This window comes from Staurois parvus, unplaced genomic scaffold, assembly GCF_062004578.1.
Source record: "Staurois parvus isolate SC_StPar_1 unplaced genomic scaffold, SC_StPar_1.0 ptg000988l, whole genome shotgun sequence".
Lineage (NCBI taxonomy): Eukaryota > Metazoa > Chordata > Amphibia > Anura > Ranidae > Staurois > Staurois parvus.
This window is the reverse complement of record NW_028318784.1, coordinates 6,085,753-7,239,185: the sequence shown is the minus strand read 5'-3', so window position 1 is coordinate 7,239,185 and position 1,153,433 is coordinate 6,085,753. Positions and strand designations below refer to the sequence as shown.

The following is a 1,153,433-nucleotide window of genomic DNA, read 5'->3' as shown; positions in this document are numbered from 1 at the left end:
TGATCACTAGTTTGTACAAACCCACACATTGCCAAAGACTGCATTAGAGTAGCTACATCTCCAATCTGATCTGTTGCTCCTGGTGATAAAGGCAATTCAAATGCATGAGACTCCAAAAAATGTTCCAAACTGAAACCTTGAATTGATTGAACATTAGCTTTGGCTGTAAGTAATGAGAGGCTACATAAAATACTTTATAGCTTCATATATAGTATGAGTCACTTGCATTTTATTGAAATTCAGTATATTAATTGATTTACCATAATAAGCCAGACTCTTTTAATTGAGATCAGATACAGCAATCAATTGTCAGTTCTTTTGCTCCATTTTAACAAGTGCATGTTTAACAAGTTCCCATAACTGTTGAGCAGTAGATGTCTGACTGCAGCTTGCAAGGGCCTCTGGGTAAATCTAGTAAAAATATGTATATAAAACAAGAAGACATGCTGGCTTTTGAAATGTGGAACAAAATTGTAGCTGTAGGTCACAGCCAGCAGTAGGTTTTAAACTTTACTCAGAAAGCTGCATAAGGCTAGGTTCACATCTATGCAGGTAGCAGTTGATGCATATTTGTGACAGGTTTTATGGTGCATTTTGCATTTTTTTATTTTTATGCATTTTACCTATTTTACAATTTTGGCTAATAGGAAAGTATGACAGTTCTGTTCATGTAGTGTGCCTTTGATGTGACTTTGATGCGACTTTACACTCTCTGGCACTCGAGTAAAATCACTGTTGAATCAATGTAGTGCAGAAACCTTTATGTGTCCAAAGTTGCATGTTAGGGTTGGGGTTAAGGGCTAGGGTTAGGGTTAAATGTTAGTGTTAGGGTGAAGGACTAGGGTTAAATGTTAGGGTTAAGGGCTAAAGACATTCAAGTATTTAAATGTCCTTAACTAGCAGTAAATGAGCTTTAAATCAAGCCATCACTAATCTCTGTAATCTGCAGTTACTGTGCAGCAGAAGCGCTAAATTTGTGACTTCTCTCAGCAGCTCAGCTTTCCAGAGCTGTGTCTATATAAAATAAGAGAAGGCTGGAAGACTGCTGAGTTACCATTGGGAGAGGGGAGCAGGATGAGCTGAGCTGGTTTAAATAAGAACTACAGTGCTTCCGCAGTGAATCTTGAAGATGAATTACTCCACAGTTCCTGCAGCTACAAAGGTTAGTGATGGCATAGTTCAGAGTTTATTTACTGCTTTTTAGGATATTTGAATGTTCAAAACCTGGACTCTTTATGGTGGCCAAACACAAGCAGATCTTCAAGGACATTGGTATGATGTGAAAGAGCTGGGAAACAGTTATGTGCACTGAAAAGAAAATATCCCACTTCAAGCTGGTTTAGTGTTGCTAGACCTGGGCCACTTAGCTGAAAACCCAGCTAGGTGTATTAGGTGCTGTGATCTAGACTCCCATGCATATCAACCCATCTGATAATTCTCCCTCTCAGTGACAAGAAGCCTGATCTGCAGCAATCTGTCATATACTGTATGATATACAGCCATCACTACCAAGATAAAAACAATTTTTGTGTGCTGGGGCTTTACAGACTGCCTTTTGAAAATACATGTTCCCTGGCTGACATGCTATCACTGTTGTAACCCACTGAAATGGTAATACTTACAATACATTAAAATGGACATTAGCTGGTGGTGATTGGCCATTTAGGGTCAATCACATGGACAGAACAGCTCTCTGGAACTTGAATGCTGTATAGCAGGACTCAGCTGGTGAGCAGGGTAGTCAGAGATTACATTTCCCAAGAGAAGTAGCGTGTGGGTGGGGGCATATAAATATCAAAGCCTGGGTTGGTGAGGAGAGTGCTGGGAGAGACTGAAGGAAACGGAAGTGTGCTGAGAGCTGAAGTGCTGAACTAGGCTGCGGAGCCGGAGTTGGATAGAGAGGAAGAGCGGAAAGAACCTCCTTACCACCCAGTCTGCCACACTGCCCAGCAAGCCAATCTGACAGCAGGAGACCAGATAGGACGCCAAGTCTGAGATAGTTGTGAACATTACATATAGTTGCATCAGTTTGCGGCCTAGTTCTCACAGCTGCCATCATTGAGATACATCCACATTGTAGTTTATTGTACAAGCTGACCGCAGGACATATAGCTGAAGGCTAGAATACAACAGTGCCAACTGAAACAAGTTTTTCTTCTTCATCAAAGCAGGATTCCCATTACTGTTTATTTTTGCCTTTTATGTACAAAGGGAGCTGTCTTTGCCTATAGATATTTATGCCAATTGTTGCTATTTATTACTTCAAGTCTGCCCCATGTTTAGTGCTTTAAAGGGAACCCTGCCCTAATTAACTACCATCAAGAGGAAAAGTGTTAAATCCCCTTATTTGTTGACTACCTTTGTGTTAACATCCCAAGGAACTATATTCCACACCTCAACTCAATTTCATACCAACTGGGCCCCAACAAGTGTGCAGAAGACGCTGTAGTATTCTCAAAGGGACAGTGCTCAATTTCAAATGAGAATTCTCTTTCTTTTACATCTAATCTGTGTCATCTAGTTCTGAAGACCCACAGTGAGCTTACCTGTTTTCTGCTCGCTGGGGATTCGGCAGTCTCTTCAGATTGGAGGCAGTGGATTATTTCTGAAAGCAGGCCTGTTAACAGTTAGGGCTCATGTACACTGCAGCTGATAAACTCAGATTCAGGAGATTTTCTGCTTTTTTTCAGCAGCCCCTGAACTCTCCCTGTTTTCCTATGTGTCCATGTACACTATGTCGTTTACAGTCATTTACAGGCAGCTGAGTTTACAGTCGTTTTTTTGAATGCACTAAACTTGCGTTCAAGAGTAGATTTTTATCAGGGTTTGAAACACCAAACACTTGTAAATGCTTGTAAACGTGGCTAGCTGCGTTTATAAGCGTTTGTGTTTAGAAGCGTTTTTTAACTGTTCCATATCCAAATGCTATCCAGAGCCTTTTTTCATCATCAGAAATGCATGCAAAGCGTTTTCCATGTATTCAAATGGGCCTAGTACATCAGTGCAGTCAGTTCCAGGTTTTGCGTGAAGGAAAAAATGGTAGAACGCGCTGCATTATGCTCATGATGGGATCCATAGTGAATACCACCAGAAAAGACAGGTCATCTCAACACATACTGCTCTCTCTGCTTCTGCTCTCTGTTTTTCAGTGCATTCTGGGCATTTTGGAAGGTCTCCTGATGTTATCTTTAAAAAATGCTTCTAAACGCAAACGCGCATAGATGCGGTATGCAAACACAGCTAAACAGATGTTTTTTAACCTACGTTTTCCAGCAGTCAGTTTCCATCGTTCAGAAGTGTTTTCCAACTGTCTCGTGTACATGAACCCTTATTGTTACTTTATGGTGAATGTCATTACTTTTGCTCACAATTACCAAGAGTGGTTATATTTGCTGCATATATCAGTGTCATTTTGTTCTTTTTGACCAAGTTATCTTTAATTCCAATATAAACTTCATATGTAAAAAACTTTTCGCGCTGCTACTAGAAAAGATGGGGCTATTGGGACAGCAGCACACACCTGGCTATACCACTAGCAAAAAACAACAAACAGAAAATTGATGTTGCGCTAATCACAATAATGCCACGGACATTCCAAAACAAATAATGAGATGAGAAGACAATAGATAATACACCATAACATAATCAGTAAATGGAAGGAATATGGGAGTGAAGGGAAAGGTGAAATATTAAAGGTCCAAAATGAGGACCAAAAGGTGTAACAGACAATAAATTGTGACCGTGGGCAAAACGCACGGAAATGATCAGGGAGATATAAAATATTAACTAAATCACAGTAATAGTGGGACATATGAGTTTGTCACAACATAAATGAAATAACGTGAATACAACTGATGAGAAAGTGGAGCAAAATGTGAAAAATACAAAATGAAGTGCTTAATATTAAAAGTGGACAAACCACTTAGCACAGAAGAATGACAATAATAACGCACAGTGAGGCCAAAAATTGTGACCATGCGACTAAATGTGCATCAAAAGGCCATGTGACATAAAACGACTAATAAATGACCATATAAATCCCATAAATAAATGTGGCAAACATATAGAGTACAACTAGTATAAAACAGAAAATGGTGATATAAACGCACAGTGAAACCAAATGAATGTATTACTGTGCACCGTAAAATACAATAACACAATGAAGAAATAAATAACGTGACTAAAAATAATCGTAAATACGACATAAAGTCCATGTGCAAAAATGTCCAACAAAAACGCATAAAAAAAACAAAAAAAACATGTGGATAGGTAAATGATTGTTGAATCCCACACCGGCTAAATTGCTTCCTCACCTCCGTGCCCAGACCCCAAGGGGCCAAAAGGCTTTCAGGACACTCACTGCAGGGGCCCTTTAAGTGGAATCCCAAACAGCATGTAGGGATGATATCTCCCTCACTGGTGGACTATACTATTCAGCGGTGGTAATATATCTATTCACCTTTGGACATGGAAATCCGCCAGCGCACAGAACTCCTGCCAGGGGTTCATTGAACCAGAAAAAACAGCCAGCTCGCAGCACTCCCAGGGAGACAAGAAGAAGTGCTCCATAATATATGTAATATTGTAAATGAATCAAATTTATTGTAAAGACAAATGTGCACTTACATGGGAACAAATCAAACAAGGCATCAATCACATGTGTTGATATGGGTGTACTGGGTGTAACAACATGGCTGCGGCCGTTCATGTCAGAAATGGCATCACCACATTCCGCTCTCCGACCTACGCATTACATCACTGTCACATGACTTCATCAGGGTACGGTAGTGGTGACACTGGGCTCCTTTTATAGGGAACTCATAGGTGAAACTAATCTAGGGGGCAGGTGACCGGTGGCCATTTTCCTGGAGCCTGATGTCCAACAGCCATATGTTGAAGACCATAGGAACAACCACTGCATAGAAACAGGCACAGGCTGGATAAAAACAATCCTTCAATGGAACGTTTTAAAAATCGGGGAAAAAAGGAAAAGCAACATAAGGAAAAAACATATATATATATATATATATACACCATATATACATATATATATACATACACATACACTAAGGGGCAACTAAAGGCACAAAAATACTATATGAAAATAGTGTAAATAAAAATATAAATAGATAGACTGTATAGGCAAGACCCTCAAAAACAATCCAAAATAGACATAGATGGATGAATACAAATAACACTAGAGTGAAGAATCAATAAAGGAGAATAATACAAGAGAATGGGGCAATACTAGTTTGGGGTAAAAAATCTCAGCCTAAAAAATGCAAGAAAAATCTCAGCTTAGAAAAGGCATGAACAACCGCACATAAAAAGGAGGAAAACATAATAAAAAATACAAAAAAATATACATATATATATACATGTATAAATATATATACATACATAAATACATATAAATAAATAAAAAGGAAAACCAGATAAAATACCCATATCAATACATGCTAGAATAAAAGCACAAACTTTAATGTAATAAAATAAAATGAAGAGGAATAGATAATAACAAAGATGACACACATAATGGTAAATATAAAAACAGCTAAAAAAATGGGGGCCAGGGGAATTATTTATTTATTATTATTTATTTCAGGTACTTATATAGCACTGTCAATTTACGCAGCGCCTTACACATATATATTGTACATTCACATCAGTCCCTAACCCTCAAGGGTGTACAATCTAAGAGATGAATATATACCATAAAAAACTCAGCGAGATCTGATGAAAGGAAAAAAATTATACATATATATATATATATATACAGTATATATATATATATATATATATATAATACATACACATATATATATATACAAAAAACGTGACACGTAAACGTAAACAAAGAGATAAGGGAAAAAAAGGGGAAACAACCTCAGCAACAAAGGATCAATGATTCAAAAAAATACCATTATAAAGTACCCACCACTAAATGTAAAGAATCATTAAATGCTAAAAATCACTAATAAAACAGTTCAAATCAAATTCGATATTAAGTCCTTTGGGGGATTGGGTTTGCATAGCAAATATCCACTTAGATTCGGCCTGTCTCAAGGCCCGAATCTTATGGCTCCCCCCCCAATGGGATTTATATTTCTCAATCCCCCAGAAGGTAAGTAATGCAGGGTCTCTTTTATGTTGGGTGGCAAAATGTCTGGAGACGCTGTATTTAGGATAGCCCTTCCTAATGTTTTGTACCTGCTCTCTGAGCCTTTTCCATAGTGGCCTCTTCGTTCTGCCAATATATTGCAATCCACAACCACACTGAAGAGCGTAAACCACCCCCTCCGATCTACAAGTGATAAAATCCTTGATTTTAAATTCGGAACCATTTGTATGCGAAGTAAAACCGGTTCGTTTATGATTCCTCCCAGCAGTGGCCCTACATGAGTAGCATCTTTTGCAAGGGAAAAAACCTTTTGAGTCTAAAAAGATAATTTGTTTCCCTCTCTTGGGGGATCTAAAACATTTTAACCAATTTGAGTCTCAATGAGGGTGCTCGTCTATACACGAACCTAGGTCTACAATAACCCTTGTAGGGATCTGTCTACCATCAATAAAGGCCAGTGCTTCTTAAAAATCCTCTCAATTTTCTTATGATGCATATTAAAATCTAGGATGATGGGTAGCTGGTCCATTGGTTTATCTCCTTTCTTTTTATCTTCAATAAGCTTATTACGTTCCATCGCCCCCACACCCTGAATAACATTTTGGATAATATCCGATGGGTAACCCTTATTAGTAAATCGCTCACCTAGAGCTAAAGCCTGTTCCATAAAAACCTCTTGGCGGGACAATTTCTCCTTAGTCGTACCAGCTGACCCTTTGGGATATTAAGCAACCATGGTGGATAATGGCAGCTGTCAATAAGGATATAACCATTCCTGTCAACAGATTTAAAATAAGTCTTAGTGACTAGCTGCCTCCCTTCAACTGAGATGGTTAAATCTAAAAAATTAATGCTAACATCACTGGATTCCCAGGAAAAGTGTATATTCCTGGAGTTTGCATTCAATTGGTTCAGAAAGCTGATGAACTGGGTTTCCTCCCCCTCCCATATAATGATGACATTATTAATGTATCTCTTGTATAATTTCAGTCCTTCAGGAGGTTGGCTATAAACAGCATCTTCCTCCCATAGTGCCATGAACTCCTCTCTGTCCGGACCCGCTCCAAAAAACCCTTTGCGGGATAATCGTATGAGGGCCCATAATCATGAGATATGATAATAGAAGCCCCAGACTGTCCTATAGACCATGGTACCCTCCAAGATTTGAAGGAAGGAGTCCAGGTCCCTTTTATAATAGATATGAGCCCCTTAGGGAGGATTATGGGCCCTCATACGATTATCCCGCAAGGGGTTTTATAGAGCGGGTCCGGACAGAGAGTAATCCAGGGAGGGATGGATGGGGAAGAAGAAGCCCACACAGAGGAGGGGGTGCCGAGCAGGGTGGAGGAAACAAAAGGAATAGAGAGCAATAGGGGATGGAGTCTTTAATCTAAGTGGAGCCCCTCTAACTAAAGAAGAGTTACTGGTTTTGGATAAAGGCCTTAAATTTGCTCCACCTAAACCGGCCAATAAATTTGACATTTATGTAGATGTCCACAAATAAATTTGTAAGCTTAATATTAAGAAATATCTCTTGGATCATCCAGCCATCACAGAGGTTACAAATGGCGCCCCAAGGGGGAACATTATACATACCTCCTTTGGAAATAAATCCCTTTTCAACCCACAGCTAAGTGACAACAGTCGAATTGAAGCCTTCAAAAAGATGGTGATACAAGATTTAGAGGAATTGAAAATACCTAAGAGTAACCCTAATAGAGGTATTGAAATTGGTTTAAAAGATTAGAAAGACGCAATGACATCGTCATTAGACCCACTGATAAAGGAGGGGGCATTGTTGTCCTTTCCAAAGAGTATTACATGAAGGAATTGGCAAGCCAGTTGTCTGATGCCAATACCTATCAGAAGCTCCCGAATTGTCCCAGGGTTAAATATAAAAAAAGAACTGGAAAACCTAGTTAAGAAGGGAGTGAAGAAAGATTTATTAAATAAGGAGTCCAGATTTTTAGTGCCAGATACTTGTCGGTTGCCAGTTATATGTACTTTACCCAAAATTCATAAAGATAGTCAATGCCCCCCAGGCCGTCCCATTGTTAACGGCATCCAATCTGTGGGGGCCAGATTGGGTCAGTATATTGATTTTTTTCCTTGCAGCCACTAGTTTAGAAAACTAGATCATATCTGAGAGATACTAAACATCTGATTCAATTATTAGAGGACTTACGGTTTTAATCGTCATCTATTTTTTCGGCTAGTGCAGATGTAGCCTCACTTTATACTATTATCTGCCATCAAGACGCCATAGAAGTCACTGGGTGGGGCTTGAGGGATTTAGGTGAACTACAGTGGTCACAGAGAAAATATACTTTGGAATGCTTAGATTTTTGTCTACAGCACAATTATTTTTGGCACGATAAGCAGTTTTTTTGTCAGGTGAAAGGCCGGCTATGGGGCTCGTTTTGCCCCCAGTGTAGCCAATCTCTTAATGGTACTATGGGAGGAAGATGCTGTTTATAGCCAACCTCCTGAAGGAATGAAATTATAAAAGAGATACATTGATGATGTCATCATTATATGGGAGGGGTCGGAAATCCAGCTCATTCAGGGTGTGGGGGCGAAGGAACGTAATAAGCTTATTGAAGATAAAAAATAAAGAGATAAACCAATGGATCAGCTACCCATCATCTTAGATTTTAATATGCATCATAAGAAAATTGAGAGGATTTTTAATAAGCACTGGCCTTTATTGATGGTAGACAGATCCCTACAAGGGTTATTGTCCCATAGACCTAGGTTCATGTATAGACGAGCACCCTCATTGAGACTCAAATTGGTTAAAAATGTTTTAGATCCCCCAAGAGAGGGAAACAAATTATCTTTTTAGACTCAAAAGGTTTTTTCCCTTGCAAAAGATGCTACTCATGTAGGGTCACTGCTGGGAGGAATCATAAACAAACCAGTTTTAATTCCGGCTCAGAGAGCACATACAAAACATTAGGAAGGGCTATCCTAAACACAGCGCCTACAGACATTTTGCCACCCAACATAATAGAGACCCTGCATTACTTACCTTCTGGGGGATTGAGAAATATAAATCCCATTGGAACCATAAGATTTGGGCCTTGAGCCAGGCCGAATCTAAGTGGATATTTGCTATGCAAACGCAGGCCCCCAAAGGACTTAATATCGAATTTGATTTGAACTGTTTTATTAGTGATTTTTAGCATTTAATGATTCTTTACATTTAGTGGTGGGTACTTTATAATGGTAGTTTTTTTGATCATTGATCCTTTGTTGGTGATGTTGTTTCCCCTTTTTTTCCCTTATTTCTTTGCTTAGTCTTTGGTCACGTTTTTTGTATATATATATATATATATATATATATATATATATATGTTATATATATATATATGTATAATTTTTTTCCTTTCATCAGATCTCGCTGAGTTTTTTATGGTATATATTCATTCCCCTGGCCCCCATTTTTTTAGCTGTTTTTATATTTACCATTATGTGTGTCATCTTTGTTATTATCTATTCCTCTTCATTTTATTTTATTACATTAAAGTTCATGCTTTTATTCTAGCATGTATTCATATGGGTATTTTATCTGGTTTTCCTTTTTATTTATTTATATGTATATATATATATATATATTTTTTTTTTTTTTAATGTATTTTTTATTATATATTTTTTCCTCCGTTTTATGTGCGGTTGTTCATGCGTTTTCTAAGCTGAGATTTTTCATGCATTTTTTAGGCTGAGATTTTTTACCCCAAACTAGTATTGCCCCATTCTCTTTTATTATTCCCCTTTATTGATTCTTCACTCTAGTGTTACTTGTATTCATCCATGTATGTCTATTTTGGATTGTTTTTGAGGGTCTTGTCCATTCAGTCTATCTATTTATATTTTTATGTACACTATTTTCATATAGTATTTTTGTGCATTTAGTTTCCCTTAGTGTATGTGTATGTATATATGGTGTGTATATATATATATATATATATATATATTTATATGTTTTTTCTTATGTTGTTTTTCCTTTTTTCCCCAATTTTTAAAAAGGTTCATTAAAGGATTGTTTTTATCCAGCCTGTGCATGTTTCTGTGCAATGGTTCACCCTATGGTCTTCAACATTATAGCTGCTAGACATCAGGCTCCGGGAAATGGCCGCCGGTCACCTGCTCCCTAGATTAGTTTCACCTATGAGCTCCCTATAAAAGGAGCCCAGTGTCACCACTACCGTACCCTGATGAAGTTACGTGACAGTGATTTAATGTGTAGGTCGGAGAGCGGAATGTGGTGACGCCATTTCTGACACGAACGGCCGCAGCCATATTGGTACACCCAGTACACCCAAATCAACACATGTAATTGATGCTTTGTTTGATCTGTTCCTATGTAAGTGTGCATTTGCCTTTACAATAAATTTGATTCATCTATCAGTTTCAGGGAGACAGGTGAAAGTGGCTACCAAAATTTACCCAGTACAGGTCATCTTTAAAGCTGTATTAAACCCAAAACCAAAAATGTATTATTATGCAGCTTACCAATCATTAGATGTGGTGGCTGCATCACTTTTCTTTCCTTTGGCTTTTTTCCCTCTGTTCTTACCTGGCGATCTTGCAAGTAACACACCTCCTGTATTAGAGTGCTACACCCTAGATAATGAGCACCAGACACAGCAGACAGCAGCATTGTTATTCAGGGAGGGGGAGTTAGGGGTTCAATTTACTAGCAGATTTGAATACAATAACACATTGAAGCCAAACTCCTCCTAACACTTTATAATGATGTTCGTCCATCATGTTCGAAGAGGATCTTGACATCTAACAGGTAGTGGGCTGTCCACGGTGCGTCTGTAGGTGACTGGTAAGGCCTACACAGGCACAAAATGTTCTGCCACAGGTTGGGCAGACATATGTGGGCACCATTGTTGCAGCTCTGGCTTTGCGGAGTGCTCGATTCTCTTCTGCAATGTGGCTTGTTTTCCTCTCAGTAGTGGGAGATACATTGTCATGAGTCGGTCATTCATGCCCTTGAGAAGACTGGCAAGTTTGCAGACAAGATGATTCTTAACCACAAAGCCAACTCCAGATGCACAGCTTTCATTACTGCTGTGACCACACCAGAAGAATGTATAACCGCCTCCTGTTTCTCACAACATCGATGTTAAATCTTGCGAGCTCTCTGGCGACCAGGGCTCTTCTTCTTTCTGGTCGATCTGCTGAGGGGTTGTCTTGAAGCGTGCGTACGTTTCATGTGTCAATGAGTGGTGTCATCTTATGTTTTGTTTGAAGTTTTTTTTATTCGACCGCATGAAATGGGATCCCCTCCAGCCGCGGTATGCTGGCCAGGGTTCTGTGAAGCAACAATGTTTAGGGTACTTTTTCTAGCCCCTTTCTCTTTCTATGAAGGTGAGCAGAGTGGTCCCAAAGAGGGCTGCTTAGTCTCTCAGGTAGACGCCGAATCCAGCTGTTGCTTCAGTCAGCAGGAAGATGACTATTAGACCTGAGCCACCTGTGTGCAGGTCTGCGGCTACAGCTCCCAGTGTATCCACACCTGCTGCTTCGTTGCTCGTCCATCACCACAGGACTTCAAAGATTTATGGGAGTTGGGGGAATGTCAAGACGTGCATGTGAATTGGATTAAGGTGAAGGAGAGGTGCGCATAGTCAGCCTCACTCTCTCTTCCCAGATTCTATCTTGCTCCAATGGCAGGACAAGAGCCGAGAAAGTTGCAGATGGAATGGGTGCAGTGGTTGACAAGGGCGCCTTTTATATGTTGCCATGCTCTTAGCGTACCACATCACTTGCGGAAACCGCCTTCATGAGCATTGTAATATTCTAGTAGGTTTCATCCACTCAATCTGCCGGAATCTGTCTTCACATGCTCGGGATAGACTAGTCCCTAACTCACCAAAGGACAATGACCCAACAGCTACTCACAACCTGGTTTGGCCAGCCTGTCAAAGCTGTGGCCCCAGGTGTGGCCGCTGTGCATGCTACAGCTACTAGGAGCCACAGGTGAGAGCTAAGTGACAGGTGGGGACCAAAGGCACATGTCTAGGGCCATCTGAAGTTTGCCACTGAACATCTGAATGCTGCAGAGGAGGACTGGTTGAAAATGTTGTGGTCAGATGAGACCAAAATCAGGCTCTTTGGCATCAACTCAACTCGCCGTGTTTGGAGGAGGAGGAATGCTGCCTATGACCCCAAGAACACCATCCCAACTGTCAAACATGGTGGTGGAAACATTCTGCTTTGGGGGTGTTTTTCTTCTAAGGGGACAGGACAACTGCACCGCATCAAAGGGACGATGGACGGGGCAATGTACCGTCAAGTCTTGGGTGAGAAACTTCTTCCCTGAGCCAGGGCATTGAAAATGGGTCATGGATGGGTGTTCCAGCATGACAATGACTCAAAACACACGGCCAAGGCAACAAAGGAGCAGCTCAAGAAGAAGCACATTAAGGTCCTGGAGTGGCCTAGCCAGTCATCAGACCTTAAACTGATTGAAAATCTGTAGAGGGAGCTGAAAGTTCGAGTTGCCAAACGTCAATCACCAAACCGTAAAGACTTGGAGAGGGTCTGCCAAGAGGAGTGGGCCAAAATCGCTCCTGACATGTGTGAAAACCTGGTGGTCAACTACAGGAAACGTCTGACCTCTGTGATTGCCAACAAGGGATTTGCCACCAAGTACTAAGTCATGTTTTGTGAAGAGGATCAAATACTTATTTCCCTCATGAACATGCAAATCAGTGCATCATTTAGACATGCATTTCTTTTGAATTTTTTGTTGCTATTCTGTCTCTCAGTGTTACAATACACCTACCATTCAATTTTTAGACTGATCATTTCTTTGTGAGTGGGCAAACATTCAAAATCAGCAGGGGATCAAATACTTATTTCCTTCACTGTACATATGCATGAATCTGAATGCAATGGAAGCTTCCTGCTTGAATGGCGATGTAGACACCCAGCATGAGAAAGTATTAGGCAGCAAGTTATATTATCTGCTCACCCATTGTAAAGAAAGATGGTAAAATGTGTTACTGGGCTGTGCACAGTGAACCCAGCAGCTCCACATTTATTCTTTTTTTTATAAAGCTGGAATTCTTTAGCTAGATAAATACATTTTCTGTTTTGGACCTCCTATACTGTTGTGCTGAAAACAGCTGTGAAACTTCATAGTGCATGAGTATGATTACCGCAATCATTTTAATAGCAATGTAAAACATGAATTATTGCTCATTAGTATAAGTATATTATAAAATCCAGACATGGCAAAATATCAATATTTCATTGTAAGTAAACAATAACGTAATATAACATTTTAATAACATTGGCACAGGTTTACTGTTTAGCGCAAAACAGGTTCCAGGATAAAGGAAAACTGCTTATAGCATGAAAACGCCTCTACACCTTAAACACAGTTTTCACTCTGAACCTTAGCTGCTTATAACCATGATAAATATGCAGAGGACGGCTTGTCTAAGCAGAGATATGTCATATTTTATTAAGTTTGAACCTAAGATCAAATAAAAAAATTAAGATTTGAAATTAATATGGTAGCTTTGGTCTACCCATGGATTAGTTTTTCATGCAGGTATGGCTGTGGTACCCCCTTTTAAAGTGATACTAAAGTCCTATTTTTTTATCTGTTCACTTACCTCCTCTTCTGTAAATCCCCACCAATTCTGTCCACTCCTTCATCCTTCGGGGAAGAATGTCACCAGCACACCAAGGATCTCCGATGTGGGTCCAAAAGCTTTAATAAGCGATCACATAGATACAGCAAGGCAACATTTCGGACTCTCACAGGACCCCTTCATCAGGCATGTGACCCCTTCATCAGGACTCCTTCATCAGTCACATGCCTGATGAAGGGGTCCTGCGAGACTCCGAAACGTTGCCTTGCTGTAACTATGTGATAGCTTATTAAAGCCTTTGGACCCACATAAGAGATCCTTGGTGTGATGGTAATATTCTTCCCCATTGATTTTGTTCGGTTACAGCCGACGTGTGCGTTGGGATTTCATATTTTTATCTCCTCCATGTTTCGGGCGCATCTTGTGTTAAGCCAGGTGCAAAGGAGGCACCAGTGCATGCACAATCCCGAGCTGCGCTGTATGCATCTATAAACACACACATAGTGTCAGTAAGCCACGCCCCACTCCCTTCTCATTTGAATCTGACTGATGGCAGCAGGAGCCTATGCCTTCACTGCCTTCAGTTTCTTCTGTGAAAGTGCAAGAATGATGACATATATCCAGTTAAGTGTTTAGGGGTGGTGGGGAGAAGGGGTAGGACAGGCATTGGGGCATTCTTGTACCTTAATACAGCGAATGCATTACAGTGAAAAACTAAAAATTTAAATCATTTTAATCTTTTTATGTATTATGTAAAGAAATCCTTATCTATTTAAATAAAACCTTAGTCCATCATTGTACTAGTCTCCTGTAAAATCAGTGTTCGGACTGGGAGAGTTGGAGTCATTACTGTAACCCAATCAGGGTTCACTGCATTCCACAATGCTGTCAATCCAGCAAATGGAGCTTTCTGAATGAATGGAAAAGCACAGAGCATAGGAATGAATGGAGATTGGAAGAGAGAGGTGCATTTCCTTCACTATCCAATAACAGTTTTGACTAAGATCTATTTTTAAGACTGCCAGGATGTTGCTAGGAGTATGTTATATAAAGCCCAGCATACTGGTGCTGTGTACGTAATCTACTTAGAGTGCAGTGGTCAAAAGTATGACATTTTCATCACAGTGTCTAAAGTGCAGCATTCAGGAGTATGCAATGCACAGCAAAGAGCGCAACATACAGAGTTCAGGAGTCTTAATTCAGAGTGCAGGGCTCATGAGTGCATAATGAACAGATTGCAGTGCTCAGGAGTGCATAATGAACAGATTGCAGTGCTCAGGAATCCATAATGAACAGATTGCAGTGCTCAGGAGTGCATAATGAACAGATTGCAGTGCTCAGGAGTGCATAATGAACAGATTGCAGTGCTCAGGAATCCATAATGAACAGATTGCAGTGCTCAGGAGTGCATAATGAACAGACTGCAGTGCTCAGGAGTGCATTAACCACTTCAGTACCAGGCACTTTTACCCCCTTCCTGCCCAGGCCAATTTTCAACTTTCAGTGTTGTCGCACTTTGAATGACAATTGTGCGGTCATGCAACACTGTACCCATAAAAAAATTGTATAATTTTTTTTCACACAAATAGAGCTTTATTTTGGTGGTATTTAATCACTGCTGAGTTTTTTTTTTTATTTTTTACTAAATAAACAAAACAACCCCGAAACTTTTGAAAAAAAAACACGTCTTTGTTTGTGTTATAAAATTTTGCAAATAAATAACTTTCCTTCATAAATGTAGGTCCAAATGTATTCTGCTACATTTGTTTGGTGAAAATACCCCAAATTAGTGTATATTATTTAGTCTGTAGGAGAGTTATAGAGTCCACAAACCTTAGTATATACAGGATATCTGACAATCGATCAATCCTGATGTACTGATGACTCATTTCTTGAGGCCCAGCATGTAGCACAATGGCAGCTAAGATAACTAGTGCACCCCCTAACACTGCCCCAGTCTATAACTGGCCTTCACAGCAAGGAGCATATGGAAGGACGACGCACTGCGTTCCAGTGCGGGAAAACTCATACTAACACTTACTGACAGGAGTAGACAAGCATACAGGCTGACACCCAGAGAGAAATGATGGCAACTGATAGCAACAGTGCAGTATAGACCAACAGAATAGCTGCATTCACTAGTATCCTTATGCTGCCACTGTGATACCAAAAGCTATGCTAAGGACTTTCCTGCTATATTGTTGGTTAGGCCAGTTATAATGATAAAAAATTATGGGCAGCACAGTGGTTAAGTGGTTACTGGCACATGGCACTACCTGCCTGGAGTTTGCATGATCTCCCTGTACCTGCATGGCTTTCCCCCAGGTACTCCGTTTTCCTCCCACACTCTAAAGACATGCTGGTAGCTTAACCACTTGCCTACCAGGCACTTTCACCCCCTTCCTGCCCTGGTCAATTTTCAGCTTTTGTGCTGTCGCACTTTGAATGACAATTGTGCGGTCATGTAACACTGTACCCATATGAATCTTTTAGAATTTTTTTCACACAAATAGAGTTTTCTTTTGGTGGTATTTAATTACTTCTGGGTGTTTTATTCTTTGCACTATAAATGAAAAAAGAGCAAAACATTTTTGAAAAAAAAAAAGGTTTTGTTTCTATTATAAAGTTTTGCAAACAGGTAATTTTTCTCCTTCACTGATGTGCGTTGATGAGGCAGCACTGATGAGGCAGCACTGATGGGCACTGATGAGGCGGCACTGATAGGTAGCACTGATTGGCACTGATGAGGCGGCACTGCTGGGCATTGATGAGGAGGCATTGATGATGCACTAATATGCAGCAATGATGGGCACTTCTAGGCGGCACTGATGGGCACTGATATGTGGTATTGATGGGTACTGATTGGCAGCACTGACTGATAGCACTGACTAGAGGCACCGATAGATGGCACTGATGGGTGACACTGCTGGGCACTGATGGGCAGCACTGCTGGGCACTGATGGGCAGCACTGCTGGGCACTGATGGGTGGCACTGCTGGACACTGATGGGTGGCACTGCTGGGCGGCACTGATGGGCAAAACTGATGGGCAACACTTCTGGGCACTGATGGGTGGCACTGATGGGCACTGATGGGTGACACTGCTGGGCATTGATTGGTGGCACTGCTGGGCGGCACTGCTAATTAGGGCACTGATAATTATCAGTGCAGATCTCTACTGTCGCATTTGCCGGATTCTATACAGAGCTGCACCAAATTGTGCATGCTCTAGTTTTAGTAAATAACCCCCATAGTTTTGTTCATCATGACTGACAGAACTGCCTGGGGTTTTATCAGAATGAACTTTATGGTCACAGCATGAGGAAAGTGCTGCCGATAACTGGCAACTGTATTTACTTTGTGATCTGCTGTGTCATTGGACACAGCTGATCACGTAGTAAAAGACCGCTGTGATTGGCCTTTTACCTCATCATATGATCAGCTGTGTACCTAGGACACAGAGATCACCAACAGCACCGGGTGCAAGCCAGACAACTGAGCTGTAGCCGTCTTGTGGCTATAGTGCGGTTGGGAAGCGGTTAATTGACTCCTGTCTAAATTGGCCCTACTATGTGTATGTATCAGTGTGAGTAAGGGACCTTAGATTGTAAGCTTGAGGGCAGGGACTGATGTGAAAGTAAAATATATATGTAAAGCTCTGTGTAAATTTACAGCACTACATAAGTACCTATAATAAATAAATAAAATAATTTTTGCTAATTCTAGCCTAGATTTCCATATCTCCTCATGCTGTGGAAGATTCAGGACCCGGGACAGCTCCAGGTTTCCCTATTCTGTAAATTTCCAAAGAATCATACCGTTCCGCCCAAAAAAATGGCAGATTTGAGCTGCAGTGAGGATTCCCAAGTAGCATTCCATTTTTACAAATAAGAGAACTATATAACACAAAATGCAAAATAATACAAGGAAAATTATTCATATCAGTGGCTAGTACCAATTACATGATACATAGAGGTAGATTTACAAAAAATGGAGCACTCAGAATCCAGTGCAGCTGTACATGGTAGCCAATCAGCTTCTAGCTTGTTCAATTAAGCTGTGGCAATAAAACCTGAAAGCCGATTGGTTTCTATGCAGAGCTGCACCAAATTGTGCACACTCTAGTTTTAGCAAATAACCCCCATAGTTTTTTTTCATCATGACTGACAGAACTGCCTGAGGTTTAATCAAAATGAACTTTATGGTCTGATTAGAGGAAACCTCCTCTATCCTGAACATTCTATCACATGATAAAGGAGTGCATTGTTATCTATAATACGTGTTTTGTTGTGTTTTCTAGACATGAGACTCCAGCACTGGCTGTCCTTTGCTTGATGTTTTCAGCTCCAGAAACATACATAAAAAGTATATCTCCATATATATATATATATACAGTGGGGCAAAAAAGTATTTAGTCAGCCACCAATTGTGCAAGTTCTCCCACTTAAAAAGATGAGAGAGGCCTGTAATTGACATCATAGGTAGACCTCAACTATGAGAGACAAAATGAGAAAAAAAATCCAGACAATCACATTGGCTGATTTGGAAAGAATTTATTTGCAAATTATGGTGGAAAATAAGTATTTGGTCAATATCAAAAGTTCATCTCAATACTTTGTTATATATCCTTTGTTGGCAATGACAGAGGTCAAACGTTTCCTATAAGTCTTCACAAGGTTGGCACACACTGTTGCTGGTATGTTGGCCCATTCCTCCATGCAGATCTCCTCTAGAGCAGTGATGTTTTGGGGCTGTCACTGGGCAACACGGACTTTCAACTCCCTCCAAAGGTTTTCTATGGGGTTGAGATCTGGAGACTGGCTAGGCCACTCCAGGACCTTGAAATGCTTCTTACAAAGCCACTCCTTCGTTGCCCGGGTGGTATGTTTGGGATCATTGTCATGTTGGAAGACCCAGCCACGTTTCATCTTCAATGCCCTTGCTGATGGAAGGAGGTTTGCACTCAAAATTTCACGTTACATGGCCCCATTCATTCTGTCCTGTACATGGATCAGTCGTCCTGGTTCCTTTGCGGAGAAAAAGCCCCAAAGCATGATGTTGCCACCCCCATGCTTCACAGTAGGTATGGTGTTCTTTGGATGCAACTCAGCATTCTCTCTCCTCCAAACACGACGAGTTGTGTTTCTACCAAACAGTTCTATTTTGGTTTCATCTGACCATATGACATTCTCCCAATCCTCTTCTGGATCATCCAAATGCTCTCTAGCAAACTTCAGACGGGCCCGGACATACACTGGCTTAAGCAGGGGGACACGTCTGGCACTGCAGGATCTGAGTCCCTGGCGGCGTAGTGTGTTACTGATGGTAGCCTTTGTTACGTTGGTCCCAGCTTTCTGCAGGTCATTCACTAGGTCCCCCCGTGTGGTCCTGGGATTTTTGCTCACCGTTCTTGTCATCATTTTGACCCCACGGGGTGAGATCTTGCGTGGAGCCCCAGATGGAGGGAGATTATCAGTGGTCTTGTATGTCTTCCATTTTCTAATTATTGCTCCCACAGTTGATTTGTTCACACCAAGCTGCTTGCCTATTGCAGATTCAGTCTTCCCAGCCTGGTGCAGGTCTACAATTTTGTTTCTGGTGTCCTTCGACAGCTCTTTGGTCTTCACCATAGTGGAGTTTGGAGTGTGACTGTTTGAGGTTGTGGACAGGTGTCTTTTATACTGATAACAAGTTCAAACAGGTGCCATTGATACAGGTAATGAGTGCAGGACAGAGGAGCCTCTTAAAGAAGAAGGTACAGGTCTGTGAGAGCCAGAAATCTTGCTTGTTTGTAGGTGACCAAATACTTATTTTCCACCATAATTTGCAAATAAATTCTTTCCAAATCAGCCAATGTGATTGTCTGGATTTGTTTTCTCATTTAGTCTCTCATAGTTGAGGTCTACCTATGATGCCAATTACAGGCCTCTCTCATCTTTTTAAGTGGGAGAACTTGCACAATTGGTGGCTGACTGAATACTTTTTTGCCCCACTGTATATATATATATACTGTATATATATCCACTGTACCACGTTATGTTTTTATTTGTCCCTTACAGTATGTTATGCAGATATTGCCATCAATTCATAGATCAATAGATACATTAAAATCAATCTAAATCATATTTTGCTACATACGTAAAAGTTCTCTGTGCCTAATATTATCAATAAGCAAAAACATTATTTCTACTCATAAATGTGTCCAGTGCAGGGGCACTGCCCGAGGACCTGGGGTCAGTAAGGGGCCCCATGAGATGTCCCTGGTACCTTTCATAGGCTTTTTTGGGTGTGGTTTGAGTGTGGGTGAGGACACAGGGGCCCCATAATTTCCTATTGCCCAGGGGCCCAATGAGTTGTCAGTCCGCCCCTGGTCCAGTGCTTTCATTTACACAACAAAGGGCCCGGTGAACACAAGCAATATAATTAGGAGGAACTAGACAGTACAGCACACTTCTGCCGCCTGTTGCTGGATTGAAGCCCGGGCGGCTATTTTAAATGAAGGTATAGTGCTTTTTTATTGTATATCACTATACCCTGTCTGTTATGTGGTACTGCAAATAAAGGTTCATTAACATACTACACTATGGGCACTTTTTTATGGCTCCTATTTGGAGCTATAAAGCCCACAGGTACCTGTCAGTATCCAACATATCTGGAGGAACAGGAGCCCCCTATCCAGGCTGATTACCTCATTTAGCCTAAAGAAGGAACTCCTGGTCAAGGGATTCAACACCGTTCTCCAAGGGCTTGATGACTGCACCATAGGATAAAGTTCACTGGATTGGCCAATCTACTCTGGAAATTTATATATGTATGCGCTTCTGGTGAGTGTGCATTTTTCACTTTTGGTTGGAGTCACAAGTTCATCTGCTATATTTCTTCTTGATACAGACTCTATATCCGTTTACGCATTCACATGCGTTTATATATGTGGACATATTGTTTTTATTTGTTTTGAGCGCTACACCCCACTTATTTATCAATATAATTAGTTTCAGTTCCTTCAAAGTGCTCAATGCTCCAATTGCATCAATGCCCATTGTCAATCCATATACAAAGTGCTCCACAGCACACACAGTGCCACCAATTTTCTCTCCTCCGTGTCACCACCTCCACAGCGGTGAGAACTGACCAGAACTTTCTGACCCCTTTCTTCCAAAAGTGGTCATATAGCACTTTTCCCAAAGAGGGAATTCTTCTCCTTTAAGCTCCTCTACCACTCTTGCTCAGCATAGTACACAACATTCACCATACGGATCGGCCACAGGGAAAGACAGAAATCACCCACATAGCATAATCTCCTTTTTTATTGATAAAATGTGCATAACATAAAAACTACAGTAAATGCACTTTATATGATCTGTATTCCAGCACACAGAATAACACTTTCTCCTGTTCCGTGCTGTCTCCACTATAGTCCCTTGTGAGCATGACACTTCCTTGTGGGATGATATCAGTGCCTGTTAGCGCCAATTCCTACGCGTTTCATCCTATATATCACCATATGCCTTCACCCCCAATAGCAGCTTAGGCTTTAGGCTGCCCCTAACGCTTAACCTTATTTCAGCTCAACCCTAATATGTAACCCTTGACACTTATCTCTTAACACTTAAAGTATAACCTTTTTTTAGTTCTGGATAGAGTGGAGAAGGATTAGAGCACATGTCAGGTTTGTATTGCTATCTGAGCCCTCGTTAGGGAGATTCACCTTTTCTATTTGTCCTGGGGGGTTTTTTGTTACTGAAAGTGAAAGAAAATCACAAACTTTTTGGTTATCACCAAAACAGGAATGGAGGTGAAATCTTCTAATGTGAACACTAGTTTTGGTTATAACCAGAGATTCCCTCACTTTGAAGGGATTTCCTCTCACTTCCTGTTTTGGATATGGGACATAAAGTAAAGGGAAATCTCCCCAATGAGTCGCTGATGGCAAAAAAAGCTGACAGAGGTTATAACCCTCCCTTACTCTATCCAATGAAAAAAAGTTTTGCCTAGTTCTACTTTAACCTGAACCCAAAAATGTAACCTAGAACTTGACCCTGTAAATCCTAACCCTGATCTTAACCTTAATCCTGGACCATAACACTAGCTCCATCTAAACCACTAACCTGGCTCTTAGCACTTTATGCCTGAAGGTCCATGCTCACTTTGCCATTCGGGCCATTTTATACTGAGATCTTCATGGAACGTTCTGTGCCAAGATCCACAATGCTGAGGATAAAATGCCAAGTTGTTAGTGATAGCAACAACTAGTTCAGAAAAAAGGCACAGAATTGCTGTTGCAAAAAAAATACTGCTTTGATGTCACCTCCGAAATCAACTATGAGAGTGAAGGTAGAGCCACTGGCTTCAGGATCTCAAGAAAAGCAGATGATGGGAGTTTAGGCATTAGAGCAGTCTAGTTAGATGTGCCTGAATATCAGTCTTACTCCCCCTTGGTTGGGTTCATTTGGTCAGTGCCTCAAGGGTCAGGGTTGATGGATCTGTTTTTACAGTATAGGCACACTTTTAGCTAACCAACCGTGTCAAGATGATCTTTTTATTCAATAAATTGTATGCTAGCAATACAATATAATTGATTCTAATCTACACTTCGTACTTTTTTTAAATTCTAACTACTTAACTTTACATGTTAACTCTACATGTACATACATACATAATACATGTAATGTTGTAGTTTAAATTAATACCAGTAATGTAGCTGGAGGACAGAGACGAACAAGGTCTGGTCACTGACCTGCAAGACATAAAAGAGAAAGGTTTGCATTCAATAACAATAAAATCATAACCACTTAAAGGGTGTATATAAATAAAACTTCATCAATGTGGCTGCACAGATGATTCATGGGGTTCCCCATACCAGCATCAACGTATCTTTCAATTAAGTGTCACCATTCATTCTTCAAGAATTATACAACCATAAAGAAGATTTCACTGAACTTGCATTTTCTTTTGTTTGTAGAGCTCTTACCAGTCTATTACTAGGTCTAGCTACAGGGAGAGTTTTAATAAGCTGCATTTAAGGATCTCTGCAATGCTATACAATATACATAGTTTGGAAGACCACCAAAATTATGACATGCTCTATATAGGAGTACAGTACTTCAGCATGGTTAGAAGCATAGAAGAGTGACTCATGGCTTTAAAAGACAAAAGGGGTCCATCAAGTCTGCCCAGTTATTTGGGTCTTTTGGGGGGGGGGGTTGTTTTGTTTTTAATAAAGCCATTTTTTGGGTATAGATCTATATTTGTCCCAAGCATATTTAAGTTTACTTACTGTTGACTGAATCACTACCCCTGCCAGAAGTCTATTCCAAGAATCAACTATTTACTTGTCCCTGTATTTTTAATCTTAGCTTCATATTGAAAATGCTCCCTTCTGAACACTATTCACATAATTTATGCATTTAAAGGTTTAATTCATGTCCCCTTTTTTTCTTCTTCCCTCCAGACTGTACATAATATGTTCCTGCAGTCTCTTAGGTTCCAGTCAGCACCACTGCCTTAAAGCTCAATGGTGACAGACAAGTTGAGATTTGCAAGTAACTTTAGCTGCTTATGTCTCTGGGTCTATTGAGTGGTATGATATTGGGAATTTCACTGAGCATAACCTCTGCTTTTGCAGTTTTTCATCATAACCATTTTAAAGTTTACCTATACTGAAATCTTTTTTGGTTTTCTTTTGGGGACAACCTTTTACTAGGCAACTTACAAAGGTTCTAGCATTCCTACTACTTAAAGTGGTTGTAAACCCTTACATATACCCAGTGAAGTGACAGACCTCGGGTGATACACAGAGATGAAACAAAGCCTCCTACATAAGTTGTACATGTTTATTTGCAGCCATTTGTCCTGTAGTTCCTTGTAAAACTCAGAGATGATGAGGATTTTTCACAGACTCACAGAGCAGGGGGCAGGGAGCTGCAGATACACACTGTACAAGAGCTCTGAGAGCTGATTGGAGGGAAGGAACACCACCACACTCCTCCACATAGCACACAGAAACAGATCTGTGGCTGTCAATCACAAGCTGTGTGCTGGAGATCCCTCCCCGTCACCTTTTTAGCTCTTAGTGTCAGGATAACTTGTCAGGAGTGACTCCTGCTGATAAAAGAGGAACTAGACAGCAGAGAGAAATGACACTTAGAGGGGTTATTTACTAAACCTGGAGAGTGCAAAATCTGGTGCAGCTCTGCATAGAAACCAATCAGCTTCCAGGTTTTATTGTCAAAGCTTAATTGAACAAGCTGAAAATAGAAGCTGATTGGCTACCATGCACAGCTGCACCAGATTCTGAGTGCACCAGTTTTAGCAAATCTACCCCTTAGTACTTTAGAAGGAGGAAAGTAAACACTATAAAAATATGTGCTTTGTTCAGATTTTGTCTGAGGTTTACATCCACTTTTGTTTAAAAAAAATAAAAAAAATAAATAAAAAATAAATATATATATATATACAGTGGGGATCGAAAGTTTGGGCACCCTAGCTAAAAATTTGTATTAATGTGCATAAAAAAGCCAAGGAAAGATGGAAAAATCTCCAAAAGGCATCAAATTACAGATTAGACATTCTTATAATATGTCAACAAAAGTTAGATTTTATTTCCATCATTTATACTTTCAAAATAACAGAAAACAAAAAAATGGCATCTGCAAAAGTTTGGGCACCCTGCAGAGTTAATATCTTGTACTGCCCCCTTTGGCAAGTATCACAGCTTGTAAACGCTTTTTGTAGCCAGCCAAGAGTCTTTCAATTCTTGTTTGAGGTATCTTTGCCCATTCTTCCTTACAAAAGTCTTCCAGTTCTTTGAGATCTCTGGGCTGTCTGTCACGCACTGCTCTTTTAAGGTCTATCCATAGATTTTCAATTATGTTGAGGTCAGGAGATTGTGAAGGCCATGGCAAAACCTTCAGTTTACGCCTCTTGATGTAATCCCCAGTGGATTTCGAGGTGTGTTTAGGATCATTATCCATTTGTAGAAGCCATCCTCTCTTTAACTTCAGTTTTTTCACAGATGGCATCAAGTTACCATCCAAAATTTGCTGAAATTTTATTGAATCCATTTTTCCTTCTACTCGTGAGATGTTCCCTGTGCCACTGGCTGCAACACAACCCCAAAGCATGATTGATCCAACCCCATGCTTAACAGTTGGACAGAGGTTCTTTTTATTAAATTCTGTGCCCCTTCTTCTCCAAACATACCTTTGCTCATTCCGGCCAAAAAGTTCAATTTTAACCTCATCGGTCCACAGAACTTGTTTCCAAAATGCATCAGGCTTGTCTATATGTTCATTTGCAAAGTTCAAATGATGATTTTTGTGGTGAGGATGTAGAAGAGGTTTTCTCCTGATGACTCTTCCATGAAGACCATATTTGTACAAGTATCTCTTTATAGTGAATAGTGTAACACAACTCCAGTGTCTGCCAGATCTTTCTGGAGGGATCGTGCAGTCAAACGTGGGTTTTGAATTGTTTTTCTCACAATCCTGTGAGCTGTTCTGTCTGATATTTTTCTTGGTCTTCCAGATCTTGCTGTAACTTCCACTGTTCCTGATGACTGCCATTTCTTAATTACATTCCGAACAGAGGATATTGACATCTGAAAACGCTTTGCTATCTTCTTATAGCCTTCTCCAGCTTTGTGAGCGTCAACTATTTTCAGTTTCAGTTTTCTAGACAACTGCTTAGAAGAACCCATGGTGCTGATTGTTGGGGCAAGGTCAGATGAGTCTGGGCATTTAAAACCTTTGAGATTGACATCATCTGGTCTTCCCGGACGATGATTGAGAACAATCCATGACACTGGCAGGTCTCAGCTTTGCAAAGGGGGCAGTGCATGCTATAAATTCTGCAGGGTGCCCAAACTTTTGCAGACGCCATTTTTTTGTTTTCTGTTATTTTGAAAGTGTAAATGATGGAAATAAAATCTAACTTTTGTTGACATATTATAAGAATGTTTAATCTGTAATTTGATGCCTTTTGGAGATTTTTCCATCTTTCCTTGGCTTCTTTATGCACATTAATACAAATTTTTAGCTAGGGTGCCCAAACTTTCGATCCCCACTGTATATATATATATATATATATATATATATATGTTTGTCTGTGTTGCTGTATTCCTGTTCTGAGGACAATCTTTTTAATAAACAAAAAGTGAAAGAATCTGTCCAACAGACCATCTGACTGCATTCAAACCTGAAAAGTGTTGTAATCTTTCTCACTGTATTCAAAAATGTTTTGGCTACAGATACACTTTAAGCCTGGGTTCACACTTGTGCGGTGTCGCATATCGCATGTGATTAGCACAGGAACCGCACTGCATTCTTGTACAACTCATATGCGAATTCTGTGCGGTATGATTTGAGCCATACATTTGGTATGGCTCAAATCACACCACGTCTGCACCAAAAAGGTGCAGGACCCTTTTATTGGTCTGCACTAGAATCAGATTGTGTGGGTATTCATACTCATGTGATTCAATTTTGCACATTGCACCGCGTTTTGCGGACCGATTTTGGGGGGTTGTTAACATAACATACACACCTGCAGCGGTTCGCTTGAACGGGGTGTGATTGTGATGCAGTGCGGAATTCGCACAGAAACCGCTGAAAATTCCGCACTGCATCAGTGTGAACCCAGGCTAAAGCTCAATTCAAGCTTAAATGTTTGATTTACTTTTGGATGAGGATATTGTTAAATCTGAATTCCAGGGGAACAATACCCCCATTTTGCCTGGAGGATTATGAATGAGGTAATATAGTTTCCTGATTTCATTCTTGCAGGCTTTCTCCTTTCATGTGACCAGTCCCCTAAAGTTACCGGTTGCAGCTTTATGATTGCATTTTGTACAATTCAGGACCAACAGGAGGACACTAAAGGGCCACTCACATCATGGAGGGTCAGACAGTGGAGGAGAGCACCTGCTTCCAGGGGGTGAGGAACAGGGTCAGTATGTAACCTTAATAAACATGCTCTAGCCAAACCTTCTCTAGAGTTCTGCTTTAAAGAAGCCAAAAATAAATTTTTATTGGAGTGACGAAAACTTAGAACAATTTCAGAAACTGCTGTCTATGTCTTCTCTACTGGTGGCAACCACAAACCCAATTTCTTGTGCGGGCATCATCAGGAAAGGAGCTGCAGGAATAAAAACCCAAAAATTTTCAATGTTTCCCCACTCTATCCAAAACTGAGTTTTCCCATGGGCCTAAGGTCCTAAGGTCTAATTGTGTCCAAACAATCTCATGGCTGGGCTTGTTTCTTTTTTTAAGCAGGCTGATGGCTATTTCTTAAAATTGATAAAGTGATCTGGGCAGCTGAAGAGCCAGGACTCACAGGGTGCCACAACTTTCCTCCATGATAAATTACATCTGGATTCCCCCCATTCCCTGATGTCCTCTGCAGAATGTGAATCCAGAAGAACTCAACATTGAAAATGTCTTGATTCAGAGCTGTCCAAATCACAGTTGCAAGGCCAGGTAAACATTGGATCTATCACACTTTGCTTCTGATTGGCTGGGGCAGTCAGGAACCCTAATGTCTCCATAAACAGTACCTGTCACCTGCCTTATGCTATTACAAAAGAGTTTTTTTAGCACCTTGTGATAATATTAAAGTGAGGTAAAAAAAGAAATGATAAAAAGTGTTAAAATAATTTATATTAAAATGAATAAGATGTAAAGGTATCCTATTGCCCCATTAACACAAATACTAACACAAATGTCACACATGTGTATATAAACAATGAATGCGCAACATATTAGGTGTAGATGCACAGGCTAGAGTAAGAGAAATAATTCAAGGTTCCTCATTTACTCTAAACTAATGAGCTGTAGAGGCATTTCAAGCATTGCCTATGGATAATTTTGGGTGCCATAATTTTTTACCATTTCGCAGGTGCACACTGTTTTAAGGCTTAACATATTTGGTATCTCTTTACTCAATATAACCTAATCTCTTAGTTTGTACAATTATTGTAAAAGAATCTGAATATTATTGTGTTGGTGTGCACAGGGGCGGACTGACCATTTGGAAACTTGGGCACTACCCGAGGGCCCGGGGTCAGTAGGGGGCCCCATGAAATGCCCCTGGTACCTTTTTCATAGACTTTTTTTGAGTTTGGGCAAGGACACAGGGGCCCCATGATCCCCTATTGCCCGGGGGCCCCATGAGTTGTCAGTCTGCCCCTAGGTGTGCACCAAATTTTATTTCAGTGTATTTTTCACTGTATTTTTCAACATACTGTAGATCTGATAAAAAGTTGCACAATTATTGTATAAACTAAAAATTGCTGGTACATTTTTTTACTTCTACAGGGAAAAAAGTAAACAATATTTTGGCAGGGGGTTAAGTAAGTGTAGGTGACCAGGGCTTAGTAAGCATATTGTAGGTGGAGCTTAAGATCAGTCTTCCAAATAAAAAAAAAGAAAGAAAGCAGTATAAGAGCAGCAAACAGACATTTAGCCAACTGTCCTCCAATGCAAAATTCCTTTTCAAGAGTTATACATATTTTTGCAATAGGTAGTATTGTGTAAAAATATTTGTTAAGTCAAACAGCCATTTAAGACTACACAAACATTACTATCCTGTACTTTTGGTGTTTTACATATTAATTTATCCTTTATGTGACCTCGCTACCTGCAACATTACAGTTTACATGGAACAATTCTGTTAGAGTGGATTTAAAATATGTTGCATTTGTATAGTACGTATATTAATATTATATTTCTTCTTTGCCTAAGCATTAAATAAGTGCATGCAATAATTAAAAAGGCTGCCAAACCGCTATGCAGGCAATTATTTTTGTCTCAACTTTAAAGTCGCTTACACACTTAATTTACATTTAGTAATTTAGGATCTTATTTAGAAGATTTACGGAAGCTAAAGGAAAGGACATACAATCAATGACTTTATGGCTGAAAAGAGTCATCAAAGGGTCACGGGAAGACAAAGTAAATTATGCATTTAAAGTGCAATGTTAAATTCTGCAACCTGCTGACCTTACAGAATAGATATTGTGGGCAAAGTAAACTTTAGTCAATAAATTGAATTAAAAATGTGTAAAATAGTTTTTTTCCATTGGCAGTTATTTACATTGACCTGTATAAACAATGAAAACCAGATATCAGAATTGGCCTGAATTAATGGCCAACTGCTAAGAAATATATAAAAAATGTAGATCCCTTATGCATTCCTACATATTTCATGAACCAGATTAACTAACTGAAATGTCTTTCTGTTGAATTTACACACACCAGCTGCAGTTTGAAATAATTCTACAACAGAAGTCCCACTTCAGCAAGCTGTTGGGAACAAAAGGGAGTTGCTTGGATGATCACAAAAAAACAAAAGATTTCCCAGCACACTTCCCGGCCTGCCTGCAAATCAACCAATTTGGCCCTGTCTAACAGTTTGCGTTAAAAAATGAGGATTTTGTATGCACATATTTGCAAATACATGCGTAGGCTTCAAGGGTCCTCTGTATACTGAGGACCTAACTCTAAAATTTCCAGAGCCTCCACAATGGGAGCACATGTATCAATGGATAGGTTAAGGGCAAGTGTGCCTGGAGGAGCCCATCCGTCTTTAAAGGTACAGGGATGCATGTGAGCCCAGCTAGCGCAAAACGACAACAAAGTCATCCAATGTATTTCTGCATCCAATTTAGCCAACTGTACAAAAAATGTCAATTGTCCCAACCTATAACCAGCCTTAGCAGCAAGGTGCACATGGAGAGTAATGCACCTCACAAACTAAGGATTTCTCAGCACTCTTACCAGTGAGTTGCTTGGATGAAAATGCAGGAAGGATAGAGCTGAGAGTGTCTTTCATCAGTTTGGGGAGATTCTCTACTAGTCCAAATTTGGAGGCAGATTCTCAATGGTATTATCGCCAGCTACTTGCTATCAGACCATATAGCACTGCAGGGCTGGGTGGATCATAAAAGTGTGTTCATTGCTTAAAAATTGGCAAGTAAAGCCGTTCCTAAACACACATTTCAGTTATATTTATATAGCTGTTAGTCTGAAGTTGTCTTAAAAATTACATTTTAATAAACAGCTCTAAGTTAGACTATGCAACGCTTGTTATCAAACTGTACCAATGTAACTAACGTTCCTTGGTTCCTAGGGCATATCCCACTTTGTGGCAGCTTTTATAGAGTCTACTGCCCTTCTCTGCTGCACTTCCCCCCCCCCCCCCCCAGCGCATTACTGGTGACTTTTTGCAGGCTTCCCATTCCAGTAACCCTAACAACCTTGACCCCTGTTAATAGCTTTGGCTGGTCTGCTTCCCATCCAACAATGAACATCTTAGGACAAGAAGATTCTATCAGAGCTAGGCATCTGGTGGAAGTAAGATCTGGAGCTGGCTGGAAATTTGGGGGGGGGGGGATCTGAGGTCTGAGGGGGGTTATTTTGATATATGATAGAGAGCTGATTTGAGGTCTAAAGAGAGGATTATCTGAGAAATGAAGAGGGTCTGATTTGAGACCTAACGAAGGCTAAATCTGATGTGATGGGGGAATTGATTGAGCTTTAAGGATGGAGTTGTAAGGGGGATTAAGACTGGCTGTGTGTTGGTGCCAAACTGGACTAATCCCTGCCTTGTATAGGATAGTGATCCACTGTTGGTTGATAGGATAGAAGCAAATACAACTCCTGCCTCCACATCATTAAACAAACCTACTACACCACTCTCATCAAAATCTTCACATCCAAACCTCGTCAACTATTTTTTACCCTTAATTCCTTACTTCGCCCCCCCCCCCCTCCCCACTGCCTCCAGCCACCAACCTACGTACCACCCAGGAGATTGCCAATCATTTAAAAAGCAAAATCAAAACACTTTGTGATGAGATAGCCAGTGTCCAGCTTTCTCACCAACCAACACACCCACTCCAACACCACACTCTACATTTTCCTCCTTCAACCCTGTTACCAATGAGGAAGTTGCCAAACTCCTTTCTGCTGCACACCTCACCACTTTTCCCCTGGACCCTGTCCTCTCTCAATTACTGCAAACACCTTCCTGTTCCATCCTAAACTCTCTAACCTACATCTTCAACCACTCCTTATCTTCGGGCACCTTTTCTTCCCTGCTCAAACATGCACTGGTCACCCCCATACTTTAAAAAAAATCACTGGACCCCACATGTTTGAATAACTTAAGGCCCATTTCCTTACTCCTGTTTGCCTCCAAGCATCTTGAATGCCTTGTCCACAACTGTATGAATTGCTACCTCATTGACAACAAACAGTCTGGCTTCTGCCCACAACATTCCACTGAAACTGCCCTCTTAAAACTCACCAATGACTTACTAACTGCTAAAACCAATAGCCAGTCCTCCATACTCATACTCTTAGACCTTTATGCTGCCTTTGACACAGTTGACCACCCACTCCTCCTCAACAAACTCCACGCCTTTGGCCTCTGTGACTTTGCTGCTCTTCATTTTTCTGTTGAGGTACCCGAAGACTCTTTCCTTGGGCCACTCCTCTTCTCTCTCTATACCTTTTCCCTGGGCCAGTTGATAACCTCCTAATACCACCTCTATGCTAATGACACTCAAATCTATCTCTTGACTCCTTAACTCACCCCCTCGATCTCCTTACATATCACAAATTTACTGCGTGACATATCCGTATGCATGTCACACCACTTCCTCAGACTCAATCTTTCTAAAACTGAGCTTGTAATATTTCCTCCTCCCTGATCCCTTCCCCATGACTTTACCATTGAGATCAAGGGTACACCCATTGGTCCCTCCACACACGCTAGGGTGCTAGGCGTAATCCTAGACTCTGACCTCTCCTTCAGCCCCAACATTCATTCACTGGCTAAATCTTGCCACCTCAACCTCTGCAACATTTCCAGAATTTGCCTCTTCCTGACTAATGACACCATAAAACAACTTATTCACTCCTTGGTTATTTTCCACCTTGACTACTTCACTAGCCTACCATTACACAGGCTATCCCTTCTTCAGTCTATTATGAATGCTGCTGCTAGACCACTTGCCTGCAAGTGTTTTAATAAATTTCTGCCTTATAGTAGGCTCACACAGAAACAAAAGTAATGGAAGAGTTTCTAGAAGTGCTATTTTGTCCAGAGGTTTATGTGTGTCTGTAAGACTACTACTTATGGCACAGTAATTACATCATATTTTGTGGATTCAGCTTCAAACGTGCATTGGACACAAGTGTGTAGATTTAGATTCCCCCCCCGCTTTAAGGTACAGCTTTTATTCAGAGAAATGTAACAATGTAATCACGCTTTTGTGTGTGCTAAGCCATTCCACTCATGCCACATCTCGCCCCCACGTTAATTACCAGGTTGGGTGCTTTGGGCAAGTTGTTAATATTTTGCTCCTCAACACGTTGCAAGATATGTTTATATACCCAAAAGTTTGTGGACACCTGCCCATGACACCTACACTATAGAGCCAAAATTATGTGAACACCCATTACTATTTAGTTAGTTTCCAAAGAAAGATTCTGTTCATGCGCCACCAGTCAGTGGTGTATTTAGGATTTGTGCTGCCCTAGGCAACATAAAAATTGGCCTGACACCGAACAACACCCCCATGCAGAGAGAGACTTACACCGATCAACACACAACCCCCCCACTGCAGAGAGAGATTGACACTGACCAACACCACACCCCTTGCAGAGAGAGCCTGACACCGATCAACACCCCTCCTCACCGCGGAGAGAGATTGACACCGACCAACACCAACCCCCCTTGCAGAGACTGCCTGACACCGACCAACACAACCCCCCTGTGGAGAGAGACTGACACCGACCAACACCCCCCTCCCCCCCACGGAGAGAGACTGACATCGACCAACACCATCACCATTCCCCCCCACAGAGAAAGACTGGCACCGACCAACACCATCTTCCACTACCATTGCCCGCCCCGTACACCAGCCGCCCCCCCCGGCAAGAGAAAGAAAGACACTCACTTTCACAGCTCCGAACATCTCCGGGAACGAGAGTCGGGCTCTGCATACATCATCAAGCAGCCTGCAGTCTCTCTCGGATCCCACATGGTCCCCATGCCACGTGTGTCCCTTCTCTCAGCAGTGCTGCCCCCCCCTGAAAAATGCCACCCTAGGCAAATACCTTGTTTGCCTTGTGGTAAATACGCCCCTGGCTCCAGTATAAAAAAAAGACATTTTATACAAGTGTGCACTTCCAACCTTATTGTAACAGTTTGGGGAAAGCAATTTTCTATTTCAGCATGGCTGTGCCCCTGTGCACAAAGTCACTTAAATCAAGATATAGCTTGATGAGTTTGGTGTGGAAGGACTTAGTTGGCCTTCACAGAGCTTTGATCATCTGATTGATTGTCTATCTGCCCACATGTGGCAGTGTTAAAGCAGTCACCAACAACCAGCCTTGACAAATGACAGGGCAGCACAGTGGCTAAGTGGTTAGCACTTCCACCTTACAGCACTAGGGTCATTGATTTGAATCCCAACCATGGTACTACCTGCACAGAATTTACATGTTGACCCTGTGCCTGCATGGGTTTCCTGCAGGCACTCTGGTTTTCTCCCACACTCCAAAGACATACTGGTAGGTTAATTGGCTCCTGTTTAAACTGGCCCTAGTATGTGTATGTATGAATGTGAGTTAAGGATCTTAGATCCTAGAATTACTTGAGGGTTAGGGACAGATGTGAATATACCATACATACACTCACTGGCCACTTTATTTGGTATACCTGTTCAATTGCTTGGTAACACAAATTGCTATTCAGCCAATCACATGGCAGCAACTCAGTGCTTTTCAGCATCTAGACGCGGTGAAGATCACTTGCTGAAGTTCAAACTGAGCATCAGAATAGAGAAGAAAGGGAATTTAAGTGACTTTGAACATGGCATGGTTGTTGGTTGCAAACAGGCTGGTCTGAGTATTTCAAAAACTGTTGATCTACTGGGATTTTCACACACAACCATCTCTAGGGTTTACAGAAAATGGTCTGGAAAAGAGAAAATATCCAGTGAGCGACAGTTTTGTGGACAAAAATGCCTTGTTGATAACAGAGGTAAGAGAAGAATGGATAGACTGGTTCGAAATGACAGAAAGGCAACAGAACCTTGAAGCAGATGGGCTACAGCAGCAGAGGACCACACCGGATGCCACTCCTGTCAGCTAAGAAAAGGAAACAGAGGCTACAATTTGCACAGGCTAACCAAAATTGCACAGTAGAAGATTGGAAAAACATTGCCTGATCTGATGAGTCTCGATTCTCCTAGAGATGGATATGCATAAAAATCCTAGTAGATCCTCAGTTTTTGAAATGCTCAGACCAACCTGTCTAGTACCAACAACCATGCCATATTCAAATTCACTTAAATCCCCTTTCATGCCTGATGCTCATTTTGAACTTCACAAGTCGTCTTCACCACATCTAGATGCCTAAATGCATTGAGTTGCTGCCATGTGATTGGCTGACTAGCAATTTGTGTTACCAAGCATTTGGAAAGGTGTAACTAATAAAGTGGCCGGTGAGTGTATGTCAGTATGTAAGTGCTGTGTAAAATTGATGGTGCTATATAAGTACCTGTAATAATAATAATGACAAGAAGGGGAGTGAGTCACATGCTCCCCAAAACCTTGAAGTACAAGATATTACTCTTCACCCCCAATGCCTGAATGGCTAAGCCCCCCCTAAGCTGTATGGACATATAGAACCAGCAAAGGCAAACAATATTTCTTACTTTTTCTGGTGAATAAATATATACCCAGTCATAAAGGTTTCACAACAGTTAATGTCTTATCATCATAGAAATTTGCCTAGTATATTATCGATTATAGTGTATATACTTTTTTGAATATTTTCCACTTATTCATAAAGTGATGTGGACATGTAGCATACATCCATCATTTTCAGACGTAAAGTCATTTATCGGCAGATCATACCTGCCTGTGCTATACTGCCATTTCATGTTTATTTATGATGATGAGTTATGTGGCACCAGACCAGCTACATTTCATTATATGATATTAATTATCATTCTTTCACTGTCAGGTTTTACAAAAGACAATAAGGAATTAAAGTCAGTAAATCAGCCATTGGCTTTCTGATCACAGTAGACACTGTGAGAGAGCTCAGAGGGTTAGGTCTTGACTATATTAAAATTGGACAAAAATGCATTACTACATAATGAATGCTGGAAAGATGTTGGCACAAATCTCTTTCATATGTTCTGGGTGGCCATATGTAAATGCAAGCAACGCAAAGGAAGTGAGTTTCTTGCCAGGGCTGCTTTAAGACATAAAGAAGCTGAGACAAAGATCTCATTAGAACCTTTATTTATTAGGATATTCTGCATTTGGGAACAGGACGTGAATGTTGTCTTGGATGTAGTTTGATGGTGTAATTTGGGACATTTGGCCCTATTTAAGTGTTATTTTTTTAAGTATTAGTTTTTATTGTAATGTTGTAATCTAAAGCAACTGACCAGAAACCATCTTGTTTTTGGCTGACTTCGGCAGAATAAATTCTAATTGTTTGCTGTACTCAGCACAAATCTGAACTCCAGGCAAACACACTAAATACACAGAAGAAATACATATATGGGAGCTGTTATACCTGTCAAAGTATTTGTATTTATATTCAAAGGTATACCACACAGCCCTGTTTGGCATGGCAGAAGACCTGATTTTTTTATCTGCTGTAGTTAAGTAACACTTATAGTTCTTGTCCCTTGGCTAGAGATGTAAACTTTCTGGAAATTTTGGAGCCGTAAAAAAAAAAACATTTTTGAAGTCTCAGAAAACTTTCATTCAGGTCTTCATGTTATATAGTTTGAATACCATGTCATAAATATATTATTTATCATTGCAAAATAACATATTCCAAACTCCTTTTCTTCAGTTTTTCCAGGAGGAAAAAACTAAGCAAAAAACAGCTTTGGAAAATAACAAAAAAAATGGAGAAAAAACAATTTGTATCCCAATTTTAACATTATTTTCCAGGCCTTCCTATCTAGTGTCCCATTGCCTGTGGCCGAAAAGTGAAAAGAGAAGCAGCAGATCGATGAGTTTAATGCAACCCGCCAGATTTGATCCCTGTGCTGCTTCTCCTGCTCCCAGACTGAGCTTTGATCTACTGGGTACTGCAAGAGGATGATACCAGGTCATATTTAGGTACTCATACAACACATCAAAAAATACCGTACATTCAATCATGTATTAATAAATACAGAGCAGCATTAAAGTGTGTTTAGATTTATTTGGAAACTCACAATATTTTCAGTCAGTCATCATTTTTGCTTACATTTTTTATTTATAGCATATAGAGATGAGCGAATTATTCAAAAATTTGATTCGGCTGATTCGGCGAATTCGCGGAATAAATTCGATTCGAGACGAATATATTTGCTGCGAATTTAACTTATAAAAAGGGTGTTTCTAGGCTTCAGAGAGCCTTTATATTAGTGCAGAACACTGTACCTTTAATTTAAATGCCCTTGGAGTCTGCTGGGGAAGAGAAATAATACTGTCAGTCAGTATGACATGCAGATGAGTGCCGTCGATCTTAGAATCACCGCACACTTCACTCATTTGGGCAGTCACGGGGCCAAAACCAGAGTGTGGAGCCACAGTGTGGCGGTGGAGGCAGCAGCAATGGGAGGCCATACAGCACCCTATGAAAAAATGGAACCCACCAGCAGTGTGAGGAGACCTGAAAGTGGCACATGGCAGAGTGTGGCGATGGAGACAGCAGCAATGGGAGGCCGTACAGGGACCCATGACACACTCTGGACCTGGCATCAGCATGAGGAGGCGGTACAGGGGCCCATGACAGATTACGGGCCTGGCAGCAGCATGAGGAGTCGGTACGGGGGCCCATGGCAGATTACGGGCCTGGCAGCAGCAATGGGAGGCCATACAGCACCCTATGACAAAATGGAACCCACCAGCAGTGTGAGGAGACCTGAAAGTGGCACATGGCAGAGTGTGGCGATGGAGACAGCAGCAATGGGAGGCCGTACAGGGACCCATGACACACTCTGGAACTGGCAGCAGCATGAGGAGGCGGTACAGGGGCCCATGACAGATTACGGGCCTGGCAGCAGCATGAGGAGTCGGTACGGGGGCCCATGGCAGATTACGGGCCTGGCAGCAGCAATGGGAGGCCCGTAATCTGCCAGCACCCTATGACAAAATGGAACCCACCAGCAGTGTGAGGAGACCTGAAAGTGGCACATGGCAGAGTGTGGCGATGGAGACAGCAGCAATGGGAGGCCGTACAGGGACCCATGACACACTCTGGACCTGGCAGCAGCAAGAGGAGGCGGTACAGGGGCCCATGGCAGAGTGGCGAAGCGTAAGCAGCTTAAATTGAAGGCCATACAGAGGCCTATGTTAAAAATAATAACATGTTTGGGGCATGATTCATGGCGGATTTAGTCAGTTGTGTCAGGAACTGGTGGTTTGAAATCCAGACTAATCCACGCCTGATTCATTTTCACAAACGTGAGTCTCTCCACACTTTGGGTGGACAGTCGTGTCCTCCGCGGAGTTACAATACCTCCTGCCGCACTAAACACGCGCTCCGATGCACCGCTACTGGCCGGGCATGACAGCCTTTCAAGGGCAAATTCAGCTAGTTGGGGCCAAAGGTCAAGTTTCGTTGCCCAGTAGTCAAGGGGATTGTCTACCTCGGTTGGCAGGGTGCTGTCCAAGTAGGCCCGAGCCTGTTGTTTGAGGTCCTGCTCCAGGTCCACCTGATGCTGCTGCTGCTGCGGCTGGTTAGTAGTTTCCTCACTGCGCTGGTGAAGAAAGCTACTCATCATCGACTGCAGACTGAGGCAGCCGCTGCTGGTGGAGCTGCCACTGCTCCTACCACCCCTCTCCTGCTGCCATGGCAGCGGAACGTGAGCGCACAGGGCCCACAGTGTCTGAGGATGGACGTTGGTGCAGAAAGGCAGAGACCAACTGACTACATAGGTGGTTTTTATAGTACTTTATTTTGGCCTCCCTCTCAGCAGGTGTGAAAAAGGCCACCATTTTTGAACGGTAGCGAGGGTCCAACAAGGTGGACAGCCAAAAGTCATCCCTCTGTCTGATGGTTATTATTCGGCTGTCGCTACGCAAGCAACCGAGCATGCTATGGGCCATTTGTGCCAAGGAATGCGAGGGACTCCCTGCCTCCATCTCAGCAGCATACTGCCACGGTGCGTCTGGGTCCTCTGTCTCCTCCTCCTCCTCTACCAGATGCTCCTGCTCCTCCACTCCTGTCCGCTGAGTGGAAAAACCACCCATTTCACTCAATAATTCCTGAGCACCAATGTCCTCCTCTACCTCTTCCTCTTCTTCCTGTCCTGCCCCCACAGGGGTCATGTGGCGTTGAGATCTGTGCGCCACGTCTACCGCACCCTGACCAGCCATTGTTAACAGCATTTGTTCCAGGACGTGCAACAGAGGAATGACGTCGTTCATCCCATAGTCCTGCCGACTCACGAATAGCGTGGCCTCCTCAAAGGGCCTGAGCAAGCGGCAGGTGTCACGCATGAGCTGCCAATGGCTGACATCTAAGTTACACAGGGGAGTACCTTTATCCGCTTGTAACATCAGGAAATCGGTGATGGCCTTTCGCTGTTCGTAAAGGCGGTCTAACATATGTAGGGTTGAATTCCACCTTGTTGCAACGTCGCAGATCAGGCGATGCTGTGGAATTCCGTTCTGCCGCTGCAGCTCAAGGAGGGTGTGCTTTGCAGTGTAGGAATGGCTGAAATGCATGCAAAGTTTACGTGACATTTTAAGGATGTCTTGCAGTGGGATGGTGGATTTTAGGAACCGCTTGACAACCAGATTGAACACGTGAGCCATGCATGGCGCATGGCACAACCTTCCTTGACGCAGAGCAGACACCATGTTCTTTCCGTTGTCGGTCAACATGGTTCCGATTTTCAGTTTGCGCGGAGACAGCCATCTGTCGATTTCTCTGTTCATTACACTCAGAAGTTCCTCCCCTGTGTGACTACGTTCGCCAAGGCATACCAGGTGCAGCACAGCGTGACACCGTTGCGCCCTGCACATGTGATATGCCGGTCGGGTAATGGGACTTGGCACGGGGGTGGCGGCTGAGGACACGGCGGAAGAAGAGGTGGTAGAGGCGGACATCTTTGCTGGACCAAGGACGTGCAAACGTGGAGGCAAAAGCGGCGTGACCTGTCCAAGTTGCTGGTGCGGCTGTGCCGGCACCACGTTCACCCAGTGGGCCGTAAATGACATGTACTGTCCCTGACCGTAGTTACAGCTCCACACGTCGGCGCTGCCGTGCACTTTGGCAGAGACCGACATGCTCAAAGACTGGCCCACCATCTCTTCTACATGTGAATGCAGGGCTGGCACTGCCTTTTTGGCGAAGAAATGCCGGCTTGGCACTCTCCACCGCGGCTCGGCACAAGCCATCATTTCTCGGAAAGATGCTGAGTCCACCACTTGGAAAGGGAGGGACTGCAGCACCAGCAACTTGGACAGGAGGACGTTCAGCTTCTGCACCGTCGGGTGCGTGCTCGCAAACTGTTGTCTCTTGGAAACGGATTCCAAGAAAGACTGCTGACGGAATCCGTGAAGAGGAGTAGCAGAAGAAGGAGCATCTGAACGAGCGGAAGATGCCAACGAGCGACATCTCCCCTCAGCAGAGGTGTTGGAGCCTTGACTGGCTGATAGAGGGCGATTGACGTCGGGTGACGGAGCAAGTAACGGAGCGGGTGATGGAGCGGGGGCTGGGGCAGGCAGAACCGCCGTATCTTTATCACGGTTTTCCCAGGCCACCGAATGGCGACGCTGCATATGCTGACGCAACGCTGTAGTCCCAACATGGGCCCCCTGGCCACGCTTGACTTTCTGGCCACATAGTCGACATACGGCTACGTTTACTTCCTCGGGCGGCTTGACGAAAAATTGCCACACCGCCGAGTAGGAAACTTTGCCCACGCTACTCCTCACTGGCTGACTGCTACTTCCTCCGTGCACACCGGCACCACTACTGGCCGTGGTGGTAGGCTGCAGTGGAGCTGGTGCTCTACTCCGTGGTTGTTTGCCTCCACTGACACTGCTGCGACCCTGCTGCCTCCTGGGCAACCCACCGACTGTTTTGCTCGCTGCCAAGCTGCCACCCTCTTCTCCTGATGATCCGGAAGCAATAGCCTGATGACGACGAGGCTGCCAAGTGCAATCAGCCTCATCATTATCAATTAGGGTCTCCGCCTCACTACTAGCCCCCTCGGCTGCGTGTGGGTCAGGAGACAGACCTGTCTCTAGACCGGCTACCGAGCCACTCTCCTCGCCAGTACTTCTTCGCCTGGCTGCTGAAGAGGCGGATGTCTCCCCCCGTTCCTGACCACCCTCTGTTAGCTCTTCCTCACTGTACAGTGGGGCTGAGCCCACAGCATGCGATACTTCGCTTGGTGAGGGAACACCAAAGGACAGGGGCAGGTAGAGGACACGTGATTTCAGTGGGCTTGCTCCCGGGCCATGCCAACTAACGGTTGTGTCTGACGCACCCACCGACCGTTGGCTGTAGGTGTCAGAGGTGACCTGGGAAGAGGAAGACGACCGAGCCAACCAATCGATGACGGCAGGGTTGTCGGTGGAGACACGACCGCTGGATGACACCGGGAGCACTGGCCTCTGGCTGCGACTAGTGCTGCCTCGACCCCTTCCTCTGCTGCCACGTCTGCTCGCTCCTGAAACATTGCCTCCTCTGCCACTCCTCTGCGTGTTGTCTGACATACTCTTTAATTCAACGATTCTGTGTCCCTGAGTAACGATTCTGTGTCCCTGAGTAACGATTCTGTGTCCCTGAGTAACGATTCTGTGTCCCTCAGTAACGATTCTGTGTCCCTCAGTAACAATTCTGTGTCCCTGAGTAACGATTCTGTGTCCCTGAGTAACGATTCTGTGTCCCTCAGTAACGATTCTGTGTCCCTGAGTAACGATTCTGTGTCCCTGAGTAACAATTCTGTGTCCCTGAGTAACGATTCTGTGTCCCTGAGTAACAATTCTGTGTCTGTCCCTGAGTAACAATTCTGTGTCCCTGAGTAACAATTCTGTGTCCCTGAGTAACGATTCTGTGTCCCTCAGTAACGATTCTGTGTCCCTGAGTAACAATTCTGTGTCCCTGAGTAACAATTCTGTGTCTGTCCCTGAGTAACAATTCTGTGTCCCTGAGTAACAATTCTGTGTCCCTCAGTAACAATTCTGTGTCCCTGAGTAACAATTCTGTGTCCCTGAGTAACAATTCTGTGTCCCTCAGTAATGATTCTGTGTCCCTGAGTAACGATTCTGTGTCCCTGAGTAACGATTCTGTGTCCCTGAGTAACAATTCTGTGTCCCTGAGTAATAATTCTGTGTCCCTGAGTAACAATTCTGTGTCCCTCAGTAACGATTCTGTGTCCCTGAGTAACAATTCTGTGTCCCTGAGTAACAATTCTGTGTCTGTCCCTGAGTAACAATTCTGTGTCCCTGAGTAACAATTCTGTGTCCCTCAGTAACGATTCTGTGTCCCTCAGTAACAATTCTGTGTCCCTGAGTAACAATTCTGTGTCCCTGAGTAACAATTCTGTGTCTGTCCCTGAGTAACAATTCTGTGTCCCTGAGTAACGATTCTGTGTCCCTGAGTAACGATTCTGTGTCCCTGAGTAACGATTCTGTGTCCCTGAGTAACAATTCTGTGTCCCTGAGTAACAATTCTGTGTCTGTCCCTGAGTAACAATTCTGTGTCCCTGAGTAACAATTCTGTGTCCCTGAGTAACGATTCTGTGTCCCTGAGTAACAATTCTGTGTCTGTCCCTGAGTAACAATTCTGTGTCCCTGAGTAACAATTCTGTGTCTGTCCCTGAGTAACAATTCTGTGTCCCTGAGTAACAATTCTGTGTCCCTGAGTAACAATTCTGTGTCCCTCAGTAACAATTCTGTGTCCCTCAGTAACAATTCTGTGTCCCTGAGTAACGATTCTGTGTCCCTCAGTAACAATTCTGTGTCCCTGAGTAACAATTCTGTGTCCCTGAGTAACGATTCTGTGTCCCTCAGTAACAATTCTGTGTCCCTGAGTAACAATTCTGTGTCTGTCCCTGAGTAACAATTCTGTGTCCCTCAGTAACAATTCTGTTTCCCTGAGTAACAATTCTGTGTCTGTCCCTGAGTAACAATTCTGTGTCCCTGAGTAACAATTCTGTGTCCCTGAGTAACAATTCTGTGTCCCTCAGTAACAATTCTGTGTCCCTGAGTAACAATTCTGTGTCCCTGAGTAACAATTCTGTGTCTGTCCCTGAGTAACAATTCTGTGTCCCTCAGTAACAATTCTGTGTCCCTGAGTAACAATTCTGTGTCCCTGAGTAACAATTCTGTGTCTGTCCCTGAGTAACAATTCTGTGTCCCTGAGTAACAATTCTGTGTCCCTGAGTAACAATTCTGTGTCTGTCCCTGAGTAACAATTCTGTGTCCCTGAGTAACAATTCTGTGTCCCTCAGTAACGATTCTGTGTCCCTCAGTAACAATTCTGTGTCCCTGAGTAAAAATTCTGTGTCCCTGAGTAACAATTCTGTGTCTGTCCCTGAGTAACAATTTTGTGTCCCTGAGTAACAATTCTGTGTCCCTGAGTAACGATTCTGTGTCCCTAAGTAACGATTCTGTGTCCCTAAGTAACGATTCTGTGGCCCTAAAGTCTCTGTGGCCCTAACTCTGTCCCTAATACAGACAGGTCTGTCTCTCTTGAATGACCGGAGGCTAATGGAGAATTGTAAGATGGCCGCAATTTATAGCTCCACCATTACACAGTGCTGGCTGGCTGGCTGCTGATTGGCTAATGCGATCACATGTCATGAATGAATGCATTATGGGTCAGCGCGCCTTGTCTGCGCGCCTTCCCAGAGATCCCCGCTCCGTCGCCACACATGTCGCCGCCATTTTTGGGAAAATTCGATTCGTGCATCCGAAGTTTGCTATTTTTCGGATTCGGCGCGAATCGAATTTTTCCTGATCTTCGAAACGAATTCCACTTCGCCATGTTCGATTCGCTCATCTCTAATAGCATATTTTAATATTGATATGCTTTTTTTTACAGACAAACATTTCAAACATGATAAAGAATCCCCAGAGCACTATAGGTTAATTTTAGAGACAGCACAGCAGACAATTTTAATTTGAAGTACATTTTGTATGTTTTAAAGTTTATGACTGTGTTTATGGAAAATATCTGATACTTGGCACAAGGTGCAAACAGTTGGGTCCAAGGCAGAGAATGAAATGTGCTTTATAATATTTGTTTCATTCAAAGTATAAGAAAAGGCTAAAATAAGCAAAGTACAAAGCCTTGCCTCTGTACTAATGATAAACATGATGCATACTGTTTGCAAGAAATCACAGTGTAAAATCCTTTTCTTTCCACTTCTTCGGTGTGGTCATGCGATCGCACAGCTCATTCTGATGTATGTCAATTGGAGGTTTGTAAGAGGGGCTTAATGATTGGCTAGTTTTGGCTCCAAGAGCACAGGTCCCTACTCCCACTCCTGTCCTGATAGATCATTGCCCTTCCTGCTGATGCTGAACCCTCTGTCATCTTGTGTCCCACTTCATGCCAGAGCCCTCCACATGATATTCCCAGTCATAGACCTTTGTATACCCAAGAAAGGAATGTCCACACAAGAAGTATTTTTGCTACACTTTACTGGTGGTGTTCAGGAAACAGGATTACAAGCACATCAGGAGGATATACAGTACATTTTGAAATCACTTTGCACTACACAGTCAATTACATTTAATGGACGGTTCACACTAGTCATGAGTGAAAGCATGTTCAGCCCTTCAATAGCCATCTCCCTTCAGTCTCTCCTCTGCCCAGGGTCATTAGTACTCACATGACTGTGCTTTCTGTAGTTACCTCCTTGCTAGGTACATTTATCCCTAGAAGAAGCCTCACATAGGGATCTCCAACCTGGCCTAAATGCCCTTTTGTAATCTACCCTAGCCCCCTCCTCCATAAGAGACAAAAAGAGTACAGTCAGTTCCTCCTTCATACAGGTCCACTCCACCCGGTCTCCTGCCCTGCCCAGGGCCTACACGTGCTGGCAACATTCTCATAGGTGTGGGGTGTTTAGCTACCATGCCTCAGGTGTAAGTGTGATCCTCCCTACCTAGATTATATCTTACCCTGACATCACTGTGGGAGGGTTCTACCTAAAAGGGACCTAACATCTGGTGTCACTACCTGCTGTACCAGACACTATTCTGGTACAGAGTCATCTAGTGGCGAGGTAGCTAACTGCACCTGCCTATAGGTTTGCTGCAGTTGGTTGGAGGGAGCTGTCTCTCCTCAACAATGCAAAGAACATTGGAAGCCAGCGGGTGACAGCACAGCTCACTGAATTCAGCCCCATTGTGGAGTTTCTCATTGACACAAAGCAGATGGAGCTGTGCAATCATGGGAATACTCCAAAGAAGTAAAAAGAAAAGTTTTTAGAATGTGATTTATTGCAAACAGTATCAGCAATGGGGATGCAAGGATTTAAACTTTGTTTATTTTAGCTTTTTTCTCTAATATAAACTGGAACTGCAGTCATTTTCAGAAAAAATAAAATTCAGCAGCTACAAATTCTGTAGCTGATGACTTTTAGGAAACAGGCCCCCCAGCCCAGGAGTCCAGCTATGTCTTTAACTGGGTCAGTTCTTTGCTGGACTTTGGATACCTAGCAACACCATCTTGGATGTGGAAGCCAATTGAGATTTCCTGTTGGCTCTCCACTACTTGAGATTGTACTACAATGTCACCTTGGTCCCACTGCCTCTTGGGACACATCATATTGCAAGCCAGGGGGGTGGGCCAAACCTACAAAAACCCAAAACTTTCAAATATGTTGGTATGTTGGGGGGGAGAGGTGGATTAGCCGTATTTTCACTTTTAAGTGAAGGTCCACTTTAATATGAGTTTGGCTAAATTCTACACACCTGCTGCTAGTAAAACAGTTTTGCTCAACAGATATGAGTAGATTTGTTGTTCCTACATTTCCATTTTATTCTATCTCTGATTGTTCCCATACATTTTTCCTTTGACTGTTCCTGTGCTATTTATGTGCATACAAGTTTTCCTAATGGCATTTTTTAGGGGGAAGTCTTTAAGCCTTATGAATAAGTTCTCCCCACACCTTTCCCTGTCTAGTGTACCATGGAGTATGAATGGAATAGATTTCTGGATAAATGAACCCCATCAGAAAGGAGAAGGTTTACTAGGTGTACCGTGTGCTTGTGATGTCAAATTTTACAAAACCCAAGCATTCCAGTTCTCAGCTGTGCTTCACTGAGCTATCACTGTGATAATGCAGTATGTAAAAAGCTGAGAGATGATTTTGGCAGTGAAAGGGTGCTTAAAGCGGAACCTCAATCCCGCCCCCCTCCTAATTAACACTGATTTTTTTTTTTTTTGGTAATCCTTAGTAAATAGACAGGAGAGTATATTGTATTTACTTTATTAATTTATACCCATTTTTTACATTTCTTCGGTTATTTCCTGGTTTTCATAGCTTGGCAAATGATGTCATGCAGGAATCTTCAGGACTGGAGGAGGGGTTTTCTTAGTGTAACACCCTCTAGGTTAGCTAGATAGGTTTGTTGGGGTTTTTTTAGTTAGAGGCTGAGTAGCAGCCTGAGATGAGTCAGCCTGGGTGTGAGGTAGTGAGTTTACCTCAGGACAGTATGGGTGGTTCTACAGGTCAGGGCTTCTGGAGCCCTCCCACCTTTCCAGAAACTTGAGAACTTTCTTGAACAGAGGTGGAGGAGGGGAGGAGGTGCAGGTCTGCATGTTTGAGGGACCTTGGCCAATCCCCTGGGAGGAGGCTGGGCATGGTGACCAGGGCAACCCTCAAACATGCAAGAGCCTGGGGAGAGAGGGGAGTCATGTGGAAGATGGTTTGAGAGAAGGCTGGAGTGTGGAGCCTGGGAGGAGGCCCCAGGGAGGGAAGCCTACCTACAGGCTGATTGCTGAACGGGAGGATCTCCACTGCCTAAAGTCTCCTGGGGAGGATAGCCTGAGCAGAAGGGGAAGGAGCCAGCCCAGCAAAAGGACTGAAAGCAGCTACCAACCCACCATGCTGACAAGACAGGACAGTGTAAGTACTACTACATCCCCTGGGCCAGATAAGGGGAGAGGGCAGTCAGGTGCAATACCCAACTAGTCTTCACCTGGGACTGCTTAACTGCAAGCTCTTAGGACCCCCTTGCTCAGGGATACCCTCAGGCAGCTTGGTGAAGTGGAGGATTCATCCAGGGTATGAGGAGGTACACCAAAAATGGGACAGTGCTTTATTTTTTCAGTCCTTCCTTTTTGTAAATATTTGCTAAGAAGTTTGTCCTCAAGTTCTACAGTTCCTTGAGCATCCCATATACCCCTAGATCCCATCCACGTTGTTAACCTCTTAATAAAAACAACAAAAAAACAGCTCAATGACTAATCACTGACTCTGAGAGTACAAGTGTGGGAAATGCGCGTTACCTGGCCATGCAGAGCATAGGGAGACCCTTACAAGGTTAGTGTTACATTAGCTGAGCACACTGTTCTGCCTGAATGCCTAAGCTAAGGGAACATGGATTCCAGGCAGTAAACGCTACTGCCCTTATTCAAGAATGCTGCAGCCAGAAATGCTAGGGGGGTGTTTTTCAAAGTGATTTATCAGCAAATTAAGGAATGAAGACATGGACGGATGGGGGAGTTTCTTTGAATATTAAAAATTAATCAATGAGCATTTTTGGTTTGTCCTGCTCAGATACAGTAAAGTTCCGCTTTAAGATAGCTCAGGATAGGATCGGGTTTACTGCACAAAGGAGGGAGAATGCATTAAAGCGTATCTAAATCCAAAACCAAAAATTGTATATATTGAAGTCTGCCAGTCCTTGATTTGCATTAGTTTTCATTGTTCAAGCTTCTTATACTTTATTTTTACCTGGCAATCCTACAAATAAAACAAATAAAAAACTCCTTCCCCTGATTGGCCATGCCACCCTTCCACTGTATCTATAGAGGGATCCTTGGTTGTCACCCTACCTTTCTCTTTTGATATACTGTATATAGCGTACAAAGGTGTCTTTATCTCTTCATCTCCATTACAAGGGGGGCAGGGAAATTGGTAGTTTACAGAAGGTATCTAAGAAGGAGGATAGCCTTCCATACACCTTACAGGACATTGCATTTCTTTTTTTTGTTTACAAACGTTTTTATTAAGAGGTAGACTACAACAACCGCACCATTAAGTGATTTAGAATAGACATCATAAAAGATATACATGAACATTAAACAGAAATACAAAATACAAGTATAAAAAAGAAGGCAAGTACATGAAGAAAGTAGTCAACAATATCAGCAGATCAAGCACAAAATCACCTGAAGTTCAGTACAGAAATACCTATTAATGACATCAATCAAGTAATAAGTGTCAATGCTTCTTCTAACCATCCCATTTACTGTTAAATAAGTACAACCTATCTAGCAACGTATATTAAATACGTTCCATAAGCGTAACCATATCGACTCTCCACAAAATAGAAGCCAAAGGAACCTCTGGAGACTTCCAATAAAGGGCAATCGCCCATAGAGTAGAAGTGCAGATAATATGAATCAGCCTCATTTGGTTAGCTGGGATCCTGGAAATCGACACCCCCAAAAAACACACTTGCAGGGATAAATCCACCGGAGAGCCCATCAGTGCAGATACCACCTCCGAAATCCTACGCCAGATCAAAGAAAGACCAGGACAAGCCCAGAACACATGCACCATGGTTCTGGCAAGGCCACACCCCCTGAATGAGAGCTGTGATGTTCCCGGAACATGAAGTCTGAAGGGGGTATAATACCACTGAATTAACACCTTCAGGGCCATCTCCCAGACTGAAAGGGATATAGGGCTCCTCCATATATTCTCCACCATAGAATCCCAATCCTCATTGGAAAATGTAATCCCATAGTCAAGTTCCCATTTCCATCTATACAGAGGAGGCAATGGAAACACAGTATTTAAAAAGGAGCGATATAAATCAGAGATAAGACCCCTACCCCTTGGCGAGTCATGGCTGATACATAAAAAAAAAGTAATCTGGGATGAGGGCATCAATCAGAAGTGGAAACTGAAGCAATGTCGTATTTGCCGATAGCGAAAATGTTCACAAAGGGGGAAATCAAATAACGTGCGTAGCATCTCATAGCTGATAAAAGACTCGCCTCTCTGAAAATTTGATAGCTGAATAAGAGCTCGTCATACCACCAGCAAAAGGCCTGTGGAGATGAAAATGCCACAGTAAAACTTGGATCACCAAAAAACATCGCACCCAGTGGGGCCGAAGAACTAAAACCCAGTTTCTTTATGTAACCGGACCAAAGGGTCAAAGAGTGAAACACAATCGAATTATAGTTCAAGAATGAGCGAGGGGGAATATTTGCCCATAATAAACCCGGTAAATACAACAAGCGTATAGATTGGGATTCAAATCTGACCCAGGGAGTCGGGGAGTTAACAGTCGCCCATTGTGCCAATTGAGAAAAATGAGCAGATAGATAATAAAGCCAAAAGTTGGGGAGGCCCAGGCCTCCCTATCTTTGCGATTTATATAGAACAAGCAAGGAAAAGCTGGGATGTTTATTACGCCAAATGAAATTGTTACTCACCCTTTGAAAGTGATCCAAAAAAGTTTTAGAGACCGACAATGGAAGCTTGCAAAATAAATAAAGGAGTTTGGGTAAAACATTCATTTTTACTGCTGTGACTCTACCCATAAATGAGATTGGGTAACCATGCCAGATCTTAAGCAAAGTGTAAAGACGGTACAAACAAGGTGGGTAATTGGCTGCAGATAGCTCGGAATACCTGGATGTGAGATAAATACACAAATATAGAATCCGGAATGTGTTCCACCAAAATGGGAAAGAACCACGGAGGGATTCCCCCAAAGATTCAGTAACATTAATAGGCATAAGTACAGACTTAGTAAAATTCACGGAGAGACCTGATATGGATGCAAAATCATTCAACGGTGTGCATAAATTAGGCAAGGAAACTAATGAGTTAGTAAGACAGAGCATAACATCATCTGCATACATACATAACTTAAATTGTGAGACCAAGAGCGGATACCCTGAGATATCAAGATGTGACCTTATAGCAATAGCCAGGGGTTCCAAAATAAGCGCAAACAGTAGGGCAAGAGAAGACAACCCTGCTGGGTACCTCTACCCAATGTAAAAAAAATCAGAGTTACATCCAGGGAGATGAATCCTCATTCAGGGAGAATTATATAAAGCCTGTATACCTGAGAGAAATTTGGCACTAAAGCCCAATCTCTGCAACAGCGAAAATAGATATGGCCAGAGGACACTATCAAAAGCTTTATTGATATCCAGGCTCAATAACAATGCCTCCTTAGAGTAAAGATTAGCATCTTGAATAACATTCAACGTGAGGTGAATATTATCAGTAATAAGTCTATCTGGAATAAATCCTGATTGGTCGGGGGAGACCAAGAAGGAGATAATAGGGGCCACCATGTCTGCTAAGACATGACTAAATATTTTTAAGTCATTATTCATCACAGAAATGGGCCTATAGTTTTGTAGTAAAAGGTGATCCTTGAGGGATTTAGGCAATAGGGACATGTTGGCCAACAGCATCTCATCATGAAAATTGCCCCCCTGCAAAACCTAATTGAACATAGACACCAAAGTCGGGGCTAAAAGAGATGCAAAATGCTTGTAATAACTAGCCGTGAACCCATCAGGGCCCAGAGCTGTGGATATTTTCATTCTGTTAATTACACAGGTAACCTCCTCTACAGTACAAGGCGCATTAAGATATGAAACCTGAAAGGGTGTAAGAGCAGGGAGAGATGGAATCAAGCCAAGAGACATCTGGGGGAAGGGAATCTGCAGGTGTAGGGGCCAGCAGGGAGGAATAAAATTCCTAAAAAATACCCAACACTTTGTGGGGTAGAGAGGAAATAGTACCCTTCTTGGTGTGCAATTTATATATATGAAGGGGGCGAATGGAATGGGTAAGTTTATGGGCGAACATGGTCGAGGCCAAAGTACTATGCAATAAAAAGGATGCCCTTGACCAACGAAGAGCTTTTTCTGTTTTTTGAGAAAGTAAAGTATCAATTCTAAATGCTTCTGTGATATCATGCTCCTGTTCAAGAGGGATGGGTTACCAACATGTGTTCTATAATGCGTTTCCAGTTTTCTAGTTAGCATCTGAATTTGTTTCCAACGATCCCTATTCCTTGCTGCTGCCATAGAAATAAGGCGGACCCATAGAACCTCCTTGTGAGCTACCCACAGCATAGCCAGAGAAGTATTATTATTATTATACAGTATTTATAAAGCGCCAACAGTTCACTCAGCGCTTTACAATACAATGGGGGACAATGCATGAGACAGTACAATGACAATACAATGCGATACACGAGCGGTTCGAGGGCCCTGCTCCTTGGAGCTTACAACAATCAAGTATCAGGAATGTTATTCAATTGGAAATATTCTTGAATTGAAATAGATACGTCTTAACTGGATATAGCATTTGTAAGCATAGAGTCATTCAACTGCCAGGAGTAGGGAGTGGATGCTAGACCTTTAAAAGCAATAGACAACCCTACAATATTATGGTCTGACCAAGAACACAACCGTATCCCTGCCTTCGTAGGATCGGAGGAGTAATATATGTAATCCAGCCTAGCATAGGAATCGTGCGGGTGGGAGTAAAACGTATAATCCCTCTATATTACTCTCCTGGCCAAAAGGATCGGAGAGTAATATATGTAATCCAGCCTAGCATAGGAATCGTGCGGGTGGGAGTAAAACGTATAATCCCTAGCACCCACATTATGTGCTTGCCAAGAGTCAACCAGCTGAAAAGACTCTATGTGTTTAGTAAGGGGAGAAAATTTAGGAGGAGCTTCTATCCAGTAACAGATTGGCAACCAAATTAAAATCACCACCCACCAACAGATGTGGGGACAGGGACTTATCAAGCACATCAAAAAACTTTGAAAAAAAAAGGTTGCTTGGGACGAATTTGGTGCATAAACATTAGCTATAGTAAACTCATGCCCCTGGAGGATGCCCTTAATGATAATGAACCTGCTCTCAGGATCTATATAGACTTGCTGAACATCTAAAGGAAACGAGTTATGAAGAAAAATTGCCACCCCCGTGCTTTTGGTGGAATGTAAAGTGAAAAAAACACCTTATATGCATTATGAAAATAAGTAGGATGATAGCCGCTGCAATTGGGTCTCTTGTAATAAAAGAATCTTTGCCCCTAGTCACCTATACTGAGCGAATGCTGTTTTGTGCTTATTTGTAGAGTTGAAACCATGGACATTATGTGAAAGACACTGTATCACCATGTGGAAATTGAAAAAAAAGAGCATCTAATAACCCTATCATAACATGTAATTCTATATCCAGGGAGGTTGAATCCAAAAAGATAGTATCCACCTTGTCAACCATAAAAGTGAAGTCTGATCTTATCGGTTCATACAATATCCAAGTCCCATATGGGAAGCAAGGAGATCCACAAACTTGTGTATGACTGCAATCATGTACAAATAGAAAAAAAACAAAAACATAATTCAACAGATACAGGGCCCGAGCAGCCCCTATAGCAAAAGAGATCAACACCAACCATGGATCATGTAGGTGAGCTGCCTCACCTGACAAGACAGAACTTTTAAAGGGCCAACAGGGCCCAAACCCCGTCGCCACGAAACATGGAGAACAGAGCGGCCACTCCACAACAGGGCAGTGACAACTCCAACCATGCTTGGCAATAGGGTGGGGTAACACATCAGCGGTTACCACAGACTCGGCCTTTCAGCCAAAGATGAGGGTTAAAAAAGTCCCCATATAAAATAAGTAGTGCGTCAAGTTATCAGGGGATGCATCCAAAACCAACTGAAACAGTTATTAAAGTGTGTCAATGGTATGCCCCAATTAGTGATCAAAACAAGGTATAGCAGCCGAATGTGAGGGCCCCCATCATTCTGCCTCCTGTCTGACCCTCCTCTTATCCCTCCTAGGACATGGTGTGTTCCAAATGGGAGATATCCATGGGGGGTTGAAGGTGGGCGTTGAGGTGTAGGAACATTCACCAGGCCCAGTTTACCAAGATTTCTTACCCTCCAAAAGGAGTGGTAGCTGTATAGGTGCTTCCATTGTGTGGAAAAATTAGCTTAAAGGGGAAGCCCCACTTGTAACGAATATTTATAATATTTAAATTTGCAAAGGAGAACCCTCCAAGGAAATCACAGGGGTATTGCAGGCCACCCTAAGAATATCCTCTTTAATCAGAAAATCTTTCATGTACAAAATAATGTCTTGAGGCAGCTTGAAAGCAGGAGGTGTTGGACACAGTGCTCTGTGTATATGATCACAAGTAAAGGAATTAGCATCCTGATCCGGAAGAAGGGACTTGAACAACTTAGTTACTGCATGTGAAAGATCAGTCACAGACACAGGGACCCCACAAATTATTACTGCGATTAGGGTTAACAAGATCCTCCACCTGCTCCTGTAACTGTGTAAAGGCAGTGTGCAAGAGGTCGTGATCTCTGAAGAGCTCACCACAGGCCAAACTGAGTTCATCATGCTTTGTTTCTACCTGATCCGTTCTGGCCCCAAGTGCAGCAATCTCTTGCGAAGGGACAGTAGAGCTCTTATGGAGTTCAGACTGGAATTTAGCAGCCAATTTAGTATACATAGTCTCCAGACAAGACTCCAAGTCCCCCTTTGTAAGCTGTTGCAAGTACTCACATTCCTGTGTAGAAGACCGGGGGGCTGTGCCCTTTGAAGAGCGGGATGGAGACCCTCCACCAGCACCATCTTGGGACATGCTGCTCAGCTCCTGTGTTTTTAATAGGAACGTGGTAAGGGATTTTTGAGCGGTTCCCTTGCTTTTTTTTTTAGTTGACGGCATACAGGGTATTCACCCGGAGGTGATCAGCTGACTGGGGTGCTGAAACGAGGAATCGGCAGGCTCTAAGAGGTAGTATTGACCCGATGCAGGAACGTTCTCCGTGGTGCCACGCATGTGCCCCCCGCCATTGCATTTCTGACAAGATCAACGGGTATTTTTGTACTTGCTGAAAATGTTCTCAGCTTGAAAAAAAAAGAGAAAACTCATGCAGTCACCACATATAAGAGCTGCAAGCTGGAATATAACACATTTTCGCTTTTGAGTTTTGTACTTCTTGGGCTGTGGCTGAAGTGGACACCCCTATGGATAGTTGTCCAGAGCAGAGATGTTACACCCAGAATTGAAGTGTAGGTCCTTGCTGCTAATCATAAGATGAACTAGAGGAGATCATAAATAGGGAGCACAGAAGTTTTGTTCATCCAAGCTTACTGGCCTAGGCAATGAGGCTCCTCACCATTTGCATGTAGAACCTGACAGGGGTGAGGAACAGATGTCAGAACCAGGAGACTGAATGTGATTTTGTTGCTGTATGAAGGTGGAACCCCTATGAAGGAAAACAGTATAAAGCCACATACACACAATCAGAAAATTGTATGAAAAACACCGCTATCAAAGCGATCGTACGATAATCTGATTGTTAGTACACAGCTTTTGGACAAAATTATTAAAAGGGATAAGCACGAAAATTTTTCTCATACGATACCAGATTGTACAATTTTCTTTTAATCAGTAATTTTCATCTGAAAATACAATACAAATACAATACATGACATCACTTCTGAATTTTTATTCTGTCGTACAAGAATTTTCATAACTTTAGTCACCTCTTCACTTTCGATATGAGACTAGCATGCAAAAAAAAAAAGGACAATCATTCATCCGATATTCTCATTACATGTACAGGCTTAAGTTTGGCTACACTGTTTAATGAATTAACACTGGCAGATAACTCTCCATTTGATGCTAAATCTCACAGTATATAGTAATTTATCTTCATCATAAAGTTAGGTTTATCCACCTGTATATTACTGTAGCGATTCACTCACTATAGGCAAGGAGGTTTTATGTTGCTCTATCTGCTACTATAACTGTCCTCTTGGGGTCTTTGACTTGATGGACAAAAATAAGTGATGCAAAGAAGCCACACTTATGCATACAGCCTACCGAATGATTCCAACAATCCTCTGGCACATAACTCAGTGTACTTTTCACCTAGGAGGAAAACAGGACTCTAGGATGACACAAGGACAGTCAACAACGGTAAAATTAGAAATACGCTTCAGTGCCAGTAATAGTCAAACCCCACAAGGCCAGAATAGTCACCATTTACCAGGATACCACATGCTAAACAATATACAAAAATAGAATCCTGTAAAGCAAAAATTTACTGTGAAGTACAACTTTTGGCTTTTTACAACAAACAAGTTGTGTATATAGAACTGCTGGTTTAACTGGTTTAGGTGGAAACTGATAGAATTGTTCACCTAAACTATATTCTTAAGTTGACTACACATATTACACTCCCTATTTAGAGCTACCAACAACTGTGTACCAGACAGAAATTGAATGAATTGTTAATGCAGGCCCCCACATTAAATAGATTTTAGTAATTCTAATACAGATTGTACTATTATACAATCAGATTGTCTTGGGCATGCACCAGTTGCAGTATGTCTAAAGTAGCGAACAGTTTGTGTTTCTAAATGCTGGTGTCTTCAGTTCACCTCCATATAAGAAAGTTTCCATCAGGTTGAACTAAGTACTGCTTCTTCCAAATATCGGGGAGGGAGGACCTAAGGTCGTCATGAGACAATGCATCAAATAGTGTATGCACAAGGGACAAAAATGGCCAGTAAAATGACATACCTCCCAACTTTCCAAGATAGGACAAGGCACAACTTTTAGCGCAGAATATTTAGACAGAGGACACATCCCATGCCATACTTCCCAGTAATGAGGACCACAACAAATTAAATTGCAAGCATGATCACTTATACCCTTTTGGGTTTTTTTCACCACTACTTTTCTGTAAATTTAGCATGTATAAATATGAATGAAATTTTGTAATATAACAACACTGGCCATTAAATAGTACATTTATTGTATGTATACATATCCCCAAAACCCAACATGAGTGTTGGCATTGCTGGCTTACTTTCAAAAATGCTAGTTTTCTGCTTGTCATGGCTTTAGTACTGTCTCAGTAACTGACCCAGAACCAGCATACAGATAAGGAGAGTCAGAAATCCTAATCTGTATACTTGTTCCTGGTCAAAGTTGTAGGTTCAGAAAATCAGCTGAAAAGCTAGCATTTATGAAAAAAGAGGTGGTCAGCAGAGTCAGCCTCTCTCTCCACAGGTTTTCTTTATTAAAAGCAAGCCAAAATCACAACCATTTCTAAATTCAAATTCCAAAGGTTTACCTCGTCTCCTCTCCTGCTCATATTGCTGATGACCATCACTTTGGTTGTTGCCCCACTATCTTTAGAGGCCTTGTGTAACCACCTCTGGACCTGTGGGTGCAGCAGATGTGAAGCAAGGATGAGTAGCTGGAGATGCTGAAACAAGTCATAAGAGTATTTGTAGCTCAAGTAAAACCATCTCCTTACATTTCTCCAGCATTAGTGGTGCGATTTCTTCACATTTAAGCCCTTTACCTGCTGTTGATGTTATGATGGGCTCTCTCCTTAATTTATCTTTAATTTAATTAATGGCATTGGCTTACCAATGGTGGGGCAGCAGTAAACTTCAGGTACAGAAAATTGTACTGTCTGCACATAGGCCATTTGGGGAGATTTATATCCAAACCAATGGTGTCTACATAGTTCTAGCACAGATGTATGTCACTTGAGAGCCAGTCACTCAGAACCAGTACAGCTTCTCATTTCATTCCTCCTTGTAGTAACCGTTGACACCAGTAATATTTCTAGCTGCTTGTAAAAGACATTCTTTCCACTAACCACCAATGTGTAAGGGTAGGTAGGTGGGTGGTGCTTCCTACATGTCCCCCTCCTCGTTGAGCGTCAAGTGTGCATTAAATAAGAATCCTGCCCAGGGGTAGGTTATTCTGGGCTATGCTAGGCAACTACGATAGGATCACTCACCTTGCACATTGGGTACCTTTACTTGTGCCATGCTCATCAATGCTCTAGGACAAGGCTAAAGCCCTTTTCAGGGTACCTAGAACTTAGAGCAAACCTCCAACTTTAGAGATGGCCGTACACTGTGTACTCTTGAGCAGTAAACTGAACTCCAGTCAACTCTCTCCATTCCTGTGTCAGTGTACACTACTACTGTCACTTGTTGCAATTAGGAGGGACATCTTGAGTCTATGCCCATGTCACCTGTTCAGCATTTCTCTGCTACGTCACTTCCAGTAGCAGAATGGGGTCCCTTCAAGCATATATCAGGGACTCCATGCATGCACTACATCAACTCTTCCTTACATAGTGACCAGGCCGGGGACCTCTGTGGCGCTGATCTGCTCCTGTTGCCATGTGAGACAGCCTACCAGGGAAGATGATGGAGAGAACAACTCCCTCGCTGCAAGAGGATTCCCCAACTGCCACAGGTACACACTTCACAGCAGGCTGCTTGTACTGGTTACTACTTCTCTGGTTGCTACCCCTGGTAACCACTGCTTGTACTCTTAACTCTTGCGATGCTGTCTTCATACCCCAATACGCCTTAACTGACCCACGCTGCAAAGACTACGTATTACTGTGCCAGTAACTGTCATACACCCCTTTCGAATACATTCAGGTCAAGCATGGAAACATTTCAAAGGTTTACTGCAGGATCTCAGCATAACAGTTCCAGAAAGTGCAACAATTCTTTTCCCTATCTACTTAACTATAGCTATAACTATAGCTGCCCCAGCATACCTGCACAGGTGAGAGTCCATACATGGCAAGTCCAAAGTGGCGGTCTTCAAAGATTTGGTGGCTTCAGGGCAGACTGCAGATCCCAGCAGTCCCTCTACATGTGGAGTGCTTCAGGACACAGGTCTCTGGCAGGACGGAACAGGCCAAGGCAGGTAACAGCCAGTGGAACCCCATCACTTTTTGATCTAGACCCATGTCCCTTTTATATAAACACAGGACCAGTAAGTCAGGCCCAAAAAGCACGCAGAGACAGATCTGGTAATGGAGGCATAAGGCATTAACCCTGTCTCTCCCAACCAGGGCAATAACTCACTATCAGTAGGCAATCTGCCTACAAGTACTGTAGAAGGGGCATTATTTTCTCCCACTGAACAACAATGAAAGGGGAACTCATATCGCTGACCATCAATGTAAGGGGGCATTTCTCCAATATTAACCATTGCAAGGGGACACTACACTGAGCAACAATGTAAGGGGGGCTTCTCCACTGACCTCTAGGGAACACTACACTGACCAATAGTGCAAGGGCACTACACTGACCACCAATGTATGAGGACATTTCTCCACTGACCACCAAAGCAAATGGGCTCTTCTCCACTGATCACTGATGTAAGGGTGCAGTTCTTAAGTGACCACTGATGTAACAGAACACTACACTAATTACCAATGTAGGGGGGCACCTCTCTGATCAATACCAATGTAAGGGGACCCTTCTCCTACTAACCTCCTAGGTAAGTGTTCCCCTACAATGACCTCAATTGTGATAACATTACCATATACACTGTCTGCATTTCTTTTTTGGTTATTATCATTTATTTCATTTCATGAATATTACTGAAAATAATGTTGTTGTATAGAGGAAGGTAGTGTTAGAAATTGACCCACCCTGGGTGTCAGATACACTAATGTAGGTACATAGTTTAATTAATGAAAGTTTCAGGTGGACTGAGACTTACTATGAGAGTGGGGCAAGCTGTATGAGCAATATTCCACCACTGGAAGAATGGAAACACTTGGGGTGATTTCACCTATCGGTATCCATCCATTATTAGCATGACCTTGTAGGATGGTGAAGAAAACATATTTAACTTAGATACATTACTATGTATGGTTTCAAATATCTACTTTGCATAAAATATACAACATGTTTTACTCCATAAAGACCCCGATTGTTTTAGTTTTTACCAAGCCCTGTAAATCCCAACAATGCTTGTGACCATTTATCTTGTGTATAAATTCATTGTGTGCTGGATTTCCTGTACAGAAATGGCAAAGAGGCAAAACTCACAAAAGTGTTCCAAGCTCTAGATCTTTTAAACATGATCCTGTTGTTAGTTAGGAAGCATACTGAGTACTTACAGGCCTTACACATCAAAAAGCTTTTAAATGGAGGATGTGAATTCCATTTACTGCAGAAAATTGGCAGTTACAGTTTGTCAAATGCATGAAATTTAATAAATGCAGTCTTTTGTTCCTTTGTACAGCAGCGTATACAAGTTTTATGAGCCATCCGGGAGTATAACCCAGTTTCCTGTTGCAAGTGCGTTTAAGCATAGGTCACCTGGTTTAATTGCTGTTTGAAGTCAGTAGTAACTAATTATTTGCGACCTTTTCATAAGTGGACAGATATGTAGAATGCAGTAGAGGTTTTTTTTTTCTTTTTTTTTTGCAATCAGCAGCTCAGCACTCTCACAGAATGGGCTCCTCAGATTGGTCCCAGCTGCTTGCCATCATCTGTATTTACGGCAAAGAAAGATTCATTGTACATGCCACACTAAGTGCATTACAGCCGACATAATAATAACCGTAAAGCCAGCCTGTCAGCAATGCAAAGGATTCTTTATGAATTTCTAAGCTATCATTTTGTTTTGCTAAGAGTGTAATGGGTTTTCATATCTTAAGAGCATCTCTAGCTTTGGACTAATGGTATACAGAATTCCGAAGTTGGCGATGGCATTGTGTTATGTTTATATTCACAGAAACAAGACTTAATAGGGAAGCTTTCTAGCACCATCCAGATACAAATAGCTGCCTCTATGTGAAAAGCCAAAACGAGGAACATGTAAAAGGGTTATAAATGGAGCTAAAAAAAAACAAAAACATTCTCACAGCTCAAGTAACATCACCTTAGAGCTAATAAAGGTAAACTAGAACAGTTTTCAGTCATTTTTGTATATTCTTAAGTTAATAGCATTGCACAATAACAAGGGGGCACAGCAATGGCCCCTGCATTTGTGACAGACTCTCTACAGGGTTTTGTACATGCAGGCTGCAAGGTAAACTATAGGTCAATTTGGTTTTTAATATTTTTTTAAGGTAATAGCATTGCAACAAATGTTTTATATTATTTTTATTGGAAGAACACAGACATACTTTAATACAGGGTGCACCCTTATCACTGGTTTTTGCAATCCATTTAGGTTAAACAAGAAGGCATAGCAATGGTCCCTCCATTTGTGCCTGACTCTCTAAAAGGTATTGTACACTCAGGCTTCAAGGTAAACTATAGTGTTTTTAGGTCAACAGTGCTTTTTGACATTCAATTAATAGCATTGCACAAATGTTTTATATAATTTTTATTGGAAGAAAACAGACATATTTTAATACAGGGTGCACCCATGACGCTGGTTTTGCAAAGCACTTAGGGGTTTTTTTTTAACAAAAGGGCATAGCAATGGCCCCTCCATTTGTGATTGAATCTCTATGAGGTCTTGTACATGCAAGCCTCAAGGTAAACTGCAGTGGTTTTAGGTAAAGTTTGTTTTTTAATACCTTTAATAGCATCACGTAAGTGTTTTTATATCAATTTTATTACAATAAAACAGACTAGATATGTGTGATTTGTTTTGTTACAAATCAAAATTCGGACAAAATTTTTGTTATTCAGTGGTTCGGATGTATCTGAATTTTCAAATCAGAATATTACCAAATATCAACAAATCTGCAATAAAATATACCAAAAATAATATAAGAATTTGAATTCTAAAATGAATTTGAATTAAAAAATAAATCTGAGTTAGAAAATGAATTCGGAATGGAAGCACATTGCAATAAATACAGTAAAGTATAACAGTGAAATAAGATGATGATTCCTACTCTTAGATTGTATGCTCTAAGGAGAAGGTTCCTCGGATTCCTACTGTACTGCATTATATTGTAATTGCACTGTCTGCCCTTATGTTGTAAAGTGCTGTGTAAACTGTAGGCGCTATATAAAACCTGTATAATAATATTTTAATAATAATACTTATGAAATAATAAAGAAACTGCACAAATTTTCCACACTCACATAGTACAAAGCCGCAAACACTTTAAGAGGACATCCTCTCTCGATTAAGAATATGTAAACAATTAATGTTGCGCTATGTGTGAGTAAAGTGACAGATCCGTGAGAACATATAAAAACAGCTGATAAATATACAGTAAAGTGCTTAGAATTAATCATATGAATATAATCACAAACACTCCATGCGGAGGACAATAAGTGCTCAGAGTCCACGTGAATGGCTTACTAGATATGAAGACCCCTTAATTATAGGGGGTCATAGTAGGCTCTTTATAAACACAGCCCGACTCCTATACTTTGACTGGGACCCAGATTCCACATAGATGTCAGTAAGCTAGTCTGATATTGATATCAAGATTAGCCCATGTAAAAATCAAAAGTGCCTCTCATAGTGCAGTAAAATCAAAGTGTCTTTAATGCGCAAATAAAACCTTACTTGTAAACACTTAAGAAATGGGCAGCATTCATATCATATACAGATTCCAAGATGGCGGACAACGCGAAGACGTCAGAAGGAGGCTCCATTTGACGCATTTTGTCATCAACAGATATCTTCCAGGGCTAGGAGACCGCCCTTCATCATTGCGTATATATAGGGAAAAACCAAGCCTAAATTTGGAATAGAACCAGCTTCAGCTATATTACAGGGAAGGGATATCATATCCAGAACCATGGGAAATGGAGACAATGAGCTAGTGCCAACCAAGCCTCTCTCTCATGTCCAAATTGGGAAACCCATGACTTAATTAAATAATGATGTTAAAAACAATATCCCAGTGAATAAGAGGGCAATTTAGGGGAGAAGTCCGGCACGAGATCACCTTGAATAACTAATGTCACATTGAAGTGGATATTCCAAATTGTGAAGGTGATAGATAGTAAATATACAATTGTCTCACTAGAGCGCCATCTAGTGACCATCAATTATATTAAAAAATTCCATATATGAATAAATGAATATATGCCTTTATAAAAATCACATAAACCAATCCTATTTAAAAAAAGAAATTATCCTTAAAATACATATAAACTGCAAAAAATAAAATTAATAGAACAATAATAAAATAGAGGAGATCAGTAATAAATAAATATATATAATGGCCCACAGAAAATAGGTCATAATCACATGGGAAATGCTAATCCCTACAGTTAAAGCGACATAGGTGGAGAGTATTGATAAAAACACACAGTGAAGTATCCAATGAGAACAGAGACAAAAATATAAATTAGGCATTGTTTATAAAGGCATTAATGTCCCAATCTATATTTAGCCCATAAGGCTCATAGCACTTAACATTATAAATCCACTTGGTTTCGAGCTTAGAAATTTCCCTCCTAATAGCACTCCCTCGCCAATGTGGGGTGAATTTGTCAATTCCTAGAAAAAGGGTACCCGTTGGATCTTATTGTGAATCTTGGCATAGTGTCTAGAGACACTATGCCCTCTGAAACCTCTCTTGATGTTTCTGTGTGTTTCCCCAGTCTGACTTGGAGGGTACAAGTAGTCCTCCCAATGTATTGAAGGCCGCAAGGACACTGTAATAGATAAGCTACATTAGCGGTAGTACAGGTAACAAAGGGTTCAATAAGATGATTCCTAGAAGTGGCGGTAGACACAAAGGATGTAACACTTTTACGTGAACAAGTATTTATTTGACATACTGTACACCTCTTACACTTATAAAAACCTTTAAGATCCTGAAAAAAGGTAGTAGAGTGGGGGAGGATCATATACATTAGGGGAAAGTTTATTACGCAATGGTGGAATACCACGAAATACCACTTGTGGTTTTGGGGGTAAAACCCATCCCAATTTCACATCATTGCACAAAATATGCCAATGCTTCTGATAGAATAGTGTTAGATTGAATAAGAGGTAACAAAGGGATATGCAAACTGATTGGTATCATTATTTTGTGCTGAACTTTCCAAAAGAAGATCCTTTCTGTCAATCTTTTTAACTAAATCTATATCCACATTAAGACTTTCCAATCCATAACCTTTCTCTAAAAATATATTTCTCAACATTACTGCCTGTGAAAGGTAATCATCAGTATTGGTACAATTTCTCCTGATGCGTAAGAACTGACTCCACGGAATCGATGTTAATCACGGTTTATAGTGGCAATTATCTATGGGAGTATACGCATTACGATCAGTGGATTTAAAAAAATGTCGAGGTGATGAACCCTTCTTCACTTCTAGAGATTTTCAAATACAAAAAATTAATTTTGGTTTGGCTAGCCTCGTATTCTAATTTAATGCCTCTCTCATTGAGATTATTACTACTTTTGGTTCAGGGATCAGTACTATCCTCAACAGAGAGGGGTTGCTATGGGAGCAAAATATGTGCCTAGCCTGGCCAATTTATTTATGGCCAGGTGGAAGGAGGATGTCGTGGGTGTTACACACCCTCAGCAATTAGTGCTGTTGGCCAGATACATCGACGACATCCTCCTCCTGTGGTATGGGTCCTTGGAGTCCCTAAAGGTTTTCATGGCCTTCCTAAATCTCAATGAGAGAGGCATTAAATTAGAATACAAGGCTAGCCAAGCTGAAATTCATTTTTTGGATTTGAAAATCTCTAGAAGTGAAGAAGAGTTCATCACCTCAACATTTTTTAAATCCACTGATCATAATGCGTATATTCCCACAGATAGTTGCTACTATAAACCGTGATTAACATCGATTCCACAGAGTCAGTTCTTGCGCATCAGGAGATATTGTACCAATACTGATGATTACCTTTCACAGGCATTAATGTTGAAAAATAGATTTTTAGAGAAAGGTAATAGATTGAAAAGTCTTGATGCGGATATAGATTTAGTTAAAAAGATTGACAGAAAGGATCTTCTTTTGGAAAGATCAGCACAAGATAATGATAACAATCAGTTTGCATATCCATTTGTTACCTCTTACTCAGTCCAACAGTATTCTATCAGAAGTATTTTAAAAAAGCATTGGCATATTTTTTGCAATGATGGGATATTTGGACGGGTTTTACCCCCAAAACCACAAGTGGTATTTCGTGGTATTCCACTATTGTGTAATAAAGTCGCCCCCAATGTATATGATCCCCCCCACCTTACTACCTTTTTTCAGGATCTAAAAGGTTTTTATAAGTGTAAGAAGTGTACAGTATGTCAAAGTAATACTTGTTCATGTAAAAGTGTTACGTCCTTTGTGTCTACCGCCACTTCTAGGAATCATCCTATTCAAACCCTTTGTTACCTGTACTTCCTCTAATGTAGTTTATCCATCTTGCGGCCTTCAATACATTGGAAAGCCTACTCGTACCCTCCAAGTCAGACTGGAGGGAACACATAGGAAACATCAAGAGAGGTTTTAGAGGGCATAGTGTCTTCACAATAAGGATCCAACGGGTACCCTTTTTCTAGGAATTGACAAATTCACCCCACATTGGTGAGGGGGTGCTATTAGGAGGGAAATTTCTAAGCTCGGAACCAAGTAGATTTATAATGTTAAATGCTATGAGCCTTATGGGCTAAATATAGATTGGGACAGTAATGCCTTTATAAACAATGCCTAATTTATATTTTTGTCTCCATGCTCATTGGACACTTCACTGTGTGTTTTTATCAATACTCTCCACCTCTGCCGCTTTAACTGTAGGGATTAGCATTTCCCATGTGATTATGACCTATTTTCTGTGGGTCATTATATATATTTATTTATTACTGATCTCCTCTATTTTATTATTGTTCTATTAATTTTATTTTTTGCACTTTATATGTATTTTAAGGATAATTTCTTTTTTCAAATAGGATTGGTTTATGTGATTTTTATAAAGGCATATATTCATTTGTTCATATATGGAGTTTTGTAATATAATTGATGGTCACTAGATGGCGCTCTAGTGAGACAATTGTATATTTACTATGTATCACCTTCAATTTGGGAATATATTTAATCCACTTCAATGTGACATTAGTTATTCAAGGTGATCTCGTACCGGACTTCTCCCCTAAATTGCCCTCCTATTCACTGGGATATTGTTTTTAACATCATAATTTAGTTAAATCACGGGTTTCCCAATTTGGACATGAGAGAGAGGCTTGGTTGACACTAGCTCATTGTCTCCATTTCCCATGGTTCTGGATATGATATCCCTTCCCTGTAATATAGCTGAAGCTGGTTCTATTCCAAATTGAGGCTTGGTTTTCCTCTATATATACGCGATGATGGAGGGCGGTCTCCTAGCCCCGGAAGACGTCTGTTGATGAAGAAACGCATTGGACGGAGCCTTCCTTCTGATGTCATCGTGTTGTCCAATATCTTGGAATCTGTATATGATATGAATGCTGCCCATTTCTTAAGTGTTTGTAAGCAAAGATGTTTTGTGCAATAAAGACACTTTGATTTTACTGCACTATAAGAGGCACTTTTTATTTTTACATGGGCTGATCTTGATATCAATATCAGAATGGCTTATTGACATCTATGTGGAATCTGGGTCCCAGTCAAAGTATAGAAGTCAGGACAGAGCTGTATTTATACAGAGCCTACTATGACCCCTATAATTAAGGGGTCTGCCTATCTGGTAAGCCTTCATTTTGCCTATATGGTGGTGGTCGATTCACTTTGGTGGTTTTGTAGATGGAATGAAGATTATCACTACTGATTATTACACCCAGGAACAGGGGCGGACTGACAACTCATGGGGCCCCCAGGTAATAGGGGATCATGGGGTCCCTGTGTCCTTGCCCAAACTCAAAAAAGCCTATGAAAAAGGTACCAGGGGCATCTCATGGGGCCCCCTACTGACCCCGGGCCCTTGGGCAGTGCCCGAGTTTCCAGATAGTCTGTCTGCCCCTGCCCCTGCCCAGGAAAGGATGTTTTTTCATGAACGTCTGCTAAGGCTGCTATTCACGCGGACTCTGAGCACTTATTGTCCTCCGCATGGAGTGTTTGTGATTATATTCATATGATTAATTATAAGCACATTACTGTATATTGATCAGCTGTTTTTTTATATGTTCTCACAGATCTGTCACTTTACTCACACATAGCACAACATTAATTGTTTACATATAATAATAATACTTAAGCTGCTTTACAAAATAGAATAAAAAAATAGAATAGAATTGAATATAAAAGGATGGAATAAAATATTAAAATATAGAATAGAATATAAATTGATAGAATAGAATAGAAATCAAGTAGAGTAGAATAGAAAAGAATAGAATAGAACAAAACAGAATAAAATAAAATAGAAAAACATAGACTATAACAGAATAGAATAGAATAAAACAATATAATAGAAAAGAATAGAATAAAAAATAATTTGAATAGACACAAATAGAATAGACTAGAAAAAATAGCGGTGAGGGAAAATCTTCTAATGGGGGCACCTGTTCTATTGACAACTTTAGGGCATTCCCCTCCCTTTGCAGAGATTTCTTCTCACTTTCAAGGACAGGATGTAAAGGAAAAGGATATAAAAGGGGAAGTTTCAACAGGAAACAGTAGGCTTTAGCAGGCTTTCAGTAAGTTTCAGTACAGGCTTCCAGCCAGCAGAAGGCCTGCTGGCTGAAGCCTGCTAACAGCAATAAAAATGTAAAAAATGTATGTAAAATCAAAAACAAAAAATATAAAATATTGCAGTTACCAGTCCATGGATCTGTTGGCTGTATTCGTTTTCTTTTCTCAGACTTTTTTGTATCTTGCCAGTAACACACTTCCTGTACTAGGGTGACAACACTTGCTCATAGTGTCTATGGGGAGCACCATTGACATACTGCTCACTCCTGATTTGAACACCTCTCCCTTAACTCGTCTCCGTAACGTGTGGGGGGGAAAGGGATCTGTAGTTTATGAAGGACAACTGGGCAGGGCTGATACCTCTGCTTACAATTATTGAAATCCTTTTTATTGCAAATAATAAACATGTCATACCTACAATACTTGCACTGTGCAACAGAGCAGCCCTAATCCTCCCCTTTCCTCCTCCTTTTCCCCTGCCAGTACTCCTGGCTCCACTTCTTCAGCGAGTGCCCCCCATAGGAAGCTACCTTCTATGGGGGCACTTGTGTGGGCTCAATCCTGATCTGCACTGCCTGCATCTATAGACACAGCTTGGCCCCATCCCCGCTCCCTCATCACAGGATTTGATTGACAGCTAATGGCTCCTGCTGCAATCAATCTGCCCTGTAAGGAGGGAGAGAGTCATAAGAGCTTCTGCTCTCAGGCATAACGCTGGATCAAGATTGGTCTCAGGTTAGTAAAAGGGGGGCCTTAAGCCTTTAGAAGCACTCTAAGATTTCAGTGCAGCAGAGGCAGAGAGCACAGGAGGTTAATAGCTAAACTTTGATAAAACTTGCTTTAAAGGTTGCAACAAAGGAGTTTGAAGCTTGCTGAAAGTTTGGTAAATGCTTGTAAAATCTTGCTGTACACACGGTTCTTCTACCAGCTGAAACAGTGCCTACAAGGTGTATTTGAAACTTCATAGAGAATTGGAAATGCGCAATGAGGAAGTGGAGAGAAGCCGGTTTTGTTTCATATCCAACTTCAGTTTCAGCTATGCTGAATTTCTTAGCAGAGTAGTTCAAGTTAGCCTGGTGAATAGAGCTCTGCTGGCTGGAAAAAGGAAATACTAACATGTAATATTTCATATTCACATGACTAAAACGTAGAAAATATAATAAAAACTACAAAACCACTCATTCCCTATAGTAGGAATTTTCAATGAGAATAGAAATTTCCTATCTGATCATGGGGCCTCTGATTAATGGAACTGCACCAAAAACGCAAGTGTTGCATTTTTGATGAGTCGTGATGCATTTTTCCGGTTTGCATTTTTGCCAATAGGAAAGTATTGACTGTGACTTTGATGGGACTTTACACTCTCTGGCACTCAAAGTCACATCAAAGCCACATCAAAGTAGTGCAGAAACCTTTTCGAAGTCGCTGCATCTTTGAAAAGGTTCCTGCTCTACTTTAATGCAACTTTGAGTGTCAGAGAGTGTACAGTCACATCAAAGTCACATCAAAGTAGTGCAGGAACCTTTTCAAAGATGTAGCGACTTTGAAAAGGTTTCTGCACTACTTTGCTGTGGCTTTGATGCGACTTTGAGCGCCATAGAGAGTGTAAAGTCGCATCAAAGTCGCACTCAATACTTTCCTATTGGCAAAAAAAGGTAAAACACGTAAAAAATGCCTGTTCCAAACCGCACCACAAAATGCACTAGAAAACACATCAATTGCAACACGTATAGGTGTAAACCAGTCCTTAGAACCCCTGTCCAATTTTTTTCTGTTGACAGTGTCCTCCCCAGAGAGATATCCTATCAGTTTCAGTGTGGTCCTCAGGGCAGGAGAAAGTCAGGGGAAGTTAGGGGAAACTCTCCAAAGGGGAGACAAAGAACAAAAAGAACCCTAACAGAGGTTCTAACCCTCATATTTTCCAGTATTTAATTTTTTTTTTTAAATGTTGAAGAGGAAAGAATATTATATATGGTGAGTTGCATTGGAGGGTCTGAATTAGATGGCATTGTGTGTAACTTTATTCTTTAATGGCCTAAAATGGCCTAAGAAAGCAGCGAAGGCAGAAAATCTAATTCCAGATTTTTAATTCCCTGTACTGCATGATAACATAAATTATGCAAAGTACAGTATATGCAATCTCCTGCACTACACACAATTAAGCAGAGAAGAGAAATGCTCCAGTCAAGTGCCTTTAAGCACACCCTAAGACAATTAGGTCAGTCAAGCTGTAAAAGTGGATAATTTAACATAGTATTACTAATAAAGAGTATCATTAAATTAAAATCATAAATATGCATAAATAAAACCATACCTAAAATAACAAAAATAAACAAGGATGTTTAATTACAAGATTAAAGATTAATGTCTGTGATGTAGATCAGAAATGTTAGCTTTTTGTGAAATCAACAACCCCGATAAAACATTTGTTGCATAAAAAGTAATCAAAATGCAGTGTGTAAATATGTTAGCTGATCTGCATACTTGACCAATGAATTCCTGTGCCCACACAGGGAGTCTGGAGATGGGGCTCCTCTCATCAGGTTAAACACCTTAGCCCTGGATAATTGGGCTCCAGCTTCTGTGCTTACAGAAATGCTGACACGGGACACAAAGGGGTTTATTTACTACAGTTGGAGAGTGCAAAATCAGGGTCACTTCTGCAGAGAAACCAATCAGCTTCCAGGTTTTATTGCCAAAGCGTAATTGAACAAGCTGAGGGTAGAAGCTGATTGGTTTCTATGCAGGCGTGAGCCTGATTTTGCACTCTCCAGCTTTAGTAAATAAACCCCAAACTGTCTGCTTTTGTGGAGGGTCAGAGTCCCTAATCACATGAAACTATTTGGCTGAATGGCGACATGCAAACAGCAGCAGTGCCAACCATTGATTTGTGCTGCTGACCGTTACTGTTTGCACACAGAGTGTGTATGGAGGTAGTTTCTCCTCCACAAAAAATCAGAGTTTCTCCAGGGGCACACTGTGTGAATGAGGTGTTTTGCCTTTGATGAAGTCATGGGTCACATGAAAAAATGCATCAGTGAGGAGCCACATGACGTCATCACGCACACCTGGAACCAGAAAATGGTGAATACATGCACTAAGGCCGATGTTACTTTTTAAGGGGGCAATACCTACATATTAAAGAGGCAATATTCTATGTGCACTGGATTTGAGCGCACTTTTTTGTGAGTGTTTTTGAATAAAGGGGTTATTCATTTAAACATATTGAACTATGAGAAGCTGTTTTATTTCTTTGAGCAATCAGTACTGAAGGGGAGCTTGAAGACCATCTATTGATACATATAGTGAATAACCAAAGGGGATACTAGTCCACACTAAAGGGCAAGCGACCTGTGCGTATGGTGGTGGACGCAGGATATACACATGGTTTTTGAATTAAATGAACTTTCAGTGTAATATAATTAATGGTATGAAATATTTGCACATAGTGTGGTATATGGACATTTCATGAATATACAGACACTATAAGGTGGTATATGGACATTTATTTTAAGCACGGACATTATAAGTTGAAGACTATTGGTATTATGAAGATATAAGTTTATTGACTGTTTTTGATTATCTGCATTAATATTTAGTTGTGCTGCACTTTTCATGTATGTACATGCTGACTGAGGCCTTGATGTTGAGATTCGTGCATGGGTAAGTTCAGATCAGTCCTTCTTTAAGCCCAAATCCAGAAATTTGAAAAAAAAAAAACACCTTTGCAGTGGGGTCCATCAGCACAGCATGTAGGGTAGGCAGGAGACAATCCTTCATGTTTCCCCACTAGTTGAGTGCCAAGTGTGGGTCACATGAGAGACCTACCCTGGGATGCGTTCTTCTGGGATATGCTAGGGACCTGTAGAAGGATCTCTACTTCACATATGGGGTACTTTTACTCTGTGCTGTCTTCATCAATGCCCAGGACAAGGCTGAGGCTGCCGTGGGGAAATACTGGACCTTAAGGCAGGCCTTTACTCATATAAATGAATGTACACTGTGTACACATGCACCAAAACCGTTCTCCAGTTAACCCTCGGGTCCCCGCCCATGACAATATACACATAATAATATACACGATCATTGTTGACTTGCAATTAAAAGGGACACACAGAGCCTTGCCCACACCCACCTGTCCAGCTGTTTCCACTACCTCTCCCTGTAGTAGAAGGAGCCCTCTGTGCACTTAGCGTGGGATCTGAACATGCACTTGACTTAACCCTTAAGCTTCCGTACCTCTGTACAGGATGGGAACCCCTGCAGTGCAGATCTGCTTCCGTTGCTTATAGGAGACAGGCCACTGGCTGAAGGAGTGCCGAAAACATCTCGCTCACTGCTAGAGACTGTTCCACCTTTAACAGGTACATGCTACCAACAGGCTGCATTAACTGACTGTAGACTTCCATTGCTTATGGTGACCACTTGCTGTACTGTACCATGATAACTTTTAAGTGCTGTTTCTTCATACCCCAATATGCTAGTGATCAATAAGTTGTAGAAATGTGTCGGCTTAATTCATTTTTAATTATTCAAAGCAAACTCCCCCATCCATCCATGTCTCCATGCTTTATTTTGCTTGGAAATCACATTGAAAAACACCTCCCTAGTATTTCTGGTCATGGCCATCTTGATTAAGGGCAGGTTAATCATGTAGTATTTACTTCCTGGAATCCATCTGTCCATAGCCCAGACATGCAGGCAGGAGCTCAGAAAACCCATCCCACCCTTCTCCCCTCCTGAAAGACTTCTGGGATGTATGACATCATTCGCCTAGGCATGGAAACCAGAAAGTAACTGAAGAAAGGTACAAAAAAGTTTAAAACAAGTAAATATGACATATTTTCCTATTTACTAATGCTAACAGCATAAGGATTTAAAATAGTCAATGTTGAAGTGAAGTTCTTTAACCCCCCTGGCGGTATTCCCGAGTGTAGCTCGGGGTAATGTTTCAGTACCACAAGCGGTAACCCCGAGCTACACTCGGGATTACCATGCGGCGCTGCTCCGGGATCCCTCGATCATTTACGCGCTCCCGCGATGTCCCTCCTGCAGTGTCCCCTGTAATGTACTCCGGCGGATGCCGTCATCTGTCATCCGGGTTTTATCTCCTGCGAGCATCGGGACGTATGGGGGACAGAACGGCGGGAAATTTGAAAATGACATATTGTGACATTCACTCAATACACTAAAATCACATAGTAAAACATTACTGTATCAAACCATTTCACATACATTTTGTCCCGAGTGCTTTGTCCTGTGCCCTGCCTGCATTTTTACTGTTCTTTCTGCCTGGAAACTGAGAAATGTCCATGGCATCCAAAAAGCCTCCCTTTAGGTCAAAAGCGGTTTTAGACCAGCTAGAGAACAGCGATAGTAAATTAGAACTACTTGCAGAATTGAGTGATAATGATTCGTGGGGAAATTCGTCATCAGACACTGAAAACGATTTTGCGACTTTGCTCAGTGATGTGCGAACTTGGCGCTATATTTCAAATTTCAGTGTTTTTGGTTTGATTATATTATTGAAATAAATTTATTATTATATTATTATTTTTTATGATTATTTATTAAATTATAATTTATGATTTCGTGTTTCAAATGTTAACATACCCGGGATGTTTACTAGACTCTTGTTCGGACAGATTTCAGTGAGTTATTCCTAAAAATTACAGCCTACAATAAAAAAAATACATATTTCCATGCAAAAAAATTTACTGCTTTGAGCACAGAAATATGGACATAATCAGACTGCTAGGGAGGTTAAGAAAAACTCTGAGCTTACAAAAACCATAATAAAAACAGTTCTTGTCCCTACATCCCTAATCCTAACTCAGGCTATGTGCTGCCCTGGAATACCTGTAAAGGTAGAGTCCATGTTAAAAAAGGCCCATCAGCTGTATTCCCCAGTGGCTGATGTCTTCAGAGTGAACTTCAGATCCCAATGACCTCCTACATCATGGTAGGCTCCCAGAAGTTAGCAGAAGTGTAGCGGGAAGCTATGACCAAAAAGTCAGCTTAAGGATTTCTCTCCAAACCCCCCGGGCTCTCCCATGGCACAGGACCAGTGGGTTGGATCCAAAGAAACCAGCCCAGAAAGTTGTTGCACTTACAAATGTTTAGGCATTCTCATGTTTATTTCTTTTGTTTGTATTGATATCACACAAAAAAGTGGAGAAACAAAAAGCCAAAGCTGACACGTTCCACCCAAAAACTCCAAAAATGGACTGAACAAAATTATTGGCACCCTCAATTTATTATTTGGTAGCACACCCCTTGGAAAAAATAAGTGAAATCAGTCACTTCCTATAACCATCAATGAGTTTCTCTCTACTGGAATTTTGGACCACTCTTCTTTTGTCAACTGCTCCAGGTCTCTCAGACTGGAAGGGTTCGTTTTCCCAACTCCTGTTTTGAGATCTCTCCACAGGTGCTCTATGGGATTGAGATCTGGACTCATTGATTGTCAGTTCAGTACTCTCCAGCACTTTGTCTTAAACCATTTCTGGGTGCTTTTTGATATGTGCTTTGGGTTATTGTCCTGCTGCAAGACCCATGACCTCTGACGGAGACCCAACTTTCAGACACTGGGCCCTACAGTGCACCCCGGAATTCTTTGGTAGTCTTCAGATTTCATAATGCCATGCACATGATCAAAACATCCAGTGCCTGAGGCAGCAAAGCAACCCCAAAACATCAGTGAACCTCCACCATGTTTGACAGTAGCGACTATATTCTTTTCTTTAAAGGCCTCATTTCTTTCTCTGAAAACAGTAGAATGATGGGCTTTACCAAAAAGCTGTAATTTTGTTTCATCTGTCCACAGCACATTCTCCCAAACAGATTTTTGACTTCCTCAGGTAAGTTTTGGCAAACTCCAATCTGGCTTTTTTATGTTTTTTTGCTAGCAGTGGGGTCCTCCTGGTTCTCCTACCATAGTGCCCCTTTTCATTCAGATGGAGACGTACAGTATAGTGCAAGCTGACACAGTTGTGCCCCGTGCCTGAAGGCCAGCTTGAATTTGTCTGGAAGTTGATCGAGGTTCTTTATCCACCATTCCAACAATCCTTTGTTGCAATATTTGATCAATTTTCCTCTTTCATCCATGCCCAGGGAGATTAGCTACAATGCCATGGGCTGTACATTTCTTGACAATGTTGGACACAGAAGCATTAAGATCTCTGGAGATGGATTTGTAACCTTGAGACTGTCCATGCTTTTCCACAATTTTTGTTCTCAAATTCTCAGACAATTCTTTGCAGCTATTTCTCTTCGCCATTCGCTTCGAGACGCACAACCGAATGGTTGAGTCAAATTTTCACCATTTTAACTTGTTGCCAGTCTGATTTCTATATTGTCAGCACCTGTTAATTGATACAGGTGAGTTTAATTACAAATTACAGGAGCATCGCAAACTTGGAATGCAAACATTTCTAACAATTTTAAGAAGATGCCAATAATTTTGTCCAAAATTGGACATTTTGAGGTTTTGCATGAAATGTGTCAGATTTGGCTGTTTGTTTCTCCACATTTTTGTGTCATACCAATGCAAACAAAAGAAATAAACATGAGAATGCCTAAATGCCTAAATGCCTAAACATTTATAATTGCAACAATTTCCTGGGTGAACTTGTGCATAATCTGACAGAAATACAGGGGTGCAAATATTTTTGGACACAACTGTAACTAGCTCAGTTGCAACCCACTTACAAGCAGGGTAGATGCTCATTGTGTCTGGCTGGTAGAAGAACAAGCAGTATTACTTACCCTATTATCCTATGTCTTTATCTTCCCAAAGCTCCAGTCTTTGGGTAGTCCTTCAGCATCAAAACTTGCAATGCATAGCTATTAACCCTGCATTAGAGAGGAGGCTTCGGGAAACTGGTTGCACCACTGGAAGGACCCTGCTGGAGCTGGGCTTTAATCTTCAACCTAAACTAAGGGATTCCAGTTGGGTAGACTTACATTATACTTGATTAAACTTGATTATTATTTTGCTTTTAAGTTCTTGGTCATCTGTACACAAACACCATTCATCTTCTCATCTCCTTCAGTTTCTTAAAATAAATGATCAGTCACACTCCAAGCCATTTATTCAGCTCCAAGCTGATACAATTTCCTTGCACTGATTGAATACGGTTTAGCAAGAGGTTAAAAGCTTGGCTGGTGTCTCTATTTCGGGAAAGATACGCTGCTGTCACAGGGTGACTATGAGAGCTCTTCTTAAAATCTCTGCGGGGGAAGGGATTGTTTCCTCACTTAACTCTGGTGTCAAAATAGATAGTTTTTGGCACTGTCAGCGGCTTAGTTTTTATTTACAGCAGGTGAACTCTATCTCCATCTCTAAAATTGTAAAGCTGTGCAGAGCTTTCCCGTTGGTGACATTCTCAATGACTTCTCTGGAGATTCCTGACAATCTGTCAAATAGCTGCAGTCTGCACCCTGTCTTCTTACATTCTCCCAGCCGCGCTTTCCTCGATGTTCGTTAGCCGGAAAGATGGCGCAGAAAACTCTGAAAATGTTACCACTGCTTTCATGTAAGTGTTCAGCCTTGAAAAGAAATAACCTTCTTCTAGAGCTTATTATGAACTGAAATCATGAGTATATGTACACCCAATCACTAAAATCTCATATTAGCTTTCAGGTATAAAATGCCAATTCAACAGCTATTTTCAGTATTTTTTTAAATCTACAGCTATCATTAAAAATAATAGATTGTTACCTTACAGGGTGACAATGCTCTATCCCAATCTTCCAATTCCTCTCCTATGTTGTCACCCTGTCTATTGATGGAGACTAAAGCTGGCTATTCAATATTCAGTTTTTTTTCTTTCAGTCAGCAGGGGTTAGCGAAAAAAACTGAACCAATTCCCCCATCCACTCAATCAAATGGAGACTTCCCTGCTGTCAGAATACAAACATCAATGTTTCACCCATTGGCTGCATCAGCTGATCGAGCTGCTTTTATCTGACAAGGCAGTTGAACAGAAATCCATCTCTTAGACTGACTTCTGTTCAACTGCAGTAGCCACACATGGATCAAAATGTGGCCAGTCCCTGCTGAACCAGCCAAATTTCAATCCATCTATGGCTATCTTAAAAGTGGCTAATTTAGTACACATTACAGAGGTATGGTCCACTGTTGTCAACATCAGGAAATCCTGAGAACTGCCTTACAGTCATTGTTGGAGTGCATGTAAACAGGGTGCAAAACTATTAATGATGTGTCTTCATGTTTCCTTCACTTTTTATACATTTTTGATGAGGTTCCATTGAAGTCTATGGAGCCAAAAGTACACCGTTCTGCATGTAAAAAAGTCCCTGCGCCTTTCCAAAAAATGCATTGCAGCAAACTGCATAGGTGTGAATGGGACCCATAGGAAATGATGTTAAATGGATTGTAGTGCATTTCTGCAGATCTACAAATGCACAAAAAAATGCATAGATGTGAACCTAGCCTAAAAGCAGTAGTTAAGTTCGCTGTCAGATCTACTTTTTAGGTGCCCCCAGGTGGGTTATGCCATAAGGTGCTAGCATGCACAGCATATTAGCACATTATGGTATACTTACCTGTCAAACCAAGCCCTCCAGCGCTGTGCTGTGATCAATCCAGCAGCTTCTGCGCACTTCCATCTTCGTCTGGTCTTCCTTCTGAGTTCCATGCCTTCAGCCACTTGAATGGCTGGGCTCTCTTAAAAAAGTTCCACCATGGTTCACTTTTCATAGGGGCTGTAGTATAGCCACACCTGACAACAAGCCCTTTAGGCAGTCCATACATTGCTTTTTTTTTCATTCAACCAGCTGCGCTATTATTTTTTGACAGCTATATCCGGCAGCACTGATTCCCTGGGAAAAACTCGACAGGCTGGTTGTACAGAACCCGATTAGTAGATTGACTTCTGTACAGCCAGGGTGACCAAAAATGTATTGGAATTAGGCTGGTCTCTGCTGAACTGGCTGAATTTTGATCCATGTATGGCTGGCTTTAGAGTGCACATAAGATGCATTTTTATGTCTATTCTATTCTATTCTATAATATTGAAGTGCTTACCTAAAAGTTGTTTCTGATATGATGTCCACATGTCAACATCCTTGTCTAATATATTGGCTTTGGATTGCATGTAAAGATGTATAGACTACTATGATGACTATGCCTAATTGTTCAACAGCTGTTGAGATAAGATATCAGCTAAACAGGCAATGCATTGTTATTAATGAATCCACTGACTCATAAACTTGTATTGTCAGAAGGAGCAGTAAGTCACAACCATTGTGTAGCTCAGCATGGCAGGAAGTAGAGCATGCATATGTAATGAGAAAATATGTCTGGTCCTATACCTATATAATAAAATTACAAACTACTAACAAAAACATTTTTTTTTGTAAAGTTTATTATTTACATCGAATTTATCCATTTTGCTCATACACCTAAAATATTAAAATAAAATTGAAAAAAAAATTCCTTTTCTGACTATTTTTACAATGTAGCACCTGTTTAAAAAGTAACTGCAAATGGGTCTGTTTGTTAGGGTCTGTCTTATTGGGTATGAATTGAATGCATAGTTTAATTAGGTTGTTGTACGAATAGTTGTTGGTAAGTGTAAAGGAGATTGTGTAGTCAGACTGTATCAAATCATATGCTGTAAATAGGGATGAGTTTCAGGTTTGTGTGACCAAAAATGTGATTATGGGGTCCTGCATGGCTCCAAATCATTGCTCTTATAACCATGATGTGATTTCTGAGTAAAGGTTTGGACCCATTTTGGAGATCCTGGTGTGCTGGTGACATACTTCTTGATTTGAACATTCTCAATTCCAATCCATGGTTGCTACAGCACCAATCTATACTTACAGCCAATTTCAGGAACATGTGCATTGGGAATATTGTACTTCAGGCTAATAATGAAGTGCATAACTTTTTTTCTCTGTTCAGGGGGTTCCCTGGTTAGCTTGTTTGCTAATCTCTGTGTCACCCCTTTGCAGCTTTTTTTTCTTTTGTGATTTATTTGGCCTTTTTCTTTCATTTCCTGCTAGGGAAAAAAATAATTTACTTTTGTATTTGGTAGTTAGCTTTTTGGTGTATACATATGTAGTGAGGTGGTGTCACCCCCTAAGGGCACTTCGAGATTACTCCAACTATATCAACTCGCATTCAACACTTACTGGCATTTTACACCTTCACCTTAGATGCCATAATGCACTCTATAGCAACACACCCTTACAAAAGGGTGACATCAAGTGACATGTTTTTTTCCTACCAGTCCTTAACTCCACCAGCTTGTCTCACAACTTCATTGTACTGCTTTTAACTATATTCTGCCCTTGGACATACAGGGAAGCCATCATACTTCACAGTGTAAGCAGGGGCGGACTGACAACTCATGGGGCTCCCAGGCAATAGGGGATCATGAGGCCCCTGTGTCCTTGCCCAAACTCAAAAAAACCTATGAAAAAGGTACCAGGGGCATCTCATGGGGCCCCCTACTGACCACTGGCCCTCAGGCAGTGCCCGAGTTTCCAAATGGTCAGTCCGCCCCTGATTGTAAGTATATGTCCCCTTAATTTCAATCTTCAGCTGGTTAATCACTGGGGCCTAGTCTTTATGGTGGTGCACATAAGTACAATTCTTATCAAGTTATGCATGCAGTGATTTAAGGTGGATGGTTAGTTCCTTTCATAATCAGACTGCTAACAGCAGTAAAATCAAACACCACAAGCAGCTGCTCACCAGTCCTAGGCACATTGTGAACTCTGATGTGGACACTTGGCTGTCAGCAATCCTTCTAGCTCTGCACTCAGGGTTGCTCTGGCCCTCAGCACCCCAGGTTGCAGACAGTAGTGGAGATCTGCAGCCCCCTCCAGCAAGAGGAAGCTCTCTCCTCTCTGTTCCAAGAAAAACTGACCCTCCCCCCCCCCACCCACTCCATTAAAAAGTCTATATCCGGGAGTTGAAGTTCATCACCCCATTTACTCCATAACAGCTGCAGTCAGTGAACTCTCCTAAAACTCCTTGTGATAGCTCGTCCTGATCTGGTTGAAGATGTAGGCCAGCAGGAAGTGCTTGGCACAGTCTGGCCTTCAGTGACTTAGATGAAAAGAGTGTCACACTCTTATGTCAAAGGAGTAAGAGGCATTCATCAAATAAAATGCAAGCCAGCATTATCTGGCCTCTTTAATTCTCAACAGGAGCAATAAAATGCTATGACAGTGTTTGATTTAGGGATGACACCTATGCTGAAACTCTATCTGGAAGATTAAACGCTTGCTGCTGCTCTCTGTGTGCCAATATGTTTTTTGACTAATTTGCTTCTGAAGCCATTCATTTTTCATTAGCGATAAACTCAAGCTGTGTAAAAGTTCTCCCTGTGTGTGATATAGTCACCCCTTCAACCAACCATAATTCTAAATTGGAATGTGATATACATAGAGCATTTTATGTACGACTACCCCGGAATATGCACTAAAGTAATGGTTTTGTGCAAAATTAAATATATAATTATATTGCTATCAAATGTGTTATATGTTACTTTATTCCTGTATCCAGTCTACAAAAAGACTTTTTGCATTTCAAGTGGGCCTGTCATTTCGTAGTGGAGATAATTAGGGTCACCTCAACTGCAGGTTCATATGATGTATTGCACATTTCAGAGTATTTTGCTGATCTCAGGTTAATACCAACTCCCATATCAGTATATCATATAGCGCCAACACTGAATGCTTTGAATATATTGTGCCAGCTAGGTTTGGGTAAAATATTTATAATCTGCCAACCTCTGAAGTCTGTACATGCACCATAGATAAATGCTTTTTTTATGCTATTAATATCAACATACAGTATAAAATTTATGATAAGACCTTAAAGGATAACTCCACTTTTGTGGGAAAATTTAGCAAATAAAAAAATACACAAGTCACATTGTATTTGAATGTTATTAAAAAATACATTTCCTTTTTAATCTTCAGTGCTGTAATTTTCTGTAAAATGCAATGCAGTGTGGCAACCTGGAGGTGTTCTGTACAGAGATGGTGTACAGAATGCCCCACCAAAAATGTCATTTCCTGCTTGTGCAGTTGGCTTGCTGATTTTTGCTGATTTTCGCTGAAGTCACACAAGTCAGATTTTGGGCATCGCCTGCAACAAAAATGTCATTTTTGATTAGATATTCCCAAAAGAAATGCAGAAAAGGGGATGCAGACCCTGTCACTTTCATTATTAGAAAGTGACTCTGCAAGTACAGCACCTGATTTATAATTTTAAAATCACTCCTATTCACATACACTTTGCACATGGGCACAGACAAACAAATAGCTATTTCTTCAGAATAACAAAAGGTAGGAATCTGCTTTGTTAAAATCTCTGCAATTTACTTAGATTGCTCAGAGGGGAATGGGTTTTTTTTTAACAAAAGTGGAGTTACTTTTTAACCACTTGCTGTCCTCCTGCTGTTTATAAACGGCAGGGCGGTGGCACTCCAGGAGCGGGTTGCCGTTCATAAACGGCACCCGCCATTTCTAGCTGTGCGCGCTCCCTGGGAGCACGCAGCACCGCGATCTGGTGCCCGCTGTGTCCTCTGGACACAGTGAAACACCGATCCTCGGACGGGACCTCTGTACGAGGTCCCAATCATGTGATCACTGATTGGCCAATAAGTGATCACATGCAAAGTAATAAGCAAGATGTAACTTGTGACACCATTGCTTACTACGTGTGAAATCTGTGAATGATCACAGAGGTCACATGGTACAGGGCTATTCACAACAACCTTGTACCATGTGACAAGCTGTGACCAATCACAGCTCACTCAGTAGTTCTCAATGGCTGCAAGAATGCAGACAGAGAGAAAGAGAAATGATTGCTTTTACATCCTATATGGGTGTAAAAGCAATCACTGTAAAAAAAAAAAAAAAATCTTCATCACCCCCCACAAGTAGTACAGTGTCATTGTACTGCTAGGGTGACAGTATGTTAAAAAAAACATAATAATATAAAAAAATAAATTAAAAATGTAAAAAAAAATGTTTAAAAATTAAAATTTTTGGTTATAAACTAATTTGGCTTATATTTTTTTTTTTACTAAAAAGATAACAGAATACATTTTGGCCAAGATTTATGATGAAAGATTATTTATTTGCAAAATTTTATAAGAATAACGCTTTTTTTATAAATTTTTTGACTTTTTCATTTACATAGCAAAAAAAATAAAATCCCAGTGGTGAATAAATACCACCAAAATAAAGCTTTATCTGTCTCAAAAAAATGGTAAAAAATTAATATGGGTACAATATTCCATGACCGCGCAATTGTCATTCAAAGTGTGATAGCGCTGAAAACTGATAATTGCCCTGGACTGGAAGTGGTTAAAAGGTTCCAGGTTAATGCAAAACATTTAGCATTCACACACAGAATGCTGTTTCAAATGTCATGTCTACCACCATTGCCTAGGTAAGTATTTATTTAACCTTTCTATCAGTATCATAATACATAGTTTTCAGTATCATTGCCAGCGGTGGGGAGGCATCCCATCACTGGTGGAAAGGCCATGATACTGGAAAATATATCTTAAATAACTTAAATTGTATTTATTAAATAATAGTGATTTTATATATTTGAGATCCCTGTATGGTACCTGTAAAATCTGTTTAGATTTTTCCCTTTTTCGTACTGTTATGGTATTGGGAGTGTGGTACCAATTTGTCCCTTATTTTCTTGCACACTTACTGTAGTAGTGGGGCAGTGCTGCGACTCCATAGATACAGAGTACAGTGAGTGAGCTTTTGCATCCTAGAACAGGACATTTTTAACTGGCAGGATCACTGGGTCAAAAAGGCAGGAAGGATGAAAAAAATAAAACTAATGCAAGCACTCCATATACAGACTCTGTTTTTGTTCTTGGGTTTAGACACACCTTAGGCTTATGCTAACATTTCAGTATAGGTCCATATTAAAGGTTGTCTTTTTTTTTATAAAGAAGTAGATGTAAATGTGACTTTCACCAAAGCTGTCATCTATTACATATATACCAGGAAGATGTAACTGCAGTGAATATTTGGTGAATGTCAGATTCACCCCTTCATAAAGATGGCTTCCCTTATTTTTTACAAATGGCGATAAAAATCCTGATTCTTTACAGCGATGTGACTTTGGGAATCTTGCCATGCAGTGCAGCACCTCTCTATAAGGCTGTAGATAGTGGAAAATGCATTAGTTGCTTATATCCTCCTTCCCTTCCCCGATCACTCTGACTCATTTAGAGATATAAAAGATGCTAAATGGAAGTGTTCTTGTAATGAATGTGAAATCCTGGGAAATGACAAATTACCGCTCTCTCTCGTACATTCCTCGACTGGATAATGTATACAAATTAAAGTTTCCTGAAGCTAAACGGTATGACTAATCCTAAATTATTTAAGCCTTGTAATGAACGGATGATGTAGGTTATCTGATCTTATGTTTATTCAATATTTAAAGACCGACGCCCCTGAGTTATTAAATACTCGAACAGTAATTTCACAGTAGTCTGCTGAACGCAAATGGGTTGGTCATATAGTTCAAGCATTATTGGAAAGATCGATACAATATGGAATACTCTATTCTATATATAGATGTACTGGGGACTGGGGGTCAAGGGGTTAAAGATTAGTGCTACCCATTTGGTCATAGTAGGACAACAAAGTGACACAATCAGGATTATACATATATTTTTTGTAGTCAACTGTAGCTAGCAGAAGACTGGTATTTAGTCACATTCCACTTGACTTGACTTGTAATGTTTGGCTTGTAACTCTGTCACCTTAACCCAAGCTAAAAGACCGCATTCAGAGAGCGGTGATTAAAGTGGAACTTTGAGTAGAAACAAAAACAATTGGTGAATCGGCAGGATTTTTAATACAGAATAGACATACCATGTGTCTTTTGAATTAAAGATTCTTACCTGGCTGTCGGCAGCTATACACTGAGCTGCACAGTACACAATTTACACGTCGGGGAGCTCTGGGTCACCAAAGTGCTGAAGTGAAGGTAAGTATAGTTCTGGGTTTATGATTCATAATCTGAATGGTCTGAGGTTATTAGTGGTGTACCCCAAGACTCAACATTGGGATCCTTACTTTTAAAAGCATAAGTGAAGGTAAAACTTTTTTTTTTTTAGTTTTGGATAGAGTGGGGAGGTATTAGCACGCCTCCCAATTTTTGTTGTTGTCTGTGCTCCTTTTAGGGAGATTCACCCTCTCTGTCCTGTTTACCATTTGCAACCATAGTGAACATAAAAGAAAATCCCAAATATTGGGTTGACATCAGAACAGGAATAGTGGGGTTATCTTCTAATGGGGACACAAGTTCTGGTGACAACAAGGGATTCCTTCACTTTAGAGGGATTTCCTTTCACTTTTTGTTTTGGCTATGAGAGACAGGTGGCAAAAATAACCATACAGGGGCTATAACCTTCCCAACCTATTTGTAAATGTAGCACTACCCACTTAGGAGTTGCTAAGTTTTGGGTCCCCCTATAGTCCTGCACAGCCAGGCAACTCACATTTTCTTCAGACTTTGCACACAGTAGACAGTAAACAGTCCTTGAGTTTGGTTTTTTTTTTGTTTGTTTTATTAGGGTGTATTAAACTTTGATGGGGTTGAGGGGTGCATGAGATGCCCACGAGAACTGTGAACTGATGGCAAACTCCTAACTGACTATGTACAGGTCCAATAGACAGGAAAGTCTCTTTGTTGGAAGAGCTCTCCAGCCCTCCAGGTGTACCAGCTCAGACCCTAGATGAATTCTCCTCTTCATGCAGCTTCCTGAGGGAAACCCTTGGCAAGGGGATCCAGAAGTTGCCACTTTAAAATTTACAGTCCCAGATGAGGAGTTAGTCAGGTTTCCCACCAGAATGCCCTCTTCCTTTATCTGGCCCAGGGGGTATAGAATTACTCACTCAGTCCTCTCCTGTAAGCTTGTGGGTTGGTGGCTGCCTTTAGGTCCTATTCTGGACTATCTCCTTCCCTGCTTCCCAGGATATCTTCTCTCAGGGGATGGTGAGGCTGAGAGATCCTCCCTTTCAGCAACTGCCTGTAGGTAGGCCCCTCCATGGGCCCTTGCCCAGGCTCCACACTCCAGCCTTCACTTTATCTTCCACCTGACACTCCCCTGCTGCTCAGCAGGCTCAGTCACACTTAAGGGCTGCTCAGCCCATGCCAAGGTCCTGCTTGGGGATTGGCCAGAGTCCCTTAAGTGTGCAGATCAGTCCCTCCCTCTCACCCACCCACTGCCTTCTAGAAACTTCTCAAGTCTCTAGAGCAGGGGGAGGTATCAGAGAACTAATCTATAGAGCCCTCAGTCCTCACCTAAAATTACCTGGCTGACTCATGCCCAGGCTGCTATCCAGCCTCTAGCTAAAAAATAAACTAGCTAGTTCCTCCTGGTTATCTAGAGGGGTGCTGCATAAATAATATAAAGATGGGATTGAAAGTACCATTTTAGTGTTTGCAGATGACACCAAGCTATGCAGGGGAATAATGTCCTTACAGGATGTCTCCAACTTACAAGACAACCTCAATGCACTATAGAATTGGAGAACTACTGTATGCTGCAAATGATGTTCAATTTAGATAAATGTAAAGTTATGCACTTGGGGACTAAAAACGTGCATGCATCATACATACTAGGAGGAGAACAGCTGGGGGAATTAATGGTGGAGAAGGATCTGGGTGGTCTTCTAGTCTAGATCATAAAGTTAATATTGGCATGCAACACCAAACTGCAGTTTCTAAAGCAAGCAAAATAATTTCTGGTATTAAAAGAGGTAAAGACTGCAGACAGAGATAGAGATCATTTTACCCCTGTACAAATCATTAGCAATATCTTATCTGGAATATGCAGTTCAGTTTTGGGCACCAGTTCACAAAAAGGATATCAGGGAACTGGAGATAGTGTACAAAAGGGCAACCAAACTAATAAGAGGCATGGAGGAGCTCAACTATGAGGAAAGATTAGAGGAAATTATTTTTTTCTCTCTTGAGAAGAGACAGTTAAGGAACAGGGGAGGAATATGATCACATATATAAATACATAGGTGGTTTATATAATGACCTTGGTGTAGAGTAAAGCAGCACATAGATTACTCAAGTTTCTTTCTTTCCACCATAAGTGGAAAGAAAGAAAATTGCTCATAACCCCCATCAGCACAGTCAGTGTTGATGGGGGAATGCCTCCCGCAATGCTATTGTGTTTTGCTCAGGAGGGGGGTGCAAGTGCCTTCCTGGTGGACAAAACACAATGGTTGCAGTGGTTGGCATTAATCGGATGTAAAAAAAATCCAACAGGCTGGCTATACCCAAGTTGATCGATGGATTGACCTGGGTGTAATTAGCCTGCCCATACATGGATCAAAATTCTCTGCAAATTTTGATTCATGTATGGTGGTTTTATTCACTTGAAGGTCAAAGGAGAAGAGGGAACTCATTAGGTCTGGAAGAAGAGAGATATAACCTCCAAATACATAAAGGTTTTTTCACAGTGAGATCAGAGGGATCAGGAGATTCGAAATTATTTTTTGGACCATGCTTTATATGGAGGTTTTTTTTTGTCTTACTCTGGATGAACTGTGGAGATAGGGTTTTGTTTATGGAGATTTTCTTTGTTTTTTTATTTTTTTAATTGGTTGAACTAAATGGTCTTTTTTAACCTTTCTAATTATGTAACTATGTAACCCAAACATCATTAAAGTGTTACTAAACCCAGGACCCTGCATCCACTATATCTGGTCTCACACAGTACACAGAACATGGAAATTCTTGAAGGTCATTACAAAGGACAAAAGGGCACTCTTTGAGTTTGGAAGAAAAGAGATTAAACCTTCACATACATAAAGTTTTTTTCACAGTAAGATCAGAGGGATCAGGAGATTAGAGATAAATTTTCCCCCACTGGAACAAACTGGACCATGCTTTATATGGAGTTTTTTTTTTGCCTTCCTCTGGATGAACTGTGGGTACAGGGTTTTGTTTATGGAGATTTTCTTTGTTTTTTTATTGGTGGAACTAAATGGTCTTTTTTAACTTTTCTAATTATGTACAGTGAGGAACAGAAGTATTTGCACACCCTGCGATTTTGCAAGTTCTCCCACTTAGAAATCATGGAGGGGTCTGAAATTCACATTGTAGGTGTATTCCCACTCTGAGAGACAGAATTTAAAAAAACAATTCAGGAAATCACATTGTATGATTTTTAAAGAATTTATTAGTCTTGCACTGCTGAACATAAGTATTTGAACACCTGAGAAAATCAGTGTTAATATTTGGTACAGAAGCCTTTGTTTGCAATTACAGAGGTCAAACGTTTCCTGTAGTTCTTGACCAGGTTTGCACACACTGCAACAGGGATTTTTGTAGGAGGTGTTTTCATTCTTCTCTGACTGTCCTATGAGGCTGAATAACCCCTAACCCTCTGTATGGACAGTGCTGATTGGTCCTGTGATAATCACATGCACCCTCCCAAAGAAAACAAGACTCTAGCAATACATACTAAACTGAGCATGTGCAGAGTGACTCCTAGAGCTCTTCACTATAAGCAGATTGATTGAAAAAGGGAGGGTCAGAGAAGACAGGATCAAACAGCCTTTTTACACAATGCAGAATATTAACCCGTTAGGTTCCACAGTAAGTATAACAAGCATGCTTTACTACATATACAAACAGATTTTACTATTGTGATTTTAGTAACACTTTAAATGTGTCTAGACAGATGAAGGTTGTGCAAGGACAAGGTGGGAAGTGTGAATGTTTGTGTTACCCATGTGGCTAATATTGCTGGGGTATGATCCTGATTCTCAGTAGAACTGAGGCAGCTACTTGGAAGAGGACTTGAATAAATTAGAGCTTTCCCAGGTACTTGATCTGCAAAAATATGTTCAAAAACTGAAAGTGCCAACAGTGTTGAATAGGCTCATGTAATAAGAGTCAAAGGAATAGCTATGTGGCCAGCCTGGGCTCAACAGTCCCCCTTAATCAGGGCTAAAGGTTGCAATGTATTTATTAACATTTGTCTGCAGACATTGTTAAAGTATACATGTGATAAAAGATAGATGATACATTCATACTTTAAAGAATGCAGTTTCAACATGATATGAATAAAACCAACAGAACAATGTATTTGTTTTATTCATATGAAGTTGACTTTTTTAACTATGTTTTCCACACTGAAATATTGCATGCAAACATCTCTGGAGTGCACATAGAAATGAAGTGGTTACAAAGCGGCTGCAGGAAATCAGCAGCAATACAATGGGACAAAGGAATGGAAAAAGTGAAAAACATATTTTGGATTTTAACATGTCTCAATTGTTTTTTTTTAATAGCTTGAACAATTAAAATGTCAATATGTTAGGGTTTACATTGAAGAAAAATAAAAAAGGATCAACACTAGGCATTGAAGTAGGTTTATTCGGCCTACTGGGTACAAGCAATTCTGGCAAGTTCACAGAATACAGGCTCACATGCCCTGTTTATAATAATCTGAAAACTAGAACATATGTGTTACCTTGAATTATCTCCAAAAATCAGATAATAATGCCACCTTGTACTTATATAGACTTTGCCGAGAACAGTAGATAACTCTTCTTGCCTTGATAAGACTCCATCATATCAAGGTTAGATGACAGCTGTCTTGGCATTGGACCTATTGTTCTTTCAGCCAAGGTCAGAAAACATGTTTATGACTTTCTAACATTGAACTCTTGTTACCTCGACCTAGAAAGCTAAATGTCTCATATGCTAACTATTCATTCAATTCGTTATATACTGTATGTATTATATCTGCAAATAAAACTTTAAATGTGTGATGTTTTCAAGTCAAGATAATGTGGATATTAATGTCTATAACTATAATTTTTAGAATAATTTATATAAAAGTTATTGACATAAAAAATATGTATCTTGTTAAATGCGTGCTAAGTTATGCAATACCATATAGCTAAGTAAGAACAATGCAGCATTTATGAAGCTTGAGTTCTCTGTGAAGGACGCTTCATGAAGAACAATGTAAAACAACAAAAGAACTCTTTTTTAATGACTATGAAAATACACCATAATATCTAAGGGTAGTTCAAATATTATATGCTCATTTGTATATAGCGCAATACTCTACAAAATTCTAATATTAAGTAGTTTAACTGCTATGTAATAATAATACACATACTAATTAATGATGATGAGATTCATTATTTGGGTAAAGTGTCAATATTCCACTACAACATCTTCATACTAAAGAGTATGTTACCCCAACCCTTCATATTCCTGATATATGTCTGTTGTAACATGTACATGTGTTAAAACGTATTCTGCTTTCTTTGCACTGCTTCCTTTTTGTGAAAAAATGCCTGGAGATCCCACAAGTCCCTCTACTTTCCTATTTCAAATTAACCACGCAAGGTATGAAAGCACATTAATCTCAGCATTTAAATTTAAATCAAATTTCAGTTTTATTAGCTGTGCTGAGAGCACAGCCTGCCTCTCCTCCAATGGCCAAGACTTGTGTTGACATGCCCCTTCCTACACAGATCTTCACTGGGAAGATCAGTGTACTTCTTTTGCCTTAACTCCTGCTGACACACCCACTCTCAGTCTCCACCCCTAGCTCTCTACGCCAGTTGTACAGCTTTAAACAGAGGTCATGTGCTGACTTATATAGAATAGAAAAAAAGTTTTTTTTGTTTTTTTTAAAATCTGTACACAAAAGTTTCCCTTGCATTTCTATTTTAAAGTGAATGAGTGTTTTTACAAGGTAAGGGTTCACATATACTTTAAATTTTTGATAAACTTCTTATTTTCACTGTTGTAATTTGAAATTAAAGGTTTATTTATGAACAAAAAAAAAAAAAAAGCATGTAGATTTTTGCAGAACTTGCACTTATTAAAAGCCCATATACTCACAGTATTACAAATTTAGTTCTGTTTTAATGGAAAACAGTAAATGTTGGTTTTAAATTGAGCCTATCAATAAAATGTGTACGTTATTTCTTTGGGGTAAAAAAGCACTTCTTTCCTGCCATGAACAAAAATTGCTGCTCTCAAGCTTAGACAAAGATCACGAGATCTCCGGCTACCATGTGCCTTGTGGGTGTTTTACGTCATTACAGACTGTAGAGACTCTATTGCTTTCAGGCAGACAGCTTGGCTGATAAAAGCAAGGACTATAGTTACCTTGAGGCATCTCACACTTAACAGTGCTTAGTCATAACCCATAAGGTCCTTATGACTAAGCACATTTAAGTACAAAATGCATTAAGGCTTTTGCCACTGAATGTAGCTGCATTTATTGCCTTTTAAGAAGGAAAGTTCAAAAGAATGTTGTCACCAAAGTTGGGATCTTGTTATTTTTGTTATGTATTGATTGAGGACATGTCAAATCTGATCCAGAATTGGGCAGAGCGTAAGGTGTTGATCAAATTATGAACTGAACAATACAACCTCATGGTAAAAAATGTGGCAACACGGCAGTGGGCCTTAATGTCATGCTGCCACATACAGTATACATGTTTAGCAGGCATCCCTTGATTGTGCTGGGAGCATGCTCACTCAGTGCCCCCAACACAGAGACCATGCTGTCACTGTTTATGTGATGTTCTGACAGCCAATCACAGTGGTCATCTGACTGGAAACCCCACGCACTTACAAAAAAAAAAAAAATTAAAGGATCATCTTCTGTAGGCTATAAAGAGTTTAACAGTGCCCAATATCTGGAATACTATGAGCTCTGCCTCATGCAGGGCTGGCGCCACAATAAAGCAGCTTAGGCAGCCACCTTCGGGCGTTAGGCTGGGGTCTGGTAAAATGCCCTCAGAAGTACCTCTGTACAATGGAGTGTACAAGTGTGAACAGGGACTGTAGGAGAGGAACACGTATACACTATATACAGCACAGACTACAGTTGCCCCAGTGAACCACTCTCAACACTCGCTCCTGTTCCCCCTAGCAGTCATGCTGGAAGAGGAAGCACGTGTGACAGAGCTGCAGCTCGGTATGGTTTCTCCAAGTAGGGTTTACCTTTCCTGGGGACACATGAATTGCTGCACCGGGCCTGACGTCATGACACCTGGTCACCTTCTTATAACTGAGGATGCCCACAGTTAAGTCCTCTTAGACTCCACCAAGACCCATATGCACCCAAGTCCAGATTGCTCATGCCATATTCCTGGCCATCTTAAGCCCCCTTCCTGCAGCTGAACCCTGCTTACACTCAGCTGCCCATGGGGAGGCTGAGACATGTCCTTTGGATATTGCCTATCATGCCAGACATGCATTGTCTCAGTCTCCCTTTCTCTTTTTCTGCCTGTAATACTAGAACTCCCCAGCACAGTCAGAGCTTGTTCCAACATCTGAGAGGTTCCCCAATCTGGTCAACAGGCCTCTACCTCATGATGAAACAAATCTGCAATGAAAAAGACAAATATTAGGGTGGGTGGGAAAGCATCTTACCTATGCTGTAAGGCTGTGTGCTGCCCAGTCTCAACCTCCCCTACCTTTAAACGTGTTGCCCCAGTACAGTTGAGGGAGAAATTAGACTTTGGTTTTATCTTAAAATAAATATTAGAATGCATTATTTTAGAAATGATAGCCACAAATACTGTACAGTGACTGGACAGTATGTAAGCAGCTTGGCTAGGCTGTAATTTAAGAGGTAGAGACAAGGCAGGCATTATATCAGAATAAACATTTATTATTTTAGAGACAATAGCCACAAATATTGTTCAGTGACTGCACACTATGTAAGCATCATGGTAAGTTTGCAGTGTAAGAGGTAGATACTGCGTAGGGTAGGTTTTATCTTGAAATAATAATTAGAGTGTACAGTAATATTTGAGTGACAATAACCTAAAATTTCGTTCATAGGCTGGACTGTATGTAAGCAGCTTGGTTGCCTGCAGCATAAGAGGGTGAGATAAGGCAGTTTTCATCTTCAAATAAACATTAGAGTGTACTATTTGAGAAATGTTGTTCAGTGGCTGGATAGAATGCAAGCAGCTTGGTTAGGGTACAATATAGTAAAGTGAGGGAAGAGGCATGTTTTATCTTGAAATAAATATTAGAAGATGTTTAATGAGATACAATAGCCACAAATATTTTTAAGTGCCAGAGCACTGGAATAGGCTACAAACTATCAGGCACAATGTTGACTCAACTCTGCGGCAAACATTAGAAATTTAGCAGCTCAGGTCCAGCTGCAGAAACATTGTGTGGGAGCACTGGAATAGTTTGCAAACTTTGAAATACAAAACAGTGTAGGAAAATGTTTACATTTAACTATATATTGAATGTCATTTATATTAATTATTATTAATATGTTTCAATATATTACTAATTAATATAGTTATATTTATAGATATTAAATATCTTTATTATCCTGACTTATAGTGGAAACATTATACATTTAAAGCTTTGCATGCACATACAATACATATATAAAGAGTTGTATGAAGAGGTAGTATGTAGGACTTTCAAGGTCGAGGTAACAGGATTTCAATGGTAAAAAGTCATAATTTTTTTTCATAAAAGTCACATTTTCTGACCCTGACAGAAGGAACAATATGTTTAATGCCAAGACATCTATTTTATACCTTAGGGCAGCGTTTTTCAACCACTGTGCCGCGGCACACTAGTGTGCCGTGAGATATTGTCTGGTGTGCCGTGGGAAAAATTCCAATTTCATCTGTAACATGTGGCTTCGGCTCACAAATAGACCAATCATTAGAATCTAATGATTCAGTGGTCGGCAAGCCGCGGCTCGCGAGCCACATGCGGCTCTTTACCCAGTCTAATGCGGCTCTTCTGTGTGCCGGGCGCCTGCTCCCCTCCCTCCTCTCGGTCGGCCGCTCCCCTGCCTCCTCTCGGTTGGCAGCCCCAAAAGTCCGCGCGGACCTTTTAATCCGGCTTGCGGATGTGGCTGTCAGGATGTGTGTAGGCGGGGCAGCGTGCCGAACGTGAGGGGAGGGGAGCTAGGCTCCTCTCACAGTCCGCCCTGAAGACCCGAACGGCGCGGGAAGACAGCGAGAGGAACGCAAAAGGTAAGTGAATTGACACGGGGGACTTGGCTTACTAGAAGGGGGGGGGGGGATAGTACTGTGGGGGATGAAATACTATATGAGGGATGAATTACTTTATGAGGGATGAAATACTATATGGGGGGATGAAATACTATATGGGGGATGAATTACTATATCAGGGATGAATTACTATATGAGGGATGAAATACTATATGGGGGGATGAAATACTATATGGGGGGATGAAATACTATATGGGGGGATGAATTACTATATGAGGGATGAAATACTATATGGGGGGATGAAATACTATATGAGGGATGAAATACTATATGGGGGATGAATTACTATATGAGGGATGAATTACTGTATGAGGGATGAAATACTATATGGGGGGATGAAATACTATATGAGGGATGAAATACTATATGAGGGGATGAAATACTATATGGGGGGATGAAATACTATATGGGGGATGAAATACTATATGAGGGATGAAATACTATATGAGGGATGAAATACTATATGAGGGATGAATTACTATATGAGGGATGAAATACTATATGGGGGGATGAAATACTATATGAGGGATGAATTACTATATGGGGGGATGAAATACTATATGAGGGATGAATTACTATATGAGGGATGAAATACTATATGAGGGATGAAATACTATATGGGGGGATGAAATACTATATGAGGGATGAAATACTATATGGGGGGATGAAATACTATATGAGGGATGAAATACTATATGAGGGATGAATTACTATATGGGGGATGAAATACTATATGAGGGATGAAATACTATATGGGGGATGAAATACTATATGGGGGATGAAATACTATACGGGGGATGAAATACTATACGGGGGATGAAATACTATACGAGGGATGAAATACTATACGGGGGATGAATTGCTATGGGGGATGAATTACTATATGGGGGATGAATTACTATGGGGGATGAATTACTATATGGAGGATGAATTACTATATGGGGGATGAATTACTATATGGGGGATGAATTACTATGGGGGATGAATTACTATGGGGGATGAATTACACTATGGGGGATGAATTACACTATGGGGGATGAATTACTATATGGGGGATGAATTACTATGGGGGATGAATTACTATATGGGGGATGAATTACTATATGGGGGATTAATTACTATGGGGGATGAATTACTATATGGGGGATTAATTACTATGGGGGATGAATTACTATGGGGGATGAATTACTATATGGGGGATTAATTACTATGGGGGATGAATTACTATGGGGGATGAATTACTATATGGAGGATGAATTACTATGGGGGATGAATTACTATATGGGGGATTAATTACTATGGGGGATGAATTACTATATGGGGGATTAATTACTATGCTTACTATGGGGGAATATTACTATACTTACTATGGATGACACATACACATCATTCATCTACTCTTGGTCCGGCCCCCGGGTCCAATTATAAAATACTTTATTATTTCATAATAAAGTAATTATAAAATAATTTCTTTGTGTTTGATTCCTATTCAAGAGAATTACTTTATATATAGTCAATATAGGCACAGAGGTAAATTTTTTTAACATTTTCTAATGGTGGTGTGCCTCGTGATTTTTTTCATGAAAAAAGTGTGCCTTTGCACAAAAAAGGTTGAAAAACACTGCCTTAGGGAGAGACAGATATACTGTTCTTGGGAAAGTCTATATACAAGTAAAGATAGATATTATTACCTGATTTTTGAAGCTAATTCAATGTAACACATATGGTTCCATTGTTCAAATTATTATAAATAGGGCCCGCAGGCCCATATTCTTTGAACTTGCTTGAATTGCTTGTTCCAGGCCAGCCAAAAAAGCCTACTTCACTGGAGATCCAGCCTGGTATCAAGCCTTTGTTTAATTTACTTCAATAAGGGTTATTCTGCAACAAACGTTTGAAACTTGGCAGCTGAGGTTCAGCTGCAGAAACATTGTGTGGATCTTTTCCAGTATCAGAGCACTGGAAAAGACCACAAACTTTGAGGCACATCACAGAATTTACCCTGCAGCCAACATCTAAAATTTGGCAGCTGAGGTCCAGATATGTGAAACATGGTGTGGCACCTTTCCAGTGATGGAGCACTGAAATAAGCTGAAAACTCTGAAATACAGAGTAGGATTTACCATGCATACATTTGACAGCTAAGGTCCAGCTGCGAAACCATTGTGTGGCACTTATGCAGTGTTGGAATAGGTTGCAAACTTTGAAATACAAAGCATGTTTTACCCTGCAGCAAACATTAGAAATTGACAGTTGAGTCCCAGCTGCTGAAACATTGTGTGACACCTTTCCAGTATCAGAGCACTGGAAAAGACTACAACTTTTGAAGCGCAATGGAGAATTCACCCTGCAGCAAACATTTAAAATTTGAAAGATGAGTAATTAATGTAGTCATTGGTAAACAATGAATAATCCATTTTAATGAAAGTGTAGAGATCCACGCTGTCAGGGGAAAAGGTGGATTCGCCTCTTCATAACAAACTATTTTACTGTGTGGCAGGTCCCATCAGACAGCACACTGTCCAGTGGTCTAAGCTGGACACCCAGTGGGGTCCTCACTTATCGGCATCAACTTAAGTTCAAAAGTTATGCAGTGTGTTACACGTTGCAAGGAATACAGCCCAATGAGATTAGGTCTGCAAACCATGAAAATGCAGGATTCGTGGAAAACCCATAGTAGCGGCAAACCCAAATCACATCCCTAATAGGGAGAGCATAAGGAGTGTATGCACAGATACAGTGCTATACTGTGCTTTACAGTGCAGTATAATGCAATTCAGTGATTTGCTGTGTTAGGCAGTGCTATCCAGTGCTATAATGTGGATTACAGCGTAGTGTGCTACAAACAAATATATATATATATATATATATATATATATATATATATACTATATTACCAAAAGTATTGGGATGCCTGCCTTTACATGCACAGGAACTTTAATGGCATCCCAGTCTTAGTCTGTGGAGTTCAATATTGATTTGACCCACCCTTTGCAGCTATAACAAGGCTGTCCACAAGGTTTAGGAGAGTGTCTATGGGAATGTTTGTTCATTCTTCCAAATGTGCATTTGTGAGGTCAGGCACTGATGTCAGTCTCCACTGTAATTCATCCCAAAGGTGTTCTGTCAGGTTGAGATCAGGACTCTGTGCAGGCCGGTCAAGTTCCTCTACCCCAAACTTGTTCAGCCATGTCTTTATGGACTTTACTTTGTGCACTGGTGCGCTGTCATGTTGGAACAGGAAGGGGCCATCCCCAAACTGTTCTCACAAATTTGGAAGCATGAAATTGTCCAAAATGTCTTGGTATGCTGGCACCTTAAGAGTTCCCTTCATTGGAACTAAGGGGCCAAGCTCAACCCATGAAAAACCTCCTCACACTATAATCCCCCCTCCACCAAACTTTACACTTGGCACAATGCAGTCAGGCAAGTACCGTTCTCCTGGTAACTGTCAAACACAGACACATCCATCAGATTATCAGACTGAGAAGCGTGATTCGTCACTCTAGAGAACAGGTCTCCACTGCTCTAGAGTCCAGTGGCGGTGTGCTTTACACCTCTGCATCCGACGCTTTGCATTGATCTTAATGTAAGGCTTGGATGCAGCTGCTCAGCTATGGAAACCCATTCCATGAATCTCTCTACACACTGTTGTTGTGCTAATCTGAAAGCCGCACAAAGTTGGGAGGTATTTAGCTATTGACTCTGCAAACAGTTGGCGATTTCTGCGCACTGTGCGCTTCAGCATGCGCTGACTCTGCTCTGTCATTTTACGTGGCCTACCACTTTGTGGCTGAGTTGCTGTTGTTCCCAGTTGCTTCCACTTTGTTATAATACCCCTAACAGTTGACCGTGGAATATTTAGTAGCAAGGAAATTTCACGGATGGACTTATTGCACAGGAGGCAACAAATCACGGTACCACGCTTGAATTTACTGAGCTCCTGAGAGCGACCCATTCTTTCACAAATGTTTATAGAAGCATTCTGCATGCCTAGGTGCTTGATTTTATACACATGTGGCCATGTAGGTGATTAGAACACCTGAATCCAATAATTTGGTGGGGTGTCCCAATACTTTTGGCAATATACTGTAGTGTGTGTGTGTGTATATATACAGTGTATATATATATATATATATACAGTTGTGTTCAAAATAATAGCAGTGTGTTGAAAAAAATGAATAAAGCTCAAAATCCTTCTAATAGCTTTTATTTCCATACACACAAATGCATTGGGAACACTACGCATTCTATTCCAAATCAAAACATAAAGAAAAATATATCAAATTTGTGTTGTTCCTCTAAAAAAATTGAAGAAAAGTGAATATTAGACTGTTCAAAAAAATAGCAGTGTTTGTATTCTTCTTTACAAACTCAAACATTCACTATATAAACTGAAAAATGTTTGAAGATTTTGCTTTCCTTTGAATCACTTAATGATTATTTAGTTGTATAAGCACTGTTTCTGAGAACTGCTGTACATCTGTGTTGCATGGAGTCAACCAACTTCTGGCACCTGTGAACAGGTATTCCAGCCCAGGATGATTGGACTACATTCCACAGTTCTTCTCTATTTCTTGGTTTTGCCTCAGAAACTGCATTTTTGATGTCACCCCACAAGTTTTCTATTGGATTAAGATCCGGGGATTGGGCTGGCCACTCCATAACATCAATCTTGTTGGTCTGGAACCAAGATGCTGCACGTTTACTGGTGTGTTTGGGGTCGTTGTCTTGTTGGAACACCCATTTCAAGGGCATTTCCTCTTCAGCATAAGGCAGCATGACCTCTTCAAGTATTCTGATGTATTCAAACTGATCCATGATCCCTGGTATGTGCTAAATAGGCCCAACACCGTAGTATGAGAAACATCCCCATATCATGATGCTTGCGCAACCATGCTTCACTGTCTTCACAGTGTACTGTGGCTTGAATTCAGTGTTTGGGGGTCGTCTGACAAACTGTCTCCGGCCACTAGACCCAAAAAGAACAATCTTACTTTCATCAGTCCACAAAATGTTGCGCCATTTCTCTTTAGGCCAGTCAATGTGCTCTTTGGCAAATTGTAACCTCTTCAGCACATGTCTTTTTTTCAACAGTGGGACTTTGCAGGGGCTTCTTGCAGATAGCTTGGCTTCACATAGGCGTCTTCTAAATGTAACAGTCCTCACAGGTAACTTTAGACCTTCTTTGATCTTCCTGGAGCAGATTGTTGGCTGAGTCCTTGCCATTTTGGCTATTCTTCTATCCATTCGAATGTAGTTTTTCGCTTTTTTCCACATCTTTCAGGTTTTGGTTGCCATTTTAAAGCATTTGCGATCATTTTAGCTGAGCAGCCTATCATTTTCTGCACTTTTTTATATGTTTTCCCCTCTCCAATCAACTTTTTAATCAAGGTACACTGTTCTTCTGAACATTGTCTGGAACGACCCATTTTCCTCAGAATTTCAAAAATGCACTGTAACCAGCATGTACAACATGCCTTCCTTCCTTAAATAAGGGCAATAATTGCCACCTGTTTTTCAAAGAATGAATGACCTCACTAATAGAACTCCACACTGCTATTATTTTGAACATGCCCCTTGATTCAATTACACAGAATCAGCAGCATGCATGTCATGACTGTTGGGTCTGTTGGATTTCTATTACTCTACTACAACTGCTAGTAAATTATTTGCCATGTAGAAATATAATTTCTACCAAAAACAGTGATTGATCAGGTTAGTGATGTCTGACTGCTATTATTTTGAACACAACTGTATATACTTTTTTGGGGAGGGGGGGTAATTTTATTTGATTTTATCTTTCTAGGGCCCTTTTACTAAAATGATAAGTAAGGTGATACTTCTCATGCGGGTCACAAGAGTGCACTTACTTGCGCTCCCCCATGACCAAGAGTTATGACTAATAATAGATTAAAAGGTCAAACCAAAGTTTGTGGACAACTGAACTTCACATACAGTATATGTGTTTGTCGGACATCTTATTCCAAAACTATGGGCATTAGTATGGAGTTCCCGCCCAATCTCCTTTACAGCTATATCGGCCTTTGGCTCCCACCTGCTGGGAAAGCGTTCCACAATATTGTGGAGTGTGTCTGTAACATTTGTGCCCATAAGCCAAAAGAGCATTTTTAATGTTTGAGTTAGCGCAAAATCGGAGTTCATCCAAAAGGTGCTCGATAGGTTTGAGGGATCTTTGCACTCCATTCAAGGGTCTCCACATCAAACCCATCAAATCATGTGTTTATTAAGCTGCCTTTGTAGAAATGAGAGCAGTCTTGCTGGAGCAGAAAAGAACTCTTTCACAAACTGTTGCCAACAAGTTGGAAGAGCAAAATTGTCTAAAATATCTTTGCAAACTCAATAATTCTGAGGTATCTCTACATTCTATTGGTGATATAGAAGGTATCATGGACAGGTGTTTACAAAACTGTGGCCATACAGTGACTATACCTAACCATTATACATTCCCTTGAAATCATAATTGGTTATCTTAGAAATTAAATATGTTATATATCATTTTAACAAAATCAGTTTAAACTTGACAATATAGGTTAGAGAAACATACCCTATAATGATTTTGCTGTGATATCTCATCTCTAACAATTATTCTGCTTTTTCCAAGGGTTGGTCACTTTACATGCCATACAAGCCTAATTAAATTTAAAATAGAAGAAATATTCTCATAAAACATATATTTATTCATTTGACCAGTGTGTAAGGGCACATTTGAGTTATTCAGTCTTTAGGTTGATGATACCCAGCGACCAAGGATTTCAGCTTGACATTTTGTCTTGCAGTTGTAATTGTGTGGGTGAGATGTGAGTTGTTTAGAATTTGCATTTTTTATAATTAGTCATTTATTGTCCCATGCGTTCTCTCAAAGCTCTTTTCTCAGAGTGGAGCTGCAAATCACGCTGTGCCAAAAAAACACTGCTCAGTTGGCATAACCTTTGCAGACACTAAAATTATTCATTTAAAAGGTTTATTCCACTAGCGCAGATTGAAAAGGAGCCTTCTTGTAAGTGGAGCACTGACATAAATTAGAACACATAATAATTTATGAGGTTATTTTATTATACTCATGATTAGATAATCGTTATACTATATTTCACTCCTTGATATACTGAGTTTTAAAAATGCAAAGCATTGACTGTGGGTTAGATATGCATTTAAATTGACTATATGTAGTACTAATTAAAATACTTGATTACATACTGGATGGGTGAACGTGATCTAATCTCACAAGTCACTTGTCCAATGTCAAAAGTAGACAGAGGCTTACTTCTGTACAGGAAACACAGGCTGGGATTAAGACTGTACATTTTTAATTATAATTATATTAAACCGGTATCTTAATTTGTTATATTTCTGTATATTGTGTACATTCCGCACAGAAGATGTAGCATGTCAACAGCATCCCTTGTTCTTTATAAATTAATTTTTCAGCTTTGCCTTGATTAATAAACTATGCCTTGCTCCAAATGTTTGCATTTATTTGTGACTAACCTCCATGACTAAGCCCTGTGGACAGGGCGAAATGTGTAGGGTTCATGGCCTGGATGGAGCCAGGGTCAGGGAGAGAAACCTGGAGCGGAACCCAAAGCTTTACATGGTCACATTTATTTGTTACTAGTTGAATATATACAAAATAAATTTATTACATTTATAAAGAAAAGGTGTGTTGGCGACATATACAACCAACCAAATGTTTGAATGGATGATTTAATTTGCTGCATAAATCCTGTACCATGCTAAATTGGGTACATGCAGAAAGTTTTAAATCTCTAACAATTTACACATATTTCTCTCGCCAGTGGAGGATCCAGCACCAGCTATTATTGATCAGGAAATTATGGTTGATACACTGAAACATGGAAGAAAAGCATTTTATAATCTAGCAACTTACCACAAAGGTCAGTCTGAACGGATTCCTATACCCTTAAAAAGCCATCCAAACTTCCATCTGCTATACAAATCTCTAAAAAATGACTAGTCTACCCTTGCCACCTTAACAGCATCATGGGCACCTGAGTAAGTAATGTACTGAGGCCCTTACCAGGGAAATGGTGACCTGCGGTGTGCATAGCGTGCTGCGGCATACAGTGGGTGTGGCTAATTTATGCCACATATTGCCCGTGGCTTTTTATTCTGATTAGAAATTTTAGTCTAATTTTTTATAAATGTTTATTTTTTTACAATTCTATTTTTTTTTGTATTTAGTTCATTTTAATTTAATAATGTTTTACATTTTTGTTACAGTGCTGTTGAATGGAGCCCTTGGTGAGATATCAGGGGTCTAAACAGACACCTGAAGGCTCAGTTTGAGACAGAGAAAGGGACAGAGGACACATTCCCCAGTCCTTTTCGCTGTACCCTCAGGTGTGCTGCAGATGAATGAACAAGAGACAGAGGTTCCTTTGCATTCATAAACGCAGTTTACTATGCATCCGTTATGAATGAATACAGTGAGTAATCAGAAACAATCACTCACTGTGTTCACTTAGAAAAGGAAGGGGCCAGACATTTTTATCAGCCCTTCACTGCTCTCCAGCTGCTGCTGGCAGAACAGGAAAGGAGGGAGGACACACAAGGAGAAAAAGGATCCAGGCAGTGAGAGAAATTCAGATCAGTACAGCAGGTGGGGGAAATAACTGGAATCGATCTTTTGTGGCTCTCACTGCTGCAGCTGGAGCAGGACATGTGGGCTTTCACCTGCTGTAATGATCATCCCCTTTGTCCACACATGATCCCCCATGCACCTGGGGATCCCTGGACTGTGCCCAGGAGTACCTCTGCAAAAAGACAGCCCTGATTGTAGCCCTGTAATTTTTTTTAACATTTCTTCACCAATGTTAATCAGACCTGTTGAATTGATGGAACATTTTAAGATATATCAGCTGCAAGTGTGTTTATATATATATATATATATATATATATATATATATATATATATATATATCACTTATAATACTTTCTAGGGCAGAATGTAGAAATTGACTTAATTATCCATCAGAAATTCTATCCCACCTGCCACAGAGCATCATTATTCTTCAGACACCCGAAAAGCTTGATCATCTTGCAATTACACGTCTGAGTGACAGAAATGTTATATGCAAGACGTAATGTACTACAACCTGGAGATTTGCAAACATTTCCCTATTTAACGTACATTAAAACTAATACATTATCTCTAAGCAGCTAAGGGATAATCACCAGCTTTATCTGAGACATATTTTTATAGAACGTGACAAGATACATTTGCTGCTGCAACCTTTAAAAAAAAAATAACACATCCCTTTTCTCCACATCAATTATGTACAAGTTCTGCCATGTGTTTTATGGATGTCTCTGGCTGCCTCCCTGCCAGACATTACTCTCCCTGAGCCTACTAAACACTAATCCACTTACAAATGTGAAAATTGTCCTAAATGGCTTTGAAGAGCCTTAAAACCAATATTAGTCCAATTTCAGAGTATGAAGAGGAAGTGAGAGGTCTTTACACCATCTCTGACACTAAGAGACTCAATTTCAGAGAAACGGAAAAGCAGCAAGGCTTCCCCTCTGAAAAAAAAAACAGTTCGCTTGGAAGTCCATTTGAATGTCCCCTGGGTTCCCATTAATAATTGAGAAGAGGAACATTTACTGAGGGGAATAAGTAGCTGTTGAGCTGATTTGTGGTGGTTAGGTGCCCTTTATCAGGATAATATGAGTGACAGGAGCAGTGCAATCAGAGTGGTAATATTATGAAACCAGCTGCAGAATGCTGTATGAGATTTTAGAGAAAAATGGAAAACTTTGTTAATTTAAAAGGCTATCCAAGAAATGATTTTGTAAATCTCTGGTGTATTTAACCAGTCTTTGTTATATTCTGTAGCAACTGTGAAAAACCAACATAGAATCTTGAATTCCAGAGGCTAACACTGCAAGCCACTAGATTGCTTTTATTGAGTAGAAATTACAGTAGGCAAAAAAAAATTATCAAATGTTAACAATAAAAAATTCCTGCAGCCCTGTATTATGCCTAAGGGAGCCCAATCAGGGCAAAGCAACAGGTTTGCTTTAAAACCCTACCAGGGGCACATACTCATGTATGTGACTGATTCTCTACTCCTCCCTCCATTGAGTCCTGTTTCACATGGGCTTCAGCTTGTATATGAGTAGAGTGAACTGCAAGCAAAGTATCATTCAGCTCCAGTTTTAAAGGTTGAACACAGATCCTAATAGGAATGCTGACTGCCACTTTAAGCAAGCTGCTAGCAGGCTTCAGCACCACTTGTGTTCAATTTAAATTTATTGAAGTTTTTAAACAAACAAAATACAAATACAGAAACAGGAAACATGTTCTCATAAGATAGGACATACAAGATAATAGTAATAATAACCAGATTCTAAAATAAGTGTACAGTGAGTGGAAAAGGCGCCTCTGTAATGTTACCACATTACCAGTAGTGATGGGCTGAACATCTCCCTGCTTGGTTCACGGTCGTACATTCGAACATAACGAAAGTCCAACCACAAATTTCAAACAGTGGGGGAAATTCACTAAGCGGTATCTTACCGCATCTGAGTATGCAGTAAGATACCGCTTAGCTACTATAAACATTCTTTATTATTTCAGTTGTCAGCGGGGTTCCCCATTGACAGCTGAATGTAAAAGAATTGCCAACATTGTCCGGCAGTTAAAACATTTTTTTAAAAACTGCGTGGGGTCCCCTCCCACCCATACAAAGCCCTTCAGATCTGGTATGGATTTTGGGGGGAACCCCCCCATGCCAAAATATAAAAACAAAAGGTGTGGGGGTCCCCCCAAAACCCATACCAGACCCCTATCTGAGCATGCAGCCTGGCAGGTCAGAAGGGGTGGGGGTGAGTGCTTTGGGACAGGAGACAAGGGCCTCTTCCCCACATTACTTAAAGCTGGTTGAAAGCCTGTTGAAGCATGCTAGCAGCTTGTTTAAGCCCTGGTTCACACTGAATGTGATTTTATGGTGGTGCAATGTGGTCCCATTTAAAGTGCAGCTTCAAAGTGGCCCTGATATAGATGCAGGTGTGATTTCAGTGCCATTTACCTTATAGTCTATGAGAGTTAAATTACACTGAAGTGGTGAAAATGTAATGCAGGAACTATTTTTCAAATTGAACTTATTTTATTATTATTTAAATATTTATTGATTTTCAAGTAAATAAATTATCCAATTTTACTCTTTTAAAAACATTAACACAAGTACAGTACAATTATCATATCACCTTTTCTACCCCCCTACCCCCCCCCCACACCTCCTATCTACCTTTTCTCCCAGTACGCCTGTATTTTATGACACTCCCACCATATGTGATACATAGTGCCTCTACCTCCACATCCCCGCCAAAACAAAGGTGAATTATCTCCACTCAATCTATGTGCCACACTCGGTGTAATATACCATCTTGCCAAACATTTGTAGTTCATTTCTACCTCCCGCATGTTTATATTTTCATGAATTAATCTATACATTTTTTTCTGTTTTTCCTCATTTATTATTACACCTATATCTCTTTCCCATTTTTCTATATATGGTGGCCTTATATCTCTGCTTATTTCAGTGAGTATCTTATATAATTTTAGAAATTCCGTGTTTCCCATCTCGCCATGTATCCAATAATCGTTCAAAAGGGTTCTAATCTTTTCTAGTTCTTAAGGGTTTTGGAAGCTTCCCTACAAAGTGTTTCAATTGATAATAATGTCACTTGTCCATTCTCGTGAAAACTTCTCCCTTTTTCTTTTCCAAATCCTTGAGTGAACCCATTTCCTCCCCCACCATTATATCCCTTAATTGTGCATCTTCCTTCTTAATCCACTTCCCTGTGATACCCTCTTTACCCGAGGGAAAGAACTCTGTAGACCCTAATGGCATTAACAGTGAATTACATTCCCATCCCTTCTGTCTGTGCAATATATCCCAAAATCTTAAAATATTTAAAGTGAACCAACTTGTGCTATCTGCTAATCCTCGGTGTTGTGTGGGCACCCATATGATCCTACTTAAATTAGTTTTACTTAGTACATTTTCAATTTTAACCCAGCTTTTCCCTTTTGCATTATGCGTCCAATCAAAAATTCTCGCCATTATTATCGAGTTATAGTATCTTTTGAAATCTGGAACTCCCAGTCCACCTTTCTCTTTATTTCTACACAAAATTTCATACCCTATTCTTGGTTTTTTATTCCTCCAAATATATCTTATCATTTTTTTAATTATTTTAAAATATACTTCTGGACGTTTAATTGGTATCATTTGAAATTTATATAAGATTTTTGGAACAATTACCATTTTTATCAGATTTATACGACCTATCTATGATGGGCTTCCCCCTCCTAATTTCCTTAGTTCATCCTTAATCTCATTTAACAATGGAATATAGTTAAATTTATATAAGTTCTTATAGGAGGCAGTCAATTTTATTCCTACACATTTCAATTCTTTTTCTCTCCAGACGAAGGGAAATTCCTCTTGTATCTTATTTTTCTCTCTATTTGGAAAGTTTATATTTAAGATCTCTGTTTTTGTTGGATTAATTTTTAAGTTTGATATCTCCCTGTACTCTTTCAGTGACTTCATTAAATTTGGTAATGTTATCCTACGGTTCCCTACATAAAACAACATATCGTCCGCATAAGCTGCCACCTTATGCTCTGTGTCTCCTATCCGTATTCTCTTTATATCCGTATTATTCCTTATTGTAGACAATAGAGATTCTAATGACAAAACATATAATAGTGGAGACAGAGGGCATCCCTGTCTTGTTCCATTAAGCATCCCAAAATACTCTGATAAATCCCCATTAACCATGATTGCTGCAGAGGGTACACTGTATAACTTCCTTATCCATTCTCTCATTCTAACTCCCAACCCCAATACTTCCAGTGTGTCCATCATGTATCCCCAATCTACCCTATCAAATGCCTTTTCGGCATCGATTGAGAGCACCACCGCAGGGGTTTTCTCTTTTCTACTTTTATGGATAAGGAACAAGGATCTCAAACCGTTATCTCTACCCTCTCTCCCTGGAACAAAGCCCAGTTGATCTATATGTGTCCATTCAGGTATTAGGTCTTTTAACCTATTTGCTAGGAATTTTGCATATAATTTAGTATCTGTGTTCAGTAAAGAAATCGGTCTGTAGCTTGAACATTGAGTGACATCCTTTCCTTCCTTATGAATGAGAACTACATGTGCTTGTAGGGATTCCTGCCTCATTTATACCCCCAATGCATTCATGCATATCTTTAATTTATGTACTAATAGTTCTTTATATTTTTTATAATAACTCACCGTATATCCATCTGGCCTTGGGCTTTTCCCAACCATGGTACTTTTTAATGCTACTTGTATTTCTTCCTGCGTTGTTTCTGATTCTAGGGAATTCAATTGTACCTCACTTAATTTCAATAATCCTGCATTTTTTAAATATGTCCGTCTTTTTTCAATTTTTCCTATTCCGTCATTGTTTGTAGAATTATGGGGGGTAATATTATATAAATTACTATAATATTCTTTAAACACTGTAGTGATGTCTTTGGTTGAATATACTAATTCTCCTTTGGGATCTCTTATATTTTCTATATAATTCCTAGATTTTTTTTTCCTCTGAGCCCTCATTAAATACTTTCTTGGTCTATCTCCCCATCTATACCTCTCACTATTCATTTTATTAAATACTCTTCTCTTTTCTTCTTCCAGGAAATTATTTAGTTCTTCTTTCTTATTTATTACCCTCTGCATTATCTCTTTTGTTACTCTACTTTTATGCACCTGTTCAAGATCAGAGGGTTCCTTGAGGAGCCCAATAATTTTTTTCTCTTCTTTCCCTTTTCTTCTTTGCTCCAATCACAATAAGGATTCCTCTAATATAAGCCTTGTGAGCCTCCCATACTGTTGCTACAGACACATGTCCTGTATCATTTTCTTCAAAAAACTGCTCTATTTCGTTTTTGATTCTTTGATCGATCTCTTGATCCAGGAGAAGTGTCTCATTTAAACTCCATACTGTTCCCACTTTCGACTCCTTTCCCCATATTAATTTCATTGTAATAGGAGCATGATCAGATATTGACATTACTTCTATTTTTACTTTGACCAGAGACTCTATAAGTCGATGTTCCAACAATATATAATCCAATCTCGAATACATGTGAGAAAAACGTATCGTCCCTGTCCTTCATATGTTTAATTCTCCAAATATCCACCAATTGACACTGAAATATCATCCTCTTCAAGGATCTCAGAGACCTGCTCTCCTCCCTCTGCACAGGAGAGGTCGTATCTATCTGCGGATCCATGCAGAGATTAAAATCTCCCGCCACAATCAAACCACCTTTTTTGAAATCCATTAGTTTTTTCAAGACATTTTTTAGGAATATCTCCGGTTTCTTATTTGCACAATAAATATTTGCTACTGTACAATCTATTTCTTGTAATTTACCCTTTAAAAACAGAAATCTCTCTTCAGGATCTACCATTCTGTCCTCCAACTCAAACCTTATATTTTTCGTGAATCCTTTTGCCACCCCCTTTGCTCTTCTAATTGGGGAATCTGTATAGAACCACACTGGATAGTATCTAGAATTTAATTTCACATTTGTTTCTCTCCCCAGATGTGTCTCCTGTAAGAAAACCACTGACGATCATCTCTGCTGAAGCTCCTTAAATAACCTGAATCTCTTCCCGGGGCTATTTAATCCATTAACATTGTAAGTTACAAACTGTATCTCTTCCATTCTTTCCTTCTTCTTCTCTCCTCTCCTCCATCCCCTCTCTTCTCCTCTCTTACTAATGTGTCTCCCACCATATCACAGAGTCTTATCCTAACTACCCTCCCCCCATACCCTTCACCCCCCCCTCCTTTATCCCTCCCCCAATACCCACCCTACCCTTTTAGACTTATACTTTGCCTACGAATCATTTGTGGTCCTAATTCCACCTTTGATTCAACTTCAAGGTGAAGCTCTGCCCATGAACTTCCACCAGATTGCTTACCCCGTCTCCCTTGTCCCGCCTTTCTCTAATCATCAAAGAAGAGTGGGAGGATGGATGAAACGAAAAGAAGAAAGAAAAAAAAATCCACATCCCTCCTTCTCCTCCCCACCCCTCACATCATCATTTCTACTATTTCTTCCCCCTAGAAACTGCCTGCCACCTCTCCTTTTCTATACCCCCATCTCCCTCTCCTCTTCCCCCCACCCAGGAATATCTATTTTCTGGAACTCCAGTCTTTCACAAAAGTCTCCCAAATCCTCTGGGAATCTCAGTCTTGCTGAGCGGCCATTTTTCCAACCGATTAAACATGCTGTGAATCCCCAGCTGTATCAAACGCTTTGTTTTCATATTTGTTCAAGTAATGGTTTCAATGATCTCCTTCTTGTTAATGTGTCCACTGCTAGGTCAGCAAAGATCTGCAAGTTTATTTCCCCATATTTTATTGCTGCCCTTCCTTTTATCTTCTTCCAAAGCTCCTCTTTATCTCAATAATAATGGAATTGTACAATCACAACGTAATGCAGGAACTATTTTTCAAATCGCAGTTATTAAGACAGTGCCATAGAAATACATTAGATGTAACTTCAGGTGCGATTTGTAATCGAATGTCACACCTGAAGTTGCAGCAGTGTGAACCAGGGCTAAAATGAGAACCAGGCACTACCATTAAGATCTAGATTGACCTCCTAGATTGTAAGCTCCAAGGAGCAGGGCCCTCCTTTCCCTCTTGTATTGAACTGTATTGTTGCTGTATTGTCTCTCATTATATTTTAAAGCGCTGAGCAAACTGTTGGCACTATATAAATCCTGTATAATAATAATCTGTATATAACATTTCCAAACAGGAGCTGAAGGGCAATTAAAAAACTTAGAGAATGTGTCAGCATCTGTGGTAGTGAGCTCTTAATCCACAGCTTTGGGTTCCCCAGGGCATGGAGTCTAAGCCCCAGCCTGCTTGTTCACCAGAGCCCCTGATGGTGGGGATGGACTTGCAGCAGGCTGGGACCAGGTCGCGGCCCCCAGGTACACCCAGCTGAGGTAGAAGAGACCGCTAGCAGGAGCAGAGTACAATGGGAGTAGACTCAGGAGATCCAGTAGGCAAGCCGAGGTCAGGACAGGCGGAAGACAGGCAATGTCAAGAACGAAGCCGAGGTCGGTACACGGATAGACAATATAGGAGGAATGTCAGGGACAAGCCGGGGTCGGTACACAGATATACTTGAACGGATTCTCAGAGGACCACAGGAGGTCAGACAACAACATTGCTCAGGCAAAGTGAGACAGACTGAGCATGTCTTAAATAGACAGGCCAGCTAGGAGGCAGGCCAGGAAATGATGAAAGGGAAGCACATAAAACCCAGGGAATAGCAGATGACGCCCATAGGTGAGCACAGAGAAACACACATGTGAAGGAACAGCAAGGAGGTAAGAAACAAACAAGAGGCTGCAGGCTAACTTGTGACAGAATGCTGCTCGAAACTTGCAGAAAGTTTTGTAAAAGCTTGCTGAAAGTTTTATAAAAAGCTTGCTGTTTACACTGCTCCTAAACAAGTTGAAGCCTGTGTGAAACAGGTCTGATAGTGCATGTGCTTGGCAAATGTCACATGTCGACAGGCAGAGTTGCGACTTGGGGCTAAACAGTTGAATAGAGTAGCCAGCAAGCAAAAGAAAGATGTCACCCTCATCTGTTTCAGGTGTCTTTACCTTTATGTGCAGCCGACACCTTCCTAATTTGTCCAGCACTGCAGCCAATGACAGACAGGGTGTTGTATTGAAGGGCTACCATGCAGGTTGTTTGGTGTGTGAGCAACATGTCCACACACTAATAGGCAGGCCCCCTGCATTCCCTAGTGATCCCTCCTGTGATCCCCAGTGCATCCTCACATTGCATCTCTAATCTCAGCATTCCCCTGTGCTTTCTGCCTTTCCATTGATTTTCTTCTAGCCCATCCTGCATCCAACCTTTCTTCACCACCATTACTCCCTGGGGTTTATTTACTAAAACTGCACTGTGCAAAATCTGGCGCAGCTCTGCACAGAAACCAATAAGCTTCCAGGTTTTATTGTGAAAGCTTCATTGAACAAGCTGACGTTAGAAGCTGATTGGCTACCATGTACAGCTGCACCAGATTCTGAGTGCACCAGTTTTAGTAAATCTCCCTCTTGTGTACTCCAAGCATCTACCAGCTCCTCTGCACCAAGGCACTGGCTTAGGCAATCTAAGGGGTTGATTTACTAAAGGAGAATAGACTGTGCACTTTACAAAGTGCAATTTCTCCAGGGCTTAGTAAGTGAGCAGAAGCTCTACTGACTTCCATCATCCAATCATGTGCAAGCAAAAATGCTGTTTTTTTTTTTTTCATTTTCCTTGCATGTGATTGGGCACTCTTTGCAAAGTGAACCTTTACCTCATTTACTAAGCTCTGGAGCAACTGATCTTGCATAGTGCAACTGCACTTTGCAAAGTGGACAGTCTATGTGCCTTTGTAAGGCCTCTTTCACACGGGTGTTCCGTATGTCCATTTTTCATCTGTCCATTTACGGATAAAAAAAATGGACACCCATGTATTTCTATGGACTAGTGGATGTAAACGGATGATCATCTGTTTACATCCATTAATGTCCATATCTGCTAACATCCGTTTTTTGTACAGTAGAAAACCCTATTTTTTTTCTGTAAAATAAAAACAGAACAGATGAAAAACGGATGTAAACTGATGAAAAAAACTGATGAAAAACTGATGAACACTGATCTGTTTTTAATTTGAAAAAACGTGACTGAACTGATGAAAAAAGCGGAACGCCTGTGTAAAAGGACTCTGACACCTGGTTCACATATATGCCGTCGTGCGGGCCACATGTTGCACGGGCACAAGAGCCCATTCATTTGAATGGACTCCCGTGCCCCGTGACACGCAGTGTCCCTGCACTTCTTTGGAAACCGCAGCCCACATGGGAACCTCGGTTCCCAGTACGGTTGTGTTTTCCAGTGCGGGCGGCGTGCCATTAAAATTAGTGGCACCTGCCCACGGGTCCGCATTCCTCAGTGCAGGTGGTGTGACTGCACGGATTTTCATGCGGATCCGCAGCGGCACCACCCGCACATATGTGAACCTAGCCTAAATCAACCCCTGTGTCTTAGCCAGTATCTCGTTAGCATAACCTGTGCACTCCTAGTCTGTTTTCCTCCTCTGTGCCTCTGCATATTCCTGTGCACTTCCACTGGTTTAGACTGTTACCTACAGACTTGTGATCCCAGCATCTCAGTACTGCAAGGATTTTTTTTCTGCTTACCTATTCTCAGTTCTCAGTACATGTCTGCTTGGGTGGTCAGAGAGCCGCAACCTGTGAATCGCTGCAGCAAAACCCATCTCCACCTTTAAGAGCTCTGGTAAAGATAATGCAGTTCTTTGGATTCTGCTCCTCAGACCTACTAAGGGACTCTCACATTCACCATATATGCCGGCATCCTGGGCTTGCCCTCTGGTGCCAAAGGGTATTCTGCTTCACCCAAGATTCCTCACAGTTCTCTGTGTCTCCTTTTTGGCCAACACTACTGCCTAACTCCAGTTGCTATTACTAATCTAGGTCGCTAGTCTGCCCACTAGTAGAAACAGACACAAGCAAAGTGTAAGCAATCTGGATTTGCTGCTGTTCACCATCAGCCTGGCCAAGGGTACCTACCATATTCTTCCATCCACAGGATTCAAGCAGGGTGTGCACATACCTGTATTAGGTAGTCACTCCACCATTTTGACCACCCCCACTTACCTGGCCTGAGGCTCTCCACTTCTTACTCCCAAGAAGAGTGTGTAACAAAGGAATGTCCTCACCAGCTGCTTTTCTAATGTTTTACTTGAGTCATAATGAATTGTTCTAACTCACAAATTGTTCAAACTGCCAAACTTCTTCTCAACTTCAAGAACCCAAAAGTTTCACACAATACCACATGTCATCACCTTTTAGTCTAATTTTTAGGTCCCATCTCAGAGGAGCCTTTCAAGGCTTGCCCTAGAGGGGCTTCTCCTCAACTTCCCTTCAGACCAACTCTTCCCACACATCTCCTTAGCTCCACCCCATGCAGACATTATATTGATAACAGGGGGACCCTCCCCTATGACACACCCCAAGGATGAACTATGCAGAGACATAACCCCTACCTACAAGGTGACAAAAGTAAGGTGCAAAGTATGTGCACCTGGTGAAGTGTTAAAATTAACATGCTTTGATTTTCATGGGCAAACTACAAGTTCATTTTAAAATAGAATTAGACACAAAAGCAAAAATTTATTAAATTGCAAATGACAAATTCTTAGATGAGATGGCTGTGTTCAGTTTCTTTTTTAGACTTTCTTTCTTCTATTTTCACCTGGTGAGCCAGCCAGTAAGTCTGTTTTTTTTTTCACAAAACAAGCTCTACAGCAAATGTTTTAGATACATAAGGGACAGATGTGCTTACAATGATCAGTTTTATTCATTTACATAAAACCTTTATCCCAAAAGGGAAAAAACTTTGCCTTAACAGCTTATAAAGTGTTAGCTGGAGTTTGGCTTCAATTTGTTTAACGTATCTAAATCTGCTAGTAAATCTAACACTCCCCTCCCCCCAGACTGACAATACTGCTGTCCAAAGGTGACCTCTTTACTCCTTTATCCAGAGTGCGGGCACTCTAATACAAGAGATGTGTTACTGACTAGATCACCAGGTGAAAACAGAGGATAAAAAGTCTAAAAAAGAAAAGAAATGCAGCCACAATATCTAAAGATTGGTAAGCTGCAATATATTACATTTTTGGTTTTGGATTTAAGTTGTGCCTCCTCTCCTTACATGCCTAAAGTTGTGGTATTGCTACACATTGTAAGGAAGTAAAGACTGAATACGGTACCATTGTACACCTTATGGTGCCCACTTTCAGGGGGAGTAGAGAGAGTACAAGGTCACACTAACTTAACAGCTATAAAAATATATTTGATAAATAATAAAAGTAATTTATATTGTGCATTTTATTATTGCAACCTTGATAGAGTTACAAGAAAACTTTCCCATCTGCCCAGTTGTAAATTTGGTATACAAGCTTCTAGGACCCCAGGAATCTTTTTGGGGCTATATTCTGTTTTAAACTGGCTGAAGGCCTCGAGGAAGAAGCATATCAAGAAAAAGGCAGCTTGAATAGCCTGTTCTACACAAAAAAACAAGCTTGCTAATCTAGTTGTAAGTGGCTGCAGAGCAGAAAATGTTATGCAATATTGAATCCTGCTAGTCATACTTCCACAGGTAATGACAGACTAATCTTTAAGTTACCATCTAGTTAATATACCTGCTTGTACTTGATGTAATTCCTATGTTACTTTGGTAGACTATAATGACTCATACATTCATTTTTGAGTCTTGATTCTTGAAAATCCAAGTCTTTTATTCAGGATTACAAGGATATATTAAATTCTTAGGTTGGTTTTCATGGGTTTCATGCTCAAAAAATGGAGGCACAAAAAATAAATGAAAATAGAAAATAAGAGTTTGTGGTCACTCCTTGTCTTTCAATAAGTCAGCACTAAAAAAGCCTAAACCTGGGAAAGGCTTAGTTCCAATGAGCTCCTAGAACCTTCCCTTAATTGGTCCATGTAAGTTGTTTTAGTAAGCATGGTGCATTAAAAAAAAGTCATTGTTACTAGATGTTGCTTGTTCCTATGACTATTCTAAGTACATTAGGCCGCAAGCACCACCAGGCCATGAACTATTATAAATAGTTCAATCTACATTAAGGCCTGTACGCACAATAAGAAAATCACATAAATATTTCCGTAGGAGGAATGATCAGTCATTAATCTGTTGGTAAGTATCGTGCTTTCGACAGCCAAATCCGACTGTTCGGATGGAAAAAAAAGGTGTAAGCTAGAAATGTTTTATGGTACATGGACCCCACATCCAATTTTTACTCAATGTGTACAATAATTGACATAATCAAATAGAAAAAAACACGCATGATCAGAAGCAAATTATGACCCGGAAGAAGGTGGCAATGAATGTAGAAATGGTACACAAGAAAGAACGTTTGCCTATGCAGGCCGAGAATTTCCATACAGGTTAATACCATTGTGATATGTACCTTCATGGAAAATCAGACAATCGTTCGCCCGATTTTCTCATAGTGTGTACTAGCCTTAATTTAATACATGAGGATCACGAGAGCTCTGCTTATGAGAGCCTACAGTATAAAAGTGATGGGCAAGTGACACAAAAGGTAATAACTGTGACAGATGATTGATAGTGTAAAACCTATTATTTAAAAAATAATATATGTCACTATACAGTATACCCCAGACTGTAAATTGCCCAAGGAATTCAGTAACCATATAGTGCCTCCCAACTGCCGACATTTTCTGAGACAGTCCTGATTTTGCCTGTATTGTCTATTTGTCTCTGATTTACAAATTAGTGTTCTGATTTTTAAAGTTGACATGCTTTTACATTTATTTTCATATGCAATTTTTATTTTACAAATAAACATTTACTACAAGATGCACTTATGACACTGTACAGAGCAGGAAAGGAATTGGTGTGCAATTTGGGCTTCAGCTGTTGCGCTCTGTAGACAGTAGGGTCTTTTCTGCAATTAAATGTGACAAGGACAGCACTCTGCTATTTTTCTGCAAATATGTTAATGTCACTCAGTAGCCATGTAGGCAGGATGGGCCCTGAACTGGGTACCCCAGGGAAAGAAAGACACATGGAGATCTGAGCTGGAAACCAAGTGTATTAATGTGATAATTTCAACAACGCAGCAACAGAGTCTATATAACAAGACCAAACTGGTGACAACACTCACAGTGCCAAATGCAGGCATTGCAAAGGACGGTACTCAGAATGCCGACAGCATCTGGCAGAGGAGGAAGCTAGCAAGTAATGTCACAACGAGGCATTAGTAACAAAAAGGTTCCACTCTGAAGAATTGCTAGAACCTCTTCCTATGCTAGGCACACTCGCCCTGACCTGTCCCTGTCCCAACCACAAACAGAATGTGCACAAACTGTAGGGAATAAGTGCTTTTATAAGCACTGCCCTCACTAAAGATGGCATCTGAGGACGCAGCATCCAATTGGACAGCCCCTTCAGAGGCCTAAGAGGAGTGTGAGTTCCTCCTGTTCTCCATATCTCCCTGCGTGGTGCTGTCAACGCCACCTGTGCAGGGAGGCCAGACTACACTTACCTACAGTCATGCTAGAGACATTCAATATTTACACAGCACTGATAAATTAGTTTATAGGGTTCGTGCACAAGGGGCTTACATGGGCATTCTAAAATCCTGACGTAATTCCCTGGTGCATTCCTGCACCTGGGGAGCTGCTTGAGCTGGGTACAGCCTGCCATTCAACTGAATGGCTGTAATGTTGCCCAGTTCACGTAATCCTTGCATTATAGCCAGTCATAGACCGGGGCAGGTGCCATGTTTTCCTTCACCATTAGTTTTTAGGCCCGTGGGTGCACTGAGCACCCTGGCTGCCATTGTGCTACATGCTGGGTGTTCTTTTTACTCCTGTGCCTTTAAGAGGGGTGGGCTTCCTAATGTGCACCTGCCCCAGGTCTATCCATTAAATGCATGTGCCTCTACTATGGGGACTCAAATTTGTTGAGTTAGGAACCACAGATTACCGGGTTGCCTTGATGTGGCTCTGTGGCTTACGTATGTATTTGCAAATGTGTGCTAACTAAACCCCTGCTTTTAACGCATACTGTTAGACAGGTTAATTTGGTTGTTGGCAAGCTGGCTCGCGAGTTGATTTATGAACATTTTTTTATTGTTTTCTTTACTGAGATGTAAGCATACTTGCTCTTGTAGATATCGATGCTTCTTTGCATTGGTGATTAAACGTACATGCACACCCAACATATTTTCTGAACGCAAAACTTTTGGGTTCCTATGATTTGCGAGGATTAAAGGATAAGTTCACCTTTTGTAACATGTTACATGTAGCATGTTATGAACGGACCACTTTCCGTTGTGACAGCTAGTGGGGATCTTCTCCTCCCCGCTAGCTGTCACAATGTAAAAAAAAATTGACTGACCACATCATTCGTTCATGGTGTTCCGTGAATGAATGAACTACAAGTCTCAACAGCCTTTGCGGTTGTTGGCTTGTAATACTCAATGAACTACCACAGCACTATGGAGCATCTGGGGGGGGGGGAATACCTCGATTGCCCCCCCACTTTCCTGCCCTGCCAGGCCTGTGCTTGAATCAAAGGTCAGGTAGGGGGGGAAGAGGCCCTTGTCCCTATCGGCATGGGGACAAGGGCCTCTTCCCCACAACTCTATTTAAAGGGGTACCCTGATGCTAATGAGTCCCCCTGCCCGCAGACCCCCACAACCACTGACCCAGGGTTGTGAGGAAGTGGTCCTTGTCCCCATTGGCTTGTGGCCTGGTAAGCCACAGGGAGAGGGGGGCACTCGATCACCCCCCCCCCACTTTCCTTCCCTGCCAGGCCTGTGCTTGAATCAAAGGTCAGGTAGGTAATTTAGGGGGCACCCCATGTTTTCCCCCATTTTTTTGCGTGGGGTTCTCCTTAAAAGTCTTACCAGGCCTAAAGGGCCAGGTGTGGTTCTTAGGGGAAACGCCACGCACTTTAAAAAAAAAATTACTGTTTTTCTACTGCTTTTTTTTTTTTTTGTTTTTTAACATTTTTTTTTTTTTTTTTTTGGGGGAGAGCATTCTTGCCTTTGTCTTTGGCAGTGTGAGCAGCCTTATATAGTGTGGGGCATAGACTTAGCCGTGTGCCATGACTTTAGCCAATCATAGCTCTCTGTGACTTTGGCCAATCATAGCTCTCACAGTGCATTGTGCTGTGGTTAGCCAAAGCATTGCACCTGACCAGTAGTCGGATGCATTGCTTTGGCCAATCACAATGCACTGTCAGAGTGCAGTGCATTGTGGGTCACTCATTCGGCAAACATACGAACGGCCGATGTTCTAGTCAAATATAGGTTTTACTTGAACATCGAGCCCATCCCTAGTCTGCAGTAGTCCTGCATGGCTGCAATGATCTGCTGACCGCTGGTGCAATGCTTTAGAGGCTCCAGAAACAAAAAATAATAAATACACATTTTTTACCTAAAAAATGCAAACAAATGTGCATTTATTATCTTTTTTAAAAAGGTGAATCTCTCCTTTAAGTTAGTTGTGCTGGTTAGTAAATGTGGTAATATAAAAACTAATTGGGTAAAATGTCTCCAGAAAACATATAAATTCAAATATCGCATGGCCTAGTATTCATAATAATAAATGATACTATTTTTGATGAGATGTAAATGTTTTGTGTGTAGATAAAGGGTTCTGCTGTATTTCAGTGCGGAAAGATGCTTGCTGTCATGGAATATAACCCCTACGGCACACTATGTGCTGATTCATAAAGGCTGCTTCATCCAAAGTGGACTTGTGCATCTCATGGTGAAGTGATGGCTCAGCTAAGCAGTATATCATCAGAACCTGCTGATCCATATTACTGAACCTATAAATAATGACATATTTGTGACTGCAAAGACATACAGTTACTGTACGCAGCAATCTCCAGGATGCTGTTTGTTTTTTTACCTAATGCTGCCAGTTTGTATTTACGTTGCATGACATACAATCTCCTGTGTATTATAAAAACCTAGATGAATTACAGAATTAGAATCAGTGTCTTTCTACAGACTTGTATTATTTAGATATGTGGTCTCTGTACTCTGGATAAGTATATTAAAGTGTCAGTCCTCCAAAGACCCATATTCCAAGTTGGGTGGATGCCAGATGGTTGACTCATCTGTTGGCTTCTTCTGTATCTCAGGGGTTTAGGCAAAATCTCTGCAGTTCACTAGCAGAGTGTTAAAAAAAGTTTTGAGGTCAAGCAGTGAGGGAACAAATGAGAACTCCTTTATTCTATTGACAGGGACACATGATGTAATTATGTTGCTGCACTCATTTATTTGGTAGTCCTTCCTTACTGAGCAATACATGTGGGCTGCTGCTATGCGCCATGATTATGTTATGCTCCGCCCATCAATCTAATAAATGATGACTCTCCTATTGGTTCCCTCGCTCTTTGGCTATCAGTCACCACAAAACAGCGGTGAACTAATAGGTATTTTCAAGAGAATCTATGTGCCTAGTCTTGGTCAGGGAGGACTTAGCTTCATATGAGTTCACAGTTTTTGGATATATACAGCATGGAGGCTGCAACAGGAATAAAAGCTATGGTTTAGGACAGTAGATTGAACAAAGTCAAATTTCTTGGCCAGGGCTGAATTTCAATAATCCGCCTTCTAGAACTACACTATGTTATCTTCTATGATCAGAACTGGAGTACTGTCTTAGAGGGTGATACACCCCATAAGGTTTAAGGCAACTGGCCTGTCTGTCACTGTTCCTGGCAATGGGTTCCAGGCAAGACAGCACCACTCAAGATTCAGGCTTCATTCTCAGGTTCTTCACTACCCTAGGTGCTGGTTTCTAAGAGCTTGTCCCATTCGATATGAAAAGCAAGGATTCAATGAAATTGCGCTCTATGCAAGACATAACTGTAAGATTTATTCAATGCAGCAAGCTTCCAGATATAGTCCCTACTCCAAGTCACTCCCCCCCGATGCGTTTCACCCCAATTGCACTTGTTTGTAGAGGTGCTCTTCACTAGCTTTTGGGTCCGTGCCTGATCATCCGCCCTGCTGTGTTGTGAATATGGAGGCCAACTGTTTAGCTCGGGTACCATTCAGAGATTTCTCTGCATTTTCTCAGTGAATGCAAAGTGATCTCTGATTGGATGAGGTGGAAAGGTGGTGCAATGATGCTGTCAACCTTGTTCAATCAGAGAATGCTTTTTGATACCACGGTAATGCACGAGGAGAGGAGAGAGTGCACCCTGTTGTGTTTTTTCTTGTCAGAGAATGCTTTGCATTCATTGAGAAAATGCAAGACGCTCTCTAAATAGAATCCATGCCAAGCAGCCAACCTCCTGTGTCCATAAGGCAGCAGGGCAGATGCTTGGCATGGGACCCAGAAGCTAGTGGAGATGACTGGAGTAATGTTGGCTAGTACAATGATTTCACGTTTCTAGAGGGATCCCACAGGTATGGTATATGCTTGGTTATATTGAACTCAAGCTGGCCCAAGCTGTAACTATGTAGAAAATGACATATCTGGAATTCTTCACTAATTACAGGTGGATGGATTAAACAGGTCTCTGTAGTGAGTCTCCATCTGGAGGAAGGAGTCAGGAGTGGAAACCACATAGTAAGCTACTGTGATTATCCCCATTTACTATGGGCATTATTTTTGCTGTGCTACTATTCCTGAGTACCTATTTTAGTGGAATTTCCCTGTCAGATGGTAAAGGTAGAAGCTAGAGAGAGTTCACCCTATTCTTGCAACTAATTAAGTACCAGTAATGTCTTATGTCACCCTAAAGAGAATGTTTGCCATTTAAATGGGAAAGAAAGGAGAATATTTTCCAAGTTATCCCTCTGTTTAATTTCCATCTTTTGGAGTGAAGCCTAAGTTTTATCTATGTGAACTCAACTGGACTTTCTTTTTTTTTTGAGGTGATAGAAAAGAGGGTGTATGGGGAGTTCGACACCAGTGCAGGGAAGATTTTTGCAAAGAGATTATGTGAATGGAGAAGGTTTTAGTAATAGTCTTTGCCTTGTGCATGGGGCAAGGAATTCCTGAGATGTTTTCAGAGGGAGCCAGCAGAACTGTAGAGTTTTTGCTGGGGGAAAGAATTTGCCTCCACTGGCTGAAGCCTGGGTTCAAGTGAGTTATGGTAGACGTAACTGTAGGGCAGAAACCTGTGGCCCACTGACTTGGTACTCTATTCCTCCACACAGGGGATGGAAGGCCTTCCAAGTTCATGTGTTGGAGGGTTAAAGGATAAACATAAAGCTCCCTATGTCCCTTCTTCCTCATCTACAAATATGATATAAAATGGAAAAAAAAATCTGTATAACTGAAATGGAACAAAGGTAATAAACTCTTTTTAAATAGATAACAATTTCACTGCCCTGCCATGCAATATGGGCTTTAAATGTGGGAGAAATCCTCCTTAAAACCCAACTCCTGGAAAATGAAAAATTACACTCTTGCCCCCCACACACACACACACACCTGGGACTGCAAGCATTAAATGCTTTCTATGTCTAGAGGAGAGATGAAGATGCTGTATAACTTAGGCTAGCCATATATCATACAATTTTTGTGACAATTGCTTGATTCCTCAGCAACGCTAACTGTATCACTTTCACAGCGCTATTGTGTTCTGCAGGTGGGAGCCTTCCCCACCGGCAAAATACAATGATCACTGCTGGCGGCTATAGCCTCCAGCAATGATCATGCAAAACAGGCTGGTTATACTGAAGTAGATGGATAGATCGACTTCAATGAAACCAGTTTGCCCACAGATGAATTGAAATTCAGCCAGTTCCTGTTTAGCCAGATGACTTTTGATCTATCCATAATCCGTTCTAGCTGACTCCAGCTATCTGCTCCTTTTCACAAAGCTCCAGTCTGTGGGTAGAGTCTTGGTGTCATCATATACATACAAGGACTTTAACTCTCTATGGTACACTGAGAAGGCCTGAGCCGGTCACAGCTTGCAGAGGAGGCTGTGGGGGACCGGTCGCAGCCCTGGAGAGAGCCTGCTGGAACACACAATATGGTAAGTATTTACTCCTTAATCCTCTGGCCTTAGACTAAACAAGCATTTAATACTTGCAGTGTGGAGAATTCACTGCAAGAGTGATTTTTTTAGAATTTTCCTGGAGTTGGGCTTTGAACAAGTTTCATTATAGACTTACACCAATACTAATCTTATACACTGTATCTTAACTTTTTTTACTGCTCCCTTTAGGGTATGGTCTCCAAACTGACAATTATGAAAGCAATCATCGTTCTTAATTCAGTTAATGGCATTTCACCGACCCTCATACTATTTTATGTGTAAATTTAATAGCCATATCACAAGACTCATCTGTCTTGATTAAAAAACACTGGTTACATATTCATGACCTACTGGTCTCTCCGTATTAGACGTCTCTCCACTAAAAGTTAGGTTTAATGCACCTGCCACGTCTGGTTTCCCATTGTTCTTGAGGACTGTTTCCTCTGGAGCGATATAACATAATAAGGATAAATGACTAACCGCAAACACAGACAAGCAATGCTTTTAAGGGTATTCTTCTTTTTGCAGCAAACAATATACTGCAAAGGAGGAGCATTGGGAAGACAGGCAATTACCTTATTTTTTCAGTTCCGAAGGATTTTTTTTATTTTAAAATCATGATGTAAAGTGAAGCTTGTTCATATACAATATGCCTACTTCTTTAGTAATGTTCTGAGATGCAAAATGATAGCTAACTAGGAAAGTACTTAGATTGTAGCCAATTGTTTTCATGCAGTTAATTTATGTGTCATGGCTTGGAGCTGAACCCAGAACCTCTGCTGTGTTTAGTAGCAGCTCTTCTTGCTGGGCCATCTGAGATTCTGGACAGCTCCCTTCTGATCCATTAGACAATTTTGCCTTGTTCCTTGTTTTTTTGAATCTTGAACACTTTGTTCCTCCCATGAACTAATTTAAGCAATGGCTCTGTACTTCCTGGTTGCCAAATTACTGTGCTCTCTCCAGCCAATATCTCGTACTTGTTATTCCTGCTGTTGTTCGTATTTTCGATACCACTCATTACCAACCTTTGGCTTCTTTCTCGATTACGCTTCCACTTCATCCCAACCTGCAGCCACTTGTTATCAAACTTTGGCTTGTTTACTGACTACGCTTCTGCTTGAACCCTGCTACTGGACCCCAGATTTCTCACTTTCAGGTGGGGTGATCCCGATGACCGCAACCTGGTACTAAGACACAGCATAACCCATCTCCAACATCAGGAACTCTGGTGAATACCGGTTAGTACTTAGACCCCCCATCTTGGATGAGCCCGCGTCATCTGCCAGGGTGACCTGTCCTGCTGGTTGGTGGGAGCCTCTCTAATGCTATAGCTGCTGGCCTCCAAGTCTGATTTCAGACCGTAACAATATATTTGTGTCCCATAGACTGCATAAACCTCATTCAAACCTGTAAAAAATATACACATCAGATGGTGGTTTGTGTGATCTATTAGCACTTTTGAGCTGGACATGAACTGTGGAAGCTGTGCCTAAATAGTAAATAGGGGGGGAAATTAGTTAGCAATATTGTCTGTAGGCTTCCTGCAGTTGATCCCTTACTAACTTACCATGCTGTGTTTACTAAAGGCAAATACGTTGTTCACTTTGAAAATGATTTTTCCCTTACCCCATTGAATGTGCTGAAAGTTCACTTTGCCAAGAATACCTAATCTTGTGCAAAGAAAATGTAAAAAATATTTGTGCTTACGTGATTGGGTGACAGCAGTCAGCAGATCTTCACATCATTCACTAGCGTAAGGCAAAATCTCCTTGCAAAGTGAACAGTTTACTGTATTTACCTTTAGTAAACTATCTTCTGTGTCTCCATGTATATGTTGCATCTTGGGCTTTGTTTCCTCATGTCAGAGCTGCCCCTCTGATGACTAATCTGATGACCATATTTAAAAATCAACAGGAGAGGTAGAGGAAGCAGAGCTCCAAAGAATGAATGAAACATCAGCAGGGAGATCCTCGCACTGCAGTTCCCCAGGTACAGCTTCCTCTTCAGAAAGAAAAACAGTAAGCAGAACAGTAATGACATCGCCAAATTTCACTACAACTTTTGTGAGACTAGCAGTCAGAAGAAGCAGTGTCTTAGATAATCTCACACTGCAGACATACAGCTATGAGGTTGAAGGCACAGGAGTGCACTGCTATTTTTAAGGAGGAATTCAAGACAAAACATATAACTTTTCAAGGTACCACTTGGGCACAATTAACATTACTAGATGTTCAATATAACATATCAAGCCCTGGGTGTTTGAATTTGGATCCACTTTAAGTTCTTATATCACTTTATAGGTACTCCTTTCTAGAAACGTTTTAACACCTTCCCACCCAGCCAATAGCAGATTGACGGTCTGGCGGGACGTTCCTCTTTTGGAGTGGATGTCATATGATTTCCTCTCAAAAAGCTCCACTCATACAGCCACGGGGCCACAAAGTGGCACAATCTGTCACCGGCTGTGTCCACCAGCCCGCTACCAGTGTCATCTGATTGCTGTGACCAATCACAGCAGATAACATGACAATTGAACACAATGGATGGCTGCCTTTCATGCCATACATTGCATACAATTGTATTGTTAGCTGTGACTGGTCAAAATGATCACATGGTACAGACAAAAAAAAAAGTTAAAAAAAGAAAAAATGTAATAATAAAGAAAAAAATACAAAAAAATTATTTACATACTGTTATCAATCAGTGTCCCTGATCACCACCACACCAGTTATATGATAATACTGTACTGTACTGGTGACAATGTGTAAAATAAAAAAATAGTGATTTTTTTTTTAATTCCTTAACTTTCCAAAAAATTACAACTTCAAAAAAATCACTATGCCTATTACTAAATACCTTGGGCTGTCTATTTTCCCAAAATTGGTCATTTAGGGGATATTTGTACTCTCCTGGCATTTTCAGGCCTCAAGAAATGAGATTGGACCCTATAATTTTCCTACAGAAAAAATAATTGATTTGGGTTATTTAACCTCCCTGGCGGTATTCCCGAGTGTAGCTCGGGGTAAAATGTCAGTACCAAAAGCGGTAATCCCGAGCTACACTCAGGCTTACCATGCAGCGCTGCATAAGGATTTCCTGAAGAGCTTACCTTGTCCTGCGCTCCCGCGATGTGTCCCCTGCAGCGTCCCCGGCCATCTCCTCCAGCCGATGCCGGCATCCGGCTTCTGTGTTCCGGCCCCTGTGATGTCGAGACGTACGGGTGCCGCCGCCAGTAGCGGGAAATTTGAAAATTTTAAAAAATGTCATTTTTTTCCAAACAAATTTTACATAGTAAAACATTGCTGTTTCAACCCATTTCACATACATTTTGTCCCGAGTGCTTTGTCCTGTGCCCTGCCTGCATTTTGTCTGTTCTTTCTGCCTGGAAACTGAGAAAAGTCCATGGTGTCCAAAAAGTGTCCCTTCAGGTCAAAAGCGGGTTTAGATCAGCTAGAGAACAGCGATAGTAAATCAGAACCACTTGCAGAATTGAGTGATAATGATTCGTGGGGAAATTCGTCATCAGACACTGAAAATAATTTTGCGACTTTGCTCAGCAATGTGCGAACTTGGCGCTCTATTTCAAATTTCAGTGTTTTCGGTTTGATTATATTTTTGAATTAAATGTATTATTATTATTTTTTATGATTATTAAGTTATAATTTATGATTTCGTGTTTCAAATTTTATCATACCCGGGATGTTTAATAGACTCTTGTTCGGACAGATTTCAGTGAGTTATTCCTAAAAATTACAGCCTACAATAAAAAAACTACATATTTCCATGCAAAATAATGGTACTGCTTTCAGCACCAAAATCTGAAATAATCATACCGCTAGGGAGGTTAAACCAAACCTCCCTAGCGGTATGGTTTTTATTTTCAAGAAATAGTCTGTAAAATAACAGTACAGCTTCAAACAATGTGTACAGTTGTAACAAAGCACAGTTGAATTGTACATTCCTAAAAGGCATAATCATATCGAAAAAGAAAAAATGAAAAGAAAAGAAGAAGAGAGAATAGAATCTAAGTACATGAGAAATATAAATAAAGAGATAGGTAGAATTATATATCTGCCAACAGTACAAATCAGGCAATCCTCAAATGGAATGGCCCTAAGCATGCAGTAAATGTCTATAAACCTTCCAAGATTCCCATTTTCTATCCAATAAGCACATTTTATCCAGTATGGTGTAATGAATTCGTTCCATGAGCATCACAGCATCTACTCTATGTAAAACAGAGGCCAATGGTACCAAAGGAGATTTCCAATGTAGGGCAATAGCCCACAGAGTGGATATACAAATAGTATGTATCAATCTCATAACACTAGTTTGAACCCCCGGGATTTGAACACCCAATAGGCAGGACTGTATAGTCAGATGTACCGGGGTACCCACCAGTGCAGTAACTACCTCGGATATCCTGCGCCACACCAAGGATAAAGGTGGGCAAGCCCAAAATGTATGTACCAAAGTACCGGTAAGGCCACAGCCACGGAAACATAAGGGGGACGTCTGTGGATACAAGACATGTAGTCTTGACGGGGTATAATACCATCTGGTTAATACCTTGAGGGCAGTCTCACGGACAGAAAGGGATATGGAGCTCTTACATATGTTGTCCACCATGGAGTCCCAATCCTCATCCGAAAAGGTGATACCACTATCCACCTCCCATTTTTGTCTGTATAAAGGAGGTGTGGGAAAGGAACTGACCAGGAAGTTATGATACAAATCGGAGATACGACCCTTGCCCCTAGGAGAGTCACGGCTAATACGTTCAAAGAACGAAATCGGAGATGAAGGTATGAGGCCGAAGTGTGAATTAAAAAAATGTCTAATCTGTCGATACCGATGATATTCCCGTAACGGAACATCGAAAAGTACACGCAGCATCTCAAAGGTAATATAAGACCCACCTCTTTGAAAGTCAGACAACCTAATAAAGGATCTATCATACCACCAACGAAACGCCTGTGGAGAAGAAATTGCTGTAATGAAATTAGGGTCACCAAAAAATGATACACCTGGGGAAACAGAAGAGACCAGATTTAGTTTAAGTTTATATCGGGACCAAAGTGTCAATGAATGTGCCACAATAGAGTTACAAGTACTTAACGATCGAGGGGTTATTTTGGACCACAAGATAACCGGCAAATAAAATGGATGTATAGATTGAGATTCAAATCTGATCCATGGGATCTGGGAGTTAATAGTCGCCCATTGTGATACTTGTGCAAAACGGGCTGACAGGTAGTAGAGCCAAAAATTGGGAAGACCAAGGCCCCCTGTCCGCTGCGATCGGTACAAAATTGATGAGGTAAAACGGGGATGTTTGTTACGCCAAATAAAATTATTAATCAGCCTCTGAAAATGGTCTAGGAACATTTTCGAGACAGGGACTGGGAGTGCTCTAAATAGATAAAGTAGTTTAGGCAGAATATTCATTTTGACTGCCGTGACTCTGCCCAGGAATGAGATAGGGTAACCATGCCAAATCTTCAATAGAGTAGAGAGGCGCGATATACACGGTGGGTAATTAGCAGCAAACATATTTGAGTATCGGGGAGTAAGATTGATACCTAAATAGGAAATCCGATCCATGGCCCAACGAAATGGAAAAGAATTACGGAGAGATGCACCCAGGGAATCAGGAATATTAACAGGCATAATCACTGATTTAGTCAAATTTACAGTAAGACCGGACACCGTAGCAAAATCATTCAATACTGTACATAAATTAGGCAATGAGATTAACGGGTTGGTAAGGAAAAGCATAACATCATCAGCATACATACATATTTTGAAATGCGAAACCAACAATGGGTAACCAGAGATATCTGAGTGTGATCTTATTGCAATTGCCAAGGGTTCCAACACCAGCGCAAATAGTAAGGGCAAAAGGGGACAACCTTGACGGGTACCTCTGCCCAATGTAAAAAATTCAGAGTTACAGTCGGGAAGCCTTATCCTTGTTTTAGGAGAGTCATATAAGGCATGTATACCAGATAGAAACTCGTCACTAAAGCCCATTCTCTGCAGCAATGAAAACAAATAAGGCCAAAGGACACTATCGAAGGCCTTGCTAATGTCCAAACTCAATAACAAAACTTCTTTGGAGTGCAAATTGGCATCCGGAATGATATTTAATGTGAGACGAATGTTATCTGTGATTAGTCTGTCTGGGATAAAACCCGATTGGTCTGGAGAGACCAAAGAGGCGATAATAGGGGCCAACCTATCCGCCAAAATACGGCTGAATATTTTCAAATCGTTGTTCATCACTGAGATTGGTCTATAGTTTTGGGGCAAATGGTGGTCTTTCAGTGGTTTGGGTATTAAGGACATGTTAGCCAATAGCATCTCCTCAGGAAACTTACCTCCCTGCAAAACAACATTACATAAAGCCATCAGAAAGGGAGCCAACGTAGGGGCAAAGTGTTTATAATAATTGGCTGTAAATCCATCAGGGCCTGGTGCGGTGGAACTTTTTAGTGCGTTAATCGCATGAGATATTTCCCCCGAAGTGCAGGGGGCATTGAGAGAGGCTATCTGAGAGGGTGTGAGAGCAGGGAGGGGTATAGAATCCAGCCATGAGTCAGGTGGTGAAACAGAATTTGATTGTGAAGAAGCTAATAGATTGGAATAAAATTTTTTAAAAATACCCAGAACTTCTTGAGGAAGGGATGAAAGAGCGCCAGATTTAGTGCGTAACTTATAGATATGTGGGGGGCGCAGAGAATGCTTCAATTTCCTTGCGAACATAGTGGATGCCGAATTACTATGTAATAAGAATGAGGCCTTCAACCAACTGAGAGCTTTTTCGGTTTTCTGAGAAAGCAGAGTATTCAATTCTAAACGCTTTTGTGATAACATCCGTTTGTTAAGAAGAGACGGATTACCAATGTGAATTCTATAATGTTCTTCTAATTCTCGGGTAAGTTTCTGAATTTGCTTCCACCGTTCTCTGTTTCTGGAAGAGGCCATTGAGATAAGGCGGCCACGTAGAACCGCCTTATGAGCTACCCACAACGTGGCTGGAGATATATCAGGAGTTGTGTTTAACTGAAAGTATTCCTGAATGGAGGCGACCAACTCCTGACAAGATTTAGTATCAGTGAGCATAGAATCATTAAGTCTCCAGGAATAGGGAGTAGGTGCTAACCCTATAAATGTGATAGATAAGGCTATAATATTGTGATCCGAATAAATTGCAAAATATTATAATAGAAACATAGAAAATCGTAAGGGTTTTTTTCAACATTTTTGGTCTTTTTTTTATTTAGCAAAAAATAAAAAAAAAACAAAAAGAAGCTCTATTTGTGTGAAAAAAAGTATAAAAAATGTCTTATGGGTACAGTGTTTCATGACCACACAATTGTCATTCCAAATGCGAAAGCACTGAAAGCTGAAAATCAGCCCTGGGCAGAAAGGGGGTAAAAGTGCCCGGTATTGAAGAGGTTAAATGTTTAACTGTTATAATATATGTTTGGGAGTAGAGCATGTTTGACAGACCCTCCATAGGAATTATATTTAACAAAGCAAATATTACTTAAACTTAGATATCCTGATATGAATGGAACTTAATCCAGCAAATGTGTAGGCAAATCCAGCCAGGGAATGAATTTAATGATCACATGATCCTCACAGGGAATAAGCAGCAATCGATCAGCAAATCACTCATAATCATGTTTATTGTTTTGAAAAGCTAAAGCTATTTTATTTTAAATTCAGCTCCTATTTGAGTTCACTTTTCTGTTAATTAATTCCATGGTATAGGCATAGCCCTCAGTTTAATTTGCTTTTTATTTCAGGAACATGAGCATCCTCTTGTGGGGAGAAAACTGTATTACATGATTTCATCTTTAATACATTATATTGTCAAAAATATTGTAACACCCCTCCAAATCATTGGATTCAGGTGTCCCAATCCCCTCCATGGCCACAGGTGTATAAAATCAAGCACCTAGGCATGCAGACTGCTTCTACAAACATTTGTGAAAGAATGGGTCACTCTCAGGAGCTCAGTGATTTGAAGCGTGGTACCGTGATAGGTTGCCACCTGTGCAATAAGTCCATCCATGAAATTTCCTTGCTACTAAATATTCCACGGTCAACTGTTAGTGATATTATAACAAAGTGGAAGCAACTAGGAAGTAGTCCATGTAAAATGAAAGGGTAAGGTCAGTGCATGCTGAAGCGCACAGTGCGCATAAGTCGTCAACTGTCTGCAGAGTCAATAGCTGAAGACCTCCAAATTTCGCATGGCCTTTAGCACAACAGTGCATAGAGAGCTTCATGGAATGGGTTTCCATGGCCGAGCATCCAAGCTTTACATCACCAAGTGCAATACAAAGCATCAGATGCATTGGTGTAAAGCACGCCGCCACCAAACTGTGTCTGTTTTTGGCAGTTGCCAGGAGAACGGTACTTGCCTGACTGCATTGTGCCAAGTGTAAAGTTTGGTGGAGGGGGGTTATGGTGTAGGGTTGTCTTTCAGGGGTTGGGCATGGCCCCTTAGTGCCAGTGAAGGGAACTCTTAAGGTGTCAGCATTCCAAGACATTTTGGACAATTTCATGCTCCCAACTTTGTGGGAACAGTTTGGGGATGGCCCCTTCCTGTTCCAACATGACTGTGCACCAGTGCACAAAGCAAGGTCCCTAAAGACATGGATGAGCAAGTATGGGATGAAGAAACTTGACTGGCCTGCACAGAGTCCTGACCTCAACCCGCCAGAACACCTTTGGGATGAATTAGAGCGGAGACTGTGAGCCAAGCCTTCTCATCCAACATCAGTACCTAACCTCACAAATGCGCTTCTGGAAGAATGGTCAAACATTCCCATAGACACGCTCCTAAACCTTGTGGACAGCCTTCCCAGAAGAGTTGAAGCAGTTACAGCTGCAAAGGGTGGACCAACCCATATTGAACCCTACGGACTAAGACTGGGATGTCATTAAAGTGTGTGTGTAAAGGCAGGCGTCCCAATACTTTTGGCAATATAGTGTATGTATCTGGTTTCCACACATATCTTGGTCTCTATCCTTTCCTAATAGTAATACTGGGCCAGGAATCCTACCCTATAAGTTATTAAGAATGTCAGTGAAAATCTTTTAAAGCATTCTAGTTTCCTTGCTACCTCTAACTTTAGTCATTTCCAAATCACAAAGTAGTGTACTAATTTATTGAGACTACATAACGGGCGGACTGACAACTCATGGGGCCCCCAGGCAAAAGGGGATCATGGGGCCCCAGTGTCCTTGCCCAAACTCAAAAAAGCCTATGAAAAAGGTACCAGGGGCATCTCATGGGGCCTCCTACTGACCCCGGTCCCTTGGGCAGTGCCCGAGTTTCCAAATGGTCAGTCCGCCCCTGCTACACAAACACATAAATCAGGGGTGTCCAACCAGCGGCCCACTGGCCACATGCAGCTTAACAGAGTATATATAGCATGCAGCCCAAGCAAATCTGGAGGGATGGCGGGGATGCTGTGCAAGAACAGCAGATGCGGCTCCTGGCATACATTGTTGGCTGCAATGTGGCTCCCCTTCAGCTGTCCATACTCCAGCGGTTCTTGTTTACTGATTTCCTTCCCATCTCCCTGTCCAGGAGTAGGATCACTGTCTTTCATCTGAGTCCTCTCCCAGGGCAAGGTGGATAATTTGTGTCTTTAAACGCTTGCCGCTTGCCAACCTGCCGTACATACAGGTGAAACACAAAAAATTAGAATATCGTGCAAAACTTCATTTATTTCAGTAATGCAACTTAAAAGGTGAAACTAATATATGAGATAGACTCATTACATGCAAAGCAAGATAGTTCAAGCCATGATTTGTCATAATTGTGATGATTATGGTTTACAGGTCATGAAAACCCCAAATCCACAATCTCAGAAAATTAGAATATTACACGCAATCAATAAAACAAGGATTGTACATAGAACAATATCGGACCTCTGAAAAGTATAAGCATGCATATGTACTCAGTACTTGGTTTGGGCCCCTTTTGCAGCAATTACTGCCTCAATGCGGCGTGGCATGGAAGCTATCAGACTGTGGCACTGCTGAGGTGTTATGGAAGACCAGGATGCTTCAATAGCAGCCTTCAGCTCTTCTGCATTGTTCAGTCTCATGTCTCTCATCTTTCTCTTGGCAATACCCCATAGATTCTCTATGGGGTTCAGGTCAGGCGAGTTTGCTGGCCAATCAAGCACAGTAATCCCACGGTCATTGAACCAGGTTTTGGTGCTTTTGCAGTGTGGGCAGGTGCCAAGTCCTGCTGGAAAATGAAGTCAGCATCCCCATAATGCTCGTCTGTGGAAGGAAGCATGAAGTTCTCCAAAATCTCCTGGTAGACGACTGCATTGACCCTGGACTTAATGAGGCACAGTGGACCAACACCAGCAGATGGCATGGCTCCCCAAATCAACACAGTCTGTGGAAACTTCACACTGGACTTCAAGCATCTTGCTGTGTGTGCCTCTCCATTCTTCCTCCATACTCTGGGTCCTTGGTTCCAAATGAGATGCAAAAGTTGCTCTCATCAGAAAAGAGGACTTTGGACCACTGAGCAATAGACCAGGTCTGTTTTTCTTTAGCCCAGGTAAGATGCTTCTGACGTTGTTTGTTGTTCAGGAGTAGCTCGACAAGAGGAATACAACATTTGAAGCCCATGTCCAGGATCCGTCTGTGTGTGGTGGCTCTTGATGCACTGACTCCAGCCTCAGTCCACTCCTTGTGAAAGTCCCCAACACTTTTGAATGGCCTTTTCTTGACAATCCTCTCCCAGGCTGTGGTCATCCCTGCTGCTTGTGCACCTTTTTCTTCCACACTTTTCCCTTCCACATAACTTTCTATTAATGTGCTTTGATACAGCACTTTGGGAACATCCAACTTCTTTTGCAATTACCTTTTGAGTCTTTCCCTCCTTATGAAAGGTGTCAATGATGGTTTTCTGCACAACTGTCAGGTCATGTCAAGGTCCTACCTTTCTTCAGAGCTTGTGCATCTCCATGAGCTGGCCTCCATCTTGGTTTTCTGCAAAGCATGGTGGGAACCTTTATGCCTTCAGGCTTCTGCGGCTCCTCCTCAGAAGGGTGTGGTTGAGCACATTTAAACCTGCTGTCTGCAAGTGTGCTCTGCACTTGTGTCCTGTATGTTGCCCTGTTGCAAGCTCTTGTGTTGTTCCCATTGCTCTCCTGGTAACCGACTCGGCTTGGACAAGACTACTCTCTGCGTTAACCCTTTATCTGACCTCCCGTTGTTGAACCCGGCCCGTGACCTGAGTATTCTTTGCCTACCGTCTAGTACTGTCTGCTCCGTTGTTATTGACCCGGCTTGTCTGACTACTCTACTCGTGATCCCATCTAGCTCCCACCAGCTGTACGCCATTGGCGGCAGTCGTTATCACAGCTGGGGTCACTCGGGGGCCGCGACCTGGTCTCAGGCTGCGTCAAGTCCATCCCCACCATCAGGGGCCCTGGTGAAGGGTAGCCTGGGGCTTAGACTCCGCGCCCTGAGGGACTCTGGTCTGTGGGTAGTGGCTGTCGTCAGTCGCAGCGTGACCGTACCATAGGCCTGCCTGCCCATTCCAGCGTTCCTGCCCTGACAGGTCAGCAGTCTTTCCCGTGATTGCACCTTTTCACAATATTCTAATTTTATGAGATTGTGGATTTGGGGTTTTCATGAGCTGTAAGCCATAATCATCACAATTATGACAAATCACGGCTTGAACTATCTTGCTTTGCATGTAATGAGTCTATCTCATATATTAGTTTCACCTTTTAAGTTGCATTACTGAAATAAATGAAGTTTTGCACGATATTCTAATTTTTTGTGTTTCACCTGTATACTGCAGCATGGCAGCTCCTTCAGGAACAGCGACGTACCTTTATGTCATTGCCTGTTTCCAGGTTTCGGGAGCATGCACCCTCACTCGCCTACTCCCCTGTGATTTGACACAATGGGAGTTTGTCAGAAGGTCTTGCCCAATGATTCATGGCCAGAACCTGCTGATCAGCTGTGTCAAATCATAGCCTAGGGCCCTGTGTTGACAAACAGCACAGGGCTCAATACAGAGGGAAGGATCGCTTTGTTTCTTTTCCCTGCAAAGCAGGGAAAAAATGAATTGGTCTGTAGTGAAAAGCAGCACATATTACACACTTTACACATTGTGAGGCACACAATTAACCCTTTGCTTGCCCCTATATGTTAACCCCTTCCCAGCCACTGTCATTAGTACACTGACAGTGTATATTATTTGCACCGATCACTGTATTAGTGTCAATAGTGACATCAGTGTCAGTTATTCAGTTCCCACAAAGTGTCAGATTGCCTGCTGCACTATCACAGTCCCACTATAAATCACTAATCGCAGCCAATAGATGCTATAACTTTCATGAAAAACCAATAATATACACTTATTGGGATTTTGTTTGCCAAAGACATGTAGCAGAATACATTTTGGCCCACAGTTATGAAAAAATTAGATTTTTTATTTTTTTATTGAATATGTTTTATAGCAGAAAGTAAAAAATATTTATATTTTTTTCAAATGTTTTTGTCTTTTTCTTGTTCATACAATAAAAAGTATAAAACCCAGTGGGGATCAAATGCCACCAAAAGAAAGCCCTATTTGTGTGAAACAAATTCTATACATTTCATTCTGGTACAGTGTTGTATGACAGCACAATTGCCAGCAAGTAGCGCAGTGCCGAATAGCAAAAAATGGCCTGGTCATGAAGGGGGTAAAATCTTCCAGAGCTTAAGTGGTTAATAAAGCTGCTATTTGCTGTTGATTGGAGTCTCCCTGTATTTCCCTGTTAGCTACCCACACAAATCTCCGGGTTGGTGCCTGGGCTCCATACAATCTTAGCCCTCAGCTGACATAGGTCGTCCAAGCTGTCTATCAGCTAGCAGTGTAAGCCTATGGATATGGACTTTACATGGAATTCTTGCTATTGTGTTTGTCAATATGGGCAGTGATTATTGAGCAATGGTATTATCTTGGGAAGGAGTTGTTGTGCTGTTTTTTGGGGGGGGTTTTTGGCCCAAGACAATTCCTCTTCTTTCAATGTGGCCCAGGAAAGTCAAAAGGTTGGACACCCCTGACATGAATAGTATTGGAATTGGTTATATGTACACTAAATGTATACAATCATGATTTGGAATGGTTCCTTTGCCAATCAATTAATGTCTTGCTAGATGTTCAAGAAAAAGAGATTAAACACAAAACACAAAGTGGACGCAAATACGCAGTGGAGTGAAGATAGACCTCCTGATCTCCATACTTCTATCAGGTCAGTGATACTTCAACATATGTGGATCATGCCCACAGGCACATGAGACCATACAATGTAAATTGCGGGTGTATTTCTGCACCCGGGAGTCACAACTGCAGTATAGAGCTACCCATAGTGATGAATGCCACACTTGCCTACTTACATGCATGTGCATGTTTTTACACATACAGCCATTCATTTTTATAGGATGCGCAGGAATAAGGCCACAAATATCTTAGTGGTAAATCAATTGGATATACAGTATTATGGCAATTCAAAGCAATACTGTATAAATCAGCAAACAGGCAACTGCACAGAAATAAAGGTAATATGGTCAATGACCCACTAACTTGCGCTCCAAGACTATAACAACATTAAATTTAACTACAACAAGTGTAGCTAAAGTCCCTGTAGTGGCATCAACTAACTAACAAAAGGTAAATGAATCCTCAGACATACGTTCTGCATGTGCTCCATAGAGCATGTGGGTGTTTGTATCTCTAGTGAATGGAGTACCCCTAAACGTGACTGAAAGAACCTGGCACCTGGTATTCAACAGTGGCCTGCTTTCAGTGGGGCCCTTCTTTAAGTGGTGCACTGTCCCTTTAAGAGTTTTAGTAGATGACAAAAGAAAATCTTCTAAGTAAGGGCAGTCTTCTTCTGGGTTAACAATGTGGCGGGCATTTAGGACATGCAGTTCAGCTCACCATTTCTTGGCAGGCAGCTAATCAGTTTACAATGGCTTGGCAATCAGCAGTTCCCAGAGATCAGGCCTCAGATCTTCACACAAGCCGTAGACTCTCAGCTCAAATCCTGAAGATGCAGTTGCGCGCTCTCTCTCTCTCTCTCTCTCTCTCTCTCTCTCTCTCTCTCTCTCTCTCTCTCTCTCTCTCTCTCTCTCCTCAGTCTCTGAAGGCAGCTACAGCAGGCTCAGGTGAAGTTCTCTCCCCTCTCCCTGATGTGGGGAAACAGGCACAGCAGCAGGTCCTCTGAGCTCCTCTATAATGGCTCCCAGATAGGAGGCACAGACCCTCACAACAGATCTATCCTCATTGCTCTCTTCTATGGACTGCCTGAATCAAGATCAGTTTGCCCAGGAAAACAGTGAAGCTTCTTCTCCATGTGCAAGGATTTGTGGGAATTGTCCACAGCCTGTTAGCCTCCATTAACAAGTATCATGCAGTGTCCCTTTTTTTATTTCAGGTGCTTATACAGCACTGTCAATTTATGCAGCGCTTCACATATATATTGTACATTCACATCAGTCCCCAACCCTCAAGGGGCATACAATCTAAGGTTCTTAACTCACATTCATACATACACATACTAGGGACAATTTAGACAGGAGCAGGGGCAGACTGACCATTTGGAAACTCAGGCACTGCCCAAGGGCCCATGGTCAGTAGGGAGCCCCATGAGATGCCCCTGGTACCTTTTTCATAGGCTTTTTTGAGTTTGGGCAAGGACACAGGGGTCCCATTAACCTTTATTGCCCAGAGGGTCCCATGAGTTGTCAGTCTGCCCCTGGACAGGAGCCAATTAACTTACCAGCATGTCTTTGGAGTGTGGGAGTAAACTAGAGTACCCGGAGGAAACCCACACAAGCACAGGGAGAACATGCAAACTCCAGGCAGGTGGTGCCGTGGTTGGGATTCAAACCAAAGACCTTAGTACTGCCAGTACTAACCATTTAGCCACTGTGCTCCCGAAGAACTTTAAGAACTTTACTCCCAGAATCTACTGCTTCTGACTAGCAAGTTCTCTCTGAGGCCCCATTCACACCTGAGCATTTTGTAGAACAAAGCTCCAAAACGCTCAGGAGGAAAAAAAATCAATATTACTCTATGGAGATGGTTCACATCTCCACTCCAAGTTGCCTGAAGCAGAGTGCAGTAAAAAAAGTTTTGAAGCTACTTTTGCAGCTCAAATTGGGCAGATTTGCATTTTTTGGCGCATTTTTATTCTCATAGAAAAGAATAGAAACGTGCAATTGGCGCATTTTTGCACGCTTTTGTGCATTTTGCGTGATTTTCTGCTCAAATGAATATATGTTGAAAAAATTCGTACTAACATATCAATAAATAAATGTAAAATAAATACACATATAAATAAAAAATAAACAAATAATTAACCCCTAAAAATGTATAAATTATTATTATTATTAACAGTAATTAAACACGGTCTCAAAAATACAACATTATTATTAATAATAATAATAATAATAAATTATTGTTGTTATTATTTTATAACTTTTTTAGGTTTTAGGGGGTTAAGGTTAGGGGTAATTATGATTAATTTATAATTACAAGTATTTATTTGTGTATTTTTTTTATTTTTATTATTATTGTTATTATTATTAATAATGTATTTTTTTGTTCGGGTTTAGGTGTTTATTTATTATTATTATTATTATTATTATTATTAATATAATAATAATTTGTTTAACATATTTTTTAAGGGTTAGGGGGCTAAGGTTAGGGGTTAATTATTATTTATTTATTATTACATAGTATTTATTTCTGATTATTTTTATTTACTTGTGTATTTGTTTAAAACATTTATTCAATTATTATTATTACCCTAACAAAAAATAATAAATAAATAATAAATTAATTAAATAATACATTATTAACTATAAAATTATTAATTAATAATAATAATAATAAAAAAATAAAAGCTGATGGAAAAGCTGAAGCAGAAAAAGCTAGCAACAAATGATGCAACAGATGATATTTTTCTCTATTGGCTAATAAAACAAAAAAGCTCATAAGCAGCTAAAAACGCTGTATGTAAAGGCGCAAAAAATTGTGATAAAACATGCGCTGAAAAACGCTACTCTCAGATGTGATTGTAGCCTAAGACTTCCATTGGCTCCCTCTCTCCCTGTAGCTGGGTCCACACTGCACTACCAGGAGGGAGGTGGAAGAACAGCAGTGAGGAGGATTTCGCACAGATCCTGCAGCATGGCCAGGAGGGGGAAGAAGAGCAGGCACAAAGAGCAGCCTACTCTGCAGTCACATATCCCTCTGTTTATACAGCAGCCCAGTGGGAGGGGAGCAGGGAACACAAGATCACAGAGCTGGTTGCACCTGGATACATGTGTGAAAGAATAAGGATTTCAAAGGACTACTTTGCCAATATATTTAGGAAATCCACACCACAATAGGGCAAAAAGGTGTGGAGGAAATTGCTGTGTCTTATACAATAGCTTTGGCTTCCTTCCTCTAAAAAGATTGGTTGCTTCTGGTTGATGTGTGGGCTGGTATCAGCAAGAGCCCTGCATATGGCTACAAAACAAAAAAAATGAATGTCAGCTCTGCTCCTGTTACATTCAGAACAGTGTATACACTAATTAACTTTTCTACGGGTAGTACCTGGTGAAAAGTATCTGAATATTTTATTTATTATTGTTACTTTAAATTTATAAAGCACCTTCCAGTTTGCAGTGAATTCCTGTTGGAGAAAACAAATACACCTTAAACATAATTTAATGAAACAGAAACCTTAACATTTTAATAAGACATGTACTGCATGTATTTTATGCACTTTATATAGATTCTTTATATTAAATAAACCTCTTTTATCTTTTTATGACCAGCTAAATATTAAAAATTGCATACAAATATTCAATATTTACCAGTAGCAACTAGAAGGTGGAGCTTTTATGAAGTCTCAGGCAGCAGCTGAATTCTACTAACACATGGGAGTGAGATGTGTTTTAGTTAACCAGACCCCTCCCCTGTACTGTGTGTTCTGTACTACTGACCCCTAAACTCTGCGTTATCTACTTTTCACCACTGAACGCTGCATTACAAACTGCTGACTCCTGCACTTCGTGTGTCTTACACCTGACCTCTGCATTCTGTATTACATACTACTGACTGCCGAACTCTGCATTACTTACTCCTAGCCCCTGCAGTCCCCCTGGGCGCAAGGCGGTTCTCTCGTTCTGGGAGGACGACATATGACATCCTCCCACTCTAACCGCGCATGCACGTCACCCCCAGGGGTGCACAGCGTGGCGATCAGTGGTGTGCTGTGTCCCTGGTACACAGCAGATCACCGATCAACAGAGAGCCGATGACAAAGGCTATGTCATGTGATCGGCTGTGCATGTAAATAAGGATATGCCGGTTATCGGTTATTGTCACGCTGACAGCCCGAGGGGAGAGGAGAGACGGTAATCTGCAATACTCAGAGGGGACCTCTACACTGATCATCAGGGCACTGATGATCAGTGTAGCCCCAGCAGTGCCACCTGTCATTGCTCATCAATGCCACCTGCCAGTGCCCATCAATGCCACATATCAGTGCCTACCAGTGCACATCAATGCCACATATCAGTGCCCATCTGAGCTGCCTTTCAGTGCCACCTATCAATGCCAGTCAGTGCCGCCTATCAGTGCTGCCAATCAGTGCTACCTATCAGTGCCAGTCAATACGTGCCTGGTAGGCAAGTGATTACCTACTCCAGATCGCTGCTCACTGTGTTACATACTACTATCCCCTTAAAAAAAAAAAAAAAACATGCTGTACCCTGGTGATCTTTGATCTCTTCCAAACTCTCTGCTTGCTTTACCCTTGCTATAAGAACATCAGTGCGTTCATCAGTAATCTGAACAAATGTTTACTGTTAGCCTTACAGTGGTCATATACAGAATATGTTCTGTCAGTATGGCTGATGCAGCTGTGGTTGGCATTGTAAACAAACACTTTTAGCTGGGAGTATATGTGCCATTACCAGTTCTCCCGACTGCTGATCCAAGACACGAAAACCATATTAAATATGAATGGCCCAAAAACCGTGCAACATCCCTGCTAAAGTACAACTCAACTCCACATTTGACATGGTGAGACTTCATAGGCACAACAAGTCTATTTTTACTTAAAAAGCACAGTTTATTCATACAAAATTTAATTAAAATATAACATGTTCATCGACCAAATGTCTAAAATCACATTCAATTTACGATCTCAAATACAATATAGATTGCTATAGTAAATTCTAAAAAGCTCAACACGTTTCTTAGATTTGATCCACTTTATCAGAAGCTATAGATAAATGTCTCTATATAACAAATGATTTTCATTACAAATTATCAACATAGATTATATTCCATCAAATACAAACGAATAGTTTCATATTAGATTTTACCTGAAAACACCCATATAAAAGTATGACAAAAGGAACTGTTGGAGTCCCAGGACAAAAGGGGAACCTGGAAACTGGAATCCCAATTAAACTACACCAAGTCAGATGTGTGTACACAGACTAGTGAGTAGGTCGTAAGGTAAATTTTTTATTTATTTTAGGTACTTATATAGCACCGTCAATGTACGCAGCGCTTTACATATATATTGTACACTCACATCAGTCTCTAACCCTCAAGGGGTGTACAATCTAAAGTCCTTAACTTACATTCATACATAGACATACTAGGGACAATTTAGACAGGATCCAATTAACCTACCAGCATGTCTTGGGAGTGTGGGAGGAAACCCGAGTACCCGGAGAAAACCCACGCTGGCACAGGGAGGACATGCAAACTCCAGGCAGGTGGTGCCGTGGCTGGGATTCGAACCAAAAACCCTAGTACTGCCAGGCAGAAGTGCTAACTATTTAGCCACTGTGCTGCCCAGTATTCATCAATTCAATGAGGAAGCAGAATATTATCAGAATTCTCTATAAAAAAGGGGGAAACCTCTTATAGTTATCCCCTAAATATCTTCACTATGCATATACACGCATTTGTGCATTACAGTTGTTTATATATCTTTGAATCCATTACAATCTAATTTACCTAATTTGCGTTCAGTTTCCTCTTGAGGCTGTCCAAATACCTTCCCGAGATAATACACTGTTTTAGATCCTAATAAACAGCCACATGTTAAACTATGATAAGTTGTAATGAAATTACACCCATAGGACGGTTCAAAAAATTCTCCCTGGCAAATACTAAAACACCACTGAAGCAGGGGAAAACAAAAGACACCTACCACTCGTATCAAATGGACGCTTTGTATGATCACAGTCTCTGGATCCTCTCAGGTTCTTGATTCCTATATCATCACCAACCAATGGGGCTTACCTACTCCAGAAGGGACCCCCCCTATATAGTGGCTGCTGCAACTGTTCACCTGTGGACGCCAATTGGCATCCAGATGATCCAAGATGGCCATCAAAGCGCCATCTCCAGGTGCGCATGCACGTACCATAAGTGGGCAGTGTCCTACTATCCCGAAAACAGCAGTTCGGCTCCGACGCCCATGCCTGGCACCTCCAGCAGTTCTCCCCCAAGAGGGCTAGAAAAAAACAATAAGTTTAGACAACCAACTGATGGAACATAATAGTTGTGTTGTTAAATAACATTTTTTACAGTAATTGAATAATGCAACATTTTTCTTACAAAGCACTAACAGAACCTAATTACATCATTCCAGTGTATAGAAATTTATTTACCACAATTATATCACTCAACAAAAAAAAATAGCCCAAATTTCAATATCCACTACATATAAACAAGCCTGTAATTTATCAATTAAATACTATACTTATAGGAAAGATTTAAAACTAATGACATCATTTAAGCCAGGTGGGCAAGTAGCTTTAAGATGGTGAATCCACCTGGCCTCACACTGTAGTACCTGCTTATAAAATTCACCTCCCCTAGCATCTTCATATGCTGGGTCCAATGCCATCAAAGACATGACCAGAACATCAAAATTGTGGCAAAGGCCTACAAGATGACTTACTGGGAAAATGATTTTGCCATTTGATAAATAATATACGTGATCATGAACACTTTTGTGAAAGGGTCTCTTAGTTTTTCCCACGTAAAATGCACCACACATGCATTGCATAAGATATACCACAGCATTCATTTTGCAATCTACATGATGCTTGGCCTTAAATCTATCCCCGTTGGGGAGAACACATAAAGCATCTTCCTTAATAAAAGGGTACTCTGGGCATTCCCCACATCTAAACGTGCCTGTAAGTTCATCACTCACTTGTATATTCGCAGAAGGCTTTTAACTAGTTTGTCCTTTGTAGATCTACTTCTCCTATACACAATTACAGGATTTAATCTAACATATTTACCCACTATCTCATTACTCAAAAGATACCAAAATGTATCCAAAACGGACATGATGATAGGTATATCTGGTTATAAACTTCACTGTGCCAGGGTGATTTTTTTGGTTTTTGATTATTTATTCTTATTGTGATTATTTATTATACAGTATTTATATAGCGTCAACAGTTTGCTCAGCGCTGTACATTATAATGGAAGACAGTACACGAGACAGTACAGTAACAATATAGTACAATACACAAGGGGTTCGAGGGCCCTGCTCCTTGGAGCTTACAATCTAGGAGGGAGGGGAGAGTGGTACAGGAGGAAATAGCTGTGGGGGATGGAGTGGTAGGAAGAGTGGAGGAGATCGGCAATTAGGTGAGGGCGGGGTAGGCTTCCCTGAAGAGATGGGTTTTCAGGGTGCGCCTAAAGGTGAGGAGGGTAGGTGACAGTGTGATGGATTGGGGTAGTGAGTTCCAGAGGATGGGGGAAGCCCTGGAGAAGTCCTGGAGATGGGTATGGGAGGAGGAGACCAGGGAACTAGAGGGTAGGAGATCTTGTGAGGAGCGGAGAGTACGTTTTGGGTGGTATATGGATATCAGGTCGGTAAGGTAGTTTGGGGCAGTGTTATGGACAGCTTTGTACGTCAATGTTAGTAATTTGAATTTTATGCATTGGGCAATCGGAAGCCAGTGGGGGATTGGCAGAGGGGGGTGGCAGATACGGAGCGGTTAGTAAGGTGGATGAGTCTGACCGCAGAGTTCAGGATAGACTGAAGCGGGGATAGCCTGTGATGAGGTAAGCCGGTAAGGAGGGAGTTACAGTAGTCGTGATATAAGGGAGTGGATGAGTTGCTTAGTAGTTTCTGAGGTTAGGAACGGATGTATTTTGGAGATGTTGCGGAGGTGGAGTCTACATGAATTTGTCAGCGATTGGACCTGGGGCTGGAAGGACAAATTGGAATCTAGAATGACTCTGAAGTCGGGGGGGCTGGGGGGAAAACTAGGAGCTCGGTTTTGGACAGGTTTAATTTGAGGAAGCGGAGTGACATCCAATCTGATATGTTGTTCAGTAGGCTAGTGATTCGGGCGGAGACTGAAGGGGTGAGGCGAGGGGTAGAGAGATAGATTTGTGTGTCATCAGCATAGAGATGGTAGTTGAAGCCGTGGGAGTGTATCAGTTGGCCAAGGGAGGAGGTGTAGATGGAGAAGAGAAGGGGCCGAGGATGGAACCATGAGGGACCCCAACAGTGAGGGGGAGTGAAGGGGAGGTGGCAGCGTTATAGGTAACACTGAAGGAGCGCTGTGATAGATAGGAAGAGAGCCAGGAGAGAGCGGAGTCTCTGAGGCCAAGAGGGGATTCGTTTTTTGAGGAGGAGGGGGTGGTCGACCGCATCAAAAGCCGCAGAGAGGTTGAGGAGTAGGAGCACTGAGTAGTGGCCATTAGCTTTGGCGGTTAGCAGGTCGTTGATGAGTTTGAGTAGGGTGGTTTCGGTGGAGTGTAGGGGACGGAAGCCAGACTGTAGGGGATCAATTACCACTTCTATGCTGACGACACACAAATTTGCCTCTCCACCCCCCACCTCACCCCCTCACTCTCCGCCCGCATCGCCTACCTCCTGAACGACATATCAGACTGGATGTCGCTCCATTTCCTCAAATTAAATCTGTCCAAAACCGAGTCCCTGGTCTTCCACCCACCCCGCGCCCCCCCCATCCTCTCCATCACTACTAACAATGCAACCATCACTCCCACCCCACATGCCAAAGTCCTGGGTGTCACCCTGCACTCAAACCTTTCCTTCCTGCCTCACGTCCAATTACTATCAAGATCATGCAGGCTCCACCTCCGCAACATCTCCAAGATACGTACATTCCTCACCCCAGACACTACTAAACAACTCGTACACTCCCTCATCATCTCACTCCTGGACTACTGGAACTCCCTTCTCACTGGCCTACTCAAACAAACGCTATCCCCACTTCAGTCGATCCTGAACTCAGCTGCTAGACTCATCTACCTCACCAACCGCTCCACATCCGCCACCCCCCTCTGCCAGTCCCTTCACTGGCTCCCGATTGCCCAGCGCATCAAATTTAAACTGCTAACTCTGACCTACAAAGCCATTCACAACGCCGCCCCAAACTACCTAACCGACCTGATACCCAAATACCACCCTACCCGTGCCATTCTGCCAGGGTTGAAGCGGTCAGGGTCTAATGCTTCGTGTGGTTAGGGGTGCTAAGGAGTCAAGAGCGGCTGACAGCGAGTTGTTATAAACAGTAGTGGCCAGGTCAGGGCAGGACAGGGAAAGGATACTGTCGTAAAGTTGGTCAGCTGCAGAGTGGAAGGGGGCAGGGTTCAAGTTGCGGAGGTTTCAGCTGGTGATAGTTTGACATTTGGGGGGGTAGGTGTTTGAGGACGAGGAGATGGAGAAGGTAATGAGGTTGGGGTCAGAGAGAGGAAAGGGGGCGTTTGTGAGGTTGTGGGGGGTGCAGAGATGAGAAAAAACAAGGTCCAGGGAGTTCCCGTCGGAGTGGGTGGTGGACTGTATACACTGTGCGAGTGCAAAAGAAAAGGTTAAGTGGAGGAGTTGGGATGTAGCTGGGTTATTGATGTTAAATAGGCGGAGAAGTCATCGAGGAAGCGGGACACGGGTCCAGGAGGCCGATAGGTTACTGCAATCCTCAGAGGGATTGGAGAGAATAGTCGGATCCAGTGGGCTTTGGAGGAGGAGGATAGAGAGGGGGGGTTTGGGAGGACTTGGAAGGTGCTTAGCAGTGACAGGAGCATACCAACCCCACCACCTTTTCGACCGCTGGGTCTGGGTGAGTGGGTCCAGGTGAGACCTCCATAGAAGAGTGCCGCAGGGGAGGTAGAGTCAGTGGCTTGGATCCAGGTTTCGGTGATCGCTAGGAGGTTGAGGGAGCGGGAGACAAAGAGGTCAGGGATGGCGGTGAGTTTGTGGCAAACCGATCGGGCGTTCAGGAATGCACACAAAAACGGAGGGGTGGTTTTGGGGAGCAGGGGGACAGGTATTAGGTTGAGAGGGTTGTGGCAGTTCGTGGAAGTAGGAGGGTGCCATGTAGGTGAGCTAGGTGGTGGAGGACCAGGGTTCGGGGAGATGTCCCCCGCGGTTAGGAGAAGAAGAAGGGTGACAAAGGTGGCATGGGAGCGGGATGTACAAGAGCGTGTGAGTCTACCAGTGGTGGCGTTCGGGTCAGTGGGAGAGTGGAGTATCAGGAGGAGGTGGTGAGAGCCGTAGTGGGGAGATGGAAGCAGTGAGGGCACGTTGTATAGTTGTTTGGGAGGAACAGAGGGATAAAGAGAAGAGATTTTGGGAACGGAGGAGATGAGTATGAGGATTATGAGTACAGGTGGCATTTTAGGAAGGTAAACAGAGTGATGGACAAGTGAGGTGGAAAGTTTCTCAGGGCGCTTGGTAGCAGATAGTCTAGCGTGCAGTGGCGTATCTTGTTGTTGTAACTTCCTGTAGCTAGAGTTCTCGTGCTTAGGATCAGGATGGGTAGAGTTCAGTTCGATAAGTTGTGGCCAAGGGTAGTCAAGCTGCAAGTTCCAGTTTGTGTCAGTCCCAGATTGAGGGGTGAGGTTTTGGTTTGAGGAGATGAGGGGTGGACGTCAGCAATGGAAGTGTTTCCCAGGTGGTGGAGATGAGGTTTAGAGAAGGTTATGAGGGGTGGGCATCAGCTGTGGGAGTTAGGCATATTAGGGGCTGGGGGATCACAGAACCAGCAGTCGGGCCTTCTCCCTCACTGTACTCACGGGGGTCGTCAGATGGGCATCAGGTCAGGGCAGGGTTACATCGTGGTAGGCGAAGGTAGGCCTCACCAGGTCGAGATCATCCGTTGGGCTCAGCACGTCCGGGCAGGGTTGCGTCAAGGTAGGCGATGGTAGGCCTCACCAGGCCGAGATCGTCTGCTGGGCTCAGCAGTGTGGAAACAAGCTTGCTTCGGGTGACCGGGGAGTGTGCCGTGGTGGGTTGCGATGGTCCTTTAAGGCTGTAGGCTGCAGGTGCAGGCTCACTGCTGGATGGATTTCAGAGGGCAGTGTGCTGTGGTGGGCCGTGGCAGGCCCCACCAGGCTGGGTGGTGCAGTCGCCTCGGGGGGGGGGTCTATGTGACACCGCTCCCCTCCTCCAGGTGCGGTTGGGGGGCCTTCGGAGCTCACCCTCCGCCATTATTGGGGCGGCAGGAGACTGGGGGCGGCCGGATTTTGTGCTGCAGGCCGTGGGCTTGGTCGGTGTAGGCCGCGGCGGGCCCTGCTAGGTCAGGCACCACAGCAGACTGTAGGAGGCTCAGGGAGGCTTATAGTGCCTTATGGTGACCTCCCCCCTGTTGCTGTGCGGGCGGTGGTAGACCGGCGGGCGGCTAGTGGCGACTGGGGCCTGGTGGACTGTGGTGTTCTAGGCTGCGCGGGGGGCCCCGCCCTGCCTGGTCAGACGCCGCGGCTGAGCTCCGGGTTGCATGGTGGATACCACGAATAAAGAATATCAGATCTAGATTGTCCAGTTGTTTTTGATATAGGCTTTGTTCAGACATTTACAGCTATAGCCTCATTCAAGAAGCCTATCTCTTAGTGCTGCTGCCTCTTTACGAAATTCTTCATCATCTGAGCAATTTCTTTTGATCCTAAGATATTGGTCATATGGTATACTTTGTGCCAGAGGTCGTGGGTGAGAACTATCAGCATGCAGGATAGCATTTCCTGCAGTGTCTTTCCTAAATAAGGATGCAGACAAATTCCCATTGGTTTCAATCTCGGTAAATATATCCAGAAAGGAAATCCTTCTGGCAATATTATGAGTGAACAACCGGTTGAAATAATTTTGTCCCAATGCATTCAGGAACATATGGAGCTCCTGTCTGGGCCAGTCCTAATCATGAGGATGTCATCTATGTACCTGTGCCATGAAAGAATGTGGCACAGGTATATAGAGAGATCCTCCCTAGCAAATAGCTGCCGCTCCCACCACCCTATGTACAGGTTGGTGTACACAACATGTCCCCATCGCAACACCCTGCACCTGGAGGAAGTGAGAGCCAGTATAAGTAAACACATTGCAGTGTAGAATATGATGTAATAATTGCAAAATAAATGTGTTAAAAGTCCAAGATGACTTGTCAGTTTCATACAAAAGAGACCTTACTACCTCCAGGCCAAGAGTATGCAGGATACTGGAATACAAAGCTTCAACGTCTATCGCTACAAGGACAGAGTCTTGAGGGACAGTAATGCCATCCAAAAGGTGCAATAGATCAGGTGTGTCCTTGACATAGGACGGTAACATGAGGCAAGAGAAAAAAGTCAATAAATTTGCTAGTTTGCTCAGTCTGTGCTCCAATACTGGATATAATGGGACGCCCCGGAGGTCTTTTGGAATTTTTATGTATCTTTGGCAAAGAATAAAAAGTGGGCATACGGGGATGTTTAACTAGTAAATAATTGTAAGTATCCTTATCTATGACTGCTTGATTATAAGCCAATGTAATTATGGCTATAAATTCCTTCCTGAATTTTTCAATTAGTTCCATAGAAATGGGTCTGTACCAGGTTTTATTTTTTAATAAAATGTTACATATCTCATCACATTGATCTATGTTCATGACTACTACGCTGCCAGCCTTATCCGTGGGTTTGACTATTATTGTCTGGTCAGTTTTGTAACTCTTTTAAGCACGATTCATTGTTGAGGACTTACATTTATATTAACCATTTTTTTTTTAATTCAAACCATCAATTTTCTTTACTGTTTGCATAAGGAAAGCCCAAATGCTTGGGGAAGATCGAAGGGGAGGAAACCTGTCCGATTTGAGTTTAAAATATTTAGGGCCTTCTGATGAATAGGGAACAGGGCTCGTGGGCACTACTTCTCTAGGTAATTTAGGGACTACAACTCCTTCTTCTAACTCATCCTATATCTCATCATTTAGGTCAGCCCGTTCATTTTCATTGAGCCATTGGATCAAATCCCTTAGAGCTTTAAAATCTGTGTAACCCTTAAATTCTTCTGCATCAATTTAGTTATTATATTTACATGACCAATCTTTATCATATAGAAATTTAAATGTCAATCTCCTGGCAAAAAGATACAAATCCTTCACTACTTCGAACTTATCAGTCGCTTGATGTGGACAAAAAATGAGACCTCAATTTTGAACCTGAACTTCTTCGTTAATCAAATGACATGAGGACAGGTTTACAACATTTAGTTTTGAGAGTCTGGGCTCTTTCGTACCATATAGGCATCCATTGGGCCTCCCCCTTTGGGGGGCCAAATGGGAGTCTGGGAAAAAGAAAAAGTATTGGGTTCAAGATGTGAACTTTGTAATTTTGTAACACTGCTTATATTTTGTTCTATATATTTTGCATTGGCTATTGATCCCTCTGGCAGATGTATGTGTTTCACATGTGCAGTCTGTATGGTATCCTCCACCAACGTATGCTAGTTATAAGGCTTTTTATGTGCACTGAAATTGTCAGTGCTTTGTGAGGACTAAGGTGAATATAACCTTTTCTGGGGAACACCACGTGCATGAATATACCCACCACTGTTGTGTTGATGTCTCCTATAGTAGGTTGAAATGGAGTTACTGTGACTAGATGTCGAATAGTCCACCTGTTGTGAGGAAATAGAAGATAAAGAGCAATCAGATTCAGTATCTACAGATTTTTCCTCACTCTCAGGTGCTAACACTCTTCTCTGTTTGCCTCCCATTTTCCTCTTAGGCCATATGGACTAAGAGGAACCTCCAGCACCCAGGCCACTGCAATGTAACATCGTCATCCCTTTGGACCCTCCCACTTATGGTATGCGCAGGTGCACATGGTGATGATGCTTTGGCAGCCATCTGGGATTATCTGGATGCCGATTGGCTTCCACAGGTGGACAATTGCAGTAGCCACTATATAGGGGGGTCCCTTCTGGAGAAGGTAAGCCCCATTAGTTGGTGATGATATAGGTATCAAGTACCTGAGAGGATCCAGAGACTGTGATCATACAATTCAAGCATGTAGGTCCTTTACAAATAATCTAGAGTGGGTGACTGGAGACAAAGAGAAGGCAAATTTATTTAATACCTTCTTCAGCTCTGTATATATAAAAGAGCATGGGGGAGCTCTTGTCCATAATGGGCATGGTATTGACACAGCTCCAGATGATCCACATTGGCTCACAATTGATATGATCCAAAAATTTAGACAGAATAAAGGTTATTAAAGCACCTGGACTAGATGGCATACATCCAAAGGTCCTTAAAGAATTGAGATCTGTCATTTAAAAGCCATTATTTCTAATTTTTAGGGACTCTTTAATGACTGGCATAGTACCACTGGATTGGCATAAGGCCAATGTGGTGCCTATATTTAAAAAGGGGTCAAAATCTTTACCAAGTAATTACAGACCTGTTAGTTTAACTTCTATAGTTGGGAAGATACTGGAGAATTATGACTTCAATTGTCTTCAAGATAAACCTCTTGCAGACAATTGCAGTCATTTTTAAATATTATAGGTACTAGCTTGTAATACCTGTATCTGTTGCAGATTGGGGCACCTGCTGCATGAAAGTTTTGGGTGGCCCAGTCTGCAAATTTCCTATATTGAAGCCCAACCAATATAAGTAGTTTTAGATCCAAAAGGTTACATCTTACATTTGCAAATTTCAGTGGTGACTTCTCTGTCTGCTTGGGGTACACAGAAATATAGCTATATTTTGGAACAATGTTTGTTTAATGAATAAATAAACCAATAATATTAAGACCACATAGATGAGCTTTTGCTGGAAAAAAATATCTTAAGCAACAGACAGCATGGATTTATGAAAGCCAGAAGTTGTCAAACAAATCTGATTTCTTTTTATGAGGAGGTGAGCATAACCTTGGACAGAGGGGTGGGGGTGGATGTGGTATACTTGGATTTTGCAAAAGCGTTTGACACAGTTCCCCATACATGGCTAATATGTAAGGTAAAGTCTACAGGCTTAGAAAAATCTGTATGTAAATGGATAGAAAACTGGCTAAAAGATCGTATTCAGAGAGTAGTGGTTAATGATTCATACTCTGAATGGTCTGGGGTCGTCGGTGGTGTACCCCAGGGTTCAGTGTTGGGACCCTTACTGTTTAATATATTTATAAACGAAATACTGTCTGGGATTAGAAATCCCATTTCAGTCTTTGCAGATGACACCAAGTTGTGCAGTGGAATAACGTCCTTACAGGATGTCTTCAATTTACAAGCCAACTTCAATGCACTGTGTAATTGGGCAATTATGTGGCAAATGAGGTTTAATGTTGATAAATGTAAGGTTATGCACTTGGGGGCTAAGAATATGCATGCATCATACATACTAGGAGGGTACAACTGGGGGAATCAATGGTGGAGAAGGATCTGGGAGTTCTGGTAGATCACAAGCTTAATAATGGCATGCAATGCCAAGCTGCGGTTTCTAAAGCGAGCAAAATCCTCTCTTGTATTAAAAGAGGTATAGACTCCAGAGAGAGAGATATCATATTACCCCTGTACAAATCATTAGTAACACCTCATCTGGAATATGCAGTTCAGTTTTGGGCACCAATTCACAAAAACAACATTGGGGAACTGGAGAAAGTACAGAGAAAGGCAACCAAACTGATAAAAGGCATGGAGGAGCTCAGCTATGAGGAAAGATTAGAGGAACTAAATTTATTCTCTCTTGAGAAGAGGAGATTAAGGGGGGATATGATCAACATGTATAAATACATCAGTGGTTCATATAGTGAACTCGGTGTAGAGTTTTTCACCCTGAGGTCATCACAGAGGACAAGGGGGCACGCTTTACATCTGGAGAAAAATAGATTTAATCTTCAAATACAGAAAGATTTCTTCACAGTAAGAGCTGGGAACATGTGAAAATAGACTCCCTCAAGAGTTGGTTCTGGCCAGCTCAGTGGATTGCTTTAAAAAAGGCCTGGATTCTTTCTTGGAATATAACTGGATACTAACATTTATAGGTGAAGTTGATCCAGGGAATGTCTACATTGCTTCTCGGGGGATCAGGAAGGAAGTTTTTCCCCTGCAAGTGCAAATTAGATCATCCTTTGCTGGGTGTTTTGCCTTCCTCTGGATCAACTGTGGGTATAGGATTATAACTTTTTTTTTTTTTTTGTTTATGGTTGAACTGAATGGACTTTTGCCTTTTTTTCAGCCTAACTAGGTAACTATGTAACTGTGCTGTACTCTGTCTATAATGTAATGCAGAAGGACTTGTGTACCATGGGCAAATGCAGATTGCCTTTAGGTGAATTTAGCTTGTATTTGTGATACATCTTAGTTCCTTCTGATCAGAGTTCTTTCTTAGCTGCTACTTACTACCTTTTTATCTGCCTCTAAGCTAGCGAGCCTGTAAAACATGTGGAAAGGAGTCTAGAGCTCCATCTACTGGATACATGTGAAAATAAAAAACACTTTGCAGTATAAATATTTACCTAAGTAAAAAAAAGAATTATTATTATTAATAATAATAATAATAATAATATACAGGATTTATATAGTGCCAGCAGTTTGTGCAGCACTTTACAACATGATGGCAGATAGTACAGTTACAATACAATTCAATACAAGAGGAATCAGAGGGTCCTGCTCATTAGAGCTTACAATCTAAAAGTGAGGGTCAAGCGATACAAAACGTAGTAACTGTGGGGGATGAGCTGATGGAGAAAGTGGAAATACAGTTGTTATGTGGTGGCGAGATAGGCTTCTCTGAAGAGAACTGTTTTCTGGGATAGAGTAGGAGATAGCTGGACAGACTGGGGTAGGGAGTTCCATAGGACAGGAGAGGCTCAGAAAAGTCCTGGAGGCAAGTATGGGAGAAGGTGAAAACAGAGCTAGAGAGCAGGAGGTCTTGGAATTGATGTTGCTGGGGGGCAGAGTTGTTGATAACTTTGTAAGTTAATGTTAGTATTTTGAATTTAATTTGTTGGGTGAGTGGCTGCCAGTGAAGGAACTGGCAGAGAGGAGTAGCAGACACTGAACATTTGGTGAGGTGGATCAGTCTGGCAGCAATATTCATGATGGACTAAAGGGGGATAGCCTATGTAAAGGTAATCCCATGAGGAGGGAGTTGCAGTAACTGAGGCAAAAGATAACCTGGGAGTGACTTAGAAGCTTTCTGGTATCACTTGTTAGGAAGGGGTGTATTTTGGAGATGATGTGGAGGTTAAGATGGCAAACTTTAAACTGATTGGATGAGGGGCCAAAAGGAGAGTTCAAAGTCCAGGATTACACCTAGCACCCTGGAATGGGGGGACAATTTGATGGTTGTGCCATTGATCATGATGGAGAAGTCAGGGAAAGGAGTCTGTGGGGGAGGAAATATTATGAGCTGGGTTTTGAGTAGATTGAGTTTGAGGAAGTGGTGTGACATCCAGACTGATATGTCCATTAGTAATGACTGTAAATAAATGAATTACTTAATGATACGTGAGGAGACTCATGCTGTGAGCTGAGAGGTAAAAAGATTTGGGAGTCATCAGCGTAGAAATTATATTTAAAGCCATGGCAGGCTATCGGCTGACCCAGGGAGGAGGTGTAGACCAAGAATAAGAGAGGTCCAAGAAGAGAATTAAAAGAATTAGAATTGTAAGTGATGCTGCAGGTGCTGTGGTTTAGGTAACATGAGAACCAATGAAGAGTACAGACACAGAGACCAAAGGAGTAAAGTTTTTTGAGGAGAAGAAGGTGGTCAACCATATAAAAGGCAGCAGAAAGGTCCAAAAGTAGGAGTACAGAATGGTGTACACTGGTTTTAGCTGTTAGTAAATCTGTAGGGTGCTGAGGGCAAAATCCACACTGAAGGGGATCAAGAAGGTTATTCTTAATGAGGAGGTCACTCAGTTGGTTGTAGACCAGGCGTTCAAGGAGTTTGCAGGAAAAGGGGAGCAAGGAGATGGGGCATAGTTTGTTAAGATTATATTTATTATTATTTTTCAGGGCTCATACACACCAGAATGCTATTCAGGAAATCCACATTCAGTGTCCATTTCCCAAGCTGCTTTCAGAATGCACTGGGTGTGCGATCTGCTGTGGGTGTCAACGTATTCCTAATGATACCCCAAATGCAGATTGAAAAAGCAGTGTGTTTGCCTGCATTGGGATTGCAGGGTACCGGTTGCAGTCTATTTTAAAAGTAGTGTATGCCCTACTTTTGATGCAATCCAGGGTGATTTAGGCCCTTTCAAATGAAAAGGTTCCTGTGGTATTACAGTATGAACAGGCCCTCAGTCCTGACTATAATAAACTATAAACAATATCACTACACATTCTCTTAGAATTAGAACTCTTTTTTTAAAAAGGTTGTAAACTGTTACTGTACTACTGGTTTTGGATGCTGAATTGTGAATCTAGCCTGCCTTTAATTTGTAATGTCTTTTATTAGTTTGATTATTTAATACATTTTACTTTTCACACCATCCATAACTCCCTGATTTGCAGGCATGCGTGGCCAGCAATATATGAAACAGTATTAAATGGAAGATGCAACACAACTAATCTGAGCTATAAAAAAAACAAGCCTTGCTTAAAGTGTTTAATGATGACATTTTGCAGGCAGTATAGGTGACTGCAATTTTATACATACATCTTTCTTGACAAGGTCGGTGGAAAAAAAAAGTTTTGAAAGCATTAGAGAAATCCATTTTCCCCAATATATGGCATATGGCATTGTAGCTGCTACTACTCAGTGCCAAAAGTCAAGTTATATAGAAAACTAAAAACTTGGAGACAAGGTCACAGAACAAGCTAAGTTATATTTCAAATTTATGGTATGTTTCCTACAGAAAATCAATTAAAATTATAGAAAGTGAATCATAAACGTCTTCGATTTTTACAATAAAATGTACCTGGCTGCTCCTGTATATGAAAGGACATAAATATTTGGGGATCATTTATAATTTGGGGGGGTTAATACAATTTTTTTTCTAAACTCATTGTCTTTATGTCTGTGGGGGGGGGGAGTTGTGTTATTTAAAGAAACACTGCCACCTTACCCATATAGGGCAAGGTAACAGTGTCTCTGAAAAGTGTTTCCACCCCACCCTATACAGTATATTTACCCTACCTGGGAGGCTGCTTAGCAGGAAAATCAGAGGATGCCAAGGTGACAGTGTCTCTTTAAAGACTGACTAAAGACAAAATTATTTTAGCTTGAATAGAGTGGAAAGGGGTTAAAACTTTTGTCAGGTTTTTATTGCTGTGTCCCCATAGGGGTGATTACCCTCACTTCCTGTCCCAGTAGCAGGTTGTCAGTGAGACAAAGAGGTATACTAAATCTTTCCATTGAGAACAAAGGCAAAAATATTTTTCTTAAAATTGTTTTTTAACCAAAATTTGCATACAAAAATACAGAATGGTTGTTACAGCACACAAGTATAGTTATGTGTCTTAAAGTACATGTAAACCCTAACCTTGTGAAACAACCCAATTAGTGTAAAATAGAAATGAAAAGAAAAACGTTTATGAATACATATAAAAACATTATAAATACTTTTTCCCCCCTTTTTTATAAGTGATCACATACTCTCTGTTCTCAGCTGCACATAGGGGAGGAGAAACAGCAGGACACTGATATTCCTAGTGAATGGCTGTGCAGGTGGGAGGGTGTCAGGACATGTCTGATCATTGGAGGAGAGCAGGCTGAGTTCACAACACAGCTAGATAACAGACCACACTGTGCTCTTATGCCTAGTGTGGCCAGTTTTTTTATAGGAAAGCAGAGAGACTGGTAGGAACTCTGGGGATTTCACACAATGGAAGCAATACAAAGAGAACAGGATACTTTTTCATACAGGTATATGGTACAGCAGGTACATATCAGGAATATGAAATGTTGGGTTTACATATTCTTTAAAGCGGAGTTCCACTCACACTGTAAAAAAAAATAAAAGTCAGCAGCTACAAACACTGTAGCTGCTGACTTTTAAAAAAACAGCCACTCACCTGTCCCACGATCCCGCGGTGCCGCCGCCGCAGCCCGTTTTACCGGCCTTCCTGTATTCCAGGCGCCGGCATCTTCAGTGTGGGCACCCGGCTGTGACATTGCGGCTTCACAGCCGGGAGCCCACTGTACATGCGCGAGTAGTGCTGCACTTCCTGAATGGCCCCGTCATCTTCTGGGACCTGTCACGTGTCCCACAAGACTACGGAGAGGGAGGGGGGAGGACAACTTCCACTTCCGATCGCCTAGGCGATCACAGCAGAAGTGGGAGCGGGTACCTGTCAATTTCGGGTACCCGTTCCCCAAAGGTGCCAATCCTTAATGGGGAGCGGAGGGCCAATCTTTAAAGCGGAACTTCCCTTTTTGGGTGGTGCTCCGCTTTAAGATGCATCCAATATTAGGTTCATAATGTTGTCATTTACCTGGAAAAATCCTAATAGCTCTTAGAGCTTGTTCACACAAGTCTTCAGCCCTGTACAGCATGAATATCCCTTTGTTTATTTTCCTGTACTAGCACTGAGCTGCATGCAGGAAACCTATATAAGTGAATGGACATGCACTGGCTGTACAGGCCACATAGTGTACCTGGATCTGGTTCAGGGAACATGACTAAAGTTTGGGTGCTGAATCTGAATCTCAATGAATTTAATGAAAGCCAAATGTTAAAAACAGGAATGGCCATTTTCTAAGCTAAAATGCTAGGGATTGCCAAACAAATGGCATGGAGGGAAGGCTTGGCACTTAGCTGAGGTTATGTACCAAAGCAAAAATACATTTAAAAAATTCCCTTTGGGTGTCCTGACCCTGACAATTGATATGACCTATTACAGCAACACTGCCATTTCCAAAGAAATACATGTTTCAGCACAGTGGCTAATGGTTAGCACTTCCACCTCGCAGCACCCAACCATGGCACACACTGCTTGGAGTTTGCATGCTCTCCCTGTGCATAGTTGAGTTTTCTCCCACTCTCCACAGAAATACTGGTAGGTTAAAGTGGTAGTAAACTCTCTATGTTTATTGTTACCTACAGGTAAGCTTATACTAAGCCTCACCTGTAGGTAAAATCACTGGTGTAGTGTCAGGGGCCTCAGGGGTTGCCCTTGTGACCCCGCCCCTGTTCCCTGGGGCCCAGATGGCATCCCTGTCATGATTTTTGGCCAGCTGCGGACCTGCTACTTAGGAGCCGCTGCTGCCTCTGTCATTCTCTCAGACTCTGCAGGAGGCAGGGGGCAGGATGGCTCTGCATGGAGGGCAGGGGCTGCCGTGTTAACAAGTATGTGATTGGCTGTGCCCGAGTTTCCAAATGGTCAGTCCGCCTCTCACCAGGACACTGATTATCAGTGCAGATCTCCTCTGTCACATTTGCCGGTTAACGCCAGTACGTTAATCATGCTGTCACGGGGTGAGGAAAGTGCTGCCAATAACCGGCAACTGTATTTAGATTGTGATCTGCTGTGTCATTTGACACAGCTGATCACGTGGTAAAAGGCCACTGTGATTGGCCTTTTACCTAGTCATGTGATCAGCTGTGTTCGCAGGACACAGCGATCACTGACAGCGCCGGGTGCGTGCCGCTGGGGGCACGCACAGGGCGTGTTCTGGGAGGATGTCCATGGACACCCTCCCAGAACTGGACAACTACACTGTAGACATCTTTCGGCTATAGCGTGGTTGGGAACAGGGGCGGACTGACCATTTGGAAACTCGGGCACTGCCCGAGGCCCCGGGGTCAGTAGGGGGCCCCATGAGATGCCCCTGGTACCTTTTTAATACGCTTTTTTGAGTTTGGGCAAGGACACAGGGGCCCCATGATCCCCTATTGCCCAGGGGCCCCATGAGTTGTCAGTCCGCCCCTGGTTGGGAAGCAGTTAATAGGGGTGCTGAGGACATAAATGGAGGTGGTGACTGAGGTAATTAATGAAGGGGGACTAAGGACATTAGTGGAGGAGCTGAGGACATTAATGGGGGGTTTGAGGTCAATAATGGGGGGAGGGGGCTGAGGACGTTAATGGGGGAGCTCAGGTCATTAGTGGAGTGGTTGCTGAGGTCAATAATGCACATTTGCATGCACACTACATGGGTAGGACAGCCCATTCATTTTAGTGGGCTGCCCTACCTGCAAGAAACACAGGGAAAGAAGTCCAAGCCGCATGGTTCTGCAGCACCTTGTGGTTTGGCATGCAATAAAATGAGCCGTAGCTGCTGATGTGTGGGGGTGCTATTAAGAGGTCGTGTGTGACAGCTGCAGGCCACACAGAGTCTGTGGGGCAGTCAGTCGGTCACTCTGTGGGGGGGGGGTCACTGATGTAAGTGGGTACAGTGATATAAAGGTTCCCCCTTATATCAGTGACCTCACTCCCCTCTTACATCAGTGAACCCCTTTATCTTAGTGCATTCACTCTGCAGACTCTAGTGTAAAGGGGAACTCTGATGTAAGAGTTTCTCTGGTCACTAGAGCTCTCCCCCACATCAGAGCTCCCAGCATCCCTCCTTATATCAGAGTCAGCAGAGTTCACCCTTATAGTGCAAGGGGAAACTTTGTGGACTCTAAGGTAAGGTGGAACTCTGCAAATTCTAATGTAAGGGGGAGCTCTGGTGACATCAGAACCTCTTACATCAGAGTTCCCCTTTACACCAGAATCTGCAGCATTCCTCCTTACATTATGGTCCACAATGTTCCCCTTTACATCAGGGTCCACAGAGTTCCCCTTTACATCAAGGTCACCCGAGTTCACCCTTGCACTGTAAAGGGGACTTCTGATGTAAAGAGGTCTGTGAGGATGCTGGGAGCTCTGATGTAATGGGTGACTCTAATGTAAGGGCAGGACGGGGGCCCACTGCAGAACATGTGAAAGCGTCCCGTTGCAGGACTGTAATAAAGGGCCCTGTGACAGAATAAAAGAGGCCTGGGATCAATGGGAAGGAGCTTGGGTGAGGAGGGCCCTTCATGGTTTCTTGCACAGGGGCCATGGGTAAAATTAATATCTCCTAAACGTACAACATTTAGGAGATATTCCAGCGAGCAGCTGGTGATGTCACCGGCACATGCGCTGTGAAGAAATGGCATACCCCTGCTGTTCCCTCAGTGCTCTGTGCCTTGCCTCGGGCTCCAACGTTCATGCGCAGGAGTGACATCATTGCGGCTCAGTCAGTCAGATGGCCAGAGAACACGAACTCAGAAGGAAGACTGGGTGAAGATGGAAGCCCTGTCAGTGGTGACAACTCACCACTGGAGTGCTTCATTATAGCCCTGGTTAACACTGATGCGACAAATCTCATCCAATGATCGGCAATGGAACCGTTCTAATCGGTGCATGAATTCGCACAGATGTCTATCAAGTTGCACCTGAAGTCGCTATGCCATTTGACTTTAAAATCATTTCAAGTGAAGTCATATGGGGGTTTATTTACTAAAGCTGGAGAGTGCAAAACCAGACTCACTTCTGCATAGAAACCAATCAGCTTCCAGGTTTCATTGCCAAAGCTTCATTGAACAAGCTGAGGTTAGAAGCTGATTGGTTTCTATGCAGAAGGGAGTCTGATTTTGGACTCTCCAGCTTTAGTAAATAAACCCCATGGTGTCAGAGTCAGATTCAATGTGAACTGGGGCTTAAAGTTAGTCTTTGATAATGTGCTAGCATGCGATATACTGTATATTGGCACATTATAATATTACCTTGCAGGCGGAAACTTTTTTTTTTAATATAAGCTTTACTATCGCTTTAATTGGTTCCTGTCTAAATTGTCCCTAGTATGAATGTGAGTTAGGGATCGTAGACTCCTTGAGGGCAGGGGCTGGTGTGAATGTACAATATACATATGTAAGTAATGATCTGCGTAAATTAACGGCACTATATAAGTACCTAAAATAAGTGTTTCATTCTGTTTATAAACAAAGTGGCCAGGATTAGGCAAGACTTTTCTACTATCAACAGCTGCTGGTAGATTCATTCTGGATATGCTAAATCATCAGTCAGCCATCAACACTTGTAGATTCATGCTTGGTATGGTAATATCTGAAAGTCACTCCAGTCAGCCAATAAGTGCAGGTTTTTTCCAAGTTTACATGGGTGTTTTCTCTGTGACAGCCCTGATCTTCTGGAAGTTTGTCCAGTCATTTATAGCTACTGACAGATTCAGGCCAGATATGAACATTCCGGAACAGCTCTCCAGTTAGCCAAGCAGTATAGGTTCTCATTTCATTGTCTGTACTGGTGTTGTCTCCCTGACAATTCTGTATTCCGCAGAGACTACCTGCCCATGTTTCAGTTCACAAAAGGACTGCTTTTCAGGTCAGACCAGTATGTATGGGGATTCCTTATGGAGTTGTTGGTTTATACTAGATTCAGGTATTCGCTGTTTAGTACTCGGGCCACAACAAGGGTTTGACAAAATTATGGAAACACCAGGTGAAAGAACAAAATCATTACCAAACATGGTGTTGGACTGCCTTTGGCATTTAAGATGGCCTGAATTCTCCTGGGAATTGACAAATATAAGTCTTGCACCACTAGTCATGCAAAAAAAATTCCAGTTCTTGCAGAGATGCTGGAGGCGGAAAATGAGAGCCTGAACCTCGTTCTCCAAAATTGACCATAGTGGCTCTAAGATATTAAGGTCCGGCGACTGTGGCACCCGGGGAAGATGTGAGACTTCATCTGCATGCTCATCAAACCATGATTTGACACCAGCTGTATGAACCAGAGGATTATCATCTTGGCAAATGGCGCTGTCTTTGGGAAACAATGTTTGCAACATGGGGTGCACATGATCGGCCAAAATGTGTACATAGTTACTGGCAGTGACTCTACCTTTCAAAGGTGATGATGGGGCTTGCAGAATACCAAGATATGGCTGCCAAAACCACTGTTGGGCCGCTGCCATGCTATACCATTGGCAGAAGGCAGTCCTGGTCTTAAGCGAGGGATGGTGTTTGCCACAAGTAAACACATCTGGTAGTTGGGAACAGTGTGAAGTTCAATTCATAAGACCATATTACAGTCTTCTATTGATTGATAGTCCACAATTTATGGGTGTTGCACCACTCTCTCCTCTTCTGAGCAATAATATTGTTCACAAGTCGTTTGGCAATTGCACCTCGCTCATTAATTTTTTTGCTTATGGAGTTCCCTCCACACAGTCTTTGTGGACACGAGCTTTGGAAGACTGAAATTAAGATCTGCAGTCACTTTTGCAGCAGTTGTTTTCTTATTCTTATTCCTGGTCACAATCCTGTGTAATTTCCTTTTGTCTCTTTTGGTCAGTTGACCATATCAACCAAGCTTATGCTTATCAGACAATGTTTTCCCTGTAAACTGTATATGTCATTGTAACCTTTGATACGGTACCTCGTGACACAGCAAATGAATTGGCAACTTCAGTGACAGAGGCACCAGCTAAACGGCACGCAATTTGTCCTCTTTAAAGCTCAGGAAGCTCTGACATGACTCTGCACTACTAGTGAATGACGAAAATGATGCTTCACACCTGTCTCATCACACAGCCCAAGCAAAAGAATATTACATCACTTCCATATATCTATATTGTACCGCGCTCCAAAATTAATAAATCTAAGTGCTCTAAATAAATAAATAAATATTGTATATAACTAAAAATTCAATAATAATCTATATCCATAATACTTAAATTCATAATTGCATAATACTTGAATCCATGATTGAAGTGAATCAAAAAAATTTCATTAATATTTGTAAATCAATGCATAAAAAACTGCGTGCCTGAAAAACTATTAAAAAGTGAAAAAATATATAATGATATATAATGAAAATATAAAAAATAAATAAATTAAAATAAACTGGAAGAAAATTTTGTATGAATTAATAATAGTTCAGTTCATACGAATTTGAGATGGTAATGTGAATCAATCTGATTGGCGTGGTAAGTCTATGTTCATGACATGAACCTCTCTCTCCTTCCTCCTCTCCTTTCTCCTCAATTCAGCTTTTCTCAATTAGGACTTTCTCCTCTATCTGCTTGGCTTATTCCTCCATGAACGATACATACATAGAAAAGGGAAAAAGAAATATAGTGTCTTATCCTGAGTAAAAATGTTTAATGAGCTTCTGATCTCCCACTCACATGGTATCAGCAAAAGTAACGCTTTTGTGTAAATAAATCCAGGTCCTCCTGCAAACAGCCCTGCAGGTGTGTGTGTGTTCACTCGCTATACTCGCCGTTTCCTCTGTGGATGCGTGATGACGTCACCGCCCCTCCCCTACGCGTTACGCTACAGGGACTCGTAGCTTCCTCTGGGGGATGTAGTTTTACATGTCATCCTGCACCGAAGGTTATATATATCCTACCGACGCCATTTTTGCTATGATATAATCGTTCAAGCAGATAGAGGAGAAAGTCCTAATTGAGAAAAGCTGAATTGAGGAGAAAGGAGAGGAGGAAGGAGAGAGAGGTTCATGTCATGAACATAGACTTACCACGCCAATCAGATTGATTCACATTACCATCTCAAATTCGTATGAACTGAACTATTATTAATTCATACAAAATTTTCTTCCAGTTTATTTTAATTTATTTATTTTTTTATATTTTCATTATATATCATTATATATTTTTTCACTTTTTAATAGTTTTTCAGGCACGCAGTTTTTTATGCATTGATTTACAAATATTAATGAAATTTTTTTGATTCACTTCAATCATGGATTCAAGCACATCAATTGATTTATTAGTCGTTCACTTTATTTATAAATTCAATATTATTAGTATTTTCATACACTGAATTTATTGCTTTATAAGTAAGAAAACTTCTAGTGGCTCACAAGTATTTCATTAATTTGCATTTTTATTACATCACTTCCACTTTCAAAGCGAAACATGTCACCACTTTCACACTTGCAACTCATGTAGTTTTTCCATATTCTTGTCCAAACCCTTGTATGTAGTACTTTCTGCAGAATCAACTGAGCTGACCATTTAGTGGGGAGGTCTAATTCTCTTTTTTTTTCTGACCTTGGGTATACTTTATGTACTTTCCAAGTTGGCCACATAGAAGGCCCTCCTCTTTATTTCTGCTTGGGCTAGAGCAGGGGTCTCTAAACATTCTAAACAAAGGGCCAATTTACTGTCCTTCATACTTTAGGGTGGCTGGACTGTGGTCATCAAGAAAATTTTTTTTTGGGCATCAGTGAGAGTAAACATCTTTGGTATTAGGGGGTGGAATAGCGCCCCATTGTTGGTGTCAGTGGGAGAAATAGTGCCCCATTGTTGTCAGTGGCAGGAATTATTCTCCATTGTTGGTGTCAGTGGGAAGAATAGTGTCTCATACCAGTGGGATGAATAGTGCCCCAAGGGGCAGATGAAGGCAAGCAAAGGGCCGCATCTGGCCCCCAGATCACACTTTGGAGACCCCTGGGCTAGACAAAGGGAACTGTAACAGTTTGAACTTGCCTAGCCTTTTGTTCCTCAGATGCACTTGACGACACAGTTCAATTCAACGGAGAGCACACATGAATGTGTGCAAACTTGCTTACATCTTGAATGGTCGAGTTGAGCAGTGTTAAGCAGTACATTTCTTTCAAACTTAATGCCTGTTTAATGTGTACACCCAATTCTCAGTTCGGAATTACACTCTGGAAGCAGGCAGGATTCTGAGATAGTGGAAATGTGATACTAGCAAACGCAAATGCTCTGTGCTAATGCAGGCTATGCATGGTCAGATTGTACTCTATGCTGGTTCAGGCTTTCAGCTCTTTCTCTAGAAAGCAGAAGAAGGGCTGCTATGTGTATGCAAACATACCACAGGGAATAATCCCACTTAGCTCATGTGTAATGAGTGCTCCTTATGGCTTAGTTCACCTCTCTGCCGGGGACCACCTCTGGCCCATGGGTCATTAATGTCTGTTTTCCCCCTCCTCTGCTAAATCCAACAGACATGCTGGACTTCTGTGGTTAAGTCAGAACCCCTATGTGGATCCATTATTAGATGTGGACTCTATACCTTCTGAAGAAAGAATCATTCAGACCCAATTTCAATCTGCGGCTATTATGCCTGAATCTCATAAATAGTTTTTCCCTTATTGTGGCACTAATCTGTACCCTCAGATTAGTGGAACTGATGGTTCCTGCTTCTGATTATACTTTGCCAAACTAGGCTAGCTGGGTAAATCTCCTTCAACCTTTCAACTACTCTGATTTTATAGAACATGTAGACAAACAGTTGTGATTTTTTTCAGCTTTGTTGGTCTGCTAAAAACGTCCCAGATTTATCAGCATCTATGCATGGGCACCTTGGTTAAGATGCTGGACTATAGAATTCTTCCATAAGAAGTGTCTGTTCCACAAAGTCTTTGAGGGACAATGCCTCTTTTGATTGATCCTAGATACTATTTATCCAGGGCACTACTGGAAGCAGGAACACCTATTTTGCTCAATAGAAGAAGCCTACGAATGGTCTGCAGAGTCATCTTCTTCTCTAATTGTTAAGAAACATTTATTTCTCTACTTCCGCATGGAGATTTTCCTAGTCTGGTTCCCAGTCTGCCCACAAGGTCTGGCACTCAAAGTCTGAATAATCTTTAGATAAGCATTCATTTGCATGCAGATGCACCCCTACTTTCCTTATAAAAGTTGCATCTCCAGTGCTTGGGTGCAGGCGATTTGGAGCACCCATCTGCTCCGTTCATATAAACTGGTACTACAGCTTTTATGAATGGAACACGATCTATGAATGGAGGAGCGGACCTATCAATCATCCACCCATCTTCCATTCATAGATCATGTTCCATTCATAGAAGCTGTAGTACAGTGGCATGGACATGGGTGAGGACATGTATGGAGGAAGATCAATGCTAACAGTGAAGGCATCAGCACAAGGGATACATCCTACTGGCTGTATGTTATGTCTCTTGGACTGATTTTCCTGTTTTTTGTTTTGGTTGAATTTTGACTTTAAACACTTACTTTGGCTCATAGAAACATAAAAAAGTGACAACAGAAAAAAACACCAAGTGGTTAATAGAGCCTGTCCCATTATTTTTTTAATATATGTTTTAGTTTTTGTTAAGGCTTTAATCAGAGTATAGATCTGTTTGTCCCAGCTGATCAGCAGGTCTCAGCTATAAATCATTGGCTGGGACCTGCCCCCAAACTTGTGCTATAGCAAATCGCAGCATAGATGGGGAGGGGGCCATGCATGTGCCCTATACCTGGAAAAGCTGGATCACATACAATTGATCCAGCCTAGCCCCAGGCAGTCCGCAAGCGGTTAAAGAGTGTTCAGCAAACTTTTCAGGTCAGTGTAGTAATTTATTCCATAGAAAAATGATGATGTGCAAAGACCTACAGTAACACAGCAAAAATAAAATTTTAGTATGCTAAAGTCATATCACTGAAAGCAGTATTCTGACTGTCTGCTGTAATAGCTGCACTTGGCCACTACTTTTTGACTTACGCCCCCAGATTTGCACATTACAAATGCAAAAAAAATTTTGCTGTCAACTTGTGACAGTTGCTGAGCTTTTGCCCCTAACCTCTTTGTACTATATGTACAGTATATATTAATATTTGAGTTTTAAGTGCCAAAGTAGCATTTCTGTCAGTCCTTGCTATAGGTTCAGTTCACAAAGCTAAGGCCAACCACATGTAGGAGTCTGCTGCCCTCCACTGTTTGAATTTGTAAATTCCTGTAAATATATTTTGTATGCACTTCCTGCCCCTGAGTTGTTGGCTTTGAAACCCTTTGAAGTGGAGAGAGAATGTTTAAGCCAAATGTTTTGTCCATGCTGCAAGCCAGAATAGATTATACACTACTAGGGAGGGACTAAAGCACAGAGTACATAGCTTGACTCTGAGTTCCAGTGCCACAGTTCCTGTCAGTGAGAAGCTTCATTCCAGGCTGGTTGGACAACAGTTGGAGGATCTCTCAGTGATTGTAGAACTTGTCTTCAGGTCTCCGAAACAAAGACAGATACTGCACCATTCTCAGGGGCACCTGCAACTGGACTTTGCTGCAACATTCATCAGCAGGTATCTCCATTTATAAGTATATATACCCGGATACATGTGCACAGTTCCATCAGGACTCCTATTGGGCTCTTTGCTGATAATACCTGTTTGTAAATTGGATGTATGTACTTAAATATATAAAACAATTGTGCAGCGCTGAGGTATTAGATGTACATAAAAAACAATATATCAAATAGATTGACTCAAAAATATATATATAACACATATAGTCCCAAAAATGATGAAGACAAAGTATTAAGGTGTGACCAAAAATGACTTGTGCTAATCCAGATATGGTGTAATCCCACAGTCCATGTGAGCGGCAAGCATATAGTTAAAGTGCGCACTCAACAGATATGCATAGAACATGCGCAGTGTGTATATCAATGAAGATCCGCTCAGAGTCCCTCTCAAGGATGGTATTAGAGATGACAACCCGGGGTGGATGATTATGCACCCAGGTAAATGCTGTGTCTGGAAGATCCGTTTAAGGATATGGACGCAGCCTCTTCCGGGTAATGGAATGGTCACCACTGGGGGAGGGGGGCTTTGGGGAATTAAAAGCTCGTAAAGGAGCAACACAAGGAGATGCCAATAGTGTAGTATGTTAACAATCCAATTATTTTATTAAATGTATGAAATGTGGATATAAAGCGAACAAACATGCGGCAAATTCCTATTGTGGATACAACAATTCAAAGAACTGCTATGAGCACTGACCAGCTGGTGTGAGTATGGTGGCCGCCGGACCTCCCTGATCCGGCGACATAACATCAGGGCGTGCAGGCTTCCTCCAAGACGCGTTTCGTACAAGGAGTGCGTCATCAGTTGGGGTATGCCATTTTGGATGTATGTACTGTTGTTAATCATTTCTTATATAAAGCTTATACTATTTCTACACTGGTGTCCATCTACAGTATATAGAAATATATATATATATATATATATATATATATATATATATATATATAGTTCATCTGCTTCCAATTACTTTGATTACATTAATATTTAATTTCTTATTAAGGGAATCCCCTTTGTTCATAGAGGCCCAATCCTGCGTGCACGCACTGCCAACTTTATTACTTAGAGAAAGGATCTGGTTCTCGTATTTACCTACAGGTATAGCGCAGGACCCTTTTTGGGGAGGGCCATTTCTTATACCCCCAAAAAAGAGGGCTACACACATATTACAATCGAATTGTACAATTTCTTTTAGATCTACCAGCAACTATGTAGTGCAAGGGCCTTCCTGATTGGTTAGATTGAATGGATAGGTTTCTTGTAGGCTTCTTTGCTGCTGTGATCCGACTTCCTGTTAGAGGGTGGTCATTCATTCTCTGTGTTATCATTGTATGAAGGAGCATAGCCATCCTAACTTTGACCACTCCCTAAATGGACTATGGACTATGGACTTTGTAGAGCAACAACTAAAGTGCCCTGCTCATTCCAAGCAAACAGAAGTGAGGGGGAAAAGGAGACCTTTGGGAGCTTGTAGAGGATGTTAGGAGGCAGAAAAACACAGTAAGAAATGATTTAATGGAAAATAGTTTACAGGGCTATTAAGTAGTGGAGGTGTATGGATTAGTTTTGGGAAATGAAGATATTGTTTAGTGTCACTGTAAGCTGCTCATATTGGATAGCTTTCGTAAATCTATAGTTAAAGCAAAACTTTACCTATAACAACTTGATAAAAAATAATATTCTTTAGCAAGAAACATACATTCCACATTAATATTTATGCTACCAAAATTAATGTGTGCTGTAAATTGCCTCCAGCATTGTTCTGGTTTCTTCTTGCTGGAAGCTGCAATTTTGCTGAAGCTCAGAATCCCTGAGCAGCAGTAAATCTTTAGGCTGTCAGTAAATCGGCTTCTACATTTTTGGCACAATGCCAAAATATAGAGAGCAACTGAGCATGCGCAGAGCAGGATAAGACAAGGTACTACTGGATTTTAAATAGTGTAGGAACTTATTTTGAATGTTTTACATAGCTGTGCCTGCAAAAGGGACCAGCCTGAAGTAATCAGACATGATTAAATGTTCTGACTAAAGTTCCACTTTACTTGTACAAAGAGTGTAGGGTCAGATTATAATGTGTGTGGTGAACTGAATTTATTACAGTTATTTTCAGTTGAGTCCAATGAGATTTGAAAGTTATAGTTGTGTGTCTAAAATAATGGTTCATATCTGTATCGTAAAGCTTTGTGAACTGGGCCCTATAAAGGTCTCCAAATGGAAAAATTATTCTGTAGACAATTAAAGATTGGTATTGAATTTTAAATTTCGTGCATACAGAGAATAAAAAAAAATTGTGACATTTGCTCAGTATGTAAACATTATATGCAACATAATGTTGGTTTCAGGGGTGGACTGACCAATTGGAAACTGAGGCACTGCCCGAGGGCCCGGGGTCAGTAGGGGGCCCCATGAGATGCCCCTGGTATCTTTTTCATAGGCTTTTTTGAGTTTGGGCAAGGACACAGGGGCCCCATGATCCCCTATTGCCCAGGGGCCCCAATGAGTTGTCAGTCCGCCCCTGGTTGATTTAATATCAATGAGTTATTTATACAGCAGCCTGGGTTGAGGGGGTCTATGGTGAACACATACATTTTTGTATTTGCTACATTATACCAACACAATGTTGACACTGTTAATATGAGTATTAACACACTTTTCCACTAGATGGCGGAGTTTCTCCTATGAATGTTACTGGAAGTCAGTGCAGGATATTCCTAGATCACCTCTAACATCAACAAATTACACCAAAGGAAAACCTAAATGCAAACACAAGGCTAATTAAGAATTTCCATTTCCTCTGGTTTTTCCCTCCTTGTTTTTTTTTTTGTTTTCTTTCTGGCATTTTGTCTTTTTTGTTTCTTAATTCAAACAACTTTTATTGTCAAGATAATAGAGAAAATGGAACAGTACTTACAGAATCCACAATGACATTACTGCAACAGCAGGATTATACATAAATAGAACAACGTGGATACGCAGATCCCGTAATAAACAGAATAACAGAAATGGTAATCAAACAAAACAGAGACCACAAGGATCCAAAACTGTCTTGACAATATCTTGCTTTTTCCTTTTTACGTCTTGTTCCTTTCCGACCTGATGTAAACAGAAATGGGGGAAAGGAACAAAGCCCAAAACATGTCTTCAAACAATAAAAAAAAACACATCTACAACAACCTCTGGTTCACTCAAGATGTCACATCAAAAAGAATGGGAGATGCACATGAACTCCCCCAGGGGGAGGAGTGAAGCCACACACCTGAAATAAAATATCACACCTGCAGAAGTCTGTCCACCATCAATTGAGGAGGGGCGAGCCCAGGTGTATCCAGCCAACCCCGCCATACCTGCTGGAACTTACGATAAGCATTGCGATGTTCGTATGTGAGTTGGTATGTTAAAGAAGTAACATAATCTATCCATTGCTTACTAGTCGGAGGAGCCGACAATAACCAGTACCTTGCTAACAACTTCCTAGCCAGATATAAAAGTCTAGATACCATAATATACCCTCTTGGTTGGAACAGTTCATGGTCCAGTGCCCCCAACAGACAATGCAAGGGATCCTGGGGAACAGTATATTGCGATACTAGAGAAATAAGTTGGAGAACCTCACTCCAATATCTATGTAACTTGGGGCAACACCAGAGCATATGAATGAAATCGCACTGTTGGACCCTACACCTCGAACAATCAGATGAATGTTGCCTGCCCCACTGGTGCAGTTGCACAGGGGTTCTATAAGCTCAATGTATAATAAACAATTGAGACAATTTATGAGAGGGAGAGAGAGAAATTCCAGGGCAGCATCCCAGACCTCTCCAGCAACCTCTCCAATATTCCAGGACCACTGCACCCTGCTCCGGAGACTAGCTTGATGCTGTACTGTGGACAATAGCTGGGAGTATACCCGACAAATCATGCCCTTCTTATGGGTTGCCTGAGTGACATCCTTAAGAAAAACTGAGTCTGTCAATGTGAGATTAGAGAGCGAAGTCTGAGCCTGTATTGCATGGCGTAGCTGAAGATAACGATAAAAATGCCTATGTGTAAATGTAAATTCCATTTGCAGTGGAGAAAAGGACTTTAGGATTTCCCCCGAATACAGCTGAGATACAAATTTCAGACCTCGATCCCTCCAGTCGTGAAAAACCTCCAGTTTAGCCAGTTCTACATATTGCAGATTATTCCGCAAGGGAGTACAGGAAAGATAGCCGGTAATGTGAAAGGATGCTTTTACTGTACTCCAGACACGCCTCAAGAGGTCCGCAGTTGGAGCCATGGATGGAAGGACCGGTAGAGCCATCTCAAGATGAGAAAGAGCCGAAATGGAGGGATCAGGAAGGGAAATCAGCATAATAGGATCAGTATTATCAGGCAAATCCCAGCCAACCAGTTGCTGCAATTGGGCTGCCAGAAAATAAATTCTGTGCTCAGGAACCGCAAGCCCCCCCTACTCCTTGCCATATTGCAACGTGGACAATTTTATCCTAACCACTTGTTTTTTCAAATAAGACTCCTAACCTGGGTCTCTATGCGATGAAACCATTTCTTAGGAATCCATATGGGGGAATTATGAAAAATATAAAGTTGCGGGGCCCAAATAATTTTAATTAAATTGACCCTACCCACCACAGACAGAGGGAGTTTGCACCGACTGTTACACTTCAATTTCTGCTGATGGAGTAGAAGTAAAAGTTTGAGAGAAATATACTGCTTAGGATCAGGAGAGACTACCACCCCCAAATACTTAAATGTAGACACTACTTGGATGTGAGGTGCACAGGCTGGGAGGGGGATTTCTAAAGGACCAACAGGCATCAACATCGATTTATGCCAATGAATTTTAAAGCCAGAAAATCCACCAAAGCATTCAATAAGGGACATAACATCATCTAAGGATGTGGAAGTGGTATTTTGTCTTTACTGAAGGTTTAGACCAGGGGTCTCCAAACGTTCTAAACAAAGGGCCAGTTTACTGACCCTCAAACTTTAGGGGGGCCGGACTTTGGTCATTGGTAGTAAAAAATGTCCCAGCATTAGTGGGAATATACAATGCCCCATCTTTGAAATCAATGAGAAGAATTGTGCTCCATCATTGGTGTCATTGGTCTCCATCGATGGTGTCATTGGGAGGAATTGTGCCCCTTTGTTGGTGTCAATGGAGGGAACTGTGCTCCATTTGTGGTGTCAGTGGGTGAAATTTTGCCCCAGTTGCTAAATAAAGGCAAACAAAGAAGGGCCACAGTTTTGAGACTACTAGTTTAGGCAAAAAAAACCCTCAAACAGCAACAAAATATAGCAACAAAAAGTGGAAAACAGAGTTTTTTTTCACCATGTTTTAACAAATATTTTACAGTTACTTATTTTTATTTTGTTTAACACATCATACATGATTTTGGCCATGCACAGCCAAAAAATAGAACTTTTTTTCTGCTTTGTATTTGTTTTTTGGTGAAAAAGCAGCAAGATTGTCAACTTTTGCATTTTTTTACACTGGACACGTTTGTGTTGCTGTCCTTTGACATTTTCAGAGCTGATTTTTAATTTTTTTTTCTTACAAATAACAAACTGCACCACATCATGAGAAAAACAAAAGGTAAATTACAGGTGTTTAACTGTTTTGTTTTTTTTTAATTTTTACTTTTTTGGAACTTTTTTGTACCTTTCAGGGATGCATTTGTTTACTTAACAAATGTGTTCCACTAGTACTGTGCTGTCAAAAGATTTGATGTGGATTCAATATGACAGTAAACTCTTATGACCCTGCCCAGTTTGTTTTCACTTTGCTGAATGCACAGAGTACAGTTCATTCATAAAAATATGAACGGGTTGGATTTTATTCACAGAAATCTTCACTTCATTGCAGATGTGAAGATCTGTTTTAGCATCTAGGAACTGATTGTAGAGATATTTGCTCCCTACTACCTCAACATGACATCTTCTACGTTTTTTGGGATAAATCTTAGGTGTATTCATAACATTTATTACTATGGGGAAGGGGGTGCAGGGAATGTGTGTTTAACCACTTAGAGTCCAGACACTTTCACCCCCTTTCAGTCCAGGCTCCCCATCTGTTTTTAGAGGACAGGATTGGATCGGATGCAGGTGGGTGTAAACGGAATTTGTCCTTTACCACCTGCCGCTCCATTGACAGCAAGGGAGCATCGATCAGATCTGCTTGAAAAACGGACAGGAGGAACCACCTAGGGTTGCCATCTCATCCCTTTAAAACTGAATACAGATTAAAGTGGAGTTCCACTCAACCTATCAAAAAATAAAAGTCAGCAGCTACAAAAACTGTAGCTGCTGACTTTTAAAAAACAGCCACTTACCTGTCCCTCGGTCCCGCGGTGCCGCCGCAGCTCATTACACTGGCCGTCTTGTATTCCAGAAGGCTGGCATCTTCAGTGTGGGCACTCGACTGTGATACCTTGCGCGAGTAGCGCTGCGCTTTGTAAATGGTCCTGTAGTCTTTAGTCTCAGAAACTGTGTAATTAATTTGTATTTAGGTTTAAAGGGATGAGGTGGTGACCCTAGGACCGACTGGTCCACTCATGTGAAAGAGGCCTTAGGGTAAAAAGGGGGAAATAAAAAAGGAAAATCTTACAATCTGTAAATCATGTAGGGGTTATATGGGAGGTGAAATGTTTACAGCCACAGCAAGATCATTTTCTCTGAACAGACAATTACTAGCATGTCCTTTACTTTAAAGTGGCCCTGTCTCCATGGAGTCACCTTTACTCAATAGCCCAATGTGGATATATTTAGCTTTCCGGCAGTCTGTGCATTGAATAATCTTTGCTTCTCCGCTTCTAATATGGAGCATTTCCTACTTAGTTTACTACAGACGCAGGTGTGCCTTAAGTCTAGGTTCACATCTAAGCATTTTGAGGAAATGCACAGCAGTCCATGTAACATGATTTCCTATGGGACATGTTCACATCTCCATGTTTTCACTCGGTGCATTTTTTGGAAAGGGTCAGGGACTTTTTTAAAAGCAAAAAGTAGCGTTTTTGGTTCTATAGACTGCAATGGAGACACTGCAGAAATGCATGTAGTGCGTTTGTGCGACTTTTTTGATACATTTTGTGTTTTAATCTGCCTAGCAACAAGAAAAAAATGCAAAACGCATCAAAAACACGGCAAAAATGCATCAAAAACGCATGTGCTAAAACATACTGCAGAAATGGATCAAATGAAAACCACATGCTGCTGCAGGTAAGTTCATCACCTATCCAGACTTCTTCAGCATGTCATATCTATCTGCTTTGACACTCCACATTCGCCCTCAAATTCAATATCTCTGTATCTCCATCCATGGACCTTGAAGTCCAAAGAATTCCAGCTAAAGCCTAACCAGTCTAAAAAATAACCCCAACACCTATACTAACTAACCTGTGTAAAAAGGATGTATACACTTTTCTATTTTTAGCCTAATTCAGCCTGGTCAGGTGATCCAACTCCCCTGTGTCAGCCAGTGGTGGCTGCAAGGGAGAGGAGGGACAATGGCTGCACCATGGGACCCTATGGGCGATGTCATCATTCTCGGTTTTTGAAGCCATTGTCGAACGCTCTCTCCATTTCCTTGCAGCCACCGATGGCTGACTCGGGATAATGTGACTGAACTGGAAAGGGCTGAACAGAATAGAATAGAATAGAAGAGATTAGGATAAAATAGAATAGGATAGAAAGAATAGAGTAGAATAGAAAAATAGAATAGAACAGACTAGAATGGAATATATTAGATTAGAATATAGCAGAATAAAATAATTTTAATTAAAAAAATGTATTCACATAAACATATTGCAATAAATACAGTAAGGTATAAAAGTGAAATAAGATGATGATTCCTACTTAGGCTGCTGTCACACTGCTCCATTGCAAAAATGCATACACATTTTTGCCATGTTTTTTCCACGGTGTTGTTGCATTTTTAAAGATTGTTGAATGCGTTTTTTCCATGTTTGAGTTTCATTTTTTCCCCTGGACCCGTGACTGGACAAAGTACTTTTCACAGATGCGTTGTGTTTTTGATGCCTTGTGGCCACTGTTTCTTTTCATTTCAATCGAGAGGTGCATTTTGGTGTGTTTTGTTTACGCACCAAATATGCATCAAAAATGCAGCAAACCAGACTTTTAAGAGCCCTTGCACACTCATTAATTTTTTACCTGTTTTTCAGCTTTAAAAAAAAATGGAAAAAAATGCAGGAAAATGCATCCCTTTAAATCCTATGGAACTTTTCACACTGGTCCATTGTGTTTCAGTTGCGTTTTTAAAAGTCCTGCTTGCTGCATTTTTGTGCATGTTTGGTGCCATAAAAAAAACACACCAAAATGCACCTCTTTATTGAAATTAACAGGAAATGTGGCAAAAACGCATCAAAAAAGAATTGCACTTGTGAGAAGTGCTTTTCCAGTCTCTTGTCCAGGGGAAAGACACAATGCAAATGCAATACACTGTGGCAAAAAACACAAAGCGTACCATAGTTCCCTATATATATAAATCATGCTGTGTTTAAAGTGGTTGTAAAGGCTGAAGATTTTTTTTATCTTCATGCATTCATAAAGGTAAAATATCTTCTGTGTGATGCCCCCCCCCCCCCCAATACTCACCTGAGCCCCCTCTAGATCCAGAGATGTGCTTGGGAGCCTCAGCTGTCCAGGGGTTCCCTCTCATTGGCTGAGAAAGCAGCTGGAGCCATTGGCTGTTGATCACAGCCAGTGAGCCAATGAGGAGAAAGTGGGGTTTGGGGCTCAGCTCAGTTTTATGGACTTACAGAGCAGTGCTCGGGAGCAAGCACACACTGGACCACCCATAGCAAACAGCTTGCTATTGGGGGCATTGGTCAAGGGGGAGGAGCCAGGAGCGCTAGTGGGGACCTGAGAAGAAGAAGATCGAGGCTGCTCTGTGCAAAACTTAGTGTACAACCAACCACCAATATAAATAAAAAAAATACTGTGAAATAAACCAGTGCTGTAAACATCCAGTGTAAATAATATACACATAAAATAAAATAAATAAAAGTTGAATATGAAGTCCAACTCACCAAATCAAAAGATTGAAAGAGTCCAACACCATGAAGGTTCTTCCTCTCTAAATTTTCACCACTCCTCCATAACACCATGCTTGTTCTCCTCCCGAGGCCTCGCTACATCTCTCTCTTCTGTGACTACCAGGTTAGGGCTCTAGGCACTCTGTGCCATGGTTCGGGTCCCAGAATGCAGGGTCACCCATCTCCTGGCTGGTTGGCTGCTTTAGAAAGTGACCAAAATACAGTAGTCCTTAGTCCGATTCTAGATAGCTTCTGCTCATTAGACTCTGGACCAGGGGCGGACTGACCATTTGGAAACTCGGACACTGCCCGAGGGCTTTTTTGAGTTTGAGCAAGGACACAGGGGCCCCATGATCCCCTATTGCCCGGGGGCCCCATGAGTTGTCAGTCTGCTCCTGCTCTGTACTGTATCTTCTTTAAAGCGGAGGTCCAGTGGGAATGAAAAAAAATAAAAGTCAACAGCTACAAAAACTGTAGCTGCTGACTTTTAAAAAATTACCTCTCACCTGTCCCTCGATCCTGCAGTGTTCTCACACCAGCCTAGTTGACTGACAGTCTTGTCTCCTTGGTGTCGTCAGTGTGGGCACTCAGCTGTGACAGCTTGCGGCTTCACAGCCAGGTGTCCACTGTGCATGCACAAGTAGCGCTGCGCTTTGTGAATGGTCCCGTAGTCTTCTGAGACCTGTCACGTGTTCCAGAAGACTACAGGGAGGGGGGGGGAAGACAACTTTTGCTTCTGAGCCCCCCCACGCTCCCAAAAAGTGCCAATCCTTAATGGGGAGTGGGGGACAAAGCCTTAAAGCGGATCTTCCCTTTTGGGTGGAGCACCACTTTAAACTCTGTCCCCTGATCTAAACCCTGTTCTTTGGTATGCCATGCATGCACCTTTAGAGACTTCAGACCAGGCAATTTACATTAACAGCAAAGGTCTTTTACTTTTATAGTTAAGGCAACAAACAAACAGTTCACAAAGACATCTTCCACACCCTTTCCTGTACTGAGTTCTCTAAGTGCCCATGAGGTAGTCATACCTGAGTTGGCAGCAAAGTCCATAAAGTTATTCTTCACAAGGCAAGAGTCCATATTTATAGTAAATCTACAGAGCCAACAATTAATCTATTGGAGTCCATGATTTGGCAGTAATCCACAAAAGGCATTAAGTCCATGTCAGTCCTCATGTTCCAGACCCCCACAGGGAACCCCAACTGGGCCCCCCAGATAGGGCCTCAGACCGGCAAAGTAATTTATTTATTACAGGTACTTATATAGCACCATCAATTTACACAGCGCTTTACATATATATTGTACATTCACATCGGTCCCTAACCCTCAAGGGGTGTACAATCTAAAGTCCCTAACTTACATTCATACATACACATACGAAGGACAGTTTTAGACAGAAGCTAATTCACCTACCAGCATGTCTTTGGAGTGTGGGAGGAAACCAGAGTACCTGGAGGAAACCCACGCAGGCACAGGGAGAACATGCAAACTCCAGGCAGGTGATGCCGTGGCTGGGATTCGAACCTGCGACCCTAGTACTGCTAGGCAGAAGTGCTAACCACTTTGCCACTGTGCTGCCCCTAATGGCTACATCTTGGCAGTTTTTCCCCAGCCGAACCCCCTGGGGCATGAATGAACCCCTATTTATATGGCATGACCTGTAGGGGGTGGTAACCTTCTGCAAAAAAGAGTGGGAAAACTGGCCAGCAGAGTTAACCCTTTCTTCTCAGATCCACCAGCCTGGCAGGTTAAGGACAAATGTTGCAAACAAATATATTGTAACATTTGGTCTGAACACATAAACACAGTTGACCTGAGTAATCCCAGAGCATGGACACAATAGCAGAAACAACTTTTAACCCTTTGGAAGCAAATGCTTACACACATGCAGTGGTGGACCAGGCATTTATCACTACTGTTAGTGTGCCAGATGCTAAAGACTATTCAGCAATCTTTTTATCCCCCTATATGAAGTGCTTTATATTTTATCTGCATGGAGTTTGCATGTTCTCCCTGTGCCTGCATTGGTTTTCTCCGGGTCCTCAGTTTCTTCCCACACTCCAAAGACATTCTGGTAGGTTAATTGGCTCCTGTCTAAATTGTATGTGAGTTAGGGACCTTAGATTGTATGATCCTTGTAAGTTAGGGACTGATGTGAATGTATAATATATGTCAAGAGCTGCGTAAATTGACGGCGCTATTAGGCTCCATACACACTGAGTGCTTTGATAACGCTGGTAACGTTAGCTGTGTAAAGTCACGTTAAAAATATGAGTTTTTCAGCTTTTTTTAGTGTTTTTGCATTAGCGTTTAGCAGCGTTTTGCTGCATTTAGCGGCATTTTCCTGCGTTTTCCATCTTTGCATTTTTTAGCATTTTTGTTACCCCCCAAAACAAATTTTGGGGGTCAAAAAAAGTAACAAAAAGCCGGTTTGCAGCGTTTTACCGTGATTTATCACGTTTTGCCATGTTTTTCAGCGTTAGAGCATTAGAGCGTTTTTACAGCTAAAAACTCCTCTAGAAACCTACTAGTCCTGGGTTTTTTTCCTGCCAAAAAACGCACCTGCCAAAAAACCTTGATTACAGTCTATGTGTGCATGGACACCTAGGATAACATGCTGGGAGGTTTACTAGCTGTAGAAAAAAATGTCAAACGTCAAAAGCCAAAACAGCAGCTGTAAAAACATCCAGTGTCCATGAGGACTTAAATTACCTGTAATAAATAATAAAAAAATAATTATTTGTGACTTATGTGTTCTCTAGACCAGCCTATAGTTTCTCACTTTAGTACCTTTTGGCTCCAATGTCTTCTGAATCTGCTGTTTATTCTCTGTTTCTACATGAATAAAAACCCCAAGTACGGTCATAGATCTACCCCCTGGTATGCAAAAACAGTTACTGATCTTAATATCTGGTGCCCCAGGGTATATTTGCCTGGCAGAGTAATGGACTCCACTTCACTAAATCAGCAGCAGATCTGATTTCCCATTACTTGCTCCGGTCTATTTCTGTATCTTAATGGTTGTAAAGTAGGGAGAGAGGCTGAATGATTGCAGTGAAATACAAATCTCCCTCTAGTGGCTCATATACAAATCTCTATATTTATTACAATAATAAAAATCTGGAATAGCAAGCATGTAAAATGTGGAAGTCACATGAAAGTATGGGTTTATAAAAAATAAACATTTATACCCACTTAGGTGGATGCAGCATTGGTCCAATGCTGCACCTGTCCCCGCAAGACTCTAAGACCAAGAACTGAGTGATCAAGTACCGCTTATTGCTAAGCTCTCTGTCTTCAGTGAGCAGAAAGCTGGTGACTGTCAGTCACTGACTCTCTGCTCTGTCCCTCCAGTGCTCACTGGAGCACTGGGCTGTGGAAGGGGCAGAAGAGGCTGGCTCAAGCTATCAGCGGCTTGCTGGGAGGCTGAGCCAGCCAGTCCAGGCATCATGGTGAATTCTGACATTAAAGTCGGTATCTTTCCTGAGCCTGGACTGGCTGAGTGACATCAGTCAGCAGTGGGCTTCAACCCGCTGTTGGGTGAAAACAGGTCACAGCAGTGCAGAGCAAACTGCACTCCTGTTATACAAAAATAGTTTTGGCTGTACTTCTTCTTTAGGGTAAAATTCCAGCATGTTTTTACTAAAAATACAATATATCGAGATGATGTGTGATCCCACTTCTCATTTTGCATCACATCCAGGTGGATGTACACCGCAAAAGGTAGACAGGTAAAGCTGGCCATATATTATTTGAATTTAATTCCTGATAAACCAGCCAAAACTCACTCCATGGGTGACCCTATTAGCCACCTCCCTCCCCATGTCCCTCAAAGAAAAACATCAAAGGAGCCGGGTGGAAATCAGTTATCCTAATTAAGCCTGCATCCAATCAGATGCAGTCGCTGTGTAAGTATTTTTGACAGCTGGTGGGGCTGGCTGTCAAAATACAATATTATTATTAATATACAGGATTTATATAGCGCCAACAGTTTGCTCAGCCAATAATAGCTACAGCAGGAGATTTGTTCATCTGCACTGTATAGCATGGATGGAGGAATCTGTTCGATTGGAATGGAACTGAAAAAAATCACATGTGTATGGCCCAGGGGTGGACTGACCATTTGGAAACTCGGGCACTGCCTGAGGGCCCAGGGTCAGTAGGGGGCCCCATGAGATGCCCCTGGTACCTTTTTCATAGGCTTTTTTGAGTTTGGGCAAGGACACAGGTGTAGCTGGCCAGCTAAGACCAGTCCTAGGTTGTTAATATGGTTCACATATATGTGTATACCAAACCTGCCAATAACCTCAGTACAGTTTATATGTGCATATGTTAAAGCCAAAAGCAGAATCATTGCTGTGATTTATGTCTTTGATTGTTATATGACATTTTTATATTCATTGTGTTAGCAGAAGCAGAAAAGGAAAATATGCCTTTAACCACTTCCCGACCGGCCGTTGTATATAAACGGCCAGACGGTGGCAGTGCAGGGTCGGGTGGCCGTCTATAAACGGCCTCCCCGCACCCTGCTTGTGCGCGCTCCCTGGGAGCGCGCAGCACCGCGATCCGGTGCCCGCTGTGTCCTCCGGACACAGTGAAACACCGATCGTCGGACGGGACCTCTGTACGAGGTCCCGATCATGTGATCACTGATTGGCCAATCAGTGATCACATGCAAAGTAGTAAGCAAGATGTCACTTCTGACATCATTGCTTACTATGTGTGAAATCTGTGAATGATCACAGAGGTCACATGGTACAAGGCTATTCACAACAGCCTTGTACCATGTGACAAGCTGTGACCAATCACAGCTCACTCTGTATTTCTCAATGAGTGCAGGAATGCACACAGAGAGAAAGAGAAATTATTGCTTTTACATCCTATATGGGTGTAAAAGCAATCAGTGTAAAAAAAAAAAAAAAAATCTTTATCACCCCTCACAAGTAGTACAGTGTCACCATGGTGACACTGTACTGCTAGGGTGACAGTATGTAAAAAAAAAAAAAAAAAAAATAATAATATAAAAAAATAAAATAAAAATGTAACAAAAAATGTTTAAAAATTATAATTTTTGCTTATAAACTAATTTGGATTTTTTTTTTTTTACTAAAAAGATAACGGAATAAATTTTGGCTAAGATTTATGATGAAATATTATTTATTTGCAAAATTTTATTAAAAAAACACTTTTTTTAAAAAATTTTGGACATTTCATTTACATAGCAAAAAAAATACAAATCCCAGTGGTGAATAAATACCACCAAAATAAAGCTTTATCTATCTAAAAAAAAATGGTAAAAAATTCATTTGGGTACAGTGTTGCATGACCGCGCAATTGTCATTCAAAGTGTGATAGCGCTAAAAGCTGAAAATTGCCCTGGTCAGGAAGGGGGTAAAAGTGTCCGGTCTGGAAGTGGTTAAGAGTTAGTTAAAGGTGAGCCAATCACAGACAGCCTCACACTGTACAGAGCCTTAACCAATCCCAGCCATTTTCACATTTATGCCTGTGTAAAACTCCCTGCTAGGATTTTCTAGAGACACATGCTCACCAGACAGAGGAGGAAACAGAACAGGTTCCAGAGAAGCTTTATGGAAACAGAGAAGGCCAAATAGGTATTTAATGCACTTGTGTGTTCCTCTATTGTTTAGTAATGCAGGTAGATCTGTATGTAAAAACTGTTGTATGTGTGTTTACTTGTAGTTCCACCGAACTTACGAACTTATCGAATTTACGAATCAAGTCACTGTAGAGTAATCATAATCGAACGAATTTACCGAATCTAACGAATTTATCAATCTATCGAATCAACCCAATGTAATGAAACTATTGTAATATGAAAGAAACAAGCCATTGTAAACAGTGTTATATGAAGAAGATTGAAGTTATTAAAGAAGTTAACTAAAGTATTCGGTGTGCATCCATAGAGCGGCATTGGAGGAATTACAGAGTAAAGTCAGTCTAATCAAACAAAGAAACAGCAATTGCATAATTTTTATAATGCCACAGCGCACTAAGCACCAAAGGGTGCTGCGCCTGCCACAACAGGGGCCCCATGAGCCCCTATTGCCTGGGAGCCCCATGAGTTGTCAGTCCGCCCCTGGTATGGCCAGTTTAAGTAAGCTGACCACAGATGGCTTGTTTTATTGTGTTCAGCCAGCCAGACTAGGTGGATGGAGAACTCCCCCCCTGCTGGGACAGTGTATTCTGACAGAGGGAAAGGGGGAGACATACTAGTCAACCGGATAATTAAAAAAAAACAAAAAAAAAAGAAGTACAGAGGAAAGGAAAGGGGAAAAGAATGTAAAGAGAGAAGGATGGGGGGGGGGTTAGGAGATAGCAATCCCCTGGGGATCAAGGAAACGCATGGGTAGTCACATAGTCGGGTAATTGTTTAACCAAGGTTGCCAAGTTTTCAGAAACTTACCCTGCGTATCGTAGAGAATCACTGTGAGTTTTTCGTTTACTAGCATGCCATGAACACACCGCTTCACTTTCTCAAAAGAGAGGACTGGCGGTTTCAATGCTTTTGCAATAGTCTGTTTCATAATTTAACGTAATTTTTGGTTTATGAATAAAAATCCATTGAAAATCATGCCTCAGGTTGCAAATTTTTTTTTCCGCAATATAAAGCGTTTATAGCGTCGGTCTTGTGCCTTTAAAGTGCACTTTATAAAGAGTTTTAAACATATAAGACTTTTTTTTACTTTTTTCTGACCACCGGAACGGATTCATTGGTTTTCAATGCATTTACAAATTAATTTTTAACCATGTCCCTGTGCAGTATTTATGCCTTTAAAGTGAACAGATAAAAGACTTTTTTTAACTTTTTTCTGACCTCTGGACGGACTAATTGGTTTTCAATGCATACCTATGGTTTATGAATCGTTCACAATATGAAACGTCCTGCAGAACGCATTAAATTCGTAAACCGAGGTACGCCTGTATATTGTAGAATGTTCCAACAAAGTACAACCAGGCCCACTGGGTGAGCACAGCCATCTGCAGCCACTTATGGAATCTGTAGCAACAGAGCTGTAGCTTGAAGTGATGCCAACAACTTCTGCAATGAGGACCAGGAATGCAGCCTTGGCCAGTCAAGTCCAACTGGGAGGCTTCCTAAAGTGTATAGCATTGTCTATGCATTTTCCCTACTTCTTCTGAAATGGATTGCAGGGCCCTATGCAATTATCATCCAAAAACTTCATAGATCCCTCATTACTGGAAATGTGATTGTCATCTTATTCCCATGGGCACCTTCATGTCTATGGCCACCCAGGGGATATACAGTACAGAATACACAGAGTGGTTATCACTGTCCTCTTACAAGAGAGATATTTGGCACACTAATAGGAAAAAGACCAGATGTATTATGTGATGGCTAGTATATTAACCACACAAGTAAAGTCCTTAAAGTCCAAAGGTGGTTAAGGGATAATCCAACAATGCTAGACTCAGTGATAGCCAATTCAAAAAGAGCTAGAAGAGACTCTGTGTGAACCTTAAAAAAAAAAAAAAAAGAGAAGCAGCGCCATCTAAGTGCAGCAATAAAAGCAAATAATTTATTTCCAGAAAACTGGCAACTCCCAATAATAGTAAATATTCAATAGAGAAGATGGGACTTTCAGGGTGCATCAGGGTATCACTATAATAGTAGTCAAATGAGTGCTTGTCAAACTGGTGTCAACTGTGCAACTCCTGCCCTGTCTCCCTGCAGGCAGGTCTCCAATGCACTATCCTTGGCTGTGCTGGTGGCTCCCAGTACTTCCTGGTCAGTGTGGATCCACAGGGCAGGCAGGAGTGATGTCAGCTCCGGGTACAGCAGCAGTAGGCATGAAACACATTTGAAGCATGCATGCTTCTTTACCAAACCATGGTGCATTGGACATTGCATTGGAGACCTGCCTGCATTGGGACCGGCCAGGAGTTGCACAGCGGTTGACACCAGTTTGACTTATTTGACTACTACTATTGTGAGTTGCCAATTTTCTGGAAATAAATTATTTGCTTTTATTGCTTTACTTAGATGGCGCTGCGTCTCTCTTTTTATATATATATATATATATATATATATATATATATATATATATATATCACTGTCCTCTTGGATGACTCAGTTCCTTGACCATATGGCAGATTTGTCTGTATGGAAGGAGGTATAGATTCCTAAGCTGACCTGTTGTCAGCTCAGATAAAGTCTGCAAAGTAATGTGTAGCCCAAAGAGGAGATTTTATGACTAAGAAGCCTGTCACAGTATGCCACAAATACTTCTTATTTATCATAGTAAATATGGCTATGACAGTGACCTTTCCAGCTAGCTAGAAGCATCACATCTGTCTCAAGGGCTGTACTTTCCAACCTCAGTGTACTCAATTTGATTCACTAGACAGCTACTCCCGAGCTAAAGAATGCATGGACTTTTGTGCTGAGGAAATAGAAATGATTACAGAAGAGGTGGACAAGTAGATTTTAGCTGCAGAACTCTGGCTTTTTTTTTCCTTGACAGAAAAATCATAAAGTAGGCGAGATTATACATACCTGGTGGCCGTTTTTAGAACATCTGTTTGATTTTCAAATTGACATTCATTTTTGACCGCAGAGGCTAGGAAATTTGAAGCAGTAGGATGGACATGAAGAAAGCAATAATTTCTACCAGTGAATGTAGTTTTTCTACCAGTGAATGTAGTTTTTATTCAGGAAAGTCCATTCACTCCAAAATCGAGTGTTAAGAGCAAACATTTTTCCAAGTTCTTTCGAACAGCATTCGTCACATCATCAAATGTATGAATGAAAATATTGCTGCAAATGTTCGAACAAATGTTTGTTAAAAAATCTACTAGTGTGTAGCTAGCTTAACCTCTTGCTGCCCACTCCAGCATCCCAATAATAGTTAGGAATGCCTGGGGGGCAGGAAGCATCGGCACTCATGTAACCATTGTCACGTGATCGGAAGCTGGTCTCACCGACTACCAGGGGCGGACTAACAACTCATGGGGCCCCGGGCAATAGGGGATCATGGGGCCCCTGTGTCCTTGCCAGAACTCAAAAAAGCCTATGAAAAAAGGTACCAGGGGCATCTCATGGGGCCCCCTACTGATCCCGGGCCCTCGGGCAGTGCCCGAGTTTCCAAATGGTCAGTCCGCCCCTGCCGACTACCAATCTTTACCCCAGACTGAGTGCTGTCTTTGACAGCTCAGCCTTTGTGATGGTAGTGCGCAGTGAGCAAACTCTTAGCACACAAACATGGGCCACTCAGCAACACACGCCATCATGGTCGGAAAGAGGTTAAAGTGGTTGTAAAAGCTTAAGGTTTTTTACCTTTATGCATTTAAAAAAAACTTTCTGCAGCCACCTCAAATCCTTACTTGAGCCCATCGCAATCCAGCAATGTGCAGGAGAGCCTAGCTGTCTGTGGACTCCCCCTCCTCGCTGCCTGGGATAGCAGGCTTAGCCATTGGCTCCCGCTGCTGTCAATCACAGCCAGTGAGCCAATGAGGAGAGAGAGGGGGAAAGGCTAAGCTGCAGCTCTGTGAGTGGATTAACATGCAGAGCAGCAGCTCAAGAGCGAGACTGTCTGGGTACCCCCATAGCAAGCTGCAGGCTGAACAAAAACAATTAACAGATTTCTTCATCCATGCTAAACAGCATAGGTGGACAAATCTCTGCTGCAGCTATTATATTGTAGCATTGCTGGATGTAAAAATACCCAAACAATGGTTGTATCTGATTTGATGCAGGTGTTATTCAGTCAACAATTTTCAGCCCTTCTCCTTTTCAGTTGAAGGTTGTTGAGGGCCAATCCATGGAGTTAATTTTGGCCAGTTCATCAGAAATGGGCCAAAATTAACTCCATGTACAGCTAAGTAGAACTTCAGAAAAAAAAAGTTTCAATTTTAGTGGGGCTGTGCCCGCACTGCGCTGGTTAAGTGCTTGTCTTATCTATCTTAAGAACTGAGGGAACTAAATCAGCCATAATTCTCTGCAGCACATCATGGACTGAACTTACATCCCCTACAGGCAGCATCGCTACTGAACATGGCTTTATTGCCATCCACAGCTTAATTCTTTAAATGTATTTGTATGCTTCATACATTGATTGTATGTATTTCTTGTATGTCTTTTCAATAGTTTTACCCACCCTATTTTTTAATAAAGCTTCAAGGTTACATTCAGTCTGGCTTTTTGCAGAATCGAAGGGTTTAGCTGCATGTCATGTTACACACGGGAAAACGTGTAGCGAGGACAGAACACCTCCCTTCATCTCTCCCCTAAACAAAAACAAGCAATTAACCTTTGCAGTGCAAACACTGACCCACAGCAAGGGAATTTTTTTTTTGTCCAGATTACTACTGTAAACCACAAACTAAAGCTATCTGCTGTCAAGTGCCTGGCTTCCTCAGTTAACCACCTCCAACACTCAACAAGTACATGACAAACAAAGGGTACCAGATTTTCAAAATTAAATCCACTGACACTACTGAACACACCCACAAACCACACCCTCATCTGTAGCCACACCAACAAATCCCCCCCACCACCACCACTTGATTAACAGGCCCTGAAACAATTGGTCAAATATTTTTTAAACAAGAGGGAGACATTCACGGTATAAAGTCAAAATACCTTGGGTGCCATGAAAAGGGTAATGATGCCGCACGCTGTGCGAATTGTGGGTGTGGAAAGATTAGGTTAGCAGTGGTTGTGGCTTAAAGAGTACAATTAAATAAAAACTGAGTCTATGCTGCTATGGGTCAAGAGCAGGGGTGGACTGACCATTTGGAAACTCGGGCACTGCCCGAGGGCCCGGGGTCAGTAGGGGGCCCCATGAGATGCCCCTAGTACCTTTTTCATAGGCTTTTTTGAGTTTGGGCAAGGACACAGTGACCCCATGATCCCCTATTGCTGGGGGCCCCATGAGTTGTCAGTCCGCCCCTGGTCAAGAGAGTGTAAAGCACAGAGTGCAGGGGTCAGCAGTTTAGGGGTTAGGATTAAGGAATGCTCAAAGTTCAGGGCTCAAGATTCGGTAACACACAGTGTTCAGGGGTCAGGAGTAAGTAACGCTCAGAGTTCAGGGGTCAGGGAAAAGTAGCACTTATAGCGCAGGGATCAGGAGTAAGTAACGCTCAGAGTTCAGGGGTCAGAAAGAAAGTGTTACTAAACCCAGGACCCTGCATTCACTATATCTGATCTCCCACAGTACACAGAACAATGAAATTAGTTTAGTAAATATAAACTGCTAAATACTTTTTATCATCAGCAGTTAGAGCAGTCTTGTGACAATTTTATCAGTGTCCAGCAGATCACTGGTTAAAGCTTGTAGAAGGAATTTTCATTCTCCCCTGATTATCCTATGAGGCTGCATAACCTCTGACCCTTTGTCTGGACAACATTAATTGGCTATGTGCTGATCACATGCACACCCCCAAGAAAAAAAAATCTCTCTAGCAATACACACCAAACTGAGCACATGCAGCTTGCCCCCAAGGCTCTGTACTATCAGCAGATGGATTGGGAACAATAGAAGAAGGAAAGGATCAGAGAAGTCAGGATCAAACATCCTTTTTACACAATGCGGAGGATTAACCCCTGAGGTTCCACAGTTCCACACATACAGACCGATTTTACTGTTGTGGGTTTAGTAGCACTTTAAAATGGAGTTCCAGTTGTTTTTGTGTTTATTAAAAGTCAGCAGCTACAAAAAGTGTAGCTGCTGACTTTTAATAAACACACACCTGTCCCGGGGTCCAGCGATGTGCTCATCTGCACTGTCCCTTCTCACCTTCTTCTCTTCACCGTGCCGGCATCACAACTGTGGACACCAGGCTGTAACAGCTTGCCGCTTCACAGCTTGGTGCCCACTGCGCATGCACGAGTCGCACTGCACTTCCTAATTGGTCCGACTGTCTCCTGGGACATGTTAAAGTCTACAGGTGGAAGAAGGGGGTCGAACTTCCATCTCACTTTGCCGCGGCGAACTGAGCCGGAAGTGGGAACGGGTACCTGTCAAAACCAGGTACCTGCTCACCCCTCCCCCCAAAAAAGTGCCAAATATGTCAGTGGAGGGGGGGAGAAGGCAAATAAGCGGAACTTCTACTTTTGAGTGGAACTCCGCTTTAAGTAATGCCCAGAATGCATTGTGCCTGGTGTCCCCCACATCTGGCATCTGACTTCATCACTCTTCTCTTGTTTTTCCTGCTCATCCCCAGCATCATCCTCAGGAGCTGGATAGAAAAGAGTAAACATTGCAAAGTACAGGCTCCAACTCAAGTCGCACTGAGCACGACTCAGTATGGCAGTCAATATGATATGGCTGGAGCAGCCTGTGCATGTGCCACAACATAGCTCACAGAGCACGTGCAATTCCATCCATGCCATTTTGGACTGATGCTTGCACCATGTGATTTGTGTTGCAGTCTACAAGGTTTACTCTACGTGGCCCAGCTACCAGGGACAATGCGATTGATGCCAGGGGTGTACTTACCACAAGGCAAACAAGGCACTTGCCTAGGGCTGCATTTTTCAGGGGGGCAGCACCTCCACCCCAGAAGAAGGGATGAAAGAAGGGACACACATGCCATGGGAACCAGGCAGGATCCGAGAGAGGCTGCAGGCTACTTGATGGTGTATGTAGAGCCTTGACTCATTCCTGAGGATGTCCGGAGCTGTGAAAATGAGTGTCTTTCTAACACTGGGGGGGGGGTAGTGGAAGGTTCTCCTGAGTGGGGGGCAGGGGTGTTGTTGGTCAATGTCAGGCTCTCTCCGCAGGAGGGGGAAGGGGGGGTTGTGAAAAATGGAGACAGATGGTAACCCAATGATAGACTGTGCTGGACTTACAGTGAGCAATGGATGCAGAGCCCACTTATGGATTCTTTCCTCCAGTGTGGTGACCATGGAGTCCAGGACAGCTTCTCAGTGCAGCATATAGCACCCCAGGCATACACAGAACATGACAAGCACACAGTATATCAAGGGAAGGTGCACACAGTGCAGTAATCAGTGGAGCAGTGCAGTGATCAGTGGAGCTGTACAATGATCAGTGGGGCAGTACAGTGATCAATGAAGTAAAACAGGGCCTGGTACACAGTGAAAAATATATTATTAGCAGAGTAGTTATCAGGGGAGCAGCACATCTACTAAGTGAACAGTATATAAGGAGCTCACAGAAGACATGATATTTTAGTAAATGTAAACCACTAAATACCTTTTCTTATCAGCAGTTTTGTAACTTCTTTCAGTATCTGGCAAAGCACTGGTTAAGGCTTGTAGGAAGAGTGTTCTATCTCCTCTGACTGTCCTATGAGGCTGCATGACCCTTGCTCCTCTGTCTAGAAAGTGCTGATTGGCCCTGTCCCGATCACATGCCCCCTCCCCAAGTCTCTATCAATACACCCTAAACTAAGCATGTGCAGAGTGACTACTATTGTCTTGTGACAATTTTTTCAGTGTCCAGTAGATCACTGGTTAAAGCTTGTAGAAGAAATTTTCCTTCTCCCCTGATTATCCTCCTGAGGCTGCATAACCTCTGACCCTTTGTCTGGACAGCATTAATTGGCTATGTGCTGATCACATGCACACCCCCAAGAAAAAAAAAATCTCTCTAGCAATACACACCAAACTGAGCACATGCACCTTGCCCCCAAGGCTCTGTGCTATTAGCAGATGGATTGGGGACTGTGCAAGAAGGGGAGGATCAGAGAAGTCAGGATCAAACAGCCTTTTTACACAATGCAGAGGATTAACCCTTTAGGTGCAACAGTGAATATAACAAGCATGCTTTACTGCATATACAGACTGATTTTACTGTTGTGGGTTTAGTAACACTTTAAGCTCAATTTACAAAGTTTTATACAAAGATAAAGAATTCTTCTTTTCAGCAATGTGACTATAAGTTTCAACAAGGTTTTAGCTTTCCTTTTAAAGAAATAATAATAATAAAAAAAAAGTTGTTGCAACTCCAAAACAGAAAACGGCCCCCGAGCTCTCACCATAATGTGCAAATTATGCAAAACATGTTTGCACTTTCTGCCAGACTTATCTCACGTAGTGCCCTCGAAAAACCAGTCAATGAAGAAAAAAAAGAAAAATAGGATTTTTTCGGTGCTGATACTTTCTCTTGGAACAGATTCAACAGACTATTCGTTATAAAGTAATTCCATTTTATTACAGAATTCCATTTTAAAATTAGTTGGGGTAACACAGTCCTCTATAGATTGAATCCAAACAAGAATTAAAACAAAACAATTCACTGCACATCCCCCCAGAAAGGCACTGCCCCTTTGTGTATAATTCATTGCATAATAGCACATAAAGCATTAGAAAGATCACAGAGTATATCAATCTTAGGAACTGGGTGCAGGGGTCCCACGCTTTTCGCACATTAGCTTTTCCAGAGGTTGTAGCACTGTACTACTTTAATTGGTAATCAGGCGGTCATGAAACGCTGTACACAAACGAAATGCATACATTTTTTCACAGAAATAAAGCTTTCTTTTGGAAGTATTTGATCACCACTGGGTTTTTTATTTGTTATTATATAAACAAAAAAACCCACAATATTGTTTACTTACTGTTATAAAGCATATCCAATAAAAAAAATTAAAAAACAAATTTCTTCATAGATTTAGGCCAAAGTGTATTCTGCTACATGTCTTTGGTAAAAAAAAAAAAAGAGTTCCAAAAAGTGTATATTGATTGGTTTGCATGAAAGTTATAGCATCTAAAAACTATAGCATATATATATATATATATATATATCTGGGCGGACTGACCATTCAAGCACTCGGGCACTGCCCGAGGGCCTGGGGTCAGTAGGGGGCCCCGTGAAATGCCCCTGGTACCTTTTATAGGCTTTCTTTGAGTGTGGGCAAGGAAACAGGGGCCCCATGATCCCCTATTGCCCAGGGGCCCCATGAGTTGTCAGTCCACCCCTGATATATATATATATATATATATATAGTGGAATTTTGGCGATGATCAGCAACTTATGATAGTGTAGTGGACTATGATAGTGTAGTAGGCAATCTGACACTATCTGACGCTGAGGAGAACTGACTATACTGATCACTAAAAATACTATATACTGTCACTGTACAAATGACACTGGCTCGGAAGGGGTCAACATCAAGGGGTTAAATGTATGCCTAACAATGTGTAATGTGTGCTGCTTTGACTAACAGATCTCTTTGTTTCTTATTCCTGCTTTGCAAGAATAAGAAACAGAGAGAATTTTCCCACTTTACTGAGCCCTGTGTTGATTACAAACACAGGGTTCTGGGCTGTGATTGGACACAGCTGATCAGCAGGTCCTGGACATAATTCATTGGTTGTGACTTGCTGACAGACAATCACAGCAGGTGTCGGCAGGGAGAGCACATATGTGCACGCCTTAAACTTTAAACGGTGTACCGGTATAATGCTTTGTCTTCACAGGCCGCCCATCCGCAGTACATTGCAGTACATTGCAGTACATTGCAGGCGGGTGGCCCTTTAAGACAGAGGTAAACTGCCAAAAACATAATAGCATAATGCGAAAACAAAATAGCATAATGTGTTAGTATGAATTGCATACTAGCACAATATGAAAGACTTACCCTGGAACAAAGCCCTCCAACGGCATGCTGTCACCACTAACAGGGCTTCCATCTTCACCTGGTCTTCCTTCCAGGTTCGTGGGCTTCAGCTGTTTGACTGGCCGAGGTGTGATGACGTCACTCCTGCACCACAGCCGTGTCATGGCTCTCTCAATGGACGGCACTCCGGTTGCTACTATGGTAAATATCTCCTAAACGGTGCATGTTTAGGAGATATTTACTGTACCTACAGGTAATCCTTATTTTAGACGTACCTGTAGGTACAAGTAAACAAGGTAAGTTTTCTAGCACTTTAAGGATCGATTCGTACTATAGAAGCACAGTCCAGATGCGTTTCTGCATGCATGTTTTTTACGCATTTTTGGCATGTTTTCGATGAGTACCAGTTTATTTTATCCCTTCTCTTTTTATTCAATTTAAATAGGAACGTGCGTTCTAGTGCATTTTTGGGGCATTTTGATTGGTTTCAGTGTGTTCCAGTGTGTTTGTGGTGCGTTTTTCCGCATTCCAGTACAGTTCTGTGCAGGAAAAATGAAGCCTGTTCTACATTTTGTTCTGCATCCGGAACGCACTGGAACTGCAAGCACTGATGTGAACTATGACATTGACAACCATATCACCTACTTTCTGTGAGTTTTGGATGCAGAAAAAATAGCAACTGAAATGCTAGTAGTGTGAACTGGCCCTAAATATTATATGATATAGAAAAAAGGGTCAATTCATCAAAGTAAAAAATTTGTAAAAAAGTAAATGCCACAAATTTGTTAGAAATGTGAGGTAAATAGACCAAAATGATATAAACAGTAAGCCCGGGTTCACACTGATTGCATGTGATTTGCACAGGGACCGCACCGAATTCCATTGCAAATCACATGAGATTTCTGTGCGTTGCGATTGGAGCCATACATTGTGTATGGCTCAAATCACACCGCATCCATACCAAAAAAGTGCAGGACCCTTTTTTGTGTCCGCACCAGAATTGGATCGAAAGGGTGTTCACACCAATGCGATCGGATTTTGCACATCGCACTGCCTTTTGCGAACTAATTTGGGGGTGTTGTTAACTTAAAGTACACATGTGCAGCGGTTCGCATGAATGGGGTGCGACTGTGATGAGGTGCGGAATTTGCACAGAAACCGCTGTGAATTTTGCACTGCATCAGTGTGAATCCGGGCTTAAAGTCAATACACTAAACTCATGTCACAGGCAGTCGGTATGCTGGGGATGTACAGAATGACAGGGGACTCTGAAGTGGCCAGTATGGTGAAAGTATACAATGTATCATTGTGGAAATGTTCTGCCCTGAGCTCAGGAATGGAATGAATTATAACATCTCACTGGAAGGAGTTTGTTCTGTGAATGAAGACACAGCTTCTTTCACATGAAGCGGAGTCCACTCCAATTGGCAGGGGATCCATCAGAGCCAAACAGGATAGATGTCATCTTTTTGACGCAGGGGACGCAGGCGGACCCGTGACAGCTCTATGGGCGGCCAGATGTAAGTCTACATCAGCTTATCTCTGATCCTTCACGGTAAAGTGGACTTCCAGACGTTTTTGTGTTTATTAACCTGGGTTCACACTTGTGTGGTGTGGCATAGAGAATGTGATTCACACAAGAACCACACCGCATTCCTGTGCAAAGCACATGCGAATTTTGTGTGGTGCGACTTGAGCCATATATTTTGTATGGCTCAAATTTCACTGCATTCGCACCAAAATGGCGCAGGACCCTTTTTTTTTGGTCCACACTAGAATCGTATTCACAACCATGCGATCTGATTCTCCTAGATTATAAGCTCCAAGGAACAGAACCCTCAAACCCCTCGTGTATCGAATTGTATTGTTACTGTACTGTCTCCCATTGTAATGTACAGCGCTGAGCAAACTGTTGGTGCTATATAAATACTGTATAATAATAATAATAATAATTCTGCACATTGCACCACATTTTGCAAACCGATTTCAAGGTGTTGTTAACTTAACATACACACCTGCAGCGGTTCGCATGAATGGGGTGCAATTCTGATGCGGTGCGGAATTCGCGCAGAAACCACTGCAAATTCCACACCGCATCAGTGTGAACCCAGGCTAAAGTCAGCAGCTACATAAACTGTAGCTGCTGACTTTTAATAAACACACACTTACCTGTCCCGGAGTCCAGCGATGTTCTCACCCACTCCGTCCCTTCTACTCTTCTTTCCTCCACGGAGCCAGCATCTTAACTGTGGGCACCAGGCTGTGACAGCTTGCGGCTTCATAGCCTGGTGCCTACTGCGCATGCGCAAGTTGTGCTGTGCTTCCTAATTGGTCCGGCAGTCTCCTGGGACCTGTGAAAGTTCTGAGGAGACTGCAGGAGGGAGGAGGGGGCCGAACTTCCGGCTCACTCCGCAAACTGAGCCGGAAGTGGGAGCAGGTACCTGTCAAAACCAGACAGCGGAGAAACTGTTGTCATCAGGACAGGGAATGGGGTAAAAATCTCTCTTAACCTTTTTTGAGTCATTGACCCCTTTTGGAATCTGATGAAAGCTATGGACCCCTCCCTATTTGTATGATGGTAGAAATGTAAATGGTAAACATGGGCCAACAAGTCAACAACTAAGAAGCGCCTAGCGTTTGGCGCTATAAGCAGTGGCAGGTGCATTTGTTTAAACACTTTACAACTGCGCTATAGGCTACAACGTGATTGTCCAGTTCTGGGAGGGTGTCATATGGCGTCCTCCAAGAATGTGCCCCCCACGTGCCCTCAGTGGCGCGCACCCGGCGCTGTCTATGATCAATGTGTCAAATGACACCGCTGATCAGGGGTGGACTGACAACACATGAGGCCCCCGGCAATAGGGGATCATGGGGCCCCTGTGTCCTTGCCCAAACTCAAAAAAGCCTATGAAAAAGGTACCAGGGGCATCTCATGGGGCCCCCTACTGACCCTGGGCCCTTGGGCAGTTCCCGAGTTTCCAAATGGTCAGTCCGCCCCTGCCGCTGATCACAAAGTAAATACAGTTGCTGGTTATCGGCAATACTTTCCTTATACTGTCACAGCGTGAGGAAAGTACTGCCGATAACTGGCAAGTGTCACATAGGACATCTGCAGTGTCCTGATTATCAGTGCAGCCCCAAAACTGCCCAGCAGTGGTGCCCATCAATGCCGCCCATCAGTGCCACCCATGAGTGACAATCAGTGCCACCAGTCAGTGCTCATCCGTGCCGCCTATCAGTGCCCATCAGTGTCAACCATCAGTGCTGCTCATCAGTGCCACCCTTTAGTGACCATCAGTGCTGCCAGTCAGTGCCACCTATCAGTGCCAATCAGTGCTCATCATTGCCGCCTATCAATGGCCATCAGTGCTGCATATCAGTGCAGCATCATCAGTGAAGGGGGTGAAAGTGCCCTGTAGGCTAGTGGTTAATTTCTTTCAATGGGAAACCATTGATTGGGACAAGGTGTGGGGTGCTGTATAATGAATGTAAAAGTTATTTTTGGCAGCTACAGCTGTCAATCATCAGGTCCCGGCCAGAGAGTCCTCACCGACACCCATCGATTGCCGAGTATCACTGACAGTGGAGAGGTCTGTATGTAAACAATACAGATCTCTCTCCTGTCAGCTCCAGTAAGCTGCTTTATATTGCTCTGCATAGCAGAGCAATACAAAACAGCATGTCTTCTTAGCAGGGGCGGACTGACCATTTTGAAACTCGAGCACTGCCCGAGGGCCCGGGGTCAGTAGGGGGCCCCATGAGATGCCCCTGGTACCTTTTTCATAGGCTTTTTTGAGTTTGGGCAAGGACACAGGGGCCCCATGATCCCCTATTGCCCGGGGGCCCCATGAGTTGTCAGTCCACCCCTGCTCCCTAGTAAAGCACACACAGCTAACCCCTTGATCGCTCCAGATGTTAACCCCTTCCTGCCCAGTGTCAGTAGTACAGTGGCAGTGCTTTTCATTAGTAATGATCATTGTATTAGTGTCACTGGGGAAGTCAGTGACACCAAGTCAGTCCCCCCCCCCCCCAGTGTCAGAATGCCCGCCGCAGTTCCACTATAAGTCACTGATCGCCGCCATTTGTAGACGCTATAACTTTCACGTAAACCAATTAATTTACATGTATTGGGAATTTTTTCAGCAAAGACGTGTAGCAGAATACATTTTGGCCTAAATTGATGACAAAATTTGATTTTTTTTTACTTGATATGTTTTATAGCAAAAAGTAAAAAAAAAATTATTTTTTTTCAAAATTGTCGGTCTTTTTTTGTTTATAGCACAAAAATAAAAAACGCAGATCAAACACCACTGAAAGAAAGCTCCATTTGTGGGGAAAAAAAGGACACAAATTTCATTTGGTTGCATCGTTGCATGACTGCGCAATTGTCAGTTAAAGTAATGCAGCGATGTATCACAAAAAATGGCCTGGTCGGGAAGGGGGGTAAATCCTCAGGAGAGCAAGTGGTTAAAGTATAGCTAAAGGCAAATTTTTTTTAAATATTGGATACAGTGGAGAGGATTATAACCCCTGTCAGTTTTATTACAGCCTGTGCCTCCATTAGGGAGATTCACTTTATTTCTCCTGTTTACTGTTACCAAAAATGAAAGTAAAAGAAAGTCCCAAATTTTGTGCTGAAACCAGAAAAGGAACAGAGGAGAAATCTTCCAATGGGGACACAAGTTCCTGTGACCCCTAAAAATTCCCTCACTTTGCAGGGATTTCCTTTAATTTCCTGTTGTAGCTATGGGACAGGAAGTGAAAAGAACTTTCCCCAATGGGATACAGATGGCAAAAAAAAATCGACAGAGGTTCTAACCCTCCATTACTCCAAAATGAGAATAGTTTCAGCATCAGCTCAACTTTAACAATTTGCCTTCTGAGCCAATTCTGCCACCTCTCTCTTGCATGTAATAAAATCAGCATATTTTTGCTAGAAAATTACTTAGAATCCCCCCAGACATTATATATTTTTTTAAGCAGACGCCCAAGAGAATAAAATGGTGGTTATTGCAATTTTTTTTTGTCACATGGTATTTGCGCAGAGGTTTTTCAAATGCAATTTTTGGGGAAAAAATATATTTGAAAGAGTTTTAATGCACAAAAACGCAATGTAAAACTCACAAAAAATAAAAAAGCTGATATTATGCTGAGTAAATAGACACCTAACAGGACACGTCTTAAAAAGTGTGCATGCGTGTGGAATGGTGACAAATGACAGTTAAAAATCTCCATAGGCCACACTATAAAAGCCGTTACAGGTAACCAGTTCAGCAGTACAGAGGAGGTCTGCGGCTACAAGTATTGCTCCTGCTACACGTGTTGTGCCATCACCATCTACATACGTGTGCACGTCCTATGTATGTGTTCGCCTTTGCATGCAAGCACGGAGGGGCTTGAGAGTTTTACATTTTTTTAATGTAAATTTTTTATTACACTTTGTTTTTTTAAATCAACTTTATTGCTGTCACAAGGGATGAACAGTGTGAGCTGTGACAAGTCCTCTTATGAAGAGATCGGGGTCTATTAGATTTCTCCTCTGGCCTCCAAAGCTGCCGATCAGAACAGATCAGTTTGATTGGCTGCTTCACTTGCCTGTAACTGGCTAGTAAACACAAGCCAGCTTCATTCTGGGGCTCCAGAGTGGACTGTGAGGGCCCAAGAAGGCTGTGGAAAGGGGGGGGGGGGGCTGTGGAAGGGGGGGGGGGGGTGCTGGGGACCCTCTTCCACTGCCTGTAAAAAGCAATCCAGTGGCATTTAGTAGCTTGGATTGCATTTACAGTTTTCTGCACAGAGTGAAAGAGGAGATCGGTGCAGACACAGAGTGAGAGAGGAGATCGGTGCTGAAACAGAGTGAGAGAGGAGATCGGTGCAGACACAGAGTGAGAGAGGAGATCGGTGCAGACACAGAGTGAGAGAGGAGATCGGTGCTGAAACAGAGTGAGAGAGGAGATCGGTGCAGACACAGTGAGAGAGGAGATCGGTGCAGACACAGAGTGAGAGAGGAGAACGGTGCAGACACAGAGTGAGAGAGGAGATCGGTGCAGACACAGAGTGAGAGAGGAGATCGGTGCAGACACAGAGTGAGAGAGGAGATCGGTGCTGAAACACAGTGAGAGATCGGTGCAGACTCAGAGTGAGAGAGGAGATCGGTGCAGAGGCAGAGTGAGAGAGGAGATCAGTGCTGAAACAGAGTGAGGAGAACAGTGCAGACACAGAGTGAGGGAGGAGATCGGTGCAGACACAGAGTGAGGAGAACAGTGCAGACACAGAGTGAGGGAGGAGATCGGTGCAGACACAGAGTGAGGGAGGATAACTGTGCAGACACCGAGTGGGGAATGAGATCGGTGCAGACACAGAGTGGAGAACAGTGCAGACACAGAGTGAGGGAGGAGATCGGTGCAGACACAGAGTGAGGGAGGAGAACGGTGCAGACACAGAGTGAGGAGAACGGTGCAGACACAGAGTGAGGGAGGAGATAGGTGCAGGCACAGAGTGAGGGAGATCGGTGCAGATACAGAGCGAAGGAGGAGATCGGTGCAGACACAGAGCGAGGGAGGAGAACGGTGCAGACACAAAATGAGGGAGGAGATCGGTGCAGACACAGAGTAGGAGGAAGCAGATCAGTGAGGCCGTCATTGGGGAGGCGTGGCGATCACACACAGGAAGGCGGGGCGATCACACAGGCCGCCCTCTCCATGTGAGCGGTGGGAGTGGTGAGCTGTGTGCGGCCGCTGGGGAGACTCGGGCGGTGTCGGTGCTGGGCGGAGGAGAGGAGGGAGCACAGCGGGCGGTAGCCGGGCTCTCCCAGGCTCATGTCCCCGTCCGGCCGGCCTGAGCCCTGCGTAGTGTGCTGTGTGAGCCCCGGCGGGAGGGGAGGAGGAGCTGGGCCATGACCGTGGAGCAGAATGTCCTGCAGCAGAACTCCCAGAAGGTACGTGTGACCCGAGCGACACCACCGCATGACACCTCACTACGGCATGCCGGACAGTACGAGCCCCTGCCCTGGCACCTTGTGCACCCCGCACTGCCGGCCTGGAAACTGCCCGTCCGTGCAGACAAGGCCCCTGCACCCTTTAGAACCCTGATACACCTCCCCCCAACCTGCATGCCCCTCCCCCATGTGGCCCTGGGCCCCTCCTGTCATTCGCTGTGTGGCCTGGCCATGGATGTGATGACATGCAGCTCTTCTACTTCCTCCTCCCAGCTGTGTGGCTCCATCCTGGGCCAGGCTGGTGATGTGTAGCCCCCCCCCCCCCCGGATGCAGTGTGCTCCTTTCTTGTAGCTGGGGACCTCCAGGAGGTGTCGGGGGGGCGCGGCACCCAGCCTTCCTGGTGGAGGGAGGCAGCCGCTGTGTGTACTCCAGCTCCTGGCCTTAGAGCCTAATCCTGGAGGGAGGATATTCTAACCTATTCCCACTGCCTATATCCTACCCTCACCCCCCCCCCCCGTCTTATTCCCATTGCCTATATCCTACCCTCACCCCCCCCTTATCCTATTCCCACTGTTTATATCCTATCTCCCCCCCAGTCTATCCTATTCCTACTGTTTATATCCTACACCCCCCCCAGTCTCTTATTCCCACTGTTTATATCCTACACCCCCCCCCCAGTCTCTTATTCCCACTGTTTATATCCTACACCCCCCCCCCCCAGTCTCTTATTCCCACTGTTTATATCCTACACCCCCCCCCAGTCTCTTATTCCCACTGTTTATATCCTACACCCCCCCCCAGTCTCTTATTCCCACTGTTTATATCCTACACCCCCCCCCAGTCTCTTATTCCCACTGTTTATATCCTACACCCCCCCCCAGTCTCTTATTCCCACTGTTTATATCCTACACCCCCCCCCAGTCTCTTATTCCCACTGTTTATATCCTATCTCCCCCCCAGTCTATCCTATTCCCACTGTTTATATCCTACACCCCCCCCCCAGTCTCTTATTCCCACTGTTTATATCCTACACCCCCCCCCCAGTCTCTTATTCCCACTGTTTATATCCTACACCCCCCCCCCAGTCTCTTATTCCACTGTTTATATCCTACACCCCCCCCCAGTCTCTTATTCCCACTGTTTATATCCTATCTCCCCCCCAGTCTATCCTATTCCCACTGTTTATATCCTACACCCCCCCCAGTCTCTTATTCCCACTGTTTATATCCTACACCCCCCCCCCAGTCTCTTATTCCCACTGTTTATATCCTATCTCCCCCCCAGTCTATCCTATTCCCACTGTTTATATCCTACACCCCCCAGTCTCTTATTCCCACTGTTTATATCCTATCTCCCCCCCCCAGTCTCTTATTCCCACTGTTTATATCCTACACCCCCCCCCCCAGTCTCTTATTCCCACTGTTTATATCCTATCTCCCCCCCCAGTCTCTTATTCCCACTGTTTATATCCTATCTCCCCCCCCAGTCTCTTATTCCCACTGTTTATATCCTATCTCCCCCCAGTCTCTTATTCCCACTGTTTATATCCTATCTCCCCCCCCCCAGTCTCTTATTCCCACTGTTTATATCCTATCTCTCCCCCCCCCCAGTATATCCTATTCCCACTGCCTATATCCTATCCCCCCCCCCAGTCTATCCTACCCCCCCGGTCTATCTTATTCCCACTGCCTATATCCTATCCCCCCCCCCCAGTCTATCTTATTCCCACTGTTTATATCCTATCTCCCCCCCAGTCTATCTTATACCCACTGTTTATATCCTACCCCCCCCCCAGTCTATCTTATTCCCACTGTTTATATCCTATCTCCCCCCCAGTCTATCTTATACCCACTGTTTATATCCTATCCCCCCCCCCAGTCTATCTTATTCCCACTGTTTATATCCTATCCCCCCCCCCCAGTCTATCTTATTCCCACTGCCTATATCCTATCCCCCCCGGTCTATCTTATTCCCACTGCCTATATCCTATCCCCCCGGTCTATCTTATTCCCACTGTTTATATCCTATCCCCCCCCCCCCCGTCTATCTTATTCCCACTGTTTATATCCCCCCCTCTCCCCCCGCCTTTGTGTGCACCGGTACACATTGACGGCGTGACCAGCACACGCCTGGAACCAAAACAGCAGAAATCTCCTCCTGGCCTGACCTAGGCCTCATCCACACTGGCAGGGACATCCACACCATCACAGGACATTTCTATACAGTGCTGGGGAAGGCCTATCACTGCATGCCTTAGGCCTCATTCACACATCCTACACCAGCCATGGTGAGGCGGATATACTGCGGATCCCCGTAGCTGGGATCTCAGGTGATCCAGTCAGTGGTGGCCAATGTAGGGGCCATGCAGCGGTTGTGTCCATGCAGCCACTGTGCCCCATTTGACAATAAAGCAAAGAAATACAGGGGTTGGACAAAATAAAAAATGTAAAGCCTACATGCAGATGTGAGTGTGATGACATGTTTTGCATTGAAAGTGGAAGAGATGTAACATTCTTTTGCTTCCGCTGTGTGATGAGACACCTAGCTAACAGGTGGGAAGCCTTGCTTTCGTTATTCACTAGGTGGCCTGCTAGTAATAGGGAATCGTGTCAAAGCCTAGCCCTGGTGTGACATGTCATGAACCGTTCAAATCAATGCGACTCCCATCGGAGTCGTGCCGATTTTCAAAATAGTTCCTGCACTAGTTTCAGTGATTTCAGGGGCGACTTGCATGCATGAAGTCGCACAGATGTCAGGCATGTCGCACCTGAAATCACACTGACCTGTGGCTTTGAAATCACATTACAAGTAAAGTAGCACGATTTCAAAGTTGCATTCAGTGTGAATCAGGTCTTACTGAGCTTCAAAGAGGGCAGATTGTTGGTGCCCGCTTAGTCGGTGCCTCTGTGACTGCCAATTTATTTGCCGTATTGCGATGTACAGTATCAATGGTTATGACGGCATGTACAGTTTTGGAGAAAACCTCTGTCTGATGAGCATAACAAGGACATTGCGCAGGATTGTGACCCGGTATAACAAAATAATTGCTGCAAAAGTGACTGCAGAACTCAATCTCAGTCTTCCAAAGCCCATGTCGAACATGGGCGAGCTGCGATTGCCAAACCACTAGTGACCGATATTAATGCTCAGAAGAGGAGAGAGTGGTGCAACACCCATAAATCATGGACTATCAATCAATGGAATAATGTAATGTGGTCCGATGAATCGAGCTCCACACTCTTCCCAACCACTGGATACTTTACGTGTGGCGAACACCTTCCCAAGCTTACAACCAGGATTGTCTTGTGCCAATGGCAATGCATGGTGGTGGCGCAATCATGTTTTGGGCAGCCATATCTTGGGACTCTGCAGGCCCCATCATAACCTTGAAAGGTAGAGTCCCTGCCAGCGCCTATGTACAAATTTTGGTCAACCATGTACACCCCATGGTGCAGACATTGTTTCCCGAAGACAGCGCCATTTACCAAGACGATAATGCTCCAGGTCATACAGCTAGTACTGTCAAATTGTGGTTTGACAAGCATGCAGAGGAAGTCTTGCACCAATTCTGGGTATTGCAGTTGCTGGACCTCAATATCCTAGAGCCGCTATGGTCAATTTTGGAGAACAAGGTTGGGGCTCGTATTCCTCCTCCGGCATCTCAGCGAGAACTGGAACAATTTTTGCATGAAGAGTGGGATCAGATTCCATTGTCCATTCAAGACTTATATTTGTCACTTCCCAGAATTCAAGTCGTCTTGGATTTCAATGGCAGTCCAACACCATATTAGGTAACAATATTGTTCTTTTACTTGGTTTCCATAATTGTGTCCAACCCTTGTATGTCACCAGCACACCAAGGATCTCCAGAATGGGTCCAAAGCTTTTTTCAGGGAACACATAATCACAGTAGCAACATTTCGGAGCCTTGCAGGACCCACTCATGAGGCATGTGACAGATGCCTGCTAAAGGGCCCTGCGGGGCTCCGAAATGTCGCTATTGTAATTATGTGATTGCTGAATAAAGGTTAGGACCCATTCTGGAGATCCTTGGTGTGCTGGTGACATACTTCTCGCTTTGAATTTCTTCAGTTTCCAGATGATGGTGGCTACAGCAGCCATTTACATTTAGCCAAGGTTCACACTATAACGCACACTGCATTTCTGTGCAATTCACATGCGGTTCACTGCGGTGTAAGTTGATCCCATTTATCTTTAATGGGCTCAGATCGCACCAAAGTAGTGCCTGCACCACTTTTGGAAACGCACTGCAAACCGGACAGCATGATATTTTTGTACCATACGATCTGGCGCAGACAAACGCTCTGTGTTTGCGACCTGCAATTGGAGTGTCATTACCATTGCACTGAAATCTGCTGCAGATCACAAGGGCAGTGCGATTTGAATGCGGTGCGGGAAATGTTCACGGACCATGGGTTTCCCACACCGTGTTCTATTGTGACCTGGGGCTTGCAGCCAGTTGCAGGAAGGTGTGTGATGGGACTATTGTCCATTTAACAGCAGGGACTGCCTGCACGATGATGTGTGAACGAGGCCTAAGCCCGTGTCCTAAGTTCAGTGATTACCTGCAGTTAGGGACAGATGTTGGTTACCACAGGATGAGGAGCTCCTGCAAACAAAAACTTACAGCTTCTGCCTGTCATTCAGTTGTACAAGGTGATCTGATCGCCTGGGATCCCAGGCACAGCTATCCACGTTATTTTTGCCACTGCATGGTCAATTTAGGGTGTGTGAATGAGGCCCTATGGTAGAACTAAACCCCCCTATTTAATGGTTTGTTAAAACCGAATTAAACCTAAGTTTAAGAAAACTGCAAGCAGTCATGCTATGTGTCTTTTACAACAGTACACGCCTGCCTGCTTAGTTTATTTTATCTGAATGTATAATGAGCTGTGTATCTGCAGCTCAGCATGCATTCCCAGCACCACGACTGTCACCTGCTTGCATGCATCAGATGACATCATCCCTGCCAGCCAATCAAGAGGCCGAAAACCTGACTGAGTAGAGGCGAATATAATGGGGAGTTTAGTTCCGCTTTTAAGTAAAGTCTCCGGCCTGGTCTCTGCATTTCAGGATGACGGACTCCTGCGCATGTGCTTGGCAGTGGTGCCCAAAGACTGGCACCTGTGGATAAGATGCCAGCGAGGGACCTGGACCGTTAGAGGGGAGGTAAGTATAATGCCTTTAGGTCTTATTTTTAAAGCAGTCCCACTGAAAAAAAAAAAACTGCAAGCAGGGGTTTTTTTTTTTTTTGCAAAAGAGACATGCACGATCTCTTCTGCAATAAAATGCCCCTATATGCGCAGCTCAGCTTACAGTGCTGGGCCAGTCTCTGCTGGGATAACGGCCTCCTGAGCATGTGCAGGAGTGACATCATCCTCATTGCTGGCCAATGAAGACTGGCAGACTGGAGAAGATTTAGGAATAACTGTTACATTTACTAAGTGTATGTATGTCGGTTATCATCTCAACTGTCAAGCCATCAAATGGCTAGTATCATAACTGAGCACGTGCAGCACCATAGAAACTGCAGATCAAACAGAGGCTAAGATGGCAGCTTTCATTGCGGTAAGTGATTGAAGGGTTTAGTTCCACTTTAATTCTCCATTCGCACATCTGCCTTTGATGTAACTTTGAGTGCGACACTGTTCTGACTTTACACCCTCTGGACCTAAGTCACATCGAAGTAGTGCAGGCACCATTTTAAATCACTGCAACTTTAAGTTGCACAGATCCGAACGGATGCCATTGAATAGAATGGGCTGCTGCTTATCATGCGATTTGTTATGTCCAAAGTCACATGACAAGACGCACAAGTGTGAATGGTGCCTGAAGGACAAGTTCACCTTTTAGAAGATGTAACGTCCTGGGATGTTGCTAAGACTCCTAGCTCTTACTGGTCACCCCGCAATCACAGGAGTGAGCTCTCAAATGCTAAGCTCAGAGCTACTGCATGAGTGTGAATCAGAGGAAGAACTCACTCCTGTGGTAGTGGAGCTGAACAGTAAGAGCTAGGAGGTTCTTAGCAATGTCATAGACATTTTCCAGTCAGGCTTCATGAGGTACATACATGGCCTACACCTATAGCAAGGGGATTTTTCAATCTTTCACACCCTGCGATTTTTATCGGCAAGAAATTCTGTGGCTGGAAAGAACAGCTGTGTGAGAATAGCTGCAGCTGCTGAGCCCATACAGTGCAAGGTTAGCAGGGATGTTTAATTTATATCGCCTGATGCCTGGGACATGTAGTTCTGGGCGCCAGGCAGGTAGTTTCTTTTATCTGTAGCCCTGCTTGCATCTGTTCAGGTGGAAGCATTCGGGTGACAACGCTGCTGCCAATTGCTTCCACATAGTCCCAGCCACCTCCCCTCTCTGTCTCCTGGCTTCTGCTTGCCTATCTGCGGGCCTGGGACCGGCTCACCACTGTCGTCTAGAGAGGAGACGGACACATCTGCTTCCCTCCCCTGCTTGTCCTGACCCGGAAGTGATGTTATGATGTCACTTCCGGGTCCCCGTTGAAAGATTTCCCAGCCGTCGAGGCCAGAAAAGAATGTAATGCAGTGCAATGTGCACTGCTTTACATTCAGGTGAGGCATCCAGGTCTTTTAGACCCTGGGTGTCTCAATAAAGAGAGTCTATCACCAAAAATCATCACTCATGTGATGGAAAAAAAAATTAAGTAAAAAGAATTTTTTTTTTAATTTGTAAAAAAATCAGTTACACCCTATCACATAACATCCACCTTCCCAAAAAGAAAATTGAGGGCCCCCCCCACATATACGCACGTACAAATGTAAAAGCATATGCTGGGGTGCCATGAAAACACCAATTGCGATACACGTTGCATATCACCACGCATGTCAGAATGAGAGAACTCATTCTAGCATGAGGCCTCCTCCATACACTATACTGATGACCTGTGTTGGCTATAGAAAATATAGGGTACTGAAGTTCGTCTCCATTTCACGTGTGTAGGTAAATTTAAGGTTTGGCATGTTGGATATAGATTTACATGGTACAACCTTGTCTTTTATATTTTACAAAAAAATAGGGTCATTTATTGCTTTTGTTTTTTGTGCCCTAAAATTAACTTGTATTTTTTACAGAAATTGTGCGGTATTATCATGTGACATAAATCGGAACTACCACTATTCTCTGGGGTGTCTGCGTTCAGAAAATATATAATGTTAGGGGGTTTATGTAATCTTCAGGTCTAAATTTTTTAAACGTGCAGACAACGCAAAAACGGCTCTGGCAGCGAAAGGGATAAAGGATAAGCAGGGCACTGCAAGGTCTCTCCCCTCCCTGCTAGTCCTCGGGGGCGGTGCTGGAGACAGGTAGGGAGGGGAGGAGGAGATAAACAGCGCAATGTAAAAATTATTACACGTTTAAGTCGCCATGAAGCCTCTTTTGTTTTTAAAAGCTCCAGACATTCCTAAAATCACCTCAGATTTAAAACTGGTTTTGGTTCATTTTTTTTTTTTATTTTTATCTAGACAAGTAGATTGTCATGAGGGACAAGTAGATTGGGACCCCAATTTAGTCCCTGGACAAGTAGTTTTTTAAAACATTTTCCACACCCGTAGGCTCTTGACGGCTACAGCCATTCATGACTGTTCGCAAAGCCAGAGATTATCAGCATTGATTGTGGCTGTATTCACATGAAATGGGTCCAGCCACAATTGCTGCTGGTAATCGCTGGCTGTACAAACAGTCAGGTATAGCTGCAACCACCAATGCAAATTTGCACATGCACCTGTCTGAGTTGCAGGAGTCCACAGGTTGTGTAATTGCATGTGAATGGACTCTATTGTAGTCACCTGTACCTAACAGCAGGTAACTGCTCCTTGTTTGATTACTTGTGGACATTGTCAGCCTGTCATTGCCACAGCTGATCATCACGGACACCAGGCTGCACCAGCTGCAGAAATACGCCAATATGGGTGCTGGATGCTGTTAGGTATACTTGATGCCTCTGTTTTGGGTAGCAGTGTAACATGTAGAGTGTTTTATTCTTGTGGTTGTTTGCTAATTTCAACAATTAATTATTATTATTATTATACAGGACAATTTGTGCAGCGCTTCACAATATAATCTTTTTTTTTTCGTACTATTTTATTGCATGGATCTGCTGAATTTACTGTATGAAGTCTTGTACTGATTTTCATTGTATTGTAAAAGTCATTTTTCAAATTGTTACAACTCTTTTGCACTGTTGTTGGTTTATTTTTAATTTGTATAACTTTATTTAAATGTCAAAATTACAATTCATTCAGCTTTATGCATCCCAATGCATTGTAGTGTATAATTCATTACACCCGCAGTGAAAAAAAAAAAAAAAAAGGTAGTTACATAGTTAGTCTGGCTGAAAAAAGACAAAAGTCCATCCAGTTCAACCATAAAAAAAAAAAAAAATTATTATGTTACTCTACTTTCAGCGTATTGCGGTGGTGTGTCCTGAACATGTAGGACACAAGGCAAATTGCCTAGTCTATGGGATGGCCAAAGCTGCCCAGTGCAGCATTGAGTTAATTGGCCTTTTTGCCCCTTTCACCTCCTAGCGTTTTGGGATCTCGGACAGAATCGCTGCAATTCTATCTGTAATCTCAAATTGTACTGCAATAATGGCAAAACACACCACGCATGGTCGGGTGCCATTCACCCGTGGTGGGTTTTGCCACTATTGCAGTGTGATTCTGCCTGAGATCCCAAAACACCAGATGTAAACAGGGCATTAGTTTAAAAGTTTTTTTTTTTTTTTACTTTCACCCAAGCTTCTATCAGTGTCATGTAGGCACTTATGGCATTGCTGAGCCTAATTGTGGGATCTGGGAAAGCTCAGGAATTTGAATCACACAGGAAGATGCTCCAGCGCTGTATTTTTTTTTTTTTTTTTGGGTGGGGGGCTTTGGGATCCTCTGCTTTCCAAAGATCCTAAGATAAGGCCCAGTAATGCTGACATTATCAAAGGGAGCATGCTGAAAGCAGGGGTGTAAGGTAAGTATAAGCAAACACAAATGCTCCTTGGGGATGGACTCAGTGCAGGCTACATCCACATTAAGAATGTCCTGGAACATGCACACCTTGCTGCCCTCAAATAGACCGGGGGAATCCAAATATACTGAGTGAGGAAAGAACAAACAGAGGGCGCACAGGCCTACTGCATTACCATAAAAAGTGTTTAATAAAAAATAAAGTAGTTGTTATACTCACAAACGACAATATAGTCAAGGCACATCATAAAGAACAGCTGTCAGACATTTGGTCAGTTGGCTCTGAGGAAGAGGCAAGTCCTCGAAACGCGTCAGCCTATTGGATGTCTACACTCCCTATTGCGGACTGTTACTCAGCGCGATGTTGACCCAGCTGTTCTTTATGATGTGCCTTGACTATATTGTCGTTTGTGAGTACAACACCTACTTTATTTTTTATTAAACATTTTTTATGGTAATGCATTAGGCCTGTGCGCCCTCTGTTTTTTCTTTCCTCATTGTGTAAGGTAAGTATGTTGTGGTGTTTTTTCTTTTTTATCTTTTCATTTGAGAATTTTGGGGGTTTCAACATAAGTGGACCTTGCATTTTCATGCCAGGCCTGCTTTAGGCTCCATTCAAATCGGTGCCTTCACTATTTTGATGCAACTTTGATCCAGAGAGTGTAAAGTTAAACTCAGTCGCTCTCCAAAGTTGCACTAGAAGTCATGCAACTTTGGAGTCGTGCAAGTGTGAATAGTCGTAGGGTTTGTTTGCACCACAGTACATTTTTTTTTTCATTTAACTTGTGCTGTGCTGGGTTTTTTGCAACACTTCAGGAATTGAGAAACAAAACACTCAAATGTGAATGAGGCATTACATGCATTACAGTGTTTTTGTCAGGACTTTTTTTTTTTTTTTTTTTTGGTGGCACATTGCACAAGAATGCTGTATGTCCTATTTTTTTCAGTGCACACCAAGCAGCAATGCTGATAGTGTAAGTAAGCCCCTAGCAGAAAACCGAGCCATCCAGGGTAATGGTAAAATAAAGAAACCGGAGATAGAATAAAGATTAAGATGGTGGATTTTGGTAAATAGAATGAGGAATACCAGTAAAATACTGTTGCAACTTTGCAGATTGAAGCTTCCCGTATGTCAGCTATATTTATGGTCAGGGCACAGAAAAGGTGCAGGAACTTGCCCTCCCTGGCCAACTCTCTGCCCCCAACAACACTGTTCCTTGGGATAGAGAAGTAGAGTGGCGGCAAACAATCTGTGCAATGCACAAGGTGCAAGGTTAAAGTTGAGAACACATGGGCTGAAAAACATCCGAAACCGGCTGACTTTTGGCATGTGTATACAGAATCCTGTCGGACAGAAGCTGGTCTCATGACCCTCTTCTGTCGAATGGGCATTCTGGAAACCAGCATCAGACCAGCGTATGCAGCCAATGGCTGCAAGTGCTGATCAGTGAGTTCTACCAGGGGGAAGTCCTCCTGTCAGAACATACAGTAGAGGCACAGTGGGGGAGATCTCCGCACTACATCACTTGTGTTGGTATGGCAATATGTCCGTTTTTTTTTTTCTTGTTCAGCCTGCTGGGTTGAACAAAAAAAGTGCAAGTGTGTACCCTCTTTGTAACACACAGAGTACTTCACTCAGGAGTGTGTACTGTGGTGTGCGTATCACACAGGGCACAGAAAAAAAATCAGCACCAAGACAGTACTTACAATTCCCCCTCCCAAATTAACCATCTATTGCTCACCTCTGCATACCTCTTTGTTTACTTATGTTCCCCCCATTCACAGCTGACCTCTTTACTCCTGCCCAGAACTCAACTCTGCAACCTTGTCCACAGTTCACGTTAACCAAGTCCCCACCCCCAACATCAGCTACTCACTTTTGTATCCCATCAATAACACTGTTCAACAAATTTTTATTTTTTGCCAGTTTTGGAAACAAAAGGATCAATTTCTTAATGAATTTCACATTCTGAGTTCAAATATAACAATGAAATTTGTCAATTGGCTCTAGTTTTTCTGTAAACGGAAAGTTTTCTACTATAGGCATAATGACTACATAATGCACAATAATTATATAGATAGATGTCTTTCCACAAATATAAAGCAAGTGATATTGACTACATAACAAAGCCTAAATGGCATAATATATTGCATAGGATTACCAAGAAAAATTATAGCCATAAGCTAAGTTGAATCATTTTAATACTTAGGATTCTCACTAGTTTTGTCTTCAGTTTGTGTCGGTTTTGCTTCTCTTGGCTTTTCTCTTGTATTCGAGGAAAGGGCTATCTCTTACAACTGCACGTGACTACACGCTTCAGGTTCTTCCTCACTTGACTCAACCACGAAGGATTCTGGTGCTTTAGGAATTGGTAGCCCCTCTCCATGAGGAACTGGACGTATTGCCGATGGAATATTTGGATAGTGCACAGATAACTTTTTCTTCTTATTTAGCCCTTTTACAATTGGAGGCACCATACAAAAGTAACAATTACTAACATGATCTGTTGGCTCTCTCCAAATCATTGGCACAGCGAAAGGCATAGATGCCTTTTTTCCATTCAACCATTGCTCCAGTGCCGTCCCACAAGAATTGCAGCATATATGTGGTGCCCAGCTCTTGTCCTGGTCTCCTATCTTGCAGCCAAAATACAAGTTGTAGGCTTTCTTAATCATTCCTGTTATCCTCCTTTTTTGTGAGATAAAAGTTATTTCACCGCAGATATAGCAGAAATTATCTGCTTTATTCACACAAGTTCGAGGCATTACTGAGTAGCCTATATAAGCATAAAACGAAATGTAAAGACGCTGTCGAACTACAATCAGCTACAGATACTGCAGCTTTTATGCAGTGAAGTGATGCAATTAAAGGCTAATATTGCATCATCTCAGTATACATGCAATTTTCTATTGGTCACCAGTATCAATTGTGCAATATGCAGCTGAAGTTGCATCATAATTTTGAATGGCTTACGTCATTAGATGGGTGAATATATCATGGAAACTAGAGCCAATCAACATTTTTTAGGGTCATTTTCGTTTTCAGCACCCCAAAATTATGTAAGATTAGCTAATTTTATGCCCAAAACTTTTTACCTGTTGAACAGTGTAACTCGCCTCTGAATCCTTCATCCAGAACTTCACCCCCAACTATTGTTTATCTCTGCCCACTTCCACATTTTACTCCTGCACCCCAATTCACACCTCTCACCTCTTCAACCCCCTATCTTTCATGTCTATGCCACCTCTACACAAACTGCCAACCTTCACCTACCCCCTCAGCTCTGCACAGCACCCCAACCTCTGCTACTGCCCCCCTCTTTTCACAGTGCTCTTTTTTTTCTCCACAGCTCTCACCTCTGTAGAAAGTCTCCCCCCCCCCTCATCTCTCACCTCTGTACACCCCCCCCACAGCTTTCACCTTTTTACCTATACACAGCACCCCTAACTTCCCGTAGCTATCTCTACACAGCTACTCCCGTTTCCCTTTACAGCTCCCAATTCTTCATCTGTCCCCCACTCCCAGCTCTAACCTCTGAGCTACACCTCCAACCTCTTCACAGCAGCCTCACTGCTACCGCCCCCCTCCTTTCACCATGCCAAAAGCTTTACAGCTCTCCACCCCCTGCTTTTTCAGAGTTGAGAGATCCTATGTAAATTCTGCACTTTGACTATAGGGGACAGATATCTGAATATAGGTACAACTTGTATATGAGGATTTATTTCATATCTGTATATCATCTGAGGCCAGTCACTTCACTTGGTATATGTAAGGGTTTAAAACCACTTTAAAGTGTGTAAAGGAAAAATGTCTATACTTGCCTGCTCTGTGCAATAAAATTGCACAGAGCGGCCCTGAACCATCCCTTCTCTGGTCCCCTGCTAGCGCTCATGGCTCCTCCCCTCCGCCAAGTGCCTCCAATGGGAAGCCACTTCCTCTGGGGGCACTTGTGTGGGCTTGCTCCCGATCTTCGCTAATGCGTCCATTGCCACTGCCCTCCTGCTGCCTCAGCGAAGCCTGTGAGACCCAGAAGTGAGGGGAGAAAAGAGATGGATCAAATGAGTGCTCAGGTAAGTATAAAGGGGGGGTGAGGGGCCAATACCAATGCCTAAACAATTTTACCTTAATGCATGAAATTTATTAGCATAAAAAGGTTTAGGCTTTAGAACCACTTTAAGGTCCTGTTCACACCATATACACTTAAAAAAGGACAGGTTGCATTTTTTACGCAGTTTATTATGATGCACTACACCACATTGCAGTCCATGGAGTTGAAGGAAATGTGATTTTGTGACATTCCAACATAATGAAAAAAAGTAAACCAAGCGATGCATTGTAACATTGTACCACACATGCACTATGGCCAGCTGGTGTGTATTCTACAGAGCATGACAAGCACCTGCTGGTAGGACTGGGGCCTTGAATGGACATTAACCTTGGTGGGCTGCAGGAACATTTGTCATGAGTGCAATGCTCCTGCATATTATGGCACACGTACCTCTTCGTTTGCCTTTTTTCAGTTCTGACAGCTCTGTTTTTTTCCTGCCAGGGCCATGTTCGTCTACTGCTTCCGTATTTGGCTTTTTCCTTCTGTGCCTTTGGGCAGTCACCGATGATGATGCTTTACGAATTGTAATATCCTTTGCTATAGGACTCCGAGAACCTGGTTATGTGACCTTTTAGTTATGTGACTGACCTTTTTTCCAATCATGGAGTTCTTACTGCTGTGTTTAGTGATAAAAGGGCTATGAGGGCTTGTCTTTACCTGCAGTGCATGTCAAACACTTGCAAATGCAGCTTGCTTTTCAGTGGGTTGCTGTTTATAAGGTGTGTGCGATCACCAAAGGGTTGGGAAATTAGAAGGTTCTGAACCCTCCACCCGTTTTTTGAATGGCGCACTTTTTGGGGGTGGAGCCTGCTGCAACACAGACGCTGTTTCTGGCTGTTCTGTGTAATCGCATTTATTAACTTTAAGGGGCAATTTGCGAGCCAAAAAAACACCCCATAACAGCCTGGTTTGCCACCAGTGGAGACAAGCTCTAGAGCAGTGATGGCGAACCTTTTTGAGCCCGAGTGCCCAAAACTGCAACACAAAACCAACTTTTTTATTTCAAAGTGCCAACACCTTATCACATGATCAGCTGTATCCATAGGACACAGCGATCACCGGCAGTGCAGGGTGTGTGCCACTGGGTTTGTGTTCTGGGACGCCCTCCCAGAACTAGACAACCACGCTGTAGCCATCTTTTGGCTATAGCATGGTTGGCAAGCAGTTAATCTCACCTCTGGCAGTGTCGGTGTGGCTTCCAACCCAGCAGCTCATTCCCATCCACGCTGAACAGGTTGCCCCTGGCCCCGGAGCAGTGTGGGAGCCTCTTCTTCTCTTCCACGCCCATCCCCGGCTACATCACCCCTGGCCCCGGAGCAGTGTGGGAGCCTCTTCCTCTCTTCCACGCCCATCCCCGGCTACATCACCCCTGGTGCCAGATCCACATAGGAGCCGTTTCCTCTTGTCCACACCCACCCTGGCCCCAGAAACATGTGGGAGATGTAGTTTGATGGGGTTCCAGTGTGGACGAGATCTGGATGGCCGGTCAGTGTGTGTGGTCCGTGTGCGCTCATCTTCCTCTTCTTCCTGGCGTGCCCACTGAGATGGCTCTGCGTGCCAGCTCTGGCACGCGTGCCATAGGTTCGCCATCACTGCTCTAGAGTCATCCAGAGGTCCATTGACTTTATTCTGACTTCACTGATCTAGTTTTCAGTTAGTGGACTCAAACCCTGGAATTCATAAAGAGTGGAGTAGACAAATTTTGCAACAGCAGAGAGAATTCAATAAACCTGATGTACCACTTTTTTGGTGCTAATCCCGCTTGTTAATTTCGCCAAATTTGAGAAACATTTGCTTAACTTTTGGTTCTGACAGTAACTCATGCATCAAAATCAGGTAGTTCTAAAATGTGCTCCTAATACATTGTGTCGCATTGATGGCGCCAAATTCAAAAGTGGAGCTAATTAAGACCAACTATCTTTTGATGTACAGAGAAAAAAAACTTGCTATGCTCGAACATATTTTGTGAAAATGTCTTAAGTGCCTTCTAAAAGTGTTGCAGCATGCGCCAAATTCTGGGCAGGTACATTAATTTGGCACATTCTTCACCACTTTGAGAATGCATGAGACACTTTTGCAAAATCTGTCTGCACCAGTCATTATGAATTCCTCTCATGCATTCTAAAAGTGGTGCAGCATGTGCAAAATTCACCTCCCTGTCTAGAACTTGTACTTGAATTTGGGGCGTGCTGCACTACTTTTAGAATGCACGTGAGACACTTTTGCAAAAGTTTCTCTCTGCTTGCCAAAAGATAGCTGGTCATAATTAGCTCCACTTTAGTAAGATACAAACTGTCTATATTTTATTTTGCATTTGGCGCACTAATTGTACTACAATGTAAAATTGATCCATTTTGGAACTATCTGAATTTGGTGCACAAGTCGCTGTTAGATCCAAGAGTGTCGCAAATGCTTCATGAATTTAGCACAATACATTAACAAGAGGGATTAATGCCAGAAAACTCTCCAATGGGTCAATGTCAACAGTCAGGATATTGGAATATTTTGAAGGAGGTCAGCAGTAGCAGCTCAACATTTTATTAAGGAAGGATTCATTTAAAAATCTCTGCAAACAAGGCAGAGCATTTTTCCAAAATGTGCTGGCACATTTACCTTTTTAGTGTACATTTACAGTTGGCAATACTTCGATTGGTGATGTGAATATTGAAGTGGAAGTCCAGGTACGGAACTAGGGATGCACTGAAATTTTGGTTGGCAAATTGTTTTGACCGGAAATAGCCCTATCAGCATTTTGCCGATCTAAAAAATGAACCGATACAGGTGTCGAAAACACAGCTATCCAGCTGTCCTTTTGCCCAGTGTAGAAGAGTAGAGAGAGAGAGTATGTGCAGCTGTAGCATCTTTGTTCTGCCCTGCTCCGTTCTCACCAGGGAGAGATGTACAGTTGCAAGAAAAAGTATGTGAACCCCTTGGGATTACGTGGAGTTTTGCATGAATTGGGCATAAAATGTGCTCTGAATGTCATCTAAGTCACGAAAATAGAAGAACGCAGTCTGCTGAACATAATACTACACAAACAGATGTTGCCATGGTTTAATTGCACATAACATGTAAACATTCACAGTGCAGGGAGGAAAAAGTATGTGAACCTTTGGACTTAATAACTGGTTGACCCTCCTTTGGCAGCAATAACCTCAACCAAACGTTTCCTGTAGTTGCAGATCAGACCTGCACAACGATCTGGAGTCATTTTGGACCACTCCTCTTTACAAAACTGTTTCAGTGTAGCAAAATTCTTGGAATGTCTGGTGTGAATCGCTCTCTTAAGGTCATGCCACAGCATTTCAATCGGGTTGAGGTCAGGACTCTGACTGGGCCACTCCAGAAGGCGTATTCTGTGCTGTTGCAGCCATTGTTTTGTTGAATGACTTGTATGCTTTGGGTCATTGTCCTGTTGCATCACCCATCCTCTGCGGAGCTTCAGTTGGCGGACAGATGGTCGTTCGTTTTCCTGCAAAATGTCTTGATAAACTCTGGAATTCATTTTTCCATCAATGACAACAATCCATCCAGGCCCTGAGGCAGCAAAGCAGCCCCAAACCATGATGCTCCCTCCGCCATGTTTTACAGTGGGGATGAGGTTTTGATGTTGGTGTGCTGTGCCTTTTTTTTTCTCCACACATGGTGTTGTGTGTTCTTCCCAAACAACTCAATCTTGGTTTCATCTGTCCCCATATATTTTGCCAGTAGTGCTGTGGAACATCCAGGTGCTCTTTTGCAAACTTCAAACGTGCTGCAATATTCTTTTTGGACAGCAATGGCTTCCTCCGTGGTGTCCTCCCATGTACTCCATTCTTGTTTAATGTTTTCCTTATTGTAGATGTGTCAAGAAAAATGTTAGCATGTGCCAGAGATTTCTGTAGGTCTTTAGCTGACACTCTGGGATTCTTCTTTACCTCATGCAGCATTCTGCGCTGTGCTCTTGCAGTCATTTTTACAGGACAACCATGCCTAGGGAGAGTAGCAACAGTGCTAAACTTTCTCCATTTGTAGACAGTCTGTCTTACCGTGGACACATGAACATCAAGGCTTTTGGAGATACTTTTGTAACCCTTTCCAGCTTCATGCAAGTCAACAATTCTTGATCGTAGGTCTTCTGAGAGCTCTTTTCTGCGAGGCATGGTTCACATCAGACAGTGCTTCTTGAAACCAGTAAACCCAAAACAGGTGTGTGTTTTTTAAGGGCAGGACAGCTATCAGCAACACATCCAATATCATCACACTGATTGGAGTCAAGGTTGGCTCACTCCTGGCTCCAGTTAGCTCTGGGAGAAGTCATTAAGCTAGGGCCTCACATACTTTTTCCTCCCTGCACTGTAAATGTTTACATGTTATGTGCAATTAAACCATGGCAACATCTAATGTTTGTGTAGTATTATGTTCAGCAGACTGTGTTCTTCTATTGTGACTTAGATGACATTCAGAGCACATTTTATGCCCAATTCATGCAAAACTCCACGTAATCCCAAGGGGTTCACATACTTTTTCTTGCATCTGTAAGTCGCACTGCCCCCTCCTACCACAGGAGGGAGGCACGGCTGTGCAGTGATGCCTTGGAGCATGCCCAGTGTTAGTGGCCGTGCCGCTTGATGGACTGAGCTGGGCTGCTTTTATGTCTACTACACAATAAGGGGCGCAGGCTGTGCATGGAACTGGTTTCAGGGGAGCAGGCTGTGCGTGGAACTGGTTTCAGGGGAGCAGGCTGTGCGTGGAACTGGTTTCAGGGGAGCAGGCTGTGCGTGGAACTGGTTTCAGGGGAGCAGGCTGTGCGTGGAACTGGTTTCAGGGGAGCAGGCTGTGCGTGGAACTGGTTTCAGGGGAGCAGGCTGTGCGTGGAACTGGTTTCAGGGGAGCAGGCTGTGCGTGGAACGGGTTTCAGGGGAGCAGGCTGTGCGTGGAACGGGTTTCAGGGGAGCAGGCTGTGCCTGGAACGGGTTTCAGGGGAGCAGGCTGTGCCTGGAACGGGTTTCAGGGGAGCAGGCTGTGCCTGGAACGGGTTTCAGGGGAGCAGGCTGTGCCTGGAACGGGTTTCAGGGGAGCAGGCTGTGCCTGGAACGGGTTTCAGGGGAGCAGGCTGTGCCTGGAATGGGTTTCAGGGGAGCAGGCTGTGCCTGGAACGGGTTTCAGGGGAGCAGGCTGTGCCTGGAACTGGGGGCCTGGGGAGCAGGCTGTGCCTGGAACTGGCGGCCAACGGGGGTGCAGGATGTGTATATGGTGAGTATCCAGGGAATAGGATGAATGGTTAGAAGAACATTTGTTTGCATGGGTGTCCCCACTGAGGACATTTAACCAATCTTTTGGTCCTGGTGACATTATATCCAGTACAGAAAGTGATGGGAAATCAGAACGTTTTGAGTTGCAACAGGACTAGGAGATGAGGAGAAATTTTCCAAGTGGGGTAACCTGGCTTTATGACAACTGTCCATTCACTGTGTAGATGATATTCTTCACTTCCTGTTGCACATCTGGGATGGGATGTTTAAAGCAGAGTTCCACTAACTGTAAAAAAAAAAAAAAAAAAAGTCAGTAGCTACAAAAACTGTAGCTGCTGACTTTTAAAAAAACGACCACTTACCAGTCCCACGATCCCGTGTTGCCCTCGCCCGTTTCATTGGCCATCCTGTATTCCAGGTGCTGGCATCTTCAGTGTGGACACTAGGCTGTGACAGCTTGCGGCTTCACAGCCGGATGCCCACTGTGCATGCGCGAGTAGCACTGTGTTTCCTGAATGGCCCCGTCGTCTTCTGGGACCTGTCACGTGTTCCACAAGACTTCGGGGAGGGAGGGTAGGAAGACAACTTCTGTTTCCGATCGCCTAGGTGATTGCAGTGGCAGTGGGAGCGTGTACCTGTCAAATTTGGGTACCCCCCCCCCCTTATCCCCAAAGGTGCCAATTGTTAATGGAGAGCGGGGCACCAATCTTTAAAGTGGAACTTCCCCTTTTGGGTGGAACTCCGCTTTAAGGAAATCTCCCCAACAGGACAGAGAAAAAAAATAAACTGCCGAGTTTTACCTAGATTACTGGATTGTATTTTTTAAATTCATGATTTTAAATAAGTAAAATATAATATAATTATATATAAAAAAAATATATATTTTTAAAAACTGTCCATTTAGGTTTTGGTTTTCAGCCGAGTGCATCCTGAATTTTTGGTTTCGGCACCAGAATTTTCATTTCAGTGCACTCCTAATGGGAACTGCTGCAGACAGTAAAGAGGCCCTGTCATTTCAAGTAATACTTGTAATGGTTGTTCAGGACAGGTGCATCCTTCCTAGCAATTTTAGGAAATTTGTGAGCAATTATTTTTAGCACTGACCATTGCAACTTTATTGGAGAAATCAGCATGTAGCTTTCTATGTCCATGATTTGGACTGTGTGTGAGCGCAGCTGTTTAACATTCTGAAGCTTGAAGCATTTCCAGAATGATGGCAGTAAACCCATGTGGTATGGAGAAGCTCTTACTGACAATCAGATGTTTTCCTCTGCCGCTGCATTTAAGTGTGTCCGGTTTTGTATTTTCATATGTGCAGATTTTGTTTTTCAGAGTATATTAAATTTGCATATTGCAGGGACCTTGGTCCGTAAATTGTGCTATGGATATACTGATTGAGATGGTATGTGAAGATGATTAATCAGTTGAGTACAGGCCTTTATATACATTATCATGTCATTTTTTTTTCTTTTTTTTTTTTTTTCTTTTTTTTTTCTTTTCAGTGCTATGATAGTTTGACTGACAATTATACCTTCATGCAACACTGTACGAGATTAATTTTTATAATTTTTCTGAGAGAGAGAAATCTTGCTTTTGGAGACGTTAATAATCAGTTTGTTTTATTTTTACTATATAAAGAAAGATACATTCAACTTTTTTAAAGAAGAAAATGTTTCCTTTACTTTATTAAAAAAGTAAATAAAAATGCCTGGCCAGTATAAACACCCCCCAAATGACCTTTATGTGGAAAGTTGACACCCCGAGATCTAATTTTTTTTTTTTTTTTTTGTCACATTTTTTGAAAACTAAGAAACATGTTGGTATTGAGGTGGTTACAAATGCAACTTTGAATGGATACATTATTAATGTTCAGGTTATGCCCAGAGGGAGGAGGTGCAGGGGTTAATGTATAGATGATATAACAGTGGGAGGATCGAGATAGAGGTGTTAATGTGCAGGATAAGTGAGGTGAAGGCATAAATATGCAGATCATAGACAGGATGGAGATGAAAAGAAGAGGGGGGTAAACCCACAATATTAAACCAGCCCTACACCCTGAGCATGCTGCTGTCTGCTTTCTTAGGATCTCTGTGTTCACTAAATTCTCCTTCCTCCGTTGAGAGGAAGGGGAGGGCTACCAAATATAAAAAGCAGTAATGTTTACATGTGTTATCTTTGTGATTGCCTATCACAGCAGTCAAAAGGCACAGAGCCACTCTGGTCAGCACTATCTAATGATCATAGTTATTGTATGTGTTCTGGGTGGTAAGCAATGTGTAGGTTAAAAACCACATTCCAGAATATCTTATCCACCTTTTTTTTACTTTTTAAATAAAAGCAAACCTAAAATATTTTGTGTTGTAGACAGAGAAAATATTGAATAAAGCCCCTATGAGTGTGTGGTAGTTGGACATTGGGAAGAGTTCCCTTCACTTCCATTTACATAGACACTACAGTAAGTAAAATAAAATCTCTCCAGTGTGAAGGAAATCCCTTCTTGGATAGTTGTCACAAATGGTGTCCCCACTGAAATATTATTTCTCTTTCTGATTAGGTGATGATTCAAAATGTTGGGTTTCCTTCACTTTCAGTCCTGGTGACAGTGGTCATCAGGATAAACAAAGAAGGTGAATCTCTAGTTCTCTACTTTAAGCGCGCAGTATGAACCGCTTTTTTGCCATACTTCTCTTATGGAACACTGGATTGCACTTACTTGTGCTCTCCTGTGACCCATAGTCAGCTGACAGGAGGCTAAAGCCCGCTGTTGGCTGACTTCACTGAGCTGGTCCAGGCTCTGGAAGCATCCTGACAATGTTGGGATCCACCTAGATGACTGACCAGCAGCTGGCTCAGAGTGCCACTGAGAGTCAGAACAAGTCCTCCCACCTCCTCCACAGCCCGGAACTTGAGTGAGTGCTAGAGGGGCAGAGGGCCGGTGACTGACCGCCAAGAACTGAGTGATCAGCAATCATGTGACCTCGGTTCTCGAACTTAGAGATGGTGGGGGACAGCTGCAGGATCAGACCGATATTGCAGCAGGGAGGAGAGTATGACTGTTTTCTTTACTATGGCCATATTTCTTCTTTTAATACAATATATTATTCAGGATATATATTTACTTGGTGTATCATCATGTTTTTATCTTTTATCAAACAACTGGGTATTATATTGTTTTTGTACATTAAAATTCATTAAAGTGTAATCTTTTTCCAAAACAAATGCGTTTGAGAAACCGCTGCACAAATACTTTGTGACATAAAAAATTGCAACACCCACCATTTTTCTTCTCGAGGGCTTCTGCTTTAAAAATATGAAATGTTTGGGGTTTTAAGTCATTTTCTAGCAACAAAAAAAATACTGCTTTTTACATTGTAAACAAAAAGTCTCAGAAAAGGCCTGGTCTTCAAGTAGGTTAAAAAACCTGTACTAAGAGAAGCACAGAGGCTGTCCTTGACCTCCCTTAGAAAATGCTAGTTGATTCTGTTCACAATACCATGGCTTCACTAGCTGCATGCTTGCTCCAGGTCAGTGACTCAAGAGTAAAGTCAGAACACATACTTGTTTCAGGCCATCAATCAAAAAGAATTGAGCCTTTGGGTCACCATAACAACCCTGCAACCAACATTTTCAAAAGGCGTGCCGTAACGGCCTACATGTTTTTGCCAATATCATCGCCTGTTCTGATACATGCACATTGACAAATCATAGTTAAGTCTACTCCTGTACTTGAACATAACCTTTTGTTAGGTAGACAGACTTGGCACTGGTGCATGCCACAAAATTACTTCCCAACATGTTTACACTTTACCACTTGTATTAGACTTCCTTCAGACACAGTCTGGGCTCATGCAGTGCAGCAGTAGGTGTTGCCTGATGAAGCTGTCTGATATGTACTTATAATCCCTGAAAGGTTAACCAACAACATATTAATGTTCTGGCAGCAGACATGGCAGACAGTGAAACCTTATAATGTAAATTGTCACGGGAACAGGTGCTGGTCATGGGATCCTGAGGCAGCACAAGTCATGCCAGGCACATATGATTTGGCTTGAGATCCTCGGCCAGGAAATATTCTGGAGGCGAAATTGAATCTATCAATTGGGTAATAAAATATGCGGGAATAGACACGTGAGGACACAGCAAGAAGGGAGGGGGCTACTGCTGGACATTGAAAAATATTTAGGCAGGCTTGTTCATTAAGAGGAAGCTTATAAAGTGCAGCAACCCATTGCAACCAGAATTGGCCTTTTACTTAGGCGACTTCCCTAAGCTGACATCTGGTTGCTTTTGATTATATTGTAATTTATTTTTCTTAGTGGAGTAACAAATAGGAGTAGAGTGTATATAAGGAGTGTGTGTGTCAGGGTGCTTTCTGGCAAAAGGTTATGTCCTTTGTGTTAGAGGAGCTATATAGGTTGCCTATGATGACTTTATCTGAAAATTCTGGTTGTCAAACTCCAGGTCAGTGACTCAAGCAGTATGGAGAATAGAGGCATCATGAAGAACAAGGGACTCTCTAATCAAATGCAGGAAGCAAGTGCTGGAGAAGAGGAAGTTGCGGTTGGGTTACTTAAAAAAGAAAAAAAAAAAGTCCAGCATTAAAACCTAGACCGTGCCACTAATGTGATTCCGCCCAGAGGTAGGCTGACCGCTAGGCTTAGTGACCAGGTAAGATGACCATTAATCAGAGAAGCAACCAAGAGGCCAGGGGAAGCTTGAATGAGCTTCATTGATCCATATCTGATATGGCAGAAACCATTCACGGGACAACTATAATCTGGATAATCCAACAGTTGGGTTTAGTAGTAGAGTAGAGAAAACAGCTGTTGTGAGGAAAAAAAACTCAGACTTTGCTGAAAGATAAGTGGTTCTTTGATCTCATAAGAACATAATTGCTCACCAGTCTGAGCTCACCATACTCACTGTAATGTATGCAGGTAGCGGTGTCATGTAGTGAGAATTACGATCAGCAGGAATATTGGTCAGGATTGAGGATGAGATGACTGAAGCAACAATCGGGTCAGTTCTAGAAACTGTTAGAAACTGATATGGCCTGCAAAAGATGTGAGACTGGAGTGGAAGTTCAGCTTCAAGCAGGACTATTATCCTAAACTCAAATTTACAAGTATGCAGAAGTAGTTTAAATTTAAGACTCTTGATGTCTAAAGCTGGATATACACTATAAGAAAATCAGAAGAAACATTCTGTATGAGGAACACTCTGATTGTTTGCACAGTGCTTTTGACAGCTGACTAAACGAATAGAAAAAAACATGCATAATCGGAAGCAAAGAATGATCCAGAAGAAGGTGGCAATAAACATAGAAATGGTACGCAAGAAAACATTTACCATTGTTTGAGAATTTTCGTACAGATTAATACAATTGTTGGTTACATCATGATCCACACCTTTCTGGAAAATCGGCTGATCGTTCGTCCAATTTTCTCATAGTGTGTATACCACTTTAAGCTGGCTTGTGAGCTAAACGAAAAAAGATCTTAACAGATTCCTTCATCTGCACTATACATTGCGGATAGATGAATCTCTGCTGTGTCTGTTGTATTTTGATGACCAAACAATGGCTTCAGCTGATAATATTGGAGCTGCTGTTTGGACAACAATTTTCCACCTGGTTCCTTCAATTTTTCAATTGGGTGTCAGGAGTGGGAGGGGAGCTGTGTCACCCACTAAGAATTCTGTCTGATACATCGGGAGCTGGACACAATTTGTACAGGGTATGGCCAGCTTTAGAATCGCCCAGACTATGTGACATGACTCAGATCCCCGTCCACCCTGAGAGAGCTTGAGCACCCGGATGTGCCAAGCTGTTAATGTACGCCAAAATACAAGTGTTGGTGATCTTGTCATGGGGGTACTACAGGGGCTGCAATTTCTGACTTTCTTCTGAAAGTACTGTCTTTCCTGGTTAACCTTTTTCTGAAAGTGCTAGTTACCTGGCTGTTATGCTAATCCTCTGACCTCAAAACCATAATGACTTGTATGGTACAAGTATGCACATTACTCATCAGAAATCCTTATCTGTATACAAAGTTGTCCAAAATATGGATTCAGGGGAATTGCCTTGACATCCTGCAAAAGCATAATTTAGAGAATTTGTTCCCAGAGAGATGACACATAAAGATATCTTTTTTTTTTCTTCTCTCAATTGTCTGTTTGCTTTTTGTATTACTTTTAGACCTTATACAACCTTTAAGAAGAAGTCTGAGCTTTGCCATCTGGTGTGTTGTGATGCTTTAGGACTTTCCAGGCTAAATTTAGCACATATGAAACTATGTTTTAATAGTGCGGTTTCAGGACCCTTCAGAGAGTACATGTGTAGTCTGTATGTACATGCAAAAGATGTGTTGACCCATCAGTGGGAGACCAAGCTGTTTCCTGTTAGGAATTAGTCTAGGGCTTAGGTCAACCTTTTTTACCCCAGAGGAACCCTTGAAATAATTTTCAGATCTCAGAGATCCCCTGCTAAAATAAATTGTGAGTCCGTGGGAAGAATGGCCAGCCTTACATTGGTGGTCAGTTGGAAGGATGCCCTCTTCAGTGGTGATTGTATTGTCGCCATTCGGACAGCAAAATATTATCATTGGTCTTATGGTGGTGGCTCTGCCAAGTGTCACCAAGGTCAAAAACTATGCAGGCACCAACAGATTTGAGGTCAATCCGCCACAGCTCAAGGAACCACTAGCAACCTCTGGAGGAACCTTAGGGCTCCACGGAACCCTGGTTGAAAATGTCTGGTTTAGGTAGTGCCCAATGTTATAGGTTTTATTTTGCTGTTAGAGTTTAAAACCTCTCTCTGGGCACCAGACAAAAATGTTTGCACTATAAGGGTTAAGTTGAGGGATTGAGGAATAAGATGTAATACCTCAGTTCTTGCTCTGGTCCGCTTTGTCCAGCTGTGCGACTGGTCCTCTGAAGCTTCTTCTCTAAGGCCTTTGGCACACTACTGTCTAAAGACATAGCATTTTTAGGCATATAGGTGCTTTTTTTTTTTTTTTTTTTCTCCATGTAAATGAAGACCATGATTTTCAATGTGTCTGTAGATTTGGTTTAGGCAACCTTGCCACACAGCAGTGTCCTCTGCTCTCCTTCTCATCCACCCTGTCTCCCCCCATTGCAGTGTACCCTGCCCCCTCACATCACACCCCCCACTGTAATGTCCCCAGCCCCTCTGACCCCTACTTAGCAGGGTCCTCTGCCCCTTCACCCCACTCCCAGTGCATTGTACTCTGCCCCATCCACATCGCCCCCCCCCCCGTCCCCCCTCCATTGTAATGCGTATCTGCTGCCCCTCTGCTCCCACATACCGGTGTCCTCTTCCCCACTGGAACCCCATAGCAGCTTCCTCTGCTCCCCTCAGATCTGCCTGCAGTTGACAGGTAGATGCGATTGATGAGTCACCCCAGCTGTACACACAGGCATGTAAACATGCTGTGTAGAGATCAGGAAAAAAATACAAACATCTGCATTGACCGTCACTAATTTTTATTTGCGTACATTAAATTAAAAAAACCCCCAGAAAACCCAAGAATTTGACACATGCGTACACTTTCAAACACGCTCAAGTGATGTTAAGCCCCCCCCCCCCCCCTTTTTTTTTTTTTTTTTCTTTTTTTCTTTAAATTTTCTTTTTTTTTGTATGGAATGTCTGATGTTCCTACAAGTACCCTAAGGCTTCCCAGCCAGAGCTTACACTCTGACCCATCACAAATCGTGCAGGACCAGTAGTCAGAGAGAAAAAAATATGCTGATGTTCATAGGGATCTTTAGGCACGGCTTGGCTTTAATGGCTACTTTTGGCAGTTAGATTAAGTGATCATTCTTGTTGACTGATTTGAATCCAAGGCTTAGAGCTGTGCAGGGGAGCTTTAATTTCTGCCAATGTTGAACGCAAGCTCAGCTGTCTTATTCGAGTTTTGCTACCCATTTAAAGCTGATGTTTATATAAAAAAAAAAGTAATACATTCTCTACAGCTTTGGTCAAATCATTTACATGTAATGATGTCCAGCAGTGTGCAGGCTGCTGGATTCTGGAGAAATCTTCACTGCAAGGATGCCTGTCCTCTTCCTGTCTCATCTTCCAGCACTGTAATGGTTAACGGCTTCACGTCTTTAGGAAGAACACCAGTACATATAGTCTTTCTTCTTCCTGCTCCTCTATTGAGAAAAGTTCACAATTTGTGAATGGAGGAGAGAATCTTGTGACTAATCACTCTGCTCCATTCACAGATCATATTACAAACAGTTTAATCATTGAAACAAGGAAAGGATGGGGCATCCCTGCAGTGAAGATTTAGTTGAAGATTTCAGACTATAGCTGCTTACATAAGGTGCAACATCCTTCATAGCAGGTAAAGCCGGCCATAGACAGTTTGAGTCTCGGCTGGTTCAGCAGGGACTGGCTAAGATTCAAACCATGTATGGAGAGGCTGACTGTACACAAGCTGATTAATTGATCAACTTGGCTACAACTGTCCTGTAGGATTTTACATGAGATTACTGTTGCGGCTGTTGTAGCTGCTAGCAGTAATCCCTGCGGGGGGAGCCGTCCTCGCCGGGAGAACACAGTGTCTCTACGGGAGGGATTCCCCTGTCAACACTGCCTGTGTTGATGGGGGAATCCAGCGAATTTCATTCCTGCAGAAAGACATTCGCTTCATCTATGCCAGCCTTACATTCTGGTTATACCGATCCCGACTTTGAAATCGTGCGACTTCACTGTAAGTCACACAATTTCAAAGTCAGATAACATGCCGATTTGAGGTGCGATTTGCAAGACATCTGACATTGATGTCTAGGCAAAACACACCAAAAGTAGTGCGCGCAGTTCTTTAGGAATCAGTGTGACTCCGACCAAGTCGGAACCGCACTGATATGACTGCTGTAATTGCGGACAATAGGGTGTGACTTGCCATGCGATTTGCAAGTCGTAGGGCATGCAAATCGCATGCCAAGTTGCACCCAGTGTGACTGGGGACTTAGGGGTGTGACTAAAGCTTTAGGGATTTTTTTTTTTTTTTAAGCTAAACTTCAGCTTTAAAGCCTGACTCTGGGAAAATTAAAAGTCTGTCTGTTCTTTTTTTGTTTAGATGATGGTAAAAGCACTTTTACTTACCTGATCTTCTGCTCCCCTGGCAAACAGTACAGACAGTCCACCCCATGCTGTGGCAATTCACAGATCCTTGGCGTCCTCACATCTAATGCAAGGCTATGGGCCTTGGATTGGTTTTAATGATGTCAGAGAACCTTAAACTGCCAGCGTGCAGTAAAGAAGCTACAGGGACTGGTGTAGCAGCACAGAGGAGCTTCTGGGAGTGAGAGATCAAGTAATGAAAACAGTTGACTCTTTTCCCCTAGACATTAACCTGCAGTGTAGGAGCAGCCCCACTGCTAGGCAGGACTTTTAGGTTTTTCAGAGTTTGGCTTTAAAGGAGATAGTTGGGGGTTTCTAAAAAAATAAAAAAATAAAAAATAATTTACCATCATAGTCACTTCTATACTGCAGTATCACTGTGGTGCTGCACCTGTCACATATACGCTTTAAGACCAAGAGCTCAACAGTCATGTGACTGCTGATTGCTCAGTTCTCGATCTGCTTGGATCATAGGGTGGTCACTGTTGATCTACCCTTCCAGCATTTGTAGGCTCTTCAGGCGGAGAGGGGGCAGGCACAGCTGGTTTTGGATCTCAGTCGCAACACTCAGAGGTAGAGCCATCTATCAATCAGGCAGCTGGGTTGATCCTGACATTATAGTCAGGATCCTTCCAGAGCTTGGAGCTGCTCTGCCACGTCAGCTGATTGCAGGCTATAGCCCACTGACGGCTGATTCTGGGTCACAGGAGAACAAATGTAAGTGCACTCTTGTGACGCACAAGAATAGTATGGCCAGAAAGACTTTGGCCATACTATTTCTGTTAGGTTCACTTTTTTGGTTGGGCTGTATACTACTAGGATCCTCTGTAATTCTTTTAATAAATCAGAGTCTGGTAATGCTGGCAGGACTCGGGTGACTTAAGCAGCTGTTAAAACCTGCCCTAAAACAAAATTGGCAGTAGATGTTTATTAAATATAACCTATCATAAGAAAATGAAGGATTATGCTGTACCTGACCTCCTTCAGAAATTGCTAGGTGTCTGGCTAGCATGATGACCTTTGCTATTTTCCTAGTCTCTGGCCTGGAAAAGTATGTCTATAAAAAGCTCAGACTTCACTTGCATGCTTATATAGGGCAGATACCCAAAAAATAGTCAGAGACAGGTAGATAACTCACATTAACAATTAGGTCTGAGGTGGTATATTTTGCATTTTTATCTCGGGACAAAGTGTGTGGTGGTGTTTGTTTTTTTGTGCAAACATAGCAATGAAACCTAGTTGCCCATAGTAGACAGGCAGGGCTCCACTTTCATATTTAACAGGGATCCTTATTGCCAAGGGAATTTATTATTCCACTTTTCATTAATCAAAACCACCTTCCATAGCTGTAATTACAGATTAGGGAGAAAAGGAGAGAAGAAATTTTTGGTGAACTTTTTATAAAGTAGGACAGGAATGGAAAGTAATAATCTTGATCTTTAAATGTTAAAACTTTCAGTGTTCAGCATTGTTGTAATGCCACTATTTCCTGCCAATGTGTCAGGAGTTATTTTTTGTGCCAGAATAACACAGGGATGTGTCACAGGTTGTAGATGAGACTCTGGGAATACTATTGTAGCTACACACTGCTCATTGACGAGCTTACTACGTACAGAAAGCATTAACTCAACATTTGGCTTGGTGATTTTTTATCACCTGTACAGACAGCGTGTTCAAGCAGCAGACTTCTCATTAAAACGTTTCTTTGCAATATTACAACAATATTATTTATTCCACAGGTAATTAAGCAAGAGTGAAAAAAGTTTGCCTGTTTTGTTAACGTGTTTTTGGAAGATCAGCTCTTCCTCTGTTAACTTGCTTGCATCTTACAATTGTGTTAAAGCCACTGTGTCAGACATCCCTGTCCAGACAAAAAAAAAGCTTATCTGTAGGTCCCTGCAACAGAAGTAATACTGGTGCTCATATATAGCCAAGAGTGGGCCATACAGCATGCAGGAGCGTTCTGGACCTCCAGAAAAACTTCCCCGGGACCCGCACTTGCTGTGTACAACTAGCCATAGACAGCAATTACCAGATGCAGCTATGCACAGGTACTTGTCAGTACATGCATAAAGCTTACGCACTGATGTATGCCCTCCAAATACAGACTTTCACTCTGAACACGTGTAAACAAAAGTACATTTAAACACCGGAGGAATTGATCTGGCAAGTTTAACCTGGTGCCAGGGTTCGGCATGTGGTGGACTGGGTTGATAAATTACTGGAAGGGGCTGGGCATGTCCCAGCTGTCTTGATCCATGTTGGAACCAGTGACAGAATACATGGAAGGTGGAGGCTCCTTCACAATCAGTTTAAAGAACTAGGCTGCAAGTTGAAGGGAAGGACCTCCAAGGTGGTATTCTCTGGAATATTACCTGTGCCATGCGCAACTCAGGAAAGACAGGGGGAGATTTAGAGACCTAAATGCATAGGTAAAGACCTGGTGTAAGGGGGAAGGATTTGGGTTTCTAGAGCACTGGGCTGACTTTTTTCATTGGGGTGCAACCTATATGCTAGAGATCGTTTGCACCTAAATGGAAGGGGGTATGCTGTGCTGGGGAAGAAGTTTTATGGGGAGGCTAGAGGAGTATTTAAACTAGGATCGAGGGGGGAAGGGAGAATTGGATTATAATGGGGTAGACTGATCAGACAGGTCAGTCCTTATTGGTGGGTGGAATGGGGAAAAGTGGGGGGAGGGCTATGGCAGATAAGAAGGTTCCAATGTTACAAACAACCATTGGAATTGGTACCATTTGTATGAAAATAAGAAATATGCAATATACGTGTGCACAAGGTGTCAATGTATTAAAGTGTTTGTTGACCAATGCCAGATCTGCCAAGCAAACTAGGCAAGTTGGAAGCTTTGGTGCAAGAAGAGAACTATGATTTAATTGATATTGCTGAATCTTGGCTTCATTCTTCACATGACTGGGCCATTAATATTCCTGGCTTTGTGCTCTTGCGGAGAGACAGGGTAAAAAGGAAAGGTGGTGGTGTTTGTCTCTATGTGAGAAGTGATCTCTGAGTGTGTGGGAAAGAGGACCTAGTTGATGGAGAGTGTGATGAGTCTGAAGCATTATGGGTGGAACTTCACATGGGGGTGTGTACTACAAAGGTAATCATTGGAGTTTGTTGTAGGCATCCCAGTGTTAATGAGGAAGTTGAGACTCTGCTCCTTGCACAAATCAAAAGGGCTGCAAGGGCTGGGACAATGATAATAATGGGGGATTTTAACTAACCGGAAATTGACCCGAGTATTGGTACTGCAGGAGCAGTTAAAAGGGCAAAAATGTATAAACCTACTACTGGACCATTTTATGGTACAGTTCATAGAGGCCCCAACTAGAAATGAGGCTCTGCTGGACCTGGTAATCTCAAACCATGCAGAGCTTATTACGACTGTCCATATAAAAGAACATCTGGGTAGCAGTGACCATAACATGATTTCATTTATTTTTAGCTGTAAACATCAAGCACATACGAGAAAAATAAGGCACAACTTTAAGAGAGCTAATTTTCCAAGGCTGAGAGCTGCTCTCCAAGACTTAGACTGGGAGGGACCATTGGCATCGAACACAACACAGAAATGGGATTTCTTCAAAAAGACTGTATGTGAATAAACTGCAAAATATATTCCCAAGTTTAAAAGGCTAAAAATGAAACCTATGTGGCTTACGGCCAAAGTTAAAAAGCTGTAGCTAATAAGAAAAGAGCTTTTATTAAATCTAAAAATGAAGGAATGCTATTATTGTTTTAACATTACAAAGAATTTGCAAAATGTAAAGGCAAAAGGTGAAAAACGAACGACAGATTGCAAAGGATAGCAGGACAAACCCCCAAAAATTCTTCAAATACAGTTAGGTCCATATATATTTGGACATGGGCACAATTTTTATCAGGTATTTACCAAAATATTCAGGCTATAGTTATATAATGGATATGGGCTGAAAGTGCGCACACTCGGGTTTAATTTGAAGGCATATACATCCAAATTGGAGGAAGGGTTTAGGAATTACAGCTCTTAAGATTAGCCATCTCCCCTTTTTCAAGGGACCAAAAGTAATTGGACAATTGAATATAATCATAAATACAATGTTCATTTGTAATATTTTGTTGAGAATCCTTTACTGGCAATGACTGCCTGAAGTCTGGAACCCATGGACATTACCAAAGACTGGGTTCAGAAAGTGAATTGTATGCTCAATTGGGTCGAGATCAGGTGATTGACTCGGCCATTGCAGAATATTGCACTTCTTTTCCTTCAAATGCTCCTGGGTTGCTTTTACAGTGTGTTTTGGGTCATTGCCCATCTGTACTGTGAAGTGCCGTCCAATCAACTTTGTTACATTTAGCTGAATCTGGGCTGACCGTATATCTCTAAACACTGCAGAGTTCACCTGGCTGCTTCTGTCACATCATCCATAAACACCAATGACCCAGTGCCACTGGAAGCCATGCATGCCCATGCCATCACACCGCCTCCACCATGTTTTACAGATGACGTTGTGTGCTTTGGATCTGAAAGGAATTGGCTCCTCTCGTTCCTTCCTGTAGCTACCGACTCCCGTCAGTCCCCTGGCCCTGATCAATGTCTGTCTACAGGCCTGGAGTCCCCTTTGAGATACAGGAAATTGCACACAGACACAAGGTGGTATCTCAGAAGGAACTGAATTTATTCTTCCGTGTTCAAACTTATATATGAAACTTAAAACAATACATGGAAATATAAGAACCAATCAATTGACAGGTATGCATTGACCAATCAGAATATTATATACGTCAGTAATGCCCAATCATTTAGCATTTATGTTAATTATTATTATATGCGTCAAACATTAATATAGAAAGTAGACAACTTCCCTTTTAGCGCTGGCTATAGTTTATTAATACTCTTGCAACAGGAAAAAGCCCACCGCAGACTTTCAGTCTTGTGCTCGGTAGAGGAAAAAAGGAAGTTACATCTGAAGGGAAAAGAGGAACCTCAGACTCTTATCGAAAGTAAGAAACAGTCTTAAAACACAAATTCATCTTTAAGTACTGACATAAATCTCAAAATGGATTCTTATCTTAAAATGGCAGATCTCAGGTCAAGAGACAATATGGCGGTATGGTAATGCTGAAAGGCTAATTCCTTCAAACCCCCTCTTAGGTCACGCACGTGACCTTACACCTTTTTTACAGGTTGGTACCTGGGGCCCTTAGTAGGTCCTTTATCAAGACACTGATTCCACATGGTTCTAGTAATGGTGGCGTCAATAAGTTTCTGCATTAAACCTCGGATGCAGGGGATACAACAGCAACCACACAGAGTTAATACTGCAGCAGCCATTACTATAGAAATCAGCATAGTTTTCATCAGAGTTCCCCATCTACCAAACCAATTTTCAAAAAAACCAGCTAGTGGATTTTCTACTCCTGAGTTTTCAGCCAATTCTTCAGACAACATTTGGAGGCCTTGAAGGGCTCTAGTAATGCTTCCATCAGGAGCGGTGTTATTGGGGATAAAAGTACAGCAGTAGGAACCAAACATTTTACATACTCCTCCTTTCTCAGCTAATAACATATCAAGAGCAATGCGGTTTTGCCAAGCAGTAAGGGATGTTGCATCAAGTTGGGCAGAGACCCCCTTTAGAGCATCTCTAGTATAGTTAACAAACCTTTGTTGATTATAATAAATGTAATTAATCCAATCCACATTTTTGTTAGGCTGTACCCATATAGCAATAGAGGCAAACCCTGCAGCAATCTGGTCCTGAGCTTTAAACTCATCAGGGACTCCTCTTGGTACACCTATAGCATCTATGTAAACTCTATTATCAAAGGAACCACGGGGTGCATTTCTTTTATACCTTCTAGATCTGGATTTTTCCAAGATGGGCAAGCTTCTTATCCCATCTTCTACTTTGATCATAAAGAAAGGCATGAGAAGATGGGTCAGAGCGCAGCTTCCCTTCCATCTGCTGGGGAGTCTGGCTCTGAGTCTCATATCTCCACACAGCCACCACACATCTGACAGTTGCTGCCGGTGGTCCTGAAACCATTCCTTCCGGTAGCCTTCTGCGGAGGTGCGGATGGTCTTAACACAGTAATTAGGTGGGAATGTACCTAAATCTTTACCCTTAGCATCATCATGTTCAAAGCAGGTAAAATTTCCTGGTACCGGTTTAGAGGCCAAAGGTAAATTTCGTAATCCGGTAACAGGGAACTTCTTAACAAAATCAGAACATTCCTTCTCAGTGATGTTATCTTTATACATTCTAATTAGGCAGGACATATTAGTTTCTTCTTCTAACAAAGGAACTGTGGCAAGTAGGGGGCGGGGATTGGCACATGAAACACAGTCTCCCTGTCCCTTACTTTTAGTGGTCCATCTCACCCATTCAATCCATTCATTTTTGTCAGAGTAACCAGTTTCAATGCTTAATCTGTCTTCTGATTGCATCACTACTCCTGTCACCTCATTATCCAGTCGATTCCTAACTTTGGGGAATGAATTGTCTATGGTATTGACATGGACTCTTGGGGAGGGTTTTACCTGTAATATGAGGTTGGCCCAGGGGTCTGTTCCTGACACAGTTATTCCCAACCTATATTCCCCACTATCTCTGACCTGTGGGTTCCTTATTGTGAAAATGATATTCCCTTGGCCTTTTGCTATAGAGATTCTTTGATAGGTGCCTATGTCCTCTAGGGGAATTCTAGCTGATTGGGTCTCCCATTTATGAGGGTCTGTTGTCCACCATATATTCTCCCAGTAACCACAGGGCTTATTCCTCCCACACATGTACACATTATAAGGTCCAATATCATAAGTAACTTTAGTCGGGTCAAACACCTGGTTTTTAGTCAGAGTAAACACTATGGTCTGATTTACATCCTCAGTAGTCAAGACTGGTGTTTCCTGTAACCCCCATCCCTTATCTTGTACAAAGGACATTCTTCTCATCCTTCTCTTAGTGCGGGTTAGACTTCGTTTCTTTCTGACACTAGAATGTTGTGTACTATGGTTTTGTGTGTGCACTGGTTCTGCATTATCTGGGTCACTAGCTTGTATGGAGGTATTACATATACTCTTAATCACTCCATAATCATCTGGGTGATAAATACAGTTAGTTATTGTCCATACTGGGAGGAACACAGTCAGGGCTGCTAGTATGAGGAAGCAAAATGTCTGCCCAGAGTTCTGTGAGAGCATCAGAAAGGTCATCTTCTTCAAAGACTTTTACACCGGCTTCACTTCCTTTTTCTTCTTCTGTATCTGTGTCTTTGCCTTTGTCTTGCTTCTTAGGGGCTTGGTTCACCCTTTTTACACGGCTGGCATGGATCCAGGCCTTGGAATCCTCAGTCAGGACAGCGGTCCTGGTGACAGCGATCACAGAAGTGGGGGGCCCAAAGGGATACTCTTGCTTCCGATTCCTATGGAGGGCTTGTATCACCACACGGTCCCCGACTTGGAAAGAGTGAGTTGGTTCCTGTGAAGAAAGAGGAAAGGTGCGAGCAACATTTCTTTCAACCTTGTCCAAAGTTTCAATAAGTTTTCTCACATATTCCTCCTGAATCAATTCCAAATCCCCTCTTTCTACCATGAGTGGCTGTCTAGCCCAGGGAGTGGGAAAGGGCCTACCCATTAGAACCTCAAAGGGGGAGTAACCTGTCTTTTTAGAAGGAGTCATCCTTACCTCTGCCAAGACTGCAGGCAGTATTTTCTTCCAGTTTGCAAAGGTACCTCCAGTAGCCTTCCTAATTTTATCCTTGAGGGTCCTATTCATCCTTTCCACTATACCTGAGCTCTGAGGGTGGTAAGGAATGTGAAACTTCCACTCAATTTTGAGTGTTTTCACCAAATCCTGACATACCTTGGCCACAAATGCTGGACCGTTGTCAGAATTAATCTGGAGTGGACATCCCCACCTGGGAATAATTTCCCGTGTAAGGATCCTCACTACAGTTTGGGCATCTTCTTTTGTGGTTACAAAGCTTTCTACCCAGCGGCTAAACATGTCCACAATTACCAAAAGATATTCTTGTCTTTTTCCTTCCTTTGGCATGTGTGTAAAGTCTACCTGTAGGTGAGTAAAAGGTGTTGATGGGTATGTCAGGTGTTCATGTCTTGCCTTGTGAGGATTGTTTGGGTTATTCCTTATGCATGTAATGCATCTAGACACATATGATTTTACCAAAGAGGGAAGGCCAGGAATGAAAAAATCATTATCCAGCAGTTCACATGTAACCTGCCATCCCCTGTGACCTACTCCATGATACTGTGAGATGAACAGAGGTGCACTGGCCTTTGGAATGCATGGTCTCCCCTCTGTGACACAAAGTCCAGTTTGTGGACTCTTTGTCACACCAGCTGCATTCCACTGCTCAATATCTTCTGAGGTAGCATATGTCTGTAAATCCTGCAATGTTTGATCCAACAGTGGCATTTCAGGGGTGAGCATTGGCATTTGGATCATGGCAGGCTGGGTAAGGGCCGCCTCTTTTGCTACTTTGTCAGCTAAAGCATTTCCCTTTGCAATATCAGTTTGTTCATTTGTGTGTGCCCTACAGTGTAGGATAGCAAGGGATCTTGGCAGTTGTATGGCTTTGAGTAAAGCCTTCACCAGAGATGAATGTGAGATGGATTTTCCATCTGCTGCAATAAATCCTCTCTTTTCCCAAATTATTCCAAAATCGTGGCACACGCCAAACGCATATCTGGAATCTGTGTAAATATTTACATCCTGACCCTCAAAAAGCTGACATGCTCTTGTAAGGGCTATCAGTTCAGCGGCCTGAGCTGACTGGTATGGGATGGGTTTTGCTTCAAGTACTTTATCTGGCAACTGCACCACCGCATATCCTGCATGGTAAACAGTGTCAGTGGGTCTCGAGCAAGAGCCATCTACAAAAACATTCTGTGCCTCTGGAAGAGCCACAGAAGACATATCCTGTCTTGGGGAGGTGTCCTGATGAATCAATTCCAGGCAATCATGCTGTGGAACAACTTCATCCTGCTCTCCCTTTAAGCCTAATAAGGCATTTAAAATTGGAGCTGGACCTGAAGTGGGAGAGGTATATTTTATTCTCAACTTAGGGTTTGACAACAGTATAACCTCATATCCACTAAGTCTCTGGGCTGACATGTGTTGGGTATGTATATTCTTGAGTAGAATAGACACATTGTGGGTGGTATGTAAGGTGGTCTCATGTCCCAGAGTGAGTGACGTAGCCATTTGGACCACCATAGCGCTTGATGCTAGTGCTCTGAGACACGCAGGCATGCCTTGGACCTGTACTGGAACCATTTTTGAGAAAAAAGCAACAGGGCGGAGTTTTCCTCCATGCTCCTGGGCCAGGACCCCTGCCATAGTTTTACAATTTTCCCTAGCATACAGATGAAACATTTGATTATATGCGGGCAGACCAAGACCAGGGGCTATTACCATAGCATTTTTCAGATACACAAAAGCATTGCACATATCATCTGACCATTTCACAAGATCTGACATTTCTGAACCTGTGGCTTGTCTCAAAATGTTGTCATAGTAGGAACAGTCAGGTATCCATTGGCGGCAGTAACCAATCATACCAAGAAAGGTGAGCATGTCTTTCTTGGTCAATGGGCGGGGCAGACCCATAAGAGCCGCAGCTCTTTTGTGGCTGACTTTCCTTTCACCTTTTGTGAGAACAAAACCAAGGTATTCAACAGTTTTCTGACACCATTGTAGCTTTTTCTTAGACACTTTATGACCACATTCACATAACCAGTTCATGAGATCTACACTATCCCCTTGGCTGGCTGCCCGATTAACACTACAGAGAAGCAAATCATCTGCGTATTGAACCAATACTGAACCATGGCAAGGAGTCCATGGCTTTAAGGTAGCCTGGAGGACAACAGAGTAGACCACAGGCGAATCTACATACCCTTGCGGTAATTTACACCAAGTAAGGGTCTTTCTCCTGTAATGAAACGCAAAAATTGGGCGTGTCTCCTTGGCAACAGGGATTGAAAAAAATGCATTTGTCAGATCAATCACTGTGAAAAACTCAGCATCAGCTGGGATGGAGGAAATGAGTGTTGGTACATCAGGCACTATTGGGGCAATGGGAATCACAAGATCATTAATGGCCCTCAGGTCCTGCACAAATCTGTAAGAGCCGTCCGGCTTCTTAACTGGATTTATTGGGCTGTTGTATGGTGAAATCACCTCTTCAAGGACTCCTTCCTTGAGAAAGTGTTCCACCATGGGCGCTATACCTTCCTCCTTTTCTTTTGACAAAGGGTATTGTGTGTGAAACACAGGTTGAGCCCATGGCTTCAGTGTGGCCTTATATGGAGTGCAGGAAATGAATCCCACATCCAAGGCACTTTTTGCCCAAACTTTGTCATTAATTGTTCCAGCAGGAAATGAGGGGTCTTCTTTAGTAATCATTGTCATGGCAGGGATGATTGGCATTTTGGCAGAATGAGCCACTATACCACCTCTCCTTGTGGATTTCAAGTTGATGTTCAACTCTCCCATGAGGTCTCTCCCTAACAAATTAACTGGACAATTGGGTATGATTCTGAATGAGTGATCTAGCAGAGTGATTCCCTGTATGGGGTCAAAAATTGGAAGAGGCGGTGTTTTATAAGTCTTGGTCAGTATCCCATTTATTCCCATGGAAGGTTCAGCATTCATTACCTCTCCCTTATAATAATCCTCACTCAGACTCGAACGAGTCGCGCCTGAGTCCAACAAGAATGGGGTTAATTTGCCCTGTATATGCAAGGATACAAGGGGTTGTTCCTTATAAGAGTGAGAGACAAGCGGGAATGCTGGGATACCACCTTCTGGGCACCTTCATTTATTTTGTGATTGTGTCTGCCAAGAGATAGGAAACCTCACATTCTGCTGTGGGAGGTCCCTTTGTGGTTGGCCTGGGGAGGGGCTATGCTGGGCGTGGTCCTGAGTTTCATATGGACATTGATTTCTCCAATGATCCTCAGCCCCACAGTTAAAACAACCCGTGTCCCGTCCCCTATTATTCCTCCCTCTTCCCCTAAACCGGCCTCTGCCTCGGTTATTGAAACCCCCCCTTCTCTTGTACGGTGGGTTTGTGTGGGGAAAGGGATCTTCCTGAAAATGAGTGGCCACCGCCTTGGGTATCTCTAGACATCCGGCAGCATCTTTCTCAGTCAATTTCAATTGAAATTGTTCTCTGGTACAAGTGGGCCATTCAGAAATCATCTGTTTTACAGTTAACATGACACTGGGTTTTAGATTGGACAGGAAAGTCTGAATCAGTAGACTATGCATGGTGTCTTGCAATGTCAGTCCTGCCTCTTGTGTCCATGTCTCATTAAATCTTTTCCAAAAATCTAACACAGTTTCTCCTGACTTTTGCTTGCAGGCTACTGCGGTAGGAAGGGAGGATCTAGATTGGAAAGCTCGTTCCATTTCTTCTGAGACCTCTCTCCACATATTGTCCCTACCATCTTCTGTGTTTAATTTATAATTTGTGGCAGTAATGTTGCCTGCTTCTAGGATGGATATGGTCCCAACATTACCCCAATTCCAGGGGGAAGTTTGTCCCAATATTCCATCGAGGATAAGGCGCATATCCTCTTGTGTGTAGTTTCTACCTTTACATGCTTTCTTCAAATAGCTCACAGTAGCCGTTGAAGAAACAGTGGGTCTTGGACAATGTTTGACAATCCTATTTATGTCTTCTATCTCAATGGGTTTCTTTAATAGATTGTCTCCTATTGTCATGAAGGGCATCTGTTGTGTATTGGAATCAATACCATATTGGGTATTATGGCGTGTGTGTGATGGACTTAGCATGTCCACTATACCTAGACTATTAGCTGCTCTGAACAGCAGAGAGCCTGAACTAGCGGATTCATCAACAAGTGAGTCATCTGCTTCAGTAGTTGAAGAAACAGCTATTCCCCCTGTCGCTCCCTGTGTGGTAGGACTTTGAACCACACCCTGGGAGGGCGCGGGTGTTTGAACTGTACTAGGCTGTGTGGTAGAAATGTGAACAGCACTAGGTATTTGAGGGGTCTGTGGAAGTGTTGGTGCTGGAGGTGCAGTGGGGTGTTGGACTGCATAATGTCCGGCTAAAAAATCAATATCTTCTTCAGTAAGAGATGGATAAAGTTTTGTGGGCTGTGGGACAGATGGGACATATGGGGGAGGGAATGGCATGAGAGGGTGTGTGGGTCTGTCTATTTCTGACTCTAATGCATGTATTTTAGTGGCATCTACATTTCTAGCTTTGGCTTTATTTTGTTTCCCAGTTTGTCTATGAAACCAGAGAGGGGCAAATTCTAACCAATTTTGTCCACCTTTGGTCATGTATTTCTGATCCCACACAGGATCTCCCTTATACCATGGGAAAGCCTGTTTATCCCCCAGACAGAGACCCCTAATCATATCCATATGAAAAATATCATTGCTCCCATCACGGGGGAACGGGTCAACACTTCCCATGAATTCACTCCAGTCTGCTAATTTATCCACCCAGGGGTTAACTAGATAGTAATCTGTCCCACAGATACGGGCTACATAATCTTTACATGTCTCACCAACATTTGGGGGAGGGAGTTTATCCTTACTTTGACCACTTCCCATTTTTACACTTACAAAGGTCTGTGTTACAAATCTGTCCTATAGGCTGTCCCAAAAAACAGGGGTCAACTTCCAAATGACAATTTACTTTATAAAAATGTCTGGACTTAAGATATTTATTGGGTCTTTCTCTAGTGGTTGACCAAAAGTGGAGATTATAACCTGGATATACAATACTTCTAATAATATCCTGACTCTGACTAACTCCCACTTTTCTAACAATAAGCCTACAACACAATTTGAACAAGACATTTACATAGGCACCCAACTCCGTGTCACCATGCTATCACCTTCTCTAGGTCATCAGCCAATAAGGCCTAGCTAAAGGGGTGGTGCGTCTTACAACGGAAGTTGACAATACCTTCAGTGACCTCTGGCCCATACACTTACCAACTGGGCACTTGTGTCACACAAACAAATTATCTTATACTTCTATGCGATAGGAAGAAAAGCAAAGAGTTGCAGGACAGAATTGATCAGCCCCGGACTTTTCCTGGTTTCTTCTCAGAGAAACTCTTTTCAGCCCCTTCTCATAAGAGACTGTGCAGTTCCCAAAACTGCTCCTGGTCTTTTCCAAAAGACCTTGTGCTTCCCACAGCACTTTGCGCCTGGCCACTAGCGTCTTTAGACGCGAAGCCCGGTGCTACCTAAGGGCATGAGATTTTAATCAGAGCCCTTCCGGCAAGACAGACTAATTGACAGAATGACAAAAAATCTTACCTACCGAAAAGGATGATTATCTCATCCCGGACACGAGCCCCCAATTGAAAGGAATTGGCTCCTCTCGTTCCTTCCTGTAGCTACCGACTCCCGTCAGTCCCCTGGCCCTGATCAATGTCTGTCTACAGGCCTGGAGTCCCCTTTGAGATACAGGAAATTGCACACAGACACAAGGTGGTATCTCAGAAGGAACTGAATTTATTCTTCCGTGTTCAAACTTATATATGAAACTTAAAACAATACATGGAAATATAAGAACCAATCAATTGACAGGTATGCATTGACCAATCAGAATATTATATACGTCAGTAATGCCCAATCATTTAGCATTTATGTTAATTATTATTATATGCGTCAAACATTAATATAGAAAGTAGACAACTTCCCTTTTAGCGCTGGCTATAGTTTATTAATACTCTTGCAACAGGAAAAAGCCCACCGCAGACTTTCAGTCTTGTGCTCGGTAGAGGAAAAAAGGAAGTTACATCTGAAGGGAAAAGAGGAACCTCAGACTCTTATCGAAAGTAAGAAACAGTCTTAAAACACAAATTCATCTTTAAGTACTGACATAAATCTCAAAATGGATTCTTATCTTAAAATGGCAGATCTCAGGTCAAGAGACAATATGGCGGTATGGTAATGCTGAAAGGCTAATTCCTTCAGGATCATGAAAGCATTTGACACATTTCATCACACACGGCTAATATGTAAAAGTCTACAGGTTTGGAAAAAATCAGTATGTAAATTGATAGAAAACCGGCCAGTCGTATTCAGAGAGTAGTGGTTAGTGATTCATACTCTGAATGGTCTAGAGTTGTCAGTGGTGTACCCCAGGGTTCAGTGTTGGGACCCCGTACTTTTTAATATATTTATAAACTATACAGGGTCTGGGATTAAAAATCCCATTTCAGTCTTTGCAGATGATACCAAGCTGTGCAGTGGAATAACGTCCTTACAGGATGTCTTCAATTTACAAGCTGACCTGAATTCACTATTTAGTTGGGTAACTATGTGGCAAATGAGGTTTAACCACTTGCCTACAGGGCACTTATACCTCCTTCCTGCCCAGGCCAATTTCCAGCTTTCAGCGCTGTTGCACTTTGAATGACAATTGCGCGGTCATGCAACACTGTACCCATATGAAATTTTTATAATTTTTTTGTGACAGAGATTTATTTTGGTGGTGTTTAATCATCTCTGGGTTTTTTATTTTTTTCTTAAACCAAAAACCACTGAAACTTTTGAAAAAAAAAGTTTTTTTGCTTAGTTTTTGTTATAAAGTTTTGTAAATAAGTTATTTTTCTCCTTCAGTGATTTGCGCTAATGAGGAGGCACTGATAGGTGACACTGATGGGCACTGGCAGGTGGCACTGATGGGCACTGGCAGGTGGCATTGATGGACACTGACAGGTGGTGCTGCTGGGGCTACACTGATCATCAGTGCTCTGATGATCTGTGTACATGTCCCCTCCGAGGAATGCCGATTACCGGCTCTCTTCTCACAACCTGTCAGTGTGACAGCTCGTGGGGAGAGAAAAGCTGATAACTGGCATTTCCCTGTTTAAATGTGATCAGCTGTGATTGGACACAGCTGATCACATGACCGAGCCGACATCTTTGGCTCTTTCCGTGGATCGGTGATCCGCTGTGTCCGAGGGACACAGCGCACCGCCGATTTCAGCGCTCTGGGAGCCGGGCATGCACGGTTAGAATGGGAGGACGTCATATGACGTCCTCCCAGAACGAGAGAACCTCCTTGCGTCCATCATTTTACTATATGGCGGGTGGGAGGCAGTTAATGTTGATAAATGTAAGGTTATGCACTTGGGGGCTACGAATATGCATGCATCATACATACTAGGGGGGAGTACAACTGGGGGAATCAATGGTGGAGAAGGATCTGGGAGTTCTGGTAGATCACAAGCTTAATAATGGCATGCAATGCCAAGCTGCGGCTTCTAAAGTGAGCAAAATCCTCTCTTGTATTAAGAGGTATAGACTCCAGAGAGAGAGATATCAGTTCCCCCGGTACAAATCATTCGTAACACCTCATCTGGAATATGCAGTTCAATTTTAGGCAACAATTCACAAAAAGAACGTTGGGGAACTGGAGAAAGTGCAGAGAAGGGAAACCAAACTGATAAGAGGTATGGAGGAGCTCAGCTATGAGGAAAGATTAGAGGAACTGAATTTATTCTCTTGAGAAGAGGAGATTAAGGGGGGATATGATCAGTGTGTGTGTATGTGTGTGTGTGTATGTATGTATGTGTGTATATATATATATATATATATATATAATATATATATACACGTCAGTGATGCATATAATGAACTCGGTGTAGAGTTATTCACCCTGAGGTCATCACAGAGGACAAGGGGGCACTCTTTACGTCTGGAGCAAAAGAAATGTAATCTCCAAATACGAAAAGGTTTCTTCACAGTAAGATGTGGAATAGACTCCCTCAAGAGCTGGTTCTGGCCAGCTCAGTAGATTGCTTTAAAAAAGTCCTGGATTCTTTTCTACATGCACATAATATAACTGGATACTAACATTTTTAGCTAACATTGAGTCAGGGAATATCCGATTGCCTCTCGGATCAGGAAGGATTTTTTTTCCCCTGCAGGAGCAAATTGGATCATGCTTTTGCCGTTTTTTTGCCTTCCTCTGGATCAACTGTGCATGTAGGATTATAACTTTTTTTTTTTTTTTTTATGGTTGAACTGAATGGACTTCTGTCTCTTTTGAGCCAGACTAACTATGTAACTAGTTGTGGACTTTGGGCATGCTGCACATTCCCAATAAAACTTTAATTGTACACAGGACATGTGTAGCATGTCCAGTCTCTCTGCCCTGCTTCTGGGACCCCTCCCCCTTCAAGTATACTGTAATTGTTGGCTGTGATTAATTAAAGCTGGCATTACAATATACTCAGAGCAAGTCGGCTGCTGTAGTTGTCCAAAAAGCAGTCTGAATCAGTGTTTATAAACAACTCTGCTCCAGACTGCAATTATACAAAGATGCATAGTAACTTGTTACATTTGTATCTTTCTGTTCATTCATCTGCAGATCAAAGGATTAACTTGGATCTGCAGATGGTCTGTTTTTAAAGCAAAATTTTTTTTTTTAAATAAAATGTTTCTCTTTTTAACACCTTCCTTACCTTTCGTTTACTCTGATCATCCTTAATTGACTCCTTTAGTCTTTCTCTCTTCAGGTATTTTTCTGCTGACTTTTAATATTTAAACTTTTTTTGTTTTAATATTTTTACATTTTGCCACTTGCCCTCCATAGGATTTACCCCCCTTCCTGACCAGGCCATTTTTTGCATTATGGCGCTGTATTGCTTTAACTGACAATTACGTGGTCGTGCAAAGCCTCACCCAGATGAAAATTTACATTCTTTTTTTCCCCCCCACAAATAGAGCTTTTGGTGGTATTTGCCTGTGCTTTTTTTTTTTTTGATAAACAAAAAATGACCGACAATTTTGAGAAAAAAAAACAATATGTTTGACTTTTTGCTATTAAACATGTCCAATAAAAAATTAAAAAAAAAATCAAATTTCGTCATAAATTTAGGGCAAAATGTATTCCGCTGCGTCTTTGCTAAAAAAAAAAAAAAAAAAAAATAATCACAATACATGTAAATTAATTGGTTTACGTGAAAGTTATAGTGTTTACAAATGAATATATATATATATATATATATAATATAATTTTTTGCTAGTAATGGTGGCGATCAGCGACTTATAGCGGCACTGCGGTTGGCATTCTGACACTGGCGGGGGGGAACTGACTTGGTGTCACTGACATCCCCAGTGACACCAATACAGTGATCAGTGCTAATAAAAAGCACTGACCCAGTACTAATGGCACTGGGCAGGAAGGGGTTAACATGTGCAGCGATCAAAGGGTTAACTGTGCTGTTTCACAGTAAGCTGTGTCTGTGCTTCCAACTGTAAGCACATTGCTTTGTTTGGCTCTGCTATGCAGAGCCATACAAAGTAGTGTGCAGGAGCTGACGGGAGAGAACTGTATTGCTTTCATACAGTTCTCTCCCCCCGTCAGTAATACTCGTCGATCACTGGGTGCTGGCGAGTAATCACTGGCTTGGACCCGGTGTTTGACAGCTGAGACTGCGAATGACGGCGTGGCTCACGTGCGCCACCTACCCGAAACGGCAAGATCGTGCATAATGTGATTTTTGCGCACCCATGCCATCCTGTAGCAGTATTCCTGCTACAGGTTCGACGGGAAGCAATTAACATATATTTACACATTTCCCATTTAAAAATGCAAAACTGAATAAAAACCTCTTTCTTTTGTAAATAGAATCTTTTGTACCAGAATCATGTTATTGCCACTTTAAACAGGACAAATTACAGAATATTTTTTTTTAAACTAACACTGTTTAAATAAAGAACAAGTGCTCTTTAGTTTTGTTGCGTTTTATTGTCTTAGGATTGCAAAAAAACAAAAAAAATTGTTGCACGACAATATCATGAAAAGAAACCTTTTGTTTTTCCTTAGAAAAAAATATATGTATTACCTTGCTATCGTTTGTAGTGAAAAAGTTATTGCCGAAGAGGCCCATAGCAGAAATGTAAAAATTGCTCTGGTCCATAGAGGGTGACCAGGTGAGGTTACAGTTTGATTATATTTCTCAGAACAATTTCCCCTGCATTTAAAGATAAATATTATTTTGGTATTATTAAATATTATTTGATATTTTGGTCCAGCTTGGACCAGTGTAATTTATGCACATTCCATCCCTGGGGATACCCTGAAAGCTAGAAATCATTGACGTAGATACCACTACTCCAATGATCTCCTCTTCTGGGTTCCATGCGTGTTTGGCTGATTCATTCTACACAAAGGAGATCAGCTGCCCAGTACAGGTGCCATTCAATGAATGCGTTGCATTTTCTGAACAAATGCAGTGTGTTCTCTGATTGGACGAGCTGGAGAGCCATGCTTGTGGCATCATGCTGTCTACCTCTACCTGCATTCTTTTAGCAAATGCAAGGCATTCTCTGAATGGCGCCTGTGCCCAGCATTTTGTGCAGGACCTAGAAGCAAGTGGAGTAGGGTGTCTACTACAATGATTTCCAGGGGAATCGGCCAGGAATGGAATATGCAGAGTTACATTGGGCTAAGGTGGAACAATGTAGCTATGTATAAAATATCCTTACTTGGAATTCCTGTTTAAACAAACCCAGGAGGCCCTTATGAATGAGGGCTTAGGAGACATGGGTAGTTGGAGGGGTGAGTAGAATACCATTTCTATTGCAAAACTTTTAAGGTAAGATTTTTTTTTTTCACTTGGAAGATATGGAACACAGCAACTCGGTGAACCATTGATATCTATTCAAAGGATTTCTTCAGAATTTTACTCTGCACAGTGCTGATAGTCTGGATTCCAGTGGTGCTTACAGCCTGATGTCTTTACCAGAGTCATTCTGCCACATATGTGGGCAGTACGGTGGCTAAATGGTTAGCACTTCTGCCTGGCAGTACTAGGGTCGTTGGTTCGAATCCCAACCACTGCGCGACCTGCCGGGAGTTTGCATGTTCTCCCTGTGCCTGCGTGGGTTTCCTCTGGGTACTCCAGTTTCCTCCCACACTCCATAGACATGCTGGTAGGTGAATTTGCTCCTCAAGTGGCGTGCAATGTAAGGTCCCTAACTCACATTCATACATCATATGTCTATGTATGAATGTGAGTTAGGGACCTTAGATTGTACACTCCTTGAGGGTTAGGGACTGATGTGAATGTACAATATATATGTAAAGTGCTGCATAAATTGATGTCGCTATATAAGTACCTGTAATGAATTAAAAAAAAAAAAAAGTGCCCTATGGCCAGTTTTGGGTTGAAGCCAGTTAATTTACCAGTTTGTGCTATAGGAGGGATCTAGAGAATCACTTGAAAATCTATATAAATTGAATCAAGCTGGTTTCTCTACTGGCAGCTGTTCCCACAACCCCAGTTCTGCAACACCAAAGTGTTAGTTCGCCATGCTTCTCTGTTTCTATTTAGGTTTGATGTGTAATTGGATGACTCGCTGTTCATCCTGCTTGTCAGCAATGGGCACTGTAATCTGTATACATTAGTGTAATTGATATCCCAGCCTATTTCCCAATATGAAGTGGATAAGACATCACACAGGAGTTTGATGACTGGGTTCAGCTCAAGTTTGCAGCAGGAGTTCAAGTTGTTGACAAAGGATGTTTTTCTAGGTGTGTCTTGATGAGGAGATGATGGTTTGGTGTGCCAAGTAGAAGCTGGAACAAACATTCCTGAGAGCCCCACCTTCCACTACCTCAACCACGGGACTCCAAAACGTGGCATCAAGTGTTGACTACTCCCTTAAAGGGACCTGCAGACAAATCACAGAATGTATGCCTATGTAGGTGCAAGTGAGGAAGGAAGATGCATATGAAGTAAGAAGGAAGTTTGAAGCCGCCGGAGTGCAGCATTCAGATTAAACTCCACATCTGGCACTCTGTTATATCCGCAGGAAAACTGGATGATTAGCTGCATCCAGTTTGTGTGGTCAAAATCAGTCCTTGGTCACAAGTGTAAGTGTGCTTATACTAAAAGTCAGCTGCTTACTTTTTTTTATTTTTGGGGGGCGAGCCTGGAGCTCTTCTTTAAGCCAGAATGGCTTTTTAATTTCTGTGCATTTGACCCCTTTTCTACTCCCACTGTATTTTTGGCAAGACCTTAACAGGATGTATAGAAGATCATGGCTGCCGACTCTGCTTTTTCTTGTAGCAGTCTATGTTGTTTGAAAGCTACCTGGTCACTTTTACATGTGGCAAGATCAGGACTGGTAAAAGGGGTGGGCAGGAGGGGCAGCCGCCATGAATGCAGTGGTGGGGGGGGTGGGTCCTCCTAATAACATGCATCGGATTAGTGGTTCGCAACTAGCAGGCTGCGGCTCCATGTCTGCTTTCTCAGCTGCTGCTGTTATAGTGTGTTCCAAAATCCCCATTTCTCACCCCATATGCCCACAACTGACATGGAAAGCAAACAATTGGCCAACCATGGGCAGCCAGAGCAAGAGGTCAGAGAATGTGCAAAGGCCAATAAACCCATTTAATGTCATGTTTTTGCAGCAGGGGGGTGGGGTGCAGTTCCGCATCCTTGTCTTTGGCACTGGGAGAACCTATCCCGGTACTGGAAGAGATGTGCCTCTCAACTGTGGTTCCCAGGTTTACCTGGCTTTCTTTTGAAGCCCCAGGTTCACAAAACACTTCCACAGAATAGAGAGGGATGTGAGATTGCAGTACTTCCGATTACTTCTGCTCAGCATGAACATTGAAGCACTCAGCTCTGAGCACTTCTGGCTGGTTTTATAGCAAAAGTATTGAACAGGTACACAGTGCTTCCTGACTGCACTTCAAGGTTTAAAGGATACGTTCGCCTTTCATAACATGTTACACCTATATTCAGGTTGTAACATGTTACGAACGGACCATCCTCTGCACCCCGTTGTGACAGCTAGCGGGGCATCTTCTCCTTGCTAGCCGTCACAATTAAAAAAGAAAAAGACAGTGTGGGGTCCCGCTCGGCTGTGTCACTCATTCTCAGTATTCTGTGAATGGTAAAACTACAAGTTCTGACAGTTTGTGGCTGTCGGCTTGTAGTTCCCAATGAACACTACCACAGTGCTCCACAGTGCTCCACAGTGCCGTGGTAGGTCATTGAGTCTTACTGTCTGTAAGGATCTGCTTGCCTGTATGGAATGTACAAGCAGGCAGATACAATGACAGTTCAGAGGGAGACCTGGATGGTACCAGCTATCTGATCGCTGGTGCAATTCTTTAGAGGCTCCAGAAACAAAAAATAATAAATGCACATTTTTTTACCTGCAATAAAATGTGCATTTATTTTTTTTGTTAAAAGATGAACTTATCCTTTTAATTTTCAGTTTTGGCTGCAGATATCCTTTAAAAAGAATATATATATAATGTTCAAAAGTAGTTTTAATCTAGATTTAGTTATAAGTAGTCACAAATGCTGCAACATATCCTTGGAAGCTTGACCAGGGAGCCTCTGGGATTGATAAAATTTATATGTAAACATTGTTTCTCTCATGGAGAAAGTGTTTGGCTCGGTTCACACTGCTGTGACCCCAACTTGCTTGTGATTTTTTTCTTGTGACTTCCTTACAACTTTTGTGATTTAACCTTTTCACGCCGAGCACACACAATTGTGCGGCCTCTCAGCGTCTGGGCCTTGAGGCCGAGCGGCCGCACATTTGCGTGCAATTTAAAAAAAAAAAAAAGAACAAAGCATATGTACTGAGAGCATGCTCCCTGTGCGCTCCCAGCACACGTCTGTTATTTATGGAAAGGTCCCGATTTCCTCTTGTGATTGGGACCTTTCCTGATGATGTGACCGATGTGACAGCGAATCACGGCGGTCACATGACCCTGAAACCCTTAAAGGGCTGGAAGGCGTCAAGGGGTTAAGATTGCAGTCTATGGCACTCAAGTTGGACCAAAGTTGCAGAAAAGTAGTGCAGGAACTTTTTTTCTTTTTTTGTCTACTCATCTTAAATAGCATAGATTAAGATTGCACCCATTGGAATGAATGTATTTGGCTTGTTATGCGAATTAGTGTTGCAAGTTGCTTGATAAGTTGCAGCAGTGTGAACCTGGGCTTTAGAGCCTAATTCCAGGATTGATTTTTCTTTTGTTTTTTAGCCCAAGCTGGTCCACATGAACGATTTCCTTCACTAATTGTGTGGTCTTACCCTTTAGTTATATTGAATTATTGTAAAAATTTTGAGCCCATTTTTTTTTCTTCATCTAACCCTCAAGGTTTCAATTTCAGCAGCTTGGATGGCTAGCAGTCTTTTCATCGTCAAATATGTGCTATTTTCTTAAATTGACTTGTAGTTTAATCTCTGTGGAGTTGCAGTTTCCTTCACAAGCTAGAATCCTCATGGTGAAAAGCTCCCTGGGGATTTCTTGTGATATAGTAGCCTACAGCTGTTGGTATGGACCAACCGTTCCTTCAGTTGAGCCATTTGTACTGAACATAAGTTCAGGTAGTTTGGACATTGAATATTGTGTGCTGCATAAAAAAATCCCTCTAGCACAGTTTGAACTTTTCAAATGTTTGTTTTAAAAATGGCTCTTTTGCAAACCCAGTGTAAACCTGGCCAATAACTTCTCTAGTTTCATACCATTCGCCAATCAACCATGTTATCACCAATGAGCTGGACAAGTCGATTTAAAAATCAACTGGAAGAAAATTATTTACAATGATCAGATGCAGTCACTGGGTATCCAGGCAGCCACAGGTGCCATGGCTGCCAGAATACAATAGCCAGCAGCTGAGATTCCTCCATCTACTCTTATTTAGCATGGATGGGGGAACAGATTGATTCTTTAGTCCAGGGATGAATGAGTGAAAATCTTTTACGTCTATAGCTAACCTAGGACTGTATGTGGAAATAACATTGGCCTTCACAGTGAAGGTAGTACTGTAAACAAAATTGTAACCATTTATGCCCAGCTTAAACGCTGATAGGAATTTCTGTACAGTACAATCGTTCATCGGTGCATTTGATGATGCCATTAACCATTTCTGTTCGAAGGCCCTTAAATTTTTTTTATATAGACTGGCTACTTGAATGGATTACCAGACATATTAAACAGGATTCCTTTATTGCTGACAAAATCAGGGAAAGCAAAATGTATTTCAGTTTATAGGTATATTGCATATTTAGAGGTGTGTGTTTGCATACAGAATTTGTTTGTATTATTCTTTTATACATTGCATACTAGGGATACACTGATACTGGTATCGGTGCAGATACCCAGTATTTTCACGAATGCTTGTACTCGTGAAAATGTTCCACGAAACCAGGAACTGATACTTTGCGGTGCGATTTGCGTCAATACAAAATGCTAAATTCACAGCAAAGAATAGAATGTGATTTGAACAGGAATGCGATTCCCTGTCAAACGCATGCGGTTTCTCCACTGCTCCTATTTGAACCCAGGCATGTCATAGACTGAGCTTACGTGGGAGCAGTGTGCAAAACTTCCCTGCAGGCATCCCATGCTGAGCGGAGAGTGGACTTGTGGGGATGTATATCATGGAGGCAAATGCTTCATATTCTCAGCTGTAGGAGAGGAGAGAAAGCGGCAGGGTTTTCAGATCCCTGCTGCTTTCTCTCCTCTGCTTGCAGGGATGATTGTTTGGGTTGGAGGGCTTTGATTGGTCAGCGCTGTCACATGGATGATGACCAATCAGATGCCTTCTAGCCTGATGGCTTCTGATTGGTCAGCATTGTCCATGTGATGTGCTGACCAATCAAAAGCCCTCTAACCCAAACTGTCATCCTTGCAAATCCCCGCCACTTTCTCTTCTCTCCAACAGCTGAGAATACGGATCATCTGCCACCATGGTATACATCCCCACATGCCCACTCTGCTCGAGAAACCACCCTGCACCACTCCTATGTGAACTTGGGCTATAACAAGCTTGGGTTCACACGGGAGCAGTGGGGAAACTGCATGTGATTTGGACAGGAATCGCTTTCCTGTTCAAATCGCGTTCTATTTTTTTGCGGTACAATATGCATCCATACATTTTGTATTGATGCAAATAGCATCAGTACTCGGTACTGGTGAGCATGTGACCGAAAGTATCTCACCAACCATAAAAGGGTATCGGTGCATACCTATTGCATCATATATATAATCTTTTAAAAGAATGGCTGTTCATGACCTTGAAATTGCTAGTTTCAGATGAACTGGTTTCTTAGCACATGTACCACATTAAGATAATTTTGTTGTTAATTTAAATAAGAAACCAGGAACATTTTCAGTACTTTACAACTTTCTATTTATTCCCATTAAAGTAAAATTAAAGGTAAACCTTTTTCTTTTTAGGTTTGGATGAAGTGGAGAGGGATTAGAATGTCAGGTTTTTACTGCTGTCTGTGCCCTGAATAAGGGGAATTTGATTCTAAATTATCTTTTTTTTTTTTTTTTTTTTTTTTTAAATCAACAAATATGTTATACTTGCTCTGTACCATGGTTTTGTACAGAGCAGCCCAGATCCTCCTCCAAGTGGCTTGCTATGGGGGCACTGATGCAAGCTCGCTTCCGAACCACATTCAGTACAGCCCAGCTCTCTGCTCACTGGCTGTGATTGACAGCAGCGGGAGCCCATGGTCTCTGAACCAATAAGGTGGAAGAGAGAAGAGGGAGCCTTTGTTCTTGTGCACACTGCTGGATCGAGATCAGGCTCAGGTAAGTATAGTGGGGAACTGCATGCAGGTTTTTTTTTTTTTTTTTAACTTTAAAGAGGTTCTAAAGGAAAAGTTATCAAAAAAAAACAAAACAAACATGTTATACTTACCTGCTCTGTGCAACGGTTTTGCACAGAGCAGCCCCGATCCTCTTCTTTTCGGGTCTCCTGCTGGCAGTCCTGGCTCCTCCCACTTGCCATGTGCCCCCAATAGCAAGATGCTTGGTTTACTTTTGCAGTTCTCAAAACTGAATTTGACTCAGCGGAGATCACATGCCTCTTCTTCACAGCAAAAATGTTATAACATGAACAGAGTTAAGAAAAAGACCTTAATACTAACTTCTACAAACCTATGAATACAGAATCAACCCTTTCAATGCTAAGTTTCAAGAAGTTCAGTGAATAGAATAGAAACAATATTTTTCTGATTGTTTGGAGTGGAATAGATCTGCGCAAGAAGAAAGTGAAACTAAGTGTGAGGAGGAAGGGGCTGACAGTCTAAGTTTCTTAAAATATATATATTTTGTTTAGCCAAATTAGTTAACAAACATGGATGTTTGTTTAAGTAAATAATATATGCTGGAATGTTATTGTTTCAGTTGAATAAATCTATTTAAATTGTTATTAAGGTAATGATTATTTTTCTCCTTCCTAAGTACAACAGAAAAGTTGTCCGAATATGAATGATTAACCTATTTAAACTGGGGATAAAAAAACTAATATGAAAATACTAATATGAAAAGTTGTTCTAAAAATCTTCATCTACTTGCATATTAAAGTTATACCAGCAAGAATTAGTCTATGTAGAAAACTAGGATTTAAATCAAGCCTTACTGACTAGTGATTTAAATCATGATTTAAATCAGTTTGATTTAAATCAAATCCACCCTGCACATGAGTGTGGCTCGGCCCCACTCCCACTCTCTCCTCATTGGCTCACTGGCTGCGATTGAGCTATTGAGGAGAGAGAGAATCGAGAGCCGCTGCTCCCATGCACATTGCTGGATCAAGATGGGGCTCTGGTAAGTGTAAGTAAGGGGGGAGGGATGTACAAGCTGCACCCAGAAGGTTTTTTTTTTTTTTTTACCTTGTTGCATAGAATGTATTAAGGTAAAACACCCTCAGCTTTTGGATCCACTTTAACCCTCTTTTTGTCTTGCTAACTACTATCAAAAGTGTAAGAAAATCCCAATTTTTTTTTTTTGCCCATATAACCGTAATACATAAATCTTAAATGGAACCAATATTTCTGGTGATCCTTCACTTTAGAGGAATTTCAACCCTCCCTTACTCTATTGAAAATAAAGTTTTGCCTTTTTAGTTCTACTTTAACCATTAGAAAATTGAATGGATGGTCTGGAAATGTTTTAAAATAAAATTCTACTGGTGCATGGCCAGCGTTAAAGTGGTTGTAAATCTTTACATATACCCAATGAAGGGACTATCCTCAGGTGATACACAGATGAAACAAATCCTCCTCCATAAGTTTTACCCATTTACTCTGCAGTCCCTTCTTTACATCCATTCAAAGCACTGAATTTATAAGCTTCTTTGAGGATTCAGAAACTGGGAGAGCTGAAATCACACACTGCAGAGCTCATTGAGAAGAACCCTGAGAGCTGATTGGAGAGAAGAGACACTCCAACCTCCTCCCCTTCTGTTGGTGTCGGGAAATTTTGTCAGAAGTGACTCATGCAGATAGCAGAGGAACAAAGCCGCAAACAGAAATTGAGAGGAGGGTTTGGAGGACCCACATGGAGAGGGGGAGTAGCAAGGGGATCATTCTACACGAGAGGAAGAGGGGGATCACACTACCCACCCAGAAGGGGGAGGGGAGGGGGGAGACCACCCATGGTTCATCAGGACCCCTATTGGGGAGAAATAGAAGGAGGGGATGCAGAGGGGGGGAAAAGGAAAAAGAAAAAGGTCAACCTATATCAAGGGATTTTCAATTTAAGTGACTGTGTTTAAAATGATGAGGAATTGAAAGTTTTAGCATTAGGTTTGAAGTATGCACCGGATAAGAAACGTAATAAATTAGAAACTTATATTGATTTACATAAATTTACGAGAAAGTTGAATCTCAAGAAATATTGGAGTAATAAGATGAGTAAAGGTATTAATGCTGTTTCTGTAAGAAATGAAGGAGATGGTTATCCTTATTCAAATATCAGCAGTGATGTTGAAAAAGGAAATGAGGGTCTATACTTGCATACTAAACTAAGAAACAAATCTGTATTCAATCCCAAAGTAAGGAATAACTGTTGTGTTGATACATTCAAAAAAATGGTGAAATATGATTTGTATAAACTATCTGTCCCTTGGTCAAGGAAAAAGCAGGATCTAGTAAGGGGACTTCAAAATTTTGAAAAAAATAGGAATATTGTGATTAGACCAGCAGATAAGGGGGGAGGTGTTGTGGTATTAAATAAGAATGACTATTATGTAGAATTGAATAGATTAGTTGATGATGTTGACGCCTATGAAGTTCTGAAGGCCAACCCCACTAAAAAGTACAAAGCCTAATTAAACATATTAAGGAAGGAGAAAGGATTGGGATACTTAATAAAAAGGAAAGTAAATATGTAGTACTGAATGCTCCAAGAGTGCCGGTTATATACCAACTGCCAAAAATGCATAAGAGCTTGAAAAACCCACCTGGTAGACCCATCATTAGTGGGATTGATTCCCTTTTTTTCTAGATTGGGTGAATATGTTGATAAATTCTTGCAGCCCCTGGTTCCTACTTTCCCTGCATATTTAAGGGATAGTGGAGATTTGATTAACTTGCTTAAGGATATCAAAGAAGAGGGGGATTGTATCATGGCGAGTGTTGATGTCAACTCGCTTTATACCAATATTAGACATTGTGATGCATTGGAATCAGTAAAGTGGGCCTTGGAGGCAAAATCAGGGATGAAATCAGAGCAAATAGACTTTTTACTCAAGAGTCTTGATCTAGCTATGTCTGATCATTTTTTCTGGTATTCCAATAGGTTCTACAGGCAAAAAATGTGTGTGGTCATGGGAGCCAAATATGCACCGTCAGTGGCGAACCTTTTTATGAGTAGGTGGGAAAAGAAAGCTATTTTTGGGAATAGGAACCATGATCTGTTATTATATCGAAGGTTTATAGATGATATAATATGGAAAGGTACAAGAGAAGGGTTGGAGCAATTTATTCAGGAGATGGGCACCAATTCTTTTAATATATCATTTACTCATAACATCAGTGACCAAGCTATTGACTTTCTAGATCTCACGGTTTACAAACAAGGTGTTAAATTCTGGACAAAAACGCATTTCAAAGAGATCGACAGGAAAGGGTACATTCCGAGTCACAGCTGTCACCACAGAAAATGGTTGAAATCTATTCCCAAGGGTGGGCTTATTAGAATAAAACGGAACTGAGATAATGATAGCATATTCCAGAGTCAATCGGATATGTTATTAAATAGGTTTAGAGAGAGAGGTTATAGAGAAAAAGATCTAGTAAGTTCTTTAGAACAGGTTAAAAATATTAAGAGGGAAGATATGTTGGAGAAAAAAGTACATAAAAGTAAATTAGGGGAGTTGGCCTTTGTTACAGGCTATTCAAGTCAATTCAAAATGGTTGAAAATATTATAAAAAAGGGATTATGTCCTTAATAAAATTCTACCTGGGAGGCCCATGTTCATCTATAGGAGGCCACCAACATTAAGAACGAGACTAGTGAAAAATGTCCCTGACGCACCTAAGAGAGGGGTGACGTTTTTGGATAGAATTGTTTTTTTCAAGTGCAGAAGGTGCATAGCATGTAAGAACTTTAAAGGTGACAATAGGCAATATGACAGTTTCCAATCATGTTCCAACGGTTCATCATATAAGATCAAGAAATTCATATCGTGTGACAGCACCCATGTTACTTATCTGCTGGAGTGTTCTTGTAACCTCCAGTACATATAGGTAGAACCACTAGGAAACTTTCTGTGAGGCTTGGGGAACATTTTAGAAATATCAAGAAAGGATATAAATACCATAGCTTGTCAAACCATTTCAGAATGTATCACAACAGGGACCCGGCATCTTTAAGGTTTTGTGGGATAGACAGGATTGATGTCCCATGGAGAGGGGGTGATATGGTTAAAAGTATATCACAAAATGAAACCAAATGGGGACATTGAGCCCTAAGGGGTTAAATGCAGAGGTTGATATAAATTGTTTCTTATCCAATTGGTAATAGAAATATGGTCATTATATTCAATTATTGTGATATTTTTCATATATATATTTTTATTTTTTTTATTTTTTTTTATTTGTAATTTTTAATTTTAATTTTATTCTTGTATTTGTTTATTTTTTATTTTTATTTATATTTTTTTTAGTTTTTTTATTATATTTTTTGTATTTTTTTATGAGTATGGGTATGTGCATATATTTTTTATGGCGATTATTGTCATTTGTTATTAAAGAATTCCTCAGGTTTTAAGTTATATGCAGATATGTTAGATTGCTGTATGAATTAAAGGAAAGTATATATGTTTATAATGTACTTTACACCTGTCCTTGGGTTGTAAAGGAATCTCACGCTGGGGAGCAGAGGATGATAACCTAGTAGTTTGCATCATAGGTAATATAGGGGAGGGATCCTGTGGTGTATAAATAGTGTCTGGTGACTGGAAATGGTGTCTTGAGAACGGCCTGTGGGAGGGGTTAAACACATTGACGCATTTCCGGTCTGCCGTCCTTACATCCTACGTCACTTCCGGTGAGTGGAACGTATGCGGGGGGTGCATTCCAAGCGGCTATCTTGATTGTTGGATCTGGGTTTCTATCCTCTGCAAACCAACAGGCTGTGAGGTCTCTGGATTGGAGTGTGATCCCATGGATATTTTGGCAGCCTATGGAGGCAATAAATCAATGCTTTCTATTTATCTTTAACATGTGAGTGGCCTGGTATTATTTATAATACTACATTAGGTATAGCAGTATCACGCTATGGTATATGTTTTTTTTTTTTTTTTTGGACCGCGGTGGAGTTCATATGAGGAGTGAGTTGAATCATCTAGCCCTGCAAAGCTATTTAGGAGTTCTGGAGGATATAGAGGGGGTTTAGGATCCCTTAAATTCTAAAAGACGCATAACTCGCTAACATCTGGTAAGTGCGGTTGATTTTGATTTCACACTGGTGGATGGTGGAAGCACTGTTTTTTGGGAGAAATCATTATACCTATGTTTTTTCTGGGATAAAAGGACTTTATGCATATATTTTTTTGTCGACACTAATATAATATTTTTTGGCACTTTATTTAAATTGGTTATTTTCACTACAATTTTATTTGTAACATGTACTGACTGAGTTTGATTTGCTCTGTTTATTTATTTTTTGTTTTTTGTATGTTGGTGTATTACACTGGTGCACAGCAGCAAATTTTTTTATACTGAAAGATTCTCTTTGTGCGCTGGGGTTCTGTGTCGCAGTATAAACAGAAATTGCGCTCAGTGCTCTGGATTGAGACATGTACACACTAGCATGCAGAGTGCATACGGCAACTACCACAACCTATCAGAATGAACCTTTCGCTGATTTGGTAGCTTGAAGTTTGGTTACCGTTTGCTCTTCATTTGAACTTTTTTCTGGAATAAAACCAATTGTTTGATTTGTGGTTATCCGTGAATTGTGTTGTGGAGATAGTATATCCGTCCAGTGAACTGGCTCATTCATTCAGCTGTTTGTATAACATGTTATTGGGTTTGCAGGCTGTGTGATTACTCATCTGATCAAGAGATGTTTACAGTCTGTATAATACCTGAGTGAGCATGTTCTAACAAAGCGTGGTTACCAGCTGATTTTTATTTTGGTCAATTTAAAAAATGAGTCGTGATTTGGTTAACTGTTGCCGCCTTATGGTTTGACAGATGTGTATCAGATACAGAGGTGTTTGGAAACTTAAAGCTTCTGCGGGGAATGAAAAATAGACTGACTTACAATGGGGCTTCCCCTGCACTGCAACAGGTAAATGCTCGTTTAGGTCTGCAAAAAGATGTTTTACTTGCCTGATCCTCTACTCTCCTGGCAGCCAGCACTCCCCTCTACCTCACCACACTCTGGCGGTGGATTGTTCCTCTGTGTCTTCACATCCAATGCAGGGCTTTGGTCTCTGCATTGTACTTGATGGCTTCAGAGGACCTGCAACCGCCAGAGCATAGGGGAGAAGAGGCTACAGGGGCTGGTTTCACAGCCTGGAGGGAGCCTTTGGAGGCAGAGGATCAGATAAGTGAAAGTGCATTTTCCGATCCCCTAGGCCTAATCGAATATTTAGATCTTACAGGTGGGGGCAGCCCCACTGTGAGAGAGGATTTTTCTTTTCCTGAGTTCAGCTTTAAATATGTTGACTTTCTTTCCAGGGTTTAACCATCTCTCTCCTTGGCTACTGCAACTCCCTTCTCATAGGATTACTTTTACATAGGTTATCTCCTATTTGGTTCATCATGAATGCTGCTGCCAAACTCATCCGCCTTACCTGACCGTTCAGTGTCTGCTACTTCTCTCTGCCTATCCCTTCACTGGCCTCTGCTTTCCAAACGAATTCAGTTCAAAATATTAACAACTTACAAAGCCATCCACAACTCGGCCCCAAGCTACATTATTTCCCTATCTTAAAATACCAACCAAATCGTTCTCTTTATTCCTTCCAAAGCCTCCTTCTCTCTAGCTCCCTTGTCACTTCCCATGCTTGTCTCCAGGACTTCTCCTGAGGCTCTCCCATCCTATGGAATTCCCTACCTCAATCTGTCCGACTGTCTCCTACTGTCTACATTTAGACGATCCTTGAAAACCCATCTCTTTAGACAAGCCTTTCCTGCCCCCACCTATTATCTGTACTTTATATTCTCCATCAGCTCATCCCACAAAGTTATTACCTTGTATCAATTGACCCTCACTTTTAGATTGTAAGCCCTAGGGCCCTATGTTTCCTACTTTGATTTGTATTGGAATTGTACTGTCTGCCCTCTTGTTGTAAAGCACTGCGCACATTGTTGCTATATAAATCCTATATAATAATTGTTTTATCCCTTTGAGTCCCTGAACCTTTTCCTCTTATACTCTACCTGTCAGTGGACAGAAAGTTACGGCTGATCAGTGTATATGTCAAGGTAAAGTGAATAATGTTGATTCTCATTACACTGGCATCTTACCACTCCATCCCCCACAGCTATTTCCTCCTGTACCACTATCCCCTCCCTCCTAGATTGTAAGTTCCAAGGAGCAGGGCCCTCGAACCCCTCATGTATCGAATCGTATTGTACTGTCTCCCATTATAATGTACAGCGCTGAGCAAACTGTTGGCACTATATAAATCCTGTATAATAATAATTATAATCTGAAAGTCAGTGGGATGTATTAGGCAGCAAGTAAACATATTGTCCTTGAAGTTGATGTGTTGAAAGCAGAAAAAAACGGGCATCGCCGTTTGTTGCGTATGGGGCTGTGTAGACGTGGAATGGTCGGAGTGCCCATACTGACCTGTGTCCACAGGCAAAAGGGCATGCAATGGGCACGTGAGCATCAGAAGTGGACCACAGAGCAATGGTAAAAGGTAGCCTGCTCTGATGAATCAAATTTCTTTTCCATCGTGTGCGTGTGTGTGTTGCTTACCTGGAAAGAGATGGCACCAGGATGCAGTACGGATAGAAGGCAAGCTGGAGGGGGCAGTGTGATGCTTTGGGCAATGTTCTGCTGGAAACCTTGGTCCTGCCACTCATGTGGATGTTACTTTGACACATGGCACCTACCTAAACTCCCCTTCATGAAAACCGAATTCCCTGATGACCGTGGCCTTTCGGCAGGTTAATGCACCATGCCACACTGCCAAGATGGCTCAAGAACGGTTTGAGGAACATATTCTCCAGATTTCAATCCAATCTGGCATCTGTGAGATATGTTGGCAAGACAAGTTTGATCAATGGAGGCAACACCTCACAACTGACAGGTCTAGTGGTGTCCGTGCCTCAACTGAGCTGTTTCGGTGGCAAAAAGGGAATGTATTCCATATTAGGTGGGTGGTCATAATGTTATAGCTGATCAGTGTACATGGTTTCTCTTAGAACAGGGTGTTCTTATAATAACAGATTGGGATAGATTTCAGTCTTTTTAGCAAATGGAAACAGTGAAACATTTGGGGGAAGAAAGTGTTTTTTCTTTTCTTTTTTTCTCTATTATTTCTATACTTTTGCATAAATATTTACCCAGCAAATGCTTAATTCATGCAGCTGTCCAGGGTCGTATGCCACTGAAATTGGTGCATTTCTGCGGATGGTATGGCCACGGAGTCTGTACAAATCAATGACAAGCTGATAACGTTAATGCAGCAATTCCATGTGACTCACTAGGATGAGCTGAATGCAGACTGTCTGGGATTTATTTACTAAAGCTGGAGAGTCCAAAATCAGACTCCCTTCTGCATAGAAACCAATCAGCTTCTAACCTCAGCTTGTTCAATGAAGCTTTGGCAATGAAACCTGGAAGCTGATTGGTTTCTATGCAGAAGTGAGTCTGATTTTGGACTCTCCAGCTTTAATAAATAAACTCCTCTATGTCCAGGGCTGCTCATTTGTCCACAACTGCAGGTAATTGCTTCATGTGTGATTACATGGAACCTCTGAGCCGTGACTGAATGTAAACACCTGGCTGTACCTGCTGCAGAAGTAGGCTGATGTGGGAGGTGAACGACCAAAGTCTGCTTGACTACAGGATATCACATAAGTGGGATTCATATTTAGTATAGCAGAATAGTAAAGCTCAAAGTGAACGTTTTTTATTTTGCTTTAGGAGAGCTTTATTCCAATTTCCATGCTACATTGCGTTAAACACAGGTACTGTATATATGTATCCAACTCAGGGCAGAATTCCTGATGGTGACAACAGTGAAACTGACCTGAACGGAAGCACAGGTGTATTGTTTTTACAATACAGTGTATGTGACAGGTCACTTTAACAGTTTCCCATCTGCCCTATAGCAGAAGTACTGCTACAGGGCGGCACGGGTGTGCAAAATCACGTGTATATGTACGTGATTCTGCAGTTCCGGGTAGGGGGGCCCACACGCCCTACCAGCGCCGCCATTCGAGGCCTGAGCTGTCAATCACCGGGTTCTGGCCGGTGATTACTCGCTGGTGCCCGGTGATTGCCGAGCATCTTAAGGGGGGGGGAGAGGAGAACTGATTCTAAACAAAACAGTTCTCTCCCCTGTCAGCTCCTTCACACTGCTTTGCATGGCTGTGCATAGCACAGCCATGCAAAGCAGTGCGCTTACAGTGATGTGCACATACAGTGATGTGCACACACAATGTAAAATGGCGTACAGTTAACCCTTTGTTCACCCCACATGTTAACCCCTTCCTGCCCAGTGGCATTAATACAGTGTCAGTGCTTTTTATTAGCACTGATCACTGTATTTGTGTCCCTGGGGTTGTCAATGACACTGTCAGTTCCTCCCAGTGTCAGAATGCCCGCCGCAGTCCCGCTATAAGTTGTTGATCGCCGCCATTACTACAGAAAAAAAAAATCCCAGTATATATACTGCTATTTGTAAACACTATAACTTTCATGTAAACAATTAATTTACACATATTGGGATTTTTTTTTTTCTTGGCAAAGACATGTAGCAGAATACATTGTGGCCTAAATTTATGGTGACATTTGATTTTTAAATTTTTTATTTTTTTTACTGGACACATTTAATAGCAAAAAGTAAAAAAATGTTTTTTTTTTCTCAAAATTGTCGGTTTTTTTTTTTCTATAGCGCAAAAAATAAAAACGCATAGACGATAAATACCACCGAAAGAAAGCTGTATTCGTGGGAAAAAAAGGACGTAAATTTAATTTGGGTACAGCATTGCATGACCACACAAATTGTCAGTTAAAGTAACGCAGCGCCGTAACACAAAAAATGGCCTGATCAGGAAGGAAGGGGGGGGGGTAAATCCTCAGGAGGGCAAGTGGTTAAAGTGTATATAAAACCAAGAACAGAAATTAGTATATTGTAGCTCACCAGCCCTTAGATGTTTGGCTGCATTAGTTTTCTCTTTTCAGGAGTACAATATTCCCCCTCCTGTTATCCCTAACTATAGGGTGGGGAGCTTTGTAGTTCACATAGGCAGGACCGATCATGCTTGATATAGGACTGTAGAGTGCACTTATCAGACAGATATAACTATGCACTTGCATATTTAACAGATACAAATGGAGCAGAGAGGAGGAGTTCTTGGTTAGGGTTAATGTCTGCAGTTGGGAAGGTCAATGAAAATTGGCTTCTGGAAATGACAGCTTAGAAAACAAAATACTTTAAAGCTATGTGTAGATAGCTACTTGATGAACAGAAGCAGCAGACAGCTGAACGTACTCCAGAGATGTAAGTGGAAGCTCTGCAGAGTGATGAGCCTCGTGTGTCTGTTTTATGGTGGGGCGCCGCTCTTGTGCCACATGATCATTGCACGCTCCAGATTAACCACTGCCACGCCTTTATCAGTGTCACATGTAATGCATTTTGCCATTATCCATAGCCTTCATTCTGAGATAGTAGGAAGTGAATAGGAGAAAGGTATCTCAAAAAAGCATATAAACCAGCAGTGTTAACAATGCAGGCATAATGGAAAATGGACTCCAGGTATGCAGATAAATGTACAGTTGTAATACAGTACATGTGCGCTGTTTAACTGTATACGTAAAGCAGTATCAAAGTGATGTTAAACTTTTTTTCCTAAAATAATAAACATGTTATACTTACCTGCTCTGTTCAATGCTTTTGCACAGAGCAGCCCCCATCCTCATCTTCTGGGCCCCTTCTCTGCAGTGTGTACCCCCATGGAAAGCCGTTTTCCACTGGGGCTCCCATGCGGGCTCGCTCCCGAGCTGCCCTGTCTGTGTCCATTGACTCTTCCCTGTCCCCTGCTCCTGTGTTTCAGCATTTGATTGACAGCAGCAGGAGCCAATGGCTCTCACTGCTATCAATCTGCCCAATGAGGAGGTAGACAGCTAGAGCCGCAGCTCTCATGCACATCACTGAGTCAGATCGGGCTCAGGTAAGAAAAAGGGGGGGGGGGCTCGGGGGGGAGCTGCAGCACAGAAGGGGGGGAGCTGCAGCACAGAAGGTTTTTCCCCTTATTGCATATAATGCATTAAGATGAAAAACCTTAAGACTTTAGAACTAGTGGTGCACCAAAATGAAAATACTGGTGTGGAAACCGACACCGAAAATTTAGAATGCGTGTGGCCGAAAACTGAACCCAAATGTCTGCGCGTGGGGGTGGGGAGGCTCTAATTTATTTATTTTTTTTATTTATTCCCCCCCACACACTTTTATTAAATTTTTTAATTTATGATTTTATTGCTATCACATTGGGGACCCTATGTGATAGCATATGAGTGACAGGTCCTCTTTGTAGTGTGGAGGGGGCAGGAGAGGAGCAGTGTGTACAGTGAGTTAGCAGTGTATATGGAGATGCTCCCTCACTGGCTGTCACTATATCCTGGTGCCAATTTTTAAATGCAATTGTTGGCTTCTTTTTTTTCCTTCACTTTAGCTCACAGAATTAGCTGTCACTTTCCCCAGAGCTAAAGGAAACTTTGTTTATTTTATCTCGGAAAGAAACCAAACTTTGTTTCTTTTAACTCCAGGAAATAACCTAAAAGGAAACTTTTTTTTTTTTTTTTATATCTGGGGGGGGGGGGAGTGACAGCTGATTCTCTGAGCTATAGTGAAGAAAAAAAAAGCCAGTAATTACATTTAAAAACCAGCATTGATCTATAGTGACAGCCAGTCACTGTATACACGCCTCTTCTGTCTTTTTCTGCCTTTCTCTAAAAAATTGTAAGCTGCAATATATTTGCTTTTGGGTTTAAAGGTGAAGTGTTGGACAGCAAAAAAAACAATCAGTCATACTCGCCTACTGTATATGGTAGCAGCATTGGTCCAATTGGTCTGATTACATGACCACTGATTGCTCAGTTCTCAGTCTTTGCTGAGCAGAGAGCAGTGACTGTCACCGTCTCTCTACTCTGCTCCTCCAGCGCTCACTGGAGTTCTGGGATGTGCAGGGGGTGGGAGTGGCTGGCACAGATTCTCAGTATTCCAGGCATATGGACGGATTATTGCCGGGATCTCTTCAGAGCCTGGAGCTCTGTGATGTCAGCCAAAAGCAGGCTTTAGCTCACCGTCAACTGAATCTTGGTCACAGGAGTGCACTCTTTTAACCCAGAAGAGAAGTATGACCAAAAGAAGCTTTAAGCATTGCCACTTTTGGGAAGCTAGTTTTGTAATGCAGACACGCCTGCCAGATAGCATAATTAGATCCTTGGCTAGAACTGGAACGCTGGTACAGCTTGTTAACCACTTGCCGACCGCGCATAGCCGAAAGACGGCTTCACCGCGGCCGGCCAGTTCTGAGTGGACGTCATATGACGTCCTCCCAGAACGCGCTCTCCTGCGCGCCCCAGGGGGCGCGCACCCGGCGATCTCCGTGATCGCTGTGTCCTACGGACACAGCTGATCACGAGATGTGGTGAAAGGCCGATCCCACCGGCCTTTTACCACGTGATCAGCGGTGTCCAATGACACGCTGATCACAGGAAAATGCAAGTGCCGGTTCTCGGCTGCACTTTCCTCACGCTGTCAGATCGTGAGGAAAGTACTGCCGAGAACCGGCAGTTGTCACAGCGGGGATCGGCACCGATCATCAGGGCACTGATGATCAGTGCCCTGATGATCGGTGCCCAGCAGTGACCCCCGCAAGTTCCGATTAGCAGTGCGCCCACTAGCCCCGCCCACCCATTCCCAGCAGTGCCCCCACCTGTGCCCAGCAGTGCCCCCACCTGTGCCACTCTGCAGTGCCACCTACCTGTGCCCAGAAGTGCCACCTACATGTGCCCAGCAGTGCCACCCACCTGTGCCCACCAGTGCCACCCACCTGTGCCCACCAGTGCCACCCACCTGTGCCCACCAGTGCCACCCACCTGTGCCCACCCACCAGTGCTGTCCACCAGTGCCACCCACCAGTGCCAACCACCAGTGCTGCCAGTCAGTGCCACCAGTCAGTGCCCAGGGGTTGTGCCAGTCAGTGCCGCCAGTCAGTGCCCAGAAGTGATGCCAGTCAGTGCCGTCTATCAGTACCCATCATCAGTGTCACCTATCAGTGCCGCATATCAGTGCCGCCTATCCGTGACCCCTAATTAGTGCTGTCTATCAGTGCCGCCTATCCGTGCCACCTCATTAGTACTGCCTATCAGTGCCCTTTAGTGCTGCCTATCAGTGTCCATCAGTGCCGCCTATCAGTGCCCATCAGTGCCGCCTCATCAACGCAAATCAGTGAAGGAGAAAAAATACCTGTTTGAAAAATTTTATAAAAGAAACAAATAAACTTTTTTTTTTTTTTCAAATTTTTTGCACTTTTTTTAATTTATAGCGCAAAAAGTAAAGCACCCAGTGGCGATTAAATACCACCAAAAGAAAGCTCTATTTGTGAGAAAAAAATGATCAAAATTTCATATGGGTACAATGTTGCATGACCGCGCAATTGTCAATCAAAGTGCGGCAGCGCTGAAAGCTGAAAATTGGCCTGGTAAGGAAGGGGGTATAAGTGCACGGTAGGCAAGTGGTTAAACACCCCTCGCCTGTTGTGTGGACAGGACAACCAAGAAGCAACATCATGCTGATGTATTCATTCCTCTACTCGATCTAATTCTGTCAGTATGTTTGTTTTTTATGTAAGCACATCTGCACTTTTAGGCCTTTGCATGATTTAAAAGATGGCTGATCTCGGGACACATTCAGTTTTTTTTTTTTTTTTGGTATGTTTCAAAGTAACTATTTTATTAATGACAGGTACTTATATAGTGCCTGTAATTTATCAGTTTATCAAGGAGTTTACAATCCAAGGTGAAAATATTTTTATTTTCAGTTTAGAAAGATACAAAGAGTGCAAAAATACTAGTTGTAGTTCTAATAAATGTTCAATACCTAACTCCGGGCAATAGTATTTATTTTTTTCCACAGGAATTGGACAAAATTCAAGCTGCCTCTGCCCATCTCTAGCAAACCATACATGCACTTTTTCCTGTCTGTAGATCTACAAGTCCTAGCACACCATGCCAGGAATCGGACTGTTTCTGTAGAATGCAAGGCTAAGAACACCTCTCCTGAATTCCATATGTCTTGTAGAACTACAAGACCCAGCACATCACCCATGCATTTTTCCTGGCTCTCTAAAACTACCAGACTTTGCACTTTTTTTTTCTCTTTTTTTGAGCGTATACCCCTTAAAATCACACACAGTGAACATAATTGTTTAAGTATTTACATGACTTCAGTTTTTGTTTACAGACATTTTTTGCCTATTGACTTGCATTGTGAGGGGAGGAGTGAGCCCTGGCTCACACCGCATCCAGCTTTGAAATAACTACTTCAGCTGAGGTAGTGCTCTTTCAAAGCCCGCTGGTCAGTGTGATTTCATGTGCATCTTGCTGACATCTGTGCGACTTTGAAATTAAAATATGAAATTGCCAAAAATAGTGTAAAACCATTTTTAAAATCTGTGTAAGTTGGAGTTGCACCGATTTGAACAGCTCCATAGCCACAAATAGGATGCAACTTTTGTCAAATCGCATTGGTGTGAACGGGGGCCAAAGCACAATCCGTGTTTAGCATTGTTGAGCTGAAAGCACAAATAAATTTTTTTTTTTTATTTTAACATTGTAAACATTTTTTTCCCTTAACATTGTAAACATTTTTTTGTGTGTGAGGTTAAGCCCATTACATTGACAGATGTCTACAAATTATGGATTCCTATGAATCGCATGCTTGGGATGCTTTGTACAGTGAAGCCTCTTGCTAACATGCCCTCTGTTTTGTCTTTCAGCACCAGCAGACCTTCATAAATCAGCTACGGGAGATCACTGGTATTAATGACCTGCAGGTACTTCAGCAAGCATTAAAAGTAAGTTCCATCACCTTTACATTTATTTTTATCGCATAAACAAACTGTTATTTTGCTGTATCCAATTAAATTCCATGAATTTTCTTGTTTTTTTTTTTTAAGTGAAATTGTCTATAAAAGTAAAGAGCCCCCCCCCCCCCCTAAAAAAAAAAAAAACCAAAAACACAGGTTTGCAAAACCTCACCTCCTCTTCAGCACTGTCTGATGGAAACCCACCTCTTTTGAGGCCCAACTCTGGTTCTCTTCTGGGCTTCCGACGGCCAGCATCGTTTAACCCACTTTGTTTTTTAGTCCAGGAGATCATAAAATGTCCCCTGGTGGGGCACAGCCATGTCTGCCTGGGCTCATAGTACAGTGCTGCAGGGAACAGCGCCGATTTCATAAAATCAGCACCATTCTCTGCATTATTAACCAATTGCTGTCCTGCCGCTATACATTTACTGCTGCAGGCTTGTACAGGCACAATTGCGTACCTGTACTTCTTCGCTTTCTTCTGGGTCTGCTTGCGCATGCTCATGCAGATCCAGAAGACTGTGCTGTCATTGACTGCAGCACAAGCTGACCAGCAGGTCTCGGTTGAAGATTTATGACCGGAACTCGCTAATCGGCTCAGGGAATGACAGAAGAGAGCTCTGTGTTCATAAACACAGAGCATTCTCCAGACAGAAGCGATGTGCCGCTTTTTTTCTTCCTGTAAAGCAGGGAGTAAAAGCCAGCACATTGCTTAGTAAAACAGCAAATGGTGTTAACACTAAGCATTGCTTGGCACACATTTAACCCCTTGATCGCTCTAGATGTTAACCCATTCCCGGCCAGTGTTGGTATAGTGACAGTGTATATTATTAGCACTGATCACTGTATTAGTGTAACTGAAAATGTCAGTGGCAGTTAGTTCCCCCCTAGCGTCAGTGTCTGATTGCCCACCGCACTAATGCTATTATGAAGAAATTAGATTTTTTTCTTTTTATTCTTTTATTGGATATGTTTTATAGCAGAAATTACAAAATATACTTTTTTTTTCCAAATGATTGGGTCATTTTCATTTATCGCAAAAAAACTGGTAATTAAATACCACCAAAACAAATCTATTTGTGTGGAAAAAATTATATAAATTTCATTTGTGTACAGCATTGCATGACCGCATGATTACCTGTTAAAGTAGTGCAGTGCTGGATAGCAAAAAAAAAAAAAGGCCTGATCATGAAGGGGGTAAAAATCTTCCAGAGCTCAAGTGGTTAAAGACTGCTCTTCACCACTGCACTGTAAGAAAAGGAAACGTTGTGATTATTCAGAAGACTGCTAATTTTAAAGAGGTCCTTGCAATGCGATATATAATAAATAATATACTGCTAGGGCCCCCTCCTCCTGTATAAATCATCTGCTGATAGGTCCAAAAGGTACCTGTAAAGAAAAAGGTTAGATTTTATGCTTGCCTTAGCCCTGTCTATACATTGTAGGTTGTGACCTCACCATCATACAAACCCATTCAAAATTCAGTCCCCAGCTACATCACCAACCTCACCCGCAGATATCGTCCAAATCGCCCGCTCCGCTCCTCCCAAGACAATTTGCTCTCTAGCTCCCTCGTCATCTCCTCCCATGCTCGCCTCCAGGACTTCTCCAGAGCCTCTCCCATCCTCTGGAACTCCCTACCCCGGTATGTTTGGTCAGCCCCATCCTGCCTGCCTTTAGGCGATTGTTGAAAACTCACTTATTCAGGGAAGCCTACCCTACCTCCACCTAAGAACTGTACTTGAATCACCTCCATCAGACTGTCCCCATCAGCTATCACCTTTTTGTGCCACCTCCCCCTTCCTTTAGATTGTAAGCTCCATGAGCAGGGCCCTCCTATTCCTTCTGTACTGAAATATATTATTGTACTGTCCCCTTTATGTTGTAAAGCACTGTGCAAGCTGTTGGCACTATATAAATCCTATATAATAATAATTCCAGGAAGATTCCCAGAAATGCAGAGCAGGCCAAATCTCAAAAGAAGAGTCCATTGAAAACCTTTTTTCCCTAGAATGTCCATTTTTAGTTAAAAGAAGTGTGAGGGGAAAAAAAAACAATCAATCATAGTCACCTAGATGTCCCCTGCCAGCTCTACACCAAGAACTGAGCAATCAGAGACCACAGATTGCTCAGTTCTTGGGTCGCTCTGAGCACATAAAAGTAACTGTCAGTTGCCACTCTCTGCTCTGCCCTTCCAGCGCTTACTGGAGCGCTGGACTGTGGAGGGGGTGGGAGCGGATGGCTCAGAGGCTGAGCCTGCTGCTGGTCAGGCATCTGGGTGGATACTGAAATTGTCATGATCCCTGCAGAGCCTGGACTGGCTCTGTGATGTCATCTGATAACAGACTTTAGCTCACTATCAGCTGAATCTAGGTCACAAAACAGAGGTCACTCCTGTGACCCACAGGAGATGTATGACAAAAAGAGCTTTGGCCCTAAATCTCCAAGGATAAGGGTTCTATTCTTTCTCAAAAGTGTGGCGAGGGGAAGTTCTGCTTTAAAAACCTAAATTAAACTTGATATTGGTAAATTGTGTATAAACTAACATTTACTAAACAGCTATTATTATTATACAGTATTTATAAAGCGCCAATGGTTCGCTCAGCGCTGTACATTACATTGTGCTATGGGCACAATAATATGCAGGTACCATTGGAACCTCTGTCTTCTTGTTTCCACAAAATGAAAAATATTCACAAAGTAAGGGACAGATTTTTTATTTTTTTAGGAAAAAGTCTGACTTCCCCATCCACGCTATACAGTGTGGATGGACGCATCCTCCCTGCTGGGCTGTTGTGTTTTTGACAGCAGTGACTGTCAATACTTGAACAAGTTCTGCATCTGATTGGATCCTGCCGCTGTTCAGGAGACAAATTTTCACGCACACGTTTGACTTTTAGGGCTGACAGGACACAAGCGTAAGATGTATGACAAGCATAAGTCCTGCACAGGAATCCAGTGATGGCTACAGTAAGAAAAGAAGTTAGTGGTTCAACCCTCTAGCACAGTGTTTCTCAATCTATTCAGTCAAGGCACCCTTTAGAATTATGGCCAGTCCCGAGGCACCCTTTAGAATTATGGCCAGTCCCGAGGCACCCTTTAGAATTATGGCCAGTCCCGAGGCACCCTTTAAAATTATGGCCAGTCCCGAGGCACCCTTTAGAATTATGGACAGTCCCGAGGCACCCTTTAGAATTATGGACAGTCCCGAGGCGCCCTTTAGAATTATGGACAGTCTTGAGGCAATCCATTCTAAAATGTGAAAGACTATTCTAAGTTTTATATAATGCAGCAACATCCACACATGTAGGGCTCCCAACATTAGAGGCGACTTTATTCTTTCAAAGCAAATACACTTTTTTGCACACTGGTACTGACTAGCAATCCAATGTTTCTCTTCTCCCTCAGTTTTTCTCCATCACTGAGCTAATGTGACCCCAGCACTGATGGAGGGAGGCATGGGAGGGTCAAAGTAGGATGCTGTGCAAGCAGCCGACGACCTCCTTATCGAGTGATGACATCACGGTCAGGATGCCGGTGGCTAGAAGGTCGTAATTGTACACAATTAAACCCTGTTGCTTTATGCAACTAAAAGGCCGGCTTGTTCACCTGCTGGCTTATATACAAGTTTTCAGAAATTTTGCCAAGGCACCCTGGTTAAAAAAGGCTGCTCTAGCACAAAAAAAAGGATAGTTTTGTGAGGACTTCTTCCTTTAAATATTATAAGAAACCTTTTAAAAGGGGAAGTACAGTCAGTGCTTGTTCTTCTGTACTTCTCCTGTGGATTACAGGAGTGCCATTAATTTTGCACTCCTGTGACCCATTTTCAGATGACAGTGGGCTAAAGCCTGCTGTCGGCAGACGTCACAGAGCCCATCCAGACTGGGGAAGGATCCTGACTATATGGTCGGGATCCACCCAGGATCCTGGACCGGCACCTGTCTCAGCCTCTCAGTGAGCTGCTGAGATCCTGAGCCAGCCGCTTCCTCCCCCTCCACAGGCCAGCGCTTCAGTGAATGCTGGGGAGACAGAGCAGAGATCTAGAGATGGACAGTCCTGTCTCTCTGCTTAGAGTTGCGAGGAGAACTGAGTAATCAAACACTGCTGTGTTTGATCGCTCAGTTCTCAGCCTTAGAGCCAGCAAGGGACAGATACAGCATCAGATCGAAGCTGCATTCACCTGGGTGAGTATGGTTTGAAAAAAAAATAATCCAATACTTCTCTTTCAACCACTTGTCCTCCAGAGGATTTACCCCCTTCCTGACCAGGCCATTTTTTGTGATACGGTGCTGTTACTTTAACAGACAATTGTGCAGTCATGCAACGCTGCACCCAAATGAAATTTGCATACTTTTTTTCCCCACAAATAGAGCTTTCTTTCAGTGGTATTTAATTGCCTGTGCGTTTTTTTTTTTTTATTTTTTGCGCTATAAACAAACCCAGCATTTTTTTTAAAAAATAACCCTATTTTTGACTTTTTGTTTTTAAACATGTCCAGTAAAAAAAATTTTAAAAATCAAATTTCGTCATAAATTTAGGTCAAAATGTATTCTGCTACATGTCTTTGCTAAAAAAAAAAAAAAAAATTGCAATACGTGTAAATGAATTGGTTTATGTGAAAGTTATACCGTTTACAAATGGCGGTATATATATACTGGAATTTGTTTTTTTTTACTGGTAATGGCAGCGATCAGCGACTTATAGCGGGACTGCAACGGGCATTCTGACGGTGATTGACAGCCGAATCCGCGAATGGTGGTGCAGGTAGGGTGTGCGTGTGCCCCCTACGTGGAACTGCAAAATCACATAGAAATATGTGATTTTGTGCACCGGTGCCTCCCTGTAGCAGCATTACTGCTACAGGGCGGCACAGAAACAGTTAAACAATGTTTCTTTGAAAGGAGCAGTTGGAAGGCATTTCAGTTCAGCACCATGCACAGGTTGGCATTCATCTAACTTTGTTGTTATCTTTTAGGATTGTTTTGGTTAGTGTTGTAAGACTCCTTCAGGTATTGTAAAAGAAATCCTAGTTTCTTTGTTGACCTGCTTTTGGACAGTTGGAATCTACAGTTACTGGCTGCTTTTTCCATTGTCCTTGTCACAATTAAGTTGAGGGAGGAGGTCTGGCACCTTCCTAGGACTTGGCTGCAGTGTGGTGTGTTGGAGATATGCTAAACAATGTTGGGTGTGGAGGAACTCCAATCTCCCAACTTCTTTTGGTCCCTGAAGGCTTCATTGAGATGAGCTACATTATAAACCGCATACCTCCTAAACAACACTTTCATCAGAATCCAGGGGGCTAAGTCAGGGCTGGACTATTGTCTCTATGAATGATAATGGACTTTAATTGGAATGGGGCTTACCTGTCCTGGTACAATTGTAAGGCAGGCCATACATGAGCCATTTTCTTTTTCGTTCCTCCAGTTGGTTTACAATACTTTACCAAAATGATGTCCATGGTAGATGTAATTATAAATGATACACTATTACTTTATGAATATATTATGTACATTTAGGAATATAAACACGTGAGATAAGAAATGTGCAAACCATTGTACAGAGCCAGGTATGACATGTTTATCTAAAACAAAATTTAATGTAACACTTTTAAGTGCATGCATACATGCACAGGTATTTATTACCTATTCAAGAGGCTCTGAAATCACACAATCCTCTAAAATCCTGGTGCCTGTAAATTTCTGCGCTGTGTTAACAAATGTCTGACACAGATCAGTGCCTGCTGCAGCCTCTCTTATGACTGACTATAGAGCTAGTGTTGTAGTCACTGGGGGGAGAGGAGACTGAGGAAATGCTTTTATGCCTGCAGAATAATTATTATTATACAGGATTTATATAACACAACCGTTTCACAGCGCTTTACAATATAATGGGAGACAATACAGCAACAATACAGTTCAATACAAGAGGGATAGGCGGGCCCTGCTCCTCAGAGCTTACAAATGACTTCATTTCCGCTTAGGCTGTTACTGACTGAAGCTCATAGGCTGCCTTATATTTTTTGAAAAATTATACTGTTACAATAATTGTGACATGTCAGGAATTTATTTTTGCAGACTTGTAAAGTTACTGGAAAGTCCACTATAAAGTAATACTTCCGCTTCAGGTCTGTTTTTGTTTTGGTAGTCATAATGTTGTGTGTCATTAACGCACAGCATTATTTTATGAATTATGCAATATAGCTCCTAGATAATTTACAACTGTGTATAAAAGTATACATACTTTTCCAGAAATATTAGAGGGGTTGGCCATTAGTACATCATTGCTATGCAGCTTTGTGCTGTAAGTTGCCTTTAACGCTGAGGTGTAATGTATGCAAAAAACCCTTCCCTTGCCCTTTCCTCCCCGAACAATATGGAGTTCAATTTTTAAATCGGAGCATTTTGCTTTCAATAAATCTTCCTTATGAGAGCCAGTGATGTCATTACTGGGTGTATCTTTTGGTCTTTGCTCCAAGGTGGGAGAGGTCAGCAGGACCCTGTATTGGAAACTGTATCCTGCCTCAGATCCTAATTCCCAAACTGGATTATATAAAAGATCCACGGCATCCGTTTGATTTGTGATGAAACAACTGATCAGCAGATTGCACAGCTAAAATATGCACCACCAATGCATGAGTAAAGGGAGCCAAAGAATGTGTTTTGTCATGTAATGCTCAGGGGAAAAAAAGTAATTGTACAGAAAACTAATAGTTGTGACAGGGAAGGAACGACAGTACGGATCGGGGAAGAGGTGATTGATGATGATTTAAGTCAATTCGGCAGGATGTGAAGGCGAGATTCATGATAGCTGCTGCAACTTAATTTGATTATATTGTGGAGATTTTGCAAGTTTGCAGGAAATAGAGAGCAATGCATTTCAATAAAGGAAAGCACTTGCTACAAGTGTAGGAAATAAAAAGGAAGAAAAATACCACTTTTGGAGTGATCCTCTGATAATCTGATCGGGATGCACCAAAATTTCTGCCGAAAATACCCTGATCAGAGTTTGGCCGATATGAAAATAAGCACCGATACAGGTGCTGAAAATAACCCTGCCGCTCGCTGGTTCTCCGACTTACCTGAGAACCCATCCAGCTATCTTGGCGCTGGGCATTGACATCAGTGAAGGAAAGATGGCCTCCACTCATCTCTATGCCCTTGGAGGACCAGAGCGACATCATTACGTCACTTCCAGCTCCGGCGCCTTGTAAACAAGGCCTTTTTTTCCCCTTTAAATCACTAGATCAATGGTTTTTTCCCCCCCCCATCTAATGCATTACATTGTAGAGGACGGATGTGGGTCTTATTGACTCCATATCTCTCCATAAAGAGGACCTGTCACTGCTTATTTCTATCACAAGAGATGTTTGCATTCCTTGTGATAGGAAGAAGTGATTTAAAATGTTTTTTTTTTTTTTAAGGGACAGTGTAAAAAAAAAAGTTAAAAAAATGTAAAGAGCCCCTGAACCCCCCCCCCGTGCTACGCCCACATATGTAACGGTTTTCAAACCGTACCTGAGGTATTGCCATGAACGGCGGAGCAAGAGCAATAATTCTAGCACTAGACTTCCTCTGTAACTTTAAACTGGTAACCTGTAGAAATTTTTAAAACGTCACCCATGGAGATTAAGTACCATAGTTTCGCGCCATTCCACGAGCGTGTGCAATTTTAAAGCATGATATGTTTGGTATTTACTCAGCTTAACATCTTTCATAGTTTACAAAAAATTGGGGTATAGATTTTTTTTTTTTTTTAATCAAAGTTTTTTTTCTTTCCTTTTAAAAAATTGCGTTTGAAAAATGTAGTAATTTTTAAAAACTTTCCTTTTCGGTTTTCATCCAAGTACATCCTGAATTTTCGGTTTTGGCACCAGAATTTTCATTTCGGTGCACCACTAGTTAGTACACAGCTTTTGGGAGCCGATTACGACAGTTCATGTGAAATTATCTGAAAGGACAAGAACGAAAACAGAATGAACGATTTTCGTTTAATCAGTACAATATTCGTCCGTAAAAAATTGAGTGACCAAGACTGTGCATGCTCTGAAACAGAAAAATACAATACATTACATCATATAATTGCGGTAGTTGTTTTCAGTCTTACGAGAATTTTTGTAACTCTAGTAAACTATTCATTTCAACATGAGACTAGCATGCAAAAAAATACACGATCGTTTGTTCGAGATTCTCATGTACGAGTCTTAAGGCCTTCCCAGTTCTCTTTTCTAATAATCTTTTAAAACAGTTGAAAGATTTTTGTGTGCGGCATAGTTCATAATGAATCGATAGTTTCTGTAGAATAATTTTGTTTATGGAGCTGAAAGTTGGCTCTTCTCTCCATACTATGAAAAAAAGTGTTCTGCAAAAATTGCATCTAAAGCATTTTTATTAATCTTTAGAAAGCTTTCCTTTTAAGTATTTGTTGATATATGCGAGGTCTGCAAACACACGTGTTTGGAATCGGCACAAGCAATAAGCAGTTCGGAAATCCCTTGGTTTGTCCTTGAAAGTTTGGCAAGCATTGTGAGTGTAACATAACCTAATATAAACGAGGTTGTTGAGCGGTGAGGACTACTTGTAATGAACAAGGCAGGTCTCATTTCTTCAGGAACTATTACATTTTGTATGATTGGGGTCAGTCCACTCAACACTTTTTTCTGATGTATGCAGCATGGTGGGATTATACTTGACTAAGCATTTCACTTGGAGACTCGGGTGTAAAGCTTTTGCTGCCAGAGTTAAGGAATCCTATTTTTACCAGTTGCTTTATATCACACCAGAACACCAAAACCTACCAATCTGACTTTTGAGACACCAGGTTCAAATCATATAAAAACATTAGCTTTTTTTAATCTATTCCATAAAAAGTAACCGTATAATAACGATCCCAAACACAGATGTTATACATTCTAAATCACTCATCCAAGTGAGGGGTTAAACCGCACTCCCAGCCAGTCAACTGAAGTGTGCATAAAGATGGAGCATACAATGTTTAATCCACAAAGGTAGGTAATAGATGGAAACCCCATAAAGGGTACGGCTGGGAGTGTGAACCCCTTGTTCTCATTGTGTTTCTTGGAATCAAATCTGCTACTCCGGGAGATCGGAAGGGATGTAAAATGGGAAATGAAGATGCTGGGATATTAACCACTTCCTTACCAAGCCAATTCTGACACTTCTCTCATTTATGTAAAAGTTTTTTTTAAATTTTTTGTAGCAGAGGCCCTAGAGAATAAAATAGCAGTCAATTTAAAAAAAAACCCACTATACATAACGATACCCAACATGTCATGCTTTAAAATCATACATGCTCGTGGAAAGGCAACAAAATATGGTACTTTAAAAATCTCTATAGGTGACGTTTAAAATTTTTTTCTACAGGTTATCGGTTTGAGTTACAGAGGGGATCTATTTCTAAAATTATTGCTGTCACGTGTGGTTTGGACACTGTTTACGTATATGTGAGTGTGACCTACGTATGCGTTCACCACTGCATGTGAGCACAAGGGGGGGGGGGGGTGAGAGAGGACACTTTTAATTTTAAAAAAAAAATTATTTTATTACTTTTTTTTTTTTTTACACTGATCTGATCACTTTTATTCCTATCACAGCGAATGTAAGTAGTGACACATCCTCTTTATTGAGAGATGTGGGGTCAGGAAGAGCCCATATCTCTTCTCTACAATGTAAAGCATTAGATTAATAAAAATTGATCTAATGCCTTAAAAAAAAAAAAAAGGCCTTGTTTACATTAGGCCAGAACCAGGAGTGATGTAATGGCATCGCTCTGGTCCTCCTAGGCCATAGAAATCTGTGGAGGCCAACTTTCCTTCACTCATCTCTATGCCCAACTGCTGCAATCGCCACATCTGTTCTAAGACTCACCGACCATCCCGAGAACCACTGGAGAGCGGCAGGGCACCTGCTGAAAGAAAAAAAAAAATACTGGGGTTATGGCACATTGTTGCAGCCATAACCCCGATATTCCACGTCTAACCAAGGGACGTCTTTTGACTATGGCTCAGTTTGCCAGTGATTAAAAAGCCACCAGGCCTTCAGTACTCAAACGAGCACAAGATTTTTATTTGTATTGTTATGCATATATTTATATATATTTATTTTTGTTATGTAGTAGGTGAGCCACTGTAGTATATATGCCCTCAAGTAAGATCGTAGGGAACTTGTCTTGCTGTTTATAAAGAGTCCACTTCCAAATGAATTACCAAAGATTAGGGGCCAATAGATACTACAGGGGTCTCGCATAGGTGTTATAGTGGCCTCTCCAAAGAGTACCTGAGTACTCTCTCCTGGAAACAGGCAGCAGAGTCGGATGCCACTAGCGTTGACAGGAACAGCAAGACTCCATAACAGACAGTGGAGGAATGTCCACCAATCTTCTTTGAAAGACTAAAAAATCCAGCGTGACCGATACTCAGAACTGAAATTTCATTTCATTTGTTCTGAATTTGAATCACTGCACTGCCAACACTTCTGCATTTGTTCAACAGTTAAACACCTTCATCCTAATGACTCAGTTGTCCATTTCCACATATTTTAGAAATGTAACCTAAAGTCTGACTCTTTCTTTAAATGAGTTGGACAAATTACGGTAGTACTCTGGCCAAACATCTGTACACAGATGAAATGTTTAACTGTTTTACCCAGCCAAGAATTTGTAGTTCTGTTCAGCTAATAATGTGACTCTTGACACCCCTATCTGACTACATTCAGGATGGTAAAACCAGTGTATCCTGGTTCAGCTTTGCACCATCCATTGGCACCTCTCCACCTCCTCTCCACCCTACTCTTGGGACCTTAGGTCAATGTAATCACCATTCACCGGTACAATGAACATTTGCCAGATGAGCATGGTTGGTGAAGGTGTGGGAATCAGAAGACTGGCAAAGTAGAAGTGCACTAGCCTGGAGTTCTTTATTCCTTTTTTTGCCAACTAAAACACCCAAAAATAGGTAGAAAAATGTGTGGCATCCCTAAGCAGTGCCATGTAGAAGTGTTGGGACATGGGACAGAGCATGTACATGACAATAAATCGGCCCATATACAGCTGTGTTTTGAGAATGACACAAATAATAATTTTCACAATGTGCATATACTCCAGAATTTTATGAGGCGTGATCAGATGAATTGCAATTAATTGCAAAGTCCCTCTTTGCCATGAAAATGAACATAATCCCCAAAAAAGCATTTCCACTGCATTTCAACCCTGCCACAAAAGGACCAGCTGACGTGTCAGTGATTCTCTCATTAACACAGGTGTCATTGTTGAGGAGGACAAGGCTTGACAGCACTCTGTCATGCTGATCGAGTTGGAATAACAGACTGGAAGCTTTAAAAGGAGGGTGGTGCTTGAGAAAATTGTTCTTCCTCTGCATGTGTTTCCTTTCCGTTAACCATGGTTAACAGTCATCATTGCTTTGCATCAAATGGGTTTCACAGGCAAGGATATTGCTGCTACTAAGATTGCACATAAATTAACCATTTATTGGATCATCAAGAACTTCAAATACAGAGGTTCATTTGTTGTTGTGAAGAAGGTTTCAGGCACCCAAAAAAGTCCAGCAAGCGCCAGGACCGTCTCCTAAAGTTGATTCAGCTGTGGGATCGGGGCACCACCAGTGCAGAGCTTGCTCAGGAATGGCAGCAGGCTGGTGTGAGTACATCTGCATGCTAAGTGAGGCGAAGACTTTTGGAAGATGGCCTGGTGTTAAGAAGGGCACCAAAAAATCCACTTCTCTCCAGGGAAAACATCAGGGACAGACTGCTATTGTGCGAAAGGTACAGGGATTAGACTGCTGAGGACTGGGGTAAAATCGTTTTCTATTATGAATCCCTTTTACGATTGTTTGGGTTATCCAGAAAAAACCTTGTCCGGAGAAGAAAAAGGTGAGCACTACCATCAGTCCTGTGTCATACCAAAAGTAAAGCATCCTGACAGCATTCATGTGTGCGGTTGCTTCTCAGCTAAGGGAGTGGTCTCATTCACAGCCATGGATAAAGAATGGTACAAATCATCCTCCAAGAGCAACTTCTCATAACCTTCTAAGAACAGTTTGGTGATGAACAATGCCTTTTCCAGCATGATGGAGCACCGTGCCATAAGGCAAAAGTGAGAACTAAGCGGCTTAGGGAACAAAACATTGAAATATTGGGTCCAAGGACAAACTCCCCAGACCTTAATCCCATTGAGGACTTGTGGTCAATCCTCAAGAGGCGGGTGAACAAAACCCCCACCAATTATGACAAACGTTAAGCATTGATTATCCAAGGATGGGCTGCCAACAGTCAGGATGTGGCCCAGAAGTTGATTAACAACATGCCAGGGCGAACTGCAGAGGTCTTAAAAAAGAAGGGTCAACTCTGCAAATTATGGATGTACTGAAATTTTGGCTGCTGAAAATACCCTTATCGGCCTTTGGCTATGAAAATGGGCTCCGATACAGGTGCCAAAAATAGCCCCGCCCACTGCCTTCTGGTGGTTCTCTGCCTTACCTGAGAACCTATCCAATGATCCTGGTGCTGGGCATAAAAATCTGTGAAGGAAAGATGGCCTCCACTCATCTCTATGCCTTTGGAGGACCAGAACGACATTACGTCAGTTCCGGCGCCGTGTAGCCAACTCCTTTTTTCTTTTTTTTTTTTTTTTTTTTTTTCCTAATGCTTTACATTGTAGAGGAGAGATCTTGACCTCAGCTCTCTTCATAAAGATGACCTGTCACTGCTTATTTATATCAAGGGATGTTTGCATTCCTTGTGATAGGAATAAAAGTGATTAAAAAAAAAAAAGTCTAAAGGGAAACTGGAAAAAAAAAGTAATAAAATAAAATTTTTTAAAGTGCTCCCGTGTCCCCATGCTTTCCCACAGTGAACATGTGTAGGCCCAGCCCACATACGTAAACCGTGTTCAAAACACACATGATGTATCGCCGCAAACGTCAGAGAGAACAATAATTCTAGCACTAGACTTCCTCTGTAATGTTAAACTGGTAAACTGCAGAAGTTTTTAAAGTGTCACCCATAGAAATTTTTAAGTACCGCAGTTTGGCGCCATTCCATGAGCGAGCGCAGTTTTAAAATATGGCATGTTGGGTATCTTTTTTACTTAGCGTAACATCAGCTTTCATCATTTACAAAAAAAAAATGGGGTATACATTGTGTTTTTTTTTCAGAAAAGTGTATTTTTTTCCCAATAAAATTGCATTTGAAAAACATATACATTTTTAAAAAATGTTAATTTTGGTTTTCGGCCGAGTGCATCCTGAAGGTTCGGTTTTGGCACCAGAGTTTTCATTTTGGTGCACCACTGCATAAACTTAATTGCTAATAAAAGCCTTGGACACTTATGAAATGCTTGTAATTATACTACCGCATACCATAGTAACATCTGACAAAAAGATCTAAAGACACTGAAGCAGCAGACTTTGTGAAAATTAATATTTGTGTGATTCTTAACAGGGTTGTACAGTACATTAAAAGGCAATGCTGTCTAGTCGCCTTTCTCTTTTGTCGATTATGTTTAACTTGCCTATGTCAGAACAGGTTATATCTTGTAGTATAACCAGTAGATGAAGTCAAAAGGATATAGGAACAAGATGAAGTACTGTGTATACTGATATTTCATAGGCGTCTATATTCTTTTAATCTAATGGTAATATTGTGGTTATAGTAAATACATTACCTACAGATCTTTGTTGCCCATAAAAGGGTAGTATTAAGTTTCTATTTAAATTGAATCTTGGGGTGTGTGTTTGTGGTGGCAGGCAGTTTTTTACCATTAGGGCCTGTTCACACTCTTGCATTATGGGAAAGTGTGGCAGTACACATTGGATGTGTTGCTTCGATGTGGTGCTTTTAGAATGAATTGGACCTCAATACACTTTGCCGACCAACGTGCAGCAATGCACCAACTTGCAGTGTGCAGCACTGCCATTCACGTTTTTTTAGTGAATAAGGATCTAAATTTAAATGAATGAGTTGCCCTAAAGTGATTGTAAATGCATTTTTAAAATAACCGGTTTATACGTGCCTGCTCTGTGCAGTGTCCCCGAACCACCTCTTCTCTGGTCCCCCACCTGTCGCTCCTTGCTCTTCCTGTCCCGCGAGTGCCCCCATAAAAAAACATTTTCTATGGGGGTAATTGTGCTGGCTCTCACCTAAGCACGTCTGCCTGCATCTGTAAACACAGACCATGTGACTCTGCTCCCTCATCAATGGCTTCCGCTGCCTCAGCAAAGTCTGACCGAGAAAAGAGTTGCAGACAGGCGCAGTGCTGGATCGAATGAGGGCTTAGGTAAGTAAAAAGGATGGGGGAGGTGGGGGGGGGGGGGGGAGTACAACTGATGCCCAAATATTTTTTACCTTAATGCAAGGAATGCATTAAGTTAAAAAAAATATTTCGGCTTTATAACCACTCTTTGTTATCCACTGTTGTTAAGAAAAAAACTATTCCCTCTGGGTGATAAATTTACATTGCAGGGATTTAAAGGATAACTTCACCTTTTGACCAAAAAATAATAAATGCACATTTTTTTGCAGGTAAAAAATGTGCATTTATTATTCTTGTTTGCAGAAGCCTGTAAAGCATTGCACCAGCAATCAGCAGATCACTGGTGCCGTGTAGGTCTCCTGCAGACCTGTCAATATCTGCCTCCTTAGTACAGGGAACTTCTCCCCGTACTTCTGTCATAGGGAGGGGAGGATCAGGCAGCGGCAGCATTGGGAACATGTAACATTTTCCCAAAAGTGAACTTATCCTTTAGGCTCCATGCACAGGGGATGTTTGGAAAACACTTCTGAATGCTGGAAACTGACTGCTGGAAAATGTAGTTTAAAAAAATGTCTGTTTAGCCGCGTTTGCATACTGCGTTTGAGTTTAGAAACTTTTTTTTAAAGATAACATCAGGAGACCTTCCTAACATGCATTAAATAGTGAAGCGCTCCCACATTATCTAAAAGAATTCCCTCTGTGTATAACTTAATTACCAACTGAACTTAAAATAATCAATATTGTACGGTGATAAAAAACATATGAGCTAAAATACATAAACACCTCTCATATATATCAGTTAATCTTGCCTCTTAATAAATCTGTGATGAAAAAATGACAATTAAAAAAATTTCATGATAAATCCTCAACTATCAGTGATACATCAATTGACATAATAATACTAATAACATAATGAATTGTGACAAATCGTGATGATTGTGATGAACCTATACATCAAAAACCAGTGATTCTGTAACAAATAATGTAATACATATAACCCGAAATAAAAATAATAATAGACTGCTACTTAATACTGTGATAAAATAAATGAACTCGGTGTCCAAAATAAACTCGAAAAAGTCCATGCAAAAATTTGTGAAAAACACTCTGTGATCTCCACTTCTAGTGCTCAAAAAGGAATCCTACAAAGGCAGCAATGCCTGCTCACCTCCCCTCCTCGACCCACACAGGGCCACAAGGCAAAAAAACTCTCCTCACAGGCAATCTTTTCCTCCAAGCAACTCAGCAAGGGACCTCTGGACTTCCACTCCACCTCCTCTCACCTCGTCATATAGGACACAAACAAAAGCTTCCCATAGTATAATACCGTTTATTTAGAAGTAATTTGGCATAACAAACTCTTTTCCACTCACATGTAGTCTTTGAATACAGCGCTTTCCACCTCACATCATGGGTGTATTCTCATTCACATACAGGGAGGGAAACAAATATGGCCGCTGCGTCCGGACAAACGTCCCCACGTGACTGGAAGTGACGTAATCTCGAACTGGGAATGGCGTTCCTGTTTCCCTCCCTGTATGTGAATGAGAATACACCCATGATGTGAGGTGGAAAGCGCTGTATTCAAAGACTACATGTGAGTGGAAAAGAGTTTGTTATGCCAAATTACTTCTAAATAAACGGTATTATACTATGGGAAGCTTTTGTTTGTGTCCTATATGACGAGGTGAGAGGAGGTGGAGTGGAAGTCCAGAGGTCCCTTGCTGAGTTGCTTGGAGGAAAAGATTGCCTGTGAGGAGAGTTTTTTTGCCTTGTGGCCCTATGTGGGTCGAGGAGGGGAGGTGAGCAGGCATTGCTGCCTTTGTAGGATTCCTTTTTGAGCACTAGAAGTGGAGATCACAGAGTGTTTTTCACAAATTTTTGCATGGACTTTTTCGAGTTTATTTTGTACACTGAGTTCATTTATTTTATCACAGTATTAAGTAGCAGTCTATTATTATTTTTATTTCGGGTTATATGTATTACATTATTTGTTACAGAATCACTGGTTTTTGATGTATAGGTTCATAACAATCATCACGATTTGTCACAATTCATTATGTTATTAGTATTATTATGTCAATTGATGTATCACTGATAGTTGAGGATTTATCATGAAATTTTTTTAATTGTCATTTTTTCATCACAGATTTATTAAGAGGCAAGATTAATTGATATATATGAGAGGTGTTTATGTATTTTAGCTCATATGTTTTTTATCACCGTACAATATTGATTATTTTAAGTTCAGTTGGTAATTAAGTTATACACAGAGGGAATTCTTTTAGATAATGTGGGAGCGCTTCACTATTTAATGCATGTTATTTATGACTTATTGGTTGAGGTTGAGTGATTGCAGCTAGTAGTTAGGGACCTACCCATACTAAGCGCAGGAGGATACCCCCCTAGGAGACCTTCCTAAATGCGCAGAATGCACTGAAAACGGTAAAAAATTAACTATTTCAGACATTTTGAGAGAAATAGAGAGAGCAGAAGCAGAGAGAGCAGTATGTGTTGAGATGACCTGTCTTTTCCGGTTGTATTCACTGTGGATCCCATCAGGAGTATAATGCGGCACGTTCTACCATTTTTTCCTTCACACAAAACCTGGAACTGACCGCGCTGGTGTACCGGGTCCATTTGAATACATGGAAAATGCTTTGCATGCATTTCTGATGATGAATAAAGGCTCTGGACAGCATCTGGATATGGAACAGTTAAAAAAAAAAAAAACACTTCTAAATGCAAACGCTTATAAACATGGTTAGCTGCGTTCACAAGTGTTTGGCGTTTGAAACGCTGATAAAATCTACTCTTTCAAAAAAAACTGTAAACTCAACTACAGTGGGGCAAAAAAGTATTTAGTCAGCCACCAATTGTGCAAGTTCTCCCACTTAAAAAGATGAGAAGCCTGTAATTGGAATCATAGGTAGACCTCAACTATGAGAGACAAAATGTGCAAAAAATCCAGACAATCACATTGGCTGATTTGGAAAGAAGTTATTTGCAAATTATGGTGGAAAATAAGTATTTGGTCACCTACAAACAAGCAAGATTTCTGGCTCTCACAGACCTGTACCTTCTTCTTTAAGAGGCTCCTCTGTCCTGCATTCATTACCTGTATCAATGGCACCTGTTTGAGGTTGTAGACAGGTGTCTTTTATACTGATAAGTTCAAACAGTCACACTCCAAACTCCACTATGGTGAAGACCAAAGAGCTGTCGAAGGACACCAGAAACAAAATTGTAGACCTGCACCAGGCTGGGAAGACTGAATCTGCAATAGGCAAGCAGCTTGGTGTGAACAAATCAACTGTGGGAGCAATAATTATAAAATGGAAGACATACAAGACCACTGATAATCTCCCTCGATCTGGGGCTCCACGCAAGATCTCAGCCCGTGGGGTCAAAATGATCACAAGAACGGTGAGCAAAAATCGCAGGACCACACGGGGGGGCCTAGCAAATGACCTGCAGAGAGCTGTGACCAACGTAACAAAGGCTATCATCAGTAACACACTACGCCACCAGGGACTCGGATCCTGCAGTGCCAGACGTGTCCCCTGCTTAAGCCAGTAAATGTCCGGGCCCCTAGTTTGTTAGAGAGCATTTGGATGATCCAGAAGAGGATTGGGAGAATGTCATATGCTCAGATGAAACCAAAATAGAACTGTTTGGTAGAAACACAACTCGTCGTGTTTGGAGGAGAGAGAATGCTGAGTTGCATCCAAAGAACACCATACCTACTGTGAAGCATGGGGGTGGTAACATCATGCTTTGGGGCTGTTTCTCTGCAAAGGGACCAAGACAACTGATCCATGTACAGGACAGAATGAATGGGGCCATGTATCCTGAGATTTTGAGTGCAAACCTCCTTCCATCAGCAAGGGCATTGAAGATGAAACGTGGCTGGGTCTTCCAACACGACAATGATCCCAAACATACCGCCCGGGCAACGAAGGAGTGGCTTCGTAAGAAGCATTTCAAGGTCCTGGAGTGGCCTAGCTAGTCTCCAGATCTCAACCCCATAGAAAACCTTTTGGAGGGAGTTGAAAGTCCGTGTTGCCCAGCGACAGCCCCAAAACATCACTGCTCTAGAGGAGATCTGCATGGAGGAATGGGCCAACATACCAGCAACAGTGTGTGCCAACCTTGTGAAGACTTACAGGAAACGTTTGACCTCTGTCATTGCCAACAAAGGATATATAACAAAGTATTGAGATGAACTTTTGATATTGACCAAATACTTATTTTCCACCATAATTTGCAAATAAATTATTTCCAAATCAGCCAATGTGATTGTCTGGATTTTTTTTCTCATTTTGTCTCTCATAGTTGAGGTCTACCTATGATGCCAATTACAGGCCTCTCTCATCTTTTTAAGTGGGAGAACTTGCACAATTGGTGGCTGACTAAATACTTTTTTGCCCCACTGTACATGTAAACGACCGTGTACATGGACACATAGGAAAACATTAGGGAGAGTTCAGCAGCTGCTGAAAAAAACGCAGAAAAGCTCCTGAATGTGAGTTCATCAGCTGCAGTGTACATAAGCCCTTAAACTTTTTTGCAGATTCCCACCTGTTTCTGCTCTGAAGATCTATTTGTTTGTGTCAATGTGCACACTGATTAAGCCTGTAGAAGTATCTCACCAAAAATGAAATTTTTATTGCAGAAAATTCCTAAAATCTGACTTGTATTTTAGTGCAGACTTCTGGGAAAATTGGTGAGCCAATCACTCAAGCGGGAAATGTTTCTGGGGGGTGTCCAAATACAAACTATGTACAGGACGCTTCCAGGTTGCCGTCTTGCATTGAATTTTACAGAAATCTACAGAGCTGCAGATTTAAAAGGAAAGGTTATTTTTAATAACATTGTTACAATATGGCTTTTTTCCCCACAAAAGTGGAGTTGCACTTTAGCACAATGGATGTAATTGGACAGAGCGTGCTGCAAGTGTTGTGAATGGGCCCTCAAACCACATTCCTCCAGGCCTCTACAAACCTGCACTGATGGAAAAGTCACTAGACTACCCAGACATACATGACAACTTGGATTGACTTGTGTTTTTATTTCTTTTGTCAGCACTGACATTGGCAGCTGGTGTTCTCTTGAGTAAACCCTGAAAATCCTCACATTTTAAGGTGTCCACAGACGTTAGATGGTTGGAACACTTCCATTCACTCTGCTTAGGCACTTCTAGTGATGTCCTTATTCCAGAACAAGAATAGCGATCATCTGGCAAAATCTAACATGACTAATTAGTAATACGGCTAAAATTGATAGGGAGCTGTCTGCCTTTATGCACTGTAGGTGCCTCCAAAATTGGAAAATTAAAGTAAAAAAATCTTACACTTTGATGGATGAGGTCTAATTTGTATTGTTCCATCAATGGCCTCATTACATCAAGTTGCTTTCTTGTAGAACTGAAATATTTTCCTTAAAGTAATACATTTGTTGGTGTGCTAGTTTCCATTTCTGTTTGAGTCATTTGTTTATTTCCTTAGAAACCGCTCTATACACCCATTGTAGGAACATCCTAAAGCGTATTTCCACTTGTGCAAATGTCATATGTTCTTACTCATATAGCATGCCTAAAAAAAATAGTTTTAAATATTTCTTTTTAGAATACCATCTTTTAAGAAGTTTCTCAGGAAGAGGTGCATTGGCTTACTGCAAAGTTTTTGGAATAATATAAGGCTGGCCATATATGGGTCTTTTTTTTTTTTTTTCCTCCTGTAAAGATCCCCACTGTGATATTGTATTTTGACAGTGGGTACCCCTCGGCTGTCGGAAAATTTGTGTTTGATCAGGGATGCAGTCTATTCTAACAAGCCCATTCATGAAAATTCGATGATTAGATTTACTTCTCATGAATGGGATTGGCCATAGATGGATTGGAATTTGGACGGTCCCTGCTGAATTAGCCAAATTTCTATCCATCTATGACACATTTTAGAGTGAGCCTGTCCCAAATTTTATTCTCATTAACATGCAATGCAAGAAGCCCAGCCTCTACACCTTTAACACTTTGTTAGGACAGTACAGACCTGGTTGATTATGGAAACCACAGCTGCCCAGCGCCTTCATAACTACCTACAACTAGATAGGAATTTTCTTTGCTGGAGGGTCAAGAATAGAACATAAAAAAAAAAAAAAACTAATTTTTTTTTTTTTTTTTTTTAATGTGAACGAGAACATGCACCAAATGCTGCATAAAGTAGGTTTTACCCAATTTGGCTGCAAATGTGTAAGTACACTTTAAAGCCATCAGGGATTGTAAAACTTTTTAATTAATGGTTCTGCACAGAGCAACCTCGATCCTCCTCCTTCTGGGGTCCTCTGCCAAAGTTCCTGGCTCCGCTTTGACGAGTCCCCCGATAGGTAGCCCATCAGCGTCGCCCACCTGTGCCCCCTATCCATGCCATCCCATCAGTGCTGCCTATCTGTGCAATCCCATCAGTGCTGCCTATCAGTGCAGCCTCATCAACGCACATCGTTGAAGGAGAAAAATTACCTGTTTGCAAAATTGTATAATAGAAACACAGAAACTTTTTTTTTTTCAAACTTTTTGCTCTTTTTTTGTTTATAGTGCAAAAAATTAAACACCCAGGGGCGATTAAATACCACCAAAAGAAAGCTCTGTGTGTGAAAAAATTATAAAAATTTCATATGGGTACAATGTTCCATGACCGCACAATTGTCATTCAAAGTGCGATAGTTCTGAAAGCTGAAAATTGGCCCGGGCAGGAAGGGGCTATAAGTGCCCAGTAGGCAAGTGGTTAAATAGCAAACAGGTTTTTAGTTACCTGCTGTGTGTAATGGAATTGCACAGAGCTACCCCAGACATTCTCTTCTAGGGTTCCCCACGGATGCTCCTGGCGTCTCCTCTTCTCAATGGTACCCCATAGGAAAACGCTTCCTATGAGGTACCATTTGCATACTCGCTCCTGAGCCCTGCTGTCTGTTTCTGTTACTGTAGAAAACCGACATCAGGACTCAGAAGTGAGGGGAGAGAAGAGCTGCAAACGTGCATAGCAAATTTAACTTCATTTGTGCTTTTTGTTTATGGCAAATTTAGCACAGGTGAAAGGAGTAGAAGTCTGTCAGGAACCACAGATTTCATTATATTTAAATTGTATTGACAGTATGTCTAAAAGGAAAAAAAAAAACTATCAAAATATGATTTAAACATGTTTGTACATAATACGTAATAAAACCACATCAGAGTATCTCTCTGCGCCTATTAAATCGTATGAATGGGCATGTACAGTTTACAATACCTTTACCCAAATGATGTCACTGGTAGATGTAATTATAAATTATGTAATACTACATTATGCGTTCATTAATGTGTACATTTAGGAATATAAAGTTGTGATAAAACAATGTTTTCCAGCTTTCTGCTTGAATGGCTCTTAAATGGACATCTAATGATGGCACAGTTAATAAAGGCAATCGTATTGAATAAACTACACAGAAAGTAAGTGGAGATCTCTCCAAAGCGAGGGTATATCTCCTCTTGGACAGTTGTCACTAGATCAAGTTGCCCATCATAACTTTTAACTTGACTGCATGTTAGGTTTCTCATTAGTTTCTGTATTTGAGACAGTGGTCACCAGGGCCAATAGAGAGGTTGAATCTCTGAGGACACAGACAACAAGAAAAATCTGACAGAGGTTCTAACGTTTCCATATTCTAGCCAGAAAATTTTTTTTAATTTGTTCAGACAGAAGGGTCAAAAAGAGTGCTTTATGTGCATTTCTGACTTGCTGACTACACCCAATGTTGCATGTTAAAGAATAAACTGATACTTGTTGGCTTGGTGCTGTACCAAGTGATTCCTGCATTCTGGGCTTGCAGCTCTAAATGCACATACAACTTGGTTCACTGTCCAGCTGCTGTATAATTATGCCTGCCAGAGATTTTGACAGACTGCTGACAGTGGGGCTAGACACTGCACCATTGACTCCCAGACACCTGAAAATGCCAGGTTTTGTTATCTGAACACAGTTTGCATAAGCCAGCCCATAAAGTGATTGTTGAGTTGCTTTGTTTCTCTGGAGCCCCAGCCTTTTCCCTGATGTGCTCCCCTTTTCTTCTGATTCATTTCTGTGCTGAGCTAAGCAGTGATACATATGCACACAGCACAGATAGGTACTACGCTAGGCATCTCATTATAGATGCACATGATTTTAGATATTTGAATTAGACTCGCCAGAGACACTATATATAGATTAATGAAAAGATGGCATGAAGTATGTTTTAAATAGGAATATGTGTGGGGAGTGCAGTGTCTCCTTCACTTATGTGTTTTCATTTTATTTAATGAAGGCCATTTGTTTGTGGATTTTCAGGACAGTAATGGAAATCTGGAGTTAGCGGTTGCATTTCTTACAGCAAATAATGCAAAGCTCCCACAGCCAGAAGAAGCCACGTACTATCAGACTGCGCTCCCCAATAATGACCGATACATCAGTGTGGGCAGCCAGGCGGACACAAGTAAGTCAATTTTATACTTTATTTGTAACCTTGCTCATTTGTTATAATTTAAGACTTACTAAGATTCTTGCATAACTCCAGTTGGGATCGGTTCTATTTAACCAGATCCTGCCCGGACTATAGCAGATTATCAGATAATATTTGAGACTTTCGCCTGGCAGTACTAGGGTCATTGGTTCGAATCCCAACCACGGTACCACCTGCCTGGTGCTTGCATGTTCACCCTGTGCCTACGTGGGTTTCTTCCGGGTACTCCGGTTTCCTCCCACTCTCCACAGACATGCTGGTAGGCTAATTAGCTCCTGTCTAAATTGGCCCTACTATGTGTATGTATGAATGTAAGGGAACTTTGTACGCTCCTTGAGGACAGGGACTGATGTTAATGTACAGTATTTGTAAAGCGCTGTGTAAATTGATGGCACTATGTAAGTACCTGAAATAAATGATGTCCTCCCAATCATTACGCTCATGCGCTCCCCGGCGATCAATGGTGAACTGTGTGTCTCGGACACAATACCTCACCAATTAGGGTTAAGAGCCAATGACTTGGATCTGGCTCTTTGTCATGTTTTCAGCTGTGTCCAATCACAGCTGATCACATGTAAACAAATGCCAGCTATTGGCATTTCCTTTCCTCAGCGCTGTTGCTGTCTGAGGAAAGGAAAGCTGATAACTGGCTTTCCTGTGACGGGACATTTACACTGATGGTCAGTGCCCAACAGTGCAGCTTATCAGTACCATACAGTGCCCATCACTGCAGTCTCATCATTGCCCATCACTGAAGCCTCATCGGCACATATTAGTGAAGAAAATGTATTTATTTGCAAATTTTTGTAAAAAAATATCCCAGTGGTGATTAAATACCACCAAAAGAAATCTGTCTCAAAAAATTATAAATTTGCGTACAGTATTGCATGATCACACAATTGTCATTCAAAGTGTGGCAGGGGGTGAAAGTGCCCAGCAACCCCTAGCTTCTTAAAACTGAGCTCAGAGAGCAAATCTTAAATTTAAATATACACTTTGAAAGCCACAAGGGATATAAATAAATCTGTGCATGACATGCCCTTGCGAATCTAGATTTATCTTTTTTAAATAATGACATATGTCCAGGAGCAGCAGCATTTTGTCGCCTGTGATCGAGTCTAAACGTGGCTTACCGCTAGGTGCATTTAACGCTTGAACATTAATTTCAGTGACCAGAATAAATTATTATTTTGGCCAATTAAGTTAACACCATAGTGCTTGACACACCTAAACACGGTACAGGCTTTTACAGGTGTTTTTTTGCCAAAGGGCTTCTAGGAGAGTTGGCAAATCATCCTGAGGCCTAAAACTACACTTTAAATTAAGCTCCACTTAAACGGTGTAAATGTGTTTTTTTTTTTTTTTGTCTCCCCAATCCTTATCTTTTGATGCTTTTTTTATCTCCTTGTACGGCGGCTGGAGTTGTGTCCAGCCAGCATATGCGCAGTAGAGGGTTGCTGGCGCTGTCTGGCCGGCAAATTTGCATTCAGTACTTCTGTCTTTCTGAGATCTGGTGCTGTGTCCATCTGGCACATACACCGTACTGTGCTTGGATTGGAAGGAGTTGGCCACTACTGTGCGTGCGCTTATCTGGCATAGTGCCCACAGCCCCAACACCAGGAGAGCATGCACATTGGGTTGACATTGGTGATCCTAGATTGTAAGCTCCAAGGAGCAGGGCCCTTGAACCCCTCGTGTATTGTATTGTTACTGTATTGTCTCATGTACTGTCCCCCACTATATTGTAAAGCGCTGAGCAAACTTTTTGGCGCTATATAAATACTGTATTATAATAATAATAACGGAGAAACTATTTAGGTGCAAACTCAACATAGGAAACATTCTTATGCTGGCAAGTCTGTAAGGACTGTACAACGCTGGGAACGGGAAGCAGTGAAGACAAAGTATATAGCTACAGTTCTCAGGTTTTTTTTTTTTTTGGAGGTTTTAATATCACCTTAATGAACTTCTTGTTCCTATACAGGCTTTAAACAATTCATTTTGGTCACTAGAAGATGTTCAAGGATCAGGCGAAATAGTTCCAGGATAGTTCTGGACAGCTGAATGATTCACTTGCTGTCTATAAATCATAAGGAATCAAGAAATGAGGTCTTTGAGAATGAGCTCTCAGGTCCAATCATTTGATACAGAAATTACAAAGGATATTTAAATCTGCACTTTTATTTTTAAATCGCTCTGTTTACCAATATTTCACATCGGGTTTATGAAGGCAGAGGGAGGCCAGCTAGAAAAATTGGGTAAAAGATGCATTTATCTTTTAAATCTGCCTTTTGGTTTATAGGTTGGTCCATTGCCCATATATAGAACTATTTTTGATTCTTGCAGCTGATGTGGCTGATACGGTTAAATATTATTCTTTTGGGGTTAGCCAGGAAGTTTGTAACTAAAAGGCTTGGGAGGCTATTCCGACCCAGATAACAAGCCAGCTTGACAGAAGATTTTTCTTGTTTGCAAGCCGGTGCCAGTTCGTTGACATCTGCGTTAAACACAGATATTTAACAGGCTGCAACGTGGAATCCGATGGTTTTTTTTTTTTGTTGCTTATCAAGTATGCAAATGAAACCTTGGAGCTGCGTAATTAAAACCTGTTCAGTTTTGTGCTGCATGCTGACAGCTTGTTTTTTTAATTATGAATTCATATCACATGTGATAGACTTGGTCGTTCATAAAGAGAGGTGTAGTGGTGAGGACAATTGCACAATTGTGGACAAGTGAATGTGAACTTTAGTCAGAAAGTTAAGTCCCGCTAGATCACTTTAGGCTGACCCCTTTTGCAGGTATAGCTATGTGAAACATTAAAGGATCACCTTTGGGAATATGTTTGGCTGCGTGTGGTTCCGCCCACACGGCCGTGTCATTTATTCACAGAAATCTAACAGCTTTGCGGCTAATGGCTTGCAGTTGTCAATGAACTACCAGGGTGTTGTTGTGTGTTCTAGTAGTTCATTTGAGTCTTCCTGCCGTTGTGTAACTGCCTGCTCGTACGAGGTATGAGCAAACGGCTTACATTGACAATCTACTTCTGCTGATCGTGGGTGCAATGCTTTCCAGTCTCCTACAAAAAAAAAGGTAGTAAATGCACTTTTTTTACCTGCAAAAACGTGTACATTTATTATTTTTTTTAAATGGGGACTTCTTTAAAAATAAGTGCCAATACTGTTTAAAATCCAGTAATACACTCTCACCCTGCTCTGCACATGCTCAGTTGCCCCCTTTTTTTTATGCACTGTGCCACATTTGTAGAGGATCTGCTGACAGCCTAAATATGACTGATGTGAATGTACAATATATACATGTAAAGCGCTGCATAAATTGACAGCGCTATGTAAGTACCTGAAATAAATAAATAAATAAAATATTTACTGCTGCTCAAGGGTTCTGGGCTTCTGCAATATAGCAGCATCCTGCTCTAAGAAACAGGAGCAATGCTGGAGGCAATTGTGGTCCAGTTTGGCATCAGTTTTTAAGGAAACCTGTACTGAGAGAAACTTTTCCTTCTTAAAATGCCAGTTTTTTGTCTGTCATGCTGATGTGGTGGCTTCAATGCTTCCTGTACTACTTACCTGGGAAAAGTTTGCAGCTCTGATTTTACTAGCTCAATGGATTTGTGATTCAGAAAGTTTTGAGGCTTTTCCTTTAGTGTGACAGCCAAGCAGCCAGCATTTTCAAGAGGGCAGCAACATCAGCTAGTAAAAAGTCAAAAATGAATGGCTGAAGAAGGTAGAGATGGTATAAGCAGCGCATGCACCTCGCTGCAAAATCCTGCAATCCAAACCAGCTGTACAAATAGCAACATTCTAGTGACTCATGCAGACTGACATTCTTGTCAAATGCAGCCTTTTTCATTCAAATATGTTCACATGCAAGCGGTGGAATGGAAAAGGCTTGTATTGTTTGATTAAAAAGAAAAAAAAGGCTGCCTTTTATCTGCATTGCTCGTATTTGAAATAAACCTCAATAGGACTAGATGCCTCTGAAGAAACTCAAAATAAAACTGGTCAAATGCAACCTCTGAACTCTGCCCTCTACACTAATCCATCAAGTTAGTAGGAATTCGGTCTGCTGACCTGTGTTTGACACTAGTTTTAAACACAGAAAAGCAATGCCGTTAAGATAGCCATGAACAAAGAGACATTGATCCCATTCTTTGATGAACCAGTCAAAATTCACTTCAGAGGGGACCTTTCTGTACCCTCTTTCCCGACATCTTTGATTGCAAAATCAAGGAGCCAGGCAGAATTTTTTGAGCCAAACAGCTACTACATCCAGTCAGATACATCTACTGTTCAGGTATTTTGACAGTCCTTTTCATGGGTCGGGATACAATAGATGGTGCTGCATTTGCATATTTGTCCATCCATGCTGTAAATGGAGGAATCTGTTACATTTTGTTTGTTCAGCCTGCAGTCTGAACAAAAAAATCTATCAATATTTGGCCAGCTTAGGTTTCGATTTGCACAGCACACCTACACACATTTATATGCTGTTGATGAAGCTGGGAGACCAGGGGAGATAGGAGAGGGAATGACCCTCTGATGGACATTTATTAACATTCAGACTAAAAAAGGTCATATAGCAGAGTGGAGTCCACAGCAATCTGTAAGCCATGGTTTCAGTTTTTTCTTAGTTTGTGGGGTCTAAATGGCTGAATTTTTTTGTGGCTTTCAACTGTTTAGGCGAGGGTTCTCCAGACATTCTAAACAAAGGGCTAGTTTACTGTCTTTCAGACTGTGGCTGGTGGAAGTAGAAAATACCCTGGTGTCAGGGAAAGTAAACCATGCCCCATCATTTGTATTATTCAGAAGAATATTGCCCCATTGTTGGTGCCAGTGGAAGGAATGGTGCCCCATTGTTGGTGTCAGTGGAAGGAGTAGTGCCTCATTGTTGGTGTCAGTGGAAGGAGTAGTGCCTCATTGTTGGTGTCAGGGGAAGGAGTAGTGCCCCAATGTTGGTGTCAGGGGAAGGAGTAGTGCCCCATTGTTGGTGTCAGGGGAAGGAGTAGTGCCCCATTGTTGGTGTCAGGGGAAGGAGTAGTGCCCCATTGTTGGTGTCAGGGGAAGGAGTAGTGCCCCATTGTTGGTGTCAGGGGAAGGAGTAGTGCCCCATTGTTGGTGTCAGGGGAAGGAGTAGTGCCCCATTGTTGGTGTCAGGGGAAGGAGTAGTGCCCCATTGTTGGTGTCAGGGGAAGGAGTAGTGCCCCATTGTTGGTGTCAGGGGAAGGAGTAGTGCCCCATTGTTGGTGTCAGGGGAAGGAGTAGTGCCCCATTGTTGGTGTCAGGGGAAGGAGTAGTGCCCCATTGTTGGTGTCAGGGGAAGGAGTAGTGCCCCATTGTTGGTGTCAGGGGAAGGAGTAGTGCCCCATTGTTGGTGTCAGGGGAAGGAGTAGTGCCCCATTGTTGGTGTCAGGGGAAGGAGTAGTGCCCCATTGTTGGTGTCAGGGGAAGCAGTAGTGCCCCATTGTTGGTGTCAGGGGAAGCAGTAGTGCCCCATTGTTGGTGTCAGGGGAAGGAGTAGTGCCCCATTGTTGGTGTCAGGGGAAGGAGTAGTGCCCCATTGTTGGTGTCAGGGGAAGGAGTAGTGCCCCATTGTTGGTGTCAGGGGAAGGAGTAGTGCCCCATTGTTGGTGTCAGGGGAAGGAGTAGTGCCCCATTGTTGGTGTCAGGGGAAGGAGTAGTGCCCCATTGTTGGTGTCAGGGGAAGGAGTAGTGCCCCATTGTTGGTGTCAGGGGAAGGAGTAGTGCCCCATTGTTGGTGTCAGGGGAAGGAGTAGTGCCCCATTGTTGGTGTCAGGGGAAGGAGTAGTGCCCCATTGTTGGTGTCAGGGGAAGGAGTAGTGCCCCATTGTTGGTGTCAGGGGAAGGAGTAGTGCCCCATCGTTGGTGTCAGGGGAAGGAGTAGTGCCCCATCGTTGGTGTCAGGGGAAGGTGTAGTGCTCCGTCGTTGGTGTCCGTGGGAGGAATAGTGTCCCGTTGTTGGAGTCATTGGGAAGAATAGTGCTCCAAGGGTTAAAGGCCAAAAAAGGGCCACATCTGGCCCGTGTGCTGAAGTTTAGAGACCATTAGTTTAGACACCCCAGACCAGAAAATTATCAAAACATGGGCCGAAGACTGACATGTCGCGTTTCCATGCATATGTTTTCAATAAGCTGCTAAAGAGCTTTTAGTTTGCCACATGTGTGGCCAGGATATCATTTCAGAGGCCAGTTATTGATGCAGTGTAGTTAAATACCGGTTATTATTTCACTGCTATCTACTTTCCAGGCACAGATCTGGATTTCTAATAACTGTAAATGTCTGCACAGAAAATGTTTGACTTTTTCTTTTTAAGCTCAGTCTTGATCATTGAAAGCGCATTCCCATGTGAAGTCTCTCATGAACAGCTGATTTCCTGTTCTTGTAAAACAAAAAAAGATGTTGCCGGAGGGATTGTTCCTCCTCGCTGGATTGTTTTATTGTCGGAGCAAGCAAACAAACAGATAAAGTGGACCTGTTTTGTTATCTTTCTATCTTAATGCTTGAGAGATCAGCACAGTGTAGAGCAGAGCTTTTGTTCAGGAAAATTTAGGAACCAATTAAATGCATTTACTGTCACCTTTTAAAGGTGTCTGGAACTAAGTGGGCCTTTTTTTTTCTTTCCAGATGTGATTGATCTCACTGGTGATGATAAAGATGACCTTCAGAGGGCAATAGCATTGAGCCTGGAGGAGTCAAATAGAACGTTCAGGGAGACGGGCATCACTGATGAGGAACAAGCCATCAGCAGGTATGGTAATGGGGGTTTGTTAGGTTATTGTTTTTAATCCAGTCCCTTCTGGAAAAATTACGTATGCCTGCAGGATTCTGTTCTTCTTCTTTGTCCTAAATGTTCCCTGCTACCCAACTCTAAAAATGTTTGCTATTCGTGGTCTAGTAGCTTGTGTCTGGATTGTCCTGAATCAAAGCTTTTGGGAAACGGGAAACCTGCAATTAGCACGGGTATACCTAAATCCCCCCAAAATATCTGTTGCGCTACTAAAGGATAATGCATGATACAGAATCATTTATAACTAATTAAAGTGCATATGGAAATAGAACAACCACCAACCATAAATAATTATAAATAAACACACTTCATGTAAAGTGCAACCTAATAAATAATGTGAAAAAGTCCAAAAGTTCTTTAAAAAAAAGTTCATAGAGAAGCCAGGTATAGTGCCAACCAAAGTAAAGCAAAGTGCTCTCTTGTGCGCCAACTACAGCTACAGTAATCCTGGGCCACCAATCCTTGTTACTGTGCACAACACCAAGAGGGATATCAAAGCCTCTTACCGAAAGCTTAGACCTCTGGACACAGGAGGTCCAACAGCACTTTAAGAAGCAATCCCACTAAGGATGGATGGATCACCAATCTCCTCCGGTCTCAATCAGCCAGCTAGGTTATGGATGGAAGTGTGGAAAATGATCCTCCACTGATGACACCTTCTTGTTCTTGATCACAAACCAAGTCAGATTGGCAGACTTTCGGAATCGGTCACTCCAGAGAACCTCATGCAGGAGGAACGGAATTGCTCATGGTGCAGTATTAAAAGCAAGTTTTTAAAAAGGCAGACATCTACTCACATAAGAGAGGAATCACAGCATATCATATGTACAGCATCAAGCGCCCTGGTGGGTGTGCTGATGTCACTGCTGTAGCTCCACCCTACATGTTTTGTCCAAGTGAACATTATCACTGGGGCAACAGAAGTCCCCTGGTCATATCTGAGATATGTTATGATTATGTCAAAGCTTGCCCATCTGTTCTGCTCCAATCCTTTCCTGTTGAACATAGAGGCAGCTCACCAGATCAGTGGGCCAATAGAAGTGTGTGGAAGATGGGAGCTTTGCCAATCAAAATGACCCAGTATTCATGCATAGCAGGAGGGACGTGGTAATGAGAGATCTATGATTATTTATAGTAATTGACTAACTGGTTGGTTTAGTAAACCTGTATTTATTTAGCAAAAGAAAAAACTGTATAAGGCAACTTTCACTCTACGTTCCATATATAGTGGCCATAAAAATAGTTGAAATACATATGCAAATTGAAACCTCTTCTAAGTTGGAGCACAATGCAATTCTGTGGCCGGAATGACTTGCTAGTACTTTCAGGGACTCTGTATTTGTAATTCAGAGAAGATGATGGCCAGCAGTAAAAAAAAAAAAAGCTTAGACACTCTTTTCTTTTTTTTTTTTTTTTTTTTTTTTTTTCACTTTATTGGCTACATTGTCCCAGGAATTTGTCAGCTCTGGGCAATATAACCCTGAGAATCAGGGAGTTGCTGTATTAAGAAATATTCAGTATTTATGTAATGTTAAAAGTGTATCTTTTTAACTGTTAAGGAGTAAGAGTTCTATGGCTAATTAATGATGCTAGCCAAGTTCTGCTTTGGCCAGACTGGTTGTTAACATCTGCCCTAGAAGTGTGATGACTTGTATTTTCCATCTTGCTTTAGGGTGTTGGAAGCCAGTATAGCCGAGAACAAGGCCAGCCTAAAACGCACCCACACCGAGGTTTGGAGTGACTCGCCCAATCCTTATGACCGAAAGCGACAAGACAACTGCCCGGTGGGATTAAAAAATGTGGGGAATACTTGTTGGTTCAGTGCGGTCATCCAGGTGAGATCGATATTCATATTTGTACATATCATTTGGCATTAAAGAGGATATGTCACTTCCGTATCTTATTTGGGAATTGGTGTGATGCAGTTGTTGATTTGGTATACATTGTTCAAAATGGTTGTTTCAAAGCTCCTTCTTTCCATAAATTTAGTGCCAGCGGTCTGCTCTGTGATATGCATTGTAGGATGAACCTTCTATGTACTTTGGTTTTACATTAGCCTTTATATTTATTTTCCTCATCCCTGCTGGCAATGTTAACTCCTTTTATTTCCTCCCTTCTACAGGCCACTTCTTTCAGATTACATAATATAGCAGCAGAGGGGGTTGTTGGCATTGCTACATTGGAGGTGGGAGCTTAGCTCTGAGGTTAGACTGATGTAAAACAAAGGACTATAGAAGAAATGTGCTAATTTGGGCATGACAGGGTGGACTCTCGGCTCTCAAAAGTCCTTTTTTTTTTTGTGGAAAGAGGTCATGAAGAATTGGCATTTATGGGGTATTTTGTGGGTGCTCTTCCTAAATGGTGTGATCTCAGGCAAATGAGAAGTACAGGTGGTGGACTAGGTAAAAGGGTTTAATGATGTCCATACTTTTGAATACTGTTATGCTTTGTTTACACGGATGGACAGTATAGAGTGAAATCTAGCCAACACTGCTGCGTGTAAAATACTGTATGAGCCCAAAGGTGGGTTTATGTAGGTTGGCGGGTGACCTTTACACGGGCACGGCTTTACTGTGCATGTTTTTTTTTTTTTTATATAACATTTAAAACAAAGTGTGTCACTGTGTGCAGTACATGCTGGGCTGCCAAATAAGAAAGCCTGACACTAGCTTTTCACTTGAAGACTGTTCCTGCAGGCCTAACATCAGGAACCAGTAATCTGAAAGCCTGGAGCAGCAATCTTGGGTTGATATGGCTAGTTAGAAAACAAAAAAGACAATAATTACTTTTTTCTTTGTTAGATGCTTTTATAAATACAGCTCAGTGTGCTCATAGTAATTCAGTGAGAGTGTTCTCATAGGATTCAGCGATGTTTGTAATGAAATGCTCTCAACGCCTGAAAGTATCTGAGCCAGCTCATTTCATGTTTACCAGACTGTATTGTGTATGCATATCCAGTGTGGTCACAAGCTGCATGCTTGAGTTTCATGCCCTTTAAAACAGCAGGGGTGGGCACTCATTTACTTGTTGAAACCTGTATTCTCTTTATAAATCCGTATTTGATCATGTTCAGGTAGCAGCTGCATTTAATACATCAGTGTGCAAGGAGTAGATGTGTTATGGTTCCATTTTAATCCCCTTGTCCTTACCAGCATCTATATGAATGAGAGTTCGTTACTGCATGAAAATCAGTGATCCCTACCCAAGCTGTCATTTTAATGTGTTTCAAAAGCCTGCCATAGATGGATCGAATCTCGGCTAGTTGAGTGCCCTACCCACCACTTATCTGTAGACCGTGCCTCTCTGTACTCCAACTTGGTGTTTCTCAACCTTTTTTCAGTCAAGGCACACTTTAAAATATGGACAGTCTCGAGGCACCCCATTCTAAAATGTAAAAAATATTCTAATAGTTTTACATGATGCATCAATATCCACACATAGGACACCCAACGTTAGAGGTGATTTATTCTTCCAAATCAAATGCACTTTTGCACACCAGTACTGACTAGTATTTCAGTTTTTCTCTTCGTAAAGGTTTTCTCCATCACTCAGCTAATGTTTCCCCAGTGCTGATGGAGAGGCGCAGGGGATGGTCAAACAAGGATGCTGTGCAGGCAACTGACATCCTCATCAACTGGTAATGCCATTGGTTTTTTGGATGGCGGCGACTAGATGGTCATAATGGTGCACAATGAAACCCTGTGGCTTTGTGTAACATAAAGGCAGGCTTGATGCACCTCTGACTTGTATACAATTTTTGGTAAATTTTTAGGCAAGACCCCTGAAGAAACCTCAAAGCACCCCAGGGTGCCTGGACACCCTGGTTGAAAAAGGCTGCTCCAACTGCAAAATAGGTGTAGATGGGGGTGAAGGGAATTAAGTCAGAATGTGATATCCAAAGGCTTTACAGGACACCATAGCCAGCAAATTCTAAACGGGCTTTTTAGTGGCAAGACATATTTTGCCATGCTTACAGGTTTTAAATGCTTAAACTCTTTAAACCTCCAAAAGTCTATTACAAGTACATTTATTGTCTATATACAGTGCATTCATAAAGCATTCAGACTCCTTCACTTTTTTCAGTTTTGCTATGTTGCAGCCTGATACTACAGTTCTTTAAATGTTTTTCTCATTTAATCTACAATCAGTACCCCATAATGACAAAAGTAAAAACCTAATTGTAGAAATGTCTGTGAATTTACAAATTTTATATATATATATATATATATATACAGTTGTGTTCAAAATAATAGCAGTGTGTTGAAAAAAAGTGAATAAAGCTCAAAATCCTTCTAATAGCTTTTATTTCCATACACACAAATGCATTGGGAACACTACACATTCTATTCCAAATCAAAACATGAAGAAAAATATATCAAATTTGTGTTGTTCCTCTAAAAACAATTTGAAGAAAAGTGAATATTAGACTGTTCAAAAAAATAGCAGTGTTTGTACTCTTCTTTACAAAACTCAAACTTTCACTATATAAACTGAAAAATGTTTGAAGATTTTGCTTTCCTTTGAACCACTTAATGAATATTTAGTTGTATAAGCACTGTTTCTGAGAACTGCTGTACATCTGTGTTGCATGGAGTCAACCAACTTCTGGCACCTGTGAACAGGTATTCCAGCCCAGGATGATTGGACTACATTCCACAGTTCTTCTCTATTTCTTGGTTTTGCCTCAGAAACTGCATTTTTGATGTCACCCCACAAGTTTTCTATTGGATTAAGATCCGGGGATTGGGCTGGCCACTCCATAACGTCAATCTTGTTGGTCTGGAACCAAGATGTTACACGTTTAGTGGTGTGTTTGGGGTCATTGTCTTGTTGGAACACCCATTTCAAGGGCATTTGCTCTTCAGCATAAGGCAGCATGACCTCTTCAAGTATTCTGATGTATTCAAACTGATCCATGATCCCTGGTATGCGATAAATAGGCCCAACACCGTAGTGTGAGAAACATCCCCAAATCATGATGCTTGCGCAACCATGCTTCACTGTCTTCACAGTGTACTGTGGCTTGAATTCAGTGTTTGGGGGTCGTCTGACAAACTGTCTCCGGCCACTAGACCCAAAAAGAACAATCTTTTATCAGTCCACAAAATGTTGCGCCATTTCTCTTTAGGCCAGTCAATGTGCTCTTTAACAAATTGTAAACTCTTCAGCACGTCTTTTTTTCAACAGTGGGACTTTGCGGGGGCTTCTTGCAGATAGCTTGGCTTTACATAGGCGTCTTCTAATTGTAACAGTCCTCACAGGGAACTTTACACCTTCTTTGATCTTCCTGGAGCTGATTGTTGGCTGAGTCCTTGCCATTTTGGCTATTCTTCTATCCATTCGAATGGTAGTTTTTCGCTTTCTTCCACGTCTTTCAGGTTTTGGTTGCCATTTTAAAGCATTTGCGAACATTTTAGCTGAGCAGCCTGTGATTTTCTGCACTTTATTTGTTTTCCTCTCTCCAATCAACTTTTTAATCAAGGTACGCTGTTCTTCTGAACAATGTCTGGAACGACCCATTTTCCTCAGAATTTCAGAGAGAAATGCACTGTAACCAGCATGTACAACATTTTCTGCCTTCCTTCCTTAAATAAGGGCAGTAATTGCCACCTGTTTTTCAAAGAATGAATGACCTCACTAATATAACTCCACACTGCTATTATTTTGAACATGCCCCTTTCAATTAGTGATTCAATTACACAGAATCAGCAGCATGCATGTCATGACTGTTGGGTCTGTTGGATTTATATTACTCTACTACACCTGCTAGTAAATTATTTGCCATGTATAAATATCATTTCTACCAAAAACAGTGATTGATCAGGTTAGTGATGTATTATTTTGAACACAAAATATGTATGTATGATATATATATATATATATATATATATATATATATATATATATATATATATATATACACAGTGGGGATCGAACGTTTGGGCACCCCAGCTAAATCAAATTACAGATTAGACATTCTTATAATATGTCAACAAAAGTTAGATTTTATTTTCTGTTATTTTGAAAGTGTAAATGATGCAAACAAAAAAATGGCGTCTGCAAAGGTTTGGGCACCGTGCAGAGTTAATATCTTGTACTGCCCCCTTTGGCAAGTATCACAGCTTGTAAACGCTTTTTGTAGCCAGCCAAGAGTCTTTCAATTCTTGTTTGAGGTATCTTTGACCATTCTTCCTTACAAAAGTCTTCCAGTTCTTTGAGATTTCTGGGCTGTCTGTCACGCACTGCTCTTTTAAGGTCTATCCATAGATTTTCAATTATGTTGAGGTCAGGAGATTGTGAAGGCCATGGCAAAACCTTCAGTTTACGCCTCTTGATGTAATCCCCCGTGGATTTCGAGGTGTGTTTAGGATCATTATCCATTTGTAGAAGCCATCCTCCCTTTAACTTCAGCTTTTTCACAGATGGCATCAAGTTACCATCCAAAATTTGCAGAAATTTTATTGAATCCATTTTTCCTTCTACTCGTGAGATGTTCCCTGTGCCACTGGCTGCAACACAACCCCAAAGCATGATTGATCTAACCCCATGCTTAACAATTGGACAGAGGTTCTTTTCATTAAATTCTGTGCCCCTTCTTCTCCAAACGTACCTTTGCTCATTCCGGCCAAAAAGTTACATTTTAACCTCATCGGTCCACAGAACTTGTTTCCAAAATGCATCAGGCTTGTCTATAGTTTCAGTTTTCTAGACAACTGCTTGGTGCTGATTGTTGGGGCAAGGTCAGATGAGTCTGGGCATTTAAAACCTTTGAGATTGACATCACCTGGTCTTCCCAGATGATGATTGAGAACAATCCATGACACTGGCAGGTCTCAGCTTTGCAAAGGGGGCAGTGCATGCTATAAATTCTGCAGGGTGCCCAAACCTTTGCAGACGCCATTTTTTTGTTTTCTGTTATTTTGAAAGTGCAAATGATGGAAATAAAATCTAACTTTTGTTGACATATCATATATATATATACACACTTAAGTATTCTGAACCTTTACTCAGTACTTTGTTGAAGCACCTTTTGGCAACAATTACAGCCTTGAGTCTTTTTGAGTATGACGTGACAAGTTTTGCACACCTGGCAGGTGAACCTTTGGCCTACTTTGGGGCCCTGAGCACTTTTGAACAGGATTTCATTGAGTATATCTTTGTATTTTGCGCCATTCAGCTTTCCCTCAACCCTGACCAGTCTCCCAGTCCCTGCTGCTGAAAAACAACCCCACAGTATGATGCTGCTTCACTGTTGGGATGGTACTGGGCAGGTGATGAGCTGTGCCTACTTTTCCTCTGGACATAATGTTTATAATTGAGGCCAAATGGTTCAGTCTTGGTTTCATCAGACCAGAGAATCTTGTTCCTCACAGTCTGAGTTCTTCTTTTTGCAAACTCCAAGCGGGCTTTCATATGTTTTTGTACTGAGGAGAGGTTTCAGTCTAGCCATTCTGCTTTAAAGCCCAGATTGGTGAAGGCCTTTCTCCCCTGACTGCTCAGTTTGGTTGGGCGACCAGCAATTGGAAGAGTCCTGGTTGTGCCAAACTTCTTCCATTTGAGAATTATGGAGGCCACTGTGCTCTTGGGAACCTACAGTGCAGCAGATTTTTTAGTAGCCTTCCCCAGATTTGAGCCTTTGCAATAATCCTGTCTCTGGGCTCTGCAGGCAGTTCCTTTTGAGCTCATGGTTTTTACTCTGATAAAGTATGTAATTTCAGCTGTGAGGCCTTTTGTAGAGTGGTGTGTGGCTTTCCAGATTTACCACAGATGGACTCAAAGGTGTAGAAATATCTCAGCAACGATCAAGAGAAATGGGAGGCACCTGAGGGAAGTGTTGTTGCAAAGGGTCTAAATCAGGGCTTGAAAAAGCCACTCGCCAAATGCGAGGAGAAATTCTCTAGCGGCGAGCACAGATGGAGCGGCTGCGCTCCAAGCCTCATTGTGAAGCCGAATTCCAGTTTGAGTTCTGGTTTCCGGCTTCTTTGTCACCGCTGCTGAGGGGACAGGTACAGGAGAGGTCTGCTCTCCTCCACTGAGAGGAGATACCCTCTCCACCGCTGCGGGGGACTCGAGCAAGTACTGTATACAAGTCATATCACTATAATGGAGTACAGGGGAGGGGGGATATACGTTACTGTATACATGTCATATCACTATAATAGAGTACAGGGGAGCTGGGATATACATTACTGTGTACATGTCCTATCACTATAATGGAGTACAGGGGAGCTGGGATATACGTTACTGTATACATGTCATATCACTATAATGGAGTACAGGGGAGCTGGGATATACATTACTGTATACATGTCATATCACTATAATGGAGTACAGGGGAGCTGGGATATACATTACTGTATACATGTCATATCACTATAATGGAGTACAGGGGAGCTGGGATATACATTACTGTATACATGTCATATCACTATAATGGAGTACAGGGGAGCTGGGATATACATTACTGTATACATGTCATATCACTATAATGGAGTACAGGGGAGGGGGGATATACATTACTGTATACATGTCATATCACTATAATGGAGTACAGGGGAGCTGGGATATACATTACTGTATACATGTCATATCACTGGAGACGGACCTGGGCAAGGTTGGGTGGGGCAACTGGTGGAGAGTAAGGTTTGTGCCTGGCTAGTAGGTCTAGACTTGAAATTTTAAGCCTTGGTCTAAATACTTATACCAATGTGATATTTCATGTTGTATTTCATACATTTGCAAACCTTTGTAAAAGTCTGTTTTCACTTAGTCATTATTAGGTACAGTGTAGATATTTGAGAAAAAAATGAATTTAAACAACTGTAGTATCAGGCTGCAACGTAACAATACTGAACAAAGTGAAGGGGGTCTGAATACTTTATGAATGCTCTGTATATTACTTTATGCTTGTCCACTAAGTGCGCACATTATACCGCAGCTGCTGGTGTGTGCTGTGAAGAGAGGGGTGCGGGTGCATTTTAATGATGCGTCATACTGTTTACTTTTTTTTTTTCAACTTTGCACTGAAAAAAAGTAGAGCATGTCCTACTTTTTGACATGCTAGTGCTGGTCAGTGTTGTGAATTGAACTCAAAGGACTCGAGACAAATTGTCTTGTCTGTGTTCTTTTGCATTGGGCAAGGCAGCCCAGATCAGCCAAACACATACGTTGTCAATGTGTTCATAGCATAAAGAGTAAGACATTTATGGCAACCAGTCAGACTTCATCAGCAATCCAGCTTTCATAAAGTGAACTCTGATTGGCAGATGAGTGTTACTGCTCTTTCAGTGATTTGCCATCACATCTTTGTGTGCTTGGATGGATGTTCTTGGAAGGATACATTGCTCGGATATTCCTGTGCAGTTTAAGAAGTCAGCATGTTGCCCTGTTAAGTGTTCTGATCCGACTTACTGCCACAAAGGTCTGAAGTTTCAGTTTCTGTTATCTGTGGAACGTCGGCATAGCTGCAGCTTTCTCTTCGACAGTTTCCTCATGGCAACAAGCAAGCTTTGTATATTACCCAATGGGCTATTGTTTACCTTAATAGTTTAAGCATGAGGGAACAAGGTGGCTCAGTGCTGTTTAACAAACTCGAAATTTCTCTGTTCTCATCAAGTATTAAAATAATTAATAGAAAAAAGAAGTTGGGCATGAAGAACATCTTTGTGTATGGGCTCTTACAATCTGCCGTGAGCGCCTATTCCAATCTGTTTATCTAAAATTATTATTTGTTTACAATGAATGGCTCTACTCCTCTGCGATCAAAGTTGCCACAAGTCTTTTAACAGATTGTAACAGATGGCGAATCATTGACACTGCCGTCAGCTGTTGAGACGAGCTTGTTTACTTACGCTGACTAATTTATATGCCCGTGTTGTTGAGTCTGACTTCAGCCGAAGGAATCTGTTTTTTTGTGGCTTATATTTTAGTATGCAAGATCTCTCAGCTCTTGTAACATCAGCAGAGAGTGCAGCTAAATGACAGTGATACCAGAAACTGACATTTGGCAGCAGACATTCCAAAGTATGCTGTACTTTACCTTAGGCTGAGGCACTCTGGATTGTAGGTATTGGTTAAATTGTACCAACATCTTCCATAGCACTGTACACAATTGGGACGTACTGGGTCTGTATCATTAAGATATAAAAGCATACACTAATACATAAGGCATCAGAAATGAGCACCCTGTACATTGAGGTTTTGGTAGATGATGTAACAGAAATCTTATGACTGTGAAAAGCTCTTGAGACTTAGGGGTTGCTTTACTAAGTGGAGAGTGCAAAATCTGGTGCATCTGAGCATAGAAACCAATTAGCTTCCAGTTTTTTTTTTTTTTTTTGTCAAAGCTTAATTGAACAAGCTGAAGTTAGAAGCCAATTGGCTACCATGCACAGCTTCGCCAGATTTTGCACTCTCCCGTTTTAGTAAATCAACCCCATTGCGTCTCTTCTGTATTTATAAATCCTACCTGTTCTGAAAGGTTTAAAGTAATGTTCCACTTTATAGAAATCAAAGTAGACTTTTTTTAAATTGGTTGTTAACCTTTACATATACCCAGTGAAGTGACTCAGGTGAGATGAAACAGATCCTCCTATGTAAGCTGTACCCATTTATCTATAGCATTCTGTCCCCTACATCCATTGGAATTTGCACAGGATCTCTCGGCTCTGAAAAGCTGGAGGCGGGGAGTTGAAGTTTCATGAGGGAGGAGATCTCTTAGAGCTGAATAGAGGGAAGGGACATCCCCTCCCCTCTTCACACAGCTCACAGGAACAGAACTGAGGCTGTCAATCACTGGCTGTGCCCTCCCCTGTCACCATTTTTCTCTAGGTGTCAGGAAAACACATAAGAAGTGACTCGTGCTGATAGCAGAGGAGCTTAGCAGCAGACAGAAATAACACTTCGTACTCTGGATTGAGACAAGTACACACCATAAACAACAGAAAAAAAAGTCTAAGGCTACTTTCACATTAGCTTTGTCAGCAGGTGTCACAGGTGTTTGGGAAGCGTTTTTAACGCTTCTCAAACGCCTATGAAAATTCTGCACATGGCAGCACACAGTGCTGTTTACACGGAAGCGTTAGCGTCATGTTGTGTCACAGCAAAACTGAAGCCTCGTGTCCAGTCAGGAGGAGTAGAAGCCTCCCATTTCAAGTCTATGTTGCCGCTTCTCAAATGCCCATCAGGCGTTTGCGATGCGGTTGCGGAGCGTTAACCACTTGCCTACCAGGCACTTATACCCCCTTATTTACCAGGCCAATTTTCAGCTTTCAGCGCTGCCGCACTTTGATTGACAATTGCATGGTCATGCAACATTGTACCCATATGAAATTTTCATCATTTTTTTCTCACAAATAGAGCTTTCTTTTGGTGGTATTTAATCGCCACTGGGCGCTTTACTTTTTGCGCTATAAATAAAAAAGTGCAAAAAATTAGAAAAAAAAAAAAGTTTCTTTGTTTCTATTATAAAATTTTTCAAACAGGCATTTTTTCTCCTTCACTGATGTGCGTTGATGAGGCAGCACTGATAGGCAGCACTAAAGGGCACTGATAGGCAGTACTAATGAGGTGGCACGGATAGGCGGCACTGATAGACAGCACTAATGAGGTGTCACGGATAGGCGGCACTAATATGCAGCACTGATAGGCGGCACTGATACTTGACACTGATGATGGGTACTGATAGACGGCACTGACTGACTGGCACAACCCCTGGACACTGACTGGTGGCACTGACTGGCAGCACAGGTGGGTGGGCACAGGTGGGTGGCACAGGTGGGTGGCACTGGTGGGCACAGGTGGGTGGCACTGCTGGGCACATGTAGGTGGCACTTCTGGGCACAGGTAGGTGGCACAGGTGGGTGCACTGCTGGGCACAGGTGGGTGATCTGCTGGGCACAGGTGGGCGGAGCTAGTGGGCGCACTGCTGGGCACAGGTGGGCGGAACTTGTGGGTGGCACTGCTGGGCACCGATCATCAGGGCACTGATCATCAGTGCCCTGATCATCAGTGCCCTGATGATCGGTGCCGATCCCCGCTCTGACAACTGCCAGTTCTCGGCAGTACTTTCCTCACGATCTGACAGCGTGAGGAAAGTGCAGCCGAGAACCGGCACTTGCATTTTCCTCTGATCAGCGTGTCATTGGACACCGCTGATTAGGTGGTAAAAGGCCGCTGTGATTGGCCTTTTACCACATCACGTGATCAGCTGTGTCCGTAGGACACAGCGATCACGGAGATCGCCGGGTGCGCGCCCCCTGGGGCGCGCATGAGAGCGCGTTCTGGGGGCACGTCATATGACGTCCACTCAGAACTGGCCGGCCGCAGTGAAGCCATCATTCGGCTATCTGCGGTCGGCAGGTAGTTAATACCATTTAACTTCATTGTAGGAGTTTGTGGTGTGGTTTTAACGATTGGCAAACACCTATTAACCGCCTCAAAACCACGCATAGGGTGTTTTGGGAGCATTTGGGGAGCGTTAAAAACACTTCATAAGCGCCTGTCAAACTCTATAGGGTCGTTTGGCAAGAGTTAGACATAAAGTCAAGTGTGAACAAGCCCTAAGTGGTCCATTAAGTCTGCCCCAAATTGTCTCACTACAGTGCTTCAGTAAAGATCATGCTCTTTATGGGTATGCACTGGAGAAGAAAATGAGCGCTTTCGATTTGATGAAGCAATCTTTCTCGCTGATGGAGGTTTGCCAATTTTGTTGGAAATCTCTTGCCAAAAGGAAGTAGAGCACTTACCTGTTAGTGACTTGATCTTGTCAAGTAGGTCTCACTTGCGAACTGGTGGATGTCTACCACATTATATTCTTGGGCAGGCTTTTCCCCATTTATGGGCTTTAGAAATTGGGTATTATACGTGTGCACAAAGGCTTGGGAGGGGGGTGCGGGGTGTGAGACATAGTTCAGAAGTTAATAACATGCTAAGAAAGCGATTGTGGAATATCCAGGAGATAGCAGACGCTGTATTCAGTCAGGTTGCTCTACCCCCACTCCCTCCCTGCACATACTTGCCAAAGAAAATACTCATTCTGGTATGGAGGAGCATTCAGTATGTTAGTATGTGTCCGTACTGCCCCCATGTGCACGGTCACACAAGAATTTCCCTGTGTACACTACAACTGTGACTACTCTTATTGGGATGCTGATATATAAATATTCTCCACTCTAAGCCGCTCTTCTCATGGCCACTTCAAACCCAGGTACCAGGGGTTATAAGAGTCATCTCCATTCATCCATTCAGACCAAGTGCTAAGAAGAAGCCATCACACACTGGTGGGATTAGTGTGTCCACATTTAATGGAAGGATATCCACAAGCTTGACAAACTGTCAATGTCAAGCTTGTGGATAGCCTTCCTAATAAAATGTTGACACCAGTGATACCTCAGGTTTTGGACTCTTGGCTTAGAGAGGACTTTCTTTCTGACTGGGAGTGTAAGGAAAGTAAATGTGTCATTGTAAAGGAATTAAAGAAACCTGTTGCTTTTCCCTGCATTTTCCACTCCCTTTCCCTCCTTTTCCACTCTAGGAACTTAACAGCCCCCTCTCCTTTAGCAACAATTAGCCTCCATGTCCCATAGCCCAGATTTGCTGCACATTTTCTATAGCCACAAAGCATTTTTCCTCCTCCCCTTTTTTTTTTGGTATCCAACTTTTGATAACTGCTTGACAAGGTCTGGATAATGATGAAGTACTGTTGAAAATGATGGCAGTTCCTGCTGCACATGCAAGTGTGTACCAGCAGATGGGAATTCTACTCGTATGGCATTTCTTTGTCATGATCCTAGTACGTACTTCAGGCTGTAGTGAGATGGTAATTTGGCTGGAATAGAGTGTTGGTGAGCTTCCTGTTCAACTATGATTTGCTATCTTCAGTGAATATTACTTTGGGAATTGGGAAATCGTCTGCCTTGAGGCACCTTGGTACTTCTGTCCAAATCAGAGACTGACTTTGGTGTTTTTTTTCTTGTAAAATGTATACTTCTTCTTTTCTATACAGTCCCTCTTCAACCTGCTGGAATTTCGCAGACTTGTTTTGAACTACAGCCCCCCTGCAAGTGCTCAGGATGTACCCCGAAACCAAAAGGTCTGGTATATTTATCTGTATGCATTTTCTGAAATCTATAATTGTGTATTTCCCATCTGCCAAGATGTAAGAGGGAACAGAGGTTACAAAGTAGAATCACATGGTTGACTGGAAGGAACAGTGCTGTCACTCAGTATGACTGGAAGCAATATTAACAGAAGAATGTATAACTATATTGACAGAAATTCAGGAGTATAAAGACTACGGACATGTGTAATATGTTATATAGGTATATTTTACATGAATGCGTAAAAGCAAGTCTAAAGACTAAATGGTTAACATTTAGTGTGCTAAATGACTCTACTTCATAAGCAATTTGCATGTTTGCAGCTTCCTGATGGGGACAATGGTGGACCATGCCAACACAATGCATGTTGGCATTACTGCTTGTAGTCTTACATCAGGTGCTCATGTACTATAGTGACAAAGCTGGGAGATAGGTGTCATACCATAACAGGAAGAGCCCGAGTAAAGATCTTCATGGCAGGATCACCGTGTATTCTTTTAGTGAAAGCTGCAAAATATAAATGGATTGAAACAACTTTTGAAATGACATTAACATTTTAAGGCTTAAAATTATATTTTTAGTTTTGATTTTAGATTAACTTTAAAGTATGTCTGACTCCTCCACCAACCCCCACCTTTCCCAATTAAAAAAAAACAAAAACTGCACTTGTTTTTTCATCTGTAAAGTCCCACAAAGCCTGCTAGTGAAGTCTGTCTATTACAGCTTTCTGTAATGAGGTGACAACAATTCTGCACTGCTCCTGAATTCCAAGCAGTGTTGCCATTCTCATGTAGGTTGTGCATGCTTACTACAGTGGTGAAAAAAAACTGTTGTAGGTGTTGGTGACTACCAGTATTATCACTTTCAGTTCATAAATGCCTATAGCTTGTCAATCAGCACCTGGCCTTACCTAGTCCTCCCCCTGTGCTTTGTGGATTGACAACTCTGTCTCTATGACTGGGACACTCAAACTGTGAGCTGCAGTGTCTGGTTTAGGGAGTGTTTGAGATACAAATAAAGGAAACTCAGTCTGGGAATTGATCGTGGTTGTTTATTTTGATGCTTGTGCATCACATGGTACCTGGATTTGGTACTTGTTTAGACTATCACGCAGGAGCCTTGAGCTCTATTTTAATTTTTTTAGTTTGTAAGATGACACAACCCATTATCATACGGATAGTGTTTTCAGACCGTTGGGTCTTCTTTATTTTTGACATTTTGGGGTAAATCTTGTAGATTGTAGGCTCAGCATAGAAACCCGATTTTTATTCTTGCAGTACCACACACAGGAAGTGATAACAGTAACATTTAAAATGGTTAATCCAGTCCAAAGCATCATTACCCACCACTGATGTGTATTACTATAGACCATTACACAGCCAGTGCTGTGAGTCTTACAATAAAATTTACTTTAAATGTCAGGAGCTGTTGGTAATCTTTAAGGAGAGTAAAGGCGAATGAGATGTTGGCTATAAAAGGCATTTACACAGTATTGAATCTCACACTGGTGTGATGTGTATGTTATATCTGCTTTTGTTTTTACTTCATCTTAAAGCCATTTAACTGTGCAAACAGCTTTTACTTAAATAAGCAGTTGAATTTGTTCATGTGGAAGCATAAACTAAGCGTTTTGACCTTCGGATAAATGAGATCTTGTTGATGGTGTTAAACCTTCAGAAAAAAAAATCTGAATACTGGTTTTCTGTACAACCAGCTGAAACTTTTTTTTTTTTTTTTTTTTCCTGCGACCAAGTAATTTAGTTGTCCAGAGAGCGAGGTATCTTTAAGCCTGTGTCTGGAAAAGTATTTAATAGTAGCTGAATATATTCAAATAGGATCCTCTCTTGTTTTTAATGTACATCTGCTGTTAGATCTGTGGGCTACTATTGCTTGTGGCTATCTTGTTAGTCGCATGGCTTTGTCTAACTTTAAAGGGAATTTGCCACCAACTTTAAAAAATTGCAGGTAAAAGTCCAAAAATACAATTTTTTTTTTTTTTTTTTTTGTAGTGCTTAATGAAAGTGTTTCTCCTTTTCTTAAATTATGTCTATTCACTTGTAATGTGGCTTTGAACTTGCTAAATTGACTAGTCAATTACCTTGCGTATCCCCTCCCTGCTTGCATGTTATATCACTTTACTCTCATGGGAATGTCTGATTACTGTCTGTGCTGTTTTAAAGCAGGAGTAAACGGCATCAAAAGAAAAATCAAAAAACATGGCATAAAAAAACAAAATGGCATACTGTACTAGTATGCATCACATACTAGCACATTATATAAATCTTCCGTTAAAACAAAGCCCTCCAGCAGCACACCGTTACCGCTGTAAAGGCTTCCATCTTCACCTGGTCTTCCTTTCGAGTTGACGAGCTCTGACCATCTGACTGGCTGAGCCGCAATGACATTGCTCCCACGCATGCACACGGGAGTCACGGGCCATGGCACAGTGCTGTGAAGGAACGGGACGGGCATGCTGTTCCTTCACAGTGCATGTGCCAGTTAAAAACAAACAAAAAAAAACTAATATCTCCTAAACGGTGCACGTTTAGGAGATATTCATTTACCTACAAGTAAGCTTTATTATAGGCTTACCTGTAGATAAAAATGAACAAAGTGGGTTTATTACCACTTTAAATTTATCACCAAAGCTTTAGCACTATTGTTGAAATGAATGTAGCACTTGGTCCTGTTCCGACTCTTGGCCATGTTGTGCAATAAAAGCTCCACCCCAGGCCGAAGCCCAATTTATGGTACTGTAGCCACCACCCCCTTTCCTCAAACCAAGAGTAATTTAAATTATGAGAAGTATTTACTCACCTATAGGTAGCTGGTAATCAGTGTTGATATTAATGTCTGTTGGCACTGCTAGCTGCACGAGAGGTAGGTGTGGAGAGTCTCTTCTGGAGATGTTAGAAAGTGTTTGAACAAGAAGAAAAAAAAACAAACATATTTTACATGCCTGAACTATGTAATGATTTTGCACAGAGTAGCCCTGATCCTTCCTCTTCTCAGGGCTCCTGCTGGCACTCTGGGCCCCTCCTTGTGGCTTATTGTAAAAATTTTCAGGATTAGCCGGCTGCAGCCACTGATCAGTGTACTCTAATAGCGGGGAGTCCTTCTGTCAGCGTACAGTTTGAGTGGTAAGGATTCCTCTATCCACCTCAGCTGTGTGTATGGAGGAATAGGTTTCATTCAGGCCACTGGCTGAATGGGGGAAAAAAAGCATGAATAGTCTACTATGGCCAGCTCAATACATCACTCCCTGCTTTGCTGCTATCCTTTGTGTGGTCCCACTCCACTAACATTGGGTACCTGTGCCTATTTCCAGCTCTGCCTGCACAGATATTTTTATTACAGCTTCTTGTTCAAAGTGTGTCCAGATTTGACTCTGGAATGTCAGGTACTTTCTATAATTTGCCCAAATCATCTGCTGATATTGATGCTGATTATTGGTTGCCGGCTTTCTAATGGTGAGTGGATATTGCTAACAATTTAAAATTTGCTCTTGTGCTTGGATCCTTCCTCTGCTATGGTGCTAGTCTCTGGTGTGTTCCTATGCCTGCAGAGACAACTGCTGTAGCTCAGCCCTCATTAGATATGAATCTGCTACTGGGCATCTTTTGTTGAGGGCAAGGGCAGTGCGCTGCGACCACGCTAGCTCAGCAACCACTGTACAGTGAAAACAGGACTAAGATCCTACATACATTTGGTTCTCTTGGGGACTTGACAATAATTTTGAATTTGTGGAAATAATTTTTTCTTTAACTTCTTTTGCACCTCCATCACCTTCCTATAGTAACTTTTATATAGCTGCCAGGGGAGGAGCAGTGTGGAATACAGAATACTACAGAGTGTCACGTGAGTGACTGCTTTGAGTCTGCTTGGGCTAATGACATCACATTCAAGATGTCGGCACCCAGCAGCATTCTCTGGGCTTTTAGATGTCTACACAAGGGAAGATTTTACAGGGAAATAACATGCATAACATTTTTTTAAATGCCTGTATAATCTTATAGGAGTATTTTTATTGAAATATATGGTGTGACAGCAGGGTCTCTCTAACACTGCTGAGACACAGATGCGCAGCGAGGAACAAATGAAAAAAAGTATGTTCTGTCTATACTTCTTTCCAAAGCCAAAAGGGTTGTCCTGGAATAATTACTATTTGACTAAGATATGGTTGGTTTCAGGGGTTTCTGTGCAATATATAGAAACATTCATGTTTAGCACTATGACCATGAATTTATATACTGAAGATATTTTACCATCTGAATCTTTAAAGTGTCACGTCTTTAAATTTAGACTTTAAAAAAGGTGGGAAGGTAGGTACAAATGACAGCTAGGTATGTACCATATATTATAGTAGTTTGCATAACTGCCAACTTTTCAGACAATATCTGTTTTTTTTTTCTCTTTTTGTTTTTTTCATCTACACTCCACAGGAACACAGAAACCTGCCTTTCATGCGTGAGCTGAGATATCTCTTCTCACTGTTGGTCAGTTCAAAGAGGAAATATGTCGATCCTTCTAGAGCAGTAGAGATTCTAAAGGATGCCTTTAAGTCAAATGACTCTCAGCAGGTAACTTCCAGCTTAATATCATGCTTTTTGTGCTCTCAGCATATTTTTGTTTTTAAACTGGTGCTATTCTTTAATAGCAAGGTGAGAACTACAGCATCATTGAAGTCTATTTTATTCTAGTTGTTGTCGTAAAAATTACCCTGTTGCTATACAAAACCAAGCCCTACATGTAAAAGATAACTGTACAAACGTCCCTTTCCTGCTGCTGGCAAACACCACTTCGATCCTGAGATTGAAATCTTCAGGATTGGAGTTCAGTGGCATGGGGAACAGATAATGTGAGTGTGCAGCCTCCTTTAAAGGTATGACTTGGTTTTTTATTCACATGGCCGTAAAAATTTTACTGATATAATTCCATATCTGTTTTCATGGAAAAAAAAAAGTTCTTGTACAGTGATCAGTAAAATATAGATGCATTTAAATGCATAAAGACGCATATGTGTGCATGATTTGTTTTTGTTAACCCTTTGTTTAGACTTAATTTATGCATGTACAAATGTGTATACATGTGTTTATATATGTAAGCATATAAATCACATGTTCTTAGACGCAGATTTTTGGAGTCTGTGTTACAGATTTGAAAGCAGCTCATGTTTACACACCTGTGTGATTGGCTCCATTGACAGCATTGTAGCGGTGTTCAGTTCTGTAATTGAAAAACACTTTTATATGCATATTTTAAGGCAATGTGAAGCCTAAAGCCCATCTCCAAGTAAAGAAAGTCTCTTCCACCTCACCCATGCCTAACCTCCCCATGTTTAACCACTTCAATACTGGGCACTTTCACCCCCTTCCTGTCCAGGCCAATTTTTAGCTTTCAGTGCTGTCACACTTTGACAATTGCAAGGTCATTCAACACTGTACCCAGATGAAATTTATATAATTTTTTTGGAGACCGAGCTTTCTTTTGGTGATGTTTAATCACCAATGGGAGTTTTTATTTTTTTTTGCTAAACAAGCGAAAAGAGACCAAAAATTGAAGAAAAAAAGCTTTTCTTTGTTTTTGCAAATAATTTTTCTTCTTCACTGATGTGCACTAATGAGGCGGCACAGGCTGCACTGATGGGGATGCATTGATGATCAGTGCAAACAAAGTACAGACAGTCTTGCCAGGTATCGGCTGTACTTTCCTCACACAGACACAGCGATAACCAACAAGTCTTTTTACATGTGATCACATGGTAAAGGGCAACTGTGATTGGCCCTTTACCACAATCTGTGATCCGCAGTGTCCAATGATAGTGGTCACAGATCGCACTAGAAAGGTGGGTTCTGGGAGGATGTCTATGGATGCCCTCCTAGACAAGAGAGCCCCACTGTGGCCTGTCTTTCGGCTATAGCATGTTGCTAAAGTGGTTTAAAAGAAAAATTCTAACACTTGATTTTAACCTGCCTGAATCTGCCATCCTGTGTCATGTATTAAATGTATTTTACTGTTCATTGAAAAGTAGTTTAAAGCCCAAAGTAAGTATCATACATGTTTTGTTACACTGTTGTCATCTTCTGCATTATTTTATTATTTTGAACTGGTCTCTATTGAAAATGCTTTAAACTACCCTTTTCATTTTGTGGAAATGTGCATCCTGTATCCTTCTCTAGTGCTCTGTTCCTGCATAGCCAGCATCTCCCCTGCATGTGTGTCCTTTTACCAGACTTTTTTTGTTTTTTTTGAGGGTTGGCAGTGGGGTTGATTTACTGAAGGCAATGACTGTGCACTTTACAAGTACAGATGCTCCAGAGCTCAATAAATTAGGTAAAGCTTCACTTTACAAAGAATACCCAATCACATGCACGGAAAATAAAACAAACAAACAAAAAAAAAACCTGTATTTTTACTTAAACATGAGTGGATGATGGAAGTCAGCAGAGCTCCCCCTTCATTTACTAAGCTTTGGAGCAACTGCACTTGCAAAGTACGCAGTCGGTTTGCCTTTGTAAATAAACCCCAATGTGTCTGGGTCTATTAGTTTACAAAGTGCACTGGGCAGCGTATTCAAACTCTGGTTGATATTGGACTTTACGGTACAATTTAGATACACTGGGGTTGATTTACTAAAAGGCAAATAGACTGTGCACTTTGTATATTCCCAAGATTATAGTGAATGTGGTGAAGCTTCACTTTGTAAAGAATACTGAAGCAGGTGGAAGGAAAATTAGAAAAAAAATAGCATTTTTGCTTGCACATGATTCGATGATGGAAATCACCACATTCACTAAGCTCTGAGGAAAATGAGTGCACCTGCAATTGCAAAAGTGCAGAGTCTATTTTCCTTTAGTAAATCAACCCCAGTGTATAATTCCTTTAACAGGAATCAAATGGAGGTTGTTACCAGTGTCAGCCTTACAACTATTTTTGTGGCTTTGGCTGTAACTTCCTTTAGCCTAATCATGTATGCATCGCATGTGCTTTGAGCAATCAGTGTAGAGATTTTCCAGATGCAGATAAATTTCATATTACAGTGCTATCTCTCCTGCATAGTATTTGATTTAGTTTCACAAATGTTTTTTGTATTTGCGGCGAAATGTGGTTCAATTATGGATGCAGTTATTTTCAGCCTCTCTATTTTGCCATCTTATTGCAGCACTGATGGGTTTTCTTTGTTTCCTGCAGCAAGATGTAAGTGAATTCACCCACAAACTGCTGGACTGGCTGGAGGACGCGTTCCAGATAAAGGCAGAGGAAGAAAGGTGAGGGATGTACCTTTTGGCATTGTCTTGTGTAGCTTGGATTGAATTAGGATGGGCAAGCTGAGACTCGAATTTTCCTTATTAAATGATGCAGAGAATTAAACACAAGAACATTCTTATTATTTTCTCTTCTGTGTCACATGGATTGATGACAGTGTTCTTATACTCCCAGAACCTGTTCCTGTTTTCATGTCAATTTATAGTGTAAAGGAACATTTTTTACCATGTGTACAAGCTTCATGGGAATGAATTGACCTTTTTTTAAACTTGAGTTAACAATTTACCTGTGGCTTGTCCTGACACCTCAGTTTAGCTTTCCTACAAATAATAGGTTCTGTTTTCATCTTGGCAGCACAACAAAGAAGTCAAATTGGCCATCTGACACTCTAGCGTCTTGGCGCAAAAGCCCAAAACCTTTTATTTGTTTCCACTAAAGGCATATCACTAAGTTTTGTGTGTAAAATTGTTGAAAAAGGTGGTTGGTTCCATTTACTTTGTCAGCTTTTTGGAGACTTAATACCTTTTAATTTTTTTTCTCAAAAGGGTTAATTTTTTTCAGTTTAAACACTTGATATGTTTTCTATTTTCTATTGTAACTAAAATATGGGTTTATGAGATTTGCAGGTCGTTTTTTTGTAGATTTTAAACTGTGTCCCCAACATTTTTGGAATTGGAGGTTTAATAAGGACCCAGGATTTTTTAAAATGCAATATTCTAAATTACATAGGTGAAAACATTGGTACAGTTTTTTACTTGCACTTTGAATGCAGTTAAAAGTGTGCCTAAAGCAGTGGCGTTCGATCCATGGCCCACGGAGCCCTCTGATGTGGCCTGTGACCTCATGCTCTGGGATGGCAAGTCAGCAAGCCCAAATCGCGGGTTGCCGACCCGCCATCCCAGAGCATCAGAGTGCATGGAGCTGGCGTTGCCAGCGGAGGGAGTAGGAGCCGCATAAGCCAAACTAAAGTTTAACTTTCTTTGGCAGACTGCTTTGGTTAACACTATGAATGGTGCTACCGCCTTGGTTTATCCTGGTCACACAAAAAAAGTTTGTTTGTGGCTGCTAGATGGACCATTTGTTAAACAATGAAAAAACAGATTTTCCAAGTGCAATGGTCTTTACCAAGCTGTCTGAAATTTACATTAATGAACAAATTGTTAATACAGGTGCATCTCAAATGAAAATATCATCAAAAAGTAAATTTTTCAGTAATTCAGTTCAGAAGGTGAAACTCCTCTATTATATAGCTTTATTACACACGGAGTGATATATTTCAAGCATTTCCTTCTTTTAATTTTAATGATTATGGCATGAAGCTAGTGAAAACCCAAATTTCAGTAACTCAGAAAATTAGAATATTACATAAGACTAATTAAAAAAACAAAAAAGGTTTTTTTATTACAGAAATGTTGGCTTACTGAAAAGTATGTCCATGTACAGTATAGTATGCACTCAATACTTGCTAGGGGCTCCTTTTGCATGAATTACTGCTTCAATGCAGCGTGGCATGGAGGCGATCAGCCTGTGGCACTGCTGAGCTGTTATGGAAGCCCAAGTTACTTTGATAGTGGCCTTCAGCTCGTCTGCATTGTTGGGTCTGGTGTGTCTCATTTTGCCAATACCCCACAGATTCTATATGGGGTTTAGGTCAGGCTTGTTATCTGGCCAATCAAGCACAGTGATACCATGATCATTAAACCAGGTATTGGTACTTTTGGCAGTGTGGTCAGGTGCCAAGTCCTGCTGGAAAATGAAATCAGCTTCTCCATGAAGCTTGTCAGCAGAGGGAAACATGAAGTGCTCTAGAATTTCCTGATAGAGGGCTGCGCTGACTTTGGACTAGATAAAACACAGTGGACCAATACCAGCAGATGACATGGCTCCCCAAATCATTACTGACTGTGGAAACGTTACACTGGACCTCATGCAACTTGGATTCTGTGCCTTTCCACTCTTCTTCTGGGACCTTGATTTCCAAATGAAATGAAAAATTTACTTTCATCCAAAAAGAGGACTTTGGACCACTGAGCAGCAGTCCAGTCCTTTTTCTCCTTAGCCCAAGTAAGACACTTCTGACGATGCCTCTGGTTCAGGAGTGGCTTGACGCAAGGAATGTGACAGTTGTAGCCAGTGTCCTGGATATGTCTGTGTGTGGTGGCTCTTGAAGCACTGACACCAGCCGTAGTCTACTCCTTGTGAATCTGCCCCGAATTCTTGAATGGCCTTTGCTTCACAATCCTCTCAAGGCTGCGTTTATCCCTGTTGCTTGTGCACCTTTTTCTACCACAATGTTTCCTTCCACTCAACTTTCCATTAATATGCTTGGGTACAGCACTCTTGTGAACATCCAGCTTCTTTAGCAATGATATTTTGTGACTTACCATCCTTGTAGAAGGTGTCAGTGACTGTCTTCTGGACAACTGTCAAGTCAGCAGTCTTCCCCCGTGATTGTGTAACCTACTGAACCAGACTGCGAAATCATTTAACGGCTCAGGAACCCTTTACAGGTGTTTTGAGTTAATTTGCTGATTAGAGTGAGACACCATGGGGTTTATTTACTAAAGCTGGAGAGTCCAAAATCAGACTCCCTTCTGCATAGAAACCAATCAGCTTCTAACCTCAGCTTGTTCAATGAAGCTTTGGCAATGAAACCTGGAAGCTGATTGGTTTCTATGCAGAAGTGAGTCTGATTTTGCACTCTCCAGCTTTAGTAAATAAACCCCCATGAGTTTACAATATTGAACTTTTCACAATATTCTAATTTTGAGATACTGAATTTTAGGTTTTCATTAGTTAAGCCATGATCATCAAAATTAAAAGAAAGAAATGCTTGAAATATATTACTACGTGTGTAATGAATCTATATAATAGGAGTTTCAGTTAATAAATTGAATTACTGAAATAAATTAACTTTTTGATGATATTCTAGCTTGAGATGCACCTGTACATTATTGAACAAACTTGAGGCCTTCCAGAAGACACTGACAGCCTTGGAAGACGTTTTGTACAAGACCATCCACTGCGGGTTTTTCCCTCACTCTAAATTCAGTCCTGTTATGTCGGCTGTGATATAGACAGTTTGGCATATACATTCTATTTATCACAACTTGGGAACTGAAGTGTATATAGCCTCCACTTATTTTTTGTCACCAGCTTGGGTTGGTCCTTTGGAGACATACTCGTTGTTTTACCATGGTTGTTCTCTTGTTTTGAGAAGTTCCTTTATATTCAAACTGATGTAGGGATTCTAGTCTGCATAGTACTGTATGATTTTGATTGTCCAGTAATGTATACACTCGTACTGGAGTAGAAGATCAAAATCGTGTTCTTGAACCTACTGTGGCACTTTTTTCATGGTACCCTTGGAAAGAAAAATGTCAAGTCTTTGAATGATATTTAGCTTGCATCAAGCAGTGTGTGTCAGGGTTTACATCCGATACTTTAATGAGCTTAGATAAAAACTGATATAAAAGTACAAAGCACTTCCAGCCTCTGGTCCCAGCAGTATTTGCTTACTGGCCTAGCTTACCGGTAATTGCAGTTGCACCTTTTTTGAAAGGGCTCCCGATTCTAGTTTGTACCATTTTTCCAAGAACACTGACAACATGCAGAGAATAGAAGGGAGTCCTCTGTTTTGCAGCAAATAGTCGCACTTGTAGCTGTGACAGAGAAACATCCCATACACGTCTGTCACTTCCTTCCTTTGAACATTTTGGAGGCTTCACTCTGCTCTGTGAGGGTTAGTGTGGATTCAGCTCTGCAAGCGATCACTTTTGTTCTTATAATTGGCTTTTTCACTGTTTAGCAATTCCATAAAGATCATGGCGCTGCCCTTGGGCTGCGAACATTTCCTGACAATTGAAGAGCTCAGCGACATGCACATTACACTGGAGGCGAGAGGGATAATGAAGCAGCAGTAACATGTCAAAGCATTTACTCTACTCTCCGTAGAGAAGGTTATTCAAGAACTCTCACATCGACTTTGTGGTGGTTGGAAAGCTTTTGCTTTGCTTCTCACAGCAAGCACAGGGCTTCATTGTCACCGACAGTGATTGTGTCAGACAGTACTAAACCTTTTAATAGATTCCTCACTTAGGGCCTCAGTTATAAAGCATATGTTTGGCCTTATGATAGCTATGCTTTTGCATTAATAATAAAAATGCACTTTTATGTAGAACAGTAGTGTCCATTATGCTGTCCATGCTTTGCAAAAGTAAGTGGAGCATCATTCATATTAATTAAACAAAAGAAACCATTTGGAAAGTGGAGAGAGCCCAGTTGTTTGACCGGCCTTTCCTCCAAATACAGAGTTCTCTGCAGTGTTTTCTCGTAAAAAGGAGCAATGTGGAGTAAGCAGTGTGGTGTCCAGCGGATAGCTTAGTCAACTGTCCGCTATACATTTGCCCCTAAATCATTTTAATTATCTTTGTGACCCAAGTTAACATTAGTATCTGTATATAGACTCCACCCCTGCTTCCGCTGCCTGACTGTCGCCAACCCAAAAAATATGTAGAATAGAAATGTTTGATATTTATCTGTATACTTGTTTTGGGTCAATGACTATAAGTATTGAAGCCTTAGGGTTGTCCTTGATTGCCAGAAAACTAGCAATTTCAGATGGGTCTTAAACGGTAGGCTCTTTCTCCCGTCACCATTTTTTAAAATTACAAAGATAACCTTTTCATAAACTTGTAATACAATTTATAAACCTGTAAATATTGCCTTTTGCAAAAAGATTTCTATGCTACTTTAGTGCATTGGAAGAATACTTGTCTATTATACTCTTTGTAACCGAAAATAAGGTTAATGTGCCCATAGGAATCAGTGAGATTGCTTGTTTCAAGATTTCTGACTAGGTTAGATAATGAAAGCTAAAATATGATTGTTTGGTGTGTCTTTGCCATAGTTCATTAGTTCATGTAATGTTAAATTGCAACATCCTTTGTGATTTTATTTTCCCCAGGGATGGAGAAAAGCCAAAGAACCCAATGGTGGAGCTCTTCTATGGACGATTCCTGGCAGTGGGTGTTCATGAAGGTTGGTATCTGTTTCATGGGAACGGTCGCAAAAACTGTCTTCAGAGTGAAAACCTGCTCTACTTGATGCTTAAATTGTTTCTTCAAGATACAATAAAACTCTTTCCACTTTCTTACACAGAGGGGAAAGTTGCATGATTTTCACTTCTCAGCTCATTCATTTTTACATTTGGATTAAATAGACTGTGTGAAGTTCAATCCCTCACCTCTGTTACTCTATATTATCCATTGTTCTGGAATGTCCCACAAGCTCATATAGGTCTGATAGTCAGGTATCCCAAACGTTTGGCCATATTTAGTGTGTGTATGCCACACCAATCAGTCACAGAATTATGATTACGCGCCTAATAATGAGTAGATCCCCCTTTGACCCATTGAGGCATGAACTTCACTAGACCTCTGAAGGTATGCTGTGGAATCTGGCACCAAAGCCAACAACAGCCCAGATCCTTTAAGTCCTATAAGCTGCAAAGTGGGGCCTTAATGTATCGGACTTCCCATATTGCATCCTTGCGCAATCTCTTCCCTAAGTAAATGACTTGCATACACCCAGCCATCCACATGCTGTAAAAGAACACATGATTCATCAGTTCAGGCCACCCTTTCAATTTGTTCCATGGTCCTGTTCGGATGTTCTCATGTCTATTGTAGATGCTTTTGGCTGCGGATATGGGTGAGTATGGGCACCCTGACCAGTTTGTGGCTATGCAGCCCGGTATGTAACAAACTGCAATCCACTGTGTGTTCTGACACCTTTCCATCAGGACCAGCCTTAATATTTTCAGCAATCTGAGTTACAGTAGCTCTTATATTGGATCGAACTATACAAACCAGCCTTTGCTCCCCACGTGCATCAATGGGCCTTGACCATCCATGACCCTGTCGTCGGTTTTACTTCCTTGGACCACTTTTGGTAGGTGAGACTGCAGACCGGGAACATTGCACAAGAACTGAAGTTTTGGAGATGCTCTGACCCAGTCATCTCTAGCCATTGCAATTTGGTCCTTGGCAAAGTTGCTGAAATTCTTACGTGTGCTCATTTTTTCTGCTTTCAACACATTAACTTCAGGGACAGCATGTTCACTTGCTGCCTAATATATCCCACCCACCTTCAAGTACCATTGTAACAAAATAATCCATTGCTCACTTTACCTGTCAGTGGTCATATTGGTATGGCTGATTGTTGTGTGTATGTATATATGTATGTATGTGTAAAATTTGGACAAATCTCAGTTTCAGATGCATGTGGTTTGATGTCTGTGATTTTTACCAGCAGTGTGGCTTTCAATGGGTCACTGGCTGCCATAGTGGAGTTTCCCAATGAAATTTTTAAGTGTAGTCTTGACTGCTGATGGTGATATTTTTAGCCAATTGTGCAGTTTCACAGTTCACTATGCTAAATGGGCTTTTTTCAATTGTATGGATGCATGTGTATACAGCTGTTTATGGCAACATTCCTATCCTGAACCCTAAAGTGACCCTGTAATGTGATGTAAATGTGCAGAAACACATACCCTGGAAAGGAAGAGTGTAGATTTTTACCTGTGTGATACTGGAGTTGCTAAACACATGTCTGTTTCAGAGGGATGGTCTCGCAAAGTCAGCTGAGAACCCAACATTACCATTCCCCTGTGTCTCCCAGTCAAGGATTCAAATGTTGCTTCCTTGCAAGATTACCTCCTGCAGGCATATTCCGTACATCACTGGTGTGCAGAATGCTCCTAACAATTTTAACTACTGCATGTGTCATCAGTATATTGCTTTTCTCAGAAGTCTGCACTAAAACCCAAGTCAAATTTCAGGCATTCACTACAATACAGATACAGATATTTTTATTGATATGCAGCCCTTTTACATTGAAGAGCCTCTCTGCCATTATTGGATGTTTGAGTGAACAGAGGACCCCAAGGATTTCTTAGCTGTGGGGATGTTGACTATTTTTAGTTCTTTTCTGATTTTTGAAATCTGAGATCACTTGGTTAAGAAACAGTATTACATTGTAGTTGTTTCTTCCTGGGGGATGAGGGCTGGCTGCTTCCGGAACACTTCATGGAGAATTAACAGTGACAAGGGTACTTGTCTTGGCATTCCTCAGATATTATGGAACTGATGTCACATAGAAAAGCCTTGTCCTCCTCTACAAAAGATGTTTACAGGCAAAAGCTTTTCACCAGCAAGTACATGGGAAACTTGTTTTTCTGTTTATTTTATCAAAATTCAGAATGATGAACCCTCTGTCTCTTGCTTATGGCTACAAGTTGCAGTAGGCAAGTTCATCTTTCACACACCGATAAAATGAGAATGTTTGGAAATACACATTTCCCTGAAGATAGGGGATAGCTTATTAAAGGTATTAGTATGGGGAGATATTTTGATGACCTGATTTCAAGTGTGCTTTGGTTCCTGTCCTTGTTGATGTTTGATTCTCTTTCTAAGGAAAGAAATTTGAAAACACGGAGATGTTTGGGCAGTATCCTCTCCAGGTGAACGGATTCAAAGACTTGCATGAATGCCTAGAGGCTGCCATGATAGAGGGCGAGATCGAGTCATTGCATTCAGAAAACTCAAGCAAGTCTGGTCAAGAGGTGAGAAATACTGGGGACCTAGTTATCTATACTAGGATTGCAAACTGTTTGCATTTGTCACCCTCCAAAACATTAGTGTCTCTTAAAGCAGAACTCTGGGCAAAACATCTTTACATGTCTTTGTTACTGATTTCCTACCTTCATGTAATACATCATCCATCTTCTGGTTCACTCTGTAGTTGCTCTGAAATAACCTATTCATTTTCAAATCAAACTGTTAATTCTCTTTGGTTTCCTGTTTGTAAGACCGGTGGCTGAGCACTGGTACAGTGTTAGCACTTTATATTAATCTTTCTGCTACCTATACACACCAACTCAAGACTCAGCAGAAATCTTCAAACATATCCATGCAGTTTACTACTGTCCCCACCATATAAAGATAAGCATGGTAATATATGAACTGTTGGTGTGTTTCCTTGATCCAGTCAATAGTTTAAAGCTGGCCATAGATGATTTGAATCTCGGTTGTTTCAGCAGGGACCGGCCGAGATTCGAACCATCTAAGGGAAAGGCTGACTGTACCCAAATTGATTGTCGTACGAATTGGGTACAATCAGCCTGTTGGATTTTTCATGCGATCATTGCCAGCAACTATAGTTGCTAGAAATAATTGCTGTGTTCTCCTGACATGGACGACTCCCCCCATATTCCCTCCCCCTGTGCCTCCTTTCCAGGAGAACACAATAGCTGTTGATGGGGGAATCGAGCGATTTTCTTTCAGTTTTTCTTCAGCAAGTGAAATGCATGCTCAATTGGATTCTGGTCAGGTGATTGACTTGGCCATTGCATAACATTCCACTTCTTTCCCTTAAAAAACTCTTTGGTCGCATTTGCAGTATGCTTTGGGTCATTGTCCATCTGCACTGTGAAGCGGCGTCCAATGGGTTCTGAAGCATTTGGCTGAATATGAGCAGATAATATTGCCCGAAACACTTCAGAATTCATCCTGCTGCTTTTGTCAGCAGTCACATCATCAATAAATACAAGAGAACCAGTTCCATTGGCAGCCATACATGCCCACGCCATGACACTACCACCACCATGCTTCACTGATGAGGTGGTATGCTTAGGATCATGAGCAGTTCCTTTTCTTCTCCATACTCTTCTCTTCCCATCACTCTGGTACAAGTTGATCTTGGTCTCATCTGTCCATAGGATGTTGTTCCAGAACTGTGAAGGCTTTTTTAGATGTCGTTTGGCAAACTCTAATCTGGCCTTCCTGTTTTTGAGGCTCACCAATGGTTTACATCTTGTGGTGAACCCTCTGTATTCACTCTGGTGAAGTCTTCTCTTGATTGTTGACTTTGACACACATACACCTACCTCCTGGAGAGTGTTCTTGATCTGGCCAACTGTTGTGAAGGGTGTTTTCTTCACCAGAGAAAGAATTCTTCGGTCATCCACCACAGTTGTTTTCCGTGGTCTTCCGGGTCTTTTGGTGTTGCTGAGCTCACCGGTGCGTTCCTTCTTTTTAAGAATGTTCCAAACAGTTGTTTTTGCTATCTCTCTGATGGGTTTGTTTTGTTTTTTTCAGCCTAATGATGGCTTGCTTCACGGATAGTGACATGTCTTTGGATCTCATCTTGAGAGTTGACAGCAACAGATTCCAAATGCAAATAGCACGCTTGAAATGAACTCTGGACCTTTTATCTGCTCATTGTAATTGGGATAATGAGGGAATACCACACACATGGCCATGGAACAGCTGAGAAGCCAATTGTCCCATTACTTTTGGTCCCTTAACAAGTGGGAGGCACATATGCAAACTGTTGTAATTCCTACATCGTTCACCTGATTTGGATGTAAATACCCTCAAATTAAAGCCGACAGTCTGCAGTTAAAGCACATCTTGTTCGTTTCATTTCAAATCCATTGTGGTGGTGTATAGAACCAAAAATGTTAGAATTGTGTCGATGTCCCAATATTTATGGACCTGACTGTATATATAGGGTTTGTTTATGAGCGCTTCTCATTGTGCCTGTGACATGTTCCTAGCTGATTTGTTAAATATAGTCAGTGCAGGAAAAGCTGAAATTGCTTGGTTTGCTACCTGAATATATGTCCATCCTGTGCATTGTAGGTGGATAAGATAAATGCTGTTAATTTAGGTCCCATTCACATGGGTGTACCTCTCCGTACACCTGTGCGAAGGACCATCTTTGCTTGCATGGGTTGAGCTGGTGTTCAGTGCATCCACATGCAGACCGTCCCATTTGTGTCTTATTAGGACGCAGTGGCTAAGCAATGTCCGCTTCATAAAAATAATGCCATCAATACGGTAATGTTTTGAGAATGTGTTTCTGTGGTGTTGTTTGCAGTTTTATCTGTGCACGGTGATATATGCAGGTTCTGCTTCCATCTTTGCAGTGCTATACAGTAGTTCTGCATTACAGCTCTGTTACAGTGAAAATCTATTAGCCTGGTGACTTAATAACAATGCACACCATATGTATCTTCTCTCAACAGTTAGTAAGCAAGGAGTTCTGAATAAAAACAAATCAAAAAAAGAGCAACTTCTACTGGTTACTCTTCCAGTCTCCATATGCAGTACACAAGTTGGATATAGTAGATAAGCAAGCATTCAGAAATATTTAAAATGCATCAAGAATTAGTTCCAAGGTATAACACTGCAATATGAAGGCACTAAAAACACAGGAATAAAGATACCAATAGAAAAAAAATAAAGAATAGCAATTGCTATGTCAACACATGATCAGGCGGTTTTATGACCGTGTTGGAAACTTACAGCAACTTGCACCCATATATGAATACATTTAGCCAGCAACTTGAAATTAAATTGCACCACTAAGATGTGGTAGGTATATTACTTTTATGTTCATGTGTTTTTAAACTATATTTTTTTTAGTGGTGATCCTGCCACTAACACACTTCCTATCCTAAAGTGACCCCCTAACCTAATTTTCATAACTTAGGGGGGGTGTTCTGTAGTCCACACAGAGTACTCATGTAGGGCTGATAATATTTGAGAAGTGGAGCATTCACTACTGGAAGTCAGAAACATGCTGAATTTCTGGCAGGACCAAAAGGTATTTTTTGCACTTATCAAATGGATCTAACAAAATGCTTTTAAATTTATCTGACCAAAAGAGATAACAAGGAGAGGTTCACAAACATTTCAACTGAAAAAATAAAAAAAGTCCACGTCCAGCCAAATGTTCTCTCTCTCTCTATGAATATATAAGCATCTGACTATAGATTTATGTTCTCCTGAAAGATGAGTATGAATGGAGCAGTCAGAATCTCTTGAGGGTAGGTAATGTACACACATTTGCATGTACTATAGGTCAAAGTAAATTGTATTATTTTTGTGCTTTATTTGTGACAGCACTGGTTCACAGAACTTCCACCTGTACTGACATTTGAGCTGTCCAGGTTTGAATTTAATCAAGCATTGGGAAGGCCTGAGAAAATCCACAACAAGCTGGAGTTTCCACCATGTCTATACATGGATAGGTAAGTACCCACATCATTCATATTGGTTGTGAGCACTGCTGAGAAAGTAGTTAAGGTTATGAATGCCTCCATAGCCTGCACAATTCATTGCTTGCAGGAGGAAAGGTAAGGCTCTGTTCACGCTATGGAGGTTCGACCGCACAGGCACTTTTCTGTACATTCCTGTGTGCTGTGCGTGAGAGATTCTCTGGCGGCAACTTTTCCTGTCTTGTGTTCTCATCTTTCCTGTGCTGCTGAGTTCTAGACACTCTGTGGAAGATTTACTAAAACTGGAGCACTCAGAATCTGGTCAGCTGTACATGGTAGCCAATCCGCTTCTAACTTCAGCTTCTTAAGTGATAAAGCTTTGTTTTTTTGTTTTTTTTCAAAGTAACAAATATGTCATACTTGCCTGCTTGGTGCAGTAGGTTTGCACACAGCTGTCCTGATTCTCCTCCTTTTTTTTTTTTTTCTTGTTTGTTTTTTTTATGTCCCCCGCTAGCACTCTGGAACCTCTCCCTCGAGCAGTGCCCCCAGCAGCTCCTGAGCCGGTGCTCTATGCTTCCATAAGAGACACAGAGCCATGGCTCGGCCTCACCCCTGCCTCTCTGTCCTCATTGGCTCACTGGCTGTGATTGACAGCAGCGGGAGCCAGTGGGCTTCTCCTGCTGTCTCAGCCAATGAGAAGGGAGAGTCCCCTTACAGGCTATTGTGAACATCGCTGGATCTGAAGGGGCTCAGGTAAGAATTGGGGGTGGGGTTTTTTTTTCTTTTAAGTTCAAGCGGAGAATGCATGACGGTTAAAAACCTTGAGCCTTTAGAACCACTTTAAGCTTTGGCAGTAAAACCTGGAAACTGATCAGTATCTGTACAGAACTGCACCAGATTTTGCATTCTCCAGTTTTAGTAAATAACCCCCAATGCCTATAAAGTATTCCCGGTAAGTTCAATGGGTGCAGGGAAGGGTGAATTCATTGATACAAGGCACAAGGGGGACATCATGGATATAGAGAAAGTAAGGACTGTATTAAAGATAAGTGAAACTAAAAATCATTTTTGAAATTCAACCTGTATATGCACCTGTAATCAATCTATCTTCATAGAATTTCTAATAACTTACTGCATATGGGAAATCAGTTTTAGGCTCATGCACATGGGCTCCTGGGGCTGTACTGTGTAAAAACTGGGCATATGTTTCTGTCCAGGAGCCACAAGTCATGTGTACAGCTGGCCATAGATATTCACTACATATGGGTATACACTGCATAAACATGCAAATGCGTATGGCTATATGACCATGGACGCTGGCTGTCTAAATCCAGGGGCGCACATCTATGCACGTGTTTATGCAAGTGTGAACACATACCTACACACAGCCATTGTTTTTTGTGGGCACCTGTACGCAGCTCCTGTACACCCGAAGTTTGTTTTATAGGCACAGGGACCCATGTGCATGAGGTCTAATTGTGCCCTATTTGTGCGCAGCCATCAACTTAACCTGTTTCAAGGCTGCATGGTTTTGTGATCAAACAGCTTAAAGGAGGGCAGAGAATATGGAGGACTTTGCCAGTTTGGTTTACTAATCATCCTGGAGGCAGACAGAGGACATAGGAAGCTGGGGAGCTACAGGCTCTGAATAGTGGCAAACCTTTCTGGGTATACAGTATAGTATGGGAAGTGCAGAATGGAACTGCAAATATCTGTCTATGTAGAACGTTGCATATATGTTCTTCCACTGGGCCATTTGGAGGTGTTCTAATTGCATGGAGGATATCATGGCTCTAAACAAAGTTTAAAGGATACATTCACTTTTAGTAACATGTTGAGCGGCCCCCACCTCCATAAACTCCCCCGTCGAGGACCTGTTGTGATAGCAGGATCTTCTCCGCACTCTCGCTGTCACAATTAAAAAAAAAAAAAAACAAAAACAAAACACGGCTTTGTGGTGCTCTGCCTACCTGGTCACACCATTCACTTAGAGTTCTGTGAATGGGAGAACAAATAACGTCAACCATTGCATAGTTCATTGATCCTTCCTGTCATTCAGTAACTGCCTGCCCATGTGAGGTGTAGGTGGACAGTTACACTGACACTCTGCAGAAGCCTGAGATTGCACCCGCTATCTGCTGGCTCCTAATAAAAAAAATTATTAAAAATGCACATTTTTTTACCTGCACAAAGATGTGCATTTTAATGTTGTGTTTTTTTTCTTTTTTTTTTTTTTTTAAAGATGAACTTGCCGTTTAAGGATAGTAGATTTTGTCTTTTTATGCCTAATCAACTAAATACGGTCACTGTGTATGTACACCAAATAAAAACCTTACTAAAGCCGTGGTATATGAGATATGATTTATGGCCATTGGGATTTAGAATAGTCAGACTCCTGTCCTGATAATGTGCCTTTTTTTTTTTTTTTCTGCTTCTCACAGAATCCAAATGAGATGAGCATTGTTGTTGTGCTCTTTAACAAATTACCAATGAATATAGCTGTATCCAGCAATAGGGAGAACATTCAGTGTCTTAAGGACCAGACCTTCAGTGTTTTAGACATGACATTGGGCTTTTCAGGATTGAATAAATCCAAGTTGCCAGGTAGCCTAAATGCCAGCCAGTATCCAGCTGTATTGTTCCTTTTCTGCTATTGTCTGTGGTAGCACATGGTCTCATTTCTCTCCAGTGCTTGCTTGGAATTGTTGATCCTTTAAACTAGGAATGTGTAGAATGCTGCTTGGTCTCCACCTTTCTCCACCTACAGTATGGGAAATCCATTGTAAAATCATCTTATTTACTTTCTGTATTTTTAGATATATGCACAAAAACAGGGAGATTACCCGGCTCAAACGAGACGAGATCAAGAGACTGAAAGAGCACCTGACAGTTTTACAGCAGCGGCTAGAAAGGTACATTCCACTTAAATCCAAAGACAGATGTTTATACACATGGATAATATGGTATTTATATAAAGATTACAATGTATTTATTTTTCTCTTTTACACGTGTAACTGAAACAATCATGGAATAGACTATACATTCACTGTCAGCCTAAATGTAACTATTTTTGTTTAAATCAGCACAAGGGGACGGTACGTACATTGAATGAGAAGTGTATCTTGTCCTGGGGGCGGCTCTTTTAAATTTTCAGTCCTCTGGCATCCCACCCCCTCCTCGCATACCCCAGCAGCAGTCATTTTCCGTTGCTGTTGGGCAAATATGAGCCACTGGACCTTTAAAAGGCTTTCCTCCCCTTCCTCCATTTTTGAAAGCTGTGCTAGAGTTTCCTGCAATGAAAAGGGCTCTGTGATTGACAAAGGTGGAGCTTTCGTCTATCCTCTATTCAGCGAGTGCTTTTGATTGTTAGTAGCGGTAGTACAGCTTCTATGAATGGAGGAGGCGGCATAGTGAGCAGTCTTGACCAGAGCCTATGACAGATCCTGTGGCTTGCATTATTTATCCCCTGCAGCACTGGAGGATTGCCACTGTGGGGGAATGTTTGGGGGAGGGGGGGGGGTGGATGAATGGTGTTGTATTAGAAGACTGAAGTCGTAAGAGGCAAAAGCAGCCATCAGTTCAAGGAACACCTCATTCAACGCCGGTATTGTCCCTTGTGCTGATTAAAATAAATTTAGCTTTAACATTTTTCATCTAATTCTCTAATTTTATTTTTTGATCATATTCCTAGAACTGTTTAACTATTGAAACAACTTTTTTTTTTTGTGTGTTTCAAATGAACAGGTATTTAAGTTATGGCTCTGGCCCCAAACGGTTCCCTCTGGCTGATGTGTTACAATATGCCCTGGAGTTTGCATCTAGCAAACCTGTCTGCACTTCCCCTGTGGAGGATATTGATACAAGTGCTCCACCTAGTGGTCCCTTGGTCACACAACCCATGCAAAGGTAAAGCAGGCACATAATGTTTTCGCATCAGAAAGGCTTAAGTTTTTAGTTTTTTTTTTTTCCCTGTCTTGTTTGTGAATTCGTAATGGGCACTAAATGTATTTACAACTTGGTTTATATGTAATAAAAAGCTAATGGAAGGGTGCTTATTTCCATTGGTTGCAAAATGAGCGAACATTGTGGCCTGGTATTGGGGGAATGTAAATAGAATTCCAGAGTGTTGTATCACTAGAGGGTTACCAGGAGGAAGGAGGTCCTGATTCCCCATCTAGGTCTTTAGTTAGAACTCATTTAGAATACTGTGTCCAGTTCTAAAAACCTCACTTACAAAAGATATTGCTAGGATTGAACAAGTCTAGAGACTGGTAACCAAAACAGTGGTAAGCTGAGGGATGTAACATATCAGGAGAGACTACATGGGCTTAATATGTACAGTCTAGAGGAAAAAGGTAAAGAGGCAAGCTTCAAATACATTAAAATTATATTAAAGGCAATTAAAAAAAAAACAAAGTAAGTAACCTTTTCTCAGGTCACCCGATGGCACGCCTGGCTCCTCCATCCTGCCGAGTGCTCCCAGAGCAAGCATCTTGCTATGGGGGCACTCAGGCAGGCTTGCTCCCAAGATGCTGCTCTGAGCTTCCATTCACACACAAGAGCTGGGACTCACCCCTGCCCCCCCTCCTAATTGGCTCAGAGAGTCAGGTCTCTTGATGCACATTGCTGAATCGCGATGGGAATCGGGTAAGTGTTGGAGGGGCTGCTGCACTGCACACAAGTGTTTGTTTTTTTTTAACCTTCATACATAGACTGCCTTTACAACCACTTTAAGGGTGTGAATACGATTCAGGAGGGCAGTATTTTCGTGAAGCTGAGATCAATAACTTGGGCACATGTCCAAAAGCTAGCAGAAGGAAAGCCAAAAAGTGACCTTTGAAAATCTTATTTTGGAGAGAGTAGTTGATGCTTGGAACACAGTAAGCAAATTTGAACATGGTTTGACAAACCTACTCATACTTTATAGCCCACTTGATGTTTTTCTGCCCTCACTCTTCTATGTTTTTGTTAGGGCTGTAGTACAGTATCAGAAAATGTGTAAAAAAAAAAAAAAACTGTAACATATTAAAATTCCTGTTCAGTAGTTCAAAAGAATATTACAGCCAGCGTCATATATGGACCACTTATCCTGATAAGGCAGAACCATAGACCTACCATTGCATCACGATTTGTGTATCGCTAATTGGTTGACTGATTAAATACGATTTTCTTAATTCTAGCACAATGGAACATCAAGGGCCTTCTTCATCCAGTGAGCCTCAGTCCAACCAGCGTTCCGTTATTCACAAACCATTCACGCAGTCCAGAATACCTCCAGATCTACCTATGCACCCAGCTCCGCGCCATATTACAGACGAGGAACTGACAGTATTAGAAGGGTGTTTACACCGCTGGAGGACGGAGGTGGAAACGGACACTAGAGGTGTGTAGATGCAGGAATTTGTTGCTTAATAGGTTTCAATTAAAGAATTCTGACCTCCCAACTTTCTAAGAAGTATATTGTCTACAACTGTATCATTGTCTCCATAGTAGCTCGTCAGTTCCATTTTTCTTCTATTGCAGCACACCTCAGACAGTGCTTTTTTGATATTTTGGAGAATAAGGCTTACTGTTTTTTGTAAGATTGCTATAACTGAATAGTTGCCGAAGATGTTTTGCAAGTAAGGCTCCAGTTTTTTTTTTAGGTGACTCAGGAAATTCTGCTGTGGCTCCTCAATAGCTAATCGTGCACTCTCTCCACAGTATCATGGGGCAGATATATGAAAGTCTATGTGTAAAGTGTTGTATGATCATTTATAGATATCTTTGGGCCCATTCACACTAGGAACTCTTATTTCAAATCGCACAGGAACGCTGTGCGATTCACACGCAGTTCTGTGCAGTGCGGATTCAGCCCATTAATTTTGAATAGGCTGAAATAGCACCGCACCAAAAGTAGTGCATGCACTAATTTTTGAAACACACTGGAACTGGATTGCATTGTACTTTTTGTGCCATGCGATCCAGTGCGGGCAAATGCCCTGCGTTTGCGACCTGCGTTATGGGGTGTCATTAACTTTGCATTGACCCTTGCTGAAGATTGCATGGGTACTGCAATTGGAATACGGTGCGGGAAACCACCTGAGACCACAGGTTTCCCACACTGCATTCTAGTGCTGAGCTGAGCATAGTTTCAGGCAGACAGCTGAATATAAAAATTAAAAGACATCTATAGGAGTTTTTACCTGACAAAGCTATGTACTTCTGTCTATCCAGTTCTGTGATTTACACCACTCTGCCACACAGCACAACCCTCTCTGGCAAGGCAGGAGTCCTGATTTTTCTCTGCTGGCAATAAGCAACACTCGCAGATCTTGTCCCTCCTCCAGCCTGAGACTGGACAGTAAAGGAGTAGCAGGAGCAGACTGGAGATTTCATCTTTGTTTTCTTTTACTGTTCCCTAGTCAGGGCTGCACTATACAGAGGATTGCACAACACAGATACCAAACCAAATTCAGGTCATGTAATTGTAAGTCATTGTACACATGCACTCCAAAAAGCTTTCACTTTTTGAAAAGGTGGTTTCTGCAATTACTTCCAATGGACTGTGTTGTAACTAAAAATAAAAATGTCAAAAGCATACCTAAATGCTCTTTTACAAGCCTTTGAATGTAATTTTTTGTAAAATCTATATTTGTTTTTATGTCATAGTTAGACAAGAGAATGTCACATAGATGTATAAATGCTTACAATGCATCCTCATGCATTCAAAATGTATAGATCTTCCAAAGAGCAAACCGGTAATAAAAATTAAATAAAATGGGATCATATGTAATTGCATAGCAGCCTTACTATACACCCCACTTGAGAGTCCATTGCCAAGCCTGTGCATTGGAGTTATAGCAGTGGACAGCATATGAAATTATGCTCTGAGCTGGCTTAATATAATTATTGTTTTCAAGTATAGTTCAGCACCAGACAACAGAAAAATTTGCACGGTCTTAACAAATCACACATTATTAGCTGTTCAGCTAACGAAGCATTGCTAGGTCAAGTGATGTCATTTACAGTAACACACTGCTCTTTTTACAGACCTACAGGACAGCATTGGTAGAATACACCGGACGATAGAACTCATGTACTCCGACAAGCTGATGACACAAGTATGTGTGATTCTGTTTATATACTGAATTATACCCTGCCTGGAGAGGATGGATATGTGATTCTCCAATGTAATGGAACAGAGACACGGTGTGGACGCTGGGGGAACTACAGAATGAGCAATTTTTGTTGCTCTGCTGTCTCCATACAATGCTCACAGAGAACTCTGATATCTGTGTGACTTATTTTTAATCAAAGTAAATTTTGTGTACATCGCCAGGTGTTTCTGTGAAAACCACCAAAAATAAAGGAGCAGTTGCAGCACACAGTGATATTTATTGTTCATTAAACATTATTAAGCATATGGAAGGGGGCAGAAATAATAGTGTGTGTGTGTGTGTGTGTGCGTGCGTGCGCGTGTATAAATGTGTTCAAGAGATCACTAATATCATCTAATTGTAATAATTAAGTCTTTAAAAGCCTTGTTTCTGTGTGTAGAGTCTATTTAAGAGCAAGTCTTACGGTGGTCATAGATGGACAGATGGCTTTCCAAGTATGACTGGTAAAGATTTATCCATTCATGATGCTGCACATGTTATGTTCTCCTTCACTCTTTTCTACAAAAGAGTGAAATTTAGAATCAGAGGTTGGACAATGTCCCTGTCCAATAAGAAACCCCTCTGAGTTCCGGGGGAGCTCATTGCTTTATCAAATCAGAAATCCTGCAAATATTTCAAATAATGCTTAAAATCATCAGCATTCTTTGCTTAACAGACTGCATATGGCTACATTAAACGTTTGTTTTTTGTTTTGTTTTTTTTCTTTTCAACTTTTTAACTTTTTTTTTTTTTTGCAGATTCTTTTTTCCGTAATGTGACTAGAGCAGTGCGATATTACTATAGTGACACTGTACTAATCTGGGGAGGTTGTTGGGATTTTCTTTTTGCATTAGGATTGCTTATATTGCTTTTAACAGTGGTGATTGTTATAAGCAAACATTTTTATGAATCAAATCTGTTCATGTGCTGTTATGTACAATTGTGAAAGCTGTGATTCATCACAGCACAGATGTGCTGTGATTGGCCCTGTATGTACATTATGATCCCTGTAACCAATCCCAGAGATCACAATAATATGCAATGAATGGCTATGATAGAAAGTCATTCATTGTGAACATTTGACATGTTATCACTGTTGATTGGCAACAGCGATCACAGAGTACCGTCCTGGTACAAAGAGCTGTTACCCACTGCATACGGCGGACACAGCGGGTGACTGATGGCACTGCTGCGTGCCCCCTAGGGGCACGCACAAGGTAAGGTGTAAGACTGGGAAGACCTCATATGATCTTCACCTGGAATAGCAGTGCTCCCACTCGGCTGTCATTTAGTTATAGGCTGCAGAGGAGGTAGTTAAAATAAGATACTAAATACAATTTTGATTGCAAATAAAACATGAAAATTGTCTACAAAATGACTTGCATGCAAAGTTTACTGCAATAACTTTAGTTTTCTTTGTGAATTAAAATTAATTTCCATGAACAATGTTTCTAGTGAAGGTTCTACAAAGGGCTGCCATGGAATATTTAGGTGATTTTATAAATGAAATAAGCTTTTGTTCATCACTGTTGTCCTCAACCATGATGGTTAGAGAAACATCTTTGTGTGCAGTACCTACCACAATGTACTACTCCGTGCCTGCCACAGCATGGAATGTAGCAGAGCCAGCTGTGGCTTAGTAGTTATTACTTCTGCCTTGCAGCACTGAGGTCATTAGCTCCAAGCCAGGATACTGTCTGCATGGCATTTGCATGTTCTCCCTGTGCTTGCGTGGGTATTCCTCTGGATACTTTGGTTTCCTTCCACGTTCCTAAACACATGCTGGCAATGTATTTCGCTCCTGTGTGAGTGTATTCAATTGAGGGATGGACCTTGGTTTGTTAACTCCTTTAGGGCAGGGACTAGTGTGAATATACAGCATGTAAAGCTCTGTGTAAATTGTCTGCAATATATAAATGCCTGTAAAAAAATATGATAGTTTCCTTTTCTGTTCCTTGTCAATGGCAAGGAAGAAAGATCAGTCCCATCACACAGAAACTATCCAAGAATTTATAAAATCTCTTTGCAGTAGTGAGTGATGCTTGGAAGCAGCTGTTATCACCACTAGAGTAGTCCTAAGCATAACAGTTTTGAGCTGTTCACTCAGTCTGTTGAATTGGACGTGGGGTCTGGCAATCGATGGTCACTCAAACACTTGAATAAACTATTTGCAATTTCGTTCCAGGTTCCATACAGGTTACATGCAGTGTTGGTCCACGAAGGCCAAGCTAATGCAGGACACTACTGGGCATATATTTTTGACCACAATGAGAAGAGGTGGATGAAATATAATGACATCTCAGTCACTAAGTCTTCATGGGAAGAGCTAGAGCGGGATTCCTTTGGAGGGTACAGAAATGCCAGCGCCTACTGTTTAATGTATATAAACGAGCATGAACAGCACTTAATACAAGGTAACTTTAACTCCAGCCAAAATTAAAACCTACTGAGTGAAATTCATCAAAGGAGCAGAGCCTACCAACACAGGTCATAATTGTCTTGTCAGTCATAGATGTAGTACACCAAACATGTACATATTCCCAAACATGCTATCTATCACAGATGAAAAGCCTAATTTATCAGCATCAGAGATTTTAGTTAAGTTTTGTAATTAAAAACCCTCATTGATTAGCTATATAAACTAACAATGAGATTTTGAATCCGATTCATGATACAAGGAACAGAGCGAAGACTTGCAGCAGAAAGAAGACTTGCCCTCCATACTTGTCAGGAGCTCTGTGAAATGTGGCCACGGTGAATTAGAGAGAATGCAGATGAGGCTAGATTGTGTGGACTAGACAGCTGCTTCCTGGCTAGAAGCAGCGGTGCATTTGTTGCCTGAAATTGCTCTTTAACCCTTTTGTGATCAGAGTTCATTGATTCCTACATGCGCAGGCCTGATTTTGCAAAATCAAGCATGTCTTGGTTAACATGACAATAACTAATTGGCATACCTAAATAATGTTAACATTTGTAAAGGACATATAAGGTTTTAATTGGTAAACTGTTTTAATAAAAATCCTGCTCTGTTTCGTATGTCAGACTGATACATTGCAAAAATAAATATTTCTATATACAGTATATATTCAGTGTATATATATATATATATATATGTACTACAAATGTATCTAACATTTTGTCAGTGAAGCCTCCAGCTTACATTACATCACTTTATCATAGCTGACATAGTGATCATGCGATCCAAAACTTGAATCGGTTAGTGATCATTAGTGGGGACATGAGCTGCCGCTCACTGATTGGCATTTTCTGGAGAGTTGCAGTAAAACAGAAACTTGAGCGTAAAATACACACCTCTTCCAAAACTATTCTGCTTTTGCCGTATGTGAAAAGTGTTTTTATTATATGTTATGGCATGCTTAAACAACTTATGCCTGTGTTTTATCTTTCCAGAGGAATATGACAAGGAGACAGGACAGGTGCTGTCTGGAATGGACACCTTACCTCCAGATTTAAAGGAATTTGTCAAAGAAGACAACCGGCGGTTTGAAAAGGAAATTGAAGAATGGGACAAGGAGCAACTTCGGAAAGCTGAGCAAGAGAAGATGCGGATTTCCCAGAAAACCATAAAGCCACCTCCAGCTTCTGTGTCTGGTATTAAAGATGCGTTTACGTGGAAATATATACACAGTATTTATTGTATTCATTGCTAATTTCTAGAAAAAGTCCTGGATCTTGCCGAGATGTTTCTCGGGGATTTCAGGTTTAGCGTTTCTGAATTTTACAACAGTTTTTCCACAATGTGCAGTTGTGTTTTGAAGCCCAAATCTAGATGCAATGGTATATTGGGGAAAACGTAGTCCTATCACAAACTGGGAAGGGGAGAGAATGTGGGGAGGGATAGAGTAGGGACGAGATTAAAAAAAATGTTTTTTTTTTTTTTTTTTTGCTGTCTTTGTCCTGTTGGAGATGTTTTATTCACTTCTATTTTTGGAAATGCGACAACGCAGAAGCAAATCTCATGGTCACAATTCCCATCTTAGGCAGCTGTCATCACAACAGGTGTCCCCATTTGAACATTTATCACCTCTTGTACCAGCTTTTTTAGGAGGTCAGCATCCATATTTTTTTTTATTTGGTCTATAGCTTTCCGTTTGCAAATTGCATCAGGCGAATGTCACTTATAACCTAATTAGGAAGCCCCATCAGCTAAGGTTCATATTCACCAGAGGTGTTGATGGTTACAAAGGCTTTGATATTTTTCTGTCTATCCATACAGCTGCTGTAAAAGAGCCGGAGTACTTGGAGCAGCCCACGAGAGCAGAGCTGCCTGAGGAGACAACGGAGGAAACCACTAATGCCATCACACAGGCAGCCACAGAGTCTGAAGAAAAAGGTCCAGAGGCAGTCCTGCAAACGGTTAGAATCTCATTTTTTTTTTATTTTGATTCCAAGCCCATCTTTGCATAGTTTGCTTTACTCTAGGAGTTCGTAGACAATGGACCTGTCCTAAAAGTAAACATCAGACTGCAAAGGCCGGCACCATCAAACACTAATATTACTGTATTGAGTGTATGCTGAAAATGTATACTGCATGATGGCCTTTTCTGTGTCTACTGCAACAACTAAACCTTCCCAACAGAAATTCACCCAACTGTTGTCATTTCAGAGCCATATGATGGTTTTATGTCTTCCCTAGTATATTGAAGTGCTCATACAATCTAGCTGTTGGAGGGTGAAACCACCATTATGGCTTTGGGAAACAACAAACCTCCACAGGAAAGTTGTATAGGAATCCACTTCAATTAACCTATTTAAGTGGAGTTGGCCCTTAAACTGAACAGGCCCATTTCAGTATTTAGTCTGCCATCAGCTTTTCTTTAGACCGCATGTGCGAAAGGAATAAGCATTCTATACTTGAGCAGACCATCTAGACCCTTAGCAGTCAGATGCCACCTACATGCAAGCACATATACCAGCTGTGCCATCTGGCAGTGGCTGCTGTTGGACCACGGGGGATGGTTATTTTATACAGTCATACATGTGACATAAGAGTAAAGGGCATAGAGGAGTTCTATGGCTTGCCAACAGCTCAAATCACTTTCAGTTTTTAGTCTGATCCTTTTAAAAGGAATAAATGAAAATATAAACCTTGATGTAAAAAAACTGTTTATTATCTCCAAGGCACAGCTTAGCTTCTTCCTTCCCAAAAGAGAGGAACTCATTAGCTTATATTTGGATGTTAAAAATAGGTTTGCTTTCAAAGCACAAATTCAGTACAGTTTTCTGGTACAACTTCGTTTAAAATCCCCAGCCGTTCATTAGCCATACAATAGCCATACAATAAAATCCCCAGCCATTCATTATGGAGAAATAGTGTTGTAGGGATAGCTCTGTGTACCAATGAACTTAAAGCAGCATTTCAAACATTTCTTTGAATTTAAATGCATTACTGTTTGAGCTGATGTTTGAATTCATGTTCTATTTCTGCAGCCACTTTATGTGGTGCAGGAAGGATTTTCTATGAAAATAGCCTAACCTATATTTTCAATAACGTGGTGAAGACTAAAAAAAAATAAAAAATCACCCGCTGTTGACCATTTTACAAGCATACTACAGTTGGTGGGGGCTCTTTCAAAGGAATCACAGGATACGCCACTGACTAATATCTGACTAATATTCCCATATTGTCAGTGGTAGCTGAATCATTCCTTACAGTTGATATATTTGTTTGGAAGCTAAATCAAATATCAGGCACACCAGATTAGTTATGCTTGGATTTTCAAAGGGGTTCTTTGGAAATTATAGGTACACTTTAAGGACTCATGCACATGACCATAAAAAATACACTTTTATCAGTACTACCGGGTTTTTTTTTCTTCTCTTTTTTTTTCCCCCGAACATAGTTCTCTCTTTTGTCTATAGGCCCAAGCATACAGTTCATGAAGATAGGCAAACATGCACTGCGTTCAGATCTGTAAAATCAAAATAGGGAAACTGCATCCAAGGTCACAGGCTACATGTGGCCCACCACAAAATAATAAACCTAAAATTTTAGATTTTTTTTCTTTATATTTAGTAAAAATGCATTTGCACTTAGCAGACACATATGGCCGAAGAACAATATGAGGGTGTCTTTTTACTGGACTTTTATAAGTTTTATCTTTCCAAACAAAAATATCCCACTCTTCACAATTGTGTCCTATTCATGTCATCCTTTTTTTGGCAGCCCCTATATTTGTGTATAACTATTTTCTAGGATGAATCACACAAAGGTCAAAATTAGAAACAAAATATCTGGTTAGCACCTTGAGAATTCATTGAGAATTGCTGCTGCATCCATCGAACCAGATATTGATGTTAATTTATCAAAAAACAGTGTCCAATATCACACTAGTTTTTATGTTGCCCTCTTACTTTTTGTAATAAAAAATATTTAAAAAAAAATTAAGTTTTATTACTCGGGTACATTATCTATATCTGTGATCATTTACTTGTGATCTGCCCAAATTTTCTGCTTATCAGTTATCGTTTTTGTTAGTGTATTTTATGTTTTGTCCAAGACAATTCCTCTTCTTCCAATGTGGCCCAGGAAGGTTAAAAGGTTGGGCACCCCTGCCTTAAAGGGCATGGGCAAAACATCTATACACTTAAAGGAGAAGCTGAGATAAAATAGGGTGCACTTGGGGAACTTGGTACATGTTGGAATCCCACCCATTCTTGTGGGTTTAGTTAATGGCTATTTGCTGCTGCTTAGTGCATTTTTAAATTATTAATACACTAATATTAGTGTATTTATGCATGTATAAAAACACACATAACACGCATTTTTGTTCATTAGCTCATCTGTACCTGGAAAAACCCAATTCCAACTGTTCCTCCCTGACTTATCAGACTGAATGAATAAAATAAGTGCATATAAACTGCACTGCGTAAAATGTTCTTAAACTAAATCCGGAAAGTATGTAAAAAATGCATGTAATTGCATAATATGTAAGGGCCTCTAATAAAAGTTGAGTGTAATATAATAAAGTTAAAAACCAGTCAAAACCTACAGTATTTTCAATACGAATAGCATATGTCTTTCTTTTGAAATGGTCTTTTTTACATTTAATACTTATTGCTGAACTCCAGGTAAACGGATAAATACACATATGAAATACATATATATGAGCCATTTTACCTGCCAGGGGATTCGTATTTCTGTCCATCCAATGCTGGGGCTTACACTGCTCTGCCACATAGCACAGTCCTGACTAGCGAGGGAAAGGACCTTGTGTGTCTCTGCTGATATTTCCCTTTAATGTGGAAATAGATCTAAGCTTAAAACTACTTCCACCCCCCTCCTGACTCCTATTCTAATGCAGGCCATAGACGGGTCGAACATTGGCCGATTTTTCGAACGATAAACAAAAAATCGGTCGTTCGTTCGGCCAACGTTCCCACCAACGATTAAAAAAATCGGCCGACTAAATCATTAAGTTCCCCCTTATAACTTCTGTCCCTTGCAGGTCGTGGCTCATGCGCAGATTTTTTATCGCTAAAACGATTGGCCGCTTTTGCCATCATTGCCGGGAAAATCGGCCGATCGTCCAAATCGGTCGCAAATTTTCCATCATGACCAATAATCTCAAAGTGCTAAAAACCCAACAAACGACCGACCAATTAGCCCACTAACAGTGTGAAAATCGGCCGATTTTCGAACCGTCTATGGCCGGTATAAGTCGCATGGATAAGGAAGAGGTTTATTCTTATTCTCAGGGCACTCCGAAATCTTGATCGGCTTCAGGGGAGAGGGGACAGCCAACAGATGCCCCATAGTAAGCCTATGGGTGCTGTCATCTCCCAAGCATTCCCATCTGTTTTCTACTCTCTCTAGTCAGCCCTGAAGCTGGCCTCTAAGGAGATCGTGTGATCGGACTGGAGCTCCCAGAGAAGAAGTACAAGCATCCTTCTACAGGGTAGTTAGAAGGGGGTTGAGAGCCGTTTTAAGTTTAGTTTGTTGAAGCATAGAATTCCACTTTAACGTAGAGGTATCCTCCCCACCTTCACTCTGTGACTGGACAGTGAAAGGAGAAGCAGCACATTGAAGAGCTTATCTTTCAGTCACTTTGCTTTCTTCTCCGAATAGTGTGGCTTCTTACATTCCATCACATCTGACTCGCTCTGTGTTGCTTTTCTGTACATTTGACTAATTCAGGAATTTTACACCATGTGCGACGACGTAGATTGAAAAAACAAAATACATTTAATAATGTGTTAATAATGAGGAGAACTTATTAGTGCCTTTTTATATCTGCCTGGAGTTCAGCCTAAAGTACTTCTTTCATAAAGTTAAACATCGGCAGATGGCTGAATACATATAAAATGCTTCTATATGATTTGTATTTCTATGCAGCCACTTCTGGGACTCGCACTCCTCTGTTACATTGTGTAGTTACAGGTGGCTTTATGTTCAGCTTAACAGCTTCCATTCTCAGCCAGGTCCCCCAGTGGACAGTGAATCAGCATCATTGCCACTTACCAGGGAGCAAGCTGGTGACAGAGGAAGCTCTAAAGTTGAAACAGGAAATTACATTTTTCATCAGTGTAGTGTGGTAGTGGTGTGAATCGCAAGACTGGTTGGAAAAAAAGTACAAATCCTCTGGCAGATGAGTCAACCATAATGCATTTTTTTCTAGTTATACACTATTTGGGTTTTTGTACAAGTCAAGTTACAGTTTTATACAACTCCTTAATTGTTCCCGATAATGTTGACCATTTTGTACAACCATACATAAAGCTTTGCTGATATTATTATTATTATTATTATTTTTTTTTTAAAGACAAATTCTAGGAATTCAGCAACTTTGCAAAATGAGAAGGCACACCATGAGTTAAGTCTAATTATAGGCATGTCCCCATATGTGACAAGTTTATTGCACTGGATTAGAAGAGAAAAAAGAGCATCTATGGCCATCCCTCCTCTCCATCTGCTTATTCACAGAAGCTGTTGTATTTTGTGAATGATTTTACATAATACAAATGCTTCTGTGAATGGGCAGAAGGAGAGGAGGGGTGGGCCTAGTAGTTCCAGCGACTCTGCAATTGAAGGAATTGAGACCGCAGATGTGAGTAATACAGATAACAGATCTACAGATGGCAGTCACCTCTCAGACTGGTATGCCTGCAGTTTTTTCAAAGTAGCAGAATTCCAGGAATTCAGTTTTAAAAATCTAATTAGAGTGAAAAATAAAAATAAAGCATCACCTGCTGTGAATAACACGTTTGCCTTTTTCTAAACATTGTATTTAACTCCTCAGAAAAGCTTCTTCCAGAGGCTCCGTGTGAAGTTGTCACTGCCAATCTCTTCTCCTTGTTGCAAATCCATGCTAGTCAATGATTCAGAAAATTTCCCACTAAAGTCAAAACCCAGAATCTTAGTGAGCAGAGAGAAGAGGGGATTGGCAGGGTAACTTTACAAGGACAGCGCTACAAGTTTCTCCAGTTACCCTCCAAAGCTGTAATGTTTATGTAGAGTTCTTGTAAATTACCATACTGAGATTATAGTAGCATTAGAATCTATACGGTAGTATCTTTTGTTCTTTTTGTTTTTTGTTTCTTTTTTTACACTATGGGAAAGGGCACTGCTCTGCAATGGTAATTTAGCTAATATATTCCCATCATCTCTCTTTCCTGCAGCCCACTGATAACACTACAGTGCCAGCAGCTCCCAGCCAGCGTGTTGTGGAGGTGGCGATCCCTCACGTAGGGACTTTTGTTATTGAGTCAGAGGAGGGGGGTTATGACGACGAGGTACCATTTTTAATTTTTACCATTTTGGCTGCTGAGCACCATCACCCCCTCCTTTGTGCCATTTCTTCCCTTCCCCTGGAGCTATTTGTTTTGCTGCCTGACTGTTCCACTGTGGCATGCCATTGAAACTCGACTAATAAAACACCTTACTTTGCACCAGTCATCCAAGAAATTTGTATGCATGCTTTATGGGAGATGGCTGATTCTGCTTGGGAAGTTGATGCCTAACACTTGGCTTAACCCTCTTTTTTTTCTGTTGGTGAAAAAAAAAAAAAAAAAAAGGAAGGTCTGCACTACCTTTTAGATTGCCAAGTTGTAGCTCCTAGCCAATCAGTGAGTCTGCTTACGGAATTTATTTTTTGTTTTAAAGTTGCTTTGTAGCTGTTGCCATCTTTTTAAACACTGCACTGTTGTAACTAGTTTCTAAATATAAAGGGGACATTGAATGCCTGTTCACCTAAAATAAATATTTGATTTTGCTGGTTACTGGCAAGTTGAATCACCCATGGGCAGCTCGGTTGGTGAAATTATTCCCACTGGGTTTTGACCCAGCTGCTTTGTCCATTAAGCTTTTGTATGGCATTGGCTCTGGGCTTTCTAAAGGATTCTCCACAGAACAGAATAAACCATTGGGGTGTCAAGAGAGTAGTAGCTTAAATATGACCTTGTGGGAGACATTGAAAGAAGTTATTGGAGGCAAAACTCTCCACTGGATAATACTCCGGTATTTGCGTAATTACATTTGGCATGATATTATAGGACATGGACATTTCAGTGCCAAAATTTTCAGCACACAAAATCAGCAGTGACAGCATGTAAACAAATGAAGCTTTGGGGCCAGTATATATCTGACGGTAGTGTTGTGTTATGGTTAATAACACAGCTATTAGATTTTTCAAAGAGTTTCATAAATCACTATTGTGTAACTTCTGGTTTTTGCTTTTCATAGTTATTGCTAAATGTTGACAATCTACAGAAGGTCTACCTGATGTCTGGCCTAGTTATAACCTTAAAGGGAACCTGTGATTTGCTCATGTTGGTCAAAGCAACAGGTACCCTTGAATGGCAGTGTCACCTGAAGCTTATACTTACCTTTTGGTTCCTTACTGCTCCATACAGCAGCTGAGAGCAAATAGGTGCAACTCTGTGTAAGCTCCTAGTGAGTCTGAGGGCTCTCTCTTCCCCATTGGACATGCTGGATATGGTTTGCAGCCATACGCCAAGCATCAGTGCTGTCACATGGGAGAAAGGGAGGTGAGTCACATATTCCCCCATACCTGGAAGCAGTGGGTACATTTTTGTTTTCTCTTGGTGGCAAAGTAGAGCAGTGGGACAGTGAAAGGAGGGAGAATATGTGCTGATAGTGTGGTCTCCAGTAAGGTATGTAATGTAACCTTTAGCTTCAACCTAACTTCCAAGCCTAACCTTTCAAATCATTCCAATCCCTTAAAAGAGAAGTAGGGCTTTTTCCTATTTATGCTTACCTAGGTGGTTGCAGCATCAGTCCTCTGCGGGCTAGAAGAGTAAGATCTCAGCAATCACCTGATCACAGTTCTCACAGCCGCTCTGAGCACAGAGTGGGACTATCAGTCACCACTCTCTGCTCAAGCTCCCCCCCCCCCCCCCCCCCAGTGCTCACTGGAGTGCTGGGCTATGGACAGGAAGGGAGTAGCTGGCTCAAGCGATCAGCACTTCGCTGAGAGGCTGAGCCAGATGCTGCTCAGGACTCTGGGGTGGATCCTGACTTTGAAGTCAGGACCTTTCCCCAGCCTGGACTAGCTGAGTGACATCAGCCGGCAGCAGACTTCAGACCGCTTTCAGCTAAGAACGGGTCACAGGAGTGCAGAACTAACTGCACTCCTGTGATCCACAGAAGTGCAGCCAAAAAAGCTTTGGCTGTACTTCACCTTTAATGCCAACCTCTAAATGAAAACATTTTTGTAGTAGTAAACCCTTAGTATGCTTTAGCTTGGTACATTGAGCACAATAAAATAAACATTCCCCAATAAAGTATTTTGTTAAAAATTCTTACCCAGGCACTTGCAATTTACAACTTGCTGCTGTCATCAGATCTCTCAGTGCTGCTTCCTTCACCTTCCATTCTTCACAGGAAAGGACTAACACCAGACAGTGCAGTCTGGAGTCAGTGTATTATCTTGCAGGAGGAGGAAAGTGCAGGGGAGTGCCTTGCCATCTTAGGCTACAGGGTTGTGTGTTTCTATTGATGCACACAGTGTTGGGAGACTCAACTGAAGCCCCTGTGTGCAAAGGTGGCTCCACAGGATGCTTTTATCTTGAAACCGGAAACCTGCACATTCTGTAAGTATTTAAATCCGCTTCTGAAAATGCTTAAAGTTTTAACTAAAATAATATAATAAGGCAAAACTTTTTTTTTTTTTGCTGTGAATAGAGTGTATAGGGATTAAAAATCTTGTCAGGTTTTGATTGCTGTCCATGTCCCTGTTGAGATTCATCTTCTCTGTCCTCTTTACTGTTATCAAAAGTGAAAGGAAAAGAAAATCTAATTTTTTGGGTTGAACAGGCATATGTGGGAAATCTTCCAATGGGGACACTAGTTCTTGTAATCCTGGTCACTCCAGGATTCCCTCACTTTGGAGGCATTTCTGATCACTTCCTATTTTGGCTAGGGGATAAAAAGTGAAGGGAAATCTCCCTAATGGAGGGTTATGGGCTATAACCCTCCCTTACACTATCTGAAATGAAAAAACATATTGCATTTAGTTCTACTTTAAAAAAAAAATGTAGGATTTAATATCACTTCAATTCTCATCCTAGTTCCTAACCATCCAAGCTCTTTCAAAATCCTAGAGGCCAAACTATTACTATCATACCTATGAGGCACACAGGAGTAAAAAATGCCCAATTTTTTTACAGATCTGAAATGAGATGTATTGTCTAGGGGAGTAAAGGTAAATACTGCAGTGTTGAGTACAGAGCAGTAAAACAAAAATAGACCATTTTTAATTTATTCGCAGTAATTTACTTGCATGTTTACTTGTTTAGGCCCCTTGCACACGAGTGTCATAATTTACTGATATTTACTAAGCAACTTGTGATGTCCAAAGGGCCGCAATACTGGCAATGAAGAAGAATTTCACTTGTCTATACTCAGTATACGCTTACACACCTTTACTCACATATACTAAGCATTATTCATATCTTTGCACAGTTTTTGGCCCCTTGCACATTGGTGTCGCCTGTGTAAAAGGAGCCTAAGTAGTTACGTTTTATCTCTGCACAAAAAACAAAAAGTAATCTGCAGATTTCTTTTTAATCTATATTGGTGAACCACATTTTTTCAAAAAAAAACTGGGCTTTCTCCTTGTTTTCTTTACTTAAATCAGAACAGGATAAAACTCTATGTTTAATGCAGAGGCATGCGTATTCAGTTGACTCTTGCTGTGTTTAGTGTATTTCTTACAGATCTGTGCAGTAAGCCAGTGTGAAATGTTTTAACCCCACCTCTCCACCTCGTCTAGTCTTTCGTGCATTCACTCAGCGCAAAGCATTCTCTGAATGGTGTCAACCTCCTGCATTCAGAATACCGTAGGGTAGCTCATCAGCATGGGACCCAGAAGCAAGTGGAGATCACTGGTGTATCAGCAACTACAGTGGATATAAAAAATCTACACACCCCTGTTAAAATGTCAGGTTTTTGTGATGTAAAAAAAATGAGACAGATAAATCATTTCAGAACTTTTTCCACCTTTCAATGTAGCCTATAAACTGTACAACTCAGTTGAAAAACAAACTGAAATCTTTTAAGGGGGGGTAATAAACATAAAAAAACATGTGGTTACATAAGTGTGCACATCCTCTTATAACTGGGGATGTAGCTGTGTTCAGAATTATGCAATTACATTCAAAATCATGTTAAAAAGGGGTCAGTGCACACCTGCCATCATTTTGTAGTGCTTCTAATTAACCCCAAATAAAGTTCAGCTGTTCTAGTAGGTTTTCCAGACATTTTCTTAGTCACATCCTACAGCAAAAACCATGGTCCGCAGAGACCTTCCAAAGCATCAGAGGGATATCATTGTTAAAAGGTATCAGTCAGGAGAAGGGTACAAAACAATTTCCAAGGCAGTAGATATACCATGGAACACAGTGAAGACAGTCATCAAGTGGAGAAAATATGGTGCAACAGTGACATTACCAAGAACTGGATGTCCCTCCAAAATTTATGAAAAGGCAAGAAGAAAACTGGTCTGGGAGGCTGCCAAGAAGTCTACAACAACATTAAAGGAGCTGTAGGATTATCTGGCAAGTACTGGCTGTGTGGTACATGTGAAAACAATCCCCCGTATTCTTCATATGTCTAGGCTATGGGGTAGAGTGGCAAAACGGAAGCCTTTTTTTTTTAACGAAGAAAAAACATCCAATCCTGGCTAAATTTTGCAAAAACACATCTGAAATCTCTCAAAAGCATCTCCTCCAATGCTCGCTGACTCTTCTCCACCTTTAACTCTCTACTCTCTCCGCCCCCACCTCCACCCAGCACCTCACTCACCGCCCTTGAGATTGCCAATCACTTCAAAAACAAGATTACACAATTCGCAAGGACATCACCACAGCTCGCACTCCCTCCAGCGGGCCCCTCTCACACAGCTACCCCCTCATCACCCCTTTCCCACGGCCCCACCACTGCTCTGACCTCCACCCCACCCAACATTCCTTACAATGAAGCCCCCTCAACACTCCACGCCTTCGACCTTACTACCACTGAGGAGGTCTCCAAGGTCTTCTCTGATGCCCCCCTCCATCCTACGCTCCCTCACCCACATCTTTAATCTCTCCCTCTCTTCCGGCACATTCCCCTCCCCTCTGAAGCATGCACACATCACCCCCATACTTAAAAAAAACCCTCTCTGGACCCCAATGACCAGAACAACCTCAGACCCATCTCCCTGCTCCCATTCACATCCAAACCCCTCTAGCGCTTAGTCTACACTCGCCTAAGCTCTCACCTCAACGACAACAACCTCCTCGATCCCCTACAGTCCGGTTTCTGTCCTCTACACTCTACCGAAACTGCCTTACTCACTCTCTCCAGCGACCTAACCGCCAAGGCTAATGGCCACTACTCCGTGCTCCTACTCCTTGACCTCTCCGCACCTTTCCACACAGTCGACCACCCCCTCCTCCTCAAAACTACACTCCCTCGGCCTCCGAGACTCCACTCTCTCCTGGCTCTCATCCTACCTGTCACAATGCTCTTTCAGGGTTACCTATAATGCTACCACCTGCCCCTCACTCCTCCTCTCTGTTGGGGTCCCTCAAGGCTCTGTCCTTGGGCCCCCTCTCTTCTCCATCTACACCTCCTCCCTTGGCCAACTCATACACTCTCACGGCTTCAACTATCACCTCTATGCCGACGACACACAAATCTATCTCTCAACCCCTCACCTCACCCCCTCAGTCTCCGCCCGAATCACAAACCTACTGAACGACATATCAGACTGGATGTCGCTCCACTTCCTTAAACTGAACCTCTCCAAAACCGAGCTCCTAGTCTTCCCCCCAGCCCGTACAACCCCCCCCCTCCCCATTGACTACTCCATCACGTCCAACATTGCCACCATCAGGCCCGCCCCGCAGGCCAGAGTACTTGGTGTCATTCTGGACTCCAACCTATCCTTCCAGCCCCAAGTCCAATCATTAACAAACTCATGCAGACTCCACCTCCGCCACATCGCCAAAATCCGCACGTTCCTAACCCCAGAAACCACTAAACAGCTCATCTGCTCCCTCATCATATCACGACTCGATTACTGCAACTCCCTCCTCACTGGGCTGCCTCACCACAGGCTATCCCCGCTTCAGTCGATCCTGAATACGGCAGCCAGACTCATTCACCTTACCAACCGCTCTGTTTCCACCACCCCCCTCTGCCAATCCCTCCACTGGCTTCCGATTGCCCAATGGATCAAATTCAAAATCCTAACACTGACGTACAAAGCTGTCCACCACACTGCCCCAAATTACATTACCGACCTAATATCCAAGTACCACCCAACACGCACTCTCCGCTCCTCACAAGACCTCCTTCTCTCTAGTTCCCTGGTCTCCTCCTCCCATGCCCGCCTCCAGGATTTCTCCAGGGTGTCACCCATCCTCTGGAACTCCCTGCAACCCATCAGACTACCACCTACTCTCCTCTCCTTTTAGGCGCACCCTGAAAACCCACCTCTTCAGGGAAGCCTACCCCACCCCCTGCTAATTTCTGACGACCTCCACTCTTCCTACCACTCCATCCCCCACAGCTGTCTCCTCCTGTACCACTATCCCCTCCCTCCTAGATTGTAAGCTCGAAAGAGCAGGGCCCTCAATCCCCTCGTGTATCACATTGTATTATTGTACTGTCGCATGTTCTGTCTCCCTTTACAATGTACAGAGCTGAGCGAACTGTTGGCGCTTTATAAATACTTTATAGTAATAATAATGTGGGAAAATGTGTTATGGTCTGATGAAAACAAAGTTGAACTTTTTGGCCATAATTCCAAAAGATATGTTTGGTGCAAAAACAACACTGCACATCACCAAAAGAACACCATACCCACAGTGAAGCATGGTGGTGGCAGCATCATGCTTTGGGGCTGTTTTTCTTCAGCTGGAACTGGGGCATTAGTCAAGGTAGAGGGAATTATGAACAGTTCCAAATACCAGTCAATATTGGCACAAAACCTTCAGGCTTCTGCTAGAAAGCTGAACATGGAGAGGAACTTCATCTTTCAGCATGACAACGACTCAAAGTATTCATCCAAATCAACAAAAGAATGGCTTCACCAGAGGAAGATTAAAGTTTTGGAATGGCCCAGACCTGAATCCGATCGAAAATTGGTCAGGTGATCTGAAGAGGGCTGTGCACAGGAGATGCCCTCGCAATCTGACAGATTCGGAGTGTTTTTGCAAGGAAGAGTGGACAAATATTGAAAAGTCAAGGCCATGCTGATAGACTCATACCCAAAAAGACCGAGTGCTGTAATAAAATCAAAAGGTGCTTCAACAAAGTATTAGTTTGAGTGTGTACACTTATGCAACCACATTATTTTAGTTTATTTTTACTTCCCTCCACCTAAAAGATTTCAGTTTTGTTTTTCAACTGAGTTGTACAGATTAGGTTACATTAAAAGTGGGAAAAAGTTCTGAAATGATTTATCTTTGTCTCATTTTTTTTTTTTTTTTTACATCACAGAAACCTGACACGGGTGTATAGACTTTTTATATCCACTGTACTTCAGTGATGTTCAGCTTCTAGGTTCATCAGCCATGTATGTTATATACCGTTACATTGGTCTGTTGAACCAATGTAAGTACAGTATGTATGCAATATCCATACCTAGAATTCTGTAAGGAATTTATTTTCAACAGAAGTACCAAGAAAGCTGTTGCTAAGGGACAGCTTGCATCTGTTTCCAAGCAGGCTAGTAGGAGAGTTATCCTTGCTTGTCCCCTAATAATGAATAGATTGTGTTTAAAGTGATATTAAAACTTCAATTTTTTTGTTAAAAGAAAAAAATCAAAATATGTTCTATTAACCTGTTCTGTGCAGTGTTTTTGCACAGGGCAGGCCCAATTCTCTTCTCGGGTCCCTCGTTAGTGCTGCTCCTCCTTGAGCAGTGCCCCCAATAGGTGCATGATTGCTTCTGAGCCCTGCTCTATGCATCCAAAAGACACATAGAGCTGTGGCTTGGCCCTGCCCCTTGCTCTCTCCTCATTGGCTCACTTGCCAATGGCTCCCACTGCTGTGTCCAGCCAGTGAGGAAAGAGACTGGAGAGCCGAGGCTCCAGTGCACATTGCTGGACCGAGAGGGGGCTCAGGTGAGTATTAAGGGGCTGTGGGGGGAACAACACAAAGAAGGTTTTTTTACCTTCATGCATAAAATCTTATCGGAAGCTGCAACTAGTGCCCACCCTAAGAACCCTGTATAGTGTTTGCTCTGATGCCCCCAAGGAATGAGTGAGGTCAATAACTATCAAGCAGTCCATCTCCTTGTGACATCATAATGTAGTAGTGTCTTTTTCGTGGATTGGGGTGTTGTGTGAGTAGCAGAATTGTCAATCAATTTATAAAGTTGCTCGATATATTCCAGACTTGGCAGTGTTTTCTTTTTCTTTTTTAATACCTTTTTGAAATGTTACTTTTACTAGCCACTTTAAGCTTAAAGTATTTAGTTATGATTTTGAGTATTTGTCTTGCGGAGATTATGGTTTTGTTTGTATTTATTTATGATTTCACATATTTTTAAGAAATCGTGAGCATTGTGCTTTTTTTAAATACAGAAATGTGATTTGTGTCTACAGCTTGCTCTACATATAGCATGATTCAGCCATATACTGTATTTGTAGGCAAAAAAAACAAAATTGAAAGTGATATATTTTGAGACTGCCCTTCATTTTGTGGCACTGCCACATATACTGCATGCAATATTTCAGGACACATCACACCCAAAAAATTAACCTTCACACCTCTACTACACCCAGCACTTAAAGGAGCTACAAGTCTGTCGCTATGGCAGACAGTAGTTTGTAGTTCACTCATTCATAGAACTCTGTGAATGGAAGACGCAGCTATGTGGGCAGGGCCGTGCTGTATTTGAATTGTGACCGCTTATGCAGGGAGGGGTGGGGGATCGGGAATAGTGGGGGGAGGATGCTGAACATTTTACACCCTAAACATGTTCAGAAACGTGAACATGGCCTTTAAACAGACAGTTATGGCCACATGGTGTATCGGTGCATAAGTAAAGACTAGATTAAATAAGCATTTTCATGGCAGCCAGGTATCGGCTGTGGTGCTGCTCTAAAAATATTTGTTTGTTCCTTGATTACCGTGAACTAGACTTTCACTTTTCCTTCATTGTGTGCAAGTGAAGCCTGATTGTCATCTGAGCTTCAAGTCCAGCCTAGTAGTGCAGCCTGTGATAATACAGGAGATAGTACAAAACAAGATAAGCTGTATACAGAATTCATGTGATATTCCATTTCCAGCGGATGTGCATGAAAATGAAAATATCCCAAAGGCCTCATTGTTCCAAAAGACCTTCCTAAAGGAGTACTTTTTGTGCTATGTGTATATGGGCTTTGAGGTTTTGCTTCTGACATGCATTTCTAAAGCAAATTAAAAAAAAAAAATCCTACAGTATACATAAACCAAAAAATGTAAAAACTTTATATAGCAGCTTGCTCTCTTTCATATACATTAAAGGACTTGATTTTGTACTGCACACTTTCTCTTGTTCAAACCTCACCAGGGGATTTCACCAACAAGGCACTACCTGCTCTAGAACAGAAGAGAAACTCCATGCTTAGGTGAATTCAAATAGGCAACCAACACTAAGGATTATGATACCAACCTCACAACAATATTGTAACAGAAGTACAGTAACCCAATGTGTATATAATACCTTCAAAAGAATACGACTGTACAACTCAATCAAAATTATACAGAAAAACGTGCACAGGCACCTCATTCAAAAAGTAGTGAATAACATAATGTCCCATACTTAAAAAAGAAAAAATACACACTGAAAAGTGTCCAACAGAAATTAAAAATCAGTGGATCAAAGTAAAGCCTCCACAGTAGATTTTCCACCAGACACTATGGCGTGTGCAGATGCAGCTTTCTAAATATTCTGACCCCCTGTAAAGGAATTGTCATATGTGCTTTTAAAGCTCAACTCCGGGATCTCAGACGACTCTGTCCCTCAGGCCGCTCCAAATGTGTCCTTAGAATTATAGATAGACAAAATAGAAACTCTCATGGTGTAGTAAAACTAACTTCCAATTTAATAAAGGTTAAAAACACATTCCACAAGAGCATCAGGAGCAGTATTAAATATAGAAACGTCAGCGCGGGTTTTAGCTTGCTTGATGGCCGCACGCTATCACGCAAGCTGAAACCTGGAAGTGGGTTCTCGCCAACTACAGACGGAGGATCTGATGCTCTGACATTTCTATATTCAATATTGCTCGTGATGCTCTTGCGGAATGTGTGTTTTTAACCATTGTAAGTTGGTTTTAGTACACCATGAGAGGTTTTTTTTGTTTTTTTTCCCCCTTTCTATAATGCTACGGAAATCATTTGGAGCGGATTCAGGGGAAGGTTTTATGAGATCCAGAGGCATCCCGATGTTGGTGGTCAGAATACTTGGTAAGGTGCATCTACACACCGTGGTGTCTGGTGGAAGCTTTGTTGATCTATTGTGGAGGCTCCTATTTCCTTACCCCTGGTTTGCATATGTGTGGCCACGCGGGCCACGATTTGCTCGGCCACGAAAGCCCATTCATTTGAATGGACTCCCGTTTCCTAGGACACGCAGGGAAGAAGTCCCTGCACTACTTGGAAAATCGCTGCCCGAGCAGGAAGAGAGGTTCCCAGTACGGTTGCGATTTCCAGTGCGGGCAGCGTGCCATTAGAATTAATAGCGCCTGTGGGTCCAACATTTCTCTGTGTAGATGGTGCGGCTGCAGGTATTTGTGTGGGTTCTGCAGTAGCACCACCCGCACAGATGTGAACCAAGTATTAGTCTTTGATTACCATTTTTTTTCACATTTTGTAATTTGATCCACTGTGATTTTAATTTCTGTTGGACACTTTCATGTGTATTTTTTTTTTAAGTTATGGGTACATTGTTATGTTATTCACTACTTTTTGAATGAGGTGTCTGTGCACTTTTTTTCTGTATAAATTTTAATTATACAGTTGTATTCTTTTTGAAGGTATTTTATATACACATTGGGTCACTTAGCACTGCACTTCTATTACAAAACTTCCTACAAGTCTTCTTACGTGTCTATGCAGGAACAGGGTTATCACCTTGGAATGGCATTCCCACTGGGGCTACACAACATACAGTATGCTACGACATATGCAGCCAAACAGGTTGAGGGATTTGTTCAGTCACTAGTTTTTTTTTTTTTTCTTTTTAAACTTTTTTTTTTTTGTTATAGTCCGGTTGAAAAAAAGACAAGTCCATCCAGTTCAACCACAAAAAACAAGTTATAATCCTATACCCACAGTTGATCCAGAGGGAGGCAAAAAGAAAAAAAACCCCAGCAAAGCATGACCCAATTTGCTCCTGCAAGGGAAAAAATTCCTTCCTTGTTGTTTTTTTTTGTTTTGTTTTTTTAATTTAAATGAGGGTTTAGTGAAACCAAGTCAGACTTCAAGCACTTATGTCTATGCAATTCGCAGCTGAAATCGCACTGCAAGTCGCACCAATTTGAATGGTTTCTTTATGTACAATGGGGTGCGACTTGCGATTTGAAACTGAAATATCACTTGGCAAGTTGCACCGGTATAAACAAGGGCTTAAACCCATGCCTGAGCAAAAGTTATGCCTCTTTCTCCTCCCGCTCGCTCAAACATTTTTTTTTTATATATATAAAATGCCCTACAATACCTTTTTCTACTGTGCCATCATGTGTCCTCCAACCACACCATTTCAAGGAGTGGAGATTGGTGACCCAGTGCTGCAGTCTATCTTGGCTGATTTGGTCCATTTTTTGTCACGATATCCTGTCAGAACAGTAAGGGTTCATTAACATCTGCACTTTGGGTGGTAGTAAAACCCCATTGTTATGAGGTGTTTTTATCACCCCTGCCCCAGCAGAACCCCTTTAGCTGCAGTGACCAGGGGAATACACATGTTGCAGCCACAGCAAGAGTTATATGCCCCGTCATGGATGGTGAGTGTTGCACCTGCCAAGCATGATCCATTCAAGTGAATGAGGCCGCTCTGCAAGTGCCCTGCAACCTTGTGCAGTACAGCAAACAAGGTATTAAAGCAGGCAGCATTGTGCTGCTTTCTCACCAGCTGCTTTAGATCCTTGGACCCTGCAGAAGCATGCAACTGCGGGGTACTTGCAGAGTGGCCCCATTTACTTGAATGTGTCACCATTGTCTGGCAGTAGCACCCACCAGAAGTAACGTGGGTTTAATTCCTGCTGCAGGATGTGTTTACCTTTGGCTGCTACTTCAGCAGCTAAAGGGGGTATTGATTGGTGGAGTTAAAACCGTGACTCAACCATAGGGTTTTACCAACCTTAACTTTACCTGTAAAGTGCTACTGCCCAATGCCACTAAGGGCTCATTCACAAGTGCAGCGGCACTGTTGCTCTTCTGAAAAGTGAAAAGCGAGTGTATTTGATAGGTGGTGAGGAGGCAATGTTACCACCTCAGTACCTGATTTAAACTCAGTATTGCTGTCCATTGTATGCAATTGTGACACGGTAGTACGACATTTTGAGGTTTAAATCAGTTGTGAGGAGGTAACACTGGGCCTAGTGATAGTTGACTTCTCCCATGTTGTTCATATAGTTCTCAGTCTCTTTATGGTTGCCTACCCCTGCTTTAAAGTTTATCTAAAGCCATTTGGGATAGAGTAGAGAAATGATAAAACCCATTAGGGTTTTTTTTTTCGTCAATTGTGCTCCATTCAAGAGATTTCTCTCATCTTTGTATCTAGTTTACACCACAGGAAGTAAGAGAAAATCTCGATTTTAAACAATTGTTCCCAGAATGAATTGGAACAATTCTCCTTTTTTTATGTTCCCATGCAAAACTCAAAAGTAAATCTCCGTAATAGGACTGCAGGCGGCAATGACAACTTAATGTGTTTTAATCCCTCAGCAGTATATCCCAAACAAAGCAAGAAAACTTTATTTTACCTTAATGCATACCTTGTTTTAGACCTCAGTATCACCGCCATCCCCGCCCCATCTTTATTTAACTGATTCCACATTCTCCCCTCACTTTCATGGTGTCTCGGCTTTGCTATTGACCATTTGTCATTGGCTCCTGCTGCTATCAACCAAAGCCAGTAATGAGGAGGCAGAGCCGCGTCCTGCTGTCTGTGTCATTAGACACAGACCGCGAGGCTCGGGAGTCAGTATGTACAAGTACCCCCATAAAAAGTGACTCTTTGGAGCACTCGGAGGGGAGGAGCCCGGAGTGCTGGCAGGGGCCCTGAGAATAGTAGTTCCGGGGCCACTCTGTACAATTCCATTGCACAGAGCAGGTATACCTCGGTTTACGAACGCCTCGAAAAACGTAATTTTTGGTTTATGAATGAAAATCCATTGAAAATAATGGCTCGGTTTGCAAATTTGTTTCGCAACGTGAACGAATTAATTGGTTTGCAATGCATTTACGATTTTTTAATCATGTACAGTACTATGCCTTTAAAGTGCACTTTATAAAGTTTTGAACAGAAGACTGTTTTTTTACTTTTTTCTGACCTCCAGAACGGATTAATTGGTTTTCAATGCATTTATAAATTAATTTTTAATCATGTCCCTGTACAGTATGCCATTAAAGTGCACTGAAGTGCAGTGATTAATTGGTTTTCAATGCATTCCTATGGGAAACCGCTTTTCAAACGAAAAGTCCCATGGAATGAATTAAATTCATAAACCGAAGGACGCCTGTAAGTATAAACCTATTTATTATTAAGTGTTCTTGCATGGCAAGACCACTTACTGTTATCTCACATATATATTCTTATTATAGCCAAATTTACCACCCTAACCCCTCCCACAGTTTTTACATTACATAGACAGTAATATACTGAAACGTGCGGATTGTTCCCAATTGGTGTGCTATTACTTTGTGGAACGTTTCACCGAATGGTTCACGAAATATCAGCGTTTTTGTGGTGAAATTGGTCCCATAGGAATGAATGGTGGTATGTTCAAAACTAGAGTGGGATCTGAAAAATCAGGACATGATTTCTAAACTGCCATCACTCCCTCATTTTCATGCCCACCTACACATATCTTATATCAAAACGTTCAGCTATCCCTGCTGCCACTAAAAATGTCCCCGGCTAAGCCATAGTCCTGATAGTTTTCACAATATGACCATTTGTTTGCAACTCATGCTGCCCATTGACATTCATTGAAACTCCACTCTAGCCACCTCAAATTTGAAGGGCAATTTATAAACTGCGACTGTGCCTTCATTTTTAATGTTTCAGAGACATACTATGCATCAAAATGTAGGTCTGGGTCTTGTGATTCTCACATTATAAAGCTCTTTGGTGTAGGATTTATAATTTTTAAATTACAACCATTTGAAGATGGCAACCGCCAGTGAAGTGAGCAAGTTGGAGCAGTTTGTTTTTAACCTCTCTTCTCTGCCCTTGTTGTGCCGTAGGAACTCAGGTGTGTGAGCAGGCAGCAGATTGACAAGCCACTCCACCCAGTTACTCCACCCACTCCAGTTGTAGACTACTGGTGGAGGCAAGAACACTTCACACAATTTCCCCAGAAATTGTAGCTTTTTTGTTATTTATAATCACTTTAAGACTGGGGATTATGATATAGATTTTTTGGTTCGTTTTGTGGAACTGACCAAGCAAACTAAGAGGCATATGCTTATAGCAGAAAACAGATACTGCTTCGTTATCCGCTGTATTATTCCATTCACAAAATGTAGTACGCTATAGTAACACAGCAAAGAGAGCTCTGTGATTGAAGAAAAGCTGGTCACATGACTTTGACTAAGCTTGCATCCTAGCTTTTTTTTTTTTTTTTTTTTTTTTTTCCTTTTTGCGCTCATATTGATGCTATTTAAAATTGGCCCCTAAGCGTATAGCCAGCTTTTAAAAAATATTCTGTTGTAATTGTATGAAGAGTAGGAACATGTCTTACAAATTTCCTGGGTTCTGTGAGGACACTAGTTTATTTATAGCTTATATTAGTATAGAATATTCAATTGTTCCCGTCTTTATCCCTTAAGACATTCACATTTCCTGTAGCTGGTGGTTTGCACAATGTTCCACCTACACTCGTCTGATGTAGAATGCAGGCGTAGTACTGTAAAGGCCTTTAGTTGGGTGTAAATACTTCCTGGCCATCAACTTCTCTTAGGTTAATGTGCATATATATCTTATAAAAATGAGTACAGTCTGAAATGGGAGCAGGGCATATGGATTAGTGTTGGTTAGAACTTTAATAACTAAAGTTTAAAGTTCAGAGTGTTATAAATTCATTTATCCCCTTTTAATTCTACTGATACTTACTAATAATTTCATTATGATAGGTTTGGTTGTTAATGGGAAAAGGAGTGGGTGGATTGCTGGATTAAGTAAAATGAAGTCTGTCATTATGGCAAAAAGGGTACATAGAGGCACCCACTACCAGTGAGTTCATAAACTGCACGGAGAGATAAATAAAAATTTTTGCAACATGTATTTCCATTATATATTTTTGTCTTAATTGTTAAGCCAATGTATTTTCAGTGCTTACCGGTGGTGTCTGGGTCTGCTAAATGTCTTATACCTGCTTCAGCCACCATTGTTATGTTTGCAGGCAGTCTTCATCTCACATCCCACACTTCATTACATTTATTAACCTGCTCCGATGTACTGCTAGCACACGCTTCGTGGCACATGCATGTGGTGACTTGCTTTGCAAAAGAAATCTTATGTTTGCATGCCTGTGCTCTGTTACACTGTTGAACAATATGATGATCATTAAAACTGAAATCCTTTGTGGCAGGTCATGATGACCCCGAACATGCAAGGTATCATCATGGCCATAGGTAAATCCAGGAATGTGTATGACATGTGTGGGCCTGAAGCTGGGTTCTTTAAGGTACAACTTCCTAACATGTTTTCATTTGCTGTTGGCATTGGTTTGTCTCATGGATATTTGCTTTGGTTTTCTCTGCTTTTCAGTGTCACAGTCCAATTTGCTCTCTCACATTCTCGCTTATATTAGTGTGCCCCCCCCCCCCAAAAAAAAGTGGAATTGCAGCTTTCAAAAACTTCATAGTGATATTTTGTTATTTTAGGCAAATTAAGACGTTAGGAGATATAGGCACAGGGAGATAACCTTTTCTATTGCTTCCAGCTCTGTTAATTTTATGTCTTGTCCCATGCAGTGAGCTTTTTCAAATTCTGAACGTCTTTCACAAAGTAGAAAAATTATTTATAGTGTGTGTGAGAGATAATAAAATGGTTAGGTGTTAACCATTCACCAAGGCACTCTGAAGGGAGGCTCACTGAGGTGGCAGCATCAAAAGCTGCATGAAATGGAACACTTGTTTTAGTTATCACAGGGCTCAATGGGTAACTTCTACCGGTGACCTAGAAAACTCCCAAAATTTCCTGTGTGTGCTTTTATCTAAACTTGTGCTAAGCTACAACCACCGTTCAGCAAAGTTGAACCACAGCAACACAGCCCTCTGGTGCTGCTTACTTACCCTGGATGCAGAGCTGTTGCCTTTTCTGTTTAAAGGCTGTAAACAACAGTGGTGGCCATGACTCTGGATCTAAAGTAAGTAAGCAGGGGAGGTTTGGGTTGTTTTGTGTAGTTTAGCTTTGGGGCTTGCAGGTGTGGATTAGTGAAAGTTTAAATAAAACTGCAGCTCTTCATAACCAAAAAGGCTTTAGTTTTTTAAAGTTTTTCCCCATCTTTTTGTGATTCATATTATCTACTGTATGTTCCTCCACTGCCGCAACCCATTGCATCTAAAGTTTAATCCGTGACCGCTAAAGCTGTCTAGGTTATCTTGCATTTGTGCTACAACCAGAAAGTCCACCTAAATATTGTCCAGGTACTGCACAGAAAGGGAAAGGCATTATCACAAAAATGGAATACAGAAATGATTGTGCTGGGTTCACAAGGAATCATAGCACTCTTGGGAAGCCTCTGATCCTTCTAGGCAGTGTTCAAGGGATTTCTTGCAAGCAGTGCTCTGACTACCATACGCCATGATGGCTGCTGAAGGTCGGCAGTGATTTAGTACATTTTGCTGAACATGGGGACACATAATCCTTGATTTTGGGGTTAATAATTTTTGTCCGTAATTTCCTTTTAGCCAGGTAAAGGGTTTTGAGTGTTTAGACTATAACTGTTTTTAAAAAGTTCTTTTATTGTGCAGTATTCTCCCTCAGAACTACAATTCCCTGTACACCAAGTCCCAGTAGGCAGCAATGATGTGATTCATTTCTTCCTGACTAATCAGGAGCATGCCTAATATTCAGTGCAGAGATGTTCATAGTTCTGCAGGAAGTCTTCAGACAGGGCTAGTAATTCCTTGGCCCGCAAAGGTGAATCATTTTGAACACCGCCTGATCTGTATGGTAATAATTTTAAATTTAAATAAATGTCTAGAAAAGACTCACTTTTACATTGGTGGTCATTGGAAACATTCCTCCTTCTGTTTGTGTTCAGTGAAGGTTCCCTTAAGCTTATTGTCAGTGGGGGAGTTGTTGCCTAATATTAATGGTCCACGAGAGGGATTTCCCCTTGAACCTGTGTTCAGTGAGAGGAAAAGTGCCCCATACATGGCAGTTGCTGCTCCGTTAAGAGTGCATTATTTCATTGGAAATCATAGAATTTATCTTCCCTTGATGGTCAGAGGAAATAATGCCATCCTTTCAGACAGCTAAAAACATTGTCATGCCATTGGCCCAGGACTATGCAGGCACCATCAGGTTGGATGTCAGTCTTCCAGTGCTTAAAAACCTCTGAAGACATCCTAGAATTTCACGGCACCCTGGTTGAGAATAGCTGCACTAATGGTTCACAAGCAACCTGGTTCTTATTTCTGTTACACCAATGTTCTGCTTGCTGTAGTATGAACAGAGCCACTGTAAGAATCAGAACAATGAGAATGTTCAAAATTTCCAAAGAATAATTATGGACCTTATAACCCCTATGTATGACTTTAGTAATGATGTTCTGTTAATCATTTGCGCATTCATCTATCATTGTAAATCTGTTTACAACTGCATCCTTTTTTTTTTTTTTTTTTTTTTTTTTTTTTTAGAAATGTCTTGTAGCTCTGAGGTATAGACTGTTGTGAATTGTGTAGTATATCTAAACTCCTGGCACAACTTAAACAATAATGAAAGAATGGACATATTTAATGTTTTATGAGTGCCAAGATTCTCATATGACCGAAACGCCATTACATGTAGAAACCACCCATGAGCATTGAGCCTCCTATCCCAGTGATCTCTTGAAAAGCTGCCTTATTTTGGTTTGCCTCCTTACTGCCTTGCTCTTCATATGCTAGCTAAAGTTTGCTTACTCTTGGGATATCTGTGAAATTATCAGAAGGTATTAGAGAGAACCAGGTATTGTAAGATGTTAGTGTCTACCCGGTATTGCCCCGTAAAAAGGATTGATATCTGAGAATTATGACTCTCTAGGAGCTCTGAACAGGATTGCAATGCTATCACTGCTGGCATATTTTGCCTTGGGATGGAGAGCCAAGTTACATACCTTTTTTTTTTACCCTCATTCTTCATTACCCTTCTTGGAGTAGCATCATTTGAAATTTTGCAAAAAAAAAAAAAAATTTAATTCTTAACTGGCATTTTGACTGGCTCCATACAAAACGTAAGATTAAAAAATGTTACTTTTGTAAGTAAAAACCTTCACACCTTTTTAAAATGTTTTAAAATCACATGGGGCCCTGTGTATCTACAGTACTTACAGTGAGGAACAGAAGTATTTGAACACCCTGCGATTTTGCAAGTTCTCCCACTTAGAAATCATGGAGGGGTCTGAAATTCACATTGTAGGTGCATTCCCACTCTGAGAGACAGAATTTAAAAAAAAAAATTCAGGAAATCACATTGTATGATTTTTAAAGAATTTATTTGTCTTGCACTGCTGAATATAAGTATTTGAACACCTGAGAAAATCAGTGTTAATATTTGGTACAGAAGACTTTGTTTGCAATTACAGAGGTCAAATGTTTCCTGTAGTTCTTGACCAGGTTTGCACTGCAACAGGGATTTTGGCCCACTCCTCCACACAGATCTCCTCTAGATCTGTCAGGTTTTAGGGCTGTCGCTGAGCAACATGGAGTTTCAGCTCCCTCCATAGATTTTCTATTGGATTTAGGTCTGGAGACTGGCTAGGCCACTCCAGAACCTTGATATACTTCTTACGGAGCCACTCCTTGGTTATCCTGGCTGTGTGCTTCGGGTCGTTGTCATGTTGGAAGACCCAGCCACGACCCATCTTCAATGCTCTGACTGAGGGAAGGAGGTTGTTGCTCAAAATCTCACAATAAATGGCCCCATTCATCCTCTCCTTAATACAGTGCAGTCGTCCTGTCCCCTTCGCAGAAAAGCACCCCCAAAGCATGATGTTACCACCCCCATGCTTCACAGTAGGGATGGTGTTCTTGGGATGCAACTCATCCTTTTTCCTCCAAACACGACGAGCGAAGTTTAGACCAAAAATTCTACTTTGGTCTCATCTGACCACATGACTTTCTCCCATGCCTCCTCTGGATCATCCAGATGGTCATTGGCAAACTTCAGACTGGCCTGGACATGTGATGACTTGAGCAGGGGAACCTTCCGTGCAATGCATGATTTGAAATGATGACGGCGTAGTGTTCTACCGACAGTGACCTTTGAAACTGTGGTCCTAGCTCTCTTCATGTCATTGACCAGCTCCTCCCTTGTAGCTCTGGGCTGATTCCTCACCTTTCTTATCAGTGATACCCCACGAGATGAGATCTTGCATGGAGCCCCAGTCCGAGGGAATCTGACAGTCGTGTTTAGCCTCTTCCATTTTCTAACTATTGCTCCAACAATTGATCTATTTTCACCAAGCTGCTTGGCAATTGCCCCGTAGCCCTTTCCAGCCTTGTGGAGGTCCACAATTTTGTCTCTGGTGTCTTTTGACAGCTCCTTGGTCTTGCCCATGGTAGTAGTTGGCATCTGACTGTGGGGTGGACAGGTGTCTTTAAAGAGCTCAGACAGGTGTTACTAAGTTAGATTAATGAGTGGAGTAGAGGTGGACTTTTTGAAGGCAGAGTAACAGGTCTTTGAGAGCCAGAATTCTTGCTGTTTCTTAGGTGTTCAAATACTTATGTTCAGCAGTGCAAGACAAATTCTTTAAAAATCATACAATCTGATTTCCTGAATTTTTTTTTTTTGAATTCTGTCTCAGAGTGGGAATGCACCTACAATGTGAATTTCAGACCCCTCCATGATTTCTAAGTGGGAGAAAATCGCAGGGTGTTCAAATACTTCTGTTCCTCACTGTACAAATATCTTATGTGCAATACATCCATTCTTTCTGCCTTTTAAACGAGTGTCACTAATATAAGTACCCTTGTTCGATAAAATGATAAACTGATGCTGATAATGAAGTAAGAGAAAAGCAGCTTACCTATATCTCGAGACATTGCCATATACCAGCACTTGATGCATGATCCATCCATGTTCTCCAAACAGATCTTAGTAGAAGATGACAATCAGGGCATAGATAAACTTTTATGTACTTATCACTGTTCCACTTGGATTTAGTTATAATGAAGTCAGACTCTCCCAATTAGTTTGAATAAATGCTGGAAAGGTTTACATCAATGTTTTCAGAACAGTGGAAAGTAAGAATCTGAAGTAGTTTACCAAAACCCTTGTCATGTATTTAATTTACCCAAAGGTGTGTGCACCGCTCACTAGTACAAAAAGCTGGGTGTCCTAAATCAGACAAGGGCTTGTCCTATACCACAAACAGCCAAAAAATCGAGGAGAAAGCAGGTGGTACTCCCTTAAAATTTAATGATGGTCTAACTTCAGTGCCAGACAAGAGATCTCCACTTCCTCCTTCTAAGAAAAGGAGGAGTTTCCCAGGCAGGGATTGTTTGGCCAGATCAATAGAGTTAAACCAGCTTTGAATTTTAACATTGTTGCCAACTTTTTTCTTATATAATTCACTGAGGGTGGGGTATGGTGGGGATTTTTTGTATTCTCAAACTGGAGTTTCATTTTGCGTTTTGTTGGTGGCCTAGCTTTACTAAATTGGAACTATAGGATAGTAAAAATTACATTTCTGTTTTTGAATGTGTCTTTTATATTGATTTGCGGAAAATTATAATGCACACCAGCGCACAGTGATGTGTCGTGGTGTGTTTACAAGCATCTTGATGCATGCCTAAAAAAAGTGTTTTTCACCCATTGAAGGACATGGGAAGTCTTCCAGGTTATACTACTGCCTACAGGAGGAATGGACACTGGTAAACAAAACCGTGTAGGCCATCTCAGGATAATTCCCATCTACTACCAGCATGCCTCTGTTTTTTGCTGTTGTGCTAGAACAATGCAGAAAAGACTAACCCATTTTTGCAAGAACATTTTGTTACGGTTTGTTTTTTCTTTTTATCTTCAATTTAAACTCTTCTCTACATTGATGCTAGAACTTGTCTCTCCGACTGCAGTCATCTGACCTGGCCTTTGGATTGCTGCGGCTGGACCTCACAGGTTTGGATGTTGCAAGGATATCCTAGAAGTGATTTTCTGGCACTGGTTCACATGGGGTGCTTTCCAGACTCTGTTCTGGTAAAAGTTAGCTGTGAAGAGCTTTCCAAATTCAGAGTCCATGTCATTGCTTCAGCACTTGCCCTGTCTCAACAGTCACTTTGTAAGGCCAGTTGGTCCAAGTATCAGGAACTGCCTCATCTGCATAGGTCACTGGCCACCTTTAAATTTTCCATTCCTGCTGGTTTCCACTGTGCAAGGGGACTGAGCGCTGATATAATTTGCCTGGGTGGAGTGTTGTTCTATTTATCCACCATACAGCATTCAGGAAGCATCTCTCATTGCTGTTTCTTCTTGCAGGGGAGCCATATGGAACTTCAATCTATTGATGCCTGCCACAGTGATTTTTGTCACCCCTGACCATTTAACTCACCATCCGCTACCAACTGTTTGGGTTTCATGAGTAACTTCCTTTTACCCTGAGCCTTATGTTATTTTATTGCCACACATTTGCAACATGTCTAATTATAGACACTGTGGACTTTGACCTTCAAGGCTACAAGCCTTCTCTGGTGTCTTCTTTCTCAGTTCCTATATCTGGTTTACCTCTGCCTTAGCTTTTGAGCCATCAACTGCAGAGACTTTGTCCATTTCTGAGTCACTCCAGTCTCTGTCTGATGACCTTGACCCTGAGGAGATTCAGTGTATCCCTATTACTCCAAAATTAGGAGTACATTTTGGCTCTTCTAATGCAGTGTGCACCACTCTAAAACTAGAGGATCAATCTGTTGCTTCTGCCAGAGCTGTTTCCTGTCTTTGCACCAGTTATTCCAACTATCTCTATACAGAGTTTGAAAAACTCCATAATAAACTGTTTATTTCCCCTCAATCACTTAAAAAGTGATTTAAAAAAGTGTTGTATTCCCACTGTAGATCTGGCGGTTACTATTCCAGTAGAAGATGCTATTCTCTTTAAGGACCCAGCATATAAGTGGTTGAAAGCCCTTTCTAGAACCCTGTTTCCACTGTTTAATCCTGGCTCATTGGAGTTCTCTTGCCTCCTGATGAACGCCCTGGAGCTTCGGGTGATCTTTGCTGTTTTCTGCAACTTTGGACCATCCTGCTGGAAAGTCATCCAAGGTATATCAGATTCTGTCCTTCACAATTCAGGCTTGTACATCACAGGCATAGACAATTGGCAGACAGACTTGGCCCTTAAACCCAGTGGTTTACCTTGACCTGTGTCGCAGATGGGAAACATTGGATGTGGTCCTTCTGGCTTCCCAATTCAACATAAAACTGGATATGTTTGTCTCCAGATACAAGGATCTTCTGGAAGAAGCAGTGGATGCTATGGTGGCTCCCTCAGATTAGTACACTGTGATATATGCCTGTCGTCCCCTGAAACTTGTCTGCTTCCCAAGATCAAGATGGAGGGCCATCTGCAAATCCTTATTACTTGGTACTGGGCCAGGTGGATGTGCATGTCAACCTGATCAGATTCCATGAGCAAAACCAGGTTACCTTGATCTTTTGTCTCAAGGCTTGATTTACCATTCTGCTTCACAGTCACTGGCTTTAATGGCATGGCTGTTGAAGCCCAGGTTCTGAGTGGCAGGGGCATCTCTGAATCTGTGATTCCTTTGATTATAAATGCTAAATAAATAGGATACTTCTTCAAAGTCTGTTATCGGACATGAAGGGCATACTTCACTTGGTGTAAGTCTCTGGGATTCCACCCTTGGAGTTTCTTCCTAGGATGAAATCTCTCCTTCCTGTAGTTGGGTCTAGTGGAGAGTTTGGCCATCTCTATCAAAGGTCTGGATTCTACTCTTTCTATCTTGTTCCAGAGAACACTTCAACACTTAGAAGCTTTGTATAGGGGGTCTCCATGTAGTTCCCCCATCCGTTCCCCTGTGACTCCATGGGATGTGAATCTTGATCTCTCTGCACTTAAACTGCAACTTGAACCCATTAGAAATACTACATTCCTCTCTACTCTCACCCACAAGGTGATTTTTCTTCTAGCCATAACCTCTGCGAGAAGTATTATTGAACCGTGGCCCTATCTAGCAAGGAACCCTTTCTGGATTTAGATAAAAAACAGTTGATGTCGAGGCACAGCACTTCCTCCTTTCCTAAGGTAGCTTCTGCCTTTCACCTCAACCTAGATATTCTTCTGTCCCCTCTGTCTAGATCCCGTTAACCAAAAGGAAATTTTCCTCTGCTGTCTAGATGTTTGGCTGTGAGGGTCAATCTCTCAACCACTGCTTCCTTAAGAGAGACTGATTTCCAGTAGGGTGCAGCAGCTACTCGCTCCTCCATCTCTAGTTAACTCACACTCCATCATCCATAGATTGACTTCTACCCTTTTCCTGTGAACGTGCATTCTAGAAGATTTGCGAGTGCATGAAGCATTGGTTTACCCCATTTACAAGGCTGACACCCAGTTGTATTTTCACACTCTGTATTCACACATTCTACCAGGTGGAGGTTTCTGCCTCTTCTGATGCCAGCTTTGGGTGCTTGGTCCTTCAGGCAACTCTTTGAGATGCAGGCTAGTCACCAGTTTGTTCTTTTTTTCACCCTCATAGCGTGTTTGCCACCCCTCAGATGGATTGCTTTTGGATATCCTGAAGTTTAAAGCTTCCAGTGTCCCTCAATGGATGAGAGATAATACAGGATTTTTGTACTTGCAGTAAATGTAGTCATCCCAGGAAGACTATTAGCATAGCTTTAATTTGTCATTTAAAATCTGGTTTGCGTTTCATTTTCAGTGGCTGACAGTGGCTAAATAGACCAGAGGCTTCTAATGCCTTTCAGTAGTCCACTAATAATTTACATCTCCAGTTACATACCATAGTTAACAACGTAGTATCTTTTTTAGGACTTTTTTTAAATTTTAAAATTACTTTGTTTCCATTTATTCAATGTGGTGTTGTTCTCTTTGTAGGATTGCAGCTTTAATGTGACAAATGTGGCTTTGCTCTTTTTTTTTTCTTTCTCTCAGGCCATCAAAACAGAGTATGCACGGTTATTGAAACTAGCACAAGAGGATCCCCCTCCAGAGACCGATTATCGGCTACAGCATGCGGTTGTTTACTTCATCCAGAGCCAGGCGCCAAAGAAAATCATTGAGAGGACCCTGCTAGAGCAGTTTGCTGATCGCAACCTGAGTTTTGATGAACGGTAATATGACGAGCCTGTGCGTTGGCACTTTTTCAGAATTCAACTGAAGTAAATCTGTCATTAAAGAAAAAGGCTATGCCTGCTTTCAGGTCCTTTTTCAAATCACAGACCTGAACATATGTGCCATAAGTGAATTGTAGAGTAATTGGAGTAATGTCAGAATTTGCGCTTTCCATTTATTTTCTAAATCAGTAACTCTAGTAAAGCCTTAGCCTCAGCATGACATCCTGGGAATCCGCATTTTCAGAGAGTTAAGTAGCAGTGGCAGCTTCCGTATTTGTCTCATGATAGGTTGCCTTCAAAGAGGAAAGCTACCTAAACCGAAAATAAACTTTACATTTTACTGTTTCTCAATAGAAATGTTCTGAAATGTTAGTAAATCTTTAATCAAACATGACAGATTTCTGCAGTGCTATTTTTGTTCTAACCACTAGCACTAGATTCAAGGCAATACATTTTGGTCATCACAGTTGCCATTGCGCTTATGTCTGCTGACAACTGAATCTTTAAGCCTTGAAATGGCTGGTATCCTAACTGCTCGAGTGTATAGCACCATGGCAACTGTAGATCTAAATTGAGGGTATATTGGCACTATCCTCAGTGATGAGGAGGGTTTAGTTCCACTTTGAAGCTGAGCTCTGTACAGATATAATACTTAAGGGCTAGTTCACACCAGATGCAGTCGAGTGTGTTTGCACAGTGTTTTCCATTTATTCTAATAGCCCTAGTTCACACTAGTGCAGTCAGTTCCAGTCAGTTTCTGGTGAAGAAAAAAAGTAGAATGTGCTGCATTTGTTCTGCACAGAACTGTATTGGAACACAGCAAAACTCATCCGGAGTGTGTTTGTGGTGTGAACTGGCCCTAAAGAAGTCTTAAACCCAAATCCAAAATTGTATTGCGGCTTACCAAACATTGCATGGAGTGGCTGCATTAGTTTTCCTTTTTAAGGCTTTGTTAACCTGGTGATCTGGCCAGTAACACACCCTCTATATTAGAGTGTCTCCACTCTGGATGACAGGGCACAAGGGTATTTTTGGATGGCAGAATTGTTATTCTGGGGAGAGTGTAAAGCCTCACACACACACACGGGCCAAGTATCAGCCAAAATCCGCTTATACAGTAGAAACTATCTGACATTCGGCCTGTGTGAGGTGCTTGTCTGGCAGAAGCCAATCTCATGACTGGCTTTTGTTTAACAGGCTTGCTGGAAAACCAGCAGCTGATGGCGCTTTCAGCCATAGCTGCAAGCACTGACCGGTGTGTTCTGGTGAGGGCAGTCCACCTGTAAGAAACAATAGCACTGCAGGGACATTGCTGTACTAACATCACATAATTAGTAAAGAGACCTCATCCGTTTTTTTTATTTGTTCAGCCCAGTCGCTTGAACAAAAAAAAAAAACTTGCCACGTATACTAGGCATTAGATGTACTAGCAGATTTGGGTACACTAACAAATTAAAGCTGAACTGCAGCTCACACTTCATAAGCAGTTACAACAACAATTTAGTTCCTTTTGGGATAAAGATTTTACATAAAGAAAGACCATTGTAAGCACCCCTGTCAGTGGTAAATGGTCTGTCCCAACCTTCTAACTGCTACATCTGCAGGATAGCTTGTTCTTTTGAAAAACAACATATTTACTGGCTGAATAAACAGAAGAAAATAAAGGAAAGCCTAAAGAAAACCAATGCAGCTACTTCATGTAAGAATTAGTAATCTGCAATATAATGTTTGTATTTTGGTTTAATACTGCGTTAACTGAATACAACTCTATAATCATTAATACATAAATGTATTTTTTAAAATGCAAGCGATGTCAGCCTCCTTGGTCCTTGTTCAGCAGGGCTGAAGTATGACAGGAAGATAAAACAGAAGGAGCCAATTAAAGTGGTAGTAAACTCCGTTTTTTTTTTTTTTTATTTATACCTACAGGTAAACCTACAATAAGGCTTACCTGTAGGTACAGTATATATCTCCTAAACATGCACCGTTTAGTTGATATTTATTTAGCAGCAGTAGGTGACATCACTGGCACACGTGCACTGGGCCTTCAGTGGATGGCATGCATTGTAGCTCTGCCATTCAAATGGTCACAACCCACAAACCTGGAAGGAAGACCGGGTGAAGATGGAAGCCCTGGCAGCGGTGACAGTGTGCCGCTGGAGAGCTTTGTTTTAAGGTAAATCTGTCATAATGTGCTAGTATGTACTAGTATATTATGACATTATCCTGCAGGTGCCCACTTTTTTTTTTTTTGTAATGTGCTATCAGGTTGCATGCTGATGAGCTCATCACTGTGCTGCTACTCCTTTCACCATCCAGTAACAGGTCCAGAACAACCTATACTTAGAGGAAATATGTTGAATGAAGTTGGCCATTAGACAGAGGACATCTTGTGGCAGAAAAGAAGTACCGCGCTGTCGAGAGTTCTGCATTGAAAGTGAATGTTTATTCTTTTTATTTTTGACTGTAGTTCTGTTTTAAGAAATCTACAGTCTACAGAATAAATAATTTGGTAAAGATGCTGCCTCTCAGTTAAGAGGTGTCAGTTCTGTGTTGTTTAAGGCTCCCACAGGGCCTGTCCTATATTCTGACTCAGCAATGAAAACAAGTATTCTTTTTGGACTGCTAAAAAAAAAGACTATCAATTAACATTGAACAAACCTCTCTGTGGGCCTTGTAGCCTGACATTTCTGTTGTCATTGACCTGAAACAAGTATGTACATATCAGCTAACAGTCAGGTGACCCACTAAGCAGTAAAGCAAATATATAGATAGCCCTGCAAAATGCACCTTCACAATGAGTCAGCAGTGGAAACTTCTGTATTTCTGTCATTACAAGTATACTTTAGTTGCAGGGAAGTCTATCTCAGACCTGGCAGAGGGGGTTTCCGGATTGCTATTAAAAATTATTTGGCAGGCAAGCTAGTTGGACCAGTTCACACCAGGACATGATGCACTGCCCTTGCAATCTGCATTCAGGTGCCAATGTATTGTTAATGCCATTGTGGTTACAGTCACCAGATCACCTTGTGCCACCATGCAGTTTGGTGCAGGGCAGTATTAAAAGTAGTGCAAGTACTATTTGCACGGTCCATGGCGTTTTGCAGCCCGTTCAAAAGATTGGGCGGTCAAAACGCACCGCATGGGAATGCGCGCATTGCTAGTGTGAACTGGCCCTATAAAAGTGAACCTGTGCTCTATGAACAGAGTTCTCTCCATGGGCTGCTACAAGCTTATATTTCGGTTGGCAGTTTATGAATTGGCTACAAATGTAAGCTGCGTTATTGGGTAATAAAACTGCAGATGGTAGGTTACAGTATCCATTCTCGGTTATAAATGGTTCCTTTAGGTATTTACAGACAGGTAATACAGTTGGGTCCATATATATTTGGACACGGGCACAATTTTTAGTTTTTTCTGGTATTTACCAAAACATATTCAAGCTATAGTTCTATAATGAATATGGGCTAAAAGGGCACACTCTCAGGTTTAATTTGAGGGTATGCACATCCAAATTGGAGGGTTTAGGAATTTCAGCTCTTAAGAGTAGCCATCCCCCCTTTTTCAAGGGACTAAAAGTAACTGGTTAATTAAATCAAAAGCGGTTTCATGGCCAGGTGTGGGCTACTCCATTATTTCTTCATCAGTTAAGCAGGTAATAGGTCTGGAGTTAGTTCTAAGTGTAGTATTTGCATTTGGAATCTACTGCTGTGAACCTACATCATGTGTTCAAGTGAAACAGGCCATTGTAAAGCTTCAAAAACTAAACAAATCCATCAGAGAGATAGCAGCAACATTATGAGTGGCCATATCAACAGTTTTGTACATTCTGAGGAAAGAAGTACACACTAGTGAGCTCAGCAACATAAAAAGGCATGGACGTCCACGGAAGACAACAGTGGTGAATGATCACAGGATCCTCTCTATGGTAAAGAAAAACCTATTCACAACATCCAGACAAATGAAGGACACTCTCCAGGAGGTGGACGTATCATTGTCAAAGTCTACAATCGAGAAGACTTCACAAGAGCAAATACAGAGGGTTCACCACAAGGTGCAAACCATTCATAAGCCTGAAGAATAGAAAAGCCAGATTAGACTTTGCCAAAAAACAACTAAAAAAACCAGACCAGTTCTGGAAAAGCATTCTTTGAATGGATGAAACTAAGATTAATCTATACCAGAATGACGGGAAGAAAATAGTGTGGAGAAGGTTTGGAACAGCTTATGATCCAAAGCACAACCCAGTTGAACATGCATTTCACTTGCTGAAGGCAAAACTAAAGGCAGAAAGACCCACAAACAACTGAAGACAGCTGTAGTTAGTCTGGCAAATCATCACAAAGCAGGAAACCCAGTCTTTTGTAATGTCCATGGGTTCCAGACCTCAGGCAGTCATTGCCAGTAAAGGATTCTCAACAAAAGTATTAAAAATGAACATTTTATTTGATTATAGTATAATAATAATATACTTATTTGTACAATTACATTTGAGCCCCTGTAAATGGAGGGACTGTGTATAAAAATGGTTGCAGCTCCTAAAATTTGTGGTTGATATTTATGTTCAACCTTTTGAATTAAAGCTGAAAGTCTGCACTTCACATTCATTTGGATTGTTTTGTTTTAATTCTGGTGGCATAGAGAGCCAAAAGTGTGAAAATTGCGTTTGTGTCCAAATATATATGGATCTAACTGTAAGCGCAATAACTACAGTGTTAAAAGAAAAAAAAACTTTTTTGTTTTTTTTCCCAGTTGCCGCAACATTATGAAAGTGGCTCAGGCGAAGCTTGAAATGATCAAACCTGATGAGGTTAATATGGAAGAATACAGGGTAGGTGATTTTATTTTTTTTGGTACATTGTGAAGCCACAAGTCACACTTGATTTAAAATTCATTTTGGATCCTTTGTTTTTTGTTTTTCTATAAAATGCTACCAAGCAATCTTCACAACTTCACCTGCCATTTTTTCTGTATGTAATCCTTATTTCGAGAGAAGTAAGGGTTGGGAGAGTCATATGGACAAGTCAATAGAACACTGGGCTTCATGAAAATTTAGCTATAGCTGTATGTCATTTAAACCACAACTGCGGGAAACTATGTGAAAATCACCTTAATATTTTCATTACAGAATCATAAAATGTATTTTTAAATACTGCTTATTTACCTATCTTTATTCTGTTTATCTTAACCTCACATAACCCCACATGCATTGGAAATCAGACCAAGAGTGAGAAGCTATGCACTCTGTGCAAATCTGGTTCTGGTGCACATATAGTACTATACTGTAAACCGAATGTTTTAGCCACGGGGAAATGTTTAAGCAGGCTCTCAGTAGGAGTCGAGCACAGGAAGGGACTCCCTATCAGGACAATGTTCATAGTCCAGAGCTTTGTTTGCTGCAGTAACTGCAGTTGTCACTTAACGGATTTATTGTGTGATATGATTCACAAGAGTGCTGTGTATTTATCATTAGTCTAAAGCTTCAGGTGACTAGGATTCCCACAGCTGTGTTAGCCCCCTGTGAGCGGCTAGCTGCAATTGCAATTCCCATTACATTTCAATGACAGGTCAGAGGTGGCCACAGCTATCCTTGTCTGTCCCCACAGCCAGCGATTACCTGCATTGATCACAGCTTGAAGCACACACGGTGCAATCCAGCTATTCCTAATGAAGAAAAGGAAAACATCTGGTCTCAGATTTTTTTTTTCAAAGCTCAATTAAAGGCAAGGAAATAGATGTTTAGTCTATTGTGCTAGCGGGCTTCATTCTTATGGTCTTTTATCCACTTTCCTGCTATTTTGTAATGTACAGCGCTGAGCGAACTATTGGCGCTTTATAAATACTGTATTATAATAATAATAGCAGATGTGCAATGTGTCTAAATATGATTTTGCAGTCTAGGCTCCAGAGTTTGACCACCTACCCAGTAAATGCCATAGTCTGACAGGCATGGTCAGACAGGCCCCCTCTTTCTGTGTAATCTGTGTGAAGACAGTGGTGAAGAGAGGAATGACTATTACTCATCTATCCCAGTGTAGAGCACAGGAGAGGGAGGGCAAAAGGAGAATTAAAAAAAAAAAACCAAAAAAACTTTAAAACAGACTTAACGTCACCTCCTCTCTGACACTGGCATTTTCACCTGCTCTTATTCTGGATTTGGGAACTTTGGCAATCCAGATTGGAATGATGTAACTCCTGATCATGCTAAAAAGGATTATCAGGCAGGTGAGTTTGTTTTATTGCAGGAGAGACATTACATCTCTGTTCTGCAATAAACTGCCTGCCTGCTTGCCACTTTTATTTATTTTTTTTATCTTCCAACTTAAAGTAGTTGTAAACCTCAGACATGAAATATGAACAAAGCATATCTATAGTGTGTACTTGTCTCAATTAAGAGCACTAAGTGTCATCTCTGTTTGCTTCCTCGTTCCTCCGCTATCAGCATGAATCACTTCTGACAAGTTTTCATGGCACCAAGAGAAAATGGTGACAAGGGAGGGACCTCCAGCAGATTGACAGCCTCAGCTCTGTTCCTGTGAGCTGTGTGGAGGAGGGTGTCTCTCTTCCCTCCAATCAGCTCACGGAGATCTGCAGTGTGCAATTGCAGCTCTCCACCCCTTTTTTTCTGAACTCTGCCAAGCTTTATAAATTCAGCACTTTGAACGGATGTAGAGAAGATTGCAAAAAGACTGGTACAACATATGCAGGCTAGTTTGTTTCATCTGTGTATCACCTGTGGCCAGTCACTTTACTGGGTATAGAAGTACCCTTAATGTTATAATAGCACATCACAACCATGTCTGTATGATTTCTTTGTAGCGCTGGCACAAGGAGTACAAGAGTTTCCGGGACACCACAATGTACATCTTAATTGGTTTGGAGCTGTTTCAGAACAAAAGGTGGGTGTATTTCTTCTACAAGACATCTACAATAAGGAGCCTGTGTACGTAATGAGGCTGATTGTTTTCCAGGTTTTCAAATCTACAAATGCACTCGTTTTACCAATAAAAAGATTCAAACTTATAAAGAAGTTCTAGATGTTAGTTGTTCTAACTTGGTGTCTAATTTAGTCTAACCACTTTCTGATTAACTTCCCACAGTTTTTAAGAACAGATATTTTTTAGGCTTTACAATGTGCTATATAAAAGCTATTTGCAGAATTAAATTTAAGACACGGCGGCCTCCATGTCTATCTCAGGAAAGTTTTCCTGTGAAGTAAGCCTGTCATAATAGCCAGTTCTTGAACCCATGGTATTCAATATGCAAAATTGTGCTTTTCATTCCAGAGTCAGTGTTCTGACATCCCATCTGCATATCTCCGGAAACTTTGCAGTACAATTATTGATACATAGTTGGAGGGACTGATCTGCAGTTTTAATATTAAGCATCCCCGGTTTGGGGGTCTCTGGAGGCGTGTAGGAATGTTAAGAGAAAAAAAATGCAGATACCAATGTTTGTGACTAATTTGCTGCACTCACTTCACAGGTTTAAGGGTACGTGCACATGGCTGCAAGAGGATCTTAAAGGATAACTTCACCTTTTGGACAAAAATAATAAATGCTAATTTTTTTGCACTTAAAAAAATGTGCATTTTTATTATTTTTGTCCAAAGGAGCCTGGAATGCATTGCACCTGCGATCAGTAGATCACTGATACCATGCAGGTCTCCTGCAGATCTGTCAGAATATCTGCTTGCGTACAAGATGTACGGTTAAGCAGATATTCTGACAGGAAGCTTCAATGAACTACCGCGGCACTCCATTGTGATGTGGTAGTTCATTGAAATCTACAAGCTGACAGCTGCTAAGGCTGTTGGGACTTGCAGTTCATTAATTCACAGAAGTCTATGAATGAATGACACGGCCGTGTGGATGGAGCCCTGCACGGCCACGCTGTTTTCAAATCTGACAGTACAGGGAAATTTCTCCCCGTATTATCTGTCAGAGGGAGGGGTGGGGGGTGGCTGCAGCTATGGGAACACGCTACATATTCCCAAAGGTGAACTTTAAAGCATACATTCTGAAATAATTCTCCACCCAGGAGTTTCAGGTGCAGCAGCCTGTCAAAATACATGACAGGCTGAAATATACAGCAGCTGTACTGTGGTGTATGTGCACATTCAAGAAGCACTTGCATACAGCTGCAGTCTTTGCTTGGGCACTACATAAATCCCTGTGGCCAAGTAGCACTTAGATGTGTGTACATCAACATACAGTTGCTGTGTATTTTAGCCTTTTGATTACTTTGACAGGCTGCTGACAGTGGGTTGTACGCTGCACCTTGCTTACCTGGCAGAGAACTATGCACGGATGTATGCTGTATGACCCTCTTGTGGCTGTGTGTTTGTACCTTGACAATTTGTTTTTTGTTTTCCATTAAACATACATGCAACAGTCACAAAACATTACAACTGGGAAGAACAGAGGTTCTTATACTCCTTATTTTCATTTTCCTCCTACACAGCATCTGTGTTCACTGAAGTCCAGCTGTGATAAATGATGTGCAATGCGAAAAGTCTCAAGTGCATTGATGGTAAATGCATTGGAAGACTATACAGAATGTAGCATATGTTTGCAGGCAGATGATTTCTGAATCTGAGAATAGCATAGCAAATCCCTTAATGAATAAGTCAAATCTGCTCTGGATAGGTGCCTGATTCATCCAGAATTTCTGAAACCTGCCTGCTAACCTGCATCATCTTCTCTGTTCTTACCATTTTAATTCAATGTTTATATAATATGAAACACATTTACCTTGACTTGCGTTTGTTTTGTAATTGCCAATCAGCAAGTCTGTTTAGAACGGTGTTGTCTTTTTGATTTCAGCTATGTTGAAGCATTGCTCTACCTTATCTTTGGCTACCAGTATAACAAAGAGCTGCTGTCCAGAGGCCTATACAGAGGACACGATGAGGAGCTCATATCACACTATCGCAGAGAGTGTTTGCTGGTAAGTCAGGGCAAATGTTTGAGCTTTTTCTATTCTGTGAATGTAGCACCTGGTGTACTGCACTGAGAGTTAAGGCAATTCTTAAAAAAAAAATATATATATTTTTTTATGATAAAATATTTCCTTTCAAGGCCAGCTCTCATATCCCATTGTGTCTTATATTGAACCCAAAGTGTAAAGTGAACAATACACAAGATTCTTCAGTCTCTGAGATCTATGGCAGTAATATAAGCGCCTGTCTACCTAGATGCAGCTGTAGAAAGATTATGTAATAAGATTGTAAGGTGCATGTCCAGCTTTACTAAGAATATCCATTCCCACTGCACTATGCCCTAACCTATATTGCCCATAAAGATCTCTGGTCTGTAAGGAAAATACTTTCATCCGTTTCTGAGTTTCAGCAGATAACTGCTTCTGGATCTGAGTAATAGTTGTAGGTAGACAGAAGTAATTTGCTGTTCAGGCTGAAGCAACCAGTCATTTCCTGAGCCTCATCCAGATCCTGGCCTTTGCTTAGACTTGGAAATAGCCAGCAGTGGAATCTCCAGTGCTTTCGATGAAGACTTAAAGCTGAACTCAAGGAAAAGTTGATTTTTATTGTGGTTACCCCCTAATGGTTGCGCCCTAATATCTAGAGGGTTGTTAGGAATGCTAAAAACAGTGGTAATCCATTCCCCAACTCACTGGACGGAGCTGCAGCGTCTTTCCACCTCTTAAAGTGAGTTTAGCTTGATACTCATTCAGAACCTCCTCTATTCATAAAACATCTTGTATTGCTTTCAATGGACATAACGTGCTCTATTTGAATGATGGTAGATCATGACATTCACCCTCCCTATTCATTGAAAAGAATACCATTTTTTTATTTTTTTTTTAATGGAAAATGTAGAAGATGCTGGGCGATCAACCTACTATACTCAGTGCAAAAGACAGAAAGACACTGCAGCACTAGCCAGATGATCACAGCTCTGCCTGTATGGGGAACACATTACAACTGATAATTTGAGCATCCCCAGCAGTTCTCTGAATATTATGTAGCAGTCATTAGAGGTAACCACACTGGCTCAGCCTAACTTTTTAAAAATGCGATTTTTTTTCTAGAGTTGACAACTTAAAGGTGGCTATACACATTATTATTATTATTATTATTATTATTATTATTATACAGGATTTATATAGCTCCAACTGTTGACAGTACAGTTACAATACAATAAAAAACAAGAGGATTAAGTGAGCCCTGGTCATAAGAGCTTACAATTTAATAGGGTATGGATTGAAAGTGAATTTCATTATAAATGAGGCCCCTCGTTTCACCTCTTTTTTTTTTTGTCTTGAAGAAACTAAATGAGAAAGCAGCAGCCATGTTTGAGTCTGGAGATGTAGAGGAAGTCTGTAATGGGCTGACTTTGATGAATGAACTTATTGTACCATGCTTGCCCATGCTGCTGATTGATGAAATGGAGGAAAAGGACATCATTGCTGTAGAAGATATGAGGAATCGCTGGTGTTCATACTTGGGACAAGAAATGGAGTGTAAGTACCCACAACCAAATAATTTGTGATATATAGAGAGCTACTCGTGTATCTTGCCTCCCAAATTATACCTTACAGCCCAATTTAAACATTAGTTTAAATGAGCTAAGTACATTCCACGTGCATAACACAATGGTCTTGCAGTTGTTTTTCTTTAAAACCCAGCCACATCTTTAGCAGAAAAGCTAGTCTCCTGCCAGAATACTGTAGAGTCGGGACCCTTCTTCTCTGTAGGGAAGCAGTGGTCTCTCTGCAGAGGTCTGACAAACTCCTTACTGAATTAAAGCCAAAACTCTCCAATCAGAGAGGAGCATGAGCTTTGCTGCTTGTAGAGCTATAGGTCTGACACAGTAGGAGGTGGATCAGACCTCTGGAATGAGTCCACCACTCCATACAGAAAGCAACGGTTCCACTCTGAAGGTGCTGGCAGGGGGCAGACTTTTCTACTCAAGCTGTGATTGCTTTTGAAAGAAAATAAACTGTAAGCCATTGAACAACTTTTCCTTTCTTGCACCTGGAATGTATTCACCAGATTTTAACCAAAGGTTTAATTAGGTTTTAAATGAGTATAGGCTGATTTACCTTTGCATAAGCATAAAGCGGTTGTAAAGGCTCAAGGTTTTTTTTTACCTTCATGCATAGAACCAAAAACCTTCTGTGTGCAGCAGTTCCCACCCACCCTAATACTTACCTAAGCCCTGTCATGATCCAGCAATATGCTCTGGGGACTCTCCTCCCTCATTGGCTTCCAGTGAGCCAATGTGAAGACGGCTCTGTGAGGGAGTTGACACGCAGGGCAGCAACGTGGGAACAAGCCTGATTGGGTCCCCTTTAGCAAGCCACTTGCTGTGGGGGCAGGGGGGAGGGGCCAGGAGAGCCAGTGGGGGCCTGAGAAGTGGAGGAGGTAAGTATAACATGTTTAAAAAAAAATGCATTTATAATCACTTTAAAACATAAATTCACCATACATAACACGTCACTTTAAACCTGTATTTAGGCTGTAACATGTTATTATGCATCAGCACTCCCTCTTCTCCGCAGCCACTGTCACATTTTAAATTTTGGCGAGACTAATGCGGGGCTCCACCTGAACAGCTGCATCATCCATTCACAGGAATCTGTGACTGAACCATGCACAGAGCAGGGTTCGGAAGCGAGCACACGAGTGCCCCCAGAGCCTGCGACTTGCTCTGGGGGCACTAAGGGGGGGAAGGGGCTAAGAGCGCTGGTGGGGGGATGAAAGAAGTTGGGGATCAGGGCTGCTCTGTGCTAAACCATTGCGCAGAGCAGGTAAGTATGACAAGGTGTTTTTATTTTATTTTTTTTAAATATCACTTTAAAGGTACATCATGCAAAGAAAAATCCATGGCTGAACATGCTGCATAAAAGCTGCCATCTTCTCTGGGCCATAGCTCATTTAAAATGGACTTTGCCAGGTGGAAAATTGTTCTGTGGTCAAACGAATTGAAATTTACCATTCTTTTTGGCAATCATTGGGTGCCGTGTACTTTGGATTAAAGGGGGGGGGGGATCTTTCGGCTTGTTATCGCTACTCATTTCACAAGTCTGCATCTCTGATGGTATGGAGGTGCATTAGTTCATATGGAATGGGCAGCTTGAACTTCTAGAAAGGCACCATCACTCCTCAAAGATACAGTATGTCCAGGTTTTAAAGCAGCAAATGCTACCTTCTTGGTGATTTTTTCAGGGAATGCCTTGCATATTTTAGCAGGACAATGCTAAACCGCATACTGCATTAATGACAACAGCATGGCTTCGTAGCAGAAAAGAGTCCGGGTGGTTAACTGACCTGCAGTCCAGATCTTTCACCAAATAAAAATGTTTGCATCTTGAAACCAAAAATATGACAAAGACCCAGAACTGTTCAGCAGTTATAATCCTCTATTAGGCAAGAATGAGACAACATTCCTCTCCCAAAATTCCAGCAACTGGTCTCCTCAGTTCCCAGACATTTACAGAGTGGTGCTTAAAAGAAGTGGGGATGCTACACCATGGTAACCATGGCCTTGTCCCAACTTTTTTGAGACGTGTTGCTGCCATTAATTTCACATTTTTAAATGCTTTTATTTATTTATTTATTTTTTTTACTTAAAATGGTAAATTTTCTCAGTTTAAACATCTGATATTTTTTTTAATTGTGAATAAAATATAGCTTTATGAAATTTTGCAAATAATTGCATTCTGTTTTTATGTAGATTTTACACAGCGCCCCAACTTTCTTGGAGTTGGGGTTCTGTAACCCCAGGAATAAAACTGTATACATTGCAACTTACCAGTCTGTACATGTGTTATTAGATTTTTTTTTTTCCCCACTGGATGATCCTGCCAGTAACACACTTCATGTCTGAATGACAAGGCACACTCATTATATTGTATCTTTGGAGGAGCTACATTGACTCCCCAAGACAAGGCTGGAGAACCCCTTCTCCATCTCCTTAACATAGGGAAAGGAGTTCTGTAGTTTAAAGAAGTTAGCTTGGAAGGCCAATAATGTTTTTTGAGATCTAAATGAGATTTTGAAATGCATTTCTGGCAAGATCAACAGGTATTTTTCTGTACTTGCAAAAAATATACTTCAGCTAAAAGAAACTAATACATCCACCATTCGGAGGACTGGTGAACTGCAATATAATTTATTTTTGTTCCAGGAGGTTCTTAATTATACACAAACATTAGGGTTCTAAAATGTTAATAGTAATTAATAAGATTGTTCATACCAGGAATTTTATATCAAATATCTGCACTTAAAAAAAATAATTGAAAAGGCTACATTCCCTCCACACTTGGCTAGATACAATACTGTGCCATGTTAGCATTGAGAAAAGCCGGACAATGTTACAGGCTGTCAACCCCATTGGTCTGTGTGTGGTATTGCCCTTTAAATCATCAAAACCGTACTGTTGATTATTTTTCCTAGAAAGGTCTTTTAAATCTAAACTGACAATGTATTTTCATCTATTTCCAGCCTCTTTGCAAGAAAGGCTTACAGACTTCCTGCCAAAACTGCTGGATTGTTCAACGGAAATTAAAGGCTTCAACGACCTGCCAAAGCTACCCAACTTTTCCACGCACGAGCTGTGTGAACGTTTTTCCCGAATTATGTTGTCACTTAGCCGAACTCCAGCTGACGGGAGATAAATTATGCACCTTCTCACGCACATTGTATAGACTTTCTTTTAGGTTTTTTTTTTTTTTAACTCATGCCTTCCCGTGACAAGGTTTGCTTTGTTGCTGCTATAGTTTTTAACTTTTTTATGTTACAAACTGCTAAAGACAAAATGACTGTACAGACTTTTAGCCAGACTGCAAACCCAGCTGAGAAACGCATGGCCCTCGGCTTCCATTTTAAACAGAAACAATGCAACCAAAATATCGATGGCGAGACCGCTTTGCCACTTTTCTGTGACAGTATTACATAGCTTTTACCTACAAAAACCTCATTTTATCAACAGCTGTTTTTTTTTTTTTTTTCTCCCCTTTCTTAGAGTATGGGTTTATTCTTTGTGACAGCAGCCATTTTAATTATCTGGTGCCATGTTTGACAACGTGGCTCCTGGTAGCTTGTAAATGAAATTGAAGAATAAAGTTTTATTTATGGCTACTTCCTGTTTGCAAAAAAAAATGTACATTTGTGTATGTATGAATAGATGAATATTTTTGATGACACGAACAGTAATTAAAAGGACAGGTTTGTAGGTTTAACTTAACGCAAATTAAGCAGGAGTATTGTTTGGATTCCAAAGCAGTTAAACATGTATTATTATTATTTTTTTTTTTTACTTTAGAAATAACAGTACATTATTTCTCAAATAAATTTGCTCTTTTTACAAAAAAGGTTTCAGGACTAAACTCAATATTAGTGCTGTTGCCAATGCACAGTAGCTTTTATATTATGACTGTCTGGTATTAAAGCTTTGTCCTGCAAAAGCTTTTTTTTTTTTTTTGTTCTAAATTGTTAATTGAAGGAAATGGCAATGATCGATGGATCTTGAGACATATAGGTCTAAAATATCATCTGCACCTTGCTAAGTAAAACGTAAAAGCAGCTGGTGTGGGGGGGAGGGGATGACCTTATCTGGTGACCAAACTCCCAGTACTTGTAGAGGTTAGTTTGTCCATAGATATAGTGGGAAAGATTAGAACCTATATCTTGTTGTTCCGGTTATCTAGGGTTTCCTTAGAGTGATTTCCCCTCACTCTGTGTCTCTGTTGCAGATTATTTTTCTCACTTCCCTGGTAAAACATGTCAGACAGCAATAAAGCTGGAAGGTAAAGTGAACTCAAGAATGCCACACCAAACATCAAATTCCCAAGGTACCTTTCTGTATTCAGCCTCGAGGTCCTTTCCTTTCAAGGCACCACCTTGGATTTTGCAATATGGACTTTTCTTCACATTAAGAGATAAAACAGGTCCCTTCTACCCACACATTTTAAAGAAATAAAAAGCTGATGGAAGTTATAGCCTCCCCTCACTTGATTAAAAATTTGGTTGATTAAAAAAGTGAGGACACACCTCTTGAACGGAGACCAGTAAGTACAGTATAAGCTCAACAGAGTGGGTCTAACCTACCTCTTCAGAGGTCTGACATGCCCAATACAGGGTGACACCTAAAGCTCTGCAATTTACAAAACTCATGCTCCCTGCTAATGGGAGAAGTCACACTCAGCAGGATGGTGTCAGACCTCTCTGAGGAAGCAGTGGCTTCTCTGTAGAGGGCAGGGAACAGACTACACACACACCTTTTATACAGTACACACTGTATACTTTAGACAGAGAACTAGTAAAACATTGAATAACATTTTTGTTTCGATGTACCAAGAATGTGTTTAGCTTTTTTAAACTAAAGGAGCAATTGGGCAATAACATTAGATTGAATCAGATTAGGGGTTGGGTTAGGCATGAAGTGTGTGTGTAGGTTTACATACACGTCTATGTCTGTGCTTGTGTTTATATCTCTCGATCTCAAAATTTCCATTCGCCTGGTCGCATTTGGTGAGTGGAAATAACATGGGGGCGAGTCAGTGTCAGTCGGCTCCACCATCAGGCAGCCGGGTAGACAGATCCCAGCACTCCATGTCCCGGACCTGTGCACCAATCACCCCATCCATTACCCCATTCCTCTCCCCAATCAACCGTAATATTTTTCTTCTCCCTCAGCCTTGTTTTCCATGCTGTCCAGGTCTCTCACTAGGGGGACATGTGCGGGGCAGCTTGGTCGCACCAACATTCACTTCCTGACATGCTGGTTCTCATCTGTCAGGTTAATGATCTCTGTGCTCTGGCTGCAGCTACACTTCCTTCCCTGATAATCTCTCCTCTCCTCTCTGGTCTAGATCTATTCTGCTTCGGTCTTCCCTTTCACTCCTCCCTGCCATCCCTGTCCTGCCACACCTGTTCACTGCTTTCCTCCTCCACACACAGTTCCAGCACAGCTGGAGGGCTCTTTCTGTTGGGACTTTGATGGTAAAGGGAAGACATGGGATGGGGGTGATGGGACTGTAAGAGGAGGACCTAGGATGGGGAGATGGGACTGGAGAAGGAGTAGGACATGATATGAAGCAATGTAAACATATCCTCTATGTTAATAATGTTAAATTTGTTGTTCATTTTTATTTTTGTAACTCTATTCTGCATAAAACCTTTAACCGTGTCATTTCATGAGATAATTTACGAAGGTCTGATTAGGGGCAGGACAGGGTAGGGGTTGGGTGGGGTAACTGGTGGCGAGTAACTTTTAAGGCCTGGTTATTAGCTCAGGACTTGAAATTTTGAGCCCTGATAAACAGTGTTCAGCATAAATGAGTACACCCCTTTTGAAAAGTAAGAATTTAATCTGTCAACACGAACAATTTCCAGAATTTTGACAAAACTGAATTTTATAGAACATTTGTTTAGAGCATTACATGAAAGTAAGGTTAATATAACTTTATATTAAAAAATCTTCAGTTGTAATCAAATGATGCAAAAATTAATACACCCCACAACAAAACCTACATCATCTAGTACCGGGCTTAAAATTTCAAGTCCTGAGCTACTAGCTAGGCCTTAAGAGTTACTCGCCACCAACAAACACACACAAACAGAGACACCTGTACACACTCACAGACATGTACATACACACACGCGCACAGACACACATGTAGACACGCATACACACAGATACTTGTACATACACAGAAATACACACACATGTACATACATGCACACACATGTACATGCATACACAAACACACACACACACTCTAGGGGGAGGCAGACAGCATAGCACACACTCCTTCCTTTGCTTTCACTGCGCTCAGCTATTGAGCAGTCTGACGGCTCCCAGTGCAAATGACAGATCCGGCCTGAGCTCCGAGCCTGCTCAGCAAGACTGCCCTGGGGGACACACACTCACCCCCACCATAATTTCCACTCGCCATTGGCAAGCAGGCGAGTGGAAATTTCAAGGCCTGATCTAGTATTTTGTATGACCTCTATGATTTGTAAGGACAACACCAAGTCTTCTAGGCCTGGAATGAACAAGTTGGAGACATTTTGCAACATCTATCTTTTTCCATTCTTTAAGAACAACCTCTTTTAGACCCTGGATGTTGGATGGAGAGTGATGCTCAGCTTGTCTCTTCAGAATTCCCCATAGGTGTCTGACTGGGTTTAGATCAGGAGACATACTTAGCCACTGAATCATTTCACCCTGTTCTTCAGAAATGCAACAGTGGCCTTAGATGTGTGTTTTGGATCATTGTCCTGTTGGAAAAGTGCACAACAACCAAGGACACGGAGTGATGGTAGCATCTTCTCTTTCAATATAGAGCAGTACATCTGTGAATTCATGATATCATCAATGAAATGCAGCTCCCCTACACCAGCAGCACTCATGCAGCCCCACAGAAGGCCACTGCCACAATCATGTTTCACTGTAGGCATCATGCATTTTTCTTTGTACTCCTCACGCCATACAGTTTTGAAGCAATCCGTTCCAAAAATATTTATCTTGGTCTCATCATGCCAGAGTACAGAGTCCAAGTAGTCGTCTTCTTTTTCAGCATAGGCCCTGGCAAATTCTAAGTGGGCTTTTTTTTGTAAATGGGCTTTAGGAGAGGCTTCCTTCCTGGACGATATCCATGCATGCCATTCCTCTGCTGTGTACGATATTGTGTCACGGGAAACCATCACCCCAGTTTAGCTTTGTACTTTAGCTAACTGCAGTGAACTTGCATGGTGATTTTCTTCAACCCTTCTCATCAGAAGACGCTCCTGTGGAGGTGTTAACTTCCGTGGACAGCCTGAACTTCTCCAAGATGGTTGCAGTTCCACCTTTTGTTAAATTTTGTATCACTTGCTACAGTATTCTGACTGTAAAGTAAACCTTTGCTGATCAGCCGTCACCTTTTTTGTGTAAAGAAATGATCTTTCCCAGGCCTTGTGACATTTCTCTTCCATGTGGGGCCATTGCTGACAGCATGGAATGGCAAGTGGTTTCTCTTCAACTGTAGTTGAATTCTTGTTAATTAGGATTTTGTTGACTAAAGTTTAGTTTTCCTCCCAAGACTTTGTTTGGGGTGTATTTATTTTTGCAACATGGTTTTAAAAGAATTTGTAAAGAAAAATAAGTTTTTGTGTGCGCAAATCAACAAACCCTGTTTGCAATCCTTGGGCCATATTTGTGGTAGTATTTTGTAGTATAGTGTCCCAAAGAAAATGTTGATTCTGAAAGTAAAGGTTTTCTGACAAATCTGTTGGGGTGTATTTATGCTGAACACTGTATGTAAATATATAGACAGTGCTCAGCATAAATGAGTACACCTTTTTCAAAGAGATTTTAAACAATATCTCGAACAAAAGAACAATTTTAAAAATGTTGACAAAACTGAGTTTTATAGAACATTTGTTTAGCTCATTACATGAAAATAAGCTTAATATCTTCGATTCAAGAACGACCTCTTTTAGAGCCTGAATGCTATGTGGAGAGTGATGCTCAACTTGTCTCTGCAGAATTTCCCATAGGTGTTCAATTGAGTTCAGATCAGGAGGCATACGTGGCCACTGAATAACTTTCACCCTGTTCTTCTTGCATTCAGAAATGCAACAGTGGCCTTAGATGTGTGTTTTGGATCATTGTCGGTTGTAAAAGTGCATGACGACCAATGGCACGGAGTGATGGGAGCATCTTCTCTTTCAATAAAGAGCAGTACATCTGTGAATTCATGACACCAGCAATGAAATGCATCTCCCTGACACCAAGGACACTGCCACCCCCATGTTTCACTGTAGGCACCATGCATTTTTCTTTGTACGCCATAGAGTTTTGAAGCCATCAGTGTCAAAAACATTTATCTCGGTCTCATCACTCCAGAGTACAGAGCTCAAGTAGTTTTCTTTTTCAGCATGGGCCCTTTCACATTCTAGGTGGGCTTTTTTGTGCATGGGCTTTTAAGAACAGCTTCCTTCGTGGACAACACCCACTCACGCCATTCCTCTGGAGTGTACACCGTATTGTGTCACAGGAAACAATCACGCCAATTTAGTTTTTAGCTTCTTTAGCTGACTGCAGTGAACTTGCCTGGTGATTTTCTTCAACCCTTCACATCAAAAGACTCTCCTGTCAAGGTGTTAACTTCCATGGATGGTTTGGACATCTCTGTGAGATGGTTGCAGTTCCATCTTTGTTAAATTTTTGTATCACTTTCGCTACAGTATTCTGACTGATAAGTAAAGCTTTGCTAATCTTGTAGCCTTCACCTTTCTTGTGTAAAAAAATCTTTCTCAGGCTTGTGACATTTCTCTTCCAGGTGGTGCTACTGCTGACAGCATGAAATGGGAAGGGTTTCTTTAAGTAATGCCCTTTTAGAATCATCTGTCTGCTGGACACCTGTTTAATGAATAATTAGACTCACCTGCAGTTGAATTCTTGTAAATTAGGATTTTGTCTAAATTTTAGCTTTGACTTTCATTGGGGTGTATTCATTTTTGCATCATGGTCTTGAATGACTTTATTAGGAAAAAAAAATTTTTTGTGTGCAAATTAACAAATGTTAAAGGTTTTCTGACAAATATGTTGGGGTGTACTCATTTATGCTGAGCATTGTATATACATTGCCAAAAGTATTGGACCGCTTGCCTTTTCACGCACATGATCTTTAATGGCATCCCAGTCATAGTCCGTAGGGTTCAATATTGAGTTGGCCCACCCTGTGCAGCTGTAACAGCTTCAACTCTTCTGAGAAGGCTGTCCACAAGGTTTAGGAGTGTGTCTATGGGAATGTTTGACCATTCTTCCAGAAGTGCATTTGTAAGGTCAGGTGCTGATGTTGGACGAGAAGGCCTGGCTCTCAGTCTCAGCTCTAATTCATCTCAAAGGTGTTCTGTCTGGTTGAGGTTAGGACTCTGCAGGCCAGTCAAGTTTCTCCACCCCAAACTCGCTCATCCATGTTTTTATGGACCTTGGTTTGTGCACTGTCATGTTGAACCAGGAAGGGGCCATCCCCAAACTGTTCCCACAAAGTTGGGAGCATGAAATTGTTCAAAATGTCTTGCTATGCTGACGTTTTAAGAGTTCTCTTCACTGGAACTAGGGCCAACCCCTGAAAAACAACCCCACACCATAATCCCCCCTCCACCAACCTCAGACATATCCATCGGATTGCTGGACAGAGAAGCATGATTCATCACTCCAGAGAACACGTCTCCACTGCTCTAGAGTTCAGTGTGGCGTGCTTTACACTTGCTCGGTCACGGGAACTCATTCCATGTCTTTAGCTATTGACTGCAGACGGTTGGCGACTTCTGCACACTGTGTGCTTCAGCATGTGCAGACCCTGCTCTGTCATTTTACATGACCTATAACTTTGTGGCTGAGTTGCTGTTCCAAGTTGCTTCCACTTTTAATACCACAAACAGTTGACTGTGGAATATTAGCAAGAAAATTTCACAGATGGACTTATTGCACAGGTGGCAACCTATCACGGTACCACGCTTGAATTCACTGAATTTCTGAGAGCGACCCATTATTTCACAAATATTTGTAGAAGCAGTCTGCATATCTAGGTGTTTGATTTTATACACCTGTAGCCATGGAGGTGATTGGAACACTTGAATCCAATGATTTGGAGGGGTGACCCAATATGTTTGGCCATATAGTGTGTGTACACTCACTGGCCACATTAGTAGGCAGACCTTGCTAGTACTGGGTTGTCATGTTCAAGAAACCAGTTTGAGATGATTTGAGCTTTGTGACATGGTGCATTATCCTTCTGGAAGTAGCCATCAGAAGTTGGGTATACTGTAGCCATAAAGGGATGGATATGGTCAGCAACAAAACTCAGTACCAATTGAGCATTGTTTAAATGCCACAGCTTATTTAACCGTTTCAATACCGTGCAATTTTACACCTTCCTGCCCAGGCCATTTTTCAGGTTTCAGCGCTCTCACACTTTGAATGACAATTGCGCAGTCATACAACATTGTACCCAAACTAAAATTTTATCATTTTCTTCACACAACTAGAGCTTTCTTTTGGTGGTATTTAATCACCGCTGGGGTTTTTATTTTTTGCTAAATTAACAAAAAAAGACCAAAAATTTTGAAAAAAAAACACATTTTTCTTTGTTTCTGTTATAAAAGTTTACAAATAAATAATTGTTCTTCATAAATTTAGGCCGAGATGTATTCTACTACATGTCTTTGGTGAAAATAACCCAAATTAGGATGTATTATTTAGTTTGTAGGAAAGTTATAGAGTTCACAAACTATGGTATAGATCTGAATATTGATCAATCCTGAAGTACTGACAGCCAATCTAATTTCTTGAGGTCCAAGAATGTCAGAATAGTACAGATATCCCCAAATGACCCCTTTTTGCTGAGTAGACAGTCGGACGTACTTCATAAGAGGCATGGCGAGTTTTTTGAAGTTGTATTTTTTTGTCATAATTTTTCCGAAAATGAAAAAATGAAAAATATTATTTTCACTATTTTTTTTTTTACATACTGTCACCAGTGCAGTACAGCGTCATCATATAACTGGCATGGCGGTGAACAGGGACACTGACTGGTGACAGTATGAAAAAAAAAAAAAATTATATTTTTTTTTAATTTTTTTTTATTTTTTTATTATTTAATTTTTTATTACATTTTTTTTTTATTTTTTTTAAGATTTTTTTTCATATTTTACTATGACCAAAATAGTACAATGTTACCATAGTAACATTGTACTACTTTGGGGAAGTGATCAGTATTTTTTTTTTTTTTTTTTTTTTACACAATTTGCTTATAGCAAAGAATTACTTTGCTATAAGCAAGCATTTAGCTGAATGAAATCGATTCATTCAGCTTTTTTTTTTTTTTTTTTTTTTTGTGCTTAGCTGTGATTTGGTCACAGCTAATCACATGACATGTGCATGTGATTAGCTGTGACCATTCACAGCTAGGCACTAGTATACAATGGATGGCATCATGAATGAAGCCATCCATTGTATACAACTGTCATGTGACCTGCTGTGATTGGTCGCGGCAGGTCACATGGTACCGGCAACGGGAGCCGGTACTCGGATCTGTCATCGGCCGTGTCCGAGGTGCACGGGCGGTGACAGATCCCGCTGCTGCGCCGCTCTGCAATAGCGCAAACGGCGCATGTGCGGGAGCACGCCAAATGGCGTGGACCCGGAAAGCTGCAGCGCTTTTCAAGCCGCCAAACGGCTATTGGCCGGGCGGCTAATGGTTAAGGGTCCCAAAGTGTGCCTAGAAAATATTCCCCACATCATTACACCGCCACCACCAGCCTGATACAAGGCAGAATGGATCCATGCTCGAGTTGTTTATGCCCAGTTCTGACCCTACAATCTGAATGTTGCAACTGAAATCAAGACTTCTCAGACCAGGCAATGTATTTCCAATCTTCTATTGTCCAATTTTGGTGAGCCTCTGTTTCCTGTTAGCTGACAGGAGTGGCACCCGATGTGGTATTCTGCTGCTGTAGCCCATCTGCTTCAAGGTGTGATGTGTTGTGCGTTCAGAGATGGTATTCTGCATAGCTTGGTTGTAACAAGGGGTTATTTGAGGTAATGTTGCCTTTCTATCATCTCAGACCAGTCTGCCCTTTCTCCTCTGACATAAACAAGGCATTTTCGTCCACACAACTGCCGCTCACTGGATATTTTCTTTTTCGGACCATTCTCTGTAAACCCTAGAGATGATTGTGTATGAAAATCCTAACATCAGCTGTTTTTGAAATACTCTGACCAGCCCATCTGGCACCAACAACCATACCACATTCAAAGTCACTTAAATCCCCTTTGTTTGCCATTCTGATGTTTGGTTTGAACTTCAGCAAGAAGTAGTCTTCACCAAGTCTAGATGCCAAAATACAATGAGCTACTGCCATGTGAATTGGCTGATTAGCAATTTGTGTTACCAAGCAATCGAACAGATGTACCTAATAAAGTGGCTGGTGAGTGTATGTATATATATATATATATATATATGTATGTATATATATGTATGTATATATATATATATGTGTGTGTGTGTATGTATATATATATATATATATATATATCTATCTCTGATCCCATAAATCTTTATCAAAAGCTTTCAAGGAATTAGGCGATTGAACCCTTCTACATCATGAGTTCCTGTATTTCACTGTGACCTTCATGGTGAGACATACTTGTAGTTCTTACTGATAACACCATTACAAGTACTTGTGAGTGTATTGATTCTGTGGTGTTCCACAATAACAAGTCAGATTGAGACAAATTGAGATTCATTAATGCCTTGTGCTTAGATTAATGATCTGTGGGATCATCTAGAGTTGACATATTTGAGAGAATTGAAGTAGTGATTTACATTTTTTTTAGTCTCCTCCTGGATGAATATGCTCACCAGGCGCCCCTTCTCTATTGGAATTTCTTTTTTTGTTTGTTTTAGATTAAAAGTGTGATGCAATCATTTTTATACAAAAAGCTTGCTGCCTCAGCATTGGAGATAAGACAGTTGATGCAACTGTAACCCACCCAAACTTGAAATGTCAGTTTTGGTTGCACTTAGCCTTGAAACTCTTAAAAAAACCAATTGATCAATTTTAATGAGTTGGAGAACAATTGGGTATCATTTAGTTAGGTTACTGCATAGGTAAGAAACACATTGTAAACCAATTGATAAACCCCGGCCTTGTCTGACTGAATACAGCCATTCACACTTTCATACAAAACCTCAGAAGAATGTTAAATATGGGACTGTTTAGGTAGTGTTTAAATGTATTGGCTGATCATTAACCAACTCCCTTGACACTCCCCAAAGTAAAATTAAAGTAAATAATGGTAACCTTATACTGCTGTATTCTAGTGCAGCAGTCAGTGTCCCTGATCAAAAGCCATAGCAGTACAGTGTCCCTTTAGTGACAGCATGACTGCATTTGACCGGCAATGAGGAGTTGTTTTATCGTGTCCGTACTTCTTACTTTCACATCATGGACCTTGCCCCATTCATTTGAATAGGTTATGATCGGGGGCACTGCCAAAAAGGACGGGGTATAATTCCTGCATCAGATGTAAAGCATCGCAGCCATAGCATATAAATGCTGCCTCTGCAATAGCAGTTTGGGATGGTGGTGGAGGGGGGAAAATCGCAGCTCTGCAATTCTAAAGGAAAAGGTGGGTGGGGAGGGGAAGATATATTGTCAGTTTGTATATGGCATAATCCCATATTGTCAATAGTTGTATGCCTTTGGAGACCCATACATGGAAAAGGGATTTAAATCCCAATTCCTTTCATTATACAAAAATGTAAAAAGCATGCATAAATGTCATATTCTAAACAATGTAAAATATAATGAGCATCCAGAACATATAACTTGCGTTGGTCTACACGTTTTGTGGCTGCCACTGCTTCCTCAGGACCTCTGGTGTGGATATTATACAGTAGTAGTTAGTCCTCTGCAATGGACACAAAGATCAATCAACATATGAAAAAAATTCAGAAGACCTCAACTAATACCCAACATACAAACATAATGGGAAGAAAAAAAACATACTAACCACAGATGATGACACAAAAGCTCTGTGCTTAAATAGGCTACCAAAGGAAAGGGAGGGGAGGGGAGTATGGCTTGCTACCCTGCCTGTGGGAGAGCTTTACAAAGCAGAAAATAAATGGCGGCTCAACCGAAAGGTTTTACTACCCCCCCAGTCTCATGTGTGGACAAGTTCTAATAGTGCAGCCAGTCACAGTCTCCGCAGACCAGCATAGCTAGAAACCGTGTTCCTCATTGCAGCCCCAGAAGACCAATGTAACCAGTAACCGTTTTCCTGATCATGGCCACACCAGTCACAGTGTCACCAGACCAGTGTATGCCAGCAACAGTGTTCGTGATTTCCGCCATACAAGAACCAGTTTCACCAGACCAATGTAAAACAACAAATATGTTCCTGATCGCTGCCACACCAATCCCAGGTTCACCAGACCAATATATGCCAGCAACAGTGTTCCAGATCTCTGCCATACCCCTGACAATGTCACCAGTGCCAGTACAGCCATCAACAGTGTCCCTGATTGCCACCACATCAGTATAGTGCTACCAGAGCCAGTACAGCCAGGAATAGTGCTCCTGATCACTGCCAGCCCAGTGTAATGTTTCCTCTGCCTTTACTGACCCTGGCCTGTTTACCGCATTTCTGTCTGCTGCCTGGACTGATCCTATGCCTGTTTAGTGACCATGTCTCTCCTTGATGCCTGAACTGACCCATCTGAACGTCCCACTAATTATGTTCCTACGAGACACCAGTATCAGCCCTTCCTTGCAGATAACTGCACTTCTGGAACCACAGGAAATGTTTTGTTCTTCCTTTCTTCAACCTCCTGTGTTTCTTGGCCCATGAACATGTCATTCCTTTGGGCAGCCATGTACCAGTAGGCTAGACTTACTTGGCACAGATGTGAGTACACCCCTCACATTTTTGTAAATATTTTATTCTATCTATTCATGTGACAACACTGAAGAAATTACACTTTGCTACAATGTAAAGTAGTGAGTGTACAGCTTGTGCAACCTGTGAAGCTCTGGTGAACTCCATGCCCAAGAGGGTTAAGGGAGTGCTGGAAAATAATTGTGACCACACAAAAAAATTGACACTTTGAGCCTAATTTGGACATTTTCACTTAGGGGTGTACTCACTATTGTTGCCAGCGGTTTAGACATTAATGGCTGTGTGTTGAGTTATTTTGAGGGGACAGAAAATTTACACTGTTATACAAGCTGTACACTCACTACTTTACATTGTAGCAAAGTGTCATTTCTTCAGTGTTGTCACATGAAAAGATATAATAAAATATTTACACAAATGTGAGGGGTGTACTCACTTCTGTGAGATACTGTATGAATAGGTGAACTAAGCTATACCTCCTGACCACTTGTACAGAGGTGATCATTATAATTCACTTTGGTTTATAGAATTAATTGATTTTTGTGATACACAATATACACTGTCCATTACATAATCAGTCCAAACATGGAAAAAGTCACACACGTGTTATGCTTATACTTGGGAAGAGTATCAGAATTTTTTGGGGTGTAATTCTAGGTATGCCGATGCTGCATGTGAAAAATATCTTACTAAAATTACAGCTTTGTGTTAAACAAATTTTTTTTCATTTTCTTTAGGCATATTCCAAAAACTTGTGGCAAAAAAGTATTCAAAAGACTCACCATGCCTCTTAAAAGATATGTGGATAATTTCCAAAATGTGGTCCTTGTTTTGGTGTTTCCACTGTCCTGGTGCTCCAGAGTCTTCAAAAATGTGATATGTAATCAAGTAATTAGGTGTGTAACTTATGCGCCTAGAAAGCGTAAAGGTGCTCTTTGGATTTTGAACCTCTTTATGTGGTTAGGGTGTGAAACATTCTCACACATGTGGTATAACCATATCTGGGGGAGAAGAATGTGTTTTGGGGTGTAATTCTAAGTATGCCTATACTGTGTAAATAAATATTTTATTAATTTACAACTCTGTAAAAAATACATTTTCATGTTAATTACACATTTATATTTACGCAAAACTTGTGGCAAAAAATGAAGTCTTCAAATGACTCACCATGCCTCTTAGAAGATAACTTGGGTGTTTGCTTTTCAAAATGTGGTCATTTTGTGGGTGTTTCCACTGTCCTGGTGCTCGGGGGAGCTTCCAAGAATGTGATAGGTAGTCAGGTAATTAGATGTGTAATTTATGCCCCTAGAATGCCTGACGGTGCTCCTTAAATTTTCATTACATGTGGTATCCCCATACTTGAGAGCAGTAGCAGAATTTTTTTGGGTGTAATTGTAAGGATGTCTATGCAGTGTGTCAGAAATGACAAGTTAAAGTAACAGCTTTGTGAAAAAGAAAACATTTTGTTTAATGTCAAAAATTGCGACAAAAAAAATTATAACTTGCCATGCCTCTTAATAAATACTGTTTACTTCCAAAAAGGGTAATTTTGGGGGTATTTGTACTGTCCTGGCATTTTAGGGCCTCAAGAAATTAGAGAAATGAGGCAGTCAGAACATCAGGGTTGATCAATTTTCAAATATACTGTATATATCCTAGTTTGTAGACACATTCGCACAGACTGTATAATATATACTGATTTGTGTTATTTTTACCAAAGAAATACATTTTGGCCTAAATTTATGGAGAAAAGTTTTTTATTTGCAAAACATAAAAAAAGTTTTTTTTTTCCAAAATGTGATTACTTACCATCAGAAGAAAACTGTCTCAAAAATTATATAAAATTCACTAGAGTACAATGTTGCATGACTAATTGTCATTCAAAATGTGACCGTTCTAAAAACTAAAAAATGGCCTGAACCAGGAGGTGAAACAGTACGGTCTCAAGCGGTTCAAATTGTTCCATACCAAATAAAAAAAAGTTAGATTTGTTTCAAAATGAGTAGAAACAGAGATCCAAGTCCATGTTTACCTTTATTGCCAGATTTTCTGCTTGTAGTATATTAGCTGGTTGTTATTAAGTGTTCTTGCATAGCAGGAACACTTATTGTTATCTCACAAATATATTCTTATTCTTATTCCGTTTCTTATTATAGCCAAATTTGGCACGCTAACTCCTCCCACAGTTTTTACACTACAAAGACAAGTGATATATCAAAACGTGCGGATTGTTCCCGATCGGATTGCTATTACTTTGTGGAATGTTTCGCCGAATGGTTCACGAAATATTGCAGTTTTTGTGGCGAAATTTTCCCATAGGAATGAATGGTGCAACTAGAGTGAGAAATGACAAAGCTAGAGTGTGGAAGGAAAAATCAGAACATGATTTGTAAACTGCCATCACTCTGTCATTTTCAAGCCCACCTACACATATCTTATATCAAAACGTTCAGCTATCCCCGCTGTCACTAAAAATGTTCACAGCTAAGCCATACTCCTGATAGTTTTCACAATATGACCATTTGTTTGCAACTCACCCCTCCCATTGACTTTCATTGAAACTTCACTCACAGCCACCTGAAATTTAAGGAACGTTTTTAAACTGCGACTGTGCCCTCATTTTTTATATTTCCAAGACATACTATACATCAAAATTTAGGTCTGGTTCTTGTGATTCTAACAATATAAACCTTTTCACAGTAGCATTTACACTTTTAAAACTACAAGCGTTTGAAGATGGCAATCGCCAGTGAAGTTGGCAAGTTGCAGCAGTGTGTTTAGAACAGACCTTCTCACATTCCTGACTGAGTGAGTTGCTATAGCAACCAAAGGTCACTCAAGAGGCAGCTGAGTCACCCAGGCTAACTGTGAGCTGCCAAATACAAGCTGAAATGCATTTCTCACTATCAGGCTTGCAATGTGCACTGCTTACATTTCATCATTACTTGGTAAAGGTTGCCGGCAAGAACACTTTACAAAATTTCCCCAGAAATTGTAGATTTTCTAGTATTATTATTATAATACAAGATTTATATTACTATTATTATACAGGATTTATATTATTATTATATGGGATTTATGTTATTATTATTATACAGGATTTATATTATTATTATTATACGGGATTTATATTATTATTATACAGGATTTATATTATTATAATTATTATACAGGATTTATAATATTATTATTATTATACAGGATTTATTAAGTGTTCTTGCATGGCAAGACCACTTACTGTTATCTCACCTGTGTATTCTTATTATTATGGCCAAATTTACCACCCTAACTCCTCCCACAGTTTTTACACTACATAGACAGTAATATACCGAAAGGTGCAGATTGTTCCCGATTGGTGTGCTATTACTTTGTGGAACGTTTCGCCGAATGGTTCACGTAATATCAGCGTTTTTGTGTTGAAATTGGTCCCATAGGAATGAATGGCGGAATGTTGAAAACTAGAGTGGGAGCTGACAAAAGCTAGAGTGTGAGCTGAAAAATCAGGACTTGATTTCTAAACTGCCACCACTCCCTCATTTTCAAAGCCCACCTACGCAAATCTTATATCAAAACGTTCAGCTATCCCTGCTGCCACTAAAAATCCACGGCTAAGCCACAGTCCTGATAGTTTTCACAATATGACCATTTGTTTGCAACTCATGCCTCCCATTGACATTCATTGAAACTCCACTCTAGCCACCTCAAATTTGAAAGACGATTTCTAAACTGCGACTGTGCCTTCATTTTTAATATTTCAGGACATACTATCCAGCAAAATGTAGGTCTGGGTCTTGTGAGTCTCACAATATAAAGCTCTTTGCTGTAGGATTTATAATTTTTAAACTACAACCGTTTCAAGATGGCAACCGCCAGTGAAGTGAGCAAGTTGTAGCAGTTTGTTTTTAACCGCTCTTCTCTGCCCTTGCTGTACAGTGAGTTGCCATAGTAACCCAGGTTTGTGAGCAGGCAAGAACACTTCACACAATTTCCCCAGAAATTGTAGCTTTTCTAGTATTATTATTATTATTATTATACAGGATTTATATTATTATTATTATACAGGATTTATATTATTATTATACAGGATTTATATTATTATTATTAGTATACAGGATTTATATTATTATTATTATTATTATACAGGATTTATATTATTATTATTATACAGGATTTATATTATTATTATTATACAGGATTTATATAGCGCCAACAGTTTGCTCAGCACTTTACAATATAATGGGAGACAATACAGCAACAATACAGTTCAATTCAAGAGGGATAGGAGGGCCCTGATCCTTGGAGCTTACAATCTGCATATAAATGCATGTGTTTCCATGTTAACGCGTTCTAATGGCCAGAACAAATGAATATTCTGGCCAGTAGAATGCATTAACGCCAAATGCGCATAAACGTGAGCAAACGCGCACAAATGCTTGTGAAAATGTAGCTTTTACTGCGATTTGTAAGCTGCTTTTCTCCTGTAAGGAGCAAAAGTGCCAAAAGGCGCACAGTGTGCACGAAGCCCAATTATTTATCAGAAATACCTACAAATTCATTTTTTTCAGCCTGTAAAAGCTCCTGTATGTTATCCTACGTGGCCATGGCACAGCTAGATGTTTACAGGGGTTTTTAGAAGAAGAGAGTTTACAGGGTGAAAAAGAAAATCATCGCTAGGGTGTCCACAGGTGAAACAAATCGTGCAGATATCTGAGTGTAGATAGAGCTTGTGAATCCAACCACCTTCTGGATTAGCCTCTCACCTCATCTCTTCGACCCTTGCGGGTCAAAGAGCAGTAATGGATCCCTCTCACAGATCCTCCAGGCACCAAGGCACTCCAAAAACCACTTCTCAGGATATAATATTCCCACTCAGCTCTTCTCCAGGTATAGGTGAAATATCAATTTCTCAGAACAAAAAAGAGGGATCCTCATCTCTTCGACCCTTGCGGGTCAAAGAGCAGTAATGGATCCCTCTCACAGATCCTCCAGGCACCAAGGCACTCCAAAAACCCCTTCTCAGGATATAATATTCCCACTCAGCTCTTCTCCAGGTATAGGTGAAATATCAATTTCAGAAATGCAAAACACTAGTCTTCTTTCTTTCTTCATTAAATGACAGGATCATTGCCAGGAAAAGCCAAAGCAAACCAAGGCCTGCTGTGCGCTCTGGAGGAGCTGAGTCCAGTTGCAGTTCCCCCTCCAGCTTGTAAGTGGCTTACAAGCTGGAGGGGGAACTGCAACTGGACTCAGCTCCTCCAGAGCGCACAGCAGGCCTTGGTTTGCTTTGGCTTTTCCTGGCAATGATCCTGTCATTTAATGAAGAAAGAAAGAAGACGAGTGTTTTGCATTTCTGAAATTGATATTTCACCTATACCTGGAGAAGAGCTGAGTGGGAATATTATATCCTGAGAAGTGGTTTTTGGAGTGCCTTGGTGCCTGGAGGATCTGTGAGAGGGATCCATTACTGCTCTTTGACCCGCAAGGGTCGAAGAGATGAGGATCCCTCTTTTTTGTTCTGAGAAATTGATATTTCACCTATACCTGGAGAAGAGCTGAGTGGGAATATTATATCCTGAGAAGTGGTTTTTGGAGTGCCTTGGTGCCTGGAGGATCTGTGAGAGGGATCCATTACTGCTCTTTGACCCGCAAGGGTCGAAGAGATGAGGTGAGAGGCTAATCCAGAAGGTGGTTGGATTCACAAGCTCTATCTACACTCAGATATCTGCACAATTTGTTTCACCTGTGGTCACTTTACAGTATTATTGGAAACACAGTTTACAGTTTTTTTCACTCTAATATTCCATTATTGGACTTTTTTTCACTTTTAATATTCCATTATTGGACTTTGAGTTTGTGTTTATTATTTAGTTTTCATTCCACTTCACATTTTTGCACGTGTGATTTAATATATGTATGTGCATTTTTTTGCACATGCGTATGGATTTAAGTTTGTGTTTTGTCATTATTTTTGTAATCATCAAGCACATTTTTTATTTATTATTATTGTTATTATTTTAATTTTGAGTTATTGAATTCCACATTCACTTTAATTAGTTTGAATGTAGCGCAGCATTTATATGGTTTATATTCACTTGATCACTGGTATATGATTTAATGTTAGCAGCTGTTTGGGGTTCATTTATTTACTATTTCAGTTTGTTTAAACACACATTTGGAGCGCAGGAGGGTCACACCATTATCGCTAGGGTGTGATATAAATCCATTTAATATTACATCGATTTGTTTGAAAGGTTGATCGGTATATGAATATTACCAGCACTTCATGTTTCACTCATTAGTTACAATGGGGATTGTTTGCACTTGTTCGAATGAGTTTACTGGTTGTCATTTAGTCCTCATGCACACGGACGTTTTTACAGCGGCTGTTTTTGGCTTTTGGCATTTTTTTCTACAGCCAGTAAACCCCCCAGCATGTTATCCTATATGTCCATCCCCGGCATGTTCTCCTATGTGTCCATCCCCGGCATGTTATCCCATGTGTCCATCCCCGGCATGTTCTCCTATGTGTCCATCCCCGGCATGTTATCCCATGTGTCCATCCCCGGCATGTTATCCTACGTGTCCATCCCCGGCATGTTATCTTACGTGTCCATCCCCGACATGTTATCCTACGTGTCCATCCCCGGCATGTTATCCTACGTGTCCATCCCCGGCATGTTATCCTACGTGTCCATCCCCGGCATGTTATCCTACGTGTCCATCCCCGGCATGTTATCCTACGTGTCCATCCCCGGCATGTTATCCTACGTGTCCATCCCCGGCATGTTATCCTACGTGTCCATCCCCGGCATGTTATCTTACGTGTCCATACACACACAGACTGGAATCTGCAGCACCTTTCTCTCTATATAAGGCTAGGTTCACCCCTGTGCATTTTGTGTTGGATTTGATCTGCGGTGCTTTTTGTGGTGCGTTTTTGCACATGTGCTTTTGATGCGTTTTGTGTTTTATTTATCTTGCTGCTAGGCAGATTAAAAAGCAAAACACATCAAAAACGCACTACATGCTTTTCTGCAGTTTCCATTAAGGTCTACAGAACCAAAAACGAAACTTTTTGCGTTCAAAAAAGTCGCGGACCCTTTCCAAAAAACGCACCGAGTGAAAACGCGGAAATGTGAACCTGTCCCATAGGAAATTATGTTACATGGACTGTAGTGCATTTCTGCAGGTGTGAACCTGGGGTAAAGTGACGGCACATTAGCGCTGTCTCCTCACTGTTTCTGTGCTTGGCACTTTAAGGCCTCATGCACCCGGAGTGTTTACTTCTCTCCTCTGAACGGTACAACTCCTTGGTAGGAGAAAACCTGCTTAAAAACGCACCTAAAACTGTGTTTTGCACATGCGTTTAAGCTCATCAAGCGTTTGAGCATTAATGGATTCCATTGGCCAGAGTATTCATTTATTTTTGCGGGTGGAATGCATTACCACTTAAACGCTCCTATATAGGACTAGAACGTAAACGCATGTACACGTGTCAAATGATTTTTCTGCTCCAGCCCTCCTCTCCTGAATGCGCTGCTGATGGTTTCCTCATCCTGTACACGCTCCTCTCCTAATACTCCTCTCATCACCTGTCTGTACATGGACACCGAGACTAACACAGAGGACACTTTACAGGAGGAAACAACGCCAAATGCCAGGAAAAGCCACATTTCTCCGCCCCGTGTGCATGAGGCCTAATAAGTGTGAATATGTGGATAAGGGGAGAGTGCTGCCGATTGGTTGGATGATTTGTAGGTTCACGTCTCCGAATGTGGCGAGTGGAATATCCTCTGAAACGGCGAGTTGTCGCGTCAAAAGGAAAAGGCCTTGTCATCCGATATCTTCATGATTCCAATATGGTGAATGTCTAACACTGTTCTTGGGGCCACTATATACATGTTTACAATGCATTATACCAGTGGGCTCCACGCTGTGGGCCCCGGGGGCCAGATCCAGCCCTTTACTTGCCTTTAACCGGCCCTTCACACAATATTCCTCCCACTAAAACCAAGGATGGGGCATTGTTTCCTCCCACTGGCCACAGTCTGGCCCCCCTAAAGCCTGAAGGACATAAAAGTGTCCCTCTGTGTATCAGGATTGGAGGGCCCGGCATTATACGATGGACCTTTTCTATGTAGAGGGATGGAAAAATGAGGCTCCACTCCGCTCTAGAACAACATCTAACCTTTTATTAGGCAACAAAACAAGAAGAAATGTGAAGAGAGATGTCAGCGGGTCATACTGGCCGTGTGTTCACATAAAGCTGTGACAATGACAGGACTGGACAGAAGAGGGCGCCGAGGAGACAAAGAGGACCTGTCAGTAAATGTGTCTGCAGGAAGAAATTCCTGACGTGTCACAATATACAGCAACAGGAACCTGACAGGGGGACCAACGAGACACAGAGAAACCTTCTGATCTCACACTTTATAGCCCTATCACCCCCCCTCTAATACCCCCCCACCGCCAGGTGTTTGCTGGTTCTGGCCGGGTCCCTCACTTACTCAGGTCCCTCCTTGATCTCCATACTCTTTCACTGGGCAGCCACAAAAGGGTTGTCCTGGTTACGCAGGCAGTGCCATGGACACCTAAAAGGAGAACCCCAGCAGGCAGTGCCTAGGACACCTGGGAAAAGGACCCCAAGTCAATAAAAAGCAGTTCCCCAGCAATCGACTCTTTGCGAGCGATCACCAACTAGTGGTGGAGCTCTTTCTCTCCTCCTCCTGTCTGGGATCCATTTACACTGTGCCTCTATGCGCAATGGGAGGAGCCTCTGATCGCGGATAGACGCAGATGATGAAGATGATTCGTATTTCAGTGTAAATGTCCCACACTGCTATCCCGTCTGTGTGCGCAGTCTCGACTGTAACGAGGGGAGGGCGGTGGGACCCCTGTTATGGAGGACAGATAGCTGGGACCGTCGGGGATCAGGAGTCTTTCTATGGTAGTATTTTATTTTCTCTCCCGTGACGTATTCTGCAACCGACGAGGATTTAGAAGTAAGATTCTGCATTAGCGTTTAGCAGCGTTTGCTTTTTTTAAAAAAAACCCACATTTTTCAGGGTTTTTCAGCTTTTTTTAGCGTTTTTGTGTGTTTTTGCATTAATGTTTAAGGGCATTTTTCCCGTGTTTTTCCGCGTTTGCTTTTTTTACCAATAAAAACACGCCATTTTGCAACATTTTATCGCGTTTTGCCGCATTTTTCAGCTTTTCTTAGCATCTTTGCATTAGCGTTTAGCAGAGTTTTCCCATGTTTTTCCATGTTTGCGGTTTTTTTAGCTTTTTTTTACTAAAAAAAGCACCGGTTTGCAATGTTTTACCGCATTTTGCCACATTTTTCAGAGTTTCTCAGCTTTTTTTAGCGTTTTTGCATTAGCATTTAGAGGCGTTTTCCAGTGTTTTTCAGTGTTTGCTTTTTTTTACCAAAAAAAAATGCCGGTTTGTAATGTGTTGCCACATTTTTCAGAGTTTTTCAGCTTTTTTTTTTTAGAGTTTTTGCATTTGCAGTTAGTGGCGTTTTTCCGCGTTTGCATTTTTTAGCTGTTTTCTTACTAAAAAAACGCCGGTTTGCAACGTTTTAACACATTTTGCCACATTTTTTAGAGTTTTACAGGTTTTTTTGCATTAGCGTTTAGTGACGTAATGCAATTTGCATGACGTTTGCAATTTTTAGTTTTTTTTTTGGGCCAAAAAAAGTCCAAAAATGTGGGTTTGCGGCGATTTTACTGCATTTGCCCTGTTTTTCAGCGTTTTTACAGCTAAAAAACTCTTCTAGAAGGAAGGATTTTCCTCCACATGAAGCCGTCATGCACACGGGACTCTTCCCCGACTTCTAGAAATCTGTCAGATAGAATTGTAGAGATTGGGCAGCACAGTGGCTAAGTGGTTAGAACTTCCACCTAGCACTAGGGCAGTCGGTTCAAATTGCAACCATAGCCCTACCTGCTTGGAGTTTGCATGTTCTCCCTGTGCCTGCATGGGTTTCCTCCGGGTACTCCGGTTTCCTCCCACACTCCAAAGACATGCTGGTAGATTAATCGGCCCTAGTAGGTGTAGGAATGTGAGTTAGGGACCTTAGATTGTAAGCTGTTTGAGGGCAGAAACTGATGGGAATGTACAATATACTGTATATGTAAAGCGCTGTTTTACCTCGTTTTGCAACATTTTATCGCGTTTTGCTACATTTTTCAGCTTTTTTTAGCGTTTAGCAGCGTTTTCCCATGTTTTTCCACGTTTGCGTTTTTTTTTAGCTTTTTTTTATTAAAAAAAGCGCCGGTTTGCAATGTTTTACCGCATTTTGACACATTTTTCAGAGTTTTTCAGCTTTTTTTAGCGTTTTTGCATTAACATTTAGAGGCATTTTTCCACGTTTGCGGTTTTTAGCTGTTTTCTTACAAAAAAAAACGCCAGTTTGCGACGTTTTAACACATTTTGCCACATTTTTTACTGTTTTTTTTTAGCATTTTTGCATTAGCATTTAGTGACTTTTTGCTGCGATTAGCGGCATTTTCCAGCCTTTGCAATTTTTAGCCTTTTTTTGGCCAAAAAAAGTCCAAAAATGTGGGTTTGCGGCGATTTTACTGCCTTTGCCTTGTTTTTCAGAGTTTTTCAGCGTTTGAGCGTTTTTACAGCTAAAATACTCTAGAAGGAAGGATTTTCCTCCACATGAAGCCCTCATGCACACGGGACTCTTCCCCGACTTCTTTAAATCTGTCAGATAGGATTGTAGAGATTGGGCAGCACAGTGGCTAAGTGGTTAGCACTTCCGCCTAGCACTAGGGCCGTCGGTTCAAATTGCAACCATAGCCCTACCTGCCTGGAGTTTGCATGTTCTCCCTGTGCCTGCGAGGGTTTCCTCCGGGTACTCCGGTTTCCTCCCTCACTCCAAAGACATGCTGGTAGATTAATCGGCCCTAGTAGGTGTAGGAATGTCAGTTAGGGACCTTAGATTGTAAGCTGTTTGAGGGCAGAAACTGATGGGAATGTACAATATCCTGTATATGTAAAGCGCTGTTTTACCGTGTTTTGCCACATTTTTCAGAGTTTTTCTGCTTTTTTTTAGCATTTTTTTTCTTTAGCGTTTAGTGGCGTTTTCCCATGTGTGTTTTTTAGCTTTTTTTTTTACCAAAGATTTATTTTTTTTGGTCAAAAAAAGTCCAAAAATGCCGGTGTGCAGTGTTTTACCGCATTTTGCCACTTTTTGCAGAGTTTTTCAACGTTTTTACAGCTAAAAAGCTCCTCTAGAATCCCTTTAGTTTAGTTTTTCCAGCCAAAAAACGTCCCAGCCAAAAACGTTGATTCCAGTCTGTGTGTACGGACACATAGGATAACATGCTGGGGAGTTTACTGGCTGTAGAAAAAAAAAGTCAAACGCCAAAAACAGCTGCTGTTAAAACGTCACACGTGAGGGATAAAGCTGAATTCCAGGAATTCAGCCACTTTGTAATCAGAATGTCCAGCGTCAGGCTCCCGGAACTACAGCCATAGCCGACTTCCCCGAGTTCTAGAAATCTGTCAGATAGAATTGTAGAGATTGGGCAGCACAGTGGCTAAGTGGTTAGCACTTCCGCTTAGCACTAGGGTCATCGGTTCAAATTGCAACCACGGCGCTACCTGCCTGGAGTTTGCATGTTCTTCCTGTGCCTGCGTGGGTTTCCTCCGGGTACTCCGGTTTCCTCCCACACTCCAAAGACATGCTGGTAAATTAATCGGCCCTAGTAGGTGTAGGAATGTGAGTTAGGGACCTTAAATTGTAAGCTGTCTGAGGACAGAAACTGATGGGAATGTACAATATACTGTATATGTAAAGTGCTGTGTAAACTGATGGCGCTATACAAGTACCTATAATATATAAATCAGTCCAGGAGGTGTCATGCACCTCCTCGCTAAGAAAGAAAACAAAATCCATTGTGAATAATAGGTGAGGTCATCTCCAGATAAAAATCCTCCAAGTGAAAAAGATGCACTCAGTGCTCCCACACCAGAGCCCAAATCAAAGGATGAACTGCCACTGCAACACACAGCAGCCGCAGCAATACCCCACTGCAGTAGGGGGCGGTGTGGTGCACAATTCAGTGCATCACATGGCTCCCTTTTTATTCAGTCCAAGAAGAATCGATGGACTACAAGGATGCTCACCAGCGCCCTCATAGTTCATGGAGAACTACAACCCATCAGTAGCAAAGCCTGTTGGTACTTGTAGTCTATTCATTCACAGAACTCTATGAATGGAAGACGTGGTCTTGTGGGCGGAGCCCAGCAGGGCCACGCTCTTTTCATATTATTACAGCAGGTGCGGGGAGAAGACCCCCGGCCCGCTGTCACAGGGAGAGAGTGATCGGGGGGGGGGGGAGCTGCAGGAGCGGGAACATGCAACATGTTTCCAAAGAACTTATCCTTTAATTCCGTAGACTTGGTCTTTAAAGGACCGTTCATAAAAGAATTCACACCATCTATTAAAGATCACATATACTCAGTTGGTAACAGTGTTAGATTAAATCTGAACTCCAGGCACAAAAACCTTAAATATACTTTATTCCTCAATAGCCACAAAGGGTGTAAATCTGCTCTGTGTGCTCCAAATGTTATTACAAATCCAGATATTACCTTGTAAAAGTAGCAGTGACATCATCACTGTGTGGCATATCAGCCCACAGTGTCTGCAGCTCTCTATCCCGGAGCAATAAGCTCCACCCTGTGGCCTGACTAGCTCAGTCGGTAGAGCATGAGACTCAATCTCAGGGTCGTGGGTTCGAGCCCCACGTTAGGCACGTGACATTGCAATGATTTTTGTGGAGCTTATTGGTCTGGGAGAGCTGGAGACATTGTGGGCTGCTTAAGTGAGCCGTCCCTGAGAGGTGATTCACAACTAGCGGCAGTGCTTCTCTGTTTATTGAAGGTGCATATCTTTTTCCATTTCCAACATGACTGCAATATTTGTATTTATTAATAAAGGAAAACAATCAGTGAGCACTATGGAGGTTCTTCTTTTGTGTTGAGCTGGAGGTTAAAAGAGAAGTGTGGTATTTAAAAAAACAAACTAACAATTTTACTCACCGGAGTGGATGCTGCATCTGTCCCCTGACATCACTAAACACAGAGAACTGAGTGACCAAAGACTGCTGATCAGTTCTTGGTCTTCAGTGAGCAGAGAGCAGTGACTGTCACCAGGGGACAGGAGTGGTGGGCTTAGGGTCTCAGTGGTGCATTGACAGGCTGAGTCAGTTGTCGGTCAGGCAACTGGGTGGATCCTGACATTAAAGTCGGGATCCCTACAGAGTCTGGGCTGACTGAACAACATCAAACAGCAGCAGACTTTAGCCTACTGTCAGCTGAATCTGAGTCACAGGAGTGCAGATCTAAGTGCAGTCTTGAGACCCACAAAAGAAGTACGGCCAATAGAGCTTTGGTCCTACTTTTCAGTGAGCCCTATAGAGGTTCTTCTATTTTGTTGACCTTGAGGTTAGGAGCAGGGGCGGACTGACCATTTGGAAACTCTGGCACTGCCCAAGGGCCCGGGGTCAGTAGGGGGCCCCATGAGATGCCCCTGGTACCCTTTTTTATAGGCTTTTTTGAGTTTGGGCAAGGACACAGGGGCCCCATGATCCCCTATTTCCCGGTGGCCCCATGAGTTGTCAGTCCGCCCCTGGTTAGGAGCCTATGTGAGCCACTGATTATGAAGAGGAGCTGTTGGGGAGTGAAATCCTGATCAGTGTGGTGTGTACTGATTGAATCCATCTGATAGGATTGGGGATTCTGTGTCCTCCATGGGAGTCTGACCTTTGTAGTGAGGGTCAAACTACAAGGTCAGAGTACACCTTTGGAGGATCCATTGGAGAATTCATGTTACCCATCCTGTGTTCAACTTATTGTGATCTCCCACAGGCCCAGACTGGGACAAAAAATAGGCCTAGGCATACTAGACTGGGCAGACCATTTTTTAAAAACAAAATGACAAATAATGGCAATTACCAGTTTCTCAATGTCTTATTGTTCTATTTAGCCCGCTTCAGTCACCAACTGATTGCAGTCACCATGTAAGGTGGTGTATGGCTTCAGTCTGTTAGTGTATCACAATCTGGTAGTACATCTAACACTCCTCTCCCCTCCCCCCAGACTTACAAGGCTGTTATCCAAAGGTGACCTCTTTGCTCCTTCACCCAGAGTGGATCCAAGGATGACACAGAGCATAGGTGCCCGGTAACGCAGGAGTCCGGCGTGGCAGCTGTTGGGCTCAGTCCTGGGCAGCCCGGTGAGTGTATGTCCGTCTTGTCTTCTATGTCTGTGAGTTCTGTTTTGCGAAAGGTGATAGGTCATGTGATGGGGATGGGCTCTCATGCTGCAGGTGGTTCGTGCGGGGGATGCTGGCAGGGAGGCATCCACCCCGTCTTCAGACGGTGTCTTCAGAGATCCGGGATTTGTTATCCGGTTTGCCTGACTTGGTTCATCGCTTTGAGCCTGTCGTCTCCAGCGGCTGCTTGGGTCTGCTGGGGAGCGGGGAAGGGTGTGTGCCGGACGTTTTTCCACCCTCGGGCAGTGATGGGGGTTTGGGGGCGCTCCCAGGTATGGCAGTCGTGGGTGCGCTTCCTGGTGTGGTTCCTGGGCCCTTTTGCATCTCCGGTGTGAGCACAGGGGACTCCAGTGTGCAGGCGGGGGATGGGGGACAATTCTTTTCGGCTAGCGGACTCCTCAAAATGTGAGGTCTACGTCTGTTTCAATCTGGAACTGTTTACGGATGCTGCAGGTTCCGTGGGTTATGGGGCCTTCTTTCGGGGTTGTTGGAGCGCGGCACCTTGGCCAAGGGAGTGGGTGGAAGCAGGGTTCCTCAAGAATTTGGTTCTTTTGGAACTTTTCCCTGTGGTTCTGGCGGTGGAATTATGGGGTGATGCCTTCCAGGACTTGACAATGCGCCTCCATTGTGACAACCTGGGTGTGGTGCAGGTGATTAACTGGCTGTCTGCAGCTTTGCGGTCAGTGATGTGGCTTCTGCGGCATTTCGTTTTGCATTGTTTACAGTTGAACGTTTATCTTTATGCTGTGCATTTGCCGGGGGAGGACAACCAGGTGGCTGATGCTTTGTCTCGTTTTCAGTGGGACAGGTTTCGAGAGTTGGTACCGGAAGCAGAGAAAAGGGGGGTTCCTTGTCCCAACTGGCTCTGGAACATTGCCTTGGAGTCACAGCGGGGTGGATTCGGCATTCCATGAGTGCAGCTACTTGGTCAGCCTACTCTAAGGTATGGGGTGAATGGGGGCAATTTTTTGCTGCACATGGGAATTGATCCGGTGGGTCATGAGGTGAAGTATGCCTTGCTTTTTTTTCTTACCATGGGCTTTGATAGTGGGGTCTCTGCTTCGGTTTTGGATCGCAAATTGGATGGCTTGGCCTTTTTCTTTAAGCTGTAGGGATTACATGAAGGATTTTTGGGTGCGGCAGGCGTTGAAAGGGTACCGCAGGGTTCGTAGGTGTGCAGATGGTCGGTGCCCAGTTTCACTTGACATGTTGGGGGATCTTTTTGTTCATCTTGTTGCTGTGTGTTCTTCTGTTTATGAGTGTTCCTTGTTTCGGGCGGCAGTCGCGTTTGCTTTTTTTGGGGCCTTGCGAATGGGTGAACACGTTAGCTCGGCTACGCGGGTGTCGGGGAGGCTTTTGATTGGAGAAGTGTCCTGTTTGGCGGACTCGGTTCGGCTGTGGATCCGGCGGTCGAAGACTGACCAGTCCGGTAAGGGCAGGTTCTCCCATTTGTCCTGTTGCTGCAGTAGAAACTTTCCTGGCAGTTTGACCGCGGTTGGGTAGGTCATTTCTCATCCATTCTGACTGTTCGGCGTTGTCTTGTTTTCAGTTCACTTCTGTGTTTAGGAAATTTGTGGAGGCAGCGGGTCTCAATCACCAGCACTATACTTCTCACTCCTTTTGCATCTGGGTGGCCATGGAGGCTTCCCAGTGGGGTTTGGCTGATGATGCGGTTTGGCATCTTGGGCGCTGACAATTAGACCGTTTTAGACTTTACATTCACCCTCATTTGTTGAGGGCATGAGGGTTGTTGGGGTGTGTTCTGTTTGTCTGTTCTCCTTGTACTGGGGTTTTTTTGTTTGTTATGTGTTTTTCTTGTTTCTTTTCTTTCAGGTGGTGCGGTCTGCCTCGTTTGGATCTTGGGTCATTCTTATGTGTTTTGGGGGGGCGAAGCGAGCAGATGTTAGGCCCAATGGTAGGCAACTGGGCTTCCTGCGGCAGGCGGTGCTGATCCGTTGGATCGGGGTGCCTGGTATGATGTGGAGCAGGGTGGTGCCGTAAGTGCATCTCTTTGCTCGGTTGGACCGACCCCCAGATGTCTTGGTGTTACATGTGGGTGGGAATGAACTGGGTGCCAGATCCATTCGCGAGCTTATTCGGGATGTGAAGTTTGATTTTTTTGCAGCTTCGTACTGCGTTTCCTGATATGCTCGTGGTATGGTTAGAGGTTGTTGGGAGGACTTCCTGGCACTTGGCCAGGTCAGTAGACAGGATCAACAAGGCACACATAAAAGTTAATAAGGAGGTTGGTCAGTTTGTGGCCCGTAACGGGGGAGTGGTGATTCGCCATCAGGAGTTGGAGATGGATATGTGGAGGTATCTTCGTGGTGATGGGGTGCACTTCAATGCCGTGGGTATTGATATGTGGTCCCTGGGGTTGCAGGACGGAATTCAGAGAACATTGCTGGTGTTGGGGGGCACGCAAAGGGTGGTTGGTCTTTGGAGGAGGAAAGAATTCTGTATGGAGACAGACTGGGGACCCATCAGTGGTATGGGGACCTCGGTACATTCCAGTTAACAAGGGGTTAAGTTGCAATAGGTAAAATGGTCGTCCCTGCGGATAAGTAGGGTTATGTGTTGTGGCTGAGGGCGTAAGTTGAAGGAATGTTTTCCGCAAAAGTGAAGTTGGGTTTATGGCCCTCAAATGACCTTCACATTTTCCTCTGTATATAATTTGGAATGTTATGTTATCTATGTTGAAATAATTTATTGGTTAATAAAAGGCTGCTATGGCCATTTTGACTCCAAAAACTTGGTTTGTGTATTTTGTATAGCTGGGATGGTGGAGGGTATGGCCTAGCAGGCTTGGTTAGGTTGGAAGGTGTATATTCTACCCTTGTCAGGTGCTTGTTCTCTTATGTGTCAGTCCACAAAGACCAATCCTATAGAAAGTGTTTAGTGCAAATAAAGTGTCCAAAGAAATTCATCTTCTAGGTGTGAATCCCAAAATCCAAAGTGCTTGTGTCCCTGTGACTCCACTCTTCTGCTGGATTCCTCCTCTTGGGTATGAACACCCCAAATGAGTAGACCCCTTACATCAGGGGGGCTCAGGTCTGTGAAGAGTGCGGGCAACCATGAAATGAAATGGTTCAGGATTTAAAACTCTTTATTTTGAATAGCATAATGAACATGTTCCTCCTGCAGCTGCTGAATGCCGAAAGAGTTAGAGAAGGAGAATTCGGCTTTCAAAGATTTAAGGAGAAAAATGGAGAGGATCGGTTCCTGTATATGCCGACCCCGCCAACCCCTCCTGTCCAAGTGTAAAAGAAAAAGTGATAGGGAGGCCACATGGGCCCCCTGGAGCATGGGGCGGAATTGGCATTGCGACCCCTGATGCTACACCAGTGGTTGAGGGGTGGGGTAAAAACACAGTTCAACTATGAGGTTTTACCGCCCCAAACCACAAAAATAAACAAAGCCTTACTGTGCTGAGCCCCCATACGACTGTTTTTACACTGCTGCGCTGCAGTTTACTGTGAGTGCAGGATACAATAAAAGTCTAGGGCTCAGTGCAACTAACCCACAGGCACACTGTGCTGCACCCTGGATCAGTGTGAAAGCATCCTGATAGTTGTAAACCCTTTAATAGGTGCTATTATGCCCATTGTGTAGCACTACCCCCTTAGGGAGTGCTGATGAATTTGGGTCCCCCTATAGTCCTGTACGGCCAGTCATTCAGTATTTTCCATACAAGCTTGCACTCAGATCTAGGATTCAGTCCTTGAGCGTTGGTTTTGTTGTTTTATTGAGGGGATTAGAACTTGGATAGGGTAAGGGGGTATAGGATGCCCAAGGGAACTGATAACTGAGGACAACTTCCTGAGCTATTCACAGTTTCTTCTTTGGCAACACAGTCTCTTTTGGAGTGCTAGCTTCTTCCTGAGTAGGGGATCTGGCTCCTGTCCTTTTAAATGAGGTGAACAGTCACTCGTAGGGGGCCAATCTGGTTTCCCACCGGAGTGCTCCTTCCCCTATCCGCCCAGGGGGTGCAGGTGTACTCACTCAGATCTTCTCCTGTACAGCTTGTGGAATGGCTGCTGCTACCAGTCCTATCAGCTGGGCTAACAAAAAATGAACAGTGTACCCTTTAAATAATTCCCCAATTGCACCTAAACACTTTTCACCCCAAAAAGTGTATCATCCAAATATATAAATATAAAGTGCTAATATACTAAATAACACTGATAAATAAATAAATACTACTGTCCAAAAATTATATTGTCCACAATAAAAAATAAAATCAAATAAAATAAACAGAATAAACAAAAATCCTCCAGAAAGACAGTCCGCAAAAAGGCTTCCAGCCGAATGAAGATCCAGTGATTATGGAGATCGAACCTCAAAAAAAGAGAGAACTCACATAGTGTGATACCATAAAAACGCAACAGGTAATATCATCACTGCAAAACACATGTGAATCACACTAAACCACACGTGATGACTCATGCAGGTGAGTGTAATGTGAGCTGTGCAAACCGCTATAAACACTCTCATGCCGTGTGCAAACCATGTAAACACGTGTCCATTTCTAAGTGTAAGGATAAAACACCCTTACCAGAACATGGATATAACACGCATGTAAGTCCCAATCCAAAAATGGCTTTCCAAACTTAGCAAGGGGGAAATTCCTCCTCCATTACCATATAGATTCCCTCCAAAGCTGAACAGATTATACTGATAAAGTTCATGTAAAAACTCATCCGGTCATGTTCTCAATGACTCCGGATAATGCCACCACAAACAGTAATAGGAACTTCTTCAATACCACATAAATTTTATTGCATAAATGTCACATCATATTAAAATTACGAACTTACCTTTTATGAATAAGTCAGATGACGAAACGTCAAAATGTATTCTGCAACATCTTTGCTAAAAAAATCCCAATACGTGTAAATGAATTGGTTTACATGAAAGTTATAGCTTCTACACATGTTGGTATAGATACTGGGATTTTTATTTTTTATACTAGTAATGGCGGTGATCAGCGACTTATAGCGGGACAGAGGAAGGCATTCTGACACTGGGGGGGAACTGACTAACTGCCACTCAGTGGTGTCCCTAGGCAGATACGGGGAGTGCGCGCCACACCAGGTGACACCTACCGCAGAGGTGACTCCAGACCTGCTCCACAAAAAGGTAAGTTGTAAAGCAAGCCGACTATCCCCGCAGGGTGGATCGAATCTAATATTGAGCATAATGGAGCGGAGTCCATTATGCTCCCCAATCCACAGATCCAATCCATCCTGCGGGGATCGTCGGCTTGCTTTACAACGTTTTCGTGCATCGGGTTCGGTGTCACCACGTATAGGTTGCATGCCGACGATCCCCGCAGGATGGATCGGATCTGCGGATCGGGGAGCATAATGGTTCGGACTCGGAGTCCGATCCATTATGCTCAATCTGCAGATCCGATGCATTCTGTGGGGATCGTCAAAGGGGATGTCACCAAGTGTAATTGCACCGGGTGACACCAACCCTAGGGACGCCCATGCTGCCACTGACATTCCAGGGACACTAATACAGTGATCAGAGCTAATAAAAAGCACTGACACTGTACAAATGGCAGTGGGCAGGAAGGGGTTAACATCTGGGGCGATCAAAGGGTTAACTGTGTGCTGTTTTACTATGGGGGCTGCGTGTGTTTTACTAGGGAAACATGCTGCTGTGTATTTCTCTGCTGTGCAGAGAAATACACAGCAGCACGTTATTGCTAGCAGGAGAGAGACCCATGTTGTTTACACACAGGTCTCTCCCCTTCCAGTGTTACTCAGCGATCACCAGGTGCTGGCGGATAATCTCCAGCTGGGACCCGGTCATTGATATCCGTAGCCACTGATGGTGGTGCGGGTAAGGTGGCGTGCGCGCTCGCCTCCCTACCCAGAAATTCAAATCACTTATATTAACATGACTTTGCACAGCCCTGACACCCTGTAGCAGTATTTCTGCTATAGGGTGGGGGGCAAGTGGTTAAAATGCCTGGCGTGTGATGTTTGTTTCTCTGCCTCTAAACACCCCTCCATGTAAGTCTATGAGGTTGATTTACTAAAACTGGAATACTCAGAATCTGGTGCAGCTGTGCATGGTAGCCAATCAGCTTCTAACTTCAGATTGTTCAGTTAAGCTTTGACAATAAAACCTGGAAGCTGATTGGTTTCTTTGCAGAGCTGCACCAGATTCTACACTCTCAAGTTTTAGTAAATAACCCCATATGTGTCCATGTTCATATACGGGCTTTTAGAAACAGGAACGTTTAGAGCATTTTGAGGCAGAAGAAAACAAACCCACCAAAGTCAGGAGAGGAGCGATTTAGCATAAAAAAGTGTAAATTATTATTATACAGGATTTATATTATTAATATAATACAAGATTTATATTATTATTATAATACAAGATTTATATTATTATTATTATTATACAGGATTTATATTATTATTATACGGGATTTATAATATTATTATAATACAAGATTTATATTATTATTATTATACAAGATTTATATTATTATTATAATACAAGATTTATATTATTATTATACGGGATTTATATTATTATTATACGGGATTTATATTATTATTATACGGGATTTATAATATTATTATTATTATACAGGATTTATAATATTATTATTATTATACAGGATTTATAATATTATTATTATTATACAGGATTTATTAAGTGTTCTTGCATGGCAAGACCACTTACTGTTATCTCACATGTGTATTCTTATTATTATGGCCAAATTTACCACCCTAACTCCTCCCACAGTTTTTACACTACATAGACAGTAATATACCGAAACGTGCAGATTGTTCCCGATTGGTGTGCTATTACTTTGTGGAACGTTTCGCTGAATGGTTCACGAAATATCTGCGTTTTAGTGGTGAAATTGGTCCCATAGGAATGAATGGCGGAATGTTGAAAACTAGAGTGGGAGCTGACAAAAGCTAGACTGTGAGCTGAAAAATCAGGACATGATTTCTAAACTGCCATCACTCCCTCATTTTCAAGCCCACCTACGCAAATCTTATATCAAAACGTTCAGCTATCCCTGCTGCCACTAAAAATCCACGGCTAAGCCACAGTCCTGATAGTTTTCACAATATGACCATTTGTTTGCAACTCATGCCACCCATTGACATTCATTGAAACTCCACTCTAGCCACCTCAAATTTGAAGGACAATTTCTAAACTGCGACTGTGCCTTCATTTTTAATATTTCAGGACATACTATCCAGCAAAATGTAGGTCTGGGTCTTGTGAGTCTCACAATATAAAGCTCTTTGCTGTAGGATTTATAATTTTTAAACTACAACCGTTTCAAGATGGCAACCGCCAGTGAAGTGAGCAAGTTGTAGCAGTTTGTTTTTAACCGCTCTTCTCTGCCCTTGCTGTACAGTGAGTTGCCATAGTAACCCAGGTTTGTGAGCAGGCAAGAACACTTCACACAATTTCCCCAGAAATTGTAGCTTTTCTAGTTTCTTATATTTAATTACATTTACTATTTTCCATGTCGTTTCAGTTTACCTTGTCTACCTGACCCTTTCACGTGTGTCCATTTTTTAATTGTTTTTCACAGCTGATCTGTTCATAATACATTCCCTTGGATTACAATATCCTGGCTGCATCTGCCAGTCATGCACAATGCAGCTTACAGCAGCCTCAGGAGTGCATGCAAATTTTCAATACATTTTTTTAAATGTAGCCTCTCCATATAACTACAGAATTTCAGAAGACTGTTCTTACTAATACCTAAATAAAAATATGAACACCTGGGAAGTATTCTTTTTTTGGTTTGGGAGGGGTCTTACATAACCAGCGATATATAACTGGCAACAAATGTTCCAACTTTTTTGTATCTATTGGTCTACTGGGAAGAAAAGTGAAGAACTATACAGGTGTAAAATGCTAAATATTTTCCTTATTTAGGAAGCTAGTGTCCCTTTAAATCTGCATTACTGGAGGTGTTGCACTGATTTTCCTTTTCATTTATAAAAATTCAGTTCATCAGATTTTATAGCTGTTAAAATCCATATGAAAATTCAGCCCAGTGACTGTTTCCTGCATTCCAGGAAAAGAGGATTGTTGCAAAGATTTCTTGGATGCAAGTGGCGGAAATTCCCTTTCACAGGAGATGGAACACAAAGGTGGAGCTGTTTCTCTAGAAAGGACAGCTTTTCAAGGTGTGGTATGTATGCTCTCAGCTAGCTTCTTATTTAAATGAAAGGAAATTACTTTTTTATGTGTACAGAAGACAAAATTGTACGTTTAGTTATATAAAATATATGTTCTGCAAAATTAAATCCAGGCAACAACTTACTAACCTGAGAACTACTTACATTTAAAGCTAAAAGTCCTGACTAACTGCAGATATCCACAAGGTATCTTTTATTACCTATAAAGGGCAGAAAGTTTTACTTTTTTTAAATCCACTCTCTCCAAAACTACAAAAGTCCTACTAAAGCTGTAAACAGAAAGTAAATCAGTTATGCATTGGTTATGCTGCAGTTGGGCAAGACTGGGTCCTAGAAAGGGTACCTGAAAGGAGTGGGATCTCCCATGCTGCAGCAGACTGAGTTGTTGCAATTCACAAAATGTATACCTACTGCTCCTGCTCCCCACACCGCTGAACACTGCTCCATTTAAGAAGATTCTGGATCCTGTAGTGACATCTGGATCAGCAGAAAGAACCAGTGATTGCTGAAGAGAACACAGGAGATCGACATTCCTGGAAGTGTTGGTGATTCCTCTTCATTGGAGTGACATTTGGGAGCAGGAGAGGTAAGCATATGCTTTTTCTGCTTTATAGGAACAGTCTTTGATGGACTGCTTTAAGGGATTGAATTCTCTGATGGTCGTCAGTCTATCAAATGAGAGCATCAGAGGGCCATTCATCTTTTAATGAATATCATGCAGACAGATGGTGGGACTTAGCCCAGAACATAGGAAAATCAAACTTTAGGAAGTGAAACCAACTCAGGGAGGCTCAAGGAAGACAGATGTATGTACCTGTAGATTCTTGCTGCTGGGATCACAGGTATACACCCTGTTCCAAATTATTATGCAAATGATATTTTTCTCATTTACCTAAATAATTGATGTAAATAACAGTCAGCATAATTCTCATGTTATCAACTATTAAGAGTACAATTCACATTTTATTGAACAAACCTCCTAATGATAACAGGATTTTTTTTAAACATAGAACACTTCCAATGCACTGTCCCAAATTATTATACACAGTAAGTTTCAAAACACTTTATAGGTTGTAAAGAACTGAAAATTGTCATTTGTTGTGTTTGCAGCATATTTACTGAAATCAAAATCAATCAAACTTTTAACAACATTTTATCTTTTTAAACATTTTAACAGGTCACGTTACATTGTAACATAGGACCCCTTATTTGACAACAGCTTCACAAGTCTTGCATCCATTGAACTTGTGAGTTTTTGGACAGTTTCTGCTTGAATTTGTTTGCAAGATGTCAGAATAGCCTCCCAGAGCTGCTGTTTAGATGTAAACTGCCTCCCACCCTCATAGATCTTTTGCTTGAGGATGCTCCAAAGGTTCTCAATAGGATTGAGGTCAGGGGAGGATGGAGGTCACACCATGACGTTCTCTCCTTTTATCCCCATAACAGCCATTGATGCAGAGGTAATCTTTGCAGCATGAGATGGTGCATTGTCATGCATGAAGATGATTTTATTACGGAAAGCATAGTTCTTCCTTCTGTACCAGGGAAGAAAGTGGTCCGTCATAAACTCCACATACTTTGCAGAGGTCATCTTTACACCTTCGTGGGCTCTAAAGGGACCGACCCGCTCTGTTCCCATGATTCCGGCCCAAAACATGACTCCACCACGCCTTGCTGACATCGCAGCCTTGTTGGAACACGGTGGCCGTCCACCAACCATTCACTACTCCATCCATCTGGACCATCCAGTGTTGCACGGCACTCATCAGTGAACAGGACTGTTTGAAAATTAGTCTTCATGTATTTTTCTGCCCAATGCAGCCGTTTCTGCTTGTGAGCATTGGTTAGTGGTGGCCGAATAGAAGGTTTATGCACAGTTGCAAGACTCTGGAGGACTCTACACCTTGATGTCCGTGGGACTCCAGAGGCACCAGCAGCTTCAAATATCTGTTTGCTGCTATGTAATGGTATTTTAGCAGCTGCTCTCTTGATCCGATGCATGGATCTGGCAGAAATCTTCCTCAATGTGTCTTTATCTGCATGAACCCGTCTGTGCTCTGAATCAGCCACAAATTTCTTAAAAGTGCGATGATCACGCTTAAGTTTTCGTGAAATATCTAATGTTTTCATACCTCGTCCAAGGCATTGAACTATTTCACTCTTTTTGGCAGCAGAGAGATCCTTTTTCTTCCCCATATTGCTTGAAAATGGTGCTCTGCTTAATAATGTGGAACACCCTCCTTTAGTAGTTTTTCCTTAAATTGGGCTCACCGGCCAATCTAATTATCACAGGTGTCCGAGATTGTTTTCAGTGATCAAAAGAGCCCTGACACACAATGCCATCCATGAGTTAAACTGAAAAACAAAATATTTCATCTTTGTGACACTTAAATAGAATTTGCATAATAATTTGGAACGTGGTGTATGTGAAAAGCTGTGGCCAGGAAGCAATGACAGGAGCTGCAAGTTTTTGCATGTATTCTCACATCCAGCGATTACCTATGTTATGCACAGATTATTGATCGTGGATGCAATCTTTTTGTATGTAAGGTTGCAAACATAACATTAACTAGTTACTCTTTTAGCAATAATAGTGACCATATGGCACCTGTGAGTCTTGTATCTTGTAATTTTAGTATCTTAAAGGGGATTATTGGGATATTTGTAAAGAAGAAGTCTTAAATCTTATAGTTGACACAAAATACATCTAAAAAACAATTTATTTGCTTAGGCAAGTGATTATAAAATATTGCAAATTCATCATTTTGTTTCCATTTTAAGTCAGGAAGTGAAGCTCCCAGCCATCCCTTTATGGTTTGCAAAAAAAACCCAAACCAAAAAAAAAAAACAATTGTTGTTTACAGACCTCAATAGCTCAAGCTAAAATGTAAACAACAAGTGAATGAATCAGAGCACTGACTCCCCCCCCTTCTCTGCCCTTCCTTGGATATCTGGTTCAGGTTGATTTCTTTCAAACCTTTTAGGGAGGGTCTGAAAGGAAAAGACTCATGCTGTGCTCTCTCTTTAGAAACTTTAGTGCTTTGGAAATCCTGTGTTATGGATGCACTCAGTATCATTTTAGAAAACAATGATTTTACATGGAAAAGAAATCAAGAACAGTTTAAAACCATGACAAAAGCTTTAAAAGCACTGAACTACAGTAAATATGGTTTACCTACAAAATGAAACACTTTTTTTTTATGCTGGTTGGTGGATTGGTTGGGTTTCACTCTTTGTCTAAGGCAAAGAAATAAGTATGACCTGAGGGTCAGCGCACTCCAGGAATCACAAAGGAATGTGACCTGCGTTTCTGTGCAATTCACATGCAATTCTCTGAGGTGTGCTTTCAACCCATTAATTTTGGATAGGCTGAAATTGCACTGCACCAAAAGTAGCTCGTGCACTACTTTTGGGAGCTCACTGCAACTGGATCGTATGGTATTACTGTACCATGTGATCCAGTGCTGTCAAATGCAGTGCGTTTTGGATGTTATTAACTTACTAATGACACTCGCTTCAGATCGCAATTGCAGTACATTTTGAACGCGGTGTAGGAAATGCGCATAGAACACAGGGTTCTGGTGTAAACGGAATCTATGTGTAGAAATCAAGAATCGCTCTGGTCCATCACGCAGGCAATAGTCTTAGTTTACGTTATGCTTCGGTCTCTAGATGCAACTTTAAAAAAAAGAATAGGCATTTCCATAAAATAATGTGTAAAGAAAAAAAGGATATCTTTATGGAATTGAAAATATAAAAAGGGTATACAGCAAGGCACAGATGAAACCAGTGAATCTAGCCATGCACTCCACTAGGTTCACTGGATTCACCAGCAATCAATCCTTAATCTGTTTACCCTAGTTTAAGGGTATATATCAAAAATATATACAATTATTTGTTAGCTAGGTTTAAAGCTACATTCCAGAAAAGTTCTGTCCCCTCTCCTACCACATCCCTCTAACTCATTCTTCCTGGCCTTTTTGTTTCCTTACTTTGTGAGCAGTGGCGTCCCGAGGCAGATGCGGGGGGGGGGGGGGGGGGTGCGGTCCTCACCGGGTGACACCGACCGCACGAGGTGACACCGGACCCGCTCTACAAAAAGGTAAGTTGTAAAGCAAGCTGACGATCCCTGCAGGATGGATCCGATCCATCCTGCGGGAATCGTCGGCTTTCTTTATTATTTACCTTTTCTTGCAGCGGGTCCAGTGTCACCCCGTATAGGTTGCATGCTGAAGATCCTGCAGGGATCGTCGGCATGCAACCTATAAGGAGTGAAACCGAACTCGCTCCAAGAAAAGGTAAGTTATAAAGAAAGCCAACGATCCCCGCAGGACGGATCGGATCTGCGGATTGAGCATAATGGATCGGAGTCCGATCCATTATGCTCAATCCGCAGATCCGATCCATTCTGCGGGGATCGTTGGAGGGGGTGTCACCCAGTGCTACTGCACTGGGTGACACCAATCCTAGGGATGCCTCTGTTTGTGAGTTACTTTGTAAGCCCTGTGTCCAGATTCCTCACCACCACCATCTCTGGATGTCAGGGACTGCTAATCCTGCACTGCAAAGGTGCCTGAGACTGACAGCCCCCACTGTATCTCCCTGCTGATATCCTCTTATGAGATGATGTCCTGAGAGATCCCCACTGCTGGACATCCAAAAGGAAGTGTCCATGTTGTGTAGTCAGTGAGGTGTCCACCTAAAGAAGGACCCACACAGAAAGTAAACAGAAGAGAAGACTTCGGGCTGGAGCATCACATGGCCACAGGTTTAGGCAAGTTAAAAGGGCCTTTAGATAGGGATTTTCTTCACATCCAGTGATCAGTTGGAAGAGGGGGTAACTATCCTGGAGATGGACGTCAAAACAAGGACTTCAATCAGTTCTGATGGTTAATACCTGCTTCTTTGTATGTCAAGATGAAGTTCTCGCTCGGTCAGGGAACACAAGCATGGCTACTTACTCTTCCTCCATTGTTTGCACCACTGTTGTTCTTCCCAAACACGTGTCCTCTCCTACCCACATTTCCTTTCCTTTTAGATCACTTCCTTCCAACATCAGGTTCAAATATATTGCCATATATTTGAAATGCTACAATTTTGGCCATATTCAAGATATACTGCATGTTATAATGCATTTTTTTTTACAAAATATATGAAAAATATTTTTAAAAATACATTTCAAATACACTGTATGTCTTTAAAAATACAAATCTACATTTTTGGAATGCATTTACAAATATATGTAAAAAAAAAGTTAAAATGACTTTTTTATATGTTAAAAAAAAATCTGAAGACTATATTTACATTTTTTTTAAATTTAAATATACTTTTTTTTAAAATATAGTCTTCAGATTTGTTTAACATATAAAAAAGTAATTTTAACATATATTTTTTTACATCTATTTGTAAATGCATTCCAAAAATGTAGATTTGTATTTTTAAAGACACACACTATATTTGAAATGTATTTTTAAAAATATTTTTCATATATTTTGTAATAAAAACATTTCAACATGCAGTACACACATATTGAATATGTCCAAAATCGTAGCATTTCAAATATATGGCAATATATTTGGGAAGACTATTTTTCAAATATATTTTTCTTTCATATGGGTAACAAAAGCCTCTCTCCATAGGTCGCCCTTCTCTATGGAATGCAGTTGTGGGGGTAGACGTGCACCAGAACTGTAAACTTCAAAACATTATTTCCATAAAGCAACTGGGTTAGGGGAACTGAGATGGACTGCTGGGATGGAAGCTGCTTTTTTAAATTGAATATGTGAGCAGGCACCATGTGGCCTCTCAGGGTGTAAAGTCATTTTGGTCATTTGTTCTAACGACAGGTTCTCTTTTGTTTTTTCCACTGCAATTCTCCTAAAGAACCAGCAGGTGCCACTTATGCTCTTCTAATCTTACAGTATCTGGTTGAACATTTTTCAGATTTCAGTTGGTGATTACTGGTGGTGGCATGTTGTTAAATTCTTCTTAGAGAGAATAAAAGGAGCTGAAAGCACCCGGCTCTTCATCTTCTGTAAAATATATAAAAGTTATGGTAATTCTGAGCGGATGATGAAAGCCCCAGGAGAACGTCTGGCTTTTTGTTCCCACTGCATTATGTCACATTATGCCACTTTTCCAGGTTGGTTCTGGTTCTTCTTAAGAATTAACTCCTCTTAAGATGGAGATCTGGGGACGGATTTACATTCGGAATGTATGTTACAGAGACTTGTTTAGAAGTGCGATTGAGGAGATCAGTCAAGTTGCTACATCTCTGGTTCTGCAATGCTAATAATTCAGTCTGCTAGGGGAAAAAAAGCTGCAAGCTAGGATTACACCAGTTCTGTGGCCAAAACCGAGTCTAAAAATAAACTCCCAGCAAAGAGCTTTCTTCCCTTTCAGCAGTTTAACTCTTCTGTGAGGAGGTAAAGTTAAAGTGACACTAATCTCTGGTTAAAATAAAATTCTATTCAAGTATGTACTCCTAACTCAAAAATTACCTTCTATTGCTCTCAGCCTCCTGCAAATATCCAAATTTACTTTTTTTTTTGCAACTGTGATCTGATTCCCTGTTAGACAAGGTCCACGGGCCGAATCCAGCCCGTGAGGCCATTTCGTGTGGCCCTTGCATTTCTCCAACAGCTGCGGCACCCCCTCATCTCCGCCCCCACCTGGTCTCAGCAGAGGAGGACAGAACACCTCCTCCAGATCCTGTGCTTCTTCATGCAGCCACAGAGAGGCTCATCTCTGACCCCCCATCTCTCAGTAGTTGGCAGTATAGAGGGGGACAGAACACTTCCTCCAGATCCTGTGCTTCTTCATGCAGCCACAGAGAGACTCATCTCTGAGCCCCCCATCTCTCAGTAGTTGGCAGTATAGAGGACAGAACTCCTCCTACAGATCCAAAAAGCAGAGGCCCTGTAGAATAAAAAGGTGATAGTTGGGCATTTTTATGTCACATGATATTTGCACAACTGTTTATTAAATGCAAATTTTCAGGAAAATAGATAACATGAATTTTAGTGCAAAACCACACAATAGAATGCCCATTTAGTTATAAAAGATAAGGTTGCATCAAGTAAATAGATACCAAACATTCCATGTCTTAAAATTGTGTACACCCGCAATATTGCCAAAAACTACGGTGCCCAAAAATCACCATAGGTGACGCTTTTACAGCTCATCAGGTTAGAGTTAACTATGAGCTCTTGTGCTAGAATTATTGTTCTCAATCTGACGTTCACAGCGATATTTCACACGTGCAACTGCGGTTTACACACGTGTGTACATCCTGGGCTTGCGTTTGTGTTTACGCAGGTCTGCGGGGCAATGGGGGTTAAGGCAATTTTTTTTAATGTTAATATATTTTTATTATTAAAATTTTTAAAACTTCGTTTTTTTATGTTTTTTTTACTTGATTGCTATCACAATTAGTTAATATTCCCTATGTGGCAGCATTGGGCAGGTGACAGGTACTCTTTATGGAGACATTAGGGGTCTAAGAGACCCCAAATGTCTCCCCTCCCCATCACACCATCTAACCAAGCACAGATCTACTTGGTTAGATGCGTCCACTGTCTGTACTGGACAGGAAAGGGTGCATATGAGATCGAGGCATGGGTTTGCCTCGGTCTCACAGCGCTCTCCCTCCCCTAGTTGGTGGTTGTGTTCCCAGGCTCCGGTAAAAGCAATCCCGGGAACCACGGGAGGAGAGGGGACTGCCAGCGGGAGGGGGGAGGCACCGCACTGCCGGCTCTGTGAAAGTGATTGGCAGCTATGGAGCTGCTGCATCATTTTGACTTTCAAGCCGGTAGCCAGCTCAAGAAGAACCACACAAGCTGATGGATGCTACTGCAGCCATCAACGTGCGATTAAATGTTCACTCATTGAACGTACGGTGGGCAGGGTGGGGGACTCTTGACTTCTGATGGTGGGGAGGGCTCTTGACATCTGATGCAAGGGGGGGTGGGGTGCTCTGGACAACTGCTTATCATTATGATAAGAATAATACAAGTCTATGTCAGTTGAAAAGAAGAGTCACACACCACTGGCATCATCCACAAGAGACTTTATTGGAGACTTCCCAGACAGAACACCATGGCCAAGCCACGTCCTGTCAGAGCAGTATCCAAAGCTTCTTGTGGATGATACCAGCAGGGTGAGACCCTCATCTTCATCATCTGCTACAGGAGTGGGTGGGCTCCATTCCGGTCTGCACCTGCCCGTCACAGCTTAAAGTGTTACTAAACCCACAGCAGTAAAATCAGTCTGTATATACAGTAAAGCATGCTTGTTATACTCACTGTGGAACCGAAGGGGTTAATAATCTGGATTGTGTAAAGAGACTGTTTGATCCTGACTTTCCTGAACCTCCCCTTCTTCCATTCCCCCCCCCCCCTTATCTCCTGATAAGACATATCGTGTGGAGACACTCTGCACATGCTCAGTTTGGTGTGTATTGCTAGAGCTTTTTTTTTTCTTGGTAGAGTGCATGTGATCAGCACAGGGCCAATCAGCACTGTCCAGACAGAGGTCTGGGGTTTTGCATCCTTCTAGAGCAAAAAAGAAAACTCCTGCAAGCTTTAACCTGTACTCTGCTGGACACTGATAGAAGTCACAAGACTGCTCTAACTGCTGATGAGAAAAGGTATTTAGAACTTTATATTCACTAAACTCATTTGTTGTGTGTGCTGTGGGAGACCAGATATAGTGAATGCAGGGTCCTGGGAAACCAGCTATAGTGAATGCAGGTCCTGGGCTTAGTAATACTTTAAATGACTAAACTCAGTAATAATCAAATGCAGAGGCAATTATTTAATATGATAAAGAGTAAGAGTAGATCTATTTATATAGTCCTACAGATACAACCGAGGCGGACTGACAACTCATGGGGCCCCTGGGCAATAGGGGATCATGGGGCCCCTGTGTCCTTGCCCACACTCAAAAAAGCCTATAAAAAAGGTAACAGGGGAATTTCATGGGGCCCCCTACTGACCCTGGGCCCTCGGGCAGTGCTCGAATGGTCAGTCCGCCCCTGGATACAACTGGCCCTTTGAGGGCAACCACAATGCTTATGCGGCCCACAATGAAATAGAATTTGACTCCCCTGTGTTAGAGGGTGGCTACATTCATTCTCCATGGTCTTCCTGTACATTGGAATGCAGCCACCCTCTCTTGCCCTCTCCAGAGATGGACTATGGGCTGTGGGATTTGTAGTGTGCATAAAATATTGCACATGATCACCAGTAATGTGCACTGCTCATTCCAAGCAAATGAAAGTGAGAGGGGAAAAGGTGAGGTTTGGGAGCTCACAGAGGACATTAGAAGGAGGAAGAAAAACACATGTAGCAGGCTCCTTGTACAAGAGGATTCAGAAGGAATCACATGTTGAGCAGTCAGTCCTTCCTCTCTCTCCCCTATTTGTAAAACCTGGGCATTCTGCCAAGTTGATGACTCATCCACTACACAGCAAAGAATGCAGGGAAGGGGAGGAAGCAGGAAGTGAAGGGGAGAACAGAGAGACACGAGGCTGGAGAAAAAACAGGGACACGTGGAGCCCGTCCAAGCAGAGGAGGAGGCACTACAGCACTCAGGGACCCTGCTGTGTGTTCAGAGTCTGGTGAGCTGTCCCCCTGGAGAGAGTAAGACACACCATTTACACTTTGCATATAGACTGGGACATCCGCACCCCACTGCTGGGATCTCACCCATCCGGGGCCCTGTGCAAGCCACAGATTCCCCTGCCTGCTTTGCCCCTCCCCACCAGTGTAATTGAGACTGTCTGCCCTGGGGACTGACACATACTGGGAGATTGCATCCTGCGACTGCTCCTGGTCTTGGGGTGCTTTGTGTTGCCTTTAGACACTGAGGTTGGACCCTCTCAGCCCAGAAACCTAGTGAAATCTGATGTAACCCACACCAGCTGAAACTCCAAAGAAGCCTTCAGCTGCTATTTACTTCATTATAAGGACTAAACGTGCACCAACTAGAGCTCCACCGTTACAAGGACTGAAGTGGGGGAATCTGGCTTAGTAGCTTTATTAGAGGTACCTCTTTATTGCATCCTGTTCTGACTCTGAGGTGATTTTTGGCTAACGCCCCTCAGAAGCAGAATCATACACCGGTGTGGGTAATACATTTCATTGATAGAGTATAAGTAAGTTTATTTGTTTGATATCAGTTGTATTCTGCTTAAAGTGCGACTCTGCCATCTGGAGACTCTTGGCTGTGAAGCCCTCTAGTGGCAGACCAAATTTACTGCATTGCATAAAAGAAGAAAAGTAAGTTTGGAAGTTGAAAGGGGAACCCCACCCCTCTACACTGCATTTCATGCTCCATAAAATTGTTCTTGTTTCATTTAACCCTGTGTCAGCAAATTTCTTGGCGGGGTATTTGCTATTCATTACCAGTTGTGCCAGAGGGATTGGGTTTGCTTAGGGTTGGATCTATTGAGCGCAGGACCCATAATATATTCCAGCTTGTCCCAAGGGGCAGTGCTAAATATAGGAGGACCCAAAACTCAGCGACTCCTAGAGGGGTAGTGCTACACACAGTAAAGATAGATTTAGATGTGCGTCTATATCTCTCTTTCCTCTGAAGCCTGATGTGTGTTTGGATCTGACTCCAGAGGCTACTGACATGCAGTGAAGAATCAATGTGTTGCCTTCTGACTGCCTGTTTTAACCAAATTCTTGCCAAAAAACATGCTGCGACTGCGTGGAATGCATGTGGTTGTGGGGCGTACGCGACACTTCCCCATTTGCTTGAGTGTGTAGTGTTCAGCGGGCTTGCCACCTACCGATCGCTACGTGTTGGGTAAACTTTGCCACAGATACAATGTAAAGCATCGCAACCAAGCATTTAATCACCCCCGTCTATTGTAGCTTAAGGGGAGGTGGGTGGCTAAAATGTGCAGCTGAGCCCTGTTTTTGCCATCCACCTCCCCTTAAGCTGCAATAGAGCACCTCTAAATGGAACATTAGTAAGAGGCATAGATGACAGGGTTATTATGTAGTGGATGGGAATGGGTCATTTTTAGAGAATAAGGATATCTCGCGTATGCAGGCCATACACGGGTCGAATTCCAAACAAATGTTCTTTAGAAAATCGGAAGTTTCATGCGTTTTGTAATCCGATGGTGCCGCCATTGATTTCTAAATTCAACCAACCAAGCCTTCAATTTCAAGTCATGTTCAGGGGGGGGGACTGACAACTCACGGGGCAATAGGGGATCATGGGGCCCCTGTGTCCTTGCCCAAACTCAAAAAAGCCTATGAAAAAGGTACCAGGGGCATCTCATGGGGCCCCCTACTGACCCTGGGCCCTCGGGCAGTGCCCAAGTTTCCAAATGGTCAGTCCGCCCCTGGTCATGTTGCTACAGAAAAGAATTTTCGTGGCCAAATATTTTCTTTTCTTTCCAGGTCACAGCTCATACTCATTTCTTTTTCGTTTATATTTCTCGCACGATTCTCTCATCATTCATTCAAAATTTGTTCTATACACTATAGCCGTGTATAACCCCTTGATGCTGACGTAAAACAAATATGCGGCCTCACAGGACTGGGCTTTTTTCCGTGGGGCCGCATATTTGCGTATCAGTCTTTCTGCTGGGAGCATGCCACACAGAGTGCTCCCAGCACAAAGACTGTGGTGTCACTGAGAGCACCGGGTGCCGTTCTAATGATTGGGACCCGGGACTCCCGATTCCGGGTCACATGATCACTGATTGGCTATCACAGTGATCAGTCACTGTACAGCCCGGCCCCTTTGTTTTTTCTTCTCTCTAAGAATGGAGGAAAGAGATACATTGTAACTCTCTAACTCCTGGCATAGAGGGGGAAAAAAATGTTTGCTAAAAAAAAAAAAGATAAGTATTAAAAAATAAAATATAAAAAAAAAAAATACCTAGATCAAGGTTTGAGCTAGTTCAGTGCCAGGGTTTCATGTTTGGGTCAGGGTCAGGGTCCAAGGTCAGGATTTAAAAAAAATTGGTGTTAGTGTCAGTGTGTTTTAGGTAAAAAAAAAGCAAAAACAAAATGCACACTATTGTTTCTGGGCTGTACTACAGGTACAAACAACAAACAACATACACATATATGGTATCACTGAAATCATCAAGAGCTGGAGAATTTATTTTGGGTTGTACTTTGGTGGTAGGTTATGGTAGTAACAAGAAACACACAGCTAAATAAAAAAAAAAATTATTTTACTATTTTGGACCAGTTTTCCTTTGATAATAAAAAACAAATCAGGAGATATCCATTACCATTTACCACCAAATGAAAGCTCAATTTGTCCTGAAAAAAAGGTATAATTCACCTGGATGTACAAAGTAGTTGTGATGATATGTACAGTTTTACTAACACGTGTCAACGTTGCAAAATTGTGCTTAGGCATTTAGATTTGTTTTAGCCTTAGGCGTGAAAGGGTTAAGGGACCACACACCTATTTTCCCTAATGTTCCATCATTATTGACAAGATTTTGAGGAAGAATATCATTATGTAATTAAGAAACACCAAAGACTATTTTTTGTATTTATTTCAATGTTTATTCACACTATTGCAACAATCACATTGGATATTTTAAACATACAGTACTTTTATGAGAGAAGGATCTCCTGAGCTGGCACAGCATTACTTATGTATTACTATTTTGAGTATTCCTGGGAACACAAGTTTCTGTTTGCAGCCACCAATTGTAATTCATTTCGTATATATATATATATATATATATATATATATATATATACATTCATACATACTCACCAGCCACTTTATTAGGTACACCTGTTCAAATGTTTGGTAACACAAATTGCTAATCAGCCAATCACATGGCAGCAACTCCATGCATTTAGGCATGCAGACGTGATGAAGACATCTTGGTGGGTTTCCAACCGATCATCAGAATGGGGAAGAAAGGGGATTTAAGTGACTTTGAAAGTGGCATGGTTGTTGGTGCCAGACGGGCTGGTCTGAGTATTGCAAAAACTGCTGATCTGCTGGGATTTTCACACACAACCATCTCTAGGGTTTACAGAGAATGGTCCGAAAAAGAGAACATATACAGTGAGCAGCAGGTGTGTGGACAAAAATGCCATGTTGATGTCAAAGGTCAGCAGAGAATGAGCAGACTGGTTGTTGCAACATTTAGATGGAAGAGACAGAATATGGTGTAAACCACATGAAAGCATGGATCCATCCTGCCTTGTATCAATGGTTCAGGCTGTTGGTGGTGGAATGTGGGGGGGATTTTTTTTGGCATTAGCAAGGTGTACCTAATATAGTAGTCACGGAGTGAACAGTATATTAATATTTATATATATTTTTGCATATGCTCATATTTATTTGGTTGTGGCATTACTGATTAGACGAGGTGGAGAGGCAGGGCAGCAATGTCATGCTTTTATACAGTATCAGTTACATGGGACAGGAAATGAAGGGAAATCTCCCCAATGGGAAACAGATTGCAAAAAAATGGTAGGGGTAAAAACCCTATATCAAAAATGACCAAAAAAGTGTTCTTCTTAAGGACTCGTTCACACTTGACTTTATTTCTAACTCTTGCCAAATGCCCCTATAGCATTTGACAGGCATTAGACAGGTGTTTGGGAAGCGCTCCTCAAATGCTCCCAAAATGCCCCATGCGTGGTTTTGAGGCGGTTGATAGGTGTTTGCCAAGCATTAAAACTGCACCACAAATGCCTATAAGGAAGTTAAATGGTATTAACGCTCCGCAACCGCACCGCAAACCCGGGCCAGGCATTTGCGGAGCGGCATTATAGACTTAAATGGGAGGCTTCAACTCTTCCTGACTCGACATGCTAACTCTTCAGTGTGAACAGCACTGTGTGCTGCCATGTGCAGAATTTTCCTAGGCGTTTGAGAAGCCTGTCTGACGCCTGCTGACAAAGCTAGTGTGAACTGAGCCTTAGTGACTGCATGGTAACGTGTGTTACTTTACACACCCCATTAATTTTAATTGGGCTGCCAACAGACCCTGTGTCCCAAACTGCTCTTGACACTTCTGTATATAGGCACAAATGCTTTGCTTTTCAAGGTCACCACAATACACAGTACAAGTATACTTTTACAAGGAGGTCAGCAATGGAAGCCTACGTATGTCCCTTTAAACATACATATTGTTACTATGTTGAAAAATATACACTCTTACAAAATTTTTGCTATTTTTCCAAAATATTTGTGGCCACTGGCTTGTAAGCACCAGAGATGACAAATCACCTGTGAAGGATTATTTGACCAGTTCCTGACTCTCCGTCACCATAATTAGTTTGGATTAACCAAGAATTTTTACTCCTCCAGTGTTTCAGCTATGTGAGCCATTTTTAGGAGTCCAAGGTGCTATTACTTAGAAACCATCTCTCTGCTGAGTAGGGATTAATTACCACTTGAATAGTCCTGCCTCTCCTTGGCTGCTCAAAAAGCTCCATCAATTATTTTTTTTTTTTAAGTGTAAATATGTTGTGCAAGGCTTGTTTTAAAGTTTCATGTGTCAGTAACCAATGCCGCAACCTTTTTGGCAGGAGGAACCTAGAGAAGCAGTGAAACGGGAGACATTTTTAGAAAGACTTTAGGGAGCTCACAGAACCAAAATGTAATGTAGGATGTGTTTTAAAACACCGCAGAAAGGTCACGAGGGACACAGGAGCAGAAAAGCCTCTCGGCACTTATGTATCAAACTCCTGCATGACAGATTATTTTGCAGGTTACGAAAAAAAACTCAGATCGGAGTTAATGCATCCACACTGGAATTTTTTCTAAACTGTAACTTATACTGCTGCCTAATTGATCCCATCTGCATTCATTAATCATCTGCAGGTCTCTAGATTTTAACTTCTGCAATTTTGCTTATTTACAAAATCAGAATAGCTATAATTAAACTGAATTGCATGGTTGCAGGAACTTAACTGTGGACAGTGGATATTTTCTTTTCTCCCCGCCCTGTGTTTTAATAAGCAATAAAGGTATTTTATAGATGAAGTTAAAATGATATACTTAAGCCTAAAGGTTCCAAGTAAAACTCATTTGATTTTTTTTCAGTGCACTCATTTTGTTCTCATTTACTGAATCCCCATGGATTGAGTTTTAAATGCTTCAGAGCCCAAAAAAACAACACGAAAACTTGAGTCATCATTCATTAAAAAAGCAGAATTGGTTCCAGATAAAGATTCCAAATTGAGTCAATGTATGTTTTAATCACAAGACCTTTAGAAGAAGCACAGAAAGAAGTTGAGAACAGTCAAAATTCGGAGGCCAACACATCTATCTCTAACTGGCATGGGTATAAAATTCTAGTTTGACGTATGATAGTATTTAAAAACTTTTTTTTTTATAATTTTCTGATCTTGTTCACCAAAAAGATACCACATAGCATGAGTAAATGGGATGATTAATGGTGAGATGTGAGGAACAGAGACAAAATAGGCAGCTTTGATTTCAAGGTCAACTTACTACTGGTGTATTTATAAATGTTGGCATAGCAGATGCATAAAACTTTCACCCAGGCAGTGGCGTAGTGTTGTTAGTCAGTGCCCAGGGCAAGGCAAGCATTTTGCGCCCCCTAAAAAGAGAAAGAGAGAGAGAAAGAGCAATAGAAAAAGAAAAAGAGAGAGAAATAGAAAAAGAGAGAGAGAGAAGAAGAGAGAGAGAAAAAGAAAGAGAGAGCAAAAAGAGAAAGATTGAAAGAGAAATAGAAAAAGAGACAAATAAAAAGAGAATGAGAGAAAGAGAGAAAGTAAAAAAGAGAAAGCAGTGTTCAGTTCACATCCCCCGCACACCACCCAATGTACCCTGAGGACCTGGCCAGCATCAAACTAGTGGGGGGCTCCAGTGTGAGCTGCGTGCCACCTCCTCCCTCACTGCTAAAGAGTAGCCAGCTCTTCTCCTTACACGTATGCCAGATGAAGCGGAGAGCTGCAAAGGAGCCAGAGCTGGGATTGGTGGGGTCCCAACAGAAAGCGCTGCGGGGAGTCCAGCGTTGGAGAGGGCAGCAGTAGTAGCACAGTGCTGGGCAGCCAACGCCATAATTGGACAATGGTCAGTCACAGTGTGGGACTTTGGGACAGCACAGGACTCATTTCTGCGCCCCTTTAAATTTTGCGCCCGAGGTGACCGCCCTAGCTGCCTCCCCCCACGTTATGACACTGCACCCAGGATCCACACTACTAAGAGACTTGTGTTGCATCCAGAACAGACAGGAGTTAGAGATAAGTAACAACTATTTGCCACCAATTTGCATTTTTTTAATTGAATTATTTTTAAAAAATTTCAGTTGTTTGACCACAATGCTAATGAAAACATTCACAGCAGGGAAAGCCTGAAAGTACATTTACCGCCTGGTGGCCCTGAGTGGAGATACTTCACCATCCAGGCATAGTTTAGAGTGGGACCCAGAGTTAGTGACATGTGTTGATCTTCATAAGGCAACCTACTACCATTTGGATTTGTGATCTCGACTTTTGGCAGGGAAGTCTTCTAGTACCGACTTTCTTTTGCAGCTCTAAGATGTCATGTCAATGGAAGGTTTGAACAGGTGTGTCATAATAATTCAACCCATAAACACCTACCTTTCAACATGCTCACCAATAACTGGGGCATTGTACACCTCTTTAGCCCACAGAAATATGCCATGAATTGGCCACTTGGTTATAATTGCACATGAGTCAAAGTTTCCCAGTCCTCTGCTGCTTCAACTGCGCAATGAGCTCATGATGTCTTTCCTTATGAAAATACATTTCTGTCATCCTCTAGGCTAGATTCCTATTTGTTTGGCTTCCTTTTGTGTAATGCCTTGTATTTCTCTATTGTCACCTTAAGAGCACTTGTGGTTTACCTTGCACTTTGTGTATGGAACAGAGTTTGGATTACAGCTTTGTGTTAGCTGATGACATAGGCTATTTCAGAGTATACTTAAATTGTACTTGGTGAGATTGACATGGAAAGATTGTCATAATCTGTTCTAGAATGTTCATTTTAAGTGCACCTACACCGATCAGTCATTTGTCATGCCTTAAGGTGTTTTGCCAGGCCATTCAAAATAAACAGACTTAATGTACGTTAATGCATAATGTGGATGGGGGCCTTTAGATGTAGCTGTCTATTGGGATTTTCATTTTTAAAAAGACTTTGTCACGTCGCCCATTTCGCCTCTTACTAGCCAAACCCACTTACACTTATCTTCCCCGCTACTCTGTTACTTTGGGAGTCAAATTCTGTATTAGCCCTGAGTCTCATGGTGTTGGAGCTTAAACATAGTTGATGAGGTCACCCCCTCCCTTATGGGACAGAAGTCAGGTCTGGCAATTGGCAGCACAGGCCTTGGCACGGCGTGTGATGAGGTCACATGATCCCCCTTACCTAGAAGCACTGAGTGTTTGCAGCAGTTCCAGTGGAATAACAAAATAGAGGGGAGCATCAGGAAACTGAGTGTTTTAGGCAGCTATCCAGCCATTCCCATCAGATGAAAGTTAATGAGTCTACTCAGGCTTCTAGTTGTTCCCATCAGCTGCAGTGGAACAAGTCTGGCCATATACCCCCTAACTAGAATGGTCCGCAGCACAAGAGGAACCTTATTTAAACCTCATTAGTCTGTGCCTCTACACTTGTGATATAGTTTGCTTCCTGGCTCCCTGTGTGTTTCCATGCCTGACCCATTGATATATTCTTGAAGTCCCACTTTTCCGACATCTGTCTTGTACCTGGATTACTCTTTGGATTGCTGCATGAACTGGACTTCGGATTGTTAACAGGACTACACTTGCTTGCTACCAGCCCTGACCTTGCATCTGTTTTCAGACTACCCTTACCCTCTACCTGTCCTGACCTAGGACTTTCCCAGGATTCCATTACCAGCTGCCATCTACTACCTGAGGGCAACCAAGTTCCAACAGGCCAGCTTGCCTTAAGGGAATGCGAATTGCTATTGGCAAAAGAAACGGCTTGAGTAGGTCAAGTAGTGGGCTAGTATGAGATTGGGTCACTATATCTTGAAGGTGAAAAGTGATGGAGTGTTTTTAGATCTGTCCCATTCCATATTCCTGTTAGTATGACACCCCTAGTAAATTGGGTTGAGGAGAACTAGATGTAACAGGCATAGCTTTCATTCTGCAGTACAAACAAATGGCAACCACCCCAACCTATAATTGTCTTTTTCAACATGGAGCACATGGGAGGGCAATGCATATCAAAAAAACAACAAACAAAAATTTCCAGCTTAATCACCAGCCAACCTGCAACAAACCAAATTGACCCTGTCTAACAGTTCACATTAAAACCGAGAGGTTTACTTTGCACACATTTGAAAATATATGCATGTAGCACTACCTGCTTAGGAGTCACTGAGTTATTTTCAGGCTCTCTTTTGTTCTGGACCTCTTTCTGAAAGCCCTGCTGACACCACAGTACTCTTCTGACCAGAGTAAATTACCACCAGAAAGTAAACTCACACACAGATTGGAGTGAACTGATATGATGTTTATATTAAACTTCAATGTAAGCTTGGTTAAACACCACAAAGTGGTATAGGTGTATGTAATGGAAATTGTTACTCCTAGCAACTCTAAACAAAGAAACAACACATACAGCAGAATCTCAATCAGTGTTAGCAGGCCTTGCTTTTCAGAAGTTAACCTAATATCTCCAACCTAAGTTATTTCTAGTCCCCAGTGAGCAAGGGAAACCATCAAAGGTTGAAGTAGTTCACTTTGGGTGCTCAGAATCTCATGGCAAGGTTTAAATCTGAGATAGGAAAGAGCTCTTTACCTAGGGTAGTCAACATCCCTTGAAATGCAGTGAAGAATCTTCTGCGGACTTGTTAGGGCCCAGTTGGTGCACTATATTGATCCAGACCTTTTATGGGGAAAGAGATGAAAGTGATGGTCCTTCCAAGGATCAACACAAGGAAAAGAAGTAAGGACAAGTACTATCCTTTTAAGTGGCACTTGACTTGGATGGTGTCCCTTTAATGCACTGAGTAAGTTGAAAATTTTAGGCAAAAAGGTGTCAGAGGTTGGCAGAAATGCTTGCTTGCAAAGGACAACTCCTTTCTGGGCTGTAGGAACACTGATGTGGTTTGGCCTGAAGAAGGCATGCATTGCAGTAGGATCTGATAATTGGACTATGCTGCAAATCTGTTCAATGGTAGCAGCCGGGGGAACTAGGCTGCAACACGTGTTAACAATATGCAATGTCTGCAACTGTGTGCAGGAAAGTGGCAGATATGAGAAGAATGTCAGTGTTCACTTGTTTGGCTGGTGTATGGGACTCTCTCACCCGATCGGTGGCTTCCAGCAGGTCCTGGCAGTCTCTCTCCCTCAGCAGATGGGTGCCCCCATTTGTTCCCTGGTCTCATGCAGCACACTGTCCGGTCACTCTGGGTCACCTGCTAGCAGACTGTCTCGCTGAACAGGGTGGCAAGGCTGGAGGTCAGTGACTTTTCCTTGCCTCTCTTCTCTCTAGTTCTCCGGCTTGGTCCGGTTCTCTGGCAGTCAGCACAACTCTCTCTCTATTTCTGCTCTCAAGCTCTCTCCCCTCTTACTTTCTGGCCAGTCTCCCGGGCTTCCGTATATATATGCCCCTGCCCACACATCAGCTTCTCTTGGAAATGCAGTCTTCTGGTGCACTGCTCTCCAGCAAAGTCCTGCAGTTCAGCATACAAGGTCCATGGGGCTATTCTACAGAATGCCACTGAATTGCAGGACACTGCCATCTTGGGTCTCTCTCTGCAACATGCACTATAGCAGGGTGTTACATGCGTAAGCTGCACGTCATGGCACCCCAGTGTGCCCACCCCTCCTTAAAGGTATAGGAATGCACTGGGCATCCAGTAGCTTTCATTCTGCATCTTAGAACAACACAGTGACATCAGTCTCTTCACAATATAACCTATTCACATGCCATTTTCAAAGTGGTTTATCTTATTGGTACAGGCAACAACCCATCCAATGTCAGATTTTGCTTCAGATTTAAAGTTTCAGATCAGCAAAATTTACCAAGAGTTGTGCAAAGACCTACTTAATGTAATACATTTAAATGCCATGTTTAGGTTCCACTGCAGTTTTTAGCAGTTTTATTTAGCTGCTAAATCAAATGCAATGTTGACCATATAAAGATACCTTTGTTCAGTTTAATAATTGTTTTAACAAAATAATTAGCTGCAGCAAGCGGGCAGGTTAATTGATTCTTTTCAATTTTCTGAGTAAAAGATAACTTGAAACAAATAAATCTGTGATCACTTGTTTACATTTGCTTGTATTAAATTTTGACTAAATGTGACCATTTGACTCAGAAGGTGGGTCTTTATATCTCCTTTTTTACAACAATTGACAGCTCCAGTCATTTAATGCAATCAATTAACAAATTCCTATAAGAGTTACATGACACCCTGATGGCTAGATTACTCATAATGGTTTAGATGACAGGAATTTCCTACCATTCGTCTGAATGCTAGAAGCCATTCAGATGAGTGCTGAAAAGTTCTTAAATGGCTCAGCAAGTCATAGAATCTAGCCATTATATTGTTGCTAGTAATCAGGCTATAAAACCCTGCCTTTATACCCCAGGAGCCCATTTGTACCTTACGTGTAGCACCCTCCAAGTTAGGTTGCCAGGACGTAGGCAAATTTAGTTATTTTTTGCTCCTCTGCAGCCAGTGGAGCAGTTGTGATTGCTTTTGGCTGGTCTGAATCTCACAGACTTTAGGTTTGATTGCTCTCCCCTGTCTTCCAAAGGCTTTTGGAACACAGAGGGTTGAGCATAGCAAATCCCAGCCTGAATATTTATGATAATCCAAGCAATCCGTGGGGAGGTGTGCTCAGAAGGTGGTTGGAGAGGCATATAAATAGTCAGAGATTTGGAGCAGCAGGTTTCTTTCTCTTCCCCTTGTTGGAGGGAATCCACCCTTTGAGTGGGAGTGGCTACCTCACCTGAAGCAGCTATCCTGTTCCCAGCAGTCTTTCATCGAGTTCCCAGCTTGGCAAAGCCGGGGGCCTTCATCTGGAAGTTTTCTCTATCCACCCCCCCCCCCTGAAATTTGACCTGAAGATCCTACTCACATAGACTTTCTGGAAGGCTCCTGGAGGAAGCTGAATGGGTACAGATTCTCCCCTGGCCTTGTAAGTACTGCTGTACTGCAAGATCTTGGTGACTGTGTACTATCAGGATTGCCAAGTCATATAGTTCCTCTCTGAGAGGTACTTACCGATTAGTCCCCTTTAGTTTTGTGGAAAGACTTTACGCTAAGTATGGGCTAAGTAGTTCCTCTCTTGAGAGGTTCATACAGTTAGTCTCCTCTAGTTTCTCATGGGAGAACCATCCTCTGAACTTGGGTCAAGTGGTTCCCTTCATGAGGGGTACATATCTTTGGCCTCTACTAGTCTCTCATGGGAGGATTGTACTCTGAGCCAAGCATAAGATCTGTTCCTGAAATTTTCAACATAGAGAAGTGTCCTCCTGTGTATATTTGGTGAAGATGGAGTATCATATACCACCTTACATTCCATACCATGTTGTTTAGCAATACAAATCCTAAAAGACATCCCCTAGACTGATTATTGAGCCAGAATGAATGAAATGTTGCCATGTGCCTGGCTGCCTCTGCATGAACTCTGTGGAAGAACCGGTTAACTTAAGCTGCTCCTACAGGGGTAGCGCTGCATGTGTTAAATTGTAACACATCTCAATATAGTGGGAGACAAAGCAGAATGTTATTAAGATGAGAATGACGCTAATTAGGTCACACAATGTTCATTAATGCCTTATAAGGCTCTATTCACATGGGCAATTATACAGCACATGCTGTGCTTACACAAAGTGTATCCAGCTGTGATCACCATGGACAGTCACAATAGCTATGGCCACCACCAGCATGTCATTGCACTGCGTGGACTCAGCAGAAGCAGCTATTTGCACAAATCTCTCAATTCCAGCTACAGGAAAGTGCAGATTGTGTAACCACCCATGGAAATGGAGCCTGAGATGTCACAGATCTGGAGCTTTACTGATCCATGCAGAACACACAGAGACTCCAATATGCCAGCCATTCGTGATAGCCCCATTCATGATATAGGAGTCTTCAGAAATACATTTGGACAGAGCCAGGTCAAACCATAATTATGCTGAATTAAAAAAAGACATTTGAACAAAACCTGCATTATGAAAAATATAAAGGCTGCCATATCAGTAATTGTTAGTTTTAGATCAGTCATGGAATGGCATTAGGGACAAAAAATCTTTCAATATACTTTTATTGTATCCATCTACAGTACATCCTCTTAGGAGGTTGGTCTATTACTGTCCCCTGTGCACTTTTTTTCTGTGTGCTACAAATTCATGGTTCACTTTCATTGTTCACAGGGTTTTGACAAGCACCATGGATTTCCAAAGAAAAAATAAAACACCCATAGAGGTGTGTATTCTCCGGTATATGCAGTGAAGCACAGTAACTGATATGACAAGGCCATTACAAACTGTCACTTGGGTTGCAAAAACATTGCTATATCATGAACATCTGTCTGCTTTACCTCTTACCATCAAGAAGTAGAGAATGACGGATTGACACATGATGAGTGAGCATTTTGTAGCTGCCCAAGATCAAAAAACAAATGGAAAATCAGTTAAACCTTTCTGACCTGAACCACAAATGCACCAAATACCTCTGGTTATAAGGAGGTTAAATATTAATGTATTTCTTCAATCCTTGGTCAGGTTCCTTAGGATTAATCCCCATGTATGTGCTATCACAGCCTTCTCCTCATTGATTGATACTTCTGCTCACTTTCATCTGATTGACATTCACCTTGTCCTCAAACAAGTCACTGACACCAGCCGCTTCAATGGCCTGCACATCATCAAAAAGGAAGAAAATACTTTATACAGCCCTGGATGCTGCACCCATCAGTGACAGGTAGAACCTGACTATGAAACATTCAATCAGTGGATATATATATACTGCTCAAACAAATTAAAGGAACACTTTGAAAACACATCAGATCTCAATGGGGAAAAATCTCATGCTTGATATCTGTACTGATATGGACTAGGTAATGTGTTACGAACATAAGGATGCCCCATCGATTGATGGAAATGAAAATTATCAACCTTACACTATGGGGACACTATACTAAAGAGGCACTAGTATAGTTCTGTTCTTGATCAATATATTAATCCATACAAATGCTATACTAGTGCCTCCTTAGTATAGTGTCCCCAAAAATGCAGTGTAAGGTTGATAATTTTCATTTCTATCAATCGATGGGGCATCCTTATGTTCGTAACATATTACCCAGTCCATATCAGTGACCTATAGCGTAATCAGTGACCTATAGCATGAGTGCAATAGTGTGCAGGCAATCTAACACTAGGGAGGGAGGGGAGCTTACAAACCCTGACATTATCTGATGTTGCTAGTGGCAGTAATACAGTGATCAGTGAAAAATTCTATATACTGACACTGTACTAATGGCACTGGCTGAATAACCAGGTAATGAAAGGGACAAATGTGCTAATCTAATGTGTGAATGTAAAATAGTTACATAGTTAGTCTGGCTGAAAAAAGACAGAATTCCATCCAGTTCAAACAAAAAAAAGTTATAATCCTATACCCACAGTTGATACAGAGCCCAGCAATGCATGATCCAATTTGCTCCAGCAGAGGAAAAAAATTCCATCCCAATCCCCGAGGGGCAATCGGATATTCCCTGGGTCAAGTATACCTATAAATGTTAGTAACCAGTTACATTCTGTGTATCTAAGAAAAAATCCAGGCCTTTTTTAAAGCAATCCACTGAGCTGGCCAGAACCAACTCTTGAGGGAGTCTATTCCACAGTTTCACAGCTCTTACAGTGAAGAAACCTTTCCGTATTTGGAGATTAAATTTCTTTTCCTCCAGACGTAAAGAGAGCCCCCTTGTCCTCTGTGATGACCTCAGGGTGAATAGCTCTACACCGAGTTCACTATATGAACCACTGATGTATTATACATGTTGATCATATCCCCCCTTAATCTCCTCTTCTCAAGAGAGAATAAATTCAGTTCCTCTAATCTTTCCTCATAGCTAGGTTCCTCCATGCCTCTTATCATTTTGGTTTCCCTTCTCTGTACTTTCCCTAGTTCCCCAATGTTCTTTTTGTGAATCAGTGCCCAAAATTGAACTGCATATTCCAGATGAGGTGTTACTAATGATTTGTACCGGGGTAATATGATATCTCTCTCTGGAGTCTATACCTCTTTTAATACAAGAGAGGATTTTGCTCGCTTTAGAAACCGCAGCTTGGCATTCCATGCCATTATTAAGCTTGTGATCTACCAGAACTCCCAAAACTAACCAGAAAATGTAGTGCTTTTACACACAGTGCCGTGTTCTCTCTTCTCTCCCTGGACCGACAGGGAAGATCAGTGGGGGGCACAGGCACATTCACACACCGAAATAGAAAGCGATGTAAGGCTACATCACTTTGCCCAGAGCCACTGCTCGCCCGCACAATGCAGAAAGGCAGTTGGCAAGTAGTTTAAAAAAAAACTTAATTTTTTTTTAAATTCTCAATACGGTGTTTTTTAAATGTTATTTATTTATTACGTTTTTGTTATTTTTTTAAAAATACTTTTATCAGAGTAGTACAATGTTACCATAGTAACATTGTACTACTCGGGGGGAGGGGGGGGGGTCAGGGACTTTGCTCTGCATTGGCAAAATGACAATGTCTCTTTAAGACTTCAATCACACCAAATCCAACTTTTAAATCATGAGACTTCACTTGAAATCACATGATTTCAAAGTCAGATGTCAGTGCGACTTCAGATGCAACTTGGAAGACATATCTTCTATATACAGGTGAAACTCGAAAGATTAGAATATCGTGCAAAAGTTCATTTATTTCAGTAATGCAACTTAAAAGGTGAAACTAATATATGAGAAAGACTCATTACATGCAAAGCAAGATAGTTCAAGCCGTGATTTGTCATAATTGTGATGATTATGGCTTACAGCTCATGAAAACCCCAAATCCACAATCTCAGAAAAATAGAATATTACATGCAATCAATAAAAAAAGGATTGTACATAGAACAATATCGGACCTCTGAAAAGTATAAGCATGCATATGTACTCAGTACTTGGTTTGGGCCCCTTTTGCAGCAATTACTGCCTCAATGCGGCGTGGCATGGAAGCTATCAGCCTGTGGCACTGCTGAGGTGTTATGGAAGACCAGGATGCTTCAATAGCGGCCTTCAGCTCTTCTGCATTGTTCGGTCTCATGTCTCTAATCTTTCTCTTGGCAATGCCCCATAGATTCTCTATGGGGTTCAGGTCAGGCGAGTTTGCTGGCCAATCAAGCACAGTAATCCCACGGTCATTGAACCAGGTTTTGGTGCTTTTGGCAGTGTGGGCAGGTGCCAAGTCCTGCTGGAAAAAGGAAGTCAGCATCCCCATAAAGCTCACCTGTGGAAGGAAGCATGAAGTGCTCCAAAATCTCCTGGTATTATTATACAGGACTTATATAGCGCCAACAGTTTGCTCAGCGCTTTACATTATGGAGGGAGACAATGCAGTAACAATACAGTTCAATACAAGAGGGATTAGAGGGCTCTGCTCCTTGGAGCACAAATCAACACAGACTGTGGAAACTTCACACTGGACTTCAAGCATCTTGCAGTGTGTGCCTCTCCATTCTTCCTCCATACTCGGGGTTCTTGGTTTCCAAATGAGATGTAAAAGTTGCTCTCATCAGAAAATAGGACTTTGGACCACTGAGCAACAGACCAGGTCTGTTTTTCTTTAGCCCAGGTAAGACGCTTTTGACGTTTGTTGTTCAGGAGCGGCTTGACAAGAGGAATACAACATTTGAAGCCCATGTCCAGGATCCGTCTGTGTGTGGTGGCTCTTGATGCACTGACTCCAGCCTCAGTCCACTCCTTGTGAAAGTCCCCAACACTTTTGAATGGCCTTTTCCTGACAATTCTCTCCAGGCTGAGGTCATCCCTGCTGCTTGTGCACCTTTTTCTTCCACACTTTTCCCTTCCACATAACTTTCTATTAATGTGCTTTGATACAGCACTTTGGGAACATCCAACTTCTTTTGCAATTACCTTTTGAGGCTTTCCCTCCTTATGGAGGGTGTCAATGATGGTTTTCTGCACAACTGTCAGGTCAGCAGTCTTTCCCATGATTGTGATTCCTACTGAACCAGACTGAGAGACCATTTAAAGGCTCAGGAACCCTTTGCAGGTGTTATGGCTTAATTAGCTGATTAGAGTGGGACACTTTGAGCCTAGAATATTGCACCTTTTCACAATATTCTAATTTTTTGAGATTGTGGTTTTGGGGTTTTCATGAGCTGTAAGCCATAATCATCATAATTATGACAAATCACGGCTTGAACTATCTTGCTTTGCATGTAATAAGTCTATCTCATATACAGGGAGGAACAGAAGTATTTGAACACCCTGCGATTTTGCAAGTTCTCCCACTTAGAAATCATGGAGGGGTCTGAAATTCACATTGTAGGTGCATTCCCACTCTGAGAGACAGAATTAAAAAAAAATTCAGGAAATCACATTGTATGATTTTTAAAGAATTTATTTGTCTTGACATCCCTAACCTGATCAATCACTGTTTTTGGTAGAAATTATATTTCTACATGGCAAATAATTTACTAGCAGGAGTAGTAGAGTAATAGAAATCCAACAGACCCAGCAGTCATGACATGCATGCTGCTGATTCTGTGTAATTGAATCACTAATTGAAAGGGGCATGTTCAAAATAATAGCAGTGTGGAGTTCTATTAGTGAGGTCATTCATTCTTTGAAAAACAGGTGGCAATTATTGCCCTTATTTAAGGAAGGAAGGCAGCAAATGTTGTACATGCTGGTTACAGTGCATTTCTCTCTGAAATTCTGAGGAAAATGGGTCGTTTCAGACATTGTTCAGAAGAACAGCGTACCTTGATTAAAACATTGATTGGAAAGGGGAAAACATATAAAGAAGTGCAGAAAATGATAGGCTGCTCAGCTAAAATGATCGCAAATGCTTTAAAATGGCAACCAAAACCTGAAAGACGTGGAAGAAAGCGAAAAACGACTATTCGAATGAATAGAAGAATAGCCAAAATGGCAAGGACTCAGCCAACAATCAGCTCCAGGAAGATCAAAGAAGGTCTAAAGTTACCTGTGAGTACTGTTACAATTAGAAGACGCCTATGTGAAGCCAAGCTATCTGCAAGAAGCCCCCGCAAAGTCCCACTGTTGAAAAAAAGACATGTGCTGAAGAGGTTACAATTTGCCAAAGAGCACATTGACTGGCCTAAAGAGAAATGGCACAACATTTTGTGGACTGATGAAAGTGAGATTGTTCTTTTTGGGTCTAGTGGCCGGAGACAGTTTGTCAGATGACCCCCAAACACTGAATTCAAGCCACAGTACACTGTGAAGACAGTGAAGCATGGTTGTGCAAGCATCATGATATGGGGATGTTTCTCATACTACGGTGTTGGGCCTATTTATCGCATACCAGGGATTATGGATCAGTTTGAATACATCAGAATACTTGAAGAGTTCATGTTGCCTTATGCTGAAGAGGAAATGCCCTTGAAATGGGTGTTCCAACAAGACAACGACCCCAAACACACCAGTAAACGTGCAACATCTTGGTTCCAGACCAACAAGATTGACGTTATGGAGTGGCCAGCCCAATCCCCGGATCTTAATCCAATAGAAAATTTGTGAGGTGACATCAAAAATGCAGTTTCTGAGGCAAAACCAAGGAATAGAGAAGAACTGTGGAATGTAGTCCAATCATCCTGGGCTGGAATACCTGTTCACAGGTGCCAGAAGTTGGTTGACTCCATACAACACAGATGTACAGCAGTTCTCAGAAACAGTGCTTATACAACGAAATATTCATTAAGTGATTCAAAGGAAAGCAAAATCTTCAAACATTTTTCAGTTTATATAGTGAATGTTTGAGTTTGTAAAGAATACAAACACTGCTATTTTTTTGAACAGTCTAATATTCACTTTTCTTCAATTTTTTTAGAGGAACAACACAAATTTGATATATTTTTCTTTATGTTTTGATTTGGAATAGAATGTGTAGTGTTCCCAATGCATTTGTGTGGATGGAAATAAAAGCTATTAGAAGGATTTTCAGCTTTATTCACTTTTTTCAACACACTGCTATTATTATTATTTGAACACAACTGTGTGTATATATATATATATATATATATATATATATATATATATATATATATATTATTTTATACAATTTCACTGTATATACAGTTTTTGGCATTGTATATGTGCTATTTTTAGCACCATTGTTGTTTAAGCACCTTGTATTGGTTTATTTAGGATTTAGTTACTGGGCAGGAGGGATATACTTGCCAGCCCATGGGGCATAATAGTATATGCACATTTGTGGGGACCCTTTGGAGTAGGGAGTTCATTCATTCATTATTTAAAGTAGTTTTTGGGAGAGGCAGTGCAATAATTTTTATGTTAATAATCAAACTTTGTTATCATTAATTCATATATTGACAGACTGAATGGTACTGTATGTTAGTAAAGTCAAAACAGTTATAAAAAGTCTTCTTCCTCTTGCTGTGTTTAAAAAATATACATAACACATACACAGATACCAGTAATGAATTCTGAGTGTCCTAGGAGAAAACCCATGTTGTCATTTCCACTAGTTTACAGTCCCCAGTATTTGTGATTCTTCCTGTAAAATGATTGCCAGCTCTTCTTATCAGGAACAGGAGAGTCATCTAACTTTTTATTTTACTCCCCCACCATAGGAATGCTCTGCAAGATGCTTGTTGCACCATCTGGTGGTGAGTATGGATTATGGATGTCAGGATGTTTGGGGACCTCACATAGGATGTGCAGTATCCATTACTGAGACAGATAATTTCAACATATCAGTCTCATACATATGACATTTGTATTTCATACAAAAAAAGAACACATGATATTTTGTTACGTAAGGAATAATTATCGAGGAAATACATACGAATCATCAGTGCCCCGGTTAACTCTCTCTCTCTCTCTCTAGCAGCTTGCAGTATCAACTGTAACATTATATTATTATTATTAATAAACAGGATTTATATAGCACCAACTGTTTGCACAGCTCTTTAAACATGACATTGGCCTTGTCATAAATCACTGGCCAAATCAAAGACAGGCAGCATGAGAGCTGGCAGCATAGGGAGTACACTACAAGGGACCAGTGCTGTGGATAAAAGTTGTAGTTTTAGTAGCAATTTAATGATAACCATAATAATATCAGATGATCCATAAAGTTTTAGTGGAGCCTAAAAGAGGGCTAATTTCAGTCTTTAGTAGATGTTCAAAGAACTCTTACTCTACGCTAGGACAAGTAAGCCAATGTATCCTACTGCAGAGGGGGATCTGTGACCAGTGACCATCCTAAAGTCTGACTTCAGCCTTTCTATATTGAAGACCCCTAACAGAGTTCCCCTCCTCCGGACCTTGTAGCAGCTGCATGGGCTGCTAGGGCTATTGCTACACCAATGATAACTGGTAGGCAGGTGTAGTTTGACCTCCCTGCACAGGTGGCGCTGCCAGAAACCATCATGCAGGGAGAATGGAGGACAGGAGAAACTCACATTCCTCTTAGGCTCCTGTAGGTGTCATCAGAGGAGCATCTGTCCGAATGGACGCTGCTGCCCCAGATGACCTCTGCGGCCATCTTTAGTGACAACATGGCTTATAATAAGCACTGGCTCGCTGCAGTGGGCACACATTTTGCATGAGATTTGGTCAGGGATAGGAACCCACTGGATAGGAAGAGTGTACCTAGTATAGGGAGAAGTTCCACAGGAGGAGGGACAGAATAGGGACTTGAACTGATCAGCCATTTCATGCTATTGAGGATTATGGATCTTCCTGAACAGTGCTACTGACGTATACACTTGGTTTTGTCTGTTTTGATGGACACAGTAAAACATCTTAGCCATTTGCCCTCCAGAAGATCTACTCCCCTTCCTGACCAGGCCATTTTCTGCATTGCGGCGCTGTGTTATTACATTCTTTTTTTCCCACAAATAGAGCTTTCTTTCGGTGGTATTTGATCACCTGTGCATTTTTTAATTTTTGTGCTATAAACAAAAAAAGGCCAACAATTTTGAGAAAAATACTATATTTTTGACTTTTTGCTACTAAACATGTCCATTACAAAAAGTTTAAAAATCAAATTTCGTCATAAATTTAGGGCAAAATGTATTCTGCTACATGTCTTTGCTAAACAAAATCCAAATACATGTAAATTAATTGGTGAAAGTCATAGCGTTTACAAATGGCAGTATAGATATTGAAATTTTTTTTTTTTTTACTAGTAATGGTGATGATCAGCAACCTAAAGCGGGGCTGTGGGACTGCAGCAGGCATTCTGACACTGGGGGGGAACTGACTTGATGTCACTGACATCCCTAGTAACACCAATACAGTGATCAGTGCTAATAGAAAGCGCTGACATTGTACTAATGGCACTGGGTAGGAAGGGGTTAACATCTGGGGTGATCAAAGGGTTAACTGTGTGCTGTTCCACATTATGTGCTATGTGCAGGGGCGGACTGACAACTAATGGGGCCCCAGGGCAATAGGGGATCATGGGGCCCCTGTGTCCTTGCCCAAACTCAAAAAAGGTACCAGGGGCATCTCATGGGGCCCCCTACTGACCCCAGGCCCTCGGGCAGTGCCCGAGTTTCCAAATGGTCAGCCCGCCCCTGGCTGTGTGCTTTCAACTGTAAGCACACTGATTTGTACAGCTCTGCTGTGCAGAGCCATACAAAGCAGTGTGCTGGAGCTGACAGGGGAGAGATCTGTATTGTTTACATACTGGTCTCTCCCCTGTCGGTAATACTTGGCGATTACCGGCTGTCGGCGAGTAATCACCGGCCGGTGATTGACAGTCAAGGCTGCAAATGGCAAATTCACTTTTTGATCTGTGGTCTCTTCTCAGGACTCTTACATAAGGTCCTCCTTAGTTCTCATTCTCTTTTGCCATCTCAGGGCAAGGAAAATAATATATTCATGGCATTTTTTACAGCTGTACATTGCCTTGGCTGTGGCTGAATACAGAAAAATGTATAAATAGGCACCAGGGATTGGTTAGGCTTTCTTCACACCTGCAGTTTAAATGGTGCTAATAGGTTAAAAGGATACTTGAAACGCGTAAGGTCAGCAGTTTCCTGTTTTTCACTTTACAGTTTAACATATTTAGACTTCAATGAAGTGGCTTTTAAAAAGTATTTATGGTAATCTGTCGCTGAGAGAGCGGAAATAAATTCTAATTGCAGCATAATAATACTCCAGGGAGATTACAAGATATATGTCCTGCCAGTCAAATGGCTCATTGCAAGAAACGGATGGGGGGTGGGTGGGCATGGGGGGGCAATAATATATGGGATGCAGTTCTACAAGAAGAATCTATATTGTTTGTCTGCTTGATGCTGACCATCAGACAGTAAAAAATATGGGACCGTTTGTGCTTGTGGAGCCTTTTTTAAAAGTATTATTTTTAAATTAATTGATTTAATAAGGCAAAGTGCAGTGGAATCGCATGAGCCATCCATAGTAACCATTAGATTTCCCCTTATCAGTTCAGAGCAGTCAGGATAATTAAATCTGAACTAGGATAGATGTAAAAGACCACCATTCACTCCAGCTGTGTATTTAATAAAAGAATGGCCAAACACAGCAGTATAAGTACCCAATTCAGCCTTTTTTTAGCTTGATGTAATTCTCTGCACAGCAAGACTTATAGAAACAATATCAGGCCAATCCATACTTCTTCAGTAACTTGATTGAAACAAGTGGATGAAAGCACTCCTGTGCTCCTGTCTTTTACTTACGCATTTCACCCTCTAGTGGGGCCTTATTGTAGAGTTGTAGGATTGTGGACTCTATGATTAAGCCCTACTGGAGGGGGGGGGAGCACATTAAAGCAAACAGAAGTGCTTTCAACCACTTGTTTCAATAAAGTTACCTAAACAGTAACAATTTGCAGAGTGCAGCCCGATGTTCTTCTTCCCAGGTAAAAGGTGATGGAAACCATAGTAGGCACTTTATCCATGGTAGGGTTGGCTAGAGTGCATTTTTGTGTGAGCACAGCAACACTGGGAGACAGAGAGTCAGAATTTGGTGCCGATCAAGCTTAGCTCCATTTCACTGCTGTCATCTAACATGGGACGTAGCTTACAAGAAGAGTGATGACCTCATGATAGGGGTGATAGTTCAATCAATAGGCTATGGGACAGTAAAAGACCAAGCAGCCGTTATAATAGATAATGATAGTGATGGGTAGACTGATTTAGCAGCTATATTATCACCTTTGCTGAAGTTTCATCAAATCTGGTCTCAAATTTCATCAAACTAAAAAAAAAAACAAAATGCTGACATAGTGGTAAGTGGCTTTGTTAGTAAATAAAGCCAACACTCACCCTAATGGTAACCCTATCCCTAAACCTGATACTAATACTGGGCTTTTGTTCACTTCAGAACTGATTTTCTCCTAATTGAAGTCTAATGGGACCCAAAGCAGGTAAACTGCAGAACAACCTCACCTGCAGTGAATATCTGTCAAAAGCTGATGACAAACTGATGTCAGAATCACACTACATTAACCCATGTCAGCTCATTAACCACTTGCCCTCCAGAGGATTTACCCCCCTTCCTGACCAGGCCATTTTTTGAAATACTGCGCTGTGTTACTTTAACTAACAATTGCATGGTCATGCAACGTTGCACCCAAATTAAATTTATGTCCTTTTTTCCCCCACAAAAAGAGCTTTTTTTGGTGGTATTTGATCACCTCTGCGTTTTTATTTTTCACGCTATAAACAAAAAAAGACCAACAATTTTGAAAAATAAACCCCCAATATTTTTGACTTTTTGCTATAAAACATATCCAGTAAAGAAATGTAAAAAATAAAATTTTGTCATAAATTTAGGTCAAAATGTATTCTGCTTCATGTCTTTGCTAAAAAAAAAAAATCCCAATACGTGTAAATTAATTGGTTTACATGAAAGTTATAGCATCTACAAATGGCGGTATGTATACTGGAATTTTATTTATTTTTTTTTATGCTAGTAATGGCGGCGATCAGCGACTTATAGCAGGATTGTGGCAGGAATTCTGACACTGGGGGAACTGACTTGATGTCACTGACATTGCCAGTGACACCAATACAGTGATCAGTGCTAATAAAAAGCACTGACATTGTACTAATGACACTGTGCAAGAAAAGGTTAACATCTGGGGACGATCAAAGGGTTAACTGTGTGCTTTGTGCTTTTGTACATGATGTGCTGTGTGTGTTTTACCAGGGAGACATGCTGTGCAGAGAAATACACAGCAGCATGTCCATGCTGACAGGAGAGAGATCTGTGTTGTTTACACACAGGTCTCTCCCCTGTCAGTAATACTCGGCAATCTCCGGGTGTCAATGGGGAATCTCCATCCAGGACCCAGTGACTGACATCTGTAGCCACCGAGGGTGTTGCATGGATAGGGCGGCGTGTGTGCGCACCCCTTGCCCAGAAATGCAAATCCTATATGTATACGTGATTTTGCGAAGCCCTGTAGCAATATTTCTGCTAAAGGGTGACGGGGAAGCGGTTAACCAAGCTCTTATGCTGATCCTGTGGTTATAAACAAATTCATGTGATCATCATGTCTAATGTCTAAATGCCATCACCACAAAAGTGATTTGCTGGATTGCCAGAACAGACCTGGGTAGTTGAAAGAAAGATTTCTTCTCACAGTAAATACACTTTTATACAGGGCCTAACAAGTTAGCTTCACACTATAGCGGGTCTGTGAGCCGAGCTGTGTGCTAACACAGCAGCCTGTTTGTATGAATGGGCTGCCATGCCTCCAGAAAATGCAGGAAAAAGGTCCCTGCTCCATTTTTTAAATCACAGCCAACGTAGTTGCCAGTTCAGGAAGCAGCTGTTGTGATTTCCAGTGTATGAGGGTACCATTAGGATTAATGGCACCCACACACATCTGCTGAGTGTTCTGTTCGATGGTTACGGCTGCAGGAATAGGTGGGATCCCGCAGTGTGAACCTAGCCTTAGGTCTTTTTTATACTGTCTGTCTTATTTAAAACATTTTTATTAACGTTTTGACAAATACAAGGTAAGTAATGTGGATAAGTGCATATACTCTAAATGCTAAGTTCAATGGTGCAATGTCAATACAAGGTCCACAATTATGGAGAATTAAAACATTGCTGACCAGTTTCAAATATTATAAAGTGAGAATAGCATTACTGAGTAGAGTATCCAGTTTCATTCCAGTTATTGGAGACACAACATATGTTAGTCTGGTTTTTAATACTGCCATACATATTTAGCAAAGTAGGACTAAGAAACGCCCCTAAGGGGCCCTAAGTACAATGTTGCTTCAGTATGAGAGTTAGTTGTATCTGCACTACTTAAGGCCCCTTTCCCACAGAGAAGACTCTGCCAGGAGTCCGCTTGCGCATTAGGGATCAGCGGACAGCTTATGCAAAGAAGACACAGACTGTTCTCCTCTATGGGCGGTCAGATATAAACAGATTGCCTGCCCATTTACACCTGACTGATATAAGATCCGCTAGATGGAAGGGGAACGGATCCCCATCCATCTATTTTTAGCGGATCAGATTTGAGGAAGGCGGATGTAAACAGACACCCATCTCTCTGCGAGGACAAATGGTCCACTTGTGTGAAAGGGGCCTAAAGAAAAACACCTGAGAACAGTACAGGAGAGAAATTTGGAAGCACAGTAGGGGAAACTGTAGAAACTGCAGTAATGAACAGGGGGGTTTGGAGACATAGCAGATTTAGGGGGATAGGAGGAAGGGTTGGCCAACCCTCTGATCATTGTCATATACTCAGGGCTCCCAGATTGGATTGAGAACTGGCTATCCATGGGAACCAACCTTTTAGGAACTTCTCATGTTTATCTAATGAGATAGCCATTAATTTTCCATTGATCTTCATGCCCTTTAGCCATGTTTTAACCTCTTGGAAGCTTAGTATGGGTCATTTCCATGATTGGGATATGGATTGTTTGGTGGCACTGAATATAAATCTAATCATCTTTGCAGTGTTATGCTGGATATCTTGGATTGGTTTATTTAAAACAGCATCAGTAGGGTATTTGTGCAGATTACAGTTCAAGACAGTGTGTGTTTTGTCACAATATTGTAAGCCAGGTTGGACCAGTAAAATAGAACAAAGTACTTTTGCTTTGGAAGCCAAAGGTTGTATGCATACAGGCTCCAGTACTGGCAACCCAGCCCTGCTTTTATATTTCTCAGTATATTAGCTTCTTGTTGCACCTGATCATTTTTTAATAAAGCTATTGTTATACTTTAAGATGCCCAATCACAAGTATTTTTTGTCAGAATTAATAAAAATAACGTGACATAAAGTAGTCATGTATACCACACAGTGTACACTGCCCGACAATGCTCAGTGCTGTCACATTCCTTTTTCTGGTATCATTGAATTAGTAGAAAATGACATCATGCCTGGAATGGCTTTGGATAAGACTCACTGGCTGCATTTATCCAATCTACAAATGTAACACAATACTTCTATATGCTTATGGTTCTAATTGTAGCATTCACCATAATGGAGACATGTAGAAAGCAATGCTCTTTTTGCTTTTCTAATGGTTCTTCTTTAAAGAGTCTTTCAAAAACACAAAGCATTAGGAAACACATGGGGGGAATTCAATTAAATCTTTATGACAAATTTCTGGAGGTATTTCCCTTTGGAACTGCAAACAAAAAAGGTCAGCAGATCTGTGGAATGTGCTCTTAAAATATTGTTTATTGCAGATCCATAAGAAGTACAAAAAATCCCAATACAGAAAATGTGACGCATTTCAGCCCTGGAGAAACTTATTCGTAACCTCAACCTAACCCTGTAATTTCCTTTATAACTACCTGCGCCTTAATTAGGCATGCATTTTGCCAGCCTTTGCAATATTACCTACATAGAGCAACAAATCCAGGTTGTTCTTACAAAAGACAATGTAAGAACCTGTTGCTGTGGCAGTAACTGATTTTTTAAAACTGTACAGCCAGTTTGCAGATTAAGAAACTGGCAGAAATTACCACCAGCTCTTAGATGTTGTGTGGAGGTACACCATATTAAAGCAGGACTTTGCATAAAAATATAAGAAATCCATACTGTGTATACAGGAAGAGAAAACACACAGGTCAAATGGTTTGCAAGAGAACTCTCTTGTCTATACTGTAACATACAAAGCCTTTTTTAAAGTTAAGAGATAAGTTAAATCACTTTCAGTTGGCTGAGACAGAATAGGAGATTGTATGGGTTCCTGGATAGTTTGCTTTGGGTTTATTTATGCCACAGTGAAGAAAATCTATTTAATATAAAACTGAATTTCTTTTAGTGCATGAAAGAAAAATTCTAGTGTAACTGAAAACATTTTTAAATCATAAGATATCAAAAATACTAAAATATAACCAAATATTTTGCAGTTACCTGCAATATGGCAGCAGCAGTTCAGGGTAGGTTACTCTAAATGTATTCAGGATGGTTCAATAAAGCATTTGAAGCACTTTTCTGACAGTATTGGTTCATTAGAAAGTATTGCAGCAGTTTTAAGTAGTTCTTATTTTCACCACTTTCACATTGAGTTGCTATGGCTTTGACAAATTCAAAGATTACCACCAAAGTATAGATAACAAAACTGGAGGTCAATAAGACCAACTCTAATTTGGTGTACAGAGACAGGCAAGAGTATTTGGATGTTGTTTGTTAATGTAGCACCCTCCTAGACAGGTGCTAAGTCAGGTAAATTTAGTTTGGATCACTGTAACCAATGTGGCTGCAATTCCTGGGCTAGGCAAATTTAGTTCTAGATCACTGTAACCAGTGCAGCTGCAGCTCTGGGAGGTACTGGGAAGTTCTAGAACATAAATGGGGAGTAAGGCAAGTGGGCAGCATGAATATATCTCAGTCAATCCCTGTGCACAGATGGCTGTTTGGAAATGGTATACATAGTCTAAGACCTTAGCCTAAGACCTGGAATAGAGATCACAGCCTAAGGGAGGGCTGGTTGCCCAATTAGGAAACCCTGAAATGTGCTTGCTGTTTGTTGAGGCCTCAGCTGGTCTGGCTGAAGGGCCTGGTGCTGAAAGTCACTGGAAGCTTACTGAGGGGCTTTTGTCTGAGGATCTAGTCTGATGGCACTGGGAAAAGGTAAAAATGTAACAAAGCCTTCCGCTGTTTTGCGTCCCAAAAGGCACATGTCGTCTGCTTGCAGGAGCCACATTTCACTACTACTTCCACTCCAAGATTTTTTGGCCCCCAGTATCCCCAACTTTTTACCGCTTCCGGTAAAAAGCATAGAGGAGTGCTTGTAGCCTTCCACCGCATAGCCCCTTTTACACTTCATACCAAAATACCAAATCGGGTACCTTGAGAGCCAATACCTCATCCTATTGGGGCTCCTCCTCGACTCTGAAGTTACCTTCGTTACTTACTATGCCCCCAACCAGGGCCCGCTACCGTTCCTCTCCCACCTAATGACTACCATCGACTGCCATAAGCGTGGTACTCTGCTTGTTTGCGGAGACTCTAACTGCACATTATACCCCTTTCTAGACAAATCCCCCCCAACCGCCACTCCTTCCATCCTCCAAAGTCTCTTTCCAGCAACTTCTGCATCATCACTCTTTAGTTGATACGTGGAGAGAGCTTAATGCTGTGAAACGCCAATATGCCTTCTACTTTGCCCCCACAAAACGTTTTTGCATATTGATCATAATTTCACAACCGTCAGCTCTTCTTCTCGCCTTCTCCACCCTATACCTTGGTCCAAATATAGTACTGTCATCACTTCTATCTCATCTCTAGCTCCCTTGGCAATGGACACCTCGTGGGTTATCAATGACAACCTACTATCTTCTTTGGGAGGCACACAAACCTGTTCTTAGAGGGTTCTGTATCAGCAAATCATCTTTTTTAAATAAGGAAAATTATCAGCTGCACTCCAGCCTTGAGGCTAACTATTCTCAGTCTCATAAAGCCTTCAAAGCCACCCCAACGCCCAGCAATCGTTGGACCTTTGAGCGATCCCGTTTGGAACTGGACCACTTTCTCACAGACCAAGCGCAACTCTCCCTTCAAAGATCGCGACATAAGTGCTATACTTAAGCAAACAAACCAGACACATTCTTAGCCCTCTCACTCCGTAGACTATATTGAGTCACTAAACCGATCCGCTTATGGGTATCCCAAGATATCTACACTAGCAATCCAGTGCGTATACTACAAGTTTTTAGCAAACACCTGTCTCAACTATACTCCCCTTCAGAACCCTTTTGGTCTCGTGCTAAAACCCTCCTAGCTCACCTCGCGTTCCCACAACTGTCAGCTCATCAATTGTAAATCCTTGAACAACCAATCACACCTTTTGAAACTTTGAGTGCCATCAAGGTTCTGAAGTTGCGCAAGCACCCAGGATGGTTTCTCTGCCGCCTACTATAAGAAATTTGCTCACCTTCTTTCCCCAGTCTTAGCAAAGGCCTTCAATGCCATCCTCGCTGATCATTCCTTTAGACCTGAAACAGTGACGGCCACTATTTCCATGATCTCGAAACCCAACACAGATGACTCGGTATGGTCCAACTACAGGCCTATTTCTCTCCTCAATATTGACATTAAACTCCTTGTGAAAATGCTTTCCACCCACCTTAATGCATTTATAAGCTCTCTAGTCCACAACGATCAAGTAGGCTTCATACCCTCACGCCAAGCGGGTGACGCGCGGTCCTCCTATCACACTTGGCCTGTACTCGTAACATCCCCACTTGCTATCTGTCCTTGGATATTAGGAAGGCCTTTGACAAGGTCTCAAGGCCTTACCTCAATTTCATTCTACGTCACTGGGGTTTTGGGACTCATTTTCTGTCATGGATTTCCTCCCTGTACTGTGAACCATCGGCCTGTGTTAAGATACTTGGGGCACAAATTGGCTGCATTCCCAAATCTACAGGGCACCTGCCAAGGTTGCCCGCTGTAAGGGAATTCCTGTACGACGACTGGCACATAGAAATGCATGCGTGCAATATCACGCATAGAAATGAGCACAGGTGTATTGCTAATAGAAAATAGCATAGGCTCGTGCATGCGCGCAAGAATGCACGCACACGGGAGCACGCACGTAGGAGCATGCCCACACCAGACAGACTATTTAAAGGAGGCTCTTACTCTCTGTCAGTGCTGACAGGTCGTCAGCTAATTTTCTGTGTCCTGCTTTATCCTGTGTGTATCCGTTACTGACCCGGTTTGCCATTGACCTGCTCTAGGATTCTGTTTATGCTTCTGCTTACCAGTTTCTGATCCTGGCTTCCTCCTGACCTTGTCTCTGTCTGATGTTTAGGTACCTCATCGCCTGCTCATTGCTGACCCTGGCTATTACTCTGACTACTCTTCCGGCTCCAGTTTGGCTCTACAGTCCTGCCGAGTGCTTGTCCTGGCTATCCATTATATCAGCTTCAGTTGTCATGGTGTGTTCCGGCCTCAACCTTATCAGAAATTCCGGCAAGCCATGTACCCAGATCTTGCAGTTCCAGTGGAGTGCCTCCTTAAGCTCAGCTGACCATTCTGGCATCTCCTCTGTTCCTGACTGGATGCCCTGCTTGATTCACAGAGGCTAGACAACCAGTCGCAAGATCTTCAATCAATACCCACAGGCACTCATGTATTTCCTGTCCCTCGGCACCATCTGTTCCACCTTCAGTGGGGCCTGAGTTGGAAATACAACAGAGGCTGACCTTGTCAATTCAGATTTCTATCAGGTACGTGACACCCGCTTTCTCCGTTACTCTTTGCCCTAGCCATTGAACCCTTGGCCCTCTTGATTAGAGCCGACCCTGATATATGTGGACTTGAGCTAGGAGGTTCTCAGCACAAGCTTTGTCTCTTTGCTGATGACGTGCTCCTCTTTCTCACCTCCCCACTGACTTCCACTCCAACTCCAGAATTTGGATCATATTTCTGGCCTTTACGTAAACCCCCAGAAGTTGATAGTGTTAAAAATCTCCCTACCTCCTCAGGAACTGATCCACCTGCAACAGGTTCTGCCATTTACCTGGTCCCAGCACTCCATTCCCTATCTAGGCATTAAGTTGATGGCTAACCCATCGAGCCTTTATTCTGCCAATTACCTACATATGCTAACCCACCTTACTAGCCTCATGTCCAAATGGTCCTCCCTGCCATTGGCATAGATGGGTAGAATCACAGTGGTGAAAATGTCCATTCTCCCCGAAACCCTATACTTGTTCAGAGTCCTTCCTATTCTAGTGCTGGCACACTCCCTCTGCATTTTGCAACGACAAGCTTACATATATATCTGGGGTTCCATCCGCCCTCCTATACTTTGATCAACCATACATAAACCCAAGCTTTTTGGGCAGTCTGGAACTCCCAGATTTTACGAAGTATCTTGCGCAACTGCCTAAATACCATGCGGCACACGAAACTCCTCAATGGGTCGTAATTAAATCTGTTGATTGTGACCCTCTCTCAGTCACTAACCTCCTATGGCTTAGGCCTCCAGATCTTTGGCCGCTTTGTAACCCAATAACATCTCATTATGTTTCGCTGTGGGACAAACTAAAGTCCCGCTGTTCTCTCCAGTCGCCACACAACCCCCTACTTTCATACCTTCGGAATCAGGATCTCCCCCTTGGCTGGTCTTCTCCATGCTCCTTCATGCATAGGTCTTCTGCAAACTTACTCCACACTCACCACTTTTTGACCAATAAGGGCCTCAAGTCCTTTTCTTCCCTCTGTGAATCCCACTCTGTACCAGCGTTAGAAATCTTTAGGTATCTCCACCTGAAACATTTTTACACCCCACTCACTGCTCAACTCCATTCGGCCTGATCTATGACATTTTTTGAATGCTCTTGCTACAGGTACCCTCATATGAGAGGTCTTATCTTCTCCCTCAATAACCTCCTTTCAACCCTTGAGTCTCCACCAAGCTCTACCTATGTTGCTAAGTGGGAGAAGGATCTTGGACTCCAATTGAGCCCAACAGATTTGTAATGCTTCTGGTTGGCTACCAAATCCTCCTTGCAGAATGTAATAGCTGTAGAGATGAATTACAAAGTATTGACCCGAAAATTATACTTGGTCCTGGCAAGGATTGCGAAATATACTCCCGGTTATTCCCCTGATTGTTTTTGGGACTGTGTGGTGGAAGGAACATATTTTCATATTTGGTGGTCTTGCCCGGTAGCCCAAGATTTTTGGGCTGAAATTTTTGATATGCTGTCCTTGCTCTTTGCAAAACCACTGTCACCAGACCCTATCATAGCCCTGTTAAACCTCCACCCTCCATCCAATTCTAAATCCCAATTCAAGCTTCTCCTGCAGGTTAGCATGGCGACTAAATAAATTATGGACAAATCATGGAATTCGCCATCCCTATGTATTCTAGCTGTTAGAAACAAAGTAGCACAAGTAATGAGTCACACCAAAGTGGAAGCAACCATTATGGACTCTGTCCCCAAATTTCTAAAGATCTGGAACCCCTGGGTGGACAATTCGCTGCTACTCCCTTAACATTTTTCTTTAGTCACGCCTTTTGATGGTCCTGTGTGCCGTTTCCTACACTGGTCCAGTCCATGTGTACAGCTGTCTTTCTGACTGGCTTTTGTTGAAGGGACATGACGAAAAACCAGCATCTGATTAGCGTGTTTTGGTGTTGGTGGGGGGGTCCCCCTGTCAGAACACAAAATCACAGCAGGAGAGATTGCTGTACTAACATCCCTTAGTCTCTCAAATAACTGAATGTGTGTATCGGGCTGAAGGACATTATTTCACTGCATAGCTTGGTGTCATCTGCAGACACAGAAACTGTACTTTTTATTTCCACATCCTATATCATTTATAAATATGTTAAAAAGTAAGGGTCCCAACACTGAACCTTGGAATACACCACTAACAACCTTAGATCATTCAGAGCATGAATCATTAACCACTACTCTCTGAATATGATCTTTTAGCCAGTTTTCTATCTATTTACAAATTGAATGTTCTAAGCCTGTAGTCCTAAATTTCCACAATAGACATGTGTTTGAGAATGTGTCAAACGCTTTGGCAAAATCCAAGTATACTATGTCCACAGCCTCTCCTTTGTCTAAGCTTTGGCATAGTTGCCTTACACTAGCAAAATTTCTTCTATGTGTTTTTTTAATAAACTCTCCAGTATCTTCCCGACTAGAGAAGTTAAACTAGCTGGTCTGAAGTTACTTGGTTAAGACTTTGATCCTTTTTTAGATATAGGCACCACATTGGAGTTACGCCAATCCAGTGGTACCATGCCAGTCTTTAAAGAGTCTCTAAAAATTAGAAACAATGGCTTAGATATAACAGAGCTCAGCTCTGTGAGGAGCCTTGGGTGTAAGCCATCTTGTCCAGGTGCTTTATTCACCTTTGTTTTGTCTACATATTTCTGGACCATGTCAGTTTTGAACCATTGTGGATCATATGTGGTTATGCCAAAACTATCCCCATTAAGGACTTGAGCTTCCCTATTTTCTTTTGTATACACAGGTAATTAATACATTTCCTTCTCTATGTTCCCAATAACCAGCTCAAAATGATTTAGTAAAGGGCTTACATGCTCATACCTAACCTTTTTACTGTTGATATATTTGAAGATTTTTTTGGGGGGTTTGTTGTACTCTATTTTGCAACCTGATGTTTATTTTCAATTTTTGCAGCCTTGATTACCTTTTTATATATTCGGTTATATGTTTTGTAACTTTTAGATAATGATAGTGGTCCTTCATTTTTATATTTTTTATTGCTCTATATTATATTACTGCTATATTATTTATACTGGACATGAGTCACATAGGCTTTATTTTTAATCTTTTTATCCTATTGCCCATGGGAATATGCCTACACCACTCTTCGAAACTGAGAAAACAGAACAGATCCTGCTCATAATTTACAAAAGGGACACATGGCCCTAATTAGGAGCAATCTCCTTCATATTGTATGCTGGCAAAGACCAGTTCAGCTGGAACTGCATGTTCATCCCTCTGCTCATAATCCCTGGTAAAGAGAAGGCTGTTACTCCTACATCCTCTGCCTATGCAGTGTAATCACTGCATGAGCAGAGAGGCATGTGAGCTGTCTGCTGACAGTTCACATTCTGTACCCTGGTCCGATCGGTTGAAGATCTGTGGCAGTTTTCCATACTGAAAATTGCCACAATCCTTTTATTAATTAAGAACAGACCCTGTGCTAGTTTGTATTTCACTCTAAAATAGAAGCTTGCGTGGGTGGTGGCAGGTGCACAGAGACTTAGGTCTATCTGCCTAGTTATGTTGCACACACCACAAATGCCATTATAATGGCTCAGGAACCTATGATAAATCCTTCCAATGTTTTTTTAAACTATTTTTACTAATGATTGTAAACATTGTAGCCAACAACAACGCTGGAAAAAACTGCCTCCTTGCTTTTGCCTACAAATGACATAGGCCACAAGTTTGGCTAATGCCATTTCTGGTACTGCTCAAAGGATTGTAGTCATTACCCTGGGACTGCACAGCCCAACATCTCCCCACAACACAATATAGCAATATCCTTTAAATATATATAAAAAAAACCATACACATAGATATCAAATGCCATTTAATGGCCACCACCCTTTATTGAGGTTCAATAAAATATACAGTATTTGTAAAATAATCAACTTTAAGTTCTGTAAACTATTTAAAAGCACAAAACCACCTTGTCCACCCACCTTGTGGGCCACATTACCGCCCAAATAAAGGTTACCATGACAAAAATGTATCATGATGACTGCAGAATTACAAAAGTGCTGAGGTGACAGAAGAATCAGGGGCAGACTGACCATTTGGAAACTCGGGCGCTGCCCGAGGGCCTGGGGTCAGTAGGGGGCCCCATGAGATGCCCCTGGTACCTTTTTCATAGGCTTTTTTGAGTTTGGGCAAGGACACTGGGCCCCATGATCCCCTATTGCCCGGGGGCCCCATGAGTTGTCAGTCCGCCCCTGAAAAGAATATAAACTTTTGAAGTGCATTTGTTGGTGAGTGGGTTTTCCAACCGAAATCAATGACAGGTCAGTAGAGTCAGAACGTTTTTTGGCAGCTTGTCCTTCATATATTCTGTTGCTGCACCTGCAAGTAGAAACACAAAGACAGCAAAACCTATATACATCCAAGTACTTGAGAAATCCTAAAGGAGGGCAGGATAGGAGAGGGGGTGGGTAAAGCCCCATGGGGCCAGAACATTAAACTCTGTGGTACTTTCATTCCAGCTGGACTTGGCAGCTGCCTATGCCCATCAGTGGGCAGTAGATGTTCTTGTGTAGGACATTTGAGTGACAAGGACTGGCCCTGGCTTGGCACCAGGAGGAATGGGGTTGATTATTGACTTGAGAAGAAGTCAAGCTCACATTTACAGTTCCTAGGGAATCCACAGGTGCACAGATTTGGATATGAATGCCAACACATAAATTTGCCCGCATTACAAGGTAGCTCGACTTCACCACCTTAAAAATCATTGATGGTATAGTGTACAAAGTCATTAATATTAGCCCATCCACAGTGCACAAGGAAACAATACTGTTCTTCAACATCCATAAATAGGCTGAAATGAAGGTGTTGCCATTAATTAAATGCCCCTGACTAATCTGATGATAAGATAAAAAAGGCAAGCGCCCATCAATGACACATTCTTGTTACTGGTTTATTAAAGAAAAGGTCATTTGTAGAAATAAGTTTTGGTATTCTGTATCATTTTCTGTTGCTATGTAGACCTAGAATATCCATTACAATATATAGAAAGGGCTTGTCATGCATTGAATATTTTGGCAAATGTCTCAGTTGTCAAACATTCAACATTCAGATCGGTATCTGTATATAGTAATATCCTGAGGGGTGTAATTATTACTGTCTGGTGAAAGGAGGTGATGTATTAATTTATGTTGTATGTTACATAACTCTGAAATCATTACTATAACATTATTCTCTTAAAGTGATTCTAAAGTCTTTTTTTTGTCAGAAAAAATAACCACAATGTATATACTTACCTGCTGTGTACAGTGGTTTTGCACAGAGCAGCCCTGATCCTCCTCTTCTCGGGTCCCCCACAGGCTCTCTTGGACCCTCCCTCCAGCTCGGTCTTGGCCTCTCACTCTGCTCATTGGCTAACTGCCTGTGATTGACAACACTGGATTGAGAGGGGGCTTAAGTGAGTATTGGGTAGGGCTGTGGGGGGATGCTGCACACAAACAGATTTTTACCTTCATGCATAGAATGCATGAAGGTAAAAAATCTTGAGCCTTTAGAACCACTTTAAGCTGATGATTCTGAATATCTGTATATATAAGGGAATAAGTATTTGATCCCCTGCTGATTTTGAATGCTTGCCCACTCACAAAGAAATGATCTGTCTAAAAATCGAATGGTAGGTGTTTTGTAACACAGAGAGACAGAAATAGCATCAACAAATTCAAAACAAAATTCATGTCTAACAAATTATGCACTGATTTGCATGTTCATGAGGGAAATAGGCATTTGATACCCTATCATTCAGCAGGATTTCTGGCTACCAGGTGTCTTTCATACAGGTAACAAGCTGAGATTAGAAGCCGTCTCTTAAAGGGAGTGCTGCTAATCTCGTTTTGTTACCTGTATAAAAGACACCTGTCTACAGGAACAATCAAACAATCAGATTCCAAACTCTCCACCATGGAAAAGACCAAAGAGCTGTCCAAGGGTGTCAGGGACAAGACTGTAGACCTATACAAGGCTGGACTGGGCTACAAAACTATTGCCAAACAACTTGGTGCAATCATTCGCAAATGGAAGAAACACAAAACAACTGTCAGTCTCCCTAGGTGTGGTGCACCATGCAAGATCATTCCTCGTGGAGTGTCAATGATCATGAGAACAGTGAGGACTCATCCCAGAACTACACGTGAGGATCTTGTCAATGATCTCCAGGCAGCTGGGACCACAGTCACTGAGAAGACAACTGGTAACACACTACGCCGATAAGGATTGAAATCCTGTAGTGCCCACAAGGTCCCTCTGCTCAAGAAAGCACATGTCCAGGCCCGTCTTAAGTTTGCCACTGAACATCTGAATGATGCAGAGGAGGACTGGTTGATAGTGTTGTGATTAGATGAGACCAAAATTGAGCTCTTTGGCATCAACTCAACTTGCCATGTTTGGACGAGGAGGAATGCTGCCTATGACCCCAAGAACACCATTCCAACTGTCAAACATGGTGGTGGAAACATTCTGCTTTGGGGGTGTATTTCTGCTAAGAGGATAGGACAACTGCACTGCATCAAAGGGACGATGGATGGGGCAATGTACCGTCAAGTCTTGGGTGAGAACCTTCTTCCCTCAGCCAGGGCATTGAAAATGGGTCGTGGATGGGTGTTCCAGCATGACAATGACCCAAAACACATGGCCAAGGCAACAAAAGAGTGGCTGAAGAAGAAGCACATTAAAGTCCTGGAGTGGCCTAGCCAGTCTCCAGACCTTAATCCGATTGAAAATCTGTATAGGGAGCTGAAAGTTCGAGTTGCCAAACGTCAGCCACCAAACCTTAATGACTTGGAGAGGATCTGCAAAGAGGAGTAGGCCAAAATCCCTCCTGAGATGTGTGCAAACCTGGTGGCCAACTACAGGAAACGTCTGATCTCTTTGATTGCCGACAAGGGATTTGCCACCAAGTACTAAGTCATGTTTTGTGAAGGGGATCAAATACTTATTTCCCTCATGAACATGCGAATCAGGGCATAATTTGTTAGACATGCATTTCTTGTGAATTTTTTGTTGCTATCCTATCTCTCATTGTTACAATACACCAAACATTCAAAATCAGCAGGGGATCAAATACTTATTTCCTTCACTATATATATATATATATATATATATATATATATATATATACACGCACGCTATATTTCCAAAAGTATTGGGACACCCCTCCAAATCATTGGATTTAGGTGTTCCAATCACCTCCATGACCACAGGTGTATACAATCAAGCACCTAGGCATGCAGACTGCTTCAACAAACATTTGTGAAGGAATTGAGCGCTCTCAGGAGCTCAGTGAATTGAAGCGTGGTACCGTGATAGGTTGCCACCTGTGCAATAAGTCCATCTGTGACATTTCCTTGCTATTAAATATTCCACGGACAATTATTAGTAGTATTATAACAAAGCAACTGGGAACAACAGCAACCTTCTGACTGGAGAAAGGTTAGCATGCGCATAATTCGGAGATCTTAATGGAAATCATCAGAAAGCAGATGAAACCATATTGATTTCAGAAGGAGAATGTCAATTTTGGTGTTAACATATCAAAATAAAAGCAAACAGCTCAACATAGTGTACAGTGCACCATTCAAATGACCCCTTTATTATAAAAGTAGAACACTCACATGGAACTGAAGTAAAAGCACATTGGCTAGTAACATCAAAATGGCTTCCCGCAGACTTCCGGTTGCGCGATGACGTTGCCATTAAGATCTGTGAATTTTTCACATGCTGACCTTCCTCTAATCAAAAGGTCATAAAGTTCTGGTACGCCTTGCATGGTGTTACCTGCTAGAGGATCTTTCTAATTTCTCGGAGATACTCCCATCCTATAGCTTTTATTTGGAGTGGCACATTAGTCATCACCATTTCAAATTTTGGGACTTTAATATATTTTGTTTTTTCGCACCTGTGGATTTGGATATTTAGTGCTAGATGTAGATCATTTATTGATGTACAGCACCTTAATATTTATTTTTTTATTTATTTTGGAATTAGCGCAACACTTTTCTTATGTATTTGGGACCATGACATTATCTCAGTGTGTTTGCAGCTTCTTGTAGGTTTTATTTCTAACACTTTTCTTTATAGTTTTATTTGCATTTGCTTACCTAAGCACAGTTCACATAATATTTATATATATATACTGTATAATCTTCTTCCCTGTGAATACAAAGAGAACATAAAACATAATTGTCTTGTTCTCCAAACAAATGTCAAAAAGCATGGATATGTGAATAAATTATGTGGTCTGCTACCAGCTGTTTACTATAATGTTTCTATATAGATATATAAAAGCTTAGCAATGTTTGTAAAATGTTCACAAAGCACAAACCACCTAGAATTGCCTTTTGAGTTATGCTTGTTTTCTCAGGGAACAGAAACTTTCATTCAAATATATTTCTTAATAGCCACAAAGGATATAAATCCACTTTGTGAGCACCAAGCACCTTTGCAAAGCCAGATATTACCTTTTAAAAGTAGCAGTGATGTTATCACTGTGCTATATGTAGCATTACCTCCTTAAGGATTGCTGATGAATTTGGGTCCCCCTATAGTCCTGCACAGCCAGTCAGTTAGCATTTTCCACACAAGCTTTCATCCACAGACAGAAATCAGGCCTTCAGCATTGTTATTTTATTGAGGGGATTAAACTTGGATGATGTAATTTGTGTATAGGATGTCCAAGAGAACTGAACTCTGAGGACAATTTCCTGAACTATTTACAAGCATCTTTTCTCTGACACAGTCTCTGTAGGAGTGCTTGCCAGCAGCTCCAGTTGTACCACCCCAGACCGTAGATGAACTCCTCTTCACCCGGCAATATGGAGACTTTCTTCCTGAGCAGGGGATCTGGCTCCTGCTCCCTTACATAAGGTGCACAGTCACTAGCAGAGGGCTAATCTGGTTTCCCACCAGAGTGGTTCTTCCCCTATCCACCCAGTGGGTGTAGATGTACTCATTCAGATCCTCTCCTGTACCACTTGCGGAATGGGCTGCTCCTTCCTTGCCACACATGATCCTCTCTCAGGGGACCAGTGAGTCCTGTGGTTTCCTTCTTTCCAGCTCTAGGCTTGCAGGCAGGCCCCTCCCACTAGGCCTCCTGGTAGCCTTCCTCCTCCAGCTTCACATCTTCCTGCTCCATACTCCTCTCCCACCACCACACTCCTGCTACTGAGCAGGTTCCAACACTTTTAAGGGAGTCCAGCCCCTTGCCAAGCCTCCTGTTGGGGATTGGCTGAGGTCCCTCAAAATTTCAACCAACCACTCCTCAGATCCATCCACTGCCTCCAAGGCCCTCCCCTGAAAGCCTCAGAGCAGGGGGAAATTCCAGAGAAGATGGCTTACAGAGTCTTTCAGTCCTGACAAGAATTTGACCCTTTTGACTATCTCACCTGAACTGCTAAGCAGCTCCTCTCTAGCCATCAGGGTCTAGCTCCCCCTAGCTAAACTAGAAGGGTGCTACATGTACAAAGCCTGTGCAGAGAGCAGGGCTCTAGAAGGGACTCAGTAGGCTCCACCCACCACAAGGTGTCTGCAAAAAACTCCAGAAAGGGCGGGGACAAGACTGGTCACCCTGCACAAGGAGAGAAAGCAGCAGTGACTGGTCTTTATTACAGGAAGCTCCTGCACAGAAGTAATGTTTCGCACTGGATTCCTGCACAGATCTGGAAGAAATACAGAAACACACCAAGATTTAAGTAAGAATACATATGACGAGTGCATTTAAATACATTAAAACTTTAAATACATTTCTTAATAGCCACAGAGGAAATAAATCCACTATGTGTGCACTAAACACCTTTACAAACCCAGATATTACCATATAAAAGTAGCAGTGCTGTACATACCTTTTGCTGAGAGCAAAGCTGTAGGAGGGGCAGCAGGTCCACCCACTGCACGCTGCCTGCAGAAAACTACAAGAGGCGGCAGAGACCAGACCGGTCATTCTGTACAAGAGCAGCAGTGACTGGTCTTTATTGCAGGAAGCTCCTAGGCACTGGATTACTGCACAGATCTAGAAATACAGAAAGCACACCAAGATAACATACAAGCACCCCTTGTATTTAGACGTTTTCTTTCCTTGAGTTGGGATTTTGCTCAGTCACTAAAATATGATGGTCCGTTTGTTGCTCTGGATGTCTGCACTCGTCCTAAACTCTCATGTATATAGAGCCGTATATACTTTGTTCCTTGGGCCCTATCCAAGGACATTAATCAGCTGTCCTCTCTCTGTGCATTAATCAGTGGCACTTAAATATTGCCGAAAACACAATGGTGACCTTTCCTCTTGGTGATCAGCACTTCTGCCTTAAGCACTGAGAAATTGCAAGTTCGGGGACAACTCGATGACAAGTTCAGACGAGCTTCTTTCAAACTCTCTGACACTGGGTCATTAATCTGCTTGTCAGCTCCATTCACCTTAATAACACAGGCCACAGGAAGGGGGATTTCACAGTGTTCCGGATTAATTTCTGCCAGGGTCACGCAATTATGTGTGTTTCTGCTCCTGACATGATTGATTTCACTACCATTCATTATTGACCATGAAAATCAACATACAATGCTGGAGACTGCAGTTGGTGGAGCTGCGTAGATTTGGCCAGGATCGAATTTACCTTTGAGATGTTCCTAATCCATAGATTTACTATGCCTGAATGTTACTTGACTGCTTTTCCATGGCTGTACTTTGAATTCATTAATACAGAAGAATACCATTCACTTAAATGGGTCATGCTCGGTGGGTGATACCGCCCAATGAACACAACAAGGGGTATAATTCCTGCTGCAGCCGCTAATCAAAGCATCGTGATTTCACAATGTACACCCCTGGACTCTGCCTCAGAAGCAACAAGGGAACAGTTGAGGGGAGGTTAAAATATGGCTCAACAGTAGGCTTTTACCACCCCTCAATTGCAAGTGTAAACAAAATCTTACAGAGGACACCCTTTCATGCACTATTCACACATGGCATACACATTTTTTTAATCAGTTGTAATTGGTTAGTATCCTTGCTTTTATCAATTGTGATTGGTTAAGAACGGTTAGCACTTGCCCAATCCATTGTTGGCCTCATGCTGTACATGCTTGAAGGTCTTCAATGCCGAGCAAAGGATGGGTGGCAGGGGATCCTCTGCTATCCAGAATACTATATTGTAGCTAAAGAGATTATTATTATATGCAACTGTTTTTGAAATACAGTACAGAACTTTTGAAATAAATCTAAGGCTATGTTCACACACACACAAAATCCTGCTTTACTGACACGAACAGAAGCACAATGCCCTTTAGCAGATGCACAGTGGTGCCATAACTCCTAACAGCACATGCATGCATCTGCTAACCAGACACATACTTCTTTTGCACATTTCCCACTTGTCAGCCAGCCAATTGAAATGAATGGGCTGCCCTATATGTGACACATGGAAGTGCCCACGTGTTCCATTACACCTGTATGGTGTTAATGGAGCTTAAACCCTTTTCTTTGTGTTTGAGTATATTTCTCTTTTTATACACTGCTAAAACGTTTAATCCCATACTTAAAGTGGTTGTGAAGGCTTCATTCTATGAATGAAGGTAAAAAATCTTCTGTGTGCAGCTTCACCCCCAGCTCCTCCTTATACTCACCTAGGCCCCCTCTCAATCCAGAAATGTGCACTGGAGTCTTGGTTATCCTGGGACTCCCTCTCCTCATTGAATGAACACACAGAGCAGCAGGCGCCCCCATAGCAAGCTGTTTGCTGTGGGGGCACCCAACAGGAGGGAGGGGCCAGGAGAGCCTGTGGGGCACACGATCCAGGCTGCTCTGTGCAAAACCACTGCACACAGCAGGTAAGTATAGAAATGTTTGTTATTTTTAGAAAAAAACATTTAATCCTTTAGAATCAATTTAAAATAGTTCTAAAGGCTCAAAGGTTGTTGACCTTCATGCGTTCTATGCATGGAGGTAAACAACCTTCAGTGTGTAGCAGCACACCCAGTCCCCCCCCCCCCTAATATTTACCTGAGCCCCTTTGCATTCCAGCAATCCAGCCTTGGCTCTCAAGGGACTGCTCCTCCTCATTGGCTGAGACAGCAGTGGGAGTCATTGGCTCCTGTTGCTCTCAATCACAACCAGTGAGTCAATGAGGAGATAGAGGGGGCAGGACCGAACCCTGGCCCTGAGTGTGAATGGATGCACAGAGCAGCAGATCAGGAGTGAACCTGCTTGGGTGCTTACATAGTAAGCTGTTTTCTCTGGGGGCACTTGTCAGGGGGGAGGGGCCAGGAGCGCCTGTGGGGGACTCGAGAAGAGGAGGATCGGGCTGCTCTGTGCAAAACCACTGCACAGAACAAGTATTTCCTATTTAAAAAAGAAGAACAAACTTGCCTTTAATATCCCTTTAAATCTTAAGTGGAACTTCACCCACTCCCGTTCCTCTGCCACATTTATGGGGTCAGAACCACGTACCCACCAGTACTTATCGTTGGATCGCCACAGTGGATCCAACAGAAGTTCTACTCCCCCCCTCCTTTCTCCCAACTTTCTTGTACCATCCACAAAAGTGCAGTGTGACCTTCGCATGTGCAGCAGAAAACTAGCTGTGAAGCCATGAGGAGTTATATTAACTGGCAGCCCACAGATAATATATGCCAGACCAGGGACCTGATGACTGGTGAAGAATTGGCTCAGGTGAGGATGGAGCTGGATCCTTGGACAGGTGAGTGTCTGTCAGGGGCGGACTGACAACTCATGGGGCCCCGGGCAATAGGGGATCATGGGGCCCTTGTGTCCGTGCTCACACTCAAAAAAGCCTATAAAAAAGGTACCAGGGCCATTTCATGGGGCCCCCTACTGACCCCGGGCCCTCGAGCAGTGCCCAAGTGCTCGAATGGTCAGTCTGCCCCTGGTGTCTGTTTATTATAAGTCAGAAGCTACTCTCTATCTCCAGGCAGATAAAAAATACACATAGGAACAGTTTCCAATTAAATGTTTTTTTTTCACGTAAACTCTGAAACTACCTGAATTTGGCTTGGTACCAGCTCCTGCATTCCCTGTAAAGCACAGCTCAGACAGGAGGAGGGAGAAGCAGCTCAAGTAGCCAGTCAGGTGCGCTGCAGCACCAAGAGCTGGTAAGAGAAAAGAGTGACAGAGAGATGAGCTCATTAGTCTGCTGCTTATCATTGCACTGTCCAGTCACAGTCTGGGGAAGGAACAAGAGCTGTAGGTGTTACTGAACTGCAGCAGAGAAAAATCAGGTCTTTAGCCATGTCAGACAGGGCTCTACTGTGTTGCAAATCAGTGTAAATCTAAAGGCTGGATGGACAGAAATGCAAATCCTTGGAACAGCTCTCATATATAATTTATCTTGTTTGTCTGGAGCCAGGGGCGGACTGACCATTTGGAAACTCGGGCACTGCCCGAGGGCCCTGGGTCAGCAGGGGGCCCCATGAGATGCCCCTGGTACCTTTTTCATAGTATTTTTTGAGTTTGGACACAGGGGCCCCATGATCCCCTATTGCCCAGGGGCCCCATGAGTTGTCAGTCCGCCCCTGTCTGGAGCTCAACTTTAACAATACATCCACCATAACTAATAAAATGTCTTGCATGTACAAGCACTGAGGCTGGCCAGGACCCTCCAGGACAGAACACAATAGCCCGACAGAGTGTCACTTGTGAAAATCAAAAGAAATACCTCTGTACTTCTAAAGTAAATTTCTATGTAATATTATGCCGATAGAATGGGCTTCAAGCTAATGGACAGGATGAAGGGTTCTGGAATCACAGGTGCAATGAGTCCTGAATGCTGGGAACACATTCCACTGCAGATAGAACTGGGCAAAATGTCAGGTGCCAATCACAGGTACTTTTTATAATGAACCTGTCAAATATTTTCACTTTTAAAATTGAAAAGCTCAAACTAACAGAAAACCTTATACAGGTGCTTTCTATCACCTTTGTTAATCAGAATACCCTCTTCTTTGTACTCCTATCTTTACTTTGTTACTAAGACTTTAGCTTCCCTGATTTTGGATCTAAGTGTAAAACGATGAAAGCACCACAGGATAGTGCAAGTCCAGTAAAAGGTTTTTAATCTTGGTAAAAAAAAATCAGAAGACAAAGCCAACACGTGTTTGGGGCTTAAGGCTCCTTTTTCATCAAGGCTGAGAACCAAGACAACACAAAACATTATAAAACAGAATTTCTAAAACATGCCAGCACATTAAATGTGTAGCCAGGTTTTTGAATTTTTTTGCCCATTTTAGAAGCATTGCTCCCTACCTATAATATTAGGAGGATTAAATGAATTGCCTGCAATGCTAAGCTGCAGTGACCTTTCTGGGGAAGGCCATGAGCAATGCTTGACTATGGAGTGTCTTTACCCTGTCGGCGGCCATTTTGGGTGAGCCAATATGTATACTGAATGGATTGTGATTGGCTGAAGGAGGACATGGAGGAAGGGGATATGGACCGATGTGCATCCTGGAACAACACGAGCCTGTTGTGAGGAAGTGAGACTTGTGGAGGATGTGGTCCCCAGACAGAATTAGCTTGTGTGTCAGACTGGCAATGTAACTAAGCATCCCAGTATGACTAGGGCTCTGATAAGAGGAAAGGAAGGTCTGTTCCTGGGATCCAGGAAAATGTGGTGAGAAGTTTGTGGAAAACAGACCATGCAACAGATTGTTAGCAGAACATTTGCCACCACATCAGGGACACAGCAAGGTGGACTAGTGGACATTACCTGGTGTAGCAAGCATACACACAGAGATGGACACGGTTCAACCATTTTGTTAAGCATTCTCCATGTCGTCCCATCATCCAGCTTCCCTCTCTGTTCATTTACAGTGACATGTGGCCTGAGTGATGAGTGTTACAGGAGGCCAAAACACAGCAGGAAGCTTCGAGCTATAACGGCCTCGCTGTCTAAAGAACCTGTACAAGCTGGCACATCGTAAAAAGATAACTTAAGCCGTCCCCTGAGTTCAAAGACATTCCAGAGGAGTAAGGAACTAGATAACACATTTAAAATCCATTTTCCCCTATGTCTCATATCTTGGAATATAAGAGACTTACATAAAAACCAGGCATATCTTCAGATTGGCCACGAGAAGACAAATCATTTGATAGGTCACACTCCCTGACTGGAATACCTAGGAAAGCAGAAAATTATATCTCTTGAACCATGCAAGTCTGTATTTTATATTTCATATCTAACCGTTCCTCAGAAGTGTCTGCATATTAATCTACCCACGGGTGGGATGGTACCTGTGCCTAGGAAAAGTTATGAGCCAAAATATGAGCTATGAGAGATTTTGGTTCTAGTTTGGGTCTCTGCCCAGACAATTCCTCCCCAAATGAGGCATTGGTCCTTGGCTTCAGAGACACCCCCTGCTGGAGGACCACAAAATAGGCTGTCAGGCCTAAGAGTGTAAGTTGAAGAATTCTCCCTTTTAACATCAGAACCTACTTGGGAGACTGTGCCCTTTCGCTCTGAAACTTGATCTGCTTAACCTCAGGCTGATTGGCAAGTACTTTAAACCTTTAACCTCCTTTGTGTTACCTCTTTGCTGTGCTGTTGTTCTCTGTATATTTATATATATATTGGTTACATCTTTTTCTGTAAATATTTTTATTGCACCCTTTTGACCTTTTAGTAATAAATCTTTCTTTCTGAAAGTGTTGAACTGTTTCTATAGCTCGTTAATGCAGCTTACGAATTCCTGCCTCTAAAAGAACGCTACTGTGTTTGTTTAACCCTCTGTATAACCTGTCTGCGGTGACAGTGCTATACAGACGATTATCTCAACCATCTGTCAGGGATCACTGCAGCCCTGGTCCCGGCGCAGGCGCAGTGCGCCGCCTTGTGCAGGGACGCGGGCACTAGGTCTGGGCTGGCCGCGGCATCCGAACTCGCGCATGCGCACTAGAGGCCGCGGGCGCGCGTCTGAAACCAATGACAGTGCAGGGCGCGATATTTAAACAGCCCTGAACTGTCATTGAGTGCCGTCTGGTCTTTTCTGCATTCCTGTTACCTGTGAACCTGTATCCTGATTGTTGCTGACCCCGATTGTCCTTGACCACGCTGTATTCTCCTGCTCTGACCCTTGGCTTGCCTGACCTCTCTCCTGGATGCCCCCTATTGGATCTGATCTTCTGTTGCTGACCTGGCGTGTGACCCGACTATTCTCTGACCGCTGCTTTGTACCGCACCGTCCCCACGGCTACTGACCCGGCTTGTCTGACCTCGCACCTGCTCAGCCATCCATCCATCCCATCGGGGTCACCTGACCTCCTCATATCAGGCTCTCCCCTGTGGGAGCCCCTGGCGAACACCCCTACCACTAGTGGGTGTACTCAGTAGTCACGACCTGGTCTCAGAGCGCTCCAAGTCCATCCTTACCATCAGGGGCCCTGGTGAACAAGTGCTCTGGGGCTTAGATTCCGTACTCTGGGGGCACCTGACCAGTGGAGTGCTAGTGGTACCGCCAGGCGGTCCGTTACATCATCATAGTGTTATTGCTGATATTGCCGAGTTTCCTCTTTCTCTGTACAAAAAGGAGGTGGTGGCAATGTGAAGGGTTAATTGCATAATTAACTTGACCCAGTAACAATCGCATTCAGGCTGCTGGTACATTGATTGGTGGTCCATTAGCTGGAAAATCGTTGTGCAGGGTGCAGCTGGGTGTGGCATTGTTACGCACATGACATCGCGGTGTTAGATTGGCTAGTCCTTCGGTCATGAGTTTGGTGAGAAGGTCAGGGGTCTAACGCCGCGATCGTCACACCTGGTATATAAGAACGCCGCTGCTGCTGACAGGTGCCACTGCTTGATTGTTGGGGAGAACACCACTAACTGGTGCTGCCGCCTGATCATTGGGGAGAATGCCTATGCCACTGAATTCGGCGATCTGCTGAAGGAGAACAAAAAGAGACCAGCTGTCACCCCAGGAGTTGGTGAGAGGCCACTGGCCAAACCCCATTGCACCTTATTAAAGAAGAACAGTATTGTATGCTTGGTACACAGTTCAGGCATCTATATATGGCTTTGGAGTAACTATGAATGCTCCAACACCTGATTTGGGGGTAAACATTCTGGCCAAGAGTTTGACAGAGACTGCTGAACTATTATTTTAGCATTTTGTTCTTTGGTCGATTTACTGATTACTAACTGTATAGTCTACGTCACCGGCGCATGTGCACTGAAGGAATAGCATGCCCTTCCTTCAGAGCTGTGTGCCATCATTGCGGCTCAGCCAATCAAGTGGCTGCAGTCTGCGAACCCAGAAGGAAGATCGGGTGAAGATGGAAGCCTCTGCAATGGTGATAGCTTGCCACTGGAGGGCTTCATTTCAAGGTAAGTCTTCCATAATGTGCTAGTATGCGATGCATACTAGCATATTATGATATTCCCTTGCAGCAGGAAACTTTTTTTTTAAAGAGTTTACTACCGCTTTAAAGCCAGACTCCAGTAACAGTAAAAACCCTCTCTTGATGATGTCAGAGGACATCCAACTTCCAGAGTGCAGGGAAGATGAGGCTACTGTAATCAGTCTAGCAGTGCAGAGGAGCCTGCTGTAAAGATCTTTAAAGTAAAATGTACCCTAGACATCAACAAGCATTTAACCCTTGCAGTATGGGTGTGTCCCCAATGCAATAGAAGGTTTTACTTTTTCAGGAGTTCAGCTTTAAAGCCACAAGGGTTTGCTAAGAAGATTCTTAACATCTTAACACTTTCACATGAATGTTCTGATCATGTTCATCTGCAGACAGATTCCCTGCTGGACAAGAGGATCGCAGGCAGAAAGAGGCATATTGCAGTTTTCTGTAGATATCATTGGACTTTAATGCGCGCATTCTCTTGCTTGATTTTAGGCCCTGCATGTATGATATACCTGTCTAATAGGAGCACCATTAATAGCAGATATGGTGCTCTTGTTGGTAGGAGGTGGTGGGTGAACAGAGTTTAACTTTGTAGGGAAAGGTTTCACCCCTAAGTATGAAAAATTCTTACTAAAGTGTGACCAGAATCAGAAGGGCACAGATAAATGGCTTCCCTGCTTTCTGGAAAATGATTGCCATATTGGTTTCAAGTAGTGGCAGGAGTGGGAGTAATTGTGTGGTAGCCAGTAAAGCAGAAACAGTCCATTTCACCAGCCATAGCTGGCTTCCTTATGGAGAGCAGGGGCGGACTGACCATTTGGAAACTTGGGCACTGCCCGAGGGCCCGGGTCAGTAGGGGGCCCCATGAGACGCCCCTGGTACCTTTTTCATAGGCTTTTTTGAGTTTGGGCAAGGACACAGGGGCCCCATGATCCCCTATTGCCCGGGGGCCCCATGAGTTGTCAGTCCGCCCCTGATGGAGAGAGGGAAAAAGCCAGCTCTGGGCTGCTGGCATAATGGAAAACAGAAACGGCTTACTGTGCTAGATGTCTGTTTTCTGTGACTTTCCGTTTAGTGGTTTTCCGGATTGCATGCTGTACTTTGTTGTATTGTTCTTGGTCTTTTTAAGCTTTCTAGGAAAAGTATTTAGAATATAGAGGGATGAAAACAGGCCATTGGGTGTTCTGCGAATACACGTTCAGTAATGCAGTAGTTTATGTTCTCTAATTCACATCTCATTGTATATCCTTTAACATCTGTGTTTATTTTTCTTTCAGAATTTCAGTAAATAGTATTTTGACTTTTGGTTGGAAACTCTGAAGGATTGTTTAGACCATTAATAAATGCCATATTGTAGAAAAGTAGCACATTCCGTTACTGGACTGAAAGGAGATCCTAGCCATTCAATCAAAAATTCCAAACCTTAGTCGAAAATTGTAATATGCAAGTTGGTAAAAATCACAATCCGTTTAACATTGTATAATTCCTATTTTGCTGAATCTTTAATAAATTGGAAACAGTCAGTTAAAGGCTCCCTACAGGCATAGAGAAACAAAAATAAAATATAAATTTAAAGTAGAGCGGAGAAGAGTTAGAACTTCTGATAATATTTTTACTGCTTTCCATGCTGTGTTGCCTTTGGGATTTGGCAGAAACGCGCACAACATCTGCAGGGTATTTCTACCCATGCATGATCATGATGCTAGTTTCAGCATGTATTATATTTGCATAGGGAAATTTGCAACACACAAGCACGCCTCTGCAGAACACTTCCACCTCTGATTTGTGATGTAGACATCCCAGGGGGCAGAAAGGGGTCCTATACCATTCTCACCTAGACAAGAAAGAAAGAAGTGCTGGGTCACAGCACTAACAAGGTAAAAAAACCTTTACTGAATTAAAGGAACCCTCTCCAATCATGAAGGAGGAACCATGGGTGAAGATTAGCTTTAAATATGATGTTCACATGTTTACCACTCAATTCACAGAAGTCACAGAACCCTACTGAAGTGACCAAATCTAACCCTTACCAAAAAAATCAGAGCTCTTAGCTGTCAACATAATCATTCTGGCGAATCTGCAGGTGTGAGTGTAATGGGCATTTTGTTTTGTGTGTGGGGTGGGGGCAACAAACTGTCTGTATTTGATGGTATTTGAGTTCTAAGGCTGCATTCACACCTGAGTGTTTTGTAGCACAAAGCTTGATTTTGAGGGGAGCCCCCACGCTGAATGAAAGCTAAATGTAAAAGAAAGAATTGCCAACAATTAAAAAATACTTCAAAAATGGTGTGGGGTCCCCCCCTCCATCCATACCAAGCCCATGGGTCTGGTATGGATTTTGAAAGCAAACCCCACACCAAAAAAAAATGGTATGGGGTCCCCCCCAAAATCCATACTGCAGCCTGGCAGGTCAGGAAAGAGGGGGGGATGACTGAGTGCCCCCCTCTCCTGAACCATACCAGGCCACATGCCCTCAACATGGGGGGGTGCTTTGGGGGGACATCTTCCCCACAACCCTGGGCTGTGGTTGTGGGGGTCTGCGGGAGGGGGGCTTATTTGAATCTGGAAGCCCCCCTTTAGCAAGGCCCCCCCCCAGATCCACGCCACCCCTATGTGATTGAGTATGGGGTACATGGTACCACTACCCATTCACAAAAAAAACTAGTGTGAAAAAAGACATGAGATAATGTTTGACAAGTCCTTTATTAAAAGAAGGAAAATAAAAGAATGCCCCCAAAGTAGATCCAATGTCAATCACGATGCCCACCGCTGCCGATGTTAGGTCAAGGATGTCTCACAGGGGTGGGGTCACATACGTGATGGCCCTTCCCTTTACATATTTTAGAACTGTCAAGCCAGCAGAGCAGTCAGACGGCCGGGAGCCAGCGTTGGGAGCGGAGCCTTTTTCTTTTTTTGGGTGGTGGCCGCGGTGGTGGGCATCGTGATTGACATTGAATCTGCTTTGGTGGACATTCTTTTTTTCTCCTTCTTTTAATAAAGGACTTGTCAAAGACTGTCTCCTGATTTTTTTTCACACTACAGTTTTTTTTCTTGTGAATGTGTAGTGGTAGTATGGGGGGGGCGGGATCTGGGGTCCCCTTGCTAAAGGGGGCTTCCAGATTCCAATAAGGCCGCGCCCTCAGACCCTCAGAACCACAGCCCATGGGTGTGGGGAGGAGGCCCTTGTCCCCATCAACATGGGGACAAGGTGCTTTGGGGGGGAGCCCCCCTGCCCCAAAGCTCCCCCCCCAAGTTGAGGGCATGTGGCATGGTATGGTTCAGGAGGGGGGGGACACTCGCTTGTGCCCCCCCTTTCCTGACCTGCTGGGCTGCTTGCTCGGATAAGGGTCTGGCATGGATTTTGGAGGGACCCCACGCCATTTGTTTTTAAATTTTGATGTGGGGGTTCCCCTCAAAATCCTAACCAGACCCAAAGGCTTTGGTATAGATGAAAGGGGGGACCCCACATAATTTTTTGTATTATTTCGTAATTGCTGGCTTTTTTTTTTACATTTAGCTGTCAGTGGGGAACCCTGCTGACAACTGATTACTCATAGGTTGTTAGGGACTTGGCGGCCCATTTTTCTCTATTGACTAATAAAAACCGCCAATGCTCAAAAAATGGCTAAAACCGCTGTATAAAAACTTTGAAAAATCTAGGTAAAATATGCACGAAAATTCACGCTAAAAACGCTGAAAAACGCTAAACTCAGATGGTTCTCAGAATGCTGCAGGTCCCTGTCCAAGGGGTTGCACATACAGTCATGGCCAAAAATTTTTGCACCCCTGTATTTCTGATAGATTATGCACCACTTCGCCCAGAAAATTGTTGCAATTACAAATATTTAGGCATTCTCATGTTTATTTCTTTTGTTTGTATTGGTATGACACAAAAAAGTGGAGAAACAAAAAGCCAAATCTGACACATTCCACCCAAAACTCCAAAAATGAACTGGACAAAATTGTAAGAAATAATTGCTCCTGTAATTTGTAATTAAACTCACCTGTATCAATTAACAAGTGCTGACAATATAGAAATCACATTGGCAACCAGTCAAAATGGTGAGAAATTTACTCAACCTTTCATGTTGTGTGTCTCTGTGTGCCTCATGGAGCATGGAGAAGAGACAGAGCAGCAAAGAATTGTCTGAGGATTTGAGAACAAAAATTGTGGAAAAGCATGGACAGTCTCAAGGTTACAAGTCCATCGCCAAAGATCTTAATGTTCCTGTTACCACTGTCTGCAACATTGTGAAGAAGTTTACAGCCCATGGTACTGTAGCTAATCTCCCTGGATGTAGATGAAAGAGAAAAGTTGATCAAGAATTGCAACTTAGGTTTTTCTAATGGTGGCTAAAGAACCTCGATCAACTTCCAGAAAAATTCAAACTGGCCTTCATGCACGGGGCACAACTGTGTCAGCTGACTGAATGAAAAGGGACACTATGGTAGGAAACCCAGGAGGATCACACTGCTGTTACAGAAACATAAAATGCCAGATTGGAGTTTGCCAAAACTTACCTGAGGAAGCCAAAATCCTTTTGGGAGAATGTGCTGTGGACAGACGAAACAAAATTACAGCTTTTTGGTAAAGCCCATCATTCTACTGTTTTCAGAAAAAGCAACGAAGTCCTTAAGGAAAAGAATACAGTTCCTACAGTCAAACATGGTGGAGGTTTCCTGATGTTTTTGGGTTGCTTTGCTGCTTCAGGCACTGGATGTCTTGACCATATGCATGGCATTATGAAATCTGAAGACTACCAAAGAACTTGGGGGAGCAATGTAGGGCCCAGTATCAGAAAGTTGGTTCTCCGTCAGAGGTCATGGGTCTTGCAGCAGGACAATGACCCAAAGCAGCACATGTTAAAAAGCCCCCAGAAATGGTTTAAGACAAAGGGCACAATTCACTAAAGCTTATCGCATGAGTTAAGTCAGTCACATGACCACATATCGCATGCGATACTGAAAATGTCAATTCACTAATGCTAGTATGCGTTATTTACTGAAAATAGCAAAGACACTCGATAAATAACACATAAAAAGACCTTAAAGTCAATTCACAAAAGGAAATAAATAATAAATGCATTCAGTAATTAATTAGTGGTCCAGGCATGTGGTATGTACTGTTATCTGTCAGTACTGTTATGGATTGTTAAGGAATGGGTGGCCACGGAGTCCTTAACAAGCTATGTCTCATCAGCTGTCAGCGGGGCTCCCCACTGACAGCTGAATGTAAAAAAAAAATTGCTGGCAATTAAAAAATTATTTAAAAAAATGGCCCTTCAGGTCTGGCATGGGTTTTAAGGGGAACCCCCCACGCCAAAATTTTTAAAAAATGATGTTTGGTCCCCCCCAAAATCCATAGCAGACCCTTATTCGAGCATGCAGCCTGGCAGATCAGGAAAGGGGGGGGGGAATTCTGCCTGGAGAGTGCTGGAGAGTACTGAACTGGCCAGTAATGAATCCAGATCTCAATCCCATAGAACACCTGTGGAGAGATCTCAAAACAACATTTGGGAAAAGGGACCCTTCCAATCTGAGAGACCTGGAGCCATTGGCAAAAGAAGAGTGGTCCAAAATTCCAGTAGAGAAGAGTAAGAAACTCATTGATGGTTACAGGAAACTAATGATTTCAGTTTTTTTCCAAGGGGTGTGTTACCAAATGGTAAATTGAGGGTATCAATAATTTTGTTCACTCCATTTTTGGGGTTTTGTGTGGAATGTTTTTAAATTTGGCTTTTTGTTTCTCCACTTTCTGGTGTTACACTAATACAAACAAAAAAAAACCCAGAGAATGCCATAAAACATTTATAAATGCAACAATTTTCTGGGCGAGAGAGTTGTAAAATCTGGGTTGTGACATCGGTGACACTTTCTGTCTTGTTACTCTAGAAGTCCGCTTATACAGCTGGTGTAGACTCACAAACTTCAACTTGTATAATATATGTATTTTTTTTGCATTGAACTGTATCTAGTTCTGTAGTATGCTGACATCTAGTGGCAGTTTAGGGACACTACAACTTTACTTTGTGGTTTGGCATCTCCCTCCGTCCTCCTGTTTAGTGCTAGTTAGTTTATCCCTAGCTGCACCCGTGCTTCCACCATGTTCCCTCAGTAAGAATTTTTTGCAGAGAAAGAGAGCTTAGGAAAGCCGCTTCCAAAGACTGGAAGTTAAATTCTTTTGGATTAAACTTCTTTGTGTTGTTGAAGAAAATAAGCTGCATGCATGCTGAATGCATAAAGTGGCATTTGAAATAGAACAAAGAACAAGTTAAAAAAGTGTATTTTTCCACCCTCCCTATCCCCTAACCTAAACTAACCTAATCCTCCTACCTCCAAGTGCTTTTTTATGTCACCATGACAGCCTTGGCATCTGCTGATTTTCACATCCTCCATACATGCATTGTGAGCTCCCATAGATGCGAGTGGGACCATACATGAGTGTTCTCATGCAAAATTTGGAAGTGTCAGTATTTCATGAGGCAAGTTAGTGGTGGGGAACATTTATAGGTAAGTTCTGGCAGCAGAATATATCTGCTATGTAGTAGTGAAGAGGTTTGCAAATCAAAGTGTCAGGTTTGTGTTAAATCTCTCATTGGAATCCTGTATTATTCCTAACAAGGAAAGTTACATTATATTTATTTGTCCCTTTGACAGCCTTATATACAGACTTCCTCTTCAACTGCTGAATATACAATTCTCTTCTCCTGGGCAGTTCTGTATACAATGATATACAACATGAAGCCAGTAAATATACTGTACACGTGAAACATTTTTAACACTTACACCTATTTATTTAAAAATTTTGCTTGAGCACAGACTTTAAAATATAACTTCACTAAATATTATTTATATATATTGGTTCCAACCGCCACTATGTTCTGTAAAGGGTTTACTTGGCATTATTTGTATGGACACCTGATTGTATTTCTACACACTAGGAGGCCATGCACTGTAATGTATCTGCACTACGCTGTCCTTACATGATCTCCTTCACCCCGAAAAGCTTAGCCACTGCTAAATTAAACCTCTAAATGTAGACAGGACCAGCGCTGAGAGCCGCACTTCATTATGAAACATGCATTTTCTGCAGTTCATTGTTTATCGAGTCCATTTAACCTATTCAAGGCAAGGACTTAAGTGTCAACAATAGGGAGCACCTGCTGTGTTAGAATCTGAATGATATACTGTAATTATGGATGGAAAATGCTACCAGGTGCTCCTAAGTATTTAAATGAAAACAACTTTTAATTGTGTTTTCCGTAATTACCCTCCTACACGTTACAGAATTGCTCTACTGTAGGATTCTCACGATTTGCATAGATCCTTCTCCCTTGTCTCACTGTGGGCCATTCATTCAACCTATTGAAAAGAAAGTGAACCTAAATAGAGTTGTTGCCAACAGCAACCAATTATGTTTTATATTACATTTTAGAAAAAAAAATTAAAGTATATCTAAAGCCAAAATTATCTGTGAGGGGAAATTTAACATTTTAGAAGTGTCCTCAGAACAAGGGGTCATTTAAATCTTTCAAAAGGAACACTTGGCTAGGAGAAGAATTCTCCTCACTTTGAGAGATTTCCTTTAACTTCCTTTTCTATCTCTGGGATGAGAAATGAGGGGAAATTTTGTTAATGGTACACAGACAGAAACAATAATCTCACTGGGGTTTTAAAGGGTCAGTTTACCTATACTGTGCATTCCATGAACACTCTTTTATAAGGCTAAATTGACCAATTTGAAAAATATGGATTTATGGTCCTCCCATACCTGTAGGTCATTTGCATACCTCCCAGCTTTCTGAGATGGGAATGAGGGACACCTATCAACAAAAATACATAAGGCATAGGACAAACCCCCTGCCACGGCCTTGTATAGGAGAATTGAAAAAAAAAAAAAAAGAGATTGGTTAAACCCACAAGTGTTTTTTGTAACCACTACTGTTCCTTTATATTGGCTTTTGTAATTTACAAAAGCAGCCATTTAGAATTTGGATGAAAGGTTTGCACTGTAAAATACTTTTTGATACATAAGTAGTGCATGTTATATGCAACTATATAGATCAGACCAAAATTAGGGACAAATGAGGAGGAAAGAGGGACAGAGGGACTTTGTTCCAAATGAGGGACAGTCCCTCAAAATCAGGGACAGTTGGGAGCTATGCATTTGTGCCCCAAATGCTTCTGATATTTTTCACAGCTCTGACCTGTCCTCTTATCTAGGATGGGCCATTATGATGAGTGCCCCCTAGTGGTACATGCGTGAGTGCCATCCTTCTGAGCTAGGGGTTGCCAGACTTTTTAAAGGGCCAGGTTACTGTCCTTCAGACTTTAGGGGGGCCTGATTGTGACCAGTGGGGGTAGAGAATGTCCTGGGCCCAGAATTAGTGAGAGTAAACATTGCCTCAAGGTTGGTGGTCAGTTACAAAGTGCCTGTGGTCAGTAGGAGGAGGAATAATGCCCCATGATTGGGATCAGTGGGAAGAATAGTGACCCCTCATTGGTATCAGTGGAAGAATAGTGCCTTATCATTGATATCAGTGGGAGAAAGAGTGCCCCATCATTGGTATCAGTGGGAAAATAGTGTCTTATCATTGATATTAGGGGGAGGAATAGTGCCCCTTCATTGGTATCAGTGGGAAGAATACTGCCCCATAATTGGTATCAGTGGGAGGAATAGTGCCCCATCATTGGTATCAGTGGGAAGAATACTGCCCCATCATTGGTATCAGTGGGAAGAGTAATGTCCCATCACTGGTATCAGTTGGAATATTAGTGCCCCATCATTGATATTATGGGAGAAATAGTGCCCCATCATAGGTTCAGTGGGAAGAATAGTGCCCCATCATTGGTATCAGTGGGAGGAATAGTGCTCCATCATTGGCATCAGTGGGAAGAATAGTGTTCCATCATTGATATCAGTTGGAATAATAGTGCCCCATCATTGGTATCAGTGGGAGGAATAGTGCCCCATCATTGGTATCAGTGGGAGGAATAGTGCCCCATCATTGGTATCAGTGGGAGGAATAGTGTCCCATCATTGGTATCAGTGGGAGGAATAGTGTCCCATCATTGGTGTCAGTGAGAGGAATAGTGCCCCATCATTGGTATCAGTCGGAGGAATAGTGCCCCATCATTGGTATCAGTGGGAGGAATAGTGCCCCATCATTGGTATCAGTGGGAGGAATAGTGTCCCATCATTGGTATCAGTGGGAGGAATAGTGCCCCATCATTGGTATCAGTTGGAATAATAGTGCCCCATCATTGATATTAGTGGGAGGAATAGTGCCTTGTCATTAGTGTCAGTGGCAGGAATTATGCCCCACTGTTTGTGTCAGTGAGAGGAATAGCACCTCACTTCATATCAGTGAGAGGAATACTGCCCCAAGGGCCGGATAAAGGCTAGCAAAAGGCCGCATCTGGCCCTCGGGCCACAGTATTGAATATCACTGTTTTTAGTCCTGCTCATGCACAATCCTATTGCTTGTCACCGCAGATGACCTCAGCAACTGCTATGCTCTTTCTCCCAATGCAGCAACTGAGCTCATCACAATGTGCATGTGCTTATCTCAGAAGAAGGATGTCACTTGCTCCTGTACTGCTAGGGGGCACTTCTCCTATTAGCTGGTCCATGCTAGAGAAGAGGACAGGACGGAGCTGTGAAAAATATCAGAAGCGTTGGGGGCAGGCTTCACTCCACATACAAACAGCCTACAGCATAAATGTATATTTTCAAAATCGGATTAGTTTAGAATGATGGAATATTGTTTATGGACTGCACAGAGTATTTTTTTATTACGGTGAACTAACCCTTTAACCCTTTCCTGCTCTATCAATAACCACACTGCAGTATAATACCTGAATTTAACTTGGTGTCAGCATCTTGCAGTCTAGTGTACAGCAGGGCTTAGAATAGGAGAGGGTGAAGCGACAAAAAGAGCCGTTTTCCAAGTAAGTATTTTTTTTCATACGTTATGGTGTGTCATCGATGATCTGAAGGATGTTTTTGAATGTGTTTTCCAGGGCAATAGAAAAAAAAAGCATCTAGCAGCTGGGCACACCAAAACATTTACATTATTCTTCCAATCTACACAAATACATTATGAAAAAATACTTAACTGCAGTTATGGCCAGATTTAAACATTGGGGGGGCAATTGGTTTACAGTTCTCAATGACAGTCACACATTTTTAAAATGCATGACACACAAGTTATTTACTAACGGCAAAATCTGGTGCAGCTCTGCATAGAAGCCAATCAGCTTCCAGGTTTTATTGCCTAAACTTAATTGAACAAACTGAAGATAGGAGCTGATTGGTTACCATGCAGAGCTGCACCAGATTCTGAGTGCTCCAGTTTTAGTAAATCTACCCCAATGTCGTTCTGAAGTCACGCATGCACACACACATACAAGTAGTCATAGGTCACCTTCCTTACCTTAAGAGCGTAAGTGCTCCATGGGGTTGATTTACTAAAAGCAAATGGACTGTGCACTTTTCAAGTGCAATTGTACTCTGCAAGTGCAGTTGCACTCATTTACCCCCAGAGCTTAGTAAATGTGGTAAAGCTCTATTATTTTATTATTACTTATTTTGTATTAATATATACATTTTTTATATATATATATTTTTTTTTTTATAGAGGGGGGCCTTTCTGTAAGGGGGCCTAGGGCAGTTGACCCTTTTGCCACCTAAATCTGGCACTGACTGCTGTGACTAGCACCATAGCAAAGCACTTAGATACCAATGATACCATTGAAATCAGTGAAACCAGATTTCACCATGTGCAATGAAATGCCTCTAGCAGCAGGCGTGTGCATATACCTTTCTATAACAATTAGCTGCTAAGAGTGGCACCGTTTTTATTAATTGTCTCTGTACTCGGTACTGACCACACACAGAGCAGTGACAAGAGCTTGCAAATAACAACGGCGTTCTATTCTGTAGAGTTAAAAATCTAAAGTGACTCAGTTGCAGGAAAAGCAATATAACAGTGCTTGCCTGTAGAATCAAACAAGTCAGAAAACATTTACACATCCATGCTGCCATTAGCAAATAATCACCAATGGAAAACTGGCATGTTTTTTTTTTTTTTTTTTAAATCCTGCACATAGTCAGAAGGTCTCAACATTAAGCAATGGATGGTTTGTATAATTATTCAACATGGCCCCCTCCGAAATGATCTCAGTATTACATTGGAGACTTTGAAGTCACCATCACAACTGAGAAACTGGCATTTCCAAGAAGTTCATCAATGGCAGCCAACACACTTCTTTAAATAGAAGGCTCCAACATTTCTGTTTTTTTTTCCACTGCTGATTATTCCATAAAGGCAGAGAGCTTGTATAAAGTAAAAGCAGTGTCTGCGTTGTATTACAATGCAGCAATCTAACGTCGTATGTGACAAAAAAGCCTTCAGGAGTGAATGTTAGCTGTTTTATTGCCTGTAGCACAGTTTGAAAGCATCGTGCTGATTGTTGAATATAAAAGGCCTTGAAAAACATCATGCAAAAATTCACATTTTTATAATTCACTATAAAACAGAATCTAGGGTTGCCTCTCCTGGAAGTTATATTACATACATACAAAACCATCCATAAACATACAGCTGGAGCACCAAGAGCCAACAACCTTGCCTGTAATGTTCCATATCCCTACAGGAAGACACGCCATTCATAACATACACATACAGACTGTTCTTTGTTCCTTCCCATCTCCTTGATCTTCTCCGTAATCATGAATGTATTCTGTAATAATAAAAGCACAGTGTCAAGCAGTGATGACAGTAAACTTGCTAAAACCCCTCTAAAATGGTTGATTTGATATCATGACAGCACAGGTAAATGGCCGAATGACAAATGATCCTTTCTCGTTTCTAAGTTCAGAATACTTACAGGCTCCTAAATCTTGGAAATTGATATCCTTCCAAAAAAAAAAACAGCAAAAAAATAAAAATTCTTATTCCAAATGTATCCCCCCCCCCCCTTCTTGATGATATTCATTGTGCACGCGAGATGGTCAAGCATTTGCTTATCCTCGCCCTTAAAATCCTCTGTTATAACAGCCATTTACTTCATGAATATGTTAATCCTGGATGCATATGGAAAGAAAAATCGCTGAAATTAGCTTGGAGGTTCCCACTATGCAGCACGAGTCGTCGCCTTTAACTAATTCGAGGAAAAGTAGCGCTATCTCATCACTTTACTTCACGCATGGTGGGATTAACACAATAGGAATCCAATTTTAAGGGTCTACGATATGAAGACCCCCCTCCCCTTTTTTATTAACATCTATGGCTAAGTATAGCTGGGAAGCTTTATTAACAACCTACACATGGTAAAGAAATTGCGTTCTTAACTATTGAGAGATGGCAGAGTGTGGCGCCGTGCATATTTTTACAAACGCACCCAGCATGGCCCAAATGAGTATTTTTTTTTCTAATAAATGCACAGAGAAAGGCTAACTGAGATGAAGCCGGGTAATACGATTATAGTTGAACATCTCTGCTTTACCGAATATTAAAACGCTGTACGTAGGGGATAATTGCAGACTGCTGATATAATTGACTGTACGCTCCTATACATATTTATGTGATGTACACTATCATGTACCACCCATTGCTAGGGAGCGGCTTATGAGTGGTACTTATAGATGGTAATAAAGGCAGAGTAATTACTTCTTAGTAATTAGGCAGCCGAGACTGTTTTATCCCTGAGAATATTAAAGACTTATGCAGTTTTAATGATGTACAAATGTCTCAGGCTTCTATCAGGACACAGTGGCCAATGCACCTATTGTGTCGCTGCTGCAGGATACTCTATAGCGATTGGCCACTGTCTGCGGCACATAATACTGACTGGTTATAAAGGACTTGTCTAGAGGAAGCTTGTAGGTACTCCATTGTCTGCTAAACTTGATATGACTGTATGACTGCGTTCCCTTTTATCAGGGGGTCAGACAGCTGAATTGTAACAGAATTTCCTTTTTTTTCCCTTTTTTTTTTCATAATGCCCTGTCATTCTTTACAGTTAGAGACCATTCATTAAAGGCACAAACTAATGGCAGGGTTTTAATTAGATTCTGACGCTGTGCTCAAATTCCACAGAAATACTCATAAAGCCTTTTTTTTTTCGGCTTGCCAAGAAGTAATTTGTTAACAAGGTAAAGAATTAGTCTTTTTTTTTTTCTTCCTTCTTTTTTTTTTCTTTTTTTAATTCTTAAAACATTGTGTTCATGAATATGGGGTACAGCGGGCAAGCTGTAAACTAATAGAAAAAAAAAAAAATAAGCGCCAATAATAAAGAATGCCAAACGGACGGCAAAATGCTTAATTTGTCCGCTTTTTGCATTAGTTTTTAAGAGTTGCTTTTACATTTATTTTCTTCAATACTTTTTTTTCCTCGTTTTTCTGTTATAGATGAATGTAAGATCACAGTCTGGGCTCAATGCCAAAGGCTGGTATTTCACAGCAGCGACCGCCTTGCAGACAAGAGCTGTGGGAAACAGGAGGGAGACTCTCGCTTAGGGTACCACTACTATGGAGACACAGCTGGGCTGAACAAGATTTGCTACGAAGCAACCAGCGAGAGACGCAGGACGGGTCTGACTTGAGCATTGCCTGAGCAGGCAGTAACCAGAAGAGCTAGCAGCCAATCCGGCCATGCTCCACTGTTTGAAACCAGCTCCTCATCTCAGCCAATCAGTGACATTATTGGTGAGAAACTCATTTACATCATGCAGTAATGAACCTTGTTTAACATATATTATTTTTTTTTTTTTTGCTTTCCTTGTGATTAGGTCCCCCAATAATTATTCAGCCTGCATAATTTAAATCGCTATGCAAAAAAGATGGCTCCATTCCAGCGATCATGTGAGCATGTGCTATCTCACACTGTCACTGAGAAAATGATTTTATTTTTAATGCAGCAGATTACATTTTAACCCTTTCCTGTTGACTATTCTGCAAATTAACAGTGTTTTATTGATATTTTTAATTCATTTTCTTACATTTATTATGATATATTTTTGCAGTCATAACTGTTTTTTTTTCGATTCTACTTTTTTTAAATTCTACCTTGAACACATTCTGATAAATATTCTATTTTAAAAATAAGGATTTTAAGAGAGTTGAAAGACATTCTTTGGCCTTTGTCACAGTCTGAGTCAAACTAAGCATGAATGTACTTTATTTGTTCCCATCAAGGTGAAATCACATTAACAAACAGCGGTGAGATCACTTATGAATAAATGATAAACCTTCCTCCATTGCCAATGCCTTAATGTTTTCTCTCCGCGTAAAACACCTTATATTCATCTTTCCATATTATGAGACGCTTAAAAATATGCTTTAGGCAAACAGCCTATATAATTCTTGTGAAAAATAGAATTGAATGTAGTCAAAATGGATATTATGCAGGCGTTAATATTAATGTTTCTCAGAAATGAGATAAATAAAACAGATATAAAAAGCCTTGGAGTATATAGCATAATCACAACTGATAACCTTGCTTTTTTTTAGTATGGTGTAAAATTCTTCATCTTCTCTACCAACCATTATCTGCACGTCCACATTTCCTATTAGGAAGTAGAAATACTCCTTGGTTAATTCTGGGTAAAAAAAAAATTGAAGAGATTTCATAGTCAGGCAAAAATCCTATCAACTTTTTTTTCCTTGTATGTCCTCAAGGCCTGTTTAGCAAATTGCAATGAAGAAATATCCACTTTATTTATTAAAAAAAAATTGGAGAGGTATTTTTAAATCAGTCAATCAAACTGAGTTAAAAAAAAAAAGAAAAAAAAATCAGAAATTGTGAATCCCAGCCTTAAAAAGGGCTCTATCAGTTGCAAAAAAATGAGACTGAGCAATAATCAGGCATGGAGAGAACGCAGGGAAGGTGACCAGTAAACTGTGGCTCTTTCAGTGAGCCGTGCATTCCATCATCTCATCATCAGTATTCTGTGTGCAGCGGCTGTGTCTTGGTTCAGCCACTCACTCCCCTGCTGCAGATCCTGTAATTTGAATCATGCGTAATAATATATTATCCTTCTGGGGGCCTCTTTTCTGTAGGAGAGTGGTTTTCTACATTCTGCTGTAAGAGGACTCCTGGCTCAGTGCCAGGGCCTGGTCATTATTCACCCAGGCAATCAAGACCGTCTTCCTTAAGGAATAACATCTGCACTGGAGCCTGTGCCAGAAAAATCCTCCCCATATTATAAATTAGAATTTCTTGGAAATAACAGTGCTTAAAAATACTGCATCGGAAAAAAAATCGCCAGGATCCACTTTCAGAATTCTTCCTTCCATGTTTTTGCATTCACACCATGTGCTGAAATTCTTAGCTTAAGTCCTCTGTGGCAGGAAGAGATTAAAATGAAAAGGGAAGGGGGGGGGGGGGGGTGTCTTGAAATCAATGGCGACTCAGCAGAACAGGCATCTATGTTCTTAGTGGTATCAGAGAAGCAGAAGAGTCCCAGCATGATTTTATATTTACATACAACTGTTTACTGTAATCTGAATTCTGCTTTGTACATAGGGAATACACTACATTATTGCATCCATTTATCTAGTCACCATTGAAGGTTAAATTACCTGTCTCTGCCTGGAATTTACTGTTCCTGCAATCAACTCAGGGGGTCGCTTTTGTCATTGTTGAGATACATTTTATATATATATATATATATATATGTATTTTTTTTTAACTTCCAATTTCATTGTGCTGCTTTCCTGTTGACTCTCCAACGTCTGATGCTAGCAGCTTTTATGATTCTGCTTAATGCCACATGAAATATTTAAAGGAGCATTCTGTATTATAAAAAGCTGGCTCTAGAATTTGGCTCTTACAGAGGGCAAACTGTCTTGGGGATCAGCTTCTTTCCATTCAAGGATGAAGCTATTGTTAGGACCATGCTGAGTGATGGCACAGCCTGAGTTGAGTGGTTCATAGTGCAATTTTTTATGTGTCGTTTCTGAACAGCATCCTTAATATATAATGACACAATAATTTATTGTGCTTCATGACTGTTGGCATGATTATTTGGGTGTTCACTATCTTGTATTGGGATCACCGTGTATGTGTAGTCTTGGGGCAGACAACATGGGTTGATGAAACTGGTATTGTAGGTACTCTCTCTTTTTCAGTTATTAGGGTTTCAGTGTAATTTCTAAAATTTATCTCTAGTCAAAGTGTTTTTTCTTTAGTTTTGGATGAACTGAGAAAGATTAGTGTGTGTTCCATGGAGCAAATCTCCTTTTATTTATACCCTTAGACATAGCAAGACATGAGTTCAAATCTCTTTAAAGTAATGAGAAATATCCCTTATACAGCTTTCTTCAAAGAAATCTTTCCCCTCTTTTTTTGTACCAATGATATCTGTCAAATTTTGAATTTCCCAGAACTTTCTGTCCTGGTGATAACAGTCGATAGAACTAAAGGTTAAACTTTTCAAAGTTTGGAATGGTCATTGAGAAGATGACCTTTTAATTTCCACCCCCAGACACAGAAGGAAGTGAGTGGCAATTTCTCCAAAGCAATAGAAAATTCCCCCTTAGACAGTTGTCCCAAAAATAGTTGTGCCCATTGAAAGCTTTCCCCTCTATTACTGTACCAGTGACAACAGCAAAAGTTTGTGTTTCCCAGAACACTTGGTGACAACAGTCAACAAAACCAAGGGTTAAACTTTCAAGTGTTGAATGGTTAGTCTGTCTCCCATTGAGGAGATTTTATTTCCACCCCAGACACAACAGGAAGTGAGCGGAAATTTCTCCAAAGTAACAGAAAATCAACCTTTAGACAGTTGTCCCCCAAAAACGTCTCCAAAGAAATAGGAAATTCCCCCTTAGACAGTTGTCCCCAAAAAAGTTGTCGCCATTGAAAGCATTCCCCTCTATTACTGTACCAGATTACTGTACCAGTGACAACAGTAAAAGTTTGGGTTTCCCAGAACTTTCTGTCCTGGTGACAACAGTCAGGAAAGCCAAGGCTTAAACTGTGTCCCATTGAGGAGATGACCTTTTATTTCCACCCCATGATACAACAGGAAGAAGTGAGTTTTAATTTCTCCAAAACGTTGTCCCCATTGAAAGCTTTTCCTTCTATTCTGTACCAGTAACATGTTGGATCTCCCATCACTTTACGCCCTGGGGACAACTCTCAACAAAACAAATATGGAGGGTTAGACTTTCCAACAGGAGGTTTTCATATTGGAGTCCCTTCTGTAACTGCTAGTTACCTTTTTGGATTTTCCTCACAATCAGTTATAGTGACAATGATCACCAGGCATAACAGAGAGAGGGATAATAGAAACTAATAGTGAATGGTTTTATTGGATAATAGTGAATCTCACAAGCAGGGACACGGACAGTAAGAAAAAACTGACAAGGGTTTAGACCATTTCTTACTCTGCCAAAAACAAACAAAAACGTTTTAGCTTTAGATAGTCTTTTTATTGGTGTGAAATAAGGGTGAAATAAGTGTTCTGGAGGGTAATATTTTCAATATAAAACTGAATTCAAGAACATGGGGGTATGAACTCAGAGTTGTAGGAAGAACGTTCAAGAGTAACATTAGAAAGTTTGTCTTTATCTGCCTTCAAACCCAGACACAGTGAGGCTTCTAGCATTTACAGAAGGAGTTCAGTAATGGTAGCCTCTACATTTTTTCAGTAAAGGTTTTCTTTAAAGCTGTGCTTGGGATCAGTAAGGTGCAAGAGTAAATGCTATTTGTACATGGAACCTGCAATCTTAGTCATCACATATCCATAGCACAGAACATTCTGCAGTGTAGAATGGAATGCTGTGACCTACGTTTCAGTGTCTGCTTCTATAAATTATCAGTTGACTCCCTGGACAACAATAAATTTTGCCCAGCTTAACTTTCAACAGACAGGGAAGGGGCATGTTAATTATGCCCATCATAATCTCCCAGGGTTGAAGGGTCTTCACTGGACTATTTTTATCTATATCTAAACTCAAGAGCAAAACTTGGTAATATTGCAGTTTACCAATCTTTAGATGTGATAACTGCAGTTCTTTTTACACACCTTTTTTTCCCTTTATGTTAACCTGGTAATCCTGCCATTAAAGAATATCTTACCCCAACATTTCATGTGAAATATGTGTTTGTTGTATCCTTTACTGTACTTGTAAGAAAAAGTATCCTGTTCTTTTTGTATTGCATCCGCTGTGTGAAATACTTGGTGATCCTGCCAGTCCACCTGTTCTATTTCAAACAGACCACACCAGGGCATCCGAATATATATATATATAAAAATATACATTTTTCAATAAATGTCACGCTCCTAATTATTATCAATTATTACCCATATAGTAATTATGCAACTATTAGAATATATAATTTAGAGCAAATGACAAACAAATCAATAAAATTAAAAAGTAATAATAATAAAAAACATAAAGTCTCTGGTACCAACTTAATAGTGATAGTCCCAAAATATAATGTGATCCAAAAAAAAGCAATTGTGAAAGTGAATAAAAAATAAAAAAAAGTCTCTATTGGTATAAAAGTGATAAATCCCAAAAAGTGATCAAAAATAAGTAATTGCAATTCGCAGTGACTTCTTATTGTGATTAGGTTATGCACTCATCTCCTTTTCAGCCTGTAACAGGCTTACTTCGCTTTTTGTTCACATATGGAACTTTTAGAAATTCTGTTGCACCATGTGAAGAGTGGTGGGATCCCTTAATTGCTTCCCAATGCTCTTATCCTCCTTGCCACTATCCCCGCAGGGATCTTTCACTCCTTCTCCTGCTCTTTATCTCCTCCTGGAATGGAATCTCAGTGTCTCAAAAGTAGTCAAGAAACTGGCTATCGCATTTTGGGATACCCAGATCCAAATATGTCTTCCTATGGTGGCACCCCTGCCAGTCCAACCGCTCCAGGATGAGCTGGTGTTCCTCCAACACCTCGGCACCGTCTGCTCTGCAGGAATCAGGAAGTAGAGCTCGGTATGGGGACAGACCGTACACCGGGCACCTCTCACACACACCCACTTCCCCAGCACTCAACCGCTTCCATGGGTTCACCTCCTCCCGGACCCAACCGACCTTCTACCTTCTACCCTGCGGGGATAGTGGCAAGGAGGATAAGAGCATCGGGAAGCAATTAAGGGATACCCACCACTCTTCACATGGTGCAACAGAATTTCTAAAAGTTCCATATGTGAACAAAAAGCGAAATAAGCCTGTTACAGGCTGAAAAGGAGGTGAGCGCATAACCTAATCACAATAAAAAGTCACTGGAAATTGCAATTACTTATTTTTGATCACTTTTTGGGATTTATCACTTCTATAACAATAGAGACTTTTTTTATTTTTTATTCACTTTCATAATTGTTTTTTTTGGATCACATTATTTGATTATATTAAGTGGCTCACAAGTTATATTCAAATTTAATTTACATCTATATCAGCATGGTCAGTTTTCTGGCTGTGCCTGGAGAACAGCCTGCCTGTCCTCCAATGGTCAGACTTGTGCTGACAATCCCCCCCCATGCACAGCCATTCACTGGGAAGGTCAGCATTCTGCTGTTTCTCCACCACCATCTCTCTAAGCCCCTTATGCAGCTGAGAAGAGAGGTCATGAGATCATAAAAAATAAAAAAAAAAGTATCTATACAATTTTTTATAGCAAATGTTTATCCTATCATTTCAATATTAAACTAAATGGGTTGTTTTACAAGGCAAATTAAATATACTTAACCTCACTTCCTGTTCTAGTGTGACAACCATACTGAGCAACATTGTTACCCTAGGACAGGGAGTGTGTTAGGCCTAAATAACGCCTCCTAGATTGTAAGCTCGAAAGAGCAGGGCCCTCAATCCCCTCATGTTTTGCATTGTATTGGTATTGTTCTGTCACATGTTCTGTCCCCCTTTGTAATGTACAGCGCTGAGCGAACCATTGGCGCTTTATAAATACTGTATAATAATAATAATAATAATAATAATGTCTTAGAACTACATAATTCCTCTCTTCTTTATAACAGGAGGGTTTTTTTGTAGTCCACAGAGATAGAAGAGAACAATGCTATCTGATAATAGTCCAGAGGCAGACAGAAAGTGAGTTTCTGGCTGGATGAACAGCTATTTTTTTGTACTTTTAGAAGAGGTTTAAAAAATTTTTGTTGATGTTATGTTTAAAGAAGAATGTATGTATTAATATTTTATACATAGTTACATTGGTTCAGCTTGGAGAGATTGACATCACCACCCCGTCTCTCCACCTCATCCAGTCAGAGAACACTTAGCATTCATTCAGTAAATGCAAAGTATTCTCTAAATGGTGATTGTGCTGAGTAGCCAACCTCCTATGTTCAGAATACAGCAGGGCAGCTGCTTGACTAGTGGAGATCACTGGAATAGAGGTGACTACTTCAGTGACTTCCAGCTTCCACGGGGAGCCCACAGGTATGGTACTGTATATGCACAGTTACCTTGCTCCAAGCTGGACCAATGTAACTGTGCATAAAATATCCATACTTGGAATTCTTCTTTAACAGACCAAATGGGAGTAAATGCGATTAATTTATTGTTTGGGATTACATATATTTTAAGTGATAAGTGGAGAAGGTCCTGCTGCAGGGAGATTATTTAGCCAGGTATGACCCCAGGGTTCTTCAGAATACTGACCCAAAAACGTTTTTTGATCTTAACAACCTTGTAGCTAGTTTTGCTACTCAGCATTTTTCACCTCACAGAATTTACTTATTTACCTTTTCACAAAATGTCCAGCCAAGTAAGGCATGCACCGGACATACCCTGTTGCTATGCTAAAGTTCCCCAGAGAAGACCTGTAAAAGAAGGCTGTAAATACTCACTTTTCCTGCAGCTCATTTTACCAGACTACACTTTGTTCATTAGAAAGCTTGCCACAAAGTCTGCTGGGAAATGGAAACTTCCAGGAGTATCAATCTTCCAAGTTCCCCACAACTCTCACTGGCTTCTCCTAGTAGAAAGATTCTACTAAATGAAGCAGTGTTTGGTAGTGTGGACCATTTCAATCTTTTCTTCCTCAGCAACAAATACTCCCCTTTTCTTCACCATTCAACCCCTCCATTCAGCTGCCAAGAGCATGAGCAGTCATTCTGTAGGCTCAGAGTCATTCAAGTCATAGCTCATACAGGTCTCTCCCCATGTGTGCCGCTTGGTGATTGACTTAGTATCTTCATATGGAGCAAGTCACATCTTCCTCCATACAGAGATTCCAGGTATTTTTTTTAATCTCAGCAACTGAACAAAGCAGTCACTGTTTGGCCTTTCAGCTAAGATCAAGTGTAGTATCTGTTCTTATCAGTTTTCATGAGGGAGAACGAGTGTCCCCTGTTGTGAGGAGGGGGGGGAGCGCTGTCTAGTATGTCTAGTATTCACCCAATGTAATAAGGTGGGAACACAGGGAGGGTCCTTTTCCTCCTGTGTTGATTCTGGCCTGGGATGCTAGGCTTGTCTCCAGTTGGCTAGATGGACCACGAGTGTGCCTTGCTCCTGTCAGGTGCCTTGTACCCTGCAGGGTCAGGGAAGGGTCTTACTTCTTTGGGAGGTGGACTAGAGACACCCCTTTACATTTGACATGAATCAAAGGGAGAAATACATTTTTATTTTTTGTAAAAAATGTCTTTCTAGTCGTTAAAAAAATATTGCTCCCTCAAGTAACTGTAAGAAAATCTTTCCTAAACATGGAATCATGAACTCTTCCATTGCTTCAATACTCATAGTCACTTACCTAACACAAGTATTTAGAGGAAGAGTAGAAATACATTCCTTTAAAGCCTTGGTAGCCTTGATTCAATGGCCTTAACCTATCAGGAGCACCGTCGGAATTTTCAGCATCCCCTAATTTCTTTGTGTCTAGTTAAAGGGGAACTGTAATCCATGGAAACTTTTGTGTACCCATCTTTTTCCGCTCCCATCCCCCCTTCCTTTGGGACTTTCAGTATAGATTATTACTTACAATCTAAACCTATAACTCTGGTCCTCTGCAGACTTTGAACAAAGGCCATGTGGTGCCACACAGTGAAGATCTCCGATGACTAGTGTTGTAGATGAGTATAATCTATTCTAAAAGCACTGGGAAAGGGCGGCTGTCAGAAAAATATACAAGTGCATTAGAAAGTGCACCTATCCTTTAATTCACACAATCTTGTCAATGTTATTTTTTTGTCTAACTAGATTATGAATGGTTTGTTTATATACATACATGGAGGCGGCTATATTTCTGAATTACACATGCAGCCTCTGCTTCCTAACTGTGCTTTGATGATTATCTTGATTTACTGCATGCCTACTAGATATGTTCCGACTACAAACAACATACTTTCTTCAATCTATAATGTCATTCATGTCATGTCATCATTCATTTAATTAGAGGCTGTCACAAAGTCTTTTGTTTTCATAAACCATTCACAATAGGTTGACACACTAGACAGGTTATGGTGATCTAAATTCTCCACCAAACCAAAGCATATCACAGTAGAACCTCGTTAAAATGTAGGGTAGCTGCATGTTTTAATTTCATCTCAAATCCAAGAACATACAGTAAGTTTTATTTCTAATTTTTAGAAAGCAGGTGGAGCAATGCAAAAGGTTCTATGCCTCTGGGCCAACTGTGGATTATAGAATAGATACAGCCTAATAATATAGTGCCACTTATAGACCATTGAGAAAGTAACCTTTCACTTTTAATAAACTAACAGTGGTTTAGTATATAAAGTATAAAAAGTGCTGAAATTAGGCACTGAGTTAGGTGTTCCTGCCCCTCATGACTGTATGGCAGGATAATCCAAGTTGCTACTGTATCTGAAAGACTGGGGCAGAGCATCCAGTCCAAGCACCATCCCAACATTAAAGAGAACCTGTAAGGACAGAAATATGGAAGCTATCATTACTATCTTAATTTTAATAATGCAGACTCTTGGGTTGTCATTCTTCACATCACTAGAACAAGCAGGCAGCCAGTGAGTTTGGAAGTTTGAACTCCCACCCTATATGGATGTTGCAGATAAAATACTTACTAGTCATGCCAAGATCAGAATGAAGCCATCTAGTTGGAATATTAAATCAGGATTAGGGGTAAGCTTCTGGTTAAACATAAATTTGACCCAAACTCAGCCTGTTCACAGTTTATCCGAAGGGTGAACAAACAGGCCATATTTGGCCAGTTCCTCTGCCAAACCCCTAGCTGATGTAATCATAAATCTGTTATTTAGCAGGGGTATCACTACCACCTCAAAAAGACAGATCCCTGCTGGCTTCTGTATGAAATAAAAAGTGTAAAGATGCCAGCAGGAACTGGGTAACATTTCTGACAAGATCTGTCAATGACGTCACCCATTTTCCTGGAGCTGTGCTTACATTCCAGCACTGCCAAGGAACTGTCATTTGTGATGGGAGCAATAGCGGAGCAGCATTGTGGTAGCAACAAGTCATTGTGGTGGCAGGTCTATATCCTCAGGTGTTGCTTATCATGATTGACATGGGCTTCACATCAGAGGACCTTGTTTATTTATTAATTTACTAAAGGACCTTTTCTATGGTGTGTTTGTTTTTTTCTATTTTCTTGTGTGTACTATGTACCCCATGCTCATTCAAAAATAGGAAGGACTGGATATCTGAGGGTCTCTCATTCTAAAGTGGGCTTCCAGATTCCAATAAGTCCCCCTACAGAACCTACACAGAGCCCCTGAAGACCCTATTTGGAGGACAGGACGTAAGGGTGATACCTTTGTCCTTAGTATGGGGACAAGATAACTTGTAGTTGGGTATACTTGATTTTCTTTTCTTTTATTAGTAAACAATATTCACTGCCCCTTTAAAAAAAACAAAAACCCTGGCGTGGGGTCCCTCTAACAATAGTAGTTCATAGTAAATAAAAACACCCACACCATATAAAAAGTCCTTTATAAAAAAATAAGTAATATACTGTATAAACAATGTCTCCTAATGTAAATCACAAAGTCCAGCATTGTAAATCCATGTCATTTGGTTAGCAACAACCAATGTTGTTAACCCACAAACACAATGACCCACCACCACAGCAATGCTGCCCTGTTGCTACTCCTGTCAATGGCACCACCCAGGATCACCAACCCCTTTGTTTACAAACAGACCAAGTATCTGTCATTTAGTCATGGTACTGCTACTGTCACTGCCATTAACTGACACAGAGATGTCTGGCCAATGTTTGTGAATACAAAATCTCACTTTTAATGTAAATTACACTCACCGGCCACTTTATTAGGTACACCTTGCTAATACCGGGTTGACCCCCTTTTGTCTTCAGAACTGCCTTAATTCCTCATGGCATAGATTCAGCAGGGTGTTGGAAACATTCCTCAGAGATTGTGGTCCATATTGACATGAGTTACTATTGCCTTTCTATCATCTTGAACCAGTCTGTCCATTCTCCTCTGACCTCTGACATTAACATGGCATTTTTGTCCACACAACTGCCACTCACTGGATATTTTCTATTTTTCGGACCATTCTCTGTAAATCCTAGAGATGGTTGTGCGTGAAAATCCCAGTAGATCAGCAGTTTTTTAACCATTTCCCGGCCGCCCTATAGCAGATATACTGCTACAGCGCGGCAGGGGTCCACAAAATCACATATATATATATATATATATATATATACGTGATTTTGCATTTGCAGGTACGGGGCACGTGCACCCTACCTACGCCGTCATTTGCGGCCGCGGCTGTCAATCACCGGGTCCCGACCGGTGATTACCCGCCAGCGCCCAGTGATTACCGAGAATCTCTGATGGGGAGGAGGACTGCTTTGTTACTAACAGTCCTCCTCCCTGTCGGTGCACATCCATCCAGAGCAGTGTGCTTACAGTGTGTTGGTGCTTACAGTGAAGCACCAACACACCGCCCCCCAGTAAAACACTCCCAGCACAGTTACCCTTTGATCACTCCTCATGTTAACCCCTTCCTGCCCAGTGCCCATAGTACAGTGTCATTGCTTTTTTTTTAGCACTGATCACTGTATTAGTGTCACTGGGGATGTCAACGACACAAAGTCAGTTCCCCCAGTGTCAGAATATACTGCAGTCTCGCTATAAGTCACTGATCGCCGCCATTACTAGAAAAAAATTTTTTTTTACAATTCCAGTATCTATACTGCCATTTGTAAATGCTATAACTTTCACGTACACCAATTAATTTACACGTATTGGGGTTTTTGATGAAATTAGATTTTTTACTGGACATGTTTAATAGTAAAAATTCTAAAATATTGTTTTATTCTCAACATTGTCTGTTTTTTTAAAGCACAAAAAGTAAAAAACGCACAGGCGATCAAATGCCACCTAAAGAAAGCTCAATTTGTGGGAAAAAAGGACGTACATTTCATTTGGATGCAGCGTTGCATGACCGCGCAATTGTCAGTTAAAGTAACACAGCGCCGTAATGCAAAAAATGGCCTGGTCAGGAAGGGGGGTAAATCCTCAGGAGGGCAAGTGGTTAAATACTCAGAACAGCCTGTCTGGCATCAACAACCAGGCTACATTCAAAGGCACTTAAATCCACTTTCTTCCCCATTCTGATGCTCGGTTTGAACTTTAGCAAGTTATTTTCACCAAATCTAGATGCCTTAATGCATTGAGTTGCTGCCATGTGATTGGCTGATTAGCAATTTGTGTTACCAAGCAGTTGAACAGGTGTACCTAATAAAGTGGCCAGTGAGTGTATACTGCATCCACAACTTCACATGCAGGTATAAGGCACCCCTCAACCATTTTAAAAAAGGATTTGTGTCTTTTCATTGTTGCCCTTTAAGCAGCTGCCTAGCTATCCATGCCCTTTTTAAACAAAACTTTGCAAACTGACCTTAAAAAAGCCAGAAAGACGTGCTCCAGGTGGCTTCAATGGGGTTCAGTGCTATGTTCAGGTGCAGAAGATTTTCTTCCTGAGTCTGTTGAACCTCCTGTGAACTGAACTTTGCCCAGTTCACTCATCACTACCCAGAATAAAGAAAGGTAGCTTACAAATGTCAGAGTAGCAGAATAGTGGGGAATTGGGGCAGTTGTGCCTATAGGGGCTCCAAGTAAGATTGCATCACGAAGAGTGAGGAAGAATAGCTGAGTAGTAAATGCCCACACGGGAACAGTAGATCATGAAGCAGTGGACACCTAGCTAACACTGGAAGAAGATATGTACCTTAGCGTTCCATGTAGGTAGAGCTGCTGAGGAGGGGGAGATCACTGCACATGGCAATTGCAAACTGAGTTAATAATGGATTTCACTAGAAAACTAACATGTCTGCTCTTGATAGTCCCTACATCCCAGAGATAATTATAGCTGGTTTCTGTTTTCCTAATGTCTCTGTCTGCACCCTCTAATTCCATACAATGGTATGTATCCATGTGAACAGAGACCGAAGAAAAACAGAAGCCCGCTTTTATTATTTTTGGGATAAATTCAAATAATAAAATGTGCACAGCAACTATCAATAGATCTAATACCTTGACTTGAACTGAAGCAATCATGCTCACACTTTGGCTATTGAAATTTGTCAGCTTTGGCCATGTTAAAAAATTTAGACCACAGATGAGCTCACTGATTACACATACATTTACAAAGGTATACAGCTAAAGCTTCTGTTTAAGGTAAATAAATAACAGAGCACAATTAATCTCTACTGCACTAAAGAATTGTTTTATTGTTTATTAAATTTATTGTCTGTTAAATGGCCGACCCATGTGCACCTTTCAGTAGGCGTTTTGGCACTTTCTGGTTCAATCCACACTTTTCTTCTTCTTACCATTCTTTTGGATATCACTGGGTCATCTTAAATACTTGATGAACACAAGATCCTCTTTACAGTTAGGTTGTCCACAGACTATAGAGAGGTATTGGATGTGCAGGCATAATCCAACCTCTCTTAGAGCTAAAAACTTTATAAAGCCCTCCATAACGTTGCATTATAAGGTCCTGCCTACATGGAACATTTATTCTTTTTACAGTGAAGAGTGAACAAAGCAGGGAGATGCTGTCACTGCAGCTATCCTTGGGGGGAACGCAGTACTTTGGACCCAAAAGTCGCATGACAAGTCGCACAAGTGTGAATGGGCTCTAAGAGTTCTTCCATTATAGACATGAGTTTGACACACAGTCTGGAAAACAATGGGCACACTGAATCTTTCTTTTCAGTCTGTGCTATGACCAAAGGTGGGGATTTGGATTGGAGACTGAAGTAATTCTGAAATGCAACTCACGGTTCTGACAAAAAAAATCATCAAAACTGACCCAACCTGCTTCTTCCATATTCCTTCCTCAATTGCAAAAATTGACTAACATGTTTAGAAAAATAAGTATTCAATCATATCCTACTGCTGCAATTTTATTTTGTTCCATCCTATACACCAAGTCTCTAAAGATAAAGTGTTACTGGCTATATCGGGACAAACTGTGAAAAGTTACTGAATTTTCGAAGCAATCGCTGCACATCCTAGAGTAACCAAAATGGCTTGCATTCTCTATAATGATTGGATCATAAAGAATCCAAGCCAGTTTGTACTGTGGTTTTCCAGACAGGTGGATTCTGGGTCGTATCTTTTTATTAAATACTGACATGGGTTAATATTACTTTTGCAAGTTCAGCATCCATTACTTACATAAATCTTAGGTTTTCATTAGTATTCAACATGTTGGAGAATTTCTTAGATTGAAAAGTTTTTGCTCTGAAAATCTTGTTTTTTTAAAGAGGTAAGAATTTTCAACTTCACTTGTGATACCCAGCTAATGTATTGAGTGATAAGGAGATAAGGACAGCGGGAACATTTGTTGCAGAAATCTTAACAAGCAGGAAAGGAGTTGAGGTGCTTACAATTTTGAAAAAAAGTGATTCTTGGAAGGTTCTATACATTTAATGGAAGATTTTCACTGTCTGTGCTTGACAATACTTTATAGTTTAAGTGACTAAGCTCACCTAGCAGCCTGGTGCCTTTTTGCATTAAAAACTAATTCCAGTTTTTTTTTAGTTTTGTATCAAGTTGAGAAAACCTTTTACTGCTGTCTCGTCTCTGCTGAGATTTCCATTCACTTTCTGTTCTGTCTGATAGTCATCACCTGAAAAAGAAATGAGGGGTCCGTCTTCCTAGCAAAGACACAGAGAGCAATAAAAAAGAGGGTTCAAGCCCTTCGCACTTTTCTAGCAAAATGTTTTTTTTATCACAGATTTCCCTTCACTTATTGTTCTGATACTAGTAAAATAGTGTATAAGGATGAATATCCCAGATAGGTATATATATATATATATATATATATATATATATATTCTACAGCAAAATGTTTTTTTTTATCACAGATTTCCCTTCACTTATTGTTCTGATACTAGTAAAATAGTGTATAAGGAAGAATCTCCCAGATAGGTATATATATATATATATATATATATATATATATATATTCTACAGCGGTTAAAAGATGATAGGGTGTCTTTTCCACCTAACAGACAGACCCATCTCAAAATACAAGACCTCCCTCACATGACACATGTTAAATGTTGCAAAGACTTGTATTCCATTGCTATGGAGACTGCCTTACCTGCCTTCCAAAGTCATGTGATATACCAAACTGAATGAAATACTCTCCATAGAGGGCTCACTTCCACCTTGAATAACACCAATGTGGCAACCGTGGCGATATTTCATCACTACAGACCAGAGGGACTGACCATTTGGAAACTCGGGCACTACCCGAGGGCCCGGGGTCAGTAGGGGGCCCCATGAGATGCCCCTGCTACCTTTTTCATAGGCTCTTTTGAGTTTGGGCAAGGACGTAGGGGCCCAATGATCCCCTATTGCCCGGAGGCCCCATGAGTTGTCAGTCCGCCCCTGCTACAGACCCATATTTACATTTCATGTCCCTGACTCCCAGCTCACTTTCATAATAGCTTCAGATCTGGTTTTTAAGGTTTCATTGCACTGTGGTCATCCTCTGGAGAGTCCCTGGAAGAGGTTGTTGCCTTCATTCTGCTAGACCTCCCTCCTCCCCCTTTCTTCATGCCCCCTTTTTTCATTTCCCCACTCTATTTCCTCTGTTTCCCCTCTGTATCTACTCCCACACAGTTTTTCTGCTTTAGGAATCCTATTTTTTGAGTTGCCTTTTTAATTAGCTAGTCACAGACTTCTTATGGCTCCTCACAAGACAAAGTGATAGCAAAATTGCACTGCCAAGGATCCAGAAATTAGGACCCCAAAGCTCCTACCTTTCTCATACATTCATTTTTTTGTTAAATACTTTTTAAAAATTTGACATTTTAGTGGTTATAATTGCATCTTTTTTTTTTTAACACTACTGGCAATGTACCTTCGACTCATGTACACTATACATTATGTGTAACATGTAAAGGGCTATCTACAGTATATGACGAACAAGTGTCCTGACTCTCAGTGCAGAGATGAAATTGCAAATATGTAATTTATTTACAAAAAAAAAGCTGATAGGGATTCTAACCCCACTTAATACATGAGTCAAATAAAGTTTTTTTGCATGGAGGTGGACTTATTTTTTTTTTTTTTTTTGTATTAACAATTTTTATTGGTTTTCAAGTAAATCAAGTGTTACAGAAAACAAAGGGAAAATAAAACAAGCAAAACATAGAAGTACATCGATGGCTAAGATTACATTTGGTCAGGACCAGTGGAGTCATATAGTAACAATGCAAAAAAAAAAAAAATCATGGTCTTACAATTTGGGCTGGCATAGAGGAAGAGAAGGTATCCCACGGGAGCCAAATCATCTCAAATACAGCAAACGAACCACTATGTGAAGCAGTCAAACACTCCATCTGTCTTACATCGGTAATAAGTTTATACAAAGTTTGCAATGAAGGTGGGTTAGAGGATAACCAACACATAGGAATACTTCTCCTGGCCGCTGTTAGCACATGTGCAGCAAGTTTTCTGGCCAGTTTAGATAGACCCGGGAATGGCAAGCCCAGCAAAAAATGCAGTGGGTCAAATGGGAGAGAAACTTGCAACAATGATTGCAACAAGGAGCGGACCTCTTCCCAAAAAGGAGCAATGGAGCTGCAGGTCCAAAAAATATGATAAAGAGAGCCAGAAGCGCTACTACAGCGCCAGCAGGCAGGAGAAGCACTCTGATTATAAACATGAAGAACTTCCGGGGTTTTGTACCACAACATCATAATCTTGTATATGTTTTCCTTAAAAACCACACAAATAGAGGATTTAGATGCATTGTCCCATATTTTCTTCCACGTTAATAAGTCAATATCACATTGTATAAATTGAGACCACCTACGCATATAAAGGTGAGCGTCATTGGACAAAGGGGGGGCCTCCATAAGAATTTTATAGGTGCTAGAGACAATACCCCTTTGATGGGGACCTTCCATACATAGACGTTCGAAGGGGGTAGGTTTCCCCAAGCTCAATGAGGGTGATAGAGTAGAGAAAAAGTGGCGTATTTGAAGGTATACATATAGATGATGAGGGGGTAGAGAGGCTTTCCTCTGGAGATCCGAGAATGAATGTAACTTACGAGTCACCGGGTGTACCAGGTGACGTAGTTGAAAAAGGTTAGATACTACCCAAAAAGACATCCGGGACATGGCCATATTGTCTGGAAGATTAGGGTTATGAAGGATATTTGTCAGTGGGGAGCATTGAGAAGCCAATGTGAATTTAGCCTTACATTTCTGCCAAACAGTCAATGAAAAAAGCATGGGGCCTAGGAGTGAGTGGCGAAAAGAATGGACATCCACCGCCGAGGTCGACCAGAGAAGGGAACACAGATGAACTGGGGACAATTGTAAAGACTCGATCTCAGGAGGTTGACTTATTTATAACCACATCACCACCGAAACATAGCTTGCTTAAAAAGGTCAAAAATACTTTTTCCACCTCCCTTGCTTCTTAGATATGTTCAAGGATAGAACTGATACTGAAGTCAGTCCCTGCAAAAAGTTCTGTCTATAACTGGTCACTACTGCTTGCACTCTTGTTTGAGCTGGTAGTTCATAGGCATGTGTTACTAGTAAAGGTTCCTAATGGTATTGGCTGTGTGTTTGCTGTATGGTATTCTTTAAATCCTTTATCAGTTCTGCAGTTTTCTGTTTGAACACAAAATACACAAATAATGCCCAATTTTAAGAAATGGCTAAAGGGGCTGAAGGAGGATGTTTTATTACATATGGTTGTGTGGAGGGGGGCCCTGTTCAAAAATGGAGACAGGTCCCTGTAGCTTTTATTTCCACCTTTGAAGAAGTCAATTTGCAAAAAATACTTTGTGTGGCCCTTCTGATTAGTTAAAGGCTCTTTTGAGGCCTCTACAATCCATCTTGTTGCCAAGGACTGTGAGTTTGACCTTGCTGCTAAGAGGCAAAAGATGACAAATTGGTAATAAGTATTCGGTTTTGCAGCTGTTCCTGGCTCACCTCAGCTAAGATTGGCCACACAATTTAAAGCACAGTATTTCATTTCTGTAAACTATGGCTGTAGCTCTAGATCAGATACCGATATACAGGGTGTTAAATGACAGACTGGGCACGGTAAATGACTAGTTGGAGGAGGAAAAACATTTAGCCTGAAGACAAGATAATACAATGGTACAGAGTAGGAACAAAGTGGATGGAGTATAATATGAGAACGCACTATAAACACCGGAAAGGTTTGGCACTGAAATATAGAACAAAACAAATGTATTAAAGAAAAAGGATGGTGTATTCCCAGTAAGCATATATTTAGAGTTATTAGGGTTTACTGTAAAGAAGACCTTGCACCTACAGTGCTTTCTAAAGCTGAACTACAGGCCAAACTAATATATCATTTTTTTGCAAATGTCTTTTCCAACCTTAAATAAAAGTGGAAGTAAACTAGAGAAATCAACATTAACCAGATTTTATCCAGTAATAGGTTTATTGGGCGCAATAGATGCTGAACCTGGTGTATTTTAATGGTTACCCACCTCCAATATCTAGCCAGAAAACTACTTGCTGGGTATTGAATGTTCTCCTCGATACCAATTAAGAAACAATGGGTAGACTATGTTAACTGTCTCTTACTATGAGAACAACTCACCTTTCGTCACTGAAACTCTCTGCGCAAATTTGATTTGGTCTGGCAGGGTTGGTTAGATATCCCTGGATTGGCTCGTATTGACTAGGCTACTATAAGTATGAGGGCTAGTAACGTTTGTATGAGTAGTGTTCATACCTTTGCTCCCACCTGATGTTAACAGCTTATCTATATGTCCTTGGATATGATATTCTACTTTTACCTATCTATTAATATTTATCTATTAGAAAGGTTTGTTACTAATGTTTACTCTTTGATATGACTATCTGATATGACTGTATCTGTAAATTTTCATGGGCATGTTGTAGACTGGTTATATATTGTGTAAAAACATCATTTATTAAACCATGTGCTGTAATGCCACTGAGTGGTTGTTTGTTATACTTTTGAATATTAATTAAACCCCCCCCCTAAAATAGAACATTAACGAGTTTTAATCCCTATGTCACTAACGTTAGTAAATAGATAGGAAGGTATATTACATTTGCTTTTTTAACATTTCTTCAGTTGCTTTCCAGTTCCTGTGCTAGACCAAAATAATGTCAGACATCCCAGAAGTCTTTTTGGGCCAAGGGCGGACTGACCATTTGGAAACTCGGGCACTGCCCGAGGGCCCGGGGTCAGTAGGGGGCCCCATGAGATGCCCCTGGTACCTTTTTCATAGGCTTTTTTGAGTTTGGGCAAGGTCGCAGGTGCCCCATGATCCCCTATTGCCTGGGGGCCCCATGAGTTGTCAGTCCGCCCCTGTTATGGGCATTTTTTTCCTTTCATCTGGAGGAAGGGGAGGAGGGGCTCTCTCAGCTAAGCACAACATACTGCCTGCATTCCTGAGCTAACAGCAGATGGATTCCAGGAAGTATGTTGTAAATTCTACATGAATCATCTGCCCTTACTCAAGATGGCTACAGCACAACATCCTGCCTGCATGCCTGAGCTGACAGCAGATGGATTCCAGGAAGAATGTTGTAAATGCTACATAAATCATCTGCCCTTACTCAAGATGGCTGCAGCTACAAATACTAGGGGGGTGTTTTTCAAAGTGATTTTTCAGCAAAATAAAGCATGGAGACATGGATGGATGGGTGAATATGCTTTGAAAATTACAAAATAAATTAAATAGTTTTTCTTTCAGTCTATGGTGCTCAGATACATTTTAGATCCACTTTAAAAAAACTTTTTTTTAAACACCTTTGTTCTGCTGATCAGAAATTGTCCTGCTACTCTACTGGTCTTGTTACTTCCCATCTGTAGTTTCTTTTTCAGTAATTGTCGTTGTAGTGGGCAGACATAGGTGTTTTGGACTTCCGGCCTGAACTGCTTTCTCACATTGGGTTTTTTTTTTTACTAAAACTGAGAGTGCAAAATCTGGTGCAACTCTGTATAGAAACCAATCATCTTCCAGGTTTTATTACCAAAGCTTATATTAGAACTATAGGCAAAACTTTTTTTATTCATTTTGGATAGAGTAATGGAGGGTTATAACCCATTGCCGAAATTCCCTTTCACTTCTTGTCACATAGCCAAACATGAAGTGAGAGGAAATCCCTGAAAATTAAGGGAATTCCTTGGGGACCCTCCAGGTCACCAGAACTAGTGTCCTCATTGGAAAATGTCCCCTCTATTACTTTTCTGGGGACAACCAAAAATTTGGGATTTTCTTTTGCTTTCACTTTGAATGATAATGGAGAACAGGACAGAAAGAGAGGATGAATCTCCTTGATGGAGGCACAGACAGCAATACAAATCTAATAGGTGTTCTAATACCTCTCTACTTCATCTAAAAATAAATAACAGTTTTGCCTTTAATTATAGTCTAATTGAACAAGCTTAAAGCAATTTTAAAGGTTCATTTTTTTTTGTAAAATAACAAACTAGCTATACTTACCTACTATGTACAGTGTTTTGCACAGAGCAGCCTGAATCCTCCTCTTCTTGGGTCCCCTACAGGCTTTCCTGGCCCCTCCCTCCTTTTTGGTGCCCCCACAGCAACCAGCTTGCTATGGGGGCACCCACTGCTCCATGTGTCCATCCACACATGTAGCCAAGGCTTGGCCCTGCCCCCTCTCTCTCCTCATTGGCTGACTGGCTGTGATTGACAGCAGCAGGAGCCAATGACTCCCTCTTGCTGTCTCAGCCAATGAGCAGGCAGAGACCCAGGACAGCTGAGGCTGTCGTTCACATCGCTGGATTGTGATGAGGCTCAGGTAAGTATTGAGGGGGCTGAGAGAGCAGCTGTACACAGAAGATTTTTTTTTTACCTTCATGCATAGAATGCATGAAGGTAAAAAACCTGCAGCCTTTACAACCACTTTAAGTTAGATGCTGATTGTCCACCATGCACAGCTGCACCAGATTCTGAGAGCAGCAGTTTTAGTAAATCTACCCAATTGTGTCATTTGAGTGATATAGCCATCCCCCAGTTTTGCCCACATTCTGCCCATTCACAACTACAGTTCCCTTTGCAGATGGGAGTTGTAGTTTCGACTTGCACTCTGTCCCTAGCAGTGAACAGATATCACGATTCCCCCTCCATGATACCTCTTTCTGGTACCCGTCCGTTGCTGCATTTTATGAATGGGATTGATGACCTCACACATTTTTATATGGTTTATCTCTAATAAATGGTGAAGTCTTATTGTAAATAGCTAAAAACCTTCTAATACACATACAGTATATAAACAGCACTAAGACAGCAAGTTTACTAGTATCCCAAACATTTAGGTGTCATTCATATTACTTTGCGTGTTACTGCAACCGGTAACGCTCATTATGTGTGTTGGTATGATGCAGTGCCATTTATTCTGAATGAAACCTCAATGCTTGCTGACAGATGTGCATTGTGCTACATGCGACACTGCACAAAAGTGCATTGCAATGCACTGCCAAAAATGCTACATGCAACTTTTTGGTGTGCTAGAAAGCCCATTTAAATGAATGGTAATTTCAAAGAAAGGATATGTCGGTGCCAAAGAAAAATCTTCTACTGATAAATGCAGCTTCTATCTTTAAAGTGTCAATAATACTTTTGTAATTTATATAAATATGTGACAGTGCTATGAATAACTTATTTCATGTGCAAAAAACGTGTGCACCAAAATGTATATGTGACACAAAAATAGAAGGACCTTTGTGCACTTTCAGAAAATGCACCAAAACTGGGCAATCTCATAGAATTCTATGGCAAAGTGTAGGTGACCCACTCGAAAACTGCGAGTACACTGCACTGCACTTGCGCTGCAGGGAAACAGTAGTGAATCAGTATCAGAAGGCACCTTAGGGTTTAGATCTGGGTATAATATCAGCCACATCACTTAAACAAAAAAATAAAAATATACTTTCCCTTTAACCACTTCAAGTCCAGTCACTTTCAACCCCTTCCAGTCCTGGCCAATTTTCAGCACTATCACCCTTTAACACTGTACCCATATGAAATTTTTATCCATTTTTTTGAGACAGATAGAGCTTTCTTTAGGTGGTATTTAATCACCACTAGGTTTTTTATATTTTGCTATATAAATGAAAAAATACCGAAAAAGAAAATAATAATAATAATTTTTGCCTAATTTTTGTTATAAAATTTGGGAAATAATTTTTCTTCATAAATGTAAGCCAACATGTTTTCTGCTACATTTGTTAGGTAAAATTACCCAAAACAGTGTATATTATTTAGTCTTTCCAAAAGCTATAGAGTCTGCAAACTACGTGGGAGCTCCTGCACACCTTCTGTGTGCAGCAGCTCCCCCAGCCCCCTCAATTTGAAAATTGATCAATTGAGAGCCTAAAATGTCAGACGCTGGTATGGCATATGGTGAGAATCAGGACGTTAGCATGAGGTAAGGTGGTAATCAGGACCTTGGTATGGCGGTAGTCAGGATGCTGATATGGGGGTAATCAGGATGCTGATATGGGGTATGGCATTGATCAAGATGCTGATATGGGGTTTGGTGCTGATCAGAACTCTGGTATGGGGTATGGTGGTGATCAGGACACTGGTATGGAGTATGGTGGGGACCATATGCAGTACACCCATACATCCTTATGGAGTTGTGGATCGTTTTGCAGCATGTGAGTTGCTAAGTGTTTTACCTTAACCGTTTCAATACCGGGCAATTTTACCCTCTTCCTGCCCAGGCCATTTTTCAGGTTTCAGCGCTCTCACACTTTGAATGACAATTGCGCGGTCATACAACACTGTACCCAAATTAAAATTTTATCATTTTCTTCACACAACTAGAGCTTTCTTTTGGTGGTATTTAATCACCGCTGGGGTTTTTATTTTTTGCTAAATTAACAAAAAACGACCAAAAATTTTGAAAAAAAAAAACACATTTTTCTTTGTTTCTGTTATAAAAGTTTACAAATAAATAATTGTTCTTCATAAATTTAGGCCGAGATGTATTCTGCTACATGTCTTTGGTGAAAATAACCCAAATTAGGATGTATTTTTTAGTTTGTAGGAAAGTTATAGAGTTCACAAACTATGGTATAGATCTGAATATTGATCAATCCTGAAGTACTGACAGCCAATCTAATTTCTTGAGGTCCAAGAATGTCAGAACAGTAAAGATATCCCACAAATGACCCCTTTTTGCAGAGTAGACAGTCCGATGTACTTCATAAGAGGCATGGCGAGTTTTTTGAAGTTGTATTTTTTTGTCATAATTTTTCGGAAAATGAAAAAATTAAAAAACTTATTTTCACTATTTTTCTTTTTACATACTGTCACCAGTGCAGTACAGCGTCATCATATAACTGGCATGGCGGTGAACAGGGACACTGACTGGTGACAGTATGAAAAAAAAATATATATATATATTTTTTAATTTTTTTAAATTTTTTTATTATATTTAATTTTTTATTACATTTTTTTTTATTTTTAAGATTTTTTTTTCATATTTTACTGTTTTTATTATTGATTATTTACTGTTGGGTATCAGGTTGAGTGTTAGTGGCTTTCTGAACTTTTAGGGATTCCATTGAGCGCAAGAGGATATTTATTGCTGGTTTCTATGTAGAGCTGCACCAGAGTTTGCACTTTCCAGTTATGGTAAATAAGCCCTAAAGTGTTCCCTGATTGGACAAGGTGGAGATTGTGATGTCACTTCCCTGTCTCTCCACCCTGTCCAATCAGAGAATAGTTTGCATTCATTAAAAAACTGCAAAATGTTCTCTGAATGACGCCTGTGCCAAGAAAATTACATTCTAGGTTCATAATGTCAGCCACTTGGCACGGGACACAGAAGCAAGTGGAAATCACTGGAGTTCCTAATACAGAGATGTCAAGCTTTCGCTGGGATTCCACAGGTATGGCACATACTACTTACATTGGTCCAAGCTTAGAGTGTTACTAAACCCACAACAGTAAAATCAGTCTGTTTATGCAGTAAAGCATGCTTGTTATTCTCACGGTGGGACCTAAGGGGTTAATCCTCTGCATTGTGTAAAAGGTTGTTTGTTCCTGACTTCTCTGCCCCTCCTCTTCTTCAAATGTCCACCTGATAAGACCGACTGAAGCTGTAGCCACATGCACATGCTCAGTTTGGTGTGTATTGCTAGAGAGGTTTTTCTTTTCTTGGGAGAGTGCATAGGATCAGCACAGGGCCAATCAGCACTGTCCAGACAGAGGGTCAGGGGTTCTGCATCCTCCTAGAGCAGAAAGAAAACTCCTCCTACAGGCTTTAACAAGTGCTCTGCTGAACACTGATAGAAGACACAAGACTGCTCTAACTGCTGATGAGAAAAGGTATTTAGCAGTTTATATTTACTAAAATAATTGCACTTCCATATTCTTTGTACTGTAGGAGATCAGATATAGTGAATGCAGGGTCCTGGGTTTAGTAACACTTTAAGCAGTGTACGAGGAGAGACAAATCCTTTTGTGGGAACAATGAACACCCATCATTCACAAATGCCCTAAGATGGTTCAGACGTACTGACAAATCTTCCTATGCCAAAGTTTTCCAGGCATTAGTTAAAGGTTGGGATAAATGTATAAATGTAGCAGGGAAGTAAGAAATGAAAAAATAAAAAATAAATGCAGTTTCCTCTCCTTGAAATTTGCTCTTTTATTATATAAACTCTAAAGTCCCGGTTTGATATGAACACCCCTTGTAACTATGTAAAAACTGCCATATCTAAACTTAATAAACTCAAAGCTGAAAACCCTTACCAATCATTAGATGTTATGACTGCATGAGTTTTCTTTTTTAGACCTTTTTCCCTCTGTTTTCACCTGGTAATCTGGCCAGTAACACACCTCCTGTATTAGAGTTCCCCGCACTCTGGATGATGGATCACAGGGGGCATGACAAACAGCAGCATTGTCAGTCTGGGGGGAGGGGAGTGCTAAATGTACTAGCAGATTTAAATACACTAACAAATAGAAGCCACACTCCAGCTAATACTTTATACTTAGTTGCAACAATCAGTTTGTTCTCCTTTTGGTTTTACATAAATATATAAAACTGATAATTGTAAGCATCCCTGTCAGTGTTAAATAGTTTGTTGCAACTTTGTAACTGATACATTCTGCTTGAGAGTTTGTTCTTTTGAAAAACAGCAGACTTAACAAAATGCCTAAAAAAGGAACCAAAATGCAGCCACCACATCTAAGAATTGGTAAGCTGCAATACATAAATATGTTTTTGTGTTTATTACCACGTTAACTTATACAGTATGTATAGCCAAAACATTTTTTTTTGTTTCTTTTAAAGTTTTTGTTTATATAGTATTTATTTATTTAGGGACATTTCCCTACACTTCCAATCCCAGAGATGCAACAAGGCTTGAGAGAACATTCCTCTAATAAGCTGAGTGTGTGGACCCTCACTTTGTAAAACAACGCATTCAGTTTAAAATAGAAATGAAAGACAAACATTTGTGCATTCATATAAAAACATTATAAATGCCTTTCCCCCCTTTTTTATATGTAACACCCTGCTATAAATGTCTAATGCAGGATGTTGAAGCCAACACAAGATGGCAGTATCCTGCAGAACAGTAGCATTCACATGTTGAAGAACAGCCCTATGGAACTTGTATGCTGAATTGCAGGAATTTACTAAGGAAAGGAGCGATGCATTTGGAAACTACATTTCCCAGAGAAGCTGGTGTGTATATGTGTGTGTGGGGGGGGGGGGGGAGCATATTTATATCATAGCCCAGGAGACTGGACAGGAAGTGAGAGATGTAGAGAGAGGAGTGTGTTGATGGCCAGAGAACTGGACCAGGCCGCAGGAGAAGAGAGAAGGGAGGCAAGGTGAATCTGCTGATCACTGACCTTGCTGCTGATCCAGACAGCTGAGCTGCCAGCAGGTGACCTGACAGAACGCTGCAGGCAAGACCAGAGAGTTCCAGCAGGCCCCATCTGGAGAGAGAGAAGGAACGCAAGGATCCGCCAAATGCCGTTCCTCGGGTGAGAGAGTGCCAAGCCCTGTTTAGAGAAGAGAACACTGACACTTGCTCCATAGTTGCAACTTCCTGCACACAGTTGTGGAGATTGCATACAGTCACTATAAGTTGTGGCCTAGTTCCTCCAGCCGCTATAGCACTGATAGCAGGAAAGCCATCCAGCAGGCCGAACCACAGCCATGTCATTACATCATCAATTTGCCCTTTTAAAGAGACCTTACCCTATTGTGCCAATAGTCTTGCAGTCTAAAAAGGAGCTGCCCAGTATCAACAATCACTTCTGCCTGTCAAACATCTTATTGCTTTGGAGCTACCAGGGACCAGTGCTTTAAAGGGGATATTACATCAGTAATTTTCTGTCTGCAAGGGGAGTGCTGTTCTTCCCCTCCTTTATTGCATTGTTCTTAAGAGAACCATTATTCACACTTTTCATTGTGCACCAACTGGGCCCCATCAGGTGTGCAGAAGATTCTTCACTGCCTTTAAGAGAACATTGGTTGCTTTGGGATAAAGAGCTCTTTTCTCATTTCAGACTATCTCTCTACCATCAAGTCCTGAGGGCCCAGAATAAGCTAGTCCACTTGTTTCATAGATCTTGTGCTCACTGTGGTCTGCAAAGCCACCTTGGGTTGAAGGTATTGGGTTAGTTTCTGAAAAGCAGGCCTGCTAACACTATCTGTGATTCTGAGAAGTGTTTAAACTTGACACAAGTGATAGCTGACTCTGCACATGCTGATTTTGTTTATGCTGTGTAACCAAGCTACATTTAAATCTGCTATAAACCTCTTACCAGTTTACTCTAACCAGTGTGTGAGTTTAATTTCTGCTGGTAATTTATTACAGTTAAGAGTGTACTGTGGTGTCAGCAGGGGTTGGGCTTTCAGAGAGGGGTCCAGAACAACAGGGAGCCTGAAAATAATCCAGCAACAAGGGGGTAGTGCTACATATGTGTTATCACATTTCCTCTGTTCTCAGCTGCAACAGGAGCTCAGACAGCTGGGGGAGTAGAAACGGCAGCACACTGAACTTCCCAGTGAATGGCTGTGTAGGTGGGGGGGGGGCATGTCAGCAGAGGTTTGACCATTGGAGGAGAGTAGGCTCCTGACCACACTGTGCTCTTATGCCTAGTGTGGTCAGTTTTTAATAGGAAAGCAGAGGGACTGGCAGGAACACCAGAGATCTCATACAAAGGAAGCAATACAAAGAAAACAGGATACATTTTCATACAAGCACATGGTACAGCATGCACATATCAGGTATCTGAAATGTTGGGTTTACATATTCTTTAACTTGCACAGACACTCGATGGGTCCGATATAACTATGGGGGAGATTTACTAAAACTGGTGAACTCAAAATCTGGTGCAGCTGTGCATGGTAGCCAATCAGCTTCTAACTTTAGCTTGTTCAATTAAGCTTTGACAATAAAACCTGGAAGCTGATTGGTTTCTATGGAGAGCTGGACTAGATTTTGCACTCACCAGCTTTGGTAAATAACCCCCTATGTAAAAATTGCCATACCTAAACTTCAGCTGTAATGGTTGTACGTAATGTGTAAAAGGTTGTATAATATGTTAGCATTGTAAAAAAGCAGGGCATACATTAACCACTTACCTACATTTCTATAGCAGATATTTTGCTACAGGGGGGACGCTCTGCGCAAACCACGTAAATATATGTGGTTTTGCATTTTCCGGTAGGAGGCGCGCGCACGGCGCCCTACCTGTGCTGCCAATGGTTGCAGCGGATGTCAAGCACCTGGTCCTGGCCAGCGATTCTTGGCCGGCATACGGTGATCGCTGCTACAGTTGAGAGGGTGAGATCTGTGTGTAAACAACACAGATCACTCTCCTGTCAGCATGGACATGCACAGCAGAGAGAGAGAAGACAGCATGTCTCCTTAGTAAAACAGCACATAGCACACAGTGTAAGCACAACACAACAAACAGTTGACCCTTTGATCGCTCCACATGTTTACCCCTTCCTGCCCACTGTCTTTGGTACAGTGTCAGTGCTTTTTATTTGCACTGATCACTATATTGGTGTCACTGGAGATGTCAGTGGCCGTTAGTTCCCCCCAGTGTCAGAATCCCCGCCACAGTCCCGTAGTCCCACTATAAGTCGCTGATCGCCTCCATTACTAGTATAAAAAAAAAAATAAACAAAAATTCCAGTATATTTACCACCATTTGTAGATGCTATAACTTTCACGTAAACCAATTTGTTTTAGCAAAGACATGTAGAAGAATACATTTTACATTTTGGCCTGATTTAATTTTAGAAATTGTATTTTTTTATTGGATATGTTTTATGGCAAAAAGTCACAAATATTGTTTTTTTTTCTTTCAAATTTGTCAGCCTTTTTTTGTTTATAGCGCAACAAATTAAGAACACAGAGTTGATCAAATAACACCAAAAGAAAGCTCTATTTGTGGGAAAAAAATTACAAAAATTTCATTTATCTACAGCGTTGCATGACCGTGCAATTGCCAGTTAAAGTAATGCAGTGCCGTATCGCAAAAAATGGCCTGGTCAGGAAGGGGGGTAAATCCTCTGGAGAGTAAGTGGTTAATAATAGATTCATACAGCTGGTTGTAGTATTAGTTAAACATGACCCTTTTTTGTACTATAATGTTTATCGTATATGATTCCTGGTGTATAATGAGTGACGTGTGTTGTGTAGAGTTCTGCGCACGCTGGCTCCCTGATTACATAAATGCAAACTTTGTGGTACAACATCGCCCTAATTATATCCCTGTTCTCTTTGCTTAGGTCATTTTGAATCATACAAGCATCATTAACTCATTTATGATCATTCTTTAATCATCTCATAATAAGAACAATAAACAGCACATATCCATTATAAATTTCTAACTGTGCTTTCTCCAGTCCTTCATCTTCAATTTAAAAAGCTATTAAACATGTCTTTAACAATGAGGCGGGCATTAGGAGTGTTTTGACAAGGTGTTTTATGCTTGACTACTTCCATTTTCTACCCGCTGATAAATACCGCCGAGTGGATTGGACACTGCAAGACTGGGAAAGGTCTTCGGAGGAACAGAGGAGCCATTGTATTAGCTTCTGATGAGTGAAAAATGGTTTACACAAACATGTCTAGTTTAAATGGTTCACCAGTGAGTATTTTATATAATTGAGGTGACATAAATTACATTTGTTCCAAAACCTCATGGTTGCAACAGCAGAAACATTTGTTTGAGAGGAAAACAGTAATATTTTTCTTTTACAGGCAGTCCGTTTAAAAGGCTTTAGATATTTTCAAGCTGAGACAGAAAAAGAAAAGATGTGGCAGTTTGGTCATAATAGCTACTATCCTACTATTAGCTGGATCCTTTTCCATACAGTCTGTCCTTGTTTTTAAAGTGTAATGCATGGCTGCCCATTCACATCTACTGTATGTGATGCTACAATGCAAGCGCATACATACAACGCAACAAGCAGCCTAGAAATTGCACTAAAGAGGTGCATGTAACTTTTTAAAAAATGTATTACACCAAAAGAATGAATGGCACCACAGCTTAAGGACATCAGAAGTTTTATGTGCTATGAGGACGCAGAATTTTGTGTATACAGTCCATTCAGAAAGTACTAAGACCCCCTTCACTTTTTTCAATTTTGTCATGTTGCTGCCTTATACTACACTTGTTTAAATTAATTTTTTTCTCATTAATCTACACTCAGTATCCCATAATGACAAAGTGAAAACAGAATTTTAGAAATGTCTGTGAATTTATTTAAAAGAAAAAACTGAAATATTACATGCACTTAAGTTTTCAGACTCTTTACTCAGTACTTTGTTGAAGTACCTTTGGCAGCAATTACAACCTCAAGTCTTTTTGGGTATGGCGCAACAAGCTTTGCATACTTGGATTGGGGGATTTTCTTCCATTCTTCTTTGCAAATTCTCTCAAGCTCATTCAGGTGGATGGGGGCTGTCGGTGTCTTCTGAGATGTTCAATGGGGTTCAAGTCAGGGCTCTGGCTGAGCCACTCTAGGACATTCACAGAGTTTTTCCTAAGCCATTCCTGTTTTGTCTTGGCTGTATGCTTAGGATCGTTGTCATGGAAGGTGAACCTTCGGCTTAGTCTGAGGTCCTGAGTGCTGTGGAACAGGTTTTCATTGAGGATATATCTGTTCTTTGCTCCATTCAGCTTTCTCTCAACCCTGACCAGTCTCCCAGTCCCTGCTGCTGATAAACACCCCCACAGTATGATGCTGCCACCACCATGCTTCACTGTTGCGATGGTATTGTGCAAGTGATGACCGGTGTCTGGTTTCCTCCAGGCATCATTTTTAAAATTGAGGCCAAACACTTCAATCTTTGTTTCATCAGACCAGAACATCTTGTTCCTCACAGTCTGAGAGTCCTTCAGGTGCTTTTTTGCAAACCCCAAGCGGGCTTTCATGCTTTTTGCACTGAGGAGAGGCTTCCGTTTAGCCACTCTGTCATAAAGCTCAGATCGGTGGGGGCTGCAGTGATGGTTTTCCTTTTGGAACTTTGTCTCATCTCCACACAGGATCTCTGGAGCTACATCAGAGTGGCCATCAGATTCTTGGTCACCTGTCTTACTAAGGCCTGTCTCCTCTGATTGCTCAATTCGGCCGGGCAACAGAATTCTTCTATTTGACAATTATGGAGGCCACTGTGCTCTTGGGAACCTTAAGTGCAGCAGAATTTTTTGTAACCTTCCCCAGATCTGTTTCTTGCAATAATCTTGTCTCTGAACACTGCAGGCAGTCCCTTTGACTTCATAGTTTTTGCTCTGATACAGTATGCATTGTCAGCTGTGAAGCCTTTTATAGGCCTTTTATGTCCAATTAATTTAATTGACCACAGGTGGACTCCAGTTAAGGTCTATAAACATCTTAGCAACGATCAAGAGAAATGGGAGGCACCTGAGCTAAATTTCAAGTGTTGGTGCAAAGGGTCTGAATACTTATGCCGGTGTGATATTTCAGTTTTTCCTTTTTCATACAACTGCAAACATATCTAAAATTGTGTTTTTACTTTGTCATTCTGGGGTACTGAGTGTAGATTGAGAAAAAAAAAATTAATTAAAAAAACTGCAGTATCAGGCTGCAACATAACAAAATTGAAAAAAGTGAAGGAAGTCTGAATACTCTAGGAGTGCACTGTAGTCCTGCAGACTCAAAATAAAGCTGTTCAATTAAAAAAAGCAGAGGAAAAACACATGAAAAATACATCCCTTTAAATAACATGGAAATCTTCACACCATTTTTAAAATATAAATTTGCAAGTTTAATTCTGCTCGAGTATGGCCAACTTTATCCCCTGATAAAAGCAGACGGGGTTCACGATATCACTAGGTACATGACTCTGATTATAGAGATAAGAATTGCCACTTGGAGCTAAACCTCACCCACCATCCTTTCCACAAAGCAACGAGAGTGCTGCTAATGGCCACAGATGTCATCAGACACCTAATGTTGGGTTGGGATTAAATTTACGGGTGGGTATCAGTTAGCGAATTTAAACGTAGACAAATAGGAGAGAGCCTCAATCCTTTGAAATCAGACTTTATAGGTGCAAGCTCATTCAAACACTACACAATTGTTGAGATAAAACCATTGGAGATTTTATTACAAATGTAGAGTTAAAAATCCACATGAAGAATTAATAACGACAATGCAAGGCATGATGTTCAATGGATCTCATAGATTAATAGTTCCAACCAATTGAGTAAACTGTGTGATAAATCCCGAGATGTTTCGCCCATTGGGCTTTCTCAGGCCCTATAGTTGTATCACACTGTGGAGGAACTAAAAAATTATAATAAATGTCCTATAAACAACACACAGCACAACACATATTACAACAGTTTTTATGTGGGTTAAAATCCACATCTTACTGTTGATAATAATGTACAATCACTTCTAGTGTGAAAACTATATTTAAATCCACTTTATGCTGTTAACAATATCAAATATGTATCAAAGTCAATGGGAGGTCAAGATACCGAAACATGTCGGGATTTATCACACAGTATACTCAATTGATTGGAACCATTAACCTGTGAGCATCATGTCTTGCATTGTTTTTATTAATTCTTCATGTGGATTTTTAACTCTACGTTTGTAATAAAATCTCAAATGGTTTTATCTCAACGTTTGTGTAGTGTTTGAATGTTTGAATGACTTTGCACCTACAGTGGGGCAAAAAAGTATTTAGTCAGCCACCAATTGTGCAAGTTCTCCACCTTAAAAAGATGAGAGAGGCCTGTAATTGGCATCATAAGTAGACCTCAACTATGAGAGACAAAATGAGAAAAAAAATCCAGACAATCACATTGGCTGATTTGGAAATAATTTATTTGCAAATTATGGTGGAAAATAAGTATTTGGTCACCTACAAACAAGCAAGATTTCTGGCTCTCACAGACCTGTACCTTCTTCTTTAAGAGGCTCCTCTGTCCTGCACTCATTACCTGTATCAATGGCACCTGTTTGAACTTGTTATCAGTATAAAAGACACCTGTCCAGAACCTCAAACAGTCACACTCCAAACTCCATTATGGTGAAGACCAAAGAGCTGTCGAAGGACACCAGAAACAAAATTGTAGACCTGAATCTGCAATAGGCAAGCAGCTTGGTGTGAACAAATCAACTGTGGGAGCAATAATTAGAAAATGGAATACATACAAGACCACTGATAATCTCCCTCAATCTGGGGCTCCACGCAAGATCTCACCCCGTGGGTTCAAAATGATCACAAGAACGGTGAGCAAAAATCCCAGGACCACATGGGGGACCTAGTGAATGACCTGCAGAGAGCTGGGACCAACGTATCAAAGGCTACCATCAGTAACACACTACGCCGCCAGGGACTCAGATCCTGCAGTGCCAGACGTGTCCCCCTGCTTAAGCCAGCACATGTCCGGGCCCGTCTGAAGTTTGCTAGAGAGCATTTGGATGATCCAGAAGAGGATTGGGAGAATGTCATATGGTCAGATGAAACCAAAATAGAACTGTTTGGTAGAAACACAACTCGTCGTGTTTGGAGGAGAGAGAATGCTGAGTTGCATCCAAAGAACACCATACCTACTGTGAAGCATGGGGGTGGCAACATCATGCTTTGGGGCTGTTCCTCCGCAAAGGGACCAGGATGACTGATCCATGTACAGGACAGAATGAATGGGGCCATGTATCGTGAGATTTTGAGTGCAAACCTCCTTCCATCAGCAAGGGCATTGAAGATGAATCCCAAACATACTGCCCGGGCAACGAAGGAGGGGCTTCGTAAGAAGCATTTCAAGGTCCTGGAGTGGTCTAGCCAGTCTCCAGATCTCAAACCCCATAGAAAACCTTTGGAGAGAGTTGAAAGTCTGTGTTGCCCAGCGACAGCCCCAAAACATCACTGCTCTAGAGGAGATCTGCATGGAGGAATGGGCCAACATACCAGCAACAGTGTGTGCCAACCTTGTGAAGACTTACAGGAAACGTTTGACCTCTGTCATTGCCAACAAAGGATATATAACAAAGTATTGAGATGAACTTTTCATATTGACCAAATACTTATTTTCCACCATAATTTGCAAATAAATTCTTTCCAAATCAGCCAATGTGATTGTCTGGATTTCTTTTCTCATTTTGTCTCTCATAGTTGAGGTCTACCTATGATGCCAATTACAGGCCTCTCTCATCTTTTTGAGTGGGAGAACTTGCACAATTGGTTGCTGACTAAATACTTTTTTGCCCCACTGTATAAAGTCCTATTTCGAAGGAGTGAGGTTCTCTCCTGTTTTCCTATGTATATACTGTATTTCTTATAGACAAGGTGCTGTGGTTCCCCTTTTGACTTTAATCAGTGTTCAGAGAATTTAAAGCGGAACTAAACCCATTGGTTTAATGGTTTCCCAAAACAGTTACATTTGAGGCATGTCATGAATAATAACTGTCACTGCTACTTTTGCTCTCATCTGAACAGTCAAGACATCAAATGGCTAGGGGCATAGCTGATCACATCACATGTACTGCACCATTGGAACTGCAGATCAAACAGAGGCCAAGATGGTAGCTTCCTTGGCTGTAAAGGATAGAAGAGTTTAGTGATGCTTTAAGGCGCTAGTGAAAGAATGCACCCAGCACTCAACAGACAAAGTACAAAGAAGAGGGTTTTTACAGTAACAGTGGTTGTGCAAATCGCCCAGAGACAGGGCTGTTTTAAAAATCTTCAAAAGATTACATTTAAAAGAGCATTTCTGTATTCAGTTATGACTCCACAGTAAGCAGCAACATGCTGATAATTAGCAAATCATACATTTTTTAAGATACTGAATTATGGATTGCAATCTTAAAAATGTATTTTGCTGGCCATAAAATGGACCAGTGATGGTACGTATGGTCCAAATAACAATATCTTAGATTAATAACTCCTATGGTTAACTGTTGGAGAAATCATAGCAAGATTTCAAGGTGAAAAACCCTTCAACTGCCAAGGGTTCTTGGAATTTGAGAGCTTTATATGATTACTGCTACAGTTAGACTTATGAAACACCCTAACCATACAAAAAAGCTACAGGACTTTAGAGGTATCATGTCTTAATGTACTTATATAAAAAAAAGTTCACAAATTGTATTCTTCCATTTAAAAATCCACAATAAAATAAATGTTACATGCTGCTCATTATATATCCATATGCAGAATGCAATATTTCAAGGATATCCCTATATATCATATAAATGTACAAGTTATTTATTAATCCATATTTCCATAACAACTGCACATCAGGAAATCAAGCTTCAACATGTTTTTCGGGTCAAAGCCCGCTACTTCAGGAAAAGATGGTGTAAGGATCTGGATCTCAACCCAGGGGTATATTTACCACAAGGCAAACAAGGCATTTGCCTAGGGTGACTTTTTTTGGGGGGCAGCACTGCCCCTTGGAAGAAGGACACACGTGGCATGGGGACCTGGTGGGTTCCGAGAGGGTTTCATGATGGTGTATGCACAGCCCAGGGATGTCCAGAGCTGTGAAGGTTAGTGTCTTTCTCTCTCTCGCCATGGGGGATGGTGGCTGGTGTATGGGAGGCAGTGGTAGTGGATGGCTCTCTCGGGTGGGGAGCTGGGGTGTTGTTGGTCAAATTCAGTCTCCCTCTGGGATGAGGGGGCAATTTCTGTGTTACCTAGGGCAGCACAAAATGTAAATACACCACTGCTTGAACCTCCATTGTGTCTGGCTGTTTTCTTCTTGCTGTGTCACCTGGGTTGCTGGACAGTTTCCATTGTGATTCCTTGGACAACCTTGTTTTGTGTTTTGTTTCTGGTGAACCGTGAACCCTTTATGCCTCCTATGACCTTCCTGTTTTTAGCCATGTCTCTGCACTTCCTGTTTGCTAAATTATTGTGCTCCTGCAGGGCACACTATTTAAACCAGCCCTGCATAGACTCACATTGCCGTATGGTCTTATCTGTTCCTGCTTGTTTTGCCTGCTGATTGAGCTTGTTGCCGACCCTGCTTGATCCTGACCTCTGCTGACCTTCTCCTGCTCTGATCCCTGGCTCGTTTGACTACTCTCCTGCATACCCCTGATTATCTGACCTCTTGTTGCTGAACCTGGTGTGTGATCCGACTACTCGCTGTCTGCTGCTCTGTACTGTTCTGTCTCCACTGTTACCGACCTGGCCCGTCTGACTACGCTACACTACCCTGCCATCCATCCATCCATCCTGCATGGATCCGGTCACTGCTGCCCAGGTATATCCGCCTCTTCACATCAGTCTCTTTCCCAGTACATACCTCTGGCGGTTCCCTCTACCACAGGTGGGTGCACTCAGGGGCCGTGACGTGGTCACAGTCTGCTCCAAGTCCATCCCCACCATCAGGGGCCCTGGTGAATAAGCAGACTGGGACTTAGACCCCGCACCCTGGGGAATTCTGTCCTGTGGGTTGCTAGAGATACCGCCAGGCGGTACATGGCAGCTCCTCTCCAGTCAATATCTTGCTCTTTTGTTCCTGCTGCCATCCATACTCGTTACTGATTTTTGGCTTGTTCCTTGACTATGCATCTGCTTGTTCCCAACCTACAACCACTTGTTACAGACTTTTGACTTGTTTACTGACTACACGTTTGCTTGATTCATACCTGCTCCACTTGCCATTGGACCCTGAGGACCTTTTGACTGACTTTTGACTTGTTTACTGACTACACATTTGCTTGATCCATACCTGCTCCACCTGCCATAGGACCCTGAGGACCTTTTGACTGACTTTTGACTTGTTTACTGACTACACTTTTGCTTGATTCACACCTGCTCTCCACCTGCCATTGGACCCTGAGGACCGTAACCTGGCAGTAGTGTGCAGCAAAACCCATTTACACCATCGGGAGCTCTGGTGAAGACCAGTTAGTGTTTAGACCTCGGTCCTCGCTTGAGCCTATGACATCTGCCAGGGTGGCCTGCTTATGTACTTATCCTGGCGGTTGGTGTAAACCTCTCTACCTAGCCTGAACCCTGACCATGACCATAAGAGAATAGCTGTTTGTATTACAGAGCAGACATCCTTAATATAATTCCAGTCATTTGGAAATTCACATAATGCTTTGCTTCATGTAATTTCCCACCTGGTAGCATATAGCATACAGCTCACATCTCTCTCACTGCAGGGATTACACAACAGGAGCAGAAACTGCACAGGGTTAACACCCTCCTCCAATATCTCCTCTGAGATGAGTGTGGGGAGGGGGGGGGAGCAAGGAAGGGGCAACTCCAGCTCTTCATTCTCTATCACAGCCACAGAGAACTGATCTCCCCTAACTAACAAAGGGGCTTCACTTTGTTTAGTAATGAGGAGCAGGATCTGCTCGGTGTTCCAAGCTTAGAAGAGTCATACAAGCATTGTGCTAGCACAACTCGCTGTTAATTCCCTACAATGTTCAGAAGCCATGAGTGATGCAATGTAATAACATGATTGTTACATTGTATTTAGTCTGTTTCATTCATATGTACATCAAAGGCATGACCTTTTATCTGCATATGATGTCAGGTAGCCTCCCTGAAGGTATTCCCGAGTGTAGCTCGGGGTAAAGTTTAAGTACCAAAAGCGGTAACCCCGAGCTACACTGTTCTTCACTTACCTTGTCCTGCGCTCCCGCGATGTCCCTCCTGCAGTGTCCCCGGCAATGTAATCCGGCGGATGCCGGCATCTGTCATCTGGGTTCCATCCTCTGCGAGTGTCGGGACGTACGGGGGACAGAACTGGCGGGAAATTTGAAAATGACAAAAAGTGACATTCACTGAATACACTAAAATCACATAGTAAAACATTACTGTATTAAAGCATTTCACATACATTTTGTCCCGAGTGCTTTGTCCTGTGCCCTGCCTGCATTTTTACTGTTCTTTCTGCTTGAAAACTGAGAAACGTCCATGGCGTCCAAAAAGTGTCCCTTTAGGTCAAAAGTGGTTTTAGACCAGCTAGAGAAGAGCGATAGTAAATTAGAACCACTTGCAGAATTGAGTGATAATGATTTGTGGGGAAATTCGTCATCAGACACTGAAAACAATTTTGCGACTTTGCTCAGTAATGTGCGAACGTGGCGCTATATTTCAAATTTCAGTGTTGTTGGTTTGATTATATTATTGAATTACATTTATTATTATTATTTTATTATTATTTTTTATGATTATTAAATTATAATTTATGATTTCATGTTTAAAATTTTATCATACCCGGGATGTTTACTAGACTCTTGTTCGGACAGATTTCAGTAAGTTATTCCTAAAAATTACAGGCCAACAATAAAAAAATACATATTTCCATGCAAAAAAAGTACCGCTTTGAGCACAGAAATATGTACATAATCAGACCGCTAGGGAGGTTAAAGCAGCCTTACAAGTTGCCATACTGTCCATACAAAATGGAGGTATTTTTGCATAAATCCACATTATGGCAGACCAATTATGTTAAAGTGGAGCTCCAGTCAAAATGTAAAAAATTAAAGGTCAGAAGCTACAAAAACTGTAGCTGCTGACTTCTAAAAAAACAGACACTCACATGTCCCTCGATCCAGCGGTGTCCTCCCCGCAGTCAGTTTCGCCAGCCATTTTCTCTCCCTGTCACCGACATCTTCGGTGTAGGCACCCGGCTGTGACAGCTTGTCGCTTCACACTTGGGTGCCCACTACGCATGCGTGAGCAGCGCTGCACCTTATGAATGGTCCTGTAGTCTTCTGGGACCTGTCATGTGTCCACAAAGAATATGGGGAGGGGGGACAACTTCTGCTTCCAATTGCCTAGGTGATCACATCAGAAGTGGGAGTGGGTACCTGTTAAATTCGGGTATCCACTCTCCAAAGGTGCCAATCCTTAACGTGGAGCGGGGGATGAGGCCTTAAAGCTGAACTTCCCCTTTTGGGTGGAGCTTCTCTTTAAGTAATATACAAATGATTTCCTTTATTTTTACACAGTAAATATGAAACTTTGTACATGAATAGTTTTAAATTATTATATATTACCACTGGTATCTATCTTTTTGGGAGCTCAATGATCTCTGAAGGCTCCTTCATACAGCTGATTTTCTAAAAAATAAACCTAAATGACATTCTGAAAGTTGATATTTGCATAGGGCTAGGCAAGTTCCCCATGTGACAGGCCTGGTGATAGGTTCCTGATCCTCTGAGAACTGCACTATGAATGCAGACAATGCTGGCATGGTAGAAGTAGCTACTTTATCATGCTTGCTGGGCAGCAACACTTTATTTACTTACTGCTTATTACAGGTTTTAAAGATTAGAGGTACAATGCCATACCATGGGGAATGAATGTATGTTGCCACATTCCATGTCAATATGCAAAACAAATACAAAAAATCCATAAAGAGGGACTTTAACCACTTCAGCTCTGGAGGGTTTTATCCCCTTTGTGACCAAGCCATTTTTTGCTATTTAGCACTGTGCTAATTTAACTGGTAATTGCATGGTCATGCAATGCTGTACGCAAAAGATAATTTGTCATTTTTTTCACACAAATAAAGCTTTCTTTTGGTGTCATTTGATCACCACTGGGTTTTTATTTTTTATTATATAAATGAAAAAAGTCCAAAAATTAAAAAAAAACAATATTGTTTACTTTATGTCATAAAACATATCCAATAAAAAAATTAAAAAGTGTCTTTATAAGTTGAGGACAAAATGTATTCTGCTACATGTCTTTGTTAAAAAAAATCCCCAATAGGTGTATATTGATTGGTTTGCGTGAAAGTTATATTGTCTATAAACTATTGTATATATAATGGAATTTGTATGTATTTATTTTTTATACTAGTACTGCGGTGATCAGCAACTTATAGTGGGATTGTAATGGTGCAGTGGGCAATCTGATTCTAACTGACACTGAATAGGAACTGACTAACTGACACTGACATCACCAGTGACACTAATACAGTGATCTGTGATAGTACTATACACTGTCACTATATTAATGACACTGGCTGGGAAGGGGTTAACATCTCAGGGTAATCAAGGGGTTAAGTGTGTGCCAAAAAGTGTTAATGTGTGTATTGTGTGCTGCTTTTTACTAAAAATCTATTAGTTCTTTCTCTTTGCTTTGCAGGGAGAAGAAACAAAGAGATTGCATCCTCTGCACAGAACCCTGTGTTTATTGTCAACACAGGGCTCTGGGCTGTGATTGGACACAGCCGATCAGTAGGTCCCAGCCATGAATGATTGGCTGGGACCTGATTGCAAAATCTTGCCGTGTCTAATCACAGCGGGAGTTGGTGGACAGAGGCATGCACCCTGTACCCAGAAGAGACCAGCGGGGTACCGTTTACAGGTCAACCGTCCGCAGTACATTGCAGCTGATCCTGAAGTGGTTAAAGACTCTGTACCAAGGCAAAAAATAACACAATTAAAATATGTGGTGCCCTGAAGCGGATTGAATGCCCAATAGACCTGTTATGTTTGTGGTAAGCTTGCTTACCTGGTTTATTATGGCAGTTTGTAAAAATATATGATTGTATCATTAATGTTTTTGAACTCTTTAGATACTTCCACATGGTCCCTGAAGAAGCAGCGATTCAAGCTGCAAAACACATTGGACTTTGGAGTACTGAAGAATGTGTAAACACCATGGTGGACTCTATATAAGATGGTTTTAGTACTTTCTAGCACAATTTATTTTATGTAATTGTGTGGAAGATCATGAATATTTGGTTTATGATTTTATGATATGATTAATAAAAATGTGTGTGTTTTATATATTTTAATTGTGTTATATTTTGCCTCGGTACAGAACCGGAGAGTTCCCTCTGTATGGAACTTTTTGTATTTGTGTTGCTTTTTACACTGTTGCATTGAGAAACATTTTAGGAGAGATTCATGCTTTTAAAACAATAGAGGTGCAGCCCCCGGTCACATCAAAGCCAATTTTGAAATCGTGCGACTTACAGTCCAGTCACACGATTTCAAAATCGGGTGACCTGCCGATTTCATTGCGATTTGCAAGACATCTGACACAGATGTCTATGCAAATCGCAGCAAAAGTAGTGAATGCACTACTTTAGAAATCGGTGCGGCTCCGACTTGGTCGGAGCCTCACCGATATGACCAATAGCGGACGATAGGGTGCGACTTAGCATACGATTTTCAAGTCACATGGCATGCAAATCGCATGCCAAGTCGCACCCAATGTGATCGGGGTGTAAATGAAACAAGCAGATCAAATTAGTATATAAAAAAAGCAACTTTGTTCTCTTATAACCAGCAAATAAAACTCCTGCCGGAGCCAGCTGGTCCATATCAAGTATGTCTATATGAGACTCAAGCAGGAATGTTTTCAGTATAAATTTTCTGTTCTCAAACATTTGCTATTTGTTAGAAAAGATCATGATTTATAATAATTCAATTACTAGTCTTAAATTGATACTAAACACATGCTGTTTAATTTACAATATTACTGTATAAGGATGATGGCACTGTAATTATTTTAATATTAAAAAAAAAAAAAATAAAAGTACCTTTTTCCTAATTGATACACACCTGTCACATGACCCAGCTCTTTCACAGCCTGTCTGCAGGGAAACAGTGGCAGGAGGAGCTTCTAATCCTCTGTTGCTGGTCACTTGTTCAAAATAAAAAAAAAAACAGCATTTGGGATAGAGAGAAAACTAAATAATTCATATCAGTAAACTGTTTTATAGCGTCATAGATCATCATAGAAATATATATTTGAAATCAATTCTAAATTTTTTTTGGCTATTTCATGGTGTGGGTGGATTTCTGCCAGTCACAGGCTGTGTCACTCCCCTCCAGCCTGTGTCTTAGAATAACAATTAATCAGTCATGATGTAATATCCCACCCCCATTGTATTTAGCTGGTTAGTGTGGAGGGAAGAGGAGGGAGGGAATGGGCTGTCATTTACCATTATGTATACACCCACATAAGTGACTCTATACAGGGCCGGTGCTAGACTATTTTGTGCCCTAGTCAAGACCAGCTACTTCTGCCCCCCCCCCAAAAAAAATTTCTTTAAATGTGCAAAAATAAGTGGCATAAAATGCTACCAGCCCTGATATTAACCACATGCCGCCCAGCCACTGTAGAAATACGGCGGCAGGGCGGCACGGCTGGGCAAAACCACGTTTTAAAACGTGTGTTTTCAAAACAGGTAGGGGGCACATGCGAGGAGCGCTGCTGCCCTACCTGTCCCGCCGATCACGGCCACGGATGTCAGTCGCCGGGTCACAGCTGGTCATTAACGTCTATGTCCCGGTGATTAGCGGCAATCAGTGACAGAGAGCACAGCTGCAGTAGCTGTGCTTTCTGTCAGTTCTTTGACAGCTCCTGATACGCTGATCAGGACAGAAGAGTTTATCTGTCCGGATCAGTGTGTCTCCATGCAGTACACACCCCCACCCCCTAGTAAAACACTCCCCCTCACACAGTTAACCCTTTCACTGAATAATAAAGTTAACCCCTTCCTCCCCAGGGCCATTAGTAGTGTCAGTGTTTTTTTTTTGCACTGATCACTGTATTGGTGTCACTGGGGATGTCAGTGACCCCAAGTCAGTTCCCCCCCAGTGTCAGAATGTCCGCCGCAGTCCCGCAGTCCCGCCATAAGTCGCTGATCACCGCCATAAGTCACTGATCACCGCCATAAGTCGCTGATCGCCGCCATTATTAGTATAAAGAAAAATTAAAAATCCCAGTATCTTTACTGCCATTTCTAAACGTTATAACTTTCACGTAAACCAATTAATTTACACGTAGTGGGTTTTTTCGTAGCAAAGACAGGTTGCAGAATGCATTTTGGCAGAAATTTATGACTAAATTTGATTTTTAAATTTTTTTTTACTGGACATTTTATAGCAAAAAGTCCAAAATACTGTTTTTTTCTCCTCAAAATTGTCAAACTTTTTTTTTTATAGGGCAAAAAATAAAAAACGCACAAGCGATCAAATACTACCGAAAGAAAGCTCAATTTGTGGGGAAAAAAAATGGATGTAAATTTAATTTCTGTACCATATTGCATGACCGCGCAATTGTCCGTTAAACTAGCACAGCGCTGTATAGCAAAAAAATGGCGTAAATTGCAGTATCTATACCATAGTTTGTAGACGCTATAACTTTCACACAAAGCAATCAATATACACTTATTGGGATTTTGTTTTACCAAAAACATGTAGCAGAATACATTTTGGCCTAAACATATAACTAGCTTTGAGTTTACTATACATTTTTTATAGCTGAAAGTAAAAAATATTGTTTTTCTTCAAAATTTTTGGTCTTTTTTTGTTTATAGCGTGAAAAATAAAAAGCGCACGGGTGATCAAATACCACCGAAAGAAAGCTCTATTTGTGTGAAAAAAGGACGTACATTTCGTTTGGAAGCAGCATTGCGTGACCGCGCAATTATCAGTTGAATGAGTGCAGCGCCGAGTAGCAAAAAGAGGCCTGGTCATTAAGGGGGGTAAATCCTCAGGAGGGCAAGTGGTTAAAGACAAAATCAGTGTCACGGATGGACTGTATCTGTGGCTGGCAGTGGCAGGGTGACAGTTACAGTAAGTGGAGGATGATGGATCTACACTTTGACAGATCCCAGGCTGGAAGTCCCCAGGCAATGGGGGGAGATACAATGCTGTGATAGCAGGCAGCTGAACTGAGCAATCCCACACAGTGACAGATTCAACACAACACACCACCACCAACAGACACAAATCAGCAGGCCCAGCAGGCACTAGAAGAGCAGGCTATGGGATCATGATGATGCCATCACTCACTGACACATTGCGTTGTGATGGATGTCCAGCTGGCCGGGTCACACTCCCACAGACACGAGACATCACATTCAGACATTACCTTCTTCCCCAGACGCAGCTCTGCCTCCACTGATGAATGGGAAGAGAAGAGCTGGAACTCCACAGTGATCAGCAGCCGCCTGCCGGCTTGCAGTAAGGGACTGAGTCTGAGAGGAACACTGGAAGGAGCTGCAGCTCAGCTGCTATACTGGCCCCAAACACCCGGCATCTTCCTCCCCTTCTGCTGCCCTTCATCTCAGCTGAAGGATCATTCGTGACGTGGTGGCATCCTACACAGAGAGAGTGCCGGCCTATGCTGCGCCCAGGCGCCCCTAGGTGGCAGTACACCCTAGGCGGCCACTTAGTTTGCCTAGTTAAAGCCCTGACTCTATAGTCACCTGGGCTGCTGCTCAGATTTAATAAGGAGGAAATGCTCAGCATAGAAACTCACTGAAAACTGAGCATGTGCAGTAGCTACCAACACTGTTCTGAAAAATTCCCAACCGCATTGGGGACATGGACAGGAGGGTGAGATAGGGAACAGCAGGAATAAACAGGCTTTTTGCAGAATACAGAAAACGAATCTCATAGTGACTGTGTGAGTATGAACAGCATCTAACACAGCATATATTGGAAGCTTTTTTATGATGTGGGTTCAATTACACTTTAAAACCAAATTTCTGACTAAACTGTTTTAAATATGTAAGTATTATCAACTGTGTTTAAACATTACATTCCAAAGATTAATGTGAACCTGTCCTTTGCCCATTTACAGATTATCTAATTGATTGTCCAGCAGCATATTGATGAGCTCATCTCTCTGTCACTCTGTTTTCTCCTCCTATCAGCATGCTTCTTGTCAGCACATGGGCTGATTGGCTTCTTGTGCTGCTTCTTCCTCTCTCACTCCAACCTTTGTACAGGGTGAGTTTTTATTTTTTTTACATGTCACTTTGCTTGTACATGCACATTTCATTGTATCTGCCATGTTATCTGTTTTTAAAATTTAGAGTTCACACTAGTGCATGGTGCTGGAAAGGCGCTTTCTGTGTGTGTTTCCCATACCATGTTCAAAATTCACTACCCTTGAAAATGCAGTGTGTTTGTGGGCACCAGATTGTATGGTACTACATTACCATACAATTTGCTGCGGTGTATTTTTCAAAAGTAGTGCATTCACTACTTTTTGTGCATTCTGGTGCAGCCAACTTTAAATGAATGGGTTGCCAAATCGCACTGCAGGGAAATGCACAAGAATTGCACAGGAACGCCCGGTGTTAATTTTCAAGCAAAATGATGACACACACATTCTTTTGTGTGCAATAATAGAGCAGAAGGCACAAAAGCAGAATTATCTTGATGTTCAATGCATATGGCAAAGCAGGATCTCATTATACACAATGAATATCTGTGTCCAATTTGCTAGATAGGTTCAGGAATTTACGATTCATTTGTACATTCCCATGCAGCAATGCAAGGGTATCGTAGCAAATGATTTCTGTTTTTTTTTTCAGTTTCTTTAGTAAATCAGACCCAAGGTCTTTTTCATAACTGGGATTGTCTATCCTCTTATCTACTGATAGACTTGCTGAGAGCTTGTTGGTTGCAGCTATGATATATGACCTCTGTGGCTGTTACCACAAGGAGGAAGAAATTTGAAAAATTATAAAAATGAAATGCAGGTGCAACAAAAACCATTAATAAAGAGAACCGATAGGGTAGGGAAATTAAACTGCCAGTGTAATAAAACAACTGCAGTCATGTGGAATCAGAACCTAAAACAATAAAGTTGCTAAAAGTTACCAAACTGTTATTATAATAATCAGGGATTTTTTTTCTTGGAGAATAGGTGCAGGAACTCAACCATGCCCCCCCCCCCTACCACGCCACACACACCAAACTGCATCAAACGGTGAATGTGGCCAAATTTCATTAACAGTGGGAGGGTCTTAGAGGTGCATTAAACACAGATAGTTCATTTATGTGCAGAGTTCAGGGGTGCTTTACACACAGAGTGCAGGCTTCAGGGTTGTGTTACACACAGAGTGTAGTGTTCAGAGGTGTGCTACCTACAGAGTGCAGAGTTCAAGCGTGTGGTACACACAGAATGCAGAGTTCAGGGTTGTGTTGCACACAGAGTGTAGTGTTCAGAGGTGTGCTACGTACAGAGTGTAGAGTTCAGGGTTGTGCTACACACAGAGTGTAGTGTTCAGAGGTGTTCTATGTACAGAGTGCAGAGTTCAGGGGTGTTTTACACACAGAGTGCAGAGTTCAGGGTTGTGTTACACAGAGTGTAGTGTTCAGAGGTGTGCTACTTACAGAGTGCAGGGTTCTGGGTTGCGTTACACACAAAGTGTAGTGTTCAGAGGTGTGTTACATACAGAGAGTAGAGTTCAGGGGTGTGGTACACAGAGTGCAGAGTTCAGGGGTGGTTTACACACAGAGTTCAGGGTTGCGTTACACACAGAGTGTAGTGTTCAGAGGTGTGCTACATACAGAGTGCAGAATTCAAGGATGCGGTACACATAGAATGCAGAGTTCAGGGTTGCATTAAATATAGAGTGTAGTTTTCAGAAGTGTGCTACGTACATAGTGCAGAGTTCAGGGGTGCAGTACACACAGAGTGCAGAGTTCAGTGTTGCATTACACAAAAGTGTAGTGTTCAGAGGTGTGCTATGTACAGAGTGCAGAGTTCAAGGGTGCAGGATTTAGATTGCTGTCCTCATCCTTCCACAGTTATTTACCTCGGCATCCCCATCTCACTTCCCCCCTCCTCAGCTCTGACACACCCCCCCCCCATCAATACCCCCATCTACTCTCTCCTCCTTAAAATCTCCACTATGGAGGGTGCAGCCCACTACACAATGTCCCCCTCCTACCCATGACTGCACTTCACCCCAAGCATCCCGCTTGTCCGCGTTCTGCATTCAGAGGTGGCTACTCAGGAGGTCAGAATTATATTTTATATATTTATTTTATAGGATCGCTGATTAGAAAGTCAACTGCGTATTTAAAAATGATGCCCAAAGCATACCACCCTCATTTTATATGTTCTTTTCAGAAATATCTTTTCATTGATGCAAACCATTTTATGGAAATGATGAAATTTATATTTAGTGGTACCCAGGGTTTTTTTTCTCAGAGAATAGGTGCAGGAACTTCCACCTTCTGAGCCACTTATTGTCTCCATCCCCCCTTCCCATCTTTGGCATCATCCCTTGGCTCCACCCCTTACTTACCTTCCTCTACAATTCCTTTTAGAGAGTACAGAGCCGAGTATCAGTGCTAAGTAATTTGCATGGAATTTAATGATAACAATAAAAGCAGTAAAGCGGTTCCCCTGCAAGCCAACAGTCGATCCCTTTGAGCAACGATCGACCCCCAGCAGCAATAAATCCCCCTTCAGCAACATTAGACCACCACACAATAATAGATCTGCATCAGTGACAATAGACCCCCCAGCAGCCAGACCTTTCAGCACAGCCTAGCACTCCTTGACATTACATACATTCAGTGCTGGAGGTACTGCACTATAGAGTGTCACTTGAGTAACAGCCTTGAGTCTGCTGGGGTTGCTGACATCATAGTCAAGATGGCAACACCTAGCAGCAGTCACGGGTCATTTGGATATCTACACAAGGGAGGCTTATATAGGTAAATAACATGCATACAATATGTTAAATGCATACCCTAAGACCTTTTCCTCCTCAGACCCCAGATTAATCCTTCTCTTCATCCAGCTGCACTGGGGGTATTCCCTGGGCAAGGGGGCCCAGAAACTGCCAATTTAGCACAGCAGCCCCAGATGAGAAGCTAGTTGAGGGAGGCTCTCTCGAGGGTGGGTGGGGCTGTTGTTGGTCAATGTCAGGGGGGGGGGCCGATTTTTGTGTTAGGGCAGCACGAAGCCTAAATACACCACTGGATTAAGAGTTGCATTTCCCTGCATATGAAATGCATGGGCATGGACAGGGGCGGATTGACCATTTGGAAACCCGAGGGCCCAGGGTCAGTAGGGGGCCCCATGAGATGCCCCTGGTACCTTTTCATAGGCTTTTTTTAGTTTGGGCAAGGACACAGGGGCCCCATGATCCCCTATTGCCTGGGGGCCCCATGAGTTGTTAGTCTGCCCCTGGGCATGGATTTTAGGCGGCTATAGAGTTGGTATGTACACTCAACCATACACATCTATTGCTGCAGTATGCATAGCTCCAATAGAGGGCACTCTATACTTGCCAATCACCATTGTGAAGATGGAAGTGGTCTGGAGGGGGCATTTGCTAGCCCCATCATTAAACTGCAGCTTATTTGTCTTAAAGACACTACAACATGTGTTTTGTGAGAACTGGCTCTTAGAGACGTATAACCTGCCATATCTTGCTTTAGTTATCACATTACATCAGTATTGCCTGCAGAGCCGCCAAACATAGCAGAGGATGCTAAGCTTAGATTCCTCTGCAGAACAAGTGAGGACGCACTATGACCTTCTGACTTACCATTATAATACACCATTGTTCCTCCATTACAAAGGGCCATTATGTACTCTGGTATCATGCCATCTCTTAAAAGCTTCATAGTCCACATTTGTTATGCTCACAAATCATCTCTGGATATTTTAAGCATCTCTGTAGGTTGCTTTCTAAGCATGCATACTGTATTTTACAATCTGTGATGTGACTTTTGGAAAGCATTCGGTACAGGGAGAATATGCAAAAGACTATATAAAAAAAGATCAATCAGAGTGGACTTTCTGTCTTCGGTATTGAAAGCTGACTGTTGGATTTTACTGGTTACCTAACAGAGCTCTAGGTGAACAATATACATTGCAGGGATCTTAATAGGCTTTGTTGGAGATTGTGATCTGCTTCTGTTCTATTGATGATGACATAGGCCTTGCCATACCCTTTCTCAAACTGACTGCTAAGTAGTAGGGTATGCTTTCATTACAACTACCTGATCAGTCTAGTGTTGTGATAAGAAAAGCTACAGTCTCAGCATCCCTTTAACCACTTCAAGTCCGGACACTTTCACCCCCTTCCAGTCCAGGCCAATTTTCAGCTTTCAGTGCTATCACATTTTGAATGACAATTGCGAGGTCATACAACACTGTACCCATATTACATTTTTAGTAATGTTTTGAGACAGATAACACTTTTTGGTGGTGTTTGTTAACCACTGGGATTTTTTTCTGCTATATAAATGAAAAAGACCAAATATTTTGAAAAAAAAAAGTGTTTTTTTTATAAAAGTTTGCAAATAAATCATCTTTCTTCATAAATCTTGGCCAAAATGTATTTAGCTATTTTTTGGTAAAAAAAAAACCCAAATCAGTTTATAAAAAAAAGTTTTCATTTGTTTTTCTAATATTATTATTTATGTGAAATAAAATTGTGAATAGGTAGGCACTAGATCCATAAAACATGTGACAAATGATACTAAAATAATCTCACAACAACATAAAGTGACTTAAAGTCTCCAGCAAAATATATTAAACATATAGTGAGTGACAGCCTCATAAATTAATATCCCGTAGATCAAAAGATTTTTGTTTTCCACCTCGTGTAGGCAATAAGTGAATTCCTCACTCACATGAAATTATTGACCCTGGTTAAGGTGGTCAAAAAGCGCTCTATGGTCATGCAGACAGCCAACTGCAAATTTTCATGGACCGGGCCTCCTGATCTCCTAATATGGAATAGTGATCCAAGGAACCAAGAATAATGACCCCCCGGTGATCTTGAAGCTCTTGGTAAACTAATAATGGATGGATTCCTAATGCCAGGCTCTCCTCAAGATTTAGGTAGTGCTCCACGTAGCTGTCTTCACAATCGGCAGATGTTCAGGGGCACCATCAGCCCAAATCTGTCAGAAACCAGTGGAACTCTGGTACACCCATCTACAGTCTAGGAAAGTCTGATCAGAAGTGGCCATCATGTAAGATTCATGGCCATATCGTGGTCCAATCCATAGTTCCAACATGCAGGCCAAGTGACTCACATGAAGTAAATGTGTGGAGATATGCAGAGCATAAGAAATCAAGACATCCAGGGAACCCTGTAGCAGAGGAATCCAGTCCAGGGACTGTGCAGCACTGCCACTGGCCAGGTAGGTATAGGAAACTCAGAGCACTTCCTGGTCGGGAGGAGACTCCTAGCTGGATGATTGCTGTGAATGACCTTGTACTATGTGACCTCTGTGATCGTTCACAGATTTCACAAGTAGTAAACAATGATATCAGGAAGTGACATCTTGTTTACTACTGTTCATGTGACCTCTGATTGGCCAATCAGTAATCACATGAATCAGGATCTCACACAGCGGTCCTGTTCAGCGATCTCTGTTCACAGATTGCGGTGCTGAGCGCTCCCAGAGAACGATCACAGGCAATGGATGCAGGGGCCGTTTAGAAATGTCCCCCCCGCATCGGCAATGCTCCAGTCAGGCCATTTATCATCATGAGCCGGATGGGAAGAGGTTAAAATTGGTCTCTACCTCAAAAACGCACTCCAGATCCATTCCGGATGCGTCCTGCATGCACATTTTTAATGCATTTTTGATGAGTTCCGGTGCATTTTTTGTTGCATTTTTGAGGCATTTCCAGATGCATTCCAGATACTTTTTTTCTTCTTTTTTTCCTGTTTTTTTTTTCCACTGTACTGTGGTTTGGCGCGTTTCACATACATGCTTCCTCAGAACCTTCAATTGGGATTAGCAGGGGTATGACCTAAAGTAAAATGGAAAAGCCAAAATGTGAGAAGACTAGCATACTCACATGCTATTTCAAAATATCTCTTTTATGGGAAACCCAGGACAGAGGCTGGCGGCACACCGGCAAGCTGTTACTACATTAACGGATAGAATTCACCCAGAGACATCCTCAGTTGATCATGCTCCTTGCTATCCAAATAAAATTGAATAAATAATGATTCAGTACAAGAAAACAAATATTTTTTTTATTTTCCATTTTTTTTCCTCACTGATTTTTTTTTCTGTGAAAAAAATGGAAAGTGATGAGGCTAATGAGAAGCCTTTTTCTGGCACCAGAAACAGGTTTTGCAACCTTAATGAGCCATTTAGAGCCCACCGCACCTCTTTTAGTTTGCCTTCCATATTGACTCCAGTGCATTTCACAAAAATTGCCACATTTTACCACAATGACTGGATCTTCAAAGACATTTTGAAGAAATGAAAGAAAACTCTTAATTTTAGTCGTCCCTAGTTATGAACAAGTGTCACTGAAAGTGAAAGTTTCAGTGAAAAATTTAGGGTCAAACTAAAAGCACAGGTACTTACCTCTGTTCCAATGGTCCAACGCCTGTGTGGTCCCTCACTGGTGCCAGCATCTTGTCCTCAGCCTTTTCCAGATGACGGTCTTCGGTCATCTTGATTGGATGATGTGAAGTGACAACACTTCTGCACATGTGCATTCATCCTGGAATACAGTGAGTGTGCTAGAATGTATTCTGAGCTGTGCATGTGCAGCTCAGTATACATTCTACAGGGGATTGCAAAAAAGGCAGGTAAGTATATTTTACTGCATATCTCTTCTGCAATAAAAATCCTGCCTCTTTGCAATTTTTACCTTTTTGACTTTTAAGTCGACTTATAGTGTATATCAGTGAATACATACATGGTTTACTGCAGGGCTTAAAATTTCAAGTCCTGAGCTACTAGCCAGGCCTTACAGTTACTCGCCACCAACAAACACACACAAACAGAGACACCTGTACACACACACAGACATGTACATATACACACAGAAACATATACACACAAGCACAGAGACACATGTACACACACACATACAGACACATGTATACACAGACAGGCATGTACAGACACACATACACGCAGATACATGTACATACACAGAAATAAACACGCAGAGACACATGTACATACACACAGACACATGTACATACATACACATGTACACAGAGGCACATGTACACACAGACACATGTACGTACATACACACAAATACACACATGTACATACACACACAGACACATGTACACACACACACACAAATGTACATACACGCAGACACATGTACACACACACACAAATGTACATACATGCAGACACATGTACAGATACACACATGTACATACACACAGACACATGTACAATTGTACATGCATACACAGACACACACATGTACACATACACCCCCCCCCTATAAAAAGTTGCAGTACTTCGTTGTTCACTCACAGATCTGGGTACTGCACTCGAGGGGAGGGGGGCGTAGAGAGCACAGCACACACTCCTTGCTTTGCTTTCACTGCACTCAGCTATTGAGCAGTCTGACGGCTCCCAGTGCCAATGACAGATCCGGCCTGAGTTCCGAGCCTGCTCAGCAAGACGGCCCTGGGGGACACACTCGCCCCCACCATAATTTCCACTCGCCATTGGCGAGCAGGCAAGTGGATATTTCAAGCCCTGGTTTACTGTATATGTGAACCTTACCTTATGAAACAACCTTCTTAGTTTAAAAAATAAATGAAAGGCAAAAGAATGTGTATATAAAAAAAAATTTATGATAAATATGTTTTTTTCTTTTATTATCAGTGATCACATCACAGCTGTTATCATTTGCATAAGGTGCTTGGAGAAGGGGGAGGAGAAAGAGCAGTACACTAATCTTCCCAGTAAATGTTGTGCGGGGAGGGGGGTTGGGCATGTCAGCACAAGTCTGACCATTGGAGGAGAGGCAGGCTGTTCTCCCAGCACAGCTAGAAAACTGACCACACTGACATAGGTGCTCTTCTATGCCTAGCGTGGTCAGTTTGAAATAGCAGAGTAGGGAGACTGGCAGGATCATCAGGTATTTCACATATTTAAACAAGACAAAGAGAAGAGGATACTTTTTAGCACATGTACATCGTATAACAGACACTTATGAGGAATATGAAATATTGGGATAACATATTCTTTAATATCAAATATACTCTAAAGGGACCTTGATAAAAAAACAACACATTTTTATGTAGCTTAATGCATTAATGTGTGCAGACTTTGTATCCGGACTCCCTGCCCCTTTTTTCATTATCTACTTGAACTCTCTTTCTCTAATTAGTCTAATCGAATTTAGTGTGTAGATATTTGAATATACAAGCAGGGTAGATGGTGACGGCGAGTCACTCCCCTGTCCTTTTCCTATATAGACATGCAACACTTGTTTGGGTGCCATTATTCTTAATTCTGCGATTCTGCCATGATTGTCGCTCCAGAGAATTGGAATCACAGCAAAATGTGCATTTAAAAATCACTCTAAGCTTGTTGCCCACAAAGCATCAAGAGTTTCTTTTGGGTGACAAATGCATATAGGGCAGCCCATTGAAGTGAATGGGCTGCACTATGCGTGACACATGAAAACGCATGTCAATCACATGCAATGCGTCACCTGAACAAAAACTTGATGCGAAAGAACCTTAGAGCTCTGCCTGCTGGCTGTTAAAAGGAAATATTCACATACAATATGTTAAATTTATCTGCCAATAATGTGTTTTTAAAAACTGTTTTTTGTAGTCCTAAATATATAAATACTATTATTATTATTATTATACAGGATTTATATAGCGCCAACAGTTTGCGCAGCACTTTACAATATAAGGGAGACAGTACAATTACAATACATTTCAGTACAGAAGGAATAGGAGGGCCCTGCTCGTGGAGCTTACAATCTAAAGGAATACTATATATTCCTGTTAATAGGACCCATTCAAAAAATCCTGCATTTTACTTTTTTTTCCCACAGTTAAAGTATATTTAAGCTCAAGAAAAAAATGTAATATATTGGAGCTTACCAGTCCATATGTGTGGTGGTTACAGTCACTTTCTATTTTCAGCTCAAAAACATTTTCTGCAAGTACAGAAAAATCCCTGTTGATCCTGCCAGGAATTCAGTGACCTTGTAACAATGTTATTAGCCCTCCCAGTTCTTTTCTGTGGATTAAAGGACACCGCCCCCTTTAATGTGAAGAAGATATGGAGAGGGGGAGGTGTTCTGTAGTCCTAACACACTTCCTGCTCTATGGTGACAGTGCAGTGATTTTGTGCTATCACAAAAGGAAAGGAAATGCTTTTCTGGCAGGATTACCAGGTGAAAATAAACAAAAAAAATCTGGGAAAGGAAAACATATGATACCACCACATATGAGAACTAGTAGGCTGCAATATATTACATTTTATTGTTGGGTTTAGATACACTTTAAAATGATCAATTCCATATTGAATAAGGCAACAAAGGTGTGCAAAAACATTTATGAGTTATTGATTAGCAAACTGATCCATAAACCAGGAGAATCTGTGAATTATACATTTTTTCAATTTTCCTGACTATAAGTATCCAGATCTGTCCACCCTGCAGGGAATCGTGCAATCAATTCACGGATCATAATTGAGTTGTGTGATTCACCATAGATGTATTGCAAATATACAAAAGACTCAACAATTAGAACGTCTCTGGCATTCATATATTCATTTTCCAAGTCTAGTGTGAGCGAGACCAGAGGAAATTTTCAACTGCACAATTTATTATAATAGTTTTAAAAAAGTTTGTTTTTAAAAAGTTTTTTTTTTTTAATTCTGAATCTAACAGAAAAAAACATGCTTTTAATGTAAAGAATTAAAAGCAGTCCCCAAATGATGGGTCATTTATAGATAATTGTCTACCAAAAAGTACTTTCAAAAATAATTTGCAGCCTAATGGCATTTTGTTTAATTTGGTGGTTTAATATTAGCTCACCTGAGGATTGTAACACTCATTTCCATACCGAGGAAGAGGATTTCTCTTTAATTTTATTTTTCTGTAAGTCGTTTGAATAGAAGCACTTTAGTCATAAGTGAGATCACTTGTATGTATCTGATGTTCTATTATACTTCACACATAAGTGAAATATCTTTAAAGAAAACTCCAGACAAACCAGAGCTCGGTCAAAAAATAGACACAAAGAATAAATAAAATATTTATCTGGGTCTGCATTCTGTATCTGGATACCTATTCTGAAAAAAAAATATTTCATACATTTTTAACGCCCTATTAAACCCAAAAAACTAAAATATAATATATTGCAGCTTAACAATTATTAGATGTGGTGGCTGAATTAGTTTTCTTTTTTAGCCTGTTTTCTCCTCTGTTTTCACCTGGTGATCCAGCCAGTAACAAACCTCCTGTATAGTGATGTTCATGATGGAAAATGTTGTTTTGTTTTCGATTTGTTTGTTAAGTTAATAATTTTGTTTTGTCATATTCATTATATTAGAATGATTTGTTTTCTAAATTTGTTTCATATATTCAGATTCATTTTGTACATTCAGTATTTTCAAATCGATTCAACTTTCGGAAGACGGCTGTATTCATTATATTTTATTCTATTCTTTTCAAACCTATTCAATTTTTTCTATTCTACTCTTTTCTATTCTATTCGACTAGTCTATTCTATTCTGTTCTGTTTTATTCTATTCTTTTCTATTATATAGTATTATATTCTATTCCTTTATTTTCTGGTCTATTCTGTTTTATTTTTTTCTATTCTTTTATAATATGTTCTATTTCCAAATTTGAATTTGCATAGTTTGTTTCGTTATTTATTTTGGGTTTGTTGAAATTTGTTGCTGTTGTGTTTTGGAAATTTGGATATGTCCAAATCCCCAAATAACAAAAATTGAATCCAAATTTCGATTCATAACAAAACGAATCACACATGTCTACTCCTGTATTAGAGTGCCTCTACTCTGGATGAAGCACAGGGGGCACTTTTGAACAGCAGCACTGCTAGTGTGGGGGAGGGGAGTGTTAGATGTACAAGCAGATTTAGATACATTACCAAGTTGAAGCCAAACTCCATCTAATACTTTATACGCAGTTACAGCAAACATTTTTTTTTTGCATTTTGGGATAAAGGTTTTACATGAATAAATAAAAGTTGATCCTTGTAGGCAACCCAGTAGTGGTAAATGCTTTGTCTTTTTAACTGATACATTTTGCTGGAGAGCTTGTTGTTTTGAAAAACAACAGACTTACTGGCTAGATCACCAGATGAAAATAGAAGAAAGCCTTAACCACTTCCCGTTCGTCTCATGTATATAAACGGCCGGACGGTAGCAGTGCATGGGCGGGTGGCCGTTTATACACATCCTATCCTGCTTCCCTGCTTGTGCGTGCTCCCTGGGAGCGCACAGCACTGCTATCCAGTGCCCGTGAACACCGATCGCTGCATGGGACCTCTGTGTGAGGTCCCGATCATTTGATCACTAATTGGCCAATCAGTGATCACATGAAGAGTAGTAAACAAGATGTCACTTCTGACATCATTGCTTACTACATGTGAAATCTGTGAATGATTACAGAGATCACATGGTACAAGGCTATTCACAATGTACCATGTGACAAGCTGTGACCAATCACAGATCACACAGTATTTCTCAATGGCTGCAAGAATGCAGCCAGAGAGAAGGAGAAATTATTGCTTTTGTAGCCTTTATAGGTGTAAAAGCAATCAGTGTAAAAAAAAAATCTTTATAACCCCCCACAAGTAGTACAGTGTTACTATGGTGACACTGTACTGCTAGGGTGACGGTATGTTAAAAACCCCCCATAAATAATAATATAAAAAAATAAAATAAAAATGTGAAAAAAATTTAGAAAAATTATAATTTTTGGTTATAAACTAATTTGGGTTATTTTTTTTTTATTTACTAGAAAGATAACTGACTACATTTTGGCAAGATTTATGAAGGAAGATTATTTATTTGCAAAATTTTATAAGAAAAACACTTTTTTTCAAACTTTGTGCATTATTTCATTTATATAGCAAAAAAAAAAAATCCCAGTGGTGAATAAATACCACCAAAATAAAGTTTTATCTGTCTAAAAAAAATGATAAAAAATTCATATGGGTACAGTGTTGCGTGACCGCGCAATTGTCATTCAAAGTGGGATAGTGCTGAAAGCTGAAAATTGGCCTGGACAGGAAGGGGGTAAAAGTGTAAAAGGAAGGGGGTAAGAGTGTAAGGAGAGTTACATGCGCAGGAGTGTTACTAGTGGCTGGAATTGAACCTAACATAAGGAGGAAAAGAGTACCACCATCATTACCAAGAAGACTACCCAGGACTGGGAGTATCGTATATTTGATTCATAAGGCTCATTGGTCCTGTGGGGCCTGGGCAGGAAGGTGAGGGGGCACCCCAGCTTTTGGGGATTGGCACAATACCAGCACAAGCACAAGAATATCACTTGCATGTGTATGTGAAGTTATGCCATTCATGTGGACTATCTATACTACGGCATCTATGTTATCTTTGGGGATAGTGTGCAGTAGTATTGTCCAGTAGAGTTTTTTGCACGGTTCACTTCATCCCCCAGGGGATGCACACACTGTTTTTGCACTAACTTATGATCCCTCAGTTGAGGATCCAGGAGGGGGAGTGTGTCCTTAGTAGCACTTACCTACTGTTTAGTGTGTGTAATTGATATTGCTACTAATATATTTGTGACTTGTTCTCGTCATCACATCGGTTTTATGTAGTGCCGCACTACTTTGGTGTATAGTGTCCGGACTTGAAGTGGTTAAAGGTGAACTATAGGAAAAACTTTTAAAAACTTGAATAGAGCAAGGTAAGGTTATAACCCGTCAGACTTCTTTTTTGCCATCTGTGTCCCATTGTGGAGATTTCCCTTCACTTCCTGTCCTATAGCCAAACGGGAAGTGAGAGGAAATTCCTGCAAATTAAGGGGTTTCCTTGGGGACCCCCAGGTCAACAGAACTAATGTCTCCATTGGAAGATTACCCTTCTATTGCTTTTCTGAGGCAACCCAAAATTTGGGATTTTCTTTTCCTTTCACTTTCAATGATAATGGTAAACAGGACAAATAGAGAGGGTGCAACTGGAGCAGAGACAGCAATAAAAGCTGACAAGCATTCAAATTGCTCTCCACACTGTCCAAAACTAAAAAAAGGTTATGCCTTTAGTTATACTATAAAAAAGAAAACTAGTGCAGATACCAGTTTAAGGACTGCCTGATTTTACTGGTCAAAAAATTAGTCTTTACACACAATTCAGTTCTATTCAAAAGCCATCCTTTGGCCATCAGCCTTTTGAATCAGTAAAAACAGCTGTACTTTTAATACTCTACCTTTAGCTACTTCCCCATGCTTAGTGTTTTTATAGCTCCTCAGAGATCTACATTGTATGACCACACAGTGGCCCAATCTGCACGCACGTCAATGGAAATCCTGTGTTCAAAGTTCAATCTTTACCTGAAATCAATGGCACTCTGGCCACCCATGAGTGAAGTAGGAGCAGTGTAGGAAATGGAATAGAGGCTGTAGCTCTGGTAAAAGATTTCAGTGGAGCTTCAGTTTAACTCACTGCAGCCGCAGCCAGCAAGAGGAAAGGAACCTTCCAAGGATAGTCCCATATAAGTGCACATTTTGGTAATACATGTTTATTGCACTTTACCACAATGCACAGAATTTTGCATGGTGAGGGGAGGTGAGGTGGTGTTCATCTAGAACAGCGGTCTCCAAACTACGGCCCATGGACCACATGCACCCTCTACAAGATTTTATCCAGCCTGAGCTAAAGTGCACAGTCTTCATTCTTTCCGATAGGGACATTCATCAGAGGGAACCCTGATGTAAGTGAGGACTGCTGTGAACTCTGAGATAAAGAGAATTTCCCCTCTCCACATCTCCTTCACATGAAATGGGGGTTCCTTTAATCCATATAAAAGGGATTGTGATTGGCCACCCTGATGTAAGGAGGGACTCTGATGTGCATTCTGATTTAAGGGGGACTCCGAAGGGGACCCTGGTGTAAGGAGGGACTCTGATGTAGACCCTGAAGTAGGGAGGAACTTTGAGAGCAAAATATGGTGCAGCTCTGCATGGTAGCCAATCAGCTTCTAACTTCAGCTTGTTTACTTAAGCTTTGACAAAAGTAACCTGGAAGCTGATTGGTTTATCTGCAGAACTGCACCAGATTTTGCACTTTCCAGTTTTAGTAAATCAACCCCTGTGTGTCCTAACAAATGTTTAAATATTCAGAATATGGCTTCTCTGTTGTATGTAAATGAGAGGAAACTCAGCCTGTCCTAAAGCTGGGTACACACTGGCAATTTTATTTTTTGCCGCCTTTGGCTGCAAACACTGATGCTAAAGCCTCTGCTGACAGCTCAATGTGGGACCAAACTGCAGCAGCTACAGAACAGGTAACTACAGTGGGAAAAATAATTATCCCCTGCAGATTTTGTAAGTTTGCCCACTTGCAAAGAAATGAAGGGTCTCTAAATTTTATATGTATAATTTAAATGATAGAGACAGAATATAAACCAAAAATCCAGAAAAAACACATGATGTAAATGTTATAATATGAGTTGCAGTTCAGTGACTAAAATAAGTATTTGATCCCCAAGCAAAACATGAGTTAGTACTTGGTGGAGAAACCCTTCTTGGCAAGCACAGAGGTAAGACGATTCTTGTAGTTAGTTACCAGGTTTGCACACATCTCTGGAGGGATTTTGGTCCACTCTTCTTTACATATCTTCTCTAAATCCTTAAGGTTTCTTGGCTGTTGCTTGGCATTTTGAAGTTTCAGCTCCTTTCATAAATTTTCTATAGGATTAAGGTCTGGAGACTGGCTATGACTGTATTGTGCTTCTTCTTGGGCCACTCCTTTGTTGCCTTGGCAGTATCTTTTGGGTGATTGTCGTGCTGGAGGACCCACCTATGACCCATCTTCAGCGTTCTGGCTGAGTGAAGAAGGTTCTCATCCAAGATTTTACAATACATGGCCCCATCCATTGCCTCAATGCGGCAAAGTTGGCCTGCACCTTTAGCAGAGAAACAGCCCCAAAGTATAATGTTTCCACCTTTGTGATTGACTGTAGGGATGGTGTTCTTAGGGTCATACTCAGCATTTTTCTTCCTACAAACACAGCAAGCTCAGTTAATGACAAAGAGCTCAATTTTGGTCTCATCTGACCACAGCACTTTCTCCAAATCCTTCTCTGAATCATTTAGATGTTAATTGGCAAACTTCAGAATGGCCTGTACATGTGCCTTCTTGAGGAGGGAGACCTTCCAGGCGCTGCAGGATTTCAATCCATGGCAGCATATTGTGTTACCAATGGTTTGTTTGGTTACTGTGGTCCCAACTGCCTTGAGATCATTCACAAGCTCCCGTGTAGTTCTGGGCTGATCCCTCAATTTTCTCATGATCATCCTTACCCCATGAAAGAAAATCTTGCATCGAGCTCCAGACCGAGGGTGATTGATGGTTACTTGGTGTTTCTTCCATTTGCGAAAAATCTCTCAGATAGTTGTCTCCTTCTCACCAAGCTTCTTCCTGATGCTCTTGTAGCCCATTCCAATCTTGTTCAGGTCTACAATCTTGTCGCTGACATCCTTTGACATCTCGTGTTTTGACATATCCTTTGACAGCTCTTTGGTCTTGCCCATGGAAGAAAGAGATTATGTGTTTCATACACATAATGAGTTGTCGTTAGGAGCACCTTCTTAAATTGACAGGACTAATCTGTATACTACATGAGCACATAGCCAGTCTGTGGGAGCCAGAATTATTGTTGGCTGGTAGGGGATCAAATACTTTTTTTACTCGCTAAACTGCAGCTTAGTTTATAGCATTTGTATCATGTTTTTTCTGGATTTTTGGTTAATATTCTGTCTCTATCATTTAAAATACACCTATGATAAAAGTTATAGACCCTCAGACCCCATTAGATCAATGGCCAAAAACACAAAACTGTCATCTAACATCTATGGGCTACTTAACCCTCAGCCACTGTCAAAACTGAAGATTACACCTTTAGGTGTATACATGGAGCTTGGACTACCTGCTCCATGCTTGAAAATTTTCAGCCAGGCATTATTGTTCCACCTGTTTATCACAGTTCCTCTGGTGATTTGTGAACTCCCATTAGTGCTTCAGCAGAGGAACTCCCAAAACTAACCAAGCTGTACTCAGTACAGGTTTGAACAGGCTGAGAAAAAAAACATTACTTCGGGATATCAAGGGCAAGTGACACTCCACCTTTCCTTTCTCCATCAATTTAGAGCTTGGTACTTGAGCTGTCAATTGTCAGATCATTGCATTGTCATATGCAGCCAGGGGAGGGAGGGAGCTTAGCCCTGCTAGGTTTTTTTTTTCAAAAAGACAAAGCTTATCAATTTTTTAGCACATCCTGGTAGTAGGGTGGCAACCACAAAGATAAGTCCCTGTCTGATGTCTTCAATTACATGAAGATGCTGGTGAAGGGGGGCTAGGGTTGCAGGCCCTGTCCCAGTAGTGTTGAAGACCAGATAGGAGCACTCAACCCTTGTAGGGACAGAAAGAGCCCCTACTGCCAGGTAGGTTTTTAAAGAGGCTGGGTGAGAATTTAGTTTCAGGTGGCATTTAAGGAGAGTTCACTGGTTTCTTCCCAATACACTGGGTTTCTGTTCTGTGAGTTAAGGCAATGTACCTCCAGTCTAGAGAAAAGACATTGTTTGCTGAGTGAAGGATGAATTCTGCATGGGCAATTTGAGGGAGAGGACCTGTAAGACAACTATGCCTCATCATGGAAGTGTATTCTACTGATCAGAATGAAAACAGGCCAGGGAACATGTTCTGACAGGAACTCATATACTGAGATAGTATGTCCACTGACGGCCCCCAACCTCTCCACTAATACCCTTCAAAATGCCCTTCTGACAAGTATCCACTGGGGGCCCTTCTGTGGTGAAGGAAGGAGCTCAGCTACAGGCATCCTCTTTGTTCAGCCTGGGTGAAGGATATCATCTTGCCTTCTGACTTTCTATAATCTGTTTTCATAATGCACATACCATCAGGAATGACCGAGTCACGGGTAGCGAACATTAGGTGAAAAGCTTGCTGCTAGGTGCCAGTGGGGCTACACAGTGTAGGCAGTACATCTAGTAGGAAGAGGCCTGGGTCCATTTGGGGCCTTAGTAAAAAAAAAAAAATAAACAAATAAAAATTACTGGCCTACTTGAAACTATGTAGCATATTTCACTGGTCAACAGTACAAGGCTGATTTTATCCAGAAAAATTAAAATAGAGTAATAAAACATAGAAAAGCAAGCTTTTAAAAATATAATAATCATTTAAAATATGTATGATAAATACTGTAAACAATGTGTTACTGTTAATACAATATTTCCCTTGTACTTGGGAATTATAAATAAGGCATCTACATTAATGGTTGTTGGTACTTCAAATATAAATTTCTTTGTTTTGGATAGAGCGAGATTGCCATGGGGGAGATTTACAAAAATTGGTACAACAGAATCTGATGCAGCTGTGCATAGTAACCAATCACCTTCTAACTTCATCTTCTTCAATTAAGCCTTGACAATAAAACCTGGAGAGCTGATTCACACATGTGCGATGTGGATTGCAGTTCAGGTTTCACAACTAATTAATACAGTAGTTGTTTACCAGTTTATGTCAGGTTTACATCAGGTTCAGGACAGGATTAGCTCAGGATCTTATCCTGTTCACACATATGCAGTTTAGACATGGTTCCCATAGAAGTCAATAGCCTGTAATCTGCACCTGAACCTGAAGGCATTGCTCAGAAACCGTGATTCTTTTTCAAACCACACTGAATCTGAACCGCCAGTGCATCAGACATATGTGAACAGGCACCAAAGGAAGCAATGTTGTTTCACATGTCATGCGGATTGGATGCGGTTCAAACCACATCCAATCTGCATATACAGTATGTGAACTGGCACAGAAGCTGACTGGTTACTATGTGCTGCTGCACCAGATTCCGTGTGCTCCAGTTTTAGTAAATCTCCTAGTGGGAGTGTGGGAGAGTTAAAAGAAACACTATGAAACATCAGTTGAAACACTTTTAAAACAATACATTAACATTGATCATTATTGTTCCCTTTGTAGCGCTTCCCTTGTAGGAGCCCTTAGAAAGATGCCCAGGGTTCTTTCCCCAATAACTGCCCTGCAGCCACGCACATGGTCTCAGTCACTCTTTTGGCTTAATGAACAGTCCAGGGGTATTCTCTTTTTGGTGATTTTATTATTGGATAACTTAGATGGAGATGGGGAAAATGTTGTACACACAGGAGGACTCTTTCTTTTCTGTAGAACAATGAGCCAAGTAAAGAGATGGACTAGGTGTCCTACTTGAAACTATGTAGCATGTTTCACTGGTCAACAGTACAAGGCTGATTTTATCCAGAAAAATGAAAATACACTGCTGAGCCTGTCACCCTGGATCCTGTACAGAAGGCAGACTCTGTTTACACACAGGCAGATTGGCAGCATTGTCAATAGACCTGGAGAAACATACCCAATAATCTCTAAAATTAGGATTCTCTTTCTGTAAATGCCAGACAGACACCATTTTGTACTACCAATGACTACTTAGAAGTGGTGCAAAGCAGTCAAATCCAAATAGAAAAAAAGTTGGTAAGTACATTTTAAGAAGCCAGCCAAAATAAACTTGAAACAGTTTTAATAAATATTAACCACTAAGATAAGTCCCTGTCTGACGTCTTCAATTACATGAGGATGCTGGTGAAGGGGGGCTAGGGTTGCAGGCCCTGTTCAAGTAGTGTTGAAGAGTAGATAGGAGCACTCAACCCTTGTAGGGACAGAAAAAGCTCCTACTGCCAGGTAGATTTTTCAAGATAGCTGGAGTTAAACTTTAAAGAACCAGCCACTTTATAATTTGGTTTGCAGATTCTAATGATCACAGCTGCGTTAGGACTCACAGCAGTTCATACAAGTTTACCGGCAGCCCACACAGACTCTTTGTTCTCGTCTATATTTTTATCCTTTGTTCTTTTGTTTTATACTTTTGGCTGGGGGAGGCAGTTAAAGTTCATTGTCCCAAGTGGGTGAACATTCTTTGGACTTAGTTTTCTTTAAGTTGGCAAGAAAGGCCTCACCACTGCAGTCTCTCCAGACTTTTCCCAAATTCAAATGTTCCCTTTCAAGTTGTGGTTTTAAGGCTTAAACCATTTCACGTGAGTTTTAGTGCTTTGTTGTTATCTTTGATATTACAATAAAACGTGTATTTTAGAAAGGATTAAAGTATTGTCTTGAAACAAAAGCATGTATTGAAGAAATTAAGTCCATTTCATGAAGAGTTTTCTAGTAACCTGGCTCACTGAGCAATTGCTTTTTATTAGCACTTGTTGGTAGAAAATTAGTACACAGTTTTGAACCATCTGGAATATACTGGTAATTGTTGCCATTCCAATTTTATATTTTTCAGTATTATTTGTTAAGGTCATAGCAGAGCAAGCACTGGTTTTTGTACATCTCCAGTGTACAGGACAGAAAACAGACTATCCACATCATTCACTGCTCCTGAGAATCTTACGGTTTAGGATCCGTACGACAGTCATACAGAGGATAAAAATGGACAAAAAAATGTTAACCGGGTATGTTTTTGGTTTGTGCTCTTGCTACAATGACTATGTATGCACAGAATACTTGCACTTCATTGTCCACTTACCTAAAAGAGTGACTTTCTCCAGTGCTGCCAGGACAAGAATTGCAGTTGCTGCTCCGTCCCCAATCACCATCATTTTTTCCTTTGCTTCTTCTAGGTCTTTCCTAGGTCTTTGTTCCTGGAGTATCTGGTAGGGCATTTACATGATTATATTAAGATATATAAATTCCAGTCAGATAATGTTCTGGTGATATCCAAACTCTGAAATCCAGTCTTGCCTGAATATAGTGGTGCTGACTAATAGTGACTGCATCTGATAGGATGCGGTCCCTGTTCAGCCAATAATTTAACAACCGGCTCAGTCAATTTTTAAATTGATTTTTATTCAGCTGAGTGGCACTTGCAGGGCCACCTATATCTCAAATATGACCCACCTATGGCCAGTCTAAGAACTTCCTTTAAGCTGCTAATCTCCAAATCTCCAAATTTAATAGAGTAATAAAACATAGAAAAGCAAGCTTTTAAAAATATAATAATCATTTAAAATATGTATGATAAATACTGTAAACAATGTGTTACTGTTAATACAATATTTCCCTTGTACTTGGGAATTATAAATAAGGTATCTACATTAATGGTTGTTGGTACTTCAAATATAAATTTCTTTGTTTTGGATAGAGCGAGATTGCCATGGGGGAGATTTACAAAAATTGGTACAACAGAATCTGATGCAGCTGTGCATAGTAACCAATCACCTTCTAACTTCATCTTGTTCAATTAAGCCTTGACAATAAAACCTGGAGAGCTGATTCACACATGTGCGATGTGGATTGCAGTTCAGGTTTCACAACTAATTAATACAGTAGTTGTTTACCAGTTTATGTCAGGTTTACATCAGGTTCAGGACAGGATTAGCTCAGGATCTTATCCTGTTCACACATATGCAGTTTAGACACGGTTCCCATAGAAGTCAATAGCCTGTAATCTGCACCTGAACCTGAAGGCATTGCTCAGAAACCGTACATGATTCTTTTTCAAACCACACTGAATCTGAACCGCCAGTGCATCAGACATATGTGAACAGGCACCAAAGGAAGCAATGTTGTTTCACATGTCATGCGGATTGGATGCGGTTCAAACCACATCCAATCTGCATATACAGTATGTGAACTGGCACAGAAGCTGACTGGTTACTATGTGCTGCTGCACCAGATTCCGTGTGCTCCAGTTTTAGTAAATCTCCTAGTGGGAGTGTGGGAGAGTTAAAAGAAACACTATGAAACATCAGTTGAAACACTTTTAAAACAATACATTAACATTGATCATTATTGTTCCCTTTGTAGCGCTTCCCTTGTAGGAGCCCTTAGAAAGATGCCCAGGGTTCTTTCCCCAATAACTGCCCTGCAGCCACGCACATGGTCTCAGTCACTCTTTTGGCTTAATGAACAGTCCAGGGGTATTCTCTTTTTGGTGATTTTATTATTGGATAACTTAGATGGAGATGGGGAAAATGTTGTACACACAGGAGGACTCTTTCTTTTCTGTAGAACAATGAGCCAAGTAAAGAGATGGACTAGGTGTCCTACTTGAAACTATGTAGCATGTTTCACTGGTCAACAGTACAAGGCTGATTTTATCCAGAAAAATGAAAATACACTGCTGAGCCTGTCACCCTGGATCCTGTACAGAAGGCAGACTCTGTTTACACACAGGCAGATTGGCAGCATTGCCAAAAGACCTGGAGAAACATACCCAATAATCTCTAAAATAAGGATTCTCTTTCTGTAAATGCCAGACAGACTCCATTTTGTACTACCAATGATTACGTAGAAGCAGTGGAAAGCAGTCAAATCCAAATAGAAAAAAAGTTGGTAAGTACATTTTAAGAAGCCAGCCAAAATAAACTTGAAACAGTTTTAATAAATATTAACTCTTCAAAAAAGTATATGCCACTCAAAGTAAACAGTATGCACCTGTCCTGGACTTGAAAACATACAAACTGAAAAAAAAACATAAAAAAAAAAAGTGCAGCAAGAATTTGTGTATAACAAGCCGCATTTAAGGGGCACCTGATCGTCTGTTGGATGTTGACTGTTCCAAGTGACTATGAGCCCATCAGGTTCTTCTGGACCGTGAACAGGGTCACTCACCCTGCACGTGGGATACTTTTGCTGTGTCGTACCCAAAAATGTCTCGGAACAACGCAGAGACAGTTTTCAGGGATATTCAACCTTAAGTCCTCAAACTTTGAAATGACCGAACACTATGTACACTGAGCGAATAAACAGGACTCCAGTAAACCCTCTGGGCCCATGTCAATGCACACCTTGACTGTAACTGTTACATGTAGGAGGGCCACTTTGAGCCACTTGTGAGTCTTTTTACTCTGTCCTGTATAGGGGCGGACTGACCATTTGGAACTCAGGCACTGCCCGAAGGCCCGGGGTCAGTAGGGGGCCCCATGAGATGCCCCTGGTACCTTTTTCATAGGCTTTTTTGAGTTTGGGCAAGGACAAAGGGGCCCCATGATCCCCTATTGCCCGGGGGCCCCATGAGTTGTCAGTCCGCCCCTGGTCCTGTACCTGGTGGCCCGGCTGAGGGCCTCCATGATGCTGATCTGCTCCCATTGCTTTGGGAGATGGACTGCTAGGGGAGGGAGTCCTAGAGGCAACCCCCTCGCTACCAAAGGAAACCTTGCCTGGCACAGGCCCCACGCTGCACAACAGGCTGCTTGTACTGATTACTAGACTTCAGTTACCCTTGGAAACTACTTTCTTTAACTCCGTAACATGTTAACTATTGAAAAGCTGTTTTCATACCTCAATGTGCTTTAACTGACCCAAGCTTCAGATGATCTGCAGAGTGCCAGTTACTTTCATACACCCCTTTGAATAACTTCACACCAGGCAGGACAACATTTCAAAGCTTTATTGTAAACTTGGCATGACAGTTACAACAGAGCAAAACAACCTTTCCTTAACTAAACCTGACTCTAAGTGTGGCAAAGTCCATAGTGGTAGTATAGGCAAAGTCCACAGATGCTGGTGTTCCAATGAGTTGGCGTCTACTTCTCAAGCAGCAGCTCTTTGGAACTCAAGGCTTTGGCTAGGCTCTTGGACCTGGACCCCTGTCCCTTTTATAATAATGCAAGACTGGTGTGTCAGACCCAGAAAGCCTGTGAATTTAGATCTGGAATGGAGACAAAAGTCATTAACCCCTTCCCCTTTGCTAGGGCAGCCCTGCTAACTAGCTCACAATAGGCAACCTACCTATACACCAGTGCCCAAGGTTTTTTTTCCCCTAATGTATTCTCTGCATTAAGGTAATGCATGCAGCTCCCCCCCCAGCCCCCCCTTATACATACCTAAGGCCGATCTCAATCCAGCGTCATGCACAAGAGTTGAGGTTCTCTGAACTCTCTCCCTTCTCATTGGCTCAGAGACAGCAGAGGGAAACTTTGGCGCCCACTGCTGTAAATCACAGCCAATGACAAGGGAGCTGGGAGTAGGGCCAAGCTGTGCTCTGTGTATCTATAGCCTTTACAAGTGCCCCATAGAAAGAGGGTGGCTATGGTGGGTACTTGATGGGAGGGAGGAGCCAGGAGTGCCAGCGGGGGACTGCAGAAGAGGAGGATCAGGGCTGCTCTGTGCAAAACCATTGTATAGAACAGGTAAGTATAGCATGTTTGTTATTATAAAAAAACAAAAAAAAAAACAAAAAACATTTGATCCAATCAAAGTAGTTACAAATTCTGAATACACAGTGCATGTCAAAGCCCCTTTCACATGGGCTTTTGTTAAACAGTTTTTGGCTCACTACATAGATCAAAAATAGACTACAATGTATCACTATGGATGGCTTGACATGCACTTTCCCTACACCCCCCCCCCCCTCTTCCCCATCTGGCTCTGGTCAGGTTCATCAGACAGGCTGGAAAAGGTTTATGTCCTTGTCTTCTGTTACTGTAATGACCAGCTGTGGTTGGATGCAGACCCTTTACATCAGGCTACCTACAGGGATTACATGAGTCCATTTTCCTATGTCACATGTATTTCCCAAATGCAAACTTTCACATTTGGAAAATGTGTCATTCCCATGCGTGGATGATTGGAGATGCAGAAGAGCATTGGCATTTACATTGGTGGTTGTACTTGCACCTGTAGCTTCCTAGGTGTGAAAAATGCTGGGAGTTTTATGCTAGAGCCCCTTTGTCCCTACAAACATCTGTGTATGTAGAGTAGTTTTTTGGGTTTTTTATTTCGTGAGGGAGAATTTGGCTGTAATAAATCTATTTATTATATGGGATTGCACTATGGAGTATTTGTTCTTCCCTTGAGTAACATTTACCCAGGCAGACATAGCTTAAAGGCACAGGAAAGGTGAAGCAGCTACTAACAGGAGGAGGTGGACACACAGAGTTGGAGCAATTGAATGTGATTATGACCTATGGATATGTAGGTTTCACCAAAACTCTCAAAGGACGCAGTTGTGCGCTGGAGCGACTATGGCGCAAAACCAGATCCCAATTAGCATTCACCCTTTATAAATCTGCCTTCCACACCTACACCTCCTCCCACTGCCAAACAAGCCTACTTTCTGACCCTCATCAATACCCTCTCCTCCAATCCTCACCGGCTCTTCTCTACTTTCAACTCTCTCCGCCCCCACCTACAACCAGTACCTCCCTCACCGCCCATGAGATTGCCAATCACTTCAAAAACAAGACTGACACAATTCGCAGGGACATCGCAACTGCTCAGGCTTCCACCCCACCTATCACCTCTCACACGTTAACCCCCTGAACACCCCTCTCCCTTGGCCTCACCACTGACCAGACCTCAACCCCACCTAACATCCCTCACACTGAAGCCCCCTCAACACTCCACTCCTTCAACCTTACTACCACTGAGGAGGTCACTAAGGTCTTCTCTGAAGCCCGCCTCACCACCTGCCCCCTCGACCCTGTCCCCTCACAACACCTGCGATCTCCCTCCTCCTCCATCCTACGCTCCCTCACCCACATCTTTAATCTCTCCCTCTCTTCTGGTGCATTCCCCTCCCCTCTGAAGCACGCGCACATCACTCCCATACTTAAAAAGCCCTCCCTGGACCCCACCGACCCGAACAACCTTAGACCCATCTCCCTGCTGCCATTTACATCCAAACTCCTTGAGAGCTTAGTCTATAATCGCCTAAGCTCCCACCTCAACGACAACAACCTCCTCGACCCCTACAGTCCGGCTTCCGTCCCCTACACTCCACCAAAACTGCCTTACTCAAACTCACCAACGACCTGCTAACCGCCAAAGCTAATGGCCACTATTCAGTGCTCCTACTCCTCGACCTCTCCGTGGCTTTCGACACAGTCGACCACCTCCTCCTCCTCAAAAAACTACACTCCCTTGGCCTCAGAGACTCCGCTCTCTCCTAGCTCTCGTCCTACCTATCACAACTCTCCTTCAGCGTTACCTATAACGCTGCCACCTCCCCCTCACTCCCCCTCTCTGTTGAGGTCCCTCAAGGCTCTGTCCTCAGGCCCCTTCTCTTCTCCATCTACACCTCCTCCCTTGGCCAACTCATACACTCTCACGGCTTCAACTACCACCTCTATGCCGACGACACGCAAATCTATCTCTTGACCCCTCGCTTCACCCCTTCAGTCTCTGCCCAAATCACTAGCCTACTGAACGACATATCAGATTGGATATCGCTCCACTTCCTCAAACTGAACCTCTCCAAAACCCAGCTCCTAGTCTTCCCCCCAGCCCGCGCACATCCCCCCCCCCCAATGACTTCTCCATCACGTCTAACAATGCCACCATCAGGCCCACCCTTCAAGCCAGAGTACTTGGTGTCATTCTTGACTCCAATCTATCCTTCCAGCCCCATTCCATTCGCTAACAAACTCATGCAGACTCCACCTCCGCAACATCTCCAAAATATGCCCATTCCTAACCCCAGAAACTACTAAGCAACTCATCCACTCCCTCATCATATCACGACTCGATTACTGAAACTCCCTACTCACTGGCCTGCCTCATCACAGGCTATCCCTGTTTCAGTAGATCCTGAATACAGCGGCCAGACTCATCCACCTTACAAACGGCTCCATTTCTGCCACCCCCCTCTGCCATTCCCTCCACTGGCTTCCGATTGTCCAACGGATCAAATTCAAAATGCTAACACTGACGTACAAAGCTGTCCATAACTCTGCCCCAAACTACATCAACCTAATATCTACACCAACCTAATATCCAAATACCACCCAAAACGCACTCTCCGCTCCTCACAAGACCTCCTTCTCTCTAGTTCCCTAATCTGCTCCTCCCATGCCTGCCTCCAGGACTTCTCCAGGGCATCACCCATCCTCTGGAACTCCCTACCCTAATCCATCAAACTATCACCTACTCTCCTCTCCTTTAGGCGCACCCTGAAAATCCACCTCTTCAGGGAAGCCTACCCAGCCCTCTGCTAATTGCCGATCCCCTCCACTCTTCCTACCACTCCATCCCCCACAGCTTTTCCTCCCATACCACTATCCCCTCCCTCCTAGATTGTAAGCTCCAAGGAGCAGGGCCCTCGAACCCCTCGTGTATCGCATTGTATTGTTATTGTACTGTCTCATGTATTGTCTCCCATTGTAATGTACAGCGCTGAGCAAACTGTTGGCGCTATATAAATACTGTATAACAATAAGAATAATATAGGTCAAAAGAGAAGGTGAGCCTGCATTGCACATTATGGTGACGGGGAAGTGAGCACGTTTGGAGGTGACATTTTGGAATATACACTATTTATAACACTTGAAGAGATGGTTTGAGAACACGTTTCATAAAAGTGAACGTGACTGCATAGATTGATACTGTTTGAAATATATTGTTTCATGCAGTGTTGCACTATGAATTATATGTTTTATTTTTGGGTGGACCTTCATGTCTTGGACCCTTAAGGGAGTTCTGGACGGAGGAGCCACTTAAAAAATGTTATTGAATAACTAGCACACGTGACCTATAGCTCTTGGGTCTGGTCATAAGGTGAGCAAATTTTTCCCCCAAAGGGAGCAAAGCACGTTGTTTACATTTTCCACGCTCACAGCATTTGAATTTTGAGAAAGTGAATAATGCATAGACTATTTATGGATTGATATACCAATTGATGGACATTGCTTGTTAACTTGACACCTTTGGATTGAATAAGTGCAGCACACCACAATTTTATAATTTATATCTGTGTGTATGTACCTTTCATCTATTTACACTATGCACCATCAATGGGCCAGTTCCAAAACCAAGGAAGAAGATGAAGCTGGCTCATGCAAATTGATATGGTGCCATTTCTGCAAGGAGGGCCCCGAACAGTTAAAACTGTGTAGAGAATTGAGTGAGGACCATGTACTTTGATAAGAGCACCTCTATGTCAAATAAGCAAGCAAAATAATAATTAGGTTTTTATATGACGTACAATTAAAGAAAAATTCCAGACATGGATAATTTATACATAGTTATCACTGGCCAGGCTTGTTCCAAAGTAATGTAAATGCAAATGCAATGTATATGGAATGTATGGCTGATCCCCCTGGAAGCTGGAAATCACCAAAGCACCATTCAGAGATCGCTTTGCATTTTATGAATGAATACATGGCATTCTCTGATTGGATGAGGTGGAGAGTGTGGTGTCATCGTCCTGCCTCTCCATCTCATCCAATCAGAGAACAGTTTGTGTGTGAATGCATTAAAAATAATGTTTTGGTGTTCATTTTAACATGTGTACTGGGTCAGCGATGGTTGTTTGTCTTGTTACTTGCAATACTTTTATGTCACAGTAAGCCTAGAAGAAAGGATATGAACTTTTGGCTGTGGGTTCCATTAAAAATAATTGGCACTGTACCACATGCTACTGAAATGCATAGATGTAAAGTCTGCCTAATGAAGAAAAGGGTGGACACTGGAAGATGACTGTTATTAGCCTTATTAACCAGAAAAGCTTCCTCTGTGCCCATCTCTGATGTTATTATTATAATTATTATTATACAGGATTTATATAGTGCCAACGGTTTGCACAGTGCTTTACAACATAAGGGCAGACAGTACAGTTACAATACAATTCAATACAAGAGGAATCAGAGGGCCCTGGTCGTTAAAGCATAAAATCTAAAAGGGAGGGTCAAGTGATACAAAACTGTGGGGGATGAGCTGATAGAGAAGGTGGAAATACAGTTGTAAGCTAAGCTGGAGGCAGGATAGGCTTCTTTGAAGAGAAGAGGTTTCAGATATTGCCTAAAAGTGGACAGAGTAGAAGACAGTCAGGCAAGCAGGGATAGGGAGTTCCAGGGGATGGCAGAGGTTCGGGAGAGTCCTAGGAGGAAGTGACAAGGGAGCAAGACAGTGGGAGGTCTTGGGAGGACTGAAGGAAATGATTAGATTGGTATTTTGAGACAAGATTAGTGATGTAGCTGGGGGCCGAGTTATGAATGGCTTTGTAAGTCTTTTTAGTATTTTGTAGGTTATTTTTAGTATTTTAGTTTTTTGGGTGAGTGGCAGCCAATAGAGGGATTGGCAGAGAGGGGTAGCAGACACTGAATGGTTGGTAAGGTGGATAAGTCTGGCAGTAGTGTTCATGATGGACTGAAGGGGGGATAGCCTATGTAAAGGTAAGCCAATGAGGAAAGAGTTGCAGTAGTTGAGGTGAGAGATGACTAGGGAATGGACCAGGAGCTTTGTGGAGTCATTGCTTAGGAAGAAGTGTATTTTAGAGATGTTGCAGAGGTTGAATCAGCTAGCTTTGGACAGTGATTGGATGTCATGTTTCACATGACTGTCATATGCCTTTAAGTGTTTTCTATATTTTGTCTCTGCTCCTCCTTTTCCTTTGGTTTAGTTAATGCTGTATAGATAACCCACCCTTTTTCCCAGAAATGCATTGCAGCACTAGCCTCATGTAATGAAGCAGAACACATTATGATCTTTTGACCTATCAGATGTTTATTGTTGTAAGATTCTCTGTTTATGGAATAAACTTCACAAGATCTACAAGATATCATCTCGATTGAGTCACTGACTGTGGTATCCAACTAAGATTGGGGTTATCGCTATCTCATCACAACTGTAAGTTACAGAGATCACACTTTCAATGCTTAGATTGGAGAGACAGAACATTGGATGTTGGGCTGAAAGGAGAGTTCAGAGTTCAGGATTACACCTAGCACCCTGGCATGGGGGGACGGATTGATAGTTGTTCCATCGATCTTGACAGGGAAATCAGGGGAAGGGGCCCGTGAGGCAGGAAATATTATGAGCTTGGTTTTGGATAGATTCAGCTTGGTTTTGGATGTGGTGTGACATCCAGACTGCTATGTTGGTTTGTAAATTAGTGATGCATGAGGAGACTGATATTGTACGCTGAAGGGTAGAGAGATAGATTTGGGTGTCATCAGCTTAGAAATTATATTGAAAGCCATGGGAGGCTTACAATTAACCCAGGGAGGAGGTGTAGATTGAGAATAGGAGAATTACAAGAACAGAACCTTGGGGGGACTCCGACAGAGAAAGGAGGAGGAGGGGAGAAACTAGAATTGTTAGTAACACTGTAGTTTCATTTTGTTGCTGAGGCCTGTTGTTTCCTGACTTCAGCCTGGCCAACCACCATTTCACTATCCACTGAGTAGTAAAAGCTAACTAACCCTTTAAAATGGTCTTTAGACCTTGACTCTTTGAAAACCACCACTTTATACAAAGCATAGTCCTCTTTATGAGAAATGTAATATTTTGTTACAACTTGCAATTTGTAGCTATTTTAGAAAAACCTGACAATAAAGGAAGGTAGGAAAAAGAAAAGGAAGGCTTTGCAATTAACCCACCTGCCCCTGTTATAGTAAGAGCTGGTGTGAATTTATTCTTAGCCTTATCTGGCTCCTAATAAACAATGCTTTGCCACAGGCATGTTGTGAGAAGCAGAAAATGTCTCATTAAGTTCTAGACATCTATTGAGCGTACACATCCAATGTTCTCGGAGGTTGTCTGAGTAGCGCTTGCTGTTTACCGTGCTTGCTGTTCTGTCTCAGGGCATAGAATGGTCACAGTCCAAAAGACATTGAAGCTTTTCAGGGTAAATTGTAAAGTCCAAAAGGGTGAAATAATTTGATTCAGTACTTGCTCGTACTACCCTGAAGTGACACAAGAAAGACTCTTCTGAGCCATAAACTTTGTTTTTGACATTTTTTTACTGTCAAGGTAATGTTAGAAACCCTCTCACCAACTTAGAACATTGCAATTAAAAGCACTGAATGAAAAAAGGCTAGGTTTACACATACAGTTGAACTGTGTTTTTAGTGCCCCCCCCCAACCACCCTCCTTAAAATGGTTGTAAACCTCAAACATGAAATATGAACAAAACGTTTCCCCCTATAGTGTGTACTTGTCTCAATCCAGAGCACTAAGTGTCATTCCTGTCTATTTCCGCTGCTATCCACATGAGTCACTTCTGATGCGTTTTCCTGACACCAAGAGGTTAAAAAGGTGACAGTGGAGGGATCTCCAGCACACTGCTTGTGATTGACAATCTCAGCTGTGTTCATGTGGGCTGTGTGGAGCGGGGTGTGTCCCTACCCTCTAATCAGCTCTCAGAGTATAATTTCAGCTCTCTGCCCCGTTTTCTAACAGCTCAGACAAGCTTTATACATTCTGGACTTTGAAAGGCTGTAGAGGAGAGAATACAGCAGATTAACAGGTACAACGTACATAGGAAGATTTGTTTAATCTCTGTGTGTCACCTGAGGCCAGTCATTTCTTTTACAATGGAGTTTATTGATAGTATCAAGTCATCAGATAAATCCAAGGGTAGAAATAACAGTGAAGAGGAAATAAACATACAGTTCCTCTAGTTAACATAAAGCATAAAAAATGCACTGAGTTACAGAAGCAAACAAGAAATGTGATTACAATGTGTAATTTAATGATAAGATACATAGCAAAGTGCAATGTTGAATAGCATGTGAAGGCCTATGATTCATCAGTTTGAATCCATAGGTAGACATGAAAATAGCAGGCAAAGCGTTATGCATAACACCATGAGAGAAGTGTGGATACACCAATCCTTTGGGCCCAAAATGGGTCCAGCAATTATACAAAATACTTCAGACACCAAAAAAAAATTCATATTCAGCTCAATTATAGAATGAAAAAGAAGAGCAGATGGAAAGAAAGAAAAAGTAAAGGAAGAGGAAAAAGTGTCCCAGGGGATCACAGTAGAGGGCCGTTAAAGCGACAGAAGGGTGTTATCAAATCTAGATGGCTGGGCTATGTTAATCCAAGGTTGCATCTATCATGTGTGTCTAGCAGTATAGCTGTTAACTTCTCATTAACCATTATAAAGTTCATCCGATTTTGACTGCTTCTAAATTGAGGAAGGGGCCTTCCATGCTTTTGCAATTGTCAATTTGGCAGCTGTGAACAAATGTGATGCCAATTGTCGCTCAGGGTGAGGCCAGTCATTTCAATGGGTATATACAAGGGCTTACAACCCCTTGAAGCTGAGGAAGGGAGTGTTCCCAGGTCACAATCCTGATGCTTCACTTTGTGCCTGTGACAAAAACAATCCAACATGTTGTAACCAGTGGGTGGCAAGCCCACCAAATTAGATCAACTCATGTGAATGGGTGAAGCACCGCAAATGCCCCACAACAGCAATCAAGATGCTGTGTAGAAGAATTCTTATACTGACTCCTCTGGTGGCCTGTGTGCCCTACCTTCCTTCCCACCTTTAGAATGATGTTAGGGTAACGCACACTGTCCGTGTTCAGGGACCTGTACTTGCACAGCTGTCAAATTGGGAGCAGTGGCTGTGTCCATGCAGCTGCTGCGTTCCAATGGACATGAATGGGACAGCCTACATGGGTATGTACGGAACACCTGTCATCCCTGTGCGGCCAAACATGACCCTCACACTGGCATATAGTATGCCCATGTGAATGAGGCCTAGAGATGTGCTACTTTGAGTCATTTCATTCTTAGTGCCACTGTGACTGAATGGCTGAATGAATTAGTAACTACCATATGCCAAGCCTGTGACATTACTGAGCATGCTGTATTTGTTTGTAAGGACCTGTGTTGATGGACTTTTATTCACGTCAAATTTGTGTTGCTTTTCTATACAAATCCCATTTGAAGCAGGTCAAATGCAGGTTAAAGCGATATTAAACCCAAAACAAAAAATGTCATATATTGCAGCTTACCAATCCTTAGATGTGGTGGGTGCATTAGTTTTCTTTTTTTGGGGGGCTTTTTTTCCCCATTTTCACCAGATGATCTGGTCTCCTGTATTAGAATGCCTCCACTCTGAATGAAGGAGCACAGGGGCACAGCAGATAGCAGCATTGTTATACTGGAGGAGTGTAGTGTTAGATAGGCTAGTAGATTTAGATACACTAACAAATTAAAGCCAAACTTCAGGTTGCACTGCAGTCACACAAACATGTACAACAGCAGCTTTTTTCCTTTGGGATAAAGATGAATAAATAAAAGCTGATCATTGTAAGCACCCCTGTCATACATTTGCAGGTCAGCATGTTCTTTTGAAAAACACACTTACTGACTGGATCACTAGGTGAAAATGAAAGAAAGACAACCAACACTTCTAAGAATTGATAAGCTGCCTATAAGGTTCTATCCCACTGGTACCTCGTGTCTGAGCACCTCTCCAAGCTGTGAATTGCGACTCCCCCCCTGTGTTTCTGGGGGTACGAGCAGGTGGGAACAATGCATCATAGGTGGTGGACATTCCTTAATGTCCGGTGTTTTTGGATAATAGCACATACATTGATTTACTTGGTGACCATGAATAACATGGTCAGGGACCCCCACGTGGCTCTACTTAACAAACCCATCAAAGGGATCCCCAGACACACTCAGATCTTGACATTCTTCATGTTTATGGCAGGCAAAATTGCAATAGCAACTGCTTGGAAAAGCTCATTGGTAGAGCTGGCAGTGACGAAACATGAATTGATCTGGATAATGATCAATGAAAAGTTGGTAAGTATTCTGAGATGCTGCCTCAAGGTTTGAGAGGGTTTGGGATCCCTGGATTCGTTACCTTTCACCTTTGACTATATGATGGGTGGTATGACAGCTGGTAGGGCCTTTGGACGGGATCAGACTTTTCCCTTTTACTTTCTTCTTTTCTCTCTTATTCTTAACCTTCTTCCTTTATTGTTCTTCTTTTGATTTGTTGGGCAGCAATATTTTATCCCCTTCTCTATTATAGATTGTGATTTTGAGGTTTTTTTTTTTTGTTAAAACAAAGTGGCTGTTACGAAATAGGAGGGTTCCCAGCTGTAGCATTTGTATGTCCCTTTAGCAGGCTTGGTATATGATGGGTACATATTGTTGTTTTTAATCGCACAGCTTTGTGCTTGCCATTTCGATACCTATGCTATACACCATCTGTATCTTCCTGGTCTATTGATTTTGACTTTATTTTCTGTCTTACTATGCAACTTTGCTATCTTAAGATTGCCTGACTTTATTGTTTTGAATATAAAACTTTAATAAACTAATTGAGACAGAATTGGTAAGCTGCAATGAAAGAAATGTGCTTTAGGCCCCATGTACACGGGATATTTCTGAACGATAGAAACTGACTGCTGGAAAACGCAGATTAAAAAACATCTGTTTAGCCACGTTTGCATACCACGTTTATGTGTGTTTATGAGCGTTTGCGTTTAGAAGCATTTTTTTAAGGTAACCTCAGGAGACCTTCCAAAATGCCGAGAAAGCACTGAAAAACAGTAAAAAAATAACTATTTCAGACATTTTGAGAGAAATAGAGAGAGCAGAAGCAGAGAGAGCAGTATTTGTTGAAATTAGCTGTTTTTGTTTTGGTGTTTGGATGTGTTCCAGCTCATTTCTGTGCAGAAATTATTGCAGCAGTGTCTAATATTATTTTTTTCATGCAAAACCTCAAACTATGGTGTGCCAGGTCCATTTGAGTACAGGGAAAACACTTTGCATGCATTTTACATGATGAAAAAAGGCTCTAGACATCATCTGGAAGTGGAAGAGTTAAAAAAAAAATTCAACCGCAAATGCCTATAAACGCAGTTAGCCGAGTTTAGCAGCGTTTACACACATTTACCAGCATTTTGCTTTTGAAGCGCTGATAAAATCTACTGCTGAACACAAGTTTTCTGCATTCGAAAAAACTGCCTATAAACTGTAAACAATGATGTGTACATGGACACAGAGGAAAACATTAGGGAGAGTTCAGGGGCTGCTGAAAAAAAACGCTGAACAGCTCCTAAATGTGAGTTTATCAGTCCTTAGGTACATCTGCCAGTGAATTCTTAGAATTCTCAGAACCATTTCAATCTGATGCCATCAACACAAACCCAAAGGATCAAAATACCTTATTATTGAGGAACACATTGATGAGGTTATTATCATCAAGCTGATCTTTATTATATGTACCGGTATATTTAAAAATAATTGGAAAGACTGCATGTTATCTTTAAAAAGTATCTGATCACTCCATGAAAACTTTTGGTTTTCCATGCATTTTTTTAAAATCCTGTTTGCTGCAGATTTGGTGTAGGTTTGGTGCAGTAAAAAAAACAACACCAAAAACACACCTCCCCGTTGAAATGAATGGAAAATGAGGCAATAATGCATCAAAAATGCATCAATATGCACTCGTGTTTTGTTTTTGGTGTGTTTTTTTGTCCTGTAAAAAACGCACTGCAGACATGGTAAAAACGTGGCAAAAACGCATATGCATTTTTCTACGGATCAGTGTGAAAGTGGCTTATGACTGCATATCTGATCTATAGTACATATTGGACAAGCTCTCAGTTGAGCAGCACAGTGGCTAAGTGGTTAGCACTTCCACCCAAGGCTGGTGCTTCCACTAGGCAACATAGGCAGCCACCTAGGGCACACTGCCATCTGGGTGCAGCACAGGCCGGCACTCTCTCTGTATGGGACACTGCCATGTCATGAATGATTCTTCGGCTGAGAGGAGGGGTGGCAGGGGTGGGGGGAGAAAGGACAGTGGAAGATGCCAGGTTTCTGGGGCCAGTGTAGCAGCTGAGCTGCCAATCCTTCCAGTGTTCCTCTCCGACTCAGTCCCTTACTGAAAGCTGGCTGGTGGCTGCTATTCACTGTGGAGTTCCAGCCCTTCTCTTCCCATTCATCAGTGGAGGTGGAGCTGCACCTGCAGAGGAAGGTAATGTCTGACTCTGATGTCTGGCTGGCCAGACATCCATCACATGTGCATTGTGTCAACGAGTGATGACATCATCACAGTCCCACAGCCTGCTCTTCTAGAGTCTCCCGGGCCTGCTGATCTGTGTCAGTGTTGGTGGTGATGTGTTGTGTCAGATCTGTCACTGTGTGGGATCGCTCAGTTCAACTGCCTGCTGTCACAGCGTTTTATTTCCCCCCATTGCCTGGAGAATTCCAGCCTTGGATCTGTCAGGTTTTGGATCCATCATCCTCCACTTATTGCAACTATCACCCTGCCACTGCCAGCCACAGATACAGTCCATCCGTGACACTGATTTTGTCTTTAATATTGGTACTGGTGGCATCTTACGGCACTTATTTTTGCAAAGTAAAAGAAATGTAGACATTTCATGTTTTGTTAATTTAATATGTTCTGTTTTTAAAATTTTTTTTTTTTTTTGGGGGGGTGAGGGGGGAGGGGGTGTAAGTAGCTGGTCTTGCCTAGTGTGCAAAATAGTCTAGCACCAGCCCTGCTTCCACCTGAGAGCACTTTGGTCCTTGGCTCAAGTTCCAACCACAATGATACCTGCCTGGAGTTTACATGTTCTTCCTGTGTCTGCATGGGTTTCCCCCGGGTACTCCGGTTTCCTCCTACTCTCCAAACATGTGTTATGCAAAAAGGAAATAAAGGCCGCAAAAATTGAAAATGAACAACAGATTGCAAAAGATAGCAGGACCAACCCCCAAAAATTCTTCAAATATATTAATAGTAAAAAGGTTCGGTCCGAGCATGTAGGCCCTTTACAAAATAATCTAGAGTTGGGTGACTGGGAACAAACAGAAGGCAAATTTATTAAACACCTTCTTCAGCTCTGTGTATACAAAGGAGCATGGGGGAGCTCTTGTCCAATGGACATGGTATTGACACAGCTCCAGATGATCCACATTGTCTCACAACTGATATGATCCAGAAATATTTACACAGAATAAAGGTGAATAAAGCACCTGAACCGGATGGCATACACCCGCGGGTCCGTAAAGAATTGAGCTCTGTCATTTCAAAGCCATTGTTTCTATTTTTTTAGGGACTCTAATGACTGGTATAGTACCACTGGATTGGTGTAAGGCCAATGTGGTGCCGATATTTTTATGTAATTATGTGTTAGTAGGTTAATTGGCTCCTAAGGCTTGGTTCACACTATTTCGCATTTGCCCGGGCAATGAATTGGCTGCTGTACCACGTTTCCCACAGGAAAAAGGTGCATGCACCTTTTTAAAAATGCAGTCTCAGGGAAACCGCATGATCTTTTTTGACCATGCGGTTTCCTGGCAGTTCCTTCACCCACAGGCGCACTGCAGGCTGAGATGCATTGGGGTGCCATTCAGAATAAATTGCTCTCAAGAGCAGAGTGATTCAATTGCTGGTGGTTGCGGGTGCAGGAGCAGATGCAATTCCTAAACCTGGAACCAGCCCACATGTGTGAACCTAGCCTCATTTGACCCTAGTAAGAATGTGAGTTAGGGATCTTAAATTGTAAGCTCCTTGAGGACAGGGACTGATGTGAATATACAAGATACCTTATATGTAAAGTGCTGTGTAAATTGCCAGCGTTTACAGATACCTATAATAAATAAATAAGACATGAAACCGATGTCCTACCTGGCAGCTCTCTTCTTCTGCAGTCACTTTCTGTTAAACAGAAATAATCAAACGGCTGTTTTGGCATCATCCATGCAAGCTTTTCAATATGTATCAGTTTATCTCACTTCTTGTGCCATGAAACACTGAGCAGTGGCTCTCCCTTTGGTTTTTCCATGACGTTTGTCATTTAACCCCCAACAGGCACACGGCAGGGTGACATGGACCCTCTGCCCTTTCCCCACTGGGAAATTCTTCAGGGTATTTATAAACCCTTTTAAACGCTAAAGTTGAATAATTGCTCACATGAAATATCTCCATATACTGCCAACAGTATCAAAAGGCTTCTTTAATAGCATTCACATCTTTTTTGTGATAACCCTTATTTCAGACTCATCTTTTAATCCCATCATTTGGCAGTCCATCCTGCATTTGGTGAGGCTGATGACAGGATCAGACAGATAAAACCCCGTAGAAGATGCTGATAATAACACACCAAGACATTTTCCCATGTAAAGAAAGACAGCTATTTATTTGCTTTTATGTACCACTAATGATTCTATAAAAAAGAAAAAAAAGATTGGATTCTGTACTTGAACATATGATTATATTTTCTCATGAAGACAAGCAGACTTCTGATTTTATCAACAGAAAAACATACCCACTGCTCTGAACTGGAATCAGGTCACATTCATCCCCCGAAAAATAAAGGATTTAATTGTGGACAGATTTTTAGCTGATTGTTATCTCAAAGTTTAAAATAGAGGGACTGATAGCTTAATGTTCTTTGGCATCATTGTAGAACATGACCAAAGCCTCTCAGATTATAAAAAAAAATGTATATATTTATGTTTAGATTTCTTGGCGCTGTATATAGAAAAATATTGCATTTTCATTTTTTATCAGATGAGAAAGTAAACTAGGTACATCTGTTGTGGGATGGGGTGTCCATGAAACTGTAAACTGTCTTTAGGCTGACCATACACAATTTCCATAGATTATTCCATCCATGCTGTTCAGCGTGGAAGGAGGAATCTATGGAAATTGTGTATGGACAGCATATCTCCCACTGGCTACTGTATTCTGATGATTGGGCAACTTTTTCTCCTTCAATTTCTCAACATGGCTACCCACGGCTCAAATCTTGGTTGATTTATAGCTTTAGGGAATCTATAGACATAAGATATAAGTCTCAACAAACATACAATGTCAGTTCAGTCATTCATTCTTCATAGGAAAATTGTTTGAATTTTTAAGTAATCCCAGCAACAGACTTATCAATGTAAAAATGTGTTTACAGAACTGGAATTTGTAATCCATTTTTCAACATACAAATGTTCTTTTTACATGTCTGCTGCTTTAGTATAAAGCAGCCCATACATTAGTCATTTTTTTCCATAGGTTGAACAATAAAAAAAATATTTGATTTCCCCATCCACACACTTGATGTGGATGGGGGAATTCTCCCCGCTGAGCTATTCTATTCTGACAGTGGAGAGACTGGCTTGTCTTACAGAAGTCAAGCAGTGATGGTCAACTTTCATGATATGGAGGTCTCAAGTGTTGCTCTTGACATCACCAAAGAGCCACACATAAAATTCAGTGAATAATAAGTGTCAGAGGCAGCAGATACACCACAGGTTAGTCAAAGATTTTAGGCATCATACAAGAGATGACCAGAAACTGTGGCAATAACACAGAAGATGGTCAGAAACAATGGACATGGTACAGGAGATGGTCAGAGACTGCAGGCATGCTGCACGAAACTGTCAGAGACTGCAAATATGCTATATAGGTTGTTAGATACTGAGGACAGGCTTCAGGAGACATGTTATATGAGACTGCTAGAATCATTGCTATAACAAGGCAAAAGCGAAAATGGATTCATCAATGCACGGGGCCCAGTGGCTAAACAAAAAGTGCCAAAGGGTTACATGCACCCCTCAGGTCGCAAGTTGGGCACTAGGACTTTAAAGGGCTAGTTTGCCTTTTCCAAAAAAACCTTCTGTGCTCTGCTTTGCAAATAACTGCTTACTTTTTAACCTGTCCAATAATTACCCTCTTCTCTCTGTCCTACAGATGGGAGGACATACCCAGTGCTGGGTGACTGGCCCCTGGAAGCTTAGGAATGAGCATTCCCAACTTCCCTCCCAACCAAGGGCGGACTGACCATTTGGAAACTCGGGCAGTGCCCGAGGGCCCGGGGTCAGTAGGGGGCCCCATGAGATGCCCCTGGTACCTTTTTCATAGGCTTTTTTGAGTTTGGGCAAGGACACAGGGGCCCCATGATCCCCTATTGCCCAGGGGCCCCATGAGTTGTCAGTCCGCCCCTGCTCCCTACCCATGTATGCACAGTCTGCTCTTTTTTACCTTCCCAGAATGCTCAGCTGCAAGAGAGAGTGAACTGCACATGTGTGGGTAAGGAATAAGGTCCGAGAGTGCGCATCCTTGAATTTCTGGGGATGTGTATCCGATACTGGGTACGTCCTTCTATCTGCAGGACAGAGAAAGTAGGACAATTATATAAGCAGCTGAGAAAGTAAGTACAAAATGGGGCACACGTTTATGCATTAGGGACACTGTAATGCATAAGCAGCTTTTTGAGAAAAGAAGAAAAAGGTGAACTTTAAGTGGCCGTAACTGTTAATTCCTCTGTTCCTTTGTTCCTGAGCTACAACCTCTTATTGAAATGCATCTATTTTTCTTCTGGAAGTGAGAATAATAATACTTTATTCTCAAGCAAATTGTGCACAGCATGTTTTTGAAGTTTGGTATTTAATGTAGTGTAAAATCATATTTGCTGGGCCGACACTCCTAGCAGAGTCTCTAGCCCATTAAAGCGGTCTTCATACCCTGCGGCAGTTCAGTGCCTGTGCTATAAGACTCACTTGGGTTGGCTTCAATAACAATAGAAATGCCAAGAGCAACAATTCAAGATGTGAGCGGCTCTCATGCTGCTAGTCAACCCTATAATATCCAGCCCAGCATCGCATACTTCGGAAATGCTGTAATAAACAGCATTGTCCCAACATGGCAAAGCAGACGCTTATTTTATGAGTAAGGAAGGAGCAGTTGCCTGGAAGCAGCCTGCTTGGGATCTCTAACAGATCTCCATAATATTCCTTTTCGGAGACGTAGGGCTTATGACACCATTCCAGGACTGACGCAGGCTGCTTTACGAATCTTGATTTTGGCTAGACGATGATTCCTTCAACCTAATCATGTCTCCCCAGCCCAACCTCTTTGGAGGAATCCTACACTCCCTCATTTTTGCTCCATTCCAGACCCACACGTTTGGGCCAGATATGGTGTTAGAACCCTGGCTGATGTTATTCCCTCTGGGGTGCTATTAACATTCTCTCAGCTTTCCCAGAAGTTCCATCCCAAAGAAGATGTTCTTCCACTATTTCCAACTGCGACATGCGTCCAGGGCCCAATTCCCGCAACCACCTATCCTCCAGGGGGACCCTTTTGAGGAGTTGAGAAATTATGGGCTATATGGAAAGAAGATATTCCTTCTTTGGATGAGGAGGATTGGGCGGAGGCTCTAGAACATGGTCCTAGGTTGGTTATCTCCTCCAGGGATAAGCTCATACAGGTCAAATTTATACATAGGGTCTATTTTACCCCCTTGAATCTTCCCCAGATATACCCAGAGCAGGACCCTACCTGTTCTCGCTGTCGGTTATATCCAGGTACCTTTCTACATATGTTTTGGATGTGTGCTAGAATTGTATTGTTTTGGTGTGATGTTTTTGATCTGATTAATGTACGGCTTCAACTGTCCATGACCCTCTCGCCTGCCTTAGCATTGTTAGGGCTTCATGATGATGTGCAACGATCCCACCATCTGAAGTTGTTGATCTCATATCTCCAAAAGAGAGATTCTATTAAAGTGTAATTCTGGAGATCCCCTGGTTACGTCAACCTGAGAATTAGCTGTGGATGTGGCCCTTCCAATGTACAAGCTTATTATATTAATAATATTAGGGGCTGTCCCTGGAAATATGATAAGGTATGGCTCCCCTGGACATCTCGCTGAGGGATTGTGGTGACCCATTACTCTCTACTAGGAATTTTAGTGGGGACTTATGGTAGCTTCTCCCTCCCCCCCCCCTTCCTTTTTTCTTTTGAGTTTTTCCTCTCCCCTTCCCCTCCTTTCCTTCTTTCTGTTCTCTCCCCCCCCTTCCTCCTTCCCACTTTTTTCCTTTCCCTTTTCTATTTCTCTGGATATCTGGTTTCTGCTCATCATACTCTTGGGTTTTCCCTTCACACTGCTTCTAATGAGGCAACATTGGACATTGGACTGATTTCCATGATTATTGTCTGCAGCTCGTTTTGCTCCGCCCTTCCTCTTGTCCTACATTGGTGCAATATATTGTTCCTGCTCATTTGTTTTGTACTATAACTTTCATGTCAAATGTTTGCATTGTGTATCTGTTACAATATTTTATACTTCCTTGTACAATAAAACAACCTGTTTTTGTAAAGAAAAAGAAAAAGTGCACCTAAAGCCTCTAGTTATTTCCACTCTAGTTATTTCCACTGTCAGTGATAAATGCAATTTCAGTGCAAGCTGGCATGTTAAATATGTTACTGATAGAAAATGAAGCTTCTACTAAGACCTCTGCATTCCTTAACTCTAGTAGGTCACAAGTGCTCACTTCTCTGAGGCCCCTTACTCCTGTCTGGCATTGCACACCGCTTTCAAATTTTAAAATCAACTTTATTGTCCAGCAGAAGTATAGAAACTCCACCCTTTACTCCTCCCTATGGCATTTTTCGCCCCTACTGAGGCTTCATCATAGATCATAGAGATGATTAAGCCCCAGTAGGGGCAAAACATGCTAGAGTCAGGATCTTGGGTAGAGTGTCTGCGCTTGTGCTGAACAGTAAAGTTTATTTTACCCTTTGGAAGTTGTGTGCCATTCCAGAACTCTGCTGATTTGGCATGCAAATGCCTTAAAAGAAAAGTGATTTACTTCTTTTTTGAAGGGGTATTGAATTCCGCAAAAAAAAATTGTCTTCTACAAGTTGATGTCATAATGTGCTAGCATGTACTACATACCCCACATTATGACAGAATTATCTCTCAAACAAAGCCCTCCAGCGTTGAGCTGTCACCGCTTCGGTGCTTTCATCTTTTCACAATCTACCTTCTGAGTTTGCTGTCTTCAGCCACTTGACTGGCCGGCCGCAATGATGTCACTGCCCTGGAGTCACTTCACCAGTGGGTGCTGTAAATGTTGTATCAGCTGCACATTCGAGGCTCAGGCTACAATACTGCTGACAGGCCAGGAAAGGCATTTATAAAAGAAGAGACCACTGGGGTCTTTTGTGTTATAAAAAACCCTGCCTGTCAGCAGTTTTTCAAAATTAGAGTTAAATACCACTTTAATGGCAAATGCTGTTGGTAAGATGGACTTCTCTTGTACCCTGCAGCCTGCTCAGAAAAAGGACTGAGCAGGGCTTTTACATTATTTTCTTAAGCTCCTGCATATAGAATAATGTGCTATCAATTTAACAGGCTGTGGGTAGAACTAAATGTGTCTGTTTACTGATAGAGCTAATAATGGTGCAAGCAGCTACAGCAGCAGCAGCAGCAGCATTACAATGATCATAGTTCTACTCTAAAGGATACTATTATACAAGTTAAAATATGAACGTCAGTATTTGCATAGGACATGGCACAACCCTGTCCCCTATGAAGCAGTGCTGGGGCCTGACAATTGGCCAACAGGCATCTATGTGGTAGTGGTAAAACATGCCCTGTTAGTGGGCTGTGAGGACCAGAATTGGCCACCAATTGCCTTTGAAAGATACTATTATATAAGTTTGGAAACTATAAAAAAACCTTAAAAGGACTTTTTTCCTTTTTAATACTTTTATTTCAGGAAATTTGGTGGACATCAACATGGATGGCATTCGTACACCCAGGTGGGCTCAGAGTGTGCGAATTGCACCATTCTTCAGTTAGGTGCCATTATCTCCAGAAAACCTGAGCCACCCAGGGATCCAGAGACCCCTATTCCTACACAGTTTGGATCCTTTACTAATAGAATTGAGCTCCATGAGATAATATTGTTTACTCTGCTAAGGGTCACAGCAAGATAGCAACAGCATCCATCTATCGATAATCGTTCACCTGCTCTTTAATTTCATCAAAGGCGAAAAGTCCTTCCCTGATTTATGGTTAATTTGGTTTGTTCTTATTTTTCAGCTTACACCTACACTAAATTCAGCTTTGTAATCAGTATTTTATTATTGTCGAGTTCCTTACAATATGGTATAACTAATAGGTTCATATGTGAGTTTGTTTGTGTAATTTGGCAACTCCTACACAAGCTTCCCCCGAAGTGCTTTTTATTTGAAACAGCATTGATCTTAAGAGAAACATCATTATTTTCCATTGACTTGTGGTCCTAAAGATTGCAAGGTTTGCTTGAAATAGGTTATAAAATTCCACACAGAGAATTAGAGATATTTAAAAATCTGCTGACTGTCCAAAAAAATTAAACTAACTCCACCGTCAGCCAGGAAAACAAAAAGTATTTTATATATACACTTGTGCTCAAAAGTTTGCATACCCTGGCAGAAATAATGACATTTTGACATTTATATTGGAAATATGACTGATCATGCCAAAAAACTGTCTTCTATTTAAGGATAGTGATCATATGAAGCCATTTATTATCACCTAGTTGTTTGGCTCCTTTTTAAATCATAATGCTAACAGAAATCACCCAAATAGCCCTGATCAAAAGTTGACATACCCTGGAATGTTTGGCCTTTGTACAGATACAGAAGGTGACACACACGTGTTAAAATGGCAATTAAAGGTTAATTTCCCACATCTGTGGCTTTTAAAATTGCACTTAGTGTCTGTGCATAAATAGTGAGTTTGTTAGCTCTTACATGGATGCACTAAGCAGGCTAGATACTGAGCCAGGGAACAGAAAAGAACGGTCAAAAGATGTACATAGGAAGGTAATGCATCTTTATAAAGATGGAAAAGGATATAAAAAGATATCCAAAGCTTTGAATATGCCAGTCAGTACTGTTTAATAACTTATAAAGTTTGCAGTCAAAACTGCCAGAAGAATTGTTTGGGATACAAAGAAACCACTTGCCAACCACACTATACCACGCCATAGCCGAAAGACGGCTACAGCGTGGTTGTCCAGTTTTGGGACTGCATCTTATGACGTCCTTCTAAAACACGCTTTCCCGGTTTACCCAAGCCCTGTATGGTGGAGAGGAGGCCTGCAGGCTGTAGAGGGGGTGTAGGATACCTAAAAGTCCTAAAAGGCCTACAATTCACCAACATCTGGTGAGTGCGGTTTATGTTGGCTATAGCACTGGTGGATGGTGGAAGCACATACCATAGGAGGAAAATATTTTTTGGTTGAAGCACCATGGAATTTGGGAAGAAGGACTTTATGTTTTATTAATTTATTGTTTTGGACACATTAAGTGTTTTTGGACTCTAATAATACATTTTAATTTAATTTTATATATACTTTGTAATTAATTTGTTTTGGGTATTGATTTGCGCTGTTATATTGGTTTTAAAGAACCTATGGAAGGCTGGTGAGAGGGAGAGAACTGGAGAAGGATACACAGAAAGCAGGAACATTAAAAGGACATTAAAAAGTGCACAACTTTATACCAAACTTTTATTGCTGACAACAGTGTTCCTCCGCCCCGCCTGTGTGTACACATGTGGCAGGACATGCACTGTCCTCTTTCATTCTGGATCTGTACACACTTGGAAGAACATGCACTGTACTCTTTATGCCCCTTTTACACAGGTGGTCTGATCGCTTCCGTCTGTCCCCTTTTCAGGTGGACCTGATTGGACCCTCCATTCTTCTCTATGGGGTGGTTGGTGTAAATGGATATGTGTCCGTTTACACTCACCTACATCCAATCCGATCAGCTTGGAATCCCTCCATCTGGGCAGATCAGATCGAATGTCAGTCAGGTGTAAATGGACAGGCAGTCTGTTTACATCTGACTGCCCATAGAAGACAGCAGGCTGTGTCTGTGTCCACTCTACATAAGAGGAGCGATCGAGGACCTGTGTGGCAGAGTCCGCCCTGTATGAAAGGGGCCTTATCTGTGTATACAAATGTGACAGAATATTTATTATTGATCCTTTGATGTAGTTGATACGCTCATTCATTGCACAGTAATTATGCAGTGTGCTGTGGGTACAAGGACTGTAGACTGTGTACAATTCCTAATATTTGTAGGTTTATGCTCCAGTTAAGGCCCAACTCCAAGAAACTTTACTCCTCGGTCTTGATTCCAGACACCTCTTCCTAAGCCATCCTGCAGTGTAATGGATGAAAGTCACAGTTTCCTCTATGAGCAAAGTTATTATACTGCCCTAGGCACCAGAAATTTTTCCCTGTTCATTATTTTCTTGGGTATTGATCCCCTCACCTGTGCCATGAGTTCTCTTGCCTCTGATAGAAGACCTGGCTGCTGCAAGTGCCACCTCCACCAATAAGAGGTGTGCATATCAAGCAGGCAGTTATGTGGACACTCAAGGAAGGGCCCAAGAAAGTTAACAGAAGGACCGAGAACGATAACTATTTGACTGTGGCTTTAGTTAAAGTGTTTCTAAACCTAAGCCACCATTTGTACAAATAGAGGTTGGGTCCTGACTCTCAAATCAAATGGTAAAGCAAAGTATTAGAAAAAGCTTCCACAGCACCTTTTATTCCTTCCTTTAGTTCAAGGTCCCATGACTGCTTCAGTCTGTTTGGAACCAGACAGCTCGGGCAGTGGGCGGGACCAGCCTGTTCAGCCAAGAAAGTCAATGATTGGAGGAGCCTCTTCCAATCACTTGTACCTTCCCCCTCATGTTCCCAGCTGCCTTTGACACCAGCAGCACCACCTGATGGGGCAGGTAAGAGTATTTAACTGACATTAGCTCCTCTGGTCATAGCCATTTAGTAAGCCATAGACACAGTTTTCAGAGCATGTGCACATGAGGTGGCAACCATGCAGAGGGTAGATGATTCTGCAGTTTGTTGTCACCACTAACAGCAAGAGGAGGTCACTGGCAGGACCAACAGGTATTTTTATCCTAAATTGATTTGTTAAAAAACAAGGCACAAAATTGTGTAGAACTGTATTAGAGATTAAGATTTAGGCAAAATGGGCATTACAATAGATTTTTTTTCATACCAGAGGTTAGTTAGAAGTTGTTAATATCCTGGAGTTGGGCTTTAACTGTGCTGCTTTAAGCCGCAGCTAATATTCAGTGTAATTTAGCTTTACTCATTTTACTTATGACAGGCTCTGCATGTCTTATCTGTCCTAGGGTGTCCCTTATTCTAAAGTTGGGAGGTATGCATCTATGAAAACTCAAACATCAGTTCTAGGTATACCAACGCTTTCATGTTTTTTGGGGGTGGTCTGTTCCACAGATGTGTATTTCTTCAGTTGTTGTATTGAACTATATCCGGTTATTATTATTCTGATGTTGACATCTAGTGCTGGTTTGGACCACTACAGCTTGTTTTTTTTGTGATTTAGTATTCTCCTCTGTCCTTCTCTCCTAGCTAGGCCGTCCCTGCTTCCACAGCTAGTGTTAGTTATTTGCAGAGACAGGGTTCAGGAAAGTGGTTACCTTGTTGCACTTCAAAACACTGGAAAAATATCCTCTGTACTGCAACTATGCGAAGTAAAATTGTGTTTCTTTCAACTTCTGAGTCTTATTGAAGAGTTAATCTGCCTGTGGATTAAGACAAGTAAGGAGGTGACCATTCTGTCTGGACTGACTGGATCTATGGAGGTATTTCAGTGCATAAAATGGCATTTGAAACAGAACAGTGGGTAGGTTTCACTGGGTGTATGCCATGAGTCTGATACAAGTGCTGTTCTGCCTTTCAAAACTACTCTTTTCGGTACTGGATGCCTGTTCAAAGCAAAGAAGTTTTTATCTCTTAGTCCCATAAATATACACAATATACAATGTATTCTGCAAACACTGTGGTTATATGTCCTATAAGGTCATACTTTAAATCCTAGTATTTTACAGTTGCTGCCACTTGCTCATGTTCATACAGCCTACTGTCTACAATAATTAACAGCAGGGTACTGCCAGTTAGTCTGCTGTATGTATGAAAAGATTGTGATGTTTTGCAGCCCAGCTGTGGGCTGGTAATAAAGGTGTTTTTTGTTCAGTGTTGTCAGTCTGCTTATTGGTTGACAACCCGGGAGCCTTTTGTCACCCTGGAGCAGGAAGACCACAGCTGACATCTGCTCTGTCTAGGAATAGAGGACAATTTCTGTTCTGCTTCAATGGCTCGCCTATTAGTTGTGTTACCTGTCATCTCATCTTCTCCTATGGTATGGTTAGTAAATAATATTACACATGCTGTGCATACAATTATTCATGTACGTTCCCCATAATTACCTTCTTAGTTAAATATTAGCTGATTATGACAAAAAAAGTTTCATTTATGTAGCTCTAACATACAGTGGATATAAAATTCTACACATCCCTGTCAGGTCAGGTTTCTGTGATGTAAAAAAATGAGACAAAAAATGGAATTAATAATTCCAGAACTTTTCCACCTTTAACGTGACCTATAAACTGTACAACTCAATTGAAAAATAAACTGAAATCTTTTGGGGGGGAGTAAACATAAAAAAACAAAAATAACGTGGTTGCATAAGTGTGCACACCCTCTAATAACTGGCTGTAGCTGTGTTCAGAGTTAAGCAAACACATTCAAAATCATGTTAAATAGGAGTCAGTACACACCTGCCATCATTTAAAGTGCCTTTCATTAGCCCCAAATAAAGTTCAGCTGTTCTAGGTCCTCTTTCCTGACATTTTCTTAGTCGCATCCTACAGCAAAAGCCATGGTCCGCAGAGAGCTTCCAAAGCTTCAGAGGGATCTCATTGTTAAAAGGTATCAGTCAGGAGAAGGGTACAAAAGAATTTTGAAGGCATTAAACATACCGTGGAACACAGTGAAGACAGTCATTGTCAAGTGTAGAAAATATGGTGCAACAGTGACATTACCAAGAACTGGATGTCCCTCCAAAATTGATAAAAAGGCAAGAAGAAAACTGGTCTGGGAGGCTGCCAAGAGGCCTACAGCAACATTAAAGGAGCTGCAGGAATATCTGGCAAGTACTGGTTGTGTGGTACATGTGACAACAATCTTCCGTATTCTATACTGGGCTATGGGGTAGAGTGGCAAGATGGAAGCCTTTTCTTATGAAGAAAAACATCCAAGCCCAGATAAATTTCACAAAAACGTGTCTGAAGTCTCCCAGAAGCATGTGGGAAAATGGTCTGATGAAAACAAAGTTGAACTTTATGGCCATAATTCCAAAAGATATGTTTGGTGCAAAAACAACGCTGCACATCACCAAAAGACCATCATACCCACAGTGAAGCATGGTGGTGGCAGCATCATGCTTTGGGGCTGTTTTTCTTCAGCTGGAACTGGTGCCTTAGTCAAGGTAAACAGAATTATGAACAGTTCCAAATACCAGTCAATATTGGCACAAAACCTTCAGGCTTCAGCTAGAAAGCTGAACATGAAGAGGAACTTTATCTTTCGGCATGACAACGACCCAAAGCATACATCCAAATCAACAAAGGAATGGCTTCACCAGAAGAAAATTGGCCCAGACAGAGCCCAGACCTGAATCCGATCAAAAATCTGTGGGGTGATCTGAAGAGGGCTGTGCACAGGAGATGCCCTCGCAATCTGACAGATTTGGAGTGTTTTTTCAAGGAAGAGTGGGCAAATATTGCCAAGTCAAAATGTGCTGTGCTGATAGACTCATACTCAAAAAAACTGAGTGCTGGAATCAAATCAAAAGGTGCTTCAACAAAACATTAGTTTAAGGGTGTGCACACTTATGCAACCATTTTTATTCTAGTTTTTTATTTTTACTTCCCTCCACCTAAAAGATTTCAGTTTGTTGTTCAACTGAGTTGTACAGTTCATAGGTTACATTAAAGGTGGAAAAAGTTCTGAAATGATTTATCTTTGTCTAATTTTTTTACATCACAGAAACCTGACATTTTAACAGGGGTGTGTAGACTTTTTATATCCACTGTATTCAGCAGTAAAGGCCATTGCCTATACCTTCATCAGTTGCACGCACACTGGTTCTAATTTAAACATTGATTAATCTTCCAATGTTGGGAAACCAGAAAATCGTTGTGCCAAAGAGAAACCTAGAAAAACCTAATACATATAATATTGACAAAAGTGGGCTGTAACCCATTGAAATGTCATTGAATAAATGTATGGATTATACTGGCTGTTAACAAGCGCTAGTGCCTCCACTAAATTGGGGCTTGTGGATAACAAGTGAAATCCCAACTGAGAAATGTATCATCCACAGACAGTAATTCACACAGCAGTGTATATGAAAGTCCATGTATTGAAGAAATAACATTCAGTGAAACATCAAACATAAAGTATCTTCCAAACAGGAACATTAAAGCATTAACAGTCTTTTCTGCATGTATCAGTGAGGGGAGGCTGCAACACTTACAGTCTGAGTTCTCTCTCTCCCAGGAGAAACCACACATCCCTCTTTTTCACCAGTCTCTCTCTGATGACCTTATCCTCAGTGCCCAGAGAGCATAGCAGCCATATTGGAAAAGGGCAAAAAAAACACTGCATAATAGAAGTATACACTGGAAAATGGGCAAAGAAATTATTACATCGCTACATATATATATATATATATATATATATATATATATATATATGTGTGTGTATATGTATGCAGTATATAGAACAGTGAGGTTCCATAAAAATAGTCTTAGAATGAAATGTTTTTTCATAGTAAGTGCACATTTGCATATATTTCTTCAGCTGCTTCCAGGTTTCTAGCCTAGGCCAAAATGATGTCATACATCCCAGAAGTCTTCATGGACATTCTTTTTACATAGAAACATAGAAAAGCAATGGCAGAAGAAGTCAGGGTGGTCCATTGAGTCTGGCCATTTTTTTTCTTTCCATTAGTTTTTCTGTCTGAGTATAGATCTGTTTGTCCCAAGCATGTTTGAGGCTATTTATTGTTGACTGACTCACTCCCTCTGCTGGAAGTTTATTCCAAGCATCAACTACTCTTTCAGTAAAATAGTACTTTCTGAGATTAGTTATGAACTTTCCTCTAGTTAGTTTAAGGTCATGTCCCCGTGTTCTTGGTTTTGGTTTCATGTTGAAAATACTGCCCTCCTGAACCTTATTCACCCCCTTGATGTATTTAAAGGTCTCCCCTTTCCCTTCTTTCCTCCAGACTGTACATATTAAATTCCTGAAGTCGCTCTTGATATGTTTTATCCCCCAGACCTTTCACCATTTTTGTTACCTGTCTCTGGACTCATTCTATCTTATCCATATCTTTCTGTGAGGTCTCCAGAACTGGACACAGTATTCTAAATGAGGTCTAACTAAAGATCTATATAGGGGAATCAGGACCTTCCTCCTGCTGGTGACCCCTCTAGTGATGCATCTTAGAATTCTATTCACTTTCCCCACTGCCTGGCCACACTGTTTTGCTCATTTTCTTCCATCTGTAGGAGGGGAAGTGGGGTGTTCTAAGCTAAGCATGCCCTCCTGTCTGCATGCTTGAGCTAAGGGCATATTGGAATCCATGAAGTAAATGCTACATGAATCATCTGCACTAACTCAAGATGGCTGCAGCTAGAAATGTGTGTGTGTGTGTATGGGGGGGGGGGGGTCAGGGTCAAGGTGAATTCTCAGCAAAATAAAACATGGAGACATGGATGGATGGATACGTTTGCTTTGACTATTAAATTAATTAAAAAGCATTCTCAAGGAAAAAGCTAAAGGTTATTTGACCATATTTCTCTTCTGGGTCACAGGACTGCACTTCATTCTGCACTCCTGTGACCCAGATTCAGCTGACAGCCCACTGTTGGCTGGTGTCACAGAGCCGGTTCAGGCTCTGCAAGGTTCCCAACTCTTGTGAGGATCCACCCAGATGCCTATCCAGCAGCTGGTTTAGCCTCTCAGTGCACCTCTGAGAGCCTTAAAGGGCCAATTTTGCCCCCTCCACAGCCTGGCGCTCCAAAGAGCACTGGAAGGGCAGAGCAGAAAGCCAGTGACTGACAGTCACCCCTCTCTGCTCAGTGAAGACCAAGAATTGAGTGATCAGTGGTCATGTGAACGCTCAGTTCTTGGTTTTAGAGCCGGTGGGGGACAGCTGCAGCATTGGATAAATGCTACAGCCACATAGGTTACGGGAATGGATGTTTGTTTTTAATTCCCGCACTTCTCCTTTAAGTTTGTCATGCTCAAATAGACTTTAATTCTAAAGGACATGCATGTATGATTGCAGAAGTGTGTTCTCCCCGTTCCATAGTTTCAACATTTAGTGAACAGCATAGCTATTATAAAAAACAATGATCCTGGTTGCTGGCTGCTAATAATTTCTCTTTGAGATTACTAAAATATTCTGAGTCTGAATCTGCTACTTGAAATGCTTTGTGGTAACAGAATTCACTTTTGTACAGCGGCAGTGAACACTTCCAGTAAACAACCTCAGATTACGAAGGAGAAGACCATGAAAGTCGTACTCTTCACAGGACTCTTTCTATGTGAATTACACCTGACAGGAACTTTCCATTCTCTGCCAGGCGGGTGGTTTTAGTTTTTTTTGTGTTACTTGTTTTAAAAGCAGAGGAAGGGCCATATAATTATAAAGGTCTGTTTGTTTGTGGCCTTTTCACATCCCACATGGATCCAGACTTCGGATATAGGACATAAGCAATTTACTGGTGTTTTAACTACGTCTAAGAAGGCCAAATCTCTCATAAAGCAGGGCCAATAAACTCATCCTGTCTGGACAGTCATTTTCCCACATTCACTTCCTGTTATTTCCGCTCTGTGATATTTCAGATCCTGTTTGCCTCGGTTCACCCACTCAGTAAAGGAAGCATTATGGAGGCCATGTTCCATTCATGACTTTTCTCCTCCTGAAAGATTTACTTGTCCCAGTTATGGTGCAGTATTGTCCTTTCATTGTATTTTTGTCTCCTTCCTCTCCCATAGGTTGTGCATTGTTGAGGTTAAGGGAAAGTGTTATGTTAGAAAATTATTTTGACTATTTTTATTATATTATTTGTATGTAATAGGCTAGATACCACTGATGTTTACCAGGTAGCCAAGCACAGCATATGACCCACTGGAGCTACCTTGATGGTCCTTGTGATCATGATTACAAAATGTGATTGAAAATGTAATTTTGTTACATGTAAATGTTTTCACCCTAGAGTCTTTGTGGGGGAGATTTACTGAAAATTGGAGCACACAGAATCTGGTGCAGCTGTGCATATTAACCTATCAGCTTCTAGGTTTTATTCTCAAAGCTTAAAGTGGTTGTAAAGACTCAAGGTTTTTTACCTTCATGTATTCTATGCATGAAGGTAAAAAATCTTTTGTGTGAAGTGGACCCCCAGCCCCCCCAATCCTTACCTGATCCCCCTCTGATCCAGCAATGTTCTCAACAGCCTCTGCTGTCTGGGGACTCTTCCTCCTCATTGGCTGAGACAGCAGTGGGAGCCCATTGGCTTCCACTGCTGTCAATCATAGCCAGTGAGCCAATGAGGAGAGAGCAGGGTGTGGGGCCAAGCTGCAGCTCCATGTGTCTTATGGATGCATAGAGCAGTGGCTCAGGGACAAGCATGAAGCGGTGCCCCCAGGGTGAATGGCTTTCCCTGGAGCCACTGCTTGAGGGGGAGGAGCCAGGAGCGTTGTCGGGGACATGAAAAGAAGAGGATCGGAGCTGCTCTGTGCAAAATCACTGCACAGGGCAGGTAAATATAGACATGTTTGTGATTAAAAACAAAACAAAAAGAAAACAGAGCTTTAGTGTCACTTTAAATCAGTGGTCTCCAAACTAAGGCCTGGGGGCCGGTTGTGGTCCTTTGCTTGCCCTTATCCGGCCCTTGGGGCAATTTTTCTCCCACTGATACAAGACACTATTCCTCCCGCTGATACCACCAAGAGGGCATAATTCCTGCTACTGACATCAACAACAGTCAGTATTCTTCTCACTGAAACAAATCATGGGGCACTATTTATCCCACTGACACCAACAATGGGGCACTGTTCTTCCCACTGACACCAACGATGGGGCACTATTTCTCCAACTTACACCAAGAATAGGGTGCTATTCCTCCCCTGCTGCCAAAGATGCATTGTTTACTCCCAATGACACAGGACAATTTCTACTCCCAATGGCCATAGTCTGGCCCCCCTAATGTCTGAAAGCCAGTAAACTTGCCCTTTGTTTAGAAAGTTTGGAGACCCTTGCTTTAAATGAACAAGCTAAAGTTAGAAGCTAATTAGTTACTATGCACAGTTGCACCGGATCCTGTGTGCGCCAGTTTTAGTAAATCACCAACCATAAAACAAAGGGTGCAACAGCCAAGTGTATTAACCTTAAATATCCTTCATTCATAAAATCTAGTTCTAAATAATATACTCACAAACCAACATGAGCATGAGCTTATCAGAAAACTTCAAACCCCTCGATGCATCATATCTCACAAAGGAACAATAAAGGTCTGTAAGGCTGACACGTTACGAGGGACTTGCTTCTTCCTCAGAGTTTGCTCTGAGGAAGAGGGCAAGTCCCTCAAAACGCGTCAGTGCCAAGCGCAGGAGGTTGTTTGTTTAGTAAATCTCCCCCTGTATGTATTATAAGGGATTAGGCCTCCTTTACAAAGGTGATTACATGCATGGGATGGATGAGCGATCCTGGATGCAGACAGATACGTCCAGGCTCAGACATCTAGGTCGGGAGAGGCAGATTTTTTGTGTTGCCTAGGGCAGCACAAATCTTCCACCTCTCCAGCAGAAGCCGTCTTTCCGTAATACACGCCAGAAGCTGGGAATATTGTGAAAATACAATTTTAACTTTGCCATATTTATTCATTTATTTATTAAAGGCACCTATATAGTGCCGCCAAATTTTGTAGCGCTATATATATAATGCATTCTCACCAGTCCCTGCCCTCAAGGAGCTTACAGTACAATCTAAGTCAATGCCTTCTGAACTTACATTAGTTATTACTATTAACCTGTGTTAATATAAGCAATATACAACTGTATGCGATTTTCTCCCGGAACCCTTGCCTACAAGCTGTTGTTGTATCTCAGACTCAGAGATATCTAGTGCTAATGATGAAGGATGCAGTATATTTATATTACGCTATGTATACACAGGCATTGGATCCAAAAATGCACATTGAGGGAATTTATATTAATGTTGTAGAGCTATTCCTCTTATGAAACTGCGGGTGCATTCATTCTGTGCGAAGAGGAGCAAAAACTAATGTTATTAGGCTATTTCCTCTCCAGGTCAAATGTTTTTCATTCATACAGATTAGAGTGAATCAGGACTATACCATGTTATGGCTGTTAGTTGGAGCTGATGATCATAGTAAATAGGTATTTCCCATTATCAGCAGCTCCATTTAGTGGCCATAATGCAGTATTTTTCTATTCATTCTACTCTGCATGAATGAAAAACATTTGATTTTGAGAGAAAATAGCCTAATAACGTTTGTTGTGCCTCCGTTTACAGAAAGCAAATATACGCGTTGTTTCACAGGATGGACATATCTGCTAATTTTTTACATGCACAGATATACAGTGTCTGTATGGCCATACTAGTCTTCTTTTATTTACAGTCAGTGAACTGCTATTTGTAGGAAATACTACAGCTGTGATAAAGTCGGAAAGTTCATTCATCTTACTATACCCTGAGTTTACTGTAATCCCTACTAGCCAATTAAGTAGATCTCCTTAAAGATGAACTTTACTCCCCTGTATGATTTGTTTCCCATCCCCTCTTACTGTTTATGCTGGGTTGTCCTCAATAAACATATTTACAGTGAATCCAGAACTGATCATTTACTGCCACACACCAGGTTCCACACCACCACTGTTCCTTCTTTGTGGTTGGTAGCTGGATGCCGTTTCCAGGTTCTTATAACCTGTCCCCTAATGACACGGTACAGGGACCTTTCTCCTCCAGCCATTGGGATGCTTTAGAATAGATGAATGCGTATCCTTGCATAGCACTACCCCCTTTAGAGTCGCTAGAGATTTGGGTCCGACTATAGTCCTTCAAAGCCAGGCAACACTCATTTTTCCACACAGACTTGCATCCAGGAGACAATAACCCATCCTTGAGCTTGTTTTTTTTGGATTTTATTAGGGGAGGAACAACTTGGATGAGGTAAGGGGTGTATGGGATGCCCAAGGTAAAGGCAACTGAGGACAATCTTCCTGGAACTATGTACAAGTCTCTTTAAACAGCAAAATTATCTATCTATCTATCTATCTATCTACCTGTCAAGTCCCGGGTAAGAAAGCTACTCCAGTTTCCCACTAGAGTGCCTCTTTCCCCTTACTGTCTGTGAGCTGATGGGTCGGTCGCTGCTCTCAGGCCTTCTGCTGGGCTGCTCCTTCCCTGCTACACAGGTGGTTCTCACTCTGGGGGCTGATGAGGTCCTGAGCTTTCCTCCCTTCCAGAATCACTGCCTGGAGGTGATCCCCTTCCCAGCTGGGCCCCCTCCCAGGCTTCTGTACCTCAGCCTTCTCTCTCCATTTTCCATCTGAACTCTTCTGCTGCTACCAGGCTCCACCACATTTTAAGGCTGCCCTGGCCTCATGCCAAGCCTCCTGCTTGGGAATTGGCCAAGATCCTCCAAGTGTGCATGCAAACCAGCCCCCCCTCACCCCCCCCACTGCTTCTAGAATCTTCCCCAAGATTCTAGAGCAGGGGGAGGTATCAGGGAATTGACCTGCAGAACCTCTCAGCATTGACCAAAATCTGACCTTAATAACTATTACACCCAGGCTGCTACTCAGCCCTCCTGACTAAAAATTGAACTCTAGCCCCCCTGGCTATTTAGAGGGGCTCTACAGTTGTGATATCTGATGTGGATATCCTGGAAGGCTGCATGAGTATGGTGACATCATTCTGAGAAAGGAGGTGGGGGCAGGATGGACCAAGGATTAAAAAAATATATATGAGGAGGGGGTGGAATGCAATAGGACAAAGGTGTATTGTGGAGTGAAGTTCTGCTTGAACTGGGGTGACACGACATGCGTTTGATGAGAAAAAGCCCTTCCCGCCCAAGATCTTGTGAGATCCCTGGAAGGCACTGGTAATGTAGCTGACTCAGAGGGAACCTGTGAGTTTCTTCCTGCATCACCAGTGCCCCACTATGCCAGGAAGTGGAAATCAATTCAGTATAAGTAAAAAAATAAAAAAAATATATATAGATTGACATGCAAGTAAAGCTCCAGGCAAATTTAAAAAAAATCCCATGAAGTTGGGTTGTGCCAAGGGTTCATTGCTCATTTATGCATAGAAGTAAAATAGAAGGATATTTGCTTACCTGTTCCTCCCTGCAGCTAAACTGGCCCCCATAGAATCTGTACCCCGACACTCCACAGGTTTAGGGTCCTGATGCCATCAAGACACCATCATGACCAGAGCAGGCTCCATAGCCCTGCATAGGACGTGAGGGCGCTGAAGGACAGTCCACTGCTGGAAGGTGGGGGAGTGCCACTTACTGGAGGAATGGAGGATCAGGTTCTCTCCCTTAGACAAAACCAGCAATTACCAATCCCGCTGCAAGGAATCATTTTTCGTATGCCTGGAGTACGGTGTACTGAGAACACTAGCTGCTGAGCCATGTGACTATATACAGATATAGGGGGTTATTTACTAAAACGGAGTGCAAAATCTGGTGCAGCTCTCCATAGTAACCAATCAGCTTCCAGGTTTTATTGCCAAAACGGAGTGCAAAATCTGGTGCAGCTCTCCATAGTAACCAATCAGCTTCCAGGTTTTATTGCCAAAGCTTAACTGAACAACCTGAAGTTAGAAGCTGATTGGCTACCATGCACAGCTGTACCAGATTCTGAATGCACTGGTTTTAGTAAATCTACCCCACATTGTGGGGCACAACCATTTTTTTGCTCAATGAAAATTGTACAGTGCAGAATCATATGACAAAAGGCTACATTCCCCCCACAAAACAGATGCAGTAAATGAGTCTGGTCGCAAAAGATTATATAAAACTTATTTTTTAGTTTTTTAAAATGTAGTTCAGATACTTATATAGTAATGTACATTTATGCAGCTCTTTACATATGTATCCACTTGAGCTCTGGAAGGTTTCACCCCCTTCATGACCAGGCCATTTTTTTGCTTTTCAGCACTGCACTACTTTGACTGGTAATTGTGCAGTCATACAATACTGTACGCAAATGAAAATGTTATATTTTTTTTACACAAATAGAGTTTTCTTTTGGTGGTATTTGCTCACCACTGGGTTTTTTATTTTTTGCTATATAAATGGAAAAAGATCGAAATTTTCGAAAAAAACGATAGTTTCCACTTTCTATCATAAAATATATCCAATTAAATCAAATTTCATCATGACTGCAGGCCAAAATGAATTCTACTACATGTCTTTGGTATAAAAAATCCCAATAAGTGTATATTAATATTTTGTATGACATTTACAATGTCTACAATGGTAGTATATATATTTCTTCCTGATGTACTGACAATCTCATTTATTGAGGCCCTAAAATCCCAGGACAGTACAAATATTTCCCAAATGACCCCTTTTTGGAAAGTAGACAGTCCAAGGTATTTAGTAAGAGGCATGACAATTTTCTTCAAGTTGTAATGCTTTGTCACAATTATTTTGAAAATAAAGAAATGGAATAAAATTTTTTTTTTCACATTTTATTTTTCTTACATATTGTCACGAGTGCAGCACAGCGTCGTCATATGACTGGTGTGGTGGCGATCAAGGACACTGACTGGTGACAGTATTAAAACATTTTTTAAATAATTTTTTAATAAATGTTTTAAGCTTTTTAAAATTAATATATGGGTTAACCATTCATGACAGCTATGGTCACTAGTGATCTGTGATTGGCTACAGCTAATCACATGATACAGGGTGCTGTGATTGGGCCAAGTACCATGTGATAGCTGTAGGCCAATCACAGCATAGTCAACACAGCTGTTAAGAATAAATTCATTTATAACAGTTTTGCTGACATTGTGATCATGTGATGTCACCGGGAGCGTTTGTGATTTATATGCCCCAGTGTGCACACAGCACCCCCCTTAGCCCAAGCAGGCAAAATCACGTACATGTATGTGATTTTGTCTGCAGGTGCTGACCTGCCACAGTATATATACTGTAGCTCAGGCATGTCCAAAGTCCGGCCCGCGGGCCATTTACGGCCCGGGGGTCGGTTTAATACGGCCCTCCAACAGCCCTCCCTGCTTTGTGTAATGTGGCCCTCCCACGGCCCTCCCTTCTATGGCAGACAGTCTTCTGTTTGAGAGCAGAGGGCAGTGCGCATGCCTGACTGCGGCGCGTTCTCCCTGGTCTGTGTAAATGCGGCTGTCGCACGGCCCTCCCTTCTGTGGCAGACAGTATTCTGCTTGAGAGCAGTGCGCATGCGTGACTGCGCTGCGCTGGGAGCGACAGAGGGCGGTGACGTCAGGGCCGGGCTTCCAGCGTGAAGTGTGTTTCTCTTCTCCTCCCGGCTGCCGAGCAGAGACTTCAGCTCCAGCTACCTTTTTCACCCTTCACATTAGTGCAGGTAAGTTTTTTTTAAATTTATTTTCAATACATTGTGAAAACTCAGCTGTCAGTTGATCTTAATGTTATGAAATGAAAAGTATGTCGTTTGCAATTAACTTGGCATAAAGTAATTTATTTGCATTTAATTGTAATGGTTCAAAGAATGTTCGGAAAAATGTTCGGCCCTCCACCATGTTCACTTCATCCAATCTGGCCCTCTTTGAAAAAAGTTTGGACACCCCTGCTGTAGCTGGTTGGCAAGTGGATGTTTCACATTGACATTGGTCCCTGACCTCAAGGAACTTACAATCTAAAGTCCCTAACTCATACATAGCACAGCATGTCTTTGGAGTGTGTGAGGAAACTGGAGTACCTGGAGGAAACCCACGCAGGCACAGGGAGAACATGCAAACTCCATGCAGCTAGTGCAGTAGTTGGTTATCAGTTCGTGTAAATTGTGTATTTGTGGGTATTTCTGAGAAAGGGTTAGTAGATAAATGGTTACATGTGTTGCTTGAAGTTGCTGTTTTAAGAACTTGCATAAGTTCTTTTGATGAGAATCTTCCATGACCATCGGTATCTGTATGAAATGATGGATTGTAGCCCTATTGTGAGATGAGTCACTTTGACCTCCAATCCCTTGTGGAAAACACACATTATTGATCTTTTCTTGCTGTTCCTCCAGCATGATAGTCCTGGTTCTACAAATGGCTGAGTCCCCATGTGTGATGGCAGATCACTGTGTAGAATTATTTGCTATGTCTTTGTTTTGCCTATAGGGAATAGATCTGATCCAACATTACTAAAACCATTTTTTCAGGTTCCAATAAATCATCTTTCATCTTAACACCTTAACCTGCATCAGAGGACATTTAGCAAAGACGTTCGTCTAATGTTCCTGTTTTGACATTTATGAAGCTTTTGTCAGACATGTTTCTATTATATGATGTCTCCTCAGGCTGTTTTCCTGTGTCATCCAACATCTTTGACGGCTTTGTGGTTCCAATGCCACAACTTGTGTCTCTGTCTTTGTATGTACAAGAACACAGGGATTTTTTATACTAGAACCGTTTATGAAGACGAGCAAACTAAACATTTAACCAGAAGCTTTTCCTTCTAGCAGTTTGCTAACTAAAGAATGTATAAACTCTCACTGAATTACATGGCACTGTATACTGTATATCATCAATAATCACTGTTCTGTCTCACCTATATGAATTGTTTTCTGTTGTTATATTGAACTATATCAGGTGACTATTGTTCTGATGTATGCTGACATCTAGTGGTGGTTTAGGGCCACTACAACTTATTTACTTATGGGATTTGGTATCTCCCTCTGTTCTCCCTTTCTGTAATGCTAGTTAGTTCAGTCCAAGCTAGACCATCCTTTTTTTCTATGCTCCCTCAGATGGCATTAGTTCTTCCAGGGACAGAGCAGGAAAATCATTGCCTTTTTACAATTCAGAAGAATGGGATCCTTTGTTTCCGAAGTCAATCTGTGTTGGACTTTTGAATCTTTTTGAAGCGTTAAAGCAGATCTCCAGGCAAATTTTTTCCCCATGCAGTAAGGCTGTGCCTGTACTGCATGGGTTAATGGTTCATTTTGTTCTATGGGGGAGGACAGAGGAGATATACTTACCTGAGGCACCAATCCTTACCTCATAAGACTGGTCCCTTCGGCTCCTGCTCTTCAGTTTGCTCAATTAAGTTTTCACAATGCAACCTAGAAGCTGATTGGCTATCATGCACAGCTGCACAAGACTCTGTGTGCACCAGTTTTAGTAAATCTCCCCCACTGGGTTTAAAGGGGTATATCAATGCAGTATATAAAACTACATTTGAAACAGAAGAATCTTCAAAGGGCATTCCCCAACCCCTTTAGCTGTGCTCCCTCTATGGTCTATAGAGGTATGTCAATGCATTGAAATATTTGACAATTGAAACAGAACAATAACCATTTTGTAAAATAAAATACTTGTTTCACCTTTTTTTCATCCTTCAGCTGGCCATAGACAGAGCAATATTTTTTCGTGGTTCAAAAAAGAAAATCGTTCAATTCCCCCATCAACACAGTCAGTTTTGATGGGGGAATCCCCTCAAGGTGTTCTCCTGGCAGGAAGAGCGAGAGAACACAGTGATTATTGCTAGCATCTATAACAGCCACTATCAATAATCACATGTAAAATCTGACAGGCTGGTTGTACCCAAGGTGATTGATCGATCAATTTGGCTACATTCAGCCTGCCCATACATGTTTCAAAGCTCTGCCAGCTCAACAGGATTCAAACCATCTATGGCTGGCTTTTGACACCCCTCCAAATCATTGTTCCAATCATCTCCATGGCCACAGGTGTATAAAATCAAGCCCCTAGGCATGCAGACTGCTTCTACAAACATTTGTAAAAGAATGGGTCGCTCTCAGGAGTTCAGTGAATTCAAGTGTGGTACCGTGATAGGTTGCCATCTGTGCAATAAGTCCATCCGTGACATTTCCTTGCTACTAAATATTCCACAGTCAACTGTTAGTGGTATTATAACAAAGTGGAGGCAATTGGGAACAACAGCAACTCAGCCACCAAGTGGTTGGCCATGTAAAATGACAGAGCGGGGGTCATGCTGAAGCGGACAGTGTGCAGGAGTCACCAGCAGTCTGCAGAGTCAATAGCTAATGACCTCCAAATTTTGAGTGGCCTTCAGATTAGCACAACAACAGTACATAGAGAGCTTCATGGAATAGTTTTCCATGGCCGAGCAGCTGCATCCAAGCTCACATCACCAAGTGCAATGCAAAGATTCAGATGCAGTGGTGTAAAGCATGCCGCCACTGGACTGTAGAGCAGTGGATATGTGTGACGAATCACGCTTCTCTGCCTGGCAATCAGATGGCCATGTCTGGTTTGTCCAGGAGAATGGTACTTGCCTGACTGCCTTGTGCCAAGTGTAAATTTTTGTATATTTTTGCCTTTCATTTCTATTTTAAACTAAATGGGTGGTTTTACAAGTTGAGGGTTTACATATACTTTAATGTAAAATAATCTACAAGTGTTAATATTTTGAAAAGCAATGTTTTGGTGTATATTTTGTGCTCATTATTATTTTCTATTCATTATTAGGTATTATGCATTTATTATTTATTTGTTTTTTATTATTATGTGCTCACTACATATGCAGAAGTATATGCATAGCCACATTTTTTTAAGTTTTAGATAGAAGGAAAAAGGATTGGAACTCCTTTGGCTACAGATACATATTAAGAGAAAAAATGTATAATGTTTTGGATACATTAGTGAATAATTTAACATGCATTGGTTATGCATGCACGATGCTTTTGAGTGTTTTTTGAGCATTTGATCAGTACCTGTTACTAAATAAATTCTGATCTTTACGAGGTGATCGTGGAACATGCACCATCACTGCCTTTCTAATGCACTGTAAATGCAGTCCATTAACTGTACACTCCCATTGACAGTAACACAAGAAAAAAGAACCTTGAACATGATTGAATAGGGCAGGATGTGTCTAGAATGATGAAATACAACATACATGCTAATAAAATGACCAGACTAATTTGTAGGATTCGATTTTATGTTTAATTACTGCATGTGAGACAATAGCAAAATTCCTTCCACATGTATTTAAAATGCAAATTACCAGATAGGCTAGTCATATACATGAGATGGTAGTGGGAGGACCCAACCATCAAATGAGTTTGTGATTTCTTGTCAAATAACTGTCCATAAACAACTACAGTCATTTTGGTGGAACATGAATTTTATGTAATAAGCAGTACCCCAGCTTTTCATTTTTTCTTCTAGGAATATAAAAGCAGTCAACTGGAGAAATCCATTTTGGATATCTGTAGAGTCAATCTTGCATGTTTATGGAAATATTTTAACAATAAATTACTTTTAGTGGTTGGATTTTCTGACCGGCATCTTAGTCTATAGCTATCCTAAGATTAATAAATTAATCCTAACAAAAGATAAAACATCTAGAAGGATTTTTGCAGTGTTTATGATAATTAAACAAGCAATGATCTAAAAATAAATAAAAATGTCACAGAACATAATTTGTAATTATCTAAATGTGATTCCATTCTGTTCTGTTGAGGAACTTTATACACAGCTATTTTGCAGTACATTTTAAAGGGGCTCCATTTGTCCTATGTCTGCTTGAGTTTTAGGGCAGGTTCCCACCAGGATCACATAGGAAGGCCTATTGCATTCATGTGCAATTCCCACAGGTTCCTGTGTGGTGCAATTTTGCAGACATTATTATTATTATACAGGATTTATATAGCACCGACAGTTTGCTCAGTGCTTTACAAAATAAAGGGAAACAATACAGCAACAATACAGTTCAATACAAGAGGGTTAGGAGGGCCCTGCTCCTTGGAGCTTACAATCTAAGGAGGGAGGGGCTGGTGGTACAAAAGATAATAACTGTGGGGGATGAACTGGTAGAAGGAATAGAAGATTCCATTATTAGCTGAAGGCAGGATAGGATTCGCTGAAGGGATAGGTTTTCAGAGATCGCCTAAAATTGAGCAGAGTAGGCGATAGTCTGATAGATTGGGGTAGAGAGTTCCAGAGGATGGGGGAAGCTCTGGAGAAGTCCTGGAGAAGAGCATGGGAGGAGGAGACTAGGGAGATAGAGAGCAGGAGGTCATGGGAGGAGCGGAGAGGACAGTTTGGGTGATATTTGGAGACAAGATTGGTGATGTAATTTGGGGCGGAGTTATAAATAGTTTTATATGTGATTGTTAATGTTTTGAATTTTATTCATTGGGCAATGGGAAGCCAGTGGAGGGATTGGCAGAGGGATGGCAGATATGGAATGGTTAGTAAGGTGAATGAGTCTGGCAGCAGCATTCATGATAGACTGAAGAGGGGATAGCCTGTGATGAGGTAGGCCAATGAGGAGGGAGTTACAATAGTCAAGGTGAAAGATAAACAGGGAGTGAATAAGTTGCTTTGTAGTTTTAGAGGTTAAGAACGGGCGTATCTTGGAGATGTTGCGGAGGTGAAGTTTACAAGTTTTGGACAGTGATTGGATTTGGGGCAGAAAGGACAGATGGGGGTCTAGGATTACACCTAGTACCCTGAAATTCATTTGAATGATGGACATGTGTCTTCTCTCAACCTGATTAACTATGTAACTATGAATGGAGGACAGGCGTTTTTCACTGTGAGAATTGATAGTACAACCATTTATTCATTTTAGGTCAATGATGTCAAGAGAATCCCTTTCCCTCTCTAATTCCAGCAACCCATTGGACCAGAAAAGACAGCCAAACAAAAGCAAGCTCATTTGCCTTGCCTGCATTTGATCAGCATCAAGTGGGTTTTGTATTCCTTTGAATTTGTGCGGAAATGCAAAACAAATGTCCATCAACATAGGCCTTTAATGTGACACTAACTAAGTCTAAACAGTTGACTAAGTTAGGAAGGTGATCTCAAGACAGTTGGTCTAGGGGGGGCACAGAGTATTAAACTGGTACTGCTGGTGAAAAGAGAGAGGTGACTAAGAGATGTAGGACTGGCCAACCTATCGGTACTTTGCAAGTTCAAAGTTGATACATCCCTGAGAAATAAGCAAATTACTAAGAATCTGAAAGGTGTTGCATATGAATTCCTAGAGGACCTTCCCCAAACAAAAAATTCAGCAAAGACCCCCAGACAATGGAAAAAGGAACTGAGTATTAGTGTAATTACAAAGGAGGTGACTTGTTGCCCATGTCAGAATAAGGAAAGGTCATGAATGTGTCCATAGGGGCAAGGGACTAGAGCTCTATCTCATGAAATTAATACTGTGAGTCAGAACATGGGGGGCAAGGGACTAACGTGTGCACCCCTAGACAGAAGCCTCACTCTCAGTATGTGTGTAGAGGTTACCCTTTTGTAGCTGTTAGGTATATATATTGTGGCGTGGGGTAGTTAGCTCTCATAGTAGATGTGTTGTTTTAGTGAGTCCATGGCAGACAGGAACTATTTTTGAGGTCCTGGTAGTCCACTTTTATTTAAAGAAGGCAAAATGTCACAACAGAACGACTCCCCACACGGGATCTTCTTCAGTTTCAGCAAAAAGACACACACTGGAAAATGCCAAGCCACCTGGCTCATAAGCTCACTCAGCTTCAATTGCAGTACCTCTCCTGAATATTTGGCTCTCTAGCCTTTAGAGACAGTGCCCTGCTGCAGGGCCCACCTCTGACCTATGGACAGGGGTCCCCTAACACCCCAATAGGAGCCAACCTGACTCCTGGAACTGAGACCTCTGTCTCCTGGCTTCTGGCTGGGTCCTCTAACCTCTTGATTAGACCTTCTGTCTCCGCCATTGAGAGTGGTCTCCAGCTGGGAGCCCTGAGCTGTCCTCAGACCTGAGTATATAATGATACCTCATACCTGCGTACTCCAAATTGCAGGTGTCTAGCAAAACCAAGACACATGATTGGGTGTTCCAATCCAGAGCTGCAGAATCCAGAGAAAGCCAACTCCACAGCTTTCTCTTCCCAGAAACACTAGTCTGGAACTTCGCATTCACCCTAAATGCAAATCCTGCGTCACATTTCCTATCTTCTCACAGTGACAGAGTCTCCTTCTGTCACAATATATATATATATGTGTCACAAGCTGGAATTAAAACCTACAAGTGAACCCAACTGTACCATGTCAAAATATAAAGAAGTACAGTAACATACCAGTCACTTTCATGTTTCTAATACTCTACAAGATTGTTTGGCTTTTGCTATTGAAATGTCAGGCATGTAAGGCTTGGTTGGTCTCCAGCCTCTGAGTGTTATTCTATGACATTCCTCTGCATGCCATTCTCAGAAAGTACAGCCTGGAATGTCTCTGACCACCTTCATCACAAGAGCTGACACACACTTCTGTAGAGAGGCAGTGCCTGGCCTGTGCACCGGAGGAGGGATTCATAGAGAACATCTCATCTAAAGGAATGAATGGCTCCTAATGAGCCGTGATGACTTATGTAAATCCAGTAAATGAATCTCAGAGTCAGCCACTCCATCACATCAGCTTACTATGGTGTGTACAGTACGAAAAGAGGAACATGGCTGCTGAAAAGTACAGAAACTGACACCAACCAATCAGAATTCAATGTGATGCAGCAAAACCAGTTAATGATGCATCATGATAGGTTGCTATGTTTGTTGCACTCAATGCTTGACTCTTAGGGGGTTATTTACAAAACTTTGCAAAATCTGGTGCAGCTCTGCATAGAAACCGCTTTCAGGTTATATTGCCAAAGCTTAATTTAACAAGCTGAGAAGCCGATTGGCTACCATGCACAGCTGCACCAGATTCTGAGTGCGCCAGTTTTAGTAAATCTCCCCCTTTGCTTCTTGTGCTTTGTTATTAAAGTGACATTAACTGCCTCCTGCCTGTCGTATAAGGAAATGATGGATGTGCGGGAGCTCTCTTGTTCTTGTCATAGGACGTCCTCCCACCCTAGCTGCGCATGCGCTCCCCTGGGGGTCCACGGTGATCAGTGGTGCGCTGTGTCTCTAGGACACAGCGGATCACCAATTGAGGCAATGAGCCAATGAATTAGGTGCTACCATGTGTCCAATCACAGCTGATCACATGTAAACAGGAAATGCCAGTTATCGGCAGTCCTCTCCTCACGCTGACAGCATATGAGGAGAGGAAAGCCGGTTAGAGGCATTCCTCAGAGGGGGCATGTACACTGATAGTCAGGGCACTGATCATCAATGCCCTGATCATCATTGCAGCCCTATCAGTGCTGCCTTTCTGTGCCTATCATTGCTGCCGATTAGTGCCCATCAATGCCACATATCAGTGCCCATCAGAGTTGCCTTTCAGTGCCATTTAGTGATGCCTGTCAATACCCAGCAGTGCTGCCTATCAGTGCCTTCTCCTCAGTGCAGTCTATCTGTGCCAATTAGTGCCACCTATCAGTGCCAATCAGTGCCACCTATCAGTGCCAATCAGTGCCCGTCAGTGATGCCTGTCAATGCCCATCAGTGCAGTCTATCAGTACCCATCAGTGCCACCTATCAATGCCAATCAGTAAGTGCCTCCTATCAGTGCCACCTACCAGTGCCAATCAGTGCCACCTATCAGTGCCAGTTAGTGCCACCTATCAGTACCACCTAACCACCTATCAGTACCACATATCAGTGCCCATCAGTGCTGCCTTTTGGTGCCCATCAATGATGCCTGTCAGTACCCATCAGTGATGCCTATGAGTACCATCTATCAGTGCTGTCTATCAGTGTCACCTATTAGTGCAGCCTTATCAGTACACATCAGTAAAGGAGAAAAATTACTTATTTACAAAATTTTGTAACAGAAACTAAGAAAACCTTTTTTTCCCCTCAAATTTTGTATATTATGGTTTGTTTAGTAAAAAAATTAAAAAAAACCCAGTGCTGATTAAATACCACCAAAAGAAAGCTCTATCTGTCTCAAAAAAATTATAAAAATTTTGTTTGGGTACAGTCTTGCATGACCTCGCAATTGTCATTCAAAGTGTGAGAGCGCTGAAAGCTGAAAATTGGCCTGTGCAGGAAGGGGGTGAAAGTGCCCTGTAGACAAGAGGTTAAACCCTGGTCTAAAAAATCATGCGCTGACCCCGCTCTGTCATTTTACGTGGCCTACCACTTTGTGGCTGAGTTGCTGTTGTTCCCAGTTGCTTCCACTTTGTTCTAATATCACTAACAGTTGACCGTGGAATATTTAGTAGCCAGGAAATGTCACGGATGGACTTATTGCACAGCTGGCAACCTATCACGGTACCACGCTTGAATTCACTGAGCTCCTGAGAGCGCCTCATTCTTTCAAAAATGTTTGTAGAAGCAGTCTGCATACCTAGGTGCTTGATTTTATACACCTGTGGCCATGGAGGGGATTGGAACACCTGAATCCAATGATTTGAAGGGGTGTCCCGATACTTTTGGCAGTATAGTGTATATAGTTACATTGGTCTCAGCTCAATATATACACTCACTGGCCACATGGTACACCTTACTAGCACCAGGTTGGGCCCCCTTTTGCCTTCAGAACTGCCTTAATTCTTTGTGGCATAGATTCAACAAGGTGTTGGAAACATTCCTCAAAGATTTTGGTCCATATTAACATGAGTTACTGTTGCCTTTCTATCATTTCGAGCCAGTCTGCCCATTCTCCTCTGACCTCTGACATCAACAAGGCATTTTCATCCACACAACTGCCACTGACCGGATATGTTCTCTTTTGCGGACCATTCTCTGTAAACCCTAGAGAGGGTTGAAAATCCCATTGGATTAGCAGTGTTTGAAATATTCAGAACAGCCCGTCTTGCACCAACAAACATGCCTCGTTCAAAGTCACTTAAATCCCTTTTCTTCCCCATTCTGATGCTCAGTTTGAACTTCAGCAAGTCAGTTTCACCATGTCTAGATGACTAAATGCATTATGTTGCATTATGTTGCTGCCATGTGATTGACTGATTGGCAATTTGTGTTACTAAGCAATTAAACTGGTGTACCCAATAAAGTGGCAGTGAGTGTATAAAATATCTATACCTGCATTTCTTCTTGATATCACGGTAGGAACAGGCAATAATTGTTCTAGTTGTCTGGTTTAGAATGTTAGCTAAAGTGAACCCGTACTATATTTTGTGATCTCAGCCAAAATGAACAGCATATACTTAGAGACCTGACAGCTTGTAGTACAGTATATACAGTATGGCAGGTGATGTGTGATACAACAGAATTCCAAGGCAATGAGGTCATCATGAAACTAGGAGGTAGGATCACTGTACTGAACCTCATATCTGGCACGGAAGAATACAACGTCTACTGAATGCATGGAATACATGGAGCAGGCCATGGTATTAACTCTGGTATGTCATTATATTAACTGTTGGTTCACACTGGTGCAATTTCTGATGCGACTTGAGTCCCACAGAATCGCATGACAAGGCAAATCACATTTTTTTCAATGGTGTCCATTCACATCAATGTGACCATGAGCAATTTTGGAAAATTTTCCTGTGCTACTTTGGTGTGATTTCAGTACAATTTGGCTCCATAGAATATGCTAACCACATCCAAAGTCACATCACAATTGCACTACATATGCACACTGAAAATTGCATCAAAAGTGCATCGCAGTAGTGTGAGCCTAGCCTAAAGATGAATTCCAGGTAGATATAAAAGAAACACATTTTTGAAGCTCCATATTTATGAATACATCATTCACTTTATTGTCTTTAAAATGTAAGCAGTGTAAGCACCTGCTTTGACCTGGCATTAGCCTTTTGCAATTCGTGTGCAGCAGAGCTCAGACTGGCAGAGGCTAGAAGCCAGTCATGTGTGCCACAGTGCTCATGGGCTAACAAGAGACACGCTGATATAAGGAGAGAGCAGACTGACACAGACATAAGCTCATCAGTCTGCTGGTTCTTCTTTCATTGTCCAATCAAAGGCTGGCTTGAGGGAAAAAGGACTACTGTATTACACCCTGGTCACATCAAACCCAACTTTGAAATCATGCAACTTAAAGTGAAATTGCACGATTTCAAAGTCAGGAGGGACATGCTGATTTCAGGTGTGATTTGCAAGACATCTAACGCAGATGTCTATGCAAATTGCACCAACTGTAATACATGCACTACTTCAGAAATCGGTGCAGCTCCAACCAAGTCAGAACCGCACCATTATGACCGCTGTAATTGCAGACAGTAGGGTGCGACTTGGCATACGATTTGCAAGTAGCATAGCATTCAAATCGCATGCCAAGTCGCACGCAATGTGACCACGAACTAAAGCCTCATGCACACAGGACGTTTTTTCAGCCACTTTTAGGGGCGTCAGACTTTTTTTTTTACTTCTTCCAAATGGCCCTCCATGTTACGTTTGTAAAAGCGTTAGTACTTTTACAAGCGTCAGACTTTTTATCTGCAAAATGCTGCTGCTAGGAGGAAGGCTTCAAGGAGAGTTTTTTAGTCCTGTGTGCAGGAGGTCTAAGTCTTACCGATCTGCAGTTACTTAACTGAGAAATATTGGGTTTTCTGCCCTGCCAGACAGGGCTGTACTGTGTGTCAGAGCTGTGTGAATCTCATGAGTGGATGGGTAGAAATGCATATCTTTTGACAGATAGAGCAGCTGTAATATATGTATTTCATCTGTGTATTTAGCTGTTTTCCTAGAGTTCAGCTTCAAAGAGACTGTTACCAGACCATTCTGTTCAGTGACAATCTGATTATATATGTATTGAACATATTAGTACATGTTATTTACCTGTAAAAGCCTGCCTCAAAAAGCCCTGAGACTGCTGCTGAACATCGCCATCTTGGATGTGATGTCAGCAGCCCCAGAAGGTACAGGCTGTCACTCCGGTGACACACTATAGTATTCCCCTTCACTCCTCCATTGGCAGCTACATATGGAGGCTATATACAGTCATGGCCGAAATTGTTGGCACCCTTGATATTTCTCCAGGAAATCATGTATTTCTCACGAAACGTATTGCATTAACACATGTTTTGCTATACACATGTTTATTCCCTTTGTGTGTATTGGGACAAAACAAAAAAAGGGAGGAAAGAAAGCAAATTCGACATAATGTCACACAAACCTCCAAAAATGGGCTGGACAAAAGTATTGGCACCCTTTCACAACTGCGGATAAATAAGAATGTTACAAGCATGTGATGCTCCTGTAAACTCACCTGGGGCAAGTAACAGGTGTGGGCAATATAGAAATCACACCTGAAAGCAGATAAAAAGGAGAGACGTTCACTTAACCTTTGCATTGTGTGTCTGTCTGTGCCACACTAAGCATGGACAACAGAAAGAGGAGACGAGAACTGTCTGAGGACCTGAGAACCAAAATTGTGGCAAAATATCAACAATCTCAAGGTTACAAGTCCATCTCCAGAGAACTAGATTTGCCTTTGTCCACAGTGCGCAACATTATCAAGAAGTTTGCAACCCATGGCACTGTAGCTAATCTCCCTGGTCGTGGACGGATGAGGAAAATTGATGAAAGATTGCAACGCAGAATAGTCCGGATGGTGGATAAGCAGCCCCAAACATGTTCCAAAGACATTCAAGCTGTCCTGCAGGCTCAGGGAGCATCAGTGTCAGCGCGAACTATCCGTCGACATTTAAATGAAATGAAACGCTATGGCAGGAGACCCAGGAGGACCCCACTGCTGACACAGAGACATAAAAAAGCAAGACTACAGTTTGCCAAAATGTACTTGAGTAAGCCAAAAGCCTTCTGGGAAAACGTCTTGTGGACAGATGAGACCAAGATAGAGCTTTTCGGTAAAGCACATCATTCTACTGTTTACCGAAAACGGAATGAGGCCTACAAAGAACAAAACACAGTACCTACGGTAAAATATGGTGGAGGTTCAATGATGTTTTGGGGTTGTTTTGCTGCCTCTGGCACTGGGTGCCTTGACTGTGTGCAAGGCATCATGAAATCTGAGGATTACCAAAGGATTTTGGGTCGCACTGTAGGGCCCAGTGTCAGAAAGCTGGGTTTGCGTCCAAGATCCTGGGTCTTCCAGCAGGACAATGACCCCAAACATACGTCAAAAAGCACTCAGAAATGGATGGCAAAGAAGCGCTGGAGAGTTCTGAAGTGGCCAGCAATGAGCCCAGATCTAAATCCCATTGAACACCTGTGGAGAGATCTTAAAATTGCTGTTGGGAAAAGGTGTCCTTCCAATAAGAGAGACCTGGAGCTGTTTGCAAAGGAAGAGTGGTCCAAAATTCCGGGTGAGAGGTGTCAGAAGCTTATTGATGGTTATAGGAAGCGACTGATTTCAGTTATGTTTTCCAAAGGGTGTGCAACCAAATATTAAGTTAAGGGTGCCAATACTTTTGTCCAGCCCATTTTTGGGGTTTTGTGTGACATTATGTCATATTTGCTTTTCTGCCTCTGTTTTATATTTGTTCCAATACATACAAAGGGAATAAACATGTGTATAGCAAAACATGTGTTAATGCAATACCTTTTTTGTGTGAAATACTTGATTTTCAGGAAAAATATCAAGGGTGCCAACAATTTCGGCCATGACTGTAAGGATATGTAAAAAGAGGGGAGGGGCAGGGGAGCTGGACCAACACAGAAAGTAATTAGAGGAGAGGGCTATGAGGTGCAAGGAGAGAGGGGGCTGCGCTAGGGAGCTGACTCTTCCTGGAGCAGGGGTGGACAGACAACTCATGGGGCCCCCTGGCAATAGGGGATCATGGGGACCCTGTTTCCTTGCTCACACTCAAAGCACACCCAAAAAGGCCTATAAAAGGTACCAGGGACATTTCATGGGGCTCACTACTGACCCCAGGCCCTCGGGCAGTGCCCGAGTGCTCTAATGGTCAGTCCGCCCCTGTCCTGGACTAGTCTAAGTTCAGAGGTACTGTACATTGATAGTGATTCAAAAATTGTTTATGGAAAGGAAAAATGATGCAAGTAAGCATTTCAAATACTTCATTTTTTATGTTTTTACTGGCAATTTTTTAAGTTGGGGACAGAGTATTTTTTTAAATGAAATAAAAAGCAAAATGATCATTTATTTCACATGAGTATATGCAAGATTAGCTTTTTTATTCAAACTATACTTTATTTCGAACACGAATGACTCAAGCTAAAGTCCATAATATGAATAGCTCTAGGGATACATTGGGGTCAACTACAGTTCTGAAATAAAAAATGAATGTAGTGGGATTTGAGACCATATTAGCGTCCATCCCAAAGAGTTATTACTTCTCCATGGAGATAAAGGATACTGATAAATTCCCATATCGTTTTTGGGATTATTCCATGTTCAAAGGCTTTATCTACTAGCCTATAAAAATGACCATGGAAAATTTTAAACATCAAAGGAAAAATAGGATGGTACCAGTCCCTACTATTCAGGATAAAACTGCTCATTCCCTGGTTGGATGGCGGCAGTTGGCCTAGCTACTGGATGGACCTAGTTGAAGTGCTTCTGGAATCTCTTCTCTTGTAGGGAGGCCCTTCTTCCGCTCTCTCCTTGACTCATACTGAACTAAGCATATATGGAATATGATGCTTTTTAAATTATAATCACAAGCAATCTCTTAACATTCTATATATCTTAATGTGTCCTTTGCTGGGCTTCTGTATTTTGTCCATCAGATTGCAGCTGAAGAAAAGCAAGTCTTGAAATGCATCAGGACATGACATACTATGTATATTTATTTAATACAGGTACTTACATTGCACTGTCAGTTTACAAAGCGCTAACATATTGTATGTTCACATCAAGGATCACACAGTCTAAGGTCCCTAACTAACATTTATACATACCGTATATTAGAGCCAATTTAGACAGGAGCTGAATAACCTATACCCCTAGTGTGATTCAAACCGATGCTCCTAGTGCTGATAGACTGAAGTGCTAACCACTTAGCTATTGTGCTACCCAATCCACAGTATAGGCAATATTGACATGCCATTAGGTGTCAGGTTGGTATTTATATGTGCATATGGAGAAAGCTATAAAATGTTTTATATCACAGCAAATATGTGAGATGTGATACTTTAAGCCCTGGTTTTCACCGAATGTGGCTTTGAAAGTACTCTACTTCAGGTGAACTAGCACGATTTCAAAGCCATCGGTCAGTGTGGTCTCATGTGCGGATTGCCGACATCTGTGCGACTTTATGTCAATGCAAATCGCACATAAAATTGCCAAAGAGAGTGCGAGAACCTTTTTCAAAATCGGTGTTGCACCGCTTTCAACGGTTCCGTAGGCACAAATAGGGTGCGATATGTCACGTGATTTTGACCTGTCAGATGGCATTGGTGTGAAATGCTGCTGGATCAACTTGGATAATCCCGGGAGAAGTTGTTCCCTCTTGAGCTCTTTATAATGTGGTCTTTCACTGGAATCATTGGTACGTTCTAGGGCCAAGGCATAGAAATGTACAATGGGCTGAGAAAAGTAAAGAGTGCCGTTACAGTCCTGATATGGCATACTTTTAGGCTACATGCTAACTAACTGCGGTATTATACTCCCGGTAATCAACAATTTTTTTCAACAACAAAGTGAATGTAAAGATGTGCCAAGTCTATGGTTGCAGGTTAACAGTTTAATACAAAGGTGATCTTATCTGCATTTCACACAGTAAGAAACAAAACATACGTGGAACATTTATTTCATATTTCCTTCCCTTACAGATCCTGAGCTTCAGATGTTATTATTCAAAGGAAAGACTCCTATTGATTTAGGTAAGTTCACTTTATGGAGGAAAAAAGGTCTCTATAATGTATGTTTATTGTGAATGTAACATCGCCCTCCCTTGACGCAGTGTATTATTTCCATATCACGTAATCTGTGTCCTTAGTTAAACTCAAGGAAAATACAGGGCTGGCAGGCACAGACATGTATGAAGGCCACAGAGGTCCTACCCAAGGGAGAATTTCAATGGTTGACCTAAGACTTCCTTCATTACTTTATTAAGTTTCTTCCTTATATGAGCATCACATAGGGCATTGCCTTCTTACAACAGATGGTAGTGGGTGAAGCCATGCACATAATTAATTAAATTGTGTACAAACAGTCAACTGTGCATCCAGAACTGCTGCTTTGTGGCACAGACACTGCAAAAAAAAAAGTACTAACTGACACTTAGTTGTTTCAGACTTGTCAGTAATCATCTGTTCAAGCTATGAATACTATGGCTTTTATGGAGCAGAGCCTAGGGGTAGCAATGGTGGCAATGAGCCTGGATATCCAACCAGGTTAACTTGTAGTGGGCCAAAAAGCCCTTCAAAAGAACACATCATTACCCCCTTAATGACCAGAAGTCATAGAGACCTTGATGCCCAGTACAAATTTAGCAGTGTCAAAATCTATTCTTAAGGATATAAAGGTGTTTGCCTAGTGGTTACACAATTGCCTGGAGGTATTTTTATGTCATCACATCCATCACAAAGCCAAAAACGTTTCTTTTTGTTATTCCTTTGAAAGAAAAGGACAAAGCCATGCAAATTGTTACTTTATTCTCTGTGCGGGCAGTTGTCCATTTAATTTAATAATAAAATTATTCTTGGAATAATGTAATATTTTCATACAAGATGCCTACAATGATGTGGCCACAATACTGTGTGGTGGTTTGGCTAGCCTATAGCATGAGGTAGTAGTAGTATATAATAGAATTTCAGACCTGAACTACAGATGGCATGTCTGGCAGAGCCTATTGCTGTTGCTAGTGATAAGGGCTTATTCAGATGGGTGCTGTGTCTGGTCCTCCATGCTGAGCCCCTTTTTGCTGTGTGTGCATCCACCTTGGATCTGTGTGCAGGCAGCCTATAGAAGTAGATGAAGATGCAGCGAATGCACAAGCACAAACGCACAGAAGTGGATGCACATGCACCGAAAAGCATCTCAACATGGAGGATGGCTCTCAGTACCCTAAGTGCTGAGCCCTCAGACTGATCTTAACTGTGACCTTCCATACCTTCAGAAGCCTAAATTCTGCTATAATAGCAGCCTATAATATGCAAAGCTCTTGGCGATTACACAGTTGAGCCATTCTCTGTACCCCTGTCCCTAGCACATAACAGAATATGGGAAGATAGGGGTTATGCCATATTAGACATTGCTAACTATGCTTGTTGCAAGGGGCAGTATTGGGGAAGGAGAGGGACTTGCATGTTTGCCAAGGATTCTGGTTATCAGATCCAGGTTTACCCAGGAACTTAGACTGGTAGAGATAGATGCTTATGCTGAGCCTTATTAATTATAACTTGTCTGGGTCATTCCCTAAATGTGCATACAGGGCTGTGGATAAGGGGGTACCACCAGCCCTCCTGTACAGGGCCCAGTCCAGCAGGGGGGCCCGGCATCTGCGTGAAACAGATGTGGGCAGGGAGGGTAATCAGCATTGTGGGGGGGCAATTACTGGAACTGATCCCCTGTATGTCTCTCTCTGCAGCAGCTGAAATCTGTGTTCTTCTCTTCTCCCTCCCTGTTGTTTTCAGCTGCTGCAGAGAGAGTCATACAGAGGATTAGTTCCAGTAATTAAGCCCCTGACACACCCATCACCCTCCATGTGCACTGTAGTTTCCCCCTGCTGCCTAGAACCCCCTGTGTGCCCCCAACCTGCAGTGCTGCTGACTTCCCTAATCTTCAACCCACTGGCAGCTGCAAGCACACAATAGGATCCTTCAGGATGGAGAGTGGGGAAGGGTTAAGTAAATATGTCACATTTACCAGCCCCTTTCTTTCCTAAATGAACACAATGAGTGATCAGTACCGATCACTAACTGTGTTCATTCATAATTGAAGCATGGTAAACTGTGGGGGGGGGGGGGTGCTGTCGGGTTGGCTGTATGGGGCCCTGCGGTTTCTGATAGCAGCCCTGCATGCACATAACTGCACTGGTATGTAAGGGCAAAAGAGGCTGCTAGTAAAGGTCTTCTAGCATCCTGGAACATCATCTGAATATAATACAGTGTAATTCACAAGTCCATACTTATGAATATTGATACATACAGCAAAGAGTATCCAATATAATCATGAATCATTCGATATCCACTTCTACTGAGCTTAATTTACAGTATGAGCCATTCAATTCAATATTACACATTGAAACATAACCATACATACAGTATATTCTACTGGACATTCTTCCAGTTGGTAAATTATAATCCATAATACAAGAGTCCATGTCAATTATTTGCAATGTCTCTCTAAGCTGATGCCATACTTACAGAGAAAGTCCATGTCAAAATCCACAGTGGAATAGAATAACTGGAAGCTTTCATGGTTTTAGTTTCTCCCATATAGTTCAGGATGAAATATTTAGCTGGAAAAAGCATTCTCTTCAGTATATGGCATCCTCAATATATTTATTGTAGATAGCTTATATACAGCCCTGTGGGGTTTATTTACTAAAGCTAGAGAGTGCAAAATCAGGTGCACTTATTGCAAAATCTTAATTGAATAAGCTGAGGTTAGAAGCTGGCTACCATGCACAGGTGCACCAGATTCTGAATGAACCAGTTTTAGTAAATCTCTTGTATTGGAGTCATTGGTATACGAGGTGTGATAATTTCATTCCCCAAATGCCCACAGCAAAGCACAGGGGTGGCGAACAAGTTAGACACAAAGAGCCAAAATTTTAAACTGTGAAAGTCAGAGAGCCACACCACGCAGTGACCTGCCAAAACAGACAAACACACAAAAACACATAATTAAAACCATATTATTCACCATAACACTTTCTTCCCCTTACAAAACAACAATGTGTTCATTTCAAGGTAAGTGTCCACCCTCAACACACACATCAAATGCAACTTAGCCAGAGTTAACACATCAACTACCCTGGAGGTTGCTGTGGCACCTGTCTCTCTCTCTCTCTCTCCCTTCTCTCTCTCACTCTAACACACAAGTATACCAAAAAAAATTCTGAACTAATGGACTGCAGACACAGTACAGGAGATGACCAGAGACTGCGGACAGCACAGGGATGACAAAGACTGCGGACAGCACAGGGATGACCAGAGACTGCGGACAGCACAGGGATGACCAGAGACTGCGGACAGCACAGGGATGACCAGAGACTGCGGACAGTACAGATGACTGCTGACCTTTGGGGAGGTGGGGAGCGGGTACCTGAATTTGACAGGTACCCGCTCTTACTTCCGCAGAGTTTTTGTTTGATCTTACCTGTTCCTCGATCCAGCCGCGCGCTGTCTTCCCGGCTTCTGTAATGGCGCTCGGCATGACAGCCGGGTGCCCAGTGCGCATGAGCGAGAAGCACTTGCGCTTTGTGATTGGTCTGGTGGCTTCTGGGATCTGTCATGTGTCCCAGGTACCGCCTTACCATTCACAAAAAGCACCGCTTCTTGCGCATGCGCACTTGGCACCTGGCTGTCATGCCCAGTGCCCACACTACAGAAGCCGGAAGACAGCGCGCCGCTGGATAGAGGAACAGGTAAGATCAAAGAACAAAGAAGTAAGAGCGGGTACCTGTCAAATTCAGGTACCCGCTCCCCACCTCCCCAAAGAAAGATGAAACTTGGCAAAGAGCCACAGTATACAAAATATGATAAGAGGCAAAGAGCCGCATTCATTTTGGCCGGGAGCCACCCCTGGCATAGCACTATTGTGGTGGGTCACACAGCCATCTGCACTCTATAGAGTTTTTATGTTCAAAGTTGCACTGGATCGCAGACCAGTACTTAGGGTATACTAGAAGAAATAACATGTGTGTGTGTTGCGCTGTTGATGGAAAATGAGTGATACAAATCTGGAGCAGCGGATTAACAAAAGTGCGAGTTAAACTTTAGCTCTGTTATGGTGAACATTCAATGAACAAATTAAGTGCTTTTAAAAGGCAGTTTAGGCAGGGGCCAGGAAAATATCCATGAAGAGGCAAGAAGTGGGCAGCCAAAAATGCAAAGGACTGATACAAATGTGAACAGAGTGCAAACCCTTGTACGCTTAGATCAAAGACTGAGTGTGCGAATGATGGCAGAAGAATTGAAAATTAACAGGGAAAAAATGCAGCAGATTCTAACAGAGGATTTGGGAATGAGAAAAATTTCCATAAAGATGGTGCCATGAACCTTGAGAGAAGATCAGAAGGAACTTCATTTTTAAATTTCACCTGATCTTTTGAAGAATGCAAAGGCGTTTGATATTTTTTTTACAGTCCATTCTGGGAAATAAATTGTCGCACCTTGCATGCTTGCACTTGCTGCTCAGATCCATGAAAGTGTATTCGATAGCCCAGTCATCAATGGTGCCATTGTGCTCCCCTTGTTTTTCTTGGGTGGCACCACTGGCTTTTCCCTTATAACTTTGGTTCTTTTCTTTAAAATTCTCCCGTTTAAAGTGTACTGTATATAATCCCAAACACTAAAATCTCATGTAAGCTTTATTATGATGGTGTAATTTTAAAATTACTTTACAGTATATTTAAATCTGCAGCTTTTTTTTAATTCTGCAATGAAGGTCCTTGTGTAGATACCTCCTGTTGTGGACTGACAACGCTCTGTCCCTCTCTACCAATTGTGCTCTTGCATTTTCTCTCTGTCGCCCAGGCTTCCAAAAGAGACTAGACAGGGCTGTTTATACACATAAATAGTTTGAGAAAACTATATGTTAAAGGATATGTAAAGTCAAAACTTTTTTCTAGTTTGGGAAGGAGTGGGGAATGGTTAGAACCCATATTAGGTTTTACTGCTTTTCGGGGTTCTGTTGGAGAGATTTCCCCTTACTTTCTGTCTTGATGACAAATTTTTTACCAGACAGAAAGTGAGGGAAAATTCGCAACATGACTAGGACATAACAGATGTCATCAGCCAGTCGCCATACGTACTGCTATGCCCCTACACCCTTCTCATCAAATCTGTTTAAAATGATCAAACCAAAGAGATTTTAGAATGAAAATTTGGCCATAGCAGCCATTTATTGGCAAAACAGCCAAAATATAAATGTAGCCCATTGAAATGTTATTACTTGCAGTCCATTAAAATAGACATTAGATGGCGGTGGTCTGCCATTCAGGGCCACTCACATGGACAGAACAACCCTCTGGAACTTGTATGCTGTATAGCAGGGCTCAGCTGGTGAGCAGGGCAGTCTGGGACTACATTTCCCAAGGGAGGTAGCATGTTGGCGGGGGCATATAAATATCAAAGATTTGCCAGGAGATTGCAGGGAAAGACTGAAAGAGAAGGAGGTGTGCTGATGGCTAAAGTGTTGAACTAGGCCGGCGAGCCAGAGTTGGAGAGAGAGGAAGAGTGGAAATAGCCTACTGATCACCCAGTTGGGCACGCTGCCCAGCAGGCCAATCTGACAGCAGGAGACCAGATGGGACGCCAAGTCTGAGCTGGAGAGTATGTGGATTGACCCCATTTGCAGAGAGCGACAGACCGCTACGATCTGCCGGACTACTTAACCACTTGCCTACCAGGCACTTATACCCCCTTATTTACCAGGCCAATTTTCAGCTTTCAGCGCTGCCGCACTTTGATTGACAATTGCGCGGTCATGCAACATTGTACCCATATGAAATTTTGATCATTTTTTTCTCACAAATAGAGCTTTCTTTTGGTGGTATTTAATCGCCACTGGGCGCTTTACTTTTTGCGCTATAAATTAAAAAAGTGCAAAAAATTTGAAAAAAAAAAAAAGTTTCTTTGTTTCTATTATAAAATTTTTCAAACAGGTATTTTTTCTCCTTCACTGATGTGCGTTGATGAGGCAGCACTGATGGGCACTGATAGGCGGCACTGATGGGCACTGATAGGCAGCACTAAAGGGCACTGATAGGCAGTACTAATGAGGTGGCACGGATAGGCGGCACTGATAGACAGCACTAATGAGGTGTCATGGATAGGCGGCACTAATATGCAGCACTGATAGGCGGCACTGATAGGTGACACTGATGATGGGTACTGATAGACGGCACTGACTGGCATCACTGCTGGGCACTGACTGGCGGCACTGACTGGCACAACCCCTGGGCACTGACTGGTGGCACTGACTGGCAGCACTGCTGGGCTGCACTGGTGGGTGGCACTGGTGGGTGGGCACAGGTGGGTGGCACTGGTGGGCACAGGTGGGTGGGCACAGGTGGGTGGCACTGCTGGGCACAGGTAGGTGGCACTTCTGGGCACAGGTGTGTGACACTGCAGAGTGGCACAGGTGGGTGCACTGCTGGGCACAGGTGGGTGCACTGCTGGGCACAGGTGGGTGATCTGCTGGGCACAGGTGGGCGGAGCTAGTGGGCGCACTGCTGGGCACAGGTGGGCGGAACTTGCGGGTGGCATTGCTGGGCGCCGATCATCAGGGCACTGATCATCAGTGCCCTGATGATCGGTGCCGATCCCCGTTCTGACAACTGCCGGTTCTTGGCAGTACTTTCCTCACAATCTGACAGCGTGAGGAAAGTGCAGCCGAGAACCGGCACTTGCATTTCCCTGTGATCAGCGTGTCATTGGACACCGCTGATCACGTGGTAAAAGGCCGGTATGATTGGCCTTTTACCACATCACGTGATCAGCTGTGTCCGTAGGACACAGCGATCACGGAGATCGCCGGGTGCGCGCCCCCTGGGGCGCGCAGGAGAGCGCGTTCTGGGAGGACGTCATATGACGTCCACTCAGAACTGGCCGGCCGCAGTTTAGCCGTCATTCGGCTATCTGCGGTCGGCAACTAGTTAATCAAGTGAGCAAAAAACCACACATCCACTGACCAAGTGAATACTGACACCTAGCTATCTACCTGCACATAGTTGTGCACATTACATATAAGTGCTTCAGTTTGCAGCCTAGTTCTAGCAGCCGACATTGTTAAAATACATCTACATTACAGGATATTGTACAAGCTGACTGCAGGACATACAGTTGCAGGCCAGGATACAGCAGTGCCAACTGAAACAACAAGCTTCCCTTCCTCAACAATGCAGGATTCCCACTACTGTTAGCTTTTGCCTTTGATGTACAAAGGGAGACATTCATGCCAATTGTTGCAATTAATTACTTCAAGCCTGTCCATGTTTAGTGCTTTAAAGGGGACCCTGCCCTAATTTGCTACCCTCAAGAGGAAAAGTGTTAATTCTCCCCTTGTTCATTCACTATTCTTGTGTTACCATCCCAATGAACTATATTCCACATCTCAACTCAACTTCTTGCCAACTGGGCCCCATCGAGTGCGCAGAAGAAATTGTAGCGTTTTTAAAGGGACAGTGCTCAAATTAAGCTGAGAGTTCATTTTCCTTTACATCTAATCCTTGTCATCTAGTTCTGAGGACCCAGAGTTATCTTACCTGTTTCTTGTTAGTTGTTTTCTGCTCACTGGGGATTCAGCAGTCCCCTCAGATTGGAGGCAGAAGATTATTTCTGAAGGCAGGCCTGCTAACAGTCAGTGTTGTTTTATGGTGAATGTTGTTAATTTTGCTCGCAGTTACCAAGAGTGGTTATATTTGCTGCATATATCAGTGTAATTTTGTTCTTTTTCACCAAGTTACCTTTGATTCCAATATAAGCTCCATATTGGATACACTTTACTTGTGTGTGAGTCCATTTTACAGTTGTGTAAAATCATCATAAACAGCGCAAATAATAAAAATATATGAAAATAGAATGAACAAATAGTCCCACTCCAAAAATCGTGTGAAATTATGAACAATATATTAAGTGTCAAAAAATATATTAAAAATAAAAAAACCCCAAAAAATTTAAAATTAAAAAACAAAAAAAGTTTTTGTTCAAAAGAAGTGTGCTTCCACCATGAACCAGTGCTCCAACCAACATATACCGCACTCACCAGATTCTGATGAAGTAAATGCCTTTTAGGTATTTTAGGGATCCTAGACCCTTCTTTTCAGCCTCCAGAACTCCACTCCACTACATGAGACCTTTAATCCACCTTCTAATACCTCCAAACTTCTCCTCCCAGACAGGCTCCAAATAGTGTAGGAGAGATAAAAACACATATAGTGTAATACTGCAACACCCAGCATGCAATAATGTCAAAACACCAGGCCACTCACATTAGATAGAATAAAAATCAGCATGTTTTATTGCCTCCAAAAGGCTTTCACAACTCTCATTATATCCAGGACAGCATCAGAAATCCCACAGCTTGGCAGAAGATGACAGAATGTCTAATCACAAAACAACAAGATGGCCGCTTGGAACGCAGCGTGCGTTCTACTCACCGGAAGTGACGTAGGACATAAGACGGCAGACTGGAAGTGCATCAACGCGTTTCGCCCCTCCCACAGGGCGTTTACAGTTGTGATCTACTTTGGCCATGGGAGCATGGTGGTGTCAGCAGAGATTGGGTTTTCAACCAGAGGTTCAAATTGACAGGGAACCAAAAATAATTACTAAGCAACCCATAAGGGGGTAGTGCAAACATGAAACATTCTATAAAGCAAAAACAATAATGATAATAATAATCATAAAGGTTTTTGATCTTTAGAGGCACAAAAGAACCAACATCTTGTATATGCATGACCACCTAAAGGCCCCCAACTGCACCACACCAGCTCCGGGACAATCCCAACTCTCTGCAGATACCTCCATGCCCCAAATTCCCAGTTAACCCACCATTAATCGGGATTCAGCAGAGGACTATACCATAGACGGTCCATAATATGAGAGATCATTTTAAATTTTGAATGTCTCCAAAGACCCCAACCACCTGGCCATTAGAACCACCAATTAGCACCAATCCATAATGCAGGGCTGGAGGGTGAGAAGTTTCTTCTTTCTTCACTACTTTCCAACTGCTTGAAGATTTTACAAATCACTCCTTGACACCCCCGCAGCCATCTCCTGATCCTTAGAGTTAAACCTATATCTCCTGGATTCCCCTGTTCTCATAGTCATGTCTGCCCCTTGGCCTTTTTTTTTTTTGCTTCAGGCCTATCTGAAATACAGACAACAATAAAAGACTGAGAGGTGTTTAAGCAAAAAAATACTTCTGTCTGTGTTGCCCTTGGAGAGTTTACCTCACTTCCTATATGGTAACACTGTTTCACCAGAGCAGGAAGTGAGGGGAAATCTCACTAACAGAGCCTGACGGGGTTCTAATCTTTCCCCACTCTATCCTAAACTAGAAAACTAGAAGACCTGATGGGAGTTCTGATCCTTCCCCAGCCCATCCAAAACTAGAAAAAAAAATTGACTAGATTTATTAATTTAAGTATATGTACTTTACCACTTTCATTTGGTCCATCAAGATAAATGTATCATGTTATCTAGTTTTTATTTTAATTTAAATGTAGATAGGATATACGCATTAGCATTACTGGTAAAGAAACGAAAGAAGCTGAATTGCTCTTTTAAAACTGAGAATTAAAGAGTCACATTTTTGGCCAAATCAATGAGCAAAATTGTCAGATGAGCAAAAAGGAATGCACTTAAAAAAGTGGCATCAGGGTAAAAGGTGAGCTTTTGCTATATGTAATTGCGTTTGTCACTGTTGCAGTGACAAACAAGTCAGCTACTTTTTTCTCAAATAAACAGTATATGTATGAAGCAGATTTTAATAAAAAAGAACCATAAAATTGATAAAACTATTTTAATAAATAAGACTAAAAATAAATATATAAATAAATAAAAGTAAACTAAAAGATAAAAGTACTAAAAAAAAAACCAAGGAAACACTAGCTAGATGCTTAGAAATACAACTTAGTTATTTACAGTTTGGCTAAGCACTTTCTTTCTTGCACCCTCCACAAGGAGTTATGATGGTGACTTGTTTATCCCTATTGTGGGATGATATGATGGAGCTGCTATTATTACAGGAAGTGTTTTATTTTTATGAATTTGATTATTTTGTTATTTTACAGTTCTGAAATGTAAATATCACGCCTTCAGAATCCAAACTCTTTTAGCATTTAGTACGTACCAAGGATAAAAATATCTGCCATTGGCTTTATGACCAATAGATGGCTATCTAACAGCATGCTATTGAAGCAATATCAAGCCTGCCAGGACAATTGTGCTGTTTGTTCCTATCAGGATTTTAATTAAATTGTTCTGAAGTTTTAACTTTTTTCTGAAATTTAAAAAGAAGAGAATCAAATACACTTGTATTACTGTATATTTATTAAAAATGTTTGGTATTATAGTATTGTGTGGTATTAAAAATGTGCATGAAATGAGCTGATGCTTTCAGAATGTGGAAAACAGCACTTGCTAGCTGTGATCAACCCAGGCAGATATTTCAAAACATTCATTTATGCATTTGTAGATGATAAATTGGCATAAACAAATGTGTTCAGTTATCAGGGAGGTGATCCAGGGAGAGCAGACTAGGAAGTGGAAGAGTGATCCTCCTGGCTTTGAAGTGTGGCAGAGGTGTGTTAATCAGTGACTTTAGAGAATTATATTTGCATCACTATCTGTCTGTAAAGTTCAACTCAAGGCATTTAATGGGTTTCATGTCTTTCCTTTAAAGGCTTCCCTGCATGGCCCAATTTCGGTCTTGGTTGGTGGGTTTACTTCAATGAGGATAGCGTGTACACACGTGGTTTTATGGGGTTCTGCTAGGAGGTTGGGAGCCCAGCAAGTGCAACGCAAGATTCAATGGGTTTATTCTGCGCCCTCTTGTGGAGAGCACCAATGAGAAGACACCGTACAATGTCCCCCACTCTGGGGGCTTTGAGTATGTCTCCCTGTTGGAATTTCTCTATGCAGAGTCAGAGGCCTAAGAGGGAGTGCACCGATTGTTATTTCAAGCTCTGATAGTGTACTTCATAATTACCATCCTAAATGAGAGCTTTGGGTGGTGGCAAATTGATGTCTGCAAGCTGGAGAGGCAGGTACAACCAGGATAGCCTGGGTCTTTTCTGCACCTAGCTTGCAACATGGATATCCTTGGATCTTTGGGAGCAATGTTAAGCTGGGCACACATGGTTGTTTTTTTCTTTTGTTCAGCCAGCAGACTGAAAAAAATAAAAATTAACATTCAAACATCCACACAAGCGAGGCAGATGCAGGAGTCCCCCTGCTGGGGACAGCCCCTCAGCTGTCAGAATACACTGATTAGTGCTGCAGCTGATTGACTGCAGTTTGCTGTTTGAAGAAGGTTTTCCAGTGGGTCCATTCAACAGAAGCCAATCTAATAATTGGCTTCTGTTGAAGAGGCAAGCCTACACACAGATCAAAATTCAGCCAGTCCCTGCTAAAATTTCAATCCTTGTGTACCCTGCTTTTTGGCCTGGAAGGTCCTATCTATAACCAAGGAAGCAGATTTGTGTAAGCACTTTGTCTAAAGTATGGTTCTATGGAGCTATTAAAAAGGAGTGCAATGCCCTGCATTGTCTGCTAAATAATCTCACTCTGCCAGAATACTTTTACTGAAGTGAAATACAGCTCTCTCATGTCAAATACATTTGCCCCCTCTAGGTGTACTGCCCACATCCCTATATGAAGAAACATAGAAGAGTCTGCCCTTTTTCACATTTTTTTAAAATTTATATTTTATTGTATGTTTTTAAACCTTTTTGTCCGAGTATAGACCTATGGAAATCCCAGACATATTTACTTAAAGTTCATTGACTTCCTACCTTTGCTGAAAGTTGGTTCCAAGCATCCTCTACTCTTTCAGGAAAATATTACTTTCCAAAGCTTGGTTTGAACTTTCTTCTGTAGTTTGATGCCATGGCCCCATGTTTTTGATCTTAGCTTTATATTGAAAATACTGCCCTCTGGAAACTTATTTATACCGTTAAAATATTTTAAGGTTTTAATCATGCCCCCCTTTCTTGAGGCTGTATATTGAGGTTGCTTTTAGAAGATTCTCAACTCCTTGATGTACAGATGAAATAATGAAATAAATAGTTCTTTTTTCACATGACTGAAACATTGAAGTTAATATTCACTTTTTTGTTAGTGAACATATATATATATATATATATATATATATATATATTTATATTTTCAGACACACACACACACACCGATCGGCCAACATTATGACTACCCACTACAACATGACCACTCACCTAGTATTCAGTAGGTTCCCCTTTTGCTGCCAAAACAGGCCTGACCCTTTGTGGTATGGACTCCACTAGACCTCTGAAGGTATGTTGTGGTATCTGGCACCAACTGTCGGTAGCAGATCACTGCCTCCATTGGCTTGCCTTCTTCCAATCTCTTCCCCAAGTAAGTGACGCACACACACACGCCCATCCACATAAAGTAAAAGAAATGTGATTAATCAGACCAGGACACCATTTTCCATTGTGCCATAGTCCAGTTCTGATGCTCACATGCCCATTATAGGTGCTTTTAGACTGTGGGCACTGGTTAGCATGGATACCCTGACCAGTCTGCAGCTACACAGCCCCGTATGCAACAAACTGTGATGCCCATTTATTCTGCTTTCCACACACCAACTTCAGAAACAACATGTTCACTTGCTGCCTAATATATTCCACCAACTTTTATATGCCATTGTAATGAGATAATCAGTTATTCATGTTACCTGTCAGTGGTCATAATGTTATGGCTGATCAGTATATATATATATATATATATATATATATATATATATATCTAGATTCACAGTGTCTGGGTTAATAACTTAGATGAAATCAACAATGCACTGTAAACTCACAAAACAAAACTGGGTCACAACAGAGAGTGTGTAAATATTTGCCTAGAGCATGTGTGGTGCAGCTGTGGATATTTAATTTAATATGTGTATTTACTTTGCACAAATTAAACATAAGTACACCGTTGTTTAGGCAGTGAACACAGCCCTGCTTTTTTCTCATTGCTTAGATTGATCTAAACTTTGAACAGATATATTTATATGTAACAAGACAAGGGTTTTTAGTATCTTTAGAGACATAAAGTATCACATGAGGGTGTAACAAAAGTATAGCGAGCGCTACAAGTAGGTTAATGTAAGCAGCTGAAACACCAAACAAAGGTAACCAAAAAACCTTTCAGTAATCAATAAAGGGAGAAGGATAGGTGCAACGCTTTGTATCAGAGTGCAAAAAGAATGCTCTAATAGGGGGGGCTACAGCTCATGGACATCTAGCCACTATATGTGGCCAACATTTATGGTCAGTAGATTTTTTGTTACTTGCTTTGACTAAAATAAATTTAAGTCAAACAGCATTACACTATGTGGCGTCCTTTATTGGGCTCTCCCTGAGAGCACCATCTCCCACAGTGCCTTTTTTGGACTAAGGAGTATCTTTGACGCCCTTACCATTTGGTGAATCCGGGTTACTGCTCTTCGCGGTGCCAAAGAGGATGGTGTGGAGTGCGATCTGACCAGAGCCTGGATGCCAGAGACATTCTGAAGAGTATATCTCTCTACATGCGTATTTTATACGCACTTCTGGTGAGTGCGCACTCTATTCGCTCCTAGGATTCTCTTCACCCTTCCTACAACCATTGATTTGGGATGTGGACTGTGTGTGTGCTTTAAACACTTCTATTGATTAGCGCACTGTCTATTATTGTACCTATATTTATATATATATATACATATATACCTTTAGAGCATTCTTTTTGCACTCTGATCCAAAGCGCTGCACCTATCCTTCTCCCTTTATAAAGTATCACATGCTAAGCAAGACTAATGCAGGCCATAGATGGGGCGAACATCGGCTGATTTTTCGAACGATAAATGAAAAATCGTCGTTCATTCAGCCGACGTTACCACCAACGATTAAAAAATTGTCCGACTAAATCATAAAGTTCACCCCATAACTTCTGTCCCTTGCAGGTCACAACTCATGCGCAGATTTTTTATCGGTAAAACGATCGTCCGATTTGGCCATCATTGCTGGGAAAATCGGCAGATCGTCCAAATCGGCCGCAAATTTCCCAACATAACCGATAATCTGAAAGTGCAAAATACACGAAAAACGGCCGACGAACTAATCCACTAACGGTACGAAAATCGGCTGATTTTTCTTTCGGCCGAAAAATCGGACGATTAACGACCCATCTATGGCCTGCGTTATTTCTGAAATACTACAAATGTTACTAATGACATTGTTCAGAGCATGGTCATGTTGCACTGCTAGATTGAAACACCAGGGGGCAGGTGAAATCTTTAAAAGCACCTCTTGATTCTACTGAAAGCTGGGGGAGGTGGACTAGTAGTTGTCTTATTTGTTCTACAGTACTGAGCCCTTGAGATCAGTTTCCATTAGGAACCCTTGCTCCATGTACTTTGTATGTTCTTCTCCAACTTATGTGAGTTTGCTTCTGGTACACAAGGGACCTCCTAAAACTCATGAATATACTGGAGGTTTAAATAACTTAAACCTTAGTTGGGGTTTCTGTCAATCAAATGTCGCAGGCACTTGTTCTTATTCCTCTTTGTATATTGGGATTGTATGGACTAATCCCTGTTGATGACACTACATTTGAAGTACAGATGTACCATCTAACCCATAAATCTACACCGATCATCCATAACATTATGACCAATGTCCCCCTGTTGCCACCAAAACAGCTCTGACCCATTGAGGCGTAGACTTCACTAGAGCAATAGTCACATTGCTTGCTTTCTTCCCATACTACTTCCTAGTATCATCCTGTTGCCACTAAAAGTCCCCCAGTTGATCCCCCTGTTCCCACTAAAACAACCCTGACCCATTGAGGCATGGACTCCACTAGACAAAATACCACATGGATTGCTTTCTTCCCATACTACATCCTGGTGTCATCTCTTCCCCAAGTAAGTAAGCACATGCACCCAGCCATCCACATGACTTGAAAGAAAAGGTGATTCATCAGACCAGGCCACTTTCTTCCATGGTGCTCTGTGGTCCCATTATGATGCTCATATGCCCTTTGTAGGTGCTTTTGGCTATGGATATGGGTCAGCATGGGCACCCTGACTGGTCTGCACCTATGCAGCCAAATACAAAACAAATTGCAATGCACTGTGTGTTCTGACACCATTCTTTCAGAACCAGCATTAACTTTTTCAGCAATTTGAGCGACAGTAGCTCCTCTATTGGATCAGACTATACAGGCAAACCTTCGCTCCTCATGCGCATCAATGAGCCTTGGCCGCCAGGACCCTGTCACCATTTCACCAATTTTCTTTCATTGGAACTCTTTTTGTAGTTCTGACCACTGCAGACCGGGAACATCCCACAAGAACTGAAGTTTTGGAGTTGCTCTAACCCAGTTATCTATCTGTTACAAACTGCCCATTCAAAGTTGCTCAAACTCTTACGGTTACTCCAGGATAATATTCTCGAGTCTTCTCCTCTTTACTTCCTGCTTGGGGTTCTTCTTTGGGTTTCCATGTCAGTTCCTACATGATGTGGACACTTCCTATTGGATGCAGAAAAGGGTGACATCATCAGAGGGAGGTGGCATAATAGCGCTGGATCTGTGATTCCCCCCCCACCCTACCTGAAACCGGATGTGTTGGGGGGAAGAAAATAAGGTAAAAATGTGTTTTATCCTGGAGTGGTAGCACAATATTCCCAACACACACGTTCCTGAGAATGAATGTAAATTTAAGAGGGTTCTGCAGTGATCTCTGGCTGGAAATCAAAGTCGTTCAAACTAGAAATGTCAGCAGCACACCAGGATCTCTAGAATGAGTCCAAAGCTTTATTCAGCAACAAATAGTTACAGAAGCAACGTTTCAGAGTCTCTCAGGACCCCTTCATCAGACGGGTAACATGCCAGATTAATGGCTCCTGCTAAACTACAAAACGTCGCTTCTGTAACTATGATATGATTGCTGAACAAATCCTGGAGTGGGTCTTTAAGCTTTGTGGTGCTAAAACTGGAGAGTGTAAAATCTGGTGCAGTTCTGCATTAAAACCAATCAGCTTCCAGGTTTTATTGTCAAATCTTAAAGTGATTCTAATGGTTAATTTTTTTTTTTTTTTGGAAAATAACAAACATATCAATACTTACCTGCTGTGTGTAGTGGTTTTTCACAGAGCAGCCTGGATCCTCCTCTTCCTGGGTCCCCCGCAGACTCTCCTGGCCCCTCCCTCCTGTCAGGTGCCCCCACAGCAAACAGCTTGCTATGGGGACACCCGCTGCTCCATGTGTCTATTCACATACGGAGCCGTGGCTTGGCCCCACCCCCGTATCACTCCTCATTGTCTGACTGGCTGTGATTGACAGCAGTAGGAGCGAATGGCTCCGCCAATGAGCAGGCAGAGACCCAGAACAGCCGAGGCTGTCATTCACATTGCTGGATCATGATGGGGCTCAGGTAAGTATTGAAGGGTCTGGGGGCACTGCTGCACACAGAAGGGTTTTTACCTTCATGCATAGAATGCATGAAGGTAAAAAACCTTCAGCCTTTACAACCACTTTAATTGAACAAGCTGATGTTAGAAACAGATTGGTTACTATGCACAGCTTCACCAGATTGTGACTGCTCCAATTTAAGTAAATCCCCCCAATGTTTGTTCCATACCACCCCATAGACCTTCGAGGTGGTGCATGGCTAAGTAGGGGAAATATGTTTTTTGCTTCTGCATTTAGGCTTGTGGAGACCTAGCCTCATACTGGTATAAAAAGTTTCATGAACAATGCGTAGGTTTTTAATAAAACCAAGCCTGGAACAGATTGCCTTCTTAGCAGAAGCTGTACACAATTCTAATAGCACATTATTACAGATACTGCAGGTAAGGAGATCCTCAGTCTCCAGAGACTATCATCTAAGAAGACTGCAATAAACAGGCTTGGAATTGTTTTTGTCTAGCTGTGCAGTTCATATTGCTTCACTCCCAACCAATGTGAGATGTGATACCTGCTCTGCCTGAACATCTCTTGGGGGGTGTTTTGTATCAAATGCACTGAGAAAACGCTGATTTTGTATTCCTTTAAGGAACACCCTACACACACTTCTGCTGTGTGACCTCAGGTCACAAGTAATGCCTGCAAGCTAATTGATTAAGAAAGGCTTGTCTAGCTGGGGCCTCTCTGAGAGTCCTCCCTTTACATTCCAAAGTTTTGTGAAGGAGGTTAGCTTAGCCTAGCAAGAAAGAGGAAGTTTCCAAGAGTTGAGATTCTGCACTCACTTTCAGCTCTGTTCCCCTCTGCAGCTTCCTAACACCAGCCCTTTATGCCTCACTCTTCTGCATCTTTACGTGACTCGCCAGGACAGGAAAAAAAAAAGGAATATAAACCCCCTATTATTTGTTTCTTCTATCCCTACCTTGAAAAATTATCATGTTCTACAGACCGGAGCTCCTGCAAAAAAGTGCACATCTGCCTAATTCCGAAAGTAGGACTGGGATTGAATGACAGGGAAATTAGCCAGCTCTCGGAGCCTTGGGCCTCTTGCAAGCGAGCAAAAGCTGCACAATGCAAAGGAGGACTGCAAGCAAAATGTGAAATGGAACAGAAGTGAACTCCAGGAGATGTCTACGATCACATGGTAAGTTCAGTTTGTTGGCAGGGCTTGCGTTCTCGCTTCGGAAACAGTACCAGATAGACCGTCAGCGCTTTCCCGCACGCGGATTTATTTTTTTGTGTTTGTTTTTTAAGTGTTTTATGTTAAACAGGCAATATCACATAGACAGGATTCATTTGATTATGCCTGTAGGTCCTTACAAAGAAACCTCAGTAGCTAAGGCTGGGAAAATGAATATATTTTTAATGAGATCTGATGTTACCGACTCTTTATCAGTTCTTTCTCTGCTGCCTTATCTGAAAAATTTAGCTTGCGGTCAGTATAAAAAGGGCTTTGTGTGAGAATTCTTGGCAAAGTTAGAGGTCAGGGCCTGTACGAACCATCTGCTTGCCAGTAAGATCCCAGAAGCACCATTTTCTAGAAACTAAAATAACCTTCTAAAACAATCTTGTAGCATTTGACTGTAAGCTGTCTGTTAACAATAAGAAGTCTATTTGTACTTAGACCATTTATTCTGGCCTAGCTTTTCATCTTCCAGAGGCTCATTCTGCTGATGTATGGTAATTCCTTTGTTCCTTCATCTTAAGATAAAATACATATTTAATACTCGGTTTATGCTGCCATTACACTTACCTAGATCACATTTTCAATAAGAAGCCTATCCTTTTTCTGAAACAAAAAATACTACCCTGATGTTAAAAGTTTGAAAAAACCAAGAGCAGCCACAGCTACAATAATCTGAAAAAAAACCTGATTAGTTTGGCATCTAATAAAAATTATAGATTAAACATTGTAAAGATGGCATTAACTTAGGCTTGCCCATGATTGGACAAAGAAGTTTTAATAATCTGTCTTTAAGAAAATGGAGATATTTATTGGTCTAAAATATATGCATTATTTAATACTGATCTATATTCATAATTATTTCCTAATCCTATATAGACTGCATTTTTGTTTATTTTTTTGTAGAATGTTAAGAGTTATTTACAGCTGAATAGCATTTCAATAAGCAGTGCTTGTTTCTGATTGCTGAGTAATATATATATATATATATATATATACACACACACACACACCTTATACATGCTTCACAATGCTGGTTTAAGTATGCAAGAGAAACAAAAAAAATGCTATTCTGTATTGAATTTGAAAGATTGACGGTTTCATTAATAATACTATTTTTAGTCTTCGTTTTAGTTGCATAGTTATGGATTAGCTCCTATAAAAAATACTTTGAGTGTATTTTTGTCAATGTCCTTCTTTATTTATTTTGTCTGTGTTTTTATTTTTCATAATGTTGCAAGAAGAACATTAATTGAAAGAAGTATTTTTTTTCTTGATCTACCTTTCATTGTATGAATAGTTTAAGCAAAAACTTACATGGTACAGGAGCAAAAAAATGTCATTTGGCTTCCTCATATTTTTGTGCTTGTTTGGCCTATATTTTAATGCTTTGTCCGTTATGAAATATGTTTTATGCCCATATTATCATAAAATGAAAAAATGTCAGAACACCATATTACAAGGTTTCATACAGAGGTTATGTTTAGTTAACAGAGTCTAACAATCCAAGTAAATGCAAACCTTTATGATTCACCCCTTTTATTGTGTAAGTAAACCACTGCTTAGTGTGACATAAGAGGCTTTACAGATGATTAAAACCAGCTTGCGGTTAGCTGAACAGTTTCACTTTCAGCAAAATATCTCAGCACTAAAATCTGGGCTGGATCACAAAGTACGAGATCAAACCTGTTCTTGCATTGTACTGTCATTATTCAAAATCGGTCGGTTTTCCCATTCCCTATTAGTAAAAAAAATCATTTTATTATATTTTTTCTGTTTATTTTAATCTCTATCCATGTGTGCATTAATGGTCACAAATGTTACACAATTATGCAAAAATGTCATGGGTGGCAATCTGATCCAAGTCATTTTTTAGCCTCAACTTGTTGGTGTGTCTCTTAACTTGCTCAATAGGTATCAACTGCAACAGACCAAGCACAACATAACACACATTGCGATCGTTACAACAACAAATTTAAACAATTATAACACATTTTATTGTGTCATTTATGTGCACTATCACTTTTAACAATTCATAGGACTTTTTTTGGGGGGGGGGGATTTCACTTTTTGCAACACCACTAATCTTTATACCAGTGGAAGGTTCAATTCACAGAGCTTTAGCACAAGGAAAATGATCTTAATGTTTAGCCATATGACTGTAATCTTTAAATTTCATCGGATCTCAGCTGAAAATAACTAATTTTTTTTTTTTAAATTAGGGATCCCTATTATGTTGTGCTAGCTTTGTGAACTGAACCTATAACTAATTATAAATTACTTTTATTCTGTTATTATTACAATTATAAAATTCTATTATCTATCTGCATTAAAACATTACTAGTTGATTAATGCAATTCCTATAAGTGAAAGCTAATATTTTATTTGTACTGTTGAAGTATATTATTTTAATTTTGTACTAAAATACATTTATTTATGTATTTATTATTGATAAAAGTAGTGACCAATGTAATCTTAAGTGGCAGTATCCAAAGTACCTGCCCCACCTCCCTTTTTTAGTATACCCATAAGATTTTCACCTTGGAATTGCAAGACCATTGAAGATGTTATCTGATTGGTTGCTATTGGTTATTCACTTTACACACAGCTGTGCATTTCTAAATCAATCTAAAAGGTCTCTTCCTCCTGAAATGTCACAAAAATTGTTGGTTACATGTTCTGCATCTTTGGGGTACTTGCACATATGACTGACCTATGTACCTCAGATTCCTGGCAGAAAATTCCTAAATAAAAACACAAGGAGGAGCAGCATAATAAATGCTCATATTCACATGTTTTCATGCATTTGCACACATGTGCAAAAAAATTCTTCTAGCATTTGTTAGGTTGTGTCGTACATATTTGCTCCTATATGTGCAAATTGTGTGTATAATACTGTCCAGCAACATAGATTTTTGTATTTTTTTTTACTTCTCTATGCGCAGCACATGTTTATGCACCTGTGTGTACAGGTACATTAAAAACAATGGGCTGCATTTACATAAGTAAAAAAATTGGATGTCTAAAACATTGCATTTTTCGGCATCAGTGTGCCTTTATTACTGGTCTACTGTTATGTCTGACAAGGTACAAGAGGTGAGGTTATCACACATTTCATTGTATCTGTAGATAGCATGTAACAGGAAAGGCCAATCTATTTCATAGATATTATATAGAGCACGTTGTAAACATTGTTTTTTCTTTTTCCTCAGGATTTCACGCCAGGTTTTTTCTAAGCACAGCATAGTTACAATTTATGATTTCTCAGTGAAAAGGTTCAATTTATTTGTAATATGAACCTCTGATGGGCAGCAGAAATTTTCCAGCTGGCTGATAAGTTTTATTGTTGGTTCACATGCTGTTAGGTAATTAGGAATATGTGCTTGTAATTATTTGCATAGGTATTGAAATGTTATTTATACAACCAGCGGTTGATTCATACAACGTGGATTGAATGGTCAGTGATTCCTGTCGCAATCAATCTGATTAGTTTTTTAATTTTGCAGTAAAGATTAAAAGAAGAAAGCTCAAACCTAACAAGTCATTATGAGAACAGATTTATTTTTCCAGCTGTCACCAAGAGCAGTATGATTGAATTCCACCAATTAAAATAATATATTTACCCCAAGTCAAGCAGTTGCTAAAAATTCACAGTGGGCGCAGCCATTTTGAAGACTTATTTGCAGTGTGCACATTAACACCTAGCAGTGACACTTTCCAGTGATAGACATGTTGGGGTTGATTTACTAAAGCAAGCCATACATGGGTCAAATTCCGAATGATTTTTCGAGCGAAAAACGAAAATATTGTTCGTTCTGTAATCCAATGGTGCCACCAATGATTTTGAAAATCGGTCATTTTTCCAGCATGCCCGATAAATGAAAGGGGGAGGAACCACGAACTTTGCCTCACTAACATGGCTGATTCTTAGGTCCAATTTTTGAATGAAAAATCATTCCAAAATCGACCCATGTATGACCGGCCTAAAACTGGAGAGTGCAAAATCCGGACCAGCTCTGCATAGAAACCAATCAGCTTCCAGGTGTTATTGTCAAAGTTTAATTGAACAAGCTGAAGCTAGAAGCTGATTGGCTACCATTCACAGCTGGACCAGATTCTGAGTGCTCCTGTTTTAGTCAATCTCCCCCTCTATCTACTTCAATCAGGAAATATCTAAAAAACTCTTAATTGCATGGCAGTGGAAATAAAAAAAAACTCCATGTCCCTTCACTTTAATGCATTTTGCCCAATCCTTGGGCATTAAGGGCTCATGTACACTGCAGCTGATAAACTCACGTTTGGGAGCTTTTCAGCGGTTTTGTCAGCAGCCCCTGAACTCTCCCCCTAATGTTCTTCTATGTGTCCATGTACACTGTGTCATTTACAGTCATTTACAAGCAGTTGAGTTTACAGTCGTTTTTTTTGAGCGCACCAAACTTGCGTTCAGGAGTAGATTTTACCAGCGTTTCAAACACCAAATGCTTGTAAATGCGTGTAAACGCTTGTAAATGCGGTTATCCGCGTTTATAAGCATTTGCATTTAGAAGCATTTTTTTAACTGTTCCATGTTCAGATTCTGTCCAGAGTCTTTTTTCATCATCAGAAATTCATGCAAAGCGTTTCCCATGTATTCAAATGGACCTAGTACACCAACGCAGTCAGTTCCAGGTTTTGCGTGAAGGAAAAAATGGTAGAACGTGCTGCATTATGCTCATAAATAATGTATATAGTGAATTCAAGACAGGTAATCTCAACAAATACTGCTCTCTCTGCTTCTGCTCTCTCTATTTCTCTCCAAATGTCTGAAATAGTTAATTTTGTTGTGTTTTTCACTGCATTCTGAGCATTTGGGAAGGTCTCCTGAGGTTATCGTTTAAAAACACTTCTAACCCCAAATGCACATAAACGTGTATAAATGCAGTATGCAAATGCAGCTAAACTGACATTTTTTAACCTACGTTTTCCAGCAGTCAGTTTCCAGAAGAGTTTTCCAAACGCCCCGTGTACATGAGCCCTAAGTAGTTTTATTGGTAGAAGGTTTTTTTCTATCCTAATGCATTAAGGTAAAATCCTGCTGCATTCAGCTCCCCCCAGCCCCCCCAAATACTCACTTGAGCCTGAGCTCTATCCAGAATTGTGCTCAAGAGCGGTGGCTCTCTCAATTCTCTCTCTCCTCATTGGACAGAGAGGCAGGCTCCCGTTGCTGTCAATCAGTGAGGAGAGAGCGGGGGGGAGGGGCAGATCCACTCTCTGTGTGTCAAAAAACACACAGAGATGGCTTGGGAGTGAGCAAGCACAAGTGCCCCCATAGCAAGTGGCGGGGGGGAGGAGCCAGGGGCACCAGCGGGTGACCCGAGAATAGGAGGATCAGCAGCAACAAGATAATTTGTTCATGACTACAATCGTTTTTTGAATAATTAGATTATGAGACTACATGGTGAAAACAGTTGCGATTGATGACTTACGATGATATCTTAAAGTGATTTTAAAGGCAATTAGGAAAAAATAACAGACACATTATACTTACCTGCTCTATGCAGTGGTTTTGCACAGAGTAGCCCCGATCCTCCTCTTCTCCGGTCCCCTGCCGGAGCTCCTAGCCCCTCCCTCCTGCTTAGTGCCCCAGAGCAAGCAGCTCGCTATGGGGGAACCCAAGCAGGCTTGTTCCCAAGCCGCTGCTCTGCATGTCCATTCACACACAGAGCCATGGCTTGTCCCCCCCTCCTCACACACACACACTCATTGGCTCACTGGCAGTGCTTGACAGTCTCAGTCAATAAGGAGGAAGAGTCCCCGGAGAGCCGAGGCTCTCATGCACACTGCTGGATCGTGATGGGGCTCAGGTAAATATTGAGGGGGGCTAGGGGAAGCTGCACACAGAAGGTTTTTTACCTTCATGCATGGAAAAACCTTCAGTCTTTACAACCACTTTATCTATAGAAAGAAATTCACTTCCCTATGTGCTGCACATCAGTCGAATCGATTGTCATTTATAGATTGATTATTCTGATAAGAACAGATTGACCGGAAAAGAAATTGTTCATTTATTGAAGAGCATATGCCCATCATGCGAAGTAACAAATATTTGCTTTAATTTAAAAATGTATGATGAATTCAGAATTATTGACTATACCAAGTTTGATCTGATGAATCTGATGGAGGCAAAGCTACCCAGATATGTGGTACAGGGTGCTAAACTATCCTATTCCACACCAAATCGCAAATGTCCTTTTTCAAAAACACTGATCCCTACAGTAAACCCTATTGCCATACTTTGCCAGCTCAATCAATGTCCGCCTGTCTTACCATGATGGTGGCTTACCATGTTTTAGTATGGTACCAAATCCAAAGGAATGTGTGTCATTTCATATATGTGTAATCATAAAAAAATTGCTTTATTTCCATAGCATCTGGTTCAGGTTACTAGTTCTGTTGTATTTAAGCGGTGAGCAAATTTATAGCATAAAACATAGAAAACAGTTGCATGCAGTCATCTGCTGATTGCCAGGTTGTGCACATAATCTACTCCACTGCAGATGTTTCCAGTCTCCCTTACATAGCTCTCTGCTTTCTAGGAAACCAGAAAGGCCTGTGCTACAGTCTGACTCACTCCGGCAGTTTGTCAAGCTGTCAGGCGTTCGCAGGCTGGGGTTTATGTCTTTAGAGTTACAGTAGAAAACTCGCTGGAGCCATATTTGTTCAACCCTACAAGGCAAAAAGTGGATTTAAAAAAAAAAAATTCATTTGTGCTACAGTTGTCAACTTTTGTGGATCCCCTGGGGGCACTGCTAATTTTTACGTTTTCCTCCAAGTCCCACATGCTTGAAAATTACTTTCCCAGGATTGAAGTTTGAGTTTGTCTTCTCTATTGCACATTGCATGCACAGTTTGGATTCTTTACATTCAATGTGAGAGCTGTGACAGCTCAGCTTAAAGGATAAGTTCACCTTTTCGACAAAAATAATAAATGCAAATTTTTTTTCAGGTAAAAAAAAATGCACATTTATTATTTTTGGCCAAAGGAGCCTGGAAAGCATTGCACCAGCGATCAGTAGACTGCTGATGCCATGCAGGTCTTCTGCAGACCTGCCAGAATATCTTCTTGCTGTACGGGTTGTGTGAGCAAGCAGATAATCTGACAAGAAGCTTCAATGAACTACCACGTCGCTGTGGTAGTTCATTGAAAACTACAAGCCAATAGCCGCTAAGGCTGCAGGGACTTGCAGTTCATTCATTCATGGAATGAATGATGTGGGCGGAGCCCCACATGGCTGCGCTGTTTTCAAATCTGACAGTATGGGGAAACTTCTCCCTATACTATCTGACAGAGGGAGGGGGTGGCGGGCGTGACTGCGGCTATGGGAACATGTTACATGTTCCACCCTAAAATGGGTGGAACATGTAACATGTTCCCAAAGGTGAACTTATCCTTTACAAGTAGTTCACAACTTGCAATTTCCACCTAAATGCCTGATTGGGGCTTGTGAAAGCACAGAGCCTTGTATTGTTTCATTTCATTACATGTTACTATGATTTAGATCTCCTTATAGTGGAGTTCCAGCTGTTTAATAATTTTTTTCTAAAGGCACCCATGTGAAAGTGGCAGCTTAGGCAATGCAAGTTGACATCACTTGTACTTGGAATCCTTTGCTTTCCTTATAAAAAATAAAATTACTTACTGCACCCTCATATTGTGAATGCTGTCATCTTAAGTGTGGGCCCCTGAAGCCCGCTCAGGCATTCTTCCGGGAAATTGTGCAGCTGACTACCCAGCATGCACTTCCCGTTTTCGCTCCTGTGCAGTTTGAAGAAATCCCTGCGATTGCGTCACTCCCGGTCTCATAATAATTTTGGTATTGGGCATTCCCTAGGACTGCTGGGATAGATGACGACGATATCCCAGAAGGCCTAGGGAATGCCTGATGATGTAATCGCCTAGGCAGCCGGGACTGGAAGTGGAGACAGAAATTATCAATAAAAGGTATTTAGGAAAAAAAATCTTCATATATATTGCCAAAATGGACTGTGAAGAGGGAGACCATTGTCTTTCAGGGGAGAAAACAAAAGACTGGAACTCTGCTTTAATGCATCGCAGCAACCTTACCCATATTTTTTTGCTTTTTTTTGGCGCCCAAGAACTCTTCACCAACTCCAGATCACAAACAGACACTTCCCCTGTGGCTTCACAGCCAGCTCCCCACTGGGCATGTGCAGGCTGTGCTGCATCCCATGAGTGGTCCCACAGCCTCTTGGGACCTGCGATGTGGAAGAGGTGGGAGGGGGCCAAACTTCGTCTAGGTTGTCAGAGCTGAAGTGGGAGTGGGTACCTATCAAAACTAGGTACCCCCCTAAAAATATAGCAGAGATTGGGGTGGGGGGACAAAAGCGGAGCTTCACCTTTTGGGTGAAGTTCCCCTTTAAAGTAGAACTTCACTCTCTCAGTCAACACTGACTATTTGTAATCCCTGTGCTGCTAGCATCAGTAAATAGCTAGGAAAGGATATCAAATTTGCTTGTTTTAAACCTTTTTTTTCACATTTCTTCAGCTACTTCCTGCTTTCCATGTCTAGGCAAATGATGTCATACATCCCAGGAGTCTTCAGGATGGGAGGAGGGGTTTTCTGAGCTAAGCACACACTCCTGCCTGAGCTAAGGGCAGATGGGTTCCAGGAAGTAAATGCTGAATCATCTGTTCTTTCAAGATGGCCACAGCTAGAAATGCTAGGGGGATGATTTTCCAAAGTGATTTATCGGCAAAATAAAACATCGAGGAAAACATTGATGAATGGGTAAGTTTGCTTTGAATATTAACCACTTGCCCTCTGAAGGATTTCCCCCCCTTCCTGACCAGGCTATTCTTTGCGATACGGCGCTACATTACTTTAACTGACAATTGCACGGTCATGCAATGCTGCACCCAAATGAAATTTACGCTCTTTTGTTCCCCACAAATAGAGCGTTCTTTTGGTGGTATTTGATTGTCTGTGCAATTTTTCTTTTTTGCGCTATAAATAAAAAAACACGTCAATTTGAGAAAAAAACTATATTTTTGACTTTTTGCTATTAAACATGTATAGTAAAAATTTTGCATCATAGATTTAGGCCAAAATATATTTTGTTACATGTCTTTGCTCAAAAAACCCCAATACTTGGAATTAATTGGTTTACAAGTTATAGCGTTTGCAAATAGCAGTAAACTGGAATTTTTTGTTCATATTTTTTTTTTCACTAGTAATGGTGGCGATCAGCAACTTATAGCGGGACTGTGGCAGGCATTCTGACACTGGGGGGAACTGACTTGGTGTCACTGACATCCCCAGTGACACCAGTACAGTGATCAGTGTAATAAAAAGCACTGACACTGTACTAACGACACTGGGCAGGAAGGGGTTAACATCTGGGGCGATCAAAGGGTTAACTGTGTGCTGTTTCACTCTAGTGGCTGTGTGTGTGCTTCACTGCAAGCACACTGCTTTGTATGGCTCTGCAATGTAGAGCCATACAAAGCAGTGTGCAGGAGCGGACAGGAAAGAGATCTGTATTGTTTACATACCATACCCCCCGTCGGCGATCACCGGGTGCTGGCAAGTAATCACCGGCCAGGACCCAGTGATTGACAGCCAAGGCCACGAATGGTGGCGCGGGTAGGGCACGCATACGTCCCCTACCCGGAACTACAAAATCACATATATATATATATACATGTGATTTTGCGCACCTGTGCCGCCCTGTAGCAGTATTTCTGCTGTAGGGCAGCGTGGAACTGGTTAAAAATAAATTAAATAGTGTTTTTCATTTGTGGTGCTTGGATGCAGTGTAGTTCTATGTTCATAAATGAAAGCGTTCAGTACTACTTAAGCAGTAGAAGCAGGAGGACTGCAAACTCTGAATGTGTAGGTATTTCATGTGGATTAAAAGGCTATCATTGTGTGCAGCATGCACAGTCCTCATGGCGCGTATGCGCCCCTGTATAACACACTGCTTCCTGGGATGTGACATGACAATTCTGGAAGGCAGTGGGGCATCCCAACATAATTCTTGCCTAGGCAATACATCTTGAACTGCTGCAGTACAACACAAAATATATCATGTTTTCTAAAAAAAACCAAAACATTTAGCTGTGGCCAGCTGGTGTGTACCAGGATGAAAGCAGAGCACATCTCATTGTTTCCTCTAGTTTTTTTTTTAAATGAACTTCATTAAAATGACACGCAGTGACATTTCATTAAATTCCATTGGCCATCCCAAGGTGTGAGGATGATGGACTGCGTCACACTGTTCTGAAAAAAAGTTTTGCTTGCTATACTTATTTTCAGCATGTTGCGGTGGTGTAACCTCGCCTGGTAGAAGACAAGGAATTTTGCTTTGTCTTGAGGTGGGACTGTGCTGGAATAACCCTACAATGACAATGCAGTCCTACCGCACCTGGTTTGAATGGGCCCTTAAACAATTTCCAGGAGCAGAAACCAGAAGAGCAAAAAGTCCTTCTAATGGGTGAAGGCCTGCTTTAAAGGGATTCTAAAGGCTGATTCACACATTGAAGCTCAGGTTTCACAGCTAATTGACACAGTAGTTGTTCACAGGTTCAGGTCAGGTTTACATCAGGTTCAGGACAGGATTAGCTCAGGATCTTATCCTGTTTGGGCTGGCCATACATTATACAATTTTCTGTCCAATTTTCTTTAGATTTACCTTCAACTACGTAGTGCAAGGGCCTGCCTAATTGGATACAACTGAATATGTTGTTTACGTTTGACCTCATATTATATGGTTTTTGGTAAATCTAACACAAAATTCTCAAGAAAATTGTATAATGTATGGCTGGCCTAAGGCTGGCCATACATTATACAATTTTCTTGAGAATTTTACTGGAAAAAAAACCCAGGACTAGTGGGTTTCTAGAGGAGTTTTTTAGCTTTAAAAATTCTCTGATGCTGAAAAACGTGGCAAAATGCAGTAAAAAATTTTTTTTTGCTAAAAAACACAAACACGGAAAAACTCGGGAAAACGAGGCAAAATGCCGCTAAAGCTAATGCAAAAACAATTTAAAAAATGCTGAAAAACTAAAAATGTTTTTAAAGTGACTTCACACAGCTAACATTACCAGTGTTATTAAAACGCCCAGTGTGCATGGAGACTAACACATATGCAGTTTAGGAATGATTCCCATAGAAGTCAATAGCCTGTAATCTGCACCTGAACCTGGAGCCACTGCTCAGAAATCGGACATGACTCTTTTTAAAAAAGCACTGATTCCGCACTGAATTGTGTATTGGACATGTGAACAGGCACCATAGGAAGCCATGTTATTTTAATGTCATGCAGATTCGATGCGGTTCAAACTACATCCAATCCGCATGTATGTGAACGGGCACTAAAGGTTATAATTTGAAAAAAAACCAAAAACATGTTATTCTTACTTGCTCTGTGCAATGGTTTTTTTGGTCCCCTGATGCCGACTGCCCCCAATAGCAAGCCTCTATGTGGGCACTCGAGCAGGTTCGCTCCCAAGCTGCACTCCTATGAATGGACATTATCAATTTAAACAAAGAGCGCGGCTTGACTCTGCCCCTCTTTCTCTGGGGGCTCACTGGTTATGATTGACAGCTGCTGTGTCAGCCAATGAGGAGAGAGACACTCGGGAGAGCTACTACTCTCCTGCACATCGCTGGATCGAGATGAGCCTCAGGTAAGTATAAATGGGGGGAGCTGCAAACTAGAGGTTTTTTTTTTTACCTTAATGCATAGAATTAAACAGCTTTTACAACCACTTCAAGTTGTTTTTTTCAGCAGCTCAGCTACCTTTGCCTCTCTCCCTTCTCCAGAGTTCATGACCTGTTAGAGACTAGAAAATTCTGAGTTGCTGCTGGGAGGGGGAGCAGGGAGAGCTGGCATACTGAGTTACTATTGAGAGGAGGAGTAGGGGAAACTGAGTAGCTGAGGCAACATCATAAATTAATTCAGTGTTTCTGTTGTGAATTTTAAGATAAACTGCACCACAGTGCCAGCAGCTACAGAGGTCAGTTTTAAAACTCATTTATTGCTCGTTGTGTAAACACTTGAATGCCCAAAGCTTGGCAGCAGATTCACTTTATGAAGTTGACATTATTGCTCTTTATAGTACGGTTAGTACGACAACATAAATATAACAATGTGTAAAAAATATAGACCAAAATTCATACAGTGAAACAACATTAGAACAACACTCTTGTCTCTAATATATAAATAAAATGTGTGAATGCATAAATATATCAGTAAGTTCTTTGTCAGGTCAAGGCAGCATTAATGTAAAAGTGCATAACTTTTTGTAAAAGTCTAGCAACGCACAATGTACTGTAAAAAGGTTTGCTGAGTCCATTAGGTTCCTACTAAACGTTAAAGCCAACAAACTACCTCATGCTGGAGAGAAAGGAGGGTAGGAGAGATAATGGTCAACATCTGCTGAACATCAAACTTAATCCCAACTACACAGGACGCAGTGTAAAAATACTGGAGAGCAGGCACAGGACTCGTGGAGGCCAAGATAAACATTCTCAGCTGTGCAGCATAGGTAGAAGAAAAAAGGGAAATGATAGTTTTTCATGGAAAATTTTCTTTCAAAGCAATCATGCTAAAGTCGGTTAAAGTTTGTGTTTTTAACCATTGAACCAGTTAGCTGTATTTTTTAACTTGCATCCCTCATGTCCTGAAAATACTTGACTCTTTAGATAGATTTTTGGAACTCTTGAAGCATTCCTACCAAGCTTGTATTCATTTAGCAATAAAAATTCTCCAACATGGATCCCATTGTCAGGGCCGTGGATAAGGGGGTACCACCAGTCTTCCTGTACAGGGCCCAGGTCAGCAGGGGGGCCCAGGCAGTTAGGTGAATTGGATGTGGACAGGGAGAGTGATCCCCTGTATGGCTCCCTATGCAGCAACTGAAAGCTTACTTCTTCTCTCCATACAGGGGATCGGTTTCAGTAATTGCCCCCCACCACACCCATGACCACCCCTGTACACCATAAGTTTCCCCCTGCTGCCCAGGCCCCCCTGTGTGCCCCCACCCTGCAGAGCTGCTGGCTTCCCTCTTCTGCTTCCCACCGGCAGCTAAAAGCACACATTAGGATCCATCAGGATGGAGAGTGGGGGAAGGGTCCGGTAAAAATGGCACATTTACCAGCCCTATCTTTCCTGAATGATCACCAGCAGAACCAATCACTCACTGTGTTAATTCATAACTGAATCATAGTTTTTTTGGGGGGGGTACAGCCCTGTCAGGTTGACTGCTGTATAGGGCCCCATGGTTACTAACAGCAGCCCTGCCCATTGTTGCAACTGTCTTTTGTATGTGAGAAAGTGAACTTGTCACACACCTGGGCAACTCAATTGAGCATATGATGAAAATTTTGAAAGTGAACAAATTTCTGAATAATTGGTAAATCCAGATATCATTTATTATAGGTTAGTACAGTCTATAGCACCATTATTTATAGAGCACTTTTACATATATATTGTACACTCACACCAGTCCCTGCCCTCAAGAAGCTTATATTCTAAAGTCCCTAACTCACATAATAGATAGGAGTCAGTTAAGCTATCAGCATGTCTTTGAAGTGTGGGAGGAAACTGGAGTACCTGGAGGAAACACATGCAGGCATAGGCAGAACATGCAAACTCAAGGCAAGTAATGCCATGGTTGGGATTCAAACTGACCCTAATGCTGATAGGCAGAAGTAGAAAGTAGCCACAGTGCTGCCAGCTATAGGTAGCTCATAACTGTATATTTCGCTTGCCCATGTCTCCTTCTCAGCCTGTCTTATGGTCTTTTATAGGGATGAAGTATGGGTTCACAACTATGGGATTGTGGTGAATATCAGGATTCTCAAAGTATTTGAACTCGCAAACTGTTGAATAAAATATGTGCATTTTTGCAAAATTTTCAGAAATAAGGAGCAATCTATAAAGCAGTGCATAGCGTTTTCCTGATCAGCTGAGTCACAAGAGCCAAAAATGTAAAGGAATGGATAATCCAGCCCCCTTTTTATAAGAGGGTGGGCTCACAGCAGCCATATTGTCAGTGTGTGTTGGACCTGTTAGGAGGAGCTGACAGTTCTGTTTGGGAAGAGTTAAGCAGGCCATACATGGGTCGATCGAAAACATTGTTTGTTCTGTAATCAGATGGTGCCACAAATGATTTTGAAAATTGGTAGTTTTTCACAAATTTTCCAGCATGCCCAATAAACGAAATGCGGAGGAACCAGGAAAATTGGCCGGTGCCATTGCCCCACTAACAGAGCGAAAATTGGCCGATTATTCCTAGGTCTGATTTTCAAATGAAAAATCGTTCAAAAATCGGACCCATGTATGGCTGGCTTTAGGCAGGCCATACGTTATACATTATAGAATTTTGCTTTAGGTTTACCAAAAACCATATAATATTAGGTCATACCTTAATAACACTTTCAATTGTATCCAATTAGGCAAGCCCTTGTACTACATAGTTGAAGGTAAATCTAAAGGAAATTTGGCAGAAATTGGACAGAAAATTGTATAGTGTATGGCCAGCCTTAGGCCTTGGTCTACTACAGTGTATGCCTGTGTGCGGTCAGTGTTTATGCCCAGGGATGTACAGGTGCTCTGTGCATCTCCGTGCAGGCAGTCCTAATGATGTCAATTGGGATGCAGCGGTTGTATGGACACAGCTGCTGCTCCCAATTCAACATTTGTGTGAGTGTGGGTGCCATGTGAACAAGGCCGTACTGTTGATTTAGCCATCGGTACATGTCTCACATGGTAGTGCCCAGCTTCCCATGCCTTGTTTGAGAACAGACTTTCTTGTCATGCTACAAATCAGCAGAATTGATCAACAAGATTTGCCCCATAAACTTGAGTTGGGTTTGCCAAAAAGTTTGTGAACTTCCAACTTCAAACAAGATTTGTGAAACTTTATGTGTACCAAATTCAGGTAGATTTGCTCGTTCCTAGTCTTTTAATATGGTACAACGAAGCTCAACTTTACAGGAAAAGTCAAAATTTGCATAAAATTTCAGCTGCCTGTTGATTGATTTTCAGGGAAGGTATTCTCTGCTTATGCATTTTTCATTATATATTTTGCATTAATTGTCTACGTTCGTGACAGGTTTACAGAATGTGGAACTAAGGGCAAAATAAATATGATGCAGTCTGTCACTAACATTAATACAGCAGTAGTTTTTAGTTTTCCTGAGTTTTCCCTGTAACATAGTTCTGTTACTGGTTGATCCTGCCAGTATATTTACTATTTTTCTACGTCTTGGCTAGGTCAAGCTGTCCTGCAAAAGTGACAGTTGCAGGGATTGTGATAAACCATATAACATATGGGGATGTTTATAATGGTCAATTTTGTAAAATAGGGAATCAAATGTTCCACCTGTTTAACAATCTATCTCTAGTTATAGGATGATTGAGTTAGCAAATATTGTACAAATAGCTCTAGCTGTCCAAGTTTTTAAATTAAATAATTTTATTTTTTTTCCCTAATATTTAAATATAGAATTTTACAAAAAATATTTATTAAAGGCCCTTTTATACGGGCATGTGGATTGTTTCCGCCTGTGACTTTTTCAGGCAGACCTGATCAGTAGCAACCTGGATCAGATGTAACCTGGTGTAAATGGACATAGGAGTCCATTTACATTTGGCAGCCAAAACAGCTGTCAAAGACAGAATGGTCAAAAAACTGACATCTATCCCATTCAGCTCTGATACATCAGGGGATTTGCTCATGGATGCCCTGATTGCTGTCTGGCAGACAATGCAAATCTACTGGTTAAGATGTTACCATTTTTGGTAGACAAGGAGGAGGATAAGGGGGGGGGGGGTTGCATTCTCAAAACTATTCAGATATCTGTGTAGACAAACTGCTGCTGTCTTACAAGATTTATATGAAACATTTCATATTCCCCTGATTGGAAAGACATTTTTAATCAACTCTCACCCACCCAAAGTACATAAATGGCCAAGTGGGAGCCTCCCCATTCTGAGTGGATGTACCCGTATGTCCCTCAGAACGGATGTCTGCTTGAGGCCCCGAGGCCAGGCAGCAGCACGGTTCTGTGATGGCTGTGTCACTTGGACAAAGTGCATCACGGATCGGCATTTGGGCTCTCCAAGTGGCCCTCCCAATCATGTGATGGCTGTGTCCAATCACAGCCATCATGGAATGTAAACATGTGTCTTTGTGGTAGTTCTCCCTGCTGAGTACCATGAGAGCTCAGTGGGGGGATAGGGGTATGCTGAACCTTGGGACAGCATATTTCTGTGTAGCAGATGATTTTATTGTTCAGCTACACAGAGATTACACAGACTGCAACCCACCCACACAGTACACCAAGCACTGCCCCTGTCCACATTGCACATTACCATCTGTCACAGTGTCCCATCAACAGGCCCGGACTGGGACAAAAAATAGGCCTGGGCATTTTAGACTGAGCAGCCAATTTCCAGGGGGGTGCAAGGGCACTTGGGGGGGCAGTTGGTGACGGAATATTCATGGAGTCGGTCCTCTGCAAGGTCTCTTTGCTGGACAAGGATGTCTCTTTGCTGGATGGGGATGTCCCTTCTTGGACTGAGCTGTCTCTTTGCTGGATTGGGATGTCTCTTTTCTGGACCCAACTGGGCACAGAGACAGTCCAGTCCAGCAAAGAGACAGCCTATCCAGCAGAGACAGCCCATCCAGCAAAGAGACAGCCCATCCAGCAAAGAGACAGCCCCTCCAGCAAAGAGACATCCTGTCCAGGAAAGAAACAGTCCATCCAGCAAAGAGACAGCCCCTCCAGCAAACAGACAGCTCGTTCAGCAAAGAGACAGCTCGTCCAGCAAAGAGACAGCCCATCCACCAAAGAGACAGCCCATCCAGCCCCATCCACCACCGATTCAGACCTGTCACAATGTGCCGGCAGCCGCGGGTGAAGAAGAGAAGCTGCCGTTCTCCCTCCCTGCTGGCCGAGGTGTCCGTGTGTCAGCGGCACTTCCTGCTTGTCTTCAGGAACCATCACTGCCGCTACTCCTGTCGGCCCTGCTTTGGGCATAGCCACACAGTGGGAGGTGAGCGGTGACTGCGGTCTTTATCATCCCCGTCCGGACCGCGGTTGCCGCTTACCTCTTGCTGTGTGGCCCGGTCATCTTAAGCCCGGTGGCCCCGGCCCAAGGGGTGATAGCCCTATGCCCAGTCACAGTGTACAATACACATCAACATCTGTCACAGTGTCCCATCAGCATCTGTCAACATCTGTCTCAGTGTCCCATCGACATCTGTCATGGTGTCCCATCGGCATCTGTCACGGTGTCCCTTCACAGTGTACCAGTGCACAAAAACATCCATCAATGTACCAGTGCAAAATAGCATCTATCAGTATACCAGTGCGCAAAAACATTTGTCACAGCGTACCAGCGCACAAAAACATATGTCACAGTGCACTAGTGTCCCGTCAACATCTGCAGTAGTTTTCCACTGCAGCATCAACATCGGTCAGTGTACCATTGCAACATCAACATCTTTCGGTGTCCCTAATAGACTATCAACATCTGTCACAGTGTACACATGCACAAAAACATCTGTCAGTGTACCAGTGTCCCATTAACATTTGTTACAGTGTACCAGTGGTGGTGTGATTAGATACTTTTAGGGCAGAGGAGACATCTGGAGTCTAATAGACCCCAGATTTCTCCATAAAGCATATTGCTGTCACAAGTGATGTTTACATTCCTTGTGACAGCAATAAATGTTACTAAAAATAATTTTTAAAGAAACAGAGTTAAATAAATAAATAAAAATTTAAAGCGCCCCTGTGCTCGCATGCAAGGGCAAATGCATGCGTTGGTCTCATACACATATGTAAACGGTGATCACACCACACATGAGAGGTTGTGCCGGGAACATCAGAGCAAGAGCAATAATTCTAGCGCCAGACCTCCTCTGCACCTTTAAACTGGTAACCTGTAAAGACTTATAAAAATCACCTATGGAGATTTTTAAATACCAAAGTTTGGTGCCATTTCACAAGTGTGCAAAATTTTAAAGCGTGACATGTTTGGAATCTATTTACTCAGCGCAACACCATATTTTATATTTTACCATATTTTATATATTATATATAATATATTGAATATATTGGGTATTATATTGTGTTTGTGTGCATTAAAATTCATTAAAGTGTATTTTTGCGTTTGTGTGTAAAATTCTGTTTGAAAAACCACTTCGCAAATATCGTGTCACATAAACATTTTCAAAACCTATCATTTTATTCTCTAGAGCCTCTGCTAAAAAATATATGTATAATATTTGGGGGTTCTACGTAATTTTCTAGCAAAAATACAGATTTTTACTTGTAAACAAGTGCCAGAAAAGGCCTAGTCTTAAAGTGGATAATGCCTGAAGGTGCTCTTTGGATGTTGGGTCTCTCTATGTGGCTAAGCTGTGAAAAAGTCTCACACATGTGGTATTGCCATACTTGGGGTATAACTGCAAGTATGCCTATGCCATGTGAGAAATCACTTGTTAATATGATGTTTTTGTGAAAAAAAAAACACACTTTATTTACTTTACATGTTTACCACAGAATTCTGGGAAGAAGTTACAGCTTCAAAAAACTCATCATACCTCTTTCTTAATACCTTGGAATGCCTGATTTCCAAAAAGGGGTGATTTGGGGGGTACTTGTACTGTCCTGGCATATTTAGGCATCAAGAAATGAGATACGCCATCAATACATCAGGTTTGATCAATTTTCAAAGATAGGTACCATAGCTTATAGACTTTTAACTTTCACACAGAACAAATAATAAACACTGATTTGGGTTATTTTTACCAAAGAAATAGCAGTATACATTTTGGTTAAATTATAAAGAAAAATTACTTATTTGCAAAATTGTATAACAGAAACTAAGACATTTTTTTTTCTTAAAATTTTTGGTATTTTTTTACAGCGCAAAAAATAAAAAAAAACCAGTGGTGATTAATTGCCAAATTCAAAGTGTGAGAGCGTTGAAACCTGAAAATTAGCCTAGGCAGGACAGAGATGAAAGTGCCCAGTATTTAAGTGGCTAAAGAGCTGACATTTTTGGTATTGGATGTAATAAATATATATTTATAAAATAAAATATATATATTTTTTAAATCTATAGATTTTCTTTAAGTACCAGTATTGATTGTAATCAGAAAGGTTGAGAGAAGCAAAATACTTTATAACTTATTGTTATTATTATTACAGTTACTTATATAGGGCCGTCAATTTACTCAGCGCTTTACATGATCTATGTACATCCCATAGTCTATAGTCCCTAGTCTATCTTGTAGAGAGCAGGGGGTGGCTACATTTCTACATACATTGGGGCCATTGAGAACAAATGTAGCCATGTAGTAAAAAAAAAGGAATTTGGAGATTTAAAGGAGGATGAGTGTGGCAGGCGCAGCACCCTTTGGTGCCTAGTGCGCTGTGGCATTAGAAAAAATATGCAATTGTTGTTTCTTTGTTTGATTAGACTGACTTTACTCTGTAATTCCTCCAATGCCGCTCTATGGATGCAGTAGGTTTAAAGAGCACACCGAATACTTTAGTTAACTTCTTTAATAACTTCAATCTTCTTCATATAACTGCTTACAATGGCTTATTTCTTTCATATTACAATGGTTTGATTCGATAGCTTATCTCGATAGGTTCAATAGATTCGATAAATTTGTTCTGTATATTTCGATAGATTGATAAATTCACTTGGATTTATAAATTCGTTATATTCGATAAGTTCGTAAATTCGGTGGAACTAAAGTAAACACATACAACATTTTTAGACACAGATCTACCTGCACTGTTAAACAATAGAGGAACACACAAGTGCATTAAATACCTATTTGGCCTTCTCTGCTTCCATGAAGCTTTTCTGATTGGAACTGTCTGTTTCCTCTTCTGTCTGGTGAGCATGTGTCTCTAGAAAATCCTAGCAGGGAGTTTTACACAGGCACAAATGTGAAACTGGCTGGGATTGGTTAAGGCTCTGTACAGTGTGAGGCTGTCTGTGATTGGCTCACCTTTAACTAAATCTTAAAGGCATATTTTCCTTTTCTGCTTTTGCTAACACAATGAATATAAAAATGTCATATAACATTCAAAGACATAAATCACAGCAATGATTCTGCTTTTGGCTTTAACATGTGCACATATACACTGTACTGAGGTTATTGGCAAGTTTGGTATACACATATATGTGAACCATATTAACAACCTAGGACTGGTCTTAGCTGGCCAGCTACAATGAGAGGGATAGAAGGTACATTTTTTAGGTAAGAGTACATACGAGAATACATTTTTTGTAACCAGGAATACGTCTTGCAGCACCTTGAGTATGTGTCTGTGATCCTGGTTAATAAACATTAGAAATGGTCATACATATTGTTAATCTGCGTGTTTAATATGCTTCCTTTAAACAATACTTCCCGCTGAGAGATTTATATAGCTGTCTTAGACAGGAGAGACATTATTAGAAAGCATTACCAGGAAGTTCACAGAAATGCCAAGGCTTGTGTCTACAAGAAGTACAGAATGCAATTATAATAGTCAGGAATTCAGTTAACAGCTCTGAGTCCTTTGTTTGCAAAATCTCTCCAGCAGAACCATTATTTAATGCATGGGAAATTCCTTGTTTGGGGGTCTGCACCTTGTATGTGCTGATAGACCAGAGTGGGTGCAGGATCATATTTATTATCATTTATTATTTTTCTTTTTAGCAATATATTTCTTTAGGTGTATAGGTAAGAATTGTAGAACTGACCATACACATGGCAATTTTCAGTCAATTGAACCACTTTCAACTGTAGCAGGGGACCCCACCATCTGACACTCCTGGAAGTGTCTAATACAGAAGAACTTTGAGCAATGTTCATTTATCAACCCAGAATAGTTTAGTAGCACAGGACAGTGGGAATTGGCAACAGAATTGCTTTAAACATAAACAGTAGACCTAGTCTTAAGCTTTGCCTTACAAAAGCCCTAACATTGGCCATATGTAAGCACCGTTTATGACAATCTTTGAAACTTCTGATCAGTTTTCAGTTGAAAAAAAAAATGGTCATGTTTCTTTGCTTCAAATTACCAAACAACAGTGCAGTACAAATTTAGCAAAGCCACCTCAAGGCCAGTCAAAAGGTATTTTCTATTTTGCTGTTCAAATCACAAATTCAATCCTTTGATCTCCAAAAAAATGGAAAATGGTGGAATTAATGAATCACGGAAAGCCATGGAAGATACAATCATCTTAAAGCTTCAAAAGTAGCTGTACCATTACCATGTAAGTGACAAGAATTTCCCTGTTACAGACCAATCCTTAGCCTACCTCTACAAAAACTGTCACGTGACAGCAGGGAACCAATAACTGCTTTTGCAACTTTTTGAGCCACTCGCTTAAAAACAAGAATGGTATTATTTGTGCATTGACTTTGGTCATAAAGGGGGTGATTTTTTATTGGCCAGGTGAATTTGTGGTCACTTCAGATTGTTCAGCCAAGTAAAGAGAGTTTGAAAAAAAGTTAGAAAATTTCCAGGGTGCATGATTGGATGGCTCAAGCAAATATGATTCCATTGGTCAATTCAAAGATGTCAACCCAGGGAGAGGTTTAGGGGTAATCAATCAGTGGCATGAGAAGTGATCCATGGAAAAAAAGTAGGTGCAGCTAATTTAAACAAGAGGTATTTATAAAATGTGGATACAAGTGCAAATTGTATGGGATAACATGAGCAAAATGTATCCTAACCCTGTACTGGTGTCAGTGGGAGTAAAATAAAGCCCCTTGTATGCATTAGTGTCAGTGGTCACAGCTAAACTCCAAGTATGATCTTTATTGCATGCTTACATTGGTCCAGCTGGTTACAGCTTGTAAGTATACATATTTCATACCTGAGGGATTGTTGGGGAAGCTGACAATCACTGTAGTAGTTGGCACTGCTACAGTGATAGCTGCGATTTTCTGGGTCCTGTGCCAAGCAGCTTCCTCACTCCACACAAGCTGTCATTTGCTCAGCACTGCTGCAATTAACAGAATGGCTTGTATTTTTTCAATGAATATAAGGGGAAGTTGATTTACTAAAACTGAAGAGTGCAAAATCTGGTGCATCTCTGCATAGAAACCAATCAGCCTCCAAATTTTTTTTTGGGTCAACAAGCTGAATTTAGAAGCTGATTGGCTACCATGCACAGCTGCACCAGATTTTTCACTCTCCAGTCTTATTTAATCAACCCCATAGTGTCTTCAAAATGACATTACAATCCTACATCTCCAACTCATTCAGTTAGAGAACACCAAAAAACAAATACAAGGCTTTCTGTGAATGGTGGGGTATCAAGCAAGGAACCCCCTGTGATCATTCTGCAGTCAGGCATCTACTTGGCACAGGACCTGGAAGATATTTGCTCACTGTAGTAGCACTGACTACTACAGTGACTGACAGCTTCCCCAGTGGTCCCTCAGGTATGAAATATGCAAGTTGGGCCAAAGTAAGTATACAACAAAGATCAAACCTACAACTTACCTGATCACACACTCCCATGTTGCTGGCTCTCTGATCCTCTGGGTCAGAATTTTGCTATGACTGTCAGGCAGGACACCCGTCTCATCAATGACAGCCTAGGCCAAAACAGCCAGTACCAGGTGCTGAAACTCCAACAGTAACGCAGCATCTGAAACCCTGAAGATACTGTCAAGCTCCAATGAGACCAGCCTGATATATTTTGTGACTCCCGACCTTCCTGGATTACTGCATAAGCAGGCCATCCGTGGGTCGAATTCCGAATGATTTTTCAATCGAAAATCGAAAACATTGTTTGCTCTGTAATCCGATGGTGCCACCAATGATTTCTCAAATGGGTCATTTGTCACGTATTTTCCAGCATGCCTGATAAACGAAATGGGGAGGAACCACGAAAATCGGTCAGTGCCATTGCCCCACTAACAGAGCGAAAATCAGCCAGATATTCTTAGGTTTGATTTTCGTACGTAAAATAATTTGAAAATCGACCCATGTATGGCCGGCCATAGACCTGCCAATGTAAAAATCACCACTTTAGTGTTCACCATAAATGGCTCCTTGCACTTCTTTAGAGAATGGGCTAGTAGCAAGATCTACCCAGCATGCAATTATACACACACAGACATACAGCACTAGCAATATACAAAGTGCAGTACTTGTAGCAACAGTGTCCCGGAGTCAGCAAAATGAAATGTGGTTGGTTGTTTTGGGTAAGTGCTCTTAGGATATCCCCGTTGTTCTTTACACGGCCTTAGCAGATAAGCCCATTTGTGTTGAAGCTCAGTACTGTAATGTATGCTATAGTTCAACCTGTCATATCCTTGTTATTTCAGTGTCTGTGGAGCTATTGCTCTATGTAAATATTGCAGAGTAAGCAGGTGCTGTAAATAGCAGCACTAGGTGTGATAGGAAATTGCCGAGCTCAGCATTAGCTCCAAGGAATAGGAGAAGTGTGTCAGAAGCGAGAAGCTAAGCCAAGGGGCACAAAAGAGCATGAAATATTTATCATTGAGCATTTCGCAGACAGTGTCCTGTTTATATAGTGCATTTGTCTTGTAGATGTCCTTTGCTGCCCATGCTCTGTTAGGGTGAAGCATTGCTGTTCACACTATAGCAATGCCTCTGGAGGTGGTGGGAGAGGGTTCTGCTTTGTATAATACCAGGATCTGTCTCCTGATCAACTAGGATTTCTTTGCAGATTTCACTGCAACACAGGATATCAGTGCTGAAGAGTATATGGAGCAGATGAGGTCAACAAGCTCTTTACTTGACACTGGCTAGATTTAGATTTTTCACTTTCTTTGACTGGTGGGAATCCTCTTCCATTTGTAGTTTGATTATAACAAGCAGGGATCATGCCATTGACACCTCTGACAATCAGATATCCCTAGCGTCCATTACAGTAGCTCCACAACTACTTGACAATGTTTGCTTGGAGGACTTATTTGACACAAATCAGCTCTGTCCTATAAATCCCTTGCATAATATGTATTGTTTCATATGGGACTGGAGGCAGTATTCTTTATTCTATACCAATAAAAGACCGCAACTCTTATTGGTTGGTGCTAACTTGGCCGCGGCCATTTTATTGTTGGTGTAAATGTCATTCTTTCTAATAACACTTTATTTTTACATATTAGCTTACTAATAATTGTAAAACATTTTTACTTAAATGAATATTACTCAAAACCCCAGCTTAGTCACTACGACTCAAGCTGTACTTAGTAACACAACACTTATCAACCATATTCATTAACCATACATCTTTTTGCAGTTTACATACTTACTTATTCTACCATCATTTAATATGATACTTACCAATAATTGGCCGCGAGGAAAATGGACGGGTGGGAGGGGAGCACCACAGAGATGCCTCCCAGGTTTCTGCTTTTTCCATTAGCGGACCCCCTTTTTATAGTCCTCTCCTCTCTCCAATTCTTCTCTCTATTGGTCACTTTTTCTTTCAGGAATGTCCAGGTGTAGTGGGGGGCTAAAAACTCCCGATTTCTAGAATCGTCCCCATTATATTAGTATACCCTGGGGGGGGGGCTTAAAACTGTCCAGGTGTAGTGGGGGGCTAAAACTCCTATTTTCTAGAATCTTTACCATTATATTAGTATACCCTGGGGGGGGCTTAAAACTGTTCAGGTGTAGTGGGGGGCTAAAACTCCTATTTCCTAGAATCTTTACCATTATATTAGTAAACTTGGGGGGGGTGGGCTTAAAACTGTTCAGGTGTAGTGGGGGGGGGGGCTAAAACTCCTATTTTCTAGCAGCTTCTCCATTATATTAGTATACCATGGGGGGACTTGAAACTTTTTTTCTCCTCCTCACACCAATGGGGGGGGGGGGACACTAAAAACCCTAATGACTTTCTAGAATGTTCCCTTGAAAATATTCCCTTGAAAACTTGAAACTGTATTTCCCTGCCACAGTCCCATAAAAAAAGTGGGGGGCCCTATTAAATCCCCCTTTTCTTTTCCTATTAAACTAAGTGTAAGCCCCGGTTCACACTGCTGCAACTTATCATGTGACTTGCAACACATAAAGTCACACTACAAGTTACAACACATTAGTTTTAATGGGTGCGACTCAAGTCACTGTGTCACAAGCATCCCTTTGTGTACGTGCAGTTGGGGGGGGGGGCAAGGAAAACCTTGTATGCAGTTTTGTGGCTCATCAGTGACAGTTGGATTCAGTCAAACATGGGTTTCAATTAAAACCAGAGCTGAACGCAAGCTTATCCCTACTCCTGACAATGCCTTCATCTGCTTTCTCTCTAGAAGGACAAGGCCATCTTTGTGCAGGCATCATTCAGGGTCACTATCTACTTGGTCTGAAATGCTGGCTCAGAGAGAACACAATCAGAGTCAGCATCTACTTCTTGGTCTGAGATGCTGGCCCAGAGAGAACACAGTCCTGGTATCTTTGTAGTTCCTGGCTGTGTTCACATATGCTTGACACAGATTAGTCCTTGGTTCAGCTTCCAACTTTGTGACTTGCTGCAGGGATATATGACAGGTGATGTTGCAGTCTGGTCACTGGGGCTGAATAAATGTTTCCTCTAGCTTGAAGCAGACTGATGATATCATCTCATTGCGATGCATACTAGCACGCACTTGCAAGGGAAATTTTTTTTTAATGATAAAGTTTACTACAGCTTTTAATAGGAGAGCAGAAAACACATGTTGCTCACTTGCATTCTGAGTTTAACCACTTGCCTACAGGGCACTTATACCCCCTTCCTGCCCATGCCAAATTTCAGTTTTCAGCACTGTCGCACTTTGAATGACAATTGCGCGGTCATGCAACACTGTACCCATATGACATTTTTATCATTTTTTTCACACAAATAGAGCTTTCTTTGGTGGTATTTAAACAGCACTGGGTGTTTTATTTTTTGTGCTATAAACAAATAATAGCAAAAATTTGAAAAAAACCCTTTTTCTTTGTTTCTATTACAAAATTTTGGAAACAGGTAATTTTTCTCCTTCACTGATGTGCATTGATGAGGCTGCACTGATAGGAAGAAATGATGGGTAATGATAGGAAGCGCTGATGGGCAGTACTGATGGGTGGCACTGACTGGCAGCACTGCTGGATACTGACTAGCGGCACTGCTGGGCACTGATGTGTGGCACTGCTGGGCAGCACTGATGGGCGGCACTGATAGGGGGCACTGCTGGGCACTGGTTGGCACTGCTGGGCACAGGTGGGTGGTACTGTAAGGCACTGATGAGCTGGCACTGATGATGCTGCACTGATATGCATTACTGATGGGCACTGATAGGAAGCACTGATGGGCAGTACTGATGGGTGGCACTGACTGGCGGCACTGCTGGACACTGACTAGCGGCACTGCTGGGCACTGATGTGTGGCACTGCTGGGCAGCACTGATGGGTGGCACTGATAGGGGGCACTGCTGGGCACTGGTTGGCACTGCTGGGCACAGGTGGGTGGTACTGCAAGGCACTGATGGGCACAGATGGGTGGCACTGCTGAGCACAGGTGGGTGGCACTGCTTGGCACTTGTGGGTGGCACTGCTGGGCACAGGTGGGTGGTACTGGTGAGTGGTACTGCTGGGCACTGATCATCAGTGCCGATCTGTTTTCTGACAATTGCCGGTTATCGGCATGACGTGGTAAAAGGCCGTTGTGATTGGCTTTTTACCACATTGTGTGATCAGCTGTGTCCATAGGACACAGCGATCATGAAGATCGCCGGGCGCGTGGGAGGACGTGTTCTGGGAGGGCGTCATATGATGCCCTCCCAGAGCTGGACAACCGCGCTGTAGCCGTCATTTGTCTATAGCCTGGTTGTCAAGTGGTTAATGTAATAAATATAAATAGATCACATTATACAGACAATTACTTTATTTATTGTGGTTGCACAGGTCACATAGAAAAGCACATCAGTTTGTATTAGAGATTTACCATTACTAACATATAGGATATCAAACAGAGAAAGTGAACATCAAAACAAACACAAAACTGAACACAAATAGCATAAACCAAGTGTGACTAGCCTGTATTTAAAGGGGAGAGCAGAAAACACATGTTGCTCACTTGCATTCCAAGTTTAATGTGAGCTTATTGGTAAAGTCTCCTGAAGTCACACTGCAAATCATTAGAGCTTCCTCTAGCTTCAGCATATTAATAGCATTACTGAGAGGTTTATTAATTTAAGTGATTGTAAAGGCTGATTTTTTACCTTCATGCATTCTGTGCACTTTGTTATGAATTCTATGCATGCATTTTGTCATGTATTCTATGCATGAAGGTAAAAAACCTTTTGTGCGATGTTCCCCCCACAGCCCCCCTAATACGCACCTGATCCCTATTTCGATCCAGTGATGTACACGGGAGCACGGGAGCCTTTCCCAAGTCTCTCTCTCCTCAATGGCTGAGACAGCAGCAGGAGCAGCAGCGAGAGCCATTGTTTCCCACTACTGTTAATCACAGCCATTGAGCCAATGAGGAGAGAGCGGGCGGCCGGGTCGAGCCTCTGCTCTATGTGTCTTATGGACACATAGAGTGGAGATTGGGAGCGAGAAAGCACCAGTGCCCCCATAGCAAGCTGCTTGCTATTGTGGGCACTGTTCAAGGAGGAGGAGCCAGGGGACCTGAGAAAGAGAGGATCGGGCTGCTCTGTGCAAACTTACATATCACTTTTACTTGCTACAGTGATCATGGTACAGATGATTTCTTGAATTGTGGTAAGAGTGCTGCCACTGGCTGAGGTAAAATAGGGATGCATTAAAATGACTTGCAATGCAGTTTGCTGTAGGAGTTGTTTCAGCTCTAGATTGGAGATTGCAGTCACCATCAAAATTTTCCTGAAATGCTGGACTCTCCAACTGTAATCAGGGTAGGTTGGAGGCAAAGTATAGACTACACAAACCTAGATGGGGCATGCAGTAGGTTATATGAAATTGCGATAAAAAGTGCAGTAACTCCCAGGGGCGGACTGACAACTCATGGGGCCCCCAGTCAATAGGGTATCATGGGGCCCCTGTGTCCTTGGCCAAACTCAAAAAAGCCCATGAAAAGGTACCAGGGGCCTCTCATGGGGCCCCCTACTGACCCCGGCCCTTGGGCAGTGCCCGAGTTTCCAAATGGTCAGTCTGTCCCTGCTAATGCCTAACTGTAGACAAAATTGTCTTGGTATTGTTTTAGGTAGAGTAACAATTGTTGCAGGTTTGAATATCTTTCTGTGGTCCCACTGGGGAGATTGTCCCTCACTTCGGGTTTCTGTGACACCAGAACAAGAAAAAGCAGATTTTCTCAGGACAGAAAGGCACAGTCAATTAAGAAAAAAACTTTGTCATCAGTTCCACCTTTTTTTCCACTCTAATAAAAATGTGTAGTAATAATTCCTACTTCTGGGGTGCTGCTATCACAATACAATGCCCTGGCAGGGAATTGAGGGGAATTCCTCCATCCACCTGATTTGTGTGGATGGAAGAATCTGTTCAGTGCACTGGCTGACAAAAAAACAAGAAAACAAACCACCTTTGGCCAGCTCAACAGAGTAAATGATCAGATAAGAAGATTTTTATGCTCACCATACACATGTACTGCACAACACAACCACAGCTTCACAAACCACCAAATTCAAAACTCAGCAAATTCAGACATAGGTGAAAAGTAGGCCTGACATACCTACTTTTGACGGGTTTGGTCAATTCAATTGTCCTATCCATGTTGCCCCTGAATGCGCAAAGTATAGTTTCAGTTTAAAACGGAGCTCCAGTTGTTTTTGTGTTTATTAAAAGTCAGCAGCAACAAAAACTGTAGGTGCTGACTTTTAATAAAAACACATAACCTGTCCCAGGATCCAGCAACATGCTCACCCACTCTGTCCCTTCTCTCCCTCTCCTCTCCCTGGCGCCAACATCTCAAATGTGGCCACATGGCTGTAAAAGCTTGAAGCTTCACAGTCGGATGCCCACTGCGCATGCGTGAGTTGTGCTGCACTTTCTGAATGATCTGGCAACATTCTGGGACCTGTGAAGTGTCCCAGAAGACTGCAGGGGAGAGGGGGGGGTGGATTTTCAGTTCAGTTCTCTGAGGCGAACTTAGCCATAAGTATGAATGGGTACCTGTCAAAACTAGGTACCCTGCCCCCTCCCCCCCCCCCAAGAATATTGCAAGACAAATGTGGAAGGGGAGGAGTACTTCAAGCGGAACATCCCCTTTTGGGTGAAGCTCCGCTTTAGGCATACAATACTCCAGGGGTGTCAAACTCATTTCATTGTGGGCCGCATCAGCATTATGTTTGCCCTCATAGAGCTGATTGTACCTGTAAGACTAGATGTCCCGAGCACCCCACCCCCCTTACATCAGACGTCAGGAGCCCCCACCATCAGACTTCAATGGTCCTCCACCCTCCCTTACATCACAGTGCACCCCTTATGTTTTGCTGCTGCTGGGAAGAAGCTGGGGGCCAAGCTGGGAAGCAACAAGTGCAGGGTCTGGAGGAGGACCAGAGAAGGGCTGCTGGAGTCTGCTGAATGCAGAGACCAGGGAAGGCAGAGACTTGGGGGTGCTGCAGTTGCACAGAGAGGTGCAGGATCGGTAGGAAGAGTTCTATCCTTCTCTCTGCTGCCGACTGCTAAGACAAAATGGGGGTGGAGAGGAGGGGGGTGCCGCAGCTGCAGAAGAGCTGCAAGGGCCACATGAAATGGGCTGGTGAACCGGATTTGGCCATGTGTATGACACATGTGCAATACATACAGTTGTGTCCAAAATTATTCAACCCCCAATGCTGTAAAGGGGTTTAGGGACTATAGTGTACATTTGGAATTGTATTCAGAATCAAATCCTACAAGGACGTTGTAACTACCCAAATGCAACTAAAATGACATCAATTGTTTATGTAATACAGTAGTAAATGGTTCTTATGTGGTTTCTTCATTGCCACAATTATTCAACCCCTTAAAGACTACCACTCTGAAGAACAGAGGTTCATACAGGTGCTTTCCATCAGGTATTGAAAACACCTGTGGATGTCACCGAGCAGCAATCAAGCATAATAAGCACCAATTAGGCAGCTTTAAAATGACTGTGATACTCAGCTCCTTCTAGACATTTACTGGTGTGGTTACAAACATGGTGAAGGCAAGAGAATGGTCCAGGAAGACAAGAGAAGAGGTGATTTCTCTTCACAGGAAGGGCAATGGCTATAAGAAGATTGCAAAGATGTTAAACATACCAAGAGACACCTTAGGAAGCATCATTCGCAAATTCAAGGCAAAGGGCACTGTTGAAACGCTACCTGGTCGTGGCAGAAAGAAGATGCTGACTTCGACTGCTGTGCGCTACCTGAAGCGTAGAGTGGAGAGAAGTCCCCGTGTGACTGCTGAGGAACTGAGAAAAGATTTGTCAGATGTGGGTACAGAAGTTTCAGCCCAGACAATAAGACGCACACTGCGTAATGAAGGCCTCCGTGCCAGAACTCCCAGGCGTACCCCCTTGCTGTCTCCAAAGAATAAGAAGAGTCGACTGCAGTATGCCAAAAGCCATGTGGACAAACCACAAAAGTTGTGGGATAGTGTTCTGTGGACTGATGAAACAAAATTAGAACTGTTTGGGCCCATGGATCAACGCTATGTTTGGAGGAGGAAGAACAAGGCCTATGATGAAAAGAACACCTTGCCTACTGTGAAGCATGGTGGAGGGTCAATCATGCTTTGGGGCTGTTTTGCTTCTGCAGGTACAGGGAAGCTTCAGCGTGTGCAAGGTACCATGAATTCTCTTCAGTACCAGGAGATATTGGATGGAAACGTGATGCAGTCCGTCACACACCTGAGGCTTGGGAGACGTTGGACCTTTCAACAGGACAATGATCCCAAGCATACCTCCAAGTCCACTAGAGCATGGTTGCAGAGGAAAGGCTGGAACATTTTGGAGTGGCCATCGCAGTCACCAGACTTAAATCCGATTGAGAACCTCTGGTGGGACTTAAAGAAAGCAGTTGCAGTGCGCAAGCCTAAGAATGTGACTGAACTGGAGGCCTTTGCCCATGAAGAATGGGCGAAGATACCCGTAGATCGCTGCAAGACACTTGTGTCAAGCTATGCTTCACGTTTAAAAGCTGTTATAACTGTAAAAGGATGCTGTACTAAGTACTAAGATTGAATGTCACTTGGGGGTTGAATAAAACTGATAATGCTGTGAGCACAGAAAAGACATTTGTGGTTATTTCATTATAACTGTTATGTTATATTTGTCTGACCTACAAGTGCCTCTTTAATGTAAATGTAAGCAAGATGACTGAATGATCAAAAGCAATGTCAAACTGGCCAAAACACTCAATTTCAGTGGGGGTTGAATAATTTTGGACACAACTGTATTATGCAACCAGTGAACAGGATGCCCCCTACCTGCCCCTCATCAACCCTCTGAAAAAAAAGCACTGCAAAGGAACCACCATCAATGGACAACACAGAATTCCAGCACCAAACCTGGAGGGAACACATAGCCTTCCTGATGCCAGCAGCTCCCTGTACAGCCCCAATACATATACTGTAGCTCATCTTGCTGGCTGCAGCCCAACTGTAACATATCCTTCCACTAGTTGAATTCCTCAGTGCAATCCCAGTTGTCTGAGAGTATGAATGAAGGGCTTCCCATTGAAATGAGTGGAGGCTGTGTCACATATGTAAAGGTGCCACCTTGAAATATATGCATACGGCTCTGCAGCACTGGGTAGAGAAGACGTTGGAGGAGTAGTGTTGTAAGTATAATCCACACTGAGAGGGGAGTGCAGAAAAGGTTAGAAACACTAAAATTGCACTCATCTTTGAAACACTAGTATAACAGAAATGTAGCAAAGCAGAAAAGAATCAGTGGGTTTAAATAATCATTTTCTGTACAGTAAAATGTAAAGTTTGATGATAATGATGAGCTGTTTGGGGGGGGGGGGTGGCAGAGTGTTGGGAATAAAGATTTGCTGGTGGGAGTGATAACCGCATCAGATGTACAGCGGCAGAGCAGCTCTTCTGTGTTGGGTCATGTATCAAGTATGTGTTCAGCTCTTCCTGGTAGGCCACACGTGCACCCCCGCTGACCTGTTCACATTTGCACAGCTGCGATACTCTGTGGTACGGTAATTGTACATTGGCATGTCAAGTTTAACAGTCAGCACTGTCTGTCAAACTTGACCAATGGAGTCAATGGCACCACACCCCTATTGCATGTCAAACGCAGCTATGGCATTTGTAGTTCAATGCAAAATCCCTATTGGGATAGAAAAAAATCCTCTTTGGGATTGAAAACCAAGGAATACAGTAGGCAGCACTATAGCCTTTGAATGCCTGTAAACCAGCTCAATGCGATCCACCATGGTTTGCTTTTCAGAGGGGCAGTAAAGCCTTTTACCTGGGTCTAACGGTTGCTCTTCTGCTAATTGGCTTTTGTCTTTTTGTCTAAAAATGTTACAATGTACTGTATTCTTATTTGTAATAGGTGTATTGATTGCAAGTCAAAGTTCTCTTCTGTTTCAGACAGATTTCCATTATGTCCAAAGAAACTCCTTATACAGCTGAATATACAGTATATATTACATTTTATTGCAGTTTCACTAGTATGTATAGCTAGTGGCTTGCATCCAGTAGAAAAACCACTATATACAGAGTTCTCCTGAAATGAAACCTTCCATTTCCTTTATTAAATAATATGCAAAACAGCATTTCTTGTGTGTCATTAACTGAATTATATGGAAAGTGAGGCTGCGGAGAGATTATGGGATAAAGTTGTATTTTCTGCTGTTATACAATACTATATTACTTTGCTGCGTATGGGTTTTGTTATACACATTGATTTTCTTACAATTATGAAAGTGAACAAAGTCTTAGCCCGGGGGCATATAAAGCCTGTTCCTGTTTTATGTAACATCTTGCTGTTTTTCCTGAGTTAATGGACCTTGGTGAATCTAGGCCTTAATTTGCGATATGTCGACCTGGTGACAGGCTGAGATATACCAGGCTGACAGGAGATGTGGGATTATGGGTCTTTAAAATTCTGACAGCAGTGTGTAAAGATTTCCAGTGGACTGAGCATAAACATTTCACTTGGCTTTGGGTTTTTTAAAGGGACACTATAATGTGTTTTCTGTGAGGCCTCATTCTGAGCTGTCATTTGAAATATTTACCTGATTGCAGTTTTTTTTTTTACCTTTTTTTTCCATTTTGTTTGCCTTTCATTCCATATTTTCTTGCTTATATTTCATACATGTTAATGCATGCTCCCTCTAGTGGCTGTTTATATACAGTATTTTCCTTCCTAAATTACTTTAGAAAGAAATTATTTGACAATATGTCTCTTTTGAATGGTGTGTGCCAGTGTATGCATTAAAGCTGAAATATAGGCAGGTGGAAAAGAAACAAATTATTGCAGCTCTGTAATCAATATTTCTCAATAAATGTATTGTTTGAAATTCAAGCAGTACAGGCATCTGGACCTTCCTTGGTATCAGCCTCTTGCAGGTCCTGTACAGTAGAGCTCATACAGGAGAAGAAAGAAAGAGCGCAAGAGGCCAGTCAATCATGCTGCAGCCAAGGAGAATGCTGATTGGAGTATATTGACAGAATATGAAATTTCATCACATTCACTAAGTTCTGAGAAAAATTCACTAAATGCAACTTTTCTTACTAAGTGAACTATTTGCCTTAGTAAATTACCCCATTGAGTATTGTTGCACATGCTAGAGTGAGAGCAATAATTCTAAGGCCATCATTCATAGTTAGCTCTAAACTGATAACCTTTAAGGGCTTTCAAATCATTGACTGTTTGGTGACAGTTTTGGAAAATATGAAATCTTTTGGGGAGTTTTAAGTAACCTTTCAAGCCTAAAATGTGCATTTTAACACGTTAAGCATTGAATTAAGTGACTCATAGCTTTTAGAAGGTGGCTTCTCCTGCTCCTGGCAACTGAATGGAGCTTTATGGGAATGTAGGAAAGATGAGTATAATCTGCTGAGGAGACCTAAACCTGTCGCTTGGCCTTGCATTAGCAAAGCACAGGTTTGTTTTATAAGTCCTTAAAAATGACCCCTGAACACTTGAAGCACAACTGAACTATGGAAGCTGTACAGAAAAAAAGGCGGCAAGAAAGCAAAGGACTAGTCACCAGTGCCTCTGGGCTTACTGCAGCTGATCTTTCCTTATTACTGACTTACCATGCCTTCTTCTGCACTGTGCCTCTGTGGACATGGACAGCTTGGTAGAAGCAGGGTTTTACTTGCTCATGGAAGAGTCTTCAGCAAGGAGAACAGTGAGCTGCACAGTACTGACATCACCAAATCTTACTTCAAACATCATGAGACTAGTAGTCAGAGGCAGCAAAGCCTTACATCTCACCCTGCAAATATACAGCTACGAGGCTGTAGACACAGGAGTGCTTAGGCACATACCGGGAAGTGCACAGCTATTTTTCAGAAGCAATTTAACATAACAGATCACTTTTCGAGGTCAGGTGCACTTTACTTTGTTAGATGGCAGTAAATACGTAGATGTATTGCCAAGGACAGTGGTGAGACACCTAAACAAAACCCACCACAGCTCCGCAGGACTTCCTGGAAAGTAAGGCCCAACCATAGATGGCTAGAATCTCTGCTGGTTTAGCAGGAACCAGCCAATATTTGGACCATGCATGGGCAGGCTGAATGTACTAAGTTGATCGATCAATCCAACCTAGGTACAACCATTCTGCCGGATTTTACATGCAATTACCTCTAGTGGCTGTTATAGCTGCTAGCAAAAATCAGTGTTCTCATGGTGGTTTTCATTTGGGAAACTCCATATACTCCAAAATCAAATATTAAAAGCAAATGTACTTTTTGAAGGACATTTGTCATGTCGTACAAAACCATCCACAACTCTGCCCCCAGCTGCATAACCAACCTGGTCTCAAAATATCAACCAAATTGCTCTCTTCGACCCTCCCAAGACCTTCTGCTCTAGTTCCCATGTCACCTCCTCCCATGATCACCTCCAGGACTTCTCCTGAGCTTCTCCCATCCTATGGAACACCCTAACCCAATCTGTCCGGCTGTCTCCTAATCTATCTTTAAAGAAGTCTATCCTGCTTCTACCTAGTAAACTGCCATTTATTTCCTCCATCAGCTTATCCCCCACAGCTATTACCTTTTGTATCACTCAACCCTTCCTCCTAGATTGTCAGTTCTAATGAGCAGGGCCCTCTGTTTCCTCTTGTACCAAATTGTATTGTAACTGTAATGTCTACCTTAATTTTGTAAAGTGCTGCGCAAACTGTTGGTGCTATATAAATTCTGTATATTAATAATAATGTCGTCCAGTGTACTGATGAGAATTTTTGTAAGTTTTGTGTGTTCATTCGAAAATCCACTAGCATATGGCCAACTTACATCAAGAAACTGATAACAAGTTTTTGTGACTGTCAGAGTTGGCCCCAACATGACTGTCCTAAGAACAGCTGTCCCTGCCAAGTCACCAGGGCACAGTAACAATTTCTTAGCCTAAAATAAACATTTCTTAGCCTAAAAGCAATTCACAAATGAGCTGTAGCGAAACACATTAAAGTCATTGAGGTTTTCCATTCCTTTGTCCGGGCTTGACCTCCGACTATAACTGCTTTAGTTTATGTGTGAAATCTGATGAAGTTTTTCTGGCCCTATAAAATGGGCTACAAAACTAAACAGGTGGTAGAGCTGTATTTCAGAGCATACAGTCAGTCATCTGTCGGTGTGTATTTTCCATGCTCCATATAATTTATTGTTGTCTGACTTTCCTCTTGAGTTAAGTTGTGTTTTTCTAAGGTTTATATTTATGGATGTTCAGAATTTATGAAGAAAGCTTGTTGGTATGCTAGTAACTTTAATACAGTCAATATTAGTTTACTATACTTTTTATTTTTTTACTATCCCCCTCAGCCTACAGGGTGCTCATCTTGTTATATAAATGGACCATTTTAAAAGTGTAATTCCACTTTTGTAGGGAAAAGAGCAAATAAGACAAAAGACACAAGTCATATTGTAAGTGCATGTTGTTAACAATTAACTTTCCTTTTCAATCTGCAAAGCTGTAATTTTTTTGTAAAATGCAATGCAATTTGACAACCTGTAGGCATTCTGTACACAGATTGTGTACAGAATGCCCCCTAGAAATGTAATTTGCTGCTTGTGTGATTGGCTCACTGATTTTCCCAGAAGTCTGCACCAAGATATGTCAGATTTTATGCATCCCCTGCAACAAAAATTTGATTTTTGGTGAGATACTCCCAAAGATAAATTCTCTTACATTGTAGGCTCCAAGGAGCAGGGACCCTCTTGTATTGAACTGTATTGTTGCTGTATTGTCTTCCTTTATATTGTAAAGCACAATAACATCTAAGGGGATGCAGGCCCTGCCACTTTTCTCATCAGAGCACTGCAAGTTCAGCAGCTGATTGATAATTATAAAAACCACTCCTATACAGATTATCCCTGCATATGGACAAACAAACACTTCAGAATAACAAAAGGTAGGAATCTGTTCAAATCCATGCAATGTAGAGTGATCACCCAGAGGGGAATTTTTTTTTTGTAAAAAAAAAGTAGAATGACTTTTTAGGTGCTCTTTCACACTACCTGGTGCCCTGAGCTTTTCTGCACAGGAAAATGAGTCCCTGCAAGGGCATTTAGAAAACCATTGTTTCCTATGTGCCCCTTTCCCACTAAAATGCTGCATTTTTCGGCAGCACATCCGACTGCACCCCAGGTCCATGCACCCCAGTGCAGCAGCATTGTGAAACTGTACCGGCAGATATAGGACACAAATTAATGCAGTTCTATATTCATGAATAAAAAGTGTATTTGCTGAAATTCAAGCAGTGTAAGGCTGGTCATACATTATACAATTGTCTTCTTCAATTGCCTTTAGATTTACCTTCAACTATGTAGTACAAAGGTGTGCCTGACTGCATACACATTGAAAGTACTTAGGTTTGACCTCATATTATATGGTTTTGGTAAATCTAAAGGAAAATTGTAAAAGAAGATTGTATATGTATAATGTACAACCAGCCTTAGTACCTGAGTTTGGCCTTGTATCAGCATTTTACAGTGATTTTACAGCAAAGCTCACACCTGGAGATTGAGATGGAGCACAAGCAGCCAATACAATGTGATGCTTATGTGCTAAGAAGAGACACACTGATAGGAGGAGAGAACAGAGTGATAGAGAGATGAGCTCATCAATCTGCTACTTCTCCTTTCACTGTCCAGTCACAGGCTGGGGTTGGGACAATATCTGAAATTACTACTAAAATTCAGAGTTCGGAGAGAAATCAAGTCCTCTGTTGCCAGTCAGGGCTTTGATATGTTGAAGAGCAGTGCAAATCTTAAGTCTGGAGAGACAGAAATACAAATTTTTTGACAGGTAAAACAGCTCCTTTACATGTATTTGATCTGTGTGATTAGCTTTTTGCCTGAATTTCAGCTTTACATTTTTAAAGGAGAAGTGAGGAAAACAAAAAACACACATACATATATTTACCTATATGGCTGCAGCATCGCTCTGATGCTGCAGCTATCCCCCCCGCTGGGTCTAACACAGAGAGATGAGCGATCACATGACTGCTGAATGCTTAGTTCTCAGTTCTGCTCTGAGCAGAGAGTCGTGTTGATCAGTCACCGCTCTGTGCTCTGTCCCTTTGGCACTCACTTTAGCGGCAGGCTGTGTAGGGGGTGGAATCCCAACATTATTGTAGGGATACATCCATAGACTGGAGCAGCTCCATGTCAGCCAACAGCAGGCTTTAGCCCAATGTCGAATAATTCTGGGTCACAGAAGAGCACAAGTAAGTGCACTCTTGTGGCCTACAAGAGAAGTATGACCAAAATATCTTTTTAAAAGCAGAGAAGTAGAGAAGTAACGCTTGGCTGGTAGCCCAGGGTTAAAGCCATCATGGCCTGTTCTGTGATCTGCAGTACACTCATAGCCTTAGCAATATTTATTATTACTTTCCTTACTATTTTCATACTTTACTTGAACATCAGTACCCATATGGTATTAAAATAAACATTACTGCACAAAGTTTTGTATATTTATCCTCCTCTTTTGATTTTAAACTAAGCACTTAAAATACAGACCAGTGTGTTCTTTGGAACAAAAGCAAAATAAGCTAAATCTAATCGTACTACATTTTAAGAAAAATTGGATTAAGGCAGAAAAAAATTGGACTTCCTGACTAAAGTCGGCCATACACGGGTTGAATTCCAAAAGAATTTTCATTTGAATTTCGCACCATTGGTGGATAACAGAAATGGACGATTTTCGGGTGGCCATCGAATTTGAGTGATTGGGAATGTTGGAAATTTTTTGAAAAACTAACAAATTTTGAATCAATGATGGGAGAATCGGGTGAGTTTTGAAATTAATGGTGATAGCATTGGATTTCAAAACGCACAAAATTTCTGATTTTATATAGAAAATTTGTTCGGAATTCGACCTATGTATGGTCTGCATTAGTCCAGAGCCAATTAACCTTTTTGCCTCTTTGGGGCTCATTCGCACAAGTGCTGAGGCTTGTAGTCTGTCTCAATTTTACAGGTGTGCAGGTAGGGGTGAGCAGCCTCCAATGCACTTTGTCTGTGCTCAGAGCTGCTCCCCTGCGCTGGCACGCCTGTCCAATTGGGACAAGTGGCTTTGCCCATGCAGCTGCTGTGTCCCCATTGACATGATTGGGCTGCCTGCACACAACACCTGGAGGTTCAAGCCACACAAACACACTGTCCATTCTTGGACTATGGGCCTCAGTGCCGTTGTGAAGGAGGCCTTAAAGTGAATCCCAAGCCAGGCAAAGAAAGAGGCTCACTTATCTTCCCTGCTTCCCATTGGCACATTCTTACCTTCCCGTCTCTTCCTCACTGCTCTATTCTTCCATTAGTCTTGAAGACTCTCTGAGCCCATATCACATCTTACCAACCAAGCCCACATCTGTCACATGGGAGAAAGGAAAGAATGTCACATGTTCCCCCCATATGGATGGACTTGATGTTTTTATTTTGTTTTGCTCCTGTGGCCAAGCTGAGTGGTGGAAAAGTAAAGGAAAGATGTGAACTTTGTGACTGTGTCTAAACAGGTCCCAAATCTGGCTACAATGTGATGCACAATCCTCAAAAGGTAAAAAAAACTCCCTTTACCTCCCCTGAGTGATCTCAGACGCTTCGTCTTTCAGACACTGCAGATCAAAGTGAAAGGGTTTCAAGTTTGGACAGCTGATGGTTGATGAGCTATGGCAGCACATTGGCTAAGCGGTTAGCATTTCCACCTAGCAACACTAGTATTGTTGGTTTAAATCCCAACCACGATGCTACCAGCCTGGAGATTCCTCCCAGACTCCAAAGACATGCTAGTAGGTTAACTGGCTCTGGTCTAAATTGGACCTAGCGTATGTATGTATGTATGAATGTGAGTTAGGGACCTTAGATTGTAAGCTCCTTGAGTGCAGGGACTAATGTAAATGTACAATATATACTGTATTTTTCGCTCCATAAGACTCACCTGAACATAAGACGCGCCTAAGTTTTAGAGGTGAAAAACAAGAAAAAAAATATACTGAACCAATGGACTGCAGACATAGTACAGGAGATAACCAGAGACTGCGGACACAATACAGGAGATGACCAGAGACTGCGGACACAGTACAGGGGATGAGCAGAGACTGCGTACATAGTACAGGGGATGAGCAGAGACTGCGGACATAGTACAGGAGATGACCAGAGACTGCGGACATAGTACAGGAGATGACCAGAGACTGCGGACATAGTACAGGAGATGACCAGAGACTGCGGACATAGTACAGGAGATGACCAGAGACTGCGGACATAGTACAGGGGATGACCAGAGACTGCAGATATAGTACAGGAGATGACCAGAGACTGCGGACATAGTACAGGAGATGACCAGAGACTGCGGACATAGTACAGGAGATGACCAGAGACTGCGGACATAGTACAGGGGATGACCAGAGACTGCGGACATAGTACAGGGGATGACCAGAGACTGCGGACATAGTACAGGGGATGACCAGAGACTGGGGACAGTACAGGGGATGATCAAGAGACTGCAGACAGTACAGGGGACGACCAAGAAACTGTTGACCTTTGGGGAGGGAGGGGGAGCAGGCATCTGAATTTGACAGGTACCCAATCCCACTTCCGCAGAGTTGTCCTCCCTTTAGTGTGGGCACCCGGCTGACAGCCGAGTGCCCACTGCGCATGCGCGAGAAGTGAATCTGTCATGTGTCTCAGAAGACGCCGGGCCATTCACAAGCGCAGTGCTTCTCGCACATGCGCAGTGGACACCCGGCTGTCACAGCCGGGTGCCCACACTAAAGACGCTGGCTCGGGAAGACTGTACAGAGCTGGACCGAGGAACAGGTAAGGTCCTGCTGCAGAGAAGAGCTGAGCAGCCGGCCCGCTATTCTGACACGGTGTCGGCGGCGGAAATACCGGACCGGCCGCTCCATAAGACGCACTGACATTTTCCCCCCTTTTTTGGGGGGAAAAAAGTGCATCTTAAGGAGCGAAAAATACGGTGTATGTATATATATAAGGTGAAGCGTAAATTGATGGTGCTATATAAGTACATATAATAATAAATAAATAAATATAAACATTGACAGTGCTGATAGCCATGGCCCCAGCAATATCTTCTCATCCCACAGTAGAGTAGAAAGGATGGCAATGCTGTGCTGAATTCAGGAGTACTGCATCTATATTGTCACCCTATCACAGGTAGCTGAATGTGGTGGACTTCACAGGCAGGATAGGATCAGTTGAGGATTGTAGGATTTTTCAGGGAGACTAAGGGAAGACTGTAAGGGCAGTTGTGCTTACAGTTTAAAAAGAACTACCACTTCTTATATTATTTGATGCTCCCATCTCCAAGGGTGCAAGAGACATTTAGCACTTTGTCCCATATTTTTAGAAGCCATAGAAGCTGAAATCCAGTATGTGATAGTGCTCTCCAAGTTCTATCCAGTGACTTCCAATGAAGAGAAGAGTACATTGCAGGGATCTTACGAATTTATTTTGCAGAGACGTGCCTTGAAGAAGCTTTACTGTTAACTTTGTTAGTTAATTGTGTAATTTCAGTGTTCTGATGAAGAAAGTTGCAATGTCTACATCCCTCTAAGTATCTAACCCTTGGGGAGTATCTCACAAAAAATAAAAATTCTGTTGCAGAGGATGCCTAAAATTTGACTTGTATCTTAGTACAGACTTCTGAGAAAATCAGTGAGTCAATCACACAAGTAGGAAATTACATTTCTAGGGGCGTTCTGTGTTCACACAGTGTACAGAACACCTCCAGCTTGCCATATTGTATTACATTTTTTTATGGTTTTGCACCACTGTCTGTGATACTTTGCCCTTGCCCTAAAATCCAAATTTTCAGAACAAGCTTTCCAGGTGTACCCCCTTCTTCAAGGTCTAAACAGAAGGACCTTGCAGAAGCAGGTTGGATTTTGAAGAATGGGGTACAACCTGAAAGCTTGTCCTGAAAATTTGGATGTTAGTGCAGCACTACCCCCTTAGGAGTTGCTGAAGTTTGGGTCCCCCTATAGTCCTGCACAGCCAGGCAACATGCATTTTCCTAGTAACTTGTATCCAGGGGACAGTAACCAGTCCTTGAGCTTGTTTTGAAGTTTTATTAGAGGATTTGAACTGGGATAGGGTTAGGGTGTACAAAATGCCCAATGGGACTGTGAAACCGAGGACAACTTCCTGGAACTATATACAAGTTTTTTACAGCAAAATCCTCTTCATGGAGAGCTAACCAGCGTCTTCGGTTGTATCACCCAGACCCTAGATACTCCTTTATCCAGCTGTTCTGGGTAAATCCCAGGGCAGGGGATACAGTGCCTGACACTTTAAGGGAAGTCAGTTCTGGGTAGTTGCTAATCTGGTTTCCCAACAGAGTACTCCTTCACTTATTTGTCCCAGGGGGAGCAGGTCTACTCATTCAGTCCTTTTCCTGTTTTGCTGGTGGATTGATGGCTGCTACCAGGCCTTCTAGCTGGGTCGCTCCTTCCCTGCCTCACAGGTGGTACTCTCTCAGGGGGCTGATGAAGTCCCAAGTTTTCCTCTTTTCAAGGTTCTCCTGCCTAGAGGTGAGCCCCCCTCCCATCTGGGCCCTCTCCCAGGCTCCTGCTCTCCAGCGTCACTTCCACATCTTTCACCGAAACTCTCCAACTCTTCACCTGCTGCTGCTGAGCAGGCCAGTTACTCTTAAAGGCTGTCTTGGCCCCTTTCCAAATCTCCTGTTGGGGATTGGCCAGGATCCTCTAGGATTACTGACCAGCCACTTCTCACCTTCGCCCACTGCTTGTAGATCTTTCTCCAAAGTTCTAGTGCAGGGGGAAATCCCAGAGAGCTGGTCTTCAGAGGCTCTCAGATCTGACCTAAATTTGATCCACCTGACTATCACACCCAGGCTGCTACTCAGCCTCTATCCAACAATTAAAGTTGGAGCGCCTCTTAGCTAACTAGGAGGGTGCTACATTAGTAGAAAAAAAAATATGATGGACAGTATTTCTGTTGCACTAATACGTCTGTAATCATCTGGTCAGTTTTACAGAATTGTAGTGGCCTCAGATTAAAATGGAAAGGTCATTTTTAATATCTGGAAATGTGTCAAATGTGAAGACTCTACTGCAGGCGTTAGCTTTTGAAGGCAGGGAAGTTCAGACTCCTACCCATTAAATAGGTGAGTAATCATTGTCTTCTCTTGATGGGAAGGGACAGAGTTGCTTTAGCCGTGAAGTTGGTCAAAATGTAAAATCAATGACATTTCCAAGTACAAATGTTTTAACATCCTGAGGCTGTCTCTGTAAATCGGGAGCAGCTATGCCACTCACCAGAGAATGACTCCACTGCCCAGTCTTCCCTTGTATTGATTGCTGAGCAGTTCATGACCAGATATCTCTGACTCAAAAAGTCCAGCTAAAACATGACTATTAAGGGCTTTGTTAAACTCTTTGCCTGATGGAAGATGAATTGGCTTCTTTCCCTCCTTATGAACCTTTTATGTCAGAGTTGAACTGAAGGGCAGCAAGTATTTAATCCAACCATTAACGCTTAGGACTCCGAGACTTCAATTCCTGTACCAAAATGGGATGCTATATCTAGTTTAACATGTTCTTTTTGTTTATATGAATGTGATCGGCTTATCGTCAGTATCAACATGGTGTGTTCTGGTTGAAATAATATATTTATGTGGGTCTTGTATATACATGTTATCTACCCTTATTAGTAATACAGAACTGTGGTTGTACTTTACTGCACTTCTTATCTTCGTGCAAGGCTATATACCCATTCAGGTTATTAGCAATTGCTTTAACTGCTTATTGTTTTAATGTCAACAATCTTTCCACAAGGGTTCTGAATGCACTGTCTGACATACCAATAATCACTAGAAGGGGAATCCAATTTCAGTATAAAGTCGGCCATAGACAGATCAAAATTCGTTAAGGTCAGCAGGAACCGGACAAATTTTGGTCCATCTATGGGCAGGCTGGATGTAAAGAAGTCAATCTATTGATTGAATTCAGTTCAACCAGCCTGTCTGTTTTTTTTTCACTTGATCACTGCCACTGGCTGTAGCTGGGAGCAGTGATCATTGTATTCTGACGGTGAGGAAACCTCCTGCTGTCAGAACATAATAGTGTAACTGGAAGGATTTCCCCATCAACATCAACACTGACTGTGTTGATAGGGATATCGAGCAATTTTCTTTACTTCAGCCCATGGTTGAAGGAAATAAAACTGCATAATATATGGCCAGCTAAAGGCTAGCCATACATGCAGAGAAATTCAATAAATTCCCCCATCAATGCTAAACAATGAAGCTGGAAAAACCTTGTCTGCTGTCTATCATAGTTTGACAGCCAGGCGGTTGTCTGAATATCTGAACAGTGGCTGAATCTGAATGGATGCAGTTACAGTTCAACCAAGAAGTTTCCAACTGAATCAACAAACTTCAATTAACAAAAGGAAGGTGCTGACAGGGACAACCATGGCTCCAATTTTGGCCTATGCACCAGTAATTGGTCAATCTTTGATATGGCCAGCTTTAGCACCTGTGTTACTGCCATAGCTAGTGTGAATGGGCCCTAAAGAATGGCTTCAGGATAGGAGCAGCCATTGTATATAAATCCACAAAGGTCAGTTTTGCACGCAAAATATAAAAGCAAGAGTGTATATTGTAAACTGCAGGATGAAAATGGTACGCTTTGTACTTTCAGTGAGCTTTTCATGCAACATTTTCATGTATTGTATAACTGGAGTATGGGGCCAAAACAAGGGGTGGGCAGGTGGGGCAACTGCCCTGAGAGAAGAGGTTGGGGGGGGGCTCCCTCACCACACACATGCTCCAGATCAGTAATTGCTTCAACATACCCACCCCAGCTGAAGCAAAAGACACACTGCGCATGAGCGAATACCCTCTTTCTACTAGAAAGCAAGCAAATGGCCATGTATATGCAGTGCACGTTTAATGCCAACCATGTGCAGCTGGAGGAAAGGGCACAGAGCAGTATAGCCATTCTACAGCATGCATTAGCTGTAGTGGGGGGGGGTTCAGATGGGGGAGGGGTGCAGTTCTGCATCCTTGCCCCAGATACTGAATGAACCTGTCCCTGTACAGTTGGAGTGTACTTCTATGTAATTGGGGGATTTGATTATTTGGAATACTATATTCATTATTTTATTATTTAATGGATATCTTCATTAATTAGGTTCGATATTGCATTTATCAAATGAAAAACAGATCTGTGTTCTGATAACAATTTCTGGCTTAAAATATCTCATCATAATGTGAGATGGCCATAAACTTTGCAACATCATACTCTCTCATTATTTTATATTGAGCCAAAGAAAACCTTACATCTGTGCTATAATGCCCGTGAAATCCATTAACAACCATGTCAAAACCTTTTAAGTCTTTTGATTGGGCTGGGTATTTTAAAGGCTGTATAAGCTTGTGTGAACATGTTAAAAACTAATGAGGGTTTACTTTTAAAAAAATGTTTTTTTGGATGTGCATGAAGACAACAGATTGTTTCTCACAGATGAGATTCCCCCAGATATACCCATCTTAAAGGGTAAGGGAAATTTCCCTTTTGCTCCTGGCCTTGTAATTAGGTCTTGCTCCCTCCCCTGCGAAATCACTTTACTTACCTTGGTTGTTGACATCCCTCAGCCTGCATCTTGGTTCCGCCATCCATGCATGCCCAGTTTGGCCAACCTAGACTTCTATGGTGTTGGAAAATCGATAGAAGCCGATTCATCTACCAACCCTATAGAAATATATGAGGCTGTACAGGTGTTGGTGTGGGTTCAATTATGGAGTGCTATTGACTTCTTTCTTTTGGATCTACAGACAGTTTGGGGTGAAGATGAGCTTGTTTGTGTTTTTGGCACCAGCATGCAGAGTTTAGGAGTGATGGATACCCTTTTGCTAACTGTTCAGTGGATATTGGGCAATTTCCCCATTACTGTGGATCTGTAATAAGAAGTGTGCCATTATCTGTATATCTCTGCTATATCAGGAGACACCATTAATGTGGTATTAAACCCTCCCAAAAAATATATTTTATTGCAGCGTACCAATACCTACAGTATATTCGGTGGCTGCATCATTTTTTTCTTGGGTTCTTTTCCTTTTTATTTTCACCTGGTGATCCAGTCAGTATGTTTGATGATTTCCAACTTCCTTTAAAGCTGAACAATAATCACCTTCGGTGTCTCAGAGCTCCCCACTGGCCGCTGGCATCTTTGGTTGGATTGGCTTCTGGGTACCAATCCTTGCCCCTTTTCATTGGTCGAACTAAGTCGTAATCGTTCCCGCACATGTGTGGGAGTTCATTCATCTCGGTATTGCTGAAATTCATACATTGAGCTGCACCTGCACAGCTCAGTGTACAGGGCATGCAGGCAAGTAATGGAACTTTAATGTAGGAGAGACGGGGGGGTTACCTATTACTGCAACTCTGCATAGAAACCAATCAGTTTCCAGATTGTATTGCCAAAGCTGAATTGAACACGCTGAAGTTAGAAGCTGATTGGCTACCATGAGCAGCTGCACCAGATTCTGAGTACTCCAGTTTTAGTAAATCACCCCCAAAATATGTATTTTCTGCATTAAAATACTGCTTGTTTTCCAAATGTTTTTCCTGCTTAAAAGCTCCACTTTAACAGAACAAGCTGTCCAGCATAATTGGCAGTTAGAGGGTTGAGATAAATTATCTACCACTGACATGGGTGCTTACAATAGTCTGCTTTTAATTTATTTATGTAAAACCTTTATTCCAAGAAGAAAGAAAAATGTTGCTCTAACTCAGGGGTCTCCAAACTTTCTAAACAAAGGGCCAGTTTACTGTCCTTCAAACTTTGGGGGGGGCCAGAGTGGGAGTTGGAGTAGCAAATGTCCTGGCATCAGTGGGAGTAAACAATGCCTCATCATTGGTATTGGGGGGAGTAATACTGTCCCATTGTTGGTATCAACGGGAACAATGCTCCATCATTGGTGTCAGTGGAAGGAATAGTGTCCCATTGTTGGTGTCAGTGGCAGAAAAAGTGCCCTATCATTGGTGTCAGTGGGAGGAATAGTGCCCCATCATTGTGTCAATGTGAGGAACAGTGCCCCATTGTTGATGTCAGTAGGAGGGATAGTGCTACATCATTTGTATCAATATGGGGAATAGTGCCCCACTGCTGATGTCAGTGGGAGGAAGAGTGCCCCATCGCTGGCATCAGTAGAAGGAATAGTGCACCATCACTGGTGTTAGTGGGAGGAATAGTGCTTCATTATCGGTATCAATATGAGGAAAAGTGCCCCATGTGGGGAATGGTGCCCCATTGTTGGTGTCATTGAGAGCAACAGTACCCCATCATTGGTATCAATGTGGGAAATAGTGCCCCATTGTTGGTGTTAGTGGGAGCAATAGTGTCCCATCGTTGGTGTCAGTGGCTGAAACTATGCCCACTGTTGCTGACAGTGGAGGGAATAATGCCCCCAGGGCCAGATAAAAGCAAACAAAGGGCCGCACTTTGGAGACCACTGCTCTAATTGCTTAAAAAATGTTTTCTTTAGTTAGGCTTTTGTTAGTCAAGACCATCTAAATGTACTAGTCCATCTAACACTACCCTCTCCAGATTGACAATGAGCAGTGACACCCTAAGACAGGAAGTATATTACTGTCCGGATCACCAGGTGAAAAAAAAAGTCTAAAGGAGAAAACTAACAAAACCACCACATTGAAAGTTGAACTTCACTCTCTCAATCAACAATTACTATTTTTAATCCTTATGCTGCTAGCATTAGTAAATAGATACAAAAGCATATCATATGTACTTCTTTTAAACTTAGTTTATTTTACATTTCTTAAGTTACTTCCTGGTTTCTATGCCTAGGCAAATGATGTCACACATTCTACGAGCCTTCAGGAGGGGAGGGTTCCCAGCTCAGCTGATGCCTGAGCTAAGGGCAGATGGATTCCAGGAAGTAAATGCTACATGAATCATCTGCCCTTGCTCAAAGATGGCTACTGCCATAAATACCAGAGGGTGTTTTTCAAAATTAAATCTCAGCAAAATAAAGCATGGATACATGAATAGATGAGCGAGTTTGTTTTGAATACAGTATTAACAATTAATTAAATAGCATTTTTTGTTTGTGGTGCTCAGATGCAGTGCAGTTCCGTTTTAAGGAGTGGTAAACTGCAATATATTACATCTTTGCATTTGGGTTTATTACTGCTTTAAGAAATTGAACAAAAATCGTAGCTACTTGATCGCTAACAATTGCAATGGCAGTCCCCTTTAGGATATGGTGAGATAAGCTTTGCCTGTGCTGATCAAGAAATTGGTTTGTGATATAGGAGAATGAATAAGCATTCTTTTCATTGACACTGTATGCTAAATATTTTTACATTTTTTTTCTTCTGGGATATTTCCTCATGGCCTCTTTTTTTATAACCAACATACTATGGCAATTTTTCAAAGAATATTTACAGCTGTGGTTGACATTTTAGCTGGTGATCGTAACCATTTTATTATGGCAGAGGTTAGCAAAATATTGAAAGCGAACACACGAAACATATGGTTACCATAATGATGTGACAACATAAAATAAATAAAAGTTTGCACTTGATTACTTTCTGCTTCAGATCACTTAGGGAATTGCCACACAGTAAACTAGTCAAGTTTTTCTTTCCTTCATACTTCTGGACAATGTTCCTGAGCTAAGTGAAAGTGTTTAAAAAACTTTCTTGGGAATAGAATTAAGGAATTACAGTAAAAGTGACAAGATAGATGGGATGTTACACTCAATACAGAAATCACATTAAGTGTGAAAAAAAAGAGAGTCCAAAATAATGATGGTTGTTAAGCCAACTGGTTCTCGTCTGCCATCAGCCTCTATCCACAACATGTTTGAGATCTATGGTTTTCCAGAAAGGCGTCCATCACAGCTTTACTGATGTGGGGTCACTGCCGAGTTATCCCCTATAGAAGGTTCATGCTTATAACAGCTGGTGATGGATAAAGTGTAGGGCAAATGATTCTTTCTTCAAAGTTTCATTTGGGATTTCCGATTCCCTTTGTGGATATATAAAGCAGGCTGAGGCAACACCAGCTTCAGCTGAGGTTCAAGCAGTAGTAAAGTCAATACTAAAAAGAAAAATGGTCCCCCTGAGAGTTAATGCCATAATGAGCTAGTATGCACTGAATGTTAACACATTATGGCAGACTTACCTGTCAAACATTGCTGCAGGGCTTCCATCTTCACCTGGTCTTCATTTGGGTTTGAATGCTCCGAATGCTTGAGTGGTGGAGCCACAATGACATCACTTCCCTGTGTGTGTGTATACAAATATATATACAGTGAAGGAAATAAGTATTTGATCCCCTGCTAATTTTGAATGTTTGCCCTTCACAAAGAAATGATCAGTCTAAAAATCGAATGGTAGGTGTATTGTAAGAGACAGAATAGCAACACAAAATTCAAAAGAAATGCATGTCTAACAAATTATGCACTGATTTGCATGTTCATGAGGGAAATAAGTATTTGATCCCCTTTACAAAACATGACTTAGTACTTGGTGGCAAATCATTTGTTGGCAATCACAGAGGTCAGACGTTTCCTGTAGTTGGCTACCAGGTTAGCACACATCTCTGGAGGGATTTTGGCCCACTCCTCTTTGCAGATCCTCTCCAAGTCATTAAGGTTTGGTGACTGACGTTTGACAACTCGAACTTTCAGCTCCCTTTACAGATTTTCAGTTGGATTAAGGTCTGGAGACTGGCTAGGCCACTCCAGCACCTTAATGTGCTTCTTCTTTAGCCACCCCTTTGTTGCCTTGGCCGTGTGTTTTGGGTCATTGTCATGCTGGAACACCCATTCACGACCCATTTTCAATGCCCTGGCTGTGGGAAGAAGGTTATCACCCAAGATTTGACGGTACATTGCCCCGTCCATCGTCTTTTTGATGCGGTGCAGTTGTCCTGTCCCCTTAGCAGAAAAACACCCCCAAAGCAGAATGTTTCCACCACCATGTTTGACAGTTGGGATGGTGTTCTTGGGGTCATAGGCAGCATTCCTCCTCCTCCAAACACTGCGAGTTGAGTTGATGCCAAAGAGCCTGACTAGTTCTAGTTAAGAGCGGAGATAGGAGATAGATGCATTTACCCAGAGGAAAGCAGCAGGAGTCAATGAGTTTTTCTAGTTAAGAGCGGAGATAGGAGATAGATGCATTCTCCTCCTTCTCTCTAGTTCCCTGGTCTCCTCCTCCCATGCCCGCCTCCAGAACTTCTCCAGGGTGTCACTCATCCTCTGGAACTCCCTGCCCCAACCCGTCAGATTATCACCTACTCTCCTCTCCTTTAGGCTCACCCTGAAAACCCATCTCTTCAGGGAAGCCTACCCCACCCCCTGCTAACCTACCGACCTCCTCCACTCTTCCTACCACTCCATCCCCCACAGCTATCTCCTCCTCTTCTTGGTTGCCCCGCAGGCTGTCCTGGCTCTTCCTGTCTGTCGGGTGCCACACAGCAAGCAGCTTGCTATGGGGCCACCCGTTGCTTCATGTGTGCATTCACACATGGAGCAACAAATTGGCCCCGCCCCCTCTCTCCTCAATGACTGACTGGCTATGATTGACAGCAGTGGGAGCCAATGGCTCCCGCTTGCTGTCTCAGCCAATGAGGTGGCAGTAACCCAGGGCAGCTGAGGCTTCATTCACATCTCTGCATCATGATGAGGCTCAGGTAAGTATTGAGGAGGCTGGGGGAGTTGCTGCACACAGAAGGTTTTTTACCTAACAGTGTCAGTCAGTGCCGCCTATCAGTGTCAGTCAGTGCCGCCTATCAGTGCCCTATCACTGCAGCCTCATTAGCGCACATCAGTGAAGGAGAAAAATCACTTATTTACAAAATTTTATAACAGAAACTAAAAAAAAAAAAAATTTTTTCAAATTTTTCAGTTTTTGGTTTGTTTAGCAAAAAATAAAAAACCTAGAGGCGATTAATTACCACCAAAAGAAAGCTCTGTCTGTCTAAAAAAAAATTATAAAAATTTAATATGGGTACAGTGTTGCATGACCGCACAATTGTCATTCAAAGTGCTACAGCACTGAAAGCTGAAAATGGCCTGGGCAGGGAGGGGTATAAGTGAAAATGGGGCATATTCTTATTCAAGAGCCCTAGGAAACAGCTGGTAATATCACAGATGAATGGGCCCCAACCACTTGTGCCGGCATAGGAATGTACTGCATCATTTATATGACATTTATGTTTTGTCTCATATAGGCCTAGAGGCATGCCTTCTTTTTGACGCATACTGTGCTTGCTGTATTGCATACATGTGATACCTATATCCATAGTATATTTTTTGAAACTCCCTGTTTGGGATATAACCATTTTGGTAGTAGCATAGTCTACACATTTATAACACGTTTTATGGTATACCTATGGTATAATTTTTGTATACACCTCCTTTGGGAAGTGTTCACCTATGCGCCAGTGCTACAGGGACTTTAGACTCTTGTAGTCATTGTCCTTGTTGCACAGGCATTCAGACCGGTCTTGGTGTCATTTTATATGGTTTTAGGTCTGTGTGTATTGTCTCATACTGAGGTGATGGTAAACCAGGGCGACTGCCCATATGTCAAATTTGTATGTGTAATAAAGCATAATTTTTGGAAATTTTTCTGAGTATCACATTCTGTTCATAATGTAGCCGCTTTCTTTGTGAATCTCTTTTCACAACCCCCCTCTTTTTGCATGCCTTTTTTGGCTACTGAATGGAGACCATTTACTGGGTGATACGGTAATTTATTCTACAACCTCTTAATAACTACCTTTAACAAAAGGGGTATAAGTGCCCTGTAGGCAAGTGGTTAAAGTATAAGTTAACTTTTAACAGAAAAAAAGAAAAGTGAACTAACACCCTAAACCCTCTCCACCCCCCTGGTCCCTGTTCCATATACTTCCATGGATGATTAGCTTTCATTAGCCACCCAACTGAAGCAGCAGCCCAGGGATTTGATAGCCACGTTCTTCTTCCCCCTCTTTCCTTAGGGCAGTGGTTCACAACCTTTCTAATGCCGCGACCCTTTAATACAGTTTCTCATGTTGTGGTGACCCCCAACCATAAAATTATTTTCGTTGCTACTTCATAACTGTAATTTTGCAGTGGGAGGAGTAGTGCCACGTCACTGGTGTCAGTGGGAGGAATAGTGCCACGTCATTGGTGTCAGTGGGAGGAATAGTGCCACGTCATTGGTGTCAGTGGGAGGAATAGTGCCTCGTCATTGGTGTCAGTGGGAGGAATAGTGCCTCGTCATTGGTGTCAGTGGGAGGAATAGTGCCCCGTCACTGATGTCAATGGGAGGAATAGTGCCCCATCGTTGGTATCAGTGGTAGGAATAGTGCCCCATCGTTGGTGTCAGTGGGGGGAATAGTGCCCCATCATTGGTGTCAGTGGGGGGAATAGTGCCCCATCGTTGGTGTCAGTGGGGGGAATAGTGCCCCATCGTTGGTGTCAGTGGGGGGAATAGTGCCCCATCGTTGGTGTCAGTGGGGGGAATAGTGCCCCATCGTTGGTGTCAGTGGGGGGAATAGTGCCCCATCGTTGGTGTCAGTGGGGGGAATAGTGCCCCATCGTTGGTGTCAGTGGGGGGAATAGTGCCCCATCGTTGGTGTCAGTGGGGGGAATAGTGCCCCATCGTTGGTGTCAGTGGGGGGAGGAATAGTGCCCCATCGTTGGTGTCAGTGGGGGGAGGAATAGTGCCCCATCATTGGTGTCAGTGGGGGGAGGAATAGTGCCCCATCGTTGGTGTCAGTGGGGGGAGGAATAGTGCCCCATCGTTGGTGTCAGTGGGGGGAGGAATAGTGCCCCATCGTTGGTGTCAATGGGAGGAATAGTGCCCCATCATAGGTGTCAGTGGGGGGAATAGTGCCCCATCATTGGTGTCAGTGGGGGGAATAGTGCCCCATCATTGGTGTCAGTGGGAGGAATAGTGCCCCATCATTGGTGTCAGTGGGGGGAATAGTGCCCCATCATTGGTGTCAGGGGGAGCAATAGTGCCCCATCGTTGGTGTCAGAGGGAAGTATAGTGCCCCATCGTTGGTGTCAGAGGGAAGTATAGTGCCCCATCGTTGGTGTCAGAGGGAAGTATAGTGCCCCATCGTTGGTGTCAGTGGGAGGAATAGTGCCCCATCGTTGGTGTCAGTGGGAGGAATAGTGCCCCATCGTTGGTGTCAGTGGGAGGAATAGTGCCCCATCGTTGGTGTCAGTGGGAGGAATAGTGCCCCATCGTTGGTGTCAGTGGGAGGAATAGTGCCCCATCGTTGGTGTCAGTGGGAGGAATAGTGCCCCATCGTTGGTGTCAGTGGGGGGAATAGTGCCCCATTGTTGGTATCAGTGGGAGGAATAGTGCCCCATCGTTGGTGTCAGTGGGGGGAGGAATAGTGCCCCATCATTGGTAATAGTGACACCAATGATTGGGCACTATTCCTCCCACTGACACCAATGATACTTACCTTGCTGACCCCTGCTCCAGCCTGGGCTCGCTCGCTCGCTCCCTCCCTCTCCCATGGCACAAACACTTACCGGTCAGATGGCTTTCTTCTCCGGCCGCTCTTCACTCGCTCGAGCTTCGCGGTGCCGCTCGGCTCCTCCTTTCCAAGCTCCACCTCCTCGCCGGTGATTGGCCGCCTGTGTGCCTCTCTTGAGCTACAGTTCCGGCGGCCAATCACCGACGAGGAAGGATTGATCCCGGGGGTTTGTCCAGATGACAGGGACGGCATGTCATCCCGCCCACACCTGGAGACGGATCAAGGAGCGGAGTCTCGGTTCCTAAGGCCATCGGAAATATGTGTTTTCCGATGGTCTTAGGCGACCCCTGGGAAAGTGTCGTTCGACCCCCAAAGGGGTCGCGACCCCCAGGTTGAGAACCGCTGCCTTAGGGAGTCTTGGACGGACAAAAGCGATTTGTCAAAACGGTCACATGCAAGCACGTGACCAATCAAAATCACTCTGATTTGTAGGACCAAGGGGGGTGAGGTGGGTGTACAGTGTTAAGTTACCTTTTTATTTTGTTTGAACTTACACGTTAAAGGCCTGGTTCACACTGGTGCGATTTCAGTTGCGACTTGAGTTCCACAGAACTTCATGACAGCTGAAATCACATTGATTTTAATGGTGCCTGTTCACTTTTTTGCAACTCAGCTGCAATTCAGCTTTGGGGAAGGTACCTTTGTTACTTTGGTGCAATGCAATGCAATTTTTGCCCCATAGAATTTAATGGAAAATGCATCAAAATGGCATGCACATGTGTTTTTTATGAGACTCTGGCGCATTTTCCCCACCACTATTCTCCTCCTCATTGGTGCAGTGCAATGCAATTTTTGCTCAATGGACTTTAATGGAAAATGCATCAAAATGGCATGCACACTTTTTTTTATGAGATTCTGGTGCATTTTCCCCCCAACTATTCTACTTCCTCCCTCCCCCTGCAGAAATCGCACCAGTATGAAAATCGCATCAAAACCACATAAAAAACACATGTAAAATGCACCAAATCACACTGCAGTTGCACTGCATAATTGCATTGGAAATCAGATGAAATTGCAGCTGCACCAGCTTTAGGCCTGGTTCACACTATTGTGGGCCATGTTTGCGTGGACACAGAAAATGTTTCAGTTGTAATCTTTGAAGATGAATCACTGCAAGGTGCCTGTATCTACAGAAGTGAGTGAAGACTTATTTTAAAGTTAATTTACTTCTTTGTAAGAACATGTAAATGTTGGAGTGCCCACAGCCTGGCCACAGTTCTACTTTAATCCACATAGGTGTGAATGTTCTTATCTTCTAATTGGCCCTGAATGTGTGTCTGCAGAAATGGGCCAGTGCGTTCAACTTGGTCAAGGCACCTCCTTACCTCTGAGCCCAAAGCACCGTCACACATATTGTGGCATAAGAGGCATTCACAACACAAAATCATAGGACATGACTGCAATCCTTCTCCCAAGGAAGTATAAAACTTTACAGTAAGGTCTCCTCCACATGGGCGCAGAGAGCTGTACACTATGAAAAAGGAGGGTATCTCTGCACCAAGAATAGACAGGTGTTTGCATACAGCCTCCTGTACACATCAATGACAGGGACTGGTCAGGGACCGATGATTGGCCCTGGACACAAAGGGGGAGATTTACTAAAACTGATGCATACTAAATGTGGTGTGGTTCTGCATAGTAACCAATCAGCTTCCAGGTTGTATTGTCAAAGCCTAATTGAACAAGCTGAAGTTAGAAGCTGATTGGCCATCATGCACAGCTGGACCAGATTCTGACTGCTCCAGTTTTAGTAAATCTCCTCCAAACTGTCTGCATGTGTGTTATTAAAACAAAAGTTGTTGTTTTTTTGTATAATATGATGTGATATTTAGAGATTTAGTCCAACTAGTGTGAACAACGTTTGCTTAAACCAGTGTTTCTCAACTCCAGTCCTCATGGACCCCCAACAGGTCATGTTTTCAGGATTTCCATTATTTTGCACAGGTGATTTGATCAGTTTCACTGCCTTAGTAATTACCACAGCTGTTTCATCTGAGGGAAATCCTGAAAACATGACCTGTTGGGGGTCCATGAGGACTGGAGTTGAGAAACACTGGCTTAAACTCATGACCCTGCATTCACTATATTCATCACAGTACACAGAACATGCAAATGAAATTATTTTAGTAAATATAAACTGCTAAATACCTTTTCTCATCAGCAGTATATAGCAGTCTTGTGACTTCTATCAGTGCCAAACACTGGCTAAAGCTTGAAGGAAGAATTTTCATTCTGATCTGACTGTCCTATGGGGCTGCATGGCATAATCCCAGACCCTCTATCTTGACAGCGCTGATTGGCCCTGTACCGATCACATGTACCCTCCCCCATAGACACCAAAGCATGTTCAAACTTGCCACTGCTGCTCTGTACTATCAGCAGATGTACTGGGGACTGTGGAAGAAGGGGAGGATCAGAGAAGACAGGATCAAACAGCCTTTTTACACAATGTGAATGATGATTAACCCCTTAGGTTCCACAGTGAGTATAACAAGCATGCTTTACTGCATATTCAGACTGATTTTACTGTTGTGAGTTTAGTAACACTTTAAATTGAAAAAAAAGGAAGAAATTGCACCCAGCTCATGTTCTGTAAGATCACATGTAGTTTCATTTTGATCAGAGCTCTCCTAAAAACCACCTTTTTTATAGTTAAAAGAAAAAACAGGAAAAAAATTCCATGGCTCGTTATTCTGCTGTGAAGTCAGTGTGTAAATGTAATATTTTCTATGTACTCTAGATATTTTCACTCAGTGTTCCTTTCAGCTCTGGGACTCAGGATATCCTGTTCTGTCTTTAGGCTGTTTATAATTTTGACAGAGAACTCAATACTAAGCCAATTCCTGCTGGGAGTAACATTACCCGCTCTGCAGGTGTAGTGCAACTGACAGGTCCAGAAGGTACTTACATGGATGGTATATAGGAGCTGTCAGCAGCGCACCCCTCCTCCGTCTTTATTTTCACTTATATTGTCCATCAGACAAAAAGAAGACACAGATGGAACATTTCTTAGATTGTTTCTGTAGCAATGTGTGATCATCACCATCCATGGATGGCGATCAGATGATCAGAAGTCACAAAGATCGTTTACTTATAGAGTCTGCAGGACACAAAGCTGAAGCTGACCTATATAAAATAGACAAAGTTTGTTACATTAAGGGCATATTTACCTTTGTGGTCAGAGGGGTGGTTAAAATTGGTAGTTGAGCTGTAGCTTTTACTGTTCCCTGATCGCCATCCTTCTTAACATGAAGCTCCACCCAAAAATGGGAAGTTCCACTTTCAGGACTCCTCCCCCGCTCCCCATGAAGAATTGGGGAGCGGGTACCCGATTTTGACTGGCACCGCTCCCACTTCCGCTCTGACCACCTAGGCGATCAGAAGCTGACCTTCTCCATCATCCAACTTGTAAAATTGCACAGGTGTGGACAAGACTTAAATGTTGAGGTCAGCTGTTGTAATTGATATTAAAATTCTAGAATTTAAAGTACAAGGAAAACTTTTTTTTTTTTTTTTTAAAAGTTTCGGATAGAATGGAGAGGAATTAGAACTCCTGTCAATTTTTATATAGAAACATAGAAAACATAGAAACATAGAAAAGTGTCGGGAGAAAAAGAACAAGTGGTCCATCAAGTCTGCCCATTTTTTGTGTGTGTGTTTTTGTGTCTTTTCTTTGGGGGGGGTTGGATTTATTTTAGTTTCAAATAGAGTGGAGAGGTTCATTGCAGTCTGGACCCCCCCCCCCCCCATTAAGTAGACAGACACATGGCAAAAGTGTCTGGAGAAAAAGATTGAGTGCTCCATCAAGTCTGCCCGCTTTTTTTTTGTGTGTGTGTTTTTTGTGTTTTTTTTTAGGAGGGGCGAGTTAGATTTTTGTTTTTTTGTTTTTTGGGGGGGGGGGGTTTCTTTTGTAAACTTTTGCAACCTCTCTATTTTTCCTGTTGACCATTAGCATTGAAAGTAAAAGAAAATCCCAAATTTTGTCCCCAGAAAAGTAATAGAGGGAAAATCTTCCAATGGGGACACTAGTTCTGGTGACCTGGGGGGGTCCCCAAGGAATTCCCTTAATTTGCAGGGATTTCCTCGCTTCCTATTTGGCTGTGGAAGAGGAAGTGAAGGGAAATCTTTGCATCGGGACACAAAAAAAAATCTGACAGGGGTTATAACCCTCCCTTGCTTTATTCAAAATGAAAAAAAAATAAGAAATTGGGTCTATAGTTCTACTTTAATGCTTTTTGGAGATTTTGTTTACTTTGAGGCTATTTTATGGTCATCAGACTAAACAGGAAGTGAGGGGAAATCCCCCCCCAAAAAACGGTCAGTGGTAAAAACACATGTTTTAGCAAAGAGTGGAAGATTCATAAACTCTGCCAGGGTTTTATCACTGTATGTGTCCTCATAAGGGAGACTCTCCCTCACCCGCCCGGGGGGTGAGCGTCACTCAAAATAGGAAGTAAACAGAAATCTTTTACGAAGGACGCAGACAGCATGACGAAGCCCTTTGAGTGGGACGTAGACAGCATTCTAAGGGCTCCATGTACACTGCAGCTGATAAACTCACGTTTAGGAGCTGTTCAGCGTTTTTTTCAGCAGCCCCTGAACTCTCCCTAATGTTTTCCTATGTGTCCATGTACACATCTTCGTTTACAGTTGTTTACAGGCATTTGAGTTTACAGTCATTTTTTGAACGCACCAAACTTGCGTTCAGCAGTCGATTTTATCAGCATTTCAAACGAAAAATGCTTGTAAACGCGGCTAAACGCAGAAAATCGCGTTTAGAAGCGCTTGCGTTTTAATTTTTTTTAACTCTTCCAGTTCCCAATGCTGTCCAGAGCCTTTTTTTATCATAAACAATGCATGCAACGTGTTTTCAATGTACTCAGATGGACAAAACACTGAAGGAAGGATGTTCCCACCAAGCTTGTCACACATTGTAATGACCATTCACACCTCAGACCTCTCCCACCCTTGGTAACAAAATATATGATAATGACCATTCACACCTCAAATTCCTCATGAAGACCCTCTGCCAGGTGGCCTTAATGACTCCCTCCACCAGACACCTTTCCCACCCTTGGAAACAAAAGAAATATTAATGAGCAACTCACACCTAAGCTAATGTCATCCTGCTGCCTCTGCTTCTATTCTCTCTATTTCTCTGAAATAGTTATACAATAATAACAGTCTGAAATAGTTATGCAAACGCAGCTAAACAGACGTGTTTTAACTTAAATTTTCCAGCAGTCAGTTTCCATTGTTCAGAAGTGTCCCGTGTACATGGGGCCTAAGCTTTACTGACCCTATTCAGAATTTTTTAAAAGTTATGGCTGGAGAGTTGGGTTTTGAAAAAGACAGAAATAGAAATTTACACCTGCTATAAACTTTATAAAAACTTTATTTTTGCCAAAAAGTGATTAAAAACACAAAATCCTGCCAGAGCTGCTTAGATCCATCAAATTATGCTTTAAAAATATGTCAGCAGACATAGAGAAAGATTTACTAATGTTTGCGGGGGTATCTTGGGCCAGTTGTTCACTGCGGCTGATTGCCAAGACTAAAATAGGTGCTATATCAATCTGGAAGGAGGTGATGGAAATCTATCTGAAGTTTGGGTTTGGCATACAACTCGTTTATGGAATCTGACAACCATTTTTTTTTTTTACATTTCATCAGGAGAAAAAAAATAGAGTAGAGAAAATTTCAGTGACCTGTATAGGTTTCCTGCATAGATGTCTTAACGCGGTAGTAAACTGCAGCTTAAAGAAAGAAAAAAAAGTCCCCTGGAAGGTAATACCATAATGCATCTCATACTAGCACATTATGAAGGACTTACTTAAAACAAAGACTTCCAGCGGTGCGCTGTCACCACTGCAGAGGCTTCCATCTTTACCGGGTCTTCCTTCCCGGTTCATGAGCTCCGGCCGCCTAACTGGCTGAGCCATGAAGACATCGCATGCGCGTGGGAGTCCCGGGCCACATTGCTCTGAAGGAACGGCACAGGTACATTTTACCTGCAGGTAAGCTTTCTTATATGTTTACTTGTAAGGAAAAGTCTAAAAAAAGAGTTTACTGCCACTTTAAGCTGGCCATATACTAGTAAAATGTTCCTTATCAGAATGTTCGTTCTATTTTCTGATCTATAGTGGGGCCAAATTGATGTTTGTTTTGACCACAGTGGCAACAAAATTGCAAGGAGCAGGACTGAAAATTTTCCTCAAAGAACAAAATTCTTACAGTGTATGTGATTTTTGTTCTGGAAATTCTAATGTTCGAATGTGAAAAGCAAAGGTTTTTTGAAGACCTTTCAAACTATGGTCATCATGTCATCAGATGCACTGATGAGAATTTATGTACAAATATTCATGTGAATGTATGCTATAATACCTGCTAAATGATAGGTATTTCTGTCTATCTAGTCCTTAAAGTGTTACTAATCCCAGGATCCTGCATTCACTCTATCTGGTCTCCCACAGTACACAGAACATGGAAATGGAATTATTTTAGTAAATATAAACTGCTAAATACCTTTTCTCATCAGCACTTAGAGCAGTCTCGTGACTTCTATCAGTGTTCAGCAGAGCACTGGTTAAAGCTTGTAGGAGGAGTTTATTTTCTGCTCTTGGAGGATGCAGAACCCCTGACCTCTATCTGGACAGCTCTGACTGGCCCTGTGCTAATCACACGCACTCTCCCAAGAAAGAAAAAAAAAGAAGTCAAGATCAAACAGCATTTTTACACAATGCAGAGGATTAACCCCTTAGGTTCCACAGTGAGTATAAAAAGCATGCTTTACTGCATATACAGACTGATTTTACTGTTGTGGGTTTAGTAACACTTTGAGTTGGCCATACACTGATCGAAATTCAGCCAGTCCAGCAGAGACCGGCAAAAATTCAATCATTATGTGGTCTCCTCTGCTCAACAGAAGTCAATTGTTTAGGTGCTGATCAAGATATAACCAAAGGAACTGATCAGTGTATTCTGACAGCAGCACGTGCCACTGTTAAAAAACAGTGGACCACCAGGAAAGAAAATTCTAATAATTTTTGTTTAAATTTCGCACCATTAGTGGGTCATAGAAACAGATGATTTTTGTGTGACCATCAAATTTGAGTGATCGGGAGTGTTGGAAATTTTTTGAAAAACGAACAAATTTTAAATCAATGATCGGAGCATTGTGCGGAAAATATAAACAAAAAAAGAAATGAGCTGCCCTGGAAAGAAAAGAAAATTCTTGGCCAAGAACATTCTTTTCTGTAGCAACATGAGGTGAAATTGAAGACTTGGTTGGTTGAATTTCAAAATCAATGGTGGCACCATCGGGTTACAAAACACACAAAGGTTCCAATATTCTAAAGAAAATTCATTTGGAATTCCACCCATGTATGGCCTGCATTAGGCTTCATGTAGGCAGGCAGCTCCTAAACCCGAGTTTAGGAGCTTTTAGCATTTTTTTGCCAAAGCTCCTAAATTCAACTCCATAAAAGCCTATGTGTCCATGTACACATAGGCTTTTAGCAGAGTTTAGGAGCTGCCGTGTTTAGGTGAGGTTAAACCTCCCTCTCCTGAATGTGGAAGAATTGCGTTCAGGATAGGACCATTTTGGCCGCCGACCGCGGGAAACAACAGTCAGCGCGGTTTTGCCACGATTTGCATTTTCCCGCGGCCGATGGTCAGGGTAGGCTCGTGTATATGGAGCCTTACTCTTTTTCTGTCCTCCAATCAGCATGTTCCTTGTTTGCTCGTCAGCACATACACATGAAGCACACTTGCTTGGTTCGTAGGGCTGCCACTCCCTCTCCCAGTTGACTGTATTGGCAGATTGCAAAAGTCTGATACCAAATACATTTCAAGTACTTATTCTAGTTTTATTATTTTTACTGAATAACAGCATTTATTGGTGTTTTTTATTATATCTATCTGCAGTCCAGCAAAGCAGAACTTCGGTTAGATACCAAAACCTGTCACTCAAAACCACTACTGCAAAGTGAAAAAAAACAAGAAGCGCACCAACCTTGCGCATTACCTCAGTGCTCTGAGGAAGAAGGTACAACCTTCGAAACACGTCAGCTGTACTGAGTGTCTACCCCCATGATGGGATTCGCACTGGCCTCTTGTCTCTGAAATCCCTTGGAGGACTTACATGCCTGTTTTTATTCGCTGTTTGTGAGTACCATTGCTTTACTAATACATTTTGGTTACTGAGGTAATGCGCAAGGTTGGTGCGCTTCTTGTTTTTTTTCACTTTGCAGTATTGTTTGAGCTTCCCCAGCCTTGTTTTGGAGCTGCACGACCTTTCATGCTTTGGTGGTCGTTTCATTTGGGTTTGATTTCACCTACTCACCACCTGCCTGGGTCCTGGAGCGCAGGAGGAATCGTATTTTGTCCACTCAAAACCACTATGCTGGGTGTAGATACGACTCTTTCTTCTATGTCTCTGGGTCTAGGGCATGCATCATTTTTCATGACAGCTGGGAATGCAGCAGGCTGCAAACCCTTCCCCTCCCTGAGCGACCACCACAGTGATATGATGTTTACATCCAAGGTCTGTAAATATTATATTTTACATTTTGATTGGGAGGGTATGGATAAGGGGAAGAGGGTTATGGGGTTTAAGGTGGGAATACACGATTAGAAAATCGACTGATCAGTCATCCGATGACCGAGAGGTGTTTGTTCGTTGGTCGAAATCGTGGCCTACATTGACCAATCTAAAAAAATCGTTCATCGGGCATTACGTAGTGTTGATGTCTTCTGTACAAGTGGAAGTGATGCAGTGTGTGTGTGTGACCTTGTAGCCACGTCCTTCCGGCCACAACGAGCGATATACACAACAATTACAAGCAATGAGTATAATATCGTTTATTACATTATCTATATACATAAATGGTGATACATAAAATAGAATATGCAGAATTCTGGTTTCATTATCTCATTAGGCCAATCTACTTTTAACATTTGGATTTTTCATTCGTGTTTACGAAGATTCCTTGGACATAAACATCCGAGTCATCTTCTGTTTCCGCTCAAGCCTGATAGCGCTTGATAGATTTTTTTCGTACGACCGTCATGCCAACGCATAGAAAATCTGTCATTCGTATGCAAAACGACAAAATTTTTCACTGTTGTTCAACCAGATGTTTTCATTCACAATATCGTTATCAATTAAAACATCCTGCTCATCAACGAAGAGAAAATCGTTCGATCAGCGGTTCCGCAAAATTTTTCGTACGATTTTCTTATCGTGTGTACGGGGCATTATTGTGTAACTGCAATTTCACACTAAGATGCCGTGCACATGGGCCCATCTAGCTGCAGTCCTGCTGCCTGCAGCCTGTCAAAGTCTATGGTAGGCTGTGGCTAAATGCCCAGTGCAGGCAGCAGGACTGTCTCTCCTGGGTGTACTAAAATGCTGAGAGGGATGCATGGCAGCTAGATAGCCCCATGTGCATGGCGCCTAAAACTGGGCACCAGTCAGCTGTAGAATTTTATCCTCACCCTCCTTTCTTGCATTGTAACGTTTAATAGCCCTTTTGTCTAGGAGTGTGTGGAGTATAGCCTGAATAGAAAGCATGTCCCCTGTTGGAATCTAGCGAAAAAGGATCCTTGCTGTCTGAGTGGAAGTGGTGGCCTCTCTGCTGAGGTTCAGCACGCCTCCTGCTGAGTCAGACCTATTGCTCTGCAATTAGCAAAGCTCAAGTTCCCTGCAGATTGGAGAGCTCTACATTTGACTCAACGGGGGGGGGGGGTTACTGAACCTCTGCAGGGAGACCACTGCTTCAAAAGGAGAGCAAGGATCCTTCTCTGCAGCATGGTGGCAGAAGACAGGCTTTTCCACATAGGCTGTGGCTGCTTTCTATAGAAATCTAACCAGAAGACTTTGCACACCTTTGTGTTGATGTATCTGGAATGTATTTCTTAGATTTAAACTGAAATCTCTTTGAAGTTTAAAGTGTTACTAAATCCAGGACCCTGCATTCACTTTATCTGGTCTCACACAGTACACAGAACATGGAAAAGCAATTATTTTAGTAAAAATAAACTGCTAAAAACCTTTATGCATCACTAGTATATAGCAGTCTTGTGACTTCTATCAGTCTCAGGCTGAGCACTGGTTAATCTTGTAGGAGGAGTTTTTCATTCTCCACTGATTGTTCTATGAGACGGCATGATCCCTGACCCTCTCTTTGGACAGTGCTGATTGGTCCTGTGCTGATCACATGCACCCCCCCCCCAAAAAGAAAAACTCTCTAGCAATTTACACCAAATTGAGCATGTGCAGTGTGTCTACTAGGGCTCTGTACTATCATCAGATGGATTGAGGACTGTGGAAGAAGGGGAGGATCAGAAAAGGCGGCATCAAACAGCCTTTTTACACAAGGTGGAGGAATAGCCCCTTAGGTTCCACAGTGAGTATAACAAGCATGCTTTGATGCATATACAGACTGATTTTACTGTTTTGGGTTTAGTAACACTTTAAGCTTTGTTGGTTTAGGTTAGCATCTGTCTTATAGTGACAGGAGACAGGCTTTTCTACTTAGGCTGTGGCTGCTTTCAATAAAAAAGTAAGGTTCCGCACATCTTTGTGTTGATGTACCAGGAATGTATTTAGCAGATTTAAACTGAAAGCTCAATTGAGCTTTAAGTTTTGTTGGCTTAGGTAAGCTTTGATTGGCTTCTGACTTTGTTACTTGAGTATGTGCATATACTTTTATGACTCTAATAGGGAGAAACTGTGAAATTCTCTGGGACAAAGACTGGGGTGATTGGTGTGAAAGGTTTGATGTAGCCTGAGAAATCCTACATCTTCTGTTTGTTAGGGTCTATTTAGTTGTTTTGCAGTCTAGCTGGTGAGTATGCTGGGAAATCTTTTGTTTGTTTGTGATGTACGTTGCCCTTCCATGTGCACCTTACTGCAAATGCCAGGTATAAGTTTGGGTGATTGACACTTTTTTTGTACAATCTGTGAAATGCTGTGGCTATGTCAGCACTATATCTAAACCAGGGATCAGCAACCAGTAGATTGTGATTTACCAGTAGATCTTGGCCAGGTGACTGTTAGATCACAGTTAGGGCTTGCTGAGCCCCCATCCCACAGCATCAAACAGAGTGCAATGCAGAGGGGCGGCTTGTAAAGTTGGAGCTGTAGTAGGGAGCAAGAGCCATATAAGCCGATGTCTGCTCTGTAGTGCCGGCTCCTACACCCTGTCATGGTTGGTGAGTGTCGCGGTTGGTGAGTGTTGCACTTGCCAAGCATGACCCATTCAAGTGAATGAAGCTGCTCTGCAAGAGCCCTGCAACCTTGTGCAGTACAGCAAACAAGGGGTTAAACAGGCAGCATTGTGTTGACTTCTCACCACCTGCTTTAACCCCCTGGACTCTGCAGAAGCATGCAGTTGCAGGGCACTTACAGAATGGCCCCATTTACTTGAATGGGTCTCGATTGACAAGTGGTAGCACCCACTAAAAGTAACATATGGTGTAATTCCTGCTGTGGCATGTGTACACCTTTGGCTGCTGCCTCAGCAGCAGGGATTGGGGGTGGTAAAACTATGACTCAACTGCAGGGTTTTACAACCACCCCAACCTTACATATGAATGAGCCCTAAGAGTGCCACTGCCGGATGCAACTAAGGGCTCATTCATGAGTTCAGCAGGCTCTACTGCTCCTCTGAAAAGCGTTCTGAGTTTGTTTGACAGGTGTTGAGGAGGCAATATATTGCCTCCTCACCACCTGATTTAAACTCGTGATTGACATGCAGTGTATGTGATTGTGACATGGTAATACGGCAATTAGAGGTTTAAATCAGGTGTAAGGAGGCGACACCGTGCCCGGTGATCTTTGAATTCTCCCATGTTGTTCAGGTAGATCTCCACCTCTTGAAGGTTGTCTATCTCTGATCTAAACAGTATAATGTGTAAACACATGTGATGGAATGATATCCGGGTTATGTGGGCATCTGTATGGTAATACAGCAGAACAATACATATAGGAAGCAGCATCGAGTTATAAATTGGCCGGGGGGTGATGGATGAGGCAAGTCAGCGGGTCTATACAGGCGAATGGAGCGTATACTTAGTGATTAGCACATCATTCTGTGATATACTATAGACAGGAACAGCCTGATCCAGCTTGTCCGTGTGTTCTCCGAGGCTAAACGTCATATAACCATGGTCATACAAATCCATAGTTCAGCACATTGGACACGTCTAGACCTAACACCATACTATCTGGTCTGTCCTCAAAAATATAAATGTGTCATAAACGTCGTAATATACAGAAAGTATCATTCTCCAACAAACTTTACCTTTTTAATTAAAAGGTCCTTCCTCACCAGTCTTGTGAATTTGCTGGGATGACATGACCTCTTCAATGAAGAAGCATTTCAGTCTGGCCAGCTCAGTGGATTGCTTTAAAAAAAAAGTCCTGGATTCTTTCTTGGCTACACAGAATATACCGGGTTACTAACATTTACAGGTAAAGTTGATCCGGGGAATATCCGATTGCCTCTCAGGGGATTAGGAGGGAATTTTTCCCTTGCAGGAGCAAATTGAATCATACTTTGCTGGGGGTTTTTGCCTTCCTCTGGATCAACTGTGGGTGTAGGATTTTTTTTTTTTTTTTTTTAATGGTTGCACTAGATGGATGTGTTTCTTTTTTCAGCCAAACTAACCATGTAACTATGTAAGGGCTCATGTACATGGAGACATTTGGAAAACTCTTCTGAAGGATAGAAACTGACTGCTGCAAAACATAGGTCAAAAAACGTCTGTTTAGCCATGTTTGCATACCACGTTTATGCGTGTTTATGATTAGAAACATTTTTTAAAGATAACATTAGGAGACCTTCCAAAATGCCCAGAATACTAGTAAAAAATTAACTATTTCAGACATTTTGAGAGAAATAGAGAGCAGAAGCAGAGAGAGCAGTATGTGTTGAGATGACCTGTCTTTTCTGGTTGTATTCACTATGGATCCCATCATGAGCATAATGCAGCACGTTCTACCATTTTTTCCTTAATGTAAAACCTGGAACTGACTGCGCTGGTGTACCGGGTCCATTTGAATACATGGAAGACACTTTGCATGCATTTCTGATGAAAAAAGGCTCTGGACAGCATCTGGATATGGAACAGTTAAAAAAACGCTTCAAAATGCAAATGCTCATAAATGCGGTTAGCCGCGTTTACAAGCATTTAAAAGCGTTTGGCGTTTGAAACGCTGATAAAATCTACTCCTGAACGCAAGTTTGGTGCATTAAAAAAAATGACTGTAAACTCAATTACCTGTAAACAACTGTAAACGACATGGACACATAGGAAAACATTAGGGAGAGTTCAGGGGCTGCTACAAAAAAACGCAGAAAAACTCCTAAACGTGAGTTCATCAGCTGCAGTGTACATGAGCCCTAAGTCTTTTAGTTTCCCATAGTGATCAGACTGTAACATTGTAACTCTGTAGCACATTACAGGGTGAGAGAGGGGCTGATCTGTGTCAGACATGTGTTGACACAACCAACAACTGCATGAATACCAGGATCCTAGAGTGTAAGCTCTAACGAGCAGCGCCCTCTGTTTCCTCTTGTACCAAATTGTATTGTAACTGTAATGTCTGCCTTCATTTTCTAAAGCTCTGAGCAAACTATTGGTGCTATATAAATCCTGTATATTAATATAATAATAATGATCGTGTTATCACTGAGCCAACATATCTATTAGTCCAGGAAGTAGATGCTGGCCCCGGATGAAGGCTGAACAAAGACGACTCCATCCTTCTGCAGAGCAGAATGAAGGTGTTGTCAGGAGGACACTGTGATATCTGTGAGATGTAATACAGTCCTGTAGATGTCACCTTTACACATTACTTTGCATATATGTATTTACATAAAATGATGTGTGATGTCAGGTCTACATTATTAGATGTTATGCAGTTCTCCTGGGTGGATCTCTCATCTCTGCAGACATGCCAGACTGATCAGTTTTGGGGGAACATGCTAATTTTTTAGGGACTTGCTGATTGGCCAGGAATGAGTTTTCTGCCCATTATTTTTTGTTTTCTCAAGAAAAGGGTTGTCTTTCAAGTGCCTAGATATGCTTTATGAACTCAAGCAAATATGAATGCCTCAGCATTAATCCTTCATAGCTAATCTCACAGAATCTGTCATTTAACCACTAGCCTACAGGGCACTTATACCCCCTTCCTGCCCAGGCCAATTTCCAGCTTTCAGCGCTGTCACACTTTGAATGACAATTGCACGGCCATGCAACACTGTACCCATATGAAATTTTTATCATTTTTTTGTGACAGATAGAGCTTTATTTTGGTGGTATTTAATCACCTTTGGGTTTTTTATTTTTTCTTAAACAAACCAAAAACCACTGAAAATTTTGAAAAAAAAAGTTTTTTCTTAGTTTTTGTTATAAAATAGGCACTAATAGGCTGCACTGATGGACACTGATGGGCACTGATGAGGAGGCACTGGTAGGTGGCGCTGATGGGCATTGACAGGCATCACTGATGGGCACTGAAAGGCAGCACTCATATATGGCACTGATCGGTGGCACTGATAGGCGGCACTGACTGGCACTGATAGGCAGCACTGATAAGTGGCACTGACTGGCACTGATAGGTGGCACTGACTGGCACTGATGGGTGACACTGAAAGGCAACTCAGATGGGCACTGATATGTGGCATTGAGGTGCACTGGTAGGCACTGAAATGTGGCACTGATGGGCACTGGCAGATGGCATGGATGAGCACTGAGAGCTGGCACTGATGGACACTGACAGGTGGCACTGTTGGGGCTACACAGATCATCAGGGCACATTGATCATCAGTGCTCTGATGATCAGTGTAGATGTCCCCTCCGAGGAATGCCGATTACCGGCTCTCCTCTCCTCTCGAGCTGTCAGCGTGACAGCTCGTGAGGAGAGAAATGCTGATAACCGGCATTTCCCTGTTTACATGTGATCAGCTGTGATTGGACACAGCTGATCACATGACCGAGCCGATATCTTCGGCTCTTTCCGTGGATCGGTGATCCGCTGTGTCCGAGGGACACAGCACACCGCCAATCGCCGTGCTTTGTGCTCCAAGAGCCGCGCATGCGCGGTGAGAATGGGAGGACGTCATATGACCTCCTCCCAGAACGAGAGAAGAGCCTTGTGTCCGTCATTTTACTATATGGCGGGTGGGAGGTGGTTAAATATATTCCTCAAGAGCCTTGTTGTGTGCACCCCAGATATTGCCATGTAAAAGTAGCAGTGACATAATCACCGTGCTGTACGTAGCCAGTGCAGAGAGCAAAGCTGTGGGAGGGACCCAGAAGCTCCACCCCCTGCAGGCTGTCTGCAGAAAACTACGGAAGGGGCGGAGACAAGACCGGTCACCCTGCACAAGAAGAGAGAGCATCAGTGAGCGATCTCTATTACAGGAAGTTCCTGTTGTGTTAAGAAAAAGAACATTGGGGAACTGGAGAAAGTACAGAGAAGGGCAACCAAACTGATAAGAGGCATGGGGGAGCTCAGCTATGAGGAAAGATTAGAGGAACTGAATTTATTCTCTCTTGAGAAGAGCAGATTAAGGGGGGATATGATCACCATGTATAAATATATCAGTGGTTCATATAGTGAACTCGGTGTAGAGCTATTCACCCTGAGGTCATCACAGAGGACAAGGGGGCACTCTTTACGTCTGGAGGAAAAGAAATTGAATCTCCAAAAGCGGAAAGGCTTCTTCACTTTGAACTTCGAACATAATGCAAGTCTATGGGACTTGTAAATTCAAGAGTGCCCATTTTGAAGGCTTATATATAAGCTATTGGCCATAAAAGGGGTATGGGGACTCATGTACTGCCCTAAAGGGACATGAATCAGTGACAAAAAAATTTCTAAAAGTACTATTTTTTTAAGGGGCAGTAATTTTTTATTGCTTAAAGTAAAAAAAGAAACAAAAAATTCCTTTAAATATCATGCCTCGGGGGTCCCCTTAAACTACCTGCAAAGGTGCAAATCTGTACAATGTATAGAACCTGCTGCAGCAGGACTGACATTTTTTTTTCAAAGACAATCAGGTGTGTTGCTTTGGCCAATCACAATGCACTTTTAGAGCCCACTGAACGCCTTTACCATTTGTGTGTTCACCGAACACAGGAACAGCCGATATTTAAGTCGAACTTACGTTTGACTCGAACATCAAGTCCACCACTACTTTTAATATGATGGCAGATAGATTGGAGAGTGCAGTACATTATATTAGGAAAGACATGGCATGCCATTACCACTTTATGCTTTAGGCTGGATCGATCTGTTTAAAATGGAACTTCATTCTCACCAGAGGGTTTGGGATCTAATGGTGTAAGTGTCGGAATGAAAGACGTATCAGATTTATGTAAAGCTGGCCGTACACCAGTAGAATTTCATTCAAAAGTTTGCATGGAAATTCTGAAAAATCGTTCCCTGGAGCATTTGATCTTGCCATCATTAAGACAACTAATTTAGTTCCAAAGCTCTTTAAAAAAATGATTGCTTATAGGACCCCACTAGCCATTAAAAAATCATATGACTATGCTGAAAACAAACATTTGCCGCAACCTGGTGCTCCAGTGAGTGGCAGAGCAAAGAGCCGGAGACTGACAGTCATCACTGTCTGCTGAAAGCTGAGAACTGAGTGATCAGCAATCATGTGATCACTCAATTCTCAGGCCTAAAACCAATGGGGGGGGAGGGACAGCTGCAGCCTCAGAACGAGGCTGCAGCACGGAGGTACATATGAAGGTTTGCTTTTTTTTTTCAGACACCCACACTCCTCCCTTTAGTAGTGGATGTGTATGAAATATATTTGGAGAGAAAGGATATTATTTAGTGTTACTTTAACTGTCATTTCAGAGGATACCTTTGTGAGTGATGGGGTGGGGTGAGGGGTGAAGGACACTAACAAGACTTAGAACAATAAATATAATCCAGTTGCACATTGGCTGTCAGAGTGATGTGACAGGTTTAGAGCATGCCTTAAGCCAGCCACCTGGCAGCTGGACCTTGCATTATGATGGCCCGGCTATAACCTGGGGGGGGGGGGGGTGTTGGTGTTGGGCCTTCTAGCATAACTCAGAAATGGTCAAATCTGACTCTGGCCATGCAAGTGCAAAGGTTGTTTTGTCAAGAAGCATACATTCCTGCTCTGAGGGGGTCAAATGCCAATTTCATATACAAGCCTGACGTGCTCATTCTGTAGTATGGGCCGGTGTACAAATATTTGCCAAATATTGAAGACAGTGCAAACTATGTAGACGCATGTCTGCTGTGTAGGGTCATTCCATTGATTTTTGTAAATCCTTCAAGTGTACTTTGTATGACTTTATAATGTGCTAACGGACAATAGAATTTCAAGATTGTTGTTTTCTTTACAACAGAGGGAAAAAGAAATGACATACATGGCTCCAGCTTAGATGAAAAGTGCCCCCCCTTTTCTTATTTTTCGATGGATTTGATGACATGCACAAGCCTTCTGTGTTACGAATGTTGGGTTGTCCTGCAGTAATATACTGGAGAGTGGTTTGGCTCTTTCCAGTCCACTTCACTGTAACTTTAAGTCATGTCATCCCATTGTTCCCTAATCCCTATTTTGTAGAAACTATGGTGTCCTTATCTTGCACTGATGAGAGCTTATCAGTTGGAAACAGTTGTGCTCAGATTGTAGACTGCTTTGTATTCTAGACTGTTGCTGTCTTATTAGCTGGCGGCTCTGGATGCACAGCTGGCCGCGTTTTCATGGCTCTGGCTGCTCTTCTTGAATGAGGAATAAATCCCTTGTTTTTTGGTTTTGTGATGGAAGCAATGAAGTGTAAATTCCTTCTGTTTTGTAATCATAAAGTTTGTATGATTATCTTTGCATGTGTCCAATTTCCTTCACTGGACCTGGTAAATGCACCGAAAATCCATACACAAGCACGAAGATCATCTTTTATATACAGACAGGGCTGTGGATAAGGGGGTACTACCAGTCCTTCTGTATGGGGCCTATGCCAGCAGGGGGGACAAGGCAGCTGGGTGAATCGGACATGGCAGGGAGGGTGATTGGCACGACGGGGGGGGGGGGGGGGCAATTACTGGAGCCGATCCCCTATATGGCTCTCTCTGTAGCAGCTGAAAGCCGGCTTCTTCTCCTCTCCCCCACTCCACTGGCTTCCAGCTGCTGCAGAGAGAGACATAGAGGGGATCAGTTCCAGAAATTTACTAGCCCCTTCCTTTCCTGAATGAACGCAATGGGTGATTGGTACCGGTCACTCAATGTGTCCATTCATAACTGAAGCATAGTATACTGTGTTTATTTTCGTGGGGATGGGGAGCACTGTTAGGATGGCTGTATGGGGCCCTGTGGTTTTGGGGGGGGCTTTCATTTTGACTATAAGGGGCCCTGTGGTTTCTAACAGCAGCCCTGTATACAGAACACTTTGTTGTTTTATTGACCCCAACCCTGTCTGGCAGGGTGGAAGACTTGATTTACTCCTGCTGAAGTTAAGTAGCACGTACAGGTCTTATCCCTCTCTCAGTATGTGACTGGACAGTGAAAGAAGCACCAGTAGACTGATAAGGTCATGTCTCTGTCACTCTGCACTCTTCTCCTATCAGCATGTTTCTTATTAACACGTGAGCCTGGTATACAATTGACTGACTCCTTGTACTGCTTCTTCCTCTCCCAGTCTAGGCTCGGCTGCATGGAGGATTGTAAGAGGCTGATACCTAGTTGAGGGTACCTACACTGCTTGAATTAAATAAATACATTTAATGATGCAATTCTGAATAAAGCGTTGACTTAAATAGAGACCTGGAATGCAGCTTTAATATTTGGTGTTATGGTGGATACAGCCTATTTCTATGTAGAAAGGGGCACAATGAAAATAATTTTTTTTATTCTGCACAAACTTCTTTGGATACTTTTTTTTAAATCAATAAAGAAACATTTTCTAGCATTTTGGGACATTCCTGATTTGCACTTCAGATTGCAGTTGTGTTGATAAGCATTACCATGCACTTTCAAGGTCTGGCAAGCATAGAAAATTGGACTGTGAGGTGTGCTTATCACTATGTCTGTCTATCCATATAAAATGTATTTCTTTATAATGGGTGCTATGATAATAATAATTTTTACGTTTTTTTTTTTTTTTTGCATACATTAAAAAATAATAGTTTTAGTCCTGGAGATTGCTTAAAACCCCAAACATTATATATTTTATGAAAGCAGAGACCCTGGAGAAAAAAATGGTATACTTCCAATTTTGTTTCTCACAGATGGTTTATCAAGCACAAAATTTCAGAAAAAAATACACTGTAGTTCATTTTAATTAATTATTTTTGTATTTATTACAGTAACTTATATAGTGCTATCAATTTACACAGCACTTTGCATATTTATTGTACATTCACATCAGTCCCTAACCCTCAAGGGGCGTACAATCTAAGGTCCCTAACTTACATTCATACATACACATACTAGGGCCAATTTAGACAGGATCCAATTCACCTACCAACACGTTTTTGGAGTGTGGGAGGAAACCGGAGTACCCAGAGGAAGCACACTCAGGCACAGAGAAAACATGCAAACTCCAGGCAGGTGGTGCTGTGGTTAATGTGCAGAAACACAAATAATATCCAATTTTTTTGTAAAATAAACAAGATGATGGCAAGTAAATAGATACCCAACATGTCAAGCTTTAAAATTGCATGCAGCTGCGAAAAGGCAACAAACTTCGGTACCCCAAATTTTCTATAGACGACTCTTTCAAAGGCCCTACAGGTCATCAGTTTAGAGTTAACTGTGAATAATTGGTCTAGAATTATTTCTCTCACTCCGGCATGCATGGTTGTATGTAACATGTGCAGCGAAATCGGTGTTTGCGTACGTAGATGCTACCATTGCGTGTTTATGTTCGTATGTGTGTGAGGGTGACGGGGGCTCAGAATCTTTTTTTAACTACTTTCGGACCGGGTAATGTATATGTACATCGTTAGTTTGGAAGTTTATACTGGGCTGATGCCTGCAGCTGCAAACATCAACCTAGTATTTTCTTTTATCTTTTACTTTTATGTAAAAACAATCCTAGTGGCTAATTAGCAGCTGGATTGCTTTTACAGGTGGCAGAAGGGATATCAGATACTTTTAGGAAAGAAGAGAAATCTGGGATCTAATAGACAACAGATCTATCCACAGAGAGGACCTGTTACTTCTTATTGTTATCACAAGGGATGTTTATATTCCCTGTAATAGCAGCAAAGAAAAAAAAAATGAAGAGACAGTGAAAAAATAAAAAAATTCAAATAAAATAAATAAGAAAATAATATAAAAAAAATTTAAAGTGCCCCCATCTTACTGTACTTGTGCGCAAAGGCAAATGCACGCATCAGTCCCATGTCGCTACATAAATGGCAATCGCACTACACATGTGATGTATCACCGCGAACGTCAGAGCTAGAGCAATAAATATAGTGCCAGACCACATGTGTAACTCTAAACCAGGAGCCTGTAAAGGCTTTTAAAGCATTACTTATTGAGATTTTTAAGTAAGTTTGGCACCATTCCACAAGAGAGCACAATTTTAAGGCATGACATGATAGGTATCTATTTACTATGCCTAACATAATTTTTTATATTTTACTAAACAATTGGGTATTATATTGTATTTTTGTGCTATAGAATTATTTAAACTGTATTTTTAAACAAAATGGTGTTTGAAAAACCGCTGTGCATATACTGTGTGACATAAAAAATTGCAACATTCCCCATGTTATTCTCTAGGGCCTCTGCTAAAAAATGTATATAATAATTGGGGGTTCTAAGTACGTTTCTAGCAAAAAGTAAAAAATACAGTTTTTTTTCTTTAAAATTGTCTTTTTTTGTTTAAAGAGCAAAAAATAAAAAATGCAGAGGTGATCAAATACCACCAAAAGAAAGCTCTATTTGTGGGAAAAAATGACATAAATGTATGTACAGTCTTGCATGCCTAATCTGCTTGGCTCATGACTAATTTTGCTTTCTATGCTAAGTCTTACTACAGTGGTCTTTGGCTTTCATTATGAGCTACACACATCAGAACAAAGTCCAAGGACATATTTATTATTTTGCTGTATGCTGTCACGTCATATCTCTCTTAAAGCGGTAGAAAATTCTACATTTAAAATAATATATATGATTCCCCTGCAAGTTGATGTATACTAGCACATTATGAAACACTTACCTCTAAAACAAATCTCTCCAGTGGCGTACTGTCACCATTGACAGAGCTTCCATCTTCACCCGGTCCTCCTTCATGGGCTCTGGCCGTTTGAAAGCCGGAGCCTTGATGATGTCACTCCTGCACATGTGCACGGGAGTAGTGGCCTCGGCATAGAGCCCTCAATTCAGAGCGCAGTACGGCTGTAAAACATGGGAATATTCATTTTATCTTTAGGTAAGCTTTATTGTAAGGTTATCTGTAGGTAAAAGTAAAAAAAGTGGAATTTATTACCACTTTAAGCCCCCATGTACACTGAGAGTTTTCCCAGGTCTTCTTATTGGCTCTCTCCTGCCAGGAAAAAAGCAGAATTAAAAATGCGCCTAAAGGCCCATTTTTATAAATATAATTAGCTGCGTTTAGACATGTCAATCGCTTGGATGTTAATTCATTTCATTGGTCAGAATAATAATTTATTGTGGCATTTGTAATAAATTAATGCTCAAGTGCTAAGTGCGCCTAGTGTTTTTGTGCTTTTCCACGGGTTCACATGGATACCTGTATAGGTGCATCAAGTGTTTTTCTGCTAAAATGCTGCTGCTCCTAAATGCACTGATCCTGGATTTTTGTTTCTGCCTCTAAATGCCTGTAAATGTGTGCATGGACACCTAGGGGTTTATTTACTAAAGCATATTTATAGAATGTATAACAATCACATCTAATTTCTAAATATAACTATAATATCTTCTATGCATCGTCCACATGAATTTAATACTAACAGTAGCAATGGGGTAGATTTACTAAAACTGGTGCCCTCAGAATCAGGTGCAGCTGTGCATGCTAGCGAATCAGCTTCTAACCTCAGCTTGTTCAATGAACCACTTGTCCTCCTGAGGATCTACCCTCCTTCCTGACCAGGTCATTTTTTGTGTTACGGCGCTGCGTTAATTTGACTGACAATTTTTTTTTTTTTGCGTTATAAACAAAAAAAGACCAACAGTTTTGAGAAGAAAACAATATTTTGGAATTTTTGCTATTAAACATATCCAGTAAAAAAATCAAATTTTGTCATAAATTTAGGCCAAAATGTATTCTGCGTCATTACTTTGCTAAAACAAAATCCCAATACGTGTAAATTAATTGGTTTACAAGAAAGTTATAGCGTTTACAAATGGTTTTATAGATACTGGGATTTTATTCTTTCCTACTAGTTATGGCGGCTATCAGCAACTTTTAGTGGGACTGCAGCTGGCATTCTGAGACTGGGTGGAACTGGCATCTCCAGTGACACCAAAACAGTGATCAGTGCTAAAAAAAACAGCACTGACACTGTACTAATGACACTGGGCAGAAAGAGGTTAATGTGAGGGTCGATCAAAGGGTTAACTGTGTGTAGGGAGTGTTTTACTAGGGGGCGGGGGGTGTGTGCTTCTCTGTAAGCACACTGATCGGGATGGCTGTGCTGTGCTGTGCACAGCCATCCAGAGCAGTGTGCCCGAGCTGACAGGGAAGAAGACTTCTTATAACAGTCTTCCTCCCCATCAGTGATTGTCCATAATCACCGGGTGTCGGTGGATAATCACTGGCCAGGACCCGGGGATTGACATCCGCGGCGGTGTGGGTAGGGCGCGTGCATGGCTCTCATGCGCCCCTTACCCGGAAATGCGAAATCACGTATATATACGTGATTTTGCACATCCGTGCTGCCTTGTAGCAGTATATCTGCTATACGGCGGCGGGTAAGCGGTTAAGCTTTAGCAATAAAACCTGGAAGCTGATTGGTTTCTATGCAAAGCTGCACGAGACTCGGAGTGAACCAGTTTTAGTAAATAAACCCCACAGGCTAACATTGAGGGGCATTTAGAGGCAGAAAGCTGTAGCGCTATGGCATACATTTGAAGAAATACTATGAGCTGTTTACAGGAAATCCTCATTTTTTTTTAATAGGTCTGCTGATAGCCTTTTTTATGGTTGGCAGAAGTAAAGCAACCATTTTGGGATCTGGATTTGTTTTACTGGGGTTTGGATGATCAACAGTGAATAGAAAGACCTTCCCTAATCCTTAAATTACAGCTAAAGGCTCCTGAATGGCAGTCTAAACAAATCCCGAATCCTCAAAAAGTAAACAAAAAACTTCCTTTACTTTCCCTGATTGAGCCAAATCCTCCATTTGTGTTTCACACAATTGTCCTCCTAGACACTGCAGCTCAGCCTGCCCATACTTGGTTGGAATCTTGGCCAGTCCTTGCTGAACTGTCCAAGATTTGAACCGTCTATGGCTGGCTGTAGACTCAATCATATAATGTCAATGTTGTGGCGTCCACAAAGCAGTGTTACATTTTTGTTACATATTGGTACCTAGCAAGAAGTCCCACACTCCAAAATCCTGTGAAAAGCAGACCTTTGATCACCCTGTTCTCGGTCTTAGAAGCAGTGGGGGACGGATGCAGAGCTGGACTGATGCTGCCTCCATCTAGGTAAGTATAGGTTTTTTTTTTAACCACTTGCCTATCGGGCACTTTCACCCCCTTCCTGCCCAGACCAATTTTCAGCTTTCAGTGCTATCACACTTTAAATGACTATTGCGCGGTCATGCAACACTGCACCCATATGAAATTTGTATCTTTTTTGTAGACATATGGAGCTTTCTCTGCTGGTATTTAATAACCATTGTGTTTTTTATTTTTTGGTAAACAAACAAAAAAAGATCAAACATTTTGAAAAAAAAATTTTTTTCTTAGCTTATGTTATAAAATTTTGCAAACAGGTAAATTTCTCCTTCACTGATGTGCGCTGATGAGGCTGCAGTGATGGGCACTGTTATGCAGCACTGATGGACACTGATAGGCTGCACTGATGAGGCGGCACTGATAGGCAGCACCGATGGGCACTGATAGGCAGCACTGACGAGGAGGCACTGATGAGGCTGCACTGATATGAGGCACTGATGGGCACTGATAGGCTGCACAGGTGGGTACTGATAAGGTGGCACTGATGAGGCTTCACTGATAGGCTGCACTGAGGGGAACTGACTAGGAGGCACTGATGAGGCTGCACTGATATGTGGCACTGAAGGTCACTGATAGGCGGCACTGACAGGCGACACTGATGGGCATTAACTGGTGGCACTGATGGACACTAACTGGCGGCACTGATGGACAATGACTGGCCGCACTGATGGCCACTGACTGGCAGCACTGATGGACACTGTTGTTACTGCACTGATGGACACTTCTGGGACTGCACTGACGGACATTGTTGGGGCTGCACTGATGTCCCCTTGGAGCTGCACTGATGTCCTGATGTATATACAGTTGCCAATTACCAACTCTCCTCTCTCCGGCTGATAACCGGCAATTGTATTTAAATTGTAATCAACTGTGTCATTGAACACAGCTGATCACATGGTAAAAGGGCGCTGTGGTTGGCCCTTTACCAAGTCATGTGATCAGCTGTGTCCAAAGGACACAGCGATCACAGAGAGCACCAGTTTTGCGCTGCTGGGGGTGCGTGTTCCGGGAGGATATCATATGACGCCCTCCCAGAAATAGACGACCACGCTGTAGCCATCAGTTGTCTATAACCCAGTTGCCAAATGGTTAATTCCCGAACTTCTCTTTTAAATGTATACACTCACCTGTATAGCCAGCTTTAGAGAACCATCGCTAACAAATTCCAAGCTTTCTAGCACAGCGCATGCTTCTGTATTATTGCATGCAAAAGGATACGCAGGTTTTTAGAGAAGGGAATTAAACAGGAACTCAGCTGTATCTGAGCATCACAAACTGAAAATGCTATTTGATTCAATTTTAATATTCAAAGCACCCACCAATCCATCCATGTCTCCTAGCTTTATTTTGCTGAGAAATAAGTTTGAAAAACACCCCCTTAGCATTTCTGGCTGTGACCATCTTGAATAAAGGCAGATGGTTCATGTAGTATTTACTTTGTGGAATCCATCTGTCCTTAGCTCAGGCATGCAGTCAGGAGGGTGTGCTTAGCTGGGAAAGCCCCTCCTCCCTTCCTGAAGACAACTGGAATATATGACATCATTTTGACCTAGGCCTAGAAACCAAGAAACAACTAAAAAAATGTAAAATAAATAAATAAAATACTCAGTACCTTCCTATCTATTTACTAATGCCAATAGCATAGGGATAACAATATTTTGTGTTGATTGAGAGAGTTTATTTCTGCTCTAACAGCACAGAATGCCTGGGAAGTACCAAACTTTCCAGAGGCACTATGTGAGCCCTGCTTAATCTGATTGCCCTGAGGAAGTCACATGATATTGTGACGCAATGCGTCGGCCTGATGTAGTGACGCACTTCCGGCGTAGCGGCCATCTTTGTACACCCTGTTGTACACCCATACATTCGTTCCCCCATCCAAAAGCATGGGGTTTTTTGAACTGCTGGACACTGCTACTTGTTATGTGAGTTAATGAACTTTATGATTGTCCCTACTCTATTATTAAATTTATTACACTATGGGAGGATCTATTTTTTGTCTTATTTGAGAGACTGGTGCTACATTTGATTTTGCCTGGAGAGGAGCCATCAGTTGAGTATTGATTCATGAGGTATTTGGGTGCGATAAGGAGCGACCGTTTGGAGTGATTGTAGGCTTGGAGGATCCGTGGGAAGGATCCATTAAAGCGCAAGGGTCAAAGTGGTGAGGTGAGAGGCTTATCCAGAAGGTGGTCGGATTGTCATACCCACTTGCACACAAATACCTGCATGATTGAGTGTCATCAAAATATTACCATCAGCATTGTTTGGACTGTAGCCTCCCTGGCGGTATTCCCGAGTGTAGCTCGGGGTAAAGTTTCAGTACCAAAAGCGGTAACCCCGAGCTACACTTGGGCTTACCATGCAGCGCTGCTTCGGGATCTGTTCTTCACTTACCTTGTCCTGCGCTCCCGCGATGCCCCTCCTGCGGTGTACCCGGCAATGTAATCCGGCGGATGCCGGCATCTGTCATCTGGGTTCCATCCTCTGTGAGCGTCAGGACGTACGGGGGACGGAACGGCGGGAAATTTGAAAATGACCAAAAGTGACATTCACTCAATACACTAAAATCACATAGTAAAACATTACTGTATCAAACCATTTCACATACATTTTGTCCCGAGTGCTTTGTCCTGTGCCCTGCCTGCATTTGTACCGTTCTTTCTGCCTGGAAACTGAGAAACGTCCATGGCGTCCAAAAAGCGTCCCTTTAGGTCAAAATCGGTTTTATACCAGCTAGAGAACAGCGATAGTAAATTAGAACCACTTGCAGAATTGAGTGATAATGATTCGTGGGGAGATTCGTCATCGGACACTGAAAACGATTTTGCGACTTTGCTCAGTGATGTGCAAACTTGGCGCTATATTTCAAATTTCAGTGTTTTTGGTTTGATTATATTATTGAATTAAATGTATTTTTATTATATTATTTTTTATGATTATTTATTAAATTATAATTTATGATTTCGTGTTTCAAATTTTATCATACCCGGGATGTTTACTAGACTCTTGTTCGGACAGATTTCAGTGAGTTATTCCTAAAAATTACAGGCCTACAATAAAAAAACTATATATTTCCATGCAAAAAAATGTACCGCTTTGAGCACAGAAATATGGACATAATCAGACCACTAGGGAGGTTAAAGAGCATTATTAAGTTTTCCACGTTGTGGTTTCACTACACTTGATGCACGTGTGGTTTTATATTATTTGCACTGAATTGATTTGTATAGGAAGATATATATGTTCTCACATGTTTTAGGCTATTATTATTAAGTTTATTGGTTATGACCAATCTGCACAAATTGTTTTGAATTATTATCACCATCACATGTTTGTGTTCACATATAATTGCCTTTGCATGAAAATCACTGGATTAATAGTTTATTTGTTATTGTCACTTATTGATATATTTGTTTGATATATTCATATATGCATACATTATTTAAAAAAAAAATTGAGCAGAAATTATAATTTGCAAAGTTTCTTGGTGATCAGTACTGCTTTGACCTGAAGAAGGGGACACTCCCCGAAAGCTTGTCCTCAAAATTGTTTGTTAGTGCAAATAAAAAAAGTATCACGGACAGTACTCAATTGTTTCTGCCGCAAATGCACTAATACGGCTACAATCACCTCAAGCAAAGTTTCTTGGATAGCATTAGAGGTTTGCTGATTACTTTGCCATCCTGTGTGGTCTGGCTATTTAAAATTTGTACGGGTATTTGCTTATGAAGAATTGTGCTTCGCTATCCTTGCAATGCATGTCGGCCATGGTAGATTCAATGACACATTTAAAGTGTTCCTCTAAGCTGTAGGCAGCCTCTATTTATTCATTGAATGCAGACTGGGAGTTATACATTCCGCAATCTGCTTGTCTAGGATTTCCCGATTTCATTCTTGTGCAGCATTTTATTTATGGGACAGACTGCTTTCCTGCCCAGCCAGCAATTGATTGTAAAAGTCTCATTTCAGGTTCCCACTGCTACCAGTGGTAATAGAATGTGGTGTCATTACATTAAGCAAGCCCCCCCCCCTCCTTGTGATAGTACAGTCCGTACTCCTCCCTATCCCCAATGCGGACTCTCAGTCTGTAGGGGATGACTTCCTTCTCATTACCAACCAGCAGGGGGGCTCATATTGCCTTGTTTTGAAGCCATGGGACATTTGTTATTCCCTGTTTACAGCCAGCAGGTGTCTTCTCTTTCTACCTTATTGCATGCTTTTTAATCAGCATGTAGGGGGTTTTAGAAATTGGAAATAATCTTAATTAAATGTTTTGTACTATAATACAAGCGGATTCTCTTTGTGAATACCAACAACAGCCCTGAAGACAAAAGGCAAAGACAAATATTTACTTGAAGAACAAAAAACATGTCCGAGGAGGCTGACAGTCAGCATGATTATTTTTTGTTCTCCCGGCAGAGATCTTTAACAGCTTTAGATAATTGCTAGGACTCCCATTGAGGAGTAATTTCCCTTCTGCAGCTTACCGTGACAGTAAACTGTTCTATATGGACGCCAGTATCAACAGCTAATTAGTAAGAAAGTGTGTTATGCTGGCCATGGGCTCAAGATTGAGGTTGGGTAGTGTGTGGAAGATCTGTCTGCTTTTTGGCTTTTCTAGATGGATTTGTGCATTTTTTTATATCGCTTTTTTTTTATAGCACCGACACGTTTTTATGGTGTTTTACAAAGGACATTTCCTTAATCCTTGGCCCTTAAATGTAACTGTATGTTACTGGGGCCTATGGGGAACTATGTTCAGGTATGCATAGCATTAGTGTTCATTAGGGCAGAATTAATTATAGTGTGCCCTCCTCCATTAATACTAAGTCAGTGATTCCATTCATTGCTCCATCACTGCCACTGCCATCTTCATTTGGAGTCTTCTATCTTTGCTGATTGGCCAGCCACAGATGATGAAACTCCTGCACGTGTGAACAGGAGTTATACTGTCCCAATTCCCAACTCATATTCCCAGTGTCTTACAGACTGTACACAGAATTGTACATGTGTGGCAGTCACTGTATAGTTAAAAAAAAATTTGGCCGCAAGAGGTTTGATGGAAGAAAATAAATACAGAATGTATTTTGCCATAAAAAATTACTTGGTAACAATTTTGAGTTTATTTCCCCTTTAGAGGTTAAGAGAACATTTCCATAAAAATTTCCTCACCCTTTTTTCCCCCAGCCAGGTAGTTGTTGACCTCCCAAAATTGCTGTACTTTTCTAAATCTTAAGTGTTATTTAAATTCCTCCGCCAGCTTCTTGATGCAGCATCCGTGCCTGCGTAGTTCAGCCCTGTAGATGTCCATCAGTTCCTATGCATCCCCCAGCCCCATAGAAGTCTGTAGGGTCAAACTGTGCAGGTATGGTGATCAGATCAAAGAAACTTGACCATGGGGACCCACATATGGGGCCAAGCTGTAAGGAAGCATTAAACCTTTAGGCTTCATGAACACAGCTGTACAGAAGGAGTACAGCAACCCACTGAGATGCACACTATCTGTATATGTCATGCAGGTGTTTTATGCAACCCCCAGCACACTACCACATCCAGCCACCTCTCAATGGGCTGTACGTGGTGCCATGTGCATATGTAGCAAGCAAATAAATAAACCTCCCAGTAATGCTAATACTAGGCTGCAGCTAATGGGAGCTCTAATGATTTGTAGTGCGACTTCAGGAGACTAACAACCAACAAGCTTACATTAAACTTGGAATGAGCAAGTGAGCAACATATGTTTTCTGTTCTCCTTTCGATAAGGGTTAGTCAAACTTGATTTATGCTATCTTTGTTCAGTCTTGTGTTTTTTATGACAATCACTGTTTAGTATCCAATATGTTAGTAATAGTAACTCTGTAACGCAAACTGATGCGCTGCCACTAGAAAAGCCAAAGTAAGTAATTATCTGTATAGTGTGATTCATTTCTGTTTGTCACATTAAACTCGGAATGAGAAAGTGAGCAACATTTGTTTTCTATTCTCCTCTTTAATACAGATACTGCTGGCTTCATCTTGGTCATGCTTAGCACTCAGATCACCAATAATTCTGTAACACATAAAGCTTAAAAGTTAAAATATATCTAAAGCCAAAACCTTTTTCTTTCATTTTGGAGAGGGCAAGGATTTGTTAAAACCCCTATCAGGCTGTTTGCCATCTATGTTCCATTAGGGAAATTTCTGTTTACTTCCTACCCTGTAGCCACAACAAATTGTAAAAGGGAAAGTCTGCAAAGTGAGGGATATCCCCCCGCAGACTGGTTTTGCTCATTGCTCATCAAAATATTTTTCCCATCTTCCTGTTGTAGCAGCAACTCAAAATTTTGGATTGTCCCTTCACATTCTTTCCCAGATAATGGTCACCAGGACATGTAGAGACATCAGTCACACTAGCAAGGACAGATGACAGCAAAAAAAACATGATGAGACTTCTAATCCTTCCCTGTGCTATCCACGACTGAAAAAAAAAAAAAATTTTGGGTTTGGACATATTTGACCTTTGTTTTCTTACACATTTAACAGTGATTTCTTCATGGGCAGGAATGATTTAGTTGGAGATCTTCCCACTGATACTTTGTTCTTCTTACAGATACATCAAAATAATATGTAACCTCAGATATTAAAATGGTATATAACATGTGAATGTAGATTGGATGTATTGAACATATGTTTGAAACAGTCTGTCAAGAACAGATATTCCTGACATCTGACTGTCAAGAGCACATGTTCATATGTCAAATACAGGTAACCAGAAATAACTTCAGGGTGAAAATTGGGTTTAGACTTGGTTTCTTGGTTTTTAATGGCTTGTTGCTCCAATAAGGTGAACTCGGACAGTATAACATCTATGCTCAATCAGTCATTTGTATGACCTCTGAAGTGCTAAAATGTTTAACCCTCTTGATCTATTAGAATGCTATCCAATCTCCAAAGCATCATTGTAATTCCAATTCTTCAAGAAACAACCTCGCTTGAACTGAAGTACCGAGAAACTCATGAATTCATGTTGATGCTATTAGAAATCTTGTGTTCTTGTAACTTCTTGCGCACTGAACTAAATTTCAAACAGTTTTAACAACCTTCCCAGCTATCTTTTGTGAATTACAGAACAACTTTCATCTGTGTAATGGAGATGAGGAGTTGGATATGTTTGTACTTCAATTCAGGGGTCAGAGCATTGGTGACAACATTGCCATTTCATAGATACAGTACAGTAAGTGGCGGTTGTCACATCAGGACAAGAAGTTCATTATTGGCATGATTACCACATTAAGCTGAAGGAAAAAAAGCCTGAAAAAAGAAAAAAAATGCAGCCAACGCATCTAAGGACTGGCATGGTGCAATAGAAACCACTTTTGCAATGGTTTAGATGCATTTTAATTACTTCTTATGGTCAAGGTAATGGGCAAGACAACATTTGAAAGTCAAGGACAGACGCCTCTCATGATAAATGACTTTATTGTGTGTAGAACAAAAGAAGCAGTTACCGTATATAAAAACCAAAGAAGTTTTCCCATAACCACATTTTTCATCCTGGCCTTCCAATATCCAAGGAAATGTATGTTAGCCGAAAAGCCAGTGACCACTCATACATAAATTTACCACACTAAAATAACCTTTTCGAATGCAAAAACCAATCAATGTACACTTATTGGGATTTTTTACCATAGAAATGTAGCACAATACATTTTGGACTAAATTTATGAAGACATTTTATTTTTTAAATTGTTTTATTGGATATGATTTATAGTGTGGGTTTCCTCAGGGTACTCCGGTTTCCTCCTGTGTTCAAAATATATACTGGTAGGGTAATTGGCTCCTGTCTAAACTGGCCCTAGTATGTGTATGTGAGTTATGGACCTTAGAGTGTAAGCTCCTTGAGGGTTAGGGACAGATGTGAATGTACAATGTATATGTAAAGTACTACGTAAATTGACGGCTCTGTGTAAGTACCTGAAATAAATAAAATAACAAATAAACATTTTGTATACCCGAGCACCAGGTTTCAAATACAGATCCCATTTGGAGAGCTTTTGCCAGGACTGTATAATCATTATCTGTCAAAATGTGTTGACACTACTCCTGAAAATGCAAAGCAAAGTGAAGCCTCCACTGAATTCATGTGTGTAGTAAATCATCTTTAAGCGGTTCTAAAGTCTAAACACTTTGTACCTTACTGCGTTCTATGCATTTAGGTAAAAAACAACCCAATTTAGTTACATAGTTAGCCTGGCTGAAAAAAGACAAAAGTCCATCCAGTTCAACCATTAAGTTATAATCCTATACCCACAGTTGATCCAGAGGAAGGCAAAAAAAAAAAAACAGCAAAGCATGATCCAATTTGCTCATGCAGGGAAATAAATCCTTCCTGATCCCCGAGACACGATCGGATATTCCCTGGATCAAATCCAGTGCCTATTCCCCACCCCCCAATCTTAAACATCTGCTTGTCTCCTCTTCCCAATCCCGCACTGTCCCAGCTGCAGCACCACTCCTTTTTTCCTGGTCTCACAGGTTCATCTGTCAAACTCCTCTGAGATGGGAGCAGGCACTATGTGTGTCTATGGATGCACACAGGCTGGCTTGGAAGCACCTACACTGGGTGCTCCCTCAGCACATGACTTGCAAAGGGAACACCTGAACGAAGGAGGAGCAGGGGACTCTTGAAGAGCAGGTTGGTGACTGCTCTGTGCAAAACCATTGGCATACCAGCAGGTAATTATAACATTGTTTGTATTTTAGATAAATAAAAAATATTCTTTACAATTACTTTAATACAAAACCACACACCCTTTTAACTGGGGAGTGCTCAGTGGGTGTGAAAATTGTACCAGGTAACCACTTGTCTACCAGAGCCATTTAAAAAAAAAAAATTTTTTTTGCACACATGTTAAAATGCACATTTTAGGCCTGAAGATTGCTTAAAACCTCCAAACAATATACATTTTCTAAAAGATGGCATTGCCATCTGGAATGTGATGTCAGCAGTTCCAGAAGAAATTGGGTTTTCACTCAAGTAACTCTCTGTAGTATTTCCCTTTGCCCGTTCCCTGGCAACTACATAAAAGGTCACATAGGAAGGTGAGGAAGGGGTGTATGAGCTGGGCCAGCACAGAGAGTAGCAATTAGGCACCTCCCAAAGGGGAGAGAGCTATGATGTGCAATTAGGAGGGCGGGAGCTGTATTATGGAGTTGACTTCTCCTAGAGTGGTCAAATTCACCAGCAAATTCAAAGGCACATTGCAAGTAAATATAAATTAATCTGTGGAGGGGCAAAACAAGGCAAGTAGGCAGTTAAAAAAAAATACAAACAGACAGGCTCTTTATTGCAGAAAGGACTTGCAATGTCTCTTTTACAATAAAATAAATGTACCTGTCTGTTTGAAATCTTCTGCATAATGTATGATATACTGCACATGCACAGCTCAGTTTGCACTTTTGGCACAGTGCCATTGTGCTGGAATGAAAGACTCCTGCTCGTGCATGGAGAATGACATTATCCCATGCTGGCCAATCAAGACAGCTGAAGACCAACTCCTGGAGGAAGCTGGGGAGACAAGGGACCTCGTGGACATCTGACTTGGGAGCAGAACTGTATTTTACTTAAGTTCCTCTTTAAAGTACTTGATTTATTTCTGTGCTTTTAACATCAATTATTTAAGTTGGTGTCTATTTAAAGAAGCAAATGTCCACATCTGTCCAAAACTGCTAAATTATTTTTAGATATTTAGCGAAGAGAAGACTCATGTCATAGACTTAAAGTTTCTCTCCTCCATTAGGCCTCAGCTGTAAATCAGGTTAATACATTTACTAAACTGATTTACCATTTCTAACGTGGTGGGCATACAAAATGAAGACACACATAACTAAGCACACACTTAATGTAACAACTGCCTGATACACATGTTAAACCTACTACATAAAGCAGAGAGTGCTTAAAGTTGGAAAGGCAGCTTCATTAGCATTGTTTTAATATGCTAGCGTGCTCATGATGCATACAAATTGGCCACATGTAGTGTCTACAAGGACAATAAAAGCTATTATTTCATTGTTGGGTGGTTAGTATATGTCACACATTCAATGCAGATCTTTACAATTACATTAAATTGAAGGTCATATGTTGATGAAGGTGTTAAATATAAGCAGGATGCCCTGCATTTATTGTACTTGAAATATGGAGATGAATGGCAATTAGGCCAAGTCTAGACAGGATGAATAATTCTAGAAGAGCCCCGAGAGGAACACTCGGGATTTGTGTTCTGTGGTGAAGATAAAATGTTTTGCTCTCGAATCAGATACATTTATGTAGATAATAAAATCAGTAATTGAAATCTAATCACCTTGTACAACGTACAATAGGACAAAACCCAGAGAGAACCTCTGAGCAAGGTTAATGCAGTAAATACTAATCTGCACTCACAAATTTAATTTTTCTTACCTAAAGCTCACTTCATTGTATTGTGCTGTTACTGGCCGATGACAGGCAGGAGCTGCAGTGGGAGCAAGAGGTATTGAGAAGCTGCCTGCCCTTACTTGTGTATGGTTCTTCCGTCGTCTTCTACAAACCCAGCAGATGTATGGAAGCGGTGTCTAAATACCTGAAGACTGGACAACCCTGAGTGTCTGCATCTCAGTGGTGTTTGGTCTTATCTGCTACAGCCATGTTTACCAGCAAAAAGAACAGATATTGTCAATCCAAAGAAGTGCTGCCTATCTGTATTGTATGATGGACAGTGGAAATTAATGCTTAAAGCGGCAGTAAAGTCCACATTTTAACTGGTACCAACAGTTAAGCCTATAATAAGGTTTACCTGTAGTTACAGTGAATATCTCCTGAACTTGCAGTGTTTAGGAGATATTCACATGGGATGCAGCCAGTGACGTTACCGGCGTAGCACTCTGAGGGGACAGTATACCCATGCCATCCCTTCAGAGCTCCATGCCGTGGCCGTCATGGCTCAGTCATTTATACGGCTGGAGCCCAGAAACCCGGAAGGAAGACCGGGTGAAGATGGGAGTCCTGTCAGCAGTGACAGCACACCGCAGGAGGGCTTCATTTTAAGGTAAGTATGCCACAATGTGCGGTGCATGATAGCACTATATATATTATTAACTTGCAGGTGGACATTTTTTTGTTTTGTTTTGTTTACGGACTTTACTACCGCTATAAAGCTGACCTTTAACCTGTAGAATTTTGCTCAAGAAGTGACGTTTTCAGAACTGTTTAATTATCTAAAGGTTAAAGACGACGACTTGCCAGTCTGTTTCAAACAGAGAATGTGAAAAAAATCTAAGTAAAATGAAACATTTTTGTCAAATCTAATGGGAACATAAAAATTTCTAATTGTTAAATTGACTTCTGGTCAAGAAAATTGTAGCTAGTCTTGCACGTGAACTTGTTAAAGTTAAAGAATAACTCCACTTTTGGTGAGAAAAAACATCTCCTTTAGGTGATCTGTGTACTGTACATTTTAAGGATTTTATCAAACTTTGTAGCAGAATCCTACCTGTTTTTTTTCACCTATGTCATTGGAAAACTAATTTTTGAATGGGAGTGTCTGCGTTCATTCTAAACAGCTTGTTCACTTTCAGTGAAAGTTGCAGTGTCTGCATTCTTATAGAAGTAATTAACTATTACAGAGTATGTCACCAAAAATATAATTCCTATTGCAGGGGGTGCCTAAAATATTTAATTCATTGAGAAGATGTAAAGGAATCTCTGAATGGTGCCCATGTCCAGAGTCCAACCTCCTGTGCTCACGATGCAGTGGGCAGCCATTCAGTGTGGAACCAGGAAGCAAGTGGAGATCACTGTAGTAGGGGTGTCTACTACAGTGATTTCCAGCTTACAGGGGGGGTCTAGGTATGGTATATGCATAGTTACATTGGTCCAAGCTGGACCAATGTACCTATGTAAAATTATCTATAACTGGAGTTCTTGTATAATTGTTCCTTGGCAGCGCATTGGCATGCAGCACAACTAAATGGTTCCTAATGTTGTTCTATACTATCCTCCCTTTATTGCAACAACTCCAACAGGCTTATTTTAAAAATAGCTAAAAGAGAAAAGCATAACAATTAATCAGAATATACTTTAATGAAGCCTTATCAGCATGGATCATAATCGGCTGCTATAGGATAAAGAGTCCTTTTCAAGTTTTTGTTTTGAATGCCACCTTTACAGGCGGTTAAAACATTGTTGGTGCCAGGCTTTAATCATGGCATCAAACAGCCACAGCTTAAGGAACCCTGGTTAAAACTGGCTGCTTTAGTTACTGCACACTGCAGTTAGCATGTTGCTTCATGTACTGTTGTAACCCAGATGAACTCAACTCAGAATAAAAATCATAAGCACAATGCAGTCTGAATCATTATATCAATAAAAAAGGAGGATGAAACATTATTTGCCATTAGTTGTCAATTATGTTTTTCTTTCATTCACTAAAAAAAAGTCTAAATAGCCACGTTGGGTAACAAGCTCACATTTGTGCACATTTTCTCCATGTTTGATTAATCAGTCCTAAAGAGTGAATATTTTTAGCAAGTGGTATTCTGATTAAAATAGCAAGCATTTTTGAGAAATCCCAGTAGACTGCATAAAGATGAATGTTTAAGTTTAGATGATGACAGACCATTTTCTATTTTTGGATTAGTTTTCCATTTGCAGTTTAATTAGACCAAGGTTTCATTTGGACGTCTTCTACATGGCATTGCTAATAACAGTGATATCTAATAAAATAAATGGATGCTTCAGGTTTTTTCTGTAGCCTTTTCTTGATTTAAAATATAGGGATTTATATATACTGTAAATGAGAAAACTGTTATTTCCTCCCTTTTTTGGTGTACTTTGCTTGCTCATTCACCTGCATTATAAAACTCATTTAACAGCATTTGTCTGTTTGCCCTGGTGTTTTTGCCATACCTTGTGCCTAAATTTTGCCATTTTTGGTAAACACAGTGGACTTACAAAATGTAAAACCAATGTGTGTTTTTTTTAGTGGTTTTTAAGGGTGCAGTGGACTTGAAAGGGTTTTAGAAGCTCCTTTTAAAACTATCCTAAACCTGTTCTTGTGTAAAAAAAATAGCCCCTCATTAGCTGCATATTTTTCAAAAGAAAGAAATCAGAAAAAAAGTAAAATAAAAATACTAATTAAAATAAGGTAAACTATCCTAAACATGCCCTCCCCAAACAAAACAAATTCTCACATACTCATAAAAAATTGGTCAAATTGTAATTTTTTAAATTAGTTCCCAATGGCAAGCTGACTGTGCTTCAAAAAATGGAAAATATGCACAACGTTTTATATGCCATGTGTCGAATGGTGTACGGGAGAGCTATTCTTTGTAGAAAAATGGGGGGTTTGTTTGACCTTTCACCAAACTGCAAAGAGGCTGGGTCTGGCTCACTCACTTTCATCCCTGAAAAGAAGGGGGGCAAGCGCCACCTAAGTGTAATATTAAAAGATGCGGTTTATTAACAAATGGTTAAAAACACTCACAGGAGAAAAAATGATAAGGGTTCATTTGTTGTACATAGTCCACCACTCCTCTCCATCCCGCAGGTACCATCTAGCATATTCACACAGCTGTAGATGGTGTAGATGGTGTAGAGATGGCTTTGGAACTCAGGCTGAGAACTGAAAGTTCACGCCAAACCAGCGTGGAATACATGGAGGATGTGACGTCACCAGAAGTGGAAGAGAGTTGGAGACACATCAGACATTCAGGTTATGTGCTCGGAGTCTCTAGCTCCTTCTATAGGCTGATTTGGTGTGGATTCACATAAATAGATGGAAAACCACATTGTTATTTTAAATAAATATTGTTCAGATGTCCCAATGCTCATGCCACTGAGCTTTGCTCCCTGAGGAGATACTCTAAATAAACATTTAAAAATATTACTATGATTATTTTTTTGTTAATGCATAATTAAACATATGCCTTGTGCTGTGTGCCTGCCATGGTCCTATAAGTTGCAGAAAGTCACCCCAACATGCCTGCTCTGCACTGATGTGGTGCACTTTGTCAGAAACATGGTGCCATGTTTGTTTTTGCCTGTGCCAAATGAATGACCTGCCTCGACACAACACACATTACCATGCAACAGAACATATTTGTTAAAACACTGCAGCGCAGTGCAAAAATGTGAATGGGCCCTTTATGTTTGTTTTGCACTTGCATTGCACCTGGGATTCACAAAGACTTTCCTTGTATGACAGTTGCAGATATTAAAAATACTGGAAGGGTATCACCAACAGATTTAAAATGTAATTTTTCTAAGTTCTGTCTAAGCATCAGATCAAAATTAAGTCAGATGATTCCTAAGGTAGCTTTTGCAACATTTGTGAGTTCTGTCTAATAAGTGCACAAGGGAAATGGCTTATCATCCAAGAGTTGTCCTTACAGAGTGAACAAGGACTTGAAGGATAAAGTACAAAGCATTGACACTGCGACACTATATTAACAGTTTCCTTATTCTACATTCCTTTCCATTCTCTAATTGAAACTTAATAAGTCTGCATTACTCTGCTCTCACCCCAGTCCCATTTTGCTGTTTAAAAGGTTGCAGGGACTAAATCTAACAATACACTGATTGAAATTCAACTGACTCAACAGGGACCGGCCATTTTTCGACCAGTGTGTGGTCATCTCCACTCTACAGAAGTTGGCTTTTTAATTGATCTATATGTCAAAGGAATACATTGGAAAACTTTTCTTGATTAGCAGCTGCATCTAATCAGCTGTGTGTCCCACTGTCAGAGTACAATGTCTTGCCTTGTTTATGTGGATGGAGGACTCTGTTAGTGTATGACCAGCTTTAGTCACAGCCAGAACAGATTTCTCAACTGCATACCTGATGGTACTTGAACCAAATAACTAGAGATGTAGTAACCAGCTGAATGGTGTCACCATTGCTTGTTGACTGGGACCTCACACTGCCCAGAATATTACGACTTGATGATGTCACAATAAGGGGTTGTGTCAAAGGCCTTTTGTTTGCTTCAGTCGTTACATTCCCATTAAAGTCTATAAAAGTGAACAACTTGCTTTGAGCAAGTCATCTGCAGGTCAGAATGCGGTCAATTGCAGGCCAAACTTGGTAAGTTTGACCTGCACATGGACTTTGGGCTTGTACAGGTGACAACAGACTATCTATAAATAAGTCTGAGACCACTCAGATTTATTGACAGGTAGTCAATGAATTCTGAATTATCTCAGAAGTGTCTGAAATTGTTGTCAAACTGATGCCACATATACATGTCCAAAGCCCATTGATACAGACCCTAAAACTTGATTGTGTGAAGCATTGGTGTGCTGGTGACACACTGCTCCTGCTTGAGTCACAAAGGCACCAGGAATGTTTAGGCAAATTTAGAGTATTCAAAAAATTCTGTACTAAAGCGAAAATAGTTTGTTCTGGTATCGAACAAGAAAACTTTTTGTACTTGTTCTGATAATTTTGCATGAACTGTTGTCATCGGGTCTCGAAAGCTGTGTACTAATAATCAGATTATCAGAGGATCACTTCTAAAGCAGACTTTTTTTTGTCCTCATAATATTTCCTTATCATGTATACTAGGCTTTACTTTTTGTACTGGGTTTGAATTAAACCTTGAATTTTATCTAACTTTTTTCTCCCAGTTCCTCCCAGTTCCCACACCGCTTGCAACATGGAGGCTCTTGTTGGCCCTTTTTGGAGGACAATAAAGATTGTCTCTGGTTGTTAGGGGTGCAGACTTCAGCAGACTTTGGTGATTGCATAGCACCAGGGTAACTTTAAACAAGTGTCTTTTCCCTGTGAAAGGACAGTGCGCTGATGACAGGTATACCCTCACTTTCTATGCCAGTATTCACTGTTTTTAAAGAAAAGATTAGGGGACTCTAATCAATGGAACCATAGACAACAATGGAAACCAAGAAGGGGTTCTCACTCTTCTCCAAATGAATAGTAAAAATTTGGCTTGAGTTTAATTTTTACAACCTAGCAGTTCTCTTTCAATTAACATCACTGCCTTTGTTTGTAGACCTGTTTAAAATGGTGGTCAGAAGAGCTTTACATTTATCAGAACAGTGACCAGAAACCACACTGAGCATGCAGACTTGAGAGGCGGAGTAAGAAGGATGACTCCTCAGTATCACACACCTTCCATGCCAAATCAGATGTCTAGGTGGGGTTTATTTTCTAAAGCTGGAGAGTGCAAAATCAGACTCACTTTTGCATAGAAACCAATCAGCTTCCGGATTTTATTAGCAAAGCTTAATTGAACAAGCTGAGGTTAGAAGTTGATTGGTGTCTATGCAGAAGTGAGCCTGATTTTGCACCCTCCAGCTTTAATAAAAGTAAGTGTGCGTTTGGCCTAGACCTGACCTGTTCTTGCAAATTTATCTACCAGTGATGCCTACTTCAGAAGGCTGACTGAGATTTAAAAAAAGATATGTAAATCAGTTGTGTAATATATATCTGCTTACCTACAGATCAGCTTTGAGAATGTTTTTTTGTAAAGTGGCATTAAACCGACATCATAAAAAAACTATCAATAAATGCTGTATTAAATGCTTTTCATACTCACTCATTCATTCTCTATGCTGCCAAAAACCTGGTTGATCCTGCTGTTATCTGTCTTCCCCTCCTGTCCATGTCCCCAATGCAGTTGAGTATTTTGCAGAGCAGTTTTTGTAGCTAGTGCACATGCTAAGTTTTCAGTGGTTTCTATGTCAAGCATTTCCTCCCTATCACATGTGACAGCACGCTCCTTCCCTCCTCTTCCATGCTCACTAACCGGATAAACACAATGAGGGTGGGATATGACATCTTGATTGATGGAAACTTCACCTCACTGTTATTCTAAGACACAGGCAGGAAGGGCATGATATCCACCCATATCATGTTATTCCCAAAATTAATAAAGATTTGATTTCAAATATATATTTGTATGACAATTAAAAACAGTTTTTTTACTCCAGTTTTTATTCCAAAGGCTTTTTGTTAATGTGACTAGAAGCTCCTTCTGCTCATGTTTCCCTGCAGACAGGCTGGAAAAGAGCTGAGTAATGTGACATCTGTTTTTCATTTAGGAAAAAGATACTTAGATTTTTTAAAAAAATTTAAATAATTACAGTGCCATCATCCACATTTAGAATGAGAGCGGACAATGTAAATGAAACACTGTGTGTGTAGTATCACTTTAAGTTAATAATTTATTTTAAACCCTTGTATGTTAATGCCCTAAAATGAAGCTACGGTACATTCTGGAAATTAAATCTTATGTGTTTGTTGTAGGTTGGAATGCAAGCAACAGAAGGAAACATTCAAGCTGGTAAGTAGCTTCTTGGTATTACAAAAAACATGACTCCAAAACTTTGCTTTGAATAAACTTGTGAAGTTATGTAATGTTATTAGTGAAGCTTTTTGCAGTATATTTGAAGTATGGTATATGGCGCCTGTGTCTTTTGTGGTGGAATGGAACATTAAATGCCAGACACGAAAATTTGACTTTCTTTGGGGATTTAAAACATTTTATGATGTTTTCATTGTAATATAAATTGTATTTTTGTTGCACAGCTGTTACTTCAAATGTTCTAACATTTGTCAAGGAAAATGAATCTAGATGTTGAATTTTTGCATAAATGTGTTTATATCTCTGGTACATTGGAAATGATTAATAGGCAGTGAAGCAACATAATGCAGAACTGTTGCTGATAGTAACTAGTCAAATTTGCTGTTGCTGCATAGGTTGCTATACACTTCTATTTTACTGGTTTTTAAAAATGAGCTCCAGTGTTATCATATTAGAAGTAGCCGTCTAAAGGACTGAATATAGCTTGCTTATTGTTCAGAATATAAAAAAAAAATCCAAAGGTTTCCCACATTACATTGGAATTCCTTTCTTTCTTTCTTTTTTTCTTTTTTAGATTAAGGATGGGAAAGGATTTAATTGGTGTTGGTGTTCCCTAGGGGGACCTGTCAGAGGTTGTAATCCTCCAATAAAAGATAATTTTAAGTGTAACTAAATCTAAAACTAATTTTTCAAAATTTTTGGACAGAATGGCAAAGGGTTTAGAACATCAGTAATGTTTTTATTGCACTCTGTATACTTGCTAGGGAAGATCCACCCTATCTATATGATCTGATGATCATTATCCCTGGGACTGAAAGTGAGAGACGATCCAAAATTTAAATTGTCACCAAAACAGGAATAGAAGGATAACTTCTGTTGAGGGCACTTGTTCAGATGAGAGCTGCCTGAGGCTCTCCCTTCCTTTGGAGAGATGTCCTCTTGGTTCCCCTTGTATCTGCAGGACAGGAAGTGAATGGAAATCTCCCCATTGAGACAGAGATGGCAGAAGAAATCCTCACAGGGGTTGACCCTTCTGATGATGGTAGGCACAAGTCTGAATAAGAGAATGTGGGTTGAGCAAGTTCTAGACTTCTAGGGTGTATTTATTTATTTCAGAGTCTTGTTTTTATTTTAGTATACCATTTAAACCTAAACTCTACGCAAACAGCTAAATACAGTTGAAAATAATAATAATCATCTTAATATATATATATATATATATATATATATATATATACATATAAAATGTTGCCTGTTTCATCTGCTTAAAGCAGAGCTCCACCCAAAAGGGGAAGTTCTGCCCCCTGTTCCCCATTAAAGATTGTCACCTTTGGGGAGTGGGGGGGGGGTGGTACCCGAATTTGACAGGTACCCGCTCCCACTTCAGCTGTGATTGCCTAAGGCTATCGAAAGCGGATGTTGTCCTCCCCCCTCCCTCCCTGTAGTCTTCTGGGAAACGTGACAGGTCCCGGAAGACTACAAGGCCATTCACAAAGTGCAGCACTTCTCGTGCATGTGCAGTGCAGTAGGCACCCGGCTGTTAAGCCGCAAGCTGTCACAGCCAGATGCCCACACTGAAGATGCCGGCGCCGGGGAAAGAAGACGGCTGGTGAAACCATCCATGGTGAGGACACCGCTGAACTGAGGGACAGGTAAGTGTTTGTATTTTAAAAGTCAGTTTTTGTAGCTGCTGACTTATAATTTTTTTTTTTTCAACTAGAACTCTGATTTAAGTAATTCTGTCCAGCCAGTCTTATGGTCTGGACACCTTTGCCCAACAGCATAGTCAGGTTGGTGACCTAATTTTTTTCTCATGTAGTTAAAGCAAATCTATAGATTTGCTGACCTCTCTTTTGGCAAATGTTAGTGTCTTGGTTGTTTTGCAGACCGTCTGGCTGCAGTACTTTGAGCCATAAACCCAATTAGGGTCTATTCACACTAGTGGGCAAATGTTATGTTTTATATGTAGCACACCTGGCAGGGTGTGTTGTATAGGGGCAGTATGATGCATTGTTAACCCATATTATACTGTTTACTCTTTTTCTTTTCTAACTTTATTGAAATGTGATAAAATGACATTTCATTCAATTTTATGCAGTAAAGCACTTTGCAATGTTGTGTAGTATGTTGCAGCACGCTGCACAAAAATGTATCCTGTCCTATGTTTTTCAACACACACCAATGCAGCGAATTGGTGTGAACTGAAACAACAGGACATAAACTATTATTATTATACAGGATTTATATAGCGCCAACAGTTTGCTCAGCATTTTACAATATAACGGGAGACAATACAGTAACAATACAGTTCAATACAAGAGGGATAGGAGGGCCCTGCTCCTGGGAGCTTACAATCTAGGAGGGAGGGGCTAGTGGTACAAAAGGTAGTAACTGTGGGGGATGGACTGGTTGGAAGAGTAGAAGATTCCATTATTACCTGAGGGCAGGATAGGCTTCCCTGAAGAGATAGGTTTTCAGAGATCGCCTAAAAGTGAGCAGAGTAGGCGATAGTCTGATAAATTGGGGTAGAGAGTTCCAGAGGATGGGGGAAGCTCTGGAGAAGTCCTGGAGACGAGCATGGGAGGAGGAAACAAAGGAGCTAGAGAGTAAGAGGTCTTGCGAGGAGCGGAGAGTACGGTTTGGGTGATATTTAGAGACAAGATCGGTGATGTAATTTGGGCAGAGTTATAAATGGCTTTATATGTTATTGTTAATGTTTTGAATTTTATCCGTTGGGCAATGGGAAGCCAGTTGAGGGATTGGCAGAGAGGGGTGGATCAACTAGTTTGCCTTGTCTTTGTGTTGGGTAATGCTTGCCAACTCAGCCCTATATAGCATAACATAGCATAGCATAGCATATGGTGGGAATGGGACCTACTGTACCTCTTAGTGTGAGTACTAGTGTACAGGACATTTTATGAAGCTAATATAAGAAAATAATTCTGGTATTTATATGTACTGTATTTAGAAAATTTTTTCCTATGTTCACCTGGAGTTCATCTTTAATATTTGCATGCTACTTTGACATTTTGCACTTTGAATCTTTTTTCTTATTGCCCGTGAAGCACATGTTCTTTGGCTCCAGGCTTGCTTGGAGACATGGGTGTGCTAAGGGCAAAGACCTGTCAGATTTGATTAGTATATTTTGGATTTGTGAATGGAAAGCAACGTTGTGTTTTCAGCTATTCAGGTCCTGTTGTGAATAAAGTCTCACATGCAGTGTGACAATGAAGTCACTCTGGTGTACATTGCAACATTAATCTTTCTATCTAACTCTTGGCCTTTGTGAGAGCCAATAGATATGAATACAGGCTACACTACCATCTGGCACTATCACTGGTAGTGGTCCCTGGTTATAGTGGGCCTGCCAATGTTGGAACCAAATTTGAGAGTTGCTTATTAATGGGGACTTGTACTGTGCAAGCTGGGGCAAATGACTAGTCACTATTGCCTTTATCTGATCTTTCCCCCATTACTGACTACAATTTCTTGTTCTGCATAGGGTCTCTGTGTGGAGGCAACCATCTTGGTCAAGGCAGGGGTTTGCTTCCTCCTGTTAGAGTTCTTCCCTGATAATTGGTGCTCTGATTATTGGTGGAATAAAGATCAAGATGCAGTAGAGGTGAAGAAAGCACAAATCTACAGAATTAATTGATGCTCAAAGTCATGGTCACTAGTTGTCCTTCTGCATCCAAGTCTTTGAAAACTTTAAATTGCTAAAATGATAATAATGCTTCAGTCACAGGGGGTTCAGCACTCCATCCCACATACCAAAATGTGCCATGTGCAAAGTATACCAAATGCAAAGATTGGAGGTCGAATTGCAGTTGTTTAAGCTTTAATAATAAAACCTGGAAGCTGATTGGTTATTATGCAGAGCTGCACCAGATTGTGCACTTTCCAGTTGTAGCAAATGACCCATTTGTCTCTACCCTCAGCCTAAGTAACTATTCAGAAGGGTCAACACCATAAAAAATTTTGGAAAGGAGTGCCAAAATTGATATTTTTTATCTATCTGGTATCAACTTATCTGTCTGGTTATTACAATGTAGCTACAGAAAACTATTTTATATAAATAATTAATTATGAAGTCATCATGTACCTTGCTAGAGAATCCTGTGTAAATAGGTTATATGTGAAAATTAAAGTTGCTTTTCATTTATTTTTAGTTTGTTGGTCAGTTGAGGTGCTGTTAATTAGATATCATATTTATAGAATGTATAACAATCACATCCATATCTAATTTCTAAATATAACTATAATATCTTCTATGCATCGTCCACATGAATTTAATACTAACAGTAGCAATGGGGTAGATTTACTAAAACTGGTGCCCTCAGAATCTGATGCAGTTGTGCATGGCAACTAACCAGCTTCTCACTTTAGCTTGTTCACTTAAGCTTTGACAATAAAACCTGGAAGCTGATTGCTTTCTATGCAGAGCTGCACCTGATTTTGCACTCTCAAATTTTAGTAAATCAACTCTAATAATCCCGTGAACTGCATTTAAAGCTGTTAACATTGATTGATAAAAACACTATTTAATTTGTTTATGGATACAATAACAATGTATTTTGTATATACAGCTGTACAAAGTACCTTAAAGCTAAACTCCAGGATAAGCAAACATTGTCTGAATACAAGGCACGTGTATTCGTCCTTGAATCTTGGTGTGCTTTGTGTATTTCTTCCAGATCTGTGCAGTAATCCAGTGTGAAACTTTCCCTCTGTGCAGGAGCTTCCTGTAATAAAGACCGGTCACAGCTGCTCTCTCCTTGTGCAGGGTGACTGGTCTTGTTTCACTCCCTTCTGTAGTTACAGGGCCCCTCCCACAGCTCTATTCGCTGCACAGACAATGTACAGCACAGTGATGATGTCACTGCTACATTTACAAGGTAATATCCGGGTTTGTAAAGGTATATCCCCACGTGGAAGAAAAATATATTTTAAATATATTTTAAAATTATTCTTCCCAAATATATTGACATATATTTGAAATACTACAATTTTGGCCGTATTCCATATATTTAAAAAATATATTTCAAAATATATATAAAGCGTATGTTGAGATGCATTTTTTATATACTAAAAATATATGAAGAATATTTTTAAAAATACATTTTCAAATATATGTCTTTGAAAATATATTTAATCTACATTTTTGGAATGCATTTAAAAGCAGTTGAAATTAATTTTTGATATGTTAAAAAAAAGCTGAAGAATATATTTAAAAAAAATATATTTTTAAATATATCGCTTTAGAAAATATATATACATTTACATTTTTTAGAATACATGTTAAAATATATTAACATATGCCAATATACTGTAAATATATGTCACATATATCATTTTTTTTCTAAATATATTGGAAATATATTTCTCTTCCATGTGGGTCAGAGAGTGTATGATTGAGAACATGGATTGCATGGGGCTCTCAGGGAGTGTATGATGGAGAACACTTTGTGACTATTGAGATATACAGTATATTTAAATGAATATTTTTGTGCCCAGACTTCAGCCTTAAATAGACACTGTCAGCTAGCCTATGCAGGGCAAAGTAACAGCGTCTCTGCAAACAGCACCCCCCCATCTCCACACTGACCCCCTTAAAATCACTTTGCCAGCACTCCCTCGTGTCTCCTTCCTCTGTCACAGGCAGCACAGAGCTGTTAGATCTAAATGATGATACAGTATTTTGCCATTTTAAATCTGAGCAAAGCTTTTAGCATTTGATTTGTTATTATTCCCTTACTTGAGCAACATGGCTTTATATGTTTTCTTCCCCGCAATAAACATATACAATCACTTGTCAACTCCCTGTGAAAGTACAGCTGCCACTGTACAAAAACTATATAAGAAAGAGTCCCACATTTCTTAATATCAATAAAGGTAATACACCCGCCTGAAGGTCTAACACCCCCCCCCCCCCAATCAATTACTACTGGATAGAAAACAAAAGAACATGAATGAATATTAATGTATCTAAAAATAAATATAAAAAACAGTAATTCTCTGACAGACCCTCTAACACATACAGTATCTAATTAGAACTAGCAATAAAAATTCATGCATAAGTAGTGTAAAGAATAATTCACTAAAACATGAATAAAAAGTGCAAACATCCAAAGTGCACATATGCATGAACAAATACAAAAGATCCACAAACACCCAGCCGATCTTCTAATCCAAACATGTGCAAATTCCTAGTAATCGACAATCTAATGTGGCAAAAAAAATTAAAAAGTATTCCACTATTCACCAAACCACTGACACTGTACTTCCAGCTTGCCCACGCACCACTGCACAGTGGTTGTATCTCCACCCCTCAAGTGCACATTCTCTTCCTTTGCCAGTGATGGAAGGCAAAAAGTGGAATCTGCCCCCTGGAGAGACAAGCAGAAATGGGGAATTTATAGAAGTTTTCACCCTTCCCATCGGAGTTCCACTCACTCTGTAAAAAATTAAAAGTCAGCAGCTGCAAAAACTGTAGCTGCTGACTTTTAAAAAACAGCCACTCACCTGTCCCACGATCCCGCGTTGCACCCCGTCGCAGCCCGTTTTACTGGCCTTCTTGTATTCTAGGCGCCGGCATCTTCAGTGTGGGCACCCGGCTGTGACAGAATGCGGCTTCACAGCCCGGTGCCCACTGCGCAAGTAGCGCTGCACTTCCTAAATGGCCCTGTTGTCTTCTGGGACCTGTCATGTGTCCCACAAGACTTCGGGGAGGGAGGGTAGGAGGACAACTTCCGTTTCCAATCGCCTAGGCGATCGCAGCGGAAGTTGGAGCGGGTACTTGTCAAATTCGGGTACCTCTTCCCCCCCCCCCCCACTTCCCAAAGGTGCCAATCCTTAATGGGGAGTGGGGGACCAATCTTTAAAGCGGAACTTCCCCTTTTGGGTGGAACTCCGCTTTAAGTTTATCAGCACAAGGGACAGTACATTCAATGTGAAATGTCACTTATGCTGCTGACTGGTCTGTTAGTCCTCTGCTGCTCCCCATATACACCCGCAGACATAATCTTCAAGTACTGCAGGGGTTAATATGAGTGCTGGACCTGTGGCAGGTCCTCATTAAGGGAGTTGGCTATGCCCACCTCTTCCACCGCTCTCATCCATTCATAGAATTGTACTATAGATTCTTCCAGCAATAGAATGCAATCTCTGAATGGAGGACAGTGGGATAAATGAAAGTCCACCTCCTCCATTCTTAGCATGTTTTTCATCCATGGAAGCTATAGTAGCGCTTCTATGACAGGGCAGGCATAGTTGGGACTCACAATGAGTTCCTATCACAAGTCCAGCACTAGTATTAACCAAAAGATTACAGCTGTGGGATATGGGTGGATGACTTCAGATTTCTACTACCAGACCAGCCAGCAGCACAAGGGACACTTCAAATTAAATGTAAGTACCATGTCTTGTACCGATTTTTAAAAGTTTTTATTTATTAAACCTTCACTGTATTTGTACTTATAAATGACACCTTGCAGGTATTACTTGTACCTCAGTTGTAGTTATAATCATTTTAAGCTGCAAGAACTGTAGTTAAAGCTTGGCGGTAACAGATCTATTCCTAAGTGTGGCATGTATCAGAAGTACAGTAAATGCAATGCAAACACGGGTTGAGTAAACTTTTGTTATTGTGCAAATGGCTGGAATTATCCATTTCAGAAACCACTTAGGTGCTCAGAGCAAATTTATCATAAGTGCTATGAGATAAGCAGTCCTGGGAATTACTTAACAAGGGGACGTGGGCAGGCACACCAAATGGATGCATCTGGATAATTTTTCTATATTAGACTTTCTGAAGCAGATATAAGACAGTTGTGCACAATTATATGACATCAGCAACAATGTAGTGTGCACAAGAATGTAAAGGGGAGCTTAGAGACTACTTCACCTGGATGGAAATAAGCTGTGTAGGATATGGTATTTGCCATGGCATGCATAATTATAACATAGTTATAGACATAAGGTCATCATTTAAGGAAGAACTCTAGTGGAAAATCATGTTGTTGTATGAAAAAGCTGTAGAAATCTCCTAATGCCTGCAAGATACCCCCCAATTTCTAAGCAGCTGATGTGTAGTCCAGTGTTTGAGACCCTGAAACCATTTGTGTCTATGACTGCTACACCAAAATGTCTTACTATACAGCTTACATACCATAGGGAAGATAGGAATTGTTTCTTTTGAATCAAGGAGATTTTATTCCTGCCTAAAGGTTACACTATGACATACCAGGGGTTGATTTACTAAAGGCAAATAGTCTGTTCACTTTGCAAGGGAATATGTGCTTTAGCTTAGTGAATGTGGTGAGAATTTACTTTGCAGATATAAAAAATAAATAAAAACTGAATTTTTGTTTGTACATGATTGGATGATGGAAGTCAGAAGACATTGACCTCAATATTCTAAGAGAAAATTCTAATGCAAATTGTCTTGAAAAATAAACTGCCTTTTTTGCCTTTAGTAATTCAACCCCATGGACTTGGATTTTTAACCTCCCTGGCAGTATTCCCGAGTGTAGCTCGGGGTAAAGTTTCAGTACCACAAGCGGTAACCCTGAGCTACACTCTGGCTTACCATGCGGCGCTGCTCCGCGATCCCTCGATCACTTACCTTGTCCTTCGCTCCTGCGATGTCCCTCCTGCAGTGTCCCCTGCAATGTAATCCAGCGGATGCCGGCATCTGTCATCTGGGTTCCGTTCCCTGCGAGCGTCGGGATATACGGAGGACGAAACAGCGGGAAATTTGAAAATGACAAAAAGTGACATTCACTAAAATCACTAAAATCACATAGTAAAACATTACTGTATCAAACCATTTCACATACATTTTGTACCGAGTGCTTTGTCCTGTGCCCTGCCTGCCTTTTTACTGTTCTTTCTGCCTGGAAACTGAGAAATGTCCATGGCATCCAAAAAGCGTCCCTTTAGGTCAAAAGCGTTTTTAGACCAGCTAGAGAACAGCGATAGTAAATTAGAACTACTTGCAGAATTGAGTGATAATGATTTGTGGGGAAATTCATTATCAGACACTGAAAACGATTCTGCGACTTTGCTCAGTGATGTGCGAACTTGGCGCTGTATTTCAAATTTCAGTGTTTTTGGTTTGATTATATTATTGAATTAAATGTATTTTTATTATATTATTATTTTTTATGATTATTTATTAAATTATAATTTATGATTTCGTGTTTCAAGTTTTATCCTACCTGGGATGTTTACTAGACTCTTGTTCGGACAGATTTCAGTGAGTTATTCCTAAAAATTACAGGCCTACAATAAAAAAAATACATATTTCCATGCAAAAAAATTTACCGCTTTGAACACAGAAATATGGACATAATCAGACTGCTAGGGAGGTTAAGGAAATAATTTTTCTTAGGAGAATCGTTCTGTAGGAGGGAATCAAGCATGCACTTTTTATTTAATGTGGAGACCCCCACCTTTTTACATTTAAAGCTTAACTCCAAGCTGCCAATTCACTCCCCCCTGAAACCCCCCTCCCCCAACTTTTTTTTCTATATATTTTGCTTTATACTTACTTTTTCCAGATGCCTTCAGTCAGGCCACATGATATGCAGGGTGCTCTATTTTTCCAATAGTCTTTATTGAAAGTATTTCAAACATAGTACAATAATAGAGAAATGAGTATCAATACAACAGTACAGTCATAAATAGTGTCATAAACAAAGCTTTGGATCAAGCAAACTGCAGACAGAATGTGTATTTAGATCCACAGCAAAACAAGACAGAGCAAGAAAAGTATCTATTATCCAAAAATATAGAGGTCAAAGGCTAGAATTGCACTCCCCCCCCAAAAAAAAACTTTGTAATGTCAGGTTATCATGGCATCAAACATTATGTCTACAGTATATTTTCTATTTTAAAAGGAGGGAAAAATAAAGTATGGTATTGTAATACAAAACTTCGATTGCCAGAGAATGGGATACCATGTCTTCTTATATATGACCTAAGTGTATAATGGCCCAAGAACCTGCACCCAATACAACATTTGAGTAAATGTTAAAAATACAGAAAGGAGGAAGAGAAGAAAAAAAAGAAAGGGCAAGAGAAAGAAGGGATAGAGCGGAATTGCTCTGACCTAGCCATCCGACATCTAGGACATCACAAGTCACACAGGAGATTGAAGATATCTAATCAAGGGGTTCCAGACTTTTTCAAAACTAGTTTGTTTATCCTATAGGATACTTACCAATTTTGCATGGAGCATGAACCAAGATATTTTGTATTTGGCCAGTGTGAGATTGTCAATTGGGATTTCCACGCTTGTGCTATAGTTTTTTTAGTGCTTGTGCTATAGTTATTTTAACGGCCAAGAAAATAAAAAAGGCAAGGGTCCTAAGATGTCTGGAGATCTTTTCTGAGAGGTGGATAAATTATGCCATCTTAACATTTTAGGTTTATTACCCCAGTTACCAAGTAGAGAAGGTTGAATAGCCTGGTCCAAAATCCCTGGATCTTTGGACAGGACCATCAGACATGAAGCATGTTTCTCTCCTGCCAACACCCTTGAAAGCAGAGGGGAAAGGCATTGGGGTAAATTTTGCTTACCCTTGCCAACCCTCTTCATTTTAACTTATCAAGGATAGTAGCAGTCATCAGTGGTGCAGAGAGCAACGCTAATATTTACACTGTGATTGCAGGGCACTGTGTTGCTACCCCTCAGGAGATGGGTTCATAACATTCTCCACTCACAAGATGCCCTTGGTTTTACAGGTTGATTGAAGCCCAGAAGACTGAGATCTAGTAGTGGTAATAAAAATGAATGTGGGGGTACAGCACCAGAGAGAAAAAACGGCAGAACTGGAGTTTATTACTAGATTTCTGTATTATAAAAAAAGTAATATACCTATCTTTACTACACTTAAATAGTATAACCTAAACTATAGTTGACTTACACTTGTGCCAGTGATAAAGACCCAGGATTGTCCCTGATCATAAATAATTCACTAAAAGTGATATTTGGGGTTATTTTTCTTTGTAGAGGCTGGAGAAATAAACTACCTCCAAAAGTTTTCTTTTGTCTTTTGGAGACTCCAATAATAGGGTTTGTACACCTTACTTTTCGGATATTCTCAAAACTATTCCCTGCTCTCCCTGTTTATTTATTAATTTAGTTTATGAAATACATTTTTTCCAAAATGTGCAAAAAAGATTCCAATATGTGCATGGTAAGACATGTAATAACTAGAATACCACCACCTATAAACAAAATATAACTTCTGTTTTGGACTGAAGCTCTAAATGAAACTGAAACTTCTTGGGGTATATTTAGAAAGCAGTGATTCTGACATTCACCAAACTCTCATTGCATGTATTTTTTTTTAAATAAAAATGATTGATTCACCTCCAGTAAATGGTTAAGGTCACATCCACTGCTTTATAAATATGCCTCTTTATATCAAAACATATTTATTTATTTCTGTATTACAAATTGTACAATATAGTGATCATTATCTTGTTTTATCATAAGTTTAAAAGAAAGATTTTATTTTTAAGGAAAAAAAATCAAGCTAAGTTTGTACTTATAAATGAGCTATACAAGCTAGATTACCATTAATAATTGTGGCACACTATTGTCCAGCATGAGATTAGTTTGAAACGAGCTATGGTAGAATATACAAGCAGACATGAATCCTTGTCCCAGCATTTCCATGGGAAGATAACATTAATTGCAGTGGGTTCTGTTCTTCACTCTATGCATGACCTCTCATTGTCTTGACTGCTCCTCAGTTCACCCAATGTCAAGAAGCTGTGGGAAAGTCATTTAGCCACTCGCATCAGCTGGTCGAGGCATTGTCCTCCCATCTTATCATTCTCTCTGGTTGAAGGTGTCTGTGATGGCCAACTGCTAGGCAGGTGAGACTCATTACCATCATGTTCCCTTTGTGTTCCAGCAGATTTTGCAATCTGTTCCCCGGTGATCAGGTGTTGGGATGCTGTAGAAGACGGAAAGGGGTTCATTTGGGAGGGGTTACAAGGCTTAATTCCCACGAATACAGAAAGGGGGATGAGAAAGATAGAGCTAGGGGGATTCTCTGCATGACTTCCTCACTGATGTGATCATGTGCTTTCAGCCTCAGATTTTATTAACAATTCATATGGAAATCGAGGGCACCAGAGGAGCAGATTCTCACATAAACTTGATCTATTCATGAATGCAGTTCTCTGTTTGCCCTGACCCTGCATGGCTTAAGATACGCTTGCAAGCCAGTGTGCTTGACACACACAAAAAAAAAGTAAAATGAAAAGCAAGCACATTCCAGCAGTGTACACAAAGGCAACGGAGCAGAGTTTCAGGCCTCTCCTGAAGTCTCAGTCTTATCTGTTTCCTACCAAGACCTCTTTTACAAAGTTTTCTTCTTCTAGGAACCTACAACTTTTACAGGGGGTTGTCTCACACATTCTGTATATTACACTTCCAGTTTACTGCATTGTATGCTGGCACTTATTCATTGACTAAAATTAATCCACCAGTTTAACAGTAAGATTTGTTTAAATATACATATAAATACATTGATAAATAGTGGTTTCCTACATGAGGCCCCTGGCTGGTCTTTCTAAGCAAAGACACCTGGGAAACATGCTGCAAGAGTACCAAAGAGTAGTCTAAAGTAGTCAGCTCTGCTACAGAGGGTGCAGGAACCTGTAATGACCATGAATGGTGCTGCCTATTCATAGGTATTGCAGCTCCCTCTCATAAGCATAGAAAATTATTTTTTTCACATCCTGTGATCAGTTAGAAATTATCTGTGTAGTAGACACTTAAAATGATCCTTTAAGTTTCTTTTCAAGTCTGCATGATATTTTCCTGCCATGTCACAGTGTACAGCAGAATAATAATATTTCAATAAAAAGTAATCAATGAGTGCCACACTAAAGCCGCCAATAATTGGTATGAATCTAAGCCGGTTCAGCATGAACTGGCCAAGATTCGATCCATCTATGGGCAGACTGATTGTACCCAAGTCGATCCATCGATCAACTTGGGTACAACCAGCATGTTGGATTTTTACATGTGATTATAGCAGTAATCATTGTGTTCTCACGGTAGGGATGACTCCCTGTGCCCCCCCCCCACCCTGATGACCCTGTGCCAGGAGAACACAATAGCATCTTGGAAGAGATTCCCCCATTAACACTGACTGTGTTGATGGGGAAATCAAATCACTTATAGCAGGCTTAAGAGGTGCAGTCTGGGAGAATTATCTTCAGTGTCAGGACCCAAATCAGGATGTCTGCTCTACAGGCACCAAAATTGATTTTAGCCCAGAATTTAGATGCTGATCCTGAATGATGTGTCAACAAAGTTGGTTCCAGGAAGAGCAAAACATGAAAACATTGCCAGGGGGAGTACTCTTTTTGAGAGGTAATACATATTTGCAAGTGTTACACTAGCACATTGTTGTATTCAAGTAACTTGTAAAAACATATTTCACATTATATCCACTTTAATCATGCCATGTTGGCTGAGAAGTCACCTGCACCTACCTCCTGAGATACTGTTCATCAGCAAGTTTCTACTGCCATTTGAGTTTGCCTATAGAAGCCTTGTTGGTCACATAATTTTGGTTGACAAATCAACAATCAGACAGCATTCATGCTACAAAAACTATTAGACTTCACTATTTACTTGACCCCTGCCATGAACCGCAAAAGAGCACTTATTGTAAAAACAACCATTCTTTAACAACTATGTATAGGCTGAGTGTAGCTCTAGGAGAATTTGACTTCTTCACTTCAGCTTATGAGGTCCTTACTCTTTGAATTTTCCTTTCAGTGATTTAGAGCTTAAAGTATCATTTCCCTATTGACTCTCTAGTTGCCCTACAAAGCTTTACTCAGTATGGGGTTGTCCTGTGTTTTAGCTGGGTATGTAAATACTGGTTTACTGGTGAATACATACACAAGAAGGAGACACAATAGACCTGCCACTACAATCAATCCATTGCCATCTTGTTGGCTAAATTGACTCTCTCTGATAACTAACCTCAGTACACTAAACCAGGGAGATTTTTTGGCCAATATGGTGCTTGTTAAACTTTTGTTGGTGATCTGTTTTGTATGGGTCTTGAATAATTAACAATTAGTTTAGTGGGAAAAAAAAGGTAGCATTTGTTTGTAAATACTTCTTACATGCTGGAACATTTCCGTGATTTGAGCCCAACATAATCTTTAGTACATCTGTAGAAACAGTTCTTTTCAAATTGACAAAAAATAAAACTTTCTGTTTGTCCTTGATGACCATATTAATTATAATTTGAAACAAAGCATAGCTGGTTGATGATTGTTGAGTACTAAAATATCTTTCTTTTATGATTGCACACGGGATGTGAATTGCAGAATGGAACCTCTCTTTTATGCTGTAAGATACTGTACATTCAAATTCAACTGAAAAATTGCAGACCAACTTTAAGTGGATCTAGCATTAGATATATTGTTCATCTCTGTACATCCCAAGTTCCAGGTACCTTTCACACAGATCAGTGTTCTCTCCTACAATGCATTCATCTCCTTTTCTTCCAGGAAAGACAGCATAATCTTTGTTTAGGCATCATTCTGGGTCTCTATCTACTTTCTAGCCTGAGATTCTGGCACAGTCGACACAGTCGTGCAAATCCTTGTGCCTGTAAAATGTCTGATTCAGCTCATTCCCTGCTGCAGTCTCTCACCTCGTGACATGCACAAGCTGCAGTCTGATACCTCGGGGAGGGAGAGACTGAGGAAAAGCTTCTACCTAACTGCAGCAGACTGATTACATCATCTTAGCCTTGTAAACTCCACTGATCTGAAGTTAAAGGCATGTTTTTTTAATAAAAAAGGTACAACTCTAAAAAGAAAATCATTTTTTTTACTTATTACACATACTTATATAGCACCATCAATTTACACAGCACTTTACATATATTGTACATTCATATCAGTGCCTCAAGGAGCTTACAATCTAAGGTCCCTAACTCATATTCACTCTTACACATACTAGGGCCAGTTTAGACAGGAGCCAGTGAACCTACCAGCATGACTTTGGAGTGTCAGAGGAAACCAGAGTACCTAGAGGAAACCCATGCAGGCACAGGGAGAACATGCAATATCCATACAGGTAGTGCCATGGTTGGGATTCAAACTGGTGATCCTTGTGCTGCTAGGTGGAAGTGCTAACCACTTAGCCACTGTGTTGTTGCTGTATGTTGTGACATGGTCCATATTAATGTCTGCTGGTCCCTAGGTTAAGTATCAACCTAGGTCCCTGGTTTAAATCCTAATTATACTAGACTGCCAATCTGTAGAAAAAAAAAAATACAAACACACACACACACATATATATATATATATATATATCTCAGTTAATTGATGAATAAATAGTGCCCGTATACTAAGTCTAGAGGAGCGCATCTCAACCTTAACAATATCTATTCAGTGATGTATCCATTCATTATGCAACCTCTCCTATCTGCATCTTTCTTTCCAAAATCTAGACAAACACATATATGGCCTGCTTTGGGACACAGTGGTCCACCCACATCTAAGTCGGGTCAGTTATTCCATTTATCACATGTATGGCTTGTCAAAGTCAACCTTCAAATCCTCCTTCCTTTTCAATCCAAAAACATTGGCACTAGTATCATGTGATAGTTTAGCTGTTAATTTGTTAATGAGTATTGGTGTGTCATGTTCAAGGGTTTAAGGGACAGTTTTTCAAGAGTGATAAAGTCATGGTTTATAATAACCTTTTCCACGGGAAATAGATTCATTTTCACTTGAAAAAACTGCAAAATGGTTGCATCCAAAATTGCTACACTAATTTTCACAATCTACAACCAATGGGATGCCTTCATTTGTTCACACTGTGAAAAAGGGGAAAACCCCTTTAATAATATTTTGCAAGTTCTTTTTTATTGTACAAGCGGTTATACTATTTCCATGAGAGCATAACCATCCATAACCTAATCTGGTGAGGGGGATGATGGTTTAGCCCCAGGCGCCAGCCAACGTCACGGACAATTATCTCAGAAAAGACCCACTTTAATATGACTTTATGAGATTTTTGAAAAATGTCCTGTAAAAATCGTTACATCAATAGATTGCTGACAGATGTTAGAAGCTTGCAATAGGAAAAAATATGCCTGCTGTAGATTATTATGATTTTATTTTCAGCAGTGAATTGACATCTGTCCGCATCCGTATGTGTGCTAGACTCATTGTGAAGGGTTTTTCATTACATTGACATCACACAGACACAAAAGGCCTGGTAAGCCATTGAAAGCCTGCTAAGATTACAGCCATTCAAATGCTGGCGCTCTATTAGCGTCTCAAAGGTTATACTACTTCTGCTTAATTGTTACACTTAAGTTAATTGAGACTAATTGGTGACAAATTATTTTATTGCCATTGTTGAGATAATGGCATTATCTCCACATTATCAGCTCCTTGTCCTAATGAGCCAGAGCCTTGGACCTCCTTTCTCCTGTCAAATTTCAATGGCTTCAAATGACTTTCTCCAACTGAATTAATCCTGACTCATTAGCCTTTATTGGGGTGTTTACTTTAAGCATTGTTTAACGTTATGTTTGTAGATTTTACTTCATCAACTATTAAGGACCGCTTAACCTAGAAGTGGCTGTTTTAGTGACCTAAAAAATATGAAAAGTATACACAGCTACATTTCAAATCTGCTTTAAAGGAAAACCACTCCAAAATGCTATTTGCAGCAAAAGTGACCATATAAAAACTTAAGAAACTTAAAAAACGTGGAAACTTAAGAAACAATATTTCTTTCTGGGAAAAAAACATACTGTAGTACGATCCCCATGGCTTGTAAAGTTGCACTATGTACATATGGAAAAAATATAGCTTTACTCTGAGATGATATTAAATATGATATTAAACCAGTTATATTGTACATGTTTCTTAAAAAAAATGTTAAATGTATTTTTAAAGTTGAGCTACAACCAACTGTGAATATCTTCCCCTTTCTGACTTAAAAATAAACTGTAGCTTGTTTTTAAAAATAGATTTTCTAATTCACACTAGGGGCATATTTAAAGGTAGCGAACATGATTTTCACAATAGATTCAATTCAGATAAATCAATCACTGAAATTTAAAACATGTGCTCCAGGAAGAGTCTTCAGCAGTGAATGTTTGGGGAATGTCACATTCACTTCTTCATAAATATGCTCCTAAGCTCTACCTTATCCGCAGTCCAGCAGATCTTGTACTACCTCTATCAGTAGCCATGTCCCATTCTGATGATGTGACTCTGGCCTTGCACTACATTACAGTGCAGATGTCATGATGCCAACTAGAGGGGTGGCAGCAAGACTGGTCAGATACCGTCATGAAGAGTGGCTTCAGCCGACTGGTCTTCAAAACCAGAAGCTGCGAGGAGGAAGATCACAGGGTTGCAGATTAAGGTAAGTATTGATCTGTTAAAAACTTTGTTTTAAAAAATAAAATACAGATTACTTAGAAGCCAGTGAAAAGGGTGGAAGCAATTTTGATTTCTTTAAGTGGCCTTAAGAAGCCCATACATGATGTGATTTTTTTTTCTCTTCCACCATGGATGGCAGGAAAGAAAATTGCTTGATTCCCTTATCAACATAGTAAGTGATGATGGGGGAATTCCTCTTGCAGCGCTATTGTGTTCTGCCAGTGGGGAACCCTCCCGGCTAGCAGAATACAATGCTTACTTCTGGTGGCTATACAGTTGCAAGAAAAAGTATGTGAACCCCTTGGGATTATGTGGAGTTTTGCATGAATTGGGCATAAAATGTGCTCTGAACGTCATCTAAGTCACAACAATAGAAGAACACAGTCTGCTGAACATAATACTACACAAACATTAGATGTTGCCATGGTTTAATTGCACATAACATGTAAACATTCACAGTGCAGGGAGGAAAAAGTATGTGAGGCCCTAGCTTAATGACTTCTCCCAGAGCTAATTGGAGCCAGGAGTGAGCCAACCTTGACTCCAATCAGTGTGATGATATTGGATGTGTTGCTGACAGCTGTCCTGCCCTTAAAAAACACACAACTGTTTTGGGTTTACTGGTTTCAAGAAGCACTGTCTGATGTGAACCATGCCTCGCAGAAAAGAGCTCTCAGAAGATCTACGATCAAGAATTGTTGACTTCCATGAAGCTGGAAAGGGTTACAAAAGTATCTCCTTGAGCCTTGATGTTCATGAGTCCACGGTAAGACAGACTGTCTACAAATGGAGAAAGTTTAGCACTGTTGCTACTCTCCCTAGGCGTGGTCGTCCTGTAAAAATGACTGCAAGAGCACAGCGCAGAATGCTGCATGAGGTAAAGAAGAATCCCAGAGTGTCAGCTAAAGACCTACAGAAATCTCTGGCACATGCTAACATTTTTGTTGACACATCTACAATAAGGAAAACATTAAACAAGAATGGAGTACATGGGAGGACACCACGGAGGAAGCCATTGCTGTCCAAAAAGAATATTGCAGGACGTTTGAAGTTTGCAAAAGAGCACCTGGATGTTCCACAGCACTACTGGCAGAATATACTGTGGACAGATGACACCAAGATTGAGTTGTTTGGGAAGAACACACAACACTATGTGTGGAGAAAAAAAGGCACAGCGCACCAACATCAAAACCTCATCCCCACTGTGAAACATGGCGGAGGGAGCATCATGGTTTGGGGCTGCTTTGCTGCCTCAGGGCTGGACGGATTGTTGTCATTGATGGGAAAATGAATTCCAGAGTTCATCAAGACATTTTGCAGGAAAACGTACGACCATCTGTCCACCAACTGAAGCTCCGCAGAGGATGGGTGATGCAACAGGACAATGACCCAAAGCATACAAGTCATTCAACAAAACAATGGCTGCAACAGCACAGAATACACCTTCTGGAGTGGCCCAGTCAGAGTCCTGACCTCAACCCGATTGAAATGCTGTGGCATGACCTTAAGAGAGCGATTCACACCAGACATCCCAAGAATATTGCTACACTGAAACAGTTTTGTGAAGAGGAGTGGTCCAAAATGACTCCAGATCATTGTGCAGGTCTGATCTGCAACTACAGGAAACGTTTGGTTGAGGTTATTGCTGCCAAAGGAGGGTCAACCAGTTATTAAGTCCAAAGGTTCACATACTTTTTCCTCCCTGCACTGTGAATGTTTACATGTTATGTGCAATTAAACCATGGCAACAGCTAATGTTTGTGTAGTATTATGTTCAGCAGACTGTGTTCTTCTATTGTTGTGACTTAGATGACGTTCAGAGCACATTTTATGCCCAATTCATGCAAAACTCCACGGAATCCCAAGGGGTTCACATACTTTTTCTTGCAACTGTAGTATTATCCAATTATGCTCTGTTCTATTGCATAGTGCTCACAAGCTGAAGTCGTTACGTCAAAATCAAATGCCACAGAGGGCTGCATTGAGTGGAATTCTTTTTCAAGAGGGTTGCACCTATTTGAAAATAAAAAAAATATTGTTGCTATTATATTGTTACATTATAGGAAATATGGCAATTTACGACATGTATTTTAGAGATGTTAAAGTGGTATTTATGTTTTAACTACAGGTATGCCTACAGGTGAGCTTATAATAAGGCTTACCTGCAGGTACTGTAAATATCTCCTAAACGCGGACTGTTTGGGTGATATTTACTTGTGCAGCTGCCGGTGATGTCACTTGTGCAAGCACTCTGAAGGAAATGCACAAGTATGGCATTCCGTCAGTGCATGCACCAGTGACATCACTGGTGGCTGCACAAGTAAATATCTCCTTAACAGTCCGCGTTTAGGAGATATTTACAGTACAATGACTCCTGTGAGCATGCGAGAGAGTGATGTCATCGTGGCTTGGTCATTCAATGGACCAGAGCCTGCAAACCTGGAAAGAAGACTGGGTGAAGATGGAAACCCTGTCAGCAGTGACAGCGCGCTGCTGGAGCGCTTCGTTTTGCGATGCATACTAGCACATTATAACAATGCTTTTCAGGGGAAAAGTTTTTTTTTTGTTTCAAGTTTTCTACCACTTTAAGAAAAAGGTCTATTCATCTGCAACATGAAGTGTAATGTAATGAAGTGTAAATTGTATCAATTTGTATCAATGTGGATGACAGCAATTTGGCATGCCAGGTCTAAAGAGACCCATAAATATGAGATGGCAATTTACCCAATGTGTTTCCTGTTTTATGTCTAGAGGGAACCCTCAACATTAGGACTAATATGCAGAGGTTCCATTCACCATGGGTTTGGAGACTCCATTTAAAAACTTGTGAACCACAAATTCCACCATATTGAAGTCAATGGGGGACATATGTTAATAAGCAATTGTGGACCCTTGTGGAGCTGCTGGGCAATCTATTTCAAAACAAATAGCAATGTGAACCAGAAAGTGATGTGGAAGACCTTTGCTACTGCAAAAGTAAAAACAAGCATACCATGGTTGGCTTCGAGTGCAACATGAAAAATGTGAAGATCCTATAAATAACTGGCTTGGGTGTTGCCTTAAAGCTGTATGTGGTTTTGCAAACCAAAACAATTTTTATGGAAGCTTTTTTGGCTGTGGAATGTGGGATTTTTTTTTAATACACCTGCACTTGCTGTAGCTATATTGGTTGTCAACTTTGTGTGTGATTTTACCTCCACTTTGTCCTGCCCACACCTCCTAATTCCATGCCCAGCCCCATTTCCTCTACGTTTAGGCCTATATGTCATTGTTTTTTTGTGGGTAATTGCCTAGCTTTTATTTAAACTATTAAGGGGTAAATGTGAGATACTTTAGTTGCACTGCACAGCAATGTGAGTAAATCTGTGAACACAGAGATGAGATGCAAGATAATGAAGCCTACCACTGCAATTCACAACATAGCAGTGTTAAGTCCAGATCTCCCTGTGCTCTCCCCATCCAGATTGTCAGCTCTCCTTATCATCTACTTAAAACTTCCAAAGTACACTAACAATTCTAAAGTGAAAATGTTGTGCTGGTCCTTTAAATCCCAAATACACAATTTCATCATAAATATTGTAACTTGATCATTCAAAAACTGACAAATAATATATAGGATAACACATAAAAACTACATCTATATGTGTTACACAAACGTGATTAAAACATGTACAACAAATAATAGGCCAAACAAATAATGGTCAAACAATAACCAAATGATGCCCAATAAATGGTTAAAAACGCTGTGATCTCTGCAGTGTTCTCACACCAACTCGCTCTTTTGCTCCTTACCGGAAAATTAGACCCCTGAAACCAGAAGATCTAACAGCTCTTAAATGGATCTGAATTAAAACCACAGGAACCAGTCTCCACCATATGAGGTCTCTCTACCACATTATACACCATTCCAGGAAGAATAAGAGAGAAACTCCATGGTGTAGTATCATAAAATACCCAATTTACTAGAGAAAAAAAGACACTCATAATGTTTTAAATGAGAAACAACATGTACAGTGGCTCCTGATATCCTGATATCGTCCAGGGGCTGGGGACTCCAGGGGCTTTCAGTTTTGTCATATACACTATATTGTCAAAAGTATTGGGACACCTGCCTTTACATGCGCATGAACTTTAATGGCATCCCAGTCTTAGTCCGTAGGTTTCAATATTGAGTTGGCCCACCCTTTGCAGCTATAACAGCTTCAACTCTTCTGGGAAGACTGTCCACAAAGTTTAGGAGTGTGTCTATGGGATTGTTTGACCATTCTTTTAGAAGCACATTTGTCAGGTCAGGCATTGGCGTCAGACGAGAAGGCCTGGCTCACAGTCTCCTCTCTAATTCATCCCAAAAGTGTTCTATTGGTTTGAGGTCAGGACTTTGCTTTGTGCACTGGTGTGCAGTCATGTTGGAACAGGAAGGGGCCATCCCCAAACTGTTCCCAGTAAGCTGGGAAAATAAAATTGGCCAAAATGTATTGGTATGCTGATGCCTTAAGAGTTCCCTTCATTGGAACTAAGGGGCCAAGCCCAACCCCTGAAAAACAACCCCACACCATAAACCCCCCTCCACCAAACTTTATACTTGGCACAGTGCAATCAGGCAAGTACTGTTCTCCTGGCAACCGGTAAACCCATCCATTAGCTTGCCAAACAGAGCAGCGTGATTCGTCACTCCAGAGAACACATCGCCACTGCTCTAGAGTCTAGTGGTGGTGTGCTTTACACCACTGCATCCGATGTTTTCATTGCACTTGGTGATGTAAGGCTTGGATGCAGCTGTTCAGCCATGGAAACCCATTCCATGAAGCTCTCTACGCACTGTTGTTGTGCTAATCTGAAGGCCACATGAAGTTTGGAGGTCTTTAGCTATTGACTCTGCAGACAGTTGGTGACTTCTGCGCACTATGCACATCACCATGCGCTGACCCCGTTCTGTCATTTTACATGGACCACCACTTTGTGGCTGAGTTGCTGTTGTCCTCAGTTGCTTCCACTTTGTTACAATACCACTAACAATTGACCGTGGAATATTTAGTAGCAAGGAAATTTCATGGATGGACTTATTGCACAGGTGGCAACTTATCACGGTACCACGCTTGAATTCACTGATCTCCTGAGAGAGACTCATTCTTTCACAAATGTTTATAGAAACAGTCTACTTGCCTAGGTGCTTGATTTTATACACCTGTGACCATGGAGGTGATTGGAACACCTAAATCCAGTGATTTGGAGGGGTGTCCTAATACTTCTGGCAATATAGTGTATCTTGGCAATAAGCGCAGAATTCTTACATTTTAAATTTTGATACACTTTCAAGTACTCTGAACTGCCCCTACGCATCTTTTATATTAAGGAGACTGACTTATCCAGTTTACTCATTATTGGCCCATCTAAGGGCCAATTCAAAGAACGCTTGTGCATTAGGGTTTTAAAAAAGTCAGGTAGAAAAACAGTGGAATTACTCATAAATTCACAGGTGCATGTGAATCCAACAGCTTTGCCACAAAGTCATGGTTTCCGGTGAATCCTTACCTCATCCATACTCATCTGTTGTCTAGGGCTCTGGTACCCAATCTATGGCCTAGAGCAACATGACCCTGAAACCTTGAAAAGCGCAAGGAGAAGAGTTATTGGATTTTGGCTCTGTGTTATGTTACCTGTGACATAGGGAAAGCCTACTAACATCTCCTCTCATTCTTTGCTGGGACATCTTCCAGTAAGGAGGTGAGAGACAAACACACTCTGTAGCACCATACATGCACAGTGCTATAGTACTTGCACTTCCAGAACTGCCGCACCATTTCATGGTACCAGAACTCAGGACAGCAAAGGAAATTCATCAATTTCACTGTGATCAAAAAACTGTATTTTTTCTCATCGTTTATAATGACTTTTTCTGTAGGTAACATCATGTATGGTGACATTAATATTTAAGGGGGCTGTAGGGAGAATAAATAGCATTATAGATTTGTAAATGGTCTGTAAGAGCAATACATGATAGTAGTCTCTGTTTGCAGACCCTGAATGTCCCCTGTAACATGCCCCTAAGCTCCAACCATGGATACAGCATGTCCATTGTCTCTGTTCATCTCCTGTACATGTTCATTGTCTCTAAAAGCTTTCATACTGAGTTTCATTTGCTACCATTTGGTGATGTTAGGGGCTACAGTTGAGGTCTCCAGTATCTAGTAGGTTGGCCACCGCTGGTGAACTAGTACAGCTGATCACAGAGATTATCAACCTGCCCCAGTTGCCACGGTTCCTTGTGAGATGGACAACACCAACAAAATCTGCTTCCTCTCTTCTCTATTTATACATAAAGGGACTTTATACTGAGCATAATTTATTTATGTATAGCATGGATATCTTTCTTCCATTTAAAATTTCTGGTGACCCAACTGTGAACATGCCTACAGAAGAGGAGTAAAGAGACCTCTTCAGATGTTCTGCTGTTTATTTCCAGCACAATAGAAGAAAGAAGTTCTGTTATAGCCCATAAAGTACATCTGTCATCAATAAAATATATGTACTGCCGGTACTGATCTGTCTGGATGGTAGCTGCTTGGCTTTACTGTACATACATTTGCTTCCAAACTTTATAACTTACTGGAAAAGTACAAAGTTCTAATTTGATTTTCTTCTCTAACTTTAATTTGGGGAATACTTGCTTTAGATTGCTGACTCCAGACACAGCCAAGCAACTAACATTTTCAGAAGGAGGCCAGCAATGGCATTTTCTGTCATACTTGTGGTGCCGTAAGCAAGAGCGAGTGAATCCTAAAATTGGCCGAAAAAAATGTTGCATGTTTTAAACAGAGAATACAGTTCACATACAGTATACTTATTTCAGCTGTGTATATACAGTCATGGCCGAAATTGTTGGCACCCTTGATATTTCTCCAGGAAATCATGTATTTCTCACGAAACATATTGCATTAACACATGTTTTGCTATACACATGTTTATTCCCTTTGTGTGTATTGGGACAAAACAAAAAAAGGGAGGAAAGAAAGCAAATTCGACATAATGTCACACAAACCTCCAAAAATGGGCTGGACAAAAGTATTGGCACCCTTTCACAACTGCGGATAAATAAGAATGTTACAAGCATGTGATGCTCCTGTAAACTCACCTGGGGCAAGTAACAGGTGTGGGCAATATAGAAATCACACCTGAAAGCAGATAAAAAGGAGAGACGTTCACTTAACCTTTGCATTGTGTGTCTGTCTGTGCCACACTAAGCATGGACAACAGAAAGAGGAGACGAGAACTGTCTGAGGACCTGAGAACCAAAATTGTGGCAAAATATCAACAATCTCAAGGTTACAAGTCCATCTCCAGAGAACTAGATTTGCCTTTGTCCACAGTGCGCAACATTATCAAGAAGTTTGCAACCCATGGCACTGTAGCTAATCTCCCTGGTCGTGGACGGATGAGGAAAATTGATGAAAGATTGCAACGCAGAATAGTCCGGATGGTGGATAAGCAGCCCCAAACATGTTCCAAAGACATTCAAGCTGTCCTGCAGGCTCAGGGAGCATCAGTGTCAGCGCGAACTATCCGTCGACATTTAAATGAAATGAAACGCTATGGCAGGAGACCCAGGAGGACCCCACTGCTGACACAGAGACATAAAAAAGCAAGACTACAGTTTGCCAAAATGTACTTGAGTAAGCCAAAAGCCTTCTGGGAAAACGTCTTGTGGACAGATGAGACCAAGATAGAGCTTTTCGGTAAAGCACATCATTCTACTGTTTACCGAAAACGGAATGAGGCCTACAAAGAACAAAACACAGTACCTACGGTAAAATATGGTGGAGGTTCAATGATGTTTTGGGGTTGTTTTGCTGCCTCTGGCACTGGGTGCCTTGACTGTGTGCAAGGCATCATGAAATCTGAGGATTACCAAAGGATTTTGGGTCGCACTGTAGGGCCCAGTGTCAGAAAGCTGGGTTTGCGTCCAAGATCCTGGGTCTTCCAGCAGGACAATGACCCCAAACATACGTCAAAAAGCACTCAGAAATGGATGGCAAAGAAGCGCTGGAGAGTTCTGAAGTGGCCAGCAATGAGCCCAGATCTAAATCCCATTGAACACCTGTGGAGAGATCTTAAAATTGCTGTTGGGAAAAGGTGTCCTTCCAATAAGAGAGACCTGGAGCTGTTTGCAAAGGAAGAGTGGTCCAAAATTCCGGGTGAGAGGTGTCAGAAGCTTATTGATGGTTATAGGAAGCGACTGATTTCAGTTATGTTTTCCAAAGGGTGTGCAACCAAATATTAAGTTAAGGGTGCCAATACTTTTGTCCAGCCCATTTTTGGGGTTTTGTGTGACATTATGTCATATTTGCTTTTCTGCCTCTGTTTTATATTTGTTCCAATACATACAAAGGGAATAAACATGTGTATAGCAAAACATGTGTTAATGCAATACCTTTTTTGTGTGAAATACTTGATTTTCAGGAAAAATATCAAGGGTGCCAACAATTTCGGCCATGACTGTAGGTGTTTGACGAGAGTTTAGCTTTACAATTTAAAACCAGTGGGTGACCACTGTTCAGCATTTTATATATTTATACAAAACATGAGTATTCTTTCCTGTGTTTTATCCTGGAAACCACATGAACGATGCAGCAAGTAGGACTTTTTCTAGTGCACCACTCATAACACACCCAAAACGTGTACTGTAGATATGAATGGAGACTTAAAATGCAAATATTAGAAAGTATTAACAACAACAGTACTGCAGTAAGGCATCCACAATAAAAACACCTTTTGTTATACTGCGTACTCCAACAGTGTATCCCACAGCCCCTGGAGTGGCTTTGCCAAAGGTTGGTAACCAGTTGTAATGATTATGGCTTATTTGGAAAACTCCTATACTCTAGGTATAGGCAATAAATGTATCCAAACCAAGAGGTACTTTAGAAAAGCTAATTTGCTTATTGAGAAATTAGCCCATATGAACAGTAGCAATTTTCCTAGATTCAGAACAAACAAAATTGGTAACAGATTACATATAGATAGCTAAGCAGCTAAATAGCTCTGCCAAGCAAACTAAATTGACCTGACTAAAATTCTTGGCTGATAAATATCCTATGTGTACGTACCTTAAAACCTATGTAATCCCAGAGACAGCATTTTAATACATTGCAGTTTACCAGTCCTTAGTTTTCTTTTTTTTTTTTAAGTCTTTTTCCTTTGATTTTCACCTGGTTATTCTAAAACTAACATATCTCCTGCCCGAGGTTGGCTATATTCACTTGCTAAAAATGATTGGTAAGCTGCAGTATATTGCATTTTTGTATTTGGGTATAATTATCCTTTACAAAATTGTTAGTAGTTGATAAATCCCACTGAAGCACATGTAGATCTACCCCCTTAGGGTTTGCTGTTGATTTGGATCCCCCTATAGTCCTGCACACCAGGAATTTAGCATTTTCCACACAAGCTTGCATCAAAGTCAGAAACCAAATCTTGAGCTCTTGTTTTCTTGTTTATTAAGGGGATTTTGAACTGGGATAGGGTAAGGGGGATATAGGATACCCAAGGGAACTGATACCTGAGGACAAACTTCCTGGAACTATTCACAAACTCCTCTTCTGTGTCATAGTCTCTGTTGGAGTGCTAGCCAGCAGCTCCAGTTGTACCAACCTAGACTAGATGATCTCCTCTTCACCCAGCAATCTGGAAACTCTTCCTGAGCAGGGGATCTGGCTCCTGTTCCTTTAAATGAGGGGAACAGACACTTGTAGGGGGCTAGTCTGGTTTCTCACCAGAGTGCTCCACTAGTGCACCACCCCTCCCAGGGGGTGTAGGTGTACTCACTCAGATTCTCGCCTGTACCACTTGCGGGTTGGTTGCTGCTACCAAACCTACCAGCTGGGCTGTTCAATCTCTGACATCTTGAAGTTGGTTGTTAGGCATAGAAGTCCTTAACAGTCGGTTAAGTCAAAGCCTGATCTATGGCCATCCTGTCTTATGTCTACAGCCAGCTCCTTAGTTAATCAATATGTCTTTAACAGTATTAACTAATATTAGTTATACTTTTGTGGTATCCAAACCATAAAATAATCAATACATCTCTTGATTGTACTTGATAATATACATTTATTCAACTTGTGAAGGTAATTTTATTCCTGGATTGTGAAGTGATTGATTCCTTGCTGTCACCGGAGCCTTTCTGGGAGGGTCTTGTATTATAACTGTGTCAGTCACTCCTTTTAGCACAGTGATAAGATTATCAATAATGCATTGCAGATCTCAAGGACTGAGAGGAAAGCAGAATCACTAGAGCTGCAAGATTATCTGAAGGACCTGCTCTCATTGAAAGCAGCTGCAGCTCTTCCAAAGTTATGAAGTATCTAGAGAAGAACATAAACTTGACCATCACTTTTATTACAAGCAGATAATGGGGCTGTTTTCTATACACTCACATCTGCAGTCACCTTGAGAGGCAGCCAGGTGGAGAAGCAGTAATGGTCCAGTCCAGACATCAGAGGATTTTCTTCCCTCTAATGAATAAGAGAAACAGATTTATTGTCTTACATGGGCACTGAACGAATTTACTGTTATGCTTATATCATTCACTCCCTATCACTTGTTATATTTAACGTGTATGTTCCAGATTATTAGTTTATGAACTGTCCTGCACATCTAGGGAACAGTGCCCTAAGCCAATTACATTTGGCAGCATTGAAATACTCAGCTGATTGCTCTATGTCTAAAGAACAGTCAAAAGTACAGTATGTTGGTTCCTGGAATAGAAAGTATATTGAAATCATAGTGGTTACATCATTTTCTTTCTTTCTTTTTTGCTATGAAACAGATAGACTAGCCATAGACAAGCAGATGTCTCAGCAAGAATAAAGGTCAGTAAGACATCTGCCTATGCTTAAATGACTGTGGTCTGTGTTATTAAGTGATGACACGTCATGATGGTAACAGTATCTATACTGGGTCAAATGCTGTAAATTACAAATATTTACAGCATTTCAATTATATATATATATATATATATATACATATGAGCCAATAATTATCCTCACTCTAAATGTTTTAGATTTACCAGAACAACAATAGAGAATGTACAGTAACATAATGTTTCAACATAGTCTCCTTACTTTACAGTGCACTTGTTTTTTTTTTGGGTTGTCCCTGTATTCGTGTATAAAAAAAATGCAAATACCAAATGCAATGATTGATACATCACCTCAGGAGCCTCAGGACAGTGGGAGGAGTGTGTGAAATGCTGGCCGCCAAGATCACAGAGATGGCGCGTCTGCCGGAGGTCATGTGTCCCAGAACCAGATGTGATGTCATACACCTGGCAAAAGACCACTTGAACAATGGCTGGTGAAGGCAAACTGGAAGCCTAGGCGAGCACTCAACCCAAGTCAAACCAAAGGGGAGAAGCTGGCCATCATGATAACATGTTTTGGGGACTTTCCCCTTCCTCAGATCATGGGGCTCCTGGGCTAAGCAACCTATTGTTGGGTCCAGGATTATGTGTCATTCTCCAGCTTCTGGGAATATATGTTTCTCCTCTCCACTGGCTTGGTGATGTATCAATCTGGGCACTCCTGCATGTCATGCTTTTTAACCCAACATTAAAGTGAATTTTGATTTTATCTGTTCCTGGGTTTGTGACCCTTTTGACTTCCACACGGTTGGGAGTGCTCCTTTATTTGTTGTTTTGTCCACAGCCATGTATGCAAAGCTTTTTGCACATGTTGGTCTGTTGGATTGTCTGACCATTTTTTGAACTCCTCAATCCATTCATATTCACTTTGTCATGGTAAAAAACTGTGCCCATATTGTGAAGTCTTTGATGGATTTCAGGTACACCTTCAGACCACAAAAAATGTATCACTTTATGATGTTCTTCTTTAGTACAAATGGAAAGTGGCACAGCCATCTTTACTGTGCAACAGTGGCAAAGAAAACTGAGTGATGAAGGTAACAAAATTCAGTAAAACAACAACAAATGTGTCGTCTCTTAACATGCATGTGCAGAAATCAGTACAGCCAACCTAAAATTACGACTTTACTCTTTTAGTTGTCAGCATCCCCCTTCACAGTTCAACACCTCACCACCAATACAACACTAAAGTCGTAGTTATTGTACTTTGACATCAGATATGAGACTAGAGGAAATATTGACTACTGAATCTCTCCTTGCATAGGCCCTTCTTTTGTCCTTGTCGGTGAATGGACAAGGAGCAACAAACTAATAACCTGTGCTCTACCCGCAATAATACCTAGATGAGAAAATTGGAGGAAAAATACGTCTTTCAGAGCAATCATCTGATAATCTGATCATTAGCACACAGCTTTCAAGAGCTGATCACAACAGTTTATGCAAAATTATCTGAAGGGACAAGCACAAAACATTTTCTCATATGATACCAGAACAAATGATTTCAATTAATACAATACAATACATTACACCACTTCCGAAGTTTTATTCTGTCTTTACGATAATTTTCTTAACTTTAGTAACTTCTTCATTTTTGATTTAGACTAGCATGCAAAAAAACAAAAAACAAGAAAATAACGATCATTCATGCAATATTCTCAGCCTGTGTACAGGCATTAGCATGCTTGCAAGTTACAGTGACAGCACTGTGCAAAACAACAGAGGCCTGACTAGCTCACACTACTTGATATCCTTTCTGCTCAGTCTTGTATAGGAGAATACAAGAAGCTTATTTGCCAAAAGTTCTGCTGTAAATGACTAATGAGAACAGATTTTATTTTTTACAGCTCAAAACCGATTGATTTCATAAAAGAGCAAAAAGGGCATTTGCCTAAGGTCAATAGACAAGGAGGTTCCATAGTAGACTTGCATGTGATAGACTCTAAGGTCACTTTCACACGGATGGTCCTATAAAATCCACATGTCATTTTTTCTGAATGGTAGCTCAGTGTTAAAGTGATTATAAAAGATAAGATATTTGATATTTAAAAAAAAATAACAAATATGATATACTTCCTTGTTCTGTGCAATGATATTGTACAAAGCAGCCCAGAACCTCCTCTTCTAGGGTCCTCCACTAGCGTTCTTGGCTCTTCTCTGTGTTCCTCCATAGGCAGCTTCCTATGGGGGCACAAGTGCGGGCCCTCTCCCAAGCTAGGCTGTGTGCATTCACAGACACACACAGCATGTCTCAGCCCCACCTCTACTCTATGCTTACAGGATTTGATTGACAGCAGCATGAACTTCGGATGCAGGGAGAGAGGAGAAACCTACTAGAGATGAGCACAGCACTGGTTTGAGTCAGGACTCAAAAGGTAAATATAGGGAGGGAGAATGAGGGGGTGATAGTGCTAATGGGACATTTTTTACCTTAATATAGGGAATGCATTAAGGTAAAATATGCCCTGGATTTAGAACCACTGTAATTTATGGGCAGGTAGATGTAACCTGACATGAGTCCCTTTACATTCAATTACATCAGAGTCTGTATGGGTCTAAAAAAAAAACACAGAAGGTTTACAGTGATGGATCAGTGGCAAAAGGATGTAAACGAATACGTGTCTATTTACATTCAGCTGCCCATAAACTTAACATGAGTCTGTTCAGCTGACGAAAGAAGGAGGACAAAACTGAATGAACATGGATGTCACAAAAGTGACATTTGTTCTGTTCTACATTAATTCTGCAAGAAATCTGTTCATGTGTAAGGAATTTAATAGCTGATGTTCTAAAAGTGTTCATATTTTGGTTATATCCTAAGTTCCTTGTATGTCTGCCAACTATAGACCTGGAAAGACAACTGATCCATCATTTTAAAGCTATGTCTATTCTAAAAACCAGCCATAAGCAGGTAGTCTGTGCCTATTGGGCCTGGATCAAATCAAATTTTTAACTTTGACTTAAATTAAACCTAGAAGCAAAAATTTATTATATTACAGCTTACCAATTCTTAGATGTGATGGCTGCATTCATTTTCTTTTTTTAGGCTTTATTTCTTGTATTTTCACCTGGTAATCAAGCCAGTAAGTCTGTTGTTTTTCAACAGAACAAGCTCTCCTGGAAATGTAGCAGTTAGGAATGTTGAGCCAAACCATTTACCACTGACAAGGGTGTTGACAATGATAGGCTTTTATAAATTTATGTAAAACCTTTATCCCAGAAGAAAAAAAAACTGTTGCTGTAACTGCTTGTGTAACTTCAGTGTGAGCTGGAGTTTGGCTTCAGTTTGTAAGTGTAACTAAATCTGCTAGTCCATCTAACACTCCCCTCCCCCAAGACTGACAATGCTGCTGTCCAAAGGTATCCCTATGCTCCTTCATTCAGAGTAGGGGCCTGCTAATACAGGACGTGTGTTACTGACCAGATCACCAGGTGGAAACAGAGGGAAAAACCTAAAAAAAGAAAACTAATGCAGACAACACATCTAAGGGTTGATAAGATGCAATATATTATATTTTTGGTTCAGGGTTTTTAACCGCCTCCTGCCCGCCATGGATGGATGGGCGGCGGTTCTCTCATTCTGGTAGGATGTCATAGGATATCCTCTCACTCTGACTGTGCAAGCGCGCCCCCGAGGGTGCGTGGTGAGCAGTGGTGCACTGTGGCCCTGGGACACAGCGGATCACCGATCTGAGTAAAGAGCCGATGACAGCGGCTCTGTAATGTGATCAGCTGTGTCCAATCACAGCTGATCACATGTAAACAAGGAAATGCCGGTAATCGGCATTCCTCAGAGGGAACATCTACACTGATCATCAGGGCACTGATGATCAGTGTAGCCCCATCAGTGTTACCAGTCAGTGCCCATCAATGCCACCTGTAAGTGCCCATCAATGCCACATACCAGTGCACATCAATGCCACATATCAGTGCCCACCAGAGCTGCCTTTCAGTGCCAGTCAGTGTCGCCTATCAGTGCCACCTATCAGTGCCAGTTAGTGCTGTCTATCAGTGCCTGTCAGTGCAACCTAACAGTACCCATCAGTGCCGCCTATCAGTGCTGCCTGTCAGTGCCATATATGAGTGCTGCCTTTCAGTGCCCATCAGTGATACCTAACAGTTCCAATCAGTGCCGCCTATCAGTGCCAGTCAGTGCTGCCTATCAGTGCCCATCATTGCCACCTATCAGTGCCATATATGAGTGTTGCCTTTCAGTGCCCATCAGTGATGCCTGTCAATGCCCACCAGTGATGCCTGTCAATGAACATCAGTGTCACCTACGAATGCCTCCTCATCAGTGCTGCCTATCAGTGCAGCCTATCAGTGCCCATCACTTTTTTTTTAAAAATTTTCAGTCTTTTTTAGCAAAAAATAAAAAACCCAGTGGTGATTAAATACCACCAAAAGAAAGCTCTATCTATCTAAAATAAATGATAAAAATTTTGTTTGGGTTGCATGACCACGTAGTTGTCATTCAAGTGCATCAAGTGAAAATTGGCCTGGGTAGGAAGGGGGTAAAAATGCCCAGTAGGCAAGTGGTTAAAACCACTTTAAAGTGTTACTAATCCAAGCATAATAAAATCAGTCTGTATATGCAGTAAAGCATGCTGGTAATACTCACTGTGGAATCTAAGGGGTTAATCCTACACAAGCTGTTTGATCCTGTCTTCTCTGATCATCCCCTTCTTCCACAGTCCCCAATCCATCTGCTGATAGTACAGAGCCCTAGGAGACATTCTGTGCATTCTTAGTTTGGCATGTATTACTAGAGAGTTTTTTCTGGGAGGGTGCATGTGATTGACATAGGGCCGGCACAGGGGATCAGTACTGTCCAGACAGAGGGTCAGGGGTCATGCAGCCCCATAGGACAGTCAGAGGAGAATGAAAACTCCTCCTACAAGATTAACCCGTGCTTGACCAGGCACTGATAGAAGTCACAAGACTGCAATATACTGATGATGAGAAATGGTATTTAGCAGTTTATATTTCCTAAAATAATTGCATTTCCATGTTGTATACAATTAACTGTAGGACAATAATTTTATTATTGCAGGGCAATAAACATTATATATCTAATATCTAATCAATATTATATATCTTACTGAGCCCTTTGTGCAGACCAATGAATTGTGTTGCTGCCCTAATTTTTCAACACTTTGTATTATATATAAAATGTACTATTTTCAGAATGATTATTTTTGTGGGGTGTTTTTTATTCCAACAGACAGGCATTCTTTCTTTCCCACAGCTGCTTTAGCGCCGACTGGGTTAAACTCAAACACATTCCCCATTATGGTTTGAAGAAACAGCAATATCCTCAGTACCCATAATCCCTAGCACCTCTAGGTTCCAAAAGCAGGATTCCGGCACTTTTATCAGCCCGTACACAGCATACAAATGAGCTCCTTAGATTTTTATACACTCCTCTTCTTGTAAGTTTGTTCTAAAGGCTGTTTGCTCTTCAGCCTCCCTTGTTCCGTTCCAGCTTGGCTTTCTGGTCACGTCGAAAGCAGCAAGTAATAGAGAAGGAGTATAAGTGAGTGTGGAAATGCAAAGCTGTCTCCTGTTACAATTTATCGATTTCATTCTGGTGTCATTCAATTAAGACAGAAATGTGATGGATAGTCCCTGCACAGATCCTAGTTTGCTCAGTGGCCATCGCAGATAAAGCTTTTTGTTCATTTGTGTGGATGGGGAATCATGAAATAAAAGGGAGAGTGTGTGCATGTGATTTGAATCCTAGGATTGAATCAATAGGTCTTGGGCTGTTTCATAAATATATATTGTTCTTGCAATCTTCATTTCACTAATGTTTAACTCTTGCTATACTACTGGGCTTGAACCAGAGGGCAGTCAGTTGCTGGCTTCTTGGTCACATGGGACTTGGTATCCTTGAACTTTGGCTACATAATTGATGACCCCCCTCTTTTACCGTGAAGAACTCCAGATAGTTAAAAATAAATGGCAAATCGCAGCCTCAAGCTACAAATAGCACAGGAGTCAGAAAACATGTTGTCTTTAAAAGTTGTTCTAAAGCCTTGAGGTTTTTTACCTTAATGCATTCTTCTTTTTTTTTCTTATTAAATAACAAACATAGTATTCTTATGTGTGCTGTGCAGTGGTTTTGCACAAAGCAGCTGTGATCCTCCTCTTCTCGAGTCCCTAGCTGACACCTTCCCCTTGACCAGTGCCCCCATAGCAACTTGCTTGCTATGGGGCACTGGTGCATACTCGCTCTCAAGCTCGACTCTATGGGTCCATAAAACACAGAGAGCAGCGGCTTGGCCCCACCCCACCCCTACTCTTTCCTCACTGGCTGTTATTGACAGCAGTGGGAGACAATGGCTCCCGCTGCTATGTCTCAGCCAGTGAGGAGAGCGAGACTTGAAAGACCTGAGGCTCCCATGCACATCGCTGGATCAAGAGGGGGTTCAGGTAAGTATTTGGAAGAGTTGTTGGGGAAGCAGCACAAAGCGTTTTTTTTTTCACTTCATGCATAGAATGCATGAAGGTAAAAAAACCTTTAGCCTTTAAAACACTTTAAGGTACAAAACCTTCTGTTCCAGAGGATCCCCCAGTCCCCCTTTATACTTGAGCCTGATCTCAACCCAGCAATGTGCCCAAAAGCAGTGAGTCTCTCAACCCTCTCCCACCTCAGTGGGCAGATTGATAGCAGCGGGAGCAATTAGCTTCTGCTGCTGTCATTCAAATTCTGTAAGGAAGGAGTGGGTGGGGCAGGGCCGAGATGATTTGTCTGTGTCTATAGACGCAGACAGAGCAGCTCAGAAGCAAGCCTGCACGAGTGCCCCCATAGAAAGTGGCTTTCTATGGGGGCACTCGCAAAAGAGGAGGAGCCAGGAGTGCTCACACAGGACCTGTGAAGAGGAAGATTGGTGCTTCTCTGTGCAATACCAGTGCACAGAGCAGGTAAGTATGAGATGTTTATTATTTTAATTTTTTAAAAATCCAAGCTTTACTATCACTTTAATACCCAGTGTATTAAATGTATGTTACTATTTACTGCATTCTCTACCCGTGACAAATGCATTTTTGCAATTTGTATTTTCTCATCTCATTATGCCATATATTCATCAAATTTCTCCCAATTGGTAATTCAGTACAATGCTAAAAAAAATCCCCTCTTTGGTGCAACACCAACAGTAAATTTATCTTCATTATTTCAATCCTTTTTTAGTGTCAAAGTGAAGAAAATTAAAAATTGTTGTTTCATAATAGGTGTGATTCAAATCAGTGGAACGAAAATGATGGTATAAATGTATCAGTAATTTCCAGATTCAAAGATTCAGTTAGAGTATTGAAATTATGATTTCATAAAATTTTCAGCTTGAGATGATCAACATAAAGAAGGGCTACAGACAATGCCAAAATGCAACAATAAATAGGAATAGCTTCTTAACTGTGTCACTATGTTGTTTTTTCACTGTTTACCAAAAAAACTAACAATCCACAAGAGATAATACTGTAAAGGCCTGCTTGTGTTCAGGATTGAACTAGCCTTTATAGGTGCATCTGAATAAAAGTGAACATTCTTGGATTTGATGAGGATAAAAAAAAAACTGAAATGAATTCCAGGTGCTGAAGTTGTATGGTCAAGGTTTCCTTTTCCCATGCAGGTTCCTTTACCCATGCAGAAAAAGGTTTGTTTGTTAACCCCCACCTCTGGAGCATATACTCATTTTTCCTTCCTTTCCCAAACTTGGCAACATTCTGCACCCCGAAACAAAGTGAAATTCTGCCACGTCTGGGTATAAGTGAGCACACCACCACCAACCGAGACAGGAGCCTTTGACCAGTGTTTGGCCAAGGGGGCCTAGCTACAACCCTAATTCTCCTGCAGTAAGTAATTGCATCTGGTCAAAGCTGGGCATCATCTCTCACTTCCCTGCCTTAATCCGTCTCTGGAGCTTTCACACAGGACTGGGAAAGAAGGCCATAGCTCCATATAACCTCCTATAAAATGGTTTGGGGCAGGACTTTCTTTCTCTGATCCTGGCAGCTGACAAAGCAGTTCGGGAGTAAAGAAAGGTGAGTAGATTTTGCTAGGAGTTGGTTGAACTAAGTGACCCTTCTACTTTACCCAACCTGGACAAAGTAAAGGTTTACTTTGAACGTCAGTACCTGGAATAGGGGCAGACAAGACAGTACCAGTTGGATATCTGTCTGCTCCCCACCACTTGTAGTAATGTCTGCAGTAGTCCCTGACTGATTGATGACATACCACCTGTAGCTTAGATCAGTGTTTCTCAAACTTTTTTTCAGTCAAGGCATCCTTTAAAATTCTGCACAAACTTGAGGCACCCATTACAAAATGTAAAAAACGAAACAAATAGTTTTACAGAACACAGCAACATATGCATATGTAGGACGCAGTGGTGTATTTAGATTTTGTGCTGCCCTAGGCAACACAAAAACCGGACGCCCCTACTCCCTGGCATAGAGAGCCTGAACACCAACCAACACCAGACCCCCTTCCCCCCCCTCTACGGAGAGAGCCTGACAGTGACCAACAACACCCCTGCCCTATCATCCCCCCATACCCGAGAGAGCGTTTCACTTACACCCCCCCACCCCACCCCTCGGTGACAGAGAGAAAGACACTCACCATTACAGCTCTGGACATCCCTAGGAATGACAGTCGGCTCTGCATACACCATCAAGCAGCCCACAGCCTCTCTTAGATCCCACCTGGTCCCATGCTGCATATATCTCTTCTTCCAGGGGGCAGTGCTGCCCCCCCTAAAAAATGCCACCCTAGGCAAATGCATGGTTTGCCTTGTGGTAAATACACCCCTGGTAGGACACCCAAAGTTAGAGGTGATTTATTCTTCCAAAGCAAATACACTTTTTCACACTGGTACTGACTAGTATTCCATTATTTCCCTTCTTCCTCAGTTTCTCTGTCTCACTCAGTTAATGTGACCCCAGTGCTTACGGAGAGGGGCAGGGAAGGGGAAAGCAAGGATGCTGTGCTAATGCCCGATGTCCTTCTTATCAACTGATAACATCATTGGTTGTTATGTCACCAGTGGCTAGAAGGTTGTAATGGTGCACAATGAAAACCTGTGGCTTTGTGTAACTAAAAGGCAGGCTTGATCCACCTGCTGGATTGTATAGAGTTTTTGGGCAATTTTTAGACATTTTGTTAAGGCACCCATGAAGAAACATGAAGGCACCCTGGCTGAAAAAGGCTGGCCTAGATGACTACAGGAGGAGTGTTTTTGACGACCAACAACCTTGGGAAAAATGTGGTTGATGCTGGTTGTCATCCATTCAGGAAGTGGAAAAGTAGCAGCAGAAGAATTAGTTATAGCAGAGCTGCACAGCAACATGGACAGAATAAGTGATAAAATGACAAGAATATCTAGAGCAGGGTATGGGTGTATTATTTATAATTATCGAAACAAAAAATTTTTGTTACTTCAAAGATGATAAGATAAAGACTGTTCTCAAACTTTTCCACTCCCTAAGCATTTGGTCATCACCTTGAAACTAATAATATTGTTATATGTGACTATAAATTCACCTTCTAAGTAAATGTTATGTTAATTTAAAACTGAACTCCAGGAAGATAAAAAAAAGGAAAATGAATGCAGCTCTGAATGTATCAATACCTAATGAAATGTAGTTTTTAAATTAAAGCAGCGAAAGTGCTTTACTTCATAATCCTCTGTGATCCCATGTACAGCTCAGACTGAAGGAGGGAGAAGCAGCACAAGCAGCCAATAAATGATGCTTCAGTGCCTATGTACTGACAAGGGGCATGTTGAATGGAGATAAGAGCAGAGTGACAAAGATATGAGCTCTTTGGTTTGCTGCTTCTGTTTCAGTAGCTAATCACAGACTGGTAGAGGGGAAAAGCCTGTAAGTATAACTGCAGCACAAAGTGTAAATTAAAAGTGGTATTAAAACCCAATAACAAAAAATTATCTGTATTGCATCTTACCAATTTTTAGATGTGGTAGCCGCATTAGTTTTCTTTTCTTTTTTTCCTGTTCATCCAGCCTGTGAATTTTCAACTTCCTCTAACAAACCAAGCCATCCAGCAAAAATGACAGTTAAACGGTTGAGAATAAACCATTTACTCCTAACAAGTGTGTTCACAGTGATCAGCTTTTATTCATTTATCTGAAAACTTTTTTCAAAAAAGGAAAGAAAAACTGTTGCTGTACCTGCTTAAAAAAGTGCTAGCTGGAGTTTGAATTTTATTTGTTAGTCAAATCCATCTAATATTGCAATTGCTTCTAACACTACCCTCTTCCCAGAGAGAAAGCTGCTGTCCAAAGGTGTCTCTGTTGCTCCTTCATTCAGAATGGAGACAGCCCAAGGCCTGAAGTGTGTTACTGTCCAGATCACCAGGTGGAAATAAAGGGAAATAAAAAATAAAAAAAGAAAATGAATACAGCCATCACATTTAAGGATTGGTAAGCTGCAATATTCTTGCTTTTGGGTTTAATAAACCAACTAGACATAGAAGACAGTACTCCTCACAGAATATATGTCTCCGAATACACAAATAAAAAGTGCAATAAAAAATATAAATAACTTTGTAAAAGTGCAAGAAATATTGTGAATACAATAAACTTACTGTAAATACTTGAATCTATAAATAAAGTGGTGTCCATCAAACGTGTCCATATAAAAAAAATGTCCAATAATCAAATAAATATATGGTGTCCAAAGAATGAGTAGATAAGTGCTATTTTCTTCAGTACTTATTCAGTAATTAAGCTTTAATGTGAAATTACACAAATCACTGTGCAAAATCCACTACCGAATTAAATGAATAAACTCACCAGAGCTCCATGCTGGTAAGATTATAGAAGCCTTCTGCTCTTGGAGTACGTCGAATGATGAAACGCGTAGGGAGGGGCCTCGGAGGTGACGTCACCATGTTGAGTGAGCTGCTGGTGTCCTTTGAGACCAGAGTTAACGTTTTGATTCTTATGGTTACATGCTTTTTATGCTAGTATTGGCTCTGACACTGCAAAATGTGAGTGCATTGGAGAGATTTTTAAATGAATAAACGTTTATTATGGTTTTACACTATGTGGATGCCTTTCTCTTCTTCTTTGAGCCTATTCTGAATATAAGAAGAGCCTAGTGTCATTTGAAGTGCTTTTCAATCAGCTGGTTATGCCTCTGCAGACCTTTTCTCCCAGAGCTTAAGCGTTTGTTGCTGGTTTATAATCTTACCAGCATGGAGCTCTGGTGAGTTTATTCATTTCATTCGGTGTTGGATTTTGCACAGTGTTTTGTGTCATTTCACATTGAAGTTTAATTACTGAAGAAAATAGCACTTACCTACTCATTCTTTGGACACCATATATTTATTTGATTATTGGACTTTTTTTATATGGACACGTTTGCTGGACACCAATTTATTTATTGAGTCAACTATTCACAATAAGTGTATTGTATTCACAATATTTTTTGCACTTTTACGAAGTTATTTATACATTTTATTGCACTTTTTATTTATGTATTCGGAGACATATATTCTGTAAGGAGCGCTTTCTTCTATGTCTAGTTGGTTTATATGTACCTTGTTTCAAGGGTAAGATTAGCTGCTCTTCCACACTTCCTATATTTTTATTATTACTGTCCCCAGTAGCGCTGTCCATATTTGTAAATATTACTTTGGGGTTTAATGCTGCATTAACAGCCAGACAATGTTGTGCTGTGTGGCAGAGCTCCGCAGATCCTATGACTGGATGAACAGAAATAAGTTGGCAGGTAAAACAGAAGTATTTAATTTGCATATTTTGCAGTGAAATTTTGCTTGCAACAAACTTGTGTTTTGTCAATTCAACCTATGAATCTCAACTAAACAAAGTAATAACAAATGCTTGTAAGCAAAAACTGCTTGCAAGCACCTCCTCCCCTTGCCACCTTTTTCAGTGCTCATGTCCAGGACTTCTCCACAGCCTCTGTATTACTCTGGAACTCTCTCTACCCCAATCTGTCTGGATGTCTCCCGCTCTGTCTGCCTTCTGGAAATCCCTGAAAAATCATCTCTTCTATCTCACCTCAACATAATAAACTTTACTTTCTGCATCAGTTCACCCCTGTACAGGTATTACCTGTTATATATATTTAAGATACTTATATAGCGCCATCAATTTCCACTGTGCTTTACATATATATATATATATATATATATATATATATATAGTATATAGTACATTCAAATCAGTCCCTAACCCTCAAGGAGCATACAATCTAAGGTCCCGAATTCATATTCACACATACACATCCTAGGACCAATTTAGACAGGAGTCAATTAACCTACCAGCAAGTCTTTGGAGTGTTGGAGGAAACCAGAGGACCCAGAGGAAACCCACACAGGCACAGGGAGAACTTGCAAACTCCAGACAGGTGGTTGGAATTCAAACCAACAACCCTTGTACTGCTAGGCAGAAGCCACTGTGCTGCCCCCCCCCCTTTTTAGATTGTAAGCAGGGCCCTATGAACCATGTTGTATTGAATTGTATTGTAACTGTACAGTTTCCCTTTATATTGTAAAGTGCTGTGCTAACTGTTGGTGCTATGTAAATCCTGTATAATAATAATAACTGAACAGCTCTAGTCTCCACTTCTGTGTACTTGTGACTCCTAGCCAGTTTAAGCATTGGTGGCTTTTGCCTACACTATACTTGTTTTCCATTATGCCACGTACACATCACTGTCCACTACCTGATCTTCAAGACCATATATAAAGCACAATTCATCATTGCTACATGTGTCTCCTCACTTCTTGTATGGTCACCAGGGCAGGAAGTAAAGTCAGATCTGTCTATCCAGGACTTTGAAAGAAATATATACCTAAAGATGGTTAGATGGGTGAACCATTTCCTACTTTGGCTGGAGTTGGGCTATCCCTGTTTTTGTCCTGCTCTGCTCTAGGCATTATCTTTGTATGTGTTCTCCATTTCTATATAATTCTAATTCCTTGATCCACTCTACATTGAGTTTCCTTCTGTACTCTTGATCACTTTGTTTTGTTTGCCTGTCTGTCCTCTGCCAACTCTACTTCTGTCCACCTTCTGCCTTGTTTGTGCCACTGTTTCACATCCTCACATGTAAATCCCTATGTCTCAGTACTTAGGGTTGCTCGAAGTTTAGAGGTGGCAACTTAATAACATGTGAAGATGGTATGTAATACTCTGCAGCTGTTTTCTGTATTGTATCTGGTTGTCTCAGCCTTTACAGCTTAAACAGCACCATGTGTAAGCAAAAATTTTGATAGGGAATAATCACATTGGAATGTGGTCCAACCTCTTCTTGGTGACTGCATCCTTCATCCCTATGGAGGAGAGTTATTAAAACTGGAGCACTCAACATCTGGTGCAGCTGAGCATAGTAGCTAATCAGCGTCCAACTTCAGTTTGTTCAATTAAGCTTTAATGTGCCATTAAAATCTCTTGGCAAGGAAAGAGTCAAACTAAATGACTGAGCCTCTGTTTGTAGGATTATACCTCGACACATATGTCAATGTCACTGTAGTCAATATTTCAACACAAAGGATGTCAAGTTTATGTTATTTTATCAATGTTATTGACAGGACGTCTGCATATTCTGATCTTTTTGCTCCTAAAACACAACAGTTATTACCTTGTGACATTACCTCGGATTTCTATCCAGTCAATAAGTTGACTTCAGTCTCATTAAGACATGGACAAAGGTATTCTTCGACTAAACAGTGATAACACAGCCACATATTGTCTTCCAGAACATAGAAAATTGACAAGGCAACAATAGTGAGTCTGGAGATGTGTCACTCTCCCTTCTTATTGCGAACATGAATAAAAGCATTGAATTCTCATCTCTATACCAAAAAAATATATTCCAATGCAGATGGATTTTTTAATATCCACATAAAAAGCCATGCATGATACCCAAATAACAAGCATATCCAATAAAAATCTTATCGAAAAAGATAGGGTTGTTATTGGCTACAATGCATGCTAATAGAATTCCCCTGTCAAATGACCAGTGGTTCCAGAGATATACTGTAGGCAGTGAAAGTTATATGCAAATCTTGACTTTTCATGTACAATATGATCTTGGTTTGGCCTCCCTAGACTTTCTGTTTGGCAGTGAACCTACAAATCATCATTTTAGGCCAATAGTAAGACACGTGGGGTTTATTTACTAAAGCTGGAGAGTCCAAAATCAGACTCCCTTCTGCATAGAAACCAATCAGCTTCTAACCTCAGCTTGTTCAATGAAGCTTTGGCAATGAAACCTGGAAGCTGATTGGTTTCTATGCAGAAGGGAGTCTGATTTTGGACTCTCCAGCTTTAGTAAATAAACCCCTTGATGTCTTTGACATGAAAAGGAAAATCTCCCTGCCACTTATTTATTTAAAATCGCAGCTGATGCAGGTGTCTTCTCAGTTCGAATACTTACCCACGCAGCGGATCCAGCATTGTTCTGATGCAATCTACTTCTCCACTGACACCACTTGGGGTGCTGCCATCTTTTTCCTTGACATTTTAGATGAATAGAAGCTAGTGCTGCCTAGGATATATGACTTGCATATCCCAGAATGCATTGGAAGTGCAAAGTGTCATTCTCACCTAGGCAAGAAAGAGGATGAGGGGACAGAGTAGAAAGAACAAAATAAAAAAATAAACATGCTAAAAAAGGGTGACTTTTTATGTAGCTGAGGAAATTATGGTTGGAGAGAAGGAATATTAAATTTAAGTATAAAGATTCACTTTAAAATGCCCATAATTCAGGATCTTTCCATCTTCACATGCGGTAACGTCATCTTTTATATTTTTATTATTACATGTTAAGTTTATTTTGCTCAGGTTTGAGACAGATTTATTTTAGAGTGGAACTTTACCTAGAACAGTAACTAGCAAGAAAGCTTTTTACTTTCCTGCTTGCAAAATTCTCAGTGTATATTGAGCTATGCAAATGCAGCTCTGTGTACATTCTCTGAATGCTTTGACAGCGGGATGAATACATTCCTGTATGCACACAAGTGTTATGTCATCCCAGGATGGTCAGTCAAGGTGGCCATAGGTGCCAAGTCCAGAAGAAGACTGGAGAAGATGTCTAAGCTGGCAAGGGAGCTTGAAAAGAGGTAACTGTACAGATTTTAGTTCCTCTTTGAGGTCACATGCACGTAGGAAGCAATATCTCTTTCACCCAGTTCTAAAATAGTTTTTTGAGATTAATACATCAAATATATCAAGTGATTTTGATATGCTGTGTTTTTGCAAACAATGCATAAACTGTCAAAAACCATGATAAAACCTTGCACTGTTCCTTCTAAAGAATAAAAAATTCTTCTTTATTCTCAAAGTCCATCAGATACTCCCTAGATCAACATTCTCCAGTGTTATTTCTTAAATATTAAAGCTGAAGTCTAGGTATGATTTTAGGCTGGCCATAGATGTTCAAATCTCGATCTGTGTGTGGGCAGGCTGAATGTACCAAGTTGATCGATCGATCGATCAACATGGGTTTAACCAACCTGCCAAATTCACTCGCGATTATCACTAGCAGCTGCTATAGCCACTAGCAATAATCACTGTCTTCTCCCAGAGGGATTCCCATATCAGCACGGTCTGTGTTGATGAAGGAATCCTACTAATTTTCTTTCCTACAATCCATGGCACCGGCTATGGCCTGCCTTAATTTTGTGATCTAATATTGTGCTTACCCGTACTTGGAAAATAAATCAATTATATTAAATTAAGGTGAGAAAGTAACAGATCATGGCTGCAGCACATACTGATATTCATATATCATAAATATCAAAAGACAGCTGAAAATAAGTGTTGAGCTGTCAGGAAAACGCCTAATTCAATATATAGTTTATAACATAGTATATAGTGTGTAACAAACAAATAAAGTCCTATAAACTAAATATCATTCCACCAAAAGTGTGCAAAATTTTGATGCTGTGCACCAACCACCAAGTGATTATAATGCCGCTTACCAAATCTTTAGACCCCAAAACTCAAGAGGAGTAAATCAGCATTTCAAAGATATCTAATCCCAGATGGATGGATTGTTTGTTACACATTATACACTATGTTATACACTATATATTGAATTAGATGTTTTCCTGACAGTGCAACACTATTTTTTTCAATGATTTTAGTTTTATAGTTTCATTGGTCCAGCTTGGACCAATGTGCGTACACAAATTTCACACCTGAGGGACAATGGTGGAAAATGCCAACTACTGTACTATTTGCTCTACTACATTAGTTGCTGCAATCTCTTTGGCCCTGTGGCTTCTCTTTTGCATAGTTACAACAGGGAGTCACTCATTTGCCACTGCCACCATTCACAAAATGCCTTACTTTTTAAATGAAATCAAGGTGTTCTTTGATTGCATGTGGTAGAGAGGAAAGGCGGTGATGTCATGAACTTCACCAAGATAGAAGGTGGTCTATGAACGGCAGCAGGGCTCAACTAGCAACCCCCTGTGAACACTATGCAGACGCTAAGCTGCTCAACACAAGACTTGGAAAATTGCAAAGCCTTTGCACAGTCTCCATATAGAGGTTGAACCTCTCTTCCTCCAAGCCCAAAGATTGTCTTCTGTGATGACCTTAAAATGAACAGCTTTGCACCCAGTTTACTATGTGGACCATTTATCTATTTAAAGTGTATTTCCATTTGCAGCCAAATTGGGATAATACCTACTTTAATACCTACTTTATATTTGTTGTGTCCCCATTCCCATAGCATAACTTAAAAAAAAGAAAAGAAAAAAAATCACAACTTACCTTGTTTAGATGTTCTATTAAGAGAGGAAATTCCTAGGTAGTTTAGTTTGCTTCTGAGGGGCTGGGCAGCTTTGTCTGCCATAATTAACCCTATCTGTACTGTACAGGCAAATCTTCATTATCAATTGCACTAGGTTTCAACACTGTCAGTCCTAACACAGGGGTAATGCAGGCCATAGACGGTTCGTTTATTGGCCAATTTTTCAGCCGAAAAACAAAACATCGGTCGCTCTGTTGCCACCAATGATTGACCGTTTTTTGCAAATTTTCCAGCATGACCGATAAAAGAAATGAAGGAAAAGAAGGAACCGCGAAAATCGGCCAATGACATTGCCCCACTAACAGTGCAAAAATCGGCCGATAAACAAATCGTCTATGGCCTGCATAAAGGTGTAGAGCCTGGGGTTCTTGCATTGTATGTGAATGAGGACAGACTTGGAACAAACTCACTCTACAATTATTAAAAATCTTGCAGTCAGCCATGAAACCTTCTCCTGAGAAACATCTAAAAGGTGAATGGGAAGACATAACAAACATATTGTGGGATTTTCTCAAATTTGATTGCAAAAGTTGAAATAGGCAAAAGTAATTGTATGTTAATGAGGACAGACTTGGGACTGGCTCACTCAAAAATTAAAATATGCTTGAAACACGCTTTAAACATTAATTCTATTTCATTTTCCAGGACATGACATGTTTGTAGAGTAAACTAGAAAACAAAACATTTGATAGATCAGTATGAGAGGTGTCGCCACTTCCTTTGCAACATACACATTTTTGGGTATAAAAAGCTTTATAAATATTTTGATACAGATGTATACATCACACTGAAAAGCAATTAAAATCCTGAAGGATAGAGAGATTAGGGTCCAAAAACGACAGGTGGGAGATGCGGATGGGGCAGCTCAAACAGTTCTTATTTCAGACATTGATGAATGAAGTGCACTAATTGTACTTGCTATGCTAGTTCAGTGCAACATATAATTATTATTATTATTTATTTTTATTATATTATACTATACCAAAGGAGGCTAAACTATATTTAATTCTGGATAGCAGTAAAGGTCATCTCAGTATAACTTGAACATCTGGATCTTTGGACGTTATTAATTCTAAAACCAGGCTGTAATTTGGGTTTAGCAGCCCTTTAAGGAGAAGCGTGCACTTGCATAAAGTCAGCTGGCAGCTGGTTGATTACCTTAGTCAACCTCCTTCATTTCTTTTTGTTTCTTGTCTGCCTGCTCATGCTTGTCCTTTTATTTCACGTCTGCCCTCCTTTGCCTACCCCCTTGTATGTAGAGTGCCCTCTCTTGCCTGTCTCCCCTTGTCTTTCCTGTCTGCCCCATTTGCTGTTTTTCTCTAGTCTGACCCATCCTGTCTGTCAGTCCCTTGTCTATTGCCCTTTGTCTGTCACCTCATATGTCTTGTTCCTGCCACCTTTTGCACCGTGTTGGCCGTCTGCCCTTTTAGGTCCTATGTCTTACAGATGGCTGGGCTTTCTTTCCCCTCCTCTCCTTATTGGGGTCACCGTTCCAGGAGAATCAGCGTGACCCATTCATTAGTAAAGTAAATAAAAATGCAATATGCATACTATAGTCTGTAGTTTTATAGCCTGCTATCCCAGATTGAAATAGTATTTTCAGTGGATACCATGTTGTTTGCAGACAGCTACCATATTGTAAGTCTTGTTATAAATGAATTTATAGAAAGACATACAAATTTTTTTTTCATATCACAGGCACTCATTTGTACTTATATCTGCAGTCTTGAATCTGTCTTAATATCTCTAGCCTTGAAGTCTATAAAAGTCATTCACAGAGCAGGAATAGTGATTTAATGCTAGCTTGTGAGAGATAATAACATGGAATAATATACTTTTTGATAAATAAATGTGCTGATACAGTTATCTACACAGAAAGCATTGCTGCTGTACTTGAGCTGCCTGCCCCAGCATCAGTCAAAATATACCAATGGAGGTGTAAAGATCACCATACACTTGTAGATTTTTGAACGAACATTTGTACCAAAATTCTAAGTACGTTTGATGACTTGGTGAATGTTGTTTAAAGTAAATTTGTACTTTTGTACTTTACAACATTTTGTTTGCTTTTAACATTTGATTTTGGAATGAGTGTATTTCCCAAACGAACATCACACTCACTGTTAGAAACTCAATTTCTACCATTTACTTGTCACTCCAGTCAAAAATGAACATTCATTTGACCCCATTAACGATTCAAAAATTTAATAAATATTATTCAAAGAAAAATGTTAAACAACATTCTTCTCGTGTATACCCAGTTTTAGTTGTCACTGACAGTGAAAGTTAGCATCAAATCTATTTTTCAAAAAGTAGAGCTTTTATATTTTGAGATCTGAGATCTTTAGATTCAGATCTGTAGAACATCTCTTAAATTTAAGATTAAATATTTAATTTACATTTAAAATCCAACTCCAGGCAAATCTTCTTTTTTTTTTCTTGGAAAGGCTGGGGAGCTCAGGTTTTTATTGCTGTGTCACCTTTGGAGAGATTTCCCTTCCTGGTTCGGTAACATATGTAATAATATTAAAGGCAAGCAAAAGAGAATTTCCCCAGTGGGGACACTGCAAAAAAAAGTACACCCCATGCATTGGAGTTTTGTCTGGGGTTGGACAGCAAACCTGCTTTATTGAATGAGATGGGCTATTGGTTTTGGACAATACAGCTAAGCATCCTTTATAATATTAATATTGGCTAAGATTATAATCCATTATAACCTTTTACATCTATAGGCAGTAAATAGTTATAAGTGGGTTGTTCCTGAGATAAGTTTAGCATTGGTACAAGTGTTTCAGAAAATGTTTCACATCCAGTCTGAGGACACCCCAATTGTTCATGTGGATGGCAAGCCTTCCTAAAAAAATAGAAAGCTCATATCTAACAGGTAACCAGCTAGGCATAGTGGGATAGATTATCTTGAAAAATGGAAGCTGTATTCAATTTACTTGTCCGGTTGTGTAAGGCAAAATCCTCCTACTTTAACCACATACAGTTGAGTATACTAAGTGAGCACAGATTCGCTTTATTTACTAATCTACAGGAACATTATATACTCCTTTCCTAAATCACTCCCGAAGAGTTAAAAACAGGCACAGGGTTTGGGGTCTCCTGAGGTGCTCAGGAAGATTCATAAAGGATCCACGCACAGTATGCAAATAGCAGCCCCCAGCTCTGAAGTCTTTAGTACGCCTCTGCCACATCCCTCAATGCACCTCGCTCACCCCACTGACCCGTAGTGAGATGTGCAATGTGTGGGCGGTGTGCCAGAGGGTTGATGCTTCCATATTAAGATCCCTGAATTATAGAACTCCCAGGGGCTAAGGAAGGTAACAAAGGAGCAGACAGGTACCTCTATTGTTTATGTTACTGCCTACAATACAAATGACACATGCATGGGGTTTTTGCACACTATAAAAGAATTTAGTGTTTCCTAAACTCTTTAAAATAAAGATTTACTATCTTAAAGGGCATTTTTAGAACTGGTAAATGTGCCTCAACATTACCCTGAAAAATCTACCTTTTGCCTGTAATTCCTCCAAATAAAAAATAATACTGCACTTTTTTTTCAGTCAGCCAGCAGGTTGACAAACAGTTTCCCCGATCCACACAAGTAAGGTGGTTGGACCAATCCTCCCCACTGGGCTATTGTATTCTGACAGTGGAAACTCCTCTGCTGTGATAACACACTGATCAGCGCTGCAGCTCATTGGCTGCAGCCACTGGTTGAATATAAATTTTCCAACATTATTATTATTATACAGGATTTATATAGCGCCAACAGTTTGTGTAGTGCTTTTCAGTTTCAATACAATTTGGTACAAGAGGAAACAGAGGGTCCTGCTTTTTAGAGCTGGCAATCTACATTCCTATTAGACTTAGATTGAGCAGAAGCGGACACAGATGGGTTGAAATTCGGCTGGTCCCTGCTGAACTGGCTAAATTTCAATCCATCTCTGGTCAGCTGTAGGCCAATTTCTGTCTCAAGTTGGCCATAGATGGATTGAAAATTGTCTGACTCAGTAGAGATCAGCCAAATTTAAATCTTTCTATGGTCTTTCTGGGAGAAATTGATCTAACAATCGACTTCTCTTGAACGGGGATGATTGGCTGCAGTGTTGATCACTGTATTGTACCAGTGAAGGAGCCCCCGCTGTCAGAATACAATAGCGCAACGGGGAGAGGATTCCTTCATCCGCCTCATGGGGGCTCCGTTAATTTTTTTTCTTCTTTTGATCAGTTGGCTGGCTGAACAAAAAAAAAAAAAAATCCATCTATGGCCAGCTTTGGGAGATTTGGAGTGGGATTTGGTGATATCACTACTGTGCTGCTCACTACTCTCCTTGCTAAAGGATCTGGCATAAGGAAGCAAAACCCTACCTCTACCATGATGGCCACCTCCACACAGAGACAGTGCAGAACAAAGCATGGTATTTCAGTAGGGAGACCGCAGGCAATATTGGTGACTAGTCCTTTGGATTAAGTAATTTTGGATTAAGCGATGCTAAAGGGTCCCATTTTTTAAAAATAACAAACATGTCATACTTACCTGTTCTGAGCAGCCCTGATCCTCCTCTTCTCAGGTCACCCGTCAGAGCTCCTGGTTCCTCCCCCCTGCTGAGTGCCCACAGACCAAGCTGCTTGCTCTGCAGCACTCTTGCTAGCCTATTCCTGAGCTGCCTCTGTGTGTCTATAAGACACATAGAGTACAGCTCAACTATGCCCCCCAGCTCCCTCCTCAGTGGCTGTCATTGAGAGCAGTGAAAGCCAATGCCTCCCGCTGCTGTGTCTCAGCCAATCAAGAGGGAAAGAACTGGGAGATTTTCTGCTCTCATGCAGATTGCTGGATCAAGATTGGATTTGGGTAAGTATGGGGGGGGGGGGATTTTGAGGGGGGAGCTGCACACTGAAGGTTTTTTACCTTCATGCATAGAATATATGAAGGTAAAAAACCTTCAGCCTTTAGAATAACTTTAAGTAGCGGAGGGTTATTACCCCCATAATTTTTTTTTCTTTGCCGAAAGAAGATTTCCTCTCACTTCTTGTTTCATAGCTAAAACAGGAAGCTGAGTGGAAATCACTCCAAAGTGAGGAAATCAGTGGTTGTCACCAGATCTAGTGTCCTCATTTGAAGATTTTCCCTCCATTACAACAATAAAAATGTGGGATTTTCTTTAACTTTTGGTGATAACGTTAAAAAGGACAAATAGTGATGGTGACTCTCCCTAACAGGGGACACAGAGAGCAATAAAAACCTGACATTTGTAGACATATCATGAATATGTGAAATCACAGATACAACATTTAAATCCTTTAAGTTATGCATTTCTTCGTTCAATTTGAAAAAGGGATCACTTTGCTCAACTACATGCAGAACAAAAAAGGAAATCAATCCACAGCAGCAAAAAAACTAACTTATAGACAGTTTTTATATCGCCCAACTTTTAAAGTGGGAAAAAGGGACTTGTTTAATGCCAAAATTTGTTTAATACCAAAAATTGTTATACATCCTTACCACACCCTGATCATACTTTATTACAGATACAAAAAAACAGATCACTACTTTTTCTTTACACAAAGGTTGAAAAAAGAAGCAGTGCAATATAAATATTAGAAATATAAAAATATTGCAGTTTCAGAGCAATATATACGGTATGATTAGACATTAGAAAGTTAGCTATTATTATATTTCTGATGACTGGTTCCTAAAGTAGAACTACAGCCAGGTTATGGATATTCAAATATTTATGTATTTTTAACCCTGTTTGAGTACCAACCTGTAGTACTACTTAATTTTTCAGTGATGTGATAGTATGATTGACAATTACTCGGTTGTGTGGCACTTTACCCAAATTAATTTTATATCATGTTTTAGGACAGAGTTTTTTTTGTAGTATTTAATAGGCACTGCGTTTTTTTAGTGTTTACTATATTAAGGAAAACATTTAAAAAAAGTTTCCTTCAGTTTTTTTTGTTGTTTCCTTTTGTTTTTTCCTTTTGTTTTATGTGATAAAACAAATACAATAAAAATCCCCCCAAATCAACACCTATTTTGGAAAGTGGACACTCCAAAGTGAATTTATTTTTTGCCACAATTTTTTTAAAATGAAGAAACATGCTAGTATAGAGGTGATTAAAACATTCATAATAGTGCATTAGATAAAGCACATCATTAATGTACAGGTCATACATAGAGGGAGGAGATGAGGGGGTTAATGTACATATACCATACAATGGGAGGATGGAGGTGAGCTGGTTGATGGGCAGGAAGGTGAAGGTGGTTATATACAGACACTAAATGGAGATGAGATGTACAGGAGAAGGGAGAAGGAGGTATTAACCCCCCAAATGTGCTGTTGTCTACTGCTCTATGGTGCCTTCCTTCATTAAATTTTCTTTCCTCCGTTGTGAGAGGAAGGTGGTTGGGGGACTTTAAATGTATGCACTGCAAGTGTTTATATTTGTGATCAATATGATTGGCTATCACAAGACACACTCTGATTGACTTTGTGCATTTTTCCTACTATCTGCATTCTCAAATGACAGTGCTATCACAGACATTGTGAGTGTAGCACACACACAAGTAGTGGAGAGAGTGATGTTTTTGATCGGCGCTCCAAAAATATGAGACCACAAACCCTCTGTTTTAGAATATTTAGCTGTAGTAAAATGGTAAACAAACAGTAAATGAGCTTTAAAGTAAACCTATATCCATATCATGCACACTCAGATATTGATATATTCTAAAAAAGAAAAAACACATTATTACAGGCCCTCATTCACCTCTGTATTTATAAGCATTATAGACTCTGCTAACAATTACTATATGTGCAGCTCATGGTACATTAGTGTGATGATCAGTGGAAAAAATGCCTCTTACATTGGTGGTCATCGGGATAGAATTACCCTCCTCCCCTTAATGATTTGTTTAAATGATCATTGTTGATAGAGGTTACTCATCTGAGAGGAAAAATTGCTAAATGCTTGAGGACCCCTTAGCAACCTCTGGAGGAAACCTAGGAATCTACGGAACCCAGGGTTAAGAAAGGCTTCTTTAGAGCCTTTGCTGTGATCTTTGGGAATTAGCTATTTCACATTACAAGAATCCTAGTTTAAAGCTATTTCATTCCTTTGTAGGGATGAGTAATTAGTTTAATGTCCATATTCTGGGCAAAAGTGCACTTTAAACAAGCTCTGTCTGGCAGGCACTGTGGAGTAATTCATCCTCAAAGTGTACAGGAGAAATAGCTGTACTTTCACTTTCAGAAGCTTAGATTCCCCTAATTCCCCTCCCAGCAGTGACTTGGCAGCCTTGCTTGTTATCTCTTAGGCTTCACTTCACTTACTCTGACACTCTTGCAATTAGATTTTCTAAATGCAGAAGTTAGCAGGGAAGTAAAAAAAAACCTTTTTAGGCCTAATCCTCATGGATACATTAAGAGCATTCAATGCAAAATTCTTCTTTTCCATGCCAGGAAAGCTCAGGTGCTGCAGGCAACCACCTATAGACATGAATGGTTGTGCACTGGGTGTACGCAGGTACATACCATTGTTCCTGTGAAACAGTGTGTAGTGTATGGGTTCTATACACAGGTGTCTATTGGTGTTTATTCATGTCTATGAATGGCTGTACATAGCACCTGGGCATTCTGTGCATGGAGAAAATTTCTGAAATATCTGTTGTACAATCCTAATGCACCCATGTGCGTGGCAGATTCTGGTTTCCTGCCGTTAGATGTCCCTACTTTAAAGCAAGTATAGATGAGTTTAGTGTTCGTGACCAGATCTCTAAATACATCAAAACTGACCACATCTAAACACAGATAAATGCTCAATAGCACCATTGAAAAATGGTTACATGTATTTATACAGTATGTATTTAGAAATATATATAATTATTTATTTTTTTAGTTTGCAGCTGTGGATTTCCTTAATGTGCACACAAATGTATCAAAATTGTTCACAATAAGAGCAACCATCATTGTCTTCTGAGTGTCATGGGTCACTGTCAGCTTCAAGTATTTTACTTCAGACTTTCCCCCATTTCTAACCTAGCTACCCATTTCATGAACAGCTGTTGTGCCAGTAGCAATCAAGATTGCTCTGATAGGAATTCCTTTTGTCAGGCTCAAATCCGAAGCTAAATTGGGAACTAAGCAATATTCTGTGGGGTTGATTTATTAACCCCGGAGCAAATCAGCATTGCTCAGAGCTGTTGGCCATATCTGGAGCAAGTGCAGGATTCTGGTTTAAGCAGTTTCATGTTTATATATATACCTGTGTACGCTATACAGTACATTACGTTACCTATGAATGAGATTGTTAGGCTCACCACACACAACACAGTCTGATTGTACAATCTCCTTTAGATCTACCAACAAGTATGTGGTGCAAAAACCCACCTAGCTGGTTGCAAACTGAATGGAAAGATTAAGTGGGTCTTCATTTTATCTAACATTGTTTGAACAGAGATTGTATGGTCACACTGTAATGTGCCATGAGCCTTAAACAGGAACATGACTCCCTCTTTGCATTTTTTTCTCCTCCGCTTACCTTTACTGCTGGGTTGTCCTCCAAAACATACTCACACATTACATTGTGTGGTGTAACCTGCTGCTCCACCACTGCACACCCTCTTCTCTTTTTATAAAATCAACAGGCTGGCCATCTCTTCTGAGTTCTTGTGGTGGATCCTCTGATGACATACCACTGCCCATGTACAGTGTGCATAAGATAGGCTGGCGCATGCTCAGTGGACTAAAGATTGCCCCAGAGAGAATGTATATCGTAGTATCCTAGGAGGCTTCAAGCAGGAAACGAGGGACTCCATCCTTGCCTAGGTGAGAAAGTTAGAAGTTCGGGGCTGGGTACCACAGAAAAGGTATTTAGGAAAAAAGGGTTATTGTCTGCATATGTAACTAGAGGGTGGGAGAAGTGTAAAGTGCTTAAAAAGTGTGAAGGTCCACATTAGTTTACTGCCCAATAGATGTTTTCCAGTTTTAAGCATTTGTACCAAACATCAACTTTGTATAGGTTGTCTCACAGTTTTGGAAGTTTTTACAGAATGTAGGAATTATGTCTTATGTAATAAGGAACACAGAACATTGTTTCTGGCGCTGGTCAAAGTAGAGGTGAAAGAATAACGATGTGTTCCAGATCATGGGGTGCTGGCTTGTCCTGATACCAATCCAGAGGGCTGGTAAATGTAAAGAGGAAAGGATCACTACTACTCCCAACTAGCCCAGGTAAGTAAATGATAAGGAGGAAAGGATCAACGCTACTCCCGAACAGCCCAGGTGAATAAACGGTAAGGAGCAGCCTCAGCCTACATGTCTCCACCAAACCACACATGCTGATGCATTTCGCCCCACCCACCATGGCTTAGTCATAGACCCTTTGACCCTATGACTAAGCCCTGGAGGGTGGTGCAAAACGTATTAGGGTGTGTGATTTGGTGGAGACATGTAGGCTGAGGCTGTTCCTTACCGTTTATTCACCTGGGCTGGTTGGGAGTAAAGGTGATTCCTACTTACAAGGAATATGGAAGGTCAGCACAAGAAGTTGTGATGTCATGCTTCAGTGTTGGTGGTTACAAAGGAGAGGGAGAAAAGTCGGTATTTGATCTCTTTGATAATACAATAGAAATTTTTTGCACAGGGTAACAAATAACCATTGTAGGCCAGCCCCGGTACCATGTAAAAATGTTTAGGTTTAGATATAGGTTTTCATAAAATACATGTAATATATTATAATATAAATAATAATATGTCAATACATGTATTCTTTGGGAGGATTCTATGCACTTGAAATTCCACCTCTGCTCTCTCTCTCTATATATATAGATATCAGAATCTTGACCATTTTCACAAAGAAGATACCAAAAAACCAGGTTGGGTTTTAGTGTTACAATTTTATTTTTTAGCATCTGCCTGTGTAGCAAAATAGCATTAAAAATAATTAACCTTCCCAGCTACAGGACCACGGCAGCAATGATGTCTTGGCAGATGCCACATCATGACATATGATGTGATCTAGTAGTTGTATGGTGACTGAATCTGTCATTGAATGTAACACTGTTCTCTTGTCCACGGGACAAAGCAAAATATGTGTGTGGAATTTTATTATCTTTCCACATATGGTCAGCTTATTGAATGTTTGGGCTCAGTGGCCAGATCTTGTTGTACAGGGCCCTTTAATCTTTTACAGTATCAGGACAATTTATTGTTAAGGATTTATAGAGTGACTCAGGATAACAAGCGAAAGTAATCAGCGAGCTACTAATTTATTCCAGCAAACACTGCAGCTGTGTGTTTTTTGGTGTTTTTTTTATATTTTATTTTAAATAATTTAGATAGTTTCCTAGTCCCCCAGGAATATTGTGAAAAAAAATCTCAGGCTGCAATACTTAGCTTTAATCTGGAGCTTTTTGCCACAAAAAAAGCCCTCAGTCTGGGTGTCATTGAATCCAGAAGACAGAGAAGATCCTGTAACTGCAGGGAATCATAGACCCACCCCTAAGAGGGCATCACCACTGTGCCCTTTGCTTACAGTGTAATGATGCCAGGAGTGACACGGACATCATCATGTCAGTACTGGTCCTTGCATCATCATGGACCACCTATTGACAGAGAAGCAGAAGAGGACCCTGCACATCTTTTGACCTGCCTGAAGACATCTAAAAAAGGTAAGCATTTGGTAAAATAAAGTATAGCATACTGTCAGGGGGAATCGGACAGAATTGGACTTTAGTTCTATCATATTCTTTTTTTGTAATCTATTGAAGCCAGAGATCACCTCACGAGGTGTCTGGGAATGTACTCTTTGAAGGCTATGTTGCATAAATTCTTTCTTTTTTGTATCACCAGGATTAAGATATGCTTCCTGGTTTCTGACCTAGGCCAAAATAATGTCAAATATCCCAGGAGTCTTCAGGAAGGAAGGGGGATAAGAGGGGTTTTCTCAGCTAAGCACACCCTCCTGTCTACATGCCTTGCATTGCATGCCTCTTCTGCATAAAGAGCCTGCCTGTCCACAATTTTATTTTATTCAACTTTAGTCCCCATCTAAAGTGGAACCAAACCCCTTTATCCTTTACAGCCAAGGAGACCGGCATCCTAGTCTTTTGTTTGATCTTCAGTTGCCATGGTGCTGCACATGTGATCAGTTTTGAAACCAGCCATTTGATGTGAGCACAAGCACTTGTGACAGTTATTCATAGCATGCCTTGAATGTAATTGTTTTGGGAAAGTATTAAATCAATGGGTTTAGTCCTGCTTTAGACTTGGTTCACACTATTGCGGGTTTGCGCCCCTCGTTTGCGCAAATTTGCATGGGCTGCTGTTCCTGAGTTTCCCATAGCAAATAGGTTAATGCGCCATTTTGGAAACGCAGCAGCCAGGAAATCTCATGGTGCTTTTGCACCATGCAATTTCCCAGCGATTCCTGCACCCACAAATGCACTGTGGTTTGAGGTGCTTGGGGGTGCCATTAAGAATAAATGGCAGTCCCATGCCGTTTTAAACATTATGACTGCGGGTGGTTGCGGGTGCAGGAATCACTGCAATTCCCACACTCGCAACCACCTGTAACAGTGTGAACCAGGCCTTAAGCTCATTTCACATCGCTTTACACAGAGAAAAGAACCTTTATATTAGTCATGTGGCTACTTTTAAAACCTCATTGGATACAGCTGAAAATAACTGTCACTTTTTAAAAAATAAATGTCCTTATCCTGGTGTGTTAGCTTCGTGAAGTGAGCCTATTGTGATTTCATGTGTAGCTGTATCTGTATGGAATAACTCAGCTTTAATGAACTGGAAATCAGTTACTTCATAGAAAAATTTGAAGCAGCTTAATATTTTTATTGTATCGTTCAGATCCCTTCATATAGAAAAAGTATATGTAAAGCAGCAAAAAATTAAAGCTATAATACAAGGGCTCTTAAGAATAGATTAGTTTGTGATCATTTGGCCTTCATTTTTATTTCTGCATATGTGTGACTACAAATAGGAATGTAAAGCCAGGTAACTGTACAGCAAACTCATTTAAAAAAACATCTCAAATGCAACCATATGTATATAGTATAATTGCCAGTAGGAAATTGTATGCCCAGTTAAAATATATATTTAAACAAGCCATTTTGGGCAGCACAGTGGCTTAGTGGTTAGCAATTTTGCCTCACAGCCCTACCAGGACACTATCTGCATGGAGTTTGTTGTCTCTGTGCTTTTGTGGGTTTCCTCTGGGTACTCTGGTTTTATTTCAAAGAAATGGTGGTAGATTAATAGGCCTCTGTCTATATTGTTCTTCATGTACTGTGTGTGTGTGTATGCATGTGAAATAGGAACCTTAGATTGTAAGCTCCTTGACAGCAGGCACTGGTGAGAATGTACAGTGTGTGAAATATTGCATAAATTGTTGGGTCTATATAAATGTCTGTAATAAATAAAAAGTAATTTTCCATTTTAAATGTTGGGATTATTCTGCATTTTTAATAACGTGACCATTTCCATTTCAATCTTCCTTGAGTAAGAGAGGTATGAATAGGTTTAGAATTAATTAAATGAAGAATAAATGACATGAGCTTTTGCTTAAAAAGCCTGATGCCTTGGCTATGGCAAAGCAGATGGGACATTTTCATACAAATGCTACCTAGTAAAAATCCACTTGTCACAATTCCACAGCTTTGTTTTGTCTTTGGACTTGATTTTGCATCATGCTTTAAATGGAATTGATTGTGTGGTTGTAATGAAAGCAACAAATTGATTTTTATCCAGAGTTACAAAGAGTAAATAGAAAAATGTTCCCATCTTGACCTTCTAGGGAAGCTTCTGGGATTTAGGGGCTCTATACCATTTTTTTCCCTTTACCCAGAGATTGCATGCAAGTTGAAAGAAGGAATTTAAGTGAATTTTTAAAGTAAACCAACAGGGAAATATATTTTATAGGATTGCTAACAGACTATTTATTATACCTAATTTATGTTATTATATTATTAAATATTTACACCTAAAATAATAGATCAAAATTATGAAACATGCTGGAGACATGACTATAGTGATTTTTTTGTGTTTCATGGTAAATGTAAAAGCTAAAAAAAAATCTGGTTCTAAAATAAATATGTAAATTAATATTATAGTATGGGTTTTGCTGCATGAAAACCATTTAAACAAAAAATTCTGAACAATAGCAAAAAAAAAAAATAATAAAATAAAATGCTGAATCATTACTAAGGTGCACTGCTAAAAATGATAATAAAGGGAGCAATGCTACAGGCTTTCTTTGGGGAGTAGGATTAAATGATGAGTGCATTTGTGAATTGTGACATTTCTGGAAAGATAATCTAATAAAACCTAATCCCAAGGATTCCAGATAGGTAGCACACGTGTATTTTTGTGGTGTATGATGACATTTCGTTTTCACTTACATAACCTAAAGCAGTTGGCTTTCTCATACACAAGCTAATTTTAGCTCTATGAATTTTTCTGAAATTATTGTTTTAAACATTCAGTGACATTTAATTAGTAGGATAAAACTAGAAAGCTTCTATTGTATATGCATTTTCTGTCAATTTATTTATTAAAATGATAATGTTTGAGAAACATTTCTTTGAACTTTAAAAATTATAAGATTCTAAAAACTGATGATATAGTTGAACGCTTTTGGGTTGATTTACTAAAACTGGAAAGTGCAGAATCTGGTGCAGCTGTGCATGGTAGCGAATCAGATTTTAACTTCAGCTTATTCAAGTTTTTATGCAGATATCTGCCAAATTTTGCACTCTCCAGTTTTAGTAAAGCAACCCCTATGTTTTATATAGAACAGAAATGTTCCTTAGTGCTTTAAATAGATAATTTTCCTGTTTATTTTTTTTATATTTTTAGCTAATAATATGGATCTGGACAAAATTGTCACCATATCTATTTTGGCCATCCATTTTTCTGTCCCACAAGTAAACAATGTAAACAATGCAATATTTGAAGTGGATCCGTTTTGAGATAATTTTGAACTTTTATTTTTTTATTATGAATTATATAAAAATTGTATTTTTATACTCTGCATAAAATAAACACTAGCTTTTTTATTCTGCTAATCCCCCAAAAATCCCAATTCATTTCACTGTCAACAGTAATCTCTAAGAGCACTCTATTCTTTCAAACCCACTTGATGTCCTGCAGGTTGCGGCAGAACAATACACAGGAAAGGCTTAGACATTGAGCTTGCATGCTTTTTGACTCCATTTTAAACCCTTTGTTCACACCAGGGTGGCATTTTTTCACACAGTATGTGGCAGCTTTGACTCTGATCCAGTCTGTCTTATGGAATCAAAATCTGCTGTTTTTTTCTGAGCTGTCTCCTGAACTGTATGTGTAACACTTACCTTCCTTGCTTTTTACCCCGTAATAGTATTGTTCAAATTTAAAGTGGAGAAGTAACAAACAGGCATTGCAAGATAAGGTGACCAGTGTGATAAAAAATGAGTGAAAGTGAACCATCCACCATAAATATGTGCTATTAAAATATTTTTTTACTACAGCTATTGTTCAGTAAAGGTATGGTAGGGTATTTAACACTGTCGCTGAAAAATAAACAAAATACAGAAAAATATTGTGCTAATTGGAAATGATAATAAATTAGCCTTTTAATTCACATATAAATATACTTTAAATTTTCAATCATAGATTCATCATGAAAACTTTTAATTTATATGTTAGTTTACATTTTATTATGTTCAATGGCAGAAAATAACAGAATGATCTGTTATCATATAAACATTTTAATCATTTTTTCAGTTTTTGATAACTGTCCCAAAATTTTGTGATGTATTATATTTTTTTATTTTTATATTTATTATTACAATATAATTTTTAACATTTTTAATTTTAGAAGAGACATGCAGTTATTTAGTTTTTACATTATGATCACAGTCTACTTTTATTTTGTAAATTAGCACCTTTGTGAATTTTTTTGACATGTGTTTGTATAATATAAAAAAAAATAAGATATGTTGGTCGGTATTTTGGCATATTGTTTCCCTACTTTAATTATGGCGAAATTTAACATTTTTAAGAGCTAGTAGTCTCATTAACTATATACTATACAAGAATCTGCCTTTTTTTAGTTTTAACAGAATGAACAAAATAAGTAACAAAATATCAAAATAAGTAATAAATCATTTAGACATTAAATTTTGACTTAGTTTCAAGACACATGAGAGTGTATTTGTTGAAACTGATCTGATACAACTCTGCACAGAAACCAATCAGCTTCGAGGACAAATCTTAATTGAACAAGCTGAAATTAGAAGCTGATAGGCTACCATGATTCTGGGTACACCAATTTTAGTAAATCTACCCCAAAATGTGTCTTTTTACTGTTTCCTTTCCAAAATTGTGTTTAATTTTAATTTGTAATTAACTGTATGTCTGTATACAAACACAATATGCTTTTTTTCTTGGTAAAAAGTATAAATTTAATCCAATTTATGCATTAATTAATTGACTTCCTCTCTCTTTTTTTTATTCGCTCTCTCTCTCTTTATATATATATATTTAACAAGCCTAACTGTACATATTATGTTGCCATGCTAGAAAAGAGCATAAGTGGGTAGAGGTAAATTTAATTTGAATCTGATTTAAAGTATGTATACTTAAGCAAATGCAAAAAAAGGTTAAATATGACCTGTTTGCAAGTGCTTCATTTTCAAATGGCATCATTACACAAAGAATGAGACTTTTTTTGTTTGTGATAGTTATAAAACGCATCTTGCCTATCCAGTTATCCCCATCACCGTTCTATAGCGCCCTTATCAGCTTTTGTCCACTTCTTCCGTCATGTTGCATCTTCTCCATTATAACACATTTTTTTGGCAAGCAGGTTTGTCACAAACCCCGTCTTTTTGTCTTTGTTCTACACTCGCATTATTAAAATCCAGTTGCACTCCGCTTGCCCTTTAACTGGTCTAGAAGTCAGCTTGGTCTATTTCAGCTTGGATGAAAACCTCTCTCATTGTGAATTATGTTTCATCTGTCAGTATAACCTTTATTCTTACATGCACCTCCCCTTTGCCTGTAGCAATTAAGAATACGGAAAGTAAGCCTTGTAGTATAATATAATGCTGTCTCAAGAAATACATACAGATGTCGCCTACTTAAAGCACAGCCATGAAGATTTGTTAAGTCCTCTTGGTATTTTGTTATCAGGATTTTAACAACCTTACTCTCAAACATTATTTTACCAGACAGAGCAGGTGGTGCTGGCTGTCACCGTGAAATAATTCTTACATTGTTTCTGGATAAAAGGCATTGCTGAGAGTGCTTATTTTTACTGTTTTATAAAAAAAAAAAAAAAAAAAAAGGATGTATGTATTAGAATTAATCTAGAAATATTTCATTTTAAATTCAATAAGACAAGAAGTAAAGCTTTATTAGCTTTAACAGATTTTCTGCTTTTTACTTCTTTACTGTTTGATACATTTTATTATTATAAATAAGAAATATAACTGTTAAAAAGGCGATAGCATATCAACATTAAAATATAATTATTCATTGTGTATTTTATTTTACTAATCGTCTTACATAGTCATTCCTATAGATGTACGTACGTATCAAAAGTTTATACTATTTGTTAAATTTTATCTACATTTCAAAATAGGAATGCAATTAAAAAATGGCACTAAAAATGTAAAATCTCATAAATTCACAAAAAAATGTAAATAATTGGTTGTAGATGTAGAAAATTAATGGCAGTCAAGGTGATGTTTTATACAGCTCATTAAAGAGAACATGCGATGAATGCATTAAAGGGAAGAAATAATTATAGCTTGGGAGGAAAGGAAAAAAAATGTTTGGCCCACCGCTTAGGTTTAGTTGGAAAAGTGCTTGCTAAGCTATCTATTTCACACATGCAACGACAGAAGGTTCGATATTCATTCAATCGATGAGTGAAAAGGCACAGTGGCAAAATTGGACGTAGTCCTTTTCAAATACAGATCTCAAATGTCCCCCTACAGTCTGCAGTCACACGGCTGGTGGTGTGGCACACAAGGAGCAAGGGTTACATCAAGGCTGTTCCCTGGACCGTTCAAACAGTCTAGACCAATGACCTGCAACATCATACCCTTTGAAGAAGATGCAAGTTTGTTCACGAGAAAGAAAAATCAAGGCGTACCCCTTGTAACAAAAGGGAGCAGCTCGTGGCTGCAAAGAGGTAAGCAGGGTTAAGCGAAAAAGGCATCTGCTACCATGGTTACAGGCCAACTATGAAAACCTTGCCTTTCATGGAAAACTGTTCTCATGCTCCCTTACAGGCTGTGTCATGCATTATAAGCAAAGGCAGGTTGTTCCGAAATTCGCATAGTTATTAAACTGCAAAATGATATGCAAGCACATGTCTCATATCAGGAGGAAAAAAAAAAGTCACATGACAGTTCCGAGACTTCTGCTGTTTCATGAAAAAAAATCCCCTATTGCTGGGCAGATCTAGACAAATGTTAGCACGAAACAAGCCTTCTTATGATAGGCAAGATCTGCCCTTTTCATTTTTGCAGATTAAAAAAAGAGGTTACGGAGGTCAGGGTTTTTGTGGCCAGGCCACAAACCCTTCTTTATGGCAATTGCTTTGGACTGAATAGCATTTGGAGTAAGATTTTGCATCTCTTTAAGATCGAGCCGTTCTCATAGGTTTGACAGAGCATGAAAAGTAATGAATTTCTATCTTGCTGACCTTCACTGTGTTCTCATTTCTTTCCTGACTGTGCATTTCTTTGCATGAAGTACATGTTGGATTTCTATTCTTGCTAGGAAGATGAAGCCGGCAAAAAAAACAGCGGGATAGATTTTTAAGGAACTGTTTTTTTTTTTCCTATTTTCTCTTGTTCTTTTTTGTTGCTTACCCCTAGACCCAATGTGAATTTCTTGCTTATATTTAATCTGTATTGTTTTTCTCTTGCAATATGAATGACGTTTTAGGCTGCTAGTGCATTTGATTTTTTTTTTGTTATATTAAAGCAGTTGCAAATGAAGATCATTGCTGTGTTTGCATAGAAAAATAACACTGTAAACTGCAAGATACCCTTTGAACTTTAAAATCTTTATTCAGCTGGTGCCATGACCAGGATCAGGATTATGGATGCTTCCTTTTACTAAAAATCTCTGTTCTGTAGATATAGAGTGTGCAGATATGGAATGTTATCAGTTTGTGAGCATGAGAATGTTGAAATGCATGTATGTGTCCTTATCTATTTGCAGTTATACATAGCTTTTGATCTAGAGTGTGAATGGCTTAGTAGCTCTTCATTATTGTTTTCATAAAATAGATTGTTTTGACAATATATTTCCCATGTGTTTGTGTGTGTGGTGTCTAATAATTGGTTATATTTTTTCAAATTTTTTTTATTGTGTTTTGCTTCATTTTGTACATAAATTATATATTTTTTATTTTTATCTATATTTGTGTCTTGCTTGAAGAGGGGCCTTTGTGCCAGTACTTGTTATTCTTCTTCGTCTTATTCTTCCTCATCATCTTCATCTTCTTTGTCTTTTTCTTCATATTCTTCTTCGTCTTCTTTTTCTTTGAAAATATTCTTTTTCTTCCTATTTTTCTTCATCTTCTTTTTTTTCTTTTACTTCTTTTTCTTCACGTTTTTCTTCTTTTTCTTTTTCTTTGACTTCTTCTTTTTCTTCGTATTTTTCTTCATCCTCTTCTTTTTCTTGGACTTCTTTTTCTTCGTATTTTCTTCTTTTTCTTTTTCTTTGTCTTCTTCTTGTTCTTCTTTGTGTTCTTCTTCTTGTCTCCTAAAGCAGTCCTATTTTCACATTGGTAGTTATATTCCCATATATATTTTTTTTCTTTGTACTGATTAAAGTATATCATACTAATATATTGTATTCCATTAGTACCCCATATTTTAATACAAAGAACCTGATCTTAGTGCTAAATATTCATATGAGAGTGTAGTAATTGTATCTTTAAAGTTAACTCCTTAGATGACAGAAATAGTGATGCTGCATTCTTCTGCACAGTGCAATTCAGGCCAAACAGTATTGTCTGGTTTTCTTTGTAGACACGCTGGGTTACACGGTGATCCCCAGAGCTTACAGGTTCATATTGGAGCAGCTGACACACATAGAGAGATTGAATGATGTACCAAGGTCAAAAGAAGCTGTCGCTGAAGGTTAACCAGACAGCTACAGCTTCTAATTTTGATTCGCCTGTTAAATAATATTTGTCTGGTTTTAGTTTTCAGTTAAGCTCATTAACAATACGCTGCTGTTCCACTAAATGCTATGACTTTATTATGATCTGTGGATAAGCAGGCTATAATAATCTCAGCACCATTTATATTGCCATTGTCTCCTTCATTAGACTTGGCAAGGGGAGACTTCCTGTTAAGAAGCATTTAGTTACTTGCCTGTATTTCAGTTTCCTTCATAGACACTGGATCGGTACAGGGATCCACATAGACTGTATGTAACACCAGTATTATGAAGGCAAATGTAATCATTTTAATAGATGGGGGGGTGGGGGGCAAAGTTACCCTCAGGTTGGAAGAAGCATAATACAGAAAGCTGTTTTATGGCCACTGAACCAAATCTCTGGTGAGATCTGGCACAAAATTGGACATTAACTATTAAAATATAGAAATTTGAACTTGTTCTTACCCACAATACTGAAATCATAAGAAAAGTATAGGCTTGTGGCATATGAACATGTCTATGTTAGGGAATGTCTATTTTTTTTACAATATATGTTTTTTTTGGTTCTGTGGTAGACTCGTCAAACTCCAGTCTAAACTAATTCCAATCTTTTATGTTCAAGTTATTTATAAGTATACATAGCTTTGAATTCTGCTTGTGCTGCACCTAGTGCTATATTGGCTTTTGAAACAACAGGGGAGAGGATAAAAATTTCCTCTGCAGAAAATTAAACCACGTGTATATGCCTTTTGGTCAGTTATGCTCAATATTATCAGCAGCATTAATTGTAGCTGTATGTATTTTTCTTCTTTTTTACCATTTAAGAAAGTCAAATCTCATTGGTATTGTCTGTTTTGTATGTACTGTATGAATTCACACATTTCTTTCCCTGGTCTGCAAATAATATGAGCAAAAATATACTTTTTTTTGTGGAACATTTATCCTTGTCTGTACATTTCAACTCTGTTGACATATATTTTTTTTTAAGTTGGGAGATAAATGTTAGGTTTGAGGAAACTGTCAAGGATGTTTATTTCACCTCAACTTGAAATCAAACGTTATAAGTATGGATATAAGCTTGAAAACACATTACATGGGTTGTATTTGATACCAGACTACAAAAAAAAGTCCATTGATGCTGGTCATTGCTACACATAGGATGATTAGCAAACTAGTCCTAGAACCAATTTTTTACCATCAACTGCATAGCTAGGGATTGATTGCAGGTCTTAAGGTCTTGTGGGTGCTGAGACTTACCTAGTAGCAAGCTTAAAGAGGACGAAAGTAGTCCAATACTTTCTGTAGTTTTAATCTGGTAGAACATGACAGACATGCCTTTTTTAAAGGTATGAAAGTATGAAGGAAAAAAAAACACCAAACATGACAGGTAACCAAGCTCACAATAAAGTGTCAGCAAACATTTGGAATATGTAGAAGCATCTTTTGCAAGTATGTTAAGTTTTGTATGTGTATCCAGTTCCTTGGATAGATGAGTTAGGATTTAACTCATACTGTGTTATGTATGAAAGAATTGAAGGGATTGCTAGGGAATGTAAGAGGACATAGAGAAGGGGATGGATACATAGATAAATGCAAGCTCACAGTTAGTGCTCTCAGTTTGTACTGTTTGTTGTTACATTAATAAATTGTCTAATTTACAGGTAAAGCCAATCGAGACCAGGAGACTCCCACGTTTTACCCTTAACGAGATATTACTCCTTTAACTTGCTGTTTGTGATAAAATTATGCTCTTAGGATACATAGGTAGTACTAATTTTTGAGTACCTGGACAAGTCTAGTGTTCTAATTTTGTCCGATTAGGGGTAATGGGGGCCCCCCTACTGGGTACCATTGCTGGTTGGTAAGGACTTGAATCTATCGGCCAGGATCTTTACAAATATTTTAATTTCTGTATTTAACAGGGCTTTAGACCTATACTTGGGACTTTACTGAGGGTCCTTGTGTCCTTTATATATTAGATATAGGCTTCCAACTCTGGCAGTAAGCAATCAAAAATTGGACTAACTGCTTGTAGAAAGTGTGGGGCTAGTTGTTCAGAAAAGCTTCTAGTACTTAATCCATCAGGACTCATACTCTTTCCTGATTTTAGTTCTGAGAGGAAAAAAAAAAAAAATCCTCTGTTAGGTGAACCTTTAAAGCCTGCAAGGGGGATATATCTATGCAGTGCCAGCCACTGTCTGAAAGACACTGATGAATTGCTTGGGATTTATTAAAAGTAGTTAAGCTTGCTGAATGGTTAGGTTATAAAGAGAACAATAATACTGTCGAACGTGTTGGGGGCTATAGTGATAATTGTCCATAGAAACATTAATACTTCAAAAATTAGTTGCCCCTTTATTTCTTTGAAATGCCTTTGTTAGAAAAGTTGCCTTTTTGTTTACATTGTCCATAGAAGAGCTTATTTCTTCTGGAAGAAATTGCTTCAGGTCTCATGATTCAAAATGTCCAGAATATTGATGTGCACATTCAAGTTGAGAGATCCATGTGAAAGGTGTATTGATTGCAGCCTGTATGATTTTATTCATTTATTTATTTATTTTTTTAATTTAGGCCATTTGGTTTAATTTCCTTTTTGGCCACACACTTGTTTGAAAGGCTGAGTGTAGAATTTTGGTAGAAATAGCAAATTAGTGTTTCCATTACTTTGTCAAGGACAGGGATTTCTTCAAAGACAGAAGTATTGAGTCACAAGACCAATTTTTTTTTATTCATGTTAAGTCAATTCAAGTTGAATGGGGTATGAACGAGGGCAGTTTAGGGAGGTGTATTTCATGAAGAAAGTTGTAATCCAAACATGAGGTGCTGGAATGAGAAATAGAAATATAAACTGTAAATTTGACACTACGAATCAAACAGTAAAAGTATTTTGAGGCTAGGAGCACACAGGCAATGTTAGGAAGGGCAAATGTGCTACTAAAATTGCTAGCAGTGGTAGTAACGATTGATGGCCACACATATAAAACACATTAATACCTATGGAGTGAGGGACAAGAAGCATGTAGTAGCATTTAATTGCATACATTTAAAGCATTGTGTGATCATTAGTGAATAATCCCTAAAACTACTTGAGGGTCTGAATCCTTAGAGGGAAACTTGCTTCTTATGGCTTCCAATTGATCACTACTATTAGCGATTAATTGCTACTGCTAGAAAGTAATCGGTATCACTTTTAGTACCATAATTACTTACTAAAAATTTCCAGTGTGCTCTTAGCTTTAGGGCCATTCACACCAATGGACATGCATTATGCACTGCATAGCGCACAACTGCTGGTATGTGCTCTGTAGGAGTTGTGCTCTGCACTGTTACAATGCATCCCATTGTTTACCTTTTTTCTTTTTAAACTTTATTGAAATGTGATTTTATTCAACTTTATGAACCTCAGTAAGTTGGGTAAAAATATATCCAGTCCTAAATTTTTTCTGCACACACTGGAGCAGTGCTTTGGTGTGAGATGAAACAATAGGACATAAATGGCCTTTATGTGTTGGGACGATATTCAGAAAAGCTGCTTAACACATATAGTGCATGGGCCCTTAATCTGGTTAAAGATTTGGGGTGTTTAGAACTAATATGGCTTTGAAGACTCTTCCTAAAATTAAGAAAACATCTTGAAATCAGGAGAATTTTGTGTGTATACAATCTTTGAACTGAAGTTGGCCTGTATGAAATTTTTTATGGCTGTTTGGTCTGTTGACAATCCTGATAGGTTACATCCGAGGGCAGGTAAATTCATAAGAGGATGAGAAAGAAAGCATGGAATCAAAAGGAAGTATAGTGAAAACCTCCAAAGCTTTGTGGCTATATGAATGGTGTGAATTAATACGATGGGGCTAATTTATTATCACTCATTTCTATGAATATGTATATTATGAGACTTTATATTCCACCAAGCTTATAATAGTTCTAAAGCCATAAGGTTTGTTACCTTAATGCATTCTATGCAATAACGTAAATACCTTCTGTGCTGCAGGATCCCCAGCCCCCCCCCCCTTTTCTTACCTGAACCCGTCCTATTAAGCGATGTGCACAAGAGCAGCGGTTCTTGCAGCTTCCTCCCTCTTCATTAGGCAGATTGATAGCAGCGGCAGCCATTGGCTTCCGCTGCTGTCAATCAAATGCTGTGATGAGGGGTCCACGCTGTGTCAATAGCGGCTTTCCATCGGGGCAATCACCAAAGAGGAGGGGCTTGGATCGCAGGCAGAGGACCCAAGAAGAGGAGGATCGAGGCTGCTCTGTGCAAAATTATTGCACAGAACAGGCAAGTATAACATGTTTGTTATGTTAAAGGGAAAAAAATTAAGCTTTAAGTTGGCCATAGATGGATCGAAATTCGGTTCAACAGGAACTGGACGAATTTCAATCCATCTATAGCCATTCCCATTTAAAAAGAGTAAATCTAATGATCAACTTTTTGCAAACGGGCTTGTTTGAAAATTCTTGTTCGCTCAGCGCTACAGCCAATTGGTGTATTTTGAGAGAGGAGGAGTCCCCCGCTGTCAGAATACGAAGAAAGCGCAGCGGGGAGGAAGATTTCCGTATCCACCTCACTTGTACAGTATGAATGGAGGAATCTTTTCAGTTTTTTTCGATCGACCCGCTGTCCCATGTTTGCCCAGCATTACTTTTTCAGATAAGGATCATAGACAACTGTCTCTCTGCTGAACATCCTTAAATTATTGAAGGGAAAATCATTACACAGGAGGTCAAAGAAAGCTGAATCTTCCCCCACCTGGAAAACACTGTGATTGACGGTCTCCTCAAAGTGATTTATAATATATTGAAATTCTGGCACCATACCTGGAGTCTACTTTAATGATGTCTGCGAATCACTTTTAGAGTTGATGACAGAGGCTTTTATAATTTCTTAGCTAAGGAAGTACTCCACAAAATGTTCTTTTTATAGATTAATTTCCTGGACTAATAAAGATGCCAAACTTTGGTCCAAACTACCTTGGATCAAATGGAATTTATACTTGGACTGTCAACAGATATAAATGGAGGGTAATGGCATTTTTTAAAATAAGGAATGATTTGTATGCTACAAGGTCCTTGAATGGAAAAAAAGTCCCACAGTTATTGCAGGTTCAGGTGATATACTTTTCCACAAAAAAAAGTTGTCTAAAATTTTAGATTTTAGTACCCAACTCATACATCCTCTAACCTGTTTCATTTCAGGCATGGATATATCTGCCCCTGCTATCTCAGTGAGTTAGAAAATCTGCCTTTGTGATGAGTTCAACTGACTGGCTGTCTGACTGTCTCATTATTGCCCTCTAACTCACAATAATCACAGGCAATGCGTGAAATCGAGGACATTATTTCGCTTTTATCAATTTGTTGACATGCAGTCTTGCAGAAGAACAATGGGTTGGTAATAGGAGCCAAACTAATATTTTTTATTGCTTTATACAGTATATAGAGTGCACATAATAGTTGTAGGACAAAGTCTGTTTAATTTAGTTTTAGAAAGTTTGTGTTCCACTTTCATATGGTATAGAAGGCAATTTCTAGACATCATTTTATTACTTATACTGGTAGCTACCATAGCAACAAATTATCATTATTATTAATTATTATTAATTTACTAAATGTATCTATTCGAGGTGGAAGCATTTTGACAAGGTGCAATTGTTAACTCTTTAAGTTTATTAAAAAATTTTTTGAGTATACAGCACCAGTATAATAATTTACCTCTAAAGATGTGTATCCCATGTTCTGCTGGCTTCTGGTTTCTGTAATAATCCTCTCTCTGTGGTGCCGGATACCCCCACAGCTGTGAACTTCCAGCACTGTGACTGTAAAATTAATTTAAATGGAAAATGAAACAGCGCCAGACCAAATTAAATGATATAATATTTAGTGAAATCAATACATTTCTAGGCAGCTGCCCCTTTAAGTGCAATTACACTTATCATTCATGTGCGGTGAATAAAAGTAGGCGCTAACAAACTATGATGTGATAATAATCATAGAAAAGAATACTATATAAAATGACATATACATAAATTATTACATGTCATGTAACCAAAAAATAGTTATGTGCAAAAAGTCCCAAAAACCAATCTGATATAAGAGTCCAATTGATAGCCAAATCTTGCAACTCCAATTGTATTTCACCACTGTGTATGGCTAAAATGAGAAATCACCAGATTAATGTGGTCAACAAAGTAGCCCGCAAGCTTGTAAGCACAAATCCTGTATGCATTAGGTGCGATGCCTGGTCCTCCAGAATACTTCAGACCTCTTCCACTCAAGTAACACTAAACCACCTCCTCCATTCTTAGCCAATATCTCAGAAAATAGCCCAGAGAAGTATTCATAGTGCATCAAGTTTTTTAATTAAAAGTGTTAAAAAGAATTGTAATCTAATGCACTCACAAATTGCTGGTGCCACAGGGAGCACCAACCCAAACAGCTTACTAGGGGGATCCCTCTCTACACACCGCTGCTGTTCCCACGGTTGACGTGAGTTCCAGCAACCAGATGTGACCTCAGAGGAACCAGAAGTGACATGTGCGGCTCAAGCCTCAAAGCACTTTATGCTAGGGCGCCCTAGGGCTTGCTCTGGTGGCTCTTGTGCGTCCTAATTCCCGAGCTCTGTGGGGCTTGGCCCTGACCCCCCCCCACTCCCTCGTCACTGGCTTTGGTTGACAGCAATGGGAGCTAATGGCTCCTATTGTTGTATCTGAGCCAATGAGGAGCGAAAGAACCAAGGGAGCCACAGCTCTTGGGCATATTGCTGTATCGAGATTGGGCTTATGTATGTATTTAGGGGGGCTGCAGAGGAAGCTGCATGCAGAAGGTTTTTTACAATACTGCATAGAATGAAGTAAGGTAAAACACTTTCTGCCTTTACTATCTTTAAGAACTTACTGACCCTCTTCTTCCTGTCCCCTTGGCCATCCAAAAAACACTTAGTTTCCTTCTTGCAGAGTTTAACACATTCTGTGAATGGATAGGGGAGATCCTATTATTCATCTCCCCCTCCTTTATTCACAGAATGCATTGCATTCTGCTGAGAAGAATACTGGGAGTTTTGTGAATGGCAAAGGGGAGGATGAGTGGTGCACATCCTTCATAGTCGCAGCTGCTGCTATTAACCCCGCCCCCCACCCCCAGCGCTAGAAGTTCACAACTGTGCGGGGTTTCTGGCACCAATGATAGTGGAGCAGTGGCACCACTGAAAGATGAATTATTTCAGTGACCAGAGACCAGCAGAACATGGGATACACATCAATAGAAGTGCTTTAATTAAAATCCTTGAAGGAAAGAAAAAGGGAAAAGGCGCCTTCTAAGTGCACTATCCAAGTAAACCTTATTAAACCACAGTTAAAAACACTCACAAAATGTGAATGTGTGAATGCCCATCAGTCATAGAGTGAAGAGAAGCCACTTGTTTGGCTGCCTAAAGGTTAATGATCCTGTTGCTGTTTGTATAATAACCAAGCTCACAATTTGTGGGCTGTGTATAAGAATATACTAACCATGGAGTTATTTCATGTCATTGAGAAAGCAAAATATGCCACATTAGAGGATCTATATATTATATTTCCTCAAGGTTATTTTACTAAAATATGTCCCATTTCAGCTCCCTTATATAGAGAACTCAGCAATAAATTTAGATGATTTCTACATAGTTGGCTTACTCTGGGATGGCTGCCACTTGTGCAATATAGGATTTTATGGGCATTTATAGACTGTATATGGACTTTACTATATGCCATGGTTTATTAGGTGAATCACAAGCCTTTTTGTGCGCTGATCATACATTTTCTAATAATTAAAATCCTTCCCTTATTACAATCTGTACTAAAGCAAATCATCTTCAGAGTCCCTGGTATGAGTTTGTGATTGCCCACTCAAGATCTGCGTTGTCTCAAATTATTTCATACTCCTTGCCTACTTGTTCCTGTTGATTATACAATCTGTCATAAACACTTGTGAAAGTGGGTAAGACAATAGCCAGGACTCAGCAACTACTCTCTAGTTACAAATGACTAAATATTTACCCAGCTTGCAGTTCAGGACAAGTCCAGATATAAAAGCATTGCGATTGCAGCACGATACAGTTCTTAGGACAATCACAAACATGTGTCACAACTTCTCGAACAAGGAGGTTTAACAAAACAAATGAAACAAAGTTCAGAAAACTGTAATGTTCAGGAAGTTCATTCCCACCTACCACCTACCCGTTGCCTCTGAAGTCTTCTAATGAGCATCTCAATTTGCACTGCTGCCACATTCATTCTCTTGTTTCTGACAGTGGGGGTTACTTACTGAAACTGGAGAGTGCAACATCTGTGCAACTCTGCACAGAAACCAATCAGATTCCAGGTTTTATTGCCAAAGCTTAATTAAAAAAGCTGAAGTTAGAAGCTGATTGGCTAGCATGCACAGCTGCACCAGTTTTAGTAAATCCCCCCCACCCACACTGTGTCCATTGTGAACCTAGTATAAATGTTCTGTCTCATCAGGCACCACTCACAACTCTCGCTCACACCTCGGTGTCCCATTCATGAGGACTTAATGTACCCCTACTGCAATGATGCTGGAAGGGCCCAAGGAACTCCCTCCGGCTGTTTAATGTACTCGGTCTGACCACTAGGCCATCATCTATACCAGCCTTCCAAAGAATACTTTCTCTCTGGACACCTCTTTTTTCCACCTTCGCTCAATATGTGACCATACCCCTGCCTTTTAGGCTCTCTCCTGGTAATTCTAAAGTGTCAGTCACAGTACCAGTGATACAACAACTTCAGGAAACATAGGGATATTGTCTCTACACACTACTGTAGATAAAAGTAGAAGTATACCTAAAGACGGCATGTTTATGTTGGGGTTCTTTTATTTATTTCATAGGTATGCTTTGTAATTACAAAATCAATAAAAATAATCCTAGAAAAATGCTATTTACCATTTAAATTTTGCATTAGAAAATAATATCCCATAAAATTACCTTCTATAAGTATTGTTGGAGACTGGAGAAATGCTTCATGAGACGGTCATCGATGGGAGACACATTATATAAAACTGCTAAAGATGACACAGTGCCTTCACAAATCAAAGCTTCCTCATTTGGTTCCATACAGTCCCCATAATAATACTTGTGTCACATTTGATTTTTCCCTCTGCAACATCTATTATAAAAGGTCAGTGGGAAAAAAAAATAGAAATGGAATGGGCAGCACAGGAAAATGATTATTGTGGAAGAAATAAACCAAGCCACATAGCTACTAGAACCTGGTCTTAACAATATTTTTCCTTCACTGGCTTAACCACTTCCTGTCTGGACACTTTTACCCCCTTCCTGTCCAAAGCAATTTTCAGCTTTCAGCGCTATCACACTTTGAATGACAATTGCGCAGTCATGCAACACTGTACCCATATAAATTTTTTACCATTTTTTTGAGACAGATAAAGCTTTATTTTTGTGGTATTTATTCACCATTGGGATTTTTATTTTTTTTGCTATGTAAATGAAAAAGTCCAAAAATTTTGAAAAAAAGTGTTTTTCTTATAAAATTTTCCAAATAAATAATCTTTCATCATAAATCTTGGCCGAAATGTATTTCGTTATCTTTTTAGTAAAAAAAAAATAAGCCAAATTAGTTTATAACCAAAAATTATAATTTTTAAACATTTTTTTTACATTTTTATTTTATTTTTTTATATTATTATTTTTGTTTTTGTTTTTTTGTTTTTTACATACTGTCACCCTAGCAGTACAGTGTCACCATGGTGACACTGTACTACTTGTGGGGGGTGATGAAGATTTTTTTTTTTTTTTTACAGTGATTGCTTTTACACCCATATAGGATGTAAAAGCAATCATTTCTCTTTCTCTCTGTCTGCATTCTTGCATCCATTGAGAAATACTGAGTGAGCTGTGATTGGTCACAGCTTGTCACATGGTACAAGGCTGTTGTGATCATTCACAGATTTCACATGTAGTAAGCAATGATGTCACAAGTGACATCTTGCTTACTACTTTGCATGTGATCACTGATTGGCCTATCAGTGATCACATGATCGGGACCTCGTACAGGGGTTCCGTCCGACGATCGGTGTCTCACTGTATCTGGAGGACACAGCGGGCACCAGATCGCGGTGCTGCGCGCTTCCAGGGAGCGCGCACAGCTAGAAATGGCGGGTGCCATTTATGAACGGCAACCCGCCCCTGGAATGCCACCGTCCTGCCCTTTATAAACAGCAGGCAGATGGCAAGTGGTTAAAGTGATACTAAAGGTTTCATTTTTTTTTTAAATAACAAACATGTCATACTTACCTGCTCTGTGCAATGGAATTGTACAGAGCAGCCCTGATCCTCCTCTTCCCAGGTCCCCCGCTGGTGCTCCTGGCTCCTCCCCCAGAGCAAGGTGATTGCTCTAGGGGTACTTGTGTGTGCTTGCTCCTGAGCCGCCTCTGTGTGTCCTTAAGAAACACAGAGCGCAACTCAGCCTCGCCCCCCACTCCCTCCTCAATGGTTGTGATTGACAGCAGTGGGAACCAATGGCTCCCACTGCTGTGTCTCAGCCAATGAGTAGGGAGAGACAAAGGAGAGCTTCTGCCCTTGTGCACATCGCTGGATTGCACTCGGATAAATATTAGGGGGGCTGAGGGGGAAGCTGCACACATAAGGTTTTTTACCTTCATGCATAGAATGCATGAAGGTAAAAAACCTTCAGGTTTTGTAACCACTTTAAGTAAGCTCCTAGGTACTGTAAACACAGATTCGATATGTGCGATTAATTTCGTTTAGATTAGTTTTTTGGACAAAAATTTAATTTTCTCATTTCATTTGTATGTACCTGAATCTCCGAGTGGACACAGAAACGAATGGCAACAAATCTGAAAAAAAGTTATAATGCAATTGCCTAATTCATTTCTTTTATTCGTTTCATTTAGATGACATCACATTATGCGATCGTAGTTTGGCAATTTTTAGGACAAATGTATTAAATCACAAAAATGGCCACTCACATTTTTAAAAAGAAGGCTCATCACCAAATGCACAGGACATAATCATTCATCTCTCAAAGGAGAAACGCCACAGCATCTGGTGTATCCAGTGACATTGATGAGGAAGCTGGCTGGGAACCATCCAACATCTGGAACGAGGGCTGGAACACACCATGGGCCGCAGAACTGGAAGGAAGAAACGCAGAGCATGCCCAATGCCAAATTTGAGCATGCACGCTCTTTTGTCTTGATGTTGGATGTTTTTCTAAAGTCTGCACTTAGAGGTGTTTCTCCTTTTGTTTCCTTCATTACTACAGCCAGCTTATGGAACTGTTTTTGGTTTTGTAATCACTACAGTGAATTGGACTCCATAGGACTGCTTTATTTGCTACAGTGTACTTATTTTTAAGGAGTGCTGATTCATTTGCGCCTATTCCTTTGTGATATTGTAAAATCAACTCATGCTATTTCTTTTGGTGGGTTGGACTAGCGTCCAAAAATATCAAATCCTTCAAATTACAATCCATCAAACGCTATAATACAGGGGTGTGCAAACTATGGCCCTCCAGCTGTTGAAGTACTGCAAGTCCCATCATTCCTCTGCCTCTGGGTGTCTTGCCTGTGGATGTCAGAATCTTGCAAGGCCTCATTGGACTTGCAGTTCCTCAACACCTGGAGAGCCATAGTTTGGACACCCCTGCTATAATATATTGAATATATGTTCAATCAAATTCCAAAAAATGAATCAGTTCAGCATAACAAATATGGTGAAATGAAATTCTTCAATTAACAAATGAATCCGAAACTAAACAAACGTTTTCGGCATGCACATGTCTAACGCAGACTGCTGTCTGCTGAGGGAATGAGGGCCGCACACTGAGTGCTTTGCTAATGTATCAAATCAGCCACTCATCTTTTTGCCCAAGCGGGTAAATCTCTGCCCAGGTAAATCTCTGCCTAGCACAGGCTTGGGGGGAAGATGTTTCTGTGGAGATTCCAGTTGACAGAACTGGCAAAATATTAAAAAAACAAACACAAAAGTGCTCTATGAATGGTAAAAACACATACTGTAATAGGTGATTCTATGTCTATACAAGAATTGTGATTCAAAGTATTTTAATTGTTTAAAAGGTGGAGTTATACTTTAAGTCGGATCCAGACAGTACATACACTAAATAGTAGGGCTGTGGAATTAAGCAATCTTTCACATGTACAGTAGTTCTGGGTGGGTCTACACCATGTTGTGTCTGAGACAAACAACTGAAAACTGAAACTTTTAAGCTGGTGCTTACTTTCAGGGACAAAAAGCATGTATACAAAATAAAATCCAGTAGTTTATTTGCTCATAATTCTCAGCACAGTACATTATTAAAAGTCATGACTCGTGAGATAGCATCCCGAGTGAAATTAGAACATATTGTTATTAATGACATCTTTTATATATCTCACCCAATGATCTCAACACATATAAACATGACTAAATATTAATTTGCATGGATTTAAGTTTCATGGCATATAATGGTTGCGTTGTGTGAGTGGGTAAGGTTGCATCTCTATGCGTTTCACATTATAGCTTCCTCAGGAGACAACACGGTTTGTTAGAGTTAACATTAGAAGATGCGATAAATACATCCATTACCTATCTGACTTATGTAATACAAAGTTCTTCATATCAATGAACATGTTATTACCTATACTACATACTCACAGTATGTTCTACATATCTCAAGAAATATGATTAATGTGGTCCAAAGCCAACTAGGGGTAAAAGAGAGGGGTACTAAGCAGAGGATCCCACAGGGAGGAAGGAGAACACCAAAGGAGCCAGAGGTAACTGTTCACATAAACTGATCTGCTAACAAATAAAAAGCCATACAATATATATAAACTGTGACTCTATATACACTCATCGGCCACTTTATGAGGTACACCTTGCTAGTACCGTATTGGACCCCCTTTTACCTTTAGAATTGCCTTAATTCTCCATGACATAGATTCAACAAGGTGTTGGAAACATTCTTCAGAGACTTTGGTCCATATTGACATGAGTTACTATTACCTTTCTATAATCTCGAACCAGTTTGCCCATTCTCCTCTGACCTCTGACATCAACAAGGCATTTTAGTCCACACAACTACCGCTCACTGGATATTTTCTCTATTTTTGGACCATTATCTGTAAACCCTAGATATGGTTGTGCGTGAAAATTCCAGTAGATCATCAGATTTTGAAATACTTAGAACAGCCCGTCTGGCACCAATAACCATGCCACATTCAAAGTCACTTTAATCCCCTTTCTTCCCCGTTCTGATGCTGTGTTTGAACTTCAGCAAGTTGTCTTGACCACGTTATGCCATGTGATTGGCTGATTAGGAATTTGTGTTACCAAGCAATTGACCAAGGAATTGTACCTAATAAAGTGTCTGGTGAGTGTATGTTCCTAAATATTTCAGGACAGATAAAAGGTGCATATGAATAACACTTGATTTATATGTAATCCAAGAGTATAAAAATACTAACTTTACATCAGCAGGATCCCCATTGTGGTAGGTACCTATAATGTATGAACAGTTCTTAATTAGAGATCTATAACATACATGCTATAAATAAAATGGCCTAAATCCAAATGAAATATCATTTACATCTTGGTCTGTTTAGGTTGGATGGACCGATTGCAAGAAGTTTTGTGTCCAGGTTCACTTTTGCAGACCTGACCAGATGTGAGCGAACATAGGCGGACACATGTCTGTTTACATCCAGGCTCCCATAGGGATACATGAGTCAGTTTCTCCTGCATTACAAGATGGAGTCAAAAACAGAATGGACCCAAGAATGCTTTTTTTAGACTCACCTGTTGAGATGAAATGGAGGGCACCCTTGTGAAAGGGGCCTTATACTCACCTGGCCAGCACTTCTTTAGGCCTCCTACACACATATGTAATGTTTTACTGATGTTTATACTCAGGATCTTGTTGACAGGAAGATCCTGAATTCAATTTTCAATAAAGACCTTTCTTTTACATGCGTATAGGGGCATAAATCTGTGTATATACATGTTTAAAATTTTTCATCATCCTCTTCTAGCTGCCAGTATTGCAAAATATGCATATATATATGTATATGCATGTACATAAATGCACTCAAACATAAAACTTTCTATTTTTTATTATATGGCTCTCTACCCATCACTATGTTACTGATCTTTACATGGCTGTGTGCATTGTTTCATAGCTACTTGAAGACTGGGCCTATTTGGCACTTTTTGTTTAAATGTAACAATTGGTATTTTTTGCTAGAAAACTTCTTAGAACCCCTATATATATATATATATATATATATATATATATATATATATATATATATATATATATTAAAGCAGAGGCCCTAGAGGATATAATAGGGTGTCGCACTTTTTTATGTCACACGTATTTCCACAGTGGTTTTTCAAATGCAATTTTTTTGGGGAAAAATACACTTTTTAAAATGTTATTAAAAAAAACAAACAAACTATTTTTTGGTAAAATATAAAAGATTATGTTATGTCGAGTAAATGGATAACAAACATGTCATACTTTAAAATTTTGCAATGTTGACAAACTACGAAAATGTTGCTATCCATAGGTGATGTTTCAAAGCCTTTACAGGTTATCACTTTAGATTTACAGAGGATGTCTGGTGCTAGAATTATTGCCCATGACCTGATGTTCGTGGTGTTACCTGACATGTGTGGAACGCTCGCTGCTTGCGTGTGTGCGGGACCGACGTGTTCGCCTTTGTGAATTGTTTTATTTTTATCTATTTGTTTATTTTTTATTTTTACACTGTTGTTGTACGATTTTTTTTAATGTAAACATCCCTTGTGACAGCCATAGGCATGTGACAGGTGCTCTTTATGGAGAGATCTGGGGTCAGTAAGACCCCAATTCCCTCATCTGCCCTTAAAAGCAGTTGATCACACCAAGATTGGTATGATCAAATGCTTTCTTCTTTAAAAATGGCACTCTTTACATCCGGGCAAACTGGAAATGATGTAAGGTCATTGCTGCCGGCTCCCCATATCATGAATGGAGCTCTATGATTAGCCGGCGGAAGTGCTGGATGGTCGATCAGGTGTCCTGGTGAAGCTGGACAGTCCGTTAAAGCGTCCTCACCTGTGACAGTGCTTGAGTCAACCACCCGATTCTTAGAAATGAACACTGTTAGAAAATTCTATTCAGCTATGTATTCCTAAGTCAAAAAAGTACCTACTATGGCTTTCAGTTTTCCTCAAATCTCCAAATTCCTTTTTTTTTTAATTTTTGCTGCTGTGATCCAACTTCCTGTTAGAGGGTGGCTACCTTCAGGCTCCATGGTCCCATTGTATGGAAGAGCATAGGCACCCTTTCTTGAGTTGGACTATAGACTGTGGACTGTGAGATGTGTAGTGTGCACAGAGCAGTGCATATGACATCTAACATACACTGCACATTCCAAACAAATAAAAGTGAGGGGGAAGAGGAGAGTTTCGGAAAGGATGCAGAAAAACACAGTAAGAAATGATTTAATGAAAAATACAGCTATTAAGTTTTGGATGTGATGTGGATTATTTTTGGAGAATAGGGATATTGTTTGTGTAACTTTAAGTGCCGTTTTGGTTGACATTTATAAAAGACTCTGTCACCTTGCCCTGAACCTATAACCATTATGCATTGAAAGGGCTTCAAAATGTAGAATAAATCTGATATCATATCATGTCTACTTCACAGACTATGTTTCATGATTCAGTCTGACAATTACTTTCTCATGGCTCTCCTCTCACCTCTTTTAGTCTTTTTGGCCTCTTTTCCCCCACTTTTGCCAGAAAAAGCTGTGTCTGATATTAGCGCCAATATAAATAATAACATTTCGACTGGCAAGTTAACAAATTCAAATCTGGATATTGCATGTTTAATCATGCTTGGATTTTTCTTCAATGCATTTGTATTCAGAGTCTTTCAGAAATTTTTGCTAAAAATAGTGCTTTGTAATTGTTGTTTTTTTTATTAATTTATGGTATAGATTACCTCCAATCACTACAGGAATATGGCAGACAAGGGTTCAGTAGAATTTCTTGATTGTACATCACAATACACAGTCTGGGAATTCAGTCACCAATGAGTTATGTATCTACCTTCAGATGTTTGGAAAAAGCAAAGCAAAGCTGCAGGGATAGCCAAGCATAACCCCTCCCACTCCCAGCATACCTATAGTTCTTTGCTAGTGTCCTTGACTGATCCATGTTTTCCCTTTGTCTCAGAAAACTTTGTTCCTTTGTTCTCATTGAATTTCTTGTAGTAAGACATACATTGTGTTTCTTCCATCTGGCAGTGGAGCCCTGTTCCTGAAGATACCATTATGAGGTGAGCTCACCCAGAGGGTGTAGATGTAGATGGAGCTTGTTTGCTTTAAGTCCACCATCAACCTGTGGTGGTCCATGTGCTTGAATTTAGGTGAGCTTGTGCAGAGAACAGTTAAATGTTTTTCAAATTTAAGCTTGGTGCTTTTGCTCCTGGGCTGCAACTCGGGAACCCTGGCGTGCCTGCTCAGTCTTCCTCCTTGCAATCTATTCTGTGCAACAGCTCCCCACTACCTGCTTCCACAGACCATAGCTCAGAGTGATCTCGGAATGCACTACAGGCCCTCTGTTGAGGGTTCTGGGCACAGGACTGCTGTGACTACCCCTAAAGTGTCCCCTCATGTATATGGGAAATTGGAAACTTATGGAGACTGGGGCTTCGGGACCTGAAAGCTCTAATTCTGCTAACGGTCCAGAGAGGATCTGTTTGGTTCCTTTTAGGAATCCTGACATGGTCAGTCTGGACTGTTGCACCCTCCCCCTCTTATTTATCCAGGGGGGAGTTTGCTTCAACCATGTCTGAGTTTTGGGAATTTTTTGGCCTTTTAGAGACCTCAGACCACAGGAGCTGTTAATGAACCCCTTTATCTTCACATCCAGAATCTGTCTCTGATCTTCATTTGGTTGCCTTTAAGCTCCCTGCTGAGGAAAAGGAGAATGGTGCCACATCCAGAACTGAGAATTTGACACAAGAAGAGGTGAACAGCATTCCCTTAAAGCTCATTAAGATATTATTTCTATCCTTTTGGGATCACTATGTGTGTATTTAAAATTAAAAACTAGAGTTGCCTCTGTTGACCTTGCCAAGATCACTAGTATGGGTTCCTTAAAGTGCGCCCTATTTTGCAAAATCTTTCCCTATACATTTGCTGCTTTAGCTTGTGTTGTATGGTGACTGGCAACTGACTGGCCTCGCTCTGATAAAGTCTTCATACCCCCCCCCCCCCCAATCTTTTGCTCATCAATATCCTGTTAAGGAGGGGTTCTTAAAGAAGTGGGCTGTTTGAGGTCTAGACTTAAACATTTCCCGCCTTAACAAAACAGTGAACAGACTGACCTCTATTACAGGTGTCTATTGGGAATATTAGTGGAGTTGCTGGTAATATGCATTCTGATGAGGGCTTCCATATGGAACAGTTATCTCTGGGAAAATAGGAGTGATGATCTGAAGATTTCTCCTGTTTTAAAGGACATCTGTCTTTAATCTGCTTACAGTAAAGCTTAAAAAGGAGCTTCACTCCCATGTGTTAATTTTATTCTGTCTCTTCTTACCTATTCCTCTGGACTATTGTCAGTTAACATACTCACAGCCTGAAAATCCAGCGTTGCTGTGCTGTAATCCCCTGCTCAGCTGCCATGTGCCCTGTCCTGCACCACCATCCTCCCTTTTTACTTCAATGGGAGTCGGCAATCTCTTGCTGGTTCTTGCAGCCACCCCCTGGAGGGAGAAATACAATGGGGCAAAGTGCTTTTTTTCAGTGAAAGTCTGCTTTAAAGCAGCACAAAAGCTTTTTTTTTTTGCAATCTCTGCTACCTATTTATAAAAAGTGCAAGCAAAGCTAAAAATGCATCTCTCAACAGGAGGACTCAGTAATCTTTTCGACCTAAGGGTTCAACTTCACTGGCAGGATATCCCCAGAGGTCATAGATTTTTCCCCACCTCCTCCTATGTCAAGGCCTTCTAACGTGTTATGGCAGAGGAGATGAAGTAAATCCATGAATAAGCTTGATTAAGGTTCAGCTACTGGTTGGGTAATAGACTCCATTCACAGTTAGCGGTTCAAGTACGTGCATCAAAACGCACAGAAAATGCGTGTTTTGTTGTGAGTTTCAGAAAGGCACTGCAGACACGTGTCTTGCTTGCAGTGCCATTATTTGCTAATGCTACCCCAAGCATGGCTAGCAGGCATTTTGTACCTTGGCAAACGCACTACAAATGTGCCAAAACACGGAGTGAAAAAACACACCAAGCTCCGCTCCACAAAAGGTTTTGGAGTTTCTTTGGTGTGTTTGTCACATGAAGGACAGTCCATTTAAGCACTTCCAATCAGTTGTTTGCATATATACTGCATCTCGGCGGAGAAAAAAAGTTATATAAAACAGCAATGTTTTGGAATACTCAAAAATTTCCAGGGTTTTTTTGGCCTCTTGCACACTGTTACCCATTGTTTTCAATGTGCCTGTACTCGGAAATAAAGGGAAATACAAAGAAGCACAAAAACTCGCAAGTGATATACAGCCAATCCTGGTGTTTTTTCTGCCAGGAATATCTGATGCTCATACATTGTGCAGGAGGCCCATTACTTACTAGATATGCAGTTTAATTATACATAGTGCCTTTTTAAGGAAATATGGGCTATTTTATGTTATGCATTTATATAACATAAGATATAAGGCGAGTTCAGATAATAAGGTAGCTGCTAGCACAAAAAAGCAAGGTAACAAACCTACAGTAGTCAATTTCAATGTAAGTGCAGCGATCAAGCAGAGGGGCAAATGGAATCACAAAGTGCTTATGTGAATAAAAGTGTAACATACAATATTCAAGTGCCATATATCTAATAAAACGTCTCAGATCATATAAAATCATAGAATCATAAAAGTTTAAATAATCTGAACTTAAATAGTGAATATAAATAGTTCATAGCACTACAGGTCACAGAAGTGCCAAAAAGTACGTGTGTGCTTATCAGCAATAATAGTGATAATAAATAGACTACTGGTCACAGCAAAGCCCGGTGATCGTGGAACTACAAAGTGCACCGATATCAGCTGGGATGCTCGAGAGTGCTCACGATCCAATTGGGACTCCACCAGCCTATATGGATGTGCACTCACCAGAACGCTACTTGTAAATAGTGTTAATGCTGATCCTTATGGGGGTCTCAGGAAGCCATAAATAGGGTCCGGAATTCTCCAGGGTCAGGGCTATGCAAAACCAGCAAAAGATCCTCCTAGGGGGAAGAGCTCACCATCGAGCCTGTGGTGGCCGCCATCTTACGCTCGCTGTGCTCCGGAGCCCTCCTTTCGGTGATAAGCACACACATACTTTTTGGCACTTCTGTGACCTGTAATTCCGCGGACTATTTATATTCACTATTTAAGTTCAGATTTTTAGAACTTTTATGATTCTATAATTTTATATGATCTGAGATGTTTATTAGATATATATCATTTGTATGTTACACTTTTATTCACATGATTCCATATGTTATGCATTTGTTGGTATGGATACTATTTACATACATGGTAGCCAGACAAACTATAATAGGTTTTTAGTCCTGACTGTAGATAGTAAAGAAAATACACAAAACCACTAAACATTCCCTCTATCGTGAAGTAGCTTTTTTTGTTTTAGGTATAGTGATTTTCTTAACATTAATTTATTCAGTTTAGAAGAAATGTAATTTTGAAACATTGTATTTCAGGTGTTCTCAGTGGACTTGTACCATTCTACTCAGAAGTGATATTTCAGTTATAGGCGCAGGCCAGTGGGCCAGATTTACTGGCTTTTCTTATTTCTTGAAGACTTTGACAGTGAGACCCTTCTGATCTGTCTGCCTTTGAAATGCTTTCCTCCTGTTTCACAGTGTGTGTTCCAACCCTTACTTCTGCATTACTCATAAAGAAATTACATAAGGATGGGGGACCCATTGAAAGTGCTATGGCACCACTGAGTTCACACCTCTGAAAATCCTAAGAGAAATAAATAACAGTTAAAAACATGATCAAATATAGCACACCTATCCTGCCTGCCTACCCTTCCACCTTCAAATCCTATCCTATTCATTGGATCCTCACCTCGTACTGTAGATTTCTTAGAAGCCATCTTCTGACTGTAAGCTAATTTGATCACAAGGACTAAGCCTAAGGATTGATTTGTTAAATTTGCCAAGCTTTGGGAAACTAGTCATATAGGCTCAACTAGTGCCATGATGTCATCAGAAAGTAGGTACCACTAGTATACAGCTTTAGGGCTCATGTTAATAGGTGTTATTATGTTATTCTGATACAATTGTTGAATGGCAAAAGCAGCTCTTTCTCTGCAGTTCAGAAGGTCATGATGGGTCCAAAGAAACAAGAAAGCTTGTGCTAGCAGCATTTCACTAATTTGACTGGCTACCTAAATGCAGGAATTTTTCGTTTTTTGAGTCCAAAGGAAAGAAGCGCAGCACAAATGAGTCATAAGAAATATCTGAACTGTCATGTGTACTGCTCATTTAAAGTCAATGGGATTTTGCTGAAATGCATTTGACGTGCGTTCAAATGCAGCAAAACAACGCCTGGCATCTTTGACCTGTTACGAACATCACAGATAGCTTGAATGGTCAACATAGGGTTGTGGATTAGGGAGATCAAAGTGGTTGAGGTGAACTTACAAAACATTTAGTGTGGAACTCAAGCTGAATAAAGATCTGCCACACTATTACTGGCTTTCTGTCCTGATGACCAACCTCACAAGCAAACACAAGGAAGAGAAAGGCAAGTCATAGATTAATCGATTTTCGCAAAAGTTTCCCATCAACACTGATTGCGTTGATGGCAGGGGCGGACTGACCATTTGGAAACTCGGGCACTGCCCGAGGGCCCAGGGTCAGTAGGGGGCCACATGAGATGCCCCTGTTACCTTTATCATAGGCTTTTTGGAGTTTGGGCAAGGACACAGGGACCCCATGATCCCCTATTTCCTGGGGGCCCCATGAGTTGTCAGTCTGCCCCTGGTTGATGGGGCAATCCTTCTTGCAGTGCTATTGTATTCTTCTGGCAAGGGGGGCAAACACGGGAGTCTTCTCTACTGGCAGAATACAATGATTACTGCTAGTGGCTGTAGCCGCTTGCAGTAGTCATATGCAGAAGAGTCCAGCAGGCTGGTTGTACCCAAGTTCATCGATGGATTAGCCTGTCCCTACATGGAAAGAAATTCATCCGGTTCCCGCTGATGTCCCAGCCAAATTTTGAATCATGTATGGCCAGCTTTAATCTTCCCACTCATAGGTTCTTTCTTTACTCAGCTCTCTCATGAGATATTTCACAGAGACATATGTCCAAGCATTAAACAGTGAGTAGAAATCTCAGACAATCCTCTACCCCTTTACCCTTCCTCACATTATTCAAAACGTTTTTACTGGAATTCCATGCATGGCTTAATCCAGCCTTTTTCGACCAGGGTGCCCAGGCACCCTAGGATGCCTTGAGGTTTCTTCAGGGGTGCCTTGGCAAAATGACAAAAAATTGCCCAAAATTTGTATACAAGCCAATGGGTGGAACAAGTCTGCCTTTTAGTTACACAAAGCCACATTGTGCACCATTACAACCTTCTAGATGCTAACATCCTGACAACCAATGACTTCATCTGTTGATCAGGAGGATATCAGTTGCCTGCACAGCATTCTTGTTTGCCCCTCCCATGCCCCTCTCTGTCAGGGCTGGCATCACATTAGCTCAGTGATAGAGAAATATTGAGGGAGAAAAGAAACAGTGGAATACTAGTCAGTACTGGTGTGTACAAGTGCATTTGCTTTGGAAGACTAAATCATCTCTAACGTTGGGTGTCTTACGTGTATGGATGTTGTTGCATTATATAAAACTATTACAATAGTTTTTTACATTTTAAAATAGGGTGCCTCGGGACTGTGCATAATTTTAAAGGGTGCCTCAGGACTGTCCATAATTTTAAAGGGTGCCTCGGGACTGTGCATATTTTAAAGGGTGCAGTGACTGAAAAAAAGTTGAGAAACACTGGCTTAGTCATTGGTTTCATTGCCACCTTGTGGCCAGATTAAATAAAAGCAGCTCTCTCCGATCATTTCAGGCTAGCTCAGCTATCTGCATCTTACAGCTGTGATGGTTATGTACATGTTCTATACTATTACACCACTAATGATGTAGGAGAGATTTAATCAAGAGTATACATAGAGAAGAGGATGTATTTTTCAATACTGCAAATATAAATGCTGGGGTATTTTTCTGACACTCATTAGATCGAAGAAGTGGCTTGGATAAGCTATGAAAAGTCTTCAACATTACTGAATTATAGTTGAATGTGACTACTTCTGGATATTACTACAACATACGTTTCCTATGCTTACTGGGTCCAAGACAGTTTAATCTTAGATAGTATTCAAGAAGTTTTCAGAGTGTCTACATGTACTGTATATATTTTGTTAAATTTGTACATGCGAATCTTTATTTATCTTTTATTGAAAAAAAGTACAGCATGAACCCATGACAAAGATTTATGAGTTTTCTTAATAGAGAGTACAGCAGAAGCTGCTTGCTTTCAGACTCTGTAACCAAAACCATAAGTCTGCATGAAAAGAGCAGGCGGGGGAGGGACAGGAGGATAAGCAATTTTTCTAGGCATTCAGTTGTCCCTGTAAATCTGAACTTCAGCTATTGACCACTGCAAATTGCAGGCAACATAATTAATGAAGATTATACATATGTAAAAGAAAAAAATTACATTTTCAATACATTCTACAGTTTCTTTCTCTTACTGTCAGGTGACTGTGCGCCTTTTCACTTTAACATCACAAATGACATGTATTGTACCACAAATGATGGTATTCCATCCACTATTTCCATACAACTGAAGGAGTCTACCTACCTGTTGCAATCTATTTTTATGAGATACTGGGTCTCACTTAACACAATACTGCTCATAATAAGGTGATTTCCTGAGCGGCTGTATCTTAGTGTAGTTCATGGGACCACCGATCGCGGTAAAGAGCCGATGACGTGGGCTCTTTACCATGTGATCAGCTGTGTCCAATCACAGCTGAGCACATGTAACCAGGAAATGCTGGTTATCAGCAGTCCTTTCCTCATGCTGACATGGCGTGCGGAGAGGAGAGCCGATAGGCGACAATCTTCAGAGGAGACATCTACACTGATAATCAGTGCCGCCTATTAGTGCCTCCTCATCAGTACAGTTTATTAGTATCCATCAGTGCTGTCCATCAGTGTATATCAGTGCCCAGCAGTGCTGCCTATCAGCGCCCATCAGTTATGCATATCTGTACCCATCAGTGCCTCCTATCAGTGCCCATCAACACCACATATCAGTGCACATCATTGATGCCTGTCAGTGTCCATCAGTGACTTCACATCAGTTGCGCCTATCAGTGCTGTCTTTGAGTGCCTCATCAGTGTAGCCTCATCAGTGCACATCAGTGAAGGAGACAAATTACTTATTTAAAAACTTTTATAACAGAAACTAATAAAATCTTTTTTTTTGTGTTGCACGACCGCACAATAGTCATTCAAAGCGCGTTAGAACTGAAAGCTGAAAATTGGCCAGGAAGGGGGTGAAAGTGCCTGGTTGGCAGGAGGTTAAAGTAAACAAATCAAGATCCTAAATGTGGCAGACTGTTATGCAAAAGTTGTCTGTGCTCTGGGAGCCCCCTATAATTCTGGACACACACTGACTGAATGACCTTTCCAATTTGGAACTTCTCTGCCCTTACTGCCCACAAAATAATGATTGTGGATGGCAAGGAGACAAGAAATTAAAGTGGACCTGAATCCCAAAAAGTGAAGATTTTCTATGTGATACGGAACATCTAAACACAATAAGAAGTGTCCCCTCTCCCATATACCCCTGCACCAGCAATCTCAGAGTGCTACAAGAATAGCTTCCAGCAGTAAAAAGATCTTTATGAATGGAGGTTGGGAAGATGAATGAAAGGTTGCCCTCCTCCATTCATAGAGTACTTTTGATTGATGGAAGCGATAGTACAACTTTTATGAATAGAGTGGGAGGAAAAGCGCTTTTGACAAGTGTCTCTGACAGGTCTATCACTCATATTAACCCTTGCAGCACTGGAAGATTACTGCTGTGGGGGTATGGGGAGGGGGGGCATAAGGAGATTGAAGATTTCAACTAAGCCTTGGTTCACACTATGAACTGCATGTGAATCACACAGGGAGCACACCACATTCCTGTGTAATTCACGTGCGATTCAGTGTTGTGCCCATTTGAGCCCATTCATTTTGAATGGGTTTAAATTGTAGCACATTGCACCAAAGACGTGTATGGACCATTTTTGGAGCCGCACTGCAACTGGATTACATGGTCATTTTGTACCATGCGATCCGGTGGGATCCGGTGCGATCCAGTGCACTGTGTTTGCGGCCTGCAGTTGGGGTGTTGTTAAGTTTATATTGACACCCGCAGCAGATTGCAAGGGCAACATGGTCCAGGAAATACACAGGGATCACTGTGTTTCCCACACCTCCTAAGTGTGAACCTAGGCTAAGAGACACTTCTCATCGAATGCAAGTATTGTCCATTGTGCTGATTTACAAAAAAAGCAAAAAAAAAAAACCAAATAAAAAAGCTAAACTTAGGCTTTAGTCATTCTCTGCAGCTACACAAAATAAACTATTTTACTGAAGTGGGTTGCATTATATGAAGAAAGTTTTCTCAGACCCAAGAGTAGGCTTGAACCCTCAAAGAAAGTACTCTTCTCTGCCAGCCATTACCACCTCCTTTAAAAGGGTTTACAGCTAAAAGTGGAACACCCCTTTAAGGAAAGGAAAGCTGCAGTGTTCATTCTCTTCATATCAAAATGTTTTTTTTGAGGATTAGTTCCACTTTAAAGCCTTGTCCGCATCCAGCAGCCTGCCCTGTGCTTGTTACAGCTCTGATGGAATTATCTAGGGGAGGAAGAACATCTGGGTATCGGCTAGTGATCTGGAATGCAAAGGCCGTGTGTAATTAAAGGTTCTGAGAAGTCTCCCAAAGGGGCCACACTGTGCACTGAAACCGAAGTTGTGCACACTTGTCAAAATGCCCCATTTCAGCATTCTACTGGAGTGTTGCTAATAATCATCAGTTATAAATAATTAGGCAGGTACAACTGCTCATTATCATTGTGCCGCAGGCGTCTCTGGGTCTTTAAAGAGTTAAAGAGCTGGTATGTACATCTGTTCCACTGTCAAACACAGCCATTTTCTTTACTTTTCAGAATAAAGAAGACCATTGTTCTCCCGAGTTCCTGAACTTCTAGATGTGCTTAGTGCCATCTGGTGGGGGAATTCATACGCAACCTTTGAAGGAGGAATGTGCTGAGAAGGACATTTTTTCAGCAACGCATCTGGAACCCCCGCTGCTAATAATTCATGTATTCACTATCATGCTTTCATCATTCGCCGGGGATAAAGAAACCGCAGCGCCACCGTGAATGTAAGTGACTCGTAGTTTTTATTTTTTATCCGCTCTGATATACTGCAAATAAATGAGATCATGGTTGCTTATGAAATTGATAATAATCCTTAAGCAGCCAACTGTCCTTGCAGCGTCTCAATTACAAAGCCAGCTTAGAACATACATCGCAGAGTTGGTTAAAGCCCCGGAGTGGCATTTGTCATGGCGACAAAACGCAAGGGCACATGATGTGATTTAGCGAGATTGATTGCCCCAGGTAAAATTTGGCAAAAAATTGTAATTTGTATGTGCATCGTTATCAGAGGACAGCAGGTGGCAGAGCTGAGATCAGATTCTGTTGTCGCAAATGTTTCAATATAACCAGAGACTAGGAGGCCTTCGGTCAAGACAAAAATAACCGATAGGGTGGCATAATAACATATTATATTTGTATTGTGACTACTGATTGAACCACAGAACACTCCCCCTCTTTTTCGCTGCTAAACACTCATCAGGGAATTTGCCATTATAAAGCTCAATTCACCTGTTGAATGCACCCAAATGAAACTCTTTTGCCATCATATGAACAACAGCCACAATATTGCCTAAATGGCATCCACCAGCTCTGCTTGCCTTCAGACATTTGCCTTTTATTATTGAAGAAATAACATACATGCCTCTGGCAAAAGTATATTGTTGTTATAGGGTAAAGCACAGCTCCACGCAGGGAGAAATAAACGTTGTCAGGTCAAAGCATAAATTATTGGTGATCTGAGTGTGAGGTATGACAAAGATGCAGCCTGCAGTATCTGTAAAAAGAGGAGAACAGAAAACACATGTGACTCACTTGCTTATTCCGACATTAATGCCGCAAACAGAAATAGATTACATTGTATAGATAATTACTTTCTTTATAATGGCAGCGCAGGCCACATAGAAAAACACATCAATTTGTGTTAGAGAGCTACCATTACTAACATATAGTATGTTAAGCAGAGAAAGTGAATTTCAGAACAAACACAAAATTTAATGAAGAAAGAATAAACCAGGTGTGACTAACCTGTATCAAGAGGAGAACAGAAAACACATGTGGCTCACTCATTCATTCTGAGTTTATTGTGAACTTTTTGGTTGTTAGTCTCCTGAATTCACACCACAAATCATTAGAGCTCCCTCTAGCAGAAGCCCTAGTAATAGCTTTATTCATTTACTTGCTACAGTAGCAGTTGTGGATCATGGAGCAGAGGATGCCCAGAGGGGATAAAGTCACAACATAAACTGAAAGTAACAAACCATATAATATTATAGTTTAAACCGTGGTGACTAGGTGTTTCTCCTCAGCCATAGCTCGAGGTTTTAGTAGGGAAAGCTAGGCACCAACAAATTGTACAGTGAGGAGAAAGGGAAGAAGAAGGGAGGGAAAGGAAGAAGGGAATAGGATGAGGTCTGAGGAGTTGTCAGAACAGCGGCACCACAAGAGTGTGCAGAAGATAAAATGATCACTCATGTAAGGGCTCCAGAAGTGGGTCATCATAGTCTGGGGGCAAGAAATTGTCCACCCAGGGGTGCCAAATTTTAGTGTAGCTTCTAATTCTATTCTGGAGGGTGACATCAGTTTTGGCAAGAGTGTCTGCCTAGGTAATTTGGTGCTGTGTATCAAGGACACAAAGTGTGGGTGTTTTCCAGGGCAGTGTTATTGTCTGTTTGACGACAGCGGTGACTTTAAGAAGGAATCAAAATTGGGATCTGGTCATCTCAGTGGGTTATTATTTAGCAGTGTTGTCTGAGGATCTGGCTGTATATCAGCATTAAACAATTGATAAAATATATGTATGAAAATATATGTAATGAATGAAGATTTTTGTCTAACAGGATCACACTACCTTACAGGTACACCAGATATGGAGGTATGAGCTGGACACCCCACAGCCCCTAAAACCTTGTAGGTAGCCTTGGACATTTTTAGCTATCCTTTAGATATCACCTGGATAATACTTTGTAGACCGTTTCTATAGACAATATATTTTGGGATGATTTGTGAGTTGCCCACCAAATGTCTGTCCAGTCTTTGGGCGTAAGGTCCAGTGAGAGGTCCGCTGTTCATCTGTCAACATAGGTGGGGGTGGAAGGATTTAGATTGGACAACAGGACCCTATATAGTAGTGAGTTTACCCCCTTGGCATGGGGGTCTGATTGGAATAACCGCTTGAATGTGGTCATTGAGTTTATGTTTGAATGGGACTGTACGTTTGGGGAATAGAAGTGTCTGATTTGGAGGTTCTACAAATTTCTGAGCCTGTAATTTGCCTTTATTTTCAAAAGGTAAATCATTGATTTCACAGTGATATAGCCTATTCCTATGGTATATTTTCTATGGTTAGCTTTTCAGTTTTTTTTCTAAGCCTAAACTTCAAACTGTTGACACATACATTTTCCAGACATATAGGAAACTCATGTTCTCTATTTGTCCTGGTGACTTTTGTCATTTCTACAGAAAGGGATGGAAAATCCAAAATTTTACAGTTGTCTTTGGAATAGGGGGTGAGATGAAATCATCCAATGGAGATGCTTATTCCAGTCCCTCTCACTTTGATGGGACCTTCTGTCCCTTCCTGTTGCATCTCTCTAAGGAAAATCTAGTCAATATGTCAGACAACATAATGACAAAACATGAAAACTGACAGGGGTTTTAACCCTTTCCTAAATTATATTAAAAACAAACAAAATAAAAACTTATATATATCCAGTTTAAAGCTCCCTTGGCCCTGTTTTGAAGTTTAAAGCTGAAGTTTACTTAATTTTTTTGGCACATAACGTACCTGTGATGTAGCGTATCCCATATGTCACACGTGCTGCTGATTGCTGTTTAGAGTAGAAATCTTCTCTCTAGTAATGACAGGTCTTCTTCACAGCACTCATGTGTTAATTGTTTAAGCCTAACATTGCAGCACATTGATGATGTCCCAGTGACTGCCTGTCCCCTTTTGTCCTCTCCTCCTTTCATAAAAGTCCTTGTTTTCACAGAATACAACATTTTTTGTGAATGGGGGAGAGGAAGATGAATGACAGAATCCTCTCCCCTACAGAACATGTTGCCTTCACTGAAAACAAGGATTTTTATGAATGGAGGATAAGGCAGTTAAGCTTTATTCTAAACTTACCTGCAGCTACATGTAACCAAGCAGTTTACTACTGCTTTTATAACATAAAGAGTGTGTTGTTTTTTATGAGTTGGTTAAAATGTAAAGACGTGGTATAGTACAACCATTGTGTACCTCTTTTTCTCTAAACGCCTTAAAACCTTCAAGTTAGTCTACCCCTAAACTAGCCTTTCTCAACTTTTTTAACAGGAAGGAACCTTTGAAAAAACCTTATAGGTTTCAAAGAACCCCTGCTAATAATTTCTTATCTACAGCTCAAGAGACATCAGTGTTAATAATAAGTTGTAGACCTAACAATATATAAAGAATAAGGAATGTGTTGTACTTGACATGTTTGATGCCCAGTACTCTTATATATAATAATATTATTTTTAGTATATATAATGAAACAATGTAATGGCCAGAAAGGAAACTTAGTGAAAATTGTATTGCATTGGTGGTCAGTCAAAGATGGACCCTTTACATTGCTGGTCAGTGATACAAAGACCTTAGTACATTGTGGGTCAGTGAGACAAATGCCCCGAACACTTATATTTGGAACAGCGGAAAAGAAAGAGTGCCCAATATCCAAAACAATGTACTTTTGATAGTAGATTAGGAGGCATTTAGGTAAAACTGACTGGAGGGACTTCTCCTTACCACCCCCGTAGCCACCCACCTACAACCAGTGACTGATCCAGTCAGTCCAACATCGTACACTTATATGACAGGTAGAAATTAGCAATTGCTCAAGGGACCCCTGGCAACCTCTAGAGAAGGGCCGGAACAAGGAAAGGGCAGGAGGGATGACTGCCCTGGGCATGGTTGGGGATTTGGGGGGTTGTACTACAAGGGGTGATATGGAGAGAGACTTGTACTAGGAGGGTGGATTTGTGTTAGGAAGGGGGATTTTGGGGGGGAGGATTGTGGTAGTAGGAATGATTGGATGGATTTGTACTAGGAAATGAAATTGGGGGAGGATTAGTGCTAGGAGACGGGGTTTGGGGGGATTTGTGCTGGGAGAGGGGTATTTGGAAGGGGGAGAGGATTTATGCTCAGAGGGAAAATTTGAGGGGTAGAGGATTTGTGCTAGGAGGGGGGATTTGGAGCTGGAGTAGATTTGATCTCGAAGGGAAGATTTGTACTGGAAGAGGGGGAATTATTTTATTTAGGGAGAATTTTGCAAAGGGAATTTATACTTAAGGGGTAAGTGTGAAAATTAGTGCTCAAATGTTTTCTTGGGGGAAGGGTAGTTTTGCTGACACACAATGCTCATACATTTGGCGAGGGAGGACACTGTTTGATGTCTTTGCCCTGGGAGCTAGATCACTTTGTCCTGGCACTTCTCTGGAGGGATTCCATGAAAACCTGGTTGAGAAAGGCTGCCCGAAAACTAACTGCCATAGCACAATATCTACCTTATCTTGCTTCAGGAGCCTTATCGTAGTTGAAAAGAGACAGCATCAAAATTAAATGATTTATTTAACTCCAGCAGCCTCTTTGGTTTGTCCAAAGTGGGGCAGTTCTGTCAACCAATGCAGTGACCAAAATGTAAAAAAAGTAGGAGGAGTCTAAAGGGCACAGGAAAATGGTGAATATCGTAAAGGGAAAAAGAACAGTAATTACATGGAAATGATGTAAAAGAACTGACCTGGGTCAATGACTTTTATGATTTTATTTGCCCTCATAGAAACATTTGGCCTCGCTTGTTTCTAATGCCTTGCCTTTAAAAATATAAGAGCCACTTATATTTCAAGCAGGAAAAAGGCTAAAGCAATTAATAAACAAAAAATATTGTGAAAGGAGACTTATATCTTCAAGTAATGTCTAATATGTAGGGAAAAGTAAACACGTATCAATTCTTTGTGTTTTAATGCAAATAAAAGAAGCGGCAGGATTCTACAAGTGCCACTTACAGAAGGCTTAGCGACAGCAATTTCTTTTAAGCCAAGAACACTTGATCCTGCACACTGTGTAATATAAACACTACCGCGGGGTTAATTAGTCAGGGCCATATATATGAAATCTGTCTATGAGTTCTCAGATGATTACACATTTGTCTTTTTATGTATGTTACTATTACTAGGAATTTTGTTTTCAGTTATTGCATACAGAATCATATATTTAGTAGTGAAGGTGGATCTTTTAAATACAGTATGTTAATGTATTTTAAAAACTAAATAGTTTTATAATGCATAGTCATTTAAACTAATGTGAATCTTTAAAGGCGGTCAACCCAACTGCAAGGGATGATTTTTAGGTTTCCTAGAGTTGTACTTTAAGTTACATTCTTTTATATTATGATCAGGGGTGGACTGACAACTCATGGGGCCCCCGGACAATAGGGGATCGTGGGGCCCCTGTGTCCTTGCCCAAACTCAAAAAAACCTATGAAAAAGGTACCAGGGGCATCTCATGGGGCCCCCTACTGACCCCGGGCCCTCGGGCAGTGCCCAAGTTTCCAAATGGTCAGTCCACCACTGATTATGATGCATGACCATGACACTTATATGAACATTTTGGACATACCATTCCAAAACCATGTGCATTTTTAAGGAGTTTGCCAATCTTCTGGGAAGGCTTCAAAAACATATTGGAGTGTGTTTGTGGGAATTTGTGTCCAGGCACAAGGGGGTTTATTTACTAAAGCTGGAGAGTGCAAAATCAGACTCACTTCTGCATAGAAACCAATCAGCTTCCAGGTTTCATTGCCAAAGCTTCACTGAACAAGCTGAGGTTAGAAGCTGATTGGTTTCTATGCAGAAGGGAGTCTGATTTTGGACTCTCCAGCTTTAGTAAATAAACCCCAAGGTGTCAGATGTTGAAAGAGGTCTGGCTTGCACTTGGCATTCTGATTCATCCCACTGGTAGTCAGGAGGGTTGTGTTCAGGGCTATGTGGAGGTCACTGCAGTTTCATTACTTTAAACTCATCTAACCACATTTTTATGGAGCAAACTTTGCGTTTAGGGCACAGTCATGCTGGAAGAGAAAATGGCCTTCTTCAAACTGATGGTGATAGGTTAGAAGTGCACAATTTACTGGAAACACCTAAACCCTGAATTTAGAGGGGTGTCCATCTACTTTTGACCATACAGTGTATCTCTTGTGTTCCCAGTAATAACTCTCCTCACTCTCATTAGTAAAAATCAAGTAATTGCAAGGCCAGTTGTAAAATAGTGACTCTTTCAACAAAGTGATATTGTTTGATGCTGAAATACGAATTTTGGATAGACCTTTAAAAAATATAATTTCAGCTGGGTATTTTTTTTTATATAAATTCTTTATTCAAGAGAAAAATACAGTACAGATTATATGCATTAAGGATGTATAACAGACATATAATGTGCAATATTAATAAAATTGCATTACCGAATGCTTGTAGCACTCCACCAATTGTTCTTTCTCTCAGATTATAGATTTGGCATGTGAGAATTAGGTGAACATTAGAGAAGTGGTCAGATAGACTATTTTAAACCTAACATGACACTGATTGCTTTTCACTTTTGTAACTGGAATCATTCTGTCCTGAGAATGATTATTATTATATTCCCCTTTAATTAGTACTTTTGTCAGTTCTGATAATTAGTCTTGCATAACAAATACTTTTTTAAGAAGTTTAAGTTTTAAGAATGTGTTCTTTTTATTGTTTCAACACTATGTAACGGGTGTTTGAGGATCATCTTAAGAGCAGGTTCACACATATGCAAACTGGATGCATTTGAACCGTATCCAGTTCACATGACATGTGATAGAGCATTGCTTTCTATTGAGCCTGTTCAAATATGTCCAAGTGCCAATGAAAAGAGTCCTGTCAGTTTTCTGAGCAATGCTGTCCAGTTCAGGTGCAAATTCAGGCTCATTGATTACTATGGGAATAGTTCTGCATCACACATGTCATCAGTTGTGAACAGTGTAAAATCCTGACCTGATCCTGATCTAAACCTGTCCTGAACCGCTGAACAACAACTTTGTCAGTTAGCTCTGAAAACTGAGCTTCAATTTGCACTGCACATCTGTGAATCCACACTAAGAACAAAAATGTATTATATTGCAACTTACCAGTCCTTAGATGTGGAAGTTGCATTCATTTTCTTTTATTTCTTTTAGTTTTTTTTTTTACTTTCTTTTCATCTGTTGATCCTGTCAGTAACACACTTCTTATCCTAGGGTGGTCATACATACATGGACTTGCTCCTGGTGGTCCAGATTCTACTTCCTGGGTGTGACACCACTTTACTTCCTGCATGCTCAGTCGTCCCTGCTACACTTCATGTTTTATGTGTGCGAGAAATCTGTACATTCTGTAAATGTAAGGCCTAGCAATGGATTGCTATATTCCAGCCATTTGGTCTTTTCTTGTTTATTTGTGTTGTGTTACTAAACCCACAACAGTAAAATCAGCCTGTATATGCAGTAAAGCATGCTTGTTATACTCACTGTGGAACCTAAGGGGTTAATTCTCTGCATTATGTAAAAAGGCTGTTTGATTCTGTCTTCTCTGATCCTCCCCTTCTACTGTCCCTATCCATCTGCTGATATTAGAGAGCCCTTGGAGACACTCTGCACATGCTCAGTTTGGTGTGTATTGCTAGAGATTTTTTTGGGGGAGGGTGCATGTGATCAGCACAGGGTCAATCAGCACTGTCCAGACAGAGGGTTAGGGGTCATGCAGCCTCATAGGACAGTCAGAGGAGAATGAAAACTCCTCCTACAGGATTAACCAGTGCTCAGCAGGACACTGATATAAGTCACAAGACTGCTGTATACTGCTGATGAGAAAAGGTATTTAGCAGTTTAAATTTACTAAAATAATTAAATTTCCATGTTCTGTGTACTGTGGGAGACCAGATATAGTGAATGCAGGGTCCTGGGTTTAGTAACGCTTTAAAATATGTACAGTATATGCAAAAAAAGCATGGTATTGTTATCAGTCACCATCGGGTACCTGCAGATTGCTGTCATTAATTCCTTGTGTCTCTGCTGTGTCCAGACTGATAGTAAGCACCTTCAACTTTATAGTCCAAATAACTTTGATAATAGCAGTTATAGAGTGCCCTTTCTAGCTCCTTTTGGTTTCTAGCCCAAGTGCTGCACAAACTGTTGGTGCTATATAAATGCTGTATAATAATTATAATAGTAATAATACCCAGCTTTACAGCTTGATGGCTTAATGGGTGCTGCAGATTTAGGCTACAAAGTCAACTCCAAGCTCTGAAGCCTGAGGCTTGGAAATCCTAGCCTAGATCATATACCTGCCTGCCCTAGTTACTCTTGAAAAACATTGATGGTGTAGAAATTACCACTGAAGACTATGACTCCTTTATAGCCCAATGCCTAGAGCAAGGCATGTGCGCTGCATTGATATACTCTCTGTAATATCAAATAAAGTTATAATGGAAAACAAAAAATGGCCAAGTGAAAACACGTCTCTGATTTGCCCTAAAAGGATGTAATTATAGCAGCCTAGCCAGGTAAACAGCCACATATGGGGAGATTTTATACTTCCAGGGAGTGTCCATGCAACTAAAACTGTCCAAACCCAGGTTTATTGTATTTCCAGCATCAAATAAACATATGAAATGTTCCAGCACCAAAACAACATAGACAGTGTCTATGGAGGAAAAAAGCATAAATACTAAATAAATCCTAGCCTGTCTGATGCTTAATACAGTCATTTCCTGCTCTACCAGGGATTTAAAACTTGTGTCCAGCTACAAAAAACAAGCTGTTGCCACACAGTCTCTCTCTCTTCTCTTTCTCTTTCTCTCTCACTCTCTCTCTTGGTAAGCAATTGAGAGACCCTCAGCAAAGGCAAATACTCTTTAAAGGATAACCACAGCAGTAGTATAATTAGCCCTGGATAGTCCAGTTTATCAGGCAACCCAAGAGCATTAACACAGCCATTTTCTACTAGGGCTCCTCCAAAGTTTGCTAGGGGTACCTTGAACTGTGACTGATTGACCTCCCACTTTATTGTGTCTGCATAGTTCCAGGGCCAACGCCATGTGGCAGAGCCAGCTGCTTGACACAAATTACCTATTTAAGTGCCTGTAAGGGGTGAATTCTAACAACCACTGTAACAGGGCACTCTCCCCACTGACCACCAGTTTAAGGGGCATTTTCCCAATGATTCTTGATTATTTGGTTTTAGCAGGGGTTCCCTGAGACTTGAAAAATATTTCATAGAGGCAGTAGTTCCCATCCTCAAGTACTGCCAACTGGCCATATTTTGAGAATTTGCCTTAGATAAAATAACGGTCATAAATACTGAGTCATTGACATTGATTTAAAGCACCCATGAAAGGCAAAGGAAATCCTGAAAATAACCTGTTAGAGGTACTTGTGGACTGAGGTTGAGATCCACTGCTCTAGGGCAAAAAGGTTGAGAAAATCTGCTTTAACAGCTGAACTTTCTTTCCTTGAACTTCATTCCCAGGAAGAAAAAATTGGTTACTTGGTGAAGTAAACCAACCTCAGTCTTCAGCATCACAGCAACCAGGTAACTGGCTCCTTCACAATCTCTGGTGAACAAAATTGTCCTGTCTTAAAGCAGCCATACATGGATCAAAATTCAGCCAGTTCAGGGGGATCGGACGAATTTCAGTCCGCGTATGGGCACCCTGGTTTTATATCACTCGACTTATGTACAACCAACATGTTGGTTGGTTATTCCCTAACGATTAGTGTTGCTGGCTATAGCCGGCAATACTAATTATTGTGTTCTGCAGGCAGGGGAGGCCCACCAGCAGAACACAACAGCGATGTGAGAGGGATTACCCCATCAAATCTGACTGTGTTGATGGGGGAATCTAGCAATTTTATTTCTTTCCACCTGTGGTGGAAGGAAAGAAAACTGCATAATCTATGGTCTGCTTTACTCTGATCTCAGGAATAAAAGTGTATGTAGGACCATGGCAAAATGTGTTCTGAGGCCATGGAGCTTCTTGCTGAAAGCACAAATGGCTCTTGGAAACAACAGAGTTAATAGTTTTTCTTCTTTTCCCCCAGCTGGTAGCCATTTCTATCAGTGTCCTTGCTGAATTTTGTTCCTGGCATTTAGTATGATTGGAGTGTGAAGATCCAGGAAGATGACTCTAATAACACTGACAATGTGAGGCCGCTCCAATTCCATTACAATTATTTTATGACCTAATTTCCCTATAAGATTTGTTATAAATTAGTTTCTGAAATTCACTGCTTCACTTAATCTGCTGCTTATTAAATGTGACATGGAGCGAAGCTGTGTATGTTCAGGTAGAAATTCATGCGAGGCAATCAGATATTGCTCATCCGCTATGTACTTCATTAACTTGTTTTGTCAGCGTACAAGTATGTAGAAGCACTTGAGAGATAATGATTGGAAAATGAAGTGTTTCTGGAGATTTAAATGTATAGATATAGGGGTTTATTTATTAAAGACGCATAGACTGTGCACTTTGCAAGTGCAGGTGCACCAGAGCTTAATAAATGAGGTGAAGCTTCAGTTTGCAACGAACACTAAATCACATGCAAGGAAGATAAAAAAGCAGAATTTGTGCTTGCACAAGATTGAATAATAGAAGTCAGCAGAATTTCCCCTCATTGACTAAGCTCTGGAGCAACTGCACTTGCAGAGTGCACAGTCTATTTGCCTTTAGTAAATCAACCCCATATAGGCTACAAGTTATCAGGATGGAAGTACCAGCTTTTCTATACTCTGATTCAGCAAAAAATACTCATAGGCAGCAGATGGTGTTTAGTTGTTATGTAAGTGTATGTAAAGTGAAAACATATTTTTTTGGTTTGAAAAGAGTACCCTGACAGGTTATTCTTGCTGTCTGTGTCCCTGCTGGGGATATTCATGCTTTATATTTGTATGGTGATCATTAGATTGTCACTGAAAGAGGAGGCATTGGGAAAACCTGTTTTTGTAACAGCTGCCTAAGTCACGTTCATGTTCATGTCCTTGCATTTTCCACTTAATTGCATACAGCTGAATTCAAATGGAACATGCAGTGTTTGACAAGAAAAGGCTGCTTTGCCTGCAGTTTAATGCACATTGATAGGGCATACTGCACCCAAAGACAGGCACTACAAAGCAGGTCAAATGCAGCCTCTGAATTGCCATGTGTACTGCTTAACTAAAGTCAATGGGATTTTGCTGACTTGCATTTGAGGTGTGTTTCAAATGCAGGAAAACAACATCCATCATCTTGAGCCTTTAAAGTCTCACAATGTATCTGTATTTACCATAATGAACTCCTAGAGCAGTGCTAAGGACAGTAGGGTCATAGGAAGACAGCAACAAGATGGCAGATGTAGAGGATGTTAAGGGGTATTGAGGCATAAGACTCTTTATTGGTTAAACCAAATCATTCTCTTGTTTGATGATCTGTATAGTTAAAAGTTAGTTCTGCATGCTGCCATAATTAATACATTCATCAGTGTTTACCAAAATAATTACATGGCTCAAGGGACTGTGCTTGTCGAAAAGAGCAGTGTTATTCAAGTAGGCCTGAAGCAACATGATGTCTATCTATGGACCTGAGTATGGGGACTGCCATTTCTGAGCTTACATAGTTACATAGATTGAATAGGTTTAAAAAAGGCACAAGTTTCAACCAACAGAGAAAAAAAAGCTATTGAAAACACCCATATAAACAATCCTTTACCTACAGTTGATCCAGAGGAAGGAAAAAAAAAATAATAAAGCATGGTTCAATTCGCTCCAGTGGCGGAAAAAAATTCCTCCCCCGATCCCCCAGGAGGTAATTGGATATTCCCTGGATCAACTACCCCTGGTGTTATTACCTCTAAGTATTATTATCCAGATATATTTAATGCATTTAGGAATACATCCAGGCCTTTTTTTAAAACAGTCTATTGAGCTGGCCAGAACCAGTTCCAGCTTCTTCAAACCAAATTACAATTTTTTATTTTAACACTCTTTCTCAGAACATAAATACAGATTAGAAGATCAGAGTGAAGTCATGACTTCTGATCCTCAAAGTACTTATGAAAAGTACTTCTGGTAAACTGGTGATGTGTTTAGCACCCCCAAAAAATATGTTCAGAAGTTTCTATACAATGGATGGGGAAGGATCCCAGTTGTAGTCCCTGTATACAGAATTTGACTGATAATGGAACTTATTGCCAAGTTTGAATAATTTTAAACATTGACATCTTTTGAAGTGGATCACAAGATAACATTTGTTAAAATCCAGGATAGTTTCTAAAGATAAGGTGATGTTGACATCAGATTGATGATTAATAATTCTATTTTTCTGGCTATATGGGGGTGTCAGAGTGCCAGAGCTCTTTACACTCTCCTGCTGTACTGGGCTCAAAGGTCTCTTCTGCTGGTCTATGCATCACAACTGAAAATTGTAGTGAGCTTAGCTCCCAAAAAATATTTCAGGAATTTCTATACAATAAATGGGGAAGGATAGTAACTATAGTTCTGTATACAGAATTTCTTTCATAATGGAACTTATTGCTGAATTGGAATATTTTAAATATTTGAAATAGTTTAAAGCAGATTACAAGTTACTGTTGCATTTATGGAAATTTATTTATAATCTTGGCTCCTCCTCAGATTTTATTTATGATGAAAACCCCTTTTGGGCCTTCACATAGAGTCACATGCAAATTAAATTATATCACATGTTCACTAAGGTACTGCAAAGTTGTGGTCTACACAACACAGAGTTATATGTTTGCTAAATCAAGATGCACATGGGATATATTGATTATGGTGAGTCTGCCTCGTTCAGGGGTTTTTTAAATGTCTTTAGTAGTTTTTTATAGCTGTGAAATATTTTTGTTTATATTGAATTGTTGATGCAGGCTAAGCTCAACATGGGGCATTAGTAGTAAAATAAAAATTTGATAAGTAGGTGTCCTGTAAACAATACCTTAATTCAGATTATAAGTACCAGAGTGCTTTACGTTTGTCTGATGTGTTGGTCTCGATGGGTCCTTCCACTGGTCCCCATATATCAACCAAGCTGCAATCATCTTTTATTGTTCCAATTGATCTAAGCTGATCATAGATGAAGTCTTTTTGGATGCTATGGATTACTGGACATCATTATTCCTTGCCCTACCATATTGCATAACACCAAGTCTCTTCTTTATTACCTTCAACCAGTTTTAAAATAGACTTTAGAACAGAATTAGCCTATAAATAATTAATACTGCTTATGAAATTGTTTGTACTTGGTACCTTAGCAACCAGACAGAAAGCGTCCCTTTTTACACTGTGTCACCCTGGACGTTGCAAGCCAGATCGCTGCAAGGAACAGGACATTGCTATTTGTTCAGAAATAAGAATGAAGTGAACACTGAGGACATGCTTTGACTGTAGAGAAAGTGTTCTTGGATGGCCAGCATGAGAACCTGCAGAATGGAAAGTTCTGCTTTCTTAAAACAGAGAGAAATCTGTGACATTGAGCCAACCTCGCACAATGATGAATTGAAACGCTTGAATGGTGAAAATGGCTGCTCTGAAATGATGTAATCCCATGGTCATATTGCAAGACTTTGTTCCATCTAGTTGGCCATTATTCTTTTACCAGAGAACACGAGAGAGAGAGAGTGAGATTATTCATATGTGAAAATCATGGAGTTTATTGTTTGCTTTGAAATCCATTTGGGATTTACGGGGTTGTTATTCTCACCCATTAACTCTTCATGCTAATAGACTGATTATGATTTCTTTGTGAGCTTGCTCCTTCCAGTAACTTCACTTATTAAGACTAATGTGCTGCTTATTTTGGTCAGCTTAAAATGGGGTCTTCGTTTTCAGGGTTGATTCTGCATGCCATGCCACCTGAGACAGGGCTGTAATACAACCTAATGACACTAAGCCCCGCCCCTAGTGCTGTACTCTAACCCTTGTACGGCTGGGAAGGCTAAGGGAAATGTGCAGGGATGGAAATTCTGCAATAAGATGATCTGTGCTCAAATCCTGGAAACACGTTTAGAGGCACTGTAGTTGTGCTAAAGTGGTGGAGAGGTCAAGTGACCAGATGTAACACACACACACTGACAGGTAACACTCTTCACTCTCTACACATCTTTGACTAATCAATGCAAGAATACTAAGGGCCCAATTTATAAATCAGACGTATGGCCTTAAAAAGAAATACCAACTTATTTATAAAGCTCAATGTTGAGCTGCACAAGAAAGCTCTTCTTGCTTCAGGACACTGAAGCTAGTGGAACAACAGTTTTTTCAATGAATGAAAAAAGAGATAGCTGGGAGAAAGAGAGCCCAGTCATGCCACCATTCAAAGTCATGTGACCAGCCTATTTATCAACTCTCTGGAGAGTTATGCAGACAGAATGCGATGGAAACGACAGGCTCCAAACCATGGGCTGCATTTTATGAATGGCTTGTGAAATGCAGCTGCAGTGGGGTATAAACACTATGCTGTTCAGGGGAGAATGGATAGCTGCATCTTTTTTCTGCTATAGGAAGGCGCTTTATTTCCCTTTATTGTAGAAAGACAATGTCTAGCTGATTATCGTTGGGGTCCCTACATAGTCTGGACCAGCTCTGTGATGTCAGCCAACAGTGGACTTTAGCCCACTGTCAGCTGAAACGGGGTCACAGGAGTGCAGTACTAAGTGGTCCATTGTTATGGCCCATAGGAGAAGTACTGCCAAAGGAGCCATACTGCTCCTTTAAAGGACACCAATAATGTACTCTTAACCAAGACATAAAATAATTTGTATTATAATCCTAACAGCAAATATTTACATACCACTGTGCTGTGGTAATGCATCCTAACGCATCTTTACAATGCACCTGGGAGGCAGAGTACTGCAACGTGTAGTATTGCACTACCTTGCATTGTTGTGTGCTGTGCTAGCAAAAAAAATTAAGCTGGTTTGATTTGGTCCATTGATGGTCTTTTGTGGTGCATGAGGCAGCCCATTTTAATGAATGGGCTGCTTTGTGCAATTCATGTTAACATGGGTTACCATGTGTGCATTAAATGCACTGCAATGGACCTGACTGGTGAAAATGGGCCTTTATTGAGTAAAGACCCTATCTTCTTCTGCACACTGCTACATGCACAGTTCTGGTTAATACTATAATAAAGGCACACTCATGAGTATTTTAAGTGGCCACATTTCTCTTAAGACTAACCAGTCCAGAGGGTTAATCCAGATCAAACTTTCTGTTTTTGGGTAGATGTTAGGGAAGTAAACCCTTAGGCTAGGTAAAAATGCTGAACTGGCCGAATTTTGATTTTTGCGTGGAGCTCCTTGTTTGTCCTTAGAACAACTTCTGACAAAAGATCAGATTGGAAAATGTTTATTGATCAGTGCCTGCAGCCAATCAGCACATGGTTTCTCTGTCAGAATAAAATGTCTCAGTGGGAGGGATTACTCTATTCACCTCACTTGTGTAGATGGGGCAATCCATTCTTTTTTTTAATTTAGCCGACTTACACAGCCTCATCTCTTTTGGGGGTTCTGTTGTGAATCAGTTAAACTAGTCCTTGAGTCCCTGAGTCGGCACACCTGCTGTGCCCATTATGAGACAATTCCCACTATCCCTTTTGTTTTTTTTTTTAATATCAACTGATAATGGCTATAGCAGAACAAAACAGATAAGGGGTAGTGTGAGAACCTTTGTGCTATCCCAACCCCAAATCTACATGGTCATAAAGCACTCTTCTAGATTGTTCAGGGGATAAAATAAGACTTAAGTAGGGTAAACACTATGAGAAAATCAGAAGAAAAATTCTGTATGATGCAGGATTTTCGTATAGTGTGTACACAACTTTCAACATCCGATCCAGACTTTCCAACTAAAACTTTTTTCGAAGGGACAAACTCCAAAATTTTTTAATATGTACTGTTTTTGTATGGTTTTTGTACAAGAAAAATCTGATAAGAAAGACTGCACATGATCAGAATCTACAAACAACAAAACAAAAAGCCTTCGTCGTACGAAAGTATTCAGAGAATTAGTACCATCTTCTTTTTCGACCTGCTGTGAAACATCAAGGAAAACTGGATGATTGTGCATCCAATTTTCTTATAGTGTATATTGAGCTTAAAGTGATTTTAAAGGATCTTTTTTTTTTTTTTGTAAAATAACAAACATGTCTATGGTTACCTGCTGTGTGTAGTGGTGTTGCACAGAGCAGTCTGGATCCTGCTGTTCTTGGGTCCCCTTGTCTGTCATGTGCTCCCACAGCAAGCAGCTTGCTATGGGGCCACCCGCTGCTCAGTGTGTCCATTCACACATGGAGCTGCAGCTTGGCCCTGCCCACTCACTCTCTTCATTGGCTGACTGGCAGTGATTGTCAGCAGCAGGAGCCAATGGCTCCCGCTTGCTGTCTCAGCCAATGAGGAGGCAGAGACCTGGGACAGCCGAGGCTGTCATTCACATTGCTGGATCGTGTTGAGGCTCAGGTAAGTATTGAGGGGGCTGGGAGAGCAGCCGCACACAGAAGGTTTTTTACCTTCATGCATAGAATACTTGAAGGTAAAAAACCTGCAGCCTTTACAGTCACTTTAATTTTTAACAACGCACTTATCAGTATCTTCTTTGGATTTTGCATCTCATTTGAACAATATCTAAGCAGATAACATTTTATCAGCAAAGTCAAGTTACCCCCTCAGTTTAATGCCAAATTACGTCTAAAATTTCCTTCTTTGCAAAAATATTGATACATGAATAGGGTAAACTTGTAAATTAATGAGGATTTAGTTTTTTTCTCTTTTGCACAGAAGCCTTTCTATATGTAAAAGCTTGTTGATATGTAGCAGTCTGTGTACACACTTGTTGATCATGAGGGAATAAATACATCTTTTAGCTTTAGACTGCAGTGCCCTGAATCCTCACTTGAGAACGTGTGAAATATCAGGAGAAGCAATGCCCAGAGAAACAGCAGGCATAACCTGAAATGACCCTATAGCACATTGATATACATTTCATCTGTGCTAAGAATGTGCTTTCTCTAGGTCAAGTAAATCCTGCAGACTGCACAGAGGCTGTGCATTTATTTTACTTCTTTATCACTCACCCTGCCACAGTTATTTAAATCTTATTCTCTTTTAAGTTGGATTTGGTGAATTGGCAAGTGTTGTGAGATACTGTATATTGAAAAACAGTATATATTCACTATAGTTTTTTTTTTCTTTCCTGAAACCTTTGCATGGCTCTGCACCAGTATTTTCAATACTCTAGCCGGCAATAGATAAACCAAGAGCCACATGGAGTAAAACATATGCTACCATGCATGCGTGTCAGGAAAGAAAATTACAGCTGCGTAAATTTACAATTTCCTGCTTTCCTGAGACAAGAATGGCAGCATACATATGAAACATAGCAAGCACAGACAAGAGTGGGAAACTGCAGGTAAAATTTAATCGGCAAGGTAGGAAACAGAAGATTGGATAATTGAACTACCTTAGCCTACTGTGGTAATGTTAGCATGATCAACCCTGTAATGCCAAGAAGGAAGATGACCAAGTTACAGCCTTGCAAATTTCTTCTCTGACTCCTTTGCAAACCACTATAGATGAAGACATAACTCCCTTTGAATGTGCCATACTGGAAGGCTTCAAACATCTGGCAGAATAAGCTTTCCTTTTTATGTTTACCAGCCAAGATGCAATTGTTCTTAAAATTGGTGACTGTCATTTACGAGACGCTAATGGAAGAGCAGACAAGTTGCAGATCTGAAGTTTGCTGTCTTATGTAGGTGGGTTTGGCTGGAGTGACCTACATCCTTTGGGTAACAGTGATTATCTGCTGTGCCTGGAAATGTCAGCAAAAATATTTCTTGGTTTATGTGGAAAGCAGATGTTACTTTATGCTGAAATGAGGATAAAGTTCTTAAGCCCTCTATGCATTGGAAAAACATAGATGAGTTTATTTACATCTTAATTGTTGTAATTTTGAAGCTCTAGGACCAGAAGTTATGACAGTAAAGAAAAATGAGTTAAGGGTTAAGTTGCAAATTCTGGCATCTTCACCTGGAAGGAAGGGATAAGAGGATGAAGGGCCAAGCATAATGTTTAAATGTCAGGAAGCTGTAAAATTTTCGTCAGAGGTCTTGATTTTGGTGAATGCTTTAATGAACTGTGTCACCAATGGCTGAAGAGCTCAACAAGTAACAGAAAATGTGGATAAGGACCCTTAAGGTTTTAACTTTTAGAATAATATCTAAACTTTGCTGGAGAAATCCTAGAACATATTTGGATCTATTGGATTATAATTCAGTTTTGCAGCATATGATATTCACTTTCCCACATTCCCATTAGATGTTGATTTTCAGGCTTTTAATAAAATATTGAAAATCTGAGAGAGGAAGCCTTGAAGGACAGAAGTGCATTATCACAATAACAATCCTTAAAACACCCATAGTTTGCCTAAGAGTCAAAATATAAGCAGGACCTTGGAGGGAGGGGGGGGGTCTAGGGTTAACATAGTCTAGGCCTGAGTTCCATGGGAAGAATAGAGCATCCACTGCCATGGCTTAAGGGAACTTTACTCTGGAGATGTATTTCTGGCACTTTGTATTGTGTTGGGTTGCCATCAGATCTAAATCCAGCTGTCCTAGGATCTTGCAAATTTGAAAAAATACTTTCTGAGTAAATGACCTCTCATGGGCACAATGTGTTTGTGACTTAATAGATTTGGCAGAAAATTCTGAGACATGGGTATACAAGAAGCCTCTAAACCTAGGAGACTGGTCTGAGCCCAAAGAAGAATTGGTATGATTACTCTAAGGCAGAGCTTCTCCTGTCCTAACCCTGCCTCTGCACATAGGGCACTGCCATCTTGTTGTCCATTTAATTTAGGACTCTTCCCTCTTAGTACAGGAACAAAATATATAATCACGTTGCTCTGAGCTCCAATACATTGGGGATTGTCTTCACTTCCATTGACAGCCACTTTCCCTGAACTAGGAGGTCCTGAAAGAATGCTCTCTTTGCCCACTGTGCTGACATCTGAAGTAATCAAAATTCCAGAACCACTGTCCAGTTGGTGACTGTTCTGGAGATTCATTATCTTCAGCCACCACCACAGAGAACTGCTCATCATAGTAGTAAGGATCCATGCACACTAGCATAAAAAAGCAACGCTAGTAGCAGGTTTTTGCCACATTTTTCCGTTTCTAGAAGCAAATAGTGGAATCCTATTTTCCCTTGCAAACTATTTTAGTCTAGAAGCATTTTTGATGCTTCAGCTTTTAGGTGCAGAAAAAAAGCCTTTTTTTTGTTTTTTTGGGTGCGATTTGACAAAACTCTGAATGCTTCTAACTGCTGCTAACTGCTGCTAAAAGCTGGCACAAAAAAGCTATTATGATCATTTTTCATCCAGCGTTTTTCTGGCATTTGTTTTTAGCTTATAGTGTGCATGGAGCAATGCAGATCATCTGAAACTGTGACCACTGTTTCCATCACTTCAGGAAGCCTTATTGGAAATCTTTGATGTTCCAGTGTGCCCACTTTACTATCGGTATCACTGCTGATAAGGTGCTTATCAGCCTCATGCAATGGGATAACTACTGGAGATTGCTATTTTGACCCTGTGCACAATGGCCTAAATCTTTTCTTGTAGTAACGCTATCAAATTCTTTCTGTGTTGAAAAACATCTTCTGTGATGGTTTCAGCTAACTTTCTTTGAGGTTCACTATCCATTCATTAGCCTGAAGTGTCCAAACCAGAACCACTCAATGCTTTACGAGAGTATGAAGCTTATTTGCTGTCAAAACAATATTGTCTAGATAATGAAATGCCTTTCTAAAGGAAGCAAGGCAATCAAATGGAGGAAAACTTTCAAGAATGTTCTTGGAGTTGTTGGTAAACGGAAAGGCCACAAATTGAAAATAGTAATCCACTACTGAAAATCCGAAAAATGTCTAAAATGCTGGGTGTATAGGTATGTGACAGAACCAATCAGGACAGGGGCTTTTGTAGGGGACTGCAGGCTAGCCTCTTGTCTACTGACCATAGCCCTGACATCTGAGGTGTGTGCCTGGGGGGGGGAGAACTTTGCAGTAGTTTACTTTGGGGAGTCCATGTCTCTCCAGAACACACAGACTACGAGAACTGAAGGACCAAGATACAGATTTGGGGCCTCAGTGCCCAAACCAGCATTGACTGCTTCAAACCCCCTCCTAGACTCAGAGACTCACAGCAGATGTTAATGTAATCAGCTCAAAACAACCTGATGCTGAGGTCTCCTGCTTGTTACAGTATGTGTAATCTGTTTATTATGGTGTGATGTGTTTACTGCTTCTTTGTCCCATTGTAAATTGAGTTAATTGAGTCACCCATTGTTGTCTGTTGGCAAGTCCTCCTGGAGGCTCTTATATGATGGGATTAGTCTGATGTCAACATCACCTTGTTATCTAATCAGTGTGGAATGGTAATCCTAATGTGTAAGATTTGTTTTATTGTTAATGTGGGGACTGCCCCTGTTGCTGCAGGGTATAAAAACCTGTATTTCTGTTCAATAAAGTAGTTCCAGTTGCACCTAAATGAGTGTTATCTAGTTCTTGGATGCGATGCCCAGCTATAATACCTTGGTCCTGTGTCCCAGCGGTGAGGAAACAGTTCTCTGACGGAATCTCCCAACTGGGGAGACAGGTGGTCCGTCACAAGGTACATGAAGATAGGCATCCGATAAATCAATCAACAGCATCTGTTAAGATAAGATATCGATAAGAACTGCCTGTATAATTGATATAATTTATTGTAGAGGAAAACCTCCTGTTTACTAGAAATACTAGAGAATAAAATCCTTTGTGCCTTTGGCCATAAGAAACATAGCACCCTGTAAAAGAAATGTTGGAACATACTAATATAAGGTTTGAAAACTCTGATGGGAGCAAAGAAGCTGGGTTAAAATGTAATGTGGCAAGACTGGGGTTGTCTTGAACTGCCAATAGTGACCTTTGGTTCGTACCACCCAAAGCAGCCTGAATATTTTTCATCCAAGTCTGGGGAAAAAATTCAAGTATTGTTGCCCACTTTCCCAGACTGAATAGAATGATCGCCAAAACATTTTTTTGTGGCAACAAAAATGGCGTCAACTTTACTTTTGACAATTCCAAAAAGGAAGACTGAATTCCTGTCTAATTCTGCAAACATTCTTGATTGGCCTATAAGATCTTGAATGTTTACAATGATCACTACCTTGTTTTCTGTCTCATAAGGGATGAGTCTTTCTGTTCTTATGGTCTTCAGGTATCAAATTTGCTGCAGAAAATGTCTATTCAATCTTTTGGAAACTTATATTAGTTGCTCTTGGAATGCAGATGCGCTGGCCTCAGCAGTAAAGCCCTCTGAGCCATAATAAAAAACAGCATAGATCTAGCTGAGCACCTTAATGAATCTATCCACTTCTTCTTCTATAATAATGTGCTCTTCCTCTACTTGTAATCTTTATTTTTTCTGTTTTTGTATTATGTGACAATACCTGAAAGGCTTTGGTGACTGTAGTAAGTCCTAATACATGCTTACTTGTACTTCATGAGGATTGAGAGATATTTTTAAGATCTTAAACAGTCTTGTATTCTGGGCAATCTTTAAGGCCTCATTCACACCATACGTGCAGTAAAAATTATGGAAACTTAAGCACACATTTCACTTGAAGAGACGTCAGTTTACATCAATTTTCATGCGTGTTGCAATTAGTTTTATACACGTTGCAGATTCCTGCACGTTATACCAGTGTTGTGGTGTGAACAGGGCACATAGAGAACCATTGATTTTGTTGTGCCCTTGCAGAATGCGTGCAGAAAAACTGACGTCTCTGCACCAAGGTGTGAACGAGCCTTTAAGGTCGCTGATTTATTCATTAAACAGGCCACATGTTGAACTAATCATAATCACTGAGTCTACTTGTGGAATCATGGCAAAAAGACAAACTTCTTCTTCTTCTCTTGTAAGGGGATATAATTCAGAAAAAAAAAATTTTATTCAACAGCTTTTCCACATTTTTCCATTCTTCAAAATTACTTTTTTTCCTCCATTAAAGGAAAAGGTGATGAATTATTTTTGGAAAAGGTAAGTACTCTTTTCAGCAACTGTCTCAGGCCAGTCTATTGCTTGTTTAACAGATCAGACTAATGAAAAACCTAACTGTATATCCTCCTCTGAATCTTCGTCTGAATTTGAAGAGAAATCATGCATTTTTTATGACCTCTGTATAGTTTAAAAGTAGACGCTAAAGGATTGGAGACAAATGGCATAGGCCCAGTATTAACCAATGCTGGCACCTGAGATAACAGTGCTAAAGTTGACTCTTGCATGGTATATTGGATCATGTCCATTACTTGCATATTATCAGACTTTCTCTCCCTGGTAACCTCAGAAAGGTAGCAGGAACACAATAATTTATCTTGAAGTATTGGTCTTCTGAAGATTCAGCATTGTTTCCAAGCTGGACATAAATCTAGACGTCTTTGAGACCGTGAACAATGTGTCCTACTGGAACTCTGATGAGAATGTGAACAATAATGAAGTGATCTTCAATGTGATCTTATTCACAAAAAAGAGCAGAGTTTTTATTAAAACCTGTTTGCTCACATGCTCGTTTATAAAATCTTCATACCTACTATTACTAACACTTACCTTTGTGCAAATGGTGGACCTGTTCCACATTAATCAATTAGGATAAGCAAGGCTGTATAGCAATGCTATAGCAAAGGAGATAGAAAATAGCAAGAAGCCCAAAGAACCAGAAGAGAAAGATATGGAATTTTAGTGAAGCACCTACCAGTGAAGAATCACACGGGGCAGAGGCACAAGGTCTTCCTATGAAAGCAATTCACACTCCTGGGACTGGAAAAGGCATCTGCACAGAAGGTTGACCGCCATGTTGCTAAGCCTCGTCCCCCTGTCACTACCCAGTCTATCTTCAACTTGGCCAGCACCCTGCTGTCACATAGCTGGAAACTGTCCATCACGGAGGTCAGAGAGTACTGACCACATTGATCAGAAACAGGCTTTATTGGGAGGAGAAGAGGAGGGGGAAAAGTGTGTACAATACAAAGTATATACTCCAGAAACAGAAATGGCTCATGCTGCTGTTGGCTAACCCAAAGACCATAAGCCACCAAGGCCACCAGAATGAGGCATTGCCATGTGGAATGCATTTGGCATCCAGAGTTGCAGCTATTGGGGATTGGATGTCAGGGGGTCACTGTGATAATAGGTGTTGTTAACAAGGTGCATTGCCATTAACAAAAGCAACTTTTTTGACAAAGGGGGCCACAACCCAAAATGCATAACTACGCTCATCTACATCACACATGACATCATCATGGCCATCTTGTTGGCTTGCAAAACTTCTTTGCTATCCACAGTGGTTCCCATCTATGTGATATACACCCTCGGTCTGCTGCTTCTCCTGGTGCTTTTCTGATCAACTACCTCTTTCCAAGCACCTTACATCACATTCACGCAGAGGGGCTTGCTCACCTTTGACAACCTGGAATGTCACCACCTGCTGGAGACCTATCAATATGCTTTTTAATATCTTTAAAATGTGAGTGTACATGTATTGTGTTTCATTTCACTAAAATGCCTTAATAAATGCTACACTTAGGTAGTGGTGGTTTTCTCTCCTTTTTGTTTATACATGTTAAGATGGGTATACATATGTACAGCTTCAGGGAAGGAAGAAGGAGAGTGAGTTTGTGGTCAAACCACAGTTACAGCTAAAGCAGTGTAAGGGTAACACTCTACATACATAACATTTTACTGTAATGAGGCTTCTCAGACTTAACAAAGATTTATAAATATGTAACACTAGACTTGCACAGATGTTGGGTGATTCCTGTTTTTTCTTTTCTTTTATAGCAGGGGTCTGCAAACTATGGCTGTGGGCCACATCTGACCAGTTACAAGATTTTATCCAGCCCTCATCTGGGGTCAGTGATGTATCCTCAGTGTACACAGATTGAGAATTAAGATCAGCAAAGGCTGATTAGAAGTCTTTGCTTCTGACATGGAAAGCAGAGATTTTGATGGGGAACCTGATAAAGGGAGAGACTCAAATTTAAGGAGACATTCTGATGGGGACTTTGATGTAAGGTGGTGATGTAAGGGGGGACTCTGGTGGGGAACCTGATGAAATGGGGGACTCCGATGGGGAACCTGATGTAACAGGGGGGCTTTGATGGGAAACCTGAAGTAATAGGGGGACTCTGAAGGGGAACTCTGTGTAACAAAAGTACTTTGATGGGAAAACTAATGTAATAGGGGACTCTGATGGGGACCCTGATGTAAGAGGGGGCTCTGAGGGAGAACCTGATGTAAGAGGGGACTCCGGTGGGTAATTTGATGGGTAGCCTGATTGGGATATTTATTCAGCCAGGGAATAATTATAAAATATACTACGTGGACCTCGTATTTAAATGCTTGGAGACCCCTGTCCTAGAGCTCACAGTAGACCTGAGTTCAAGAAGTGAAAATGTGCTGTCGTAAAGCAAACATCTAGAATTGTTAATGGTGCCTAAGCAGTATCTTTGAAAATCTACCTTTTTGTCTTCTGACAAATAGTAGTGCACTTCCTGATATGTGTTTATGCCGTGCCTAGGCACATCTGGGCCAGCAGCTTCAAGCTTGTATTTCTTCTTTGTGAGAAGCAGTGCTGCTTATGACTGGGAGCAACATGTACAATGGGATCTGCAAGGAATGCACATCCTTCCTTGTACTTCATTTATTCTGTGCATCTGTGTTTCACCACACCTTCTGTTCCTTCTTTCTTATTCCCTCACTAGTTATGTGACATAAGGAAGCAAAACTTTATTCTTCTATCAAGATAGCCAACTTCACACAAAGCATGCTTTGCAACTTTAGAACTTGAGTAAGAGGGATACCCCAGGGAGCCAAGGAGCACTGTAGCATAATGTAGACAGTTAAATTATGCTGAATATTGGTCCATGGCTTATTAGTGTGTACGTCTGCTGATATATATATACCACATACGAATTCTGCAGTCATTGTACTCACACAATACCCTTTAATCATAGTGGCACAAATGAGAGTCACACAGACACACATAAACCTCAGCACAAAGTATTTTTCTTTAAATGGAAACTTCTATAACACATGACTTTTTCTGCACCGACAATAGACAGACAGATAACACTTTATCTTGTCCTACCCTAAAGAAGAAATTCATAAAAATAGTTGGAGACTAATTAGCAACTAGAAAACACTGACATAATAAACACTGTGGTCAGCAATATGTAATGTACAGCACAGCTTAGGCTTCATGCACATTGGCATTCCTTGGACTCACTGCCACCATGTACAGCACCCATTGAGATGTATTAGAAGTGAGTTGTGTGCTGGGGTTTGCATAAAGCACCCAAATGCGTACTGACGTATGCTATGAATGCATACTATCTGCACACTGCCAAAGCTTTCCTGGGACCAACACATAGAAAGCAAACAAATGCTCTGGGTGAAGCACTTGTGACATGCAAGTATGTTTTTTAAAGTGTTTTTATTCTGCAATAACATTGTCTGTCCTATGAAGGTCCCTCTCTTGTCTGGTTGCTTTCATTTCTGTGCATGTTGACCTACTTATTAACATAAGAAGTCACTTTTATTCGGTGGGTCTTTCTGTTGCAGATGTGTCCCATGGTGGAGGGGTAAATTTACAGTTAAGACACTGTTTTCAACTTTAAAATATTTGTGAAACACTGTATTTGCACATACAAATTTTTCGGGAATTTTATGGTATGAGGAATGATCATTTTATTTATATAGCACCTGTTGAAAGATCGACACAAGCATTCCTTTAGGCTACAAAAATTTTCCCTGTATTTCTCTGATTCTGTTATTTCCTATGATTGTCAGCTCCATCTAGTGGCCAAAATGTGGTGCATGTTTCCTGATATACCTCAAATATATTGATTTTGGACACTAGGTGGGTCTGATAATCATAGGAAGTCATAGGAAAAATGAACTATGAAAATCTTGACTTTTCAGGTACTACTTCGGATCAAAACACATACATTAATATTTGGCAAAATTGAGGGCATCTTTCATTGATCAAAACAACATTTCATATAATGTAATAAGAAATATATTATATTGATCAATAAAAGATTCACTCGGTTTTAAGAGATATTGTTGTATGTGTTGTGATTCAAAATAACACCTGGAAAGTTTCAATTTTTGCAGTTCTTTTTCCTGTGTTCCCTAATTTTGAGGAATGTGGTATATACGGATTCCTGTAAGCTGCTATTGATTATTGAATATAGGAAGTCATAATATCATATTAAATACAATATATCCAGGGAAAATGTGTACAATTTGGATGAATCCTTATGACATTAGCCCAACTTATGTTTTATAAATCGACCCCCTAAAGTGTACGTAAATTCTGGCAATAATTTTCTCTTATTTGCTCCCTTTTGGTCTGTTAAATATACTACTGAAAGTGTTTTCTTATATACTATATGTTCAGCAAGGGCAAAAAAAATGGCTTATCCAGCCAGACATTTTGTGAACTGATAACTCCCTGTATTTTCTGCCTCTGGACTGTTATCAGTTAGTGTTGTTCCATTGTATTTCCATGGTCTACAAAAGACCTTCTCTTGGACTGGAGAAGAGTGGGAGGTGTTATGTAGAAGAAATACAGTGTTATGCAGTTCTAGGATGACAACGCTGACAATGCTGCCTTAATGACAGGATTACAGGGTTAAGATAAAGTAAAGAAAGTGTGAAAAAAGAAAGCTAATGCAGCCATCACATCTAAGGATCAATAATCTTCAACAACATCAATTTTGGTTCTTGAGCATGACACACATATATATATGTGTTCTTTGTTTGCAATATTCTTTACACGCATGTGTATTGTATGCTTGAAACACTTTAAGGTCTTTTTTACACTTGCTTCAAAACATAGGATTGGAAACGCTTTTTTAAAGCACAATCAAAGCCCCTGTCACTAAATAAAATGGTTAGCTTACAGTCCTGTTTACACGTTGTGTTTACTTTACTTCACTTCAAAAATAATACCCCATGTCGCTTTCTTGATACTTCAAACATCTACAAAGCCTCCATCGAAGTATATGAAAATGCTCGCCAACAGCACCTGCAGCTTTTGAGGGGCTTTTATCCAAAGTTAGCTTCACCTTGTTTTGGAGGTATTGCAAGTATGAGATATCACAGGGTGCACTGGGAAACCAACAAGCAAACCAAAAAAGATGTAATCAGAAGTCACTTCCCGCTCATGAGTATATATTCTGGGAGTGTCTGTTGCAGAAAACACATCTGGTATGCAACGTGGAACAGGAAGGTGAGTGAGGTCCAGAATGGAATGGAGCAACTAGTAGACGGCACATGTGGTGTGCAACATGGGAACGCTATAGCAGGAGGTGAGCAGGAGACTAGAGAAAGAGGAGGATCAGCAAACGAGAAGATCAGAAGATCTGTTGATTAGTACTGAGTAGGGGACCAGCAGGGCTGGGGATTACTACTGAGCAGAGGATCAGCAGAGTCAGCAGAATTGGGGGTTACTACTGAGCGGGGGATCAGCAAAGCAGGGAGTCACTACTGAGCAGGGGATCAAGCAAAGCTAGGGGTACTACTGAGTAGAGCATCAGCAGGGTACTACTTAGCAGAGGATCTGCTGAATAAGGGTACTAATAAGCAGAGGATCTGCTAAATGAGGGTACTAATAAGCAGGGGATCTGCTGAGTGGGGGTATTACCAGGGTGGGGACACTATGGAGCCCGGGTTCTACTTTTAAAACAAATAGAATATCAACACACACACAGGTCATTTGTCAAGCTTTATTAAAGCTTAAAAAAGCATCTCAGAAGCATCGCTGAAGCATTATCAAAGCATTCAAAACACATAAAAAAGGCACATTGAATGCTAATGTGTGTTAAAGTCGACGCACGTTTAAACGAGTCGTAAGAGCTTGGAGTTTTTGTCAGTGCTTTATTTATATATCCTTATAGGTAAACTGTATTGCAGATTCTGTTCTGGCATTCCTGAGCATCTCTGAAACAGGAGAATAAAGAAGAGTCTGTACCCATAATCCAATCAGAACTTTCCTTACTGAGACACAACTTTGGGAATGGGCACATGCATAGCATGGCATGTACAGACTGCAAATTTTCTTCAAATAGAGCATGAACAGACAACACATTGGGGTTGATTTTCTAAAGGCAAATAGAGCGCGCACTTTGCAAAGTGCAGTTGCGCCAGAGCTTTGTAAATAAGGTAAAGCTTCACTTTGCAAAGAATACACAATCATGTGCAAGGAAAAAAAAACATTTTTGTTTGCACATGATTGATTGATGGGAGTCAGCAGAGCTTCTGCTCATTTACTAACCTCTGAAGCAACTGCTCTTGCAGAGTGCAACTGCACTTTGCAAAGTGCACAGTCGATTAGCCTTTAGTAAATCAACCCCAATGCTTGGCTGTCTAATCCAGGAGAGCTGCTGATGTACTCATTAGCACCCATTGCAACCTCAGACAATAAAACTGATCATGGGTTATTTCTAGAGATCCATACAGCTCTGCCATTAGAAACCAGACTAAAATTTTAGACTGGAGTTGTTTTTTAAGTCAGTTTATTGCCCTACTGTGTCTAGTAATACTTTTTTGTTCTCTAATTCTGATGCTGTGATGTGCAATGATAAATGAAAGCAGGTGTGTAAAGAGAAGCACACAGAACATGAGTCAGCAGTGCCTTTCCTTACACAGAGCTTCAAGCCTCTGGGGAAATGCAGAATGCCTGACTGTAGTCTGTACAAACTTTTTTTAAAGGGTCAGTCGACTGTATAATTCAGCTTCTGGTAGATGCTAGAAAATGATACAACATTACAGTTCCTTATATCCCTTGGATGCTTGGGTCTAGGCATTTAAATCATAAAATAATGTGTGTGTCCCCATATGGCCTCATTTGTGTCCCTCTATTGAGGGACATCCTATAAGTTTCTAGCACCGAAGGAGCTGGCATATTTTGCATTATGGCACCAAGCAAGTAGATGGCCAGGTCTTTAACCACTATGAGGAGTCTGTATCTGAGGTCTGTTGTACTGGGGTGACTGGTTTGAAAGTAATCCTATAAGTTTCAAGGTCTACATCTATTTCCAGAACATCTTCATAGCTAGTGACTCTAGTTAAGTTACAATCCCTAGTCAATATATTGTACCATGTTTGTGGCTTACAACTAGGTAAACATGGATAAGCATGACCATCATGGGGCATCCATCCAGATTTAATCTTTCAGTTTGTATTATTAAAGCAGGTTATAAGTGATGATGTAAGTGAATTCAAGGAATTAAAGACTATATTAAAGTTGAAGTTTAGGTATAGACTGTTTCACATAGTTAAATTTGTCAAACTTGGACCAGTGAAAGTATGTTTGTGCCATACCTGGCTGATCTCCATGGAAGCTGGAAACGGTCTCCGCCAGGAGAACACAGTGATTAATGATTATAATAGCTGCAAACCTTTATCTCATGTAAAACCTGGTTGTGCCCAAGTTGATTGATCAACTAGGGTACATTCAGCCTGCCTATGCATTTTGGCTGCATTGACCTGCATTTGCCATTTAAATCACTTCAAATGCAGGTGAAACTGCAATGCAATGGTTACTAGCACATGGTTCAAATCTCAGCCAATCCCTGCTGAACTGGCCAAGATTCAAACTGTCTGTGGCTGGCTTTAGACTTGACCATTTACAGAAAGTTTGTAGATCACTCTTTCTTTGGATTGTTCAGACTGTTTCCTATTAGATGCATTGTCACAGGTTTCATGTCATTTTCCTGGACATCCAAAATACTTGGACATCAGAAAATTGTTTTCAGTAGAGCCTATTCCCACTAATGCAATGTTGTAGTGTGTGTGAAAGATGTCCTGCCTGCTGCATTTTGGCTGCATTGACCTGCATTTGCCATTTAAATCACTTCAAATGCAGGTCAAATGGATTTTTCAAAACTGCAATGCAATGGTTACTAGCACATGGCAACACATTTTAAATCATTCATTTAGGTGGAAAATTTTTCTTAGCATTTTTTCTCTGGGTTTGGTAAATTAGAATTTCAGGTGATACATGTGCATGTGATATCAAATATGGTATCACTGTCAGTGCCAATTATTTATGGTTTCAGAACATTCAATTCCTTAGAGTAGATGCAAAGTTTGGTGCCAGCTCTCCTGGTCTGTAATCATGCACACCAGTTTTCAGAAGCTGAAAGGCAACAAACTGGAGAAAATGTTGGTCAATGTTGTATTTTGCCTGAAGTTCTCCTTTGCCTCTCTTTCAGTTATATTATTTAGGAAATTGATACGCTGGATTCTTGATGGAAGACAGGAGGAGCAGCCTCCAACATATGAAGTTACTTGTGAGCAGCCTGTATTTGTCACATGCATTAAATTATTGGTAGAAATTGCTGCCAGATGTTAACATATGTGTGAAATATCTATTTTCGCCCAAAGGGATGTCAGTTTGTAACACCTCTTATGGAGTAAACTCAAATTAGAAACAAGTTTGGAAATTTGTTAAAAGGGCTTGTAGTTAAGTTAATACCCACCATCTAGTATTTAAATCACAAATATTTAGCATTTAGAGTCATATGGAGGGCACAAACTAAATATAGATTGGCTCTGACATTAATTTCTTGCAAATGCTTGATGTAAATCTCTGTGGTTGCCAGTATCTTTATTTGCTACCTGAACCTTTGATCAGAGCTCTTAGAAATGCATTTTGGTGTGTTCTGAAATTGCAGAACTGTTCACTCTGAGCCCAGTGCAGCCATGTCCATGCAAAGTGAAATCTGAGACGAGGCTGTAGAACACAGAATCATGCGACAAGAACATGCAGTCTTAATTCACACTATGTAGGATGACTTGCGTTTTTCCCCACTGAATAAACACAGGTCACCACTAGGGCAAATCAAAAACAATTGTTACAGCTGCGGGAAATCATGGGTTAAGGCTAAGACAACTGAGTGCTGATGTCATGAGCTAGGTGGGATGTTCTGCATGCATACTCTATGCTTTTTCTCATGTCGTTCAGCCTAAAGAAGGTACCATCTAGCTGTTGTTCCTGCTCCTGAAGAATCACATGGATCATCCAGTCTCTATTTGGGTTCCACTGCCTGCCTACAGCGACTTTGTCATTATCGGCTTCCTTCAACATTCATCAGCAGCAGCTGCTTGAATTTGTTATTGTGCAAGGCCTCACCTCACTTTGGTCCTAGGCTTTTTCCATTACACAGTGCAACAGTCTTCTCAAAGATGCACAGAGGACAGTCCCACTGCAAAGGGTGACCTCAGCCTATACTCTGATACTGGATTTGAGGGCATTTGCCCAGTACTAAAGAAAGGAACCAATGGCTATAATTTGGACCCCTATTATTTCTTTATCTGAAGCTTTTTCAGCTCCTTCGGGTGAGTCCGAGGGCCCCCCGATGTCCACAAGGATTTCTGTGTTTTCTTTGGACTTATTGTCTATACCCAATTACTAGAGAAATCTATTTGCAGAGGCTCTAAGCAGCCTTCGGTGCCATCCATATAGCTCTGATCTTTTTGTGTCTTCAATTCAAATTTCTCCCATGACCATCTAGGGTTCAGATTCAAAATCCTCACAGACTACTCCTGGAAATACTGTTTTTGAGCCACTTGCAGTTGGCTGAGATTTACAATCTAGGGGTAAGGGATTGTTCCTAACCTGAATGATGCAGTATGTGCTACTCTGCATTTAGAAGATCAACTTGTTGTTTCAGGCCTAGGATAATTTAAAACTCCCACAGCCTTTTCCCATTAAGAGGGAATTCATTGCTCAGTGGTCTCTCCTAACTGTAGATACTACAAAAATCAATTGTATCAATTATGCTACCAAATACATGGGGCTGATGTCCATTCCCATGCACAGGACACTTGGGCTACATGCCTGGGACACCGAAGACACTTCCAAGGAACATCTGACTGAGTTGGCCTTCTAGGGAAGTTGCCTCTTCAAATCTGTTCTTAGCACCATCATTAGCAATGTCACTGGTGTTCCCTTTTCAATGCAGGAGATCAGTGTCAAGACAGTACAATCCCCCTACAGCTGTAGTAGCAAGTAGATGCTGCTCAGCCTTCTGCTTAAAGGTATACCCTCACTTCCATAAAGGGGTGTTTGTTTGTTTATCTTGCTCGGCCCCTGGGTAGTCTACCTCCCCAGCATTTGGATGCCCAAGTATTTGGTTGTAAATTTGTAGCATTTAGGCTTGACCCTTAAATCAGAAAATTCCTCCAGCTGCCACTTTTCACCCTTCTGACTTTATTGCACCCCACTGTGCATCATATTCCAACTATGCTGGTATCTGGTTGGGGATGGGATGGCTTCAATCCCCCTCCCTTCAAGCACCCCTCTGAAAGATATATCCTTTTTGCTAGCCTTTAAATCTGATTCTTTGTAACAAATACGGTAGTTGCTGAGTTTCCAGGGGGTTCTTCTGTGGGTTCTCACCTGGGTGCTGCAGGGCCCTAAGCTACAGATAGGTTTGCAAATTTTCCTTGTCACAGTTAAGATCATCTGCTCCCTATCCTGTAAAATGGAAAATGTATGTCATTCATAACTTTACTGTCCTTCCTAGAGCCATGGTATGATCTTTGGTATCTTTTTGACAGGTGATCTTTCATTGAAGGGTAAGGGTTCATTACTAGAGTTCCCCTCTTTCTCTGCTTAGAGTAATAGCACTAGGATTTCTACCCCTTGCTTCTTGTTGGGAAATATTAGGTAACATAATTCATGAATGGCAGCCTGTTTAACAGATTTACAGTGTGGTCTATCACACCCAAGGAGCACCTCTAGGTGTTTGGTTGGGTGTACTATTTCTCTTCCTAATTACTCTAGGGATCTTGAACACCAGTCTGGGTTAAGATACAACCTCATTCATGCCTTCCTTTGTGTGGTTGTCATTTATAACCCTACCCTCTACTGTAGGAGGATTCAGGATTTCAACCAACCTTGTGGGTCATTCCCCTCTAACCATTAGAATGTTATATTGTGTAGAATCTTACACCCATGGCTATTTCCGTGCATGATTGGTTGTCTAAACAACCTCTTTCCTGTTCATGATCCTTCTTTACCCTGAGGACAAGGGTTAGGAATGCTCGGCTTGAACCTTATGCAATGACCAGCTGGTTGGTTGGCCCTCCAGTTTCACTAAATGGGGTTTATGGGTTATGTGTACTAGCTTCCCCTTAGCAGTGATTCTCTGCCCTGATCTAGAGCATCATGTTGATACTCATCGTGGCAGTTCCTCTTTTCTGTATGGCCTTTTCCTCATTTAGCTTTGATGCCAACATTCACTTCTTCAGATACTCTGTTGTGGAATGGTCCCAATATCGGTTGGACCTCTAAGCGTCTGTTGCTAACCTTTCAATTGTACTGTTTTTAGATGTCCCCCTTCTTTCAGAGTTCCTAAATTTGTGTGTTCTGCAACTGGGAAAAAAAATAAGATTTCTGTGCTTACTGCAAAATCTTTTTTCTTAAAGTCCAATGAGGGGCACAGGTTCCATCCCCTCTGTTATTGGTCCAATGTACTGCTTGCACACACAAAAGCAAGACATGCTGGCTATAGAAGTGGAGGATATGTGGAGGCTGGCTTGCAACATTTTTTTTATGTTTTCTGGGGTCCCAACCTTCTATAGGCAACAAGATAATCCTCCTGTTTCAAAATTCCTGAATTCCTGTGTCCCTCAATATACTTCATAGAAAAGGTTTTACATGTATCTTTTTTCTTATTCTATTACTTTAATGATAAACTAAGTTGACTTTTTGCCTTTTCAGTGCCACTTCTATACCCGTAGCACTCCACTGATTGGCTTGCTTTTCAGACTAGCATAGTTACAATGCTTCCGCTATAGCTATAGCAGTTCACTTGCTGACTTGCTTTCTAGACTAGTTCTTTAAGTATACCAAGGATAAGAGCAGTCAGTACTGTCCAGAAATGTAAAGGCGTAGCAGGTCTTTGTATTTGCAGCTGTCTGGCATTGGAGAAAAGAGATCCCTGAGCCCTGTGTGCAAACGGCTCACTGGATATTGTTACAGCCTTTCTTCAACCATGGGTGATCATATACAATGCTGCCTCACAGTAAGGGGTGCTTGTATGTGGACATGATTTTCCACGCTTGCCACCAGGTGGATTCAGTCAGCCGTGGATGTCAGCAGGTAAAATGAATGATGGTGACAGAAACCAAGAATGGGGTTGTGTATTAGTCATGTAAATGGGGCAAGCAGGAATCCCAACACTATATTCTCTGACTTTTATGTTAATTTTTTCCAAACTTTTTTTCCAGCTATCAGTAATTTAAAGAGCAGTGCCAGGTAGCAAATAACATAAATGAACTGTTAATGCTAGTCGGGAAATATTGCATTTATACAAAAAAACAGAAAGTAAATTAAAGCCACATTCTGTATACTTATAGTGTTTTGCGGTGGGGCATTCTCTGCAACCACCTTCTGATTCTTCAAAGTGTGTTAGTGTGGGCATGGTTGCAGTGGGCTAACAGAACATATTCTCACATGCTGGTTTGCATTGAACCAGTTTAGATAGATTCATAGTTAATCTGGTTGAAAAAAAGACACAAGTCCATCCAGTTCAATCAACAGGAAAAAAAGAAAACCAACACACACAAATAGAAAACCTCCATATACACTATCCAATACCCACAGTTGATCCAGAGGAAGGCAAAAAACTCCAACAAAGCATGGTCCAAATTGCTCCAGCGGGGGAAAAATTTCCTTTCTGATCCCCGAAGAGGAAACCAGATATTCCCTGGAATAACTTTACCCATACATATTATTATCCAATTATAATATGTGCATTTAGAAAAGAATCTAGGCGTTCTTAAAACAATCTACTGAGCTGACCAGAACCAGCTATTGAGGGAGTCTATTCCACATTTTCACAGCTCTTGTGAAGAAGCATTTCCGTATTTAAAGATTAAATCTCTTTTCCTCCAGATGTGAAGAGTGCACCCTGTGATGGTCTTAAAGTAAATAACTCTACGCAGAGTTCACTATATGGACCACTTATGTACAACTTATACATGTTGATCATATCCTCCTTAATCTTCTCCTCTCAAGAAAGAATAAATTCAGTTCCTCTAATCTTTCCTTATAGCTGAGCTCCTCCATGCCTCGTATCAGTTTGCTTCTCTGCACTTTTTTCAGTTCTCCGATATCCTTTTTGTGAATTGGTGCCCAAAACTGAACTGCATATTCCAGGTGAGGTCTTACTACTGGTTTGTACAGGGGTAAAATGATATCTCTCTCTCTGCAGTCTACAACTATTTTAATACAAGAGAGGATTTTGCTCACTTTGGAAACTGCAGCTTGGCATTGCATTCTATTAAGCGTATGATCTACCACACCACCCAGATCCTTCTCCACCATTGATTCCCCCAGTTGTACTCCACCCAGGATGTAGTGCCAATCAGAAGATCAATGCCAGGATAAAGATAAGAGTCACTAGGTAGGCAAGCCATGGACCCTGAGTCCATTAATATATAATATTTTCTTGTTTTACTGAAATGCACCTTTTAAGTGGTTGAAGGGTTTTTATCTTCATGCATTCTATTCTGTGGTGCTGCCCCCACAGCCCCCCTCAATACTCACCTGAGTCCCCTCTCGATCTAGCAATGTGCACGGAAGCCTCGGCTTTCCCAGGTCTCTCTCTCCTCATTGGCTGAGACACAGCAGTGGGAGCCATTGGCTCGAGCTGCTGTCAATCATAGGCAGTAAGCCAGTGAGGAGAGAGCAGGGGCGGGGCTGGGCCATGGGTCTATGTGTCTTATTGAGGCATAGAGCCAAGCTCAAGAGCAAGCTTGCACCAGTGCCACCATAGCACGACTTGCTCTACTGGTCAAGGGGGAGGACCCAGGAGTGCCAGCAGGGAATCCAGGAAAAAGAGGATTGAGGCTGCTCTGTGCAAAATCATTGTACAAAGCAAGTAAGTATGATATTTTTCATTTTTAGGTTAATTATCCCTTTAAAGCAAACCTGTGTGAACTAAATAAATACATGGCTGAAAAAATAAATTAGCACATAAATACAGGAGTCTGGGACATCAAGCGGAAACCCCATAGGTACAAAAAAAAATTATACTGAGGATTTGAAATCCATAAGAATTGGAATCTTTTTTGGCCATACTTCTCTTGTGGGTCACAGGAGTGCACTTACTTTTGCTCTCTTGTGACCCAGAATTAGCTGATAGCTGGCTATTGTCCACTATCAGCTGACATGGAAGAGCTACTCCAGGCTGTGAAAGGATCCTAACAATATTAATATTGTCGGGATCCACCCAGCTGCCTCATTGACAGCTGGCTGTGTTTTTGCTGCATTCTGGTACATTTTTTCCCCTTTTTTTTACTTTATCTCAGATAAGCACATATGTGTTTTAGTGTGTTTTGCTGCAATTTTAATGCATTTCGCCACGTTCCAGGTGTGCTCCATACAGAAAAAATGCAGCATGTTCTACTTTTGTTGACTGCACTGAAACACACAGCACTGGTGTGAACTAGGGCCATTGAAATCCATGTTGAACACTGTCCATGCATTTTTTATGCAGAATAAAAACTGCATCTGGTGTGAACCAGCCATAGGAAATTAAGCCTCCGTTCATACTCTGCATTCCTGTGCAATTCACAATCGATTCAGTGTTGGGTCAATTTGAGCCTAATCTCACCGCATTGCGTGAAAGTCACGCATGCACCAATTTTGCAACCGCATTGCAACTGGATTGCAGGCCGCAAGGGCAGTGTGATTTGAATGCAGTGCAGGAAACCCGCACAGATCGCAGGTTTCCCGCACTGCATTCTAGTGTGAACCTACTGTAGCTATAACCTAGTGTGAACATAGCTTGCTATTAATGCACACTGACATTTTGCAACTCTTGGAAATGTTTTCAGATACAGCAACTGTCCTTTCACTGGGATATTTTACATTATGGCGCTCGCCGTAAAGGCGCTCAGTAAAAAAAAAAAAAAAGCATGATCAAAAATGATTCATTTGAAACTAGAAACATTGCAGCGCTTGCAGCACCCGATCAGGAATGTGTGCAGTGCGGGGTCATCAGTACTCTGGTGTGTAGCTTAGAGCCAGAGAGTAAACAGCTGCTGAAGCATGATTTGAGTTAAAATAGTGTCAGTGTTTAGTCTGGCGCACTGCTTCAGTAGAGATTGGCAGCTGGGTCAAACAAAGTCATTTCATTGGCTCCCTTCCCAGTTTGCCTCTGCAAGCAGTTAGGTGCTAGTGCCGGCAAGGCCCCTTCTATCAGGGATAGCCTAATGTTTGACCACACCCTCCTTGCTTTATAACCCCCCTCTCTTAAAGATAAAATCCACATTATTCAATCTCACACTCTAATTGAGTATTAGGAATGTGCTTGTGCTTTTTTTATTTCATTTTTATTTATTTTTTTATTAAACTTTTCGCTCTCAAAGTACAAGGCTGTGTGTTACATCTCTGAACTCACGAAGGGTCCTTTATGGTTGCTGTAAGAATATCTGTTGGCTTTGCCAGGATTTTTGTCATCTCAGGATCCGATACAAGACATCTCGGTAAGGATATGTACATAACTAATCCCTCATCACCCCATCGAACCCCCCCCCCTTCCTCCTCCCTCCATCATCTCGACCAGAATTTGCTGCTTGTTTTGTATTCTGTTCTTTGCAAAGATTTTTGCTTTTGAAAATAAATCTGCATACTGTACATGTGTACAGTATACTTACACTGCTCCAAACATTTTTTTTTTAATGTTTACTGGTTCTATTGTCTGAGTACGTAGGAAGTGACTTTGGCAGGTGTTTGTGCTGCGGTAGCAGAAATTGAAATAGCTGCAAAAACCTGAAATGACACTTCAAAATGAATTTTTTTTTCTGGAGCGCCTTTGTGAGGTTTTAATTTTAGTCACAGATTCAGTCTGTTGGGTCTTTTTTTCCTTCTGTTCATAGTATAGACTTTCATGAATTTGTAATGAGGGACATTCTGCACATGGCAACAGGCCAAAATCAACTTCCCAGTGGCAGCCTTTCACTAAGAGAACTCTTAACACTTTTCTTCTTCTCTTAGTTATAACTTGTGCCTGAATGTAGCTACTAGCCTTCGTGTGGAAATGTTAAAATTAAAACAAGTTTTTTTCCTCTTTATGCAGTATACAACAGTCATTTTATTTTTAGATATTACTGGTATTGCATATGCAGATTCCAATTCAATTTTAAGTCATCTTAAGATAAGATTTTTTTATTTACAGAACATATTATGCTGTTTTTAATTTTTTTTAAATTATTATTTTTTTTTTCTTTCTTTCTTTCTTTCTTTCTTTCTTTCTTTCTTTCTTTCTTTCTTTCTTTCTTCCTCAATTCAAAACAATACAAAAAAATACAAATCTAAAATATCATTGTTAGTTTCTTTTACTGCTTTCATCTGTATGATTGTATATTTTTAATAATTATTTCCTAAAACTATGCTGCTAACAACTATAATAAATAGTGTTGTTAAAAAATAAAATTGCTAAGCATCAATAAAATATCATCAGGAGCTTTTTAATAATACTAATGCTTTGGCATTAAAGGGTATTATGAGATAAAAAAAAAACGTGTTTAAGTTTAGTTCATTTGCACTTGCATTACAATAAAAGAAAGAAAAATAAATAATAAATAAATAGGAACAAAAAAGTGAGAAAAAAAGTCTTGGATATCTATGAACAGAACATTTACTCAGCAAGTTTTTACAGTAAATGAATAGAAAACAGCCATAAACAGATAGTGTGTAATAATGTGCTGAACATCACAGTGACTTATAAATAACATATTTTATATATTTGATTTTTAATGGAAAAAAGACAAAATATGCTTTTTAAACAAAAATAACCTCTGTAAATATGTTTCTAATACTGCAAGAAAATCTTTTTTTTCTATCATTTTATAATTATTTTCCATCATCGTATAATTTTTTTCCATCATCTTATCATTTTGCTACCTGCTGTGCTTAAGGCATAACATGAGCTGGTGCTGGAGACAAGTTTGGTCCTGTTAAGTAATTTTATGTATTTGATCATGGGACTCCTATGGTTCTAAAATAATTTGTTTATAGTAAACTAGATTATATATATGGCTTGGCACAGTTTGTAATATCTCCTTAGAATGGTAAAAAAATCTTATAGCTGAGGTTTATTAATTTTGTAGCAGTTTCTCAATACTGAAAATAAGTTATTGTCCATAATACAGTAAAGTTGTTTTACTTGTATTTCCTAAATATGATGTTTTCTAATAACTGGATTTTACTTAAAAGCTGTACAAAAACTAATGCGTGACCTCTTTTGTAAAACAGAATTCTAAATGTTAACTAAGATATAAACAGTTGAAAAAACAATCATATGATGCGAACTAAAATATTTTTGTAAACTTTGTGTTCAAAAGGATGCAGATTTCATGGATTTTGTAATTATTGTATTTTTCTTCATATATAATTCATATTAAGAGTTTGCAGAACTAAACTTTTGTGCAGCTAATAATTCCCTCTTTTTTTATATGTTTACTTTTCTTATTTTTCTTACAATTATATTGACTATGCTACACAAAACAAGAAATGAAAACTAAAAATAATGCAAACATGAGATGGATTATATGAATTTGTCAAAATCAAGATTATAAACTATTTTTATTAAGAGAATTAAGTGATGGAAAATTATTGCCAATATAGATTGGAAAGACACTATGTATTGCTGGATGACTGTTTATACTATCCATATGTTCTTGCCAAAGTATACAGTTTTGTAATTGTTTTAGTAAAATGTGCTGTAAAAGAAAAGTAAGTTGCAACTGCAAGCAAAAAAAAGAAATCACCTAAATCCTATTTATACATTATTTATATGGAAACAGATTGACTAAATAGTGCCCCTAACCTAACTTTATAAACTTTATATAATACCACCTGCAGTGTCTAATGCCACCTGACCTATACTGATTGTTATTCCGGCTGGCCTTACAATATATAATACTTGCAGTATGTAGTAACAATCAACCTACAGTACCTACTACAAACTACCTGATCTTGCAGTGTGTAATAACCATCAAATTTATCTGAACTAATGAAATTCCAACTCTGAATGTGATTTCCGTTAAGGAAAAATCATACATATTGTAGCGTTCATATATGCTAAGCATGTTTAATATGGCTATGATCCTGTTCAAGTAGCTGATATGGAGCAAATTGTATGGGTTTGTTGATTCAATGGCAACATTGAATGCTCTGACAAAGGATTTTTCAGAATTTCAAACAATAGTTTGAAAATAATTCTATTGGTGTATGCCTAGCTTAGTACTACTTGATCGTACAGTGCCTAATACAGGGTTACCCTTACAGGGCTTGATTTTTAAAGACAAATAGGTACTTTACAAGGGAATTTCCCCCAACGTTTAATAACTGTGATAAAATGGGACTTTTCAAATAATGCCCAATCACTTGCAAGGAAAGTAAAATACAAAAGGAGCATTTTTTTTCTTGCACATGATCGAATAATAGAAGTCAGCAGAGCGTCATCTTATTCACTAAGCTCTGGAAAAAATTATCTTGCAAAGAATACAGCCTATTTACTTTTAGTAAAGCAATCCCATAGTGTCTAATATCACTTGGTTTTATAAGGTCTAACATGGGGCTGATTTTCAGTATCTAAAAAACACCTGACCTTATTGTGTCTAATGCAACCCGGTCTTATAGGGGTTGATTTACTAAAACTGGAGAATGCAAAATCTGGGGCAGCTGTGCATAGAAACCAATCAGCTTCCAGGTTTTCATGTCAAAGCTTAATTGAACACGTTGAAGTTAGAAGCTGATTGGCTACCATGCACAACTGCACCAGATTTTTCACTCTCTAGTTTTAGTAAATCACCCTCACCGTGTCTAATACTACCTTATCCTATAATCTCTAACACAGAGCAAATAAATTGTGTCTAATAGTACCTGCTCTTATAGTGTCTAATATAGCCTGATCTTATAATGCCTAATATAGAGTAACCTTGTATTGAGTAATACAACCTGATCTTATAATGCCTAATATAGAGTAACCTTGTATTGACTAATATAGCCTGATCTTGTAGTGTCTAATACCACCTGACCTTATTGTATCTAATACAACCTGATCTTATAATGCCTAATATAGAGTAACCTTATAGTGTCTAATACAGCCTGATCTTGTAGTATCTAATACAACCTGACCTTATAGTATCTAATACAACCTGATCTTACAGTATAATGCCTACTACAACCACCTGGCCTTATTGTATGTAAGTCAACCTGATCTTATAATACCTAATATAGAGTATCCTTATAGTGTCTAATACAACCTGATCTTATTATACCTAATATAGAGTATCCTTATAGTGCCTAATACAACCTGATCTTATAATGCCTAATATAGAGTAACCTTATATTGACTAATACGACCTGACCTTATAGTGTTTAATACCATCTGACCTTATTGTATCTAATACAACCTGATCTTACAGTATAATACCTAATATAGAGTAACCTTATGGTGTCTAATGCAATCTGATCTTATAATGCCTAATATAGAGTAACCTTATATTTACTAATACAGCCTGATCTTGTAGTGTCTAATACAAACTGACCTTATTGTATCCAATACAACCTAATCTTATAATCCCTAATATAAAGTAACCTAATAGTGTCTAATATTATCTGATCTTTAAGTGTCTTAATACCACCTGATCCTATAATCCCTAATATAGGGTAAACTTATAGTGTCTAATACTATCTGATCTTATAGTGTCTAATACAACCCGATCTTAAAATGCCTAATATAAAGTAACCTTATAGTCCCTAATTGAGCCCGATCTTATAGTATTTAATACAACCTAACCTTATAATGCCTAATATAGAGTAACCTTATAGTGACTAATACAGCCCGATTGTGTCTAGTAACACTTGTCTTTATATTGTCTAATACTGCCTGATCTTATTGTGTCTAAAACCACCTGGACCTTGTAGTGTCTAATAATGCCTGATCTTATAGTGTATTGTAATAGCTAACATTATAGTGTCTAATACTATGTTATTATAATGCCTAATACAGAGTAGCCTTATAGGGACTCATACAACCCGATCTTATAGTGTCTACTACATACATCTTATAATGCCTAATAATGTTACACCTGCTAACCTTACAATGTTTAATACTAAGGTATGTAATAGCATCTGACTTTTAGTACAATACTATCAGCTGACCTTACAGTGCATAATACCGGCCAAACTTACCCTGTCTAAAGCTATATGACTGTGCAGCATATAGAAGTACCCGATATTACAATATTATATTGTATTTATATGAATGATCCTCTGTACTCTAAAGAGTGCTGAACATTGTATGGGCCCTATGTACACCATAAAATAAATAATTACTTTATATTGTGTTCTACCACCTGACCTTATCATGTAATCTTGCTAAATATATATTACATATATATCATATACATATTACTACCTGATTTTATGGTACATAACACTACTGACACTATACTAAATAAACTGAATAATTATTTTAATGATGCCCTTCAGTACCACAGAATTAATAGCATTTTAATTGAGACATTTAAGTTTGTTCTGTAATTATTCATGACAGCAGCCCACAGGGAATATTCAGAGATCATTTCTTAAGTGATCTAAGTGCAGTAAAACGAAATTTGATTGGCTGATATGGGTCGATGAAGTTTGTCCATCTTCCTTGCTGTTTGTACTTCACTGAATATGGCCAATAGAGATTTAACACCCTGAAAAACTTGTAATATCATTTTAAATTATTTGCATTTTAGAAGAGCACTACAGTCCAGGTCATTCTAAATATCCTTACATAGTTAGGTGTACTTTCTTTTTAGGATTACAGGTTAAGTTTTTTGGCTGCTTATTTCAAACATTTTGTCTCTAAAACATTGTTCACGTTCCACAATATATTAGTTAAGCTAAAAATTGAAACACATCATATTATATTTTATTAAAAAATTTATCTGCTCTTTGTTATTTTTTTTTCATATTATGCTTTGTTGTTGAGCCTGCATGTATACACACCACAGTGGGTACGGGAAATCAAATGTGTTCCTGCACCCTCCAGGCACCCACCCACAGTCAAAATGTGCTGCTTTTTAGCAGGCGTGCCATAAAGTCTTAGGCTAGGTTTACACTGTAGCTGGTTGTGTGACTCACACTTGCACAGGCACAGCACCCTATGCTTTTGTGAGAGATGAAATGTAAAGGTCTCCGACCCTTTCTCCAAAACGCACCCGCAGGACAGCCCCATGGAACCACTGCTCCGTGCAGTTTTCACGCACCTGAGAATGTGATGCATTTTCAGATGTGCAGGAGTGCCATCTACTAAAGAATAATGTTTTGGCTGTGGAAACACATATGATTTACATGCACTCCCACACCCACAATAGTGTGAGCCTAGCCTTAATGGCACCCCTACGCGTCAGAAAATGTAGCGTGTTTTAGGGTGTGTGAAACCACATGGTGCCAAATAGAGAAGAAAACCTAAATAAGGGACATATAAAATAAGGGCAACATGGAGTAGAGAGTTTTACAGCACAGTAAGATCTAAACACCATTCATTTTGGAACCTCTCACTACCCTTCCCTGCCTTTTGAAGGAACTTAGAATGTTTGTCGATATTTCTAAAATATTTCAAATCAATTGCTCTGAGTCCTGTACCCTCCACATTTCTTTGCCTCAATCCACAGTTGTACAATGCCAGACTAACTTTCCCTTTACGCAGAAGCTTGATGCATTGACATACCTGGGCATTCAACTTCCTGTTAATCTCGATGGGCTTTACTCATTCAATTTTTTACCCCTTCTGAAATTGTTACAACTAGACTTAAGTGGGACAGACCTTGTTTCTCTTAGTTTAGTCAGGCAGCAATCATTAAAATGAATGTTCTGTCCCAGCTCTTGATTGTGTCTCAAGCCTACTAATCTATATACTTAATGCCTTTTTTGCATTACTTTGTAATCTCTTTCTTATGTACCTTTCCTGGAACAAACCCCCCCAGGGTTAGTTCACTGTACTTTCACTGCCCATAAACTGAACGTGAGTAGGCCTTTCACTTCTTTTGAGCTACTTTGCCTGGCCAAAAAAATACATAGGCATTTAATCTCCTCTACACTTCACTTCACAAAAACTGGTAGCAGAACCAGATGCAGTTGCTAAGGTTTGGAATGCAGATTTAGGAAATTAACCCCTCAAGACTGGGATGCAATCTGCACTACAGTACACAAAGGTACCCTTAGCACCACAATTCAAGAACATAATTATAACATGTATTCCACGTGGTATTGTGTACCCAGTGTGCGACATAACATTTTTCCACAATCGTCAGACTGCTGCTGGCTTTGTGGTTCGGCTAACAGGAGAGTTTTTGCATATTTGGTGGCGCTGTACCTCTCTCCAACCATTCTGGGAAGCAGTGGTAAACAACATTGTTAAGGTGTCCACAAGGTGTTACCCCAGCACAAATTTTACTTCAGCACTACTCGCTAATGGGGCATGTGTTTCACAAATCTTTGCCGATGCATATGATGAATGTAGCCTGAATGTCCACCCCATTACTATGGAAACAGGTCCATTCCCCAACTTTAAAAGATTGGTTCAAATGGCTTAATAAAATAGTGGAGATGGAAGAATATATTTGCATTTCATCTGAAAAGGATGATCTATTCTGCAAGACCTGGGCCTGTTGGTTTGAGTATAAACACTCATCGGAAGACAGAAAAGTGCTTCCTCACACATCCCCCTTATCTGTTTTTGGATCAGTTTACTCCATTTTAGACTTTGGGCTATATCTTACTAACCGCCCCTTATCCCCACCATCCGCAGTTCACCGTGTATTCTCTTTGAACCTAACTATAGCAGTCACCCTCCATACAGGTGAGGTACAAAGGTGCAATCCTTAATAATATGGCTTGAGGGGTGAGGGGAGGGTACTGATAGTAAACACATTTTCCCTCCTTAATCCCCCCTTCCCCACTACAATAATTCCCACCCAACCCCTGTTTTTTTTTACTTTTTTTTACCTTTCTGCTCTCTACCCACCCTACTGTTACATGGTTTCTCTAATCTGTAGCAGAAGCATAGCACTAGTTCAGAAACCCTATACCACTATCCTTTAATTTTACTCTTACACTACACTGTGAGTAGGAGACTAATTCATTCTATATGTCACTGATAATTACCCAGGCTACTGTACCAATGCTGAAATTATATACAATTTTTGCATGTGATTAGTTGCGTGACCCATGAGCTTCTGTATGGATCCAGCTCGTTGAAACATTAGATTTATCGGGCATCTGATGGTATAGGAATCTTCGTAATTGCCTTATGCTATGTCTCCACTTTATCTACTTCGTGTTAACTGATGAATACTTTTGTTCTTTTCGTATTTGCACTTGCTGTCAGATTGCATACCGATTTGTGTGGGATTGATGTGTTGTTATTGTTGCTGTAGGTGTTTTTTCATTGTCTTTAATAAAACCTCTATGGAAAAAAAAAGATCTAAACACTATCTAGTACATTTCTTTATATAATTCCAGTAAAATCAGACTTAATCCTTGTAATCAAATTGATAAATGTTATATATATATATATATATATATATATATATATATAGTATATTTTGCGACTGAGGTAACATTCTGTATTTGAAACTTTCCAGCTAAAAAATTATTTATAGCTTTAGTTAGTTGGGTGCAACTGCTGCGAACTTCGCTAACATTTAGAAAACACATAGATAAATGTGATATTCATAATACCTGTAGATGAATGGAAAGCCTTGTATGACTAACATTTTAAAATCCAAAGCTTAAGCCTAGTGAATTTTTATTAAATTGAGGGGTTGCAATGGGGGTGAAAATCCAAGTTACATAATTGGAATATGTATATGTGAACTGTTTTACCTGCCAAAATGAATTTGTAATCTGCTCAGCCAATCTTGTGATTTATACTCAGTTGTCACTCTGCACATCCAGGCAGTATTTAGTTCAGCTTTACAACTTTCATAAAACATTTTCCTCAACCCATCGCAGTTCAATGCTTAGTGAGCAGACGTTTGCTAGGCTGTCATAGGAATGTGCTTAACCCTGAGCAAATACTGACTTTCCAAAAGGTAGTACAGACATATGGTTTTTGGAGCTTGAGTTATATGGGCAAATTTTATTAGATCTTTCTAAAATTGTTAATAATGGTGATATGGATCACTAAATAAAAATGGAACAAATGCTTCCCTCTTGTTTAGGCTGCAAAGGAACATATAGTAACAAGCAGTCGAACACAACAGGAAGATTTGCAATTACCCAAGATATGCATTCACACTTCACATAGCTGGAACATGCATTCCCGCTCATGTTTTTTTTTGTGCTTTCTGCACATTTCTGTGTGTCACTTATAGGGCAGCCCATTCACTTGAATGGGCTGTCCTGTGTGCAACAAACACACCAAAAGAAGTATGTGTCAAATTTTGGCACTGAGCCAGGTTCGTTCGTCAACACACATAATGCTCTGATATTTACATGTTTTGTCATATGACAAACATGCTAAAATTATTTACAATGGCACTATAAGCATGTCACACATTTTCTTAAAACGCAGGCAGAAATGCATGATTCTGCCCACGTTTTCCAAATGCCCAGGTATGAATGCAGTCTTCATCATTATAGCATGCTGCCTGTATGACTTATACCCTGGGGATCCATTTGTTTTATATATTTACAAAATGTTCACCGCTTTCATCTATTTTCTGGGGGAAAAAGGGGGAAAAACTCTATATCTGAATTTTTAAGTTGCCCCACAGGGTAACACACAAAACACTGATTATAAAAATATAATGGGAAAATATCACCCTGTTATTCTTTATTACACGTACATATTTGTTAAAAACAATACAAAATAAAGACAAAATACAAAAGGAGCTCATGACAAGAGCAGCATTTGCTGGTATATACTGTAGAATTATTTTCCTTCTTTGTACTATGATATCTTTAATATGTTTATTTGTATATATTTCCTATTATAGATCTGGGCAGCTGGTGTTATTTCTTTATTTTCCACCTAAAAAAGATTGGACTATACATCCAATGGAAGCACCTTAGCCTAATAACGATCTTTTCTACCATTGTGGCTAAACATTCTATGGCTTTTTGCTTCCCTGTTTTCGCTCAATTCATTCATTATTTGGGACCTTCTTTGGACACATAGGGGTTTATTTACTAAAGCTGGAGAGTCCAAAATCAGACTCCCTTCTGCATAGAAACCAATCAGCTTCTAACCTCAGCTTGTTCAATGGAGCTTTGGCAATGAAACCTGGAAGCTGATTGGTTTCTATGCAGAAGTGAGTCTGATTTTGCACTCTCCAGCTTTAGTAAATAAACCCCATATATTCTAGATGGGTTTATACTAATATTAGATAACTTGAATGAGTATTGTAGTTCCACCCCTTTTCTTTCTTTTTGATGGCTAAATATGGCATTGGTTTGATATATTGTTTTGTAGAATAACTTTTCTACACTGGTGAATAGTGTGGGTCCCACTATATGTCCTCCTCACCTGCATGTGGGGGAATACCTGCTCTGTGTGTTTCTAGATAACCTCCTGGGCTTTCTCCATCTTATCCAATTTGATTTGATCACTTACCAGCATACTGGAATATTGGCCATCTTCATCTTTGAAACTGCTGAGAGTAAAAGCTCCAGGATTATCGTAATTCAGGATTAGATTACTATATACCAGCAAAAGCTGCTCTTGTCATGAACTCCTTTTTATGTATTTTGCATTATTTTTGTATGTGTTAATATAGAATGTCAGGGTGATATTTCCCCCTGTTATATTTTTATAATCAGTGTTTTGTGTGTTGCCCTCTGGGGCACCTTAAAAGTCCAGATATAGAGTTTTCCCTCTTTTTTCCATATATATATATATATACAGTCATGGCCGAAATTGTTGGCACCCTTGATATTTCTCCAGGAAATCATGTATTTCTCACGAAACGTATTGCATTAACACATGTTTTGCTATACACATGTTTATTCCCTTTGTGTGTATTGGGACAAAACAAAAAAAGGGAGGAAAGAAAGCAAATTCGACATAATGTCACACAAACCTCCAAAAATGGGCTGGACAAAAGTATTGGCACCCTTTCACAACTGCGGATAAATAAGAATGTTACAAGCATGTGATGCTCCTGTAAACTCACCTGGGGCAAGTAACAGGTGTGGGCAATATAGAAATCACACCTGAAAGCAGATAAAAAGGAGAGACGTTCACTTAACCTTTGCATTGTGTGTCTGTCTGTGCCACACTAAGCATGGACAACAGAAAGAGGAGACGAGAACTGTCTGAGGACCTGAGAACCAAAATTGTGGCAAAATATCAACAATCTCAAGGTTACAAGTCCATCTCCAGAGAACTAGATTTGCCTTTGTCCACAGTGCGCAACATTATCAAGAAGTTTGCAACCCATGGCACTGTAGCTAATCTCCCTGGTCGTGGACGGATGAGGAAAATTGATGAAAGATTGCAACGCAGAATAGTCCGGATGGTGGATAAGCAGCCCCAAACATGTTCCAAAGACATTCAAGCTGTCCTGCAGGCTCAGGGAGCATCAGTGTCAGCGCGAACTATCCGTCGACATTTAAATGAAATGAAACGCTATGGCAGGAGACCCAGGAGGACCCCACTGCTGACACAGAGACATAAAAAAGCAAGACTACAGTTTGCCAAAATGTACTTGAGTAAGCCAAAAGCCTTCTGGGAAAACGTCTTGTGGACAGATGAGACCAAGATAGAGCTTTTCGGTAAAGCACATCATTCTACTGTTTACCGAAAACGGAATGAGGCCTACAAAGAACAAAACACAGTACCTACGGTAAAATATGGTGGAGGTTCAATGATGTTTTGGGGTTGTTTTGCTGCCTCTGGCACTGGGTGCCTTGACTGTGTGCAAGGCATCATGAAATCTGAGGATTACCAAAGGATTTTGGGTCGCACTGTAGGGCCCAGTGTCAGAAAGCTGGGTTTGCGTCCAAGATCCTGGGTCTTCCAGCAGGACAATGACCCCAAACATACGTCAAAAAGCACTCAGAAATGGATGGCAAAGAAGCGCTGGAGAGTTCTGAAGTGGCCAGCAATGAGCCCAGATCTAAATCCCATTGAACACCTGTGGAGAGATCTTAAAATTGCTGTTGGGAAAAGGTGTCCTTCCAATAAGAGAGACCTGGAGCTGTTTGCAAAGGAAGAGTGGTCCAAAATTCCGGGTGAGAGGTGTCAGAAGCTTATTGATGGTTATAGGAAGCGACTGATTTCAGTTATGTTTTCCAAAGGGTGTGCAACCAAATATTAAGTTAAGGGTGCCAATACTTTTGTCCAGCCCATTTTTGGGGTTTTGTGTGACATTATGTCATATTTGCTTTTCTGCCTCTGTTTTATATTTGTTCCAATACATACAAAGGGAATAAACATGTGTATAGCAAAACATGTGTTAATGCAATACCTTTTTTGTGTGAAATACTTGATTTTCAGGAAAAATATCAAGGGTGCCAACAATTTCGGCCATGACTGTATATATATATATATATATATATATATATATATATATATAAAGATATATATATATATATATCTTTTTGATGTGAGCCCCATAAATTCTCTAAGGGTTAAAACCATCAAAGACTTTTTCCTCTTCATCTATTTTCTATTAGCCCAACAAAACTCTAGCCTGCAACAGGTAAGAAGTGCATTTAAGGTAAATAAGTGCTTTAGTACTCCTACTACTAAGATTTACTCACTTTACTAAACTCATAGACAGGTGGTGAGGAGGCCTGCACTAAATTGTAGAGCAAAGATGTGAACCAGCCACACAGAGAAAAGTAGCAGACCTACAGGGATTGAGTATCCTGTTGCAGTGGATACGAGCAACTTCTGGGAGGGGCTAAGTCCAAATGCTCCTCATGTGTTGCTATGAGACTCCATTAGGGTCTTAAACCCGGGAATAGCTCTTATTAATTGATTTCTTTCAGTAAAATAACTTAGACTACAACCAACCTTGATGTGCCTCATTTGGTCACAATGCTGCTATGAAGGGAATGGGAGAGTTCTACTAATGTATCCTGGCTGCCAGGCTTGAGAAAGGTGAGGCCTATGTCTAGAACCCCTGGGAGTGATGGAGTGAAGTCTCACAGCCAGGAGGGTGGAAAGGGGGTCATCTCCACCCGTCACCCACACATCAGCAAGAGTCTTTGGCCAAAGAGTCGCAATGCCCGGAAGGTCAGTGTAAATTGGCAGACAGCTCTATGGGGGTCATCTCTATGGCCATGCACAAGGCAGCCCGCCACTCGCCAACAGGCTTGCTACATGCTCTCATGTTCACCAAATTTGACAGCCATTCTGGTTGACCCAATTATCACATGTAATCTTTAAGCCATGGTAGACCATGGACTTACAGGGAGCAGTCTTAGTGTAGGCAGAATTGAGTTCAAGTTAGGAACCATATTTGTGCATTCATCATCCATGTTATCCTAGCTTAACACAGTGGTAAACTTAATTCTGGAAAGAAAGAGTGAACTTAAGATGGACACAGTATCCTGTCCTCCTAGTAACAAAGATGTTTGTGTAGTTTGGAAGTGTAAAGTTTAAGACCTGTTGTAGTCATGTGTTCTTATAATAAGTTGATTGCTTGTTACTAAGACTGTTATAGACCAGCCTGCAGAAAAATTAGATTTGACAGGTTGGAATACCCTTTAGCATCACAGAGTTCCATTATATGATTAATATTACTTTTTATTGATTCTTATTTTTTAGAATTGGCATACATTTTGGGGTTGATTTACTAAAGGCAGATATGGTGTTTTCAAAGGAATTTTCACTTTGCAATGGAATTTTCCTTTAACATATTGAACAAAGTGAAGCTCTGCTAACATCCATCATGTCCAAGCACAAATCCAATTTTTCCTACATTTTCCTTGCACATGTTTGGGTATTCATTGCAAAATAATATTTCACCACATTCAATAAGCTAAGTGAAAATTCCCTTGCAAAGCAAATCAACCCCTTTGTGTGCGGTTTTGTGGTACATTTTGACAAGCTTTTTTTTTACAAGCTTTTGGTTTTTCTATGTATCTGTTCCTTAGTTACAGTGTTGTCATGCATTTATATACATGTAAAGCGCATGAAATGTTTATCCTTTGCTTTTTTTTGCCAACTTTCAGATTTTTATGTGGGAACTCATTATAAAGACAGATTTAGATAATTATAATAGATGAATTTAAAAACTATTTTCATGACTTTTGAAAGCATAATTGCAAATGTGTCCAAAAGTTTGGGCTGCTCTGTTGAATGTTCATAATTTTGATTTATTTGCTGAATGTAATGGATGGGAAAGAAATAGGACATGCAAAAGTTTGAGCACCCTACTTACTAGCATTCCCTATGGCAGATCTTTTTTTGCGGATGCTTCAAGCTTAGAAGCATTTGTGGGCTGTTCTGTTTGCACTTCATGTTTCAGATATGCCCATGGAATTTCAATAATATTCAATTCTGAGGCTTATAAGCCCATTCCAAAACCTTCATTTTTCTTTTCTTAAAGTTGTTTATGGTTGTCTTAAAGTATGATTTTGGAAAGTTGCCTTTTTTTGTCCAGCCTGATTTCAGTTTCTTCAGTTAGTGTGGGCATTATCTCCAGTTTTGTTAATACATACAGAACCTGCTATTCCATCTACCCACATAATATTTTGAGTGCCAGTGGTTACCACTATACACTAAATAGTAATATATCCTCCCCATACCTAAAGTGACCCATGCCATTCCTCTTGCTTTCCCACCTAACACTACATTTGCAGAGGCTGTTGTTGGCTCCTCATTGCTTCCTCTCATGTAACATCTTTCAAACAATCTAGTAATATCAATTATGGCAGTACCAATGGGAAATCAGACTTTTTAAGGTGAAGTTGGTAGTTGCACAGCCTGATTGGATACAATAACATCATCCATCCTTTCTCAATTGGCTAGAACAATTATTATTTATTTTTCTCAATAGAAAACAATAAATGCTTTTAGCCAATGGGAAGTGAATTTTTACCAAGAGTATTCAGAACTGCTATTTAGAGATTGCTAGAGAACTGTGAAATACTGTAAGACATTTGGAAATACAGAGCTTATGACAGGCTCTGTGCACAGGTACTGTTAGATGGGATAGCATAAGGAATGGTATGGTTACTTGCAAAAATGCACTGGGAGAAATATGGTGGCTGACCTCCTTTTAAATCTAGCTGTTGGACTAGCTCTGCTTTCAATCCTATAAGACACTGACCTGTAAAAAGTTCTATATGGTAAATATTTACTTTCAACAAGCTCCATCTCTGTCTTCTGCATCCCCTATGCTGCTTATTGCCACCAACAAGGATACTACTAGGAAACGAGAGGGGAGAGAGCACAGTGACCCCACACACAGAGCTTCCACCAGCTGCGGCAATCATAAGGATTAACATCTTGATACCACTGTTATCTGTAGTGCATCAGGCATGTGCCCTTCACTTGTGAGTGTTGATTTTTAATCTATTTTAATACACTTTACATATGGGTACACACTATGTTAACTTCTCTCTCCACATAACCGATGTATTGCCTTTATCGACAATTTGGAGGGCCTATACCTGAAGGGTATCCCCATAACCCAGGGACAATAGGGTTAACAGCGTGATCAGACTGAAGTTCAGTAGGTCTAACCATCAGGTGAGAGACTGAAGGTGAAGGTTCCTCACTAGTGGTGATTCCAGTTTACCGTTCTCTTTGAACACTTGGACAGAAGGGAACTTTCATTATTGAGACTTTCACTTGAATGTTTCACATGTCATTCTGATGAATGGTTACATCATCACTGTGATACATTTATCACCTATCCAGCGGGAATTATGATATGTACAGAGGATTTGGCATAGAGTTTTTGTGGACTTTTATTATTCATTGTCTGTAGCGCTGTTCTGTCTGTTATATAACAAGGATGTTGACTGTCATTCACCCCTTCCTGTGACTCCAGGCTCTCATAGGCACACCTGATGGTGGTGCAGCCTAGGTTCACAGGACTGCTGCACAGAATGGTGTTTACATGTAACTACACATGCACCACTCGCTGTTCAGTAGTGAGGACTTCTCACAGATCAGTCAAGAAGGAAAGTGGAATAGCTGAGAGAGGGATCTTTTAGTCATGGAAAACTAAAGTGAACCAAAACTCAAACAGCTTAGTTATATCTGCAGTCCGAGATCATCTAAGGAATCTTTTTCAGAGCTGCCCTCCGGCAGGGAGACCTTGCACTGCAGGTCCTCAGTAGGAATCAGTTTAGGGTTCAGTCTGAACACAAGTTTGATCTAAACCTTGGCTGCTCGGGGGGGGGGGGGGAGGGGGGGGATGAATGCTGATGAACACTTACCTATTTGACTGGAGCCAAAATTCATGTATAATAGTGGTATTACTACCTTTGTCATACATGAAAACTTCCTGTTATCAATGATTGCTAAGGACACCAGTGGCTGTAGGCACTGCCAGGTTCATAACAACTTGTGATGTCACTGACCCCATTCTCATATTTTGTTGGTCACCAAATCCCCACCACTTTGTTTATAAACCTTCCGTGCAATGTAAGTAGATGAATTGGCGTATCGCTGACTATTTTCTTTGACAATCTGCAGACTACAATTGACAGGCAAAGTGCATCTTGATTAATGCTGAGTTTACAGAGCTGTTATTTCTAAATAAATGACTTGTCAAAAACTTTTGTGTGTTTACAACTTTTTTTTTTATTGTGAATGAGTAGGGTTGCTATATACCACTTATATGGAGGGAGGGGGAAAGGAGAATTTGCGGGGCCCCTAATCTCAATCCCACACAACCACCTGGCTAGGGTCGTAGGTTTAGGGGACCCCCCAAGCAGATTTTCTTTAAAGGAGAGGTTCATTTTTACTGTTGCCATTTTACCATTATTAAATTTACTGCTCACTCTAAGACTGTGGCAGTGTCCAGCCCCCATGCACTTTTTGTCAATTCCTTGGCTATTAGCCTTAAGAATTAAGAAAAATGATGCAACAGATTCAACTGATTCCCATTTACTTAAATAGGTTCTGATTTGGCATCCAAACTTTTTATATGTTTGGCCAAACCTCCACAAAGTGAAACCAGTCTTCAGGTACAGCTTCTTTACCAGCAGGGAGGACAGTGAGCAACACAGTGGTAACATTGCTAAATCTTACAACATGTCTCTGGTGAACAGTAGTCAAAGGGAATGTGTACTGCTATTTTTCATGAAGAATTCAAGAAAACTTCACCTTTTGAGTTCAGGGCAACTTTAGGTCAACAATATTGAATCTTTCATTTTTGAATATTAATCAAAGTCAAGTTTTAAAACGTTTAGCAATATAGCCAACACTTTTCATGGTAATACTTATATTACTTATCTGGAACTCAGAGAGGGAGAGAGCCATATTTGTTAATTTTTGACAATGTCAATATAAACAGTGAATTTCTATTTTTTACAATATTCCGAAGGTTTCGTGACAGTTCCAGATCCATGCAGCTCTGTGCATAAAACAAAGGAAGGAGAGAGGGGACATCCCAGACTAGTACAATGTAAAATAGGAATTGTCTTTGGAGATCTATGTAAACTGATTAAGTTGAAGAAGAACTATATATGGTAGCGCATGTCTGTAGAAATTCTCCTATGATTCCCATGGGTTCTGGAAAACAAAAAGCCTGAATGAGAATTAAGACATTATCTTTAGTGTTATCATGTATGCTTACTTAATTTATAGTACATTTTGTGTTTTTCCTGATTGACTATGTAGTAAAAAGCTTGCTTTATCCTTGGTGAATTGTGTAGACTTAATTTATACAAATTGCTTGTCATAGATTATCCAGTTTCATGTTCAGCCAAATATTTTAGTTGATTTTTTTTGTGATATAGTAAAGGAAGGGGGCTGCGGCAAATGCTTTTCAAAATATAAAAAGGTTGTGTTATTTTCAAAAGAGATATATAAGTGTTTGACTTTCTTCTTGGATTAACTATTAGAAATATTTCTTTGCTACTTTGGGCTACATGGGCTTTCCAACATATACTTCTCACCGTGGTAAATTTGATTTTACATACATATAATCCTTGATCAGGGTAATCATTTTCTGGCACATTTGAAGACTTCCAGTCCTTCTTCTGTGGGTGCTTCTTCTGTGGGTGAGAATAACACAACACTGTTGGGGGTGTAGTCTAATGGAAAAGGATAGTGTATTACATACCCACCCACTTGGCACATGAATTGTCACCCAACATTTATCTGTGTTTAGGAGTGTAGTTTCACTAGAGCAGTGTTCCCAAACTCAGTTCTCAAATACCACCAACAGGAGAATTTCTCTTAGATAAAATAGCTGTCAGAAATACCAAGCCATTGAGCTAATTGCTATGAAAGTTCAGTAAACGGGGGGAGGAGCCTGGGCATGGCACTGGAAGGGAGATCGATGTGAGATCTCCCGACTCCCGGCTCCTCCAGCGTCCTGCCAGTGAGTACTAAGAACGAAGGCGGTAAGGGGAACTCACGTGCTGTGGCTCCGGTGTCATCTGGTTTGTATCCCGCAGACCCCGGTGTGCAGGGGGAGGCTGTTGAGCGGGCAGAACCAGAGGAGGGGGAGGAAGCGGTGAGCCCTGGAAGCCAGAGCCCGGAGGAAAGGAGAGGGAAAGGAGAGGAAAAAAAAATATGCTTCTTAAGGAACTCTGTTAGTTAGAGCAGACACATAAACATAGAGTAACAAAATAGATTATGCAGAGGGTAATAAACAAAAGGGAAGAATTAAATAATTTTCTAGAAGAAGATAAGAGTGTTTAATAAAATGATATGTGAGAGATATAGATGGGGAGATAGGCCAGGAAAATATTTAATGAGGGCTCAGAGGAAAAAAATATCCAGGAATTATATAGAGAAAATAAGAGACAACAAAGGTGAATAAGTGTACTAAACTAAAGATATAGCTAAAGTGCATATACGAATGCATTGGAAGGAGAGATGGAAATGAGGAGGGAATCTTTACAAGCCCATGTAGTTCTCATACATAAGGAAGGTAAGGATGATACTCACTGTGCAAATTATAGACTGATTTCCTTGTTAAACACAGATACCAAACTATATGCACAAGTTCTGGCAAATAGATTGAAAGACCTGATGCCGGAATGGATACATGTGGACCAGGTGGGCTTTGTCCCAGGAAGAGAGGGTAGAGATAACGGATTAAGATCTTTGTTTCTCATACAAAAAAGTTGGAAAGAGAAAATCCCTGCGGTGGTACTCTCGATAGATGCTGAAAAGGCATTTGATAGAGTAGATTGGGGTTATATGTTGGATGCACTGGAAGTATTGGGAATGGGACCCAGAATGAGAGAATAGATAAGGAAATTATACAGTCAACCCTCTGCAACAATCATGGTTAATGGGGCATTATCAGAGTACTTTTGGATGCAAAATGGAACAAGACAGGGATGTCCTTTGTCTCCACTGTTGTACGTTTTATCTTTGGAATCTCTGCTGGCTACAATAAGGAATGACATAGATATAAAAGGTAGTAGGATAGGAGATATAGAGCATAAGGTGGCAGCTTATGCAGATGAAATGTTGTTTTATGTGGGAAATCCAAGGATAACATTGCCAAATTTATTGAAATCACTGAAGGAATATGGGGAGATGTCAATTTTAAGAATTAATCCAACTAAAACAGAGATTTTAAATATAAATCTTCTAAATAGAGAGAAAAATATGTTGCAGGAGGAATTTCCTTTTGTATGGAGAGAAAAAGAATTAAAACATTTAGGTATAAAATTAACTGTATCTTCGAAGAATTTATATAGATCAAATTATATCCCATTATTAAATGAGATTAAGGATGAATTCAGAAAACTAGGTGAGGGAACTCTGTCATGGATAGATCGTATAAATCTGATAAAAATGGTAATTGTTCCAAAAATTCTATATAAATTCCAAATTATACCAATTCAACTACCTGAAGTATATTTTAGAATAATTAAAAAAATGTTAACAAGATTTATTTGGAGGAATAAAAAACCTAGAATAAGTCATGAAATGTTAAGTAGAACTAAAGAGAAAGGTGGACTGGGAGTTCCAGACTTGAAAAGATACTATAATTCGGTAATATTGACAAGAATTTTTGATTGGACACATAATGCACATAGGAAAAGTTGGGTAAAAATAGAAAATACACTAACCTTAGTAGAATTGTGTGGTTACCTCCACAATTCAGAGAATTAGCAGATAGCACTAGTTTTTTCACACTTAATGTGTTAAGAGTATGGGATGTTTTACATAAACAAAAGGGGGTGGGAATATAACTCACTGTTAATGCCTGTATGGTCCACAGAGTTTTTTCCTCCAGGTAAAAAAAGTGTCACTGGGAAGTGGATAAAGAAGGAAGATGTACGGCTAAGAGATATATTGGTGGGGGAGGAAATAGGTTCACTTAAGGACTTGGAAAAAAAGACGGAGATATTTACGAGAATTGATGATTGGCGTTATTTTCTGTTGAAACATTTTATATGGAAGCTTCCAAGGCCATTGAGAACAAGAGTGGATTGGAACCCTTTTGAGCACCTATTAGACACACGGGGAGATGGGAAACATGGGACTTCTAAAATATATCAGATTCTCACTGGAATAACCACTGATATAAGGCCATCATTTATAGAGAAATGGGAAAGGGATATAGGAGTAACAATGGATGTGGAAAAGCAAAAGAAAATATATGGTTTAATTCATGAGAATGTAAATATGAAGGAGGTAGAGATGAATTATAAATGTTTGGCAAGATGGTATATTACACCGAGTGTAGCACATAGATTGAATGGAGATAATTCACTTTTATGTTGGCGTGCATGTGGGGGTAGAGGTACAATGTATCACATTTGGTAGGAGTGTCCTAAAATTCAAGAGTATTGGGGGAAAATAGTACGCCTGATTCAGAAAATAACGGAGGTTGATATTCCAAAAGACCCAGAGATTTGCCTTTTTCATGGTACTAAGCTTTTGGTTAAAAAATATAAAAAATCTATTTTAATGTATTATCTGAATGCAGCGAAGGGATTGATACCCAAATTTTGGAAGGAACAGGAGGTACCAAAAACAAAGATTTGGGTAGACAGGGTGGATCAGATATGTAGATTAGAGGAACTTTACCATTTGCTCGAACATAAGATGGAGAGTTTCCATATAGGTTGGAAAAAATGGGAGGAATTTAAAAAGTCAAAATTAATCTTAGAGTATATAAGGGATTAATATAGAAATAATATGGATCTATTCTTGAATCAGGATCTCCAGAATGAGTAGGAGAAATGAAGAGCAGAGGTTTTGAGGGGTCGGATGGGGGGAGGGAGTGGTATGTGGTTTACTGGAGGGGGGGGGATGGGCAGGGGAAAAATATTAAGATTAAGGTTAATATTTAGATATCATGATAAGCAAATTAGAGGTTGTTTTTTTAAATGGTGTGTTTGTGAAAACTTATAATTTGAAAATTTATCAATAAAATATTTAAATAATAATAATAATAATTAAAAAAAAAGAAATACCAAGCCATTGACATTGGTTTGAAGTGGTTGTAAAGGCCCAAGGATTTTTACCTTCATGCATTCTGTGCATGAAGGTGAAAAAAGTTCTGCATGAAGCAGACCCCCCAGCCCCCTCAATACTTACCTGAGCCCCATCTCGATCTAGCAATGTGGATCAGACCCTTGGCTGTCCTGGGTCTCTCCCTCCTCATTGGCTGATACAGTAACAGGAGCCATTGACTCCCGCTACTGTCAATCGCAGCCAGTGAACTAGTTTGGAGAGAGTGGGGGCTGGGCCGAGCCATGACTATGTGTGAATGGACATAAACAGCAGAGGCTCAGGAACAAGCCTGCTATGGTGCCCCCATAGCAAGCTCTTCACTGTGGGGGCACTTGGCAGGAGGGAGGGGCCAGGAGCACCGGCGGGGGACCTGAGAATTTGAGGATTGGGGCTACTCTGTGCAAAACTACTGCACATAGCAGGTAAGTATGACATGTTTGCTATTTAAAAAAAATATGCCTTTAATATTACTTTAAGGCTAGCCAGTTGACTAAGGTACAAAAGACTGGTCTACAGGAACAAGAAATGTAAATCCGATCCTGAGCAACCGCACTCAATATGAAAAATGCTTGGACCTGGTGGTAGGTAGCTCAAGCACTAAGCATTGCACTACATAATAAAGCACCAAGCATTGCACTGTGGTATTCAGTTTGGGGACATGCTGATCAGCCATAAGTAATAAGTGATTATTTTCTGAGTATATATGGAGGGCAGTGTAGGCCAATTGAATGCAATTAAAGCATGATATATTTTAGCACTGTATGGAGCCTGCTTTGATCCGCACATTGTCCTTTCTGCTGGTTGTGTCCATAACAGATAACCTTTGAACAGTGCTCCTCTTTCTCATCTCTGAAAATTATGAGAAAGGGTTACACAACATCCCCAAACACATACTGGTGTCATTACAGGCACAGACTAACTTTTTCCACAGCTTAGGATGTAACTATATTTAATAAGCCATAACTATATGTTGTGCTATATAGCAATGTATAAAACCGCTAGGGGAGAACCTGCAGTTTCTTGGCAATAGAATACTGTGCAGACACACAGCCAGAACTTACATATGCCTCATTTCATTTACTTTTGGCTTCCTAGCACTGCTTTAGAGTGGGTTTTATTCTGGTTCATATAGAGCAGTAATGTTCTGTGGGCTGAAAAACCAACCCTCTGAGAGCTTTCATTATCTATAAGGGATATTGCATCAGCACTTCTGTTTTTCTAAAGGGTTTAACCTAATCAATATTCAAAATTTGGTCTTCGGTCAGTTAAATCAAATTTATGTTTTAACCCTCTATTCCCTGTGTCTTAAATCCTATACTGCTACTAAAATATATGTAATACTTGGCTGTCACTGTCCCTAAGGTACAAAGTATTGAACAACTACAACAACTCCTAACACTTTATCACATATACGAAACTTTAACCACCTTCCGCCCGCCATATAGTAAAATGACAGACTCAAGGCAGTTCTCTCGTTCTGGAGGACATCATATGACATCCTCCCATTCTAACCATGCATGCGCGGCTCCAGGAGCGTGCAGCGTGGCGATAGGCGGTGCGCTGTGTCCCTCGGACACAGCGGATCACCGATCAACAGAAAGAGCCGAAGATGTCAGCTCGGTCATGTGATCAGCTGTGTCCAATCACAGCTGATCACATGTAAACAGGGAAATGCCGGTTATCAGCATTTCTCTCCCCGTGAGCTGTCACGCTGACAGTTCGTGAGGAGAGGAGAGCCGGTGTAGCAGCAAGAGCTGTCTCCCCATGTGGATGTGTTCCCCTGAAGCTACTGCGCATGTCATGATTTTAGGCATAACAAGCCGATTGCCGATCGCCATCTGTAGCACAGTGCTGCCACATTTAACCCTTTTTAGGCTGCACCGCTGATTACACTTACACGCACCGCTGAAGCTGATCCCGGAGATCAATAGCCGCCGCCAATGCTCCCGCATACTTCAACAAAGGTACAAGGTCAGATGCAGTAGTTCTGTAATCGATTGATCGTGCCTGAAACAGGGACATGCGCAGTTGCTTCAAGGGGGACAGATCTTCATGAGAGACAGGTCTTGCCGCTACACCGGTAATCGGCATTCCTCCGAGGGGACATGTACACAGATCATCAGAGCACTGATGATCAGTGTGCATTGATGATCTGTGTAGCCCCAGCAGTGCCACCTGTCAGTGTCCATCAGTACCCTTGTCAGTGCTCATCCATGCCAACTGTCAGTGCCCATCAGTGCCACATCAGTGCCACATATCAGTGCCCATATGAGCTGCCTTTCAGTGTCACCCATCAGTTCCAGTCAGTGCCACCTATCAATGCCAGTCAGTGCCACCTATCAGTGCTGCCAATCATTGCCACCTATCAGTGCCAGTTAATGCCGCCTATCAGTGTGCATCAGTGCCGCCTATCGGTGCCCGTCAGTGCTGCCTATCAGTGCCACTTAACAGTGCCAGGCAGTGCCACTTAACAGTGCCAGTCAGTGTTGCCTATCAGTGCCACCTATCAACGCCGCCTATCAGTGCCACCTATCAGTGCCGCCTATCAGTGCCATATATGAGTGCTGCCTTTCAGTGCCCATCAGTGATGCCTGTCAATGCCCATCGGTGCCACCTACCAGTGCCTCCTCATCAGTGCCCATCAGTGCCACCTATCAGTGTCCATCAGTGCAGCCTATCAGTGCCCATCAGTGCAGCCTCATTAGCGCACATCAGTGAAGGAGAAAAATCACTTATTTACAAAATTTTATAACACAAATTAAGAAAAAACTTTTTTTTTCAACATTTTCAGTGGTTTTTGGTTTGTTTAAGAAAAAAATAAAAAACCCAGAGGTGATTAAATACCACCAAAATAAAGCTCTGTCTGTCACAAAAAAGGATAAAAATTTTATATGGGTACAGTGTTGCATGATCGCGCAATTGTCATTCAAAGTGCAACAGCGCTGAAAGTTGGAAATTGGCCTGGGCAGGAAGGGGGTATAAGTGCCCTGTAGGCTAGTGGTTAAAGCAGAACCTCGCCAGTTCCAACACCTTCACTTGGCCTTCTTCAGAGTTTGGAACCTCCAGCCTTCCTGATTGGCTGGGCCTGAATGATGTAACTCTCGCACTTGCACACAGAAGTTCATTCATGCAGGCATCGAGGTATACTGAGAAGTTACACTGAGCTGCACATGCGCAGCTCAGTGTACATTCTAAAGAAGATTGTGAACAGATATGTTTCTTTTATTGGAGAAGAGGGAAAGCATGTCTGTTCTATATTAAAGAGCTGCCTGCTTGCAGTTTTCTTTTTTTTTTACATTTAGTTCTCTTTAACCTTAAAATGAGCCCTTAATTCCCTCCTAAACTCTGACTCCTAATGTAACCATTAACCAATTGTGGACGTTGTGCATGCTAAACACACCCATACAAATTTCATCTAAATACTTTGGGTGTGTGTAGTACGGCCAGTCATTCCTTCTTTCCTGTAGAAGATTTCCAGACAAATTTACCGCCACTTGTTTTATTAACACAGGGGCTGTTACATAATTAGGTTGAAAAAAGACAAAAGTCCATCTAGTTTAACTAATAAAAATCATATGTCAACAGCTACAAATGATCCGGAGGAAGGCAAAAATGAACCCTATAAAGTATGGTCTCGGTTGCTCCAGCAGAAAAAAAGAAAAATCCTTCCTTATCTCCCAAAGCAATAGAGTATTCCCTGGATTAACGGTTTTTGGTGTTATTAGCATTAAACCTTAATATCCAGATATGTTTTTTTGCATTTAGGAATGCATCCAGCTCATTTTTTAAAACAATATACTGAGCTGGCCAGAAGCAAATCTTGAGGAAGTCTATTCCACAATAGACCGTAAATTGTCATTCACAGAACAGCGTCTCCAGTGCACAGGACTGGATGGAGACACCAGACACCTTTCCAATGTGTTAGGTAGCCAGAAGTGTGGCTCCCTCTGTGATTTCTCAGAGCAGCTCAATACATCTTAGATAGCTCTATTCAAGTATGTAAACCTTTGATTGTATGTATACCTGCTTTATAACAGTCAAAAGGTGTCAAAGGGGTCAAAGCAAAAGTGTCTGAAGTTGGCTGTAGCCACTGATCGAGAAAAAAAAATCCAACAAACCTATTTAACAGAAGTTGATTGATGTTGCGTTGTGGCGGCCACACATGGATCGAAAGCAGCCTGGTCTCTGCTGAGCCAGCCAAATTTTGATCCATATATGGAAAGGACTAGTGATCAGTATTGCCTATAAAGTGCTTGCTGCTTATTCTTTCCCTATTACTAACTTATCATGCTGTGTTCTGAACTTTGTGGTAGTGATCTTCTTGGTAGAGGAGCAGAACTTTGCTTCCTCATGTCAGAGCTGAAATGTCAGGGTCTGGATCTGAACTTGGAACCTCTTCTGTCTCTGGCAGTAATTCTTCTTGCTGAGCCACCTGAGATGCTGGCCAACGCTCTTTGGATTTGTTAGACAATCTTGCCTTACACCCTGTTTTTAGTGAACCTTGAACTCTTTGCTCCTCCCACAAATTTCCTGCCATGTCTCTGCATTTTCTGTTTATCAGATTATTATGGTCTCCCACCAATATCTCTTGTCACTCCTGCTGCTGTTCGTATCTTCTCTACCACTTGTTACCAACCTTTGTTCCTTGGCTTGTTTCTTGATTATGCTTCTGCTTGATCTCAACCTGCAGCCACTTGTTACCAACCTTTGGCTTGTTTACTGGCTACTCTTCTACTTGATCCATACCTGCTATATCTGCTACTGGACACCGACTTGCTCACCTCCTGGTGGGGAGATCCTTAGAACCGCAACTTGAATTAACACGCAAAAAAATCTATCTCCACCATGAGGAGCTCTGGTGAATACAGGTTAATGCTTAGATTCTGCATTTCAGGTGATCCTGCGTCATCCTCCAGGGTGACCTGCTGCTGCACTTATCCAGCTGATATTTCAGATCCTCTCTACCACTATAGCTACTGGAGTCCGAGCCTGACTCCAGGATGTGACATGAGGATAATAGGGGATATTTATATTTCAATATGTTTATTAAGGATTTTTAGAAACAGTATACAAAAAGACAGGAAACGCAACCCACCAACATGATGAATTGTAGAACATCAAGCAATGAAGCAGTATATTCAAGTACAATGTGTAGCAACACACCAATAAAATCGACCAATAATGTGTAATGAGAGGAATACACTGGTAGCACATTCAGATTGTGATCGATTATGAACAAATTGCACCATAAACAGAGTGGTACAAATAATATCATTAAAATAGTAGACACAAGTAGAAAGAATGAAAAGTGAGGAAAGAACTGAGGAAGAAAAGTAAAGAATAAAACCCTGAAAAGAAATAAGAGAGAGGGCCAGCCAAGAGTCTGTTAAATAACAGAAATATACCGAATCCATGGATCCCAAGTGCTCTCAAATTTAGAAGTATTCTTATTAAGTATACTAGTACGTTTATCATTAATCATAATCCAATTAAGTTTCTGTTTGACTAAGTCCAGTGATATTGCTGAGATAGGGGATATTTAAGAAAGAACAGGAGACGTGGAGGAAGTGCAGATCCACAGATCGAATGAAGCAGAAGACCCTGGCTTTCGACTTTGCAATGCAGACATGAGATTCAATTGTGATAACACTGCACCCAATTATTGTGAGATTTGTGTCAATAAAATAAAACATAAAAGTAAATGCTAATGAAAGGCAGCTACTCAAAACTCCAACTGACATAAATCAACACACTTTATATGAGAGTGGCGATAGAACTGTCCATTTAAAATGCTGAATGTGAACACAGAAGTCCTTTTATAAACAATAACTGTCTAAATGTGATGAAATGTAGAAGTTTGCTTCTTGAAAAAACAATCACCACTGTGCTCTCACCTCATGGACAAACACTTAACATACGTGGCCATCCAGATCACAGGAAGGTCAAAATAAGTATATATTGTTAATCAGATTCATGAGGACTCCCATACATCATCTAGTCCAATCAAGCTGATCATATACATTGCTGGTCATGTCTCTTTAAATGTTGCAGCTAGTATATCAGCTCTGCCGCAGAATTTGGAATCGTGAGCCAAGAAAAGAAAAAAACTCCCATACAGTAGTAACATTGATATTAGGGCAAAACATGAGAAAGAAAGCTACTCACCTTCTAAATTTACTACCACTTTAAAGCAAATAATGTATTCTAGCTTGGAGAACTGAGGTCTGAATCTGCTGATCTACATTCAGTTTTTCAGTATCGCCCCTTTTACACTTCTGCGGTGCGGTTTTCTAGCAATGTGGGTGCAATGCAGCTTACCCGTGTGTTTGGATTGGTTTGAGCTGCACTTTCCCATAGAGTTATACTGTGTCCTGCATCTTTGGTGCGCTTTTAGAAAGCACAGCAAAACTCTTGCATGCTGCATCTTTGGTGCGCTTTCTGAAAGCACTCCAAACTCATTATTTGGGACCTTCTTTGGACACATAGGGGTTTATTTACTAAAGCTGGAGAGTCCAAAATCACACTCCCTTCTGCATAGAAACCAATCAGCTTCTAACCTCAGCTTGTTCAATGAAGCTTTGGCAATGAAACCTGGAAGCTGATTGGTTTCTATGCAGAAGGGAGTCTGATTTTGGACTCTCCAGCTTTAGTAAATAAACCCCAATATAACTTTATTGGAAAGTGCAGCTAACCTGCTCCAAACACGCAAGTAAACTGCACTGTACCCGCAGTGCCGAAAACTACATGCAGAAATGTGAAAGTGCTTGAACAGTTTCCTCTCCATATATTTTTTTCACCATATGCTTGTCGTTCTTTGTACAGGTCTGTAACATGTTTACTTTAAAGGGTTAGTTCACTTTTACCAATACGCTGCTTATGAAGGTAAGAGGTGCCTGTAGATAACAAACTCGCACGTTTTGACTAACGTTGGATAATACTGTTGCTATAGGTGTTGGCCATCTATGTACATCCCGAAGCTTGGTAAAAAAACTCCCAGAGATGGCACCATCCTATCATGCCATTGATGATGCTAAGATATTCCCAGCAGTTACTGCTCACCCCCACCATCACAGGGGTAGAATCTCCACACGCGTGGCTCACTATCTTCTCATTGCTGAGCTCTTAAAAACCTAAAGGTGAGCTAACCCTTTAAATACACACTATGTAAAAATCTGCGATTCTCATGTAGATGGACTACAAGTAAAAGTGCCCTATGTAGCCTAAGTGCTGTTTATGTACAAATTTCAAATATTCCATTCTACAATGAACAATTTCTTCCACTATTACAGCAACAATATGCAACCTTGCCCTAAATGAACCGCTTTTATATACTATAACACGAGTTAAAATTTACTTGCTCATCAACAAATAACATAGCATAAAAGCAATGAAATTTGTATTGTACATAACTGCCGCCTTTCTTGTTCTTGTTGTTGAATACCTGAACATTGTTCTACAATAGGGTATATACCACACTCAAAAGCATTTAAAGCTTTTGTACATATCAATATTTCCAAGTATTCCATGCACACTGAATGGTTTTGTGTTCCTTCTTTCACTATTGGTTTTCAAAGAGGTACTGACGTGTTTTTTTTTTCTTTTTAAAGAAAATACCGCTTTCATAAGTAGTCAAGATTCCTCATAAATGTCATTAAATGCCATTAAGAGATGCCAGTACTATGGAGCAGCGTTTTTCATGGACTTGTACAAAATCACAGTATTTAAAGTGACACTAAACTCAATTTTTTTTACACCAATCACTGATGCACTTCCCTACTACTAGTGTAGAACAAGCATGTTATTTCTGGTCCTATGTTCTGCTCTATGCATACTACAAATCACATAGAGCTGAATGTGTCTGCATGTGTGGTCCATCTTTGGGGCAAGCAAGAAATAACATACACAAGGGGGACATGGAGAACGCATGCAGCCACCCTAAAACAGGAGGTCTTAAATCAGCAGAAAAAAGCTTGCATTTTTTAGATTAAACAAAAGAAGAGAGCTAGCAGGTACATTCTACTTATATTTAAACAAATTGGGGGAGATTTACTAATATTGGAACATTCAGAATCTGGTGCAGCTGTGCAAAGTAGCCAATCAACTTCTAACTTCAGCTTGTTCAATTAAGCTTTGGCAATAAAACGTGTAAGCTGATTGGTTTCTATGCAGCGTTCCACCAGATTTTGCACTCTCCAGTTTTAGCAAATAACCCCCCATTTATATATATTTTTTTTATACAAAATGTGAGTTTAGTGTCTTTTTAATTGTATATTCCAAGGGTGGTGGATGTAGCCAAGCATTCACATGTGCAGTTCTTGGTTGTTCTCCTAAACACAAATATGTCCCTTGCTACAGCTTTTTACCTTATGACTTACTACAACAATAGGAGCCATTAAACACAGCCAGGTCCCTAATCTCCCAGCACTGGAAATCGCCCTGTAATCCAACAGCTAAGGACTCCAACAGTTAAGGACTGGGTATGTAAAATGGACTCCCTTTATGACATGGAAGAAACAGTAGCTTCATAAAATATGGACAGCGGGGTTCATGTTCCAATACTCAGATAAGTGTACTTAAATTCAAAGTCTTTCTGGCTGAAGTGGAATATGGACTCATTATAGAATTCTAACTGGCTCCCTTTAACATGCTTAGACATTTTGGTCTTCATTTGGCTGCTAGATCCTCACTTTTCTCCTGTTTATTTCTATTCTTTCATTTCTCTCTCCTTTTTTTATAGATTTAATTCACATTCTATTTTTATTTCCTTATTTTGTATTCCTCTGAATATTTCAGGCCGTGATTTACCATTAAAAAATACCATGGAAGTTCTCTCCCTCTCAGGGATTAAATGATCCAGTTTGACAAGTTAAAGGATAAGTTCACCTTTGGGAACATGCTACATGTTCCACCCATTTTTAGGGTGGAACATGTAACATGTTCCCAATGCTGCAGCCGCTGCCCACTGCCCCCTCCATGTGACAGATGTACAGGGAGACGTTCCCTGTACTAGCAGTCACTTTTTAAAAGCAGTGAGGTCATGCTCCACCCACATGGCCGAGTGATTAATTCACAGAGTTTTGTGAATGAATGAACTACAAGTCCCAACAGCCTTAGCAGCTGTCAGCTTGCAGTTCTCAATGAACTACCATGACACAATGGTAATTCATTGAATCTTCCTCTCAGTATATCTGATTGCCCGTACATCCCATGCGGTCAAGCAGATATACTGACAAGTCTGCAGGAGGCCTTCATGGCACCACCGATCTGCTGATCGCTGGTGCAATGCTTTACAGGCTGCTGCAACGAAAAATAATAAATGCACAATTTTTTTTACCAAAACAATGTGCATTTATTATTTTTGATCAAAAGGTGAACTTATCTTTTAAGATCTGTTAAACTTCATAATATGTTCAGTAATGTTAACCACTTTCTAACCACCCTATAACAGAAGTGCTGCTACCGGGCGACAGAACTGCCTAAAATCACGTATTTATATGTAATTTTGTATTTCCGTATGGGGTCAGTGGCGGCTTCAGTTGTTGATCACCAGGTCCTGGCTGGAGATTCCCCACTAGCACCTGGCAATCGCTGAGGAACAGTGACAGAAGAGAGGTTTGTATGTAAACAAACCAGATCTCTCTTCTGTCAGCACCAGCACGCTGCTTTGTATTGCACTTCATAGCAGAACAATAAAAAACAGTATGCTTACACAGTAAAACACACATAGCACAGTTTACAAACAGCACACTGCTAACCTTTTGATCACCCCAAATGTTAACCCCTTCCTGCCCAGTGTCATTATTACAGTGTCAATGATTTTTCTTAGCACTGATCACTGTATTAGTGTCACTGGGGATGTCAGTGGCAGTTAGTCAGTTCCCAACCAGTGTCAGGATGCCGGCCGCAGTCCTGCTATAAGTCACTGATCACCGTCATTACTAGTATATATAAAAAGAAAAAAATGTCAGTATATATACCGCCATTTGTAAACACTATAAACCAATTAATTTACAGGTATTGGGATTTTCCTTTAGCAAAGACATAGAGCAGAATACATTTTGGCCTAAATTTATGATGAGATTTGTTTTCTCAATTTTTTTCTGGATATGTTTTGTAGCAAGAAGTAAAAAATATTGTTTTTGTTTTTCAAAATTGTTGGTCTTTTTTTGTTTATAGCGCAAAAACTAAAAAAATGTGCTCAAATACCACCAAAAGAAAGCTCCATTTGTGGGAAAAAAGACATCAATTTCATTTGGGTGCAGCGTTGCATGACCACATAATTGCCAGTTAAAATAACGCAGCGCAGTAATGCAAAAAATGGCCTGGTCAGGAAGAGGGGTAAATCCTCAAGAGCGCAAGTGGTTAATTTGGAACTAAATATACTTCTACCCCACTTGCTGTATGCTGTTTTTTCCAGGAATTAATATCCATATCTACTGATTATGATGTATTTTGTACTATTTTGAGATTGCATAATACTTGCATGATGACAAATATTGTGGAACTTGTTATTTTATTTCCACCTGTATGCCATTTGAAAATTTCAATAAAATTCTATTGTGAAAAAACAAAATTAGGACCCATTCACACCAGACACATATATAATATGCATAAATGCAATTCAAACACATAAAAATGAATTGATTGCAGTGAGCTCGGTTTGAACCATTCCATTTCAGTGTTGTGCGGTTAAACAAAGTAAATCAGCGTGCATTTTTCCGAACACATGTACAAACTCTCATAAAATGAAGAGTTTTATGTGCAAGACATACAAAAGTGTAATGCATTTTATATAGCATTCTATGCATTTTATATTGCATTCTGGTATGAATGAGGCAGTGTTGCAGTCTGATCACTGCTGGAGGAGAAACTGAGGAAATGCTTCCTACAGAAGACTAATATTATCTGCCTAAGCAGTCACTTTACTAGAGCTTAATGACGGATTTTAATGATAAAATTAGAACAATAATACCACTGCATATAGTGACATTTCATGAATCTTTTTACGTAGAGTTACTGGAAAGATCACTTTAAAATGACTTAAAAAGGAAACTTTAGAGTATAGTTAAAAAAGAATTATGGCCAAAATCAAAAAATTTAGGGATCCACCTAAATTCTTGACCAGCAGCTGGCTCAGCCTCTCAGTTTGCCACTCAGAGCCTGGACCAGATGGTCTCGGGCCCTGCACAGCCTGTCTCTCCAGTGAGTGCTGGAGGTGCAGAGCAGAGTGCTGGATACCAACTATCACCACTCAGAGCGGAGACGAGAACTGAGCGATCAATGGTCCTTGATTGCTCAGCTTTCGGTGTAGAGGCGGCGGGGGGCAGATGCAGTATCAGATTGATGCTGCATCTTCATAGCTGAATATGACTGTTTATTTTTTTAAATCCTTCAATTCTTTTTTAAGATAGATAGGGACTGGTGTGAACTTTGTGATTTTTCATGAAATGGATATTTGACTACATAAAGTAATATTAAACGTTTAGCATTTTTAGCTTAACATATTGAGCACAATACAATAAACACTCCCATTAAACTTTTTGTTAAGTTTTACCCCGACACTTGCAGTTTACAACTCTCAGTGCTACTGGCTCCTGCTTTTTCAACTGCTTCAGTCTTCACAGGAAAGAGTTAACAGTGTACAGTGCATTCTCCAGCCAGTAAGGAGAAGGAAGAAGGGGCAGGGGAGAGCCATACTGTATGTTTCTATTGTATGCAGTTAAGGGAGACAAAACTCTGGTCCCTGCATGCAAGGGTGGCTCCATAGGAGACTGCAGAGAAAGGAGCCATCCTTAAACTGAAAACCTGGGGCAGTGGTCATGGCACCGATTTAACCAGGACATAGGCAAGGTTTAAAAATAAAGAAGCTACATACTTACTAAGTGATTAATTCAGATGCTGAAAATGCTTAAAAATGGAGGGTTTAATATCACTTTAAAGCCTTCTTTTTCTTATGAATTACCATTTTAACTCATGCATTGGTATTTTACCTTTACCTTGAATGGATCCTTTTTATGCTGTCCCTAATAGACACCTCATAGAACATCAAAATTATCACCAATCCGAAGATAGTGATATTTCAAGGAGTGATCACATGTGTGACATTTGTGCATTGACTCATTCATGTTTAGACTGAGTTAGTGTAACATTTACCTGAAAACCATTTCTGAAAAAAGTTAACTTGAAATTTTATGTACTGCCACAGGGTCATTTTTGGGGAAAAAAATTGCATATGTGTTCATTCAGCGCATTTGCATGTACATTCAGTCTGTGCAAATTGGGAAAAAAGTTATTGTTCTTTAGGCTATTTTTTTGAACAAATGTAAAATGGGCAGTAGTAAAATGACACATTATGGCCACTAGAAGGAATACATGGAACCATCTTCAGACCTCAGATCTTCCTCAATTCATGCATCTTGAGACCTCATATCATCCCCAGTTCATGCACCTTCACACATCAGATTCAGCCCCAATGCATGTACATTCACACCTCAAGGCAGCCCTAATGCAAGCATATTCAGACCTCAGGTCAGTACCAATGCATGCACCTTAAAGTGGTAGTAAAGTCTTGATGATCATTTTTTTAAAAAAAATGCAGATTTAAGTCATAATGTACTAGTATGTACTGCATGCTAGTACATTATGGCAAACATACCTGCAAATGGAGCCCTCGGAAGCTGTGCTGCCACGGCTCTCCCAGGTCCCTGGCGGCTTCCATCCTGGTCTTCCTTCTGGGTTACTTATCTTGAATGGCTGAGCCGAGGTGACGTCACTCCCATGCATGCGTATAAGAGTCACAGAGAGCAGGCCATAAATGTGGTTTGAGCCACACATGTGCAGCTTAGTCACATTACCTACTAACTGGGGAGAGGGGGGGGGGGGCATTTATGATAGACTAGACCTCTAGGGTCTCTTCTGTTATAAAAACCCTGCAATGTCAGCAGGTTTTACGATTCTGGATTTTACTACCACTTTAAGGTCTCAGATTAGCAGAAAACTATGAACCTTCTGAAATTCAGGCGTTTTACATACCTTCTGCAGTGTATGAACAAGAGGCGGAAGAGTGTAGGCAAGTGGGAAGGTTTCTTCCACAAACGTATGTCCTTAGGTCAGTGATGTCAGGTAGATGGGTAGTTCATGAGCAGACCAGGCTTGTAAATGATAGCCTAGTGAGCCATCAGTTGAAGTCAGGTGCCAGTGAAGAAGCCATCACTTGCTATCCCAAAATGGTGTGCTGGGGCTCACTGACCCCTGATATAGACTCTCAAGAGCCTAACTATTTCAAGCAGCCATAAAATAAACTGTATGTATGTGTTCAGAAAGATATGTTAATCATCTGGCTTTTCTACACTGGATTTTGTTGATGTGTACTTGAGGGACAGACTCAAAAAGAACATACTGTTTATGACCTGGCATCCAAAAAAGTAATCACCCAAAGTATTCCATTGGTTTTGAATTCGGCTAAGAATTCAGCAAGATGTGATTTCTTGGGAGACATGTTCCAGGTTGAGGTTTCCAGTATGTGAATTAGGAATTGGTTAGGACCCTTTTTTCTTTTACCATTTAGGTAATATATCTGAGACTGAAGGTAAAGTACAAGCAGGCTGTCCAGATACTTTACAGCAGCTTTTTCCATCATTTTCAACACAGAGGAACCCTCAAACTAACTTTTCAATCTTAGGGAACTCCTGGTAGAAATTACTATAACTACAACTTATGATACATTAGTATGATGGTCAGTGTGAAGAATCCACCCTATGCTTGTGGTCATTGGAAATAAATACCCCCTTAGAAATAGCTAAATAGATCAATGGTGTCATCGGGAACTTATCTGGAGTGAACCTGAGCAACCTCTGGAGGAACCCTGCTTGAGAAACCCTGCTTTATAGTGTGATTGAATGTGATGGCACAATAGTTTTCAGTCTTCCTGTATTGTAGAGTATGCCAGTAACTATGCAATATTCAATCCATGTTCTCTCCAAGTGCCGCATCTGTCTGCCCCATAGACATGACATTGTCTTCACATCTGGCTGCAAACCATTATATTAGGGGAAAAAATAAATTAATAGTGGCTAAATGTTAAATTTTAATTAAGGTAACTTGTTTTTATGTAGAAGAAAGCAACAAAGATTAATCAAAGACTTCATATCTTTTTTGTTTTAATAGAAAATCCATCGGAAAACATAAGAAAAATACGTCAATGGGAGGTAAGCATAAAAAAATAGGCTTGCAGCTATGAAAGATATATGTATTTCCTCACAATATTGCATTTCATTTTTATAATACATCAACAACACATTCCTCAGTTTTGTGAAACTTATTGGATCTATCAAACAGATGTGAAAATTAGATTTATTCTAACTTTTATTGTTTACATACCAATCATACCAAAAGAGTTTGGTGGTCAGGTACTAAGGAACAGATCTGACCATTTAAAAAGGTACTGCCTTGATCATTTAGAAACTTCTGATGGAGAGGATTAATTATTATTATTATAATACAGGATTTATATAGCGCCAACATTTTGCTCAGCGCTTTACAGTATAACGGGAGACAATACAGCAACAATACAGTTCAATACAAGAGGGATAGGAGGGCCCTGCTCCTCGGATTAATGAGCTCCTTTGGTCACAGCTCAAAGAGAAAAATTAACTGATGCATATGATTTAAACCTGATCTCCAAGCAGATATAAAAGTCAGAAATTATTATTATTATACAGTATTTATATAGCGCTAAAAGGTTTGCTCAGCGCTGTACATTATAGTGGGGGACAGAACAGGAGATAATACAGTAACAAAACAAAACACAAGGGGGTCAAGGGCCCTGCTCTTTCGAGCTTACAATCTAGGAGGGAGGGGATAGTGGTACAGGAGGAAGTGGCTGTGGGGGATGGAGTGATAGGAGGAGTGGTGGAGATCAGCTGTTAGGTGAGGGTGGGGTAGGCTTCCCTGAAGAGATGGGTTTTCAGGGTGCGCCTGAAGGTGGGGAGGGTAGGTGACAGTCTGATGGATTGGGGTAGTGAGTTCCAGAGGATGGGGGAAGTCCTGGAGAAGTCCTGCAGTCGGGCGTGGGAGGTGGAGACCAAGGAGCTAGAAAGTAGGAGGTCTTGTGAGGAGCGAAGATTACGGGTAGGGTGGTATTTGGGTATCAGGTCAGTGAAATGAATGCAGCTTTGTATTCATTATGCTTCATTAATATGTTTAGGTACAGGCAGTGTAGGTACCTGAATCTGAATTGCTATCAGCCTCTTGCAACCCCCTGTATAACAGAATAACAGACTGGGAGCATGCTGATAGAAGATGAGAGTAGATTGACATAAAATGAGCTCATCAGTTGCTACTTCTCCTTTAACTGTCCACTCGCAAGTAGGGGATGGAAAAAACCTGTAAGCTTTTACTTAACTGCAGCATAAAAAAAAAATCAGGTCTCTAGATAGGGCTAGTATGGCTTAGAACTAGGTAGACAGAAATGCAAGTCCTTTGACTGGTAAAACATCTCCCATATATGTATTTTATTTATGTATTTAGAGGTTTGCCTGGAGTTCAGCTTTAATGTACATTTTGCAATTTCTTATTACTGTAAATAATGGAGTCCCTATTCTCTGTTATATTGCTTTTGTGTGCAGATACTCCTAACACATATTAATGAGCTCCATTTTAAATACACAAAGGTAGTCAGACACTGGACAACAGAAACATTCACCATGCAGAGACAACAATATAGATAGATTCCTATGTCTTGCACGATAGCTGATTTTTTTCTTCTCAAACATTGATGTGTTAAGAAGTAGCTACACACACATGGTGAATTTGAATTGTCTCTGGGAGAAGATTACAGTTCCTGTTGGGAACCTCAAATATGGCATGCTTGTTTTGGATCTCAAAGTGAATCTGTAGCAAGGTGATAGACAGTCAAGTATTTACCTATGTTATAAAGCAGTAAATGGGCTTTAACACAAGCCCCTGATGACATCTGTAGCTGCAGGCACTGTGGAAAAAATTATCCTTAAAGTTGTATTAAACTCAAAGCAAACATTTATTATATTGCAGCTTACCAATTCTTAGATGTGATGACTGCATTAGTTTCTTTTTTAGGCTTTCTTTCTTGTATTTTCACCTGATGATCCAGTTAGTAAGTCTGTTGTTTTTCAACAAAACAAGCTGGCCTGCTGATGTAGCAGTTATAGGGCAAACAATTTGTCACTGACACTGGCTGATTCCAATGATCACTTTTTATTTATTTATGAAAAACCTTTCTCTCAAAAGGAAAAGGTGTGTTCTGTGACTGCTTATAAAGAGTGAGCTAGAGTTTGGCTTCAATTTGTTAGTGTATTTAAATATGCTAGTCCATCAAACACCCCCTTCCCCCCTGACTGACAATGCTGCTGTCCAAAAGTGTCCCCTGGTGTGTTAGTGGCCAGATCACCAGATGAAAACAGAGATAAAAAGGCCTAAAAAAGGAAAGCAATGCAGCCACCACATCTGGTTTTTGCAGTTTTTTTCCACTTTAATTTAACTTGTTTTCATTTTTATTCGAAAGTGAAATTGAGTTTTAGCTATAAATCTGCCATAGAGGTAGCCAGCACACCTCAGCTCATAAACGATAGATAGATAGATAGATAGATAGATAGATAGATAGATAGATGCAGCAAGCACTTCACTTGGGTGTACTGAGCCATTTGGTACAGCCCCTGTGTTACCAGGGGATGGGGAGCATGCAATGGGTTCCCCCCTTTTCCCCCTGTAAGTATGGAATCTTCATTTTACTGAAATGAAAACAAGTATTGCAAGTGTGTAATCTGTTTTTCAGTGCCTTTCCTAAATCTTACATGCATAAAATATTATGCTTTTTAGCTAAAAGTAACACCCTGTAAATGGCTTGAATCTAATCTATACAGCCAGTGAACCCTACAATTAAATAATAAATCATGCATTGGATGGACTTTTCTCCTTTCCTCACGTTTAATTACCCGAGTAGTTACCAGTTTAACTGAGGCTGCTACATTTGCTGAAATTGGCAATTTAACAATATCCCATTGTTGTAGTACAAAGTAGCACTATTAGGGTTTGTTTTGAATAATATATGTCCCCTGCAAGGAGCGGCCTATTCTATAGAATCCACAGGCATCATCTGAAGTGCATTTACCAGGCTTTAATCAGCCCTTTAGAAACAATTGCGCTAAGCCACTCTTTCACTGTTCAGCGTGCCTCTGCTTTCTTCCCCAGACTGAACAGCATCAGCTTAACGAGCAGCCATGAGTTTGTAACTCAATATTCCAATTACAGGAAGTTTTATGGTATTGAAGGGTAACAGAGAAGAAATCAAAAATAGAAGAATTAAGAGATTATCCATTCTCTTCCCCAATGAGGCACTGGGAAAAGTTATTGGGTTGGGTGGTGGAATTTGTACTCCATTCTTTTTTGTAAGTTGTTATAAAATGTAAAACAAGGTTTATAACTGACAGATTATTCAAATTGCACTTTACATCCCTACTTAATTTTGGAACGTGTTTTAAAATCCAAAACTGGGAAACAACTAAATGCATGTTTCTTGTAATAGAGCGAGAAGAGAAATGCTTAACAAGCAATTCACTATACACAGAAATGTTCTCATTTTGCATATTTTATATTACATAACTGTTATTTTGTTTCTGCATGTCCCATTTGCAGTTAAAGTGAACCTAGTACATGTCTGGCCCACTTCACATGAGGGTTCTGATCAGGTCTGCCTATCGGGTTTTCACAGGGACCTGATTGGACCCTCCATTCACCCCTATAGAGCGATGAGTATAAACGGACTTGTGTCTGTTTACACCTGCCTACCTCCAATCCAATCCAGTCCACTAAAAAATAATGGAAGGGGATCCATCCCCTTCCATATAGGTGGATCAGATTGGAGGGCAGTCAGGTGTAAATGGACAGCGGATTTTATTTATACCCAACCACTCATAAAGCACAGTGGGCTCTATCCTTGTCCGCTCTGCAGAAAGTGGACAGACATGGACCATGGCCTCAGCAGACAGATCCCCTGCATGAAAGGGGCCTTACAATCTTAGAAATAAAAGTCCTAAGCACAAATGCTAAAAAATGCCTGCTATTACAGTAGTTATATAAAAGAACATGCTCACCTTTATTTAAGAACCTCCATCCCCTAACTGTTAGGTCCCTAAACTATTCTAAGTGGAAAATTCCCCGCCACGCTTATCTTCCCACGCTGACCATTCCATATGTGGCTGCAAAAACTCAGATGTGGAACTGCCTTGCCCTGCCTGTGCAGTTGTGTCCCAAGGACACCGATGGGGTTTTCTCATACTGTTGGACCTTTGTCCTATTTAAGTTTATGGGACATCTACATGTGTAATGGCGAAAGGGGACAATGAAGGAAAACTCAGTATTATAGAATGGACTCCATGCTGCATTTGGTTCTCATCATAGGTACAATGACTCCTGCTCCTACACAACAAATTTGTATCAAGAACGAAATATTATTCTGGCCATCTAATGTACAGATGCAATACCTTATGTTGTGTGAAATTATGAAGAAGGTCATATTAGTGACATCTGAAATTAGCAATAAATCCATTGAGTAATATATTAACAACATTTTCAAAGAATATAGCATCATGGTAGCTTTTGGTGTCCTTTTAATTTACAGTAGGTGGAACATTATAATGTGTATTGCATCTACACTCAGAATGTACTTTGAAAATGAAAACTCCCTTATAATTGCTTAAAGACTGTGTGCAGTCCCACCTCCCACTACATCATGTGTTTCCTATTATTTCTTAGCCTCCTGCTGCTACTCCCGTGTATTCTCCTCACTGTGTATGTTATCTCTAGCAGCATGTGGGTTACATTCCATCTGCTAATCACTTCCACCCTTCTTGCACTCTTGTATGATTCCATAGAGTGTCTGCTATCTAAATTATGTGTAACAACAATATTTTTTTTAATTGAGGCAGGGACTGACATTGACCTCCATCTCCATAATCAGAGTAGTGGAGATGGGGTGACTGTCAGGTATGGAAGCTATCAGTTCTTCTAAATTATAACTCCATCTGACCATCACCCTGACACAAAGGTACCCTTGCAGCATGAAATCCAGTATATCAACATAAATGGGGGTAGATGTTGAAAAGATTTGGCAAGATTTGGCAATGAATGCATTCTTCAACTTTCAGACATGGAAAAAAGACACCTTTTATTGCCTCTGCTCTTACTTTTGTTCAACATTTAGAAAGGAGATAAATAGATTTAGCATCATTGCAATGCTTTCCCTTAAAGGAATCCTGTACCAAAGGAACAAATGGCTAAATCTCTGATCTCCTTCTCCAAAATTTGCAACTTGCTTGACTTTCATGCTTATTTAGTTGCTTCAATACTTTTTGTGTGAATGACCCAAAACAAGTATTCACTTATGGAGTTCTGACTTCCACCTAATTGGGTACATGCCTGTTTCGAGTCAGTATCTTAGAGTGCTGGAGCTAAAGATGGACTATCATCTTCAGGAGAAAAACAATGGAAGTCTACATATCTCTGTTGGTACAGTAAATACAGTTGATGAAGGTGGCTTAAGGCCACAAAATTTGTAGTCTTGTGAGACATAAGGAGCTCTGACTGGCTGGAGCCAGAGATGAAATATCATCTTCAGGAGAACAGCTTTGAAGTCTACATGTTTTTGTTGGTACAGTAAATACAGTTGTTAGAAGTGGCTTAGGACCAACAAGTCTGTAGTCTTGTGAGATGACAATGTGCTTTTTGGGCTGGCACTTGGTGTTCTGTTGCATAGCAGTTTAAAATGGGAGGATTTAACATGTGCAGTGGGGGGTTACAGTTGCATAGAAATAGCTGGGACACCGTTCAACATTACAAGCAGTTGTTATGGCACTTACACTTACTTCATGACACTGTCATTTGTTTCAGAAAGACTGGAATACTGGAATAGCCAGCCATCCAGATGCAGAGTTTCATATAGCACCTAATGTACAGGGTGCCCCCCTAAAGTCTGGACACATAGGAAATATCACTATATATATATATATATATATATATATATATATATATTATCGCTATATAAGCTCACAGATGTTAACAACCTTGATTTATTTTTTTGGGGTGTGCTAAAGGAGAAGGTGTACTCAATGAAAATCATAGATATGAATTACCTGAAGGTATGCATCATGAATGAATGTACTCAAAATGATGGAAATGTGGAGTTGCTGCATCGGGTTCATGTGAATCTAGTAAAGCACATTGAACTTTGCATCATATGAAAATCACATTGAAGATGCTATTGATTAATATTCCAATTAAATAAAATGTTGTTGAAAAATGTGTTGAATTTTATCGAAAATATGCATTTTGTCTATGTATCCAGACTTTAGGTACACCATGTACAGTAATAAAGCTGCTGCTGTCAATTCCCAAAACTTACTAAAGAGCACTACTTTGTCATTCTGCTTTTAATGCACCTGCTCTCAGATCACACAGCATGTAATGAGCTCAGAGAAGTCTAATATCGCCAAACCTCATAATGTCATCAGAATGGCCAGCTGCTGTTGATTGACAGGAGCTGTAAAATGAGACTGCCTCCCTAAAACACGATGTATTGGAATACATCAAAAAACATGACTAGGATTTGAGACAAAGTCAAATGAATAATGAATTCTGAGGCCAAAGTTTAAATTTGGTATGTAAAAATTGGAGTGGTTGGGAGGTGTAATACAGCATGGTCTGGAAGGCTGGCATTACACAAACAAACTACCCCAGCAAGATCTTAATAGATGTACCTATATCATTCCAGATATAGCTGTCCTTTGAGTTTCTTTGTACATACAATAAATTTCCAGACTGTGGAGAGAGTGAAAGAAGCAGACATGCAAGAACCACCAAAAAGATTTAGCCATAGTACAAGAGCATACTCCTTCCTAAATAGACAAACAGAGGGCTCAAAGGCCTAGTGCATTACCATCACCATTTATTGAAGATAAACACAAAATGAGTGCATACTCACAAAAGTCAAGGAATAAAAGATAGGATGCGTCCTCTGTTTAAGAAGGGGTAGTTCACAGAGACTTTCTTGCTCTTTAGAAGAGGGCATACCCCTTGAAATGCATAAACGGTAGTCTGATTCATGTGAGGACCCTGCGATATCCATCTTTTGAATTTCCATTGATTCTTCTGGGTTTTGTACCACAATTTTATTCCTTGACTTGCACTCACATGTTTTTATCTTCAATAAATGATGATGGTAATGTACCAGGCCTTTGTGCCCTCGGTTTGTTTATTTATGTTTTTAAGATTCCCTGATCTCAAGAAGGTAGCCGTGGTGGACCATTCCCTTTCTGACATTAAACTGATGATATTCATTCATATCATCTAGTCGGTCCCTGAGCGCTACGGTGTACTAATGTTGGTTCTGTCCTGTGACATACTCCTTCCTATCTATTATACTCTATGCTGGTTCAGTTATTGTACAAATCTTGATTTTCCTAGTAATAGATAGAGACCACCTTATTATGTTTTTACTTTAAAGTGTTTATAGCTCAAGAATTCCCATGTTGGGCAGCTGTCACCAGAAGCGGTGTCCACATTGATAGATTTTCCTCTATTAATGTCCCAGTCACAACTCAAAATGTTAGATTTTCTTTCACTTTTAGTCCTAGTGAGAATGGTCACCAAGACACATTGAGGTGTTCTAATCATTTCCTACTTCTCCCAAATTAAACAAGTTTTTCCTATACGTAGTCTTTAAATATTGCAGAAAATTACAGCCTTGGGATAATTACAATCAAGCCACTGATTAGTGAATTCATCAGCATCCAAGCTATTAGAGTTTGGTGGAATTTAAGTGGCCCATTTACCTTAGGAAGCAGTTTCTGGCACTAATCGAATTTCCTTGTAGTTCCCAAAGATAGCAATAGCTATGGTGGAGGTCTAAGGTGATCAATCCTGTTTAGGATCTTAGACTCTGAAGGCATGTCTATATATCTAACTGCCTAGATATTTGTGTGGCCAGCTTTATAACTTAATTCATTTATCAACCACTCAATATAAAACTAGTATCAGCAAGCCTAAGATTTGTTATGCAAAGCTAATGGTTTTAAGTGCTATTTAGACTGAACCATGGCTCATTACCTACAGGATCTATTCATGATCCTGGTAACAATGTGAAACTTTCCTTCTCTGCTTACAATCAGGATGCATCCTGCTCCAGTCTTTTATGGAAGGTTATAATTAAGATATTTAATCAGTGGTGCTGTGTCCTCTTAACCCTTATCACATGCGGGGGGTACATTGTTCCAGGAATTGGGGCCCAATTGGGAAATCAGTGGTGTATTGTGGAAATCGAGCTGGGTCCTCTGGGCAGACTTCTTTCTCAGCCCCTGACGAGCACTAATAATTTTCTGTTATTTTCTGAGTGTTACAGAGGAAATAAAGTGATCATCTTTCTCTAACAAGTTGACAGACGCTATATGCTCCAGTTAAAAGAGGCGCTTCTAATCATCCACTATTGAGGCAGGTTCTGCTTGCTGCTGTCACTGGGCATCTTTCCAGCTCTGCCCATGAGCGCATCTCAACAATTCCCTTTGATTCTTCTGAATTTTGTGTGTTTCTTTTATCAGTCTTTGGATTTTTTTCTACCTTTTTGCCATCATCTTTCATCAAAATATTGTCATTTATAAACTGTAGCCTTGGAGCAGAGAGCCTGAGTACACCAGGGGGTGCATATGTTACTGGAATAAAGTTGTAATTTGTCCTTTTCAATGACCAGTTAATGTTTTGTTCAACTGCTGATCTCTCTTTCTAACAATGCTAGTTGCCTGGCTGTCAAGCTACTCACATGCTTCACTATGTGGGGAGGTGCAGCATGGTGCGGCGGCAGTAAACACCCAGAGTCCGGTTGAGGAAACATGTATTAAAGTTAACATTGGCAGCACGGGTCTTCTATGTGCTGACAGCATTTGTCTTGAGGGGCAGAATATGGCCTTACCGGTCTGCACCAAAATGGGAGGTCTTCAGGAGAGATGGCATGTTCCTTCCCTCTCCCTGCTTGTCTGGAACCTCTACTACTGCTGTCCACTGTCCCTGACAGATGGGTGACCTGTCCTTACACGTGGAATGCATGCCAAGACCAGGAACCAGGGCCTTAAATAAATTCTGCCTGGCCCAAGATGGCCACCAGAGTCACAGGGGGCGGTAGAATCCAACAGGATATCTTCAGTGACCTAAAAAACCTTCCTCTCTCTTTACAATGTTGCTGCGGTTGAGCTTCCCTGCATTGGAGAAAGCAGCATATACCGACCTACAAGTACATTGAGCTAGTGACCAGGAACAAATATACAAAATAGGTCTTCTGATAGTTTAATTACTTTTCTGATCAGAAAGTATTGAAGCCACTGGGGCATCATAGCCAGGCTGTAGTCAGAAATGGTAGCTGTCACATTTTTGTCATGAGTAGTATACTTTAAAACCTGAAAGTGTTTGACCGAACACAATAAATAAGATCAAAGCTATCCAGAGACTTCGCCAACAAAGTTTTAGCATCTGCTGGCACTTCACTGTTATTAAGGACCACAGTCGAAAGTTTCTAATGCACTCCTGAAGAGTCAGATAAAATCAAAGGTTATATTCTGTATACAGCCAGTTACAACTCCTTTAAAGGGCTCTATGCGATCAGCTCAACATGAATAATCTTTTGAATATGTTAATGTTTAAAACCTGTGTTACTACGCATATTTTATAGCTATACGTGTACATGGGGACAGCCATTTAACAAATGGGCCAACTCTGCTTCCTTCTTGGTAGTGTTGTACAATGGTTGTGCTTCATTGAAGAAGAAAACAAAATAAAGCTCTGATTTGAACAAATAAAAATGAATCCAGAGTCAGTTTGATGGATCTGCATACCATGGATTCTCATTAAAGTGTCATTACAGGGTTGTTTAAAAAAAAGTCCTTTAAAGAAAATTAATAAAGGTAAATGTAGACGTGTGCCTAAATCTCCATTTGCTCTGAAGACCGGACCACGTTTGGATCACATATCAGAAGCTACTGGCAAACGGTGAGGAAGTGTTGTGATGCCTCCTCACTGCCTGTCTTTTCCAATTGCCTTCTCCAATTGCTAGAGTGTGTAGCATTCAATGGGTTTGCCACCCACTGATCGCTACATGTCGGGTAACCTTTGCTGTAACTGTGGCACGTAAACACCCCTGTCTGCTGCCTAGTGCGGTTGGTGGACAGGAAAAGCGTGGCTCTACTGTGCATTTTTGTCATCCCCTAACCGCACATCTAAATGAAGACTCACACTTACCTTTTTGCTAGCATGTGCTGTGAAACATGGAAACTTCTCTACTCCCCGGAAGCCAAATGCTAGGTACACACTAGTCTGCACGGTAAAATGCAGCTAGCTGGCTACTGCCAGGATTGGCTGTGGTAGGGCACATCATAATGTGTGTTTTAATGCATTGTACTGCTTTTTTTTTCTAACTTTATCTGAAATGTGCATTGCGCTGCTGTGCAGTGACATTCAGTGCCTTCCAGTGTGAGGCAGAAAAATGCAAACATGCTGCAATTACACACACTGCACGGCACATCACACCAGCATTTTGGTGTGAAAACAGCATATAGAAAACAATTGTTTTATATGTGACCTGTGTTTATCCACTACAGAAAAATGCTGGCATTTCACAATTCTGAACTCAATAGTTTCTTCTGCCAGCTCATATGTCATTCAGTGATGTAGAGTTTATGGCTGGACTGTTGGAAACGAAAGTATAGATGATCTTGACAGGGATGCTCCCCTTTTTTATAAGCGATCCTTTAGGTACAAAAAAGTTTTTAATATATATATCCAAATAAGATCAAGTAGATGTGTTTTTAAAGTGATTGTAAAGGATCTTTTTTTTTATAAATAACAAATATGTTATACTTACCTGCTCTGTGCAATGGTTTTACACAGAGCAGCCCTGATCCTCCTCTGAGGTTCCCGGCCGGCGCTCCTGGCTCCTCCTGCCTTCCAAGTGCCCCCCCAGCAAGCTGCTTGTATGGGCTTGAGCATCTATTGACACACACAGTGCAGCTTGGCCCTCACTGAATTTGATTGACAGCAGCAGGAGCCAATGGCTGCTGCCAATATCAGTCTGCCCTGTGAGGGATGAGAAAGCTGAGAGAGCCACTGCTCTCAGGCACAGTGCTGGGTCGAGATTGGGCTCAGGGCACTTTTAAGTACTAATGACAATTACATTCCCTGTTATACAAATGACAACTCATTTTTATAAATCTGTGTATGAACAAGTGTTAAAAAATGGAGCAACAAGCAAGTAGAAAAAATGTAAATGTTACTATAATAACTCAAAGTGTGTAATTAACTGAAAATGTGGTTTTCCTTAAAAAGATCTTCATACAAAATGTTAAACTGATTATTATACTGGATATGCTTACTAAAAAAGCTTTGAACATGTCTGTGCTTGTGTCATGGAATATGAGAGGATGAAAAGAAGAAACTGATTAATTTATACATGCAGCACAGACTACGACACATTTTTATCCAAAAGCACTGATAACTGAGGCACATTTCTTTTGTAAAATGACCAATTGTAGCTTGATTATGGAAGGATACAAAGAAATGTAATATAATGCGAACATAGAAAAGTTCATTTTTTTTTTTTTTACCATTTAATCCATCATTCCCAGGCCCCCAGGACTGGAGCTTGACACCATGCCTATGGAGCTTAGATTTTATTGGCTGGAAAAATCCCATTACATGATCAGGTCAAGAGAGCAAGTTTAATTTGTCATAGTTGTTCTGTCCATGCTATTTGCCAGAAGAACAACATAAACCGAAGCTGTTGATTATTAAAATGTGTGCAATCACAGTCCACACGTATGAAGTGTATTTGCCTCATTGGAAGTGCTCCCTTCATGACCCGTATAATCAGCCATCAGCCAGAGGAGTATAATATCACATGTTAGAAGGTCCTGTAGACTGAGCGCTCTTTATTTCCTGTCTAGAAATTTGCTACACAGTCTGAATCTTTCGCCACCAATAGGGTTTTTTTTTGTTTGTTTTTTTAAACATTTCACATTTCTGTCCAGAATGTAAATTGACCTTTCAGAAAACTAGTCTTCAAGTCATAAAGATAGTTTAGACTTCAGCAAATAAATAATAAAAGCAAAAAATATTAAATAATAAAAGCTAAAGCTGAACTCCAGCAGATATACACACACAACACACAAATTAATGCAGTTATAAAAACGGTTATGCAGGTATTCTTTTAAAAAAATGTTGTATTTTTTTAAATTAGCGTGCCCTGTCCCAGTGACAACCCCCCCCCCCACACACACACACACTTTTTGTCCTTTTGTCACAGAGAAAGGAAGTGGGGCAAATTTTCCCAATGGGGTTACAGACAGAAAAAAAACTTGACAAAAAATGTTAAAAAAGCTCTTTTGGCTGTACGTCTTCTGTGGATCACCCATTTTCAGTGGGACAAATTTTCCTAATGGAGTTACAGACAGAAAAAAAAACCTGACAAAAAATGTTAAAAGAGCTCTTTTGGCTGTACTTCTCCTGTGGATCACCCATGTTCAGCCAACAGCATGCTGAAACCCGCTATTGGCTGGCGTCACTCAGCCGGTCCAGGCTGAGGAACGATCCCGACTTCAAAGTCAGAATCCACCCCAGAGTCTGGAACAGCACCTGACTCAGCCTCTCAGCAAGCTGTGAGCCTCTGCCAGGCGCTCCCTCCCCCTCCCCAGCCCAGATCTCCAGTGAGCACTTGGGGAGCAGAGCAGAGAGTGGTGACTGACAGTCACTGCTCTCTGCTCATAGCAGCTGTGAGAACTCAGGTCATGTGATCACTGAGTTCTCACACGTATAGCTGGTGGTGGAGCATTGGACCGATGCTGCATCCTCATTGGTAAGTATAAATGGGGGGGGAAAAAGTCCACACTTCTCTTTTAACTCTTTCCCACTCTACCCATGGGTTTTGCAGAAAATACAAAGTATGTCTTCTCTGCAATAAAAAACCTTCCTACTCACAATTCTTTACAGGTCAAAGTGCTGCTTAAAGCGATACTAAACCCAGCACACAGCATTCACTATATCTGGTCTCCCACAGAATATACAACACGGAAATGCAATTATTTTAGTAAATATAAACTGCTAAATGCCTTTTCTCATCAGCAGTTAGAGCAGTCTTGCGATTTCAGCAGAGCACTGGTAAAGCTTGTAGGAGTTTTCTTTCTGCTATAGGAAGATGTGAAACCCCTGACCTTCTGTCTGGACAGTGCTGATTGGCCCTGTGCTGATCACATGCACTCCCCCAAGAAAAAAAAAAGTCTCTCTAGGAATACACACCAAACTGAGCCTTTGCATGTGACTACAGATTTAGTCTGTATCAGGTGGTCATTTGAACAAGAGGAGGGGCAGAGAAGAAAGGATCACACAGCCTTTTTACACAATGCAGAGGATTAACCCCTTAGATTCCACAGTGATTATAACAAGCATGCTTTACTACATATACAGACTGATTTTACTGTTGTGGGTTTAGTAACACTTTAAAGTGTAGTATAGTCATGCTTTATAGCAGGCGTGTCCAACTTGCGGCTTACAAGCCGCATGCGGCCCAACACAGAATTGTAAATTTCCTACATGTCCTGGGACACGGCAGCCCATTGAAATGAATGGGCTCTCGTGCCCGCACGGCCGCATAGGTTTGAATCTAGCCTTATAGTATATTAACAATATTACAAAAAATGAAGTTTTATTACTCAGGTACATTTTCTATATCAGTGATTGTTGATTTCTGATCTGCCCCACTTTTTCTGCTCAACTGCTATTCTTATTGTTAGTGTATTTTATGTGTGCCCCAAGTCAATTCCTCTTCTTCCAATATAGCCCAGGAAAGGTTGGACACCCCTGATGTAAAGTGAACACCCCAGTACATGAACAACTGTAATTATGTAGCTGCTTTGTCCTGATGTTCTGTTCTATTGGTTGGTTTTTATTCTAATTGACGGTTAGAATTTCAGACAACCTTCACACATTTTATAATTATATGAGAAAATAGCCTTACAGTCAACATTTAATAAGTTCCATTTATTAATGAGGAGGTTTATTTAGCATGGTAACAGCCAATCGGAAGCCTCTGATTATTTTTGATATTAGAGAAGTGTAATTTCACAGCCATTTACATATCTAATAAGTCATCAGTTTAGATCTTTGGCTAAGATAATTATTTGTCAAGTTAACTCTTTGAACATTTATTATATTCAAACATTGTTTTTTTTCAAATTTGGAAGCTTTTCTAAAAGTGAAATGTTCATATAGATGTTGTTTTGGGGGTCAAAAAAAGTCCAAAAACGATGGTTTGTGGTGTTTTACCGCGCTTTGTCGCGTTTTTTAGCGTTAGAGCTTTTTTACATCTAAAAACTCCTCTAGAAAACCACTAGTCCTGGGTTTTTTTTCCAGCCAAAAAATATCCCAGCCAAAAAGCGTTGATTACAGTTTACGTATGGACATATGGACACATGGGATAACAAGCTGGGGGGTTTACTGGCTGTAGAAAAAAATGTCAAGAGCCAAAAACAGCCGATGTAAAAGCGTCAAGTGTGCATGAGGGCTAAAACTGGAACACTGGAAACATTGGAACTGGAATCTGGTGCAGCTGTGCATGACAGCCAATCAGCTTCTAACTCCAGCTTGTTCAGTTAAGCTTTGACAATAAAATCTGAAAGCTGATTGGTTTCTATGCAGATCTGCACCAGATTTTGCACTCTCCAATTTTAGTAAATCAGCCCCCAAGGATAGCTGTTCTACAGAAACCTAATTACATGGTTAGGTTGAAAAAAGGCACACATCTATAAAATTCACCCCCCCCCCAAAAAAAAGACAAAAATCTTCAGAACCCTACATTTGAATTTGAATTTGGGGATAAAACTTTATGAAAACTTAATGGAATTCATAAAGCCTTGAAGCTTTTCAGTATTTTTCGTGAAAATCTGTGCTAAGTTTGTATGGAGGTCAGGCAGTGAACTACTTATTAACTGTTCTCTCTCAGCAAGGAAAAGTCAAAGAAGAAATTGATTGATTTCAACAGCTTCTCACTTTATAATAGTATGTTTCTTTCTAAGGAGGTTTGAGATTTTTAATTAAACTCCTCCAGTCCAGGGCAAATCTGACATTTATCTCTTATATGTAAAAATTTGCATTTTTGCTGGAAAATCACTTAGAAGCCCCAAACATTATGGGGTTGATTTACTGTAACGGAAAAGTGCAAAATCTGATGCAGCTGTGCATGGTGGCCAATCAACTTCTAACTTCAGCTTGTTCAATTAAGCGGTGACAAAAAGAAACCTGGAAGCTGATTGGTTTCTTTGCAGAGCTGCACCAAATTTTGCACTCTCCAGTTTTAGTTTTAGCCAGGGCTTTTTTCAGCGGGAACTCAGGGGAATGCAGTTCTGGCAACTCCAGCGCAAAATGCACATAATGGGGGCTGGGGTGTACTGGAGGGTCTATTGATGTTGATATCTGGTGATCTATTGTAGCTGGAGTGTAGTGCTAATGGGGGAGTCTATTGTTGCTGAGGAATCTATTGTTGCTGGTGGGGTATATATTGTTGCTGTGGGGTTCTTACGTTGTTGGAGGATCTACTGTTGAGGGAGGATCTGTTGATGTTGGCTTCTGGGGTATATAATGTTGCTCTGGGCTTCTTATATTGTTAGGGGGGTCTACTGTTGAGGGGGGAATCTCATGATGCTGACTGCTGGGTGATCTATTTTTGCCAGCAGGGGTCTATTGTTGCTGGGGCATATCTATTGTTGCTGGGGGCTATTTGTTTCTGGGGAGAGAGTCTATTGTTGCTGGAATGCATCTATTGTTGCTGGGGGCTATTTGTTTCTGGGGAGAGAGTCTATTGTTGCTGGAATGCATCTATTGTTGCTGGGGGGGTCTATTATGAATAACCAATTTCATACAAATTACTTAACACCACAAAATGATACTTGTCTCTGTATTCTCTAAGGAGCAGTACGAGGAAGTGGATAGGGGGTGGAAACAAGGGACAGTGCTCAGAGGTAGGTCAGGGGTGGAGAGGAAGGGTGTCTCAGGTGAGACTGGAGTACCTGCACCTATTCTCTGAGAAAAAAGCCATATATATATTTAGGCAGAAGCCCTGAAGAATAAAATGGTTGTTGTTTCAATTTTTTTTATGTCACATGAAATTTAGTCGGCGGTTTAACAAACCAAATTTTAGTGAATAATATACTTTAATGAATTTTAGTGCATACAATCACAATATAATACATTAAATCAGAGCTTGAAATTTCCACTTGCCTGCTCGCCAATGGTGAGTGGAAATTATGGTGGGGGTGTGTCCCCCGGGGCCTTCTTGCTGAGCAGGCTCGGAGCTCAGGCCGGATCTGTCATTGGACTGGGAGTAGTCAGACTGCTCAATAGCTGAGCGCAGTGAAAGCAAAGCAAGGAGTGTGTGCTGTGCTGTCTACCTCCCCCTAGAGTGCAGTACCCAGCTCTGTGAGTGAACAACGAAGTACTGCAAATTTTTATGGGGGGGTGTGGTGTGTGTGTGTGTGTACGTGTACATGTGTGTTTGTTTGTGTGTGTCTGTGTATGCATGTACAGTTGTACATGTGTCTGTGTGTATGTACATGTGTGTATCTGTACATGTGTCTGCATGTATGTACATATATGTGTGTGTGTGTACATGTGTCTGTGTGTGTGTGTGCATGTACATATGTGTGTGTGTGTGTTTGTGTGTATGTACATACATGTGTCTGTGTGTACATGTGTCTGTGTATGTACCATATTTTTCGCCGTATAAGACGCACTTTTTGTTCCCCAAAACTGGGGGGGAAATGTCAGTGCATCTTATGGGGCGAATATGGAGCGGCCGGTCCGGTATTTCCACCTCGGCCGTGTCAGAATACTGGGCCGGCCGCTCAGCTCTGCAGCGGGACCTTACCTGTTCCACTATCCAGCGGCGTGCTGTCTTCCCGGCTTCTGTAGTGTGGGCACTGGGCATGACAGCCGGGTGCCAAGTGCGCATGCGCAAGAAGCGGTGCTTTTTGTGAATGTTAAGGCGGTACCTGGGACACATGACAGATCCCAGAAGCCGCCGGACCAATCACAAAGCGCAAGTGCTTCTCGCTCATGCGCACTGGGCACCCGGCTGTCATGCCGAGCGCCATTACAGAAGCCGGGAAGACAGCGCGCGGCTGGATAGAGGAACAGGTAAGATCAAACAAAAACTCTGCGGAAGTAAGAGCGGGCACCTGTCAAATTCAGGTACCCGCTCCCCACCTCCCCAAAGGTCAGCAGTCATCTGTACTGTCCGCAGTCTCTGGTCATCCCTGTGCTGTCCGCAGTCTCTGGTCATCCCTGTGCTGTCCGCAGTCTCTGGTCATCCCTGTGCTGTCCGCAGTCTCTGGTCATCTCCTGTACTGTGTCTGCAGTCCATTAGTTCAGAATTTTTTTTCTTCCTGTTTTCTGCCTCTAAAATCTAGGTGCGTCTTATGGTCAGGTGCGTCTTATACGGCGAAAAATACGGTATGTACATGTGTCTGGCTTGTGTATTTCTATGTATGTACATGTATCTGTGTGTATGCATATCTGTACGTGCTTGTGTGTGTATACATACTGTATGTCTGTATGTGTGTGTGTGTGTACATGTTTCTCTGTGTGTATGTGTGTGTGTATGTACATGTCTGTGTGTGTGTACAGGTGTCTCTGTTTGTGTGTGTTTGTTGGTGGCGAGTAACTCTAAGGCCTGGCTAGTAACTCAGGACTTGAAATTTTAAGAGAGGGCGCACAGGCCTAGTGCATTACCATAAAAAATGTTTAATAAAAAATAAAGTAGGTGTTGTACTCACAAACGACAATATAGTCAAGGCACATCATAAAGAACAGCTGGGTCAGCACCGCGCTGAGTAACAGTCCGCAATAGGGAGTTTAGACATCCAAAAGGTTGACGCGTTTCGAGGACTTGCCTCTTCCTCAGAGCCAACTGACCAAATGTCTGCTCCCTCTTTTATATGCTCACTACTAGTTAAACCAAAGGTCACATGGGCCATCCTGGACACTCCCCTGTGCAGGTGGAGGAGTCACAGGGGCATTCGACATAGTGTAAGTAAACACAAAAGGTCTATAAAAATATACACACACACATATACATATATATATATATATATATATATATATATATATATATACATATATATATACACATGCGCACAAATAAAACCATTGAAACTAGTGACAATCATAAAATCATATGAACCATAAGAAGTGTACATAGTGAAAAATAAATAAATGGAAAGTTACACATATATATAAAAAATAATAAAAATCCTTCCCTGGTGATGCACTGCACTGCTCGCCTTTAAATAAATGGATGGATGGATGAGCAACGCTACGAAGCTGCCTAGTGCTCTGCTTGCCATAGACAACCATGGGACATGGATTTAATATAGAGAGTAGATCTGAAACCCAGCAGAGACACTTATTAATTCATAGAGATGCAGCCTACAGGGTGTGTGCTTATCATTCTAGTTTAGTCATATGATGAAACATAGGCATGTGTGGCAATGTAGTGCACCATGGATGGATATGCATATGCGATACTATATACAAGAACAAAGGAGATAAATCACTAGTAAAACATAAATGTTGATATAAAACTTTACAAAAAACTTCTTAATATGGTTCACAAAGTTTCAATAAAATAAAATTAAATAAGTATTGTTACAATACAGTATAATATCTGGTAAAATTGGTATAGTGTATGGTACATGTGTGCATGCACAGACATGGAAGCATAAGAAATATAAATATATAGGAAATTAAAGGAAATATATATTTATATTTCTTATGCTTCCATGTCTTAAATCCATGTCCCATGGTTGCTTCGTAGCGTTGCTCATCCATCCATCCATTTATTTAAAGGCGAGCAGTGCAGTGCATCACCAGGGAAGGATTTTTATTTTTTTTTTATATATATGTGCAACTTTCCATTTATTTATTTTTCACTATGTACACTTCTTATGGTTCATATGATTTTATGATTGTCACTAGTTTCAATGGTTTTATTTGTGCGCATGTGTATATATATATATATATGTATATATATATATATATATATATGTATGTATATGTGTGTGTGTATATTTTTATAGACCTTTCGTGTTTACTTACACTATGTCGGATGCCCCTGTGACTCCTCCACCTGCACAGGGGAGTGTCCAGGATGGCCCATGTGACCTTTGGTTTAACTAGTAGTGAGCATATAAAAGAGGGAGCAGACATTTGGTCAGTTGGCTCTGAGGAAGAGGCAAGTCCTCGAAACGCGTCAGCCTTTTGGATGTCTAAACTCCCTATTGCGGACTGTTACTCAGCGCGGTGCTGACCCAGCTGTTCTTTATGATGTGCCTTGACTATATTGTCGTTTGTGAGTACAACACCTACTTTATTTTTTATTAAACATTTTTTATGGTAATGCACTAGGCCTGTGCGCCCTCTCTTTGTTCTTTCCCCATTCAGTATATTTGGATTCCCCCGGTCCATTTGAGGGCAGCAAGGTGTGTATGTTCCAGGACATTCTTAATGTGGTTGTAGCCTGCATCGAGTCCATCCCCAAGCGCAGGAGCATTTGTGTTTGCTGGTTCCTTGAAATTTTAAGCCCTGAATTAAATGATCAATAGGTGACACTTTAACATCCTTTACAGATTACCAGTTTAGAGTTACACAAGAGGTCTGCTGCTACAATTATTGCTCTCCCTGTTGCAGCAATATCTCAAGTGTGTGTTGTGATTACCATTTACATATGCACGCAGGGCCTATGGGATAGGGGTGCGTTAATTAATTAGTTAATTAATTATTTATTTTTTACACTGTTTATTTCATTTTTTTTATTGAACTTTATTGCTATCACAAGAGATAAACATCCCTTGTGAAAACTTGGGCTATAGCAGGACCTCTTTATGGAGAGATCTAGGGACTATTAGACCCAAGATCTCCCCCTTGCCTTGGAAAACAGCCTGAGATTGGTTTGATTGGTTGCTTGGTAATGGCTTGTAAGCAACAAACTGAAACTAGAAGTGACAAAATCCTTGTTGCTTCCGGTTCAACAAAAGTTCCTCTCAGTTGGTTTAGTGCATCCAGGTCGCATCAGTAGAGGGCTCCCCAGTGGGACGGGAGTGATCGATAAAAGTGGCGGGCAGCGGCAGGAGGGTGGACCCCCTTCCACCACCTGTAAAATGATTGGGCTGCTATATAGCCTTTTGGATCAACTTTTACTTTGTAGGGAATTGCAAGAAAATGATATCTGGATCATGGCTGCAGCTACAATCATGGTCCCGATATCCCCGCCCCCGTCCGAGGATGTACAGGTATGTTCCAAAGATGGGAAGCGCTTAAGAACTAATTTCCCAGCAGTCCAATTTTATTTACCATCCATCAAAACAAGACTGAAGTAATTCTTAGACATGAGAGTTATACTTGCATCACCATTCTGGAGAAGTGATGGTTAAAGCTGAGGGAACTGAACTCTAACCCACTAGGTGGAGTGTTACGTTTTCACTCGTTTTCATAGTAAATCAACCCTATTGGCTGGATCACCAAATGAAAATAAAGGTAAAAAGAGAAAAGAGGCTCCTCTAAGTGTAGAGTTTAGAAGCATAAAATGTATTATAAAAGAAAGTTGGCAACTTACAAAGGGTTAAGATAAAAGGAGCATATCAATATCCATCCCAAGGAAGGTTTCCACAGTGTATTGCCATTAGCTCCGTAAGGTCACTGAGCTATTCCCTCTGGTTGCTGTCTCTGGAAGCCAGCTGTAGATGGAGGGGATCCTAAACCAAGGGCTGGAACCAGGGGCAGACTGACAACTCATGGGGCCCCTGGGCAATAGGGGATCATGGGGCCCCTGTGTCCTTGCCCAAACTCAAAAAAGCCTATGAAAAAGGTACCAGGGGCATCTCATGGGGCCTCCTACTGACCCCGGACCCTTGGGCAGTGCCCGAGTTTCCAAATGGTCAGTCCGCCCCTGGCTGGAATGCTTGTGGAGCGCAACGTGAGACGAGATGATATCACCAGGTCTGCGATGCATTTCCTGAGCATGCACACTGTGAATGTATCGCCAGCTACGCTCCTTCCTCAAGTGTAGAGCAGGTATTTATTTATTTATTTCAGGTATTTATATAGCGCAGTCAATTTACGCAGCGCTTTACATATATATTGTACATTCACATCAGTCCCTAACCCTCAAGGGGTGTACAATGTAAAGTCCCTAACTTACATTCATACATACACATACTAGGGACAATTTAGACAGGATCCAATTCACCTACCAGCATGTCTTTGGAGTGTGGCAGGAAGCCAGAGTACCCGGAGGAAACCCACGCAGGCACAGGGAGAACATGCAAACTCCAGGCAGGTGGTGCCGTGGTTGGGATTTGAACCAACGGCCCTAGTACTGCCAGGCGGAAGTGCTAACCATTTAGCCACTGTGCTGCCATAATTAGGGTAGATCAATACACCCTGTTCCAAATTATTATGCAAATGATATTTTTCTCATTTACCTAAATAAATGATGTAAATAACAGTCAGCATAATTCTCATGTTATCAACTATTAAGAGTACAATTCACATTTTATTGAACAAACCTCCTAATGATAACAGGCTTTTTTTAAACATAAAACACTTCCAATGCACTGTCCCAAATTATTATACACAGTAAGTTTCAAAACACTTTATAGGTTGTAAAGAACTGAAAATTGTCATTTGTTGTGTTTGCAGCATATTTACTGAAATCAAAATCAATCAAACTTTTAACAACATTTTAACTTTTTAAACATTTTAACAGGTCACGTTACATTTTAACATAGAACCCCTTATTTGATAGCAGCTTCACAAGTCTTGCATCCATTGAACTTGTGAATTTTTGGACAGTTTCTGCTTGAATTTGTTTGCAAGATGTCAGAATAGCCTCCCAGAGCTGCTGTTTGGATGTAAACTGCCTCCCACCCTCATAGATCGTTTGCTTGAGGATGCTCCAAAGGTTCTCAATAGGATTGAGGTCAGGGGAGGATGGAGGCCACACCATGACTTTCTCTCTTTTCATCCCCATAGCAGCCATTGATGCAGAGGTATTCTTTGCAGCAAGAGATGGTGCATTGTCGTGCATGAAGATGATTTTATTGCAGAAAGCATAGTTCTTCCTTCTGTACCAGGGAAGAAAGTGGTCAGTCATAAACTCCACATACTTTGCAGAGGTCATCTTTACACATTCGGGGACCCTAAAGGGGCCAACCAGCTCTGTTCCCATGATTCCGGCCCAAAACATGACTCCACCACCGCCTTGCTGACGTTGCAGCCTTGTTGGAACAGGGTGGCCGTCCACCAACCATCCACTACTCCATCCATCTGGACCATCCAGGGTTGCACGGCATTCATCAGTGAACAGGACTGTTTGAAAATTAGTCTTCATGTATTTTTCTGCCCAATGCAGCCATTTCTGCTTGTGAGCATTGGTTAGTGGTGGCCGAATAGAAGGTTTATGCACAGTTGCAAGACTCTGGAGGACTCTACACCTTGATGTCCGTGGGACTCCAGAAGCACCAGCAGCTTCAAATATCTGTTTGCTGCTATGTAATGGTATTTTAGCAGCTGCTCTCTTGATCTGATGCATGGATCTGGCAGAAATCTTCCTCAATGCGCCTTTATCTGCACGAACCCGTCTGTGCTCTGAATCAGCCACAAATTTCTTAATAGTGCGATGATCACGCTTAAGTTTTCGTGAAATATCTAATGTTTTCATACCTCGTCCAAGGCATTGAACTATTTCACTCTTTTCGGCAGCAGAGAGATCCTTTTTCTTCCCCATATTGCTTGAAAATGGTGTTCTGCTTAATAATGTGGAACACCCTCCTATAGTAGTTTTTCCTTAAATTGGGCTCACCGGCCAATCTAATTATCACAGGTGTCCGAGATTGTTTTCAGTGATCAAAAGAGCCCTGACACACAATGCCATCCATGAGTTACACTGAAAAACCAAATATTTCATCTTTGTGACACTTAAATAGAATTTGCATAATAATTTGGAACACGGTGTAAAACCCAAAGTATTCTTAAGTCGCCCCCAATATGAGATAAAAAATTGTTAGAAAGATAGTTGAAATTCGAGGATGCTGGAATACTCCTGGGCTGTTCTATCTAAGAATCCTTCTTCAGCTGTGTTCTTTCTGCAGTCTGTTGGTGACTTGTTTCCGCATCCGGTTCTTGCAGTTCTTCAAGACACGACTTGTCTGTTCCCCAGGTTTGAGAGAATAGTCCTCTGTTAGCTCTGGTTTACACTGATGCGGTATTGAATTTGCAGCGTTTTCTGTGCGAATTCCACACTGCCCAAGAATCACACCCCATTCATGCGAATCGCTGCAGGTGTGTATGTTAACAACACCCTGAAAGCAGTCTTCAAAACGCGGTGCAATGTGCAGAATTGGATTGCATAGGTGTGAATTCCCATGCAATCTGATTCTAGTGCGGACCAAAAAAATGGTCCTGCGTGTTTTTGGTGCGGGTGCGGTGTGAATAGAGCCATACAAAATGTATGGCTCCAATCGCACCGCACACAAATCGCATGTGATTTGCACAGGAATGCGGTGCGGTTCCTGTGCGAATCACATGAGATATACTGCACCGCATATGTGAACCTAGTCTAAGTCTAGGTTCATACAGTTGTGTTCAAAATAATAGCAGTGTGTTAAAAAAAGTGAATAAAGCTCAAAAATCCTTCTAATAGCTTTTATTTCCATACACACAAATGCATTGGGAACACTACACATTCTATTCCAAATCAAAACATGAAGAAAAATATATAAATTTGTGTTGTTCCACTAAAAAAATTGAAGAAAAGTGAATATTAGACTGTTCAAAAAAATAGCAGTGTTTGTATTCTTCTTTACAAACTCAAACATTCACTATATAAACTGAAAAATGTTTGAAGATTTTGCTTTCCTTTGAATCACTTAATGAATATTTAGTTGTATAAGCACTGTTTCTGAGAACTGCTGTACATCTGTGTTGCATGGAGTCACCCAACTTCTGGCACCTGTGAACAGGTATTCCAGCCCAGGATGATTGGACTACATTCCACAGTTCTTCTCTATATCTTGGTTTTGCCTCAGAAACTGCATTTTTGATGTCACCCCACAAGTTTTCTATTGGATTAAGATCCGAGGATTGGGCTGGCCACTCCATAACGTCAATCTTGTTGGTCTGGAACCAAGATGTTGCACATTTACTGGTGTGTTTGGGGTCGTTGTCTTGTTGGAACACCCATTTCAAGGGCATTTCCTCTTCAGCATAAGGCAGCATGTCCTCTTCAAGTATTCTGATGTATTCAAACTGATCCATGATCCCTGGTATGCGATAAATAGGCCCAACACCGTAGTATGAGAAACATCCCCATATCATGATGCTTGCACAACCATGCTTCACTGTCTTCACAGTGTACTGTGGCTTGAATTCAGTGTTTGGGGGTCGTCTGACAAACTGTCTCCGGCCACTAGACCCAAAAAGAACAATCTTACTTTCATCAGTCCACAAAATGTTGCGCCATTTTTTTTTAGGCCAGTCAATGTGTTCTTTGGCAAATTGTAACCTCTTCAGCACGTCTTTTTATCAACAGTGGGACTTTGCAGGGGCTTCTTGCAGATAGCTTGGCTTCACATAGGCGTCTTCTAATTGTAACAGTACTCACAGGGAACTTTACACCTTCTTTGATCTTCCTGGAGCTGATTGTTGGCTGAGTCTGCGCCATTTTGGCCTTTTTTTCTATCCATTCAAATGGTAGTTTTTCGCTTTCTTCCATGTCTTTCAGGTTTTGGTTGCCATTTTAAAGCATTTGCGATCATTTTAGCTGAGCAGCCTATCATTTTCTGCACTTCTTTATATGTTTTCCCCTCTCCAATCAACTCTTTAATCAATGTACACTGTTCTTTCAGAGAGAAATTCACTGTAACCAGCATGTACAACATTTGCTGCCTTCCTTCCTTAAATAAGGGCAATAATTGCCACCTGTTTTTCAAAGAATGAATGACCTCACTAATAGAACTCCACACTGCTATTATTTTGAACATGCCCCTTTCAATTAGTGATTCAATTACACAGAATCAGCAGCATGCATGTCATGACTGTTGGGTCTGTTGGATTTCTATTACTCTACTACACCTGCTAGTAAATTATTTGCCATGTAGAAATATCATTTCTACCAAAAACAGTGATTGATCAGGTTAGTGGTGTCTGACTGCTATTATTTTGAACTGTTCCTATGCATTTTCCTTTGTGTTTTGCAGAAACACACAGCAGTCCATTTAACATGATTTCCTACGGGACATGTTCTCATCTCGGTGTTTTCACCTGGTACATCTTTTTTAAAGGGTCAGAGGCTTTTTGTAACGCAAAACATTGCATTTTTGGTTCAATAGCCTTTAATGAAGACACTATATAAATGCATGTAGTGCACTTTTGATGCTTTTTTTATGCGTTTTACGGTTTAATCTGCCCAGCAACAAGCAAAAAAAATGCATCAAAAATGCATGTGCAAAAAAATGCAAAACGCACCCCAAAAAGCACTGCAGAAATGGATCAAACGCAAACTGCATAGGTGTAAACCTAGCCTTACCAGAACTGGTGTCTACTTTGAAAGATTTGCCCTTACCTTTTATTCTGGTGACTTCTTTACCTTTTTAGATTTCCCATCATTTTGTGTCCCAGTGACAGAAGTCATCTGGACAAATAGAAAGGATGACTCTCCACAACAGGGTCACAAACAACAATAAAAACTCTGCAGGGGCTATAATCCTTTGTTACTCCATTTAAAGCAAAGAATTGACTACACATACCCTTTAAGGGCTCATTTCCACCAGCTTCAGAATGCATATTAATTGCAGTAGGAAGGCATATGCAAAAAAATCAAATGTGGCTAAATGTAACCCAGTGAATAAAAGATCATAAATACTGCTAAAAATACACCACAAATGCACCCCAAACAAACTACAAACATGCAGCAAAGAATTACAAATGCATGTAAGCGCACATGCGGATGGGATTGTACCATATACAAACTTTTTAACGATTCAAATGTACATTTGTAATGTTTTTAGTCTGCTTTGATACCTTGGTGAAAATTGAAGGATCGTTGTTTCCTCAACGATACTGTATAGACACAAAGAGCAAAAAACAAAACCTTTCCACTCTGTTCTTTTGTAAGACATAACTTATGCTTCCTTGGGGCTATGCTACTGGGGCACTAAGATTACAGGGAACTGAAAATTGCTGTGACTCTCCAGTGATTGATTGTGCCATTCAAACAAATGTGAGTGACTGTGACCCTGCTATGGGGTCATAAGGACCCACGGTCCATCTTAAACAAATGCACAGCTGATACCTCGTCCCAGCAACTCATGTAGAAGGTCGGATAATAGGCTGGACCTGTTTGCATTCTCACAAATGCTGCAATTATTTGTGGAGACTCAGAGGAGTTTTTTACTAAAGCAGGAGAGTGCAAATCTGGTACAGATCTGCATAGAAACCAATCAGCTTCCAGTTTTTATTGCCAATTGAACAAGCTGGAGATAGAAGCTGATTGGCTACCATGCACAGCTGCACCAGATTCTGAGTGCTCCTGTTTAAGTAAATATCCCCCAGTCTACTCCAACAGAGGCTTTTTTTTAAAAACGTAATTTATTTCTTTATTATATATTTAAGCTCTAATAATTTAGAATTCCTTCAGAATAACAAAAATCAGTAAAACATATTTGTAAAAAAAGTATATAATACTGGGCTCATGGGCAATGGAGGAGAGCACTAGAGACATCTGGAGTGGAGTGACAGGTAAGTGATAGAGCCTCATCTGCAATCCCCTAGATCACATGTGTCAAACACAAGGCCCACTGGCTGAATCTGTCTTGCCAGGCCATTTTATGTGGCCCTTGCACCTCTCCTGCAGCTGTGGTACCCCCCTTATCTCTACCTCCACTTTTTCTCAGCAGTTAGCAGCAGGGAGGAGGACTGTGCTCCTCCACCAGATCCTGTGCTTCTCTGTGCAGCCATGGAGAAGCTTGTAACCCCCCCCACACACACACTACAGCAGTACGCAGCAGAGTGAAGGACAGAACTCCTCCTACAGATCCTGCTCCTGTCTGTCCAGCTGCAGCACCCCCTAGTCTCTGCCTCCCCTGGTCTCAGCATCCAGCTGACTCCAGACCTCCTCTGGCCCTCCTTCAGATCCTGCACTTTCTGCTTCCCAGCTCTGCCCAACTTCTTCCTGTAATGGAGGGTGGTGGACTCTTGACTTCTAATAGTGGTGGGGCTCTTTACATCTGATGTAAACGGGGGGGGGGGGTGCTCTGGACATTAGTCTTACCAATACAACTGGCCCTTTGAGGACAACCATAATGTTGATGCAGCCTGTAATAAAGTCGAGTTTGACAACCCTGCCCTAGACATATTGAGCATTAACCCTTGCAGTGTGGGAAGAGGTGGTTGGGTACTGCAAAGGTGGATTTTTCTATTTTCATGGAGCTGATCTTAAAAGTAAACATACTGCTTTTCCCTGAATGGGTAAAACAGAGATTTTCTTCAGACTGTGAACCTGATTCCCAAAGCAGCGCCCAATCTGCCCATTTTAGACGCTAGTAATAATATTAGGCTGCACCCTTGCACCTAAGTAGAGATTTAGCACTTCCCAGAAATGAAGAACTTCCCACAGTTCACCAGTGGGGGTCACTGCACTTAGATTTGGACCAATCAGCTGTTTTCAGAGTGGGAAAAAAAAAGCTCTGTGTCCTCCGCAGCGTACAGAGATGCTCTGTCAGCATGACACAGCTCCTATTCAGAAATCCATTGCATTTCCATGCATGGAACTATCTAAGCAGCTCTTTATACTACAGCAATCCTGGATCTTTTCTTTCTTGAGTCCAACAACATCTTGGGTTCATGCTATAGAGACCCTGGGCTGTCCTTACAGGGGAAATAGAAAGATTTCTACTTCTTGTAGAAACTAGAAAACCTATTTAATCAGAACTGTCTGTGTCCTCAACAGACTGCAGTCAGATCCACAGTTACATTCTCCATTTGCCATTGGGTGAAATAGCCAGTTTTTATTAAAGTGATTGTAAATCCTCAACTTGTAAAACAACACATTCATTTTTAAAATAGAAATGAAAGGAAAAACATTTGAGTATAGATATATATATATATATATATATATAAAAAAAATTATATACATCCTTTTTTCCCTTTTTTATAAGTGATTTCATATCCTCTGTTCTCAGCTGCCTAAGAGGTGGGGGAGGAGAAACAGCAGCTCACTGAACTTCCCAGTGAAAAGCTGTGCAGGTTGAAGGGTGTCAGAACAAGTTTGATCATTGGAGGAAAGCACACTGAGTATCCAGCACAGCTGGAGAACTGACCATGGCGTGTTATCCTGCCTAGTGTGGTTAGTTTTTGTTATAGGAAAGCAGAGGGACTGGCAGGATTTATAGGGGGCAGCTATAAAAGGCTGAAAATCCATCAAGTTCCCATTGAGTTTTGCAATTTGCATATTTCTCCAGTTTACAATTGTTTCTAAAGCGGGCATGCTTTATTTATGCATTTTAAGTGCATTTCCATGCCTTGCAATGTCTTTTTAGTGCACTTTTTGTGTTTTTAACATTGTCTACAGCATTTTCTGTGTATGTTTTTTCTAGAAGAAAGTACGTTTTGATTTTATTTCAAACATCCTATATTAAAATGTATTTCAGAAAACTGTACATGCACTTCTGGTTTTTCTTTGACAGAAGCATTTATAATTAAAATGCATCAAAAATTTCACTCGAAGGTGTTTAGAAAAAGGCAGTGAAGGAAAATGCATAGATGAGAACACCATCATTTAACAGCACAGCTCTCTCTGCACATTCATGCACAGTTTCTGGGGGGAGTGCATGTAGGTGGGGTTGGAGGACAACCATCTGGGTGTCTATTCTAAGGGTGCAGGTGGGTGACTCCAGTCTGGTAGGGTGAAGACATGTGGATAACATTTGTGGTTTGCTGGGGAAGAGTGGGAAGTCTAAAAGGGAATGCAGGTTGATGGTCAGTTGGTTATGTGAATGGATGGCAGTAAGTTCAATAAAGGTGCACAGGGATTGCTGGTACCAAGTGCATTTGAATGCCTGTTTGGGTCAGGTTGTGTGCAGTTGTTAAATAGTCTGTGGGGCTAGGCTGATTGGTGGCTGCCTGTCCAGGGCAGTGTTTTGTAAAATATGAGTTGGAAACCAATTCTTTCTGTATTAGTGCAAAATCAGCAAACCACTGGTGAGTGATAGCACGTTGACTATGACTGACAGCACAGACACATATAGGGAGCTACAGCTCATGCATGGTGGGGGGCAAAGGCAAATAACCATATAAAATTCTAAGGTGAAGTGACCTATAAATGTCTACTACTAAAAGTCAACACAATGAAGACCTTATTTCTCTTGGCTTTACTTTAGCTTGTGGAAATGGAGAAGAGTGCCCACTATGTGTTCTGTGTGGGGAATTCTTAGTGAAAGCCTTAAATTTAAGGAGTTAAAAGGCATTTTTAACAAAACACACAGCATGAAAACAAACCCAAGAAATCCTTCAATGTCAAGTCAGAAAGCATGTCATTCAACATTCAAAGCAGAATCAGTTTGTACGATAGTAGCTTTCTGTAGATACAGTAGCTAGCATCATACTACCACTTAAGACAGTAATGTTCTACAGTGGTGTAGTGCAGTCCTCCCACATGAAGTATGAATGCAGAGCAGCATAATGAATTATTTTTGTATTAAATAGCCTTTGCTATCTACCAGGGGCGGACTGACAACTCATGGGGCCCCTGGGCAATAGGGGATCATGAGGCCCCTGTGTCCTTGCCCAAACTCAAAAAAGCCTATGAAAAAGGTAACAGGGGTATCTCATGGGGCCCCATACTGACCCGGGGCCCTCGGGCAGTGCCCGAGTTTCCAAATGGTCAATCTGTCCCTGCTATCTACCTTTGTATGGCTGTGACATTTTGCTAAAACATATTTTCCTGAGTCCCAGTGTGGTAACAATTCCTTTTCAATTTAAGAACCCCTGGTCAGGGATAATGTGAAGTGGATTTTAGGCTAGGGTGACTTAAAGTGTGTACTTTTCAGCCTGGTAGAAGTTTTATTAGGATTTATGGGCAAGTTTTACTAGGAATCTGTGTCATTAATCGCTATCCGGTTCTTCAACAGGGAAACCTTAAAGCAGTGTTCCACCCAATTGTGGAAGCTCCGCTTATCTGCCTCCTCTCCCCCACCACTGCCACATTTGTCTTCTTTTTGGGGGAGCAGGTATCTGGTTTTGACAGGTACCTGTAGCGGACTGAGCTGGAAATTTGGTTCCCCTCCTCCCCCCCGCAGCACTCTAGGACACTTCACAGGTCCCAGAAGACTGCAACCCATTCACAAAGCGCTTCATACATGTGCAGTAGGAGACCCGAATGCTTCATTGCCGGTTTCCGGTTTCCCTTAGTCAAAATGGCGGCCCCAGAACCCGATAGCCATTTGGACACCACTGGATCCCTGGAAAGATAAGTGCCCTAAGCAGCTACAGTATTTGTAGCTGCTGACTTTTTGTAAATTTGTAAGCATTAAAGTGTCATTAAACCCAGACTATGAAATGCGCTCATTACATGCTATATAACAGACAGCGTGAACACAAAGCCATTACAGCATTTGTTTTGTGTAGAGTAAAATATACCTGATTGATCTTGCCTTCAGCTCTCCCTTCCATCTTCACTGTGTCCCCATTGAAGGCTGAGATTGTGTAAACCAGCTTTTGTCCTCTACTGAGCATGCTTATATTTCAGTTTCCTTTTAAGCTCTTAATTTCCTCCTTTTTCTTATCCGTGCAGTCCACATGACTATAGAGTCACACATGTAGGCATATACACAGTGGTAAAAAACATTCCCCTCCCTCCCTCCTCCCCCATGTTCTTCCATTGATAAACACTCTGGGGGCAGGATATAGTATGCTCCTTGATTACATTCACTAAGAAACTCACAAAAAGGCTTAGTTTTAATATAAATCAATATTAACCACTTCCCAACCGCGCTATAGCTGAAAGATAGCTACAGCACGGTTGTCTAATTCTGGGAGGGTGTCCATGGATGTCCTCCCAGAACCCTCCTTCCGTGCACCCCCAGTGGCACGCACCCGGTGCCGTTGGTGATAAGGTAAAAAGCCAATCACAGCAGCCTTTTACCATGTTATCAGCTGTTTCCACTGACACAGCAGATCACAATGTAAATACAGTTGCCGGCTATCGGCTGCACTTTCTTCACGCTGTCACAGCATGAAGAAAGTACTGCCGAACCAGCAGATGTGACAGGGGAGATCTGCACTGATTATCAGTGCCCTGATTATCAGTGCCGCCCAGCAATGCCACCCAGCAGTGTCACCCTGCAGTGCCGCCCATCAGTGCCCAGCAGTGTCAAACATCGGTGCCCAGCAGTGTCACCCATCAGTGCTGCCCAGCAGTGCCGCCCGTCAGTGCCTAGCAGTGTCGCCCATCAGTTCTGCCCAGCAATGCTGCCAGTCATTGCTGTCTGTCAGTGCCTCCAGTCGGTGCTATCAGTCAGTGTTGCCCATCAGTGCCACCTATCAGTGCCCATCAGTGCCGCCTATCAGTGCCCATCATTGCTGCATATCAGTGCCTCCTATTAGTGCCCATCATTGCTGCATATCAGTGCCTCCTATCAGTGCCCATCATTGCTGCATATCAGAGCATCATCAGTGCCTCCTCATCAATGCCCACCAGTGCCGCCTCATCAGTGCTACCTATTAGTGCCGCCTCATCAGTGCCCATCAGTGTTGCCTATCAGTGCTGCCTATCAGTGAAGCCTCATCAACGCACATCAGTGAAGGAGAAGAAATTCCCTGTTTGCAAAATTTTATGATAGAAACAAAGAAAACCTTTTTTTTCAAAATGTTTGCTCTCTTTTCATTTATAGTGCAAAAAATAAAACCCCAGTTGTGATTAAATATCACCAAAAGAAAGCTCTATTTGTGTGAAAAAAATGATAAAAATGTCATATGGGTACAGTGTTGCATGACCGCGCAATTGTCATTGTGCTGAAAGCTGAAAATTGGCCTGGGCAGGAAGGGGGTAGAAGTGTCCGGAAGGCAAGCGGTTAAATAAATCAAATGTAATTGCTAATACCTGTAAAGTAAAAAGAGCCTTAAATACAGATGCTGTCTGAACAAAATGAAACCTAGCGTCAATCATCTTTTACTCTGCCTACACCATGTTAATGCAAAAAAATATATATAATTGATGTTCAATAAATATTTTCAGGCAGCTATAAAACAGTTTTTGATATTTGTAATTTAATTGGAATTGCTCTTCTGAAACAGTTTTTTTAGTAATGTGACTGGCACAGCACCAGTTTCACGTACCTGGTGCTGGAGGCCAATGGAGAGAGAGTTTCCCTTGCGGCTAAGTTCCTGCCACCCCTGAAGATGTAATAGAAGGAGTCAGGCCCAAAGAAGTACGGATCACTTGAAGGAGTGCTGGTAGAGATGATCTGACTGAGGATGCTTGTCAAGAGTTACACCCAGGAGCACAGCCGAATCACTGGAATGGTATCTGCAGACAGGTGGCACCCGTGAGAGATGGAAGGCCTTAAGGCTAGGTTCATATATGTGTGGATCAAGGGCGGACTGACAACTCATGGGGCCCCCGGGCAATAGGGGATCATGGGGCCCCTGTGTCCTTGCCCAAACTCAAAAAAGCCTATGAAAAAGGTACCAGAGGCATCTCATGGGGCCCCCTACTGACCCCGGGCCCTCGGGCAGTGCCCGAGTTTTCAAATGGTCAGTCCGCCCCTGGTGCGGGTGGTGCCGCTGCGGATCCGCACAAAAATCCATGGCCACCTACACAGAAGAATGTGGACCCGTGGGCGGGTGCCATTAATTCTAATGGCACGTCGCCCGAACTGGAAATCACAACCGTGCGGACTGCAGTTTCCAAAGAAGTGCAGGGACTTCTTCACTGTGTGTCACAGGGAACGGGAGTCCATTCAAATTAATGGGCTCTTATGGCCGCGCAAAAAACGGCCCTCAGGAATGTACATATGTGAACCAGGGCTCAGAGTAGCAGAGGACAGAACAGTAGCTGGTCCGGAGCTAGGGTCAGATGCCAGGTGGGGATTAGAGCAGATGTAGTCAGATAGATAGCTGGGGTCATACACAGGAGAGCAAGTGAGAATATCCGTTAGCCAAGCCGAGGTCAGGTCAGGAGACAGGCAGAGAAGACAGGTCCAGGAACAAGCCAACAAGATAGGGCTTAAATCATGAAAGGTGGAAGCATCGTATAGATTATCAGTTCAGATAAACAGAGTTCTCATGTGCAGGTTTACTTGTATTTTAATGAACTGGGAATCTAAAAATGATTGTTTAGAATTGAAATCTAGATTGGCGCCTCATTGGACTGTAAGCTCTTATAGGGCCAGTTCACGCCATGCCCACACAGGAATCACACAGGAACACACAGCACATGTGGTTCTGTGCAGTGCGATTTTAGCCCATTCATTTTTAATTGGCTAAAATCGCACCACACTGCACCACAACAAAACTAGTGCATGCACTACTTATAGAAATGCATTGCAACTGGACTACATCGTACTTGTACCATGGAATCTTCTGTTTGGGGTGTCTTTAACTTACTACTGTTAGACATTGTAATTTGTTGTTTTGTTTTTTTTTGGCTAGCTGGTAAGTTTGCTGGGAAATACACTAGGTTTTGTTTGCTCTTTGCAGATTTAGGTACATACCCCAGATGCTTAAAAAACAAAATAAATGCTTTATTGTTGAATATCTAGCATCAATAATGTGCATAGTTTATATCTGCCTTGCAGTTTTAAGGAAAATTACAAATGATGTATATATACAGAATATACATATATATACAATATATTTATGTATATATGCATACACAGTGGATATAAAAGGTCTACACCCCCCTTTTAAAATGTCAGGTTTTTGTGATGTACAAAAATGAGACAAATATTAATAATTTCAGAACTGTTTCCACCTTTAATGTGACCTATAATCTCTATAGACTGTACAACTCAATTGAAAAACAAACTGAAATCTTTTAGGAGGGGAAGCTCTCTGCGGACCATGGCATTTGCTGCAGGATGCGACTAAGAAAATGTCAGGAAAGCCCTACTAGAACAGCTGAACTTTATTTGGGGTTAATCAGAGACACTTTAAATGATGGCAGGTGTGTACTGACTCCTATTTAACATGATTTTGACTGTGATTGCTTAATTCTGAACACAGCCACATCCCCAGTTATAATTGGGTGTGCACACTTATGCAACTACATTATTTTACTTTTTTATGTTTACTCATCCCCAGTAGATTTCAGTTTCTTTTTCAAGTGAGTTGTACAGTTTATAGGTCACATTAATGGTGGAAAACATTCTGAAATGATTTATCTATATCTATCTATCTGTCTGTCTGTCTGTCTGTCTGTCTGTCTGTCTATATATGGTTTATAATATCTTACTGTTATTCATCCATTATTGTTCTACAAACTCCTGTATTACAAAGGCAGCAGACATCCAGCACCCTCTCAAACTACTGGCCAAGTATGGCAATCGAACGAAACAAACATACATACTCATCTACATGCTGCAGCATTGGTCTGATGCTGCAGCTGTCACTCGCCAGCGATCACATATTTCTCACTCTGCACAGAATGCCAGATAGGGAAGGGGATGGCCCCAGCTGGCTGCAGGCCTCTGTCACACGCTGAGAGCCGGAGCCAGCTGTCAGTCAGGCAGCTTGGTGGATCCTGACAATATGATCGTGATCCTTCAAGAGCCTGGATAGGCTCTGTGATGGCAGCTGACAGAGGGCTGCCGATCCCCTCATGTTTTGCATTGCATTGTTATTGTTCTGTCACATGTTCTGTCCCCCTTTGTAATGTACAGCGCTGAGCGAACTATTGGCGCTTTATAAATACTGTATAATAATAATAATAATATGATAAGCTGACTCTGGGCCTAAGGAGAACACAAGTAAGTGCGCTCCTGTGACCCAGGAGAGAATTATGACCAAAAAAAGCTTTGGCCATTCTTCCCTTATAAATTTAGCAGTTTCCTGTTCCAATCCTTAGTAAAACATGAGTTGAGGCTAAACTAGATGAGCAGAATTACAAATCTTTAGATATCCATTGGCAGGTAAAACAGTTCACATATATATATTTCAATGTAGTTGTTTTGCCCGGAGGTAATCTTTAACATTTTGCTGGCTAAAGAGGCCTTTCTGGAAACATGACAAAAACAAAAAGTCATTTAATAAAAGGCGTAACACAGACTAAAATATAATGATGATTTAATAACTTTAGTGAAGTAAGTACTGTTTACATGACAGTCTATTAATACCACTCATGTGTTTCTGATGATGGATGGTCTAATTCCACATGCAGCTTGTCAAAAGCTGTTGTTGTGATTCCAATAAGGTATAGTACATGCTCCCTGGGGATATGCGGTCTAAGTATTCATGTTAGTTAAATGTGATGGTGTGAGTTTTTAATCAATTTTTCACAATTTAAATGAACCAAGTTGTACATTATTAGCACATTTCTGAAATGTTACCAATATGTTTCATACTTGAGACAGCCTAGAAAGTGTTGGCAAGCTTGGAATATTGTACATCAAGCTTTAAAGGTACACCCCAGTCAGACATGAAAATTGTGCATATAGTCTTACGTAGGAACACAAGCTGCCTATAATCCTGAAATTCACATTCTGCCCGTATATTTGCCATTTTTATTTTATGAATAATCCAAAGTCTGATACTGAGTGTTACTAAACTCACAACAGTAAAATCAGTCTGTAAATGCAGTAAAGCATTCTTGTTATACTCACTGTGGAACCTAAGGAGTTAATCCTCTGCATTGTGTAAAAACACTGTTTGATCCTAACCGCTCTGATCCTCCCCTTCTTTCAGTGACCCCCTCTTATCACCTGGAAATACATATTGTGTGGATAAACTCTGCACGTGCTCAGTTTGGTGTGTATTGCTAGAGAGTTTTTTTTTCCTTGGGAGAGTGCATGTGATCAGCACATCACTGTCCAGACAGAGGTCAGGAATTCTGCATCCTCCTATGAGAACTCCTCCTACAAGCTTTTACATGTGCTCTGCTGCACAATGATAGAAGTCACAAGACTGCTTTAACTGCTGATGAGAAAAGCTATTTAGCAGTTTATATTTACTAAAATAATTGCATTTCCATGTTCTGTACTGTGGGAGACCAGATATAGTGGATGCAGGGTGTTAAAGTGTTACTAAACCCACTACAGTAAAATAAGTCTGTATATGCAGTAAAGCATGCTTGTTATACTCACCGTGGTACATAAGGGGTTAATCCTTTGCATTGTGTAAAAAGGATGTTTGATCCTGTCTTCTCTGATCCTCCCATTTTTCTACTGTCTCCAATCCATCTGCTCATAGAACAGAGCCTTGGGGGCAAGTTGCACATGCTCAGTTTGCTGTGTATTGCTAGAGAGTTTTTTTTCCTGGGAGAGTGCATGTGATCAGCACAGGGCCAATCAGCACTGTCCAGACAGAGGATCAGGGGTCCTGCAGCCTCATAGGACAATCAGGGGAGAATGAACCAGTGCTCTGCTGGACACTGATAGAAGTCCTAAATTTAGGAGTTTTAGGTATTTAGCAGTTTATATTTACTAAAATAATTGCATTTCCATGTTGTGTGTACTGTGGGAGACCAGGTCTAGTAACACTTTAAAAAGAATTCAAAATATGTATGTATATGTGTACATAGATACATTACTCCAGCTTGGTCCAATGAACTTACAGTATGCATAAAGCATGCCTGTGGGATCCCTCTAGAGGCTGGAAATTACTGTAGTAAGCAACGCTACAGTGATCTCCACTTGCTTCTGGGTCTCATGGTGAGTGGCTGACCTGCTGCATTGTGAACACAAGAGATTGCCGACTTGGCAAGGGGGGCCATACTATGTAGAGAATGTTTTGCATTTTCTTAGTGAATGCAAAGCATTCTCCGGTTGGATGAGGTGGAGAGGCCAGTGGAGATCACTATAGTGGGGGTGTCTATTACAGTGATTCCCAGCTTCTAGAGTGATCCCACAGGTATGGTATATGCATAGTTACAATGGTCCAAGCTGGACCAATGTCCACCACTGAAAGTGGTCTGGTGGGGGACTGCACACCTCTAGATAGCTGGTGGCTGACACGTTTCGAGGTTGTACCTCTTCCTCAGAGCCAGTACAACCTCAAAACGTGTCAGTAACCAGCTATCTGGAGGTCTACAGTCCCCAACCAGACCACCTTCAGGGGTTTTTGGACCACATTTCATCCTGCGACATGCTTTCCGTTTGATTTTATTTCTCTTGTGAGTATTTTACTATTTATAAATAAATCTAATTTTTAAAGGTAATGCACTAGGCCCGTACGCCCTTTTTTTTGCTTCCTATATTTAGACAGGAACCTGGTAAGATTTTTACATAGTTACATTGGTCCAGCCTGGTTTGGCACAGTTCATTCACAGAACATTTGGAATTTTCTCAATGAATGCAAAGTGCTCTCTCACTGGAAGAGGTGGAGATTGTGATGTCACCACTCCACCTCTCAACCTTGCCCAATTAGAGAACGCTTTGTGTTCACTGAGGAATTGCAAACTGCTCTCTGAATGGTGCCCATGTTGAGTGGGCAACCTCCTGTGTGCACAATGCAGCAGGGCAGCCACCCGGCACAGGATCCAGAAGCAAGATCACTGGAGTAGCAGTGAATCACTCTAATAATTTCCAGCATCCAAAGGGATCTCACAAGTATGGCACATACATACTTACTTTGGTCCAAACTCGGTCCAATAAAACTATGTAAAAATGGCTGTACCTAAACGTCAGCTTTAATGTGGAGTGAGTTCTAAGACCTAAATAAAAACATAATTTACGGTGTTTCTCTTTGATTATTAATCCCTTTAATAACCACAATAGCAGTAATTAGATTTTGCAGATATCAAAAAACATATTTTCTTTGCACCAGTACATCTTAGACACAAGAGCTTCCATTGCATCATAATATGATTGCTGCCACTATCACCATGATAATATTCATCAATATCACCAGATAGCATTTGTGATCATAATAGTATTCATTTCACCTGAGGTTTAAGGTTAGTGTCCCCTTTGCGGCTGTCAATAAAAATGCCCCTAGAGGACATCTTTTGATGATGAAACATGTCGGGCAGAGCCTCCCTCTGACGTTATTGCGCTGTTGGCCATTTTGGGTGCAGTTCATGTGAATGCTTTAAGTGTTCTAAAGCATTTAAGTAGGATCCTATTTGCGCAAATAAGTAATTTTGTGATACATTTTGCACTATGAGAGGCATGTTTTTTCTTTCATGACCTTGTCTGCCACTACACTTTGAGTTTTCATTCAAGTTGAAGTCTGGGAAGTTCCATGTTTTTGGGCGTGACACGGGAAGCCTGTCAGTGCTCTACATTATAAAGCTGGTTGGGACCCCCTGTAATTAAGGGGTCTCCATGTCTGGTAAGCCTCCATTCATTACTTTGGTGGTGGAGTGCACTTGCAGCATTGTCTAGTATAATACCATCGATTGTAGAATTTTCTTCTCATACTTATAGACTATGGTTTATGTCCATATGGATATTTTGTTATTGTTTTTTTTTTTTCTACTAACCTTTATGTATATTTGAGGTGAGGGTCTTCATAGGGCTCATAGATAATGTATGATATTTAGGTTAATTTGACCACACATCACTGTTTCTTACACGTATTTATGATTATTCTACTCCGTTTATTCAATCAATTTTTTTCAAATTTTGATCGCCCTTCAGAGGGATGGGAGTATTCATAGGGCATATGTATGCACTTATATAATTTAACTATTACAGTGTTTTATTTTCTATTTTTGATCATTTTTCAGAGGTGTGAAGGTTTCCATAGTGCTCATAAAGTTTTAAGGGTTCACTTAGCGCAGTATCCATCTGAATAAAAAATGACCACCTGACCTTACAAAATATATACCACTCCCCAGAAATGGGTTCCCATGAAGAGCACAGTTAAATTAAAGAGGATCTTCAGCCAAGTGTGTGAAAATTTAAAGTTAGCAGCTGCAGGTTTTGTAGCTGCTGATTTTTAATTTTCACAAACTTGTCTGAAGCTCCTTTTAATAAACAGACACTCACCTGTCCCAGGATCCAGTTCTGTACTCACCTGGGCTGATTTCTTCACCAGCATCTTAACTGTGAGCAGCTGGCTGTGACTGCTTGTGGTTTCACAGCTGGCTGGCTATTGCACGTGCACGAGCCGCGCTGCTCCACCTCAATGGTCTTGCAGTCTTCTGTGGCCTGTGATGTGTCCCAAAAGGCTGTGGGCCAGGGGAAAGAGTGGGAGTGGGAGCAGGTACTTGTCAAAACCAGGTACCCCCCCAAAAAAATACAAATATGGCAGAGGACGGGGGGAGGGGGGGAGGAGAAGGAAGATCAACTCTTCTTTTGGGTGAAGTTCTGCTTTAACTTCTGTATATATGTATTTGAATTTTTGATACTGATTGACATTTTGATCTTAGGCACTGCTTGCACATATTTATTTCAGAAGAGCATTTATTGCAGTATATTTTTTTAGGCAGCATTACACCAATGACCAAACGTTACTCCTAGCCTGGCAGGTCTGTCTGGAGAAGCAATAGAAAACAACAAGCAGCCACTGCCCAAATGTTGCCTCTAGTGTTTGAGCTGCTGCTTTGAAATAAGCGAGCTGCTTGTCCTAGTACCTACATTGAGACCCAATGTGGAGGTAAGTAGTGGTGGTTTGGCAAGGTCAGAAACACACACCAATCACCCCTGTACAGCCGCAGTATGAAAGAGCTGTTAGAGAAGCATTCGGACCATCCAAATGTATTCAGGCTTTCTAAAAACATACCTCCTAACTCTCTGGGATGGGAAAAAGTGACCCATTAGTATAGTATGTATGCAGAGGACACCACTCTTCCATGACCCCAATTATACAGACTATGAAGAAATAAAGTATATACAAAGCCCATCATTTTTTTTTTGGGAGAAGCAGAAAAACATAGAATCCCGGTTAGGTTTTTTAATGATGTCTGTGTCCCCCAAGGAGGATTCTCTCTTTTTATTTGTCCTAGTGACCATTGTCGCTGAAACTGGAAATGAGGGAAACAGAATGAGAGAATGTCACCAGCACACCATGGATCTCCGAAGTGGGTTCAATGCTTTATTCAGAGATCACATCATTAAAATAAAAGCAATGTTTCGGAGCCTCATGATGTACCTGGGAGGTTCTGAAACATTGATTCTACTGTAATAATGTAATCACTGAATAAAACTTTGGACCCACTTCAGAGATCCATGATGTGCTAGTGACATTCTCTCTTTCTGATTCTCTTCAGTTCCAGCTGGTGGTCGTTCAGCACCCACTTCCATATACAGCCATTTTGCAAGAATGTGTGCATTAGAAATAGTGTGTTGTAACTGAGGGAAAAATCCATAATTGTAGGTTGGCAGTAGAACAGGAAAAGACAGAAAATATTCTAGTGAATACAGCCTTTCTCAAACTTTCCAAGATGATGGAACCCTTGAAATAACATTACGGCTCAAGCGAACCCCTACTAATAATTACTATACTATATCTACAGCTCACAGTACATTAGTGTGATAGTCACTGTGAAGAGTGCTTCCTACATTTGTGGTCATTGGAAAAATTCCCCCCTTACAGATAGTTAAAAAGATCATTGTTGTCAGTGGTTATTCATCTGAGAGTCAAACATTGTTCCTTATTGTTCAAGTAACCCTAACAACCTCTGGAGGAACCCTATGATTCCATGGAACCCTGGTTGAGAAAAGCTGTAGTATAAGGATTGCCTAAACTGACTTTAGGTTTTTGGGTTTTTTTATCTCCACTTTTTCTTTCATACTGGCTTTTAAAAATAACAAATGCAGTTGGAGGTTGGATTAAAAGGTTGTGTATTAAAGAACTTTTTTATAGAGTTATACACATCGATAGCAGTAGTTATTCATATTTACCTAGACTTGTTCTATAATGTTAAAGACATTTTGCAGCTTATCCAAGCCATGTATTTAGTTCTAATGAGTGTCAGGAACATACACCAGCAGCTATACCCATACAGGTAATACAGACACATAAATCCAAGCACCATAGAATGTCAAGGCAGATGTTTTTTGCCCAAGAACAAATTGGAAGTCAAGGTGGGAGGATTTTTGGTACCCATATGCTTATAAATGCTAGCATACAGGTGAAACTCGAAAAATTTGAATATCGTGCAAAAGTTCATTTATTTCAGTAATGCAACTTAAAAGGTGAAACTAATATATGATATAGACTCATTACATGCAAAGCAAGATAGTTCAAGCTGTGATTTGTCATAATTGTGATGATTATGGCTTACAGCTCATGAAAACCCCAAATCCACAATCTCAGAAAATTAGGACATTGTGAAAAGGTGCAATATTCTTGGCTCAAAGTGTCCCACTCTAATCAACTAATTAAGCCATAACACCTGCAAAGGGTTCCTGAGCCTTTAAATGGTCTCTCAGTCTGGTTCAGTAGGAATCACAATCATGGGAAAGACTGCTGTCCTGACAGTTGTGCAGAAAACCATCATTGACACCCTCCATAAGGAGGGAAAGCCTTAAAAGGTAATTGCAAGCAAAGTTGGATGTTCCCAAAGTGCTGTATCAAAGCACATTGATAGAAAGTTATGTGGAAGGGAAAAGTGTGGAAGAAAAAGGTGCACAAGCAGCAGGGATGACTGCAGCCTGCAGAGGATTGTCAGGAAAAGGTCATTCAAAAGTGTTGGGGACTTTCACAAGGAGTGGACTGAGGCTGGAGTCAGTGCATCAAGAGCCAGCACACACAGACAGATCCGGGACATGGGCTTCAAATGTTGTATTCCTCTTGTCAAGCCACTCCTGAACAACAAACAACATCAGAAGCGTCTTACCTGGGCTAAAGAAAATCAGACCTGGTCTGTTGTTCAGTGGTCCAAAGTCCTCTTTTCTGATGAGAGCAACTTTTGCATCTCATTTGGAAACCAAGGACCCAGAGTATGGAGGAAGAATGGAGAGGCACACACTGCAAGACGCTTGAAGTCCAGTGTGAAGTTTCCACAGTCTGTGTTGATTTGGGGAGTCATGTCATCTGCTGGTGTTGGTCCACTGTGCTTCATTAAGTTCAGGGTCAACGCAGCCATCTACCAGGAGATTTTGGAGCACTTCATGCTTCCTTCCGCAGACGAGCTTTATGGGGATGCTGACTTCATTCTCTAGCAGGACTTGGCACCTGCCCACACTGCCAAAAGCACGAAAAAAAGCCTCAATAACCGTGGGATTACTGCGCTTGATTGACCAGCAAACTCGCCTGACCTGAACCCCATAGAGAATCTATGGGGCATTGCCAAAAGAAAGATGAGAGACATGAGACTGAACAATGCAGAAGAGCTGAAGGCCACTATTGAAGCATCCTTACCTTCCATGACACCTCAGCAGTGCCACAGGCTGATAGCTTCCATGCCACGCCGCATTGAGGCAGTAATAGCTGCGAAAGGGGCCAAAACCAAGTACTGAGTACATATGCATGCTTATACTTTTCAGGGTATTTTCTGTTCTATGTACAATCCTTGTTTTATTGTTTGCATGTAATATTCTAATTTTCTGAGATTGTGGATTTGGGGTTTTCATGTGCAGTAAGCCATAATCATCACAATTATGACAAATCACGGCTTGAACTATCTCATATAATAGTTTCACTTTTTAAGTTGCATTACTGAAATAAATGAACTTTTGCATGATATTCAAATTTTTCGAGTTTCACCTGTATGTTCGTGACAATCGGAGCTGAAGAAGTGGATTGGAAGCTGCCAAACATCTTCAACATCAGATATCAAGTCCATTTGAGTGGGACTAACTATATACCTGTATAAAGAACCTTCACAAACAGTTATATAAATCTGACTAAAAGAGAGACAAATGAGCAGGAAAGATCAACAACTGAGGAGGAAAGAGGGAAAAGGATTTGGTTCGAAAATCAAAGACAGTCCACCCAAATGAGCTATGTTAGAGGTTGCTTATTTCTCATTTCAATGCTGTCAACCCTATATGACATCAGATGGTCATAATCTTTTTCTCCTTCATACCCACCTCAAACCTTTGCTCCCTTTTTATTTTTTCCTGGGTTTACCTCAGCTGACCTAGCTAAGAAGATCTTTTTCATTATTCTCTAACTTTTATGATAGGAAAATGTCCTCAGTATAACCATTAACATTTTAGTTGGTGTGCTCAATGTTTTCCTTTGTTTACATTGTTCTAATTTATACAAAGCGTTTAGTTGTAACTCTTTTCTGTTTTGGTGAGCATTGATTTTTTTTTCTTCTAAAGCTGCACCACAGGATTAATATTTTTTTTTTTGCAAAATTTACATTGTCCCAACTTGGCTCAATGTAAGTATCAATAGTTATAATCCAGTGGGCTGCTGGGGAAGCTGAAATTCACTGTAGCGGTCCACGCTACATACAGTGAGAGTTGTGATTTTCCAGGTACTGCTCCAACAGCTTCTCTTCTGCACACAGAGGGTTTCTCACTCAGCACCACCATTCAGAGAATGCTTTGTATTTTTTTTTATTACAAAGCATTTTCTGATTGGATAAGGTGGAAATTGTGACTTCATTCACCCTTCCTCTCCAACTTATAAAAAAATACAAGGCATTCAATGAACCCTGAGGAAGTCACGTGTCTATCGTGACGCAACGCGTCGGTACGCGAGGAGGATTCTGGGAGCGCGATGACGTCATTTCCGCTGTGGCGGCCATATTTTGAAACCCCTATATACAAAACCCATGCAGGACACTCATAGCATGCGGTATAGAAGCCTGTAATTGGAGATATAAATGTGAGTGGGCATTTTTTATATTTATGCAGTATATTGAATAAATACAGTTTTATACTATGTGAGTTTCTATCTATATATGAACCGAGGAGGAGGCTGCTGAGAGAATATATGAGTCTGGGGAGGATCCAGTGATTCATCAGAGTGGTGTGTTTTTTCTTAAGGCAAGCTGACCCTGTGGGGTCTATGTAAGGAGGTGAGGGGCCATTGTAGCCACTGTTTGGATTTACACAGTGTGGACACCTGGGATCACATGCATGAAGATTGAGAGTTTTTTGTTTACTTGTTTGGACACTAAGTTTCATATGGATTCATTTTGAGTATATTTGCAGTGATTTTATCATTTATTGTCATCACTTTAAACACTTTAATATTCCCGGTGGGAATACACGTGTTGCACTTTATTATTTATTTACAATTTTTAGTATATATTTATATTATATTGAATATTTTGAGTTTATTATTGGATTGTATATTGCACAGATATATATTTTGCACATATTTTTAGCACTTTTATATATTCATTATTATACATGGGATTGTAAGTTTAGCGCTGCACTTTATATCACTTATTCAATGAAAGGTGCCAGTGCTAAGGTCCTGTGTTTAGTATGCAGAGAGAACACTGCTGAGCAACACTCAGGAGATCACAACTGTTAATGTATGTAACGTGGACCACTGCAATGATTTTCAGCAACTCCAGTGGTCAAGTGTAAAATTTGCAAAGAACATGGCCATGGCACCTCCTCCCTCCTCATTGGATTTGACTGACATCAACAGGAGCCAATGGCTCCCGCTGCTCTCAGTCTCTCCTGTGAGAAAAGGGAGAGAGACGGGCTCTTCTGCAGACAGACACAATGCTGAATCGAGAGAGGATTCAGGTAAGTATTTATGGAAGAAGGAGAAATTATCTTTTTAATTCAGACCCACTTTAGGTTGTACAGTTATTGTATAATTAGAAAAATGGAGCACAATATGATTCAAGAAAAAAAAAAAGACCTTGCACCACTTCATAAGTAATTCATAATCTTTGTACCTGAATTGAACTCTTGTGGTAAATCCTATTGAATGTTCTTTTTATGTTCTACTTACAGCTGAAAAAATAGAAATTGTGCAATCAATTATATTCTATGTCCTTGCTTCATGAGTGTAAAAGTTATCTCTTAAGCTGTCTTGTAGTACACAATCAGATACTTGGGGTTATTTTAAAAACTTGAGAAAAGAAGACAAAATCAAAAGGTTTAAATCGTAACTATAGGAAAAATAAAAAAAATATAATTTATGATGTGGACTGTCACTAACATTATCACAGGGTTTTTTTGTTTTTCTTAGTCCCCTTGTAACATTGTTGTATTACCATTGTCTGTTGTTGGAGCTGACAGTAGATATATTATTTCCGCTAATTCCACCAACCCTAACAAGTCAAAATGTGCAGCAGTCAGATTACATTTACAGAAAGTCCCTGCCTCAGTATGAGTGCAAGTCCCTGTCTCAGGACAAGTACAAGTCCATACCTCAGTACAAGTACAAGTCCCTGTCTCAGTACAAGTACAAGTCCATACCTCAGTACAAGTCCCTGCCTCAGTACAAATCAAAGTCCCTGCCTCAGTACAAATACAAATCCCTGCCTCAGTATGTGTATAAGTCCCTGTCTCAGTACAAGTCTCTGTCTCAGGAGAAGTACATGTCCCTGCTTCAGGACAAGTACAAGTCCATTCCTCAGTACAAGTACAAGTCCATTCCTCAGCACAAGTCCAAATCCCTGCCTCAGTACAAATACAAGTCCATGCCTCAGTACAAATACAAGTCCCTGCCTCAATACGAGTTCAAGTCCCAGCCTCAGTGCAAGTACAAGTCCCTGCCTCAGTACAAGTATATGTTCCGGCATCAGTACAAGTACAAGTCCTAGCCTCAGTAAAACTACAAGTCCCTGCCTCAGTGCAAGTACAAGTCCCTGCCTCAGTACAAGTACAGGTCCCTGCCTCAGTACAAGTACGAGTCCCTGCCTCAGTACAAGTACGAGTCCCTGCCTCAGTACAAGTACGAGTCCCTGCCTCAGTACAAGTACGAGTCCCTGCCTCAGTACAAGTCCCTGCCTCAGTACAAGTCCCTGCCTCAGTACAAGTACGAGTCCCTGCCTCAGTACAAGTACGAGTCCCTGCCTCAGTACAAGTCCCTGCCTCAGTACAAGTACGAGTCCCTGCCTCAGTACAAGTACGAGTCCCTGCCTCAGTACAAGTACGAGTCCCTGCCTCAGTACAAGTCCCTGCCTCAGTACAAGTACGAGTCCCTGCCTCAGTACAAGTCCCTGCCTCAGTACAAATACAAGTCCCTGCCTCAGTACAAGTACAAGTCCCTGCCTCAGTACAAGTTCCAGCATCAGTACAAGTACAAGTCCCTACCTTAGTATGATTTAAGTCCCGGCTTCAATGAGAGTACAAGTCCCTGCCTCAGTATGAGTTCAAGTCCCTGCCTCAGTACAAGTACAAGTCGCTACCTCATTTGCTAAATGGTCAGAGTAGCTGTTAATCAACCAGAAGGGGACATTTACCGCTGCGAATTGGATGAATGCACAGGTTGACCACCATCCTGCAGAACTGGGGGCTGGTGGTCACCCTAATAAAAAGGCCCCAGAGAGAGAGAGAGCAGAAATTGTCAGGATCATCAGGTATTTATGAACATGAACATTTACACACGCCAACATAGAAAGCCTTGCAAAGCATGTTTATTGGGTTTAGATACACGTTAATCTTTTATTTTATGCAAATGTTAAACAATGATCCTTATTGGCTGTTATGGGCAGTTTCGTTGCTCCACTTGTGTTGCGGTAATCTCTTTTCTGTAGTTTTATAAATTAGCCTTAAAGATTTTTATTGTTAGAACCTGTTTCTCCATAGCCTGTTCTGATATTTAATTTTTCCCGTTACCGGCTTGAGGTCATCCACAAGAAGATACATTTTCCTGTAAAGGATACTAATGACATTGCACAGTTTTCTATATTTTCACGCTGCGCACTCCCATACTTGTACACAACAGTCAACAGTTAAGGACATTTTCCACTTCATCTGCACCTCCTGCCAGCAAGCATAATATGTTTTCAGAAACGAGAGCACAGAATGTATGCTGCCAGCTGTCTGTCTTCTATGGTAACTGCAATCTATTATTCAGTTTAGGTTTTGGCTAATTTATTGTGGTCTTAAAGCCAGCACTGAAGTTTGTTCCATAAAACACAGATATTTCACCCGGTGTCCTGATATGACCCAGGGAGCTCACACCCTGCGAGGCACAGAAAAGGTTGCAGGACAAGAGCAGTGCGGAGAACTGGGATCTTGCAAGGGGACCGAAAGTAATGATCTAAAACGTCCTTCGGCAGCACTGTCTTTGTGCTTGTAAGTGCAACTACTGTGCTGTTGTGAACTGTTTTCAAACACTGATATTAATAACTTGAAAATATCTTTATGAAATTAAAATAGCTAAAATAAATAAAAGGACTAAAAAGGACTAAAAATGTAAGGGGAGTATTTATAATGGGTTAAATCTCAGATCCCAAGATGTATATACATTTTCCCAGGAAACATTAACCACTTGCCCTCCTGAGGATTTTCCCCCCTTTCGGACGAGGCCTCTTTTTGCTGTTCAGCGCTACATTATTTCAACTAGTATTTGCGAGGTCATGCAATGCAAAATTTACGTCCTTTTTTTCACACAAATAGAGCTTTCTTTTGGTGGTATTTAATCACCTCGTGCGCTTTTTATTTTTCACGCTATAAACAAAGAAAGACCGAAAATTTTGAGGAAAAACTATATTTTTTACTTTCGGCAATAAAAAATATATAGTAAACTCAAAGTTAGTCATTAATTTAGGCCAAAATGTATTCTGCTACATGTTTTTAGTAAAAGAAATCCCAATAAGTGTATATTGATTGCTTCGTGTGAAAGTTATAGCGTCTACAAACTATGGTGTAGATACTGTAATTTATGCCATTTTGTGCTGTACAGTGCTGCACTAGTTTAACTGACAATTGCACGGTCATGCCATACTGTACATAAATGAAATGTATGTCCTTTTTTCACACAAATAGAGCTTTCTTTCAGTGGTATTTGATCACCTGTGTGTATTTTATTTTTCACGCTATAAACAAAAAAAATCCAAAAAAATCAAATTCCGTCATAAATTTAGATCAAAATGTATTCTGCTACATGTTTTTGGTAAAAAAAATTCCAATAAGTGTATATTGATTGGTTTGAATGAAAGTTATAGCATCTACAAACTATGGTATAGATTTTGCAGATCTCATTTTTTCTCACAAGGTTTTGAAATATAAAAAAACAGAAGAAAAAATATGTTTTGGTTTTATTTCTTCATTTTCCAAAAACTTGTGGCAACAAACAAGATCTGCAAAATACTCAACATGCTTCTTATAAAATTCCTTGAGGTGTCTACTTTCCAAAAAGGGGTCATTTGGGTGGGTTTTGTGCTATCCTGGCATTTCAGGGCCTCCGAAACTGTGATAGGTAGTCAGGAACTGTAATGAGGAAATAAAGTCCTGAAGGTTCTTATTGGATTTTGGGGTCCAGTCCTTAGCTAGACTGCCTAAAAGTCTCTTACATGTGGTACCCCCATACTCAGGAGAAGTAGCAGAATGTATTTTGGGGAGTAATTCCACATATACCCATGGGATGTGTGAGCAGTAAATCATTTAAGTGACAACTTTGTGTAAAAAAAAAAAAAAAATGGCATTTTCCAAAAACTTGGTAAAAAAATAAATTCTTCTATTGACTCAACATGCCTCTCAGCAAATAGTTGGGGATGTTTACTTTCCAAAAAAGGGTTGTTTTTGGGGGTGGGAGCATTTTATGCCCAGCATTAGAAATTTATGTCACAGATCATTCACTCTTCTAACCACCTGAAGACCAAGCCTTTTCTTCACATGATAAAAATCAGTATTTTTTGCTAGGAAATTACTTTGAACCCCCAAAAATTATATATTTTTTTAAAGCAGACACACTAGGGAATAAAGTGGTGGGTGCTGAAATTTTTTATGTCACATAGTATTCGTACATCGATTTTTCAAATGCAAATTTTTTTAAAAAAATACACTTTTTTTTTTCCAATAAAGATTTACTGAGCATCAAAAAACAAAACATAGACAAAGCATGGGTTGTATCGATACAACAGTTTGCTAGAAGCATCTACCCTTAAGTCAGACAAAAAGAAAGGGAAAAAAAAAAACTTGGCATGCAAGTTGAACACAGAAGAATGAGGGGGCAGACCCCAAACAACAACTTAGAGAACTAAGAGGAGGATGTGAATCTAGAAGGACAGAAAATAAACAGGTTTTGAGTAACTATGGTCATAAGAACTTATTGTCAATATCGTGCATATATTCATGATAGACCAGAACATGGAATCATTGACATTAGAGAACATTTTGAGAACGGTGGATGTGGAGAAATTACAGTGAGGTATGTTAATTGATAATGTGATTCTAGGTCAGGTATGAAAATGCACAGTTTAGCATGCCGGAAGCACCGTCCCAGCAAAATAAAGAGAAAAGAGAGAGAAAGAAGAGAAAAAAAATGGGGGGGGAGGAGGGAGGGGTAGGGAAGGAGGGAAGAGTAGGGAAGGCGGGGGGGGGGGGAGATGAGTGTTACGAAACGTAACTTAAGTTATCGAGAAAGGATGACAGAGGGGGGTAGCATGTGTCTCTCCGCCGGACGCCTAAGCAGCACATCCCCCCCCACACACCATAGAAGGCCGTGAGGTGAAGGGGAAGGAGTGCAACCAGATAGGATCCCAACATTCAATCCCTTCCTCAGAGAAAAGTAGCCTGGAGAGAACCAAGAATATACGGGTGGTCTTATAGGTGGGCTGTAATGTCTTTATTGGGGTGACGGTTTGTCAATCAATAAAGCAAACTCTTCGGTTGTCTGGAAATGTGTCCAACAAGCCCAAATTTGGCAGGAGAGCCTTGGGCAATAAAAATGAGTTCTTCCATTTCCACTATTTTACGTATGTGGATGAGCCATTCTCTTATAGTCGGAGGTTGACTTAAAATAGGTTGACTGGGGGAGAGAGGAATGGTGCAGTAAGAACTGAGCGGGCGTAAAATCTAAAGTGTAGGTAGTTACGCGTTGAATAATTCGGTGTATTTCAGACCAGTAGTGTTTAATTCTAGGATATGTCCACCAGATATGTAGAAGGGTTCCCTTCTCCTTCTCACATCTCCAACAAGTGTCAGGGGTATCTGGGTTAAATTTATGGAGAAGGGCAGAGGTGCGATACCAGCGGGATTGAATTTTGTAATCATTTTCTTGGGTGGATACATTTACTGAGCTTTTGAGTGTGTAGGTTTTTTACTTTTAATGCACAAAAACACAATATATTGGCCACTTATTTGGTAAAATGTAAAAGATGATGGTATGCCAAGTAAATAGATACCAACAATGACATGCTTTAAAACTGCGCATGCCCTGTGCAATGGCAACATTTTTGATATCCGTAGGCAACACTTTAAAAGCTTTTACAAGCTACCATTTTATTTCTACAGAAGAGGACTAGCCCTAGAATTACTGCCCTTGATCTGACATTCGCGGCGATACCTCACATGCATGGTGTAACCGCTGTTTACATACTGGTGCAGGGACAACGGTCGAGCATGCAGGTGCGTGTGTGCGCCGGGGAGGGTGAGGGTGCTAATTTTTTTTTAAGTTATTTTGATTTTTTAAATTATTTTTACATTGTCCCTTTAATTTTTTCTTTTTTTATCACTTTTAATGCTATCACAGGGAGTGCAAATATCCTCTATAACTTTAATGGGCATGTTCATATAGTCTTTCTTGAGAAATCTGGGGTCTATCAAGATTGGAGTGATCAGATGCTGACAAAAACGATACCAGGATGATGCCTGCAGCTGCAGGCATTATCCTGGTATAACCACTCAAAGTCCAGTGATGTACCAGTACGTCGCTTGTCCTTGTTGGGTGTATATGCTATGTTTTTTTTTTTTATGCATCCTGTGGGCTGAATGTAAAAAAGAGAAAAAATCTCTGCCAGAAAAAGTGTGAATATAGAATTAGAATATACTGTACCACGGTGCATCCACCCACTTTTAGTAGTGGGCACACATGAAATGTGCCAAAAATATTATAAAATATATATGCCGAAGCATAGGGGCCATCCATCTACTGGCCACCCCAGGACCCCCATGCTTTGGCATATATGCTCTTTTTTTAACTGCGGATGAAAAATATCATCCAACAGCACTGCCCACAGCTACTTATGTATAATCTGAGAGCAAGACCCTGTTGCTGTCAGAATAAACAAGTCGGTGCTGCAGCTTAATGACATCCTTATTTCTCGAACAGGCTTTTTCCCCCTTTCTAAGACTGGTATTTACAAGCTGTTGGGGGAAGCCCCGGTGATTAGGTCACACGGTGCCACATACACCAATTCCAAGATTGTACAAATGTCTAAATAGTGGCACGCTTGAATAAAAATTGTCCATGTATAAGTGGTACCCCATATGGAAAAAAGATGACACCAAGTCCCCGACTATCTTGCCACTGCTCCCCCTGTGGTCTGGGAATCTGGGGGCTCCACGTGACTATCTTTTCCCTCCTAAATCTGAAACTTATATATATAGCCTGTGGCACTCTCACAGGTCTTATACATCTTGACCCCATATCTGGCATGCTTTGTGGGGAGAAATTGTTTGAATACAAGGGGGCCAGAAAAATTAATGAGGGACTCATCAACACAGATGTTTTGCTGGGGAGTATAGACATCTGCAAATTTTTGGTTAAGGTGATTTACGAGAGGCTGAATTTTGTGGAGCCAGTCAAATTCAGGGTCACCCCAAGGATGACAGAGTGTATTGTCATTGAGATGCATAAAACACATTGTACTCTCATATCTATGCCTGGCCATGGCAGCACAGAACACCGGCATATGATGAATTGGGTCTGTGGACCAATACAACCGCAATTAATTTTTTTCAGTCATGCCCATGTTGAGAGTTAGGCCCAAAAAAACGTTAAATTTGGAAACCGTAATGGGTTTCCATGCGAATGGTCTGGCAAGGTTTTAATTTGACTTGGCGGCGATAAACTGTTGTGCATATAAATAGCATACAGATGTTCCGTGAAAAACAGCTCCAAAAAATCTAGGGGAGCAGTTAAATTTGCTTTTTCCACCTGAATTCTGGGTTGGGCAGTGAATGGGGGAAGTACAGGTGCTGTAGAAATTGTGGGCTGCCAATTGGGATTTGCAAGCACAGCCGGAAGGACACTAGGGACTCTACGGGCCTGTGTGTGAATTCTTGGTGGACAATACTTGTGCTTGCCACCGCACCAGCTTGTACTGCAGTTATGGGACTCACCATGTCACCAAGTGATACTGCGGTACTGGTATGTGAAAGACCAGGATGTACTAGGCCGCTGGGCTCACCAGTTCACCAAAAGGTAGAGCGGCACTAGTACTGGCACTCTGCTGCATATGAGAGTCATCAAAATTTACCAGCATGTGCCAGCAGAGATCAGGCCTGATTCTGAGAACACTGTGGTTTTGTGTGCAATGTATCAAGTGACAATAACCTACTGACACTGCACTTGCTCGGGGAGAAGGGGGGGTAAGCGTAGGGGCTAAATGCAGGCGCTGGCAGGTGCCGGGGCTGATCCCGCTAACGCTGTGTTTTTGGGGACGCTATACTAATGTGAATGCTGGTATAGTGCTGATCTGGTCAAAGATATTGATCCGTTCAGACACTATACTAGCAATGGAGGTTTATTGTGTATGTGAGCATTTGCCTGGCACAGGAGCGCGAGTGACGTATATATACGTGATTTTGCACACCCATGCTGCCCTGTAGCAGAATTTCTACTATAGGGCAGCGCGGAAAGCCACCCAGAGCAGTGTGCCCAAGCTGACAGGGAGGAGGACTGTTGGTAAACAAAGCAGCCTTCCTCCTCATCGGTGATTGTCAGTAATCACCGGGCGCCAGCGGGTAATCACCGCCCCGGACCCAGTGATTGACAGCTGCAGACTCCTACCCGGAAATGCAAAATCACGTATATATACGTGATTTTGCGCACTCGTACCGCCCTGTAGCAGTATTTCTGCTACAGGGCAGTTGGGAAGCGGTTAACCTAATGTATAATGAGTGTTTGCTGTCAATATTCATTTGCTACATTTCAAAAAGATTTTCCAAGATTCACTATCATCTGGATTTTAGAACCCTTCAAAAGTGAAGCTGTATGTAAACGTCAACATATTATTAAAGTGGTACTAAAAACTCAAATGTGTGAGCAGGCATGCTTTTTATTGCTTAAGCGACATTGCTATATCACATCTGCAATAATACAATAACATAAACATACCTGCCTGTTTGCAATCTTCTTCACAATGTACACTTGTGCATGTAAAGGTCAGTGTACATTCTCAACACAATCCTTAGAGAGAAGACGGTACAACAGTAGATACCAGTAAAATGGTTATTTTTTATTGAGCATAATAAAATACAGCCATTAAAGATGTTAACACATTTCTGCCATTCAGGCCTTAATCATGGCTCACATGGCTTCAGTTTCAGCAGACCTGGGTGACAGAATGAATAAGTTCCCAAGCATGGAGTTAAGTCACTCCCTTTTGGCCAATCAAGACTCCGGAAGAAGCTAGGCAGTAGATGTTTGCAAAGGCGAGGGAGCTCACAGACGCTGCATTGCTGGAGAAGAGGTGAGTGATTGCAGAGTTTAGTTCCACTTTAAAGCCCTATTGAGTAATACAGCCTATTCCCTGCCAGGGTGCTGTTGAGATAAACCCTTGCTCTTTTTTTGTGGGAGCAGTGGTCTCTCTGCAGAGATCTAACATGCCCCCTTGGAGTCAGACCTATAGCTCTACAATCAGTAAAGCTCATGCTCGCTACTGATTGGAGAGCTGTAGCCCTAAAGGAAATGAATGGGAAGATTTTGAACATCTTTTGTTTTGATGCACCTAAATGTATTCAGCTGATTTAAAGTGACAGTTCAAATTGGGCTTTAAGGGGGCGAATGTTGCAAGCTTGGCTTTAGGATTGGCAAATCCAAGCATTAACGTTTGATTACCTGAGATCAGCACTGCCCGTTTGTCATATTCATAAAGGTATGTAGAATCCAGACACATTCACTGACTCTCACTGGCATAATTCACCACATTTATAATGTGGTAAATTTGATGGCAGTAAATGGTCATACGGCTGATTGGTACAGGTGGAACATTGTTAGTTGAATATCCAGTGAATATTCAATCAAAGTCACATTCTCCACAAAAACATAGACATACTGTGGACGTTCTGAGACTTTTTGAAACAAAGTTGCGCCATGTGGCATTGCTGGGTCCTTTACTATTATCAGGTTACCTCGGATTAGATCAATATATTTTATTTACTGGTGTGGCTCTGGACCCTGGGGGCTTAAGAGAACTTCAAACACTAGATAATTATAGATAGCTTTGTCCTTTAGGCACCGTAGTAAATAATGCCCATGCTATTTTCCTCCAATTTTCACAAATTGGCTTCCCTATTGTACTAAAAGTCAAATCAGCCTTAATCACCAACAACTTGACTCTTGGCTATGAGTGTCTGTCATGGGTAAGAGGCCACTTGAGGTCTTGCAGTTGTTCTGTTATCAGTCTGACCTCATGCTGAGAGAACAAGGATTTCATACGTTTTTTTTGTCTCATTGCCCATACCAAAACAGATTCCTAAGCTGACCATAGATGGATTGAAACTGAAATCCATTTGTAGTCATTCCTGACACAAGTTGACTGTCGACTTTTGTAGAATGGAATTGCTGAAAAATGTTTGCTGATCAGTGGCTGCAGCAGCTTATCAGTGTATTCTGACAGTGGAGATTCCTGCTGTTATGCAGGCCATAGATGGGTTGTTTATCAGTCGCATTTTCTTCCGCACGAAAAATCGGGGATCTTCTTATTTATTTTTATCAGTCATGCTGGAAAATTAGTGGCAGCATCGGCAACGGCGCCGACCAATATTTAATTTATCGTCCGACAATTTGCCTGATAAACGGCCCGTCTATGGCCTGACTTAGAATACAAGGTCCTGACGGGGAATTCCTCCATCCACCTCATTGTGTGAATGAAGGAATCTATTCAATCTTTTTTTTTGTTCAGTCCGCTTGCTGAAGGAAAAAATCTTCTATGTCCAGTTTTAAGTATATCTAAAGGCAGCATTTTTAACCACTTGCCCTCCAGAGGATTTACCCCCCTTCCTGACCAGGCCTTTTTTTGCGATAGGCTCTGCGTTACTTTAACTGACAATTGCGCGGTCATGCAACGCTGTACATAAACAAAATTTATGTCCTTTTTTTCCCACAAATAGAACTTTTTTGGTGGTATTTGATCACCTCTGCGTTTTTTATTTTTTGCACTATAAACAAAAAAAGACCAACAATTTTGAAAAAAAAAAAAAATATATATTTTTGACTTTTTGCTATAAAACATATCCAATAAAAAATGTTGTCATACATTTAGATCAAAATGTATTCTGCTACATGTCTTTGCTGAACAAAATCCCAATATGTGTAAATTAATTGGTTTACATGAAAATTATAGCATCTACAAGTGGCAGTATATTTACTGAAATTTAAATTTTCTTATACTGTCCTACAGCCCTGCTATAAGTCGCTGATCGCCGTCACACAGCACACGGTTAACCTTTTGATCACTCAATAGCTAACCCCATCCTGCCCAGTGTCATTAGTACAGTGTCAATGCTTTTCATTAGTGTATTAGTATTATTGTCTCTTGGAAATGTCAGTGGCAGTTAGTCAGTTCCCACCCAGTGTCAGAATGCCCACTGCAGTCCCACGATAAGTCGCTGATCGCCGCCATTCTTTTTTCTTTTTTGTAGCGTGACTGCAGTGGGCATTCTGATACGGGGGGGAGGAACTGTCTAACTACCACTGACATCTCCAGAGACACTAACACAGTGATCAGTGTTAATGAAAAGCACTGACATGGTACTAATGACACTGGGCAGGATGGGGTTAACTTTTGGGAGATCAAAAAGTTAACTGTGTGCTGTGTGTGCTTTACTATGTATGCTGTGTGTGCTGTGTGCTGTTTTACCTTGAAGACATGTTGTTTTGTATTTCTCTGCTGTGCAGAGAAATACACAGCAGCATGTCCTTGCTGGTAGGATAGAGACCCGTGTTTAGCTTTACAAGGCGGGACCCGGTGATTGACTTGTCTAGCTGCCAATGGCGGCGCAGGTAGGGTGGCATGCACGTGTCGCCCTGCCATCCTGTAGCAGTAGTTCTACTACAGGGTGGTGGGAAAGTGGTTAAATTTGAAATAGCTTAGGTACTGGTTAAAATCACTGTCAGGTTTTTGTTTGCCACCTGTGTCTTATCCATTGAGTAGATTTCCTTTCACTTTCTGTCTGATAGATACAGTCAGAAGGTTCAGGTTTGGTGTTTTTTGTAAAAACTGTAGATAAAATCAATGTGGGCATAATAGTTACAGCTGTGCTCAAACGCTTGCATACCACGATAGAAATCGTGACATTTTGGCATTTATATTGAAAACTTGACTGATCATGCCAAAAAGTGTCTTATTATCACATAGTTGTTTGGCTTCTTTTAAAATCCTAATGATAACAGAAATCACCCAAATGGCCCTGATCAAAAGTTTACACATCCTGGAATGTTTGTCCTTGGTATAGATGCACAAAGTGACACACAGGATAAAATGGCAATTAATAGTTAAGTTCACACATCTGTGGTTTTTAAATTGCAATTAGAGTCTGTGTATAAACAGTAAGTGAGTTTGCTAGCTCTCACGTGGATGCACTTAGCAAGCTAAATACTGAGGCATGGGGAGCAGAATGAACTGTCAAAAGACCTGCGTAACAAGGTAATGGAACTTTATAAAGATGCGGAATGATATAAAAGATATGCAAAGCCTTCAATATGCCAGTCAGTACTGTTCAATCACTTATTAAGAAGTGGAAAGTTCTTGGATCTCATGATACCAAGCCAAGGTCAGGCAGACTAAGAAAGATTGCAGCCAAAACTGCCAGAAGAATTGTTTGGGATACAAAGAAAACCCACAGGTCACCTCTGGAGAAATACAGCCTGCTCTGAAAAAGACAGTGTGAATTTTTTTATTGAGCACAATACAATTCTTAAACAAAAGTGAGATGTATGGTCAAGTTGCCAGAAAGAAGCCTTTACTGCACCAATGCCACAAAAAAGCCTGGTAAGGCGTTTTGTTGGGTATATTGTAACTGGGCTTTTTTGAGGCAAAGAAAAAATTATGTGCCCATTAATTGAGCAGGATGGAATTCAGAAATCATAGTGGTACAAATAAACTCTAGTATAAATGACTGCTATATGACTACTCTGATGGTCAGGGGTGTGAAGTAAATACAGTTGCAAGAAAAAGTATGTGAACCCCTTGGGATTACGTGGAGTTTTGCATGAATTGGGCATAAAATGTGCTCTGAACGTCATCTAAGTCACAACTCTAGAAGAACACAGTCTGCTGAACATATTACTACACAAACATTAGATGTTGCCATGGTTTAATTGCACATAATATGTAAACATTCACAGTGCAGGGAGGAAAACGTATGTGAGGCCCTAGCTTAATGACTTCTCCGAGAGCTAATTGGAGCCAGGAGTGAGCCAACCTTGACTCCAATCAGTGTGATGATATTGGATGTGTTGCTGACAGCTGTCCTGCCCTAAAAAAACACACACCTGTTTTGGGTTTACTGGTTTCAAGAAGCACTGTCTGTTGTGAACCATGCCTCGCAGAAAAGAGCTCTCAGAAGACCTACGATCAAGAATTGTTGACTTGCATGAAGCTGGAAAGGGTTACAAAACTATCTCCAAAAGCCTTGATGTTCATGTGTCCACGGTAAGACAGACTGTCTACAAATGGAGAAAGTTTAGCACTGTTGCTACTCTCCCTAGGCGTGGTCGTCCTGTAAAAATGACTGCAAGAGCACAGCGCAGAATGCTGCATGAGGTAAAGAAGAATCCCAGAGTGTCAGCTAAAGACCTACAGAAATCTCTGGCACATACTTTTTCTTGCAACTGTAATGTACAACACAACATTCAGAGTAGTATAGAATGTGTAATGTACTGCATAGTGTACCAAATAGGGTTGTCTAAAGCAGTGTTTCTAAACCTTCTTTCAGTCAAGGCACCCTTTAAAATTATGAACAGTCCCGAGGCACCCTTTAAAATTATGGACAGTCCCGAGGCACCCTTTAAAATTATGGACAGTCCCGAGGCACCCTTTAAAATTATGGACAGTCCCGAGGCACCCTTTAAAATTATGGACAGTCCCGAGGCACCCTTTAAAATTAGGAACAGTCTCGAGGCACCCTTTAAAATTATGGACATTCCAGAGGCACCCTTTAAAATTATGGAAAGTCCCGAGGCACCCTTCAAAATTAAGGACAGTCCCAAGGCACCCTTTAAAATTATGGACAGTCCAGAGGCACCCATTCTAAAAAGTGAAAAACTATTCCAATAGTTCTATGTAACGCAGCAACATCCATACATGTTGGACACCCAACATTAGAGGTGATTTATTCTTCCAAAGCAAATACACATTTGCACACTGGTACTGAGTAGTATTCCAGGGTTCCTCTTCTCCCTCTGTTTTTCTACATCACTGAGCTAATGTGACCCCAACACTGATGGAGCGTAGCAGGGGAGGGGCAAACTAGGATGCTGTGTAGGCAGATGACATCCTCCTTAATGGAAGATGTCATTGGTCGACAGGACTCCGGCGGCTAGAAGGTTGTAATGGTGCACAATGAAAACCTGTGGCTTTGTGTAACTAAAAGGCAGACTTGTCCCACCTGCTGGCTTGTATACAATTTTTGGGAAATTTTTAGACATTTTGCCAAGGCACCCCTGAAGAAACCTTAAAGCACCCCAGGGTGCCTGGGCACCCTGGTTGAGAAAGGCTGGTCTAAAGTATGTCACAGTTGATTTACTAAAACTGGAGAGTGCAAAATATGGTGCATCTGTGCATGGTAGCCAATCAGCTTCTAATGTCAGCCTGGTCAGTTAAGCTTTGACAATAAAACCTGGAAGCTGATTGGTTTCTATGCACAGCGGCACCAGAATTTTCACTCTCCAGTTTTACTAATTCAGCCCCATAGTGTACGGAGTTGGATGGCTCAGAGAATGCAGAATGCAGCACAGCCAGAATAGACATATTGCTAGTATCATAGTAAACATAGAGCTCTCTATTATATTATGTGCGTGGGTTAGGCCATCTCTTATCCTTTAATATAACAATAACATGAATATACCTCAATATAGATAAACATTTGTTTTTCTTTTTTTTTAATTAAGGTAATATTTTGTATTCTTGTTGTTAGCCAGAAGATGAAGTTCTCTGCGCCTTTTCTTGTACTTTCTTTAACCTTCTTATCTTCTTTATTGTAACCTGTCTGGTTGAGTAAAACCAAGGTTTCAGGGCCACTCAAACCACTTATAAATGCTATGCTAAATGTTCATGCGTTGATGTGTGTTGATATGGTTTTTTTAAGGCATTTTGTGGCATAGTTGTACTTTTTTGACAGCAAAAGCCAAAATACTTCTGTTGTACTTTGTGCTGCATTTAAATTCAATGTGTTTCACTTTCAACCAGTGCACACCAGCACAGTATGTTGATGTGGACTAGGATAATTGGAATCAAGGCAGTTTGTCTTGTTCTTACATAGAGGCTGCATTGAGAAACACAGCCCAATGCAAGTGGTGCGAATGGGCCCTAAGTCAAAGGACAAGAAGGTGAAATGCAGCTTCTGCTGCGATGTCTCTTTGGATAAATCCTACTGCTCTTGGATTCCTTTGTCATGTATGAAATATTTATTGATAAAACAAAGAATGTACTGTAAATACAGTATATGAAACAAAACCGAAAAAAAAAAATAAAACCGAAGTTTAAAAAATGTATAAATTTAAAACCTATTTCCAGCTATTTGCTTTTTAATAGGGTTGCCCCATTCCTCCTTTGTGCACTCCAGAGCTGCCCCCTGTGCTTTCCTCCACCCTGTACTACCTGCCTTTTCTAAGTTCAATGTAAACCAGAGTCATTCATCCACTTTCTGTGATTCCACATCTTGAACACACCCCCTGAGCGCTCCTCATCATGCCAGGCTGGGCTACCAGGAGATTACTGCTGCAGGGAACAGCGTTTATGTCATTAAGTGAGGGTCATTCTGTGTAGCATTCAGAACTGCCCACTGCCATAGGATTGAAAAAAAAAAAAAAGGTGCCACACATCACATGATGGGGGAAAACACTGAAAAAAGGTCTGTATACTAAAAATTAAAATAAAAAATACAGAGGGGCGCACAGGGCTGCAAGGTGCCCAACTCCAGACTCATGTTAAAAAAAATCTAAGCTATAATGAACCCAAAATCATTACAATTGTCATTATATATCCACAGACATAGGACTGTGGTGCCAGGTGTCTTGGTCATACAGCGTTTCATACCAATGATGCAAATCATAAATGCAAATTCATTTTTTCACTTATAAAGTTTTACATTTGCAAAAATAACAAAAAAATGTTGGTTCCACTTGTACAGTTCTGTAAATTTAACTGGGCTTATTCAGTAAGGTAATATGCAAAGCGTAACCAATTAAAAATTTTACTGCTTTGACCTCAATAACCTGAAATCTGATTGGGTGCTCTGCATTACTGCGCTTTGCACATCATCTTTGCTCTCTGCAGTGTTTTTTTTTTTTAATCAGCCTCTTTGTTTTATCTTTTGAGGTGTATGTTATGTTGGAAGCCTTTGTTAACCTCTGCAGATAACACACTCCAGATGTTGCCAGAAGATTTAAGGAGCAAATTGGGGTGGTTTATAGAGCTGACATTAATACGTGGAAAGATTTTACTAGTGTGCTTGTCATATTAGTATATTTAAATAATATTAACTTTCAGGCCTTTCTGGAGTGTAGAACAGGGGCAACCTGCCAAACCAAAGTTATGCGTGCCTGTCCCTGGGTGAAGATAATTCACTGTATTATCATGCAAAATGTATTGTTCCTATTTTCAGATAATAAAGCTAGATTGTTCTTAAAAATCAACAGCTCACACACTGTTATCCAACCTGTCAAACGCAAGATTGAGCATGTCTATCGCAGGATGTAGAGGATGTTCTATTAAGTGATTATCCAGATCCTGAACACATTTACTAATTTATGATATATAGAAACTATACATTGCCTGCACAGTCTGCTAAGTAACATATGTTTTACTTCAAATATGCCAGAAGTGTTTAGTATCTTCAAAATTATAGCATGGGACATCACTTAAATCATTAATCTGTTTTTCTATAAAATATTTTCATGTAAATTCTGTGTAAGCTGCACTCAAGAAAAAAATAAAAGACAGAAATTAAAGCCCCACTCCAGACAAGAACAAAAATGACCCTTGTGGCGGGGCCTCATGAAGTCTCTCATGAAGTATGGGGGTAGAGGAACATACTATCATACTTACCTTAATGCTCACTCCAGAAGGCTTCCACCATGCGGTACAACTAGTGCTCTGAGCTACCTTTGCCGCTTGACTGGTCGCAGGATTTCTGATGACAGGCTTTCTGATGTCAATATGTACAGTGCAGGACTGGGGCCCCTGGGTTCCTACTCCTTTTTTTAAACCTGAGGCACTCTGCCTATCTCTGTATTCCAACTTATAGTTGGTCAGAATTACCTCCAGTGTCATTATCTATGAACTAGAGGTGACTATTTTTGCATTTGGTGCTTTAAAACTATCACTTTGTATTCTCTGTTATAAGGATATCTTTCTACACTTGCCTAACTATTGGATGAATGGATGTTATTAGACATTGGTTTTATTTTTGTGATTTAAGAGTGTACAGTCAATAGTCAGGAAAATATTAAACAAAATGTTTAGTTGGTACATCCTCATGATACATTAGACATGTAATACTGACTTTTTGTCTTTTTTATATACAGCTTTACCGACTGTACATGCTACTTAATGTCCTCTGAAAGTAACTTATGTACCATTTATAATAAAAGTTTGTAAACCAAAACAAAACCACCATTTAAAAGTAAAAAGTGGCACTATTATGAACTTCCTGAAATCACGTGAGCTACTTTAATCTGCCGCATGTGTCAGTAAAGCTACCAAAATGGGCAGCATGGATTTTTTTAATCTGGTTCGAGTCATTTTAAAGGGCCTTAGCATCTGAAAAGTGTCATTAAGGATTTTTAAAATTCTCCCTCTAGTGTCTTTGGGTTTTAAGTGTGTCTTTACATAAAAATGTGCATTTAACCATTGTGCCTGCACCTGCTGCTGTGAGCGGTCGATAGGTGCAGGCACAATCATATACCTGTATGTCGGCTCCTTCTTCCGAGTTCAACGGCATGCATGTGCGTGTCCCTTGCTGATCCGTGCCGTTATTGGACACAGCATGAGTTTGAAAGCTGGTTTCAGCAAATGATTTTGGCTGACGTCAGCTGAACTGCTGTGTCCAATCACAAAAAGAGTTCTGTGTTTACAAAAATACAGAACTCTGTGTTCAAAGAACAGCAATCTGGCTGTTTCATCTCCCTGAAAAGCAGGGATAAAAAACAACCAGATAATAAAGTAAAAGAAGCACATTACACATTGTTAGGCACACAGTTAAGTTGATTGCCCCTAGATGTTAACTTCTTCTCAGCCAGTGTCACTATTACAGTGACAGCATACAGTATTATATCTGATCATTGTATTAGTGTCCCTATGGAGGTTGGTGTCAGTCAGTTAGTGTCCTTCCCATCAGATTGCCCACCACACTATCACATCGCCATTGCCAGTATAGTATCTATAGCTACGTAAATTCATATACCATAGTTTGTAGATCCTATAACTTTTGCACAAACCAATTAATATGAATTTTTCTGGGATTTTTTTTACCAAAGACATAGCAGAATACATTTTGGCCTTTTCAGATTTTTAATTGGATATGTTTTATAACCGATATGAGAAAATATTGTTTGTTTTTTTGCAAATTGTATAATAAAAAAAATTAAAAACCCATTGGTGATCAAATACCACCAAAAGAAAGATGTATTTGTGTTTAAAGAAATAGTATTAGTGTTGCATGATCGTGCAATTGGCAGTTCAAGTAGCACAGTGCTGAATAGCAAAACATGATCTGGTCGTGAAGGGGGTAAAACCTTCCCGTGATCAAGCGGTTAAAATATGTGCAAAATGGAAAAATGCCTCTGGCAAAAGCATGAAACAAGAACAACTAATAAAAAAACCTTTCAAATCATCATAGTGGTCTTGACCCTTTTCAAACTAGTGTCACCCAGGTGCACAGTTGGTTGCCTTGGCAGAGATGTGTTTGCCAAGCAGCTCCTGTATTTACAAAGGACTGCATGAGTACTTTCTTAAAAGTGGTGCTCACAAACAAAGGTTCTCTGCCTGTGGGTTGCCAGCTTTTATTTCAAATGGCTACAAGGGTTTATTCTTTAAGGCAGAAGAGCAAACCAAAAGTGGAAAAAGCCATTACCCAGTGCAATCAGTCAGATATATAGGAAACCTGTGACATGCCTGGGCAATTTAGTTTGAGAATATCATAAAAACAGGCATAAATGTAGGTTGCTTTCAGTGAAAATCCCATTTCAAAATGATTGGTGAGACCAGAGATGGAGGCAACTGAAATGATATGCAAGCTATATGCATACAGCAAATCTAAGTGATCAATAGGGATATTGGCAGCTACATTTAAATGCAAATCTCAACTTTTATTTAAAAAGAGTTAAGCTTAGTTGCTTTTCTTCTTCTTCCTGAATATTCCTTTTGGCTTGTAATGTGATTTCATGGTGGGATAGGATTAAGTTCAACATCCACAAGAAAAGTCAAGTTGTCATATAGTTCTAGTTTTCTTGGCCTATGGATTATTATGACATGGTTTTGATTCAGGGTAACGTCGGCTTAAGCATTTTCTCATCATATGCACTGTTTGGATTTTCTAGCACTCAACAGGTTTACTTTAATTTGCGATTTGCCCATTCAGGGCAAAGTAACAAGTTCACCATATTGCAGACCCCCAAAGATGAATGCGGAATGCAACCATGTTTCATGTTACATATGTGTATACCATGAAACATGGTTAGAAAGGTGGAATTAGCCTTTAAACTCAACAAATCCTTTTATTCTCAATTATCAGGGATGTTGTATCATAATGGCAATCAGGGCAGTAGGTTCATGTACTGCAACACAATGTGGTTGACTTACTAAAACTGGAGAGTGGAAAATCGGGTGCAGCTCTCCATGGTAGCCAATCAGCTTCTAACTTCAGATTGTTCAATTAAAGCGGAGTTCCACCTGAAAAAATAAATAAATATCAGCAGCTACAAAAACTGTAGCTGCTGACTTTTAAAATACAGACACTTACCAGTCCCTCAGTCCAGCGGTGTCCTCACTACAGCTGGTTTCATTGGCCATATTCTCTCCCTGGCGCCGGCATCTTCAGAGTGGGCACCTGGCTGTGACAGCTTGCAGCTTCACAGCCGGGTGCCCACTGTCACGTGTCCCAGAAGACTACGGGGAGGGAGGTGGGGAAGACGATTTCCGCTTCCGATCGCCTAGGCAATTGCAGTGGAAGTGGGAGTGGGTACTTGTCAAATTCGAGTACCCGCTCTCCAAAGGTGCCAATCCTTAATGGGGAGCGGGGGACAAAGGCTTAAAGCGGAACTTCCCCTTTTGGTTGAGTTCCGCTTTAAACTTTGACAATAAAACCTGAAAGCTGATTGGTTTCTATGCAGAGTTGCAGCAGATTTTGCACTTTCCAGCTTTATTAAATCAACCCCAAAGTCTCAATTTTTACCCTTATTCTCTTTTTTTTTTCTGGCCACCCCTATTCATTTGGGACTAAAATCAGCACGAAATCTAAATATGGCTTTTAAAGGATAAGTTCACCTTTTAACAAAAAATAATAAATGCACATTTTTGTGCAGGTAAAAAAATGTGCATTTATTATTTTTTGTTTGTGGAGCTTCTAAACCATTGCAGCAGATCGCTGGTGCCATGCAGGTCTCCCCCTGACCTGTCAGTATATCTGCTTGCTTGTACATCCTGTACAGGCAAGTGGATACTTACTGACAGGAAGGCTCAATGAACCACCATGGCGCTGTGAAGCAAAGGCTGCTGGGACAGAGCCCTGCATTTTTTTTAAATTGCAACAGCTCCACTAGCTGTCAACACGGGGATCAGTGGGGGTGCAGGGGCCAGTCCGATCATTACATTTTACACCCTGAATATGGGTATAACATGTTTTGAAAGGTGAACTTATCCTTTAAGTATGTCCCTATACAGCCATCAAGGTGACATCATATTATTAGTATACAGTACAGTATTTGTATAGCGCTAAAAGGTTTGCTCAGCGCTGTACATTATAGTGGGGGACAGAACATGAGACAATACAGTAACAAAACAAAACATGAGGGGGGCAAGGGCCTGCTCTTTCGAGCTTACAATCTAGGATATTTCACATATTATATGTGAAAATAAGCAACACGTGTGCATTGCTGATACAACAGTTAGTGTGCCCATGTGTGCTCTACCCCCAAGTGTCCTAAGGTGAGCCTGTGACAGTCTATGGGCATTCATGAACAAGTAGTAAATAACCTTTAAAAGTAGTCCATACTGACCTGTGTAGCTGCAGGCACTGTGGAGTAATTCATTTTACATTTTCCTTATAAAGACCCTTGCATTCCTAACAACTTCATGTTGCTTTCTTCTCTCTCCCAGCTGTGAATTGACAGCCTTCCATTCTTCTAATGTAGACACAGAGCAAATCTATTAGAAATATATACATATACTTGAATGTCTGTAGCTTGGTCACAGGTTCACTTTAAGCGTTCTTCTACACGTTCATAATCTTGAAATTCAACTATGCAACTGAAATGCTTGAAAAAGTTATGTCTTTATATCACATTTTACTGCCTGTAGAGGCATAGATGAAGGTAAGAAACCTTCTGTGTGCAGCAGCCCCCCAGCCCCCCTAATACTTACCTGAGCCTCATCATAATCTAGATGTGCACAAGAGCCTCGGCTCTCCAGGGACTCGCCATTGGCTGAGACCATTGGCTTCCAGTGCTGTCAATCACAGCCAGTGACCCAAAGAGGAGCCAAACCACAGCTCTGTGTGTGAATGGACAAGCAAAGCAGGGAATGAGCCTGCTTGGGTACCCCCATAGCAAGCTGTTTGCTCTGGGGGCATCCAGCAGGAGGGATGGGCAAGGAGCGCCAGCAGGGGGACCCGAGAAGAGGAGCATCAGGGTTGCTCTGTGCAAAACCACTGCACAGAGCATGTAAGCATGACATGTTTGTTATTTTTAAAAGAAAAAAAATAGCCTTTAATATCACTTTAAGGCTGGGGTTAATGTTAGGGTTGAAGCCCAACTGAACTTTCAATTTAAATAAGCTAAATACATCTCAGGTACATTAAAACAGTGTTCAAAGTTTTAAAGTTGGTTTTCTTTACAAAATAGCCACAGGCTTAGTAAAAAGCATGCTGTAAAGAAGGAAGTTGCAGGAAGCAGTGGTCTCTCTGCGGAGTTTCAACACACTCAGCTGCTACAAGTCAGATCTAGAGATGAGCGAATCGAACCAGGTGAAGTGGAATTCGTTTCGAATATCGGGAAAATTTTGATTCGCATCGAATCCGAATTTTAGCCAACTTCGGGTGCACGAATCAAATTTTTCCCGATCAGCCGGCAAAAGTGTCACTGCAGAGAGCTCCGCTATTTCTGACAGTTCTGACAGTTCATTTACAGCGGTTGAAACATTGTATCTATTTGTTTCCATTTAGGATACAGATGTTTTTATTCGGAAATAAATAGATACAATGTTTCAACCGCTGTAAATGTGAAGGAACTGTCAGAGAACTGTCAGAAATAGCGGAGCTCTCTGCAGATACACTTTTTGCTGTACTGGAATACTTCTTCTTTTCATTCTTCTTCTTCTTTTCATTCATTCTTCTTCTTCTTCTTCTACTTCTTTTCATTCTTCTTTTCATTCTTCTTCTTCTTCTTTTCATTCTTCTTCTTCTTCTTTTCATTCTTCTTTTCATTCTTCTTCTTCTTTTCATTCTTCTTTTCATTCTTCTTTTTCTTCTTTTCATTCTTCTTTTTCTTCTTTTCATTCTTCTTCTTCTTTTCATTCTTCTTCTTCTTCTTTTCATTCTTCTTTTCATTCTTCTTCTTCTTCTTCTTCTTTTCATTCTTCTTCTTTTCATTCTTCTTCTTTTCATTCTTCTTTTCATTCTTCTTCTTCTTCTTTTCATTCTTCTTCTTCTTCTTTTCATTCTTCTTTTCATTCTTCTTCTTCTTTTCATTCATTCTTCTTCTTCTTCTTCTTCTACTTCTTTTCATTCTTCTTTTCATTCTTCTTCTTCTTCTTTTCATTCTTCTTCTTCTTCTTTTCATTCTTCTTTTCATTCTTCTTCTTCTTCTTTTCATTCTTCTTCTTCTTCTTCTTTTCATTCTTCTTTTCATTCTTCTTTTTCTTCTTTTCATTCTTCTTCTTCTTTTCATTCTTCTTCTTCTTTTCATTCTTCTTCTTCTTCTTTTCATTCTTCTTTTCATTCTTCTTCTTCTTCTTCTTCTTCTTTTCATTATTCTTTTCATTCTTCTTCTTCTTCTTTTCATTCTTCTTCTTTTCATTCTTCTTCTTCTTCTTTTAATTCTTCTTTTCATTCTTCTTCTTCTTCTTTTCATTCTTCTTCTTCTTCTTTTCATTCTTCTTTTCATTCTTCTTCTTCTTCTTTTCATTCTTCTTCTTCTTCTTTTCATTCTTCTTCTTCTTCTTTTCATTCTTCTTTTCATTCTTCTTTTCATTCTTCTTCTTCTTCTTCTTCTTCTTTTCATTCTTTTCATTCTTCTTCTTCTTTTCATTCTTCTTTTCATTCTTCTTCTTCTTCTTTTCATTCTTCTTCTTCTTCTTTTCATTCTTCTTCTTTTCATTCTTCTTCTTCTTTTCATTCTTCTTTTCATTCTTCTTCTTCTTCTTTTCATTCTTCTTTTCATTCTTCTTCTTCTTTTCATTCTTCTTTTCATTCTTCTTCTTCTTTTCATTCTTCTTCTTCTTCTTTTCATTCTTCTTCTTCTTCTCATTCTTCTTTTCATTCTTCTTCTTCTTTTCATTCTTCTTCTTCTTCTTTTCATTCTTCTTTTCATTCTTCTTCTTCTTTTCATTCTTCTTCTTCTTCTTTTCATTGTTCTTTTCATTCTTCTTCTTCTTCTTTTCATTCTTCTTCTTCTTCTTTTTCTTTTCATTCTTCTTCTTCTTCTTCTTTTCATTCTTCTTTTCATTCTTCTTCTTTTCATTCTTCTTCTTTTTCTTTTCATTCTTCTTCTTCTTCTTCTTTTCATTCTTCTTTTCATTCTTCTTCTTTTCATTCTTCTTCTTCTTCTTTTCATTCATTCTTCTTCTTCTTTTCATTCTTCTTCTTCTTCTTTTCATTCTTCTTCTTTTCATTCTTCTTCTTCTTCTTTTCATTCTTCTTCTTCTTCTCTTCATTCTTCTTCTTCTTCTTTTCATTCTTCTTTTCATTCTTCTTCTTCTTCTTTTCATTCTTCTTCTTCTTCTTTTCATTCTTCTTTTCATTCTTCTTTTCATTCTTCTTCTTCTTCTTTTCATTCTTCTTTTCATTCTTCTTCTTCTTTTCATTCTTCTTCTTCTTCTTTTCATTCTTCTTCTTCTTTTCATTCTTCTTCTTCTTCTTCTTTTCATTCTTCTTTTCATTCTTCTCATTCTTCTTTTCCTTCTTCTTTTCATTCTTCTTCTTCTTTTCATTCTTCTTCTTCTTCTTTTCATTCTTCTTTTCATTCTTCTTCTTCTTCTTCGTCGTGCCCCGTGACTGCCCAAATGAGTGAAGTGTGCGGTGATTCTAAGATCGACGGCACTCATCTGCATGTCATACATACAGTGTTCTGCACTAATATAAAGGCTCTCTGAAGCCTAGAAACCCTTTAAATAAGTTAAATTCGCGGCGAATAAATTCGCATCGAATCAAGTTTCTCCCGCAAATTCGGCGAATCAGCCGAATCGAATTTTTGAATAATTCGCTCATCTCTAGTCAGATCTAAAGTTTTCTGCAGGGAGCTGAAAGTGAGGGGAAAAAATCTAACCTTTTGAGTTGTCAACAGACCAGGGCTGGAGGGGAAATCTTTAAATGGGAAAACTTGCTCTGGTGTAAAGGGTTGTGTCTCCAGGACGGGAAGTCAAGACAGGCTTCCCCAGTGAGACACAAGTTGGAAAAAAAAATGATTGCAAAGAAATGTATTAACCCTAAATATAGGTTTATATTCTTATATAAGAAAAATAAAAATCATATACAGCTCCATTTGAATCTCTTAATCACTTATGGGAGCCATAGTCATTATGTGATATTATCATGGGTTCAGGGAGTTGATAGGATAGAAACTCTTAAATCTCTAGGAGGCTCCCATCTCTGTCTTTTCTTCAAGAGCCATCATAAGGCAAATTATCTGAATCTAAAAAAGGAGTTGCTTATACACCTTTCACGGGTAAGTGTGCAGAACTAATGATTTAACGGGTATGTCCAATCAAAATTTTTTTTAGTTTCAGATAGGAGTAGGAGGGGATAGCACACCTGTCAGTTTTTATTGTGCTCTGTGTCCCTGCTTTGTAGAATCCCTCTCAGTGTTGGTCTTGGTGACTGTTGGTACTGAGACAGGAAGTCATGAAAAATCCAAAATGTTGTCACTAAAACAGCAGGCCAGGGGACATCTTCCAATGGGGACAACTGCTCCAGTGACATCTGGCTAAGAGGGGAATTCCCTTCACTTTGTAGAGATTTTCTCTCATGTCCTGTTTTGCTTCCAGGACAGGAAGTGAAAGTAGTTGGACAGAGAAAACAAAAAAGGAAATTACTAGATTCCCTTACTCTATCCAAAATGAAACAAACGTTTTGGCTATGCACACTTATATTTTAAGGGTAAGGAACAAATTTATAAAGCAGTTAATATGACATTCTGCAAACACTGACAGGTGTTTACTCATGACCTTTAATTTAAAACTCATGTGCCTCACCTGATCTTGCTCCATACACCCATGCCTGGGAGGTAGATCTGCAGCTCCCTATTTCTCCCCTGGACTGGCAAAAGTGCTCCATCTTGACCCATGCGCTCTCCCAGCCAAAACTCAGGAAAAAGGATTCAAGTTGATAACTAGATGGAACAGATGCCCGACGATTATTCACTGGTTTGACCCATCCATTCCACATACTTGCTGGCATTGCCAGCACTCACAAGGTACTCTGCTACACATTTGGTGGACTTGTCCCCCTATCCAAAAACTCTGGCAACATATTTTTGATCTGTACTGCAAACTGATGGCAAAATCTATTTTCCCTTCCCCGGAGATAGCCGTCCTTTCCATAATGCCTGGACCCCTAAAATTCATGAAATGAGATATCTTGAGACCCCTTGTGGACGCAGCCAGGGCAGTCATCCTACGACACTGGAAATCAACTACCGTGCCCTCCCTAGGGGAATGGGTCAACGAACGTGCATCTATGCGAACGCCTGTTTGCGCGGTAAAGAAGAAAAGAGGATCTATTTTCTTCCATTTGGACCCCCTGGATCATGTTCCGACACTCTTCTAAACTCCATTCATGGGTTGCCAGCAAAGCTGACCCTCCTCTGATGTAGCCATGGTGGAGCAAGCATACCTTCCCTTGTTTCTTCCTCTCCCTTTCCTGCTCTTTACTTGTTTTCTTTTTCTCTTTACCCTCTGTGCGTCCCTCTTTAATATTACCATATCAACTGATACATTTATCATGCCTTTCATATAATCTGAGATGTGTTCCCATAATCTCCGATTTCTATGTGTTCCTCTGGGCCAAAGAGCCCGACAACCACTTACTCATCTATGCCTACAACACTTCTTCTATTTCGGGTGTACTACATCCCCACCTAATTTCGCTGATTCATGTCAACAAAACCTGTATGTATCATAATCTCACTACAGCAAAATGTTTTTCGGGTGTTTGTATGCAATATCCCACCCTTCATTGTTACCTGTTTAATTTACCTGTAATTCCTTGTATTCTATGTTCCTAAAATTTGCAATAAACTCAGACTGAACTAAAACTCACATGCCAGGAAGATTCACCTGCAGTGAATATTTGGCGAATGTCACATTTACTGTAAATGTTCAGATTCTTGCATAAGCCTAAGGATGACAGGTCCTCTTTCAGCAATCCGGTTACCAATCAGAGAGGTTATATACAAAGGAATATTTGGAAATCCTTTGTATTTTATTTGTTTTCAGTGCTGAAAGTCCCACGCTAAGAATTACAAGTGCTGAAAACAATGATAGTGGTATTTTAGTAATAGTTCCATTAGAGGTCTGAGGTTTCTACTTTGCTTATACTTTTGGAGAGACGGGTGCTTTAAATCTCAAAGAAGGGCGGGTACTTACAGCTGAGCTTCATCATACTACTGGAATCTAAACAGATTTTTCAGCACGCCACTTTCAAGAACACATACTTCAATTTTGTATCTGCCATGCAAACTTTTGCTGTTGGCTATTGCCGTGCACCTATTTTATAAGGAATTTTAAGTTGGACGACTCCAAACAAGATTTGAAAGGATCCGTTATACAATACTCAAGCTACTCTGAAAAGAACAAGCTATTGGCAGCTCCTGCGATTCACCCCTTCAATGACAGGAGGGGATAATTGTCTTCCTTAACCCTTTTAGATGTGTGGTAAAGTTTTCAGTTCTTTCATATTTGGCAGATAGTGTCGTTCCTGGAGCAGCCAAATCTAACAAGTAGTTTTATACAATGCAGTAATGTCTCTACTCGAAGGTCCTGTGAGGTTACTGCACCAAAGAGGTTAAAGCAGGGAAGGACATTTGCACAGCAAAGAAAGATTTCTTTTCTTGTTTGTTTTGTTTCTTTTTCTTAAAGTAATTTTTTAAATAATCCTGAGCGATATAAGATTTTTTTTACTTACTATAGTTTCTCTTTTTTTTGCTCTTAAGTAGCTTGAAGAGTTTCTTAGAAAATGAATCAGATTCACTGAAGACAACTTTGCATTCCTAGTCATCAACCTCTTAAATAGCTACGATTCCATTTCTGGTTGATGGGCAGAGAAAGTGGGCAGTTTGCCAGGTAGACGTTACCATGACACCCAACCCCCAAAGGTGATGCGTTTTCTTTTCTTTTTTTTTTCTCCTAGCTAATTTAATGAAAAGTGGGCTGAGCCGAGGGTGTACAGTAAGCTAGACAATAGCTTCCTTCGCAATATCAACAGAATGGTTTATGGGAATGCACTCCCGGCTTGGCAGAAGATCATGTGACCTTACGGCTGAGATTTTGTGTGGGTGCCAAGGGGTCCTGGATAGCAACATCCGTGCTGATTTTTTTCCTCTTTTCCCCTTTTTTGTTTCATGGCTCGGAAAATGGCGGATCCTAATACTTGACTTTAGCTAGGCTCAGCAAGCAATTCAGCTTTGAAGCACAACTTCATCTTTATTCTGTTTTTTTGGCAGGGCACCAGGAGGCTGTCCCTTTCACGCCTGATAAATTTTTCCTGCTTATCTTGATACTGATAAAGGGGACAATACAAATATTATCACCACGTAATTTTTTAGTACGTTTTTAAAGGCTATGTAGCCTATAACGTCTCTTATTAAATGTTACGGTCACATTAAATTTAAATATATAAGAGCTAGATTAGTAATCAGGCGTTTGAGTCAGGCAAATGGGGTGACAGCATTCATCATGAGCTCATTGCTCAGCAGTGAAGCATACTGGAAACCTGCCTCTGTGACCCCCTTGCTGTGAAAGATCTTTGCCTATCCTATTTACAAAAAGCGAACAGTCTACATGTATTTTCAGAGTTTTCCCACCTCCACTGCTGTGCAAAATGTTGCGGCAAGGATTGGTGCTGATTTTGTGCAGTGCTTTGTGCTTGGAATCCTGAGAAGAACTGAAGTTAAAAAAAAAAGCACCAAGGTCCTCCTTAAGGAGTAACTGGATAGAAAAGAAGCCTGAGTTAATGGAAATGTCACGATTCAGTCATACAGCCTCCCTACACTTTTTTAAAAATTCTAATTAGACAAAAGACAAACTTTTCAAAGTCATCTAATTTATATTCCGCTGAAGTGGCAGTAAGGCTAATCCATTGAATAACTACAGGTATATATATATATTTTTTTCTTTTTAATTTTGCTCATGCTGCAGGTGTCATTACTTTTAAATGTTTGCTTACGACATTTCCTAAATGTGTTCGACTATTATTTAATGGTAATTCATTTGTTGTTTCGCTTGGTGGGTATGTTTGTTTTATCGGTGCGTAATAGTTTACTAAAATGCATTTTTCTTTCTCTTCTTTTACTTTTCAACATTTGAAAAAAAGTATATACACATATGTTATTGTTATTGTGTAAGTTATATAAAAAATGCATTAAATTAAATCAGTTGATTCAAGATGATATCATTAAGAAAGCAGAAATGTATGTGAAGTGTGCATAGTCAGTTTGTTTCATTATAAAGGTATTATAACATTTACGTATTAATAATTGAAGCAATTTATGAAAAGTGATAACCAAAATAAATAATATTCCAGTTTAGTGGTTCTAGTACATAAAAGCTTCAAAAGGACTTTATGTTTATAATATGAGATGCATGGAATAGTTATTTATTTTCCTAAATAATTAAAAATCTGCCAATTCAAATAATAAAATTCATGGGCGGACTGTACTTTTTCAATGTCCATTGGCAGCCTAAAAGGGTAAAAATGCTGTCTTACTGTAATTTTTTTTTGCTTGAGTGTGTGAGGGCATATGAGGATACAGTTACATGAATATCCATATATGCCATTCTGTGGCCTCCTTTAGCTGGGAGTGTTCAAGTTACATTTTTTCAATTACTATTTTAATACGATGTATTTATATACAGATTTGTAATACTTGTACCTGGAAAGTGCCTTTCTGACTATTTAATTACGGAAAAATACTAATAAAATATATGTGTGTTATTTTTTTTTTTTTATAACGCGCACCTTCACATTTTAACACTTTATTCCTTTTTCAGCATACATCGCAGGAAATCAGAAAAAAGAATATATCAAGATTGCAGGATACAAGCAAAGGTAATAAAGCATGTATTACTTTCATGCAAATGTACTGGAAACAGCCTTGCATTTTTTGTAGGTAGTTTTAATGTGTAAATTGCCAACATTTATGACTTGTTGAAAAAAAACTTCTCTAGCAAGGTGTTTCATACTGAATGAGCATAATATAAAAAAAAATATTTTTAATTTTTTTGTTTTTACCTTTTTTTAATCACAATAAATCTTAAAATATGAGAATGTGGTATATTAAAAGTAATTATTATCACTGTGATATTAACGCGAAATATCCTATTGTAAGTTAATAGCAAAAAAAATCTAAAATTTGTATTTGTTTATTAGCGGCTGAAAAAAGAATTGATAAAAGAGATGCAATTTTTTAAGTGTTGTGCTCTATTGTGGCTTCTTAGGGATATACAAGGTTATGTAAAATATATGTTGCCAGCTGAGGTTTTTTTTATGCCTTTTGTCTGATGAGGCCAAAATCAGCTGTTAGAAAAGTTGATGGCAATATGTTTGAAATTATGCTTTATAGCAAAACCTGCATGGCAAAAAAGTTTTGAATTAGCTATACATTGAAACATAAAAATAAAAGCTTTAGTATAAAATGTAATAAAAGTTTTTTCCCCAGCCTAAATGATGTATTGTTTATTTCATGGGATCTCAGTTTTATGCTTTGGTTCCATCAGCGTACTTATAAAAGTGGTTTTGGGCCTTTGACTCTAGTGCTGCCATGTTCTTTGTAATGAAATAATCGCGCTTATATTTGTGTGTATGCATTTTTAAAAAAATATTATTTAGTTGAGCTATAGACAAAACTAATCATGTTTTTCAAGATTTTGCTGTTTATTGCAAAAAAATTGTTTTTTAATTTAAATATTTAAAAAAGCAAATGATACGTGTATACCTCTGTTAAACCAATTTCTTTTATTTATCTGTATATGGGTGCTTCTTCCTGGGCAGATTATGAGAAATAAGGCATGGAGGGTTATATACACTATGTGTTTGCTCATTTTTGTTATTACAATACTGTTTATTAACATAGCATTCAAAATGATTATCTAATTTCCCTCAAAGCCAAATTAACATAAGAATTGTTGTTCAATTAAAAAAACACCATCTAATGAATTACTTTATTATATATGTATCGTCATTTATATTCTTTTTTAATATATCTAAATATAGTACTTTTTATTTTACTGTTGGCACATCAAAAAATGAAGACTATTCTATTCTGTTTCTAGTTATATATTTATGAAGCTTGTAAAAGCACTTTTTAGTATTGTACATCTATAGAATATGGTACAGTTTTATTGCCCAATAACATGAACCCGTAGATCCGATCTTGTGGTGAATTGTTCTGCTCAAGCTCGTTTCTGTGGGTCTGTGTGATTGAGGCTCTGAGACGTTGCTCTTCTTAATCGTTTAATCAATTTAACACAGTAGAAGTTTTGTTTTATATTCAGTTTTTAGAGTTCAGTTTAGAGTAACGGCAAAAGTTATAAAAACTATGTTTGCTTGCATTAACATTTTGCTAATAAACTAAACCATACTTTTAGAGATGCATATTGCATCCCAAATTGGCCAATATTTTAAAGATGCATTGCACCGTTTAAAACTTGCTTACATTGTGCATGTACTTATAGTTACTTATAGTTTGTTTTTATGCTTTTGTTTCCGAACAACTTTTCCAAATTTTGTTACGGAGACTGGATAGACAATGGGAATTTTTATAATGGCCTGTGGTATTTAAAAATGTCAAGCAAGATCTTTTCACCTTTTATTGTAGCATTGTAAATGTTCCATAGTTTACAGTGTATAATTGGTAAAGTTTGTTGTCTACTGGTCATCAGACATTAGGTAGGAACTATTGTATTCATAATGCGCTATTCTTAATAGTGATTTTAATAAAGAGGGGCATCACAAATAAGTGAGATGCTGAAGAAATGAAGACTGCGTTGGAAAATGTGTGCATCCAGGTTGAGGTAGTAGGTTGTATGGTTTAGAATGACACCCTGGGAGTTAACTGTACAACCTTCTAGCTTTCCTTGGAGCACACTTGAGCCATCGAGGAATCGTCATCTCCTGAGACAAAACATCTGCTACCCTCTTTAAGACTTCAAATTTGTGTTTTGCAGAGCTTCACGTTTTGAAATGCTGTTGAATATATAACATTTATACAGTTGTGTGTACATGATATCGACATAAAATGACATGTATACTGTATTTAAATAACAGACAACCCCAAACAACATATAGGACATTTTTCTGAAAACCTCAAATCCCCAAAGACAAATACTTGGAGCAAAATTATATTTATGCTGTCAATCAGTAATCACAATTGTCTACCCATTACTGTCTGATATATCATTACATGCTTTGGTAAAAAAAATACCTGGTTAATTCTTGATTGTTTTATGGAGGTTTAATAGGCCTAACCAATGGTAAAACTTGACTTGCTTCAAATAAATAAGCTCTTATTAACTTTCGCTTTCATAATTCCTTAACTTTTTACATTGAGGCAGATTTAACAAACAAATTGAAAAAGTTCACACAAATAATTATCCAAGCATGTTAAAACAAGTCCCTATTTACTTGTTCCATCTGCACATGATTGGCTAATTAAAATTAATGTTCACACAATTTATTGTATGAAGATTTTCAACTTCTTTAGTAAGTCTGCCTCACTTTATCATTTTTTTGTTGTTGTTTCTAAGCAATAACAATTTATTGTTTTAATATATTGGCCACTGTAGGCCAGATAAAATGGTATACAAAAAAAGCAATTTTACCTTGTAATAGCTACTTTAAATTAAACTTATAGTATTTTTTTTAGCAAAATACCCTTGAATCAAACCACTTTACCAATTTAGAGACAAGCCCTGTGTTTCTGGATATGGAACACACATGACAATACCTCTGCCACCCATAATTCAATACTTAGTGTACAAGTGACCTACTTACAAGTCCAAGTGCTACTGTGTAGGATGGAGGTCATCCTTAACTCTGTGCAAAGTTTGCATTTTTTTTGTGTCACCTAAAGCATTTAGATTAGAAGAATGTAATCATAGAAACAGTGGGGGAAAGTGTGGGTAAAGCTGAACCCCAGGCACACAGCTAAATAATGAAATACATATATGGCAGCTGTTTTGCCTGCCAAATAATTTGTACAGTATTTCTGTTCATCCAGTCATTAAATTTACACAGCTGTGCTGCACAGCCCTGTCTGGCAGGACAGAAAACCAGATTTTTCTTGTCCATCTCCCAACCTGTGACTGTACAATGAAAGGAGTGGCTTACTGACAAGCTCATTTATGTGTGTCTCTGCTCTCTCCTTCCTTCAGCATGTCCCTTGTTAACACATAGGCACTGCAGCACAACTGACTGCTCCCTGTCCTGGTTTGAGCTCTACTGCATATGGTATTAGAAGATTTGCTTTAAACTATAACTAAAGGCAAAACTTTTTTTAAGTTTTGGATAACGTGTAGAGGGATTAGAACACCTGTCAGTTTTTATTGCTGTCTGTGCCCCTCTCTATTTGTCCTGTTTACCGTTATCATTGTGAAAGTGAAAGTAAAAGAAAATCCCAAATTTTGGGCTGTCCCCAGAAAAGTAATAGAGGGGAATTCTTCCAATTGGGACACAAGTTCTGGTGACATGGGGGTTCCCAAGGAATAATGGAAGGGAATGAAAGGTGCTAGACCGCTGATAGTGTAGCTCAGTTTATTAGGAACACATCAATATACAATAACATTCACTCACAAAAGTCCGAGGTAACAGGCATGTAGTGACAGGAGTGAAGCAACCATGTGCAAGTTCTGTCCAGGTGGAAGCCACAGGATGTCAGAGCCTCAGTGGTGAAGAGGTGCAGGAAGCCAGACTAGGCACCAGGGAGCCACCACGAGGAGAGAGCTCTAAGCAGCTATCAGCAATATGTCAAACCCAGGGACTCTGTAGCCAACAGAGACGCATTTCAGAGGCTGGACTACGCCTTCTTTTTCAACCTAGCTCCGCAGTTATCCTCCAGGGATTAAATAGTGGCCTTTATTAACCTTGTAGTGTCCAGTTAATTATTGTGGCCAGAAAAACAGAATCGGAGTATGTGCTATTATTGTGGCCAGAAAAACAGAATCAGAGTATGTGACTGGCTAAAAAAACCTTATTATTATTATTATTATTCAGGATTTACATAGCACCAACAGTTTGCTTAGCGCTTTACAATATAACAGGATACAATACAGCAATAATACAGTTCAATACAAGAGGGTTTGGAGGGCCCTGATCCTTGAAGCTTACAATCTACAATCTAAGCCTTATCTTAGGTAAATGTGCCTAATATACTTTAATATTCAGTAATTAAATATTTAAAAAAGCAGTTGGCATTTAGTATAGTCATATATCCATAATTATAAAATTATATCTCTCCCCAAGGAATTCCCGTAATTTTCAGGTATTTCCTCCCACTTCCTGCTTTGGCTATGGGACAGGTAGTGAAAAGAAATCTCTGCAATGGGACACAGATGGCGGAAAAAAAAATCTGACATGGGTTATAACTTCCCTTGCTCTATCCAAGATGAAAAAACAGTTACATATACTGCTTGTATTTAAAATAACACTTCATGGTGTATTAATTAACACAGAGTTTTTTTCATCTGTCGGAAATTCAGCTTTGAGATGCAGGTATCTTAGTAGGCCTGCTACCAAGATTCAAGGTGGCTTTGCTAAATCTATAGTTATAATAGATTTACTTTTAGCCAAATGCTTCATTCTGAATAAATCCCTGAGATACTTTTAGTCTGTTATCCTATCTCATGTATAAATATTCTGGTGGCCATTCAACATGGAAGGACAACCTTACAAATATTGAAGGCAGTAATTATTTTACCAGTGAATAATAACCTGGTTCAGTTAACATTCTTAAGTGCAATATATTCAATGCTATTAGAGAGTTTTAAGCAATTCCCATATTTTAACTTTAGTAAAGGACACTGAGATTAATTCCTCCCATCTGTATTTCAGAAGGAGTTCTAGCATGAATTATTTTTAAAGCAAACTGCGTTCAAGTGTAATGGGAAGCAATCATAATTTAGCAAGCAGAATCGTACAAGGAAGCAGTTTTGATAGATTTTCAACTATCCACTGCAATCTCTCTGCATTAGCAAATGCCTGGTGACCTGCATGATGATACTATTTCACATGATTGACAGTTTTTTTTTCCAAAGATCTAGCAGCTTTCAGATACTGTTTAGTAAATTATACTGACAGGTTCACTTTACAGTGTTTTTAAGTAAATACTTGCTATGTGTGCGTTAAGCAGTTATGGCAATTAAGACTTTTTTCAGAGTTTTCATACATGTTTATCTGGTATTCTAGCTACAGTATATGACCAAATGTGGACACCCCTTCAAATAATTAAGTTCAGGTGATCAAATCCAGGTCCATAAATGTATGATTTGACAAGTTGGGCTAGAGGAACTCATTTGGTTGTACAGAGCCCTGACCCCCAACCCCAAACACCTTTGGGATGAATTGGAACGCCATTTGCAAGCCAGGTCCAACATTAGTACCTGACCTCAAAAATGATATGTTGGCTGATTAGAAACAAATTCCTGCAGAGAAACTCTGAAATTCTGTGGGAATCCTTACCAGAAGAGAAAAGACTGCTATAGCCACAAAGGAGAAGGTGGGGGTGGAATCTGGTTTTGGAATGAGATGACCAACACACTCTTGCAAATGTGAAATATACATAGTACTTAAAATTGGTGCACTTTTAACCTACTAACCCGAATCCACCCAACCCCTTCTCATATCCATTAAGAAACTCGCATATCGCTAGCTGAATCTTGTAAATTTGTTTTAGAGCACAGCTGAGGTGGTTTAAAAGTATTGACAGCTGTGATTTGTACATTAACCAAAAAACTTTGTTTTTCATAAATGATTATTTTAGCCTTAGTTAATACATAACTGCATCACTTTCCAGTTCCACAGTCTAATGGATAATTTTACTGGGACTGAAATTGGGAATAATATATTTTTTATTATTTTGATCAGTGATTTGTAGTGTTTATTCTTTTACTTTAATAAACATTTGAAGTTTCAGTATTTGTGCAACTAGCATTTTAAACTACCGTACCTTTAAAGTCCAACTGAGAATTACACAAAAATCACCCTTGCAGTGGGGTCCCCCATACTGCAGCAGTAAATGCTCATTAAGTCTCTCTGGGTAAAGGACTAAGGTGTAATTCTTACCTTATTCCTCACTTCAGCAGGCTCTAGATTATCTCCTGTACTTGGGTCTGTGGGTAGTCCCTTGCAATCGTCACATATGGTGCATTTTTTCAGCCCTGCATTGTACTTGATGACGTCAGCCTGGGAGTGCCAGCCGAAACATCTTAAAGCCCAACTCCCATGCAGTGGGGCTGTGCCTGCAGTGCATGGGTTAACTGCTGATTTTTTTTCTAGGGGAGAGGAGAGCGGAGATATATTTACCTGATTCTCTGATCCTCTCAGCACAAGACCGGCCCGGTTTCCCCACTCCAGCTGTCTTGAATAGTGGACTGTTCCTGATCTCATCACACACAGAGCAGGCTCCATTGACCAGGCACAGTCCACTGCTGGATGGTGGAGGAGCACTGTTTTCTGGTGGAATGAAGGATCCAGTGAGTATAAGCTTTCTGCTCACCCCTAGACAAAAGAACAGTTGACCCATGCAGTGCGGGCACAGCCCCACTGCATAGGGAACATTTTTTTTTTGCCTGAAGATAGACTTTAAAGAAGAGGCGTCATGGGACTGGACATACAAGTAGAGGGAGTAAGGTATGAGGTATTAATCTTTATTCCTTTAACACCTAGGCTTAAAAAAAAATAAACCTTTGCAATTTGAGTTGGGGAGTGGTCACTGCAAGATAAGTTTTGTGTAATTCAGGGAGTTGAGGTTTAAAACCAATAGTAGCTAATATAACAGGTTTGTTTTATAGCAAGCATTATAGGCAGGCTGTATTCACCTTCCCTATTCTTCCATGCTCTCCTCATCTGCTGCCAGAGCCACAAGAAATAACTAATATGTTTCTGTATGCAGGAACAAGGGACACACACCCTCACTCAACAAAGCAGACTCTGAATTCCAGTTTTAGTCAATTTCTAAAAGCTTAAAGCAGCTGTTGTTTGTTTACATTAGAAAGCCAAGTCACTGCTGCTGGAGAAATTACAGTGAGAGGAGCTTAGATTTCAGTTTCATGCTTTGAGGATGAATTTCTTAACAGTTCCTGCAGTACCAGAGGTCAGTGAGGGTTTGTTTAAAATTCTTTTACTGCTTGCTAAGAATATGTAAATACGTTTCTGTCCTTTGTTAGATTGAAACTCACCTCTTTGATCTGCAGATGAAAGAAACAGAGTAGATGCAAAAGTAACAATATATCTCTTTTACATCTGAACAGTGTTAATAAATGCTGAGTCGTATGGTCCTTTTTTTTACAGCAACAGCTGTTAGAATTGCTGTGTGTACAGAGCAATTCCTGGCTTCACTTTCAGAGCCCAGAATTGTCGACAATTGAGAGGTGGGAATGCAGAGGAAGGGAAGACGGACTGAACATGTTATACACAACCTGTGTATTTTGATAATGTTATTTTGGGCCTGTGTAGCATGTCTAGTGTCCTCATCTGGTTAAACATTGGGAATCAAATCTATCACCTAGTGTTGTGCCCCTTACATTAGTCGTCAGTGTAGTTCTCCTTCACATTAGTCATCAGTGCAGTTCTCCTTCATATTAGTGGTCAGTGTAGTGCCTTACATTGGTCAGTACCAGGAATACCGATTATATCGTATGCCAGTTTAGTTATGATTTGCAAAGATGGTCAGTGGGAAGAATGCCCTCTTTACAGACCAACCGAACATTTGCATTAGTGTGTCCGTACCTGTGCTATGAAAAGAATAATTTAACTGTTCCCACAGCACGGGACCATTACCTCTGCTGTACTGAAATATCAGGCTCTGTCCAGTAATCTTCTAATGGAGAAAAGAAAATGTTTGTTCTCTAGTCTAGTAAACGAGAACTGGCCAGGGGTGACAGCAGAGAATATCAGTGCAGCAAAGATATTGTGTTGTCAGCTCAAACAGGATGTTAGGTGGTCAGGGGATTTTTAACATTTTAGTTGTTTTTGTACTTGCAAAATAAAGAGACAAAAGTTTTATTGTTGTCTTGTGTAGAATGCTGTTGGTTATGGCTTGTTGTTGGGGAGATTTTGCTTGCTATATCTGCAGCCATTGTCAATCGGAGAGCAAGTAAGGGTAAAACTCCAACAGGCAGACAGGCAGCAATTAAAACATTGAAGAGGGTATAGTTTTTCACCACTCTACTAAAAAGGTGTTTATTGCTGGGATAAATTTCCCCTCCCACAAACAATGTTGTCTCTTAGGTAGGCCATAGACGGTGCCAGGGCTTTCTTTCAGCAGGAATTAGGGGGAATGCAGTCCCAGCACCTCCAGCACTGAATGCAATGGCAAGGGGTGCTGGGATGTCCTGGAGGGTCTATTGATGCAGGCTGCTAGGGGATCTATTGTTTCTGGAGGGGATCTTTTTTGCATGGGGTGTATATTGTCGCTGGTGGAGGGTTTCTTGCTGCTAGGAGGTCTTATGTTTCTAGTCATTTGCTGCAGGGAGGGATCTACTTTTGAGGGAGGAGTCTCTTATTGCTGGAGGGTGTATTGGTGCTGGCTGCTGGGAGATCTGTTGTTGCTGCCAGGGGTCTATTATTGCTGGGGTGGATCTATTGTTGCTGGGGGTTTATTGTTGCTTACTGCAGGGAATCTATTCTACTGTTTTTCTTGTTTTCAATATCAAATTCTATACAACTTGCTTACAACCATAACATGATACTTGGTTCTGTATTCTCTAAAAGGGGCAATACTGGGAGCTGAGTAGAGAGTGGAATTAAGGGATGGTTCTTGGAGGTGGGTGGGGGGACAGAGATGATTCAGAAGGGGGAGTTCCTGCACCTATTCTCTGAGAACAAAAACCCTGGACGGTACTAATTTCTTTCCTGCAATCACAGTCAGTGTTGACAAGGGAATCCCGCCTGCCAGGCCATTGTGCTTTCCCGGAGGGGGGGTGGGGAAACCACTCCCGGTGGAAGAAGACAGTGATTATTTCTAGAGGCTATAACAGCCTAGTGATAATCACATGTAAAATCCGGCAGACTGGTTGTACCTAAGTTGATCGATCAACTTGGGTACATTCAGCCTGCCCAAACATGGTTCAAATTTTGGACGGTTCCTGCTGAATCAGCCGAGATTCGAACTGTCTATGGCCAGCTTAAGACAAGAAATGAAAAGAAATATCTCCAATGGGGACCACAATAAAAGTTCAACAGATTCTATTTCTCCCTTACTCTATCCAACACTATAAAATAGATGATTGGGTTCTCCCTCAAACTGATTTTTTCCATTTGTATACCTTAAAAACATTAAAGGACTAAAGTTCCCCTTTAAGAAAGACCTGAAGCCCCTGGGCAAGGAGCTTCTGATCTTCTAGCTCCGATTTCAACCTCCAGTGTAAAATCAGCAGAAAACTGTTTTCTTTCCAGTACTTCATACAGCCACTATAACTAAAAGCAATCTTGATTTCCGTAATGTTTGTGTTTTCATGGGATAGGACAGAGGAAGAAATAAAAATACCCTATTTATAAAACTTTTTCTAAATGTTAACTGCTGCTAAGATCTTTCTATTCAATTTCTCAATGTAAGTGAGCAGTTCATGCTGAGATTTTTGATGTGGGGATAATTTCTAATAATGATTATAGTGTTTACATAAAAATACACATCATTAGAACTAGCTTTATTTTTTCAGCTTTTTCCATGTTTTGCATCGGCTATATTATATGGTTTGGGTTTAGTGGAACTTCCTTGAAAGGCCTTTTTTTGTTTGTTTAAATCTCTGTGATTGCTTATTTAACTCATCATCTGAAAGCTTAAAGTGGTTTTAAGCGGTTTTTTACTTAACCCACAGTTTTAACTACTCCTTCTTATAATGTTTTAAAGTTAAAGTGTCATTCCACCCAAACTGTAGATTGAGTCATATGGGTTATGTGACACTAACGTAAAGTTTTTTGGCTTTAGTACATTTTACTGTAAATTCTGCTATAAAGGTGTAAAGTGTGTGGACTCTCAGTGAAAGTTTCCACAGGCACATGAAAGAAACAATTCTTATGTCTATGAATATCATCATAGAATGCCCCCCCCCCCCATCCTGGCCAATTGATCTTGGGAGAAATTGTTTCATTTTAAACTTTATTTCAAGCCTTCACCATAATAACCTGGTGACAGGTCTCTGGACATGCTTCCATATGCATAAACATGAACAACTGGGTGTTCTCAATGGGCATTACTGTGCTGAAAATTATAAAAGAAATCCATGGATCAGCCAGATCATATCTGCACATCACATCTCTCAGTTATGTTTATGGTAGGGATGCACCGATACTGATACTGGTAATGGTGCCAATACCAAGTACTTTCATGAGTACTAGTACTCGTGAAAATACTCCTGATACCATCCATGTGAGAGTGCTGACCAATCAAAAGTCCTCTAGCCTGAACTGTCATCGCTGCAAGGAGAGGAAAGAAAGCGTGGGCATTTCAAATCCGCGGCGCTCTCTCTCCTGTCCTACCACTGAGACTCAGTATGGGATGCTTGCAGGGAGGTTTACCGCACTGCTCCTGTGTGAACTCGGGCTATGACAAGCCTGGGTTCACACAGGAGCAGTGTTGAAACCGCATATAATTTGGACAGGAATCACACTCCTGTTCAAATCGCATGATATTCTTTGTGGTGCAATTTGTAACACAAATCACACCACACCGCAAAGTATCCGTAATTGACCAAAAGTATCGGTACTCATACTTGACGATAAAAAACCGGTATCAGTACATCTCTAGTTTATGGCCATGTTAAAGTGGACCTAAAGTCAGAACCTGATGATGGGTTTGACTACTATGTTCATAAGAACTATAAAATACCATCCAAATTCTTGCCTGTGCCTTGGTGCACTCCCCTAACAGGGCCCAAAGAAGGCTTTGGATATAGAAGAGGCTGTTTTATATCCCAGATAGTTATACAATTGCTATTTTTAGTGAAGGTAGGCAATATAGTAAGGGAATTCTAGTGGATCTGATGTCTGTTTCTCACAGTTTATTGCTTTAGGAACAGCAAATAAAGATTTTAGACTTCTGATGTACAATATTTCCTAAACTGGAATCCATTTCCATTCTTGATGTGTTGCATTTTAGGCTGCGGTACTAATACATTAAGAACAATAATGATAGATAAAAACATTGTTTTATGAGGTTTCTAATCCTTCAAGAAAATGGAAAATCAATTAGTTGGGGACTTCATACTAAGTTGCAGGTGTCGTCTCCCTCCAAATCCCACCAACATACAACTTCATCGCACTTGGATGGCATGTACAAAAATGTTTATTATAGGCATTGTAGGCATTTGCAAAACAACTTTTCATTTGAAAGATTGCTTAGCATATAAAGTATGCAGAAACCTTAACGTATATATAAACCCTAATCACTAAATGTTCCAATAAGCTGTAACATGTTAGTGTAGTTTTAAAAGTTGCTTTCGATCTTTTTAAACCTGCAGTTTTTGATAAAAGACATTTGGTGATCCTGCAGTGAAGGTCCCAGTTCAGGCACTTTCCTATATGGGGCAAGACCACCTACATTGTCACTCTGTCACAATCTGACACATAGGCATGGTCTACCATCATCATCAGAGGGCAAGTCCAGAGTAATGATGTGCTGCTGATGCTGGAGGGAGTGATTGCAGATAAGAAGTAGTTGAAAAGGGGCTGGAGAAGATTAGCGGTGCTGAAATACAAAAATGAATGAAAAAAAGTGAAAAGAGTATTTAAAAAACACATATAAACTGTTAATGATACACAGTACTTCAGCAAACAAAATGTCATCCAGTTAGGGTTTAGATCTAATAGACAAAGAAACTTTGATGGCCACACGTTCAGTAAAATCATCTTTATTTCTTCTTATGGTAGCTAACTAAGCGCTAATGGAGTGTGAAACACGTTAGTTTGAGCCCTGTATTCCTGTCATGTTTTATGGAATATGCCATAAGAAGAAAGAAATGTTATTTTACTGGACGTGCGGCCATCGGAAGTTTCTTTGTCTATTGGAGTCTTGTGCGGCCAGGGCTAGCACCTGGTATTCAGTGTGTGAATGGTAGTGGAAGAGGGGACTGACCTGGAGCGGTGGTCATTGATTTTAGGGTTTAGATCTACTTTAAAGTGGTTGTAAAGGCTCAAGGTTTTTTACCTTCATGCATTCTAAAAAACCTTCTCTCCCCCCCAGCCCCCGTTGCTGTCAATCACAGCCAGTGAGCCAATGAGAAGAGAGTGGGGATGTGACAGGGCTGTAAATGGACAAATAAAGCAGTGGCTGGGGAGTGTGCATGCTCGGGTACCCCCATATCAAGCTGCTTGCTGTGGGGGCACCTGATAGCAGGGAGGGGCCAGCAGCACTGTCGGGGGACCTGAGAAGAGGAGGATCCGGGCTGCTCTGTGCAAAACCACTGCACACTGCAGGTAAGTATAGACATGTTTGTTATTTTAAAAAAAGCCTTTAGAATCACTTCTGGTAATAAGAATTGACAGTTATCTGTTTTAGTCTGTCCTAAAGGTACTGAAAACAATCAAACAAAAACATCATCTTATCATATAATTGGTACTAAGTTGAATCTGTAATGCCACTCAGAGATCTTTAACAAATATTATAGCATGAGACCAAGTTTCCATGTTCCTGGGAGGCCACCATTCCTAGGCAAACACATCAACTGCAGCCTTGACTTTAGATGCAGATTGGAGCTCTAACATGCCCCTTCTTCCCACCTTTACTTTGCTGTCATCACACAACTCTGTGGCAACTTCTCAATGGCCAGTAGTGATGCTGTCATTGATTAGTGTGGGAATGGTGGCAGACCACCAACTCAGATCTAAAGCCAAGATCACCAATGGTGTTCAGCTCTCCCATGTACACAGAAGTGCATATGCTTTATTTTCCCCGTATTTATGAGTACCTTTAATCCTAAAAGCACTAAGTTTCCGACCAACAATTGACTGATAACACTAATTAAGTTCAGGCTGATGTGAGTGGTTGTAGTGCTCCAGTGAAAACACCTTTAAAGCTACCCGTCTCTTACTTTTGGTCTTTGCTCTCTTTTAGACTTTTACTGGCCAAACAATCTTTGGCATCCAACACTTCAAAAAGTGTGGGAGGCCTGCACCCCACCAATGTAGGTGTTTCTACCTATTGGCCATTATGTCATTAGTTTGTCCAGCTTAGCTCTGCAAGGAAATGTAGACCAGAGGCACAGGCAGTGGAATAGTTGAATAGTAGTATTTTCTATTACCGAGTGCTTTTTTAATTCTTTTTTTAAAGAGTCGCTTTAACCTTGCATTTGTTTTGTTTTTTTTGTTTTTTTGCAGTTAAACTGTTTGAGTTAAAATTTCTCTGTTGCTTTCAGCATTTTCTGATTAGCATTGAATTGTTCCTATGTCCCGAGCTCCCATTTACTGAATTTAGGTGTACTGGAATATATAAACCTCACATTAAAGCAAACCAAGCTGACTTTCTCCTTCAAGCGTAGTTGCAAACTTGGAATTGTCAATTCATTGATTTTTATTGTTGCCTCCAGTTTCTCTTTATATGAAATGAAATCATTCATCCAGCTCGTTAGGTAGTACTGTACCTCCCATCTTCAAGTGAATACAGCTGCCTTGAAATTTCCCAGAGTCCTCGAGTCGTACCTCTGAAGCACTTCACATAGCATTGTACCCAGAGCTGGCTCTTTGTGCAGGCAAATAAAAGCTGGGGGAAGAGCTGACCATGAATTTAGAAACCGTAACCATGCCTTAATTGTTAGCGAAATCATTTCCAACTTTATAATGATCTCATCTTAGGTTACCACTTTGTGGCCATCCAGAGGAAATAAAAATAACACAAAACCCCCCATTCAGTCGCTTCAGAGAAATTTTTACACAATAATAAACAAGTCTTTCCTGACCTCCAGAAGTGTTTAGATTAAATCACTATTTCAGCACATAGCAATTACATCTCAGCTCATTTCACACAAAGTTTCCTTCCTGAGATCATGTGCTTGTTTCACTTTGTTGTTTATCTGCAAAAAATGTTTCCTACTGACCACTTCAACTTAAAGGGGGAACCAGAATCTACTGTTTGGTAGTTCTTCATGTGGTAATACAGATATGTTCTGCCTGCCCAGATGGTGGTGCTCTATGGGAAATCTTTAATTTGGGCAAATCGCTGCAGTCACATATTTCACGTACAGCACTACCTGCTCACGAACATCAGATATTTGGAAAACACAGCATTGGAGCCTTATTTACTCCTAAACTGGCTATGGGTTGCCATTAAGGAGTGAGGAGACCACATGCAACCCAAAAACAACAGTTTAACATGACTGTCGTAGAGGGACAAAACACAGCTCCCTGGACTGCTGGGCCAAATATTGGCAGCAGCAAAACAGCTTGCTATTGTTTACAACACCATGACTAGGGTTGCCACCTCATACCTTTAAAACCAAACACATATTAATCACACAGGTTCTAAGGGCTTTTAATGCAGATAAGGCACTAAGTAAGTTTAATTACCACCTTAATCAGCCACAGAACCTGTGTAATTAATATGTGTTCAGTTTTAGAGGGATGAGGTGGCAACCCTAGTTGTGAAAGGAATGGATGCTTCTTGTTACTTCAGGAAGAGGCTCTATTTTTGTTGGAAATCCATATTCAAATATCTTTGCTTGGGTACACTCTACCCTTTGTTCTACTGTGACTTTACTGTTATGGCTAATCAAATAGAAGATTCAGCAAAATAAATGACTAACAGAAAACAATACATGAAAGGGGTATAGAGTTGTACGGCTCAAAAGATAAAAAAGAAGTGTTTACATAACATATATAAGTAGAATTAAAGCCTAACTGAAGTGTTTTGTTTAATTCAATAAACATCAAGAAGTTGTTGGCAAACATACAGCTGTACATTATTAAACCTCTTACTGTCCTTTGTTAATATTTTAATCTCCAACAGCAGCATAAAGATTTCAGACCTGGCAGCAGGCTACAGAAAAGACCACTGCTATGTGTGTGAGGAGTGCTCTTTCTGAAGCATTTTGACCCCTTTCCTTCTCCCCAATGGAGCCACAGAGTGAGCTCTGAAATCAGCCACAAGCAAGAGCATTACAATTCTAGCAGTAATACAAGGAGTGGGATGAATATCGAAACACAAACAAATTGTAGTGGATTCCTGAGGTCTGACATTTTTATGCTGCTGTTGGAGGTAACATCAACAAAGAGCAGTAAGACATTTAATAGGCAGCACAGTGGCCATATGGTTAACACTTCCGCCTGGCAGTACTAGGGTCGTTGGTTCGAATCCCAGCCACGTCACCTCCTGCCTGGAGTTTGCATGTTCTCCCTGTGCCTGCATGGGTTTCCTCCGGGTGCTCCGGTTTCCTCCCAGACTCCAAAGACATGCTGCTAGGTTAATTGGCTCCTGTCTAAATTGTCCCTAGTATGTGTATGCATGAATATGAGTTAGGGACCTTAGACTGTACACCCCTTGAGGGTCAGGGACTGATGTGAATGTACAATATATATGTAAAGCGCTGCGTAAATTGACGGCGCTATACAAGTACCTGAAATAAATAAATAATAAGACTTCCACAGGTTTTTAAAATAGACCTGAACTTGGAAATTGAATATTTGTCATAATGTAGTATCATCTAGAACACGTGTCAAACACAAGGCCCACGGGCCGAATTCGGTCTGCCGGGCCATTTCACGTGGCCCTCACACCTAACCTGTGGCTGCGGCATGCCCCTCTTCTCTGCCCCCACCTTGTCTCAGCAGTTGGCAGCAGAGAGGACGACAGAACTCTTCTGCCAGATTCTACACTTCTCAGTGCAACCTCGTAGAGGCTAGTCTCTGCCCATCCACTGTCTCAGCAGTCAGCAGCAGAGAGGAGGATAGAACTCCTCCTACAGATCCTGCACTTGTCTGTTCAGCTGCAGCAGCACCCCCTAGTCTTCTGGTCTCAGCATTCAACAGCTGAATCTAGTCCTCCTCCAAGCCCTGCACTTTTTGCTGCCCAGGTCTGCCCCCAGCATCTTCCTGGCAGCAGCACAAGGTTAGGGGGGTGCACTGTGATGTAAAGAAGGGTGGGGGACTATTGATGTTTGATGGTGAGGGGGGCTGTTGACATAAGTAAGTAGATGTAATTGGGTGTGCTATGGACATCTAGCCTTAAAAATACATTTGGCCCTTTGAGGGCCACCATAATGCTCATGTGGCTCACGATGAAATTGAATTTGATGCCCCTGATCTAGATGTTAATTTTGCTGAAGTAGTACCTTGAAGAATGTACCTTTTTGTCTGGAATTGCACCTCAAAAATAGCAGTACACTTCTTGGTATGTGAGGGTGCCTAGGCTCTCTTTTCCCTACATGCTCCTAGCTGGAAATCTTCAGAGGGAGATCCAAGGTGCTGCTGCCTCTAACCACTAAGGAGGTTTTGGGTGGTATTTGGTGATATCATTTTTCTGCTCAGTGTTCTATTTACTGAAAGCTCTAAGGATGAGCAAAGGATATATATACAGTATATTGTGCACTCACATCAGTCTCTGCCCTCAAGGAGCTAACACTTTAAGGTCCCTAACTCACATTCATATTCTAGGACCGGGTTAGACAGGGGCCAATTAACCTACCAACATGTCTTTGTAGTGTGGGAGGAAACTGAAGTACATGGAGGAAACCCACGCAGACACAGGTAGAACATGCAAACTCCAGGCAGGTAGTATCATGGTTGAATTTGAACCGACAACCCTAGTGCTGCTAGGCAGAAGTGCTAACCACTTAGCCACTGTGCTGCATTTATGTCTTTAACACTTCCCATATCCCTGTATATTGGTTACTCTAAGATGCCCATCTAAACGTTTTTTGAAATTGTTGACACTTCTGACTGACATCAACGATTGTGAAAGGTAGTTCAACATCCATACCATTCTAACAACACAGAACCCCTTATGCGGTTTGAAGTTAAACCGCTTCTCATCCAACTGCATTGACTGACCACGTGTCCTCTTGAGCAACCTGAGACTGAACAGTTTCCTCCCTATACTAGTTAACTTCTCATATTTTGAAAACAAATGGCAATTTGATCCTCTATGCAACAAAGAGCCCTCAGTCGAGCAAAGCCTAAGCCACCTAGGATGTGTAGATGAGCAAAGTTTACTGGATGTAATATGGGGCTACCAGGTCAGTATAGTGGAGAATATTCACAGGCAGCATTATATGTGAGACATAATAGCTTCTGTTAGATACTGTAATACAAAGAACAAAGGTATACCGCTCAGGCTAACAATCCAGATCAATCCACAACAGGTACAGGCTCTGGCCACCACACACAATGCAATAAGAAGAACGGTCAGCCACACACCAGAGGATAGAAGAATATAGTGCATATTTATTGATCCATAGGACACACAAAACACCAGGACATGAATACAGGACCTGTTAATGCGTTTCACATGATCTCGTGCCTAATGTGTGTCCTATGAATTAATAAATACTATATTCATCTATCCTCCGGTGTGCGGCTGACCCTTCTTCCAGATACTATAATACAACAGATTCTCCATTGAATTAAGAATTTTTTTAAAAACATCCTATTGAGTTAACAGAGTAGTAAGCACCATTTGTCTGAATAGTATTAGACCCCATGTACACGAGCAGCTCCAAAACTCAAATTTAGGAGTTTTTGGCATTTTTTTGCCAAAGCTCCTAACCTCAACTCCATAAACGCCTATGTGTCCTTGTACACATAAGCTTTTAGCAGAGTTTAGGAGCTGCCGTGTTTAGGTGAGGTTAAACCTCCCTCTCCTGAACGTGGAAGAATCGCCTTCAGGATAGGAAAGTTTTGACTGCTGACCCCGGAAAAACAAAAAACGCAGCAAAATTGCGGTAGCCGCGTTTTGCATTTTCCCATGGCTTTCAGTCAGGGTAGGATCGTGTACATGGAGCCTTAGAGAGTAGCTTTACACTATCCCAAACAATGATGATCTTTTCCCCAACAAGGAATAAATCTTATACCTTATCTAAGAAAACATTTTATAACCCTATTAAATTTCTAGTGAACTGCTAGACTTTGAATGTAATGCTTGGAAATTACAGTCAGGAGACCTATTTCTGAAGATCTTTCAAATAATTGTTTTTCCTTTGGCCTCCCTGCATTCTCTGTTTTGCTACTAGCTTTCAATTGGATTTTCTGCAAATAATAGAAGTTTGATAATGAAATTTATGATGTTGATCGGCAAAAATAGAAAAAAAAAACATTTTCTCCAGATACTATAATTCAAATAGTTTTAGGGCAGGGGTGCTAAATCTTTTGAAGAGCGAGGGCCACTTAAGTGATTTGGTAACCGGTTGTGGGCCACAATGAAATAAAATGATTCAGAATTTAAAATTTTTTATTTTGAATAGCATAACAAACCTTTTTCTCCTGCAGTTGCTGAATGCCAGTGGGAGGGAGAGGAGGAAAAGCCTGCTTTCAGCAGTTGCAGGAGGAAAACTGAGAAGTTCAGTTCCTGTATATGCCATCCCTGCTGCATGCCATCCCTGCTGTCCCTCTTGTTATAGTGTTAAATAGAATGTGCTAGGGAGGCCACACGGGCCCCCTGGGTCATGGGGCAAGGTCACCATTGTGACCCCTGATGCTACACCAGTGTTTGGGTGTGTGTGGTAAAAACATGTCTCAACTAAGGGGTTTTACCACCCCCAAACACCAAATGTGAACAAGCCCTTAATGTCCTGGGCCCCTATAAGGCTGCTTTCACACTGATGCGATGTGGTTCATCCGCAACGCAGGTGCAGCACAGTGCACCTGCGCTTTCCTGCGGGTTAGCTTCACTTTACCGTAGACTTCTATTGTATCTTCTGGGTATGATGCACTTTCTTAAAGTGCACCAAAATGCCTGCATTCAGGAGTTTTGGTGCTTTTTCAGAAAGCCTGCAAGATATAATACAAGTGTGCTTCCCTGCTTTGAGGTCAAGGGCCACAGGCTAAGCACACCTGCTTTAGGATGTCAGTGTAAGATAGTACCATCTAAAAGCAAAGTTTAGGACAAACACTGTCAACACCTATCTACAACTAAAGGGTCTAATGGAATATGTTCACAGATGCCCAAATACAAAGAAATGAGCAATAAAATTGCCCAATGAATATGCAGAACTACCAAATTCTATATTTTTGCTGAATTAAGTGGTCAGTTTATAAAAAGACTCATTGCCATCTTATGTGAAATTTCACTTTGTCTAACTTTATTTTTACAATGCAGAGGGCATTGATGGGAATCCACTAGAACCTACTGGCCCATCATTATGACAGGTGGCCTTACTGGTCAGTAGAATTATGTCAAGGGGAATGGTGGGGGATCAAGGATCAAAATAACAGGAAGGGGTTCAAGGCTCAATGCCTGCAGAAGACAGCAACCAATGTTATGTGCAGCCACTGCTTAGAACTGGGAATAATGTGCACTGAAAACAATACATTTCCCTATTTATTTGCTTAGCAAAATTAAAGTCATTATATCATTAAAGTTCATCAAAGGGACCAGGATCTACTTTTGATCCTTTCAGAGCTAACTTATAAATGTAAAAAATGTATTTTAACAAGCAGAAGTACCCCTGAACAAGTCAGTATTTTTTTCTGAAATAAATGCAGCACAGGAGCATTATATACTATATATTATAATATAGGATTTATATCGTTTCAGCAGTTTCCGCAGAGGTCTGCATGATGGTAGACAGTACAGATACAATACAATTCCATAGTGAAGGAATCAAAGGGCTCTGCTACCTCTAAATAAGTGTTCTGTGAGCTGTGTTTTTACATTGTCCTTTGATGTGTCTGGACTAGATTGCAAGTATATATGCACTATTTCTGCACAAGTTCACTTTTTATAACGTTACATGTTACACTCATTACTGCTGCAGCTGCCCCCATGCCTCCCAAGTCCCTGCTGTAACAGCAGACCAGGGATCTTCTCCCTGTACCTGCTGTCACAATTTAAAAAAGGTGCGGCCGTGTGGGGCTCCGTCCACTCCACCAACAATTACTGTACATCTGTCATCCGCTAAAGCCACTTGCAGTTGTCAATGAACTACCAGAGTTTTATGAGTGCTCTAGGTAGTTCATTGATCCTTCCTGTTATTGTGTAACTGCCTATTTCTATGAGGTACAAGCAGACAGCTTACGCTGACAGCCTGCAAAAGTCCTGCATTGCACCTGTGATCTGCTGTTCGCACTTGCAATGCTTTAAGGCTCCCAATAAAAAAATTATAAATGCACATTATTTTACCTACCAAACATTTTTTTAAAGGTGAACTTATCTTTTAGTTTCATACAATAAAACATTCAGTGAGCACTATGAGAATTATTTTCTTTTATATATGGGTCTGATCATGTTGAGGCAATCGGTGAAGAATGCTGTTAGAGCTGGTGAATCTAAAGGGATTTTCCACTTTGCTAAAATTTTTGCAAAAAGCAGGACGCTTTTGTGAAATTTCACCATATCAACAAAACGTATTGAATAAAGAAGGCTGAATTAAAATGGGTTGGGTGCTTGTTAATTGTGCAGTGGTCTTTCAATGTCTCCTGAAGGTTAAAGAAGCTCCTTTTGAATATCTTTAATCTGTTTTTGTGCCACAAATGGTCCCAAAGCTAACTGGGAACATTAGGTTAGTTTATGAGGAATAGAGAAACCTTAATCCTAAGACTAACCCTATCTTTATAAAAAAAAAGCCACGTGATCACCCTGTCAGCACCGGCCCTGTGATTACATGGCTTTGGTAATAAATATAGGGTTAGCATTAAGGGTAGTAGTAGGGTTGACTTTGTTTTTACAATTAAATAAGCATTTTTATGAAAACTGAACTGCTAAACATGTAGGCAGGACACTTTTTTGTGTTTAGCATACATTTATGACTGGAGTGCAGCGTTTTAAAGAATTAAAACCTAAAAAGTGTAAGTCTGAATTACCTTTTCTTTCTACTATGTTGGCTGACTTCCCTTGGATGCTCTTTCTGACCTCCCTCTCTGTGAACCCTTTCCCCCATTTTTTTCCTCTAAACATTGATGATCATCGGACTTGTCTATGCTCCTGAGGTTTTACCCCCTTTCAGGGGAATATGATATGGTGTGTGAAGTTGAGCACAAATAAAAATAGGAACTTTTTACTGAAAAGGCCAAATATTCTCATAATTAAAGGTGTAAAACTACAGAATATTAAAAAATAGAAATGATACCTATAGGACCTCACAGTGGTACTGTGCCCATTGATGGCAAAAGTACAACTTTTACCCAATATTTGTTTCACAGAAAGATCAAGGTGTACAGCAAAATTTGAATTCTCTCCAAATGCACTTATGTTCACCAGATAAAATCAGCTCCTCTAAATTTGATATTTTAATATATGCAGGAGAAACAACAGATAACTCTTTGTTCGCCTGACTATCAATGCAAGTGCTTTGTAAATAAGAACGTAATTAAAGTGAATTAAACCAAACTTCAAAAAAGGTCTTAAATTAAGACCTTTTGATTTAAGCTTCTGTATCATATTTGTTAAATGTTAGGATAATTTTGCAGTTATTATGCATCATCTTATTTTACTGCTTTTTTTACGCAATTATTGTTTATAGAACACTAATATAAATAATTTGTCATGTGCACAATTAAAGAGATCCTGTCATTTAAAAAAAAATGTAAACAAAGACGACTTTAATTAAGGGGAATCCCATTTTTGTCTAAAGGGCCCAATTACACATACACAATGCTCTTTCATGTGACTTTGAAAACTGTACAGGCACTTCTTTTGGTGTGCGTGTTTTTGGTAGCCCCTAGACTGCAAACAGAACACAAAAACAGCAAAAACAAGCATCGAAATGCAGGCACACTAGTGTGAACCTAACCTTATATTTACCAGTACTTTTTCTGTTCTAGTCAAGTTTCTGTCTTGCAAAGCTAGAGGAGACTGTAGGATTTTCAGCATCTGACAAGTCCAGGTGGGTTGGATGCCTGCATGTCTCTGTTGCTCACTGTGGCCCCCTCCTCGAAACTGTGAAGGGACACCCTATTGATTTAGTAGCTGGAAAAGTGCTATACTGTCTTTCTTTACGTATTTTTGTTTTCAAATTACACTGTCTGTGATAAAGGATGCGCTTGTCAGTTGAAGGTCATTAGTCTTTATGAACTAACATGTACGCTAGCTCTTCTTTTTACGTCAATATGAGTCTGTGCATTCCCTATGGAGGGCACAATAACAGATTCACTTAAGGTGGAACTAAAGTCTAGAAGCTGTGTCCAAAAAAAAAACACAAGTGAAGGGCAAAAGACTATTCACCAATACTGCCTGTGGTCTGCCTACAGCTGATCTTTTTCCCATTGCAGATTTACCGTACCTTGTTCTTCATGTGTCTTTGTATGGTGGAGACCATCTTGGCAAAGGCAGAGTTTTGCTTCCTCATTCCATGAGCAGCACAGTAATGGCATCACCAAGTCAGAGTCAACAGTGCCTTAGATTTCAAACTGCTGATATACAAATATAAATCTGTAGGCACACACATACCAGGAAATGCACTGCTATTTTTAGGAGGAATTCTGAGTACTGCCTAGCTCTAATTAACATTTCTAGATGTTCCCCTCAACAACAAATTATCACTTTTTGAGTTCAACTTTCAGTTCAACTTTAACTGCTACCCCCACTATTTTCCTCACCATTGCTCTTTGCCTGTGGTAGTAGACAGAAAAAGTCCTGTGTAAGGTGATCTGATTGGAGATTATACAAGACTTAAGACTATTCATCCCATCCTCATATGACAGCACTAGTGCTTGTTCATTGGCTGCTCAGGCACCCAGAGTTGCATCATGGGAGGAGAAGTGAAAGAGTCACGTGCCTGGGAGTACTGGGTGTTCACATTGCTCCGGTGGGTGAACACAGTGATGAAGAATAAAACTTATCTGTTGCTTTGTCCTGCATTGGCTAAACACAGCTCACTTTTAAGATAAAGTCTTTTTCACTATTAATTATTTTTAGAAAGTAAGAGCCATTTTATAGTTACTGTTAAGGCTGTCAACACTTAGTATGGCTCCTCGCTTTAGATCTGTCAGTTAATAAGAATTATGATATTATATTAATGAAAGTGTTATCCACAGAGGAAAAATTAACTCTGAGCTGTTAAAATAGTCACTTTATTAGTAGGAACAGTATATTTAAAATGAACAGTTTACTAAATGCTCATATTTTATCACAACATGACAGCTCTGTGCAGGATTGAGGCACCCAGTTGTGTTAGAATTATAGAAAAAACTATTCTACAATACAAATTCCTATAAAATATATCTAGTACATATTCCTGAGTGCAGTGCTTATAGTAAAATGTGATCAAGTTTATATGAATAATGACCTTAAAACATGTTTATCTATAGGGCATTTAGCCATGTGGACACAATTCAACTGCTAGAAGTGTTATTTTTAACAGATTAAAACATAAACATACATGCAAGGATCTACTAAGCATGTTGTTTATGCCAATGGAGAGAGAGGGGGAGCAAAAGCAGGCAGGCTAGCCTATTCCATAGGGAAACAATATCTATCAACCAAATGTACACCATATATTTGTCTGTTGGTATTCATGCCTTAATTCTATGTAGTATATTGCAGCATTATTATTATTTTTGTTATGCAACAGCAAAAGTGTGCCGTTCGTTGAAAGGACTGAATTCAAAGGGGGGTTTCACTGCACTGGTGGTGAGCAAAGAAATCCCTATTAGTACAGTGGTGAGCATCAAGGTAGTGGTGAGAAGTGGGGGCATGTGGGTGAGGTGGTGAGAGCAAGGGGGAAGATGGAGGTCAGATGGTGAGAATGTAGATATGGAGGTGGTGTGAATGGATGGGGCAAGAAATTAGAAGGCCGTGTCCTAATGCAGCTCTGGAAATGTTTTCCTCTGGTATGGCTAGTTTGGATAGTTCTGGTCCACATTTAAATGTCAATGCTACTGCATTATTTTGCAGCTTACACATGATCTACTGAAGATAGCCACAAATAGATTATTAGTGACAGGAGATGTCCTGTGCCATGTTCGATCTTCTGTCCATCTTCCAGCTCCATAAAAATGTCTATGGGGTTCTACTGGGCACATGCAGGAACCTGAATGGAAAGGACGGGGCAGCTGTAGGGAAACATTTCAGCAGAATATTGTTGAAGTTAGGTGAGGATGGGTTAGATCAGCGTTCAGAAAACTTTCAGAAAATGCTGTTTGAAAATTTCTTTACATGTTAAATGGATCATAAGGCAAATATATACTTTTGTTGTTTTCAAGTATATATTGCACAATGATTCTTTTAACTATAAAAGTGCTCAACTTAATAAACTCTGAACCGCCTAAAAACATATTTGCTAAGATCTCAAACATATAATGCAGAAGCTCAGATTTAATAAGCTGTCGGTTTCTCAAAATGTTTGGAAAGCACATAACATCTGTCATTAAGGGATGCCCCCTCCTAAGTCCCCATAGTCCACACTTCACATTGTGAGCAGGGCAGATAAAAAAAAATGTATGTACTATTACACCCTCCGCGTTCTTTATTTTAACACAATAAAATAAACATTCCCCAGAAAATTATTTATTAAAATTGTTATCCCGCTGGCTCTTGCTCCCTTAGTACTCCTTCCCTAAACTTCCAGCCTTCAGAGAAAATAGTTAACAGCAGACATTGCAGTCTCCAATCAGTCTATTGACTTGGAAGACGAGGGAAGAGCAGCGGAGTGCTTTGCTATCCCAGATTATGGGGCTATGTGTTTCTATTAATACACACAGTGTAGGAGGACACCAATCTAGTCCCTGCATGCAGGGCAGCTCCATAGGAGTCTGCAAGATAATAAAGCCACCCTGAAACAAGAAACCTGGGGTAGCGTTCATGGCTGCAGCTTAAAGTAGAACATACAGTGGGTATTAAAAGTCTACACACCCCTGTTAAAATGTCAGGTTTCTGTGATGTAAAAAAATGGGACAAAGATAAATAATTTCAGAACTTTTTCCACCTTTAATGTGACCTATAAACTGTACAACAAGCTGAAATATTTTAGGTGGAGGAAAGTAAAAATAAAAAAACTAAGATAATATGGCTGCATAACTGTACACACCCTTAAACGTATATCAACTGTAGGTAATGATTAAAAACTGAAAAAAATGCATACTAAGTAAGTGATTATACCAGCTACTGAATGTGCTGTGTTTGATTCTGACCACTTCCTCCTCCCTCTGGTGACATCACCTCCTCCCCAAAGCAGCCTGTAAATGCAGATCATCTTCAAGAGACTCAAATGATTCGCTTCAACCACTGGAGGACCAAGTAGAGTGCCCTCAAAATCAGGTGAGTTTCCTGGGTCAATTGACAGCTATACCTCTATGGTAGGCAATCAGTACTCCAATGATTGGATGTGCTGGGCACATTGTGTGTTTACCCAGGGGAAGGGATGAATGGTGCTCACCATTGGGCTAAAGGACAGAGGTAAGCCAGATACTGAGTCCACCCAAAACCCAACTTTAAGTCTTCATGAATGGGGACATTTATTAGCTTAAATCTCCTTTAAAAATTCCAGGGCTAATTAGTTTCCAGGAGCCGCAATTGCTGTGTACAGGCGCCAATACAAATGAATGGCTGTATGCATCCACACACATGTAACATGCCATAAGAGCACGCATGGGTAGACGATGTATCAACAATTTACACACGTATGGACACATACAGCCGTTCACTTGTATCGATGCCTGTACACAGCACATGCAGCTCCTGAGAGCAGAAAAGAGCCTGAAATGTTCCATTGAGATGTTTTAAGATAATAAACGTCTGTGTGCAAGAGGCCTAAGAAGTCCAACACCCAGATGTATTCTTTATGTATTCTACTTTCAAGGAAAACATTTTATTTGAAATACAACACCACTATGTATCATTCATAAGCTATTAAACCTATTAGGTTTAAATGTGCAATTTCTATATCAGGCTGGAACTAAGGGGGAGACCCTTTTTTTACTTCCTGTATACTTCTTTTCAGTAAATATAGGATGGGATATCTCTAATATGGCTGTCAGAGTGTTGGAGGAGTTGCCCTTTTGGCCTAAACATTTACAGTGATGCCTCTGTACATATAACAGGCAGTTTACACATACATGTGTAGGTACTCATTTTACAGTTTTCAAAAGTTATAGTAAAAGTGGAGGTTAGGTGGCCAATGTGTGTTCAGAAGTATTATATTTTATAGTGTAGGTGGTGCCTGTTAATTATAGAGTTGTGATAACAGTTATGAATAACCAAATTGACCTTTTGCTGAGAAATACACTGTACATCTGCTGCGTACTTCATGTTTTCTCATGCATCCAGGGGATATTCCCTTATTATGATAAGTATAGTAGAATTGGTACCAGATTAATCTTTTGTCTGCCAAAAGTTCTGTCATATATTCTTGTGATTCACTCACCCTAGCTATAATATATACATGTACTTTTTGGAACCTTTGCTTACTAAAAACTGGAGCACTCAGAATCTGGTGCAGCTGTGCATAGTAGCTACTCAGTTTCTAACTTCAGTATGTTCAATTAAACTTTGATAATAAAACCGGGAAGCTGATTGGTTTCTATGCAGAGCTGCACCAGATTTCGCACTCTCTGGTTTTAGTAAATCCTTCCTTGCGTGTCACTGCTCCATCTCCTGTCTTCTCTAAGGACTGGTGGCAAACATCATCACACTGGTGACACCCACCCTGATTGCCTCCTCCCTCTGCCCATTAGCTTACATGCCTGATTTCACTTTGCACTTGGCATATGTCAACCTATTATGAGTAATGATTTCAGATCATTTACTCTGGCAAAAGTTAAAAATATCACAGCATTTGTGAATAAATATAAAAATTATGGCAAGGGTGTTTTTACATATTTGAGACACCATAAAATTTTTTGCTTTGTCATTATTTCTCCAAAGAGCTTTCCTTATGAAACCAATAACTTTCCATCTTACGTTGTCATTTTGAATCAAGCTAAAACAAAGGCTTTAGTCCTCTGTAATGCCTTCATAAAATCCCTGGAAATGAAGATTCTAAATCCAATTTAAATTTATGTTTTATTGAAAAGTCTTTAGGCTTGGCTACATACAAAATGCATGCAGAGCTCAGTCCTCTGGCAGTAAGGGGTGCTGCTTCCACACAACACATCATCTGTAATATATCAAATGTTGGAAGAAGAGGTGAAACTCTAGACCTAAAGACTACAAACACCAAACAAAGCTTTCCCAACCCAGGGAAAATGGGGCGACGCTGGAGGGGAAGTCTATTTTTATTGCCAAATGTACTTCACAATAGAAATTCTTATACGCTAATTGTAAGGGAACAAGACGGACCACCAGTAAGATTTTTACGATAGGACTGGGCTGCTCTTTGCTAACAGGGAGTAACAACAATCTACTCTCAGACTGTGCTAAACATGTTCCATGGCGTCTGGCAGGGTATTGTGGGAAGTTGCCCATTCCATTCTTATAACAGGAACTGACTACACTTAAGTAGAATGTAGATTTTACTCAATATAGGTCAAGCTTTGAAGTACATCTACCAATTTGTAGAAAACAATATAGAGCAAATGATAATGAAAAGGTTCATGCAGGGATGCAGGGTAAAGCCTGACAACACCCCAACTGTATATATTCATTGCACCACTCCATTTTCCTGTGAGAGCAGGAAGAGAAAACCATATATAAGCACCAAGTTGCTCTGGTCAGAGCTTATACAGGGCTAAAGTTTCTCCCCCATTTGGCATCTCTGGGGCCTGGCGATTGACACCCAGCATTGCATTGTACAAGAAAGAAAGTCACTTGCTCCCCATACCTGAAAGCACTGGGTATCTCCCATGTGGGCAAAGAGATATAGCCAAAGCACAAGTTCATTTTTTTCACACTTTTCCAAGACTAGCGATGAACCCTGCCCCCATTTTTGCTAGATGACTACACTGAACGCTCCATGAATTTAGGCTATAGGATGCTCAGATGATGGTGAACAGAAGTCCCTGACCTATAACCTAGCCTCCTAGTTCTGCCACAGTAATATATACACAGCATAGAGACTGTACACAAAACACTAAAATGTGCCTTTATAAATGCCTCTAAAATGCATTGAAATGTTAACATCAAATTGAACTTACATTTTAAATTAGGTAATACATTCCAAGTGTATCAAAGCAAAAGATGGTCAAAGGCTTACAATTGTATTTCTTTAGAAAGCCAAGACAACTGAATAGAAAAGTTACGGTAAAGTTCTTTCTGTGTGGAAGCAGTGGTCTTTCTGCAGAGGTCAAAATCAGAGCTAGAATTTTAAAATCAGCAGTGAGCATTTAGCAACAGCGTATTTAGCAGATTTAAAACTTCAATGGGGCTTTACATTTTGAATGAACCAGGTACATGTTTGCTTTCTAAGCCTTCCTGGATCACAGTATTATGTTTACAGAGGAATTAATATTGTGGAAGCTTCTACTATTATGTTAGAATACAAGAGCAGCCTTGCTTAGGCTTGAACACTAATAAAGCTGGCCATAAAGGGATCGGTTACCCCCCAATCCAGCAACTGCGCATGAGAAATCAAATTTGAGGAGGACCTCAAGGAGACAATGACAATGTCTGAAACTTTTGTTAAAGTAGAATTATACCTACTAAACCGTACTCTCTGATGCAGAAATGTCTGCTCTCTTGGCTGTTATGGGCGCTTCCATCATCCATGCAGCCTGCACATTCCCTCCTATTTCAGTGAGAGGAGATCATGAGCCATGCCACTTCTTTCAATTTAGTGAGCTGCAGGATTAATGTAGAACTATAGGCAAAATGTCTTTTTTTTTCATTTTGGATAGAGTGCAGGAGAGTTACAACCCTTGTCAATTTTTTTGACCAGCTGTGTCCCATTGGGGAGAATTTCCTTCACTTCCTGTCCCATAGCCAAAACAGGACATCAGAGGAAATCCCTATAAATTAAAGGAACCCCCCCAGATCACCGGAAATAGTGTCCCCATTGGAAGATTATTACTTTCCTGGGGACAACCCAAAATTTGGGATTTTCTTTTACTTTCACTTTCAATGATAATGGTAAACAGGACAAACAAAGAGGACAAATAGAGAGGATGAATCTCCCTAAGTGTGAAACAAACAGCAATAGCACCTAACAAGGGATCTCATCCATCTCCTCTCTTTCCAAAACTAAAAAAAGAAAAGTTTTGCCTTTAGTTATACTTTAACAGCTCTACAAATTAAACACAGGTCTTCCATGTTGTAAGGGAGGTATATGTGCCCGTTGTATGGATTTGCCTATCAACATAAAACATAAAACGATCGAGTGGTATCACTTCCTTTTTGATTCATTCTTCAGTAACACCAGTTAATGAATTGAGAAGAATAGAACAGACTTCTGACAAGCTCACTTTAAAATGGGGTTATAAAAAAAAAAAACAAATACATATACTCATCTTCATGCTACAACATCACTGTGATGCTGCAACCATCCTCTGCTGAGTTTGAGAACTGAGTGTTCATTAATGCTTCAGAGCTATTCAGATGTAGACTGCTGAAGAGGACTGGCAACACTCAGAAACTGAAAATCATACTACTCCACACAGACCCTTACATTTGTGTGAGAGTGCCATTATGAAAAATGCACAGAGGTTACTTCAAGGCTAAAGGCTACGTTCATGCAGGGCAGCTGGGTCCACCACAACTGCCCACCTACAATGTGACATGGTGGCCAGTCAGGTCTGTTCACAATGTTGCAGTTATGGTATGCTGAGTTTGCCAAGCATTGCAGCTTGTCAAACACCCCCCCCATTGAAGTCAATGGGACCTCGCCACACACACCTGTTTTTTCAGTTCTAAAGGAGAGTTTACGTTGAAAGATTATGTCACAATCACGAGCCAATTTGGCACATGACTGCGGCACAGTATTTCAATAAAAAAAATAAGGAAACAGGCAAAGGAAGCAGCAGTATCGCCTCTTGGACCCTATAAACCAGCTTTGAGAAATCTTTCCACCATGGACTATGAAACTATTTAAAAGAGGCCTTAGTAAAAACCAAAATGATCTGTAGATTCAAATATAAGCAGCTGAAGTTACATGCAAATCTCAGATTCTGCCTCAATGTTTTACTTGGCATGCCTCTTGAATTTCCGTATTGGTTCTTTAATGTGAGTGCCTCACTGACAAGCTACATTTTTCCATGAAAAAGTCCAATTTAAATGTAACTTCAGCTGCCTATATCTCTGCCATTTACACACACCATTATTACTGAAGGTAACTTATGCACTTTTTCATCACATATTTCATTTTAAAGTTTGATACCTCTGTCAGGTTTTTAGATTTTAATGCTGTCAGTATCTCCATTACTGGTCTCCGCCCCGTGTCATGATGACTGGTTCACTGGAACAGAAAATGGGAGCAAATTCATAATGTTGCAAATGTCACCACCTGTTCTAGTATAAACTGTTTAAAGCAGGATTTCCCAACATTTTAGGGAGATCTCTACCCACTCCCTTCACAAGACGTGAAGGCAATCCCCCTCCCCCCCTTCAGGGACACAGACAACAATGAAACCCCGACAGAAGTTCTACCCTTAAAAAACATTTTGCCTGGAGCTCTACTTAAAGTGTCATTAAACCCATATCATTAAAAACTATAAAAAAAATGCTGTGTTACATACTGTTCATATTCAGTTACTATGATATTTGTTTTCTGTATTCTGCAGAAAAAAAACCTGGTTGGTTGATCCTGCTATTCTCTGTCCCCCCTTCTGTCCATGTCCCCTTTGCAGTTGAGGAATTTGCAGAGCAGTGTTGGCAATTCTGCACATGCTCACTTTTCAGTGTATTCCTATCACATCTGAGAAGCCCTTATGACTATAGAATCACACATGTGGGTGTGTACACAGTAGTAAATGACAGCCCACTCCCCCTCCTACATCATGCCCATGGACCAGCTAAACACAATGAGGGTGAGATATTAGATCTTGATGAATGGTGGCTTTATTTAATTGTTATTCTAACACACAGGCTAGAGGACAGTGACACAGCCTGTGACAGGCAGAAATCCTCCCACACCATGGGATTCCCAAAAAATAATAAATAACTTATTTCAAATATATATTTGTATGACAATTTTAAACAGTCAATTAATATTAATTATCTATTTTTGCACTATATCCCAAAGGCTGTTTTCTTTTTTTTAAAACATGTGACCAGTAGCAGAGGACTAGAAGCTCCTCCTGCCACTGTTTCCCTGCAGACAGGCTTGGAAAGAGCTGGGTCATATGAGAGCTGTATATTGATTAGGAAAGAAGGTATGTATATATATATATATATATATATATATATATATATATATATATATATATAATTAAAATAATTACAGTGCTATAATCTACAAACAGAAAGAAAAGAGATAATGTAAACGAAACAATGTGTGTTTAGTATCACTTTAACTAAAGTTCTTTGTGTTCTCATTTAGTCTACTTGTTAAACAAGTGTGTGTTACTTTCTCAGCTTTGTAATGGTGTTTCCTGTATTTATACGTTCTCAGGCTCTGATTGGCAGCCCATGGGTGTGATATTAGTGCTATTACATCAGATTTGGCTAATGTGCAGGGAAGACACACCGTACAAACTCTAATAACAATTCATGTGAGGAAATATGTCTGCACAACACATTTTCTGCTAGTTCTGGATAAGCCTTTTTAAAGTTTGATGTACACAGAACTACAGGGTTTTCCACCTACTGAACAAGGTAGCAAAAGGTGCATTGACTATTTGCAAAGTGCAATAACCCATAACAACTTACCGTAATAGTTCACTGTATTTATATCTGGAACAAAGATGAAATCTGATTGGATCAGTTGAGTTACTAAATAAGGAAGTGCAAAGGTCAGCGGCTATATGCAAAATGTGCAAACTGCAAAAATCCAGGATGATGTACCATAAAATAAAACTGGTTTATGTGGGTTGAGATTTCTGTTAAATACATTTATAGTGGTTGTATATACTGTATATTTTCTCTTTTTATGTATTGACTTAAAATTATAAAAAAAACCCTAAAAAATAGAAAAATGAAATATCTGAAATGTTAAATATTGTAAATGAATGTAACTGTTATTTGCAGAGGCCAAACTAAATGGCATATATTGCACGACGAGATGTCTCTGTCCACTTACTTGACCTTAATGTTATAGGCACATCACCTCAGAGCTCTGACGTGTTAGTGAGAATAACTTTGGCACCAATCACTTTGTAGAAAAAGTTTGAATGGTTTACTGCTGAACTGTAATAAATGGGAAGGAGAGTGAGGAACAGTCAGGATACCCTAATGGCACCTTGTCTCAAAACTCAAGATAACTTATGATTCTCTTCAACACATTATTTGTGCTTCTTCTATTCTGGCTGATTGCAGATCAACTGAATGTGGACTCTTTGGGGACCAGGTTTCTAATGGTATCTTGGCAGCAATTCCTAAGGCAGGATAATTGAGAAGGTTTAGTGTTCAACGTCTCCCTCAGCCCATCACTTTACACCTCTCTTCCATGGGGAAAAGCTGCAGGTGCTTCCTCAAGGCCATCTCCCCAAAGAGAAGACTCCTCCAACACACAACTACTTTGGACTAAAGCCCAAGAGGGAGAAATCTCCTGCAAAGTTGTTCTCAACTATTTCTCACCTTTCAATCTTACACTGCCAGGACAAACTTCTGGGTGATTGGCTGTCCTGATATATTTTAATAACTCAGGCTGTTAACCTCTTCTGTTACGGACTTCTACTACAGCTGGCAAAAGCAACAAACAGTCAGAACTTAGGGACACTCAGATGTGAAGGAACACTTAGGCTGGCTACACTTTAGCTGCTCCCTGCAGATCACAAAAACGTCACCCCCTGTATACAATAATTTTTACCCTCTTACCTTTTCTGCTGGGGTATCATTGTGTTCTGCTGCTGCATGATGGGTCCTGTGCTGCCATCTTCCTTTTTTACATCATCAGGACGTCTCTTCCTGGTTCTTGCAACCAGCGCCATTATGATGCACATAAAGTTCCTTCCTTTAGTGCCTTGTTTGCCTCACCTGGTGCCTCCTGAGATATCTGGCACGATTATGTTATTCTCACCTAGGTGGGTGGAGAGGGTGGAATTCAAGCGTAGGAAAAAAAGAGAAAAAAAGATCATCTTTCTTACATTGTGGAAGGGGGGAATACAATGGGGCAAAATATATATATTTTTTTAGTAAAATCCACTTTCAATATATAGTATATGCTGTATATTTGCAAGGTCCCTATATAAATGTTATGTGTTTCTATTTTCAGCCAACATGTAAAGTTTTAGACTTATTTTTTACACGTTCTGCAGGCCCTTATTTTCTCTTTTGATGAAAAAAGACTGTTGTTTACAGAGCTCAGTATCTCAAGCAAAACTTTACAGTGAGTGATTTGGAACAATGACTCATTTTCCTCTATCACCTCCCTTGAAGAAGAAATTTGGGGTTAACAAAAAAAAACAAAAACACTCCGCATAGGTGTGATGCTGCAGCTGTCCCAAGTTGGTTTTAAGCCTGAGAACTGAACACTCACATGACTGCTGATCGCTCAGCTTTCTTTCCACTTGGAGCATAGAGCAGTGACTGTCAGTCACTGCTCTCTGCCTTGCTGTGGAGGGGGCAGGCGCAGATACCTTCAACTAGCTTCAGTCGCATGCTGAGAGGCAGAGCCAACTTGTCAATCAGGCAGCTGGGTGGATCCCGACAATATGGTCGGAATCCTTCCAGAGCCTGGTGCGCCCCTGCACCTCTGCTCACTATCAGATGATTCTGGGTTACAGGACAGAAAAAGTAAGTGCACTCATGTAACACACAGGGAAGTATTTTTTAGCACAGCTCTGTGTGAGGTTTCAGGTGGACAAAATGAGTTGGAAGGCAGGCAACCTGTTCTTTATCTCTCTGTAGATACCTCAGAGGCAATAACAAGAGGGGGCAGCTTCTCTAAATGGCTTTGTATATGACTGCAATGGATAATAGTAAACTTTTATTAAGTTAATCTTGGTTAAATGGATACTTTTTTGTAATCTGGGATGTGGTGCCCATCTATACTCTCATCTTTTACCCATATACTTATCTGTACTTAGATGAAATGTGAGTAAATACTATGACTGTTGCAGTCTCCAAGGCCGTCTCCAGCCAAGACATTTAATTTAATTATGGATAGAGCAGAAAAGAGTTAAAGCCTTTGTCATGTATTTGCGGTTTGTTTGTCTGCAGAGGAGACACCCTATTCATGCCAAGACAGGAAGTAATAGTCATTTTTTCTAATGGGAACACAAACAAATACATATTTTTAGTAGACTGGGGAAGGTTTAGAACTTCTAACAACATTTGTATTGTTGTTTCTATCTGCTTGTCCAAGTAACAGCGACTCTGCTTATTTCTTGCATACAGACACAGAAAGTGAATGCAAATCTCTGCAGTGGGTTTGGACAGTAAATGCTGTTTTTTACGTACTTTATCAAAGAAAAAATAAAATAAAACTACTTCAATGCTGGACACTTTCAGCCTCTTCCTGCCCAGGACAATTTTCAGCTTTCAGTGCTGTCGCACTTTGAATGACGATTGCAATACTGTACCCATATAAAATTTTTATCATTTTTTTTGAGACAGATTTTTCTTTTTGTGGTATTTAATCACAACTGGGTTTTTTTATTTTTGCTAAACAAACTAAAAAGACTGAAAATTTAGAAAAAAATTTTGTCTTAGTTTCTGTTATAAGATTTTGCTAATAAGTAATTTCTTCACTGATGTGCGCTGATGAGGCTGCACAGATGGGCACTGATAGGCTGCACTGATGGGCACTAATTAAGCTGCACGGATGAGGTGACACTGATGAGGCAGCACTGATGAGGCAGCACTGAAGGGCACTGATCTGCTGCACTGATGGGCACTGATAAGCTGCACTGATGGGCACTGATTTTCTGCACTAATGGGGCTGCACTGATAATCAGGGCACTGCTGATCAGTGTAAACCATGTACTGACAGTCTTGACAATTATCAGCTTTCCTCACACAGACACAGCGTATGAGGAAAGGACTGCTGATAACGAGCAAGTCTGTTTACATGTGATCAGCTGTGATTGTACACAGCTAATCACATGGTAAAGGGTCACTGGGATTGGCCCTTTACTCCGATCTGTGAACAGCTGTGTCCAAAGGACACAGGTTACAGAGCACGCCCGATGCATGCCCTAAGAAGCTCAGAAGTCAAGGTTCATGGAACACACCTCCTATTCTTGGAACACAGTAGGGGTTATTTACTGAAACTGGAGAGTGCAAAATCTGGTGCAGCTCTGCATAAAAAAACAATCAGATTCCAGGTTTTATTGTCAAAGCTTAACTGAACAAGATGAAGTTAGAAGCTGACTGGCTGCCAAGCACCAGTTTTAGTAAATCTACCCCATTGCTCCTCCATAGATGCAGTACAGTGAGTGAGTGTTGTCACCCTCAACACAGAAAGTGCTAATGACAGGTGCAAATAAAAGGAAAAAAAGAAAACAAATTCAGCCACCACATCTAACCTGCAATATATTACGTTTTTTGTTTGACAGGTAAATACAGGTGTCCGAAGAGAAGTTTTACTGGCCACCCACCTATTATAGCCAGAGGGGGCTGTACACTTGCTCTGGCAATTGTAACTCAGCCTACAGAGCTTGACAGGGGGTATTGACTGTTAAACTCGCTCACTGAGGTCAATGGGAACATGCCACAACTGCTTGGGAATAAAAAAAAAACAAAACAAAAAACAAGCAAACTTTCAGGAGGCTGCAGGATCACCTCTTGAATGCCTGCCAGCTGCTGCGATACTGCCCTCTGAAAAGTGATCCACCATGGATTGCTTTCAGAGGGTGGTAAGTATTGCTACCCATGTGAAAAAGCCTTAAGAAAACTAGTGCTTGAGTTATGTTCATATGCGATAGGTCATGATATAAGCAGAATAACATGCTGCTTTTCTCTATCAACAAATAGGTGAAACATAAAAATGACATAATCTTTTGATTTGTTGTTGCTTGTTAAAATAACTCAGAGAAATCATAAAAACAGCAGTGTTCATCATTGTTCATATATGATAGATCACAGAATAGGCAGACTAAAATACAGCTTTTCTCTATCAATGAATGGGTGAAACATAAAAATGACATGACTTTTTTCACTTTATTATCTGAAGGATAACTGTAAGCAGAAATCCCCATTCATTCTTTGGTCTGACAGATAGTTTGAAGCACGGCAATTTAATATGCTCTGTTTTATAGATTTGGCAGGACAGAACACCATTTGTGAGCTGCTCTTGTTTCTGAATAAGACATAGAGAATGTAGCCTTACATATGGAGCAACTATCACCCCCATGCAGGACTGCAGAGCTGTATTATGGCCAGTGAATATGAAATCGGATATAAGTACGCGTTCAAGACAACATTTGGTTTTCTAATATAGTTTCTTTCTTTTTTTTTAGTAGCACTTAGGCTTTTGGAAGTAACAACAAAGGCAACCATAAACTAGAAGGCCATTAATATAGAATTCCAATGTATTTAATGTTGTGTTCAAGCAACAAATCCATAACTACAATTTGTAACGCATGTGCTGTTGAGCATGTGAAGCTGTAAGAGGGATTGCAGTCCACGGACTGATTTGTAAATGTTAACTGGAGACTGGTAACTGTCCTAAAATATGAGAAATTCACACATAATTAATACTAATTAAAACGCTCTTCAGGGGGCATTTGACAGGCATTGAGGAGGTGATATATTGCCTCTACAGCGCCTATTTTAACGCCTAAAAAAAACTGACAAATTGCTGCCAACACTGTAAGGCCTTGTTTACATTTGCAGTTTGCCTTCCTATGGATCAGCTTTAGGTATAGGATTGTATATCTGGGGGTTTTCAATACATTTTTCTTGTTGGTTAAACTAGATGGAGTGGTGTCTTTTTTCAACCTCACTTACTATGTAATATTTTTCCCAATGTTGTACTGAATGGAAATATTTGCCACTTGGAGCCATTCAGCACAACAGTGGGGCTAAATGTTTCCGCACCCCAATTGTAAGCAAGGCCTTACAGTGCTAACAGCAATGACCTTCTAATTTGTGGCCCCATCAGGTCTTCTCCCCTTCCTACCCTCCAGGATTCTGCTGTGACTTACACAGGCACTGTAATCTCTGGCCTGGCAGCTGGTAGCTTACACCAGTCCCCCGCTCAACTTCTGCTGATGGTTGGAAGTATTGCAGCGTGAATTCAAGCTGATAGCTCCACTCACCTGAAACTACCCCCCTAACCACCACTGTGCTGTCACCCTTCTCCACCTCAGTCACCACTGTTCCCTTCCCACCTGAAACCTCCCCACCTCTGTGTATTGTTGTATTGTGTATTCTGCCAACTTCATTACCACTGCAGCTGACCCCCATCCTTCTCCTCCCTGCACCACATCTACACACCTACCCACAATCCCTCCATTGCACCTGACCCCTTCTCTGCTCTGCTCTTTCACATGCTCCAAGTGCCATTTACTAAAACTGGAGAGTGCAAAAATCTAGTGCAGCTCAGCTTCCAGTTTTTTTTTTTTGCAAAGCTTAATTGAACAAGTTGAAGTTATAAGCTGATTGGCTACCATTCACAGCTTCACCAGATTTTGCACTCTACAGTTTTAGTAAATCAACGCCACTGTTTCTGATTGAAACATTGTATGGTGTTTTATTAAAAGCAATGAGTAACTTTCTAAGGCGTTCACTTGTGCATGTGTAAATATAATCTTGAGCTATTTAGCTTTGTAAACAACAATCCAATGACATTTGAAAATAGGGTTGAGTGCTCCCTCAGCTGGCTGATTATTAGAATGAGAATATTTTTGAGCAATATTTCCAATTTACCAAGCTGAAAAAATACATTGAATTAAAATGTATTTTTAGTTCCGTTCATAGTAAAGTATACACAAAACCACTACACATTACTTTTAAGATAAAAATAAAAGGTTTAAATAAATATCATTTGGCAGTAATGGTACTGCCTTATTTTTCTAAAACTACAAAACCTTTTTAATCCTTTATTTTGACATTTATCAAGCACTAGTAACCCATCATCTATCAGAAGTAGAGAACCTGCTAGAGGTATACCAACAGAGGGTCTATAAACAGTGTTTTACAGAATAACATAAACAAAACACAATTTTCTGACATGTTTTCAGCTAATACACGGGAATAGATCAGATCCAAAATTCAGCGTAAATAATTTAAAACTCGTCAGGAATGTTGTCAGCAGGTGACTTATGAAATCTAATGAAAATGTCATCATCCTCTTGGCTCTTCCTTTGTGAAAAGACATATCACTGTAAAAGCACGCTTCCCCTGAAGTTTGGCAGCAGATTAGGAAAAAAGCTAGCAGTAAAGTCATAAAGGATACATATAGATTATAGCCAAGGAAACCTAGATGAACATACAAAATCCAATGTTTTGATCTCCCTGTCCTTTGTGTTGATACTCTTTGTATATTGAATATGTGGCTTTTTTATGAGTTAAATGAATAAAAATCTATGGGAAATGTAATAGTTTCCTACAACAATCATTACAGGTTTGCTTGGTTTGGCGCAAGAAATGTTATATAAAAAATACTGTGTACATAACAAAGGAATGAAAGAAGGATCACTTGAGGCCATGTAGCAGGAGTAGGCAACCTATTGTCCTCTTACTGCTGATTAACTATTTGCCTGGTAATGGTTTATGGATATGCCTTCTAAGCCCACCACCTACCATACATTATCATCAACTTGACACATTGCAGTTAAATGATAAAAGGAAGCCATCTATTAAGTAGAGTACAAAGGAGACTGTTCTATACTTGCTTAAACACAAGAAGACTTTTAAAGTGTATCTATCATACAGCTATACACAAACCATATTACGTAAAAGGATTTTTTTTAGAAATGTGAAAGTGCTCAATATGTGATATGTGGCAATTGTAATTTAGGTGAATTTTATCATCATGTGTTTTAAAAATGCAATTCCTATGCTCTGTAAAGTTATTGCTATATCTGCACTATACACATGTAGTCCTAGATGAACTGATATCTAAAAGGGGCAAAAAAGGAATGACTGCCATGATGGTGCCTGAGCTTCTTGTTTTTGGGTTTTGTGCTGGAAATGCAATATTCCCAACACACACATTCCTACAAAATGGCTGTGAATGTAAGTGGGTGCTGCAGTGACCATCGACTGGAAATCGAAGATATCTGAATGCAGAAAGTTTGTCACCAGTACACCAAGGATCTTCAAAGCTTTATTCAGAGATCACATCATAAATACAAAAGCAATGTTTCAGAGCTTTGCAGGATCCTTTCATCAGGCATGTGAGGGGTCCTGTAAGGCTCTGAAACATCACTTTTGTATTTATGATGTGATCTCTAAATAAAGCCTTGGACCTGCTTTGGAGATCCTTGGTGTGCTGGTGACATACTATCTGCATTGTGCTGGAATTGAGGACATGTAAATGCCTTATGTTTTAGGGGTGATTTCTGACATGCTGTACAGTTTCCTGAGCCATCACATCATCCGTGATGCCACTTTACCCTGTAAGCATTATGTGGCCCTAAGGTACCACTAAAATTCCTAGCGGTACAATGTCAGTGACTGAGTTGACCGTCCCGCACATCCTATATGGCACCTCATCAAAAAGTCAGCTGTATAATACTTCAGCAAGCAACAGGTGTGATGGGGGTTAGGAAGGAGGAATAAGGGAGGGATAAGAAGAAAGGATAGCTAAAAAGATCACTGGTATCATGCCACTGACACCAATTAACTATGAAGGCACAAACAAATAGGAGGTCAATCAGCTACAGCTCAAGGAACCCCTAGCAACCTTGGGAGAAATGCTAAGGTTCTACAGAACCCTGGTTGGGAATGGTTGCCCTATATCTTAAAGCCAATAAAAACATATATTGCACTGATGAGAGCTAATTGGTAATACTGGCTGTATACAAATTATGGGTACACTTGTACTATACACCAACACTTCTGGATGCACTTATGGCTAAAAGGGCCAAAAAGGAATGGTTTGAATTACTTCATCAACTTGTCTATAGGCAGGGACTAAATTCCGTTTTTTTGGGTTTTTTGCTGGAAGTGAGGATATGTTAATAGCTTCTATGATTTTAAATATTTGTGTACACAGGGGCAACCACATTTTTACATCAAAATCAAGTCATTTGCTAGGCCCTTGCACTGTCACATGACTGACAGCATGATATTACTGCTGTAGGAGCAGAGGAGGAACACAGACACTGTAACTTGGCCCCAACTGGGAAAGGTGACAGAGTGGTTTTAGCCAGAAGAAATTATCTTAACTTAATGCAAGTCTTTATCCCATTATAAACCCATCACACTGTTTGGAAACATAGGCTCTGGATGGCTATTGTTCTTAATGCGTGCACGCTTAATGTGCGTGGTTAAGCAGATCATTAATTTTAAAGTGGAAGTAAACTCTATTTTGCACCTTTTACCTACAAGTAAGCCTTTATTAAGTCTTACCTGTAGGTAGTGTAAATATCTCCTAAACGTGCACCTCTTAGGAGATATTTACTGTAGAAGCGCTGATGTGACTGGTGCATGCGCACGGCACTCTCAATGGACAGTGTGCCATCCAATGAGAGAGCCGCGCCACGGCCGAAACTCTGTTCCCACATGCACGGTAGGGAAGACATTGCGGCTAGTCCAATCAGATCACTGCAGCTCTCGAACATGGAAGGAAGACTGGGTGAAGATGGGAGCCATCACATAACTTTGCTGGAGGGCTTCATTTTCAGGTAAGTCTTTCATAAACAAAACATGTTCTGTGCATTGCTGGCCACATGGCAACACACTGGGGTTGATTTACTAAAAGTGGAGAGTGCAAAATCTGTTCCAGATGTTCACAAAAACCAATCAGCTTCCAGATTTTATTGGCAAAGCTTAACTGAACAAGCTGAAGTTAGAAGCTGATTAGTTTCCATGCAGTGCTGCACCAGATTTTGCACTCTCCAGTTCTAGTAAACCAACCCCATAGGGTTTGAACCATTGCTGAAATATGCCCTCCTGGTTTATATAAAGTGTGAATTTTAATGTTAGGTTTACTTTTAACGTTTATTCAAAACAAAAAAAAAAAGAAAAAAGGGTCTCTGAATCGTGAACCACACTGCCCTCTAGCACAGCCGGCAATGCAGAGCTGTGATGAATCACTCCAGCAGCTCTGCATTACATGTGAATTTGCCTTTGCTGACAGTTCAATCAGGTGAAAATAAAGGAAAGAAAGTCTAAAAAAGAAAACTAATGCAGCCACTATATCTAAGAATTGGTAAGCTGCAATATAATAAATGTTTGCTTTTGGGTTTAATACCACTTTAAAGTGACTGGATGACCAATGTAAATGGTCTCCCTGTCTGGTTCTTGGCAAACATTTAAGGGCCAAGTCACTCTCCTATAACAGATGATGAAATCTCTACATATATCAAATTCACATACCATGCATGCACTTCATATAGAGCCTATCAGTAATCAATACCTGGATAATGTTAGACATTATGGAGGGAGAATTAGATTATAATGGGGCAAACAGATCAGAAAGGGGTCAGTACTTATTGGTGGGTGGAATGGGGAAAGATGGGGGAGGGCTATGGCAGGTGATAAGAAGGTTCCCATGTTACAAACAACCAGTGGAATTGGTACCATTTGTACGGAAATAAAAAACATGCAACATACTTATGAAAAAGTTGTCAATTAATTAAAGTGTTTATTCACCAATGCCAGAAGTTTGCCAAGCAAAATAGGTGAGTTGGATGCTTTGGTGCATGAAGAGAACTATGATTTAATTGGTATTACTGAATCTTGGCTTCATTCATCACATGAATGGGCTATTAATATTCCTGGCTATGTCCTATTTCAGAGAGACAGGGTAAAAAGGAAAGGTGGTGGTGTATGTCTCTATGTGAGAAGTGATCTCAGAGCGAGTGTGAAAGAGGACCTAGTTGGTGGAGAGTGTGATAAGGCAGAAGCATTATGGGTGGAACTGCACATGGGGGTGCGTACTACAAAGGTAATAGTTGGAGTTTGTTATAGGCCACCCAGTTGTAATGAGCAGGTGGAGACTTAGCTCCTTGCACAGATTGAAAGGGCTGCAAGGGCTGGGACAGTGATAATAATGGGGGATTTTAACTACCTAGAAATTGACTGGAGTAATGGCACTGCAGGAACAGTTAAAGGGCAAAAATGTATAAACCTATTACAGGACATTTGTATGGTACAGTTCATAGAGGCCTCAATTAGGAATAATGCTCTGCTGGACCTGGTAATCTCAAACCATGCAGAGCTTATTACTAATGTCCATAAAAAAAAACATCTGGGTGGCAGTGACCATAGCATGATTTAATTTATTGTTAGCTGTGAACAACAAGCACATACGGGAAAAATAAAAACACTCAACTTTAAAAGAGCTAATTTTCCAAGGCTAAGAGCTGCTCTCCAAGACTTAGACTGAGAGGGAAGATTGGCATTGATGAACACAGGACAGAAATGGGAGTTCTTCAAAAAGACTGTATGTGAACACACTGCAAAATATAAGCTAAAGATGAAACCTATGTAGTTTACAGCCAAAGTTAAAAAGCTACAAATAATAAGAAAAGAGCTTTTATAAAATATAAAAATGAAGGAATGCTATCATTGTTTAAACATTATAAACAATATAACAGAATATGTAAAAAGGAAATCAAGGTTGCAAAAATTGAAAATGAATGACAGATTGCAAAAGATAGCAGGACAAACCTCCAAAAATTCTGCAAATATATTAATAGTAAAATGGTCCGGTCCGAGCATGTAGGCCCTTTACAAAATAATCTAGAGTGGGTGACTGGGGACAAAGAGAAGGCAAATTTATGAAATACCTTCTTTAGCTTTGTGTATACAAAGGAGCATGGAGGAGCTCTTCTCCATAATGGGCATGGTATTGACACAGCCCCAGATGATTCACTTTGGCTCACAACTGATATGATCCAGAAATATAGGACTGAAGAATTGTGGGATTTTTAAGGTGCAAAAACACAACAAATGACATTTATTAAAAAGATTTTTACAGCTTTTATTAGTCAATATTAAAATGATAAATTGATACACTATTGTTTAAACAGTTATGCAAATTTGGCTGTATTACTGCGGTTTTGAGAGGTATAATTTCCCTACATGTTTCACCAAACAAGGGCTTCCTCAGGGGAAGAAGTAATTGGACCACAGTACAGTCTACGATATATTTAAAAAAAAGGTATAAATCAAAATAGAATTACAACATAGGTCAATCTTTTTTTAATACAATTGTTATACTGTTACTGAACTATAGAATATTACCCAGCTCACCCTAGGCGTCAAGCTCACAAAGCCATTGAAGGGAACCAATGTAAATTAAACGTCAACTTGGCCCACCCGTCCGTGCAATTGTAGAGTATATAATAGAGGTCAAATATCCATCTAGATATAATATAATTGTGCATAAGTAGATTGTAACCATGAGAAGGGAAAAAAAGGGGGGGGGGGAATAATTAAAAAAAGGGCGGAGACCTCTATATATTCGTAACAACTGTGCCTGTTACAATGACTAAAGTAGAAAGAAAAGAAGAAAAGGGAAATTTCTTTCCTGGTTGTCAGTTTCAAACTCAGCCACTAGATGTCAGAGCTAGCCAAGGATTCAAAGGGTATCAGCTGAAAAACCAAAAATACTTAGACAATTATACATAAAAGATCACTTAGGTAACCAAACAGTCACCATGTTCTTGAAACAGGCCTTTGACACTGAGCTTCCATCTTACCTCAATATGATCCAAAACAGCTTGAAATAACATTTACATAAATGCCTCTGCAGCCAAGAGGCCATAACCTTTTTCCTGCCCTCTTTTATATCCTCCACGCCGGCCGATGTATGACATCATTGGCCGGGTGCAGACATTCGATGTATGACTGCGCATGCGCGAAGATCTCCGGCGCGCATGCGCAAACCGAAGCTGCCTAGCACCATTACAAAATCTTAAGGGAAGCAGTAGAAACATCCACAACAGCGCCAACAATGGTCACCAGAGTGGTATCACTTAACACACAAGTCTATAAACACACCTGCCATCTAGCGGTGAATTTTTTCATTTTCAACAAAGAGATCCATGGGCGTTTAACAAATAAAAAAATAAAAGACAATTATGTTGATGTCTCCAAGCGAACGGATTCTACTGGCTGCATATAAGTCAGTAATAGATCTAATATTATACCCTATTAATACCCATCAGGATGAATGTTTAGAGGGTAATATTATGGAGCAAGGGGTTTGGATTCGCAGGCAAGCCATGTTAAGGCGAGCATATCGTAATAGTATCTGAAATTCTATGCCCTGAGCGTCCGTACAATTGCACCTCAAGACGTAGATATGGCACAAATTGTAACTTTAAAGGGGAGCTTGTTCCTATAAAGTAAATTAAACATCAAAATATAAAAATCCTATTAATGAGTCACCATTGTGGGGGTGATGTAGGGCAACGTATGTAGAATTATAGAACTCATAAAAATGGTTTGAAACTTAATGACTCATTCAGGCCTGGGTAGTGAGTGGCATCAAGTTTATAAATCCATTGCGTCTGGAGTTTCAGGAGTTTTTGATCGTAATTCCCTCAGCATACATGTGGCGGGATATGTTCCAATGCCATAAACCTAATCATTCCCAGGTTGAAGTTATGATATAAACCCACGTGTCTACTAATAGGAGTTTCCATTTTATGGTTTTTAATGAGTGAGATGTGATCTCTTATCCGCTCAAGAAATTGACGTTTGGTTTTGCCCACATAAAAGCAGCCACATCGGCACTTCATCAGATAAACTATGGCTGGTGTTTGACAAGTAATTCTGTTTGATATAATGGACTGAGCCATTTGGGAGATCTACCTCTTTACAGTTGGGCATGAAGCAGCAAAAACTACATTTCTGGCAGAATAAGTACCAGTATGGCCAGCAAAATTAGATTTAACTTTATTATAATGGCTACGTACTAATTTATCTTTAATGGAACGTGCTCGTTTATAAGTAATAGTTGGATTTGAAAAAATATACTTACTGGCAGTGCAATCGGCCAATAATAAGGGCTAATACTGCTTTAGTATCTTCTTTATCTGTTGATGTTGTTTAGAATAGGTGGTTATTAACTGTACAGTATGGTCATCTTTCAATTTATGTTTACCAAAGAGTAATAATCGATGTTCCTGTTTTTGGACTTTGTTGTAAGCTTTTTTCAAACAACTGTGACTATATCCTCTCTGCCGTAATCGAGTATAAAGGAGATTGGTTTCCTTTAGAAAATCTTGGTTTTTAGTACAATTCCGTTTGAGCCAAAGTGTCAAGGTCCTACCTTTTCCCAGAGGTTATGTTACTCCATGTGCTGGCATCCATCTTGGATTTCTGCTGAGCATGGTGGGAAGCTTTTATGCCTTCAGGTCTCTGAGGTCCATCCCCCAGAGGCGTGTGGCTGAGTACATATAAGCCTGTGATCCGCACATGCTCTTTGCACTTGTGTCTTGTGTCTTTGTCTTGCTACAGCTCTGTGTATATGCTTGTGACTCTTCTGGTATTCTGACTCGGCTTATGACTAAGACCATTCTCTGTGTTTTCCTTCGATCTGACCTTCCGTTGCTGAACCCGGCCCGTGACCTGTGATTCTCTGTCTACTGTTCTGTACTGTTTTGTCCTGTTGTTGTCGACTCGGCTTGCCTGACTACGCTATTGTCATTCTCACCAGCTACACGCGATTGGCGGTGGCCATTACCGCAGCCGGGGTGTCTCGGGGGCCGCGACCTGGTTCCTGGCTGCGTCAAGTCCATCCCCACCATCAGGGGCCCTGGTGAAGGGCAGCCTGGGACTTAGACTCCGCGCCCTGAGGGACTTCGGTCTGTTGGTGGTGGTTGTCGTCAGCCAGTGCCTTACCCTGCCACTAGGCCTACCTGTCCGTTCCACAGCCCTGCCCTGACACAAAGGTATTGGCCATAGGGGATACTATTTATCAGAGGTTGAGGATGTGAACTTGAAGCATGCAAAATGGTAGTGCCTGCAGATGGTTTTCTGTATAATGATGAACCTAGCGAGCCGTCTGGTTCTATGAATATTTCAGCATCAAAAAAATTTTATTTTTTCCTCATGGCACATCATGGTAAATTTCAGATTATAGTCATTGAGGCCCAGAATAGTCATAAATTGGATGAGCTCTGTTTGAGTACCTGACCATAGCATCAGAAAATCATCGATATAATGATGCCATGAGATGATATGTTCAAGATAATAATCAAGGTTCTCTCATGCAAACAATTCCTTCTCCCACCCCCCCAGGTACAGGTTAGCATACGATGGGGCACAACGGGTTACCATCGCAGCTTCCTGCACCTGGAGGTAGTGGGAGAGACCAAACATAAACACATTATGTGTTAAATTGAATCTTAATGATTGTAGGACAAAAATATTATAATCAGATGCTGTCTGACCACGTTCACATAGGTGTTCTGCTACAACTGTTAATCCTTTAAAATCCTTTTAATAAATGTCATTTGCTGTGTTTTTGCACCTTAAAAATCCCCCACAATTCTTCAGTCCTATATTCCAAAATTATAGGGATGTGGTGCTATGTGCCCACTTGCCATTTTTCTCTATATGATCCAGAAATATTTAAACAGAATAAATGCGAATAAAACACCTGGACTGGATGGCATACACCCACGTGTCCTTAAAGAATTGAGCTCTGTCTTTTCAAAGCCATTGTTTCTAATTTTTAGGGGCTCCTTAATGTAGCCTTTCTCAACCTTTTCAATGCAGAAGAACCCTTGACATAACTTTTTGGGATCAGGGAACCCCTGCTAAAAATGACTTTATCTACAATTCATGATAAATTGATGTGATAGTCAGAGGTACGAATGCTCCTTACACTTGTGGTCATTGGGAAAAATGACCCCTTACAGATAGCTAAAAAGATCAATGGTGTCAGTGGGAAATTACCTCAGAGGAAAAAATTGCTCATTGCTGAAGGAACCCCTGGCAACCTCTGGAGGAACCCTAGGGTTCCACGGAACCCTGACTGAGAAACCCTGCTTTAATGACTGGCATAGTACCAATGGATTGGCGTAAGGCCAATGAGGTGCCTTACTTAAAAAGCGAAAAAAGTTATTTAAAAAGCGATTAAAATATTTACCAAGTAATTATAGACATGTTAGCTTAACTTCTCTAGTTGGGAAGATACTGGAGAGTTTAAAAAAAGACCACATAGATGAGTTCTTGCTTGAAAAAAATATTTTAAGCATGGATTTATGAAAGACAGAAGTTGTCAAACAAATCTGATTTCTTTTTATGAGGAGGTGTGGCTGTGGATGTGGTATACTTGGATTTTGCAAAAGCGTTTGACACAGTTCCCCACACATGGAGAATGTGTAAGGTAAAGTCTACAGGCTTGGAAAAATCTGTATGTAAATGGATAGAAAACTGGCTAAGAGATCGTATTCAGAGAGTAATGGTTACTGATTCGTACTCTGAATGGTCTGGGGTCATCAGTGGTGTACCCCAAGGTTCAGTGTTGGGACCCTTACTTTTTAATATATTTATAAACGATATAGGGTCTGGGGATTATAAAAAAAAACATTTCAGTCTTTGCAGATGACACCAAGCTGTGCAGTGGAATAACGTCCTTTCAGGATGTCTTCAACTTACAAGCCGACCTCAATGCACTGTGTGGGCAACTATGTGGCAAATGAGGTTTAATGTTGATAAATGTAAGGTAATGCACTTGGTGCTAAGAATATGCATGCATCATACATACTAGGGGGAGTACAACTGGGGGAATCAATGGTGGAGAAGGATCTGGGGATTCTGGTAGATCATAAGCTTAATAATGGCATTGGGAAATTCATTTATTCTCTCTTGGGAAGAAAAAATTGAGGGGGGATATGATAAACATGTATAAACACATCAATGATTCATATAGTGAACTCGGTGTAGAGTTATTCACCCTGAGGTCATCACAGAGGACAAGGGGGCACTCTTTACGTCTTGAGAAAAAGAGATTTAATCTCCAAATATGGAAAGGTTTCTTCACAGTAAGAGCTGTGAAAATGTGGAATAGACTCCCTCAAGAGTTGGTTCTGGCCAGCTCAGTGGATTGCTTTAAAAAGGCCTGGATTCTTTCCTAGATACACATAATATGGCTGGATACTAACATTTATAGGTAAAGTTGATCCAGGGAATATCCGATTCCCTCTCGGGAGATCAGGAAGGAATTTTTTCCCATACAAATTAGATCATGCTTTGCTGTTTTGTTTTTTTTATGGTTGAACTAGATGGACTTTTGTCTTCTTTCAGCTAGACTATGTAACTAATAGCAGGCATCCCTGTGATATGTTACTAACGTTACTAATGTTACCATAGTAACATTGTACTACTTTGGGGAAGTGATCAGTATTTATTTATTTTTTTACACAATTTGCTTATAGCAAATAATTACTTTGCTATAAGCAAGCATTTACCTGGATGACATCAATTCATTCAGGGTTTTTTTTTTTTTTTTGTGCTTAGCTGTGATTTGGCCACAACTAATCACATGACACAGCTGGGCTGTGATTTGCCCAGCTTGTGCATGTGATTGCTGTGACCAATCACAGCTACACACACTAGTATACAATGGATGGCATGAATGAAGCCATCCATTGTATACAACTGTCATGTGACCTGCTGTGATTGGTCACAGCAGGTCACATGGTATCGGCAACGGGGCCAGTACTCAGATCTGTCATCGGCCGTGTCCGAGGTACACGGCCGGTGACAGATCGCACTGCTGTGCGGCTCTGCAGGCGTGCAAACTGCGCATGCCTGGGAGGACGCCATATGGTGTCCACCCGGAACGCTAATGGATTTTGCACGCCGTCATTCGGCCATTGGCCAGGCGGCTGATGGTTAATACTCAATATTACTCAATATTTAAAATACAGTGGTAGCACGCAAGCGCTAAAATCCCAGTGGAATCCATAAATGCTCAAACACGTGTCACCCCTAAATACATCTAAACACATGTGCAATACGCAGCTTTAAGTGCATTTTATAGGCTGCTTTTTCCTGCCAGGAGTAAAAGGCATTCAGAGGAGAAAATCAAATGCCCCGTGTGCATGAGACCCAAATGCTTTTTTTTCCCGTTTTTTTCATTCATTTTCAAATTTTATATTTGACTGGAGTTACTTTATACTCTGTTTATGCTGCATTTATCCTTTTCATTCTCTATTTCTGAAAGTGGATTCATAGTGGAATTGCACTATATTCTGACAGTCACTTACAAAGGAAAATGAAATACAAATAAGTATGATTAGTGAAAGATTATGATTTTCCAAGACACATATTTTGTACATTTTCTCCTAGGCTTTGGCTTTTCCAAATGCATCCATGATTGTCAGGCACATTTCCATAGTGCGTGTAGCACCTGCTGTATTGCGCCTGTCTCTCCGTAGACATGAGCAGGCATGCCGGATGTATAAAGGCTGAGCTCAGCATACCTGCAGACTTTCTGTGCTCCATACACTGACTCCCAGCTGCCCCACTCCTACACACTGACACATTTCATGGACTTATACAGGTTAGCATGCAGCTATTCAGCAGATATTAATAGGCCACCTCTGATAATGCTTTGAGAACATTGTAGTATTGTGTGGGAACATGATGGCAGCATGTTCTGTACTTTTCCTTCTATTGTCTACAAATCTACTGCGGTACTATTTGTATTTTACCCATTTCTCAAAGCTATTGTCAGAATTGGGCACACGGTTTACTTAAAGAGAAAATACAGTTTTGTTAAGGTAAAATACAACCTCCTTCTGGTCAATACTGCACATAACAAGCTTTGCTGCAATTGTCTGTCTGTACTGTAGGGAATAAAGGAGTAGATCACTTTTTTTACATGAAACAGCCTATGCAGTCAAGGCCCCAGTAGATGTAAATGCACCGTGTCGTGAAGAAAACTCTTACTTAATTTAAAGTGCTACTAAAGTCTCATTTTTTTTATTAATTAAGATAACAAACATGTTATACTCACCTGCTCTGTGCAATGGTATTGCACAAGGCGGCTCTGATCCTCCTCTTTTCAGGTCCCCCGACGGCGATCTTGACTCCTCCTCTTCTTCGTGTGTGCCCATAGCAAGCCATTTTCTATGGGGGCACACAGTCTCTGCTCACTCCTGAGCCCTGCCCCCACTTTCTCCTTGCTGCAGGAGCCAATGTTTCCTGCTGCTGTTCGAGTCCTTGTGTGAGGAGGAAGAGAAAGGAGAGGAGATGCAGTTGTGCATAGACCTGGATCTCTTCTCCCCCCTCTTCCCCTTCACACAGGGATGGGAGGGGACAGAGAAATAGAAAACGTTTTTTACCTTAAAGCGGAGTTCCATCCAAAAGGGGAAGTTCCGCTTTAATGTTTTGTCCCCCCCGCTCCTCATTAAGGATTGGCACCTTTGGGGAGCGGGGGGGTGGGGAAATTTGACTAATACCCACTGTCACTGCAATTACCCAGGTGATCGGAAGCGGAAGTTGTCCTCCCTCCCCGTAGTCTTGTGGGACACGTGACAGGTCCCAGAAGACTACGGTGCCATTCACAAAGAGCAGCACTTCTCAAGCATGTGCAGTGGGCACCCGGCTGTGAAGCTGCAAGCTGTCATAGCTGGGTGCCCACACTGAAGATGCCGGCACCAGGGAGGGAAGATGACCAGTAAAACCATCCGTGTTGAGGACACTGCTGGACCCAGGGACAGGTAAGTGGCTGTATTTTAAAAGTCAGCAGCTACAGTTTTTGTAGCTGCTTACTTTTTTTTCCAGCTGGAACTCCGCTTTAATGAAAGGAGTGCATTAGGGTAAAAGACATTTATAGCTTAAGTATCACTTTAAGTTGCCCTCTCCCCCCCAAGCCTGTGAAAACAATATCCGAATGGAAGATTCACCCCTGTCCTATTTCCAGGACTCTACAACCATAGTGCGCAGCACCACAAGATTTACCGCCGTTCCTATTCAAAGGCCAAATACGTGCAGTGTGCACTCTCTCTGTAGCAGCAGCGGAGCGAGTCATTAGGAGTTTTTCTGACAGGCTTCAAGTAGGACTTACAACTATGCAACTTAACAACATGCCCACCAGAGGAATTCCCCCCTTCCTGGCCAGGCCATTTTTTATGATACAGCACTGCGTTACTTTAACCGACAATTGCGCGGCCATGCAATGCTGTACATAAATGAAATTTATGTAATTTCTTTCATGGTATTTGATCACCTGTGTATTTTTTATTTTTTGCACTATAAACAAAAAAGACTGACAATTTTGAAAAAAAAAACAATATTTTTGACTGTTTGCTGTAAAACTATCCAATAAAATTTTTTTTAAAAATCTGATTTCCTCATAAATTTAGGTCAAAATGTATTCTGCTACATGTCTAAACAAAATCCCAGTAATTCTATATTAATAGGTTTTCGTGAAAGTTATAGCATCTACAAATGGCAGTATACGCTGTATATACTGGAATGTTTATTTTTTCTATACTAGTAATGGCAGCGATCAGCGACTGACATCTCCAGAGACACTAATACAGTGATCAGTGCTAATAAAAAGCACTGACACTGTACTAATGACACTGTGCAAGAAGGGGTTAACACGTGGGGCGATCAAAGAGTTAACTGTGTACTGTGTGTTTTACATTGTGTGCTGTGTGCTGTTTTACTTGGGAAACATGCTGCTGTGTAGAGAGGTACAAAGCAGCATGTCCATGCTGACAGGAGAGAGACCTGTGTGTAGTGCTGGCCGGGACCTGGTGATTGATATCCCCAGCTGCCAATAGCGGCGTGGGTAGGGCAGCATGTGCCCCCTACCTGGAAATGCAAATCATGCATATATATATATATATATATATATATATATATATACATTATATGTGTGATTTTGCACAGCCATGGGTTAAATTAAGCAAGATATTTCTTCACAACACTACATGGGCTGATGTATGCAAAATGTGAACTAACCATTTAAGATGTCAGTGCATTGCTGAATAAATGGATCCTTGGTGAAAAGGGCTTCTCATTGCAGGAAGCATACGTTAAAGTTAGGAGTCACTTTAAAGCCAATGCTCTCTAACTATTCAAAGATGCTGACTTTTAGGGCCAGTTCAGTCTACAAAAATGTACTCCGGATGCATTCTGGATACATTATTGCTTACAGTTCACACCACACACAGTTCTGGTGCAGTTTGCTATGTTCCAGTATGGTTCTGTGCAGAAAAAATGCAGCGTGTTCTACTTTTTTTTCTGCACTACTGTGAACCAGGGCCATTGGAAAGCATGGAAAACAGTGTGTATGCCTTTTTGATACAGAAAAAAGCACACTGAACTGTATCTAGTGTGAACTAGCCCTTAGAGCTTAAAGTGTGCCTAAACCCAATTAAAAATATACTATATTGGAACATACCCAGTCCTTGGATGTGGTGATGGTAGTATTCTTTTTTCAGGCTTTTTTTCCTTTATTTTCAACTGATAATCCTGAAGATAACACACATCCTATTCCTTTGTATCTGTAATTTTTCTCTCCCCTGTATCTATGGAGGAAGCCATGGTTGTCACATATTACACAGAGGATTGATGGGACTATCAATTTGTACAATAAAGCTAAGATGCTATTGTCCACTTTAAGAAGCACTGTCTTTGAGGCATATTTATAACACTTTAGCATACTTCATATTTTTTCTTTTTTCTAAGTATTTTTGTGGTACATTTTGTACAAATCTAGATATTTGCAGTAATTCACAAATATCTGTTTTTCTTTTTATCTAAATGTAATAATATTTGTTTTATTATTAAAGCATTATTTTTTCATAGACAGTTATTTAAGACCATATTAGTGTGTATTTTCCAGTTTTACTCTATTCATATTTAATTAACAAGCTATGATATAATTTTTCACATTTGGCAATATATATTTAACTTCAAATAAAAAAAATCAATGCAATTTACAATTTGAAAATAAAAGAATTAGCTGGAGAAACAAATTCAACAAAATGAACAATGATATCTAGGTAGATAAATACATTAGTACAAGCTAAATGATTTTCATCATGAACAATGTCCAAAGTAAACCTATGCCTGTCCCTGACAGGTCAAGAAAACTGGTTCACTGTAAAGCACCAAAAAAAGAAACCATACAATCCTCTCCTCAAAGCAGACTGTAAAAGAAAAGTTCTCCCCATTACCAGTTTCACTACAATTCACTGATCTTCAATTTTTTGCAAAGCTGAAGGTTCTCCTCCATGTGTGTCTGATGCCTGCATCCCCCCTGCGCACTGTGGTTCCCGCCAGGCGTCACATCCCCACTGTGTTCATACAGAATTGTATTGACGTAATGGCAAGAAGGTGAAACCACTGAACAGCAGTAATGTAATAAGAAAAAGTTAAACCAGAGGCTAAGATTTGTGTGCATACTCTGAATACTACTCCATGCCATGGGGGCCCTGCAACATTTACATATAAAATAATTTGAAAAGTCAGGGGCACCTTGAAAGCATTTATCTTCCATTTCTGGTGCCTTGTTTGATCTGATTAATAATAGACAGCATCAGTCTTTACTCCTGGGAAGTCGACTTGAAGAGTCACATCAGAAACATATTAGTATATGCACCCCACGGATGACTCCAGCCGAGCTCCTAAACTGCGCTTTTAACATGTTTTTGTACCGGAGAAGTCTTGTCTGTTTTTCTAACCCTTACAAACCCTGGTATTTTCTACTTTTTCTGGGAATAGGCAGGATGTTTAATTTTAGATATGGCTCTTTGTAAATGAAATAAAAATGTTGTACCTACCCTGTAAAAGAGCAGTAAATGTAAAATACAGAAGTTGCTTTATGTGAACAGAATATTACGCTTATCTCATTCACAAAAATGTATGTACAAGTACCTGTATCTGCAGAGAAATTGAGAAATATTATATGTATATTTAAATCCCAGCTTTGGGATGGAGAAAAAAAAAACCTTGTGGTGAACCCCCTTGCTGTAATTCAAGGGTTAAATACGTGTTACGTCTAAGGCGTAGTGGAAGAGGCTGTATTATGTGCCTTATTTCTTGCTCCAGCAGTGCTTCTCCTCTTCTCACTGATGCTGTGGGGCGGAACCTATGGGTCATCACATACAATGCAGGGCTATTAATCCTGCATTGTACTTGGAGGAGGCAGGAGTGTGAATGTGGCTGGGAGTGCCTTAGAAAAGATGTTTCTTGGAAGCAGTCAGATGAATGGAGAGAGCCTACAGAACAAGGAATATAATAAGTATTACTCCTTATCCCTGTACCATTGGACTTAAGCTGCTCATACACTTTGCAAATTTCATCCGATTGCTGGAGAACCAGAAATTTGCTTGGTAAGTGGCACAGTCACTCCATTTCTGCCTGACATCTATCAAAAAAATTAAAGAAGCTGGATGGAAATTAGTTGGCCAAAAAGTTATTCGAGTAGTCTGGTGCAAGCTGTCAGAATACAATAGTCGCAGCATGAGAATCATCCTCTGCATTGTATAGTGTGAATGGAAGTATATGTTGGATTAGATTAGTACATGAAAGGGGTGCTAAAAAATCCATTGTTCCCCTACCCAGATGCATACTTTGATTTGACGACTCCAACCTATGCTGTTTACATCCACCCAGTGCTGCACGTCTTTTCTGTCCTGGCCACACCAGGCTAATACATCACCATAGAATTGTATTGAACCGTCTCCTGAAACCAGAGAGCTGGAAAGCACATTTTTATTTAAAAGTGGAAATCAAACCTTTTTTCGAATTTTGCAGAAGGTGTTAGGGTCCATGCACACTGCGCTTTAAAAATCACCAATTTCCTTGGCAGGAAATAAACTTGCTCATATACAAGTGTTTTTTTCTGCCAGAAAACAGCTCTCAAAACACATACCAGAAAAGTTTTTTTTATCTGCTGCTAAACGCTGAACCTAAAACACGCCTCTACACGTCCTAATGTGCATGGACATATAGGATCACATTGAGCTGCTTCTACAGGAAAAAAATCAAACATTTGTAGAAGCACCATTTTTAAGCCCGGTGTGCATGAACACTGAAAGGTGAAAACCTCTGTTATATTTTTCTTACAGTTCGCCATTCGGGAGGTTCACTAACACACTGACACATAGGATACCTCTAGCACTGAAATATACTGTATTTCCCTGTATTCTGGGGGGATTTTCCCCGACTGTTGTGTTTTCAGAAAAAAATAAATCTCCTCAAAGGGAATTCAGACAGCGATAGTAACCTACAAACTAGAAAGTAATGCTAGATCCCTTTTGGTTATAGAGTTTCAATGTAAAGAAGCAAGCTGCTATTCAAAAAAGGCTTCTCTTAAAACCATAGGATCTCCAGTATACTGAGGACCTTGGGTGTAAACATGGAGCAAGGAGAATGTAAAAGTGCCCAAAGAAATATGCCAAACAGGTAGAAATATAAAATCCTTTTTTTTCATAATAAGGGCTAATGCGTTTATTGAGGCTCATTATTCTGTCAAAGTAAAAGTCCAGTTTGCCTCGGTTGGGAGAAAAGAAGTCCCTGAAGACTGCACTGAGATACATGACATATTCCAGGTACCACTTGAAATTTGGTGAGATGCTCTCTAAGGCTCTTTAGCTTCTGACTGAAGCTTTGTTGCCCAGCCTGTGGCCCTTTGGTACTTATTATGTGGCTCTCAGGTCTCCTGCAGACAGTAGTCTATATTTTTTTTCTATTTAGATGCTTACAGTAAAGGGACTTATTTTGGGCTTCAAGTAGTTAAGCGATTTAGTTTATCCTCATTTCCCTTTTTGTTTTTTATTTGACCTTTTGCTTTGAAATTTGCTGAAAGAGATTTCAAACCAGTAATTTTTAAGGTTGTTGTAAGAAGCAGTAATATGGAAGTATTGATTTGTAAAGGGATTTTAGATGCAGTGATCTTTTGCAGTCTCACCGGCCAGTTTATTAGGTACACCTGTTCCATTGCTTGGTAACACAAATTACTAATCAGACAATCACATGGCAGCAACTCAATGCATTTAGGCATCTAGACGTGGTGAAGTTCAAACTGAGCATCAGAATGAGGAAGAAAGGGGATTTAAGTGACTTTGAACATGGCATGGTTGTTGGTGCCAGATGGGCTGGTCTAAATATTTCAAAAACTACTGGGATTTTCATGCACAACCATTTCTAGGGTTTACAGAGAATGGTCCGAAAAAGAGAACATATCTAGTGAGTGGCAGTTGTGTGGACGAAAATGCCTTGTTGTTGTCAGAGTTCAGAGGAGAATGGGCAGACTGGTTCAAGATGATAGAAAGGCAACAGTAACTCATATCAATTCGGACCAAAATCTCTGAGGAATGTTTCCAACACTTTGTTGAATCTATGCCAGGAAGAATTAAGGCAGTTCTGAAGGCAAAAGGGGGTCCAACCTGATACTAACAAGGTGTACCTAATAAAGTGGCCATTGAGTGTAATGTACTTTGAGTTTATTTCTGTCTTCTGAAGCTTTCCTTTAGTCTCCAACAATTCTTACAACTTGTTCGCAGTCGCTGATCATCCTCTGTTTTATGGTGACAGTCTCTGACAGATTTCTGTAGGATTACATTAACAAAATATTTTGTGTGATGCTTTGGTGATGTCAGGGGCCACATTTGAAGCCCCCATAGCATGAAAGTTGACCACCACTGGACTAAGCCCCATTCACATCTGAGCATTTCATAGCGTGTCTCCCTATGCCTCACTACGCTTAACATGCAGAATCTTATGGTTTGTAATTGTACCTGTTCACAATGCTATGCTAGCCATTTGTATGCTTGATGCAGTACATTCAAAGAAGCACACAAGTTATTTTTTAACTATTTTTTTTGGTGTAACACTTGACCCAGCCATGTTTTCTCTTTCTCAGCCCAAAATCAGTCAGTTCCCTGATCCTCTCTATAATGCTGGCTATTGGATGCAGTCAATGTCCGACTGATAATTTCCAGCTGGCTAAATCAATTTTTAATTTAACTTTTGTTGAGCTGAGTGGTGCTAACAGAGTCACCCACTGCTTACATTTCAGTTAGAAATTCTTGGACTGAAATGTTAGTTCAGATCTATATAAACCAAAAGACAAAAAATGTTATCTTTTGAAGCATACTAATCCTTAGATGTGATGGCTGCATTAGTTTCCTTTTTTTCTGATTTTTTTCCTTTATTTTTACCTGGTGATCCTGCTAGTAACACACTTTGTGTGCTAGGATGACAGCACTTGCTCACAGTATTGCAGATATGAAGGAGCAGCGTTTTCACCCTAGGCTGCTCCCCTGTTTTGGACTATAAATACATCCTCTGCTCAACTCCACCACATAAGTGTTCTGTGGTTAACACAGAACTTCCCTCAAAAGGGGAAGTTTTGCTTTTTAACATCCTCCCCTTCTCCTCTATAAGAATTGGCACTTTTTGGCATGGGGGGAGAAGGTACGTAGTTTTGACTGGTACCCACTTCCACTTCTCATGGCAAAGCGATCCGAGCTGAAGTTCAACCCACCCTCCTTCCACCGCAGCCTTCTGGTACACATCACAGGTCCTAGAAGACTGTGGGACCATTCACAAAGTGCAGTGTAGCTTGTGCATGCACAGTGGGAAACCGGTTGTGAAGCCGCAATGCTTCACTGCCTGTTTCCCTTAGTTAAGATGCCAGTGCCTGAACCTGAAGCCGAATGAAGAATCGGGTAAGGACAGCACTGGATCCTTGGACAGGTAAGTGTCCTTCTATTAAGTTTTTTGAGGGGGAGACTGGAGAACCACTTTACCAGTAAGAACTCTGGGAAGACTGGTAACTTTTTTGAGATCTCAGTTTAGTGCCCTGGAAGTGACAAGGACACTGGCAAACCAGCAGGTATTCTGTATAATTGTAGAAAATATTCTTTGCCTAAAAAAAGAAAACCAACACCCACCATATCTAAAGACTGGTAAATTGAAATATATTACTTTTTTGGTCTTAGGTTTAAATACACTTTAATAGTAATGTCCATACAAGTTCACAAATGTCTGTTACTGATCCTGCTGCACCCCTTAACTTGTGAGTTGTTCCAAAGGGACATTGGTACAGTCTGACCACAGGAGAAGAGGAGAATGAGGAAAGGCTTCACACTGCCTGCAGAAGATTGATTCTGTCATCTCAACCTAGGCAAAGTCTAGTCTAGAGCTCAGCGACAAATCAGTGATTTGTAAAGTTATGGAGAGACCCAAATAAAATACTGTTTAAGAATAAAACTGAGCCTGCTGTTGTCTTTAATGGGATTACTTCTCAGGTAGTCAACTGTGTATAAGACTATATGTCTCCCTATTATAAGGTTCTCAATTAACTGTTTCAGCAGTGGATATAGCTCTTCAGTAGAAGATGCCTTTCAATCTCTCATTTATATCAACAAAACTGCATTTAAGATTTCTGAAACTTTAATTTCAGGCTTTCTGTACTGCTGCAAAAGGGTTAAGAGCAGGCCTAGCGTCCACTTCTAAATTGCTCTGGCTAGTGAAGATAGAGCAGAGTTTGTGCTTTTGTTGCTGGTGGGCTGCTCACTGTTGGAATGATTCGAATGTACTTTTCATTTAGCTTGTTTAAAAATCTGCACACGTCGCCTTCTTGTTCCGTCGGAGACTTTTGATGAGCTGGAGCAAAGACTGAGCGTTAGTATTAACCTCCCCTGTCAATTATGAGTATGTTGTCGCTGGCAAAGTTACTGTAGGTTTTCTTGTTTTCTATTTGTTCAGAAGTTCAGAAAATTCAAGCGGAACCACGTAATGGGTCAGTTTTAACTGTTAGCATGTTGAAGCCAGCAAATAAAAAGTATACTTTTCCTAGGAGCCTAGATGAATGGTTTATTGACTATTAATGTATGTTACAGATACAAGGAGCATAATCAATAAAATCACTGTTAACAGGATGTCATCCTTGTGGTTTTTTTTTTGCAGAACAGTTTTGCAGTTCAGGTCTCATTACAATCTGGTTGGCAATGGACAAAAATAATTATTATGATAATAAGTATAAGCAATGAGGTTAATCATGGAGCAATGACAATACAATGTGGATATCTGAGGAAGCTTTATAAAGCCACTTTACACATTCAGAACATTGTGTCAGAGTCTCTTTAAGGCCTCATTCAAATCTGAGTATATTGTAGCTCAAAGCTCTAAAATGCTCAATATCCAAAATCGCATGTAATACAATGGTGACTGTTCCCATATGAGTGCTCAGAAGCTTCAAAAGCTTCATAAGCTACTTTTGAGGCAGATTTGGGTGTTTTTGGCCCCATAGACTTTATTGGGAATGCCGGAAAATGCTCAAATCAAGCATGCAAGAATCAGTTATCTCCTAGTGCTTTCTATTGGCTAAAACAAAAATGCTCGAAGCTTGAATACACGTAGAAAACTCTTGAAGTATGCTTCTAAAACGCACATATACGCACATATATATGCAAAAAATGCTCAAAAACACCTGAAAATGCCTGAAAATTGTTTTGCTCAGGTGTTAATGCAGTCCTAAAGTTCACCCATGACCCACTCCTACTCATCATCCCCATGTTCCCTCGCCGCCCCATTGCTCTTTCAAATCTGTTGCAAATTATAGGTCTTGGAGAACATGCAACCTCTTCCCATGAGCAGAGTTTGGACCTAAGCAACCAATGGCCAGACAAACACTGTTACTTAAGTGAGGGAGTGGCATAATTAGCCCTGCATAGCTTCAACATTATCCAGAGGAGCTTACATAGTGTTAGGACTGCACAGTAATAGAGCGGTGGGGGATTGCAGTAATTCTGACTATAAGCATGTCAGGAAGGGGAGATATAAAGTCAGTTTGAAACTGTTATGAAAAAGGCAAAACACCGAGAGGAGGACAGAGAACCATAGGCCTGGGGTCAAACAAGTAATTTATATAGTAGAGATGTATTTCTGCTGGCTGAGTGTACTGTGAAAGTGTGCCATGGTGCTGCATTGATTGGAGGGCATGGTGAAAGGTGCATGTTTCTAAAGGACATGGTTTATTGCACCACAGCCTTTAACATTGTAAAACACAATCTTCCTTTGCAGCTCGCAACATCTCAGAAATATAAAGCAAGTTAGTGCTGGAATACACTGATTGAAGGTCTAAATGGGGAGCAGATACTTAATGCAATTCTCACTCTAATTAATTCATGAATGATGAACCATCTTCAAGCAGGGCTGCCTGTCCAACATACCTTATTGACCCTGGCCTGGGGGGCAAATGTCCCTCCTGACCCCAACACAGTCCTTCCCCAGTGACACAGCATCCATAAATGGAATTTACTTGAATTAGTAACATTCCAGCAGTACTATCTATATTGCTGTCTGAAGCAATCACTTGTATTCTAGTGTGAATACTTACATTCACCCATTCCATGTTATCAATTGCATGGAGAGAGTGCAGAATAAAGACGGGCATAGACTTAGAAGACATAGAAGCCTCATGATTCTTTGGAGGCAGTAAGGGAAAGCGGATACTGAGAAGCGAATGGGCTCTTAAAGCTGAACTTGACCCAAAAGGGGAAGTTCTGCTATTCTTCCTCCCCCACTCCTTCACATTTGGAGCAAATTTATTTTGAGGTGGAAATGGTACCACAGCAATCTGAGTCAAAGCTTGGCCCCTCCTTCTTCCCCTGCAGCCTTCTGGGAAATGTCTAGGTCCCTGAAAGCTGTAAGACCAATGAGATAGCGCTCCGTGGCTCACTCATGTGCAGTGAGCAGCTGGCTGTGAAGCCACAAGCATTCACAGCCGGCTGCCCACAGTTAGTATCTTGGCGCCGGGGACTGAAGCTCAGTAAAGAAAGCTGCCAGGGGAGGACAGCGCTGAATCGTAGGACAGGCTGTTTATTAAAAGTCAGCAGCTACAGTTTTTGACTTAATTTTTCCACAGCTGACTGAAATACCACTTTAAATTGAACCGAAAGAAAGGTCCACTTAGACAGTGGTGGATTTATAAGGAGGCAGAAGGAGCTACTGCTCTGGGCCCCACTGACAAAAGGAGCCCCCCTCTATACGAAAATTATATAAACAAATATAAAATAATATAAAACGCATAATCAAAATGTCTTTCTTTTGATAAATATTTTGTTTTTAAAAACAAATTTTGGTGGCTTAAACCACATATTGAGTGCTATGACTGCATGTGTGTGTGCATACATGACCTCAGAATGATGTTGTGTCATGCATTTTAAAAATGTGTAACTTTTATTGAGAAGGTAAAGCAACTCGTTGTATAGTGCCCCCCCTCCCAAACTTGAACAGCCCCTGGCCCTACATTTAGAGGTGAAAATCGTTGTGCATAGCTAACATTATTAGCATTTAAACTGCAGTGCAGAAATTTTAAAGTGGAAAAGGATTGAATCATCTGTAATTTTTGGAGATTTTCCTTTGCTTCCTGTACTAGTAACACCCGGGGTGTTGCTGCGAGTTAAATTCTTAGTTAGGGTGTACTAGCAACACCAAGGGTGTTGCTGTGAGTTAAATTCTCCTCTCAAAAGTACAAATAGAATACATGGCAATGAAAACTTGACAGAGGATCTGACTTACTCGCCCTGGGAAAGGCTTGTATGGTGTTCCCTTGAAAGTTACAATGTAAAGCTGCAAACGAGCAGATTAGGCACAAAAGGCGTTATACACCATTCACTATTCAAACACCTGCAAGTCTTATTTACCTGTACTGGTGTCAGGGTTTCATAGATCACAGTTTAGATGAAAAATTCATTTGATCTTCAGAAATAAATGATACGCATTTGTTTGAGGTGAAAGGGTTACCATGGCTTACTGAATTCATAGAATAAAAAAAACATGCCTTGCCCTGGCACACATTTCATTTTTTGCATTAACCACATGCTTTGTCCAGTCTTCCAGAGATAACAGACAAAAGCAATGGGAAATTCTATTAAAGTCTATACAAAAATGGAACTATATATGTCTATGATCTGACCGACATGTTCATAATTCAGTGATCTATCACCCTCTTTCTAGATATAGACTTATAGATGAAGAACATTTTATTTAAAATGCCCAGGAGGGACAAAATTAGTGGAATGCAACCCTGGGCTGGCAGCCTATCAGAACAATAAACACTCTTCTGCCAGTGGTTTCAGACACTGTAAGCTTCACTTTTAACTACTTATTCAGCAAAACACACAGTTTTCAGCAAAATGAAATATTGTACATGTGATAGTTTTTTTACCAATGAAAAGTAAATCCAAAACTAACCTTAGATCTAACTTCTAAATGTAACCTTCAACCTCAACCTATTCCAGAACTTCAAGAGGACCTGTGCTGTGGAACCAGTGCACCATAAAAGTCAAGTCAAGGGCAAAGAACCAGTATACCCTATAGCAGTGGTCTCCAAACTGCGGCCCTTTGCTTGCCTTTATCTGGCCATTGGGTACTTTTTCTAACACTGTTACAAGGCACTATTCCTAACACCAATGATGAGGCGCTATTCCTCTCACTGATACCAATAATGGGGCACTATTCCTCCTACGTACACCAACAATGGGACATTATTCCCCCATGGACACCAAGGATGGGACACTATTCCTCCCACTGACACCAACAATGGGGCAATATTCCCCTCAATGACACCTATTAATGCCAGGGCATTTTGTACTCACATTGACCACCGTCTATTCCTCCTAAAGTCTGAAGGACAGTAAATTTGTCCTATGTTTAGAATGTTTGGAGACCCCTAGCCTAAATACTCACTTCAGCTTATCTATTACCCTGGACTGACTTTCCATATCTTGCTGCGCGCTGAAGTGGCCATCATGGTAGAGGAACAGGGTTTTGCATTCTAATCTCAAATCTACCCCCCATGACTGAGGGTTTAATGACTGGTGGGATTTTGGTTAAGAATCAACAGGAGAGGTAGAGAGAGCAGAGACACAGAAACAGAGGCAGGAATTCAGTGCACTACAGATTCTTAGGTACAGCTTTCTTTTCAACATGTAGGCAGGGCCTAGTCAGTGTACCTGAAGAATAAAAGGAACCGCCATAGTTATTTGAACACTGTATGTATATTGTAGAAATTGAATAGACATAAACTAAGCAGTTATTGCTATGGTACTACATATGCTTTAGGTTATACAGTTCTTCAAGTACATAAAGTAATGGTTATAAAAAGGTAGTTTTCCAGCATTGTTATAATACACACTTACAGATTACAGGATGCCATAGGAGCACTTCTCTTGGAGGAGTGGTGGTATAACATTGCGATCTCCCAAAGTCCTTGTAGATATCTGGCTTCCAATGGAAGACTATTCTAGGAAGCTGACAGAAAAGACACCCTGTAGGGGAAACCTACTTTTCCACTCATCATCAGGTACTTTTCCCTACTGCTGCTTCTATTCTTTTCCTATAAAGCGGGGGCTCTGTCCATATCTTATTGCCACACTGCATGCACCCAAAATAATGCAGAATTCCACTATTTATGAAGTCCCCAGTCAAAATGGTTGCCCAAACCCCACAGAGCTTCCATTTCCAATAGGATTGCTGTCCTCCCCAAGATGGCTGCTTGGAGGCCCATAGCAGGAGACAGTTATTCTTCAATTAGCTCCTGCCAGCCTGGAAAAATGGCACAGTGCCACCTTCAGGTTGGAGGAAATAATAAAGCCTTCACTTAATTAAAAGCAGGCCCTCAGACAAACAACAAGCAGCACTGTAGTAACATTACCAACGCTCACTCTGAATTTTTTGTGAATAGCGGTTATCAGTGGCAGGCTATGCCTTAGATCAGAGATTCTAAATCAAGATTATATATACCCCTTGGGGTTTTGAAACCAACTAAAGGGGATATGGGACCATTAGTTCTGAATAATAAAAGAAGAAGTGAAAAACAAGATTCTCTGAATTATTGAACCTATAATCAACGTAGAGAAATTGACTTGATGTATCAGATGACATGTGAGTAGCATTGACGGTAACTTCACTTTCGTTCCATGTTTTGATTGCATACAAACAACAGTGAAACTTGCACCTGTGTACCTAACATAGAGTCTTGAGAAGTACTAAACCATTTGTGGAGAAACTTGCAGAACAATACAACAACCTGGCAGGATGAAGCGCCCGTCTGGGAACTCACAGTCAATGCAGCAGAGAATCAGCAGCAGCAGGCCTGGGCTGAAGAAAGCACTTGCAGGTAGAATGCAATGTGGCTGGTCCAACCCAGGTGGGAGCTTGAGGTGTGTGTATATGCAGGCCTTGCTTTTCCCCTTCTCCTCTGGAACCTCTCCCTACCACTATTGTTGTCTCTGACAGGCAGGTGAGCTCTCCCTACGCTATCCACTTCTCCAAAGTAGAACAAAACCTGGGGGAAGGGACTTTGCTTGACCCAAATGGCCACCAGGGTATCCTGGACGCAGTGCAGCCAACAGGAACGCTCCAGAGGACCAAGGAAACCACAGAGAAACCAGGTTTCTCTTGACTTCCTCTTACGCTACAGTACCACTCCAGACAAGTGCCTCCTACAGTGGAGGAAACAGACTGCACCTGCTTACAAGCTTGGGTATTTGTGATGTGCAATTTTTGAAATACAATATGACAAATTCCTACTAACTTTATTCCATTGGTTGGGTACTAGCCATCCATATGTAAAGTAAAACTAAGACCTTGACATACTCCATTAAACGTTGAAACCTATATTCTTTAGTGTGCCTGCATGTCTGCCCCCATAGAAAATGGGTTCCTTTGATGGCACACAGAGAAGAGGAGCAGAGAGCATTGGTAGGAGACCTCAGATAGGGAAGTTCTGGGCCACTCTGTGTAATATGCTTGCACTGAACAGATGCACTATATTGCCAAAAATTTTGGGATGCCTGCCATTACACACAGATGCACTTTAATGGCATCCCATTCTTAGCCCATAGGGTTCAATATTGAGTTGGCCCACCCTATGCAGCTATAACATCTTCAACTCATCTGGGAAGGCTGTCCACAAGGTTTAGGAGTGTGTCTAAGGGAATGTTTGACCTTTCTTCCAGAAGCACATTTCTGAGGTTAGGCACTGATGTCAGATGAGAAGGCCTGGCTTGCATTCTTCACTCTAATTCATTCTAAGGGTGTTCTATAGGGTTGTGGTCAGGAATCTGTGCAGACCAGTCAAGCTCCTCCACCCCAAACTCACTCATCCATGTCTTTATGGACCTTGCTTTGTGCATTGGTGTGCAGTCATGTTAGAACAGGAAGGGACCATTCCCAAACTGTTCCCATAAAGTTGGGAGCATGAAATTGTCCAGAATGTCTTGGCATGCTGACGCCTTAAGAGTTCCCTTCACTGGATCTAAGGGGCCAAGCCCAACCCCTAAAAATAACCCCATAACATACTTCCCTCTCCACCAAACTTTACACTTGGCTCAATGCGGTTAGGCAAGTACTGTTCTTCTGACAACTGCCAAACCCAGACACATCCATTGAATTACCAGACAGAGAAGGATGATTCTTCACTCCAGAGAACACATCTCCACTGCTCTAGAATCCAGTGGTGGCATGCTTTACACCACGGCATCCGACGTTTTGCATTGCACTTGGTGATGTAAGGCTTGGATGCGGCCTTGGAAACCCTTTCCATGAAGCTATCTGCACACTGTTGTTGTGCTAATCTGAAGGCCACATGAAGTTTGGAGGTCTTTAGCTATTGACAGACAGTTGGAGACTTCTGCGCACTGTGCTTTTCAGCATGCTCTGATGCCTCTCTGTCATTTTACATGGCCTACCACTTCGTGGCTGAGTTGCTGTTGTTCCCAGTTGCTTCCACTTTGTTCTAATACCACTGACAGTTGACCGTGGGTGTCCCAATACTTTTGGCAATATAGTGTAAGTTTAACATTTTTAACATTAACAAAATTAACTTTATAACCTCTTTAATAATAAAAGCATAAACTCCAGTGAAAGTTTTTATTCTTACTTTAGATACATTTATGAAGACTTACCTCTGTTAGTTTTTATTTGATTTTTTTTTTGCTACCTTGGATTTGTTGGGGAGTTTTCCTTTCACTTCGTTTTCTGGCAATTAGAGGAGTGGCACCAGAGAAGGAAGTGAGTGAAAATTTCCCCCATGGAATTACAAAAATAAATGTATAATAAATAAATGTGTTTAAGAGAGCGGGAATGTGGCTGAACTACTATCAAGCTTTTATTGTTATCTGTGTCCCCTTTGAAGAGACTTATCCTCACTTCCTGTCCTGAAGTCACTTATTGATTAGTATACCAATAAACGCTGGCCATGCACTCATAGACTTCTTTTGTTCGGACTGCAGACTGAACTAATAAAAAAAACAGATTCTTCCATCCATGCTAATCAGTCCAGATGGATGAATCTCCTCTGCTGGCTATTGTATTCTGACAGCAGGCTCTAGTGCCTGCCAGAAAACCCCAACAGTATCTGCATCTGATTGGATGTAGGAGCTGTTCAGCCAATAATTTTCCACCTGGCTGCTGATTCAACTGTTCAATCAACTTTTGTTGATTTGACACCCATGGCTCAAATTTTAGCCAATTCAGCAGAAATTGGCCGAAATTTGAGGTGTGTAAGGCAGCCTATATAGTATTTGACAGAATATTTCAGATACAAGTAAACATTTTAATTGATTTTCAGTAAAGGTTTCTTCATTTGTAGTAATTCACAAAGGGTGAAAATAAATAAAAATTAAAAAAAAAGCATCATGTCAAGGATTCCAGAAAATCATTTTATTCCAAAGCTGCCATGTCAGGGCCCCTGCAAATAACGCAGCATCCATTCAACAACTGCAGATAATGGAAACAATACCTTTGTGTTTTTATTTTCATTGGAATGCTGTGAGAAATCATACAAAAATATATAACACAACAGTATGAAATCATAATGATGGAATACAAAATAGAAGGTTACAGTATATAAAATTGCATGTAAGGAGCTTCTACGAAGATACCAAGGCTTCATATTCAACTCGAAAAATAACAACCTCTAGAAGTAACGTTGGAGGTCCACTAGGACAGTAAAAACATCAAACATGAAGCATTGTGGACAAATTACAAAGCAGTATGTTTTAAAGGTATTGTACACTGTTAAATGTTTTCATAGTTTTGGTGTAGTTACAATTCCGGTGCTCTTTGTTTTCCTTACCATGCTGCGGAAGTAATGTCATCTAAGCTGGGCCAATGGAAATGGCCAAAGATTGGTACCAGAAAGATGATCTAGCTGGGCTCCGGATGAACTCAACGCTGGATAGAAGGTGAGTATACTTCCACTTTAAATGGAATTTTTAGTTTAGTTTAACTGTTTCATTAGAGTCCATGGGGTAGATCTACTAAAACTGGAGCACTCAGAATCTGGTGTTGCTGTACATAGTAGCTTCTAATATTCAGCTTGTTCAATTAGATTTTGGAAATAAACCTGGAAGCTGATTGGTTACTATGCAGAACTGCACCTGATTTTGCACACTCCAGTTCTAGTAAATAACCCCCTGTATATATTTCAAGAATGATTGTGTTATTGTCATTATCTTGTAGTTTCATAAAAGCTGTAGCCATAACATGATATTTAATTTGGAAGCATGTGTTCTGTGCATGATTGGTCTGAAGACATCTATGGGGTCCAGCAACAGGAACAAAACCCAATAATGTGAAGGTTTCATTTAAAACTGGTGTTTTTTTTCAGTTAACATGGTTTCTACCAGGGCTGTATTTACACCTTGTGCTCCCCTAATCACATGTGAATGATGACTTTCTTTTGTACAAGCTCCATTTCATGATTATTTTTTTTTATTTTAAAAATAATATTACGAAGCAGAATAATGTGTGCTTTAACCACTTGCCTACCGGGCACTTATACCCCCTTCCTGCCCAGGCCAATTTTCAGCTTTCAGCACTGTTGCATTTTGAATGACAATTGCGCGGTCATGCAACACTGTACCAATATGAAATTTTTGTAATTTTTTTAACACAAATAGAGCTTTCTTTTGGTGGTATTTATTCACCGCTGGGTGTTTAATTTTTTGTGCTATAAACAAAAAAAAGAGCAAATTATTTGAAGAAAAAAGGTTTTTCTTTGTTTCTATTATAAAATTTTGTAAACAGGTAATTTTTCTCCTTCACTGATGTGCATTGATGAGGCTGCACTGATAGGCAGTACTGATGAGGTGGCACAAGATAGGCAGTACTGATGGGCACTGATAGGTGGCACTGAAGAGCTGGCACTGAGAAGCTGGCACTGATGATGCTGCACTGATATGCAGCGATGGGCACTGATAGGTGACATTGATAGGCAGCACTGATTGGCACTTATGGGCGGCACTAACTGACGGCACTGACTGGCAGCACTGCTGGGCACTGACTGGCAGCACTACTGGGTGGCACTGATGGGGGGGCACTGATGGGGGCACTACTGGGCAGAGGTGGGTGGCACTGCTGGGCAGAGGTGGGTGGCACTGATGGGCACAGGTGGGTGGCACTGCTGAATAATGGTGGGTGGCACTACTGGGCACTGATCATCAGTGCCCTAATAATCAGTGCAGATCTGTTCTCTGACAATTGCCAGTTATCAGCAGTACTTTCCTCACGCTATGACAGCGTGAGGAAAGTGCAGCCGATAACCGGCAACTGTATTTACCCGGTGATCTGCTGTCTCATTGGACACAGCTGATCACGTGGTATAAGGCCGCTGTGAATGCCTCCTACCACATCATGTGATCAGCTATGTCCGTAGGACACAGCGTTCATGGAGATCGCTGGATGTGCGCAGCTGGGGGCAAAAAGGAGGGTGTGTTCTGCGAGGATGTCATATGACGCCCTCCCAGGACTGGACAACCGCGTCGTAGCCATCATTTAGCTATAGCGTGGTTGCCAAGTGGTTAAACAATAAGTTGCCCTAATAATTCATATTCCTGATATGTGTTTTCTGTACCATGTACAGTACATGTATGAAAAAGTATCCTATTCTCTTTGTATTGCTTCCTTTGTGTGAAATCCTTGGTGATCCTGCCAGTCTCCCTTCTTTTCTATTTTAAACTGATCATTCACTGGGAAGATTAGTGTATTTCTCTTTCCCCGCCTCCTCCTCCACGTCCCGTATGCAGCTGAGAGTGTGATCACTTAAAAAAAAAAATACACACACACACACACAGAAATGTTTTGATTTTGATTTTTATTTTAAACTGATTAGGTTGCTTACAATGCAGAACTACTAACCAACTATACAGAACACCAGCGCTCGCGTGTGCCCCCTACCCGGAAATGCAAAATCACGTATATATACATGATTTTGCACACCCGAGTTGCCCTGTAGCAGTTTTACTGCTATAGGGTGGACGGAAAGCGGTTAAAAATTTATAATGTTTGGGGGTTCTATGTAATTTTCTAGCAAAAAATACTGATTTTCTAGCATAAAAAGACTCACCTGTATGCACTTGACTGAGTCAGCAGTGAGCTACAGGCGATGCCACTGGCAAGTTACCTATAGAGACGTCAGGTTCGAGTGACTCCAGTGGCCTTTTTGTTCTGTGTATTTACAGGCTTTCTTGTTTACAGCTAACCAATGAGAATCCGTAGATTCTGAAAAGGCAGGGCATAACTGTGGAAAAAAAAACATCCTAAAGAGGGATAAAGTGTACAAATAACTCTGGAAAAAAATATGACGTGGATAGGAAATAAAGTGATAAAAATGAATGTATTCTTCAAATGAAAAGTATTCAGATTGCAGAATGATCACTGACATGCTAGTAACATTAAAAGCATTTTTCCTCCCTAAAAGCTTTAACAAGTGAGGCCTCTAAATGCTATTTTTATAACCAATTGCAGAGAAATAGACTTGATTTAGGTTTTCTGTAATCCCAGTTTATCATTGAAGGCAACAGATTTACATTATCAGACAAAGCAGCATACATGTGTATAGTGTGCTCTCTAGTGGTGCTTCCTATACACACCACAACACATAAGAAATTGGTATTTAGCAAAATGCTGCCTTGGCGGTGCCATGTGAGGTATCAGATTTTTCTAATAACACAGTATACCAAGTGGCAACAAAAAAAGGCTAAATGAGATTGCCTATCATCACAATCACAAATATAAATCATATACATATTTTTTTTTATTGCATTTCTGTATCTTAGATTACAAGCTGGGGTAGCATCTTCATGCATTTTTACAAATGATTGTTCAGCAGATAAATAAAAAAAAAACAATCCAGTTAAAATGTGAATATTAATCATTGTAGATGCGTACAGGGATTATAGCTTATCAATTAAGTAATAAGGTTTTTATTCAGGTACTGCTTTTGTGCACCACAATACTCCCTCTTGTGTGTAATCTTGTGATCCTGGAACACACCTGCTGGAGATGCTGGAACAACTTTGCTGCTTCTCACACAAACCTTCAGGAAAAAAAATATGAGATTCAAATATGTACTAGAAGTTTGAATATGATTGGTAAGCAAAGACACAGAGGGCGTTACCTATACAGGCTCCAGGAAATACGCTCATATTGTCCTCCTACTGACACTTTATAGCCACTTCAGCCCTTGTAAATGTATACCCCTTATGAACTAGAGCAATTTATACATTTTGTCTAAGTGCCTGTTTATTTAGTAACATCTTTGTCATAGTTTAAGATAATGCCTACATATTTTTTTTTTTTCGTGACAAACAAGGTTTTCTTTTGACAATATAGTCTGTAAAAGTTGTTCTATTCTTTGCTATCTATAGATAAAAAAATGTAACAAAATGAACTCCTGTTCCTATTTTGACCAGTGTTAGTTTTACAAAAAGTAGTCTTACTGTTGTTAAAAAAATATAAATTTAGTTCCAGTTTATAATGACAATAAAATAACATTTCTGGTATAAAATAAGTTATTTTCAAATTTAAAATGGCATCTTTTTTTTCCATGCAACTGAAAAAAACAAACAAACAAAAGAATGAAAATGAAAAAAAAGTTTAAAAAATTAATAATAAACATACAGAAATAAACAAAAGAGCAGAAAAATCAAAGCTAAAGTTCGAGGAGGCAGATGTACATAATTAGTGTTTTAGGGTTAAAAGGGGTTAAATAGAAATACATTTTTAAAACTCTGTACACTTGAATGAAACCATAAATACAGTGTAGCAGTTGTTATTTTAATGGCACTTGCAGAGTAGCTGCAAGTGTCATTTTACACAGGAGCTGCTGCTTTTGGACAGCTGTGTCTGCTATGTGATAGATAGGAAATCCTGGCTGTCTTTCTGACACCCAGGAATAACCTTTAAATGTGGTAGGGGAGCAGTGACGGGGGGAAGAGGGGCAGGGCCCAGGAGATATGCAATAATATTTTTGTTGACATTTTGCAGGGTGTATCTCCAATGCCCAGGGTCATCAAATGGATAGAGGATTGTGTACCTATTCTGAAGGATTACACAGAGCTCAAATTCATGTTATTGAGCAAACTTTCTGACTTTAGCACAATAGCTTTCCTTACATGATAACATTAGTATCTCACTGAATACTTTCACTTGTTAACTAGAACTGCTCTTTGGCCCCTTATGACCAAACCAAACTATATATCACCAGCACACCACGGATCTTTGAAATATTGTTCAAATGTTTATTAAGGTGATCATAGCACATTAGTAAGGTGCAATGCTTTGGGGCCATGCAGGACCCCTTTGTCAAGAATCTGGATGAAGGAGTCCTGCATGCCCCAAAATGTTGCTAATGTGATGGGATGACCTTAATTAATGTTCATTAAATGTCTCAACGTTCTGTGGTGTGCTGGCAATATATACTTTGGTCTATGATGTCTCCGGTTTCTAGCTGATAATTACCACAGCAACCGCTTTATTTTGGAGATTTTTAGGAATGTGTGCGATGAGAATATTATACATGGCCTTCATGACCAGAGTTCATTAAAACCTAAATGTGGTTTGGTTTGGTCATAAGGGGGCTAAAGAGCAGTTCTAGTTAACAAGTGAAAGCATTCAGTGAGATACTAATGTTATCATGTAAGGAAAGCAATTGTGCTAAAGTCAGAATGTTTGCTCAATAACATGAATTTGAGCTCTGTGTAATCCGTCAGAATAAGTCCAGATCAAATTTAGCAGCGGCAGTATGCAAATGTTAACTTGACAACAACTCAGTCTGCCTACCTAAATAATCTTTACATTGTTAAAGGATAAATTCACTTTTGGGAACATGTTACATGTTCCACCAGTTGTTTGGGTGGAACATGTAACATGTTCCTACTCCCAGAGCTGCATCTAGTGACAGATAGTGGGGGATCTTCTCCCTGTGAGAGCTGTCAGTATTAAAAAAATAAATAAATTGTGAAAACTACAAGTACTGAAAGCCTTGTAGGAATGTTTTCAAGGCCTTGTTGAATCTATGTCAGGAAGAATTAAGGCAGTTCTGAAGGCAAATGGGGGTCCAACCCAATACTAGCAAGATGTACCTAATAAAGTTGCTGGTGAGTGTAGGTGTCAATAAACCTGAAGGTTGGGAGTTTATATACCATCCAACTAATGGGGAAGCTCTTCCTGGCCATGTTTATGCATATGCATTTTTAAATTGTTAGAGCTGGGTTCATACATTTTTTAATCTGAGGACTCAAATTCTGTACCGGGACGCAAAATTATTATTATTATACAGGACTTATATAGTGCCAACAGTTTGCGCAGCACTTTACAATATAAAGGGGACAGTACAGCTACAATACAATCAAAACAAGAGGAGTAAGAGGGTCCTACTCATTATTATTATTATTATTATACAGTATTTATAAAGCGCCAATAGTTCGCTCAGCGCTGTACATTACAAAAGGGGACAGAACATGTAACAGAACAATACCAACACAATGCAAAACATGAGGGGATTGAGGGCCCTGCTCTTTCGAGCTTACAATCTAGGAGGGAGGGGATGGTGGCACAGGAGGAGATAGCTGTGGGGGATGGAGTAATAGGAAGAGTGGAGGAGGTCGGCAAGTTAGCAGGGGGTGGGGTAGGCTTCCCTGAAGAGATGGGTTTTCAGGGTGCGCCTAAAGGAGAGGAGAGTAGGTGATAATCTGATGGGTTGGGGCAGGGAGTTCCAGAGGATGGGTGACACCCTGGAGAAGTCCTGGAGGCGGGCATGGGAGGAGGAGACCAGGGAACTAGAGAGAAGGAGGTCTTGTGAGGAGCGGAGTGTGCGTGCTGGGTGGTACTTGGATATTATGTCAGTGATGTAGTTCGGGGCAGTATGGTGGACAGCTTTGTACGTCAGTGTTAGGATTTTGAATTTGATCCGTTGCACAATCGGAAGCCAGTGGAGGGATTGGCAGAGGGGGGTGGCGGAGACAGAGCGGTTGTAAAGGTGAATGAGTCTGGCAGCCGTATTCAGGATGGACTGAAGCGGGGATAGCCAGCGGCGAGGCAGGCCAGTGAGGAGGGAGTTGCAGTAGTCGAGTCGTGATATGATGAGAGAGTGGATGAGCTGTTTAGTGGTTTCTGGGGTTAGGAACGTGCGGATTTTGGCGATGTTGCGGAGGTGGAGTCTGCACAAGTTTGTTAAAGATTGGACTTGGGGTTGAAAGGATAGGTTGGAGTCCAGAATTACACCAAGTACTCTGGCCTGCAGGGCCATAAGACTCATAAGAGCTTACAATCAAGTAGGGTGGGGCAAGTGGTACAAAAGGTTATAACTGTGGGGGATGAGCTGATGGAAGTGATAAATGTCTATTTGGAGTGTATTGGCTTTCCTGAAGAGAAGAGTTTTCAGGGATCGCCTAAAGGCAGCCAGAGTAGGGTATAGCCGGACAGACTGAGGTAGAGAGTTCTAGAGGATGGTGGAGGCTCTGGCAAAGTCCTGGAGATGAGCATGGGAGAAGGAGACAAGGGAGCTTGAGAGCTGGAGGTCATGAGAGGAGCAGAGAGGATGGTTTGGGTGATATTTGGAGACAAGATTGGTGATGTAGCACGGGGCAGAGTTGTGGATGGTTTTGTATGTAGTTGTTAGTATTTTTAATTCTCTGGGCAATTGGAAACCAGTGGAGGGATTGGCAGAGAGGGATGGCAGTCACTGTGTGGTTGGTAAGATGCTGATCCTGACAGCAGCCTTCATGATAAACTGAAGAGGGGATAGCCTACAGAGAGGTAGGCCTATGAGAAGGAAGTTGCAATAGTCAAGGCAAGAGATTACAAGGGAGTGAATGAGTAGCTTGGTGGCTTCGTGGGTAAAAAGGGACACATTTCAGTGATGTTACAGAGGTGAACTCCACAAGCTTTTGACAGCGAATGGATTTCTCCTAGTACCCTGACTTGAGGGGAGGGGCTGATTGTTTTATTATTGATCTTGATGGAAAAGTCATGTAGGAGTGCATGAGGAGAGGGAATATGATCAGCTCTGTTAAAATTAAAATGATTAAATTAAAACGTCAGCAAAACCAAAGAGAAATAATAGTGGCACATCACGGACACTTTTCACCATTTCTTTAAGGAAAGTAAAGCCAAGAGAATTAAATGCTTTGCTATATTTTATAGTTGACATTGTCAGCTAGAGCAGGAGGCCTCTTCACCTCATACCTTGTCTTATCTGTGTAATTCCCACTGCCTTGCATGTGCTCTAATCAACAATACATGCCTGTGCTGTCAGAAGAATAAGCAGAACGCACACTGAGATATCACTAATGTTAAAAACATTTTAACCCAGTGACAACACATCCCACCTGTCCCCCTTCTGCTACATTGGATATGACTTGTTTTGCTGTGTTAAAGTGTTTTTAGCATTGGTATCATGATCAGTTTGTGGCCCATTCATTCTTTTTTGACATACTCTGGGGTGGGCACCTGATGGTTGCCAGAGGATCAAAGATTAGGAAGTGCTTGGAGCGAAAGGGATTCATACTGAGTCTGCTTATTGTCAGTTTTACTATTCTAATTGTTTCACAGATTTTGGGAGGAGTAGTGGTGGTCATGTCCTGGGTGGAAATATTATTATGTGTTCAAGCCGTAGATATGAATGCAATCTAAGCCAAGGCCTCAGATTGTGGTAGTATACATTTTATAACTCTGACCACAGAGGTCATAAATCTGTCTGTGGCTTTAGTTTTCTTTGAGCATCTTTCTGATCCTTAATGAATGCCACTATACCTGAGGAGCCATAGGCTTTTGCCATTATTCCCAAACTGAAAGATAGTGTCTTGGCTCTAACTGACAGGGTAATCATGACCTGAAAGCTTGAGGATCACCATTTAGCTTTTACCAGTGCTGTTCCTCTTCTAGATTCCTTTCCCAAAACCTTTCTGATGAACCTGCTATTTGCAGTCCTTGTTTATAGAGACTGGAAGAACCCTGACAAGCTGTATAACCATCCCAAATGGCTATCAGCCTTCTACCCATTAGAGGACTGTTAAAAAGTAGACTGCTCAGTGGATTCTGCAGTATTCCATCTTAACAAAGCCATAACCATCCTTGTGGATGTGTTCTGTATCTGTATTCAAGGACCCCTTCAACAAGTATTTTGGGACCTGTTCTAGAATACAGTTTTCTCTGGCAGACCCAGATTTGTACCCTGCCTTGGCTATGACCTTAGTCTGTCAGACCTTAGCTGACTAGGCTAAGGCAGCCCATAGATGACTCAAATTTCTGATCAGTGGAAGGAAGAAAATCGCTCCTCAGTGTTGATGGGAGAATCCTCCCACAGTGCTATTGTGTTCTGGCAGCACGGGGGTGTGGGGAGCCTTCCTGTCCAGCAGAACACAATAATTACTGCTAGCATATGGGCAGGTCAACTCGCCCTGCACGTGGGGATACCTTTCATCGTGAACACGCTCACCAATGTCCAGGAATCGCGTTCATGTAAAACTCAAACATTATGGTGATATTCTGGCTTAGAGATGAGCCATATAGTAGTGTGAAATGTAGAGTTCTTCTGTAAAACCTTCCATCCCGTGTTACATTTAGTAGGAACACCGCTGAGCCTGTGCCCTCCCCACCCATCCAGCATTCCTCTGCCACCCCATTCCCAGTGTCACGTACCTGATAGAAGTCTGAATTGATGAGGTCAGCCTCTCTTTTATCTCCAACAAAGGCCCCACTGAAGGTGGAACAGATGGTGCTGAGGGACAGGAGAAACACGAGTGCCTGAGTATATTGATTGCAAAACTTTCGGATGGAGGTGTAACCTCGGTAAATCAAGCAGGGCATCCAGTCAAGAACAGAAGAGATGCCGGAATGGCCAGCTGAGGTTTTGGAAGCACTCCACTGGAACTGCAAGGTCTGGGTACATGGCTTGCCGAAACTTCTGATAAGCGTTAGGCCGGAACACACAGTGACATCCGGAGCCAATATAATAGATAGCCAGGACAAGCTCTCGGCAGGACTGTAGCGCCAAACTGGAGCCAGAACCGTAGTCAGAGTAATAGCCAGGGTCAGCAATGAGCAGGTGATGATGTACCGGAACATTAGACAGGGACGAGGTCAGGAGGAAGCCAAGATCAGAAACCGATGAGCAGAAGCATAAACAGAATCCAAGAGCAGGTCAATGGCAAGCCGGGTCAGTAACGTATACACTCAGGATACAGCAGGACACAGGGAATTAGCTGAAGACCAGTCAGCACTGACAGAGAGTAAGAACCACCTTTAAATAGTCCATCTGGCACCAGAAACCGTGGGCACGCTCCCACAAGCGTGCACCCATGTGCACGCATTCTTGCGAGCATGTGCGAGCCTATGCTCATTTTTATTAGGAATGTGCCCGTGCTCATTCTATGCGCGATGTTGCGCACATGCGCATTTCTTTGCACCAGTCGCCGTACAGGAATTCCCTTACACCCAGTGACAGAATGGGGTCCTGCCGTTTAAATCTTAACTCCTACAGCTCTCCCATACCCTGTGGTTGTGCTGTGAGTCTCAGTAACACAGATTCAGTCCCAGCTTCTCTGGGAAACAAACCGCTGGGGAGGGAGCCAGATCACCGCCCCACTTACTAACAGCCCCCTTCGCCCCGGCCAGGCACAATACCATATTTCACAACAGGTTGCAATGTACCTTACACTAGTTCTGGGTTACCCATAACAACTGCATTCTTTCTCCAACCTGTCTTGCAGACTAAACTCCTTGTAGTGGCGTTACTTCATACCTCACATGTGCTTTACTGACCCTAGTTCTTTCATACTCCAGAAACCATCATGCACCTCTTTGAATGACTTCAGACCAGGCTTTAAACAGTTAACAGCTTTACTGAAGATTTGGCAACACAATTTAGCAGCCCTAACTAACTAATGCAGGCTGCCCAGTTTCACACCTTCCAAAGAAGCAAAGTTCATTCAGCAAAAGTAAAATGATGGTAAGTTCCTAGCCCAGGGAGAATCCCAGCAGGGTGACCTAGAAGGGGGGCATGTTTTCCAGTAAGGCTTACATGTTTCAACAGTCCTTCCTCTGAAGTGCCATGTGGAAGAAAGCCAGAGCCCAGAGTCCTACCTCACTTTGTATTTATGTGGCATACAGCAGGGGGGCAGCACTCAGAAAGCCTGGTAAAAAGGTCTAGACACATTTAACCCGCTCAGGATGAAAGCAAAGGCATGTTTTTGTTAGTTTATTACTGCTTCACTATCCAGTTACAGGTTGTGTTCCTTTAGGATCCCATTCATGCCTGAGCATGTGGTTTTTTAAAATATGTTTTTTTGTGCGTTTGTCACGCAACAGCATAGGCAGCCCATTCACTTCCTTGTGGATTCTGCCACGTTTTTGCGTGACTGTTACCCATGTTTGGGGTTCCACAAAAAATTAATGGCACCACAAGTTTAATGAGCATTTTGGCACATTTTTGCATGTTTCTGGGAATGCTCGCATTCTCGCTCTCGGAACACTAAGGTATGAATGGGGCCTTACTGCAGCAAAGAATAGTTAGGTCACCCTGCTGGTTGTTCACCCTGGCAGAACTGTGTAAAGGTTAGGAACAGATGGGCAGAAATACAATTTCAGTGATAGGTAAAACAACTCCCTTTTATGTATTTCAGTGGTAAACCAAGCTGTTTTTATAACGTTCAACTTTAACACTAGTTATCAAGTTATCAACATCAGAATTTACACCTACTCTGCCAACTTAAAATGTATCTATAACCAAAATATCAACTGACTATCAATTAAAATGTTTATTTATTTTTGATGGAGTAGAGAATGGTGGAAACCATTGTCTTTTATTTCACTGTCTGTATCCTGTTGAAATTTACCTTTACTTCATGTTCTAGAAACACATGAGAAAGAGAGTGACGATCTCTCCAAAGTGAGGGAAAATTCCCTCTTAATTTGGCCATACATGGATCAAAAATCTGGTTCAGCAGGGACAAATTTTGACCCACGTATGGGTAGGCTGATTGTATACAAATTATTAATCAGTCTGCTGGAAATTTTTCTCGCAATCAGCGCCACCGTTTATGGCTGGTGGCGCTGATTAGTGTATTCTGACGATGGGAAGTCTCCCCATTGTTAGAATAGAATATCTCAGCAGGAGGGATCCCCCCATCCACATCAAATGTGTGGAAGAAGGAATCAAGTCATTATCTTTCTCAACCTACTGGTTGAACGAAAATAAAATTTACTCTTTTATGGCAAGCCTTTGATAGTTGTCACCAAAATAGATGTACCCAATGGGAAGTTTCTCCTCATATTCTGGTTTGATAAACTGAGACAATGACCACCAAAACAAATAGAGGGGTCACAAACAGCAAAAAAGAGAAGGTATGTTCCCAATCTACAGTATATCAAACTAAAACAAGTGTAGTCTAGAGACATGTATTAATGTACTTACTGCTCCTGACAAGCTGGGAATGTGTCATGTTGAAAAGATGTCCTAAAACAGATACCTCTCAACTGGAGTCAGGCCAACTAGTCTTATGGAAATATATATTTTTTTGGGAAAACAAAAAATAGGACATTTCTTAACGTGAATCGACATTGATTAATGAATGAGGCATTTAAAAGGGAAAAGATCCATATGAAGAAGTAAGAGAAAAGAGTGAGATTCACAAACCAGGAACCAAGGTCAAACATCTTTGGTTTCCTTATTTATTGAGGGGAAAAAATATATCAAGAGAGACTTCAGGAACTTGGAGTGTCTATTAAACCCAAAAGCATTATCAAACCCAAAAGCAAACATTTATTATATTGCAGTTTACTATTTCTTAGATGTGATGGCTGCATTTGTTTTCTTTTTAGGCTTTCTTTTTTCTATTTTCTTCTGGAGAACCAGCCAGTAAGTCTATTGCTTTTCAAAAGAGCACACTCTTTTGCAAAATGTATCATTTACAGAGATGAGACAAACCATTCAATACCAACAGGAGTGCTTACAATTATCAGTTCTCTTTATCTATGTAAAATCTATATCCAAAAAGGGAAAAACTGTTTACTGTAACTGCTTCTAAAGTGTTAGCTAGATTGTGGCCCCAATGTTTTAGCGTATCTAAATCTGCTAGTGCATCTAACATTCCCCTCCACCCAGACTGACAATGCTACTGTACAAAGGTAACCAGGGCAACCCTCAAATGTGGCAGAGCCTGGGGGGGCAGTGTGCAGTGTCGGGTGGAAGATGGATTGAGGAATGCTGGATTGTGGAGCCTGGGAGGGGGCCCCATGGAGCAGAGCCTACCTACAGGCAGGTCGCTGGAGAAGAGAGCAGGTCGCTGGAGAAGAGAGTCTCCACTGCCAATGGCTCCTGAGAGGACAACCTTTATAGCAGGGAAGGAGCCAGCCCAACGTAAGTCCTGTAGGCAGCCACCAACCCACTAAGCTAACAGGAAAGGACAGTGTGAGTACTCTTACACCCCTTGGGCCAGATAAGGGGAGAGAGCGGTCAGGTGCAATACCCAACTAGCTTCTCATCTGGGACTGTTCAATTGGCAGCTCTTGGACCCCCTTTCTCAGAGACACCCTCAGGCAGTTGGATGAAGAAAAGGAATCATCTGGGGTCTGAGGTGGTACAATTTAGTGCTCTTTAACAAGAGACTGTTGCTAATGAGTTGTCCTCAAGTCCTACAGTTCCTCGGGTATCCTATATACTCCTAGACCATATCCAAGTTTAACCCCTCAATAAGATCACAAAATCAAGCTCAAGGACTGTTTGCTGACTCCATTGTGCAGAGTGTGAAGGTGCATGTTGCCTGGCCATGCAGAGCATAGGGGGACCCAATTCAAATTCAGCAGCCCCTAAGGGAGTAGTGCTACAAATATATATATATATATATATATATATATATATATATATATAGAGAGAGAGAGAGAGAGAGAGAGGGGGAGAGGGAGAACACACTAGGACAAACTTGATGGATTAGTTGATCTTTTTTCTGCTGTCACTCATCCAGGTTGTTATCTATATGTTTCTGTGTGTTTCTTTATCTCTTCATTTCCCCTGCTTGTATTTACTGACTTTATTTCTTTTTAATTTATAGGTGCACAAATCATGATGTTCTGCCATTGCCAAGTAATGCTAACATCCTGACAGCAAAAGAAGGTAAAGCACTATTGTTTCATCTTCTGGATGTATTGCTACTATACTGTAAGTTTAATAGTAAAGAACATATTTGGATTGTGTCTCTGGTTTGCTAAAGTTGTCAATTTTGCGCTGGCTAAGTAAATCATATTTAGGGTTTTTTCCAACATGGATGCAAGGTGAGGTAGTACAGAAGGGCCAGTTGGTGATTAGCTGAGATAGTGGTCACAAGTACAGGGAGTGAGTGGAAATCCCTCTAACAGGGCCACAGTTAGGTCACAAGGTACACTTTACCCTAACCTGTTACCTGACCCTAACACTCAAACCTGAACCCTAAAACCTAACCCAATCACTTTAATTAACTATTAAAGAGCTTTGGATAGAGTGGTGAGGGGTTAGGAACTCGTTCAGGTTTTTAGTACAGCTTGTCCCCATTATTAGTTAGATTCATGCTTTTGATTTTTCCTGGTGACAATGATCCAAGACTGAAAGTAAAAACCCAAAGCAGAACAGGACTAGGGGCTAAATCTTGTAATAGGGATGCCTCGCTAAGAGAGCATTTCTCCCTATTTAAGTGATTTCCACTCAGTTACAGTTGTATTTACAAGGTATAGGACACGAATTAAAGAGAAATATCCTCAGTGGAGTACAGTTGGCAAAATTTGACAGCAATTTTTAAAAATTTCCTACTTAGAAAAAAGAGTTAAAATTTACATAGCACTTAAAGTTGTTGTAAAGGCTCAAGTTTTTTTAACTTCATGCATTCTTTGCATGAAGGTAAAAAAACGTTCTGTGTGCAGATGTCACAGGCACATTGGAGCCCTGGACAGGGCTGGAGGCCTGGGGGAGGTAGGCCTGCACCTTAGAGAGCCTGCCGTGGACTCCCTGACCCTTATGGAGATGGGGACTAGGGAGGATTGCAAAAGGCCTTTTAGGCCTGGCCAATAGTTCCCTGAGTGAGGCTATTCCCCTGGAGTATCCCAGGAGAGGTGTACCTACAGAGGAGGTGACTGCAGAGATCCCATTTCATTGAGTGTTAATGACCCCAAGTGGAGGGAGAGACTCTTGGAGAAAAGATGCTGCTTTAAAATGCTCCATGATGGTTACACATGTGACTACTGCAGACCATCCACTAAATGTGATGGACTATGTCTGTCAAGCGACCCTGGATGGTATGTCAATGTGATGTAACCGACGTGCAATTTTCCAAGTACCACCAGTAAAGTGTAGCAACCCTATTTATGGGTGAGCATACCTTCCTTAAGGATATAATGCTCAACTGCGGGGAATGTCTTGTGGAGGCATCTAGCATGGAGTTCGGCACAATATGGCGGAGGGTACAACCTCAGCAGATGGGTCAGAGACTTGAGAGAGCACTCAGAGAGTGCTTTTGGTGCAAACATCCAGCTAATTTGGCCTGGGCAGCATCTCAGAACCTGTGCAGTGCCCTCCTGATCCCAGTATTGTACCCTCCTGAATCCCCCTGTACTATGCTCTTTGTGTTGATTAGCCTTTGATTTATGGCATACTTTCTCATTGTTTAAAATCAATTTTATTGAAAGTACTATTAAATATATGTTTAATTCTATCAATTATTTATACTTTAAATAATTAGGTGTGTAAATTGGGACAGGCTGGTATGGGCCCCAGTTTATTACTTTGTCCGAGGGGGCCCATGATGCTATTAACCTCCCTGGAGGTATTCCCGAGTGTAGCTCAGGGTAAATTTTCAGCACCACAAGCGGTAACCCCGTTGCTCTGGGATCCCTTCTGCACTTACCTTGTCCTTCGCTCCCGCAATGTTCCCCCTGCAGTGTCCCCAGCAATGTCCTCCGGCCGATTCCGGCATCCGTCTTCTGGGTTCCATTCCCTGCCATGTCGGGACGTACGGGGGATGGAACTGACAGGAAATTTAAAAATGTCAAAAAGTAGCATTCATTAAATACACTAAAATCACATGTTCTTTCTGCCTGTAAACTGAGAAACATCCATGGCGTCCAAAAAGTGTCCCTTTAGATCAAAATCGGTTTTAGACCAGCTAGAGAACTGCAATAGTAAATTAGGACAGATTTCAGTGAGTTATTCCTAAAAATTACAGGCCTACAGGAAAAAAACTACATATTTTCATGAAAAAAAATTTACTGCTTTGAGCACAGAAATACTGACATAATCAGACCGCTAGGGAGGTTAAGATGGCCTTGCTTTCAAGTTTGCGGGTTCTGGCCGTTTGAATGGTCGAGACGCAGGATATCACTCCAGTGCATGCGCATGCTCACTGGAGTCAGTGATAAAGCACAGAGTTTTGAAGGGCTGGGGTGCGTTCCTTCAGAGCACAATGCGTATGCGCTGGAGATGTCACCGACTGCAGTAAACAGCTCTTAAATGGTGCATGTTTAGGAGATATTGCTTGTACCTACAGGTAAACTTTATTATAAGGTACAAGTAAGCAAGAGGTGTTTACTACCACGTGAAAGAAATGGTATGACCACAAAAATCTGTAAGGTTTAGTGTCTGTAGCGTTGTTTTTTATTTCAGACATGAGTTTGTGAAGTGAGAAAGCAGCAGTATTTGACTTTTGAACTGGATTGTATGGATCGGTTTACTTTTATTGTTGCACATCCCACGCATCAATTCTGTTCTTTAACCTTCCTAGTATACAGTATGAAGGCATACTAATTACATTTCAAACACTGATTTGCATCTCAAAAGACATTTTCCCCCCAAAACACTTAAAGGCTTGCTGTGCTTGACTTGCTTCTGAGTCTGACAATTATGTACAGTACACTGTAGTCCAAGTAACCCAGAGAAATGTATGACTGGGCTGCCATATAGCAGAAACAACACTTTTTGACATATTGGCAGATGTTTGTTTGTGAAAAATAAGGGGCATTTCAAGCTAGCTTTTAAAGTGAACCTTGCCTTTCCTTCTGTTCTAAGCTCTTAATTGATCCTTCCCTTATGTCATATCTCTCTAGCAGTTATTAGATGGCAATTGCGAAAACTCATTTGACGTACAGTAGAGTTTGAAAATAAAGTTGGTTCTTACAAAATCATTCCCGATACAATGACATCATTCTCCCTTTACTTATTAACCTCTTAAGGACCGCCCTATAGCAGATATACTGCTACAGGGTGGCACCTATGCGCAAAATCACATATATATATACATGATTTTGCACTTCGGGGAGGCAGCACGCGCGACCCGTGCGTGCCTTACCCACGCTGTCATTTCTGGCTACAGATATTGTTCACAGGGTCCCGGCCGGTAATTACCCGCCAGCGCTCGGTGATTACCGAGCATCTCCAATGGGATGGAAGATTGTTTTGTTTGCAAACAATCTTCCTCCCTGTCAGCTCGAGCACACTGCTCGGGATGGCTGTGCACAGTACAGCCATCCTGATCAGTGTACTTACAGTGAAGAACAGCCACGTTCCCCTAGTAAAACACACACAGCACACAGTTAACCCTTTGATCGCCCCTCACATTATCCCCTTCCTGCCCAGTGCCATTAGTACAGTGTCAGTGCTTTTTTTTTTTAGCACTGATCACTGTTATTGGTGTCACTGGAAATGTCAGTGATACTAAGTTAGGTCCCCTCCCCAGTGTCAGAATGTCCGCCGCAGTCACGCTAAAAGTCGCTGATCATCGCCATTACTAGTAGAAAAAATCCCACTATCTATACCGCCATTTGTAAATGCTATAGCTTTCATGTAAACCAATTCATTTACACATATTGGGAGTTTTTTTTAGCAAAGACATGTCGCAGAATGCATTTTGGCCTAAATTTATGATGAAATTTAATTTTTTTACTGGAAATGTTTAATAGAAAAAAGCCCAAAATATTGTTTTTTTCTCAAAATTGTTGGTCTTTTTTTGCTTATAGTACAAAAAATAAAACACTCATAGGAGATCAAATACCACCGAAAGAAAGCTCAATTTGTGGAAAAAATATGTTTCATTTGAGTGGTACAGAATTGCATGACTGCGCAAAGAATATGTTACCCCAACATTTCATATTCCTGTTATGTGTATGTTGTACCATGTAGGGGAGTATTTACCACAAGGCAAACAAGGCATTTGCCTAGGGCAGCATTTTTCAGGGGGGAAGAAGGGACACTTGTGGAATGGGGACCAGGTGGGACCTGAGAGAGGCTGTGGGCTGCTTGATGGTAATGCAGAGCTTGACTCTTGTTCCCAGGGATGTCCAAAGCTGTAAAGGTGATTGTCTTTTTGTCTTTTTCTCTCTGGTCGGCGGGGGGGTGTGTTAGTGGAAGACTATCTGGAGAGTGGGCAGGGTTGTTGTTGGTCAATGTCAGGCTCTCTCCGTGGGGGGGATGTTGTCTACTTTTTGTGCTGCCTATGGCAGCACAAAACCTAAATACACCACTGGTACCATGTACTTGTGTTAAAAAGTATCCAGTTCTCTTTGTATTGCTTCCTTTGTGTGAAATAGTTGGTGATCCTGTCAGTCTCCCTCCTTTCCTATTTAAAAATGACCACACTAGGTATTAATGAGTCAGTTTTCTGGCTGTGCTAGGACCACAGTCTGCCTGCCCTTCAATGATCAGACCTCTGCTGGACACAACTATCCTGAACAGCCATTCATTGGGATGATCGGTGTACTGCTGCTTCTCCATCCCCACTACTCTGAACCCCTTATGTAGCTGAGAACAGAGATTATATGATCATTTACTAAAAAAAGAGAAAAAATATTTTTTATAATTTTTTTATACACGAACTCAAACGTTTTGCCTTGCATTTCTATTTTAAACTGAGTAGATGGTATGGGATCACATATACTTTAACTCTGTCCCGCCGGTTGCACACATATATGTGACCTCTCAGCGGGTAGGCTTTAATGCCGAGAAGCTGCATATATGTGTACCCAGAAAAAACAGACCTGTACCGACAGAGCAAAGTGGAATGGGCAGGCCCCTTGGTTTTGGGGTTCCTGGGACAGTTGAAAAGACATTGGGCGGTACATGTTCCTTGTTTTATTACTATGCCGTAATTGTAGAAGGAAAAATTGAACTCAGTCATAGTACAGTAGAGCTTTACAAATGTTCACTATTTCAGTGGAATTTCTGGCCAGTTTTGATGCTTAGCGGACTCCTTCTTTAACATAGCTAGCTGACAGGAGAAAAGCTTCAGATGGTTCTTTGGTGATAAAAGAAAAAAAAAGAACTTGAGTTGGATACATTTATAAATACACAAAAAGAGTGCCTCTCAATGGAGGCTTTATTTTAATAAGCATCCCCCTGATGTGGATTTGCTGGTTGCCTGGGCATCTTCACCGTTCGTTGGGTTTATTTAAAGAGCTTTTCTTGTCACCTTTGAACTCAAACGATTTCTCCAGATGTACAAAAGGGAACAATGTAGAAAATCTTGCTGTTTCAGCAGAACAGAATCCAGCTGGCCGATGAACTGGATCTGCAAGTCATTGGTTACAGCTGTGTTTCCAGTTCTGTGTCGGTTAAAAAAATAAATTTGCAGATTAAATGGACAGAACGGGGACTCTTTGTTTAACTGTAGGCCAGGCCCAATAGGTGTTTATGATTTTAGGCTTTTTGGGGTTTTTTGTGTGTATGTTCCTTGCAGATCCATGTAAGTCTTGAAAGTCTATTAAATGGTTGCCAATATGCCAACAAAGATAAGTAAATCATTATGCAAAACGACAATCGCAAATCACTTTCACAAATCCACAAGTGATGTAATAAACCTTCCTCCACCTATCTGCATGAATGTGTAGACTTATTGTCTTGATGTGCACAATGTATTTAAGAAATCCTGTTGATAGACTATTCATTTTCACAACAATCTTCTCATAAGATTATGTGTGCATTTAACATACACTCACCGGCCATTCTATTAGGTACACCTGTTCAATTGCTTGGTAACACAAATTGCTAATCAACCAATCACATGGCAGCAGCTCAATGCATTTAGATATCTAGACGTTGTGAAGATGACTTGCTGCCCTCAACCACCTCCCGCCAGCTGTACAGTAATATGACGGATGCAAGGTGGTTCTCTCGTTCTGGGAGGACGTCATATGACATCCTCCCATTCTCACCGCGCATGTGCGGCTTGGGGAGCGCGCAGTGCGGCGATCGGCAGGGACACAGCAGATCACCGATCACGAAAAGAGCCAAAGATGTCGGCTCGGTCATTTGATCAGCTGTGTCCAATCACAGCTGATTACATGTAAACAGGGAAATGCCGGTTATCGGCATTTCTCTCCTCTTGAGCTGTCACGCTGACAGCTCGAGAGGAGAGGAGAGCCGGTAATCGGCTTTCCGCGGAGGGGACATGTACACTGATCATCGGGGCACTGATGATCAGTGTGCCCTGATGATCAGTGTAGCCCCAGCAGCACCACCTGTCAGTGTTCATCAGTGCCCTTGTTAGTGCTCATCAGTGCCTCATGCCAGTGCCCATCAGTGCCACATCATCGCCACATATCAGTGCCTACCAGTGCACATCAATGCCACATATCAGTGCCCATCTGAGCTGCCTTTGAATGTCACCCATCAGTGCCAGTCAGTGCCACCTATCAATGCCAATCAGTGCCACGTATCAGTGCTGTCAATCAGTTCCACCTATCAGTGCCAGTCAGTGGCGCCTATCAGTGCCAGTTAGTGCCGCCTATCAGTGCGCATCAGTGTCGCCTATCAGTGCCTGTCAGTGCCGCCTATCAGTGCCAGTCCGTGCCGCCTATCAGTGCTAGTCAGTGCCGCCTATCAGTGCTGCCTATCAGTGCCATGGATCAGTGCTGCCTTTCAGTGCCCATCAGTGATGCCTGTCAATGCCCATCAGTGCCACCTACCAGTGCCTCCTCATCAGTGCCCATCAGTGCCACCTATCAGTGTACATCAGTGCAGCCTATCAGTGCCCATCCCTGCAGCCTCATTAACGCATATCAGTGAAGGAGAAAAATCACTTATGTACAAAATTTATAACAAAAACTAAAAAAAAACGTGTTTTTTTCAAAATGTTCAGTGATTTTTGGTTTGTTTAAGAAAAAATAAAAACCCAGAGGTGATTAAATACCACCAAAATAAAGGTCTATCTGTCACAAAAAAATGATAAAAATTTCAGTGTTGCATGACTTCGCAATTGTCATTCAAAGTGTGACAGCGCTGAAAGCTGGAAATTGGCCTGGGCAGGAAGGGGGTATAAGTGCCCTGTAGGCTAGCTGTTAAAACCAAGCATCAGAATGGGGAAGAAAGGGGATTTATGTTACTTTGAACATGGCATGGTTGTTGGTGCCAGACAAGCTGGTCTGAGTATTTCAAAAACTGCTTATCTACTGCAATTTTCACTCACAACATTCTGAACACTGGGTGGATACTGATTAACTGCCACTGAGATCACCAGTGACACTAATACAGTGATCAGTGTTAATTAAAAGCAATAAAAAGATACTGTACTAATGACGCTGGACAGGAAGGGGTTAACATTTGGGGTGATCAAAGGGTTAACTGTGTGCAGTGTGTGTTTTAGATTGTGTGCTGTTTTACTTAGGAGCCATACTGCTTTGTTTCTCTCTGCTGTGCAGCGAGATACAAAGCAGCATGTCCATGCTGACAGGAGAAAGACCTGTGTTGTTTACACACAAGTCTCTCCCCTGTCAGCTTTGCCGACAATCACCGAGTGCCATCCAAGAATCGCTGTCCGGGACCCAGTGACTGACATCTCCAGCTGCCAATATCGGCGCGTGTAAGGCGGCGCGCACACCCCCCTACCTGGAAAGGCAAATCATGTATACAGTCATGGCCGAAATTGTTGGCACCCTTGATATTTCTCCAGGAAATCATGTATTTCTCACGAAACGTATTGCATTAACACATGTTTTGCTATACACATGTTTATTCCCTTTGTGTGTATTGGGACAAAACAAAAAAAGGGAGGAAAGAAAGCAAATTCGACATAATGTCACACAAACCTCCAAAAATGGGCTGGACAAAAGTATTGGCACCCTTTCACAACTGCGGATAAATAAGAATGTTACAAGCATGTGATGCTCCTGTAAACTCACCTGGGGCAAGTAACAGGTGTGGGCAATATAGAAATCACACCTGAAAGCAGATAAAAAGGAGAGACGTTCACTTAACCTTTGCATTGTGTGTCTGTCTGTGCCACACTAAGCATGGACAACAGAAAGAGGAGACGAGAACTGTCTGAGGACCTGAGAACCAAAATTGTGGCAAAATATCAACAATCTCAAGGTTACAAGTCCATCTCCAGAGAACTAGATTTGCCTTTGTCCACAGTGCGCAACATTATCAAGAAGTTTGCAACCCATGGCACTGTAGCTAATCTCCCTGGTCGTGGACGGATGAGGAAAATTGATGAAAGATTGCAACGCAGAATAGTCCGGATGGTGGATAAGCAGCCCCAAACATGTTCCAAAGACATTCAAGCTGTCCTGCAGGCTCAGGGAGCATCAGTGTCAGCGCGAACTATCCGTCGACATTTAAATGAAATGAAACGCTATGGCAGGAGACCCAGGAGGACCCCACTGCTGACACAGAGACATAAAAAAGCAAGACTACAGTTTGCCAAAATGTACTTGAGTAAGCCAAAAGCCTTCTGGGAAAACGTCTTGTGGACAGATGAGACCAAGATAGAGCTTTTCGGTAAAGCACATCATTCTACTGTTTACCGAAAACGGAATGAGGCCTACAAAGAACAAAACACAGTACCTACGGTAAAATATGGTGGAGGTTCAATGATGTTTTGGGGTTGTTTTGCTGCCTCTGGCACTGGGTGCCTTGACTGTGTGCAAGGCATCATGAAATCTGAGGATTACCAAAGGATTTTGGGTCGCACTGTAGGGCCCAGTGTCAGAAAGCTGGGTTTGCGTCCAAGATCCTGGGTCTTCCAGCAGGACAATGACCCCAAACATACGTCAAAAAGCACTCAGAAATGGATGGCAAAGAAGCGCTGGAGAGTTCTGAAGTGGCCAGCAATGAGCCCAGATCTAAATCCCATTGAACACCTGTGGAGAGATCTTAAAATTGCTGTTGGGAAAAGGTGTCCTTCCAATAAGAGAGACCTGGAGCTGTTTGCAAAGGAAGAGTGGTCCAAAATTCCGGGTGAGAGGTGTCAGAAGCTTATTGATGGTTATAGGAAGCGACTGATTTCAGTTATGTTTTCCAAAGGGTGTGCAACCAAATATTAAGTTAAGGGTGCCAATACTTTTGTCCAGCCCATTTTTGGGGTTTTGTGTGACATTATGTCATATTTGCTTTTCTGCCTCTGTTTTATATTTGTTCCAATACATACAAAGGGAATAAACATGTGTATAGCAAAACATGTGTTAATGCAATACCTTTTTTGTGTGAAATACTTGATTTTCAGGAAAAATATCAAGGGTGCCAACAATTTCGGCCATGACTGTATATATACGTGATTTTGCACAGACGTGACACCCTGTAGCAGTGCTTCTGCTATAGGACGGAAAGCAAGTGGTTAACCATTGACAGAATTTGTTGGGACATTTTCACTCCTACACACCATAAAAGAAACCTGTGGTGAAGGTAATGTGAATATTTTAGAGGGATGGGGGAATCATACTGGCTGCTGAGAAGTCTAGAGTGCAGAGGTGATTGGAACTACGTTAGGTAGGAGCAAACTGGTAGAGGCCCACACATACTGTATATATAGAGAAAGATGGGTGGTTTGCGGTCTAATGAGAGAGGCACAGGTGAAATGGTGAAGAGTTTGTGGACTGCTGAGGTCCTTTACCATAGAAATTGAAGTGAAGCATGTAGAGATGCGTAAAGTGAAGAAGGAAAGCGGCCCAAGAGATCCCATGGGTGTATTTCCATGGTATGGGTGTCAAGACAAGAGAAGGCTTTCCCTTTGCTGTATAGCCAACCTAACCACCACAGGTGCACTACATGTTTGTATGTGTAGCCCAATGCTGGCTAACTTACCTGTGCCATTGCAAGACATTCATAACTAGAAAAGCTACAATTTCTGGGGAAATTGTGTGAAGTGTTCTTGCCTCCACCAGTAGTCTACAACTGGAGTGGTCGCAGTTTAGAAATTGCCCTTCAAATCTGAGATGGCTAGAGTGGAGTTTCAATGAATGTCAATGGGCGGCGTGACTTGCAAACAAATGGCCATATTGTGAAAACTATCAGGACTATGGCTTAGCCGTGGACATTTTTAGTGGCAGCAGGGATAGCTGAACGTTTTGATATAAGATTTGTGTAGGTGGGCTTGAAAATGAGGGAGTGATGGCAGTTTAGAAATCATGTCCTGATTTTTCAGCTCACACTCTAGCTTTTGTCAGCTCCCACTCTAGTTTTGAATATTCCGCCATTCATTCCTATGGGACCAATTTCACCACAAAAACGCCGATATTTCGTGAACCATTCGGCAAAACGTTTCACAAACTAATAGCACACCAATCGGGAACAATCCGCACGTTTCTGTATATTACTGTCTATGTAGTGTAAAAACTGTGGGAGGAGTTAGGGTGGTACATTTGGCTATAATAATAAGAATATATATGTGAGAGAACAGTAAGTGGCCATGAAAGAACACTTAATAAGAACTATGCTGAGCTAGTGCTCCCTCTTGTGTTTAACTGTGATATTGACATATATGGTTTGGAGACACACAGCGAGAGGAGGGCACAACAAAAGAGCCGAGGATTGTGGGACATGTAGTTTGGAAGGAAGGATTTTCAGAGGGACTAATACAGTTGTGAACTATAAGTTCCAACCGGCTGAAAGAGGAAGTAGAATGCTGGGAGGGGATATATAAATCAGACCTCAGAGGAAGTGCTTTCTCTTGGAACCACGGGCTGAAGCTAAGAAGAGGGACCTGGCCACTAGACAAGACAGTTAAGCAGACCGTGCGGTCTGGATGTTGTGCAGGATCTCCTGTGAGGGTGTTAGATGCTCACAAACAGATCACCCATCCCAGCTTCCTGTCGGCAGAGTGACTGTCCAGAGTTGGTTAGCAGCATCACTGCAACAGTCAGAGCAGAGTCCCAGTGTCGCATGAGACTAGGCCTGATGCCCCTAAGGTGGAGGCCGATTCTGCAGAAGCCCTTCCAGGACATCCTGAATCCCTTGAGCCGCAGTGTCATCAGGACTGGTGAGCGGGCTGAAGCCCACACTGTGTACACTTTTCACTATGGACACTGCATGCAGACATCTTTACCATACGTCTGACTGTAACTCTGACACCTTTACTGGAGCCATTCACCTGCATTATCAGGGATCGCTGGTCGCTATTGCACTGCAATCCCATTGGGCTCTATTGCGCTAGCAGGACATTCAAGACACTTGTCCCTTCAAGACTCCCTTTCACTACTCTTCAAGCCAAGGACTCTGTGCCTCACCTTGGTGCTTATATTAAAGGGGAACTCTATTTAGAAACTGTGTGTAGCATATATTACATATCTAGCTCTCCCAAAGAGTGTTGATAATTTTGTGCCTGGGTCATCAGGATTCTAATGGAGCCATTTGACACTGAAGAAAGGTCTTTCTCCTCCCTTTCATACATGAGGTCAAAGGTTCTCCTTTATTATATTTGAAATACTGTTGACTTGTTGTGTTCACTACTGCTGGTTACTGCTTTATGAAGTACTTTAACTGTCTGTAACTAAAGAACCATTAGTAAATACTCAGTTGTTTACAGCAATTTGGTGTCTTTGAAATTGTGACTACTTGTGCATTATGTCTGAACCCAGGGTGTCAGCAGTGTCAGGAGGCTTGCAAGGTCAGGGCAACCTAAAGGGACCATCATTCTACAGCGGCCCTCACAAGGGTAGCACTACATATGTGTGTGTGTGTGTGTGTATGTATATATATATATATATATATATATATATATATACCTTTGCTATTACTTGGTAGGCTATGTGTAGTGAATTTTTTTTATACATCAGTGTTAATATTCAACTCTCACTGTTTAATCCTGCTGACCTCTACATCCTTACTGTATCCTGTAATGGATTGAGGTCAGAGAAATGGATAAGACCTACCTCCCAGTCTTATACTCACTTATTACCCATCAAAAAGAATATCACGGACTAGATCACAACTCTTGAAAGGTGCAATTATAGAACCACAGTCTTTTGGCCAGTTGTGCGATCTCTTCTTCACCGAGTGTCATTCCACCCAGAGTACAGATCCTGGACAATGCTGGGGTGGAGGTGAGTATTTCAGCAAGAGCTGCTTTTTTCAATTTTATCAGTCTTGAGCTACCTATTTGTATTGTTACTTCAAGGATGTATTGTTACTTTAACCCCTTCACGCCGACGTAGCACAAATATGCGGCCTCGTGGAACTAGGCTTTTTTCCGTGGGGTCGCATATTTGCATACCATGCACTGCACGCTCCCAGCACAAAGACCGCGGTATCACTGAGAGCCCTGGGTCCTGTTCTAACAATCGGAACCCAGGACTACTGATTCTGGGTCACATGATCACTGTGATAGCCTCTGATTGGCCCCCTAATATTTTTCTCTCTCTATAAATATTAAAAAAAAAAAAAGACAAAAACAAAATGTGCACTGTTGTTTCTGGACTGTACTACAGGTACAAACAACAAATAACATACACATATATGGTATCGCTGCGATCGTCAAGAGCTGGAGAATTTATTTAGGGTTGTTCTTTGGTGGTAGGTTATGGTAGTAAGAAGAAACACACAGCTAAATTAAAAAAACATTTATTTTTTTTTGCTATTTTGGGCCAGTTTTCCTTTGATAATAAAATAAAATCAGGAGATATCCATTACCATTCACCACCAAATGAAAGCCCAATTTGTCCTGAACAAAACACGGTATAATTCACCTGGATGTACAAAGTAGTTGTGATGATATGTACAGTTTTACTAACATATGTCAACGTTGCAAAATTGTGCTTAGGCATTTAGATTTGTTTTACCCTTAGGCGTGAAGGGGTTAAAAAAATATGTACAGTGGGGAAAATAATTATTTGATCCCCTGCAGATTTTGTAGGTTTTCCCACTTACAAAGAAATGAAGGGTCTATAATTTTTTATCATAGGTGTATTTTAAATGATAGAGACAGCATATCAACCAAAAATCCAGAAAAAACACACAATACACACGTTATAAACTGAGCTGTAGTTCAGTGAGTAAAATGAGTATTTGATCCCCAAGCAAAACATGACTTAGTACTTGGTGGAGAAACACTTGTTAAGAGATTTTGGTCCACTCTTCTTTACAGAATCCTTCTCTAAATCCTCAAGGGTTCCTTGTGCTTCTTCTTGAGCCACTCCTTTGTTGCCTTGGTGGTATGTTTTGGGTTATTGTCATGCTGGAAGACCCATTCACATCCCAGTGTTCTGGCTGAGGGAAGAAGTTTCTCATCCAAGATTTTACAATACATGGCCCCGTCCATTGGCTCCTCATTGTGGAAAAGTTGGCCTGTATCTTTAGCAGAGAAACAGTCCCAAAGCATAAATGTTTCCACCTCTGTGCTTGACTGTAGCAATGGTGTTCTCAGGATCATTTTTCTTCCTCCAAACACGACAAGTCGAGTTAATGCCAAAGAGTTCAATTTTGGTCTCATCTAACCACAGCACTTTCTCTCAATTGTTCTCTGAATCATTTAGATGTTCATTGGCAAACTTTGGATGGGTTTGTACATGTGCCTTCTTGAGGAGGGGAACCTTGCGGTCGCTGCAGGATTTCAATTCATGGTGGTGTATTGTGTTACCAATGGTTTGTTTGGTGACTGTTGTCCCAACTGCCTTGAGATCATTCACAAGCTCCTCCCGTGTAGATCTGGACTGATCCCTTACTTTTCTCATGATCATTCTTACCCCATGGGGCGAAGTGTTGCATGGAGCTCCAGACCGAGGGCGATTGATGGTATTTTTGTATTTCTTCCATTTGCGAATAATCTTTCCAACAGTTGTCTTCCTCTCACCAAGCTTCTTGCTGATGCTCTTGTAGCCCATCCCAGCCTTGTGCAGGTCTACAATCTTGTCCATGACGTCCTTTGACAGCTCTTTGGTCTTGCCCATGGTGGTGCCCAAGAACAAGATTCTGTGGATAGGTGTCTTTTATACACACAACGAGCTGTCACTAGGAGCACCTTCTTAAATTGACAGGACTAATCTGTGTACCACATGAGCACATAGCCAGTCTGTGGGAGCCAGAATTATTGTTGGTTGATAGGGGATCAAATACTTATTTTACTCACTGAACTTCAACTCAATTTATAACGTTTGTATTGTGTTTTTTTTCTGGATTTTTGATTGATATTCTGTCTCTATCATTTAAAATACACCTATGATAAAAATTATAGACCCTTAATTTCTTTGTAAGTGGGTAAATGTACAAAATCTGCAGGGGATCAAATAATTATTTTCCCCACTGTATATGTTTGTATATATACAGTATTTAAAGTATTCAGATTGAAACCATTGTGAATAAACGAGGGATAAATAGATCTTAGTAGAAAAGAAAGACATTTGAGAACTAAAGTCTCTTTTTAATTACACAAGGATGTGATAATGCTATGAGAGTCCCATTACATGACTACTGAGAAGCCAGAGACATGCAGTTCAATCATATGAAACAATTTATGTTAGGTCAGTGTATAAACTGCTGTACAGCTACTAGAGTGGTCTTGCCTTTTCAAACCCCATTTTCAGGTTCAGCCCTCTCCAGTGTTCTTGCTGTCAAGGGATCATTAGCGTTAAGTCATCAATGTTTTGATATATTTCTTCTTTTTTTGCAGCACTCGCAACCCTTGCTAGAACTTAGCACTTTAGCACTACGTTCCCCTTTCTTCCCATAGCTGGCTGCAGGTGGGAAACCACTCATTATTTCAGGCACTGGTGTGTGCCAGCAGGCTACATCTGTAAATGGCACAAAAGTGACTTTTGGAGCTTAAAAAAATTAAATATTGTCTGCTTTGTGTTCTTGTGAAAAAAAATTATAGAGTTACTTCAAATGTGTTTATGTTGGGATTCATCACTAATAATTATGCCATGTCTTCTTATTCTGTGAGTGAAGGAGGTAATATCTGTAGAAATTTTTGATATTTTTAATTATATATTAGCTGGATGCACCTAAAGCAGAACATTATTCATAACAACTTGATAAAAAATAATGTTCTTTAGGAAGAAACATACACTCCAGATTAACAATTATGCTGTGTGCTGTAAATTGCCTCCAGTATTGTTCCTGTTTCTTCTTGCTGGAGGCTGCCATTTCGCTGAAGCCCAGAACCCCCGAGCAGCAGTAAATCTTTACGCTGTCAGCAGATTGGCTCCTACAATTTCGGCACAGTGCCAAAAATAGAGCGCAACTGAGTATGTGCAGAGCAAGGTGAGACAGTGTATTTCTGGAATTTAACCAGTGTAGGCACTTATTATTTAATGTTTTTCTTAGCTATACCTACAGTAGGGGCCAGCCTGAAGTGATCTACCGGAACCTAAATTTCTGACTAAAGTTCCACTTTAAAGAGACTATTGATTAAAAAGCAAATCCAGCCAAATTTTTATTTTCTTCTCAAGTTTTACTGATATCCAAGGCTCCATTAGTTAGATTTCCTCTTGTTACCTGTTCTGCTTACAACAGTTTCACTAGACAAGAATTAAATCTCCAACAGCAACATAGACAGAAGTACATTTTTTTTGTATGGTTGCAGAAGAAAAGAATTCCTGTTATCTTTTGTATTGCTGTCAATGTAACAGGAACGGAGTACCTGTAATAGAGTCGTGTATAGTAGTAAACCTGATAGGAACTCTAAGCCTTCCCCACTGTATCCTAAACATTTTTTCGTATGTTGGCTGGATACACATTTTAGTATTTTGCCGTCTTAAAGAGCCTTAACCTCTGGCAAACTCATCATGTCTGACTCAGTTCTGGGTTTTTTTGCACACTTGGTCCCCTCATGTGTGATGTGGTTCTTCCCACTAGCCCTTAACCACTTGCCTACTGGGCACTTTTACCCCCTTTCGTGCCCAGGCCAATTTTTAGCTTTCTGCGCTGTCTCACTTTGAATGACAATTGCGCAGTCGTGCAGCACTGTACTCATATGACATTTTTATAATGTTTTTCACACAAATAGAGTTTTCTTTTGGTGGTATTTAATCACCACTGGGGTGTTTACGTTTCTGCACTATAAATAAAAAATGAGCAAAACATTTTTTTTAAAAAAGGGCAAAAACATTTTTTTACAAAAAAGGTTTTTCTTTGCTTCTGTTATAAAATTTTGCAAACGGATAATTTTTGTCCTTCACTGATGTGCGTTGATGAGTCTGCACTGATAGACAGCACTGATGGGAACTGATGAGTTGGCATGGATAGGCAGCACTGATGGGCACTGATAGACTGCACTGATGAGGTGACACTGATGAGCCGCCACTGGTGGGCATTGATGAGGAAGCACTGATGATGCTACACTGATATGCAGCAATGATGGTCACTGATAGGCAGCACTGATGGTTGATACTGATGGGAAGCACTGACTGGTGACACTGACTGACTGCACTGACTGACGGCACTACTGGGCCCTGACTGGCGGCACTGATGGGCGCACTAATGGGCACTGATGGGCGCAACTGCTGGGCAGCACTGATGGATTGCACTGCTGGGCACTGATGGGAGGCACTGCTGGGCACTGGTGGGTGGCACAGCAGGGCACTGATTATCATCAGGGCACTGATCATCAGTGCCCTGATAATCAGTGCTGATCTGCTCTGAGACAGCTGACGGTTATCAACAGTACTTTCCTCATGTTGTGACAGCTGAGGAAAGTGCTGCCGATAACCGGCAACAGTATTTACTCTGTGATCTGCTGTGTCATTGGACACAGCTGATCACGTGGTGAAAGGCCTCTGTAATTGGCCTTTTACCTCATCACGTTATCAGCAGTGTCTATAGGGAGGGCACTTTCTGGGAGGACGTCATATAACTTTGGGCAGCTGAATCCATCGCCTTTTCACTTCCTGGTAGCTCTGCCGCATCCCCTCCCTTAGTAAAGGCAAACCACACGTATGGCAGTACTGCAGCATGGAACATGCATGCTCAGTGTGGCAGCGTGAGCCGTGCTTGCCCAATATGGCAGAGGGGACAATGGCACAGCACTTCGCATGAGCAGTAATGGTCTCCTACTTCCTCCACCTGTCTCTGCCACTCTCTGCCCTCCAACCGCCTTCCAGCCCTCCTCCAGCTCTCCCCTTGAAGCTGAATCTTGCGGCATATCTCCAGGTAAAAAGGGGAGTGGAGGATCCTACGTCATTGGCCTTGGCGAGTTACATAAGCTGAAGAGCAGACCTACAAAAAAAGGTATTTATACATAGAAAAATGCAGTGTTGAATTCCAATGCTATTAAAGATGGGGGAGACTATTCAAACTGAGAAAAGTTGAAAAATAGACTGAAGGTCTGCTTCAAATTACTACTGTACTAGATGATATTCTGTGATTCTGTGATAATAGCCACAAAAAAAGAAGCACTGGTTAAGTGCACAAGTTGACAGAGGGATAGATTTACTAAAACTGGTGTGCTGGTGAATCTGGTATAGCTGTGCATGGTAGCCAATCAGCTTCTAACTCCAGCTTGTTCAACTAAGCGTTGGCAATAAAACCTGGAAGCTGATTGGTTTCTATGCACAGCTGCACCAGATTTTGCACTCCCCAGTTTTAGTAGATAACCCCCAGCGTCTCTTAAAATGACTGCTCAGAAGTTATGGGATGCAAAGGTCACTTCACTACAGTGTACCAAATGGCCATTTTACCTGCATCAAGGACCTTTAAACTATGTTTTAAAAAGCAGAATCACTACTTTATAATAGTGCATGCGTACAATAAACGTTTTCTGTGAATGTGGGGTGAACACTATGTTCACTGGTTTAAATAGGCTGAATAGTACAGTAAGTAATTTTTCCCACAGAAGGACAGAGTTTGGTGAATGATTCTATGCTTGTGCAAGTGAATCATACTGGTGAATGTGTTTTATAAATACAGAATTGATTCACCAGTCACATACTGAGAATTTTGGTGAAGGCACAGTGAATTCCACTCTAACTGACATTTGCACGGTTTTATTGTTGCCTTAACAACCCTAGCAGTTTATTGACCGATTATACTTTTGCCTGCTGCTAGTTGGGTTTGAACTGTTACACAGATAACATGCTTTTAGGCAGATTATTATTCATCTTGAAGTAATTGTCTTCAAAGAGAAGATTCCATTGACTCCAACACAAACTGAACACACCCAGGTATTAGCGATAACTCTTGGGTGGTTCTTTATTTTGGAATGGACTAACAGAAATAAAAACAGTGGATGATAGTGTTGGAATGATATGACAGCTATTCCTCTGTCCGAGCTTTGTATTTTACGCTTAATAAAACTCAGTCTCCATACTGGCATGTATGCACAAGTGAATGTAAGTGCTGAACCTTGGAAGTGCATGTTGAATAAACCTTTCTAAGAACACTGATGATTTTTTACTAGATACATTTGTTTTGTAGGCCCATTGACTTTACAGTACTAAGGTCATGGGTTCAGTTCCCGCTAAGGACACCATATTCATGCAGGTTGAATGTTCTTGTTTACATGTATTTGTCCTGGCTAAGTACTCTATCATAATCCAAAATTAGAATGCTTATGGCAATTGGAGAGATATTGTGCAACAGTGGTATTGGTTCATAAGTCACTTGTTTATTGTTTGTGCCAGCTCATGGTGTTCCCAGTGCTGATCTACATTTGCAGAAATATAAATACAGACATAGCAGCCCATATTGGGCTTGGAGATGGTGGAAAGGGGGCACTGTGGGTGTGTAGATAGGAGTGACATTATGCTCTGGCTCAGTTGCAGTCTAGGTTGTGAGACATTTGAGGAAGCTGGAAGCTGGAAATGGTGGAGATCAATGGAGGCTGGATCCAGAACATGTTTCTTCTGTTAGAAGCATCAATGGTATTCCTATATGTACAGGCCCGGAAAGAAGTCAGTGGTGTTTTTTAGTGTCCAAGCCATTGTTTTTGGGCACCCACATTCTGCTTTCTCTGTACTGCAATGAAACCCCAACCAAGGTCCTCCTGCTCTGGCTGCCAACAGATTGTGTTGTAGAGATCCTATGCCAATAGAACTGTCTTCATGACATGATGTTCCAGAAGGTGCAACTGAAATGGACTTAAGTGGATTCCACAGGTAGGTAAACTGGGACTTGCCAATTTTTGGTTTTCACTGCAGATGTTGTCAATGTGCTAAGGAAAGTAGCCATATTTGAGCTATTAGTACAATTAATATAGCAACTACTGCTCCAAGGTCATCATGACGGAATTGACTGGGACTGTAGTATGAGGACTAATGACTTGTAGTTTTGTAAAAACATACAATTATCCTTTAGGTTCCATGCACACTAGTGTTTTTTTTTATAAGCTCAAAAAACGCTGGATGAAAAATGCTGATAATAGCAATTTTGTACCAGCTTGTAGTAGCAGTTTAGTAGTGTTTAGAAGCGTTTAGGAGGATTTAGGAATAGTCAGCTTTTTTTCCTGCTGGGATAACAATACCCAAAACTCTAAAAAAGCATTTATTTTCTGCATCCTAAACACTAAAGCTTGAAAAACTCTCCTAACATACAATAGTGTGCATGGACACATAAAGATAACACTATTAGCTTCTAGGAGCAGAAAAAATATCATAATAGCTTCTAGGAGCTTTAAAAAATGCTAGTGTGCTTGGAGCTTTACAGTGTACTCATAACTCCATTGTTATGATGGCAGGGTAATTCTATATCTAAACTCATACAGGACTTACATTGTTCTATTGGACATTGTTAGTTCTAAATTCTCTTCTTTTAGGAGTAAAAATTGCAAGCAGCTTATGAATTTATAACTAGATAGAGGTGCATATTGGGATGTATAACAACTGCATAAAACGAACAGAAATGCCCAGCATTCAACCTTGCCAACCAACAAAAGCTACCTAATAACAACCTATAGCTAAAATTTGAAAAGAAAAAGAGACTTCAGTTGCATACATTTGTAAAAATGTACAGTACACATAGGGAGGATGATAGTATGGCTGTTATAAGTTTCCTTTGTTTACTGCAGACCTGGGCAAATTGTGGCCCCAGTGCTACATCCGGCCCTTTGGCTTTCCCTATCTGGCCTTCAAAACCACGACTGTCAGTTGAAACTAATATTCCTATCACTGGGTACTTACATATGTACAGACCTTCCTAGGTTCAAAATTAACCTCTTCCACCGAGCGTCCGCATAGTTGCGTACCATTTGTAAACAAACGTGCTGAAAACACATATGTTGGCATCCCACGGAAAGGTCCTGATCTCTCCTTGCGATTGGGACCTTTCTGAATCATGTGACCACTGTGACAGCCAATCATGGCGGTCACATGACCCTAAACTCCACCTCCCGGCATCAGAAACCCCTTAAAGGGCCAGGAGGTGCCAGTGTGAAGGGGTTAATATCGAGAACAATTAGGTTCGGCCTTACACAGTCCCAGTTTCTCATGTGGCTCCTTCGGAAAATTAATTGCTCACCCCTAACTTAATGTAACTAATCACATGTATACTAGTACCAACATTAGGAAATATAAAGAAATAAGTAAATGGATATAGGTTTGTTTGGAGATGATCGCGATCTTCTTAAAGTGTATTTCCAGACATTACCCAAATTTACCCCCATACCTCTCTCTCGCCCACTAGATCATGTCCCAACATTAATTTCTTCTGTTACCTTATTCCTTTAGTGAGGAGCAGCAAAATTTTTATGGTGGAAAAAAAAGCAATGTATGCATGTGGAGAGGGAGAGAGAGAAGGGGGATAGGTGGAGTTCTGCAGTTCAGCGAGCAGGGTTGACAACACTGGTTGAGATATCAGTGCAGCAAGGCACTGGGTTGGCAGCCCAAACATGAAGTTAAAGCATTTGTAAAGGTCCAGTTGTTATTTAAACACACGTATTACCTACCTGCTCTCTGCAATGGTTTTGCAAAGAGTAGCCCTGATCTTTCTGTTTTTGGGTCCCTCGCTGGCACTCCTAAGCCCCTCCCCCCTGCTGAGTGCCCCCATAGCAAGTTGCTTGCTATGGAGGCACTCGTGCCTGCTGACTCCTGAGCTGCTTCCACCTTCAGCCTTTAGAACCACTTTAAGAGCACACAGGATTTCTGGCAGATCAACAGGTATTATTCTTTGCTTGCAGGGAAACATGGGAAAATGCTTAGCTTTGGACCAGACATATACTTTAAAGACCAATAACATGTGAGATATCCATATTTCCTAAAGCCATCTAAGTACCTCTCATATGTCTGTCTCGAAAATATCAAAGAAAAGAAATAGCTAATTCTAGTCACACTTTTACCCTACCACAAAAAGTTACCATCATTTATGCAGCTATCAGCATTCATGTTTAGGGTATGAGTACTCATCATATGGCACAGAACTCAGTGGATGCAACAGTACACTATTGATTGTCTCTGAATTATCACCTGCAATAAATTGTAGTAGTAGCACTACCTTCATAAGGGTCACTGAGTTTGATTTGGGTCACCCTAAGCTTTGCACTGCCAGGCAACAGGCCTTTTCTACACTTGCATTTCCAGAGTCAGTAAAACAGTCCTTGAGCTGGTTTTTAGTTATTTTCATTAGGGGTTAACAACTTGGATGGGGTCTAGGGGTATATGGGGTGCCCGAGGAACTGTAGAACTGAATTACAAACATCTTAGCAACTATGTACAAAAAAAGGGTGAACTGGCAAAAAAGTAAAGCACTGTCACTTCTGGAATAACTCCTCAGACCTTGGATGAATCCTCCACTTCACTAAGCTGTGCTGATGGTATCCCTGAGCAAGGGGGTCCCAAGAGCTTTCAGTTAAGCAGTCCCAGGTAAAGACTAGTTGGGCATTGCACCTGACCGCCCTTTCCCCTTATCCAGCCCAGGGGGTGTAGGAGTATTCACACTGTCCTGTCCTGTCAGCATGTTGGGTTGGTAGCTTTTTGTTAGGCTGGCTGCTTCCCTGCTTTTTAGGATGTCCTCCCTAGGAGACTTTAGGGAGATCCTTCCATCCAGCAACCAGCCTGTAGGTAGGCTCTTCTTCCTGGGGCCCCCTCCCAGACTCCACACTCCAGCCTTCTCTCAATACATCTTCCACCTGACTCCGCTCTCTCTCCAGGCTCTGTCATATTTGAGGGTTGCCCTGGTCACCATGCCCAGCCTCCTGCCAGGGGATTGGCCAAGGTCCCTCAGACATGCAGACCTGGGCTTCCTGTTTCAGAAAGTTCTCAGTTTTTTGGAAAAATGGGAGGTCTTCAGAAGCCCTGACCTGTAGAACCTCCCAGCCTGTACTGTGGTGAACTCCTGCCTCACTCCAAGGCTTACTCATCCCACGCTGCTACTCAGCCCCTATCTAAAAAAAAGAAACCAACAAACTCTATCTAGCTAACCTAGAGGACGTTACATAAGGAATGAAGTGGAAAGTCAACATTTCCCACAAAAGTTATTAATGACAATGGCTCTGCATTATAATAATCTCTTACCTAGACTGACATATTAAGGATAATTTTTCTATTCTGCATGATAGGGTCTTTCTAAGAACAGTTATTTTAATGTATAATCATGGTTATTTCTTCCACTTTTAAGGGTTTTTAAGGATGTTGGGATGAGACTTGACAAGATTTTTAGATGAGTCTTGCAGATTTAAAAGGATTGTTTTCATTGAGTTACAGCTCTAACATGTTACCACAATTTATTTTCAAATTAGTGATGAAGAATATAGATCTACTGCAATAATGGAAATTGTCATATTAATTTCACCAGAGGGAACTAGAGAGCTAATCAGATTTGTAATTGCAATTATCCAAAAAAGAGCTCATAAGCCTTTATCTTCTGTCAATTATGGTTCAAAATAAAAAGCTGCTTTAAACATCATTACTTATTTTAGCACCATTGCTGACCTGATTTAAAGGTATAGTCAATGGTGCTGTCATACTAGTCCTGGCTTTTGTGAGTCACTGACCTGGAAAAAACAACTTTCCTTTCTTCATTAGCTGCAAGCTTGCTGCATGTCAGTGACTTGGTAGGCAGAGAACCAAGGATCAGGATGACAGCTGGTGCTGACACTTTTTAAAAACAGGGCAACAATGATAACTTCAATATTTCTGAACAATGTAGAGCCATAAAGGCTGCTGGTGGAACCACATTTCTCCCTTGAAGAAAACCTGATGTATAAAAAAACTTGTCATACCCACAAAGCAAAATAAAACTGGCTTAGGAGTTTGCATGTGACTGGCAATACAAGAAACAGGGAAAGTACCCTCCCAGTAACCATGAAAATAATAATAAATCTCATCCCAACATCCCTAAAAACCTTAAAGTGGAAGAAATAACCATGATTATACATTAAAATAACTTCTTCTAAAGACCCTATCATGCAGAATAGAAAGATTCTCCTTAATATGTCAGCCTAGGTAAGAGATTATTATATTGCACAGCCCTTGTCATTAACGTTTGTGGGAAATGTTGACTTTCCACTTCTTTCCTTATGTAACACCCTCAAGGTTAGCTAGATAGCATCCTGTTGGGGAGAATTCCACTCATTTACTGCCCCAGATATAAAATGGAAAGTGAGAGGGGAGAATGGGGGAAAGTATTGGAAATTGTCACCAGAGCAAGTGTGACCATTGAAAGAATTTTCCCCCCACTCTTGCTCCAGTGATTACTCTCTATACAAAACCTCGGTGATTTATTGAGGTCACATCAAAAATATAGAGATAAAGACATGCTCCACCTGCACCAATGTTTCGGCACCTCATCGGACATTCTCAAGGTGACACACCAACATACCAACATATGACACTAAAAACCTCCAATATATACAAATTCATAATAATAAAATTAATATATAAAATTCATAATGAGTAAACTCATTTCATATGTCTATCCATCTGCCAATGCTCCATTGACTGGTAATCAGAATACACTAAAAAATCAAACATTTACCAACCTGCTTTCTTCTTTGGATCCTGGAACCCTGTGTAGGCATATCCATTCACAGCATTTTGAATGTGTATATAATGTATATTTGAAGGTTTTAGTGTCATATGTTGGTCAGAAAGGGGTCTTCCAAGGCCCCAAAATGTTGGTGAAAGTGTAACATGTTACATATAGGTATAATTGATAACTTCCAGTACCAGATCCCAATTATAACATAGTACAAACAAAAGAGAAATTAGTATATGGGACTTTCAATGTGCTATTTAATGTGACCCTCAGGAAATAAAATCACACAAAACCATATATAAAAAATACAAATTTTATTTAAAAAATCACATGTTAAAACGGTTGGTTCAACAATCCCCAAAGGGTAAAAAACAAGTCTGGATGAGCCTTTTATAGTACATAGTCAGCAAACCTCATACGCCTTCCCTTAGATATAAAAATGCTTATGTATATATTACACTTAACCACAATATATTGATGGAAATAGAATATAGGGAGGTCAATAACCCAGCATGTTTCACAAGTTGAGCTTCTTTGGGGTTCAGGGGGTGCAGAGCAATGTATAGAATCCAAAACATGGAAATTATTGCATGTACAGGTGAAGACCCACCAGGAACAAACACAGAGGAGGGATTGGCAACAGAATGGACAGAGGAGCCTCCCAGCAATACCAGCTAAAGGGCACAATGGTGATATAAGGGGAGGACAAAGACCATACTGACCAAGGTTTATGTAGTACATAACAGGATACTGCAAGGATGAAAGAGTCAAAACACCTTCCTCTCAAGTAAAAAAATTGTTACTGCATATCTTTAGATGGAACACAAATCTAAAAGAAATTCTCATACCAGCTAAGCAATAGCAGCAGGAAAGTGTAAAGTGTCTTTTTCACTGTATTTTTGAAATGTCCACAATAAATCTCAGAAATTTTGCCTTGATTGCTGGCGTTTCTATATTTTGAACAATAAAGATCTGACAGGAGTTCTATCGTGTCTCTAAAAACTATTTTGAAAAAGGTTTGGTTAGGCATACACTTCACCTTTCTGGTGTCACCTTTCTGGGTGTGCTTTCTGGCAGAAGTGTAAGGATCATAGCAGTGGCTGGACAGTATTCTAAATCCTTTTGCATTTCATATACTGTATGAGTACTTCAACAGTGTGCTTAGCCGTGTGCCTGGAGTTCAACTTTAAGGGTGCTCAGACACCCCCTACAGAAGAGTCTACACTTTTTATTGCATAAAAAAAAAAGATCTTTAGCTAGGGTAAGTGATAGCATGAAAATGAAGAATTGACACCAGTACATTTTGCCATCTATTTAGAATTTCATTGCTTGGGGGGTATAAATCTCTTGGTTAGTGTTTTTGTATTGTATTTGTTGTATACCAGATTTCTTTTGTACTTGTGATCTTATTTAGAGAAAAAATACAGGTCACATTACACTTTGATGCTTTGGAATAAACCTTAATGTTTGAGAGCTAGGCACGGGTGTCATTGATCCGTCTGGCTATGGCTGCTCTTCAGTTGTGTCAGGCTGTTTCTGATCGATGAATGTACAATCTCTGACCCTTAGAAATATCATGGCTATTGATCGTAGAGGTGAAGAGTAATTGAGAGAAAATAAAGGAGAAAGCCAGGGGGAGTAGAGAAAATAACACTCCGAGATGTACATCGTGCCCTCTCTAGGCTAGAAGAAGGTGGGTAGTGCCAGATACTGAGGGCTTTTTCAAACAGTTTGTTTTCAATCTATATTTGGAACTTTGCAAAACCATATTTTCCAAAAATAGTTCCAAGAGGGAGCAAGAATGTTTTCTGAGGTAAGACTTTGAGCAATGTGTTCATAGTAGCCAAATACATACCGTTCAGCAGATTCCAAACTAACCTGACAGTCCACAGCGGTGGAAGAGTCGGTTAAAAACTTTAGAACAGGAAATAGGGACATCGGCCAAGACAGATTATTTTTCTTTTCAATTTACCTCTATGATGTCCTGATAAACATGTATCCTTTAGAGAATTTCAGGGAAATATAAAAACATCAATTTAGCACAAACTTATGCTTGATAAAAAAAGATTTATTTTCAGTTCCAACTTTTTTTTTATAGTTTTGAGATTTTGAGATTACATTTTTTTAAGAAATTCCCTATGTCCCCATACTGAAGAAATACAGCTTCTGCATGAAATTCTAGTACATATTCCATCAAAGCATAAGTAGAATAAAAACATTTTCTCTATAATTAGGGAATTGAGACCTACTGAAGAAAAACATTCAACCTCAGAAAACACTTAGGGCTCCCACAAACTGTCCTGGATTTAAAACACAATCTCTGTGTCCTGCAGATCCGAACTGTGTCCCAGAGTGCATTCCTAGGCCAAGGGCACAAACACGCTTTCCCATGCTCGGCTTCTACTCTGTGTTCATAAACTAGGCAAATTCCAGTACATATTCCATCAAAGCATAACTAGAATAAAAACATTTTCTCTATAACCAGGGAATTGAGACCCACTGAAGAAAAACATTCAACCTCAGAAAACACTTAGGGCTCCCACAAACTGGCCTGGAATTAAAACACAATCTCTGTGTCCTGCAGATCTGAGCTGTCCCAGAGTGCGTCCCTGGGCCAAGGGCACAAACATGTTTTCCCATGCTCGGTTTCTATTCTGTGTTCATAAACTAGGCAGGGTGATCTCCTGCCAACAGACTTTGCATAATCCCCTCAGAGGGAAGGAAGCAGAGGAAAGGAGCATCAGCGTGGGACACAGACTACTACAAGGTAAGTGCCCAATCACCACCAGGGCTGCTGTTAGAAGCCACGGGGCCCCAAACAGCCAACCTGACAGCCCCCCCCAAAAAAAAAACACAGTTTACTATGCTTCAGTTATAAATTAACACAGTGAGTGATCGGTACCGATCCCTCATTGTGTTCATTCAAGAAAGGAAGGGGCTGGTAAATGTGACATATTTCCTGGACACTTCCCACACTCTACATCGTGAAGGATCCTATTGTGTGTGTGCATTTGCTGGTGGGAAGGAGAGTAGGGAAACAGCACTGTGGGGGTGAAGGCACACAGTGGGGCCTGAGTAGCAGGGGGAAATGTATGGTGCACAAGGAGAGTGATGGATGTGCCAAGGGGGGGAGGGGGGTCATTGGCAATTACTGGAACTGATCCCCTGTATGGTTCTCTCAGCAGCAGCTGAAAGTCAGCGGGAGGGAGAGAAGAAGATTTCAGCTGATGCAGAGAGAGCCGTACAGGGGATTGGTTCCAGTAATCCCCCCCACCGTGCCAATCACCCTCCCTGCCCACATCCAATTCACTCAGCTGTCTGGGCCCCCCTGCTGGCCAGGGCCACATGCAGGAGGACTGGTGATACCCCCTTATCCACAGCCCTGCTCACCACCAATGTTCCCCTTCAGCCCCCAATGACCACCAGTGTACCCCATGAGCCCTCACTCACCACCAGTGTACCCCTCTATTCCTCACTGACCCCCAGTGTACCTCATGAGCCCCCATTGACCACCAAAATACCACTCTGGCCTCCAGTGAATACCAGTGTACCCTATCAGCCCCACTGCATCCTGAAAGAAATAAAGTTTCCTTGTTACTTCCTGTGAACTAAACTGAAAGCTCAAACAATGTTTGTTTCCCCAGCTAAAAAACACAATCCTCTTAATGTAAATGAAATAACTAAAGGGGAGGTGTTTGTAGTCTAGGAGAGCAGCCTAGGATGACAACACCATTCCTCCATACAGTAGATCCAGTGCAGTGGGCAAGCTTTGTCACCCCAGGATTTCCAGATGAAAATTAAGTAAAAAGGCATTAAAAAGAAAACTGATGCAGCCACAACTTCTGGTAAGCTGCAATGGAGGAGTGGTACTGGAAAGGTGTCACATGCAGGGTGGATGCCAAGCAGGCAAATGCCAATAGAGCTTTATGGTGCCAAGCAATGAGCACAGGGCCCACTATAGGACATCGGGCCCTTAGACCACCCTTAGGAAGTCTGTTTCTCATTGTTTGGTCAGAGACATTCACACAGGTGGCCTGCTGGAGGTCATTTTGTATGGCTCTGGCAGTGCTCATCTTGTTCCTCCTTGCATGAAGGAGCAGATACTGGTCCTGCTGATGGGTTAGGGACCTTCTATGGCCCTGTCCAGCTCTCCTAGAGTAACTGCCTGTTTCCTGGAATCTCCTCCATGTTCTTGAGACTGTGCTGGGAGACACATCAAACCTTCTGGCAATGGCACGTATTGATGTGCCATCCTGGAGGAGTTGGATTGCCTGCTCTGTAGGGTCCAGGTATCACCTCATGCTACCAGTAGTGACACTGACCCTAGCCAAATGCAAAACTACTGAAAAACAGAAAAGATGAGTAGGGAAACAAATGTCAGTGGCCTACACCTGTAAAACCCAAATTGTTCCCACAGTTATGCTCTATCTACATGAAAGGCCATGAAAAATACTATAGATCAACTGTTATCAAGTTTTTTTCCACCACAACTGGTCAACTTGGGTCGATGGAAACCATCTCTGTCACTCACCATTTGCCTATGCCATTTGTGGCTCTCTAGATCAATGTCCAATTTGACTGTTGTGTCGAACTGGACATCAATCATTCATTTTTAGTGCACTGTGTATGGCCCCCATAATATCAGTGCAACTACTAAATTATATTTATAGCTACAGTATGTAAAAACTTCCATTTAAACTTTTTCTGTCATACACTCCTTTGGAAGCAGTTAAATTTTAATTCTCCCAGTTTTTTAATTGGATGTGAACTGGTAGGGTAACAGGGGAGGCATCACAGAAAAAGTCTGATCTAAAGTAAATGAAGTATAATGTATAAGCATTTTCCTCAAACTAGTGGTTCTTTTATTACAGCAGTAAAGTACAAAAAAATTACAAAAGTACTAATAAAAAATAATGTTCGTTCTGAATCATAGTAATAGTTAATTTGCTGTTTCCAAGTTCAGAATCTGTTCAGCGAACTTGAGTTTTAGAGCTGCATAAAACATCTGTGTGACACCAAGGTCGTGGGTTCAAATCTCAGTGGGAAAGGCTTGTTCTTTCATGCCGCAGCGGTAAACCACTTGATTACCAATTATAATTAGATAATATGAGTGATGCAGTAATTGCTTGTTTAATGTTTTCTACTTTAAGGATGAAAAGAATACAATAATTATTGTCTGGACGGACTTCCTGGAACTGAGTTTGCCAGTTGACTGTGCTTGAGAGTACTCAATGATGGACTGGTATTTGCTGCATTTATGGCAGGAATACCAGGAGAGCCTGTGATTTCCAGCTGCTACCAGTCTCTTGGAAGAGGCTTGTTAGGCTATAAAGAATGCCAGTGCTGTAAAAAAAAAACAAAAAAAAAACGCCAGGAGCAAGAAGCCTTCGTCTTATTGTCACATGGAACTAGACGTTGCCTGTGGTTTTGGACATATAATATTCCACCATGATGGTGACATTGTTATACACTCAGCAGCCACTTCATTAGGTACACCTGTTGAATTGCTTGGTAACACAAATTGCTAATCAGTAAGTCACATGGCAGCAACTCAATGCATTTAGGCATCTAGACGTGGTGAAGATGACTTGCTGAAGTTCAAACCGAGCATCAGAATGGGGAAGAAAGGGGATTTAAGTGACTTTGAACGTGGCATGGTTGTTGGTGCCAGACATGCTGGTGTAAGTATTTCAAAAATTGCTGATCTACTGAGATTTTCATGCACAACCATTTATAGGGTTTACAGGGAATGGTCCCAAAAAGAGAACACATACAGTAAGCAGTAGCTGTGTGGATGAAAATGCCTTGTTTATGTCAGAGGAGAATGTTCAGACTGGTTCGAGATATTAGAAAGGCAACAGTAACTTATGTCAACATGGACCAAAATCTCTGAGGAATGTTTCCAACACCTTGTTGAATCTATGCCATGGAGAATTAAGGCAGTTCTGAAGGCAAAAGGGGTCCAACCCGGTGCTAGTTGCTAGTAAGGTGTACATAATAAAGTGCCCGGAGAGTATGTAAGCAGGGTACCTGCTTTCTTCCCAAGGTTCCTTGTGCTTCTGTTACAGTGCACTCAGGCTCCCTGCCAGGACTTCCAGAATCCCTTCCAATACTTCCAATAGAACCTGAGAATTCCTGCTAGGACTTCTTTAGTTCCCAGCAATGACACTGGATGGGTCCTGTGACCAAAAGGATATTTAGGTTCCTCCCTTTGAAGTGGCTGGTGCTGTGTCTTCTTATCATCAGCTACCTGAGAGCTAATGATCTATTATACATTCCTACTTGCCAATCTGGATTTTCCTGACATATCCCTTGCTTGCTGCCTGCCTAGGCTTCTGCTTAGACCTGATTTGGATCTTGCTTGCTGCCACCTGGTGTCAGTTTGCAGCAACGTAAAGCCTCTTTCAGATGGACGTCCCAATCAGAACCTCCATTCTCCTCTATGGAGCAGCAGGTGTAAATGAACATGTGTCTGTTTACACCCGCCAACATCCAATCCGATCCGCAAGAAAGGGACGGATGAGGATCCAATTCCCTTTCCATCCATCGGATCGGGTCAGATAGAAACAGACAGGTGGTCCGTTTCCATTCAACCGCCCATTGAGGAGAGCGAGCAGCTCTGTGTCTGCTCTGCAGCAGCGGAGTGGACACAAACCTGTCATCCATTTGCTCAACGGGGATCAGTGTGGAGATCCTCCGCTGAGTAAGCGGATCCGCTAAACAGGTCTGCCCCGTGTGAAAGGACCCTTAACTGGAGCCACTAGGATTTCCAGCCCATCTCCACCATCAGGAACTCTAGTGAAGACAAAAGCCAACCATATATGAGTTAAAAACTTAACATACTATCGATCAATAAACAAAAATAGCTCATACGATTGTGCTATAAATTTTTTAGTTTTTAAAAATAATATCCAGCATGTTGGATCAGACAATTTCGATTGCGGCATGAAAATCGTGTGTCGCAGCTGGCACTCTACTGATTAAAAAAAATGAAAAATTCAATGATCAACACAAATTTCATTCGATTTTCCTCTCATCTATGGCCGGCCTAACTACCATCTCATGTCACCTGCTAGGGGGCACCGTAACAACTCCCTGCAACTCCTAAATGTCTAGCCTGATTTATAAGTTTACATATACTTCAGTAACGTGACTACTTGGCTGTTTAATAACTAGCTTGATCACTGGAATATGTGATAACTAGCTTTTAATCTTATTGTAGCAGATAGAAAGCCATGGGGAATTTCAGAGATCCTGTTCCTGCTATGCCAAAGGCATCCAACAAATTCACAATTAGCTAAAATTCCTACTTTACACTATACCACTAGAATTTTTGCAGTCTCACACTTCCCAGTGTGTTGGATGCCTGTATCCACCTAATTTTGCTCTGTCACTTGCTACTATGCTAAGGAGTCCCACAACTTCAGTATACATACTGAGAGACTACAGTGTAGTTGCCAGGCAGATGCAGGCACCTAACAAACCTGGAAGTGTCAAGTTGGGAAGGCTCTAGTTCCACCTGTGACTCTGAATAAAAGGAAATTTAGCTTATGGTTAATATGATCCTAGTGTTTTTCAGATGAAATGTGAAAAAATTTATTAGAGAGATAAGCTCTACCTCAATGCCAATATGGCCGTAGGTCATTGGCTCTTTGGCTGGGTCCCTATACCCACAAAAGTCCATCCAACTGTAGTAAAACTCCACAGTCTGACTGTAAAATTCCAATATTTTATTAATTAAAAGTTCATAGCGTCATACATCAATGAGAACATTGATGCGTTAAGAGCCTTAACAATTGCTATGAAAAAGCTCTTTAGCCAAAATGTGTAAGACCTCTTGTTGCTGAGTGATGCTATGGACTTGTAAATATTAAAGTTTGCAGAAAATATAAAAAATAAAACTGTGCATGTTGCACATTAAACATGAAAAAGAGGCATAACATGTTACACAAAGTGAATTGTACATCAGCTGGCTTCTTAAGGATGTCTTTTATGACGAAACGTGTCGGAGCGGAGCCTTGCTGATGGCCAGACCAAGTGGCAGCTGTTCACATCAAGGGAATTGGGTGATGGAAGTTAGCAGAGTTTTATGTAATTCATTAAGCTAAGAGAAAATTCCCTTGGAAAGCGAACTGCCTATTTGCCTTTAGTAAATCATCCCCAAAGCTCTTTTACCAATAGAAAAAAAAGGTTTGTGATCCATGGCCAGTGTGACATAGCAATAGTTGTACCATTGTTTTAGTTCATAATGCTTGACCAATAAAGCTAAGGATAAATAGGCTAATTAGCCATGGCCACTGATTTCTAGGGATGCCACTGATTCATGCTCTGGTAGTGACTTGACCATGTACAGGGCCCACCACAAGGTAAAATGTTGTTTTTAAACTATAACTGCAACGATTCACAGTCATCTCTATTGAAAATACATTTATTTTATGGTTTCAAATGTTAAAAAACAATTTTTAATAGTGGCAAATTTAAAAGGCAATTTCAGTCAAGGCTTAGTACATAGTTATGAAGTATTGCACTTACCAAAAGATTTGTAGAATAATGCATACTGGTCCACCCAGCACTGCTGTGCTATATGTGTTCCCTCTCAAGTGCCATTTTAGGCAAAAAACATACCTCCAGGGACCCAGAATATGGCGACTTGCTACCTTGACATGATCCACTTGAAGTTTAACCTCTTCACACTGCTTAACAGTGGCTCTTTAGGTGGGCATTAACCATTTCAGCTCCAGAAGGTTTTACCCCCTTCATGACCAGGGCATTTTTTGCTATTTAGCACTGTGCTACTTTAACTGTTAATTGAGCGGTCATGCAACACTACCCATATGATATTCATATATTTTTTTCACCCAGATAGAGTTCTCTTTTGGTGGTATTTGATCACCACTAGGTTTTTATTTTTTAATAAGTAAACAAAAAAATATGGAAAATGTTGAAAAAAAAACTATATTTTTGACTTTCTACTATAAAACATTAAAAAAAGAATTCATCTCCTTCATATATTTAGGTTTAAAATGTATTGTGCTACATGTCTTTGGTAAAACAATCCCAATAAGTGTACATTGATTGTTTTTTGTGAAAGTTATAGCGTCTACAAATGTAATATATGTATATAATATACTAGTAATGGCAGTGATCAGCGAACTATAATGGGACTGTGATAGTGCGGCGGGCAATGTGACACTAGCTGACACTGGGTGGGAACTGACTAACTGACACTGACATCACCACTGACACTAATACAGTGATAAGTGATAATACTATAATACTTAACACTGTCATTGTACTAACGACACTGGCTGGGAAGGGGTTGACATTTAGGGACGATCAAAGGGTTAACTGTGTGCCTAACATCGTGTAATATGTGCTGCTTTTTTACTAAAAATCTATTTGTTCCTTCTCTCTGCTGTGCAGGGAGAAGAAATAAAGAGATTGTTTCCTCTGTATGGAGCCCTGTGTAAACCTGGAAGCAGGCAGCGAGGTACAAGTATTATACTGTGGACAGGCTATCCAAACGTGGCCCACATTCGGGGGTGAACTGACCATTCCGGCACTCAGGCACTGTCCGAGGGCCCAGGGTCAGTAGGGAGCCCCATGAGATGCCGCTAGTACCCTTTATAGGCTTTTTTGGGTGTGGTTTGTGTGTGGGTGAGGACACAGGGGCCCCATGATCCTCTATTGCACAGGGGCCCCATGAGTTTTCAGTCCACCCCTGCCCACATTGATAGAATTATTGACATCAAGCTACATGTTATGTAGAGAAAAGAAAACTCATGGAAATGAATACATACTCCCTTTAAGAGGAGTTAGGAATTCTTTAAAACTTTATTACAAGCTGTAGCATGGACTCATTTTGCATTTAAGAAATCTGTCAGTTCTCATAGATGCAAAATAGAGGATCAGTGACAAGTGGGTGATTGAGGCCAGAGTCCCAACCTAATCCCCAAGTTCCAGACAGTAAGCAAGCCGTGATTTCTAATACATCTTCCCTTCAAAGGCTATGTGCAGACAGGCCAGACGCAGGCAGCCTAGTACCACCAAAATATCTTCTAGTGCCTAAAGAACTGCAGGGGCAACAGTGACATCTACAGGGCTGAGTAATAATTCACAAGCTACATACATAATGCCAGCATTCTGTGACATGACAATGCATTACACCATAGTAGCTAAATTAGTTATATTGAAGTTGAATTAAGGACACAATTGGATGTCGTTTTGGACTTATTTATAGATCATCACATTTAATTTTTCAATGTAAGCACAGTGAGTACATCAGTTTGACCTAGAAACATTCTAATGCAGAATAGAGGGAGAAGCAGCACATAGAGCCAGTCAGTTCACATAATGGCAATCGGTTTGTGTGCTGACACGAAGCAGCTGATAGGAAGAGATGAAGCAGACTGACAAAAAGATATGTTTATCACTGTTCTGCTTCTCTGTCCAGTCACAGGCTAACGGTAGGTCAAAGAAGGTGGGTTAAATGATGATAGTCATCATTCAAACTGTAAAACTGAGGACATCTAGTGCCGGAAAATAAGTACTGCCAGGGGGCAGCTCCAGATTGAAGGTGTGTGTTACAGTGAAGGGTGCTTTTTATTTTATCCTTTAACAGGTTATTATTGTTTTTCTTTTTGCCTGGAGTTTTGTTATTATAGTTTACAATCATTTTATTTTACTTCTTTTTTTTAATTGATAAGTTTTTAATCTGGCTGTCTTTGCAATTTCCTTTACCTTATAGCAGGGGTGTCAAACTCCATTTCATTGTGGGCTGTGTCAGCATTATGGTTACCCTCAAAGGGCCAGTTGTATCTGTAAGACTAGATGTCCAGAGCACCCCGCCCCCCATTACATCAGATGTCAAGAATCTCACACCCTCCCTACAATCACCATGCATCCCCTTTTGGGGGCAGAGCTGGAACGCAGAAAGTGCAGGGTCTGGAGGAGGACCAGAGGAGGAGTGGAGTCAGTTTCCAGAGTCTGCTGAATGCTGAGACCAGGGGAGGCAGAGATGAGGGGGTGCTGCAGCTGAACTGAGAGGTGCAGGATTTGGTAGAAGAGTTCTATTTTCCTCTCTGCTGAGAGACAAGGGGGTACCTGCAGGGGTGGAAACAAGGGGGTACCTGCAGGAGAGGTGCAAGGGCCACATGAAATGGCCTGGAGGGCTGGATTCGGCCCACGGGCCTTGTGTTTGACCCTCATAGCAATCGATGACTGAGCTGTCTGGTAAAGGGAAAATCACTGTTATGACAAATTGGAATTTATTTTGGCAGTGCTGAAAGCTAAAAGAAAAAAAAAGAATATGTAAAAAGGAAACCAGAGCCCCATCTTCTGGCTGGATATGAAAATGTTTAATAACATTGTAAAGTTTTATTTATTTATTTATTTATTAGTCCTTGCCATAATAACCAAAGAAAAACAATTTACCAAACCACTATATTTTCTCTTGAAGGATACCAGTAAAAAATGTGTATTAACAGAATCCAGTATTGCAAAAATGATCAGACCACTATAATATTATTATTATTATTATAATAATATGCAAATACTATAATACTGTAGTAATAATTAACAAAATGAAAATGTTTTATATATATATATATACATTTATATATATATTTATATTTATTTATTTATTTTGTAGTAGTAGTAGTAGTAGTAGTTGGTATCATCCTATTTCAGAGTAATTCCATTTTTTCACATTCTTTTGCCTTATTTGATGTATGGAGCCAGGGCAACACAATAATGAGCTTTGAAAATAATTGTATAATAAGTAATGTAGAGTAAAATAAAACTTAAGGCTAATAAAATAAAAAAATAAAAATTAATATGCTAAACGCTATCAATACAGGTACAGACTGCAGGAGTTATTAGATTATAATATTTTTTTTATCATAAATGTTCTTTATTTTTATTCAGTTTATTGTTGGGAATAATTATTAAGAAAAAAAACAGAAGGCAGGATAGTGTTTGGGGTTTAAGCTGTCAAAAGTGATTTCGGGGTGCTATAACTTTGTGTATTATGCAGACATCTTTTGTGACCCTCACGGAGGCCATTTTATTCAGTTGGTTTGTACTAGCCATGGCTTTCTATTGTCTTTTTTTTGGCTTTTATCTGTCTATCACTGGTCCAGTGTGTCTTAAAGAATATGTAAACACTTGCCTTGTAAAAAAAACCCATTCAGTTTGAAATAGAAATGTAAGGCAAAACATTTGTGTATAGATATAAAAAAAAATAAAAAATACTAATTTCCTCTTTTTTACAAGTGATCAGATGTCCTTTAAACTCCATTTGCTGAGTTGAGAACAGAGAGCTGGAGTAGGAGAAACAGCATTACACTGAAATTCCTAGTGAATGGCTGTCAATGTGGGGGGGGGGGGGGTCGTGTGATCAGAAGCCTGATCATTGGAGGAGAGCAGACTGAGTTTCCAGCACAGCTAGAGAACTGACCACTCATGCCTTGTGTGGTCTGTTTTTAATAGGAAAGCACACAAAGGAAGCAATACAAAGAGAGCAGGATACGTTTTCATACAAGCACATGGTATAGCAGGAACATGTCAGGAATATGAAATGTTGGGTTTACATATCCTTTAAGCAGAAAAATTGTAGAATAAAGACATTCCTACTATTAGTTCTCCATTTTTTCAGCATCTGATATGACACATTCAGTAGTGACTGGATTAGGTGACAGAGTTTCTTGTGTAACTATAAATGTTGGATTTATTTTCCTGACACTGCTGTTGAATATCTAATCACTACTGCTACTGGCTATACTATGACTTGCAGAATATCCACAGAAATAGAAAGAAGGAATTAAAAGGTGTTTTAACAGGTGCATAAAGTGGCATCTATAGATGTTGAAAAATGGGCAAAAAACAGGTCTTGGGGTCAGCTATTCCCATAACTTGTGGCTGTCCTTTCAAATGCAATACACAGGCAACTGGTTAATGAATGGTGATAGGTCTGGCCAGTTCTGAGCTTGGTTGTAGATTGTCCAGAATAGTGGGAAATAAACAAAATTTACTTCTGTTTTCCTCTCTACTGTATTGGCAACAAAAATTGTCCTATTACTTGATTCAAGTAAGGTGTTTATTATTTTAATGTATATATATATATTTTTTTCTTTTTACTTAGAATTACAATCATCTCATGAACTGAAAGAAGAAACTTTCCAGAGCTCCTTTGCTTTCAGTTTTGGTGAGTTTTTTTTTTGGACTTTTTTCAAATTCTGTTTTTGTGTCTTAAAGTGATGTTAAACTATCAGATGTTCAAGCACTGTAAAGCAGATTTAATCACATACTGAATATGCAGCTTCTTTATTTTATAATCCTTGCCTGTGTTTCAGTTTAAGCTGGAGACATTAACTGTTTCAGGGTGATTCCTTTCTCATGCAACATTCTGTAGAGCCACCCTCCGCTCTCAAAAAAAAAAAAAAAAGTCATCAGCTACAAAGCTGTAGCTGTTGACTTTTAATATAAGGATAGTTACATGCCCAGGTGTCCGGTGATGTCCTCAACTGAGCCGATTTCCTTAATCGGCTTCGGGTACAGGCACTGGCAACTTAACTAAGGGAAACCAGAAGTGAAGCATTCTGGATTCACAGCCGGTGTCCTACTGTGCATGCATAAGCGGCACTGTGCTTTCTGATTGGCCCGCTGTTTTCTGGGGCCTGTGATGTGTCCCAAAAGGATGCGGGGGGGGGGGGAGGAAAGGCCGGAGATTACTGTGTTAAACTCAGCCAGAAGTGGGAGTTCCAAATGTGGCAGTGGAGGGGGGGGGGGCATGCCAACAAGTGGAACTTCCCATTTTGGGTGGAGTACCACTTTAAGCCATACATGGGTTGAAAATCAGTTGGATCAGCATGGACCTCACAAAATTTGATCAATGTATGAACCTCCCAAAATTCAATCCATGTATGAACAGGCTGATGGATTTTCCCCATCATTGGCAGCATTGATTGATATATTCTGATGGCATGGAAGTCTCTTCTCTCTCACAATACAATACCCTGAGCTTAATGTAAAAAAAGAATTTTCGGCAATTAAAAAAATAATTAAAATAATGTTGGACCTCACAACGTTGTTTTATTATTTTTTAAATAATTTTGAATGCCATTTCTATGCAGCTGAGCTGCAATATGTAGGTGGGGTGTTGTGTGGGTATGGCTTTGGCTTGAGTGTAGGCGGAGACACAGGGGGCCCCATTATCTCTTATTGCCCGGGGGCCCCATGAGTTGTTAGTCCGCCCCTGCTCCCTACACTGTGTACAATAACAGAAACACACAACCCCATAGTCTAGGATGGCAAGGCCCTCACCTGCATCTCCCCCTCCCCTTCTCCATCTCTCTTCTACAAGCTAGTAGGCTGACTGGAGACTGCACTGTCCACTGTTAACTATATCCTGTGAAGACTGGAAGTTCAGGGAAGTAGCACTGAGAGGCTAGGAGCTAGCAGTATTCAAATTTGTAAACTGCAAGTGCTGGGTAAGAATTTTAACAAATAGTTTACTTGGGAATAAATATTTTTATTGTACTCAATATGCTAAACTAAAAAATGCTGAGGACAAATGTGTTACTAAACCCACAGCAGTAAAATCAGTCTGTATACGCAGTAAAGCATGCTTGTTATAGTCACTGTGGAACCTAAGGGGTTAATCCTCTGCATTATGTAAAAAGTCTGTTTGATCCTGACTTCACTGATTCCCCCCTTCTTCCAGTGTCCCCTTTTTATCTCCTGTTAAGACATATCATATGGAGCCACTCTGCACATGCTCAGTTTGGTGTGTATTGCAAGAGAGTTTTTTTTGTATCTTGGGAGAGTGCATGTGACCAGCACAGGGCCAATCAACACTGTCCAGACACAGAAGTCAGGGGTTGTGAATCCTCCTAGAGCAAAATGAAAACTCCCCCTACAAGCTTTAACAAGTGCTCTGCTGGACACTGATAGAAGTCACAAAACTGCTCTAACTGCTGATGAGAAAAGGTATTTAGCAGATTATATTTACTAAAATAATTGCACATCCATGTTCTGTGTAATGTGGGAGACCAGATATAGTGAATGCAGGGTCCTGGGTTTAGTAACACTTTAACTCTTGAAGATGAAGAGAATGGGAGTATCGGATATTAGGTTAGTAAAGTTGCTTAGGGTAGACTGACAAAATTAAAGCCCAACTCCGGGCCACTACAAAAAAAAATCCCTGGCAGTGGGGCTGTGCCTGCACTTCAAGGGGGAATTGCTCATTTTGGTCTATGGGAACAAAAAAAGATTTACAGGTGAAACTCGAAAAATTTGAATATCGTGCAGAAGTTCATTTATTTCAGTAATGCAACTTAAAAGGTGAAACTAATATATGAGATAGACTCATTACATGCAAAGCAAGATAGTTCAAGCCGTGATGTGTCATAATTGTGATGATTATGGCTTACAGCTCATGAAAACCCCAAATCCACAATCTCAGAAAATTAGAATATTGTGAAAAGGTGCAATATTCTAGGCTCAAAGTGTCCCACTCTAATCAGCTAATTAAGCCATAACACCTGCAAAGGGTTCCTGTGCCTTTCAATGGTCTCTCAGTCTGGTTCAGTAGGAATCACAATCATGGGAAAGACTGCTGACCTGACAGTTGTGCAGAAAACCATCATTGACACCCTCCATAAGGAGGGAAAGCCTCAAAAGGTAATTGCAAAAGAAGTTGGATGTTCCCAAAGTGCTGTATCAAAGCACATTAATAGAAAGTTATGTGGAAGAAAAAGGCGCACAAGCAGCAGGGATGACCACAGCCTGGATAGGATTGTCAGGAAAAGGCCATTTCACTTGTAAATAATGTTGCATACATACCCCTTTACAACATTCAGGAACTATCCCCTTAAACTTGACACCTATGTCCAGAAAACATTACCAAAAGTCACTACTTATCCACATTCTAAGTGTTGCAAGGGCTTGGATACCAACTTTTGCACGATATTCAAATTTTTTGAGTTTCACCTGTACTTGCCTGATCCTCCACTCCTCTTCGCAAATAGACCAGTCCCCTCAGATCAGCATTGGACCTGATGATGCCAAGGGACAGTCCACTGCCGGAGCATAAGGGAACACCATCTCCAGGGAAGCAGAGGATCAGCTAAGTAAAACTGTTTCTCCTCTTCCTTAGACACATGAGCGACTAACCCTTGCAGTGGGGCCTTCAACATTTTCCTCAGAATGGATTTTAACTGTTGTGTCTTTAAAGCATATGCATTTAGAGCACTAGGTCTTGGTGACCTGGTGATATGCTATTATCAAGATGTGCATTTTGCTGCGTTGTATGCTGGGAAGATTCTTTGAGGCAGACCCACTGGAAAATTTGGAGTTTGGGTGGTTACGCTTAGAGATGCTTGTCAGTGTGTGGAACCTGAACAACCCTATATTTTTTTTCATCTGGATCTTTTCTTACATACACAGATAGCAGGCTGATAGCAAGGAAGAGCACAGGATTGAACTTAGCAGTGTGTTACTGCCTCTTTAACACCCAATCAACATGTACTACTTTTACTGTAGTAAAGGAAAGTGAGGTTCCGGTTAGGGTGGTGATTCCTTAGTTAGAAAACTGGACAAACAGAATTTACTTTTTTTGAGGGGCTGGTAAGAAAGTTTACATTCTTTTTGTATTGCATTTGTGAATTTGCTGACACTTCCACTTTAAAACAGAACTACAGGCAAAATGTGTATTTCCCATGCAGTGGGGCTGTGCCCGCGCTGCATGGGTAACTGTTCATTTTGTCCAGGGGTGCAAGGAAAAGCTATACTTACCCGATCCTTCAATCCTCTGGAAAACCTTGCTCCCCCACATCAAGCGGTGGACAGTTTACATTCTTTTTGTATTGCGTTTGTGAATTTGCTGACACTTCCACTTTAAAACAGAACTCCAGGCAAAATGTGTATTTCCCATGCAGTGGGGCTGTGCCCGCGCTGCATGGGTAACTGTTCATTTTGTCCAGGGGTGCAAGGAAAAGCTATACTTACCCGATCCTTCATCCTCTGGAAAACCGTGCTCCCCCACATCAAGCGGTGGACTTTTTCTGCTGTCCCCACATCCAGAGCCAGTCTATGGGCTTGCTGACATTAGGAACAGTCCATTCACAATAACGCTAATAGCGTTTGGGGGAGGCAGGAGTAGTGGGGGCCGGCCTTGAACTCGGAGAATCAGCAGATTAGGGAAGTATATCTTTGCTTTGCTATCCCATAGAACTAGAAGTTAACCCATTCTGTGCGGGCATAGATCCACTGCATGGGAAAATAACATTTTTGCCCGGATTTCTTCTTTAAGTGTTTTGTGCCTTTTTCATGTGTTTGGAGTATATAAAATCCATTTTCCAACAGAAAATACTGAAAGATTGTATCATTTATTTTTGGAAAGTGAGAGCACTTTAGTAATTTTAACTCTAGCAGAAAAAAATAGCAATTTTCACCAGCAATTGTGTTCTAATACTCTATGAAACCTGAGCTTAGAGCATGATATGAAGTTGCAGCATTAAACCCATTCTATTAAGCTTCTTTTACACTCCCTAAAAAGTTTTGCTTTTCAAAAGACAGTAAAAGGGTGTTTAAATGCTGCCACCTCCTAATGCCTGATTTTTTAATTCTCTTTTTTTGTTTTTTTTTTCTTTGTCGAATGGCAATTTTGCATTCTGGGAGCGCATCACAACTGCAAGCCACGCATTTATAGCGCAGCCCTATTCACTTTCATTTGAGAGTTTGACAGTTTGTGTCATCTGTCACACTCGGCATGTAGCATTAATGCAAAGCATCACGGCAGTAGCAATGTGTACTGATTCGAGTGGCATCATGTCTGCTTGTATGTGGACAGTTGGGGACCGGTAAAACTGCTGATCAACCACTTATTTTTTACCACCTCCTGGCCACCAGTTTAGAAGACATGCAGATTGTCTCAAAAAATTGCATCCTATATAACTGACAATAGAACAAGCAAGACAAACTGTCTAGTTAAAAAAAATAATCGTACTATGTTTTACAGTAATAAAAAGAAATATCCTATAGAAAAACCTCTGGAGCTTTTCATGCAGAAAAATGTTTGCATTCCTCGATTAAAAGAAAAAAAAAAGCATCTTTTATTTTTACTTACTACATATAACTTGTAAGTAATTTTGTTACATAGCCTTAAAGCATTACTAAACCTACAACATTAAAATCAGTCTGTATATGCAGTAATGCATGCTTGTTATACTCACTGTGGACCTAAGGGGTTAATCCTCTGCATTGTGTAAAAAGACCATTTAATCCTGACTTCTCTGCTCCTTCTCTTCAAATGTCCACAAACCGTACCCATTCTGCACATGCTCAGATTAGTATGTACAGTTGCAAGAAAAAGTATGTGAACCCCTTGGGATTACGTGGAGTTTTGCATGAATTGGGCGTAAAATGTGCTCTGAACGTCATCTAAGTCACAACAATAGAAGAACACAGTCTGCTGAACATAATACTACACAAACATTAGATGTTGCCATGGTTTAATTGCACATAACATGTAAACATTCACAGTGCAGGGAGGAAAAAGTATGTGAACCTTTGGACTTAATAACTGGTTGACCCTCCTTTGGCAGCAATAACCTCAACCAAACGTTTCCTGTAGTTGCAGATCAGACCTGCACAACGATCTGGAGTAATTTTGGACCACTCCTCTTCACAAAACTGTTTCAGTGTAGCAATATTCTTGGGATGTCTGGCATGAATCGCTCTCTTAAGGTCATGCCACAGCATTTCAATGGGGTTGAGGTCAGGACTCTGACTGGGCCACTCCAGAAGGCGTATTCTGTGCTGTTGCAGCCATTGTTTTGTTGAATTACTTGTATGCTTTGGGTCATTGTCCTGTTGCATCACCCATCCTCTGCGGAGCTTCAGTTGGCGGACAGATGGTCGTACGTTTTCCTGCAAAATGTCTTGATAAACTCTGGAATTCATTTTCCCATCAATGACAACAATCCATCCAGGCCCTGAGGCAGCAAAGCAGCCCCAAACCAGGATGCTCCCTCCGCCATGTTTCACAGTGGGGATGAGGTTTTGATGTTGGTGTGCTGTGCCTTTTTTTCTCCACACATAGTGTTGTGTGTTCTTCCCAAACAACTCAATCTTGGTTTCATCTGTCCACAGTATATTTTGCCAGTAGTGCTGTGGAACATCCAGGTGCTCTTTTGAAAACTTCAAACGTGCTGCAATATTCTTTTTGGCCAGCAATGGCTTCCTCCGTGGTGTCCTCCCATGTACTCCATTCTTGTTTAATGTTTTCCTTATTGTAGATGTGTCAACAAAAATGTTAGCATGTGCCAGAGATTTCTGTAGGTCTTTAGCTGACACTCTGGGATTCTTCTTTACCTCATGCAGCATTCTGCGCTGTGCTCTTGCAGTCATTTTTACAGGACGACCACGCCTAGGGAGAGTAGCAACAGTGCTAAACTTTCTCCATTTGTAGACAGTCTGTCTTACCGTGGACACATGAACATCAAGGCTTTTGGAGATACTTTTGTAACCCTTTCCAGCTTCATGCAAGTCAACAATTCTTGATCGTAGGTCTTCTGAGAGCTCTTTTCTGCGAGGCATGGTTCACATCAGACAGTGCTTCTTGAAACCAGTAAACCCAAAACAGGTGTGTGTTTTTTAAGGGCAGGACAGCTGTCAGCAACACATCCAATATCATCACACTGATTGGAGTCAAGGTCGGCTCACTCCTGGCTCCAATTAGCTCTGGGAGAAGTCATTAAGCTAGGGCCTCACATACTTTTTCCTCCCTGCACTGTGAATTTTTACATGTTATGTGCAATTAAACCATGGCAACATCTAATGTTTGTGTAGTATTATTTTCAGCAGACTGTGTTCTTCTATTGTTGTGACTTAAATGATGTTCAGAGCACATTTTATGCCCAATTCATGCAAAACTACACGTAATCCCAAGGGGTTCACATACTTTTTCTTGCAACTGTATTTCTGGAGAGGGTTTTTTTTTTTCTTGGGAGAGTGCATGTGATCACCAAAGGGCCAATCAGCACTGTCCAGACAAAGATCAGGGGTTCTGCATCCTCCTACAAGCTTTAACCAGTGCTCTGCTGAACACTGATAGAAGTCACAAGTTTGCTCTAACTGTTGATGATAAAAGATATTTAGCAGTTTAAACTGACTAAAATAATTGCATTTCCATGTTGTGTGTGCTGTGGGAAACCAGATAGAGTGAATGCATAGTCCTGGGTTTAGTAACACTTTAAATACAAACAGTAGTTGCTATATGACAAGCATGTTCAATTAGTCTCCTTGCAAAAGAACTGCTGACAAGGAATGATCAGATAAGAGATTGTATTATTTAGCTCTGAGCTGTGTCCTGCATTACTAATCAGGAAACAAACAAGCTTATAAATTGAACAAATATGGCTTCCTGCCTTGTGCATGTGTAATGACAAATTATCTAGACAATTATTAAATGCATCAATTATTTCATGCAGCTCTCTGATCATTAATACATCATTAAATGCAAGTAGTGTAAATACCTGAATTTGACCTGGTATCAGCCTCTTGCAGTCCCTGTACAACAGAGCTGAAGTGTGAGAGGGGGGGAGCAGCATAAGGAGCCAATTAGTTTATATCCTGAATGCTGATTGGAAGAGAAAGCAGAGTGGCAGAAAGATCAGCTCATCACTGTGCTGCTTCTCCTTTCACTGACCAGTCACAGGCTGGGGGTGGGTCAGGGATGACCGGAGATCAGAGGAAGTGTGTTGAATGATGCTGATCCTAAGACTGAGGACATCTAGTGGCAGGAAAATACTGCGGGCGAAATCTCTGGATTGAAGTTACATACTGGGTCAAAAGCTGTATTTGTTATTTTATTTTTAATGAGCTATTCATATTTATCTTGTTATTTTTGCTGAGGTTCTGCCTTATCACATTGAGATATTTACTTTGAGCCTGGGTCCACATATATGCGGAGTGGTATATTGCATGTGATTCGAACAGAAACATTTCGTATGGATCTAATCGCACCGCACCAAAAAGGTGCAGGACCCTTTTTTTGGTTTGCACTAGAATCGGATCGTATGGATATTCACACCTATGTGATCCAATTCTGCACATCGCACCGCATTTTGTGGACCGCTTTCGGGGTGTTGTTAACATAACATACACACCCCCAGTGGTTCGCATGAGCGGGGTGCGATTCTGATGCTGTGCGGAATTTGCACAGAAAACACTGCGAATTCCGCACCGCATCATTGTGAACAAGGGCTTAAGGAGAAGTATGGACTTAGAAAAAAAGTTACATATTCACCTCCATTAGACAGATGTTGCAGCTGCCACTCGCAGCTCTAAGCCCGAGAAACTAAGCGATCACATGACTGCTTTTAATTGATTAATTTGTATATTGTTATTTTTGTTACAAACTGCTGCACTTTCTGGTATATGGTTTGTTTAATTGTGGTAAAAAGTGATACACAATTGGGGTTTAGCAGTCTTGTACACCTTGAATTTTATTCATGGAGTGTGGTTTTAAAGGCAGAGGTGGAATAATATATATAATTTTATTTTAACATGACCACTGATTGGTCAGTTCTCAGTCTGCTCTTAACAGAGAGCGGTGACTGTCAGTTACTGCTCTCTGTTTGCCGCTCAAAAACTCACTGGAGCACTGGACAGAGTAGAGGGAGCAAAATCAGCTGGTCTAACCTCTCAGGATCCAGGTGGATCCCAACAATTAAAAAAATACACAGTATTTCGAAGAACATTTAGGACATTTAAGGAGCTTTGTAAGAATCAAAGAGCTCTTTCTATTTCTTATCAAATTTTAGTCGGCATCTACTCCAAACAGGACCCAACTTACTTCCTCAAATGGGAAAAAAGACCTGAATACCAAATTCTGTGACAGCCAAAAGGACAGAATACAAATATTCACACATAATGCCTCAATTTGCAGTAAATACCAAGAAACCAACTCTTACAAGATTTGTATTGCGCTGGTACAGGACACCTACTGTTCTCGCCAAATATTTGTCACAAAAGTGTTTGTGATGTGCGACTCTTAAGGAAACTAAATTTCATATTTTTTAGACTTGCCCAACATCATGCTTGTTTTGCGCGACAGGTCATCTAAATAATGTTGCATACATACCGCTTTCCAACATTCAGGAACTATCCTCTTAAACTTGACACCTACGTCCAGAAAACATTACCAAAAGTCACTACTTATCCACCTTCTAAGTGCTGCAAGGGCTTGCATACCAAGCACCTCGAAAACAACATACCCTGTCTATAGTGGCTCACTGGTTTGCCAGGTTGAATGATATACAGTGTATGGAACACCCTACTCCTTCCCCTAGGGGCAAATCAGAAGCCCATACAGCTAGAGGGTTTTATTAGCAACAATTCTATCACCTGAATATTTGCAGTACTGAGAGGTCCTCACCTTTCCATTGACTGTTCTCTGGATCCTGGTTGCTGCCCTTTTCCCCCCACTCCATTTTTTTCTTTTCTTTTCTTTTCCTTTTCTTCTCTTTTCTTCTCTTTTCCCCTTTTCTCTTACACTCTCCTTAGAAGTGTTCTTTAAATCCCCCATGCTCTGTACCTATATTCTTCCTTCCCTGGACCTTAGTGATACTCCCCTTAACTCCTATATAAAAACCAAAAGAAAACTGGTGGTCACCTGATTCACAGACATACCCAGGATATTCCCTTCCCTGGGAGCTGAAGCATAGTGGGAGGTGCACTTTATATTATCTATATACACTAAGCTATGTTGAATTGTTTCTATAAATATTTGTACTCATTCTGGGAATTAGGAGCTTTGTAACTCCCCAGCTTGGGAATCTGTTCTACTATTTATATGTCCTGGTGACCACTATATATGCAGTACAGAAAGTAATTGGACATCCAAAAATTTTGAGTTGTCATAGAAACAGGAGGTGAAGGGAAATTGTCCAGTTGGGAAACTTTCTCTGTCTTGGTTACCATGGGTATGAATACAAATTGTGAAAATGAATCCCCAATTAAGTCACAGATCACAATAAAAATGGTACATTGGCTGTCACCAACCCCAACTCTACCTAAACCTAGAATTAAAATTTTCTAGATCTCCTAGAAACCTTAGAAAGAATATTACTTTAATAAAGTAGTTCTAAATCCTGAAGGTTTTTACTGTAATGCATTCTCTGCATTAAGGTAAAAAACCTTCAAGAGGTAGTAAAGTCCGCTTTGTAACTTTTGCCTACAGGTAAGCTTATAATAAAGCTTACCTGTAGGTAGAATGAATACAACCAAAACGCACCGTTAAGGAGATATTCCAGTGAGTAGCAGCTGGGGACCGCACTGCACTCTCAATGGATGGCATACTCAAGTATGCTGCCCATTGAGTACTGTGTGCCGAGTTTGCTGTCCGTTGAGAGTGCTGTGCCATGATAATGGCTCCCCCATGCATGCATGTGAATGAGGTCATTGCGGCTCAGCCATTCAAACAGCCAGAGCCTGCAAACCAGGCAGGAAGACCAGGTGAAGATGGAATCCCTGTCAGCGGTGACGGTGCACCATTGGATTGATCCTTTCTATAGGTAAGTCTGATATAAAGTGCTAATATGCGGTGCATATAGTGGCTCACTGGTTTGCCAGGTTGAATGATATACAGTGTGCACATTATGGTTTAAACCTGCGGGGGGGGTGCTTTTTTTGGTAACAATTTACTACCACTTTTAGTGTGCTGCTCCCCCCGGCCCCCCAAAATTCTTACCTGAGCCTGATCTCAATCAAACGATCTACACAAGAGCAACCTCTCTTTCAGCTCTCTGTCTCCTCATGGGACAGACAGGCAGCAATGGGACCCATTGGCTCCTGCTGCTGTCAATCACAGCCAGTAGAGAGTGGGGAAGGGGTGGGGCCAAGCCACACTCTGTGTGTCAATGGGCCCACAGAGCTGGCTCAGGAGCAAGCATGTGCGAGTGCACCAATAGCAAGTGGCTTGCTATGGGGGCATTTGGAATGTGGGGGAGCAGACAGCGCCGGCGAGGGACCTGGGAAGGGGATTGGGGCTGCTCTGTGCAGAACCATTGCAGAGAACAGGTAAGTATAACATATTTGTTATTTTTAAATCTGAAGCTTCACAATCACTTTAAATTTCATCCTTGGTGTCCCAGTCCTCCCACCTACCTTTCTGTGCACCCCCCCCCCTTTACTTCCAAATGCAAACTTTAATTCCAGCTGTCTTCTGGCCAGTCTGATGAAGTTATGGGTCTTTCCTTTTCTTGCTTGCTTTTGGCAGTGATTGATCTTGATCTGTGAGCACCATTCGGTACAGCAGTGCTATAAGCCCAAGCTAGCATGATAATGCGCCCACACAGGGGGTAAATCTATGACAGCCTTGACTTACAAGAAGTGGCTGATTGGCACTGGCCATCATTAAACTTGGAAGTGGGCTATGTTGAGAAGCAGAGGAGGGTGAGGAATGCTAAAATAGCTTTTTTTTGTACACCAGAAGAAGTGAAATATATGAAAAAGCAGAGTTCTTCTTTATTTTTTTTTCATGCTACCGGTTTGAACACACAGGCAACCCTAAGTGTGTGCTTAGTTTGCCTAACCTGACCTGTCTTTTTTTTTTCTAATTGTATCACAATACTTGTCACATTAAAAATATCCTGTTACCTAACATGAATATATTCGAAGGCAAAATCAATACATCAACGACTGAATCTGGCACATCAGCTTCCCTGCTCCCACTAACCACAGCCCAGAACAATTAAGACAAAAGATTCAGCAGGAAGAAATTCCATTATTTCAAAGGCTCCTAAGGTTGGTTGAAAAAAAAAACAAAAAAACCAAACTTCTAAATTTAGAGCTGCAGAAATTGTAAGGAAAACACTGAACATATGTTACGCATTTAACACTAGCATATAATTAAAGAAGAACATATTTTCTTCACTTTTTAGATCACTCCAGGTCTGAGAAAAACGTATAAATTTACTGGGTAATTTCCTTCTATTTCACAGACTTTTCCACAAATAAAAAAGGACCTGCTGTAGACCCATTGCTTGATGACAATATAATATCATTATATTTGTGACTAGTGATGTAGGCTGTTATTTGCTCCTCAGCTCAGGAGATGAGATATGACCAGTACACCCTCTGGGAGAATGTTTTTTTTTTCATAAGGCTTCCAATACTCCCCACTGAAAGATTCCCCCTTTATTGCTGTTCTGGGGACAACCGAAAATTTGGGATTTTCTTTTACTTTCACTTTCTATGATGATGATAAATAGGACAAATAGAGAGGTGAATCTCCCTAATGGGGGCAGGCTTAGCAAAAATAACCCAATCCATCACCACTTTGTCCAAAATTAAAATATAAAACATTTAGCCTTCAGTTATATTTTAACAACTTGGGTGGTGGTAGATGTTTTTTGAAAAAGTGATATCAAGGATGCCGTCAAGGCACACAGATTAAATATATGAAGTGAGTGGCAGTACCTGGAAGAGAGCAGGTGTAAAGGAGGTGGCGTACTAACAAGAGCATGTGCATGGTGCCATCTGTGATTGTGGGCCCAGAGACCTCATTTCTGCCCAAGTTCTCTTTGGAATCTCATGGTCAGGCATGGTCATACTTGTGTGAAAGTGAATATATATACAGTTGTGCTCAAATTAATAGCAGTCAGACATCACTAACCTGATGAATCACTGTTTTTGGTAGAAATGATATTTCTACATGGCAAATAATTTACTAGCAGGTGTAGTAGAGTAATAGAAATCCAACAGGCCCAACAGTCATGACATGCATGCTGCTGATTCTGTGTAATTGAATCACTAATTGAAAGGGGCATGTTCAAAATAATAGCAGTGTGGAGTTCTATTAGTGAGGTCATTCATTCTTTGAAAAACAGGTGGCAATTGATACCCTTATTTAAGGAAGGAAGGCAGCAAATGTTGTACATGCTGGTTACAGGGCATTTCTCTCTGAGGAATTGTGAGGAAAATGGGTCGTTCCAGACATTGTTCAGAAGAACAGCGTACCTTGATTAAAAAGTTGATTGGAGAGGGGAAAACATATAAAGAAGTGCAGAAAATGATAGGTTGCTCAGCTAAAATGATCGCAAATGCTTTAAAATGGCAACCAAAACCTGAAAAACGTGGAAGAAAGCGAAAAACTACCATTCGAATGGATAGAAGAATAGACAAAATGGCGCGGACTCAGCCAACAATCAGCTCCAGGAAGATCAAAGAAGGTCTAAAGTTAACTGTGAGTACTGTTGCAATTAGAAGACGCCTATGTGAAGCCAAGCTGTCTGCAAGAAGCCCCCGCAAAGTCCCACTGTTGAAAAAAAGACGTGCTGAAGAGGTTACAATTTGCCAAAGAACACATTGACTGGCCTAAAGAGAAATGGCACAACATTTTGTGGACTGATGAAAGTAAGATTGTTCTTTTTGGGTCTAGTGGCCAGAGACAGTTTGTCAGACGACCCCCAAACACTGAATTCAAGCCACAGTACACTGGGAAGACAGTGAAGCATGGTTGCGCAAGCATCATGATATGGGGACGTTTCTCATACTACGGTGTTGGGCCTATTTATCGCATACCAGGGATCATGGATCAGTTTGAATACATCAGAATACTTGAAGAGGTCATGCTGCCTTATGCGGAAGAGGAAATGCCCTTGAAAAGGGTGTTCCAACAAGACAACGACCCCAAACACATCAGTAAACGTGCAACATCTTGGTTCCAGACCAACAAGATTGACGTTATGGAGTGGCCAGCCCAATCCCCGGATCTTAATCCAATAGAAAACTTGTGAGGTGACATCAAAAATGCAGTTTCTGAGGCAAAACCAAGAAATAGAGAACTGTGGAATGTAGTCCAATCATCCTGGGCTGGAATACCTGTTCACTGGTGCCAGAAGTTGGTTGACTCCATGCAACACAGATGTACAGCAGTTCTCAGAAACAGTGCTTATACAACTAAATATTCATTAAGTGATTCAAAGGAAAGCAAAATCTTCAAACATTTTTCAGTTTATATAGTGAATGTTTGAGTTTGTAAAGAAGAATACAAACACTGCTATTTTTTTGAACAGTGTAATATTCACTTTTCTTCAATTTTTTTTAGAGGAACACAAATTAGATATATTTTTCTTCATGTTTTGATTTGGAATAGAATGTGTAGTGTTCCCAATGCATTTGTGTGTATGGAAATAAAAGCTATTAGAAGGATTTTGAGCTTTATTCACTTTTTTCAACACACTGCTATTATTTTGAACACAACTGTATGTGTATATATATATATATATATATATATATATATATATATAAAAAGAATTGTTCCATGCTGACCATTGATTAATACAGAAAGTTTGAGGTTCAAGCCTAACTCTTTGCTGGTTATTCGAAATGGAAGCTTTCAACATACCTGAGATTCCTTTGTCAAGCTTTATACATTTTAAAATTATACAGCATGACAAAGCAATATAAGTTATCCTGAAAGCTTGCATCTTTAAAAACATAAAGTGTATCTAGATCCAAATACAAAAATGTGATATATTTATATTTTATATTGAAGCGTACCAAATCTTAAATGTGGTGGGCCCATTAGATTCCTTTTTTTAGGCTTTTCTGTTTCTGTTTTTGCACCTGGTAATCCAGCTAGAAACATTCTTCGTCTTAGGATGGATCCACTCTATGGGGGAGCAATGGAACCACCCTTGGACAGCTGCGTTGTCAATCCAGGGAAAGGGCAGTGTTAGATTCACTAGCAAATTTAGGTGAACCTGGCCAACATATTAGACAGGTTCCCCGCCGCCCTATAGCACAATTACTGCTACAGGGCAGCAAGGCTGTGCAAAATCATGTATATATATGTGATTTTGCATTTCCGGGTAGGGGGTGCACGAGTGCCGCCCTACCTGTGACACCATTGGTGGCTACAGCTGTCGATCACCAGATCCCAGCTGGAGATTCCCCGCCAACACCCGGCAATCACTGAGGAACACTGACAGGGGAGAGATCTGATTGTAAACAACACAGATCTCTCCCCTGTCAGAGCAGAGCAATACAAAGCAGTATGTCTCCCTAGTAAAACACACACATAGTAAAACAGCACACAGCACACAGATAACCCTTTGATTGCCCCAGATGTTAAATCCTCTGGAGGGCACGTGGTTAAAGCCAAACTACAGCTAATGTTTTTTAAGCTGTTGCAGCAACAGGTTTTTTGGGGGATAACATAAAAAGAATAACAGTTGACAACCATTGTATTTACCCCTGTCAGTGTTCTATGGTTTGTCTTATCCCTCTGTCTCCCAGTTTTGCTGGACAGCTTGGTCTGTTAAAGGAAGTTAAAAAAAAAAGCAGGTCATGCCAGATCACCAGGTGAAAAAAACAAAAGTAAAACTAATGCATGTAAGAATTGGTAAACTGCAGTATATTCAGTTTTTGCTTGTGGGTGTTGATACACTTAGCCAATAAAGGGTATCACTTAAATGTCAAACTTTCTACATTATATATATTTGTCAATGCAAAGCTAGATCCAAGGTCATATTCAGTGAATTGATCCTTCATTTGTTGCCCATCAGAAATGTTGCCATAGTTAGGAATCCTATTTGCGAATTTTGTGAATTTGCCCCAATGTCCATTTCAATGCCAGACTGTGAATTAAATAAAGTGAAAAAACTGAAAACTATTAATGATTTATTAATAATTCTGATTTCAAATTCTCTGTAACAGATCAGCAAACTTTGTGTCATAGCAGCTTAGTGCATCTTGGTAAAAAGGATGACTATACTACATGTTGCTGAAGTACACTAGAATGTCGACAAACGTAAACTGATTCTCCATAGGCTGCCATGTTTCCTGAAGCCTTTCTTCGTCTTTCCCCTAGTTGTGTTAGACCTTATTTAAAGAGTAACTCCACTTCTGTTGAGAAAAAAAAAACATTCCTCTCTGGGTGATTAATGCACATTGAGAAGATTTTAACAAACTTTATTGCAGATTCCTATCTTTTGTTATACGGAAGAAATAGTTGTTTGTTTGTCTGTGTCCATGTGCAGAGTGAATCTGTATGGAAGTGGTTTTATAATTATCAATCAGCTGCTGCACCTGCAGGGCTCTAATGATGAAATTGGCAAGGTCTGTATCTCTTTAAATGTGATTTCCCTTGGGGAGTATCTCACCAAAAATGCCATTTCTGTTGTGGGGATGCCAAAAATATGACTTAGTGCAGACGTCCAGGAAAATCAATAAGCCAATCACACACACAGGAAATTACATTTCTGGGGGGGGGCATTCTGTACACCATCTGTGTATAGAACACCTCCAGGTAGCCATATTGTGTTGCATTTACAGAAAATGACAGTGCTGCAGATTGAAAAGGAAAGGTAATTTTTAATAACATTCAATTACAATATGACTTTGGTTGCCATTGTGCACTCTATATTGTTTTTTGTTGTTTTTTTTTAATTTGATAATGCTTTTTCCCACGAAAGTGGAGTTACCCTTTAACCATTAGCCGCCCGGCCAATGGCCGTTTGGCGGCTTCAGATGTGCCTCTTCATTCCGGGTGCACGCCATTTGGCGTGCTCCCGCACATGCGCCGTTTGCGGTAATGCAGAGCGGCGCAGCAGCGGGATCTGTCACGGGCCGTGCACCTCGGACACGGCCGATGACAGATCCGAGTACCGGCTCCCGTTGCTGGTACCATGTGGCCAATCACAGCAGGTCACATGACAGTTGTATACAATGGATGGCTTCATTCATGATGCCATCCATTGTATACTAGTGCCTAGCTGTGAATGGTCACAGCTAATCACATGCACATGTCACATGCACATAATCACATGCACATGTCATGTGATTAGCTGTGACCAAATCACAGCTAAGCACAAAAAAAAAAAAAAAGCTGAATGAATCGATTTCATTCAGGTAAATGCTTGCTTATAGCAAGGTAATTCTTTGCTATAAGCAAATTCTGTAAAAAAATAAAAAAATACTGATCACTTCCCCAAAGTAGTACAGTGTTACTATGGTAACATTGTACTACTTTGGTCATAGTAAAATATGAAAAAAAATCTTAAAAAAAATAAAAAAAATGTAATAAAAAATTAAATATAATAAAAAAAAAAAAAATATATATATATTTTTTTTTTCATACTGTCACCAGTCAGTGTCCCTGTTAACCGCCATGCCAGTTATATGATGACGCTGTACTGCACTGGTGACAGTATGTAAAAAAAAAAATAGTGAAAATAATTTTTTTAATTTTTTAATTTTCCGAAAAATTATGACATAAAAATACAACTTCAAAAAACTCGCCATGCCTCTTATGAAGTACGTCGGACTGTCTACTCTGCAAAAAGGGGTCATTTGTGGGATATCTGTACTATTCTGACATTCTTGGACCTCAAGAAATTAGATTGGCCGTCAGTACTTCAGGATTGATCAATATTCAGATCTATACCATCGTTTGTAAACTCTATAACTTTCCTACAAACTAAATAATACATCCTAATTTGGGTTATTTTCACCAAAGACATGTAGCAGAATACATCTCGGCCTAAATTTATGAAGAACAATTATTTATTTGTAAACTTTTATAACAGAAACTAAGAAAAATGTGTTTTTTTTTTCAAAATTTTTGGTCTTTTTTTGTTAATTTAGCAAAAAATAAAAACCCCAGTGGTGATTAAATACCACCAAAAGAAAGCTCTAGTTGTGTGAAGAAAATGATAAAATTTTAGTTTGGGTACAGTGTTGTATGACCGCGCAATTGTCATTCAAAGTGTGAGAGCGCTGAAACCTGAAAAATGGCCTGGGCAGGAAGGTGTAAAATTGCACGGTATTGAAATGGTTAATCATGCCAAGTTAGCAGGATATGAAACACATAGTTATGGTCTTAGTGCAATTACTTACCTCTCTCCTGAGAGTGTTTACTATTTTGTTCAAATTATACTTGAAAATCATAGCTTAACCCTTTTGCTGCCAGAGCTGCTTTTGCATTTTTTGCACAAGTTTAAAAAATAATTTTAGGCCTGAAGACTGCACAAAACCCCCCCAAAATTCAATTTTTTTCTGAAAAAGCAGACACCCTAGCGAATAAAATAGTGGTAGTTCCAATTTTTTATGTCACACGATATGCGAAGGTCTAAGAAATGCAACATTTCAGTAAAAAAAACACTAAAGTGAATTTTAGGGAAAACAAATGTAATAAACTGCCCAAATTTGTAGTAAAGTATAAAAGATGAGGTTGCACCAAGTAAATAGATATCCAACAGGTCAAATCTTAAATTTATGTGCGCCCATGAAATGGCGACAAACTTCAGTATTTTCTATAGGCGACGCTTCAAAAGCCTCTACAGATCATCAGTTTAAGAGGAGGTTTTGTGCTAGAATTATTGCTCTCACTCGTGTAACATGTATGTGGCAATCAACGTTTTCACATGTAGGAACCCTACCCTACAAAGTCCCCTATGTGTTGATTTTAAGGTGACTTTAAGGTTCTCTGTAATGAGGCGTGCACCTTTTTTGTGTGGTTCATGTGGCACAGCAACCCTTTCATATGATTCGGCCTTAAAGTGGAACTACATTGCATCTAAACACCACAAATCAAAAACACTATTTATTTTTCAATGCTTTTTTATTGAAGAATTTTGCAAACATACAGAAAACAAAACACCTCTGCAACTTCAGAGAAGAAGCAAAAACATGCTTCTGTGCCGCCCTATGGCAGGAATACTGCTACAGGGAGGAACGGATGTGCAAAATCATGTATATTTATGTGATTTTGCAGTTCCAGGTAGACCATAGTATCCGCTCTGCCATTCACGACCTCGGCTGTCAATCACCGGGTCCCAGCCAGTGATTGCCGAGTATTACCGACGAGGGAGAGACCTGTGTATAAACAACACAATTCTCTCCCTTCAGCTCCTGCACACTGCTTTGTACGGCTCTGCATAGCAGAACCATACAATGCAGTGTGCTTACAGTGTAAACTGCACAGCACACAGTTAAACCTTTGATTGCCCCACATGTTAACCCCTTCCTGCCCAGTGCCATTAGTACGGTGTCAGTGCTTTTTATGAGACTGATCACTGTATTGGTGTCACTGGGGGTGTCACTGGGGATGTCAGTGACACCAAGTTAGTTCCCCACAGTGTTAGAATGCCCCCTGTAGTCCTGCTATAAGTCGCTGATCGCCGCCATTACTAGTACAAAAAAAATTCCAGTATATAAACCGCCATTTGTAAACGCTATAACTGTAAACCAATTAATTTACACGTACTGGGATTTTTTTTAGCAAAGACATGTAGCAGAATACCATTTAAAAAAATGGCCTTTACATTTTTTTACTGGACATGTTTAATAGCAAAAAGTCAAAAATATTGTTTTATTTTCAAAATTGTCTGTCTTTTTTTGTTTATAGCGCAAAAAATAAAAAAATGCACAGGCAATCAATTACCACTGAAAGGAAGCTCAATTTGTGGGAAAAAAAGGACGTAAATATAATTTGGGTGCAGCGTTGCATGACCGCGCAATTGTTAGTCAAAGTAACGCAGCACCGTAATGCAAAAAATGGCCTGGTCAGCAAGGGGGGTAAATCCTGTAGGCATGATCCACTGTTATCAATAACAATAAACCTGTCCAGAAGAATGATGTGCAGCCAACATTACATGTACATGTAGTTAAGAAGTGGCTTAAAAAGGCCACCAGCAGTACTGAGATGGGAAAAAAGTAAAAACAATATATTATGGGAAGAAAACATGGCACTTATTTAGGTTATCTTGTGCAAGTCAACTGCAAGTGCAGTTCAGTTTGGGTTTAGATCTACTTTAACCGCTTCCCGTCCGCCCTATAGCAGAAATACTGCTACAGGGCGGCACAAATGCGCAAAATCACGTGTATATATATGTGATTTTGCAGTTCCAGGTAGGGGGCATGTGCAAGCCATGTGCGCCCCCTACCCGAGCTGCGGCCTCGGCTGTCAATCAACAGGCCCCAGCTGGTGATTACTCGCTGGCACCTGGTGATCGCCGAGTATTATCGATAGGGGAGAGAACTGTATGTAAACAATACAGTTCTCTCCCCTGTCAGCTACTGCACACTGCATAACAGAGCCATACAAAGCAGTGTGCTTACAGTATAATGCACACACACAGCACATAATGTGAAACAGCGCACAGCACACAGTTAACCCTTTGATCGCCCCACATGTTAACCCCTTCCTGCCCAGTGCCATTAGTACAGTGCCAGTGCTGTTTATTAACACTGATCACTGTATTGGTGTCACTGGGGATGTCAACGACACCAAGTCAGTTCCCCCCAGTGTCAGAATTTGCCCCGCAGTCCTTCTATAAGTCGCTGATCGCCGCCATTACTAGTAAAAAAATTATAAAAAAACAAAATTCCAGTATATATACTGCCATTTGTAAGCGCTATAACTTTCACATAAACCAATTAATTTACATGTATTGGAATTTGTGTTTAGCAAAGACATGTCGCAGAATACATTTTGGCCTAAATTTATGACGAAATTAGATTTTTTTAATTTTTTATTGGATATGTTTAATAGCAAAAAGTCAAAAATATTGGGGGGGTTTTCAAAATTGTCAGTCTTTTTTTGTTTATAGCACAAAAAATAAAAACCGCACAGGGGATCAAATACCACCAAAAGTAAGCTCTATTTGTGGGAAAAAAAGTCATAAATTTAATTTGGGTACAGTGTTGCATGACCGCGCAATTGTTAATCAAAGTAACGCAGCGCTGTAATGCAAAAAATGGCCTGGTCAGGAAGGGGGGTAAATCCTCTGGAGGGCAAGTGGTTAAGGTAGTACCCTGCATGGGTGACACAAGCACAAATGTATAACAGCAGAGGAAATGGGAAAACATAATGTCAGTTTTTGGTTTTTTTTTTTGCATCTGATCCTCTGAAATACACTGAATGTTTGGAATACTTGGTTGTATGTGTAATCAGTTTGCCTGACTGAATAGCTAGCATTCCCAGAATCAGCTGTGGAAAGGGAATTTGCATGTCCATACACAGAGGCTTTGTACTGACACAAAGATGTGCTCAGACTATAGAAACAATCTGTTTATATCATGTGGGTGGACTTTCAGAATGACATTTTCCAGTGTTTATCAACAAACATGGTCAAGAGAGATTGCTTTCCCGAACTGTGAGCAATGCCTTCACTGGCTGTCCATGCTTCATTAATTTTTAATTAACGATTATTTCTCAGGAAAACAATAGCAGAGCAGATAGGCTTCTGTACATTTTGTGCACGGAGAGAGGAGCGGTGTACATATTTGCCAATTTTTGAAAATACCTTGTAATACTTTGCTGTGTATTTTGTGTGGTCATGTGTAATACTGTCTTGGAGGCCCTTGAAACATTAATCAATTGACACAACAAATTCACTTTATTGTTGCACTTTAATTGCTGCTTCTCAACAATGTGTATTGTAATTTTTTACTGAACATTGTCTACAAAATATTAATAGCTGGATGAACCTAAAAAAAGAACTATGGAAAGTTCAGATCTGTAGATGTTAAAGTGTTACTAAACCCAGGACCCTGCATTCACTGTATCTGGTCTCCCACAGTACACAGAACATGGAAGTGCAATTATTTTAGCAAATATAAACTGCTAAATTCCTTTTCTCATCAGCAGTTAGAGCAGTCTTGTGACTTATATCAGTGTCCAGCAGAGTACATGTTAACGCTTGTAGGAGGAGATTTATTTCTGCTCTAGGAGGATGCAGAACCCCTGATCTCTGTCTGGACAGTACTTATTGGCCCTGTGCTGTTCATATGCACTCTCCCAAGAAAAAAAAAACTATCTAGCAATACACACCAAACCGAGCATGTGCAGAGTGACTCCACACAACATTTCCTATCAGGAGATAAGAGAGGGGGGAAGAAGGGGAGGATCGGAGAAGACAGGATCAAACAGCCTTTTTACACAATGCAGAGGATTAACCCCTTAGGTTCCACAGTGAGTATATCAAGCATGTTTTAGTGCATATACAGACTGATTTTACTGTTGTGGGTTTAGTAACACTTTAAAGCTGTGTGTCTTATTACTGCTGAGCATGAAGGTTAAATGAACTTCAGTGCAGGAACCTCTCAACAGGAGTATAGTCCTGACACAAACTGTAATGATCTCCCAAAGGTGGCAAGGAAAGTCTCTAGGAGCATTAAGGCTAGTACTGACTGTGCCCTGGGTCCTGTAATGCCTCCTGTAGTACCAACCAATCTCTGTGCATGGTGCCTGCGGCCTGTATCCCCTGTGGAGCTTTCTGCATTGTTTCAGGCAAATCTGGACAGGGGTCCCTGACCTCTAACAGGAGCTGAGACCCCAAAAAGGATTTCTTCAGTGCTATAGCCAGCAGCCCAGGGATGTAACAGCCATCAGGCTCAGTCTTACTCCCCCAGGAACAAGAGGAAGCTATTCCAGGCCCAAGCCTATTTATAGCCCCCTCAACCCCTTGCTGGTCACTCACTTTCCTGACCACGGACTGGCTGAAAGTGCATAAATGTGAAGGCCAGGGTCAGCTTCTCTCACCCACTATAATCCATAATCCCGTGGGATGCAGGGGAAAGTAGCCGAGTCTTTAGAGCCCAGAACAGCCAAAAGAAAATGATCATTTTTCCCCTGCTAGAAGGAAGTCAAAAGCTAAATTTGCCTAACACACTATCAGCCTAACTATGGGGGCGCTACACCTGCTTCTCATATGCTGCCCGACACTACATAGCAGCATCAAAACACACCTATTTGTTCTGGTCCCCTGTACATTTCTATGACCATTGAGACAGCCTATGAAGACGATAGGCTAGTTGGAAAGGGGGGGGGGGGGTGGAGTGGTAAGCTCTTGCATTGCCCAGAAGTGTCAGGGTTTCACTCATGCAAACTGCTCAACCAGGCTGTTACAGGTATGTTCAAGCACATTTTAGGAATATACTGTATAGAGTGTTGGGTTTTTTAATTATTGCAGAAGAAGGTGACTTCAAAGAGGGGTAGGAAAGATGAAGTTGGGTTTTAGGCTAGGTTTACACTAAAATGCAGTGTGGGAAGCCACGATCTGTGAGCGTTTCCCACACCACGTTCAAAATGCACTGAAGTTGTGATCGGCAGCAGGTGCCATTGATAAGTTAACGACATCCCAAATGAAGGATGCAAATGCAGTGTGGTTGCCTGAAACAGATCGTATGGTTTCAATGTACCATGTGGTCTGGTTGCAGTGCATTTCCAAACGTAGAGCATGCACTACCTAGGTGCAATGCAATGCAATTTGAACCCATTCACCATTGCAAGTGACTTGAACAGGAATGTGCAGCTCATTCCTGTGCGATTCATAGTGTGAACCGGGGCTTAAAGTCACCTTATTAAATGCTTATATGTAAACCTTACTCAAAATACATGACTGCTGAAAATGTACTATGAGGCTGATTTAGAAAGGCAAATAGGCTGTTCAGTTTACAAAGGAAGTTGCACTTTGCAAGGGAATTATCCCCAGAGCTCAGTGGCTGAAGGTGACTCCCGTCCTTCAATCATGTGCAAGTATAATTTTATTTTTCTTTGTGTGTGATTGCGTATTTTTTGCAAAGTAATATTACACCACATTCACTAAGCTCTGAGTATAATTCCCTTGCAAAGTGCAGCTTCCCTTGCTTTGAAGAAGATGGCTTGTCCTTTGAAAAGCTGGCAAGTCTAATTTATGTCAGGATCATGTGATTTTTATGTCTAATCAAGGGCCAACTTGCCACTTGGGTCTATATATATCTCTATTTTCATCTCCAGCCATTGTGAGTCTGCACTTGTTCGGTTTTAATCTTTAATAAAAGGTTTTTGGTAATGCACTAGGCCAGTGGTCTCTAAACTGCGGTCCAGGGGCCAGATATGGCTTTTTGCTTGCCTTTATCTGGCCCTTGGGGAACTATTCCACCAACTGTAACCAATGATGGCGCACTATTCCCTCTACTGACACCATCAATGGGGAATTATACTTCTCATTGATATCAACAAAGGAGCACAGTTCTTCTCACTGATATCAACAATGGGGCACAATTCCTCCTATTAATATGGATGATGGGGCATTTTCTACTCCCACCAGCTACAGTCCGCCCCCCCCTAAAATCTGAAGGTCAGTAAACTGGCCCTTTGCTTAGAAAGTTTGGAGACCCCTGATCTAGGCCCTTGTGTCCTATTTTTTTGTTTGTGATGTTTCAAGATTCCAACATCTGAAGAGAGCAGCAATGGCACAGCTTTGTAGTCCTGGATAGAGAGGCAACAATAATAGGGACATTTCCCGTGGTGGTTTGAGTTCTCAGTAGTCCCATAGCGCTATGGTGTCAAGCTATCACCCTTGTAAAGTGAACAGGCTATTTGCCTTTAGTAAGTCAACCCTTACAAGTAGAATCATTTGTGGCTGATTCTGCGGACGACAGGGAGGTGTCCATATTTGACATAAAAGTTATTCCAGTTTCTTTTTAGTAGAGGCCAAAAAGCAATAGGTCTTGTTTAATTCCTATGAGCAATCCAGAGACTTTTCCTTCCGTTGTTTTCATAAATCAAAATACTGTCAACAATTTGACCTTTGTCATGAATCTATTACATTGGATTCCTCGGCTTGTCACCTCCAGATTAGCCTGAAAGCAGCTACAAACACTAGCAAACGTATTCCAGTGTCTGATTCCAGACAGCCATGCTAAATTTCTGTAAAAAAAAAGTGTAGACCATTCGACTTTAAGTAGAGATCCCTAGATTGCCAGTTTTGTCTGCATTCCGTAATATTTATTGTGTTTGTAAATGTAATTAGGCATAAATTCAAATATATTACCCGCGGTGGATGGTGCTCAAACTGTGCATTGATTTATGAATTAGACATGTTAGAACTTTACTGTCACAGCATCCTAGCTGCTGGTGTGGGCTCTGGGGATGGGTAAGGTATCTGTACACATTAGATGCCTGCGGTTCAACATTTGTGATATGGAGCCTTGAGTGACAGTTCTGTGAGCAGATCTTCTTTAAGATATAAACAAGAGTAAAGCACGTACGTCGGATGTTTGCCTCCATATTAAAACAAGGAGTACAGACTTAATAAACAGGTTGTTTTAGGTGAAGTATAATAAAACGCTTTATAATCCATGTGATTATTGACCAGTAATGAGAAAAACTGAGAGTTTGTGTATAAAAACACATAAAATACCATATTAACATAAATCAGGATTGTGCTAACTATAGTCATGTGTATAGTTAAAAATCAAGCTTTACAGCATAACAGTTTTTCATATAAATGTCTGCGAATAAAACTGTAATACAATCCATCAATTGTCAAATCAACATAGTTCAAATTGGTGAGATCAGACTGTGTAATAGCAGATACCTCCACCAAACCCCTTTTGGGCACATGCCCACCTTATGAATTGACGTTCATTACAAAGGTCTTATTGTGCCTTTAATCAAACCAATCAGATTCCATAAATGTAAGAAAAACGAAACAAAAAAAAGTGGGGTGTTGTGTGAGCACCAGAAAAGAGGAGGTATCATCCCCAAACTCGTATCATGAAAAACAACAAAGAAACAAAGGGGGAAGTTAATTTTACCTCCAGTAGCAAATCAATGCAAAACCAAACAATCAATATAAAATACATCAAATTTTATCACAACATTTTTTTGTATTGTATTTGATTTCATATTCACCTGGTGGCGAGTCTTCTGTGATCAGACCTTAGTTGTGCAGCAATTTGGGCCCGACAGTGGGTGTTTGGAGCAGGTCCTCCACAGGCCAGTGGAGCCTGTTTTGTGACTGCTCTTTGATGCCTGCCCCCCCCCCCCCCTTGTGAGAACCCATAAGAACATATACTGCATACTTCATACAGCTGAGAGCAGAAAAGTCCCGAATAAACGGATTTTAACCGTGAACTGCATAGGCTTTACTACCTTGTCTCTCTGTGTTATGTAAAATTAATATGTCAAAATTTATTGGCGTGCTCATTATACAAAATTGAATTCCAGTGCTTATAATTTTTTAAAGCATTTTAAAAACACGTTTTTTTTAGACCTATGAGGCAGCATTTTTAGAAAAAAATTGCATTACTTTTTTTGCATTAATATGCATTAATTTGCTACTGGAGGTATATTTAAAGTCCCCCCCCCATACACCCAGCTGAACTCTCCCAGGGCTCAAGTAGTACTCCCCAGAACTCTCACCTGCAATCCTGTCAGCTCGGGCGATAAAGCATGGATCAGTGCTCAAAAGGATGCAAAAAATGGCATAGTGCTCACCGAGGTATTTTTATTAAGAAAAAAAGAAAAAATGTATTCACATAATAACTGAATAAAATAACCAATATCACTTTAAAACCATTCCAATGTTGCTGGAATAGATGGCTTAAACATACAGATATCTCCGGCTGCATGGAAGTGCTACCAAGACACATCCTACACGTTTTGTAATTCTGAAGTCATCGGGGGCACCAGCAAAAGCAATCTCTGAAAACTGAGATTTCCCAAAAATGTTTTTAAAAATCAGGAGATTTTGGTGAAATATTGCAATTTTGGAAAAACAATTAATGTCATTTAGGAGGGCTACTTTAACACGTTTCAACCTAAAAACTAAATGTATTACTATATATTGCAGCTTACACATTATTATTTGTGGTGGCTGAATTGGTTTTTTTAGGCATTTTTTCTCTTGATTTCTCCCTTTAACATGCTTCCTGTTTTAGAGTGAATGCATTCACTCCTCCACTGTATCTATGGAGGAACAAGACAACCACACTTGGACAGCAGCATTGTCAACCGGTGCAGAGGGTAGTGCTAGATAGACTAGTAGATTTAGATAGACTTTGAATAAGTTACTATCAAATTAAATCTGAGCTAACACTTTTTACGCAGTTGCAGAATCGGTTCTTTTTCTCCTTTTTGGGATAAAGGTTTTCAAAAAATTAATAAAAACTGACCATTGTGCTGTAAGCCCCCTCTCCGCGTTAGTTTGTTTGGCTCACCTTAAAATTACCACTTTTGCTTGACAGCTTGGTCTGAGGAAGTTTAAAAAAAACAAACTATAGACTCCAATATCTATAAAAAAAGAAAACTAAGGCACCACATCTACAGCTGGCCATACATGTATCGAAATTTGACTGGTTCATCAGAGGCCAGCTGAATTTTGATCTACGGTATGTTTAGGCAGGCTGGTTGTACAGAAGTCAATCTATCAACCAGCTTGATGTTATTTTTCCACTTGATCAGCGTTGCAGGCTGCCAGATCAGTGTTCTGATAGTGGGCAAGTCTCTCCCCTGCCAGAATGCAATAGTTCAGCAAGGAGGATTCCCCCATCCACTTTGAGTGCGTGGATAGGGGAATCTTGTCAATTTTTTTTTCCATTCAACCCACTCATTGAATGAAAACAAATGAGTAATCTATAGGCTACTTAAGCTGTTTTTGGGTTTACATACTTGGTTCAGTGGGCTTCACAGGACTTCTGAGGGTTAAAGAAGCACATTTGAACTATCATGGAGCTGTTATTGTGCAAAAAGAATCACTTTGTGGCCTAAATTGTATCCTATTTTTTCATGGAAATAAAAGGGAAAATAAAAATGCTAAGCAACAGTACACAAATAACAGATTCACAAAAAAAGCAAAAAAAACCCACAAAAAAAAGGCACTTAATGAAATAGCTAAAATTACTGTAAACACACCCTTCACCTATTTAAAAAACACCCTCTAAATAAAGAGTAGATCAAGTTAATTTTGCACAAGCACCTCAGTGAACGAAACTGAGAGCTTCCACATCAGCACCATTTTGCTGCAGGTGGAATTTGTGGCAAAGTCAAATCCACCAAAACCCCTCCACTCATCCTTACTAATGACACTATGTCACAGTGACGTAACTGGCCTCAGAGATTGAACAAATCCTCCTCCATAAGGTGTACCTGTTTATCTGCAGTCTAATCTTCTTTACATCCCTTCAAAGTGCTAAATTTATAAAGCTTGTAGAACTGTCAAAAAAGGGGGTGGAGAGCTGAAGTTACATTCTGTAGAGCTCAGTAAGGAGAGCTCGGAGAGCTGATTGGAGGGAAGGGACACACTCCCCTCCACACAGCACACAGGAATAAAGCTGTGACTGTCAATCTGTTGGGAGTTCCCTCCCCTGGAAAACTTGTCAGAAGTGATCCATGCCAATAGCAGAAGAATGAAGCAGCAGCCAGGAATTAGTGCTCTTAATTGAGACAAGTACACACTGTAAGTTGTAAGGTTTACAACTAGAGTGAGGTGTGGGGGGGGGGCTGTTACACAAATAGTGCAGAGTTCAGGGGTGTGCTACATACATAGTGCAGGGTTCAGGAGTGTGCTGCATACAGGGTGCAGAGTTCAGGGGTGCAGTACATACATAGTGCAGAGTTCAGGGGTGCGCTGCATACAAAGTGCAGAGTTCAGGGGTGCACTACGTACATAGTGCAGAGTTCAGGGGTGCGGTACGTACATAGTGCAGGGTTCAGGGGTGCGCTACATACAGACTGCAGAATTTAGGGGCATGGTACGTACATAGTGCAGAGTTCTGTGGTGCGCTGCGTACATAGTGCAGAGTTCAGGGGTGCAATACGTACATAGTGCAGAGTTCAGGGGTGCAGGATGTACATAGTGCAGTGTTCAGGGGTGCACTGCATACAGAGTGCAGAGTTCAGGGGTGCGCTACATACATAGTGCTGAGTTCAGGGGTGCACTACTTATGTAATGCAGAGTTCTGGGGTGTGCTGCTAAAAGAGTGCAGAGTTCAGGGGTGCACTACGTACATAGTGCAGAGTTCAGGGGTGCGGTACGTACATAGTGCAGAGTTTAGGGGTGTGCTAAATACATAGTGCAGAGGTCAGGGGTGCGCTGCATACAGAGTGCAGAGTTCAGGGGTGCACTACGTACATAGTGCAGAGTTCAGTGGTGCGTTATGTAAATAGTGCAAAGTTCAGGGGTGTGCTACGTACATAGTGCAGGGTTCAGGGGTGTGCTGCATATAGAGTGCAGAGTTCACGGTTGTGGTACATACATAGTGCAGAGTTCAGGGGTGTGCTACGTACATAGTGCAGAGTTCAGGGGTGCGCTACGTACATAGTGCAGAGTTCAGGGGTGCAAGACATACAAAGTGCAGTGTTCAGGAGTGCGCTGCATACAGAGTGCAGAGTTCAGGGGTGCACTACATACATAGTGCAGAGTTCACGGGTGTGCTACGTACATAATTCAGGGTTCAGGGGTGCGCTGAATACAGAGTGCAGAGTTCAGGGGTGCGCTACGTACATAGTGCAGAGTTCAGGGGTGCAAGACGTACAAAGTGCAGTGTTCAGGAGTGCGCTGCATACAGAGTGCAGAGTTCAGGGGTGCGCTACATACATAGTGCAGAGTTCAGGGGTGTGCTACGTACATAATGCAGGGTTCAGGGGTGCGCTGCATACAGAGTGCAGAGTTCAGGGGTGCGGTATGTACATAGTGCAGAGTTCAGGAGTGCACTACACATAGAGTACATTTTCCACTTCTTACTTTTGTTGAAGTGGAAAATGTAAGCTGATGCACCCAGTCGGCTCTAGGACCTCCATGCGCATTTTTGGTGGCTATGCAGTGGGATCATCCAGTGGGGGTGTCAGCATCTTCACTGCACCCCAGACACCTACGTCTCTCTTGTCCCCATGCTGCACTCAGTGGGAGCCACTCAGAAGATCAGATGTGTGGGAGTCTCTGGGACACAAGCTGTCACTTGTATACACAGAAGCCTGTCTTCTGTGTTTACAGGTGATAGTGGTGAGCAGGGTGCAGAGGTCCTGAGCCAGAGGTGGTGGAATTGAGTTTCACCAATTTCCAGCTGAAAAAAATCCCTGGTCATGACATACTGGTATCAATATACTTGACACAAAATTGATCCAGCTGCAAAAGAGCTGAAGGATAAGTGTGATGTAGACTGAAAAAACTCTAAGTGGGAATTCTCCATCAAAGCATTGTATAAAAAGGAACCTGGAATCCCAGTTAGGCAGCGGTGGAAACCATCCGTATCAGACATCCTCTTCACTACTACACCAGTGGTCCCCATTGAGGATGACTGCTGTCTATCTATGTGTTCTGTGGGAGCCGCAGGCACTTGTGCAGTAGTGAGGAGAATGCTGGCTGCCATGGTTACCGACACATTTCCCAGCTTGGGAAGTGTAGCGTTGCAGTCTTGGATCTGATCTTTCTAGATGAAATTGCAACTATTATTTTCTAAACCATGTTTATATTTTAGTGTGCAACCAGAAATTCTAAAACTAAGAAAAAAAAAATATATATATATATTTTACATTCTACCATGGCAGCAGCACTCTGTGGACTGGCCTTACCAAAATTTTCATCTCCTTGCTCTTGCAATTGGCTTAGGGCTTTTCTGTTGTTTCCTTTTAGTAATGATAGCAATAATAATAATTATAATTCCCAAATGACCTCGGAATGACTACAGAATTCTTGCTTATCCCTGACAGCTAAGGTTTTGTTATCCATGTCATTATGACTGGAAGGTCTTGCTGTTGTAAAGTGAATGCTGCTCTATTTACAAATGTCATAAATATCAGGAAAACCTTGCAGCAAATTACCAGCAAGTCATTGCCTTTTGTTTACCATCACAGGTGGGATATTCTTTCAAAGGATGGTTTCATGAACAGGCACACTCATTGTTCTGCCCATACAGTATATTTTTTATGTGTTGTATTGAACTGCATCAGTTTACCATTATTTGATAGTATGCTGAAATCTAGTGACAGTATATGATCACTACAGCTTGTTTACTGTGTGATTTGGTATCTCCCTCTGTCCTCCCCCACTCTTTAGTGCTAGTTTGTTCTGTGTGAACTAAAATTGGATTAAACTTCTGTGTCATATCGAAAAATGAATCTGCCTGTGGATAGTGCAAAGTCAGCAGGTGACCATACTGTCTGGGAAGCCTGGGTCTTTGGAAGTACAGTATGTCAATGCATAAAGTGCATTTGAAACAGAACACTTCCCAGCAGGGATGATATTGCTATCAAGGAAGGTGATTATTCACTTCTAGTCCCACCTCACTAACTGCGCCCAGATATTTGACTGAGAATGCCTTAAAGCGGTTATAAAGGTAAAAAGTTTTACCTTCATGCATTCTCTGCATTAAAGTGGTTCTAAAGGTTGAAGGTTTTTTACCTTAGTGCATTCTATGCATGCAGGTAAAAAACCTTCAGTATGCAGCTCTACCCGCAGCCCCCCTAATACTTACCCAAGCCTGATCTTCATCCAATGATGTGCACGAGAGCAGCTGCTCTGCTATGTCTCTGCCTCCTCATTAGCTGAGACACAGCAGTGGAGTTGTGAGGGAGAGATCAGGGGCAGGGCCAGAGCAGCTTTGAAACAAGCAGCTCAGACAGAAGCAGTGCAAATGAACTCTTGAATCCCATGGTACTGGGTCAGGTAAAATGAAAATGCTGTCAGTTTTCCAATTTGAGGACAGACTTCTGGCATTGGTAAACAAACACTTTAGATCATTGTCACATTTTGCACATGCATTTTGCATGTTTGTTATTTTCATACAAATGGTTCCGATTCAATGGTTGTTTGTAACATAGAGACCTTCTTATCTCCTGCCATAGCCCTCCCTCCATCTTTTCCCATACCAATTTCCCACTCGCACCAATAGGAACTGACCCTTGTCTAATCATCTGCCACATTATAATCTAATTGTCCCCCCTCAATCGTAGTTTAAATGCTCCTCTAGCCTCCCCATACACCTCTCCCCCAGCACAGCAGACCCCCTTCCTTTTAGGTGCAAACCATCTCTAGCATATAGGTTGCACCCCAATGAAAAGTCAACCCAGTGCTCTAGAAACCCAAATCCTTCCCCCTTACACCAGGTCTTTAGCCGTGCATTGAGTTCGCTAATCTCCCCCTGTCCTTCCTGAGTTGCACATGGCACAGGTAATATTTCAGAGAATATCACCTTGGAGGTCCTTCCCTTCCACTTGCAACTTCCCTTCAACATTTGTCCATTTCTGACATCCATCAGATTTTTCCTCACTTCTTGCTCTGTCCGATATCCATCAAATAAAGAGAAAGTGAGTATAAATCTCCCAAATGTGGACAATGTTGAAAAATTGCTAGAAATTATAACCCTTCTTCACTCTACTCATAACTAGAAAAAAAAATAAAACGTTTTGGCTGGAGTTTGGCTTTAGGGCCTTTCCAACTTTAGCATCATCTCAGAGTTTCCTGAAAAACTCCAGAAGTATATTTCTGTCTTGTTAGACATTTCTTTAATAATATTCATAAGTTATTACTGTGGTTCCTAAAATGTAAAGACCTGTTTACATGCTGAAGTGTTTTGGCTGGTCAGAGAGTTTTGCGTAGCTTAAAAATTGTGTTTAAAGCATACATTCCTCATGCTGTGTTTTCTAAGTAAACATTTGTTGAAGCACGTCGTATATTGATATCTCTGCTCTACCATTCCATTCTCCAGTGTCTCTTGGCTTTCTTCACATGTACTGTGCTCAGAACTCCCAGAGATTGGGTACTTTGAGGTTGCCTGTCATGTGCCAGTGTTTCCTTGGTGATGGGGCTGTGGGCAGTACGTAGACTTATATTAGAGATTAGCAGTAAATATTTGGAAGTCAGTTGCTGAGGCCAAGAATATACGGAAGAGTGAATTAAATATTCCCATCAGGGATTCAGCTGGACAGCACAAGAATTGAAGTTATATATAACGTGTCTGAAAAGTTAAAATATGTAGGTAAGAGATACTCCTGTAATTAATATGTGATGGCCGATCCGCCTGGAGGGTAGTGATGTTCCTTTTGTGAAATATAATTTAATTGGGAGATAAGGTAGGTATATGCAGGTCTTGTGAAATATTACTTTAATGGGAGGTAACTTATGCTAGCCTGGTGAAATATAACTTATATGGGAGGTAAGGTAAGTATATGCAGGACTGGTGAAATATTACTTATATGGGAGGTAAAATATGCGGTCTGGTGAAATATTACTTATATGGGAGGTAAAATATGCTGGTCTGGTGAAATATTACTTATATGGGAGGTAAAATATGCTGCTCTGGTGAAATATTACTTATATAGGAGAAAATATATGCTGGTCTGGTGAAATATTACTTATATGGGAGGTAAGGTATGCCGGTCTGGTGAAATATTACTTATATGGGAGGTAAGGTATGCCGGCCTGGTGAAATATTGCTTACGTTGGGTATAGAAAAGAATCACTCCCTTTTAAAATAATCACAATTTGTTGCTTTGCAGCCTGAAATGAAGACAGACACAGCTTTTGTTTTATCCAGCTGTACTTATAACAACCTATAACATCCAAGTGAAAGCTATAATACCAATATGTCAGAAAAAAAATAAAAAAACAGAATCATGGAGTTGGAAAAACGATCACCCCCTTGTATCAGTATTTTATTGAACCACCTTTTGCTTTAATTACAGCATTTAGTCTGTTAGGATATGTCTCTACTAACTTTGCACTTCTAGACTTTGCAATATTTGCCCACTCTTTTTTGCAGAACTGCTCAAGTTCAGTTAACTTGATGGTGACCATTTGTGGACTGCAGTCTTCAAGTCATTCCACAAATTTTCAATGGGGTTTAAGTCTGGGTTCCGACTAGGCCATGTAAGGACATTCACCTTTTTCTCCTTCATCCACTGTCTGGTCATTTTTGCTGTGTGCTTTGGGTCATTGTCATGTTGGAAGATAAACCTTCTTCCCATTGACAACTTTCTGGTAGAGGGCAGCATATTTTCCTCAAGATTTTGACGGTATTTTTCCCTATCCCTTTTCCTTCAATCCTGAGTGCTTCTGTCCCTGCTCAGAGAAACCCCCCTGTGACGATCGCGGCGTCAGACCCCTGACCTTCTCAACAAACTCGTGACCGAAGGACTAGCCAATCTAAAACCGCGATGTCACGTGCGTAACAATGCCATGCCCAGCTGCACCCTGCACACTGATTTTCCAGCTAATTGCACCACAATCGATGTACCAGCAGCCTGGGAGCGATTGTTACTGGGTTAGGTTAATTACGCAATTAACCCTTCACACTGCCACCACCTCCTTTTTGTACAGAGAAAAAGGAAATGCTGCAATATCAGCAATACACTAGGATGACTGGATAATCGTCTGTATACCACTATCACCGCAGACAGGTTATACAGAGGGTTAAACACTCATAGTAGCACTCTTCAGCGGCAGGAATTTGTAAGTTGCATAAAGGAGCTACAGAAACAGTTCAACACTTTCAGAAAATAAGATTTATTACTAAAAGGTCAAAAGGGTGCAATAAAAATATTTACAGGAAAAAGATGTAACCAATATATATATATATATAAATATACAGAGAACAATAGCACAGCAAAAAGGATAACCGAAAGAAGTTTAAAGGGTTAAAGTACTTGCCAATCAGCCTTGGGTTAAGCAGTTTCAAGTCTTATAATCTCCAGAATGATTTTGATCTTCCTCTGCTAGTTCTATGTTAAGGCAGGGAGATCTTCACTTCTCTCACACACACACAAAGCATAATAGCCTTTTTCTACCAAAATCAGCTGGTGTCTTCTTACAACAGAACCCAATTGCCCTATTTGGGCAGAGGGTTGTGTAAAGGCAGGGAGCTTAGGTTTTTTGAACTCAGCACACATACACCGATCACATTCCTGAGGGAGGGGGGAAATCGGAGGAGGGAGACTGATTTGTTTTGGAGAGAGATACCAAAATGCAGAGGTTTGGAGCAGAATGGTTGACCGCACCCATCTCTGTGTGCATGGTTGCTACACCCCCCATAACAGGATATTACCACCTATATGCTTTTTGTAGGAATGGTGTTATTTGGATGGTGAGCTGTATTGGATTTCCGCCCCAACATATTGTTTATTGTTGAGGTCAAATCATTCAATTTTAGTCTCCTCTAATCATAACACCATTTTCCATGTGGCCTCAGAATCTTCAAGGTGCGTTTTGGCAAAGCTCAGTCATGAGAAAGGCATGTGGTCTTTCTTGAGCAGTGGCTTTTTTTCTTGCAGCCCTCCAATACAAGCCACTTTTGAGGAGAATTTGTGATATTGATGTCACATGCACACAATGACCACTCTTTGTCATAAATTTTCTGCAACTGTTTCAGAGTTGCTGTAAGCCTCTTGGTAGCCTCTCTGGCTCTTTCATCCAGTTTGGAGTGACGTCCTAATCCAGGGAGGGTCTATGTTATACCAAATACCTCCCACTTCTTAATAACAGACTTCACTGTGTTCTAGGCCTTGATAAAGCCTTTGAAAATGTTTGTATCCATTTCCTAACTTGTGCCTGTCCACAACTTACGGATATCTTTTGACAGTGCTTTGCCACCCACAGATGATTGTTTGCTTCATTTGCACTGAAAGGGACTGAAATGCGCCAGGAAAAGCTCTTATCATGTTGAGCTAATCAAAATGACCACATCTGATTACAGTTGGAAGTCAAATGGCTTTGTGTGCCATTGAGAAGGTAATTATCTACACCTGATTGAAATCACAAGTCATTGTTAGGAGGGGGCCGATCCTTTTTCCAACTTGGCGATTCTGTTTTTTTAATTTGTTTTCTGACATGTTAGTGTTATATCTGTCACCTGGATGTTATACTGTAAGTTGCACTGAGTAAATACAGCTGGATAAAACAAAAACTGTGTCAGTCTTAAGTTCAGACTGCAAAGACAAAATGTGATTATCTCTTAGACTGTAAGCTCTGACGAGCAGGGCCCTCTGATTCCTCTTGTATCAAATTGTACTGTGTGCCTTCATTTTGTAAAGCACTGCAAAAATTGTTGGCGCTATATAAATCCTGTATAATAATAATACCCACTGTATACCCACTGTATATAGGAAATAAGGTATGCCAGCATAGTGAAAGATTGCTTATATTGGAGGTAAGGTATGCCGGTCTGGTGAAATATTACTTATATGGGAGGTAAGGTATGCCGGTCTGGCAAAATATTACTTATATGGGGGGTAAGGTATGCCGGTCTGGTGAAATATTACTTATATGGGAGGTAAGGTATGCCGGTCTGGTGAAATATTACTTATATGGGAGGTAAGGTATGCCGGTCTGGTGAAATATTACTTATATGGGAGGTAAGGTATGCCGGTCTGGTGAAATATTACTTATATGGGAGGTAAGGTATGCCGGTCTGGTGAAATATTACTTATATGGGAGGTAAGGTATGCCGGTCTGGTGAAATATTACTTATATGGGAGGTAAGGTATGCCAGTCATGCAAAATATTTCTTATTCGGGAGGAAAGGTATACTGGCCTGGTGAAATATAACTTTTATGGGAGGTAATGTATGTCGGTCTGGTGAAAGGTTACTTATATTGGAGGTAAGGTATGCCGATCTGATGAACTATAACTTATATGGGAGGTAAGGTATGATTTAGGTTTGTAAATTACAATTTACGTTTAAAATAAGGGATGTTGGTACTGTGAAATATAGCATATTGGAAATAAGTGATTTCACTCTATGGGATGTTATTTTGTTCCTGTGGGATAAAACTAGTATTGGAACATAATGAGGTCACTCCTGGGATATGCTGTATTGTGTGATATAACTTATATTGGAGATTATTGATATCACTCCTTTGTGATGTTATATCATGAGACATAATTTATATTGAAGAATTGTGGGGTCACTCTTGTAATATGTTGTATCAGCATTGTGAGATATATAATTTTTATTTTGAGATGATTGATGTAACCCTTGTAAAATGTTATATTGCGAAATATCACTTACGTTGGAGATTAATGTCACCCCTGTGTAATGTTAAATTTCTATTGTGAGATATAATTTATATTGGAGATCAATGTTGTCACACCTGTGTAATGTTATATTACTATTGTGAGAGATAATTTATATTGGAGAATAGTGATGTCACTCCTTCAGATTGGTAAATTAATATTGTGAGATATATTTTATGTTGGAGATCAATGTTGTCACTTCTATGTAATGTTACATTATTATTGTGAGAGATAATTTATATTGGAGATTAGTGATGCCACTCATGTAAAATACAAAATATCCTGGAAATTACTGATATTATTGTTACTAAATGTCATTTTGAAATTAGTGGCGACTCTGTGCAAAATATACCTTATACTGAAGTTTACTGATGTTGTTCTTGTGAAATATAATCTGTGTTGAAAATGAGTGATATTACTGCTGTGAAATAGAACCTATTTTAGAAACGCTGACACTGTGGTGACATTTAAATTGCATACACAGTTAATGATGTCAATCTTGTAAAAGGTATCTCATATGAGAGGTTACTGACGTCAAATAACAACTTATTGAGGATAGTGGTATTGGTAAAATGTTGAGAATCCTAAGATGGACAGAATCAGGAGCAGGCTGGCATCCACTGGCTGACACACACTAAGGACACTCATACCTGGGTAACCTCTAAGTAAATAAAGATCAGCCAAGCCAGGCTCACTTCAGAAAGCTCCACCCAAACAGTCAACTGACCGGCCAGAGTATGAGTGAGGTATGACAGCAGTGGGTAGGATGTGGCAAGAAGTAGGTGTGGCTGATTTTGACAGCTTGACATCTGTCTGATCACACTGTCCAATCAGTTTAACTTAAAGTGATACTAAACGTTCAGTTTTTTTTTTTTGTAAAATAACAAACATGTTATACTTACGGTACCTGCTCTGTGTAGTGGTTTTGCAAAGGGCAGCCTGGATCCCCCTCTTCTTGGGTCCCCCGCAGTCTCTCCTGGTTCCTCCTTTCTGTCAGGTGCCCCCATAGCAAGCAGCTTGCTTTGGGGGCACCCGCAGCTCTATGTGTCCATTCAGACATGGAGCCCTGGCTTGGCCCCACTCCTCTCTCTCTTGTTCTTGTGGGGTTTTTTTTGTTTTTTTAGAACGTAGCACAGTCACACTAGTAATACCATTATATGCATATATTAAATTGCTTTATCACTATCACATAATACATATCTTGTCACATTTGTACTCAATCTGACAACACTCTATCATCTTATTAAATATATGCTTATAATTCACTGTTTAAAATAATTGAATCTCATCACTATGTGTTATAGTAACCTTATATCACCTCTGGATCTCACAGTATCGCTGTATTTTATCACTGCATTGTAAACAATATATCACTGTTTGTCATAGTATCCCTGTAAGCCATGACTGTGTCATCTCTGTATCTTCCTAGGTGACATCCCTTATCTTGTTGTAAGGCTGCCATAGATTATTATTATTATAGGTACTTCTATAGCACCATCAATTGATGCAGTTCGTATATATTGTAAATTCACATCAGTCCCCAGCCCTCAAGGGGTGTACAATATAAAGTCCCTAACTCACATTCATACATACACATACTAGGGCTAATTTAGACAGGATCCAGTTAATCTACCAGCATGTCTTTGGAGTGTGGGAGGAAACCAGAGTACCCGGAGGAAACCCACGCAGGCACATGGAAGACATGTAAACTCCAGGCAGGTGGTGCCGTGGATGGGATTCAAACCAACAACCCTAGTACTGCCAGGCAAAAGTGCTAACCATTTAGCCATTGTGCTACTTTTTTCGATCAGCCAGCAGGCTGGGCAAACAAATTTGCCCACTTATACAAGATGGATGGAGGAATCCTCCCCTCTGTAGTAGTGTATTCCAACAGCCTTAATCATTAAATAAGCCTTTGTTGAGTGGGAACAGCCATAGATGGATTGAAATTTGGCTGGTTCCTGAACTGGGTAATATTCGATCAATCTATGACTATCTGTAACACTTTATCACCTTTGTATCACTTCCATATCTTGTGGTAACACTATATCACCTCTGTATACTATAGTTTTACTATATTACATCTGTATCCTATAGTCCTATTATATCACTTCTGTATCTAATGGTTCTACTATATCCCCTCTGTATCCTATAGTTCTACTATATTACATCTGTATCCTATAGTCCTATTATATCACTTCTGTACCTAATGGTTCTACTATATCACCTCTGTATCCTATAGTTCTACTATATTACCCCTGTAACCCATAGCTCTTCAATATCACCCTTTTATCCTACAGTTCTACTATATCACCTCTGTAACCTATATTACCTCTGTTTATTTTAGTTCTACTATATCTCCTCTGTATCCTATAGTTCTAATATATTACCTCTCTGTCCTATAGTTTTACTATATTGCATCTGTATCCTATAGTTCTACTATAGCACATCTGTATCCTATAGTTCTACTATATCATCTTTGTGTCCTATAGGTGTACTATATCTCCTCTGTATCCTATAGTTCAAATATATTACCTCTCTGTCCTATAGTTCTACTATATCATCTCTGTATACTGTAGTTCTACTATAGCACATCTGTATCCTATAGTTCTATTATATCATCTCTGTATCCTGTAGTTCTACTATATCATCTCTGTATACTGTAGTTCTACTATAGCACATCTGTATCCTATAGTTCTATTATATTATCTCTGTGTCCTATAGTTCTACTATATCATCTCTGTATCCTATAGTTCTACTATAGCACATCTGTAGCCTATAGTTCTACTATATCATCTTTGAATCCTATAGTTGCACTATTTTTTACCTTTATCCTATAGTTATAATATATTACCTCTCTGTCCTATAGTTTTACTATATCACATCTGTATCCTATAGTTCTATTATAGTATTTCTGTGTCCTATAGTTCTACTATATCATCTCTGTATCCTATAGTTCTACTATAGCACATCTGTATCCTATAGTTCTATTATATTATCTCTGTGTCCTATAGTTCTACTATATCACATCTGTATCCTATAATTCTATTATATTATCTCTGTGTCCTATAGTTCTACTATATCACCTCTGTATCCTCTAGTTCTACTATAGCACATCTGTATCCTATAGTTCTAGTATATCACATCTGTATCCTATAGTTCTATTATATTATCTCTGTGTCCTATAGTTCTACTATATCATCTCTGTATACTGTAGTTCTACTATAGCACATCTGTATCCTATAGCTCTACTATACCATCTCTGTATCCTGTAGTTCTACTATAGCACATCTGTATCCTATAGTTCTATTATATCATCTCTGCATCCTATAGTTCTATTATAGCACATCTGTATCCTATAGATCTACTATATCACATCTGTATCATATAGTTCCTTTATATTATCTCTGTGTCCTATAGTTCTACTATATCACCACTGTATCCTATAGTTCTACTATAGCACATCTGTATCCTATAGTTCTACTATATCATCTTTGTATCCTGTAGTTGTACTATATCTCCTCTGTATCCTATAGTTCTAATATATTACCTCTCTGTCCTATAGTTTTATTATATCACCTCTGTATCCTATAGTTCTATTATATTATCTCTGTGTCCTATAGTTCTACTATATTATCTCTGTGTCCTATATTATTATTATTATTATACAGTATTTATATAGCGCCAAAAGGTTTGCTCAGCGCTGTACATTATAGTGGGGGACAGTACATGATACAATACAGTAACAAAACAATACACAAGGGGTTTGAGGGCCCTGCGCTTACAATCTAGGAGGGAGGGGATAGTGGTACAGGAGGAAGTGGGGGATGGAGTGGTAGGAGGAATGGAGGATATTGGCTGTTAGGTGAGGGTGGGGTAGGCTTCTCTGAAGAGATGGGTTTTCAGGGTGCGCTTGAAGGTGAGGAGGGTAGGTGACAGTCTGATGGATTGGGGTAGAGAGTTCCAGAGGATGGGGGAAATCCTGGAGAAGTCCTGCAGTTGGGCGTGGGAGGAGGAGACCAGGGAGCTAGAAAGTAGGAGGTCTTGTGAGGAGCAAAGAGTACGGGTTTGGTGGTATTTGGGTATCAGGTCGGTGAGGTAGTTTTGGGCAGCGTTATGAATGGCTTTGTATGTCAATGTTAGTAGTTTGAATTTAATGCGGTGGGCAATCAGAAGCCAGTGGAGGGAATGACAGAGGGGGGTGGCAGAAGTGGAGCAGTTGGTAAGGTGGATGAGTCATGCCGCTGAGTTCTGGATAGACTGAAGCGGGGATAGCCTGTGTTGGGGTAGGCCGGTGAGAAGGGAGTTGCAGTAGTCCAGGCGTGAGATAACGAGTTGTTTAGTAGTGTCTGGGGTTAGGAACGTACAGTACGCTTCTTGGAGATGTTGCGGAGGTTGAGCCTGCATGAATTTGCCAGCGATTGGACATGGGGTTGGAAGGACAGGTTTGAGTCTAGGATGACACCTAGGACTTTGGCTTGCGGGGTGGGATTGATGGTGGCATTGTTGGTCATGATGGAGAGGATGGGGGGGGGGGCGCGGGCTGGGGGGAAAACTAGGAGCTCGGTTTTGGAAAGGTTCAATTTGTGGAAATGGAGCGACATCCAGTCTGATATGTCGTTCAGTAGGTGGGTGATACGGGCAGAGACTGAAGGGGTGAGGTGAGGGGTGGAGAGGTAAATTTGCTTGTCATCGGCGTAGAGGTGATAGTTGAAGCCATGGGAGTGTATCAATTTGCCGAAGGAGGAGGTGTAGATGGAGAAAAGAAGGGGCCCGAGGACAGAGCCTTGGGGGACCCCAACAGAGAGGGGGAGGTGGTAGCGTTATAGGTAACGCTGAAGGAGTGTTGGGATAGATAGGAGGAAAGCCAGGAGAGAGCAGAGTCTCTGATGCCAAGGGAGTGTAGTTTATTGAGGAGGGGGTGGTCAACTGTGTCGAAGGCCGCGGAGACGTCGAGGAGTAGGAGGACTGAGTAATGGCCATTAGCTTTGGCGATTAGCAGGTCGTTAGTGATTTTGAGTAGGGCGGTTTTGGTGGAGTGTAGAAGCCAGACTGTAGAGGATCGAGGAGGTTGTTGTCAGTGAGGTGGGAGCTTAGGCGATTGTAGACTAAGCGCTCAAGGAGCTTGGATGTGAATGACAGCAGGGAGATGGGTCTAAGGTTGTTCAGGTCAGTTGGGTCCAGGGAGGGTTTTTTGAGTATGGGGGTGATGTGCGCATGCTTTAGGGGGGAGGGGAATACGCCAGTGGAGAGGGAGAGATTGAAGATGTGGGTGAGGGAGTGTAGGATGGAGGAGGAGGGTGACCGGAGGAGTTGTGCGGGAACAGGATCAAGGGGGCAAGAGGTGAGGCGGGCTTCTGAGAAGACCTTAGTGACCTCCTCAGTGGTAGCAGGGCTGAAGGAGCGGAGTGTTGGGGAGGTTATAGTGTGCGGGATGTAAGGTGTGGTGGGGGGCAGGGCGAATGCAAGGTCAGGGAAGGGGAGAGTTGATGGGGTAATGGTGGGAGGTAGGCTAGGTGGGGAGGTAGATTGAGTATTGGCAATGTCCTTACGGATTGCGTCAATCTTGTTTTGGAAGTGATTGGCAATCTCGTGGGTGGTGAGTGAGGTACTGGGTGGGGGTGGGGGGGGGAGTAGGGAGTTGAAAGTGGAGAAGAGGCAGCGAGGACAGGAGAAGAGGGTGTTAATCAGGGTTACGAAGTAGGCTTGCTTGGCAGCGTGGAGGGAGGAGGTGTAGGTGAGGAAGGCGGATTTGTAGAGGGAGAACACTCGAGGGAATCTGGTTTTGCACCATAATCGCTATAGTTCTACTATATCACATCTGTATCCTATAGTTCTATTATATTATCTTTGTGTCCTATAGTTCTACTACATCATCTCTGTAGCCTATAGTTCTACTATATCACATCTGTATCCTATAGTTCTATTATATTATCTCTGTTTCCTATAGTTCTACTATATCATCTCTGTATCCTATAGTTCTACTATATCACATCTGTATCCTATAGTTTTATTATATTATCTCAGTATCCTATAGTTCTGCTATATCTTCTAGATTGTAAGCTCGAAAGAGCAGGGCCCTCGATCCCCTCATGTTTTGTATTGTATTGGTATTGTTCTGTCACATGTTCTGTCCCCCTTTGTAATGTACAGCACTGAGTGAACTATTGGCGCTTTATAAATACTGTATAATAATAATAATAATAATATATCATCTCTGTATCCTATAGTTCTGCTATATTATCTCTGTATCCTATAGTTCTGCTATATCACCTCCATACCCTATAGTTCTGCTATGCCACATCTGTACCCTATAGTTCTGCTACAATCACTCTATATACTATAGTTTTACTATATTACCTCTGTATCCTAACGTTCTACTACATCACCTCTGTATCCTAACGTTCTACTACATCACATCTGTATCCAATAGTGCTACTATATCACATCTGTATCCTATAGTTCTACTATATCATCTCTGCCTCCTATAGTTTTTCAATATTACCTCTGTAACATATATTATCTCTGTTTCTTTTAGTTCTGCTATATCACCCTTGTATCCTATAGTTTTATTGTATCACTTCTGTATGTCATAGTAACTCTGTATCACCGTCATTTATTATAGTAACTAGAGATGAGCGAATCGAACATGACGAAGTGGAATTCGTTCCGAAGATTTGGAAAATTTCGATTTGCGACGAATCCGAAGATTAGCAAACTTCGGATGCACGAATCGAATTTTCCCAAAAATGGCGGCGACATGTGTGGCGACAGGAGAAAATGGACAGAGAAGATGGGGCGGGGATCTCTGGGAAGGCGCGCAGACAAGGCGCGCTGACCCATAATGCATTCATGAGTCATGAATCATGACATGTGATCGCATTAGCCAATCAGCAGCCAGCCAGCACTGTGTAATGGTGGAGCTATAAATCGCGGCCATCTTAGAATTCTCCATTAGCCTCCGGTCATTCAAGAGAGACAGACCTGTCTGTATTAAGGGACAGAGTTAGGGCCACAGAGACTTTAGGGCCACAGAATCGTTACTCAGGGACACAGAATCGTTACTCAGGGACACAGAATCGTTACTCAGGGCCACAGCTATCAAAGAATCGAAAATTTAAAGTGACATACACCCTTTTTTTTTTGGTGGCTGTCGTGCACAGTTGGTGCTGCAGTTTGCCGATTGTGCAAAATAAACTGACTTTCTGCTTCACAACCACTATTGTACGTTCAAAGAGTTAGATCCATTTACACGCCGGGTAGCGGTAATATTTTTTGGGTGATTAGTGCATTCCAGTGACATAAATGTACAGTTTCCAGCCAACGGCAAGCTGCAATTGACCGATTGTGCTAAATAAACTGACTTTCTGCTTCACAACCACTATTGTACGTTCAAAGAGTTAAATCCATTTACACGCCGGCTGGCGGTAATATTTTTTGGGTGATTAGTGCATTCCAGTGACATAAACGTACAGTTTCCAGCCAACGGCAAGCTGCAATTGACCGATTGTGCTAAATAAACTGACTTTCTGCTTCACAACCACTATTGTACGTTCAAAGAGTTATATCCATTTACACGCCGGGTGGCGGTAATATTTTTTGGGTGATTAGTGCATTCCAGTGACATAAACGTACAGTTTCCAGCCAACGGCAAGCTGCAATTGACCGATTGTGCTAAATAAACTGACTTTCTGCTTCACAACCACTATTGTACATTCAAAGAGTTAAATCCATATACATGCCGGGTGGCGGTAATATTTTTTGGGTGATTAGTGCATTCCAGTGACCTAAACGTACAGTTTCCAGCCAACGGCAAGCTGCAATTGACCGATTGTGCTAAATAAACTGACTTTCTGCTTCACAACCACTATTCTACGTTCAAAGAGTTAGATCCATTTACACGCCGGGTGGCGGTAATATTTTTGGGGGGATTAGTGCATTCCAGTGACATAAACGTACAGTTTCCAGCCAACGGCAAGCTGCAATTGACCGATTGTGCTAAATAAACTGACTTTCTGCTTCACAACCACTATTTTACGTTCAAAGAGTTAGATCCATTTACACGCCGGGTGGCGGTAATATTTTTGGGGGGATTAGTGCATTCCAGTGACATAAACGTACAGTTTCCAGCCAACGGCAAGCTGCAATTGACCGATTGTGCTAAATAAACTGACTTTCTGCTTCACAACCACTATTGTACGTTCAAAGAGTTATATCCATTTACACGCCGGGTGGCGGTAATATTTTTTGGGTGATTAGTGCATTCCAGTGACATAAACGTACAGTTTCCAGCCAACGGCAAGCTGCAATTGACCGATTGTGCTAAATAAACTGACTTTCTGCTTCACAACCACTATTGTACATTCAAAGAGTTAAATCCATATACATGCCGGGTGGCGGTAATATTTTTTGGGTGATTAGTGCATTCCAGTGACCTAAACGTACAGTTTCCAGCCAACGGCAAGCTGCAATTGACCGATTGTGCTAAATAAACTGACTTTCTGCTTCACAACCACTATTCTACGTTCAAAGAGTTAGATCCATTTACACGCCGGGTGGCGGTAATATTTTTGGGGGGATTAGTGCATTCCAGTGACATAAACGTACAGTTTCCAGCCAACGGCAAGCTGCAATTGACCGATTGTGCTAAATAAACTGACTTTCTGCTTCACAACCACTATTTTACGTTCAAAGAGTTAGATCCATTTACACGCCGGGTGGCGGTAATATTTTTGGGGGGATTAGTGCATTCCAGTGACATAAACGTACAGTTTCCAGCCAACGGCAAGCTGCAATTGACCGATTGTGCTAAATAAACTGACTTTCTGCTTCACAACCACTATTGTACGTTCAAAGAGTTAAATCCATATACACGCCGGGTGGCGGTAATATTTTTTGGGTGATTAGTGCATTCCAGTGACATAAACGTACAGTTTACAGCCAACGGCAAGCTGCAATTGACCGATTGTGCTAAATAAACTGACTTTCTGCTTCACAACCACTATTGTACGTTCAAAGAGTTAGATCCATTTACACGCCGGCTGGCGTTAATATTTTTTGGGTGATTAGTGCATTCCAGTGACATAAACGTACAGTTTACAGCCAACGGCAAGCTTCAATTGACCGATTGTGCTAAATAAACTGACTTTCTGCTTCACAACCACTATTGTACGTTCAAAGAGTTAAATCCATATACACGCCGGGTGGCGGTAATATTTTTTGGGTGATTAGTGCATTCCAGTGACCTAAACGTACACTTTCCAGCCAACGGCAAGCTGCAATTGACCGATTGTGCTAAATAAACTGACTTTCTGCTTCACAACCACTATTGTACGTTCAAAGAGTTAGATCCATTTACACGCCGGGTGGTGGTAATATTTTTTGGGTGATTAGTGCATTCCAGTGACATAAACGTACAGTTTCCAGCCAACGGCAAGCTGCAATTGACCGATTGTGCTAAATAAACTGACTTTCTGTTTCACAACCACTATTGTACATTCAAAGAGTTAAATCCATATACACGCCGGGTGGCGGTAATATTTTTTGGGTGATTAGTGCATTCCAGTGACATAAACGTACAGTTTCCAGCCAACGGCAAGCTGCAATTGACCGATTGTGCTAAATAAACTGACTTTCTGCTTCACAACCACTATTGTACGTTCAAAGAGTTAAATCCATTTACACGCCGGGTGGCGGTAATATTTTTTGAGTGATTAGTGCATTCCAGTGACCTAAACGTACAGTTTCCAGCCAACGGCAAGCTGCAATTGACCGATTGTGCTAAATAAACTGACTTTCTGCTTCACAACCACTATTGTACGTTCAAAGAGTTAGATCCATTTACACGCCGGGTGGCGGTAATATTTTTTGGGTGATTAGTGCATTCCAGTGACCTAAACGTACAGTTTCCAGCCAACGGCAAGCTGCAATTGACCGATTGTGCTAAATAAACTGACTTTCTGCTTCACAACCACTATTGTACATTCAAAGAGTTAGATCCATTTACACGCCGGGTGGCGGTAATATTTTTTGGGTGATTAGTGCATTCCAGTGACATAAACGTACAGTTTCCAGCCAACGGCAAGCTGCAATTGACCGATTGTGCTAAATAAACTGACTTTCTGCTTCACAACCACTATTGTACGTTCAAAGAGTTAAATCCATATACACGCCGGGTGGCGGTAATATTTTTTGGGTGATTAGTGCATTCCAGTGACCTAAACGTATAGTTTCCAGCCAACGGCAAGCTGCAATTGACCGATTGTGCTAAATAAACGGAATTTCTGCTTCACAACCACTATTGTACGTTCAAAGAGTTAGATCATTTACACGCCGGGTGGCGGTAATATTTTTTGGGTGATTAGTGCATTCCAGTGACATAAACGTACAGTTTCCAGCCAACGGCAAGCTGCAATTGACCGATTGTGCTAAATAAACTGACTTTCTGCTTCACAACCACTATTGTACGTTCAAAGAGTTAGATCCATTTACACGCCGGGTGGTGGTAATATTTTTTAGGTGATTAGTGCATTCCAGTGACATAAACGTACAGTTTCCAGCCAACGGCAAGCTGCAATTGACCGATTGTGCTAAATAAACTGACTTTCTGCTTCACAACCACTATTGTACGTTCAAAGAGTTAAATCCATATACACGCCGGGTGGCGGTAATATTTTTTGGGTGATTAGTGCATTCCAGTGACATAAACGTACAGTTTACAGCCAACGGCAAGCTGCAATTGACCGATTGTGCTAAATAAACTGACTTTCTGCTTCACAACCACTATTGTACGTTCAAAGAGTTAAATCCATTTACACGCCGGCTGGCGGTAATATTTTTTGAGTGATTAGTGCATTCCAGTGACCTAAATGTACAGTTTCCAGCCAACGGCAAGCTGCAATTGACCGATTGTGCTAAATAAACTGACTTTCTGCTTCACAACCACTATTGTACGTTCAAAGAGTTAAATCCATATACACGCCGGGTGGCGGTAATCTTTTTTGGGTGATTAGTGCATTCCAGTGACCTAAACGTACAGTTTCCAGCCAACGGCAAGCTGCAATTGACCGATTGTGCTAAATAAACTGACTTTCTGCTTCACAACCACTATTGTACGTTCAAAGAGTTAGATCCATTTACACGCCGGGTGGCGGTAATATTTTTGGGGGGATTAGTGCATTCCAGTGACATAAACGTACAGTTTCCAGCCAACGGCAAGCTGCAATTGACCGATTGTGCTAAATAAACTGACTTTCTGCTTCACAACCACTATTGTACGTTCAAAGAGTTAAATCCGGTTTTATTTTTTTGGGGTGCTTATTGAATTAAAGAGTATGTCAGACAACACGCAGAGGAGTGGCAGAGGAGGCAATGTTTCAGGAGCGAGCAGACGTGGCAGCAGAGGAAGGGGTCGAGGCAGCACTAGTCGCAGCCAGAGGCCAGTGCTCCCGGTGTCATCCAGCGGTCGTGTCTCCACCGACAACCCTGCCGTCATCGATTGGTTGACTCGGTCGTCTTCCTCTTCCCAGGTCACCTCTGACACCTACAGCCAACGGTCGGTGGGTACGTCAGACACAACCGTTAGTTGGCATGGCCCGGGAGCAAGCCCACTGAAATCACGTGTCCTCGACCTGCCCCTGTCCTTTGGTGTTCCCTCACCAAGCGAAGTATCGCATGCTGTGGGCTCAGCCCCACTGTACAGTGAGGAAGAGCTAACAGAGGGCGGTCAGGAACGGGGGGAGACATCCGCCTCTTCAGCAGCCAGGCGAAGAAGTACTGGCGAGGAGAGTGGCTCGAGACAGGTCTGTCTCCTGACCCACACGCAGCCGAGGGGGCTAGTAGTGATGCGGAGACCCTAATTGATGATGATGAGGCTGATCGCAATTGGCAGCCTCGTCGTCATCAGGCTATTGCTTCCGCATCATCAGGAGAAGAGGGTGCCAGCTTGGCAGCGAGCAAAACAGTCTGTGGGTTGCCCAGGAGGCAGCAGGGTCGCAGCAGTGTCAGTGGAGGCAAACGGCCACGGAGTAGAGCACCAGCTCCACTGCAGCCTACCACCACGGCCAGTAGTGGTGCCGGTGTGCACGGAGGAAGTAGCAGTCAGCCAGTGAGGAGTAGCGGGGGCAAAGTTTCCTACTCGGCGGTGTGGCAATTTTTCGTCAAGCCGCCCGAGGAAGTAAACGTAGCCATATGTCGACTATGTGGCCAGAAAGTCAAGCGTGGCCAGGGGACCAATGTTGGGACTACAGCGTTGCGTCAGCATATGCAGCGTCGCCATTCGGTGGCCTGGGAAAACCGTGATAAAGATACAGCGGTTCTGCCTGCCCCAGCCCCCGCTCCATCACCCGCTCCGTTACTTGCTCCGTCACCCGACGTCAATCGCCCTCTATCAGCCAGTCAAGGCTCCAACACCTCTGCTGAGGGGAGTTGTCGCTCGTTGGCATCTTCCGCTCGTTCAGATGCTCCTTCTCCTGCTACTCCTCTGCACGGATTCCGTCAGCAGTCTTTCTTGGAATCCGTTTCCAAGAGACAACAGTTTGCGAGCACGCACCCGACGGTGCAGAAGCTGAACGTCCTCCTGTCCAAGTTGCTGGTGCTGCAGTCCCTCCCTTTCCAAGTGGTGGACTCAGCACCTTTCCGAGAAATGATGGCTTGTGCCGAGCCGCGGTGGAGAGTGCCAAGCCGGCATTTCTTCGCCAAAAAGGCAGTGCCAGCCCTGCATTCACATGTAGAAGAGATGGTGGGCCAGTCTTTGAGCATGTCGGTCTCTGCCAAAGTGCACGGCAGCGCCGACGTGTGGAGCTGTAACTACGGTCAGGGACAGTACATGTCATTTACGGCCCACTGGGTGAACGTGGTGCCGGCACAGCCGCACCAGCAACTTGGACAGGTCACGCCGCTTTTGCCTCCACGTTTGCACGTCCTTGGTCCAGCAAAGATGTCCGCCTCTACCACCTCTTCTTCCGCCGTGTCCTCTGCCGCCACCCCCGTGCCAAGTCCCATTACCCGACCGGCATATCACATGTGCAGGGCGCAACGGTGTCACGCTGTGCTGCACCTGGTATGCCTTGGCGAACGTAGTCACACAGGGGAGGAACTTCTCAGTGTAATGAACAGAGAAATCGACAGATGGCTGTCTCCGCGCAAACTGAAAATCGGAACCATGTTGACCGACAACGGAAAGAACATGGTGTCTGCTCTGCGTCAAGGAAGGTTGTGCCATGCGCCATGCATGGCTCACGTGTTCAATCTGGTTGTCAAGCGGTTCCTAAAATCCACCATCCCACTGCAAGACATCCTTAAAATGTCACGTAAACTTTGCATGCATTTCAGCCATTCCTACACCGCAAAGCACACCCTCCTTGAGCTGCAGCGGCAGAACGGAATTCCACAGCATCGCCTGATCTGCGACGTTGCAACAAGGTGGAATTCAACCCTACATATGTTAGACCGCCTTTACGAACAGCGAAAGGCCATCACCGATTTCCTGATGTTACAAGCGGATAAAGGTACTCCCCTGTGTAACTTAGATGTCAGCCATTGGCAGCTCATGCGTGACACCTGCCGCTTGCTCAGGCCCTTTGAGGATGCCACGCTATTCGTGAGTCGGCAGGACTATGGGATGAACGACGTCATTCCTCTGTTGCACGTCCTGGAACAAATGCTGTTAACAATGGCTGGTCAGGGTGCGGTAGACGTGGCTCACAGATCTCAACGCCACATGACCCCTGTGGGGGCAGGACAGGAAGAAGAGGAGGAGGTAGAGGAGGACATTGGTGCTCAGGAATTATTGAGTGAAATGGGTGGTTTTTCCACTCAGCAGACAGGAGTGGAGGAGCAGGAGCATCTGGTAGAGGAGGAGGAGGAGACAGAGGACCCAGACGCACCGTGGCAGTATGCTGTGGAGATGGAGGCAGGGAGTCCCTCGCATTCCTTGGCACAAATGGCCCATAGCATGCTCGGTTGCTTGCGTAGCGACAGCCGAATAATAACCATCAGACAGAGGGATGACTTTTGGCTGTCCACCTTGTTGGACCCTCACTACCGTTCAAAAATGGTGGCCTTTTTCACACCTGCTGAGAGGGAGGCCAAAATAAAGTACTATAAAAACCACCTATGTAGTCAGTTGGTCTCTGCCTTTCTGCGCCAACGTCCATCCTCAGACACTGTGGGCCCTGTGCGCTCGCGTTCCGCTGCCATGGCAGCAGGGGAGGGGTGGTAGGAGCAGTGGCAGCTCCACCAGCAGCGGCTGCCTCAGTCTGCAGTCGATGATGAGTAGCTTTCTTCACCAGCGCAGTGAGGAAACTACTAACCAGCCGCAGCAGCAGCAGCATCAGGTGGACCTGGAGCAGGACCTCAAACAACAGGCTTGGGCCTACTTGGACAGCACCCTGCCAACCGAGGTAGACAATCCCCTTGACTACTGGGCAACGAAACTTGACCTTTGGCCCCAACTAGCTGAATTTGCCCTTGAAAGGCTGTCATGCCCGGCCAGTAGCGTGGCATCGGAGCGCGTGTTTAGTGCGGCAGGAGGTATTGTAACTCCGCGGAGGACACGACTGTCCACCCAAAGTGTGGAGAGACTCACGTTTGTGAAAATGAATCAGGCGTGGATTAGTCTGGATTTCAAACCACCAGTTCCTGACACAACTGACCTAATAACCTAGCCGTTCAGGCCGCTCCCTGAACACCTCGGGAATTGCTTTGTATATCTGTCGCCTTAGAGGCCGCTGTCTGAACAGCTCATGAATTGCTTTCTATATGTGTCGCCTTTGAGGCCGCTGGCTGGACAGCTGATGAATTGATTTGTATATATGTACTTATTGTCCGCTGTCCGGACAGCTCATGAATTACTTTTTGTATATAGCCTTCCAAACCACTCTCAGAATAAGTCATGATATTCATGCTGTGTATAGCCTTATAGGCCAATGGTCAATCAAGTCATGATTGTTATAGTGTGTATAGCCTTATAGGCCGCTGTCTTTACAACTTTATAATTCCATGCAGTATATAGCCCTATCGGCCACTTTCTGGCATCCAGTTGCTGTAGCCCCCATCACCACACTGTGCCACGGGCCCCTGTACCGCCTTCTCATACTGCTGCCAGATCCATCCTCTGCCATGTGCGTCTTTGTCGTCTGCTCACGCTGCTGGGTTCCAGTTTTAAACCTAGGCCTGTGTATGGCTTCCGAATACTGCTGCCTCCACCGCCACCCTGCGCCATGTGCCTCTGTCGTCTGCTCACGCTGCTGACGGCTTCCGCTTTTTAACCTAGGCCTGTGTATGGCTTTCCGAATACTGCTGCCTCCACCGCCACCCTGCGCCATGTGCCACTTTCAGGTCTCCTTACACTGTTGGTGGGTTCCATTTTGTGATAGGGTGCTGTATGGCCTTCCATTGCTGCTACCTCCACCGCCACCCTGCGCCATGTGCCTCTGTCGTCTGCTCACGCTGCTGACGGCTTCCGCTTTTTAACCGAGGACTGTGTTTGGCTTTCAAATACTGCTGCCTCCACCGCCACCCTGCGCCATGTGCCTCTGTCGTCTGCTCACGCTGCTGACGGCTTCCGCTTTTTAAACTAGTCCTGTGTATGTCTTCCGAATACTGCTGCCTCCACCGCCACCCTGCGCCATGTGCCACTTTCAGGTCTCCTTACACTGTTGGTGGGTTCCATTTTGTGATAGGGTGCTGTATGGCCTTCCATTGCTGCTGCCTCCACCGCCACCCTGCGCCATGTGTCTCTGTCGTCTGCTCACGCTGCTGACGGCTTCCGCTTTTTAACCTAGGCCTGTGTATGGCTTCCGAATACTGCTGCCTCCACCGCCACCCTGCGCCATGTGCCACTTTCAGGTCTCCTTACACTGTTGGTGGGTTCCATTTTGTGATAGGGTGCTGTATGGCCTTCCATTGCTGCTGCCTCCACCGCCACCCTGCGCCATGTGCCTCTGTCGTCTGCTCACGCTGCTGACGGCTTCCGCTTTTTAACCGAGGCCTGTGTTTGGCTTCCGAATACTGCTGCATCCACCGCCACCCTGCGCCATGTGTCTCTGTCGTCTGCTCACGCTGCTGACGGCTTCCGCTTTTTAACCTAGGCCTTTGTATGGCTTCCGAATACTGCTGCCTCCACCGCCACCCTGCGCCATGTGCCACTTTCAGGTCTCCTTACACTGTTGGTGGGTTCCATTTTGTGATAGGGTGCTGTATGGCCTTCCATTGCTGCTGCCTCCACCGCCACCCTGCGCCATGTGCCTCTGTCGTCTGCTCACGCTGCTGACGGCTTCCGCATTTTAACCTAGGCCTGTGTATGGCTTCCGAATACTGCTGCCTCCATCGCCACCCTGCGCCATGTGCCACTTTCAGGTCTCCTTACACTGTTGGTGGGTTCCATTTTGTGATAGGGTGCTGTATGGCCTTCCATTGCTGCTGCCTCCACCGCCACCCTGCGCCATGTGCCTCTGTCGTCTGCTCACGCTGCTGACGGCTTCCGCTTTTTAACCGAGGCCTGTGTTTGGCTTCCGAATACTGCTGCATCCACCGCCACCCTGCGCCATGTGTCTCTGTCGTCTGCTCACGCTGCTGACGGCTTCCGCTTTTTAACCTAGGCCTGTGTATGGCTTCCGAATACTGCTGCCTCCACCGCCACCCTGCGCCATGTGCCTCTGTTGTCTGCTCACGCTGCTGACGGCTTCCGCTTTTTAAACTAGTCCTGTGTATGTCTTCCGAATACTGCTGCCTCCACCGCCACCCTGCGCCATGTGCCACTTTCAGGTCTCCTTACACTGTTGGTGGGTTCCATTTTGTGATAGGGTGCTGTATGGCCTTCCATTGCTGCTGCCTCCACCGCCACCCTGTGCCATGTGCCTCTGTCGTCTGCTCACGCTGCTGACGTCTTCCGCATTTTAACCGAGGCCTGTGTTTGGCTTCCGAATACTGCTGCATCCACCGCCACCCTGCGCCATGTGTCTCTGTCGTCTGCTCACGCTGCTGACGGCTTCCGCTTTTTAACCTAGGCCTGTGTATGGCTTCCGAATACTGCTGCCTCCACCGCCACCCTGCGCCATGTGCCTCTGTCGTCTGCTCACGCTGCTGACGGCTTCCGCTTTTTAAACTAGTCCTGTGTATGTCTTCCGAATACTGCTGCCTCCACCGCCACCCTGCGCCATGTGCCACTTTCAGGTCTCCTTACACTGTTGGTGGGTTCCATTTTGTGATAGGGTGCTGTATGGCCTTCCATTGCTGCTGCCTCCACCGCCACCCTGCGCCATGTGCCTCTGTCGTCTGCTCACGCTGCTGACAGCTTCCGCTTTTTAACCGAGGCCTGTGTTTGGCTTCCGAATACTGCTGCATCCACCGCCACCCTGCGCCAGGTGTCTCTGTCGTCTGCTCACGCTGCTGACGGCTTCCGCTTTTTAACCTAGGCCTGTGTATGGCCTTCAATTGAAGCTGCTTCTGCTCCGCCACTCTGCCATTGGACTCTTGATAGTCATCTCCCCACGCTGCTGCTGGGGGGACTGTTTAACATAGGCCTCTGTATGGCCTTCAGTTTTAGCTGCTTACGCTCTGCCACTCTGCCATGGGCCCCTGTACCGCCTCCTCATGCTGCTGCCAGGCCCGTAATCTGCCATGGGCCCCTGTACTGACTCCTCATGCTGCTGCCAGGCCCGTAATCTGTCATGGGCCCCTGTACCGCTTCCTCATGCTGCTGCCAGGTCCAGAGTGTGTCATGGGTCCCTGTACGGCCTCCCATTGCTGCTGTCTCCATCGCCACACTGTGGCTCCACACTCTGGTTTTGGCCCCGTGACTGCCCAAATGAGTGAAGTGTGCGGTGATTCTAAGATCGACGGCACTCATCTGCATGTCATACTGACTGACAGTATTATTTCTCTTCCCCAGCAGACTCCAAGGGCATTTAAATTAAAGGTACAGTGTTCTGCACTAATATAAAGGCTCTCTGAAGCCTAGAAACACCCTTTTTATAAGTTAAATTCGCAGCGAATATATTTGGCACGAAGCGAATTTAATCGGCGAATTCGGCGAATCAGCCGAACCGAATTTTTGAATAATTCGCTCATCTCTAATAGTAACACTGTAAAATGTCTCTATCCTATAGTAATGCTGGAACATTTCTGTATCTCATAGTAAAACTGTTGCCTTCCTGTATCCCTTAGTAACACTGATCTTATGCTAACACTATATTACCTCCATATCATAAAGTAACATTTCTGTATTTCATACTAACACTGGTGTTGATTTATTAAGGCAAATAGACTATGCACTTTTGCAAGTGCAGTTGCTCCAGAACTTAGTAAATGAGGTAAAGCTTTACTTTACAAAGACCACCCAATCACATGCAAGGAAAATAAAAAAAACAGCATCTATGCTTGCACATGATTGGATGATGTAACTCATCACTTGCATAGTCTATTTGCCTTTAGTAAATCAGCCTCACTGTAGCAGCTCTGTAATTTATAGTCACACTGCAACAGTATCTCAAAGTAACACTATGGGGTTAATTCACTAAAACTGGAACACTCAGAATCTGGTACAGCTGTGCATGGTAGCCAATCAGTGTCCAACTTATTCTTGATCAATTAAGCTTTGACAATAAAACCTCATCTCTGCATCTTATAGTAACATTTATCTCGTAGTAGCACTGTATCACCTCTGCATGTCATAGTAACACTGTAACATTTCTGTATCTCATTCATCTCAACATTTTTGTAATATTGTGTCAACCTTGTTTCTCTTGGGGACATTGCATTACTTCCATTACATGACAACATTGTATAATAACTCATATAGTATCACCTCTACTCAAGTGACCACAAGCGGTGCATAACTTATACTATATATATCAATAAACTCTAACATTCATATGTGTCATTTTCTCTCTTCATCAATACCCCTGTAACCAGGGGTGTATTTACCACAAGGCAAACAAGGCAGTTGCCTAGGGCAGCACTTTTCAGGGAGCAGCGGCGATTTCCAGGAGGGCAGCAGCATTTTTCAGGGGGGCAGTGCCATCCCCTAAAAGAAGGAAAGGAAGAAGGGACACACACAGCACGGGGACCAGGTGGGATCTGGGAGAGGCTGCAGGCTGCTTGATGGTGTATGCAGAGCATGACTCTTGTTCCCAGGGAGCTGTGAAGGTGGGTGTCTTATCTCTTGCCAGGGTGGGGGGTTTGCCAGTGTATGGGGGGCAGTGGTAGTGGAAGGCTCTCTCAGGTGGGGGTGGGTGGGGGACTGGGGTGTTGGTCAATGTCAGGCTCTCTTTGTGGGGAAGGGGGGTGTTGGCTGGTGTCAGGGTCTCTCCATGGGGGTTGTGTTGCCTAGGGCAGCACGAAACTTAAATACACCACTGCCTGTAACACAAACATAATGTGTAATTTAGGTAAATATAAAGTGACTGTAAACATAAAACAGTGATGTTCCATATATTCCAAAAGAAAATAGAATACACAAATGGTCCCGTGATAGACGAAAAACTGAAAGTCCAGTGTTAAAAAATTCCTTGTGCTGGGTTCTCTCACTCTCCCTCTGCTGACTGTCGCCGCTGCTGCCGCTGACAGGATCTCCCGCCTCACAGGAATATTTTATTATGATCCTGGCAACCATTCATGATAATGGTGATTCTTGGAGAAACCTCTTGATCCCAACAGTGGACATCCTTGTGATTATGCTATTAAAGGCTATGTTCTGGTGAGTGCACACCTGAGTGGAGTTGCATGGTGGGCACAGCATGGATCTTTTCAACACATTTATATATTTTCTATCACTGAGGTTTATTCTAACACCGGACTCTAATTTTGGAATTTTTTAACACTGGACTTTCAGCTTTTCTTCTGTCACGGGACTATTTTCGTATTCCATTTTCTTTTGGAATATATGGAACATTTTTATGTTTACAGTCACTTTATATTTACCTAAATTACACATTATGTTTGTGTTACAGGGGTATTGATGAAGACAGAAAATGACACATATGAATGTTAATTAGAGTTTATTGATATATATGGTATAGGTTATGTGCCGCTTGTGGTCACTTGAGTAGAGGTGATACTATATGGTTTATATCTTGTGTTGGGAGAAAATGGCAGCAATATAATACATTAATTAATTTTTTGCACCTGGCGCAATATAGTGACTTTTGGATTGCATTCAGATTAGTCACTTACAGAAAAATTGTGTAATAACTGTCTCACCCAGTCCATTCTCAAACTTGTAAACTTGTATGTTATATTGACACTATATGAAGGTTGTATTATGAGACTTGGCTTTGAAAGTGTTGTTCTGCAGCTCATTAATGCACGCAAGTGTAGCTTAGTGCATAAGCCGTATCTGAGATGTCATATTTATTATGTGATAACTGCAGCTGTAAGAATAATTAGAACTCAACTCTTCTTGTGGGATTCCCATCCCTGGGTTCCAGTTCTGAACTTATTTAAAGCTTCAACTATTTTTTCCCCACCCACATTTCCAGCTTGGTACACCTGACATATGGAATGGTATTATCATAACAAGATGGCCGCCAACTCCTCATTGTGTTGATGTCAGTCCCTGTGGGACTGTGGGTACTTCAGGATGAAAACCACACATGGCTCTGGGCTGTTTTATAGGTTTTGGCCTCTTTTTTAAAGGCAGAGACAGAGTAGATTAGCTACTACTCTCAAGCTAGCAATACATGGGTCAGTTTTTTTCATTCAACTAGTCAGTTGAATGAAACAAAAATGATCCAATTCCCCTGTCCACTTGTTTGATGTAGATGCAGGAATCCTCCCCGTTTTTGTCACTGTACTCTGATAGTGAGGAGACTCCCCCACTGCCAGAATACACAGATGCAGCCTATTACCTATTGAAGTGAAAATATACTGTACAGACAGGTTGGTTTAGCAGAAGACGATCAATAGTATGAATTCGGTTCAACCAATGTGGCCACAGAGGGATCAAAATTCAGCCGGTCCCTATTGAACCAGCCAAATTTCAATCCATGTATGGCTAGCTTTACTCTGCCTAAATGCTTAATAGGGGTTATTTACTAAAACTGGAATTTGCTAAATCTGGTGCAACTCTGCATAGAAACCAATCACCTTCCAGGTTTTATTTTCAAAGCTTAATTGAACAAGCTTAAGTTAGAAGCTAATTGGCTACCATATACAGCTGCACCAGATTCTGAGTGCTCCAGTTATAGTAAATCTCCCTCAGTGACTGTTGAGATTAGACATTGGGCTCTCAGGGGTGCATTGTTTTAGTTGCATTTTAAGTAATAACACCAGAGATCGTTGATCCAGGGAATTTTCTTATGGAATCACAATTGATATTATTTCTCATGTTGGAGCAAATTGGACTATGCTTTTTTTTCTTTTTGTTAATATATAGAAAGGAATATGCTTAGAGGTTATTTTGCTTTCCTCTGGGTCCGCTATGGGTCTAAGATTCTTTATCTAGAGGTTTTTAATGTATTTATTTATTTATTTTTCTGTTAAATGACTTGATGAACTTGTTTCTTTTGTCAACCAAAAAATACACTATATTGCCAAAAGTAGTGGGACACCCCTCCAAATCATTGGATTCAGGTGTTCCAATCACCTCATGGCCACAGGTGTATAAAATTAAACATCTAGGCATGCAGACTGCTTCTACAAAGATTTGTGAAAGAATAGGTCGCTCTCAGGAGCTCAGTGAATTCAAGTGTTGTACAATGATTAGTTGCCACCTGTGCAATATGTCCACCCGTGAAATTTCCTTGTTACTAAATATTCCACGGTCAACTGTTAGTGGGATTATAACAAAGTGGAAGCAACTGGGAACAACAGCAACTCAGCCATGAAGTGGTAGGCCATGTAAAATGACAGAGCAGGGTCAACGCATGCTGAAGAGCACACTGCGCAGAAGTCGCCAACTGTCTACAGAGTCAATACCTAAAGACCTCCAAACTTTGTGTGGCCTTCAGATTAGCACAACAGTGCGTAGAGAGCTTCATGGAATGGGCTTCCATGGCCGAGCAGCTGCATCCAAGCCTTGCATCACCAAGTGCAATGCAAAGCGTCGGATGCAGTGGTGTAAAGCACATCGCCACTTGACTCTAGAGCAGTGGAGACGTGTTCTGTGGAGTGACGAATCACACTTCTCTGTCTGGTAATCCGATGGACGTGTCTGGGTTTGGCGGTTGCCAGGAGAAAGGTACTTGCCTGACTGCATTGTGCCTACTGTAAAGTTTGGTGGAGGGGGGAATATGGTGTGGAATTCTTTTTCAGGGCTTGGGCTTGGCCCCTTAGCTCCAGTGAAAAGAACTCTTAGGGCGTCAGCATACCAAAACATTTTGGACAATTTCATGCTCCCAACTTTGTGGGAACTTTGTGGGAACAGTTTGAGGATGGCCCCTTCTTGTTCCAACATGACTGCACTCCAGTGCACAAAGCAAGGTCCATAAAGACATGGATGAGCGAGTTTGGGGTAGAGGAACTTGACTGGCCTGCACAGAGTCCTGACCTCTGCACACCTTTAGGATGAATTAAAGTGGAGACTGCAAGCCAGGCGTTCTCATCCGACATCAGTTCCTGACCTCACAAATGCGCTTCTGGAAGAACGGTCAAACATTCCCATAGACACACTCCAAAACCTTGTGGGCAGCCTTCCCAAGAAGAGTTGAAGCTGTTATAGCTGCAAAGGGTGGGCCAACTCAATATTGATCCCTACGGACTAAAACTAGGATGCCATTAAAGTTCATGTGCGTGTAAAGGCAGGCGTCCCAATACTTTTGGCAATATAGTGTATGTTGGCTGACTGATAGACTTGTATTGTGGAAATAAGCAGGAAACAATGTCTGCATATGTAATGAGCAAACACAGCTCCTATTTATACAAATATAATTACTAATTATACTATACATAGGAAGATTTTTTTTAAACATTAATATTAGGAATATTTACATTAAACTGAGCTGTTTGACATATGTATAAAACACTGATAATATTTGACTTTCTCTTTAACAAAGCAATGTTGACCTGTTAATGCCGCTTTATCACTTTGCAATGTATTTCTGCTTTCTGTATTATATAGCTACAGGTAATACATTAATACAAATCCCATTTCTTACACTGGGGCTATCACATTTTTTATAATGCCAGTGTCTCCCTTCTCTACTGTATAGTGACTCTGTACCGTATCTGTATACCACAGCAATACTGTATCTTATCAGCAGTTTAAATTAATTCTATATCACAGCCACAGCCTATAGCATATTTGCTATCCTATCTTCCTTGCTGTGAGAATAAAAAGAAAATCATTCAAGGGTTAATGTTACTAGAAGACAATCAGATCAGATGTATGCTAGCAAAGGTAATTGACTTGATAGATTACAGCATCTCTCAGCAGACAATTATTGATTGAGTCAGGTCCGCCAAGTCCCCTGGCCCTAAAAGAGGCTTCTTTTTAATATCTCTGATGTTCATGTGACAACGCTTTGTTTAAATATATAGAATACTTTTCTCCATTTGTTTGTTCCTCATTATGGATTTGGACATCTATCACCCAGGAGGTTCTTTGTTGCTGTGAAAGGTTTTGTTGGCTCTAAAAAAAAAACATTTAGGTTATATATACATTGTTTAACCATTGCCTTGCACTCTGTACAATGCCAGACATTGGGCTGGCGTACAACATGTCTAACATTTGCATTGGCATTCCCTGATTGGTGGAACAGGAGACAGCTCCTCTAAGAGGCCGTCCACAAACCTGTACCAGGAGGCAGTTTAGTTGAGAGCGCATGTTCAATTTTTTAAAGTGTCTGACTTTTTTTTTTTTTTAATTCACGTCTGATAGCAGTAGCGAGGTCATGACATTTATTTAACCAGGGCATTGTGGGTAAAAGTAGACAGGGGCAAAAGAGGCACAAAGGAAGGGATACTGGAGCAAGGGTGAGTTTCAGCACAAGGACATTAAGAAGTGAAGGCTGTCTGTTGTACGTATATCATTAAACTGAGCCTGACGTCCGTCTCACCGTATTGACGACGAATAATTTGCTGCATGCATGCTTGTCTGTGCGGTGTATGTATATGTCTGTATGCTGGTGATTTTTTATTTTTTACAATTTTACAGACTTTTTTTATTTTAGCCATTCTACAATTGTTGTAACTTTTTTTATTTGTCACAAAGGAAACTTTTTTTCTAAATAGATAAAGTATTGTTGCCATTTATTAATATTATGAATATTATTATTGCACCAGTAGGTTACTTACGGAAGTACTGCAATGTTGCAGTGCATGCTGGGATTTTAAACTTGACTTTTGTTTACCAAGAGATGGCACTGGGTTCTAGTTGGTGCTGGTGTAGCCGTCGCTTCTTTGTGAACAGAGGAGCCGTGTATAGAGGAATAGCTTTCAACTCCAGCTCTGTAGGGATCTAGGTGTGTCATGGATTCCCAGAACAAAGAAGATTCATGTGCAGAGATGTAGCAGGATATCAGCTGGAGCAAAGCAATGCTACAGCTTTCAAGCATCTACATGCACTAATGTTTTATTTATATCAATGCTAATGAAAAATCCTGGGTGCCTAGCATCAATGTGATCCATTTACTTTGCTGTCACCCTGGCAGGTTTTAAACTATTGTCCTCCCTTATATTGATCAGACGCCGCTGTTTTAGGCGCTGGAAACTGCCGAAAAAAAAAGAAAAACAAGCCTCAGTGAGGTAGATCTGAAAGAAGAAAATAGCCGCTCCATTGCCCAAAGCTGTAGTGTTATTGAAAGCAGCAAGTTTTGATTTCTTGACGGTGCAGTGATAAAAATGCTTGATCATTGCATTGTTTGGCAGCCGGACTATAGACAAGCATTGTTTCCACAAGCATTTGCTCAGTGAGGAGGGTGAAGACCTGCAAAGGCGTAGAATAAACTCTTAAGACTGTAAAAGAATTGCTGGCATTATGTCTCTCCACGTCACGTGCGTGGCTGGATCACTTGCTATTCTTCAGCCTGAGAACTGAGGATGAAAGTCTGTATGTCACAGCCTATTTCCACCACTGCTTTGGGAGATCTTACTTATTGATTTTGGGGGGGGTAAAAGAAGGGTGGGGACTAACAGGCTTTTTTTTGGGAAAAAAGAAGGTGCAGGAAGGACCATTTGGCAAGCCATATTACTGAACGCTGGGCATTTTTTTTTATAAATCCCGAAAAGATGTCAAATAAGCGGAAGAGTGGAAGTGGGAAGGTAGCACCCTAAGAAGAGAACGCTGGAAGATCAGAAGGCAATCTTAGGAGAGGCTTAGATCTTGTATTGTGTGTGTGTTCCACCCCGAGACGTCTGACCTGGAAGGGCTGAGATGCCAGCATCATGCAAATGCTGCATTTCTGCAGGTCGAGGAAAGGGTGGATACGAGAGACTGAGTTAATGTTAATGATGAGTGCAGAGAAAACACCAGCCGATTGCACCCCCTCCAAACACAACTGTTCTGAGTCAGCATCCACAGCTTCGCCTTGCTTTTTTTTTTTTTCTGTGTGTGTGTGTCTGTGCGTGTCTGCAAGTGTGTGTCTGTCTGTCTGCGTGTCTGCGTGCGTGGAGGGAAGGTAAAAGCCAAGCCTGGGAGTGAGAAGCTCAGGTATGTCTCCCAGCCTCAAAAACCTGACTGATTTCAATCTTTGGAGCATCAGATGTATTCTCACAGGAGGATGGGTCTCTGCCATGGGGGGAGTGGGGGGGATGTAATTATGTTAATGCTGAATCTGCGGAGGGCACAGATTTTTCATGCTAATTGTTCGTCCATAGCCTGTGTTCAAATATTGCATGTAAAATCATTTTAAGATAAGAGACGAAATGGCTTGATAACTGGATAAAGGCTACTTATTTGAGACGGCTTCTGTTGCCATTTGAGGAAACGTTAATAGCTGCAGCATTTTAAGCGACCCCCCCAAAAAAAAAAACCCTTTGTATGGATTCGACTGTTCGAAAAAAATCCTAGGTGCAACACCAGCATTTTTCATTGCAGGTTCATTTCTGTGTGCTGTTCCTTGTTTTAACTGTTAATTGAAAGCGTTGTTCGTATGCCTCTGTCCTGTGACTAACTCTTTTTATTTTACTGTATTCTCTTTTACAGCAGAAATATCCTGGAAAGATGAAGATTTTATAGATCGGATTCTACTATATCCTTTTTTTATTGCTTCAGGCGACAAGACCTTACCTGGGCCATTTTGACTTTTTTTTTTTTTTCTTTTTTTTTTTCTTTTTAATTTTGCGAAGAACAGAACAAGGAAATCACTTTCAGTGGAAAAGATGTTTTTCTTCTGTGACATAAGTCTGTCCTATGAATATTCTGGGATTTTGGTGTACCTCTTTAATGCAAAGCCAGCGAAAGCCCCCTGGTGATAGAAAAAATGTTTTCACATTGTTCGTTGTTCTCATCCTATATCAACAGCATTTAAAACTTGTACACACTGGCTCCTGGCTTTACCATTCTGCGTTTAGGAAAGGATTTTAAGCTCAACCCCTTTAAATAAGATAGACAAAAAAGACTATTTTCCGTTCTTTTTATTTTATTATTTTCCTACTTGTGGAAATATATTTAAAGCAGTCTGCGTCCTAGGGCCCAAATGAGCAACAGGATACCAAATTAGGCTGCAATGTATTGCTTGGTCCCTGAGTGATACTGAGGCTTATTAGGAAAACGATGCTCAATGTACTGTGAATGTTTTGAAGTCATCCTCTCTCTTTTAATCTAGCACATCTGATGTATGCTGAAATGCATTTACCGTCATGTTGTATTTGCTGAAATGTTTTGAAATGTTCATGATCGGAAAACAAACGGACCCTCTCGCAATTTTGAAGGAGAAACGCTACGGAATGATCTCGGACTTTTCCTAGTCCCTGAGACCCTAACTTGTGAGGATTTTTTAGTATTGATCACAAGTTTGGCTCTTGGGACCTAGGCGGAGGGGAACCAGCAGCTCGGGACTGTATTGATTGTGTACCTGTGATATTGAAAGCATGACTTCTGTAACTTGTGGCTGCAACAGTTCATTTATTTTCAAAATGTTCTTTCTTTTGTGAAGACGTCAGGGGGAGGGGGACAGGATGTGGTCATTTACCTGTGCTTGCTGTCTTTGTGGAAAGTCACATATGTTGGGATTATGGCAGAGAAAAATTGATGCTGACATTAGTAATGTTTTTTGTTTAAGGATGCTGTTATTTTATGATAAATATACTGTATGTTCATGATGATTATTTACTTTGTATTACAATCATATTTTGTAAATGATATTAAAATATGTATAGTTTGTTGTTGTGTGGCCCTGTTATTTTTTTATTTGTACGATGACATTGATTGGAAAATTTAGACAAGATTTGCTCTCTAAAGATCTACAGATAGCCATAAAATACAAATTATATATATATATATATATATATATATATATATATTTATTTTTTATTTTTTTTACATACACTTCACGAATCATGTTCATGTAAGTGTAGCTCCAAAAACTTCATAAAAACATAATAAAGACCAACATGTCTGCATTTAAAAATAATGCTGTGTTAATAATCTAGGGCTTGGAAGGTTTAGGAATGATTTTAAAAATTAAAAATTAACCTGACTGCCTTACAACTCTAGGCTTCCAGAACATTAACCTATATCATAGCAGTATATAAACAGTCCAATTTTATTACATGTTGTTGATGCATTTTTTAAGCAACCCTACAGAACACAGTGCTGAATAATACAGCTAACTCTATTTAAGTGATTTAATTTATTTATTGTTATTAACATCTAATCAAATTTATCAAACCATATTGGTTTTTATAGATAAGATTAAATCTCGTTACATGCTTTATTTAGGTTGCTACTATTTATACTGATTACAATATATATTTATATATCTGCCATGATGTTATTTTAGATAATAGTATAGTAACAATCATTGGTTTGGAAAAAGAAATAATAATTATTGTTGTTGTGATTTTTCTCCTGTATAATGGTTTAAGCCTGATACTTAGATTTTTTTTTTTAATAAAAATATAGTTCAAATTTTACAGATTTTTCAGTGTATCTTCTATAATATTTTAATCTCTTCTAAAATATGTGATTGTAAGTAATCATATCATGGTAGCGCTATAAACCCTCAGCTGTAGAATGGCAGGGGAGGAGGGGGGAGGGCGAGGAAGAGAATCATGTGCAGTGCATACAAAAAAGGAGGGATGTTAACAATTCGATGAATTCCTGGCGGGTAGACCAGACTGAGCCAGACGCATACATTAACTGCTGTCTGCTGCTGATGTGAGCTTGCTCAATGTGCTGGAAATGAAGGATCACCTAGGTTTTGACACCAGCTTATTTGTACATTTTAATTTTTAAAAGACAAAAATCATTGCTATTAAAACTATAACACCTTAACCTCTTCTGTTCTCTAAATCTTCTGTAAAAGCACATTCATCATGAAACACAATTCATTCCCACTGATCATAACAATTCTGCCTAAAATATTGCATATGTCTGTGGCACAACTAGCCTTTTATGTAATATATATATATATATATATATATATATATATATATATATATATATAATTTTTTCGGAACTTGTTTTTTAAGCATTTTGTCTTTCTTTCTCTTTTTCTTTTTCTTTCTCTTTCTTTATGAAAACCAAAAATAGTTTCCAGTACAGAGTTGGTCCCAAAATAGCTAGTAACGTAGCCAGGCAAATAATTTGTCGTCTAATAATAGAAACATTGCTTATATTGCAGTATGACCACAGATAATGTTTCTTCACAAACAAATAAAGATTTAAAAATAAAAGTCATAGGTTATTTAAACTTGAAGGTTTTAACCGTCTATGTTTGAGCATTCAGTAAATGGAAGGTATCCTCTATGCTGCAGTGTCTTTCCTTTCCTTCTTTTATGTCTTTTTCTATGCTACTTATCCTTATCATATGCGTTTTTGATTTTTCAAAGTGTAATATTTGGATAGATTTCCATAAATGCTAGAAAAAAAGGCAAAAACAAGATGACTAGCATTCATGTGTTTTAGTTAATTATAATTGTAATTATCATTGTAACACATATCATAATAAAAATTAAATTTTTAAGTGCTTCAAACAACATATAGTTTTCTGTGCTTCCGAGATAAAACCTTATGTTTATGCTTATTTTGAAAGCTTCTTTTCTATTGTATTCTAACTGTAAAATGTGTGTAAGTATCTTACAGGAAAACGCCTCTCATTAAAATGTTAAACTGTTCTTTAAATTGTTGTATACCCTAAAGACAACTATTTAGAACATAATAATCAGTAATGGTAACGGATGAATACGAAAGTTCTGGGAGGTTAAAAAGAAGACTTTTAGGGCCTGATGTACTAAGGTCTCAACCTTCCCTTCTGGATCATCAGTGCTGCAGGGATATGCACATGCGTACATTTATGCTGCTTGGTCTTTGCGCATGCAGTTTTTTTTATAGCCAAGTACGCATGCCTGTTGTACCTCACAGGAGAGAGAGATTTTGGATTGTAAATGACTATCACCATTTTTACAATGCATTGTTGCAATTTTAATGTTTGATTTTTTTCATCATTATTGCACATAGTTTAGGATATAAATACATCTTTATAATAATTTAAATTAAAGTAATAAATGTTGGCATCTCAATGTAATTTCAGTTCACCTTTGTTATCATTCTATTCACAAAAGAAGCAATTATATTTAAAAAACCACAATTATGATGTTCCAAATGTGATATATTTGTGATCATTTATATCTGGAAGCTGGCAGTTCTGTTATGCCCCTTAACAATACGTCTGTGTGCTTCAAGAATAGCATATTTAATTTTTAACATAACCCATATATTATCATTAATTATAGTGTTAAATAGAAATTCATATTAAGCTGAACACTCAATATTCATAATGCCACACTCTACTCATATTCATATGTATGATTGTGTGTTTAGAAGAGCTTACAGCCAAGCAATTTGTATAGCTAACCTTTTTGATTTATTTCCATTATTCAGGTCTGTACCAGGAGTGGTTGCTAGAACACTGTCAGACAGGTTTCCAAAGCATCATTGGTTACTAGCATGCTGGCAGCTGGGGCTACACAGATTCATTAGTTGTGAATATGGTGGTGCCTGAAGCCACCCAGTGTCTCTGGTCATTAGGATGCTGATGGCAGGGCCACACAGCATCACTGGTGGTTTGGTGGCCACCTGCAAGTTAACAACCAATAACACTGTGCAGCCTGGTGGATGAACATATAAACAGCTGAACATGTACTGAGAACATAATGTCCGGCATAGACACTCTGGCCTCAGTGCTGCACCCAATGCACCAAAGGAACAGTCTTATTTCCCTGCCATCTACAGGCAATTTGGGAGGATGACCATTAACTCACCTTTATATTTTTGGAGTGTGGACAAACCTAGAGTACACCCATGCAAATAAAGTTTAAATACGCAAAACTCAATGTAGATCTGCCTTTCACAATCTTATTAGCACAGAGGAACCCTTGAAATAACTTTCCAGTCTCAGGACACCCCTTCTAAAAATTACTTTATCGGCAACTTCTGATACATTAACCGCTTCCCGACCGCCCTATAGCAGATATACTGTTACAGGGCGGCAGGGTGCTCACAATCATGTATATATACGTGATTTTGTGTTTCCGAGTAGGGGGAGCGTGGTAGCCCTACCCGCGCCGCCATTCGTGGCAGCGGTTGTCAATCACCGGGTCCCGGCCAATGATTCTCCGCTGGCGCCCGGTGCTTACCGAGCATCTCCGACAGGGAGGAAGCCTGCTTTGTTTACTAACAGTTCTCCTTGTCAGCTCGGGCATACTGCTCTGGATGGCTGTGCACAGTGTGATTACAGTAAAACCCACACACATTTCCCCCTATGTAAAATACTCCCTGCACACAATTAACCCTTTGATCACCCCTGATGTTAACCCCTTCCTGCCCTGTGCCATTAGTACAGTGTCAGTGCTTTTTTTAGCACTTTTTTTTGTATTGGTGTCACTGGGGATGTCAGTGACACCAAGTCAGTTCCCCCAGTGTCAGAAAGCCTGCCACAGTCCTGCTATAAGTCGCTGATTGCTGCCATTACTAATAAAAAAAAAAGTCAGCATATATACCGCCATTTGTAAACACTATAACTTTCACGTAAACCAATTAATTTACACATATTGGGATTTTTTTTTTAGCAAAGACATGTAGCAGAATACATTTTGGCATAAATTTATAATGAAATTTGATTTTTAAAATTTTTTTACTGGACATGTTTAATAGCAAAAGTCTCAAAATTTTCGGGCTTTTTTTATAGCACAAAAAATAAAAAACGCACAGGCAATCAAATACCACCAAAAAAAAAGTTCAATTCATGGGAAAAAACGGACATACATTTCTATTGGGTGCAGCATTGCATGACCGCGCAATTGTCAGTTAAAGTAACGCAGTGCCATAACACAAAAAAATGGCATAGATATGAAGGGGGAAGGGGGGTAAATCCTCTGGAGGGCAAGTGTTTAATGTGATGGTCAGTGGGAAGAATGCTCCTTACACTTGTGCTCATTGGGAAGAGTTCCCCTCTTACAGATAGATAAAAAGATCAATGGTGTCATTGTGAACTTATCTGAGAGGCAGAAGTTGCTTACTGCTCAAGGAACTCCTAGCAACCTCTGGAGGAACCCTAGGGTTCCATCGCACCCTGGTTGAGAAACCCTGATGTCGATACTACCCTGGGGGGGCTCTTGGAATTGCACTTGGAAATGTGGTTAAGAGATATAGTATGTCTGTATGCATGCATTCACATCTTGATAAACATTGTTCTATAGAAATCAATGAAGAATGAAAGATAAAAGATGTTTTAAATATAAATAAAAAATGTTATTGTTTGTAAGTATTCATTAATATTGGATTTTACCTTCCAAATACATTTCCTTATCAGCACAAAGGACATGACATACTATTAATCTGATGCTTCCCTTGTGCTACCGGCTCCTGGGTTCCTTGTAATCCTCATCCTCCAACTCCCCCCCCCCCCCACCCTGCTGTAATCTTCCAATGTGGCAGGGGTTAATAGAACAGAGGCAGCTGTGACAGGCACTTATCAAGAGTGCCCAACTATGCCCAGAGAATGGCAAAGGATGAAGACTGGAAGGAATACAAGAGCCAGCAGCACAAGGCACTACTATTAATAGTAAGTTATGTCCCATGCTATTTTTCTTTTTGTCTAAATCTAGTCTTAATTTTTTTTGTGTATATATTGTTAAACTTCTTTCAACATATTGATAGTTTTAATTTTTTTATATAAAAATGTGTGCTGTAAATACATTAGAATGAGCTTTATTTTACTTATTTATTAGTTGATCAAATAAAATAAACTACAATTCTTGACTGAACATGATCACGTACATTGGAACTTCTGAACACTTGAAGCTGTACCTAAAAAAGGCAGGCAAAGGACCATTCACTAGGGATGGCTTGCAGGTTTTCCACTATCATGGGTTTGTAGAAGATTCCAGGGATTTTCGATGTTCACAGATCACAAACTTTTGAACAAAAACTTTGCAGTTTTGCTGCCAGAAATAAAGCACAACCTGAGGATAGCCTTTTCCCCTTTTCAGCTGAGTCACAAGAATCAATAATTTGAAAGAATGGATAAGCCATGCCCCCCAAGGCAGCAGATCAAACAGACGGGGCCATGCTTCACTGAAACGTTGATATTTACTGTAACGGATGTGGTGTCAGACCCTGGCCACCTTCACCAACTTCTGACAAATGGGTGATCAAACTCACACCGTGCTGTCACTGGTGTGACAATACATGCTCAGCCTTCTCTGCACATAGATTTTCCAGCTCACAGGACCAGAATCTATGTACCAGCAGACTAAGATCGATAGTCGTTGGGTCAGATGAACTGCACAGTTAACCTTTTACACCCCAAACTGAACTGATATCATATAGCTTTTAGCCTATAAATCATTCACAATAACAATTATGACTTTTAATAAACATCTGTAATACACACAGTCACCACTGACAGGAACATTCTGGAGATTTTTTAAATTTCTTTATTGAAAACTCCTACAGAGCGGAACAAATGGTAGTACATATATAGCAGGGATCGGACTGACCATTTGGAAACTCGGGCACTGCCCTAGGGCCCGGGGTCAGTAGGGGGCCCCATGAGATGCCCCTGGTACCTTTTTCATAGGCTTTTTTGAGTTTGGGCAAGGACACAAGGGCCCCATGATCCCCTATTGACCGGGGGCCCTATGAGTTGTCAGTCTGCCCCTGATATATAGTATGTGATTGTGGATGAAAGACAAAATCACTGTTACCACAGTTTCTTAGTCTGGAAGAGCATAGTTAGTGCTAACAAAAAATGTGATAAAGGCTATTCACAACCAGCTACAATCTGAAACTATAATAGTAATCGCTCCCCATCTCTCATTTTCCGTTATCAAGGATATGGTTAGCATGCAGCAGCATAATTAGGGGATGGGGTGGTGGGGGGTGGAGAGAAGAAAAAGGGAGAAAAAAAAGAAAAGGGGGAGGGAGGGGAGAGATTGAGGGGAGGGAGGAACTACCCTCCCAGCTCCCCCCTCCAGTGCCCCAATTAGTAAAATCCTGAATTTGATTTTTACCTACAGGTAAGCTTGTAATAAACCTTACCTGTAGGTTAAATTAATTTCTCCTAAACATGCACCAAGAGATGATGATGTAAATAAAGAAAAAACAAATCTAAAAAATAGCTAAATCAAGGTTTGATCTACGTCAGTGCCATGGTTAGTGTTAGGCTAAAGGTAATTGTCATAGATCAGGGTCAAAGGTCAGTGTCAAAAGTCAGGGTCAGTATATTTTGGTCAGTGTCAGTATGTTTTAGGTACGGTAAAAAAAAAAAAAAGTGCACCATTGTTTCTGGGCCCTACTATGGGTATTAATAGCAACTAACATACACATATGTGGTATCATTGCGATCCTCAGGAAAAGGAGAATTTATTTTAGGTTGTTCTGTGGTGGTAAATTATGGAAATAGCAAGAAATATACAACAAAATTTAAAAATAAACATTTTATTTATCCTTTCTAAAAAAGAAATCAGAAGATATCCGTTACCATTTACCACCAAAAGAAAGCCCAGCTTGTCCTAAAAACGAGGTATAATCTGCCTGGATGCACAAAGTAGTTGGAATGATATTCACAGTTTTACTAACACATGTCAAAATTGCAAAATTGTTTTCAGGCATTAACACTTGTTTTACCCTGAGTCACAAATGGGTTAACTATTGAACTAAGCCTTAATTGTAAATCATCATTTTTTGCAAATAACAAATTTATACCGGATGAGAGTGCGTGTCCCCACACACCACCTGGCCAATTGATGAATCTAAAATATAAGCTTTATTCTCCTAGCTTGTAAGCTCGAAAGAGCAGGGCCCTCGATCCCCTCATGTTTTGCATTGTATTGTATTGTTATTGTTCTGTCCCCCATTGTAATGTACAGCGCTGAGCGAACTATTGGAGCTTTATAAATACTGTATAATAATAATAATATTCAGATATATGTATGCTAAACTGTAGTTAATTTAATTGGAGTGGAATATACTGCGCACAATAGTATAACTGGATACAATTACAATTGTTTAGTTACATCCAAATAGTTAACAACACCAAACCAAATCAGATACCATACCGTTTTAAATGAAGTTACGGCAGAGAAGAGGCACTGTAGTTTGATCATAAGCCATCAGATGGAATGTATATTCTCTACCAGAGACATAGAGTTACCCCATGGACAGTACTAATTAGATAGTATAATCTGTCTTACTACTGCACTTCCTAGTGCACCATTTGCATTCATCAAGATAGTGAGACATTTTTGACTGGATATGGTGATATATGGGGCTTGTCCATCAGAGGCTGACATTAAGGCCCGTGGATGAGTGTACCCGTATTACATATCTGTAGTAAGACAGATTATACTATCTAATTAGTCCTGTCCATGGGGTAACTCTATGTCTCTGGTAGAGAAGACACATTCTATCTGATAGGCTTATGATCAAACTACAGTACCATTTTTCTGCCGTAACTTCATTTAAAACAGTATGGATCTGATCTGGTTTGGTGTTGTTAACTATTTGGATGTAAAGTGAACAATTGTAATTGTATCCAGTTATACTATTGTGCGCAGTATATTCCACTCCAATAGGTCTTAAATTAACTATAGTTTAGCATGCATATTTTATATATATCTGAATAAAGGGTATATTTTAGATTCATCAATTGGCCAGGTGGTGCGTAGGGACACGCACCCTCGTCCAGTATACAAATGGGTTAAGATAACTCCTGACATACTGCAGTGTTCTGTTCCAGGTCTCCTACTAAAGCATTCACTTAGTTAAGTGGTCTTGCAGGGCAAGACCACTTACTGTTATCTCACATATATATTCTTATTATTATAGCCACATTTACCACCCTAACTCCTCCCACAGTTTTTACACTACATAGACAGTAGTATACCGAAACATGCGGATTGTTCCCGATTGGTGTGCTATTACTTTGTGGAACGTTTCGCCGAATGGTTCACGAAATACCGGCGTTTTTGTGGTGAAATTGGTCCCATAGGAATGAATGTTCAAAACTAGAGAGGGAGCTGACAAAACCTTTTCACAGTTACTCCAGCCACTCCAACCACACAATAGTAACTCAAGCCACTCCACCCAGTTACTCCACCCACTCCAGTTGTAGACTACTGGTGGAGGCAAGAACACTTCACACAATTTCCCCAGAAATTGTAGCTTTTCTAGTTATTTAAAGCTTTACCAAATCCCTGTTTATTAGTTATCTGCTAATTAATTGCTAAGTTCATCTTTGTGGGCAGAATCACTCAATAAATAGAAGCATTTTTAATGCCATTTCTGGCCCAGCCATCCCAATGTGCTTATCTCTCACTTATTCACCTGTTTTAAAAAAAAAAATTCTGCTGGCATCACTTCCTGTAGATCATATCCCAGCATGCATTGGCTTGCTGCATCACAGAAGAGGTCATGACAGGGCATGTTCACCTGTCTGGACCACGCCTCCTTCCCAGTTACTTGAATGGACTGCCCTATGCACAACAAATGCCAGAACTGAAATGTCATGGGACATGTTGGCATGTTGCAGTTCGCATATTTTTACTGTGCATTTTGTTGTGTTTGTCACTTATTTCTTCACGCGGCAAAATATGTGCTTGCTTCTGCGTTTGGGGTGCCATTAGCAATTAGTGGCACTGAAAACACAGCTAGTTCATTTTAGGTGTTCAAAGGTGACCATACACTATACAATCTGATTGTACAATCTCTGTACAATTTCCTTTAGATTTACCAAAACTATATAATAGGAGGAGACACCTATCTACCCAATCAGGCAGGCTCTTGCACTATGTAGTCGATGGTTGATCTAAAGGAGATTGTATAATCAGATTTTATAGTGTATGGTGAGTGTTACAGACTTCCAGGACACACTTCTCCTGTTTTCAATACTACAGTTCTATCCACATAGGCTGTTATCTGATCGTTCAGCTCCTGTACACTCTGCCAAATGATCGATCACAGCAAGATGAAGGTAATGAAGAAAATAAAAAAAATTGATGACTGTGTATTTAGTGATCATGGTGATTGCTAATTGCATTGGAAGTGTCTGAACCTGCAATGGTTACTTAGGGTGGGGTGGCCGGTATACACTAGGACAGATCAGTTGCATTCCAGCCCTGTCAGAGTTGAGACATTCTTTTTTTGACACTCTGTTCAAGTGCCTTGTATTAAGAAAAATGCAAGAGAGTTTGGAACACTGGTACATTTTGTGTGCAATTGGGTAAAAGTGCATCAGAAACTTTGGTGAGGAAAGCTTATGGAGAAGCTACTCTATCATCTGCACAAATGTACCAATGGCACAAGGCCTTCAAGGAAGGACGAGAAGGTGTTGAAGATGAACAAGGATTAGGACAAGATTCTTCAAAAACAGAACAGAATGTGGATGCAGCGAGGTTTGCTCTCAGAATGATTGCAGAGGAAACAGGAATTGCCAAGTCAATTGCTCATGAAATTGTGACTCTGGATTTGAATATGAGAAAAGTGTGTGCAAAACTTGTTCAAAAGAACTTGTCACCTGATCAAAAGGAACGCCGTCAACTCATTTACCAAGACCTGTTGGCCCGTTTGGAAAGAGAGCCTAATTTTTTGAGTCAAGTGATCATGGGAGATGAATCCTGGGTGTATGAGTACGATCCCGAGACAAAGAAACAAAGTTCAGAATGGCACACACCAATGACACCTCACCCCGAGAAAGCTCAAATGAGCAAATCAAAAGTCAAATCAATAGTCATTGTTTAATGTTTTATTCAAATGGAATTCTCCAAAAGGAATTTGTACCAACTGGTCAAACTGTGAATCAAAGCTTTTTCTCTGGAAGTTCTTGGTAAAGAGTTTTTCGTGTGCATCTTGAGATTGGCTGAACTTGGAACCTTCATCATGACAACGCACTGAGTCAGTGCTTTGGCTGACAGAGTTTTTGGCTGAAAAACATATCACAATGATTTTTCCTCCACTTGGCCCTTTGCAACTTTTTCATATTCCCAAAGATGAAGAAGGATTTGAAAGGACATCATTCTGGTAGTGTGGATAATATCCAAAGATACTCTACGTAGGCTCTGAACACCATTCCACTTGAAGACTTGCAGGGATGCTATGAAGAATGGAAAAATCACTGGGAGTGTCGTGTACACTCACAAGGTGCATAGCTTGAAGGAGTCAATGTTGAATTGTATAACTTTTCAATAAACACATTTTTTAAATATCATTCTCTCCACTTTCTGGACACACCTCACATACAGTTGCAAGAAAAAGTATGTGAACCCCTTGGGATTACGTGGAGTTTTGCATGAATTGGGCATAAAATGTGCTCTGAACGTCATCTAAGTCACAACAATAGAAGAACACAGTCTGCTGAACATAATACTACACAGACATTAGATCTGGCCATGGTTTACTTGCACATAACATGTAAACATTCACAGTGCAGGGAGGAAAAAGTATGTGAGGCCCTACCTTAATGACTTCTCCCAGAGCTGATTGGAGCCAGGAGTGAGCCAACCTTGACTCCAATCAGTGTGATGATATTGGATGTCTTGCTGACAGCTGTCCTGCCCTTAAAAAACACACACCTGTTTTGGGTTTACTGGTTTCAAGAAGCACTGTCTGATGTGAACCATGCCTCGCAGAAAAGAGCTCTCAGAAGACCTACGATCAAGAATTGTTGACTTGCATGAAGCTGGAAAGGGTTACAAAAGTATCTCCAAAAGCCTTGACGTTCATGTGTCCACGGTAAGACAGACTGTCTACAAATGGAGAAAGTTTAGCACTGTTGCTACTCTCCCTAGGCGTAGTCGTCCTGTAAAAATGACTGCAAGAGCACAGCGCAGAATGCTGCTTGAGGTAAAGAAGAATCCCAGAGTGTCAGCTAAAGACCTACAGAAATCTCTGGCACATGCTAACATTTTTGTTGACACATCTACAATAAGGAAAACATTAAACAAGAATGGAGTACATGGGAGGACACCACGGAGGAAGCCATTGCTGTCCAAAAAGAATATTGCAGCACGTTTGAAGTTTGCAAAAGAGCACCTGGATGTTCCACAGCACTACTGGCAAAATATACTGTGGACAGATGGAACCAAGATTGAGTTGTTTGGGAAGAACACACAACACTATGTGTGGAGAAATAAAGGCACAGCACACCAACATCAAACCTCATCCTCACTGTAAAACATGGTGGAGGGAGCATCATGGTTTGGGGCTGCTTTGCTGCCTCAGGGCCTGGACGGATTGTTGTCATTGATGGGAAAATGAATTACAGAGTTTATCAAGACATATTGCAGGAAAACGTACGACCATCTGTCTGCCAACTGAAGCTCCGCAGAGGATGGGTGATGCAACAGGACAATGACCCAAAGCATACAGGTAATTCAACAAAACAATGGCTGCAACAGCACAGAATACGCCTTCTGGAGTGGCCCAGTCAGAGTCCTGACCTCAACCCGATTGAAATGCTGTGGCATGACCTTAAGAGAGCGATTCACACCAGGCATCCCAAGAATATTGCTACACTGAAACAGTTTTGTGAAGAGGAATGGTCCAAAATTACTCCAGATCGTTGTGCAGGTCTGATCTGCAACTACAGGAAACGTTTGGTTGAGGTTATTGCTGCCAAAGGAGGGTCATCCAGTTATTAAGTCCAAAGGTTCACATACTTTTTCCTCCCTGCACTGTGAATGTTTATATGTTATGTGCAATTAAACCATGGCAACATCTAATGTTTGTGTAGTGTTATGTTCAGCAGACTGTGTTCTTCTATTGTTGTGACTTAGATGACGTTGAGAGCACATTTTATGCCCAATTCATGCAAAACTCCACGTAATCCCAAAGGGTTCACATACTTTTTCTTGCAACTGTATGTTGTATATATATATATGTATCATCAGTTTTTTTTTTCAATTTTTGGGGTGTCACCTCATTGTCTATACTTCCTTTTTATATATGGTTGTAATATGAAGTTATAGTAATTCCTTATTAGGAAAGCAGAATATGCAGGATGTGGTGTTTTTTTTTTGCAATTTCTGCTTGTTGGAAAAGCATATTTACAAGCGTGTTACAGTGTTATTTATATTATATAAATAATGTATATATAAAATATAATCTCTTGGATGATGAAAACAAGCTAAATTAGGAAGAATTAATTAAGTAAATAACATATAGTAAATACAACAAGCATCTCTGCTGACATGGACATTTATGTGCCTGCTGCAGGCAGTGCAAACTGCGATGTTTAGTTTCTTATCAGCTACAGAACTAATGTTTGTCCTTGTTTAGCCGAGGTTCATGTTTTGCCTGTAGCATTATTACCCAAAAGAATTATCTTTAATATTTTTTAAATGGAAAGCATTTGTATACATTAAAGTGTTACTAAACCCAGGACCATGCATTCACTATATCTGATCTCCCACAGTACACAGAACATGGAAGTGCAATTGTTTTAGTAATATAAACCGCTAAATACCTTTTCTCCTCAGCAGTTAGAGCGGTTTTGTGACTTCTATCAGTGTCCAGCAGAGCTCATGTCAAAGCTTGTAGGAGGAGGTTTATTTCTGCTCTAGGAGGATGCAGAACCCCTGACCTCTGTCTGGATAGTGGTGATTGGCCCTGTGCTCATCACATGCACTCTCCCAAGAAAAAAAAAAACCTCTCTAGCAATATACACCAAACTGAGCATGTGCAGAGTGACTCCGCACAATATGTCTTATCAGGAGATAAGAGCAGGACACTAGAAGAAGGGGAAGATCAGAGAAGTCAGAATCAAACAGCATTTTTACACAATGCAGAAGATAAACCGTTTAGGTTCCACAGTGAGTATATCAAGCATGGTTTACTGAATTTACAGACTGATTTTACTGTTGTGGGTTTAGTAACACTTTAAGTATTTATAGTGTATATATAGTATATGTTTTATAAAGTTTCAGTTAAGGTGGCCATACACAAATCTGGCTGATTTATTTATCCATGTTACACAGCATGGATGGACAAATCTGTCTAGATTGTAAACTCGAAAGAGCAGGGCCCTCAATCCCCTCATGTTTTGCATTGTATTGGTATTGTTCTGTCACATATTCTGTCCCCCTTTGTAATGTACAGCGCTGAGCAAACTATTGGCGCTTTGTAAATACTGTATAATAATAATAATAATAATAAATAATAATAATAATAATCTGTTGCTACTGAATTTTGACAGCATGCACTGTAGCTGTCAAAATACCTGAACAGTGCCTGCATCTAATGGGACACCAGAACAACATACTCAAAGAGGCAGCAAAGAGGATGTCCATACATAGCACATCATAGACAGACCCACACATCATAGATGGACCTGTGTGAAGGAAATGAATGGCAGCCTCAGCCTGTCATTTACTTCCTTCACACAAGCCTGTCCATGATGTGAGACGTACAGGCATCCCCTTTGCTACCTTGCAGTTTGGAGCTGAGATGAGCTCCGTTCCCGGCCAGCACTCACAGTGGTTTGCCTATGGACTAGCCTGAGAGGTGCCTATAATCTGCTTTATATGCAAAGAGGCACTGGGAACTTTCAGATCTGTATGCATTGTCAGATGAAGGAAAACTTGAACCAAGCTCAATAGCCCTCTTGAGGCGGCTCCCTTACAGCATGGCTTCCCTTGATGGGCTCCCAACAGTAACCCAAACCATAGAAATACTGTAAGGATTGCAAGATCAAAATTGGATAAAAGAGTCCAATATAAATTTTGTTGTTGATAAAAAAAGTTATTTAAAAATATCCACTGTGTTTTGGGGCAACACCACTGCCTCCATTGCTGCTCAGTAACTGCTGTCAAGGTGTTCCTCCATGAGGAGAGTTCAATACTGGTTCTATCATAGATCTGTGGGGGTCACTATTTTCTTTGAGTCCATCCAGTTTTTATTCTGTGTTGAGCCTTTATGCACAGGGAGTGGTGTTGCCCAAAACGTGTTGGCTGTATTATATAACTTTTTTATTAACTATTAAAATTACCCTGGACTGATTTATTCAATTTTGGTCTGGCAATACTTTCTGTATTTCTATGGTTTTTGCATTTGATTGGATACAGGAACCGTTCAGCCAACCATTTTCCACCTTGCTCCTTCGATTATTCAATTGTAGGATGTCAGGTGAGTAGATGCCAAAAGGGCCATCAGGAACTGGCTGAAATTCTTGTTTTTTAATTTTTATTGACAAGAACTAACATTACAATTCTTCCCTGTCCCTACCTCATGATGGACCCCCACATTCACCTGAAGCTCGGCCACAGAAACGTTAATCAGGGACACAGAATTGTTACTGAGGGCCACAGAACTGTTACTTAGGGCCACAGAATTGGTACTCGCACAGACACAGAATTGTTACTCGCACAGACACAGAATTGTTACTGAGGGCCACAGAACTGTTACTTGGGGCCACAGAAACGTTAATCAGGGACACAGAATTGTTACTGAGGGCCACAGAACTGTTACTTAGGGCCACAGAATTGTTACTCGCACAGACACAGAATTGTTACTCGCACAGACACAGAATTGTTACTGAGGCCACAGAACTGTTACTTGGGGCCACAGAAACGTTAATCAGGGACACAGAATTGTTACTGAGGGCCACAGAACTGTTACTTAGGGCCACAGAATTGTTACTCGCACAGACACAGAATTGTTACTCAGGGACACAGAATTGTTACTCAGGGACACATAATCGTTTAATTAAAGAGTATGTCAGACAACATGCAGAGGAGTGGCAGAGGAGGCAATGTTTTAGGAGCGAGCAGACGTGGCAGCAGAGGAAGGGGTCGAGGCAGCACTATTCGCAGCCAGAGGCCAGTGCTCCCGGTGTCATCCAGCGGTCGTGTCTCCACCGACAACCCTGCCGTCATCGATTGGTTGGCTCGGTCGTCTTCCTCTTCCCAGGTCACCTCTGACACCTACAGCCAACGGTCGGTGGGTACGTCAGACACAACCGTTAGTTGGCATGGCCCGGGAGCAAGCCCACTGAAATCACGTGTCCTCTACCTGCCCCTGTCCTTTGGTGTTCCCTCACCAAGCGAAGTATCGCATGCTGTGGGCTCAGCCCCACTGTACAGTGAGGAAGAGCTAACAGAGGGCGGTCAGGAACGGGGGGAGACATCCGCCTTTTCAGCAGCCAGGCGAAGAAGTAGTGGCGAGGAGAGTGGCCCGGTAGCCGGTCTAGAGACAGGTCTGTCTCCTGACCCAGATGCAGCCGAGGGGGCTAGTAGTGAGGCGGAGACCCTACTTGATGATGAGGAGGTTGATCGCACTTGGCAGCCTCGTCGTCATCAGGCAATTTCTTCCGCATCATCAGGAGAAGAGGGTGGCAGCTTGGCAGTGAGCGAAACAGTCGGTGGGTTGCCCAGGAGACAGCAGCAGGGTCGCAGCAGTGTCAGTGGAAGCAGTGTCAGTGGAGCCAATCGGCCACGGAGTAGAGCACCAGCTCCACTGCAGCCTACCACCACGGCCAGTAGTGGTGCCGGTGTGCACGGAGGAAGCAGCAGTCAGCCAGTGAGGAGTATCGGGGGCAAAGTTTCCTACTCGGCGGTGTGGCAATTTTTCGTCAAGCCGCCCGAGGAAGTAAACGTAGCCGTATGTCGACTATGTGGCCAGAAAGTCAAGCGTGGCCAGGGGGCCCATGTTGGGACTACAGCGTTGCGGCAGCATATGCAGCGTCGCCATTTGGTGGCCTGGGAAAACCGTGATAAAGATACGGCGGTTCTGCCCGCCCCAGCCCCCGCTCCATCACCCGCTCCGTTACTTGCTCCGTCACCCGACGTCAATCGCCCTCCATCAGCCAGTCAAGGCTCCAACACCTCTGCTGAGGGGAGTTGTCGCTCGTTGGCATCTTCCGCTCGTTCAGATGCTCCTTCTCCTGCTACTCCTCTTCACGGATTCCGTCAGCAGTCTTTCTTGGAATCCGTTTCCAAGAGACAACAGTTTGCGAGCACGCACCCGACGGTGCAAAAGCTGAACGTCCTCCTGTCCAAGTTGCTGGTGCTGCAGTCCCTCCCTTTCCAAGTGGTGGACTCAGCACCTTTCAGAGAAATGATGGCTTGTGCCGCGCCGCGGTGGAGAGTGCCAAGCCGTCATTTCTTCGCCAAAAAGGCAGTGCCAGCCCTGCATTCACATGTAGAAGACATGGTGGGCCAGTCTTTGAGCATGTCGGTCTCTGCCAAAGTGCACGGCAGTGCCGAGGTGTGGAGCTGTAACTACGGTCAGGGACAGTACATGTCATTTACGGCCCACTGGGTGAACGTGGTGCCGGCACAGCCGCACCAGCAACTTGGACAGGTCACGCCGCTTTTGCCTCCACGTTTGCACGTCCTTGGTCCGGCAAACATGTCCGCCTCTACCACCTCTTCTTCCGCCGTGTCCTCAGCCGCCACCCCCGTGCCAAGTCCCATTACCCGACCGGCATATCACATGTGCAGGGCGCAATGGTGTCACGCTGTTCTGCACCTGGTATGCCTTGGCGAACGTAGTCACACAGGGGAGGAACTTCTGAGTGTAATGAACAGAGAAATCGACAGATGGCTGTCTCCGCGCAAACTGAAAATCGGAACCATGTTGACCGACAACGGAAAGAACATGGTGTCTGCTCTGCGTCAAGGAAGGTTGTGCCATGCGCCTTGCATGGCTCACGTGTTCAATCTGGTTGTCAAGCGGTTCCTAAAATCCACCATCCCACTGCAAGACATCCTTAAAATGTCACGTAAACTTTGCATGCATTTCAGCCATTCCTACACCGCAAAGCACACCCTCCTTGAGCTGCAGCGGCAGAACGGAATTCCACATCATCGCCTGATCTGCGACGTTGCAACAAGGTGGAATTCAACCCTACACATGTTAGACCGCCTTTACGAGCAGCGAAAGGCCATCACCGATTTCCTGATGTTACAAGCGGATAAAGGTACTCCCCTGTGTAACTTCGATGTCAGCCATTGGCAGCTCATGCGTGACACCTGCCGCTTGCTCAGGCCCTTTGAGGAGGCCACGCTATTCGTGAGTCGGCAGGACTATGGGATGAACGACGTCATTCCTCTGTTGCACGTCCTTGAACAAATGCTGTTAACAATGGCTGGTCAGGGTGCGGTAGACGTGGCGCACAGATCTCAACGCCACATGACCCCTGTGGGGGCAGGACAGGAAGAAGAGGAGGAGGTAGAGGAGGACATTTGTGCTCAGGAATTATTGAGTGAAATGGGTGGTTTTTCCACTCAGCGGACAGGAGTGGAGGAGCAGGAGCATCTGGTAGAGGAGGAGGAGGAGGAGACAGAGGACCCAGACGCACCGTGGCAGTATGCTGTGGAGATGGAGGCAGGGAGTCCCTCGCATTCCTTGGCACAAATGGCCCATAGCATGCTCGGTTGCTTGCGTAGCGACAGCCGAATAATAACCATCAGACAGAGGGATGACTTTTGGCTGTCCACCTTGTTGGACCCTCGCTACCGTTCAAAAATGGTGGCCTTTTTCACACCTGCTGAGAGGGAGGCCAAAATAACGTACTATAAAAACCACCTATGTAGTCAGTTGGTCTCTGCCTTTGTGCGCCAACGTCCATCCTCAGACACTGTGGGCCCTGTGCGCTCGCGTTCCGCTGCCATGGCAGCAGGGGAGGGGTGGGGTGGTAGGAGCAGTGGCAGCTCCACCAGCAGCGGCTGCCTCAGTCTGCAGTCGATGATGAGTAGCTTTCTTCACCAGCGCAGTGAGGAAACTACTAACCAGCCGCAGCAGCAGCAGCATCAGGTGGACCTGGAGCAGGACCTCAAACAACAGGCTTGGGCCTACTTGGACAGCACCCTGCCAACCGAGGTAGACAATCCCCTTGACTACTGGGCAACGAAACTTGACCTTTGGCCCCAACTAGCTGAATTTGCCCTTGAAAGGCTGTCATGCCCGGCCAGTAGCGTGGCATCGGAGCACGTGTTTAGTGCGGCAGGAGGTATTGTAACTCCGCGGAGGACACGACTGTCCACCCAAAGTGTGGAGAGACTCACGTTTGTGAAAATGAATCAGGCGTGGATTAGTCTGGATTTCAAACCACCAGTTCCTGACACAACTGACTAAATCCGCCATGAATCATGCCTCAAACATGTGCCACTTTCAGGTCTCCTCACACACTGCTGGTGTGTTGAATTTTTTGACATAGGGTGCTGGCAGATTACGGGCCTCACATAGCTGCTGCCAGGCCCCTAATCTGCCATGGGCCCCTATATACCGCCTCCTCATGCTGCTGCCAGGTCCAGAGTCTCTCATGGGTCCCTGTACGGCCTCCCATTGCTGCTGTCTCCATCGCCACACTCTGCCATGTGCCACTTTCAGGTCTCCTCACACTGCTGGTGTGTAGAATTTTTTGACATAGGGTGCTGGCAGATTACGGGCCTCCTATAGCTGCTGCCAGGCCCCTAATCTGCCATAGGCCCCTATATACCGCCTCCTCATGCTGCTGCCAGGTCCAGAGTCTCTCATGGGTCCCTGTACGGCCTCCCATTGCTGCTGTCTCCATCGCCACACTCTGCCATGTGCCACTTTCAGGTCTCCTCACACTGCTGGTGTGTAGAATTTTTTGACATAGGGTGCTGGCAGATTACGGGCCTCCTATAGCTGCTGCCAGGCCCCTAATCTGCCATAGGCCCCTATATACCGCCTCCTCATGCTGCTGCCAGGTCCAGAGTCTCTCATGGGTCCCTGTACGGCCTCCCATTGCTGCTGTCTCCATCGCCACACTCTGCCATGTGCCACTTTCAGGTCTCCTCACACTGCTGGTGTGTAGAATTTTTTGACATAGGGTGCTGGCAGATTACGGGCCTCCTATAGCTGCTGCCAGGCCCCTAATCTGCCATAGGCCCCTATATACCGCCTCCTCATGCTGCTGCCAGGTCCACAGTCTCTCATGCCATGTGCCACTTTCAGGTCTCCTCACACTGCTGGTGTGTTCAATTTTTTGACATAGGGTGCTGGCAGATTACGGGCCTCCCATAGCTGCTGCCAGGCCCCTAATCTGCCATGGGCCCCTATACCGCCTCCTCATGCTGCTGCCAGGTCCACAGTCTCTCATGCCATGTGCCACTTTCAGGTCTCCTCACACTGCTGGTGTGTTCAATTTTTTGACATAGGGTGCTGGCAGATTACGGGCCTCCAATAGCTGCTGCCACGCCCCTAATCTGCCATGGGCCCCTATACCGCCTCCTCATGCTGCTGCCAGGTCCAGAGTCTCTCATGGGTCCCTGTACGGCCTCCCATTGCTGCTGTCTCCATCGCCACACTCTGCCATGTGCCACTTTCAGGTCTCCTCACACTGCTGGTGTGTAGAATTTTTTGACATAGGGTGCTGGCAGATTACGGGCCTCCTATAGCTGCTGCCAGGCCCCTAATCTGCCATAGGCCCCTATATACCGCCTCCTCATGCTGCTGCCAGGTCCAGAGTCTCTCATGGGTCCCTGTACGGCCTCCCATTGCTGCTGTCTCCATCGCCACACTCTGCCATGTGCCACTTTCAGGTCTCCTCACACTGCTGGTGTGTAGAATTTTTTGACATAGGGTGCTGGCAGATTACGGGCCTCCTATAGCTGCTGCCAGGCCCCTAATCTGCCATAGGCCCCTATATACCGCCTCCTCATGCTGCTGCCAGGTCCACAGTCTCTCATGCCATGTGCCACTTTCAGGTCTCCTCACACTGCTGGTGTGTTCAATTTTTTGACATAGGGTGCTGGCAGATTACGGGCCTCCCATAGCTGCTGCCAGGCCCCTAATCTGCCATGGGCCCCTATACCGCCTCCTCATGCTGCTGCCAGGTCCACAGTCTCTCATGCCATGTGCTACTTTCAGGTCTCCTCACACTGCTGGTGTGTTCAATTTTTTGACATAGGGTGCTGGCAGATTACGGGCCTCCAATAGCTGCTGCCAGGCCCCTAATCTGCCATGGGCCCCTATACCGCCTCCTCATGCTGCTGCCAGGTCCAGAGTCTCTCATGGGTCCCTGTACGGCCTCCCATTGCTGCTGTCTCCATCGCCACACTCTGCCATGTGCCACTTTCAGGTCTCCTCACACACTGCTGGTGTGTTCAATTTTTTGACATAGGGTGCTGGCAGATTACGGGCCTCCCATAGCTGCTGCCAGGCCCCTAATCTGCCATGGGCCCCTATATACTGCCTCCTCATGCTGCTGCCAGGTACAGAGTCTGTCATGGGTCCCTGTACGGCCTCCCATTGCTGCTGTCTCCATCGCCACACTCTGCCATGTGCCACTTTCAGGTCTCCTCACACTGCTGGTGTGTTACATTTTTTGTCATAGGGTTCTGGCAGATTACGGGCCTCACATAGCTGCTGCCAGGCCCCTAATCTGCCATGGGCCCCTATACCGCCTCCTCATGCTGCTGCCAAGTCCAGAGTGTGTCATGGGTCCCTGTACGGCCTCCCATTGCTGCTGTCTCCATCGCCACACTCTGCCATGTGCCACTTTCAGGTCTCCTCACACTGCTGGTGTGTAGAATTTTTTGACATAGGGTGCTGGCAGATTACGGGCCTCCCATAGCTGCTGCCAGGCCCCTAATCTGCCATGGGCCCCTATATACCGCCTCCTCATGCTGCTGCCAGGTACAGAGTCTGTCATGGGTCCCTGTACGGCCTCCCATTGCTGCTGTCTCCATCGCCACACTCTGCCATGTGCCACTTTCAGGTCTCCTCACACTGCTGGTGTGTTACATTTTTTGTCATAGGGTGCTGGCAGATTACGGGCCTCACATAGCTGCTGCCAGGCCCCTAATCTGCCATGGGCCCCCGTACCGCCTCCTCATGCTGCTGCCAAGTCCAGAGTGTGTCATGGGTCCCTGTACGGCCTCCCATTGCTGCTGTCTCCATCGCCACACTCTGCCATGTGCCACTTTCAGGTCTCCTCACACTGCTGGTGTGTAGAATTTTTTGACATAGGGTGCTGGCAGATTACGGGCCTCCTATAGCTGCTGCCAGGCCCCTAATCTTCCATAGGCCCCTATATACCGCCTCCTCATGCTGCTGCCAGGTCCACAGTCTCTCATGCCATGTGCCACTTTCAGGTCTCCTCACACTGCTGGTGTGTTCAATTTTTTGACATAGGGTGCTGGCAGATTACGGGCCTCCAATAGCTGCTGCCAGGCCCCTAATCTGCCATGGGCCCCTATACCGCCTCCTCATGCTGCTGCCAGGTCCAGAGTCTGTCATGGGTCCCTGTACGGCCTCCCATTGCTGCTGTCTCCATCGCCACACTCTGCCATGTGCCACTTTCAGGTCTCCTCACACACTGCTGGTGTGTTCAATTTTTTGACATAGGGTGCTGGCAGATTACGGGCCTCCCATAGCTGCTGCCAGGCCCCTAATCTGCCATGGGCCCCTATACCGCCTCCTCATGCTGCTGCCAGGTCCACAGTCTCTCATGCCATGTGCCACTTTCAGGTCTCCTCACACTGCTGGTGTGTTCAATTTTTTTACATAGGGTGCTGGCAGATTACGGGCCTCCAATAGCTGCTGCCAGGCCCCTAATCTGCCATGGGCCCCTATACCGCCTCCTCATGCTGCTGCCAGGTCCAGAGTCTGTCATGGGTCCCTGTACGGCCTCCCATTGCTGCTGTCTCCATCGCCACACTCTGCCATGTGCCACTTTCAGGTCTCCTCACACACTGCTGGTGTGTTCAATTTTTTGACATAGGGTGCTGGCAGATTACGGGCCTCCCATAGCTGCTGCCAGGCCCCTAATCTGCCATGGGCCCCTATACCGCCTCCTCATGCTGCTGCCAGGTCCACAGTCTCTCATGCCATGTGCCACTTTCAGGTCTCCTCACACTGCTGGTGTGTTCAATTTTTTGACATAGGGTGCTGGCAGATTACGGGCCTCCAATAGCTGCTGCCAGGCCCCTAATCTGCCATGGGCCCCTATACCGCCTCCTCATGCTGCTGCCAGGTCCAGAGTCTCTCATGGGTCCCTGTACGGCCTCCCATTGCTGCTGTCTCCATCGCCACACTCTGCCATGTGCCACTTTCAGGTCTCCTCACACACTGCTGGTGTGTTCAATTTTTTGACATAGGGTGCTGGCAGATTACGGGCCTCCCATAGCTGCTGCCAGGCCCCTAATCTGCCATGGGCCCCCGTACCGACTCCTCATGCTGCTGCCAGGCCCGTAATCTGTCATGGGCCCCTGTTGTCGCTTGTTGGCATATTCCGCTCGTTCAGATGCTCCTTCTCCTGCTACTCCTCTTCACGGATTCCGTCAGCAGTCTTTCTTGGAATCCGTTTCCAAGAGACAACAGTTTGCGAGCACGCACCAGACGGTGCAGAAGCTGAACGTCCTCCTGTCCAAGTTGCTGCTGCCAGGCTCGTAATCTGTCATGCGCCCCCGTACCGACTCCTCATGCTGCTGCCAGGCCCGTAATCTGTCATGGGCCCCTGTACCGCCTCCCCATGCTGCTGCCAGGTCCAGAGTGTGTCATGGGTCCCTGTACGGCCTCCCATTGCTGCTGCCAGGCCCGTAATCTGCCATGGGCCCCCGTACCGACTCCTCATGCTGCTGCCAGGCCCGTAATCTGCCATGGGCCCCTGTACCGCCTCCTCATGCTGCTGCCAGGTCCAGAGTGTGTCATGGGTCCCTGTACGGCCTCCCATTGCTGCTGTCTCTATCGCCACACTCTGCCATGTGCCACTTTCAGGTCTCCTCACACTGCTGGTGGTTTCCATTTTTGTCATAGGGTGCTGTATGGCCTCCCATTGCTGCTGCCTCCACCGCCACACTGTGGCTCCACACTCTGGTTTTGGCCCCGT

General features: G+C 41.2%; 1 protein-coding gene and 5 long non-coding RNA genes across 12 annotated transcripts; 4 read left to right on the top strand and 2 right to left on the bottom strand.

Annotated features, from left to right (window-relative positions):
* The first annotated feature begins 73,657 nt into the window (after positions 1 to 73,657).
* LOC149441416 (uncharacterized) lies at positions 73,658 to 105,824 on the top strand. The gene is made up of 4 exons (XR_016307386.1): positions 73,658 to 73,915; positions 98,288 to 98,386; positions 105,109 to 105,204; positions 105,453 to 105,824. It is a non-coding gene; the product is annotated as an uncharacterized LOC149441416 (long non-coding RNA).
* An 87,025-nt stretch (positions 105,825 to 192,849) lies between these two features.
* USP25 (ubiquitin specific peptidase 25) lies at positions 192,850 to 377,690 on the top strand. Of its 3 annotated transcripts, XM_089657386.1 has the most exons (26): positions 192,850 to 193,082; positions 260,089 to 260,166; positions 282,819 to 282,963; positions 289,650 to 289,773; positions 291,485 to 291,647; positions 303,818 to 303,904; positions 308,354 to 308,491; positions 311,103 to 311,179; positions 316,144 to 316,217; positions 318,653 to 318,801; positions 322,148 to 322,275; positions 325,059 to 325,154; positions 325,987 to 326,148; positions 327,423 to 327,625; positions 329,275 to 329,345; positions 331,567 to 331,795; positions 332,793 to 332,993; positions 333,619 to 333,758; positions 339,021 to 339,134; positions 354,660 to 354,755; positions 363,405 to 363,583; positions 368,339 to 368,417; positions 370,406 to 370,485; positions 372,412 to 372,535; positions 373,873 to 374,068; positions 377,055 to 377,690. In XM_089657386.1, the coding sequence occupies exons 1-26, from the start codon at positions 193,041 to 193,043 to the stop codon at positions 377,225 to 377,227; spliced, it is 3,348 nt and encodes a 1,115-aa protein (XP_089513512.1). In that variant the 5' UTR covers positions 192,850 to 193,040; the 3' UTR covers positions 377,228 to 377,690. The 3 variants fall into 3 exon arrangements, with proteins under 3 accessions (XP_089513512.1, XP_089513513.1, XP_089513514.1); XM_089657387.1 differs by lacking the exon at positions 339,021 to 339,134; XM_089657388.1 differs by lacking the exons at positions 339,021 to 339,134; positions 354,660 to 354,755.
* An 82,323-nt stretch (positions 377,691 to 460,013) lies between these two features.
* Positions 460,014 to 464,078, bottom strand: LOC149441414 (uncharacterized). Its single transcript, XR_016307383.1, has 2 exons — positions 461,243 to 464,078; positions 460,014 to 461,059 (listed from the first exon to the last, which is right to left on the bottom strand). It is a non-coding gene; the product is annotated as an uncharacterized LOC149441414 (long non-coding RNA).
* Positions 464,079 to 480,176: 16,098 nt separating this feature from the next.
* Positions 480,177 to 481,072, bottom strand: LOC149441413 (uncharacterized). The gene is made up of 2 exons (XR_016307385.1): positions 480,649 to 481,072; positions 480,177 to 480,501 (listed from the first exon to the last, which is right to left on the bottom strand). It is a non-coding gene; the product is annotated as an uncharacterized LOC149441413 (long non-coding RNA).
* A 386-nt stretch (positions 481,073 to 481,458) lies between these two features.
* LOC149441411 (uncharacterized) lies at positions 481,459 to 1,130,297 on the top strand. Of its 5 annotated transcripts, XR_016307379.1 has the most exons (10): positions 481,459 to 481,915; positions 482,172 to 482,468; positions 599,644 to 599,694; positions 711,562 to 711,598; positions 801,326 to 801,543; positions 874,507 to 874,547; positions 948,512 to 948,569; positions 1,029,234 to 1,029,295; positions 1,066,389 to 1,066,451; positions 1,129,121 to 1,130,297. It is a non-coding gene; the product is annotated as an uncharacterized LOC149441411 (long non-coding RNA). The 5 variants fall into 5 exon arrangements; XR_016307378.1 differs by lacking the exons at positions 481,459 to 481,915; positions 482,172 to 482,468; positions 599,644 to 599,694 and adding an exon at positions 616,975 to 617,335; XR_016307380.1 differs by lacking the exons at positions 481,459 to 481,915; positions 482,172 to 482,468; positions 599,644 to 599,694; positions 711,562 to 711,598 and adding an exon at positions 773,656 to 774,011.
* On the top strand, positions 787,027 to 790,002 carry LOC149441412 (uncharacterized). The gene is made up of 2 exons (XR_016307384.1): positions 787,027 to 787,266; positions 789,641 to 790,002. It is a non-coding gene; the product is annotated as an uncharacterized LOC149441412 (long non-coding RNA).
* Positions 1,130,298 to 1,153,433: the final 23,136 nt, after the last annotated feature.

What these genes read in the sequence shown, in the direction of transcription:
- USP25 (XM_089657386.1), top strand. Translation starts at nt 193,041, where the DNA reads ATGACCGTGGAGCAGAATGTCCTGCAGCAGAACTCCCAGAAG. An exon ending in ATAAAGGCAGAGGAAGAAAG is followed by an intron (nt 311,180 to 316,143) that starts GTGAGGGATGTA and finishes TATTTTCCCCAG; the next exon opens with GGATGGAGAAAAGCCAAAGA. An exon ending in TTAATATGGAAGAATACAGG is followed by an intron (nt 368,418 to 370,405) that starts GTAGGTGATTTT and finishes ATTTCTTTGTAG; the next exon opens with CGCTGGCACAAGGAGTACAA.